The 1,153,433-nt window shown below is 42.2% G+C and overlaps 2 protein-coding genes, 1 long non-coding RNA gene and 1 pseudogene across 8 annotated transcripts; 2 read left to right on the top strand and 2 right to left on the bottom strand.

Moving 5' to 3' along the window:
• Positions 1–159,299: 159,299 nt before the first annotated feature.
• LOC117367155 (phospholipid scramblase family member 5-like) lies at positions 159,300–219,797 on the top strand. Its single transcript, XM_033959479.1, has 10 exons — positions 159,300–159,403; positions 174,076–174,287; positions 178,615–178,668; positions 179,912–180,069; positions 183,467–183,509; positions 194,816–195,036; positions 199,536–199,697; positions 216,264–216,425; positions 219,442–219,529; positions 219,611–219,797. The coding sequence occupies exons 2-9, from the start codon at positions 174,275–174,277 to the stop codon at positions 219,478–219,480; spliced, it is 852 nt and encodes a 283-aa protein (XP_033815370.1). The 5' UTR covers positions 159,300–159,403; positions 174,076–174,274; the 3' UTR covers positions 219,481–219,529; positions 219,611–219,797.
• LOC117367329 lies at positions 185,484–185,591 on the bottom strand (annotated as a pseudogene).
• Positions 219,798–264,638: 44,841 nt separating the features above from the next.
• Positions 264,639–433,988, top strand: PLOD2 (procollagen-lysine,2-oxoglutarate 5-dioxygenase 2). Of its 4 annotated transcripts, none has more exons than XM_033959379.1 (20): positions 264,642–265,209; positions 312,495–312,586; positions 325,450–325,586; positions 361,444–361,607; positions 366,547–366,659; positions 372,111–372,174; positions 372,356–372,456; positions 374,351–374,452; positions 392,683–392,808; positions 394,040–394,161; positions 395,588–395,692; positions 400,083–400,208; positions 403,796–403,937; positions 411,460–411,522; positions 418,248–418,361; positions 419,043–419,108; positions 425,239–425,343; positions 427,476–427,622; positions 430,188–430,313; positions 432,438–433,988. In XM_033959379.1, the coding sequence occupies exons 1-20, from the start codon at positions 265,104–265,106 to the stop codon at positions 432,591–432,593; spliced, it is 2,277 nt and encodes a 758-aa protein (XP_033815270.1). In that variant the 5' UTR covers positions 264,642–265,103; the 3' UTR covers positions 432,594–433,988. The 4 variants fall into 4 exon arrangements, with proteins under 4 accessions (XP_033815272.1, XP_033815270.1, XP_033815273.1 ...); XM_033959380.1 differs by having other exon boundaries at positions 264,644–265,209; positions 372,359–372,456; XM_033959381.1 differs by lacking the exon at positions 411,460–411,522 and having other exon boundaries at positions 264,639–265,209.
• A 171,377-nt stretch (positions 433,989–605,365) lies between these two features.
• Positions 605,366–1,125,899, bottom strand: LOC117366362. Of its 3 annotated transcripts, XR_004540568.1 has the most exons (5): positions 1,125,665–1,125,899; positions 925,939–926,104; positions 925,725–925,837; positions 608,539–608,952; positions 605,366–606,149 (listed from the first exon to the last, which is right to left on the bottom strand). It is a non-coding gene; the product is annotated as an uncharacterized LOC117366362 (long non-coding RNA). The 3 variants fall into 3 exon arrangements; XR_004540567.1 differs by lacking the exon at positions 925,939–926,104; XR_004540569.1 differs by lacking the exon at positions 925,939–926,104 and having other exon boundaries at positions 608,775–608,952.
• Positions 1,125,900–1,153,433: the final 27,534 nt, after the last annotated feature.

Raw genomic sequence — 1,153,433 nt, 5'->3', positions numbered from 1 at the left:
TACTGGGCTTGATGGACCTGTGGTCTGTCCCAGTACAGAAGCTCTTATATAAGGAAGAAAATAGTGAAGGTAAAGGGATATTTATTGATTTTCATTTTGTTCTTGTACTTGTTTCATGCTCTTATCTGGAGCATTTTACAACAGAGAAAACTCTAAGTTTTAGCAGGCAATAATACCATAGCACACTATGGCATTATGGCAAAAGTGCTTAGCAGAAGGTGAGGTTGAAATAGTGGGTTATGAGTATAATTTTGAAGTTAGTTGGGGCAAATGATACCTGGATGACAATTGGCAATTGGTTCCAAAACTAAAGGGCAAAGAAAGAGTGAATGTGAAATGGCAATGATGTCTGTTTTGCATAGAGAGCAAAAAGAAGGATTAGTGCAAGGAATAGAGATGATATGAAGAGGAGTAGAGAGACCTTAAAGCACCTCGATAGGTGGACTAATCAAAAAATAATCATGGCAATGCACTGCAAATCTTTGATGATAGCTCTCGATCCACAAAGCTCCCAATCACAGACCTTCTAATTTCCTGTTCCTTCTAAATTTGACCTGCGTTGAATGCTCTATTTATGTGATAGAACTACCAGCCATTGAGACTCTTGGCAAAGGCATAGATGCCAAAACACTGTCAGTGTCGAGTCTTCGAGTCCTCGCAGTGCTATTATCTGTAAAGTGAACTTTGAACTTTACACCCGTGGCTGAATTATTGACATCTCATCCTCATGACTCCTTTATTGTGCCCGGATTGTCTCGTTGTTGAGGCCTACTTGGGCTCCCTTTTTGGTGTCAGGGCTTGCACATTTATCTTCTTTGTGTACCCATTACCTCAAACATGAATTAAATGTTGAGTCATGAGTATGATTTGTGGGGGGATTTTATTTTGTATTTAAAGCTGCCTGCTTTTAAAATGCACTTGGTGAGGGGCGGAATGATCCCCCTCTGATCCTACCCTGTTACAACCTGTGTTCAGAATGACATCTATGACACCCTAGTGGTAGGGTCAACTTGCCCAAAAAAGGAACAATTGTCTTTATTTGGCATTTTTGACCCCTAGCAGTAGAATCATAGCAATATGGCTAGAGCTCATATCCACTATAATAAACCCAGGCAGCAAGGGAATGCAATCAGAAGGGGATCGTTCCTACTCTGCACTCTGTACTACCAGGGATACCCTAATAAATGCTGAAGGAAGGGGAGTCAGAAGTGGGCAGAGAGTTAGGTGATGCTCTTGGAAGAGTTGAGATTGAGGAGGTCTTTGGTAGGATAGCTGCAATTGAAGGGGGGTCTGTGCTGAAAAGAAGTATGGGATAGGAAATTGGGCTTGTCATGGGGGGAAGGGGTTAGGTTGATTTAAAAAGAATCATGGCTTTTGTTTTGATTGGTGCCACCCAGCAACCTGCATTAAATACATCGGCAGAAGTGTGGATACATCTGCGTTATCTGCTGATTCATATAATGAATGCCTGTGTTTGTAGATGGTGCCCTGTGCCCTAACGGCTGGGCATTTGCTAATCATGTCCCTAACAGCACACAAGTTTTGCATCTAATGCTTGGTCATCTGCACCATTTTGGAGTCAGGCGCTGATCCAGGTGTCAATGGCGGAGGAAGATTACTTCCATCTGGCCCCAGTGCTCTACCACTTCTGGCCCCTGGGGATCAGAGGGCAGAGGATGCAGTTTTGCTGTTTCTTGAAGGCAAAGCTTTGATTTGGGGGACATCAGCAACTATGAGCAGTATTGGGATCTATGGGGGGAACATTGGAACCTGTGGGAGGCATTAGGAAAATTGGGGTCATTGGGGACTTGAGAGGTATCAGAAGCTATGGAAGAGAGGGACATCTGAAGCTTCAGGGGGCATCAGCAGCGATGAGGACGGCATCAAAATCTGTGTGTGTGGGGATATTGGATGTTTGAAGAGGACACTGGGCGCAACAGGGGCATTGGAAATTTTGAAGGGTATCAGGAGGGGCTGGAGACGCAATGATTTGTTTTGCTTTGATTTAGTAAATTTAGATATCGCTTAATACAGCCACGTTTTTAAAGTGGTATAAAATATAGCGAATGACAAAAACACTAATACAGAGTTATTTCCTGAAAGTCCCTATCAAACAATAAAATAAAATTTGCTTCTAGGGACACAACCCACAGCATTTGTTGGAGCGCTAAAACTATTAACCGGCATTCAGCCCATAGTTTTTCTCAACAAGCTAGGTTTTTATCAGTTTGTAAAATGCTGAATAGCTAGGAATGTTATTTGACTCTGTCAGCAATGAATTCCAAAATATAGATCCTGTATAACAAAAAAAAATTAAAAAACCACCTGTTTCTAATAGTTAACAGAATTTAAATGAAACAAGTTTTGTTTTCCGAGAAAAGCACAGTAATAGACTTAAAGATGTTTTTACAGCTTGTCAGATAGGTATTTTGGAATCCCCTTATAAAAATCTTTATAAACAAGAGATTTATTGCAACTGGAGTCAATGGAGTTTAACTAAAGATAGGTGTAATATGGTCAAATTTTTGGGCTCCCATAATCAGTCTGACTGCACTGCTTTGAATCATTTGGAACCTTTTCAAGCCTTTCGTCGTGAGTCCTTGATAAGTGAGTTGCAAAAATCAAGTTGACTAGTAATTAATGCATGTACAACTGTTACTAAATTGGGTCTACTAAGAAAAGGCTTCAATTGAGGAATATTTCTAATTTGGAAAAAATAAGCAAACCCAAGATTGCACTACTATCCCAATCTGTGAAATAATTGGTAAGGAACTATTGCAAAGAAAGCTCAAGATTTTAATCTCACCCAATACAGGGAACAACTTCCCTGACATTTCTGGTTTTATTGCCAGTGATGGATGTCTATGAGATAACCATATAGAGCACGGGTGCCCACACTTTTTTGGCTTGTGAGCTACTTGTAAAATGACCAAGTCAAAATGATCTACCAACAATAAAATTTTAAAAAACACAGAGCTCACTGTACGCAGAGAAAATGTTAATTATCATTTGTATTCGTTTTTTTTTTTCAAAAGTCAAGGCAGATGACTTTAAAATATGCAATGTCACCTCAGTAACAACTATACAAAAATTGACAAATATACCCCCTCCCCTTTTACTACACCGCGATAGCGGTTTTTAGCGCAGGGAGCTGTGCTAAATGCCCCTTGCAGCTCCTGACGCTCATAGGCTCCCTGCGCTAAAAACCACTATCGTGGTTTAGTAAAAGGGGGCCATAGTGCAAAATATAGACAGCAGATATAAATTCTCAAAACAGACACATTTTGATCACTAAATTGAAAATAAAATTATTTTTCCTACCTTTTTGTTTGGTAATTCCATGGGTTGCACTTCCTTCTTCTGTAAATCCAATATTTCTTTATTTCTGTCTTTTTCTCTCTCTCTCCCTGCCCCCCCCCAAGCCATCGTGCCAATTTATCCACTTCCCCGTTTCTTTCTCTCTTCCCGCCTCCCCCCCCTCCGCCACCATGCTGATTTCTCCCTGATTCTTCGAGCCAGGCCTGGCTAAAGCCAGAGAGGAAGTTCCAGGCCAGCCAGGCAGTGATTGGCTGGCCCAGAACTTCCTCTCCAATGTCAGAATTGATGTCGGAGGTAAAGGCTTGTGGGTCCGGTGCTTGTACGCGCCTGGCCTGGTTCGGGGAAGCAGGAAAAAAAAGATCGCAAAGGCAATGCAATCAGTTCACATTGCCTTTGCGATCTACTGGTTGATTGCGATCAACCATTTGGGCGCCCCTGATATAGAAGAACACTTATCAATTGGATTAGAATAGCGCATAAATTCCAGGAATGCCCACGATCCTCCCCTGCCTCTCCCATAACTGCATCCCCTTTTTGGATCGGTGTGCAAAACTTATGCACAGATCCCAGCACCTAAAAATGTGGGCATAAATGTTAGTTAATGCCAATTATCACCAATAATAGATCATCAGCACCCAATTATCACTGCTAATTGGCTGTTGGTCCAATTAAATTGCATGCAGAAATTGGGCATGCAAAGTTTTGTTCCAAATATGGAATTTGGGCACAATATATAGAATCTAGGAGACTGTGCACTTTTTTGAAGAATGTGCAAAATTCAGGACTTAAGAAAAAAAAAACAATTTTGGGTTTCTTCCTGTTATTTTGGGCAGAAAACTGGCATGAAACACTTCCCCCGTCATTTCAAATACACATCCCTAAATTGCATTAGGGTAGGATTTCTCAAATTTATCCTGGAGACACCTCAGTCACAATCAATCAATTTCTTGCATGAGCTTTTCACTGTATGTACAGTAAATCTATTTCATGCCTAGTCATTGTGGATATCCTACAAATCCATCTGGCTGTGGGATACCCAGGATGGGTTTAAGAATTCATAAATGAAGGCCTGCTGGAATATTTGGAGCACTTAGCTATGCCTTGCAGTGGTTACACTAAGCTCTGGCAAGAGGATACAAATCTCCTTTGAAAATCCATGTTTCAGGGTGAATGGAGCGTAGCCTCCAGGGAATCAGGATAAGATCCAGGTCCAGATGTCGTGACTGAAACTAGCAGAGCTAAGAGGCTGTGGCTGTTACCTATGCATTAACTCAATTAAGGTACTTTCTTACTAAAGGCTGTTATGTGTCTTGTTTGCTAACTGTTATGTACGTTACCATGTAATCCGTTCTGGGCTCATCTGGGAGGACGGGAAATAAATCAAACTAACTAAAATAGGTCCTTTTACTAAAGGTACGCTGGCCGATTTAGCATGCGCTAAATCGGCTAGCGTGCCTTAGCAGGGCAGGATTAACCAATAGTCCAAGTAGGCATGTGCCTAGGGCCCGAAATGGTCAGGGGGGGCCCGATGAAGGAGGTTATCAACATTGTTTTTTCCAAAGGCGACGGGCCCCTCCAGCATCGATCGGCAATGTGGGCCCCCCCCGAACAGCAATGCGGGCCCCACCCCGATCGGCAACGTGCCCCCCCCCCCCTCATCGATGGAAAGTAAGATAAGCAAGCAACGCGGATAAGAAAGGCAACGGGAACTGTAATTTTGCAAGCGGTGCTGCTTGCCCAAAGCTTCCCTCTGACTCAGCTTCCTGTTTCCGCTGGGCACATGGTGGGGCGGGGAGGGGCAGAGGGTCCAGTGTACTTGTTTCAAGTTTCAAGTTTCAAGTTTATTAGATGACTTGATAAATCGCTTAATCAAATATTCTAAGCGATGTACACTTTAAATTTAACAATTAGTAAATATAAAAAAAACAAAAACAAACAATACAGTACATACAATTATTAAATAATGGGTAAGAACTCATGATTATTAACATTGATAAACGTGTGCCTAGGGGCCCTCGACGAATTAATCCTGCCCTGCACCTTAGTAAAAGAGGGGGTAAATAAATAGTGTTAGCCGTATAGAATAATACTGATGTGAACATGAAACTTTACAAAGATGGAATCATGCCATGAAAGCAAGCTGCCAACCGACTAAATAATATGCTAAAAAGATGGCCTTTTATCAAGCCGCGCTAGCGGTTTAACGCGCGTCATAGTGCGTGCTAAACTGCCGGCCGCGCTAGCCGCTACCGCCTCCTCTTGAGCAGGCGGTAGTTTTTGGCCAGCGCGGGGGTTAGCGCGTGATGAAACGTCGCGCACGTTAAAACCCCGCTAGCGCGGCTTGATAAAAGGAGCCCATAAAGTAGAAATATCAATTGTAAAGAACGTTTACATTAATATATTTTAAAAAAAAAAATCTTTGCTAGTGTTTCTTACAGTTCTTGTTTTCGAACATTTCAGGGCTGGTACAGTTTCTTCATCTAAAACACATAATTGTGTGTGTGTATGTGTGTGTTCGGATGTAATATGAGTTCACAGCACCCTCTACTTTCTTTTCTTTAAATAACACTTTGGACAGAAGAGCCGGCTGATTTTCTGCAGCAAACAGAACACATTTCTCTATAGGGTTCGTTAACTATTGGCCTTTGCTAGCAGTAACCCATGTTGCCGAGGCCACTGTTATGACATCCTCAAAAGAACTCCCTGAAGGGGGCAAATTCTAGAAGGAGAATATCTTCTCTGAAGTTTCCCACCTTCCCTGAACTATATCTACAGAACCACCCCAGGAGGGGAGAATGTGGCTTTGAAAAATAACACCTTTGTTATTCCAAGTGTTAGAGATGAAGCGCAGTTTGCAGATGGCCCCAAGGATCTTGCACCCTTCACCAAACACAGATGGAAACTGGACTCTTTGAACTACTTTGAAAATCTGTAACCGTGCAATGCTGTGGGGCTCATGAAACAAGCATTGGGAACTCCAGCCTGCCTACAATTTTATGGCACTCGATGACAAGCTATCTCACTGAACAGCTTCATTTTAAAAGCAGGCAGCTTTAAATACAAAATAAAATCCCCCCACAAATCATACTCATGACTCAACATTTAATTCATGTTTGAGGTAATGGGTACACAAAGAAGATAAATGTCTCAGACAGCAATATACTAAAACACACTGAACATCAGTATATGCGCTAACATGTGTTTATCATATGCACCAATGGGCAATTTTAATGACACGCAAACAAACCCAGGTGCAAAGTATGCATGTGATTCACCCATAGATACGATAACTGGAAAAACCTTAACCCTATCCTCTGAGATGCAATTCATTTCCACACGACAAAGTGCTGTGTTTGAGAAGCAGTTTGTGTGCACACTTGTTCTATATGCTAATAAGTAATAAGATGCTTTGCAAAATTTTGTTTCTGATTAACCTCATCAGCATGGGTTAGGTCAGTGGTCTCCAACCTTTTTCAGATAAAGAGTCGCAATGCGAATACAAGGAAGCTCTGAGAGCTACCAAAAGATTTAGTCCCTCTTTTACAAAGGCGCGTTAAGCGTTTTAACGCTGATTTAGCGCGTGCTAAATCAATGCGTGCGCTAACCGCTAACACGGTCATAGGATAACATGCACGTATCAGCGTTTAGTGCGTGTTTAGTGTGCACTAATATTTTATGCGTGCTAAAAAGCTTAGCACACCTTTGTAAAAGAGGGAGTTAAAGTTTACACATACTACTAATTTTCTAAACAGGTTTGACCTTCTTGTTCCGACTGAGTATTAAGCATTAAAAATAAAAACTAATATTGATTCTACAACACTTCAAGGAAATATTTAAAAACTCACTTTATTTCGGGTTGTCAACAGTAGCAAATTCCATAAATGAGACATCTGAGTAGTGCACTTAAGAGATTGTTTGCAGTTACTATATAAAGTTGGCAAGATTAAAATTAAAAAACAAAAGGAATTGACCCCAAAATATCCACAAAGAAGAAAATCCAGAGAAAACCAAAAAAACTCTGTGGAGTGACGATGTTCCTAAATGGACTTTATTTGAAAGTGTCAAAGTTCCAAAGGTACACTGAAATCATCCACATAAAATAATTTCATCCACATAAAAATAAATCATCCACATAAAATCCTTAAAGGACCTAGTCCGCTAGGGATACAGGACCCAACATGGTCTGCGTTTTGATAAAAAGTCTTCATCAGGGGTCCCAGGGGGTCCTATAAAGGTGAGTACATGGGAAACAATTATGTGGTGAGACACCGCTTGCATTTGCAATAGAAAGGGACACTGCTTGCATTTGCAATTAGTGTCTCACTTCCGGCTCACCACATAATTGTTTCCCATGTATTCACCTTTATAGGACCCTCAGGGACCACTGAAGAAGACTTTTTGTCGAAACGCGGACCATGTTGAGTCCTGTATCCCTAGCGGACTAAATAAAGTCCAATTAAGATTAAAATTAACGCATTTACAGGATTTGAAGAGCATTTCAGACAACTGTTTGAGGGCTGCAATGGAGGACTTTGGGGACCTCATATGGCCCAGGGACAATGCATTGGGGACCAATGGGTAAGGGCATAAACATGCAATAGAGTGCATGCATTGGAAACACTGTCACCAGTTACATAGAAACATAGAAACATAGAAAAAGACGGCAGATAAGGGCCGCGGCCCATCTAGTCTGCCCACCCCAATGACCCTCCCCTATTTATCTCTGTGCAGAGATCCCACGTGACGATCCCATTTCTTCTTAAAATCAGGCACGCTGCTTGCCTCGATCACCTGAAGTGGAAGTCTATTCCAGCAATCAACCACTCTGTCGGTGAAAAAGTATTTCCTGGTGTCGCCGTGCAATTTCCCGCCCCTGATTTTCCATGGATGTCCTCTTGTCGCCGTCGGACCTTTGAAAAAGAAGATATCTTCTTCTACCTCGATACGGCCCTTGAGGTATTTGAACGTCTCGATCATGTCTCCCCTCTCTCTGCGTTCCTTGAGTGAGTATAGCCGTAATTTATCCAGCCGTTCCTCGTACGGGAGATCCTTGAGTCCCGAGACCATCCGGGTGGCCATTCGCTGGACTGACTCAAGCCTCAGTACATCCTTGCGGTAATGAGGCCTCCAGAATTGTACACAGTATTCCAGATGAGGCCTCACCATGGATCTATACAATGGCATAATGACTTCAGGCTTGCGGCTGACGAAACTCCTACGTATACATCCTATGATCTGCCTAGCCTTAGATGAAGCCCGCTCCACTTGATTGGCAGTCTTCATGTCTTCACTGATGATTACCCCCAAGTCCTGTTCTGCAACAGTCCTTGCTAAGATCTCGCCATTTAGGGTGTAAGTCTCGCATGGATTTTGACTGCCAAGGTGCATGACTTTGCATTTCTTGGCATTGAAGCTCAGTTGCCAGGTCCTAGACCATTACTCCAATAGGAGTAGGTCGTGTTTCATATTGTCCGTTGTGTTCTTGCTTGTTATGTTACACAGTTTGGCATCATCGGCGAATAACGTTATTTTACCGCGAAGCCCCTCAGTCAAGTCTCTTATAAAGATATTGAAAAGGATCGGGCCCAAGACCGAGCCCTGCGGCACTCCGCTGATCACTGCCGTCGTTACAGAGGGGGTGCCGTTTACCACCATCCTCTGAAGCCTACCACCAAGCCAGTCCCCAACCCATTTAGTCAAAGTGTCACCTAATCCTATAGAACTCATTTTGCACAATAACCTGCGGTGGGGGACACTATCAAATGCTTTGCTGAAGTCCAAGTATACAATGTCCAAGGACTCTCCAACATCGAGCTTCCCCGTCACCCAGTCAAAGAAGCTGATCAAGTTGGATTGGCAGGATTTCCCCTTGGTAAATCCATGCTGACGGGAATCCCGCAGATTCTCCTCATCCAGGATCATATCTAATTTGTTTTTGATTAGAGTTTCCATTAGTTTGCTCACTATTGATGTAAGACTCACTGGTCTGTAGTTCTCAGCCTCTGTCCTGCAACCTTTTTTGTGGAGTGGAATGACGTTAGCCGTTTTCCAGTCCAACGGGACTCTACCTGTACTAAGGGAGAGATTGAAGAGCACGGATAGTGGTTCCGCCAGGACGTCCCTTAACTCCCTGAGCACCCTGGGGTGTAGGTTGTCTGGCCCCATTGCTTTGTTAACCTTGAGTTTTGACAACTCACAGTAGACACTGCTTGTTGTGAACTTGAAGTTACTAAACGGGTCTACTGAGCCATCCTTTTTTTGTAGTTGAGGGCCGGAACTTGGCGCCTCGCGGGTGAAGACCGAGCAGAAGTATTCGTTTAACAGTTCAGCTTTTTCCGAGTCTGCTTCTACATAGGTCCCGTCTGGTTTCTTAAGACGTACTATCCCGCTTGTGCTGCGGTTTCTGTCGCTAATGTACCTGAAGAAGGATTTATCGCCCTTCTTGATGTTCTTTGCTAAAGTTTCCTCCATTCGGATTTTGGCCTCTCTAACTGCTGTTTTGACGGCTCTTGCCCTAGTCAAATAGACTTCTCTAGAGTCCTGAGATCCTTTATGTTTGTAGGAGATGAACGCTTTTTTCTTCTCTTTTATGAGGCCCGAGATCTCCGCAGAGAACCATTGTGGCTTATTGTTCCTACGCCGTTTACTCACTGATTTTATATAGCGATTTGTCGCCTCCTGAATGGTAGCTTTCAGAGTTGACCACAGTTCCTCTACGTTATCTGTTCCTGCTTGGTTTTGTAGTGCTTGATGGATGAAATCCCCCATACCCTCAAAGTTGGCATTCTTGAAGCTAAGGACCCTGGTCAATGTGTTAGTTTTGGTGAAACCCTTCCTGAGCTTGAACCATATCATATTGTGGTCGCTGGAGGCCAACTTGTCGCCCACTGAGACCTCAGTGACACTTCCACCATTGGTAAGCAATAGGTCCAGTATTGCCTGTTGCCTCGTTGGCTCCAATACCAGTTGCCTCAGTTTAGCTCCCTTCATAGAGTTTAATAGTCTCCTGCTGCTGCTGGATGCACATGTTCCAATCCACATCAGGCATGTTGAAGTCTCCTAACAACACTGTATCCCCACGCAAGGTGATATTCTCTATGTCACTGATTAGTTCTATATCTATGTCATCCTGTTGCCTTGGGGGTCTGTAAACTATGCCAAGATACAGGCATTTGTCATTCCCCCTGGCCAAATTTACCCAAAGGGATTCCCCTGTGTACCTGATATCTGTGATTCTGGTGACTTTAATATCATCCTTAGTGTATAATGCTACACAACCTCCCATTCTGCCCTCCCTGTCTTGGCGAAGGAGGTTGTATCCTGGTATCACCATGTCCCACACAGATACCTAAAATGAGTGCACTAATACCACTTTTTAAATGCATACTTATGTTTCTGGGTTTAAGCACCCCTGAACAGTGGCATAGTAAGGGGGGCAGTCTGCCCCAGGCGCTGTCTTGGTGGGGGCGCTAGTACCTCTCCTCCTTTCTGACCCTTTGCCACATTCATGCCAAGTGCCCCCCCCCCACCGCCTTCCAATATCCATGACCTCTCCCATAAAATCCTGGTGGTGTACTGCATTGGGGGGGGGGGGGGGAGTTCGTATCAGACCCCCCAGCTCGAGAACCCTCCTCCCCCAAAACTGCCCCCCGTACCGTTTGTTGAAAATCAGGCAGGAAGGATACCCTCCCCCTCCTGCCATGAAGGGCCACCTCTTCATAATAGCGGCCCTTCCCCCTCCTGGTGCATCCTGGATGCTCTGGATGGGGCCTATGGTCCTGATTGGTGTGTGTGTGTGTGGGGGGGGTAGCTGGAGGGGGCAAAGAAGTGAACTCTTTCCCGGGCACCCCATACCCTCACTACGCCACTGCTCCTAGGGGACCATTTACTATCCTGAACAGTCCTATGGTAAGTTTCAAATGTGCGCTTGCTATCCATGTGCTAAAAAATTTATTTTATTGTTTCTGCCCTAATCAGTAGTGCATTGGCATTACTGCATGCTAACTGATTAGTTCAGGATTAGCATGTGAACTCTTAGGCCCTGATTCTATAAACGGTGCCTAACTCGTAAGTACTATTAATCTAATATAATAAAATGATAGGCCGCGCATGCGCACTAAAAAAATTGTGTTCCCTGAGCTGTCCCGTTTTTTTTAGTGCGCATGCGCGGGTTATACGTCACCAAACTCGGCAACGCAAACCATGTCCGCCGTCGACCTCGAGCTCCTGGGGGCCGGCGGCTCGAGTCGCCCAGCCGGTGCTGAGTCCCCCACACTCCCACTTCAGCTGGCACGGACGGTTTGAGAATGAGGGAGAGAACAACGCAGCCAGACGGACCGCGGGAAGGGAAAGGGGGGGAGGGTTTCGAGGGAGCCGGTTGGCCGCATAAATTATTTTAATTTGAAATCTGCCGCCGTCGCCGCGGCTCCTCTCTCATCTTCTGACATAATATAAGTGCAGCTCATGAGAGGAGCCGCGGCGGCGGCTTTGAAAACGGCTCCCTTAGTTCGCTGCATTTTTTTTTTAAGTTTAAAACTGCTGCCGTGGCTCCTCTCACGATCCCGGCCTGTGTCAGAGAAGGCTTCCGACGCAGGCCGGATCGTGAGAGGAGCCGCGTAGGCATTTTTAAACTTAAAAAAAAACCAGCAAAGAACTAAGGGAGCCGTTTTATCTCCATGCTGCTACGAAGGAACAGGTGAGGGGGAGGGAAATGCTGATGCTGATGCACAGGGAGCAGGCAGGCATGGCAGGCAAGCAGGGGAAGAGGGAAAGGGGCTGCTTTGGAGGTAGGGGTGTGCTGGGGGCACATAGCAGTCATGGGCAGGGGATCACAGAACAGGCAGGCATGGCTCAACAAGGGGAGAGAGAAAGGGGGCTACTTTGGGGTGAGGGGTTTCCTGGGCCAGACAGCAATCATAGGGGGGAAACAGAAAGGGGCCACGGAGCAGGCAGGCATGGCACAAAAGGGGGCAGGGGCATTGGGAAACGGGGCTGCTTTGGGGGGAAGGGTGTTCTGGGGGCACATACCAATCATGCCGGGGAAGAGAAGGGGACCACAGAGAGATAGGCAGGCATGGCGCAAGACAGAGACACAGACAGAAAGAATGACAGACAGACAGACAGCATCCAAGCACAGAGAGAAAGGGAAAAAAAAAACAGTCGTCTACTCTAGCACCTGTTGCACAGGGGGAGAACGAAAGAGATGCTGATGGACAGGGGGTTGAAGAAAAGGAACGGAGGACTAATGTTGGACAGGGGGAGAAGGAAAGAGGTGCTGCTGGACAGGGGGGAGGTAAAACAAAGGGAGAAGGGCTGCTGCTGCATAAGGAGAGCAGTGAAGGGGTGGTGGTGGACACAGGGGAGGTAAAAGGAAGGGAAAATGGACAGGGGGAGCAGGCAAGGGGTGGTGATGGACAGCCAAGGAAAAAGAAAGGCAGAAAGAAAAAAAGCGGCTAAGGAGAGAGAGAGAAAGAAATAAAGATAGACACACACACATATGTTCTAGCACCCGTTAATGTAACGGGCTTAAAGACTAGTAATAATAATAATAATTTATTTTTTTGTATACCGCTATACCAAAAGTTCAAAGCGGTTCACAACAGAAAAGATATATACAGTCAATGTATATAAAGTACATAATAACACAGTCGATAAAAAATTAATAAGCAAGAAGAAGTTAAAACAGTATCACACCTAAAATGTAAACATGTCAAACAGGCGTATCTTTAGTGATTTTCTAAAATCAAAATAAGAAGTAGCCTCAAGTATAGGTTTTCCAAGCCATATGTTCATATGATAAAATTCTGTCAAAAAACTTCTTATATTGACATGACTTTAGAGAAGGGTAATCTGGTAGCATCCTGAAAACTGCTTTGTAACAAACGCACGAAAACTTAAACAGAACTCTGGACTCCACTGACAGCCAGTAGAGTTTTTAATAGAAAGGGGTAATGTGCTCCCATTTTTTTAGTCCAAAAATGAGGTGAACCGCAGTGTTCTGAATCAGTCTCAATTTGAGTATTTTTTTGTAGGCATCCGCTTGTCAATCATCCGCTAGGTACCGTTTATAGAATTGTGCCTAGTGGCATCTGAGCAGTCTTAGACGTAGGCGTTGAATCTTTAGGCGCACTGACCCCATTCTGTCCCTAACCATGCCTACTTGCTAATAGGTGCCTTAGTGTAGACACCAACCTAAATGTGGTAGGTGTCTACTGGCTAATTATTTTTGTTTTAATGGATTTTATACTTTTTTTAATGGTGCCATTTTCCGGCTGGGGTAGAAATGGCCTTAGCTTGCGGGAAAGGCCCACATAGTGCTAAGGTCACTTTCTACCACAACTTTGTAAAAAGACCCCTTAATATGTGTTCAGAAAATTTCCTATGATATAGTAATAAATATTTTGTTAAAATGGACATGCAGAATATTTAGATAAAATAATACATGTGTTTCAATATTTCTAATTTTTGCAATTTTATTACTCATGGAATTTTATATAAGTAACATATTTGCTTTCTATTTATGCCACTGATTTAATTTACAGTAATTATATAGGCGCCTATCCAATAACTGGAATCATATATATGCAATACAACTTCAAAAATTCCAGTATGTAAAACTCTTAATGGTCATTAAAGACCTAACCAAATTATCATTTGAAATAGTTATGATCCTCAGAGGGGTTAGACCACCCCAATGGTTCATATGAAACAAATCATAGAACCCAATCTTAATTGGATCAGCAATAACTTATTTTTGTTTATTTTTTCATTAATTTTTTTCTTATAGTTTCTATTTATTGTATTAAACTGAATAATACTTAGCTTAATCTAGAGGTGCTCCCGTAATACTAGCTTCTAAATTAAAGCTAAGTATTATTCAGTTTAATACAATAAATAGAAACTATAAGAAAAAAATTAATGAAAAAATAAACAAAAATAAGTTATTGCTGATCCAATGAAGATCGGGTTCTATGATTTGTTTCATATGAACCATTGGGGTGATCTAACCCACTGACTTAGTTTACTGCATTCTGTATATATCTAAATTGACTATGTTGTCAGATTAATATGTACTCACTCAATCAAAATAATAACCTCAGTTAAACTCATATAATAAGACCAACACACAACTCAAAGGTGGCCACAGCTCAATATATAGAGATGAAGACTAAATTTCTCCAGTGCCCAAGGTTAACACCCAGAACTAATCTTGGTAGTTAAACCCTCGATTGAGCTATCATCAAATATAGTCTTATTTTCTCTAAGAGCTTTTTGTGTTCTCGTTATATATGTAACATATTGTAAGCTGGTACTCATATTAATGCTGCATTATTTAAATGCTATATTGTACTGCTGTAAAAGCGTGGTACTTAGCTCGGGTGAACCAATGCCCGGCAGAAATCCCACGCCTAGACTATATATACATATATGTTACATATATAACGAGAACACAAAAAGCTCTTAGAGAAAATAAGACTATATTCGATGATAGCTCAATCGAGGGTTTAACTACCAAGATTAGTTCTGGGTGTTAACCTTGGGCACTGGAGAAATTTGGTCTTCATCTCTATATATTGAGCTGTGGCCACCTTTGAGTTGTGTGTTGGTCTTATTATATGAGATTAATATGTACTTCAGATTGACTGGCAAAAGACACAGATATCTACTAAAACAAAGTTTGAATAGTGGGGTAGGATCACATTAGCTGAATAATGGAGGTAAGAAAGAAGATTATTTTCTACCTAATAGATGAATATGTGAATTAAAGAGGGGCATCCGAACAAAATTCAAAGACAAATGAGATTTCTTATCCTTGGGGGGGAGGGGGCGGGGGGGGGGCAATCCTGTTCCCCTTCCCAGACTCTTTCCTGAGGCATTGCAGTCTTTTCCTGTATGCTAACATTTCAAGTCTGCATAGTTTTTGACTCATTAAAATCAGGATGGTCTGAGCAAAACCATATTTGCACAACTAAACCCTCCACCCCCTTTAACATCCTTTATCCTCCTGGTTTGAATGTCTTTCCAAACAATGCTTTCTTTTTTAAAGGATAAAAAAAAGAGTTGCATATTTCCTGTGCAAGAAGGAATGCAGGGTGTAATTAAGAACTGTGAAAGGTTAAGCAGATTTCTTTGTAGTACTAGGAAAGACTTCCTGAATTTTTTCAGAGACATTTACGAAATGGATAAGAAGCCTTTGCTACATTCTCCTTCTTTAAAAACATCATCTGGGGCAGAAGTTCACAGTAAAAGCTGTCTAGCACCTCTGCACATCCCAATATTGTTTGTTCTACATAGTTAACATCTCACCAAAAGCATGATTTCTTGAGAAGAATTGTAAGCTCAACCACCCTAAAAGATTCTCTACTTTTCCATCTACTTTTCGGCTATTCCACTAACAAATACATTTTTATAATCAACAGAATGAAGCAAAGAGAAAATATAAGTACTAAGGGTAAGAAGCAATGTATTTTATTTCTATTCATGAATGAAACATCACTGGAGAGCGGCCATTTTGCCATTCATAGATTACAGACTGCATTCATTCATGAGAAAGAAAAGTACGAGGGACAGCTGAAAAGTTCTCAGCCCAATCAAGAAGAGAATGATGTGAAGCCATGAAGCTTACAAGTTATTCCATACTTTCTTGACACTTTTCGTTTCAATGAGACAAATGCGTCTAGTAGAGGGAAGCCATTGTGACATCACCAATGAGGTTGGCTCTTAGGCATTGGTGGAATGAAGCATTATGATATCACAATACGAGGGACCACAGAAAATTTCTCAGCTCAACCAACATGAGAATGATGTGGAATCATGAAACTTACAAGTCACTTAATCAACCCGTTGCCCCAGGTGCATTAGATAGATTGTGAGCCTGCCAGGACAGATAGGGAAAAATGCTTGAGTACCTGAATAAATTTATATAAACTGTTCTGAGCTCCCTTGGAAAACGGTATAGAAAATTGATTAAATAAATAAAATTTTCTTGACACTTTTCATTTCATTTCATATCATTGAAACTAAAAGTGTCAAGAAAAGTGTGGAATAATTTGTTGTTTCATGGCTCCACATTATTCGCTTTTTAGTTGGCTGAGAACTTTTCAGCGGCCCCTCATAACTTCTGCATTCTTCCTTGAAGTAATGGAGAAAGAGGGAGAGAATGAGATTTTATTTTCATCAGCATACAATTTTAGTTCTCAATAAGTTGCAAGAGGCATTTCATAGGTATACAAACACTGAGCCTCAACTATTGCAAAACACTGCAGTCAAACTCAATTACAAAGCGAAAAAATTTGACCATATCATCCCCCTCTTGTTCAAAGTGCACTGACGACCCGTTCCTCACCACATCACCTACAAAATACTTCTGTTAACATTTAAAACCAAGCAGTCCAATTCACCTGCATTTATCACCAAACTTCTTATTCTCTATGCCCCTATCCGGAATTTGCATTTCATTACTCAAAATCTGTTTTCAATCCCGTCTATTCATGAATCATTCCTTGACACAACCCGCAAAACCATCTTCTCGGTCACTGCTCCCACTCTATGGAACCTTAGACTAGAATCATCTCTTGGAAAAGTTCAAATCTAAACTAAAAACATTTCTCTTTAAAGATGCCTATACATTCTGACTTTTTTTCATTTCAATCAGGGCTCAAACAATCTCCATGCAGTCGGCATTACCGTTTGAAACGCTTCTTTTGAAGCGACCCCTACCCTAATGTTTTAAGCCCTTCCCTCCTTCTTATGATTTTTTATTTTTTCATTGCATTCAATCTCTCACCCTTCCCTCTTCCTTTTTGTACCTGTAAGTCTACATGTTTTGTCAACCCCTCTATTTTTATTTTATTTTAATAATATTTGATAATTGTAAACCATTTAGGTATGTTTTGATAGACGGTATATCAAAGATTAAATCAGCATGTAAACTTGGTTCAGGGGGGTCAGACATTTGAAAAGAGACCTGGAAAGTGGGGAAATCCAAATTTTCAAAGGGCAGGAGGGGTATGCCTTTTAAGTGCTCACCAGGAATAGAGAATGACATGGTGACAAAATTCATCACCGTTCCTGTCCCCGCGGATAACCGCAGGAAACCATCTTCATGTCATTCTTTAAGGAGGAAAGGAAGAATCAGAGTATAATTGGGCACAACCATTGACCCGCAAGCTTTTCTTTGAAGAATGCTGATGTAGAAGGACTGAGGTTGAAATAGACTATAAAATGACATGGGGTGGCCTGCACCTGAGCACGGCGGGAACAAGAATACTAGCAGCCAACGTAAAGAAGGAGATCGAGAGGGCTTTAAACTACAGAGAGGGGGAAAGCCGACAGCTGACCTAATGACGCTTCGGACAGCAGTATCAAGAAAAGATGCTGAATGGGCTGACTGCAGGGAGGAGGACGGGGGTCCGATGGAACTCGCGATCAGACAGCGAGGGAAACACCAGGTAACAGCAACTTGCTGGGAGAAGTCTAAGGGGAAGGGGAAAACAGGGGATTCAGGAGGACAAGATGGCACCAGGGTGCAAACAGAAGGCAATAAGGTGGAGCCACAGGGCAAGGGGGAACAAACCAAGGCCCAGGGGATGATAGCACAGGAGGGGGCTGGTACTCCCCGGGGAAAAGCGGGGAGGTGGGGTGGAGGGGACATGGGGAGGAAGAGAGTTGCGAGGGTAAAGGCGGAGGGCACAGCAGAGGCACCGGGAGCGGGAAAACGGCCCGAGACCCAAGGGAAGGCGGCCCAGGTAAAGGCAGAGGTGGAGGACAAACACCGGGACCTACAGTGCTTATACGCAAATGCAAGAAGCCTCATGGCTAAGATGGGTGAACTGGAAGTCATGGCCAAGGGGGAGGACCTGGATATAATAGGAATTACAGAAACCTGGTGGACAGAAGAAAATCAATGGGATGTGGCGCTGCCAGGATACAAGCTCTACAGGAGGGACAGGACCCACAAGAAGGGGGGAGGCATAGCGCTGTATATAAAGGACTATATCTACTCGATTGGGATCGATACGGCAACAAAGGCAGAGGAGCTAGAATCGCTATGGGTCAAATTGCCGGGAAAGAAGAGTGCAGACATAAAGCTGGGGCTGTATTATCGCCCGCCTGGTGCGTCAGAAACAATAGGACAAGACTTGGAAGCAGAACTGAGACAGGAATGCAGGACTGGAAGTGTAACAGTGATGGGGGACTTCAACTACCCGGGGATAGACTGGAGTACGGGACACTCCAACTCCACGAGGGAAGCAGGATTCGTAGAAGCTGTGAGGGACTGCTTCATGGAGCAACTAGTCAAGGAACCGACGCGAGGGGATGCTACTCTTGACCTCATCCTTAACGGATTAGGGGGGCCTGCAAGAGGGGTAGAAGTGGGAGGAACACTAGGCAACAGTGATCACAACGTGATCAGATTCACATTAGAAAGGGGGTCACCCATAGTGGGGAGGACCGCAACGACTGCGCTCAACTTCAGGAAAGGGAACTATGTTGCTATGAGGAAAATGGTGGGGAGGAAGCTCAGGAACGGATTTAGGATGGAGACTGTAGGGAGCGCCTGGACCCTTCTCAGGGACACACTGCAGGAAGCGCAAAAACTGTACATCCCCAGTTTCAGGAAAGGCCGCAAGAACAAGCGGTCAAAAGACCCGGTTTGGATGACACCTGAAGTAAGAGGGTAATCAGTGACAAGAAAGTGTCCTTCCGGAAATGGAAAAGGGATCCAACGGAGGAAAATCACCAGGAGCACAGGAAATGCCAAAAGGAATGCCACCGAGAGATTAGAAAAGCAAAAGGGAAATACGAGGAGGGGCTGGCCAGGGAGGCGAAAAACTTCAAGGCATTCTTCAGTTACGTAAAGGGGAAGCAACCAGTGAGAGAGGAGGTGGGGCCATTGGACGATGGGGATAGGAAGGGAGTAATTAAGGAGAATAAAGAGGTAGCTGAGAGGTTGAACACGTTCTTCTCGTCGGTCTTCACGAGCGAGGACACGTCCAATATACCGGACTCAGAGGAGCTCATGAGTGGGGAGCAGGCCAAAAGATTGGGGCATATAGAGGTAAGTCGGGAGGATGTCCTCAAGCAGATTGACAGACTGAAAAGCGGCAAATCACCGGGACCGGACGGGATCCACCCAAGGGTTCTAAAGGAACTAAGTCAGGAAATAGCGGGCGCAATCCAGCATGTTTGCAACCTATCCTTGAAAACTGGAGAGGTACCAGAGGACTGGAAACTGGCGAATGTCACACCTATCTTTAAGAAGGGATCGAGAGGTGACCCCGGGAACTACAGGCCGGTGAGCCTGACTTCAGTTATAGGGAAGATGGTGGAAGCAATGATCAAGGACAGCATTTGCGAGCACATCGAGAAAAATGGCCTACTGCGGACAAGCCAGCACGGATTCTGTAAGGGAAGGTCGTGCCTGACAAACCTTCTGTACTTCTTTGAGGGAATAAGCAGTCAGGTGGACAAAGGGGAACCCATAGACATCATTTACCTCGATTTTCAAAAGGCCTTTGACAAGGTGCCACATGAAAGGCTGCTTAGGAAGCTGTGGAACCACGAGGTGGGCGGGGATGTACACAGATGGATCAAGCACTGGCTGTCAGGTAGACTACAGAGGGTCGGAGTAAAGGGCCAATATTCTGACTGGCGGTGAGTCAAGAGCAGTGTGCCGCAGGGATCGGTGCTGGGGCCGCTACTCTTCAACATATTTATCAATGACCTGGAAACGGAGGCAAAGTGTGAGGTTATAAAATTTGCAGACGATACCAAGCTCTGCGCCAGAGTTAGGACCAGGGAGGAGTGTGAGGAACTGCAAAGGGACCTCGATAAGCTGGAGGACTGGGCAAACAAATGGCAAATGCGCTTTAACGTAGATAAATGCAAGGTCATGCACATAGGGAAAAAGAACCCGTTGTTCGAGTATAAAATGGGGGGGAGATTGCTGGAAGACACCGGACTTGAGAGAGACTTGGGTGTGCTAGTGTATCCATCCATGAAACCATCCGCACAGTGTGCAGCAGCCTCGAAGAAAGCCAACAGGATGCTGGGCATCATCAAGAGGGGCATATCAACCAGGACGCGGGAAGTCATCATGCCGCTGTATCGAGCGATGGTGCGCCCACATCTGGAATACTGCGTTCAATATTGGTCGCCGCACCTCAAGAAGGACATGGCAGTTCTTGAGAGAGTCCAAAGGAGGGCAACGAAACTGGTAAGAGGGCTGGAAAACTTCCCATATGCTGAGAGGCTGGATAAACTGGGGCTCTTCTCTCTGGAAAAAAGGAGGCTCAGGGGGGATATGATAGAGACCTTCAAAATACTTAGGGGCATAGAGAGGGTGGACAGGGACAGGTTCTTCAGACTAAAAGGGACGACAGGTACGAGGGGGCACTCAGAGAAACTGAAGGGAGATAGGTTCAAATCAAATGCAAGGAAGTTTTTTCTTCACCCAAAGGGTCGTGGACAAATGGAATGCGCTCCCGGAGGAAGTGATCCGGCAGAGTACAGTACAGGGATTCAAACAGGGATTGGACAGATTCCTGAGGGAAAAGGGGATCGTGGGGTACTGAGGGAGGTGCTGGGGTGTTGCATAAGTATAGACAGCTCACCAGGTCGTGCAGGTGCAAGGCCGGAGGGTTAGGACATTGATGGGAAGATAGGACTTCGATGAGAAACCTAGGGGGCAAGGGGGCCCCTTCTGGTGATTAAGGCAGGTCATGACCTGTTGGGCCGCCGCGGGGGCGGACTGCTGGGCGGGATGGACCTCTGGTCTGACCCGGCAGAGGCACTACTTATGTTCTTATGTTCTTATGATTATTTCCCGCGGTTATCCGCGGGGACGGGAACGGTGATGAATTTTGTCACCATGTCATTTTCTAGGAACACTGGCTCACACGTTATTGGACAGTGCTTCAAAGGGGAAATTGTCAACACCTATTGAGCTATTGTTAACTTTCAAAGGATAATAGAACTTACCATGTTTAGCACAAACCGTATTGTTCATTTTTCATAATACTAGATAGCTTTGCGCTCATTATTATTTAACATGCCTTGTGGTAATAATTCTTATGTTAATGACAAATGTCTTTTTATGTGCTATCATGCCACAGTCATGTGGCTAACTCTGATAGAGGGGCACCCATAGCTGTTGTTATTGTATTGATCAATCACTTTGCCAGATTGCCTCTTTTGCGTTGATCTTCAACCTTGCTAACCATGATGTCTTTCTCTAAAGAACTTGGTATGATACAGTATGTCCAAAGAACAAAAGCCAAGACTTAAGTTTGATCCCTCCAATAGCGATTGATTTGTTGTTCGGGCAGTCCGCAGGATACACAATATTCTTCGCCAGCATCATAATTCAAAGGCATTGATTTTCTTGCTGTCTTCTTTGTTCACTGTCCATCTTTTGCATCCATATGAGTTTATTCAAAATTCCATAGCTTGGACAAGACAAATATTTATAAGCAGTGATACATCTCTGTACATGCTATTTTTAATTAATGCATATTGTCTGCCATAATGCAGCTTGGTAAACAAGGGATTAAGTATTTTACCAGAGACGACCGAGGGTTAAATGACTTACACAAGGTCACATAGATGGTAGGATATGAATCCTGGCTTCCCTCAGTCTCAGTTTGATCCTCTAACCATGTGAAGGGTAATTCTATTATTAAGCACCTGTGGGTAGGCACTCCTTTGCGTGTGTCTGTACTCAAAAAGTAGCACTTAAGAACATAAGTCAAACCAAAGTTCCATCTAGCCCAGTGTCCTGTTTCCAAGAATGGCTAATCTAGGTCACAAAAACCTGGCAAAATTCCAAGAATAAAGTAGAGGCTTTTTTCAGGTCTAGTTTAATAAGTTTATGGACATCACCTTCAGGAACTTGTTCAAACTTTTTATAAACCCAGCCATGCTAACTGCTTTTACCTCATCCCCTGGCAATGTGTTCTGGTGTTTAACTGTTTGTTGAGTGGAACTCCCTCCCCTCCCATATTTTTCCTACAGCATTTGTTGTAAAAGAATTACCATATAAGTTCATGGCATGTCCTAAGTGCTACTTTATAAGAGTCCAAGTAAGGGTTATAGGATTCAATTTTATATATAGCACAGAAAATGGTGCTGTCTAAAAACATACTAAGCGTGATTCTATAAATGGCGCTCAAAGTTAGGTGTCATTTCTGGAATAGCGCTCATATCCAGGATGCCTAACTTCTGGTACAAGGATTTATACCAACTAAACTCTGCTATGAATCCTCACACCTAAACTAGGTGTAGATCCTGTCCTGCTGTCCTGTAGTGCACAAAAGTTACAGGAACATAGAAACATAGAAACATGATGGCAGCTAAAGGCCAAATGGCCCAACCAGTCTGCCCATCCGCAATAACCATTATCTCTTCCTCTCTTTAAAAGATCCCACGTGACTATCCCAGTCTTTCTTGAATTCAGACACAGTCTCTGTCTCCACCACCTCTTCCACACATCTGCTACCCTTTCTGTAAAAAACGTATTTCCTTAGATTACTCCTGAGCCTATGACCTCTTAACTTCATCCTATGCCCTCTCATTCCAGAGTTTCCAGAGACTCGACTCGACACCCATGATCCACCCATTACTTTCCCATGGCTCCATCCACTTTTTAGAAGCACTCATAAAATGTATGAATTGATCCCAGTGCCTCAAAATATGCATGTACATTTTAACTAATGCCAATTAGCATTGATAATTGATTATTAGCACCCAATTATCAATGCTAATTGGCTTGATTTTTAATTAAAACTGCATGCGTAAATAGAGTTGGTGCCCATATTTCCATATTCAATTTTTGTGCCATTTATAGAATTAAGCCAATAGGATGTCTAAGTCTGACTTTAGATGTTTCCCACAAAACATTCAAAATTGAACTTCCAGAAGGGGCCTTTTTATTGTTAAATCATCTAGTTGGACATCTTGGCCATCGAGACGTCCAACTAGATGTCCAACCTCAGGACGCCTAATTTTATTCCCCATTTTTGACCAAAATACCGTCCAAGTTGAAAACATCCAAATGAAGCCCATTTGGACATGGGAAAGGCCAGCTTTCTAATGGACTGGCCACAAAGACATGCCAACAGAACATTGGGGCACACTGGAAGGTATTGCTGTGAACTTCACATAAACAGTGCCAGAAGTACATCTCACCATAACCCCCTTATAATGTATGGTGAGCCCTCCAAAACTCCCACAACGCAGCAATCCTCACTCAACAGGATCAGATATGGGATGGCAACAGGGCTCATAAAGTCATTTACATCAATACAGAAATCCAGTGTAGATGTTTTGTCTTGGCTCATGGCATTGCCTCCTTTGTCAAATGCAGCTAATAATTTACTTCTGTTAATCCAGTTTTCAGGATTTCCCCAATGAATATGCATGAGATCTATTTGCATACACTACTTCCATTGTATGCTAATAGATCACATGCATAGTCATTGGGGAAATCCTGAAAACCCGACTGGATTGCGGCCCTCCAGGAGGGACTTTGAGACCCCTGATCTAGGACATCCTGAGAAAGGTTTGATTATAGTTATAGAATATCCAAGTCTAAGCCCACCCTTAGCCCGCCCATTCCCTGTCCATAGAATGCCTACCAACACGTCCATTTCTACTCTGGATGCACAGCGGGTAAGAAATCCTCCTAGATGTCCAGAAAGTCAATTTTGAAAATGCCCCTTTGGATGTTTTGACTAGTAAGATGTCTAAGTGCCAGTTTATGCTTTCTTTGGGACGTCTATCTTTTTTTGAAAATGAGCCCCATAGTGTGCATATGCAAGGTAAACATAGATGTGGGTGGAGCTTGGGATTGTCATGGATGGGGCTTCTAGTTAAAGGTGTGAATTACAGAATACTGGAAATTATGCATGTCCCTGTTGCATTTAGATAGTCATAAGCGGTCTGTGACTCAGAGATTTGGACAGACTAAAGTGGGATGAGGTTGGGAAGGTGATATGGGAGGGTAAGATAAAGCATGACTTGCCATGTTTAAATCCTTGGAATGGCAACACCAATGTCATCACTTTTGAATATATTAGAGAAGGACCCCTTCACTATGTCCATCTGTCTCCCCCCAATACCTCTATTATTAATTGCAATATGCAAGCACTCACGAGAATTATCTGCCAAAAATATTGCTGCATCTCTCTCCTCACCCCCTCCCCACCAATATCCAGCATCACCTCTGTCTCTCCTCCCTCCATTACATGATCTCTTTCCTCCAATACTTTACTATTCAATATTGCCTCATTTCTCTTCACATTACCTCATCTCTTTCTCTATGTCCCTCCCACAAACATCAACCACTACCATTGCCCATCCTCTCTCTCTCCCTCCCCCACACCCCAAGCATCCCACCCATTCCCTCACTTGCTCACCCTGCCTGCCAGGATGCCAACTTCCCAATTTGGTAGCTGCAAACAGTGAGAAACAATGGGACTATAGCCCTCTGCATGCCACTAGCAACTCTGTTGATCCCACCCTTCCAAAACAGAAAGTGGGTAGGATGCACAAGTGGGTTGAAGCTACTTGGTTGGGTAGTCTTAGAGGCCTGGCAGGCAGACTGAGCAAGTGAAGGAATGGGTAGGATGCATGGAAGGGAAGGCAATGTTTTCTTGTTGCCTCTGCAGACCTGAGAAGACAGCTACCTGGCAGGAGAGCAAGTGGCCGCTGCTGAGCAAGTCTATGCTGCAGGAAATGCTTTGAAGCGGTGACATGGTGGTGCAGTCAAGGTGTTGGAGAATGAGTTGACTCTGGTAGTAGCACACAGGCAATTTCTTCTCCTGTCACCAGCAGTGGTTGCAGTCCTATAAGTGAGAATTTGAAGAAACAAAGAGGTATAACCTGGGGGAGAGAAGAGTGGGCTGTGATCCTGCATTCCAGTCGCATGAATGACCTCCTTCTGTCACATTGGAGTTCATGTGTTGGAGAAGGCTAAGTACTAGAGTTGCCTCAGTAGAAGGAGAGGTGACCACAGATAGTCCAGTACTGGGTAGACATCTATGGTCTGTTTCCTGAAAATAGCAAGGACAAATCAAGCATGCATATCTGCTATCACATCACACATTATGAGTTTTTCTTCTTGGGCAAGCTGGATGGACTGTATATGTCTTTATCCACCATTATCTAATATGTTTGATGCCACTATTGAATAAGTTTTTACCATATGGCATCAGGGCATCTACAATGAAGCACCAACAAATAGAATTGCCACCTAGGATTTCCAGCAATTACCCTTAAAGCATTTACTGTCAAAATTTTTCCTCAACTAATTTATTTAATGATACTAATTATATGATGTACTACAGCATATCATACTTTCAATCAGTATTTGAACACAAAGAGAGTGTGATGTGTCTAAGGTCATGCAGAGAGTTTAAGAGCAGATATATATAGAGAGATTCCTGGTTCACAGTTCTGTGTTCTAATTTCTGTCCTGTACTGCCATTAGAACAGACCTTAGCAGTTCAGATTTCTAACGTTATAAAATATATTCTATAGCTGAGCAAAACACCTGCCCTGTCAGTCTTTTAGTGGTGACAAATTGCTGCAACTCTAATCTTAGTATATTACGTATTTTTGCACCTGTCAAACAGACTAGAGTCCTAAACTGAAAACTCTTTAATACAAAAATAAGGAACAAAAAGCAGGAGCTGTTAACTCATTAATTGCAGTACATATTTTAAAAAATCTGAATACCTGTCCTCATAAAGCTTTAACCTGATGGCCATGCCCCACCCCCACCCAACACCTTACCCTTCCTTCAGCAAAGTGTGCAATGTACACACCAAACACACCTGTTTCTTTTGCACATGTTTTTTACATGGATGGCTAAGATGGGAGAAAATAAAGCAAGCATTTAGTTTTGAAAATCAACTGGGCCCGCTGTTTTCTTCCCTTGACACATAGTAATTTGGTAACAGACCGCCAGTGCATGAAGGCTAGGCGGGTGCTATTTCAGGCCTATTTTGTGAAGTCACGTAGGCACGTATGCATCATTATTTAACACTAGGGCCAAAGTGGCAAATGTTGCACCTAGATTGAAGTTGTGAACATTTCCAAAGAGAAAGTTATTTAATATACTGCTTGGACAAGGTGCATTAAGCGGTTTGCAATCAGGGACTGAAGCATAATCCATGTCTGTCTTGGTGAGCTCACAGGCTTGGATTCAGTATAGGGCGCCCGTTCTCAGAAGCCGCCTAAGTGGCTTTTGAGAATCACACACCGGTGCCCTATACAGAATTGCCCTAAGCCGCCTAACCACCACTCTAACCAGTGTCCATATTACAGGTGCCAATTAGAAAATCGCATTGCTGCTGAACTGATTGTGGCAAGGGATCTCCCGGCTATGATCAGTTTAGCGGCCATGGCCCATCTCCCCCATGTGAAGACTACCAGCAGGAGGGATGCCCAGTCCCTCCTGCCGGGACCCCTGTCAGCAGCAGGAGGAGTGCCCAATTCCTCCTGCCACCATCCCGCTGACACATCCCCTGGCAGGAGGAACACCCCCCACCCCCCAAAATGACCATGCCCAAGAGGGACCCCCACCCACCTGCAAAGGTAGACCTCTGACACCCCACCCCAGCTAGACCAACCCCCCTACCTTTAGTAGTTGGCCGGCCAACCGGATGCTTTCTCCATCCAGCCGACAGGCCCACCTTAATCTGAATGGTGGGCCTGCTCCTTCCTGTTGCATTGTGGGATGCACCAGGGAGGGACCTAAGGGCCTGATTGGCTCAGGCACCTAAGGTCCCTCCCATAGGGCCAATCAGAATCTTAGGCCCAGTGTATTGTGGGATGCGCTGGGAGTGGCCTAAGATTCCAATTGGCCAGATCCCTTAGACCCCTCCTAAGGGATGTGTCAGTGATGTGGCGGCAGGAGTAATTGGGCACTCCTCCTGCCGTGGACATTTGTGGGTAGGGGAGCTGGCTTCATGTGTCCCGGCAGGAGGGACTAGGCATCCCTTCTGCCGGTAGTCTTTGCCCTGCCGTGGCCGCTAAACTGATTGTGGCAGGGAGGTTCCCTTGCCGATCAGTTCAGCAGCCGTGTTTATTTGAAGGTGCCAGAAATGTAGACCAGCACTGGAAGGCACCTAGGGCTGCCTTTGCTCGCCTAAGGTCACTTCTGGGTGAAACCACGCCCATGCTTAGCCTGGGTGAAACCACGCCCATGCTAGGCCCTGCGCGCCTCATTAGGTTCCCCTGAAACCAAGCTGGGTAGAACATAAAATGCAGCATTATGATTTTTCAAAGGAGGTGAAAAGTCTGCCAGATGATGTTCCTCCATATGGAAGAGCTTTGACACATTACATTTTTCAAGCTAAATTCAACCTTCTCCATTAATGATTGTTGTTATTTGTAGCTAATATCTGGGGAAATTCTCTCTAAGAAAGTAATTTTGCGCTATCTGTGTTTAGAATTTTTCATTATTATTTCACTTATATTATGATGTTGATTGCACAATTGTGAAATCCTTTGATGGTGTGTGGCCTAATTAGTGAGAAAGGTTCTCACTTGGTAAAACCGTGGCTGGGTTAAACATTGGAGCTTGTTCCTGTTTCAGCTCCTTGCTCTTTAGAGCTTATTACCTCATATTGAGGATTCACAACATTAACCAAAAATGTATTAACCTTTTTGGTAACACAGCAATTTTATTCAATGAGAGATAACCCCCTAGATAAACATACAGGTTTTTTGAACTAATATAAAATCTTAACAGGCCATGAAGCAAAAGTTTTTCACAAAAAAAATACAAAAGCTTGTTTTTTTTACTCATTGCAGTCACAGTTTCATTCATTGTCTTGAAAAATACAAATTGATACCTATCCTCACACAAAATTACCTTACCTTATTTTTTTCTGCATTTTTCATGATTTGAGTTATAAATTGTTGACATCGATATATCAGCATTGTAACAATCCTCAGAGATAGAGGTCTCAGGTAAAGCCACATTGTTAGTTTCTCTCATCTTTTTGCAGGATAAAGAAATGTTGTTGAAATTATACTTTAAAAAGAAACAGGTCTCCTATTTAGGAGAAAAAGTTTATATATTTCCAGATGTTTCCAAATGGACGCAATTATGGCGGAAAGAATTTCTGACATACCGCCAAAGAGTGACCTCATTCGGGGCAGTTTTTCAATTAAGATTTCCTTGCAAGTGTTTTGTTTCTTATCAAGGAAACAAATATTTTTTTTTTTAACCTGCCCAATTGGGATTTTTTTCTGGCGAATAAAGGGGTAACTACCGTGGACCTGACTGAACAAGTATAAATGTGGACTTGGAATAAATAGGAAAGATGTTTATTGCTCGTATTTCTTTTGATATATTTTAATATCTATCTCCCTTAATTTCTAAGGGAGGTTTCTTTGAAACTTTTTCTCCCCCTCAGGGGACTGATTGATATCTGTATTTCAGTATTTCCTTCACGTTGGTTTATGTTACAAACTGAAAAGGTAAATAAAAAAAATAAATTGTTGACTTCATTAATAAAGATATCAAGTCAGTTTTTGAATGAAATGCACCTGCAGATGTGTTAGAAGAAACCACAGTAACTTGCAATCTAACAAGAAAAGGGGACATAACTATGAATACTTATGCCCAAATTTTATAAACGGCACCCTAACTTAAGTTGAAAATGCCATTTTAAAAAATTAAAAGCATTTTAAAAACAAAAAATGTAGGCGCCTTAAAAAATGGCACCTGCATTATGCCTACAGATGTCCTTTACAACAGTGTTCTTCAACCACCAGTCCACAGAAATTTCCTGCCGGTCCACAGGGCCAGCACATGCATCAGGCCCAAAACAGTGTTCTTCAACCGCCGGTCCATGGTGCAATCAATGCACCATTATCTTGGAGCCAGCTCCCTCTTCCTAACTGATTCAGTGCACAAAGCCACGTTGCAACGTCAGAGGGAAGGCTTCCAGATGAGGCATGGGACGTGCAAGGTGCAATTAGTACTATTATGGGGCAGGGTCTGGGGTAGTGATTGGATAGAGATGGGTGGGGTCTGGCCCACAACTTAGCCCAGTGTTCTTCAACCGCCGGTCCACGGACCGATGCCGGTCCACAGAATAATTCTTTTATTTCTGCCGGTCCATAGGTGTAAAAAGTTTGAAAACACTGCTTTACAACACCTAACGCCACTATAGGAGTGGATTATGCCAGAAGTGACAGGTGCCATAAAGCGCCTCTGGCCTACATTGCTGGCACTTGTCTTTTCCAAAGCCGCAATGTTATAAATGATGCCATTGGGTGATTGACACACAACCGGCGGTCATTTTTAAGGCACTCACCTTTGATGGAGCAATTTATAGAATCCAGGCCTTACTAACTAACAGCAGGAATATATTAGCCAACATTGTTTTCATCCTAGAAAATAGTATATTGAGCATATCCCAACTCCTGTGTGCATCTGTAATTTGGGCTGACCATGCGCCAATGGGTATTCTGTGCTGTTTGTAGGTCAATTTTGTTAACTGTGGTTAAAATAATGCAGAGCTACACTGAAAAAAAAAAATTCATGGGGATAGCAGTATAAAATGAATCAAGCTTGCATATGGTTACCCATAGTTTTGTGCGGTGAAGGTTGAACCCAGCTAGAAATTCTCTACATCCACAATATAATCTAAACTGTAAATTTGTGCAACTAGAAAACAAGAATCTGAATTCAAACATTGACCAGTTTTATAACAAGCATTGGCAGCTAGAATAAAAATAAGGTGTTTTTTTAAAAAAAATTATTATTTTTTGACAAGACGCTGTAGTGTTTCTTTTCTGTGTCGTGTATGTCAGAGACAACAATGTAAGTACCATGCCTTGTGATGAAGCAGTTGCTATGGCAACTGTGAGCATGCAAAGAGAGGAAATAGTGAATCATTATGAATATATGCAACACAAAACACAAATTGTCAGTTTTGAAGCCCTTGGGCTGCAGTGTCTAACATTCAGATGTTGTTCATAATTCTTTCTTAATTGGTGGACTTATCTTGCAAGTAACTGAACAAAGTTGGCAAAAGTTGTCAAAGCTCCAAATACAAAAACACCCGGATTTGGTATGAGACACACATTTTGCGCAGGCAATTTATTTGAGTAACAAACTGATAACTAGCAATAGTTGAGTGCTAAGAATCAATTATTGCAGTTTATTGACTCCAAGCTTGAAGAATGGTCTGAAATTTGGCAGCTAAAATTTAATGCTAAGAAATGCAAGATCATGCATTTCGGCTGCAAAAACCTGAGAGAACAGTGCAGTTTAGGGGGTGCACGACAGAAGAGCGGGACTTGGGTGTGATTGTATGTGATGATCTTAAGGTGGCCAAACAAGTTGAAGAGGTGACGACGAAAGCTAGAAGGATTTTAGGTTGCATAGGGAGAGAAATGGTCAGTAGGAAAAAGGAGGTATTGATGCCTCTGTATAAGACTATTCCGCCTATACCTTGAACTGCAAGGTATAGGCGGAATAGAAGTCATTAATGTAATGTAATGTAATTTAGAATATTGTGTACAATTCTGGAGGCCACACCTTCAAAAAAATATAAAAACGATGGAGTTGGTCCAGAGGAAGGCTACTAAAATGGTATGTGGTTTTCATCATAAAGCGTATGGAGACGGACTTAACGATCTCAATCTGTATACTTTGGAGGAAAGGTGGGAGAGGGGAGATATGATAGAGACATTTAAATACCCACGTAATGTAAATGTGCATGAGTCGAGTCTCTTTCATTTGAAAGGAAACTCTGCAATGAGAGGGAATAGAATGAAGTTAAGCAGTGATAGGCTCCGGCGTAATCTCAGGAAATACGTTTTTACAGAAAGGGTGGTAGATGCATGGAACAGTTTCCCCAGAAGAGGTGGTGGAGACAGAGACTGTGTCTGAATTCAAGAAAGCCTGGGATAGGCCTTAAAACAGGTTTGGACAAGTTCCTGGAGTAAAAGTCCATAGTCCACTGGGCTGCTACTATTTGGGTTTTTGCCAGGTACTTGTGACTTGGATTGGCCTCTGTAAAGATGGATACTGGGCTAGATGGACCATTGGTCTGACCCAGTAAGGCTATTCTTATGTTCTTACCCATGCTAATATTGATAATTTGTCCAGTTATCCAATGACTTCATCAGTCTCACTAGTAGAATTAGCTTTGATTATTGCCTCACATTTTCTAGGCATGCTGTTCACAATAGGTATTATTATGTGGAGCCAGGAGTTGGTTATTCCTGCTACCAGCTCATGTTCATTGGATGATCACTTTCCACTACTGCTCTCTTTAATCTGGCCCAAGGTTCTCAATGGGGTTGAGATCTGAGCTGTTTCCTGGCCCGTCCTGCAACTCAACCTTGTTCTCTTTGTACCAGGTAAAACATTTCTTGGCTGTGTGGCAAGGAGCACCATTCTGTTACCAAAGATATCTCTAGCTGAGGGCAGGACCTTGGGCTGAAAGACCTTCTTTATGTATTTGTCAGCATTTATCACTCTATCAAGCACCTGCAATCAACCCACAACATCTCTGGAGATGAAGCCCTACACCATCACACTCAGAGGATACTTAATGATGGCAGTGGTACACTCTGACAAGCAGTCCTCACCCAGTCGCCGCCGAACTTAGCAGACACCATCACTGCCAAATGTGGAGATTCGGGTCTCATCGATCCACAATACTTTCTTCCACTGCTCTGTGGTCCAGCTGGCATGCTCTTTAGCCCAGTTCAAATATTGCATTGAGGAAGGGCTTTTCCTAGGAATTCTTGCTCGCAGGCCTGCTTTCACCAGTCTCTGGCAAAATCTCTAGCCTGACACCAACACCCCTATTTTGGCCAAAGATTTATTAATATTAGCGGCAATAAATTTCCGATTCTGTAGAGCCATTCTCAAATATCCTTCTATCAGTCTGAGGTGCTGTAACCTTTCTCCGGCTCCTTCCAGCCTTGTTTTTGATGTTTCTAGTCTCTTCAAGGTGCTTACAGAGATTCAGTACCCCAGCCAGTGACACACCTTGACTAATTTGGGCTTCAATCTCTCGGTAACTGTAGCCTTCTTTTCTAAATGTTATGGCTGTTGCTCTCTTTTTAGGTGGCCAGTCAAGTCTCTTCTTCAAAATTTAGCATACAGTTGTAATTTTGGTATATTAAGATTAATATTCATTTAATTCAATTAAATCGCAATTAATGAAAAATAGCAATTCAAATTTTGTCATATTGCACAACGGGCCTTTAGACAATAATCACAAGGTGTGACAACATCAGAACATCAAAACAAAACACCTAAACAAACTACTGTACTCTATGCACTCAGTATCTAAGCAATACATATATATAAAAAAACATAACCGATTGCTTATCTTTTTTATATCAAATCACTAAGGGCTCCTTTTACTAAGTTGCATTAGGGCTTTAACGCGTGGAATAGCGCATGCTACATTGCCGCGTGTTCTAGACCTTAGTGCCAGCATTGAGCTGGTGTTAGTTCTAGCCGTGTAGCGCGCGATAATTTCCTGCGTGCGCTAAAAACGATAGCGCACCTTAGTAAAAGGAGCCCTAAAAGTCCTTCTTAACCACAACATATTGATTGATTGATTCAATTTTCTATACTGTTCTCCCAGGGGAGCTCAGAATGATTTACATGAATTTAGTCAGGTACTCAAGCATTTTCTCTGTCTGTCCTGGTAGGCTCATAATCTATTTAAATTTTTGACTTTGATACATGCATTATTTATATTATGCAAACAAAATGTTGGCAGTGCTTATGAGCAGAAACATCCACACGTTTGCAAACAATTCAAAGCACAGCAATTTGGTTGTTGAGTCTGGTGGGTCATAATGCATGTTACCCCTATATACGTATATTAGACATCATTGGCTGCCAGGGTATTATAGGATACATTTTAAGCTTTTGGTCATGACCCATAATTTAATTTACATGAGGCAGTCAATAACATTACTACATAAGACATTATTACATGAGGCAGTCATTAAATTATTACATAAACTATTATTACATGAGGCATGTTTTATTATTACATAAAACATTATTACATGAGGCATGTTTTATTATTACATAAAACATTATTACATAAGGCAGTCATTAAATTACTACATAATTATTCCCAGTAATGTTTATAAACAATCAAGGAATGTTTATATATTTCATACATTGCAGAATTAAATAAGTAACTGGAGCAACAGCGATTTTGAAAAACTCAGTGTTTCCACAATTTGGGACTGACGAGCTTGGTAGCAGGGAATTTGGGGCATATTTTGAGGAAGTCTACAGCTGGCCTGGCTTGAGGACCCTGCCACCTGCCACAAAGGTGTGCTTCTGCTAGGTTGGCCAGAGTCCACACTGGATGGGCCCCTAACTACCCATAGCTATGCCCCTGGGCTGCAACAATCTCTCCCATCTAGACTGTCACTTCCATGCATCACTGTCCTTTCTTTCATCGTAATACACTCCTTTTTCCTCCTCCTGTCCTGCTGCAGCAATAGATCAGCACTTCCACAAACCAACTTCCGGATTCTGTTCTCTACACTCCATTTGTGTGGGGAGAGTTGTGAGAACCTCTAACAGGACCCCACTAACCAGGATCATGATGACCTGTTTTTCATAAATTACTGGTCTGACAAGTTCCATTATCTATAGTATGGGACAGATTTAGAAAGCATAATCATTGTCCCCCATTTAATGCTTGGTCCCAAACCTAATCTGGTCCACTTTTGGCCTTTTAAAGAAAAGCCTTGCATCTGCCCCAGCTCAAAGAAAGTGATATTCAGCCACTGCTGATCTTGGGGGAGCCTCCATTTGCCACTCTTTCTCTAGCTATTCTTTCTCTTTGAGTGGTATGTGGTACGTGACTCCTGACTCCTATCTTTCTACACTGTATCTCTGTATGTGCCCACCCAGATATAAGCAAATACACAACAAGATGAAAAAAACAGAGGGACCAAAAGATCATGGACAAGCATAATTACTTGGTACGTTAACATTATACAACATAAGACTTGGCATACTGGAACAGACCGAAGGTTCATTAAGCCCAGGATCCTTTTTCCAACAGTGGCCAACCCAGGTCCCAAGTACCTGGCAGAAATCCAAAGAGTAGCAGCATTCCAAAGCTGAGATTGTGATGTCATAATGCCTCATTCCACCAATGCCTAAGAGCCAAACTCATCAGTGACTGCATTACATTAGGGATTTCTATTCCGCCATTACCTTGCAGTTCAAGGCGGATTACAAAAGAGTTAAAGAGGGTGTTTTACAAAAAGATTTCTGGTCCTTTTTGGGGAAAAAAAAGAGTAGAGCAGGTTGATTTGGGAGTTCGGGGGGTTAGAGGGATGAAAGGAGGAAGCTTGAGAGGTTAGGAATTTTTCACAATGTCCTATACTTGGTTCACATAAGAACATAAGAGTTGCCATAGGTCTATCAAGCCGAATATCCTGCTTCCAACAGTGGCCAACCCAGGTCCCAAGTACCTAGCTAGATCCCAAGTAGTAAAATACATTTTATGCTGCTTATCCTAGGAATAAGCAGTGGATTTCCCCAAGCCATCTCAATAATGACCTATGGACTTCTCTTTTACGAAATTATCCAAACCTTTTTTAAACCCTGTTAAGCAAACTAATTTCACCACAATAAGAATTGCCATAATGGGACAAACCAAAGGTCCATCAACAAATCAGGTACTCTAACTTTTTCCCTTTCTGTCCTGGCAGGCTCACAGTCTATCTAATATACCTGGCAGTGAAGGATTAAGTGAATTATCCAGGGTCACAAGGAGCAGCGCAGGGTTTGAACCCACAACCTGATGGTGCTGAGGCTTTAGCTCTAAACAATACACCACACCCTCTTTTTTGGGAAAAAAAAAAAAGAGCCAAAAATGGGATACAGCACATTAAACATTTTCTAACCAGTATTTGTATAATTATAGCTTCCTGGTTCTCTTTTGTTTGCAGCAAAGGCAGCTAAAATACCCAGGAGTTTAAAATATAGTTGGACCTATAAAAAATACCAAAGCAAAATAATGTTGAGAACCATAGTAGAGTTTGAATGTTATTTCTGCTCATTGTTGTTATGAATAGAACCATCCAGACACCAATTAAGACCTTATTGCTATGATTACTTACTATAATATATGCTTCAGTAATCAAACTTGAGATTTTTCCAATTCATATCTGATTTCCAGAAGTTATTGTTTAGCTCTTCCTGGTTAACAACTATTGTTAGAAATGCAAATGCTGCCGTTGTAGATCAGTATTTACTTGTTATTATTTTAATGCTAAATTGGTGCAGAACAAAACAGTTTTAATGCATGATTTGACTGGAGATTCTCAAGTGGGATTTGCTTTCATAGCAGAAACAAAGTTAGCAGAGAATGGGGAACTTTTATTAAATGACTTTTGTCTGCCAGATTATTAGCTTCAGTATCTCCCTCTGTTGAGAATGGGGGAGAATTGGCTATAATTTGTAGGAATTTATGTAGGGTCATTTGGTACATACTGTTACGACTCAAGCTGGAAGTCACGTCAAGCAGTTTGACTGATGATTTCTTGTTATATATGTTGAGGCTTTTATTTTTATACTAGTCTTTTAGCACGTTACATTAACGGGTGCTAGAATATATATCTGTCTTTCTTTCTGTCTGTCTCTCTCTCTGGCCCCCTTTCTTTGTCTGTCTTTCTGTGTCTTTCCCTGCTCCTGTGCAGCAGCAGCAGCAGCAGCAGCATTTCCCCCACTCCCCCTTCTCTTCCTGCGGTTTGGCCTTCGGCTCTCCCCCCTTCCCTTCCCGCGGTCTGGCCTGCTCCGTTATTGCCTTGTTCCTCCCCTTCCTCCTGCCTCCTCCTGACCCCCACCCATCTTTTGTAGTCTACTCATCTATCTCTCCTCCACTCCACTGGATCAGCATTTCTCCCTTCTGCAACTCCACTCCACTCCCCCCAATCTAGCATGTGCCCCCTCTCTTCACTCTCCCCTTAAGCTCCAGGTTTCTCTCTCTTTCCCCTTTCCTCAGCTCCCCCAACCTTAGGCCTAGCATTTCTCCCCCACTCCTGGGTCCAGTGTGTCTTTCCACCCTCCCCCTCTCTGTGCCTGGGTCCAGTATTTGTTGTGCCCCCTTCCCCAGGTCTCCAAACGCTGTGGTGGATCTCAGTAGAGACAGAGCTAAAAGCTGCTCTATCCATCAGAGTCTTTCCTCTGCTTTGAGCAGATAGACAGATGGTAGCTATGGGTCTACCGTCCACCTACCGGCCTCCCACGCTCGGCTCTGCCCAAACCGAGAAAACCCCCGAACTGTGCCGCAATCGCCGTCTCTGCGTTCCGATTGGCGGGTCCGCGAACGGCCCTTGACCTCCGTCTTTATTTTAGATTGGCTCTCTCAGCATTTTACGGCTCTTCTATTGACCGGTCGGTCCGCGGGACTCAAAACCGAAACGAATTATGGGCAGAGGCAGGAGGGCTCAAAATCTGACCCGGCTAGCGGCGAACTTCAGCCGTGTCCGGGAAAAAGGGCCCGGGGAGACCGGAGGAGTGGAGCGGGCTTGTGGAGGTGATCGGCACCGCAGCTCTGTCCCGCCAGCCTCCGAGCGGCGGCGCTGGGTGCGTGAGAAGAGCCTGCTGCCCAAAGAGGAGGAGCAGCAGGGTCTGAAGAGGCTGAGCTGTGGCTCCCCGAGCTGAGATTTCTGCCATTGGCTCCTTTGGTCCCGGCTGTCTCTTTCGCCATGTTCCGCCTGTTGTGTGGTGACGTATTAAGCGCGCATGCGCACTCTCGCCGCGGGCACAGCGCAACAGATCAGATCTCAGGGAACACGCGGCGAGAGTGCGCATGCTCGGCTAACATTTTATTATTATAGATAGTTCCCATGGATTTGGGTAGCAGTGCAGGATGTGGCTATGGCTAATATAGCTGTTTCTGCCAGTTTTGAGTGTTGAAATGAATTGCAGTTTTCTAAAGATAAAATCCCTTACTATGAAAGAGCAATGAATTAAAGAGGATTTTTAAATTTTTCTAGGTATTAATTTAAGATTAGGTATTAACTTAAGAAATAAATATCAATTTAATAAATAACTAGCAATTAATTTTTAGTCTTGGTAGGGAGGGGAGGTTCAAGCAAATGAGGCAATTAGAAGTAAGAGAAAAGAAGTTTTCTTTCTCTTGGAAGAAATCCCAGAATGGGAAAATTTACTCCATAGTCTGAGGCTTGTTCCTGTTTGTCTAAATAACAATTAAGTTAAAAAATTGTCTGCAGTTCTTTTTGACTTCAGTCTATGGTTTTTTACATTTTTATTTAATTAATAGATAACCATTTAGCTTTTTTGAGTTTATGGCTATTATGATGCAACATATTTTGTTGGTTTGGGATCTGAACCTACATTTTGGAAAAATCATATTGATCTATAAGAACATAAGAACATAAGCGTTGCCTCTGCCGGGTCAGACCAGGGGTCCATCGTGCCCGGCAGTCCGCTCCCGCGGCGGCCCCCCAGGTCCATGACCTGAAAGTGTTCCCTACCTAACCTAAAATATCCATACCCTATTCGCTCAATGTCCTGTAAGGTAAACCTCTATCTGTACCCTGTTATTCCCTTTGCTTCCAGGAAATCATCCAGTCCCTTTTTGAACCCCAGAATTGTACTCTGTCCTATCACCTCTCCGGGAAGCGCGTTCCAGGTGTCCACCACCCTCTGAGTGAAGAAGAACCTCCTTGCATTCGTTGTGAATCTGTCTCCTTTCAGTTTTTCTGAATGACCTCTTGTTTTAGTTGTCCCTGCTAGTCATAGCTTTTTTATTTTCTGATGTATAACTTGAATATTTATTTTATTGATTTGAAATGTACACATTAGAGGTCATCAATTTTGTTATGTCATTGGTAGATTTTGTATTCAGAGTTATTTATTTATTCATTCGATTTTCTATACCTTTCTCCCAGGGGAGCTCAGAATGGTTTACATGAATTTATTCAAGCATTTTTCGTTGTCTATCCTGGTGGGTTCACAATCTATCTAATGTACCTGGGGCAATGGGGGGATTAAGTGACTTGCCTAGGGTCAAAAGGAAAAGCATGGGTTTGAACCCACCACCTCAGGATGGTAAGGCTGTAGCTTTAGCCACTGTGCCACTCTAGAAATCAAAATGTAGTAAAAGGGAGTCAAGTATAGGACAATCAAGCCACTGTGACATCACTGATGAGGTTGGCTCTTAGGCACTGGTGGAATGAGGCATTATGATGTCACAATACCAACTCTGGTTATCAGAAGCTGATGCTTCTCACACTATTTATTTATTCAGTTTTGTATAATGGTTCTCCCAGGGGAGCTCAGAATGGTTTGCATGAATTTATTCAAGCATTTTTCGTTGTCTATCCTGGTGGGTTCACAATCTATCTAATGTACCTGGGGCAATGGGGGGATTAAGTGACTTGCCTAGGGTCAAAAGGAAAAGCATGGGTTTGAACCCACCACCTCAGGATGGTAAGGCTGTAGCTTTAGCCACTGTGCCACTCTAGAAATCAAAATGTAGTAAAAGTGAGTCAAGTATAGGACAATCAAGCCACTGTGACATCACTGATGAGGTTGGCTCTTAGGCACTGGTGGAATGAGGCATTATGATGTCACAATACCAACTCTGGTTATCAGAAGCTGATGCTTCTCACACTATTTATTTATTCAGTTTTGTATAATGGTTCTCCCAGGGGAGCTCAGAATGGTTTGCATGAATTTATTCAGGTACTCAAGCATTTTCCCTGTATATCCCGACGGGCTCACAATCTATCTAATACCTGGGGCAATCGGGGGGAATAAGTGACTTGCCCAGGGTCAAAAGGAGAAGCATGGGTTTGAACCCACCACCGCAGGGTGCTGAGGAGGCTATAGCTTTAACCACTGTGCCATACTCTCTCCACTTAATCTGGTCAGATCATTATAGTTTAGAGCTTACTCCTTCAAAACATATTTAACAATCTCAATATGTATACAATGGAAGAAATGTGGGAGAGAGGAGACACTTTTAAATACCAACATGATATAAATGCACAAGTGGAAAGTCTCTTTCAATTGAAAGGAAGCTTTGAAATGAGGGGGTGTAGCATGAAGGTGAAAGGGTACAGACTCATGATTATTATAAATATTTACTTCTTTACGGAAAGGGTGGTGGACGCAGGGAATGGTGTCCTGGTGGAGGTGGTAGAAATGAACACTATCTGAATTCAAGGAAACATGGGACATGCACACAGTATTTCTAAGGGAGAGGAAGGATTGTGGATGGTATGGATAAGTAGGCTTGATCAGCCATATATGGTCTTTATCAGCCATCAATTTCTGTTTCTGTGTTTCTAAAACGAAGGGCTCCTTTTACAAAGGTGCGGTAGGGCCTTAATGTGCGGAATAGTGCGCGCTAAAATGCCGTGTGCACTAGCCGCTACCGCCTCCTCTTGAGCAGGCAGTAATTTGTCAGGTAGCGCGCGCTAATCCGGTGCATCCGCTAAAAATGCTAGCGTACCTTTGTAAAATGATCCCTAAGGTTTGTCAGTTGTGACAGTGAAGGAAACAGTTGTCAAGTAGTTAAATAGATTGTTCTGCTCCTTGGTTGCCCATGTGTTAAAAAAAAAACACCCCTCAAAGATATTTGGATATTGTTGAGGCTCTGAACAATTGGTATAATGTCATTAGGAAAAAACTTAGAAGGGAAAATTCAACATGAAGACCAGAGATTAGACAAAATTGAAAAACAGGTCTCTTATCTACATAATTCTTCTAATCTTCATGTTAAGGACAAAGCAATGTTGGCCAGGAAGATTGAGAATCTGGAGAATGCAAATAGGAACTTAAACTTAAGACTGATTAATTTTCCAATTTCCAGGCTACAATCACCCAAGGAACTTTTTCAACAGTTTCTAACTTCAGTCTTAAAGTATTCAGAGGCCCATGTGCTTAAGGCCCCGCCCACAGGAGGAGTCTATTCTGATTGGCCCAGGCGCCTCATGCCCCACCTGTGGGCGGGGTTTCAGCCGCCTGGGCCAATCTGGCCCCATTCTGGAGCCGGCTGGCCTGCCGGATGGGCGGGCTTGGCACCCGTCCGTCTGGCCAACGTTGAAAGGTACGGGGAAGGGGGAGTGGGGGTGGGAGGTCGTGGGGTCGGCTGGGGGGTTGCAGGTCGGCGGGGGGCCGATCGGGGGTTCAGGAGGGGTGGTCGTTGGGGGAGGGAGGGTTATGTTGTGTTGAGGGCAGGAGGGCCTGGGATCCCTCCTGCCCGTATTGTAGTGGGGGGTAGGGGTAGGGGGTCGCCAGGGCCAGGAGGGTTTGGGCTCCCTCCTGGCCAGATCCAGTCAGGGGGGGGGTCCCCGGGGCCAGGAGGGCTTGGGCTCCCTCCTGGCCCGATCGTACTCGGCGGGGGGGGGGGGGGGGGGGGGGCAAGATCGCCAGGGCAAGAGGGCTTGGGCTCCCTCTTGCCCCGATATCATCAGGGGTGCTGCAGCTGCCGCAGGGCAAGAGGGCTTGGTCTCCCTCTTTCCCCGATATCGTCGGGAGTGCCATGGCTGCTGCGGGGCAAGAGGGTTTGGGCTCCCTCTTGCCCCAATGTTGTGTGTGTGTGTGTGGGGGGGGGGGGGGGTGATGTATCGTGGCAGAAGAGATGCCTCATATCCCCTACCGCGATGTCATCACTCCTCTGCCTGCGGGTCGCAGCAGTTTTATGCTGAGTGGGTGGTGCTGCCAGTGGGGGGGGGGGGGGTGCTGTTTCACCATCATATTTTCAATAATGAGGGACAGGTAGGCTCTGCAGGATCTCAGAAAACCTTTCTGTCCCTAGCAAGTAGAAACATAGAAACATGATGGCAGATAAAGGCCAAATGGCCCATCTAGTCTGCCCATCCGCAGTAACCATTATCTCTTTCTCTCTCCGAGAGATCCCACGTGCCTATCCCAGGCCCTCTTGAATGCACAAAATTGAAGTGCCACTCCCTACTTTCAGCAATGCAGTTGAAGGACTCCCACCCAGCTTACAGGATACAAGGAATTATGCGCAGACAATTTTTTTTTTCAGCCAATAAATTCCATATTAAAATAACACTGGATAAGTTGTTTAGGGACCTTTTAATTAAGCTGTGCTTGTAAATGGACTTAGTGTCCTTAGGTGAGCCTTTCCTGCATACTTAGGTGGGCCATTTCTAGCATGGTCATCAAACTTCTTTGGGCACATAGGGATACTTGTTCTTTTTCTCGCCTCAATACATTCACATAAGTTCTGAACCAGGATGTGGACAACATGAAGGGAAAAGAAAATAAAAGAGAAAGAGGAAACATTGTTTCTTTTTTTTCTCTCTCTTTCTTCCTTTGAACACTTCTTTTCTATCAAATAATTGCAGTTCCTTTCTATTTGTTGTATTTCAGGCAGTACATTAATGTTAGTTTTAGTGCATGGCCATTAAAAAAATTATTGAGTAATACTAGTTGATATTTTTGTCTATCTCATTCTTTTAGTGATAATATTTTTAGGGAGGTTGTATCAGTGTTGTATTTATGCTATTTATATCATTTTGCATTGTATTCTTGTACACTTTAATAATGTTTCATTGTAACTTGCATTTTTTTTTTCTTTTGTGTTTTGGATATTATATTGTTATTATCTGCTCTGAGCGTGGCTGGTAAAATAGGAATTTAAATTAAAGAGAGAGAGAGAAACTCAGTGTGATCCAAAATATAATGAAAATATGAATTGGAAGATAATTAAGACTGTGGGGTCTGTGGGGGACTCTGAATGGAAGATTAATAAAGCTTAAAAGCTTGTGTTCAGAAAATATTTAAGAAAATACCCAAGTAATCATAACACCCATTATGTGCCCCTATTCTCTCATCCTTCCTATTTTTGTTGTTGTTGACCTGATTTTATATTGTCTTGTTTCCTATTCTCTCGCCTTCTCCCTCTTTCTTATTCTCTGTCTTTTTTTGCTTCCATTTTTATTCTTTGCATCCTTTGAACTCAATGAAAGTTGGAAAGAATGATACAAAAAGGGTCAAGTCTATACATCTGTCTGTCTACCTGAGGCAAAATAACTTTCCAAATACTTATGGCATGGGATAAATCTTGGCATGTGGAGAAAATGGATAAAACAAAACATCAAGTTTGAAATTGGGTTAGATTGTACTGGGGTCTATAGAATAAGCTCCCCCTCCGCCCCCCCCCCCCAAAAAAAAAAAAAATAAACTCCCCAAAAAAACCAAGCCTGAAAGCATTTCTATGGAGAATGAACTCCAGCTTCTGTAGCAAAGAAGCTTCATAATAGGGAATTCCTCCCTTCAAGCGTCTTGTCCTCTACTCTCCCCATCTCACAGCTGCCCAGCCATCCCCAAACTGTTCTCACAACCACAACACTAATGCCTCCCATTCTGGCCATTTTACTCCACTACTGTATTCTCATCATGGCCACCAATTATTTTCAAAATTAAATTTAAAATTCTCTTGCTTGCGCTCAGAGCTTTATATACCGACTATCTACTATAATAAAATGCTAAGCACGCATGCACACTTTTACCTGCGTGATCTGCGTGGCCAGCAAGAGTGTGCATGCGCACATAGCTGTGCCAGCGGCCGACAGAGACAATGAAAAGCGCTGAACTCTCTGCTATCCATCTCCTCAAGCCAGGAAATACAGCTGTACCTGCTCTCCACCTCCTCAAGCCAGGAAATACAGCCCTACCGGCTGAAGTTTATTTTTAAATTAAAAGCCGCGGCGGCAGCTCCTCTCATGAGAAGCACCTGTGTCGGAGAAGGCTTCCGACGCAGGCGGGGATCGTGAGAGGAGCCTCCGCAGCACCTTTAAACTTAAAAATAAACTCCGACAAGGGAATAACGGAGCACGCCAGACCGCGGGAAGAGAAGGGGGTGGGAGGAAATGTTGCTGCTGCTGCACAGGGACCTGGAGGGGAAGTAAAATACCACTACTGCTGCTGCTGCACAGAGAAGTGAAGGGGGAGGGAAATACTGCTGCTGCACAGGGAAGTGGGGTGGGGGAGGGAAATGCTGCTGCACAGGGAAATGGAGGGGGAGGGAATGCTGCTGCAACTGCTGCACAGGGAAGTGGGGGGGAAGGAAATGCTGTTGCTGCTGGACAGGGAAGTGGGGTGGGGGAAGGAAATGGTGCTGCACAGGGAAATGGAGGGAGAGGGAATGCTGCTGTGGCTGCTGCACAGGGAAGTGGGGGGAGGGAAATGCTGTTGCTGCTACACAGGGAAGTGGGGTGGGGGAGGGAAATGCTGCTGCACAGGAAAATGGAGGGGGAGGGAATGCTTCTGCTGCACAAGGAAGTGGGGTGGGAGAAAATGCTGCTGCACAGGGAAATGGAGGGGGAGGGAATGCTGTATAGGGGGCAGGGAGAGAGACAGATAGAAAGACAGCGAGAGGGAAAGAGACAGAAAAAAAGAAAGAAAGACAGACATATATTCGAGCACCCTTTAATGTAACGGGCTAAAAGACTAGTCCTTTATATCTTTCATCGGTGGTCCCTTATGTTAATTGCACATCTAGGGCCCAATTCTATATATGGTACCTAATGGCACCTAACTTGTAGGCACGGCTCCGTGTGGCTATAAATCAATAGCAAGAGGTCCTTTATTGAATCACGCCTAGCGGTGCCTAATTGGACCGTGGCGTCACTAGACATTGTAGAGGTAGGCACCATATATTAAGCCAGATTTTACCTCACCTTAATGTACCGGTGCCTAATGCGGATGCCTAGCAACATTTAAGTTTACCGAGCCTATTCTCTGCCCCTAACCACCCCTACTTTTGAGGTAGGCATCATTAGGCATTACAGGACACCTCGACTTAGGCACTGAGCAATATACACACACAACCTTAATTGTCAATAAAAACAACTTTAAAAAAAAAAAAATTGGTTTTTAACGGCATGGTCAATTACCATGGCAAAAAAGGAGGAATGAAGGGAAATATAATCAAAACAAATGCACAAAAATTCACTCCATTGCAAACACACCACAAATGTCATGGATAAGTGATACTTAAGCGAAAGAAAAGCCTCAGTCTAATGGAGAAGTGCACCCATACTCTTCCACTCAAGCATCATGGGCAAAAAACTTTCGCATAAAGTAAATGATGGCAGGTAGGAGCATAAAAATAGCCACAAATATATTGTATTGTGAAAAACCACTAACAACAAAAAATCCAAGCCGACGATCGTTTCATGGCAAATAGCCACTGCTTCAGGGCCTTGACACCGACACTCCAGGCTATCCCGCAATAGCAAATGAATCACAAATGAAATCAAGCTCACTCCCCTGCTCAAAATGAAAAAGGAACAAAAAAAAAAAAACCCTTTCCTTTACTCACTGTTCGCAGATCCAGACTGCTGCATACACCCACAAATTCAATAGCACTAGTGCGGTGCTTTAACAACGTCCAAGCCTGTCATGTGATACGTCACGTGACAGGTCGACTGAACGTGAGACTGGCCAATCAGGGCAGTCGGTAAAACCACATTCACAAAACCCCATTATGCGAAAGATTGTTGCCTATGATGCTTGGGTAGAAGAGTGTTGGTGCACCTCTCCGTTAGACAGAAGCTTTTCTTTCGCTTAAGTATCACTTATCCTTGGCACTTGTGGTGTGTTTGCAATGGAGTGCATTTTTGTGTATTTGTTTTGATGGTCAATTACTATGCCATTTAAGCCTTTAAAAACCAATTAAGTTCCATGCAAATTTTCATTAGGCATCCACGATTAGAGCACCTAGAGGCGCTTAACGTAGGCACCATTTATAGAATCAGACCCCTAATGCTTATCTTTATGTTTTATCTTTTACTAAAGTCCATCTTAACTTATCATCACATCATATTCAGAAGTTTTCTGCTATGTTATATCCATTCAATGGAATTCTTTGCCTTTAGAAATATGTAAACTATCAAAGAAGAAGTTTAAGGCAGCAATTACTAAACTAAACTAACTAAACTAAACCTTAAGTTTATATTCCACATCATCTCCACGGAAGTAGAGCTCGGCACGGTTTATAAGAACTTAAAAATGAGAAAGGGTAGGAAAAGGTTTACATAAGTTTATAAATCGAGTGGAAAAGTAAGGGAAAAGAAATTACATGTTAGAGAAGAGCCAGGTTTTTAGTTGCTTGCGGAATAAATGGAGGGAGCTCAGGTTCCGCAGCGGGATAGTAAGGTCATTCCAGAGACCTGTGATTTTGAAAAGAAGTGATTTTCCCAGTTTACCTGCGTGGAAAATACCATGTAGGGAGGGGAAGTTTAGTTTTAATTAAATTAAAAACATAGATTTTTTTTTGACAGGCATTTTCTTCTAATGATTGATTTTAGTCTCTTAACACTTATTTTATATTTTTTACCCCTCTTTCTGTGTTCTGTTTTTTTGTCTACTGCAGTGTCTCTCAAACTGTGTGCCATGGCACAGTGGTGTGTCCTGAAAAGATTCTGGGTGTGCCATGAGAGATTCCAAAATTTTACTTTATTTTTAAAAATTCCCTTCATAAGTATACACTAGAATATATGACATATACATCGTATATGTAAGTGTCTTCTTAATGTTGTGAGCGTCTGTGTGCATAAGGATACAACCACCCAGACAAGCATCATTCTTTGACTTTATTGGTCCTTGAAAACTAGCAGCAAGTAATTTTAGTTTTAGGGTTTTTTTTATGCACTAATTATCCTAATTTGAGCACAAAGCAATCAAGGCTTTGCTACTGTTTGGATCTTCTTGTCTTTGCGAACTTGGATTTTCAGCTCTGACAGAAATTAAATCGAAAAAAAAAAAGAGTACAATTGCAGACGGTGGATGATGAAATGTGTATTTGCTTGTCGACCATCAAGCCGCGTTTTGCGTTAATTTGCACTCAAAAACAAGCACATCCTTTGCATTGATTAGCAGTTCTATTCACCGTTGTTACAATTGCTTATGCATAGTTTAAAGAACTTTAAATAATTATCAAATTTAATTTTTTGTTGGTTTTGCAATTTTATAATTTTAATTATAATTTACCGTGAAAAACATTTGCTCCATTTAGTGTGCCAGAGCTAAAAAAGTTTGAGGCTCAATTCTGCTAAGTCCTTCGGGTTGGTGTAATATTTTATGATTCTTTGCTTTGTACAACTTGTCTGTATCTTGCCTTGTATTCTTGCATTTTATTAAAATCAATAAAAATCTTTGAACTGGTTATTTTATGTTATGCTACTCGTTACACCCTTAATGATTGACTCCCATTGGCTCCCAATTAGCCACCGCATCACCTTTAAGGTACTATTTTTAGTATATAAAATGCTAATTTTTAACGAACCCCAATTTATATCTAGAATGCTCATCCCTCATAATACTTCTCAAAATCTCTTAACTATCCCATCTCTGAAAATTGTAGGCACTAGAAGACACAATATGTTTTTGGTAATGGCTCCTCAATTGTGGAACTCATTACCTCAATATATTAGAGAAGAAAAGGATCTTACTTCTTTTAAAAAATCATTAAAAACCTATCTTTTTAAAGACGCTTTCAACAGTTAAATTTTAATCATACGATCAAATACTTTACGTCTTTTACTCTTTACCCTCCCTTTCGTCTTTCCCCTTTTTGTTTATTCTCTCTAAGAAAGAATTGTAACTTTTCCCTCCTTTCCTCCCTGACTCATGTTTGTTATATTTGTAAGTCTGACGCTATTTTATTGGTTTTTACAACTATATTTTTTAGAAAGTTCTACATCGCTTAGCAAATTGAATAAGCGATTTATCAAATATCAATAAAAACTTGAAACTTGAAACTTATGCTACTCAAATTATCCCCTTCCTTACTATTTTTTCCTTTTTTCAAAATATATTCTGTGGAACTGCATTTGTAAACTGCTATGATGCTTTTGTAAATGACGGTGAAAGGTCACTTTGGGCAGCCACAAAACTTAGAGGCTTGAAGAAAGCACAGATGTTTTATTCAGCATATGCGGACCCCTGAGCTCCAAGCTGGCTTCAGAAGTCCCGAAACCAGGAAGTTTCAGAGATAGTTATACATTCTTCTGGCTATACAACTGAAGTCTAGAAAAAAACTTTTCACGTGTTACTTTTCTTAACAATCATTGGTCCTAAGCTCACACTAGCAGGTCACTAGCAGGTCACTTATCTAAGCCCTGCAGTCTTTCTGATACATGTCTTTTATGCTGAGATAGCCATAGGAAGCTAGAATGCCCAAGCTAACACCCAGTGCAGGCAGGCTGAGATAAGTTAGGTCTGCAGCTAAACATAATTCAGCATTTTATTAAAGAGAAAACTTAGTTCAACACTTAGGAAAACCAGTCCCAGACTCCTTCAGCGGTATACTAAAGCACCTTAACTACTCATAAATAAATAACTCCTGTAACTGCCTTTCTATCCCACAAACTGAGTTCACTCTGAAAACTACCCCTAAACCAACCTACCATTGTACAAACTGCCCCACTGCCCAAAACTACAATCTGCAGCTACTCCACTCAAAACCTAACCCCCTGCAACTTCCTCATCACCCAAACTCTAGCCCCTACAACTGCCCTACCATCTCACTTTGGATACCTTTTGGGCACTTATATCTGTTTTTTACATTGTCTAAGTCACAACGTATAAGTTCCGTCCAGGAATTCTCATAAAACCTTTGATTATCCCTGCAGGACGACTAAGGGCTCTTTTTACGAAGCCGCGTTGGCGGTTTAACGCACGTAATAGTGCACGCTAATTTGCCAGCCACGCTAGCCGCTACCGCCTCCTCTTGAGCAGGCGGTAGTTTTTCGGCTAGTGCAGGGGTTACCGCGCTAAAATGGTGCGTGCGATAAAGCCGCTAATGCGGCTTCTTAAAAGGAGCCCTAGGTCTAGATCGGCCCACATCCCGCCCTAACCACTCCTCCAGATACATCCCTTTTAGCTCTGAGCGCACAGCGGCATTCAGAAGCCTAAAAAGTCCCTGGCTTTGATTATCGGCACCTTGACGACCTGGGTTTTTAGATGTCTTTAAGTTTCAATTATGAGCCCCATATTATATATTTTGTACTATTTATTTCTCAGGCACTTTAGTTTAGATTGTGAGCCTATTTGGGACAGAGAGCGAAGTTCTATGTGCCTTTAATACCATATATACATATGGTTTTAAGTGGATTATAAATATTAATAATTTTATTGTATGTAACCCACGCAGCACTGTGGATGCAGCGGGCTATAAATCTTTTAAATAAATAGATATGGCTTGTGTGTTAAACAGGCAGGCATTTTCATTTATGAGATTTCTCTGTCAGTTTGATGAGACATGTCTGTGTGCTGAAGAAAGGCTTTCAGTGAAATGCATCTTTTTCTGTTCTCGGTAGCAAACGGTGCCTGAGGAGGGAGCTTTTCTGAGGGCAGAGTAAATAGAGATGGAATTCTCTGCTCTGGGGGAGTTCTGAAAAACCTGTCAGGAATGCAGGTTGCAAAATAATGGAAGAGTAGAAAATCCTTAGAAACCCCTTCCATTACTAGCGCATAGCGTGGGTTTTAGCGCCGGCATTAACTGCTCTGAGGTTCATATAATTCCTTTGAGCGTTGGAGAAGTTACAAAATAAGTGATTGGCTTTTTGCAAGAAAACTCTCCCTTAATATTAATAAATCATGTGGTATACTCTTCTCAACCAACCCTAATGAATCAGTAACAGGCAAAATCTGCCTTAAATCTCATCCTGTCAAAATGGAAACTAAAATAAAATTATTGGGGGGTCATCATAGATAAAGATTTAACCTTTCACGATCATATCAGTTTAGTAGTAAAAACCTGTTTCTAAAAACTCCAACTTATTCGATCCCTAACTTCTATTCTCAAAACTGAAGCAATCACGACCCTAGTTCACTCTCTAGTCATTTCTCATCGTGATTATTGTAATTCTTTTTACAATGGAATTCCTAAAAAAGAAACACGACGTTTACAGCGTATCCAAAACACTGCAATAAAACTTATATACAAGCTAGGGAAATATGACCACGTCACCCCTCTCTTGAAAGAAGCGCATTGGCTACCTATTACACATCGTATCACCTACAAAACCCTCATGTTGGTCTTTAAAATCAAATCCTCCCGTCAACCCTCTTTTCTTGACAAACTTCTTATTCCGTTTTGCTCTTCACGGTGTCTAAGATCTGCTGACCAGAATTTACTATCTGTCCCTTCTATAAAGGAATTCTTCTATACTAGGAAAACCAACTTTTAAGTCAGGGGTGTCCAATGTCGGTCCTCGAGGGCCGCAATCCAGTCGGGTTTTCAGGATTTCCCCAATGAATATGCATTGAAAGCAGTGCATGCACATAGATCTCATGCATATTCATTGGGGAAATCCTGAAAACCCGACTGGATTGCGGCCCTCGAGGACCGACATTGGACACCCCTGTTTTAAGTAGTCGCCCCTACACTATGGAACGCTTTGCCATCCCAACTTCGTCAGGAACAACTTATTGATAAATTTAAGACTAATCTGAAAACCTTCTTATTTCAAGACGCATTTTACTGCTCGTGAACCTTCCATCACCAATTCACCCAACCGCTTTTATGAAGCGACCTCACTCCCTTCTGTTCCTCCCCTATCCCTTCCTTTCACATTCAAGCCCTTTTTTTTTTTCTTTTCTCTTTTACTCTCTTTTCACCACTAATAATGTAACTTCCCCCCTCCTTCTCTTGTCAACCTCACCTTCATGTTTGTCATCGTCAAATGTCCTTAATGTCCACTTCCCCTTTGCTCTTTTATTAATTTTACGATCTATAAGCATAATTTTACTTCTATTTTATCTTTTATTGTAAACCGGCTAGATACCCGTTGATGGTCGGTATATTAAAAATCAATAAACTTGAAACTTGAACCGCCGCTGCCGGCACTAAACCTGCACCACATATTAGTAAAGGAAGGGAAAAGTTAATTTCACAGAAGTATTTGTTGGGATTTTCCTGGGTGAAAGGGAGGAAATTTTAGAAGCTAAAATCATTTTACTTCTGGTGGAGGCATCAGATGCCATACAAATAAGTGACCAACAGAGATGGTTCAGGCACTCCATCACAGGCTAGCACAGTACTTACACCAGCCAATATAATCACTGGTCCAATAGTTTCTTTTATCCCCAAAAAACATTCTCAATTTATGTATTTATTTATTCACTTTTCTATACCGTTCTCCCAGGAGAGCTCAGAATGGTTTACATGAGTTTATTCAGGTACTCAAGCATTTTTCCCTGCCTATCCCGGTGAGTTTACAATCTATCTAATGTACCTGGGGGTAATGGGGGGATTAAAGGGCTAATTCTATAAGAAGTGGCCAAAAGTTAGGCGCCTAATTAGGCACCGTTCAGCGCAATTCAAATAAAATTGGGTGCTGTTTAATGAATCACGCAGAGCGGAACCTATTTTGGAGGCGCCCAAGAAATAGGCCAGCTCCAGGCACAACTAAAAGTGAGGCGCCTAGCTGAGCGCTTAAGCACGTTTAAGAGCAGTGATTCTGCAACAAGGCGCCTAACAGGTAGCCACGCCCACGCCTAACATACATAGCACCTATTTTTTTATGAAGGCCGCCTAAATTTTTAGAGGCGCCTTGTTACAGAATTGCGCTTTCTTGATAGGCGCCTATGTTTCAATCAGTGCTGATTAAAAAGCTTAATTGAGCTGGTTATTTGATTTAGATAGGCGCCTATCTAGTTGGGCGCCTTTGAAATAAGTGCCTAACTTTAGGCGCTGGTTACAGAATTTGGGCCTAAGTGATTTGCCCAGGGTCACAAGGAGCAGTGTGGGTCCATGTTACTGTACATCCTGAGAGGAGACTGAGAGGAGACATGATCGAAACATTCAAAATAATAAAGGGATTAGACTTAGTGGATAAAGACAGATTGTTCACCCTCTCCAAGGTAGAGAGAACGAGAGGGCACTCTCTGAAGTTAAAAGGGGATAGATTCCGTACGAACGTAAGGAAGTTCTTCTTCACCCATAGAGTGGTGGAGAACTGGAATGCTCCCCCGGAGTCTGTTATAAGGGAAAACACGCTCCAGGGATTCAAGACAAGGTTGGACAAGTTCTTGCTGAACCAGAACGAATGCAGGTAGGGCTGGTCTACGTTACAGCACAGGTCTTCGACTTGGGGGTCGCCGCATGAGCGGACTGTTGGGCGCGATGGACCACTGGTCTAACCCAGCAGCGTCAATTCTTATGTTCTTAAAATAAAGAAGGCTTTGACTCGTCTCATACTGCTGGCTCTTGTGGATTGCTCATTGTCCATTCCCACTGCTTTCTCTGCTTTAACCACTGCGTCACACTCTCCAAAACCATAGCCCATTAAACAGAAAAGTTACTTGAAGATCTCTATGATAAACACCACCATAACATTGGTTTTAAGCTATTGAACCCCTGACAAGAATGAGAAGCATTTGAGAGTGTTTTGGTTCTGGCCAGTATATATGTGCTTTTTGGACAGTGACAGCCGCTGTGAACATAACTTGTTCTTCCATTAAGTTTTTTTTATTTACGACTGTTCTTGTTCAACTGTTATATTGGTCCAATAGTTATTCTTGGAACTCTCTCAATTGAAGTTTTGTTTTATTTTTAGAGCTCTGTTTATATATATTCAGTGTTGATTCATATGCTTCCCTTCATGTCTAGATCTCATTGAATCATTAGAACAGAAATTGAAATTCTCAAAATTGTTTTTAGCCAGGAGCTTGTGATATGTGGATATGGATGCTAATTAACTGCCTAGTGGAGTAGAAAGAGTAGATGTGAATCGCTTCATTCACTGTTTCCAAAAATACTAGGACTAGGAGACATGCGATGAATCTACTAAGTTGTAGATTTAAAACAAACCAGAGAAAATATTTATTCACACAGCATGTAATTAAGCTCTGGAATTTGTTACCAGAGAATATGGTGAAATCAGTTAGCTTAGCGGGATTTAAAAAAGGTTTGGATAATTTCCTAAAAGAGACATCCAGAGGCCATTATTGAGATGGCTTAGGGAAATCCATCGCTTAGGATAAGCAACATAGAATCTGTTTTGCTACTTGGGATCTAGCTAGGTGCTTGTTACCTGGGTTGGCCACTGTTGGAAACAGAATACTGGGCTTGATGGACCTTCAGTCTGACCCAGTATGTTTAAAAGCAGACTGAAAACCCATCTTTTTGATATAGCTTTCAATCCTTTTAACCTATTCCTCTGCCCTCCAACCCAGCCTGTTGATTAACCATTCCCCTTAACTATATCCATGACAATCTGACTCTCTGTCTTGCCTATTTAGATTGTAAGCTCTTTTGAGCAGGGACTGTTTCCTTATTCTTTGTGACTCTGTGCAGTGCTGTGTGTATCTGATAGCGCTATAGAAATAATTAATAGTAGTAGTAGAACCTCTTAAAAATTTAGGGTACATCAAACCAATTTTATGTGTGTTATTCTACAAATCAAGGCATGCAAAGTCAATTTTATTAATATGAATGTGTGAGATGAACTCAATAAGCATCAAAAAATCTGAAAAAGGGCTTAACAAATGAAAAAAAATATTTTTCCTGTGCCCATCTCTGAAACTTGGCTAACATAATAATGGTGCAATTAGAACATGGCAAACCCTTGGATATGCCATGTTTGAGGCATGTTGGCTTGCATCAGTGGACACAATTACTGGGAGGTGATTAGAAAAAAATGTATGCACATATGCATTTGGACACATGGTTCCCTCCCTGCCACAGCTGATCAAAGCTAGCATTCCAAGCAGATAATTACAGGATGAAAAAAAAAAAAACCCAGTTTCCCTTTAAATCTGTTTGAAAGTATTGCAGTGGGATCCAGGAGAGAACGCAGGAGAAACATACAAGACAAACAGAGACAAATATTTTGACAGAGCCTTTATTGAAGTCAAGAGATTATTTTTTTTTTCCTCTTCAAGAAAAAGCAAAACAAAACATTGTCTTATGTGTCCCAAGCTTGGCAATACAGGTATTTGCGTTAATTGCAGACATTTCAATTATTATGAGCTGTACATTTCAATTTCGTAATATGTCCCTGATGAGACATCATACCCTTTTACATCTTGAACAAGGAAGACGATATTGAACTTGGATCTCAAATCTTGAAATAATTTTTTAGTCAACAGCTGACAGGTTTTCTGCATTAGTCTTTATAGCACTTACTGACATCCCATGATACCTTTCTCAAGCAGTGCAGAGTTTACGTTGGCTCTGGAGTATTAGCACTTGATGAAGGTAATCTGTTTCCTTGGCTGAAGCTCACAAACAAAGCAGTTAAATCTCCATTACAAATGGCTAAACTGGGACCCATTAAACTACTCATAGGTCTGTCTCATTTCTATAGCCCTGAAACATTTATAAAGGGCAGTGTTAAAAATTTACCAAACATCGAGCCAGTTCCCTACAGCAGAAAATGGTATTTTAAGTTTTAGAAGGTTCCTGTTGTTCCCATTCTTTACAAAAAATGTAACCCCCCTCTCCTCAAAGCATCCATGAGTCAGAGGTTAGAATATATTGCAACTTTTTATTGCTTTGGTTCCACTTGCTGTGTTCTCGTGTTTCAACATATGGCATTCATATGATGTTTAAAGGCTATATTCAGAACTATTTAACCAGCCAGAAATGGTCCTGACCAGTTCCTCTAACTAATGTTCAGCAGGTTTCACATGGATGTTCAGCTTGAGATAACCAATTATCTCCACAGAATATTTCTGGTTAGTGGCTAAAGGTTAACCAGCTATATCACTTGATAACCACTAATTTTCAGCACTGACTGGACACGTTTAGCAGTCAAATTGGGCTGTGCAAATCTTTGGCCGCTATAAACTTAGCCAGCCAGTGCTGAATATTGACTTAGCCGGCTGAATTTACGCCAGCCAAAAATAAACTGGATGGTCAATGCCAGTCGCCGGAATAGCCCGGCATTGAATATCCGCGGTCACCGTTGACTGCTGGAGTTAGGCAGACTGCTTTCTGTGTTCTGCATATCAGCTGGTGGGTAAATAAGAGAGCAAGTTATTTTAGAAATAAGTATACATGTATTGTCATGAGGTCTTAGGAGCTTTCTTCCTTGGCTTGCATACTTGAGATTCATATTTTCCTTATGTCTATTTCTTGTGTAATACGTTGTACCCTCATTTTTTGCATTCCTTAATTCGATGATTGTCCAGCCCTTTTCGATGTGAATCGCCTAGGAGTCATCTGACTATGGCGGTATAGAAGAACAAAGTTATTATTATTATTATTAGAAATTGCTTCTACGAGAAGCTGAGGACATTTATGCCTGCTAGGGAGCAGATGTAAATGTTCACATATAAAGTACATGTGAAAGTGCATATTTCATAAAATATAAGTCCCTGGGCCTACTTTTATGTAGGGGGTAATTGTATATTTAAATACTGTCATATATACGTGAAAACACCTTTAGAAAATTATCCCTATAGTGGACAGTCCCTACTTCTTGATTTTTATTTATTTCATTCATTCATTTTCTATCCCATTCGCCCCAAAGAGATCAGAACGGGTTACAGCAGGGGTGTCAAAGTCCCTCCTCGAGGGCCGCATTCCAATTTTCAGGATTTCCCCAATGAATATGCATGAGATCTATTTGCATGCACTGCTTTCATTTTATGCTAATAGATCTCGTGCACATTCATCGGGGAAATCCTGAAAACCCAACCTGGATTGCGGCCCTCGAGGAGGGACTTTGACACCCCAGGATTACCAGTTAACATACAGTTAAAAGGTTACAATTTGCCATAGTTACAGTACAAGATTTTTTGATATGCGTTTTATTCTAACTTGACACATACTAGGGATCTAATACCAGTATACATAATATACAGTTTACTGCAGAGGTAGGGAACTGCGGTCCTCGAGAGCTGTATTCCAGTCGGGTTTTCAGGATTTCCCCAATGAATATGCATTGAAAGCAGTGCATGCAAATAGATCTCATGCATATTCATTGGGGAAATCCTGAAAACCTGACTGGAATATGGCTCTCGAGGACTGTAGTTCCCTACTCCTGGTTTACAGGATAAATTTGACATAGTTACAGCACAATATTTATCAATACAATCTAACCCCCTTTACAAAGCCACACTAACAGATGATGCTGTAGTAACTACCCCCAAAAAGCCCATAGTGTTTTAAAGGGCTTCAGTGCTTTTGCCGCATGGAAGACACTAGCGCGGCTTTGTAAAAAATAAAAAAGGGGGTAATGAAGGCAAAAATTGCAGACAAACATGTTGGAGCAGTTTTTCAGTTAAGAGATACAAGAAGTGAGGCTTCTTGAATGTCTCTGAACTAAAACAGCATGCAAAGTCCAAATAATAAATGTCATCCAGCTGTAGACAAGACCCACCCTTTCCAATTAGGTGAATCAGCATGAAAAATATTGTTTCTAAGATAATCTATAGAAGAAGAGCAAAACAAGGGGTGAGTGGGAGTGGGGTAGGGTGAGGACCTTTTCTAAATATCACCAGATGCTGTACTTCCACGGTCTTCTTTAAAATCCAAAAACTTAGAATTAAATTATATAGTTCAAGAATAAAGGTGAAGCCTACTTATCTTTGGAAATCATCCCAGCTGATAGGAGAGAACTAATTAGAAACCTCCAGTCTGGATTTGAATCACCTTATGCTTTGCAAATTGATATTCTATAGCAGATGGATGTAAGAATCTCTTTGAAATCCATAGAGAACAGATCTTCCAAACCATGTCACTAGTTATATGCCAAAGCATAAATGTTAAACTTGTAAGCCCCCGCCCCCCAAAAAAACAACAACCCAAATACACAACACAACACATAGAAGGCATAAAAGGGAGAGAAAAAAATGAGGGTGGATACAACGAGGAGAAAGAATTGGATTTATCTCATGTCATTGTAGTTCCAAGAGAGTCACTTTCAAATTTAGTTGGCATTTTTTCCTCCCGGAGGGTTTGCAAGCTAAGGCATATGTTTACTAAAGTGTAGAAATGTTTGCAACTTACACACCTTAACAGCAAAAGTTAAGATGGGGTAAGTCAGGGCAAAGCCTCTGAAGGAAATGAATTTGCCACACAGGCCAGTCACCTATCACGTAGGCACTATGTTACCTGCCTGCAGTACAAGATAGCATGTGGCATACTTAGTAATGCATGTTAATGTAATGTCAATAAGATGAAACCCATTGCTACAGTGGCATATAGCCCCACAAAGAAGTTCTCTCTATTTGGCCCTCTCCAAATATCATGACCCCCCCCCAGTCTCTGAATCAAGATTACCCACCCCTATCCCCTCCATAAATCATGACCCCACCCAGGGAGGCCCCCTCCTTGATGAGTGGAGGAGTAGCCTAGTGGTTACAGCTGCTGCCTCAGCACCCTGATGTTGCAGGTTCAATCCCAATGCTGCTCCTTGTGATCCTGGGCAAGTGACTTAACCCTCCATTGCCCCTGAGGAAGAATCAGGAATAAGACCTTCATGAAATAGTACGTGAAGACCCCTATGAGACCCCAAAAGTTATATTTTTGAAAGAGACATTGTGCTTATGAATTAAACAATCATATCTCTCCCTGTCAGCAAGAAACAAGAAGGCTATGTAAGAGGTTCAACTTTGGCCCAGTAGCTAGAAGATATTTGCTGATTGTAATAGCTTTGGACATTTTGAGATTTTTCAAGAAGACAAATCTAAACAAGGAGATAAACTCAAGCAACAGTACAGTACAAGATGTCCTACCAAAAGTTATCAGAACTGCTGACAGAACAACAATCAAGCTCAGAAAGGAGGGGGCCTACTCTCAGAAATTATTGAACTTAGTGTTAAGAATGCATTGCCAGGGAACTAGAAAGGTCAGATTTGACAATGGGTGATATCATGCTTCAATATGGCTCCGAGATAAATATGCAGACTATACAATTAATAGATATGATAAATGTATCAACCCAATAGAAAGTGAGTATGTTATCTGTAACTAGGTTATACTCTAGGCTACTAAAGTATATAAGTAGCATACCGGCTGCCTTAGACTTTAGGATGGATTCATGACAGGAGATGGCCACTCTGTGTATGTTAAAAACAACAAACTGCAGATAATGTACAAGATGCAAGCGTTGTTTATTAGTAAAAAAATGCAATAATATATACAACCTTAATACCGACCAAGGGACCCGACACGGTCCGTGTTTTGAATAACACACCTTCCACGTTGGATTCTTCTTTTTTGTGTGCACTCTGTGTATGTTATCCATTGGCTCAATGTGCTGTACTTTGTTGTTTCATGAAATCTGACTTTTGTCTATTGCTAATAAACCTATAATTATATAAAGCAATTGGGTTGTTGCGAGGTCAGTCTATGAAAAAGTTGCAGCCACCTTTCTCAGCCCCAGATACCCTAGATAGATTGTGAACCTTACCAAGAGAGATAGGGAAACACTTCACCATTCAATGTAAACTGCTTACGATACCCTTCACGTGATCCCTACCTAACATCCCCCCACCATTACCACCAGCACTTGCCTTCCCCCAAGAACCCCTGTGACTTATCTCAGGCCATCCATGGTAGTCTAGTGGATCTAAGCAGGAGCAGTCTCCCTCTGCTCCCACCAATCTGGCTCCAGCTTCAAAATAGTGATCACAGACCCCCAGCAAGTAGTTTTGTAGCACTACCACTAGGCATCTTCTTTCTATGTAAGAGAGATTTCTTATTTTAAAAGATAACTCCTAACAATAGTACCAACTACAAGAATACCACTAGGCTGCCATTTTGTTGCTAGAACCTTAATACATCTTTCCCTTTCAGATTTTATCACCCTCTCTATTGTGTTGTCCATTCAATGCATCACTTTCCTTTCAATTATTGTATTTCTTCCCCTCTTCCCTTTTATTTCATAGATTTGTTTTGGTTTCTGTCTATATTTATATTGTGTACCCCTATTTATATTAAGGCCCTCTTTTACAAAGGTGCGCTAAGCATTTTAGCGCAGATTTAGCGTGCGCTAAATAAACACATGCGCTAACTGCTAACGCGTCCTTAGGATAACATGCACGCATTAGAGTTTAGCGTGTGTTTAGCATGTGCTAATAGAGCACGCTAAAGAGCTTAGTGCACCTTTGTAAAAGAGAGGGTAAGTTTTTAAGTATGTATACTGCTTAGATATTTGATAAGCGGTATATAAAAATTTTAAATAAACTTGGAAACTTGGAGCAGAGAGGTAGGTGCTCCTACTCTGATCCTGTAGCTCTGGAGGAGGGAGGAGGGTTAGAAGGAGTGGGGGAGGGTTGAGTAGGGATAGGATGGAGAGTTTCTCATCATGGTGGGAGGGTACTACCTGGATAGGGGCATCATGACTGCTGTAAAGGGGGGTCTTCTTTGTTGGGGGAAAGGGGATTGGGTATATTAGTGGAGGGGAACAATATTGCTTTGGGATGAGGGAGAGTTGGTTTTAGGGGGGTAAAGAGGTATAAATAGGAAGTACACACATGGTGTTTGGGGTGTTTGGGTGGTTGGGGTGCCTGGGTGGTTGCTGAACCGAGGAGCTGTCAGACTGCCAATAATACTGCTGTACCACCTGCTCCTCTTGTGGTGTGTGATAAGGTATCTTTGGCCGATGCATCCCGAATCTCTCTTTGGGACCCAGCAGTGGTGTAGTGAGGGTGAATGGCACCAGTGGGGGTAGTGCCCTTTCCATGACCTCACCACTTTTTCTGCCCTCCCCCCTCCCTGCTGCTGCATGCACATACCCCTCCCTTCCCCCATACCTCTTTCATTTTCCTGGCACGAGCAGCGTCGTGTCTGCTCTCCCTCTGACGTCACATCCTAGGCGCAGGAACCGATAGTGACATCAGAGAGAGACAACACCAGTGCAGACAGCAAGTTACATAGTAACATAGTAGATGACGGCAGATAAAGACCCAAATGGTCCATCCAGTCTGCCCAACCCTAAGAGGTGCTAGAGAAGGGAAGGGGTGCTCACATGCGACGGGGGCTGTCTGTAAGGAGCGGGGGGTGGGGGGTAGATAGGAAGATGGCTGCCGGCACCTCCACCAAGATGGCACCCGGGATGGACTGCCCACTCCCACCCCTTTCTATGCCACTGGGACCCAGAAATAAGCTATACCATTGAAGAGGGTAGGAGAAAGGAACCTTATCCCATGAAACCCAGTGACTGTCCCAGATTCCTAAGAAATCTATCTCCCCGCCAGGGGGAGAGAGAGGGAGGAAGCCCAATTCCCCTGATTAAAACATCAATATGTCATGCCCAGCAAGCCCACTATGGGCAAGGGGAATCACATGATTGCCCCAGGTGCCTCATTAGGGGTATAGATTGCAATGTAAGTCAGAGAGAATGAGAGGACTGAGAAAGTAAAAGGTAGTGTGGGTGGATGCAGTTGTAGAAGATCAGCTGTAAGAGGGTGGTGAGCTACCCCCAAACCTCCTATATTACTTGGAGGGAAGGCTTTGGTTACAAAAAAAATACATTCAGGAAGGAATGAAGGAGCTGTGAATATTTCCTGAATTTATTAACCGAGCTAGGAAGTTATAGAAATGTAAATAGAACCATAAACTTGTTAGCTATCTCCCTCCCCCCCCCCCCCTTTTACTAAACCGCAATAGCGGTTATTAGCACAGGGAGCCATGCTGAATGCTTGGCAATGCTCCCGAAGCTCATAGGAACTCTAAGAGCATCGGGAGCAGCACAAAGCATTCAGCGCGCCTCCCTGTGCTAATAACTGCTATCGTGGTTTAGTAAAAGGGAGGGTTTATCCTTGGAGTGGTTGGAATAAAAGTGGAAAACAAGGAATGGATCAGTTTGCCACCCTGGAATGAACTAACTCCTCTTTGGGGTGACTTTTTTTTTTTCCCCTTTTCTGGAGAATGAGTGTGGGAATTGCAAGTTGATTTTCCCCCACTTTTTTGTTGTTGTTGTTTAGCCGACAGATTACACAAAGTGAGATTACTTACCTTCTGGATTGCAAAATGGTTGCACTAAAGTTCTCACTTTGTGGATTATATCATCACTTCATTGACAATTGTTTGGTCAAGTTACAAGATTGTTGCTTCTTATCCTGAGCCTTGATGACTTCCCCCCAAAAGCAGTGCCAGAAGCTGGGCCCTGCGTTCACGCCAGAATACGGCGTACCTCCTTTCCAGGTGGCAGCATTTACAGCAGAACTATGGGTAGTTCAGAAAGCTAGCACGTGGTGATGACCCACAGGCCAGCTGCCCTCAGTTGCCACTCCTCTGATCCATCCATATCATGCCTACTTTCTTCCCCTTTCCAGCATGGAGCAGCTAGTGTGGGATTTTTACTACACAGGATGTTTTTAACATGGGTTTGCACTAATGCAGAAGTGTCAAAGTCCCTCCTCGAGGGCCGCAATCCAGTCAGGTTTTCAGGATTTCCCCAATGAATATGCATAAGATCTATTAGCATATAATGAAAGCAGTGCATGCAAACAGATCTCATGCATATTAATTGGGGAAATCCTGAAAACCTGACTGGATTGTGGCCCTCAAGGAGGGATTTTGACACCCCTGCTCTAGGGCAATCGGTCCCAGGGAGAGCAATCTCTGATGATTCGGAAGTCTGATGTCTCTGTCCTTTCATTGTATGCTAATAGATCTCATGCATATTCATTGTAGAAATCCTGAAAACCTGACTGGATTGCGGCCCTCGAGGAGGGACTTTGACACCCCTGCACTAATGTATAACACTGGGTAAAACCTGTGTTAGTTGCTTAATGCAGCTTTGTAAACATACCCCTAAGATGGAACCTAAGCCTATGGAGGATTGATATCACAAGGAGTGGCAGTGAGATCTGAACTGTGACTTCCCTGGTTTGTAGCCCCCAGCTTAGGGATACCATATGGCTCCAGAAAAAGGAGAACGGATTGAGACATCCGGGTTTTACTTCCATTGCTTTCAGTGGAAGTAAAACCCAGATGTCTCAAGTCTGTCCTCCTTACTTCCATTGCCTTCAGTGGAAGCAAAACCCGGATGTCTTAATCCATCCTCTTTTTTCTGGAGCCATATGGTTCTAACCATTAGGCCGCTCCTCCGAAGTTAAAGGAATTGAGAAGGTAGAATGCAGATAGAATCCAATAATACAAGAGTGGAATTCTCAAAAAAAAAAAAAAAAAACCCTCCCCCCCCACTTTATACAAAACTGTAGCGTGTTTTTTAAAACGCCGGCCACAGCACCAATGCTCATAGGAATTCTATTAGTGTCTGAGCTGTTACGGCTGTGGCCGGTGCTAAAAACCACCCTACGGTTTTGTAAAAGGGTTGGGGGAGGGTAAATGTCAGCAACCAATTTAGATTTACTACCTTCCCTGAAACCAAAAGTAACTTTAAACAATATAACAGGGGTAGGGAACACCGGTCCTCGAGAGCCGTAGTCCAGTCGGGTTTTCAGGATTTCCCCAATGAGCATGCATTGAAAGTAGGGCCTGCAAATAGATCTCATGTACATTCATTGGGGAAATCCTGAAAACCCGACTGGACTACGGCTCTCGAGGACCGGAGTTCCCTAGCCCTGCAGTATAACATGCCCACCTTTTAAAAGCTTTTATAATTTAATAACTTTTTTTTTTTAACTGTGAAGACTTCATAACAGTTTACAATGCCTTTTAGGTTCTCAAAAGTCTCTGGCGTCTAATTGCATGAAAAATATGTGTGTCTTTGTCAGATTCAGCTGAATGTTACTGCTTTAATCTATTGCTAAGAAGCACAATTTTCTGTAACTTAATTTCCTAAGCCTAATGACCCCAGCAAATTTGCTCTGATGTCTTCCCAAGTTAATATGTTAAATCTAATTTATTTGGCAAAAAATTGGACAAATTTCTTCTTAATTGAATTCATCTAGAAGAAAATATGTACATATTTGTTATGGAAATCAGTGATTTATCATTAGAGAAGTTTTATTTTGGTTACATTAATTTGCCCGTTATGAATTATTGTCATTCTGGAATCTATTTGCTCTCAAAAGCTCATGAGCCAAGATGACTTTTGAGACTTGTTATGTTGGCCCAATAATAGGTATCAATATCTGCAAAAAAGGTGTTTCCTATACGAAGGGTTAGGACAGGATACAAGGGGACTCATTGAAGCCTAGCCACCACAGTCATTCAAAATTGCACTATCCTCATGATACTAATGCCACACTGTGTTCTCCTATCTCATGTCAGTTACTATCATTGCCAGCATGTATTCCCTCATCCCAGTCACCACAGGCCAGGGTAGATATGGTGACCTCTGTCACCTTCCCCACAAGAAATCCTTACCACACAGACCCCGATACTTAGGCCTATCCACACCACCACCCTCTCACCCTCACCCAATAACCTCAAAATGGCACTGGCAAATGCAAGGTCTGTAAGCAGCAAAGAAACTATACTAAATGGCCTCCTCAAGAAACTATACTAAATGGCCTCCTCACAGACAATAACTGGGACATCTTCCTAATTACCGAAACCTGGCTTAAAGACCACGATGGAGCTACCTTGGGTGTGCTTTGCTCACCAGGGTACCGAGCGATAGCTTGCTCACACACCAACACTAGAGGTGGAGGTGTAGCCACCATCATTAAGTCCAACCTCAACCCAAGACTGATAGACACCATCACACTAGACGCGCTAGAGTGCCTCACCTTCCCAGTAGGTCACAACAGAGACCTAATCTTCATCTTGATATACAGAGCAACACAATTTCCAATGACTGTCTTAGATGACCTGCTATCCATGCTTAGCAAACTGATCCTCACATATAACCAAATCATCATACTTGGAGACTTCACAAGCTACCCACACAAGACCGGAGCCCCAGCAGACTTTATCTCTTCAGTATTAGACCTAGGCTTCCAACAAATGGTCCCCTCATTAACCCACTCTGCTGCAGGCCACATCCTAGACCTAATATTTATTCAAAAAGACACCACACAAACCCCCGCCTAAACTACCAGACCAGTACCCTGGTCTAATCATCATCTGATCACATTCAAACACACCTACACAACGAATTAACCATCAACCAGGAAACACCCCAACATAAGATAATATACAACAATGATGCTATTAACTTAGAGGATCTTTTCACAGACCTTTCAAACCTAGTGGAAACATCAAGATCAAATTCTCAATCTGTTGATGAAGCAGCCGTGGACCGGCACACTGAGGTAAAAACCCTATATGAAGGGCTATCCCCAGTCAAAGAGATCACAACTCAGACAAAATAAAACTACAACTGGGAACCTAACCTCACTTCGAAACTGTCTCCCACAATGATATTGCCAAGATACTAGATGCTATTCACCCCTCTGGCTCAAACCTGAACCTCTGTCCGCCTCACCTCCTGGTGGCAGTGAAAGATGCCTTTATAGAAGCCATCCTTCCTCTCATCAACACTGTCACACAGCAGGTACTGGGCCCAGAGGCGGGTTCCCTCGCTTAGCGCGATGTATGATCTTGGTGCGCCTCCAAAAGGTGAAGGCCCTGATGGGAAAAATAATGATCAGAATGGCAAAGCTCCCAAAATTATCAATAAGGCCACAGTCAAGCCACTGTTCAAATAAAGAAGGCTTTATTTGGTACTTAAGCCGATGTTCAAACATGTATAAAAAGAAAACTAGCATTAATTCAATGGCCTGGCCTCTTCAATTCCCTGTAAATCAGGTTCTCACAGTGTCTGTTTACAGATAACTACAAAAGTATCCAAAATAAAGACAAAAATCAAACAGTTCACCTGTTCTAGCAAGTAGCCCTGCAGCCCCTCTGAATGCTGGGTCAGCACATGGCTGGCAACACCCTTGCTTCAGGGTAAGTCCAAGAATTTAACTTGCTGTCTTTTTCCAAGTTAAAAAAAACACATCAGAATACAAAACAGATAAGTATTTCACATTGACTCATCAAACTTTTCCCTGCAAAACTCACTGTGCCTGCCTAAATGTAGTCAGGCTTCCCCTACCAACTCTGGTAAGTTGGTGGGGAATTGCTGAATCCACTATTAAAAACCGCCTTGTAGACCCCGCAAGCCCAACCCTTGGATCTCATGTGGATTCAGCCTCACAATCCCCACTGTAGCAATCGGTGGCTTGTAACTTTCAAAACAGAAAAAAAACAAAGTCCTGCAAATAGCACAGACAAGTGCTTTCAAAGTCCAGCAAAGTCTAACAGTGTTTCAAGTCAGCAGTGGTAACAGTCTTTGTATTTTCTTCACCAACAAACTTGGAAAAAACAAAAAAAGTCATTTTCAGGCAGGGCTGCTTCCCTGACAATTGCCCTTGAAAACTTTCAAAATAGTTTCAAGCTGCTGGGAACAAAACCAGCCAGCAAAAAATAGTCTTTTCCACAACACAAACACAAAGCAGTGTCAGCTTCTTTACTCCTGCCAAAAGTGGTCAAAAAGAAAGCTTCAACTCATGTCCATTTGTTCACCAACTGGTGGCAGAGCAATCTCCATTGCCTTCTCTGGTCCTAGGCATAGCAGCTGATTAACAGGTAAGGATTCCTCCCAATCCAACATTTCTATTTCATCTCCTTGCCTGAGCTCTGAAACACCTAACCAAGGTTCTGACTCCTCTCATAGTTCAGCTCTGTCTCTCCCTGGCTTGCAATGCTCAAACTGCCTTTCTTTGGGAGAGCCATGCTCAAGTCTATGTGGGGGATGGGCAGGCTTCAGCTCACCCTGGGCTTTCTTCTGCTCTGCAATTAATCTAAGCAGGTCCTAACAGTGCCTGGCTTAGGTTTAAAGGTGTTTTTACCCTCATAGTGTCCTAAATCCTCCCAGGGCTCCTGCTCTTGGGAAACCACTTCAGAATTTAAGTCCTGATCCATGTTATTAGTAGAGTTGCTGCACCGATCAGCTCTCTTCAGCTTAAGGGCTATGTTTCTAGGCTTTCTACCTGGAACAAGACTAGCTGTAAGGCTGGGCTTGTGACAACACCTCTCGACAAACAGGCGTAGTGCCTGCAAACTGGAAGTCAGCGGTCATCAGACTGATCCTGAAAAAACCCACGCTCAACCCTAATGTGCCAGAAACTTTAGACCTGTCTCTAGCCTACCCTTCATCTCCAAGATCCAGGAAAAAAACCAGTATTAAACCAATTGCATTCCTTTATCAGCAAACAAAGCGCCCTATCCACCTTCCAATCTGGATTCAGGAAATTCCACAGTACAGAAACTGTCCTTCTTGACATCATCAACGACTGCTAGAAACTCATGGATAAGAGTAATGATGTCCTTCTAGTGCTGCTGGATCTCAGTGAGGCATTCAACACTATTGACCATCCTCGCCTCATTAAACGACTCTTTGAAATTGGTATCCGAGACATCATGCTACAAAGGTTCATCTCGTTCCTGAACAGATACCAAAGCATTCTGCTGAACAATGTGCTATCAAAACTGAAACCGATCAAATACAGTGTTCCGCAGGGGGCTCTACTATCCCCCCTATTATTCAATCTCTATGTTAGACATGTCAGACATATAGCCTGCAAATATCAAATACAGAATCACTCCTTTGCGGATGACATCCAACTGTACCTACCACTAGGAAAAACTCGTAATGCCCAGATTGTTAAACTCCTAAACTGCCTCTCAGAAATCAAAAACTGGATGTCCGTCAACAAATTACAACTAAACGCCTCCAAGATGGAACTCCTTCGAATCCGCAAAGAACGCTGCGACTTACCCATCCCTCACTGTGCTGGGACTCGACTACTATAACTGCAAAAGACCAAGTGCACAGCCTAGGAATACACCTTGATGGCAACTTGTCACTTTCCGTCCATATCTCTCAGGTGTTATCCTCCTCATTTTAGTTACTTTGTTGCAGCGATGATATATTGCTACAAAAGATAAGAGAAATACTGAGTTTTCAAAAAGAGAGAATTTTAAAAGTTTCATACAATAAAAATAAAAACAAAAACAAGAGACCTATAAAGGGGGTGCCATTGAAGCAAGCAGGAGCAAGTGAGTTTCTCATGAGTAAAACCCAGTACTGGGTAATAGGCTCCATATTCTGAGGCTTTTTTACCCTCTTAGTAATTAGTAATTTATAATTCAGAATTAAATTATAAGCAATATAGAGACAAATTTTTTAATAGCAATATACTGTACATATATAAGTACTCAAAACAATCTACTGGCAGGTACATACAGTGTAGATAAAAACTTGTAAAAGTGTTTTAAAATTAGCACTCGGAAGTTAGGAAGTTGGTTGGGCTGAGAAGTAATAAAAGTGAGCCAAGTAGAGGACAGTCAAGCCATTGTGACATCACTGATGAGTTGGTTCTTATTGGTGGAATGAGGCATTATGACATCACAAATCTCAGCTCTGGTTACCAGGCACTGAAACTCTTCACACTACGAGGGGATGCTGAAAAGTTCTCAGCCCAATCAAGAAGAGAATGAGGTGGATATGGTTCAATCAGTGATCTGAAACAATGTCAAAACATAGAATTTTGTTTCTGCAAATTGGCCCTTAACGAAATAAGATAACACTCTTTTCAGCTACAGTGGCAAAATAACGCTCAGAAGTTAGGGAATCGGTTGGTTGGGCTGAGAACATTTCAGCAGCCCCTTCATATGATTCTCCCACTTGTTGTTTTGGGTTGGTTTTTGTTTTTTTTTTGTCATATGCTATTCCGCCACCCATACCAGCTTGAACATATCTGAAGGATCGGGTTTGTATGGAGAAATAAAGGTCAATAAACACAAAATACAAAGCGATGCCTTTTAATTAGACCAGCATAATACATGTCTTGACAAGCATCGAGGAGCAGATTCTCCATTCATCAGGTCAAAACAAAAAAAAAACTGATGGACATGTTAGCTCCTATAAGCTGGTCAAGAAATGTGTTGTTAGCCCCAACATAATAGGACCTTATTTTTTTTTTTTTTTGGTTTATTTTTTACTGACCTTTATTTCTGTGCTTTAGGAAGAAAATACCTCACGAAAAGAATGAGAAATCCTTTTGAAAATAGGGCTATTTATGTGGCCAAATGTCAACCTTGGGAGAATTCTTATGGCTATTGTAAGTCAGTAAGCCTTGAAAATAGGAAATGAATAGACCAGTTGTGCAACCTTTAAATGTAGCAAGTAACCACTGTACTACTAGTTTCATCGTACTGTAAATCGTAGACAGTGACAATAAAATTGGCCTCTGTTGTCGTACTTTTGACCCTTCATCTCCGAAAAATTCCTCACCAAATTGCAACTCTCCAGAGTTCAGTGCATTCAAAATGCAATTGCCCAACTACTTACTTGTAGCAAAAGTGTAATTGTCTCACTTCTGTCCTTACAGAATATACCAGTTTTCCACTCTTTTGGAGATTCTGCATAAAATGCTCTAGTTAGCCACTGATTTTTTTTTACAGCTCCATATAGAACTGTACTGCATATCTCATTGACCCTATCACTCATTTCCTCAAACTATTCTACCATTATTGAAATGCTCGCTTCTTCAACATTCCATCCTCTGCACTGGTGCCTTTGAGAAAGATTTATTATTTGTATTTATATACCATTTATGGCCTAAGTGGTTTTACATTCAGATACTCAAGTATTTTTCTCCTATTTGTCCCAGTGGGCTCACAATCTACCTAATGTACCTGGGGCAATTGGGTATTAAGTGACTTGCCCAGGGTCATAATTAGCAGTAAGGGAGTTGAACCCACAACCTCAGGGTGCTGAGGCTCCTCTAGCCAATGAACCACACACTCATTTATTCCCTTTCCAACTAAAATTATGGAAAGGTTTCCTTATTCCCGTCCCTTTTCAAGCTTGAGCAGAAAGCATACTTTATTTATCTGTTCAAGTTCCTGACATGGCCACTCGAAATGATTAAAAATTATGGCCTCTGTTCAGTAAGCTGCATTAGCTGTTCAACCAGGAATTACTGCACTTTTAACACTTAGTACATGCTAATCGCCACATTACAAAAGCTAAGAAGGAAAACACCATGTGATGGATAGGGTCTGGGTAAGGGAAGGACCTTGCAAATAACATGGAAGTCATTTACTTATACGAATTATGTGAAGCCTCATTTTAAATGGAATATAGAGATTGGAGCTGAGAACATCCAGGTATGGACAAACTCAGTTCTGGTGGTATGTTAGAAAAGGATCTGCTGACATAGAGCCTTTTCTAGAAAAAGAACAGGAGTACACATTAGAGGTCTGCACGGGAACGGGGATCGTGGGGAATCCCGCAGGGGTCCCGCGGGAATTCCCTCTAACCCACGGGACTCCCACGGGGACCCCCCTCTGGCCCACGGGACTCCCATGGGGACCCCCCTCTAGCCAACGGGTTTCCCACGGGGATGGAAGGCTTTGGAAGCAGGGTTCATCCATATAATATAATGGACACGTCAGCCTTAATAAAAGAGGGAGGTTTATAAGTTAATTACTTGAACAGAAAACAAAAAAGGGTTCCACCAAAGAGATTCCACAAGGAAAACAGCAGCGCAAACACAAAAGAAACTGTGGAATTAATGATCCTGTCAGAAGTAATTGCTGCTTTTTATGGGGACGGGCGGGGATGGAGGTAATTCCTTGCGGGAATGGGTGGGGACAGAGAGGATCCTGACCGGGACGGGTGGGGACGGAGAGGATCCTGGCGGGGACGGATGGGGATGGGTGGGATTTTGTCCTCACGCAACTCTCTAGTACACATGTGCTGCAGCAGCATCCACTTTTTAAAACCTATATTTAATTTATCCATGCTTGACCTTTGTTGCTCTTTCTGTTGTTTTCTTGTGATTTCACATCAAATGTGAGTTGATTCATTAATGAGGTATGGTTTTATCATTTTTAATGTGTGGTATCTTTTATTGATCCTGACTTGTACATGCAACTTAATTGGTTAATTGAGCCAATTCATGGAAAAAACTGGGCCCTAACAATTAATTATTGATGCTAATTGGCACCAATTAGATTTGCACGCACAGCTGCCTATGCATGATTCTATAAATCAAACAGTCAAAAAGAATAAGGCAACATTAATGATCTTCCTAAAAAAAAAAGGCCTTTGGAGGTCTATACACCAGTTTTATTAAATGACAAATGTAAAGAGCTCTCAGGGGGAAATTCCAGAAGAAGTGCCTAAAGATAGGCGCTTAACTTATCCCCACTTTTACAAAACCACGAAAGAGGTTTTTAGCGCTGGCCGGCCTGTGCTCTGACGGTGAGAGTTCCTATGAGTGTCAGAGCAGGGCAGAGCATTCAGCGCGTTGGCGCTAAAAAACCTTTTGTGCAGCTTTGTAAAAGGGGGAGTTAATTAGTAAGTCTTCAATTATGAGCTTTAATAAGCTCACAATTGAAAAAAAATTAAAAATTAAATTGGGTGATAGGTACCTATTTTCTTAGGTACGATTCTACCTAGTTGCCTAGTTGTGCATAACTCCTAAATAGGCTTGTTTAGAGGTGGAGAAGGACTTTGGCACCACTAGGCATGATTCTCTAAAGGACTTAGGCGCCTACAATGTAGACCTTTAAAAACCTGGCCTACATTACAGGCCCCTAAGTTTTACGTTAGATTTGATTTTATAATAGGTGCCCAAGTGTGATTGACAAGAGATAGGTGCCGATCTTTTAAGATGCCATTTATAGAATTGTCCCATAAATGTTCACCTAAAGATCCAACTCAACACGGGGACGTATTTCGGCACTTTACAGCCTACGTCAGGAGTCGTTATCTTACGATGATTGTGAAATCATATAATGGAAAATGAGCGCGTACCACATACAAGGTGCAGACAGTCAATCACTGCTGTTACAGCCTGAAGGTGTTCTGTGCAGAGATTCTATAAATCATCACTACTACTACTATTAATCATTTCCATAGTGCTACTTAGGGATCCTTTTATCAAGCCGCGCTAGCGGTTTAACGTGCGTAATATCACGTGCTAAACTGCCGGCCACGCTAGCCACTAACATCTCCCTTGAGTAGGCGGTAATTTTTAGGCCAGCGCAGGGGTTAACGCGCGATGAAACATCACGTGCGTTAACCCCGCTAGCGCGGCTTGATAAAAGGACCCCTTAATTCTTTATCATGGTGCCTAACTCCAATAATGAGTATCCCAAAAGCTGGCACATGGGCATTCCCAAAAATTGTACACAGTGTTACAGGAATTGGGGGGGGGGGGGGGGAGGGCACAACTTGTATGCCGTAATTTAAACCTGATTTCAGAAAGTATAAGTCCTGTTGCACATTTATGGTCATGAGAATCAGTGTCCTGCACTATTCTATAGAGTGCCCTTTATAGAATATCATCAAGTGCCAATTTTTCCTGGTGCCCAAAAATCCAGCCCGTTATAAAAAGGAAATTGAGCATCTATTTTCCTTTACCAATTGCTAATATAACCTGGTATTTATGTGCATTAGAGAGCCATTTTCAAAAAGGATGTCTAAGTTCAATCTGGATGTTTCAGGCTAAACATCCAAATTCAGAAGCACCGAAATGTCTATTTTTGAAAACCAAACCACTAGGACATCCCAAAAAATATATATATTTTAAATTGTCTACACGGATATCTAGGCCAATAGGACGTCCAGCCCTTTGGACACCTAACTTTGTACCCCATTTTTGACCAAAGAAAAGTCCAAGTTGAAAACGTCTAAATCCAGACCATTTGGATGTGGGAGTGGTCATCATGGTGATGGACTGGTCACACAGACATGCCAACCTTAGAGGGCACTGCTGTGAACTTCACATAAAGAGTGCCAAAAGTACAGCTCACCATCTAATTTATGCGGGGCCCTCCAAAACTCCCCCAAACCCTATTAGACCCATTTGCCTACCACCCTATAGCCCTCATGGCTACAGGTGGCACCTACATGGCAGGACAGTAGAATTTTGGTGCATTTTTGGTAGGTTCATACTTTCCAGAGTTGCTTATGCCCTGGGTCCTCCTCGTTGTGGTTCCTAGCCCATCCACCAGGTTATTTAAGACACCTGTGTGATGCTCTACTAGGCTTTCCCATGCCAAGCGCTGCTGTCCTCAAACACTTTAAAATCATGAGTTTGAGACTTGTGTGGTTAAAGAAGAGCTTAAAGGAACGGGGCAGGGACAGGGATAGCACCAAAACATGCGGGGATGGGGCGTGGAAATTGAGTTCCTGCGGGGACGGAGACAAATTTGTCCCTGTATCATTTTCTAATGCCCCTGTTCCTCCCATGATCATGCCCCCTTTTAGGATATGTGTTATGGGAGTTAGGCATCCTGCTTTATAGAATAACATGTAGCCAGATGTGCACACAAATTTTAATGAGTTCCAATTAACATCAGTAATTGGTTGATGACACCCAGTTCTTAATCCATAATAGGACATTACCTCCTATCCCATGACTTTCTCATTTCCTTAGAAATCTTTCATGAGGTACTTTGTCAAATGCCTTTTGAAAATCCAGACACAAATATCAGTTGGCTCACCTTTATTCATATTTATGCACCTCGTTAAAGAAATGTAGATTAATAAGGCAAGATTTCCCTTAACTAAATCCATGTTGGCTTTGTCTCATTAATCCATTTTTTTTGTATACTGTATACTCTGTAATGTTTCTTTATAATAGTCTCTACCATTTTGTCCAGTACCGACGTCAGACTCACTGTTCTATAATTCACAAATCACCTCAGGATCTCATTTTAAAGTTTGGCATTATGTTGGCCACCCTCCAGTCTTCTGGTATCATGTCGTTTTTTAAAGATAAATTAAAAAATTCTTAGCAATAACTATACAAGTTCATTTTTCAATTCTATCAGTACTCTGAGATATATACCATCAGATCCAGGTGATTTTCTACTGTTCTTTTTGTCAAATTGTCCCATTATTTCATCCAGTGTTACAGGATATGTGTTTGTTTCTTTGACTTATCAGCAATGAATACCATATCTGGCACTGTATCTCCTCATCAAAAAGATAAAGGAGAGGACACTTTACAAAGCATACACCTAAAATGAAAATTGTGTCCACTTCAAATTCGTGAGCAGTGGCTGTATGCAAAAAAATAAATAATAATAATAATAATCACAACTATTAATGAAATGGGCCTCAAATCCACAGATAGCTTTTGATCCAACAGTAAGACATCAGTCTCTCTTAGTAAGTCCTCTTTATTCTCATTGGCCCCACTATGGGAAAAAAAATCAGAGAGAACTCCTACATAGGTGAAAAAAACCTCTCTGGCCAAAACACCCATATACTATTCTCAATGACATACAGTCACTGTACCCAGATATAAGAAAAATCAAAAGCTTGCAAAAATAGAAGAGTAATTATTCTAATCAACACTTAGCTCAATTGTACTGTTTTCTCGTGGTGTTCCAATTTCTTCTATATGCATCAAGCGATGATTGTACGTCTACAAAACTTGCTTTTGTACGTTTTTTGCAAGGACGTTTTTATTTGTGAAAAGAGGGAAAAAAGGTGGACATCCTAAGGACCAAAAACTTATACCTAGCTCATTTTCAAAATAAAAGATAGATGTTTGGCAGCTGTGAAAATAGACATTTTTCCTGCTAGGTTTGTGAACGTCTTGCACAAAATGTCCAATCTCAGACTTGGGCACATTTTTTATTATGCCCCTCCACGTATTTACAGGTGGGTGTACTCAGAAGGCAGGTCTCAAACTTATAGTATTCTAATAATTAGATGCATAAGTACTCCCACATTAATTTTTTTTGCATTGTTAATGGATATAGCACGTGCCAATGATTAGTGCACACTAAGGCCCAGATTCTATAAACAGTGTCTGAATTAGGCACCTAGTTCAACATACGTGGCTTATTAGGCACCTAGTTCAATACACATAGCTTAATTATTTAATGGGCTTAATTGGCACTGATAATGAGCAATGATGAGCACATAATTGGTAAAAATTAAAATTAATTGGGTGGTAGGTGGCTTAACTTGAACATGGTTAGGGGCACATTGTGGACAGATCTCAGGTGTGTTTTGCATATAGGCACCTAAATCAGACTTAGGCGCTGGTACTTAGGCCAAAATATACCCTGACATAAATAGGGGGTGCCTAAGGTTTTGATACCTACTGGCACCAAGAGTCCAGTTTAAGATGCCACTAGGCATGATTCCATAAATTGTGCCTAATTTATGATTGACATGCTCTATGTAGAGGAAAAATGTTTTTGTTTTGTTTTTATATGATATAAGAATTTGTGATTGCTAATGCAAGCGGGTGTCCACCGAAACACAGCTCCGTCGAGTCTTGATCTTTATATTGAGTTTAAAAAAGTTGATTTTATTAAACTTTGCATTGTTTGGGAGACATTGAATCTGTCCCCTACTCCTTTGCTTCTTTGACATACTCTATATGGCCATGGTCCTTAGCGCCTATATTCTAGGCGCCATTTATAGAATCAGGGCCTAAAATGCCATGCAGCACATTATCCCCCTAATTCTATTAAAAGTGCTGAAAACTGTTCTCTCAAATTTGGGTGGATACCCAATTTGCAAGTGCAATTTAACTGATACAACAACTAATTAGTGTCAATAAACTGGCGATTCCAACAAACAATTAATTGGCACTCAGAAATAATTACAAGTTACATATGTAAGTTTAGGCAGTGGGAGTCATAAAAACGGGACAGGGAAAATGCACAGGTTGCATGGATGCAAGCAACCCTTTAAGTTGCATGGCTTAGTTACAGAATAAGGCTAAATCCAACGCTTAAATTCAAGTTCCTGAGTGTAAACACTACTCTATAAACTGCATATCTTTAAGCATGACTGTGTCAAAATGGATGAGAGACCACAAATTAAAGCTGAATCAAGGCAAAACTAAATTTCTTACTTATAGAAAAAAAACAAACCCCCAACCATAACAAACCTAGAAATAGACTCCATCACATATCTCATGCAACCCAACCTAAAAACTGCTGGGAATAATGATAGACAAAGGGCCTGCACCATGCAACTTCAAATCAGCAAAACGATTCAGAAGGCTTTTGCAAACATGACACAACGTAAGGCAAATCCGAAAATACTTCAACAATGAACAATTCAAACTCTTGGTACAAGCGCTAATCCTAGGACTGCTCGACTACTGTAACATCCTATACCTGTCATGCCCAACCAACATGTTAAAACAATTACAAACATCCAAAATACAGCTCTTAGACTGATTTACGCACTGAAAAAAATATGACCACATTACCACCGCTGTCCAAGATTCACACTGGCTCCTAGTACAAGCACACATACAATACAAATTCTACTGCACCCTATTCAAAGCCCTAAATGGAAACGGTACCAAGCTATTGGAGCAACCGCCTAATCAGGAAAAACACATCCAGATCAAGGAGAACTCATGGCACACTTTACCCACCGCCCAATCAAAGGTATACAAAGCAAAACAATATACAATGGACTATTAGCCACCAGAGCAGCGAAATAGACCGCCACCTCTCCAATCTGCTGACTATGACACCCAACTACAAAACATTCAGGAAAGAACTTAAAACTTTTCTATTCAAGAAATTTGGCAAATGATCTAACTAAACCTGATCGACCCTCCACAGATCCCGATGCATTCTATTAACCATGGAAATGCCCCGGTCAACTCTTGTTGTAAACCACCTAGAACTGAAAGGTATTGGCGGGTAGAAGACACCAATGTAATGTAATTATAGAATAGCACTTCTTTTAGCAGCTTTCATTAGGCACCACATATAGAATTTACCCCTATATACTTATAGACTGCATGGCACTTGACACACAAAATTAGAGCAGCCTTAGTAAAAGGATCCCTTAGTTGTTGGGGGGGGGGGGATTTTTCTTCCCATTTTTCTCGATGTCTAGTAAGGCACAAAGTAATAAGACTAGATATCCCTCCTCAGCATGCAATATTTCTGGTTTTCTAAGTTACTTTAAATATAATATTGTGCTTTCTCACTTTAACATTTGCTGTTATTTCTACGTCCTTTCAATGAAAATGCAATCAGCAAATGAAAAGCTGTCAATAAAAAAATGCAATGGTAAGGTCAACAGTTTTAGTACTGAAAATCAATTTATGTTTGCTTGAAGTGAACACAGATTCAAAGAAGGAGCGAGGACCGGCAAAATAGTTGGTTTCTTGGATGGTGTCCAATATAATTATAGCTATTCACCCTGGTGACTGTTTGTGCATGAAGCTTGAAGCTATTTGCCTGCCCTGAGATAGCAGTAGTTCTACACAAACCTGCTTCTGATTGAAATGCAAGTGTATGTAAATCTGAGGAGGAGACAAACCAGAGCCATGAGAGTAAAATGAAATGCCAGGATAATAGGGACTTTTTTTTTTAACATTTGTTATTGATAATACTGGGCTTCCAGTACCAGAGATGTCTTGTATCCTTAGCTTTTGAAACAAATACTTCCCTAAAGATTTTGTGAGAAACAGCATATTTCTAATAGGCAATTATAAAATAAAAGATCATCAATCACATTTATTGCAAACATCTCATAGAACAGCAAAACATTTATGTAGCTGTGAAATGCAACTCTGTGCCCACGGAATATGCAAAGATTTGCATATAAAAAACAGCAGGCAGCAAACAAGTTTGTTTTATCCCATTTTTTAGAAATGTACAAAATGCACTTGATGTAATATGTCTTTTCAATCTGTATTAAGACACCGCAGCTGTACCATGAGGGTGATATTATCATTAAAGCCACATTTTGTGCTTCAGACTTGAGAACAGCAAAGCAAAAAGGGTCATCAGCGCTTGAATGTCCTGCAGGAGAGGAAGAATATTGTGCTGCATTTGAGGGACAGAAATAGGATTACCAGACGTCCGGATTTCCCCATGTCTGGGGGTCCGGACGGCTTTTCAAAACCCAAGAGCCTATGACCTGGCTGCCCTGAGCAGGCCTGCTCTTACCATTGGAAGCTAAGTAGGGCCTGGCTAGTACCTGGATGGGAGATCACCTGGGAATACCAGGTGCTGTAGGCTTAGTGGCCCTATGTAGGACAGTAGCAACATAGTGGAGCCACACACTGCATGGAAGAAGGCAACAGCAATCCACTCCTGCACTCTGCTGTGAAATATCACAGGGTGGATTCTTCACTGTGTGTGTTATTATTATTATTATTTCTTCCATTTGTGCGTCATACATACCTATACAAGCTCTTGGCGACATTACAGAGGAAGGGGTTATAAGAGGGTAGGGAGGACAATGATACAGGAGGACAAAGATACAGGAGGAGAAGAGGTTACAAATCTTTAGGTGTCAAATAGATGAGTTTTCAGTTTCTTCTGGAATTTGGTGTGGTTAGGTTCCGTCCTGGTCATTTCAGTAAGGTCATTCCAAGTTTTTACGCCTAGAAAGGTGAGCATGGAATGGAAAACACGTTTGTATTGCAGATTTTTTGTGGCAGGGAGATTTAGAAATATCCTGTTGAGGGTTCTGCGGGAAGTAAAAGAGCTGGATGAGAGGAGCCGCAGAGTTTCTGTAAAGTATACAGTGAATGATGCATGAAGTTTTGAAGGCTATTCGTGACGGGATGAGTAGCCAGTGCAGTTTCCTGATGAAGGCTGTAATCGAGTCATATTTTCTCAGGTTGAAGATTAGTCTGACAGCGGTGTTTTGGATGAGTTGCATTTTGTGAATCAGAGTGGTGTTGATTCCCATGTAGATGGAGTTGCAGTAGTCAAGTTGTAGAAGTATCATCAGCTGTACAACTAAGGCAAAGTGGTGTTTGTGAAAGTATGGTTTGATTAGCCTTAATTGTTTCAACGTATAGAGGGATTTCTTTGGGAGACTGGAGATTTGTGGTTCCATAGTAAGTGTGGAGTCCAGGATGCAACCTAGGATTTTGGAGGATTCTTCTATAGGGAGGGTCTTGCCCGATTGAAGATTAATGCTTGTTGGTGCCATATGTTGGAGTGTGTGGAAGCATAGAACTTTGGTTTTAGTGTGTTGCCATGAGTTGGTGGCTGACTTGGTAGCATAATCCATCCATACAATTCAGCAGGCTGTTTCAGCCAGAACTTCCAGTGTCAGGGTGGGGTGATTAAACAGCCCAAGACAGAAAGAGAGGGGAGAAGCTTTACAACCTACTTGAAGGAAAGACAAGTAACAAGCAAACCTATTCCAGTCCTAAGGACTAGCCAATTGGAGGAGCTAGACACCAGACACCACTTTGATCAGGGAGGAAGCTATCCAGAGGCAGAAGCCTTGGAGGATCAATTGTCCAGGGGGAAATTCTAATACACATAAAGAAATAGAACCCATGGGCTGTGGTGAGGGTCACCCTGAAAATCTAGAAGCTGAAGAAATGTGCTAGGACTCAAATATGTGAATGAGTAGAGAATAGCGGTGGTTGTGAGTAACAGGCTTCCAAAGCAAAGACTGTGTTTTAAGTCAGAAAGCTACAGAGCATCTATTAAGAAGTGGGAATGTTTACAGCCCAGAAGTCACAGACAACATGATATACTATAAACTATATGGGAATGATTTAAAGAGACTGTGAAGCCAAATTCCTGAACTATATTATGTTGAGCTGATTTGTGTACTAGTGACACAAGAGGAAAGGAGTTTTATAGCATACCTAATGAACTGAAACCAGATGAGAGAGTGTGTTAACTGCTAACCCTTATGAGGGAATATGGGGGGAGGGAGGGTATTGTTTGCTACCAATCTAAAGGATGGTAAGTTCTCTGTCTGCGGAACATAAGAATTGCCAGAGCCCAGTGTATTAATTCAGGGTTGCAGAGAAATTACCTGGTGATAAATTGAGAAGCATAAAGGAAAAGAGAAGATTTTTTTTTTTTTTTTTTGTAAGTGAGAGGCTTAGGCCTGCCCAAGACCCTGTGCTGGGACAGTATTTAGTTTGGACGTAGCACCACAGCTGAGCTGTGATTGTAACTGGAAGGCATATGCCTAGGTTGGGAAAGTTTATTGAGATTTCCTGACTGAAAACAAGAAAGTTTTATTTTATTTTTCCAGCAGTAAAGAACAGTTATGATACCGAGAGATAAAGCTTTAAGCACCTGGTGAACTTTAATGAGTGAAATAAATCAGTTTGAAAGAAAAGTGGTGCTGATGTGAGAACATTCATTTTTTTTTTTTTTTAACTTCTTTACCACTCTAACAATCGCTCGGTCTTGCGCATGTTGTACTGTGCTGGGTGACCCGACTCGCTAACAGGTCTCTCTTGCCGGCCACACTTGTAGCCACGATTCATTGTGGAAAGGTAGTCACCAGAAATGTAGCCTTTAAAACATTTCATGAATCTGCATACCTTTCATGAATCTGCAATTCCAGAAACTGCAACTATTACGTGACCGACAAGGTGATCGTCAGCCAATTTTAGATGGTCAGTGATGATGGCGTCATTTAAGAATCCGGCCCACAAAGGTCAGATAAGAACTCCAACATAAGGAAGGTCTTAACACAGCACTCCATCACTCAACAACAAACATACCAAAAGTAAAACGGATAAGTACAAAAGGTTACATGTGTCCCCAGAAAAAAAGCACTCCATTCTCCTTGAACTATGGTTCCAAAGGCAGATAAGAAATTATGGTTTGTAGATTTATATATACCTAGGACAGTGCTTCTCACCCAGTCCTTGGGTCATGAGGTGCCTCCTTGGTATGCAAATGAATCTCATCACATGCAATGTGGATATCTATGAAAACCTGACTACTTGGGTGTGCCCCAAAGACTGGTGAGGAGCATTTCCCATAAAGAGAGAAGAGTAGGGGAGATATGAGCAGACATTTCAATTCTTGAAAGGATAGACTGAACAAACAAACCTTTTCCAAAGACAGGAAGGCTCATAATATCAGGAAACACTTTTCATGGAAAGGGTAAATTGATGGCCTGAAAAGCCCTCCCAGCAGAAATGAAAGGGGAGGAGGGGGGGGGGTATACACTTATGGAACTGAATAAGGTAAGGGATAAACAGAGTACCCATAAAGAAGTAGAATGGAATCAAAATACCACTAATAGAGCTTTTCCAAGTTTATTCAAGTTTCAAGATTTACTCAAATTTACTATGCCGCTCATTGGACAAGCCTTCTGGGAGTGGGATTAAAATGGCTTTCACACTTCTGCAAAACCATAAAAAGAGGTAACTTGCATGGAGCAGCAGGTCCAACCCTAAAACCAAAGGAGGCAACCTACAAGGAGCAGTAAGTATAACCCTAAAAACAAAGACAAGGGTGACCTACTTGGAAGGGAAGGCACAACCCTAGAAAAACAAAGGGTGCTAATATTCCACTGGCAGCAGTCAACATTTTTCAAAACGCTAGCTAGTGCTATGAGGGTTAAATGAAAAGTAATGCCTTTATCTCCATAACTTTTGGTTAAATGAACGGGTATCATATTTCCCCATATATAGGCCGCGGCCTATATATGGGTTTTGCAAGCTGGCCCAGTGGGTACGGCTTGCATATCTGGGGCAGCCTATACAGCATTTTAAAATCATCCCCCCGCCCTCCCTTACCTCCCTTGCTGGCGGCGGCCTCCTCGAATCGTGCTGCCAGCATTGCAGAGCAGGAGTGATCTTTGCGTCTGCAGGCCGGCCCTACGATACTTCCTGTATGGCTTTTCTGTCAGTTCTCGTGGGACTCGTTGCGATTCTAGGAGGCCGCCGGCAGCGAGGGAGGTAAGGGAAGGGAGGAAGGGTGAGGGGGGCTGGATGATATTAAAATGCTATATAGGCCGCCCAGTTACTGGTAGATAAGCTGCAGCTACTAAAATGGGGCGGCTTATCTACCAGTTTTTAAATTCGTATAGGCATTTTTTGTGGCCTATACATGGGGGCGACCTATATGTGGGGAAATACGGTAATGAGTAATGAATGAGAAATGGAAACAATGCTTGAAACTTGCTCTTTCATCACATGTATTTACTCTCCTCCATAGTTACTACCAATCACCCCACATTTCTGCCAACTATGGAAATGTTTTTGAAAGCCTTCATAAAACAAGTGCACGTCTTGGGTCCGATTCTGTAAACGGTGCCTAAATCGATAAGCACCTAGGAAAATGGCATCTACCACGTGTCATTCATAGTTAGGTGTCGTTTGTAGAATCGCACCTAGCAGTGCCTAAATCAAATTAGGTGCTAGTAGGCATTTGCAACTTAGGCTCCAGTATATTCAACCAGGGATTTCATGGTCTAAAATACCGGCACCTAAGATAGGGTCCTTGCTGGCACCTAACTCAATCCATGCCCAAACTCCACTCCTGTTCCCACGTAATTCTCTATGGGACCTGGGTTGGTCACTGATGGAAATAGGATACTGGGTTGATGGACCTTCGGTCTATCCTAGTTTGGCGAGTCTTATGTGAGCCAAGTACGACAGTCAAGCCATTGTAATATCACTGGTGAGTTTGACTCTTAGGTATTGGTGGAATGAGGCATTATACCATGACAATCTTGGCTCTAGAATCTTGCTAGTATTTGGGTTTCTGCCAGGTACTTCTAGAGAATGATACGGGGGATAAAATTTGTCCCCAACCCCATGGGAAACCATCCCCATGTCATTTTTTTAAGAAGAGAGGGAAGAATCAAGAGTATGAATGGGCCCAGCCACTGACCCTCAAGCCTTGCACTGAAGAATGCTGGTGTAGAAGGAATGAGAGTGAGATAGACACTAAAGAATGACAGTCTCTGGTATCCAGAGCAGATATTGTGATGTCATAATGCCTCATTTCACCAGTGCCTAAGAGCCAACCTCATCACTGATGTCGCAATTGGTTCATTATCTTATACTTGGCTCACATAAGAATCAGAGTATGAATGGGCCCAACCACTGACCCTCAAGCCTTGCAATGAAGAATGCTGATGTAGAAGGACTGAGGGTGAGATAGACACTAAAGAATGATACGGGATGGTTTCCCGCGGTTATCTGCAGGGACGGGAACGCTGATTTTGCTGTCACTGCCCCTTCTCTCTAGAACTCACTGCCCAAACAAGTTTCGTCTCTTTTTATCCCTTTATTGTTGCACTATCTATTTCACGATTGTAGTTCTTCCCTTTTTTCCTTTTGTTTGAAGTTAGTCCATATGTCTTATTACGTGTTTCACTAAATTAGTTTGGTATTGTTTAGTATCCCTAATTTTAACCTGTTTTTAGGTTAATTTTATATTGTACACCGCTTAGAAACCTGATTAAGCGGTTTAAAATTTTTTTAATAAACTTGAAACTTGTCTCCTTGTCATTCTCTAGCTGAGCATCTCTAATATTGAGCAACCTCTTTTACCATGTCCTCCAGGGAGGAATAACTTGTGCTAGGTTTAGCACCCCCAATCCTTTTTAAAAGTTGGTGCTAGTTATGTCCTCTTATTTTCCCTTCAGTTAACTCATAGTCTTCTCCATTAGATGAATGTTCATTTGAATAATTAGAAAAAAACCCATGTCATTGCTGCTGCCAGCTGCCTGAAGACTAAATTGCAGCAGCTGGGGAGAAGGTAGGTGGGAGGGTTGGGAGAGCTGGCTGGCTAAACCCATACAGACTTTTCAATTTAAAAAAAAATTTAAAAAACTGGCTGGACACCCGGAAAGTCCTCTATAAAGAGGACATATCCAGGTTTTCCCAGATATATGGTAACTCTACTTTGGGGGGGGGGGGGGGTCAGCTTTCACTGCTGATGTCAGCGAGCCGACCTGCTGACATGAAGAAAGTCCCAGGAAATATGCAGCCACTGCCAGGCAATGCTCCTCAGCTCCTCCATGTGCCACAGGTGGATGCCGGATTTTATCTCTGAGGGGATGGCTCAAACTGATGATGTCAGCAAGCTGACCTGCTGACTTGAAGAAAGTCTCAGGAAATATGCAGCGATTGGATGGCCAACTTCTGCTGGGTAAATGCTGAATGTTGCAGATGGCTTCCAGATTTTATCTTTAGGGGGGGAGGGGGGTTAAGCTCGCACTGATGATGTCAGTGAGTCGACCTGCTGACATGAAGAAAGTCCCAGGAAATAAGCAGCCGTCAGATGCCTGAACTTCTACCAGGTAACACTGCTCAGCTCTTCTGAGTGACACGGAGGTCTGCCAGACTTGCTGACATGAAGAAAGCCCCAGGAAATATGCAGCTGTTGGACGCCTCAACTTTTGCCAGGTAACAATCCTCAGCTCCTCTCCTCACCTACATATCTCATATATAAAAGCATATGCACTGTTGATGCCTGTGTGTTTGTACCCATGTACAATATGAGCTGTTTTCAACATCTACAGTATATAGTAACTTTGTAAATAGCTATTACACAAATAGTAGATGATATGAATAGGGAGACTAGATAGGCCAAATAGTCTTTGTCTGCCTTCATTTTCTGTGTTTCTTTATTATAGCTTTTGAAATCACCTTATTCATTCTTATCAACAAGCTGTACTTTGTTATAAAAGTGTCAAAAACCAGGGAGAGATGACTTTTTCTCATAGAGAACCAAAGGTGTTGGGATTCTTTATTGTTCAAATGAAAAAGAAAAAGGAAGCCGATATGGTTCTCCAACCTAGTGGCTGAGAAAAATAAAGGCGAAAGAGGTGGCGTTCATGAAATATAAAAAAAACCCAAGAAGAGGAGAGCAGAAAAGACTACAGGGTGAAACTGAAAGAAGCCAAGAGAGAGATACGCTTGGCGAAGCACAGGCGGAAGAACAAATGGCTAAAAATGTAAAAAAAGGGAGATAAAATTTATTCAGATATATTAGTGAAAGGAGGAAGATAAAAAAATGGAATTGCTAGGCTAAAAGATGCTGGGAACAAAATATGTGGAGAGTGATGAGGAGAAAGCAAATGTGCTAAACAAATACTTCTGTTCTGTGTTCACAGAAGAAAATCCTGGAGAAGGACCGAGATTGTCCGGCAAAGTACACGAGAAAATGGAGTAGATTCTGCGCCGTTCACGGAGGAGGTGTTTATGAGCAACTTGAAAAACCTGAAGGTGGACAAAGCGATGGGACCAGACGGGATCCATCCCAGGATACTAAGGGAACTCAGAGAGGGTTCTGGCGAGTCCTATTAAAGACTTGTTCAACAAATCTCTGGAGACGGGAGTGATTCCTGGGGATTGGAGGAGAGCGGATGTGGTCCCTATTCATAAAAGTGGTCACAGGGATGAAGCAGGAAACTACAGGCCGGTGAGCCTCACTTCAGTTGTTGGAAAAATAATGGAAGTGTTGCTGAAAGAAAGGATAGTGTATTTCCTTGAATCTAATGGGTTACAGGATCCGAGGCAACATGGCTTTACAAAAGGTAAATCGTGCCAAACGAACCTGATTGAATTTTTTGATTGGGTGACCAGAGAGCTGGATCGAGGACATATGCTAGATGTAATTTATTTGGATTTCAGCAAAGCCTTTGATACAGTTCCTCATAGGAGGCTGTTGAACAAACTTGAAGGGCTGAAGTTAGGACCCAAAGTGGTGAACTGGGTCAGAAACTGGCTGTCGGACAGACGCCAGAGGGTGGTGGTTAATGGAAGTCGCTCGAAGGAAGGAAAGGTGACTAGTGGAGTCCCTCAGGGTTCGGTGCTGGGGCCAATCCTGTTCAATATGTATGTAAGTGACATTGCTGAAGGGTTAGAAGGAAAAGTGTGCCTTTTTGCAGATGATACCAAGATTTGTAACAGAGTAGACACCGAAGAGGGAGTGGAAAATATGAAAAAGGATCTGCAAAAGTTAGAGGAATGGTCTAATGCCTGGCAACTAAAATTCAATGCAAAGAAATACAGAGTAATGCATTTGGGGATTAATAATAGGAAGGAACCGTATATGCTGGGAGGAGAGAAGCTGATATGCACGGACGGGAGAGGGACCTTGGGGTGATAGTGTCCGAAGATCTAAAGGCGAAAAAACAATGTGACAAGGCAGTGGCTGCTGCCAGAAGGATTCTGGGCTGTATAAAGAGAGGCGTAGTCAGTAGAAGAAAGAAGGTGTTGATGCCCCTGTACAGGTCATTGGTGAGGCCCCACTTGGAGTATTGTGTTCAGTTTTGGAGACCGTATCTGGCGAAAGACGTAAGAAGACTTGAGGCGGTCCAGAGGAGGGCGACGAAAATGATAGGAGGCTTGCACCAGAAGACATATGAGGAGAGACTGGAAGCCCTGAATATGTATACCCTAGAGGAAAGGAGAGACAGGGGAGATATGATTCAGACGTTCAAATACTTAAAGGGTATTAACGTAGAACAAAATCTTTTCCAGAGAAAGGAAAATGGTAAAACCAGAGGACATAATTTGAGGTTGAGGGGTGGTAGATTCAGGGGCAATGTTAGGAAATTCTACTTTACGGAGAGGGTGGTGGATGCCTGGAATGTGCTCCCGAGAGAGGTGGTGGAGAGTAAAACTGTGACTGAGTTCAAAGAAGCGTGGGATGAACACAGAAGATTTAGAATCAGAAAATAATATTAAAGATTGAACTAGGCCAGTTACTGGGCAGACTTGTACGGTCTGTGTCTGTGTATGGCCGTTTGGAGGAGGATGGGCAGGGGAGGGCTTCAATGGCTGGGAGGGTGTAGATGGGCTGGAGTAAGTCTTAACAGAGATTTCGGCAGTTGGAACCCAAGCACAGTACCGGGTAAAGCTTTGGATTCTCGCCCAGAAATAGCTAAGAAGAAAAAAAAAAAAAAAAAAAAAAAAAAATTTTAAATTGAATCAGGTTGGGCAGACTGGATGGACCATTCGGGTCTTTATCTGCCGTCATCTACTATGTTACTATGTTTTGGCCCAATGACCTGCATCAGGAGTTTGAATACAAATTTTGACCCTAATGGTACAAATTGGATACAAATTTTGAACCTAAAGATACCCCCAATTGTGATGCACGTCTGGCAATTGCACTCTCACACATCCAAACACAAAAGCGTGGGTGTGTAAATTCCAGATGTTCATTGCAATTGGGGTATCTTTTCAGGCTTATAATAACAAGGGAACCACAATAGTTATTGGGCCATTAAGTTCAAAATTTTTAGCCAGAATCCTGATGCAGGCCATTAGGCCGAAACACATACGCGTCAAGTCTTTTCATCTGAGGAATAAAGAATTACAGCATTTTGTGGTCACCTTCTCTGTTTCCTTTGCTTTGTTATAAAATGGCATGGTTCTTAATATTTCTAAAATATTGGTTGTATATTTTTATTGTAAGCACAGGTGTGCTCTAATTCTCTTCTGTATCAAACGTTCATTTCTCATCTTGTTAAAGTGTTACTCCATGGCCGCCCCTAAAATTGGCAGTCAGCTATGGTTCTACTCCCCTCCCCCCCACACCTCCTCCCAGTCACTACAGTTTTAAATCTTCCGCCAGCCATTGCGCAGAGTCGCTGCAGAATAAAGACTTCCGGGGCAGCCCTGCTTGTTGATGCTGTGCAGCGGCTGCAAGAAGATTCTAAATTACAGCAACCGGGGAAGGCAGGTGGGGGAGTAGGGAGCAGGAAAGAGAAGTCATGCCACAGGATCCTGCTAGGGCTAGGGGAGAGCCTTTGCCCCCCCCTCCCCCCACCAACGGAAAAGCATTCTGCTGCTTATGCAGTTAGTGGTCTGAATGCTGCCACTAACTGGTTAGGTATGGACTCTGCCTACGAACGCTCCAGTATTAACCGGTGTCAGGTCAAAAGCGCGCCGGGACAAAGGCGCGTGCAGACAACTGAGCGCAATGCAGAGGCACGCGCTGAAGAAAATGACTGTTTTAAAGGGCTCCGACGGGGTGTGTGGGGGGGGAACCCCCCCCACTTTACTTTATACAGATTGCGCCGTGTTGTGGGGGCATTGTGGGGGGTTTGGGGGGTTGTAACCCACCACATTTTACTGAAAACTTCACTTTTTTCCTAAAAAACAGGGAAACAGTTAAGTTTCCATTATAATGAGGGCGGTTACAACCCCCCCAACCCCCCCAATGCCGCCACGATCTGTATTAAGTAAAGTGGGGAGGGTCCCCTAAAAACACTCTTTTTCTTCGGCGCGCACTTCCATCTTGCGCTCAGTTGTTGGCGCGCGCCTTTGTCTTCGGCGGCTTTGTCTATGAACCGTATTAACCGGACAGTGCAGGAACAGATAATGCTTATATTCAGGGGATAAAGCAGGCACAAGAGATTCAACTGTGCAGGAGACTCTTTTGTCCATTAAATCACTTTCAATATTGATCCACTTGTTGTTATACTTGCAATAGAAGAAAATATAAGAACAGTGATATCCCTGTTTTGGTAGGAAGCAGAAATGCTTGGAGGAGGTTGCTAATGCTAGCTATCAGATTCTACATTGATTCACAATGCAATTATACATCTGAGTCCTCCGCTACTATTTCAGCATCTTTTCCAGTATCATATTTCCAAAGGCAAACTGCAGAATCAATGTGAACCATATGCTAGAAAAGAGCAACCAATACATTCAGTTGTTTACATCTCAACACAAGCTAAAAACACAGCAGTCAATGGTCGTGAACAGGGAATAAAAGGTTATGGAATGGTACGTGAACGGATTCGTTTGACAGCCAATGTTTTTCAACAGCTTCGCCTTCGATGTATTTATCTGAGGCCGGAATTTAATTTGAATGCGCAGGATTTTTTTTATTTTTCATGTTATGATATTACATTAATACAGGGCTGAACATTTAGCGATTGCTTTTGATCAAATTGGGCTTCCCGACTCAAAGTCTTCCCGGAGTACGGCACCTGCTAAGATGGCACTTTGAGTGTAACACAAAAGAAAATGTCCCCCCTCCCCCAATTTGGCTCGATCGAGCAATGCGTGGATACATTCCAAAAACTGTGGTTTCAATTTAAATTACCTTTTGTTTGGCAGAAGAGCCATGGTTGGAACATCGCAACTCTCCCCTGACAAGTAGTATTAGCATACTGATTGGCTGCTACCGTTGCCAGTCTCCTTTCTGTAAAAATTATGACAGGCCACCCAGCAGGGAGCAAATGATCATTAATGTTCTGTCCTGTGGGACACAATAAACTGTTATTCAGTTGCACAAAATAAACATAAGACTTGTCAGACAAGGTGTCACAGAGAGAGGGAGAGAGAGAAAGAGAGAGATGTATTATTGAAATGGTTTATTTCAGTTGGATAGCATGCTATAGAAAATTTGCTCTCATGCAAGGTAATCTAGAGAGTAATATTAAAAATATAGGGGGTAATTATACAACAGTACACCTATATATGGGTACAAAAAGGTCACATGATTAGTGCATATTCTAATAAGGAAAGTAGGCACCTACTTTATAATACATCAGTACTAGTATAATTGGGTATAAACGTGCATATGTGCTCAGGGGAAAGTGCACCAGCCATAGAGGACCAGTGTGCATGCTAAAAAGGTGATGTGAAAAAGGCTATTAGAGCATCCTTCAAGAAAAAGGGTCCAAATGAAGACAATAGAAGCAGCATAAGCACTGGCAAGTTAGATGCAAAGCATTGATAAAGAAGGTTAGAAGAGATGTCAGTGTCCATCTTGGGAATCGGCACCCAAGAAAAAGATCTAGATGTCATTGTAGACAATATGCTGAAATCTTCTGCCCGGTGTGTGGCAGTGGCCAAATAGCAAACATGGTCTAAGTCACAATATCCAAGTTCCGTCTAGACTCTGTTGTAAAACTTTTGGTTATAAATGCTGTACGACTAAGTCTAAGCCGGCCCACGTCCCGCCCAACTTCTGTCCTCGACACGCCTCCTGAAACGCCCCGTTTCGTTTTGGTCATTCAGCAGCACTATGAAGGCCTAGGTCGTTTAGAAATACGTCCAAAACCTGTTTTTATTATCAGCACTTGGACATTTTTGAGAAATGTTCATCCAAGTGCCGACTTAGGCCGGTTTTTGGACGTTTTTCTCTTTCGATTATGAGCCCCATAGTGTATCTGGGTTAAAAAAAAAAAAAAGTCTGGGCAAATTCCTGGAGGAAAAATCCATAGTCTACTTTTGAGATAGACACAGAGGAAGCCACTGCTTTCCCTGGGGTTGGTAATATGGAATGTTGCTACTATTTGTGTTTCTGCCAGGTACTTGTAACCTGGATTGGCCACCATTGGAAATAGGATATTATGCTAAGTAGACTATTGGTCTGACCTAGTTTATTTATTTAAAAAATAAAAATACAATTATATCCCACCATATCCACAGTTCTGAGAGGGATACATAAAAACATACATTCTTATATTTTTAGGACTTAATTTGGTAAATGGTGCCCAAACATAATGCAAGTTGGATGCCAGTAATAGAATGACACATAGCGCCAGGATCTGTACTCAACTTTTAGGCAAAAGATTTACACCAACTAAAACCTGGTATACATCCCCATGTGTAAGGCCCTCTTTTACTAAGCCGCAGTTGAGGTTTCTACCATGCCCCAGAGTGCTAAATGCTCTGAGGCTTATAGAATTCCTATGAACATCGGAGCAGCATCGAAGCATGTAGCGTCCCGGGCCATGGTAGAAACCTCTACCACGGCTTAGTACAATGGGGGAAAGGTTAGGTGCACATTCCCCAAATTCTGTAATATTGCGCGTATTTTTCATGAACACTCCTTCCATCGCCATGCTCCCTTTTACGGGACGCTCTAAAAAAAAAATAATAATTACACACTCATCTTTACAGAATAGTGTCTAGCAAGATGCACATGTAAATATGAATTGTTCCCAATTACTGCTAATTGATTGTTAGCACCTAATTATTGGCACCAATAGGTGCATTACTCAATTAAATTGCGTGTGAAAATTGAGCACACAATTTTAGCCATCGTTTATAGCATACTGGGGAGGGTGTGTGTCTCATAACATGCAAGCAGACTATAAATTGCACAAGTAAATGTGCTCTTCACCTATGCTGTGCCCAGGCTCTGGCCATGTGCACGCTTAACTGTAAAGGTACTGGTTATTGCTCTTTTCTCTAAGCTGAGTAGGAGTCCTCCATCTACAGTCCTGCCAGTAGGGGGCAGTGGGTACTGTTTCACCATCACATTTTCAATAGGGAGAGACGGACAAACTGTGCAGAGCTCCAGAGAATCTACCTTGCCCTAGCGATTGGAAACACAATATTGAAGGCAATATCTCCCCCCCCCCCCCCCACACACACACACTGGTAACATGCAGTTGGAGTTCCTAAAAATTATGTACACTGTTACAGAATATGCCCAAACCACATTGAATCTAGGTGTGAGCATTTATACCAGGTTTTAATTAGCATAAATGGTCACGCCTAAATTTTAGCTGTGGGGCTGGCTGCTATGTGTTTTCTTTAAACTACACCTAACGTTAGGCATAGTTTATAGACTAGCCCTAAGTGTGTTTAAATCAGTGCCATATATTGAATCTGGCCCTACTTGTGTCCTCTGCTTATAGTTCACTCAAGCGCATGTCCGCTAGCTCAGAATGCACCATCAAATCATGGCACACACTTTTCTGGTAATTGACATAATAATAGTCACTAATTGACTAGAAAACTGTTATTATACACCTTCCTGCTACCCAAAACTAGGCAGTTTCTTATACAGTTCTCTGATAATGCACTTTCCACATAGACACTTTTCTTCTTAACTGGTATATTGACATCACTTAGTAAATTAAACAGATTTTTGCGCTATTTATAATAAGAAGGAGGGAAATTAATGGGAGCTAAATTAGTGTCGGGAGAAAACAATGCCAAATTTGAGTGCTGATTTGTCACTTCTGTGATGCATGTGGTACACTTATATGCATTCAGCCACCATTTCTGGAAGACTAGCTGACCCGGTTTTCACAGTTTATCTCAAATTTTAAGAATGTCGTAATTTACACAAATGTCTCCCCACAAAACAAAAAGCGAGCCTGGTATCAGCTGGTAAGAGCAGGCAATATGTGTATGATTAATGAGCAGATGGTATCCCATCTTGTTTTTTAAATAACTGGAGATGAGCCAATCATATTGAGAGATCGTGGCCCTCACTTTACAATTGCACTGCCTACGTTCATGTATTTTTATGTTTTTGGCAGTCACTTCCTTTGAATCTTAAATTAGCACCCGTTAATCCATTGACTTTGGATCTTCCCCCCCCCCTCTCCTATAATAACTCTTCCCTCCTCCTTTTGCTTTCTCTCGCTTCCTGTCACTAGGATTTTCTTCTTCTCTCAAGTAAGACCAAATGAATTAAAAAAAACAAACAAAAAAAAAACACCTTAGTTCATTGATATTAAGAACATAACATAAGAATAGCCTAACTAGGTCAGACCAATGGTCCATCAAGCCCAGTAGCCCGTTTTCACAGTGGCCAATCCAGGTCACTAGTACCTGGCCAAAATCCAAGGAATAGCAATATTCCATGCTACCAATCCAGGGCAAGCAGCGGCTTCCCTCATGTCTTTCTCAATAACAGACTATGAACTTTTCCTCCATGAACTTGTCCAAACCTTTCTTAAAACCAGCTATGCTATCCACTCTTATCATATCCTCTGGCAACGCGTTCCAGAGCTTAACTATTCTCTGAGTGAAAATTTTTTTTCCTCCAATTGGTTTTAAAAGTATTTTCCTGTTTCTTGGATTCTTATGTACTGAGCATCATGGACCCCCTAGGAAGAAGTGCTCCCCAAAACACGAACCCTTCACACCAAGGACCAATCCCGGAAACACACCCTTTATTGAACTGAATAAAACTCCTGAACCCTGCACATTTTCTGCCGTGTATTTTCACACTTGCATACCCTTGCCTAATTTTATATGAGTCTCCCCCCCCCCCACCAAGTAATAGTGCTTTACACATGGAAAATGTATTATTAATTAATTAATCTATGTAGATTTAAGGAAAAGGAATGACCAACACTTATTAATCATTCCCTCCCTTAAAATTATTAACACACGACGGCAATCCATCTTTTCCGTTACAGCTCCTCAAACATGGAATTTCCTTCCAATTTACTTAAGAGAGGAAAAAAATTTGGAAAAATTTAAGAGCAAACTCAAAAGCTTTGTTTTTAAAGATGCATTTAATGACTAAATGAATTGCTTAGGAGTTTCATTTTATCTTTATATCTTTTGAGAGTTTTTGTCCTTCCCCTTCCTATTGTTTTTGACCTTTAATTGTCTTTCTTTTTATTAATCAGATTGTATTTCTTTCCTATTCTTTCCTTGGGTTTTATTGTGTTTGCAAAGTTGGTTTTTATTATGTTTCATAGATTTAGTCTTTTTTGTTAGTTATGTTTGACTCCCCTAATTTTGTAATTTTATCGATTTGTTCATCGCTTAGAATTTGGATTAAGCGATTAATCAAATTTTATAATAAACTTGATAAACTTGAAAGTAGTAGTAGAACTGAGCCAGCTAGGTTATATTGTGCAAGTCTTTTTTTTTTTTTTAATTCTTTATTCATTTTCATAACTTACATCAAGTGCATCATAAAGTATCAACCAATTTAACTTAAATACATCACTTGAAATTCTACAATTATTCATATTGTGCAAAGTCTTAGGGCTCCTTTTACTATGCGTTTTCAGTGTGCGCTGCAGATTAACGCGCGCTAACCCCTACGCTATGCAAAAAACTAATGCCAGCTCAATGGAGGCGTTGAAACTGCTAGCGCAGTTTAGTAAGAGGAGCCCTTTGAACAGGAGCAAAGAGTAAAAGTAATAGGCCCGATATTCAAAAGCCCTTGTATTTTTTTTTTTTAATGCATCTAAGTACATAAATATATTTATGGCCTTTACTGTTGGCTGTTTTAAGTTTCTAATGAATAACACTGATTATTTCAAATAAGGGACACATTTGGGGAAATCTGCATGAATTGCTTTTCAATATTGATTAATGCATTTATATTTACATATAATAAAGAGTTTAAAACTGTTGTCAAAGTATTCACAAACTACTGGGTATTTGATCATCAGTGAGGCCTCCTGGGTCAGTGTGACATCCCACCAGCTCAGTGTCATGTCTGTCTGTGTCTCTTCTGGGGGAAAAATAAACCCCCGCTGCCCCAGCCCACGTACTGGTTGAATCTATGAAAGGTTATCATTATGCTGTACTTCGCTACTGTTGTAACGAGATATTTGCAGCTATGAGGACTCTGTCAGTGAAGGTTTCCAGTTAAATTTGTTCCCCTTCATTAATACAAACCTTCAGTTTAAGATGTGGTGGCAAAGAGAAAGGGACTTGTATGCTGCCTTTGGGTAGTTGCACAACCACACTCAAGGTGACCCTGAGGGCAATGGAGGATTGGGTGTCTTGCCCAGGGTCACAAGGAACAGCCATGAGAGACAAATAATGGCATGGGGAGTCAGCTTGCACCCCTTTTCTATAAGAGCAGCAGGGGTCAGAGATTGGTGGGGGATCTTTCCTGCTTGCTACTGGGCCTTCTGGGGGTTTTTTTTGGTGTGAGTTTAGAGGGATTAGGGATAGCTGGGAATCACTGAGCTGTTTTTCATGTACCGTTATTTCAAGAATACGGCTACCTACATAACATAACATAACTTTATTCTTTTATACCGCCACAATCAGATGATTTCTAGGCGGTTTACACTGAAGAGAGCAAAATACAAATAGAAAAAGTACAACATATTTCTTAAGAATAGTCAGAGTAAGATTATTGTAACATAGTAACATAGTAAATGACGGCAAATAAAGACCCGCATGGTCCATCCAGTCTGCCCAACCTGATTCAATTTTAATTTTTAAATTTTTTCTTCTTAGCTATTTCTGGGCAAGAATCCAAAACTTTACCCGGTACTGTGCTTAGGTTCCAACTGCCGAAATCTCTGTTAAGACTTACTCCAGCCCATCTACACCCTCCCAGCCATTGAAGCCCTCCCCAGCCCATCCTCCACCAAACGGCCATATACAGACACAGACCATGCAAGTCTGCCCAGAACTGGCCTTAGTTCAATATTTAATATTATTTTCTGATACTAAATCCTTTGTGTTCATCCCACGCTTCTTTGAACTCAGTCACAGTTTTACTCTCCACCACCTCTCTCGGGAGCGCATTCCAGGCATCCACCACCCTCTCCGTAAAGTAGAATTTCCTAACATTGCCCCTGAATCTACCACCCCTCAACCTCAAATTATGTCCTCTGGTTTTACCATTTTCCTTTCTCTGGAAAAGATTTTGTTCTACGTTAATACCCTTCAAGTATTTGAACGTATGAATCATATCTCCCCTGTCTCTCCTTTCCAGTCTAGGGTATACATATTCAGGGCTTCCAGTCTCTCCTCATACGTCTTCTGGCGCAAGCCTCCTATCATTTTCGTCGCCCTCCTCTGGAGCGCCTCAAGTCTTCTTACGTCCTTCCAATTAGTATAACTTCTCTTTAGGAAATGAATCTATAAAACAATGCAGTCTTGATTTCTTTTCGAAATGCGCATAGGTCAACCTGGCTTCATTGATGTAATTACCTAACCAGGACTGCTGTTTACCTGCTTGAAACTTAAAAGTCCTATCCAAAAAGGATTGAGGTCACTTTTGGTGCCCTGTTAGGTGTTGGGAAGATCTAGACTAGGGTTACCAGATGTCGAGATTTCCCCGGCATTGTCCTATTGAGAACATGTCCGGGGTCTGGATGGCTTATCAAAACCTGGCCTTTAGCAATATCTCTTACAAAAAAATGTTAAAAAGAACAAGCCCAAGAACTGAATCTTGAGGCACACCACTGATAACATTCCTTTCCTCAGAGCGATCTCCATTGATTATTACCTTCAGTCGCTTTTCACTGAATCAATTCTTGTCCTGCCTGTCACTTTGGAGCCCATACTAAGGGCACTCAGTTTATTTATTAGATACCTGTGTAGAACACTGTCAAAGGCTTTACTAAAATCTAAATACACCTCACCTAGTGCACTCCCTCTATCCAATTGAGTACCCTCGTATGTAAACCGTCCTGCCCCATCGCTTTGTCCACCTACAGTTTAGCTAGCTCCTCACAAATCCAATCCTCTGAAAACACTGCACAACAAAGTTTTTGCTTCCTGAACACTGCTGGGTGTTTCTTATAGAATTTTGGGTGCTGATCATGAATATTACATCAAAAATTACCCATCACGTACCATTTCAGAGAAATCTTCAATTTTGTCGTGATTTTTTCTTATATTTGGATGCAAACAATTTTTTCTCCCATAAGTGTCTTATCAACAACGGTTTGTGCCGCCTTGGTATGTCCATGCATAAAATCTAGCCAGGTTGGAAGCTGTTTTATGGAAGATGACATCCTGGGCATGTCTGGGCAGGTCTGAACGAGCTTGCGCTGTCTCACCATGCTATAATGGTGGCTTCCATACACCGATCCTGCTCATTTGGTTAATATAGATAGTCCGTGTGTGTATATAGTATCAGTATAGTAAAGTATAGTAGTATAGTAGCTGTAGCAATATAACAGTAAGTAAGCTTGATGCTATAGACGTTTTGGTGTCGGGCAATATGTCTCGTCGGTGTCGTAACAGCCGCGACACATTCTGCTATATCTGTGGGGAATATACACTTACGCCTCAGAGACGTTCGATGACTGCCCTTGTAAAGAAAGCCTATCATCTGTATTTTGGCTGCAAAATAGGTGATCAAGACAAGCAATGGGCGCCTCACATTTGCTGTGCGACATGTGCTGTTAGTCTGAGAGCCTGGCTCAGAGGTACTCGAAAGACGATGCCATTTGCTGTTCCGATGATATGGCGAGAACAGAAAGACCATGTGACGGACTGTTATTTCTGTTTGACTAATGTGTCTGGTTTCTCTGCCAAAAACAAGAAGTCAATTGAATATCCTAATCTGCCTTCAGCAATGAGACCCATGCCACATGATGACAGTCTTCCAGTTCCGAAACCACCAGAGGATTGGACCTTAGACGAACCAGATGAAGAAACTGCAGTGCAGGGTTCTAACAGTGACATTGACCCGGATTTTGAACCATCCTCATCAGGCGATCCACATCTGATAACACAGTCCGAATTGAACGATTTGGTCAGAGATTTGGGTCTGTCAAAAGCAAAAGCTGAGCTGCTAGGTTCGAGACTGCAGGAATGGTGTTTGCTATCACCAGGTACGAAAATTTCTGTGTTTCGAGACCGGCATCATGATATAACCAAATTTTTTGCACAAGTCGACAGTCTCTGTTTCTGTTGTGACATTGAAGGATTGTTCTCGGTCTTTGGTTGTGATCACAACCCGGAAGAGTGGCGTCTTTTCATTGATTCGTCAATGTTAAGCCTGAAAGCTGTTCTGTTGCACAATGGCAACGTTTATCCTTCAGTACCTGTTGGCTATGCAGCACATATGAAAGAAACATATGAGAATATGGAAATGTTACTAAAGTATGTCCAGTATACCAGGTATAACTGGAATATCTGTGGAGACCTCAAAGTCGTTGCTCTGTTACTAGGACTGCAGCTTGGCTATACAAAGTACTGCTGTTTCATCTGCGAATGGGACAGCCGAGACAGAGAGTCGCACTATTCTAGAAAGAACTGGCCACTTCCGTAAAAAGTTAGTTCCAGGACAGAAAAATGTAGCACATGAATCGCTTGTTGACCCGACAAAGATATTTTTGCCTCCTCTTCACATTAAACTGGGACTCATGAAGAATTTTGTGAAAGCAATGAACAAGGAAGGGGAAGGTTTTCGTTATTTAAGACAGATGTTCCCAAGAATAACTGATGCCAAGATCAAAGAGGGTATTTTGTTGGCCCCCAGATCAGACATGTTATGAGTGACAAGCGATTTGAAGATCTGTTAGTTGGGCCGGAAAAAATTGGCTGGAAAGCCTTGAAAGACGTTGTTGACAATTTTCTGGGCAATTACAGAGCCCCAAACTACATTCAGCTGGTAGACAAACTTCTCAAAGCATACAAGAGAATGAAGTGCAATATGTCACTCAAGATTCATTTCCTCCATTCACACTTGGACTTCTTCCCCGCAAATCTCGGTGCTGTGAGTGACGAGCACGGTGAAAGGTTTCATCAAGACATAGCTACGATGGAGAAACGATACCAGGGCAATTGGAATCCGTCAATGCTTGCCGACTATTGTTGGATGCTACAACGTGATGCACCAGACACTGAATATAAAAGAAACTCGGGAGCAAAACACTTTAATTCTGTTTCATTTAGTCGCTTGTGCGAAACGTAAACTTGACTATATATTTTATTGTCAGTAAACATAAAAATGTCTATTTCTCATAGTTCTTACGTGATGCAGTAAAACCAAAACCATATTTGAGCATACCAAGTTGGTACCTGTCATAATCACCAAAAACTTTTCAGGAATCAAGACTTAACCAAAAAAATTGTTGTGCAGTGAAATTGATCATGGTCTACCACACCTCTGTCCCTATTTGTCTTCTGTGGTCTCGCTCTCAGCACTTCAGCTGTGAACACAGAACAGAAATATGTGTTAAGCAATTCAGCCTCATCTTTAGCAGCTTCTACATATTTCTCCCCTTCACCTTTGAGTCTCACAATGCCACTTTTGCACTTCTTCCTATCACTAATACATCTAAAAAAAATGTCTTGTCTCCCCATTTTACCGTGTCAGCTATTTTTTCTTCCATTTGCATCTTTGCTTTCCTGACTACTCAATCAGCCTCTCTTAACTTTTCCAGATACTTTTGCCTGTCTTCCTCGTTCTGCACACAACTAAGGACCCCATTCTGTAACATTGTGCCTCATTTCTGAGAATGCCCCAACCCACTCATGCTCTTCCCATGGCTCTTCCCACGGCTTTTGAGTTGCACATTTTAAACAATTGAGTGTACATGTGTAGCATTTGTTCACTCGATGTTCTATACGTATGTTGATTGTGTAGCAATCAATCTGATTTTGGAGAGGTGACATTGGACTTTTTATCAGCTCTAGGAATCACTCTGCTAGAGCAGTTTCTGATTCACATGAGACTTTTGTTACCTGATTCTTATTAGAGTGGAACCACATTTGATATTGACCCCTGATGCAGGCCTACAGCTGAAACATGGACAGTGTTGTGCCATTTTAACAAATGTTTTCCACATCCCTTTTTTTTTATGAGGCTATGCTCTTTTTCTTTTATTATCTGACCCTATTGTATAACATTGTGCCAAAGTTCTGGGAACGCCCCTGACTCACTCATGCCCTTTGCAAGGCCACGCCCTCTTTTGAATTTCACACTATAAAAGTTAGATACACATTTTATAGAATAGGGCACAGGGCAGATCTACACATAAACTCAAATGACTGCTAATTTACCTAGATTATTATCAATTAACTGCTCACTAAATAATTTATTAGGATCTGTACATAAATTTTAGCAATCTATGTTGAATCTAGGAGTAAGTGGTAAGGGATAAATATTGAGCCGGTCTTTGTAATCTTTGAAAGAGTGAAAAATCAATTCAATTTTACCTGTTCTACACCACTCAGGATGTTGTAGACTAGAGCAGTGTTTTTCAACCTTTTTTGGGCAAAGGCACACTTGTTTCATGAAAAAAATCACGAGGCACACCACCATTAGAAAAAGTTAAAAAAATTTAACTGTGCCTATATTGACTATATATAAATATATAGGAATCAAATAAACACAAAGAAAGTATTTTATAATGCTGCCACCGCCACTGGGGAATAGGCTGCCACTGCCGCCATCGGGAACAGGCCGGCACCGAGTTCTCCCTGCTTCTCTTCCCCGCAGGGCCGACCAACTCTCGCCACCCGTCGTCAATTCTAACGTCAGAGAGGACGTTCTAGGCCAGCCAGGCAGCGATTGGCTGGCCAGAACGTCCTCTCCGACGTCAGAATTGACGCGAGTGGCGAGAGTTGGCCGGCCCCACAGGGAAAAGCAGGGAGAACTTGGCGCCGGCCTGTTCCCGATGGCGGCGGTGGCACTCAAGTGGCTAAAGAGCCGCAGTTTGCTGGCCTAGGGACAACACTGGAGGGTGACCAGCTGTGCACCCCCTTGGGACGTAAACCCGGGGTGGGGCAGACCGCCCCCCCCCCACCCTGGTATGCCACTATCTGTACCTCACTCCCTCCCTATGACCAAAAATTCTCCTTTCTTCTATTCCCCGTGTACACAACCATCTCTTTCCCTCCCTTCCTCTCTCCAAAGTCCATGCCTTCTGTGTCCAAACACTCATTCCCTCCCCCACCTCAGCATCTTTCCCTCCCTTCCTCTCTCCCAAGTCCATGCCTTCTGTGTCCAAAAACCCATTTCCTCCCCACCTCAGCATCTCTTTCCCTCCCTTCCTCTCTCCCAAGTCCATTTCTTCTGTGTCCAAAAACGCATTCCCTCCCCCACTTCAGCATCTCTTTCCCTCCCTTCCTCTCTCCCAAGTTCATGCCTTGTGTCCAAAACACACTCCCTCCCCCCTTTTGTGTTCCGTGTTTGCCTCCCAGCCCATCTTTGCAACTTTCTCAGCAAAACGAAGCTCAAGCCGCGAGGCTTGTCTTCTGCTTCCTGCCTGCCTTGCCGCGCACAAATAGCCGAACGGAAGTATTCTCCGACGTCAGCGCTGACGTCGGAGGGCAGGCTTTGCTTAAGCCCTCCCTCCGACGTCAGCGCTGACATCGGGGAACGCTTGCGATCGGCTATATGTTAGCTGCAGGGCAGGCAGGAACAGAAGACGAGCCTCGCGGCTCGAGATGTATTGAACTCCGCGGGTCCCCCGTCCAGCTCTCTCCTGTCCACGTGGGGCGGACCGCCCCTCTCCCTAGACTGGTGGTACTGCCCTGATGGCCTGACCGTACGGCACACCAGGCAACATCTCGCGGCACACTAGTGTGCCGCAGAACAGCGGTTGAAAAACACTGGACTAGAGAATGACACGGTGACAAAATTTATCACTGTTCCCGTCCCCACGGATAACTGTGGGAAATAATCCCATGTCATTTTCTAGTGTCTATTTCAACCTCAGTTCTTCTACACCAGCATTCTTCAAAGCAAAGCTTGCGGGTCAGTGGCTGTGCCCATTCATACTCTGATTCTTGTGTGAGCCAAGGATAATTAAGCCATTGTGACATCACTGATGTGATTGGCTCTTAGGCACTGGTGGAATGAGGCATTATGACATCATAATATCTGCTCTGGATACCAAAGACTGTCATTCTGTACTGTCTGTTTCAACCTCAATCCTTCTACACCAGCATTCTTCAAAGCAAAGCTTGTGGGTCAGTGGTTGTAGCCATTCATACTCTGATTCTTCCCTCTCTCCTGAAAGAATGACATGAAGATGGTTTCCCGCGGTTATCCGTGGGGACGGGAACGGTGATGAATTTTGTCACTGTGTCATTCTCTATTGTAGACCTCAATCAAATCTCCCCTTAGCTGTCTCTTTTCCAAGCTGAAAAGCCCTATCCTATTTACCCTTTCCTCATATGAGATTCTATTCCCTTTATCATTTTGGTTACTTTTCATTGAACCTTTTCTAATTCTGCTATATCTTTTTTGCTATATGGTGACCAGAACTGAATATAATACTCAAGGTAAGGTCATACCATAGACTAGAGCAATACAGAGGCATTATAATATTTTGGTCTTAGTTACCATCCCTTTCCTAATAATTCCTAACATTCTGCTTGCGTTTTGGGGTTTTTTCCCCCTCAGACGCACACTGGTCAGAAAATTTCAGCGTAAAGTCTATAATGGCATCTACATCTTTTTCTTGGCTGTTTGTTCCTAAAGTGGGCTCTAGTATCAGGTAACTATTGTGGCGGTGCTGGTGCCCGTGTATATGCTTGGCTCCGGTCAGTGCTCAGAACAGCCCGCGTCTTACGTGCTTCCAGAGAAGGCTGGATGTCCTGCTGGTTCCTCAGTGCAATACAGAAGCACAAAACAGGTCAAAACAGTCAGTTTTATGTGAAAATAAAGCCCCACTTTATTGTGGTTATCAATCCTGAACAGGGTTCAGTCCATTCTTTTCATAAACCAAGAAAACATGGAAAAATAAAACTGAGTTGAAAAAAAACAGACAACTCACACCTTTCTTGCAGGTCTCACAGGTAAGTATAAGAGTTCAATCCTAATAGTTCTGCCTTTGGCAAACAGGCAGTAACAAGCTATATCACTTCTTTTAAATAAAGACAGTGCTGTGCCCAAGCCTAGATAGAAGCAGGCTTGGTCCCAACCAACTTAACAGTAGTTGGTGGGGGAGGGGAGTAGCCGAATCCACTAATTAAACTCTGTGTAAAACAGAATGCCACAAATGGCCCCACAATCCCAACCAAGGATATTATGTGGATTCTTCCCCAAAACTACCATCCCAGGCACACATTCAAAATTGAAGCTTTTCTTGCTTTCAAAAAAAAACATAAACCAAACAGTCCAGCAAAAAAATAAACCTGGCAAAAGGTTTTCAGTTCCAGGCACCTTGCAGTGAGTTCTGCACTGCTCACTTGCTTCACACAGGTGCAAACGAGTTCCAATAAACAAACTCAAACAGTTCACAAACTTAAGCACAACCAAGCAAAACCAATGTACTTAGCTTTCCTCCATAGCCCAAGGTTCTGTATCCATGCTAGTCTCCATGCAGTCCATGGGCTCTGGTTCAGCTAGCTGGTTGGCTTCAGAGACAGGGGCTGTATCCACCATCTCAACATCCTGCAAGTGGTGAGGTTCAGGAGAGCAGTCCTGTACACCTCCTTCCTGGGCTGACCCAGGGCAGACTGACTGGTTTCTCCTCAGTGCTGCCTCTAAAGCACTGAGGCGACCACGCCCTGTTCTGTGCGGGGGCAGGGCAGCCTGTAGCTTGGGCTGAGATTTCCCTGAGCTTCTAATTAAGCTCTACAGCTGTGGGTTAGCTGAACTGGTGGATTTGCTCTGAGGCTGTTCTAGGCTGTTCCCTCACCTCCCCAGGGTTTTGTGAGCTGGGTTTTGAATGGGAAATCAGAACTTTCTTTTTGTTTTATATCTAACCTATCACATTGGTTAGCTCTATTCAAGGTAAGGCTAGGGTTAGGAGGGGCCCTATCAGGAGACAATCTAGCTTCCCGGCTAGGGTTGTGACACTATGATTTGGTTTATTCTTCCAGATGTGCATCACTTTGCATTTGTCCACATTAATCCGTCATGCGGATGCCCAGTCTTTCAATCTCCTAAGGTAATTTACATATACAGCAACTTTTCACATAATATAGCTGCTAATCTGCAGTAAATACTACAGATTATATTGACTTCTACAGGATTGTGATAGACAAAAATTACACATTATATACTAGGATGACTTTCTATTCACAGACTTGAAAATGTCTCCTCATTCTTTCTAGTGAATAGATGTATTCTTACCACAGCATTACATTCAAGTTAATTGTTTTGTAACAGTAATATACTGTTCTTTTTTCTTATCTTTAAAACTAACCAGCTATTACTGAAAGTAACAATTAGTTGTGCTACAGAGTCAATTTCTCTCAAAAAGCATGAACTGGCACAATAAAGAAGCTTGTAGAGTTGCCAAATAGAGAATTTCTTTATACAGTAAATATCACCTCTAGAGTTGGATTACCTTTATATGGTCATAAAGAAGACTTTCACTACAGGACTTTGTATGGTTTTAAATTGCTGTTTATTTTTATTTAAAAAAAAAAAAAAAAGTAAAATTTGAATATTCTTTTTCTCTGTAGACTGAACATTTTTTGGAAGATTATGTTCATGAGGAGATAGTTAAACTGAAAAGAGACAAAGCCATGAGGTTAGATGCTGATTGAATTTCGGTGTTTGGGGGGTTTCAGCACTGAAACTGGCCTGAAATCCATATCTGTCCTCTCTTCAGTTTTGGCCAAAAATGTCCGTGAAGGATTTAAGATAGGTCTGGGGGAGGGAGGCTAAAAATGGCTCCTGAATGAGGGAGGGAGGATGGCTCCTCCTGTTTGGGGGGTAGAGGAAGTGGGATAGATGAATTGATCGTTCATCCTATTTGGGGTGGGAGACAAAGACGAGGAGGTTATGGGCTTCTGATTAGGGAGGGAATAGGGTTCAAGCTAGGACCTAGTGCCGATTTGGGCCAGTAGCAGTCAACTTCAGCTTCATTTTTGGCCAAAATCAAGCGGTGAATTATACGAAGACTGCTGAAAGAACTTAGGAAAGTTCTGGTAGCTTCTCTATCTGACCTTTATCAATGCTTCTCTAGAGACAGGACTACTGCTATCCTTTATCAGTGCAAAGACAGAAGTAGTCTTGGAAGTCTGGAGAAAGGCAGATATGGCACCAGTGTACAAAAGCAGAAGGAAGGAAGACCATGGGAACCACAGGCCACTTAGTCTGACTTCTGTGGTGTGCATCAGTTCTAGTGTACAAATCTCAAAAGGGTGTGTGGCCAGTGGAGAAGCATTGGCAAACTGAAGGTCTTTCTTGGCCTACATGGATGTACCTATGTCATGGCGCATATGGCTAAGCATGATTCTATGCTTGTGCCTTTCACAGAATTGCAATAAGTGCCATTATGAATGGCACAAATTTTTTAGGCACGGTATATAGAATTAGGCCCTAAGTGAATCCATCCTAAGAACAAATAATCATAGCAGGAAGTAAAGAACTTTTCTATGTTACTGCACTTATCATACATTCATTTGTACTGTTGAAACAAGTTAAGTGCAAAAACTTACCACACTTTAGCAAATTAGGTGAACTTCAGAAAAGCAGTAGATAAATTCTAAAAAGATAAATAAACAGGCCCTTAAGTCAATGGGTGTGTGGTCTGCCTCAGGTGTGGCGCACTTCCTCATCTTTACTCCCCCTTCCCCCCTCCGCTTGCTCGCCCACCCACTCACTCGCTCCCTGCTCCTCTCCTTGCCACGCATGCCCCTTGCCTTCCCCTGTACCTTTTTGACGCGCTCTCCGACATCACTTCCGGAACCCTCGCCTAGGAAGTGATGTCAAAGTGGAGCCGACACTGACGTGGGCAGCACGCTCCTCAGGCTGGAGAAGTTTAAAAGGTACGGGGACAGGGAAGGGGACGCAAGTGTAGCAGGGGGGAGCAGAGAAGAGGGCACCACCGACCCAGGCTCCGCTTACCCTTACTACACCACTTCCTTAAGTAAAGAAGTATTTTTCCACTCTTCCAAGTCTGTTTTTTTCTCCTGCTTCATTATGTGACCTCTTTTCATTGACAAAACACTTGTGTTCTAGGGTAATAGAGAGTTAAGTGACTTGTCCAGGGTTTCGTCCAAATCACTCAGCAACTATTTCTCTGGCATTTGAAGTTTTGCACATCTCCTTTGGGTTCCTTGAAACAGACCCTCGAAACATGGCCCACGTCGGGACCTGCTAACACACCTTAAAGCTAAGTGGAGTGGTTTTTCCCTCTTATTGCCATTGAGAACAAATCTAGCATTCAAAGAGCTCGTTGCTTTACTTATTATTATTTTGCACTAAAGTCATACACAGTGATGGGACGGTGGGTTCGGCTATAGGAGCCACGGCTCTTGGTCGGATTACACAAATCTGAGTGTATGTGAAAATTGTATTACCTTATTTCAACACCTATATTTAAGACTCATATTTGACTTTCATACATTAAAAAATGTTAACATGTGATTACTTATTGCCACCCATTTTGCAGGCCGTAAAGGCTTGCATGGTATTTCTACGCTAACGGTAATGTAACTGTGCTAACTTATTAGTGTAGGAATGCCTACCCTCAGCCCCTGTCATGCCCCTCATACAAAATAAAAAAATTAAAAATGTGTTTTAGTGTGTGGTTAACATGCACTAATTTGGCAGTTACTGCAGGATGCCTGAGAACATCCCATATTGAGATGGCTTGGGGAAATCCTCTGCTTATTCCTAGAATAAGCAGCATAAAATCTGTTTTACTACTTGGGATCTAGCTAGGTACTTGGGATCATGCCAGGTGCTGATGTTCTGGAGGCAGATATGTAAAGTTGTTGTTATGATTTTTATAGGGGTGGGGGGGGGTCAGTGATCACTGGATCAGTGTGTGCGGGTCTGTACTTTGTGTCTGCAGTGCTTGTGTCTGTGGACTTAGACCTGGTTTTAGATGGCCTAAGTCACAACGTCCAAGTTCCGTCTAGGCAGTGTTGTAAAACTTTCAGTTATACATGCAGTACGACTAAGTCTAGGACGGCTCACGTCCCACCCAAATCCCACCCTCAACACTCCTCTTGAAATGCCCCTTTGAGCTCTGGGCGTACTGCAGCACTGTGAAGGCCTAAGTCATTTTTAGATACATCTAAAACCTGGTTCCATTATTGGCACTTGGACAACTTGCGTTACTGATCATCCAAGTGCCAATTTAGATCGGTTGTTAGACATATTTCCGTTTTGATTATGAGAATATTAGGTTATAAGTGGTATATAAATATATAACATAAAAAGGGAAGGTCTCGATGCTCAAGCTGATGAGCCAAAGTCTATCTGTAATGAGAGATCTCTGGACAAAGGCACTTAGATACAAGCATCGGAGAATAAAAATGATTTTTTTGAAAAGATTGAGAGAAGTTTGACGTCTAAAGGTGGTTTGCAAGAAGATTCCATAGTTAAGATTTAGCTTAACAATCCACATAAAAGTATCGAGGACCCCTGAGGAAGACAGTATTGTCGAAACACGGACTGTGTTGGGTCCAAAGTTCCTAGTGGATTGGGTCATCGATACTTTAATGTGGATTGTTAAACTGAAATTTTAATAAAGTCTACATCAGGAACATTACTTCTCCACACAGTCTTTTGTTTTGGGCGGATTTCCTTTCTGTGGAGCATCAGGGTCAATTTTTTTGCTTGTACTGTAAGTCACTATGGGGGGCAATTCTATAACAGAGTGCCTCCAGTTAATGATACCTGGCGTGGGACAGAATTGAATATCTGGATCTAATTTAGCCAGTGGTAAAAAAAAAAATAATGCTGATGGCTATTGGCTGAATTTTTTTTTTTTTAATCCTTATTAAATTTTCCAATTATAATTATGCATACAAATAATTCATGTACATATAATATTACAAGAAAAGCACAATAAACTTACATATAGTAATAAGCAATTATTTCCCCCATCCTCCCACCTATTAATCAAGAAAGTAAATACCCACAAGAAACTATCTAAAAATTCCCCCAAACAATAAAAGTAGTGGCTGAATATTGACTGGAAGATTTCTTATGAAAGTTTGCTATGGACTGGAGCTCATTTGTTTCCAGGGCAGATTCTCAAAAAAAAAAAAAAAAAAAAAAGAGTTACTCTCCTAACTGACATAAAATCCTGTGGCCTAGTGCCTCAACTTGCAGATTTGATTGTTCTAGAGCAGGGGCAGGCAATTCCGGTCCTCGAGAGCCAGAGCCAGGTCAGGTTTTCAGGATATCCACAATAAATATGCATGAGATAGATTTGCATCTCAAGGAGGCAGTGCATGCAGATCCATCTCATACATATTCAAGGTGGATATCCTGAAAACCTGACCTGGCTCCGGCTCTCGAGGACCGGAATTGCCTACCCCTGTTCTAGAGAAAGCTTATACTGTTTGTCTGCGTCATTCTAAAATATTTACTGATATCATGTGTTATAATCCTAAACTTAGTCTCTTGCCTTTCATTCAACCATCCTTTGAAAAAAAAATTCTTGCAGAATTAATTATTATATTTTCAGATTAAATTGCTGGGTTCAGAAATGACTGACAAGCTCCCCGTGCAGGTACCATAATTTTAAGTGCAGTAAAATGCATAAACATTAGCCAAATAAATGGGTTGCCTGTAGTGAGAAATTTAGAAATAGAGTATTTTAATGAATGGATGATTTATATTTTGTGTATGTTTTTCACAGTTATTCATTGTCATATTTTTTTTTTCATCTATGAGTCTTGTTTCTAAAATCAAGTGCTTATTATGACCTGTGGCTTCATTTGTGCCATGGCTGCTTAGTTTGCTAGCTCGCAGGAAATGCAGAGTTTTAATTAACAAGCAGAGTACTGTTTTCAAAAGAATTTGGCACCAAGACCCAGGAGCTGATTTATTAAAAGTTTGTTCAAGTTTTGGTCCAGTGCAAAATCTGCTTCAGATTTGTCCCAGCATTTTTTTAGTGGAAAGAGTTAGAAAATCAAGCACAAGTTTAGTGCTGCAATATGTACTAGCATATCTTATCACAGTTTAAAGGGGTTTACTGCCACTGTTCCCTCTAAGCCAGGGGTGTCAAAGTCCCTCCTCAAGGGCCGCAATCCAGTTGGGTTTTCAGGTTCCCCCAATGAATATACATGACATCTATTAGCATACAATGAAAGCAGTGCATGCAAATAGATCTCATGCATATTAATTGGGGAAATCCTGAAAACCTGACTGGATTGTGGCCCTTGAGGAGGGACGTTGACACCCCTGCTCTAAGCTAAGTGGGTGTCCTCCACCTACAGGCCTGCCAGTGGGGGGTGCTGTTTCACTATCACATTTTCAATAGTGATGGATAGGAAAGCTCTGGCAGACTCTAGGGAACCTGCCTGTCCCTAGCGATTGAAAACACAATATTGAAGCATCACTCCCTACTGGTAGCAATGCATTTGGAGGACACCCACTCAGTTTAGAGGGAACAGTATTTTCCTGAGGTGTACTGCATACTGTAACTTTGGATTTCAGGGTCTCCCTGCAGATTGAGTTCTCTTCCAAGATATTGGGAGTTCTCATAGACTCTTCTCTTACGTTTAAGAGTCAAATGAACTCTCTTGTCAAGAAGTGCTTTTTTTAGCCTTCAAATGCTGAGGGCAGTCAGAGCTCTTTTTCATCAACAACACTTTTCTGTCCTGGTCCGATCTATCATATTATCCCGATTAGATTATTGTAATGCTATCTATCTTGGCATAACAAAGACCTGCCTTCAAAGACTCCAACTGATACAAAATACCGCTGCAAAATTAATCTTTGGAAAAAGTAAATTTGACCATGTGTCTCCTTTGCTTCTAAACCTTCACTGGCTTCCAGTCCATCTCAGGATTCACTTTAAAGGCTTAGGAAGGATACATTTTTGTTAATTTGCTTCAGTTATGATATGGAATCTAAAAGGAGATGCTGTAAAAACTCTCTGAGCCCTTTAGTGCGTGATCATAATGAAGAGTTAAAGGATATTGACTGAATTATTGAATGTAAACAAGCCTTATTATGGTCAGCCGCTTCCCTACATAAATTTAGAGCCCCTTTTAGATGTCCAGTACATATTTTTGTGAACACTGGATATAAAAACAACAAAGGACATGGGAGATATATTGATATAAACCTGATTCTTGGTATGTGATACAGAAAGATGAGACTGATAACAAAAAACAGTTTCACAAAGCCCAAGAAAAACACTATCATGTTTTAGTTCAGTATATCTTAGGTACTCCCCACACAGCACATTAAAATTATTTTTTGCAGTGTCTCATTGAAACACAAAAACAAACAAACTAGTTGAATAATAAACTTTGTATCAGATGTTGCATGTATACCACCACTTCTTATCTCTACTTTGAACAAGAACAAGCAATGATGATTTGCAAAAGTTGGGACTACCGACGAAGCAATGGAAACTAATTGATAGCGATTTGTTAAAAGTGGCAAAAATAAAAAAATCAACAAAACTAAACAATTTGCCCAAAGAGAGAGAGCAAATATCCCGCTGCACTGCATTTTCCACTATCATCTATTTAGCAATATGTTTTGAGAAAGAAGAAAACTTCTCATGGGAATGTTTGAAATGTCACTTAAGTTCAGTTCAGATCTGAGTGCAGGTGGCTCTACAAAGCGTTTGCTGTAGGGTTATATGTTTATACAGTTGCTCTCAGAAGATGGTATTGATCGGGCAGCCAACTATTTAAACAAACAATCCTGCTTTTATCTCTGTGATTATTGTTCAAAACCCTCCCCCCCCAAAAAAAAAAAAAAAGAGAAAGTGGTTTTAATTATCGCCCATTCACCACATGTATATTATTTTTGCATTCCCCTTTTCAATGGTCCTGCTCTCTCAGGCCCAGCTTCATTGCTGTGACATACTAACCTCTGCATTGTTTCACATCAAACTCAATAGAGAAGGTCAAAGATGCTCCAAAATCAAGTGTTCTTTACAAGAAGTTAAACTCCATGCACCATGGTGATTTCAGCTTAGCCTATAGCAGTCTGACAGCATGCCTTCTTGAATCTATATTTGAATTCTACACTACTACTATTAATTATTTCTAGAACACTAACAGATGTACGCAGTGCTTTACAGAGTCGCAAAGGAGACAGTCCCTGCTCAAAAGAGCTTACAATTCTGGAAGGTTAAACTTTGGTAATATGTTTTCATAGTTTTAGGCAGAAATAAAATAAGTGTTGTAGTCAAATCACTAAACACCATTCACAAAACTCAAACAAGAGACACCGATTCCAAAGTAATTTGTTAAAATTTACTGTAAACCTTAAATCTAATTATTTAAAATATTTCAATTATTAATTAATTATTACGGGGAAATGCCTCAGACTTAGGAGTAAATCTTTCCAACTGGAACTATTCAAGAGAAGAATGAATTAATCTCTTGCCTCCTTATAACATCACAGGTTAATTCCCCACCTCCCTACCAAAATATTGATTTTATTACTTTAATTAATTAAATAATAGTAAATTTTAACAAATTATTTTGGAATCGGTGTCTCTTTTTTGAGTTTTGTGAATGGTTTTTCTTATTTGTTTATTTTATCAATATAGTACCATTCAAATTTTTGTTGTTTTGTAGTCAAATCACTGCATTAAAACAAAATCCAGTCAGTCTCAAGTGGTGAAATAGCAGAAGCCTAAGCTCAGTATTAGAACAATATTCAAAGTAGTCTCATTTCTCAGGCTATATATAATTCCATTTCAAAGATTTTTTATTGATTTTAATAAAATACAAATGTAATACAAATATAATGCTAACAAGGCAAGATACAGACAAGTTGTACAAAGCAAAGAATCATAGAATATTATCTATGCAATACAACAGGCTATATATAATTGAAAAAAATTAAATTGAACTTGTACTGCGTCAAAATCAAATAGGGGCAATTTCAAACTTCCCTGCATTGGTGCAGAATCCACAGGAACTACATCTCAAAAATAAAAATAAAACCATATATACTAGAATATAAACTGAGATTTTAGGGCCAAAAAAATGGCCCAAAATGGGAGTCTTATTTTATATTTGGGTGATCGCCGACCCATCCTCCTCCTGGATTTGTTACAGGTCTCCACTGGGCCTTCCATATGGCCTGGTGGAGTAGGCCGAGACAGGAGGGATCCCTCCTGTCTCCTGTCCCGGACAACTCTGCCAATTTTGTTTTACCTCCCTCCCACCTCTCCCTGTGTACCTTTATGAATCCCTGGTGTTCCAGCGGTGTACCGAGCAGGAAAGAACTTTCTACACTCCTGCCCATCGCTGAGCCCTTCCCTGAAAGGCTGCCTTGAGTTCTTGAGGCCCAGAAGCGTACCAGGCATGAGGCTTTTATAAAGCTGCGGTAGAGGGTTTTACCACGAGCTGGCAAGGTACAGTAAATGCTCGGATGCTGATAGAATTCCTATGAGTGTGAGAGCATTTACCTCACCAGCTTGTGGTAGAAACCTCTACCATGGTTTTATAAAAGGAGCCCTTAATGAGTTATTTATTGAATAATTGTTATCATTTTTAAAGTTTTTAATATTGGATATTGGGATATTGAAGGGAATTGACTTAGTAGAGAAAGAGAGATTGTTCACCCTCTCCAAGGTAAAGAGAACGAGAGGGCACTCGCTAAAGTTAGAAGGGAAAAGATTCTGTACAAACGAAAGGAAGTTCTTCTTCACTCAGAGAGTGGTAGAAATCTGGAACGCTCTTCAGGGATTCAAGACAAGGTTGGATAAGTTCCTACTGGAACAGAACGTATGCAAGTAAGGCTAGACTCAAATAAGGCACTGGTCTTTGACCTAAGGGCCGCTGCGTGAGCGGACTGCTGGGCACAATGGACCACTGTCTGATCCAGCAGCGGCAAATCTTATGTTCTTATGTTCTTTTACAGTAGATGTTTGGAGGTGTGAAAGACATCATTTTATCATCTCATACAAAGGCATATCTGCAGATCCAGAACTATTTATGACTTTATCAGATAGTTTTGTAATCAGCTTTATAAATCCCTGATGCAGGCTGTCAGCAAGTCATGTTGGGGCCAATCCTGTTCAATATGTTTTTTGAGTTGCATTGATGAAGGGTTAGAAGGAAAAGTGTGCCTTTTTGCAGATGATACCAAGATTTGTAATAGAGTAGACACCGAAGAGGGAGTAGAAAATATGAAAAAGGATCTGCAAAAGTTAGAGGAATGGTCTAATGCCTGGCAACTAAAATTCAATGCAAAGAAATGCAGAGTAATGCATTTGGGGATTAATAATAGGAAGGAACCGTATATGCTGGGAGGAGAGAAGCTGATATGCACGGACGGGGAGAGGGACCTTGGGGTGATAGTGTCCGAAGATCTAAAGGCGAAAAAACAGTGTGACAAGTCAGTGGCTGCTGCCAGAAGGATGCTGGGCTGTGTAAAGAGAGGCGTAGTCAGTAGAAGGAAGAAGGTGTTGATGCCCCTGTACAGGTCATTGGTAAGGCCACACTTGGAGTATTGTGTTCAGTTTTGGAGACCGTATCTGGCGAAGGACGTAAGAAGACTTGAGGCGGTCCAGAGGAGGGTGACGAAAATGATAGGAGGCTTGCGCCAGAAGACGTATGAGGAGAGACTGGAAGCCCTGAATATGTATACCCTAGAGGAAAGGAGAGACAGGGGAGATATGATTCAGACGTTCAAATACTTGAAGGGTATTAACGTAGAACAAAATCTTTTCCAGAGAAAGGAAAATGGTAAAAACCAGAGGACATAATTTGAGGTTGAGGGGTGGTAGATTAAGGTGCAATGTTAGGAAATTCTACTTTACGGAGAGAGTGGTGGATGCCTGGAATGCGCTCCCGAGAGAGGTGGTGGAGAGTAAAATTGTGACTGAGTTCAAAGAAGCGTGGGATGAACACAGAGGATTTAGAATCAGAAAATAAGGCCAGTACTGGGCAGATTTGCACGGTCTGTGTCTGTATATGGCCGTTTAGTGGAGGATGGGCTGGGGAGGGCTTCAATGGCTGAGAGAGTGTAGATGGGCTGGAGTAAGTCTTAACAGAGATTTCGGCAGTTGGAACCCAAGCACAGTACTGGGTAAAGCTTTGGATTCTCGCCCAGAAATAGCTAAGAAGAAAAAAAAAAAAATTTAAATTGAATCAGGTTGGGCAGACTGGATGGACCATTCGGGTCTTTATCTGCCGTCATCTACTATGTTACTATGTTAGATGTTTGTGTGACTACATTACGGTTTTAAACAATTCTTTTATACAAACACAGAGCTCTGTTTTTATTTTTCTTTGGTTTTTCTTTTGTATTTTGCTTCTTTTATGCTCTCTTTTTTGGAGGCACTCATTTTGTGATGCCTTTTTTTCCTCACACTTGTTCCATATACATTCTCATATTCTCATGGATTCTCTATAGGGTACAAAATTCTATATAGGGTACAAAAATTATGCATGCAAATTGGGTCTTGCACACACAATTGAATTGAGTTACAATCCAATTAGCACTGATAATAATCAACTATTGGCAATAATTAGAATAAATTAAAAACTTCATGCATCTTATACCAAATAATTCACGGAAACTCAGCAGCTCCACTCATCCAACTCTTCTCAAAGGTATGGTCTACCTCCCACAGAACCCTTAACAGGATACTACTAAACCTTCCCTTCAACAAAGATCTCCAATACAAGCAAATCTTTCACTCCATGTTTAACCTTCCCAGGAGTGAAAAAACCTGGAATGACCTCACTGAAACGACCAGAACAGAACCCAACTACACCACATTCCGGAAAAAAATGAAAACCAACCTCTTTGTCACTTGAACTTCTCAGATCTCTCCCCTGCCCAAATATTCCCCCTTTTTCTCCTACCCTTTCTCTCCCCTTCCCTCTCCATTCCTCTCTCTTCTCTTTGTACGTTGCCTTGAGCCTGCCTAGGTATGTGCGACGCAGAAATAGAAGATTAGATTAGATTAGATAAATGAGCACCTCTTGCTAGGCGCTGTTCTCTAAAGATGTATGAGTAAATTCTTGTGTGTTGATCCGAACAGGGAGCGTAACTATGAGCGAAACATGGGTTTTCCATGAATTTACGCACAGTGTTCCAGAATATGGCAGATCTGCACCTAATTTACGTGTGAGGATTTACACCAGGTTTCAAGTTTCTTTAAAAATTTCATATACCGCCTAATCAAACCTTCTAGGCGGTGTACAAAATCGTTAAAAACATTTGTTAGCTAAAATACAGTTTAAAGAGACAAAACATCACCAGAAATAACAACGACTTTCAGAGATGTATAAAAAACATTAACAAATGGGAACAAAACGGAAAGAAGGGTTGGAATCACAATAAGCAAGGAGAAAGAAAACGTGTAATGAAAAAAACGATAGGGAGGGGTGCTAATGGTAAAATCTTTCTAGGTTCTAGGTCATCATTAAAAGGACAATTAGGGTTCAAAAGCATCAAGAAAGAGAAATGTCTTTAACTTCGTCTTAAAGTCTATAAGAGTTGATTTTCCACATAGGTAATTCAGGATACTGGGGCGCTAACAGAAAAAAATTCAAGACCTCATTGTGTTTATATGTTTCAGTGATGGGATAGAGAGAAGGTTTTGAGCTGTAGATCTTAAAGTCCTTGTTGGATTATAAGGGATAAGAAGGTTATTAATGAATTCTGGCTCGTTATTTTCTTTTACATAAATCCTCGTGCCTATAGTTAGGCGCTGTTCTATAAACGGCACCCAATTTATAGAATAGCGCTTAGCACTCCTTGGGGGGGGGCACTGAATTTCCAGCACCATATATAGAATTTGATCCGTTGGGGTTAATTTTGCAATGTGGATGTGAATATTTATGCATCGATTAAGCAAATAAGGGGGGAATTTGTCAACAGGCACTAATCAATTTATTGCGCGATAACTGTGTTAGCATGTGCTAATGATGAGCATCAGGTAAACGACAAGATGCCCATTATATTCCTATGGGTGTCTTAACATTTAGCGTGTGCTAAATTGCTTAGTGCCTCTTGATGAATTACCCCCAAATGACTAGAATAATAGCATATATGTATCTATGTTAGCTCATATGCACTTAAATGCCAAAATTCCACCTAAGCACTATGGGGCTCATAATAATAATTAAAAAAAAAAAATTCAAAAAGTGACCTAAGTCGATATTTGGATGATCAAACAAACAGATCGTCCAAGTACCGACAATCAAAGCTGGTTTTTAGATGCATCTAAAACCAGCTTAGGCCTTTACCCTGCCTCTGAACACCTAGAGTGAAAAGAGGCATTTTTGGAGGAGGGAAAAGGGCAGGAGGTGGAACGACCTAGATTTAGTCGTCTGTCAACCATAACCAAAAAGAGTTGACAAGTTGCCAGACGTAACTTATACGTTTTGACTTAGACCAAGTCAAAATGGGTATAAGTTCCAGCCCAGGCAAACTGTCCACCCCGCACCACAATGACCGCGGCAGGAGAGATGCCTAATATCTCCTGCTGTGATCACAATCCCCTCCCCCAAACAGCTGCCAAACAGCAGGAAAGATGCCCAATCTCTCCTGCTGGCGCACCCTTCCCCCCCCCCCCCGACAAACCCAAATACTGGCAGAAGGGAGCCCAAGGCCTCCTGCTGAAGGCACTCCCCCCACCAAACCTGAATACTTGCAGTATGGAGCCCAGGCCCCAGGTCCTCCTGCTGAAGGCACACCGCCTACGCCCCCCCCCCCCCCGAATACAAAGGAGGGATACCAAGCCTTCCTGCCAAAGGCACTCCACGCGAGCTCCACGAATGCCCCCCAAACCCCAATTGCCCCCACTACCCCAACCCCCCCACTACCCCAGATACCCCCTCCCTAACTTTAGGCACTTGGGCCAACTGGAATTGGGCCAGTTGCCTAAGGCTCCTCCTATGGGCAGGGTCTTAGGCACATGGGGCAACCAAATCCAGGGGGTGAGGGTGCGCCTTCTGCATGTGGGCTTGGGATCCCTCCTGTCAGTATTCGGTGGGGGGTGCACCTTTGGCAGGAGGGCCTGGGCTCCCTCCTGATGGTAATCGGGTTTGTTGGGGGGGGGGAGGTGTCAGCAGGAGAGATTGGGCATATCTCCTGCCAGTTCATGACAGTTCGGGGGGGAGGGTGCCAGCAGGGGAGATTGGGCATCTCTCCTACCAGTTTGTGGCAGTTCAGGTGGGGGAGCATGATCGCGGCAGGAGAGATTAGACATCTCTCCTGCTGTGATCGTTGTGGAGGGGGGGTGTCCTTAACCGATGTTGTTTTTGACAGACGCCTGTTACAGAATCCTGCTTTTAGGTGAAGGACTGGCCTCTCCTTCACCTAAAAGGTCTTGTTTTGGGTGTTTGGGACTTGGGCAATTTTTTTGGTTGGGAATGTGTTTTAAGTTTAGTCGTAGTGGTGGTCTGGGTAATTAAACTGCTGGACTTTTTTTTTGAGAAAGAACATTTCCTTGATGCCTACTTTCAGCGTTTAGGAACTTAGGCTAAAAGGGGATTTAGATGTTTTTTTTAAAATTATTATTATTATGCCCCTCCACTTGTGCATATGCACATATCTTTCATAGCACATATTTTACAGGTAGGTATTAGAGAATGACACGGTGACAAAATTCATCACCGTTCCCGTCCCTGCGGATAACCGCGGGAAACCATCTTCATGTCATTCTTTAAGGAGAGAGGGAAGAATCAGAGTATGAATGGCCACAACCACTGACCCACAAGCTTTGCTTTGAAGAATGCTGGTGTAGAAGGACTGAGGTTGAGATAGACACTACAGAATGACAGTCTTTGGTATCCAGAGCAGATATTGTGATGTCATAATGCCTCATTCCACCAGTGCCTAAGAGCCAATCACATCAGTGATGTCACAATGGCTTCATTATCCTTGGCTCACATAAGAATCAGAGTATGAATGGGCACAGCCACTGACCCGCAAGCTTTGCTTTGAAGAATGCTGGTGTCGAAGGACCGAGGTTGAAATAGACACTAGAAAATGACATGGGATTATTTCCCGCGGTTATCCACGGGGACGGGAACGGTGATGAATTTTGTCACCGTGTCATTCTCTAGTAGGCATATACAGATGGGGGTGGGGGGGAGACTGGGCAGGACATTCATACAAGTAACTTATCCATTACTATATATGAATATCTCTGACATTTGGGCATGAGCACTTACACCCACTTTATGACACAGCAATTTTGTGATCCTACCTTATCAAGGCAGAAACAAAGACAGCAGAGAAGGCAACCTGTGGCGATCAATTACTTTATTATAGTTGAAACTTTTTGTTGCAACTTTTCTCTCTTATAAATTAGGACGCTTAAGACAAATAAACAAATCGCCTCGCAAGTCGGGAAATACATCCAGTTAAAAGTGTATCTGTCTTGTTGAGCGGTGCATACACATCTTCCGAATGCGTTGAAGTAGAAGTACGTGAAGCATGTTCGATATACAGTACCCATTGTAACTGAAATACACAGCTGAACTCTAAGGGCTCCTTTTACGAAGGTGCGCTCGCGGTTTTAGCGCACGTACCGGATTAGCGCGCACTAGCCAAAAATCTACCGCCTGCTCAAAAGGAGGCGTTAGGGGCTAGCGCGCGCGGCAATTTAGCGCGTGCTATTCAGCGCGTTAAGGCCCTAGCGCACCTTCGTAAAAGGAGCCCTAAGTTAAGTTTATTGCTTTTGTCTTTAATACAAGAGGACATATATTGAAAATGTTTAAATGAAGAAAATTATGTAAAATAAGACCGATGACGAATGGACACATAAACCTTTGAGATTATGAAAATGTGTTGTTGGGTTTTTTTTTAAACTTTATTTAGTTTTTAATGCCAACAAAAAGTGCAATACAATTTGTATACAAATAATAATAACCAAGCACTTATAATCAATCAGTATCTATACAAAAGATAAAAATTCCCTCCCCCATCCATCATTACCATCAGGAATACTACCAAAACAAAAGATATACCCCCCCTACCGCTCCCTTCCCCAGATGTGTGGGTGAAAAACAACGGAAAATAAAGATAAAGTTAAATGTTTTGAATCGCAAATGGTGTGCTGAGGTCTTCGGGGATATAAGTGAAAAGATTTTCAATAGCAACTGTCCAGTGGATATACTAAATTATAGGCATATATTTCACCTGTTACACTAGTAGTCTATAAAGAAAAGTACGCTTTTAAGGCCTGATTCCATAAATGGCACCCAACTGCACCTAACTTGTAGGCATGGGTCTACACAGTTGTCGATCAACCACTAGATACTCTTTATAGAATCACACCTTGCGGGGCGACGGGACAATCGAGCGCCGACAATTTGGCACAAGCCACAAGCGTGCCGCGGGAAAACTTAGTTTTAAAGAGCTCCGACGGGGGACGGGGGGGGAAACCCCCCCCCACTATACTGCATACTGTTCGCACTGCCGTTCGGGGGGTGCAACCCCCACATTATAGAGATAACGGAACTTTACCCCCAAAAAATCAGAAAAAGTTAAATTTTCTCTATAATGGAGGGTTCCAAACCCCCAAACCCTCCCCCAACAGTAGCGCGAACACTATGTAGTAAAGTGGGGGGGGGGGGGGGTCCCCACTCACACCCCGCATCGGAGCTCTTTAAAACTAAGTTTTCCCATGGCGCGCTGGTGTCTTGCACTGAATTGTCTGCCCTCCATTGTCGGCGTGCTGCTGTCTTGCGCGCGACTCACTATGAATCCCTAGCAGTGCCTAAATGAACTTAGATGTAGCTAGGCATCATAGAGGTAGGCGCAGGGCAGAATTAACCAATAGGCCAAGTAGGCACTTGCCTAGGGCCCGAAATGGTTAGGGGGGCCTGATGAAGGAGGGCATCAACATTGTTTTTTCCAAATCGTGGTGGGCCCCTCCAGCATCGATCGGCAATGCGGGCCCCTCCCTGATCGGCAACTCGGCCACACACCCCCCTCCCAATCGACAGAAAGTAAAACAAGCAAGCAATGCGGGTAAGAAAGGCAACGGAAACTGTAATTGTGCAAGTGGTGCTGCTTGCCCAAAGCTTCCCTCTGACGCAGCTTCCTGTTTCCGCCTGGGCGCATGGTGGGGTGGGGCGGGGCAGAAGGCCCAGTGTACTTTGGTGCTTAGGGGCCCTCGATGAATTAATCCTGCCCTGGGTAGGTGCCAGTACATTAGGCCAGGTTTCACCTGGCACCGAACTCAGATGCCTAGTGAGGCCTAAGTCTACCATGCCTAGTCTCCGCACCTAACTTTGCCTACTTTTCAGGTTGGTGTCATTAGGCGTCAGTAGGTGCTATGGGGCTGTTTCTATAAACAGTTCCTAAATCGGCTGGCGCCTAGAAAAATGGCACCTGCCGCATGTCAATCACAATTAGGCACCATTTACAGAATTGCGGCTCTTGGTGCTTAAGTAAAGACGTAGGCACCTGAAATGTAGGCCAGGGTATTAAAAGCCTACATTTCAGGCACCTACGTTTTTGGAGAATCGTATTTAGCAGTGCCTAAGTCATGCTCTGCCCATAGAAATGCCCACTTAGGCATTAGGCACTGCTAAGCATTATGCAATAGGCACCTATCTTTTATAGAATCGAATAGGTACCTATCACCCAATTAATTTATTTTTTTTTTACCTTTTTTTTGAGGCTATTAAGAGTATTTTTGCCAATAAAGTAAGGCACCCTATCTAGAATCAGCCCCTTTGTGGATATCTGTGCATAAGTTCAATTAACAAATTGTTTTTAATCATTTTTTAATGGTGTGGTCAATAACTACACCATTTAACCAATTTTTAAAAATTAACTTAAGCGCCCGATTAGGGCAACTAACAGTGCCTAGCCCAGGCACACCTTCCACAAAACGATTCCACACTGCCTGACAACTAAACTACAAATCTACTTCCCAAAGCGACCACTGAGGTCCCAAGGAGAAAGACGACTGGCCATACCTCCCGGCCGCTCCTTCAAAACCAAAACAGCCCGCAAATGCTCCTACTCACATTTCATAACCAGACTATTGGCACACCATCCCCCCATCTGTTAGAACAGTGGTTCCAAAAACCCTGTCCTGAAGGACCACCAGGCCAGTCGGGTTTTCAGGATAGCCCTAATGAATATGCATGAGAGAGATCAGCGTATAATAGAGGTGCCAGGCATGCAAATCTGCTCCATGCATATTCATTAGGGTTATACTGAAAACCCGACTGGCCTGGTGGTCCTCCAGGACAGGGTTGGGAACCACTGTGTTAGAACACTAGATGGACTTTGGATCTTCAGGAAGGCCGTGAAAAGGCGCTGGGTTTCTGACGAGGAAGTTTAAGGACATGCGCCCAGAAATGCCATTCAGAGTCAACGCACCTTCGCCACCTACTCTCACCAAACGCTGCTTAGTGTATATGTTTTATTGTCATGTCTATATTGTAAATTATGTCATCTCTGTCCTGTTTTGATTATAATGTCGATGTACTTTGTAACCCGTTCTGGGCTCCTCTGGGAGGAAGGGCAAAATAATTGAGCAAATAAATAAATGACGTTTATAGAATCTGGCCTTTACTTTCCTTTATAGGACAGGCACAACATAGGTGCCCTCTATGGCCTAAATGTAGGTGCATAATTACAGAATTATACATCTCCTTTTTCCTTCATCATATATAACCCCCCCCCCTATATAACTCCTTTATTTTTATAATATAAAAGTGGTCATTTGCATTCAAGGGATGTAAGTTTCACTAATTGCAAAAAAAAAAAAAAAAAATGATTCTGCACATCTCCCATATAGTGTACGAGAAAACCCATGCAAATGAGGCATACAGTTTTTAATGAATTGGGCTCAAAAATGATGATCTTTTCAAGCACTGCTCCCAAAGTTCATTAACTTAATGTAATGTACAGTGGAAAGAACTATACCTATGATTATAGCAATTAAAGTGCAGTTTCTTAGTTCTCTGTCATTCATGGAGCACTAGCGGTGTTTGAAGCACGTATGCCCTCAATCAGAGGCCAAAAACAAATGTCGAAAGGATGATGTTATTTTGGAAAGGCCTGGAATGTTAATGCCACATCAATGCAATACAAGCAAACTCTCCTTCATTCGAGCTATAAAAATCTCTAGAGATTTAATTACCACACTCTAGATGTGAACAAACTGCTTCGCTGTCACCCCCTTTGACTAAACTACGCAAGAGGTTTTTAGAGCCGTCCAGCACGCTGAATGCTCTGCGCCGATCTGACACTTATAGGAATTCAGCATGCTGGCCAGCGCTAAAAAAGTCTTGTACGGTTTTGTAAAAGGGGGGGAAAGGATGAGTGAAAGCTGTCGGCGGTTGTCAAGATTGAAATGAGCCACCAATTTAAGATTTTCTTCTTTCAATCACAGTGCGTTTCTTGTTTTATGAGATATAGCTCACTGCCAGTAATTAGGTAAGGTCAGTGGCGTACCAAGGGGGGTGGGGCGGGGGGGAGGTCCGCCCCAGGCACAAGCTCATGGGGGGTGCTTCCGGCCTTGGAGTCATGGCCCGGGAACTTCCCTACTCATGGCCCGACTCCAAGGCTTTCGCGAGTTCCCAAAGTGATCCAGCCTGAGCCCTCTCTCTTACCTTCCGTTCCCCCACGGCCACACCCCTCGTCGCCGTCGGAGCTTGGTGCACTCTAATGTCGGCGTGCTTTCGTCACCAGCTTCCTGTTTCCAGCGGGGTGGAAGCAGGAAAGGGAGCCCAAGCCGCATGCGACACTGCAAGTAGCATCTGAACTGAAGGTGAGTATTGCTGCGCTGCTGAGCTGCTTGGTAGTGTTTCGTGGAATTTCTTTGCCCTAGTGCCCGAATATTGCCCGAATCAATTAAAAAAACCCCAAAACTCCCGAATCCCGATTCATCATCTGACCCTCCCCCCTCGACCCCTAAAGCAGGATTGGCAGCTTCCTCTTGCTAGCCGGCTCCTGCTTTAGAGGGCGAGGGGGGAGGGTCAGTTGGGAAGTGCTGCAGTGTCCGGCTTCCCCTCTGGCCTCCCGCACCTTTATCTGATTGCATTAGATAGTCCTTTCGGGGTGGGGGGCGGGGTGCAAGCCTTCGGGGGGGGGGTGTAAGCCTTCAGGGGGGGACAGACCTTTGGGTGGGAGGTACAGTCCTTCGGGGGGTGCAGGCCTTCAGAGGTGGGGTATAGGCCTTCGGGGAGGACAGACCTTCGGGTGGGAGGTACAGTTCTTCAGGGGGGTGCAGGCCTTCAGGGGGGGTGTAGGCCTTCGGGGGGGACAGACCTTCAGGTGGGAGGTACAGTCCTTCGGGTGGGTGCAGGCCTTCCGGGGTGGGGTGTAGGCCTTCAGGGGGGGACAGACCTTCGGGTGGGAGGTACAGTTCTTCGGGGGGGAGGTACAGTCCTTTGAGGGGGTGCAGGCCTTCAGGGGGGACAGACCTTCAGGTGGGAGGTACAGTCCTTTGGAGGGATGCAGGTCTTGGGGGGGGTGCAGGCCTGCATGGGGGACAGACCTTCAGGGGAGGGGGTCCTGGTGTAGAAGTACATGGAGGGAGGGAGGGAGGGAAAGGGGGGTTCAAAGATACGTGCATATGCCAGACTTTTGGGGGTTAGAAATAATGGGTCTAAAAACAGAGGAGTGGGAGAGAGATGGTGCATAATGGGATTTAGGGAGGGAAGGACAGAAAGGGAGAGAACTTTGAAACAAGGGATGGTGTGGAGGGATGTTATTCAAACATAATTTATGTTATGTTATGTTTGGAATAATGGTTACATATATGAGGTTCAATAAAAGAAAATTTTCACTGCCTGTTTCTATTCTGACCATTTATTCTGTTTCATGGTTATTACAAAAAAAAAAATTTACATGGGGGGTGGGGGGTGTCAAAAAATGATGGGCCCCGGGTGCCACATACCCTAGGTACGCCACTGGGTAAGGCGTATCAGTTCTGCTGTCTTAATAACTATACACTTTCTATCCCACAGTTCTTTTCATGGACCTTTTTTTGTCCAAAGAAGTGAATGAAAGGGCAACACTTTATCCTGTATCTTTCCCCCAGTGTTAGGAAATGTACAAAGCTGGGAAAGTGGAGAAATTAGCAGCCCACAAGAAAATAGCAAAATCTTAGCAGCATTATTCCCGCATTGTATTTTATCCTGGGGGAATGCATTCTGCTGTATGATTTCTCACACAATAATGGATTCAGATCCAGAAGTATATAATTACTGCTCATTCAAAACAATGACCGGTGATTGGCACATTAGCTTGCAGTAATACTCGATATTGGCATTGTGTTATCTCTGAGCGGTGTAACCAATCAGGAGTCCCTATTCTGTATTAATATGACCACTATCTACCAGTTCATCAGTCAGAGTAGAGCTAAAGAGGCATCATGTAATTATCAACTTGTCAAAAATTATTTTAGCAGAGAATAAGTAGTTATTTGGTCACCTTATGCATCGTTTAAAACCTTGGATCCTAATTCAAAAGGTTTTTGGACTGTATTACCTTGAGAGAATACACTTTCATGAGAAAATATATCTGTCCTTCTTCTCTTAAATAGCGTGCCTTGAACCCTTTTATAAAGAACATGTTAAACTGTGGTAAGCACTAGCACATATTTACCACAGTTTAAAAGGGCTTGGGATGTGCTCAGGCATCCCACGACACCAGACTACAAAACTTTCAGAAAAGAAATAAAAACCCTGCTATTCAAGAAATCCATCAAAACGAACTGACACCGCAGGAAGCACTTCAGTCCCTCGAAGTAACCCGTCCAACTATGTAACTCTTCTGGAAATGTCCAGATAACCTCTTATGTAATCCGCCTTGAACTGCAAGGTAATGGCGGTATAAAAGTCACTAATGTGATGTAATGTTCCAAATGTGTGAGTGCTACCCACATGCTAAATATTATTATTTTTTTGGCCAAGGGGATATGTCTGGGGATGGAGAGTGGACATTTCTAAACTAATCTGTTATCACGTCTACATTTTCGCATAGGCATGTGGGATCTCTCAGAGAGAGAAAGAGATAATGGTTGCTGTGGATGGGCAGACTAGATTGACCATTTGGCCTTTATCTGCCGTCATGTTTCTACGCTTTCTATGTTAACTGATTAGCACAGGGTTAGCAAATGAGCACTTAGGCCTTGATTCTATAAAAGGCATCTACCAATCTAGGTGCCTAACCTAAGCCTTCTTTTCTACAACGTTTCTACCACGGCTCGAGGTGCTAAATACTCCGATGCTCATAGCATCGGAGCAGCATCATTGCATTTAGTGCTCCAGGCTGCGGTAGAAACTAGTGCTGCCCAATTCGGCAATTTGAATTGATTCACCAAATCACATCGGTGAATCAATTTGAATCAATTCACTTTCTAAAAAATAAAAAAATCAGACTTGTTTTAAAAAATCTTTTTAAATGGCACTTTGCACTTAGGCACTTAGGAATTCTATGAGCAGGTAGGCATTCTAGGAATTCTTTGAGCATCGGAGCAGAATCAGAGCATTTAGCACAATTTGGCATCAGTAGGGCATCTACCGGCGCACTTAGGTGTCAGTAGAGCATCTACCAGCGCTTAAGTTAACGTACCGTTTAAGAATATGGGCCTTATTGTATTAGGTTCTAAAACATCAACTCCTCCTATGGTGAAAATAGAGCAGGTACGACTGCAACAGATCACACAGAAAGTACACATTAATAGAATTCTACCACACTAATCATGGAAGCCCACATCTCTAATATTCGGAAAAAGTCCCTCTTCACCATGAGGCAACTAAGACTCATCGGGCCATATTTTCATCAACATCACTTTGTTCTGATTGTACAGTCGATGATCCTAACACAGCTGGACTACTGTAACTCTGCCTACATGGGTATCAACAGTACTGACCCACAAAATGCAACTCATACAAAACACAGCTGTAAGACTAATTTTCAACCTGAAAAAATACGACTCGATATCAGCTTTCATCAGGCAACTACACTGGCTACCCATCCCATCACAAATAAAATTTAAAACGTCATACTTATATATATATATATATATATTTATGTTTTTCTTGATTAGTCATATGGGTGAATGATGAATGTGATTTTTCTAACAAAATTATTCTATGTACAATTGTTTATTGCACTTTGATAGTTTGGAAAATCAATAAAAGTAAAAAAAGCAAAAGAACAACTTCAAAAATCATATATCAAATAATTCACGGAAACTCAGTGCCTCCACTCATCCAACTTTTCTCAAAAGCATGGTCTACGTCCCACAAAACTCTTAACAGGATACTACTGAACCTCCAAAGAATCTCCAATACAAGTGAATCTTTCACTCCATGCTCACCTTCCTTGGAGTGAAAATCTGAAATGACCTCGCTGAAATGACCAGAACAGAACCCATTCTGGAAAAAACTGAAAACCAGCCTCTTTTACACTTAAACTTATCAGATCTTCCCTTGCCCCATGTTTCCCCTTTCCTTTTCTCCTTCCCTACTCTCTTCACTCCTCTTTCTTCTCTTTGTAAGTCGCCTTGAGCCTGCTTAGGTATGTGCGGCACAGAAGATTAGATTAGAATATGTTTAAGATAAATCTGCATACAATGGCGATAGAGTGGCTAATTTTTCAAATCACTTAGACACACAAAGTACCGTAGTAACCTATGGTACTTTGTTTGTCTAAGTGCTTTGAAAATGAGCCTAACATGTGTACACATCTTTCTTATGGTGGATATTCTGAAAACCTGACTGGATAGGTATATCCTAAGGAGTGGACTAAGAACCTCTTCTCCATACTATCACTGTATGTTTTTTGGGTTTTTTTCCCCCAAATAATATTGGTGAACACTGACCATATAGAATGGAAGAATAAAATGAAGATATTTCAAGCTATATACTTTTATTATTGTATAGTTCTATTATTGCTGTAGGGAGTGACAGCTTAAAATGCAATAACCTGGTACATAAAGTTCAAAACAAGCACGTCAATCAGAACATCAGGAAATTATTAAAGGCTTTATTTTTCCAACAAGCCTTTTTACAGCTGCAGCTTTGGCTCTGTTTGTCATGTTTATCTGAATATAGTAAGTCCGTATTTTTATTTATGTGCAGTATGTGTGTTCTTGCTCAGAGCTGCAGATGGTTTGGGTTCAAAATACTTTTTAAAAATAAATAAATAAAGCCAAGCGAACAACTTAATTTTCTGTTTGGAAAATGGGTGTTCGGTTTTGATCTCGCAAAGCAAATGTCACTTAAGTAATGTCACTCAAGAAAGGTATTACAACCAGAACGAAAGAGGTTATCCTGCCGTTGTATCGGGCGATGGTGCGCCTGCATCTGGAGTATTGTGTCCAATATTGGTTGCTGTACCTTAAGAAGGATATGGCGTTACTCGAGAGGGTTCAGAAAAGAGCGATGCGATTGATAAAAGATATGGAAAACTTGTCATATGCTGTAAGATTAGAAAAACTGAGGCTCTTTTCCTTGGAAAAGAGGAGACTTAGAGGGGACATGATAAAGACTTACAAGATCATGAAGGGCATAGAGAAAGTGGAGAGGGACAGATTCTTCAAACTTTTGAAAACTAGAAGAATGAGAGAGCATTCGGAAAAATTAAGAGGGGACAGATTCAGAACTAATGCTAGAAAGTTCTTCTTCACCCAAAGGCTGGTGGACACCTGGAATGCGCTTCCAGAGGGTGTGATAAGACAGAGTACGGTATTTGGTTCCAAGAAGGGATTGGATGATTTCTTGAAGGAAAAGGGGATAGAAGGGTATAGATAAAGGATTACTATACAGATCCTGGACCTGATGGGCCACCGCATGAGCGGACTGCTGGGCAAGATGGACCCCTGGTTTAACCCAGCAGAGGCACTGCTTATGTTCTTATGGAATTTCCAATCTTTTTCGCAGGTCAAGGTCACTGTAATATCTATGAGAAAAGTGCTTTGCCCATGTTGGCTTCAAGGCAAACAGGAGGCAGAGATTCCAGATGAAGGAAAGTGTTAACGTCCATGTGTTGTCGAGTAACCTGAGCAGCCTCTGCCAAGCCTTCAGGCTGTTGGGTTTCTGGAACTACGACTTTTTCGCTCTGTGACTTCTACCCCTTTCAGCTCTCAGTAAATATATTTGTTAACTCTTTGGTCCTAAATACTTTACGGAGAGGAGGATGGAAGCTTGCGCCCCCGCCAAGACGTGAACACGGTCATTTTCAAAACAGAAAAACATCTTTTTGTTGTTGTTGTTTCAAAAATGGTTATTTTCTCAGAAGTACTTGACGTCTATACATCTATCTTTTTTAATTATTTTTTTTTTAAATCCTCTATACAGCCAATTATATAATCAGAATATTTGTTTTATGGTTTATTCAGTGTTTTATACACTGCCTAGCAAACAAGTATATTTAAGTGGTTCACACATCAGTTATAAAAATAATTGAACAATAAAATATGTAAAAGAAAGGGAACAATAAAATACATAGGGAACAGCATAATAAAATAAGACAGAGCACAGAAAAAAAAACAATTATCAAAATAATTAAAAAACTAATACCCACTCAAATATCCCATCCACCTCCTCTCCCCACAGGCAGACCCCCCTACACAGTATTTGGAAAAGCTTGTTTTAACAAATAAGTTTAAGGCCCTCTTTTACAAGGCGCACCAAACATTTTAGCACGGATTTAGCGCATGCTAAATCAACGCGTGCGCTAACTGCTAACGCGTCCATAGGATAACATGCATGCTAATATTTAGAGCGTGCTAAAAAGCTTAGCGCACCTTTGTAAAAGAGGGAATAAGTCCTGCTTTACATTTGAGTATATATTGGTTGATCTCTCAAATCTTTGGGCAATGAATTCCGTAACTGGGGGCTAGGAAATTTTTTTTTTTTAAAAACCAAAATGACATGAGCTCTTGAGCTGAGCTTGTTCTGATGATGGGACAACTGGAAGGAATTCAGAAGACGGGCTGATTTAAAAGGTTGAATCTGTATAGCTAGATGAGGACATATCAGGGTATAGGACTCCCGTGCATCAGATTAAGGGGCTCATTTTCGAAACAGAAAAACATCCAACATGTGGCATAAAGGGGCAGATGGATATTTTTCTTGACAAACCCTTTTCTTTTAATTTTTTTTTTTTTTTTTTAAATCTGTAGTGGTTGTCTGCAGTGCGTCTAAATCTCAAGGGGGCACGTTAGCGGTATGGATTAGGCAGGAATAGGATGGGCTTATGATCTGGATGTTTTTCTGCAATAATCGAACATTTTAGGAAACATCTAGGGCACAGTTCAACAATGGTATTTCAATAAAAATCTATTTGAACTTTTGTATCCCTGGTTGGGTTTTACCTTTTCTCCACTTTTTGGTTTTTGTGATTCAGCCTTCAGTCGTGCACAGGTTGCTTGACCCACGGAGTAATCAGGAATAGCAAATGATTTGAGAGTCAGAAAAAAAGAGGAACTCGTTGAACATGAAGCATGTTACTGCTTGCTATAGAAAGATTATTTGATAGATTTTACGAAAGTTCTCTAATTTTACAGTAGTTGCCTCACCTAATAGTTCAAAACGCAGCAGCCAGATTGATAACGGGAACGTCAAAATATCTTCATATTTCACCCTATCTCCAACAATTACATTGTCTGCCAGTTATTTTCAGAGTTCTGTACGAAGCAATGATGATTTGTCATCAATTCTTGTACGGTATTATACCTGAATTATTTAAGAGCAAGATGACTAACTATCTACCAAATAGATCATTGCGCTCTGAAAATTCAACCCTGCTAAAGGCAAAAGTTAACCCAAAATATGTTGAGACAAGCGCAATGGCCTATTGTTGTGCAGGGGTTAAATTGTGGAACTCACTTGTGAGTCAATTATGGAAATGTGGTGAAAAGGGCAAATTTAGGAAACTACTTAAAATGCAATTGTTTGAAAATGCCTTTTTCTAGATATTGATTCTTCATGACTGCTGACTTTTGAGAACTTTTTCGTAATTGTTCGTATAGGCCTTTTTTTTTTTTTGCTTTTATTTCCCGATCTTCTGAGGATTGTTTGTTTATGTGTTTTTATTTTGTTTTATAAATTTGTGTATGTAACACCATGTAAACCGTTTAGGCCTTAAACGGCATAGAAATTTCTTAAATAAATAAATATGCCATTACCTTAGACATGCATACCAAGCTACAGGCTAGAGAGATTGGCTCCCAAGTCTTGGTTCAAAGAGTCAAGGTCCAGGAAGAACAAACTAACCAGACTGTCTTCTACCCCATCACTTCCGATGTAGGATAAAAGAGTATTCCATGTAAGGCTAAGAACTTGGAAAATGCAGCAAGGTCTTTAAATTTGCGTGTTAAAGTTTCTTTGTAGTTACAGACTGCCCGAGGTGCCTGACCCAATCAGGGCCTTAGGCCCCTCCCTGTGCATCACATGATGCACTAGGGTGGGGCCTAAGGCCCACATTGCATTGCAGGAGGCCAGAGGAGCAGGAGGGACTGAGCACCCCTCTTGCTCCCAACATAAAGGTATGGGGAGGGGGCATCGGCATCCGCTGTCCGGTGGCAGAAGGGAGTGAACATCCGTCCTGACATTTATTTCAGGGGGGAGGAGAGGGGCTGATGGCAGGAGGGAATGGGCATTGCTCCTGCCATATTTTTCAGCGCGGGGGGGGTGTTCGTCCAGCAGATGGATGGGAGGTGTTCGGCGGCCATGGTCGGGCGGGAGAGGAGGGACCTGATGGCACCGATGGCAAGAGGGACCAGGCGTCCCTCCTGCCATTTGTGGGTCTTGGGGGAGGCGTGTTTGTTGGGGGGGAGGGGAGATTTACAGGTCTGCCTGTTTTTTATTTTTTAGGGGGCAGATAGTTTGCATGTGTAATACACGCAAAATATCTGTGCCATGGAAAAAAAATGAATTAAAAAAATTAGCATAGTAAAACCCGATGTAAAATAGCCAAGCAAATGTTAGTGAATCATTTGCATGGGTTGAGTTGGATCGGATCGCAAGATACATGGTGGGCCGTTTAGTGAACTGGGTGGGTAGCAGCGATCGTCGCTAAACCTATGAAAACAGGTTTAGTCACAATCGCTGACTTTGGTGAATCGGGGCCTAGGCCCAGATGTCAATGCACTTTAGAAAAGAGCCCCATAGTGAATAACTACAATATAAGCCCCCCAGCTAGAATACTTACAGTGTCAGAGCCACCTTAATCTATGTAGTTCCTCTCTAGAGGGAAGTGACATGGGAAGGTTGGAGTCAGGAAGCAGCTGCCAGGTAGTATCAGAGACAGGGCCTGAGCTAGGTTAAGGAGGCCCAGGGGAGAAGAAGGTAGAAGTTTCCCCCAGTATATGCCTTGACTAACTTCTAGAGATTCTGCTTGGCTAAGGTAAGCCACTCTTCTTTGTGTCGAATACGTATGATCCTGTTCTGGGGTCTGGCTGGGACCAGACCTTGCTACCTAACTTCAGAAAGACTTTTGCAGACTGTATTTGGGGCATGGCAGTCACAAGCCATGGATGGTGCTTTGCTTTGGCCCCTCTTAGCTACGGGCCTAGAATTACCAGATATACATGAAAACCTGGACATGTCCTCTTTTTAGAGGACTGTTCAGGTTCCCGGACAGGCTTTCCAGAACCCAGCAGTTTGTCCAGGTTTTGGGAAGCCCCGAGCTCCGGTCACGTCTGGAGGACAAGCATGTGGGGATGATGTCACACACACACAGATGTGGCCTGGAGATCGGGATAAAGAGAAGTGGTTTTGGGGGCAAGGCATGGGCAGAATGGGGCAGGGCCATGCATCCGGTTTGTCTGTCTTTAAATGTGGTAATTCTACCTGGTCCCATCTCAAGACCTTTTCCCTTTGAATTAAAAGACTGTTTCTTTTTGTGCCTGGTCCTGTGAAGTAATAGGATTCTGGGTTTTTGAGTTAATAAAGAGTTATTTTTGTGTACCTTCCATGATTGTGTCTGGCTATGTTTGCACAGGCTCACCCCATTCCTCATTTGTGCAAACCCCAATAAAAAGACTTTTACTAAACTGTGCTAAAAAGTGGCCAGTACACGGGTTTCCCATATGCTGAGGCCACGTTTAGCATGACTATACAATGGCTGCATTTTCCATTTTCTGAATTAACGGCCATGCACTAATTTCCAAATCAGTGGGAGCTCTTACCATCACCTATTTACTAGGTGGTATAGGCTCTCACATTGGTTAACGTGCAGTGATACAGATGTGCAAACCAATTAGCACAAGGCACACCTACTCTCTACCCCCAAACAGGTCCCTCTGCGCTAAAAAATAAAATTATTATTTTTAGTGCACACCGATACCAAAAACTACCGCAGGACATGCTGAGGCTTCCCACATACAAATGATTCTTATGGAATCTATGAGGCATATTGCATTAAAAAACCTGATTGCTGATTTTAAGAAATTTCAGGTTATTTAGGAGCCATTAACAAGTTACTGTAAAGATTGAAACTACTGCATAGAATAAATATTAATTTTTTGTTTCCTTTTTGTTCATACACGTCCAGGATGGAGTGGGAGGGTGGGAATATTTTATGACTTCTTATGCTTATGAAACATTGTTGGGTATGAGGGAGGGGGATATTTGATGCGAGTTAGAATTTGATGATGTTAAAGTGTAAAATGATTATATTTTATGTTACACTTATTGTGAGTTTTAAAAATGAATAAAGATTTTTTTTAAAAAAAAAAAACCTTATTGCTCAGACCCTGCTTATATACTGTATGAGGGGGTGCTGAAAAGTTCTCAGCCAACCAACCAACTTCCTAAATTCTGAGCTTTATTTTGCCACTGTCGCTGAAAAGAGTGTTATCTTATTTCATTAAGTGTCAATTTGCAGAAACTAAATTCTATGGGTTTTTTTTTTTTTTTTTACATTGTTTCAGATCATTAATTGAACCATATCCACATCATTTTCTTCTTGGTTGGGCTAAGAACTTTTCAGCACCCCCTCGTATGATACTCCCTATAAAGCAGTGGTCTCAAACTTGCGGCCCTCCAGGTACTATTTTGAGGCCCTCGGTATGTTTCTTATAATCACAAAAGTAAAATAAAACAGTTTCTTCATCATATGTCTCCTTAGCTATAAATGACAATATTATTATTAAGACTTAGCTAAAAGGAAAAATTAATAAACTATAAAGAGTTTTACCTCTTGCAAAATTGTCATTTCTTTAATAAGACATTAACTATTTTTTTTCTGAGGCCCTCCAAATACCTACAAATCAAAAATGTGGCCCTGCAAAGGGTTTGAGTTTGAGACCACTGGCTTAACTGTAACCATGACATCCTGTTTGTCTTTGGGAAGCAGAGCTGAGCTTGTCATAATGCCTCATTCCACCAATAAGAGCCAACCTCATCAGTGATGTCACAATGGCTTCATTGTCCTGTTCTCCCTTCTGCCCTCCAACCCAGCCAGCAGATTAACTATTCCCCTTAAATCAGTGGTCTCAAACTCTTTAATAAGACATTAACTTTTTTTTTTTCTGAGGCCCTCCAAGTACCTACAAATCCAAAATGTGGCCCTGCAAAGGGTTTGAGTTTGAGACCACTGCTATAAAGCATCTTTACTTAAAAAAAAAAAAAAAAAAATTGAGCTCATTAATAATTTAACTTCCCCCTTTCCCTTTTTACAAACGGCACAAGAGGTTTTTAGTGCTGGCCATCATGTTGAATGCTTTGCACTGCTCCGGCGGTCATAGGGTTTCTATGCGCATCAGAGCAGCGCAAAGTATTCAGCGTACCAGCCGGCACTAAAAAACTCTTGTGCGGTTCTGTAAAAGGGGGACGGGGGGGGGGGTATTAAAATAGTCCTTAAATGTGTTCAAAAAAATATTCCCACATTATAATCGTGTCTTAATGTTACGCTTTGCAAAGAACACAGTTGCTCTGATGATGCAATATAAGATATATTAATATATTCGGTTGCTTAAAAACATCTGTATCAACAGGTGTTTCTGTGTCCTGCAAACATATTACATGAACTCTTGTTTTAATTATCTCAGGAGATCTTTAATTACATATGCACACATAAACAGCTTTACTTGCCTTTTAATTTTATTACAGAAAGTTGTTCCTTTGCACTCGTATACAATTTTAGGTGAATCTAAATACAGTGGTACCAGCCAACTATAAACTGTAACATAGTAACATAGTAAATGACGGCAGATAAAGACCTAAATGGTCCATCCAGTCTTCCTTTAAGTTATACCCATTAAAAAATACATGATTAGATTAACTGGGGCATAGACTGTAAAGTCTAGTATTGTCCTAGGTTCCAAATGCTGAAGTTGCAAATTTGCAAATATCAGCATATATAGACTGATATGGAAGAGTCCCTATGCCACACCTTAGTATTCTACATATAGGGGCTGATAATGAGAGAATGGACTTACTAGAGGTAATAGTTTCTTGATTTCTTAGAAGATACAGTGGGTATTTATTATGCTTATGTAAAATAGCTTTTCTAGAATTAAAATGAAATGACTTACACCAATGTTTAAGTATGATATTCGCAGCAAATCTTCTTTCTGATGACAATTTTGCACTCTGCTGTTCTTCCCCTTGCAGCCTATATGAAGGTATAAGATAAGCCTCGTCCAATTTCTGTTAGTGCATGCATATAATGTATTAAAATAATGTTCATCCGCTCCACAGGGAGAAAACTAGAAGGAAACTGGCAACCCCATATTTCTGAAATATGATTGAAGAGCAGCAAAGGGATACTATAGAAAATCAGCTCGTGCTTTTTGATTGTTATCTTTAAAATCTAACTTTCGAAAACTTTTTTTCTGATCCTAGAGGCTGTTGCCTTTAGGTTTCATTTCTGAAAAAATACTGCCACCCTGTGGACAAAAGTACTGTTTTCTTTATAAGTGTTGTGGGGTGAAGTTTTCTTGGCTTATGACCAGAGGCAAGAATGTCTTTTAAGAAAGGTGGGGGCGGGGGAGGGGGGCGGAGGGGGAGGAAGTAGATCAAATGTCTAAGCAGTTCTGATACAAAGAAATACACAGACAGTAACTCAAGACTTGTCTAGCTGGTGCCAATGAAATTCCCAGAAGATTTATTTCCTCTGGTATGTCAGGAATCTGACTATTGAAGCATCATTTCTTTCTCCTAGAACTGTGGTGATCATATAGCTCCGTGCAAAGAAGCAGGGGATAAATCAGTTCTGCTTTTTGCCCCCGCTACATATATAGATCCGCCATCCTCACTGAGCTTAAGAGTCTGTCAGAAAGTCCATAAATTTTTCCTTTCAATGCTTAAATTTCACTTTCTTGCTCCAACAGTGGGGAATCAGCACATTGCAAACAGCTGCAAGAGATCCGAGTCTACACAGATACTGGCTGTTTCCTGGAGTTTTCATGAAGCAGGTATAGTTTACAAAGTATGACAACTGACATTCTCCCATGAGGTCCTGCAAACAGGGTGCACAGTTTCAGGCAGGAGATGGTAATATAGGTTCCATATCATAGCAGTCCTAAAGAACATGCCCACTTCTGGTAGTATTCTGTTTTATGTTTAATTTGTGATCTAGTATGTTACTAATTATTTTATCCTGTTATAGATGCCTTAATGTCACCTGGCTATTGGCCCTGAAGCAGTGGACCTAGAACATAGTCCACGAAACACTGGCCGCGTCGGCCTAGACATTATATAGGCAGTACAGACAGACCACTAAATAATGGGACGTTCAAGTCATACAGTTGCCTGAGATAAGTAACTTTAGTTCTCTAATCTTGAGAGTAATGCACCCTGAGGAAAATTGAAGTTTTATCACATTATCTATGTTTCACTAAAGAAAAAGTTCTAAAAAGTTTTAAAAAAATAATTTTTAAAAAACCATCAAGTCCAGGTTTTTCGGCCCATGACTGGAGTATGAAGCTGTAAAATTACGCTGACCGTTCAGTCCATGATAGGACTACGCATATGCTCCGAATCTGAGGCCTTTTCCTGGTGATAAAAAAGATAAGAAAGAGCAAAAGTAAAAAAAGTAAAAAGCTATAGATCTGATGCATCTCTCATATTAAGTGGTATATGTGTTATATATGAGAATAGTGTATTTTGACCACTTGGGCTTATAATACTTAGGCTCATACATAAAGTCATTGGCAAAAAAAATCCCTTTTTAAAATTTGTTTTATATTATAAACCGCATTGATTTACTGTTTTACTGTTACATATGTGGTATATCAAATAAATGAAACCTGTAACCTGTAGCCTGTAAACCTGTAAAAACCAACAATTTTTTATCCCCTTATTAGCAATAAATGTCTGTATATAGCACAAAAAGAATCACACATATGGTAATTGGTTTAGTTTTAATTCACTTTTTATAGTTTAATTTGAAAGTCCAGTCGGGTCAGTAATTTTGTGAGCGACCATGTAAAATTATGAACAATTGCCCACATACTCCGCTTAGAAGGAAAATAGGGTAAAGCATAGATAAGAACGCAGAAATCACTGTCCTACTTTTAGGCACTAATTGAGGCCTGGTTAGCGCTGAATATTGGCTAGTCAGTTATCAGTTAGCCAATATTCAATGACGGTCACCAGAAAAGTATGGGGCCAGCACCGGGAGCGGGCTTTAAGTGCAGAGTCCACCACTAGCTAAATAGTGGCCCTCAGGTGGTTTTTTTTGTTGTTGTTGCTTTTTTACAATTAGGGATTTATTTCTTCCATTTTCTATACCGTTCTCCCAGGAGAGCTCAGAATAGTTCACATTCATTTATTCAGGTACTCATTCAGGCATTTTTCCCTGTCTGTCCCGGTGGGCTCACAATCTATCTAACGTACCTGGGGCAATAGGGGGTTTAAGTGACTTGCCCAGGGTCACAAGGAGCAGCGTGGGTTTGAACCCACAACCTCAGGGTGCTGAGGCTGTAACTTTAACCACTCTAGAAATTAAAATGTAGTAAAAGTGAGCCAAATATAAGACATTCAAGCCATTGTGACATCACTGATGAGGTTGGCTCTTATTGGTGGAATGAGCCATTATGATGTCACAATACCAGCTCTGGTGATCAGAGGCTGAAACTGTTCACGCTATTAGTTTATTCAATTTTCTATACCGTTCTCCCAAGGGAGCTCAGAACTGTTTACATTAATTTATTCAGGTACTCATGCATTTTTTTCCCTGTCTGTCCCTGTAGGCTCACAATCTATCTAATGTACCTGGGGCAGTGGGGGGATTAAGTGACTTGCCCAGGGTCACAAGGAGCAGCGTGGGTTTGAACCCACAACCCCAGGGTGTTGAGGCTGTAGCTTTAACCACTGCGCCTATCAAGGTTATCTAAGCGGTTTACTATCAGGTACTCAAGCATTTTCCCTTTCTGTCGCAGTGGGCTTACAATCTATCTAACGCACCTGGAGCAATGGAGGATGGAGTGACATGCCCAAGGTCCCAAGGAGTAGTGTGGGGTTTGAACCCACAGCCTCAGGATTGTAGCCACCTAGGGTCAATATTCAAACCAATTTAACTGGGCAGGAGAGGATCCTCCCTGATTAAGGCCCTCTTTTACTAAACCGCAGTAGTGGCCCAGGGCGCTAAATGCTCCCATGCTGCTCCGATGCTTAGGCTTACCAGATGTCTGGATTTTAGAGGACATGTCCGGGCGCCCAGACAGCTTTTCAAAACCTGGCGCTTTGTCCGGGTTTTGAAAAGCTTCCTCTTCGCGCTTGAGTGGATGCCCTCCCCACCGACGAGAACAGACTGAGGGGGGGCGGGGATCGGTGCAAGGCTTGGGAGTGGTGTGGACAGAACAGGGTAAAATCTGGTAACTCTACCGATGCTCATAGGAATTCTATGAGTGTCGGAGCAGCATTAGAGCATTTAGCACTCTTGGCCAAGGTAGAAACCTCTACCACAGCTTAGTAAGGGGGGGGTATGTCTCATTTTTGGGGATGTCTGCTGATATTTCATCTGCACTTACCCAGATACTCAGTGGCACTGTCAGAGCAAAGTGGCTACGCTGAAACTAGGCAATGGGTGGCCCAGGGGTGGAGTTGGGGTGGTCGTCACTTAACTGGTTTGTAATTTAGAGTAAAGGGTCATGGATTTGATTATACCATTTTTCTGAGTACAACCAAAGCAGTTTACATTTTGTATTACAGTATATGCAGGTAGTTTATCTGTCCCTAGCAGAAGTTTAAAGCCAATAGGAGGTTAGGGGGAGAGTGTGGTGCAGTGGTTAAAGCTACAGCTTAAAACACCCTGAGGTTGTGGGTTCAAACCCATGCTGCTTCTTGTGACCCTGGGCAAGTCACCATTGCCCCAGGTACATTAGAAAGATTGTGAGCCCACCGGAAGAGACAGGGAAAAAATGCTTGAGTACCTGAATAAATGAATGTGAACTATTCTGAGCTCTACTGGGAGAACGGTATAGAAAACTGAATGAATAAATATTCAGGCCTTAAGTTAGCAAGCCAAATATGACCACATAAACAGCAGTCCTATCTTTAACTGTTTTAACACAACTGGTTAAGGCTGAATTTTGGCATTTAATCGGTTAAGTGTTGGCAGTACATACTCGTACCTTTATTCTCAGTGCTGGAATCTAGACATGGCCTGGCAGTGAATATTATGGCATAAAGCCGATGGCAGTAAAAAAAAATACCGCTGACCACTACCAGACAAATATTTACCCCCTATATGCACCTATACGTATCTATTTAACAAATTTACAAATATATATCGCCTGGAATCTAGGCGGTTTCCAATATCAATTACATTCATAAGAATTTCATAAGACCATCGACAGGACAATATTCATTTACTGTATATCTATAAAAACATAAACATAGGCAATATTCATGATTTACATGAATAAGACAGCCACATGTCCAATAGGGTACAAGAACTGTTTCTATTACCTACATACGAGGCATCGACAAATACTTGGGTCTTTATTTTTTATGGTGTGAGCACTTATACCAGCCGTGATGCTAGAGATAAGTGTGTGGAACAACAAAAAACCCATAAAGAGGAGTACTGAAAATATATCAAGAGAACGAATCTCCCCCGACCCAAAAAGAGGGGTGAAAATGGTGCTCCTCTCTGTTCAGTACCATTTTCAACTTCGCCTGACTATTCTCTGGCTGGTTACTTGAGAGCATACAGCGATAGCATAGCTGGTTCCTGAGGAAGGGGTTTTTTCCTCGAAACAGAGCCCCGTTGGACGGGTTCATTTTATGCTGGCTATGCTCCTACTCCAGATTTCTACGGAGAAGCTAAGTACCTCAGTTTTTTGTTTAGCCCATGGCTGTGCCAGCTTGGCTGATTTTGGATGCTACTGTACCCTCGGATGAGGGGCAGAGACAGCCTAACTTATTTATGGATGTGATTATTTATATTTTTAACTTTTAGCACACTTGTTTGTGCACTAGTTCAACTATATTAAATTTGCACACGGATTAGCCTGGGGATATTTCACAGATAATATACCCTTCTGGGTGTATGACTGTGACAGCTGGTGCATTAGGGGCATGTTCCCGTTGCAGGCTGTGAGACTGAGGGCTTCCCTTTCACCTTTAAAAATTTGTGGTAGGTTGTTCCCATTGGGCTGTCTCTTCCCTTCACCCCTCTTTTTGGGTCAGGGGAGACTCGTTCTAGAGATAAGTGTGTAACATACAGTATAAGTTCCAGGCAGAATTGTGAGTCCTGCCTAGACTTAAACTGTCTGTATACCTACCTGTAAAACATATGCTATTTATTTATTTCAAAATGTATAGCCCGCATGTCCTGCAATTCTAGATAGGTAACAATAAAGCATGCATTAAAAAAATAGCACACGGTTACATAACAATAAAAGTTATACATTAAAAACTACTGCAATCAAAACTACTAAAAGCTTTAAAATAAGTAACCACAGTCAGAAAGTGTATCAAACATAAAATTAAAATTAAAACCACATTTTAGGAGAGGAACACATGTTCAAAAAGCCTGTATAAGACATGAGTGTATTATCAAAATAGCTCTTAGACAGAATTTTGGAATTTGTATTAATCGGGCAACGTAGGCAAAACAACTTATTTTACCTCCCTTATTTTGCATGCAAATAACCCTTTCTGGATGTTGTTTGCAATTGTGTCAGGACTGAGCGATTGTCAGACCTCTCTAGGCCTCCAGTTAAGGAATTTGTAGAATTTATTTGTGCTCTAAAGTATCTATATTGCATTCGTTGGTGTTGCCTACTTCAGGGCAGACTGATTCATCTGCATCAGTCCAGGTGATGGTAGCCCATGGATTGGATTTACTTGCTGCCTCTAGGCATTCATGTTGCACCTTCTCCCTAGCTATGCTCAGGTCCTTCAAGAAGCTATTTTCAATGGTAAACCTTTCTGGGACCCTGTTTTTGGGACCCTGTTCCCTCTACCTGGCTTGAGTTCTCATGCCATGGCTTGTTGCATCGGGCTTTAAGTAGGGTGAATGGAACAGTGTTGATTTTAAAGAAGTCCTCCAGGGACCTGTTGGTCACTGCCAATCTATAATAATAAAACGCTAAGCGTGCATGCGCACTCCTACCTGCGTGATCTATGATTGGCAGGAATGCGCATGCGCACTTCGACTCCCCCCTCACTCAATGTAAGGCAGTTCGTCGTCGTTGCCCCCCCCCCCGGCGCACCCCTCCTCGGTGCACTTGAACCCCCGTTGACCTCCCATCCAACCCTCCCACTGCGAGACGACCACAAACCTCCCAACTCCAGCAGCATCCGCAGTACTCTAAACATTCTAAACACGCTGCTTCGCAGCCTTCTACTGCCCTGATTTTCTCTGCCGCGTACCTGATGACATCAAGACAGAGGCAGAGGAAAATCACGGGCAGTAGAAGGCCGCGTATCAGCGTGTTTAGAGTGCTGCGGACGCTGCTGGAGCCGGGAGGTTTGTAGGTCATCTCGCGGTGGGAGGGTCGGATGGGAGGGCCAGTGGGGTCTGTTGCATGGTGGCGGTAGTGTCAGGGGAGAGGGGAGATGGAAACATGCTGCTCAATGATTCTACTGCACAGGGGGATGGGAGGGAGGGAGGCAGGCAGGCGGGCTTTGGGGGGTGGGGGTGGGACAAAGTCTGGAAGGCAGTAAAGGGGACATAGGAAGGAGGCACTGGGGGCACTAAGGACACAGGACAGAGGCACTGGGAGCACTAAGGACATGGGAAGGAGGCACTGGGGGCGCTAAGGACACAAGACGGAGGCACTGGGGGCACTAAGGACATGGGACGGAGGCCCTGGGGGCACTAAGGACATAGGAAAAGACACTAAGGACAAAAGAGGCACTGAGGGCACTAAGGACATAGGAAGGGGCACTAAGGACATAGGAGGCACTGAGGGCACTAAGGACATAGGAAGGGGCACTAAGGACATAGGAAAGTGGCACTGGGGGCACTAAGGACATAAGAAGGAGGCACTGAGGGTACTAAAGAAATAGGATGGGACACTATGGACATAGGAAGGGGGGGCCATGGATAGACAGGCAGGCATGGCACAACAGAGAAATACAGGCAGGCAGGGGACCAGGGAGACAGAGACAGAAAGAAAGACAGACAGAAAGAATGATAGACAGAGTCCAAGGAGAGAGAGACAAAGAAAAAAAACCCAAAAAACAGATAGACAGGCATCTACTCTAGCACCCGTTAATGTAACGGGCTTAAACACTAGTTGCAGGCCTATTTCAAACTTTTGTCACTTGGCTAAATTAACTAAGATTGTTTTGAAGCAGCTATTGAACCATGTTGCTGCAGTTTCAGGTTTAGATTCTTCTCAATCAGTTTCACTCTACAGCTCCTCGGTATCTCTCTTCTCTCCCTAAACTCCATCCCCAGAAACTCCGCTTATCTGGTAAGTTCCTCTTATCTGTACCCTTCTCTACAACCAAGTCCAGACTCCATCCCTTCTACTTTGCTGCACCATATGCCTGGAGCAAACTGTCTGACTCGGGATGTCAAGATCCGTCTTTGGCAGTATTCAAATACAGACTCAACGCTCACTTCTTTGAAGCTGCTTTCAATTCCAAACTCCAACCTACCTGCTAAGCACCAAGATCTGTTTTATCATTCCCTCTGTAATTCCCCCACCTGAGTACTGTGGATAGATGCACCTTATTGTCCAGTTTGTCTATCTTAACTAGATTGTATGCTCTTTTGAGCAGAGGCTGTCTCTTCCATCTTTTGGTGTACAACGCTGGATATGTCTTGTACTGTTATAGAAATAATAAGCAGTACCCTATTCCCCCGAAAATAAGACCTATCCCGAAAATAAGCCCTAGCATGATTTTTAAAGATGCTCCTAATATAAGCCCTACCCCAAAAATAAGCCCTAGTTAAGATTGACCCCCGAAGCCCCCCCCTTGAATGTCCCCAACACTCCCTGACTCCATTCCTGACACTAGTGCTGCCTGATATGCTGAAAAAAATCGGACTCATTGATTTCATCACTCTCCCACCCCTGCTGCTTTAGGAGGCCTCGGAGCGAAGGTATGTCAGTCTCACAGTGAGAGGGTCGCTGGGGTTCTGCTGCACAGGGGGATGGGAGGGAGGGATAGAAAGATGCTGCACATGGGGGAGGGGGGAGAGAAAGTAAAGGGGTAGGATTGGGGTAGAGGAGAGGGAGAGATGATTGTTGTACATGAAAAAAATAAGACATCCCCAAAAATAAGCCCTAGTGCATTTTTTGCACCCAAAATTAATATAAGACACTGTCTTATTTTCAGGGAAACACGGTTGTAGTTTCCATATGGGTTTCAATACAAAGACGGTGCTGGCAGTTTACTTAGTGAAATGAGAGTCAATTTAGATGGTGGGCAAGTGACCCTAGCTTTCTCCCTAAATTTGGCAGTGGCATTTCACCTGTTGGATCATCGGCTCTTGTTATCCAGATCCTTAAATTATTTTTTTAAGGTTAGGATCTCCTGTTCTCTGAACTTACCTAAAGCAAACAGAGCATCTGAATATCTGACTGAAAGAAAAGTGGAGAATTCATACTTTTATTTTCATGATTTGTATAATATTAACTGCCTGATTTATTATGATGCGGTGCTAAGTTCAACTGGTGATTGGTTCTTCTTTTAAAAAAAAAAAAAATCCCCTTTTACTGAAATCATGAGTTCAGACAAGGATAATTCCCCATGCGACATCACACATATGATTTCATGGTTATGCCATTTTCATAGCTTTATCAAAACCACACTGTGGATTCAGAGTCCCTGGCACTGCCAAGTCATGAGTGAATTTAGAGAGGTCCATGATTGGGTAAAAGAAAAAAAAAAAAGAAAAAAACGTGAATCAGACAAAAATAGGAAAGATAATTAATTAGGGTGAGACGTTTATTATTTTTAGACATGTGACATTCTTATTAGAGTTAAGCTCATCTGAATCTTATTATTCCTGCAATTTGCTAGCTAACAGAGCAGGATCATGAATTTGTTAATTAAAAAAGGGCACCTCAGGGAAGATGAAATAAATTTTGATGTCCTAATATAGTTACTATAGTGCCAATAAATCTCTTGCATATGTTTCCTATATTTCTAGACTATAAAGTCCTCTTTGTTTGGTCTCCACTTGGGGAAACAATGGAAGTCATTATGGCTCCCATAATTTTTAATTCATAATGAGGGTCTATAGTTAATTTTATTTTTTTTTCCAGCAAAGACAACTTCCTGCTGACCTCTTGTCCCATATTCTATAACAGTGGTTCCCAAACCCTATTGCATACCTGTCACTTCCATTATATGCAAATCTCTCTCATGCATATTCATTAGGGATATCTTGAAAACCCGACTGGCTGGGGGTCCCCCAGGGCAGGGTTTGGGAACCACTGTTCTATAAGATCTGTGGCCTATGTCCCTCAATAAGAAAACTGCTGTTGTAAATATGGTGACACAGGGACTTGGTGGAGGAAGGGGAAAATAAAAAATATGAGCAGAAGAAGCAAAAGAAATCAAGTGTCATGTTCAACTTCAAAAATTCCTTCACTCCCTCTGATTAAGTAGGTCCAAAGCAGGTTTCAAACATGGCTAGAAACTCAAAAGTTTAAAAAGTCTATTTCACGAAGAAGTGAATTGATCGATGTCAGGTCAAAAGCGCGCCGGGACAAAGGCGCGTGCAGACAATTGAGCGCAGCGCAGAGGCGTGTGCCGCAGAAAATTACTGTTTTTACGGCTCTGGTGGGGGGAACCCCCCCCACTTTACTTAATAGAGATCGCACCACGTTGTGGGGGCATTGTAGGGGGCGTGGGGGGTTGTAACCCCCCACATTTTACTGAAAACTTTACTTTTTCCCTGTTTTTAGGAAAAAAGTTAAGTTTACAGTAAAATGTGGAGGGTTACAACCCCCCAAACCCCCCACAATGCCGGTGCAATCTCTATTAAGTAAACTGGGGGGGCTCCCCAACAAAAACCCCCGTCGGAGCCCCTAAAAACTGTAATTTTCTTCGGCGCGCGCCTCCGTCTTGCGCTCAGTTGTCGGCGCGCGCCTTTGTCTTCTGTTAAATCTAGTAACCAAGTCCGCTCTTTACCAGGACTTCTATGTACAAAGAGCAGGTGGAGAGAAAAGGAGTTACTTGGGTTCAGTGGGCAACATTTTGCAAAGATAGTGCCATTAGAACAGAAGCAAATCATAATCGCTCCTGTCCCTGAGCACTCCCCCATGATTTAGAGTAGTGATCTCCAACGTGCAACCCCTGAAGTCCTCCATTGTGGCCATCATACAGTTGACCGAAATGTTCTTCAAACCCTGTACGTGCGTTAATTTCAATCTTGCCCACTGATTTAGAATGTAATTTTGGATAGGTGCAAAGGGGGTGGTACTATTTATGAAAAGGGAAATTTTAATACCTAAGGTGTGTAGTAGTATGATGGTGTGATCGTAGGCAATGGAAATTTTTTTTCTTTGGGGGCTCAAAAGATCTCACTACCCAACAAACAGGATGGATTAGAAAGCCAAAGTAATAGCTCAAACTGAAAAGAAAATATGGCTTCTAATCTTCTATATATATATAAAATCGGAGGTATGTATGTGTGTATATATGTGTGTATGTGCCGCGATCACGCAAAAACGGCTTGACCGATTTGAACGAAACTTGGTATGCAGATCCCTCACTACCTGGGGTGATATGTTCTGGGGGTCTCGCGGCCCACCTGCACACGTGGGCGGAGCTACAAACAGAAAATCAGATTTCACCCATTCATGTCAATGGAAAAAACGTAAAAAGCTGCCATTCTCACTGTAATTCAAAAACGGCTTGACCGATTTGAACGAAACTTTGTATGCAGGTCCCTCACTACCTGGGATGATATGTTCTGGGGGTCTCGCGGCCCACCTGCACACGTGGGCGGAGCTACAAACAGAAAATCAGATATCACCCATTCATGTCAATGGAAAAAATGTAAAAAGCTGCCATTCTCACAGTAATTCAAAAACGGCTTGACCGATTTGAACGAAACTTGGTATGCAGATCCCTCACTACCTGGGGTAATATGTTCTGGGGGTCTCGCGGCCCACCTGCACACGTGGGCGGAGCTACAAACATAAAATCAGATTTCACCCATTCATGTCAATGGAAAAAATGTAAAAAGCTGCCATTCTCACAGTAATTCCAACTACCTGGGATGATATGTTCTGGGGGTCTCGCGGCCCACCTGCACACGTGGGCGGAGCTACAAACAGAAAATCAGATATCACCCATTCATGTCAATGGAAAAAATGTAAAAAGCTGCCATTCTCACAGTAATTCAAAAACGGCTTGACCGATTTGAACGAAACTTGGTATGCAGATCCCTCACTACCTGGGGTAATATGTTCTGGGGGTCTCGCGGCCCACCTGCACACGTGGGCGGAGCTACAAACATAAAATCAGATTTCACCCATTCATGTCAATGGAAAAAAATGTAAAAAGCTGCCATTCTCACAGTAATTCCAACTACCTGGGGTGATATGTTCTGGGGGTCTCGTGGCCCACCTGTACACGTGGGCGGAGCTACAAACAGAACATCAGATTTCACCCATTCATGTCAATGGAAAAAATGTAAAAAGCTGCCATTCTCACAGTAATTCAAAAACGGCTTGACCGCTTTGAACGAAACTTGGTATGCAGATCCCTCACTACCTGGGTTGATATGTTCTGGGGGTCTCGCGGCCCACCTGCACACATGGGCGGAGCTACAAACAGAAAATCTTATTTCACCCATTCATGTCAATGGAAAGGATGTAAAAATCTGCCATTCTCACAGTAATTCCAACTATAAAACACTTTATATTACACTATAACCACTAGGGACATCTTTTCTATTCTACCACGGACACCATACATATAGAGTTTGTATGTTCTAACTGTGTTTGTAACTGTTTCCTTCATGCACCCCAGTTCATAATGTTATTACATTACATGAGTACTCACATATGCTGAACTAGGCACACAGGTTCCATTCTGAACCGGGAAAAAACTGCATGGAGTTTCTTTTCAACCTGAGTTTCCACATATTGAGTTGTTTAAATCAATACTGAAACTTTTGGATGCCACTTATTCCAACAGATCTTCCTTTTCAGTTTAAAAGATTGCTAATTCCAGTGAAACTTGCATTCATTCACCACTATAATGTATCTTTATTTGAATCCATTTACAGTGTTATTGCTATAATTAAATACCCGTGCAACGCCGGGGCATCAGCTAGTAACAAATACAAGGTGTTACTTATATATGAGAGGAAAAAGGATCTCAGAATCCTGCTCAGGACCTGATGAAATACTGAAAGATTTAAGTCTGAGACTTATCAGTTCCATATTTTGATCACTGATCCTGTAAAAAAATCTCTTAAATTCTCAAACACCCTATTTTGTGTATATTAACTTATATTTATAATTTTCAGTGATTTTTAAATCGTTATATATAATGGCTGTTGTTCATTATGGAAGTCCTGTGAGGAGATGTCTAGAATAAAGGCCTGTATTTTCTGTTTGTTGTAACGAGAATAAAAGATTGGCTTTGGGGAAAATACTGAGTTTTATGGTTATTGTAGGGGAATTAAGATTTGGGGCTAATTCTCAGGGGAAGTGGGAATAACAGGAAGACTGTAGTTCCCTCTCAGTACCAGACAACCCTGTCTGAGACTTCTTCAGGCCTTCTCATTTTGCATAATCCATCATCAAGACCGGGACTCGTACCCTAGGGCATCCCTAGTGGTAGCAATGGTGATCATTTTCAAAGCAGACGGATGTCTCAAAATGCCCCCACCAAAAGTCCATCTACCCAAAACATCCAAATTGCGATTTTGGAATGGCAGAATTTGGACATTCTACACTTCAGTGCATCCAAATAACAAGGGGGAGTATTGTGGGCAATGCTCCCTCGAAGGATTGGCCAGGTGCATTCAAATTTTTTTCATGTAAGCAAAAGTTCTAAAAACCAGGTTTTCAAGAATTTTTGTGAGCGACCATGTAAAATCTGTGAGTGACGCTTCCAGAATGTATGAGTGATTGATCACACGCTCTGCTTAGAGGGCACATAGATTGTGGGCGGGACAAGAGAGGACCAAAAATTAGGACAACCAGCAGTGATACTGAATGAGAAGAAATGTCCAAGTTTAAAAGGACATTTCTATTTAGACCTGTTTCAATCATATCTAGGGTAGAAAAAGGTACTCTGAGAAGCTGACCACAAGTGAGATTAAGGCATGACCCCCTCATGAAATCCCCTGTGGCTACTGAATGCTTCCCTCACTTCTGAAAGGGTGTCAGGTCAAAAGCGCGCCGGGACAAAGGCGCGCCCAGACAATTGAGCGCAGCGCGGAGGCGCGCGCCACTCAAAATTACTGTTTTTAGGGGCTCCGACGGGGGGGTTTGTTGGGGAACCCCCCCACTTTACTAAATAGACATTGTGCCGCGTTGTGGGGGCATTGTGGGGGGGTTTGGGGGATTGTAACCCCCCACATTTTACTGAAAACTTCACTTTTTCCCTGTTTTTAGGGAAAAAGTTAAGTTTACAGTAAAATGTGGAGGGTTACAACCCCCCCCAAAACCCCCCATAATGCCCCCACAACGTGGCGCGATGTCTATTAAGTAAAGTGGGGGGGGGTTCCCCAACAAAACTCCCCGTCGGAGCCCCTAAAAACAGTAATTTTGAGCTGCGCGCGCCTCCGCGTTGCGCTCAATTGTCCGGGCGCGCCTTTGTCTTTCGTGCTGTTGTCTATGAACCCCTGAAGTGATACTGTGAAACTAAGTTGCCTGACAATATCAGGTACAGTATTATAGGCATCCTGAACACAGCATTAAGCTGGACTGAAGGGTAGCCTAGTGGTCAGTACAGTGGATTGTAAAAGCAGAAGACTCAGCTTTGCTTACTGCAAGTTTCTGCAGTGAGACCCAGAAACCTACAATAAGCACCAGCTGCAGAAACCCTGAGAGGACTCAGGTTCAAATCCCTTTTTTTAACCTTTAAATTGTGAGCTCTGCAGAACCAGAGATATACCTACTGGTGATGCACATTCAGACACAGTAAGTACAGTATTTCCTTGTCTCTGAAGGGCTCACCATTTAAAATAATAGAGTTGCAGTTGAATATGAGCCCGGTTGCCCTGGATTAAAATCCACTGCACTGCTTTGCAGGGGCATCTTTGTGGCCATTTTTGTGCAAATGCTGCTAGACAGATATCCTTGTTCCAAGCTTTTTGGCATTGATAATGTTGGTGCTTTTTTTGGAAAATGACTGCTTATTTTGGATGTTCTCACTGATTTTTAAACAGAAATCCCTGATGTTTTCCTGTTCAAAAATGGCCCTGAGATGGATAGGTTGGGTTTTTTTTTGGACATTATAAGCCAGACATCTCAATTTGGATTTGGACGTTCTTTCAAAAATTCCCCTCCATGTATCTATACAGCTGTCCTTTCGCGAATACTGTAAATTTGCGAATAACTTTCCCTTTCCATATTCGCGGGTATTTTCAAATACCGTAAATTCATGAATAAACATTCCTTACATATTCATGGGCACAGTGCCAAGAGAAAAACATTACTCCCCACCCTTGAGTAGTGGAGACTGGTATTGGACCATGCTCGCGGACTGCGGCAAAACTATGAATCACACTTCTCCAGCACTGGTCAGGGCCTTTTCTCATGATAACCCTCAGTCAGGGGGCAAAGTCAGCTCTGCTCCAGGGCCAACCACGCTGCAGCAAAACTCAGTCACACACTTCTCCAGCAAATTTCCCTGGTGCTGGTGAGGGCTTTGTCTCTCAGCAACCGTCAGGGGGTGGAGTCAGCTCTGTTCTGGGCCTGACAACACTGCAGCAAAGCAGTCAGCTCTGTCCCGGGTGAGATGAAACAATGTGAGTGAGGCTGCTTTAGCAAACTTTAACTTTTTACAAAATTTAACTTACAGTACAGCACTATAGTATTTATTGATGGGAAAAAATGTGAATATCTGAACCCACAAATATGAAGGGAGACCTGTATATCTATATTTGAAGATCAGTGTATTGCAAACTGTGTGCTGCGACGGAAAAAGTTTGTGAGACACTGCTGCAGATAGATATGCATATATAGAAAAAGAGAGAGGGAGAATTTTTTTTTTATCTCACAGCAGATTCTAGTACTATCACCTCATGCTACAACAATGCATCATTCGATTATGAGCAAAATGTTCCAGAAGATCTTTCTAAAAGTCATGGTGCATTGACAAGAAAAGTTATGAGGGCTGATGAAAATTTCTCAGTCCAATCAAGAAGAGAATGCTGTGGAGCCATGAAACTTACAAGTTATTCCATACTTTTCTTGACACTTTTTGTTTCATTTCATATTATTGAAACGAAATGTCAAGAAAAGTGTGGAATAACTTGCAAGTGTCATGGCTCCACATCATTCTCTTCTTGGTTGGACTGAGAAATTTTCAGCGGCCCCTCATATTGTGATGTCATAATGTCTCATTCCACCAATGCTTAAGAGTCATTTTCATTAGTGATGTCACAATGGCTTGGTTATACTAGTAACCATTTACTAGATTCATTTGTCTCATTGAAATGAAAAGTGTCAAGAAAAGTGTGGAATAACTTGTAAGTGTCATGGCTCCACATCATTCTCTTCTTGGTTGGACTGAGAAATTTTCAACAGCCCCTCGTATTGTGATGTCATAATGTTTCATTCCACCAATGCTTAAGAGCCATTTTCATTAGTGATGTCACAATGGCTTGGTTTTCCTATACTTGTGCCCATTTACTAGATTCATTTGTCTCATTGAAATGAAAAGTGTCAAGAAAAGTATGGAATAACTTGTAAGTGTCATGGCTCCACATCATTCTCTTCTTGGTTGGACTGAGAAATTTTCAGCAGCCAATCATAATTGCCCATCTTCATATGTTCTATTTTGCCACTCCTGTGGGATGGTCTAACTTTGCTCAGAAGAGATTAAAAAAGGAGACCCTATAGATCTACAGATCTCATGTGTCCACTCAGTTGTTGAGGTAGCACCATTCCCTTCCGTGGTTCACTCAGTCTGATGCTATAGTGCTATTTTTCAAAGCACTTAGATTTACGAAATTCCATAGGAACTTTTTAAGTCTAAGTGCTTTGAAAATATGCCTTCAAGTCTACTCAGTGAATTTCTCCTCATGGTTTTCATAGCTCCGGTCCTTATTTCTTTTGTCTTTTGAATATCTTACATAAACCTAATCTAATCAAATCAAATCTAATCCTTAGGTTTGTATACCGCATCATCTCCACGTTCGTAGAGCTCGGTGCGGTTTACAGTAGAAGAAATAGGAAAGAACTACAACAGAGGGTTAGAGGTAGAAGTGTGAAGAAAATTTAGAGGACTTGGGATGCCAAGATATAAGAGTTATAGCATGGCTCCCTTAACCACGTTGTAAGATTTCATTCAGTGACGTCCATTAGTCTGTCAGAGCCTTCCTCTTGGTCTAATGACATCGCCAAAAATACTTGAAGGAATTGCAGCTCTCTTAAGAACAGCAATCCATCTGTTAGCTTCTATGCTTCCTGACAGACTGAGTCTGCTGTGGCTGAAATAATTCTCATTTTAAGAATTTGCATATGATATTGTATCAGTAGCATGCATTATATTATCAGCATCTGTGCTGTTTTCCCATGGTCAAATTAGCAAATTCCTCTTTGATAAACATTAGTGTGTAAAAGACAGAAATATGATGAGCAGCAGGATATTGTACATATTATGTTGTACGTCGTAGAAAGCATTTTTGAATATAATTATCTTTCTGTGTGATTAGATGGTTGGTTACATCTATCCAGTAGAATACAGGACTGCTAAATGCACATGCAAGAGAGCAAAAATGCATTAATCTGCTCATTCTGATTTACCCATCCCTAAATGGGCATAGGGGATTTTGAAATCTCATTGTAAGTGTTTCTCCTTATTGTCAATTGCACTACATTACAGCTACAAATGGTAAGATGCATTTGTGTAATATTTCAATTACATTTTATGTAATAAACCAGACAATGAAATAAAGAGTAATGACATTCTGAACACGTGCAAATCATGCCTATAGTGTCAAAGTTTAACTGGATCATCAAAATGAATGCTAAGTTACACATACCCCCATCAGTTGACAGCGAGTACAAATGTAAGTCTAGCAGTTACTTAACCATCCAATTACATACAAAAAAGCCAATTACATGCAATTACATACAAATTACATATAAAACCATCCAATTACATGCAAAAAAATACAAAAAATACAAACAAAACATGCAAAAAAATCCAAACTTACAAAAACCATCCAATTGCATACAAACCATCCAACCATCCAGAAGACAAACGTGACTAGGGTTGTAGAAGTAATAGACCCTGATTGATTTTCATGAGGAGTTAGCTAAAATAAAGGCAGACAAAGTGATGGGGCCAGATGGTATACATTCCAGGGTGCTGAAGTAACTTAGGGAAGTTCTAGTAGCCCTGCTGACTGACCTTTTCAATGAGTCTCTAGAGTCGGGAGTGGTACTGGAGGACTGGAGAAGGGCGGATTAAGAGAGTTTTATGTTATGTTTTTAGAATTGTTTTTTAGTTTTGTGTTGATATAGTGATTTTGTATGTATGTTGACTATATTGTGTATGTGGTTTTTGGGTTTTTTGTTTTTATTTTCACCGCTTTGAATTAAAGCGGATTATAAATAAACAAACAAACTGTGTTTTGCAAATCCAAAATTTTCAGTAAACTTTCTTCTCTGACTGACTATATGAGAAGGTGCTACTGGCTAAATATCTCACATATTTTAGCCATTTCTATAACTTGTGAATTTTGTTAACTTGAGGTTTTCTTGTTTTATTACCATTAAACCATATAATGGGAAAGCAAGCCGAAGTTCCTAGTGGAGTCAGCAACATGGATCCTATAACCTGTACAGAATCCCATACTCTGGGTCATGGTGACCAAAGAAGAATGCAAACCTGAGACTGTGACCCATCGCCCTAGTCTCTGGGAAGAAACACATTTCTCTCCTATATAAATAAAAACATCTCCCCGATATACCTATAAATAGTACAGGAGAAAAGAGCGCTGTGCAAATTTGAAGATGCACGTACAAAGAACTGAGGAAAAGAAACCACCCTTTTCGTGTCAGTCAAAAGGCCCGACTGGAAGACGTCCGAATCAAGCAGTCAGTCAAGAAGAAATTAGGTGAATCACCTGGTAGCGCCAAAACGGTACCTCCGTCCACAACCCCCAAAAAAACAACCCCCAAAACCACCCAACAACTCTAAGTATTCCCTCACTTAACATCTCATGTCATTCTGACATAATCAGAAGTTTAACATATATTCAAATATGTTTCAAAGGGCTTATCTACCCTGACTCACTTATTTATGCGCCCCTATTTTTACTATATAAGTAAATGTCCAGACACTTCTTTAGCATTAGTCCATATTTAACATCATACACCAAAAGACCAATGTGAACTAATTCATCAACTTTACAATTTCTTTAGGGCTTCAGACATGCCATTTTTTGTTCGCCCATATTTTTGGCGATACAAAAAGTGTTTTTATGTGGCTATGGCTGTGGCTTCATCATTTGCCCACTCACTCTGAGTTTTTTTATATATATATTTTTTTTTGTAGTTTTTCTTATTTTATATATAAAGTGCTTCCCATAAATAGTTGTAATAAAAAGTTAACTTATCTTAACAAATTGTCATTTCCTTAATAGGATCGGGTCGGGGCTTGTCACATCGACATGTTTCGCCGTGAGGCTTTTTCAAGATAAAGTCCCCTGTAGGAATGAAAGAAGACGTTATAATTCCCATCCCCGTGCATTCTATAACAAAATTATTATCCTTTAAGGGGACCATACAGTAGATAACTCCACAACCATATGCTCACCCTTTTTCAGTTCAAACAGACCATCCCGATATCCAAACTTTCTGATCTATCAAAGATGGCCGCGGCGTCTTTTTTCTCAATATAAGTACCACCCCCACTTCATGACGTCACTACTCAAAATGATCAGTCCACTACAAATGCTGAAGCTCCGAAACCTTTTTTATGGGGACCCAGAGGAAGATCAAGAGGGGGCAAAAGGGGGCGGAACACGGATCCGAAGGGATCAACGGGCCCGGTGACACGGAACAGTCAACAGTAATAAATTTAAGAGTGCAGGTTGACGGAATATCAAGAGGAGGTTCTCCAATTAGGTTTGAACTTTATTCCTACCAGTTTATATGACCCTTTTGCCATAAGAGTGGCTTTCTTTAAATTTGTACGAAAGTTACAACTACGTATATATTTCTGTGACAATCCTCCCAGTATTGATATTTCAGTAAAAAAAAAACCCTAGTAAATGGATACCTCCGGGAAATGTCCATCATGTTGTTCTTACCTTTCAACAACTGGTTCTACTGGACTTGGAAAAACAAGAAAAAGAGAACGCTGGGCGGTTTGTCCCGGGGAATATGGACAAAAACCAACACTCTGCGTTAAAAGAACTGACGGAGAACAAACAAATAATAATATTGAAAGCGGACAAAGGAGGGGCCACTGTGTTGCAGAGTAGAGACCAATATAATTTGGAAGCCCAGAGGCAATTGAGCAATACTGCGGCTTATCGAGAATTGGACATAGATCCAGTAAAATCTTTACAGGAAAAAATTAGTGCCATAGTAGAACCCGCTTTAAAAAGTGGTATGTTAACAAAAAAAGAAGCTAATTTCCTTATGGAGCAATGGCCCACTACTCCAAAATTATATTTGGTCCCTAAAGTACATAAAAACTTGCAGTCCCCCCTGGGCAGACCTATAATGTCCACAAAAGGTTCGGTCCTAGAACCGTTATCGCAATTTGTTGATTTTTTTCTACAACCTTTTTTCATAAGAGTTACTTCATTTATCAAGGATTCCTCCCATTTCATCACTCTGTTACAAGACATTGAGCAGCCCACTGACGTACCCATACTTGCCTCTTTAGACATAACATCTCTCTACACCATGATCCCACAACAAGCAGCGTTGGACACTATAAAAGATGTCTTAGAGAAACGCACAGGGGAGCCTAGAATACATTCGGGTTTCTTGCTGGAACTAGCAAATCTAGTCATATCAGCTAACTATTTTTGGTTCAACGGAAGGTATTATCATCAAATTCAGGGTGTGGCGATGGGGGCGACGTTGGCCCCCTCAGTGGCAACTTTGTATTTGGCAAGTATGGAGGAAAGTATGATTTATTCCATGCAGAACTTTGAAAAAGTGGGGATGTGGAGGCGTTTCTTGGATGACGTATTCATCATCTGGAGAGATTCTGAAGAAACCCTATTAACATTTGTACGAGAATTGAATGGTTTGAATCAACATATAAAATTTACAGTAGATTATGATTTTGGCAAAGTTGACTTCCTGGATCTTACAGTAAGTTTTGAACAGGGAAGATTCATTACAACATTGTTTCGTAAACCTGTTGCCAGGAACACGCTATTAAAATTCCACAGTCACCACCCATACAAATTGAAATACAATTTGCCGGTAGGACAATTTCTTAGGTTGCGTCGTTTGTGCTCAGAAGATCGGGATTTTATACACCAATCTAGACAACTGGAGTACCAAATTAGAGCAAGAGGATACCCTAATAGAGCCATTCGGAAAGCTTTTCTCAGAGCTAAATATGCTAACCGGGAGTTATTATTACAGTCGTCATCCACTACCCAGGAAGAAGGGGAAGATCATAGGGATTATCCTGAGGATAAAAACACTAGAATGGTGTGTGTGTTGCCCTTTTATGTGGGGTCGAAATATATAGTTAACAGTATGAGAAAATACTGGCATATTTTGCAAACCGTTCCCAATGTCTTTGAGGAGTTCCCCATCATCACTTACCATCGTGGGAAAAATATAGGGGAATATTTGGCACGCCATTGATATTATATAGAAGGGAGTGAAGTACAAACCACCCCGGGGCATCAGAAGTGTCAGAAGTGCCAATGGTGCAATTGCACGATAGAAGGGCTGGAGTGGCAGCCCCCTCATAGGGAAATCAGTATTGTAGCTAATACGACAACCACATGCAAGACCCACAACGTTGTTTATGTAATATTATGCCCCTGTGATTTAGTATATGTGGGCAGAACAAGCCGCCAGATGAACATCAGATTAAATGAACATAAATCTAGGATAGTTAATAAAATAATGGAGGCTCCCTTAGTTGAGCATTGGGAAACCCATGGGCATGCCAGCACGGATATAAGATGGCGCATTATATCACATAAAAATGAAGGATGGGAGGGTGGAAACTACAAACGCAGATTAAACTGGTTGGAACAGAAATGGATCTTCAGGTTAAATACAGTGGCGCCAGGGGGTTTAAACCAGGAAGTGGAGTGGAGCACTTTACTATAATGTGTCTTCCCTGATTCGCTAGTTGAGTAGTGACGTCACGAAGTGGGGGTGGTACTTATATTGAGAAAAAAAACATCGCGGCCATCTTTGATAGATCAGAAAGTTTGGATATCGGGATGGTCTGTTTGAACTGAAAAAGGGTGAGCATATGGTTGTGGAGTTATCTACTGTATGGTCCCCTTAAAGGATAATAATTTTGTTATAGAATGCACGGGGATGGGAATTATAACGTCTTCTTTCATTCCTACAGGGGACTTTATCTTGAAAAAGCGTCACGGCGAAACATGTCGATGTGACAAGCCCCGACCCGATCCTATTAAGGAAATGACAATTTGTTAAGATAAGTTAACTTTTTATTACAACTATTTATGGGAAGCACTTTATATATAAAATAAGAAAAACTACAAAAAAAAATATATATATAAAAAAACTCAGAGTGAGTGGGCAAATGAAGAAGCCACAGCCATAGCCACATAAAAACACTTTTTGTATCGCCAAAAATATGGGCGAACAAAAAATGGCAAGTCTGAAGCCCTAAAGAAATTGTAAAGTTGATGAATTAGTACCCCTATTTTTACTTGCATATAAAACCTAGGCAAGTAACCCTTAATTGATTCTAATTAACACCAATAATTTCTTTTTAAAAATGCAAATTATCAGTGCTAATTAGCTTGTTGTCCAATTAAATTGTGCATCCAATTTAGGAACATAACCAAAATTGTGTGTGCGATTTTTGGCGCTTTTTATAGAGTTAGAGGGCTAATGTCAACCCCCCAAAAGTTTTCAAGACACAGAACTTCCTCTAAGTCCACAAAATCTGGAGCGTGATATGAGCCTCCAAGTATATGGGTTGATATTAAGTACTAACAAAGATAAAAGGTTAAAAAAAGTAAAAGACTTCCTAAATGAATGACCATCCTAACACTTAACCCCTCTTTTACTAAGGTGCACTAACCTTGTAAATTTAAGGGAAACAAGATTTTTCTAATCATTACAATAGTTTGTTAATGGCTCCCAAATATCTTGAAATTTCCTGAAACAACTCTGTTGTATTGCAATAAGTCTCTCCATTTTATAAATATGACATAAGGAGTTCCACAAAAATTATAATTTATAATTATGGGGTGGGAGGGAGGGTATTTTTATTGTTACATATTGTATAAGTATTGATTATATGATAGATAAGGGTGGGGAGGGGGGAGATAAGAGAATATTATATGTATCATTGTTGATTATTAAGTGATATATTTATGGTTATTTGTATGGATATGTTATCACACTTATTATAAGTTTAAAAATGAATAAAGATTAAATAAAATTTAAAAAAGGTGCGCTAACCGATTAATGCGCGCTAATCAAATTAGCACACTCTAAACGTTAATGCATCCGTAGACTAACATGCACGCGATAGCGTTTAGCATACGCTAATTTGATTAGCGTGCGCTAATCGGTTCGCGCACCGTAGTAAAAGAGGGCCTTAGACTTCACCATATCTAAGCTACCTAAATATCTCCTAATTTCCTGGTAGCTGACACACGACATCTATTATCACAAAAAGCACAGAGTTGCTTTGGGTCGTAGAAAAAGTACTTAATAAAGACCAGCCGAATTAAGCACTTACAAGGAAAATGTAAAAAGAAGGCCTAAGATCTTTATATTTTGGCCCGAAGATTGTCATCGCAAACGTCTTGTGCTACAAGTAAAAATGTAAGAAACCGAAAACCTGCTTGCAAAGGCAACTGAAAGCCTACAGCACCCGATCATCTATTCATTAATATGACTGCATGGAACTAGAGCAATTTCCAACTGAGAGGAAAAAATAAAGACTAAATCTAGTCATGGTGGAAATATAACTCAGCACAGTATAAGATAATTGGCCTCTAGTTTTGCGGCTAAAATAGTTTCCTTGTTTCACAATAGCAAAGGACTGCTTTGCTGATAGTAGCTTTCCGTGTTCTGGTTGTTTTGCGGCTGTTACTGTTCAAAAGGCTTCTCTCTTTGAGGTCATGTCACTGATTCTCCTTCCTTTTTTCTTTTCAACTTTTTATTAGACAGAACAGAAGTTACACCTTTCATGCCACTCCTCCAATCGTACCGTGTGGGTTCAGTGAAGTTCTTAAGAGTGTTTAAGCTTTGCACTTCCCGTCTAATGACATCACCCAAATTCTTGAAGCAATTAGAACTCTGCTAAGAATGCCAATCTATCCATTCCCTTCTGCGTTTCTTGAAAGGCTAAATCTGTTTGTTGATGCTGAAGGCATTTTTAATTAGGAGAAACAAGTGTCTAAAAAAAGATGTGAGTTTTCCAATGAATATCCTGCCTGTTTTCTGCCAGATAACAAATGTAAGTTTGGGGGCAATTTTCAAACTGTCTGCCCGGGTGCAAAGTTTGTACAGATCTTGTTCCTTATTTTCAAAGGAAATATATATTCTTACCTTCCTTTGAAAATTTCCATGGTTACAAAATACATGTTTCTTAAGTGGATACAATTTCTATAGAATTTAAGCCCCCCTTGCCCCCCTCCCCCCCCCCCACACACTTTTGCAAAACTGTAGTGCAGTTTTTAGTGCCTGCCTTGACGGTAATAGCTCCAATACTCAGAATTCATATGAGTGAGCTATTACCGCCACAGCTGGCGCTAATAACACTGGAATTCGCACCTCACTCAGATTGTTCACATAAAATACACAACTCATATAAAGTGGCAAAAAATGGGCCGCAGCTTTATTGTCATAAAAACAAACCTTAACAAAACAACTTAGAACATTTTCCAATACAGTGTAGCTTATTCTCAAAATTCTGGAGCTACTCGGTGTCCAACTAGCTCCTCTTCCAAAATTCTCCCCCATTCCCCACTTCCCTTTCGGCAAGACTCGCGGTGGTGCAGAGTCCAGCCCCCACCCATGGCGGTATCGCACATGAGCAGCTAACAAAATTTAATCACCCAATCTGTTGCATAGCCACACTGATCCAAAATTGTTTCTCCAACATAGAATTTTTCCGCCAACAAAACTGTGACCATCATACCCCCTACCCCATCCGCCAAAACCACAACCCGCCAAAGAGAGGATCCATAAAGAGGGAAGGGAAGGGTGGGACAATTTTCCCTCACCAACTCTAACCTTCCTACACTCCCTCCAAACCCTTAATGCTCCCCTGCCCACCAATTCTCTTCACAAAATCCTCCAATCCCAGAGCCCCTTCCCCAGCCAATCTTCCCTCTCTCTCACCTACCCTATCCATGCATCTCTTACTTCCACACCCCTCCCCTTACCTATCTTGCCTCACAACCCACTACCTATTCTCCTACCTTCCTGCTAATATTAATTAACCCTTCCCCCCCCCCCAACCCAATCTTCGCTGGCTCATCCAGCGTTATAAGCCCGCAGATTAATCTGCAAGCCACTAAACCGTGCTACAGTTTTGTAAAAGGGAGAGGGTGTCGATATTTTCCATTTCTACCCAAAACATACACTCCCAAGAATGTCTCTCTTTGGGTTTTGGAATCGCATGCACATTTTTAAGTTGCATAAGAGCAATATGTACACTGCAGATTTATTCATATTGATAACATACCCATGTAAATGAGTTTGAAAAGCATCCTTAAATTTGCACATAGCACTCAAAATATCATCAGTTTTTCTTTTGCTGGGCCATTTGCTTTTCTTGTTTGATCTCTTTTATTTCCTGGTTTATTTTTCTTAATGTTTAGCTCAATATTCAAATCTGCCTAGCTGTGCGGTAGGTGCAATCCCTGGATTTTCAGTGGCATTATTCCGATACTCCCTCTGAAAATCATTGCAGACCTAAAAATTGCTGTCCAAATTTGTCTGGATAATTATTTGGGTACAGGTGCAAAATGTCACCATTATCTGGGTAAAGACAGTGGTTTCTAGCATACTCAGATATTTAGCATCAACATCTGGATATCAGCTGGTGCATAATACCAGGGACATATTTAAATGCCACAGCCACTATGTAATAGAAACAGAGACCATCAAGTTTGAGTTTTGAACCAGTTCTTTTTTCTTTTCTTTATGGGGAATAAAATATGGGGCCTTTTTACTAAGATGCGCTAAGAAGTAGCCTGTACTATTTTTTTTATCGCATGGGTGGCCCACATGCAAAAGCCACTTTTTGCACAGCTGTAAAAACAGCCACATTTCTTACATATCCTATTAACGGCCACATGCTGATTTCTCCATTACTACTAATTATTTCTAGAGTGCAACCAGACGTATGCAGTGCTCTACAGGGTCACAAGGATACAGTCTCTACTTGAATGAGCTCACAGTCTAATCAGTGAAGACAGACAGGATGCCAGGGTAGGGGTTACAGTTAGCTAGGGTGGGTTAAACTGCTGGGTAGAGCGATGAACAGAGGGTTATGAATTAAAAGCAAAAAGGCGGGTTTTCAGCCTACTTGTGAACAAGGGAAGGGGTGTGACACATGGACTCAGGTAGTTTATTCCGGGCATATGTGGCAGTGAGATGTAAGGAATGGAGTCTGGACTTGGCAGTGGTGGAGAAGAATACAGATAAAAGTAGCTTATGTGTTGAACGGAGTTCTCAGGGAGGCTTATAAGGAGAGAGAAGAGGGACTGAGGGACTGTCAAATAAATATATTTATATGTTAGGAATAGGAGTTTGAACTGTATGCAAAGGCAGTTAGGGAGCCAATGAAGTGATCTGAAAAAGAGGAAGGCGTGGCCTAGTGGTTAAAGCTACACCTTGAGGTTGTGAGTTCAAACTCACATCGCTCCTTGTGACCCTGGGCAAGTCACTCGGTCCTCCATTGTCCCAGTTAGGTTAGATAGATTATGAGCTCTCTGGGATAGATAGGGACAAATCCCTGAGTACCTGAATGTAAACCACTTAGACAATTAATAGGTGGTATATAAATAACTTAAATAAATACATTTTGCTTTTGAAAACAGGAATCACTTTGATTGGTGGAACATTTTTCCTAAAATATCCATGTAAATGTATAGGTAACAACCGCTCTGTAGTTTTCTTTGAGCCTGCACAATTGACCGCCTTCTTATCTTCAAAACGTCTTGAGGGAGGTAACATTTAGAGCTCAGATGTTAAATATGTCTCTCTTGTAGTCAGTGGCGTACCTAGCATATGTGACACCCGGGGCCCATCATTTTTTGACCCCCCCCATCTATATGAAAAATATGATTTTTAGTAACAATCTACATATCGCACAACAAGAGTGTACCTAGGAAAAGGCAGCATCTTTTTTTTTTTTAATTTAAATTTAATGCATTTACAATATCAAAAGATATCAAGGAAAAAAAGGTTTTGATACAATATTTCAATACAACAAACAATACAGAAAACACAATCCTTTACAAGCCCACAAAATGGGGAAACATATTTGCATATTTACTAACTTAATTTAAGGAAAACAAAGAAATGGGTTGAATTCCAATGAACCCAAATCATTCCCTACTGTATTAGGACACGGACATTTCTAACCTAATTTCTCATCAAAGTGGCATTATGAGACTCAAAAGTGAAAGAGAGGAATATGTAGAAGCTGATAAAAGATAAGGCTGAATTGCTTAACAAATATTTTTCTTCTGTGCTCACAGCTGAAGCACTGAGAGTGGGACTGCAGAAGACAAAGGCAAATAGGGCTAGATCTGTGGTAAACCCTGATTCATTTTAAGAGGATTGTGTTCGTGTGGAGTTTACTAAACTAAAGATGGACAATACAGTGGCGCCAGATGGTGTGGCACAGTGGTTAGAGCTATAGCCTCAGCACCCTGAGGTTGTGGGTTCAAATCCTGTGCTGCTCCTTGTGACCCTGGGCAAGTCACTTAATCCCCCATTGCCCCAGGTACATTAGATAGAGTGTGAGCCCACCAGGACAGATAGGGAAAAATGCTAGAGTACCTGAATGTAAACCACTTAGACTATAAGTGGTATATAACTTGATCGCTCTGCTGCATTTGACTTGGTAGACCACACCATACTACTACAGATACTAGAAGCCATAGAGATCTCTGGCAGGGTATACACCTGGTTCCAAGGATTCCTTAAATCAAGAACATACAGAGTAAAGACAAACTATCTTAAATCAGACCCCCTGGTCTAACTCCTGTGGAGTACCACAAGGGTCACCTTGAACTGCAAGGTACTGGTGGAATAGAAGTCACTAATGTAATGTAATGTAAATGCTTAAATAAATAAATAACTTAAGGAAGTTCTGGTGGCTCCACTGACTGATCTTTTCAATGCTTCTCTAGAGTCGGGAGAGGTACCGGAGGATCAGAAAAGGATGGATGTGGTCCCTCTCCACAAAACTGGAAGTATGAAAGAAGTATGAAACTGCAGGTCCATAAGTCTGACTTTTGTGGTAAGTAAATTAATGGAAATGCTTTTAAAACAGAGAATAATGAAGTTTCTGGAATCCAGTGGATTACAGGACCCAAGGCAACATGAATTCACTAGAGGGAGGTCTTGTCAGATAAATCTGATCAATATTTTGACTGGGTTGCCAGAAAATTGGATAAAGGGAGTGCGCTAGATGTGGTATATTTAGATTTATGCAAAGCCTTTGACAGTGTGTGCCCCAAAATGACAGACTGGTGACAGAGAATAGAGGTCAATGGAGGTGAAGGTGACAGAGAATAGAGGTCAATGGAGATGGCTCTGAGGAAAGAAATGTTACCAGTGGTGTGCCTCAGGGTTCGGGTCTTGGGCCTGTTTTTGTTTTTTAATGTACTTTATGTTCTTTTTAACATTTTTGTAAACGATGTTGCTGAAGGGCCATCTGGTAAGATTTGCCTTTTTTCAAATGGTATCAAAACTTAAAGACCTAGCAAAGCTTGAAGAATGATCTGAAATTTGGCAAGGGAACAGTATAATTTAGGGACTGAAGAACTGTTGTGCACGATAGAGGAGCGGGACTTGGGTATGATAATATGTGATGATCTTAAGGTTGTCAAACAGGTTGAAAATGCAAAGCTGAAAGCTAGAAGAATGCTTAGCTACACAGGGAAAGGAATGGCCAGTAGGAAAAAGAAGATGAGACCTCATTTAGAATATTGTGTATGATTCTGGAGACCGCACCTTCAAAAAGATATAAACAGGATGGAATCAGTCAAGAGGAAGGCTACTAAAATGGTTGATGGTATTCAAGATAAGGTGTAAGGAGACAGACTTAAATATCTCAATATTGTGGCGCCGCCGGGCCCGTGGATATGCTCGGCTCCGGTCAACGCTCAGAACAGCCTGCGTCCTACGTGCTTCCAGAAAAGCTGGAAGTCCTGCTGGGCACACAATCCAATGAGGAAGCAAAAAGGATTCCAAACAGTCACTTTCAAAATAAAATAAAGTCCCACTTTATTGTGGCAATGCAGCTTGAACAAGGTTCAGTTCATTCTTTCCCAAAACATAAGAAAAATGGAACAAAAATCAAATCGAGTTGAAAAGCAAACAACCAACAACTCACACCTTCCTTGCAGGTGATACAGGTAAGTAGCAAGGTGTAGTCCCAATCGTTCTGCCTTTGGCAAACAGGCAGTAACAAATTGTCACACTTCCTTTATAAATAAAGCCAGTGCTGTGCCCAAGCCTAGATTGAAGCCGGCTTGGCCCCAACCAACTTAACAGTAGTTGGTGGGGGAGGGGAGTAGCAGAATCCACTAACTTTACTCTGTAAGTAACAGAATGCCACAAATGGCCCCACAATCCCAACCTAGGATATTATGTGGATTCTTCCCCAAAACTACTTCCTCAGGCACACAATCAAAAATTGAAACTTTGCTGGCCTTCAAAACAAAAACATAACCTCAAACAGTCCAGCACACTGAAACCTAACAAAAAGGTTTTCAGTTTCAGGCACCTAGTAAGGAGCTCAGCACTGCTCCCTTACTTCTTACAGGTGCACAGCATTCCCCAGCAAGAAGCCTAAACGATTGCTAGCATGAGCATACAAACAGAACACAACCATCAATTAAACTTAACTTTCCTCCATAGGGCAAGCTTCTGTAATGTTGGCAGTTTCAAGGCAGTCCATGAGCTCTGATTCTGCTAGCTGGTTAGCTTCAGGGTCAGGGGCTGGATCCACCATCTCAATGTCCTGGCAAAGTTGAGGTTCAGGAGAGCTATCCTGCCAACCTCCTTCCTGGGCTGACCCAGGGCAGACTGACTGCTTCCTCCTCAGAGCAGCCTCTAGTGCATTGAGGCGACCACGCCCTGTTCTCTGAGGGGGAGGGACAGCTTGCAGCTTCTGCCTAGCTTTCCTAGGACTTCTAATTAGCTCCTGCAGCTGGGAGTTAGCTGAGAGAGTAGGAGGATTCAGTGGCTGTTCCAGGTTGTTACCCTCATAGTCCTCTTCTCCCCAGGGATCTGTAATCTGGGATTTAAAGGGGAATGCAAAGTTTTCCCTATTCCTGGACTCTAGCCTGTCACACTGATTAGCTCTTTTAATGGCTGGGCTAGGTTTATCCAAAGCCTTACCTGGCACAAGCCGAGCCTTAGGGCTAGGGTTGTGACAATATGTATACTTTGGAGGAAAGGTGGGAGAGGGAAGATATGATAGAGATGTTTAAATATCTACATGGCATAAATACGCATGAGGTGAGTCTCTTTCAATTGAAAGGAAATCAGACTGAGAGGCCATAGAATGAAGTTAAGAGGTGGTAGATGTATGGAATAGTCTCCCAATACAGGTTGTGGAGACAAAGACTGTTTCTGTGTTCAAGAAGGCATAGGATAGGCAGGTGGGATCTCTTAGACAGAGGAGGAGATAGTGGATGCTGTGGATGGGCAGACTGAATGGGCGTGGTGTGTCATGTGATAAAAAAACTTAACTTGGCTTGACAAAAGGTGTGTGAAGGGGGGGTATTAATATCATGCATTAACAAAAGATGTATGGTACATATATATCATGCCTCTACAAATGACAGCCCATCCCTATTGTTTGCATCCTGTGAGCTATCATGACATTTCTATTTATTCACAATGCTTGATATACCACAAACCGTCTAATAATGGATTCTATGCATTTTACAAGTGTACCATAAAAGAGGGTAGAATATAGGAGGAGGGAGGGATTGGGCTGAAGAAAGTTGGTTAATCAAGGGAACAGCTGAAGGATTTGGTAAAGAAATGAGTTTGAGCATTGATTTGAATGACAGAAGAGAAGATTGCATTCTGAGATAGGCTGACACACAGTTTTGGACCCACTTGAGCTAACTGAACTCACTGAAGGTGAATCTAATTTCTTAGCAAATGTCTTCCGATTTCCCTTCCCCCCCCCCCCCCCCCCGGGGTCCTGCTGCAGTTCCATTTCCTTTACAAACTAGGGCCACAGATTTAAGTCCCATCAAACTTGACATCCTGATCTAAGAAGCAAAGAAGCCAGGGCTGAGGGGGGACTTCAAAAAAATGCTGTGAGCTGTTCACAGTGTGAAGCCATGCAATTAAATGAAAAATAAAGTAAAATGATGCCGAAGCAATTCCAGACCACTTTCATGCACAATTATTTTGGACCACGATACTGTAGAATGTAATGAATGAATGTGTCACTGCCTTTTATCAGGTCTCCACTAAGCCAAATACCACTTCTAGCTTTAGCGCGTGCATAACAGTGAACAGTCCAAGGCCTGGATCTGCTAATATCTAATTAAACACCAAGCTGTTGAAGATGATTATGTTTGGCAATGCTTCTAAGAATTATGCCCATTAAATATAAAAAAATGACTAAAGAAAGCGAGCCGAGATGAACTTATTCAGTCTAAATTTAAATCTCATTGCTGTCAAATGCTTGATTATATTGGGTGACAATTTAAAAAGTCTGGGATTCACATGTCATTCAGTGCACGTTACATGTTTTTAATAACAGTTCTTACTGTCTATATACCCTTTTGGGCTGATTTCAACAGTACATAGACCAAAGCATCTGAAGAATGCTTCTCTGATGGGATCACTGGAATGCCACTTACTGTGAGAAACTATTCAGGATCTTTCAGTAGAAATCTATTTATTTATGTTGACATTCTATGTTGTGATTTTAAATCATGGTAGTCCTTTTATTAAGTTTCAATTTACCGATTCTAACTGTACCTCATTCATTGTGTAAGGAACTACGCATATTATTTTATTAACATGAATGAAGATAGCAGGATGACAGATTTAGGGAGACAGTGACTAACTTAAAATGGAGTCGAGAAGGGGTTTTTTCTCTCTCTCTCAAAATGGCTGACAGGGCCTGATTGCTTAATTGGGTTTTCAGATCAGCAGAGGGCTTTTGCTGGGCTGATTGATACATTGGCAGTACCATGTGTTTGAGCTGGACTCGAATATGATGACATGCAGAATTTCCAGAGGGCTGAAGGAAGCAGGATTATCTGTGACTTGTCTTGCCCGATGTGAGGGGCAAGATGACCTGGAACAGTAAGGCGTTTTAGGGCCAGAGGAGTTGACATGATCACGTATGCACCAATCAAAAGCTAAGGTATAGGGGTGTAACACAGGCTGGCTAGTGAAGATTGGCTGGTATTATGTGTTCTGTCCCCCTCCTTTCCTTGTAGATGTTGTGCTCTAGAAGCCACGTATGCATGAGTTTGGGCCTTTCCATCTCATCACATGGTCTAAAATTTATGAATAAAAAAAGACTATTTAGAGAGGTAGGGAGGAGGTTGCTCAAAACAGGCCTGTTCCTGTTTTGGTTCCCTTCCTCTACAGCAGTGGTAAGCATGCCAGCGGGGGCATTCAGAGCCCTGTCTGTGGGCATGCACACTGTCGCCACAGCACATAGTTCGCCAGAGTTTGTTACTAGAAAGCCATAGGGATGCAGGGCCAAGCTGTTCCTCTCCCTCTCTCCATGCACGTCTGAGGACATATTTGATATCACCCGCCCCTCTACCCAGCAGCCCAATAGGAGCGCTTCCTCCCTCCCCTATCTGGGGTAAGGCGGGCGGCTTACATGTGGCATGAGGGTGCAGTGCAGACAGCAGCCTGTTGAGTCTGTGGTGAAGGTGATTCCTGTGGTGGGGACTGAGAGGAGCTAGGCTGGAGGGGAGCATAGCTCACTGCATGGCATAGCAGAGGGGATCAAAGTATGAGCCAAGGTTAGACAAATAATCAGCATGCATGCAACAGCAAAAATCACATTAATTGTTCAAAAGCATGCCAAATGCAAACTTTTACCTTTCAATAAAAAGTTGTTTGTATCATTGAAAGCTCTGTTATTGTGTTTTTCTTTTAAGACAAAAGATGTTAATGTATGAGTTGTTTTTTCTAAACTAAAACCTCAGTATTCAGGTTAAATTGCCGTGTTGGCACTTTGCGATAAATAAGTGGGTTTTGGGTTGCAGTGTGGGCACTCGTTCTCTAAAAGGTTCGCCATCACTTAGAATCCTAACGGAGTTTAGCGGTATATAAGAAATAAATTACATTACATTACATTACATCACTGCTCTACAGGGACCATGAGCTGTTTCATAGAGAGAGAATCAAGAATTGGGTAATGTATAGTTTCCTTGGATATAATTTAGAGATTCTAGTTGTTTTAGAGAAACTAGTTTAGTTGTAGTTTAGATATACACAAAATAAGAGGTAGTTGTCTTAGAAGAGTTTCACTGTAATTACTTGTAATTATCAAATTAATTTCCTCAATAAACCAAGTTGATTATTTAAGTTCCCTTCTGGTTTCCGCTGTCATGTTTGGGTTTTAGCTTCCTGACATTAACTTTGCAGTAAATTCGATCTCTGGTGTAAAACATAATGAAAAAGGTAAAGATCACATGCATTGGGGTAAAATTACAAGAACAGCAGTGATTTTTATCTTAACAATGCATTTATGTTTATATTTGGCCTTTTTACGATTATTATACCTGCTGTACACCACCTTGGGTGAATCTCTTCATAAAGGCAGTTAAATTCCAAGAAATAAATAATGTATGTTATGTTACCTGACTTCAATAAAGTCAGACTTTAAATAATAAACGTAAACATATTTGATATACCACACACACTATATATATATATACTGTATATATAGACCAGTAGTTCTCAACTCAATTCTCGGGACACACCTAGCCAGTCAGGTTTCCAGGATACCTGCAATTAATATGAATGAGAAGATTTTAATTCATTGCTTCTATCATATTCAAATTTATCTCATGCATATTCATTGTGGATATCCTGTAACACTGCTTGGTAGGTGTGTCCCAAAGATTGGGTTGAGAACCCCTGTTACAGAACATTAGGCACTTTACCATAGAAGGTGTCAATCAACCCAACATACAACAAAGATCATAGGCCAATGTTGTCCTGGAGAACCAAGCAAAATTCCAGAGTCATCTGTGGATGGTTAGGTAATTGCCATTAGAGAATGACACGGTGACAAAATTCATCACCGTTCCCGTCCCCGCGGATAACCGCGGGAAATAATCCCATCTAGTGTCTATCTCAACCTCAGTCCTTCTACACCAGCATTCTTCAAAGCAAAGCTTGAGGGTCAGTGGTTGTGGCCATTCATACTCTGATTCTTCCCTCTGTCCTTAAAGAATGACATGAAGATGGTTTCCCACGGTGATGAATTTTGTCACCGTGTCATTCTCTAATTGCCATCTTCCAAGCAAAATTCCAGAGTCATCTGTGGATGGTTAGGTAATTGCCATTAGAGAATGACACGGTGACAAAATTCATCACCGTTCCCGTCCCCGCGGATAACCGCGGGAAATAATCCCATCTAGTGTCTATCTCAACCTCAGTCCTTCTACACCAGCATTCTTCAAAGCAAAGCTTGAGGGTCAGTGGTTGTGGCCATTCATACTCTGATTCTTCCCTCTGTCCTTAAAGAATGACATGAAGATGGTTTCCCACGGTGATGAATTTTGTCACCGTGTCATTCTCTAATTGCCATCTTCCTCATTAAATGGAGTGGATCAGAGTTCCTCAGTACTGGGAAGATAATTTTTTCATCTGTTTGAAGTTTTAAAAGTTGTCCAGGACTGAGGCAGATATTGTCATTTGTCATGCTTTCTCTTTTGAATTGTAGCAACATGGCCAAAACTGAGCTACTTATCCTTCAACCTAAACCTATCTCTTCTCTCCCCCCACTCTGTATCTCAGTCTCTGTATCTCATCCTCTCTGTCTCGTCAGCTTTCAATCTTGGGGTCATCTTTGATTCTTCTCTCTTTGCACAAAATTCAACAGACCACCAAAGCATATCATTTCTTTTTCTATAATATCACCAAAATCCAACCCTTCTGCTCTAAGCAAACTATCAAAACCCTTACCCAACCCTTTATCACCTATCGCCTAGACTACTGCAACCTGTTTCTCACAAGTCTTCCACGTAATCATCTCTCTCCCCTTTAATCTATTCAAAATTATGCTGTTTAACTTATATTCTACCAGAGTTTCTATGCTCACATTAGACCTTATCTCAAACCACTTCATTGGCTACATATCCATTTCCACATATAGTTCAGACTCCTCTTATTGACTTACAAGTGCATTCACTTTGCAGCTCTTCATTATCTCTCCTCTCTTCTCTCTCCCTATACTCCTCCACAGGAACTTCATTCTTCAGGCAAATCTCTATTATCTGGACCCTTCTCCTCTATTGCCAACTCCAGACTGTGTTCCTTCTCTCTTGCTACACCATGTGCCTGGAACAGACTGCCTGAGTCAGTACATCAAACTCTGTCCCTAGAATTATTCAAATCCAGGCAAAATCCACTTTGTTGAGGTTGCTTTTAACTCCTAAACCCCACACGCTTGTAAAGCACCCATGCTTGAGAAACTCCCTAAGCCTCTACTTATCCTGTTTGTCTGTTGATTAGATCGTAAGCTCTACTGAGAAGGGACTACCTTTTAATGTTTTAATGTACAGTGCTGCATATGTCTAGCTGCGCTGTAGAAATTATAAGTAGTAGAAGCGAAGAGAGAGATCCCAGGGCATGGTGAAAGAGAAGCAGATGTCAGACCATGGGATGAGTTGGGGTGGGAAGAATGAAAGGAGAAGGGAGAGATGCCAGAGTATGGGGGAGGGAGTAAAGAGAGAAAGAGAAAAATGGAACGGACAGAGAAAGAGTGTGGACACTGGATGGAATGGAGAGTGAAGAGAAGATGAAGAAAGCAGAAACTAAAGATGGTAAAAGGCATAAAATATATTTTTTGTTGATTTAGAATAAAATAGTATTTTTAGCTGTAATGATAAACATTTAGAAATAGAAAATGGAAATAACGTTATCTTTTTAGTAGACTAATTTTAATACATGAGACCAAAATTCCCTTCCTCAGGCAGTAGCATACCAAGGGGAGGTGGGGCTTTTCACCCCAGATGCAGCTCCTAGGGGGTGCTCCCCTGATTCTTTTTATTTGGGAGGAGGTTGTTAGAAAATAACCAGCCCCGGGTATCACATAACCTAGGTATGCCACTGTGTACACAATATTCTAAATGAGGTTTCACCAGAATCTTAGACAGGGGCATCATCACCTCTTTTTCCTACTGGCCATTCCTCTTCCTATACACCCAAGCATCCTTCTAGATTTCATTGTTAACTTTTCTACCTATTTGCCCACCTTAAGGTCATCATATATGATCACATTCAATTCTCACTCCACTTATATGCATGAAAGTTCATTGCCTCCTAACCTGTACTGTTCCTTCAGGTTTTTGCAGCCCAAATTTATGACCCAGTTATAGAACTGACCATTGAAAGCATCTTTCAGCATAAACACGTCTTCAACGATTTTCTAAAATCCTTATAGGAAGACAAATACCCCCCGATTCTACATAGGACACCAAACTTTGGGCGTAGATCCCAGATCTGCGCACAAACTAGTGAATGAGCCATTAACGGTAAATAATTGGTGTTGGCACTAAATTAGGTTTACGTACCGATCTGCCCCTGTGCCCTATTCTACGAGTGCCAAAATTTTCTAGCATGCAAGTCAAAAGGGCATGACGGTGGGAGGGGCATGGGTAGGTTGTGGCGTTCCTAGAAACCAGGCGCAATGTTATACAATAGGGTCATTTACACACCCAACTGTCATTAGGTACATGCCACCATGTATACCAGATTTCAAAAGGAGTAATTACCATACCCAAAGTTAGGTGCCAGATCCATGCTAAGCTAGAACTTCAATGCTAAGTTAGTACTTCACGCAGAGTGGCCTTTGCAGTGTGCTAGTTTAGCATGGGTCTTTCCGGCGCCTAACTTTGGTCACCATTTATAGAATTCTCCTCATAACGTATGTCAAAAATAAATATTTTATTATTGATTTAAAATTAGAAAAATGTGTTCCCTCCTTAAAGTCAAAGAAAACAGTGAAGTGATCACAGAGTGCTACAATTCTTTATTCATCCAAGTAAAGACTCAACACATACATGTTTCGGCCCAAATGGCCTGCATCAGGAGTCTGAATACAAATTTGGAACCTAATAGCCAACTCTTTATGATCGTATCCTTGTGGCTGCGTGTTTCAATCAAAAATTATCTCCAAATTTTTAATCACGTCAAGAGATTACTCCAGCCTCTGCTTTGGGAACTTGCCTCTTTGATGCGCAAATCTACTACGACTAGTAACCATTTCTAGAGCACTACTAGTCATACGCAGCACTGTACATCAAAACATAGAAGAGACAGTCCCTGCTCAAAAGAGCTTACAAGACAGACAAACTGGACAAGAAGGTACATCAATACATAGTGCTCAGGTAGGGGATTTTTACATTTCTAAAGCATTGATAAGTGTATACAGTGCTGTACATCAATACATTTAAGAGATGGTCCCTGCTCGGTAGAGCTTGCAATCAATAATCAAATGACCCACAATGCCAAACAAACATGCAAAAAAGAGCCTACATAGTCTTCTGCTGATTTCGCCTTCTCTTATTCCCTTTTCCCTTCTATTGCCTGCCTCCTCCTGGTATGAGGATGATCTCAATCAGTAACTGTACTAAGGTGACATCTGCTGCCTTCGTATGATGGTAAACCAAGCAGTATGTATCACAGTGTACTCATTTCAAACATTCTGAGTTCTGTTTTCTCGAAATAAGCAAAATGAATATTAAAACAGATCAAAACCCGAGAACCGACTCCTAATTGCCACTTTTGTTATTCTCAGTTTGTCATGGACTGTCAAATTACAATTCGGGGAACTTTCTTTTCAGCTCTGAAGGCGTTCAATAACACAGCCAAAATGTTGCCAAAACACAGCCTTCTCACTTAGGGCTTCTTTCTTTTTGCTTTCTCTTCAGACAACATGCACAGAGATGCAAGACTGGCAGGATCATCATAGTAGCAAAAGCTGTCTGTCCAGTGATATAGAATCTGAACCCAGATCTCTCTAAATCCTGAAACTAATCCATGATGTTACAATTTTTTTATTTTTTTTTTTGCTTTCGCATGTGGGAAACATGTGGGTATCAGTGTGAACCTATTCTAGCTCAGTCTATTTAAAGCAAAAAAGTTAAAATGGCAAACAAAAGTGATCTAGATAACTTAAAATTAAAATATTTAATTGTATGTTCCTATTTATTTATTCTACTTAATATATTGTTCTTCTGTAATGAATAAACAGATGCTGGATTTTACTAAACGGCGCTAAAGGTAAGGTAAATGCTCTGACACTCATAGGAATTTTATTACATTACATTAGTGATTTCTATTCTGCCGTTACCTTGCGGTTCAAGGCGGATTACAAAAAGGATCTATCTGGCTATTTCCAGAGGAATTATAGAATAGTTAGAGAGTAGTCAACTTGGTTCATAGAGATGAGGTGGTTCTTGTGGCGTTAGGCTGTTTTAGAGAGTGGGGAGGCGTTAGGTTGGTTTCGATTGTTGGGTATCAGGGATTTTTTTAAATAGTATGGTTTTTATTTATTTTCTAAATGTTCTGTAGTCGAACATTTACGTTGCCGTCCCATGATAAAATCCTCTCGCACATAGAATGGTTTACAATGGCTTCAGCTCAATATAATCAATAAAATAATAACATTAACTCTATTTGACCTATAACAAAGCCCCTAGATTAACCCCCCCCCCCCTTCCTTTACAAAGCCATGCTAGCGTTTTTAATGCCAACCGCAGCAGTAATAGCTCAGATGCTCATAGGTGTTAAAAACCCTAGTGTGGCTTTGTAAAGAAGGGGTAAATCAACATCATCCATTCTATTCTAGTATTCAGCTTAAAGATCCAATTTTGCTCTTTATAATTCAGGAAGCATTATAGGTCAAATAGAGTCGGCTGAGGTTGGAGTATTGCTTTCAATTCTGGTCTTCTTATCTCAAGAAAGATATAGCGGCACTAGAAAAGGTTCAAAGAAGAGCGACCATGATGATCAAGGGGATGGAACTCCTCTCGTATGAGGAAAGACTAAAAAAGTTAGGGCTCATCAGCTTGGCATAGAGAACGCTGAGGGGAGATATGATTGAAGTCTACAAAATTCTGAGTGGAGTAGAACGGGTACAAGTGAATCCATTTTTCACTCTGTCAAAAATTACAAAGACTAGGGAACACTCGATGAAATTACAGGGAAATACTTTAAAACCAATAGGAAGAAATATTCCACATTTGGCATATTTCTTTCTTGTGTTACACTTGTTTCTCTCATTGACTCTTTAATAAAAATGATATTGAAAAAAAACTTTAAAAAAGGAGGAAATATTTTTTCACTGAGGGAATAGTTAAGCTCTGGAACACATTGCCAGAGGTTGTAGTAAAAGCGGATAGCGTACCTGATTTTAAGAAAGGTTTGGACAAATTCCTGGAGGAAAAGTCCATAGTCTGTTATTAAGACATGGGGAAAGCCTTTGCTTGCCTTGGATTGGTAGCATGCAATGTTGCTACTCTTTGGGTTTTGGCCAGGTACTATTGACCTGGATTGGCCACCCTGAGAGTAGGCTATTGGGTTTGATGGACCATTGGTCTGACCCAGTAAGGCTATTCTTATGTTCTTATGTTCCAAACCCCCTGATATCATAAATCTCACTCTTTACCATACCCTTTACCATTTACAAACTTTGAGCCCCAGAGATCATCCTTCCCACAACCCCTCAACCCTCTAGGATCTATCCAGAAATCACATTGATGGTTAAGTGGGCCCAGGTAGAAACAATCCCCCACAACTCCCATCTAGGTCTGTACTGGGATTCAAAATGGCACTGATGATGTTTATCAAAGTCTCGCAGCACTATTTTGCTAGGAGGCATCTTTCCATATGAAAATATTTGCCTTATAGTGGTAGTAATGTGACACTACCGCCAGGGGTCATCAGTATCATTTTGGATCTCAGTGCAGACCCAAGCATTAACGGAGGGGTATAGCGCCCACTGGACCCTCTGGACTGCCAATGGTGACCCTCAGGTAGGAAAGGTGAGGGGATTTGCAGCATTTTGATTATTATCTCCTTAGTAAAGAGAATTAAATATTAGAAGATTCTAAAAATAACCTTAGATACAAAGTTGACTCCATAAAACCTTGTACTGGTTAGAGCTATCTGTTAAATACCATATTAACTTGTAAGAGAGGCATTGCTTCTTTCATAACACTTAACAAATCTATGTGCCTTAAGGCATAATCATTTTCATGCAGTTATGAAATTAAACTGAATTCGTAGAAAAAACATAATCTTACACTGATTTGCAATTCTGATGCCATCGAATTCCTGTCTATGCAATTAGAGGCAATCATCTCAAAGAAGATCCTTCTCAGGACAACTCTGAAAAATAGCTTCTTTCCTTTCGTTAGCTTCTGTGACAAAATGAAAGAACAGTAGTTATACGTCCAAGCCTATAAAGATCACTTGTGGGACTGTAGTTTGTGAATTTCTGTGAGACCTTATATTTACAACAATTTGCATCCAAAATGGATTGCATACAGAAAAATAAAAAAGAGCTTATAAATGCAAGGGGCTACAAATCAATTGGTTAATTTACTGATAAAACTTATGTACCACTTTTCTGATCAAAGATTGTTTAAGGTATTTGTTAGTAAAATTCATTTTGAAAACTTAAACGGAAAATATTTACAGGATGCTTCAAATTACAAGAAACAGGCTAAATGAGTAGTTCTCCATCTAAGCCTCAGGACATACCCAGTGAGGTTTTCAGGCTATCCATAATGAATATGTAGAGATAAATTTGCATATAATAGGGTCAGTGAATATAAGTCTCATGCATATTTATTGTGAATAGCTTATGAACTATACAGGATGAATGTGTCCCAAGGAACAGGTGGGAGAACCACTAGTGTAAAGAATCTTGATGCTAGATAGTTCATGAAACTCAAGGGGACTATCAGGTTTAATTAGAGTAGGTTTAACAAAAGTCTATTAGGGGCATTTTCAAAACAGTAAGATGTCTAAAAAACAGCATAAATTGGCACGTTTTTCTCACCAGAATGTCTAAGTGCTGATTTTTGAAACCATCTTCTACTTCCTGGACGTTTTGGGAGGTGTCCTTGCCACTGTACATCCAAAACTAAAGGGGGGGGAAGGGTATTGGAGGTGTGTTCTGGGCTGGCTTTGGGCATGCTTAGACTTGGACAACTAACAGTAATAATCAAACCTGCTCTACTGGCATTTCTATGTATAATGCTGGCCCCTCCCATATCCAATGGTCTGGATTTGGACGTTTTGAACTTGGATGGTCTTGTGGTCAAAAATAGCAAACAAAATTGGACGCCCTAAGGTTAGACGTCCTGGTAGCCAAGTCATCTAAGTAGGCAATGGGATGTTTTGCGGTGTTGCCAATTTCGAAAATGGTCGTTTCTCCGCCTCCAACTATGGACATTGTGCCGGAAACGTCTAAAGTTGGACATAGATGTCCTATCAGAAATGCCCCAACACCTGTATAACAAAAGTGTAGATCCATTTGCTGAGCAGATGTTTTGAAGAAATCGCTGGACCAAATGGATGCTTAAATCCATGACCCGGGGAGAGACCTCTTTCTTCATCCCTTTCAAACATACTTAGAGCAATAATAAAGGGGTCCTTTTACTAAGACGTGCTAGCTGTTTTAGCGTGCGCTAAATATTAGTGCTTGCTAAACGCTAACGCGTCCATTATAGTCCATTATAGCGTGCACTAATATTTAGATTCAAACAGTTTTATTGATGCAAACATCATCAAATACAACAAATACATCAAAGCACATCAATAATGCATCAACTATAATAATATAATATAGCGTGCACTAATATTTAGCGTGCACTAAAACGACTAGCGCGCCTTAGTAAAAGGACCCCAAAGTGTTCTAGGAACCAAATTATTGCTAGTATTTCATTTTCTTAATACTCTTATAAGAACAAAGGTTATTATACTATGGCAGACAAACATAACATCACACTCATAGACTTTATGGCATTTATGCACCCTATCAGCTATGAATATTAACAGCATAGTGTTTCCGTCTCATTTCTTGACATTGCTCAATGATTCTGCTCACTCAGCAGTTGTGGCTCTTGCTTGGAGATCACATGAGTGGGATCTCCATGGTGACATAGACAAGAAATATGAGCTGGAAAGTCAAGGTTACTTTCCCTTCTCTTTCCTTCTCTCTGTCCCTGTCACTCTATAAAGCAGGTAATTATTAGAATTGCATTGTGATTTGTGGGCATAATCTGGAAGTAAAGCCTGTTTTAAACTCCTCTCCATTGCATGCAGTCTGAATAGTTACCACCCACAGAAGCAAATAATACGTCCCTGCATTTCACTCTTGTAAGAAACCAGCTTGCAAGAAGAAGGCATCAAAAGTATTTACATTTTCCATGTGGTGGGTTTTTTTTTTTTTTTTTGTCATTTAGAGAATCTTGCATTGTGTTCAGCAGTGGAAAAGTCTGCAGTATTATCAGGCCCTTGTTTACCTGAAGGTCAGTGGAAACATCCAAACCAGCGTGTTTATTCTGTCTTAATTCATGTGGGATCTGAGTTGTACAATTTAAAGTGAGGATGTCAAAAGAAGATTTCTTGTTATTATCTAAGTGCTCTATTCCTAATGTTTCAGACTGATCTTGCAGGAGAAATGTTTTCATTTTTAACTCCATCTCCCTCTGTTGTCCGCAGTCACATTTTCCACCATTTGAGGAACTTAAAGGAGAAGCATTTCCTACCTGTCGTTCTTGTAAGCTAACACCAAGTGGACTGCTTCTGAAGATATTCCCCCCCCCCCTTTTTGTGTGCTGTGCTTTTCTTCTTTGCTGTAACAAGAAAACACCTTTCCTTTTAATCTGTATTCCTTTGAAGACGTGACGAAAGCTGTCCCATGGCCTCTCAAGGTGAGTGTTTTTCTTGCTTGCTAGTGCTGATCTGGTATTTATTTATTTGATTTGATTTCTATTCTGTCCCCCCGGAGGCTCAGAACGGATTATAATTGACATTCACAAAAAATTACAGGATATGGGCATTCCTAGAAGAGACATGAGAGAAAAGGAGAGAGAGGAGGGGATGGGGAGCACGAGAAGGCAGGAAGTCGGAGGCAGGAAGGGGAGGGAGAGAGGAGGAGAGCAGAGGGTTGGATGATCGTTAGCACTGTTCAGGTGACGAGATGGGTCTTCAGCATTTTCCAGAAGGTCATCAGCGAGACTTGCGATCTGGGCGGGCAACTGATTCTAGAGATGGGGGTTACAGAAAATTGGAAGTAGGCTATACAGATATAAGTGGCAACCGCCAAAAATTAAACATTAGACAATTGAACTAACACATGCTGCCATAGTGACATGGAGGATGTTTTATGTCTTTAACTTTCAATCTTTTGGTTTAAATGCTAAGGCAGAGGTTCCCAGCCCAGCATCAGGGCATATCCAGCCAGTTGGGTTTTCAGGATATCCACAATGAACATGTTTTTATTTATTTTATTAGGTATGTATATACCACTTATGAAGGTTATCTAAGTGGCTTACAATCAGGTACTCAAGCGTTTTCCCTATCTGGCCCAGTGGTCTCACAATCTATTTAACGTACTGGGGGCAATGGAGGATTGAGTGACTTGCCTAGGGTCACAAGGAGCAGTGCAGGGTTTGAACCCACAACCTCAGGGTGCTGAGACTGTAGCTCTAACCACTAAGCCACATTGCTTCTTTAAGTATTTATATACCACTTATTGCCTAAGTGGTTTACATTCAGGTACTCAAACATTTTTCCCTGACTGTCCTGGTGGGCTCACAATCTATCTAATCTACCTGGATTAATGGGGGCGGGGGGAATTAAGTGACTTGCCCAGGGTCACAAGGAGCATTGTAGGGTTTGAACCTACAACCTCGGGGTGCTGAAGCTGTAGCTCTAACCACTGCACCACACACTCCCCAAAGTATGCAAATCTATCTTATGTAAATTCATTCTGAACATCCCGAAAACCTGATTGGCTGGGTGTGTGCTGAGGACTGAGCTGAGAACCACTGTGCTAAGCTATAAGCCTAACTGAGCACGATTTCCTTATAATTCATGCAGAAATGAGTTCTACTGCTTAAAACAGTACAGCTGGATAATATAGACTGATTCATTTCTTGGAAATCATCCAGATGTCTCGTTCCTTCACATTCGTGTCAATAACTTAATTAATTGGATTTTTATGTTGGGCATCAAAGCGCTAGCATGAGAGCAATCAGTTGTCCAGTATTGCCAAAATGAAGTTGGAGCATACACGTTAAAGATTTAAACATGATGGAAAGCAGGGAAGAGCTTAAGAGTTTTCTGTAAGGACTTGAAAAAGTTGGGGGCTCTTTTTATCAAGCCGCGCTAGCGGGGTTAACACGCGCGACGTTTCATCACGCGCTAACCCCCGCGCTGGCCAAAAACTAATGCCTGCTCAAGAGGAGGCGGTAGCGGCTAACGTGGCCGGCGGTTTAACGTGCGCTATTATGCGCGTTAAACCGCTAGCGCGGCTTGATAAATAAAAGGAGCCCTTGATGCAGGTCAGGGTCCCAGAAGTTGCCAGTTACTTTGTATGAGCAAAATTAACTTAAAAGCCAGGAGATGTAGAGACCCTGGGAAGGATCTACACGTATTCACTTAGCAAGCAATTACAAAACCTGTAGAGGGAAGGAGGGGTGGGGGAGGAGCAACTCTGAACTTGGGAGTTGAAGGGAATTGAGGAGTCCTGGCACGGAGACCCTTTCAAGTTTCAAATTTATTGTATTTGATATACCGGTACCGCCTAAATACCTCAGCGGTTTACATAAAATGAAAAAAATTTGTACAAATGCTTCAAAGGTAATAAAATAAATAATAAAAATAGCAGGAGACAATCTGAAAGGACACACTATAGGGCATGAGTAGGCAATTCCGGTCCTCGAGAGCCGGAGCCAGGTCAGGTTTTCAGGATATCCACAATCAATATGCATGAGATAAATTTGCATCTCAAGGAGGCAGTGCATGCAAATCCATCTCATACATATTCATGGTGGAGATCCTGAAAACCTGACCTGGCTCCGGCTCTTGAGGACCGGAATTGCCTTCCCCTGCTATAGGGTAATGATGGATACAAAAGGAAAAAACGGTAAGAGGATAGATACATCATTTAAATTTAGGGTGGGGAGGAACAAACCAAGAGGGTGGGAAAGGAACTTGAAGGAGTAGAGGGTGCAGCAAAGGTCCTAGTGCAGGGGTAGAGGGAACTCCGGTTCTCGAGAGCCGTATTCCAGTCGGGTTTTCAGGATTTTCCCAATGAATATGCATTGAAAGCAGTGCATGCAAATAGATCTCATGCATATTCATTGGGGAAATCCTGAAAACTCGACTGGAATACGGCTCTCGAGGACCGGCGTTCCCTACCCCTGGCCTAGTGGGAAAGGAGCAATGGGTGTTCTTGTCTCAAATTGATAGGAAGGGAGTTCCACAGTGAAGGTGTAACAACGGAGAAAATGGTATTACGAGTAATGTCGAACACAATTTGGCCCATGCAGGGAATTGCAAGAAGAGACTGCTTGGTTGAGCGGAGTGTCCATGAGGTGGTATAGGGAGTCAAAAATCTGTCAATAAATGCATGCGAGTGAACGGATTGACTTTATAAAGTTGGTCTATTTGTTTACATTTCTATGTATTTGGTGATCAGCACTCCATGCCGTCTCTTGATTCAGAAACCTAATTTCAAACACAACCTCATCCTACATTCTGGCCCCCTCATATCCTACCCAACATCACCGATGTCTTGTGCAGTTCTAAACATGTAAGGACTTGTCTATTCATCAACCCCCAATTGTGTCCAAATGAAATTGAAAACAAATGCAGATAGGAGGAAATACTATTAACATTTATGAGCACTTCATTCAATTAAAGTGTAATCTTTAAAAAAAAAAAATGCTGAAAAGATCAGGGATCCTTCTTCCTTGTTATTCAAAAATTGGTCAATTGTGCTTCATCACAGCTCATCTCATAAAATGAATTAACAGGGAGGACGAGATGCTGTCTAATGTGAGGTGAAATGTTACGTGGTAAATAAAATATTTACAGCTGGCTTATGCATATTTAAAGCGAGGAAGGAAATTCTAAAGGCTCTGCGCTTGTAGATTTAAAGCTTGAAAGAAAACTGTAGCACTGACCACGGACTAAAAGGAATACTGTAAATTACTTTTTCTAATTGCACAAAAATGTTTCTAACTTTAAAGGTATTGTTGAATAGACGATATATCAGAAAGTTATTTACATTGGTATACTATCCTCCTTAGACTTCTGGAGAGTAAATTTATAACAGGACCCCTAACCTGCGTGGCATAAAAAAACATAAGTGAAGTTATAAAATTACCCCCTCCCTCTCTCCGCTGAAACTCCTGCACAAAGTTACAAAGGCCCTGTGGCACGTATTGATTCCCCCATTTTATTTTATGCACTCATGTACACACTTTATAAAACATGCACTCATGTACACACTTTATAAAACACTTTATAATTCAAAGTAATTTAGGCCCCCTTGGCAAATGCTCCAATGCCCATTCAATCCCTATGTACGTCAAAGCATTTACCACGTCAGCCTGCGCTATCAGGCTTGGTAAAAGAGGGGGTTAACCAGCCAGAAATGGCTCCTGGTCATTTAAATTGCTTTTTCTGGGATAACAGGTCATATTCAGAGGCACTTAACCAGATGGTACCAGTGAGAATGCCCGATTGGTGGCATTCTGTGGGTGTCATTAGCACTTGCTAGTTAAGTGCTGTCAGTCCTGTCTTTATATGGTTCACCATACCCGGTTAAGTGCTGAATACCACACTTAACCGGCTATGTTTCCACCAGCTCTGTAAATTCAGTGTCAGTGCCAGATATAGCTCAGCATTAAATTTCCAGGGATAATGCTTGTGGCAGTCATTAAAATGCTGATCACTGCCAGCAGAATATCGGCAGAATATTAGAATGTATAAGTGTAAACTTTGCCCAAATCCTATCCCTGAGAATCCTTCCACTCAAAGCAGAGATGCTTTTAATTTAATATATGGTTTTTTTAGCCCCTTAAATCCCACAAAGTTCAAAATGAATAATAACAAAATGCAATGATAGAATAAAATTAAAATCAATATACAAAAGTGCAATATTATGGTAAGAATTAAAAATAATGCAGAAAGTACTTCATAAACCAATGTGTGTCTCACAAAATGCCATAATGCTTTCTGATGCAGGCTCAGAGGCATGGCACCGGCAGACCATGGTGGCAGCAGAAGAGAAGGAAGAAGGTAGGTTTCAGGGAAAATGCTGGACTAGTAGGAGGTGTTAATGGATCTGGGGGTGGGAAGAGACAGAGATAAAGATAGGAGTTGATACTAGATGGGTAGGTGAGAGGGAAAGGAAGAGAAAAGTGGCAGTGCTGGACTTAGGGGAGAGATGCTGGGTGGCTGGGAGGGAAGAAAGGAGGGAACAGAGTAGGGTCAATGCTGGAAAAGGTGGGGAAAGGGAGCTGCTGCATCAGAGGGGAGGGGGTGATGCTGGATGGATGGGAGAGAGGTCAGAGGCAATGCCAAGCTGGAGAGGCATGAGGTGGGGCATAGGGATCACTACTGGTTACTGGCATGACACCCCAATTTCAGCCATCAGATCATGTTTATGGTACACCAGTGGCCAATCTGATGGTTTTCTGCTCTGGATAGTTTTGCCCATCCCTGCCTTCCTATCATCTGATCTGATCCCTCTACCTACCTTTAATCAACAAGAGAAGAAGCCCTTAATGAGATTTCATCTTCTGCTGCCACAGAACCAGAAATAGATGACATCTCACTAAGCATTTCTGCTGCAGATGGGAGGGGAAGAACGTTGTGCAGTGGGTAGAGAATTTGGACTGGGTGATAGGGAGGTTAAGCAATGGGGAGAAGGACCCTATTAGATAATAGAAAGACTGAGGGCTGGAGAGAGGGAACAGGCTGGGGTAATAGGGAGGATCAGCTATGTGATCGCCTGACTCATGATCCAGAAGGAGCTCCTGAGCAAGGTGATAAGAGAGAAGAGTTTCTAGGGGGAGGGTGTGAGAACGGAAAAAGTCTCTAGAAGGAATAAAATGTGAATACCATCAGACTATGTCCTAAACTGGACTTCTCTATTCCAATATCTACTTTCTATGAAAATGGGGCTCAAAGTATGTTTCCTGTAATATTAGGAAGCATTGGTAGGCCCACATAAGGCTGCTACCTATTTGATGTACAAGAATCATATTTATACATGAGTTATCTTACAGTATGTTCAAGCCATTAACAATAAGGAAAAGCAAACAACCTGGGCCATAGCAGAAAGGATGCTTGTTGATGGAGCAAAGCTGATGTACTAAACCGAACTAAACCATTGAATGCAATTAAACCCCCTCACTGTATTATGCTAATACTGTCCACAACAGGTTACCTAGGCAACACAAAACTGTCTATACCTAAAAGCCTGTTTTGTAATTTAAACTCAAGGGTTTTCTTTTACCCTCCCTTGTTGATGTTCAAGGTCAAACATATAGAAACCAACAGGATTATCTTCCTGGTGCCCTACAACCTCCATGTCAAAATAAGTCTACTGAATCTTCAGCACCATGGGAACCACAGTTACCTCCACTCCCTCCAGCAATGTACAGGTCTCTTCCTGGTCTGGAAATCTTGAACAAGGTCTGTTCACCTCTACAATTTATATTATCAGTTTTTAGTTTTACAAGGTTCCTCAGTAAAAAGCCCTTTTACTAAAGCTTAGCATGCGCGCTAACAGATTTAGTGCATGCTAAATGCTAAGAAGCTCATTTTATACTTACGAGCTTCTTAGTATTTAGTGTGTGATAAGCTTTAGCATAAAGATCTCTAAAGTCCAGATGTACTAAGCATAATGCCCATGGGCAAATAGAAGCCTGCATGGTAAGCCTATTAAGAATGCATTTGGAAAACCAAGTTCTCCACTAATGGCTTAAGGCTCATTTTAATAAGCTACTGTAAACTCTGGCATGTGTTCACCATGGCTTAAAAGGGATTACTACAGGATGCTTCGAGGCATCCTACGGTAGAAACCCAATGGACATGCACAAACCATATAATAACAGTTCTTCATTGGTTTTCTCTGATGAGGCATGTCTGGGGCAGAGTGGGCATGAATATGAATAAGCGCAGACACATAAGCAATTAGCACAGGATTAGCACCTGAGCCCTTATCGCCTACAAAATAGGTGGTGGTAAGGGCTCGCATGCTAATTTTTGGTAATGGCTACACTCTAATGGCAACATTAGCACATGGCTGTTAATTCATAAAATAGAAAATCTGCCCTTTTCCAACTGCAATAAGAACAGCCTTAGCATGTGGGAAAAAATCCATGCAAGGGTGCGCAAAAGCCACTTTGCACCGTAAAGAAGGAAAAGGCCATTGAGCGCTTGTGGAGAAGAGTGAACGGGGTTGTGTCCAGATTTATGGGTGCTATGGGTGGATTGATGCTAGCTCATGAGTTGTTGACAGTCGATTGTCTTAGGCTGTATTGACAAGATGGTATTCAGATATTGGGCTTGATATATTTTTAGTACAGTCCAGGATTTGCTACAGTCTGTTGTAGGCGATTGAGTGGTTGTAGCAGGTGTGTAGGGGAGCGGTGATAAGCAGAGCTATCACTGCTTTGGTGGGAATAGGAGGGTCTAAAGTCAGATGGCCAATTAGTTTGAAGATAGGGAATTGAAATCTAATGATGTATGTATTAAAAGCATAAAGGCTCGGGTGCAATACAAGCCGAGGCAAGGTCTTGGTGTTTCCACAAGACGTGCTTTAATTTAAGTATTATGATGTGCTGTAGGGTGATTTGGTTGGGAAGTATGGAGGCTAGAATGCCACCAACTAGTCTTCGAATTAAAGGCTTAAGGGTAGGATTAAGGCCGTCTGGCAAGAGAAGTTATGATATATAGGTATAAAAGAATCTGCAGCCAATTCACTCCCAGAAAAGACTGTGTTGTCATTATTTTGGTTGTTGTTTTTATAAGGATTGCATGGGTGCTTTGCAGATGCCAAGGTTAATCAAACCCTATCCCTGTACAAAATACTAGCTTAGCACAGAACATTCCAGTGACCAACTTTGGAAACCATTTACTAAGACACACCCATAAATTAGTGCACCTAAGGTAGGCACCTACCAGCACCTAAGTAAAACCACACCCATAATCCACCATGAATCTGCCCCTAACCATGCCTACTTGTTGATAGGTGCCTCAGTGTAGACGCATACATAAGAACATAAGCAATGCCTCCGCTGGGTCAGACCTGTGGTCCATCGCGCCAAGCAGCCCGCTCACGCGGCGACCCAACAGGTCCAGGACCTGTGCAGTAATCCTCTATCTATACCCTTCTCCAGCAGGAAAATGTCCAATCCTTTCTTAAACCCCAGTACTGTACTCTGCCCAATTAAGTCCTCTGGAAGCGCATTCCAGGTGTCCACCACACGTTGGATAAAGAAGAACTTCCTGGCATTTGTTTTGAATCTGTCCCCTTTCAACTTTTCCAAATGCCCTCTTGTTCTTATATTTTTTGAAAGTATGAAGAATCTGTCCCTCTCTACTCTCTCTATGCCCTTCATGATCTTGTAAGTCTCTATCATATCCCCTCTAAGTCTCCTCTTTTCCAGGGAAAAGAGACCCAGTTTCTTCAATCTCTCAGCATATGAAAGGTTTTCCATCCCTTTTATCAGACGTGTCGCTCTCCTCTGAACCCTCTTGAGTAACGCCATATCCTTCTTAAGGTACGACGACCAATATTGGACGCATTACTCCAAATGCGGACGCACCATTGCCCGATACAATAGAAGTAGTAGATGCTTACCCCCCCCCCCCATACACACACTTTTATGAAGCTGCATTGGGGTTTTTTTCACTGGTTGCTGCAGTATTAGCTCTGATGCTCATAGGAATGCCTATGAGTGTCGAACCTAATACTACCACGAATGGCAATAAAAAAGCCTAAAGGAGCTTTGTAAAAATGGGGGAGGGGGGTTACTGCGTTAAGTGTCTACCGGCTAATTAATTTTTAATTTTTTTTAATTGGTTTTTAATTGCGCTTTCAATTATCAGAGCTGATTAAGCCAATTAAAAATATTTAGGCACTGTTTATAGAAGTATAGATTCTGGGCTTTTATGCATGTAGAGCATGTTTTCAAGGCAAAAAGGTACATGAAATTGCGAGGTCAGATATGCTTTTACATGGATGTGTATCAAGAATATTACAAGTACTTATTTATACACCAAGCACGGGAGTTCCTGGGTGGAGTTGAGACTGAGTTATAGTGTTCATGCATATTTTCAGAAGTGCCTGCGTACCTTTTTGGAGCAGGCATAAATTTGTGTAAGAGTCATTGTAGCAGTCAATTTTGTTATGACACATACAATAGGAGATTACGAGGGGGTGTTGAAAAGTTCTCAGCCCAACCAATCAACTTCCTAAATTCTGAGCGTTATTTTGCCACTGTAGCTGAAAAGCGTGTTAACTTATTTGATTAAGTGCCAATCTGCATAAACAAAATTCTCTGTTTTGACATTGTTTCAGATCATTGATTGAACCATATCCACGTCATTCTCTTCTTAGTCAGGCTGAGAACTTTTCAGCACCCCCTCATAGTGTGAAGACTTTCAGTCTCCGGTAACCGGAGCTCATATTGTGATGTCATAATGTCTCATTCCACCAATAAGAGCTAACCACATCAGTGATGTCACAATGGCTTGATTGTCCTGTACTTGGCTCACTTTTATTACATAGCTGAAAAGTTCTCAGATCAACCAATCAACATCCTAAATTCTGAGCATTATTTTGCCTCTGTAGCTGAAAAGAGTGTTGTCTTATTTTATTAAGTGCCTGCCAATACTATGTTTTGACATTGTGTCAGATCATTGAATGAACCATATCCATGTCATTCTCTTCTTGATTGGGCTAAGAACTTTTCAGCACCCCCTCATATGTTGCCTTTCTAAAATAGGCACCTTTGTGGACTTTTTCCACATAGATTACATGTTATAAAATTAGCCTGTTGATACCGACCCTTTGTTTTCTCAGTTGGACCAGATCATTATTCACCAGCAGGTGGAGCTTCTAGGAGGTATGTATGGAGTAGACTTTAATACCAGCTGTTGTGTTTTCACTAGCATGAGTCAGGCTGAGGTGACTTTTTGAAATGAAAGGCGCCAGGATGGGAGGTGATAGTGCAGAGGTGTGATGCCTGCACAGTGCTGACCAAGTCCTCCCTCCAAGATCTTGTTTCTTCAATCTTCACCCACCTTCCAAGGCACTAGTCTCATATTATCAGTGCTTTTTTTTTCTCTTCCAGTCTTCCTCACATCTTCACTTCTTGCCTCTTCCCTTCAAGCTCATCTACATCACAATTTCTCCACATTCTGGATCACATTGTTGGCACAGCTGTTGTACCTTTCCCTGTTCTCGTCGTCCTTCAGGTGGGGGAGAGGGGAATTCTTGAGATTGCAAGAGCTAACTGGTTCCTGGATCTACAGTATTTTCTCTTCTTTCTATCATTATTCAGCTATGATGTCAGATGCTTTCTTTCTCCCACATGTAACGGCAGAATTCTGGTTTCGGGTGTTTCCATTAGTCTAGTTTTCTCTTTGGGTTATGAAGTTCTTAAAATGATTGGAAGACCTTTTTCAGGGCTTTTAAAAATGGTCCCAGGGTGATCTGGGAAAGCACAGACGGATGAACAAACAGACAAACATGGTTTAATAGGAAAGAGTCAACATGGATTCAGCCAAGAAGTCTTACCTCATCAGTTTGTTGCATTTCTTTTTTAAGTCATGAGTAAACGTGTGATTAAAGGTGAGTTGGTTGCGGTAGTGTGTCTTGATTTTCAGAAAGTTTTTGCCAAAGTCCCTTATGAAAGACTCCTGAGGAAATGCAAAAAAAAAAAAAGCATGGGATAGGAGGCAAAGGAAACTGATTAAAATAAAGAGAACAGATAGTAGAATTAAATGGACAATTCTCTCAGTGGAGGAGAGTGAATAGTGAAGCACCACAGGTTTCTGTACCCAGTGCTTTTCAACCAAATTATAAAGGAGCTGGAAATGGGAGCGATAAGTGAAGGGATCAGATTTACAAGTGACATAAAATGACTCAAAGTTATTAGCTTTCATGAGAATTTGCAGGAGGACTTTATAAGACCAGAAGTCTGGGCATCCAAATGGCAGTTGAAAATTAATCTAGATGATTGCAAAGTGATACACATTGGGATGAGTAGTGAGGAGTCACAACAAAGGAAAAACATTTAGATGTCATCATGGAGAATACAGTACATCAAAACCTTCTGCTCAGTGTGCAGTGACAGACCCCCCCTCCCCCCCCGGAAAAAATAAAAAGCAAGCAGAATGTTGGAAAGGGGATATTGAATACAAAAAAGACTATCGCAATACCTCTGTATTTTCCATGATGAGATCATACCTTGAGTATTATATACAACTAGTGTTTTAGCCCATTACATTAACGGGTGCTAGTAAAGCCTCCTTCCCTCACATGTTCCCTTCCATAGTTTGTCCCCCCCCCCACCCTCCGAAGCCAGCTTGCCTGCCTTCCATCCCCCTGTGCAGTAGAACTCTCCCCCCCCCCGCCAGCAGCACCTCTTCCCTGCTCCCCCTATCCAGCAATACCTCTTCCTTGCTTCCCTGGTCCCTCTTCCCTGCTCCCCCGGTCCAGCAACACCTCTTACCTGCTACCCCTCATTGTCTTCCATAGTTTGACCCACCCCCACCCTCCGAAGCCAGCTTGCCTGCCTGCCATCCCCCTGTGCAGTAGAACTCTCTCTCTCCCCCCCCCCGCCAGTATCACCTCTTCCCTGCTCCCCCTATCCAGCAGTACCTGTTACCTATTCCCCTGGTCCCTCTTCCCTGCTCCCCCAGTCCAGCAGCACCTCTTCTCTGCCGCCCCTCACTGCCTTCCATAGTTTGTCCCTCCCACACCCTCCAAAGCCAACCTGCCTGCTAGCCATCTCCCTGTGCAGTAGAACCCTCTCCCCCCTCCCCCGCCACTATCTCCGCCATGCAGCCGACCCCATTGACCCTCCCACCGCGAGACAGAGTGCCAGATCGGCTACTGCTGGGACGGATCCAGTCTTATCAGTACATTAAACTGATAAGAACAGATACTACACTTGATCTTAGCCAAAAGGCCGAAAAGCGATCTCTTATCATTACATAATTTGCATTAATATAGTCAATGCTGGGGTCACTTCCTATATATTGAAACCTCACCCTGTAATGATTGTCTGAAAGGAGAAGGGAGAGGTAATTGAGAAAGGTGCGAATGGAGGGGCTGTGAAGAGGAGGAAGAGACACGGTGTGTACTCACAGGGCAGGACATTGGTGTATCTGTTCTTGGTCCTGTTCATTGGCTGCTCCGCTGCTGTCCTTGATTGGGTTGTGCTCACCCCCTCCCACCGTGAGACAACCGTTAAACCTCCGGCTCCAGCAGCGGCCACATCACATTAAAGACGCTGCTTCACGGCCTTCCCATGCTCTGATTTCTTCTGCCACGCCGGCAGAGGAAATCAGAGCATGGGAAAGCCGCGAAGCAGCATCTTTAGTGTGATGCGGCCGCTGCTGGAGCCGGAGGTTTGTGCGTCTCACGGTGGGAGGGTCAATGGGGTTCCGTGTGCGCCGGGAAAGGGTGCACTGGGGGGTGAGGTGGCGAACGACGGCAGCCAAGTTACAGTGAGGGAGGGAGGGAGGGAGTAGAAGCGCGCATGTGCATTCTTGCCTGCGGGGCCCTACAGCTCACGGAAAACGGAAGCACGCAAGTAAGAGTGCGCATGCGCGCTTAGGCTTTTATTATATTAGATTCTCATCCCAAAAAAGATTTAGCAAAATTAGAAAAGGTACAGAGAAGAGTGATTAAGGAAAATGATTAAGGAAATGGAGCAAATCTGATGAGGAAAGGCTAAAGAGATTATGGGGCTCATAATCGAAAGAGTAAAAGGTCCAATAACCGGCCTAAGTCAGCACTTGGATGAACATTTCTCAAAAACGTCCAAATGCCGATAATAAAACCGGTTTTTGGACGTATTTCTAAACGACCTAGGCCTTCATAGTGCCGCTGAACGACCAAAGCTAAACGGGGCATTTTGGGAGGCATGTCAAGGGTGGGAGTTGGGCGGGACGTGGGCAGGCTTAGACTTAGTTGTACAGCATGCAAACACATAAAACAGACCCCCACACACTACCCCAGTGATCACCGCTCTCCCCCACTCCCATAAAAATTTTAATCACAACTTTAAAATTTAGCCTCCAGACCATCATCACCTGGCCACCTGGCATAGGAAAGCCTAGTTGTGCTGCACAGAGGCATCTTAAACCATCTTGGGGTTGGGTTAGGGACCCATGGAGAGGACGACCCATGCCCATAAGCCCCTGTAATCACTGCATTGATATTGAAATATGTGCACTCCCCTATACACCCCCAAAATCCTTTTGTACTGGCATATAAGTGGCTCCTGCAACCATAAGGGCTATTGGGGTGGTAGATAAGTGGGTCTAGGGGATTCTGAGCTAACTGCCTGCGGGGCCCTACAGCTCACGGAAAACAGAAGCACGCTCACGGAAAACGGCTCACTGTAACCTATAAGGGAGCTGTAAGGAGGAGAAGTCATGGCACCCTTTTAGTGAAGTTCACAGCAGTGCCCCGTAAGGTACCCCACTGTTTAGGTGGCATATCTGGGTGTGCAGTCCATCACTTTGCAGACCCCTCCCATGTCCAGCAGGGCTTGTTCTAGGTGTTTTGGACTTGGACGGAAAGTTGGACAAAAATGTGGTATAAAGATGGACGATTTAGTGGCTTGGACGATCAGATCGGCAGGACGTATAAATAGACGATTTTCGAAACAAAAAAAAAGTTGGACGTATCTTTCGAAAATGTGTCTTAAGCTCTTTTTAACTTTGGACGACTTGCAAGATGGACGTAAACGGACTTAGACGTCCCTTTCGATTATGCCCCTCTATGACTCCAGCTTGGAGAAGAGGTAAACACAAATCAATATTTGACTTTTAAATAAGTACAAAGATGGAATGAAGTTACATTGAAGTGCGAGAGATCTTCAAAAGTATCCGCATTTTAATTTTTTTAAACACTATTTATTAAATATCTCAAAAGCAAATGGCATCACCTTTCCACATAGTCACCCTGCTTTACGATACATTTTTCCCAGCATCCTACTAACAAGCCCTCTTACCATTTCTCCCGCCTCAACCATTTCCCGCCAAAATATGACAGTGCAGAAACTTTTTGAAGAACTCTTGTACTTTCAAAACAAAGAGAATAAAAATCTTTTTTTTTTTTTTCCACTCAACTCTATAGTTAACTTGAGAACTCGTTGCCAGATGATGCAGTAAAAGCAGCTAACGCAGTTGGGTTTTTAAAACAGGTTAGACAAATCCCTTGAGATAAAGTCCATGAACCATTATTAAGACCAACCTGGGGAGAGCCACTGTTTTATCCCTGAGTTTAGGTAACAAGGAAGCTTGCTACATTTTTGGATTCTGCAAGAGACTTGTTCTCTAGGCTACTGGTATAGATGGACTGATGATCTGATCCGGTGTGGCAATTCTTATGCCTTATGTCAGCTACCATGAGTAGTAGCTTGCTCTGTCTGGTGAGCAACTTAAAAGATTCTGCTTCAGTGACCTGATTTGGCACCGTACACAGTCAGCATTTCAGTGAGGTGAGACAGAACCACTGAAGCTGAAGGCTGGTACATGCCTCTTACACTGACAGAATTAGCTGACATATAGAACTAGGAGGGCGAATCAGAAATTAAAGGCAATTGCTAAATTACGCAATAACTGGAATAGAGTTAGGGAAATGCAACATATGTACTCGGACATTGCCTCGGATATGTACTCGGATAGTGCACTCAAGCACAGGGCACGCTTGGCCTTTAGTCATGTGGCAGCCACGAAGTCAAAAACATGGCCACTCCATTGCAAGATTGCACCATCAAAGAACTTGCAGTAGTGTGCTTTCTTTGAGCGGAGGGAATGAAACCTGTGGAAATTCACCATTGGATATTGACTCAGAATGGTCATGGCACCATGAATCAACGAAAGGTTTATGAGTGGGTAAAAAGAGGTACAGTGGGAAGAACAGATATAACTGACGAAGTTTGTTTGCTCATCAACATTGCGCACACAAGAGCACGTTGACAAGGTGGGTGCCTTGATTAGAGAAGACCAACGGATAACGGTGTTTCAATTGGATCCAAATTTAGATATCTACTGTGGATCTGCATTTGCCATAATGCATGATGACTTGGGATACAGGAAAGTCTGTGCACGATGGGGTTCCCAAACATCTTACTGATCTGCACAAGCAACAGCGTGTGGAGGTCGCAGCCCAGTTCCTGAGACAATATGAAGAAGTTCTGAGTATTCTGGAGAGAATTGTCACTGGCAGCAAGACATGGCCGTATCACTGCGACCCAGAGAGCAAAGGACAAGGCATGGTGAAGTAAAGAGAGCAGTGCTCACCTGGCTTCAAGAGCAGCCAAATACCTTCTCTGCAAGAATTCAGAATATAGTTGAACATATGTGTTATCTTGCTTGGGGACTATGTGGAAAAGTGATATGTTCAATTGCTTATAGTTACTTCTATTAAAGCCTTTTTTTTAAAAAAAATTATTTATCCTTGTACTTTCTGTGGCAAATGGAACAACGGCTAATGCTCTGCTTCTTGTTAGGATGCACTTGGTTATCACTTAGGCCCCTTTTGTCAAGAGGATTTTAATGCAAGCCATTGCGGTAAATGCTCCGATACTCATAGAATTCCTATGAGCGTCAATACACTTACATCACTGGCCTGCACTGAACCTCTAGCGCAGCTTAATAAAAGGGGTGTTGGGGGGTTAATATCTATCTCTAAACTAAAATAAATAGATACCACCAGCATTAAAGTGTCCTTTTTAAGAATAAAAAAAATCTTATAAAAGTTAGTATATATTTTTTTCTTGTCAGTTACATTTTTCAGCACATGAATATGCATCGCTTATACCCTCTCGTGTGTGATGATTTATGCTTTCTTTTGATGATATTTCAGTTAATCAGTTGTTCAGGCAATATTGTGAAAATAAACCCACATAATTCGTAGTAAAATCAGAAACGTTTTTTTCTCCTATTTCCTTATTGAAATAGAGTAGTCTAGAGGTACCAGCTGTATCAGTCAGATAAAAGGATGTCCTCTGACTGAACCAGCAGCAAAAGTGTTATGAGTAGTTTATTTTAATTTATTGTAACTAATTTTATTATGTTATTCTATGTTTACATTTTATTTTAAAATAGTCATTTTTTATACTTCGATTTTAAATTGTGTTGTAATTTTTTTAATTAGTGTTTGCAACATTGTACATGTAGCATTATGAATGTCCTATTGTATTGTGCCTTGGGAAAGGTACAACAAATAAGCTAATAAATATTTGTCTGGTATCACCTGAGAATTTGAGATTTGCTGTAATTGGCGATTTTTGGTGAACTAGACTGGTTTTGTTGTTATTCTACATTTTTTGTGGCATATTTCCTAACACTTTATTACCATGGGCCCCTGACGAAGGTTTGTCCGAAACACGGACCGTGTTGGGTCCCTTGTTTGGTAAAAGGTGTTTTATTTCAATAGATTTTTATTGTCTATAAATTTTGCCTGCATCTTGTACGCATATCTGCAGTTTGTTTTGTTTGTTCCTGGTTGGTGTTTTTTCTGCAGATAAGGTTGGACCCCTCTTTTTGTTTTTGTTGCTTTATACTGCCTAAAAGGGCCATTTTTGAAAAGGTCCTCTAAGTCTGACTTTGGCGTTTCCCACTAAACGTCCAAAGTCAGAAGCACAGAAATGTCCATTTTTGAAAGCCAAATTGCTAGTTGGACATCTAAGACAATAGGATATCCATCCCTTAGGACACCTAACTTTATACCCCATTTTCAACCACAAAAAGTTGAACACGTCCAAATCCAGACCATATGGATATGGGAGTGGCCATCATTGTGATAGACTAGCCACACAGACATGCCAACAAAGCAATAGGACACCTTAGAGGGCACTGCTGAGAACTTCACATAAAGGGTACCAGAAGTACAACTCACCTTATAATTTAGGGTGAGCCTTCCAGACACCCCCCTCTTAACACTCCAATAGGCCTTATGGCTGCAAGTGGCACCTATATAGCAGTAGAGAATAGTTTTGGTGGCCTTACACTTTCCATCATAAAAGAAATATTGTGGATAAATTGTTCTTTTTGAGGAATTTGAAATGTATATTGACTGGATAAATTCTGTTTTTTGTATGTTTTTTACTTATTTTAAGAATGTTAATATTTGTAAGCTGCCTAGTAATGGGCGGTTGAGAAATTTGTTAAATAAACACACTTCTCCCTCATCATTCGCGGGGGATACGGGCAGAGCCGGACAGCGAATGGCGAAAAACCGCGATTATCCGGCTCTGACCCACCCCCACCTCCCTGCCGCCTTCCCGGCCTTACCTGGTAGTCTAGAGGGCTTTTGGGGCAGGAGCAATCTTCCTACGCTCCTGCCTCGTGCAGATCGCCATGAGGAAATGGCTGTAGGGAGTTCCCGACGTAGTCTCGAGAGACTAAGGGAACTCACAGCAGCCATTTCCTCATGGCGATCTGCATGGGGGCAGGAGCGTAGGAAGATCGCTCCTGCCCCGAAAGCCCTCTAGACCACCAGGTAAGGCCGGGAAGGCGGCAGGGAGGAAAAAAATATGAGTTATTTTAAAATTAAGACTACTTTTTTAATTTTCCCCCTCCCCAGAAAAAATTGCGATTATATGAAACCGCAATTGGAGAAACCGCGAATGGGGAGGGGGAAGTGTAAATAAATAGTGGTTAGTGTGGCTTATGGGCCTGGGTCCTCCTCTCTATGATTTACTAGCCTACTCACCAGGTTACTTAGTGCACCTGTGTGATGCTGTAGTAGGCTCTCCCTGTTCTAGAGACAGGTATGTAGCCTTTCATTCAGATTTTTGGAGGGTAGGAGCGGTCAGTGACCCTTGGGGGAGTGTGTGGGGGGGTCATACCTTTAGGTATTCAATGGTCATCTGGTCTGTTTGGGTACCTTTGTGGCACTAGGTGCTTCTAACACAGGTCTACCTCAGAGCATCTAAGTTCTGTCCAGGGTGTCTAGGGTGAGAAAGGTTTGATTATTGCTGCAAGATGTCCATGGGCTTCTTTTATGAAGGCCTTAACGTATGGAATAGCGCGCGCACTAAATTGCCATGCGCGCTAGCCGCTACCGCCTCCTTTTGAGCGGGTGGTAGATTTTCTGCTAGCGCACGCTAATCCAGTGCGTGCGCTAAAAACGTTAGCGCACCTCCGTAAAAGGGGCCCCCAAGTGTAGCCCACCCAAAACAAGCCTCCCAACACAGCCCCTGGAACTCTGGATGAACAGTGGACAAAACACCTTGCCAGCCGTCCAGAAAAATGGCTTTGAAAATTGGCATTTGGACGTCCCGGCGATTAGGACATCCAAATGCCAACTTATAAAGGTATTTGGATTTTTAAATTATTTGATTATGGGTCCCTAAGGCTCCTCCAACAATAGGGATAAACCAACATGGCTTATTCCATGGTCTTAATAAAATACAGAGCAATGTATACAGGCAAGCATCATTTAACTTGAGTCTCAATTTTATTAAAAGCAATGATAGATAAAAGTGGAAAACTGCTGCCCAACTGTTTCACTCTTGGTTTCGTTTTCTGGTGGAAAACCCAATTCCTGAACCAAAGGACAAGCACAACAGTCTGGTGTTTAAATAAAAGGAGGCATAGCCCCTGACGAAACCAAGGGCTTCTTTTATCAAGCCGCGCTAGCAGGGTTAATGCACGTGACTTTTCATCACACGCTAACCCCTGCGCTGGCCAAAAACTACCATGCAGCTTGATAAAAGGAGCCCCAAGAGTGAAACGGTTGGGCAGCCGTCGGGCATAAAGATAAGTGTCTTCCTTCTTATAGTACTTCAAGCACTTCAAGCCTGTTAAAAATAAATGAAAAAATTAATTTGCACACATCACTTTACCAAGACCGATGATGAATACACCACCCTAGCAAGGGCATGAAAAAATCAAAAAGTAGTGCCTTGGATGTTTGAGGTCTTGTAATTAAATTCACTTGATATGAGTTTGTTCTCCATGACTTTTGAGTATACTTATTGAACATCTCTGACTTTTTTCCTCTTTTAGTTGAGATGAAAGTAGAAACCATAAATGTACTTAAAATGTCCCACACCTAACATGTTTCAGCACCTCGGTTCCTGCGTCAGGGGCAATTTTTCCAATTGCAGAATGTAATTCCACCTAAGATGACCACCTGTAGTACTTCAGTGGTTGAATGTCAGAAGTTCTCAAGCCCCAGACGCAACTCAAAGAGGCCCCTAGATGATAGAAAAGTTCCACTTACTGTTAAAACTGTACAACTCCAGAGACTTGCCATTTCTATTGTCAGGCCTCTATACTTTGTTTATTTTTTTCAATTCTTTGCCTTTAATGCTTGTGTCTCCTGCTACTGATAATTTTTATTAAAATCAATTATTCCTTGCCTACCATAGCACTTCTAAACAAGTGTAATGTTGAGATCCCTACCCAGGTTAAGGCTTCCCTTTCAAAATTATTCATTTTCTTGAAGTCATCACTTTTAAAATCTAGGACCCTTGCGTCAGTCTTTACAGAGGAATAGAGATCTACCTATACCAGAAATGGCTATCAAGGATGACTGTGTGAAGGAACTGAAATAAATCTTGGTGAACCTGAAGAAATACTGAGCCATATCGAAAAATTAAAGACCAGTAAATTATCTGGACTTGATGGCATACATCAAACTTATTCTATGTACCTGCCTCTGTGCTCAACCTCAGCCACATCAATTGGAGGAAGCATCTACATATATCTTTGGGTGATGACCTGTAGATTACAACAACAAAAATAATAATTATCTTAAATCTTTTTAAGAATAATAACACATTTATTCATTTGTACTGCCATCACCAGCAGTTCTAGGCGGTTTACATAAAAGTGAAAAGTACAACTGTATAAAAAATACATAGTTACTTCCTCAGGAAAGGGTTTACATTAAAATAGCTGTGAACAATCATTGAATACACAATTGTATAAAAAATACATAGTATAATTTCAAAAGACCTTCTAGTTTAGGTAATAAATTTATCAAAAATGTTAGTCTTCACTAATTTTTGAAAAGAACAATAAGATGAGGCTTGATGGATACATTCACCTAACCAGGTTTGCAATTTGCCTGCTTGAAATGCAAGTGTCCTGTCCAGGAATGTTTTGTAACGACAGGATTTTATCTTGGAAATTTTGGGTATCCCTCATAGACCTGTCTCATGTCTGAGAAATACAAGCTTCCATCTGTGAATTCTTTCCCCAAGCACACATTCAGTGTCACTTCTGTGTTGTCATAATGGCAGCTCAAATCCAGGTCTTCCTGCATGGAGTACTTCACTGCAAAACAATTTAGCAACACCCTGCTCATTTGGCATCCCAAGCTACTCATCCACTTTTTAAAAAAAAAAATATATACCTTTTCTAGGGTTACCATATGGCTGCTTTCAATGGAAATAAAACCCAGATGTCTCTATCTATCCTCCTTACTTCCATTTCTTTCAATGGACGTAAGATGGCTGCCTCAAGCCGTCCTCCTTTTTCTGAACCATATGGCAACCCTAACCTTTTCTGTTCATTCTGAAAAGATTATATACTGTTGTATTAATTTTCCAAGGCTGATTATCTCTGAATTATATATCAGTTACTACAACCCACTTTGACGTCATCTTCCACCACTACAGCTTCAAGGTTAGTGAGTTTCTTGGATAGAGTGAGTATTTCTACATACAACTTTCTGTCATCTAATTCTCTCTTTTGTTTGATATCTGTTCCTTCATAAGAGCTGTACCAAGCACTCCACTATTTTAATCACCATTCCCCAATGAAGTTAGTTTAATGACCTCCTCACTAGGTTTGCAAGTCTGTGAACAATGCTACTTATACCATTTCTTGAAGGGTGTATGCCATCTTTTCTCCACAGCCCTTCTTTGCTGATAATCATACCATGATGCAATAAAATCGACTTTTATGCTAAAACTTGTATTTAAAAAATATGCAAAAAGTACTAACACATAAAAATCTGATTGCTTGTACTAGCAGTACTTTTAACCTTGTTAATGTTCATACAAATGCTTACACAGTCTAGGATGTTGGCCTCAATTTTCTAATCATTGCTACAGAATCTACCTAGCAGCCGCTAAGGGAAACTGGAGTACCATGTATGTGCAGGTGACAAAAAAAAAAAAAATCTGTTAAACAAAGTGAGAAACACTTACTTATCGTTTTCTTTTGCCAGTCATACTTGGAACTGAAACCAGCAACAAATATGAGATAAAGAACAAGTTAGGACAAAGAGTTTATTTTGCCATAGAAGAAAATATTTTTCTAGACCGTAACTTCTGTGGGCCAATCCGATCCTTCACCATGAGGATCACAGATAACAAAGGACAGGAGGTGATCAATGTCATTCGACCACTGAGGTGTAACAGCTGCTTGTTCCCCTGTTACCTCCAAGAGGTGAGTGGCAGACGCTGCTATCTCTATTTCTTCCATTATACTAACAAATCAATTTTCAATAAGCCACTAAAAGACGTCTTAACTTAGGCGCCTAATTTAAGTAAAAAACGCCATTTAAAAGACTTTTTTAAAATGATTTTCAAGGTGCCTACGGGCGCCTAAAACAATGGCACCAGAACTGTGCCTACGTAAGCGCTTTACGGCACCGAATGCCACCCTAGGTGTGGCTAATGTTGGAAGCGGCGTTAGACGCCATAAAGTGCCTATGTAGGCGCGATTCACGTCAAAGGCAGGTGCCAGAAATGTAGGCCTTGGAAACCCTGGCCTACATTTATGTTGCAGAATGAAACAGGGGAAACAAAACCACAAACACAAAAGCACAAAACCAAAGTGGAATTGTCCCAATCAGAATGGTGCGCACTAAACAAAAGTGTCCTTCAACTCATCTGATAAATCCAAATGCCTTTATTCACCCAAAGTCTCATAAAATTCATCCAATGACTCAATGACCCGACAGGCACATGTTTCGGCCTAACCAGCCTGCCTCAGGAGTCTACAAGTGCATACATGGATATAAACAAATTAAAAACATACACTATTTAATTAATATATAAGTATATAAATGTACATATAATAACAATTAATGTATAATAACAGCAAAAAATACATATAGATACACGTCCATGTTTGCCTCTCACAGTTGACCTAGTGACGTCAACACGCCCACGTTCGGCCCTTTTTAAACCCCATGTTGATCGTCGTCTGCTTTTCTAAGTTCACAGCAAGGTCGCAGCGTTTTTCACTGCCTTACGACTGTTCACGTAAGTCGTTCGAATCTGCCTTCTCCTTTTCTGTGGAGCCTGCACTATTGTCTTCTTGTTTTTTGGGGTTTTGTATATTCCCTGCCTTTTTGTTTGTCTTTTATGCTTTGTGATTGGTTTTTGCTTTTCGGCGTTTCTGTTTTTTGGATAGCCACACCCCTTTCTTTTGAGCGTGTATGTTTTAGCTTTTCAATATATTTTTATTGGCCTTTTATAGCTTTTAAATGACCCCCGACGCAGTATTCTTTTATGGTTTCTTCAAGAGGCTATTAATATTTGTACTCATTTTTTTCATTTTTTTATTTTTTAGTGACCGGTTTCTTTGGGATACTAATTCCATATTATATCATTTCCTTATTGGTGTTTTCTGTTTTTGTTTTCAGCTTAGCAGCCGCATTTAGAGGGTACGTGTATTTCTGTACTTTGTATGGTTTTTCAAATAGACACGGTGAAGACTCACAAGGTATGCTCAATAACCATTATGATTTATGGAACTAGTTGGGCATTATTTTTAACTTTTATTTTTAATATTTTTAAGTCTCCATATAGTGTCCTCTTCATAGATTGAGACGGATTAGTTTTTTCCCTTTCGTTTAATATATGGCTTACTACCTGATGATAAGGATATCCTTCTTTATACCCATTACTGCACAGTTTACATATTTTCATATAGATTTTGGGCTCTTTTGTAGCTTCATACCTTACTCTGTTAAAGTTTTTGTTATTTGTATGGTTTGTAATGTTTTTAGCAGCTTGATGATGGTTTATCAAATATTATATGTAAACTGCTATGTTATATTAATTTAATGTTTTTAGAATTCTTATCAAATTTGAATTATCTTAACTACTATATATTGAATGAGTTGGTTAGTGATACATAATACAATTATGAACTTGCTTATCTTGATTTTATTAATTCACACGTGGGTCATTGGTATTCATAATGAACCCCGACATGTGTTTTTCTTATTTGGATGTATCTATATGTATTTTTTGCTGTTATTATACATTAATTGTTATTATGTGTACATTTATATATTAATTAAATAGTGTATGTTTTTAATTTGTTTATATCCATGTATTCACTTGTAGACTTCTGAGGCAGGCCGGTTAGGCCGAAACATGTGCATGTCGGGTCATTGAGTCATTGGATGAATTTTATGAGACAAAAGATAAATAAAGGCATTTGGATTTATCAGATGAGTTGAAGGACACTTTTGCTTAGTGCGCACCATTCTGATTGGGACAATTCCACTTTGGTTTTTCTAGGTGTCCGCCTTTTCTGAAGGCGTGATCCTCTAAACGGCGCCGTCAGTCGATTGACACATGATCGACAGCCGCTTTTAAGGTGGCTGCCGACAACGGAACCTGACAGTTGTGCCCTGTCAATCGCGCCCCGTCAAATGCATGCACTGACATGTGCGCGCAGGACAATGGCGCCCTGTCAATTGCGCTCCATACAGCGGATACTATTTTGTCTTTTTGAGGGTTATGAAGTAACCCTCTTTTTTGAGGGGGACCCCCCCCGCACTACACTTAAAAGATTCACTTGGTATCTAGTGTTAGGGTAAGGTTTAGATGAGGATTATGGGAACCCTAAAGGGTTCCCATAGTTCTCATTTAAACCTTACCTAACACTAGCGCAATTGATGGGGTCATGCTCTTGTCGGTGCATGCATTTGACGGTGCTCTTGTCGGTGCATGCATTGTCCTGCACACATTTGTTGATGTACCATGTCAGGGTTATATGAAGCATAGCAAGTATAGCAATTTTGAAATCACAAGGTAGTGCAGCCTTCTACTTGATTTAAGTTCATGAACTGGTTGCTGAACTGGGGCACTGTTTTGTCATTGTGGTGCCCCATCTTACAGTTCACCAGACATAGTTGCACCAAAAGCTTAAATCCAGCACCACTAAGCAATAAAGATTACTGATTAATTTTACCCAATTGTCTATAAATCAACTAAAAGTTGACAAATCTATGGGGTTGGATGGGATACATCAAGGCTATTAAAGGAATTTAGGGACATTCAGGTCAGTTCTGTCTGACCCTTTCAAGGCTGTATGAGTGATTGGAGCAACCCTGGAGAAGTGGAGAAAGGCAGATGTGGTTCCATACCATAAAAAGTGTAAAGAAGAAGTCAGGAACTATAGACTGGTTAGTCTGACCTCTGTGGCATGTAAATAAATGGTACTGCTACTAATACAGAGGACAGTGCAATTTCTAGAATCCAATGAATTGCAGAACCCAAGAAGGCATGGTTTTACTAGAGATAGTACCCACATGCTACATAAATGGACTGAAAATGCTCCCCTTTATGAGGTAGGAGAGGCGGGAGAGGGGAGATATGATAAAGACGTTTAAATACCTACATGGCTTAAATGCACATGAGTCAAGTCTCTTTCATTTGAAAGGAAGCTCTGGAATGAGAGGGCATAGGATGAAGTTAAGAGGTGATAGGATCCAGAGTAATCTAAGGAAATACTTTTTCACAGAAAGGGTAGTAGATGCGTAGAACAGTTTCCCAGAAGAGGTAGTGGAAACAGAGACTATATCTGATTTCATGAAGTCGTGGGTTAGGCATGTGGGATCTCTTAGAGATGTCTCTCCTCTTCTACGAGAAGCACACTGGTTACCCATCTCACATCACAGTACCTACAAAATTAATTTGCTCACTTTTAAAATTAAACATACATGCTCACCAGCTTTTCCCGATAAACTCATTATTTCCTATTCCTCACCATAGAATTTATTGACTGTTGCCCCTATCAAGGAACTTTATTACACTAGAAACAAACTTTTCCATTATGGCCCCAACTTTTTGTAATGCCATACCATTTCACATTCGCCAAGAAAATTCTCTTGATAAGTTCAAAACTAAACTCAAAACTTTCTTATTCAAGACGCATTCCATAGCGCTTAACAATATATCCCTTTTCAATAATACACTTCTCCCTCCATATCCACAGTTTCCGTATCTGCGGATTCGCTTAGTCGCGATTTTTTGGCTGCTGACTCCGCCCCCTAATTTTCATCACTGAACCCAGCATTTCACATTGGAAATTGCTGCTCCTGATGGTTCATGGAGGAAATCGCTGCTCCCGGCATTGTATGGAGCAAATCGCAGGTCGGGTTATTCATGGTTTATTATCTTTTTCAGGTCTATTTTACCAAAAAACTGCAAGTAACATGCAAAAAGTTATTCGCGGTTTTTCGGTATTCATGGCTATGTTCTGCCCGCATCCCCCACGAATATGGAGGGAGAAGTGTAATTCACTCCATAAAAAGAACCGCTTCTATGAAGCGACACCCTTCCCTGATGTTTTTTCCCCTCCCCCTCATGCGTTTATTTACTTTTATTTTTATGATGTAATTATAAACTTTCATTTCCCACTTTCTCCTAAGTCCATATACATCATTGTCTTCATCTACTTCGTGCTTAATCTATTTCTTTTTTACCCGGTTTTTTTATTTTTTTTATTACTATCATGTTTTTAGCTTTGTAAACCGGCCAGATACACGTTGATGGTCGGTATATTAAAATGTAAATAAACTTGAAAACTTAGAAGAGATAATGGTTACTGAGGATGGGTGACCATTTGGTCTTTATCTGCCATCATGTTTCTATGTTTCTAATGTGTTAACCCATTACCATTGCTCCCCTTCTCCTGTACAGTTAGAAGTGCAAGCTCCTCCAGGCGCAGCTATTGGATTCATTGTCCAAAACTGGGACCCTCTTCTGCCAAAGTTCACAATTCAGAATGAAAGAAAGGAGGACATATTAAAAATCATTGGACCATATACAACATGCGGCTGCTTTGGAGATGTTGACTTTGAGGTAACAATTGTTTCATATAATACAAGGCATTTCTTCTTAACTTGTAATTTTGGGTGTGCACAGGAGCTGTGTAAATACTATTAGAGCAGGGGTGTCCAATGTCGTTCCTCGAGGGCCGCAGTCCAGTCGGATTTTCAGGATTTCCCCAATGAATATACATGAGGTCTATTTGCATGCACTGCTTTCATTGTATGCTAATAGATCTCATGCATATTCATTGGGGAAATCCTGAAAACCCGACTGGATTGCGGCCCTCGAGGACCGACATTGGACACCCCTGTATTAGAGAATTCATTATGAAGTTAATTTAGCTCTGTTAGCATGGCACTATTAAAAGCCTTCTAATGGCACATGAAATAAAGTATTATAACCATTAATTATCCATAATTTAAACTATCCCATTTGGGGGATATTCATCATGAATAAGCTAGCCCTGTATTTTGTGGTGGTAAATGTTCCATTAGCTCAGGGGTAGGGAACTCCGGTCCTCGAGAGCCGTATTCCAGTCGGGTTTTCAGGATTTCCCCAATGAATATGCATGAGATCTATGTGCATGCACTGCTTTCAATGCATATTCATTGGGGAAATCCTGAAAACCCGACTGGAATACGGCTCTCGAGGACCAGAGTTCCTTTCCCCTGCATATGCCTAAACTTTGTTTAGTTACACAACATAATATGGGAGATTATATAAAAATGTAAAACATTGTCTATAAACTCCCATTTCTCAGATCTTTTTTTTAACCATTATACAGTCTTCATCTGCATATATTTAAGTATTATAAAGTTAGATGAAAAAAATGGTCAGTGTTCAAAATCACGTATTTATTACAAGGATTTCTATGCTACCTGTACAAATTAGCCCCCTCTTTAACGAAAGCATTGCATGGGTTTTAGTGCCAGCAGTGGTGGTAACTGCTCCGATGCATTCGTAAAAAAGAGGGGGTAAGTTTTGCTGCTAACTGTTGTGCCTTCGGGCAACTTAGTTCTTTTCCTGAGAGAAATGGACGGCGCTCGTCGGCTACGCTATCTGCTTCTTTTGGAACATGAGTATGCCGAGGAAGATGAGGCTACAGCTAGAGAAACGAGAAGGCAAGCACATTTTTTTACGACAACAATGCTTTGTGGTAGGCGCATTCGGAGCCCGTCAATGACGTCCATGATTAAACCCCGCCCCATTTCTACGCAGTGAAGTTCTAAAGAGCTAGCGCCTGCGTTATGTGCTTCAAAACCAACAGGGATACAGTGCGCACGTGCATCGATCGATGTTACAGCGAGACGTGTGCACGAATTGGGGCGTTACATAATAACATAGTAGATGACGGCAGATAAAGACCCGAATGGTCCATCCAGTCTGCCCAACCTGATTCAATTTAAATTTTTAAATTTTTTCTTCTTAGCTATTTCTGGGCAAGAATCCAAAGCTCTACCCGCTACTGTGCTTGGGTTCCTACTGCCGAAATCTCTATTAAAACCTACTGATCATTTGCATGGACAAGCTTTACTGAATTGATCGGCCAGAATGACTCGTAAACGGATAGGACACGAATCGGATCGATTTGTGGACTTTAGTGAATCTAGCCCTTAGTCCTCAATTGAAGGAGAAAGGCAAGACCCAAACAGAAAAAATCCCCTGGGGAGAGGGGATATAAGTACAATACAAATAATTAAAGAAAAGAGCAGTAATTAAGTGTTAACCTACTGTTTAACTAAAGTCCACCCTGATCAACTTGATTCATTCTGGCTGCATTGGAGTCCCTTTACTCTCCAAGAAAAAAACCTAATTGGCAGGATCAAAAATATATATATATTTATTCCCTTGATAGGAAATAAAACATTTACAGGGAAACCTTCACTGAAAAGTTGCCCCCAGGGAAATCACTTTAGGATGAAATTGCAAAAATTCTTTCCTCCTGGATTGTGTCCATTTCGAGACGTCTGGAAATATATATACCCTTTCACCTAAAAATTGTACTTTAAATTAAATTAAAACAAGTCTCCTTTCTGACTGATCTTAAGGGGGGGGGGTAACAAGAATAAGGGCTACTGTTGGGTAAGCCCTCAGATATGCGCTATAAGAGTTAATCATTGTGCCTGATAGAATAGTGCACAGCCAGTTGTGCATGCAAATCCTAATTACTGCCAATTAACTGCAATAATCAGTTGTAAGTACCCAATTATTGCTAGCTAAAGGTTCATCAATCAATTAGGTGGCACACACAATTGGGTATATGCCCAAATTTCAGCATGTAACTTTGGGCACCATACAAGGGCTAGTCCAAAATTAAAGGCGATTGTTAAATTACGTGATAACCAGAACAGAGCTAGTGAAATGCAACATATGCACTCGTATATCGCCTGTTGGATAGTTCATCCATGCACAGTGCAGTGCTTGGCCTTTAGTCATATGACAACCACAAAGTCAGAAAAATGGATGAACCTTTGCAAGATTGCACCATCGAGGAACAGCAATAGTGCAATAGTGCAATAATGCACTTTCTTTGGGCAGAGGGAGTGAAACCTGTGCAAATTCACCATCGGATATTAACTCAGTATGGTCATAGCATCATGAATCAATGAAAGATTTATGAGTGGGTAAAAAAGTTTTAGAGTGGGAAGAACAGGTGTAACCGACAAAGCTCATTCTGTTCGCCCATCAACATCGCGCACACAAGAGCACATTGACAGGGTGGATGCCTTGATTAGAGAAGACCGACGGATAACGGTTTTTCAATTGGCTCCAAATTTAGATATCTACTATGGATCTGCATTTGCCATAATGCATGATGACTTGGGATACAGGAAAGTCTGTGCACGATGGGTTCCCAAACATCTTATTGATCTGCACAAGCAACAGCAGCCCAGTTCCTGAGACAAATATGAAGAAGATCTGAGTATTCTGGAGACAATTGTCACTGGCAGCAAGACATGGGCACATCACTGCGACCCAGAGAGCAAAGGACAAGGCATGATGAACTAAAGAAAGCGGTGCTCACCTGGCTTCAAAAGCAGCCAAATACCTTCTCTGCAGGAATTCTGAATATAGTTGAACATATGTGTTATCTTGCTTGGGGACTATGTGGAGAAGTGATATGTTCAATTGCTTATAGTAAAGAAAGTGGTGCTCACCTAGCTTTGAGATCAGCCGAAAAACTTATTCTCTGCAGGAATACAGAAGCTAGTTGAACGATACAAGAAATGCATCATCTTGCAAGGGGACTATGTGAAAAAAAATGATATGTTCAGTTGCTCGCCGTTACTTCTATTAAAGTCGTTAAACATATTTTGCCTTTACTATTTGATTTACCCTAATATATAGAATTTGGAGGTATGTGTATAAATGTTGATCTCACCCACGCTCTGCCCATGCACCTCCCCTGTGTATTTATACACTAAGCAAGTTGTGTGATGACATAATAGCTTAATGCCCAACTAGCACTTACACACTTACGTGCTAGCATTCAATAACTAAAGAGTGTGAACTAAATCTAAAATCTCTTCCCTGTCTATAACCTCAAGCCGATTATCTCCCTAGAAACCTTTTTTTTTTTTTTTTAACTGTAAGGGCCTGATTCTACAAACGGCGCATAAAAAAACTGGTGCCGGTTGCATGTCAATCACACTTAGGTGCCATTTACAGAATCGAGGCTAGCAGTGCCTGTATAAAAAAATTTAGGTGCCCAAAATGTAGGTCATGGTTTTAAAGGCCAACATTTCAGGTGCTTAAGTTTTTGGAGAATTGCGCTTAGCGGTGCCCATAGAAATGCCCATAAGAAAATAAGAATAGCCTTACTGGATCAGACCAATGGTCCATCAAGCCCAGTAGCCCGTTCTCACAGTGGCCAATCCAGGTGACTAGACCTGGCCAAAACCCAAGGAGTAGCAACATTACATGCTACCGATCCAGGACAAGCAGTGGCTTCCCCCATGTCTTTCTCAATAACAGACTATGGCACCATTCAGCCCCATGTAATAGGTGCCTATCTTTTATTCAGGGTGGGCCATGGAAAAGTAGCCCGCCTCGGCGATAGTATGACAAGATGAATGAGCAACTGGAATTGTTTTTATTCACTTACCCACAAGTTACAACAGATGGTGAAAGTGGTCCCCGTTCACGTCTACACGCCTTTGGGCACGTCAGATCATGTTGGCTGATACTGCCTGCACCTCTTCGACAGTGATGCTGCGGATAGTGTTTGAGGTTCAGAGATTTCAGCACCCGCTGACACATTGTTCGTAATACACCAGCATGTTGAGAGAATCTTCTAGTTGACGTTCTTGGGCTAATTGCAATCCACCGCTGAATGTCACGGGCGTCCAGACTGATGGAGGCCTCAATTTCTTCATGATGTGACAGAGCCGGTTTGACTTGTCAAAGAAAACACGAGAGGAAATATAATTCTGGACTTAATTCTAAATGGGCTGTGAGGACCACCACAGGATGTAGAAGTAGAAAGGATGCTGGGAAACATAAGGAAGTTCTTCTTCACCTAGAGAGTGGTGGAAAACTGGAACGCTCTCCCGGAGTCTGTCATAGGGGAAAACACCCTCCAGGGATTCAAGACAAAGTTAGACAAGTTCCTGCTGAACAAGGACGTACACTGGTAGGGCTAGTCTCAGTTAGGGTGCTGGCCTTTGACCAAAGGGCCGCCGTATGAGCGGACTGCTGGGCATGATGGACCACTGGTCTTATGTTCTTATGAATACAACGTTTAGATGGTGGTTTTGCTCCTGGTTACTTGTCAGCAAAGGCTTTTTGTGTTTCCTTAATCAATCTTCTTCGCACAAAGCCTTCCACAATCACTATTTGCTGCTCCAGGGAGAACACCATCTTTCTGGCACCTGTATTAGAGGTGGGCAACTTTTCCATGGCTCACCCTGTATAATCAGATAGGTGCCTATCGTCCAATAAATTTTTTTTATTTTTTTAAAATTTTTTAGCAATTATTGAGCCTAATAAGGGTATTTTGCCAATTAAGCTAGACACCTAAAAGGAGCTTAATTTTAGGCGCCCTTTAGAGAATCTGGCCATAGGTGCTTCCTTCCTAGCACTTCATTGTGTTTAAACGGGTAATACCGGTGATAGCTGCAGAGCAGGCAGAAATACCCCAAAAGAAACAGAGACAAGGAGAAGGGAGGCCATTTCTGCCATTTAACTTCCTACAGGTAAAGTTTAAATCATCAAATACACTATTCACCTTTAACAGAAGTTGGGTTGACGAGTATAATGTATAATTGAATATCAGAACAGCAATTTAGGCAACAGGCTAGAGGGCTATTAAGCCTCAGTCTAAAAGCATTGGTATAACCTTTTCTGAATTTTCTGTCTATTTTTTAATAATGGTTTTCGTTAAACTGACACAAATGTCAGTAGCATAATCATACTTAAGGACTCTATCAATCCAGGTTAACCTTTCTGTCCTGTCTCTGTAATTACCTACTTTCAAATCCAGTTAAATGTTTCATTATGAAAGAGTAAAATCTAAGGGTTACACTTAGAGCTTCTGTTTCAAGCTGTACATTCTGCAGAAAAATAATTCATGATTCACTGTATCTAATTTCCTCCATTTTAAATCATGTTGGTAGATGAAACATCCATTGTCTTCATTTGTATATTGGAAGGGTCCTGTAATTTTTCCAAACTTTATATATATGTAAACAACTATTTACCTCTGTAAAGGTCTCATTGAAGTTCTCCCTCTCACCCCTCCTTGGGGCAGGTGAAAGTGTACACATTCCTTCAATTTCCATAAATAGCGCCCTAATGTGGGCACGCTCCCGAGAGGTGTGTGCAACTTAATTGGCTAATGAGCTGTTAACCATCAATAATTGAATGCTAATAACCAATTACTGATGTTAATTAACAACAATTAGGATTTACGCGCACATCGGGCTGTGTGCTACTCTATACTGCTGGGCATCTAAATCCCATAGTGTGCGACCTAAAAGTGGGTGTGGCCACAAAGGAGGCATAGGCGGTTCAGGATGTTATGAAAAGTTGGCTGCAGTATTACAGAATTATGGGTCTCTGCATCCCACTTTGTTACTGGGATTTATACCATATTTCAGCAAGCATAAGTCTGGCCCTCAAAGTCTGGCTTGGGAATCAGCGTGGTGCTATTCTGCAAAGAGTATGTGCCTTTTATAGAATTTCACTTAGCACTGAATTTTTCTGGTGCAAGTAATTTGTTGCCAGGGCCTCAAAAAGGCGGGTTAAGAAGGGCTGGCCCTCTGTTGCCTTTGCTTGGACATGTCAGTTTGAGAGACTTTATAGAAATGAAAAATCCTGCTATAAGAAGCATACAGCACCAAACCCCTGAGGAAGTTCAAATACAGAAGTGAAGCGGTGGCCCCCATCAGGCACAAGATAAATGCTGGATTTTTTCTTGGCGTGATTCCAGAAAATATTTATTGATTTCATCAGAGGATTAAATGTAAGCAAAGATTGTGGGAAAAATATTAACACAATTATGGCTAATGAAAATGGGAATTTATGGCAAATGATAGATTGGCCTACGTTTGAGAGTAAGCTTTGAGTATGTCTTCCTAACAAAGTCTCTGAGGTCTTTTCTCCTGAAAATAGAAAAAACAAAAAGTGGTAAATAAACACACACAAGGTTTGGTAAAACATTGTATCCTTTATGCTAACTTAGAACACTGAACAAATTTATGATGTTGTACCAATGTTTGATCACTGAGGCCCTGATTCTATATAGGGTGTCTAAGTCATGCCTAAAGTTAGGCATGCTTTAGGTGTCCAATCTAAGTAGTTAATGAGCCAATAAGGGTCTTAACAAGCGATAATTGGGGTTCATAGACAAAACCGCCGAAGACAAAGGCGCGTGCTGACAACTGAGCGCAAGACGGAAGCGCGCGCCAAAGAAAAAGAGTGTTTTAGGGGCTCCAATGGGGGTTTTGTTGGGGAACCCCCCCACTTTACTTAATACAGATTGTGGTGGCGTTGTGAGGGGTTTGGGGGGTTGTAATCCCCCTCATTATACTGGAAACTTAACTGTTTCCCTGTTTTTTTAGGGAAAAAGTGATGTTTTCAGTAAAATGTGGGTGATTACAACCCCCAACCCCCCACAACGCCCCCACAATGCGGCGCAATCTATATAAAGTAAAGTGGGGAGGTTCCCCCCCACACCCCCCATCGGAGTCCTTTAAAACAGTCATTTTCTATGGCGCGTGGCTCCGCGTTGTGCTCAGTTGTCTGCGTGCGCCTTTGTCCCAGCGCGCTTTTGACCTGACACCATAATTGGTGCTTAGGTGTCCAAAGGACATAGACGCCACTTTGTAGATGCAGCCACAATTTCATGGACGCCCATGTTTAAAACTCGCGCCTAACTCAATAGACGTGGGGGTGGAATGGGTGTGGTTTGGACCATGACTCAATTTGGGCATCCTTTGATTCATTTACATAACACTGAGCGACCTAGGGTGTCCATATGATGCCTATATTGTAGGCGAATGAAAATCAGGTCACATTCCGAATTATATCACTTATATGGCTGAAATTTCTTAAATAAATTTATCATACAGATAAGATTTCACAGATTTCCTGTGCATTTGGTAAGATAGTGAGTTCACAAATAGACTGCTTAAGGTATTGCTCCACCTTCTGGTTTGATTAGATAAGGTTTTGTCCAGAAACCTTTTAATGACACACCTTTTAACGTAGGGAAAGAGAACAAATAAATTTTCCACATGGGTCGAGAGTTTGTAGAGAATATAAAGTGAGTAATAAGATAGGTGGGAGCAAGTCCTACCAGTGTTTTGTAACATAAACATGCTAGTTTGAATATAATTCTGGCCTCCATTGGCAACCAATATAGTTTCTTGTAGTATGGGGTTAACATGATCCATTTTTTTTTTCAACCCATATATCAAACATACTGTATTTTGAATGATTCTTAATCTCCTGATTGTTTTTTTTTTGCATGATCCTGAGTAAATGATGTTGCAGTAGTCCAATGTGCTCAATACTAAAGATTGAACCAACAGTCTGAAGGATGAGAAGTCAAAGTATGGTTTTAATGTACGTAATTTCCAAAGGGTTTAGTAACATTTTTTAATCAGGATGTCGGTATGAGCTTCAAAGTTTAAAGATTGATCTAATGTAACACCTAGAATTTTGGCTCAGCTGCATGTGTATGTGTTCACATATATGAGTAAATGACTAGAATACTGACCCATACATGCTTTATTTCCAGCTATACCTAGGCAACTCCTTACAGAATTACCCGCACTGTTCATAGATAGGGGTTGGAGCCAAGGAAGGTCAGAAAGAAAAATAATCCATGGGGCTTTTACCATGTTACTCCCATATTTTTGAAGTATCATTGGTTGCTGATCTGGTTTTGGATGCATTTTAAACTTTTCTATTCTAATCTAATCTTCCATTTGTGAGTCGCACGAACCTATACAAGCTCAAGGCGACAGATCAAAGAGGAAGCATATTATAACCATCAGCATGTTTCTTAGATTTTTTTAGTAATCCTATATTTACCTTCAAGATTATTAAGATTATTGGAAGATCATAGGTTACAAAGTAAATGGACATCAACCTTTTCTATAACTTTTTATTGGTTGGCATCTACATCAAAGGAATAACCTTACAAAGCAAATACAAGCGGAAGCAAATTTTACACAGTTTAAGATATTGTTGAAACTCTACTTTTCTAGACAAGCTTTTGGTGATTATTTGGATGTTGAGAGAAGGATATACTAGTGGATCTGCAGAATGCAATTTCAGAGTAGATATAGTTCATGTTTTGTATGACTGTATCTTGAATGGGTGCCAGGTCTTAAGGTTTAATAAAACATAAAGCATAGTAAGGAGCAAATATGAGTCAAAGGTAGCCCCATTCTGCAGACGGCCTAGTTTTCAAAGGAGAACCATCTACAGGATTTCCCTTTGCAAACAGGCTTGCAGGCCTAGTTCTGCTCCACAAACAGCAAATAAAAAATGTTTCTTTAATTTCCAAATGAGTATTTTTCAGAGCACTAGATAACACAGTAACGCTGAAACAAAATGAAAGAAAGGAGTCAGCCTGTTCAAGTAGAAAGGGGTAGCTGTACGTGAAAGGCTTGTTGAGATTTTGAGCTGGTTTTTACTGGCATGGCATTGCATATCATCCCCCCAGGATCCCTGAGCCAGCTATTTGTTTCTGAAATTCTTTCTGAACTCACCAAGACAAACATGCAAATTCCAAGTACAGAGCAGTAAATCTAAGGTTGCACCCAGCAGCCTGTGAGGCCATGGTACATGCTTTGAAGATTTAGCTTAAGAACACATCAAATATTCTCTTTTCTGCGAATGCTGTGATGAGCTCACTTGGGCAGCAATATTTCATTGAGTTCCTAGCTCAGAGCTAACAGGCAGTGTGGCTAACCACAAGCAGAAGAGTTCTCCCATTCCTTGCTTTTTGTTTTTCTTTGGCAAAACTTTACAGAGGTTCCATTTTCCTTGGAACAGCGAACTCCTGCACAAGCAGAGTGCTCTGGATGTTACTGCTGATTACATGAATTATTTGGCAATACATCACATTACATCTAATAAAGAGAACTGAGGGAAGCCATACACTTGACAGGCTAACAAACTTGAGACAACATGGGGCCAATTCTGAAACCCTGCAGGTCGTTTGCAGGTCCACGGGTGCTGTACCCGCAGATCTGCAAACCAGTGTTCAGACAGAAGCTTCATTAATGGTATCCATAGTAACAACAATCATGTGACCGCCAGTCGGTATGTTCACTTTCTCTATTATTACCTCTGTAGGGCAGAGCATGTTGGTAGCTTGCAATAGCATTAAACACCACATCCCAAGTTTCTTTTGGAAAATTTAGGGCCAGAAGGTGCAAAGCATACATGTTAAAGGCAAGTACTCATACGCCCTAATTTTATAATCTTAGTCCCGAAGAACCAGATCCTAAAATGGTGCCTTGAATGTAGGTACCTAGAAAAAATAGCCTCTATTGCATCAATCAAATTTAGACACCATTTATAGAATCATGTTTAGCAGCACCTAAATTTGAGTTAGGTGCCATAAGCACCTATGATGTAGCTGGTTTTAAAAAAGGTTTGGACAGGTTCCAGGAGGAAAAGTCCATAGTCTGTTATTGAGAAAGACATGGGGGAAGCCACTGCTTGCCCTGTATTGGTAGCATGGAATATTGCTATTCCATGGGTTTTGGCCAGGTACGAGTGACCTGGATAAGCCACCCTGAGAACGGGCTACTAGGCTTGATGGACCATTGGTCTGACCCAGTAAGGCTATTCTTATATTCTTACCTGTAATGTAAGCCAGGGTTTTTCTCGCCTATAATAAAGGCACCTGCTTACTACTACTACTATATATTACTTCTATAGAGCTGAAAGGGGTACGCAGCGCTATACATTTTAACATTTAATAGATGGCCCCTGATTAGAAGAGCTTACAGTCTAACTTGGACAGACAGATGTGACATATAGGGTTAAACATGTGGAACCCAAGGTGTGAGGAGTTAGGAGTTGAAGGCAGTCTCAAATAGGTGGGTTTTTAACTTAGACTTGAGCACTGCCAGAGACAGAGACCACCCTAGGAATTCGGGAAGTTTGTTCCAGGCATACGGCACAATAAGACAAAAGAGACGGAGTCTGGAGTTGGCAATGAAGGAGGACACTGATAAGAGGGACCTACCGGCTAGTGGTGCCTAACTCAAACCATGCCTATTCTCCACCCCTAAGCATGCCTATTTTTCAGCTAGGTGCCATTAGGTGCTCAGTGATGCTTAACTGAAATTTGCAAGGAACTTTATTTAATGTTTTTAAATCATTTTAAAAATTGTTTTAATGACATTTTCAGTTAAAATGCCAATTAGGCTCAATTAAAAAAAGGAATAAATAAATAAATAAATATAAATATATATATATATTATAAATGCTTTATTCATTTTTAAATCAAATACATAGTGCAAACAAGTGAGCAAACAAGTAATATAACAAAATGCACTCCTTTCCAAACACATATTATAAAGTTCTTAAATCCCCCCTCTCCCCTTCCCCTCCTGGATGTGCAATCTTTCATAAATCAAAGGGAACTAATATTAATATATCACAATTTGCAATATTTTGTTAATGGGCCCCAAATTTCCTTAAATTTATTATGATGACCCCTCTGCATGGAAAAAATGCTTTCAAACTTATAAACTTGACATACCGACTCCCACCAAAAACTATAATTCAAGCTATCCCAATTTTTCCAATTTTTCATTATCATCTGCATAAGACTTCCAATATCGTAATAAGTTGACCCCCAAATGGGACAATCAAGGGACAATCAAGGGACAATAGCATAGTAAATGATCCAATGTCCCCATATCAAGATGACAGCGTTTATTAGATTTAGAGCTATCCAACCGTTGCAATCTATGCAATAAGAAAAACCAAGTCTGTCTCATAGATGCTGAAATATATTAACTTCTGCATGAATTTCAGTTAGGCATCGCTAGGCACCGCTGATCTAGGTACCTAGTAGTATCTAACTTTGGCACCATTTAGAGAATCTAGTCTTAAAGATAAATGCCAATTGTGCACTAGCACTTGCATGCATGAATGCAACATTCATGTGCTAATATGTTATGGGGATAATTCTTCAAACGTCACCTAAAATAGGATGCTGTGGCCTGAGTGCAGATTCTATAAAAGCAATTGTTGCAAAGTCACAGTTATATATTACTTGCTGAAGTCTGAATTTATGCACCTAACCCTAGGCGTTAGCATTTATGCTAGTCAAATAGCGGGTGTAAATACTCACATCTAACTGAAGACAGGTATTCTATAACTCATGCATGTAACCCTCAGACACACCTCTGACCCACTGATGCCCCTCCTGGGTCCACATCCCCTTGCAGTTACATGCATACACCGATTCTATATTCTGAGCCCAAAGTTGCACACGCAAATCTGTGCACATTACAGATTTGTGCATGCAACTTAATTGGTTGACAAACCAATTAATGCCAATGTGGTGCATAGATTTTAGTGCAGGAGGAGAACGGGTAGATTGTAGGCTTTCCTAAATTAGCTACATTATTATAGAATATGCCCAATCTGCACGCAACTTAGGCACAGGCATTTAAGAATCTAATTACATAAGAACATAAGAATTGCCATACTGTGGCAGACCGAAGGTCCATCAAGTTTAGTATCCTGTTTCCAACAGTGGCCAACCCAGGTCCCAAGTACCTGGCTAGATCCCAAGTAGTAATAATAGATTTTATGCTGTTTATCATAGGAATAAACTGTGGATTTCCACAAGCCATCTCAATGATGGCCTAAGGACTTCTCTTTTAGGAAATTGTCCAAACCTTTTTTTTTAAACCCTGCTAAGCTGATTTCACCACATTCTCCAGCAATAAATTCCAGAGTTTAATTGAGGCTCTATAAACCACGCCTAACACCAGAGGCAGTTTATAGAATAGTGCTAAGCACCAATTTTTTAGGCGACCTAAAGAATTTACTCCTCTGGAATTTGTGTATGTGAGTTATCGAATAGGGGCAGTTATGCATGAAACTGATAATTATTGCCAGAAAGCACCAATTAATACAATTTATAGCCAGTAGTTGGTTGTTAATGCTCGTTAGCAGCTTGTTAGCTTATGTATAACCGACCTTATTCTATAAATTGTACATGCAACTTTGTGAGCTAGTTGCAAAGTTGGACACACCACTTTATAGAATTAGGGGATGTATTTGTGCTAAGAGCTCTTCTGCAATACACATGATGCATATCTTCAAAGGGTTTCCCAATGAAAGAAGAAGACCAATACATTCCCACAGGAGGCCACAAAGAACTAAGGATGGTGGGACCAAGATGATACCAAGAAAACTTTTATTGATATGAGCAAGCACACAACAGAACAAGGGCCTTGTTTCAGCTACTCAGGAGTTCTATAATAACAGCAATAGTGCTTGTGAAAGCAAGTGATCCAATTGAATCAATTGTAGTGCGCTAACAAAGACTTAATCAATGAAGCTGCTGGGTTTTGATTGCCATATTCATTGCAGCAGCTCTATTGGTTGTCTCCATCAGCGTACCACAGCTGATTCAGTTGGATCACTTGCTTTCACAAGCTCTATTGCCTATATTACAGGACTTCTGAGGAAGGCTGAATAGCCAAAACACAGCCCTTGTTGGGTCCTGTGTGTGTTTGTCTCAATAAAAGTTGTTTTGTTTTTTGTTTTGTTTTTGCTGTCTTCCTGGTCCATCTCTGTGGTCATTTCTACCATCTGAAAAGGGGGAATACATATGGATAGAACCCACACTTAATCACATAACTTACAGACTACTATATGTTACGGGCTTAAGGTAAACATTTATGTGCCATCATTTATGCCTGCCATTGACCATATGTAAATGCTTGCACTTAAATGTTGGTGTATAAATGCCGACTTATGCTCATTTATATTATGCTGTTATAGAAAAGAGCTTAGTTCCCAGCATTTTACCTGCATTCTAGTGTCTAAATTTTGGCACTCTATACAGAATTGACTCCATAGAGATTTTCAGAATAAAATATCTGTACAGTTTCCTGACCCTATTTCCACCCCCTACTCTGCCCCTTTCAGTCATCGGTAAAAGCACATAAACTTTGAGAAGAGCAATTTTCAGCCCAAGGAATTTCCTGACCTAACTCCTTTGTTACCTGGGTAAATTTCTTTACATTATATTGCATTAGAGATTTCTTTTCCGCCATTACCTTGCGGTTCAAGGCAGATTACAAAAGAGATATAGAAGGTGGGTTGGCCATTATGGAATGCACAATATTCCTGCTCTGCACACACAAAAAAGGAAACAAGCAATGCACTAAATATCAAAGAAAAACAAAAAGAACAGAGATGACCAGGTAATCAAGCTGGCACATAAAACAGTAATGGAACAAAGACCTGCCATGGGTCATGTTTTGACTAAACCGCCTGTATCAGGAGTCCAGAGAAATCTATAAAACTAAAAAAAAGCACATAATAATAAATAAATAATTTAAGTATATATCCCCCTCCCTCTTTTACAAAACCGTTAAAGAGGTTTTAGCACCAGCCGGCGTCCTGAATGTTCTGTGCTGCCCTGATGCTCATAAGAACTCTATGACCGTGGTAGCAGTGCAGAGCATTCAGCATTAAAAACCTCTTGTGCGGTTTTGTAAAAGGGGGATAAATGAATAAATACAATGAATATAAGGTGTCAGGTCAAAAGTGTGCCGGGACAAAGGCGCGCGCAGACAATTGAGCGCAGTGCGGAGACACGCCGCAGAAAATTACTGTTTTTAGGGCTCCGACGGGGGGGGGGCGTGGGGGGAACCCCCCCACTTTACTTAATAGAGATTGTGCCGCGTTGTGGGGGCGTTGTGGGGGTTTGGGGGGTTGTAAGCCCCCACATTTTACTGAAAACTTCACTTTTTCCCTGTTTTTAGGGAAAAAGTTAAATGTGGAGGGTTACAACCCCCCAAAACCCCCAAAACACCAACGCGATCTCTATTAAGTAAACTGGAGGGGCTCCCCAACAAAACCCCCCGTCGGAGCCCCTAAAAACTGTAATTTTCTTCGGCGCAAGCCTCCGTCTTGCGCTCAGTTGTCAGCGCGCACCTTTGTCTTTTGCGGGGTTGTCTATGAACCGAATATAATAGCTGGACTGAAGAGAAATGAGAGGACGGTACATAATATTCCTTCTCCACCATAAGGCTGGAATTGCACCACAGTTTGTGAAAAGAGAAAAAAATCTTGTTTTATATATTGAAATAGGCATTAGCACACAAGCATGCATTTTATGCAGGCTGCTTTCATTAAGTGAATCCCTAGTCACTTAGTGCAATAAACAAGGTGTTACCTACAACCTGCTTGTCGGCTTTTATTTCTACATATCCCAGTGGATTAACAGGATAGCCAAATTATTTTATAAATCATTTCTAACATGGCTAATTGCTATCAAATAGATTAGGAGCACAGTAGATCCAGCAGTTCATAAGGGGTTTGGTCACAGTAATTTACAATGTCAATCCCAAACCCATCCTTGGTTTAGTAAATCTAGGTGTGGAGTGTAATGCTGGTGCACCACCAACACATCTGCCCTACAGAGGTATAAATAATAAAAAGCAAGTACTGTATACCAATTGGCTGCCACATGGCTGCTGTTACCATGGACACCACTAACTTGATATCTGTATTTTTTTTTTTTCTGTGCATCTGTGTTTCTTTGTGCCTGACTCTCAGAGGACAGATCATTGCATAATTTTAAGATAAGGGAAAAGCACATGTCAACAGACAGGTTGCATTTTATTGAAGCTTTCTACAGGGAGCATTTCCCGATTTGTTATTATGTTTAGAAGAAAGAGCATCAAGGTAGTTCTAAATTCTCTAGAGATGCTGTTCAATTCCAGTTAAAGGATGACTATTTTTTTTCATTCTCCACACATTTGCTCTGCAGAGTGTTTCTGCAAAACTAGATTGGGAGGGGGGGGTGTTATGTCCTCAAAACATATCTGGCCCACTGCTTCTCCCTCTGTAGCTGTGAGAATTTTAGGTAGGATAGAGTCAGAATATTCAATTGTTAGAAAAATCACTAGCATAGAAGTATGACATGTTTTAGGAATAGGATTAATTGTCTCTGGGCTGCCATGTTCATTACTTTATATTAGCATATTTTGGGTGGGTTAGGAATTTAAATAGGGTAATGGAAATTTGAAAATCATATGGCAATTTTTTTTTCAGTAATCCTAGTAGAAAAGCTAATTTATATGCCAAGATAACCTACACATTCAACTGAATGTTTCAGCAGCACAAGTACAACCTTGGCAAACTTGTGTAATCCATTTCTTGTAGGTGACAATCACATCACTCACTGGTTTACATAAAGGGGTAGAGCTTTAGGGGAGGGAAGGCATTGAACAGAGACTTTGCTTAATCCTCAAATTTAAGCCAGTGATTACACTAGCTCTTGGAGCCAAGGGTAGCATGAAAGAGCCTTGAGCATAGGGTTACCATATTTTTCTCCAGGAAATCCCGGACACATGATCCCGCCTCCAGCTCTACCCCATTCTGCCCAGTTCCACTTCCAACCCGGCCCAGTTCCACCTCTAGCCCTGCCCCATTCCACCTCAAGCCCCGCCCCCAGTCTCCTCTTTTCTTCCAGACGAGCTCCAATCACATCTGGAGAGCCTGGAGCATGCACAGATGTGTGTGATGACATCCACACATGATCAGAGGCCCTCCAGAAGCGGCCGGAGCTCGCCGGGGCTTTCCAAAACCCGGACAAATGCCGGGGCTTTCCAAAACCCGGAGAAATCCTAGCTTAATATACCAATGCCTAAGGTATACATGTCTATCGGCGCTTAAGTTGATTTAAGTGCCACTAGGCACAATTCTACAAATGGCATTTAACTTTAATTGGCATGCAGTATGTGCATCTTTTCTAGGCACCTACTAAGTTAGCGCCATTTATAGTGCCCTAACTGGTTAACACAGAGTTAATACGGGAACACTTTGCATCTCCTAAATATTTCAACCTTCTCTCTATTTTTCCTTTTCGAGGTTAAAACTCTTCATGAAAATTCAACAATTGGCAAGATTTCCAAGTATTGGTCTGGATTTGTAAACGATGTCTTTACGAATGCTGACAACTTTGGCATCCAGTTTCCCATAGATCTTGATGTTAAAATGAAAGCAGCGATGATGGGTGCCTGCTTCCTTATTGTAAGTTTAATATACATACCAGAAATCCTTCTGGGGCCTATTTTTGGAAATGCACTAATGTCAATTTTTGTGAATTATATTCTGAATGTCTGTTGCTATGTGTGAACATTTTGTTTTTGTTGTTTGTTTTTTTGAAAGCAAGTCTTCTTTGTGTTGGAACCCCATTGCTGTCCACTTGACTTGCTGAAAAAAAAGAATCTTGAAATATGAAGTAATTTTGAGTTAGAGCAAGTGTTGCAAAGGCTAAGATTAAATAATTTGGTATTCTTATACAATCTCACTTTATTCCAGGACCAGTGGGTTATTTCTGTCTACCCGCCAGGACTTTGTAGGAAGCCTCAAACGTCAGAGACTTAAACCCCTCCCCCTCTTACCTCACCACTGTTAGCATCAGCTTTCTTTCCTACAAACCAGACTATAGGAGCTTGTCTTTTCTGCTTCAGTTCTGTCTGCAGTGTTTTCCAGTCTGCACATGGTTCTGTGAGAACAGGCTGACAGCTTGGATCAGCAATTGGGGGTGGGGGGTGTCTTAAAAAGGGTAGTTTACCTGCATGCCCTACTCCCCACTCCTAAAATCATCATTTTTTAGGGTTTTTATGGTTTTCCCAAGCTATTTTTAGTCAAAATCAGCACCCTCAGTGGCCATCTTGGATTTTTCCTGATTTGATTTTAAAGTTACTTTTCATACTTGCCACCTTCGTTTTTGAAAGAAAACCACATAGATGACCTCCCCAGGGCAGGATATCATGGATTCATGCCTCATTTACAGTGGATGACTGTCGGATGCAGCCATGTTCCACATGCACAGCGGCCCATGAAGGGTGTGAGCCTTGCTCAGATTTACTGCCTTCAAACTCCAAAGAGGGTCTTCTAGTGCCTTCTGCCCTGACTCCCTTTAAAATAGCATTGGAGAGCCCTGGGGAGTGTGCAGGTGACACTACGGTGAAACACAAGTGTGTCTCGGGAGATAAACCTTGTAAATCCTCCAAACAGTCCAAAACTGGTATGCTGGGGTTGGTTCTTGCCATGGAGGATGGGATTTCCCTGGATTTTGTTAATAAGTTTTATTAGACATACTTGATTAAAATGTCTCTTCCTGTTTCCCTTCCGTTGGCCTCTACGCCGGTCACAGGGACCCCTGCTCCTGTGGACCAAGGTCTTTTCTCTTGCCTCCCCTTGGGGGTGCTGGCAGGTAAGCTGGTAGTGTCTGCAGTTGCGCCAGGTACGCTTTCCAAACCTCTGCTTTCGCAGGAGGGCACCATGGCAGCCAGTGGAATGTGGCAGATCTGGTAGATCTCCAGGATCCAGATCAGTGCAGAGCCCCTGATTTGGGGGAGGATCCCAATTTGCATAGATTTTTCAAGCAAGTGCATTTTGTGGATTTGATCTCTTAATCTCTCCAGGAATTAAAGCAGTCTGAGAAGTCTGTCACTGCAGAATGTTCCCTCATGAGTAACCAGAGGCCACAATCTGCCTATTTTCCTGATCATCCTGACCTCATTTGGATTCTTACAGACATCTGGGAGACTCCTGAGGGTCCCTTGAAATGTGCTCATGCCATGGTGTGGCTTTATCCTATGGCAGATGTCTTTAACAAGCACTTTGCTTCCCCGAAGGTGGATGCCTTGATGGTGCAGGTCACCAAGCACACTTCTCTCCCCAGTGATGGGGGAATGGTCTGGAAGGACATTCAGGAACGACGTGTGGATTTTGTCCTTAAGTGTCTGGTTTGGTGGCCACTAGTGTTAGGGTGGCATCGGTCTCTTCTTTTATGGCCCGGGCATGCCATTCCAAGCTGTGCCATGATCCTGACACTGTGGTGCTTTGTGACTTGGATTTCATAATCTCGGGAGTGGATTATATGGTTGATGCCTTGTATGACATCTTAAAAGTCTTTACTAAGCTTTTCTCCTATTCTGTTTCAGCTCATAGGATGCTCTAGATCTGGCAGTGATCTGGTGATTTGTCTTCTAAAGCGACCTTGAGCCGGATGCCTTTTAAGGGACAGCTGCTGTTCAGCCAGGGTCTGGAGGACCTTATGGCCAGTGTGCAGAATCGCAGGCCTAAGTCACAGCCTGTGAATAGATCCCACCTTTTAGGGATTTGGGGTGTCCTAATTTTCATCCCTTCCATACTCGGGCCCTTCATCGGGCCAGCGGTTCTCTTCATCTGCTAGACCATGCTTCTATGGTTCTTGATGTCATCCATCCATGGGGAGTCATCTGGCAGCTCCTGTAAAGAAGCAATTCTGATGCTAGGTTGGTGTCTCCCCCTTCCCCTCCCCCCACATGCATCATGGGGTGGTTGTCGGCTTTTCTAGCGGAATGGCAGTCTATTACCTCCGACCGTTGGGTCTTGGAGGTTCTCAGAGATGGCTATAAACTGGAGTTTCTCTGTCCTCTGACTGAGTATTTTCTGGATTCCCTAGCAGGCTGCCCCAAGAAAGTGGTTTGGGTGCAGGCCATAGGCCATAGTCCACAGATTACTTGATATTACAGCCATAGAACTAGACTCAGGCTCTGGGAGATAATCGATATGCTTCATCATTCCAAAGAAAGGCTCCAATGATTGGAAACCAATTCTAGACCTCAAGGTGGTCAATGTGCCTCATTTCTGCATGGAGACTGTGCACTCAGTGATAGCATTTGTGGTGCTGGGAAAGTTTCTAGCCTCCCTGCAACTGACGGAGGCATATCTTCACACTCCCATTTCTCCAGACCACTGGACATATCTGAGGTAAGGTGTGGAGAAGTCTAGGAGGCAAGAGGGAGGCGAGGGAGAGTCAGGGTTTAGAAACTCATGAATAACCAAAGTAGTGAGTCCTAAACCTGTGAATTTGGAGGGAGAAGTGTATAGATTGTGGCCCTCTATGTTTATAAAATAAGTTAGAAATACTGTAGTCACCTTCGTGCCCTCTGAAACCTAAGCAAGCCATTATAAAATTGCTCTCTCTATATATGAAATGTCTTTCATTATTAACATAAATCGGATAAATCCACAGTTTCTCTATTTCTAGGATCTAATGTTCTTTGACCATTCATTGGAAAGAATTTAACTTTACGGACGAAACTCTATGAGCAGTAGAGTATGCCGAGTTTATTTCAGTAAGTGCAATAGCTTGGGATTTCTCTGCTTTGAAAAACTATTTATTTGAATGTTTCTAATTGTTCCTCACTTTCTTTCAGGAATGGAGGAACTCTCTAAGCTGTTGGAAAAGATGGGGGAAGGGGAGAAAGAGTTTGCACAAATTTTTGACAGCACTGTTCCAAAACCAGCTATTTTTATTGTATAAAATTTCAGCCTACATGTAGTTTGGCAAAGGATTGCAATGTTATTTGAATAATTGTTAACCTTTGTAGGACCGAAAGACAAGCAGGAGTGTTATGAGATTGTGTGTTTAATTAATAAAAGTCCACAAAACACTTGGAAGGATTTTCATGTTTAGTACTAGTTATAAACATGTGCAATGCATAGATGCTTGTGTGTAAATGGTAAATTGGTTAAAAAAAAAACTAATCAATGTTCAAAAAAAGCCTTCAAATTAATTTGCACTTTCACTTTATGTGATAAAATTTTAAGCTCCGTTTAAGCTCTGCAGACTACATACGGCTCAATTGAATAAACGCTGAACCATAGCAGTTTAATGAATGCATCACAGCTCATGCAAAACACCAGAGAGGATCTCATCAACATCATGCAGCGCTTGCCCTTACTTCTAAATTCGGGGAGCAAAGGAAACAAGGCAGAGCAAACCATGCACATGCACAATTTGGGGTCAATTTTCAACGGGGTGCTCTTGGAAACGGTCTCAACCTGATTACATACTTCATTTTTGGTTAGGAGAAATAGTCTAGTGACTTCTTATTTATTAGAATTTATTTACCACCTTTCTGACGGAATTCACTCACAGAAAGAATAAGTCAAATACAGGCGACAGACAATTGCAACAGTAAAAATATTCAAATAACCATACAAGGCATAGAAAGCTACATTACACTGTCAATATAATATGCAGTTAAACACTACCTGGGGGCTGCACTAAAGTCAGCGATCGTTGCTAACCTGTTTTCACAGCTTTAACAACGATCGCTGTTACCGATGCACAAAAAGACCACATATTTTTCCCCTTGATCGCCCATTTTCTGATCCAGCCATGCAAATTAGCTAAAACCCCATGCCAAATAGCCAAGCGATTGATGCACTAAAGATAGCGACTCGATCGCTGTTGGCCGATTCTCTGGCAGCGATCGATGCACTATCAAGTTTGCATGCAAATGATTTGCACGGAGGTGCAAATCATTTGCATGCAAACATGACTGATCGATCGCTCAGTGAGCCATAACAGCACTGACAGGGGAAGCAGCCTCCTGTCACTGCTGTTAAGGTACCACAACCCACCAACCACGGCAGCAAAAATGGCAGGAGGGATGCCCACTCCCTCCTGCCCCATCCCCCTCACCTGAACTTCTGACATACCTCTTTAAAACGGAAGCAGGAAGCCTGCAGAGAGAATCCTGCTTTGGCCGCCAGTCCCAAATCATGAACCTTCCCCTCCCCGGTGCATCATGTGATGCTTAGGGAGGGGCCAAAGGCCCTGATTGACTCAGACCCCTTTGACCCCTCCCTGTGCATCACATGATGCACCAAGGAGGGGAAGGTACGTCATTTCGGTCTGGCAGCTGAAGCCTCTCTGCGGGCTTCCTGCTTCCAGTATTTTAAAGAGGTACATCTGAGGTTCAGGGGGAGGTGTGGATTGGTGGGGGGATCCAGTGGCAGGAGGAAATGGGCATCCCTCCTGCCTTTTTTTTTTGGATGGTGGGGACAGTGGGGAACCTCCAGTGGCAGGATGGAGTGGTCATCTCTCCTGCCATTTTGGGGGGATTCAGGGGTGGGTGTCCAGTTGCAGGAAGGAGTGGCCATCCTTCCTGCCACATCGCTGCCATAGAGGGGGGAGTTGTATTGGCAGGAGGGAGTAGGCATCCCTTCTGCTATTTTCTCTGCCTTGGGGGGGGGGAGGTCGCAGTGCCCTAACAGTTGGAGAATCGGACAGAGAATCGTCCAACTGCGATCAAGTAGCTATCTTTAGTGCATCTAGTCCTACATAGGCAGCACATGGTTTAAGCAAAGATGGAGCATATAGATGACACCTCCATGACCTCTCCACACCTTACCTTGTGGTCTAGCAGTTAAGCAGGGCAGGAGTGATCTTCCTTCATTCCTGCCCCATGCAGAGCTGTGAACAAAAATGGCTGCCATATGTTTCTGCTGTAATCTCGTGAGACCATGGGAACTCACAGCAGCCATTTATGTTCATATCTCTGCATGGGACAGGAGTGTAGAAAGATCGCTCCTGCCCCGCTTCACTGCTAGTCTAGGAGGCAAGAGGGAGGTGGGTGAGGGTTTAGAAACTCATGAGTCCTAAACCTTTTTTTTTTTTAATTCTTTATTCATTTTTAAACTTTCAACAAGCAAGTTATAATACAATCATATCCACTTTAATATCACTTTTTAATCATACATTTATTTAATCATAATATAATTTTTCCCTCCCTCCCTCCCATATATCAGTATAGTTTCAGATAATTTGAAATTGAACCCTTCCACCCCCCAACCTATACTTCAATTAATAAAAGGGGAAGCTATAAATATATTAACTATAATCAATCTTTACAATAATTTGTTAATGGCTCACAAACTTCAATAAATTTTTTATAACGTCCCTGTTGAATAGCTAATATTTTTTTCCATTTTAAAAATATGGCACAATGAATTCCACCAGAAATTATAACTTAATCTATCATAATTTTTCCAGTTTTTAGTAATTTGTTGAATGGCAACTCCTGTCATAAGTAATAATTTATTGTTTTTAGAGGATATTTGACTCTTTCCTCATTGATGTACCAAATAATATCATGTCATATGAAAGCGCTACTGGATTTTCAAGTCAATTATTAATTTGACTCCAAATAGATTTCCCAAAATTATGTATTAGAGGACAAAAAAACAATAAATTATCCAATGTACCAGCTTCAAGATGACAGTGCCAACATCTATTAGACTTAGAGCAATTTATTTTTGTAAACCTTGAATTTGGAGGGAGACGTGTATAAGAACATAAGAATTGCCACTGCTGGGTCAAAGACCAGTGCCCTAACTAAGTCTAGCCTCGCCTGCGTACCTTCCAGTTTAGCAGGAACTTGTCCAACTTTGTCTTGAATCCCTGGAGGGTGTTTTCCCCTATAACAGACTCCAGAAGAGCGTTCCAGTTTTCTACCACTCTCTGAGTGAAGAAGAACTTCCTTACGTTTGTACAGAATCTATCCCCTTTCAACTTTAGAGAGTGCCCTCTCGTTCTCTCTACCTTTGAGAGGGTGAACCCTCTATGTTTATAAAATAGGTTAGAAATAGTCACCTTTGTGCCCTCTAAAACCTAAGCAAGCCATTATAAAATTGCTCTCTCTATATATGAAATGTCTTTCATTATTAACTCTAATATAAATCGGATAAATCCACAGTTTCTCTATTTCTAGGATCTAATGTTCTTTGACCATTCATTGGAAAGAATTTAACTTTACGGATGAAACTCTATGAGCAGTAGAGTATGCCAAGTTTATTTCAGTAAGTGCAATAGCTTGGGATTTCTCTGCTTTGGGAAAAACTATATATTTGAATGTTTCTAATTGTTCCTCACTTTCTTTCAGGAGACTTCAGCAATGTCACTACCCTCTTGGCTTCATGGACCCACTCGGGTGCTCCTGTGCTGCAGGGATCATCACATCCTTAGCCACTTCTCACTTATTTTATTTTTATTTTATTCTCAATGTTCTTCCTAGTCAAGTTTGATACTCAAAGTACAATATATACTCAAATATAAACCAACTCGAATATAAACCAAGGTAACCTTTCCCCCACACACAAAAAAGGAGGAGAAAGGTTGACTCGAATATAAACCGGGGTGAGGGTGTGAAGTTAATATTCAGGTGCAGTGCCTTGCCTTGCCCTGCTCTGCCCTGCCAGGCTCTGAACTCTGTTCCCTGTCCTTTTCTGTTCTGCCAGGTTCTGCATTCAGCCCCCTCACTCTCTCACTCCCCTGCCCTGCCAGTCTCTGTACCCTTCCCCCCTCCCTCCTGATGCCTTGCAAGCCTCCACTGGACCTGATCTGATGGTCCAATGATGACTGGGACAGGAGGATCCCTCCCTCTCCCTGTCCCAGCCCGATTCTAATTATTTCCCTCCCGCCTCCTCTGCATACCTTAAATATCTCTGGTGGTCCAGCAGTGACCAGGCGAGCAGGGATCCCTCCCACCTCCTGTTCCAGCCTGATTCTAATTATTTTTATCTCCCTCCTGCCTCCACCTTGTACCTTAAGTATCCCTTGTGGTCCAGTGGTGAATCGCAGCACGAGTGACCTTCCTTCGCTCCTGCCGTTGCATAACTGCAAGCTAATGAGTTCAGTCAGTTAGCTAGTGGTTCTGCACAGGGCATCCCTTCTGCCTATTGCGGTTGGGGGGGTGTTAGGGGTTCAAGTATTAGGCTGTTTGAGGGAGTGGGCACCCCTCCTGCTTATCACGGTTGGAGGAGTTTTTCGGGTGTCACTCAGGAGGGAGTGGGCATTCCTCCTGCCAACTGGAGGGAATTCCCCCCTGATCAGCTGAGCTGACAGCACTCCCCAAAGCCGCGGCTTCAGGAGACCCTACCAGCTCAGCTGATCAAGGATAAATTCTCCTACCGCAATCAGCTTATGGCTGCTGGGATCTAGCGGCAAAAATAGGCAGCTGAAATGTAGGCTAGGGTTTTCCAGGCCTACATTTTAGCTGCTTATCTTGGCATGAATCGTGGCTAGGTAGCCACTTTAGCCCGCCTAATGTCACTTCTGGCATTGGCCATGCCTACTTTGGCATTCCACAGCCTAAAACAGCTACCTAGCCAGCTTCCTTTTATTTAGGTATTGGTAGGTGCTTCAATATTGCTGTTTTTTGGCCATTTCTGACAGCGTTTTTCAATTAACTTATGCGCAGGTTATAGAATTTCCCCCTAACAGGCCAAAATGAAATTAGGCAGGAGAGGGACATTCAGGGCCAGATTTTCCTATAGGCTAACTAGGCTTCAGCCTAGGGCCTCAAGATCAAGAGGGGCCTACATTCAAATTGATAGCAAAATTAAAATTACACTATTCTAAAAACAGTGAACACTAAAACACTGAACCTAAAATAAGGAGAAATTCTACGCATATGACTAATAAACAAACATTCACAAAAATACTGTAAAATACCACTTATATAGAACAATACACATCAGTTTTGAAAAGCTGTGACCGAATGCACTGTTTGTGCGTGTGATTGTTAATGTCCCGGTGGCCCTGACGCAGCGGATGTATGTATTTCCCGTGAAACGCTGGCCACGTCGGCAGACGGACATGAACTAACTGAAGTTTTTAAAAAAAGACTCCCACAGCGAAGACTATTCAACAAAAAAGATAAGTTGTGTGGTCTAGTTTTTCAAATTTGGACAATATGCACAGTATTCGCTGAAGATTTTTTGAAAACGCACTATATCTTCAGTAGTGATTGGTGAAGGGTTTATATTAGCTTTAAAAAATAGCACAAAAAAAGTTAAAACAAGTATTTATTGGCCAATGATTGGAGCAGGAGCATTACATCTATGCGGATCATCTCAGCTTGTGATTGTATGGCTGTGCGTAGGCTCCATCTCTGAGGCCGCTTAGTAAGCCCTACAGTGTTAGGGATTAACAATACTGATGTGTATTGTTCTATATAAGTGGTATTTTACAGTATTTTTGTGATTGTGACATATACCGCTGGGTTGTATGATTTTAGGTTTAATAAACAAACATTAAAATATATTGGTTAATACAGTCCACAACCTGTATTAACGGATCTTGAGGCCCTAGGCTGAAGCCTAGTTAGCCTATAGGAAAATCCGGCCCTGGCTACAAGGCAACCAGAACACCACAGTGGAGGTGACCAATTGAAATGAATGGACTAGGTGCGACGGCCAATAAAACCTCTAATTATTTGAACAACTTACATAAGAAATCAGAACTTATGCAAGCTGTGGTGTTGCAGTTACAAAAACCCTCCGCATGTGTTTTAAATGTGCAAATACCAACAAAAAACTACCAGCATACTTTCACCAACATCAAAAAATGTGAAACAAAATGAATCAATAACCCAGGGCTAGACAGCTTGTGAAATATATGGTCTAAAACCAAAAACAAAATCTGATATTCTCACTGCGAGATTATCATGAATAAAGGAGTTGATTTCCTTAACAATGATCTTGATAAAAGCTGAGTCATTGAAGTTCTTCTAGGAGTACAAATCATTCTTAAATTTTTTTTAAAAAAGAGTAAAGTGATGGTCCTGATATGGGCCGCGTGTCACTATGGGCTCCTTTTATCAAGCCGCGCTAGCGGGGTTAGCGCACGCGACATTTCATCACGCGCAAACCCCCGCGCTGGCCTAAAAACTACCTCCTGCTCAAGGGAGGCAGTAGTGGCTAGCGCGGCCGGCGGTTTAACGCGCGCTATTATGAGCGTTAAACCGCTAGCGTGGCTTAATAAAAGGAGCCCTATATATAGCTGCATCAGAGTAATGTTAATGCCAATCTCACTGAATTTTCTACTCATGGCAGCAAGTATTTACTGAAATTTATGGTATACTAAAATTTTTTGCATGCTACAATAGGCAGCATTAACATTGAAAAAAAAATGCATTTATTTCTTTCCATTACAAAGCTAATTTTCAAAAATAACTCAAATATAAAAAAACATATATATAGTTCAAATTGAAGCTTTAGAATCAGCTCGTTCAGGAAAAAAAAGGCATATACTATATATTCTTTTCAGAATATACCTCCATCAGCTGACAAGTGACTGTTACTACTTTTGTGCAGCAGATGGCAGCAACACTTCATTATTAGAGAATAAAGACATTTGTATGAGAATAAAGACATTTATGTTTGCTTTCTTCTGGCTAGAGATACTTTACAATTTCACCATACATCAGTTTCTCACAAATTTTCCAGCCGGTGGTACACTAAATTCAGTGTGGAAGACACCCGGAAATGCGTGGAGGTCCATCTGGCTGCGACCTGCTTCGGTGGAGGGCTCCGGGAGGTGCGGGGAGAGGAGGAAAAATGCTGGCCAGGAGGAGAGTCATCTGCGCCAGCTGACTTCCTATAGGACGTGCCTCTCGCTGCGAGAGGCACATCCCATAGGAAATCATCCGGCATGGACGACTCTCCTCCACGCCAGTGTGTCGCAGCACAGTTTGCGATACACTGCCATAGATATACAAGCTAGAGAAGGACACAGGGACAAATTTTTTCCCGACCCCGCAGGAACTTAATTTCCCCATCTCGTACCCGTAAGTTTTGTCCCTGTCCCTGTCCCTGCCCCATCCCTGTAAGCTCTGCATTAACTGCACAAGCCTCGAATACTTATGGTTTTAAAGTGTTTGAGGCTTGTGCAGATGAGGACAGAGCTTAGGCATTGGTGGAATGAGGCATTATGACATCACAATCTGAGCTCTAGAATGTTGCTACTTATGACTTTAAAGTGTTTGAGGCTTGTGCAGATGAGGACGGAGCTCAGTCATTGGTGGAATGACACATTATGACATCACAGTCTGAGCTCTAGAATGTTGCTATTTATAATTTAAAGTGTTTGAGGCTTGTGCAGATGAGGACAGGGCTTAGGCATTGGTGGAATGAGGCATTATGACATCACAATCTGAGCTCTAGAATGTTGCTACTTAAGATTTTAAAGTGTTTGAGGCTTGTGCAGATGAGGACGGAGCTTAGGCATTGGTGGAATGAGGCATTATGACATCACAATCTGAGCTCTAGAATGTTGCTACTTATGACTTTAACGTGTTTGAGGCTTGTACAGATGAGGACAGAACTTGCAGAAATGGAGCAGGGACAGGAAAATAACTCTCCGGGACTTTACAATGAGGAGGTTTCATATCGTTATTTCTGTGATATTAGTCAGGCATTTAAATTGTGCCACTCCACCACAATAGATGAGGCTTCTGTTTTTTTGGTGATGGAAGAAGAACTGGTATTGGTATCACTCCCCATGTTTAATCACTTTTAAGGCTCCCCTGAAGAAGCCTAGAGTGAAACGGGACCTGTTGAGATCAGGATTCCTCCAAACAAGCAAAGTTTATTTTTTTTTTGCCTTGAATTTATATTGAATTTTGATATTTAACTAAAAATAAGAGGACTTTTTTTTTTTTTTTTTTTTTTTTTAGATCGATGATTAAATTGATGCTCCATTCAATTGACCAGCCTTGGTTGCTTGAAATGATTTGAAAGGAGTCTGAGGCCATTATATAGAGTCTAAATACATTTTAAATATCACATATGTGATTATTCAAGATTATGATTTTTTTGCTGCTCTACTTTTGGTGTTCATCTTTGGATTAAGTGACTTGCCCAGGATCAGAAGGAGCTGCATAGGATTTGAACCCACAACCCCAGGGTGCTGAGGCTGCAGCTTTCACCAATGTGTTACATCACCCAAATGTTACCAAAAACAAATCAGCAAAGTTCAACAAAGTGGCACAAAAATGAATAACATAATTAGTAGCAAGTTGCTTTCTAAATCTGCTGGTAACTCCCCCCCCCCCCCCTCCCTTTCTTCCAGGGTAAGTTCATTCTGTGGATAATTTTCCTAATTTTCTCTTTTCTCCTTAGTGCAGATACAGGGTAGGGTGCTAGTCTTCTCTGTTCTTCTCAGTGCAGACCCAAAGTAGGGCACTCCTTTGGCTACTTCTTTGACTTGTCTCTTTATTTATTACAAAAATTACAAAGACTAGGGGACACTTGATGAAGTTACAGGGAAATACACTTCTCCCTCTGTATTTGCAGGGGATGCGAGCAGAACATAGCCGTGGATACCAAAAAACCGCAAATAACTTTTTGCATGTTATTCGTGGTTTTTCGGTAAAATAGACCTGAAAAAGATAATAAACCGTGAATAACCCGACCTGCGATTTGCTCCATACAATGCTGGGAGCAGCGCTTTCCTTCAGGAACCACCGGCGGCAGCGATTTCCAATGTGAAACGCCGATTTGCAGTGATGAAAATTAGGGGGCGGAGTCAGCAGCTGAAAAATCGCAAATAAGCAAATCCGCAGATACGGAAACTGCGGATACGGAGGGAGAAGTGCACTTTTATAACCGATAGGAGAATAGTTAAGCTCTGGAACACAATGCCAGAGGTTGATGTAAGAGCAGATAGCGTAGCTGGTTTTCAGAAAAGTTTGGACAAGTTCATGGAGGAAAAGTCCATAGTCTGTTATTGAGAAAGACATGGGGGAAGCCACTGCTTGCCCTGGTTCAGTAACATGGAATGTTGCTACTCTTTGAGATTCCAGAATCTTGCTACTCTTTCGGGGGTTCTGCATGGAATGTTGCTACTATTTGGGGTTCCGGAATCTTGCTTACTCCGAGATGCTGGAATGTTGCCACTCTTTGGGTTTTGGCTAGGTGCTAGTGACCTGGATTGACTACCGTGAGAATGGGCTATTTGGCTTGATGGACCATTGGTCTGACCCAGTAAGGCTATTCTTAGGTTCTTTCTTTTTTTTTTTTTTTTTAACATTTTAAATCCGCCTTTATCCAAGGCGGCTCACAGTATTACATACATATTTCATGATTTGCACAACATAAAGATCATGTTTCAAATTTATTTAACATTTGATAAAAATGCTTATAAAACTTTCTAAGCGCTATGCATGATAATAAAAATAGGGGGTAGAAAACAATCAGAAATACAGACAAGACGAACAAAGGGAAAAGAGGGGAAGAACTACAATGGTATAAAGAAAAGTTCACAATAAAGGAAAAAAGTGATGGGATGACTAGAAAATTTTTTACGAAAATAGAAAAAATTGAATGATTAACTGTCCGGTTATTTAGATATGCTGAGGCTAGTGGATTTGATCCCCTGTTTTACTAAGGTGTGCTATGCATTTTAGCGCATGCTAAACGCGTCCATAGACTAACATACACACGTTTATCACACCTTAGTAAAAGGAGCCCTAAGTTTCAAATGCGTCCTTAAAGATCCCATACATTGGCAAAAATAATGATTATACCATCTCAACCTATAAAATTACATCTCAACCGCTCATTTACTACATTACTTCAATCAAGAAGCACAAAATCTAATAACCCGCTGAAAAGATGATATTCGGAAAGTAAAGTATTAACTCAAGAAGCAGAATATTAGCTTAAAAAAGCTTGAAGAAACAAATGGGCCTTGAGCAACTTTCTAAATTGCAATAGATTTCTACAAAACCGTAAAGTACCAGACAATGCATTCCATATCAATGGTCCAGCTATAGAGAAACATGGATTTTTGTTCTGTACATATCGTTAAAAATTCCCCTTTGATGTGTTTGACAACTAGCACTTCAGTCTAGATCTGGAGTAGATTCTTCCTCACCTTGAGAAAATATCTTCTTCCTGAAAATATCACAGACTCTCCTTGAAGTTTGTGTTAAGTACCTTGTGCTGGACCCTATCGCACATATATCCAAAATAATCCTCAAAAATAGTACCACTGGGAGAGGTATTGAAACATGGGGAAATTTCCACACATCTCCAGAGATAAAACATTCATTCAAACTGTTCTCCAAAAATTCCTCATTGGTAAAAACACTGCCAAAATACTGAAACCTCTTCCTACTGTGTTCTTGAGGTGCACTGGGTTCAATCCTCCACACCACAATCTAGGTATGGCAAAAGATTAAGGCCTAGATTCACTAAACTCACCGATCTGGATCGTCGTTGGGCGATTCTTGGCCGAGTTTTGCCGAGCGACCGATTCACTACAGATTCTTCATGCAAATGATCTGATTGGACGCATGCCCTACCAAGATGTATGCACAGACTTCCACTCGAAGTCTCAGCAGCCAACTTGAAAATCTTCAGTGGCAGCTATATTGACAGCAGGGGCAGGAAAGAGTTGGGCTATTTTCTGCCTCTGAAGAGGCCACTAGTCCACCAGGGATGTTAAATGTCCCTATTGATGCGGTATTACCACAGCAGTGGTTCCTGAGGTACTAGCACGGAACAGTTGACAGCTACCATGCTAATACTGGGCAAGATGAATTAGGTCCTCCCCATTACCACAATAATTACCGCAGTAACCACGGTAACAATTACCGTGTCAAACTCTCTAGTGCCCATACAGATGCACACACAAATCCTAATTGGTGCAAATTAACATCAATAATTGGTTGTTAGCACCAAATTATTGATGGTTAAGAGCTTGTTAACCACTTATGTTGCATGCACATCTTCAGAGCACACCCAAATCTGACTCCCAGTGATTTCCAGAATCCATTTCAAATGCTCCTGCCTGGCTTTTAAGATCATTCATGGCATCCTTCCTCCCTTAATCCCACTATCTTATAACTCCTCGAGTCCTGACCCTACCAGACCTGCCCAAAGGTATAAACTATCCTTCCCCTCTCTACAAGGTATTCGCTATGCAGGCAAACTGGGAAAATCCCTTCTGTTCAGAATCACAGGTCTTTGGAACGACCTTACTACCACACTGCAGAACCTGGGCTCCCTCCAATTATTCAGCAAGCAATTGAAAACCTGGCTGTTCACTAAAATGTAATTATATCCCCCCTTACTCTTCTCTCCTATATATAAGATCATGTAAACCTTTTTTTCCTTCTCTTCCTATATTTTAAGTTCTTGTAAACCGTGCCGAGCTCCACATCTGTAGAGATGATGCGGTATATAAACTTAAGGTTTAGTTTAGTTAGTTTAGTTTAGAATCTGGGGTTATGTGACTTGCATTCTCACCTTACAGAATGCTTCTGATCATGAATATAAAAAAATGCACCAAGGGCCTTCAAATATGGGCCAATCAATTTTCTAAGTATTGATGGAACAAAAGTGACCAAAATGAACATTTTCTCCTTCAGATCCCTAGAAAATGACCCCAGTACGTCTGTGCTGTGCTGCATCGGGTAACGGAAACAGGCATAATGATTGAATGTCCCTTTCACACGTGCCCTCTTTAATTCTGTTGTCCTCAGAATGTGTGTCTGAATTAGAGAATGACACGGTGACAAAATTCATCACCGTCCCCGTCCCCGCGGATAACCGCGGGAAACCATCTTCATGTCATTCTATAAGGAAAGAGGGAAGAATCAGAGTATGAATGGCCACAACCACTGACCCTCAAGCTTTGCTCTGAAGAATGCTGGTGTAGAAGGACTGAGGTTGAGATAGACACTACAGAATGACAGTCTCTGGTATCCAGAGCAGATATTGTGATGTCATAATGCCTCATTCCACCAGTGCCTAAGAGCCAATCACATCAGTGATGTCACAATGGCTTCATTATCCTTGGCTCACATAAGAATCAGAGTATGAATGGCCACAACCACTTATCCGCAAGCTTTGCTTTGAAGAATGCTGGTGTAGAAGGACTGAGGTTGAAATAGACACTAGAAAATGACATAGGTTTATTTCCCGCAGTTATACGCGGGGACGGAAACGGTGATGAATTTTGTCACCGTGTTATTCTCTAGTCTGAATCCATTAAGTACTCTGGGTCTAGAACAGGGTCACAGATAGGGTACCTTTAACATACTGAAAAATTATTTAACATGTTGAGCAAGACAGCATGCAAATGAGGTCAGACCAACTGCTCGGCATCATACCACATTATCCCTTTGGAATGCAGCACGTGTTGATTAAAATGTTCAAAATCCTTTCGTTTTGTGGTGATCTATTGCATATTTCATTTTTCGCAAATTTACAAAGTAGCTTTTGAATGCAATAAAGTGGAATTGAGGCTGACACGTTTTGACTTTGTAGCTTGCTCGGTGGCCAGCCAAACATAGGGACATGTCTACTAAAATGAGCTAGGAAATAGACTTAGCGCGTGCTAACATGGGTCTTTACTATGCGCTAAGATTATTTCTAGCGAGCCTAGAAAATAGAGCAATTTCCAGTATTTCTTTCAGGTCATGCACTAATATTCGCATTACTGTGTATAACCTGAAAAAATTGGGGCTGGGACAGTTTATCGCGGCTGTTTCTTCAAGGCCAGTTCAGCGTAGCCATTATAGCATGGCCATTATAGCATAGCCATTATAGAATGGCCATTATAGCATAGCCATTATAGAATGGCCAGTTCAGCACAGCCATTATAGCAGTTCAGCGCAATGAACTGGCTGTGATGAATCCAATTCTCCTCCCTGCTCTCTCCATCACAGCATCACCAGTACACCCCTCATGGTTCCTCCCCATGATCTCCTTCCTATCCCCATCAGCAGCTTTGCCAGTGTCGCTACAGTGGGATGGTCTCTTCCCTGCTGAACTCTGCCCTCTCCTGGAAGAGAAAATGGCTTTCCTCACTGCCCTCCCTGCTCTGATGAGCAGCAGCAGTGGGATGGCCTCCTCCCTGTCCTCCCCGCTGAACTCTGCCCTTCCCCAGAAGAGAAAATGGCCGCCCTCCCTACTCTGACGAGCAGCAGCCCACATCCCACGATGAACTCTGCAGGACGGGGCCAAAGATGGATGATGACTGCAGCAGGATGGGACGATTCATCGTGGTCGTTTCATCACGATGAATCGTCCCATTCTGAAAAAATTGATGGGGGAACACTAATGGGGAAATTCTATAAATAGTGCCTAAATTTAGGCATCTATATTGTTGCACCTAGCCGATGGAGGCACCTAACTTAATTGTTGGATAGACTTAAATGTTGATAATTGGCAATTAGCACCTCATAATTGATTTAAATTGCACTTAATTGTATGTTAGACACCTAACTTGGTAGGTGCCTACTGCGTTGAGGTAGGCACCTAGTCCAAAGTGCCTATCACAAACAAAGCATAGCTAGGAGTCAAATTGTTGGTGCATTTTGCATGTAGGCATCTGTTTTGAACTCAGGTGCTGGTAGGTGCCTAATTTAGGTACATGTGTTTAGGCCAAGAAAACCCTGCACCTAAAGTTACTACTATCCATGCTCTCATCACCTCATGCTTAGACTACTGCAACTCGCTACTCTCAGGCCTTCCCCTCCAATCTGTCCAGAATTCGGCTGCACGACTCATATTCCAGGAGAGTTGCTATACTCACGTTAGCCCTCTCCCAAAGTCACTTAATTGGCTTCCCATCTGTTTCCAAATACAAGTCAAACTCAACTTACTGACCTACAAATGCACTCACTCAGCTGCCCCTGACTTTCTTTCTTCACTTATCTCCCCCTATGATTCCCCCCCCCATGATCAGCTGGTAAGTCCCTCCAATCTGTGCTCTTCTCTTCCTCTGTCAACTCCAGACTCCATCCCTTCTACCTTGCTGCGCTATATGTTTGGAACAAGCTGCCCGAATCCCTATGGCAGGTTCCGTCTCTGGCAGTGTTCAAGGCCCAGTTAGAAGCCCACCTCTTCGAGAGTGCTTTCAGCTGCTAACTCCTCTCACTTTGGATTCTGCATCTCTAACCCTATATGTCAAATCTGTGTGTCCAAGTTAGATTGTAAGCTCTTCTGAGCAGGGACCATCTATTAAATGTCAAAATGTACAGCACTGTGTAAGCCTTTCCATGCTATATAAATGATAAGCAGTAGTAGTAGTAGAAGAAGTAGTAGTAGTAGTAATAGTAGTAGAAGTAGTAGAAGTAGTAGTAGTAATAGTAGTAGCAGTAGAAGAAGAAGTAGTACTAGTACAAAAAGAAGTAGTAGTAGTAATAGTAGTAGTAGAAGTAGTAATAGTAGTAGTAGAAGAAAAGTAGTATTAATAGTAGTAGTAATAATAGTAGAAGAAGTAGTAATAGTAGTAGTAGTAAAAGCTCCTGCATTGCGGAAATGTTAACCAGCAGCTGGATATTGTGTTCACAACCATTCTTTTCCTCTAACATGCCTCCTACAGAAAATAAATACAAAACTATATATGTCATGCACTTAGCGGACACAAACAGGTTATTTACCCCTAAATGCTTTAATGCACTTTGCAGTAAGTGTTTTCATGCTCTTTAGTAGACAGCCCATAGTTATGTTTCCTATATAGCCAGTCACCTTCCATGGGCAGCCTGCTTTATTTTATTTATACTAAAGAATGACACAGGGACAAATTTTTCCCTGTCGGAACTCAATTTCCCCGTCTCATCCCCGCAAGTTTCAGCACTGTCCTTGCCCCTGCCCCATTCCTGTAAACTCTGCCGTAACCACACAAGCCTCAAACACTTATGCGTTTCCATGGTTTTTAAAATCATACAGTGGCGGCAAAAAGGGCAAACAGAATGTTAGGAATGATTAAAAAGGGCATCACGAACAGATCGGAGAAGGTTATCATACCGCTGTACCGGGCCATGGTACGCCCTCACCTGGAGTACTGCGTCCAGCACTGGTCGCCGTACATGAAGAAGGACACAGTACTACTCGAAAGGGTCCAGAGAAAAGCAACTAAAATGGTTAAGGGGCTGGAGGAGTTGCCGTACAGTGAGAAATTAGAGAAACTGGGCCCCTTCTCCCTTGAAAAGAGGAGACTGAGAGAGGACATTATTGAAGCGTTCAAGATAATGAAGGGGATAGACTTAGTAGTTAAGGACAGGTTGTTCACCCTCTCCAAGGAAGGGAGAACGAGAGGGCACTCTCTAAAGTTGAAAGGGGCTAGATTCCGTACAAACGTAAGGAGACTTCTTCACCCAGAGAGTGGTGGAAAACTGGAACACTCTTCCAGAGACTGTTATAGGGGAAAACACATTCCAGGGATTCAAGACAAAGTTAGACAAGTTCCTGCTGAACCGGAACACATGCAGGTAGGGCTGATCTCAGGGCACTGGTCTTTGACCTGGGGGCCACCATGGGAGCAGACTGCTGGGCGCGATGGACCACTGGTCTAACCCAGCAGCGGCAATTCATATGTTCTTATTCCTCTGTCTTTGAATAATCAGAGATCTTCTAATTCAAGAAACTCTCAGAAATTTAAACTGTCCTTTCCATCTTTAAAAGGAATAAAATCTATTATCGACCTTTCTCAAATACTTTGATTTTCCATAAATCTATGAAAACACCGTTATTTCAACAGTTTTTAGAAAATTGTTTTAAGGAAAATTAGGTATCTTCTCTCTAGGACACAGGTGTCAAAGTCGGTCCTCAAGGGCCGGAATCCAGTCGGGTTTTCAGGATTTCCCCAATGAATATGCATGAGATCTATGTGCATGCACTGCTTTCAATGCATATTCATTGGGGAAATCCTGAAAACCCGACTGGATTACGGCCCTCGAGGAGGGACTTTGACACCCCTGCTCTAGGATGTCGGATGAGGGTCTTCATTAATACGTTCTCTCTAATCTAAGTACTTCCACTCTAATTATCGATTTTTATGTGAACCGAGTCGCGTTCCTTTGGGGGAGATGACAGGGTATATAAATCCAAGATTTAGATTAGGCTAGAAAGTGTTTGAGACTTGTGCAGATGAGGACAGAGCTTGCAGGAATAGGGCAGGGATAGGAAAAGAACTCACTGAGACAGGATGGGAAAATGAGTTCCCGCGGGGACAGGGAAAAATTGGTCCCCGTGTCATTCTCTAATTTATATATTTAAATCTTTTGTATTACAGTTACACTAAATTGTGCCTGGCTTTTTCTCGATTGTATTTGCAATGACAATTTGGTAATTTCAACTAACTGCCATAATTGCTGTGACAAAAGGCTTTTGTTCACTCATAATACATTAATAGACAGAATATTCTAAAAATAATTTGTGCTCTGCTTCTGTCTACTCTTAAAACATTGTCACAATCTTCTTGTTCTCCAAGATAAACACTGATAATCTGATATAATGAAATCAAACAATTGAATTGTTTCCTATGCTTTGTGTACAGTGGGTATACTCCTGCTTACATATAATATGTGCCTGTATCTTCTGTTTCTCATCGGTCTGGATTCTATGTTGGCGTACAAGAAACCTGACAGGCATAAGAAGAACATCTCGCCTTTGGATATAGACAGTCTAGAGATGTGTTTTCAACCAATAATAAAGGGGTCCTTTTACGAAGGCACGTTAACCGATATAGCATGTGCTAATCAATTTAGCGCACATAAAACAATTAGCGTGCGCTAAATGCTAATGTGGCCATTATATTACATTACATTACATTGGTGTCTTCTATCCCGCCAATACCTTTCAGTTCTAGGCGGTTTACAACAAGAGTTGGCCTAGGCATTTCCAGGGAGAATATCATGGTTAATAGATGTAGTTATATTCTATTGGCGCATTAGCATTTAGCGTGTGCTAATCGTTTGCACACGCTAAATCAATTAGCGCACACTAAGGGCTCCTTTTACAAAGGTGCGCTAGCGTTTTTAGCGTGCGCACCGTGTTAGCACGCGCTAGCCAAAAAACTACCGCCTGCTCAAGAGGAGGCAGTAGCGGCTAGCGTGCGCGGCATTTTAGCACGCTATTCCATGCATTAAGGCCCTACCGCACCTTTGTAAAAGGAGCCCTAAATTGGTTAGCGTGCCTTAGTAAAAAGACCCCTAAGTTTTTATTAAAAACTTTGGTCCCAACAAGGATCCTAGTTTTTGGTTTTTTTAAAAAAAATTATTTATTTTCAAACTTACAATAAGTGTGATAAAATGTCCAAACAAATTAACAATATCTATACCACTTACTAATCATCAATGGTAACAATGATAAATACTAGTTTTGACGTATTGTAGACGTCTTCCTCAGGGGACACTTGTCTAAAAATTTGCTGACGTAAAGGCACTCTGAGCATCTCTTTTTGCCTCCTGAAGAGTGCCTTTACATTACATTACATTACATTACAGATTTTTATTCCGCCATTACCTTTCGGTTCAAAGCGGATTACAAAAAGAGTTATGGAAGAAGGGTTCCAACGTTAGATCAGAGAAGGTTTCCAAGAGAGAGAAAAGTAGGATCTGGGGTTAGGGAGGGGATGATAAGAGGGGGGTTAAGCTTTATCATGGTATTAAACTTTATTATTACGTCAGCAAATTTTGAATGCTTTAGACAAGTGACCCCTGAGGAAGGCATCTTCAATACACCGATACTAGGATCCTTGTTGGGACCACAGTTTTTAATAAAGAGTTTATTATTGGTTGACAAGAAGTCTCCCTTGCCTTTTGTTAGACTATACAAGAAACCTCACATTTTCAATCTGTAGGAGACCAGCATTCATTTTGTGAGCATATTCTTAATAATCTGCTGTCATTTTAAACATCTTGTATGCACTATATAAGACAGGAAATTTTTATAAACGGTGGACAAAATTCGGCACCAGATAAAAGTAACACTAAGGCCCTGATTTTATAAATGGCCCCTAACGCGTAGGCACTGGTAGACAAGATCATCCTGTAGACACCATTTATAGAATCCTACCGAGCAGTGCCTAAGTATCCTTAGGCGCTGCTAGGCATTGAGACCCAAATTCTGTAACCGGTGCCTAATGTTAGGCACCTATTATGGAGACGCCCAACTAGATAAGCGCCTATCTAAATTGAATAACAAGCTCAATTAAGCTTTTTAATCAGCACTAATTGAAACATAGGTGCCTATCAAGAAAGAGCAATTCTGTAACAAGGCGCCTCTAAAAATTTAGTCAGCCTTCAAAAAAAATAGGCGCTATGCATGTTAGGCGTGGGCGTGGCTTTGTGTTAGGTGCCTTGTTACAGAATTGCTGCTCTTAAGTGTGCTTAAGCGCTCGCATGGGCGCCTATGTTTTAATTGTGCCTAGAGCTGGCCTATTTATTGGGTGCCTTCATAATAGGTGCCACTCAGCATGATTCACTAAATAGCACCCAATTTTACTTGAATTGCGCTGAACGGTGCCTAATTCGGTGCCTAACTTTTGGGCGCTTCTTATAGAATTTGCCCTTGGATCCTTAAGTGCATTGCCATTTAGGCCAGCATTTTTTTGGCCTAAATTAGTGCACCTAGGTCAATCCACAGCCAAAATCTGCTACGCATCCATCCCAAATCTGCCTAATCATGCCTACCTGCTGGTAGGCACCACGGTGTAGATACTTACCTCAAAGTGCTAGGCATCTATCACTTTGAGGTTGGCATCTACACCAAGCCTACTAAGTTAGGCACCTATCAGTTTATTCATTATTTTTAATTGGTTTTTAATGGCGCTTTCAATCGTACTTAGTGCAAATTTCTATGAAAAACTTTAGGCACCAGAGAGTCCTGCTGAAACCTGGTGGAAATGCTGGCGCCCAAGTTAGGTACACTGGGTCATATTTTATAATCATGCAAATTTTCAGAACCCCCCCCACTAGCATGCCCCTTTTGAGTTACGTGCTACTACAGTTAGGCACCATGCCTTATATCAGTGTCCCGCAAATCTTTTTTTTTGCTCCGGCACACTAACAGAATAAATGTTTTTGTGTGGCACACCCATAACCCCGTCCCGCTCTGCCTCGAGCCCCACCCCACACAAACCTCACCTCATTTTCCCTGAGCTCGGAGCCATGTCAGGAGGGCCTCTGAGCATGTGTAGACGTCGATATGATGAAGTCGGCCGCTTGCATGCATGCACATGATGTCATCACATTGACGTCTGCCCATGCTCGGAGGCCCTACAAACACGGTCCCAAGCTAGGGAAAATGAGATGAGGTTCATGTGGGGGTGGAGAGGAGAAGAGACGCTGATACTGGAAGTGACTCAATCCTTGGCGGCACACCCAAAATCTCACCACAGCACACTAGTGTGCCGCGGCACACATTTTGCGATTCACTGCCTTACAGAATAGTACACAATCAGATGCGTGCACACATTTTAATGAGTGCCAGTTAACTGCAATTATTGGTTGTTAGCAAACAATTATTGATAATTAAGGGCTTGTTACTGAAATTGCTAGGACACACGCACAAATCTGGATGGGCAAATCTGGGTGCCATATATAGAATCCAGGGGAATGCGTTTTGCTGAAATGATTTTCTGCATTTTATAAATTTGATTATGTTAAAGAAGAAAGACTGTGAGCTTTTTGTTGTATCAGAGCATCCAGGCTCATGATTCCCCAACCAGTCAGGTTTTCAGGATATCCACAATGAATATTCATGAGATCAATTTACATACACTGCTTCCTTGGTACACATATACTGTACATTTCATGCACATTCATCGTGGGTATCCTGATAGGCTGAGGTTCCCCAGGACAAGTTTGTGAACCCCTGATTAGTCTCCTAGGGGGTAATTCTGTAAAGAATTTCCAATATTCACATGGCAAATATGCACACAGAGGCAATTTTGTACAAATATGCACATAGGTGGATAGGCAGGTCTGGGGCATTCTCAAAAGATACATGCAGAATTCCGGGATCTGCACCCAACTAGCGAAGCAGGATTTCTACCATAAATCCTCTCTAGGTGCTATTCTATAAAGGAAGCTCATCCCAGAGCACCCTTAATAGAATAGTGTTCAACGCAGAATTTTCCTGGTGCCTATTTTTCAGTGTCATTTACTGAATCCAGTCCAAAGTGCACACTTTTCTCTTTCCCAGTAGCGCATATATATGTGAGCCATTGTCCATTCACACACTATTGGGAAAGCATGCACACTCCTAATTCCATAAACTTGTGTGCACAATTTAATGCTTAGTGTGTACAGCTGTGTATGCAATTTACAGAATAATGACAGTTATGCACATAACTTAATAGTACAATTAGATGCTAATTGGTATTAATGACCAATAATTGGCTCTGATTGGACTTATTTGGTGCTAATTGGAACTAATTAGCAATTACACATAACTGCAGTACTCAATATGTTGGACGTACAAAATGCAGAGCATGCAACTTCAAAGAGGGCATAGGTAGGGCAGGGGCATGCCTAGCACTTACGTGCATAGGTTATAAAATGATAGAATTTATGCACCTAACTGCCTACAGCTACCATGACCCGATTACTCCAGCGCTCTATGCAGCTCACTGATTACCAGTCAAAAAGCGATGAATCTTCAAAGCCCTGGTCATGACACACAAGAGATTCTACCAAAAAACCTCAGCCTACATAGCATCCAAGCTATGCCTAACCCCTAATCACCCCCTTTGCTCCAAAGCAGAACAAAGACTCAGCATTCCCGCAGGGAGATCCCTCCGAATGAGTACGGTGTACAAAAGATCCTACAGCCATTTCCTACCTCAGCTATGGAACCGACTACCCACACAGATCAGGTCGCTAGACTCACTAATGACCTTCCGCAGAGCAGTAAAGACCTTCCTCTTCCGCCAATCGGGCCATTAAAAACTGCCTCCTCAATATACTTTCTCCTTGTACTCTTCGCTATAACCAATCTGGTCTCTAAAATAAGCTCTGTTATTGTCTACTGTAACCTATTTGTTGTCATGACTAATCTGTTTTCAAACGATTGTGAATGTCTACTTGTAACCCGTTCTGAGCTTCTGGGAGAATGAGATAGAAATCGAAATAAATAAATAAATACACCAGCCAATGAGCTAGTGTGAGTGCTCGTGCCTAAAGTTAGGTCCTTAAATGGAGACTCATGCTACTATCCTCTGCAAAAAATTATATGCTCAATTTCCCTTATACAATCTGCACTTAGAATGTGTCATCTTGGTGCCTAACTTTAGGTGACCTATAGAGAATAATAATAATAACAGTTTATATACTGCAGGACCATGAAGTTCTATGCGGTTTACAATGATTAAAAAGATGCTACAAATTGAGTGGAACATACATAGTTATGGATTAGTGGCTAACAGTTTAGGGATCAGATTTAAGGGAGAGATTGTGATGGGAGCGATTCTCCAGATTCGTTACCTAGGTACTTCAAGAACAGGTATGTTTTTAGGTGTTTCCTAAATTCACCATAGTTATTCGCTTGTATAATTAGTTTTTCCAGGTCTTTGCCCCATAAGGCTGCTTGATACGATAGAACAGTGGTTCCCAACCCTGTCCTGGAGGAACACCAGGCCAATTGGGTTTTCAGGCTAGCCCTAATGAATATGCATGAAGCAAATTTGCATGCCTATCACTTCCATCATATGCAAATCTCTCTCATGCATATTCATTAGGGCTAGCCTGAAAACCCAATTGGCCTGGTGTTCCTCCAGGACAGGGTTGGGAATCACTGCGATAGAAGATGTTGATGGTGTTTCTTAAATTTACATCCTCTAGCCCAGTGGTTCCCAACCCTGTCCTGGAGGAACACCAGGCCAATTGGGTTTTCAGGCTAGCCCTAATGAATATGCATGAAGCAAATTTGCATGCCTATCTCTTCCATCATATGCAAATCTGCTCCATGCATATTCATTAGGGCTAGCCTGAAAACCCGATTGGCCTGGTGGTCCTCCAGGACAGGGTTGGGAATCACTGCTCTAGCCGATGGGGAGACAAACTGCAGGTGTGTACTCCTCTTATGTTTGTTGGTTGAGAAGGAAAAGAAGTCAGTTATATATTTAGGGGCTAGACTGGATAGTACCTTGAAGCAGAGACATCCCAGCTTGAACTTCACACGTGCCTCCATTGGCAGCCAGTGTAGGAGTTGGTAGGCAGGGGTAATGTGATCGGACTTCTTCAACCCAAAGATCAACCTGACTACCGCATTTTGTACCAGTTGTAGTCTCTGCATGTTCTTCTGGGAGATTGCCAGATGGGCAATGTTACAATAATCGAGATGGCCTAGTATTAGGGCTTGTACCAGAATTCTGAATGATGTAGCGTCAAAGTATGCTTTAATGGACCTAAGTTTCCAGAGAGTAAAAAAACCCTTTCTGACTAGGGAGCCACTATGTGCAAATATTTATTATCATCAAATGACATTTGTTTCAAACAACAGCCCATCACTGATAATCAACTCAGGAAACAGAAGGCTCAAACTAGGAATTGCTCTAGAGACTTTCTACATGGCTGCACATAGCACTTGCAAGAGGAACCACTTAGCTAACTTGCCATTTCATTGGTTCTCAAAAAAGGGTCTATTGCTGTAAAACCCTAATTAGTCTTCTCATCAATTGCTTGTTTTTGTCGTATATGTTTTTCCTCTACTGAAGTGCTTTTCTTAATATCACTTTCCTTTGTTGTCTGCATTAGTTCATCAGCCTACCATTGGGCACGGTTAAGCCAAGGCAAAATTAATGTTCTAACCCTGGTATGACAGCAGGTGGCGCTGTGTCCTTTGTTTTCTGTCAAATACCAGAGGAGACCTGACTGGCTCACATGCCTGGTCTCCATCAGTATGAAAAAAAGGTATTTACATTAACCACCTTTTGCACTACAAATTGTCGATCTGATCTAGCAGTTCTAGCAGAAAAAGAAAACTAAACAGTTTTCAGGCCTTACTTTTAACTAGGGGAAATAAAGTAATAGATAATTTTACAGATAATTTCTCTGGGTGATATTAGAAGTAGGTGGTATGTGAGAGCCTTTTGTTTCAGGAGGCTGCACCAGCTGGAATCACATAAGTATTTTTAATACGTGTGAACTAACTGTGTTGATCTCATAATGCACAAGAGGAACACAGATTGCTTTTTTTCTGGTTATAGGGTTCATTACAGGGAGTAACACATGTATGCTGTTGCCTTACATATTCTGCTATCTGATCAGCAGTCACATAGTTTTTCCTTGCACTGGAGATCAGAGATGCCCAAATTATCCAGGTTATCCAGTTCTAAGATGGAGATTTTAGGACAGTCCTGGTTTTGAACTTACTTTCCAAAGAAGTGTGGGATTTGCAGGGCCTGATCTAGCCCGTTGAAATCTGTGCTGCAGGTCCCATAATGCACCAGGATAGGGTGTTTAGAAATCCAGGGCTGTGCCAAAATCTCCAGCCTGGAACTAGGTAACGTAGCATCTCTGGAGCAAGATATAAGCGTCAGAGGTGGGCGAACAACAGCTACAGAGCTACTTTTTCTATTTACAGCACAGCAAGGCGCTAATCAGGGCTTGCTCAACCAGTGGACCAGGTGAGGATCTGGCCCACGGTGCTGGAGAAACAGGGTGCCAAAATCCCTGGCCCCTGAGCTTACCGCCAGTGCTTCACCTGGTCCAAAGCTTTATCCCCCTTCTCTCTTGAGCCAACACATCTCCTCTTCTCTTTCCAGCCCCTAGTTGAGCATTGCGCCCTCCCTCCATGATCTTCTAAATATTACCTTACTTGCCAATATCAACAAGATGCACTGCAGGCTGCCAGCCCTGAAAGCAGCTTTGCTGTGTATGCTATTGCTACTGACAAGCAAGGTAGATGGCAGAACATATAACCGTAGAGGCACATTAGGGTAACATTGCCAGAGAATACAGTTAGTGAGAAGAGATGTTATACAGCGATTAATAATTTGCTTACATAGGAGATATTACATTGAGTATAGATTAGTGATATGAGATGTACCATATATAATGTTCAGTGAGTGTATTTGTACACTATATAGCAGGGGTAGGGAACTCCGGTCCTCGAGAGCCATATTCCAGTCGGGTTTTCAGGATTTCCCCAATGAATATGCATTGAAAGCAGTGCAAGCAAATAGATCTCATGCATAGTCATTAGTGAAATCCTGAAAACCCGACTGGAATATGGCTCTCGAGGACCGGAGTTTCCTACCCCTGCTATATAGGATATTTAGTTCTACGTAAACCTAATAAACAAATACGTTTTTAACTTTTTTTGTGAAAACTCAAAATATTGTGTTCAAGTCACAGATTATTCCAGTTCATTCCAGCTCTGTATATCAACCACAGAATAAACATCTAATCTCCTTTAAAACTATAATATGAACACCAAGGAGCCTGCTTTTATTCATAAGTTTCTTATTCCTCATGATCCTCTGAGAACTTTAAGCTCTGCATCTCAGCACCTTCTTCATGTCCCATCCTTAAAAATTATTAGTGCTCATAGGGCTTCTTCATTCGCAACTACAGCCCCTACAATCACATTTAAAGTCTGAGCAAAATTTAGGGCTCTTTTTACGAAGGTGCGCTAGCGTTTTTAGCGCAGGCACCGGATTAGCGCGTGCTATAGTGCGCGCTAGCCGAAAAACTACCGCCTGCTCAAGAGAAGGCAGTAGCGTCTAGCGCATGTGGCATATTAGCACACGCTATTCCGTGTGTTAAGGCCCTAACGCACCTTCGTAAAAGGAGCCCTTAGATAAGTTTAAGGGCAACCGTAAAAGCTTCTTTTTTAAAGGTGCTTATGATTGCTAAATGATCTCTGGGTCCATCCTTGCCAAATTCTGTATTACTTATAGTCAACATGGATGTAATTCCTCCCATTTCCCTCTTGTTTTTATCCTTAATTGCACTCTTTTCTTTTAAAATTGTACTTCTCCCTACTATCCTATTGTTTTCATGTAAGTAACGTCGTGTCAGTAAGAAGAAATTTTAATTTTTTAATTATTAAACACGTGGTCTCTACAATAATTTTCCATAGAGACCTACTCGATCTAGCATTAGCCTATGTATATTTAATCTTACATTAAGTACTATTCTAAATACTCAGGTACATGAGTTATCTCTTTGCCCAATCTGGTTCACGATTCAATTGTATCTGACTTAATACAAAGTGAAGTGATTTGCTCAGGATCACAAGAAAGGATTTGAACAACAGCTTTTTGCTCTTATCACAAATAGAAGCCCAACATAATCTTGTATGTTTTGTTTGCCACCATGGTTGTATGGCACCAAGATCCCACCACACACTGAAAAAAAAAAAAACACCTTTTATAGGTCAAATAAATATTTTTGAAATATTTTCCAGGCTCCCTTGTCCGGTGCCAACTGTGGGCTCCTTTTATCAAGCTGCACTGCAGAGGTTTCAGGTGCGAGTCGGTGAGGTAAGTGCTCCGACGCTCATAGGAATTCTTTGAGTGTTGGAGCATTGACCACACTGGCTTGCGCTAAAAACCTCTAGCGCAGTTTGATAAAAGGGGCCCTGTATTTCTAAACAATAAATACTCTTTTTTTAAATTTATTTTTATTCATTTTAAAACTTTCAATAAGTGTGATACGGTATAAAATCAATTTATATTTAACATCATTTAGAGCTCTTACAATACTCCTTCAAAACAAATACCCCCCTCCCCTCCCATCAGTCTCCCACTCAACAGACCTTAAGTATCCCACCCTCCCCCTTTCCCCCTCCCTAGATGTGACAATCAGCAAAGGAAAAGAAAAAATATTATCAATCTTTACAGTATGTTTCTAATGGTTCCCAAACCTTCCTAAATTTCTTTAAATGCCTCTGCTGTATGGCCAGAACACGTTCCATTTTGTAAATGTGACACAAAGAATTCCACCAAAAGGTATAGTCAGGGGTGTCCAACCTGCGGCCCAAAGGCAGCATGTGGCCCCGTGAAGTATTTTGTGCGGCCCCAGTCGATGGCGATGCAGTGTTTTCCTCTGCTGCCCCTGGATGTTTACCATCTTGACGGATCCCTCCTCTGTCTTGCTGCAGCATTTGCGCAGCCCCAGAAACATTTTTTTCAGCCAATGCGGCCCAGGGAAGCCAAAAGTTTGGACACCCCTGGTTTAGACGATCCCAATTTTTTGTAATATGTCGTATGGCAACCCCTGTCATGATGAGTAAGACTTTATTATTATTAGATTATATTTGACTCTTAACTCTCAATGATTATATTAGATTATATTTGACTCTTAACTCTCAACAGAACGAGACTTGGGAGTGATTATCAGCGCAGACATGAAAACTGCTGATCATGTAGAGAAGGCTTCATCTAAGGCAAGACAGTTGTTAGGTTGCATCCGCAGGAGTTTTGTCAGCCGGAAGCCTGAAGTCATAATGCCATTATACAGAACCATGGTGAGACCTCAATTGGAATATCGTGTGCAAGTCTGGAGGCCACACTACCGAAAAGATATGCTGAGAGTAGAGTCAGTGCAACGGATGGCCACCAGGATGGTCTCGGGGCTCAAGGATCTATCGTACAAGGAAAGGCTGTAAAATTTGTGGCGGTACTCACTCGAGGAACGTAGGGAGAGAGGAGACATGATCGAGACTAAGTATATTACCGGCCGTATCGAGATGGAAGAAGAGATTCTCTTTCTCAAAGGACCTTCAGCCACAAGAGGGCATCCGCTCAAACTCAGGGGCGGGAAATTTCATGGCGACACCAGGAAATATTTCTTCATCGAGAGAGTGGTTGATCCTTGGAACGAGCTCCCAGTGCAGGTGATCGAGGCAAACAGCGTGCAAGAATTTAAGAGCAAATGGGATGCCCATGTGGGATCCCTTAGAGGGTTAAGCCAAGGGAACCTGTCACCAGGAGTGGGATCCCTAAGATAGTAGACTTGGGGGTGGGTCAGCAGAGTGGGCAGACCTACGGGCTATGGCCCTTATCTGCCGTCATCTTCTATGTTTCTATGTTTAATAAAACAGTATCATATGACAATGCCACCAAATTTTCCAATAGATTATTAACTTGATTCCATATAGATTTCCAAAAATTGAGCAGTTTGATAAAAGGGGCCCTGTATTTCTAAACAATAAACACTGTTAATATAGGTGACAGAATAGCAAAGGCATCAAAATTACTTTGTCTTTTTCATTTTTTTTGTCTCCCCCCCCCCCACCCCCCAACACTGGTAATACAATGAGAACTTTAGAAGCAGCACTGAAGCCAGGATGTAAAAGCAGCACTTTAGAATTCCGGTAATTGCACCACTGACACTGCAACTCAGAAAACCAGATGAGCTATGAGCCTGGGAATCCCTTGCAAATTTCTGAGATGTGGAGTCCTAGCTCCTGATTCTAACCACAAGAGGATCCTGCTTTCTGTCTGTATGACACAACAGTAAAATATCTAGACATGCTGACCATACTGAAGTGCAAACTGAAAAGAGCACAACATTTTCCGCTGTACGTAGACAAGGCTGTGGAGCTGATGAAATTATAAAAAATTAGACACTTTATTTTCCTCTCCATTTCCAAAGCCAGCTCTCTCTTGCCTTCCTCCATTTATTAATCTTGGCCCTGCTGTGTGTCCACATGTGTGGGAGATGGAAATGGGAGATGAGTGAAGGGTCAGAGCACAATCCAGCACTGACTAGTAATGGAACTGGGTTCATCCATGCATTAGCACTGCAACAGCTATCTCCATTCACCAGGGGTTTTTTTTTTTTGGCTGATAATCTTCTCCTCATCACACATGTTCTTGCAGGGGCCTAGGATGCAACATGCTAGCAACTGTACTATTTTCAGCTCCGGCCTCATTCTTGCTGTTGCCACATTAATAAAACTACCACCCCCACATGTGGCAAGGCAAGCCTTACACATACTGAAACCCAGGGGAAAGATTTGGGAGGGATCCTCAAATTCCATCATCAGGTTGCATATTTCAGTTTCAAGCAGACTTAGAAGACCAGAGCAATTAGTCTGCTTGCACTTCCTTAACACGAACCCTGACCCCGAGAGTAAGGTTACCAGATTTTGTTAAGCTAAAGCCCGGACACGTGGCCCTAACCCCAGTCCATAGAAACATAGAAACATAGAAAGATGACGGTAGATAAGGGCTACAGCCCATCAAGTCTACCCACACCATTGACCCACCCTTTTAAGTCTACTGGCCCCCTTAACTCTACTGACCTGCTCTATTAAGTCTATATCCTAGCGACCCTATTCATTGGTATGACCCTTGCAGTGATCCCACATAGGTATCCCATTTATTCTTGAAGTCTGGGATACTGCGGGCCTCGATCACCTGTACTGGAAGCTTGTTCCAATGCTCTATCACTCGTTCCGTGAAGAAGTACTTCCTGACGTCTCCACGAAACTTCCCTCCCCTGAGTTTGAGTGGATGTCCTCTTGTGTTCGAGGGTCCTTTGAGAAGAAAGATATCATCTTCCACCTCGACTCGTCCCGTGATGTACTTAAATGTCTCAATCATGTCTCCCCTCTCCCTACGCTCCTCGAGAGTATAGAGCTGCAATTTGTTCAGTCTTTCTTCGTACGAGAGACCCTTTAGCCCCGAGACCATCCTGGTGGCCAGCCGCTGAACCGACTCAATTCTGAGCACATCTTTACGGTAATGTGGCCTCCAGAATTGCACACAGTATTCTAGATGAGGTCTCACCATGGCTCTGTATAATGGCATCATGACCTCAGGCTTCCTGTTGACGAAACTTCTCTTGCTACAACCCATCATCTGCCGTGCCTTAGATGAAGCCTTCTCCACTTGAGTGGCAGTCTTCATGTCTGCCCTGATGATCACTCCCAAGTCTCGTTACCATATTTTACTCGCGTAAAATTCAGACCCACAGCCCCGCTCTCCAGTTCTCCCCAGCCCTGCCTCTTCAATTTGTTTTAGTCCTTGGGACCACGTCGGGAGGGCATCTGCACATGCGTGGATGGAATGTAATGACATCACACGCATGCACACATGTGCGTGACATCACTGCATTGCATCCGCGCATGCGCAGATGACCCTCCTGACGTGGTCCTGAGATGGAAGCTTTTCGAAACCCGGACAAACTACCAGGTTTTGAAAAGCCGTCTGGATGCCCGGACATGTTCTCTAAAAAGAGGACGTGCCTGGGTAAATCCGGGCGTCTGGGAACCCTACACCCCATTCTACCCCAGCCCAATGCCCCCCCCAAAAAAAACCCCTCTTCTCCCCTCTTCTCGAGCTCGGAGCCACATCTGGAGGACCTCCAAGCATGCGCAGACGTGATGCAATGACATCACATTCACATGCGTGATGTCATCACTTCACACCCGCACATGCTCAGAGGCCCTTCAGATGCAGCCCCGAACTTGAAAACCTGGATGAACTGCTGCTTTTCAAAAAAAATCTGTCCAGACTAGAGAATGACACGGGAAAAATTCTGTCCCCGTCACCGCCCCGTCCCCGGACCACCATCTTCTGCACCGCCCTGTCCCCGCCATCCCCTTCACTGCCCCGTCCCGTCTCTGCCGTCCCCTTCACCGCCCCGTCACCGTCCCCGCTGTCTCTTTCACCGCCCCGCCCCCGTCCCCATCTTCAGCGTCTTCTCCTCTCCATCTCCCCACCCCCAGCACCCTTCACGCGGTCCAGCAGCTCCCTCCCGCCGGCCAGCCGTGCATTTCCCTCCCTTCCTCCCTCCTTTTCCCTTACCTTTTCTTGGTGAAACTGGTGATTTCTATAAGGCTATGAGCTGTATTACAGCCGGAGCCTTGAAGTTGCGTCGGGTTGCCTGCTAGAAAAGTATCCTCCGATGTAACTAGAAACAGGAAGTTGCGTCAGAGGAGACTTTTCCAGCAGGCAACGCAACGCGATTTCAAGGCTCCGGCTGTAATACAGCTCATAGCCTTATAGAAATCACCAGTTTCAACAAAAAAAGGTAAGGGAAAAGGAGGGAGGGAGGGAGATGCATGGTCGGCCGGCCGGCGGGAGAGAGTGGGCTGCCGGATCGAATGCACGTTCACCGCGCGTTCATACTTGTTCACCACCCCGTCTAACCATTCACCGCTCCACGGGGCGGCGAATGGCCTTGTCCCCGGTCTTGCGTTGACCTTTTTTTTTGGTCACCGTTTTGGCGGGTTACCCGCGGCTAGCCGCGGGTAACAACCACCATATCATTCTCTAGTCCAGACACTCAGACAGTCCTCTAAAAAGAGGACATGTGCAGACAAATCCGGACAGCTGGTAACCCTACCCAAGAGTACCAGTGGTCACTCAGAGGACTGGAAGGAAAAGGACATGGCTTTTGTGGTCAGTAGGAGATGGCAGTCAGTACCTCCGATGTGTCTTCAAAGATAAGTGCTAAAAAAAAAAAAAAAATTATAAATATGTTTTAAAATTTTTAAAAAGTTTATCCATAATGTGTTACTCAAAAGGATCACAAATTAAATTAAGTGTTGAAAAACGTTTGTAAAAGAGGGGGGTATGTCTACTTTGTTTTTTCTCTATATTATACGTCATGTGTAATATTGTTGTTAGTCTCCCCTCTTTTATGTTTATTTTTATTATTGTTCAACGCATTAGAATAGATAAGCATTTTTTTAATTGAAATTTTACAAATACAAAAGTATAAGAATAAAACAAAACAATAAGATGCAGATACCAAAATATACATAATAATATTCAAAATATAGTATAGTTAATATACAAAGTAAAGTTAATTAGGATTTACATGAGTCCTTACATATTCATCAAGAGGGGTCCAAATTTTTGTCAATCTGGCTATGTTATTTTGTTTGAATGTTATTATTTCCTCATACTTTCTGATGACACAAAGGTGAGCTATGAGCATGGGAATCCCTTCTGAGATGTGGAGTCCTAGCTCCTGATTCTAACCACAAGAGGATCCTGCTTTCTGTCAGTATTCGTAAAAATTAAGCCTAGAATTGTCTTTCCAATTGAAAATAATATGGTGGATAGCTAAGGCAATCATGAAATCAAATATATATATATATATATATATTTTTTTTTTTATCTTTATTGATTTTTAATCTAAAACAGTGTCATACAAATGAACAAACAGTAGGTATTACATACATTACACTAATATCTGTACAGGTAACATATATATCATTCAAGATTTTCAGTTATCCTACATATAATAATAACATAATATATAGTATAAATAAAGAATAAAGTTACCCAAATGTCCCCATCAATATTTATTCCCCATGGATGTGTAAAGGTAAATGAACAGAAGGAAAGATAAGATAAATATACATTATTATAATTTTACAAATTTAGTCAATGGGCTCCAAACTTTATTAAATACACCACTATATCCCCTAAACTCTGCATTAATTCTTTCATATCTGTATGTGGTGCATAACGGTGGTATTCATATATCTGGATTAGAGGAACGCAATATAATTGATTTAGATGACATGGGCAACTCATTAATATTCATGTTTAATAATTGAGCAGATTTTGCACCAAATGTCTGACCAGTAAACTTATAAGTTAGGGCATTCATATAAGAGGTGTATTAGAGCCCCAGGTTGCTGTTGGCATGACCAACAGAGCTCTGAAGTCGCATGTAACACTTTCGCCGTTTTATATATGATAAGCATTTTATTAAATTTTAATAAAACTATGAAATTATGAAGAACCACAGGGTTCAATCAACTGATGTGAAATACGAGGAATTCTCCCCTCCTCCCCCCCCCCCCCATAAACAATATTTCCTTACCTTTACTATGCCATTCAAACCAAACTACAGCAGCTAGTTCAACTATTCAAGATTTAAAGGACTAGAAATATCTCCTTAAAATGTCACGCTGAGAAAGGCACATTGCAGGCACTGATTTTATAACTATGAATGATGTCTGAGGCTTCTGGCAGACAGCCTGGGCGCTTTTAAAACTTCAGTTTCCCCTCACTTTTGCAAGGCTGAAGAGTGAAGTCATCTTTAGCTGAGTCAACACCACAACCCAAGTAGGGCTTAATGGTGAAAGCAGAGGCAAAACAGCTTCCAGGAGAGTCTCAGACAACAGCCACTAATGTACTTAAAACGGGTGAATGAGAAGACGTCGCAATGCAATGCAGCGGGGAAAATATGAATAAGGAATGAGCACTCCTTCATGCGCTTCCTGAGAGCATCCTCTTACTGCAGCTTCTTGAGTTGTCATGCGGTCTCTATTTATTTATTTATTTATATGCTTCTTCTTGTTACTTTTCTGCTTTGGATAACCACGATGTGACAGTGTCTGAGGATCGGAAGGCGATAAGGCAGTGGCTTGTAGCCAGAAGGATGCTAGGCTTTTTAGAAAGAGGAGTAACCAGCAGAAGCAAGGTGTTGATGCCCCTGTGCAGGTTTTTGGTGAGGCCACACTTATACCATGTTCAGTTTTGGAAGCCATCTATGGCGAAAGATATAAGAAGACGGAGTGGTGCAGAGGAAAGCAATGAAAATGGTAGGGGATTTGTGCCCAAAGATGTACAAGAGACTGGAAGACAGGAGGGACAGGGGAGATATAACAAAAGTACTTAAATACATGGGGGGGGGGATGGGCTTAAGATGGCGGCTTGACTGCTGGGAGCATTCCTCGGCGACTGAGTATTTCTCTATTTTGCCTTTTTTTTTTCTTGCAACTTTGCCTCACTCTAAAAGAAAGGGCATCATCAATGCTGTGTCCTCTCCAGCTCAGTCATCATCGCCCACTCAGCTTACCCTTGACCGCTTCGCGGTCAGGACTGCTCCGGAACTGCTGGAGGTTGGTTTCCCAGCTGAGGAGATCAGCGATGTAGCGCTTCTCTCCTCTTCAGGACTGGATGCTATGCTCTCTCCCCCCCATTCCCAGCATCTAATCTATCGCTGTGCCTAGCAGATTCATGGGGTCAACCTGATGATCCCGCAGGGACGGATGGTGTCAATGTGGTTATTGACCGAGAGGAAGTGAAGACCCAGCAATTGACTGCCGAAGGTTCATCCAAAGGAGCACTGGTAAGCTCCAGTGCCCCTCCAGCAGTTTCCATGGTGGAAATTTGGACGATCTTAAAGAAGCTGGATACCAAGATTGAAAAGTCTTCTTCGGAGATAACCCAGATGACTGGCAAGATCAAGACTTTGCCTAAAAACACGGATTTAGTGAAAACAGAATCTTTCGGCCAAGTAGAGCAAGTTCAGAATGATAGTCTTAAAGAAACAGTTTCTGAAATTGTGAAAGATAAGATGATGGTCCATCGAAAGATAGAGCAGATTAAACACTATAGGGTCCTTTCATAAAGGCGCGCTAACCAATTTAGCATGCATTAAAGATTAGCATGCGATAAATGCTAAGGCACTCATAGAATATAATGGATGCCTTAGTATTTAGAGCGTGCTAATCTTTAGCATGTGCTAAATCGGTTAGCACGCCTTAATAAAAGGACCCCTATAACAGAAGGCTAACCCCCTTTTACTAAGGTGCGCTATGTGTTTTAGCACGTGTTTAGCGTGCGCTAAATATATGCATGTGCTAACTGTTAATGCATCCATAGACTAACATGCACACATTATCATTTAGCTTGTGGTCAACGCGCACTAAAATGCTTAGTGCATCTTAGTAAAAGGAGCTCTAATTTAATCTTCATGTATTACATCTTCCTAAATCTGCTCTACTTACTTCTAAGGATTTTTTTTAAAGAAGTAATTGATGGAAAACTTAGCACTGCCTGAACAAGTTATCCCTCCGTTTAATAAAATTTTCTATTTACCTCATTTACCATTGAAGCAAAAAAACAAAGTTAAATAAAAATCAGCCTCAATCTCAGGAACAGTATTCAGAAGAACTGAAATCTGCCACCATCATTGTTTGGAACGGAGGTGTCAGCCTCACGGTGGGAGGGTCGGCGGGGTTCTGCTTCATGGGGTGGGAAGGAGGGATGGAAAGATGCTGCGCAAGGGGATGGGTGAGAGGGGAGGAAAGATGCTGCATATGGGGGTGGGGGGGGGAGAAAGAGCTGCTGCCGGCAAATCAGGGAGTGTCAGAGACATTCAGGAGGGGTTTGGGGGTCGATCCAACTAGGGCTTATTTTGGGGGTAGGGCTTATATTAGGACCTACCCCAAAAATGTATCTCTTTAATTTGTCCACCACTGGTTTAGCGAAGATTTTATCTCTATAATGTATAGACAAGAAAAAAAAAACCAAACCCTCTAAATTACCTTAAACAAGCAGTAACTAGACAATTCATAGAGTGCAGTTGAAAGAAATGAAAGACAGATGACTGAAGCAAAACTATTTTTAGATTACTGGAAGACAATTATAAGTTATCTTGTCTAGGAGGCAACTTACTATTACCGTAAATCTGAAAGATATACATTGTGGGGATGGTTGTTTGTGTTAACAAAATCTCAGAATAGACACCATTCTATTTCAGAAAAATAAGGCCCCTTGAAATGTGCAAAACACAGATGTGTCGGACTTTTTTTTTTTTCTTTTCTTATATTGCACCCATTGTGGAAAAATTTGAAAACTGGACTAATTTTCTCCACCTCCCTCTTCACCTCAACCTAGATAAATAACACCCACTAGCTGATCATCCCCTTATCCAAGGGAGGTTGAAATACAACCAAATATTCAACACCCTTTTCATATATATCACTACAAGAACATGTAAGGCCCTTCCAACATCCTTAAGAACAGAAATGAACCTTCAGGAAAAGATTGAAAACCTACATATTTGATAATTTATTTTCCACTCAATGACTGCATTCTCCCTTGACAATGAAACCATCTTCCACAATGTAATGTAACTACCTCCCCTCTTGTAACAATTCCTCTACAATGTGTTGTAACTTTTTCTCCTGGTACAACAGTATATAACCTTCTGCTTCAATGGGATGTAACTATTTCCCCTTGATACTGCATGGGCCTCTTATCTTGTAAATCACCTTGAACCTGTACTGGATAAGTGTGATTAAGAAATCCTGATTAGATTAGATTTTCACAGTACAGTAAGGGCCCCTTGTACAAAGCCTGGGTAGTGAGTATCAGTGTGGCAAACGCGATGCAGCCCATAGGAATGGAATGGGCTGCACCACATTTGCTGCATGGAACTCGCTACCACACTTTATAAAAGGGGCCCTAAATGTTTGTGCATAGTCTGGCAATCTCAAGAATAATGGACTGCTGTAGTCCAAAGTTTATAAAGCAGCTCATTGTTTATGAATATTTTGAAAAGCAATATGTAGAACGTCACAGCTAGTTAAGTCATAATTAAGGCTCCTACTGAGAGGTCAACTATTTTCATTGTGGACTTAAGAACAAGTTTGTGGCTAATAGTAAATGGTACTCATATTTCAGTGGGTAAGAATCATGGAAGGCCAGATTAGAGGCAATTATTTTCATCACTTCCTTTTTTAAAAGTGTTTTAATATTTAAAATCTCTTAAAATAACACCATATTTAGCGTTAAATAAAATGACAAATTATAGAGATAAATTTTTGGAGGAATCAATTAAATATGTATCTGAATCTGAATGAAAAGGATATAGCAATAGTGTTTTTCATGGTTTCTATTTTATATACTAAGGGGTCCTTTTACCAAGCTGTAGTAAGTACTCGCTCATACTTACTGCAGCTTAAAAGGGTTTACCATAGGGTGTTGCTCAAACATCCTATAGTAAGTTCTGGGTTAGCATACACACACCATGCACTAAAAATGAATTTTCTTTTTGCATGATAGTGCATATATGTTGTAATTAGCTTTGTCACTTCTCTGTCTCCTACTTACCCATCCACCCCTCCCTGTGAAATTATCACTGAAAAGATTTCATATTTTCCTTATATACTGTATACTGATATTTGTCAACATTTGCTTATTTCTGATCTGAAGATTACCTTCGAAAGCTCATCATTAAATGCATTTAGTTCAATAAAAAATTTTTTACCTGTGTTTGTTTTTTTTGTTTTATCTCTATATATTACCATGCATTATTATAATTGAAAATATTTAAAAAATACATTTAGAAAATTGTGCACATAAATTCTAATTAGTGTCACTAATTGCTTGTTATTTATTTATTTAAAAATTTATATGCGGTTTCCATATTACATACATAAAATCTTGTTTCCCTCTGATTATCACATATAACATAGACATGTCAAGACAACATCGTTAATTGTCCCTGTTGTAATAGGGATAGAGCACAAATTCAATCAGTTCAGAACTACAAACAAGCTTTAAATCATACTTTGATGTCAGAAAAATTCTAGAAGGCGATTATCAACTGAAATCCATCTTAGCAGAAGAAGGCATTGGCAATTATCAGCACTGATTGATTTATTTATTGACCAATTAAGTTGCACATGCAAATCTGCAATGCACACAGATTTGTGCATGCAACTTTGGGCACACTATAGTGTGTGTGTGTTTGGGGGGGGGGGGAATTTTTTAAATCAGTGGTTCCCAAACCTGTCCTGGAGGACCCCCAGGCCAGTCGGGTTTTCAAGATAGCCCTAATGAATATGCATGACAGAGATTTGCATATAATGGAGATGCCAGGAATGAAGATCTGCTCCATGCATATTCATTAGAGCTATCTTGAAAACCCGACTGGCCTGGGGGTCCTTCAGGACAGGTTTGGGACCCACTGCTATAAATGGTTCTCAAAAAGTGACACTTAGGGCTCCTTTTATCAAGCCGCGCCAGTGGGGTTAGCGTGCGTGACTTTTAATCATGCGATAACCCCCCGCTGGCCAAAAAACTACTGCCTGCTCAAGGCAGGCATTAAAGGCTAGCGCGGCTGGTGGTTTAATGCGTGCTATTACGTGCGTTAAACCGCTAGCGTGGCTTGATAAAAGGAGCCCTTAGCTTTGATACTTAGCTTTTGGAGGTCAATATGGGGTAGAATTAATAACATTTTGGAATCATCAATTCCTTTAATATATGAGGCAGTCATTCATGGTATAATATTACATGTAAACCTCCTAAAGAGCAATATAGAGGTCGTCTTTTCCTTTTAATGACTGGGATAGCCATCCAGATGATCACTAGAAAATGGAAGAACTGTGATCGTTTAAAATTTTCATTCTGGTGGGCAAGTATTTGCTCTAGTTATAGATTTGAAAGGATAAATGCTGAGAATTTGGGGAATGGTAGTATATTTAAATTGATATGGGGCCCATTGACATCTTATATTACCTCATTATAATTGTCAAATGTGAGTCAATTTTTGTTTATTTTAGTCCATATCCAGGGAGGGGTGGGGAGGGCGGGGTTATTTATGTCATAAATTGATTTTTAAATTTCTACACTTGGGATGGTTGGGAAGATATCATTATTTAGAATAGGGTAAGGTTTTTTGTGGTAATATATGTTTTTGTGTTCTATTGGATAAGTATTGGGTGGGGGGGAATGGTTGATTATGAACATGTGTAAGTTGGATGTGCTTTTATTGTATCATTATTCGTTCCATTTGTTGTATTGCACTTTGAAATTTTTTTTTAAAAAGTGACATACAAAAAAAATCAGCACTAAGCAGTATCCTATATAGGGTGCTCTAGTGCCAATTCCCACACTGAATGTTGAATGCTAGTTTTATTCCAGCTGAATTCTGGTGTAAATGCTGGCACCCAGCACATGCCATTTTGGCTCATAAATAGTGCTGTTTTATAACACAATTTGCACAACCTTTTAGCATGCTGCCAACCCACCCATCCCCTCCCATGACCACACTCCATTTTGAGCTGCATGCTGTGGGATTTAGGGCTAGCAATTTTAGCGCACGCAGAGGATTAGTGTTCGCTAGCCGAAAAAATTCCGCCTGCTTAAAAGATGCACACTGAAAACCAAATTTGTGACGATTAACTACAATTATAGAATTCTGGCAGTTATGTCTTGCTTATACAATTGTTTTTTGTTTTTTTTAATTCATTTATGCTTGGATGAACATGATACGTTTAAATGCTGCCTCACTTTTTGTAAAGAGCCTGTACAATCTGAAATAATAGTTCAAACCTTTTGCAAAAACAGAATACTTCCCTTTTCCCCCTATGTACTTACCTTGTTTCTTTTCTTACAGAGCTTGTATTTTTTCCCCTTTTTTTCCTTATGACATGTACTCCTGTTAGTTTTAAATGTTTAATTCATGTTTTAATTTGTATAATTATTGGACTGTTATTCGCTTAATAATTCCAGATAAAATTTTTTATCTAATTTTATTAAACTTGAAACTACACATTCGGGGGTGGGGGTGGTGGTGGTGGGGGGGGGGGGAATGAAACAATAACCACACACTACCTGTATTTTTTAAGGGGACTACAAGGACATTTTTGAAAACCCACAAATACGTAGTTCTTTTCTAGCTGAGATGCCTTTTTCTCACTGTAAAATTTAAGATCCCCCTTTTATCAAGCTGTGTTAGGGTTTTTATCACTGTGGTAAAAGCTCTGATGCTCATAAGAATTCTATGAGCATTGGAGCTTTTACCTCGGTGGTCTGTGATAAAAAACCCTAACGGAGATTAAGAAAAGGGGGCGGGACCGCCGGAAGAGGAAGCAGCACAGACGCAGGGCTAACAGAAGGGCCGGGACCGCCGACAGAGGAAGCAGCAGGACAACGGTAGGAGCTTCTACATGATGGGGGGGGGGGGTCGGGAGGCTGTGGGGGTGCGAGCGGTCCTTCGGGGTGGGGGTGCGAGCGGTCCTTCAGGGTGGGGGTGCGGGTGCAAGTGCGTGCGAGCGGTCCTTCGGGGTGGGGGTGCAAGCGGTCCTGCGGGGGGGTGAATCGGACGTCGGGGGGGGGGCATAAGGCTTTCAGGGTGGGGACAGGACTTCAAGGGGGAGAGGAGAGTCGGGGCGGGCGAAAGGAGAGTCGGGGTGGCCAGAGAGTCGGGGCAGGCGAAAGGAGAGTCGGGGCGGCATGCGTGGTATATGGGTGTGTGCGGTATATAAAAATTTATTTACATAAATTACAGTTTCCCGCGCGCTATACCCATGTGCGCGTTTTACACGGGTGCGCGGTATATGAGTAAAAATACGGTAGTTGTTTTTTAAGGCAACGGCTGTTGGTAGGGAGTTATTAGATCTCTTCCCTCAAAAACATGACCATTTGTTGTGAGCTTTTCCAAGAGTCATTACTGGCTCAGGGATGAAAACTTTTTGTTTTCAGTTGAATTTCCAGTGCTTTTTCCCTTCCCATTGCCAGGGTCGTATGAGATCACCAACTGGCCTGGCTTGTTGAGTCTGAAATTCTGATTCCCAAGGAAACATAAACGTATGTTTGCTTATGAAGCTTACCCCCCTCTTCAAAGAAACCGTGCTAGCATTTTTTAGCGCAGAATGGCCTGCGCTGCTCCCGACGCTCATTGAGTTTCTATGAGCGTCGGGAGCAGTGCGGGCCCATTCTGCGTGGCTCTCCACGCTAGAAACTACTAGCACAGTTTCGTAGAAGAGGGCAGTTAATATACTACCTCTAAGCCATCCCAACACAGTAGGTTACAATCAGTTGCTTCAGTATTGTGATTTATTTAGGACTTATGGTAGCTCTCATTCAGGTGTATGTTTATGTTTATTAATATATGATATACCGCTTAAGCATATTACAGATCTAAGTGGTTATAATAAAATACAGGTACTTAAAAATTTCCTATCTGTCCCAAAGGCTCACAATCTAGCTAAAGTACCTGAACAAAAAAATTATTAAGATAAAGGAAAAAAAAAAAAAAGATGCAACAAAATTCCAAGAATGATGAGGGGAAAAAGAAACAGCATTAAACCACAATAAAAGGTAAATAGAATGGGAAGCAGAATGTAAGGAAAAATTAAAAAAAAAAAAAAAAAAAAAATTTTTTTTAAAGATGCAAAATAAAATTTCAGTTCAGCTCAGTTCAGTATCAGGCAGTAGCAGGATGGGAGAGGAAGTAGGCTGCAGGTGATCCCTCGATGCCCTCTCCCCTAGTTCAGTATCCCCATTTCCTTTGTTGCTTTGCTTCCGACCTGATGTTGTGATCTGAAATCCCCAGTCCCCCCCCTTCTTTTTCAACTTCACTGCTGGGCGCTTGTTCTTCAGCGGCGCCTCTTGATTTGAGGGAAAAAGAGACATCCTCTGCCGCTGGTAAAGAGGAGCTCCATGTGAAAAATGCCACCGTCTGAGGTGAATCGTGCTCCAGCAGCGGGAGCCTGTTTTACTGTTGGCCTGACGATGTTGCTATTTCTGTGTGTGTGTGGGGGGGGGAGGGTTTCGGCAGCTGAAGCCAGATTCCTGCCATCCCCAGAGAGCAAGCAGGAGGATCTCCGACCCTCGATCGCTGGACCAGAGACAGTACTAGTTACGTCCACGTCCCAAAGAGGGATTACAATCTAAGTTTATACTTGAGGCAATAAAGAGTTCAGTGACTTTCCCAAGGTCACAAGAAAGAGCAGCAGGATTTGAACTGGGCTTCTCTGGTTATCAGCACTGTGCTATATGCACTATGCTACACCTCCACATCATCCCCCCCCCCACCCCCGATTTTGTATAGGTCAAAGGTGGGTGCCCAAATTTAAGCATGCAGGATGGCTACAAGTGTAAAAATTAATGATTTAATAAGATGTCAACAATCCTGCACACTTAAAAGAATACATCTATAGGTATAATGTGGGGGGGGGGGAGGGGCGGCAAGAGGGACATTGTTTCCCAAATGCGTTGTAGTGGAGTGCTCCATTAAGCCTGCCAGGCCAGTGGAATGTGCTGTGACTGTGAGCCTTCACACCAAGGAGCTCTGCAAGTCTTGGCCAGGTCCCATCTCCATGGCAACAGGAAAGGTGTATCACAGAGGGAGGGACCTGGCAGAGGCTTGCAGATTGACTTGGCATAATGGTTTTTGGCACATTGTTTTGCTTTGTACAGTCAAACCTGCTGCGGCAGGGAAAATGAAGGTTTGGGGGAAGGCGGGTAGACCATGAGGGAGGCAAGAGGGGAAGATGCTGGATACAGGCAAAGAGGAATGCTTTACCATAGGTGGATTTTGGAAGGAGAGATGAAAAATGCTGGACCCTGTTGTGCAAGCAGAGGGGAGGGTTTCTGGACCAAATGGTGAGGGGCAAAAAATGACAGGAGAGATGATGGACAGGGTGGAAAATGCTGGAATATTTTGAGATGGTTAGGAAGGGAAGCAGAGGGCAGGGAAGATGCTGAACCATGTTGGAGGGACATGAGCGGGAGATGTTGGATGGGGGAAGGAATGGGTAAAGATATTGAACAAGGTGAGGAGGGACAGAATGGCATGAATGGGGAACATTCTGGATTATGCCTGGGAAGGGAGGAAACGGAAGATGCTGGACCATGTTGGGGGACAAAAGGGGGAAATGCTGGATGAGGGAGAAAGGGGAGATGTTGGACCATATGATAATAGACAGGGGATGAGAGGGAAGATGGGGAGAGGAGGGAAGATGCTGGACACAAAGGATGAATAAATTGGGAATCAGAGGGGAGATGTTGGATTGGGGGAGGGAGAGAGACAAGGATGATGATTTTGGTAGATAATAGAAGTTCAAAATCAAGCAATACCATATCCCAACCTTTCCAGACAAATATTTAATCCCCTACACTGCAACCCGTACTCTGCACTCAAGTTATCAAGATCTGCTAGTTGTCCCTTCTATTCAATAACATTTTTACAACACCTCTAGAAAATCCATCTTCTCAGTTATGGCGCCCTCGCTCTGGAACGCTCTTCCTCTGCATAAAAAACAAGAGTCTTCTCTTTTATTATTCAGGACAAAACTCTAAACTTTTCTATTCATGGACACTTGCAATACCTAATCTTGGAGCCCTCTGTTTCCCTTGGAATAATATCTATTTCAGGTTTTTCAACACCAAACACTTCTTTAGAGGCAAATTATCTCCTAATGTTCTATCTATTCCCCTCCATTTTGTTTTAACTTGATGTATTTTTTTTACTACCTCTTGTATCTCCCTCCCCTGTCATGTTAGTCTTGTACGGTATCTGTAACTTTCCCCCCTCCTCCACATTTAATTGTTATGTGGTTGCTATTTTTATTTCCGTTTTTAAGTATTTTTGTTGACTGTAAACCATATAGATAAATTTTGATGGATGGTATATCAAAGAAATAATATACTTGAAACTTGTATTATCTTGGAAGTCTGATGCTGAGGATGAGAAAGAGGGGCTAGAGGCTGAGAATGGGAGAAGGAGGTTCACTGGTAGATTCTAGAATTGGGAGTTCAGTTGGGAGAAGGAAGCAAAAGCGGGAAGGGGTAAAACGTGGACCTCATGGATCTAAAACCGCACATCCTTAAAAATCTTCCGTCGTTCATTATTCCACCGCTTTCCCCGCATGCTCAGCTCTGGCCTCCGGCTCTGCCTTCCCTAGTGGCTAAGGAGGGAGGAGGTGCACTGTGGCTTTTGCTAATTAACCCGATCGTCCCTTCCTCCAGATCTCTCCCTCCGCGCCGGTTCCGAGAGCCCCTGTGATATGACACTGGATGGCAAATAGTTGGGTTCTTTTTCTTAATGTGTGCAAAGGTCTGCAGTGCATCTGACCTCGCAAACTTCACGGATCTGAATTGCACATCCTTAAAAATCTGAGGTCCATGCCACTTTTAGTCTCAGCACAGGTTATGGCTCTGACAGACCACTATGACACTTTAGCGCTGGTGGGTCCTAATGCTTTTCCCTCCCTCAGCTGAGACTAAAAGTGCCACTTTTAGGGCACCATTTACAAAGGCGCGCCAGGGCCTTAACGCGCGGAATAGCGTGTGCTAAATTGCCGCATGTGCTAGCCACTACCGCCTCCTTTTGAGCAGCGGATAGTGCGCGCTAATCCGGTATGTGCATTAAAAACGTAATCGCACCTTTATAAAAGGAGCCCTTAGTCTCGGCATAGGAAGGGAAAAGCATTAGGATCCCGTCAAAGCTAAATTGTCACAGAGGTCTGTCAGAGCCATAACCTATGCTGAGATTAAAAGTGGCACGGACCTCAGATTTTTAAGGACGTGCAGTTTTAGATCTGCGAGGTCCGCGTTTTACCCCTTCCCAGCAAACGCTGACATATGGGCTAGAGCCAGAAGAGGTCAGATGAAGGAGCAGAGGGATTAATGGCCAGTGTAGAAGTAGAAGGAGGAGGTAGGTGGGTAGATGCCAGGAAAGGTGGTATGAGAGAGAAAATGATGAACTGATGCTAGAGATAGGGGAAAGGGAGAAAGAGGCAACATGATATGAAGAAGGTGAGAGACAAAGGAAAGGGACAAGTCTTTAAAAAAGGAGAGGGAGGGTGGCTTAGGTACATTAGGAAGAGTGTGAGCCCACCAAGACAGAGAGAGAAAAATGCTTTGAGCACCTGAATGTAAACCACGTAGGCTATATAAATGGTATATAAATACTAATTAATTAATTAAAATATAAATAAATACAATTAAAGGGAAAACTGGAGTCTAAATAATGGGGGTAAAACATAAGAAAGTGGCTGGAGGTAAAAAGGGAGTGAAGGAGAGAGAAGATTTGGAGAAGTGCTGAGAACAAGAAAGGGGGAAGGGGTAAAGCGCGGACCTCACAGACCTGGCGGACCTCGCGGATCTAAAACCACACGTCCTTAAAAATCTGAGGTCCGTGCCACTTATAGTTAGTTTCTGGCTACGACATACCTCCATGACAGTTTAGCGCTGATGAATCCGTCTCAGCATAGGGAGGGAAAAGTATTAGGATCCGTCAGCGCTAAAATGTCATCGAGGTCTGTCAGAGCCGCGGACCTCAGATTTTTAGATTTACTGGGGCTGCTGGAAACCGGTTTAGAGGATTCGTTTTAGAGCCGCTCCAGCACTAGTCTCTGGCTCTGACAGACCCCGATGACATTTTAGCGCTGACGGATCCTAATACTTTTCCCTCCCTATGCTGAGACAGGATCCGTCAGCGCTAAATTTTAATCGAAGTCTGTCAGAGCCAGAAACTAACTACAAGTAGCACGAACCTCAGATTATTAAGGACGTGCGGTTTTAGATCCGCGAGGTCCGTCAGGTCCGCGTTTTACCCCTTCCCCAAGAAAGGGCCTCATTCAGAAGATGGGACTGGTGGACTAGAATGTGGCTAAAAGGTGGATCAAGCAAGCTAGAAAAAGAGATACAAAATAAAATGTGAGAACTAGAAAATTAAAGGTAGGGGCTGGAATAACAAAATCTAGCTGTGGACAGATAAGGCATTTGAAAGAAATCCCCCCCCCCTCCTCCCCAAACCAAGCAGGCAAACGACGTCCGTAACAGCCCCTCAAACCTGGAATGCTCTTCCAATTTTTATACGGAACGATCAAGATTTGGTAAAATTTAAATCATTATTAAAAACATTTCTTTTTAATGACGCTTTTAACTCTTGATTTTTATTTATTGTTTCTCCTAATGTGTTTTCCTATGTTTAATCTTTTATTTGACGAATGTATTTCTTAACCCTATTTTTACCCAATGTAGTATAATAAGTTTTAACCTTTGTAAGCATTGTGATTCCCAACAGTTTGTTTTGTATGTTTGTTTGTTGTCTTTTAACTAAATTTGATTTGTACATCGCTTTGAATTAGAGAAAGCGATTAATCAAGAACAAATAATAAACTTGAAACTTGAAAAATCCTAATTAAAGCACCTAAGATATTTTTGGCACTCGATTTTGAAGGTTTAAGAAGACTCTTTGCAGCCGAATAGAGCATCTCCTCTTTCCTTTATTGTGTAGGCTCTGGGGGAGTAAATGCAGCCCCTCACCGTCCTAAACGGGCGCACAAAGCTTCTCCACAGGGGCCCTGAAGTCTCCGTGCAGTCATTCTGGCAACTGTGGGCTGCTACATCCAGCCGCCGCAAAACACACAGGGCAACATTGTGCGCCGAGCAAACAACGAGCCCGGAAAAGGCACACTTTCTCCACCCCCCCTCCTCCGACTGGCCTGGGAGGGGAAACCTGCCCCAAAGTCTCATCTCTGTCCGCGGCCAATGGCTGGAATTCGCCACTGCCCCACGTTCGCCTCCGGATCCAGCGTTTTCCCCTCCCCACCCGAAGCTCCTTCTGTAACCAGGGGGTGCCGCGCGCCGCTCCCACCAGCGCCTCATTTCTCCTAGAGCGCTAGCAGAGGGCGACGCAGCGTTCCCGCCTCGCGCCGCCGGGCTCTTCCGCGCGCAGCCCGCACGCGCCCTCGGGTCCTGCCAAAGCAGCCGCCCAGAGCGCCAGGGCGAGGACCTTAGCGGCGGGACAGACGGAGGTCTCGCGAGAAGCGCGGCGGCGGCGCTCGAACCTGTGTCTGCCAGACCCGCAGCGCCGGCCGAAGACCGCGATGGGCTCCTCCACGACCTTCTTCCTCTTGGCGTTGGTTTTTCCCTTGGCGTGCCTTCTCCCCGCTGCTCAGACGACTGTGACCGAAGCGCCGGTTATCCCCACAGGTGAGGAGCACCGTTCTTCTCCCGTCCCGCCCCCTCCCCAGACATGGGTTAGGGAAGCGGGTCCAAAAGCCGTTTGGCGAAGTTGGGTAACTTTTTTTTTGCCATGGCAATGCCTAAGAAGGGATCGAGCTTAAAGCGGTTCGCGGAGAGGTCAGTGGGTCGGCACTTTTGGGAAAGTAGAGGATGGGTGTGAAATGCTTCGCTCTCTTCCTCCAGTGGCATCGTTCTGCCACTCTGCCTGTTGGTTCAGTGAAAAGGTCCCTAGTTTGCAGATGAGAAGATAGCTTTTGATTCTCCTTTGCCTTATTTCTTAAAAGAAATTTATGAGTTAAGCATAGGAGCCAGCTCTGTGGGTGCTGGAGAACCAATCCAAACTATAAGAACAAAACTGTGGATGATGATGATGTTCTAAAAGATGATTTATGGATCACGTCCCCCCCCCCAAAAAAAAAAAAAAAAAAGAATGAATACAAATATAATAGTCCACTTATATGTAGTCCTACCAGACCCTACACGGTCCGTGTAGGGTCTGTAAGTCCTACCAGACTACACATGTGGACTATTATATTTGTATTTATTCTTTTTTTTTTGGGGGGGGGGGAAATGATCCATAAATCATCTTTTAGAGCATCAAAATCCACAGTTTTTTTTTGTTCTTATCGTCTGGATTGTTTTCACTCTGGAATATTGGGTCTTCCGTTTTTGTTGCTTTTTTGGTTGCTGGAGAACCCCCCCCCCCCCAATAGTGAGCAAACTCTTTGACTGTGTCCAGGAAGGGGTGATTTCTGTTGGGTTTAACGCATGTGGATTATTATATTTGTATTCATTCTGTTGGAAAAAGTGATAAATCATCTTTTAGAGTATCATCATCCACAGTTTTTTTTGTTCTTATCGTCTGGATTGTTTTCACTCTGGAATATTGGGGTCTTCCGTTTTTGTTGCTTTTTTGGTTGCTGGAGAACCCCCCCCCCCCCAATAGTGAGCAAACTCTTTGACTGTGTCCAGGAAGGGGTGATTTCTGTTGGGTTTAACGCATGTGGATTATTATATTTGTATTCATTCTGTTGGAAAAAGTGATAAATCATCTTTTAGAGCATCATCATCCACAGTTTTTTTGTTCTTATCGTCTGGATTGTTTTCACTCTGGAATATTGGGGTCTTCCGTTTTTGTTGCTTTTTTGGTTGCTGGAGAACCCCCCAATAGTGAGCAAACTCTTTGACTGTGTCCAGGGAGGGGTGATTTCTGTTGGGCTTAAGGCTGCCAGTTGTTTTGAAAAATTGGTTCCTATGATCCGTAGATCCATGAAATGGTGCCTCAAATGCAGTTTGAGGTAATACCAATCAGTAAGTATCTGTATGCATAAAATAAGCCTGAACTATGATTTCGGGACCCTCAGAGGGATGAGCATAGTGATGGTCTTCATTTGCCTTAAAAACTGTGTGATAAAGAGCAGCCTGACCTGTTAAAAACTAGTGTTTCTGACAAAGAGAAGCAACCTCTGCAATCATTAGTAATTAATGTTCTGAGCACCCAGACATGAGTGGTTTATGTTTATTTTATGTGTTCCCACACCCTAAATAAACTTCACGGGGAAGCTAGTTGAAGAAAATCAGCTTGTTCTATAAAGTGGTTTGTAATGAAGAAATTACGACCAATTGAACATTAAACAAAGGGCTCCTTTTATCAAGGTGCGGTAGGCGGTTAACCCCCGCGTATTCAACCGCCTGCCGCGCTAGTCGCTAACGCCTCCATTGACGAGGCATTAGGTTTTTGGCTGGCCGCGGGGGTTAGCGCGTGATGAAATGTCCAGCGCGCTGACCCCTGTAGCGCACCTTGATAAAAGGAGCCCAAAGTATTTTCCCTGTAATTAATGTCCTGAAACATGTCCTTTGTTGGCCCTGAGGGATGGAGGTGGGGAGGCTAGAACATTTTTGGAAACTGGTGTCCTGCTAACAACGAGAGTTACCGGTAGTTCTCTGTTGATCATGGCTCACTAGGTTATGGCTATCAGTAAAATCTATAATTATGTTATAAACTGTAGATGTGAAATTATTTTGGAAAAAAAAAAAAAAAAGCCAAAACAAACATTTTGACACAATATTATTAGCTGCGCTAGAGGTTTTTGTGCGGGCCGATGCGGTTAGTGCTCCGACGCGCATAGAATTTCTTGCCGGCCCACGCTTAAAAAAAAAACCAAAAACCTTTAACGCAGCTTGATAAAGGGTGAGAGGTGGGGTTATATTTCTGTAGCCTGAAAATTAGTATGAGAACTACAATTTTAACCGATATTTCTTTGTACATCCAAATTTCTTTGACTGTCTGATTTTTTTTCCTTCAGAGAAGATCAGTAGTAATGCTTCATGGCTTATCTCACATATTAGAATTCTATGAAATAGAAGCAAAATGGGCTTGGATTTATTATTTTTTTTTTAACTGCTATTGGCAATAGTATTAAGCAGTGTACAGTACAGCATTATAACAAAAGCACAAAACTTTACAATTTGAAGTATACAATGTAGGTGTATCATTATAAATACCTACGATCACCCTCTGGTGAACCATGCATAAAACTATCATTTACATCGGGCTATAATAAACCAGTTGTTCATCATTTATTTTATGATTAATTAATCAGTCCATAGTATTGTTGAAATAAAGTTGTTTTAAGTAACTTCCTAAAGCAGAATAAGATAAACCATTATGAAATGAATCGGACAATGAGTTCCAGAACGCTGGTCCAGCGTAGGAAAATGCCCGTTTTCTTGAGAGAGTACTTGAGAGAGTCCAAAGGAGAGCAACGAAACTGGTAAAAGGGCTGGAACACTGCCCATACGCCGAGAGGTTGGATAGGCTGGGGCTCTTCTCTCTGGAAAAAAGGAGGCTCAGGGGAGATATAATAGAGACCTTCAAGATCATGAGGGGCATAGAGAGGGTGGATAGGGACAGATTCTTCAGACTGAAGGGGACAACAAGTACGAGGGGGCATTCGGAGAAACTGAAGGGAGATAGGTTCAAAACAAATGCAAGGAAGTTTTTTTTCACCCAAAGGGTCGTGGACACTTGGAATGCGCTACCGGAGGAAGTGATCAGGCAGAGTACGGTACAGGGATTCAAACAGGGTTTGGACGGATTCCTGAGGGATAAAGGGATCGTGGGATACTGAGAGAGGTGCTGGGATGTAACACAGGTATAGAAAGCTAACCAGGTAATAAGTATAGAAACCCAACAGGTCGTGCATGTGCAAGACCGGAGGGTTAGGACTACGATGGGAAGATAGGACTTCAATTAGAAACCAAGGTGGCAAGGGAGCCCCTTCTGGTGATTCAGACAGGTCGTGACCTGTTTGGGCCGCCGCGGGAGCGGACTGCCGGGCAGGATGGACCTATGGTCTGACCCGGCGGAGGCACTGCTTATGTTCTTATGTTCTTATGTTCTTGTTAGTGTTTGAACTGTCCAAGACCTGGTAACTGAAACTGAGACTTTTGAGAAGAGCTTAAAGCTCCTAAGGAGAATTAGGCTAAAGATTAGGGCATACTATTTGCTTATGGGCCCTGCTGCTAATACAGGGGATGTTTTTCTAAAGACTAGCACATGTTACCTGCAGGACGGCCAATAGGAGCAAAATGGGTCCTGTAGCAGATAATGAGCTAATCTTTAGTAAAAACAAAACAAAACCCTTTAAGTTAAACTTTGAGCAGCAGGATTTTGATAAATAACATATCCCTAGACATTGGCCATTTGCAATGTGCCTCCCTTGTTTTTGGTGACTATTAAAAATAAAGCTTCTCTTTCTGCACCATTAAAATCGCTGCACACACACACACACACAAAAAGTCCAGGCAGTTCTATGTATCTCAAAACAAAGTACCTTTTCCCTCAGATGTAGAATCTAGATGCTCAGCACTGAGGTAATGTGCCATCCCACAGTCCACAAAACATTGGTGCTCAGACTGGCCGCCTTCAATATCACCACAAAGAAATGCATCTGAAACCCAGCACGACTCAGGAACTGGATAGGATGGAGCCACCTGAGCCTAAAGCAAAATCTCAGCATGTCCAGTCTTCCCAAAGTGATATCAATAATGGTGCTAATGGATACATAGAGTATTCCATTAAAAAAAAAAGGGGGGGTCTGCCAGGTGTAGTGACCATGGAAAAGAACATATTTACAACAGAACTGTAGGGCATTTGCTGGAACTTGGCGAGTCCTCTTCTGAGAAGCTGAAGTCTCATTTGTTGGGACTTCAGCAGCTCTGTTTAGACCAGTGTCTCTCAAACGTTTTTAGCTCCAGCAAACTAAACAGAACAAATGTTTTTCATGGCATTATAATTGCAATTATAACATTGCAAAAACCAACAAAAAATTTAATTTGAGAGCTATTTATGCAAAGTTCTTTAAGCTACGTATGGGTAATTGCAACAACGGTGAAACTAAAGTAGATAGAATAGAATTGCTAATCAATGCGGTGGATGAGCTTGTTTTTGAGTGCAAATTAACTCAAAATGTGGCTCGATAGTCAATAAGCAAACGCACATTTCATCATCCACCATCTGCAGTCATTCTCATTTATTAAATTTAATTTATGTCGGAGCTTACAATCCAAGTTCGCAAAGATAAGAAGATCCAAATGGTAACAAAGCTTTGATTGCTTTGTTGCTCAAGTTAGGAAAACTACTGCATAAAAAATAAAAATAAAATTACTTGCCATTAGTTCTCTTTTTTTTTTTTTTTTTAAATCTTTATTCCTTTTTATTTCTCTCAACAAGTGTATAATATTATTACAATTAATTCACATAACTCACTTGACATTCTTAAACAATATTATTATACTTGTTTTAATTCCCCCCACCCACCTCCCATCCCTTCCCATATCAATAAAATAATCTATCCAAACATATACATACTTAGACATCCCTCTTCCATAATACAATTAATCATACATTAACCTATCCCTCCCCCCACCCTTTATTCCTCAAACTCTTTTTTCATTTTATTATATACATTAATGCACAACAAATATATCTCATCATATTACATATATCCCCTAATATTTCATAACAACATATTTCCAATAATTTTACCCCCTTTCCTTTTCTATTCATACATATATACCATGTTTCTTATATCCGGGTGGTTGTAACCTTATGCACATAGATGCTTATAACATTGACAGACTCTTGTGTTCAGGCGTCCTGCAATAGTTTTGGCATCTGTGGGCGCTTCCCACATGCTAAAAATTTAAATTTTTTAGTGCTAGGCATTTGTTTGGAGGTGGAGAATAGGTATGCCCAGTGCTAATCAATTAGCACAGCTATATCGCCATGCACTAACCGATTAGCACATGGTTAGTGCGTGAGCCCTTAATGCCTATAAAATAGGTGTAGTTAAGGGCTCACGGACTAATGGTCATGCACTAATGGGAAGATTAGCATGTGGCCATTATTGCACAAATGGAAAATATGGCCATTTTACAGCTGTGCTAAAAGTGGCCTCAGTTTACAGAAAACCCACACACTAATCATGGCAAATGGCTACTTTTTAGCGCTGCTTTGTAAGAGGGTCTGATTTTGTGTCTCTTCAGATAGAGATGAATATTAGTAGCTTACCTATACCATGCTTGGGCATCAGTAGCTAGGGACAGCAGTGTCCCTTTGTTAAGCCAGGGAAATAGCTCCTATGCCCTAAATAATAATAATAACTTTATTTTTATATACCGACAACACCAATAGTTCTAGGCAGTTTACATAAAAGAGAACTGAACAATCAGTGATAATACAATTGAGTTAAAAGTTCATAGATACAGCATAATAACCATCAACCAGGTAATAAATTTATCAAACAAATAAGTCTTAACCATTTTTCTAAATAAGCAATAAGATGGTGATTGAGAGACAATTTCACCTAGCCGTGATTGTAATTTGCCCACTTGAAAGGCTACTGCTCTATCCAGAAATGTCTTATAACAGCAATGATTTAAGTTAGGATAGGCAAATAAAACGCAGACTTCGAGTTTGCCTGATGGATCTATGCAATTCGAACTGAGAGGAAAGGTAAATTGGATACATTCCAAATATCACTTTGAAGCAAATACACGGAAATTTGAATAAAATTCTTGCTTCAATAGGAAGCCAATGTAATTGCTGAAAGTAGGGATTGATATAGTCTTGTTTTTTTTCAAATCGAAGATTAGTTGGACTGCTATATTTTGAATCAACCTCAATCTTTTTAGAATTTTTTTTATAAGAGCCCAAATAGATTATATTACAACTAGTCTTTAAGCCCATTACATTAACGGGTGCTAGAATAGATGTGTCTGTCTGTCTTTCTCGCTCTCTCTCTCCTTGGCCGCTTTCTGTCTGTCTTTCTTTCTCTCCCCTTGGCTGTCCACCACCACCCCTCCACCATCCCTTGCCTGCTCCTCCTGTTCAGCAGTAGCCCTTCTCCCTTCCTTTTACCTCCCCCATGTCCAGCAGCACCCCTTCCCTGCTCCCCCTGTCCAGCAGCAGCCCTTCTCCCTTCCTTTTACCTCCCCCCTGTCTAGCAGCACCCATTCCCTGCTCCCCCTGTCCAGCAGTAATCCTTCTGTGTGTGTCTTTCACTTCCATCTACCTGTCTTACAGTATGTGTGTCTCTATTTATGTCTGTCTGTCAATGTCCCTGCCCACTGCCTGTCTGTTTATCGTGCCCTTTCTCCCACCTACCTTTTTTTATCACGGGCAAACGGCACACAGTAAACTGCCATAGGTGAATGCGCCTAACCCGCACTAACATTTCTCTGTCGGCCACGGAACTACTGATCACTGAGGCAGGGATCATGCAGGTAGGAGTGTGCATGCGCGCTTAGGGTTTTATTATTAGTGATAATCCAAAATGGACAGAATTAACGCTTGGACTAGCAATCTAAAAGAGGTGGGATCAAAGTATTTTTTTTAATAATCCGCAGCTTCCACAATGCAAAAAAAACATTTCGTAACAAGTAAGTCTGTATGTTCTACTAAAGGTAGATGACGATCCTGCGTAACTCCCAGAATTCTAAGGGAAGTGATTAAAGGATAATCCTAGCCATTAAGATGGAGTGTCATATCAGTGATCAGTTGGGACTAGCTAAGAAATATGTAGTTTTTTCTGTGTTTAACTTCAACTTGAAATCAATAGTCCACTGCTCGATTTGATTCAGGATGAACGATATCTGATTTTTAATTTCGGTATTAAAGGAAATGACAGGTATCAGGATGGTAATGTCATCTGCGTAAATGTAAAATTTTACGTGAAGACTCTGCAGTAGAATATCCAATGAGGTCAAGTAGATATTAAACAAAGTTGGCGACAATGGTGAACCTTGGGGTACACCACAAGGGTTGCTCCAAGAATGAGAATATTTACAATTACTAAAAACCTGATATGATCTTTTTTTCAAAAATCCCTGAAACCATGCCCAAACTTTTCCAGATATTCCCATGACATCTAGGCAGCTTAACAAAATTTCATGATCTACTAGACCGAAGGCACTGCTTAAGTCTAACTGGAGTATTAATGCACTGGTGCCAACACTAAATAAATTGTGGAGATGGTCAATCAAAGAAGCAATAATAGCTTCAGTGCTAAAGCCTTGTCTGAAACCAGATTAATAGTCATGAAGGATACTAAATTTCTCCAGATAGTTTACTATTTCAAAATTAACCAGGCCTTCCATCATCTTACAGAACAAAGGTATACTTGCAATAGGCCTGTAATTTGATTTAAGAGTTGTAGAATCTTTCAGATTCTTTATAATAGGAGTAACCAAAATCTGACCCAAATCATCCGATTTACACCTTTCAGCGCTATATAAGTGATAAGTAGTAGTAGTAGTATTTAGACTGGCCATTGGGAAAATTGGGCAGTGCCTGTGGGTCCACAACGAAGGCCCGCTCTCTCCTAGCTTCCATTTATTTTAATCACGGACCCATGAGGCTTATTGACCAGGGGCCCAGATCACTGTCATCTACCCTTCAAATAGACAACACATGGAGTCTTTTAGAATTGACTAGCATTTGTTATCTGCAGCAGGAATAAAATAGGTTCTGTGGCAAATAACACCCCCCTCGCCCCTTTTACAAAACCGTGGTGTGGTTTTTAGTACCGGCCGTGGAGGTAAGAGCTCCGACACTCATAGGACTTCCATAAGCGTCAGAGCTGTTACCGCCAAGGCTGGTGCTAAAAACCACACCACAGTTTTGTAAAAAGGGGGGGGAGGGGGGGAGGAAATTGCACTAACCTTTAGTGAAAGACTCCTATAGATAGCTGCTTTGGGCATTCAATTTTGAATGCACCAAGGCTAAAAAGAGAAGCCTGGTGTTGCTTGCTCTAGCACAGGGGTAGGGAACTCCGGTCCTCGAGAGCCATATTCCAGTCGGGTTTTCAGGATTTCCCCAATGAATATGCATTAGATCTATTTGCATGCACTGCTTTCAATGCATATTCATTGAGGAAATCCTGAAAACCCGACTGGAATACGGCTCTCGAGGACCGGAGTTCCCTACCCCTGCTCTAGCACAATGATGTTGTACCCTCTTTCGTCTTGTTCTCCAGTAGAGAATGACACGGGGACAAATTTCTTCCCGTCCCCAAGGGAACTCATTTTCCCATCCCGTCCCCGTGAGTTCTTTTCCAGCCCCTGCCCCATTTCTGCAATCTCCATCCTCATCTACACAAGCCTCAAACACTTTAAAATCATTTATTTATTTATTTTAAAAAATGTATATACCGCATACAACTATACATACCATCTTGTTTCCCTACGATTGTCACATATAACATAGACATCTCTAAACAACATCATTAATTATCCCTGTTATAAACAGGGAGCACAAATTCAATCAAGTCAGAAATACAAGCAAGTTTTAAATCATACATGGACAAGGCTTGTGCAGTTAGGCAGAGCTTACAGGAATGGGGCAGAGACATAGGGCTCCTTTTACTAAACTGCGCTAGCGATTTTAGCGCGTGCGCTAGACGCTAATGCCAGCATTGAGCTGGCATTAGTTGTAGCCGAGTAGCGCAGGGTTAGTGTGCGTGACAATTCAGCGCACGCTAAAAACGCTAGCACACCTTAGTAAAAGGAGCCCATAGACAAAACTCTCGGGGACGGGACGGGGACAAATTTGTCCCCGTGTCATTCTCTACTCTCCAATACTGCCTCGTGTTGCCAACATCTTAAATCAGGCCCTAATTATTGCAAGAACTAGTTCTTCTTTAACTGCAATTTTCTCTATAATTGCATTTTTCTTCTAATTTTCTGCTCAAAGAACATTGAGGATTCTTACATCTGCTTAGCAATAGTTTGTACTGCTAGACACATCAAACAGCCCATGTTTGTTTATTCATGCAGTAATTTGAACATCTAAATTTGTGTACTCTTATTTCATTTTGGCTCAATAGATAACTAAAAAATTAGATGCTTTTGCCAGCTGCAAGTTTCAGTGAAGCCCGACAGTGCAAGCCCAGGAATATTAAAATAGGAGTAGAAATAAAGGTAAACACATGTGAATGTTAAAATAAATAAATAAAAGAAGTAATAAGAATTATGTTTTCTTAAAAGTAGAATTCTTTGTCAAAATGCCCTTCACATGTCCTCAGGAAATGTAGCTTGGGGTGGGAAGGCAGACTTCTTGCAATAAGCAGCAAATGAAAGTGGACTTTCATGAATCAGATTTTCTCAATAATATACAGTAAGCTGTTTAATTTAGAACAAAAGCTTATTCAAACGTACTTGAAGACTGATATACTAACCCACAGGATTTTCCACAGATTAGTGGCTTGTTTCTGTAAAAGTTTGCTTCAGACGATGAAGGGCTCCAATACAAACTTTCATGACAAATCGAGTTCAGGAGTTTCATCTAGACTAGATTAATGCCTTCAATGGGTTAATTTTGTGTATACAGTGACAGGAATGAATTGCATCCCAATGCCAGACTATGTTAGAGAGGATCTCAATTTCTCAGCTTTCATCCGTAATCTAGAGAATAACATGGGGACAAAGTTTGTCCCCATCCCCATGAATGCTGCCCCTATGAGATTTTTCTGGTCAGAGAGAACCCTAAGCTGGGGAGTGGGCTTTGGAGTCCCCTCAATAATTTCTGCCCTGGGCTCCAACCATGCCTATCAACAGCTCTGATGTTTCAAATCTGACATATTCTAATCACAAAACAGAAAATAAATTTATTTTTTTTACATTTTGTTGTCTGGTCATTTTATTTTTCAAATTAGGTGGTGTGGGGATTTTTGTTCTTTTCCCCAATGTCTTCTCTAAACTCATAAGTATCTCCTGCCCATTTCACATTTCTGCTTTCTCCATTCTTGCCATCCATTTTCCATCTCTGTGTACTTATCTTTCCCCACGTTCAGCATCTCCCTTCTCTGTCCTCTATACTTTCCTGACTAGCATCACCCCTTTGTCCATCTTCCAACATTCTTCATCACCATTGTGTCCCTATCCCTTCACTCGGTGCCCAACATCACTCCTCTGTGTCTCTGTTCTCCTCAAGTCCAGAATCTCCCTTCTCTGCTCCTATTCTCCTCCATGTCTAGTATTTTCTCTCTGTGTCCTTATTTATTTATTTACTACCCCTTCCATGCCTAGCATTACCCCTCTGTGTCCATAACCATTTCCATGCAGCATCTCCCCTTGCGTGTTCTTGTCCCTGTGTTCTCCTCCATACCCATCATCTCCCCTATGCTTTTGTATACCTCCCTGTTTCCAGCTTCTTCCTTCTCCTCCTCTCCTACACCAATGTGTCTGTCTTCCTCTTTCTTTCCTCCACTGTATGTTCAATATTTTACTCCCTTTTTCTTCATCCCCTTGGTTCGGCATCTCTCTTTCTTTTCTCTTCTTTCCTCCCTCCTGCAGGTCCAGCACCTCTCTTTCTCTTCCCTCCAGCAGTTCTTCATGGGTCCATAACTTCTCAGCCTTCCTTAAAACAACCCCTCCTACAACTCCATCTAAACCCATTGGTTCAGCACCCATCTACTATTACTACTATTAATTATTTCTATAGTGCTACCAGATGCACACAGCGCTGTACAGAGTCCAGCACCTCTTCTCCTTCCCCCCAGCTCCAGCCCTCCCTCTTGTGGTTCTAGCACACTCTCTTCCTTCCCTCTGGCTCTAAACACCCCTCCCCCCAAAGTGAGTACAATACTTTGCAGCAACAACAACAACAAAAAAGTTAAGTAAAAAATATATTTTTGTATGGGGGTGTGTGTCCCAGGATGATGAGGAGGCTTCAGAGTTTTCTATGGGTGAGAAGACCTCTTACCAAGCTGCTGTGATAGGAAAAGCCCTTGCTCTGCAGCTGTGTTAGGAAAAGCCCTGGCTCTGCCTGAGCCTTGGGCCAAGTTCAGAGCCTAGGCAGCCTCAAAAGAATCCCCACAGGTCTGGATGTGGAGAGACCTGGATATGAGTGACTCCTTTGCTGACTTGAACCCATGAAAATTAACACCCCGCTTTTCACTTTCCAGGAAAACGGTTTAGAACCACAGATTGTGTCAAGTACAGTATAATCTCGTTATAACAGACTTCAAGGGACCTGGAAAAACAGTCCGTTATATCCAGAGTTGCATTTTTTAAAAACTTTATTTAGGTCAACTTGAAACAACGTACAATCAATGAACAACAGTCACTGCACAAGCATCAATAACAAAACTCAGCAAAACATTGGTATGGCATGAAATGATTGAAAAACCAGAACACTAAAAGATGTTCTAAAGCATTATGTCGTACTATACTGGAAAGAAAAATACTCTGTCATTTTCTTCTGGGCTGCATTTTGATACTATATCACCGGTACGCCATGTGCCTTGTAGGCGGAGCTTGCATGTCCATTATAGCCGAACAAAACTACAGCTAAAAGTGGCTCTGGGGACCAAATTGTCTGTTGTATGCGAAAGTCTGTTATATGCGAATCCGCTGTATGCGGTGATTTTCTGCATGTTCATAAAGGCGCACGGCTGGGACCAGCGGACCTTGTCCGCTATAAATGATATTCCATTATAAGCGAGTCCATTATAACGAGATTATACTGTATTCTTTAGCATTTGAGTAATAAGAACATCTTAGGCACTGTTAGTGTATCAGATTGCATCCTTGATAGCTATACAGCTTCAGAACACATTTCACTATGTGGATCCTTCAGAGCTCGCAAACCTTTTCATGAAACTCTATGGTCCTGTATTTTCTAATCTAATCTAGTCTTCCTTGATACATCTGTAGAATATGGGAGGTACAGTAGGGTGGCAAAAACATTTTGGCCTCCTTTTACGAAACTGCGAGAGCAGTTTCAAGCAGAGGGAGCCGCACTGAATGGCTCGCGCTGCTCCCGACACTCATTGAGTTCCTTTGAGCGTCAGGAGCAGCGCAGGCCATTCAGTGCAGCTCCCTGCGCTAGAAACTGCTATCGCGGTTTCGTAAAACAGGGAGGGGGTGGGGGTGGGGGTGGGGGGTTGTGTTACCAACGTTTCAGCAGCAAAACAAAGAAAGTCACCAAATCATTCCACGGATGGAAAACCAGAAAACAAAACAAAACTGTGGAACCGATGATCTTGATGTAAAAGTTTATTAATAAAAAGTCTTCACAAATACAAGCAAAAGCAGGCCAACAGATAAATCCATATAACGCACAGTAAAAAGGTGTGGTATGGACCCGATACAGTCCATGTTTTGGTTATGAATAACCTTCTTCTGGGGTCCTATGTTGATTATACAACTAATTTTGAATATGCTAGAGAGCAATGTTTTTTCACTCTCAACTAACTGCCTAATTTATAAATTTGAATTTCCCTTATGTTTATCAGTTTATGAGGTAGGGAGGGGGGTATTTTATTATTACATATATCATACAATAATGGAGTATATGGTTGGGAGGGATGGGCGAGGGGTAGGGATAAGAATCTATGTAATATACCAATGATTGTTTATAAGTGATGTATTTATTGTTACTGTGAATGAAAATATTAACACTTAATGCAATTTTTGAAAATGAATAAAGAATTATAAAAAAAAAAGAATTTCTTTTTTCTATTTAAATAGTTTTCTCACTCAGGAAGCACCTTGGATCCTCAAATTTTGGGACTTTAATTTGATTGAGTAAATAGTAATAGTAAATAGAGTTATATTATTTCTTTTGTTAGCTACTATGTTGACTTAATCATATTCTGTACAAGAAGTTTATTCTTGATAATTTGTTTAAAATATAAATAAAGAAAAAAAAAAAAAGAAAAAAAAGAAAATCAGAATGCTGACGGCGCAGGTGCAATGTTTTTTTCAGACAGCGACTTGTTGCACGTTGCGCCTACGCCATCAGCGCTCTGATTTTCAACTCGCAGTTCTCGGGATGCTCTCTAGCATATTCAAACTCGGTGGTATAATGGACATAAGACCCCCAGAAAAAGGTTGAGAACATAACAACATAAGAATAGCCTTACTGGGTCAGACCAATGGCCCATCAAGCCCAGTAGCCCTTTCTCACGGTGGCCAATCCAGGTCACTAATACCTGGCCCAAACCTAAGGAGTAGCAATATTCCATGCTACCGATTCAGGTCCATACCACAACTTTTTACTGTACATTATATGGATTTTATCTATTTACCTGCTTTTGCTTGTATTTGTGAAGACTTTTTATTAATAAACTTTTACATCAAGATCGTCAGTTCCACGCCAATGTTTCAGCAACTGGACAAGCAGTTCAGTTGTTCGGCAGCAATCTAATCTTCCAGTTTTCAGGAAGTCTGATTTATCTGCTATGCGATCTGGCCTCAGGCAGAAAATGGTTATTGAACTTGTAATTGCTTGCGTGATCGATGCCTGCTTGTTAGTGTAGTGAGGAACAAGGAATATATTCACATTCTTAAAAGGCTGCAAACATGCACTTTTACCAGGGATGAGCAGTTTGTATGTCACTTTCATTTCAACAGATTAAGCCATCCTACCTGCTTGTGCTTTCCTTTCCCTCATATGCATAGCTCATCTCTATACAGAAGCATGTTTGTTGCAAATCCTCCATAAAGTTCATCTATAGTATAGTATTTTTTTTTTTTTTTAATGAAGTGGTTATTCTCAAGTACAGTAGTGTAGCGAGGGTAGGGGTGCCCGGGGCGGAGGCACAATTCTGCGCCCCCCCCACCATCAAACTGGGACCCTCCTGATATCCCCCCACCACCGAGCACCCCTGACTTCTGATCACCCCTCCCACTCCTACAAAATCCTGGTGGTCTAGTGGGCTGGGGGGGTGGGGTTGGCTCAGAACTCCCAGCTTGAGAACCCTCCACCCCCAATATTGCCTCCCCCCATATGTTTCATCGAAATCAAGCAGGGTGGATCTGATCCAAACCCCACAGCCCACTAGACCACCAGGATATTGTGGGAAGGGGTGTGGAGATTGGAAGGGTGCTTGATGTCTGAGGTGTCAGAGGGAAGGGAAAGCATGCACTCGGCAAGGGGTCAGAGAAGAGGAGAGATGCTGGCGCCCCCACCAAGTTGGCTTCCGGGGTGCAACCCCCCCCCACCGCCTCCCCTTACTATGCCACTGCTCATGTATCAGCCAAGTAAAATCCTTCTACAAACTTGACTGCAACAAAATTATCTGGCATGATGTTCACTAACAGTTCTGAGTCAATGAACGCCATAGTGACTCATGAAGTTGCATTCTTTGTCAAAACCTTGGCCTTCTTCATTAACGAAGGCTTATAAATGGGCACAACCTTAACCATAATACTAGCTAAACCATTCATACAAACACAGCAGTTGTCAAAACTGAATTCTGTCACCTTCTGAATGCTTTTCGTTTAGCTATTTGCCTGTGTAAAACTTTAGAGCCTAGTCTTCCTGTGCTATCTTGCATTGTACCATGAGTGGGGAACAAAATCGCCTGTTGGGGTAGGGAGAGGTCATGGAGAACACAGAGGTAGGTATAGTCATGCTAAGGGTGGTAAAGAGGCTGCAGGTAGGTGGGGTGAACTATGCATCAACCAGGGGTCCTTGAAAATTGCCTAATGACAGTTCATCTAATGAACAATTGGTCTAAAATACATGTCTAATGGGTTAGTTGGTCTAAAAAAACCTGGTGTAATGGTACAATTGGTCTGTTGGGGTTAATGATTTAAATAAAAGAGGAGACAGGCTACTGATGCAAAAACAACAAGATAAAAAAATTAAAGAAACTTTATGAAAGAAGTTAATTTTATAAAAATATGAGTGAAGAAAGTTAATATGAGAGAATTACAAAGCACCAAAGTTTTCCAATTTGTTCTAAAAGTGTAGATTGTAGGCAATGCCACACAGAAAATCCTGAATATTGTAGGAGGCTCACTGTGCAAAATTATGTTCGTGGACTGTACATGGGTTCGCAGGACTCTTCGCGACCGGCAAATGAGATCACTTCCATTTTGCTTGAATCATTTCTGTGGCTGGGCAACGCTCATGTTGGAGTTTATAAACTGAGTGCTAAATTTCAGAAAGAGAAGAAAGATTTTGGAAGGTCAGATGGTCATAATATGAGGTGAGCATTATGAGGTCATAATATGAGGTGAGCAATGAAAGAAAATGAAAAGTGATTAAAGAAGTTGTGAACAGTGTATTCTGTCGGTTTTTGCACGGCAAGCCTTCTACGGTCATTTTGGATGTTCTATGTAGCATTTCACACAATCTGCACTTTTAGAACAAAATCGACAAGCTTTCATGCTTTTTAATTTTCTCATATTAACTTTCTTCACTCATACAAGTTTATAAAGTTAATTTGTTCCATAAAGTTTGTGTGCTAATCTTTAATTTTTTTATCTTGCTGTAGATTAGATTAAGCCAAAAAAGTAACTCCAAACACACCTGCCAACGAAACTTAACAAGATACCAACAGAAAGGCAGAAAAGATCATTCGGTTCTCAGAGAGACTGTCAGTTGACCAAATCCAAACAAACACAAAATGAGGAAACATCAAACAACGGTTAATCAATATAATTTATATAATTTAGTGATGGCGTGCCCTCAGTGTGATTAAGCAGCAAAGGGAGCAATACTCCTATGCTTTACATCTGAGACAAGGACCGACCAGTCCCTGCCCCCACACCATCATCGGGCACTGCCGTAGTGTGTGAAAAATCAAACTGTGAAAGTGCAAAATCAAGCACAAAACTATAACAAGAATAAGGTCGATTAACAGTCTGTCAGAGAACCACCCCCAGAGAACTCCCGATCAAATCAAAGCCGACTTAGCTGGAGCAAAACAGATGATGAAGCGGTCTCCCAGAAGCAGGGAACTCCGCAGAATGCCAGGTCCAACCAGGCTGGTTTCGGGAAAAATCCCTTCTTCAGGAACCCAGATTACAACACAAGAACCATCGAGCCGGCTGGGGGAGGGCGGAGACTGGTCGGTCCTTGTCTCAGATGTAAAGCATAGGAGTATTGCTCCCTTTGCTGCTTAATCACACTGAGGGCACGCCATCACTAAATTATATAAATTATATTGATTAACCGTTGTTTGATGTTTCCTCATTTTGTGTTTGTTTGTATTTGGTCAAATGACAGTCTCTCTGAGAACCGAATGATCTTTTCTGCCTTTCTGTTGGTAGATTAGATTAAAGCATGTGGTGTGCGTAGTCTCATTATTTATTTCAAAAAAGTGATCTGCCATATAACAAATCTATGTCTTCACATCTTTATCTTGATTATTTAATTTTTAGATCAATTGTCCATTAGATGAATTAATTTCTAGCATAAATTGCATACTGGATGGATTGTACGTTGGATGAACTGTATCTTTAGACCAACTGTACCAAATCCATTAACCAGTTTGTTTTCACTCATAGATTTATTTGGCTCTGCGCTGATCTTAATGGCCTACTGTGCCCCAAGATAGGGGTGAGTATAGAACAGGGGTAGACAACGAGGGCTACAATCCAGTCGGATTTTTAGGATTTCCCCAATGAATATGCATGAGATCCAGTGCATGCAAATAGATCTCATGCATATTCATTGGGGAAATCCTAAGAACCCGACTGGATTGCGGCCCTCGTTGCCCACCCCTGGTATAGAAACTATACAGCTAACTGAATAAGACACTGACGATAATCCTTGCTTAGGGCATCATGTTCCCATGTAGCAATCCTTTCTGAAATTGCAATCTGTGGAGAGGATATTGGGATAAAACATAATTTTTCCTTTTTACTCCACAGCTTCTCTCTGAAAAAAGCTCACATATATATACTAGGTCTGTGGTTTCTTTTTGCCTATGTGCATCACTTCCAGAAACAAATCTAATCTGCTACGACTGCCAGTAACTTGCGAGCAAGGCTAGACTGATGATTGTACATGTTGTGCAAATTCCAGATAATCTTTGTTTCTGGACAATGTATTTTGGTCTGTAGAACCCATGTTGTTATAGATCATGAGAGTGTCCGGTTAATAGATCTTAGGATAAATGGTATATTGATGTGCATATGTAAAATACTGTAGATACTTTGGTGTAAGTATAAAAACAGACTGATAGAGAGTACCATATATCCTTAAAACAATGGACTATATAGGGGGAGGCAGTGTTGTTGCCCTGAATATCTATTGTCCCCAAAGATGCTACCCACTCTCTCTCTCCTAGTTGAAAGACGCGGCGGTGGCTCCTCTCACGATCCCCGCCTGCGTCGGACTTCCGACGCAGGTGGGGATCATGAGAGGAGCCGCCGCCATGTCTTTCAACTAAAAAATACAATACGGCAAGACGAGCAGGGAGCAGGCCAGACCAAAGCTCCGACTTGAACTGCCAGTTGGCTGGCTCCCTTGCCGGAGTTATTTTTCAGTTTAAAGGTGCCGCCGCAGCTCCTGTCACGAGCCACACCTGCTTCAGAGAAGACTTCTAATGCAGGCGGGGATCGTTAGAGGAGCCGCGGCGGCACCTTTAAACTGAAAAATAACTCCGGCAAGGGAGTCGGCCAGATCACCACAGCAGCCACTCCCCCCCTCCCGCCCTCTCTCTGTCTGCAAAAAAAACCCCAACAATCGCTGGCATGTAGGGGGAAAGGGGAGCTTGCAACAACAAAAACTCCTGATGCCCGCGACTGTGCCCCCCCTCCAAAGTAAACTCCTCTGGAGCAAGGGGGGAGAGGAAGGAAGAAGAAGGAACCGGCAGGTTAGACGGTAAGCTGGGGGCAGGAGCAAGGGAATCAATCGTGAGATGAGGGTGGAGGACAAGGAGGAGAATGATAGTTGGGTGGGGACGGAAAGAGATGCCTGATTGGGAGTTGGGGCCTGGGTTGGTGAGGAGAAGAGAGACATGGCATAGCCACTAGAGAGAGAGGCTTTGGGCGGTTGAGAGAAGCAGGCATTTGGAGTGCAGGTAGGAGAGAGAGAGTGCATGGATGGGGTGGGCCACCACCACCTCAGTGAACGAGAGCTAAAGGAACCCCTCCCCTCCCCCGCCAGGATGTGCAGGCAACTGACCACAGCTGGATTGAGGAAAGGGCAAGGGATCCCTTAGCTGGCACCGCTGGAAAGTGGCTTCAGTGAGGGTCTGGGCAGGGAGAGCGACAGAAAGAAAAAAAGATAGAAAGAAAGAAAGAAGAAATAAAGATAGACAGTGTGAAGGAGAAAGATAGAAAGAAATAAAGAAAGAAAGATAGACAAGGCAGGGAGAGAAACAGAAAGAAAAAAGATAGACGGGGCAGGGAGAGAGACAGAAAAAAAGGAAAAAAGAGACAGGGGGGCAGGAGAAAGACAGACAGACATCTATTCTAGCACCCGTTAATGTAACGGGCTTAAACACAAGTATTCTATAAGTGTACATAAATTTTAGGAATGCCCATGATCTGCCTATGCTTCTCCCTTGGCCACGCCCCCTTTCAGATTCATGGACTAGAACAGGGATCTCAAAGTCTCTCCTTGAGGGCCGCAATCCAGTCGGGTTTTCAGGATTTCCCCAATGAATATGCATTAAAAGCAGTGCAGGCACATAGATCTCATGCATATTCATTGGGGAAATCCTGAAAACCCGACTGGATTGCGGTCCTCAAGGAGGGACTTTGAGACCCCTGGACTAGAACTAGTGCGCAGCACTTCTACCAAGTTGTATGTATAACTTTTAATTAGTGGCAATTAGCATCAATTATGAGTTAATTGTTAATTAGCGTGATTGATCTTGTTTAACAAGTTGTGTGTACAGATTGTTTGTGCATACTGATTTGTGCACACAATTTAAGGCGCCATATATAGAATTTGGGGGATTTGTGTATTATATGGGCTAGAGTAGAAGTCCAGTGGTTAGTGCAGCAGCCTGAGAACCTGGGGAACTGGGTTCATTTCCAGAAAATAGGTGTGATTTATATATTGTAACTGCTATGAAACATCAGGTGAGAGAGAGAGAAATTTTAAAATTGATAAAGAATAGATTAGATTAGATTATTGCAACAAAACAAAGAGTAGGGCATTGTAAGTTTTGATGAATTCTGCAGCAAGATTGATCATGGGTGATTCACGGATGGACCATATTAAGCCGATTTTGAAGCATTTGCATTGGCTTCCCATACAGCACAGAGTGGTATAAAGTGTTATCGATAGTAAATCAGGTTTTGTATCACAAAGCGCCTGGATATTTTAAAGATTTCTTGAAGTTGTATCACCCAGGAAGGGAACTGAAATCTGAAAATGATATGAGACTATCATTGGAGAGAGAGAGAGAGGAATGTGATGCATGCAAGGGTTAGGAATTCAATGTTTTCAGCAGTGGGGGTGAAATTGTGGAATGCACCGATGGAACAATTGCATTTATGCAAGACCAGAGACAATTAAAAAAAAAACTTTTGAAGACACAGTTATTTGTTGGGGGTTTTTTTTGGTTTTTTTTCTGCTATAAACATTTATTTAAATCAATACAAGCAGCATGCGTAACAACCCCCCCCTGCTAAAAGTAAACATGCAGAGTGAACTTGTGGTGGAGAAACAGCCAGTGTATGTTAGTTCTCTCAAGAGAATCAAAACTCTTTTACAAAATTAAGATAATCTTTGAAACACTCTAAAACAGCGCTGCAGCTAATTTCCAGAGCGACAATCTGGGTAGATTTTCTGATTCAAAATTTTAGCTGCAAGGTAAATGGTTCTATAGTACCTATGGATCTTGCATTTTCCAGCCCAGATAGCAGGTGCATCTATTTTCAAAAGAAATTACTTTCCTTTCAACTCAGCTGTCACATGGAATTACCTGTATCCATTTTTTGTTTTATTTTTACTCAATATCGTGATAAGGCACATAAATCCTTCTGTAAATAATCCTCAGCTTCGTACATTCTTTTTCATTATGCTCACCCCTTGTACCGGGACACAGTTATTTGTTGATGCATGTATGTGAATTAATTAGGCATTATTAGTAGGGTAGGCAGCAGGACAGTTTTTTTATTGGAGATGTGATGTACTATTTTTTTTTTTATTATTACTTTGCATGTTGTTTGTAAACTATCTAGATTTGTAGGCAGTATGTAAATTTTTAAAATAAAATAAACAAAAAAATATATATGAAGAACTGAGAGAAGTGCAGTTAGATTTTACTGCACTATGTAGGTCTTGTACTGTACTTGGCAGATTTGTTATGGAAACACATTTCCTGCTGAAATACCTGAGAAGTTATTTTGGTCTGTGAGCTGTTTTGTTTTTACTGCACTCGGATTCTTCTGTTTGGCTCTGCCTTGGCCACCTTATAGTGGCAAAAAAAAAAAAGATTGCATGAAAGAATCCTTTATAGCACCACTGGTTTTACTCTAACAAGATGACCGTTGAATGGCTGCTACTGTTCTGATGTTTTAAGTTACAGGAAATCTAAATTAGTAAATATGTAGAAATCATGCATGGAAGGAATCCATTTTTTCCTCTTCATTTGCATTAAGGTTAGACCAGATTATCACATCCCTCTTTCTGAGCTGTTAAGTGCCAGCTCAGTACTTAACCCTCTTTAGTCCCCTCACTCTCTTTTTTTTTTTTTTTTTTCCTTATCCTTGATTCTTCATTGGTTATTCGGTAATTTAAGAGGCAAAATTTGTAGCTCCATCTTTCTATGTTACCAGTTCTAAGTTTGAGCAAGGGTACCATCTTCACCTGCTTCACAATGGATCATGAACCACAGTCGAAATGCTTTCCAGTGCTCTATATAGTGAGCCTATCGCTCTTTTTTAAAAAAATTAATTCCAATTCATCATTGATTGACCGCAAGAAACATAGGGATAATATTCTGCCCATGGTGGTAAGTGCCATATAAGTCGCTTCCAGCCATGGGATGACCTAATCTGCAAGTGCAGCTACCCGGCAGTTCATTGACCCGGCAGTTAACTGGGCATCAACCACTCTTCTGACTGCTGTCTGGATAACTCGATGCTTAAATTAAGACAGCTGTTTGCTATCCTAACTTTGTAGGCTTACTTAGCCAGCTATTGGACTGAATATCACTGCTCACTGTCCAAATTGCTTCTCCGCCCCCAGTCTGCCTCTAACCTAGCTGGTTAAGTGATTACTGGTTAGCCACCAAGTATTGGTGGCCAGCTAGCTCAGTGAGGTTTAACTGGCAGGAGCCTCTCTTATATATATCTCTATCTATCTATATATATGTGGAGAGGTATAATCAAAAGATATGTCTAAGCCCATTTTGGGCCTAAATCGCTAATCACCCAAAGTCGGACATGGGAAAAGGTCCATTTTCGAAAAATACATCCAACATATTTTTTTTTTTCGAAAATCGTCTAACTGTACATCCAGCCGTATGATCGTCCAGACTGTTAAGTCATCCATCTTTATACCCCATTTTCGTCCAAAAATTTGTCCAGGCTGCCAGGTGCTTTTGTTCTGGAGGCAGATATGTAAAGATGTTATTATGATTTTTATGGCTTGGGGGGAGGGGGGGTCAGGGATCACTGGGGGAGTGTGTAGGGGGGTCTGTACTTTGTCCCTACAGTGGTAATCTGGTCTCTTTGGATAACTTCTTGTGACTTAGACCTGGTTTTAGATGGCCTAAGTCACAACGTCCAAGTTCCGTCTAAGCAGTGTTGTAAAACTTTTGGTTATACTTGCAGTACGACTAAGTCTAGGATGGCCCACGTCCCGCTCAAATCCCGCCCTCACCACTCCTCCTAAAACACCCCTTTGAGCTCTGGGCGTACTGCAGCACTGTGAAGGCCTAAGTCATTTTTAGATACATCTAAAACCCGGTTCGATTATCGGCACTTGGACGACTTGTCTCACTGATCGTCTAAGTGCCGATTTAGGCCGGTTTTTAGACACATTTCCGTTTCGATTATGAGCCCCTTATATTCTAAACACCGGTTTATCAGATTACAAAAAAAAAAAAATAATAATTTATTTTTAAATTTATAAAATGTGAATATGAGTGCTCAGTTCCCAATCTCCTGCATTGGAGTCACAAAGACATTATGTTGGGACTATCATTGTGCTCATGAGTCCCTGAATTTATTTAATTCTGATGATAACCTCAAAAGAGCCACTATGCCTTCTTCCTGCTTACATCTTGTTTTAATATACTAGGCAACGTCACTCATCTTTAGTTGGCATTGGCTCAAAACGAGTGTTTCCATGTGACTCCGCAGGATTCCACCACCTTGATTGTGCTATGATATTTGATCACTATTGTGTCTCCTCTCTTAACCAGTTAAACCATTTTGAATTTTGACTCTGTAATTATCAGCTCAAATCACAAAGATAAAAAGAACAATGATAATTTCCCCAAAGCTGCCATTTGAATCTAGAGGGAGATGTTAAAGATAGAAAAGCTGATGTGATATACCCCCTCTTATACTAAGGTGCGCTCACTGATTAGTGTGCGCTAATTGAATTAGGGCGTGCTAAACATTAACACATCCATGAACTAACATGCATGCGTTAGCATTTAGCGCGTGCTAAATCGATTAGCGCACCTTAGTAAAAGAGGGCCATAATCTATAAGCAAAAGAAAAAGAAAAAAAAGAAAGTTGGGACCAAAGAAGTCAAACACAACTGCCATAATAGATCAAGCATGATAAATAACTTTTTCAACCATTATTAGAGAGCAACCTTCTCACTATTTGATTTATAAAAATAAAACTGTCATTACAAAGCCATGGTATACGTTCCTGTCGTGGGCCACCAACGCTCATAGGAATTCTGAGTGTCAGAGCATTTACCTCACTGGCCCACAGTAGAGAAACCTCTAATGCATCTTTGTAAAAGGAGCCCTTAATTAGACATTTACAGGAAAAACAAGGTACTAATATAGTCCTAAAACAGGCTGACAGAGGGGGAGCAGTAGTGGTTATGAATAAAGAAGATTATATAAAGGAGAACCATAGACAATTTGATCTATCCGTTTCTTTAAAACACACAATTGGTGATTGAGAAAGATGCTGGCTATCTAACTATGAAAGAATACAATTTTCTTAAGGTCCCAGAATATCAGTTATACAGAGCCGTGCAAAGGTTTTGCATCACCTCCAAGTAATACATTGTTCCGTCTTTCTTGCTGGATCACAGCAATATTTCTGATGCCTAATGCTGCATATTATATACTCAGATATATAGCATGAAAAATATCAAACGGCTACCTCGTATATACCGTATTTTCGCGGATATAACGCGCGCGTTATACGCGATTTTACCTACCGCGCATACCCCTCGCGCGTTATATGCCTGAGCGCGGTATAGAAAAGTTTTTAAACATAGTTCCCACCCCGCCCGACGCCCGATTCACCCCCCCAGCAGGACCGCTCGCACCCCCACCCCGAACGACCGCTCGCACGCGCTCCCACCCGCACCCGCATCCACGATCGGAGCAAGAGGGAGCCCAAGCCCTCTTGCCCGGCCGACTCCCCGACGTCCGATACATTCCCCCCCCCGGCAGGACCACTCGCCCCCTCACCCCGAAGGACCGCCGACTCCCCAACAATATCGGGCCAGGAGGGAGCCCAAACCCTCCTGGCCACGGCGACCCCCTAACCCCACCCCGCACTACATTACGGGCAGGAGGGATCCCAGGCCCTCCTGCCCTCGACGCAAACCCCCCCCCCCCCCCGACCGCCCCCCCCCAAGAACCTCCGCCCGTCCCCCAGCCGACCCGCGACCCCCCTGGCCGACCCCCACGACACCCCCACCCGCCTTCCCCGTACTTTGTGTAGTTGGGCCAGAAGGGAGCCCAAACCCTCCTGGCCACGGCGACCCCCTAACCCCACCCCGCACTACATTACGGGCAGGAGGGATCCCAGGCCCTCCTGCCCTCGACGCAAACCCCCCTCCCCCCCCAACGACCGCCCCCCCCCAAGAACCTCCGCCCGTCCCCCAGCCGACCCGCGACCCCCCTGGCCGACCCCCACGACCCCCCCACCCCCCTTCCCCGTACCTTTGGAAGTTGGCCGGACAGACGGGAGCCAAACCCGCCTGTCCGGCAGGCAGCCAACGAAGGAATGAGGCCGGATTGGCCCATCCGTCCTAAAGCTCCGCCTACTGGTGGGGCCTAAGGCGCGTGGGCCAATCAGAATAGGCCCTGGAGCCTTAGGTCCCACCTGGGGGCGCGGCCTGAGGCACATGGGCCAAACCCGACCATGTGTCTCAGGCCGCGCCCCCAGGTGGGACCTAAGGCTCCAGGGCCTATTCTGATTGGCCCACGCGCCTTAGGCCCCACCAGTAGGCGGAACTTTAGGACGGATGGGCCAATCCGGCCTCATTCCTTCGTTGGCTGCCTGCCGGACAGGCGGGTTTGGCTCCCGTCTGTCCGGCCAACTTCCAAAGCTACGGGGAAGGGGGGTGGGGGGGTCGTGGGGGTCGGCCAGGGGGGTCGCGGGTCGGCTGGGGGACGGGCGGAGGTTCTTGGGGGGGGCGGTCGTTGGGGGGGGAGGGGGGTTTGCGTCGAGGGCAGGAGGGCCTGGGATCCCTCCTGCCCGTAATGTAGTGCGGGGTGGGGTTAGGGGGTCGCCGTGGCCAGGAGGGTTTGGGCTCCCTTCTGGCCCAACTACACAAAGTACGGGGAAGGCGGGTGGGGGTGTCGTGGGGGTCGGCCAGGGGGGTCGCGGGTCGGCTGGGGGACGGGCGGAGGTTCTTGGGGGGGGGCGGTCGTTGGGGGGAGGGGGTTTGCGTCGAGGGCAGGAGGGCCTGGGATCCCTCCTGCCCGTAATGTAGTGCGGGGTGGGGTTAGGGGGTCGCCGTGGCCAGGAGGGTTTGGGCTCCCTCCTGGCCCGATATTGTTGGGGAGTCGGCGGTCCTTCGGGGTGAGGGTGCGAGTGGTCCTGCCGGGGGGGGGGATGTATCGGACGTCGGGGGGGGCATCAGGCTTTCAGGATGGGGACAGACCTTCAAGGGGGGACAGGACTTCAAGGGGGGACAGTGCACGGAAAGTCAGGGGGGGTGAACGGAGAGTCAGGACAGCGCACGGAAAGTCAGGGCAGTGCACGGAAGTCAGGGGGGGTGAACGGAGAGTCGGGACAGCGCACGGAAAGTCAGGGCGGGCGAAAGGAGCGTCGGGCATCATGCGCGTTATATGCCTGAGCGCGGTATAGAAAAGTTTTGGTACATATCATCGTGATTTCTGCGCGCTATACCCCTGTGCGCGTTTTACACAGGTGCGCGTTATATCCGCGAAAATACGGTACTAGTTTCATAGAAACAGGAACTTCTTCCTTGTTTCAAATAGCAGCCTTTATTCACAATCTTCTTAGACCCTCAGCGTCACCACTCAGAACTCAAACGTATCACTGAACTTTACGTTCTGAGCTTTACGTGGCAAATCGTCACTTGGTCTGTATGTGTTGTTTTATATATATATTTTTTTCATTATTAAGAGCTTAATTTATAATTTTAAACAGTTTTTAAACCATTTTAAATTATTTTAAATAGTTTTTAAATAGTTTACTTAGCTTTGTATGCTGTTTTTCATTTAGTAAATGTCTATAGCAAGCAGGGTGTCCTAGCCTAGGATATTTACTAAATGAAAAACAGCATACAAAGCTAAGTAAACTATTTAAAAACTATTTAAAATCATTTAAAATGGTTTAAAAACTGTTTAAAATTATAAATTAAACATATTATATACTGACATGTTTACAATTTTATGCTCATCCTGCACATTTTAGATTGATTTAGGACTTCAGATTTAAGACTTGCAATGCATAAACTGCGGAATGTTGAAAATGTTGATATTTTGTGTCAAAACCGGATCGAAACCATCCAATCAGATCACTCCATTTTCAACCAATGGCATTTGTTTTGAGGAACCAATCACAGCGCAAAAGGCAGAAGGATACTTGGGTATATAGGGAGAGGTATGGGAGGGGTGTTAATGTCTCTGTGTAAAATCTCTGATGAGATTTCATTATGGGATTCAGCAGGGCAGTCAAACGTAGCCTGCAGGGACATTCTATGTGACCTATGTTGTATCTACTGTAATTAGCATTCTGAATATAACATCTGATTATTTACATAATGTAAGTCTGCCTCCTAAGTAATTGTAATGAGGTGAATGGAAAGAACGTGTTCCTTCTTATCTGTCCTGTGTTTCCTTAAGCGACTGAAAGCTTACTTGTTTAAAAAATTCCTTTATTAGATTTTTGTTTTAGTGATCTTTTCTTCGATTCAATATTAATCTGCACTGAATCTGTACCTGGGAGTTGGCAGACCATAAATCTGTTCTAGAATGTTGCCTGAGTAAGACCTGGGCTTCAGTGTCTCTCTTCTTTGTTTAAGTTTTTAGTTCTATTTAGTTGGTTTCTACTTTATGTTGTTCCTTTCATAAGAACATAAGAATTGTCACTGCTGGGTGAGACCAGTGGTCCATTGTGCCCAGCAGTCCGCTCACGCGGCGCCCTCTGGTCAAAGTCCAGCACCCTAACTGAGACTAGCCCTACCTGAGTACGTTCCGGTTCAGTGGGAACTTGTCTAACTTTGTCTTGAATCCCTGGAGGGTATTTTCCCCTATGACAGACTCCGGAAGAGTGTTCCAGTTTTCTACCACTCTCTGGGTGAAGAAGAACTTCCTTACGTTCGTACGGAATCTATCCCCTTTCAATTTTAGAGAGTGCCCTCTCATTCTCCCTACTTTGGAGAAGGTGAACAACCTGTCCTTATCTACTAAGTCTATTCCCTTCAGTACCTTGAATGTTTCGATCATGTTCCCTCTCAATCTCCTCTGTTTGAGGGAGAAAAGGCCCAGTTTCTTTAATCTTTCACTGTACGGCAACCCCTTCAGCCCCTTAACCATCTTAGTCGCTCTTCTCTGGACCCTTTTGAATAGTACCGTGTCCTTCTTCATGTACGGCAACCAGCGCTGGACACAGTGAGGGTGCACCATGGTCCGGTACAGCGGCATGATAACCTTCTCCGATCTGTTTGTGATCCCCTTCTTTATCATTCCTAGCATTCTGTTCCTGCTTTTCACCGCCGCCGCACATTGCGCGGACGGCTTCATCGACTTGTCGATCATAACTCCCAAGTCTCTTTTCTGGGAGGTCTCTCCAAGTACCGCCCCGGGCATCCTATATTCATGCATGAGATTTTTGTTACCTACATGCATCACTTTACACTTATCCACATTGTGACCAGTCAGACACGTTGCCTGCCTTGGTCCCAGCTAAAGCTCCTACGAGGACCCCTAGTAAAACCCGGATGGGATTGTAGAAAGGGTGTCCTAAGGTAAAATGGGATGTTTTTCAGGTTGACCTCCAGGGGGAGCCTGAATTCTCCAAGGACTTCCTGGATGAACAGTATCTAGGCCACCACAGGAGGAGCCCTAGAGCTAAGTTGTTCCCTGCTGAGTCAGCCAGGTTATGGTGTGTTCCTAGAATATATAAACCAGCAGTGGAGAACAAGGAAAGAGGCAGGCTAGGGAGAAGGTTGAGACCTTTCCTCCCTGAGAGTCTCCTCGGGCCAAACAGGAGCGAACCAGCCTCACCTATGGAGGTGCGGAGGCTGGAGACATGCTGGAGAGATCAGTATCTGAGCTTGAACTCCCGAAGGAAACTGACAACATTCCAGAGGAAATGAGCCTTGGTGAGGAAGCCATGGAAGTTGGTTTTTCCACCAGCTGCAACTGCTAACTTGAAGAAACAGTGAGTGTATTTTCAGCTTGCTTTGTTTGAAAAAGACTTGTTTTGTTGAAGCTGAACCTTTGAGGATCTTTTGGTTTTTCTTTACTGTTTTGCATTTTTGCTAGGAAGCTGATAGTGTCTGTTATTTTGGGAGAGGTTTGCTATTACCTGGGAGGGAATTTTGTAGGCTATTTAATAGCTAAATTAAAGCAAACCTGAGGCACTCTCCTTTGACTGGCAGTTTAGTGCATGACTGCCAGAGGCTTCATTTTAGTAGCACTGAATATAGGGTAGCCAGTGCCTTGAACCCTATTGTTACTAAACTGAATAATCTGCTTGGGAGCAGGCTGTATTAAGCTCTGTGGTGAGCCCAAACCTCAGAGGTGAAGAAATAAGAAGAAAAGCAGTTTGGACTTTATATTGCACTGTTTTTGTTGCTCTTTCTTTTGAGTTTGGACTGTTTAAAGTTTGTGGTCTACTTACCTGTTTTGCTTGGACCTATAATTACCTAACTTTTGGTGCTTTACCAAGGAATAAAAGGGAAGCATTTTCATTTATCACCTTTTGAGAGAATTGTGATTTTTTTTTTGTTTTGTTTTTTTATTGGTGTCAGTCCAGGCCTGCAGGGTGACTCCAGTCCGGGTCACACGTTAGTGCTGTTTGTTATTGTAACCACTAGAGGTGCTGTGGAGTCCCGGTTGGACCTCATGTTGATGCCCATTCCTCGAGCCTGATTATGTCATGTTGCAGATCTTCACAATCCCTCTGTGTCTTCACTACTCTGAATAACTTCGTATCGTCCGCAAATTTAATCACCTCACTCGTCGTCATATACCTTATTCATAGTTTTACAGGGTTCTGTACTTTTTTCTTTTAATTTTCATTCGGGCGAGTCAGAAAACATGTTGGATAGGAGGAGTTTGACAGTTATAGAATCACAGCATAACTGTCTACTAGCCTAAAGGCCTGGAATGGTTTATTTTCAGCAGAGGCCCTTCCACCTGCGTGTGACTGGAGATAGCTGCGGGGAGATTGTTGCTGGAGGTGGGACCAGGCATGGTTGATCGCTGCTGGTTGTTGCCTAGGATGGTACGGCGTCTGCTCTCTGGGGAGGAGCTGGTGGTGTCTCTGGATCCTTGGAGTGGGACCGTTCCGTGGACTCCTCCTCCTGGTTGTCCGATGGAGGCAGAGTGCTGTATTCTTCGGGAGCTGCCCATAAGCATCTGCCGCCCACCAAGAGCAGTGCGACCCGGTGCTGGATTGTTCTATCTCTGTGCATCTTCTTCCTGGAAGCGATAAGTCAGGGCTGCAGCAGCTGGAAAGCCTGAGCTGATATCTGTCCACTTTTGCCGTTGGGATTATTTAAAATATGGACTTTTGCCGTTGGGATTATTTAAAATATGCTGAGGCAACAGAGCTGCTTCAGGAAATTGGATTTTCTCAGACTTATTTGATTTTATTTTTCAATTTTTTTCTTCCAGTTTATGAATTATTTAAAATTTTATTCCATTGTTTTTACCCCTATTCTTATTTTATTAACTGAATTCTATTGTTTAACGGTTCCTCACTTCTATTCCTTTTTACATATTACTTTAATTCATTTACCGTATTTTCACGTAGATAACGCGCACCCTTGTAAAACGCGCACACGGGTATAGCGCGCAGAAACCACGATTTTATGTACAAAAACTTTTGTATACCGCGCTCACGGATATACCGCGCATGCAGCCCGACTGTCCTTTCGCCCGCCCCGACTCTCCTCTGGCCACCCCGACTCTCCTTTCGCCCTCCCCGACTCTCCGTGCGCTGTCCCGACTATCCGTTCACCCTCCCTGACTTTCCGTGCACTGCCCCGCCTCTCCGTGCGCTGTCCCGATTCTCCGTTCACCCTCCCTGACTTTCCGTGCACTGCCCCGACTCTCCGTGCGCTGTCCCGACTCTCCGTTCACCCTCCCTGACTTTCCGTGCACTGGTCGGGTTGGGCCCATGTGCCTCAGGCCGCGCCCCCAGGTGGGACCTAAGGCTCCAGGGCCTATTCTGATTGGCCCACGTGCCTTAGGCCCCACCAGTAGGCGGAGCTTTGGGACGGATGGGCCAATCCGGCCTCATTCCGTCGTTGGCTGCCTGCCGGACAGGCGGGTTTGGCTCCCGTCTGTCCGGCCAACTACCAAAGGTACGGGGAAGGGGGGTGGGGGTGTCGTGGGGGTCGGCTGGGGGGGCGGTCGGAGGGTCTTGGGGGGGGCGGTCGTTGGAGGGAGGGGGGTTTGCGTCGAAGGCAGGAGGGCCTGGGATCCCTCCTGCCCGTAATGTAGTGCGGGGTGGGGGTAGGGGGTCGCCGTGGCCAGGAGGGTTTGGGCTCCCTCCTGGCCCGATATTGTCGGGGAGTTGGGGAGTCGGCCGGGCAAGAGGGCTTGGGCTCCCTCTTGCTCCGATCGTGGATGCGGGTGCGGGTGGGAGCGCGTGCGAGCGGTCGTTCGGGGTGGGGGTGCGAGCGGTCCTGCTGGGGGGGGTGAATCGGGCGTCGGGCGGGGTGGGAACTATGTAAAAAAAATTTTGTATACCGCGCTCACGCGTATAACGCGCGAGGGGTATGCGCGGTAGGTAAAAACGCATATAACACGCGCGTTATATGCGTGAAAATACGGTAGATATCATTTACATAGATGGTGCTCCTGTCTGTAAAGTTAGGAATTGCTTGAAATATTCTACATGCTTCTCGCCTCTCCTCTTCTTCCTGCCCTCCATAGTCCTCCCTACCCTCTTCTAACCCCTTCCTCTCTAATGTTGCCTTGAGCTTGTATAGGTATGTGCGACGCACAAATGGAAGAAATAAAATAAATAAAAATAAATACTATTACCATTACCATTTTAGTGCTTAAGAGTGCTCTAAAGCCACTTTGTCTGTAAGACAGAAGATTAACCCCCAAAATATGCATGTCTTAAATAGATGGCCATCACAAAAATATTTTTCTTACAGTTGTGAACATATGCTGTGATATTTGAGATGGCTGTAGATCGTGGACCTTTGATGTTTTATTTGCAGCGTGATCAAATCTGTAGGACTTACTGGTAGTCTTACACTGGGAGGTAGGAAGGGATGCTTGGTCAAATTCGTATGGTGCCTTTGTGCTGGACTCTGTTGGTGTTTAAACAGCTGGCCTTTGCATGGTCTGAACAGGGTCTGTAAGGGAAGTTGCATTGGTTTTAGAAATGATCAAGGTTCCTGCAAGACCCCAATAAACCTTTTTGCTTCACCAGCACAGCAGCCTTTGAAATGCAATCAAGTTGTCCTTTTTTCATGCAAAGAGATGCTATAATTGTTTAAGCAGGATAAGCCTTATATCATGTATAATTATGGTAACATACCACACAATTTTACACAAAAAGGTTATATTTAGAATGTGGCATCTAGCTCAGATGTTTGGCTCAACAAAAGAGGCTTGTTGAACGTTTTTGTTTGAATGCTGAGTTTTTCTTTTTGTAAATAACCTTATATGTATAATTAGGAAGTCACGTCAACCTTTTAACTTAAAATGGAGAGTGCTTAACTTCGAATGCTGATTTCCACTTGCTGGCATGTGAAAACACAGCAGTGACAGCTTGGAAATGTGTTTCACTAAGCAATCTAATCTTTATATTTACCATCGAAAACTAAATGCTTGGCTGGAGTGCAGGCATTTTCCCCATTCGATCAATGAGTTGTGAATTTGGGTGGAACGTGAATAGCCTGGCATCTTCCCAAATGGCACAATTAATTGTTTTGTTAGGTGAAAAATAATTCAGATTGGACGTCCAGTCACGGCACATTAGTTCTCTCATGAATGACATTCTAGAGATTAATTGCTGCTGCAAATGAGTGGGGCAACTATTTGTTTTAACTGTTGACGAAATGAGTTAAGTTTCCGTTTACTAAATTGCAGTTTTGACCTTCCAGTTTGCTATTCCTATGACTATTTTAATTTGCACATAACACACAATACAGATGCAGTTTAAGCTAAGTGAAAAACACAGTAGACATGTGTAACAGAAAACCTAAATCTTCCTCTGTTATTTATGAAGAAGAAGCTTCTGGAGGTCCTGCTCCTAATCTGATTTTGCACTAAAATGAGAAGAAAGGGAGATTGGGTCTGCCAGTAGTTAAGAGGTGTATCCTCTTGAGTTTTTTGGAGGAAAGTGCAAGAGGCATTGTCTTTAGAGACTATGGGCTCATAATCGAAAGAGAAAAATGTTCAAAAACTGGCATAAGTCGGCACTTTGTACGAACATTTCTCAAAAACGTCCAAATGCCGATAATAAAAATGGGTTTTGGACGTATTTTTAAACGACCTAGGCCTTCATAGTGCCGCTGAATGACCAAAGCTAAATGGGGTGTTTCGGGAGGCGTGTCAAGGGCGGGAGTTGGGCGGGACGTGGGACGGCTTAGATTTAGTCGTACAGCATGTATAACCGAAAGTTTTACAACAGAGCCTAGACGGAACATGGACGTTGTGACTTAGACCATGTAAAACATGGTCTAAGTTACAAAAACCCACCTAAAGTCACCAGATAAGCAGTGAAAACACATAAAACAGACCTCCACACTCTACCCCAGTGATCACCAACCCCCCCTACCCCCATAAAAATTTTAATCATAACTTTAAAATTCAGCCTTCATAACATTATCACCTGGTCGCCTGGCATAGGAAAGCCTAGTCATCCAGCTCAGAGGCAGTTTAAGTCGTTTTGGGGGTGGGTTAGGGACTCATGGAGAGGAGGACCCATGTCCATAAGCCCCTGTAATCACTGCATTGATACTTAAACATGTGCATTCCCCTATACACCCCCAAAACCCTTTTTTACTGGCATATAAGTGGCTCCTGCAGCCATAAGAGCTATTGGGGTGGTAGATAAGTGGGTCTAGGGGATTCTGGAGGTGGTTTGGGGGGCTCACCGTAACCTATAAGGGAGCTGTAGGGAGGAGAAGACATGGCACCCTTTTTGTGAAGTTCACAGCAGTGCCCTTTAAGGTACCCCACTGTTTAGGTGGCATGTCTGGGTGTGCAGTCCATCACTTTGCAGACCCCTCCCACATTCAACAGGGCTTGTTCTAAGCGTTTTGGACTTGGACGGAAAGTTGGACGAAAATGTGGTATAAAGATGGACGATTTAGTGGCTTGGACGATCAGATCGGCAGGACGTATAATTAGACGATTTTCGAAATGAAAAAAAAGTTGGACGTATCTTTCGAAAATGTGTCTTAAGCTGTTTTTTACTTTGGACGACTTGCGAGATGGACATAAACGGACTTAGACGTCCCTTTCGATTATGCCCCTCCACATGGTTGTTTCCCCTTACCTTGCACCAAAGGATATACATGTAAGAAGGTATTGCAGAACCAGATGAGCAGCTTTTCTTATGTCTGCTAGATCATAATGAGGGGAGCGCAGCTGTGCCTTAACTTGGTTAGGCATAATCAAAAGGAGGATGTAATTGGCTGGACCATAGGAGGTCTGGTCTTGAAGATCCAGTTGAACAGTTGGAGGTCAGGTAAGACACCAAAGATTTGAACAAATAGACCAATTGCAAATCCCAAGTTTTGCTTCCCTCAGAAGGTGAAAGGGACCAATAAGGTGCATCCCAGTTCTACTACCGAGAAGACCAGTGCAGAAGTGTGAAGGATCAATCTTCACTGAGTATCCCGAACAGACAGATGGGCTTTATATTTTTGGTAAAAGGGATTCCTGTTTTTTATTTTTTTATTTTTACTCTCTCTGGGAGGAGCACATTTTCTTTATCTAATGTCTTTCCTTTAGGAAACAGGAACTGAGAAGGATGCTTTAAACTACATTTTTGGGGGGAGTTCAGGGCACATTATACACTGACAGTATTTAATTCAGATACTGAGCCATAAACTGTGGAGTGTTTGAGTACCCGATTGTAAAACCGCTTAGATAACCTTGATAGACGGTATATAAAATCCTAATAAATGTAAAAAAAAATGTAATGTAAATGAGTGAGGAAGAGAGAGCCTGTTAGATAGTCTGTGGAGAGGAGACTTGGGTTGCCCAGGTTGGGATCCAGAGGCTATTAAATGAAAGGGCTCCTGAAAAGGAAAAAAGAAAGGAGAGACGTTATCTAAAAGAATACTACTCCATGTCCAAGGACTTGAAATAAGGATTCTCATTTTGGATTTTGGTATGAATTTTGCCCTTTTGATTTCTCCTTGCTGTCTTGCTCAGATATGTCTTGCATATATTTATTTTGGGGGATTATCAATAAAGATGTTTACTCTAAAGATAAAGGCTCACACCTGTGGCAGTACTGTATTTTCCTGCTAAGGGTCAGCAAAACCATTTTGAATCTGATTCTTAACCAAAGTCAAAGCCTGGTGGTCCAATGGGAAGACACAAAGATGGGGTTTTGGGAGTGGAGAGAGGGTTGGAATGAGGACAAGTAGGAGGGTTGGTACTTTGTAAGATAGGCTTGCTTGGGGGGAGGGGGGGAGGTAGGGACCTGTGATTAGGGATGGAGGGATCAGGAGAGAGAGTGAGTGGTGAAGTGTTGATCGGGGGATAGTGGGATCTGGTAGTGCCACTGTGAGTATCTGGATTGATGAAAGTTACTATGTTACATGCCCGAGTCAATAATAGGGAAGGTCCAAGCATGTAACATGGCGTCCGTGCATTAACTATCTGCCCTGTGTAGTAGCTACATGGCATTTTACCCCTGCATTTATGTACTTTACTGCTTATTAATTTTTGCTATTTAATGTGCAGTAGTATAAATCCTACTGCACTTTAGTGAAAGAGCTCTATAGTCTTCTGAACATTGCTCAAGGTCTACTTACTTTCAGTTCCTATTTGTGTCCATATTCTGGTCTTGCTCAGTGAGCACCAAACAAAAATATTTGTTAATCAGTACTACTTTTCTCTCATCAGTCTACATATTCCTCTTCTTCTCTCGAGTCCACTTTCTCCTGTCACCGACACTAACATATCTTAAAAAACAGTCTTATTTACCAATTTGCTCCATGATTTATTTCAGTGTCCCCCAAACTTTTTAGCCCGCTGGCACACTAAACCCAGTTCCACGGCCGGAAGACCTCTGGAAGTGCGCATACGTTGACACAATGATGTCACGTGCATGTGCGATGACATCATGCCGACATCTGAGCATGCACAGAGGGCCCACGAGCTGTGACCTTGAACCTGTCACTTCATTGGTGGGGGATCCTGGAGGAGGGGAGGTGCAGGTAGAGGAGGAGAGATGCCGGCGAGGAGGAGAGTCATTGGCACCGGCTGACTACCTACGGGATGTACCACTCGCTGGGAAAGGCACATCCTGGAAGCTGTTAGCCAGTGCCGGTGCCAGTGCTGGCGTATCAGGGTATACCTGGAATCTGTTTGCAATACACTGATCTATTTTCTTTTCCATTTGTACCTTTAGTTTTGCCACTATTTTCTCAGCTTCTTCCAGGTATTATTGTCTGGTTTCTTTTTTTCAATGATCTTGGGTAATTTATAAATGATAACCTTTTATTCCATTATTTTCAGCAACTAGTTTCAAAAGTGTGGCCTCTTTTACTTTTTTTTTTTTTAACTTCCCCAACAAATACATTTAATTATCCTTATATTAGCTTCTTTCAGTTTTGCTCATTGCTTTTCAGTTCCCCTAAAAAAGCTTCCATTCAGCTGAATCCTTGACAAATTTTGCTTCGATGACGTCTAGGACCCTTGCTGTTGAACCATCGCTGCCTGTGCCCTAATATTGGATCCTAGATCTTGACCTGCTATGAAACACTCTCTTGATTCATAAGCATCAGGACTAATATTGCCTTCCCCCAGATGGGTTCCGTTACCAATTGCCAGAAGAAGTTTGATCACGTAACTCCTTATTACCGGCAGTTGCACTGGTTACCGACAGAAGCACGCGTAAAGTTTAAGTTTGTCTGCATCTGCTTCAAAGTACTATATGGTCTAGCCCCTAAACAGACTTAACAGACCTTTTCACCTTCTCCACCAACAAACACAAGAGAATCTCTCACCTGAACTTCGTTTCCCCCCAAGTTAAAGATTGCAAATTAAAAAAACACTACGAACACCTTCTCTCACATCAAGCAGCATTATGGGGCAAAGACCTAAAACAATTGCTCTCGCCCTCCACTTACGAGGAATTCAGGAAGCGCCTAAAAACATACCTATTCCTGAAGTACCTAGACAACTGACCCGCACTCTACTCTCAACAACGGTTTTCTTGACCTATTTCTCACTCTCTTCTCCCTTCAGGTCACTCATTTTGTACCTCTTGTAATCTTTTGTAAACCGCATAGAACTTCATGGTATTGCGGTATATAAACTGTTATTATTATTATTATTTCTCCCTGTAGAATATCCAGGATTGCCTTACTTCAAGATGATACAACAGACAGGATATCCCAAACAACATGTGGCAGACTGAAGTCACCAAGCAATAGCACTCCCCCTTTCCTATCAATTTTATGACCGTCTTCAATAATTTGTTTATTTATTTGAAATATTTATAACTGTTCTGGGTGGGGAAGAAACACATATGCATTTTAAAACACCAAATTGCCCCAGTTAGGGCTCCTTTTACTAAGGTGCGCTAGCGGTTTTAGTGCATGCTTAGCGCGTGCTAAAATGCCGCACACCCTAGCCACTACCGCCTCCTTTTAAGCAGGCAGTATTTTTTCAGCTAGCGTGCGCTAATCCTGTGCGTGCGCTAAAAACGCTAGCATATCTTTGTAAAAGGAGCCCTTAGATTGCAAGCCTTTCGGACAGATAGGAAAAATACTTAAGAGTACCTGATTAATATTCAGTATCATTGTAAACCACTTTGGGTGAATCTCTTCATTAAAAAAAAAAAAAGGTAGTTGATAAATCCAAATAAATAAATAGCATCAATGATCTTTGAAAATTCTTTGAACATCATTTACCATAGAAAAAATTTCAGATATGTAATATTATACTAGCCAAAAGTGACTCTTACCTTAGAACATGCTGAAACACATTTTACATTTTCCAGGATGAACTCCAACAATGTCTCACATGGTATAACAATTATATCAACTTGCTGCAGTACATGCAAAGTTTACATTGCAGAGAGAACTCCAAACAACTTCTCTTTCGTAATGGCAAACATTTTGTTATGTGGTATTAGATAGATTGTGAGCCCATTGGGACAGACAGGGAAAAATGCATGATCGAAACATTCAAGATATTGAAGGGAATAGACTTAGTAGAGAAAGAGAGATTGTTCACCCTCTCCAAGGTGGAGAGAATGAGAGGGCACAACTTCAGGGTGCCGAGGCTGTAGCTCTAACCACTAGGCCACTCCTAGCATTGTATGATAGTAAAATAGTACATCAGGGTAGGGCACAAAAAGGAGGGGATTAGGGATCACGAGAATAGGCATAGTGTGACTCTGCTGCTGAAACAATATCACTGGCTGTCAGTGGCCCAATTAATAAAATTCTTACTTTCACTCACCAAACCTTTTATCCACGTGTCCCACTATCCTTATCATCCCATATTGTTACTTACACAGTAACATAGAATCATGATGGCAGATAAAGGCCAAATGGCCCATCCAGTCTGCCCATCCGCAACAACCTCCTCTCTCTAAGAGAACCCACGTGACCATCCCAGGCTTTCTTGAAATCAGACACAGTCTCTGTTTCTACCACCTCTTCCGGAAGACTGTTCCATGCATCTACCACCCTTTCTGTAAAAAAAAGTATTTCTTTAGATTATTCCTGAGCCTATCACCCTTTAACTTCATCCTATGTCCTCGCATTCTGGATCTTCCTTTCAAATGAAGGTCGACTCATGCACATTTACATCACATAGGTATTTAAATGTCTCCTCTCTGTGGTACCACCCTCTTACCTCCTCCACTGTTTTCAGGAGTGCTGAAAGCTCCAGCTATAGACATAATTAATAGATAGATGTTTCTCAATCAAGTGCAGATTGTAATAGCTATTGTAAAAGTTACACTGAACTTCAATGTGACTTTCCATATTTTGAATGTGTATTGAACGGATTGCCCTACTGGAGATCCAGTATCTCCTGATGGGTCACTGGTATAAACAAACACATCCCCATGGAGTCTGTCTTCCTGAAGGCCAGCAATGTAGGAATAGCTGCCAACTCTTGAACCTCTGTGCCTTTAGGAGGGTGGATCTGGAGGGTAGATATGGCCCCTGGAATATGTTTGTCAGCTTAGGGCTCCTTTAACGAAGGTGCACTAGCGTTTTTCGCGCATGCACAAGATTAGGGCGTGCTATAGTGCTGTAGGGGTGTTTCCTTATTTGCACCTGAAGGTTAGGCCTCTATGACATCATCAAGCCTGAACCATCATTTAAGCCTGATCCATTGTCTGCAAAAAATCTTTCCAGCATGAACCTTGTAAGAAGAGACATATTTGCTGTTTCTGCCTGATGCATTCTGGGTATGTTCCAGAATTGTATTCTAGTCAAGGACATCCAGTTATGCCTACACGATCTTCCCATGTGAATCTTTGGGGAGGCACGCTCCTATCCTATGCTTCTTATCTATCGAAGGCGCCTGTGTCTCCCAGCCTGTACGAGACTTTATACAGAAAGGCTATTCATCTAAGTTCTGCCTCTGGATTGGTCCGAAGAAGTCATCTGACGAGATCCAAGTGAAATGTGCTAATTATAATTTAGTCTGTGCCAGGATGTGAGGGAACTCGCATCTTATCATAGGTTACTCTGCATTCTCTATAATAATTAAGACCTGAAAGTTACCTGTGGTGACTCTCTGCTCAAGAGAGAGAGACCTGGACCTTTAAACAGATCTGGATTACATCATAAAGGTAACCTTTGTGGACAACATAAGTTACAGCTTCTCCCATGGCTGACGAACTCTTGTTCTGGTACCAAAAGAATTCTTATCTTCAGTGCTGAGTAGAGGACGACTTCCTTTTCACCTGATTTTGTGCCAAGGCCTAATTGAATGGTGAGAATACGGAATTCTATTATCTTATCAGCTGGGGTTAGATAAGTGAATCCTATTGTGGTTCGGGATAAGGAGAAGTGAAACTACTCTTGGTGATTAGCAATATATTTAGTTGCTGCTAATCAGGAATTATTATTATAAGGAATTATAGAGTGTAAGAATTAGTTTTACTTATTTATCTAGCAAGTGTGTTGTGATAATTATGTACTGAGTTTTATATATGTAATCGGATATTTTGTGAACAATAATTAGATATTGCTGCTGGCTTGTGAATTATATTTTTCTATTTTCATAATAAAAGTATTTCTCATTAGTCTGGGTCTTGTGTCGTGTAAGTAGGCAAATAAAGCTGAACCTGGATGAGATATTATAGGCTTCCCTAGAAACTAATAGGCACGTATTTGTTTATGTAACTGATTAGTGGACCATAAATCTTTCTACAGTGCGCATTATCCGAAAAACTACCACCTGCTTAAAAGGAGGTGGTAGTGGCTAGCGCGCACCACATTTTAAAAACCGCTAGCGCACCTTTGTAAAAGGAGTCCAAAGGCATGGGTTTGCAGGCAGAAACCATAGCTTGGAGGCACAGGCTACAGCATTAAAGTTAGGTTGAGAAGGGAAGACTGAGAGATTAGATTGAAGGGGGGTGGATGCCAGTTCCAGGGAGAAGATTCTTATGCCCTTGCTGATTTTTGCTCAGAAGGCACTCAGCTTATTAAGATATTAGAGAAAGAGGCAATAATATATCACTGACTCCAAAATATAGGGTCTATAAACCATATACCTTCATACCTCAATCACTCCAATGTTTTTTGAAACCATTCGATCCTCAGCGAGGCCACTTCCCCACTCAGTATACACTCATAGTGGGCGACTTTATACCTCAGATCGTCATTGGATCCTTTATACTTTTATACATTCATGAATTTTCCGTTTTCTTATTATCTCCCCCTTTCTGTGAACTGAGACCAGAAGTTAAAACAAGCTAAAGTAAATCACGTTTAATTAATATATATGAACTATCTAAGAAAACAGAAAATAAGATAATAAGAAAACGGAAAGTTCATGAATGTATAAAAATATAAAGGATCCAATGACGATCTGAGGTATAAAGCCGCCCACTATGAGTGTATACTTGCTGATTTTTGGTCACAATTGCTGCAAGTATATGCCTCAAACTTGACGAGAAATACAATTTAGCTTCTCCTAAAAGCAAGTAACCAAATTCTGTGAAGCTCTGACTTTAGCAGTCTCCGTGAAAAGGGCTCTTATTGCAGGGTGATAATTAGCATTTAAAATAAGAGACAGATTAATTACCACTGATACAAATGTGTCTAACTTCTTTCTGTCCGATTTTAGCTATTTTCTTTTAAATAAGTTCTGTTTTTACATATTCATTTAACTGTTACCAGCTGAACATTCTCTCTATAATTAGGTAAGCAATGGGATAGATGGTTGTGAGCTAGAATAGACGGTAAACATTCATTTTAACTTCTGATAACTGCTTTAACAACTAAGCTAAATTTAAACACAGCATTTAAATAGATTTTTAAACAGTAGATCATCTTGTTACTAAAAGGTGAAGACAAATATGTCTTATTTTGCTTTCAGTGGTACCAGACACCTTCTCTTGATGATGTGATTCAGCATTTTAACACGGGGTTTACTTTAGTGGCTTTATTTAATTGCAGCGATCTTTGAGCCTTGGCCAAATTGCAAACATATAATTAACTCTTTTATGTCAAATTATAGTACTTGGTAATTAAAGAACCCTTTCAGACTAATCATATTTTTAAAAAATACCACAAAATTATAGTTTGAAATTAAAAAAAAGTATTAATTTTGCTCATTCTGATATACTTATTGAAGTGCATTCAGCCCTACAAAATTATAGAAAACGGTGGCAAATAAGAATTGAAAAGCTTATCTAGGGTTCTTTTTGCAAAGGCGCGGAAGCGGTTAAACGCGCGGAATACTGCGTGTTAAACCGCCTGCTGCGCTAGTACCTAACGCCTCCATTGGCGAGACGTTAGGATTTTAGGCTGCCACGGAGGTTAGCGTGTCCGACGCGCTAACCCGGGTAGCGCGGCTTGATAAAAGGAGCCCCTAGTGTTCCATCTTTGAAGCAGTACTGCAGCTACACAATTTTGGACTTTCCATCTATGCAAGGATCTCCTGGTGTCTCTTTCTTTCTTGGGCGTTATTAACTACTTTTGGGCCCCTTTTTTCAAAGCCAAGATAGTGGGTCTCACACTGCAAATGCATTGAAGCCCATTCAATTATTATGGGCTTCGGTGCATTTGCCATGGAAAAATCACTGCTGCGGCTTTGTAAAAAGGATCCTTTGTGAAGAGATTCAGCCAAGGCGGTGTACAACACGTACATCCTGACATAAGACTTGTATGCTTAGGCGCCAGCTCTGGGTGCCCGAACACCTCCAATATTTTTTGAGACCTCACATGACTGCAGACATACTACTAGAACTACTACTATAGTGGTGTGCCAAGGTGGGAGGGGGGTTGGTCAGCCCTTGGTGCAACTCATCGGGGGTGCTCTGGTCCAGAGTCCGGTCTGGTCTCTCCATGCTGTAGCCACTGGCAGCATTAATGAGCTGAACAATCTGCCTTCAGCGGCCCTGGAAGCTTTCACTCTGCTGCAATGTCCTGCCTCTTTGGGGACAGGAAGTTAAACAGAGAGAAAGCTTCTGGGTCCGCCAGAGGCAGTATGTTCAGCTCATTAACGCTGCTGCTTGCCCGAAGCTTACGAGTGGCAGAGAGAGAGAGAGGTATGAGAAATGTCACACCTAGTTGAAAGGAGGGAGAGAGGGGAGGGATATGGGAGAAAGCTACCAAAATGGAAGGAAGGAAGAAGAACCACCAGGACAGGGAGATGAGAGAGAGAGAGATGCCAGACCATGGGGAAGGAAGGGAAGTGAAACAGAGAAGAGAAGAGAGATAGAAAGGAAGGAGACAGAGATGCCAGATCATGGGGTGCGGGCAGGGGGCTGGGACAGTAAAGAAAAGGGAAGAGTGAAGAGAAAGAGATGCCAGACAATGGGGGAGGGAGGGAAGAGAATCAGAGGAGAGAGATGCCAGAGCATGAAGAGGGGAGGAAGAAGGGTAGGGAAGATGGAAAGAGACATGGATGCCAGAACTATGGGGTAGGGGCAGGGCTGAAAAGGGAAGAGAAGAGTGAGAAGAGAGAGAGCCCAGATTATGGGGAAAGGGGAGGGATTGAGAGGAGAGCGATGCCAGTGCATAGGGAGGTGGAAGGAGCTATAGAAGGGGTCAGAGGAGCAACAGTGGGGGAAGGGGAGGGAGACAGAGCAGTGTTGATAAACATTTAGAAAACAGAAATAAGATGATCTTTATATTTGATTAATTTTAATATATTTTTGATTAACTTTCATAGACCAAAACCACCTTCTTAGGTCAGGAGACTGCACTGATCTGAAGAAGGAGGTTTTAGCATTTGAAAGCTAATTAAAAAATATACTTGTCTAATAAAATGGTATTAGCTTATCTTTTGTTTTATTTCTGTTTGTTAATTTGTAAAGTGATGATTGTTGTCATTTTATTTCAAATTTACATCTGTTATCTTTATATTTTGTACAGTATTGGGCATGCATCACTGTTTCTGTTTCTGTGGTGTTGCACTGTATGCAGAGTCTGACTTCTTGGCAGTTCAGTTTAACTTTTGTCTACATATTTCTAATTTTAGTTTGCGATTACTTGTTCCATTCTAGACGAGGGTGTATCTGTGCTCTGCGTGTATGAAACAAGCATGGATTTCTGTTAGCATTGATTATGCAGGATCAGTCTGTGCTAATATGGATTGCCTAGTTTTACAATGGGTATACTGATGTTCTAGTTCCCACTACAGTGTTTAAGATGCTGTGTTTTCCTTCAAAATAGAAGGAAACACTGAGCAAATTAAAGTATATCATAGAAAAATCCAACACAATAAAATATCAATTAACACAGTTTAATGGGGATAATGGACAGCCTTGCCTGGTTCCTCGATTTATACTAAAAGCATGTGAAGCCAGACCATTAACTCTCAATTGCGCCTGTGGCCTATTGTATAGTGTTCTAATAACCACCTTAATTCTCTTTGTTATCCTATACTTGGCCAAAACAGCATATAGAAATGACCAGTGAACCCTGTCGAAGGCTTTTTCTGCATCAAAATTAATTAATAATGAAGGCGTATTGGTGGTACGAACCTTATTTATATTCAGAAAGACTGATTCAAGATAGATTTGTGAATGGAAGTTCTGGATGAGGTGGATGGTGCTGGAAAAACTCATAGCTGCTTATTATGTGATTTTAGGACAGTCTGTGCTCTGTATGAATGTTTTTAGGTCTATCCTTTCATTTTTATATAGTTCTTTCTGAATTTTGTAAACTACTTGAAACTGTTGGAAGCTGAAGCGGTATATCAAATTTTAATAAAACATAAACATTGGCCCAGATTCTATAAATGCCGTCTAAAGTTAGGCACCTAGGTAGGTGTGCCTAACTCAACTCAATTTTCTTAATTGGCTTACTTGGCACTAATAATTGAAAGCGCCATTAAAAATCAATTTAAAAAACTTAAAAAATGAATTATCTGGTAGGCGCCTAACTCAGTAGGCACCTACCACTTCGAGGTAGGCTTCTATACTGAGACGCCTATCAGCAAGCAAGCATCAGTAGTGTAGAATGGGAGGCGGTCTGCCCCGGGTGTGATCTTGGTAAGGGCGCTGGCACCCGTTGTCCTCTCTGCCCCCCTTCTCCTTTGTGACCCAACCTACCGCACATGTGCGCCCCTTCCCTTCCTCATACCTTTACAAACTTGCTGCCCACATTGCCTCGCTCCGACATCATTTCTGGGCCCCGCCCTTAGGAAGTGACATCAGAGGGATACCTGATATGATGCGTGCAGCAAATTTGTGATGTTTGCTCACGCCTGAAAAATTATGTTGAAAGGGAAGGGGGTGGGGCGTGCGTGGCTGGTGGAGGGGTCAGGAAGGAGCAGAGGCGGAGTTTATGGCGGGGGAGGGGTGCCACCACCCCGGGCACTACTCACCCTCGCTCCGCCACTGGTAAGTGTGGTGGATTATGGGCATGGTTTGACTTGGGCGCCAGTAGGCCAAGAAAACCCTGGCCTAAATGACAGTATGCCTAAGGATTTAATGCCTACCAGTGCCTAAGACTGCTTAGGCGCTATTCTATAAATGGTGCCTAGTGGATAATTAACAATTGCACTAAACCGCACCAAGGAGTTAGGTGACATTTATAGAATCAGGGCCATTAGGTTCCGATATCCTTATCTTTTACTGGGCAATATTAAAGAACAAGCGAATCTTTCTATAAAATTATGGCAGTGTCTAGTGCTTTAGAAGAATTGATGCGCCCTGTGGTTGAATAAAGTGAAGTGAAGGTCGTTTTAGTTCTATCTTGCATTTCAGAGTCTTGGAGGAGGTGGATGTTTCTTGATCTGTGAGGCCATTGTGACTACAAAGAGAAAAAAAAGAAAATCTGGTGAAATCAATGTTAATCCTTAGAGTTTCTTGTATTTGTTTTGTTTCTTTCTTTCTTTTAATTTAATTTTTCACTGAACAAAAATAAAAAGATGTGACAGAGCCCAAGTTTTCCAGGCTTAGTAAGTACATTCTATAATTGAGACTGTAGGCTGGAAGGAAGGAAATAATTACATCTTTCAGAATATTGTGAGGTGAGAATTCATGCGGAATAAGATTTCAGAGAAAATGTTGCTGTCTTGGAAGTTCATGTACTGAAATATTTTTCATTGGGCAGCATAAAAAAATGACATAATAAGCTCACTAAGATTCCAGCTTTCTCCTGGCCACTATGGCCAGCAGAACCCTGGATTATATTTAATATAATATCAAAATATGTATTACATTGATGACGACTATGTTGTAACTCTAAAACTATCAGAAAAAGGAGAACAAATAAAATATGATGAGATAAATGAAATGTTAGGTAATATACAAAAGATTGGTCATTGTCAATTTTTTTTTTTTTAAAGACTGGCATAGTAAAAAAAATAAGTTAGCATCTACAGAGAAACGTTTTCAAATATTTTGACCCATGTTTACAAAAATAATAAAGTAAAAAATATTACCTGACTAATTTTTGAAGTAGCTTTCCGTTTGAGACACTTTGCAGACAGGGCTTTGTCAAATTCTATTTCAGGCATCTGCAAAGCTGAAGGAAACCAAAAGTACAGTTCAGTTTCCAAAGCTGAGTTCAACACTGTAAACAGAATTAGCAAGATTGATGTTCTGCTCTTTATGGAAAAATACAGACCTTGCATTTATCATGCTATTCTTTTCACCGTTACATATGAGATCATATACAGAGTTAGGAAAGCAGAAAAAAAAAAACCCAAACACGTTAATCTGCCACACCCTTTTATAATGTAGCTTTACATACATGTAGGCAGTCTCATCTATACAAAATGTGCTTCACTTGAAAAACCGCATGCATGTGCATGCACTTACATGCTTATGTGATGTGCCAACCTGGAACCTTTCTGAATTTGCAGCTGGTGCAGTAATTGAAGGCTAAGGCTGGCATTGGCCCTAACCTGAAACTTCTATTCATTTTTAAAATTATAATTGTTTATATAAAAAAAAAAATGACAGGCCTGACATTCCACCATATTAATCACGCTGCCTGTTGTGTTGCTAATTCCTTGCTTAAATCTTCTTACCTCTGTTTTTACAGCTGCCTTTAAGTACTTTGCTGCTGCCTATGTAGTTTTCCCCTGGATGGATTCATAGTGGATATGAACTGTGTCAGTGCTGCTGAGATGAAGGACCAGATTCAGTAAATGGTGCTCAAATTGGGGAAACTGTTAAAAAAAAACCCCAATTTGGCGCCCACTACTATTCTGAGCATCCTTTATAGAATAGCATATACCACCAATTCCTGCATCCAAATCTGGGCAACAGGAGTTATGCCTGCTGAAACCAGATATAATTCCTGGCATCCAATTTGGCTGGGCATCCATGGTATTCTATAACTCGGTGCATAAATTTCTGGAATGTCCTGATCCGCCCATGCCCTTCCTTTAACAATGCCCTCTTTAGGGTTGTGCACTATAGGATTATGAGACGCACACAAAGCCAAATTGTTGGCAGTTAAGATTGATAACACTATGGGGATCTTTTACGAAGGGCTCCTTTTACGAAGGTGCGCTAGCGGGCTTAGCGCGTACTACATTGCCGCATGCGCTATACGCTAATGCCTCCATAGAGCTTGTGTTGGTATTTTTCATGTTGCGCGGGGGTTAGCGCGCGCTAATCTTCAGTGCTAAAAACGCTAGCGCACCTTCGTAAAAGGAGCCCTAAGGTGCGCTAAATATTAATGCACGCTAAATGCTAACGCGTCCTTAGAATATAATGGGTGCATTAGCATTTAGCGCGCTCTAAATCAGCGCCTTAGTAAAAGATTATGTTACTGTTTTCCTCAGATGACCTTCAGGCCTTCCGTCCCATAAGTGTCTCTCAAACTTTGGAAGTGGGCGGACATCAATGCAATGATGTCACGCGCATGCATGATGTCATCACGTTGATGTCTGCGCATGCATGCCTGCGTGAAAGCCCTTCAGACGGGACCTGAGCCGCTACTGGGGTGTGCTGGAAGGGAAGATGCATGGTGAGACGGTGAAGCGCCGGCTGACTGCCTACAGGATGTGCCTCTCGCCGTGACAGCCATGTCCTGTAGCCGGTGCCAGTGCCTCTCCTCCTCCCCGGTGTCTTTCGGCACACCTGGAATCTTGGGCGGTAAATTAATGTGCCATGGCACACAGAGTGCAATACACTGCCATAAGGTGACACTGTGTCTAGTCTTGAAGCAATTTTGATTGCACTTGGGGATCCCTATAGAATTAAAGAGTCACCATAACTCCAAATTAATACTGCTCTTTTTAATTTCAGGAACAATCCTCCCTTTTCCTGAATTTCCTTTATATTTTTGTGACCCTCCTATGTTTATTGTGCTGCAAAGCATCCTATTTTGTGGTTAAAAAGCCAGTAAAGGAAACAACAGTTTCACATGTTACACGGAAAGTCTGTTTTCCACACTCAAATGCGCAAAAATCAAGTTTTCATGTGACAAATATGCCCATTATGCACTGACAATTTAATTGGTGAATATTAATTCTAACCTGTGTTTAGCTGCGTAGCGTGACATTTAAATATTAATTGTCGTCACTTATTTTTTTTTAACTTTTCAGATAAATTATTAATTCTTACAGTAGCAACTAAAAAAACTGATGGCTTCCACCGGTTTATGCAGTCTGCAAAGTACTTCAACTATACTGTGAAGGTATGTCTTATGATCAGTGTAACACATAATTGCATTGCATAGAAGCAGTGGCATAGCAAGGGTGAGAGATGCCCAGGCCGGTGGCACCCCTTCCCCGCCCTCATCTCCGCCGCCCTGCTCCTTCCCCGATCCCCCCCCCCCCCCCCCCCCGCTGCGCCTGCACCCCACTTCCTTTCCTTAAACCACCTACTACTACTTATCATTTATATAGCGCTGAAAGGCATATGCAGTGCGGTACATTTTAACATTTATAGACGGTCCCTGCTCGGAAGAGCTTACAATCTAACTTGGACAGACAAACATGACACATAAGGTTGGGAATGCAGAACCCAAGGTGAGAGGAGTTAGGAGTCAAAAGCACTCTTGAAGAGGTGGGCTTTTAACTGGGCCTTGAACACTGCCAGAGACGGAGCCCGCTGTAGGGATTCGGGCAGCTTGTTCCAAGCTGACGGTGCAGCAAGGCAGAAGGGACAGTGGGCAAAAGCCTGACTGAAGCGGATACAGAATATTATGGGATGAGAGGAAGTCTAGGTAATGGCGGTGAACAGCATGTTCAAGTAGCTTGGATAAGAAGGGGAGGAGGGAGTTGTTCACCTCCACAAGCAAAAAGAATGTCAACATGCTCCTCGCAACTCCGTTGGCTCTCCCTCTGATGTCACGTCCTACTTGTGGGACTCGGAAGTAACGTCAGCGGGAGAGACAGTCGTGGTCGCGAGGAGCACGTTGAAGCTGATATAGCGGTGAACAACTAGAGATACGGTGGAAGGGAAGGGGGAGAGGAGAAGTGGGAAGAGGTGGGGGGGCAGATGGAGAGAAGGAGGGGTGCCAGCACCCCCACCAACATGGCACCCAGGGTGGACCACTCCCCCTCCTTACAACACAGCAGTTAGAGCATTGGTGTTTGACCTAAGGGCCGCCGTGGGAGCGGATTGCTGGGCATGATGGACCAGCAGCGGCGATTCTTACGTTCTTATGTTCATAGAAGCAAGAAATTAAGGTGGCATAAAACTGCCACTATTGTTTAAATCATTAGTAGCTTTAATCCAGGGCTACATACTTTGCCTGATATTCAGCACTATTTAACCATCCAGGAACGACTCCTGGATGGTTAAATAACGCTAAGTTAATAGTCAATGTTTAAGTTTAAGTTTATTAGGATTTTATATACCGCCTATCAAGGCTTTCTAAGCGGTTTTACAATGTGAGATGGCCGCAGAATATTAGTGCTTATTGGCTAGCGGATAGCTGGCTAAGCCGCAAAAATGAAAGCACTAGTCGACTTTGTTTAGCGGTCCGATTGTGCCGCTTAAATAGCCAGTGTATCTTTAGTTGCTATCATGTTTCAAGTTTTATTAAAATTTGATAAAACGCTAGTCATACATTCTAAGTGTTTAACAGTTAAAAAATTAAAATGGGGAACAATTAACAGACTTATTAATGACAAGGTAATAATATCAAGGAAACAACAGGATGGTAGGGAGAAATACAATTTTTAAAGAAAAGAGAACAATTAAGGTTAAAAACAAGAGGGAAAAGAGAGGGATCATATCAGTGTGGAATATAAACTGAGCCAGCCAGTGCTGAATCTTAGAACATAAGAATTGCTGCTGCTGGGTCAGACCAGTGGTCCATCGTTCCCAGCAGTCCCCTCCCGCGGCAGCCCTTAGATAAAAGGACCAGAGCCCTAACTGAGTCTAGCCTTACCTGCGTAAGTTCTGATCTAGCAGGAACTTGTCTAACTTTTTCTTGAAACCCTGGAGAGTGTTTTCCCCTATAACAGCCTCTGAAAGAGCGTTCCAGTTTTCCACCACTCTCTGGGTGAAAAAGAACTTCCTTACGTTTGTACAGAATCGGTCCCCTTTTAACTTTCGAGAGTGCCCTCTCGTTCTCCCTACCTTGGAGAGGATGAACAACCTGTCTTTATCTACTAAGTCTATTCCCTTCATTATCTTGAACATTTCAATCATATCCCTTCTCAGTTTCTCTAATATTACGCTGTACGACAACTCCTCCAGCCCCTTAACCATTTTAGTCGCTCTTCTCTGGACCCTTTTGAGTAGTACCTGTCCTTCTTCAAGTACGGCGATCAGTGCTGGATGCAGTATTCCAGGGGGGGGTCGCACCATTGCCTGGTCCAGCGGCATAATAACCTTTGCCGATCTGTTCGTGATCCCCTTCTTAATCATTCCAAGCATTCTGTTTGCCCTTTTCGCCGCCGCCATGCATTGCGTGGACGGCTTCATCGACTTGTCGACCAGTACTCCCAAGTCTCTTTCCTGGGGGGTCTCTCCTAGTACTGCACCAGACATCCTGTATTTGTGTACAAGATTTTTGTTACCGACATGCTTCACCTTACACTTATCCACATTAAACTTAATTTGCCATGTCGCGACCCATTTCTCGAGCGTGTTTATGTCCTGTTGCAGGTCATTGCAATCCTCCTGCGTCTTTACTACTCTGAATAACTTCGTATCATCTGCAAATTTAATCACCTCGCTCGTCGTTCCAATTTCCAGGTCATTTATAAATATGTTGAAGACCACGGGCCCAAGCACCGAACCCTGCGGCACTCCACTGGTGAAGCTTTTCCAGTCCGAGTATTGTCCATTTACCCCCACTCTCTGTTTTCTATCCGCCAACCAGTTTTTGATCCATGTGAGTATTTCACCCTCAATCCCATGGCTCGCAATTTTTTGAAGTAGTTGTTCATGCGGGACCTTGTCAAACGCCTTCTGAAAATCCAGATATACAATGTCAACCGGGTCACCTTTGTCTATCTGCCTGTTAACTTCCTCGAAGAAGTTCAGCAAATTCGTCAATCTTGACTTAGTTGGCTAAGTTTAAAGCAGTCAGAAATAAATTGGTTATTCAACACCGGTCACTGGAAATGGTTGGCACCGAGCACAATCTGAATATCGACCCCACTGTGTTTGGTGTCATGAACCAGTCCAGTAGAACAGTGTTTCTCAACTCAGTCCTGGAGTACCCCCTTGCCAGTCAGGTTTTCAGGATATCCACAATGAATATGCATGAACTTGATTTGCATACACTGCCTCCATTATATTCAAATTTCTTTCATGCATATTCATTGTGGATATCCTGAAAACCTGACTGGCAAGGGGGTACTCCAGAACTGAGTTGAGAAACACTGCAGTAGAACATATGCACATCATGACACATCTTGATGGGATCACGGACATTGCTACAGCTGCAACCATAGGGTTGCGGCCTGAAAAATATTAATAATTGCTGATTTAATCATTATCCCAGGACAAGCAGGCAGCATATTCTTGACTGATGGGTGACGGCACCGACGGAGCCCCGGTACGGACAATTTTAGAGTGATTGCACTCTAAGAACTTTTAGAAAGTTCTAGCTCGGCCGCACCGCGCACGCGCGAGTGCCTTCCCGCCCGACAGAGGCGCGCGGTCCCTCAGTTTCTTAGTTTCCGCGGAGCTAAGAAGACGCGTTTTCAACGGCTGTTGAAATTTTCTCCTAACTTGCCTTCCCGCTCGCGTAAACTTTTTGGCTTAAATTGCCTTTTTTCTTTCTTTCCATTTTGTTTAAAAAAAAAAAAAAACTTTCATTTTTTTCTTCAGTTTTCGGTTTTTCCCCGGCGGGGCCTTCTGCCACCATCGAAGCCTCGGCCTTCGATTTGGCGGAAGCCGTTTTTACTTTCATGCCCCCTCAACCGGGTTTTAAAAAGTGCCAGCGGTGTGCTAGGCCTATATCTCTCACGGACCCACACAACTGGTGTTTACAGTGTTTGGGTCCTGAGCATCAGGCCTCTTCTTGCACCCGCTGTGCTACTTTAAAAAAACGGACATTAAAAAATCGCCAAATTCAGCAGCGATTGTTGTTCGGTGCCGAGATGTCCGACCCCGTTCCTTTGACTCCGGCTTCGGCACCGATTCAGTCGGCACCCTCGTCTTCGACGCCGCGTGATTCCACACCGGCATCTCAACAGTCAGGTAAGCCGGCTAAGAAGCCTTCCCCGCTGGAACGTCTTCCGGCCTCGAGTGCAGTGAGTCCAATCCTGCCGCCTGTAAGACGCCAGCGGAAGCGCTCCGCCCCTATAGAGGTGAGTCCCTCGACATCGGGCTCCTCATCTCCGGGGCGTCGAGCGGCACCGCAGGTACTGCAGAAGAAAAAAGCGGTACCGGTGCCATCCCTCGATGACCGCATTACGGCCATCCTTCAGGTGCAGCTTAAGGAGCAATTAGAACGACTCCTTCCTGCTATCATGACACCGAACCTTCCGGTGCCAGTCCGCACCGAGCCACCGGTACCGATTGTGGATCAACCCGTATCGATACCGATTGTGGAACCCGTGTTACCTGCTTCCACTGTCTCGGTACCGCTTCACCTAACCTCATCGGTATCGATGCCAGTCCTTGCACCGGAGCCGAGAGCTCACCATCAATCGGTGCAGACTTCGGCACCGGTGCGACCGATAACTTCTCCTGACTCGGTATCGATGAGGTCGGGTAAGTCGGTGCGCAAAACCCGACACATGCAAACGTCGACACCTGAGTCTCGGGACCATTCTTCCCATGTCAGAGACCCTGATCTGTGGGGAGACTCAGAGGAACCCTTTCTTTCTGAAGGCGAATGTTCCTCAGAGGAGGAGGATTCGGCTGTCCCTGACCCATCCTCCAAACAGGCCACTTCCTCTTTCTCTAGTTTTTTGAAAGAGATGTGTGAGTCCTTGTCCATTCCTTTGGAGGCTGAATCCAAAAAGTCTAAAGCTTTTTTGGATGCCCTTGATTTTGATCAGCCTCCAAAGGAATTTTTGAAACTTCCCCTTCATGACATCTTGAGGGAAACTTTCTATAAGAATTTAGAGACTCCTTTAACTGTCCCAGGGGCCCCACGTAAGCTGGATTCTCTATATAAGGTAATTCCCATTCCTGGGTTCGACAAACCTCAACTTCCACATGAATCCTTATTTGTCGAATCCACCCTTAAAAAGACTTCAGGAGCCAGTGTATATGCATCTGTCCCTCCTGGCAGAGAAGGAAGGGCCATGGATAAATTTGGTAAGAGGCTCTACCAAAATGCTATGTTGGCAAATAGGGCTGGTAATTATGCTTTTCATTTTTCTTTTTATTTAAAGCATCTCCTTACCACCATGGCTTCTTTCGAAAAATATCTTCCTTCACGAAAGCATCCCGCTTTTCACACATGCTTGTCGTCTCTTCTACAATTACGTAAGTTTATGGTTAGATCCATATATGACACCTTTGAACTAACATCCAGAGCGACAGCAATGTCAGTAGCTATGCGTCGTTTGGCCTGGCTTCGGGTATCCGAGCTTGATGTTAACCATCAAGATCGGTTAGCCAATGCCCCATGCCTAGGGGATGAGCTCTTTGGGGATTCCATGGACTCAACCACACAAAAGCTCTCTGCTCATGAGACGCGCTGGGATACCCTGCTCAAGAATAAAAAGAAGCCTCCTCCGCCAAGACCATATAGGCAGCAATCGGCCTATCAACGCCGCTTCACAGCTCGTCCATTGACTACCACTGCTCAGCAACCTAGGCGTCAGAGGCAACAACAACGTCAGCCTCCCAGACAACAGCAGCAGCAACAAGCTGTAAAACAACCTCCTCAGCAGAAGTCACAGCCCTTTTGACTTCATTCTCCACAGTATAGCCAGTATCCCTATTCCTGCTCTCCTGCCTCAGCCTATAGGAGGTCGACTTTCTCTGTTCCTCAGCCGGTGGGAAGTAATCACATCGGACCAATGGGTCCTCAACATCATCCGCCACGGCTACTCTCTCAACTTTCAGACTCTTCCACCTCAAAGCCTGCCAAAAGAGTCTGCTTTGAACAGTCCTCAATCGGCCCTCCTTATTCAGGAGGTCCAATCCCTCCTCCTTCTGAACGCTATAGAGGAAGTTCCTCTAGATCAAAAGGGGCAGGGATTCTACTCCCGTTACTTTCTAGTTCCCAAAAAGACAGGAGATCTCAGACCCATCCTGGATCTTCGCGATCTCAACATTCATCTAGTAAAAGAAAAATTCAAGATGCTTTCTTTAGCCATCCTTTATCCCCTTCTAAATCAAAACGACTGGCTATGCTCCCTCGATCTCAAAGAGGCTTACACTCACATACCGATCAATGTAACCTCAAGACCATATCTCCGATTCATGATCAATCATTGTCATTACCAGTACAAGGTGCTGCCCTTCGGTCTTGCCTCATCTCCAAGGGTATTCACCAAATGTCTCATTGTGGTAGCGGCATTTCTACGCTCTCACCACCTGCATGTATTTCCTTACCTGGACGACTGGTTGATCAAAGACACATCCGCTCAAGCAGTCCTTCTGGCCACCAACCAAACCATCCAGTTTCTACAACTTCTGGGATTCGAGATCAATCTACCCAAATCTCATATCATTCCCACTCAGAGACTTCAATTCATTGGAGCGATCCTGGATACACTCCTAATGAGAGCTTTCCTACCATCCAATCGTCTCCAGACTCTTCAGTCTCTATGTCACCAGGTGCTTCCACTGCCGTCCATCTCAGCAAGACAAATGATGGTACTCTTGGGGCACATGGCATCCACAGTTCATGTCACACCTCATGCCCGTCTTCACCTGCGCACTCCTCAATGGACCCTTGCTACCCAGTGGTCCCAAGCGTCGGATCCTTGCTCACGACACATATCTGTGACATCATCTCTTCGTCAGTCTCTTCAATGGTGGTTGGTATCCTCAAATCTATCCAGAGGTCTTCTGTTCCATCAGCCTCCTCATCAACTAGTCATCACCACCGACGCCTCTCTGTACGCATGGGGAGCTCACTTGAACGAGTTCCAGACTCAAGGTCTTTGGTCAGCCCAGGAAAGGAAGCATCAAATCAATTTCCTGGAACTCAGAGCGATGTTTTACGCCCTCAAGGCCTTCCAACACCTTCTCTTTCCTCAGGTCCTTCTGTTGTGCACAGACAATCAGGTTGCGATGTACTACATCAACAAACAGGGTGGGACAGGCTCTCGCCTTTTATGCCAGGAAGCCCAGAAGATCTGGACTTGGGCCATAGATCATCATCTCTTCCTCAAAGCTATTTACATTCAGGGGGCTCAGAATTCTTTAGCGGACAAACTCAGCAGAATTCTCCAACCTCACGAGTGGACACTCGATCCCGTAACTCTGCAGTCTATCTTCGATCAATGGGGCACTCCTCAGATAGACCTCTTTGCAGCTCCTCACAATCATCAGCTGCCCCTATTCTGCTCCAGACTTTACTCTCCGCACCGTCTAACAGCAGATGCTTTTCTCCTCGACTGGTCGAATCTGTTCCTGTATGCCTTCCCTCCTCTGCCTCTCATGTTGAGAACCTTGTTCAAGCTCAAGAGGGAACGAGCCACCATGATTCTGATTGCTCCGAGGTGGCCCAGGCAACATTGGTTCTCCCTTCTACTTCAACTCAGTTCCAGGGAACCTTTTCTTCTTCCTCTGTTTCCTTCTCTGCTTACGCAACAGCAGGGAACCCTTCTGCATCCCAACCTCCAGTCTCTACACCTGACGGCTTGGTATCTCTCGGGCTGAACGCGACTGATACTCTTTTGTCTCAGCCCGTTCGTTCCATTCTGGATGCCTCCAGGAAACCAGCCACTCTACAATGTTACCATCAAAAGTGGACGAGATTTTCTTCCTGGTGTCTTCTTCATCATCTTGATCCCACCTCCCTGGCAGTGGAGACGTTGTTAGATTATCTTCTTTCTTTGTCTGACTCTGGCCTGAAGTCCTCTTCCATCAGGGTCCACCTCAGTGCCATTGCAGCTTTTCATGAGCCAGTCCATGGAAAACTTCTTTCAGCTCATCCCCTGGTGTCCAGGTTCATGCGTGGGCTTTTCAATGTTAAACCACCTCTTAAAGCCCCTCCGGTTATCTGGGATCTCAATGTGGTTCTTTCAGCTTTAATGAAACCTCCATTTGAACCTTTAGCTACTTCTCCTTTCAAGTTTCTCACTTGGAAGGTACTTTTCCTTATTGCTCTTACCTCTGCCAGGAGAGTCAGTGAGCTTCATGCACTGGTTGCAGATCCACCTTTTACGGTTTTTCACCATGACAAGGTGGTTCTGCGTACACATCCAAAGTTTCTCCCCAAGGTTGTTTCTGAATTTCATCTCAACCAATCCATTGTTCTACCGGTTTTCTTTCCAAAACCTCATTCTCATTCTGGGGAACAAGCTCTGCATACTTTGGATTGTAAAAGGGCTCTTGCTTACTATCTGGAGCGTACGAAACCCCACAGATCAGTTCCCCAGCTTTTTCTGTCCTTTGATCCGAATAAATTGGGACGTCCTGTTTCTAAACGTACGTTGTCTAATTGGCTGGCAGCGTGCATTTCATTCTGTTATGCTCAGACCGGACTGACACTGGAAGGTTCTGTCACGGCCCATAGAGTCAGAGCAATGGCAGCATCTGTAGCTTTCCTCCGTTCCACTCCTATTGAGGAAATCTGCAAAGCTGCTACTTGGTCCTCAGTTCACACTTTTACATCTCATTATTGTCTGGATGCATTCTCCAGAAGGGATGGTCACTTCGGCCAATCTGTTTTACAAAATTTGTTTTCTTAATGGCCAACCTTCCCTCCATCCCTCTTTTTGTTAGCTTAGAGGTCACCCATCAGTCAAGAATATGCTGCCTGCTTGTCCTGGGATAAAGCACAGTTACTTACCGTAACAGGTGTTATCCAGGGACAGCAGGCAGATATTCTTGCGTCCCACCCACCTCCCCGGGTTGGCTTCTTAGCTGGCTTATACTAACTGAGGGACCGCGCGCCTCTGTCGGGCGGGAAGGCACTCGCGCGTGCGCGGTGCGGCCGAGCTAGAACTTTCTAAAAGTTCTTAGAGTGCAATCACTCTAAAATTGTCCGTACCGGGGCTCCGTCGGTGCCGTCACCCATCAGTCAAGAATATCTGCCTGCTGTCCCTGGATAACACCTGTTACGGTAAGTAACTGTGCTTTTTTGCTTATGTGATATAACTTCAATAGGTTTGGATAGGGTTTGGGGAGATATTGGGGCTGTAGAAGGGAGTCTCTTTGGACTCACTGCTCTGGAGGGAGGGGGTGTTGGGCCTCAAGAGGGACTACCACATAGCAAGTGCTTGCCCACCATATGAGGGATTGTGGATGTCCCATGGGCTGCTCTCCTGTTGGGGGGGGGGGTATTGTTGCTGGAGGAGGGACTACATATGGGGACCCTCTTCCTACTTGGAAGGGTATCATGCCATGGGGAACAGTTTCCTAAGATAGCAACAATTTTACAAAGCTGTTCACATCTGTGTATGTTGAAGAGGAAGATAAGAAATCTTTTTGTTTTCCCCATATGCAGCTTCATCAAATCTCTGCTTCCTCTGGATAAGGAGGGTCTTGAATGTGCAGCTTTAGTCTTATTGTACAAGAGGCTCTGCGCTTGTCTTGGCCACATGAATTCTCCTCTTTACATAAATCTAAAATCTTCCCCTATATGTAAAAGTGATGCCACTTACATGAATAATTGGTAGATTTAGTAAAACTGCAAATCTGAGGAGACTTGATTAAGCAGCCTAGGTCCAGTACACAAACTTTTGATATTTTGAGGTGGTTTAAAACTCTTGAGAGATATATTACTCTCTTCTCAAATATTCCATCCAACCCTAACATGCCTTCCAACACCAGGCTCATGCAAACAGTTAACCAGATGTTATGTGTGACTTGAAGCCAACATAGAAATTTTCCATGGTATAAAAGAATTCGCCATTGTAAAAATACAGACTCTGCATGTAGTTTGAAGAACCATCATGTCGACAGCACACTTCCTTTAAATTTTTGCATGCTGCCACTTCTGTGAATAAGTTGTGCCTTTTCTGAAACCACTGTTTTATGAGTTTCTGCTGATTTATGTAGTAGACCAGTTTTGCAGATGTGTAAAACGCACCCAGGCCTTCTTAAAAGCACCTCCTAAACTCGCTGTCATAGCTGTAATGTAACTCAGAGCCCGATATTGAAGGAAAGATCCTCACTGGAATTTAGGATGGATGAGCCGTTTGGCTTTTATCTGCTATCATGTTGCTCCCAGATAGTCAGAAATTTAAGAAAGTATTGAAAACAACACTGTTTGTGGAGGCTTTTAGTTGATTGGATTATAGTACTAGTTGAGAAGAATTTTAGATATATTTTGTTGTGTTTTTTTTAATTTTTTTGCATGTCAAATTATGATTGTTTGTATTTTGTAAACTGCTTGGGATTAAGCGGGAATAGAAATTTTTTTAAAATAAATACTGTGTAAACTATTTAAATTCAGATGATTTATAGTTGGTTAAGGTTTTGAATATTGGTGCCCAATTTTAGGTGATTCATTGACTTACCTAGTGTTGCTGGACTTCAGCACTGAACACTTGCTTTAGCCTTTCCCATGGGTATGTCCTCTTTTTAAGGTATTGACATTTTGATGATGAACTTGGGACAGTTTTCTATTAGCCAGAGCAGTTGCCTGTTATAGTTAAAGGTTATTAAAACAGTTATAGGTTTTTAAAAACTTGTAACTGTTTCTATCGTGTCCGTATATAAAATCTGGATAAAAGTACTACTATACTGTATATTGCCCCAGATAGATAGATTGTGAGCCTGCCGGGACAGACAGGGAAAAATGCTTGAGTACTTGAATAAATTCATGTAAATCGTTCTGAGCTCTTTTGGGAGAACGGTATAGAAATATGAATAAATAAATATTAATCAATATAAATGAAAAATGTTTGCATTGTGTAATGAGTTAAACTATTAACTATCAGGACTGACGCTAGAGTATCAAACAGCTAGGCAAACCTTCAGCTGGGCATCATAAAGAAGGGTATCACAACCAGGACGCGGGAAGTCATCATGCCACTATATCGGGCGATGGTGCACCCGCATCTGGAATACTGCGTTCAGTATTGGTCGCCGCACCTCAAGAAGGACATGGCGGTGCTTGAGAGAGTCCAAAGAAGAGCAACGAAGCTGGTAAGAGGGCTAGAAAACTGCCCATACGCTGAGAGGCTGGATAAGCTGGGTCTCTTCTCTCTGGAAAAGAGGAGGCTCAGGGGAGATATGATAGAGACTTTCAAAATCCTGAGAGGCATAGAGAGGGTGGATAGGGACAGGTTCTTCAGACTGAGAGGGACAACGGGTACGAGGGGGCACTCGGAGAAACTGAAGGGGGATAGGTTCAAGACAAATGCAAGGAAGTTTTTCTTCACCCAAAGGGTCGTGGACACATGGAATGCACTCCCGGAGGAAGTGATCAGGCAGAATACAGTACAGGGATTCAAACAGGGATTGGACAGATTCCTGAGGGACAAAGGGATCGTAGGGTACTGAAAGGGGTGCAGGGACAAAGGGTCAAGAATTTGATGGGAAGATAGGACTTCGATGAGAAACCAAGGGGTGATTCAGACAGGTCATGACCTGTTGGGCCGCCGCGGGAGCAGACTGCTGGGCGTGATGGACCTGTGGTCTGACCCAGCAGAGGCACTACTTATGTTCTTATGTCAATAATGTAGTTCTACTCTAATTCCTTTTGTTCCTGTTTTGTTTAGTAATTTTGTTTTGTCCTGTTATGAGTCTGTTGAATTTATTTTATGTTTTTAGCCTTGCTACTTACATTATGTAATCCTTTTTAATGCTCTGTAAACCACTAAGAAGTTTTGATTTGGCAGTATAACAATTTTTTAATAAACTTGAAACTTCTCGAAAAATACGTCTATAATATTTTTTTTCCAAAAATTGTCTATCTGGGACATCTAGGCTGTTGTTCATCTATCTTTATATTACATTTTTGACCAAAATTTTGTCCAAGTCCCAACAAGACCATTTAGAAGTGGGAGGGGCCCATAACAAGACAATTTAGAAGTGGGAGGGACCAATTTTGTAATGGACTAGGTACCCAGACATGGCAACAGAGTAACGGGGCACCTTACAGGGCTTTTATACATGTTTAAGTTCTGATTTTGGGCTCCCTAGTGTGCTTAGAGGCAGGGCTAGCCCTAACTAATTTTTTTTAAAATGAGGTCTGAATTACATCACCTGAAAGCAAGTGTTGTATGTGTACGATGTGAAACACAGAAAATGAGAAGTGAAGTTTAAAGTGCTTATTTATAAATCACCAATAATATATCAAATAAAATACAATTGTTTGTAAATGTCTTTTTCTAGATATTGATTCCTCATGACGGTTGATCTTGGAGAATCTTTTCATAATTGTTTGTATAGGTCTTTTTTGGCATTGATCTTCCTATTGCTGATTTTCTGAGGATTTGCCGGTTCCAAATTTATGTATGTAATACCATGTAAACCGTTTAGGCCTTAGACAGTATAGAAATTCTTAAAATAAATTTTAGGGCCCCTTTCACAAAGCCGCACTAGCGAGTCCAATCTTGGCAACTGTGACACAGCCCATAAGAAATGAGTGGGTTGTGTCATGTTTGTCGTACAGGAATTGCTAGATCCAGCACTTTCATGTGGCCAACAGTTATGAAATGGAAACACGAGTCAAACAAATTAAACTTGCACATGGTATTTCTACGTGGTAAAAAAAAAACCAAAACAGGGAGGGTGAGCAGCAGAAAAAAAGCAACAGAAGTAGAAAGATTGAGTTTCTTTCTTTTTTTTTTTTTTTAATCTTTATTGATTTTCAAACTTCGACAGTGCAATACAATTAATTGAACATAAAATACTGCATAAAACGCACTGTTAACTACACAAGTAATACATAAAACAATCATTTTCTCCCATCCTTCTCCCAATTATTAATATAAAGATTGAGTTCCATGTGCCGATTAAAACCCCATGATAGTTTTTATCAATCTCTGGCTTTTCTGCTATTAGGTTCTTGGTAGAGGAGAAGAATGGAAAGGAGGCAATGCAGCTAATTCTATTGGTGGAGGGCAGAAAGTGAGACTGCTGAAGGAAGCATTAGCAAACTATGCTGGCCAAGAAGATCTGGTGATATTATTCACAGACAGGTAAGATGACTCAGCTTACATAGCTGTCTGCAAGAGGTTACTAGACAAGTTACCAAGCAGTGCAGTGTGTGACGATTGCTTCTGTTTTAATTCTGGCTGTTATGATTTGGCTGCATTTTCCTGTCTCTGTTTTTACTTACAGTAAGTTAGCTGCAGTAGCTGGTCTGTCAAAATGTCAGCCTGTTTGCCCTGGACTCTGAGGATATGTCCATGTTTCTGCCTTTGCAGATAACAGCTGTGAACTTAGGAATGTTACCAGATGCTGACAGGTTGTGCAAACCCTTTGACTTAAGTCACCAGTTTTATCTTGGCGTGTAATATTCTTCAGCTTTCTTATCATGGCAATTAAATGTCATTAAAGTTAAAGTTGTCATTTTTTCTATCATTGGACTTTTACTGAAGATTTAATTTAAGTGCTTATGATCTGCTTGTTCATTCTCAGAAGAAGAGGCATTTGCTTCAAGGCAACTGTAATAGTCTACAAAGAAAGGCCTTGGTTAGGTAGTAATCTTGCTGATCTGTATCGTAATCTTTGTGTAAGGAAATACACATCCATCCTTAAAAACATAAGAATAGCCTTACGGAGACCAATCCAAATCACAAGTGCCTGGCAGAAACCCAAATAGTAGCAGCATTCCATGTCACCAATCCAGGGCAAGCAGTGGCTTCTCCCATGTCTTTCTCATCAGCAGATTATGGACTTTTCCTCTAGAAACTTGTTCAAACCTTTTTTAAACCAGCTACATTAACCACTCTTACCCCATCCTCTGGCAACGCATTCCAGAGCTTTATTCTCTGAGTAAAAAAAAAAAATAAATTCATCATATTAGTTTTAAAAGTATTACTCTGTAATTTCTACTGAGCCTCTCCTATGGTAGGTGATACAAGTCTTGATGTATACCGCCATGGGTGAATTTCTTTCAAAAGGTGGATAAAATCCTAATTAAAAAAAAAAAGTAAGATTGACATTGAGGGTTACAGTGATATTTCTGCTTTTCAGAGCGAATGAAATAAGGTAAATGCTGTTACCTGTCTGAGAAGCACAGCTTAAACCATGTTTATCAATCAAGGAGTCAGGCACTAAATATGGTACTTCGGAGTGCTTTAATTAGAGCAGTCCTATAACTGGTCACCTGTATTTATGCGCTACTTGTGTGCATAAATAGCACTTTCACGGGGAAGTGGTGAAGGCTTTCTCTCATGCTGGAGCAACACTGCCACCTCCCTATTTCTGCCCCCTATGGGGATTCCTAGTTTGCCATGTGGCAGGGCTGGCTCTGCATACTTTGTAAAGAAAAGTGGGTGGCTTACTTTTATTTATAGAGGACGAGTGTAATAGGTCAAATATGTGCCTGCAATTTAGCCATGAGCACTTATACCCGTCTTAGAGCTGATGTAAATGCTAACGCCTAGATTGTTTAAAGAGCACATGTTTATTCTATTAATCATATGCGTAATTTTGCACTCTTCTTGAACTCCACTCTTGTAAATGCCTACATGCAAAGTTCATGCGTTCAAAGAATGGCATGTTTCTCAAGTCAGTCCTGGAGAACCTCCTTTCAAGTCTGGTTTTCAGGATATCCACAATGACTAGGCATGAGATCGGTTTGCATACATTGCCTCCATTGTATGCAAATCATTTCCATGCCTATTTATTGTGGATATCCTGAAAACCTGACTGCTAAGGGGGTACTCCAGCACCGACTTGAGAAAAACTGATATAGAGAACAGCATGAACCTGGAAGATAGTCAATTACATGTGTATGTGTCAACCTATGCAAGTACATGTCCTGGCAAATTCTATATAATACACGTAAAGTTAAGCATCTACATTGGCACACCTAGTCAATGCAGGCACCTGACTTTATTAATAGGTTTAATCGGTGCCAGTAACACCTCAGAATTGGCTTTAATTGGTCTTAATTGAAAGTTAGGCCCCTACTGTAACTCAAAAACCACAAGCCTATAAAAAGTAGGCATCTAGTCCAAAGTGCCTACCTCAAAGTGGATGTGGTTAGAGGCAGATCATGGGCGAGTTTGAGTTACAACAAAGAGGCAGTGAAGGTGACCTGAGGTGCTCAGTTCCTTTATTATATCAATTGAGGCTCGGCACGTACATGTTTTGGCCAAAGGCCTGCTTCAGGAGTCTGTGCAATAATTGTGTAAAGAAAAATGAAAAATATCATCTATGGTTTTTGCCCTTATCATCAATGTCCTAAATAAATAAAACACGGGTAAACATCATCGAAAAAAGTGCGACAGCTACTGCTCACAAAAAAAAAAAAAAAAAAAAGCAAAGGTTATTCAAGTTAGGCACTTCTTTGTGAATTAAGAGACATTAAGCACCAAACTTAGGCGCAGGTATTTAGACAAAAAAAAATCCTGGCATAAATAAGGCATGCTAAAGTTAGGATGCCTAGCCAAGCCTAAACACAATTCTATAATTTTTATAGAAACATCATTCTTAGTACCGCATTAGTAGGAGTTTCGTCAGCCGTAAGCCTGAAGTCATTATACCATTATATAGATCCATGGTGAGGCCCCACCTGGAGTACTGTGTACAGTTCTGGAGGCCGCATTACCGCAAAGATGTGCGGAGACTTGAGTCGGTCCAGAGAATGGCCACCAGGATGGTCTCAGGACTCAAGTATCTCCCGTACGAGGAACGGCTGGATAAATTACAGCTGTACTCACTCGAGGAACGCAGAGAGAGGGGTGACATGATCGAGACATTCAAGTATCTCAAGGGCCGCATCGAGGTGGAAGAAGATATCTTCTTTTTCAAGGGTCCAGCGGCAACAAGGGGGCATCTGTGGAAAATCAGGGGCGGGAAACTGCACGGGGACACCAGGAAATTCTTTTTTACTGAAAGGGTGGTTGATCGCTGGAATAGTCTTCCACTTCAGGTTATTGAGGCCAGCAGCGTGCCTGATTTTAAGGCCAAATGGGACAGACACGTGGGATCTATTCACAGAGAAAGATAGGGGAGGGTCTTTGGGGTGGGCAGACTAGATGGGCCGTGGCCTTATCTGCCGTCTATTTCTATGTGTCGATATTTTATGCACACTTTATAGAATTGGATTCATCTTGAATACTTGCATTTACATACATTCTTGCTACTTGCAATCTATATGGCTCCTTATAGAATTACCCCCATATATGCCAATGGGGAGAGGCAACTAGTTGATGGGCGGGGGTGGGGGGGGTGAAGCCTCAATTCTTCAGGGCTGCATTCCAGTCAGGTTTTCAGGATTTCCTCAATGAAAGTGCATGAGATCTATTTGCATACATTGGAGGCAGTGCATTGAACTAGGATCTTATGCATAGTCATTGGGGAAATCTGAAAACCCAACTGGGCTGCAGCCTTTGAAGACCGAGGATACCTACTTCTGAACTTGGAAGTAGAGAATGACACGGGGACAAGGCAGAACTTAAAAGATACCCCGTCCATCTTATCTGGTACTGAATATTGGTGATACCTGGATAATTACCCGGTAGCCCCAATATCCGGGTAATGGCTGGCACTGAATATCTGGGTATAGATTTAAACATTTGAATCCAAAGCTGAACTGAATGTTTAAATATTTGGGATAATGTTTTGTTAGGAATTAAATGTGATATAAAATAACCAGATGCCTTGGACCAGGTGTTAAATTTTGAGTGTGCATGCTGTCTTTCAAAATCCCTTTATGCTAACTGGCCTGAAGTGAAAGAGACAGCTAGCATGGGAGATTTTATCCCCCACCAGATCAAGATAAGGCCCTCCATCTGCAAGAGCAATCAATCACTAGCTGCATTAACCCCACCTCTTCTCTCTATGGCATCATTAAGCAGCTAGAATTTTCCACATGCCAAGGGCTGACAATGTCTGAGACACCTACAACTCTGGAATGAGAATTAGCATTCAGGATGAAAAGGTTTAGGTCCCAATTCCTGCCCCATACTTTCTCTCTCTCTGTCATTTGGAAGCCAGATGCATCTGGGGACATATCTTAAAGACAAGAAATCATCTTCCAAACATGTCCGCTTTATTGTCAGCTTTACACCTCTTTTATATCATTTTACATGAATCAGTGTTGTCAGCATGTGTCAGCATGTGACGTAAATACAAACCATATATGGACACAGGTCACATGAAACTTTAAAGAAATAACAAGCATGTTTACTATCTAAAGGCTGAAGTCCACAGGGGGCCTTGGTCAGCAGAGCTGCCTTTTTCTTATCTAAAGCTGTTTGCAAATACAGCTTATGAAAACAATTGAATTCACTTCACAACAAGATAAGAACACATCTTTTCAAACATAAATGTCCTTGCAGTATTTCAGAGAAGGAAAAACAAACAGGGTCTGGTTTTCTTACAGCTTTAAACAGCATATGGAAAACTACAAGACGTGTCCCTTCAATCCCCTCTTATGTCATGAAAATGACGTCATAAATGCACAGCATGAGCTTGGAGGGAGAGATACTCTAGATATGTCTCTCGAGGAGGGGTTTTAGGAGCTGTAATACGAATAACACAGTGCATGAGCAGGCAAAGACAAGAGTGCAGATAATAATAGAGATTATAACAATAAAAAGGTCTTTTACCCAACCCTGCATTCAACTAAAGTGCTGATCCCAAGAATTAGATAAATCAGAGTTACATTTGAGCTCAGCAAAGAGGTCTGCTAATTTCTGAATGGCCATAGTGGACCTATATTGTCAGGAATAAAAGTGCAACACCATAAAGTACTGGGAAGAATTTTATAGACATCCCTCTTCTCAGCTAGAATCATATCCAGGGCCATACGATTTTGAAAACCATCTGAGAAGTGGAGCCTAATTGATCAGCAATACCTTGCAAGGCGTCCCTAGAGTAGTTCACAAAGCGTTGCTGATTATAATACATTTAACTAATCCGATCAACATTCTTATTAATAGTAACAAAGGGAATAAGGGACTCAAACCCAGCCTTAACCTAAGCTTGGGTCTTAAATTCATCTGGGACCCCTCTTGGGACCCCTATAGCATCTATGTATACATGCAGATCAAAACAACCAAGGAGATCAGATTTATGTCGAGACAGAAAAGAGGAAAAACCATGTGAATAGGAAGGGTGCCTTTCAGAAAGAATATGCAGGAGCATGGAAACCTTAGCTAAAGCACACTGGCCTATCCACTGGCTGGGTAGCTTAACAGGGAGCCAAAAGTCTCCATAGAGCCAGTAAATATCACCTAGGGTGAAAATCTGATGCTGCAACAATGGGGCATACCTATGAGCCAAGACAGAACAATAACCTGGAGGTAAATTACCTACAAAACTACCCTGTGTCAGATTAGAAACATGACATGTGTAATTACCCTTATAGATGGTAACGGCAATATCAAGCTTTTTCTGTCCAGGCAGCAAAAGGTATTTAGAACACCACAGTGCACAAAGAGGATAGGTAAAATTAGAGGAGGTAGATAGATCCCGTAAGAAAACTGATAGGTCGGATAGCTAGACCCACCCTTAGGGGGAGAGTGTGGCGCAGTGGTTAAAGCTACAGCCTCAGCACCCTGAGGTTGTGGGTTCAAACCCACGCTGCTCCTTGTGACCCTGGGCAAGTCACTTAATCCCCCCTTTGCCCCAGGTACGTTAGATAGATTGTGAGCCCGCTGGGACAGAGAGGGAAAACTGCTTGAGTACCTGAATAAATGCATGTAAACCGTTCTGAGCTCCCCTGGGAGAATGGTATAGAAAATTGAATAAATAAAAAATAAAAAAAAATAATAAACCACATGCCCATAATGTACATACCTTCATCAGTAGGTCTAGGGTTGTCAATAGTAAGAGAAAGCTTAATAATTTGTGCAGGAACACTTTTCCTATAACAGTTTCCAACCTTATGAAGGGTCATACAAGTAAGCAGTGATTTACCATTTTGGTCCACTTTTTTCAGAGTACTTTCTGATTTATAAGCCCAGTCAGTATCAATATTCCACCCTACCGCTCCCCAGAATGCACACTTATCCCCCCAACGTGAGTCAGTAACACATATATATACATATGTCTTTAGTTTTAGGAATCTCTGAGGACCAATGGCACAGCCTTGGGATATCAATTGATGAACAGTCCACAATGTCACAATACTCAAAAGAGAAGGTGGCAACTTGCACACTACTGGAATTATACCAAAAGGTAGTATACTGTCTATCTTTCTGGATTCCAATTGAAGGACAGCCTTTTCGAGGGAGTAGTCCAGCTTGATGTCGTGTTCGCAAAGAGGTGCCGGGGGTGCTGTTTACAGCAGGAGTGTCATTTACAGATGGGTATGGGCAGAAAGTGTTGTGGACCCAGAACACATCATCCCTGTAGACCCAGTTAGAAATGATCCATACAGGAAGAAAAACTAGCAGCAGCATTTCCAGTAAGAGAATGATAAAGTTGATAGAATGCTGCAATGAGATCATCATGTTGTTCCACTGGAGGAGGTGAAATCTGCGCAGGGAAGACTTGCTTCTGGGGTTTTAGGTTAACCCTCTTCAAGCGACTTGCGTGGATCCAAACAGGAAACTCCTCAGTGAGTGCAGCGGGCCTGGTCACAGCGATCACAGTAGTGGGAAGGCCAAAGGGAAATCCGTCTGCTTCCGATCCTTGGAAAGCTTCTGAACAATCACCAGGCTGGAAAAAATGGGTAGGAATCTGTGGAGAGAAAGGAGAAGTGCAAGACACGTTTCTTTGAACAAGCCCTAATATTTCAATGAGCTTTCAGACGTATTCCTCCTGTATCAAGGGAAGATCACTACTCTCAACTATTGAGGGTTTGTCTACCCATGGGGCGGGGAAAGGTCATCCCGTGAGAATCTCAAAGGGAGAGCAGCCAGATGTCTGTGCATACAGAAAGAGATACACCTGGCTTGTAAAGAGTCCAAACATCATTCAGCAGCGGTACTCCAATGTGATCCAAATAAGAGATAGAAAACAAGAGAGAAACCATGTTGCCTGTACTGAATGTGCCAACATGTGAGAATCCAATACATTTATTTGGTATAGCTATGACAAAAGAGAGACAATATTCAGTTACTTAAGGTTCTTAATTGAACAATCCAAAAAGATATGTTTTTGCGTGCTGCATATAACTATTATGGCACTTCAGAGAGACCATACTGATGTACTGAATGTATTCAGAAATATATACTGAATGGATCATATGTAGGGAGCACCACGAAATAAACGCTGTATAAAGTAAAGCTTTTTCTTAAACATATAACCCCTAACTAAACTTCATTTAGAATATGAAAGCTATAAGTAAAAGAACATTGCGCAGTTAGGCTAGTAAGAAGTGGAAAAAGAGCTCTAGAAATGGTCAATGTTATGTATCCTGGGGTACCCACTAAACTAAAACAAGTAGACATGACACAAACAAAACATAAAGTTTTAGACGTGAAGCCATTACTCCATCTGTCAAGTGTGCAGGGCTGAATTTAACTCTGCAAATAAACATATTGATATAAAAAACCAAAACAAAGAAACAATAATGTATATCATAACCATCTCATATTTGGAAAAAGGCATAAAACTAATGTCTCTTTGGAGCGTCTCTATCTCTGCAGTGATAAAGAGGACCCTTGGAAAACATTAGAAATATCTGTGCCAAAACTGATCTGGGATGGCTATGTATATATCCGAACTATTGCTAAGAAAAAGAAAAAAACATTTTAAATTAGCAACATCCTAATTTCAGCTAAAACAATAGAAAGGAATTGTGTTTTCCAATTTGTTTTCAATTCACAAACGTGCTAGCTGTAGCTATCGAGCTATATATATCTGTAGCAAGGAGCAAAAGGTCAAGAATGAAAATATCACTAGCAAGAAGTTAAAATGTCGAGCGAGCACTGCGATAACCAATACCATGATATTGGGCAATGAATAAGGGAGAGCTAGCAGCTGGTATCCAGGGTTTCCCCTCTTTGTACCAAAGTCCATCCAAAAGGGCGGGTTTGGGCACCTGCCAAACGCCAGGCATCAAGTTCAGAGGGGGGGGGGGTAACAAAGGACTGAAGCTGTGAAAAAAGAGAGGAAGAGAATCCTGTTCACCCTTGAGACCCAGGAGCCCATTTAAAAGAAGGGCTTGGACATCGTGAAAAGTGTAAAGGGTAGTGAGGTGACCAAGGGTCAGAGGAGTAACTATCTCAACCACCATAGCACATGCAGCCAGGGCTTTCAAGCAGGCAAGCATGCCATGAACTTGAACAGGAGTGACTATAGAAAAAAAAGGCAACAGAGCGTAACTTACCGCCATGTTCTCCCTTCATGGTGTTACAATGGTCCCAAACAAAGAGATAAAACATATGGGCATAAGCAGGAAGACCCAGACCTAGGCTATAAACCAAAGCACATCTCAAATGTCCAACATTTCATGAGTCCATCTGATAAGAGCAGTCATTTCAGAAACCAGGGTCTGTCATAGAAGGAACAATCAGAGATCCATTGGCGGCAGTGACCAATCATATCAGGAAAAGTAAGCATGTCTTTCTTGGTAGCTGGGTGGGGCAGACCCAGAACAGCAGCAATGCGGAAAGTGCAGATTTTCCTCTGACCATGAGACAGGACAAAACCCAGGTATTTCACTTCAGATTTACACCAGTGCAGTTTATTTCGTGACACCTTGTGACCACACACAGACAACCATTGTAAAAGGTGCAAACTATCAGCCTGACAGGTCTCCTGAATTATGGACACAAAATGAGGTACAGGATGAGGACAGAACCATGAGGGGCAGAGCATGGCTGTAGAATAGCCCAGAGGACAATGAAGAACACCACAGGGGGGTCAACATAGCCCTGGGGCATTCCACACCAGGTATACTGTTGCTTAAAGGTGAAGGCAAAAAGGGGCTGAGAAGCCTCATTAACAGGGACTGAAAAAAAACCTTTCTTTAGGACAATGACAGAAAAAAAACATTGGCTGCCGGTGGAATGGAGGAGAGGAAGAAACATCAGGGACAATGGGTGCAATGAAAATTACCAAAACATTAACAGCCCTAAAGTCTAGGACGAAGCGGGGGATGCCATCAGCTTTGACAACAGGATTGATAGTGGTTTTGATAATACCGGAGGAAAGAAAAGTGACAAGCAGTGGAATCATGATTCTCACCGTACTGCTTGATAAAAACAAGAATGAGTAACTTCAAAGAAGCACTATAGGGGGGTACATGAAATACAACATTGTCAGTGGAAGCCCAAAACCGGGAAGTCTGGGGGGAGGGCAAAAGCATTCATGCACGGACCCTGATAATGAAAGCAAAGAACAACGTCTGGCAGTCAAAAGTGCATTTGTACATTATATAATTCAAACTGCCAAATTGAAAAAATGAGGCTTACAGTCAGAAAGAGAAAACCAGAATCGCATTCCTTAAGGTCAGTAACTAGGTATCCAAATAAGCACAGAGAAAATTCACAACTTGTTAATCTTCTAAAAATAAAACAAAACAAAATTTTGCCAGCACAGAAACAAAGGAAGCAGCCGTAGAAGAAACGCACAGAATAAGTCAGGATCAAACTATTGTATGTTCAAAAAGAAGACAAGAAACAGTTCTTGTGTACAAACTACGAGGGAAAGATCTTAGACTGATTCAAACAGCGCTTGCAATTCATTCCACATAACAGCATGTCCTACCTCAGTGTTAAACATATAAACAGTGCAAACGTATACGGGAAAGGATTGGTGACACAGAGAGATGTGAGCGGAAGGAAGAATGTCACACACACACAGGCAACATAAGCCTTACAAGTCTCATCTGTCTAGGAGGGGGAGAATCCTAAGTGCCTTTATGACTCATTACAAAAACAATATAACAATGCAAAAATATTCGCTTATCTTACCTTATAAGCGAGATACAGTAATAAGAAACAATAAAATCTTATACTCTATAAAATTTTTAACCTCACAAATGACAGAGTGGGCAGGGGGGTTCTATAAATAATTTCATTCTTCCCGAAAGAATGGCAGCTGCTTATATTCACGAGGGGCGCTTACCGAAAGTACCCCGAGATTTTTCCCCAAAAACACCGTAATAGAACCCAAAGCTTGAACTTAAAATAAAGGGTGGGAACAGGTCACCAATACCAGTGAGTATTAAAGAACAGAAAAAATTCAGAAATACTCACAAAACATTGGTGATGTCATCTGCCCATCCCGGGTGGGCCCCCAACTGAAAAGGTTTAGGTCCCAATTCCTGCCCCATACTTTCTCTCTCTCTGTCATTTGGAAGCCAGATGCATCTGGGGACATATCTTAAAGACAAGAAATCATCTTCCAAACATGTCCGCTTTATTGTCAGCTTTACACCTCTTTTATATCATTTTACATGAATCAGTGTTGTCAGCATGTGACGTAAATACAAACCATATATGGACACAGGTCACATGAAACTTTAAAGAAATAACAAGCATGTTTACTATCTAAAGGCTGAAGTCCACAGGGGGCCTTGGTCAGCAGAGCTGCCTTTTTTTATCTAAAGCTGTATGCAAATACAGCTTATGAAAACAATTGAATTCACTTCACAACAAGATAAGAACATAAACATAAATGTCCTTGCAGTATTTCAGAGAAGGAAAAACAAACAGGGTCTGGTTTTCTTACAGCTTTAAATAGCATATGGAAAACTACAAGACGTGTCCCTTCACAGGAGAATTCCCTTTCTTCAGTGACAGAAGGGTAGTTAGTAGTGCTGCCCGATTCAAATCAATTCACCAATTTGAATCAGGTGAATCAATTTGAATCGATTCAATTAAAAAAAAAATAAAAAATCAGCCTCCCGATTCAATGACCGTCCCTTCCTCCCGTGCCTTCCTAAAGCAGGAGCTGCAGTGCTGCCTCTTGCTGGCCATCCGCTGCCACTCCTACTTGAGGGGGGAGGGTCAGTCAGAAAGGCCTGGATGTTCCCCCAGCTTCCCCGCTCTTACCTTAAGCTAATACGGTAGCCTGCAGGATTGCTGGTGCTATAGTGATCCCTGCAGCTGCCGTCGTCCTCAACGCACGTTCTCTCTGCTACAGACCTGCCCCTCCTCTGACATCAGGGTCAGGATCGTGGTAGAGGAAACGTGCTGCTGAGGACGATGGCAGCTTCAGGGATCGCTATAGCACCAGTGATCCTGCAGGCTGCCATATTAGCTTAAGGTAAAAGCGGGGAAGCTGGGGGAACTTGTCTTTGCGGCGGGAGAGCAGGCCTGTGCAGAGGGAGGAGGAGGAGGAAGAGTACCTTCGTGGCAGGGAGGCAAGCCTGTGCAGAGGGAGGAGGAGGAAGGAGTAAGAGAGAGGAGATGCCAGACCTGGGGTGAAGTGAAGAGAGAGACCAAACCAAAAAGAGGGAGAGGAAAGCAGAGGAGAGGTGCTGAACTAATGGAGAGAGGGAGAGAGAAATGCAAGACCACAAGGGGAAGGGTACAAGAGGAACAGATACTGCTCCAAAGTAGGTGGACAGGGTGCAGGATGGCAGGGGAGATAGTAGGGGAAAGCCTGTACCTGGGGAAGGGGATACAGTAGGTAAGGAAGAGAGAAAGAAGAAGCTGGATATGGGGAGAGACATGAAGCAGAGATAAGATGCTGGGCATGGCGGGAGCATAGGAACAGGGACACAAGAGGGACACTACTGGAGGGGAAAATAGGGACAGGGACACAGAAGAGAGATGCTGGATGAAAGGGTAGTTGAGAAAAGGAGAGATGGTGGATCTGTGGATGGTGGGGTCCATCGTTGCAGCTCCGGGGGGGGGGGGAATGGAGATGAAAAAAAGGAAAGAGGCGAGACCTCTGGGGGAGGACAAAGATGGAAGATGGATGATTAGCACGGAGAAAGAAGTAGAGCCTGATCAGAAGATAACCAGAGTCTGGGACCAACATGATTTGAAAAATGACCAGACAACAAAAGGTAGGAAAAATCATTTTATTTTCGGTTTTGTGATTACAATATGTCATATTTGAAATGTGTATCCTTCCAGAGCTGGTGTTAGACCGTGAACATGAGCTAGGATTTAACAGAGAGGAAAAGTATTTTTTGTTTGTTTACACCACAGGACCAGTGTGGGTAGGAGAGGGCAAAGGGGGTGAAGAGGCTATAAATAAATCCACCAGGATGTTAGAAAAAAAAAAAAAAACCACTCAATTGGGCAGGAAAACTGAACTGAATCAAAAAATCGATTCAATAGGCTGAATCAAATTACATTTTGTTTTCCCTGAATCAGGCAGCACTAGTAGTTAGAGCCTGTCTGCTGGCCTTGTTGCAGTTACTAAATGACACCTTTGGGGATGTGTTACTCCTATAGGGGCATTATTCAGTGGCTGCAGAAATGCTGGCAGGAGGACCCTAATGTCCTTCTTGCTGGTAAAGATGAGAAACCTTCTGTAATGATAAGCACTCATTCTGGAGAGGAAACTAAAGAGTTTATTGACTGTGGAGTGCATTGAGCAGTGGGGCCTATGGTTGTGAGTTACTGGTGTCATGAGATGATTGTGTTTAGTGGTGATGTAGAGACGGGGGCTCAGTCTAGATGGGGGAGAGAGCTGGTCAGTCATTTCATTTTGGGATCTGGTATTAATGTCCATGTTAGCTGCTAAAGCTATTATATTAAGGGTAAGTTTTTAATGTGCCCTTGGAAACATTTATTGCAATACATGTTCTAGACCCAGTTTAAAGTGTTTTCTTTTTATTTATTTAAAGTTACATAGAAACATAGAAGATGACGGCAGATAAGGGCCATAGCCCATCAGGTCTGCCCACTCTACTGACCCACACCCGAGTCTACTATCCTAGGGATCCCACTCCTGGTGACAGGTTCCCTTGGCTTAAGTTTCAAGTTTCAAGTTTCAAGTTTGACCTTTATTTGATGAATCGCTTATAACAATATCTAAGCGATGTACAGTGTTAAAAACCATCAGAATGTGGTAATACATTTAATTTACAAAAGTCACTCAAAAGACAAACAGAGTTGAACGAACAGGAGGGGGTGGGAGGGAGGGGGAAAAGTTACAATGTTAACCCTCTAAGGGATCCCACATGGGCATCCAATTTGCTCTTAAATTCTTGCACGCTGTTTGCCTCGATCATCTGCACCAGGAGCTCGTTCCAAGGATCAACCACTCTCTCGGTGAAGAAATATTTCCTGGTGTCGCCATGAAATTTCCCACCCCTGAGTTTGAGCGGATGCCCTCTTGTGGCTGAGGGTCCTTTGAGAAAGAGAATCTCTTCTTCCATCTCGATACGGCCGGTAATGTACTTAAACGTCTCGATCATGTCTCCTCTCTCCCTACGATCTTTGAGTGAGTACAGCCGCAAATTTTTCAGCTTTTCCTCGTACGATAGATCCTTGAGCCCCGAGACCATCCTGGTGGCCATCCGTTGCACTGACTCTACAAGCGCCATCTGTTGCACCGACTCTACAAGCGCATAAACAAACAGTTCAATGAACAATACAATCAATACCTCATACAACCAATACCTCACCCCCCAAAAACGAATAGTTATACTAGTACTCTTCAGTATAAGGTCAGACATTCCAAACCATCAGATACCCCCTTCCTCCCCAATCCCCCCCATACCAGCCATAGATGCAAAAAGGAAAAAGAAAAACATATGTGTGTGGAAAACAAAATACTCAGCTCAACAGCAGCAGGGTGAGACTAATAGGGACTCGATAATCCCAGTTTAAAATATTTTCCACAAGTTTTATGGCATAGGACTCTATAGGGCTCATTTTCAAAAAAGCTAACATCCCAAAAATGGCATAAAGGGGTAGATAGACATTTTTCTCACCAAACTCTTCCAACTTGCTATATTAAAAACCTGTATTCCAGACAGATATCTATGATATTTAGCTGCAGTTTGTCTAAATTTCAAGGGGGAGGGAGGGTGTAAGATGTGTGATTTGGGTGGGACTAGGATGGGCTTATGACTTGGATATTTACCGGCCATAATCAAACATTTAAAAATATGTCCTGAGCACAAGTTAGAAGTGCAAAAAAGGAGCCCCAACTGGCCAGATGATCACTGGAGGGATGTAAGCATGACACTACCCACTCCCCTAGTGGTCACTGACCTCCTCTCACCCCGCAAAGATGTGAATGAAACTGAGTATATAGCTGCCTGTATGACAACTTCAGATATTATGGTTAGTCCTAGTAGAGCAACAAGCAGGATCCTGGAGTAGCTTGGTGGGCAGTATAGTCTACCATATCCTACTCTAACCACTACACTTATGGTGGGACATGTGAGCCTTCCAAACTCCACCCAAATTCCACATATAGAGTGTCACCTCCAGGCATTAGAGTATTGGGGTGGTGTACAGTTAGGTCTAGTTGGTTTTGGAAGACTCACCATGCACCATAAGGGGGTTATGGTGAGATGTGTACCTGGGACTTTTTATATCAAGTTCACCATAGTGCCTCCTAGGGTTCTCCATTGCTCAGCTGGGATGGCTATGTCTGTGTGACCAGCCTAGTACAAATGCTAGACTCTCCTACAGCTCAATGGCTTGTCCTATGTGATTTTGTTTTGGCCATGTTTGTTTTCAAAAAGATAGACACACAGAAGATAGACGCATAAAGCACATTTTTGAAAAAAAAAACTGAAGATACACTCGGATTTAGATGTGACTGTGCAGACAGTTACTACTTACTGTAAGTCTGGTGATGGGATTATTTCTTATATGCACTTTAAAGTCTTGTCAGTAGGAAAAGCGCACTGCATGCAAGGCTTCTGGATGAGAGGCAAAATTGAATCCACTGGAATAGATCAAATGTCATTGTTTATATGTCATTTGGTTAACTTAATGCTATATCTCTGTAACATTAGTTAAGGATCTGTATTTGTTACTCAGCATGGTGCAACTCGGAAATGCTGTTTGAGTAAGCCACTGGACAGAGATACATGGGTCGTTCTGTTGACTTTGGCAGTGGACTAAGCCAGCCTAAAACTGTGGGAAGATAGAGAGAAAAAAAGACAGAGGGAACATACGTACTCAAAATATCTCTGTATTTTATAGAATGTGCATTTTTATGTTGTGAACAAAATGAACTTGCATTCAAAAGAACATAATTATGTGTACTAAAACAGAATGAGATGGAAAGAAATGAAAGCAAACCAGAACATTATAGTTAAAGCTTTCTGCCTGCACATCCCTATTATTTTCTCTCTTCTAAGTTTCTTAAGGGTATGTATTAAAGTTAACGAGGGTGGGCTGTGAAGCCAGTTAAGACCAGCCGCTCACACTGAGCAAATTACAGTGGAAGCAAATATTATTTATTAAAAGGTATCTTGTAAAGGCTCCTCTTCTTCACATGAAGGAAGGAAACAATTCTGTAAACAAAACAGTGTCCTTGGGTGGCCTACATGAATGTCTCTTAGCTCAGCAACAATTCTTACTTGTCTCTGGTCTGATCCCTGGGTCCAGGGTTATCAGCACAGTCTCTAGCAAGTATACAAAGCTGGCCTGAAGCAGGCCAAGTTAAAATCCAAATTTTCAAGGTTTCAAAGTTAAACTTGGTCTACCTGAAAGTAGTGGTTGCAGTTTCTCGGCTTTCAGTGTAGAGACATCTGCAGTGGGCATCATTGCTTCCCTCTGGGCTTCCTTAACCTAGTTCTGACCCAGCCTTTTATACTTCCTGCACTATGCCCTTCTGGCTCCACCCATCCTGTATTACTTCCTCCTTGGGCGGGATTAGAGTTTTTTTTAAGGTAATCCTGACACCATGAGGGTGTGTTCTTAAGAGGAAGTGGCAACATCTATAGACTCCTTCACAGTGTAAAGAAGACAAATGTACAATCCACAGGCCATGTTAAACACAAAAACATAAAAACTGATGGCAAATTAAAGATCATATCACCTAGAAGTTGATGTAGATGGGCAGAGTTCATAAGCTCCACTTTCCTTTTTTTTTTTTTTTTTGCTTAAAGATCTTTTGTGCTTTTTTTCACTTTCTTGAATTCAGATACATTCCACATCACGATTACCTCTGCTAGGAGGCTATTGCATCCATTACCCTTTACATAAAGAAATAGTCCTTAGATTACTCCAGCCTATCCCCTTTCTTCTGTACCCCCTCATTGCAGAGCTTTCTATCAATTGAAAGAGGCCTCCCTTCTATTCATATGTAGTAGTACAGTGGTCTCAAACTCAAATCCTTTACAGGGCCACATTTTGGACTTGTAGGTACTTGGAGGGCCTAAGAAAAGATAGTTAATGTCTTATTAAAGAAATAACAATTTTGCATGAGGTTAAACTCTTTATAGTTTATAAATCTTGCCTTTTGGCTAAGTCTTAATAATAATAGCTTAAGAGCCATATGATCAAGAAACTTTTATTTTACTTTTGTGATTATGATAAACATACCAAGAGGCCTCAAAATAGTACCTGGCGGGCCGCATGTGGCCCCTAGGCCACGAGTTTGAGACCACTGTAGTGGTAGTAGTACCGTGTTTCCCCGAAAATAAGACACTGGCTTATATTAATTTGGGGCCCTAAAAAGGCACTAGATCTTATTTTCAGGGTAGGTCTTATTTTTCATGTACAGTGATCATCTCTCCCTTCATCTCCTTCACCCCAACTCTTCCTCTTTCCTTTCTCTCCCCCACATGTGCACCATCTTTCCTTCCCTCTCACCCATCTCCTTGTGCAGTATTTTTCATCCCTCCCGCCCATCCCCCTGTGCAGCAGAATCCTTGCAGCTTCTATCCCTCCTTCCCCCTTGTACAATAGAACCCTTGCAGCTTCTATCTCTCCTTCCTCCCTTGTACATTAGAACCCCTGCAGCTTATATCCCTCCCATCCCTTGTGCAGCAGAACCCTTGCAGTTTCTATCCCTCCCTCCCATCCCCCTGTGCAGTAGAACCCTTGCAGCTTCTATCCCTCCCTCCCCCCTTGTACAGTGGAACTCTTGCAGCTTCTATCCCTCCCATCCCTTGTGCAGCAGAACCCTTGAAGCTTCTATCCCTCCCTTCCTCCCATCTCCCTGTGCAGCATCTTTCTATCCCTCCCATCCCACCCCCGCCACCACAAACTCTCCCTCCCTCCCCCGATGACCCTTTCATCTCTCCCTCCCATCCAAACCCCGACTGCAGATCAAAATACCTGGTAACAAATGGCAGTGTCGGCAGCACAGGCTTTATCGCAGCCTTCTCACGCCTGGGTGTTCCTCTGCCACAGCACTGATGATGTCATCGGCAACACAGCACACAGTACGCCCGGGCATGAGAAGGCCACAATGCAGTCTGTGCTGCTGTTTGTTACCAGGTATTTTGATCTCGCGGTCGGGGTTCAGATTGGAGGGAGAGAAGGAAGAGTCAGTGATGGAGGGGGAACGCGGGAGGGGGGCAGGGGAGCGGGAGGAAGCGCTGCTGCTTGCGACTAGGGCTTATTTTCAGGGGTAGGGCTTATATTAAGACCTACCCCGAAAATCATGCTAGGGCTTATTTTCGGGGAAACACAGTAGTAGTTGTATTATATAGGACTAGAAGTGCAGTGCAACACAGTAGGGTCAGTATACCAGATTCTCTCAAGGAGACTGAAGTAGCTAGCCTGACAGTGGCAGTAAGGCCAGGTAGGGGTAACATTTTGGCTAGGCAGAACTGTAATAAAGCCCAATAAATGCACAAGGAGGTCATATACAGTACATACTGCCGGGGCCTCTGTAAGAGCTGGTAGAGTCCATCTTTCTGCTACTGAAGGGGGAGACCTCAGATTCTGTTGCACCGTCCCCTCATACTATTACTCTGTTAGACAGCGCCAGAACTCAGCAAGAGTTCATACTTTGGTTCTTGCGCCTGAACATTTGTTGTTTAGATAGGTGTCATTTAAGGATGGAAGTGAAGTAAAAGCAGCCACAGACACCAGACTTGCTTGTTCATTCTGAGTTCATGCTGAGCTGCTCCTGCCCCAAGGCATGGTAAAGGACAGAGATAAAATTAGTGGAAGGGGGCTATGGAGGAGAAATAGGAGAGAAGAAGAAGAGGACAGATGGTAGAGAGCTTGGAAGAAAAATGGAGAGGGAATGGGAAGGGAGAGCAAAGAGGAAGGGAAAGAGGGTAAGATGATAGTAGAAAAGAGGGGAATAATAATAATAATTTTATTTCTTATATACCGCTATACCATAAGTTCAAAGCGGTTTACAACAAGATACATGCAATGAGAATATGAGAAGTTTACAACATGATACATATAATGAGAGTACGAGATGTAATGGGAAGAGAAAATTGGGCGGATAGGATAAGAATTGGGATTAGTACGTGTTAAAGAGACGGGTCTTCAGTGATTTTCTGAAGTCAGTGTATGAGGCGGCCTCGAGTATGGGCTTTACGAGCCATGTGTTCAGTTTGGCTGCCTGGAATGATAGCATTCTGTCCAGGTACTTCTTGTAGTGACATGATTTCAGGGGTGGGTAATTAAAGAGATTTATTCTGCGAGAGCTCTTATTAGAGCAGTTGAGGATGAATTGAGAGGCGAGGTAAGTTGGTAGCATCCCAAAGACCGCCAACTTACCTCACCTCTCAATTCATCCTCAACTGCTCTAATAAGAGGAGGGAGGAACTGAACAGCAAGATGGACCCCCAAGAACAACTCCTCTAAGAGCCCCTTTTACAAAGCAGTGGAAGTGATGCTGCTGTGGTAAATTCACCAAAGCCCATTCAATTCCTGCGGGCTTTGGTGCATTTACTGCGACAGCATCACTACTGCTTTTTTGTAAATGGGGCCTTAAATGTGGCTAATAGCATATGCATTGTTGAACGCCCCATGTACTTTCAGCTGCATTGACAGAGGGAAAACTGACAGTCAGTTTACACATGAAAATCATTATTTACCAATCTAAATGACTTTGAAAATTGTCCTCTCCATAATGAAAGGGGATTTAATTTTCCCTTTCACATCTGTAATATGTCTTCCTGCCATCAAATTAGCAAATATTTTGGAATCATACTTCAAATGTGACTTTCGCACTCACATATCCAAACTTTTGCCCTGTCTCCTTTATATATATCATAATTGGTACTTACCAAGAGGGAAAATAAAATATAGTAAAAAATCTTGATTTTCATATTGCTTCATTACTTTCAAATGACATTTATTTTCCTTCAGTAGAGTTGTAACTAGGAAAAATATATATTTTATTTGATAATGTGAGCAAAATAGAATGATATTTATGAAAGGAAGACAGATTAGTTATGGTGCCTTGATTTACTCTGAAAATGCTTAATAATGCAATGAAGTTAATGGCAATAGTAGCCCCGAGAATGTTTGTGTAACGCCAGCAGATCCCTTGTATCAATAAAGAGTTATTGATCTGTATCTACAGCATTTTTAAAAGAGTGATAGGCATTACTTTGTTTACCAAAGCAACTTTTTATTATGTGTGGGTGGCTGGGGGGGGGTGTTGGGGGTAGGGGGGTGAAGGGTTGAGAGGAAGACATATTTCTGTGCCACTGATTTTTCCCCAGCAGTGACATGTTTAAAATAGAGAGCAATCATCTTAGCTCATTTTTTTCCCACTTTGCTTACAGAAAGCAGAAGTGAAATGTGAAAACATCTGTCAAAAGTAAGATTTATGTGGTATGTTATTTGTTTGAAGTGGAAGTCTGTAACTGGACAGTCAATGTTTATCTTATTAGAGCTTACTATGCATGTTCTCCAAAATTAATTTTTTAAGAAACCCCTTGTATTTCAAGCATATTCTTTCTTTACCTGTTGATCCTGTAACCTTTTGGTGGCAGATGCAAAAACTTCTAATGGCCAATAGAATATTTTGTTCTGCTCTTCCATGTGTCTTGACTTGGTAAGTGCATTTGATGAACTGATTGATGACTGGCCTTTGTAATTAAAGACTGGAACCCCCATGAATATCCCAGGAACCCCCAGGAACCCCCATGAATATCGAAAAAATGCAAATACGTTTTTTCGCCTTGGGAGGCAGGAGAGAGCAGCTGGAGAGGCAGGATAGGGCAGCTGGAGCGCCAGCAAGTGAAGCAAATCGCTCGCAGTATGTTCCAACCGCCTCTTCCTGCACTAAAATCAGGCTTCACTAATCAGGAGCTGCTTTGACACGCAGCTCTTGATTGGTGAAGCCTGACTTAAGCACAGGAAGTCCCAGTCTGAGAATACCGTGAATGACCGGGGGAACACTGTAGTGCAAAAATTCCACTCAAAATTTGATTTACTACGTAGGGGGGAATTCATCAAGGTGCAGTAAAGATTCACCCTTTACTGCATCTTGATACCCTGTGGGATTCAGCAACCTGTGGTATACCAGTACCGCAGGTTGCAGAATCCCATCACTGCAGGTTGCAGAATCCCATTTCACAGGAATAATGCTGCTTGCAAGCATTCTTACAAGCAGCATTACTCCCATGGCCCAGCAGCATCAGGCCACAAAGCCACAGCCCTATGCTGCTGGGCCACTAGATCAGGGCCTGCCCCCTGAATCAAGGACCCCCTCCTGACTCAGCCCCCCTTATTCAAGTTCCAAGCTCCCCAGAGTCTGAAGCCCCTCCCCCATCCCAACATGGTGGTTGAAATTGGGGGTTTTCTAGGGGTCCAGGGTGTCCTCTAAGGTCTAGGAGGCACTTCAGGCAGGAGTGATGCTCAGTTGCTCCTGCTAGTTCTTTACAGGCTCCAAAATCGCATCCCTAATGGTAGTCTCACAAACTAACACTAGGGGTCAGATCTTCCGAATAAGGGAATATTTCCTTATATGGAAGATCTGACCCTCTAGTGGTAGTTGTGCCATTTTGGAGCTGGCAAAGGATTGGGCCGGAGCAACTGAACATTGCTCCTGCTTGAAGAGCCCTCTGAACCCCAAAGGACTCTGTGAACCCGCTGAAGACACCCTACTATGAACCACCAATGAACACATTATGGTGGTGAGAAGCTTTGAACTGTATGTGTGTATGGGGGGGAGGGCTTTGGTCTTGACTCAAGGGATCCTCATCTAGTGGCCCAGGAGCAATTGGTTGCAGCTTTGTGGACCCATGCCCAATGGCCCAATATAACCCCAGCAAAACATTGGGGTTATTTTACCATGATTTGGGGGCCCTAATGTGATTTGTGGTGTTTCGCTGCAATTTGCGCTAGGAGATTTGCATAGTAATGACACGCAAAACATGTTTTACATATTATTACTTAACACACAAAGTCTTACATATTGCTGCACTATATTTGGAAAAGCAGGGCCAATTACCACTACTTAAAGCGTTAACGCAAGGGTGTCCAACCTTTTGGCTTCCCTGGGCCACATTGGCCAAAAATAATGTTTCTGGGGCCACACATACATGCAAACGCTGCAGCAAGACAGAATAGGGAGCCAGCAAGACGGTAAACACCCGGGAGCAGCAGAGGAAAACACTGCATCGCCCTCGACCGGGGCCGCACAAAATACTTCAAGGGGCCGCAGGTTGGACACCCCTGCCTTAACACTTCTTGATGAATTCCCCCCTTAAGCCCTCTTTTACAAAGGCGCGCCAAGCGTTTTAGCGCGGCTTTAGCGTGTGCTAAATCAACACGTGCACTAACCGCTAGGATAACATGCACGCATTAGTGTTTAACGCGTGTTTAGCGTGCGCTAAAAAGCTTAGCTGTTGTGAGACATCTTTTTTTAATGAAAATTCAAGCACAAACTGTTGGCAGAGAAATGATCATGCAAGAGGGGGAATATCCTATATGCTGCTATCAATGAAAATTGTAATCATTTATCACAAGTTACAGCTTTAGAAACCAAATTACTTTTATAATTTAGCTCATATTTAATGCTTTTTAATATGCTTCTGATACTGCTGCAGGAATTCATTTCCATGTACGGTAGTGAGTTCAGATTATAGTGTAGCAACATCAGAAACCATCTTTGTTTTGCAACACAATGTTAAAAAATTATAAAGCCATGGCCTTCTATGGTAACTTGTACCATATTCATTTACACTAATATTATAAACATGTCTGATGGTGCGGCACAGATGTTTATATTCTGGTGTACAAATCCAGTTTGATACACCGCCTGGAGCACAAAGTTTTCTGAATCCTTTTCCCAAGATATTTCCCATAGTCTAGTGTGAAACTTGATAACTAGAAAAAAAAAAAAAATTTCCTCAATGATTTCAGCCCCAAACTCCTGTGATCTGGAAAATATGTGAGCAGCAAAACAGTATGTTTTTGGTGTTAGTTTTTACAAGTTATTTTAAAAAACTGTTGGAAGCAGTAACTCCTTTTCAACACCTTAAATGTAGCTGGGTCGATTTACAGAGGCAGTGGTCATTGTATTATTTTTTAAATGCCAGATGTGGCATTACAAATACCTTGTTGTTTGACATAAAGAGGGTAATTTTACAAGGGGTCGAGTACTTTTAAGCAGTAAGTACACACCCACTATGGGCTATTTAGTCATTTATATATGAATTGGGGGTGGGGATACAAAAAAATGGTATGAAAGTTCTGGCCTCTTCCTGCACTAAAGTCGGGCCTCATCAATCAGGAGCTGCTTTGACACGCAGCTCCTGATTGGTAAGGCCCGACTTTAGTACAGGAAGAGGCGGTCGGAGCATACTTCAAGTGATTTCCTTCACTCGCCGGCACTCCGACTGCCCTGTCCTGCCTCTCCAGTTGCCCTCTCCTGCCTCCCCTTCGCAGTCAGAAAATACCATGAATGACCGGGACTGCCGACCGCAAATTCATAGGGGAGCACTGTATAGCTATTTTAGAATTTATGAAGGTTTTTTGAGATTTCCCTCTCAGCAGCTGATTCTACACTCTCCTAGAATGTTTGTAACTTTTTTTTTGGCCAAAAAAGCAATGTTAAGGCAGAGTGGCAGGTTTGTCACAGACCATGGAAGCTGGATGTATTGAGAAAGGAATGGGCAGATGCAGTGTTTTTCCACTGTTTACCCAATACACTATTTTTTTTTTTTTTTAACAGTAAGAATGCATTATTGGTGTTTCTTAGTTAAAACCTAAAAACCTTCATAAAGTCATAAACCCAAAATAAATAAATAAAACCCAACATCTTAATTATGCTTTATGGGTTGCTAGGTTCACTAATCGCGGATGCCTAGTAACGCCTACCTAAAATTTCTATGCAACTAAATTGTTAATAGGTTAAATGATATGGTAATCGACCACACCTTTAAAAACCTATTAAAAAACAATTCTTTAAAATGACTAATGTAAGTTGCGCGTGAATAGCAGGGTGGTGCCTAGCAACACCTCTGTTGAGGTGCCCTTCAGTGCCTAATGAGATCTACCAGAAAAGTAGATATAGTTAAAGGCGAAGAAAGTTACTTTTAGATCCACATACTTAGGAATCACTAGGCATCTGAGTTAAGTGCTAGTAAATTAGGCCAGGTTAATATATTGGTAATACCAACACAATATAGTAGAAAAAGACAACTATGATCAAAAGACCACTATATCAATAGATATCATTCGGAAAATTAGATATAATTTAAAAATAGTAGAGAAAAAAGAGACCTCAGATAATCAATTTGCTCCCTGTTTCAGTACGTCATTGCATAGTCATTTGCCTCTCAAAAAAACCTCCACTTTTCATTTGTATTTCCAAAAATTCCAAAAACGCATTTAAAATTGTTCAAAATGCAGCCAGGTACTATCCTCATAGTTGTCAAGGACGGTCAGTCACTAGTGTGCAAGAACTTCCATCGCAAGTCTCTCTTTTCAAAGGCCCAACCAAAAGAGAGGAAAAAGAAAACAACAAAGTTTCAGCCAGGCCCGACAGCGGCCCTGTTTCGCTCTATGCTATCTCAACAGCTCTGGCCTCATATATTGAGCAAACAGCGACTGCAAAACTCATCGGTACCTACCTCTTGGACGCCTAGCAATGCCTAAGCATGCATAGGTGCTGCTAAGTGTACGTCTATAAGTGGCGCCTAGTGGTTGACGTATTTAGGCACCATTTATGGCATCAAGCCCTATGTGTAAATCCATACCATATTGTTGAATGGATAATTTTCCATGACAATGGACTTTGATTCATAAGCAAAAATATGAGTGTATATCACTTCTGCTGTAACCTTTAGCCTATAACAAAGGGTACTGGCTGCACTTTGGAGTGTGGTCAGCAATGGATTAGGTTTGTTGATCTATGGGTATCGTACCATGAGAGGGAAATGTTTTCAATCCATCAAATTTCTTTTAGCATATAATTATGATTGCAGTATCACAATGGTCAAGACAAATTTTTAGAGCAAGATATTTCTCTTTTTATAGTGTGACTCAGGCCACATCCTTCCTTGAGAATGACCCTGTTATTATCTTTGGCATATAAATTGTTGACAGTGAAAAGTGAACTGTTTGGAAACTCCTGGACATTTTTGGAGTTTATGGATAAAGTATAACATTGAATTTCATTTGGAATGCAGTTGACCAGCTTTTCTTAAAGTACTCATTAAAATGACTTCTCTTATGTATTTTTAGCTTGTTTTTCTAGTTCAGGATAAATTTAAAATCTTCAGTAATATTCTTAATATGCTTTGGAGATATTAAGAGGGCAATTCTGTAAGGGGGTACCTAGATTTAGGCACTAAGAAAAGTAGATGCCTAAAGAAAAGTAGGTGCCTTTTTATTTTTTTTGCTTTTTTTTTTTTTTATAGAATACTAGCATATGTCACCTTTTGCATGCCTGTTTTGAAGGTGTGGACATTTAAGTCAGCCATAAATGCTCGTGCCTAGATTGCAAAGAAAACCACAGATAGGTGATAAGATTTTATAATCTACAGTGAGAAGTGAAGAAGATGGTGGTATAACTAGAGATGGTGGTATAAACAGTGGTATAAACAGAAGAGGAGGAGGTCTAGCAATCATAACAAAAAACAATCTCAACATAGACGTCCTAACCAAGCACTCCACCCCTTATCTAGATCTGCTAGCCTGCCAAATATCTGACAAATCACTCAATGGAAACCTGAACTGTCTTCTTTGCTACATTACACCAGGAAAATGGAACACTTCAAAACAAGAACTTGAAGAATTCATCTTCCAGAACTCTCTCTCCTCCACACATAACTTGATCCTTGGAGACTTAAATCTCCACTTAGAAGATCAATCATCCAAACAAGCAGCGGACATACTCTCATACCTCAACTCCCTATCCTACCAAATTCTCAACCCAGAATCCACACACGAAAAAGGTCATCAACTTGATATAGCAGCCTATTCATTTCCAAATCAAAACACACAAAACATTCACATCTCAAACGAGTCCTGGCACCCTACCCTCTGGTCAGACCATTTCAAATATTCATTCACTATCAATTGGGCTCAAAATAACAACAAACCCATCCCAAAGAAATCACACATCAAGATCAGACCGAAAATCGAACCTATCACATTCTGGAACACAGTCGACCCCGAAATCGACCCAACAACCCCAAAGAATTCATAAACAGTTGGCGGACCCTCAGTGAATCTACACTAAACGAACTAGCTCCAATAAAAAACAAAAACAAAATAGACAGACCATCTAACAAATGGATTGACGACGAACTTTTACACCTAAAAAGGAAATGCAGACAATTAGAAAGGACATGGAAAAAACAGAAACATAATCACACCAAAGATGAATGGAAAATCCAAATCAAACAATACAACACCAAACTGAAGGAAAAACGAAAAAACTACTACTCCAAACTCATCGGCACCGAAAAACCAGACACAAGAAAACATTTTGATATCGTAAGAAACCTCACTGATACCAAACCATTTCTCGCCACCCAAGGAAACCAAACTCCCACAGCCACTCAATTAGCGGATTATTTCAAACACAAAATCATCACAACCAGATCCACATTCAACAATTCAAGAACCAACATAGAAGAAATATGAATCAATCCCACAAAAGATGAAGCAATCCCAGCAGACAGGATCTGGACAAACTTCCCAAAGATACAATGGTCAGACTTGGACAGGCTTTACAAAAAATACAGCAAATCCTCATGTGACTTGAACAATTGTCCCTCATACTTACTAGCTACAGCTTCCACCAAATTTAAAGCTAGCCTCACACTATGGCTTCAAACTACACTAAGTGAAGGTCATTTCCCACCGGAATTAGGAGAAATCATAATTACACCTATCCTGAAAGATCCCAAAGGTCCTATAGACAATCCTGCAAACTATAGACCAATCGCTTCAATCCCACTATACATCAAACTAACAGAAGGTCTTGTCGCACAACACCTTTCCAACTACCTTGAAGACCATCACATACTACATCCATCACAATCTGGATTCAGATCTAACCATAGCACAGAAACTCTACTGGTATCACTATTAGACACTGTCAGACAACAACTCAGCAAAGGAAACAAGCTGCTTCTCATTCAACTCGATCTTTCTGCGGCATTTGACCTAGTTGACCATCACACACTACTCCAGATATTAGACGCAATAGGAATCTCAGGTAATGTTCACAACTGGTTCCAAAGCTTCCTAAAAACTCGAACATACAGAGTCAAGTCAAAAGAGCACATATCCGATCCATGGTCAAACCCATGTGGAGTACCACAAGGATCACCATTATCACCCATATTATTCAACCTCTTCATAGCATCCCTCGGCATAACCCTAGACGCCCTAAACACAGTATCATTCAGCTACGCGGATGATATAACTATCCTCCTCCCCTTTAACATTCAAGACTCCTTATCCACAAACCACTTGAAAATAATAATGGAAACGGTAGAAAAATGGATGTCAAGTCATAAACTAAAACTGAACTCGGAAAAAACTAAATTCCTACTACTAGAGAAGGAAAAAAAAAACATCTTTCACAGAACTAGAATTAAATACAATCAAGTACCCAATGCAAAGCACACTCAAGATCCTGGGAATACAACTAGACAGAAACTGCACAATGCAGACTCAAATCCACAAAATCATCCAAAGAGCATTCTTCACAATGCGTAACCTAAGAAAAATAAGAAAATTATTCAACAAAGATCAATACAAGTTATTAGTACAATCCTTAGTACTAAGTATTGTAGATTACTGCAACAGCCTCTACCTATCATGCCCAAACTACATGATAAAACAACTACAGTCTATTCAGAACACGGCCCTCAGACTCATCTACTCCCTTGGCAAATATGACCACATCACCAATGCATACCTAGACTCACACTGGTTACCAATAAAAGCAAGATCCCAGTTCAAATTATACTGTCTACTATACAAAATAACACACGGAACAGCACCCAGCTACCTAAACAACAGACTACACCATATCCTCTCACACAGATTAAAGAGAACTCAGAGCCTATTCATTTACCCCCCTCTCAATGGAACAAGACGAAAGAAAATATACGACAGCCTTTTAGCGACAAAGGCAGCAAAGATTGATGCCACCATCTCCAATCTACTGATCAATTCAACAGACATTAAAGTATTCCGAAAAGAAATCAAAACTCATCTCTTCAAAAAACACTTCCCATCATCATAACCTCACAACAGCACTAGAAAATACTCTCATGACCACCACCATAGCAATACTTCAGAATCCTGACTTTACTATTTCCATTCATCACAACAACCTATCACTATCTACAATTTGCTTTCAATTTCTTCTGGAAATGGCCAGACTAACAATTGTAACTTGTCACTTTCCTGATTCTATGTACTGCAACGCTACTGGAAATGTCCAGTCTTCTAATTTGTAATCCGCTTAGAACCGCAAGGCACAAGCGGAATAGAAATCACTAATGTAATGTAATGTAATGTAACTACCCAGCTCCTCCACATTGGTTTCAAAATATTGGTCTCCAAACTGTTCAGTAGTAAATTTGCTGTTGCTACTTTGCCAATTTGTTTCTCTGACATGACCAGCAAGCAAGGGAACAAAAAAATGAAACCCTGTTTTTCACTGTATCAGGGCTAAAATGGGTCATACAGGACTCGCGGACCCAGGAGGAAATGGTTGCCAAAGTACCTGCAACTAGTCAGAGTTACTCATGGTGGAAATAACGACATTGTGAGTAGTGATGGTGGAAAATTTATATCACAAGCATGATAATCAAAATGGAGATGTCCAGATTATCCAGAGGAGTTAAAGCTTTTCAAGGGAAATTGGAATAGTATGAAATCAGTCTATAGTAAAAAAACAAACAAAACAAAACTGTGCAAGGTCTTGCGTGAGGGGTTGACAAAATTGCTGCTCTTCAGCAGGACCTTGAAAACCTTGCAAGCAAAAACAGATGAAATAATATGTGGATTGTTGGATTGCTGGAAGGGGTTGAAGGTCAGGTTATAGTATCTTTTCTGGAACACTTTATCCCCTCATTACCCAGCGTACAATTAGATAAGCCACTCAATACAGAGCATGCTTATTGGGTGCTGACCTGTCTACTAAAAGATTATAAATATCTGTGGCCTGTTGTCCATAAAATAGGGAGGTACTTGCAAGTACTTTACTGTATAACTGTTCCTTGTTTATTTTTACAGTAGAAGGATGGAAATTACATATGAAAGAGGGAGTGACTGCATGGTGAAGGTAGTGCATATGGTGTGGTTTTTGTTGTTTTTTTTTAGTTGTAAGGGAGTATATGAAAGTTTCATGTGCAGCATGACTGGAGTAAGTGCATTAATTACCTTTCTGTCTATATTTGGGACCACGAGATGACGTTTTGGTTTAGGAACTTCTTCCTGCTGTTGTGTGGGCATTTGAACTCTTAATGTGGCTGCATGGGATTCTGTTCAATTTAATTTGCATTTACATCAGTTTAGTTATAAGAAAAATATATGTGCTTCATATAGAAGGAAGGAAAGGGTCCTTTTAATAAGTGCATCAAGATGTTTTGGGGTGAAATTGATCATGGTAAATTGATCACCATTAATGTGCAAAAGGATGAATCACCCTAGAAATCATAGCAGCTGCTAAGGGATCCTTCCCTATCTCCCCACTGAAACACTAGGGAGTTCAGGTGGGGCCAAAGGGTGACCTGTTTTGATTGGGTGGGAGGAGGGAGTAGGGCGTAGGGGGAGGAGGACTTTTTTGTATTAATAACTGTTTATTGATATAGCAACATATTTTACAAAAATATTCCATAAACATTACATCATATCCTTTCTAGTAGGGTCATTGGTCAGCATAAACATCTTGACACATGAATTCAGTACCAAAATAAACAATATTTTATGCATGTTAATCCTTCCTTGAAAAAAACAAAACAAATTATAACAACACATATTATGACCCTTACCTCCCTATCCATCCCTTCCCTCCTTCCCATGTTTGCCAAACCATATGTGGGAAATTCTGTTGATTCTTCAGACCCTCCACCCATTCAAATAGGTTTTTCCCTACCCCACTCCCCACCCCTGCTGTCCCCGTCCCCCCCCCACCAAGTTTAGGGAAGTACTTTAAGGAACAATAAAGTCCAGTCTCTCTGATAGTGTGCATAATATCTTCTCCTTTTGTTGATGAAAAATTCCATCTGGATCACCATGTGAAGTTGCTCTCACCATGCATATTCTGTGGGTGACCCAGCTTTCTTCTAGTTCAGCACTATTAAGCATTTAGCAGCTGCCAGCCCTAGGCGTAATAGTTTACTTTTCCAATAAGAGCCTTGTTCATTAAACATTCCCAGCAGACAGCTCTGAGAAGAGGCAATTACTCCCTCTCCCAACCATTGACAACTACTATACCACTCTCCTCCAAAATTACTTGCAGGGGAAACAGTCTCACCAAATATGTAAGGGGCTCAAGGATCTCACGTATGAAAAAAGACTAAAAAAGTTGCGGCTGTACTCACTTGAGGAAAGAAGAGAACGGGGAGACATGATTGAAACGTATAAGTACATCACGGGACGTATCGAGTCGGAAGATGATCTCTTCTGTCTCATGGGACCCTCAACCACCAGAGGGCATCCGCTGAAAATCAGGGGAGGGAAATTTCGTAGCGACTCCAGAAAGTACTTCTTCACCGAGAGAGTAGTGGATCATTGGAAAGGACTCCCACTGCAGGTGATTGAGGCCAGCAGCGTGACGGATTTTAAGAGGAAATGGGATATTCACGTGGGATCTCTAGGGGAGTGAACTCTGGGGGGCGGATAATTGGAATGGTCAGACTTGGTGGGCTATAGCCCTTTTCTGCCGTCATTTTCTATGTTTCTATGAAGGTTCCCTTATGAGCATTACATCTCCAGCATTTATTAGATTCAGTGGTATACATAGCATTCAATCTAGCAGTGGTGAGATACCATCTGATTAGTATTTTGTATGCATTCTCTTGAACTAAAATATAGGTAAGTGCCCTTTGCATCTCTGCACACACAACTTCCCATTCTCTGTCCTCAAATTTCTGCCCCAAATCCACCTCCCCTCATTTTTAAATAAGGACATTTCAATACCTCCTGTCCTCTCAAATATTTATATAACACAGAGATTGGTCTAGGAACAACCACAACTTTTCCAATCCACCCCTGCATGTGGAAAAAGTGTCTCAATTGCATATGAGCCAGAAAATCCCCTGTTGGCAGATTATAACATTCTTGTAATGCAGAGAATGGAATCATGTCAGTGCCCTGCAGAACATCTCAAATTAAGGCTAACCCCTCCTGTTTTCACCTTTCAAAGGCTCCCTGTTCTTTTCCTACAGCAAACCTAGGCTCTTCTCTTATCAGAGGTAACAGGGATAACTGATCCTCCCTACCCCATTCCTCTGCAAAAGCTCCCACATCCGTACCAGAAGCTGTACAAAGGGATTAATGATCCCGCTTAATCTACTTGGTAGAGAATGAGAAGCCTACTACCACTGTTTTAAGGGGCATGGTCTGACATAATGTTGTTCTAACTGAACCCCTGTTTTGGATTCTGCAATTGTCCAGTTCAATATCAGTCGCAGTTTGATAATACCAGAACAGGTTAGTGACTGCCCTCCCCTCCACGCTCCCTTGCTCCCCGTAAGACCTTTCTAGTTACTCTCAGGGACTTCCCACCACAATTAACTGAAAGAATTCCATATGTAAGCCCTGAAGCACTCCCCTTGGGACATGGATAGGAAGGGTTTCAAACAAAAATAATAATCTGGACAGTACATTAATTTTTGCTAATGCTATTCTACCCCACCATGACAATGATAGCCCCTTCCACTTCTGTAAGTCTAAATGTATCCACTGGATAGGTCTAATATAATTTACAGCATACAAATGATGTAGATTTCTTGGAAACTTAATTCCCCAATACAGGACCTCAGCCCCAACCAAACAAAACCTAAAACTATGTTGTAAGTGTTGCTCCTTCCCTTCTGTTAATGTGATACCCATCAGCTCAGACATATCCATATTAATTTTAAACCCTGCCAACCTACAATAGTTTCTAAATACATCTTCTGCTAAAGGCAGAGATAGTAGGGGGTCTCTGAGATACAATAGAAAATCATCAGCAAAAAAGGCAATCCTATGTTTCATCCCTTCCACTCATATCCTCCTAAGATCTGTATGGATTCTAATGTAAGCTGCCAAGGGTTCAATATAAATTGCAAAGAGTAGAGACGAAAGTGGGCACCCTAGCCTCGTTCTCCTCTCAAAAGGAAAAAAATCCATATGTGAGCCATTAATTCTAAGGTATACTCTAGGAGCCCAAGAACCAAACACAACATCTAATCCCATGATCTGCATAACAACCAAAGGAACCCTCAGTTCACCTAATTACATGCCTTTTCTGCATCTGTGGTCAATAGGGCTATCTTGTGTCTGGTGTGTTTAGCCCCCCTCCCAGTAAATGCAGCATCCACCATACATTATTTCCCAACTTGTGTTTCAATTCATAAATCCCGTCTGGTCCACATGTATAAGCCCAGGCAACACCTTGGCCAGCCGCAAAGCCAAAATCTTAACTATAATTTCTGTGCTTTTATCTGTGTTCAAAAGTGAAATAGGTCTTTAGGCTCCACAACTGGAGGGGTCTTTGTCAGGTTTCAGTAGTGCCATGATTCCTTCTTCCCCATCAATGAGGGAAGAGACCCTCCCTCCTGCACCCCCATTAGTAATTCTCATTAGCAGATCACAAAGAACTTCCCAAAAAATCCTTATAAAATTTCCTAGTATATCCATCTAATCCTGGGGATTTACCAGGGTTCAAATTTTTGATAACTCCCTCTACCTCAAAAGCTGAGATGGGTTCATTTAATTTATCAGCCTCCATCTGAGAAAGTCTTGGAAGGTGTTCTTTATTTAGAAAATTGGCAACCTCAGAAGAAGGGACACCTCAACCCTGCTGATATAATTTCATGTAGAATGCCAAAAAGCTTTCTTGAATGTCCTTATCTGTATATCACATTCCATTTTGGGGGGTCCCAAAATAGTGTGATAGTTTCATGTGCTCTTTTAGTTTTCAAATAATGTACTAACACCCTGATCTATTACCAAATTTGAACATGTGCTGCTTCAACTTTGCATGTAAGAAATCTACTTCTTCTAATTGGTATTTGTACATTTCCAACCTAATCTGTGTCAGTTCATGGGCCACTTGTGGGTTCCCTGTTTGAGGGAGGGCTAGAGAATCATTATGGAAAGGAGAGAGTGCTGAAGAAAAAGCATGGAGTAGGGGAGTAGGGTAGTGCTGGATGGGAGGGAAGAAACAGAAACAGCAGGATAGGAGGCTGGAAGGAGAGAGAGGGGAACTTGCAGAGAGGGTGGGGGATGGAAGGAGAGAGAAAGAAAGAAAAGCACCCACGGGAAGGGGAGTTGGAAGAAAAGAGATAGCAAAAAGCACCCTTGGAGGAGGAGGATTGGAGGAAGGGGAAGGGACTAGGAGAGAGAGAGAAAGAGAAACATTAAAACAGTACAGAGGATGGCAAGGTGGACCAAGATGATGAGTGGAGTGTGGGTAGGGTCATGTGTCATATTTTTTTGTCATCACAAATATGGTAACCTAGTAAGGAATAGCCTAGAGTTCATTGTAGTAAACAAATGACTGGACTCAGGTGTAATTCTAACTTTAACTCTTTGATTTCACCACAAATACGTTAGTCATCTTGCAACATAAAACTACCTACTGTACCTGACATCTGTGCAAGCATTCCTGAAGGGCTCACAATAGCACATAAAGCAATTAAGGTGGGATTTGTACCTGCATCCCATTGTTTTTAAAATCCACTGCATTGACCCCCCCTAGGCTGCCCTTTTGCTCTGCAGGAAAGTCTTGTGAGACTTTTTTTTTTTTTTTTTAGATGTCAAGATGATTTTGTGACATTGTGCCTATTGTGGCATTCATATTTTTGACATCACATTCTAGAAAATGGCAGGTAATTTTGGATGTCTTTCTCACATATTTTTGAACAGAAAGTCTCAACATTTTTCCTGTTTGAAAATGGCTTTGAGTTGGACTTTTTTTTTTGGATGCTATGAGCAGAATGTCTCAGTTTTGACTTAGGTGTTCTTTTGAAAATGCTGTTCACATTTACTTTAATGACTGGTCTTCCATGAGAAGTGAAAGGGATGGTTTACCGGTATATAATTTTGTATAAGTACAAAAATATAGGAAAATGCTATAATTTTTAATTTGAGGATACAATAAACTTGGCCAGTGTCTGAGTACTGTCTTTCCATCATTTGCCTAACTGTTGTACTCTACTAGTAAGCATTCAGGAAAGAGATTTTTTTCCCCCCTTTTAAGTCTATTCTGTCATACCTATTTTGCTACTTTTATACATTCTCTGTATGCTGTCCAACCTGTCTCTCCTTCACCTTCGTCCCTTAGAATTGGTTGCCTGAATGTCTACTCTTTTTCATGTCTAAACTCCATGTCTTTGATCACATTCAAGATTCTAACTTCAGTATACTCCGTCTCATAGAAACTTGGCTTTCTGAGCCTGACCTAGCCTATTTTTGTCAGGTCTGCCCTCCTCCCTGCTGAGTAATATTTAAAGAGAAAGTCTACAACCAGTTGTTGAATATCTAAACCACTTGTATCATTTGAAGTTTTATCTTTTTAACTCATTGAGCATACCCTATGATTTTCTTCATAATTTATCAGTTGTTAATACTGCATTATAGGCTCCTTATACTAAGGTGCGTTAGGGCCTTAACACGTGGAATAGCGCGTGCTAAATTGATGCGCGCGCTAGACCTTAATGCCAGCATTGAGCTGGCGTTATTCTAGAAGTGTACAGCATGGTGTAGCATGTGGTAATTTTGTGCGTGCGCTAAAAACGCTAGCGCACCTTAGTAAAAGGAGCCCTATGTCTATTCTGTATTCAAACCCCTATAACATGTATTCTGTCTCATCTAACCCCTTTCTCCTTAATGGTGATTTTAATATTCATATGGATGATTTTCACAGTGAAGTAGCACAGGACGACTTCTCCTTTATTAGACATTTGGGTCTTGTCAAGCTATTTAATTCCTTTACTCACATTATTGAACACACTTTGAACTTGATTCCTACCTCCCTTCAGTTTTCCATATTAGAACCAAAACATAGTAAAATAACCCCACCCATCAAAGTCCAAGTCTCCTCCCCCTCCTAAAGGTAGCTTCGCCCCCTCTAAGGGCTACCTTTAGAACAGTAGTGCCCAGGGGAATCTTTGGATAGGAGTGATGTCTTATTGTTCCTGCTCAGTCTGGCACCAGCGGCAAAATGGCTCTTCTAGTGATAATCTTGTTCAACTAGTGCTGGGGCTGCTAGAATAACACCGCTTGGGCATGATATATAGCAGCGGTCTCAAATTTGCGGCCCTCCAGGTGCTATTTTGCGGACCACGGTCTAGATGCAATGATCAACAGCTCCCTTGTTGTAGTTGATTGTTCCAGTCAAAGCTGCGGCCGGCGGCAGCTCCTCGCGCCATCCACACCAGCATTTCTCTTTCCCCTTCCCTTCCTTGTGGAGCAGCAACGTATCTGACTGGCTCCCTTGCTCAGTCGATCGTTCCATTTAAAGCCGTGGGTGGCGGATCCTCGCACTATCCACTCCTGCATCGGAAGCCTCTCTGACAACATCACAGAGGCTTCTGACACAGGCCCGGATCTTGCGAGGAGCCGCCACCCGCGGCTTTGAACGGAACGATCAACTGAGCAAGGGAGCCGGTCAGATACGCTGCTGCTCCACAAGGAAGGGAAGGGGAAAGAGAAATGCTGGTGTGGATGGCGCGAGGAGCCGCCGCCGGCCGCAGCTTTGACTGGAACAATCAACTGCAGCAAGGGAGCAGTTGATCATTGCATCTAGATCGCGGTCCGCAAAATGGCACCTGGAGGGCCGCAAGTTTGAGACCGCTGCTATATATCATGCCCAAGTGGTGTTATTCTAGCAGCCCCAGCACTAGTTGAACAAGACTATCACTAGAAGAGCCATTTTGCCGCTGGTGCCAGACTGAGCAGGAACAATAAGACATCACTCCTATCCAAAGATTCCCCTGGGCACTACTGTTCTAAAGGTAGCCCTTAGAGGGGGCGAAGCTACCTTTAGGAGGGGGAGGGGACTTGGACTTTGGTGGGTGGGGTTATTTTACTATTATGTTTTGGTTCTAATATGACTTGCAGTATTTTATCTCTTATTACTACTTAGCCCACAGTGACTTAAATATTACTGCAGTAATTTAAGTCAGACAGTGTTAGGAGGCCCTTTAAGTTACATTAAGGGGACAATAATGTAACTTAAATCCCTAACACTGATTGATAGCTTTTCCACAGTGTTCAAAATACACTGGCTTCTAGCCATATTTAGGGGAAGTACTCTTGGACCCTTCGATTGTAACACACATTTAGAAATAAAATATTATGGAACTCATTTCATTTGAAAAACCAGATTACAATAGTATCTTGGACTCAGAGTATGCATTTGAAGTTATTTTTGTTTAGATGAATGTGTCAGTTCAAGATCAGATCTAGGTGTGATAATATGCGGTGCTTATTACTACAGCTATGATGTTATTTTTGCTGGGGGCCCTGAAGAGTTGCTTAAGAAATTTCAAGAAGCTCACCATAAAGTAACATTTGCAGCAGAAGGACTAGTGTGGCCTGATAAAAGACTGGCTGACAAGTATCCTATTGTCCGGAGTGGAAAACGATTCCTGAATTCAGGAGGTACATTTAATTTAAAAGTATTTACTTGAATTGGTCTTATAACTCACCCTTGCCAGAGGCCCAGATTCTAAAAACGGTGCTGTTAGGAAGGCGCCAGTAGGTACTGATGCCTGAGTTAATTGTTTTAATTGGCTGTTAATGGTGTGGTAATTGACTGTGCCATTAAAAACAAATTAAAGAAGAAAAGTAGGCACCACCAGGCCGGAATCATATCTACACAGACACCTAGCGGCTCCAAGCATCAAAAGAGACATGGTTATGGGTGGGGCTGATATTTGGCTCCGGTAAGTGTGATTCTCTGTTGAAGGAAGGCGCCAGAAATGTAGGCCATTAAAAATCTGGCCTACATTTTTGTTGACTACCTTCCATACAGGCCGTGATTTTGAAAAAACACCAGTGCCGTAATCTGAGTGACACGTGACTGGCACCATTTTTTTCAGAGGACCGATGATTATGGTGCCACTTTTAGAATCTGGGCCAGAATGTTTTACAATCTAATAATATTTAACTTAAGATCTTTACTATTGATCTAGCAGTGAATGTAATTATGAATTTAAAACAGCTGTTCAGCATTTGCAGATATTTTGCTATGTTAAGAAGTGCTTCTACTTATGTCTGCATAATATAAACTCTTTGGCAGGTCAGCTCATTGGTTAATGCTTCCATGTTCATTTTCCACCCATGTCACTTTCCCAACAAATAGTATTTAATGCACAGTTCCCTGTGTGGTGACTGCTATAAGTATGCAAAATCGCTTAACACAGTTGTGTGCATGCATTAAGAGCCTGATTATATAGCGCCCAAAAAAATCAGCGCCATGTACAGAAATATGTGGGTAAGTGCTTAATTTACTTTAGTAGAAGGGCATGTAAATCACAGGCACATGTATCCTTACTTTGTCATGCTACCAACTTGTTTTAACAGCATATGGCCCTTTTGAGCAACTGTAATGAATAAGCTAGCTTTTTTAATGGTAGATTTGCAGTGTAAATTCAGTTTACACTAAAGCTAAGCAGTACAGGTAGTCCCCGGGTTAAGAACAAGTTCCATTTTTTTAAAACGTTCTTAAGTTGAATTTGTATGTAATTTGGATCTTGCACAATACATAGTCTATAAAAACATTAAACATTAAAGAACATTTGAAAAATTAAAGAAACAGTCCTCACAATAAAGTATTGTAGTTTAAATAGAAAGAAAAGATAGGTTTACACTTACTTTTGTTCTTCATCCGTCCCATTGTTCTCTCTCCACCACATTCAACATTTCTCTCTCTCATCTCTCTCTTCCCCATGCATCTGCACCTCACGCCTCTCCTACCACCATGTCCAATATTTCTCTCTCCCTCCTTATGCCCTACAATTCACCTTTCTTCATTTCCCTATGTACACTGTCTCTTTCCCCATTCCCTCATGTGCACTATCTCTCTTTCCCTCTCACTCAGACACCCATGCCCAACAATTCTTCCTTTCTATTTCCTCCCTACCTCAGCATCTCTTTCTCTCACTCCCTCCAGTCTTCCATCCTATGTTCCAAATTCTCCCCTCTCTCCATTCTGTGTCTCAAGTTCATGCTCCCTCCCTCGTTTCTTCCTTTCTTTCATCCTTTGAAGTTTGTGCTCCCTTCCTTCTGTGTCCCAACGAGACCTGCGTCTCCCTTCCTGTGTCAAAGTACCTCCTCTTCCTCCCTTCCTGTTCCAACATGACCCTCCTCCTCCTCCCTTCCGTGTTCCAACGCGACCCTCATAGTCCTTCTCTCCCTCTGTTCTGCGTCCCAAATTCATGCCTCCCTCCCATGGGTGTTTATCACCTATAGCCGGCCCCCTCCTCCCAGCCACACTTCTCTTCACAAAGTCATGGCCATGATTCCATGTGGCCTTTGGCTGACCCAGAAGCCTTCCCTCTGATGTCAGAGGGAAGGCTTCTGGGTCAGCTGCGGTCTGCATGCAGGAGCCAGTGCGGCTTTGCAAAGAGAAGTGTGGCTGGGAAGAGGGAGCCAACCAGAGGAGGTAAACACCCACTGGGGTGTGTTGATACAGGAAGGGAGAGGCAGGACCTCGGTTCGTAAGTACGAGTCCAACGTAAGTTGGGCGTTCTTAACCTGGGGACTGCCTATACTACACACGGCATCAGAAGTTCTGATTCTAGTTGTCTCCTTCCCCTCCTCCTCTGCCTTCCATCTCTGATTACCATTTCAAACAGATCCAGGAGAAGGATCATTTACCACCAGTTTTGGTGAAGTTTGTGGTTTTACACCACCTGCTGTTCTTGCCCCTGATGCAGCCAGATTTGATTAACTTGACCACACTGAGCACTAGTTTATAAATCCTGGGAGCATCATTTATTAATAAAGATGACTGTTTGGGGTGGAGGGGGTTTCCGTAAAGGTCTACTTCTGTTTTATTTTTCATCCTAACAAGACAACATTACTTAGTGACTAAATTTGCAAATGTGGTAGTCGCATTATACTAACCTCCCCCCCCCCCCTTTTTTTTTTTTTTTCTAAGCCACGGTAGAGGTTTCTAACATGGCCCGGAGCACTAAATGCTGAGAAACACATAGAATTCCTATGAGTGTCGGAGCATTTAGTGCTCCAATGCTCTGTATCATAACGCATCCAGGGCTTCATCCCTCTCTGTCAAGGCTGGTCAAGTGAGCAAACTGCAAAGGGTGGTATGATAAGGCATAGGAGGGAGGAAAGATGGCTAGCATTGCAGTGGTGCTCTTCTATCCTTCAAGCCAGTGTATACATTGTGCAGACTATTGAGAGGGATTGAACTCAGAATGAAAGTGGGTAAAATAGAAAGAATCCTGTAATAAACAAAGCATTTTAAGAGTGGTTCAACCCAAAATAGTCATTCAAGCAATGGTATTGCGCTTCCAAAAAAGCACTGGAGTAACCTGTGTGGAGTGGCACTTCCAGTGCTAAAGAAAAGGTCACGCTTAACATACATAGAGCAGCAGTGGCAACCATAATTAGAAGGCGGGGGAGGGGGTAACCTTCATGGAACAACAGTGACAACCCTAATTAGAAAGTGGAGGGGGGCTTAAATTGTATGAAGAGACAGTTGTAACTATAAATTAAGGGGAGGAGGGCAGTCTGTACAGAGTGGTATTTAAAACCCTAAATAGAAGGCAGGCCAGTAACCTCCACATAAAATGCAGTCACAACCCAGAAGTTACATCCCTAAACCCATTATGAGGTAAACTGAATAGATATTTCAGTCTCTCTCCACCATTATTTCGTATATTACTGTATAACAATACACACTTGACAGGAAATAATAAAGTTAAATGGAGAAGCAATTAATCATAGCTGCCTTTCATTATTAGCATTAAATGCTCAGAGTTGTGGCAAGACAACTGTAAACAATTAAACCTAAGCTCATGCCAAGACCAGCTTTAAAGATGAAACAGTGGCGCTGATTATTTTGAAATCACTTGAACAACAAAAACTATATCTCCCATCTGCCGAAGTTGAGTAGCAGGAGTAGAGATGTGCTTGTTTGTTTTGATGTGCTAGTTTGTTTTCACCCCCTGAAGATGTGCAAGCGAAATGGGGTACTCCTATAGGGATTTATAGTCTCACTGCATGCTGCACAGGCGTAGTGAGCTTTTTACCTGAATTGGACAGCTGTTTTTGAAGTTTGCTTGTTTCAGTTCTTTTGGACGACTTCTCAGCTATGAACTTGATCGACTACATGAGTTAAGTACAGTGGTACCTCGGTTTACGAGTGCACCAGTTTGCGAGTGTTTTGCAAGACGAGCAAAACATTCGCAAAATCGGCGCCTCGGAAACCGAGCGTGCCTCGATTTACGAGCGCCCCTCCCCCAACCGGCAGCTTCCCCCCCGCGATCCGGCACATCCCCACCGCCATCGGGCACCCCCCCCCACCGTTTTTTCGAGAGAACGTGAACTCTCAGGCCTTGAGCATGCGTACATGCTCAAGGCCCAGCACAGGAAGCAGATCTTCGGGCACCGGCAGGACATGCTGCGGAAGCTACACTGAAGTAAGAAGAGGGTTCGGGTGGGTTGGGGGACCTCAGGTCGCGGCGGGGGGGGGTGCCGGATCGCGGGGGGAGGGTGCCGGTTCGTGGAGGGGGGCCTTCGGGGGGAGCAATGCTGGTTCTCGTGGAGGGGGGGAGCAGCGCTTCTGGCCTCGGGGGGGGAGGGAGGGAACCTATCAAAGCGAGTTTCCATTATTTCCTATGGGAAAACTCGCTTTGATAAACGAGCATTTTGGATTACGAGCATGCTCCTGGAACGGATTATGCTCGTAATCCAAGGTACCACTGTACTTCGGAATGCATTTTTGTATTTTGAGGGATTCACAACTAGGGGATTGGATTGATTCATATAGCAAGCACTTTACTTCTACCCTATGTTTAAATGTTGAGAATGTGCTTTGTTGCTGTGCTGTAGATTGACTGTATGGACTGGAGTTAGCCCCTGCTGCTGCCTCTTCGGGCTACTGCTTTTTCATTTCATCTACTCTAACTGAAGAATTATACTACTTTTCTAATTTTGTCATTTCTGCTGTTGGCTGGAGAGTTTGATTGATCCAGGCTGGTGGTGGAGTGTTTTTTAAGACCTATGATGAACTAAGAGCTCACTCGTTTGCAGCTTATGCTGTCTTTGATGAGCTTCTTGATTTAGTGTGAGGTCTTTTTCTCCACCACGTCTGGTGTGCTGTATATTTCTCAACCTCGGCAGATGGAGATATAGGTTTTGTTGTTCTAGTGGTTTCTTTATCTCTTCCAGTGTTTTTTGTTGTTACTATATTGAGATCCCCACTTTAACCTTAAACGATGTCAACCCTCCAGCTTCCACAGCTCATGAGAGAAGCCAAGTATGGTAAATAGGTCTGATCTATTATTTCTACAAATGAAGGAAGATAAACAATACTATTGAGAAGGTGACATATATCTTCATTGCATTTCAGGATTTATTGGTTATGCACCATACGTTAATCAGATTGTACAACAATGGAACCTACAGGATAATGATGACGACCAACTTTTCTTCACCAAAATTTATATTGATCAACTGCAGAGGGTAAGAAATAGTCATCTGTAGTATTTCATGAATAGTTTTTTGTTTATACTCTCCCATATTTAATTTTCCAGTGCCAATAATTGGCACCTATTAATTGATGCTAATTGGCACTAATTAGAAATTAACGCACACGACTTTCTAAGCGCAGTCTATGAAGTGGTGTATGCAAATTCTAAGCACAGACCTCAGAAGGAGGCACGGCCATAGGAGGAGCATGGGTGGACATTGGGCATTCCTAAAAGTTAGGTGCATTATTATAGAACACGCCTGATCTGCACACAACTTAGGCGCAGGTATTTAGGCCTGGTTTTCATTGACCTAAATGGGTGCACTTAAATATTAGCGATACATACTGTATAGTGAGTTCCTTTCATAGAATCACTCTTCGTGACTATTTTTCAAGGGTCATATTTAGAATTTGAGGTGATGTACGAGTTACATCTTGCTAGGATCAATATTAACCAGATGCATCTTGGAGAAGACCTCTTAGTATTAATTTCTAGGGTACTGGTTAACTGAATGAAGAGCTGGAGGATGAAAGGTATATAAAAAGGGTGATTCTTTGAAAGGCAATGAGTTATGGTTCTTCAGGGACTTAGAGAGTCCCTAAATTTAGGTGGAATATTTAAAGACTTGCCATTAAGAAATAATCAGCAATTTTTTGAATGTGGTTTGATGATCTCATAGAATCACAGTTCTATTTGATGATCTTTCTTAGTAATTTGTACATTTAACCCTTGCTTCATTCCTGAAGATTCTGAAGCAGACCTGCCAAATTATGCTTCCAGCTGTTGTGGCTATGTGCCGTGTGTCTTAAAGGCGGCATGACATTGTGAGCTTATTTTCCATTATAATATTTATTTTTTTCAACTTTTGTTTAAATATTCCCAGCTGTGCAGCATAATGTGGGTTTGATCTAATACAGTTGCTCTAGTTTACATGGCTAAATCACAGTTCTTTGGAAAGTCATAACCTCCAATGTACAAGTTTGATTTGTGTAGCCTGATTTACACCCAGGACTTTTGTTTTGCTGTCGTCAAATTTCTTGAAAGTTGAATCAAGCAAACTGGCAAATAATATGCTTGCAATGTGCTGCAAAGTTTGGACATTACTTTGAAATGACTTCTCCCTATTCTTTGCCTATGGAAACAATCTCTACAGAATAAAGAATAAGGAGTTATATGGAAGTAATCATAAAATCAGTACCAGAAAGAACAAAATGAGGAATAGTCCAAAACAGATCATACTACTTCTACTATTTATGATTTATAGAGCACTGAAAGGCATACGTGGCACAGTGGTTAGAGCTACAGTCTTAGCACCCTGAGGTTGTGGGTTCAAATCCCATACTGCTCTTTGTGCTTTGGGCAAGTCATTTAATCCACCATTGCCCAAGATACATTAGATAGTGTGAGCCCACCAGGACAGGTAGGGAAAAATGCTGAATATAAACCACTTAGGCTATAAATACTAAAATAAATATATATATATATATATATATATATATAATCATAGCATTTTTTTGTTTTCAACTTATGTATTTTTAAGTACCGTATTTTCACTCATATACCGCGCACCCGTGTAAAACGCGCACACAGGTATAGTGCGCGGAAAACACAAATTTATGTACAGAAATTTTTGTATACCGCGCATGCCGCCCCGACTCTCCTTTCGCCCGCCCCGACTCTCCTCTGGCCGCCCCGACTCTCCTTTCGCCCGCCCTGACTCTCCTCTGGCCGCCCCGAGTCTCCTTTCACCCGCCCCGACTCTCCTCTCCCCCTTGAAGTCCTGTCCCCCCTTGAAGTCCTGTCCCCATCCTGAAAGCCTGATGCCTCCCCCCCGATGTCCGATTCACCCCCCCCCCGCAGGACCGCTCACACCCCCACCCCGAAAGACCGCTCGCACTTGCACCCGCACCCCCACCCCGATGGACCGCTCGCACCTCCACAGCCTCCCCACCCACCCCCATCATGAAGAAGCTGCCTACGGTTGTCCTGCTGCTTCCTCTGCCGGCGGTCCCACCCCTTCTCTGACCCCTGCGTCTGCGCTGCTTCCTCTTCCGGCGGTACCGCCCTTTCTCTGACGGCAGAGAAAGGGCGGGACCGCCAGAAGAGGAAGCAGCGCAGATGCAGGGCTCAGAGAAGGGGCGGGACCGCCGGCAGAGGAAGCAGCAGGACAACCGTAGGCAGCTTCTTCATGATGGGGGGGTGGGGAGGCTGTGGGGGTGCGAGCGGTCTATCGGGGTGGGGGTGCGGGTGCAAGTGTGAGTGCGAGCGGTCCTTCGGGGTGGGGGTGCGGGAGCAAGTGCAAGTGCGAGCGGTCCTTCGGGGTGGGGGTGCGAGCGGTCCTGCGGGGGGGTGAATCGGACGTCGGGGGGGGAACTATGTAAAAAAAAAGTTGTAAAACGCGCTCACGCGTATAACGCGCATGGTTATGCACGGTTTGTAAAATCGTGTATAACACGCGCGTTATATGCGTGAAAATACGGTATACTGTCAACACAGATGTGCAATCTATTAAGCAGGACATTAGTTATAGGTTATCCCATTTCCCAGGCTGCTTAAAGGTGTGTTTATCAAACTGGTTCTATGGTATCCCCATGACAGTCTGTTTTTTAGGTTTTCCACAATTTTCCCCAGATTCTATATATAGCACCCAAATTTGGGTATTGATCCTAACATGTGTGTTCAATTAAATTGACTTAAGGAGCCAATTAGAGTTAATAATTGGGCACTGATTGGCACCAGTTTGGAATTAGGTGCATATTTCTACAATAATGTTTAATGATCAACGGCTATGTATTTCTAAGTAGCCTCAGTACTCAGACACAAAGACATAATGGATCAATTCAAAGAACTGTCCGATGTTTATCAATAGTTTATTAATTTTCATAAAGATCTTTAGACCGCAGAAGATCAGCCCAGGAATCACTTTATTGCTGGGTATAAAAGCACTCACTTCTTCATTGGCCTTCAAATATTCAATTTCAACACAGTCTTCCTAATAGTATACATTTAGTCATCTTTTATTTCACAACTTTAAATTTTTAAACTTATAAAGCGAGATCAACTTTCATAAGAACATAAGCAGTGCCTCTGCCGGGTCAGACCAGAGGTCCATCCCGCCCAGCAGTCCGCCCCCGCGGCGGCCCAACAGGTCATGACCTGCCTTAATCACCAGAAGGGGCCCCCTTGCCCCCTAGGTTTCTCATCGAAGTCCTATCTTCCCATCAATGTCCTAACCCTCCGGCCTTGCACCTGCACGACCTGGTGAGCTGTCTATACTTATGCAACACCCCAGCACCTCCCTCAGTACCCCACGATCCCCTTTTCCCTCAGGAATCTGTCCAATCCCTGTTTGAATCCCTGTACTGTACTCTGCTGGATCACTTCCTCCGGGAGCGCATTCCATTTGTCCACGACCCTTTGGGTGAAGAAAAACTTCCTTGCATTTGATTTGAACCTATCTCCCTTCAGTTTCTCTGAGTGCCCCCTCGTACCTGTCGTCCCTTTTAGTCTGAAGAACCTGTCCCTGTCCACCCTCTCTATGCCTCTAAGTATTTTGAAGGTCTCTATCATATCCCCCCTGAGCCTCCTCTTTTCCAGAGAGAAGAGCCCCAGTTTATCCAGCCTCTCGGCATATGGGCAGTTTTCCAGCCCTCTTACCAGTTCACTTAACTTTTGTCGGCGGGGACACCATCTGACCTGTTTCGCTGTCAGGCTTTCTCAAGGAAACGTCCCCTATAACAAAAATTAAAAATATATAATTGTTAGAAAAGTTTCCTGAGCAGCTTTAGTTATTCATAATATGACTTCTCACCTCATTTCACCCACCAGCGATAAAGTGGTTCCTGGGCTGCACTACTGAGGTCTAAAGATCTTTATGAAAATGGATAAACCATTGGTTGTGCACTAATATTAGCATTAACATGAGGCAATTTTTAAAAAATTAACGTGGAAGCACTTAGGTCCTGATTCTGTGGTTCATAGACAAAACCGCTGAAGACAAAGACATGCGCCGCAACTGAGCGCAAGACGGAAGCGCGCGCCGAAGAGAAAAAGTGTTTTTAGGGGCTCCGACGGGGGGTTTTGTTGGGGAACCCCCCTCACTTTACTTAAAACGGATCGCGGCGGCATTGGGGGGGGTTTGGGGGGTTGTAACTACCCTCATTATACTGGAAACTTAACTGTTTCCCTGTTTTTTAGGGAAAAAGTGAAGTTTTCAGTAAAATGTGGGGGGTTACAACCCCCCCCCACAATGCCCCCACAACACGGCGCGATCTGTATAAAGTAAAGGGGGGGTTCCCCTCCCACACACCCCGTCGGAGCCCTTTAACAGTCATTTTCTTCGGCGCGCTCAGTTGTTTGCGCGCGCCTTTGTCCCGGCGCGCTTTTGACCTGACACCGATTCTGTAAGCCACATCTAACTCCTAGGTGTCATTTGGCATGGTTTTCAATCCACCGCTGGGTGCCAGTTATAAAATTGTGCCTAGTGGTGTCTAAGCATTCTTAGGAACCAGTAGTTGTTAAATCCTTGGGCACATTGTCATTTATGCCAGGGTTATCTTGGCCAAAATGAATGTGCCTAAGGTAGGCGTCTACCAGTACCTAACTCAATACACGCCTAAACTCTACCCCAATTCCACACCTAATTATGCCTATTTGCCGGTAGGTGCCTCAGTGTAGATGCCTAAATCAAGTGGTAGGTGCCTACTAGCAAATTAAGTTTTCATCGTTTTTTTTTGTTGTTTTTTTTAATGGTGCTTTCAATTATCAGTGCCGATTAAGTGAATTCAAAAAAATAAATTAGGCACCTAGATTTGCTTGATATGCTGATCTAGGCACCTAACTGTAGGCATTTTTTTTATAGAATCAGGGTCTCACTGCCTTCTATTTAAGAGGCGCTAAAGGCTCCTGTGTTATGGGTGCACTAACCAGTTAGTGCACAGGTGATGTCAGTACACTAGCTGAATAATAATAATAATAATAACTTTATTTTTCTATACCGCCATAATCAGACGACTTCTAGGCGGTTCACATCGAAGAAGGCTGGACATTCAGCAAATTACAAATGCATGAGGGGAAAGTTACAGAAGAAAAAGGGTTGTAAGGGGAGGGAATGTAAGAGGGGTGGGAATTGCATGAGAGATTGCTTCGGGATTGTAGGGGGAAAAAGCATAGTAAGCGTAGATCGGTCTGTTTAGGTAACGCTTCCACATCCATTTTCTGCCCCCAACATCCCCCCTCAAATATAATAATAAATACTATGTACTTAGCTTGCACAGATGGCAAAACTAATGCAGAACGATTTTGCACATCCTGCATTAAGCATGCATTTGCACTTAAGGCATCTTACTAAAATTGTTCCTTATATAATACTGTAGAAAATGTTATTAAATATGCTGAATAGTCAGATATATTCTGAATATTATTCTATCCTTTTTATTTTTAGAAAAATATCAACATTACCTTGGATCACAAATGCACAATTTTCCAGAATTTAAATGGAGCTGTTGGTATGAATTTTCTAATATACATTACACATACTTCTGTTTCTACTAATTGAAGATCAGTTGCTCTTTTTAAAGCTCTTTTCTGTCAATTATTAATTTAAAATGTGCTAAATTTAATTATCAGTTTGAAAGCTAGCTAGAATTTGAAATAAATAATTAGTGAATTTGTTTGCATATTTTCATGCAGATGAAGTTTCATTAATATTTGAAGAAGGAAAAGCAAGAGCTAAGAATTTGGCATATGAAACTATGCCAGTCCTTATTCATGGGAATGGACCAACTAAGGTGTGTAAGAGCTTTTGGATTGGAGTTGCTATTTTTGAACAGTAGAGGCAGAATCATTTCAGTTTTATCAGTGTTACTCGGACATTTCTGCACCATGTACTAAGACTATGGTGAAGACAAATAATACAAACAAGTTCATATAAAATTAAATCCCCCCCTCCTCCAGTATTTAAATACCACAGTCAGTATTGCCTGCAAATGCTGCCCACAACTTTTAAATTTATACCCAGATAGTCAATGCTGGGCCTTTTCTAGATACTGATGCTGAATATCTGGAGGGCTTCTGCTGGGGGGATGGTGGCAGGAGGGAGTGGGCATTCCTCCTGCCCCACTGCTGCGGAAAGGGTTCAAGAGTTCGGGGGCAATAGGGATTGGGATTGGGCGCCTGCCTTGGTGTTTTTTTATATATATAGAAAACGTGTGTCCCAATTGGCTGGTTAGACAGCAGTAGGATGCCTACTGCCGCCTACAATCGGGACTCCGTTTGTAGAATCTGCCCCTGAAAGCCTGACAATTCCAGTATCAAAAACATTTTGGTTCGGCATAAACATCCAGCATATAAGGGGGAACTAGTGACAGTAGCGAAATGAGGGTGACCAGCGCCCTTCTTGCCTGCCCCCCTACCAAACACCCGCACCCCTTCACCGTACCTTTTTAACTTAGGCGCGAGCAGCGACAAATTTGCTGCCCGTGTCAGCTTCAGAGCTCTCTCTGGAAGTGATGTCAGAGAAAGTGCCAAAGCCGATGCGGGCAGCAAGTTCATCGCTGCTCAAGTGCCAAAATTAAAAAGGTACGGGGAAGGGACAAGGACATGTTCGGAAGGAGGAGGAATGGGAAGGGGGGTGCCGAGAGGAGGAGGGGTGCTAGCGTCCCGAGGAAGTCTGTGCCCGGGGTGGACTACCCCCCTCGCCCCCCCCCCTTACTACAGATTTTGCCTTGCATTCTTATACTGAATAACTTTGACAATGGCATAATGAAATGACACAACCTTAAAACTTTCCTTTTCAAAGATGCCTACCAATAATGCACTTAGGAACCTATTAAAGGGGGGAAAATGCTTTTAAGAAGTGACATTCCCATCTCCCTTCTGTTACTTCCTATCCCTCTATCCTCCTTTTTATTTTTATTTACCTATTGTAATTAAAACTTCCCTATTCAGCACATTTCTGTACCATGTACTAAGACTTATGGTAAAGAAAAATAATACAAACAAGTTCATATAAAATTAAATCACGAGAAACTGAAAATGTCATAACAGACATAATTACACAGTGTGTGTAACACATACAAATATGAAAGCATGAACGTGGAATGCTTGGGTTTTAGTAATGCATTTAATAAAATATGGAGCCCGTTGACTGCATTTGTTAATATGCAATAATAGTAATGTATTTTTCTTTCTTAGATTTCCTTACACATCAAGGGTGGGTGGGGGGGGGAGGGGAGGGAAGGATATTTTGAGGAGTTAATTATTTGAGTATAATGCTATATAAACAATATGATTTAATGTATTCATAATTGAGAGGGGGTGGGGGAAATGGTTGTTTTTGCTATTCTATTTGTGTATTGTGGTGCATTTTATGTAATCTTCTAATGTTAAATTACTTGTAATGCACTGTTAAAGTTTAAAAAACAATAAAGAATTTATTTTAAAAAAAAAAACTTCCCTATTCCCCAGTTCCTTTCGTTTCTAATAAGTCTAATTTTGTCATAGTCCTAGTTTTACCCCCCTCTTTATTTTATTTTAACCAAAGTTTTATAATTAGATTTGTCCAATTTTTAATATTGTAAACCGTCCAGATACATGTGATGGTCGGTATATCAAGCCATAAATAAACTTGAAACTTGAAACTTTTCGTTTTCAGGTGATAAAAGGTGTGCATCTATTTTCTAGATTCAGCTAAACTATTTTGGCAACTATATCCCTAACGTTTGGACACATGAAACTGGATGTGGAATTTGTGACTTGAATCTCGTAGATTTGTCAACATTAGATGTAAGTACTACTGGTGCTATTTATGTAGCGGTAATACTCTATGCAGCACTGTACTGATGCACATAAGAGAGAATTTCTTCTTCAGAAACTTATAGCCTAGTCAACACGTAGACAAGAGGTTTCAGAACATGTATTTATTAAAAAAAAAAAAGGGTTCCTTTTACTAAGCTGCGTTAGGGCATTAACACACGGAATAGCGCGCGCTAGACGCTAATGCCAACATTGAGCTGGTGTTAGTTCTAGACGCGTAGCGCGGGCTTAGCATGTGCTAAAATGCTGTGTGCGCGTAAAAACGCTAACGCAGCTTAGTAAAAGGAGCCCATAGTTAAAGCCAACAAGTCTGTAATCAAGGAGAATTAGGATATAAGATCTAAGGTACACTCAGGTAGGTCTTTAGATGGCACGAATATTGCTAGAGGAGTCACACAACAAGGAAGCAACCAGGATCCACAGAAGCCAAAGAAGTGTTGTAACAAATCAGTCCACTTCTGTGCTGGATTGAAAGGAGCTGTTTTTACCCAATTGGTCATTCTAGTCCAAATACACCTTTTTGACTTTTGTGTTCATGATGCAGTACATTTAGAGATGAAACATAGGTGTGTCAAGCCTTGGTTTGTAGTATGTTCATAAGTATTGTCTATACCAGGGGTGCCCAACGCGTCGATCGCGATCGACCGGTAGCTCAGGAAGGCAACGTGAGTCGATCGCAGAGCCCATCCCGGGCTCTGTGATAGACTCGTGTTGCCGTCCCGATCTACCGGGCCTATCAGCCTTCCTCTCCCCAACGTCAAAGACTCCGACGCCGGGCATTAGGCTGTTTTTGTCATTTCGGGGGGGGGGGGGGGGTGGCGTGGCGGCGGCGGCAGCAGCAACAGCCTGAAAAAGAAATCATCCTGGCCCGGGTCGGTGTCATACTCCCGAACTTCTACCTCTTCCAGCAACCCTCTCCCTTCTACCTGCTTCCGGCCACACCCCCTGCTCTGCGGCTCTCTTCGGCAACTCAGCAGCAGCGATCGACACAAGCTTCTGACGTCGGGGCCTACCCTCTGCGAGTCCCGCTTGTTTCAACTTCCTTTTTCTACAAAGGCGGGACTCGTAGAGGGAAGGCTTGTCTTGATCACCGCTGCTGACGAGTTGCTTAAGAGAGCCGCGGAGCAGGGGGGGTTTTGCCAGGTGCAGGTAGAAGGGAGAGGGCCAGATGCAGGACTCGTGGGTGAGAGAGCAGAAGAGAGAGAGAAAGAGAGAGGGAAGGGAAACAAAAGGAAATATTTCATACTGGGCTGGGCCGGAGTGGAGGGAGGGTGAAAAGATTCTGGCTACAGGGTGCATTAACAAAGGAAAAGGGGGGAAAGCTGAAAATGGAGATAGTGACACAAAGAAGAGAAAGAGTAAGCAGGACCTACTGAATAATAGAGATACAGAGGGGACATGAAGAGGAGGTGAAATAGACACATAGAAGTAATGCTGAAAAAGTGTGTGTGGGGGGGGAGGTAAAGACATTGAAAGGGCAAATGGTGAACATGGGGTAAAGACAAGGACAGAGACAAATGAAGATTCTGAAAAAGTGGTGAGATAGGGATATAGGTGAGATGGACACAAAGAAGGGTGATGCTGGAAAATAGATGGAATGGTAATTCTGACAGACACAGAAGGGAAATGCTGGATCAAGGAGAGATGGGGCTCAGGCTGGATGGAATGAGGAGAAATGCCTTGTTGGCCCGGAACTTCCTCTCCTACGTCAGAATTGATGTCAGGGAGCGGAATGCTGGTCAGCGCGATGCTTCTGCAGGGAAAGCTTGGGACGGCGGTGGCTTGGGGGCTGTTCCCCGATGGCGTTGGCAGCAAACCGAGTGGCTTGGGGGAGGGCACGGAGAAAGAAAGAAAGGGGGCAGACAGGGAGACAGAAAGAAGGGGGAACAGGGAGACAGAAAGAAAAAGTTGGGGGAGAGAATGAGGTCTGGAGGAGAGGAAACATACAGGAGGCTGAAAGAAAGGAAGAAAGATTGGATGCACAGTCAGAAGAATAAAGTGCAACCAGAGACTCATGAAATCACCAAACAGCAAAGGTAGGAAAAATGATTTTATTTTCAATTTAGTGATCAAAATGTGTCGGTTTTGAGAATTTATATCTGCTGTCTATATTTTGCACTATGGCTCCCTTTTACTAAACCGCAATAGCGGGAGCCTATGAGCATTGAGAGCAGCATGAAGCATTCAGCGTAACTCCCTGTGCTAAAACCTACTATTGTGGTTTAGTAAAAAGGGAGGGAGTGTATTTGTCTATTTTTGTATTTTGTTACTGAGGTGACATTGCATAGAGTCATCTGCCGTGACCTCTTTGAAAAAACCCGGAATATGAATAATTAACATTTTCTCTGCCTTTCAGTGTGCTTTGTGTTTTTTTTTTAATTTTATTGTTGGTAGATCATTTTGACTTAGTCATTATAAAAGTAGCTCATAAGCCCATAAAGTGTGGGCACCCCTGGTCTATACAGTAATTTTTTTTATTTTTTTTCAGCATTCACTTTGGTTTGCTTTTGGTTTGTGATCTACTGTGTTCCTTTGGATATTGCTAGACAAGGTCATGATGCAATTATTCAGGAAGGCTCCTCCAGGCATAAGATGCAGCCAGGTGGAACAGCAAAGTTTGGGTTAGGCATTGGGGGTAGGAGGAGAAGAACGAAAATAAAAGTAGTTTCCTGATGAACAAAAGTTGGAAGGAGACAGAATAATAGAAGAGGTAAGGAGGAGCTGCAAAGTGAATTCACTTGTAGGCAAACAAAAATCTTGAGCTTATATGGAAGTGGATTAGGAACCTGATCAAAGTGAGGCTAAAACAAATGAAGGCACTGAACACAGCAGATTCTGGAACCAAGCAGTTTATTCAGCTCAACATAGAGAAGCATCACAGGAAAAGATCCAACATGGCTGTGTTTCGCAAACAAAATCTTGTAGCATAAGGAAGGGGAATTGAGAGAGACTGGTGGGGATATCATTGCCACACATTAGTTGGCAGTGTTGGTATTTTTGCTGGATCTCCTTCAGCCTGTTTAGGTCTTTACTGACAATCGTACCTCTTGATATTAGACTGGAGCTATCCTCCCCCAAAAAAAAATTGAAATTGCTTTGAAGCTCATTTTTCCATAAAGCTTTTCCTCTTTAGGCCTCTCTCCCTTTCTGCAGGGTGAATTCCTAAAAGGGGAAGATCTGGGTAGACTTTCTAGGGTGGGGGACCAAATGTGCTATTAAGTGGCTTGCAGATTAATCTGTGGGTTTATAATGCTGGATGAGCCAGCAAAGATTGGTTTGGGGGGGATAGGGTTAATTAGATATTAGCAGGTAGGTAGGAGAATGGGTAGTGGGTTGTTAGGCAAGTTAGGTAACGGGAGGGATGGAAATAAAAGGGTAAGGATAGGCAGGAGAGTGAGTGAGGATTGGCTAGGGAATGAGGCTCTGGGATTGGAGGATTATTCAGAGGAGAATTGGCGGGCAGGGGAGAATTAGGGGTTTGGAGGGAGTGAGGGAAGGTTAGGGATGGTGAGAAAATTGTCCCGCCCTTCCCTATTTTGTGGGTTCTCTCTTTGGAAGGTTTTTGTTTTGGGGGTGGGGTGGGGGGTGGGGTTGGTCGCAGTTTTGTCGCGGAAAAAATTATATGTTGGGGAAACAATTTTGGATCAGTGTGGCTATGCAACAAATTTGGTGACTAAATTTTGTAACTGCTCATGTGCGATGCCGCCATGGGTGACGGCTGGACTCTGTGGCATCGCGAGTCTTGCTGTAAGGGAATTGTGGAATGGGGGAGAATTTTGGAAGAGGAGCTAGTTTGACACCGAGTAGCTCCAGAATTTTGTGAATAAGCTACACTGTTTTTTGAAAATGTGGATTAGTTGATTTTATGAAGGTTTGTTCTTAATGACAATAAAGCTGCGGCTCATTTTTGCCACTATATCTGAGTTGGTGTATTTTATTGTGAACAATCTGAGCGTGGTGCGAATTCCAGTGTTATATTTTCCACCTTTTCATAAAATTGTATGCATCTTGTACCTTTTTTTTTTTTTTCTTTTTATTAACTAGCTTTTAAACAGCATAGATATTATATAATTTGTGGTTTATTAATCTTAATAAGCCAGTAAGATAGTGAGAGTTGTACCTGCCACACTATACAGGTTACTTCTCTATATGGCTTTGTTTAGGTTTGTACCTGATGTTCCATGCATGATACCTTCATCTGTGCTTTTTATTTTTAACATGTGAGTGTCATTTACGTTTTGCTTTAATTCCATCCTTATGCTATGTAAGGATCCCCTGTGTTTATTCTATGTCTTTTTTTAAAAAAAATTCAGTCACTGCTTTTGTCCCCACCATCTAATAGGAAGGCATTTTGGGCATCTACCAGTCTTTCCATGGAAAAGTATTTCCTGATGTTGTGCTTTAAGCTTACCTCCTTGCAGCTTCATTTAAAGTCCTCTAGTTCTATAGCTTCCCTGCTAACATAAAATTATAATATTGAATCTCTATAACCACATCTGGTATGAGGCATGGTTAACCTATGTTGAACAGATTTGTGCATCCCTAGTGGTAACCCAAAATTCCGAAGGAGTGGCTAGAATTGCAGATGTATGGTATGACGTAATACACTCTATATTAAATTGATGCTAGAAAATCATGAATGGAAATTTGTGCTCATAGTTCAGCTTTACTTGATTTTAGATGTCTTATTTCAAAGCTAGCATTTCAGGAGGAAGTTTGTAGACTTCACTTTGGAATAACTTATTTTTACCCATTGACTTTGCATCAAGTTGCTTCATGTCCAGAGTACACAAGAGACTTTTGCATCTGTTCTTTGTGTGGATACATTTTGTAAGGAAAATAATGTGTAAACTTACAATCATACATAACACTTACTGATCCTGACCAAAACATGCTCCTGAAAACATGTACCTTTTAGCTATATTAAGGAAGGGCAATTTTTTTTTTTAATAAAACACTGTTAGCTCTTGTAAATGGCTCTGAAAATTGTTCTCCTCCCCGCATAGAAGCTAAAAAGATTTGTGAACTTTTCAACTTCAGTCTCTGGAAAGGGAGGATTAAAAACAGATGTGTTTTTTCTAAATGTTAACTCTATAGCATATATGTTTGTGGGGGTAGGGGTATAGATGTGTATATATTCCTAGGTATAAATACAAATGTATATATCACCAGGGATATCTCACTTTTTTTTTTCAACAGTGGAATGCTTGATCAGAAATCTGTGTGCAGACCATGTAAACTTTTATTTATAATGAGACACAGGAATGAAAATGCATATATTTGTGGGCCATATAAATATTTTAGTATGTTATAGCATGGTTTATACTTAACAAATGCCACAAGAGATTCCAGAATTTTAATAGAATAGATAACATATATGTCGCGTACGCAAGAGACTGCCAGTGTCAAAACAGGGAAAAAGTTAAGTTTCCAGTATAATGAGGGGGGTTACAACCCCACAAACCCCCCCCCCCACAACGCCGGTGCGATCTGTATTCAGTAAAGTGGGGGGGTTCCCCACCAACACCCCCCGTCGGAGCCCCTTAAAACACTGTTTTTCTTTGGCGCGGGCTTCCGCCTTGCGCTCAGTTGTCTCGGCGCACCTTTGTCGGCGCACGCTTTTGACTATGAACAGTTTTATGCAGTTAGATTTAACCATTTTCAGTCACAGTTTTAGTCAGTTGTGTGCTGATTATCTGGATAAACCTTACGGGTTAAATTAACCAGTAGGTTTACCACTTAGCAGCACTTTGACTACCTGCTTCATAAATGTCTTTGCAAATTGTCCTTTATGAAGATAAATTGCAATTTTCTTGTTTAAATTGGCTGTTTGAACATTGCCTTTTGGTATTGTTTTACTATTTTTAAACCTGGCCAAGAATATGAAAGGTCACTGCAAATAAGCTGGTTTGCACATGTATTTTTCCAGTAAAATTCTAGCCACATAAAAAGCAAGTTGCAAGTGACATCTGTGCAAAGTTCTTTGGCTGTGACATATGTTCTTTGCCTGTGACATATGTCAGAGGGAGAAAATTGAAAATTGATGCAAAGTCTACAGGTTTAAAGTACCTGCAAACATTTGGCCTTCAGGTTTGTGAAACAAAATAATCGTACACATTTTGAGAAACAAGCTGTTTTCTCATGAAATAGAGACAGGTATTCAACATGGAATAAAATGTACAGAATCCCTCCCTTGGATAAGTATCTTTAAATATGATTGCTCATTCCACAGCAAGAATTAATCCCACTTTTAAGCCAAGATATGTTGGGTTCGATCCTAATCTCTAATTTATTGTGTTCTTCTTTTGCTTTCTGGCGCTGTTAAGATGAAATAACATTCAGACCGTGCACTAAGGAGCACTTAGAACAGGGGTCTCCAATCTATTTCACCTTGAGTGCTGCAAAATGGTAATGAGAAAGCTCTGAGGGTCGTAAATACTCCTCTCCCCCTGTTTGGCATCCTCCCACGCACACCATCACCCCGCCAGTTGGCATCCACCCACCTGTCTCAATTCTTCAGACCTTCCACAAATTTAGAAATGTTGCTTCTCCAGCCCTTCCATTTCCCCCCCACACATATGGTTTGTCCTTCACCTACTTTCTTTCAAACCCTCCTCCTTTCAGCCTTCACCCACTCTTTTTCTTAACCCCCCTTCAGCCTTTACCAACTCTCTCTCAACCTCCCCCTTTGGACCCCTCTTCAACCTTCACTCGCTCTCATTCAAGCCCACCTTCAGCCTTCACCCACTCTCTCACAGTCCCTCTTCTTGGCATTACCCCCCAAAAACCTCACTGCGAGACAAACAGCTCAAGCAGTGCAGTGACTTTGAAGTCAGTGTTGGTGTCCGGCGTCTCGTTAGACGCTTTCACTTCCGGCAGCGTGAACTTGAAGTGAAAGGCAAAGTCAGCCTGGGCCACCTTGAGGAGCATTGGGGTCACATGTTGGCTTAAAAATTATTTTTGATCAGATCAGTTTCACCCAAAATAATTGAGGCTATGTATGCATGTATTGTTTGTGAATGCATTCTGTCTTACATGATAGATCAAAGGATGAACTAGAATACGACTAATAATAATATTTTATTTTTATATACCGCCAAAGTAGTTTGAGGCAGTTTACAATAAGAAGAGCTGGACATTCAGTGAAAAAATAAACAATGAAGTCTTTGAATACATGAATATTTGTAGGGAGGAAGGAGGACAGAGTAAGTCACATTGTAGGGGCATCTATTACATGTAAGTAGAATACAGGGATAAGGCATTATGAGTTCTTGGTTACAAATCGGTTAAACAGGTTGGTTTTAATTAGTTTTCTGAAGTTGAGGTAGGAGGAGGAATGCTTGATGATGTTACCTAGCCAGCCGTTCTGTTGACTTGCTTGGAAAGCAAGAGTTCTGTCTAGGAATCTTTTGTATCGGCAGGTTTTTATAATAGGGTGGCTAAACATATATATTCTGCGTGTAGGGCTGGTGGAACAATCCAGTTTAAAATAGGAGATCAGGTATACTAAGAATTTATCATTTAAGGGCAATTCTATAACTGGACATCCGCATTTATGAGTTCTTTGCACTTGGAAATTTTGCAGAATTCTAGCACTTACTTGCTTAAGTATAGACTTACCCACAAAAGTACCAGCAGGGTAGCTCAGCACTATTCTATCTTGGTGCACATAAGTAGCATAGTACATAAATGTAATGGTTAGACACATAGGTAGGGCATATTTAAGTACAATCCTCCATTCTCAGCATCCTGGATTACTGCAACATCATCTATTTGGGCTGCATGAAGAAAACCACCAGGAGACTAAAACTGATTCAGAACACCGCCGTCTGCCTTATATTTGGCTTAAACAAATGGGAACACATCACCCCCTTCTACCATAATCTGCACTGGTTACCATTTGAGTCCAGAGTCCTATTCAAGTTCGCATGCCTCTGCTACAAAACAGTATTTGGTATATCCCCGAGCTACCTCTACCCACATTTCAATCTAAATTACAACAATAAGAGCTCCTGCAGAATTCATCTGTTTGCCTTCCCATCCCTAAAACTATGTTATTTCAAAAGGTTCCTTGTCAAAACCTTCTCCTTCCAGGCAGCTAAACTGAACCCATGGCTAGCCCAAATTGTGCTCGACCCCCCCCCCCCCCACCTACTTTGACTTCAGAAAAAAAACTCAAAACACACTTATTCCACGGATAGAACCCTTAACACACCCTCTTCTTCTTCTTCAACTCCCCTCAATGTAAGTGAACCTCCACCTACTCCTTCTTATTGTACTCTCCTAACCTGTTAACTTTAATGACCTGTATTTTTCCTGTAAATAAATATTACCTTCCTATTGTACACTCTTGTATATTTCTGTCAACTTCAATGACCTGTACATTTCTAAACTGTTAACTCCAATGATTTCATTGTTTGTAACCTAATTAATTGATGTGAACCGCCTAGAACTCCCTGGGTATGGCGGCATACAAAATAAAGTTATTATTATTATTATATTTATTTACTCACATGTATATACCATTTTCCTGGCTACAAATATCATTCAAAATGGTTTGCAAATCACAAAGAAAACCAATAAAAGATGTAACATGTAGAATACTGTAAATTACCTATTTCTGTTTTTACCTGCACCCAGTTATGCCTAAATATAAGGTATGCTGATGGTGTATGCTAATTTTCTGTAATGGAATCTGGGCCCTCAACTTGTGGTATTCCTAAAAGAAAGTACCCTGATGTTGAATTGATCCCTTAAAGAGTAATTCCATAAACTAAGTGCTAACATCTCCACATGTAAATGTTTAGATTACTTGCATGCACTCATGCTTGTGTGCTTATATTCCACTATGTTGCCTGTGATATTTTGCAAACTCTGCTTAACTTGCATAGTGTATATACAGGGGCAGAGCATGTGCAGGCCATAGGAGGGACTTCTACTTATGCATGCATCTTACCATCTCTGGTGCAGTTAAGTGCTTTAGCTTATGCCAGCTCTATGGCAGATGTAAGTGTGGGCACTTAAATGTTAAAGAGTGAGGCGGCTAACGATAGGAAGTCTGAAGACTGTATATAAGTTTGATAGCAGTCGTGATTCACTACGGTTGGATACAACCCTTCAGATAATTGACTTTTGAACACGTGTTTTGACTTCAATAAATTTGTTCTCGTATATCTAAGTGCCATAGATTCCAGCAAATGATTTAAGACTATTTAAAGAGACTCTGTTATAAGTTGCGAATGAGTTTTCATCTGGTTGCTATACCCCCCCTCCCTGATACTAATATTTACTGTTGTATTGATAAAAAGAAAAAATGTAAAAAGAAATAATAACAAGCAATTAGATGAAAAAAATGATAACAGGGAGGGCAGTGGTTTTTGGCCGGTGATTAAAATCAGGAGCAATCACGAAGTGTGATATTAACACCGGATGGTGTATAAGCTCCAGAGTTGAGGTCTTTTCTCCACCTTAAGATAGAAGACCTACTTAAAATAGAAGATACAGTATATTCTGATATAATAAGAAATTATTGTCTGGATTTATGGTACTAGTCTAATGGATTAGAAAAATATTTATCAGTTTATACTGCTGGTTCCATTATTTGTGAATTAAATCACCTAAATGTTAGACACATTGATATTAGGTTATGCTAGTAGTCTATAAAAGGATCTAGGGGTAACAAGAGGAAAAATTGGAAATTCTTAGAGCACAAAATCAGCTCCTAATGAAAGAAAATGGTAACATTAATTTCAAGATGGAAGTCTTGCAAAATATCACATGGAGACAAAATTTAAGATTGATTAATTTTCCTAAATCAATAACTATTTCAATAACGATATCTCTCAGAGATTCTGAAAATCCCACAGAACTCTTTTCCACCCATTTCTAAAATGTATTACATTTCCTTGGGAAAGAAGAGAACTCTGGAAGAGCATCAGGAACCTGTACTAGATCTATTGGACTTGACGAATTTAATAGAAAAATCAGATTCAGAACAATTTACATTTGCTACATTATTTGTGCAATTAGCTTTAGATTCAGATAGAGATTGGTTATTGAAGCTGTTTTTCAAATATAAAGATGTTTTGTTTCTGAATCAAAAAATAAGAATGTTTCCAGATGTGTCTAGATTAACGCAAAAAACGAGGAAACAATTTTTGCTATTGAGACCCAAGGTTTTAAAACTGGGAGCTAGTTTTGTATTAAGGTTTCCCTGTAAATGTTTAATTAATTTCAAGGGGGCCAGGTATATCTTTTTTGACTCAACACAGTTGACGAGATTTATTTTGGAAAATGAGGTGAGGTCTGCTAGTACCCCTGTCAATATCCAGGAATGAAAGTCTAGATTAGGTCTATTTCAGGCGATCATCATTTTCCTTAATAAGTGAGGGAGTAAATTAGTCTTCGGTCTTTATGGAATTCCTCCTTTATTTTATTGTGGATTAACAAACAGTTTAAACATGATTATTTTACCTTATTATTTTATTTCTTTTGTGATTTGATATAAGTTGGATACTGTTGATTGCATATGATTATTATTGTCATAAAAAAATTGAAACTCAATAAAGAAGTAATGATAGAAAAAAAAAAAAAGGATCTAGGGGTCTGATTTTGTAAGCGGCACCTAACTTGTAGGTGTGGTTGTCAATCAACCGCTAGGTGCCATTTATAGAATCACATCTAGCAGGTCCCATAAGCATCCTAGTGTTAGGCGCCAATAATGTAGGCCAAGGATTTCCTGTCCTACTTTACAAGTGTCTAACACAGGCACCTACCAGCACCTAAGTCATACCTCACCTGTTCTCCACCCTTAACCACACCTACTTTTTGGATAGGCACAGGTAGGTGGTGTCTGCTAGTGCCTAGATGTAGGCGCCAAACTGAGTTCCGCATGGATTTCTTAGTTCTCAATTCAAATCATTTTTTTTTAATTGATTTAAAACAACATGACTAATTATCAAACCAATTAAGATAATTTAACAAAATGTAGAATCTGCGTGGAATTTGGCTAGGTGCGTGTGGATCTAGGCACCACTTACAGAATCTTGCCCTAAGTGCCTACGTTCTGTTACAGAATAGGCTTCTACCATGCACCCTTGGTGGTGCCTAGTTATAGAATTGTCCTCTTAGTGGGTAATTCTATTAAGAGTGGCAACATTTAGGCACCAAGAATGCAAATAAATGACCGGACTAGCGCTGGCTGCACATGATGCTCAGAGGGCATCGGTGCAGAGAACTACGTGGGCGCTGAAGATCAGCTCAAATTGTATGTAGATGTGTTCAAACGAGCTGCTTAGATATTCTCTCCCAAAGCTCAGGAACAGCACACTCATCAAACTGTGCCCTTACTACAGGAACCCTAACACCAGTTCCGAGCTGGCATTATTTTAGAATTGGAACAGGGAGCTTTTTCTTGGGGATTGGGCTTGTTCTAAAATCAGTGCAATTGAGTTGAAATGCTTCGGAACCCGTGCGGGATGGGCTGGAACAGTGCCAGGCAGATGGAAATTAGTATCAGATCAGCGGCAGCACTGGCTCAGTTGCAGGATGGCTCTGGCTTAATCAAAGAAGTGGTGCAGATCTGCAGGCGGAGCCTCTTCCCTGCCTCTCTGACCATTAGGAGTTAACCAGTTCTTCTGTCTCTTGGCAGGGCAGAGCCTGTACTCTGCTTTTCCCAGGAGTGAGTGCTAAGGAGGGTGGGATCCTTGTGAAGTTGAACCAACTTGCATTACGGGGCTGTCTTCTTCCTGGCTCCTGGGCATGTGCACAAGACCTGTGCTTACCGCTCAGATCGTGTGTGCATGAGCCGGGCATGTTTCCTTCTCCTTAACGAAAAATAACTTCCCAATGCTCATCACTAATAGCAATATATAAGAACAGTCCAAACTCCACTCGTATGAAGGGGTCTCAATTCAGTCCAAGCATCTCTCTTCTATTGAACTAGTTATTTCATTAATGTGAAAACAAACTTTCTTATCGTGCAGGAAAAGACCTCACTGATAAGGACTACTACCCTTCATAGTCTAATTGACAGTCACTGCCATTCCACTCCTTATCTCTGAGGTCTTTTCCTGCACGATAAGAAAGTTTGTTTTCGCATTAATGAAATAACTAGTTCAATAGAAGAGAGATGCTTGGACTGAATTGAGACCCCTTCATACGAGTAGAGTTTGGACTGTTGTTATATATTTGATTATTTATACAACTCATTTATAACTTTTGAAGCATCACTAATAGCACACATATGATTTGCATGCTATTAATGTTGAACATTGGGACGTTATTTTTTCATTGCTGTTTGCCGCGGTATTCTCCTGTGCTGTAGAGAACAGAACAGGAGTTCTGAGCATCTGGCTGTTAGTATCTAGTTATCTGACAGCACAGCGTGGTCAACCTTCTTTCCAAACCAGCAAAATCTGCAGTGGCATTCTGTATTTTCAGATCTGTGAAATAAAAGTGAGTGTGTGTGTATAAGTAAGCATGCTTTCCAAATATTACTTTAAAGTGGTTTTACATTGCACTTCTAGATTGTATACAGTGTGTTTGAAATCAGCTGCAAGAATTTTTTCTTTTGCAAATATTTATAAGCGCGTCCTGTTATTTTAAACAGAAAATGAACTGCATCAGTGAGAATGTTTCAAATGTTTATTTCATTCTTAAGCAAAATCTTATTTAGGTAAACACATACAAGTTTATTTTTAGTATAATATATCTACTGGTGCTTCAAGATTGGAAACTTGGAGCTACATTGTTATTATAATGAATTATATTAATCTCCTAAAGTGTGACTCTCTACTGTTTACTAGCCTTCATTTTTTTTTTCTTCATGTACAGCAGTGGTTCTCAGTCTAATATTCAGGACATAGGCATTCAGTCTGGTTCTCAGCATGTGTGCAATATAAGGAATATGTCTAAGATAGATTTGCATGCACTGGCTCCATTGTATGCAAAACAATATTCATTGTAGAGTTCTTGAAAACCAGATTGACTGGGTATGACCTTTCAACCTTAGAGACTGGGTGAAACCACTAATATAAATAGAACATTTCCATATTTGAGAACCTGCAAGGTGTCTACTGTGCTGTGTATAAACAGTAGAGGAGTGCATGTCCAAAGAAAGATGTTTTGTTTAGTTTTTTTGGTGTGTGCTCATTTTAAGGCAGGGATCTCAAAGTCATAAGAACATAAGCAATGCCTCCGCTGGGTCAGATCCGAGGTCCATCGTGCCCAGCAGCCCGCTCACGCGGCGGCCCAACAGGTCCAGGACCTGTGCAGTAATCCTCTATCTATACCCCTCTATCCCCTTTTCCCGCAGGAAATTGTCCAATCCTTTCTTGAACCCCAGTACCGTACTCTGCGCATTCCAGGTGTCCACCACATGTTGGGTAAAGAAGAACTTCCTAGCATTTGTTTTGAATCTGTCCCCTTTCAACTTTTCCGAATGCCCTCTTGTTCTTTTATTATTTGAAAGTTTGAATAATCTGTCCCTCTCTATGCCCTTCATGATCTTGTAAGACTCTATCATATCCCCTATAAGTCTCCTCTTCTCCAGGGAATAGAGACCCAGTTTCTCCAATCTTTCTCTCTCTCTCTCTTTCTCTCTCTCTCTCTCTCTCTCTATTTCTCTCTGTCACCCTTTCTCTCTCTCTTTCTGTCCCTCTCTACTCTCTCTATGCCCTTCATGATCTTCTAAGTCTTTATCATATCCCCTCTAAGTCTCCTCTTCTCCAGGGAAAAGAGACCCAGTTTCTCCAATCTCTCAGCGTATGAAAGGTTTTCAATCCCTTTGATCAGACGTGTCGCTCTCCTCTGAATCCTCTCGAGTAACGCCATATCCTTCTTAAGGTACGGCGACCAATATTGTACGCAGTACTCCAGATGTGGACGCACCATCGCCCAATACAACGGCAGGATAACACCTTTTGTTCTGGTTGTAGTATGCATTGAAAGCAGTGCATGCACATAGATCCCATGCATATTCAATGGGGAAATCCTGAAAACCTGACTGGATTGCGGCCCTCAAAGAGGGACTTTGAAACCCCTGTTTTAAGGCATCTTTTCATATTAATTTCATTTAGTCACTCTTTGCATACACATTAACTAGGGAATTTTATATATGGCATGTAGCATTATGCACTGTTTTTGCACTAATGTTTTGGCACAGAAAAGCATTATAATGAAAGAAAGGCACACAGGAAAATATGAACAACACTTACATGTTCCGCTATAGAATAGCACCTTACCTCCTCTTTTACTAATGTGTGCTATGCTTTGTAGCTCGCGATAAATATTGGCGCGTGCTAATAACACGCTAAATGCTAACACGTGCATGTTATCCTATGGACGCATTAGCGGTTAGCGCACGCGTTGATTTAGCTTGTGCTAAACGCACGCTAAAACGCTTAGTGCATCTTAGTAAAAGAGGGCCTAAAGGCTCCTTTTATCAAGGCGTGCTACGGGGGTTAGCGCGTCGGACATTTCATCATGTGCTAACCCCCGCGGCAGCCTAAAATCCTAATGCCTCGTCAATGGAGGCGTTAGGTACTAGCGCTGCAGGTGGTTTAACGCGCGGTATTCCACACGTTAAACCGCTACCGCGCCTTTGTAAAAGGACCCCTAAGTGTTTCTGCACAGATCTGTAAAGGGAGTATAATGATGGAAGAGACATAGATGGATCAGAGTATTCCCTTAAAATGCATGCAGTGTTATAGAATTCAGGGATCTACACACAAATTGACAGCGGGATTTACGTCTGGTTTCAGTTGGTGTAAATGCTTGCGCCCAAAGCTGCGTGTGGATTCTAGCGCTAAGTATAATTCTATAAAGCTCCCTTTATAGAATACTGTTCAGTGCTGATTTTTTTTTTTCCAGCGCCATGTACAGAGCATTTTTAAGCTCACAAATTGTATGTGTATTAATTCATAGATATATGCCCATATAATTGATTTGTATGCACATTAAGGGCTCCTTTTATCAAGTTGGGCTAGAGCAGAGGTGTCCAACCTACGGCCCGAGGGCTGTATGCAGCCCCATGAAGTATTTTGTGCGGCCCTGGTCAAGAGCGATGCAGTGTTTTCCTCTGCTGCCTCTGGGTGTTTACCGTCTTGCCGGCTCCCTCCTCTGTCTTGCTGCAGAGTTTGCGTATTTGTGCGGCCCCAGAAACATCTTTTTCAGCCAGTGCAGCCCAGGGAAGCCAAAAGGTTGGACACCCCTGGGCTAGAGGTTTTTAGTGCGGCCCGGCAAGATAAGTGCTCTGATGCTCATAGGAATTCTTTGAGTGTCAGAGCATTTACCATGCAGGCTCGCGCTATAAACCTCTTAATGCAGCTTGATAAAAAGGGCCCTGGATATGAAATTAATCGAGGATATAGAGAATATCACCTTGCGTGGGGACACTGTATTGATAGGTGACTTCAATATGCCTGATGTGGACTGGACCACACTTTCCTCTGCGTCCAACAGCAGCAGAAGGCTATTAAACTCTATTCAGGGAGCACGACTCAGGCAACTGGTATTGGAGCCAACAAGGGATCGGGCAATACTGGACCTGATACTTACCAATGGAGAAAGTGTCACAGAGGTCTCGGTGGGCGACAGGTTGGCCTCCAGTGACCACAACATGGTATGGTTCAATCTCAGGAAAGGTTTCACAAAATCTAACACATTAAACAAGGTCCTCAGCTTCAAGGACGCCAACTTCGAGGGCATGGGGGATTTCATCCATCAGGCGCTGCATAATCGAGCAGAAACAGATAATGTGGAAGTATTGTGGTCAACTCTAAAAGCTACCATACTAGAAGCAACCAACCGCTTTATTAAATTGGTAAGTAAACGGCGAAGAAACAATAAGCCACAGTGGTTCTCTGCAGAGATCTCAGACCTCATAAAAGAAAAGAAAAGAGCGTTCATATCTTATAAACAATCAGGAAAGCAGGACTCTAGGGAAGACTATCTGGTCAAGTCAAGAGCAGTCAAAACAAAGGGCAAAGAGGCCAAATTTAGAATGGAGGAGAATCTAGTGAAGAACATCAAGAAGGGCAATAAACCCCTCTTCAGGTATATTAGTGATAGAAACAGAAACACGGGATAGTACGCCTTAAGAAACCAGACGGGAACTATGTAGAATCGGACTCTGAAAAGGCTGAACTATTAAATGAATACTTCTGCTCAGTCTTCACCCGTGAGGTGCCGGGATCCGGCCCTCAGTTGCAGACAAGGGATAGCTCTGCAGACCCATTTCGAAATTTCGAGTTTACACCCAGCACTGTCCACTTTGAACTATCTAATCTCAAGGTTAACAAAGCAATGGGACCAGACAACCTACACCCCAGGGTACTCAGGGAATTAAGTGACGTCTTGGCGGAACCGCTATCCGCGCTCTTCAATCTCTCCCTTAGTACAGGTAAAGTCCCATTGGACTGGAAAACGGCTAACGTCATTCCACTCCACAAAAAAGGATGCAGGACGGAGGCTGCTAACTACAGACCAGTGAGTCTCACATCAATAGTGAGCAAGCTAATGGAAACTCTAATCAAACGCCAATTGGATACGATCTTAGACGAGGAGAATCTACGAGATACGCGTCAACATGGATTTACTAAGGGGAGGTCCTGCCAATCTAACCTAATCAGCTTCTTTGACTGTGTGACAGGGAAGCTGGATGTTGGGGAGTCCCTAGACATCGTATACTTGGATTTCAGCAAAGCATTCGATAGCGTGCCACACCGCAGGTTGTTGAACAAGATGAGCTCCTTAGGATTAGGAGACACATTGACAGCATGGGTTAGGGACTGGCTTGGAGGTAGGCTGCAGAGGGTGATGGTGAAATGCACCCCCTCCGAAAAGACGGAGGTGATCAGTGGTGTGCCACAGGGCTCGGTCTTGGGCCCGATCCTATTCAACATCTTCATAAGGGACTTGGCTGAGGGACTTCAAAGTAAAATAGCGCTATTCGCCGATGACACCAAACTATGCAATGTAGTAGGCAGGAACACGTCAGACCAAAGCACAGGGCCAGACGGAAATTCAATGCCTGACAGTATGGTGCATGACCTACTCCTACTGGAGCACTGGTCCAGGACCTGGCAACTCAGTTTCAATACCGAAAAATGTAAAGTCATGCACCTGGGCAGCCAAAATCCATGCAAGACGTACACCTTTAATGGGAAAATCCTACAAAGGACTGTAGCAGAACGTGACTTAGGGGTGATCATCAGTGAGGACATGAAGACTGCCAAGCAAGTGGAGAAAGCTTCATCTAAGGATAGACAAATCATAGGTTGTATACGTAGGGGTTTCGTCAGCCGGAAGCCCGAAGTCATTATGCCATTGTACAGATCCATGGTGAGACCCCATCTGGAGTACTGTGTACAATTTTGGAGGCCGCATTACCGCAAAGATGTGCTGAGACTTGAGTCGGTCCAGCGTATGGCCACCCGGATGGTCTCGGGGCTCAAGGATCTCCCGTATGAGGAAAGGCTGAAAAAATTGCAGCTATACTCTCTCGAGGAACGCAGAGAGAGGGGGGACATGATCGAGACGTTCAAATATCTCACGGGCCGTATAGAGGTGGAGGAGGATATCTTCTTTTTCAAAGGCCCCACGGCAACAAGAGGGCATCCGTGGAAAATCAGGGGCGGAAAACTACACGGTGACACCAGGAAATACTTCTTCACTGAGAGGGTGGTTGATCACTGGAATAATCTTCCACTGCAGGTGGTCGAGGCCAGGAGCATGCCTGATTTTAAGTCAAAATGGGATCGCCACGTGGGATCTCTTCACAGAGAAAGTAGGGGAGGGTTATTGGGGTGGGCAGACTTGGTGGGCCGTGGCCCTTATCTGCCGTCTATTTCTATGTTTCTATGTTTCTAAATTTTTAGTTACCCAAACAAATCGAGTGCTCATTTACAAAAGCACACCTCTAATAAACAGTACTGAATACTAAATAATCCTGCTTCCTATCACAGAATGAGAACTGTAAAAAATCACATTTCACTAATGAGAAATGTTGTTACTAATCAGACCTGCAAGTACAATTCAGCTAAGTTGTGCTTTTCAGCCTTCACTAGAGTTAGCTTTTTGAAAAAATTATAATAAGGTAAAGTTCAGTGGAAGCTTATACACATCAACCATAAAATTCATTTTTGAGATATACTTTCTTTAATATATATATAGATATATATATTTTTTTTTTATTTCAGGAATATCCAAGAGTAACAATTGGTGTGTTTATTGAACAGCCAACCCCTTTCCTTCCAGAATTTCTAAATAAACTGTTGATTCTGGATTACCCCAAGGAGAAAATTGATATGTTTATTCATAACAATGTAAGTATTGATCTGAGTTTCATCTTACATCAGCATAATAATACAATTACATAGAACAGTATGGGAGGGCAATCCACCACTGTAGCATCTCCTGGGCCGGCATCAAAATTGGGGGGAGGGGGTCTTTTACTAAAGGCTCCTTTTATTAAGCCACGCTAGCGGTTTAACGCGAGTAATAGCGTGCACTAAACCGTGAGACGCGCTAGCTGCTACCGCCTCCTCTTGAGCAGGCGGTAGTTTATGGCCAGCGCCGGGTTTAGCGCGTGATGAAAAGTCGTGTGCATTAACCCCGCTAGAGCGGCTTAGTAAAAGGAGCCCTAAGGCGCGCTAGTCGATTTAGCACACGCTAAATGCTAGCGCTTCCATAGAATATAATGGGTGCGTTAGTATTTAGCGTGTCTGAAATCAGCTAGCACGCCTTAGTAAAAGGCCCCCTGTGTTAGCACCATTGGTCTGTGAATTTATAAAAAGATTGGTGGGGACAAGTACAGTGGCTTAGTGCTAATACTGTATTGCTATGCTTAGAGACGAGCTTGATTCCTCATTAGAGAATGACACGGTGACAAAATTCATCACCGTTCTCGTCCCCGCGGATAACCGCGGGAAATAATCCCATGTCATTTTTTAGTGTCTATTTCAACCTCAGTCCTTCGATACCAGCATTCTTCAAAGCAAAGCTTGCGGGTCAGTGGCTGTGCCCATTCTTATTCTGATTCTTATGTGAGCCAAGGATAATGAAGCCATTGTGGCATCACTGATGTGATTGGCTCTTAGGCACTGGTGGAATGAGGCATTATGACATCACAATATCTGCTCTGGATACCAGAGACTGCCATTCTGTAGTGTCTATCTCAACCTCAATCCTCCTACACCAGCATTCTTCAAAGCAAAGCTTGTGGGTCAGTGGTTGTGGCAATTCATACTCTGATGCTTCCCTCTCTCCTTAAAGAATGACATGAAGATTGTTTCTGCGGTTATCCGCGGGGGCGGGGACGGTGATGAATTTTGTCACCGTGTCATTCTCTATTCCTCACCACATCTGTTCATTATAGATCTATAAACTGGAAAGATCAACACAAATTCTGAAGATTTAGATCTTGTGTTTTGTTTTTTTTGTTATATAAAGATCACTCAACTAAAGAGCATGTTGGGTTTTACAAGTTATTTTGGAAACTTTAGCACAGATCTTTGTTTTGTTTTTTAATCATTTTGATTTATATTTCTAATACAGGAAGTTTGCCATGAAAGGCACATTCAGAAATTTTGGAAGCAAGCAAAGAATATGATCAAAAAACTGAAAATTGTTGGCCCTGAAGAGCATTTGAGTCCAGCTGCAGCACGAAACATGGGAATGTAATACATTTTACCAAAGAGCACTATTTTATAGTATTTATCATCTTCACATAAATCAAAACGTACTCTTAGCATCCCCTCCATACACATACTTTTCAGATTACTGCTAAGCATTTTGTTTCCTTGAGCAAAAGTATATGCATCTCTTCCTCTTCCCTGAGCTCTGAATAGTAGCAGAATTTGAAGCACAAGCAAAAAAAAAAAAAAAAAAAAAATGACCCTAAAAACTCCACAAAAAATGCAAATTCAGCCAAAACAAAAAACGCTGTGGAGATATTGATATTCAAGATACAGGCTTTAATAAAAGTATTTAATAATCTACATAAAATATATCTAAGACCCAAAACATTGGGAGCAATGATTTGTATTAGTAGAGAACCGTCATATGATTTGGTTTTCAAATTGAGGTAATTTGCACTTTTTTGCCAGTCTACAAATGACTTGTTGAGGGGGCCTGTGGAATAGCAGTGAGAAGCATTGATATACATAGATGAAAATGTTATTTGGATGCTTTTATTTCCATTGACAGAGAAGACTATATTTTGACATGAAACTGTTCCTGGCTGATGTGCATAATAATGCAAATTAGGTGTCTCTGTTTAGAATCAAAGGATGGTACAAGTGTTAAATGTTGACATTCCTTCATTGGCTGGGATCCAGCAGTGAGAATTCAGTTGATGCATTCTAGGATAAGGAGAGCAATTGCAGCCTTGGGACATAGAACAGATGTTGCTCGTTATTAAAAAAAGAAAAAAAGCTGGCAGCAATAGGTTTTGGTTTTTTTTACTGTGCTTTTTATTAGAAATTTTACATTTAATAAAGTACAAATGGTGGTATAATACAACCAGTCACACTTTTGCTTGAAAAATATAAGCTTATAGTATTCATGTTAAAATGCAAAATGATGTTGAAGACTCTCAATGCTAATACAAACTGTATCTGTACATGTCTTCCTACTTATTTAATATTAATAATGATTGGCTTGGAGCCTGATTATGGTTGTAACATGGCGACCAGGAGTCCTGGTAATAAAAAAGTGTTATTGCTTTAAGCCATAATATCAGATTCATAACTAATAAAAATTCAGAACCTCTGCATGCCACCCAGAGTACCATATAAAGGGACAGTTCCCTTATTTGGTAGACTGACTCCATGTGATGCATCCCAGGATGCATCGTGTGAGGTCAGGCACTGCCGTTTTCAAAGATGGTACTTCTGAGAACGGAGTGCCATGTTAACTTTGCATGGCTGCCTATGATAGCTGTCTGCATCAGACCCAAGCTTGATTTATGTACCGATTTTCAGCTAGGCTTAGAGACTTATCATTAAGTTCCTAAAGCAAATATTCCTAAATTTAGACCTCAACTAATCCAGCAATTTTTTGTTTGCTGTTTTTCACTTGTATGTATTCCTCCCTTCCCCACAGGGATATTTGCCGTCAGGACAAAACATGTGACTATTACTTTAGCATAGATACGGACGTCGTGCTGACAAACCCCAGAATTTTGAAGATACTTATCATACAAAACAGGTATGGCTCTTAATTTTAATAGTTTGATAGGATGTCTTGCATTAGGCATGCAATAAATTGTATAGGATGCATTCAGTAATTAAAGAAAAGAAAAAGGTAGTGGGTGAAAAAAAATCTAGCATTACACTAAATAGAGTAAGATATAAAAGAGAGAGGAGTAATCAATAGAGCAGATTCTTTTTTAAAAACTAGGTGCAACGTAAACTTGTATTACATGCCAAGTTGAATGGGCAAAGTAAAATGTAGAACTTAAAAAAAGCCAAGGGACAAATATTGAAAAAGGATTTAACTGTGCAGGAGATCCAAAAGGTAGCATATACCCAGTTCATGTCTTTAAAAAGCAGTTTAGCTGCTGTATTCTGGATTACCATAATTGCTTGCCTTTGATAATAGTGGATCTAGCAAAGCGGTAATTCAGGTATAATGTCCTATATAGGTTTTTCCTTTAGTTATCCTCCATTTTTCTCGCCTTGGATCCATTTCTTGTTTAGTTCTTAATGGAAGTACTTTGATATTGATGTGGATTTGTTGTTGTTGTTTTTTTTAATAGAATGGTGACATTTTTCAATTGGATGTAAATGTTTCCTGGATATAATCCTGTTGTTATTCAAATGTTAATTTGATGTAATATGAAATAATAATAAAAATTTTAAATAATAAAAGTGGATCAAGTACTTTGTAATAGAGTAGAGTAAGTGGACACTGAAGGGCAAATTCTATAAACGGTGTCCCGATTTTAGGTGGCGGTAGGCGTACTACTGCTGTCTAACCAGCCAATCGGGACGCACATAAAAAAAAAAAAAAACACCCCAAAGTAGGAAGCCTACATTGTAGGCATTTTCACAAGCCTAGGGAGGCTTAAGCTCTCTCAAGGCTAGGTGTGGTTTCGCCCAGAAGTGGCCTTAGGCGAGCTATGGCGGCCCTAGGCATCTCCCTAGGGTTGCAACAGGCACCTGAAATGTAGGTCAGCAAAATGCTGGTCTACATTTCAAATAGATGCGGTCGCTGGGCCGATCGTGGTAAGGGAATCTCCCTGCCGCGATCAGTTTAGCGGCTGCAGCAGGGAACCCATCCCCCTTGCAAAGACGACCGGCAGGAAGAATGCCCACTCCCTCCTGCTGGAACCTCTTGGTGGGGCGCCTGGTGTGGGGATGGGCCTTCAGTGGCAGGAGGGAGTGGGCATCCCTTCTGCCATTTTTTCTCATGCGAGGAGGGGCAGCATGGCAGGAGGGAATGGACATCCCTCCTGCCAATTTTTGCTAGCGTTGGAGGAGGGGGGATTCCCAGTGCCAGTTTCATTGGAGGTTGTCGGGAAGGGCCGTCATTGGGTGGGGGGCTTTTTTATTTTTTTGTTATGTAACACGCAAAATCCATCAAAAGCCATTAAAAAAAAATGGAGAAAAAAAACCAGGCAGACTTGTTGGTTTTTTCGAATCACTAAAATCATTGGGGTTTTTTTTGTGATTAGCCAAGCGATGTTAGTGCATCAATCGCTTGGCTAGTTTGCATGGGGTTTTAATTCATTCGCATGGCCGGATCAGAAAATGGGCGATTGAGGGGAAAAATACGGTGAGCCATTTTGTGCATTAGGTCGGCAAATGTGATGGTCACAAAGGCTGTCAAAACAAGTTTAGAGACGATCGCTGGCTTTAGTGCCTCTGGGCCCCAGTCCTTGCATCACACCCAGCCAGTCAGGTTTTCAGGATATCCGCAATGAACAAGAAACAAACGACAGACCAATCCACAGAAGTTGATCCAACACCCATAATAAACAACAGGTGCAGGAGGGGTAAGAAACACAAATCCTGACTTAGTTAATTTTCACTCTGATAGGCTACTTCAGGGCTATAAAACTTTTAAAACAAACATAATTAGAATAATACTAAACCACTAAAAAAATACATAAATCAAAAAATTAAAAAGAACTTAAAAGACCATTGATAAAAGGACCCCATAAACTTATAATAATAAATATCAATAGACATAAAAATATGGGGTGTGTCAACAAGCAGCATACAGTAGAGGTGACAAATATGCAAATCTGCCTCATGCATATTCATTAGGGATATCTTGAAAACCCAACTGGTTGGGGGTCTCCAGGACAAGTTTTAAAAAAATCTTTATTTATTTTAAAGCTAACAATAAGTGCAACATATTATACAAACATTTTACACTTTAAACAGCACTTAAATTCAATCAAATTATATTTCATAACAAATACATATCTCTTGCCCCTCTCTTATACACACAAAAATTACAATCAACAATAAATTAAATTAAAGGTATTTCCCCACCCTTAAGAACCACTGATATAGACCATTTTAGTTGCCTTTTTCTAGACCGACTCCATCCTGTTTATATTGTTTTAAAAGTGCAGTGTGGAAGTCATTTTGGGCATTTCCAGTAAGACCCACTATGTTGGCATCTATTTGTCAATCTACTTATTTTACCTTACATAGAGCTTATTGGACCCCTACTAAAATTGCAAGGGTGTTACATTCATCTTCAGAGCTGTGTTGGTCTTGCCGTCAGCAATCTGGACTCTTGTACCTCCTTTATACATGTCCTAACCTACAAATTTATTGGTCGGGCATTTGGTCCAGAATTCTCTCTATAGTGCATATGAATAATAAGTTGCCTCTGTCTTATAAATCCACATACTGCATTCCTCAAACCCAGATATCTCGTTACCACCATCATTCAAAAAAAAAATTGATTTTTTGATTACGTTAGCTATTCACCATATTATCTGTAATTGGAAGGATAATTCTAAGCTTAACTTTCATGAATATGGAACCACCTTTGTGTCATCAGGAAATATGAAGAAATAGCATTCAAACAAAATAATATTGCCAGTTTTACTGGGATTTGGGCTCCTCTCGAGTTTTGTAAGGAATGTTAACCTCATATGACTTCATTATATATGACTTGAGAGTATGCAGCTTATTGTATTGTATTACTGTATTGTTTTATTTGTACATTATTGTATTTGAAAAATTTAAATAAAATGTTTACAAAAAAAAAATGTGCAGTCTCCAGAATTGTACACAATATTCTAAATGAGACCTCACCAAAGACTTATACAGAGCATCAATACCTCCTTTTTCCTACTGGCCTTTCCTCTTCCTATGTACCCACACATCCTTTTTGCTTTTACCATCAACTTTTCAGTCTGTTTGGCCACCTTAAGATGATCACATACTATCACACCTAAGTCCCTGGCACTATCATTGACCAGCCTCTTCTACCTGGTAAACTCCTTTGAAGAATGATCTAATGTTTGGCAACTTAAATTCAATGCAAAGAAGTAGATAGATGCACTTGGAGGGTAGAAATTGGAGGGAGACGTATATACTGGGAGGTGAGAGGCTGGTATTCGTGGATGGGAAGAGGGACCTTGGGTTTGAAGGTGACAAAACAGTGTCAAAACAGTGTGACAAGGCGGTGGCTGTAGCTAGAAGGATGCTAGGCTGTATATAGAGAGGCGTAACCAGCAGAAGAAAGAAGGTGTTGATGTCCCTGTTCAAGTTGTTGGTGAGGCCTCACTTGGAGTATTGTGTTCAGTTTTGGAGGTCATATCTGGCTAAGGATGTAAAAAACTTGAAGCGATCCAGAGGAAAGTGATGAAAACAGTATGGGGTTTGTACCAAAAAGTGTATGAGAAGAGACTGGAAGACCTGAATTTAAACTCTAGAGAAGAGGAGGGACGGGGAGATATGATACAGACATTTAAATACTTAAAAAATATTAACATTGGAACAAATCTTTCCCAGAGACGGGAAACTAGAGGGCATGAATTGAAGTCACAGGGTGGCAGACTTAGGAGTGACATTAGACAATTATTTTTCACAGAAAGGGTAGGTGATGCCTGGAATGCCCTCCCAAGGGAGGTGGTAGAAATGAAAATGGTGACAGAATTTTAAAAAGCATGGGATCTCTGCTTAAAAAAATGAATAGTATAAATTTAATTAGAGGAACTCTAATTTAAAAAATGAATGATATAAATTGAAGAACTAAGGCCAGTAATGGGCAGACTTCCACGGTCTTTGTCCCATATATGGCAATTTGGTTTAGGCAATTACAGTAGTTGGAACCTAAGTACCGGGCGATCTTCTATGGTCTACGGCCCAGAAATATCAAAGAAAAAGACAATTTAATTTATCATGCATTTATAATGGACTTTATTTATTTATAATGGACCATTCAGGTCTTTATCTGCTGTCATTTACTATGCTGCTATGTATGTTACTATGAATATTGACCCCAGTATTAATGAAACTATCCTGTTTACACAATAGTAATACTCTTGTATAGTATTTTCAATATTTAGATAATCTGACCAGCTGATTAGTTAAACAAGATGTGTTACTCTCATGTTCATTCATTACAGAAAAATAATCGCTCCTCTTGTAACACGTCATGGAAAGCTGTGGTCTAACTTCTGGGGTGCCCTGAGCTCTGATGGATATTATGCTCGGTCTGAAGATTACGTGGATATTGTGCAAGGCAAAAGAGTGTAAGTTATGGTTCTCATTTAGGTGATTCTGTACAGGGTCAGCCGCCATGGTTCATTTGCTTAGCCCTTTTCCCTACATTGCTCTTTATGTAATGTAATTGTAATGTAATTTATTTCTTATATACCGCTACATCCGTTAGGTTCTAAGCGGTTTACAGAAAATATACATTAAGATTAGAAATAAGAAAGGTACTTGGAAAATTCCCTTACTGTCCCGAAGGCTCACAATCTAACTAAAGTACCTGGAGGGTAATAGAGAAGTGAAAAGTAGAGTTAGAGGAAAAATAAAAATAAAATAAACATTTTAACAAGACAGCATTGATCTAAATACTTTGGAAGGTAGAAGAGAGGAGAGAAAGGAATAGAAGCAGAAGGGGGAGCCGTTGAACAGTAGAATTCTGTTATCTTTATAAGATACAAATATGAAAAATGATCCCTATGAATAGCCAGATTGTGGGGTTTTTTTAATAAAATGTAATAAATTGAAATAATTTTTGCAAAATGTTCTTTTATAGAGTAAAGTTATTTATATATTTTTTAAAATATATAAACAGATAGCATACCTGGCAAGTATGTATACCTTCCGAGTAGGATGAAAGGTGATATGAAAAACTGAAGTAAATTTTTTCTGAAAGTCAGCAATTTTTCCATTTCTTTCTAATAGCGCATTATGGAGTTCATTTTAGAAGGGTTAAGTATCGTCTGCACAAGTAGAATGCTGGATTACACAAATGAATGGTCATACACATGCGATTCCAGAAAGGCCACTGTTTGTCTAACCTGCAGCATGCACAGATTTGAAGGAGGCTTGTTCTGGGCATGTCTTAGATGCACCTGAGGAAATGTGTGAGAATTTCTTGTTTTGCAATAGAAATAAACATGTGGAGGGGCATAATCAAAAACACCGTCTAAGTCCCCTTTTGGCCTAAGTCCTTAAACGTTCAAAGCAGAAGCAGGGAAAGTGTCCATAACCAAAACAAACGTCCTTGTTTTGATTATGGCCTGCCTTCTACTAAACACCCAGATCACCACTATGTCTACAAGTACACCCCCACGACGTCTACACTTTTTGCCCATAATGAACCAAAAAAACGCCTAAGCCCCAAACGTCTAATACAAGGGCTTTTAGGCGAAGGAGATGGGGGGGGTGATGTATGGCGACAGGAGAGATTGCTGTTGTACTAATCACCTTTGTTTTACTTCAAACACAAATTACAACACAAGTTGATGTGGTTAAGTGAACACTCAGACCCGCCGCTGAGGTCCGGTGAAACAAGTTCACGGAGCAGCTGTTAAGGAGACCATCATTGTTGTTCACAGTCTCCTCCACCAAACAAAGACTAAATAACAACACATAAACTTGAAGAAAATAAAATAATAAATTTAACAACAACTTAACTTTGAATGGTGTGGATGATACACATAACTGCTCCGGGCTCCTCCATTTATTCACAATACCGACCCCCCAACCTGGGTTTCACCCGCTGGCTTCTTCAGGAGGGGTACTACAATTACAAGATGACTCAAATCAGCACTACACCACACAGCTTGCTAACTTAATAAGCAATACATTTTGAAATACTCAATATAAACACTCTCTCTGCAACTTACCGGCACAAACACTCCATACTGCACACACACGCACTGCTGACAAGAGGAACTTCCCAGCATGCCACGCTTTGAATACACTCCCCTTTACTACCTATTACATCATCACTCCTTACATCATGAGTGAAAGATTATAGTTGAAACCATTCAATATCCCCTGCCGCGATGCGATCACTCCTGTACCTGAACTGCCACAACCCACGGCAGGAGAGATAGGGCATCTCTCCTGCCGCGGGTCACAGCAGTTCGGGTAGAGGGGTGATCGCATAGCGGTAGGGGAGATGAGGCATCTCTCCTGCCGCGATGGTTGCGGTGGGAAGGTTGCCAGGCCGCTGAACTGATCGCGCCAGCGGCCATCAGCTCAGCGGCCCCTTTTTTGGCACTTAGACCTGATTTGACTTCGTGTAAGTCAAAAAGGTATAAGTGCCGACTAGGCAATCTGTCAAATGTTTTGGTTATATGTGTTGTATTCCTCCTCTAAACACGCCTCTCTCTGTGCGTCTAGAGGCAGGGGAAAGGCCTTAGCTGGTTTTAGATACGTCTAAAAAACAGCTTTGGTTATAGGTACTTGGACGATCAGGCTTTTTGATCGTCCAAGTAGCCATTTAGGACACTTTTTAGATGTTTTTCTTTTTTTGATTATGAACCCCATAAGTTTTTAAAAACATGTTGGCATTTACACCTGTTCCCAGGCATGCATAAGTTTGACTTGACTTTTCTCATTTTAGACCAGAGTTTTGAAGGAGGGATTAAGGGGGCCTTAAAATTACCTAAAATCTTTAAGGGGTCTTTTTACTAAAGCATACTAGTTGTCTTAGCGTGTGCTGAATAATAGCGTGCGCTAAACGTTAATAGAATATAATGGACACGTTAGCGTGTAGTGCACGCTAAAACGGCTAACGCGCCTTAGTAAAAGGACCCCTATATGATGAAATAGCACTGAATTTTAGAAAAGATTCTAGAAGTACCCCGGGAAATTATAGACCAGTGAGCCCACAATCCCCGATCCACATTGCAAGCCCTCACTCATATTCCATATTCAGATCTCCCCACAAACCACAATCCATATTTAAAACTCCTCCCTGCATCCAGATTCATACTTAAACTCCTCTTTGCTATTGGCAGCCGTGACAGCTAGCCCATGTCATTGACCCATGAGTTAGCTTCTCACAGCCGGCTACACCTCCACTCGCCCATGTCACACTCTGATCCCGCCCACTCCTGCGTGTGGTAGCCTAGGTGGAATTTTTACGGCAGCACTCCCTTTTTAACTGAGGAGACAGAAGCACGGGTCTGAGCTACTGTTTGTTAGCTGCTTAATGCAGCATGGAGCTTTGAAGGGCTCTTTTTATCAAACCGCGATAGAGCTTTTTACCGCAGGCCGGCGAGGCAAATACTCCAACGCTCATTCAATTCCTATGAGCGTTGGAGCATTTACCTTGCCGGTCCATGGTAAGAAGCTCTACTTTGGTTTGATAAAAGGAGCTCTAAGTTTATAAGTCTAACATATTTTCATTTTTTCACATATTTTCACACAATTATTGTATCATTTTATCATTTATATTTTTCAGCGTTGTTCCACTTTTGATCCTTTTTCTTTATCTTTAGGGTGCTTTTACTAAGCTGAGGTAAAAATCTGGGCTTAATGTGAGACTTTGCATGCGCTAAGCCCAGATTGAATGTGACAGGCAGGTAAAATACCACAAAACGCTCTAACATATGTTTGCAGTTAGCCTGTTAGCGTGTTCTAACTACATATTAAAGGCTTAATACCCAGGAGTCCTTTTACTAAGGCGCGCTAGCATTTAGCGCTTACTAATTTTTAGCACGCGCTAAGACACACTAGCGCACCTTAGTAAAAGGACCCCCCTGTTAGTAAAGGGATCATTTTTCTTTTATGACTGGTTGCCTCTCTTTCCCCTTTGTTCATTTAAACTTTACTGAACACCTTGTGTTGTTGTTTATTTTTTAATTTTCAGAGGGGTGTGGAATGTCCCATACATAGCTAATATATACTTAATTAAAGGACATATTCTTAGAATGGAAATGAAAGAAACAAATCAGTTTATTCTTTATAACCTGGATCCTGATATGGCCCTCTGCAGGAATGTGAGGGAAATGGTAAGGTGTAAAAACCCAGGTTTGTTTTAAATGTTTTTTCTTTCCTGCTTCACTTTCCTGTGCATGGCTATATTTTCACTTCTTTGTTAATTAAAAGTACTAACCTGTTTTTTTTGTGGGGTTTTTTTTTGTTTTTTTTTTGGGGGGGGGGTTTAAAGAGCTGTACCAATTTGTACTTTCATTACATTTTATAGAACACGAGTAGCCTCACTCAGTACTAATTCTGCACTTAGATGCTCAAATACTTACTATTAAATGCTTGAACATTATGAGGTTTTTTGAAAAAAATTACTGTCTTGGATTTCAATCTTTAAAAAGAAATTGTATTACTTGTATTATGAAGAAGGAACACCCATTTTTATACAACTGACATTTTAAAAACCAATATGGTATATGATGATCTTTAGTATATGCCTCTTGATTTCATGTTATTTATGAGAAAATGCAACCTAATATCTTAATTTACTGGTAATCAAATACTAGATGCTGGTGCTTTGCTTTTATGATGCCATTTATATTGGTATATTTATTTTCCTCGATAAATTCATATATCTTCCTTTGAAGGTTTATTTCTCGCTCGTAGTTTGAGAATTTGCTGTCATTAGTTTTCCTAGTGTCTTAATAAGTGGAATGCTTCTTCCAGATGTTGATTGGATCCCAGCGCTGTTGCACCCATTGAAACGTGTACAGTAGCTGAAGTTTTGTGGCTAGAAAGAAATTTTAAAGTATACAAAAGCCATAAATTTGAGATTGCTTTTTTATGTTTATTCCATTTTGCAGAAGTGACAGGCTTTCTTGGCAGGGCTTATACTATTGAATTTGCTTTTGACTTTTTCAGATGCTTTGCCATTAATTCAAAACATCTGATTTTAGTTGCCACCAGATATCTTGTGACTGAGACTTGTGTTTAATTTTGGTCAACTATTTTTTTTTAATACCATATATACTCATCTATAAGTCAATCACATGTATAGGTCAAGGTTTTAGGACTGAAAATGACCAAAAATGTTGTGACCTGTGTTTAAATGAAGGCTGAGTTCTACATGGTTCATAGACAAAACCGCCGAAGACAAAGGTGCGCACTGACAACTGAGCGCAAGACGGAAGCGCACGCCGAAGAAAAAGAGTGTTTTTAGGGGCTCCGACGGGGGTTTTTGTTGGGGAACCCCCACCCACTTTACTTAATACAGATCGCGGCGGCGTTGTGGGGGGTTTCCCTGATTTTTAGGGAAAAAGTGAAGTTTTCAGCAAAATGTGGGGGGTTACAACCCCCCACAACGCGGCACGATCTGTATAAAGTAAAGTGTGGGGGGTTTCCCCCCACACACCCCGTTGGAGCCCTTTAAAACAGTCATTTTCTTCGGCGCGCGCCTTTGCGTTGCACTCAGTTGTCTGCTCGTGCCTTTGTCCCAGCGCGCTTTTGACCTGACACCATTCTACATTGCTCTTTCTCTCTTCTTCCCCTTTGTCTCCAAGTCCAATATTGCTTCCTCTCTCTCTCCTCTCCAGCATCTCTCCTGCCTTTCCCAAACCCACCTGCCTTCCCATAGTCCACAGCTTCACAGATTTCAACAGGGTCAAAACAGACAAAGCCAGAAGAAAACAGCTAAATCATCAGAATTCAGTATGAGTGGGTTATACTGGAAATGTATCAGTCATTGATAGCTCTCACTCTAAACTTTGGCAAGTTCACTAAAGCACAACCTATTTTCACAAATCACAAACCATTCCTATTCAAGGAAAATGTTTTATTAAGGAATCAATATTCACTCACCAACTGGTTCAGGAACCAACAAGAGGGTGTGTTGTTTTAGATTTGGTCCTTAGTGGAATGCAAGACATAGTACAGGAGTTAACTGTGTTGGGTCCACTGAGAAACTGTGATCATAACGTGATCAAATTTGAGTTGATACCGGGAGTAACATCGCAAAAGAAATCTACTGTAGTGACATTTAATTTTCGAAAGGGCAACTATGAGAAAATGAGGAAAATGGTTAAAAAGAAGCTAAAAGGATCAGTTGCAAAGGTTAGGACTGTAAACCAGGTATGGATGTTATTTAAAAATACCATTGTGGAAGCCCAGACCAGATATATTCCACGTATCAGCAAAAGTGGAAAGAAGAGGAAATGAGGGCCGGCGTTGTTAAAAGGTGAAGTGAAAGAGGCTATTAGAGCCAAAAAAACATCCTTTAAAGAATGGAAAAAGGATCTGAATGAAGAAAATAAGAAGACACACAAGCACTGGCAACTTACCCCCTCTTCTACAAAACCGTGCTAGCGTTTTTTAGCACGGGGAGCCGCACTGAATGGCCCGCACTGCTCTCAACGCTCATAGGAAATCTATGAATGTCAGGAGCAGTGCAGCTCCTGCGCTAAGAAACGCAAGTGCGGTTTCGTAGAAGAGGGGGTTAGATGCAAAGCATTGATAATGACAGTTAAGAAAGAATATGAAGAGAAACTTGCAAAAGAGGCAAAAACTCATAACAATTTTTTTAAATACATCAGAAGCAGAAAACCTGTGAGGGAATCTGTGGGACCATTGGATGATTAAGGAGCAAAAGGGCGTTCAGGGAGGAAAGGCAATAGCAGAAAGATTGAATTAATTCTTTGCTTCGATCTTTACGGAAGAAGATGTAAGAGATCTACCTGAACCGGAAATGGTTTTCAAGGGTGATGATGCAGAGGAACTGAAAGAAATATCGGTGAATCTGGAAGATGTACTAAGCCAAATCGACAAGTTAAAAAGTGATAAATTGCCAGGCCCAGATGGTATAAATCCCAGGGTACTAAAAGAACTCAAACACGAGGGAAGCCACTGCTTGCCCTGTATTGGTAGCATGAAATGTTGCTACTCCTTGGGTTTTAGCCAGATACTAGTGACCTGGATTGGACACCGTGAGAATGGGCTACTGACCCAGTAAGGCTATTCTTATGTTCTTATGAAATTGCTGACCTGCTGTTAGTGATCTGTAACCTGTTGCTAAAATCGTCTGCAGTACCTGAAGATTGGAGGGTGGCCAATGTTATGCCAAATTTTAAAAAGGGCTACAGTGGAGATCCAGGAAATCTCACTTCAGTGCCGAGCAAAATGGTGAAAAAAATTATAAAAAATAAAATTGTGGAACAGGTAGACAAACATGATTTAATGAAATGGAGTCAGTATGGGTTCAGCCGAGGGAGATCTTGCCTCACAAATTTGTTTGACTTCTTTGAAGGTGTTAATAAACGTGGATAAAGGCAAGCCAGTTGACATGCGGATTGTGAAAAATTGTGAAATTGGAAGACTGGGCGTCCAAATGGCAGATGAAATTTAATGTGGACAAATGCAAAGAATTGAGAAGAATAACCTGAATCACAGTTACTGGATGCTTTGGTCCACATTGGGGATTAGCGCCCAAGAAAAGGATCTGGGTATCATCATAGATAATATGATGAAACCTTCCACCCAATGTGCGGTGGTGGCGAAATAAGCAAACAGGATGCTAGGAATTATTTAAAAAGGGATGGTTAACAAGACTAAGGGCTCCTTTTACAAAGCCGCACTAGGGCCTTAACGCGTGGAATAGCGCGCGCTAAATTTCCACACGTGCTAGCCGCTACCGCCTTCTTTGGAGAAGGCGTAAGATTTCCGGTGCGTGCGTTAAAACCGCTATAGCGGCTTTGTAAAAGGAGCCGTAAGAATGTTATAATGCCCCTGTATCGCTCCATTGTGCGACCTCATCTAGAGTATTGTGTTCAGTTTTGGACTCCTTATCTCAAGAAAGATATAGTGGCGCTAGAAAAGGCTGAAAGAAGAGTGACCAAGATGATAAAGGGGATGGAACGCCTCTCGTATGAGGAAAGACTAAAACGGTTAGGGCTCTTCAGCTTGGAAAAGAGACGGCTGAGGGGTGATATGACTGAAGTTTACAAAATCCTGAGTGGAGTAGAAAGGGTACAAGTGGATCGATTTTTCACTCCATCAAAAATTACATAGACTAGGGGACACTCGATGAAATTTCAGGGAAATACCTTTAAACCCAATAGGAGGAATTTTTTTTTTTTTTCACCAGAGAATAGTTAAGCTGTGGAATGCATTACCAGAGGCTATGGTAAGAGCGGATTTCGTAGCTGGTTTTAAGAAAGGTTTGGACAAGTTCCTGGAGGAAAGGTTTATAGGCTGTTATTGAGAAAGACTTGGGGGAAGCCACTGCTTGCCCTGGATTGATAGCATCGAATATTGCTACTCCTTGGGTTTTGACCAGTACTAGGGACCTGGATTGGCCACTGTGAGAACGGGCTACTGGGCTTGATGTACCATTGGTCTGACCCAGTAATGCTATTCTTATGTTCTTATAACACTTTCAGTAATCACAGCTCTTGTAGCAAGTAACTAATATCTAAATAATACTCTTATTAAAGTGTGAAGTGCTCAGACCTTATAACCTGTGTTTTTAGTGTAATCACCAAAACGAGGTTAACAAGGGGACCATCATTGCCTTCACTGTCCCCCAACCACCTGCATTGTATAAACAAACTTTCAACATAATTTGTTCATAATAATGAAAAATGTACTTATCTTTGCCAGGTGGTAGTTGTTAGTGTTGAACCTCGTTCAAACAAACATAAACCAAGTGATGTGACATTAAACGATGAGACGAAACCTGGGTTGGGGGGACAAGGACCATAAATTGAATCGCATATATAGAGAAAAAATTTTTTAATGTCACATCACTTGGTTTATGTTTGTTTGAACGAGGTTCAACACTAACAACTACCACCTGGCAAAGATAAGTACATTTTTCATTATTATGAACAAATTACGTTGAAAGTTTGTTTATACAATGCAGGTGGTTGGGGGACAGTGAAGGCAATGATGGTCCCCTTGTTAACCTCGTTTTGGTGATTACACTAAAAACACAGGTTATAAGGTCTGAGCACTTCACACTTTAATAAGAGTATTATTTAGATATTAGTTACTTGCTACAAGAGCTGTGATTATTGAAATCTATATAGATCATCATCACAGAATATAATCATCTATTCCTCCAGAGATTAGCTTATAACACTTTCAACACCACCACAGCTAAACTTCCTCTTTAAACCTACCATTTGAGCCATCAGCTAATCAAATGGCTTTTAGCTGTAGCTGTCTTCAGGTCACCGATAATTAAGCACACTTTCTCCTCCTCTCAATGCAGTTTTGATCAAAAGTTTACATACTCCTGGCACAATGAGGGGAATTCTATAAAAGACGCCTAATGATAGGTGCCAAATAGGTGTCTAAATTAGGCACCAAATTAATTAGTATGTTGGATTCAATTATGAGCGTTAATAAGCTCATAATTGAAAAAAAAATTTCATTCAGTGATAGGTGTCTATCTAATGGTGCATACCTCCAAAGTAGGCATGTTTATTTATTTATTCAATTTTCTATACCATTCTCCCAGGAGAGCTCAGAACAGTTTACATGAGTTTATTCAGGTACTCGAGCATTTTTCCCTGTCTGTCCCGGTGGGCTCACAATCTATCTAATGTACCTGGGGCAATGGTGGGATTAAGTGACTTGCCCAGGGTCACAATGAGCAGGGTGGGTTTGAACCCACAACCTCAGGGTGCTGAGGCTGTAGCTTTTAACCACTGCACCCTACTCTCCCCCTGGGCACCGTTAGGAGCAATTCTCTAAAGCAGTGTTCTTCAACCTTTTTACACCTATGAACCAGCGGAAATAAAAGAATTATTTTGTGGACCGGACCACTTCCTCGCAGCTCTGTCCCTGTCTCCGCAAGCTCGGCCCCTGTCTCTGCCCCATCCCTACGAGCTCAGTCCCCGCCCTGTCCCAGCAAACTATCTGATCCCATCTTCACAAATCTCAAATAGTTATGATTTTATATTGAACTTATTTTATTAAAGTATAAAAAGAAACAATATTCTGTGCAATTGTCATTTTATAAATACAAATAATATAGAGCAAGGATCAACAAATCCCGTCTCCCCTCCCCTTCACATATATCCCCTCCACTCTCAAGAAAATTGAATAAGCCAAATTATTACAGAATTTTACACAGAAAAGTCATCCTAACAGAATACCGCAGTAACACATGACAGGAATAGTGTTAGGGGAGTGCAACTAGGGCAACTGCCCCCTAGACAGAGAGAGCCTTAAGCCAGCTGGAAGCTAAAGAAGCACAGTCTGGGCTTTGCAGTCCCCAGTTATGTCTAACACGAGTTCTAGCAGGATACATATTTCATATCTGATATATTCTAATCACAAAATAGAAGATAAAATTATTTTTTCTACCTTTTGTTGTCTCATCATTTTATTCTTCAAATCAGGCGCTGGTCTCTTTTCTTTTGCCTTCTCTTAACTCACTTGCCAGGGTCTCCTGACCATTTGACATTTCTTCTTTCTCCATGCTCACCATCCATCTTCTGTGTATGTATTGTTCCCCATGTTCATCATCTCCCTTCTCTATGCCTCCTATAATCCCTTTCTAGTATTTCCCTTGTGCCCATCCCCTGCCATCATCATCTAATTACAAATTCTGTCAGGGGTATGGAAACTTATGATCATACCTGTACATGCTCAGAACAAACACCTAACCGGCCTGAACATTTACAGATTTTAAAGTCACTACAATTTTTTTTTTTTTTAATTACTCCCTACTCTCACTTACACGCCCTCCAAATCTCTTCTCTTTAATTTGAACACTGTTCAAGCTCACCCTGAATTAAGAATTCTTCCCAAACCAAGAATATATATGGCATTTACCTGTTCTGAGCTCGGAGAGAACGAGATAGAAAATGAATTAAATAAATTATATCTTCTCAAACTACTTCAGTACAGCCAGTCTGTTCACCACATTTCCATGAAGCTAGCAATAGCAAGATTTATTGTGGCACTGGCGAGAATGACCCATAAATTAGACAATTCTGGTTTATTGTTAGGATTTTGAAGTCGAAATTTCTTGACTTATAGATGAGTTGTACTGATATTTAAAATACTCACATAAGAGAAGTAAATGACAAATTAACTGTAATGTTCTAGCCAAACAGTATAGCACTGAGAAACATAATTTGCTGGAAAAAAAAAAATTGGCAAGTATGAAATTACTCCTTTTCATGCCCTTAACAAGGCATGGTTTATTTTATTTAACTCGGTTTTCTTCTACCAACCATCTTCTTTATTTTTCATCTTTTCTCACATCAGTGCTGGGCTTACCATGTTTTCCTGTTAAGCTGTGTACACCTCTGTGCGACTTATGGCTCGATGGAGACTATTAATGTCTGTCTATTCTCTCCCTCTTTCAGGTTCCTTTGCTGTTAGTTGAGCACTGTGCATACAAGCTTGATTTTCTCTTGCAACCAGTGATGAGAAGGGGGCTGGACTGATTTTTCAGCTTTGCCGGAGCTTGTTGCATGTTGCCCGTTAGGAATGTTTCATAAACTTGGCTTATACTGCTGTGCCTGTCTTATTTCTCCATGGCTTCAAAAAGAGGGGGATATACAATTAAACTTAATTGATGCTTCTCCTTCATTTTAGACTGTACAAAGAGAAAAAGACTCCCCTACTCCGGAATCAATCCATATGCTCAGACCCCCAAAGGTTTAATTTTTGTTTTTAAATTTTTAAACTATTTAATATTGTTTTGTTTTTTTTATTTCCTCTCTGCCAAATGATCAGTTTACCATTTATTTGCTTAATTGAAGACTGTCACAAAAATATCTTAACCCCAATATAAGCACAAAAGTACTTCAAAAGGTGCAAAACAGTTGCTCAAAGGGGAAACAAGTGGAAGGCAAAAGAAACCCACTAAATCCAGATCTTTATTTTACATTTATAATTTATATATAAATATTTTTTTGTAATTTATAATTTTTTTTTTGACCACCCTATTTTTTTAATTTATGATTTTTAATGAGGACCCCGTTCCTTTTGCCTCCAACTTGTGTCCCTTTGAGCAGCTGTTTTGCATTAATTGAATACTATGGCAATTTCCATACATATGATACTGTCCAATAAGAAAGGTGCAACAAAAAAATTGTCTTTCAACTCATCTGGACAATCAGGTTATTCTTTATTCTTCCAAAAATACTCGACCCGACATGTACATGTTTCGGCCCTACGGCCTGCGTCAGGAGTCTTGAAGATCTTTGGGTATAAATAACCACAAGTATGGATCACTCTAGAAAGCAGTATATATCAGAACGCCGTCGTAGGGCCGAAACATGTACATGTCGGGTCGAGTATTTTTGGAAGAATAAAGAATAACCTGATTGTCCAGATGAGTTGAAAGACAATTTTTTTGTTGCACCTTTCTTATTGGACAATTCCACTAGTTTGTATTATTCTGTCTTCTGTGGATTTGTTTCCCCTGTATTTGACACACATACATATGATACACCATTTTTAAGGTTAACCAATTAAAGTTGGTTAAATCGGAGTGTTAGCATTTCGTGTAAAAGAGAATAAAATTCAGTTCTGATGTCTGCTTGGACAGGCATGCATATTTACTTAGAGTATCCTCATAAGAGAGGTTACTGAGTGAAAAATAAACTCCAGGATTTTCAGGTTACTTGTACAGTATATAGTATCTTCCAACTCATTTTTCTTCAGATTACTGAGATGACAAAAACCATTGTTTGTACATTTAGGGCTCCTTTTATGAAGCCGCATTAGTGGTTTTTAGCAGCTTTTTAGCACATGCTAAACCCATGCTACGCGGCTAGAACTAACACCAACTCAATGCTGGCATTAGCGTCTAGCGCGGCCGGAAGTTTAGCGCGTGCTATTACACGCGTTAAACCGCTAACGCAGCTTCGTAAAAGGAGCCTTTAGTTACTGCATGATGAACCTGGAGTATGAAGAGAGATATTTTCTTCATGCTTACCTCTTGTTATCAATTACAGAAAGAACTGTATTCTGCTGTAACTACTGTAAGCCCTTTTACTAGACATTGTGTATAGAGAATGACACGGGGACAAATTTTTCCCTGTTCCTGCAGGAACTCAATTTCCCTGTCCCGTCCCGGTGAGTTTTGTCGCTGTCCCTTTCCCATTCCTATAAGCTCTGCCTTAACCGCACACGCCTCGAACACTTACGATTTAAAAGTTTTTGAGGCTTGTGCAGATGAGGTCGGAGCTTGCACGAATGGGGCAGGAAAAGGACTCGCAGGGACGGGATGGGAAAATGAGTTCCTTTGGGGACAGGGAAAAATTTGTCCCCGTGTCAAGTGGTTAATGTGGGAATTAGCATGCACAAAGGGTTACACAGCTGCTTGACAACCCTTTCTAAGTCCCATGTTAACTGACAAATGCAGAAGTAGACTGGGCAGGGACTGAACCTTACAATTAAGCCCCAGTTTCTATATGTAGATAGGACCCTATATGTAGATAGGACCCTGAAGCCATCAGCACAATGCGCGGCAGCGGCAAAGAAAGCAAACAGAATGTTAGGCATGATAAAGAAAGGAATCACGAGTAGATCGAAGAAAGTCATAATGCCGCTTTATAGAGCAATGGTCAGACCACACTTGGAATACTGTGTCCAACATTGGTCTCCCAACCTAAAGAAGAATATAAAACTGCTGGAGAGGGTGCAGAGACGAGCAACGAAGCTAATAAGAGGTATGGAGAACTTGGAATATGAGGAACGACTCAAGAAACTGGGACTGTTCTCCCTTGAGAAGAGGAGGCTGCGAGGGGACATGATCGAGACGTTCATAATACTGAAAGACATCGATAAAATAGAGCAGGAAAATAAATTATTTACATTGTCCAACGTGACACGGACAAGAGGACATGGTTTGAAGCTAAAGGGGGACAAGTCCAGGACAAATGTCAGGAAGTTCTGCTTCAAGCAGGGAGTGGTGGACGCCTGGAATGCTCTTCCAAAGGAGGTTATTAAGGAATCCACTGTGCTAGGATTCAAAGGCAAATTAGATGCACATCTCTTTACGAGAGGCATAGAGGGATATGGGTGACTAAAACTACATCAGGTGTATACCTGACTGGGCCTCCGCATGTGCGGATCGCCGGACTCGATGGACCATGGGTCTGATCCGGAGATGGCAGTTCTTATGTTCTTATGTAGTGCCCAGATTTTCATGCCAAAATTTGGGCACGATTCCGAGATGTACATGCAAATTAATTGAATAACAGTCGCCAAACCATCAATATTTAGGTATTAAAAAAAAAAACAATTATTAGGGGGAAGGGCTGTGGCTCACAGGTTGAGCAGCTGCCTCTGCACCCAAAGGTTGCGAGATCAAATACTGGTGCTGCTCCTTGTGACCCTGGGCAAGTCACTTTATTCTCCAGTGCCCAATGCTTTGAAATGCCAAAGCCACAAAAAGGTGGTATACAAGCCCCATTCCCTTTCCCTAATTGGAACTCTGTAGCGTGGATCTGAAAAGGGGGTATGGCACACTTTAAAAAAAAAAAAAATAGAATTGCGCTCAGACCCAATCTCAGTGCCTGTTGTTATTGTCCTAGCGACTTGATGAATTGCGGATCTAAAAAGAAATTCGTTTTGTGGTAGTCCGGAAAGGTCTTCCAGCAAAGTCCCCTATTTGAGCACAATTTGTAGCATTCCGCCCCCCCCCCCCCCCTTATATGTGAAGTATAGTACCACTGATTAACCGATAATGTAATAGATAATTCAGAACATCTACGTGCATCTAAATTATGTATAGTATGGTTAGCATACGTAAGTACTTTGTCTTCATTAACTGTATGGGTAGATTTGAGGAATAACCCCAACAGTTAATGCAGAGGCTTTGCAATTACAATAATGTTGATATTTACCTTTCAGTAACTGCAGAACTTTACAGCACTTAAGTAAAAGACCCTATAAGCATGTAAAAAGTGTTTTTTAGGTGGCAAGCCAAACTCATGTGAACTTGAAGTACTAAATAAATCATGGAGAAGGCTTATTTTCACACAGTAGCCAAAAAACCACTTTTAGTTATCTTGCTAAAGCTTCTTTTCCTGTTAGAGCCATTAGGTGTTGCATTAGTCAATGTAAGGAAACTGTTTATCATTTCGTATCTGGTTTTAATGGCAAGATGAAAACTCAGGGGATGGCATCTGATTGGGATTGCTAGGTATTAAGTATAAGAAATGTAATTTTGCAAACATTTCTTGAAAAATATGAGGTCAGGGCAGACCCTCCTTACTTTCCCTAATGTTTCTAAAAGCACCCAAAACGAAGCCCACACTCTAACATATTAATTATATAGCTGACAATTTAAAGCTTTTTCAGCTCTGTAAATTCAACATTGGCAAGAGTCTTTCAAATCTAAAATTTAGACTTCCTATATTGTTAAGGAAGTCAGGATTTCTACCCTCTAGCATTGTGGGTATCATGGCTGAAAAATAGCTTACTAATAATGCAAGTATTTTTTACCACTAAATTCAGAAGCTGTATTCTCAGTTTAGGTCCTCTTTTACTGAGGTGCGCTAACCCATTAGTGCACGCTAATCGAATTAGCGCACGCTAAATGCTAACGCATGCATGTTAGCCTATGGGCGTGTTAGTGTTTAGCACACGCTAATTCAATTAGTGTGTGCTAATCGGTTAGCGCACCTTAGTGAAAGAGGGGGGGGGTTAATGGTATTATTTTGTTTCTCTTATTTTGAATCTCAATAATTCTTTTGTAGCATTGTGTATTAATGAAACAAGTTGCATTTACAGTGGAACCTTGGTTTACGAGCATAATTCGTTCCAGAAGCATGCTCGTAAATCAAGTTACTCGTATATCAAAGCGAGTGTCCCCATAGGAATGAATGGAAACTCGCTTTAATTCGTTCTACCTCCTCCTCCCCCCCCCCCCAGAGGCTACCGGTGCTGCTCCATCACCCCTTCCCCCCCCCCCCGCTCTAACTAGCATCGCACCCCCCCCGTGAACGCCCCCCCTCCCGCGAGAACCGCATCACACCCCCGTGCTGAAAGCCCGCCCTTCCTCCCAAACATGCTCCTTACCCCATCTGCTGCTTGTGGGAGTGAAAGAAAGCTCCTGCCTCTTGCCTGGGCTGGGCCTTGAGCATCTGCGCATGCTCAAGGCCCAGCCCAGGCAAGAGGCGGGAGATTTCTTTCAGTGGCACAACCGGCAGATGGGATAAGGAGCATGTTTGGGAGGAAGAGCGGGCGGATGCCGCTTTCAGCACGGGGGTGCGATGTGGTTCTCGCGGGGGGGGGGGGCGTTGGCAGGGGAGGGTGCGATGCCGGTTAGAGCAGGGGGGAGGTGCTCGTGTAGCGGAACATGCTCGGTTTGCAAGACAAAAGTTTGCTAGGTGTTTTGCTCGTCTTGCAAAACACTCGCAAACCGGGTTACTCGCAAAACGAGGTTCCACTGTATTTCCATTCAGTTTTGGATCCCATTTTGAAAGATACAAAGATAGTCTGACATCTGCAGTTTGAGGGTAATTCTATTATGGTGTGTATGGATTTAGGTGTTAGGAAAGTATCAATTGAAGCCTATTATATAAATACAAATAGACACTTTTTTTTATAAAGAAAGTAGCCAAAAAAGGCATGAAGACTTATACCAGCCATAGAGTTGATGTAAATGTTTGTGCCTAGATTGCAAAAGACTGCACAGAGACTATAAAATGTTAGGATCTATGAGTGTAATATACCCCATACATGCTGTGCCCAAACTCCACCCGTTTGAACAGGACAACTTCTCTATGAGGAAAAGCTAAAATGGCTAGAGCTCTTCAGCTTGGAGAAGAGACGGCTCAGGGGTGATATGATAAGACGTCTGTAAAATTTATTTATTTAAAAATTTATATACCATATTTTAATCACGTGGTTTACAAAATTACATACAAATCAACTTAAGCTCCATATATGAACGATTGCAGATCAGGTTTCAACAAAACTAACACTGGAAGGCATTAAAAGACAAATTAATTTTCAACATTTTCTTAAAATTCATCCTCCCAGCACAATATCACAAAATACCAGACAGTGCATTCAAGAGCTTAGCACCTGCCACAGACAGCATTGTTGCCACGATCCTAACATGAGAGATTGACATGACCCTCTAAACTCATAAAACACATCTACCCTTTCCACTGACTGGAGTGGAAAGGGTAGATGTGCATCGCTTGTTTACTATTTCCAAAAATACTAGGATTAGAAGGCATGCGATGAAGCTGCTAAGTAGTAGATTTAAAACAAACAGGAGAAAATATTTCTTCAATGTGTAATTGAACTCTGGAATTCATTGCCGGAGAATATGGTGAAATCATTTAGCTTAGCAGGGTTTAAAAAAGGTTTGCATAATTTCCTAAACAATTGATTGCAATCTTCCTGTAGGGGTCATTTATTATATATCATGTTTAGATATTCTGTGTATGTAGCAGAGTACATGCAAAATTTGCTATGTATAAGGTTAATTTTTATGAATGTTTTACAGGAGGTGTTTTCTGCATGTAAAAATGTACCCCCCCCCCCCATGTGTCTGCACATTTCTGGCCATTTGGGCCCTGATTCTATAAAAGATGCCTACAGTTAGGCATCTAGATCGTCATTCCTAGCTGATCTCAGTGCCTAATTTACTCCCACCCCTTTTACTAAGCCACGGTAAAGGTTTCTACCGCAGCCTGGAGCGATAAATGCTCTGACACTTCTCCTATGCTCGTAGAATCCCTGTGAGTGTCAGAGTATTTAGTGATAAAAACCTGTACCGTGGCTTAGTAAAAGGGGGCGCTAATTTTTTGAATTGGTTTAATCAGCACTGATAATTGAAAGCACTATTAAAATATAGTTAAAATTATTTTTTTTTAATTACCCCCCTCCTTTTACGAATCCATATTAGGCTTTTATCATCACCAGGCACCTTGTATTAGCTCTGACGCTCATAGGAATTCTATGAGGATTGGAGCTAATACTGCTGTTGCCCACGATAAAGCCTAACACAGCTTCATAAAAGGGGGGGGAGAGTGTTAATTTGCCAATAGATGCCTACCTCTTCCATGCGCAAGTAGGCCTAGCTATGGATGGATTAGGGACAGAGTTTGGGCATAGATTTAATACCGTCATCTAAGAACGCTTAGGCACCATTAGGTGCAATTCTATAAGTTCTATAAATGGCACTTAGTGGTTGATTGACATCTGCCCTGAACAACACCTAGGAATTAGATGCCATTTATAGAATCAGGGACTTTGTGCATTTTTATATGCATAGAGCACTCACTTTGAATGCATTTGTGACTGAGTGCACCTGTCTATAAAAGTGATATTTTCGTAGGTAATATGCTTCTAGTGTGTTCTTATTCATGAATTTTTTTTTAAAAAAAATGTCTTTCTCCCCCTTGATATAGGGTGTTTTTATGTACATTTCAAACAGAGATGAATTTGGAAGACTTCTTTCAACTGCTAACTATAATACCTCACATTTCAACAATGATCTCTGGCAGATTTTTGAAAATCCAATGGTACGTACCTCAAACAAATCCTAGAATTTACAGTGGATGATCTGTTCCTAGGGTATGCAAGTTATTAGCTCAAAGACTGGAATTATCTCCTTAAAATGAGGGCATTACTCAGCATCCAGTAGGAATAAACTGGTTCGCTGTTAAGTGCAGGAGGAGGAGCCTAACAGAAATAGCCATTTCGTTTTGTTAATAAATTATAAACCTAATTAATGAAACATTATTGCATTTTGACACTCATTTCCTTTGTAGAGGAGACTGTGCTTTAACAACTTGTAATGTACTGATGGTAAGAGATCATCTATAGATCACTGAAATAATAAGATAAAAAGGAGACAAAATAATTTACCAGCTATTAGCACAGCAAATATTGGGGTTATTTTATTAAGGTGCGCTAACCGATTTAGCATACGCTAAAGATTAGTGTGCACTAAAGGCTAAAGCATCCATTATATCCTATGGGCATCTTAGCATTTAGCATGCGCTAATCTTCAGCGCATGCTAAATCAGTTAGTGCACCTTAATAAAAGGACCCCATTATTAGGGTACATTTATGGTCCAAACACAGGTCAACTCATTAATTCCTAAGTCAACTAACTAGCTGTTTCTAAACATGAAAATAATATATGAAATCATGCTAAAATCAGAATTGTTTAATGCAAACTGTTCATTTGTGATGCTCAGGATTGGAAGGAAAAATATATAAACCAAGATTATTCCAGGATCTTCACAGAAAACTTTGTGGAACAGGTAAGGAGCTAATACCTTGGTTATTAAAACTGTTGGTTTGATAGTATCTGAAAAAGTGTGTTTTATTGTATTTTCCTACACATTCAGTTGGAAGGAGCAAATTACATTAGGGATTTCTATTCCGCCTATACCTTGCAGTTCAAGGCGGATTACAAAAGAGTTGACTGGACATTTCCAGTGAAGATACAACGTTTTTTGGTTTTGTTTTTTTTTACAACAGAGGAGAGATAGCTGGATAGATTCCGAAGGAACTTACAAATTGGATAGTAAATTGACAGTACGTAACTGTGTGATATAACAAATAGATTACACTTAGAGTACAGATAAGATTACAATACATTTCAAGGATCTGTGTTCAGCGATTTTCTTTTGCACATAAAGTGCTTTAAATTCTCAATAATTTAAATTTTTGAGCTCATTTATTTTAAACATATAAACTATCACCTAAAGAATAGAACTAATCCCCGTGATTAATAATGAGGTTGAAGTGTCATAAATATGCATAACTTAGATGTTATTTCAAGTCTTCATTCTGAATGCATGTGATGTAATCATTTACTTCACAAACCTCCTTCCTACCTTAAGCAACTTAACAAATTTTGAAGACAAGGTACTGTGTGTTTGCATGTAAGGCTCGAAGTTTACACAACGGCGCTAATAACTTGAGTGGTTGAACCACTCTCTGGGAAACGTGGCACAACATCAATAGTGTCCCCCGAAGAAGGCTTTATTAGCTGAAACGCTCTGAATGTAGTGGGAGCGTCGGGCAGTTCATGGTCCCCCAACGTTGGCTTTGGCTGGAAAGCCATTAAGATAAGTGTTGTTGCTCTTGTATAAAGTATATTTTAAAACAATACATGATTAATGAAGTTAAACAAAATAAAATTAAATAAACAGTTGTACTCCCCAATCAGTTAGTTAGATTTTTAAATAAATTTGTCAATAAATATTTAAATAAATTAATAATTAAATTTTAAGGTAGGAAGGAGGTTTGTGAAGTAAATGATTATATCACATGCATTCAGAATGAAGACTTGAAATAACATCTAAGTTATAAGAGGTCTCTTTACTGAGAATTATGCATATTTATGATACTTCAACCTCATTATTAATCACGGGGATTAGTTCTATTCTTTAGGTCGGTGGTTCCCAAACCTGTCCTGGGGGACCCCCCAGCCAGTCAGGTTTTCAAGATATCCGTAATGAATATGCATGAGAGAGATTTGCATACCTGTCACTTCCATTATATGCCAATCTCTCTCATGCATATTCATTAGGTATATCTTGAAAACCTGACTGGCTGGGGGGGTCCCCCAGGACAAGTTTGGGAACCACTGCTTTAGGTGATAGTTTATATGTTTAAAATAAATGAGCTCAAAAATTTAAATTATTGAGAATTTAAAGCACTTTATGTGCAAAAGAAAAATCGCTGAACACAGGTATTTAGAAGTTATCCTTTAGACCCCCTATTTGGAGAATTTGTATACATTTGAGTGTGGGTTGGATAATCTATAATTTGATCCATGGATGTAGTTTGAGTTTCAATATATGTTATAGGATCAATTATTATTATTTAAGTTAGAGTAAGTTAAAATGTATCATTTTCATAGAGCAGACATGTCAAACTCTGGCCCGCGGGGTCCTGCCGTCGCCAAGATTTGGCCCGCCATTCCTTCCCTCTCTCCATCAGCTGCAGTGCTGCTCCGCCAATGTTAAAAGGAGCCCCGTCAAAATAGGAGCCCTGCCGCTGCTATAGCACATTCCCTCTGCCGCGGTCCCGTACGTCAGAGGAGGGGCGGGACTGAGGCAGAGAGAACATGCTGACGTGGGGTTGGAGAGGTTGTAACCCTATACTTCTACTAAGACTAAGGGGTCCTTATATTAAGGTGCACTTTTTGCACACGCTAAGGGCTCCTTTTACGAAGGTGCACTAGCGTTTTTAGCGCACGCACCAGATTAGCACGCACTAGCCGAAAAACCACCGCCTACTCAAAAGGAGGCGGTAGTGGCTAGCGGGCGCGGCATTTTAGCGCACGCTATTCCGCATGTTAAGACCCTAACGCGCCTTCGTAATCAGTTAGTGTACCTTAATAAAAGGACCCCCTAAGTATCTTAATAAAATTTGGCCCGTGACTTAGCCTATGTTTTAGATTTCAGCCCCTTATGTGATTAAGTTTGACACCCCTGCCATAGAGCAACAGGATGCTGCCAGTGTTAGTAGAATAGTCAAGGATGGCATGTTACTCTTGGCAGAATTCTATGCAACTATGCAATGCAGAATTTGCACAGTATTCCCCATCTGCGCAGAACTCTGCACAGACACCCAGATCTGCTGTCTCCATCATCTCCCACACTCCCATTGGGCAGGGGGGTCTTCTGATCTCCTTCCTGCTCCTGACCCAACAGCCTCCCTCCCTTACAGGTCTGGCCTCTCTCCAATTGTTTGACCAATCATGGATCTGCTTTCCCCCTACCTATGGGCCCTCCGAAAGCAGAAGTGGCAGCTGGCCAGCAGAGGCAGCACTGTGAACAGGGCCTTTCCTTTGCTATGTCATTTGTGATATCACTTTTTGTAGCCGGCCACAAGCAGCCTGTTCACAGCATTGCCTCTGCCACCGCTACTGCTTTGGGAGGGCCCACAGGTAGGGGAGATGCTAGATCTGCATGGGTAGGTAGGGGGGTGTCAGTCGTGGAGAGTGAGAGGCCAGACCCATGAGGGGAGGGAGAGGGGACATGAATGCTGGACTCAAAAGTGAGGGGAGGAAGGGGGAGGAGAGTGACACCCACCATTGTCACTCTACTATCTTGTCTGGAAGAGATGCTTGCCAGTGGAGATAGGGAAAAAGAGAAGTCAGATCATAGGGAACAAAGAAGGGATTCAGGATGTGAGCGAGCCATATGCTGGTGGATGGGGTGGGGTGAGGAGACATGGATATTGGATCCGCAAATGGGGGGATGGTAGAGAGAGAAAAAGAGAGTGACCAAGACTGGGAAGGGAGAAGCCACTGGAGAAGAGAGATATATATACCAGACCAAGGGGTCCAGGGAAGGAGATTCAGGATGAGAAAGAGGGGTGGGATTTAGAGGGAGAGGGAACTGAGAAGGCTGGGGCCTGAGAAAGAAAAAGGCAGGAATTAATTTTAGGGGTCCTTTTACTAAGGCATGCTAACCGATTTAGCGCATGCTAAATGTTTAGGCGCCCATAGAATATAATGGGCGCCTTAGCATTTAGCGTATGCTTAATAAGTTAACGCGCCTTAGTAAAAGGACCCCTTAGTTCTTAGAATTGGGGAATTCTACGCAAAACACTACAGATAAACTTTGCAGAATATTGAAATATTGTGTACAAAATCTTCAAAAATTTTGTGCAGAATTATACCAGGAGTCTACTGAAAGCACAAAGTGGTTTTGCCGTGCCTAAAGTTACGCACACCAACTCATGTCAAGTCCAATGGCTGGTGTAAATTAACACACCTAAGTTCATTATTAGAGGCATTTTCAAAACACTAAAACGTCCCAAAAAAATGGCATAAATCAGTACTTGGACATTTTTCTCTCCAAATGTCCATTATTGATTTTCTAAGCCGACTTTCTGGATGTATTGCTAGGCTTCTTAGTCAATGTGTGTCCAGAGTTCGAGGGGGCAAGGTGCAGGCGTGTTATGGGTGGCCTTAACACATGGATGTCTTGCCATGATAAACATTTCCCAAGACTTCCAAGAGAGAACTTAGATGTACAGAGCTACACCTGTTTTAAAACCATCTAAGTGCCAAAAAGGAGCCCAAACTGACCAATTGTCCACTGGAAAGATTAAGTAATGACCACCTAACACACTACCCCAGTGGTCACTGACCCCCTCCCACCCCACAAAGATCTGAATGAAACAGTACATACATATTTCTAGAACAGCAGCACCTGGTATGGGAAAGCCTAGTAGAGCAGCATACAGGTGTCTTAAGGAGCCTGGTGGGTGGGCTAGTGAAACATAGAGAGGGGTACACAGGCCTATAAGCCACTCTAACCACTACATTTATGGTGAAAAATGTGAGGCCACCAAAACCCTACTATACTGCTATATATGTGCTTCCTGCAGCCATAAGGGCTATTGGAGTGTTAGATAGGTGGGTATAGTAGGTTGGGGGGGAGTTTTGGAGGGCATAGGGGGCTATGGTGAGATGTACATCTGGCACCCTTTATAAGGTGCCCCATTTCTCTGTTGGCATGTCTGTGTGGCCAGTTCATTACAATGCTGGTCCCTCCCATGTCCAAATGGTCTGGATTTGGACATTTTGAACTTAGACGTTTTTGTGGTCAAAAAAGCCTAACGTCCTAAGTTTAGACATCTTGACGGCCAAGACTTCTAAATACTATAGACTCTCTGTTAACTGGAACTCTCAAGCAACCAGCAAAATAATCAAAGAAATTAGGGACCTGCATACAAAGTGTCATTGCATAAGGTCTTGCTGTAGAAAAGTGTTAGAGGTAGGAACTGAACTGGTAGTTCTAAATTCCACAGTGCAACACTTTTACTTTTAGGACTACCCAACCTGCAAATATCTCAAGACATACTGTATACTCAAACATAAACCAAGATTTTTGGGGCAAAAAAATGGACCAAAAATGGGGATCTCGGTTTATATTCTAGCCACCACCTGACCACCGGGTATGGTTGTCCTCTTCCTGTTTCCTGTTGAACTTAGCATCATTATTCTGTATACAGGGGCATCCCCCCCTAAATTGTTATCTACAACACAAGCTCCTTCCCCGGAACTGCTATCCACAATACATGCCCCCACCCACCTGAGACACTGACCTCCCTATACTGCTGGACCTCCATACACCCATAGATTGTACCGCCAACGAGCCGCTGTATGTTGAAATAGGCGGGGCCTTGAGTATCTTTGCATGCTCAAAGCCTGCCAACTCCCACCTTCTCTGAGAGTCTCGGAGGGGGAAGGAGTTGGCAGACCTTGAGCATGCACAGATGCTCAAGGCCCCGCCCAGTTCAACATACAGTGGATCGGTGGCAGTACAATCCACAGGTGCATGGACGTCTGCGGATCTGCAGCAGCAGCATGTATATGGAGGTCAGTGACTTTGGGGGGTGCATGGAAGTCAGCAGATCTACAGTGTCTGCACCAATGGGTATATGGAGGTCAGTGACTCAGGGGGTGGGGCATTTATTGTCTCTGGGGAGGGTGCTTGTGTTGTGGATAGCGGCTGGGGGAGTGTGTGTGTGCGCGCCCATGTATGCAGGATGGTGACACCAGATCAGTATACAGCATCAGCAGCAGATGTCTTCAGCACTGAACGGTAAAGCTCTCATTACTTGGACAACATTTTGAGGCACTAACCAATAGAGCTTGCTTTAATAAACCTTGATGACACCATGATATATACTTAAAAACAGGGGTTTATTTTTGCCATCATTTTTTATTGAAAAATATTTAATGTGAGCAGTAACTTTTTGGTCCTTCCCCCTTCTGTTGCTGATACTGCAAAGCACTATGATAGGGATGTCTGCCATAGTAGGGGGTCATTTCCAAAGTTGCTAACAGAAAAGTCAGTTACCCCTTTACGAGCTCTGGGTGGACTTTTTGGTCTGGGTTAAAGTGGAAGTCAGAGATAGACCATACAGGCTGAATCAAACCAAGGTTCATTGAGCCTGACAGCATCCTGTCTCCACCAGTGGCCTGCTTGGGACACAAGTACTGGTAAAACTTGGGGAAAACTTGGGGAAGGGGGAATAGGGGGTAAGGAACAGGAGGTTTATGGTGGGAGGGATTGTTTATTTAAACAGATATTGTTGAAACTGATTTTATTATAAATGTTGTGTTGTAGACTGGCTCGCCAGAATCACCCCAGTTTCTAATCTTGGTTCATATTCGAGTCAACCTTTTTTCCTCCTTTTTTTTGGGGGGTAGGGAAAGGGTCACCTCAGTTTATATTTGAGTATATACGGTAGACACTGTAATCTTCCAGTAACTGAGCATACAACTATACCAGCTGTATAAATTTAGGATTTATCTTGACAAATCTAAATTGTGACATTTATAGCAGCTGCTGAATTCTTTGTCAAACTAAAGTGTGTGCATAATGCGAGAATTAACATTAGGAATTTTCTTTACAGCCATGTCCAGATGTTTTTTGGTTTCCAGTGTTTTCTGATAAAGCATGTGATGAGTTAATAGAAGAAATGGAGCATTTTGGCCAGTGGTCAGGAGGTAAACACCAAGTGAGTAGAAATACATTGTGAAGCAGAATAAAGAAATAGAGAAACATGACGGCAGATATAGGCCAAATGTCCCATTCAGTCTGCATGTCCCATGCTATCTTGAATTCAGATACAGTCTTTATTTCTACCACTTCCATTGGGAGACTATTCCACACATCTAGCACCCTTTCTATAAAGGAGTATTTTCTGACATTACTCCTGAGCCTAACTCCAGATGGAGGGGGCATAGGATGAAGTTTTCCTTCATTTGAAAATGACTCAACTCCTGTACATTAACGCCACGGAGATATTTAAATGTCTCTGTCATATCTCCTCTCTCCTGTCTTTCCTCCAGAGTATACATATTAAGGTCTCTAAGAATGTGTTCTGACGTGTAGAATAACTTATCCATATGTAGATGGTTTACCTAAAAATGGGGAAGATAGATTTCAAAATCCATTATTTTATATGGAAAAAGTATTCATAGAGAAAGCAAATGCTCATACTTTCTTTACAAAACAGTTCCAAAGCCAGCAGGTATGATTACCAACATGGGAGAATTAAAAAATGTTCCTCCCAAAATAATGTATTTGAGACTATTAAGTGATGTAGCGAGGGAAGGTTGCACTTTGAGTGGAGGTGCCTGGAATTGCCACACTATGTACCCCCCAATGTGCTCTTTCCTGTCACCCTCCCCCCACCCCCAAAGAATCTTTGCTGACAGTGAGCAGACTGTTCTACCTGCTGCTCGTGCTAGCTGAGCCTTCCTTCTGATGTCACTTGGTCCCGCGAACAGGAAATGAGATCAGATGTGAGCAGCGGTTAGGAGAGCTTTGAAGAGGTGTGGGTAGAAGAGAAGCACCAGTATGCCTGCCAAGTTGGTGCCTGAGGGTGATCTGTTCCCTGTCCCCCTCCCCTCTTACTACACCACTGGGCCTATCTTGCTAAAGGGCAGTAAGATTTCACCTTAACACACATTCATGTGAATTATAAATGTGCAGAACCTCTGTGGAAATGTTCAGGGGTAGTGGTTGCATTTGAGAGAGGTTATCCGTGATATGGAACAAAAGCAAAAAGAGACAATAATCCAAAATGCAAATCAAATGCAAAAGAAAAAGAGATCAGCAAAAAGAATAAGACTCAAAGGGTTTGATTCTCGAAAGCTTGTGTCCTGATGGCAGGCAGCTGTAGGCATCCTGCTGCCGTCTGGCAGCCAATCGGGACTCATGTTTAAGAAAAAAAACTCTTTGAGGCAGGATGCCCACATTGTAGTCCTCCGGAGCGCATCTACAGAGATGCACAGCGTAGATTACGTGTCTATGTAGATGTGAGACAGATGTCTTAAATGTATGTAAAATGCTGGCCTATATTTTGGGCACGTGACTAGGTCTGCTGCTCTGTGATTGGCTGCAATCAGTTCTTGCATCACATCGTGAGAACTGACTGCAGCCAATCAGAGAGCGGCACAGGACCAGGCAGGAAGCGCAAAGGTCACGCTCCTGCATTGTGCATCACTCTGCAAGAAGAAAGGCAGCCATCCAGCAGGAGTCCGCACTGGACCACTGCCACTTAAAAAAAGGTACCGGGAGGCTGTTTCGGGCTTTGTGCAGCAGGCAGCTTTGGGCAACAGGCTGTTTCAGGCTTTGGGCTGCTTCGGGCTTCCTTCCCAGCACCAGATGCACCAGACCACCTGATGTACCTATGTGTAGAGGAGGGAAAACCAAGGGGAAAAAAAAAATTCTGAACCAAAATTTTTTTTTCTTGGTTTTTCCTACTCTACAGGTGGACGCGTCTTATGGACCGAAAAATACAATAAATTTTAGTTTAGTTTAATAATTCACAGGTTATTGATTTTGAATGCATTAGTGGTCCATATATGTGCTAATAAATGCAAATCCCTAACATTAAACACATTACTTAGCATAGTAAGTAGACCTATTGCTTTTTTGTGGAAATTGGTGCACAGGTTGCATTTATACAGTGTATTTATGAAAGAAAAAGCAAATTACAGAACATAATCACACTTGTGCCCTTTTTGTTTCTATTCTTTTGATTCTGTAATAAAAACAGTGCTCTGAGTTCTTTAGTGAAAATCTCCGTTTATCTGTTAGCACACTGAAAACATTAATCTTTCTTTCTTTCTAACTTATTAGGATGTCCGTATTTCTGGTGGTTATGAAAGTGTGCCAACTGATGATATTCATATGAAACAGATCGGGCTGGAGTCTGAATGGCTCCATTTCATTCGAGAGTTCATTGCACCTGTAACACTAAAAGTCTTTGCAGGCTATTATACAAAGGTAGACCTTCAGCTAACTTGCATTTTCTTTTCCCATAGTTATTTTTCAAACGAGTCTTCCTCGTAGACACAAAGGTTTGAAATGGAGAGAACATTTTAGTGCTACTGGCCTGAAGGGAGGAAAAAGTGAATCTTTCAAGACATGATTTTGACTCTTTTCTCTCCAAACTTTGTTAAATTTAATGGGAAGCACATGAGTGTACTGGTCCATCATTTTATGCTGTGTCTTCAGGAATGCCATCTCATTATGGCCTGGAATGAAACCATTTGGAAAATTGTAGGAACTAAAATTGTGCCCTCTTCTTCCTGCCCTTCACTTTTTGTTTTTTTTAAAATAACAAAAAAGAAATTGTGGTATAAACAGTGTTGTAATTAGAGAATGACATGGCAATAAGGACACGTGGTAATCTGCACTAAACTGTGGTAAATCCACAGTAATGGTAATATTTTAACAGAGTTAGCATGGGGATGGAGTCAAAGCTGTGGGGACGGAGTAGGGATGGCATATAAGAACATAAGAATTTGCCTCCGCTGGGTCAGACCAAAGGTACATTGCGCCCAGCAGTCCGCTCCCGCGGCGGCCCATCAGGTCCATGACCTGTCAGGTTATCATGATTTAGCCCTATAGCCCCCTTGTTTTTATCTATACTCTTTCCATGCTGATATCTACCCCTATCTGTATCCCTCAATCCTCCTATCCTTCAGGAATCCATCCAATCTTTCTTTGAATCCCCGTAGCGTACTCTGCCCGACCACTTCCTCCGGGAGCGTGTTCCGTGTGTCCACAACCCTCTGTGTGAAGAACCTCCTGGCATTGGTTCTAAACTTGTCCCCTTCCAGTTTCTCTGAGTGCCCTCTTGTGTTTGTGGTTCCCCGTAGTTTGAAGAATCTATCCTTATCTATCTTGTCTATCTTCTCCATGCCCTTCAGGAGTGTGCGAGTATAGGGTGGGGACGGGGACATATTTTGTTCCCATGTCATTCTACTTGTAAGTAATAAAGATAAATTTCAAATCCATGTTTAATTCTGTTTTTATATATCTGCCATGATCTTTATCTGCAATTGAAAGAAAACAAAGCAGATGAACATGGGGGATTCCAGATTGAGCCGCTAATAACTCATATTTTTCTAATCTGATTCATACCTTGTCCCAGTTATAATTGTAATAATTCTTAAAACCATTTTTCATGCATAAAATAAAACCTTTTTTCATGTGCATAAAAGATCTTTTATTAAATTATCTGAGGGGTTAAGTATGTAAAAGTATACATGGTACCAAGAAGGTACACATTTTTACGTGATCTATATGTAGGGCATGTTTTTGGGCAGAACAAATGCATTTATTCTAGCAAAAAAAATACCAGCCCATCCTTCATAGATTGGGTGATCAGTAACCAGTCAATCTATGAAAAGGCAACGTGTATGCAGAGCTTGGGCTCGTTCAATAATACTGGGGGAAATGTATTTATTTATTTATTTTTAACATTTCTATTCTGCTTAGAACCTAAGCGGATTACAGTAACACAGGCACAAAAAGGTCAGTTTTTTGTTTTAGTATGGAATGAAAAAGGTGCAGGTATTTAGTACCCCTAAGTAACCCCTGAAAAAAAAAGCCCTGGGCAGAGCACTGGCAGAATTACAATTAATGCACATTCTTTATGCACTAGCATGTATACCTGCTTCCTATTGTATTAAGTGAACCGTAACTTAAAACAATTTAATGCCCGCCATTTTGGAAGAGGCGGGCCTGCCGGCAAGAGAGAGTAAGCATCCCTCTTGCCGGCCATCTCCTAAAGATACAGGGAGTTAAGGAGGAGTTAAGGGAGATGTTGGGGTGTGAAGGAGTGTCTGGGGTGTTGGGGAGTGTTAGTGGATGTTGGGGAGTGACAGGAGTTCGGGGGATCGACGGGGCTGGTGCCAACAGGGAGTGGGCATCCCTCCTGCCACAGACAGTGTCACGGGGGGGGGGGGGGAGTTCCCTGCCACTTAACTGATCACAACAGGGAAATTCCCTTGACACGATCGGCTGATGGCAAGGGATCAGGCACAATTCTCTAACCGGCACCTGTGCCATGGGCGCCGGTTAGAGAATTGGGATGGTTAGGTGGGGGTTAGGCCTCTGTCCATTAGAACGCCGGTGTGTGCTTAGGCGGCTGCTGAGACCAGCGTCCTATACAGAATTTGCACCTATGTGTGTATAGTGGTGCTGAATATAAGTGAAAAATTTAAATGCTACAGCTAGTGTTTAAAAAAAAAAAAATGTTAAAATATAGACCCATTAAGTATTACAGACGATGTGATGATAGAGATGGTGATATAAGGTATTAAAATTGAAAGAGAGTGGATGACAGGCTGCTGGGAATGTGTAGTGCACACATGAAGATTGCAGGTGTAAAAGAATAATAAAAGAAACAAAAGATTAGGTGAAGGGTTTGGGAAAAAGTAGTAATTGTAAAGGAATAATGAATTCTTTTTAAGAAGCTGAAACTTCTTTCTCAGTACTGATATTTTGAAATGACTGTGTATTAACTCAACTGATTTATGTGTTCCTGAACTTTTTTTTTAGGGTCATGCTATGCTGAATTTTGTTGTGAAGTACCATCCTGATAGGCAGTTTTATCTTAGACCTCATCATGATGCCTCAACATTTACTATCAATATTGCACTCAACAATAAAGATGTGGATTTTCAGGTGAGTTTGGCTATCAAACTCTCTTTTGCTATGAAAGGAAAGCTATAAAAAAAATTAAAATTTTCAGTTTAAGAGGCCCCTCTTACTAACCCCCCTGTTTTACTAAGGTGCGCTAATCGAATTAGCATACACTAAACGCTAATGTGTCCATAGACTAACATGCTTGCATTAGCATTTAGCATGCTAAATCGATTAGCACGCACTAATCGGTTAGTGCACCTTAGTAAAACAGGGCCTAAGTTTCCGTGAGTACTAATGCATGCTTACCACAGGTTAAAAAGCACTACTGTGGGGTGTGCACAGGTGCTAAAAAATACTTCATTTAGATGCAGTAATTTCATGCTTAATCTCTATGCTCCAAATATCTCTTAAACCACTTTTTAATTTCTTTTTATTAAATCCGCCTAACACTTTATACCATTGGTGACCCAAGAAGTCTGTCTGAAAACACAGAAATTCCAAACTGTGATGTTTATTAAGGTTTTTCCAATCAGGCCACGAATTTGGTCTTGGAGTATGAAATGTACGGTGTCAGCATCTATGAGACAAACTTGGTTCTTTCTGTTACATAGAGCGTTATGGACCCCTGTTAGGTTACAAAAATTAGATAGTTCTTTGTCTAATAGATGTTGGCATTGTAATTTGGAAGCAGGAACTTTAGATCATTTATTGTTTCATTGCCCATATATTATTAATTTTTGGAAATCAATTTGGGACCAAATTAATAATTTATTAGATAACCCAGTGGCATTATCCTATGATACTGTGATATTTGGTATGGAAATGAGAGCAAAAAGTCAAATTTCTGCAAATAATAATAAATTACTGCTAATAATGACTGGTGTTGCCATTCAGCAAATTACATACAATTGGAAGGATTGGAGGAGATTAAATTACACCTTTTGGTGGAATTCTTTATGTCACATTTATAAAATGGAAAGATTCATTGCATTGCAAAGAGGATATTTTAAGAAGTTTCAGGATGTGTGGAAACCATTGACAAGATATTGTACAGAGTAAATGGATACGTTTCCCTTAAATATATCAGTTTAAAAGGGTAGGGTGGGGATTGTGGTATTGATGTGTATTTATATGATTATTAGTTATGTGGTAGGGAGGGATGGGAGGGGGTGGGGTAAGAAGTTATGTAATTAACCAAAGATAGAATGTAAGTGAAATTTGCATTGATTATCTGATTGAATATGTACTTACACTTTATGTAATTTTGAAAATGAATAAAAATTTGGAAAAAAAAAATACTTCATTTTTTTTTAGCACTGGAGATGTGTTTGGTGGGGGGCAGAGAGTAGATAAGTCCAGTGCTAATTTGTTAGCGCACCTACATCGCCGTGTTCAGGTAGGGCAAGAGCCCTTACCACCTAGAAAATAGGTGTTGGTAAGGGTCCCCCGCGCTAAGGGCCATATGATAATTGGGAAATTAACACCTAGTCATTAATGGAACAAATTGGAAGTGCGGCCATTTTGTAGCCATGGTAAAAATGGCTTCAGCACAGCAACGTTTTAGCACAGCTTAATAAAAGGGCCCCTTAACTTCCTCCTTACTGTAGTGAAGACGTCATGTGCAGCTGCCTCTTTGTCAGCTGGGTACCAATGACATTAAATAAAGTGTAAGAGTGAGTTTCCGGAATCCACATATAAGATTTGGGGTAGAAAGTTGAAATCCAAAATATCCAGGGTAGCATTATCAGAAATACTCCCCATTACACACCCAAACGAGCAAAAAGGCTGATGAGCTCTGGAGTCTCATTGCATAAATGAGACTGTGGTTCAGGGGAAAAGGATTCATATTTGGATAGGAATTTTGCAACCGCTGGAAGCAATCCAGGTCTGTCCAGTATTGAGTGCTGACACTCAAATAAGTATACAGGCAAATCAGGGCTGCTATTTGTGCAGTTCTGTTTGCCTGGAGAGTCATCCAGTCACTGACACTGAATATTGACGATCCTCAGAAAACTTCCAGGTTGATGCGCCCCCCCCCCCCTTTCCTTTCATATGCAGTTTTCTAGCTAAGCAAGAAAATAACTGTCTGTTTCGCTGATGTTTTGTTTTAAGATGCAGATATTCAGTGTGCTAAAACTTTTTTTTATTTTGGTTTTAATACAGGGTGGAGGTTGCAGATTCCACAGGTACAACTGTTCCATTGAATCGCCCAGGAAAGGCTGGAGCTTCATGCACCCTGGAAGACTCACCCACCTGCATGAAGGACTACCTGTCACGAACGGAACAAGATACATTGCAGTGTCTTTCATTGATCCATAAATTCTCATCGCATTTTCAAATAACAAAGAATATAATTTTTATTTTTTTTTAATAAGAAGAAACATTTATTTATAGATGTCCTTCCAGAAAATGGCACTACGTGTTATTGTTTCTTCTTAAAACGGTGCTCAGGCATGAACAAGATACTTTGAGTAGGCAAGAACTTTACATTGAGCTAAATACAAGTTGATGTACATCTTCTCTAAACTGCATCTGACCAAGCCACAAAATGAAAATACATCAAGCTCCCTTAGTACCAGCGACAGAGGAATGGAAAGGATTTGTTTAGTGTACTTCTCTGATATGACTGGTTACCAGTTCAGCAAAATCTTTTTCAACTTGTTAAAAAAAAACCTCTATTCAAAGAGGGTTGTGTTTTGGGTTGTTTTTTTTTTTTTTACCTTTTAGGGGTTTATTACAAAATCCTTATAATAGAAAAGAATGATGCTTATGCATCAGTTTACATAAGAAAAAAAAATCCTTCAAAATACAGACATTTTCACATATAGATGTCATACACCAAATGTATGCGTTGTCATGTTCTTATAATACTTGGAAGATTCAACAAGAGTAAATGTACAAACAGAGTGCTAATGTTATAGAAAAATATCAGTGCCTTTATTTTTACAATTGTCTATGCTCAGTCTCTCCATTTGGGGTGGGAAGAGGGGGGAGGGGTTTTATATCATGAATGATCTTTTATGAAGAATAGGGGCAGGTGTCCTAGCAAAAAAACAAGGCTTACCATAAATCACATGACTCTCATGATTTGTGGTAAACTATTTTAATATTAATGAGCTGTTTTGATAAGGATCATTGAAATATTTTTTGTAGTTAGGGTATTTTTTTAAATGCATAAGGAGTAATAATGCAGGTACATGCATTTCAATGCACATTAGATACCGAAGTAGGTGTTTAATGTTCATTAATGTAGTTTAACAAATAGGCAGACAAGTGTCCTTAAATTGGATGAAATATTTTTCTGTATGTACTGGACAGATCCACAAAATAAATACTGGAAATTAGATTCACCTTTGAAGAACACTGGCAAATTTAAAGGGCAAGATATTTTTTAAAGACAGTTTTACACTCATTTTAAAATTACTTGAATTTTCTGTCAGTAATCTACTGTAAAGTTGTTGAGTTGCCTCTTATAGCAGGGTGTCCTGACTTAGGACCTGGCTTACCAGGGCTTTATCCTATTCTTTGTCCATGGGGAACGGACTTTAGGAAATCAGGCCCCATAATCATCTGTTTTGAGGAATCTGATTTTAAAAGGTTTCTGATGTTAGCAATCTATGTATTGAACTTGAAGTGAAAGCAGAACATTGAAACCTAAAGTGCTGATATGCAGTGTGTCAAGAAATTGTGAAAAAATAAATTAAGAAAATAAAAGGTAGATTAAAAACAATGTCACGTATTTTATGTCATTGTTAATGTTGTTGCTATGCAATAAGGGGCTGATTCTATAAAGGGCGCCTAACTTGTAGGAACCACTATGCATGGTTGTCAATCAACCGCTAGGCGTCCTTTATAGAATCATGTCTAGCGGCATCTAAACAGACTTAGATGTTGCTAGGCATCATAGAGGTAGGTGTCGGTATATTAGGCTTAGCAACGCCTAAGTCTACCAAGCCTATTCTCTTCTCCTAACCATGCCTACTTTGGAGGCAGGTGTCGTTAGGTGGTGGAGTGCGCCTCAACTTAGACGTTACTAAGTGTCTTGTGGATATCCTTGCTCAACCTTAATTAGCAATAAAAATAATTGGAATTTTAATGGCATGGTCAATTACCACACCACTTCAATTAAGTAGTCCTTTTACTAAGGTGTGGTAGCCGATTTAAGGCTCCTTTTACTAAGCCGCATTAGGGGTTTAACGCACGGAATAGTGCACCCTGAACCTTAACGCCAGCATTGAGCTGGCGTTAGTTCTAGAAGCGTAGCGCGCGGTAATTTCCTGCGTGCGCTAAAAACGCTAGCGCACCTTAGTAAAAGGAGTCCTTAGTGCACGCTAAATGCTAACGCACACCAATGCGTTCATAGGATATAATGGATGCGTTTGCACACGTTAGCATTTAGCACGCCTTAGTAAAAGGACCCTTAAGTTGCTTGCAAATTCTCATTAGGCATCACTAGGCATCCATAGGTGCCATTTATAGAATCGGGCCCTATATTTTTCAGGTGGTACACCAAACACACTCAATAGTAGGTCTTCAGTACTAATGTGGACTTTAGCACAAAAAAGTATAACATCCACGCAAGATTTTGGAAAAGTTATTAAGCATACCATCCCAACATGAAAGGGCTGATTAACGGGAATTTCATCTTCTATCTAGCCCGTCAAGTGTAATTGCCCTTTATCTCTTGCACCATCATGACCCCCATCCACTTTTAAACTACATCCAAGGCACTATCATCAGCCCTCAGGAACCAAAGTCTCCCTGACACATCATAAATTTTTCTTCATAATATCAGCCCCACCCCCGCCCCCAACCCATAAAGTATCCATTCTCTTCAGCCAAAATACACAACTCTCTCTCCCTCAGGTCTGAGTTTCTTCTTCCCACCCTTCCGGAATGAATTATTGCCTATTTAGAAGATTCCTTTCATCAGTGAAAGAATAAGCATAGTCCATTTCTCTTTACAGTCCTGTGTGTGAAGTTGCAAGTTCTGTCATTAATCCTGAATGGTATTATACTGTTCCATATATATAACCACTCAAAAAATATTCATGTATAAATCAACATCAGAAAATATATGTGGCACGTTTCCAACTTAAAACGGAGAAAAGACCTCAGTGTTTCCCAGGAGCACACCCAGGAAACTTTCTATGGCAAGGAAATTTGAATTAGTCCTCCGAGTGTGATAAACATATAGCACTTGGCTTTAACAGCGAACTGCGGTGATTTTTTTCAATATCGGAAGATAAAGAGTTCACCTAAGATAAGTGCCTGTTTCCATTTACTATTTTTGAAAATTTATTTTTTAAAAAAGTTTTGCTAAAAGTTTTGACAATTATACTAATTATATTACGGCATTTTTCTTAGACCGAAGATGTATTTCTCTGTGGCAAGTAAGTACTTGCCATAGAAAGTTTCCCAGGTGGGCTCCTGGGAAACACTGAGGTCTTTTCTCCATTTTAAGTTGGAAATGTGCCACATATAATTTCCGATGTTGATTTATACATGAATATTTTTTGAGTAGTTATATATATTTAAGATATTCAGCTTGTATATATTTATTATACTGTTCCAGCCACATTCTCTGCAGTCTCAACAAACTTGTTAAAGATGTAGAGTAAAAACCTGTAGAAATCATAAGCCACCCTGCCGTGTGTAAAATTCTGCCTGGACGAGTGTTTTAGGATTCCAAAAACCATGGCTGCAAAACACAGAGAATGTAATATAAAACTGTCTTTATAGAGTGATCCAGGAAACAGGGCTTTTAATACATAATGTTAAATCAAGGCAAACAATGATTTGCTGTCATTATGCAAACAAAAATCCACAACAGCCATTCAATGGGTTTTAAGTTATACAGTATTAATATTAGAGGATAGCTATATTCGTGCTACCTGTCCTGGCTCACCTAAGCCCTCTTTTACTAAAGTGCGCTAACCGATTAGCGCATGCTAAACACTAACACGTCCATAGACTCACATGCACATGTTAGCGTTTAATGCGTGCTAATCGATTAGCGCACCTTAGTAAAAGAGGGCCTAAGTCTATTCAAATCCACAAGCATTTTTTTTTTTTCAGGAGACTACTTTGTCTATTACCGTGGTCAAATGAAAGACCCATTGTAGATGTGCAGGTGCTCTACTCTTGTAAGATCCGTTTGGGTTTTTCTCAAGGTAAAATTCATCAGTGTTTTCTAAGCTGATCTTAGAGTACCCCCCCCCCCCAAGTCAAGTTTTCAGAATATCCACAATGAATATGTATGAGATTCATTTGCATACACTGCTTCCACTGTATGCAAATCTCTTTCATGCATATTCATTGCGACTATCCTAAAAACCTGATTGGTAAGGGAGGTGCTCCAGATCTGACTTGGGAAATACTGAGTTGCTTTCTACTTTATATACCTGAGAGGGAAAGAAGGGATGTCTGCTATGGGAGGGGAGATAGAGGAAGGGTAGATGCAAGCAAACTGTGTTTTGTAGTGAGGAGAAGGAGAGATGCTGAACTATAGGGGAGATAGAGGAAAGGAGATGCTGGACACCATGGGATGGGGTAGAGAGGTGAAGGGGAGATTCTGGCCACAGGAAGGGGAGGTAGAGGGGAAGGAGTGAGACTGGGGGGAGGTGTCAGTAAGGTCTTGAGCTGAGCTGATCCTGTTAGGGGTGGGCATACAGTTAAATGGGGTAGAGGGCTCGCAATTTAATTTTTATACCTGAGAGGGAAATAAGGGATGTCTGCTATGGGAGGGGAGATAGAGGAAGGGTACAATGAACCTGCGTGTTGTAGGAAGGGGAAGGAGAGATGCTGAACTATAGGGAGAGATAGAGGGAAGAAGACACTGGACACCATGGGATGGGGTAGAGAGGTGAAGGGGAGATTCTGGCCACAGGAGGGGGAAGTAGAGGGGAATAGGACTGAACTGGGGGGGGGAGGTGTTGGTAGCTGATCCTATTGGAGATGGGCATATGGTTAAATGCTCACCTTGGGCTAGCCCTGCTAGACCTTGGTCTGATCCATGAGGTATTTTATTTTATTCTTATGATCCTGTTATATATGGCAGTGGTTCCCAACCCTGTCCTGGAGGACCACCCATCAGTCAGGTTTTCAGGATAGCCCTAATGAATATGCATAAATGAGATTTGCATGTAATGAAGATGATAGGAATGCAGATCTGCCCCATGCATATTCATTAGGGCTAACCCGAAAACCCGACTGGCTAGTGGTCCTCCAGGACAGGGTTGGGGACCACTGATATATGGAATAATAGATTGAACTAGGTAGAAGTGGGACTAGCAGTGGTCATCACATTAGGAAGAGAGTAGAGCTGGAACATTGGCCTGGGTCATGTCCTCCTCTTTGGCTGCCCAGATCTTGAATGTTTAGGTTTTGACTATGGAGGGTACCATAGTGCTGAGGAGTTTAAAATATAACACTTGGTTAACAGAGAAGAACATGACCTGAGGTGTTACTCTGCCACTGACCTCCTTGCAAGGATAGAAGGGAGCATCATTGTGGAGGGTGGCAGAAGGGGTTAAAGTATCTCCAGTGTGTGTGAGTAAGAGGATCATAGATGTGGGTTTGGGAGGATGTAATATGTGAAGAAAAAAATGGGGATTGGGTGGATGGAGAGGCAAGGGATCAAAGAGGTGTCATAAATGAGTGGATCCAATGGGGTGTGGGGGGCTGAATGAGTGAAGAATTGGAAGAAATGTGGTGAGTGAGAGAAGGGATGTGATTGTGGACCCTCCTTTTCCTGACCCCAGATTTCTACTATCTTGTTAAGAACATAAGAATAGCCTTATTAGGTCAGACCAATGGTCCATCAAGCCCAGTAGCCTGTTTTCATAGTGGTCAATCCAGGTCACTAGTACGTGGCCAAAACCCAAAGAGTAGCAACATTCCATGCTACCGATCCAGGGCAAGCAGTGGCTTCCCCCATGTCTGTCTCAATAACAGAGTATGGACTTTTCCTCCAGGAAATTGTCCAAACCTTTCTTAAAACCAGCTACACTATCCGCTTTTACCATAACCTCTGGCAATGCGTTCCAGAGCTTAACTAATCTCTTGAGTGAAAAAAAAATTCCTCATTGGTTTTAAAAGTATTTCCCTGTAACTTCATTGAGTGTTCCCTACTCTTTGTAATTTGTAAAATCAATCCACTTGTGCCCGTTCTACTCCACTCAGGATTTTGTAAACTTCAATCATATCTTTCCTAAACCGTCTTTTCCAATCTGAAGAGCCCTAAACATTTTAGTCTTTCCTCATACGAGAGGAGTTCCATCCCTTTATCATCTTGGTCGCTCTTCTTTGAACCTTTTGTAGTGCCACTATATCTTTCTTGAGATAAGGAGACCAGAATTGAACACAATACTCCAGATGAGGATTCCCTCTTTCTTCTAGCCCCTCCCCTATTCCTTTCTCTTTTTTTATCTCCCCTAATTCTTCTCCATCCCTTTCTTCTCCCTCTCCTTTACAGCACAGTTCTTCAGATTCCTCCTCCACTCTGTCTGTCTGAGATCCATTTTCCATCTCCCTCCTTTCAGCCTCTGTTCTCATTCCCATTACTCTTATTTCTTATTTCCTTCTTCCTTTCCAGCACTAATCACTAAGGTTCCTTCCCCCTATCAAAAGGAGAACCAAATAAATTAACCAAGATATACATGAAATGTTAGAAAATTACTTTATTTGTAAAAAGTAAAATATACATGTCCAAGTTTATGCAAATATGGTACATAATTGCCACAAAATGCCAGAAACACTGAAAGCAGGATTTTCAAGCTATTGCCGAAAAATCTATTCTGGAGCTGCTACAGGAATCGGGGGTTTGTGGATTTAACCTTTTCCTGCTTATGCAATGTTTGAGGTCAGCTACATCCCTCAGCAAATATATAAGCAAGTCCTCTGTGTAATTTTTTTATGCTCAGTGATGGTCTGCCATTCAGCCACAGTCAAAAATAATCTCCTCTTTAGCAAATTTGTCAGCTTTTATCTACATTAATCTACAGTTATTTTGCTTTCTAATGTATGATACCAAAGTTTTAACAAGGTTGGAGGAGGTCACATAGAGCCCCTTAACAATCTTCCAATAGGTCGTGTCCATAGCATGCCAACTGGTGAATGATGTGCCCAAGTATAGGTTATCTGAGACGAGGTATACCATGACATCTTTATTTCATTCCCGCTAGACAGCTAAAATTACTGTGGCAAGCAGGCTTACAAAGCTATGTTAAATGTAAAATAAACAATGATAATTCTAACTCTCCTACTCTGAAAACTCCATTCTCCTTTGCAAATAATAGTATCATATTCTAGGTCATGCCAACAACTGCCAACCTTCTGTAGAACATCTGGAATCTATTACATTGTGGATGTCTGAACTATATGATTTCTTTGTCTAAACTCTGGAGATTTTATTTGGCACAAAATGTCTTTACTCTAAATTCTTCATACTTAATTTGTTATGCCTATTTCAATTATTGCATCTGGAGTTCAGAAATAGAAAAAAAAAAAAAATAAGCAAACACACCGCAAACACCAGGATGTGCTGCTGTATATTTGTCAGGTATGGTGTCTGCCTCCTTACGCAAACGCCAGGATGTGCTGCTGTGTACTTGTGTACTTGAGTATGGTGTCTAAATCTGCCATCGTGGCGAAAGAAGAAAACTTCTGCACCGTATTAACTATGCCAGCATTAACAAGGTTTACAAGAGAACTGCATTGCTTTCTTTTATCACTCACTCTAGATAGCATACATTCTCATATTAAAGCATGTTAAATAAATAAAGTAACAAAAAGGCATGGAACAAATACCGAGGATCCTTATAGCAAGAGTAGGGTTACTAGATTTTGCATCTGGTAAAGGAGGACATGTGGCCCCGCCCTGTTCCACCCTTGGGCCGGCCCCATTCCGACTCCCGGCCCCGCGCAAACTTCATCTCTTTGGGTCGGGTCTGGAATGCATCTGCGCATGCACAGATGCGATGAGGTCACATTGCACGCATACACACATGCATTTGACATCACCACATCGCATGCGCACATGCACGCCAGACTCGGCCCCAATCTTGCCAACGTTTCAAAGTTGGTACGCCCGGATGGTCTTCTGAAAAGATGACATGTCTGAGTAATTCTGGACGTCTGGTAACCCTAAGCAAGAGGATGGGATTAAAGGGAAACAAATGCCATAGAGCTGTGTAATGCTGGGAGTGGCAGTTACAAAACTAAACAAGGGCATTGAAAACAGAGGATGATCCAGCAACCTTTTTTTTTTTTTTGCAGATTCAGCCGAAACCAAACCTGCCACTGAATTTCATGCCATGATTTTGGCTGAAGCTGTAACTGAAGCCCACCTTCCCTAAGCAGAAACAACTCCCCTCCCATGTTCTCCTTACAAACAAAAGTAGCCCCCACCACCACCACCACCACTACCCATAGGCACCTCTCTTCCCTGGAACATACCTTACAAGCATTAGTGGTTTAGCAGTGCACCAGTTAGCTCCCTTGTTAAAATAGTATCAATTTCATTATATCCTCAAGTCCTTTATTGAGAAAGCTTCACTGGCTCCCAGTCCGTCATAGAATACAGTGTTTAAGTGTGTGTGTATTGTTTTCAAACTCCTCTATGGAATATTTGATCCTTGAATCCCTCTATATTGGAATGGTATTAGATCTGGTCACTCAAGAATTACAACAATCTATAAAGTATCATTCCCATCCTTCAGAGGACTTAAATGTGCTGGGAAGCTTAGTAAATCTATAGCATTTAAATTGGTGGAGATTTGGAACAAACTTCCAGACTCTTTAAGATTGATAGGTCAGTTACAGCAATTTCGGAAAGATTTAAAAACGTGGTTGTTTACACAATAGTTATCAATATTATTAGCTGGCAAACTGTAATAAGTACATTTTATTCTTTAGTTTTAAATTTCCTGTTCAATTTTAATTAATAGTACTGTCTTAGGAATTTTTACTCTATCAGTATCCTTTTATTTATGGTCTACTATTTTGTCATTTCTATTTTAAAGAATTGTAAACCGAGTCGAGCTCCTTCGGGAAATGATCCAGTATATAAAATGAATCTTAGATTAGATTAATAAATTCCTATAACAAACTTAAGAACCTCAGAGACACCACTCGGGGCTCATAACATCCATTGTCCTAAGCTTCACATGCCATCTCCTCTCTGGTTCACATATAATAAATCTCATCTGATATTCAGTAACTTATTTAACCAGGGTAAAACTTTAAAGAATGAATACTTTTTATGGTCATGAAAATCGGGGAGAAAGCCTTGTTAACATGTTTCACTTCCTGCTTTATCAAGGCTCATTTCCTATAAAGAATGACATATATTACATATCAAATCAAACCCAGGTAAATCATTTTTAGAAAATACCCCTTAGATTCCAGAGAAAAGAGAAAACAATCTACCATTTTGCATATATATTTTGTCCTCAAGAGAGGAATTTTTTGGAGCCTGGTTGAGTTAGCCATGATTCCAGTGGCAGTCTTGAGAATGGATAAGGGTGTTAGTTTCAGTGTGATTAGCTAGACTTTCAAAAGTTACAGCTAACAGCAGAACACACAGGTTCCTTTTACTAAGCTGCGTTAGGGCATTAACACGTGGAATAGCACGCGCTAAAATATTGCACACTAGAGAATGACACGGTGGCGGTTTACCTGCGGCCACCGCATTTTAGCCGCGGGTCACCCGCCGAAAACGGGGAAGAAAACTAGCAGTCGCTGCGGCGATGGGGACAAGGCCATTCACCGCACGCGGGGCGGTGAATGGTCTTGTCCCCCGCAGTGAGGCATGAAGGATCGCGCAGTCCCCGCAGCTCACACCCGCCCGCCCAATCAATTCCAGTGTCCAGCCAGCTCTCTCCCCTCTCCTCACTCCAGTCCGCAGATCCTCCTCCTCGGCGACCCGCACGCTACCAGAGAGCCGCGCACACCCGCCGCTGCTCAGCCTCGATCTTCTGCTCTGACGCAACCGGAAACAGGAAGTTGCAGCAGAGCAGAAGATCGAACACTGAGCAGCCGCGCGTGTGCGGCTCCCTGGGAAAGCGCGCAGGTTGCCGAAAAAGAAAACCCACAAACCAAGGTGAGGAGAAGGGAGAGAGCCGGCCAAACACCAGGATCGACCGGGCAGGCAGGTAGTGGCCGCGGGGACCGTGCGATCGATAGTGTTCCCGGCTCAAATTGGAAGGAGGGAGTGAAAGGAAAAAGGCTTATATGGATGCAGCGGGGACGGTGACGGGGCGGTGAATGGGATGGCAGTGGCGGTGACGGGGCGGTGAAAGGGATGGCGGTGACGGTGACGGGGCGGTGAAGGGATCGGCGGTGACGGGGCAGTGCAGAGGATGGTGGGCCGGTGACGGGGCGGTGACGGGGACATATTTTTTCCCCGTGTCATTCTCTATTGCACACGCTAGTGCAGCTTAGTAAAAGGAGCCCTATAGATGGCACACAGAAATTGTAGAAGCAGAACTATTGGCAAGACAAATGAATGCTCTGAATAATATCAGAAGACTAACGGTTGACTGTAGCTATTAATAATTTATTTGAATAAATATGAAATTACTTCTCACAAGCTATAAAAATGATAAATAACAGATATGAATAGTCATCTCTAAAATGTTGCATGCCAAAGCACATTTTCTCAATTGTTCCAGTGTTCTCCTATGATCCATTAGAACTTGAGCTTTAAGTAGACATGCACTTGTTGTTTTTTTTTTTGCATTTTTTACATAGCAACATAGTAGATAACAATGTTCATGGTCCATCTAGTCCAGCGGTCTCAAACTCAAACCCTTTGCAGGGCCCACATTTTGGATTCGGAGGTACTTGGAGAGCCACAGAAAAAAAATAGTTAATGTCTTATTAAAGAAATGACAACTTTGCATGAGGTAAAACTCATTATAGTGTATAAATCTTTCCTTAATTGCTTCTGATAATTTCAGCTATACACAGCTGCCCCCCTTTCTTTCTGTCTTTCTTTCTCCCTGCCTTCCCTTTCGTTCTTTCTTTCAAACCACAAATCTCTCCCCTGTTGCATCTTTGAAGAATGTTAAGCCCAGAGCAGGGCTGTCGCTGGCATTCAGGGCCAGCTATTCTATTTGCAGTGGGTTTGGGCACCTCCCGCAGCTGGTTGGTGTCGAGCAGCAGCTCCTCCAGGCTGCAGCTGTAGCGGTAGATCTCGTCGGGCACAGCCTGCAGAGAGCAGTGACATTTGTCCACCAACTACACATGCCAATTGCAGCGCCCTAGGGGGATGCACTTGACCATGGTGAGGGCCGCCATCGCCTAAGCCCAGGCTGCTCACATCCAACATGCAGAGGGAGTGGGGGCTGGGCCGCTCAGATCCAAAACACAGACAGGGAGTCCCTCTTCACACCACGGCCTAGGCCCCTGGAACGAACACTAGGCCGGAGCCATAGGGAGGGAGGGAGAGGATGGGGTGGTCCCATCAAAGGGGGGGGGGCGACTGAGGAGAGCACATGAACAAAGGTCCAGAGGGCACTCAGCACTCCTCGTGCATTTTCTTTCGGCCCTCACAGCCAGCCGCCCATTGTCCCCAAGCACAGCTTTGAGACGCCGAAATGTCCCGTTTTCAGAAAGAGAGCAACTAGACTCTGCTCTCTTTCTGAAAACGGGACATTTCAGCGTCCCAAAGCTGTGCTTGGGGACAAAAAGACAGGGTACCTAAAAACGGGATGGTCCCATTCAAAACAGGATGCATGGTCACATTAGTTATGGCTAAAAATACCTTTTCATACACTTTCTGACTTAGGGCTCCTTTTATTAAGCTGCAGTAAAAGCCAGAACGTGCTTACCAGAACTTAAAAGGACTTACCATGGGACATATCGAGGCACCCTGTGGTAAAAGCCCAATGTGTAGATTTTGCTTCTGGGAAAAGAGGATGCATGGCCCCAGTGGCGTACCTAGGGGGGGGGCGGGGGGGGGGGGGCGGGCCGCCCCGGGTACCAGCCCTAAGGGGGTGTTCCCGGCCTTGCCGTTCAGTCCCCCGCCACCCCCGAAGGACCGCTCGCCCCACTGACCTTCCTGCACCATGTGTGAAGCAGCCCGCAGCAGGATCGCGAAGTCAGCGTCAGCATCCCTGCGCTGCTTCCTGCGCCGCGATCCCGCCCCACCCTGAAGGCCTGATGCCCCGACCCACCCCGAAGGACCGCTCGCCCCCCTGGCCTCCCCGCACCACCTATGAACAGCCGCAGCAGGATCGCGAAGTCAGCGTCAGCATCCCTGCGCTGCTTCCTGCGCCGCGATCCCGCCCCTCCTCTGACGTCAGAGGAGGGGCGGGACCGTGGCGCAGGAAGCAGCGCAGGGATCGCTGACGCTGACTTCGCGATCCTGCTGCGGCTGTTCATAGGTGGTGCGGGGAGGCCAGGGGGGCGAGCGGTCCTTCGGGGTGGGTCGGGGCATCAGGCCTTCAGGGTGGGGCGGGCGGGCAGGCAAGCAGGCTTTCAAGGGGGAGGGGGGTGACAGGCAGGCAGGCAGGCCTTCAAGGGGGGACAGGAATTCGGGGGGGGGTGCAGGCCTTCAAGGGGGGCAGGCAGGCCTTCAGGGGGGTGCAGGCCTTCGGGGGGGGGTGTAGGCCTTTGGGGGGGTGCAGACCTTCAAGGGGGTGCAGGCCTTCAAGGGGGGAAAGGCAGGCAGGCCTTCAAGGGGGGGACAGGCCTACAAGGGGGGGGACAGGCCTACAAGGGGGGGGGACAGGCCTTCAAGGGGGGGTGCAGGCCTTCAAGGGGGGTGCAGGCCTTCAAGGGGGGGAAAGGCAGGCAGGCCTTCAAGGGGGGGACAGGCCTACAAGGGGGGGGGACAGGCCTACAAGGGGGGGGGACAGGCCTACAAGGGGAGGGACAGGCCTACAAGGGGGGGGGACAGGCCTTCAAGGGGGGGTGCAGGCCTTCAAGGGGGGTGCAGGCCTTCAAGGGGGAGACAGGCCTTCAAGGGGGGGGAAAGGCAGGCAGGCAGGCCTTAAAGGGGGGACAGGCCTACAAGGGGGGGACAGGCCTACAAGGGGGTGGGACAGGCCTTCAAGGGGGGGACAGGCCTTCGGGGGGGTGCAGACCTTCAAGGGAGTGCAGGCCTTCGGGAGGGGTGCAGTCCTTCAAGGGGGTGCAGGCCTTCAAGGGGGGGAAAGGCAGGCAGGCAGGCCTTCAAGGGGGGGACAGGCCTACAAGGGGGGGAGAAGCTACAAGGGGGTGGTACAAGCCTTCAAGTGGGGGACAGGCCTTCGGGGGGGGGTGCAGACCTTCAAGGGAGTGCAGGCCTTCGAGGGTGGTGGTGCAGGCCTTCAAGGGGGTGCAGGCCTTCAAGGGGGGACAGGCCTTCAAGGGGGGAAAGGCAGGCAGGCAGGCCTTCAAGGGGGGACAGGCCTACAAGGGGGGGGAGAAGCTACAAGGGGGTGGGACAGGCCTTCAAGTGGGGGACAGGCCTTCGGGGGGTGCAGGCCTTCGGGGGGTGCAGACCTTCAAGGGGGGGACAGGCAGGCAGGCCTTCAAGGGGGGGACAGGCCTACAAGGGGAAGGGACAGGCCTTCAAGGGGGGTGCAGGCCTTCAAGGTGGGACAGGCAGACCTTTAAGGGGGGACAGGCCTTTGGGGGGGGACCATGATTTAGAAGTACACAGAGGGAAGGGGGTGTTCAAAGAGACATGCATATGCCAAACTTTGGGGGGGGGAAGAAATAATGGGTCTGAAAATAGAGGAGAGGGAGAGAGATGATGGACCATGGGATTTAGGGAGGGAAGGAACAGAAAGGGAGAGAAATTGGACACAAGGGATGGTGTGGAGGAGGGATAGAGATACTGGATAGGAGGGTAATTAGGAAAAGAAACGGAGAGATGGTGGACTCTGGGATGGTGGGGAAGGAGGGAGAGATGCCGGATGAAAGGGTATTTAAGAAAAGGTGGATCTGTGGAGGGAGATGAAAAAAAGGAAAGATACCAGACTTCCTGGGAAGGGAAGGGAAATGGAAAGGGAGGACAGAGTTGGCAGATGGATGGTTAGCATGCAGAAAGAAGGAGACCCTGGCAAGCAAGTTATCAGAAGAAAACCAGAGCCTTGGACCAACAAAATTTGAAATATAACCAGACAACAAAAGGTAGAAAAATTAATTTTATTTTCTGTTTTGTGATTATAACATGTCAGATTTGAAATGTGTATCCTGCCAGAGCTGGTTTTGGACTGCAAACGTGAGCTAGGATTTAACAGAAAGAGGAAAAGTCCTTTTTGTTTCTTTATTTTATTTACACCACAGCGCCAGTGTGGTTAGGAGAAGCCAAAGAGGGTGAAAAAGCTATAAAACCCACCAGGAGTTTTGAAAAAAATCACCCAACTGGGCAGGAAAATCGAATTGAAAAACCAATTCAATAGGGCTGAATCGAATCAAAATTTTTATTTCCTGTATCTGGCAGCATTAGTTTGCGCTACTGTCTTAGACTTTAGGACCTGGGATTGGGGAGAGATGGCATCCTCAGTACTTTATAATGCAAGTGAAACGAGGATTTGGTCAGACTTTTGAAGGGTCTGCAGAAAAAAAATATTGTATAGGCCGGGGACATGAGACAGCAGGAAATGGGAACTTTTCTTCCTTCTATTTTTGTGAATGGAAAGGCTGAGGATGTCAGAGAGGTCAGTTAAAATATGTGCTTTATAAGAAAATATAAGAATGTGTTTTATAAAGTTTATAGCATAGCTGGCCTACCCAGTGAGGTGTTCCTAGTGGTGATGGTGGCAGCGTGTCAATGTGTTGAGAGGAAGAGGTGGTCTGGGAAATTCTGCTGAGCAAACTACGGGCCCATTTCCACCCCCCAGTTAGTCCACTCCACTCAACTGATTCACACACTGAGTGAGTCTTTGGGTGTTGTTTTGGGATCTCTTCCAGTGGTTTATCTCCTTCTGGTCCAAGGAAGGAAACTTTGTTATCCTTAGCATTGACCTACAGAATATGTTTGTAACAGCGCTGCTTGTGTGGCATTAGGCTATGTAGTGATCGAAAGAAAAAAACAGACCTTTGCACATTTTTGCACTATATGGTGGGTGTATGAGGAGATTCACATTTCCTGCACAGCTAAGTCCATGTGAAGTTACCTTGTGCTGTATTTGACATCTAGCAAGGTCTCTGTTTGAAAGGAAAGATCTAAACTTAAAAATGAAGTGGCCAGAAGTTATGGTAAAAGCAGATAGTGTAGCTGGTTTTAAGAAAGATTTGGACAAATTCCTGGAGGAAAAGTCCATAATCTGTTATTAAGACATGGGGGAAGTGTCTGCTTGCCCTGGATCGGTAGCATGGAATGTTGCTACTCTTTGGGTTTTGACCAGGTATTAGTGTCCTGGATTGGCTACCATGAGAATGGGCTACTGGGCATGATGGACCATTGGTCTGACCCAGTTAGGCTATTCTTATGTTATGTTCTCATCTGTAGGGGCCTTTGTTTTCACTTCTTATTTTAATGTATTTTTTTTCTGGGAACTTATCAGTGTTTTTTATAATGGGAACAAAAATGGAAGAGAATTAATGTGTGTGGAATGGGGGGTAACTAATTTCTTCAGCTAAATAATTCAATCCACTTCAAACAGACATAGGAGAACTTGTGCACCATTCACACACCCTCCAACCAAAAACGTCAAAAGAAAAAAACTGTTCGACAACCTCCTAGCCATTCGAGCTGCAACACTCGACCCCCAACTCTACAACCAATTGATATCAACCACAGACTGCAAAACCTTCAAAAAGAAATAAAAACACTTCTATTCAAAAAACACATAAAACCGAACTAACACAATCAGAACTGTCCCAAGCATCACCTGCAACTACTCCATATGTACTTCTAATGTCATGACAATTTAGACATAATTTATGTTATGTTATGTTTGGAATAATGGTTACATATATGAGGTTCAATAAAAGAAAATTTTCACTGCCTGTTTCTATTCTGACCATTTATTCCATTTCATGGTTATTGCAAAAAAAAAAAAAAAAAAATTTTTTTTACATGGGGGGGGGGTGTCAAAAAATGATGGGCCCCGGGTGCCATATACCCTAGGTACGCCACTGCATGGCCCCACTCTGTTCCGCCCCAGGCATGCCCCGGTCTACCCCCAGCTCCCGGTTAAGCCCCCAACCCCCCCAACCACAGCCCCATGCAAATGTCATCTCTTCAGGCCGAGTATGGAGTGCATCTAAGTGTGAGCAGATGCAACATGATGACGTTCCATGCCTGTGCAAATGCATGCGATGCCACTATATTGCATCCATACAGGCGCAGATGCATTCCAGACTCGGCCCCAATCTCAACAGCTTTTCAAAACCTGGACAAAGTGCTGGGTTTTGAAAAGCCATCCGGATGCCCGGACAGGCCTTTAAAAAAAAAAAAAAATGACTTGTCCGGGTAAATCCAGACATCTGGTAACCCTACCAATGTGCACAAACAAACCAAGCGCTAAAAAAAATTGTCTTTATTATCCTTGGAGGAGGCGTGCCTTGGGGCTGAAAATAGATGTATCAGTATGAATCAGGGTGTCAGGTCAAAAGCGCGCCGGGACAAAGGCGCGCACAGACAAATGAGCGCAGCGCGGAGGCGTGTGCCGCACAAAATTACTGTTTTTACAGCACCGACGAGGGAGGTGTGGGGGGGAGCCCCCCCACTTTATTTAATAGAGATTGTGCCGCGTTGTGGGGGCATTGTGGGGGACGTGGGGGGTTGTATCCCCCCACATTTTACTGAAAACTTCACTTTTTCCCTGTTTTTAGGGAAAAAGTTAAGTTTACAGTAAAATGTGGAGGGTTACAACCCCCCAAACCCCCCACAACGCCGGCGCGATCTCTAGTAAGTAAACTGGGGGGGCTCCCCAACAAAAACCCCCGTCGGAGCCCCTAAAAACTGTAATTTTCTTTGGCGCGCACCTCCGTCTTGCGCTCAGTTGTCGGCGCGCGCCTTTGTCTTTCGCCGACTTGTCTAGGAACCATGAATCAGCGCACCACAGAACTGTGCGCTAGCAGGATTAGCATGTGAGCCTTTACTGCCTACAAAATAAATGGCAGTAAGGGCTCATGCAGTAATGTTTGGTAATGACCACACACTAATGGTAACAGCATATGAAAAAGTGGGGAAGGAACAGTACCGTATTTTCCCATGTATAGGCCACATCCTATACATCGATTTTCCAAACCGGCCTAGTGGGTGCAGTTTGCTTAAATGGGGTGGCCTATACATCATTCCCCCCCCCCCTTTTATATACCTCCCTCGCCGGTAAATACCTCCTAGATGGCTGCCGGTGGTCTCCTCCAAACACGCTGTGCAGGGCAGCAGCAACATTTGCAATCTCAAGCCTTGCCCCATGTCACTTCCTGATTGGCTGCCGGCACGAGAACTGATGGCAGCCAACCAGGAAGCGACGAAGGGCGAAGCTTGAGATTGCAAACATCGTTCCTGCCCTGCACAGCGTGTTTGGAAGAGGCAGCTAGCGTGTTTGGAGAAGGCCGCTGTCAGCCATCCAGGAGGTATTTACTGGTGAGAGAGGTATATAAGTGTGTGTGGGGAGGGGGGGGGGATGATGTATAGGCCGCCCTATTGTATAGGCTGATGTAGGTTTTAAAACTCTTAGATAAGCCATGGCTAGTAACATGGGGTGGCTTATCTAAGAGTTTTAAAAACTACATTGGCATTTCCTGCGGCCTAACATCCCCGGCAAGAGAGATGCCCAGTCCTTCCTGCTGGCACCCTTCCCCCCCCCCCCCCCCGCTAAAATCCCCAGCAGGAGAGATGCCCAGTCCTTCTTGCTGCCATCCCCAAAACACACCCTACAGGAGGGATGCCCAATCCTCTTCTGTGAGCTTGCATCTTGATATGAAGATTATTTTTGTATGTGTGTACACTAAAAATAGACTATATTTTAACAAAATTCATGTTTATGTATGATTGGGGATAGGAAACACAGCATGGAGAAATAATTGCTTAATCAAAGCCTAAAATGCATTTAGTCCCTCATGCTGTGTATGAGAGTGATTAGCAGTTGAGTGAGTTAGAGGTTTTCCTGGTAAAGCTGAATATTTTAAATCAGTTAATGCCCATTTCTTTTGCTGAACAAGAATAAAATCTGACTTTAGTTAATGAGAGAAATGAGACTTTAATGCAGTCCACTGCAAATGATGATTCTCATGGCGCACCCAAACATCAGTATTCAAACAACAGTTATAAGTTTTGCCTATGTTTTTTAAATGGTGTTCAAAAACTAATGCCATAAACAGTGTTTTATAAAGAGCGCTCTGAGACGAGGAGCACTCAGAAAGTTGAGTGTGAGTACTGGAGTGCCTCAGGGATCAGTGCTCGGACCGACTCTGTTCAATATGTTTGTGAGCGACATTGCTGAAGGCTTGGAAGGTAAGATTAGCCTATTTGCGGATGACACTAGGATTTTTTTAAAAAAAATTTCTTTATTCATTTTAAAACTTTCAACAAGTAATTCATTATACAATCATATACACTATAATAATACTTATTAATTATACATTCACTGAAGTCAAACTATAACTTTGCCCTCCCATCCTTCTTCCAATATAATCATATAATTTTATACATATAAAATCTTCCCCCCTCCCCCTCCTTATACTTCAATATTCAAAAGGAGAGAAATAAATTATTAATTACTCAATTTTCTTGGAATTCCTTAAACCCTAATACCACCAGATCCTCCCACAAATTAAAACTATCCTTCCCCTCGCTAAAAGGCATTTCCCACACAGGAAAGCTAGGGACCTCCCTCCACTTCAAAATCACTGAGCTCTGGAACAACCTTACCTCCCCTCTTCGGAACTTGAGCTCTCTCCAAGTTTTCCGCAAATATCTGAAAACCTGGCTTTTCTCAAAAAATGTAAGTCTCCCTCCAACTTAGGAATCAAGGAAACTCTTATATCTTGGCATCCCAAGTCCTCTAAATTTTCTTCACACTTCTACCTCTAACCCTCTGTTGTAGTTCCTTCCTATTTCTCCTACTGTAAACCGTGTCGAGCTCTACGAATGTGGAGATGATGCGGTATACAAACGTAAGGATTAGATTAGATTAGATTAGATAATTAATCCTTATAATAATTTGTTAATGCCTCCCAGACCTCCATAAACTTTTTATAACTTCCTCCTTGGACAGCTATTATTTTCTCCATTTTAAAAATATGGCACAATGAATTCCACCAAAAACTATAACTTAATCTATCATATAATTTTTCCAATTCCTCGTAATTTGCTGAATAGCAACTCCTGTCATGAGTAAAAACTTATTGTTTTTATTAGACATTTGACTTTTTTTCCTCATTGAAGTTCCAAATAATATTGTATCATATGAAAGTGCCACCGGATTTTCAAGTAAATTATTAATTTGACTCTAAATATATTTCCAAAAATTATATATTAAAGGGCAAAAAAACAATAAATGATCCAATGTTCCAGCTTCAAGATGACAGTGCCAACATCTATTAGACTTAGAGCTATCTAATTTTTGCAAACGCACCGGGGTCCAGAATGCTCTATGTAATACAAAAAACCAAGTCTGTCTCATAGATGCAGACATTGTACACCTCATGCTCCAAGACCAAATTTGTGGCCATTGAGATGCAGTAATTTGATGCTTGATATCAATGTGCCGAATGTCCAGGATTTGCAAGAGAGTGGACACCCCGGAGGGGTAAAAAAGGATCTGCAAAAGGTAGAAGAATGGTCTAATGTCTGGCAGCTAAAATTCAATGCAACGAAGTGCAGAGTGATGCATTTGGGGGGTAGAAATCTGATGGAACCGTATGTGCTGGGAGGTGTGAGGCTGATAAGCACTGACTGAGAAAGGGATCTTCGGAAGATTATGTCTGAGGATCTAAAGGCATCTAAATAGTGTGATAAGGCAGTGGCTGTAGCCAGAAGGATGCTAGGCTGTATAGAAAGGAATAACCAGCAGAAGAAGGGAGGAGATGATGCCCCTATATAGGTCATTGGTGCGGCCACACTTGGAGTATTGTGTTTAGTTTTGGAGGCCGTATCTGGTGAAGGATATAAAAAGACTTTAAGAGGGCTAGTATACAGGTCCTTTGGGCCGCCGCGTGAGCGGACTGCTGGGCATGATGGACCTCAGGTCTGACCCAGTAGAGGCATGGCTTATGTTCTTATGTTCTTAAGTATGAGAAGAGACTGGAAGACCTAATTATATATACTCTGGAAGAGAGGAGGGACAGGGGAGATATGATACAGACGTTTAAATATTTGAAAGGTATAGAACCAAATCTTTTCCAGAGAAGAGAAAATGGTAAAATTAGAGGGCATAATTTGAGGTTGCAGGGAGGAAGACTCAGGAGCAATGTTAGGAAATTATTTTTCACGGAGAGGGTGGTAGATGCCTGGAATGCCCTCCCGAGGGAAGTGGCAGAGAAGAAAACAATAATGGAATTTGAAAAAGCATGGGATAAACATAGAGGATCTCTAATTAGAAAATGAAGGATGTAAATTAAAGAGCTAAGGCCGGTACTGGACAGACTTGCATGGTCTGTGTTCCATATGTGGTGATTTGGTGTAGGATTGGCTAGGGAGGGCATCAATGGAAACTCCACTAACTTGGAACATGATGATGTTACTGGTCAGACTTTATGATAGATATCCCGCAAACAGGATGGTTGGATAAGCTGGAGTGAGCTTGGACGACAACTTCAGCATTTGGAACCTAGGACAATACCAGGTGGACTTTACAGTCTATGACCCAGAAATACCAAAGAAGAGACAAGTTAATTTAATCATGTAGTTTTAATGGATATAACTAATGGGCAGACTGGATGAACCGTTCAGGTCTTTATCTGCTATCATATACTATGTTACTATGTTACCTGGCAGAAATCCAAAGAGTAGTAACATTCCAGAGCTGAGATTGTGATGCCATAATGCCTCATTCCACCAATGCCTAAGAGCCAACCTCAGCAGTGATGTCACAATGGCTTGATTAGATGGCAACTTCAGCATTTGGAACCTAGGACAATACCAGGTGGTCTTTACAGTCTATGGCCCAAACATATCAAAGAAGAGATAAATTAATTTAATCATGTATTTTTAATGGGCATAACTAATGGGCTGACTGGATGGATAGTTCAGGTCTTTATCTGCCGTCTTTTACTATGTTACTGTGCCAAATTTCAGTTCGATTAAGACAATATGCCTAACTTGTGTGTAGACTGAGTGAATTCTATAACAGTGCATCTAACTTTTAGAAATGCTCACATTCTGCTCATGCTCCTCCCCTGGCTACATCCCATTTTCATATTTGCATACTAGAACTGGAGCGCAGCATTTTACAAAATACACAGATCAATCTGTGCATGTAACTTTTAATTAGTGCCGATTTATTTCAATTATGAGATGTCAATTGCCAATTATCAGCACCATTTAAGCTTTTTAAACATTATGCATGCAAATCGACTGTGACACCAATTTGTAGGCAAAACATACGGCACCGTATACAAATTTTGGTGGCTTGTGGGTGAAGCTTTTGCACTTTGCCTCTGTTCTAGGTGAAATCTCCATCTAGTGTTAATTATCTCAATTCAGCTATGTGTGCTTATGCTCTTCCAGAATTCTTAGGATCAATCCTAGATTATAAATTGTGCAAAGTTCCCTTTGTTTTTATCAGCCCACAGGAGGGCAACATTGAGCTTTAATTCAAATCTAACGGCCTTTTATTCTCGAAGCAATACACAGTTTCTTATTTTGAAGATTAATGATTTGAAACAAATGAACTAATTGAAATATATTACAGAGCATAGTTATTTAATAGCATGTCAATCAACATAAAATGTAACTTTGTGTTTGTTCTGGGAGTTAATCTTTGAGTTGTTTTCAATTGTCCTTGCCATCTGCCCTGGAGATTCTAGGAAAAAAAGTGTTATCAAGGACAAAGTCACTGGGACTCTTAGGAATCCTCTTTCCCAAATGAGAAAAATTTGACGTTATTTTTTTGGATTTTATTATTACATTTCCTATGCGGTGACCCGTCAAATGCGCGCACGACAATTGTGTCCCGACAAAGTAAAATGGTAAAATGGTACGGGGGAAAGTAAGGGGTGTGCAAGGAGAGGAGCAGGGGCGGAGAGGGGTGAAGCACCCTTAGGAAGACCGCGCCTGGGGCGGACCGCCTCCCCCCCCCCCACCTCCTTGATATGCCACTGCATATGGATTTGAGAACCAGGCCGAAACTTGCATGTCCAACAGAATCCAGTGGCTAGTGTGTTTGGGTTTTTTTGGGGTTTTTTTATATAATTCTTTATTCATTTTCACAAATTACATTAAGTGTTAATATTTTCATTCACAGTAAGAATAAATACATCACTTATAAACAATCATTGGTATATTACATATATTCTTATCCCTATCCCTCCCTATCCCTCGCCCATCCCCCCCAACCATATTCTCCATTATTATTTGATATATGTAATAATAAAATACTCCCCTCCCTACCTCATAAACTAATAAACATAAGGGAAATAATTTTACTTAATCCTGACAATATTTTGTTAATGGTTTCCATACATCCTGAAATTTCTTAAAATATCCCTTTTGTAATGCAGTAAATCTTTCCATTTTATAGATATGGCATAAAGAATTCCACCAAAAGTTATAATTTAATCTCCTCCAGTCTTTCCAATGATATGTGATTTGTTGAATGGCAACCCCTGTCATTATTAGTAATAATTTATTGTTATTCGCAGAAATCTGACTTTTTGCTCTCATATCCATACCAAATATCACAGTATCATAGGATAATGCCACTGGGTTCTCTAATAAATTATTAATTTGGTCCCAAATTGATTTCCAAAAATTCATAATATATGGGCAATAAAACAATAAATGATCTAAAGTTCCTGCTTCTAAATGACAATGCCAGCATCTATTAGACAAAGAACTATCTATTTTTTGCAACCTAACAGGGGTCCATAACGCTCTATGCAACAGAAAAAACCAAGTTTGTTTCACAGATGCTGACACCGTACATTTCATCCTCCAAGACCAAATTCGTGGCCATTGAGATGCAGTAATTTCATGCTTAATCTCAATGCTCCAAATATCTCTTAAACCAGTTTTTAATTTCTTCTTAGTAAATCCATTTAATAATTTATACCATTAGTGGCTAGTGTGTTTTATCAATCCTTGTATACCCCATTTTCTCATATGATGGGCATGCTTGAATATAAATGGCTATTGCATGGACTGAGATCCTGGGAAACTGGGTTTAATTATCATTGCAGGTTTTTGTGATCCTGGGCAAAGTCATTTAATCCTCCATTGCTCTAATTTTCCTAAGGAAGTAAAGAATCATGATAGTTGCTTTGCATTTGTGTTAGTCACCTTTGACAAACCAGAGCTAGCCTTTAGCATATTCTAAACGGATTTTCTTTTAATGTGGTTGATGCCCAAGGTCAAATTACATAGGAAAAATCATGAAATGGACACTAAACCAGGAAGAATTTTGAGCAAAGGTTTCTTTCTTATATGGCAGACAAAAAATACAAGTTCATCTTAACCACAAGCCTTTCCAACCTATTCATTTAAAAGCCATCCCTTCCAGAGAGAACATTCTTTCCTTTGACCATAAAATTAATGCCCTGTTATTTTTTTTTCTTGCTTTTAGAATTAAATATAGCTGTATGAATTCTAACATTTTCCAATTTCCACCTCACATTGTTTTAAACATAAACATGATAAACAACACATGTCCCCTATAGAGGGTAATTGTATGACAGATATTGCCATACGTTGTGTCTTTTTATATAAAGTGAATGTATGCACATTAGTGCCAGTTGCCCCTTGGAGAGTTGCTGCTTCTGTGTAAATGTTATTGTTTATGCATCTAAGTCCAAACTGGCCCATGTCCATCCTTAAGAATGCTGTTGTCACCATATCTCAAAAATTAAGATAGCAAAATTAGAAAAGGTTCAATTTGGACTTGGAGGATGAGATGTACAGTGTCGGCATCTATGAGACAAACCTGGTTTTTTCTGTTACATAGAGCGTTATGAACCCCTGTTCGGTTACAAAAATTGGATAGTTCTAAGTCTAATAAATGTTGGCACTGTCATCTTGAAGCAGGGACTTTAGATCATTTGTTATTCTATTCTTCATTTATTATGACTTTTTGGAAATCAATTTGGGACCAAATTAATTGTTTATTAGATAATCCAGTGGCATTGTTATATGATACTGTGCTGTTTGGTATGACAATGAGACCAAAAAGTCAGATTTCATCAAATAATAACAAATTATTACTTATAATGACTGGGGTTGCCATTCAACAAATTACTTATAATTGGAAGAAATGGAGTAGACTAAATTATAATTTTTGGTGGAATTCTCTATGTCATATAAATAAAATGGAAAGATTTATTGCAATACAGAAAAGGTATTTTAAGAAATTTCAAGATGTGTGGGAGCCATTAACAAAATATACCGATTAGAGGACATTTTTTCCCTTGAGTTTACAAGTTCAATTGTGAGGGGAGGGGGGGGGAGGGAAGGTAATTTATTATTACAAATCGTACAAGGTATTTGATTATATGATAAGAAAGGGTGGGAAGGGTGGGAGATAAGAGCATATCATTTGTACCATTGATGATTATTAAGTGATATATTTATTGTTAATTTGTTTGAATATATTGTCACACTTATTGTAAATTTGAAAATGAATAAAGATTAAAAAAAAAAAAAAAAAAAGAAAAGGTTCAAAGAAGAGCAACCAAGAAGATAAAGGGGATAGGTCTTTCGTATGAGGAAAGACTAAAGAGGTTAGGGCTCTTTAGCTTGGAAAAGAGATGGCTGAGGGGGAAATATGATTGAAGTCTGCAAAATCCTGGGTGACATAGAACAGGTACAAGTGAATACATTTTTTACTCCATCAAAAATGACAAAGACTAGGGGATTCAATGACATTACAGGGAAATACTTTTAAAACCAATAGGAGGAAATATATATACCGTATATATATATTTCCACTCAGAGAATAGTTGCTAAGCTCTGTAACACGTTGCCCTGGGTTTCTACCAGGCACTTGTGACCTAGATTAGCCACTGTTGGAAACAGGATGCTGGACTAGATGGACCATTGGTCTGACCCAGTAGCTATTCTTATGTTCTTATGTACTGCAGTGACTGAGAAACAGGAGAACTGGGTTCAGTTTCCACTGTGGTTCCTTGTAATCCTGAGCAAGTATGTCCCCAGGTTACCTTCAAGTTTCAAGTTTATTAAGTATTTTGATTCATCGCCTATTCAAAATTCAAGGCGATGTACAAGTAAATAAAATTTTTGGTAACATACTTACAATTATTAAATTAAAAAATTAAAAAATGATAATCTTATATATACAAATTACAGTACATTTATAGGGTATTTCTACAAACTATAATGAGACAAAAGGAAAATTGTTTCCCATTTCTCTTTAAATCACTCCAATAAGCCCAAACGTAGAGTCCAGTTATTCACATATCCTACTGTCCTATTGTGTCGTTTGAAGAGATCTCTCGAGAAAGCTCTCTCTTTCCAGGAAGCCAAAAGGAACGCCTGGTTTGGCAAGATCATGCCAGGAGTCTCATCCTATCATTTTTTTTAGAAAACAATTAAAGACACAACTATTTGACAAATTTGTAACCCAAGCTTCCTATTGTGTACATTCTAGAAATTGATGTATCTTTTTAAACTGTGTATTCACTTATCTGCTGTGAACCGCCCAGAGCCATTCGTGGTCTGGCGGTATAAGAATAAATTATTATTATTATTCATTGCCCCAGGTACAAAAAATGTAGAGGGATGACCAAAAAGAGAGAATTTTGTAGGTACAAACCATTTAGGTACAAATTTGATAAACGGTACATCAAGGAAGAAAGAAACGGAAACTTACCTGCATATCTCCTCCTTTCATTTATAGAATAGGCCCCAAATCAAGGCGGTTGACACTAGGCATTTTGCAAAGGGCTCTTAGGGGGAAATTCTATAAGAGGTGCCTATATAAATTAGTAAATTGGCTTTGATAATGCGTTTTAACAAGTTCTTAATTGAAATATATAAAATTTAATTGGTAGATAGGTGTCTATTTTCTTAGGCGTGATTCTAAATGGTATTAGGTATTGGGGCCAAAGTAGGTATATTTAGAGGTGGAGAAAAACTTAAGTGCCACTAGGCATGATTCTCTAAAGGACTTAGGCAGCTACAATGTAGGCCTTTTAAACCCTGGCCTACATTACAGGTACCTAAGTTTTAAGTTAATATCAATAGTTAAAGGCTATTTCTAGACCAGATTTAAACTATACTCTCATTTGATACAATTCTAGTCTATCACTTATACTTATTTAGATAATTTCTCATAAACTCTTCACGATCCTCAGAGGGTTAAAAAGTCCCATTGGTTCATATGATAAATAATCAATGAACCCGATCGTCATAGGGTCATTAATTTATGTATTTTTATATATTTCTATATGCACAACTTTTTATATATAAATTTTCATTCCTTTTTCATAATAATATAGTAATTACTTAGCTTAAATATTAATAGCCACTCAATGGGACTTTTTAACCCTCTGAGGATCGTGAGTTTATGAGAAATGATCTAAATAAGTATAAGTGATAGACTGGAATTGTATCAAATGAGAGTACCGTATTTTCACGCAAATAACGCGCACCCGTATAAAACGCGCACACGGGTATAGCGCGCAGAAATCACGATGATATGTACAAAAACTTTGGTATACCGCGCTCACGGGTATACCGCGCATGCTGCCCGACGCTCCTTTCGCCCGCCCTGACTTTCCGTGCGCTGTCCCGACTCTCCGTTCACCCCCCCTGACTTCCGTGCACTGTCCCCCCTTGAAGGTCTGTCCCCATCCTGAAAGCCTGATGCCCCCCCCCGACGTCCGATACATCCCTCCCCCCGAAGGACCGCTGATTCCCCAACAATATCGGGCCAGGAGGGAGCCCAAATCCTCCTGGCCACGGCGACCCCCTAACCCCACCCCGCACTACATTACGGGCAGGAGGGATCCCAGGCCCTCCTGCCCTCGACGCAAACCCCCCTCCCCCCAACGACCGCCCCCCCCAAGAACCTCCGACCGCCCCCCCAGCCGACCCGCGACCCCCCTGGCGACCCCCACGACCCCCCCACCCCCCTTCCCCGTACCTTTGGTAGTTGGCCGGACAGACGGGAGCCAAACCCGCCTGTCCGGCAGGCAGCCAACGAAGGAATGAGGCCGGATTGGCCCATCCATCCTAAAGCTCCACCTACTGGTGGGGCCTAAGGCGCGTGGGCCAATCAGAATAGGCCCTGGAGCCTTAGGTCCCACCTGGGGGCGCGGCCTGAGGCACATGGGCCCAACCCGACCATGTGCCTCAGGCCGCGCCCCCAGGTGGGACCTAAGGCTCCAGGGCCTATTCTGATTGGCCCACGCGCCTTAGGCCCCACCAGTAGGCGGAGCTTTAGGATGGATGGGCCAATCCGGCCTCATTCCTTCGTTGGCTGCCTGCCGGACAGGCGGGTTTGGCTCCCGTCTGTCCGGCCAACTACCAAAGGTACGGGGAAGGGGGGTGGGGGGGTCGTGGGGGTCGCCAGGGGGATCGCGGGTCGGCTGGGGGGCGGTCGGAGGTTCTTGGGGGGGGGGGCGGTCGTTGGGGGGAGGGGGGTTTGCGTCGAGGGCAGGAGGGCCTGGGATCCCTCCTGCCCGTAATGTAGTGCGGGGTGGGGTTAGGGGGTCGCCCTGGCCAGGAGGGTTTGGGCTCCCTTCTGGCCCGATATTGTCGGGAAGTCGGCGGTCCTGCCGGGGGGGGGGGGATGTATCGGACGTCAGGGAGTCGACCGGGCAAGAGGGCTTGGGCTCCCTCTTGCTCCGATCGTGGATGCGGGTGCGGGTGGGAGCGCGTGCGAGCGGTCGTTCGGGGTGGGGGGGGCGAGCGGTCCTGCTGGGGGGGGGAACGGGGCGTCGGGCGGGGTGGGAACTATGTTTTAAAACTTTTGTATACCGCGCTCACGCATATAACGCGCGAGGGGTATGCGCGGTAGGTAAAAACGCGTATAACGCGCGCGTTATATGCGTGAAAATACGGTAAGTTTTAAGTTAAGAATGATTCTGTAATGGGCGCCTAAGTGTGAATGGCACCTAACTTTAGGTGCCTACTGTTTTTTAGGCACCAATTACAAAATTTGGTCCTTAGTGCAGAGTAATATAAATGAAAACCCAGCAATGATTCAGTATATACTACATTGATAATCTTCAAAAAGTGTTTAGAGGTGAAATTGGAGACCATAACGGGAGTTAGACCCCACTTTGTTTGTCTCTGCTTCTGTAAATCATAGCACTTTTATGGAAGCCCAAGTCAAGAAACTCTTCTTTCATTCAGACTTTTTTAAATGCAATGCACTCATCTGCTTAAGTTCTTCTGGGTCCCAGGAGAGCTGCCAGGAGAGCTCAAGCAGATAAGTGCATTACATTTAAAAAAAGTTTGAATGACAGAAGAGTTTCTTGTCTTGGGCTTCCATAAAATGCTATGATTGTCAGAAGCAGAGCCAAACAAAGTGGGGTTTAACTCCCATTATGGTCTCCAATTTGCACCTCTGAGAACTCTTTGAAGATTATCAATGTAGTTTACACAGAATCATTGCTGGGTTTTCATTTATATTTGTCGTAGTGCTTCCAGCAATTTTGTTATATATTTTTGACCTGGTAATATTTTGGCCTTTGTGACAGTGTTGCATCCAAAGTGAGGCATGAGATCTGTGCTAAACTACTGGTCTGTAAATATCACTCTCCACTAGCTGAAATCTGGTGTAAATGCTGATATTCAACTAATAACTTAAACTGGTCTAAAAGTAATAGTTATTTAAGGTCTGAAACTTTTGACTTTCCTAAAAAAAAAAACTTTCGACCAAGCGGTAAGCCCCAAAACAGCAACAGAAAAATGAAATTTTTATAGAATTTATTTTGAAAAACCACTTTCAAACTATAGCTAAACATTAGTTAATATGTTTAAAAGCCAACGTTTCACGGTAATGTAACCACTTCCTCAGGGCATATCAGACTCTCACTTTTGCTGAATGAATTGTGGTGTGAGCACAGAAGACAAGTGAAACCACACCACAAATTTTTTTATGCCGATGATGTGGTTGGTAGAGCTTTTATGCTTACCTGTAACTTGAGGCTTTTTCTTTCACCTAGGGAGGTAGCTCGGCTTGTATGTCTTTTTGACAGTTTTCAGTGGAGAGTTGCAATCTTTGTGGATCAAGTTCACAGAAATGCATAAATGACTAGAATGCCAGCATTTATAAGCTTATTTTCCAACTAAAAATTTGTGAGTGACTGTTACTAAGCATACATGTACCTTTGATTAGTGGGCCATATATTTTAAATGTATTGAATGAATGTTATAAAACTTGTGAAAGCAATTAATATTTAAATGATATATTTCTGTGTAAAGGTATGCCCGTTAATCTCCTAGAACCTTGAACTCACCATTCTGTTTTTAAGATCTATTTTAAAATGTAATATACTGTGGACTACATTTATACATTGAATTATCTGGGGGGGGGGAAGGGTTATTGACAGAAGATATGATATATGAGGGGCGTTCAATAATTTATCAAAAATTCTTCAGTTATGTCCCCTGATAGCTTCATACACTTCATCCACTTTTCCTGCAATGAATTTAACCCCTTTGAAAATAATTCTTCTGTTTGACCTTCAAACCAGGACGTCACAGCTTCCTTGACATCTTCATCACTTGATAACTGCTGTTTATGGAGAGATTGCTTCAAAACCCGGAACAGGAAATAATAATGTAAGGTCATGAAATGGTTAACTGTTGTTTAAAATATTGCTCTGGTCTACATAGCTGAAGAAAGTGTATAATCTATTGACTTCATCTGCCTAAAATGTATGTCCCTACCTTACCACATTGTAAGCTGAATAGATAAGAGTTTGAGCCATGATGTACCCTGCCCTTCTGTACATTTAACTGCAAGAGTTAGATAAGTGTCCTGCTAGTGACCTGCTAGTGTGAGCTTAGAACCAATGAGTGTTAAGAAAAGTAACACGTGAAAAGCTTTTTCTAGAATTCAGTTGTATAGCCAGAAAAATGAATAAATATCTCTGTAACTTCCTGGTTTCGGCACTTCTGAGCCATCTTGGAGCTCAGGGGTCCAGCATGCATGCTGTGAATAAAACTTGTACTTTCTTCACGCCTCTGACATTGTGTGTCCAAGCGACCTTTCAATCCAAAGGTCAAATAAGCCAGGTCAGGACTGTAGGTGGATGGTTCAGCTGCTGAAACCCACATTCTCGGATGGCAGCCTGTGATTGTCGTATATGCACCGGTGCATTGTCATAAAGAAGCAAAATGACTGCAGTGAATTTTCCTCATCTTTTCTTCTTGATTGACTCCCTTAAAGCGATCATTGTGTTGATGTAACTCTCCCTGGTTATGGTTGTCTTGTGTTGCATGAACTCCAGAAGCAAAAGACAGTCATCCCAGAAGACAGTTGCCTTAAGATTGCCTGTAGATTTTTCTGTCTTGAACCTTTTTCATGGTAAGGGATGACTTGTGCTTCCACTGTTTTGACAAAAGCAAAGAATTGACCCTGATAACTCCACAGAAAGAGGAATCCAACAGACACAAAAGACTCTGTGGAGAGCTGATGTTCCAGATGTAGGCTTTATTAAAAGTGCAACTTGATAATCCATATAGTTCCTAATGGATTAGAGCCTAGATACTTTTAGGTGGATTACCAAGTTGAACTTTTAATAAAGCCTACATCTGGAACATCAACTCTCCACAGAGCCTTTTGTTTCTACTGCATTGACTTCATTTTGGACTCAGGATCTCTGTGATAGACCCATGTTTCATCTCCAGTCACCACATGATGAAAAAAATTCACTTGGTCTTCATGGAGCATCTCCAAGTTCTGTTAACAGTGCTGGAGCCTCACGTCCTTCTGGCATAGCGTCAGCATTCTTGGAACCCATCTTGCACTAACCTTGCAAATGCTTACCTTTTCATGAATTATTTTCCAAACTGTACCTGCCAAGATCCCATCCTATCCAGGAAAGCTTAATTCGCCTGCCTGACAAAATTAAATCCTCAACTTTCTTGCACATTTCTTCCACAGGCTGTCCAGTATGAGGGTCATCTTCAATGGACTCTCTACCCCACTTAAACTGCTTGCTCCAAATCTAGCAATTTCTTGATTCGCATGAGGACTCTCTTGACATTAGACTCGTATTGAGCTGAAGCTGTACTAGAGTAACTTTGAACTCACAATTAAGCCAGAATTTTATTACTCCAGCCAGTGGCGTACCTAGGGTATGTGGCACCCGGGGCCCATCATTTTTTGACACCCCCCCCCCCTCATGTAAAATTTTTTTTTTTTTTTTTTTTTTTGCAATAACCATGAAATGGAATAAATGGTCAGAATAGAAACAGGCAGTGAAAATTTTCTTTTTTTTTTTTTTTTTTTCCAAAGTATTTTTATTGAGAATGGCAAAAGGTCCAGACAAGCAACCATGGTCTGTACAGAAACTTATACATTATCAAAAAGAACACAGAATGAGAGTAACAGCAACAACAAGCATGAACAAGCCTCTCCCAAGAGAAAATTGCCAATGAGAGGCATAGCAATACACAACAAAAGGCCAAAACTTGGGGCAAGCAAACAAATCCCACCCCAGAACCCACAAGAATAATAAGCCGGACTAGACCCTCAGCCATATTTTATAATGAAAAAAAACCCCACAAGCAACAACACCCAGACCGCTCACCAGACACACCAATCCGCACAACAAGCACCCAAGAAACACCCAGCCACCACTCAGACAAAACTACCAGACACACCTACCCACCAAGCCCAGACCCAACCCCCCCCCCCCAGAGAGTGCAAGCGCAAAAGGGACCGTGAAAAGGGCAGCTGCAGAAGGGGAAAACCCCAGATAAGGAGGTTAGCTAAAGAAAGCCCACAGATAGAAGAAAACAAGATAACAGAAGTTCCAACAAATGCTCCCACAGAAAATTTTCTTTTATTGAACCTCATTTATGTAACCATTATTCCAAACATAACATAACATAAATTATGTCTGAATTGTCATGACATCAGAAGTACATATGGAGTAGTTGCAGGTGATGCTTGGGACAGTTCTGATTATGTTAGTTTGGTTTTATGTGTTTTTTTAATAGAAGGGTTTTTATTTCTTTTTTTAAGGTTTTGTAGTTTGTGGTCGAGGTCAATAGGTTGTAGAGTTGGGGGTCAAGTGTTGCAGCTCGAATGGCTAGGAGGTTGTCGAACAGTTTTTTTCTTTTGACGTTTTTGGTTGGAGGGTGTGTGAATGGTGCGTGAGTTCTCCTATGTCTGTTTGAAGTGGATTGAATTATTTAGCTGAAGAAATTAGTTACCCCCCCCCCCCATTCCACACACATTAATTCTCTTCCATTTTTGTTCCCATTATAAAAAAACACTGATAAGTTCCCAGGAAAAAAATACATTAAAATAAGAAGTGAAAACAAAGGCCCCTACAGATGAGAACATAACATAAGAATAGCCTAACTGGGTCACACCAATGGTCCATCATGCCCAGTAGCCCATTCTCATGGTAGCCAATAGTGCTGCCCGATTCAGAGAAAAATATTTCATTCGATCCGATTCACCCTGTTGAATCGATTTTTCGATTAGATTCACTGTTAATGACACCGCTTTTAAGTTTAAACAAAGTATAACAATAAATTTCACAACAACAATAAATTTCACAAAGTACTTAAAAAAAAAAAAATCACATTTTTCCATTAAAGCAGTTCTGGAGACATTTGCTTGAACAGTCTTTTTTCCCAGTCCATAAGCAAGCAATATGAAAAAGATTTCCTTAATTATCTACTCAAACATTTTTGCTATTTACTTTCATTGTACCTAGACTATTATTCAGTAGAAAAAAATGGACTTAACTGTGCAGGAAATGAATCTCCTCATACACCCACCATATAGTGCAAAAATGTGCAAAGGTCTGTTTTTTTCTTTCGATCACTACATAGCCTAATGCCACACAAGCAGCGCTGTTACAAACATATTCTGAAGGTCAATGCTAAGGTTGACAAAGTTTCCTTCCTTGGACCAGAAGGAGATACTGACAAACCACTGGAAGAGATTCTAAAACAACTACCCAGAAATAACACCCAAAGACCCACTCAGTGTGTGAACCAGTTGAGTGGAGTGGACTAACTGGGGGTGGAAATGGGCCCAGAGTTTGCTCAGCAGAATTTCCCAGACTACCTCTTCCTCTCAACACACTGACATGCTACCACCACCACCAACACTAGGAACACCTCACCGAGTATGCCAGCAATGCTTATAAACTTTATAAAACACATTATTATATTTTCTTATAAAGCATATATTTTAACTGAACTCAGCCTTGCCATTCACAAAAATAGAAAAGTTCCCATTTCAAGCTGTCTCATGTACACTTTTCAAATCTAACATATTGTAATCACAAAACAGAAAATAAAATTATTTTTTCTACCTTTTGTTCTCTGATCAATATTCAAATCTTGTTGGTCCCAGGCTCTTGTTGTCTTGCTTGCCAGGGTCTCCTTTCTCCGTGCTAACCATCCGTCTGCCATCTCTGTTCTCCCCTTCCGTTTCCCTTCCTCTCCCGGAGATCTGGCATCTTTCCTTTTTTTTGTCTCCATCCACAGATTCACCTTTTCTCAACTCCCCACCACCCCAGGATCCACCATCTCTCCCTTTCTGTTCCCAACTATCCTCCTATCCAGTATCTCTATCCCCCCTCCACACCATCCCCTGTTTCCAAGTTCTCTCCCTTTCTGTTCCTTCCCTCCCTAAATCCCATTATGCACCATCTCTCTCCCACTCCTCTGTTTTTAGACCCATTATTTCTAACCCCCAAAGTCTGGCATATGCATGTATCTTTGAACCCCCCCTTCCCTCTCTCCCTCTGTGTACTTTTACACCAGGACCCCCCTCCCCCGAAGGTCTGTCCCCCCTCCGAAGGGCTACACCCCACCCCTGAAGACCTGCACCCCCCGAAGGACTTTACCTCCCACCCGAAGGTCTGCCCCCCTCTGAAGGCCTAACCCCCACCCCTGAAGGACTGCACCCCCCCCCCCGAAGGCCTGCACTCCCTTGAAGGTCTGCACCCCCCCGAAGGCCTGTCCCCCCCCTTGAAGGCCTGTCCCACCCCCTTGTAGGCCTGTCCCCCCTTTAAGGCCTGCCTGCCTGCCTTTCCCCCCCTTGAAGGCCTGTCTCCCCCTTGAAGGCCTGCACCCCCCTTGAAGGCCTGCACCCCCCCTTGAAGGCCTGCACCCCCCCTTGAAGGCCTGTCCCCCCCCTTGTAGGCCTGTCCCCCACCCTTGTAGGCCTGTCCCCCCCCCCTTGTAGGCCTGTCCCCCCCTTGAAGGCCTGCCTGCCTTTCCCCCCTTGAAGGCCTGCACCCCCTTGAAGGTCTGCACCCCCCCAAAGGCCTACACCCCCCCCCCGAAGGTCTGCACCCCCCTGAAGGCCTGCCTGCCCCCCTTGAAGGCCTGCACCCCTTGAATGTCTGCACCCCCCCCCCGAAGGCCTGTCCCCCCTTGAAGGCCTGCCTGCCTGCCTGTCACCCCCCTCCCCCTTGAAAGCCTGCTTGCCTGCCCGCCCGCCCCACCCTGAAGGCCTGATGCCCCGACCCACCCCGAAGGACCGCTCGCCCCCCTGGCCTCCCCGCACCACCTATGAACAGCCGCAGCAGGATCGCGAAGTCAGCGTCGGGTACCAGCCCTAAGGGGGTGTTCCCGGCCTTGCCGTTCAGTCCCCCGCCACCCCCCGAAGGACCGCTCGCCCCCCTGGCCTCCCCGCACCACCTATGAACAGCCGCAGCAGGATCGCGAAGTCAGCGTCAGCGATCCCTGCTGCTTCCTGCGCCACGGTCCCCGCCCCTCCTCTGACGTCAGAGGAGGGGCGGGATCGCGTCGTAGGAAGCAGCGCAGGGATGCTGACGCTGACTTCGCGATCCTGCTGCGGCTGTTCATAGGTGGTGCGGGGGGGCCGGGGGGGCGAGGGGTCCCTTCGGGGGGGGGGGGGGGACTGAACGGCAAGGCCGGGAACACCCCCTTAGGGCTGGTACCCGGGGCGGCCCGCCCCCCCCGCCCCCCCCTAGGTACGCCACTGACTCCAGCTAGACTAGCAACCTTTATCCAGTCTTATCAAACCATCAGCGCCACCACTCAGAACTCAAACTTCTCATAGTTCTAAGCTTTACGTGCCAGCTCGTCACTGGGTTAGTTATTTCTTATCTCTATTCAAGAGCTTAATGGTTTAATTTTTCTTTTACTCTATTTATTCATTTCCAATAAGTTAATACTTAGCTTGGGCTAGAGATATCAATGCCGTTGGAAATGTCAAAGCCAACATGTTTCGCGAGAACCGCTTTATCAAGGCTCCACCCCTTATCTCTGCCGACAACCATTGAATCTCTACGAGCCCCTTATCTCTGTTTTGAGTAACCTTGAGACATGTCACAACATGCACAGACTTGTTTCAACATGCTTGCTACTTTCTTTCATATTCAGGTAGATAAATTACTGGAGGCCCCTCATATCTTCTGGATAATTAATGCCTCCTATTACCTTGCAGTCCTTAAGAAGCAGAATGAGTAATATTCAACAAAGATCTTATGCTGGCTTTTACAAAGCTGCGATAAAGGTTTCTACCATGAGCCGGCGAGATAAATGCTCCGACTCTCAAAGAATTCCTATGAGCATCGGAGCATTTACCTCACCTGGCCGCAGTAGAAACCTTTACCTTGGCTTTGTAAAAGGAGCCCTTAGTAATTTTGTTAAAATCTCCTATTTTACCTTGATTCTGACAGCGAAATAGCATAATTCATTATAAGGATAAGTACTTTGCATCAGACTTAACAATCTTTTCAAAGTAGTGCAGTAGACTTAACCTGCCTAGAAAAAAAATCCCTTTGGGAATTCTGTAAGTGAAAGGAAGTACTGTTCTATAAACTTCTTTTGACATTATGTATTTATGAAGATTGATTAAATGCTACATGAACAACAGAATGAAATGAAATGCATCAAAATAAATCAATTCAAGCTATGATTTATTCTAATTAGGGCTAGATAAAAAGCAATTTCCTAAGACAAAATTTGACATGCATCATATATTTCAATAAGATTTTTCAAAAGACAGTCTTATAACAGTCCCATCAAAATCTGGGACAAATAAATCAGTTTGACCTTCACTTAACAGTGATTCAATTGATCAAACTTCTTCAAAGAATCTCTGCTTTTAGGGCTGCAGTTTTGCTCTGGTATTTTGAATTTTTATTGCACTCAAAATGGATCCCCATTGGTCTCTAGCACCATAGGGATAATTCTGTAAATAAGTTGCTGACATGTACATGGCAAATACATAGGTGAGTAGAATTCTGGTACATACATGTGTATTTGAATCGGTTTAAGGACTCCTTTTACTAAACTGCGATAGCGGTTTAGCATTGAGCTGGTGTTAGTTCTAGCCACTTAGCGCGGATTTAGCGTGCACGACAATTCTACGCGTGCTAAAAACGCTATCATAGCTTAGTAAAAGGAGCCCTAAGTGCCACTGTGTAAATACAACTTATCTTACACAGAAACAGGAAAAAAAGGAAGTCAAATAAAGACTGTATGGCCTATCCATGCCATCTGCTTTCCCTTCCTCTCTCTTAGAGATACCATGTACTTGTTGCTAGCTTGCTTTGTATTTAGGAAAATATTGTCTCCACCACCACCACCACCAGGAGGCTGTTCCACAAATTTGCTTCCCTTTTCATAAAGAAGTATTTTCTAAGGTTCCTCATGTCTGTCCCCTTTCGCCTTCATCTTATGCTCCCTTGTTAAGAACAAATTTTTAGAAATTATATTATCTCTATGAATTGGAGATAACAAGATTAGTGAGACAGATGCTAATTTTAACATGGAGGACAAGGGAAGTTGTCTCTGACAGGCTTATGCTTTGCATAATTTGGCTGCTTTTCAGAATTAGCAGATGCTTTTTTGGCCTGCTATCTGATAACTGGTATGACCGCATGTCTAAGTTGGACCCAAAGAAGCTGACTCATGCGAGAAGCAAATAGGGTTGAAGAACAGACTTCTTAGAATGACATGACATGCCCACATGGGAGGAGCATGATGACCAAGCTCATCTTCGCTAAAAGTAAATTTGACCATGTCTCCCCGCTCCTGGCCAAGCTCCACTGGCTTCTGATAATCGCCAGGGCCCACTATAAATTCGCCTGTTTAACTTTCAAAATCCTATATGGTATCCTCCCTCCTTTTATCCCTCTTTCTTGGAATTCCTCAAACCCTAATACCACCAGATCCTCCCACAAATTAGAACTATCCTTCCCCTCGCTAAAAGGCATTTCCCACACAGGAAAGCTAGGGACCTCCCTTCACTTCAAAATCACTGAGCTCTGGAACAACCTTACCTCCCCTCTTCGGAACTTGAGCTCTCTCCAAGTTTTCCGCAAACATCTGAAAACCTGGCTTTTCTCAAAAAAATGTAAGTCTCCCTCTAACTTAGGAATCAAAGAAACTCTTATATCTTGGCATCCCAAGTCCTCTAAATTTTCTTCACACTTTTACCTCTAACCCTCTGTTCCTTCCTATTTCTCCTACTGTAAACCGCGTCGAGCTCTACGAATGTGGAGATGATGCGGTATACAAACCTAAGGATTAGATTAGATTAGACCTAGGTCTGGAAGAGGTTCTGGGGAAAGGAAGGAGAGTGGTATGTACATGAATCCACTTTCGGATGTTAGGAACGGGAGGTAAAGCACAAACCAGCCTACGAAGAGTGGCTGGGATTGTGTATTTGCCCCCTCCTTAGAAGGACTGTGCAAAGATGACTTGTGCCCTAAGCCACGTATGCATGAAACTTTGGGACTTTCCATGTAGTCATATGGTATAATTTTTTACAGATAAAAGACTATTCAGAGGTGGATTAGGGGCTGCTGTTGGTTCCCTTCCACTAAGAGCATATAGCTACTTGGGCTTTTCCAGAGAGACGCGTGGGTAATTTATTTCTTTGACTTAATTTATAGTCTGTAGTTACAATTTATAATATTAAGGAGCTAGTGTTTTGGTTTTAGTTAGGGGAACATAGAGTAAGAGCTAGCTGACTTAGAAAAGTTTTGAAAGGTGATCAGACTTTGAAAGACATCTGTTTCCCTCCAGTAATATATTAACCAGCTGTACTATGTTCTCTTCTCTGTAATTTTGCTGAATTAATTCTTTCAATAAACTTTTCTGATTAGTCTAACTTACATTTCTGGTTTACTTTGTCATATGCTGGGGTGGTATTATAAGGGTGATTTTCTGAACCTGGAAACAGTTTCCTAACATTAGCGTAATAAAATAATACAGACCTCTGGGTGGAACATAGCCAAAAGAGAAAGGTCCACACATTTAGTAAATTGCCTAGCACAGTTACCCATAATACCCTCATTCCACAACTTTCTTTCAATTGAAAGAGACTTGTCTCCTGTACAGAGAGGCATTTAAAAGTCATTATCAGATCTCCCTTCCCCTGCCTTTTCCCCCCAAAGTATTCATACTGAGATCTTTAAGTCCGTCCCATATACTTTATAACAAAGACCACTGTCCATTTTAGTAGCTACCATCTGAACCAACTCCATCCTATTTATATCTTTTTTGAAGGTAATAATAATAAGAACTTTATTTTGTATACCGCAAATACCACAAGCAGTTCAGAGCGGTTTACAGAGGAAGAGACTGTACATATACAGTGATGTTACAGAAAAATATTGGCAAGTACATTGGTAACAAATTTCAATTACATTAGAGTGCCGAGAGAGGGTTGGTAAAACCGGAAAAAGGAATTACATTAGAATGCCGAGAGAGGGTTGGTAAAACCGGAAAAAGAAAGAGATGCAGTATGTATTTCAGTAATATAGCAAGGTAGGAAGGAGTCAGAGAAATTTATCAAAGAGATAGGTTTTGATTGACTTCCTGAAGGATTGGTAGGAGGGAGCATTTGAAATGAGGGTGGTCAGGCAATTATTCCATTTGCCAGCTTGGAATGACAGAGTTCTGTCAAGGAATCTCTTGTAGACACAGCCCTTTGGAGAAGGGAAGGCAAACAGGCAGGCACTACGTGTGCCTGGAAACACAAAGTGGCGCGACAGGTAAATCGGGGATGAACCCGTTAAGGTTTTGAAGCAAAGGCAGGCGAACTTGAAGATGACCTTTGCTTCCATTGGCAACCAGTGAAGTTTTCTGTAGAACGGGCTTACATGATCTGACTTTTTAAGGCCATGGATGAGGCGGACGGCGGTATTCTGAATGATTCTCAGACGTTTAATGGTACTGCCTCCAGAATTGTACATACTGTACTCCAAATGATGTCATATCAGAGAGTTTGATGGCATTGCCCTGAGGGAAGTGTGACTTAAGTGAACAGTATTCATTTTAATGTTATATGATTCCTGATGCAGCCCACTTGGGCAAAATGTGGTCATGTCAGATACAGTTTCTTACAGTAGTTGAATAAAGTTTGTTCAAGTTTCCTCTGGCTCTCCTGATTCCTGATACACTTCTCCCTCCGTATCCATGGTTTCCGTGTCTGCGGATTCGCTTATTCGTGATTTTTCGGAACCTGATTCTGCCCCCCCCCCCCCAAATTACATCATCATTAAAGTTCTTTTTCCTTTTACTGTACCGATAAAAAAGTGTATCGCTTACCATTCACTCTGAAAATTGCTGCTACCATGCTTTCTCCTACAAATTCGCTGCTTCCATGCTTCCCAGTGTGTACTGAGAAAAATGCTGCTTCCCAGCATGCCTGCCCAGAAATTGCTGCTTGCCTGCCCAGAAATCGCTGGTTGCCTGCCCAGAAATCGCTGGTTGCCTGCCCAGAAATCATTGTTTGCTTGCCTGCCCAGAAATTGCTGCTTGCCTGCTCAGAAATCGTTGGCTGCCTGTCCAGAAATCGCTGCTTGCTTGCCTGCTGGGAAATCGCTGTTTGCCTGCCCAGAAATTGCTGCTTGCCTGCTCAGAAATCGCTGGTTGCCTGCCCAGAAATCGCTGGTTGCCAGCCCAGAAATCGCTGCTTGCTTGCCTGCCCAGAAATTGCTGTGAAAAAGTTATTCGCAGTTCCAATAATAAAAACGGAAAACTTTTTCTAAAAACCGCGAATAACATTTAAAAAGTTATTTGTGGTTTTTCCGTATTTGCGCCTATTGTCCGCCCGCATCCCCCGTGAATATGGAGGGAGAAGTGTACTGTTCTCTTATGGTTTTTGCTGCTGTTGTAACACCTGCTTTCTCTTTTGTGTGTGTTCCTCCAAGAAAAGTATCCAACGTAAAAAAGTTCAAAAGGATTACCGTATTTTCGCGGATATAACGCGCACCATTGTAAAACGCGCACAGGGGTATAGCGCGCAGAAATCACGATGATATGTACAAAAACTTTTCTATACCGCGCTCAGGCATATAACGCGCATGCTGCCCGACTCTCCTCTGGCCACCCCGACTCTCCTTTCGCTCTCCCCGACTCTCCTCTGGCCACCCCGACTCTCCTTTCGCCCTCCCCGACTCTCATCTGGTTGCCCCGACTCACCCTGACTTTCGGTGCACTGCCCCGACTCTCCTCTGATTGCCCCAACTCACCATTCACCCGCCCTGACTTTCGGTGCACTGCCCCGCCTCTCCGTGCCTGTCCCCCTTGAAGTCCTGTCCCCCCTTGAAGGTCTGCCTGTCCCCCCTTGAAGGTCTGCCTGTCCCCCCTTGAAGGCCTGTCCCCCTTGAAGATCTGCCTGTCCCCCCTTGAAGTCCTGTCCCCATCCTGAAAGCCTGATGCCCCCCCTCGACGTCCGATTCTTCTCCCCCCTCGGCAGGACCACTCGCACCCCCACCCCGAAGGACCGCCGACTCCCCGACAATATGGGCCAGGAGGGAGCCCAAATCCTCCTGGCCACGGCGACCCCCTAACCCCACCCCGCACTACATTACGGGCAGGAGGGATCCCAGGCCCTCCTGCCCTCGACGCAAACCCCCCTCCCCCCCAGCCGACCCGCCTGAGACACATGGTCGGGTTTGGCCCATGTGCCTCAGGCCGCGCCCCCAGGTGGGACCTAAGGCTCCAGGGCCTATTCTGATTGGCCTACGCGCCTTAGGCCCCACCAGTAGGCGGAGCTTTAGGACGGATGGGCCAATCCGGCCTCATTCCTTCGTTGGCTGCCTGCCGGACAGGCGGGTTTGGCTCCCGTCTGTCCGGCCAACTTCCAAAGGTAAGGGGAAGGGGGGTGGGGGGGTCGTGGGGGTCGGGTCAGGGGGGGTCGCGGGGCGGCTGGGGGGGCGGTCGGAGGTTCTTGGGGGGGGGGCGGTCGTTGGAGGGAGGGGGGTTTGCGTCGAGGGCAGGAGGGCCTGGGATCCCTCCTGCCCGTAATGTAGTGCGGGGTGGGGTTAGGGGGTCGCCGTGGCCAGGAGGGTTTGGGCTCCCTTCTGGCCCAACTACACAAAGTACGGGGAAGGCGGGTGGGGGTGTCGTGGGGGGTCGGCCAGGGGGGTCGCGGGTCGGCTGGGGGACGGGCGGAGGGTCTTGGGGGGGGGGCGGTCGTTGGGGGGGGGGGGTTTGCGTCGAGGGCAGGAGGGCCTGGGATCCCTCCTGCCCGTAATGTAGTGCGGGGTGGGGTTAGGGGGTCGCCGTGGCCAGGAGGGTTTGGGCTCCCTCCTGGCCCGATATTGTTGGGGAGTCGGCGGTCCTTCGGGGTGAGGGTGCGAGTGGTCCTGCCGGGGGGGGGATGTATCGGACGTCGGGGAGTCGGCCCGGGCAAGAGGGCTTGGGCTCCCTCTTGCTCCGATCGTGGATGCGGGTGCGGGTGGGAGCGCGTGCGAGCGGTCGTTCGGGGTGGGGTGCGAGCGGGTCCTGCTGGGGGGGTGAATCGGGCGTCGGGCGGGGTGGGAACTATGTTTAAAAACTTTTGTATACCGCGCTCAGGCATATAACGTGCGAGGGGTATGCGCGGTACGTAAAATCACGTATAACGCGCGCGTTATATCCGCGAAAATACGGTACTGAAAACAAAGAGCCACTCAGTTAACAGGGACTAAAATTACCAGAATATGAGCCAAAACTAGAAATGGACTGACTATAGCAGACTCTCAAAAGGAAGAATATCTGTTCCTGGAAGGTAACTACTTTCCAACCCAAAGGTCAAAGGGTATGATTGGGGCTTGATAGCTTTTAATACAGGGGGGAAAAAAATGAATGATGCGGGAAAGCAACATGTCATTTTGGTGTTTATTCCTGCCATCTGGAGTTAGAAGTTATGGGATAGATATCAAACCCTACTAACCTTGCTGGGTGGTGATATTCAGTGGCACTTAACCAGTTCATTGCAAACTGACCATCCCCTAACTGTTAGGCTAAAGAAGTGGTGGGGAACGAGGGCCACAGTCCACTCAGATTTTCAAGATTTCCCCAATGAATATGCATGAGATCTATTTGCATACAATGGAGGCAGTGTATACCAACACTACAAAGCAGGGTACAATTAACCAAATTACCTATCTCAAAAAGTATTTAATACAAATAATATAACTAGACAGGTTTTTCATTTAAATATACTGTATTTTTATTAAATAACCCAAATCTTAACACTATATTATACATTAAACATAAATGAATACATATTGCACTTTCAGTTACTAAAATCTGTATTATCCCTCAATACAGTGGAAGAAAACCTGGAGCTTGTACTCAGTCCATTCACAAGCCTTTTCTGATGAAAATAAAGCTGTTCCACATCATAGTCTGTGTGTATTATTTCATTTCTCCAGTATTCTCCAATGTTCAAACAAGCATATATTGATTCTTAGACAAAGCTGTTATAATGGCTTCTCACTCCAATTCAGACTGTGTCCAGCCAGTCCGACGTAGCACCACGTTTCGCTCTTACAGCGTCTTCAGGACCTGAAACTGTGGCAGGTTTTCAACTTCTTTACTACTTCATTTCATTATAGATTAGCAACTGCACAGGTTCAAAAACCCACCCTCCCCTCAGACAGGATACAAACAGTCATCATTGAGGATACGTTGAAGTCATCGGCTCAGTGTGCGGTGGCGGCTAGGAAAGCAATCTTATATCCCACTAAATTCTAGCAAATCAGAGTTCTAGGTGGGTTACAAGTAGTGTGTGGTACAATGGTTAAAAGCTACAGCCTCAGCACCCTGAGGTTGTGGGTTCAAACCTACGCTGCTCCTTGTGACCCTGGGCAAGTCACTTAGTCCCTCCATTGCCCCAGGTACATTAGATAGATTGTGAGCCCACTAAGATAGACAGAGAAAAATGCTTGAGTACCTGAATAAATTCATGTAAACCGTTCTGAGCACCCCTGAATAAATAAATATAGAATCATACATGTTCATAGAGTTATACATGTTACATAAAATTATACCTATAATGTATATTAAGACATCTAAAACAGTAAGTAACCACAAAAATTGCAATTAAGAAATAGACCTTGATCTCCTTGCAGAAAGGGATATCAGGCATGATGTGTGATTGTGCTTTCAGCACCTGGTAATAATTTGTCTCCCTGATCAAGAGATGCAAACAGGGCTATTTCTGAGTAAGGAGTAGCAGAAGGAGTAGGAAAGAAAGAAAAATAAGACATCTAATATTTATGGATAGCCAGCAGGTGGCAGCAGATAAATATATATAACGGCTAAGGAATGCTTTCAGCTGGGATTCAACAGAGTGGCAAACTGAAGAGGAAGAGGAAGGAGGTAGGAGAATAGATGAGGGTAGGGTTACCAGATTTCTGGGTTTCCTTGGACATGTCCTCTTTTTAAGGGCTGCATCGGGCATCTGTGTGGCTTTTTTTATTGTTTTGCTTTTGTCCGGATTTTGGCAGGAGGAAACAGAAGCCAAAGGTAGCACAGGAAGTGGAAAGAGGGGGTGGAAACAATTGGATTGAAGAGTAAATATCTTTCTGGACTGCTAAATATCTTTCTGGACCTTGGCCTTCACCAGGCCAGGGGCCCAGAACCTATTTGCCACCTTTTGTGGCTTGTCTGGAGGTCTCCTTTTCTCTGCCCGACCCTGACCTTAAGCGTGTGCGTGCCCGCCAAAGCCACGCGGCAGTAGCAGCTCCCCCTCCTCTGGGACTTGGTCTTAACCTGGCCAGGCCCCGCACATTCAAGAACCACTGTTATCTGCTCTTCTCGTCCCAATTACTGGTGCGTGTTACCAACCAGGCCTTCTATTTTATTACCACGCAAGGTGGGCTTAAAAGCATATTACTGAGGGAGGAAAGCCCACATCTGACAGACTACTACTAGTACTTTAATACTATTTATCATATACGTAGCGCTGTACATTAAAACATTCAAGAGACAGTCCCTGATCAGTAGAGCTTATAATCTAATCAGACAAACAGGACACGTAGGGGGTTAGGGAGTTTCTCAGGCATGGGCACTTTACAACGACTGGGTGATAGGAGTTAAAAGCAACCTCAAAAAATTGGACTTTTAGCCTGGGACGGATCTTGACTTTCTGACTCAGGCTGTTTGTTCCAGGTGTATGGTGCAGCATAAGAGAAGGAACATGGTCTGGAGTTGGTGGTAGAGGAGATGGATACAGATAAGAGAGACTTGCCCAATGAATGGCCATTTAGAGACCATTGGGGTAGTGTTGATTCTCTGAGTAAGTAAGATTGCTGAGTGAGGAGTTTGGTAGTCATTCCCCTGAAGTAGCAAGATATTGAAACAGGATCACTGTCAAGCTATATGTGAAAAGATGTTTGACACAACTTGAACTGACATGTTACTGTCTTGACAAGATAAAATGGATTTTAACTATCACTGCACAAGAAGAAAATAATCTGTAAGAAATTAACTTCTATTAAGTTTCAGTATCTTTATGTACCCCTAATTATGGCTTAGATTCTGCAATTGTGACATTGATTTTTCATTTTTATGATTATTTATAATCGTAGCTCATGTATTGAGGCTCATTTTCAAGATACGTATACACACAAAGTACCATGAAAACCTAAGGTACTTTGTGTGTCTAAGTGTGTTGAAAATGAGCCCCATAGTAACACCATTATTGAAACTCATGTATCATAACACCATTATAAAAGCTCTTAAATCATAGCTCATGTATTGTAACATCATTGCCAAAGCTCATATATTGTAACATCATTATAGAAGCTCATAAATTATTGCTCAAGTATGGTAACGCCATTACTGAAGCTCATGTATTGTAACACCGTTATAGAAGCTAACGTAAACTGCTCTGAATAGGCTACCCAGTCATTAGTAGCAGTTTAGAAGCTTTCAATAAACAACTTTTTTGGCAGTCAGATGCTGCGGAAGTGTCACAACACATTCCCATCCAACTGATTCTCTGTCCCCAATTCTCTGGTTTTGGTTCAACTTTTTCTTGTTTGTTGATTTCAATTACCTCAATACTGATTGGATAAATGTAACATCAGGGCATACTAGGGAGGTAAAGTTCCTAGATGAAAATCAAGGACTGCTTTATGGAGCAGCTGGCTCAGAATTGAACAAGAAGAAGAGCAATTACAGATCTAGTCTTTAGTGGAGAGGTGCTCAATGCCAGCTGGGCCTCAGGATTCTCCTAATGAATATGCATGAAATCTATTTGCATGCACTGCCTCCATTGTGCATATTAAAATAGATCTCATGCATATTCACTGGGGAAATCCCAAAAACCCAACCGGATTGCAGCCCTCAAGGGCCGACTCCAAGCACCTCTGCCTTAGTGGACCGCATGATCAGGTGTCAGGGGTAACAGTGCTGGGGCCATTTGGCAAAAGTAATGATAATATGACCAGATTTGATAACTGGAGTACACACAGGAAATCCAATATGTTAGCATTTAACTTTCAAAAAGGAGACTGATAAAATGGCCAGACAAACAGAGAAACAGCTATAAAAGTCAAAAGTTTACATCAGGTGTGGATATTGTTCAAAAATGACACCTAACATTAACATTCGCACATCGTCGTCGTCACTTATCGCTCCTACCTCATCCACCCAAAATGATCAAATACAGTTTTATGTAGTGGAATAAATGTTTGATCAACAATCCAATTCTTACTTCATTAACATCCCCCAATTCTCAATGCGGCTGAACAACATGCCTCCCCTCCCCCCCCCCATGAGCCATTCAATGATGAAACTAGCTCATCTCCTTTTGGCAAACCCTTGCCACTTCAAATCATAGCATTACCCCACGGTATCATCAGGTCACACACCCCCAACTCATGGCGGTGACGCACATGAGCAAACCAATTTTTTCTTCCATAACAAGTACATTAACTCAGATTCCAGCCGCATCCAACAATATCCCCCATATTTTTGTCACAACCCCCAACATCCTGCTGCGACCGCCCCACCATCCCCCCCCTTTCTCCTCCACGTACAAGAAAACAAAAGACCCAAAGGGAGAGCGGGAGGGAAACACCATTCACAAAACCAACTCCCTCACATCCACCCTCTCCCACACAACACCAGCAACTAGCTATGCCACCAAAATTGCTCCCCGCACAAAGCCAAACAACTTCCTTCTACTCCGTATGAATCATCATATCCCACTCAACTTTTTCCTCTTCTTTCCCCAACAATTACTCACAGCCAAACAATACCCTTCTTTTATACCTATTCTCTGAATACCCTTCCCAATTCTCCTTCCCCTTCCCCTCCCCCCTCCCCATAAAGCTCCCAATACACTTCTCTTCCTCCAGTGCCGGGCTCAGTTAATGTTAAGACCCTACCAGTCTAAACTTGCAGGGCTTTTATACAAGGCCAGACCAGATATACTCCAAATATGAAAAAAGGAGGAAAGAAGACTAAACTTTGATGTGGAGTCTCCTTTTCTGTGCTCTGGACACATTTTCAAGAACTTTAAACTTCAATATCTGTTCATGAATAAAATACAATTTTTAGTGAAAATAAGGAAATGTAAATATTGTGGCAGCAGGGAAGAAGCGAAGACTAGTACCGTATTTCCCCATATATAGGCCGCAACCTGTACATGGGTTTTACAAACCAGCCTATGGGGCTTGGCTTACTTAAATGGAGCGGCCTATCTAACACTTAAAAATCATTTCCACCAGATACCTTTTTAAATCATACCCCCCCCTCCCCCGCGGTACCTTTTTAAAATTTCCCTGAAATAGGTCCCTCGCTGCTCGCTGCCTCCTCGAATCTCGCAGCGAGCGGTGCAGGGCAGTTGCGATCTTTTCAGCATCCAGCCTGGCCCTGCACCACTTGCTGAATGGATGCCGTGAGTTCTCATGGTACTTGCAGACTCGCAAGTCCCGAGAGAACTCACGGCAGCCATTCAGCAGGCGGTGCGGGGCCAGGCTGGATGCCGAAAAGATCACAACTGCCCTGCACTGCTTGCTGCGAGATTCGAAGAGGCAGCCGGAGCAGGTAATGTATCAGTAAGATAAGCCGCGGCTAATACAATGGGGCGGCTTATCTACCGTTTTTAAAACATAGAAAGCCGTTTGCTGCGGCCTATACATGGGAGCGGTCTATACAAGGGGGCGGCCTATATGTAGGGAAATACAGTATATTGCTAGTATATTGGTATTAGATCCCTAATGTGTGTCTAGTTAGGATAGAAAACTTGGATTGAACAACTTACACTGTTGAGGATAACAACGGAAAACTTTAACCTCTGAACTCTATTTTATGTTTATTAGTATTAGACCCCTAGTATGTATAGATTTAGGACACACAACCTTGTATTGTAAAATTGTAGCTGTCATATTGTAACCTGTTAACTATATTTTATGTATGTTTAACCTGTAACCCGTTCTGAGCTCCCTGGGGAAAATGGGATAGAATTCAAATTAAATAAATAAATAAATAAATAGTTCCAAAGAGGGTGGTGGATGCCTGGAATGCGCTCCCGAGAGAGGGGGTGGAGATGAAAACGGTGACGGAGTTCAATAAAGCGCAGAATGAACACAAGATCTAGAGTCAGAAAATAATAGTAAATATTGAAGAGCTAAGGCCAGTACTGGGCAGACTTGCACGGTCTGTGTCTGTATATGGCCCTTTGGGGGAGGATGGGTTGGGGAGGACTTCGATGGCTGCGAGGGTGTAGATGGACTGGAGTGAGCTTTGACGGAGACTTCAGTAGTTGGAACCTAAGAACAGTACCAGGCAGAGCTTTGGATTCATGCCCAGAAATAGCTAAGAAGAAGAAAAAAAAACAACAACAACAACAAATTTTTAGATTGAATCAGGTTGGGCAGACTAGATGGACCATTCGGGTCTTTATCTGCCGTCATCTATTGTGTTACTATGACCTTAGCATTTATGGGAGAACGGCAAACAGAGAGTTTGGAGAAGGAAGGTTAAAAGAAAGATACCAGTAAAAATACACTACATACAATTTTCTGAGGTTTTATGCCTATGATTGTAATGCAACAAAACAGGCTATACAGTATGCCTGGGTGTTCTGAGTCTTTTCCTCCTGTAGTTAAGTTGTTTTTCAATTTGAAGTACTAGAAGCCTTTGTAGGTGTAAGTCAGATGCCTATATTGTAGGCCTCCTTCACCACATAGAATTTTTAAAAAATGTGCCTCCCAATTGGCTGGTAAGATGGCGATAGGACGTCTACCACTGTGTACTTTGTAACCCTCAAAAAGACATAAAACCTCCCATTCAGTGTGCACATTTGTCCTTGCACGCAAATGGGGCACAATTGTCAGTGCAAAATTGTCCTACGCACATTTGACAGGTTACCGAATCCTGGCACTGCATATAAAGGGTGCTGATCCCAGATCACCCATTATAGAATACTGGTCAGAGCCGATATTTTTCACCACTGAATTTTGAGTGCCATTTATAGAATTACAGAAGTAAATTTAAGCACACCAGTAAGGACTGCCCGTCACCTGTGTTCTATCAGCTCCACGGAGGGTGGACAATTTTACAAGAAAGCCCATTTCTACGCATAGTAATTGGAGGAAATAACTTTGAAAATTACTCTTCCTACGCATATCATAAAATAAAATCTTGGTCTAGTCAAACAGTTTGAGCAAATGACTGCAGGAGAAGTTGTAATGGACTGTAATTACAGCTCAAAAACTTATAATTATGGAAAGCGTGAAATCTTAGAATAAAATTTTATGATCAAGCAATGAAGTAGAATGAAGTGCTTGGTAACTGGCATGGACACAAATTATGGTTTCCTGTAACAATGCATGGATGTTATAGACAGATTGCAAGTTAGAGAAAAATCAGGCCGCATCATAACATAAAGTGATTGAAGTGAGTCTGAAAGTAGATTAACAGATTGGAGCACAGATGCCTTTGTTAAAGAAGGGAAGAAGTACCGTATTTTCGGTCTATAAGACGCACCCCTCCATAAGAGGCACCCCCCCTGTAGAGGAGGAAAAATCAAGGAAAAAAAATTTCCTCCTCTACAGGGGGGTGCATCTGGTGGTCTGGTGCTAAGCAGTATGAAGCAGCCGCCCACAACCTAAAGTCACCCGCACCCAAAACTGCCTGAAGCAAAGAAACCTGCCCGCACCAGAAGCTGCCCACACCTGAAGCTGCCTGCAGCAAAAAAACCTGCTCAAAGCTGCTTGCAGCTGAAGGAACCTGACCGAAGCTGCCCGCACCCAAAGCTGCCTGCAGCGAAGGAACCTGCCCGAAGCTGCCCGCACCTGAAGCCGCCAGCCCGAAGCCGCCCCGGTACCTTTTTAAAGCTGCGGTGCTCTCCTGGGCTGTCTTTGTAAGCAGATCAGAGCAGCGTGATGCAGGAGCGTGACCTTTTTCTTCCTGCCTGGTCCCGCGCCGCTCAGTGATTGGCTGATGTCAGTTCTCAATGAACCAGTCTTAGACTGGTTCTCAAAATTCTTACGATCTCACTCTTACACTGTTAACATGAATGGCACCATGTCTTCTCCTTGGAAACCGTTATGTGGAGTCCCGCAGGGATCACCTCTGTCCCCTATTCTTTTCAACATGTATATGTCTACTTTGAAACTCTTCCAGCTATCTCCCTTTGAAACACTATATACATATTCAGATGATATCCTTGTCATTCTTGAGATAGATTCAAACCTTACTAACCTCACTGAGAATATAATAGCATGAATAACGAAACTCCAGTCCTGGGCCTTCACTGTACAAATGAAGCTGAATGAGTCCAAAACAAAACTACTTTGGCTTGGCCCAAAATTAGATAAGCTACCCACGCTCATTTCATTACCTTCAGGTCCCACACTGTAGATTGAATTCTCAAACAAAGTTTTGGGCATCATTATTGACTCTACACTTTCATTTCATGACCATCTCAACTCTCCGATAAAAAAATGTTTTTTTAGTCTTCACCTGTTGAGAAAAGTGAGATCCTGCTTCCACCACCAACATTTTGCTGTCCTTGTACAATCAATCATTCTTTCCAGACTGGACTATTGTAACTCCATCTATCTAAGTCTAACTAAGAAAAGGCTTCAAAGACTTCAGCGGATCCAGAACACTGCGGCTAGGTTGATCTTCGCAAAAAGTAAATTTGATCATGTTTCCCCACTTCTGTCAAAACTTCACTGGCTTCCAGTAATTTCTAGGATTCACTTTAAATGTGCCTGCCTAACATTTCAAGATCCTGTATGGCATTCTTCCTCCCCTAATTCCACTATCTTGGAATTCTTTGAGACCTGACACTACCAGATCCACCCAAAAACTTAAACTATCTTTCCCCTCGTTAAAACGCATCATCTATGTGGGAAAACTAGGGAAATCTCTTTTCTTCAAAATCACTGAGCTTTGGAATAACCTTGCTGCTCTGCTGCGGAATCTAGGCTCCTTCCAATTATTCCGAAAGCATCTGAAAACTTGGCTATTCTCAAAATGTAAATCTCGCTACCCTCTTTATAATCACTAATTCTTGTTATGTTTTTCCTTCCTTATATTAAAGTTCCTGTAAACCATGCCAAGCTCTATCTTTATGGAGAGGATTTGGTATATAAACGTAAGGTTTAGTTTAGTTTAACTTGTCCAAATCTTTTTTAAAATCCTGTTATGCTAACTGCTGTTACCACATCCTCTGGCAATGAGTTTCCGAACTTAACTATTTTTTGAATGAAAAAGTATTTCCTCCTATTTGTTTTAAAAGTATTTCCATGTAATTTGTTTTTTGTACTTTTTTGAAAGGGAGGAAAATCGATTCACCCTTAACCATTCCATACCACTCAGGATTTTGTAGACATCAATTATAACCACCCTATCTTTTCTGAGTTGAAGAGCCCCCAACCTCTTTAGCCCTTCCTCCATGAGAGGAGTACCATTCCTTTTGGTCACTCTTCTTTGAAACCTTTTCTAATTCTGCTATATCTTTTTTGAGAAATGGTGACCAGAACTATTTGTAATACTAAAGGTGAGGACACATCATGGAGCAATACATGTAATATTCTTGGTCTTATTTATCATCTCTTTCCTAATAATTCCTAGAATCCTGTTTGCTTTTTTTGCTGCACTCGTGCACTGCACAGATTTCAGTGTACAATGAGCCCTCCGAATCCGCGGTTTCAGTATCCGTGGATTCGATTATTCGCAATTTTTATTTTTATAAAGCTGCATTCCAGACCTTCCCCGCCTCCCTCCCACCTTCCTCCCGGCATCCCAGACCTTACCTGGTGGTCTAGCAGGCTTTCGGGGCAGGAGTGATCTTCCTACACTCCTGACCCGTGCAGATCACTCATAGCAAATGGCTGCGGGGAGTTCCCGTCATAGTCTCGAGAGACTATGGGAACTCATGGCAGCCATTTGCTATGAGTGATCTGCATGGGGAAGGAGCATAGGAAGATCGCTCCTGCCCCAAAAGCCCGCTAGACCACCAGTATTGGTCTGGGATGTCGGGATGGAGGCGGGGTGGGTCAGAGCCGGCCCAAAAGTTATATGAAAATATTCAGCATTCACGGGTCGGCTCTGCCCCTAACCCCCGTGAATACGGAGGGGGTAGTGTAGTGTCTAGAATGACACCCATATTTTTTTATTCGGTGTTTACTGTTAAGATGGACTCTAGTATAAGGTAACTATGATTTGGATTATTCTTCCATTACTTGCTGGTTAAATAGCACTGAATATCGGGCCTCTAGTGAAAACAGGCTCTTAGTAAAAGTGCTCAGCAGAGGACATTTTTCATTTTGGAAGTTCTAGGCATCTAACTCCTGAAATTGGCACCTACGAGGGGCCATTGAAAAGTTCTCAGCCCAACCAAAAAGAGAATGATGTGGAGCCTTGAAACTTAGTCTACACTTTTTTTTATTTTTTGACACTTTTCGTTTCACTTCATATCATTGAAATGAAAAGTGTCAAGAAAAGTGTGGAATATCTTGTAAGTTTCATGGCTCCACATCATGCTCTTCTTGGTCAGACTGAGAACTTTCAGCGGTCCCACCTATTGTGATGTCATAATGCTTCATTCCACCAATTGCCTAAGAGCCACTCTTATCGGTGAATAGTCACAATAACTCGGTTTCCCTTTACTTATGTCCCTCCTTTGCTAGGTGCATTTGCCTCATTGAAATGAAAAGTGTCAAGAAAAGTGTGAAAAAACTTGTAAGTTTCATGGTTCCAAATCATTCTTTTCTTGGTTTGGGTTGAGAACTTCTCAGCGACACCTCGTAGATCTTTTGAATAACAGTTCATGTCTGAACCCTCTGCAAGGATTCTTCTGATGGTCTAATAAAAGGAATCACAACCTGTATAATCTCCAGTTTCTATGTGATCAATTATTGATCTCGTAGGACTTTTGCACCATGCTACAACTTGTGAGAATTTTAAATGCAAAAAGGAAGTTTTACTGCAAGGAACTTTTTCCTCCTAGTCAATGAGATTTCTCAGAAGATTTTATTTATCTAGAAGAGACCCGGGAGGTACCAAATTCCATTTTCCCTTCCAAGCTACAATAAAGAAAGCAGGCTCAGAAATGCCATTTGTATGCCATGCACTGCCTGACATTATTTTTCTGAAAATTGAGATGAAGCCCTGCAAAGGAAAGGCTATTTTATTTTAATACAACAGTGACAGTTTCTCCTGTTCTGTGACCTTTTGCTGTCATTTCTCATATGATCTTGCCCAGCAGCATGAAAAAGTGACATTTGAAAACAAAATGCAATGTGGTTAGTCTGATGGCAATATTTATGTTCCTTTTATACAGTATATCTGTTATAAATGAAGAAAAATTTGAAGGCTCAAAAATTTGCAGAAATATTTTCAATAGTCAAAACTTTGATGTTATGAGTTATATTAGTCAAAGATTTTGAGATGGCACTCTTCACTCTATGTCAAAGAAACCACAGACCATGGCAAATGAATCAAAAGTGCAGAAGTTACTGAAGTTTTATCGAGAAAATACAGCTTTACGATACAAGTAATGGAGGGAATTTACACCTTCTTGAAACTTTGAATAATTTCCATCAAAAATCTATTTGCTACAAAGTTTGAAAAACAATTGTTGTCTGGAGATCCTACACCTCTGAGGAACCTCAGAGAAAACTCTTTTCATGTGTGGCTTTTGGCCTGTTTCATCTCTGCATCATGTAATGTAATCTCAACTTCATCACAGTATATTCAAGACTACAAAACCATTGTTCTTCAAGCTAAGAGAATGGAAGCTTCCAGCATGGTTGAGATCCTTTTTTTCCTTGTACTCTATGAGGTCAGTTGTATAAACAGTATGATATTTAAGCAGTCAGAGGACACCTATTTGTGTTTATTCTATAAAGCAAAATACTACTACTACTATCCATTCAGTCATATCCAACCCTTGGATACTCTGTAGGCCAGCTCTCGCCATGCTTCCCTGTTCTCCACGGCTTCTTTCAATTGCTTGATGTTCATTCCTGTGTCATTCTTGATGGTATCCAGCCAATGGGCCTTTAATCTCCCCTGCTTCCATTTACCGCTGCCCATTCCAAATAGCACCTCTTTTTCTAGTGAATTGTCCCTCATCACATGACCAAAATAGGTCAGTTTCTATCTGGTAATCTTGCCTTCCAGGAACTTCCCTGAGTTTATATGATCAAGAAAATCTTTGTTGGTGATGCTAGCTGTCCATGGGATTTGTAGAAGTCTGTGCCAGCACCACAGCTTGAAGGTGTCAATTCTTCTTCTATCTGATTTCATGAGTGTCCATGTCTCGCAGCCATATGTCGCGATTGGGAACAGAATGGCAGTGATCTGTCTTTGATGGTGACTGAGATGTCCTTGCACTTCCATAAGTGGTCTGTGCTCGCAATGGCTGCACGCCCCAGTGCTAATCAACGCTTGATCTCAGCTGTGGAACCACCACTGTGATCAATGAGGGACCCAAGAAAAATGAAGCTGTCAACTACTTCTATTTCTTCATTGTTGATCTTTATGTGAACTTTCTTGGTGGTGGTAGTCATGATTTTGGTCTTCTTGATGTTCAGGTAAAGTCCCATCCTTTCACTTCTTTTAGCTTCAGGATCAACTTCTTGAGGTCCTTCACACTCTCTGCCAGCAGGGTAGTATCATCTGCGTAGCTCAGTAGTTATCCTTTATAGAACACTAATGCACATAACAGGGAAAATGTATGCCTGAAATTTAGGCAGGAGCAAGGGTCTAAATTTCAGGTATGTATTTTCTTTGTTACATTAATACTATTATATTAGTGAGTACTTACGCCAGCCATAGAGTGTGGATATTTGTTTGTGCCTAATTTGCTAAGACATGAGTATGAGGGGCCGCTGAAAAGTTCTCAGTCCTATCAATAAAGTTGGGGCAGTCTCCATATAGGGCTATACACTTAGGGCTCCTTTCACGAAGCCACGTTAGCAGTTTAACACGCGTAATAGTGCACGCTAATTTGCCATCCGCACGCTAAAAATGTGCGTGTGATAAAGCCGCTTATGCGGCTTCATAATAGGAGCCCTTAGTTAGAATGATTTTCCACTCCAACGGAAAAATACCAAACAAAAAAAGTGGAAAATTGTTGGACTAAGTGTAGAGCCCTCAATGGAGACTGGAAGAGAGAAGTGCTAACCTGTAGAGGAGGAGGCTGGAAGGAAAGGAGAGAGTGTGTGTGTGTGTTGGGGGGGGGTGGAGGGCTGGAGGGAAGGGAGAGAAGTGTCATATTTTCTTTTAAAATATTCCATATTAATCACAATTAATTATAATTAGTCACTATTGCATAACAAGATTAATCACAATTAAAATTTATAATCTTCCTGCAACCCTAACTATATTATATTATATATTATTTTTTTTAATATGGTTTTACTTTATTGTCAGCTTGACGTGTTGAAACATCATTTCCATGAAACATTCTTTCTGCCACTAGCACCACGGATGATTTGTACTTTAAATTCCATGCAAACCCATTTCATTAATTCCAATAATTAAAGTAACATTTTTTTCTAAAACTTTGCATTTATTGAGTTATCAGTCACAAAAAGCATTATGATAGCATCTTATGTATTTTGGATCTGGATAACAACTACATTGCTTAAACTACAATGATTTGCTCTGCATTTTAGCTGGATTCAGGTTCAGACCATTTTAATGACTAGTTCTCGTCACAAGGAGAACATTCTTCTTGAGTGAAATGTGATTGTTTAACTCAGCACTGTATGCCATTTTGCAAGGAGAATCATGCACTCTGTCGTTTCACTGTTTAAAGAGCCACGCAACCATTTATTTTCATCTTCAGCCATGCGATACAGGAGGAATGTATAGCAGAACTCTTGCATTCTGAAAAAAAAAACGTTAATGTCTAAATTAACATCTGCAATATACATTGTCGGTGCCATGAAAAACAGAATATCCAAGGCAGACATAATTAAACCACAAAGGAGTGGAAGCGTAGCCTGCTGGTTAGAGCAGCAGCCAGGGACCCAGGGAAGCAGTTTGGGCCACTGTTGGCACTTATTCGTTGTTAAAAACAGGTCTAGCTCCAGATGTCCAAATTGTACCCTAGAAGTGTTCTAAAATGTTTGATTATGGCAGAAAAGCATCCAAGTCCCGCCCACACCATGCCTCTAGCACGCCCCCTTGAGATGTAGATGAACTGTAGATGAACACATAGATATCCGTCAAGAGAGTAGGTTTTGGAAAATTGAATTGGAAAGATTTGGCAAGAAAAACATCCATCTGTCCCTTTATGCCACTTTTTGGAAGTTTTTTTTATATTTTGAAAATAAGTCCGATAGTGTGTCACAAGTTAGGTGCCAATTTGACACCAAATGGAAGCTAAGTGCTAAATGGGAGCAAACAAGTTATGCACATAATATTCTAAAAGGTGGTTTTAGAATTTAACTGGAAGGGGGGGGGGCATGCACATATGGGCAGGGCATGGGCGAGCCATGGATGGGTCGCACACTTACGCATAAAACTTATAGACAGTAACGTAGTAAGGGGAGGATGAGGGTGTGGAGGATGAGGGTGTCGTTCTGGTGGGGACACTGGCAGCTCTCCTCCTCTCCACCCCCTGCTCCATCCCCCTCCCTCCCCTATCGCACGCATGCGCATTCTCTTCTCCCCATTCCTCTAACTCTTCGCCACATGGGACCAGGAAGTGATATCAGAAAAAGATCTGAGGCCGGTGCGGGCAGCAGGTTGACGATGCTACTCGCGCCGGTGAAGTTAAAGAGGTATGGGGAAGGGAAGGGGCATGCGCATGTGGTGGGGGTGGGATGGGGAAGGAGCGAGGGGAGTAGAAGAGGGCATGGGGCATTACCACCCTGGATGTTTCCTACCCTTGCTATGCCACTGCTTGTAGAATATTTATAAATGGCTTAAATGATAGTACCTATAAGTTGGTGCTGGTGTTGACCATCTGTTCTTTAAGGGTAGGGAGGAGGGAAATATTTTAGAAGTTTTTAGTTAGTGAGGCTTGGGTGCTACTGGGTGGGCCTAAGGCCAAAGCAGGTGGACCTTGGCCAACCTTGGTCCACCCACGGCTACTCTACAGGATTGAAACAGGTCTATATAAAAATGTCCTTCTTTTTCGCCATGGATGTTTCTTCCCATACTATTAATCAGTGTTGGACATCCTAATTGTGGACCTGTCCTTGTCCTGCCCCAAACATGCCTCTAACATGTCACCTCACTATTTGGACAAACTGCCATGTAAAACATCCTAATTCTGCCTTTCCAAAATTGCAATTTAGACATTTTTGGGGATGGATTTTTGGCCCTTTCAAGACATCTATCTGCTTTGAAAATATGTGTCTAAGTCTCCCCAGCCCTAACCACAATCTCCCCTCCTGAGTCAGTCAGGCACCAATACCATTAATTCTGTACTCCACACCCTGGTCTTGTTGCCTTTTGGTGATGCTGCTTCTGAAGGCTGTACAGATTGGATTGTTACCCGCCATGAAATATAATTGATCTGTTTAATAGAGACTAATTTGATTGTGTGCTGACATTGCATTTATTCCTAGGATGTAAATTAACATAAAAAAGAGACAGCTGTAAGTTACAACTATGATATAAAGTGAGAGGAGCCTAGCAGGCTAATGTGAATGAGTGAGGTTGTTTTCATGGCATCACTTGTCTTGCATTATAGCACAGAATTACAGAATTCCAATGCAACAATGTGTGTTGCAGAGTGGAGAAATTTGTGGTCCATTGAAGACTGTATCAAATAAAGTAAAACAATTGTTTATTTTTATTAACTTTCCCCCTCTTTTACGTGTGGCAAAACCCCCGAAAGCCCTTTAAATCCTTATGGGCTTCGGGGCAGTTACCGCAGTGGCAGCTGCTCGTGTGGCTTTGTAAAAGTGTGTGTGTGTGGTGGGGGGTGGGGGGTTGTTATGCCACTTAAATAAATTATACAGGCACATATGTATTCTTTTATAGCAAAACAATGAATTTTTAATGCCTAAGAACATAAGAATTGTCGCAGCTGGGTCAGACCAGTGGTCCATCGTGCCCAGCAGTCCATTCCCGCGGCGGCCCCCAGGTCAAAGACCAGTGCCCTACCTGCATATGTCCCGGTTCATAGAGCAGGAAAGAGTCTTCCAAATGACCTCAATAAACCTGCCCGACGAGAGCAATTGATTACTGATTTTGCGATGTGAGGAGAGTTAAATTCATTTAGGCTCCCTTCTTGTGTTTTGTCGGGCAGGTTTATTGAGGTCCTTTGGAGCAGTGCTCTTCAACCACCGGTTCATGGACCAGTGCTGGTCCACAGAAATTTCTTGCCGGTCCACAGGGCCAGCACGAGCATCAGGCCCAAAACAGTGTTCTTCAACCGCCGGTCCATGGTGCGATCGATGCGGCGTTATCTTCGAGCCAGCTCCCTCTTCCTAACTGATTCAGTGCACAAAGCCACAGGCAGTGGCTCCTACAGGCATCCTGCGCCTGAACTGGAAACCTTCTCTCTGACATTGCAACGTCAGAGGGAAGGCTTCCAGATGAGGCAAGGGATGTGCAAGGTGCAATTAGTACTATTATGGGGGTGGGGTCTTGGGTGGACATTGGGTAGAGATGGGCGGGGTCTGGCCCACGACTTAGCCCAGTGTTCTTCAACCGCCGGTCCACGGACTGATGCCGGTCCACAGAATAATTTTTATATTTCTGCCGGTCCATAGGTGTAAAAAGGTTGAAAAACACTGCTTTGGAGGACTCTTTCCTGCTCTATGCGCTAAAGGCTAAATAATTTACATAGTAACATAGTAACATAGTAACATAGTAGATGACGGCAGATAAAGATCCGAATGGTCCATCCAGTCTGCCCAACCTGATTCAATTTAAAATTTTTTTTTTTTTTTTTTTTTTTCATAGCTATTTCTGGGCGAGAATCCAAAGCTTTACCCGGTACTGTGCTTGGGTTCCAACTGCCGAAATCTCTGTTAAGACTTACTCCAGCCCATCTACACCCTCCCAGCCATTGAAGCCCTCCCCTGCCCATCCTCCTCCAAACGGCCATGCACAGACACAGACCGTACAAGTCTGCCCAGTAACTGGCCTAGTTCAATCTTTAATGTTATTTTCTGATTCTAAATCTTCTGTGTTCATCCCACGCTTCTTTGAACTCAGTCACAGTTTTACTCTCCACCACCTCTCTCGGGAGCGCATTCCAGGCATCCACCACCCTCTCCGTAAAGTAGAATTTCCTAACATTGCCCTGAATCTACCACCCCTCAACCTCAAATTATGTCCTCTGGTTTTACCATTTTCCTTTCTCTGGAAAAGATTTTGTTCTACGTTAATACCCTTTAAGTATTTGAACGTCTGAATCATATCTCCCATGTCTCTCCTTTCCTCTAGGGTATACATATTCAGGGCTTCCAGTCTCTCCTCATACGTCTTCTGGTGCAAGCCTCCTATCATTTTCGTCGCCCTCCTCTGGACCGCCTCAAGTCTTCTTACGTCTTTCGCCAGATACGGTCTCCAAAACTGAACACAATACTCCAAGTGGGGCCTCACCAATGACCTGCACCAATTTCCTGCTCCTGAGGAAGTTATGAAACGGAGATCTGTTGGGCAGCGAATATTGCCTTTGGACTCAGGTAAGTTGATTCTGAATTATTTTTACGATTTATTTTGTGAGCAGTGAAAAAGAGAATTGGATGAAAATAGGACTAGGAGGGGAGAATTTGAAGATAAGTGTTTATTTTTTCACATTATTATTTAGTATTACACTATACACAGAGGAGACATTGTGATTTACGGGGCAAACTCATTTAGGCTTCGTTCTATATAACTAATATTGGAGTTGTCTGCCTGCGGGGTTTGCTCTGGTGCAGTTTTCCCCAATACTGAGGTCTTCCTCTTTTCTTTCAACATCATACACTTTTTAGAGAATGTGTGTAATGTTTCCCCCTCTTTTTAAATATAGTATTTAGGTTTATTAGCCTTTGCACTTTCCTATATACACACTCATATATTTTAATCAAATTTTCTGTTTGAATTGACAATTTGTGTTTGGGTTTTATTTTTGGCCAAGTTATAAATGTATCATAATCCAAGAAAAGGGACCGAGGGCTCCTTTTACTAAGGTGCGTTAGGGCTTTAACGCGCGGAATAGCGCGTGCTAAATTGCCGCGTGAGCTAGACCTTAACGCCAGCATTGAGCTGGTGTTTAACTAGAAGTGTACCGCGTGGTGTAGCGCAGTAATTTCGTGCGTGCGCTAAAACCGCTAGCGCACCTTAGTAAAAGGAGCCCCCAAGACTTAGAAATTGAGCTAATCAGCTGACTAAGTAATCAAGAAGATGCTGATTCAAATGCAACAAATCACATCTTTCCGTCATTTCATTTGCCTGAGATATACCGTTTCAATTAGCTAAAAAAAAATTTGTTATAAATAGAACCTAACTGACACTGTTGCCTCATTTCTCAAGTAAGCATGCACTAAGGGCTCCTTATATCAAGGTGCGCTATGGGGGTTAGCGCGTCGGACATTTCATCACGCGCTAACCCCCGCGGCAAGTCAAAATACTAATGCCTCGTCAATGGAGGTGTTAGCGGCTAGCGCGGCCGGCGATTTAACGTGCGGTATTCCACCCCTACCGTGCCTTGATAAAAGAACCCCTAAGTCTTGGTACCTTTTCTTAGATTGCGACACAAATATCAGCATTTAAACGATGAGTTCTGACTCCATCCCCGGACCGCCCATACAATAGCCAGTTTTGTATTTGGCAGTTAGGGCCCGATTCTATAAATGCGTAGGGAAACGGCACCTACCTCATGCCATTCAAATTTAGGCGCAGTTTGCAGAATCATGCCTGGCGGTATTTAACTCAAATATCGGCAGGACACAGAGGGAAAAATGCTTGAGTAACTGAATGTAAACTGCTTAGACAACCTTTATTGATAAACAGTATATAAATAAGTAAAATAAAATAACTCAATCCATGCCCAAACTCTGCCACTAACCACGCCTGCATTTTGGGTAGGTGTCTACATCATGCCTACTGAGTTAGGCGCCTACCACATAATTATTATTTTTAAATTGTTTTTTAATGGCTCTGTTCAATTAACAGCGCTGATTGAACCAAATTTTTTTTTTTTAATTACCCCCTCCCCCTTTTACTAAGCTGCGGTAGAGATTTCTACCATGGCCCGCAGCACTAAATTCTCCAATGCTGCTCCGACACTCATAGAATTCCTATGAGCGTTGGAACAACGTCGGAGCATTTAGCATCCCAAGTCACGATAAAAACCTCTACCATGGCTTAGTAAAAGGGGAGGTAAGTTAAGTTAAGGTCAACTAGGAGGCACTGATCTAGGTGCCTAATGGTAGATGCTTTTTATAGACTAAGGGCCTTAATGCTAATATTCAGTAACACCAATCAGTTAAGTGCCATAGAATATGAGCAGATAGCCTCACAGAAGCAATGTAACCAGCTAGGAGCTGTTCCTGGCCGGGTTAAGTCAGTTTGAATATTAACCCCATGGTTTATAGTGTTTTTGTAGATCACATTAGGTGCTCTTCACAAACCTGGAGCCTAACATGTATTTTTAAATTATCCATTGTGTTATATAACCTTAGAAATAGAAGCATAGTTATTCATCATGAATTTCAGTTGGATCAGTGCACAGTTTGTTCTCTGTGACTTACTATGCTGTGAATGTACAGCAGCAAAGAATTAATATTAAAGGGCTTTTGTATAAAACTATAAGCCATTGAAAATATCGCATTTGAGCAAAGGCACAGGGTGCAAAGAGCTCTCAGCTCCAAATGCGGCATTAACCTTTACCTTATGACACTTCCTTCTTTGATGCCACTGACCCGATCAGACTGAGAAGGTTATGAGATAAAATCCGGATGCTAATTTCTTGATATTTGAAGTCTCTCGGATCTCTCTAATGAGATGCTTGTACTCAGCTAGCTAGCACTCTCCTGCTATTATTGTTTCCTTCTCTATGAATGCAATTGAAATGATGAACGAATGTTTGTGAGAAATTTACCTTTCTCACAAGCAAGCCTTCGTAGAATACAATAGCATCCATTGTACAGGGTGCCCACAAAAACAGTCCTTGATTTTAAATAGTTACAAAACCAAAATTTATTGGAGGCTACAGTTTCATCAACTCATAAAGTTTCATATGGTATCTGTTGATTACATACGCTCAATGTGCGCCCCGCCTGATACTCAGGAAACATCGATGCGATAATGGAGCTCGGACCAGATTCTCCAAAGCATATCCGGCGTGATCACGTTTATAGCTTCAGTGATGCGCTTCTGCAGATCATCCATAGTTGCGGGTAGTGGAGGTACGTACACTCTGTCTATCACGTACCCCAAAGGAAAAAAAATCATGAACAGTAATGTCCGGTGATCTCGGGGGCAACTTGAGGAATACCTTGTCATTTTGTCGTGTTGCATTGTCTGAAGGTTGTAACTTCTGCACCAATTGCAGCTTATAAGGGCGAAAGTGCAAGCGATTGTGCAAAGATCTTGCTAATCATGCTTTTTGGCACTTGCATTTGCTGTCATTTTATTTATAAACATATTCCAATAAGTTTTGATTTTTTAACCGTTTAAAATCAAGGAGTATTTTTGTGGGCACTCTGTATATTTACATCTTCCCATACGGATATTGATGTTCAGCTCTCAACATGAAGCTAGGCCTGCTAGCAAGACAATTTCCTACAGTTTTAGAAAATGCTCCTCATACTTAAAATGCAGCATAATTCTGCCCAGCATTGAATATCCGGGTCTAACTTAGGCCCTCTTTTACTAAGGTGCGCTAAGCGTTTTAGTGCGTGTTTAGCGCACGCTAAATCAATGTGTGCGCTAACCACTAACCCGTCCATAGGATAACATGCACGCATTAGCGTTTAGCACGTGATTAGCACACGCTAATATTTATCATGCGCTAAAAAGCATAACGCACCTTAGTAAAAGAGGGGGTTAGTCAGTGATGGTCAGGGTTTAAAAAACTAGCAGGAAGTCCCCTGTGAATACTGATTGGAATTTCTTCTATCTGGATAATTTATGCTTTTTACTAAGTTTTCTGGATAAGTTATCCGGATAGAGTGCATATTGCCAATCTCCAGATAAATTCTGGGACCACTCTGGTTCCGCCCACAACAGAAGGCTTATAAGGAAGGTTAGTCAAGATTGTGCACTCTAATATAATAATAATAATAATAATTTTATTCTTATATACCACCAAAGCCATGAAAGTTCGAGGCGGTTTACAACAAGAAGTACTGGACAATCAGCGAAGTGGTCACAGTATAAAGTCATCGAATACAAGCCATGATAGTTCGAGGCAGCTAACAACAAGAGGTGCTGGAAATCAGCACCGTACAAAGACATCGAATACAAGCATACAGAATGGAAGAAGTGAAAAACTAACAAATTTCTTAGGTTGCAAATCGGTTAAACAAATTCGTTTTTACTGATTTTCTAAAATTAAAGTAGGATGAGGAATGCGGGATGATGTTACCCAGCCAATCGTTCCATTTACCTGCCTGGAAGGCGAGAGTTCTGTCCAGAAATCTTTTGTAGTGACAGGCCTTTATTGTCGGATAGGTGAACAGATGAATTTTACGTGTGGGCCTAATAGAACTACAAGAAAAACAGGAGTGGAAATGTCCAGATCAGAATGATATGCACTAAAAAAGTGTCCTCCAATACATCTGATGGTATGAAGATTTTTATTTCTCCAATGATGCAATGGTACATTCAATAACTCAATAGCTCAATGACTCGACTCAAAAAACAAAAGGAATTGACCCCAAAATATCCACAAAGAAGAAAATCCAGAGAAAACCAAAAAAACTCTGTGGAGTGACGATGTTCCCAAATGGACTTTATTTGAAAGTATCAAAGTTCCAAAGGTACACTAAAATCATCCACATAAAATAATTCCATCCACATAAAAGTAAATCATCCACATAAGAGCCTTAAAGGACCTAGTCCGCTAGGGATACAGGACCCAACATGGTCCGCGTTTCGACAAGAAGTCTTCTTCAGGGGTCCTATAAATAATGAGGGGTACATTAAGAATGCATGTAAGTTATGAATAGTAGTGGTGATAAAATGTGAAACTGTGAATGATATCTGACATGCAAAGAGTATGAAAGATATGTGATAAAGGACACAGTGATGTAAATGGCACTAATAAAAATGAGTTGGTAAAAAAGGTGATAAATGTCATAAAAATGTGAAAACAGAAAATATTTGGATCTATGCAAAATGCAGAGTGAAGTGAAAAACTTAATTGTATTATAAAAATGGTGAACGTGCGAAGACCATGCTAAACAAATGATCAGTGAATACTTGTGTTACATACCCTGGGGTCCTATAAAGGTGAGTACGTGGGAAACTAAAATAATATTGAATTTAAAATTTCAGAAGTTAAAACCATATATAAAACTCTATACAACTGCCAAGTTTAAGATTAAACATATTAGCAAAGCCATATAGAATGTTTTTAAAAAAGCTATGTAGAATATTTTAAAACCCTAAAACAGATACAGATGATAGATGGTAGAAAAAAGGGGACCATGCAGTAAAAAAGAGGGGGTGAGATCTTCCAATAAAGAGGCTAAATTGAAAGCCTAATTGAAAAACTAACAGGTCAAAAGCCATACAAGTTAGCATACCCAGTAAGCTGTGATTAAAAGAAAAACGGTGAGAAGGAGCCACAGAAAAGTGATGGTGGGGGATGGGCTCAGAAAAGGAACCATGCTGCACATTACTAAATAACACTAAAAAAAAAAAGATAAGGGATATAAAAATACATAGCTGAATACTGCTAATTAAAGAAAAAGAAAAAGCCAGAGGAAAAAAACAAAAGAGAGTCATCCAGTAAACAAAATGACTCGACTCGACATGTGCATGTTTCAGCCCTCAGGCCTGCCTCAGGAGTTTGTGTGGTCTAACATCATTGGGAGAGTGAGTGGAAGTCTGGTGCATGCTTGCTGTGGAATCCAACCGTGGAAGTTGGCTTCTGCTCTGGACCTCAACAAATAAAATAACTTTCTATGCCCTCCAGGAGTGGATTGTAGAGGAATTTTCATGTGGGCTTGTTTTGAAAATTTGCCCATATGCACCTACAATAACCTTGAAAATCTATATCTGTATTGGAGGACACTTTTTTAGTGCACATCATTCAGATCTGGACATTTCCACTCCTGTTTTTCTTGCATTTGTATTTGTGGTTTTATGTTCCCCCCTTTTTTCTTCGGCCTAATAGAACTATCCAGATTAAATTGAGACACCAACTACGTGGGGGCCAGGCCAAATATTGATTTAAAACAGAGGCAAAAAAATTAAAAAAAAAACTCGTGCTTCCAGGGGCAGCCAGTGAAGTTTTTGATAATAGGGGCTTATGTGTTCCCATTTCTTCAGCCCAAAAATCAGTCGAACTGCCGAGTTTTGGATAACTCGGAGTCTTTGAAGTTTTTTTTTTGAAGGATCCCAAGTAAATGATGTTGCAGTAATAATTATGTGCATCTATGCATGTACGCTCAATTCAGCAAATATCTGCATATCTTACATAGGACATATTTTATATTGTTTATGTTTATGCTTAATAGTATTTATATACTGCCCTTCACTTTAACATCGGGGCGGTTTACTATGGTATTATCACATTGGAACCTTCAAAATGAGATAAGTGTCTCACCCTTGTTTGAATGTATATGACTAATAATCACTACACACTTTTATAAAACAAATAAGTTGCAACAGAGTAATATGCTCTGATTGGATGGAGAGGCTCTATATGGGGATTATTTTCCGGGTACCGTCTTCCGGGTCTCTGAGCAAATTGTTTTTTGTTAGAAAAATCTGAAACAAGTGTATATGCACCTTTGAAATGTATGCACATTTAGGGGAGTATCATATTTTTCATAAGTTTTGACAATTAAAAATTTGGCATAACAAAAGAAAGAGATAGACATTGAAAAAGGATGGTTATTCTTTTGACAGTGATCTGAGTTCTACTTTTCTCTTCAAATAATATATTATTTTAGGTTGTGATGTCTTTAATTGGACCAGCAGAAAGAGTTTGGGATCTTTAGCAGTAACGATATGAATGAGATGTTTATACAAGACTTTCTAATGTTCTTTGACAGAATAATGGAGAATGCAGATTAAGGCTGTCTTTTGTTATGCCAAATTTTAAATTGTGTCTCGTATATGTCTCGCATTTTCTAGTAGGTCAGGAGAGAAGTTCATCTCTGGAGGAAGCAGATTAGAGCGCATTATAACAGTATGTTAACTTGATATTCAAATAACAGTCATACGCTGCCTAATGAATATTGATATCAGGTCATATTGAACTAAATGTTATGAAAAGCATCAACAATTCTTTAGCTTGGTCTTTTTCGCAAGATTGCAAAGTGGGAAAATATTTGCAGAGCATAAAATCAAGAGTTTAACAGCTATTTATCTCTTTGTAAATTATGAAATTATCATACTCCAGTAATTACAGTATCTGAGCAAAATCTTTGAGGATTTGATGTTACGCTTGATGTGCATCTGAAAACTATCTTGTCTTATTACTATATCATTTTAACAGATAGCTGTCATGAAGATAATGTGGGGCACATGAAGTCTACTGATTTCATTGGCTCTTGAAAAAATTAGGTTTCTACATTCTGCTTTCTAGATTTACTGGATTAGTACAAGATTAATCCAAAGATGTTGTTAGTGAGCTTTTTAAGACTATATCGGTGTCTTCTTTGGTTGTCATCACCATGGACGTCAGGTGTTCTTTTAAGTTTTCCTGATTGTGTGACATTTTACTATACCTTTGCTAGAAGCAACAAGGCAGTATAGTTTGAGTTATATTTTCAGTCTGTTGGATTACCAGAAGCTTCTTGCATTTTCAGAACCAACACTGAAAAGGATTCAACATCACTTGCACTAGAATTGGAATCTTAACATGGAAATTCATAGTTTTTTGGGCTAAAGCTGTGAAATCTTTGAATTTCTTTCTTTTTTTTTTTTTTTTTTACTCATGTTTATTAGAACACTGGAATGCTTTAGACAAATTCAACATATGTAATGCAAGCCTGGTGTTATTTTAAGTGGGGATATTTTAAAAAAATTCAGGATGTGTGGAAACCATTAACAAAATATTGTAAAGATTAATTGAAATTGTTTCCCTTATATTTATCAATTTAAGGTATAGGGAAGGGGGAATTTTATTATTTCATGTTTTATATGATAATGGAATATATGGGTGGGAGGGATGGGAAAGGGGAAGGGATAAGAATTTATGTAATGTACCAATGATTGTTTATAAGTTTATTTATTGTTAATGTGATTGAATATATTTAACACTTAATGTAATTTTGAAAATGAATAAAGAATTAAAAAAAAAAAAAAGAAGAACACTGGAATGCTCAGGCTTCTTTATCAGTTTCAAACTGTTTAAACCCTCAGCCTGCAGCTTTTTTTTTTTTACAACCAAAGAGGGAAGTGATATGATCATTACAAGATCCTAAAGAGTAGATAGGGCTAGAATGTGAGGAAGAGAGAGAAGCTACCCCCCCCCTAAAATTTTGGACTCTAGGGAAGAAATGAATGGTTTACAATAAGAATCCGAGTTTACAAATACCCCTCCCCCCTCCCCCCCCTTGCACACTTTTATGAAGCTGTGTTAGGTTTGTTTGTTTTTTTATCACAGGCCATGGCGGTAGGGTTTATACCATCTTGGCCTGCAATAAAAAACCCTAATGTGGCTTTATAAAAGGGGGAGATGATTGATAATTATCTCAATGCAACAGATGTTAGACTTTCATTTTCAGATATCTCTCAAATAGCCAAGATTTTAATAATTTCCAGAATTTCAAGTCATTTGCCTCACAATCTAATTACAATGGGCAGAGAATTCCACAAAGAGGGGATAGCTAAATTAAAAAATTGGCTTTTAAATAAGAGTGTTCCAATTAATACAGAAGAAGATATTTCTAATTTATTCAAATTAATAGTTCGAGAAGAGATGTAGCATGGTCGTAACACAATAAACCCTGAAATATAGGACATTCTCCAAGCAAAATTTTAAATGCTGAATAGAAGATCTTAAATTCAATTCCCTTAAAAGAGGAGTTACCCTATCAAATTTAGATTTACCCCAAATTATCTTCAAAGCTGTATTTTGCAATAAGTGAAGATGGGACAAAGATTAATTTGCAGTACCATAATAATAAAAATTAATCTAGTCTAGAATGAACAAACACTGCTACAAGTTTCTGTAAAGTATCAAGTGCGCAACAATTAAATTAGATAAAAAATGGAGTTGCACTATAAGATCTTTCACAGAAATGTATCACAGAATATAATATCTGAAAGCCTCATTTTTGATTCATGTTAGCTCCTAAACTAGCGGAGCAATATAGAAAGATCAAAATAGAGCAGGGAGCTATGATGTTAAATTAAAAGGGAAAATAGAAACCATCAGGATAAATTTGGAACATCATTCTGGATTACCACTTTAAAAGGGGTCTGCATAAAAATATCCACCACAACATAGGGCGTTCTCTAAAGTTAAAAGGGGATAGATTCCATACATACATAAGGAAGTTCTTCTTCACCCAGAGAGTGGTAGAAATCTGGAACGCTTTTCCGGAGGCTGATATAGGGGAAAACACCATCCAAGGATTCAAGACAAAGGGCTCCTTTTACTAAGCTGCGATAGCGTTTTTAGCGCACACAGAATTATAGCGCGTGCTAAACCTGCGCTAAGCAGCTAGAACTAATGCCACCTCAATGGTGGCATTAGTGTCTAGCGCGTGCGGCAATTCTGCGTGTGCTAAGCCCGCACTAAAACCGCTATCGCAGCTTAGTAAAAGGAGCCCAAAGTTAAACCAGTTCCTGCTGAACCAGAATGTATGCAGGTAAGGCTAGGCTTAATTAGAGCACTGGTCTTTGACCTAAGGGCCGCCGCAGGAGCGGACCCAGCAGCAGCAATTCTTATGTTCTTATAGCAAATTAGAAGAATTACATCTGATGGAAACAGAACTATAGGGGACTTTAATGGTATACTTTATGGGTGCTTGTTTCTGCTTTGTATTGCTTTTGTTGCCTTTGTCTGTTTTTCCCTTTATTTGGGGGAGGGGGTGGGGGAGGGGGGTTGCCCATCACGTCAGTGTTCCATACTGTTCGGGGACTACAAGAAACAGGGTCCCTGGCTTCTTTGTTTGTGAGCGGCCTACTGGGGCTAATATCATTTCTCTGTTGTCTTTAGTGGTGAGTGGTGTAGGGTAGGGAGTGGGGTGGGGTGGGAGAAGTTTGAGATTATTAATGTTAAAACTGTTTGATGACTGGTTGTTTTTTCTGCTTTGTCCCAAACCTGTAGTTTTCTTCTTTTTCTCTGCTCTGTTAAATTTTCTGTTCTGTTGTTATCCGATGTCATCATTAAAAACTGTTTGAAACCTTAATGCAAAGAAGTATGAATGTTTCCTATTAAAATGCATTACATCTGTGGTCTCAAACTCAAACCCTTTGCAGGGCCACATTTTGGATTTGTAGGTAGTTGAAGGACCTCAGAAAAAATAGTTAATGTCTTATTTAAGAAATGACAATTTTACATAAGGTAAAACTCTTTAGTTTATAAATATTTCCTTTTGGCTAACCCCTTCTTCTACAAAACCGCGCTAGCAGTTTTTAGCGCAGAGAGCCGCGCTGAATGGCCCGCGCTGCTCCCGATGCTCATTGAGTTCCTACGAGTGTCGGGAGCAGCGCGGGCCATTCAGCGCGGTTCTCTGCACTAAAAACTGCTAGCGCCGTTTCATAGAAGAGGGGGTAAGTCTTAATAATAATAATATTGTCATTTATAGCTAAAGAGACATATGATCAAGAAACTGTTTTATTTTACTTTTGTGATTATGATAAATATACTGAGGGCCTCAAAATAGTACCTGGTGGGCAGCGAGTTTGTGACCACTGCATTACATGAAGGGCTGCGACTCTAAAATTTACATGCTGTGAGATTGTGTATATTTCTTTGGATGGGTAATAGGTCTTTAAATTGTGCATGCTACAAAATCAAATAGCTTGAGGTTAAGAACATGTGGAAATAATGCTTGAATCCTATCAAGCAACAGTAATAGATTTATTTATCCTGATTATCACAGTGTCTCTATGTTGCCAAATCAAATATAAGCTTAAGGTGCTGAAACTTTGCATTGGCAAACCATCATTGTGCTTCCTCCAGTGTAAGTTCAAGAGCAACATTCTCTTCTGCCACTTGAAAATATCACTGCAATTTAATTTAAGCATCTATAAATGTAACCCAGTCTTTTTTTATTATTATTATTATTATTATTGGTATGCTCCGGAGAACTCTATGTTGGGACTGCTATGGATCTAGCCTGGAATGATCTGGGCACATGCATTTGCTATATTAGATTACAAAACACAAAAACAAAAATTCAAAAAGCAAAAACAGGTGCTTTCATAGACAGATTACGTCTTTTCAGGTGCCGCATTTTGGGTCTATTTTGTTTTAGGGATTGTGTTCTGATTCTCTGATGAAGTTTTGGCGAAACGGGCCCGTCAGAATCAGTCCCCGCCACTCAGATAACTGTTTTTTATGCATATGAGAATTTTTCAATGTTTACATTATCAGCTTATACATAAATTGCTGTTCTTGTACAATTTTTGCCGTTTTTGCACAATATTTAATATAGCGTTGATTGTTGCATATGCAGTGAAGGACCAGTGATTATAACCACAAATTGTACTGGCTGAACAGCCATTGGCTGGCATGAGATACAATGATACGGTCTGAGGTCCTGCCTCCCTTCTACAGATGGCCCTATTGTTTATTGTTTTTTTGATTAAAATATTTATATTTTCTCAAATAAGTTACGTTCAATTTGAGCTTTAATTCCATCATTTGTTTTGAATTTTGCTATATTAGAACAATTCACCATTGGCCTCCAGCTGACACTGTCATATGACTTCAAATGATGCCATCTAATGGTGTTTCACACTATTCCAGGTTACCCAGGATCTCATTTATGCGTCCAAATCAGTTAACATAGCAGTGTTTAAAAAAGGTTTGGTAATTTCATAAAAGAGAAGTCCATAGGCCATTATTGAGATGGCTTGGAGAAATCCACTGCTTATTCCTAGGATAAGCAGCAAAAAATATTTTTTACTGCTTGAGATCTAGGTAGGTACTTGGGACCTGGGTTGGCCATTGTTGGAACAGGGCTTGATGGACTTTCGGTCTGTCCCATTATGGCAACTCTTATGTTCTTATGTTATTATATATGAAATCTAGGGGATTTGTATTAAACCTTCACCAGAATTTTCTTCTTAGAATAATTGTAAAATTGTAACATTTTATAATTTATTTTTGGACCTTCAAAAGTGTTACAACTATATTTTACTCTGCTGAGATTTATGCACCATGGGTCCAATATTCAGTCAGTAGTGGTGAGTGTTTTCCTCATCACTGATGAAGCTATTCCCAGATATTAAAAGCTGGGATCTTTGAGGGTTTTGGCTTTGAAAATCTGGTAATTGTTAACCAGCTAACACATAGCTGCTTAAGTTTCTATTCAGCACTTAAGTGGCTATGGGCAAGCACATGAAAAATACTTAAGAGTTGCCAGACATTCACGCCTTGTTTCAAATGATCAAAGGAGGAGACACATTAGTTTTGATCAGTTCTGGTGAATTTTGACTTTACACCAGCTGGCATTTTTCCTTGATAGAGAGGGATTTTGGCAAAATGTGGCCATGTTGGAGAACTGCTTTAACTCCTGGGAGCTTTTATGTACCATAAAAGACTTCTTAACAATCTAATCTAATCTTCAAGGCGACATAATGAGGGGAAAGAGGGGAGAGGAGAGGCAGGGGGAGGAAGGGGGAAGAGGGGGAGAGGAAAGGTAAGGGGGCAGGTGGAAGAAAGAAGAGAAGGAGGAGAGAGAGAAAGAAGAGGAGATTAGGTGTCAAAGAGATGGGTTTTCAGTTTCTTCTGGAATATGGTGTTGTTACATAGAAACATAGAATATGACAGCAGAAAAGGGCTGGCGGCCCAAAAAGTCTGCCCACTCAAGAACCCTCCCTCCCTCGAGAATCCATCTTTTAAGCATTCCTCTGGAGCGACCCCACCTGTCTGTCCCATCGTCCCTTGAAGTCGAGCGTGGTACTGGCATCGATTACCTGACGTGGAAGACCATTCCATCAATCAATTACCCTTTCGGTGAAGAAGTATATCCTGGTGTCCCCATGAAATCTTCCCCCCCTGAGTTTTAGCGGATGCCCTCTTGTCACCGTGGGACCCGTAAGAAAAAAGACTTCTTCCTCCATCTCAATGTATTTGAATGTTTCTATCATGTCCCCCCTTTCTCTGCGCTCTTCGAGAGAATATAAGCGCAGCCTGCTCAAACATTTTTCATATGGGAGATCTTTAAGTCCTGAGACCATCCTGGTGGCCATTCGCTGAATCGACTCCATTCTCTTCACATCCTTTTGATAATGTGGCCTCCAAAACTGAACACAGTACTCCAGGTGAGGTCTCACCATGGATCTGTATAGCGGCAGTATAACTTCAGGCTTTCGGCTAATAAAGCTCCTTCTGATGCAACCCAGCATTTGTCTAGCCTTTGCTGAAGCTTTCTCCACATGATTGGCAGCTTTCATATCTTCCCGGATGATTACTCCCAAGTCCCGTTCTGCTACAGTTCTTGTTAGGTTTTCACCATTCAGTGTGTATATTGTGCATGGATTTCCGCTACCAAGGTGCATTACCTTACATTTTTTGGCATTAAAATTCAGTTGCCAAGTACTGGACCATTGTTCCAGTAAAAGTAGGTCCTGCTCCATAGTGTCGGGCATGGTTGCGCTGTCGAGTATCGTTTTGCATAGTCATCGGCGAATAATGTAATTTTGCCTCGAAGTCCCTGAGGCAGATCCCTTACAAAGATATTAAATAAGTTTGTTCTGGCTATTTCTGTGAGGTCATTCCAAGTTGTTACTCCTAGAAAGGTGAGCATGAAATGGAAAACACATTTGCATTGAAGATTTTTGGTGGAAGGGAGATTCACACCCCCTTTTATTAAACTGCGACAGCAGCTTTCAGCGCGGGGAGCCTCGCTGCTCCCGACGCTCATAGGACTCCTTTTACAAAGGTGTGCTAGCGGTTTTAGCGCATGCTTAGCGCACACTAAAATGCCACACGCACCAGCTGCTACTGCCTCCTTTTAAGCAGGCGGTAATTTTTGGGGCTAGCACACGCTATAGCGTGCGCTAATCTTGTGTGCGCTAAAAACGCTAGCGCACCTTTGTAAAAGGAGCCCACAGAGTTCCTATGAGTGTCGGGAGCTGCGTGAGGCATTTAGCGCGGCTCCCGGCGCTAAAAACTGGTAGCGCTGTTTAACAAAAGAAGGCCTTAGTAGTAACCTGCTTCTTTGCCTTTTTCTACTGTTGAAAGCTTACTCTGCAGGAGAGTGCAATAAGTTCACTTTAGGAAAGCTAAAATAGCCCCAAAGTAGCTCAATTTCCCCTTCTCAAAGGCTGCACAGAAAATGATTGGTTTAGAAAGCACCCAAATGAATGGTTATAATGCAGCATTTGGAAACATGAAGTAATGATGAATTCATGCTTAAGAACATTCTGACCTTTAGTAGGTAATTTCTGAAACAATTTGAGGTTTGTTCAAAGCCGGGATATGGAAAAGTTCATTACAATAAATTACATTATGGGACTCATTTCCAGAAGGGAAAAGCATCCAAAAAGTGACTTAAAGTAACATTTCAATGTTTTGTTTGCTAAAACATCCAAATTACCATTTTCTGAAAAACAAAACCTTTTTGAAGGCTTTCTGTGTTGTTTGTCGACTGTGAAACGAGGGGCTCCTTTTATGAAGGCATGTCAGGGCCTTAATGCGCGGAATAGCGTACGCTAAAATGCCGCACACGCTAGCTGCTACCGCCTCCTCTTGAGCAGCCGGTAGTTTTTCGGCTAGCACGCGCTATAGCGCACGCTAATCCAGTGCGTGCGCTAAAAACACTAGCGCACCTTCGTAAAAGGAGCCCTAAATCTCAAGGGGGCGTGTTTTGGTCAGGATTAGGGTAGGCTTATGAGTTGGTCCTTTTTTTCCTTCAGTAATGGAACATTGCAGAAAATGTCCAGGGCAAAATGTCCAGGGCAAAATGTTTGAGGCTAGAACTGTTTCAGTAATGAATAAGTACAAAAAAAGGGTGTCTCAACTGACCAGATGGCCACTGGAGGCATGAAGGCATGGCCCTCTTGCTGCCCCAGTGGTCACTGCCTCCCTCCCACCACCCAAAGATGTTTATCACAGTTCTTATTAACTGTCTTCAAAACATGGCATTAGATAACCCAGTGGCACTATCATATGATACTGTGCTATTTGGCATGGCAATGAGAGCAAAAAGTCAGATTTCTACAAACAATAATAAATTATTACTCATAATGACTGGTGTTGCCATTCAAAAAATTACGTATAATTGGAAAGATTGGAGTAGATGAAATTATAATTTCTGGTGGAATTCTTTATGTTATGTTTATAAAATGGAGAGATTTATTGCAATACAGCGGGGATGTTTCAGGAAATTTCAAGATGTGTGGGAGCCATTAACAAAATATTGTACTGTTTAGATGAAATTGTTTCCCTTAAATTTACAAGTTCAATAGTGAGGGGGGGAGAGGGTTATTTTACTATTACATATTCTATAAGATATTTGATTATATGGTAGGAAAGAGTGGGAAGGGGGGGTGAATAGAGTTTATGTTTTGTACCAATGATGATTATTAAGTGATGTATTTATTGTTAATTTGTTTGAATATATGTCACACTTATTGTAAGTTTGAAAATGAATAAAGAATAAAAAAAAAAACATCGCAGTGTCCTCCCTCTATCAGCAGAGATCAGCCTCTCTATGATGCCTCTGTGACTTTCAGCTACCTTCAACTATTCACTCTTTGGGTGACAACTTTGTCTGACAACTTCAGATGTTATGGCTAGTCATAGAGCAGCAAGGAGGTCTCTGTAGTAACCTAGTGGTCAGTACAGTGGACTACAGAGAAGAGGACATAGGCCTGTATCCCACTCTAACTACTTGTGGTGGAAACTGTGAACCCACAAAACCCACCAAAAACCTTCTGTACCCGATATACAGGTGACACCTGCAGGCATGAAGGTTATTGGAGAGATATACAGTTTGGTATGCTATGTTGTATGTGTTGAATAAGGGGGTTATGGTGAGATGTGTATATGGGACCTGTACGATAAGACGTTTACATGGGACAAGTTTACTGCAGTCTCTCCTAGGGTGTCCTACTGCTCTGCTGGGATATCTGCGTGTCCAGTTTGCTAAAAATGCTGGCCCCTCCTAAGTGCCAATGGCTGGTATTTGTACATCTTTAATTTGGACTTTTTTTTATGGTTCAAAAAGATAAATGAATTGAGGACATTTTCGAAACACAAAAGCAGATTTTTTTTTTTCTGTTTTTGGATAGACCTGGATATTATCTTCAACCCAAGTCTTTTCTTGTTTCATGAAGAAGGCTAGCATGATGATATGATATCATACCTTTTGACTGCCTTGTGGTTAGGATAGGTTACCATATTTGTGAAGCCAAAAAAGAGGATGCATGGCTCCACCCCTTGCCCTGCCCTTCATCTAAACAGTTGCCTGATGTGTGCAGTCAGGGTTGTAGCAAGCTATAATTGCATTCCATGTGACTTGCCCTCCATGACACCCCCATCCTTTCTTGTGCTGCACCCATGATATATTAGACTTTCTCTTGTGAGTCTATAAAATAGTGATTCGAGTGGACCAACCCATGAGTTGATAACCATGTGGAAACAACATTAAAAAGTTCTGCAGCTGTAACAGATCTGAAGCATTAGGGGCAATTAAAAACATCAACCAAACACAAAAATAGCAGGCTCTGTCGGCTTTTTTTCAAAGCCTAGCCAGGGAAACTAGCTCTCTTTTCTGACCATTTCAGGCCCTCCCAACTTTTTAAAAACATTCAGCAAATAATCACATATAGCAAACAGCCCCAGAGGTCTCAGTAACACATGCAGAACACAAGTTACAGATTGTCAGACCCGCTCCCTCCCCCCCCCCCAAAAAAAAAAGAAAACAAATCCTCTATTTGTCTGAAATCCGTCGCATCCATTCCATTGGAGTTCATTTCTTGAGGACCTGGCAGCCTATCCATAGCCTTTTCTTTTTCTCTTTCCCAGGGAACAGGTAATTGGGAAGGACTTCCTGATACATCCTCTTTTTGGTTGCCCTAGTCTTAGGGCAGAGAGCATTATTTTCTTTTGTCCCAACTTCAGGCTAACTTAGGCAGCAGAACACTGGTGCACTTGCACTGCCTGTGCAGTAAGTCCCTCCCGTATCCAGGCTGGCCTCTTGAATCTTTCCTTCTCCCCTTGGGCCTTGGCGGCTCCTGGCTATATACAATGCAAAAGATTGGAGGAGATAGGAGGCTCTTTTTGCATGCTGCACACCACGCATCAGAAGATAAGATGATCGGTGTGACCTGAGATGACCTCTACTGGTGCATGCTGTGCATCTGTGATAACCATCAGCACTAACTGCTGAAGCATAAGGTCTTGGACTTCGAATCCATCTATCAGTGGCATATATAAGAACATAAGAATTGCCGCTGCTGGGTCAGACCAGTGGGCCATCATGCCCAGCAGTCCGCACTGGAGGCGGCCCTCTGGTCAAAGGCCAGCACCCTAACTGAGACTAGCCCTACCTGTGTACATTCTGGTTCAGCAGGAACTTGTCTAACTTTGTCTTGAATCCCTGGAGGGTGTTTTCCCCTATGATGACAGACTCTGGAAGAGCGTTCCAGTTCTCTACCACTCTCTGGGTGAAGAAGAACTTCCTTACGTTCGTACGGAATCTATCCACTTTCAATTTTAGAGAGTGCCCTCTCATTCTTCATACCTTGGAGAGGGTGAACAACCTGTCCTTATCTACTAAGTCTATTTCCTTCAGTACCTTGAATGTTTTTATTCTGTCCCCTCTCAATCTCCTCTGTTCAAGTGAGAAGAGGCTTAGTTTCTCTAATCTTTCGCTGTACGGCAACTCCTCCAGCCCCTAAACCATCTTAGTCACTCTTCTCTGGACCCATTTGAGTAGTACCATGTCCTTCTTCATGTACGGCGACCAATGCTGGACGCAGTACTCCAGGTGAGGGTGCACCATGGCCCGGTACAGCAGCATGATAACCTTCTCCGATCTGTTCATGATCCCCTTCTTTATCATTCCTAGCATTCTGTTCGCCCTTTTTACCACCGCCGCACATTGAGCGGATGGCTTCATCGACTTGTCGATCAGAACTCCCAAGTCTCTTTCCTGGGAGATCTCTCCAAGTACCGCCCCAGACATCCTGTATTCAAGCATGAGATTTTTGTTACCAACATGCATCATTTTACACTTACCCACGTTGAACCTCATCTGCCATGCCCATTGCTCGAGCCTGATTATGGCACGTTGCAGATCTTCGCAATCCCCCTGTGTCTTCAATACTCTGAATAACTTCGCATCATCCGCAAATTTAATCACCTCACTCGTCGTACCAGGATCAATCATTTTTAAACACCCTCTCCTTTATATGAAAAAAAATATTTTTAGTAGTAATCCAAGAGTCACACCTAGGAAAAGGCAGCATCTTAACCTTTGCAGTGAGCACTAGAACATCAATACACCCATTGTAAAACTAAACAAGCTAGATTAGTACAGATCAATTTTGCACAGTCAATGCCAACAGAAAAGCATGTCTTTTTTTCACACGCACAGAACACAGATACACTCTCACCCAGTATAGAATAAGTAACCACTAACTAAAAATAGAATATATAGACAGCAATGAAACTGCACCCTAAGAAGCCAGATTCTGTATAGAATGCAACACCACATAAACAGTAATGCATGTCTTCTAGTACTGTGCAAAATATAAAGACAGCAGATGTAAATTTGAAAAGACTCATAAATACCAATCAGCACATAGAAACAAAACAAACATGGAAAATAAGACAAATTGGACCAGTGGCGTACCTAGGGTATGTGGCACCCGGGGCCCATCATTTTTTGACACCCCCCCATGTAAAAAAATATTTTTTGTAATGACCATGAAACGGAATAAATGGTCAGAATAGAAACAGGCAGTGAAAATTTTCTTATATTGCAAACATACCAAGGGGGATTGGAGTTGAATTATGCTTGAAAATCTGTTTTTTGTTGTGCTGTGTATTGCTAATTGTGGTGTTTAATAAAAATGATTTAAATATATTCCAAACATAACATAACATAAATTATATCTGAATTGTCATGACATCAGAAGTACATATGGAGTAGTTGCAGGTGATGCTTGGGACAGTTCTGATTGTGTTAGTTCGGTTTTATGTGGATTTTTGAATAGAAGGGTTTTTATTTCTTTTTTGAAGGTTTTGTAGTTCGAGGTCAATAGGTTGTAGAGTTGGGGGTCGAGGGTTGCAGCTCGAATGGCTAGGAGGTTGTCGAACAGTTTTATTCTTTTGACGTTTTTGGTTGGAGGGTGTGTGAATGGTGCGTGAGTTCTCCTATGTCTGGTTGAGGTGGATTGAATTATTTAGCTGAAGAAATTAGTTACTCCCTCATCCCACACACATTAATTCTCTTCCATTTTTATTCCCATTATAAAAAACACTGATAAGTTCCCAGAAAAAAAATACATTAAAATAAGAAGTGAAAACAAAGGCCCCTACAGATGAGAACATAACATAAGAATAGTCTAACTGGGTCAGACCAATGGTCCATCATGCCCAGTAGCCCATTCTCATGGTAGCCAATGCAGGACACTAATACCTGGTCAAAACACAAAGAGTAGCAACATTCCATGCTACCGATCCAGGGCAAGCAGACACTTCCCCCATGTCTTAATTACAGATTATGGACTTTTCCTCCAGGAATTTGTCCAAATCTTTCTTAAAACCAGCTACACTATCTGCTTTTACCATAACTTCTGGCCACTTCATTTTTAAGTTTAGAGCTTTCCTTTCAAACAGAGACCTTGCTAGATGTCAAATACAGCACAAGGTAACTTCACATGGACTTAGCTGTGCAGGAAATGTGAATCTCCTCATACACCCACCAATAGTGCAAAAATGTGCAAAGGTCTGTTTTTTCTTTCAATCACTACATAGCCTAATGCCACACAAGCAGCGCTGTTACAAACATATTCTGTAGGTCAATGCTAAGGATAACAAAGTTTCCTTCCTTGGACCAGAAGGAGATACAGATAAACCACTGGAAGAGATCCCAAAACAACACCCAAAGACCCACTCAGTGTGTGAACCAGTTGAGTGGAGTGGACTAACTGGGGGGTAGAAATGGGCCCGGAGTTTGCTCAGCAGAATTTCCCAGACCACCTCTTCCTCTCAACACATTGACACGCTGCCACTACCACCACTAGGAACACCTCACTGGGTAGGCCAGCTATGCTATAAACTTTATAAAACACATTATTATATTTTCTTATAAAGCACATATTTTAACTGAACTCTCTGACATCCTCAGCCTTTCCATTCACAAAAATAGAAGGAAGAAAAGTTCCCATTTCCTGCTGTCTCATGTCCCCGGCCTATACAATATTTTTTTTCTGCAGACCCTTCAAAAGTCTGACCAAATCCTCGTTTCACTTGCATTATAAAGTACTGAGGATGCCATCTCTCCCCAATCCCAGGTCCTAAAGTCTAAGACAGTAGCGCAAACTAATGCTGCCAGATTCAGGAAAAAAATTTTTGATTCGATTCAGCCTATTGAATTGGTTTTTCAATTCGATTTTCCTGCCCAGTTGAGTGATTTTTTTAAAAACTCCTGGTGGGTTTTATAGCTTTTTCACCCCCTTTGGCTTCTCCTAACCACACTGGCGCTGTGGTGTAAATAAAATAAAGAAACAAAAAGGACTTTTCCTCTCTCTGTTAAATCCTAGCTCACGTTTGCAGTCCAACACCAGCTCTGGAAGGATACACATTTCAAATCTGACATATTGTAATCACAAAACAGAAAATAAAATTAATTTTTCTACCTTTTGTTGTCTGGTTATATTTCAAATCTTGTTGGTCCAAGGCTCCGGTTTTCTTCTGATAACTTGCTTGCCAGGGTCTCCTTCTTTCTTCTTTCTGCATGCTAACCATCCATCTGCCAACTCTGTCCTCCCTTTCCATTTCCCTTCCCTCCCCAGGAAGTCTGGTATCTTTCCTTTTTTTCATCTTCCTCCACAGATCCACCTTTTCTTAACTACCCTTTCATCCGGCATCTCTCCCTCCTTCCCCACCACCCCAGGGTCCACCATCTCTCCCTTTCTTTTCCCAATTACCCTCTTATCCAGTATCTCTATCCCTCCTCCACACCATCCCTTGTGTCCAATTTCTCTCCCTTTCTGTTCCTTCCCTCCCTAAATCCCATGGTCCATCATCTCTCTCCCTCTCCTCTATTTTCAAACCCATTATTTCTTTCCCCCCCCCCAAAGTTTGGCATATACATGTGTCTTTGAACACCCCCTTCCCTCCGTGTACTTCTAAACCAGGGTCCCCCCAAAGGCCTGTCCCCCCTTAAAGGTCTGCCTGTCCCCCCTTGAAGGCCTGCACCCCCTTGAAGGCCTGTCCCACCCCCTTGTAGGCCTGTCCCCCCCTTGAAGGCCTGTCCCCCCTTGTAGGCCTGTCCCCCCCCTTGAAGACCTGCACCCCCTTGAAGGTCTGCACTCCCCCGAAGGCCTGCACCCCCCCGAAGGCCTGCACCCGCTCGAAGGCCTGTCCCCCCCTTGAAGGCCTGTCCCACCCCCTTGTAAGCTTGTCCCACCCCCTTGTAGGCCTGTTCCCTCCTTGTAGGCCTGTCCCCCCCTTGAAGGCCTGCCTGCCTGTCCCCCCCCTTGAAGGCCTGACCCCCCTTAAAGGTCTGCACCCCCTTGAAGGTCTGCACCCCCCGAAGGCCTGTCCCTCCTTGAAGACCTGTCCCACCCCCCTTGAAGGCTTGCCTGCCCCCCCACTTGAAGGCCTGTCCCTCCCCCTTGAAGGCCTGCACCCCTTGAAGGTTTGCACAAACCCCGAAGGCCTGCCTCCCCCCTTGAAGGCCTGCCTGTCCCCCCCCATTCAAGGTCTGTCCCCCCTTGAAGGCCTGTCTGCCTGCCTGTCACCCCCCTCCCCCTTGAAAGCCTGCCTGCCTGCCCGCCCGCCCCACCCTGAAGACCTGATACCCCGACCCACCCCGAAGGACCGCTCGCCCCCCTGGCCTCCCCGCACCACCTATGAAGCAGCCCGCAGCAGGATCGCGACGTCAGCGATCCCTGAGCTGCTTGGGCGCTGCTTCCTGCGCCGCGGTCCCGCCCCCTCCTCTGACATCAGAGGAGGGGGCGGGACCGCGGCGCAGGAAGCAGCGCCCAAGCAGCTCAGGGATCGCTGACGTCGCGATCCTGCTGCGGGCTGCTTCATAGGTGGTGCAGGAAGGTCAGTGGGGTGAGCGGTCCTTTGGGGGTGGGGGGACTGAACGGCAAGGCCGGGAGCATCCCTTCAGGGCTGGCACCCGGGGCGGACCGCCCCCCCCCCCCTTGGTACGCCACTGAATTGGACAAATCTATTTTTCTATTAGGTTTCAGAGACCAAAATCTCCTTCCTCAGGTCAGTACTCCTATGTTTTTGTTCTAGCAAACTGACAATTCACACATACATAAAGTGACCATATGTCCCATTTTGAACGGAACTGTCCCATTTTTAGCTCACCTATCAAGTTGTCCCTACGCACAGCTTTCTTGATGCTGAAATGTGCCATTTTCAGAAAGAGCGGGACAGCCTATTTATCCAAGCCACCGCCGCTGTAACATCATCTTGGTGCAGCGACTGCACAAGCCTTCCCCCCCTCCCAGGCGTGTTCCGGGCCAGACAGAATTGATATTGGGGGGGGGAGGCTTGTGCAGTCGCTGCACCAAGATAATGTTAGTGCGGCAGTGGCTTGGACAAATAGGCGGAGGCTTGGGGGGAGGAGCAGGGCCGGGAGAGTGAATGAAAGACAGAAAAAGGGAGCTGGGAGAGAGAAAGACAGAAAGAGAAAGAAAGGGGCAGGGAAAGAGAAAGACAGAAAGAAAGAGAAAGAAATGAAAGAAAGAAAGGATGCATAATCAGAAGGAAGTGCAACCAGAGACTCATGAAATCACCAGACAACAAAAGTAAGAAAAATTATTTTATTTTCAATTTATTGATCAAAATGTGTCAGTTTTAAGAATTTATATCTGCTCTCTATATTTTGCATTATATGTAACAGTTTCCGGAGGGGGGGGGGATCCAGAAGTATCCGGGGGAAGGTCTGGTCCCATTTTGTGGGAAAAAAATAAATGGTCACGTTGTTACACATACATCATGTCTAAGGAGTTTAAATGCTGTCATATAAGCCTTTGAATTGAGCTCAACAATGATCTGTAAACAATATGGAGTGTCATATCACTTCACATCATCTTCTTACTTGTACATTAATTTAGGAATGGAACAGACGCAGGAGTTTTCTAATGGAACATGGAAAAAGTAGATTTGTTGGAAGTGATAATCGTGGTGGGAAATTGGTAAAGACACACTAAAGAAAAGGAAAATATTTCCTATTCAAATGTAGGATTGCTTTTCCATACTCCACTGCTTGAAGCATCTTGTGCAGTGCTATTGCATAACTGTGCTGAATAGATATAGAAGTAATTACCAGCAATGTTACATTCTTTGTGTTTGATTTTCCTAATTTTTATATGATGAACAAATTGTGCATATGTTTAAAAAATGATAAATTTCTCAATGCATGATTTATGTATTGGACACTCCTCTTGGTAGAAGAAAGCATGCTTTTTTGATACTTTTGCAAACAATAGAGCATTGGTAACAGGGGAATATGTGAAAAAAAAAATACATACGCTTATTGGAAAATGTGGACAATATCTTACTGAATGACCAGTAGAAAAATATTTTCACTGAAACAGTACTTTTAATGTTGTAAAGGGGTTCTGAAAGCCATTGAAAGGAAAGTTAGCAGTAGAAATAAATACTTTTTATTTTTGGCTGTAATTAGATCTCTGTCATATGTTTGCTGTGTGCTCCTGGCAGGGACAAGGATTCTAGTCTGAAAGATCAGAATCCAAACAGTTTTTCTTAACTCTTCCAGGGGGGACTTTTCCACAACCAAATCCCATTCTCTTCCTGGCTTTCTGCTCTTATACATAACAGAACACAGGAGTCTTGAAATCACATTAGCGTGTTTCTTTTTCAAGGCCTAATCTGGCAGGGTACATTTCCTTCTCAATGGTGTATTTTATGTTCTGGCAGCATGGATCAGAAACTGGCTTTAAAAAGTATTCAATCACTGTAATGAAGTAAGAAAGGATATCCCAGTTACATATTGAATATCCTGGCTGTCAGACTGCCTAATGACAAGCTTTGGGGAAGTAATTTGGTGTTTGTAAAGAAGACCACCAAAGCATCTAGTCCAAGAATGCCAACATCAGTCCAATAAGACAAAATGAATGGACATCCTTAGAATGTTACCAAGATGTTACCTACGAGGGGATTTGATCGAGACCTTCAAAATACTGAAAGGAATCAACAAAATAGAGCAGAAAAAATTATTTACATTGTCCAATTTGACACGGACAAGAGGACACGGAATTAAGCTAAGGGCGGACAAGTCCAGGACAAATATCAGGAAGTTCTGCTTCACACAACGAGTGGTGGACACCTGGAATGCTCTCCCAGAGGAGGTTATTGTGGAATTGACCGTCCTAGGATTCAAAAGCAAACTAGATGCACATCTCCTTACGAGAGGCATAGAGGGATATGGGTGACTAAAATTACGCCAGGTGTATACCTGGCAGAGCCTCCGCGTTTGCGGATCACCAGATTTGATGGACTGAAGGTCAGATCTGGAGATGGCACTTCTTATGTTCTTATGTATCTTTTTGCTTTAATGGTCTGCAACTAATTCACTGTTCTGTGTTTAAAATGATTGAATTCATCATTAAAATGTTAGCAAAACACAAACACACTCACAGACACACACACACACACACACACACACACACACACACCTTTAACAAAATAACACAATAAAAGGTCTTTTTTCTAAGATGTTACTGTGGATAACTTAGTTACAGACTTTCTGTCTTGGAGAATTCATTGCATTTTAGCTTGATTTATGCACATGTAAATTTAGAAGTCAAGGGCTAATATTATCAGCCATATATTTTACTTTGAGGTATCTGTTTGATCAAATCAATTCCAAATTTAATATTTTAATCTGAGCCAATAAGCTCTTATCTTAACATGTTATGTTATGTAATGAAATACAAATTTTATATAACCTGCTAAATTAAGCACACTAATCTTTACATTTATATTACTGATTAGGTGTGGATCTTGTTAGATGTTAGATGCTTCACATGCGTCATTCTATATGCTCATAGAAGCATCCTTAAAATATTTTAATATGTACATGATAGTTTGGTTTATCTATCTTCTGACCACATATTATGAGGTCATTACTATCTTCTTCTTTCTTATTTTAATGTCTTTTCTACTTTTCTTATTAGACAGGAGTGTCTACCTTATCTCACAATATATCAGATATCTTCTCTCGACAAAAGTGATATACTGCATATCTCTCCAACGCAAATCATATATTATGGCTGACCTACATGTCTTTTCCTTTAATGTGAATGGCCTGAATCATCCCATTAAAAGAAAAAAGATATCCAATTATGTGTCCAATAAACATCCAGACATAATTTTATTACAAGAAACCCACCTCCCATCTGCTGCCGCCACGAAATTTCAACTAAAGGGATACTCTGCTCATATATACTCCCCTGCGACTTATCAAAAGAAAAATGGTGTTTCAATCTTTCTTAAAGATAAACTCTCTCCCATTATTCATTCAATTAAAACAGACACAGAGGGAAGATGGTGTCTGGTACATGCTGCGTTGCACTCAATAGACTTTGTTCTTCTCAATATTTATGGCCCGGTTAAAGATCACCCGGATTTTTTTAGAGACATTCAACTAGCACTAATTGAATTCAGTTCTTGTTCTCTGATATTGGGTGGAGATTTTAACCAAATCCAAGACTTATATATTGACAGATCTTCTTCCTGTAAACCATCCAAGACCAAGTCTTTCACAGCTCTACAGGCCCTAAAAGATGCTTTCTCCCTTGTAGATCCTTGGCGACTACTTCACCCGAAAGGTAGAGAATATTCACATTTTTCACCACCGCATAATACATACTCGAGAATTGATTTCTTTCTTATATCCTCCTCTCTCATTCATGACCTTACTAATACTAGTATACATCCAATCTCCTTACGGACCATGCTGCCATTTCTTTATATATTTCTATTTCGGCTCACGTAATGAATCTCCTTCTTGGCGACTAAACAACGCCTTACTCTTGGATGAAGAAACTGTTGAAAAAATCAACTCATTTACATTAGAATTCTTCGAAAATAACTCTAAAGATCCTGAAGTTTGTCCTTCCATAATCTGGGAAGCTTATAAAGCAACCCTTAGAGGTGAATTGATAAAAATTGCCTCTTGGAAAAAAAAACAGTCCATGAAAAAGAAAAAGAATTAGAAAACGCTATTAAAACATTAGAAATACAACATATGTCTAATCACTTACATGACCCAACTATTCTCCATCATATCCAAAAACTTAAATATGAATATAATACTTTAGTTTCATGCACAGCCAGACGAGATATCTTCATTTCCAATTCTGGTCATTATATGGGAGATAATCTTATGGGTCGTCCACTGGCCAGATACCTTAAAATTAAATCCAAAAGATTACATATCACATCTATCCAAAATTCATTAGGACAATTAGTCAAAACCAGATCTTCAATTTCTTCTCAATTTGAAAATTTTTATACTTCATTATATAAGTCTGAAGTTGTGGCTCCTGAATCAGATATAGACTCTTTTCTTTCCTCCTTATCTCACCCGACCATATCGGAGCCTGTTAAATTGGAACTAGATTCTCCGATAACCATAACAGAAATAGAAACTGCTATATCTTCCCTACCGACTGGAAAAGCCCCAGGTCCGGATGGTTTTACTAACGAATTTTATAAACTATTTCGAAACATCTTAGCTCCTCATCTCCTTACATACTATGATTTCCTCCACTCCTCTCCAGATAAACAATTTAATTTCACAGAAGCCACCATCGTTGTAATCCCTAAACCTGACAGAGACGCTACCTTGATCAAAAACTTCCGTCCCATCTCTCTCCTTAACTTAGATTATAAAATAATGGCAAAGTTACTTGCATTAAGACTCACCAAAGTGATTCCACATCTTATACACAAAGACCAAACGGGATTTATTAAACAAAGATATATAGGAGATAACCTACGACTTTTTCACCACGTGAATGCACATGCTAAAACATTGACAGACCCAATAATAGGCCTAGCTATAGACGCTGAAAAAGCCTTTGATCGAGTGGAGTGGTCTTTTCTTTTCAGTGTCCTAAAATGGTATAACTTTGGATCATTTTTCACGAAATGGATAAAAACATTATATTATAGTCCTAATGCTCGTATTCTAATTAATAACTCTTTATCCAATAAATTTCCCCTTCACAGAGGCACTAGACAGGGCTGTCCTCTCTCACCACTATTGTTCAATTTAGTGTTGGAGCCTCTTCTCTCTGCTATTCGACAATGCCCGCTAATTAATGGTATTCCCTCCCTGATCGAGACTTCAAACTAGCAGCATATGCTGATGATGTATTAATTTTTCTAAGGAACCCTCAATCTTCTCTCCCTCATCTTATACATATCATCAAACAATATTCTAGCTTCTCAGGATATTCTGTAAACTGGGAGAAATCAGAAATCTTTCCTCTGAACAATAACATTCTTCAATCAGACTTGGCTAATTTTCCATTCACATGGTCAAATGAAGCTGTGAAATATTTAGGGATTTTAATACACAAAGATCCAGTCTTTGCTCAAGATCTTAATATATCCAAAATCAAAAATTTAGTTCTTAACACTACATCTAGGTGGTCTCCACTTTATTTGTCTTGGTGGGGTAGAATATCATCCATCAAAATGACCCTAGCACCTCAAATTAATTACATCCTCTCAATGCTTCCTCTTTTATGCCAGAAATCATTTTTCCATTGGCTAAATAAGAAGCTATCTGAATTTATATGGAACAAGAAAAAACCCCGAATTGCTCTAGCCAAGCTGAAGGCCTCTAAAATTAACGGTGGTCTTAACTTTCCAGATTTCTACCACTACTATATTGCTTCATTAACTAAATATGGAGCTTACTGGGTCAATGACTCCTTCTCTCAAGACCCTCCTAATTGGTATGAAATGGAATGTTTTCTATGCAAACCTTTACACATCTCTTGCCTATTAACGATACCAATACCCAGACATTTGAGAAAATACTCTCTTTTGAATTCAACGCAGCATGCTCTCCATCATTTAGATAAAATAGCTGATATCTCAATTAGTGTTAGCCCATTCATGTCCCTTTGGAACAATCCCAATATCCAAAACCAAGGCAAATCCCTTTCATGGAAACGGTGGCAACGGACAGGTATATGGTTTGTTCATCAATTATATACTCTTAATAAACTAATCCCTTTTGATATACTTTGCTCCACATACCTACTAACATCCTCTGCTTATTCACAATGGATCATACTCAGTGAAATACTGTCTTCTGTACAGATACAATATGACTTCATATCTTCTAAAAATACTATTTACCATTGGTCTTTACGGTCTCTATCAAAAGGGAAAGCTATATCTTTTTTTTATAATATTCTAAGAGACCAATCCTTCACTTTCTCATATCATGCTATGAAACACTGGGATAATATAATAACCATTCCACTTTCTGACATTGACTGGGAACTTTTGGTCTTCAACAAATCGCCCACTTTTATCTTCTAGAGTTTCACAGTCAATGCTCTTTGTAATGTGGAATGCAATATGGACCCCATTTCGTATGTGGAAAGCCAAATTAAAACAAGATTCTATCTGCTGGAACTGTTTGAAAGAGGAAGGAACTCTTGATCATATGTTCTTCCATTGTACTCTGGTCCGTTCTTTTTGGTCCAAAATCTGGAATACCATACAATCTATCACCAACTGCTCAGAAGAGATTTCTATGGACATTATAATCCTTCGATCTCAACACCCCTGTTTCGCGCAATCAAATTGTCCTCCTAAACTTATTGATACCATGTTTGTGACTGCTCTCATGATATTGATTGGAAATCATCTTCGTTATTAGATTATACTTTTTGGTGGAACTCTCTATGTATGTACCACAGATTTGAATCATATGCATATGAAAATAAAATTTCACTCCATAAATCCATGAATTGGAAAAACAAAAAATCACCCTGGTCATTTTTAGATTCATATGTACATTCTACTATGTAGACACTCCTGTTCTCCTCTCTTTAAAAATTATATATATATATATTTTTTTTTCTTTCTCTCTTCTTTTTTCCTCTCTCTTTCAATTTTTACTTTGTCCTATTTCACTTTCTATTGTCATACATCACCACAAACAAATCCAAAAACAACTCTGAGCTTTTCTTAATAATATGGGCCTTTATAATTAACTGTATATTAATGCAAAATGTTATACTACTTTTATGTATTTGAATTGCTCCTTGTATTTTTTAAATTTAGCTAACAGTTTCTATGTATACAGCCAGAAGTAAAAATGTTGCCCTTCGTTGTTGAATATGGGGCTCATTTTCAAAAAAGAAAAATATCTAAAATGTGACATAAAAGGGCAGATAGACATTTTTCTCACCAAACCATTCCGATTTGCTATTTTCAAAACTTATATTCTAGATGGTTATCTATGCAGTTAATTAGTAGTATGTCTAAATCTCAAGAAGGCACGTTAAATGCATGGTGTGGGCAGGACTAGAGCAGACTTATGACTTGGATGTTTTTCTGCTTCGAGAGTAGTCCAATTCAGACCACCTCTTAAACACCCTCACTTATGACCATTGATAACTTAGACCCTCAGAAATGCCACCACGATACTCAAAGAGTTTTTTTTATAGTATCTGGCTTTATGCATTCAGTCCTCACCGGGTCTCTCTTATAAATTTCTTATAGTTAGATATATATGTGGTTGTGCCATTAAGATTTTAAAATATTTTTAAAATTCTTAGCTTAAGTGGTCGAATTCTCAGGGATTAATAAGCCAACATGTTTCACCCGGAGGGTTTCCTCAAGGCTACTATCCCTTTATAAAACTTTTCGCTCACGTACCGACCACCACTGAACATATTTCTTGATTATATATATGCTGATTAAATAATTGGATGTTTTTCTGCCATAATCAAACATTTCTGCCATAATCAAACATTAAAAATTGTCCAGGGCACAATTTGGATGTCTGGGGATAGACATGTTTTAATAATGAATAAGTGCCAAAAAGGTACCCAAACTGACCAGATGACTACTGGAGGGATGTAAGCATTACTCCCACCCACTCCCAAAGATATGAATGAAACAGTACATACCTGCCTGTATGATAGCTTCAGATGCTATGGCCCGTCCCAGTAGAACAGCAAGCAGGTTCCTGCAGTAGCCTAGTCGGTGGTGTAGTCAACCATAGAGATGGGGACTCAGGCTATACTCCACTCTAATCACTATATTTGTGGTGGACTATGTGAGCCATCTAAAAATCAAGGTAGGAAAAGTGGAAGACCAAATTTTCTACAGGAAAAGGAACAATCCAAACACAAAAAGCTGTGGAACCTACAATGTTCTTGACTTTCCTTTTATTTCTTGCAAAAATCTTCAAAACACAAAACCTATCCACATTAATTTGCAATAATGTTTGACGGACCCGACAACTGTGTATTATCGCCATTCCTTAGGCTTTAGACTTTACATCGATTAGTTTCTTCAAGGTTCGAATCATTTGCTCCACATTTGCATATTTCATCAACCCATCACTCTGGGACCCTTGAAGAAGGCTTGTTTACCGAAACATGGCCCGTCAAACAGTCCCAGCTGACAAATCAAACAATATATAAAATGTTAACTGTTGAATATATTGCAAAAGAGTGGGGGCAATGAACACACTGCTGCAGTCTTTATAAATATGGAGAAGAAAAAGCCTCGGAAATGTTCAGTGGCTTAAAACAATTCAAGTGCAAATGTCACTATTCACATAATCATAAGGATAAAAAAAATCCACCAATCAGTAAAAACAAGCAGTTTTATAACAAGTCTCCCACAACCTTGCATATCAATCCTGCACATTGGAGTAGGCCCCTTTAATTTTCTCCCTGGAGGCATCAGGCTATGTATTAGTGGTTCAGCTGTCCTGAGGAAACGTTATCTTCAATGAATAACAAAGCTTGTGAGCTTTCACCCAAGCTGAGTTATACATTTTGAATAATAATGATATGCTTCGAATGCATTTGTGTGCTTTGCATCTCATTATTAAACATGCATTGCAGTACAACAAAATCTTGTTTTGAGGACAAATAACACTTCTTATTGCCAATTAACACACATAATTTGGAAAATAGCTTAGTTGTTGGTTTGTTCAGTGTTTTGCTATGCTGCCTGTAATTACTGGGGTATAAAATCAGGAGCAATAACAATACATTACCTAGACAGAAAATAGATAAGGTCAAGACACCGGCAATGCATTTATTACAAGGACAAAAGATGAACCAATACATTTAAAATGGGGCAGAAGACAGACCAGCACATTAACTCATAGGCAGAAGTCAAAATGAGTACCTATATAAAAGACAGATAAGCCTAGAGCAGTGTATCGCAAACTGTGTGCCTCCTGAGATTCTAGGTGTGCCGTGAGACATCAGGGGGGAGGAGATTTGCCGGTGCCAGCTGACTGCCTACAGGATATGCCTCTCGTGGCGAGTGGTACATGCTGTAGGCAGTCAGCCGATGCCAGTGCCTCTCCTTCTCTCCACGTTTCTTCCCTTCCAGCACCTCCCACTGGCGGCTCAGGGCCCTGTCTGGAGGGCCATCACGCATGCGCATGACATCATCACATCAACATCTATGCACTTCCGGATGTCTCAAGCCGTGGACACCACGTTTAGTGTGTCACGGCTTCACAAAGTTTGCGGGACACTAGCCTAGAGGGTGTTTCAGCAACATCAATGAAGGAAAGAGATTGAAAAGTATAGGATGATTAGGCCACCACATCCAATATCTCCATATAGGTGCTGGAGAAGTAGCATGCTTTGAGTGCTTTCCTAAACTTAGAATAAGAGGATTTAATTTTCACTTATCAAAGAAGGAAAGAAAGTTTATATACTGCATTACGAAAGGAAGAACTTTTAAGATGTTCTGTTGAAATAGTATTCAAGAGGTTTCGATAAGAGAGAAGAAAAAAATGGACCAATGAAGATGTATATTGGATTCATGCTGACTAGCGTTTCAGTTAGAAAGTTGGTCCCTGTAGAGAATAATATTGCTTTTGCAACTTGTATATGTGCGTTCATGGATTATTTTTAAAAATTGGCACTCGTGTTCGAAGTCATCTACCATGGGATTCCCTGTTTTTTATCGCAGGTTATGACAATCTATCTACAACTTAGAACTTTGTAGTCTGAAAGTGCAACACGACTGTCGGTGATGGATTTCTCAAAAGTGCACTGTGAGAATACGAGATCTTCTGCTTTTCCCATCATAGGAGTAACTCTGTGGAACAAATTAACTGGACCACAAAGAGCCCCAGCCGAATCTTACTATTCTTTTAGGAAGGTATTAAAAACTAAATGATTTGAAAAATTGTAAAACTTGATGGATTTTTCAACTGTTTGTATGCATCACTGAATGTACAGTGCTCTTCTTATGTAAGTGCCAAAAAGTGTCGCTCAGAACTTATGGCAGAGCGGTATATAAGAATAAAGTTTATTATTATTATTATTCAGAAATTCAAGAAATTGCTTAAGACTACACTTTTTGTAGAAGCATTGTGCTGAATGATGATTCTTGTTCACTCTGGCTCTGGATTGCTATATAATAGAGTGCTGTGGATAAATTGTTCTTATTGAATGATCTAAAACGTTTATTGATTGTATAAATTTTGTTTTTGTATGTTTTTAGTTATTTTATGAATGTTGCTACTTGTAAGCTGCCCAGTAATAGGTGATTGAGAAATTTGTTAAATAAATAAATATATGTAAACTCTAGTGTGAAGCTATAGATATTGCAATCTTATAGAATATCATCTAATGCTCTTACATCCTTAACTGCCAATTTTGGCACCTCTGCAACACCTAAATTGTGCGTAAGTGTTGGAGCCAAATTATAGAATTGCCTTTTTGTGTGTAAGAAGTAGGACTGGAATCCAGTGTTCAGAGATGAGTAAAGGAGTGACATGATCACATTTAGAAGAAGTATGAAGCAGTGTAATGTCAGAGTTCTATATAGCCAGTGTTAATCCATAATAAAAATATCTCCATAATGTAATTGATTAATAACTGGGGAGTGTAGTAGGGTCCTCAGAGTGTCTTTCCCTAGACTCAAACATGCATTGTTCCATTGACATACCTTAGGAACACAATAAAAATAATGAGCCCACTTTGGTGGCCAGTCCTTTCTTCTATCAGTGGGTGCCATTTTGTTGCTGGACTAGAAGAGGACCACTCCTATCCTGTCTTACTAGCCCACCTACATGATTCCCAAGTAAGCCCCAGAGGTCCTCATGGGTAATATTCAACTTGATTTTTAAGGGAAGAACTTTTAGAAGGGGTTGCTATATTTAACCTTGGAGTTTAGGGGAGGTATTTTGGAGGGATCACTTTTATGCTGTCTGCCACTACTTATAATGTGGTGCCCTATGGTAAGAATTTGCCTTTTGCAGTAAATGCAGGGTAAATGCTGATTACATAAGTTGTCAATCATCTGCTAAGAACTATTTGTAGAATCATTCCCAGTGGTGACTTAGGCACCAGTAGGTATCATAATATTAGAAGCTTGATTTTTTTAGGCCAGGGTTTTTTTGGCCTAATTTACCAGTGCCTAACATTAACGCCTACTGGTGCCTAAAGCAATCCACACACAAACTCTTCCCCCAACCACAACTCATTTTTGGGTAGGTTCAGGTAGGCTCTGGTAGATGTCTTGGTGTATAAGCCTATATGGCACTGTCATCATGTGACTTGGCTGAGTGGTATAGCTGTCACATATCCACAACCCCAGGTTCCATAGTTCTCTCCTGGTCCTCCCTGGACTCCTCATCTCTCCAGGCTACTCCTGAGTCCCTCCTGACCCTCCATTAGCCCTCCAGGTCTTCAGTAGCATCTGGTGCCATTATCAGTCCCTCCGCCAGTTGCCATTGTCCCAGCCAGTCCCTCCACCAGACCGCTCCTCAGTCCTTTGACCAATGCTCCCAAGGTCCTTGGACCCTCCCAGTTTCTCCATCACTTGGTCATCTTATCTGGCACACATGCACTGAGGGCTCTCCCAGTCCATCACCAACTGTGATGATAAAATCTCAGACGCTCATAGAATTTCTATGAGCATTTGAAACTGTTACCGCCACAGTTGGCGATAACAAATGCTAATGTGGCTTCATAAAAGGTGTGTATTTGTGTGTTAAATTATGGAATTCTATTCCTTTAGAATTATGACAATCACAAAACAGTCAAAAACAAGTTTTTATTGGTATTTTTAAATAGGTATAGGTGAAGGTTTTCAGGTAGAGAATAATCTTAATATTATATGAGGTTATTTTTTCATTGTATCTGACCTCAAGCTCTATAGGGTAATGTGAGTAATCAAATGATTTTAAAGTAAATTGTTTTGGCTGATGTTGTCTAATCATTCCATCAAAAATTACAAAGATTAGGGTACATTTGATGACATTACAGGGAAATACTTTTAAAACCAATAGGAGGAAATATTTTTTCACTCAGAGAATAGTTAAGCTCTAGAACGCATTGCCAGAGGTTGTGGTAAGAGCAGATAGCATAGCTGGTTTTAAGAAAGGCTTGGACAATTTTCTTGAGGAAATCTCCATAGTCTGTTATTGAGAAAGACATGGGAGAAGCCACTGCTTGCATGGAATCTTGCTACTCTTTGGGATTCTAGAATCTTACTTTTTGGGGATTCTGCATGGAATGTTGCTACTATTTAGGGTTCTGGAATCTTGCTTACTCTGAGATAATGGAATGTTGCTACTTTTTGTGTTTTGGCCAGGTACTAGTGACCTGGATTGGCCACCGTGAGAACGGGCTATTGGGCATGATGGACCTTTTGGTCTGACCCAGTAAGGCAATTCTTATATTCTTATGATCTAGATCAGTGGTTCTCAGCCTAGTCCTAAGGGCAAACCTAGGCAATAAGGTTTACAGAATACTCATAATAAATATGTATGAGATAGATTTGCATACATTGGAGTTAGTGCATGCATATTCATTGTGGTTATCCTAAAAAACCTGACTGGCTGGATGTATCCTAAAGACTGGGATGATAATCTCTGAACTATATTATGACTGTTAGCTGCTGTGAATTCAGTTTGTTGGGAAAAAGTGGGTTTTAAATATTTGATTAAAGACTTTTATATTTATCTGAAGTTACCCTGGTGCAATAGAGACATGGATGTGTGTGTTGACAGCATATGAACAGATGGTAAACGAAAAAGGAACTGTTGCACATGTTTGGCCAAGCTGTTAGTTTTGAACAATCTGGTAGCTATTTGGACCTACTCCCTGGAAAATTTATATCGTTATAAAATTGCTTCAATGTGCTATATGAGATATGCGTATTTGGACATTCCATGCTGGACCACCAAATGATCCCCTTCCCTCCCTCTCCCCTATATGGAACCTAGAAGTTTGAACAGGAAAAAGTCTGGTATGAAGCAGAGATAAGAATTCTATACCCTGTAACGCTCATTCAATTTATTAACGTGTTTTAAAAATGGCAAAGACCCTGCTACTAAAGAACATAACGCCCTTAGCTCACAATTAGCGTTCAAAAACATTCTACCTCATAAATGGGTCCGTTTACAAAGGCACGCTAATGAATTTTATGTATTCTAACAATTAGCATGCACTAAGGGGGATGATTCATTAATAGGAATATAATGGTTGTCTTAGTATTTAGCACATGCTAATCGCTAGTGTATGCGAAATCAGATCAGATGATCCCAAATGCTGTGCATACCTATAAGCTGCTTGGCACTTAACATACACTAATCCATTAGTGTGCGCTAAATCCATTAGCACACCTTAGTGAAAGTACCCCAAAGTGTTTTCCGGTATTTTACCTGATTTCTTGCACTAAATCATTTGCTATTTAATTTTTAAGAATTTTTGTCTGAGGAGGGTGTGGCATGTGTGGACTGTAAACATGAAGACTTTAAATAAAAATGCTAACTGCTTAATGCAGAATTAATTCATGAGCAATTAGCACCTTCTAAACAGGAACTGCTAAGGCCCAGATTCTCTATATGACGCCAGTATTGGCAGCTGCCAATTGTGTGTCAATCACATGAAGGCGCCCTATGTAGAATCATGCCTCTGGGAAAGATGGATGCTAGAAATTTAGCTATCACTTCCAAACTTACTTGTGAAACACACTAACCCCCTCCAAAAAAGACTGATGTTAGACCCAAAAATTCATACACTTAATTAAAATTGAATATATTTAATGAAATAGGATCTCAAGCGCTCGCAGTAACAAGCAAACAGAACTAGTCTTGGCTTGTGACTATTTTGTGAGCTATCATCGGTCCTTATATCTTTTTCATTCAATTTAAAGTGCATGACCTATTTAGTACCATTGCTTAAATTGGATTTTTTCTTATTTCAATTTTATAATGTGAATATGATAATACTTAGCTCAGGTGTATATTTTCATACCCGACTCTCTGACCAACGGAAGATCTCCATTTCGCTCTCACTTAAGGGAGTTTCATCAGGACCAGAGTGGTAAGTAAATCAATACTGTTCCACTCGCCCTTTATGAAGCATTATAATATCAACTTTCTCAAAAACTCCTAGGAGAATTTTCCGATGCAGTTTTCAAAGCATCTTACATCACTTCCGGACTTATTCTGCTGGAAGGATCGGTCGCAAAACAGTCACCCAGGATCACACATCAACAGTCACCCAAAACACAAGTCCCCAATCTCCATCGTCCAATATACAAGCCGCCCAATTGCCACCAAAATCAAGTTACTCCATCAGACCTCCATGAATACAGGACCCTCCAACAGACACTCCCAACACAAGACACCTTAAACACATGACCCTCCATCAGACCCTTACCCCCACCTATAGAACTCTTTCCCTACACTTGGAACCTCCTGGCATTCCTTAGTGGTCTAAGGGTTCTTTGGATAGAACTGATCCCTAGTCGCTCCTGCTCTTAACAGTGCTCCTAGTGGTTTTCTTGTGATATTTCTCCCCAAATCAAATTGTAACTCAAGTAAAGTCAATTAATGCACAATAAAAGACTGAAACAAAGGAAGTTTAAAAAAGGATTTTTCCCCCCATACATATTGCTACTATATATACTCTTTGTGCCATAGAGCTTACAATTTAGTGCAGCCCAGATAAAACAAATGAGAAACTTGAAGACCAAGGACATATTTAGCAAAAATCTCTGAAAGAGTGAAAACATGATTGCCAAATACTGCCATTGTAAGGAAAGAAATTAAGAAGGAACAAGGCGGCAAAAATGACATGTCATGCCAATATTAAATTGCAAAAGGTTTTTTTCTATATGCAATATGCAATAATAAATTGCTTGCAGTCGATAATTAGTGCTTGCCAAACATATGGGAGAATCTGATTTTCTATTAAAGCATCTGATTTTGCATACTTGGACTGCGTATAATTTGGTTTGACAAACAGTCCTCCTAGCATTCTTTCTTTCTCTTAATTTCTGTCTCCCGCTCCTTCTTTGTTTTATCATGACTGAATTAACTGTAGTTATTCATGTGGAAGAAATTACATTTCATGGTGTATAACAACACATCATATTTAATTGAGGAACATAAACTGGTTTGTGTATTCTACTACAGCCCATTAGGGGAAGAAAAGTATATTATGTGGGCAGAAGCTCTGATACTCTGCTTATTATAAATGGAATAAATGGATTCATATCATATCTAATAAACAACATGAATATGAAACGATACTAGATGGAAATACACGGTTTTTAAGGAAATATAGAAGGAATCATTGAGGTAAAGGCCTTCTTTACTAAGCCACGGCAGAGGTTCCTACTGTGGCCCAGAGCGCCAAATGCGCCGATGCTCACAGGAATTCTGAGCGTCAGAGCAGCATCGGCGCATTTAGCGCTCTATGCCGCGGTAGAAACCTCTACTGTGGCTTAGTAAAAGGGGAGGAATGGAAATGAATAAAAATTAAAGTTTATAAATGATCTATTTCCAAATACAAGAAAGCAAAATATGTTGGTGCAGTGGAATAGGAACAAGTTTAGGGGGTTCTAGCTACAGTTTTGAGGACTGGGACGGACTGCTTTGTTATTAGCCTGCATTTTAATTCTTGGTGTTTGCTGTCCTATTTTTTTTAAGGTGTTATCTTCATGTTTCTGTATTTTGGAATGTTTAAACTGCCTTGAGCTGATATCAGAATTGGCTTTATAGCAAGTATATATACAGTAGGTTAGAAAAACAAAAAAGTGCTTGCTTCGACCAAGGCATTACATGAGTGATTAAGGGAAACATCCAACTTCTTTTCTTAGGCTTCCACAGCTGCCGTCATGCTTGTGGCAGTTTTCTGGGCCTTGCTGTGTCTGGTCAGGTAGAACCAACATTTCAGCCATCATGCGGTGCCTTTCTTCAGGGTATGCTATGAAGTTTGCAGTTTTCATGTTTGCTAAAACTGTGGCGCTACCTGACTAGACCAGGATTTTCTTGGCCTAGATGAGAATTCCTAAGGTAGGTGCCTAGCATTTTCTAAGGCAGTGTTCTTCAACCACCGGTCCATGGACCAGTGCCGGTCCACAGAAATTTCCTGCCGGTCCACAGGGCCAGCACGTGCATCAAGCCCAAAACAGTGTTCTTCAACCGTCGGTCCATGGTGCGATCGATGCGGCGTTATCTTCGAGCCAGCTCCCTATTCCTAACTGATTCAGTGCACAAACCCATGGGCAGTGGCTCCTACGGGCATCCTGCGCCTGAACCGGAAGCCTTCTCTCTGACGTTGCAACGACAGAGGGAAGGCTTCCAGATGAGGCACGGGATGTGCAAGGTGCAATTAGTACTATTATGAGGGTGGGGTCTGGGGTGGAGAATGGGTAGAGATGGGCGGGGTCTGGCCCACGACTTAGCCCAGTGTTCTTCAACCGCCGGTCCACGGACCAATGCAGGTCCACAGAAAATTTTTTTATTTCTGCCGGTCCATAGGTATAAAAAGGTTGAAAAACACTGATCTAAGGGAAACCGTGCCCAAAATCCATCTTGCCTCTACTCCAAACCACCCCTACTTGCCAGTATTCACCTCAAAATGGTAGGTGCTTATCAAGCTAGGTTGAGTAATTTTTTTATGTTTTAAAATTGGTTTTTAATGGAGTTTCCAATATCAACCAAGATTAATCCAAGTAAAAAAATTAAGTTAGGCACTTAGATCAGCTAAGCCAGAGGTCTCAAAATCCCTCCTTGAGGGCCACAATCCAGTCGGGTTTTCAGGATTTCCCCAATGAATATGCATGAGATCTATGTGCATGCACTGCTTTCAATGCATATTCATTGGGGAAATCCTGAAAACCCGACTGGATTGCGGCCCTCAAGGAGGGACTTTGAAATCCCTGAGCTAAGCACACCGATCTAGGTGTCTAACTTTAGGTATCCTTTATAGAATCAGGCTTTAGTGCCCAGGTAGCATTTAGGTATGTGTATAACTGCTAGTATTCTATAACTTATGTAAAACTTGGCATGTAAACATAGGTGCCAACTTAAAGAGTGAAGAATATTCTGCTAAGCAGTCATTGGGGATAATTTGGAACCATTTTTTTTCAAGTGTACCTGGGCTACTTCAGTGTATACCACAACATCTCGGTTGGGATATTCCAAATTAGAAGTTTTACCTGTGTCTTTTGAAGATAATTTTCTCTGAACCAAGCACTAATTTGTTTCTAGCTTGGTTAAGGTGGGGCCCATCCTTTCAGAATAGGCTGCTTCATCACAAAAATGTTATCCAGTTCCTAACAAAACAAAAGTTGTTTCCCTGCACCATAATCTCATCTACACATTGAAGTGCTGTCTACCTCTAAAGTGCTACAGCCCAACTCCCGTCCAAATCCCGCCCTCACCACTCCTCCTAAAACACCCCTTTTAGCTATGGTCGTACAGCAGCACTGAAAAGGCCTATGTCGTTTTTAGATACGTCTAAAACTCGGTTTGATTATCGGCACTTGGACAACTTGTCTTTCTGATCGTCCAAGTGCCGATTTAGGCCAGTTTATAAACACATTTCTGTTTTGATTATGAGCCCCATAGATAGATGAAAATTGTAAAAGCTGAGGATTAAGAATCAGTGGAGCTTGTTAATAAAGGTAGAGGTGGAACACAAAAATCAAATCCCTGCTATGTTTTGCCCATGGGGAGGAAAAAGACATACTTTTGGTGAAAAGCTGAAAGTCAGATAAAATATAAAGAATGAGACTACGGTATAAGATTCACTAAGAAAACAATAAAGCTTATTAAATGGGGAAAAAAAACATAGAACAATCCTTCTGCAATGTACTGTATACCTCTGTGTGATCTCAGACCCAGGACAATAAATGTATTTGATTTTGAGGAAATGCAGAGTACAGTACTTTTGTTTTCAAAGTATGAGGTAGTTCATTTTATGTTGCCAGGCACTTTCAGTTCCTAGCTGATACTATTTCTATGCTGAGTAATAAAATTACAGGAAAAAAACATCAAACAACACAATAGACCTTACACTATTTACTTTATGGTATTTTGCAGTAAATCAGGAATGGTTTGTTGTTCCCATGGGTCTCAAATCAACCAAAATCTTTTGGTGTCTTGAACAGTCTAACAAATATCAACTGAGTACCTCTGCTCAAGCTCCGCCCTTGACCCACCCCCCATAATATGAAATGCAATTTCTTCCATTCATTTTTCATATACACAAGCAAACAGAGCAGTCCATATTACATTCAGTGTGATCACTCTTGCAGCAATCCAATTCCCTCCTTATGTTGCTAATCTAGCAGGGAATTCCAAATGTTTTCAGGGTCTAGAGCGCAGGTGTCAAACTCAAGGCCTGCGGGCCGAATCCGGCCTGCCTGCTCATTTTTGCGGCCCATGGTCCGATGCCCCCAGTATTATCTTGTGGAAGGCTCCCTTCTCCTCACAGCTGCAGTGTGCACGAAGCCGCGCGCAGCAGCTCCTCGTGCTTCCCGTGCCTCATCCAGAAGCATTCCCTCTGATGTTGCGACATCAGAGAGAGGGCTTCTGATTCAGGCGCAGGATGCACGAGGAGCCGCTACACGGGGCGGGGTCTGGGGCAAAGATTGGGCAGGCCACGACTTAGCCTGTGTTTTGGATTTCGGCCCCTTAATGTGATTGAGTTTGACACCCCTGGTCTAGAGACTCCTCCATTGCACCAGAAATCACTGGGGTTGAACAAGGGACTTCATCCAAGCTTCTCCCAGCATCACTGTAGAGGGCCCACTATTAGCTGGAGACCTGAAGCACTGGTTGAAGAGGGGGTTCCTGGCACTGAGGGCCGAGTATTGCCTCAAGCTGGATACCCCTCCCTCTGCAAACTTTGCAGTGAGAGCTGTAATACTCATCACCCCAATCAGCAGTGTAATGGTCTTCTGGGTCAAGAGGGGACCCGTGACATATCCTCTTAGTCTTCCCCCATCGTATTACCATAACAGAAATTGGGTACGTTAAAACAGGAAAGTTTCCAGTGGTACAAAACTCCCTGTAGCAGCTTCTAATCCTTAGACACCATTTCGGATCTCTCCTCAAAACATTGGTATTTTGAGACACTTTTTTTAACCCCGGAGAGATAAACAGAAAAAGCAGGTTCAGATGATCATACATACTGTGTATTTACTGCAATTTGCAAAGTGAAAATATGCATATACTATTGCTTTGTAAATTGGTGCTGAACCTGTGAATATAAAGTAGGCAGTCTTTGTTCTAATATAGGCAGACTAAACTCTTTAAGTAAAGTCCAGTAAGTGCAAAACCTTTGCAGTGAATACATGGGTTATGCAAAGGGCACATTGTTACCAAATACAAACCACATTGTTACCAAATACAAATCACAAACCACATATTAAAGTCACCACCGGGCACCCTATGATCACCACTCCCTCCTGATCCCTCACCCTTCAAAAGTCAGATTCTACTCCCCCCCTATCCAACCTTCAACCTAGGTAATATCCCTGCCCCAACTCTAAAATCCACCCTGGCTCAAAACCCCACCTTGACACATAACTCCCTCCCTTCTCCCCGACCTCACAGGAACCTACCTGGGGATCAGTATTTGTAGTCCTGTGGGTCCTGGGTGGCAGCGAGCCCCCTTTGCTGCTACCCAAGTCAGTGCCAGGATACAAAATGACATCAATGATCCCTAATGGTAGACTCAAGGTGCTTCCACTAGGGGTTATCCTTCCATTTTACTGTAATTTCCAGTTCTGATAAAGAAGTAGCAGAAGTAGATCACTACCACCCTGAACCCACAGGACCTCCAGTGCAGACTCCCGAGTAGATCGTGGGGGAAGGAAGGCAGATTGTAGATGAAGGACTCTCAGGGTGGGGTTCATATGCTGAGGGCAGGATTTATGTGTCTGGTAGTAAAGGTTTCATTGCTTGGGGGGGGGGAGGGAGTTATGAGGGTTGTATTGTGGGTTGGGTGGGAGTTCTGACTTGGGGGATAGATCAGGAAATAAGTGCAACCTGGAATAGGGAGTTATAGTTCTCTTTTATCTTTATTTCTGGTGGTGTAATACATATACATCCAAGGGGGGGAGGATGGGGAGGGGTATATCTTTAGTGTGATTCCTTGATGAAAATGTTGGTTGAGTGGGGTGTTTTTTATTGTTGTATTGATACTGACTGATTATAAGTGCTTATTTGTTTATTATTATTGATGTGTTATTGTATTGCACTTTTTGACAGCTGTGATAAATCAATAAAGATTTTTTTTTTAAAAAAGGCCAAGTGCACCACTCCACTGCTTTATTTTTTTTTTACAGAGATACTACTGGACTGAATAACACCGATGTTATTTTTATGGTGTCTAAAAATGCTTTTGCTTTTTTGCAATTTTGTATTTTCCCGGATATGTGATATCATTGTGTTTTTTTACCTTTTTGACATGATGATGTCATGATGTTTTTTGGACGCTAAGGATCAGGTGTGGACAGATTGCTGGATTAAAATGCGGCAGAATCTGTATGTTGGTGAGTCGTTTTTACTGGGCTTTCTGCTTGAGTTTGTCATTTTTGACCGGATGAAGAACTGTGCCTTTCCCTTGAAATAGCTTCTGCCACTTTCGGACTTGGGACTTTTCTCACCTGTTGCATTTGAAATTATTTTGCACGTAACCCTTATGGATATGTCTTATTCACCGGATCCTCAGCGGCACCACTTAGAATTCAATAAAATCTCATTGCTCTAAGTTTTACGTGTCAGCTCGTCATTGGGTCCTTTTCACTTTTATATTTTTATATATAGTTACTTGTTTTCTATTCGCTTTTGTGTATATTAAACTATTTTATTTATTTAAGCATATATTTAGCTTAATCATGTGGTCTCTGGCTAAGGATTTTCACACCAACATGTTTTGCTTTCTGAGCTTTGTCAAGGCGTAACCCCTAACTATTATACCGCCAGAAGCTGTGACCACTGTGTCCTCAGGTTAAGCCTTGACAAAGCTCAGAAAGAGAAACATGTTGGTGTGAAAATTCCTAGCCAGAGACCACATGATTAAGCTAAGTAAATGCTTAAATAAATAAAATAGTTTAACTTTCAAAATCCTATATGGTATCCTCCCTCCCTTTATCCCTCTTTCTTGGAATTCCTCAAACCCTAATACCACCAGATCCTCCCACAAATTAAAACTATCCTTCCCCTCGCTAAAAGGCATTTCCCACACAGGAAAGCTAGGGACCTCCCTCCACTTCAAAATCACTGAGCTCTGGAACAACCTTACCTCCCCTCTTCGGAACTTGAGCTCTCTCCATGTTTTCCGCAAACATCTGAAAACCTGGCTTTTCTCAAAAAATGTAAGTCTCCCTCCAACTTAGGAATCAAGGAAACTCTTATATCTTGGCATCCCAAGTCCTCTAAATTTTCTTCACACTTCTACCTCTAACCCTCTGTTGTAGTTCCTTCCTATTTCTCCTACTGTAAACCGCGTCGAGCTCTACGAACGTGGAAATGATGCGGTATACAAACCTAAGGATTAGATTAGATACACAAAAGCGAATAGAAAACAAGTAACTATATATAAAAATATAAAAGTGAAAAGGGCCCGATGACGAGCTGACATATAAAACTTAGAACAATGAGATTTTATTGAGCTCTAAGTGGTGCCACTGAGGATCCGGTGAATAAAACATATCCATAAGGGTTGCGTGCAAAATAGTGGAAAAGCTTACTATGTTGATGACCAGCTGTAAGAATTAAGCACCCTTAAATTCATTGCATTGTGCAGATTATATGATGCATTTGAAATTATGTCAGGCAATGCCATTTAGAAACCGGTCTGGATTAGAGTATTTCAAGAGCTCCCAAAGTACAGCTATGAAGATAAGTTTATTGCTACTCTTATAAGTATATGTTTTTTTAAGTGGAGGTTTTTCTGAGACCTGCGAATATGCTGTATCCCCTACACAGGACTGTTGGACTGAGTTGTTGGGATTAAGGGCTCCTTTTACTAAGGTGCGCTAGCGGTTTTAGCGCACGCTTAATGCACGCTACAATGCCACGCGCGCTAAATGCTAACGCCCCCATAGAGCTTGCGTTAGTATTTTTCATTTAGCACGCGCTAATCTTTAGCGTGGGCTAAAAACACTAGCGCACCTTAGTGTTCCGAGGTCTTTTTTTCTCCACCTTTTTGCAAACTTTTGATATCTGGAGTGGCTGTTCTTTCTCTATAGCTGTATGGTGTTGTTTTCTATAGGTTCCTTTTACAAAGGCACGCTCGCACTAGCTGCTACCACCTCCTTATAAGCAGGTGGTCATTTTTTGGCTAGTGCAAGCTAATCTTGTGCGTGCGCTAAAAACACTAGTGCACCTTAGTAAAAGGAGCCCTATGTCTGTTTTTCCATTGCTGATTTTAGGATTCAAGTTCTGTGGTTTGGGCTTTGTTATCAGTAGATGTAAAATCTATGTGAGCTGCATAACACAGTTTAGCAAAAGACTCCCTTAGTTACCAGAGCGCATTGTATTGCGTAAGAATAAAAACCTGTTTAACCCAAATGATAATTATCAGTGTTCTTTAGTGAATTTACTCATTTGAAAGCAGTTTTTAGAACTAATTGCATAGGTAAATATCAATTTAACCAGGTAACTTGTTTTCAAACATGGCATTGTACAAAACGGTTTTAATATATATTATCAAAGTAATTACAAAAAATAGAGAATTACAGTATCTTACTAAAATTGTAATTGGAATGATCACACCTTGAGTATTGTGTGCAGTTTTGGTCAGCAAATCTCAAAGCAAGATATAGCAGAACTAGAAAAACTAGAGGTGAGGGGGGTCCAAAAATGAAACAGGATTAGAACTGCTTAGAAAAGAGACGACTGAGAGGGGATAAGACAAGCTTATAAGATCATGAGTGATATAGAATAAGTAGGGTTGCCTTTTGGCTCCAGGAAAAGGAGGACGGATTGAGACATCCAGGTTTTACTTCCAGTGAAAGCAATGGAAGCAAAACCCAGATATCTCAATCTATCTTTCTTTTTCTGGAGTCATATGGTAACCCTAAGAATAGGTGAATAGTTAATATGGTTATCTATCATTTCAAATAAAGTAGGTCTCAGACACAAGTAACTGGCAGCAAATTTAAACAAATTTTAAAAAAAGTATTTTATACAGTCAGCACACATTTAAACTGGAATTTATTGCCAAAGGATGTGGTCAAGATTAATAATGTAGTTGGGCTTAAGAAAGATTTGGACAGGATTCTGGAGGTCAGAGCCATTAATAATTCTCTGCTGGGATTCTAGTGCTGAGCTGGCGCAAAAAACAGAAGAGTTTACCAGAAAGAAGTGTATTAGCGCTGATCCTTTCTAATGATTAAGCAACTGATTCATCAGAACCCATGCCATTTTTTAAAAAAAAAAGTTGTGCTAGTGACTGACTGATTACTATGTTATCAATCAACTTCAACCAAACCTAAACAGGACACTGGGCAACATCGAGATGCAAATAATTACACATCAAGTGAGATGGCATGCAAGTGAGTCATTGCAAAAGTCCAGTATACCTTGGAGTGACTCTGGACCACACACTCTCCTTCAAGATCCAAATAATGCATTTAAGAATTAAAACCAGCATCCTAATTGATATCATCTGTAGGCCTGCAAACTCAAAATGAAGAGTGTAGCCAGCTAGGATCAGAGCTGCTGTGCTTCCTTTAAATTACTCCAAGGTGGAGTGCTAGGGATGTGCATTCATTATCACACATGTTACTCATTAGTACGCTTTAAAATATTTTGGGGTGTATTAGGATTAGGATGCATTAAACATTTCTAACTTGGGTTAAAAGTGTTGTATGTATTAAAATGCATGTGTGAAGCACTTTAAAAACAAATCCCAAAACTGGGAAAACAAAGCCCAATAAACTGAAGACTTTTACCCTGGGTATATCCTAACTAAGTATGCTTGTTCCGTAGAGGAACACTTTGCTAACACAATAAGTATTGACCCAATTGAATGACAGCTGGTGAGTTATTATATACTGTCTTAAAATGATTCATCTCAACATCTTGTATATAGCATGGCCAGATATTCGAAGAGATGTGAGCAGCATCTCAAGTTGGTACTTTATCCACTCAACTCTCCAGTTTCTCAGATACCAACTTAAGGGAGAAGTTATCAACACGGGCTACCATTAAGATGGGTTATTTTACCACTAACTCCTACTATTTTAGTACAGGCCCTATTATATGCAGAGAGACTTATGTACGTGAATAATCTAGGTTAATCTAATCTAATCTAATGCTTGGCTTTATATACCGAGACATCAGTCCAAGAAAGCTCGACTCGGTTTACAATAATTAACAAATAAAAACCATAAAGAATAAGACCAAGGGCTCCTTTTACAAAGGTGCGTTAGGGCCTGAACGCGCGGAATAGCGCACGCTAAATTGCCGTGCGCGCTAGCCGCTACCAACTCCTCTTGAGCAGGCGATAGTTTTTCAGGTAGCGTGAGCTATAACACGCGCTAATCCGGTGCGTGCGCTAAAAACGTAAAAGGAGCCCTAAATTTCGGAAGATTAATTTTCAAAGTGTTTAGCAAATAAAATGGTTCTTAAAGATTTACGAAAAAGTTGGAGTGAACTGGAACTCCTTAAAAGGAGTAGAAGATCATTCCAAAGTTGAGAGAGCCTAAAAATCAGAGATTGAGTAAAAATCTTGAATCCTTTTATCCCTTTCTTGTAAGGAAGAGATCATTTAAATTGTTGATTACCTCTTGCAAAGGAAAATCTGTAAACGTTCCAAGATAAAGGAAGAAGAGGAGGACAAGCACATTTGAATTGAACTCTAAAATAAACCGGGAGCCAATGGAGACTCTGGAGCAACGGAGTCACGTGGTCAAATTTACATTTCCCAGAAATCAATTTTGCGGCAGTGTTTTGAATCAGTTGCAATCTATTACTGAGGTAGATAACATTACAGTAATCGAGACGAGATAATATAATTGACTAAACTACTATGGAAAAATGTCGATGATGAAACAGTAAAATAATCCATTTTAATGGTAGCCCATGTTGATAATTTCCCCCTTTAGACTGTAAGCCCTTTAGGAAGAGCGAAATACATTCCTTGCATGAATACAACTCATCTTGAGCTATTATTTCTTAAGGTGAGTGCTAAATTAAAATCTGTGGCTTCCCATAAGAAGATGTGACATATTTGACAGAGATTTTGTTGCTGGGATTAGCATAGGTTGAGGCGCTATCAGTCAAGGCAGTAGAAGTGCAATCCACCTTGAATCACCTTTTTATCAAGATCCAACACAGGAAAATGGGGATACTCTACCAGACCAGAGACCTATGATTGTGAAGAAAAGCCTAAACACCTCTGGTCTGCCCATTGCTAAATGCTGGCCCTGCAGGAATTTGTTGAGGACAAACTGTTTTGAAATCCTGCCTTTAAGACCTGGCTGTGTATAGAGTTGGAAGTTTTGGTCAGTTGGAAGAGACTTTGGGGTTCTGTTTTTTTTTAATGATATGTTTGCACTATATTATGAAGTTATGAAATTTTGTACATCTCATTGGGAAGCTTATGCCAACAAACATTGCTAAATTAGAGAGATTAATAAATGATAAAATATATAAACATATGATTGTCCAAATATGCTCATCAGTGAAACTGCATCAGTGGTGCAGGAGTGACTGGGCCCTTCTGCACCATAGAAAGCTCATGAGACACACAATGAGGGTAAGAAGATTTGTATGGGCTGGACGGGATGAGGAAAGGGCCCATAAAGAATTTTTAAAATTGTATTCATAAAAGGAGTCTACATTTTTCACAAGAAAGGAAACAAAAAAACATTGAAATGGATGGAATCTTTTACTAAAATGAAGTTAACACAGCTTAAAACAGCATTTTCCTGCATGTTTCCTTTCCTTTGTAGGGCATTTTCAATGTTTTTTTACTCATTTAGGCCCAGATTCTCTAACTAGTGCCCAAACACAGTAAAAAAAAAACAAAAAAACATCATTGAAACAATGTTTTTAACTGTGTTTCAAGGCACCTAAAATATTGGCGCCGGAATTGGGTTTCCATAGGCACTATAGGCCACCTAATGCCACTGTGGGTGTGGCTAATGCCAAAAGTGGTGTTAGGCAGCCTAAAGCGCCTATGGAGGCTCGATTCACATCATAGGTGGGTGCCGGAAATATAGGCCAAGAAAACCCTGGCCTACATTTCCAGTGCCTACCTTTGCCAGAGGCGCAATTCTGTATCCAGTGCTTTTAAGGTAGCCACCAAAGAGAATCCGGACCTTATTGTCATTAGCATGTGGTACCAGCTTGGAATTAATGAGTGAACATTTTCCACCTCCTATTTAGGAGGTGCTAGCTAGCAATTCTCTACTATATAGTTCGCCTAAAGTTAGGCACCTACATCGGTGCGCCTAGCCGATCTAGGCGCCTATCTTCATTGATTAATAGGCTTAATTGATACCAACAATGAAGTACATCCACAACTTTGGTCTATGAAGAGGACCCAACACGGTCTGTGTTTTGACCTGAGTGGTCTTCTAAGTCTCTTCAAAAACTGTAATCTAGTGACCTACGCCCTGTGCGGGTGAATAGATTCCTCAAGAGTGTGACTATGAGAGGCTAATCGGGACCCCTGAAGAAGACTACTCAGGTCGAAATACGGACCACGTTGGGTCCTCTTCTTAGACCAAACTTGTGGATGAACGTCATTGTTTTATAATTGTGAACCATTTTCTTGCTCTAATAAAGCCGACATCACGGCATCAGACTCCATAGTCATTTTGTTTTGGACTTCTATGCACCTGTGGATTACAAGGGTCAATCCTTTGGTTGCATTTACTTTCTTTTACATTAAGTCTTTTTGACTGAGTAAACAATATTTTACCCTATATATACACCAGTGAATACTATGGGCTCCTTTTACTAAGCTGCGATAGCGTTTTTAGCACGCGCTGAATTGCCGTCCGCGCTAAACCCGTGCTACATGGCTAGAACTAATGCCAGCTCAATGCTGGCATTAGTGTCTAGCACGCTAAGCGTGCGCTAAAACCGCTATCGCAGCTTAGTAAAAGAAGCCCTATGTTTACTCTCTATATACACCCATCCTACATATTTATACCATATATCGTATATTGTGCTCACAATTGTTATGGAAATGGGGAAGCACCCTATTTACATCCACAATTTGAGCCAATTAGCACTAATAATTGCACGATAATAATCAATTATTGGTGCTAATTAGAATTAATTAAAATTTTGTGTGTGGAATTGTGGATCTAAAATGGGCACGATTGATTGACTGAATGGGTGAATTGATTGAATTTGTGCTCTATCCCTATTATAACAGGGACGATTAATGATGTCTTGACATGTCTATGTTATATGTGATAATCGGAGGGAAACAAGATTTTATGTATGTGATATGGAAACCGCATAGTTGTATGCGGTATATACATTTTTAAATAAATAAAGTTTCAATTAGTGTAAATCCTCATGCACAAAATTGGACGTGGATCCACGCACCAAAACCTATTTTATAGAGGGTGCCCAATTTTGAATGCCATTTATAGAATAGTGCTTAGCATTCATTTTTAACAGTGTCCAGAATTTGACCCGCTTTCCCCTCTCTCTCCCCAAGAACGGTCTCACCTACCCCTACCTTTACCCCCCTTACTTCTTCCCACCACCCCCTACCTTTATCCCCCCCTCCTTAGTCCACCTGAATCTCACGGAACTGTGATACATATAAACTATTATCTTTATAATATCGTAATTTTTCATTGTTATTTTCTAAAACATGCGGCTTATTCCACACAGGTCCTCTCGGACATTACCTACCAAAATGTACATCCTATACTCTTGCTAAGCAAATTGTATTTCTATATTCTTGCTTTCTTAAAGTTCTATGCTATCTGTATTTCCTATGTATATCTGCATATTGTGTTTCGCTGAATGTCCAGCTCTCTTGATTGTAAACCACCTAGAAGTCGCAAGATTGTGGCGGTATAGAAGAATAAAGTTATTATTATTATTATGATGTTATTTAGAGAGTTGAGACCTGTAGTATGAGGCCTCCTTAATTAATCCATTTATTGCGGGTCATGGTGGTCATGCGGGTCATAGGAATTCTATAAGCATTGGAGCTTATAGGCCTGCAGTAAAAAAACAAACAAATGTGGCTTCATAAAAAGGGGGAGGGGAGGGATAAAATTTTGGTTGACAAAGCAAAACAGAATGTGAAATATTGTTTTGTGTGCTATTTTATTTCAAATGAAAACACTTTCCTAATGGAGACAATAGGAATATGTACAGAAGAAAAAAAGAAAAAAAAAATCTGGGTTTTTTTTCTTTTTCCAGAAAATTTGGCCAATTTACCCCAAATTTGGTTCATTTCACATTAGAACTTCTTAATGTGTGGAAATTGAGTCTAAGTATGTTATTAATTCATAGGTGCATTAAACCAATTTTGTGCACTTATTTTAAATGCACCTTAATGAAGCAAATACAAGCTAATGAATGCATATCCCTGAGTCACTGAGGTGCTAGAAGCATTAACCTGGTTGTTCATATCCATCACCTTATTATGTGCTCGTTAGTTTAGATGCATTAACTGGGTTTATGAAATGATTTGCCTACAGCACTGCACAACAGGTGTAGCATGACATAGACAATTTACATAACAATAGAACAAAATGAATAAATGTCAGTCTAAGGCACAGCTAGAATAGTAAGGTAAACGTCAAAGCAGGCAAATTCAAAAGACTTCCACACTTTTATTTTTTTTAAACACTGTTTATTAAATATCTCAAAAGCAAATTGCAATGCTTTTCCACCTATTTCTATTTATTCAATTTTCTTTACTGTTCTCCCAGGGGAGCTCAGAATGGTTTACCTGAATTCATTCAGGTACTGAAGCATTTTTCCCTGTCTGTCCTGGTGGGCTCACAATCTATCTACTATATCTGGGGCAATGGGGGATTAAGGGCTAGATTCACTAGCCTGACTCTCCGTGCCCAATCCATGGCCGATCCGTGCAGGCCCGACCAATTCACGAAACAAAAAAATTAAAATGAGGGCGATCGGAGGAATGCCCCCCCCCCCTCCGCCCACACGGATTGCTAGTGTGGGATCCTGACGCATGCTCAGACCATCTGCTTTCCCTGTAGATCAGGGGTCTCAAAGTCCCTCCTTGAGGGCCGCAATCCGGTCGGGTTTTCACTGATTCCAATGCATATTCATTGGGGAAATCCTGAAAACCTGACTGGATTGCGGCCCTCAAGGAGGGACTTTGAGATCCCTGCTGTAGATGGTCTGCGCATGCGTTTGGTGCCCGTTTATGCTGGGCTGTTGTTGTTTTTTTTAGTGGCCTCGACTCTCCTGCTCTCCCAGGGAAGGGCGATCTCCGGCGGCAGCAGCCTCTTCCCCTTCGCCGATACAAGTTCACTGCCCCGGCGAGTCCCTGCTGTGAAGAGCCACAGCTCACAAGTTTTCATTATAGCAAGGGACTTTTAAAAGCAGGCAATTATTGACTCTCCTACTCTCTTCCGCCCTTCTCCGCAGTGCAGCCCAGCTTTAAAACCATAGGCTCGCACTGCGGGGAAGGGTGGGAGAGTCGGGGCCTGATAAACGGTATATCAAAAATAAAGAAAACTTGAAGAGCAAGGCTCGGCTGGAAGGGGTAGAGAACAGAGCAGCAGAGATGGGCTGCAGGGCTGGGATTTCAGGCTGAGGACAGTCAGAAAGGACATAAGCGACTGGTCCCCAGCAGTCGCTTCTTGTGTTGATCGGCCAGCCCAATCGGTTTCCAAGATTTCTTTAGTGAATCGTGTCCCTGCCTACTTTGCATGCCGTTCCCCTCATTTGCATGCACGGAGGTAAGTGAATCAGGACGGAGTAAAATTGGGCACAAAGGGGGTCGCAAACCGATCGGTACACGATCGGTTTGCTTAGTGAATCTAGCCCTAAGTGACTAGTTGCCCAGGGTCACAAGGAGCAGTGCAGGTTTGAACCCATAACCCCAGGGTGCTGAGGCTGTAGCCTTAACCACTGCGCCACACTCTCCCCACTCTCCCTGTTTTGCGACGGACTAGTCACTTGATATTGTACGACATTACCACTTCTCCCGCACCCAGTGTGGAAACTTTTTTTGAAGAACCCTCATATATTAAAACAGCAGAGTAAAATATTTATACAACATATATATGATACAATATTAGCACAATACAATGAAATTAAATATCTTAAATATCAGAAGAGACAGGCAGTTGGGAATATAGGGGCTGTTCTATTATAATTTACCTACTAAAATGTACATATTACATTTTCGCTCAGCAAATTGTATTTCTATACTATTGCCTCCTGAGGTCTCTGATCTCTGTATTTCCTCTGAATATCTACTTATTGTATTTTGCTGAATGTCCAGCACTCTTGATTGTAAACCACCTAGAAGTCGCAAGAAGAATAAAGTTATTATTATTATTATTATTAAAATGTGCAGGTAGTTAATACAGGAATGGGCAACTCAGTGCTCGAGGGCTGCAACCCATTCGGAGAATTTTCCCAATGAATATGCATGCACTGCCTCCATTGTCTGCAAATAGATTTCGTGCATATTCATTGGGAAAATCCCGAAAACCATATTGGGTTGCGGCCCTCGAGGACCAATTAGCCTAAGTATAAGGGGATGTATTTAGAGTCATACTAAAAATTGGCACTGAAAAGGACAGGGTTTAGCGCAATTCTATAAAATACCTTTGAAGTTATATACAGTTTATAGCAGTGCTTTCCAACCTTTTTACACCTATGGACTGGCAGAAATAAAAAAATTATTCTGTGGACCGGCATCGGTCCGTGGACCGGCGGTTGAAGAACACTGGGCTAAGTCATGGGCCAGACCCCGCCCATCACTACCCAATCTCCACCCCAGACCCCGCCCCCATAATAGTACTAATTGCACCTTGCACGTCCCGTGCCTCAGCTGGAAGCCTTTCCTCTGACGTTGCAACGTCAGAGAAAAGGCTTCCAGTTCAGGCGCAGGATGCCCGTAGGAGCCACTGCCCGTGGCTTTGTGCACCGAATCAGTGAGGAAGAGGGAGCTGGCTCGAAGATAACGCCGCATCGATCGCACCGTGGACCGGCGGTTGAAGAACACTGTTTTGGGCCTGATGCATGTGCTGGCCCTGTGGACCGGCAGGAAATTTCTGTGGACCGGTGGTTGAAGAACACTGGCTTATAGAATCGCGCTTAGCACCCATATGCCTGACTAACATTTAGGTGCACCAGTTCAGGCCAAGGAAAACCAGGTGTAAATCCCTGAGCCTAAGTTGTTCGCAGATCGGTGTATTCTAAAACAGTGCATCTAACTTTTAGAAATGCTCTTGATCCCCCCCATGTTCCTCCTCTGATCATGCCCCCTTTTGAGATCTGCGCACTAGAATTTACAGGCACCGCTTTAGAATATGCTTAAAAAGTTGTGTGTGCAAATTCTAATTACTGCCAATTATTACTTGTTAATTGCCAATTATTGGTGCTGCTTAGCTTGTTAAACAATTGAGTTGCATTCACAAACTGGCAATGCGCACAGATGTGCATATGCAACTTTGGTCATACTATACAAAATCAAGCACTGATTCTATAAAAAGTGCATTCGGTTAGGTGCCTAAATCAGTGAGCTTAGCCTAGTGATGTCTAGCTAAAATCCATGCCTCACCTAAATTAAATCAATTAGCTTAAATGGTGTGGTAATTGACCACAGAAAACAACAACATCCAACAAGAATGAAAAATGCCTTTAGAACTAGGACAAAAATACTTTATTTCAAAACAAGAGACCCAACACAGCCAGTGTTTCAGCTCTTGCCTGCCTCAGGGGTCTTTTCTCCTCACTACATGTCTGGCATATCTGAGAGTACACGTCGCTACTAGTTCAAGAAAAAGTTTCACTGCATTTGGAATAAATCATTTTGAAAAGAGAAAAGACCCCTGAGGCAGGCACGAGCCGAAACACTGGCCGTGTCGGGTCTCATATTTTGAAATAAAGTATTTTTGTCCCAGTTCTAAAGGTATTTTTCACTCTTGTTGGGTGTCGTTTTCTGCTGTATATTTAGACTCCCTTTCTCTGTATGCTGTAGTGGTAATTGACCACACCATTGAAGTCAATTGAATAATTAATAAATAAATTTTAAAAAACAGATATTCAATGTCAGTGCCCAGACATGGCCTGGCACTGAATATCTGGAAATAATGCGAACTGTTCTTATGCAGCTTTAAAAAAAAAAAAAAACAACAACAACATACACTGCTGCCAGCTGAATTTCATAACAACATAAGAATTGCCATACTGGGACAGACCAAAAGGTCCATTAAACTCAGTATCGTGTTTCCAACAGTGGTCAACACAGGTCACAAGTACCAGGCAAGATCCTAAACAGTGCAACAGGTTTTATTTTGCTTATCCTAGGAAAAAAGCAATGGATCTCCCCAAGCCATCTTAATTATGGACTTCTCTTTTAGGAAATTATCCAAACCGTTTTTAAACCCTGCTAAGCTAAGTGCTTTCACTACATTCTCTGGCAACAAATTCCAGAGTTTAATTACACATTGAGTGAAGAAATATTTTCTCTGCTTGGTTTTAATCTACTACTTAGTAGTTTCATCACATGCTCCCTAGTCCTAGTATTTTTGGAAAGAGTAAACAAGCGATTCACATTTACACTTTCCACTCCACTCAGTATTTTATAGACCTCTGCCTTATCTTCCCTATGACTGTGATTTCTTCAAATATTGCAATCAGAAAAAAAAAGTCTGAACCATGGGTCACTGAATTGTCAATTCTGAATTCCAAGCCTGTCTTCCCATTCTTCAGTTGCTGTGATTGAAAATACTGCATGTTTTTAGTACATTTTTTTAAACCTTTACAGCTGTAGCTATTGTTATTGGCTGAGGAACAAAATAAAAGGAAGTTAAATAAAACATTAAAATGTAAGAGAATGTAGACAGCTTTATCACCATGGTAAACCTTTTTTTAAAAAAAAAAAAAAAAAAACCAACAACCTACAGCTTCTTAAAAATATAAACATACTTTGTAATGCTGCTGTCAGCAGTAGATAGATGAAATCAGAGCAAATTCAACAGAGCTCAAAGTATGCAGTAAAGTAGCAATTAGATTACATCTAGAAGGGCTGTATTTTTAAATGACTGAAGGCATATTGACCTTCAGGGTACATATTGATCCAGCTGCAAACTAGAAGTCTTTAGCTTGATCAAAATGTAATATAATACTTACATTGTGCTGTATCACAGACCTCATTCAGGATAATTTGATATTGATCTGCAGGGTAATGGTACACAAATAGTTTTTTCAGCTGTGTGATTCTTATGAGAAATCATTGCATTGTCTTGAAACAAATTAGACTGTCTGCTAAAAGAAGAGGTGTAGCAGTTTTGGATTATTGTTTCTTACTCATGTTGACTTACAAATCTATTAATGTTACACAGAATGTTAGAATGCATAAGAATAGTCTTACTGGGTCAGACCAAAGGTCCATCTAGCCCAGTAGCCTGTCCTCATGGTGGCCAATCCAGGTCACTAGTACCTGGCAAAACCCCAAAAAGTAACAACATTCCATGCTACTGACCTCTCATCTCCCTTCCCTTCTCTCTCCCTCCCCTCCAATTGGACATCTTTCTTCCTTATCCTTCCCTCCCCCCAATTGGGTACAGCTTTTCTCTAATACCCCCCCCCCACGAATACCCTGCAAATCAAGAATTTCTCCTCCTTCCCTCTCCTTACGGTTCCATCAACTCTTCCACCGGCTCTCCGCGGTCCAATGGTACCTTGACAGGAATACTAGCAATGGATCAGCAAAAGCAAGTATGATTAAGTCATTATCCTCACATTTGCATGGAATCCATAACATGGTTATAATTTATGTTACGAAACAGTTTGCAAGACCAGATTGGTCAGTTATTGGCATCACACACTATTATTAATACAGAATGTAATGAAGCATTATTACTATTCAGATTTCCTATACAAATATCAACAGGAGATAGTCAACTGACTTTCAGGGAAATGTTTTAGCTACGAACAAAATTCATGTCTAATAGATTTACATTTTGTTAAACAGAGTGCAAATCCCATTTCAGATAAGAACATGAGAATCACACTGGGTCAGACCAATGGTCAATCTAGCCCAGTATCCCATTTCCACAGTGGCCAATCCAGGTCACATGTACCTGGCAGAAATCCAAGTAGTACAAACATTCTACGTTACGTTACTGAGCTCAGGGCAAGCGGCGGCTTCCCCCATATCTGTCTCAATAGCAGACTATGGACTTTTTCTCCAGGAACTTGTCAAAACCTTTTTTAAACCCATCTGCATTAACCACTGTTACCACATTCCATAGCAACGAGTGTCACATACTATCACATCCAAGTCCCACTCCTCTTTCATGCACAAAAGTTCTTCATTCCCTAAACTATACAGTTCCCTTGAGTTTTTGAAGCCCAAGAGCATGACCTTGCATTTTTTAACCTTAAATCTTAGCTGCCACATTTCAGACCATTCTTCAAGCTTCTCTGGATCCTTCCCCATGTTATTCACACCATCGCCGGTGTCTACTCTAATGCTGCAAAGAGTCAAATCATACCCGACAGCCCTTCAATATCATTTACAAAAATGTTTAAAAGAACAGGCCCAAGAACCGAACCTTGAGGCACACCACTGGTAATCAGGGCTACGGAGTTGGTAGATAAATCCTTAGTTTCTGGTACTCACCACTCCGACTCCAGGTACCCAAAATTGTCTACGACTCCTCAACTCCAACTCCGACTCCATAACCCTGGCTGTGGAGTCGGTAGATAAATCCTTCAACTCCGACTCCAATTCCTCAGTTTCTGGTACCCACGATTCTTACTCCGACTCCAGGTACCCAAAATTGACTCCGACTCTGACTCCTAGCCCTGCTGATAACATCCCTTTCCTCAGAGCGATCTCCATTGGCCACTACCCTCTGTTGCTTTCCACTCAACCAGTTCCTAGCTACATGGGACAAGAGCAGAGGGGGATTACTGCTGCCCCCTTCCTACTAAACCATCAGGGATGGCCCACTGGGTAAGTTCCAAGTTTCTTGGTAATCAGGGGTGCATTAGAAAAATGATCAGGGAGTGCTGAGTTTGGAGGGTTCAGATGGGGTGATAATGAGCTGGGTCAGACATGCCCATATATTCATTGTCAGTGTCTGGAGGATATGACCCAGCATTTAATATCATGGTTTAGCTTAGCTGGTGGCAGTTACCACTTAGCTGGCCACCACCACCTGAATGTTGACCCCAGTTAGTTTTTGGATTTGTCAAATATTTTTCTAAATTCAAAACATTGGAGGCTTATCGACCAGGTAGAACATTAAGGTCAGAGAATGGTAAGTTGGTATCACAAAGAAGAGGAATGAAGGCACATTGGGGCAAATTCTATAAGAAGCGCCCAATAGTTAGTCACCATTCAGTAAAATTGAGTGCTGTTTAATGAATCACGCTGAGCGGCACCTATTTTGAAGGTGCCCAATAAATAGACCATCTCTATGCACAACTAAAAGTTAGGTGCCTATGTGAGGGCTTAGGCATGCTTAAGAGCAGCGATTCTGCAACAAGGCGCCTAACACGTAGCCATGCCCATGCCCATGCCCAATGTGCATAGCGCCTATTTTTTATGAAGGCTGCCTAAATTTTTAGAGGCGCCTTATTGATGAGTCATGCTTTCTTGATAGGCACCTAAGTTTCAATTATTGCTGATTAAAAAGCTTAAAATTGGGCTTGTAGATCAATTTAGGTAGGCGCCTATCTAGGTGGGTGCCTCCAAAATAGGTGTCTAACATGAGGTGCCGGTTACAGAATTTGGGTCATTATGCTGATACTATTGCAGGGGTGAAATTACAGAATGCTTTTCCTGGTCAGTTGCACTTATATGCTGATAGGGTTGGTTTTAGGGAACTTCTGAAGACACAACTCTGTGACTGCATTCATGTGAGTGGTATAGTGGGGATATTCAGACATTGATTGTATTTGCAGAGACAACTTTTTGTATGCTGTGCTTTAACGTTTTGTTTGTAGTATGTATGATTATTTGGAAACCACCTAGGTTTTAGGCGGTATATTCCTAGAGCAGTCGTTGAAAAAATATATACACTTCTCCCTCCAATCCACGGTTTCAGTATCCGCAGATTCGGTTATTCGCGATTTTTAATTTTTTTTTTTTTTAAAAAGCTAATTCCGGACCTTCCCTGCCTCCTTCGCAGCATCCCAGACCTTACCTGGTGGTCTAGCGGGCTTTCAGGGCAGGAGCGTGCAGATCATTCATAGAAAATGGCTGTGGGAAGTTCCCGTCATAGTCTCGATAGACTACGAGAACTCACGGCAGCCATTTGCTATGAGTGATCTGCACGGGGCAGGAGCGTAGGAAGATCGCTCCTGCCCCGAAAGCCCGCTAGACCACTAGGTAAGGTCTGGGATGCCGGGAGGGAAGCGGGAAGGTCCGGAATGAGGCGGGGGTGGGTCAGAGCCAGCTGAAAACTTATTCGCAATTTTTTACACTTCACGGTCTGGCTCTGCACCCAACCTCCGCAAATACTGAGGCAAAAGTGTGCCTCTAAGATCACTTTGCAACACTGGATGCATGCTTCAAGGGTGGAATATATAACCTGGTGGAATATTGTTTGTCTGACTGGCAAATATAAACGTGTTGCTGCAGAAAGATTAAATAAATTTAATAAAATATAGAAGCCATTAAAATCTTACAGTCACGTGCCTGTTAAACCATGATGATTCAGCTGAACAAGGTGTATATCCATACTGTCCTTTTCGTTGTATCTATGATAGCATTATTGATTAATTGTTAATTGCCATTATATCACTACATAACATAACATAACTTTATTATTCTATACTGCCACAATCTAACGATTTCTAGGTGTTTTACACAGAAGAGAACTGGACAATCAGCGAAATACAAAATATCAGTTACATGTTACCTAAAATATAAACAATGTAAAATGAATATATCAAGTTAAGAAATGAATATATCAATAGTACAGTCTTAATTTCTTTTCGAAATGTGCCATAAGACAGCAAGGCTCCACTAATATAGTTACCCAACCAGGTCTGTTGTTTACTTGCTTGAAATATATTGTTTTGCTTTTTTTTTTTTTTCTCTACCTTTTCTTTTCTCATACATTTCACTCATGCTATCTTATACAGTTGTATTCATTTATGTATGATCTATTTAAATGTCAATAAACATTATTGAACTAAAAAAAAAAAGATTATTGAGGTCTCAGTCTGTAATGAAATTATCAATTGAAGCACCTGGTGAAACACACCATAAAGGAAACACAAGCAACAGTTATTTCAGTAGCTGGTCCACATTTGTGGAATGCATTGCCAAGATATGTGAGATTGTGTAAAAATAAGATGTCTTTTAAAAAAAAAACTATTGAAAAACTATTTGTGAAAGCTTAAGGTTGGGGAAGCCTCACCGGGGGGCTCCTGTCTACCCTCCCCTTCCCCCCCATCCCCTCTCCAAAACAAAGACAGACACCAGGTTAACTTTCCGCTAAGGAGTTATTTATTTTATGGCCGCAGCATGATTATAACACAATAACATTGACCATAATCATATTTATGTTCACAAATAACATGATTAATATGATAACATTGAAATAATAATCATAACTTGTCAACATACCGAACTTGAATTCTTCTATTAGCCTCGTCCTCGGGGGAGGGGTCTACCACCCTACCAAGCGGGGCCCAAACTGGTGGTCCATCAGCACTGCATATAAGTAGGCACCGCCGTTCAAGCGAATGCTCTACTCCCACTTGGCCCGAGGCGCCGTCCAAGCGTCCCAGGCCCCGTTGACTGTCACCCCTAATCATCGTCCAAGCGATTGGGGGTAATGAAGGTCCATCCTCTGCTTGCCCCTCCGTCCAAGAGGGGTCTCTCATTCATGAGGGAGTAGGAGCCCTCACTTTAGAGCGGCCAATCCTCTTCCCCTCCCAACTGTTCCCTCTCCCTGCTTGTGTTGGGTTCCCCCCTCCCCATTTTCTTAAGCCCTATCCTTGCCATCTGCGACTACCTTCCTTCCTCAAGTTTGGGTATGGGTGGGCGGGAGTTTGTTCTCCCCGGCGCGCCGCAAAAGAAATGGCTGCGCCGGGAGAGTCCTTTTCTATAAAGTTTGCTCCACCCGCTGCCCCTCCCTCTTCCTATCCTGCCTCCGTCCCCCCCCCCTGGAGCCCCCCCACCTTATGCCCGCCCTCTGGCTGATCGCTCCTGGGCTTCTTTCCATTAGCTTTGTACTGGTTGATGGTTGTTTGTTTTTTTTAGCAGATGCGTTGTGGGGTTGGTAGGGAGGGGCCTGAAGAGAGAATGTGGGGGTTTTTTTTTGTTGTTGTTGTTGTTGTTGTGATATGTCTGTATGTATTTGATTATGTGTGTTTTATTGTAATACGCTTAGGCATTAAGGCCCAAATTCTGTAACCAATGCCTAAAGTTAGGCACCTATTTTGGAGGCACCCATCTAGCTAGGCGCCTATCTAACTTGAATAACAAGCCCAATTAAGCTTTTTTAATCAGCATTGATTGAAACATAGGCGCCTATCAAGAAAGCGCGATTCTGTAAGAAGATGCCTCTAAAAGTGTAGGCGGCCTTGAAAAAATAGGCACTATGCATGTTAGGCGTGGGCATGGATACGTGCTAGGTGCCTTCTTGCAGAATCGCTGCTCTTAAGCGTGCTTAAGCGCTCGCATGGGCGTCTACCTTTTACTTGTACCTAGAGCTGGCTTATTTAATGGGCGCCTCCAAAATAGGTGCCGCTCAGCGTGATTCACTAAACAGCAGCCAATTGTACCTGAATCGCGCCTAATTAGGTGCCTCACTTTTGGGCGCTTCTTATAGAATTTGCCCTTCAGCGGAGAAGAAATTTTTAACAATAAATAAATCTGTGACTCGAGCCAGGCTTTGCCAGAAACGACATGCTGGGCTGGATTCCCTATGAACAGAGAGATTTAGAAGAGGTTAATCAAAGCCGTTTGCAGGCAAAATGCGAACCGTCCATTAAATCTGAAGCTTTCCAAGTCTGTATTATGACTGGAGCAAGAAGGGACAGGGCAGCAATAGACTCAGTGTTAGCACCTCCCGAATGAATTACGGCTGCAAACTGACAAAAGCGTGCAGTCAATATTCTCATTGTAATAGGAAAATAGCGATCACAAAACATTATTCTTTTTTTTTTTTATTTAAAGAAATCACCTTAAGCTAAAGTCATTTTCTTTTGTGTCTAATCCCTTATTTCTGTTTCTGTCATCGCTACACTTTAATTAACCAGACTCTAAGCTAAAATATTCATAGCAGGTTAGAAATTCACAATGCAGCAAGCTTCTCCCTCTCCAATCTGTTGGATTTATATTATATTCAAGAACTGAATGTGCTTACCTCAATTCTTAATTGCTATGCACCTAATCAGTAATTTAGAAGTGGTATAGAAATGGCAGAGTGGGTGGAAATAAGCAATTTTCTTTTATGTTTGCTCGGCAGATGCAAAAATTCAGCAAACATTCTTTTTGCTAAGGTGCCACTAATCAAAACTGAATTCTCTGGGAAACATATTTTTTTGACTTCCCTTTAACCTAACACTACATATTCCTCCACTTACTGGCCATACTGTGTCACAAAGGATCTGCCATAACGAACCTATGCTGATTCATGCTAGTTTAAGTTATACTGTATAATACAATGCGTATTTTTGATGGAATGTAGTGATCAAAAATGAGAACAATTCTGATTGTAGTTCAATAAATTTTATTATATAATATAGATACAACCAAGTCATAACAGATTTACATCATACATAGGGCTCCTTTTACTAAGCTGCGTTAGTGTTTTTAGCGCACGCAGCATTTCAGCGCGCGCTAAACCCACGCTACGCGGCTAGGACTAATGGCAGCTCAATGCTGGCGTTAAGGTCTAGCGCGTGTGGCAATTTAGTGCGCACTATTCCGTGCTTTAAAACCCTAACGCGGCTTAGTTAAAGGAGCCCTTAGGAACCAGTAATCGTCCTATACAATAACAGTTATATAATACATCAAAAAAATAATAGTATTAATTAACACAATTAAAACAAAGCACAAATAAAGGTAGCTCACTAGCAATTACCAATAGATAATAACAATAGTCAACATATAATTAACAGTACAGATGTGCATTAATAAATTTCAACAAAATAAATCTGCTACGTCACTATATTTTATGAGAGGTTTCCATATCTTACGATATGTGTGCAAACTACCTCTTTTTTCAGCAAAAGCCCTTTCAAATTTAGCTATGAAACATACAGAATTCCACCAAGTAATATACTCTATCCTCATAAAATCTTTCAAATGGCTAAGAACAATTCAGATTGGATTTCAGAAAAGGAATTGTTGACATAGAGCCTTTCCTAAAATATTTGCAGGAGTCCACTTGTACGAGGGGGTGCTGAAAAGTTCTCAGCCCAACCATGAAGAGAATGATGTGGATATCATTCAATAAATGATCTACATAGAATTTTGTTTCTGCAAATTGGCACTTAAAATAAGAAAACACCCTTTTCAGCCACTTCCTCCCCGAACCCAAAAAATGGCAGGAGGAATGCCCACTCCATCCTGCCATCGGACTGTCCCACCCTGATTGACTCAGACACATATGGCCCCACACCTTTCGAGGGGCATTAGGCATATGAACCAATCAGGGCCTTTGGCCCCTCCCCATGCATCCTATGATGCACCTGGAAGGCATTTAGACAAGCGGGCCTGAAGTAGGAACCTGAGAGTGGGCTTCCTGCTTCCAACATTTTAAAAAGGTACGGGGAAGGTTCAAGGGGTGGGAGGGTGTCCGGTAGCAGGAGGATGTGGGCATCCCTCCTGCCATTTTTGGGGTGTTCAGGGGGGTGGGTGGGGTGTCTAGTGACAGGAGGGAGTGGGCATTCCTTCTGCCATTTTTAAGGGATTCGGGGGGGGGCAGTGGCTCTGTGGTGCCTGGCGCAGGAGGGGGACCATGGCGCAGGGGTGATCTGTGTGGCAGAAGGGATTGGGCATCCCTCCTGCCATTTGTTTTAGGTTTGGGGGGGACAGTGGCTCAGGGATGCCTGGCTCAGGGGGGCCAAATTCATCAGGGGTCTTTGGGGAGAGCCATTATTGTTGGTGGGGGACTTTTTTCATTTTTATTTTTAATGGGATCGATATGTTGTGTTTGTAACACACGCAAAATATCTGTTCCATTGGGGAAAAAAAACCAGGCAGACCTGACAGTAACACAGTTACCAAAATGTCTAGACAAATCGGTTTTTATGATTGCTAAAACCACATTTGGAATAGCCAAGTGATATTAGTGCATTAATCGCTTGGCTATTTTGTATGGTGTTATAGCTGATTTGCATGTCTGGATAAGAGAATGGGCGATCGAGGGGAAAACACACTGTGGGCCGTTTTGTGCATCGGGTTGGTAACAGTGATCGTCACTAAAGATGTGAAAAACTAAAGCAGTGACTTTTAGTGCATCTAGCCCCTAGCCCAATGTAATAAATGTGACTACTTAATCAGTTATTTCAGTAAATTATCTGGAGTTGCTGTATCCTGCATTCAGTAAATTATCTGGAGATGCTGGAGTTGCCGTTTCCTGCATTATGATGCTGAATATTGTATTATACTCAGTTCTTATATCTCTTTCAAATCATAGTGCCTGATCCTAACAGAAATACTCTTTGTTTCACTTATTATATAAGCTGCTTCAGGGAAAATTCATCAAAATAATTCATCCCGCATGAACCTCAGCTGCATAGTCAGGCTGACACTGACTTTAACAGCCAAACTTAAATACATTTCCTGATGACATCATCAATAATGCGACTGTTCTAAATTAATCTAGATATTCATTGTTGCTCTTTTTGCCATGTCTTCCAATATTTCTTTGGCACGTGTGATGGGCTAATTGCTCCAAAGCTGTACATCTCAGCATGTCATAAGTGTATCCCCGATTTACACAATGTGTGACTATTGGAGCAGACATTTTCTATGTATTTAAGCAACTCATACGCAATTAATCTTATGCTTAATTTTCTAGAGGTTTGACTCACACTCAGGCAAGTGTTACACTCTTTGTCTGTAGCATTGAATCTTACATCGATCAGATTTGCTCATCACTCTAACAGTAGGTTTGTTTCTGTCAGAATTACAGATATGTTCTGCAGTAGTTGAAACTGGTTAGAGAATATGAGATGTCTTTGATGTGGAGGGTTTTTTATGGTAGGAAACAGTTTAGAAGCAAAACTGTACAAACATCAATAATTATCACAAAAATACGTGCACAGAGATATCTAGCAGTATTAGGGGCTCCTTTTACAAAGGTGTACTAGCGTTTTAAGCGCACACACGCGCTACCCGAAAAACTACCGCCTGCTCAAGAGGAGGCGGTAGCGGCTAGCACGTGTGGCATTTTAGCGACCTTGAAGCTGAGTATTCTCTTATCTTGGAGGCACGCTTAGAAGGAGGGCGCAAGGAGGACTCTGGTGACTTCTTAGGTACGGCACCCGAAAGAGACACAGGAGACTTACCCATCGAGGATGTCTTCACAGGGGGCACTGTCGAGACATTCAAGGGTGTCAAAGCCGGTGCAGGAGTGGAAGTCGAGGTCGAGGCCTTTGAGACCGAAGCTCCAGCCGAAGCCAAGGTCGAGGCCTTTGAGACCGGAACTCCCATCGACGTCGGAGTCGAGGCCTTCAAGATCAGGGCCGCCGCTGGGGCCGAGGTCGAGGCCTTGTCCGAAGGTTGCTCCATTTCACCAAAAAGTTGTTGAAATTGGGCACATCTACGACGAAAAGCTCTAAGTGTAAGGGTGAAACAACGGTGACAATCTTCCAGTGAATGAACCGAACCCAAACACTTCAAAACGACAGTGAGGATCGGTGACAGAAATCACCCGATTACACTGACGACAGCGTTTGAACCCGGTAAGAGGCCGGGACATAGAAAAAATAAAGTCCGTGTCGAATGATGTGAGCTGTTGGGCCTAGGCCCAAGGCTCATCGACCGGACGAAAGGAGACGGAAAGAAAGATAAATTAAATTTTTTTTTTAGTTTTATTTTAACCAAATAAATAAAAGAAAACACAGCGACCAAACTTTAAAAAGAAAATAAACAGCCGCAGTGACTAGAAGGCAAGTCCTACAGAGCTGAAGAAAAAATGACTTCTTGGCTCAGCGGAAAATAACGAACTGAGGATCCTCACAGGAGACGCGCCCCCTAGTTCGGGCGGGAAGGCACGCGCGCATGCGTGGTTCAGTACTCGAAAGCTCAAAGATCTTCAAGCAAGTTTGCTTTCGAGACTGTCCGCTGCGGGGCTCCATCGGTGACGTCATCCATGTGTGAGAATATGCTGCCTGCTTGTCCTGGGATAAAATATAATTGAGCTTTTCTCTTTTGCAACCAACAGACATAAGAGAAACTCACATCTGAATTTTGTTTTTCTGCCTGTTAGAGGATGTAAACTTAAAAAAATATCATCAAAATCTTTTTTTCATATCAAGCAGTGTTATGGGGTTAGGATTTAGAACAATTGCTTTTGCTTATTGACACTTATGGGGAATTTAGGAGACATCTAAAAACATCTGTTTTCGAAGTATTTAGGCAGCTAATTCATAAAAATTTTATTATGCACTATTTTGATCATTTATTGGCTTTTAACTTTTTTAGTTCTATTCAGCTTCTTTTATTGGTTTTTTTAACTACTGTAAACCACATAGAACTTTACGGTCTTGCGATATATAAACTGATTATTATTATTATCTCTTAATCCATCCTATACAAGGTTGGCCAAATCAAGCACCAACTTGTAAATATTTCATGATTTTCTGACATTCCCCCCCTTTTTACAAAACCATAGCGTGGTAACAGCTCTAATGCTCATGAGCATCGGTGCTAATATCGCCGCGGCCAGCGCTAAAAACATGCTATGGTTTTGTAAAAGTGGGGATTGTTACTTAAACATGCATGTCATATACATATGTAAGTGTGTTATTGACATGTGGAAATCACAAATAAGACTTCTAAAATAAGGGCCAGTATATCATTATGAATATGAGGGCTGTTCAAAAAGTATAAGACCTTAATTTTTCTTGCATAAACAAATAAAGCTAGGGAGGTGTGGTTTGGTGCACATAGGCAACCCTAATGTGCATGCTTGAATTTTTTCCCCACCTACAGAAGCTGTCAGTCGCCGGCAGACCGCCAATGAGTGAGGAAGTGTAAGTGAGCGCCGCTGGATTTTATTTTTTGACAAAATGATAGAAAAAGTTGAACAACGTTGCTGCATTAAATTTTGTGTAAAGCATGGCAAATCCTGAGTGGAAACAATCTGCAAGATTCATAAGGCCTTTGGGGATGAAGCAATGGGCACCACACAGATAAAGGAGTGGTACAACTGCTTCAGAGATGGCTGCACCTCAATGGAGAGTGAAGTGCGTTCTGATAGGCCCTCAACCTCCAGAAATGAGATCGTCATTGACCAAGTGAGGACCCTGGTGATGCAGGATCATCGAATCACGATCAGAGAACTTGCAGACAAAGCGAGCATCAATGCTGGATCCATTCATTCCATTTTGACTGAGGATTTGGGTTTCAGGAGAATTTCAGTGAAGTTCGTGCCAAAGCTGCTAACGAACCTGCCCATTCTTCACATTTGATACGGAGTTTCTTGGCCAAACACAACACACCTGTGATTCCTCAGGCTCCCTACTCTCCCGACATGGCTCCATGTGACTTCTGGCTTTTCCCCAAGCTGAAAATGCCCCTGAAAGGGACCAGATTTCAGTCAAGAGAAGACATTATGCAGATTTTAGTCAAAAGAAGACATCATGCAGAATGCAACGGACCAGTTGCTAGCAATCTCAAAAGAGGCGTTCCAGCGCTGCATCTGACAGTGGCAGAACCACTGGAAGAAGTGTGTGGCAAGCCAAGGGGACTACTTTGAAGGACATTAGTATAAGATTGTTGTATCTGAATACGAGTATTTTTTTATGAATAAAGGTCTGATACTTTTTGAACAGCCCTCGTATGCTATTGCTAGAACTGTTACTCAAGAAGCATTTTATTTTCAAGCAATAAGTTATGTAAATTAACCTGAGAAATTTGAATATGTCAAAGAGCAAGAATACATGTCATTACATAAATTCTCTGGGGTAATTTTCCAAAAAGAATTATGTGCATGCTTTCATTTTCAGAATTCACCTAACTACACACAGGGGAAATTATGGTTGTGCTCTTTATGAATGTATAAGGTAATAAAATTACCCTCATAATGGAAGATCCTTAGTGAATCAGACCTTACTTTAGAAAATGTTTGACTCAAGCCCAATCATTAGGAAAGATAAGGGAGTCACTTATAGTGGCAGCTTCATGGGAGGCAGTCAAAGAAAAACAGTAGATACTAAAGGCCACACAAATTGAAAGAACCATCAGCACATACTGCAACCTGCATGTTTATAGGATTTTTTATGTGAAGATCATTATTACAGACTAAATGAGGATGAAGTGCTACAGGCTAGGGGAATAATGCTGAAGGTTTACCTAAGGTACCCGCTTATACCAGCTCTGATCTGAAGTCATTCCAGTTTGAACCTAAGCAGAGCAGCATTATCAATGGATCTAAAAAATATCATTAATGATCCTAGTACAAACATGCTATACTACTAACAGCCTGCTGTTAATATTTTTCACTGATTGCTTACCATTTGGTCATTAAACAGGACTGATAACAGCAAATTGTTAACAAAAATAACTTTGATCCATAGAAAACCTTAGATGCTGCAGGTTATTTCCACAGGTAAAGATTAAACTAATCAATCTCATTGGTCAATTTAATGCAGATGGTTGGACTAGGATCATAGTAAGAACAGTTGCACACCAATAGGAACAGCTTAAATTGTATTCCTCACTGAGTAATTATGTCAATGAATATCCAACAGCCATGTTGCAACGTATCGTTATGTCATATTGTTATTGTCGTAATAGTGACTTGACTGGTCTTATTAACACACACTATTTTTTAAAATAAGTTTTCATTATAACATACCAAGAGAAAAACACTTGTACAGAAAGTGAATTAGTTTGAATACAATTCCATAAAGTGTAAATCATATCTCAATACAGTTTACAAAAAAAGAAAAAGATTTAAGAAAACTTTGGCTAATTCTCTCAATTCCTCAATCTAGGATTCCAAGATTACATATAGACGAAAAATAAAGAAAATTGTTCAACAATTTAGCAAGATCTGATGTAGATAGCACTGGGGAAGGAGCTTCTTCTAAAATTATTGAGCACTTGATTTTCTTTTATCCAAGCGGGACATTGCCAAAAAAGCACTTAATTGTTGAGGTTCAAAGAAAACATATTTGACTGACCGGTGACAAATTATACACTTGCAAGGAGGTCTCAAATAAAATGTTGCCCTCAGTGAAGTGACTCCTGGTCTCAGGAGAAGAAATTCTCTACGTCGCTTTTGAGTTTCCCTTGAAAGATCAGGAAACATTTGAATTTTACATCCAAGAAATTATTTCAGTTTAATTTTAAAGAAAAGCCTCAACAACCACATTTTATCAATTGAGAGAGCTACTGTTATTATCATTGTAGATGGTATTGCTATATCTCTATCTGATGTTTCCAAAACTTCTGATACATTTAATGAAGCTTGATCGGTCGTTTTAATCTGTTGCTGATTCCCTCCTTTATTAGGCAAATAGTAAACTTGGGAAAAAGGTGGTAATGTTTCCTCTGGAATTTGTAAGATTTCTACTAGGTATCTCCTAAGCATCTCCCTTGGAGTCACCATCGTTAATCTTGGAAAATTAATTAATCTTAAATTATTATTTCTTGCATTGTTCTCAAGTATCTCTTAACTTTTTCCTAAGATTCACTTGATCCTTAACAAGAGATTGTTGAACTTGTTTAGTTAATAATAAGTCTTGGTCAAGCTTTTGAACTGAAGATTTTGAAACTGACAGATCCTCTTTTAGCACCTGAAGCTCTTTAGTATGTTGAATCAATTTTGCTTCAACATATTGGAAGTTGAGGCTTATAGTCTTTGTAAAATGTATAACTAAATCCCATAGGGACTCAAGAGTCACTTGTGCTGGTTTATCAGGAATTAAGAAATTTTACTGAGTATAGAAATGTTCACCATCTGTAGATACTGTTTCTTGGCTTTATTCCGGTAGGGTATCTTCACCTCCGGTAGCTGTCGCTCCCCCGGTTTCTCCCTGAACCAGGGGCTCTGTCTCCAAACTCTCCAGTAAACTTGCCTCTAAGGAGAGTTCCTCCCCCATCTCCGGGATTTCCTCCTCCCCTGGAGAGCTGGTAACACGGGGCTGCGGGGGTAGAGCTCGCACGTCGGGACTGAACATGGTGTTTGGCCCAGGAGACGCGACTCTGGTTTCGTCATGACCAGGCACCCTCAGCGGGCTAGTTCCCGGCATTACAACTGAAGCACCCTGCATCCTCCGCAGGCACTGCTCAATGGTGCCAAAGGTTGGGACATCGGGGCATCGTGAGGCACTAACGGCGCTCCTGCCTCTCCTCTTTGGCATCGCTGAAGGTAGGCTACACGAGCCGCAATAGTTGTCAGAAAAAGACTTTGAGTGGAGCGGTTCAGGTGCAATCCTCTCAGCACTTCTGTACCGCGGCCATCTTGGAATCCTGATTAATACACACTTATTGTGCATTACTACTCCTATTATTAATTATTTCTATAGCACTATGAGACGTACGTAGCACTGTACAAAGTAACAAAGAAGAAGACAATCCCTGCTTGACAGAGCTTACAATCTAAACAAACAAGACAGACAAACAGGATGTCATGGATACAGTTAAGATAAATGGTTAATCAGCTGGCTGGGTTGGTGGGCTGTGGGGAGTAGGGTTACGGATTGAAGGCTATATCAAAAAGGTGGGTTTTCAGTCTACTTTTAAACAAGGTAAGGGAAGGGGCTTGGTGGACAAACTTGGGTAATTTATTCCAGGCAGCTAGATGAAAGGAACGAAGTCTGGTATTGGCAGTGGAGGAGAAGGATACAGCTAAGAGTGGCTTATCTGAGGAACAGAGTTCTCTGGGAGGTGTTTAAGGAGAGAGAAGAGAGGAGAGATATTGAGTGGCAGAAAAATGAACACACTTGTAGGTCAGCAATAGGAGCTTGAACGGTAAGCGAAGGTGGATAGGGAGCCAGTGAAGTGATTTAACGAGAGGGTGACATGAATATAGTGAGGTTGGTAGAAGATGAGTCAAGCAGCAGAGTTTTGCATAGATTGTAGGGAGGAGAGGCAGCACTGTGGGAGATCAGTTAGAAGTAGATTGCAGTAATCTAAACGTGAGGTTACGAGAGTGTGGACAAGGGTCCAGGTAGTGTGTTCAGAGAGGAAGGGGCAAATTTTGGTCATGTTGTAGAGACAGAAGTGACAGGCCTTAGCAATTTGTTGGATGTGTGTAGAAAATAAGAGGTCGGAATCGAAGACGATGCCAAGGTTGTGAACAAAGGAGACTGGAACAATGACAGTATTATTTACCAAGATGGAGAAAGGAGGAGGAGGAGCAGAAGGTTTAGGAGGAAAGAGGAGCAGGTCAGTTTTGGACATGTTTAGTTTTAGATGATGGCAGGACATCCAGGCAACAAAGTCAGCCAAACAGGCAGAGACTTTTTCTTGGATTTTAGGTGTAGAGAGGTAGATCTGGGAGTCATCAGCATATAGGTGATACTAGAAGACATGGGAGGAGATCAGGGCACCGAGAAATTAGGTACAGAGAGAGAAGGGAAGAGGTCTTAAGACAGAACTCTGGGCTATGCCAACTGCTAGCTGAGTAGCAGCAGAAGAGGACCCACCGACACATTTACTAAAGGTGTGTTGCAAGAGGTAGGAGGCGAACCAGGAGAGAACAAAATTGCGGAATTCAAGTGAGGACAGCGTATCAAGGAGTAAGCTGTGAAAGGCAGCAGACAGGTCAAGAAGGATGAGGATCGAGTAAAGGCCCTTAGATCTGGCCATAAACAAGTCTTGCAGACTTTGGTGAGGGCAGTCTCTGTGGAGTGTTGGGGGCGAAAGCCAGATTGTAGAGAATTGAGAATCTGTTGAATTGAAAGGAATTCCAGGCAATGACGGAGAACAGCATGCTTGAGTAGCTTAGATAGAAACAGAAGAAGGGAGACAGGGTGATAGTTGGACGGGCAGGTGGGGGTCCAGCGAGGTTTTTTTGAGAAGCGGTTTAACCACCGCATGTTTGAAGGACAGTTGCAGTTTAAACAGATAGACTGAGAATATGGCCTATAGGAGGGATAACAATATGTGAGATGGGGTCGAATAGAGGGGTGGGAATAGGGTCTGAGGGGCATATGGTAGGCTTGGCTGAAGACAGAAGTTGTGCAGTTTCTTCCTCTGTGATTTATGAGAAGGAAGAAAAGTCAGCGGTAATTGGAGGGACAAGAGGGTGGGACCAGACAGGAGAAGCTTTCTGAGTTGTTTGGGTGAAGGATGAAGGGGTGGTGTGAGTCTGAAGTTCTATTAACATGATTTATTATCATCTTTTTGTGCTATTCCTTGTGAGTAGCCTAAGGCTGTATTAACTGCAATTTATAAATTTGTGTTGTAAACCAAGGAATGAGCTTTTGTTCAATTTCATTTTGTGAGTTTATACAGGTAGGGTTGGCTCTGGAATGGATAGCCTCCTGGGCACTGCTATCAAAGGGTGCCACCCCAGAGAGAAGATACATGTTGATGGCATCTCTCTGGAGATAGGGACAATGTTATTATACCTTAAGAACATAAGAATTGCTGCTGGGTCAGACCAGTGGTACATTGTGCCCAGCAGTCCGCTCCCGTGGCGGCCCCTAGGTCAAGGACCTGAGCCCTAACTGAGTCTTGTTTTACCTGTGTAAGTTCTTGCCTAGCTTTGCTGAAGAGAGGGGATTTTAATGATCCCACAGAGAGATGGGATGGGTTTTGTTGGAGTGGGGCATGCTGCCATGTTGTGTTTCTGCTTTGCATGTGCTTGGGCAGGTTGCCTCGGTAGGAGATTGTTCAGCACTCCTGCTTTGTATTCACTCAGAATGGGTTGGATTGGAGGGAAAAAATTGTATTTTGCTCCTGTTTAATACATGATCGGGGCTTTTCTTATCACACAGTGCTCCAGGTAATCACTCTGTCACCCTACTCTAGAGCTGACCCTGCATGAAAGTATAAAGTACTTTGACTGAAGAATGCTCAGAATTGTTAACATGAAATTTAAGTGGTCACTTTGACTAGAATCTCAGTTCTACCCCGTTTTTGGAATGCATAGGAAAAAATTTTCGTTTCACTTGTTTTTATTCTCTTTTCTTTTTTCATGTAGTTTAGTTTAATTTTGATGTGCGCTAACGTAAAGGGTTCATGCTAGCCTGAAATTGGCATGCGTCATTTATTTTGTTCATATTCAAATGGAGCAAATGACCAAAATGAAAACACAGATCCACGCACCATCATCTGCCATCGTTATCTATGCTTCTGTACTTTGCACTTAATGTTACTTTTAATAAGTGATTCCCTTAAAACTGCATTAGTCAACTTTTTGTTCTGCCGTGATAGATTGTAAATGGCTCATAATAGTGTCTTACCTTGGACCACGTTGAACAAATATTTACCTCCCTGTGTAGACCATGCGGCCCCGTGAAGTATTTTGTGCAGCCTTGGTTGAGGGCGATGCAGTGTTTTCCTCTGCTGCCCCCGGGTGTTTACCGTCTTGCTGGCTCCCTCCTCTGTCTTGCTGCAGCGTTTGCACATTTGTGCGCCCCCAGAAAAAAAATTTTCGGCCAATGTGGCCCAGGGAAGCCAAAAGGTTGGACACCCCTGAAGACCGAATGCAGAAGCAAAAAGTCATAGAGTTGTTGATTCTTGCAGAAGTACTACTGAGCAGTAATGGCTTCAGTGATCTTTTACCCTTGGGGGCTCAACATTAACTACACAACTGAAAAGCAAATACCTATCATGCCTATAATTGCACTAATCATCTGAGAGAGACCATGTCCCTTCAGGGAGCACGCAGAAATGACAAGTTCCATGCATATTTAGCAGGGGAAACTACAGTACATTTGGAAAATAGCACAGTTGTTAGTCAAAATTACTGTCTTCAATTTTTTCTTTTCAAAGAATTTAAAAATCCATTTTGCAGCTGTGTTTAAAATATGTTCCTTTGATTTAATTACTCAGTTATACAAACCCAAATTCAGGGCAAATTACATTCAGATTTTTGTTTACAGCGAAAGGGGGTCTACTGCTATTATTTATCATTTCTATAGCACTGAAAGACGTATGCAGCACTGTAAATTTAACATTCAATAGACACTGTTCAAAAGTTGTCAAAACGCATACGGCTTGTAAAAAGTTGCAGGCAGACCTTAGGAAATTGGAAGTGGCAGATGAAATTTAATGTGGACAAATGCAAAGTGATGCACATTGGGAAGAATAACCCGAATCACAATTACCAGGCCCACCTTGAGGGGTTAGCGCCCAAGAAAAGGATCTGGGTGTCATCGTAGATAATACGATGACACCTTCTGTTTAATGTGTGGCGGCAGCAAAAAAAAAAAAAAAAAAGCAAACAGGACGCTAGGAATGATTAAAAATGGGATGGTTAACAAGACTAGGAATTTTATAATGCCTGTATATCGCTCCATGGTGTGACCTCATCTGGAGTATTGCGTTCAATTTTGGACTCCTTATCTCAAGAAAGATATAGCGGTGCTAGAAAAGGTTCAAAGAAGAGCAACCAAGATGATAAAGGGGATGGAACTCCTCTCGTATGAGGAAAGACTAAAACGGTTAGGGCTCTTCACCTTGGAAAAGAGACGGCTGAGGGGAGATATGATGGAAGTCTACAAAATCCTGAGTGGAGTAGAACGGGTACAAATGGGTCGATTTTTCACTCCATCAAAAATGACAAACTAGGGGGGCACTCGATGAAGTTACAGGGAAACACTTTTAAAACCAATAGGAGGAAATTTTTTTTCACTCAGAGAATAGTTAAGCTTTGGAACGTATTGCCAGAGTTGTGGTAAGTGCAGATAGCGTAGCTGGTTTTAAGACAGGTTTGGACAATTTCCTGGAGGAAAAGTCCATAGTTTGTTATTGAGAAAGACATGGGATAAGCCACTGCTTGCCCTGGATTGGTAGCCTGTTAAACTGTGTTAACGGCATAGTTATCAAAATGGGCTACTGTTAAGATGTGTTATTTTATCATTAACTCATGCTATTTTAACACAGGTACCATTTTAGACAAGGAGACCTAGTTACTAATAACTAAGGGTAACAGAAATATAACACATATTAATGGTAACCCATATTGTTAACTTTTCCCCTAAAGTGATAACATTAAAGGCCCCTTTTTCAAAGCCATGGTAGCAGTTTCCACATGGTAAGTGCAACATAGACCATTCAATTCCTATGGGCTGTGTTGCATTCACCGTGCCGATACTCGTTTCCACGGCCTTGTGCAAGGGGCCTTAAAATTGCCAAACCATGTTAAAATCTTACACAGGTAGGGGTGTCTCTGAAATGGGGAGGGTTGTCAAGGGTGCCAACCCAGAGAGAAAATACATGTTGATGGTACCCCTGTGGTGATAAGGAACCATGTTATTACATCCCTGCTGAAGATAAAGGGATATAGATGACCTTACAAAGAGAAGGGGTGGGTAATATGGAAAATCACATGGAAAACACAGAGGTGGTAGGGGAGATGATGGAAGAACAATCGAGTTGTTATTCCAGAATTGGGGAAATAAATCCAATGCTGGACTGATTTTTATGGTCTGCATCCTGAAAATGGCAAAAGACAAATGAAGATTTGGCGTCTCTAGTATTGGCAAACTAAGGCCAATGCTAGACAAACTTCTACGATCTAAATCTTTGCAAATGACAAAAGATAGGTGAAGATTCAACAACTCTAATATTGTATATCACTTTCCTTCCCTTTTATGAAGCTGCCTTAGGCTTTTTTATTGCCAGTTGCGGTGGTAAAATTCTGATGCTCATAGAATTCCTATGAGTGTCAGAACTAATACAGCTATGGCCGATGATTTAAAACTTTTCAATGGACCCTCGTAGGCCAGCTATTTACACGGCCTGATTTAGCCACTAAACTTAGCTGGCTAGTGCTTTTAAATCTCATGGATAGCTGGTTAAGTCGCACAACATATCTGGCTATCTACTATCTGCTAAGTACTAATATTTCGTAACCGTCTTGTGCTGAATATTCAAGCTCCTATTACTAACCTACAAATGTGTTCATACCGCTGCCCCTCAGCCTCTCTTGTATCTCCTTATACACTTCCCAGAGAATTCTGTTCCTCAAGTAAGTTGCTTTTATCTGTATCCTTCTCCTCCACTGCCAATTCCAGACTCTGTTCCTTTCATCTAGCTGCCTGGAATAAACTACTTGAGTTCATCTGTCAGGCCCTTTCCCTTACCTTGTTTAAAAGTTGATATAGCCTTTAATTCATAACCCTACTCACCACCCTAGCCAGCAGATTAACCATCCTCCTTAACTGAAGCCCCTACCCTGGCATCCTGTTTGTCTGTTTAAATTGTAAGCTCTTTCAAGCAGGGACTGTCTCCTTCATGACTGTACAGCACTGTGTACGTCTGGTAGCTCTCTAGAAATAATTAATAGTAGTAGTAGTAGTAGTAATATTAGCGCTAGCTAGCTAAGTGCTATACGCTGGCTTGTTTCTCTGTGCTTCCTTTATACACATGAAAGTTTTTTGATAGCCATTTTCCACATGTAAATATATGCTTTACAGGTGGAATATCATTTCTAAAAGCACATCATAAAAGAATAAACAAATACTACATGTTTTAGATAATGATACAGGCATATATTCAGGCTAACTTTAAGTAAGCATTTGGGGGGGAATCATTGATAGTACAAGTTGTTCTTCGTCAACTGTTAATGCTGTGCTTGTCTTTTTTAATGATGCGTGGTCTTGCCACTGTGGTGGTTAATTTCATGATGGAAAGATTCCCTAAAGGTTGCAAGCACTGTTTCTCCATGTTTATTGCCTGGAGGTTGAATCTCAAGATGACAGATGCCAAGCTTCTTTTTTAGGCACAGAACTATAAACATTTCTGTTTACAATGTGAAGTTATAACTTCTCAATTATAAAGGTTTTCTGCTGAAAAATGATATTTTCTCCAAATTCTAGTTGTCAGATCTTATTGGCCAAACACTTTTCACTGAAGAAGTGATCAAGAACTAATTGTACCAAATCAAATTTGTTGTGTTATTGTGACTTAAAAAAATAACTGTTGGTTTCTTAATTTTTCTTATTCTGTCGCATTCTCCTAGTGCAGGGGTGTCCAATGTCGGTCCTTGAGGGCCGCAATCCAGTCAGGTTTTCAGGATTTCCCCAATGAATATGCATGATATCTATGTGCATGCACTGCTTTCAAGGCATATTCATTGGGGAAATCCTGAAAACCCGACTGGATTGCGGCCCTTGAGGACCGACATTGGACACCCCTGCACTAGTGTAAAATGAGACATATTTTCATCAAAGGTTTAGCTGGGGGTCTATGGCTCTCAGTCTTGTAACCTAACATGTGGTGGTCAGTGATGGAATTTTGTCCCTGGAATTTATCAAAAGAAGTAGGGATGAATAGTCATGTACTAGCACTTATCATTTCTAGTCATGGTGCATGAGATTGTTGTGCCACTGGGGCTTACACACTGAAAGCTATGCCGTCGGTAGTTTCACTATCAGCAGGGCCCACCAAGGTGGACAGGTTTCAGCGGAGATGTCAGACTAACGAGGTACCACCCATCTGGGTAGCAGCAGATGGACAACATTGTGAGGTGGATGATCACATTTGATGCGACAATGGCAACATCATCGAATTTATACTGCGTGGAAGAAAGGCCCGGCAATCTACTGTATTCTGCCACGAAAACTTGATGATGTTCATCAAGTCACTAGGATTCAAACATAAGTTGATGGCAACTAACGTAACATCATTCCTATAGCGCTGCTAGAAGTATGAATATCATTTGCCACTTTTCTTGAGAGTGTGCACTATTTATACAAGCCCCCCCAAATTCTATATAGTGTACCTAAGGTCAACTGCTTACATTGGGGCACCTAGCCGATATAGGTGCCTAAGTTAATTGAGTAATAGGATAAATCAATGCCGATAACTGGCACGCAACGCCTCTAAATTGGCAATCGGTTAATTTAAATTTAGGCGCCTAACTTGGTAGGTGTGATTCTACAACAGTTAGATGCCTAGTGCAAGGCGCATAGTTAACAGTGGTCAAAGTTAGAGGCCAATTATAGGCTTGGTTTTAAGTTAGTTGACAGTTTTTGAGTTAGGAGCCACTGGGCACCTAACAGACGCAGGCATTTACTGAGCGGGGACTGTCTCTTCCATGTTTTAATGTACAGCGCTGTGTATGTCTAGCAGTGCTATAGAAATAATAAGCAGATTTAAGTCAAGAAAACCCTGGCGTGCCTACATGAAAGGGTGGTGGATCACTGGAACAAACTACCGGTGCAGGTGATCAAGGCCACTAGCGTGCTCGACTTTAAGAATAAATGGGACATCCACGTGGGATCTCTACGTGGGTCGAGCAGCACTCTGACTTAATGGGGTGGGACAGTAGAGTGGGCAGACTTGATGGGCTATAGCCCTTTTCTGCCGTCATCTTTCTATGTTTCTATGTTTCTATGATAGAATGCTTATCACCATATTTATACAGAAAACTTTTATATTGTAATGTAGAATGAACATTATAACATGGATAGTATGGAGAGGCAGGATGCTAGGAGCAACAGCTATTTAATGAGGTCTTTTATATAGTTAATGAGTAGATTTGATAATGAGAGTTGCAATGAGATGATTATTATATCTGGAGTGGGTCCTATGGATGTGATGGTAGAATTAGTATAATATCAATTGTTGTTGCACAATGAGATGTTTTTAAGTTTGTGACTTGTCATAATGAGCTGTTTTAAGAATTGTAAACCACTAGAGCCCTTCAATTTTTAGCGGTATATTAAATATTAAAACCAAACCAAACAACCTAAGCACCTATAATGGACACCTCACTTTTATAGAATCGTGCTTAGCACCACACTAGTCAGTGCCAATTTTTTAGGCAACATATGAAGCATCGGACCCACAGTGGTTTGTGCAGGTGTACAGGTTTGCACATGCATGTAACATTAGGAAAGTGTGCAAACTATGCACAAATAGGACTGGATTTTACTGTCTAAATGGCGTTCAAAATTCGATGCCAGGAAAAATCGGCATTGAATGCTATTCTGTAAAGGGCATGCACCCTTTATAGAATAGCACTTAAGCACCGATCTCACACCTAAGTGGGTGATGGACTTGTTCCTGCTGAAACCTGGTGTAAATGCCAGCACCCGAGTTAGTTACACTGATCCAGTATTCTATAACTATACATGCAAATTCTCAGAATGATCCTCACACGTCCTTGCTCTTCCAATGGCTATGCAACCTTTCGAGATGCGTGCCATGGGAATTAAGTGCACTGCCTTATAGAATAGCTTGAAGCCAGATGTGTACACAAATATTAGAGTGCCAATTAGCACCACTAATTGGGTGTTAGCACCTACATATGGATGCTATTGAGCTTGTAAAGCGATTGATTTGTGCATGCATCTTGGGTGCATAAATCTGAACACCAATATAGAATCTGGGGATAGTGCATATTATTCAAGAGAAGTACACACTCTTACCAACATTGATTTCCAATTTAAAAAAAAAAGGGTGTATCAAGATGGCGGAATGAGGCTGTGAGCGTTTCGAGGTCAAATACTGCTGGAGTTTTTCATTGAAAAGTTTTTCCTTTCTTTTTCAAAATGCCTCACTCGAAGCGAAAAAGTAGCATGAAGGCGAAACCGTCCCTTCCACCCACCCAGACATTGTTGCTGGTCCAGCAGTCCCTTGACCGCTACACAGTCAAACTTTTGAGTAACGAGTTGGAAGGTGTTCCTGCTGGCAGTTTGGAAGAGGGAGCTCCCATAGCCTTGGGACCAAATGATTCACTCTCTCTCCCCCAACGATTCACCCTCCTCCGTGTCCAGCTGTGGAACGGGTTGAAGCAGAGATCTCTGGCTTAGCGGAGTATGCTTTGTTTGAGTTCTCTGGCATTACCCAACTCTCCGAGCATAAGACTTTGTCATCTGCAAACTTAATTACTTCTCTTGTTCCAATTTCCAGATCATATATAAATATGTTAAATAACATTGGTCCCAGTACAGATCCCTGGAGCATTTAACCCTACCCTTTATTTTCTGTCCAATAACCAACTTCTAATACACAACAGAACATTGCCTCCTATCCCATGACTCTGATTTTTTCAGAAGTTTATCATGAGGAATTTTGTCAAAAGCTTTCTGGCAAACTAGATACAGTATATCAACCAGCTCACCTTTATCCTCATGTTTATTCACACCTTCAAACAAATGAAGCAAAATGGTGAAGCAAGACATCCCTTAGCTGACCCCATGCTGACCCCCAGTAAATCATGTGGCCCTGATTCTCATAGGGATGCCAAAACTTAGGTGACCATAGGCGTTCTACTACTACCTAACTTAATTGGTGATAAATGATAATGTTGGACCCCTGATGCAAGCTGACATGCCAAGAAACGGTTCATATCAGGTCTGTTTTTAAAAGATCTCTAAGAGTTGTGGATTAAGAATTTTGGTGTTGGCCTATTCAAGAACTTCTCTTGAAACATCATAATGCGAAACATGACTCATGTCAGCTAATAAGTTCTGGAGCCAACTAAGAATGTTACATCTGAAAGATAAGTAGTGTTTAAAAGCTTTTGGGACATTGAACTGATTAAAATTTTAAGAATAATATATAATGAGCACCTAAGATAAAAAGGCAAAATAAATTTTTTTTTTTTTAAATCTTTATTCATTTTAAAGCTAAAAATAAGTGCAACATGTTATACAGACAGTTTTCACTTTAACAACACTTAGGGCTCCTTTTACGAAACCGCATTAGCGGCTTTAGCACCCCCCCTTTTGGTGCACACTAACCCCCGTGCTAGCCAAAAAACTACCACCTGCTCAAGAGGAGGCGGTAGCAGCTAATGCGGCCGGCAAATTAGCGTGCGCTATTACACGCGTTAAACCGCTAACGCGGCTTCGTAAAAGGAGCCCTTAAATTCAAACAAATTATATTTCATAACAAATACATGTCCTTCCCCCCCCCCATCCTTATACCCTACAATTATACTCTACTATAATTAAATTAAAAGAATTTCCCCACCCAACCTGGACATGTAAAATCATTCCTTACAGAATTTTGTCAATGGTTCCCAAACATTCTTAAATTTCCCATAATGTCTTTGTCAATGGTTCCCAAACATCCTTAAATTTCCCATAATGTCCCTGTTGTATGGCAATCATACGTTCCATTTTAATAATGTGGCATACAGATTCCCACCAAAAGTTATAATTTAACTGGTCCCAGCTTTGCCAGTTCTTCAAAATAAGCTGTATAGCAACTCCTGCCATAATGAAAAGTAATTTGTTGTTGTGGGAAGATATTGGGCTCTTGGCCCTCATTAGCGTGCCAAACAGCACTGTATCACAAGTCAAAACCACTGGATTTTCCAATATTCTATTAATTTGACTCCAAATGGACTGCCAAAATGTAAGTATCAAGGGACAAAAGAAGAGCAGATGATCCATTGTCCCTATATCTAGATGACAGTGCAAAAGAAATTTAATATACAAAAAAAAAAACACATGAGGGACCAATGTCAAAGCAGGTGTAAGTCTCAATGGTAACATTTGACTATTGAGGGGCACCTCTGAGGTCCACAGATATAATATTATTATTGAGACTTGGGCAATTCATTTTTGGGACATTTTCAGTTTAATTAACCATCAGGTCATGCAATAACTAGATATTCATTAACTTCTGCTAGAAGCAATACATACAAATAGGGCAAAATTATGTCATAATATATTTAAACTAAACATCACATGTTTACTGTTGATGTCATATTTGGCATACATGTGTAGCTGCAAATTCTTGTAAAAATTTGGAAAAGCGTATGTTCTAGAAAAATTTTGATGTCATTTCCATGATCAACATCCCAAAATTTATATAAGTTTGTAAAGTTAAATTTTTAATTTCGAATGTCATTATGTATTGTTCTGTAATGTATTGTTTCCCATAAATTGTAATTTTAGTTTGTTCATCGCTTAGAAATATGATTAAGCGATTAATCAAAACAATTATTAAACTTGAAACTTGATTATGGAAAGAAAAATCATATTGTCCGTTATAGACAGTGGTGGTCAGCCCAATGACAAGTTCTCTGTAACACTCGAGTTCTGTTTCTGGGTCACATTTCTGCTACCTTGGGTGATTGGCGCTTGGGATGCTGCAGAGGCAGTGAGCATAGAAGCTGTGGTATGTCATCCCTGGCTGAGGACTGGTTGCGAGAAAGATAAAAGGTGAGGTTCAAACCCTGAGTAATTTTGAATAAAGGATCTTGGAACCATATCCAAATAGAGATGGATTCCAATTGAAGCTCTAATACACAGGAGGAATTTGTAAGGTAAAAGAAAAATCAATGAAATTGTTGATATCTACTTATATTTAATGTTGTATAATTGCATGGTTATTGAATAAAATGCTAAACAGAATAATGCTAAACAGAGTTGAAAGAAATAATTTACAGTTTTCCTGCAGATGCATCAGTGACATACCTAATTTTCCAAGTTAGCAAAATATTTTAACAGTGTTCAGTATTCTGATGTACTAAATGGTATTGAGTGCCATAATAAAGTCATGAAAAACATAATGAAGTGAAAACATCAGTTCAATTCTAAGAGGTACTGGGAAGGGGGGGGGGAAGGAATGAAAAGATATCGAACAGGTTCTCTAGTGACACTGTATGCAATAGAAACTGAGGAGTCTTGCTCCAGTGGTCATTATCTTGTGTTATCTTGAGAGAGGAGTGTTTTTCAATAATCTCAGTCTCAATAAAATACAGTGTAATAACTCCTATATTTCAGGGAAGAGGAATGAATAAGTATTTTACTATGCAAATGATTTTCATATTGAAACTACATCAGTAAGTAAAGCAGACAGGAAAGTGGAGACCAGGCAATGAATAGGGTCTGTGGTCATACAGAGTAGAGAATGACACGAGGACAAGTTTTTCCCAATCTCCGCAGGAACTTCATTTCCCCGTCCCATCCCTGCAAGTTTTGTTGCTGTCCCTGTCCCTGCCCCATTCCTGTAAGCTCTGCCTTAACAGCACAAGCTTCGAACACTTATGATTTTAAAGTGTTTGAGGCTTGTGCAGATGAGGGCAGAGCTTAGGCATTGGTGGAATGATGCATTATGACATCACAATCTGAGCTCTAGAATGTTGCTACTTATGACTTTAAAGTGTTTGAGGCTTGTGCAGATGAGGGCAGAGCTTAGGCATTGGTGGAATGAGGCATTATGACATCACAATCTGAGCTCTAGAATGTTGCTACTTATGACTTTAAAGTGTTTGAGGCTTGTGCAGATGAGGACAGAGCTTTCAGGAATGGGGCAGGGGCAGGAGCAGGAAATGAATTCCCGCAGGGATGGGGAAATATTTGTCCCCTTGTCATTCTCTAATACAGGACCAGATTCAATAAATGGTGCCTGAAGTAAGGCATTATTAAGATCTGTGTTAAGCTAATGTCCTGTAAGGAGCACTCTGTACATAGCTCCCTTTACAGAATACTAGCATAGCATGCGTTCTGCGCCTAACCTTGGATGTGAGAACTTATGCCTGACAAAAGCTGGTGCAAATCCTCTCGTCTAACTGATGGCAATTGGGCATGTAAATCCAAGTATTCTAGAACAGGGATCTCAAAGTCCCTCCTTGAGGGCTGCAATCCAGTCGGGTTTTCAGGATTTCCCCAATGAATATGCATTGAAAGCAGTGCATGCACATAGATCTCATGCATAGTCATTACGGAAATCCTGAAAACCCGACTGGATTGCGGCCCTCAAGGAGGGACTTTGAGACCCCTGTTCTAGAACATTGTTCCTAATTTACGGGAACACCCCTGACCCGCCTATGCCCTTCCCATGGCCACCGCCCATTTTGAATTGCACAGTATGAAATTTAGGTGTGCATGTTATAGAAGGGGGCATAGGGCAAATGAGAATGCCACTACTTATATCCGTCCAAATCCTTGCACAGCAGAGGTCAAGGTGGGTTGCAAAACAATACTATCACTACATACGTATACAGTGTAAATCAAAATCAGACCGAGTTCCTAGCAGAGTCTTCTGAAACTGTGGGTTACTCGTACAACCAGCATTTTTGTTACATCAAAGTAGACATAGGGGCTGCACCACTGCCTAATTTAAGTGACCAAACCTACCTGAAAAGCCCCGAATAGAAAAACATTTCACTGCCTGCCGGTGCCTTCCAATTCTGCACCCTCATTGCGACGTTGGAGGCGCCGACGGTTGAAGAATGCATGGCTAACTCTGGAAATGACCTTAGGCATCCTTAGGCACCTCTGTAACTGTGATTCACAGCATATACCGGCGCCGGAAATGTAGGCTTTCAAAACCCTGGCCCACAATTCGGCAACCGGCGCCAGCGCCTGATTGACACGCAATCGGAGCCGGTTTTGGAGGCATCAGCTGATACCGGCGCCAGTTGCAGAATTTGGCCCACGCAGTGTAAGATCCGGTCAGTATTTTTGTTACAGCGTAAGATCTGGTCAAGCTAAGCCTTTAACACAGACTTCTGAAAAAGTCATGTTTTCACCTTTTTTTTCAAAACAGAGCATATATTGTGGTAGTGTAAATCTCTGTTGGGAGTGAGTTCCACACTTTTATTTTGTGGTCGTTGAATGATTTGCAGGAGTCGATTTGTATTTTACACCTTATGGATAGAATCAGATGATTAGAGTTGCAGTGTTCAGCAGTTCTGCCTAATAATTCAGTGAATCTGGAGAAAAGGTCAGGAGCATCTCTATTCGAGGTCTTGAATACCAAACAGCATAGTTTAAATTCAACCCATTTGCTACCAGGAGCTAATGTAACGAGATCAAATCTTGATGTTTAAAACATGAGTCTCGCTGGGATGTTCTATATCAGATGAAGTTTTTTAAATTAGTTTTGTCAAAATGCCTGAAAGCAGTGCATTGCAGTAGTCCAGTAGCGGTAGAATCATTGACTGGACCAGTATCCTTATAATGTTGCTGGAAAAAGTAGGGTCTAACTCTTCTTAACTGTTGTAGTATAAAAAAAAACCCCAACTTCTTGATTAAATTGTTAATGTAAATTTCAAAGCTCAATGAGCTATCCAAATTGACTCCTAAAACTTTAGAAGATTTTTCACTCCATTTTTTTTTTAATTTGTCAGTGTAAGAGTAGATGGGATTAGATGTAGCTGTAATCCAAACCATAGTAATTTAGAGCTCCTTTTACAAAGGTGCGCTAGGGCCTTAACGTGCGCAATAGCGCGTGTTAAATTCCCGTGCGCAATAGCGCGCGTTAAATTCCCGAGTGCAATAGCCACTACCACCTCCTTTTTAGAAGTCTTTTAGAAGAGAAATCTGAGACAAGTCCGAAAATTCTTTGAAAGAACACAATTCCAACTTATAGTACAATCCCTAATACTAGGGATATTGGACTACTGCAACATCCTCTTCCTTCCTTGCCCTGCAACTACGATTAGACAACTCCAAACAATCCAAAATACAGCTTTGAGACTCATCTACTCATTGAAAAAACATGACCACATCACTGAAGCCTTCATCAACTCACATTGGCTTCCAATCCAAGAAAGAATCCAATTCAAATTCTACTGCATACTATTCAAAACACTACACGGAGACAGTCCATCATACTTGAACAATCGCCTCATACAAGCACCCACTACAAGACAAAGAAAAACGCACGCCCCATTCATACCCCCCCCAATCAAGGAAGTAAAAAGAACAAAACTACACGACGGCCTCCTAGCCACCCAAGCCGCAAGACTGGACAACCAGATCTCCAACCTCTTGATGACCACCCCAGACTATAGGACGTTCAGAAAAGAAATAAAAACCACACTTTTCAAGAAATTCCTGAAGCAGCAATAACATCACGACCGCTTAGTAACTCTAAAACTGACACTTGATCTACCCACTACTGCACTAATAATAACAAAAGAACTCCCACTATGACCACCTATTAACTCTTTTACAAACCACCTCACCCTCAACAACCTGCTAAATGTTTATAAGATCTACAACTTACCTCTCTAGCTAATCATTGTAACTCTGTTTTTTTTAAACTAACCTTTTGTAATCCGCCTTGAACCGCAAGGTAATGGCGGAATAGAAATCCCTAATGTAATGTAATGTAATGTAATGTAATTTATAGCGTGCGGTAATTTTGTGCGTGCGCTAAAAACCCTAGCGCACCTTCATAAAAAGAGCCCCGAGTTTCTTCAGTATTCCCCTCCCCCCCTTTTTTTTTACAAAGCCATGCTAGCAGCTGCTACTGTGGTAACTGCCCCAAAATCCGTGGAGATTTAAAGGGCTTTGGACCTTTTGCCATGCAGCAGTCACTAGTGCAGCTTTGCAGAAGGAGGAGTAAGTTTAAGACGATACTTTGATGACCATTCTTGCTCTCTAATTAAAGCTCCTGCCAATTTGTTTGACAAATTTACTACATTCAGATCTACTGGGATTAGTAGAAAAATATCATCTGCCTATGAGGATAGCCATTCTCTAGGGCTCAGCATAATTGTATTTAGAGTGGTCATAAAGAGATGGGAGATCCTTGCGGTATCCTGCATGGTAGGGGCCAATAGTCAGTGAAAGCTTCACCCTTTGACACTCTGTATCATCTGTTTTCCGGAAAGCCTTGGAACCATTGTGGGACAGGTTATTTACAGTATTCCTAAATAGATTATGGCCCTCTTTTACAAAGGCGTGCTAAGCATTTTAGCGCAGATTTAGCACACGCTAAATCAACACGTGCACTAACCGCTAACACGTCCATAGGATAACATGCACGCTTTAGCGTTTAGCTCACGCTAAAAAGCTTAGCGCACCTTTGTAAAAGAGGGGGTAAATGTGGCCTCTATCTTATTTGAAAAGTATAATGCTAGTTTATTAGTAACTAGTCTTTAAGCCCGTTACAATAACGGGTGCTAGAATAGATGTGTCTGTCTGTCTGTGTTTCTTTATCTCTCTTTCCTTGGCCACTGTCTGTGTCCTTCTGTCTTCCCCCCCCCACCCCCGAGCAAAGCTGTCTGCCCCCAGAACACACCTTCCCCCCAAAGCAGCCCCCTTTCCCTCTCCCTAACTGTCTCTCCATGGCCCTCTTCTGTCTTCCCCCCAGAGCAAAGCTGTCTGTCCCCAGCACACCTCCTCCCCAAAGCAGCCCCCTTTTCCTCTCCCTATCTCTCCATGGCCCCTTCTGTCTACCCCCAGCACACCCCTCCCCCCAAAGCAGCCCCCTTTCCCTCTCCCTGCCTCTCCATGGCCCCTTCTGTCTTTCCCCCAGAGCAAAGCTGTTTGCCCCAAGCACACCCCTTCCCCCAAAGCAGCCCCCTTTCCCTCTCCCTGTCTCTCCATGGCCCCTTCTGTCTTCCCCCCAGAGCAAAGCTGTCTGTCCCCAGCACACCGCCCCCCCAAAAGCAGCCCCCTTTCCTTCTCCCTATCTCTTCATGGTCCCTTCTGTCTCCTCCCAGAGCAAAGCTGTCTGTCCCCAGCACACCTCCCCCCCAAAGCAGCCCCCTTTCCCTCTCCCTGTCTCTCCATGGCCCCTTCTGTCTTCCCCCCAGAGAAAAGCTGTCTGTCCCCAGCACACCTCCCCGCCAAAGCAGCCCCCTTTCCCTCTCCCTATCTCTCCATGGCCCCTTCTGTCTCCCCCAGCACACCCTTCCCCCTAAAGCAGCTCCCTTTCCCTTTCCCTCTCCCTCTGGCCCCCGGTATTGATTCCCTTCTTACCCTCCCTTCATCCCAGCGTCTTCTGGCCTGCTTCTCTTCAAAGCAGCCTGCGAACGTGGTGGCCGGCTTTAGCGAACCTCGCAGGCCAATCTCCAACTCGGTAGCATGTTCCCTCTGACGCGATCCCGTGCGTCAGAGGGAACATGCTACTGAGGTTGGAGAGCGGCCTGCGAGGTTCTTAAAAGCCGGCCACAATCAAAGGCTGCTCTGAAGAGGAGGATCAGCGGTGGCGGCAGCGACAGCGGCGAGTGAGGGCGGGAGGTGTGTTCCCTGCCAAGGATGAGGGCAGGGAGAGAGCTTGCCTGCGCTTCCAAATGGTGAGTGAGGGTGGGAGGAGGGGAGTGGCCAGAATGTTCCCTGCCGCCGGGTTCTAAAATGGAACACATCACACACCACAGTGGCAGGGAACACGAAACCCTAAGTGCGCATGCACTAATCCCCCCACTCTACTTAATATGGATCACGCTGCCTCACGCTGCCATGTTGGGGGGATGGGGGGTGTAACCCCCCACATTATACTGAAAACTTAACTTTTTCCCTAAAAAAACAGGGAAAAAGTTAAGTTTCCAGTATAACGAGGGGGGTTACAACCCCCCCAAACCACCACAATGCCAGCGCGATCTCTATTAAGTAAAGTGGGGGGGTTCCCCACCAACACCCCCAGTCGGAGCCCTTTAAAATACATTTTTTTCTTCGGCGCAATAAAGTCCTGCGCTCAGTTGTCCGCGCTCGGTTGTCGGCGCGCCTTTGTCCTCCCGCGCTTTAGACTATGAACCATTATCAGTGCTAATTGGCACGTTTATCAATTCAATTGTGGGTGCAGGTCCTCATTAGCGGCGTTTAAATCAGACCTCAAAACATTTCTCTGTTCAGACGCTTGTACCTGAACTTCCACGATCTCTCTGGACCCTCGTGATCCAACCCTCCCCCTTGCTTTTCTGCCCTTCATTGTAGTTCTGCCCCATCTCTCACAGTCCTGTTTAGACTAAGCGCCCCCTCTCCCTATAAATCAGTGTCCCGCAAACCTTTGGACGCCCTGGCACATTAAACTGCCGCGGCCGGAGGGCATCCTGCGGTGCCCGGATGTCAATGCGATTATGTCACATGCATGTGTGACATCATCACGTCGACATCCACACATGCATGGAGGCCCTCCAGCTGCGGCGCCGAGCCTATTTATATACCGGGAGGGGTTACTGATGGAGGAGAGGTGCGGGAAGAGGGGGAGAGATGCCAGTGCTGGCTGACAGCCTACAGAATGTGCCTCTCACCAGGAGAGGTACGTCCTGTAAGCAGTCAGCCGGTGCCAGCGCCTTTCCTCCTCGCCGGCGTCTTATGGCACACCTGGAATCTGCCGCAGCTTACTAGCACTATACACTGCTATAAATAGTAATATAAGCCACTTAGATGTTTTTATTCGATAAGTGGGATAATAAGACCCAAATAAAATATGGAAACTTGGGTGCTACTAATAAATTATTGGTGCTTCTTAGCATTAATTAAAATTTATGTGCATATCTTTAGGCATTGGGATCTGTGCCTAACAGAAAAGAGTTATGGCCATTGGAGGGGCATGAGAATCAGGGGCATTCCTGGAATTTGCACAGTGTTATAAAGGCCACACAGTTAAGCTGAGTGTCCACTAACAGTGAGCGACATCAAAGTCTGCAATTTGATTAGCAAAAGGGTTGGAATAGGAGAGGGAGGGGGAAAAGGGGAAAAGGAGTGAGGGGATAGTAACAAGGGAATGATTTGATTGGAGGGTGGTAGGAGTTTGGGATTGGGTAAGAAAGGAAAAGGGGTGGAACTTTCGAGAGGGAAAGAATGTAAGAAATTGACGGGTTAAAAAAGTAAAGAATCACAGGTTAGCAGAGCAGGAGAGGAGAGTATAAGGATTTGAGTTTCCCTCCCTCCCACCACCCCGGGATGTAATGAGGCGAGGGGTGAAAGATGGGCGGGATTTGGGAATTTAGTTTATAGTTTATTCAATTTTTGATTAAACGCCTTTTCGATACTACAAAGCGTTGTACAAAGTAAAAAGTATTAACATTTAACAAAAATGACAATTAAACATACTTTCCTATAGTAAACTACAAGACTACAGACCGTACAAACTGGGTAAATGTTGACCCGTAGGCCATAGAAACATAAGGAAAAGGGGGAAGAAATACACTTGTAATAGAAAAGTGAGGAACATATAAGGGAAAAACAATTAGGAACTGGGGAGCAGTATAAAGTTAATAGTTAAGGGAAAGTAGTTCAGTTAAAAGCATCGTTAAAAAGAAAGCACTTTAAATTGCTTTTACAATTTTTTAGGTTTTTTTCCATTTTTATATACAAAGGGAGAGCGTTCCAGATTGTAGGGGCTGTAACAGAAAACGTGGAGGTGTGACGCGTGCCAATGATTTTTAAAGAGGGAATATTAAGGTTATATTGAGAGATGGATCTTAAAGTTCTTGGGGGGTCGTATGGAATCAGAAGTCTATCTATGAAAGCTGGTGTGTTGGTCTGCGTTGTTTTAAATGCCAGAAGAGCGATTTTATAAGTTACCCTGTGTGAGACTGGCAACCAGTGGGCCTTTTGAAGCAAAGGGGTAACATGATCGTATTTTTTTGTTCCCGAGATTATTTTAATGGCCGTATTTTGAATAAGCTGCAAGCGTTTTAAATCTTTGTGAAAGATACCATTTAGTAGAGAGTTACAATAATCCATTTTTGAAATTACTAGTGAATGAATCAGAATGTTAAGGGAATTAATATCTAAAAGAGGGGCCAGTGATCTAATCATTCTTAATTTATAATAACAACTTTTTACTATTGCACTTATTTGAGGACGGAATGTTAGCTTATTGTCAATTAAAACACCTAAAACTATTCATTTATTCCATCTTTGAATAGGGATGGGATGTCGTTTGCAATGACATGGGAAATACCCATGTCATCGCAAGTCACTAATGAATGAAAATGAGTAGACCCCCTCCCCCCATTTTGGCCCAGATTCTTGAACCGGTGCTGATTTTCAAGGCACCGGTAGGCGCCCATACCTCCATTAAAAACACCATCCAAACTCCTGTTTTAACTGAGGTTTGAGGATCCTACCGGTGCCTAGAAAATTGGCACTGTAATCACGCCTACATAGGCTCTTTAGGCTGCTGAACACCAAACTAGGCTTGGCCATCTTCAGAAGTAGTGTTAGGTGGCATAAAGCACCTACATAGGCATGATTAATGCAAAGAGAGGCGCTGGAAATGTAGGCGTGGAAAACCCTACATTTCTGACATGTTTCTTTCTGATTGGCACGATTCCAAAACCGGTGCCAGTGCATGATTGACACGCAATCGATGACTGCTTTTAAGGCGGCCACTAATATTGGCGCCGGTTCAAGAATATGGGCTTTTGTATGTGTGTGTGTTGGGGGGGGTTCATTTGCCAATAATAGTGTGCACTCTTTTCTTGATAGTTTGCCCATTTGAGCCATTGTGTATACATGAACCATCATGCATGCACAAACCACTGTGCATGTCGAACATTGCATGCATGCATAAACTATCAGGAAAAGAGTGCATACTCAAAGACTTTGTTCTCATGGAGGCAAAGTGGCCAAACCAAAAGAATAAAATGAACATTTCTGGAAATTATATGAGAAGCAACACAAAATGAAAATTTTCTGACTGCCTTTTCCTATTTTCCATTACGCCTACTGGTTAAGGTGCAAAGGGACCCTTTTATCAAGTTATGGTGATGCAATAGGACCATCTCAGGCCTTTATTTGCAGAACTGGTGCATCCAGAGCCCAGGTCTTGAGCACTGGGACTTTTGGGGGAAAATTCTGTAAATAGTATCTGAAAAGAACCTATAATATGGGCACGTATCATATGCCAATCACGCTTAAGCACCTATTATAGACTCACACCTGTAATATAGGCTAGGCACCATGTGATAGGTGCCTATCTTTTGTAGAATCACACCTAAGAAGATAGGTGCCCATCGCCCAATTCATTTTTATTTATGAGCTTGTTAAAGCTCATAATTGAAGACAATTTACTAATTGAGTTAGGTGTCAGTCTTTTAAGCACTCTTAGAATTTGCATCTTCCTGTGTCCTCTGTTGCCATATGGAAAAGAGGTCATTTCAAGCCCACAAACTTAAATTTGAGAAACTTTTTGGTACCGCATTGACATCAATGTCGAGCCCGTTGGGGGACGGACGCTGACCCTGACGCTCCAATACCTGTTACACGATATCGACATCAGTGCCATTCGCATCAACACTGCATCAGGATTGCAGCTTAAAATGACATACCATGGGGTATGCTGAGGTGCCTCACAGTGAGATGCTCATATACATATGGTTTGTTGTTAGGTACCGCCCAAGTCCTAGTGACTTGATGACTTGAGGATTTAAAAAGAAATTGGTTCTGCGCTAGTTCGGAAAGGTCCTCCAGCGTCATCCCCAATAGTTCCTTTCAACGTGTCCAGCCATCTGATTGCAGGTCGCCCTCTTTGGTTCCTCTGATCTTCTCAAACATGATGGAGAGTGGATGTGTTGTGCGCTGATTAGCACAGGATTACCGCATGTGCCCTATCTGCCAGATTCTATAAAGAACACCTATGTGAGGAGCCACTAAGGGGCCTAGATTAATTATCTAACCCCCCTTTTACAAAACCATAGCACAGTTCTTAGCGCTGGCCACAGCGGTAACTGCTCCGATGCTCATAGAATTTCTATGAGCGTCAGAGCGGTTACCGCCGTGGCCAACACTAAAAATCACGCTATGGTTTTTTTTAAAAGGGAGGGGTTATTGAAATAGGATAATGCTCATTTTAGCTACAGTGGCAAAAGAATACTCTGAATTCAGGAAGTTGGTTGGTTGGGCTGAGAACTTTTCAGCATCCCCTCGTATTGTATACAGTTTGGATTTAGTGCCCTGTATTATAAGATTATCATTTTTTTTTTCCAATTCTTTATTCATTTTCAAATTACAATAAGTGCAACAATATATTCAAACAAATTAACAATAATTATGTCACTTAACAATCTTCAATGGTACAAATGATATGCTCTTATCTCCCACCCCTCCCACCCTTTCTTATCCTAGAAACAATACCTTATACCATATATAAAATAAATTTACCCTTCCCTCCCTCCCTCCCAATCCAACTTGTAAATTTAAGGGGAAAAAATATTAAAATAATATGCCATCTAATCAGTACAATACTTTGTAAATGGTTCCCACACATCCTGAAATTTCCTGAAAGAACCACGGTGTACTGCAATAAATCTCTCCATTTTATATACCTGACATAATGAATTCCACCAGAAACTGTAATTTAATCTACTCCAATTTTTCCAATTATATGTAATTTGTTGAATGGCAACCCCGGTCATTATAAGTAATAATTTGTTATTATTTGTAGTAATCTGACTTTTTGCTCTCATTGCCATACCAAACAGCACAGTATCATAAGATAATGCCACTGGATTATCTAATAGACAATTAAGTTGGTCCCAAATTGATTTCCAGAAATTCATAATAAATGGACAATAGAATAATAAATGATCTAAAGTCCCTGCTTCGAGATGACAGGAGACTCACTTATCAGACTTAGAATCTCAAAAGTTTATAGGATTATCATTAAAGAGCTCTTTAGATTCTGGTGCTTCTAACAGAAGTGTGTTTTATTTTATTACTTTGCATTCACACATGTTAGTTTCCCTAAGTTGGTGTGTTATGAACCAGACAGTAAAGAATATATTGAAGAGAGAAAAAAATTAGATAAATAAATTCTCAAAATCAAAAATATCAATCCTAACGGTGTCAGGTCAAAAGCGCGCCGGGACAAAGGCGCGCCCAGACAATTGAGCGCAGCGGGCGCCGCCGTGCCGCTCTAAATTACTGTTTTTAGCGCTCCGACGGGAGGTATGGGGGGAACCCCCCCACTTTACTTAATAGACATCGCGCCGCGTTGTGGGGGTGTTGTGGGGGGTGTGGGGGGTTGTAACCCCCCACATTTTACTGAAAACTTCACTTTTTCCCTGTTTTTAGGAAAAAAGTTCAGTTTACAGTAAAATGTGGAGGGTTACAACCCCCCCAAACCCCCCATAACGCCGGCGCGATCTCTATTAAGCAAACTGGGGGGTTCCCCAACAAAACCCCCCGTCGGAGCCTCTAAAAACTGTAATTTAGAGCGGCGCGGTAACGCGCGCTGCGCTCAATTGTCGGCGCGCGCTTTTGTCTTTCGCGCCGTTGTCTCTGAACCAATCCTAACACTAGAGAATTTAAATAAACATAATCAAACATAAATTAAATAATATGTGCTCAGTGACGTGAACATTCAAAAATGCCACTGGAAGGCTATAAGGTGTTCAACTCGTTACATCATTGCACATGCCCTCCCTGCCTCCATAATAAATGTGCTCATCACACCTAAAATCATGACTAGAAGAATTATAAATAACAGAGTACTTAGCTCAATGGATCTTTGTAAACTCTTGTAGGTTGCAAGCAGGGGGGTTTTACCCATAAAGTGATTTGGTTCGGCAGTTGAAGCATCGCTGTGTTTGGGAGTGTCTTTGCTCTCCACCCTCGTTTTCTTCCTCTTGAAAAAGAGCCTTTTGAAACACAATCTGTGTCGAGGAAGCAGAGTGAGGCTTTATGGTAAATGTGTGGACTATGTGGATGAAGGATTATGAGTGACTTGATTTTTTACCTTTTGTTGTTTTTTTTTTTAATTTTGGACTATATATTTTATGCACCTTATTGAGGATTTGGGGGATTTGATAACACACAGTTTTGATGCCAACTGATTAAGGAAACCTTTGCACTTTATGGGTAAAAAAAACCCTGCTTGCAACCTACAAGAGTTTACAAAGATCCATTGAGCTAAGTACTCTGTTATTTATCATTCTTTCAGTCATGATTTTAGGTGTGATGAGCACATTTATTATGGAGGCAAGGAGGGCATGTGCAATATTTGTACTTCATATTACAAGACTTAAAGAAGAAGGGCAGGCCTCTTAGCAAAGATGTTTAAATTGATTTTCATCAAAACAGGCAGAGGGCAAGTTTTCTACCTCAATGCTGAAACCGTGTGTACACTTTTCAGTTAATTATTTTTCCATAGAATGTTAATGTTTCAATGAAAGAGTGGAAAAGGGTAATCCGAATAAAATCAAGTGTTTACAATATATACCAGGCCATCTAGAGATGGCTATAAGTAAGCTTAAGTTGCAGAAAAGGAGGAGATGGAGAATCCCAGTCCCTTAGATCCATGCGATGAAAAAAAGAGATATAGCAGATGTAAAAGAGATGTATTTATTTATTTCTAAGAGTCCGGTGCCTTTTAATCTTGTGGCCTTTCAATCTTGTGGTCATGGCTCCATTTAGCATGTAACAGCAACCCAATGTATATAAGAGCATAGAGTTGCTATACTGGGACAGACTGCTAGCGTTTAAAACGTTGCATGACATGGCACCGGGATATATATGACAACTAAGCTTCCTTCGAACAGGTCCCGCTGCTCCCAGGATGAAATTTGCCTTAAAACTCCCCATGGTCATGCCCTTCAACTGCAAACTGTCAAACGACATTCCTACTCCCCACTCTATACTCAGCCACTGGAATCTGTTGCGCCCACAAATCAAATCCCTTAAAGGACTCCTCAGCTTTAGAAAAATAACCCATACCATTACCCCATACCCAGCATAAATTTATCTTTTGTCACCAATATGAGTACTGCAGATTCCTGCTGATTCCCTTGGATTCCCAAGGATTTCTTGTGATCCCTATCCTAGTGCACACCTCTATCATCTATTTTACAACTTACAACTACTACAAAATACTGCTGTTAAATTAATTTATCAAGCAAAAAAAATATGACTCTTCTCTTTGTAAAGTACATTGGTTACCCATCACTCATCGCCTCACCTTTAAAATACTTCACCTCACCTTCCAAACAAAAAACTCCAACCAACCAACTTTCAATGATAAACAATGATCAGCGGAGTGCCGCAGGGCTCGGTCTTGGGCCCGATCCTTTTCAATCTATATATATATAAAATCGGAGGTATGTATGTGTGTGTGTGTGTGTATGTGCCGCGATCACGCAAAAACGGCTTGACCGATTTGAACGAAACTTGGTATGCAGATCCCTTACAACCTGGGGTGATATGTTCTGGGGGTCTCGCGGCCCACCTGCACACGTGGGCGGAGCTACAAACAGAACATCAGATTTCACCCATTCATGTCAATGGAAAAAATGTAAACAGCTGCCATTCTCACAGTAAATCAAAACCGGCTTGACCGATTTGAACGAAACTTGGTATGCAGATCCCTCACTACCTGGGGTGATATGTTCTGGGGGTCTCGCGGCCCACCTGCACACTTGGGTGGAGCTACAAACATAAAATCAGATTTCACCCATTCATGTCAATGGAAAAAATGTAAAAAGCTGCCATTCTTACAGTAATTCCAACTACCTGGGGTGATATGTTCTGGGGGTCTCGCGGCTCACCTGTACACATGGGCGGAGCTACAAACAGAACATCAGATTTCACCCATTCATGTCAATGGAAAAAATGTAAAAAGCTGCCATTCTCACAGTAATTCAAAAACGGCTTGACCGATTTGACCGAAACTTGGTATGCAGATCCCTCACTACCTGGGGTGATATGTTCTGGGGGTCTCGCAGCCCACCTGCACACGTGGGCGGAGCTACAAACAGAACATCAGATTTCACCCATTCATGTCAATGGAAAAAATGTAAACAGCTGCCATTCTCACAGTAAATCAAAACCGGCTTGACCGATTTGAACGAAACTTGGTATGCAGATCCCTCACAACCTGGGGTGATATGTTCTGGGGGTCTCGCGGCCCACCTGCACACGTGGGCGGAGCTACAAACAGAACATCAGATTTCACCCATTCATGTCAATAGAAAAAATGTAAAAAGCTGCCATTCTCACAGTATTTAAAAAACTGCTTGACCGATTTAAACGAAACTTGGTATGCAGATCCCTCACTACCTGGGCTGATATGTTCTGGGGGTCTCGTGGCCCACCTGCACAAGTGGGCGGAGCTACAAACAGAACATCAGATATCACCCATTCATGTCAATGGAAAAAATGTAAAAAGCTGCCATTCTCACAGTAATTCAAAAACGGCTTGACCGATTTGAACGAAACTTGGTATGCAGATCCCTCACTACCTGGGGTGATATGTTCTGGTGGTCTCTCGGCCCATAACTCTATGTTGCTTGCTCAAGGGTGGGTTCACCCAACAATTTATATGTTCTTGCTCCTGGAGGTGAAACTAAAAATGTTGTTTATAATCACGTTTTGCATTAGTTGTATTGTATTCATTTTATCAAATATTTCACATTATAATTTGAATATTGTACTTTTTATTAAGCTGTAAAAAAATAATTTCATTCACCACTACCGGTATAAAGTATCTTTATTTGAATCCATTTACAGTGTTATTGCTATAATTAAATACCCGTGCAACGCCGGGGCATCAGCTAGTATCTTTATAAGAGACTTGGCTGATGGGCTTCGAGGTAAAATAACGTTATTCGCCGATGACACCAAACTGTGTAACATAACAAGCAAGAGCACAACGGACAATATGAAACACGACCTACTCCTATTGGAGCAATGGTCTAGGACCTGGCAACTGAGTTTCAATGCCAAGAAATGCAAAGTCATGCACCTTGGCAGTCAAAATCCATGCGAGACTTACACCCTAAATGGCGAGATCCTAGCAAGGACTGTTGCAGAACGGGACTTGGGGGTAATCATCAGTGAAGACATGAAGACTGCCAATCAAGTGGAGCGGGCTTCATCTAAGGCTAGATAGATCATAGGATGTATACGTAGGAGTTTCATCAGCCACAAGTCTGAAGTCATTATGCCATTGTATAGATCCATGGTGAGGCCTCATCTGGAATACTGCGTACAATTCTGGAGGCCTCATTACCGCAAGGATGTACTGAGGCTTGAGTCAGTCCAGCGAATGGCCACCCAGATGGTCTCGGGACTCAAGGATCTCCCGTACGAGGAACGGCTGGATAAATTACGGCTATACTCACTCGAGGAACGCAGAGAGAGGGGAGACATGATCGAGACATTCAAATACCTCACGGGCCGTATCGAGGTAGAAGAAGATATCTTCTTTTTCAAAGGTCCGACGGCGACAAGAGGACATCTATGGAAAATCAGGGGCGGGAAATTGCACGGCGACACCAGGAAATACTTTATCACCGAAAGAGTGGTTGATCGCTGGAATAGACTTCCACTTCAGGTGATCGAGGCAGGCAGCGTGCCTGATTTTAAGAAGAAATGGGATCGTCAGTGGGATCTCTGCACAGAGATAAATAGGGGAGGGTCATTGGGGTGGGCAGACTAGATGGGCCGCGGCCCTTATCTGCCGTCTTTTTCTATGTTTCTATGTTACTGGTCCCATATTCATCATCCAGGGCTCTCCGATCTAACAACCAAAACCTTCTTTCCATGCCATCAATATGAGAACTGTTCTACGACACCACTTGCAAATCTATCTTTAAGGTTACTGCTCCTGCGTGGTGGAATGCCCTTCCATTAGATCTTTGATTAGAGAACTCTTGAAAAATTTAAAGCTAAACTTAAGACTTTTCTCTTTAAAGATGCCTAGACTCTTTAGTCCCAGCTCTCGCATCTAATTCCCTTATATCTCTTGAAGCGCCTTGGGAAATAATACGCTGAATTGCTTTGCAACACCAAAATGCTTCCTTTGAAGCGATCCCAGTCCTAATGTGTCTCCATTCTCCATTTACCTCCCTTTTTTATTTATTTAACTTTGACGTATTTAGAAACTTTCTCTCCCCCACTTCCCTTTTGTTCCATGGACGTCAATATGAACTTATCCAGTAATTTTTAACATTTGATAAAATATTTCTTTCAATTTTACTCTTTTCATTTCTTTTTAATCTCATTTTATTGTACACAATTTAGACACTTGTTTGATAGAAGGTATATCAAAAATAAAGAAACTTGAAACTATCTACTGACCTCTAAGGATGCTATCTACTTCATGACCTTGTCCAAGCTTCTTCATGTCCCAATAAATAGGCAACAGTCAGAGCACCAATCTGACATAACCAAAGAATCACACAATAAAACACACTTAGGCCACACACAGAGCAAAACTGCAAAGACAAGGAAGAATGATGACTGTAAATTGAAATGAGTCCATAGAAGCTGAAGAGAAACTGAGTGGATCAACTGATCCTTATAAGTTGTCAACTACTACACGACTTAGACCAGTGGTTCCCAACTCTGTCCTGGAGGACCACTAGGTCAGTCGGGTTTTGGGGATAGCCCTAATGAATATGCATGGGGTAGATTTGCATGCCTATCACCTCCATTATATGCAAATCTCTCTCATGCATATTCATTAGGGCTATCCCCAAAACTCGACTGGCCTGGTGGTCCTCCAGGACAGGGTTGGGAATCACTGACTTAGACAACCAGTAGTATTGCTTATTTTCTTTTCTTAAAGTTATTCTTCCCAGCGTATACCGTATCTTCAACCTGACTGCAAATAAAGTATAAGTATGATACAGTATTTATGAAACTTCTTTTACGCTTTCACTTGTTCAGCAAGACTGCTGGTAAAATGACATTGGATAACCTTTACCCATGCCTGGAGGTAAGAAAAGACAAGCAGAGAGGTATTTTGCAATGACTAGTATTCTATTATAAGAACACAGTGTCGGTAAAGTCCAATGTCAGCCTAATGTACCTGGTCAAAAATACCTGCAAACATTAACTGGCCAATACTATCACTCTTATATTTTTATTAATATCTGATAGCACTTACTCTCTCAGTACATAGTATTCCTTCTTAAAATATACCTTCAGAACTCATGTCCTTTAAGGTCCAGTGGACCGTAAAATAGCCTCTCTAAAAAGTACCTGCCATGCCAATGCTGAAACAAACATTCATTTTGACTCCCAGCTATGAGCACTGTGGAAGAAATTAAGAACATTTGTTATGGGCTGAAGTTTTATGACTGGGTATCTGTTGCAGTTGGAGGAACTATAAAGAAAAGCATAGACTGCTATAGGTAAAATGGATTAAAAGCAAAACAAAATACAATTCCGTTACAAAACAAGATGGACCGCGATAGCTACTCTTCAATTTCAAGGATGAATAATTTACTTTTTTTTTTTCTTGAAGAGGGATCCTAGTAATGCAATGTATCATTAAATACTCATGCTTCAAATAAACGAAGCCAGCACTGGATATCTCTTTATTCCGATGATATATTTAATTATTGTTTTTATTCAGGTGTTTTAGACTGATCACCCACCCCCAATTTATTCTGTAAAGATCAAATTTATTACAATTAAACTCTTCAGTTATGTAGATATTGGCAACTCCATTTTAGATTCAACCTAGAAATTGGAATTGATACATCCTGGTCAGGATTTGTACAATTCCAAAAGTATTTTTAAAAAGGATCTACCGATGCAGAGAATTTTTGACATACTGGAGGCCACTTGTATTTGACTGCTCATGCAGAGGAAGAAGCCATTTCACAAAGGTATAATGTGAAATATTGGGAGGAAACATTGCAAATTGTAGACATTATCATTGAATATTGGCACTAATATTAGCTTTTCCATTTTTGGAACCACAGTTATGGAATGCGGAAGAGGAAGTGCTGCAGAAAGAACACTTCCAGGGCAGGCCAACGGCGGGAGGCTGGCTCTGTTGCACCGTCGGCTGCCTGAAGATTTTAAATTTCAGCGGCGGGGAGGTGGTAGGTGGGAGTGTCAGGAACTTGGGACAGGTTGTACCATAGGATCCAGCTGAGAGGGAAGGGCTGGGGTTGGGAAAGCAAGAAGGACAGATGCTGAACAGACTGGGAGTTAGGAAGGGAGGGGAAGAAAGATGCTGCCAGTGGGTGAGAGAAGAGAAAAAAAAAAATTCTTGGACTTGGGTGTGTGGAGTGGGAGGGAAAGAGAGATGGTATACATGGGAGAAAAACAGAAAGAGGGAGAATTGTTGGACATGATAGTGGTGGAGAGGAGGGAGGGAGAATGGGGCTTGGCCACATGTCCTCTTTTTTTAAATGAAGAAATCTGGTAACCCTAGGTCAGGGGCATGTCTAGCAATTAAGCACAATTTTATAGAATACATGTACTTGCATTTATGTGCCTAAATGCTTATGACTGAAGTTAGGAGTGAAGATTCTGTCTTAAGCTACTGTGTTTCCCCGCAAATAAGATAGTGTCTTATATTAATTTTGGGTGCAAAAAACACACTAGGTCTTATTTTCGGGTAGGGCTTCTTTTTTTCATGTACATGATCATCTCTCCATTCCTCTCCTTCACCCCGTCTTCCTCTTTCCTTTCTCTCCCCCACATGTGCAGCATCTTTCCTCCCCTCTTACCCATCCCCTTGTGCCTTCCCTCTGCAGCATCTTTCTATTCCGCCCTCCATCCCATCCCCCTGTGCAGCAGAACCCTTGCCCAGCTTCTATTCTTTCCTCCCTCTCTTCCTCCCATCCCTGGTGCAGCAGAACCCTTGCCCAGCTTCTATCCTTCCCTTCCTCCGATCTCTTGTGCAGCAGAAACTTTGAGCATCCCCTTGCCCCCTGCCACACAGCGGAACCCACGCTGACCCTTCATCCTTCCCTCCACGAGCCCTACATAACTTCCCCCAGAGCAGCGTCGGGCCAGCAGGACTTTGAACAGTCTTCGTACCCTTCTCCGCCCGGGAATTCTCTCTGCCGCGTTACTGAAAAGAAGAGAACGACTGCAGATGGATGATGAAATGCATGTTTGCTTGTCGACTATCAAGTCGTGTTTTGAGTGCATTGATTATCTATTCTATTCTGTCTAGTTTTACTGTTGTTACATTACCCATACATAGCTTAAAGAACTTTAAATAACTCTCAAATTTAATTTGTTGTTGGTTTTGCAATTTTATAATTTCAATTATAATGTACTGTAAAAAACATTTGCTCTGTGTAGTGTTCCAGAACTAAAAAAAAAGTTTCAGAGACACTGCCATAGACCATAGTGGTAAAGAACATTTCAGTGTGGTAGATGCAGAAGACATTCTGACATGCCCTCAGCAATTATCATGCAGCCTTTGCACTTACCACACATTAATCTTACTGTTAAAGTGTGGTAAATGCAAACTTACAGCAGCACTTTAGTGAAAGGTCCTCTTCTTTATTTCTTTAATTTGTTATCTACTCAAAAAGCCTAAGCGGCTTACAATAAAACATGCCCTCCTTGTACAAAACTACAGAAGCAGTTTTTAACGCCAGCTGGCACACTGAATGCTGTGTGCTGATCTTGAGTGTCAGGAGCAGCGCAGAACATTCAGCATGCCAGCCTGCGTTAAAAGCCGCTTCTGTGGTTTTGTAAAAATGGGGGGGGGGGGGGGGGAAGGGAGATAGATTGTAAGTCCTCTGGGATCAGGGATGCACAATTATTGAATCCAGAATTATTTTCCAAAAACTATCCTTTCTTTTAGGTAAATTAAAATGCCCTGCACACAGTCCTTAAGTTGAAATATGATATTAAGACGGGTATCACAAATCAGGACCATTCTTGGTCTATTGTATTCCAAATATGGAGCTCCTGTTCAGTTCTAGATCTTGTACCAGATCCTGACCTGATTAGCTAGCTTTAAGGCCAAATGTTCTTGTTCTTTTACACACTGTTGAGTTGCTACCAACATATGGCAACCCAATGGATAGCTGTCCTGAGTTCTATTTCTCAGTCTTCAGTCCAGTGGTGTAGCTATGGGTAAGTCTGGGTGGGCACAAGCCCACCCATTCTTGACTCAGGCCACCCTGTCTGACCGTTCAACATACTTCCGCTGTGGCCACTTTTGTCCCCTTGCTTCCTCTCTTTTTTCCCTGGATCAATCCACGGCCCAGCAAATCTCTCCCTATCTATTTCACTATGTTCACGAGAAGCAACTGCCTGTGCTAGTCCCTGCAGGCTTCCCTCTGCTATGCCCTGCCAGAGAAAACAGGAAGTGACATCAGTGAGGGTGGAATGTGGCAGAGGGAAGCCTGCAGAGACCAGTACAGGCAGCAGATGTGCATTGCTGTTGCCACTTGTGAATGTGGTGAGGTACACAGGAAAAGGGGAGTTGCTGGGACACAAGCAGGGGCAAATTCCAGATCTTGAGCTTGAGGAGAGGGAAACAGATGCAGGACAAAGAGGGTTGGTTTTGAAGGCCCACCCAAAATAACCATTCTGGTTACTCCACTGCTTCAGTCAGGTAGCTAATTGTTGATAGAGGGACATCTACGGTTGCTGTTATTATACCATTGCATTGCTAGTTTTCCTTTTTTGCATGGACCATCAACCTTACCATGCATGATGTCTTTCTCTAATGATCTTTCTCTGTGTATGATGTGTCCAAAATGTGAAAGTTGAAGTCTTGTTATTTGAGCTACACTGGCTTCCAGAGGAGGCACGTATCATTTTTAAGCTGGGTTGTTTATGTTATAAAGTCACCTTTGGTCAAACTCCACTGTACTTAATCGATAGATTTGTTATTGCATCTCACAAGAATACCAGAAAATCACAAGCCCTTTTTGTTTTCCCTTCAGTTAAAGGTTGTAAAAGCAAGAAATATCATGACCCCCCTGATTTCATTTCAAGCAGCTTCCCAACGTAAGGCCTTTCGTTCTCTGTTATTGTCATCTCACTCGTATGAACACTTCAGAAAGCAACTTAAGTCCTTTCTTTTCTCTAAATATCTGTTTGACTAGTTGTTCTCGACCTTTCTTTTGTTAATTATGCAACTTTTGTAAACCGCATTGAACTCATGGTTATGTGGTATAGAAGTATGATGTTATGTTATGAAAGCTTATGTTTGATCTCCTCCAATACTAGCTGCCTTGTTCTTTAGGTAGTTACACCAAATATTTTATTCCATGGATACATGAGGAAAACTCAGGCACTTCAGCCACATATAACTCTTTTACTAAAAACAAGCTCATGTTGGTCTGCTACAGGATAACATGCAGGAATCTTTAGTAAACATAAGAACATAAGAATTGCCGCTGCTGGGTCAGACCAGTGGTCCATCGCATCCAGCAGTCTGCTCATGCGGCGGCCCCCAGGTCAAAGACCTGTGCCCTAACCAAGACCCGCCCTACCTGAGTTCGTTCTGGTTCAGCAGGAACTTGTCCAACCTTGTCTTGAATCCCTGGAGGGTGTTTTCCCCTATAATAGACTCCGGAAGAGCATTCCAGTTCTCTATCACTCTCTGGGTGAAGAAGAACTTCCTTATGTTTGTACGGAATCTATCCCTTTTCAACTTTAGAGAGTGCCCTCTCGTTCTCTCTACCTTGGAGAACAAACTGTCTTTATCCACTAAGTCTATTCCCTTCATTATCTTGAATGTTTCGATCATGTCCCCTCTCAGTCTCCTCTTTTCAAGGGAGAAGAGGCCCAGTTTCTCTAATCTCTCACTGTACGGCAACTCCTCCAGCCCCTAAACCATTTTAGTCGCTCTTCTCTGGACCCTCTCGAGTACCGTATTTTCACGTAGATAACGCGCACCCGTGTAAAACGCACATACGGGTATAGCGTGCGGGAAACCGACATATATGTTAAAAAAATTTATATACCGCGCACACCCGTATACCGCGCATGCTGCCCCGACTCTCCCGTCGCCGCCCGACTCTCCTTTCGCCCGCCCCGACTCTACTCTAGCCACCCCGACTCTCCTTTCCCCCTTGAAGTCCTTTCCCCACCCTGAAAGCCTGATGCCACCCCCAACATCCGATTCACCCCCCACAGGACCGCTCGCATCCCCACCCCGAAGGACCACTCGCACGCACCCACCCCCCCACCCCGAAGGACCACTCGCACGCACTCCCACCCGCACACGCACCCCCACCCTGAAGGACCGCTCGCACCCCCACAGCCTCCCGACCCTCCCCCCTCATCATGTAGAAGCTCCTACCAGTGTCCTGCTGCTTCCTCTTGGCGGTCCCGGCCCTTCTGTGAGCCCTGTGTCTGCGCTGCTTCGTCTTCCAGCAGTCCCGCCCTTTCTCTGATGTCAGAGAAAGGGCGGGACTGCCGGAAGACGAAGTAGCGCAGATGCAGGGCTCACAGAAGGGCCGGGACCGCCAAGAGGAAGCAGCAGGACACCGGTAGGAGATTCTACATGATGAAGGGGGGGTCAGGAGGCTGTGGGGGTGCGAGCGGTCCTTCAGGGGGGGTGCGGGTGCGGGTGGGAGTGCATGCGAGCGGTCCTTCGGGGTGGGGGTGCGGGTGCGTGCGAGCGGTCCTTCAGGGTGGGGGTGCGAGCGGTCCTGCGGGTGGGGTGAATCAGACGTCAGGGGGGGAACTATGTAAAAAAAATTTGTAAAACGCGCTCACGCGTATAACTCGCAAGGTTATGCACAGTTTGTAAAAAACGTGTATAAAGCGCGTTATATGCGTGAAAATACGGTAGTACCATGTCCTTCTTCATGTATGGCGACCAGTGCTGGACGCAGTATTCCAGGTGAGGGCGTACCATGGCCCGGTACAGCGGCATGATAACCTTCTCTGATCTGTTCGTGATTCCTTTCTTAATCGTTCCTAGCATTCTGTTAGCCCTTTTTGCCACCGCTGTACATTGTTGACAAATTTGATCATTAAACTACTCTCTTTTTTTAAGTTCAATGATTTTTATTGGTTATATTAAAGAAAACCATACGATCATAAGAAGTTACATACAGGTAATTACAATGGTCATTAACAAAGAATATGGTTCAAATTTAGAGAACAGCAACATATGACAGCATGGATGTATACTAATGAGAAAAGAATGATGAATATGGATATATTGGACCAAAATGCTTAATAGGGCGTAAAGCTATACTGGATTAGCGGCTCCTGGGATCTGGTAAATGTACATAAACAGTTCCCCCCTCCTTTAATAACGCGTAGCGTGGGTTTTAGCACCGGCAGCGGCAGTAACTGCTCCGACGCTCAAGGAATTCCTATGAGCACCGGAGCAGTTACCGCCGCTGCCGGCATTAAAACCCATGCTATGCGTTAGTAAAGGAGGGGTTTGGTTTATTCGCCGTAATTCTCTCAAATTTGACAGTTATACAAAATGTATTCCACCAAGTGATATACTCAACTGCAGAGGCATCTTTCCAGTGATTTAGAATGATTTTAATAGCTAAATTTACTAGGATTCTTAGAAGTTTAGCGTGTTCTTCTGCAACCGGTGTTTTAAGACCAAAATTTCAGAGGATGATGATATTTAGGGGTCCTTTTACAAAGGCACGGTAGCAGTTTAACGCGCAGAATACCACACGTTAAACCGCCTGCCGCGCTAGTACCTAACGCCTCCATTGATGAGGCGTTAGGATTTTAGGCTGCCGTGGGGGTTAGTGCGTGATGAAATGTCCGACGCGCTAACCCCCATAGCGCGCCTTGATAAAAGGAGCCCTTAAAGTTACCGGTTCTGATAGGTGTAGCAATGAACAAATGGTTGCCCAAACTTTTTCCCAGAAATCTTGAATACAATGGAATACTCCTTTAACTGGGTGGTTTTTTTTTTTGGTTTTTTTTTCTTTATTGAGTCAAATACTATAACTGCAATGCAGTTTTTAAATTGACAATCAGTAGAGGTTGTTCCCATTTCGCAATCCTACCCAGTGCATAACATTGCCTGGTAATTTCCTGTTTGGAGCTGACAGGTTTTCTTTGCCATCCTTCACATTTGACACAACACCAACACTAACTCCCACTCTGCAATATTGTTCTCGTTAACATTACCAAGAGAACCTGGCTATGAAAAGGTTTTAATGTGTGTACTTTCTCTTTTTGAAGTCTGAATGTACTTGATTGCAGTGAATTGCAGGTACTATACTATAGTGATTGCTGTAATTAAAATAATTAGAGTTTGGATGAGTATAATGAAGGTATTAATGTACTTGGTCTTTAACACGTTCAAGGATTGAAGAGTTTGCTTGAAGTGCATGCACAAAATTCCATAAAACCAGATTTAATTAAGAGATCTTTTGAATCCCAAGGGGGAAAAAAAATGATTGTGCAGAAAACTGAACATTTTATATAGGTGTGGAGGGACATTTTAGATATGACGTCCAAATCCGAGTTTGGCCATTCTGCGGAACAAACACAGACATGACCATTTTCAAAACAGATGAACATCTATCTTTTTGTTTTGAAAATGGCCATTTCTCAGATGTGCTTGTTCTCAGTTCATCTATCTTTTTGAACTATTTTCGAAAGAAAAAAAAAAAGTCCGAAAGAAAAACGCACAAGCCATTGGAACGTTGGAATGTAGGAGGGGGGTCAGCATTTGTAGCAGACCGGTCACACACATCTCAATAGAGCAGAGGGGTACCTCAGGGGGCACTGCAGTAAGCTTCACATAAAAGATCCCAGGTACACATCTCACCATAACCCCCTTATATTGTGTGGTGAGCCTTCCAAAACCAACCCAAAACCCAAATGTACACCTCAACAATAGCCCTTATGCCTGCAGCTGTCACCTATATGCAGGTACAGTGGGATTTGGATGAAATTCAATAAAGAAAAAAAAAGGTCCAGTAGCTCGTTCTCACAATGGCCAATCCAGGTCATTTATACCTGGTCAAAACCCAAAGAATAGCAACATTCCATGCTACCAATCCAGGGCAAGCAGTGACTTCCCCATGTCTGTCTTTCTCAATATCAGACTACGAGTTTAACACACTGAAATGCGTTATATTGGAGAAATGTTATCCATCGGTGAGGGAGGGAGGACAACTAATACCACTTTTTAAGACAACGGGAACAACACTGGATATATGCATTAAATTCAGTTTTGCACAGACTGAATGGTCTGTATTTTATTAGATATATGGGAAGATGTGCTGTGAGAACTGATTTGTTGACATCAGAGGAAGGTGGGACAAAGTTGGAAGAAGAGTGTTTTATTCTTGGCATCCTAGGGCTGTGTCGCCATGTTGTGAAAGAGTGGAAAAATGCTAGAAACATGATGGCAGATAAAGGCCAAATGGCCCATCCAGTCTGCCCATCCAGATTAATCATTATCTCTTCCTCTCTCTAAGAGATCCCACGTGCTTATGCCACACTTTCTTGAATTCAGATACAGTCTTTGTCTACACCATCTCTTCTGGGAGAAGAAATAAATTTGTAGTGAGAGTGAAGTGTGTAGGTGAAACCCCTGACACAGCCTTGGGCGAAATGGAGATTCTCTATTGTGTAAAAACCAGAGTGGAGATCGAGTCTGAATGAGCGTTATTTGTTTGACAGTTGGAGAAGCTGACAAACTAATAGAATTCAGCAAAAGACCACAGTCGAGATACAGCTAAATTGATACATTCATTACATTGGTTGTTTGTTTTTTTTTGCATAATTTCCTCTCTGACTATAGAGAGGAAATTGATTACATTTAAGAAATATGATGATTGCATAACAGTTGAATATTTGGACATTGGATGAAAAAGTGGAGTATTTTTAGACCCATGAAGTTGAACTGAGGTCTTTTTTTCCACTTTTTCTTTTTTTTTTTTCATTTCCTCTGTGTATTGTATGCATTGGATATAAATCCAGGAGCACTGGTCTTTTCATATTATGCCAAAAGCACATTCTTTTTATAATTTGGGGTTTTTATAAATGGAACTTCTCAATTATTGATGTGGTGAGACCATTTCTCTCCAAAATATGAAACCTTTTGCTCATTGCCCTAAAATCATGAACATGATTTGTTATATAGGTCATCATTTTAACTCCTCACCCTGTCCTTCAGTCATGACCCAGATACCACAGCTACTGTGGATCTGGATATTTCTGCCTGAGAATTCAGTTAAAAAAAGGACACCAAATTCAAACAAGGCCGAAACTGGGACAGTTGTGTGTGTGGCACCATGACAACTCTATCAGGAAAACACTATGGCCATCTGCCTTACGTTTTTGCTGTTTAATGTGACTCTTCTTACAAATGTCAAGCTATTGGAAGTTACCACTTTTTTCAGTGCACATTGAAAATAATGAAAGGTCAGAAAGATAAAGGAAAGATTAATTTTAATAAATGGAAAAACTATTGTCCTTGAGCCTGTTAATCCATTGGACTATAAAAATTTATGGCTTGTTCTGATTTACAGTGTTAAAGTCTTTATTGACATTTTTGGAGACACTGCAAATCTAGTGTGTGATCATTCTCCCTCTCTACTGAGAGCCAATCCACTACACAGTAAAGATTTTACAGGCTTAATTAAGCTTCTGGAACCACAACAAATCAGATGCAATGACCATTTTATCTCAGCTGATACTCAAATAGAAATGATTTTGAAGCCAAACTGCATGGACCACTGCACATTAGCTATTCTGTGATTAAAAAGCCAGAGATTAATTGAACAACTTAGCTCTACTAGCCTGTGGAAAAACATACCATAACACTCATACTATAACTCTCTTAAGCTAAAAGTAAACAGGGCCCCTGACATGGAGCACCATTCCTTCTAATCTGATTGGGAGTCCTCCATCTAAGGTCCTACCAGTGGTGGGTGCTGTTTCACTATTATATTTTCAACAGTGAAGGTCAGGCAAGCTCTGCCAGGTTCCAGATAATCTGTCTGTCCTTAGCAATTAAAAACATAATATTAAAGCACTGCCCCCCCACACTGGCAGCAATACAATTGAAGGACTCCCTGCTAAGTTTAGAGGGAACATTGGTTTGGAGGTTGAGAAAGCACCTATTTTTTGAAAGATGATGTCGAGTGCTCTAGAAAATAGGAAGATAACTGGAAATTACCATTCTAAAACACTTATATAAAATACATCACTTGTGTCTGCTTTGCTATCAGGAATTTATTAAGCTAAATTAAAAATTGATTACTAGAGATTATGAATTAGTACAAAAGATAAGGTGATAGAGACAGAAGACATCTCTCTCTATATATAGCCTCATTTTAGACAGGCCATAAAAGTAGGTACAGATGCATAGAATTTTCTTTATACGAATAGAATACTGGCACCTACTTTTCTTTACAGAATACTAGCATTATGTGTCTTTTAAACAATGATGTGGGGAGAAAATGGCCTTAGCACACTCCTACATAAGTCTTTCCCATGCGCTAAGGCCATTTTTTTGCTCAAGTGGAAAACATGGAGCACATCAATAGTACCAGGAAAGTTGTGCTTTATTAAAGAAAACCTGACTTGGCTACGTTTTGCCTTCTGGCTGCATCAGGATCAGGTGAAGTAGGGGATAAATACACATCCTACCTTACAAGTAACATCTTTTGTTTACACAATTCAGGCAGAATTCAAATACAGTGGAACCTTGGTTTATGAGCATAATTTCTTCCAGAAGCATGCTCGTAAACCAAATTGCTCGTATATCAAAGCAAGTTTCCCCATAGGAAGTAAGGGAAACTGCTTTGATTGGTTCCACCTCCTCCCCCCCCCCCCACGAGGCTACCGGCGCTGCTCCATTCTCCACCCCCCTTGAGGAATCCGACGCTGTTCCAAACCCCTCCCCGCGATCCAGCTTCCCCCCTGCGAACCAACATCCCCCCCGGCTTGCGTTGCCCCCCCTCCACCGTGATCCTACTTTTCCCCCCTTCCGAGCAGTCAATGACACCCTTTACCCGACTTGGCACCAGTGCCGGTGCCCTAAGATCCTCCCTCTTCTGGCGCGGCTGGGTGGTGCGTCGGAGATCCTCCTTCTTCTGGTCTGGGCTGGGCTGGACTGGCTTTGAGCATTTGCGCATGCTCAAAGCCTTCTGGTCTCGCTCTCTCCGAGATTGAGAGCGAGACCAGAAGGCTTTGAGCATGCACAAATGCTCAAAGCCAGTCCAGCCCGGCCCAGCCCAGCCCAGAAGAAGGAGGATCTCCGACGCACTGCCCTGCCCAGGCCGCGCCAGAAGAGGGAGGATCTTCGGGCACCGGCACTGGTGCCAAGTCGGGTAAAGGGTGTCATTGACTGCTCGGGGGGGGGGGGGGGAAGTAGGATTGCGGTGGAGGGGGGGGCAACGCGAGCGGGGGGAGGGATGCCGGATCACTGGGGGGATGCCGGATCGTGGGGGGGGGGGGGCGCTCGTACAGCGAGGCAAGCTTGGTTTACGAGGCACCAAGTTTGCGAATGTTTTGCTCGTCTTGCAAAACACTCGCAAACTGGTGCACTCGTAAACCGAGGTACCACTGTACTCAGGCAGCACTTGCCCTCTTTTAATGTAAAAGTTAGGTGTATAAAATATTCTTATATTTTATGTGTGTTCATTTATAGCAGCCATAGAGATGGTATAAATCTTCATAAATTGATCATTATGTAACAGTTTTTGTTTTGTCTTGTTCCTGGGTAATAAGTGTTTTTTCTTAATTGCCCATGCCACAAAAGTATAGACAATGGCTATCATTCCCCTCAAACTTTGCTTTTGTGACCAGGACATTAATATTTTGAAATTCATTTTTTTTGCAGAACATTCCAGATTGATTCCAAGCTGAGTAAACTTAGGGGCCCTTTTACTAAGGAGTAAATATCCAGCAGATGCATTTTACTATGTACGTGGCCAATTTATCAAGACAACAGGGAAAAAATACTCCATAGAAGCATCTTCTAAGATGTGCAACCTACAAGGCATATTTCAGCATGCCTGTTGGGGAGCAAGAAAAACTTTGGGCACCTCACTTCATATGCGAGCACTGCCCAAAAAACTTTGGAATGTAAGACAATTTTGTTTCTCACTAGGATGGCAGGATTTTCTGCTATAAAATTTCTTAGAATGTTTAATTTTTTTTAATATTTAAATTTTAACATTTTCTATGTTACCGTAGAATCTCAGTTATCCGGCACCTGTGGGAATTGGTGGACACCGGATAACTGTTTTTCTGGTTAATTGAGAGTTTGTTAGAAGCCTTGTCCATTCACAAGTGCTAATCTTCAAGTCACCTTCTCGACGACCCAACAGGAAAAAATTATTATATTGAAGTTGTATTTTCAGATGAAAGATGTTCAGTTTTGTGGCCATCCAGTCCAGATTTTCTGGATGTGGCTAGGACCACATAGCTGTGTTGGAAGGAGTTCTTGAAATTGAAAGACAGGCTAAGAGCGATAGGACTATTTTTCCTCTACTTCTCCTGTAGGGAAAAATGCTTGAGTACCTGATTGTAAAAACTGCTTAGATAACCTTGATAGGCGGTATATAAAATCCTAATAAACTTGAAACTTGAAACTTAAATGTATGATAACATTGGATTACTTAAGATATATTTACTTTGATCCCACCCAGCTTGAAAGATTACTAATTGAAAAAGAAGCATCTGTTGAGGGGTAATGTGAGTGGACATAAGATAAATTTAGGACATGTTGAAGATGGGGGTGGGGTTTAAATTTAGGGCTCCTTTTGCAAAGCCATGCTAGCGGTTTTATCGCACGTACCGGATTAGCGCGCGCTATAGTGCGCACTAGCTGGAAATCTACCGCCTGCTCAAAAGGACACGGTAGCGGCTAGCACGTGCGGCAATTTAGCATGCGTTATTCTGCGCCTTAAGGCCCTAGCGCGGCTTTGTAAAAGGAGCCCTTAATTTCATGTATAATACAATACAATACAATCTCTATTTGTATACCTCTATGAAGTTTACAGCGGTTTACATAAGTGATACCAATTAAAAACAAGTGTTACAATATTTAGAAATTATTAGTAACAAATTCTTGAAATAGGTCTGTAGATCTTTTTTTAAATGTTTAAAATTAGATTACTGGTTAATATTAGTTGGTAATGCTTTCCACAGTTTTGCTGCTTGATATTCCCATATGGAGTTAAAAGTTTTATTATATTTAATGTTCCTAATGACTGGATACCAAAAAGTATCATTTTTGAGGTTCAAAGATGGGTTACTAGAAAATTTAATTATAATCAGGAGTTTCTCCAAACCGTATTTTAAATAGAATACAATAGAATTTATAAAGTATTTTCTCTTCTATAGGAAGCCACTGTAATTCATATAAATAAGGTATAATTTTTATCGTTTTCTTCAATCTGAAGATTAATCTAATGGCTGTATTCTGTGGTGTTTGGAGTTTTTTTTTTTAATTATAAATTTAGGACAATCTAAAAAAGTGACATTGCACTAGTCCAGTTTAGATCAAATTAAAGATTGTATTAACAGGTGGAATTGATAATTATCTAAGTACTTTCTAATCCTTCTAAGTTTCCAGAAAAGACTATTGATGTGGATTGTGACTATTTAGTATTTCATTTTGCATGAAATATATATATTATAAATGCAAAAGAAAAAAAAAATAATATAAATCTAGGAGTAAATTCTAATTGTCACCTACAAAATCAACACAGAAAAACATTGGCACTTGGCACCATTCTATAATCTTTCGGCATGGCTTATAGAGTCACCCCTAGTGTCCATCCGTATGGCCAAAATGTAAGTGCAAACATTTATTCCAATGAAAACCAGGCCTAAATGCCTGCCCCTAAGTTGTGCTTGGATCAGGCATATTCTATAATAGTGTGCGGTTGGGTCAGTAGAGTGGGGGTGGGTCAGTAGAGTGGGCAGACCTGATGGGCTATGGCCCTTATCTGCCATCATCTTCTATGTTTCTATGTAACTTTATGAATGCCCACGACCCGCCCATGCATCTCCCCGGCCACAGCCACCTTCTGAGATCTACACACTAGAATTTATACACACTACTTTAAAGAATACACTTAGAAAGCTGTGCATGTATGAATCACAGGGGAAAGATCAAAGTGATGCCAGCAAACCCCTTGTAGAAGATATGAGACGGTTATTAAATTGGAACACTACAAAACGTGCTTCATTGAGTCAAAATTCTTCATTAAGAAAACCTTTAAACCTTGCGTGTATATCTTTAAAATGTTACCAGGACTGAATTTGCATCAAATTTTCCATAATGCCAACACAGGATTTAAAAACAAAGTCATACATATTTAAAGCAGCACTGTAGCAAAATCAGCTTTAAAACAGTTACGCACCTGTGGAAAATATGGGGAATCAATCATATAACTAAATATAGGCTCTACTATCTTTGTGTTCAACTAGAACCACTGACTCTTAGTATCAGATTGTTGAATAAGAATTTTAATATCTGGTGACTCCCTAATTAAAATGGCAACCCCTTTCTTGCATTCAAGAGCTACAATGAGCGTGCTCCATCTCAAATCCAACTCACTTTAAGTTTTTTTTATTCTGGAAAAGACAAATGCATATCTTGTTTTAAAACAGTTACCTGAATGCACTCAATTGGAAAGGCATAAGCAGTTACCTGAATTTATAACGCTGATTGGATGCGTCACATTGACACACTCAGAACACACCCAGAACTGATGTATTCAAAACAGCAACTGGGGAGAACTCTCCGATGCATCTCATTACAGCTTAAACAGCAACCAACTGTGGAAAATTCTCTGATGTGTCTCATTACAGCATTGCCTTATGTTCCGGCAGCATTTGATTCTCCACACACAGTTGCTCCAAGTATTCATCATCATAGGATCCTTAGGGACCCCTGAGGAAGACACCTTCTCGAAACACGGACCGTGTTTGGTCCTGCGCCACTAGCCTTTTAGATCCTTTTGATTTTTATGTGGACTTATACCATTTATGTGGATTGTTTATTTGGAACTTGGCTTTTTTATGTACATTTGGAACTTCAATTAAAGTCCATTTTAGGATCATTGTCTCTCCACAGTGCTTTTTTGGTTTCTCTTGGATTCCCCGGGGTCGATTTTCTTTGATTTGTCTCATTACAGCATAAACAGCAACCTGGTATGATTAAAAAAAAAAAGTAATGGGTGAGAAACTGTGTGGGTGGGAACCTGGCCTTAGTAGGACTATCCAGAAGGCAATTGGTGGGTGGGAATTCTCTGGTGGGAATCAACTGGGTGGCTAGTCGACAGATATGGTTTGGGCATGGACTTAATTACATCTATATATAGGAGGAAGGGTGGTCTCAGGGTAATTATTACTGTTAAGTTTATAATTATCAAAATCTCAGTGATAGAATATGGGTCTGAAAGATGATTTGGTGGGGTGATTTAAATTTTGCCAAGGAAGCATAATGGTTATGCATTAGTCCTGCTTCCAGATCACTTGAGGAGGGCCGTGTTTTGTCAGAGCACTCTGTGTTCTCCTATATTCTGTGTGAAGAAGAAAAAAAAATCTCCTATCGTATACCTTCTCATAGTGAAAGAGAATAAGCATGGGGACTTGAAGACTTTTCTATTCACAGTGAAAAATTGACATGTGGCTTGAGGCAGATGTTAAATTTTTACCCATTATTGAGGCCACAGAAAATAGTGAGTGTGGATTGCATACCCTGCTACACCCTGTGGGCTCAGTAAAGCCCAATTTGCATATGATGCTCCTTCATTAACATATTAATGAAAGTGAATTTTCTTGCTTGCTAATTAATGTACTGAGGGAGCATTTTATGTCATTTCAAGACCTTAATAAAAATGACCCTTAAGGTGCACATTAAAGTTTGATGCATAGGCTTTCGTATCTAGAAATAAAAAGGGAGATTTAATTTATTTGGTAGTAAAACAGTTTAATAAAGAAATAACTGGAGCCATAAGAATGCAAAGACACGTAAGGAGAGGTTTATCTAGTAAAAAGAAGCAGAGACAACGTACAAGAAAAAGACTTCTTTCAATGGAGAGGAAGTGCTATAGTTAGAGGTCATGGTATGAGGCTCAAAATGGAGTAACATTATTGGAAATATTTATGGTAAAGTTCTGAATGCATGGAATGGTCACCCAGGGTAGTGGAGATTAAAATCGAAATTCAAGAAAAGAATTCAAGAAGAACTGGCACAAGCACAGAAGATCTTTTATTTTATTTTGTCAAACTTGAAACCCCACTTCATACAGGATGCCTAGGTCAGAAAAAGGAACCAAGAAAATGGATGGACAAGTAATCCCAGTAAAATGGAAAATGATGAAGCAGACACATTGGAAGTCAATTAAGGTTGTTAATTGTAGGAGATCACATAAAAGAATGCCCAACACGGTCATGTTTCCCCCCCCCCCCCCCCAACAGGGTTGCTTCAGAGGTGGTATTTGTACCTCAAAGTGTATTCTTTCCACTTCCCTCAGTGAAAAAGCCCGAGGTACAATTAAACCCATGAAGAACAGAGCATGCAAAACATCGGTAAAGACTCTGTTCAGTCCCTGTGCCAAATGGTTAATTAAATTTTGATCTTGGATCAGAGAACATAAAAACATAAGAGTTGCCGCTGCTGGATCAGACCGGTGGTCCATCCTGCCCAGCAGTCCGCTCACGCGGCGGCCCCCGGTCAAAGACCAGTGCTCTAAATGAGCCCAGTCTCGCCTGCATACATCCCAGTTTAGCTGGAACTTGTCCAGCTTAGTCTTGAAACCCTGGAGGGTGGTTTCCCTTACAACAGCCTCTGTAAGAGTGTTGCAGCTCTTCACCACTCTCTGGGTGAAGAAGAACTTCCTTAAGGTTGTATGGAATCTATCCCCTTTCAACTTTAGAGAGTGCCCTCTCGTTCTCCCTACCTTGGAGAGTGTGAACAGTCTGTCTTTATCTACTAAGTCTATTCTCTTCAGTATTTTGAATGTTTCGATCATGTCTCCTCTCAGTCTTCTCTTTTCAAGGGAGAATAGGCCCAGCTTCTCTAATCTCTCACTGTACAGCAACTCATCCAGACCCTTAACCATTTTAGTAGCTCTTCTCTGGACCCTTTCGAGTAGTGTCCTTCTTCATGTATGGCGACCAGTGCTGGACGCAGTACTCCAGGTGAGGCGTTTCGATTGGCTCAGGTGATGCTTTGGGGATATGGGTTTTCATCGGGGCTTCAGGTTGTGATTAGGCAACTGGGGTGGATTTTGATAAGCAGGTTTTTGGGGGTGAGGGGAACATTTATGAAAACAAAATGATAAAACCTGAAAATGATACCTGAAGTCAAACAAGATGATTTTTTTTTTGCCTGCATACCCCTACCAGATAGTACCACTAAATATTACCAGATTGCCTAACCAACACCACTTATTCAGAAAGCAGTACTTGATGTCTATATAGGTTATTTTTAAATACTGACCTGTTCAATTTCCATCTAACAGATAAATGAGTCTATTACTAAGCTGCAATGAGCACTATTGCATGCATACTGCAGCAAAAAATGTCTTACCCTGGGGTGCGCTTAGGCATCCAACAGTAATTATGGCATGTGCCCTTGTTGCCCTTCTTCTTAGGTGCCATCGACTTGTGCTCGAGTCCTAGCGACTTGATGAATTACAGATCTAAAAAGAAATCGGTTTTGTGCTAGTCCAGTATGGTGCTCCAGTATCATCCCCATGGTTGATTTCAACATATCTAGCCATCTGATTGCAGGTCACCCTCTTCGCCTAGTTCCTTCAGTCTTACCAAACAAGATGTCCTTCTGCAATGGTCTTTCTCTTCTGACAGTATGACCAAAATAAGACAGTTGTAACTTCATTTGGACTTCTAGTGATATAACCAGTTTGATCTCTTCCAAAATCAATTTGTTAGCTCTTCTAGTGGTCCATGGCATACATAAAATCCTTCTCCAATACCATGATACCTACATATTAAAAAAAAAAAAAAAAAAAAAATGTGGTATAAAGATAGACATCCTGGCAATCTGGGTGTCCCAATGACCTAGAAATCCAGATAAAGGATTTTAAATATATATATTGCTAAACATATGTTGGTTTGTCTTTCAAAAATAGATATTTTCTTACTGCCAACTTTGGATGTCTAGCGCCATGCGTCCAAATCAGACTTAGACGTATGTTTTGAAAATGTTCCTGCATGCGTGAGAGTATGACCCGCATTAAGATGCACTAAGGCCACTTTTTACTGCAGTTTGGTAGAATGACCCAATAGATAACTAATAAAAGGCTCCTTTTACAAAGCTGTGGTACAGGTTTCTTCCGTGGGCCAGTGAGGTAAATGCGCCGACGCTTATAGGAATTCTATGAGTGTTGGAGAATTTACCTCGCTGGCCTGCAGTAGAAACTTGTACTTCAGCTTTGTAAAAGCCAGCGAAAGATTTAACACAGGCATGGTAAAATCAGAAAGCTTTTTAACTCCATAACAAATGAGTGACTGCATTCTGTATGCATTGGACAAGAGTGTACGCTCTTGACAACATGAAAAAAAAAAATAAATAAATAAAATCATTTCAGGGTTTTCCTTTTCTATCATTCTTTTTTCGCAATGTTATTAACATTTCATAAGAACACACATCCCCAGGTCTCACTACATAGCTTCCAATTAATCAGTAGCCTGTGGCCAAACCTGGATAGAAGCCATTGTTTGAACAGATTTTTAAAGAACAAATAATTTAGCTCACTGGAAACTTTCCAACTAAGGGAACCTGAAACTCACACAAGGACTAAGGTTTTCTACATGGAATTAAACTGAGCAGGCTAGATAGGACCTGCAGGACCCTTCTCTGGGTAAGAGGCAATTTTTCAATTACCCAACATCTCAAGTTTTCAAATCTATGACCACATTGGATGCAGTGAGCAACCATGGGAGCTGTTAATTTTCGAGTATTAAGACAACTTTTATGTTCAGTTATTCTTACAGTTAAAGTCCGTGATGTTTGACCTATATATAATAGGTCACATGGACATTGAATTGCATAAACGATATTCATAGATTGACATGAAGACGAGTGATGTAGAATATAATTCTTACCATTGTTAGGATTAATAAAATTACAAACAGTAACCATTATGTTGCAATTTGAGCAGTGGCCACACGGCCTGTGTCCAAATATGGTGTTTAAATCTTCATCTATAAATTTTTCTTTAGAAGTATGACATAACAGATCACTCAGATTCTTATTTATTGCCTCTTACCCAGAGAAGAAGAGACATCAGAAGAGTGTTGTGGCAGAAGGAGCAACAGTGGATCAATCGATTACAGACTTTGGAACCGTTGGGTCTAAATACAGCTTATGAATGGCAACCTTTTCTCTGAATTTGAGTATTATCATTTAACTCTTCATTGGTGATTGTTTTGTGTTTTTTTATATGCCGATGTTTAGCCTATCACGCATCACGTTTCGTGATGACGTTATGACGCCCGGTTCGTTTTGTTTTTTATTCGAGCCGGGCGCGTCTCACAGTCCCAGTACCATTTCGAGAGGAGCCGGCCTCACTACCATTGGATTGTAAGAAGCAAGGAGACATTTGAAGATGGCATATATCCCCTGAAGTAGCCCTTTCCAGGCGAAACAGAAAGTCTTTTCTTTCGGGATTAGGAGTTGCAAGCCTCTTTTGAAATTTCACACCTTCAGATGAGTGTATTTTTTCCTAGATTGTGATTTTGTGCTCCATGCCTCCAAAACTGCTTACATAAGTGAAACTGAGCTGTAGCCCTCGCTATTAATCTAGTTAAGTTTGGGATTCTGGTCACCAGTTTTTGACACGAATAATACATGGAATTTGGTGCTCACAGCTGTCATTATTATAAAAAAAGCTTTTGAAAAAAATGCGATTCTGTATGAATGGACATGAGTGATTTATCTACTTATTTATATGTATGCGGAGTTTTTTTATAAACCCGTGATGATGTGTTGAGGGTTGGGTACTTGTGTAGTCCCAGCCTCCCACAATTGAGGTTTATTTTTCTCCGTTATATTATGATTTTTCATACAGCTTGTGTTATTGTCAGCAACTTTTGTATACGTGGCTTGAATGTTTCCCTGCTATTAACTATATTCTACAATATGTACCTTACTTCTTTCCCTGCCATGCCGGCATTTTCTGCATTATATTGTAAATGTTTTCTGTCTTTATCTGTTTTTAAGTCCATTATTCTAATTTGTATTTATCTGTATCCCATGTATTAGCTCACCTTGTTGTGAACCGCCTAGAACTTTTTCAGTATGGCGGTATATAAGAATAAAATTATTATTATTATTTCCTCTTAAATCTATACACTATACATATACTTTTAACATCAGTAAAGCCATATTTTCAACCACATACCTAAAGTTCATCAAGTTGTCAGTATTATCTGTAATGCAAATGATGATAATTCTACATCAATAAAAGAAAAAAAAAATTCTCGAGGCAAAGGACCACATTTCTTATTTCCAGAATATGCTTGAATGGTTGGACATAGGAACTTCCCCTACCTTCTTACATGTACCATATATGTTTTTCACGTCACCTTATTAAACGAACAAGAAGCAACTGCTGATAAATGATCATTTAGTCAATTAAAGCCTCTTCCCGTTATTATCCAACTCAACATACAAAACAAAAACCATCAATGAACACCATCTGAAGCTCATGTATACAGGAGATAACATCACAGAAACACTCTAACCCTGTAATGTTACCTTTACTAAAGTCCATACCGTAGCTCATATATTGTACTATAACACCATTACTAAAGCCCATACATTGGAAGAGTTAAAGTAAGACTGACATCGTAGCTCATGTATTGTATTGTAACACCATTACTGAAACTTATCTATCGTAGCTCATATATTGTAACACCATTACTGAAGCTCATGTATCATAGCACCATTATATAAGCTCATGTTAACTGCTCTGAATTGACTCCCCAGTCATTAGTAGCAGTATAGAAGCTTTTGATAAAAAATGTCATCCGCAAACATTGATTCAGATTGGCTTTATTGTACAAAGGAAAATGCCGAAAAGGATATCATTGAGAACTCTTTGTGTGCCCCATACTTTAGCATACATTAAAAAGAGGGCTTTCTACTCAATGTCACATAGGGAGGAAAATTCTATAAATGATGCCAAAAAATGGGCACCAGAAAAGATTGGCACTAATTGCTATTCTATAAAGGCCGTGCATCTTTTATAGAATGGTGCTTAGTACTGATTCCCACATCCAGCTCTGGGCACCAGACTCATGCCTGCTGAAAGCTGGGTACAGAGATCCATCATTCTAGAACACTGTGCCAGCGGCATAATGAGGAAGGGAGGCACCTGGGATGGTGGCGCCTGGCATCACTGCACTGAGTGCCCCCTACTCTTTCCTGCCCTGCCGAGCACCCCCCCTCACACACACACACACACACACATACCTCTGAAATGTTCGCTGGCACAAGTAGCATCTTCCATCTCCTATTCGCACTGGCCTCGGCTCCCTTATGATGTCATGTCCTGGTCCTATGACCAGGGAATGATGTCAGAAGGAAGCCAAGGCCGACATGAGCAGAAGGTGGAAGATGCGCTGAACATTTCAAGAGGTACGAGGGAGTGGAGAGGAGGAGAGGAGAGGCACTGGATCCCCCATCACGATTGTGCCATCCCCCGCTCTCCCTTACTATGTCATTGCACTGCATGCAACATTTTGGAATGCCCCTGACCCACGGCCACATTCCCTTTGGGGTTGGGTGCAATGGGATTTAGATACCCAGTGTTATGGAACAGCACACAGCCATATGCACCTGCAAATCCTAACTGGTGCCAATTAACATCAGTAATTGGTTGTGAGCATCCTATTATTACTCATGCGTAGCTCTTTAGCCAATTAAATTGTGTGAACAGTGTGACAAATCCAGTGCTGCTGCTGGTGTGTCACCATTTAAAAGAATAAAGAAAAGCATTCCAAAAGTGGGAAAAGCTCACCAGGACCTTGACCCTGACTTGCGGACAGGTGAGGCTGCCTATCCAGACACAGTTTCCTCAGAACATGACCACTGGCAAGATAGCTCATTTACCTCTAAAGAGAAAGCTATGGTTAGACAGCACACAAAACCTTCCAAAGTTTCAGTAAGAAAGCAGGCTCAGTTCCCTGTAATCAGGAGAGGCAGCAGTTTGCAGGTTGGTCAAAGGGGGAGCCAAAGAGAGCTATGGCCCATTCCAGCCCCATGTAGGTTTGGGCGGGGCTCTCACAAACAAAAGGCAGAGTCTCAGACAGAAAAGGGGCCAGAGAGTAGAGAATGACATGGGGACACATTTCCCCCCATCCCCGCGGGAACTCATTTTCCCGTCCCGTGCCTGCAAATTCTTTTCCTGTCCCTGTCCCATTCCTGCCAGCTCCGTCCTCATCTGCACAAACACTTTAAAATCATATGTGTTTGAGGCTTATGTGGCTAAGACAAAGCTTACAGGAATGGAGCAGGGACAGGAACAAAGACAAAACCCACGGGGAGGGTACGGGGAAATTGAGTTCCTGTGGGGATGGGGAAAAATTTGTCTTTTTGTCATTCTCCAGCAGAGAGATAAGTAGGAACAAGGAGAACAGAAGGACCTGCCATGGGGCAAATCCCAGCCTGAGCTAAAGCCAGACATAGAGATGTTGGAACTGGATGAATCTGCTCCGTTGCCTCTAACAGAGCTCTCAAGCATAGAGAAGTGTATAGAAGTGCCAGGGGAGCTGACTCCTGAAGATGAGCTGTTTGAGCCTATGGACTTGCTTGTGTCTGAAATTTTCATTAACATAAGAGAGACTTTCTTGAACTGAAAAGACTGTGATAAGGACAGAGGTATGTTTCATTATTGCTCCAAACTGAAAGCAACAGAGTTTTTGGTGTTTTTTTGGGGGGTGGGGGTGGGGTTGGAGTTTGTTTTTGGACTTAAAACTGCTGGCTTAAAACTGTTTACACAAGTGGTGGAGGAGCCATAAGGCTGTGGTTAAAAGGACTGTTTAAATGTGTGTGTTTTTGGTCCCAGTTTTTGCCTTTTTGTTTATTTTCAGGGGGACTGAAAAATATAACCTGCTTGACAACAGAACAACTCGTAGGAACTTTATGATAATGTTTTTTTTTTTCCTTTTGAACCCTGCTTGATTTCAGTTTGTTTTTTCTTTTGAAAGAAGATGATGGCAAAACTGGAACTAAGCACAAGTGCCCCACCCTATAGGGGGCAGCGGCGACAAAATGGCCGAGGCCGTTGTCTAGGGGAGGGGGAGGAAAGGGAGGTAGAGAGGGGGAGAGGGGGGAATTGAGGTAGGGATAAATAGGGCCAGGAAGGGGAAGCCAATCAGGGTCAGGGATGTAAGAATGGGGGGGCGGGGTGAGCAGAGGGAGGTGACCCGAACTGTGGTGGAGGCCACAGTTCAGCCCTCGCCATGGGAGCATCGCGGCGTTGAGGAGGACACCCCAATGCCTAGGGAACCTGGCCTGCTCGTGCTCACCAGTTCTCCTTTGTAAAAGGAGCCCTAAGTGACTTGCCCAGTGTCACAAGGAACAACATTGGATTTGAACCCACAACCTCAGGGTGCTGAGGCTGTAGCTCTAACCACTGCGCTACACAATACTATGGCTAGACAATTAACTGATAGTCTAATGATTCCTTCTCAAACTCCACCTACCACACACTCCACCCATATCTAATCTAAAATGTTTCTAATTACTCAACATGTATCTCCTTAACTTCTCAACAATTCTTATGTAATTCTTATGACAATTCTTATGTAATGTTACAATTCTTGTAACCTGACAACTCTTGTGTTTAAGTTTATTATTAGGATTTTATATACCGCCTATCAAGGTTTTCTAAGCGGTTTTACAATCAGGTACTCAAGCATGTGTAATCCGCCTTGAACTGCAAGGTAATGGCGGATTACACTAATGTAATGTAATTTAAACCTAGCATGACACGAATATACAGAGAGATTACCAATCAGTAAGTAGAATGAACTTAACAATAATAATATTAAGTCAGGTTGTCATATTCAGGTAGCTTTGTTGATACAAATAATTTTTAAAGGTCAACTGGTTCATCAAACGATTGTGTTACATTATTTATTGTAATTCTCATTTTTGCAGGATAAAAGCGGCCATATTTGGCATTGATCTGTTTTAAACCAGGCCGTGGGGATGGCCAACTAGAGGCAATATTCAATGACACTATCCAGTTAAGTGCCACTGAATACTGGCAGCTGGCTACCTCAACGGGGTTTAACCAGTCAGAAGCCTCTCCCACATGGTTAAACCCCTTTGAATATTGACACCATAGTGGTGTTTGCTTTCTTAGTACTGTAGTCAACTTTTCAAAGTGATTTTTTTTCATGCTATACTTAACTCCTGGGAATAATAAGATAGAGAACCGATGAATACGATGAAGTAGGCTTCAAAGATCCATCTACTACCTTTCCTCACTCCAGTACAAAAGTAGGTTAAAAAGGAAAGTAGAGACCAATTTACATCTGACTCATTGATATCAGCTAAGTGTTACTTGAGCAAATGAAGAGTGTTAAGCAACTAATTGGTTCAGATGAAAGGAAATGAGATTCTTGACAGTATTCATTAAAAATGACGGTGAATAAATGTATAGCAATGAAAAACGTGATGGAAGTGAAGCTGCATGAAAACATTATACATATATTCTGTATTTTATACAAAACATCTACTTAAATCATTGGGGAAATTCTGTTTTATTTCCATTTAAGGGCAAAAACATCACATATTTTTAAGACTGACACCTTTCACATTTATGTATTTACATTATTGCAACTCAACTTACCTGGGGTTTCTAAGACCACTTTAAATTTCATGGGAGAGCGAGTTATCAGTACGCAAGTATATTAAACTGACAGAGGCAATAATTTAAGCCATTAACATTGTTCCCTCACAGTCTCACTGGTTATATGTTTTATTAACCTGCTATTGTTAAAGATGTAGGAATATTTCAGAGTACTGTATTACATATTAATCTCATAAATCTCTGCTACAGTTTATATGAAAGATAAATATTTTACATAACAGCTCAGGCACAGCAAAATAAGACAGCAGAGTGCTAAAGTCATAATGATATATTGGTTCTAATCATGACCTCAACATTACAATCAAATCATTATGCTTAATTTTCAACACAACATAGGTATTTGCAAAGTCGATGGGTATTGTAACTCTGAGGACTTCACACCAATTCACTACAAACTGGATCATCCATGAAGCCCAGCATTCTGCTTTCAATTATGGCCAATCCTCGTTATAAGCACCCAGTAAGATCTCCAAAGCATCTTGAGTCTATACTGCTTACACCTAAGAATACCCAGGGCTGATCATTGTTTTAACACCCTCCTCCTCTATATGAAAAAAATTTTTTGTAATAATTCATGAGTCATACAACAAAAGAGTACCTAGGAAAAGGCAGCATCTTAAGCACTGTAGTAAACACTAGAACATTGTAAAACTAAACAAGCCAGATTGTTGTTAGATGTCATTGACTCGTGACTGAGTCCTTGCGACTTGATGAATTGTGGATCTAAAAAGAAATCGGTTTTGTGCTAGTCCGGAAAGGTCCTCCAGCTTCATCCCCATGGTTGTTTTCAATGTGTCCAGTCATCTGATTGCAGGTCGCCCTCTTCGCCTGGTTCCTTTGATCTTCCCAAACATGATGTCCTTTTCCAGTGATCTCTCTCTCTTCTGATGGTGTGACCAAAATAAGACAGTCATAACTTCATCATTTGGACTTCTAGTGACATAACCGGTATGATCTCTTCTAGAATCGATTTGCTAGTTCTTCTGGCAGTCCACGGCACGCCTAAAATCCTTCTTCAGCACCAAAACTCAAATGAATCAGTCTTGTTTCTGTCTTGTTTCTGTAGTGTCCAGCTTTCATATAATTGACCACTGAGAAAATGAGTGCATGGCCAAGTCTGATCTTTGTTTGGAGTGTTACCTCCTTGCCTTTGAATACTTGAAGCCAGATTAGTACAGATCAATCCTTCACTGTGATGCGAACAAAAAACCATATCTTTTTCATACACACAGAACATAGATGTGCCTTAGTCTAGTATGGAATAAGTAATCATACACTAAAAACAGAAATATGTAGAGGTGGAGGTGTAGCTTCCATCATCAAATCCAACCTCAACCAAAAAATTAATAGATGCTATCACACTAAACACACTTGAATGCCTCATATTTTCAGTAGGACACAATATAAATTTTACAATAGCCCTGATATACAGAGCTCCCCATTCACTGATGGCCATCCTAGATGAACTTCTAGCCATCCTTGGCAAGATGACAATCTCTTACAACCGGATCACCATCCTAGGAGACTTTAACTTCACAAACTACCCAAATGAGACCAGATCCCCAGTGGATTTCCTCCTATCACTATCTGATCATGGCTTCCACCAAATAGGCTCTTCACCGACCCACTCAGTGGGTTATGTCCTAGACCTAATATTCATCCAAAATGACTCATCTATCAACACAACAACCACCAACTGCTCCATCAAACCACTACCCTGGTCTGACCACCATATTATCACATTCAACCATCATACATGACAAATCAATCAACACCTAAGAAGCAACTACATCAGAAGAATGTCTCAGAAGAATGTCTATAACAATGACTCAATTAACCTAAAGAATCTCTCCTCAAGCCTTTCTAACCTAGCAAGAACATTGAACTCAAACCAAAAATCCATCAATGAAGTGGCCACAACCTGGCACACCTAAGTAAAAAAAACCTCTACAAGGACCTAGCCTCAGTCAAAGAAATTAAATGCTACTCTTACAACCTTGGTCCACTGACAACCTAAGAACTAAGAATGTAAGGAAATAAGGAAAGCAGAGAGAAAATGTCACAAATCCAGGCTGAATGGTGACAAATTCAACTGGAGGAAACTACATGGGAGTGGCTTTAGGTATCTAGCCAATTAGAGTCTTAGGCTACTCCCAGTGCATCCAAGAATGTACTGGGAAGAAGGCTTAAGACTCCAGTTGGCCCAGTTCCTAAAGCCTCTCCTGTGGGAGGGGCCTTAGGCGTCTGGGCCTATCAGGGCTTTAGGCCCCACCCCGAAAAGAGAAAACCCATAATTTTGATGAGACAGGTCTGCTGGCCAGAGGGTCTTGGTATCCCTCTGGCTGGCCTTGCTTTTAAAGGTAGGGGGGGCCAGATGGGATTTGGGAGGTAGGTGTCAGAGTTTTGGGGGTGGGGGGTTCTGGTGCTCATGGGTTTGGGGAGGGTACTAGCTGGAGGGAGTGGGCATCTTTCCTGTCATGGACAATGTGGGGGGTTTCAGGGGTTCCCTGCTGCCGCTCAGCTGATCATGGCAGGGAGATTCCCATGCCGTGATCATCTCAGTGACAATGCAATACTTAAACAATGTCTGTGATATGGACGCTGGTTAGAGAATCGGGGGTTAGGCGGGGTTAGGCATCTGTCCATTAGGACAGATGCAATTTTATATAGGACGCCCATATTTAATTTTTAAAAGCCACTTAGGTGGCTGCTGAGACTGGGTGTCCTATATAGAATAAGGCCCCAAGTATCTGCTAATCCAGAACAATTGAACTGGATGCATCTCACGGTACCCTATTGCCTTAGTCTTCTGTTCTTTGTTGTTAATTGGTATATGTGCTATTGGTAACTGTTATGTATGATACCATGCAACCCGTTCTGGGCTCCTTGGAGAGGATAGGATATAAATCAAATTAAATAAATAAGTGCATACTAAGCATGGACCTACAAGCCTAAAAACCAACTTTTCACAATGATTGTGGGTGCTAAATCCAATGGAAATTACCCCTCCTTGGATAAATACTGTAGTCAAAAAGATTGTTCAATATTTGGGAAGTTTAAGCACCCACAGTATCCAAAGATCTGGCTCCTGTGCCTACAAGGACTGGGAGGAAAGGGTGACTGAAAATTGGCTTTCCCATAACTCTTGCTCACTTTTAATCAGAGAAACCCATCTCTTTCTTTATCAAGGTAAAATATTGTACTGTATCACCTCTGATTTTCTACATATATAGCAACAAGCAAAAAACAAAAGGAATTGACCCCAAAATATCCACAAAGAAGAAAATCCAGAGAAAACAAAAAAAAAACCTCTCTGGAGTGACGATGTTCCTAAATGGACTTTATTTGAAAGTGTCAAAGTTCCAAAGGTACACTGAAATCATCCACATAAAATAATTCCATCCACATAAAAATAAATCATCCACATAAGAGCCTTAAAGGACCTAGTCCGCTAGGGATACAGGACCCAACACGGTCCGCGTTTCGACAAAAAGTCTTCTTCAGGGGTCCCTGGATGATTTCAGTGTACCTTTGGAACTTTGACACTTTCAAATAAAGTCCATTTAGGAACATCGTCACTCCACAGAGTTCTTTTTGGCGTTTTTTGGGTTTTTCTACATATATAACTATAAATATGTATGATATATTTCCATATTATCAATCCAATATGAATATGCAATTTGTATGTTAATTGCTAGAAAGACAGACCTGTACCTGGTTATGAGAAATGTCAAATCTGCATTCCATAGAGAGATACAATGATATGCAATTTATGTTCATCTGTTTCAGAGGACAACACATATATTGCTCTATTATTTACAAAAATTATCAGGTGTGTCTCTGGATGCTAAAGAAATCAAATGAAAGGCAGATAAAATAGTGTCTAATACTCTCTATATTTTGTCATAATTATTTTATTGTAGTTTTAGAACAAGGTAAAGAAATAAGCATATCATAAGAACATATAAACATAAGAGTTACCATACTTGGATAGACCAAAGATCCATCAAGCCCATCACCCTGTTCCTAGCTGTGGACAATCTAGGTCAAAAATACCTGGCAAAATCCCATAGAGTAAAACAGATTTTAAGCTGCTTAACCTAGGAATAACCAGTGGATTTTTAAGAGTCTTACTCCCTGTTTTACTAAGGTATGCTAAGTGTTTTAGTGCGCGTTTAGCGCATGCTAAATCTATGCGTGCACTAACCGCTAATGCGTTCATAAACTAACATGCATGCATTAGCGTACACTAATATTTAGCCCTTAATAATAGCTTATGGACTTTTCTTTATGGAAATTATTCAAACCTTTTTTTAAAAAAAAAACAAAACCAGAGTTTAATTGCACATTAAGGGGGAAATTCTATAAGAGTTGCCTAAAGTTAGGTGCCAATCTTGTTTGGTACGATTTACAAGACATGGCTTAAAAAATTCAAAAATTCAATTTTGTTAATTTAATTTTTTTTACTATCTCCCCCCCCCCCCCCTCAATAGTGGTTGTCGTGTGGCAAATGCTCTGACACCTTTTGAATCCCTATGAGCATTGGCATGATTACCGCGGCCTGTTACGATAATCCCTTTTGTAAAAGGAGGCCTATGTTTCTTTTTTCTAACACTTAAGAAATATTGTCCAAATCATTTTAAATTTCATTTTAAATTTCTTCATAATGATTGATAGAATTCTTGAAAGCACTGTAATATTTCAGATCTGGATTTAAGATATTTCAGATCTGGATTTAAGATATTGCACCAACTGATGTCCACACCTGTTGATCATTTAGATCAGGGGTGTCCAACCTGTGGCCCAAGGGCCGCATGCGGCCCCATGAAGTATTTTGTGTGGCCCCAGTCGAGGGCGATGCAGTGTTTTCCTCTGCTGCCCCTGGGTGTTTACCATCTTGCCGGCTCCCTCCTGTGTCTTGCAGCAGCATTTGAAAGTTTGTGCGGACCCATAAACAATTTTTGGGCTAATGCGGCCCAGTGAAGCCAAAAGGTTGGACACCCCTGATTTAGATGAAGGAGTAAAGGATTGTTATGCTTATGTTTTCATTATATTATGACAACCCTGATGTTTATTTTATTTGCTTTTTATGTATTTATTTTATTATTTTATTATCATTATATATTTCAATTGTAATGACATATTTAAATTTAATAAAATATTTTGGGGAAAGAAAAAGAAAAGAAATATTGTCAATTACTGCAACTATGTTTGATCATTCAAAACCAATGAACGCAAAATCCAGTTGTGAATAAAGACTGATACTCAGCTGGGGTGATTGACTTATGAAATTAAACACACCAGTCAGAATTAAGATCTATAAAGTCACAAACCAAAGATAAATCAGGTGACCCTAAAAAATGGAATGCTTAAACATGATAGAATGAATCATGATGTTGCTAATATGAAGAAACAAGACCTAAGCATCTAGGGACCAAATGGTCATGTATCTACGACTCTCAAATACACCAGCAGTCTGACAAACCTCCTTTAAAAATATATACAGTGTTCCTCCGTGAATTTGAGATTCGCGGACTCAGTTACTCGCGGTATTTTCTGGCTGCCTCTTCCGGTCAGAAAATACAGGGAATGAGTCTGCGAATCAGCCTTCTGCACAGTTGATTCCTCCTCCTCTCCCCCCGGTCAGCCAATCAGTCTTCTGCACAGCCGATTCCTCCTCCTCTCCCTCCTGGAGCATACCAGGTATGATTTACTGCACCTGCTGACGCCCCAGCTACAATCTCCTGCCTTTTTACAGACTCAAAACTGCATTTGCGGTTTTTCAAAATTCACGGGTATTCCTGGAACGGAACCCCCACAAATTTTAGGGGAGTACTGTATATAATCAGCAGAATTATCCATTTACTTAATGCTGATGAATATGTCCAAACAGTAACTACCACCAGAAATGATTAATTTAATTTAGGCCTGCAACATGGCAGGCTTAAATTGAATAGATAACATCCATTTTAATGGTTGGATATTGCTTCTAAATGGATACTTTTTGAACCTGCCTCCACTCCCCCTACCTTGCCCCTTTTTATATGAATACTAATTGGCCAATTATAGCTAGTGATATTAAAGATACACTACCAAGTCAGCATTCACTAACGCTGTAAAGCGCATTATTTAAAGGAAGTCCAATTTTATGCAATGAGTCCTAGATACATATAGCATGCACTAATCGCATTACAGTATGCTAATTTGGTAGCACACTTTAATGACTTCATATTTTCAATATAACTTTAAAATATACCTGGATAAGTAAGTTGGGGTCCTTTGATTAAGGCGCGTTAACCGATTTAGCATGCGCTACAGATTCGCACACGCTAAATGCGAAGGCATCCATTATATTCTATGGGCACCTTAGCATTTATCATGCACTCAATCAGTTAGCACCCCTTAATGTGTTTGCTACCTGCCAGCATACATATAATACCTCTGAAAATTGACTCCAATATGTTGCACAGGATGTCTCAGTAAACAGGAACTATCTAGTGTAGTTTAAAAGTAGCTTTCCATCATACTAAATTTCATTTTCTACACATTCCCTAGAATTTCTCATTACTACAGTGACCTCTTCTGGGTACTTAAAAACATATAACTGCAAACATAAAGAGAATAACTTTGCATCTGCCATTATTTCCTAGTGCATTCTTTTCTAATTTAATAGAAACATAAAATGGAGTCTGGACTCAACTGGGCAGATTTCCTAACAGAAGATCAGGTTGATTAAGATATATTAGACCAGAGAACAAGCATAAATTAAAAGACAAGTATCCTGACTGGCAGCACCAAAGCAGACAACAAAAGAAAAAAAACATTAAGAGATTAGATTGCTAGTTGAGTCAATCCGTCTAAATCGGTGTTTCCCAGGTCATTCCTGGAGTATGGCCTTGCCAGTCAGGTTTTTAGGATATCCACAGTGACTTTGCATGCAACTGATTTGCAAATACTGACTCCATTACATACAAATCTCTTTTGTGCATATTCATTATGGATATCCTGAAAACCTGCCTAATATACTGGTGCCTACTTCTAGGATGCCTAAGTATGCCTAGAAGCCGCTAGGTGGGATTCTATAGATGGTGCTTAATGGTTGATTGACAACTGCGCCAAGTGGTGTTTACAATCTAGACGCTGCTAGGTGCCATTTATAGAATCTAGCCTTTAATCTATATATATAAAATCGGAGGTATGTATGTGTGTGTGTATGTGCCGCGATCACGCAAAAACGGCTTGACCGATTTGAACGAAACTTGGTATGCAGATCCCTCACTACCTGGGGTGATATGTTCTGGGGGTCTCGCGGCCCACCTGCACACATGGGCGGAGCTACAAACAGAAAATCAGATTTCACCCATTCATGTCAATGGAAAAAATGTAAAAAGCTGCCATTCTCACAGTAATTCAAAAACGGCTTGACCGATTTGAACGAAACTTGGTATGCAGATCCCTCACTACCTGGGGTGATGTGTTCTGGGGGTCTCGCGGCCCACCTGCACACGTGGGCGGAGCTACAAACAGAAAATCAGATTTCACCCATTCATGTCAATGGAAAAAATGTAAAAAGCTGCCTTTCTCACTGTAATTCAAAAACGGCTTGACCGATTTGAACGAAACTTGGTATGTAGATCCCTCACTACCTGGGGTGATATGTTCTGGGGGTATCGCGGCCCACCTGCACACGTGGGCGGAGCTACAAACAGAAAATCAGATTTCACCCATTCATGTCAATGGAAAAAATGTAAAAAGCTGCCATTCTCACAGTAATTCAAAAACGGCTTGACCGATTTGAACGAAACTTGGTATGCAGATCCCTCACTACCTGGGGTGATATGTTCTGGGGGTCTCTCGGCCCACAACTCTATGTTGCTTGCTCAAGGGTGGGTTCACCCAAGAATTTATATGTTCTTGCTCCAGGAGGTGAAACTAAAAATGTTGTTTATAATCACGTTTTGCGTTAGTTGTATTGTATTCATTTTGTCAAATATTTTACATTATAATTGAATATTGTACTTTTTATTAAGCTGTAAAAAAATAATTTCATTCACCACTATAAAGTATCTTTATTTGAATCCATTTACAGTGTTATTGCTATAATTAAATACCCGTGCAACGCCGGGGCATCAGCTAGTATTTTTATAAACAATAATTGCTGAAGGGCTGTCGGGTAAGATTTGCCTGTATTGCAGATTTTGGTATCATCCACAAAGAGTAAGATACCCAGGATGGTGTGAATAACATGAAGAAACACCTGGCGAAGCTTGGAGAATGGTCTGAAATTTGGCAGCTAAAATTTAATGCTAAGAAATGCAAGGTCATGCATTTGGGCTGCAGTTTAGGGGGTGAAGAACTTATGTGCACAACGGAAGAGCGGGACTTGAGTGTGATTGTATGTGATGATCTTAAGGTGGCCAAACAGGTTGAAAAGGTGACGGCAAAAGCTAGAAGGATGCTAGGTTGCATAGGGAGAGGTATGGCCAGTAGGAAAAAGGAGGTATTGATGCCCCTGTATAAGACTTTGGTGAGACCTCATTTAAAATATTGTGTACAATTCTGGAGGCCACATCTTCAAAAAGATATAAAAAGGATGGAGTTGGTCCAGAGGAAGGCTACTAAAATGGTACGTGGTCTTTGTGATTAGGAGTATGGGGACAGACTTAAAGAACTCAATCTGTATACTTTGGAGGAAAGGCGGGAGAGGGGAGATATGATAGAGATGTTTAAATATCTACGTAATATAAATGTGCATGAGTCAAATCTAAACTAAACCTTACAGCCTCTTTTACAAAGCCATGCTAGCAGCTGCCGTGCGGCAACAGCCCCGAAGCCCTTTAAATCTCTATGGGCTTGGGGCCATTAGCGCAATGCAGCCACTAGCGCGGCTTTGTAAAAGAGGCTGTTAGTTTTATAGACCGAGTCATCAACCTAGAGGAGCTTGGCTCGGTTAACAATAATGTAAAACATAATACATAAATTTGACAAGGAAAAGTAGACTGAAAGAGTTAATTTCCAAAATGTTTAGCAAACAAAAAAGTTTTCTGAACTTTCCGGAATAAAGCAAAAGAACCTAAACGTCTTAATGTAAGCGGTAAAGATTTCCAGAATTTGGTTAATTTAAAAGCAAAAGAATAACTAAATTTCTTAAAGGTTTTGTTTTTACCACTGAGAGAGGGAAATGTAAGTTTTAATTTTTGAGCACTATGAACATTCCAGTCTAAAGGAATCAAAGTGGCAAAAATGCCTAATAGGATCTTAAATGCAATACAAATGTACTTAAATTGAATTCTGAGATACACTGGAAGCCAATGTAATTCCTTGAGCAGAGGGGGCACCTGCGTTGATGTTGTTTGTGCTTATTCCAGTTTTCATCCGTTTTTGACCTTTTCCATTCCTTAAACGAAGTTTTCTTGTCTCTGCTTCCTTCACCTCTACAGTGAGCCACGCCGGTTCTTTGTTCTTTTTCCTCTTGATCCTTTGTTGATACGCGGTATATATAGATTTTGCGCCTCGGTGACTGTCCTTAAAAAGGGACCAAGCTTGCTCTAGCGTTTTTACAGTGGTTATCCTTTTCTTAATCTTCTTCCCCGCCATGAGTATCATCCCTTCGGAATTCTCTTTTTGGAAGTTCAGCACCGTGGCCTTCGTTTTGGACCGATGGTTCTCACCTGCATCCAGGTCGAAGCGGATCATATTGTGGTCGCTGCTTTCCAGCGTCCCTTCTACTTCTACACCTTGTGCTGGTCCTCGCAGTCCATTTAGAATTAAGTCCAGAATTGCATTTCCTCTTGTATTTTCCTTGACAAGTTGTTCCAGGAAGCAATCGCCTACAGTATCCAGGAACTTGGTCTCCTTAGCGCAGCCGGAGGTGCCTAGGTTCCAGTCTATCCCTGGATAGTTGAAGTCACCCATGATAACTGCATTGCTTCCCTTGCAGGAGGTAAGGACGGGCTGTGCTATGATGTAATCAACAAACATCTCTAATCTAGCCTTCCAGCGGCATTATTTAGTGTTTCGTTCACTTAGCACAATTATATTATTTTATAATTTCTTATTTTGTTTGAATTCTCTTGGTGTATAGCTTGATTTTCTTTACCAGATTCTAATAAAGTCCACCTTCTCTTCCTCTAGCTGAGGATTAATGATGGAATCATGTGCTGAAGCTTCACTGGCATGTTGATCCCCCAGGCGATATTGTCTTTCCACTGCTGGCTACACATCATTAGGCTCCTTGCTAGGATGGCGCTTATATTTGAAGCTTGTAAAAATGTTCTTATCCCCATAATTTTGTTTGTATATATGAAGAAACATTTCAGGCAAAATATCAGTTAAACTGGTGAACATATATACTGGTAGTTCGACAACAATGATGTTCTGAAGGCATCAAATAGTAATGAGTCTGCAATCTGCCTTAGGTTAAGGCATTCTTGAATATGGGCAGTTGTGAACTAAATTAGGCTATCAGTATTTTGTAAATTGCAGTGGAACAACAAATTGAACAATAAATTGGGCATGCAACTCCCCCTTTCAAGCACTTTCAAGAATACTGGCCATTTGTTAATCAAGAAAAGTATGAAACAGGAAAGGTGAATGAGACTGTATCTGGGTTAGGGCAAGGACAAAAGCAAAATCCAGCAAATGTTCAGTGCAAATACGATGAACAAAAGACAAAGAAAGGTACTGCAGACAAATGCTCAAGATGCAGGCTGACTCTCCTCCTGGCCAGCGTCTCTCCACTTCTTCCCGCACCTCCCAGTTCCCTGTAATGGCAGGGTCGCAGCCAGTTGGGCCTCTATGCATGCACAGACGTTGACACGAAGATGTCACACATGTGCGCGAAGTCATCGCGTCGACTTCTGGGTGCCTTTCGGCCGGGGCACTGGTTTTAGTATTAGAAAAAATAAGTTATTTATTCCTACAAGTGGCAACTACAGTGGTCCGACAGTGAAAGGACACATTTGAAAAGATAAGTTTTCTGTCTCTGTCTATGCTGGAGGTAATCAAAAAACTTGATGTTTGGGAAGAGGTCATTTAATCATGTTAACGAAGTTAGCTGTCTGAGACAATGAAGGCTCAACCCCCCACTGCCATGTACCGGTTGAGAGTGATAAGGGAAGCTTTTAACACCTTTAGATTCAGACAAAGAAGTACATATCCTGCTCAACCCCCCCCCCCCCCCCTCTTCCTTCTGTCCAACCCCTTTCTCCTGTGTTGGTTACCACTGAAAGATATAAAACTGGATGTACACTGATAATAAAATAGGCTATCCCTTTAGGACACTGTCTGCGTATTCTTTCTTTCTAAGGGGAATTGCCTCCAGACATCTGAATAGATGACAGAGTGTGTGCAGGACGATTTCGGGACCAAGAAACGGATCTTGTTCGTTTCAGACAGTACAATGTAAATGTGAGACTTAGGCACTAGACAAGTTAGGATGCTTAGGGAATACTCAATAACTCACTCTTGCATAAATCACTTGGGAGTAAACACACAATTACCTATAGGCTGTGAAAACCTGTTAGTGCAGGAGAGGATTCTCTCAAGCAACGATTGGCTTCTGGAGCAATGCTCAGCACATTCAGGTGAGGAGGAGCCCTACTTGGTCAGAGTAGGAGAAGTATCTCAGGCAATGCCCCGTGTAGGAGAGGTATCACAATCTGTATAGGAGAGATATCTCTCAGGATGCCAGAGCTCTGGCAGGGACACTGGCCCATTTATTCAGACCTCAGGCATCAGACTTGAGATGCAGACAGGACTCAGATTTCCTGGAATCAGCATCAGGAACAATCTTCATGGGACAGACATGTGTCAAAGGGCAGACTTCTCAGAGTAGCGCAGACCAGTCTTTTGGAACCTCCAGGGATGCTCCTTTATACCCTCTGGTCTCAGGGCTTATCGGAGAAGATGATGTTCTCCATACCTCCTGTTCTGACCTTTTGACCTGAGCATCTCCAGAAATATCTCCTCAATCTCGGCTCCTTGCTGGTAGCAACAGCAAGTTCAGGCATCACCATGGCTGGGGTCATCTTGCCCCCTCATTGCAGACTGTGGACAAGAGGATTATGATGCAATTTACAGTCCAAGTTGCATTAGCTCAGTGAACCCCAGATAAGACCTCTAAGGAGCAGATATAGGCCAAAGGCCCTCCACAGTTCAGGCATAGATTTTGAATTCTGTAGGAGATATACATAGGGGTTTAACCCTTACAGCAAGAGGAGTATGATTCATGGCACCTGGGGCCATGCACCATGCTCACTGGATGTCAAAGGCAATGTATTCTCTGAAGATCTGAATGTTTCGAGGTCAATTCACTCTGATGTCAAAAAAGGAAGGCTTGGCAATGGTTCCTGTTGCAGCAAACGTTACTTACACCGTCTGAGCTTATGAGTACTTACTATATAATTGTCCTTACGGTTTTGACCCTATTTGCCCTCCTACCACCACATCCTTACCATCCTGCTCCATGATTATCTTGTGTTACATCTTCTGTATGGCATTAAGTATGTGTCCTGCATTTGAAAGAGTGGCTCCCATTGTATTATCTCCAGATACCTCATGAGACACTCAGATCACAGACACCTCATTGAAATGATGCTTGAACTTACGCTGTGACCACAAGTAATGAATGAGCGCATATGTAGGACTGCCGAGATGAGGTGTGTCTTTGTAGGATGTGACACACTTACATGTACCCAACACACAGTTCATAACCTCTTCAACTCTCTCTTTTCTAATTTCTAGATAAATTTTCTGGATAAATTTTCTGGATAAAGTTGCTAGGGCTGCTATATATATGTGACTAATCTGTTATTGCATATAGTACTTGTGTGATATAAGGTTTAATGTACAGTATACAGTAGATCTCACATCTCTTTTTCCCTTCTGTCTCCCATCTGGAGCCTTCCTCTGTACTATACTCTTCTGAATTCACTTACCTCCCTGTGCACCTCTGTCTCATTATTATATTTACAGTGTACCTTTTCCCTTAATGTTGCACCTTTAAGTAGTCCCTCCTGTGGCCAGACTCTATCAATAGTTTCCTCGTTTTAGGACTAATAAGTCTGGCCAGCAAGAGGGTATCCCTCTCAGGAGAATTGGGCATTCTAGTGGCAGCCATGTTTTTTATGTTCTGTCCTTGCTCTTGTGATATGATCACATTGAGCATGCACATGTAAGCAGAAAATTGTGTACAGAAAATCCTATGTACCCCACTTAGGGTTACCAGATTTTCCGGAAATAAAATCTGGACCCATGGCCTATCAGGTCCATAGCACACAGAAGCATGCATGTTTTTTGTTGGCATACAAACTTAACCTTCCATATTGTGGTAGTGACGCTTGGGCTGAGCCGGAAGACTCACCTGGGGCCCCTGCCACAAGGAGTAAAGGTTTGTGACCTGTAATCTGCCAGTGGCTCCCACGCCCACTGGTGTGCTCTGGCTCTGTTCACTCAGTTGTGTGCAAAATAAAGCTCACCATACCAAACTTTCAGAAAAACAAAACAAAACTTCAATTTTATTCAGGTGCTTGGATTCAACAGAGTTCTTGTCAGATGGCAAAATATCCAGTAATCAAAATAACTTTTGTGCATTTAAGATTTCAATAGTTCCTGTTTCCCAATCATCCATGTGGTGTGGGGCAGCCTCCAATGGCTTCCTGCTGCTTCCTCTCTGCTCCCCTGCTCTTCCCCCTCTACCTGGCAAGCTATGGAGATAAAGGACCTTGGATTACCCTGCCCCCACCCCCTCTGCTATCTCAGGCAGATTCTTAAAGGGACCATCCACCTTTTACCATGGGTTCTATACTATGATCTCTTAAAGGGGCAGGAATAAACCTAGAAAATTTTGGCAGCTGTAGCTTTCTGATCTGGGGAACTTCTAGACATAATCTCTGCTTGAAGGCAGTCACAGGGAGCTCAAGGGCACTGAATAAAGGATCCCCACTGCGCTGTCACAATATATATAGCTATTTAATTATACAATAACTTTTTTTCTGTTTGTAAAACAGGCTTCACATGCAGAAAAAGCTTTTACAAAGCTGTGCTAGTATTTTTAGCGCTGGCTGTGGCATTGTATGAGCGTCGGAGCTGTTACCAAGGTGACCCGCACTTTAAACGCTAGAGTGGCTTTGTAAAGGAGGGAGAAAATTACCCCTGTAAAAATTTAAATTTGGAGAACTTGGGGCCTTTGTACTTACCATTTTTCCCATATGCACAAAACATTATAAACATCAGAATATCAGACCCCAAGTTCTGTGTTTGGCTGTTTATTATATCTGCGTTATTATTATTTATATTTTTGACAACAAATAACCTTCAAGATATATTTTAGTAGGGGAAATATTAACAATATATTGATCTGAGTCACATCAGATACATGATATAATAAAAAGTGCTTCTAGATCCCTCATCAGTCAGTATGAAAAACAACATGAATCATGTTGACACACCGCTCACTTGTGATAACGAGCTGTAGAACAAAGGCTGATGCGAATGCATAAGATCGTAATATTTTATATGTCACTTTGCATTACTCTTTCAGTATTCTAGATAGAGCTCTGAGCTTGGCTCACTCCAAATTGTTTTAGTCTCTAGTTGGAAAAAGAAAAAACATTGAGATCTTGCTACATAACAGACAACACCAACACAGATATTCAGAAGAGATTTGGCCAAAAGAAAAAAAAGAAGCAGCAAAATAGTTGGCAGAGTTAGAAAAAAAATTAAATAAATATGCAGTGGTACCTCGGAATCCAAATGCCCCAGAACTTGAACAACTTGGAATCCGAACTATTTTTTGTATTAAATTTTGCCCCAGAATCCAAACGCTGCTTTGGAATCCAGACATACGGGAACTGCAAGTGTTGCTCAGCTCAAAGCTTCCCCTTAGAGAATGACATGGTGACAAAATTCATCACCGTTCCCGTCCCTGTGGATAACCGCGGGAAATAATCCCATGTCATTTTCAAGTGTCTATTTCAACCTCAGTCCTTCTACACCAGCATTCTTCAAAGCAAAGCTTGTGGGTCAGTGGTTGTGGCCATTCATACTCTGATTCTTATGTGAGCCAAGGATAATGAAGCCATTGTGACATCACTGATGTGATTGGCTCTTAGGCACTGGTAGAATGAGGCATTATGACATCACAATATCTGCTCTGGATACCAGAGACTGCCATTCTGTAGTATCTATCTCAACCTCAATCCTTCTACACCAGCATTCTTCAAAGCAAAGCTTGCGGGTCAGTGGTTGTGGCCATTCATACTCTGATTCTTCCCTCTCTCCTTAAAGAATGACATGAAGATGGTTTCCCGCGGTTATCCGCGGGGATGGGAATGGTGATGAATTTTGTCACCGTGTCATTCTCTACTTCCCCTCTGACGCAGCTTCCTGTTTCCGCCTGGGCGGTTCGCATCAGAGGGAAGCTTTGGGCTGAGCACTGCTTGCAGTTGCCATTGCCGATCTTGCTATCTATGCCGGTGGGGAATTGATCTTGCTGTCTATGCCACAGCACATTGCTCCTGCACAGCCCTCAGGCCATCTATATGAGCCATGTGTCCAGCGGAAAATAAGAGCAAGAGGAAATCCAGTGTGTTTACTGTTAAATTTATTTGAAAATCTGAGTTTGTGGGACCAAAAAACGGATTAATCCAGTTTCTATTATTTTCAATGGGAAAAATTGTCTTGGAACTCAAATGTTTTGGAACTCGAATGGAGTTCTGGAATGGATTAAGTTTGGATTCCGAGGTATCACTTTGTATATATTTATATATGTGGAGTACCTAGGAACAGGAACGACCATAGATTCTCTATTTATGACTTCTCTACTTGTACGAATGGCCATGAACAATGACTTACTTCATGTATACCTTTCATTCACTTCCAGGTGTCTTCATTCAAATCTGTTTACTTCTGTTGAAGGCTTAATTTAATGTTGATCCAAACATTAAATAAAACCAGACAATCACCTAAGGCAGCATTTTCATTGGGTAAGAAAAAGCAGCTGTGGTAAAAACAAAACAATAGGTCCTGAAAGCTATACAAACTCACAGAAACATTTACACATAGTTTGACATTTTTATAGGATGCTTGTTTGATGATTACGTGCTTGTGAAACACTACAGACAGACCTTAAGAAATTGGAAGACTGGGCGTCCAAGTGGCAGATGAAATTTAATGTGACCAAATACAAGGGGCGCCTTGCTCAGGCAGAGGAGCCATCTTCTGCAGCCATTGCTACCTGAAAAAGAAACTTAGCCCTCGTGGCCCCGAACCAGCCCGCCGGGAGACCCTCGCCTCAGCGGCTGCCTGCCCTGCTCCCAGCCGCACCGACGCCGCTCCCACTGCTGGGCCGGGCATGCGAGCTTGCTCCGCCCCCAGCCCCTGCCGGGAAACACTTCCCAAGACCACCACAAAAAAAAACCAGACTCCTAAAAAGCCTACCAATAACCCAACTCACAACCTCCCCAGAACACTACATAATAACTGGTGCCTATCTAAACATCCGCTCAGCTAGAAACAAAACCAAACTGATTAAAGATTGGCTAGAAGAAACCCAACTCGACATTCTTCTCCTAACTGAAACATGGCTAATTTCCGATCAGGACATCATCATTGGAGATCTACTCCCTGCAAACTACAAAATCATTCCGCTATCACGACAAACCAAGAGAGGAGGTGGCCTAGCAATAATCCTCAAAGATCACTTCCAATTCCAAACCCTAGACTCCAAAATGACCAAAGACCTGGAAATCCTCTCCTGTAAAATATCCAAAGCAGACTGCAAAGATTACCTAACCATAACAGTATTCTACCCTCCCCTAACAAATGGAACCAAGCTAAAGAAGATCTCTATGAATTCCTCCTCGCAAATTCCACCGCCGGCACTCACACCCTCCTTGCCGGCGACGTAAATCTACACCTGGAACAGGCAGAGAATTCCAATGTTGCAGATCTTTTCTCCTTCCTAACATCCCTAGGATACTCTAAACCACCCCCAACCAAAACACATACCAAAGGACATCAATTAGACCTTATCTCATTCCTCCCCAATTCCTCCCCTACCCCTCCCCCCAGCATAAGCTTCAAAGACAAAACCTGGACCCCCACCTCCTGGTCTGATCATCTCCGATGCAACTTCAACTTACACTGGCTCAAAAAACAAAGCCAAAGGACTCCAAGAACTACTCACAAAGAAAAAACAATATGGACTAGAGGTTAACTAAACCCTGAAAAATTCTGGTCCCACTACAACCCAACATCCACCACAGACCCAAACCCCAACTTCATCCCAGGCTGGAACAACTTCAGCACCCAGGTTCTAAATGACCTGGCCCCACTAAAACCCTATAAGAAAAAACATTGCACATCTGCCAACTGGTTTGACGCCAACCTACTAGCTCTGAAACGAGAAGTACGCAAACTAGAAAGAATCTGGTGCAAATCCGGCACAGATACAGATAAGTATGCCTGGTGTACTAAAGTCACCGAATACAAAAAAATGATCAAGGAAAAACGCTCCAAATATTATGCCCAATCAATCAACACCCCAACCCTGAACAGCAACAAACTCTTTACATAGTAACATAGTAACATAGTAGATGACGGCAGATAAAGACCCGAATGGTCCATCCAGTCTGCCCAACCTGATTCAATTTAAAAATTTTTTTTTTTTTTTTTTCTTCTTAGCTATTTCTGGGCAAGAATCCAAAGCTTTACCCGGTACTATGCTTGGGTTCCACCTGCCGAAATCTCTGTTAAGACTTACTCCAGCCCATCTACACCCTCCCAGCCATTGAAGCCCTCCCCTGTCCATCCTCTACCAAACGGCCATACACAGACACAGACCGTGCAAGTCTGCCCAGTAACTGGCCTTAGTTCAATATTTAATATTATTTTCTGATTCTAAATCTTCTGTGTTCATCCCACGCTTCTTTGAACTCAGTCACAGTTTTACTCTCCACCACCTCTCTCGGGAGCGCATTCCAGGCATCCACTACCCTCTCCGTAAAGTAGAATTTCCTAACATTGCCCCTGAATCTACCACCCCTCAACCTCAAATTATATCCTCTGGTTTTACCATTTTCCTTTCTCTGGAAAATATTTTGTTCTACGTTAATACCCTTTAAGTATTTGAACGTCTGAATCATATCTCCCCTGTCTCTCCTTTCCTCTAGGGTATACATATTCAGGGCTTCCAGTCTCTCCTCATACGTCTTCTGGCGCAAGCCTCCTATCATTTTTGTCGCCCTCCTCTGGACCGCCTCAAGTCTTCTTACGTCTTTCGCCAGATACGGTCTCCAAAACTGAACACAATACTCCAAGTGGGGCCTCACCAATGACCTGTACAGGGGCATCAACACCTTCTTCCTTCTACTGACTACGCCTCTCTTTATACAGCCCAGAATCCTTCTGGCAGCAGCCACTGCCTTGTCACACTGTTTTTTCCCCTTTAGATCTTCGGACACTATCACCCCAAGGTCCCTCTCCCCATCCGTGCATATCAGCTTCTCTCCTCCCAGCATATACGGTTCCTTCCTATTATTAATCCCCAAATGCATTACTCTGCATTTCTTTGCATTGAATTTTAGTTGCCAGGCATTAGACCATTCCTCTAACTTTTGCAGATCCTTTTTCATATTCTCCACACCCTCTTCGGTGTCTACTCTGTTACAAATCTTGGTATCATCTGCAAAAAGGCACACTTTTCCTTCTAACCCTTCAGCAATGTCACTTACATACATATTGAACAGGATTGGCCCCAGCACCGAACCCTGAGGGACTCCACTAGCCACCTTTCCTTCCTTCGAGCGACTTCCGTTAACCACCATCCTCTGGCGTCTGTCCGACAGCCAGTTTCTGACCCAGTTCACCACTTTGGGTCCTAACTTCAGCCCTTCAAGTTTGTTCAACAGCCTCCTATGAGGAACTGTATCAAAGGCTTTGCTGAAATCCAAGTAAATTACATCTAGCTTATGTCCTCGATCCAGCTCTCTGGTTACCCAATCAAAAAATTCAATCAGGTTCGTTTGGCACGATTTACCTTTTGTAAAGCCATGTTGCCTCGGATCCTGTAACCCATTAGATTCAAGGAAATACACTATCCTTTCTTTCAGCAACACTTCCATTATTTTTCCAACAACTGAAGTGAGGCTCACCGGCCTGTAGTTTCCTGCTTCATCCCTGTGACCACTTTTATGAATAGGGACCACATCCGCTCTCCTCCAATCCCCAGGAATCACTCCCATCTCCAGAGATTTGTTGAACAAGTCTTTAATAGGACTCGCCAGAACCTCTCTGAGCTCCCTTAGTATCCTGGGATGGATCCCGTCTGGTCCCATCGCTTTGTCCACCTTCAGTTTTTCAAGTTGCTCATAAACACCCTCCTCCGTGAACGGCGCAGAATCTACTCCATTTTCTCGTGTAACTTTGCCAGACAATCTCGGTCCTTCTCCAGGATTTTCTTCTGTAAACACAGAACAGAAGTATTTGTTTAGCACATTTGCTTTCTCCTCATCACTCTCCACATATTTGTTCCCTGCATCTTTTAGCCTAGCAACTTATCAACTCATTATTCGACATCAACTCATATAAAAGCTCCCCCACAGACCTTCCACCCTCTCCAACTAACCTAGCTGACTACTTCGCCAACAAAATTCACAACTTAAAAACCTCTCTCGCAACAACAAGCACCAGCTCATTAACCCTTCTGCCCACCCCAAACAATGAAGGTATTACCGCCGACATGTCCTGGAACCGCTTTGAGAACCCAGACTGGAACCTATTCCTACAGCTATATACTAAATATGCCAAATCAAACTGCCTGTTAGACAATTGCCCTCCCTCCATCATGAAAATGGCCCCCCCTCCTTTCAAAGTGGAGCTGTTCAACTGGATTACTCTCTGCCTGTCCACTGGCTACTTCCCACTGGAACTTGGCCACATCCTCATATCTCCAACCATCAAAAACCCCAAAGAATCACTCTCCACAACCACCAACTACAGACCCATCGCTAACATACCCTTCTTCCTCAAGATTATGGAAGGCCTTGTAAACCAGGACCTCATGTCCTACCTCAATAAATACAACATCCTTCATGACTCCCAGTCTGGATTCCGCACAAACTACAGCACGGAAACCGTCCTAGCTTCTCTAACTGACTACCTCCTCCAATTATTGTCACAGGGAAACAGTGCCCTAATACTCCAGTTTGACCTCAGTAGTGCCTTTGACCTGGTAGACCATGACATTCTACTCAACTACCTCGATTCCATAGGCATTTCGGGACAGGTACTAACCTGGCTCACAGGCTTCTTAAAAAACCGCACCTACCAAGTACACAACGAGGGAACCTACTCCCACACCTGGTCCAACCCCTGTGGTGTGCCTCAAGGCTCCCCCCTATCACCTTCCCTATTCAATATCTACATAACTTCACTGGGACACATGCTATCTGACCGAAAGTTGAAATCCTACCTCTACGCAGATGACATCACAATTGTCATCCCCATCTACTCATTCTCGCAAGAAACAGAGCAACACATCTCATCAGTACTTACTATGGTCGAACACTGGACCACTCAGTCCAAACTGAAACTAAATCCAGAAAAGACCAAACTCTTCCTAGCAAGTCCCAACCACAAATTAACGAACACCACCTTACAACTCAACTGCCTAACTTATCCTATCAACCCCACCATCAAAATCCTTGGAGTCATCCTAGACCGCTGCCTGACCTTCGAAGACCACACCAACGCCCAGGTCAAAAAATGCTTTTATACCCTCTGGAAACTCGTACCATTAAACATTACTTCGACTTCCCCTCCTTCAGATTGCTGGTCCAATCCCTAATCCTAAACACACTGGATTACTGTAATATAATTTATATAGGCTCCTACAAGAAAACCATCCAGTGACTGAGACTTATCCAAAACACCGCGGTCCGCTTAATCTTTGGCCTCAAAAAGTCAGACCACATCACCCCTTATTATAGAAAACTGCACTGGTTGCCAATAGAAGCGAGAGTCATCTTCAAATTTGCCTGTCTCAGCTTCAAATCCTTAACTGGCCTATCCCCGTTTTATCTGGCTCACCACTTCGTGTTCCCTGGAACCACTCACACGCGTAATGCCAACCTGTTTACCTACCCTTCCCCAAAGTGATGCACCTACAAAAGATTCTTCAATAGAACTCTCTCATACCAAGCGGGCAGATGGACAAACTGCCTGACCACCCTCATCTCATCTGCCCCATCTTACTCATCCTTCAGGAAATCTCTCAAATCTTTCCTCTATGACAAATTTCTGGAACCTCCCCCATCACCAAATACTCAAATACTACCATCCTATAACAGAAACTAGTTGTCTTCCTGACATTCACCACCCTGCATTGGTTTTGTATACTGCTTTGTTCTTTATAATGCCTCTCGCACTGCCTCTCCACTATATACATATCTCTGCTGCATATGTACAGTCTCCTGCATGGTAAATCTACACTGTTTCTTTGCTGTATAAATACCTTTTCTGATTATGTATCATTGTATCTTCGCTGTAAATGTACAGTCTCTTACACTGTAAACCGCTCTGAACTATTTGTGGTACTGCGGTATATAAAAATAAAGTTATTATTATTATTATTATTATTAAACACGTGGAATAGCACATGCTAAACTGCCGCACGCGCTAGCCGTTACCGCCTCCTTTTGAGCAGGCGGTAGATTTCCGGCTAGCGTACGCTAATCCGGTGTGTGCGATAAAACCGCTAGCGCAGCTTTGTAAAAGGACCCCAAAGTGATGCATATTGGGAAGAATAACCCAAATCACAGTTACTGGATGCTAGGGTCCACCTTGAGGGCTAGCGCTCAAGAAAGGGATCTGCGTGTCATTGTAGACAACACGATGAAACCTTCCGCCCAATGTGCGGCGGCGGCCATAAAAGCATCAAGTCCGGTGATCTGCACACGTGGAGTCCCAGCCAGGTGTACACCTGGCGTAATTTTAGTCACCCATATCTCTCTATGCCTCTCGTAAGGAGATGTGCATCTAGTTTGCTTTTAAATCCTAGAACGGTGGATTCCGCAATAACCTCCTCTGGGAGAGCATTCCAGGTGTTCACCACTCGTTGCATGAAGCAGAACTTCCTGATATTTGTCCTGGACTTGTCCCCCCTTAGCTTCAGTCCATGTCCTCTTGTCCGTGTCACATTGGACATTGTAAATAAGTTTTTTTTCCCGCTCTATTTGTCGATTCTTTTCAGTATTTTGAAAGTCTCGATCATATCACCTCGCAGTCTCCTTTTCTCAAGGGAGAACAATCCCAGTCTCTTAAGTCGTTCCTCGTATTCCAAGTTCTCCATACCTTTTATTAGCTTCGTTGCTCATCTCTGCACCCACTCCATCAGTTTTATATCCTTCTTTAGGTTGGGAGACCAATGTTGGACACAGTATTCCAAGTGTGGTCTGACCATTGCCCTATAAAGCGGCCATTATAACTTTCTCCGATCTACTCGTGATTCCTTTCTTTATCATGCCTAACATTCTATTTGCTTTCTTTGCCACTGCCGCGCATTGTGCCGACGGTTTCAGGGTCCTATCTATCAGTACACCCAGGTCCTTTTCTTGTTCGCTCTTACCCAGAGTTGCACCTGACATTCTATACTCGTGTTCCTTGTTCTTTCTGCCTAAATGCATTACTTTGCACTTTTCCACATTAAACTTCATCTGCCATTTCTCCGCCCATTTCTCTAACTGACACAAGTCACTCTGGAGTTCCTCACTATCCTTCTGCGATCTGATTGCCCGGCATAGGGATGATTAACAAGACTAAAGATATTATAGTGCCTCTGTATTGCTCCATGGTGCGACCTCACTTGGATATTGTGTTCAATTCTGGTCTCCTTATCGCAGGAAAAATATAGCAGCATTAGAAAATGTTCAAAGAAGAGCAACCAAGATGACAAAGTGGATGGAATTCCTCTCGTATGAGGAAAGACTAAAAAGGTTAGGGCTCTTCAGCTTGGAAAAGAGAAGACTGAGGGGAGATATGATTGAAGTCTTCAAAATCCTGAGTGGAGTAAAACGGGTGTAAGTGGATCAATTTTTCATTCTGTCAAAAATTACAAAGACTAGGGGGACACTCGATGAAATTACAGGGAACTACTTTAAAAACCAATAGAAGGAAATATTTTTTCACTTAGAAAATAGTTAAGCTCTGGAATGCATTGCCAGAGATTGTGATGGTTTTAAGACAGGTTTGCATTATAAACCACATACTCTACGGCAGTGGTCTCACACTTGCGGCTCACGGGCTGCATACGGCCCACCAGGTAATATTCTGAGGCACTCGATATTATAAAGAATGAATATAAAGGGCACTTTAGCATTTAGTGTGTGCTAATCTTTAGCACGTGCTAAATTGATTAGCGCACACTAAATCGGTTAGCGTGGCCCTAGTAAAAGAACCCCTTAGTGAAAAACTATTTTCTCCAGTTAGTTTTATTTTTTATTTATTTACCTTTATTTAACATCAAATGAAAATTCTTTGATAAAGAAACATAACAATATCCAATAGGAAATAAAACATTAATTGCATATACAATACCATGATAGTAGCCCACAACTATGGAGAGAGAATCAAGCACAAATCAAGGGTAGTTGATTTTCAAGGAAATATATCAATATATCACAAATACAGAGCACATTAGGTATATCTTTACTATACAGTCTGGACGGTGACTTCAGTGGGCGTCTGAGGGGTTACGGAAGCCGCTTTGCCGTCCAGAAAAAATTGTAATTGATCGGGTTCATAAAAGACATATCTATTTGCTTGATAATTAATGCAACATTTACATTTCCCTCTTTACCTTCTAACTCTATGTTATGATTGTTAAACTGCCTAGACAGCCTGCTTGATAGGCGGGGTAAGTCCTAAATAGATTTGGAAATCTGGTAGAGGGAGTGTGGCTTTGGAATGCTCTTCCATATAAGCTGAGATGCATGAGTTTGCATTGCAATTTAGATAACTGGAAACCACATTTGTTCACTCAGGCTTATAGAGGGTAGGTGTGAAGTAGGGTTAACAGATGTCTGGATTTCCCCGGACATGCTCTCCAGATGGCTTTTCAAAACCCAGAACTTTGTCCAGGTTTTGAAAAGAAATCGCGTCGGGAGGGGGCATCTGCAAATGTGCGGATCTAACACTATGAGGTCATGCGCACGCGCGTGACCTCATCGGGTAGCATGTGTGGATGCCTTCCTGCCTGACAAGCAGTCACCGAGAGGTGGGGCTGGGGCAGAGCTGAGGGCGGAGCTGGGGTGTAATGGGGTGGGGATGGGTAGAACTGGACGGGCCTGAGGGCGGGTCTAGGGGGGGCCGGATTTTACTGAGGTAAAATCTGGTAACCCTAGTGTGAGGACATACTGTATTGATGGTGTCTTGGATATGTCAGTATACTTGATGTAGTTTTATAAATTTTTTGTTTGTTAGTGTGGCAGAGGCAAGAGGGCAAGAGGGTTGGAGTAAAGGGCCATTACTCAGACTGGCAATGGGTCACGAGCGGAGTTCCACAGGGGTCGGTGCTGGGACCGCTCCTGTTCAATATATTCATTAACGACCTGGAGGCGGGAACAAAATGTGAGGTCATTAAATTTGCGGATGACACCAAACTATACAGCAGGGTCAAAAACATGGAGGACTGCGAAGATCTCCAAAAAGATCTGACAACGCTGGAAGAGTGAGCCAAAAAGAGTGGGCAAATGAGCTTCAACATAGGGAAATACAAGGTCATGCATGTAGGGAAAAAGAACCCGATGTTCACTTACAAAATGGGGGGATCACCGCTAGGGGTGAGCAACCTTGAAAGAGACCTGCTAGTGATGGTAGACACAACATTGAAGGCTGTGGCGCAGTGCGCCATAGCCTCAAGGAAAGCAAACAAAATGTTGGGTATCATTAAGAAGAGTATCACGACTAGGACGAAGGAAGTCATCCTGCCACTGTATCATGCAATGGTGCGCCCGCACCTGGAGTACTGTGTCTAGTACTGGTCGCCGTACCTCAAGAAGGACATGGCGGTACTTGAGAGAGTCCAGAGAAGAGCAACTAGGTTAATAAAGGGTATGGAGGACCTCTCATATACTGACAGACTGAAAAAGCTGGGGCTTTACTCCCTGGAAAAGCGAAAACTTAGAGGAGACATGATAGAAATCTTCAAGATCATGAAGGGCATAGAAAAAGTAGATAGGGACAGATTTTTCAAATTATGGGGAACCACAAGTACAAAGGGGCACTCAGAGAAATTGAAAGGGGAAAGGTTCAGAATAAATGCCAGAAAGTTCTTTTTCACCCAGAGGGTGGTGGATATATGGAACGCGCTACCGGAGGATGTGATAAGCAGGAGCACGCTACAGGACTTTAAAGAAGGTTTGGATAGGTACCTGGAGGACAAAGGGATTGAGGGGTACAGATAGGAGTAGAGGTAGGTTATAGGGATAGGATTAGAGGTAAGTTATAAAATTAGTCAGGGACCACTGTTCAGGCAATAAGCCTGATGGGCCGCCGCGGGAGCGGACCGCTGGGCAAGATGGACCTCTGGTCTGCCTCAACTTCTTATGTTCTTATGTGTGCCATTTTATATATGCTTTAATACTGTACACCGCCTAAAATCACAAGATAGGGCATGTTATAAATTTTTAAAATAAATTCTGAAAATCACAGGCGTAATTGGCACCTGATTCATTGCAGGTGCTAAATACGAGGGTTCTTCAAAAGGCTTACCACCTTTCATATTATCCCGGGAAATGATTGGGCTGGGAGAAGTGGTAAGAGGGTGTGTTAGTAGGACACTGGGAAAAATGTATTGCAAAAAACAAAGTGATTACCGTATTTCCCCATATATTGGCCGTGGCCTATATAGGGGTTTTACAAACCCATGTATGGGGCGCGACCTAGTTATATGGGGTGGCCTTTATAAAACTTTTAAATCATCCCCCCCCCCAACTCCGGTATCTTTTTAGGAAATCCCCTCGCTGGCAGGGCAGCTGCGATCTCTTCGGCATTCGGCCTGCCCCCGCACCGCTTGCTGAGTGGCTGAGGTCAGTTCTCGTGAGTCCCGCAAGTCCCACAAGACGTCAGCAGCCACAACACTGAATATCCAGGGCTCACACTGACCGTCAACAGCCTGATTATTACTTTAAACTGATGACTTATCTATTTAGTCATATGGCTGGCCTGCTGTTGAATCTTGGGTCCTGTGAGTTCAGATACAAACACATACATATGTCTACACTAATCAAACACTATGACTACTGGCCAACATGTGTATAACTCAAAACTTGTGCCGAGGGCAATCTAGCATACCGTGAGCATCTATCAGAGCCTTCAGCGACTCTTTAACAGATCAAGTGTGAAGGTACGCATCACGATTTATAGACACAAGAGGAACTATAAACTAAGATGAAGACAAAGTCAATATTACTTTTCAGAGACAATAAATTTTGATAGACATTGTAAAGATCAATCTATACATATTGCACGTACCGCAATTACATTTTTTTTGTTTCAATTATTTTTTTAATAGAAAAGGAAGCAGCATCGCTAGTGTGTTTTTTTAATATCATCTTAGAAGCTGGTTTGCAGTATAAATATTCCACTGTGAATTCAATTTGAATATTGCAATTTAGTAGGAATAATATTATGGGAGCCATTATCAAATTCTTCTCATTTGGACAAAATTGTCAAGCACAGTTTTCCTGCAGGCTTTGCACCAATTTTTTTCTTTGAAAACTGAGTAGATGTGAAGTTCCTGAACACTTTTTTTTTTTTATATATAGTGGCAGATTTTCAAGGGAAAATAAAAGCCATAGAGGGGTCTTTTTACTAAGGCGCGCTAGCCGTTTTAGCGCACGCTAAATATGGGCAGAGAATAGGCGTGGCTGACTTAGGCATAATTAGGCACCCCACACAGACACCGTCAAATCAGGTGAGTGAAAAGCGGCGACTATTCCCCTCTTTTACTAAGGTGCGCCAACCGATTAGCGCGCACTAAATGCTAATGCGTCCATAGATTAACATGCACACATTAACATTTAGGGCACGCTAATCGGTTAGCGCACCTTAGTAAAAGAGGGCCTATGTCTAGGATGCCTAAGTCCGCTTAGGCACCGCTAGGTGTGATTTTATAAAAAGTGCCATTTTGGGGGAAGGGATTGACAACTATGCTGAGCGGTACTCCTCCGTGCCGTTTATAGAATCTGGCCCTTGATATACAACAATAACAATATGAGGTCTTATACATATTGGAGCAGCATGCCTGCAAACCATTGCAAGTGAAACAAACAGTGGAGACAAAAAGCAGTATGCGTCATGTTTCTGCCCAAAGTCCTGCATCAGGGGTTCAACAATGCCTGATTTGTTTCATTTGGATTCTCCTGTGGAGAGCTGTTCCTTCCTGTTGTTGTTATTGGTTTAGTTGGTTTGTTTCACACACAAAACTTCCAATCAGGATTACATGCAGCTTACAACACCTCCATCCCACTACCCTCTGGCTCCTCTCTGCAGCTTGAGTTCTCGAGCAAGGTCTTGGGCATCATCATTGATTCCACATTGTCCTTCAATGACCACCTCCAATCCTTGGTAAAAAAAAATGCTTTTTCAGCCTTCACATGCTGAGGAAAGTTAGATCCTGCTTCCATCAAAAACATTTTACCCTCCTTGTCCAATCCATCATCCTCTCCAGATTGGACTATTGCAACTCTATCTACTTAAGCCTAACTAAGAAAAACCTCCACAGACTCCAATGGATTCAGAATGCCGCAGCCAAGTTCATCTTCGCTAAAAGTAAATTTGACCATGTCTCCCCACTCCTGGCCAAGCTCCACTGGCTTCCGATAATCGCCAGGGTCCACTATAAATGCGCCTGTTTAACTTTCAAAATCCTATATGGTATCCTCCCTCCCTTTATCCCTCTTTCTTGGAATTCCTCAAACCCTAATACCACCAGATCCTCCCACAAATTAAAACTATCCTTCCCCTCGCTAAAAGGCATTTCCCACACAGGAAAGCTAGGTACCTCCCTCCACTTCAAAATCACTGAGCTCTGGAACAACCTTACCTCCCCTCTTCGGAACTTGAGCTCTCTTCAAGTTTTCCGCAAACATCTGAAAACCTGGCTTTTCTCAAAAAATGTAAGTCTCCCTCCAACTTAGGAATCAAGGAAACTCTTATATCTTGGCTTCCCAAGTCCTCTAAATTTTCTTCACACTTCTACCTCTAACCCTCTGTTGTAGTTCCTTCCTATTTCTCCTACTGTAAACCACGTCGAGCTCTACGAACGTGGAGATGATGCGGTATACAAACCTAAGGATTAGATTAGATTAGATTAGATCATGACTTCAAGGGTTACTGAACCTTTTGTAAAACAAAAACCTTTTTACAAAAGGTTACTGAACCTTTTGTAAAACAAAAGCATACATTTAATCCTGCCAATCGTGCACAAATGGGGAGTGGATGGTGCAGTGGTTGGAGCCCCAGCTCCAGCACCCTGGGGTTGTGGGTTCTAATCCCGCACTGCTCTTTGTGACCCAGGGCAAATCACTCAATCCTATCTCCACAGCAATATGCAGGAGTAAGAGAGAAATATCACTGTCCACCAATTTTTACCTCCCTTCTGAAATACTTTAAATCTTTTACAGCAGTTCAAAATATGAAAAACTGTGATCTTCACTGTCAGAAATGTCTGAACTCTTATTAAACACTATTAAAGGAGGAAAAAAGGGGAAAAAGCCTCAGATCCCCATATGCTACGAGTGCAAGACTGAAGAAGCATACTTGAGAGGGAAACCACCTCATCGGCTTAAAAAAACCTCCACTATTAGGCCATGAAAAATAAGATTAATTCAACTGTTTCTTCAGCAAGTTAAGACATGAATTTAGAAAGCTGTCTATAGCAACGGCTTATATATCTAAATTTAAATGGAACTTATCTCGCTCAAATAGAGTAAAATAAAGTTGTTCATTTATCCAGTCAGACGTTCTGTGCACTGCATGTTGCACTTAGGCCCTGATTCTGTATAGGACGCCCGGGAGAGGTGTCCTATTCAGAATCGCGCCTACACTAAACCCCGATTCTGTAACCGGTGTCCATGTTACAGACGCTAGTTAGAGAATCTGGTTAGATTAGACACGGCCCGCTACACTTATCGCGGCAAGGGATCTCTCTACCGCTATAAGTATAGCGGGCCGCGGCCCCCTGTCTGATTGCAGGCAGAAGGGTGCCCAAAACCTCATGCCGAAAGATGCTCCCCCTCGACACTACCGCCCCCCCCCCCCCCCCGACATTACCAATCTCCCTCTAGACGCCTGGGCCAATCAGGCCTTAGACTTAGTGGGGATGGGTGGACCCGTTATGCCTAAGGCCTGACTGGTCCAGGCTTCTAGAGCCTGGGCCAATCAGGCCTTAGGCTTCGGCGGGATGGGCAGGGAAGGGGCGGGCCCGCCTCATTTCGACGAGGCGGGCCTGCCGGTTGGACGGGCAAGACCCGTCTGGCCAAAAGAAAAGGTTAGTTTGGTGGGGTGGAAGTTTGGGGGCTGTTAGCGCCGGGGGGGAGGGTGCATCTTCGGACAGGAGGGATTGGGCACCCTCCTGCCAGCGATCGATATTATCGGGGGGGGGCATCTTCTGGCAGGAGGGTTTGGGCACCCTCCTGCCAGCGATCGGACAGGCGACCGCGGCCCGCTATACTTATAGCAGCAGAGAGATCCCTTGCCGCAATAAGTATAGCGGCCATGTCTACTTACAATCTAGACCAGCATTTTGTTGGCCTACATTGTAAGCGTCTCTTCCTCTACTAGGGAGATGCCTAGGGACGCCTAGGTTCGCCTAAGGCCCACCTAAGGCCCTTAGGCGAGCTTAGGCATCTTGCGGGCCTCCCTAGGCTCCCGGAGGCGCCTTCAATATAGGCGGCCTGCCTGGGGAGCATTTTTTTTTAAAAACGTGCATCCCAATTGGCTGATTAGACAGCTGTAGGACGCCTACAGCTGCCTAAAATCGGGACGCACTTTGTAGAATCAGGGCCTTAGGGCTCCTTTTACTAAGCTGCGGTAGCGTTTTTAGCGCGCGCTAACCCCCGCGCTATGTAGAAAAACTAACGCCAGCTCCATGGAGGCGTTAGCGTCTAGCGCACGCGGCATTGCAGTGTGCGCTAAGCGCGCGCTAAAACCGCTAGCGCAGCTTAGTAAAAGGAGCCCTTAATCTGTCAGTGCCCCCCCCAGGTACATTAGATAGAGTGGGAGCCCGCCGGGACAGTTAGGGAAAATGCTTGAGTACATGAATAATTTGTAATCTGCATAGAATTGTAGGATATGCAGAATATAAATAAATAAATGTCATATTTATTTCTACTGAAAAACACATCACAGCGCCCATAAGCTGACCTGAGCAAGATCCCACCCTGTGCACGGACCAACTTCTAGTAATGGGCAGAACAAGAGTTATTGCATAGTCTGCCTCTTGCAACAACTGCCTCTTCTGCATCTGATGACATCTGCCCAGTCTACCCTTTTAGGTCTCAATCTGCAGATTTGACAAAGGAGGCGATTTAGGATCTTCCAGATGGCCCATTTTTCCTCTATTCCTGCGGGAAGCTGCTCAGTCACTCCGACACCAATGTCTTTGCAATTATGCATGGCTTTCTAGCAGATACTGACTATGCTCACCTACCGAAGCACAAACCTATCATAGGGTAGAATGTGCTCACTTAAGGTTGAAAAGGTTGTGTGATGAGGTTTATTTTATAAAAGTGCTTATTTGCTCAAATATGGGGTGATATTTAAAACATTTCAGTTGAGAGCAATAGACAATAATTGCCATAGCAAAATCTCACTGTCCATAGCATAGGCCTAACATACCATCACTTTATAAATGAACTGGCATAACTGTTCTTTATTAGAAATTCACACTAATGAATAGGACCACAATTAATGCACTTTGTGCAATAAAGAAGGAAAGAATTTAGTTAAAAGCAATTTGCATATCTATTAGCAGATGAGGCAAATAGTTTTTTTTTCTTTATTCAGCCCTTTTGTTGTCTTATCAAAGTCCTTAAATGGCATACAAATGCAATGCGATTTTTTTTTTAAAAAAAAACAACACAATTTATGTTTCACAATTCTTAATTTTCCAGCTCATTACCAAATCCCATTTGAATGCCGTTTACTTTAGATCTTTATTTTATTGTCCTATGCTTTAGTTTTGTTTTGCATTTTAGAAAGGAAATTAGTTTTGTCCAAGATTGAAAGTAAATAATGTATCTTACTCTTTATTTCTGGAGATAACAATTATTAATACATTATTTTCTGAAAAGAGCACGTATTAATATATTTCTGCCTTTATCTGCAGACAAGCAGCTTTTAAACTAGAACTTAGGGGAAAATCAGCAGTCACTGAGGAGTGCATGAGTCAGAATACCATTGAAGGATATTATTGAAAGAAGAAGATAGGGCATTCTAAAAGAGAAGTTGTAATAAAGACAAAAGCAAGCCCGGTGCCTTTAAGGGAAGAACAGAAGGAGATTGAAAATTGCAAATTATCCCTGTCAACTGGTAAGCAGTTGGAGATATAAACAAACAAAACCCTCATAGAAATGTCTATATACAAATACTAGAAGCCTGAAAAATACGAAAGGGGAGTTAGAGTATATAGCACTAAATAAAGAGGTAGATATAATAGATATCTTGGAGAACTAATGGAAGGAGGGCAAGCAATGGGACATTGTGATATCAGGGTACAATTCATAACACAATAATAGGGTGGTTCCAAATGTAGGAGCGGTGGCACTACTGTACATGTGAATGAGGAAATTGATCCAGAATAAATATTTTGCAGGAAAAAGATTGCAAAGTGGAATCGTTATTGGTAGAATTTCCATATGTGAAGTAAACTACTGCCTATTTAGCCAAAATTAATTATCATTAAGAAGAGCGCGCGCTACAATGCCGCACGCGCTAGACGCTAAAGCCAGCATTAAGCTGGCTTTAGTTCTAGCCATGTAGCGTGGAGATAGCGTGCGCTAATCTGCTACCTGCGCTAAAAACACTAGCGCACCTTAGTAAAAGGAGCCCTATAATAATGGATGATTTCAGTTACTCCAATACTCCCTGGAGAAATGTCATGTCAGGAAATGCTAGGGAAGTAAGGACCTGATTCAATAAATGGTGGCTAGGTTAGGTGCTGCTTGGTGCCCTAATCGGGGATGCCTATTGATGCCTAACTGAAATCCTCACGCAACCTAAATTGGTTTAATTGACATGGTAATTAACCATGCCTTTGAAGTTACTTAAAACAAAAATCCCTAACAATTAATAGTTCTGCATGGAACTTACCCCCTCTTTTACAAAGGTGTGCTAAGCTTTTTAGTGCGTGCTAAATATTAGCATGCGCTAAACGCTAATGCGTGCATGTTATCCTATGGACGCATTAGCAGTTAGCGCATGGGTTTATTTAACACACGCTAAATCCGCACTAAAACGCTTAGCGCGCCCCTTAGCACGCCTTTGTAAAAGAAGGCCTTAGCGTGGTACCTAGCAATGTCTAAGTTGAGGTGCCTACCGGCACCTAACAATGTTATTTATTTATTTGATTTTTAAGCCCATCTTCCCAAATGAGCTCAGAACGAGTTACAAATCAGGTGTTCAAACATTTTCCCTATCTGTCCTGGCAGGCTCATAGTCTTTCTCATATATCTGGGACAGTGGAGGATTAAGTGACTTGCCCAGGGTCACAAGGAGCACCATGGGATTTGAACCCACAACCTCAGGTTGTTTCAGCTCCTCTGAATCGTGACCTTGAAATACCATTCCTGGCATGGGTAGCTCCCCTGCATTGTTCTCGGTAAAGACCAAAGCAAAAAAAATCATTTTAGAGCTCCTTTTACTAAGCAGCGTAACAGCATTTAACTGCGGGCCAGTGAGGTAAATTCTCTGATGGCCATCCAATTCCTATGAGCGTCGGAGCATTTACCTCATCTGCCCATGGTAAATTGCTCTTACAGTGCAATAGTCTTGTTCTCCGTGAGTGCTTCTTTGAAATTCCTCATATGTTTTCTGTTTCTTGTGCACCTGAAAAAGTTTTTAAAATGAACTTTTAAGCTGGCCTGGGCATACACAGATACAACCCTGATTTACTTAGCTATCATATGATAGAAAGCTGAAATGTCTTGGTAAAATATAGCACAGAAAGTCAGTCTCATATTTTATTCAAATACATTTTTGTGATAAATGCCACTTAAACTGTAGTTATGTGATTGCTGCTGAAATTAGAGAAAATTGCAGCTGTTCTTCTCTTAAAATATAATATCACTTTTCTCCAATATGTTCAATAAGACCATACTACCCATCAGTTTAGAAGAAATTTAATTATAGTTTTTTTTTATCGTAATATATGCAGATAGAATGTGCATCAGCTGAGAGTGTTATTTTTCTACATGACGGAGACAATTACTGTGGTATTTTCTTCTCACTTTTCTGTCAAAGAAATTCATAAAGCTAAGACCATCTGTGTTATTATCACGCTATATAAAATTCCTTGTTTGTTCTCTCTTTTTAGTAGAGAATCATCTGGAAAAAAAAAATAACAGAACAGAAAGGTAAATTTTTGATAACAAACCCCCTCCTTTACAAAGCCACAGTAGTATTTTTAGCGCCGGTCAGGGCAGTAAGAACTCCGATGCTTATCGAATTCCTATGAGCAGTGGAGTTCTTACCGCTGCAGCTGGTGCTAAAAACGCTAGTGCAGCTTTGTAAAGGAAGACCATAATGAATAATCCCAAAATTGTTTTGGATATTTCAAGCTAGCATGTTCTTCTGTGACAAGACAGAATTTGAATAATACAGCAAAGCAGTGAGAACAGTCTGGGCCTGATTCTGAAAGCAGTGCCTGCCGCACTGGTGCCTGCCATATGTCAATCACTAGATTGATCCAAAAACAAATGGGAGATTTTACTCTAAACCAGTGAAATGGTAGGGACAATAAGCAATATATTTCTAAATAAAAGGCCCCACACCAAATATTGAAAGCTGTGTCCTTATTTGATGACACAAACTATAAATATGTATTCAAATCTAACTTTTCAAGTGCTCATAGAGGAATTTTCAAAGAGCGCCATGCGATAATTAACTATTATCAGTGGTGCATGAACTTCTAATCATAGCACATTATTAAAAGGATTCAAGTAGCTCAAAAATTGATGGCAAAATAACTTTAAATAGCAGGTGACCCCCGGCTTTGACACAAGCCGTGTTTCGCAGATGCTACTTCAGGAAACCAACTCCAACCGTGGCCACTTATTATATTAATTTATATCCAGCCAAATAAATGTCAATAAATCCCCAATCTTTATAGGTGGTCTGGATGTTTTATCAAATATAGTATTTGAAAGGACGCCTCAGCCCCACCACTCCACCGCAAAAAGTACTTTTTTAAATCGCGGGAAGCATAGTGTGGTGCTTCATCATTGGCTGTCTTTTCCAACTGTATATGAATACGTTAGTTTTATAATTTTTGTGAACATTTAATAGATTATACTACAGTACTTTATCCTTCAATTGTGTGTATAAATACTAATCCAAAGATTTGGATGATACTTATCTCAGCCAAACCAGGGGAGTCAGACCCGACATGTTTCGCACATAAATAGTGCTTTCTCAAGGGTCTCCCTGTAAAATACAGAAACGGAGCTGTAACATACAATTGTGACCAGCCCCCTCTCTACATAAAATTTACACAGTTAAGAACCGGTGTAATATCACATAACTTACCGAGGTCGCTGCCGTCATCCGACTCCAAAAGTTTAATGAGCAAAAGATGGTGCACCGAGGACGCCGGGTGCGGGGAGGCCAGAGGGGAAGAAACGGACGTCGGGGGGGGGGGGGGGGGGGGGGGGGCGAGCGGTCCTTCGGGGTGGGGTGGGCAGGCAGGCCTTCAGGGGGAGATGCAGGCCTTAAAGGGAGGGGACAAGCCTTCATGGGGGGAGACAGGCTTTCGGGGGGGGGTACAGGCAGGCAGGCCTTCAAGGGGGGACAGGCAGGCAGGCCTTTAAGGGGTTGGGACAGGCCTTAAAGGGGGTGCAGGCCTTCGGGGGGTGCATGCCTTCGGGGGGGTGCAGGCCTTCAAGGGGGGGACAGGCCTTCAGGGGGAGATGCAGGCCTTAAAGGGGGGGGACAAGCCTTCATGGAGGGAGACAGGCTTTCGGGGGGGGAACAGGCAGGCAAGCCTTTAAGGCGGGGACACGCCTACAAGGGGGTGGGACAGGCCTTCAAGGGGGTGCAGGCTTTCGGGGAGTTGCAGGCCTTCGGTGGGGTGCAGGCCTTCAAGGGGGAGACAGGCCTTCAGGGGGAGATGCAGGCCTTAAAGGTGGGGGACAAGTCTTCATGGGGGGAGACAGGCTTTCGGGGGGGGGGACAGGCAGGCAGGCCTTCAAGGGGGGACAGGCAGGCAGGCCTTTAAGAGGGGGACAGGCCTACAAGGGGGTGGGACAGGCCTTCGGGGTGGGTGCAGGCCTTCGGGGGGGGGGGTGCAGGCCTTCAAGGGGGGGACAGGCCTTTAGGGGGAGATGCAGGCCTTAAAGGGGGGGACAAGCCTTCATGGGGGGGACAGGCAGGCAGGCCTTCAAGGGGGGACAGGTAGGCAGGCCTTTAAGGGGGGGACAGGCCTACAAGGTGGTGGGTCAGGCCTAAGGGGGGACAGGCCTTCAGGGGGAGATGCAGGCCTTAAAGGGGGGGGGACAAGCCTTCATGGGGGGAGACAGGCTTTCGGGGGGGACAGACAGGCAGGCTTTCAAGGGGGGATAGGCAGGCCTTTAAGGGGGGACAGGCCTACAAGGGGGTGGGACAGGCCTTCAAGGGGGGACAGGCCTTTAAGGGGGGGAACAGGCCTACAAGGGGGTGGGACAGGCCTTCAAGGGGGGGACAGGCCTTCAAGGGGGTGCAGGCCTTCAAGTGGGGGTGCAGGCCTTCAAAGGGGGGTGGACAGGCCTTCAGGGGTGAGATGCAGACCTTTAAGGGGGGGGGGACAGACCTTTGGGGGGACCCTGGTGTAGAAGTACACGGAGAGAAGGGGGTGTTCAAAGAGACGTGCATATGCCAGACTTTGGGGGGGGAAGAAATAATGGATCTGAAAATAGAGGAGAGGGAGAGAGATGTTGGACCATGGGATTTAGGGAGGGAAGGAACAGAAAGGGAGAGAAATTGGACACAAGGAATGGTGTGGAGGAGGGATAGAGATACCAGATAGGAGGGTAATTGGGAAAAGAAAGGGAGAGATGGTGGCCCCTGGGGTGGTGGAGAAGGAGGGAGAGATGCCGGGATGAAAGGGTAGTTAAGAAAAGGTGGATCTGTGGAGGGAGATGAAAAAAAGGAAAGATACCAGACTTCCTGGGGAGGGAAGGGAAATGGAAAGGGAGGCCAGAGGTGGCAGATGGATGGTTAGCATGAAGAAAGAAGGAGACCCTGGCAAGCAAGTTATCAGAAGACAACCAGAGCCTGGGACCAACAAGATTTGAAAAATAACCAGACAAATAAAAGGTAGAAAAATAAATTTTATTTTCTGTTTTGTGATTACAATATGTCAGATTTGAAATGTGTATCCTGCCAGAGCTGGTGTTAGACCGCAAACGTGAGCTAAGATTTAACAGAGAGAGGAAAAGTCCTTTTTGTTTCTTTATTTTATTTACACCACAGCGCCAGTGTGGTTAGGAGAAGCCAAAGGGGGTGAAAAAGCTATAAAACCCACCAGGATTTTTGAAAAAAATCACCCAACTGGGCAGGAAAATCGAATCGAAAAACCAATTAAATAGGCTGAATCAAAATTTTTCTTCCTGAATCGGGCAGTTTACACTACTGTCTCAGACTTTAGGACCTGGGATTCGGGAGAGATGGCATCTTCAGTACTTTATAATGCAAGTGAAATGAGGATTTGGTCAGACTTTTGAAGGGTCTGCAGAAGAAAAATATTGTATAGGCCGGGGACATGAGACAGCAGGAAATGGGAACTTTTCTTCCTTCTATTTTTGTGAATGGAAAGGCTGAGGATGTCAGAGAGTTCAGTTAAAATATGTGCTTAATAAAAAAATATAATAATGTGTTTTATAAAGTTTATAAGCATTGCTGGCCTACCCGGTGAGGTGTTCCTAGTGGTGGTGGTGGTGGTAGCAATGTGTCAATGTGTTCTGGGTGGTCTGGGAAATTCTCCTGAGCAAACTCCGGGCCCATTTCCACCCCCCAGTTAGTCCACTCCACTCAACTGGTTCACACACTGAGTGGGTCTTTGGGTATTGTACCTAGGTAATTGTTTTGGGATTTCTTCCAGTGGTTTGTCAGTATCTCCTTGTGGTCCTAGGAAGGAAACTTTGTTAACCCTAGCATTGACCTTTTGTAACAGTGCTGCTTGTGTGGCATTAGGCTATGTAGTGATTGAAAGAAAAAACCAGACCTTTGCACATTTTTGCACTATAGGTGTGTGTATGAGGAGATTCACATTTCCTGCACAGCTAAGTCCGTGTGAAGTTCCCTTGTGCTGTATTTGACATCTAGCAAGGTCTCTGTTTGGAAGGAAAGATCTAAGCTTAAAAATGAAGTGGCCAGAAGTTATGGTAAAAGCAGATAGCTTAGCTGGTTTTAAGAAAGATTTGAACAAATTCCTGGAGGAAAAGTCCATAGTCTGTTATTAAGACATGGGGGAAGTGTCTGCTTGCCCTGGATTGGTAGCATGGAATGTTGCTACTCTTTGGGTTTTGACCAGGTAATAGTTACCTGGATTGGCTACCATGAGAATGGGCTACTGGGCATGATGGACCATTGGTCTGACCCAGTTAGGCTATTCTTATGTTATGTTCTCATCTGTAGGGGCCTTTGTTTTCACTTCTTATTTTAATGTATTTTTTTTCTGAGAACTTATCAGTGTTTTTTTAATAATGGGAACAAAAATGGATGAGAATTAATGTGTGTGGAATGGGGGGGTAACTAATTTCTTCAGCTAAATAATTAAATCCACCTCAACCAGACATAGGAGAACTCGCACACCATTCACACACCCTCCAACCAAAAACGTCAAAAGAAAAAACTGTTCGACAACCTCCTAGCCATTCGAGCTGCAACACTCGACCCCCATCTCTACAACCTATTGACGTCGGCCACAGACTACAAAACCTTCAAAAGAGAAATAAAAACCCTTCTATTCAAAAAACACATAAAACCGAACTAACACAATCAGAACTGTCCCAAGCATCACCTGCAACTACTCCATATGTACTTCTCATGTCATGACAATTCAGACATAATTTATGTTATGTTATGTTTGGAATAATGGTTACATATATGAGGTTCAATAAAAGAAAATTTTCACTCCCTGTTTCTATTCTGACCATTTATACCGTTTCATGGTTATTACAAAAAATATTTTTTACATGGGGGATGTCAAAAAATGATGGGCCCCGGGTGCCACATACCCTAGGTACGCCACTGCCAGAAAGTCAGTTTGATTATCAGCTCTTAGACAACCTGTCTTTTAGGTCATCAAAGTGTTGACTTGGGCGGGTTTTTAGGCGGGTTTAAGTTTTGATTATGAGCCCCATAGTGCATATATTACCTGGACTAACCATGGAAAAACTGAAGGCAGGAATTTTTGATGGTCCATAGATCAGACAACTTATACATGACACACATTTCATAGCATCAATGAATGAAATTGAATCATGTGCCTGGTCTTCATTTGTTCTTGTTGTGAAAAACTTTCTTGGCAACAAGAAGGCAGACAACTATACACAATTAGTAGAGGATATGCTCTTTCATTTCAACAGTCTTGGCTGTAACATGAGCGTTAAAGTCCATTATCTGCAGTCACTTAGATCGCTTTCCAGACAACCTTGCTGACTTAAGTGAGGAGCAAGAAGAGATTTCACCAAGACATAAAAACAATGGAAGCCAGATGACAAGGAAGATGGGATGCACACATGATGGCAGACTATTGTTGGAATCTTGTGTGGGAATGACCTGGCGGATCCCACTCTCAAAAGTCTTACAAAAGAAGCTTCTTGTGTGTTGAATGATTGGAAAGTTTGTATCATAAACTTGGTGCTTTTGGTAAGAAAATAAGTAGATTTTCATGTTGTACACTTTGGTAGGAAATAAGTAGATTTTCATGTTGTACACTTTTTAAAAAATTTTTAATATGTATTCTTCACGCTTAAAAGATATTAAATTGAACACTACATTAAAATATTCTGATTTTTTAATGGATTAGCAGAGTGAAGAGTGGTATATGGTACATGCTCTCAAAAACTAGAGCTGATAGGAGAAAGCTGGTGCCATTTTTGGAATCAGCAGGTCAAATATGCCAAGAAACATTTGAGGCACCAAAATGAATGTTGGCCAGTGTAATCATTCCGCATGATATCACAAAATGTCACCTACTCAAGACAATCACAATGTATAACTATCATAATCTTCAACATCACAATATTTTTTTCACAGCCATTCTAAACCCCACAATTTCTGCCTCAGCTGTTTTCCTACCTCTGTCTGCCATGGGCATGGGCAGTACCCATCCCACACTTTCACCTCATGCATTGGAGCCAACTCATTCAGTGCATCCTATAAGCTTAAATGCCAACAATCATAGAAACATAGAAAAATGAAGGCAGATCCATCAGCTTCCTTCTTTAAATAGCGGATCTACACATTTTTCAATTTACTAACTCCAAAATGTGGTGTACCCGTACTACCTGAGGATATGGTATGTCTCAGCTATCCTTTTATATACCGCTTAGATACCCTTGATAGGCGGTATATAAAAAACCTAATAAACTTGAAACTTGAAACTAGAAATATTATAACATGATCAGACCATCCCACAAAATCAACCAATGGCAACTGGCACATTACATCCCATGAATGTTGTGACAAAAATACCACATCCAAAACACGTCCTACCAAATGTGCTGCAGCAATCTGCTTAAGGGAATACATAGCAAACATCAAGAACAGCATGTAATGTTTCTTTAAGAAAAGCTCAGAAACAGACTCAAATGGAATATTAAAATTCCCTAACACACATACCCTAGCCAGATCTACTCTCTCTTGCAACAACATAAAAAAAACCCATAATAATGAACAATCACTCCTCAAACTTCCTGGTGGACAATGCATCATACAGTATCCTCATTTGCAATCACTAAAGCTTCCATACACTCCATAAATGCAGTACTTATAATTTTAAATATTATTATTAAAAATATAGGGCTCCTTTTACTAAGCTGCGATAGCGTTTTTAGCGCGCACAGAATTTTAGTGCATGCTAAACCTGCACTATGCGGCTAGAACTAACCCCAGCTCAATGCTGGTATTAGTGTCTAACACGTGCAGCAATTCTGCACGTGATAAGCGCGTGCTAAAACCGCTATCGCAGCTTAGTAAAAGGAGCCCAAAGTGTTTCTGTATCACTCAATAGCACACCTACTTAAGCATGTAAAATGCTGTTCTAAGCACTCATCACTTATAAAATTACCTCCCCCCTGTGGCATGGCCAAACAGGGTGACAGTAGAAATTGCTATAATGAGAGTCACTCTTGCAGCAGAAAAACACAGCTTCGTATCCTCTATCTCCTTCAATTCAGGTAGCAGACCTCCCTTTCACCCAGTTCCCAACTAGATATACATCTGGTTAGCTGCTGTCAAGCCCCTAACACAAGGTGAACAGAACTGTCTTTACATTAAAATAAACCACAAAAAAACTAAATGTCGTTGTACAACAATAGAAAACTATTTTGTTAGCAGCTGCCTTGCCGCATACACCGGGTGAGCATAACTGTCTCTAGCAGAAAATTTAACAGAGCTTAGTCTATGTCAAAGAATACTGCTTTGTTAGCAAACTGGCTCCAACAGACAGGTCTAGCTCTTAGCCGGGCACAGGAATAAAGTTTACAGCTCCCATTCTGTCAAAAACAATTATAACTTCCAGACAAAGTCCTTTTTCTACCTTCCTCTGGGCTCTCTCTTCCTGACTCTGGCCTTTCTTTTAGGTTTTCTGAACGCTCCTTCCTGTTCTCCTCCCCTTCTCTCTTCCCCCTCCTTAGGGAAGAACTACAGTTCTTAAGGTGATCCTGCATTTGCAGGGATGTATCCAGTACAGAGTTCTATACATTCCCTCACACCCCCCAAAGAGAAAAGTCAAGTCAAATTTAGTTTTAAATCTAAAAAGCTACATAAAAAATTATTACTTTAGTTCTAGATATGAAAAAATGAACTCAGAAATATTGGGTCATAATAAAATATTTAAAATAACATGGGGTCCATTGACGAATTTTGTTAACTCTGATTAGTTGTATAATGCCTTTATTTTCTATTTGATTTGCACATCCAGGGAGGATGGGAGGGAGGGAGGAGAGGAAATTTATTTTGTATTATTCTTTGATCGAATGTAAGTGTTGTTTATGATATTAATTGTACATATAATTTAATGCACTTTGTTCTCAAATTGAAAATTAATAAAGATTTTTTTAAATTTTTTTAAAAAAGATTTGTGCTGCTGTATGGGAGATCAGGGTGTGATTCCCAAGCCCAAGTTCTGCTTGTTAGGCCAACTGGGACAGGGAACAATGTGGAGAATGTATTTATAGTTACCAAGAGTCCCAGTCAACACATCAAGTTCCAGAAGAAGCCCCTGACCAGAGAGGACTGTGATTGTGAAGATTAGGCAACAAAGAGTTAAATTAAGGGAAAATCCATTTATGTTTTAAATTAGAAACCACGGTCCTATAGATCCAAATAAAGGCTGGGTTCAGCTGAGTTGTAAATCCAAAGGGAAGGAAAAACTGCCGAGCCAAGAGAGAGTATAGGGATTAATAAGTTTACATTTTGGAACATCAGTCACCCATGCAGTACAATTAAGGATTTTCCAGAACATAAAAGAAAACAATACATTATTTTATTCATATTTATTGTGCTTAATTAAGCCTAGAATTGAATGTTGTTGTCCTTTAAACAAGATATCATTACTGAATTCATTCAAACACATGGGAAAAATGTAATATTGGGCTATTAATTGAAACTAACTGAGTCATATTATCAACAGGGGTCATCTTGACTGCAGAGAAAATAATAGAGAAATATATAAAGTGGCAGACTGATGGCAAACACCTCTACTTTCTGAAAGGCCCTTCAGACAACTCAGGAAGGTGATCATTTCTGAGATAAAGCAAATTATTTTAATAGGGTTAGGTGACATTTATTGATTTCCCATCACTACAATCTAAGCTGTTTATGTCGAGCTACACCTATTGTATAACACATTAGAATGCATCTTCTCATAAAAGCAGTCAATATATTGCAATAAGTAAATAAGAATATAAAAATTGGCAGATTTTTACATGCATAAATATATACAAAGGTATTCTTATTTTATTGTTTTAAAGCATTACTTATACACATGAGCCCACCGGGACAGATAGTGAAATTTGAAAAAGTACCTGAATGTAAACCGCTTAGGCCCTCTTTAACAAAGGCACGCTATGCATTTTAGCGCAGATTTCGCATGCGCTAAATAAACGTGCGTGCTAACCGCTAACGCATCCATAGGATAACATGCACGCATTAGCGTTTAGCATGTGTGTAGTGTGCACTAATTTTTAGCACGCTAAAAAGCTTAGTGCACCTATGTAATAGAGGGGGTTAGGATATAAGTGGTATATAAATAATTTAAATAAATAATAAATAAAATAGATATGAGAGGTGCTAAAAAGTTCTTAGCCCAATCAGCTTCCTACGTTCTGAGCATTATTTTGCCACTGTAGCTGAAAGGAGTGTTATTTTTGTGTGCAAAATGTTCAATTGCCAATTTTCAGAATTAGCTAAAGGCAAAAACCTCTGAGAAGGTACATTCAATATCACTGACCAGGTTAATCTCTTACAACCTAAAAGTTGTGCTATATGTTGAGAGGAAAGGTCTCAGAAAACCTGCTACGATCAATGAATAAACATTGAAAAAAACACAAAACATGATGGCAGATAAAAGCCAAATGGCCCATCCAGTCTGCCCATCCACAGCATCCACTATCTCTTCCTTTCCCTAAGAGATCCTACAGTCTTTGTCTCTACCACCTCTACTGGGAGACTATTCCGCACATCTACCATCCTTTCTGTAAAAAAGGTATTTACTTAGATTACTCCTTAGCCTATCACCTCTTAGCTTCACCCTATGCCCCCTCAGTCTGAAGTTTCCTTTCAATTGAAATAGTCTGGCCCCATATGCCATGTAGGTATTTAAACGTCTCTATCATATCTCCCCTCTCCCGCCTTTCCTCCAAAGTATACAGATTGAGATCTTTGAGTCTGTCCCCATATGCCTTATGACGTAGACCACCACCCATTTTAGTAGTCTCCTCTGGTCCGACTCCATCCTGTTTATATTTTTTGAAGGTGCAGTCTCCAGAATTGTACATAATATTCTATATGAGGTCTCACCAGAGTCTTATAGAAGGGCATCAATACCTCATTTTTCGTAGTGGCTATTCCTCTCCCTATGTACCGAAGCGTCCTTCTAGCTTTTGCCATTGCCTTTTCAACCTGTTTGACCACTTTAAGATCATCACATACTATCACGCCCAAGTCCCATTCCTCTTTCGTGCACAAAAGTTCTTCACCTCCTAAACGGTACCATTCCTTTGTTTGTTTGTTTTACAGCCCATATAATTTCACCCCTTAAATGGAGAGCAGGCACGATCCCCATTCTGTTCTGCCTCCAGTGGCTGCCTTCTTAAAATAGTGCTACTGCCCTTAGCATTAGTCTCACAGTACTGCCATTAGAGGTCAGCTTGTTAAATAAGCCTTTATTATCAATATGATCACTTGCAGCGATACTGCAACTCTACTGCTGGAGCTCAGTGGCACCATTTTGAAGAAGAAAGACGCTGGGATATGAGCAAGCTGACATTGTTCTTGTCCCCATCACTCCATGGATTCCTTGGGGTGAGTCTGGAGTTCAGGAGTGATATTGGGAGACTGGGGAGGGCCATGACTTTGGGACATGGCAGGGTTCAGGAAGGTTGAATGCATGAGCCATATCGTCACTGGATCTCTTTTTTCTTTATAGTTTTATATTTTTTTAATTATATTTTTTCATATAAATATGTAAATATATAGAAGCTGCATAACTTATCTTAGATATAGCAGTTATTTGCCTCTCCCGATGTAATCACGTTTCAGTCAGCCTTCATTAGGGTCGAGGCTTTGTATTAATCACAGCACCGTTTTATAGTTCGTGTCAGTCTTCACTTCACTTAGCGCGTGCTAATCAGTTAGCGCACCTTAGTAAAAGAGGGCCTAAGTGAAGTGAAGACTGACACGAACTATAAAACGGTGCTGTGATTAATACAAAGCCACGACCCTGATGAAGGCTTACTGAAACGTGATTATATCGGGAAAGGCAAGTAACTGCTATATCTAAGATAAGTTATACAGCTTCTATTTATTTACATACTTATATGAAAAAATATAATTAAAAAAATATAAAACTATAAAGAATAAAGAGATCCAGTGACGATATGGCTCCTGCATTCAACATTCATAATGCATAATAGAGGAGTCTGCTGAGGATCATGTGCATTATAGTACTGAAATATTAAGGGGTTTGTTTATAAATGTTGATTTCCCCCCTTATAGAATAACCAGTTAATATTGATCTTAAAGAGGGTTCAGGAAGGGACAGGGTTTGGGGAGAGGTGATTTGAAAATTTTAGCCCAGTATCAGGACTGGAGGTTTGGAGTCATCAGGTCCCTGTGCCACCAGTGATTGGAAGTCCCCTCATGGGTGGGGATCTATGGATTAGAGAATGACACGGTGACAAAATTCATCACCGTTCCCATCCCCGCGGATAACCGCGTGAAATAATCCCATGTCATTTTCTAGTGTCTGTTTCAATCTCAATCCTTCTACACCAACATTCTTCAAAGCAAAGCTTGCGGGTCAATGGTTGTGGCCATTCATACTCTGATTCTTCCCTCTCTCCTTAAAGAATGGCATGAAGATGGTTTCCTGCGGTTATCCGCGGGGACGGGAACGGTGATGAATTTTGTCACCGTGTCATTCTCTACTATGGATCTTCAAATTAACTAAGGATAGGGACACAAACAATCACCATTAACCTCAAAATGCGGCCTAAATCGAACATTCAAGGGTCTTATGAGACACTGCAAGGCCAGAACAAAAGGAATTGGGAACGGACAATGAGCACTCCACTGAAGATCACTGATGTAAAACCAACTTGTTTATTTCATAAAAGAACACAAGAAGCTGTGGACCCGACTCAGCACTATGTTTCGGCGTCTGAGGAACGCCTGCATCAGGGGTCACTAAACATGAAACCAAACCTGTAGCGTATAAGTTCACAGATGGCAGGTTTGGGATAAAACAAAGCTCGGTCCAACTAACTTGCCAGAGTAACCAAAATCACTGAATAGCTGTGGAAGCATTTTCAAAAAGGCCACCCACACATCACACATACACCCACAGTGTGAAAAAAAAGAAGACACAGAAAAAAAGGGGAGAGAAAGCCTCAGTTAAGCTTCATATGGCTAAAAAAAAACTCCACTTGTGTGTCTTCACTATATCTAAAACAGTGGTGAAAAAATAAGGCATAATAGCAGCCCCTCCAAAACACCTCTGGACACAAACTATCACCATTAACCTCAAAATGCGCCCATTCAAAGGTCTTAAGGGACACTGCAAGGCCACTCACACATCACACATACACCCACAGTTTGAAAAAAAAAAAAAAAAGAAGACACAGGTGTTTTTGGGGGGACTGCTATTGTGCCTCATTTTTTCACCACTGTTTTTGATATAGTGAAGACACATAAGTGGAGTTTTTTTTAGCCATATGAAGCTTAACTGAGGCTTTTTCTCCATTTTTTTTCTGTATCTTCTTTTTTTCAGACTGTGGGTGGCCTTGCAGTGTCCCATAAGACCCATGAACGTTCAATTTAGGGTGATTTTGAGGTTAACGGTGATCTATAGATCTCCCATTTGGGCTGGTGGGCTGTTTAATTTTTGCAGGCTGCTAATTAACCTTACTGACTAGTCAGATAAAGTTATTTGGATACTATGACTATTTGCAAGCTCATTTATTGTTGGACTCAAGCTTCATAGGGACAGACAAAAAGAAGACCCATGAGTTAAATGAACTGAAAGAAGAAAAGTCTCAAAACCAAAAAAAAAAACCCTGGTTTTTAAAGAATCTGCCATAGATGGTGTAGCTATTTGAGTTTTCACTTTGTTCACACATGCTGGTTTAGTTAGAAAGATTATATCGCATCATGTGGCCCCATTATATAGATAAGTGCTCTGAAAATTGACCTCTACAATGCATTGCCAATTTGTTTTTTAATCTGTTGAAATAGACTATCAGCCCACAGCTTACAGATAAATTCAAAGAGTACTGGCATATGCAGTCCAGCCTCAAAACTTTTATTTTTTGTTGTTGGGGAAATAGATGTTTAATAAAGACAAACTAATTGACAGCCTAATGATCCCCCCCCCAAAAAAAAATCTCCCAAAGCTACTGTATCAATAACAGAAGCCATTAAGACGGAAAAGAATGGGGCAAACTGAGACGTGCACTATGATGTCTTTGTCAAATCCATTAGTGAGTAGCCTTTAGCATTTTGCCCCATGCAATTGCTTCACACTAGAGTAAATTAAAGCTTTCATGTTTTATAACATAGATGACCTCAAAACAAGACTAATTTGTCTGTAACAATCTTAAGCCTTTTCCCAACAGGGAATAGTTAATTTGTAAACATCAGACTGCTTTGAGTATGACTGATAGCACAAGGACTAGATTGACTTGTTGCAAGTGACATCTGGCAACTACATACTTACAAGCCACCTGCAATTTAATAGTCTTTTTAATTTATTAATTTATATTTACCTTGTCCCTTTTTCCTTAGAAACTCAAGGCAAGCAACATTCAGGTATAGTATGTATTTGCTTGTTGACAGATAGCTCACATTGCAAGGTCTAGGTTATTTCATTTGTATTGATGTATTAATTCAATTTAATGTGCATTATTTAATGTAAACCCTATTATTGACACCGGAGACTATTTTATTATTAAACACATTAAGTGTAGGCTAATGTGCGAATACAGGCTAGTAAATCAGACCTGTTGACTGAACCTGAGGCAAAGGAAGGAGCAGTGTTCATGGTCACACACACCTGAAGCCTCATAGGATGCGAACCCTGGATTTTTTTTTTGTTCCCAAGTCTGCTGTTCTAGCTTTGTCTTGATTTTAGAAATTCAGGGGTCAATATGCACTCGCTGACCCAGAAGCAGATATTAAGTGGTCTATAACCAGATAGTGCTGTTGAGTATCTGGTCTGAGTACCATGGTACTTTCCAATTATTGCCAGGATCTCACAGAGTCAATAGGGCAGAACCAGGAATGATGTAGATAGTAGAAATATTCAGTGCCAGTCTTTGCATAGACAATCGAGCATACTGGACTATACAAATTGCTTTGTTAGCTATGCAGGTACTGTACTGAATATCAGCCATATCTGGAAAGCTTATGGATTCCCCTAAAGACTCAGATATTCCGTAGTGGTGCATGTATAGATAGATGTGGTTTCATCATCAGTGCTATGGAATAATTTTTCAGGAGCTGCTGAGTCAAAATGGTATCTACCTATTGAAGAAGGGGTGGAATGACTTCTGAAAAAGAATAGCTAAACTACTGAGGAAGGCATTAAACTAGGACAGACATGGGCAACTCCGTTCCTCGAGGGCCGGAATCCAGTCGGGTTTTCAGGATTTCCCCCAATGAATATGCATTGAAAGCAGTGCATGCAAACAGATCTCATGCATATTCATTGGGGAAATCCTGAAAACCCGATTGGATTCCGGCCCTTGAGGACCGGGGTTGCCCATGCCTGAACTAGGATCATTGGGACAAGTAGACCAAGCCCTCGAGTATATGTAATCATAAATAATTGCATTGAAATGGAAAAAGGGCAATAGCTAAAATGCTGAGTATTTTAATGCCTGTATTGTGGGAAATAAAGTCTCAGATAAAGAGGCCATCATGGAGGAGGCTAGCTTGGATTTAATGATAGTTAATACATTGTGCAATCATAGTCTTGATACCATAAATAATACAAATTTTTCATTAAAAAGTGGAGAAAAGGATCTCACGATGTTGTGCTCCATGGGGTAACGACTTCATTGAACTAAAAGAGGATATTACTGTTTCCATCCCTGGAGCAGCGTAAGTTTATGAAATGAAGGCCTGTACCTTGGGCAGGATACCAGATGGTGGCAAAGAGGTGATCAAGGGAAGGTACTAGTTTAGCTAGACCAGACATTTTGTTTGCTTACTTTAGAACAGAATGGTATCCTATATAATAAAACGCTAGCCGCGCATGCACACTCCAACTTTCGTGTTCTGTATTCCCTGTTCCATGTTCTGTATGTCCGTGGCCAAGCAGGAGTGCGCATGCGCGAGTCCCCAGCTCCTACCTACACTCGCAGCACTGGCCGCCATTGCTGGACTCCCTGCTCTTCGGTAACTCAGTTCTCCCAATGTCTTGCCACCCCTCCCCCTTCCCGTGGTCCTAACTCCAAACCTGCTACACTCGCAGCACTGGCCGCCATTGCTGGACTCCCTGCTCTTCGGTAACTCAGTTCTCCCGACGTCTTGCCGCCCCTCCCCCTTCCCGTGATCCCGACTCCAAACCTGCCTACTCCAGCAGCCTGCAGTACTCTGCACACGCTGCTTCGGGCCCTTCTACTGCCCTGATTTACTCTGGCATGTCTCTGATGACATCATCAGAGACGCGGCAGAGTAAATCAGGGCAGTAGAAGGCCCCGAAGCAGCGTGTGCAGAGTGCTGCAGGCTTGAGTCGGCAGGTTTGTCGGGACCGCGGGAAGGAAAGGGAAGGGGGGGGGTGGCAACAGTCTAAAGAAGCTGGCTAGACTGTGAGAAGGGAAAAGGGGGGGGGGAAGGGAAAACGCTGCTGCTGCACAGGGAAGAGGTATGGAGGGAGGGAAATGGAGAGGGAGGGAATGCTGCTGTGGCTGCACAGGGAAGTGTGGGGGGGGGAGAGAAATGCTGCTGCATAGGAGGCTGGGAGAGAGACAGACAGATAGAAAGAAAGACAGACAGCGGGAGGAAGGGAGACAGAAAGAAAAGAAGAAAGACACAGGGGCAGGGAGAGACAGAAAGACAGACAAACAAAGGGGGCCAGGTAGAGAGACAGACAGAAAGAAAGATAGCGGGAGGGAGAGAGGGACAGAAATAAAGACAGACAGACATATATTCTAGCACCCGTTAATGTAACGGGCTTAATGACTAGTGAATATATATTTAGACTGTAAGGTTTTTTTAAAAGATGTAGTATAGAAAGCACCCAACTTAATATATCTCTTCCAAAGTATGCAGCACCTTAGTATCACAAACAGAACTGTGCATACACCACACTCAATGAATGTCTGCGCAAGAGTCATACTCATTATCAATTCATGATTAAATTATCTTTCTTTGGCATTTCTGGGACATAGACCTTAGAAATCTGCCCGGCACTGTCCTCATGTTCTAGATGCCTGGAGTTCCTGTCAAAGCCCTCCCCAGCCCTTCCTAAACCAAATTTCTATATAAGGGACACAAACTATGTAAGTCTGCCCAGTACCGGCCTTAGATCTTCCCAGCCAGAGTTGCCATCTAAGCACCACTCGACACATCAAAAATACATGCAAACATTTAGGTTTTGTTTTTTATATCATTCATTCTCTAATTAGAGATCCTCTGTGTTCATCCCATGTGTTTTGAATTCTATCACTGTTTAAGTTTCCACCACCTCCCTTGGGAGTCAGCTGTGCTGACACCACCCACTGAATTCCCCAAAATAGCTGGTTTTGGCTTGAGCACTAACTGGGCATTTTCAACAGAACTATCTGGTTAAGTGCCACTAAAAATGCCTGGTTAACTCTGGAAAGATGATTTAAATGGCCAGGAGTCTGTACTGGTCATTTAAATTGTTCTGAATATCAAGCTCATAATTTATATGTTAGATGTTTATATTATGCCTCTGTTTTGGGGGAAGCTATGTTTGTGTTATTATGTGCCCTGTGAGAATTTGCCTAAAAATGTTTGTGAAAGAAATGTATGAGTCAGCAATAACTAAGGTAGTCCAGATTTTTTTTCTCCATAGTGGCTGGCATTTTATATCCAGATAGTACAGTCTTTTTGCTGTCCTTAATTGATCCCTATAAGTATCTGGTTAGCACATTGAACATTGCTTCCACACTGATAACTGCCTCAAGACTGCTTCTATGCTATCCTGATAGAATTAGGGTGGTCTATAATGTTTTTCAGTTGCATGATCAGGCTCAGGAGGTGGGGGATTGATCATCATTGATACAGAGAGGACATTTGACCTTCCTTTGCATCTTTCCCTTTTAAAAGGCTCCCTGAGGACCTCAGGCCACATGTTAGTAGCCTGATGCTTCCGGGGAGGAAAAACAGCACCAGTTCACAACTGGCATTACTTTAACATGAATAATGCAGTTTGTGGGATTTAATACAAGCTGTGTTATTCATTTTGCATAATAATGAGGTGATTTGCCTGCATTTGCATGCTTTGCATCTTATTAGTATGTAGCTCACATCGCAGTAAAAAAAAATATTGGCAAAATAGAGATGTTAGAATATCCCAAAAGAGAAGTTATACTAAAAGATAATGTAGCTCAAGAGTATTTAAATGAACAGATAGCAGTAGTAAATGATTCCAAATTACCCATCAACTGCATAGGTGATAAACATAAACAAAAATATACTTTAAATTGTCTGTATGTGAACGCCAGAAATCTGAAAAATAAGCAGGGTTAGAATATATATAGGTAAATAAAGAGTTTCTACTACTAATCACTTATATAGCGCTGAAAGGCGTACGTAACGCTTTAACGACAGGCCAGGAATTTCTTATATGTGGCTTGTGTCCACTTCGATACATCAGGAAAAATAGAAATTTTGAATCCATGAAATTCCACCTTTTCAGTCCTATAGAATAGACAAAGAATTGCTTCTTTATCTTGAAGACAAACAAAGTTTGACAAAAGTTACCAGTAAAGTAGCTCTAACCATAATTTCCTCTTGAGATGTTTCCAGCATGCCAGTGAGATCCAGTTCTCCTGGTAATGCATTCCCTTTTTCTTTATCCTCTTTTGGTAAGTTTAGGTAATATAACTTTTTTAACGGTGGCATATTATTTTCAGGAAATTTCAAAACTATATTTAAAAAGGAATGAAATAAATCCCTAAGCGATTGAAATTTGGAGACAGGAAAGTTTAAAAGTCTCAAGTTCAAATTCCTATTTGCATTTTCCAAGTTTTCAATTTTCCTAGTGAGTAGAACCTTTTCCTTCAATTGCAAGTTAGTAGAAACCTTCACTTCTGCCACTGATTTCTCCAGTTTGTCCATTCTAACAGACTGTTCTTGGAATTTCTCTTCAAAAGTTTTAAATTGAATATTAGTATTCTGTACTGAAGCAACAAACTGGGAGTATACCTTATGCAAAGTCTCCAAGGCATTCCAGATCGCCTCCATGTCTATCACCGCTGGTTTAATCAAGGGAGCAGGGATAGATATTCCAGGGGACTCCAAAGGTTTCACCTCTGCATTCCCTGCTACACTCTGAGGTTCAAGTCCTCCCAGCACCAATGCCGACTGTGAGATAGTCGGCAAGCTGTGATTCCCATCTAGGGTCAGGGGTGATTAAATGTGGGAAGGGGGGAGGAACTACAAGAAAGTCAAGAAAGAAAACATATAAGGAACAAACACAAGGAATGGGAAGACACATATTATGCTGCTGTATTTCTTTTAAAAAGGAGAGAGACTGTAAGGGGTGAGCAGCGCATTCAGAAAGGGTGTCCGGCGCTCCTAGACATCTTTGAACAGAAAAGGATATTTGGTGTTCATAGGCATCTTTGAACAAAAAAACATTTGAAAGCGCCTTTGAATTTCTCCAAGTTAGTTTCTGATCTAATATGTAAAGGTAAAGAATTCCAAATTGTGGGAGCAGTCACAGAAAATACTGTTGTACAGCAAAGGAAAAATACATACAGTAAAATGATACCAGAAATTAGGAAGGCCAACAGATTTAAGGCTCGTTATAAATGAAGGCTTTTCTTAACTATGACGGGAATAGCCATGCAGATGATAACACGCAATTGGAAGAACTACCGTATGATCGACTTAACTTTTCTTTCTCGTGGGTGAACTTATGCTCCAGCTACAAATATGAAAAAATGAATGCTGAGATATTGGGACAAAGTAATGTATTTAACTTGGTGTGTGGCCCATTGGCATCTTTTATTGCTTCTATATAGTTGTCATTTCTCTTTGATTTTTGTCTGATTTCCTTCACATCCAGGGTGGGAGGGGGGTGGGGGTGGGAATGTGTTACTACTTTAAATAAGAGTGGGTTATTGGAAGGATACTTGCATTTATATTATTGATTAAGTAAAGGGGTGGGGGGAAAAAGATTACTTTCAAAGTGCTTTTCTTGATTTGTTATATTTTCAGATTCCTATGTATTGTACTGTTACTACTTGAAAATCAATAAAGATTTATAAACAAACCGCGGTAGAGGGTTTTATCATGGGCTATCAAAGTAAATGCACCGACACCCATAGGAATTGAATGACCAAACTCTCAGGCCCTCTTCTACTAAGGTGCGCTAAGCATTTTAGCGCAGCTGATTAGCGCATGCTAAATAAACACATGCGCTAACCGCTAATGCGTCCATAGGATAACATGCACGCGTTAGCGTTTAGTGCACGCTAATATTTACCATGTGCTAAAAAGCATAGTGCACCTTTAGTAAAAGAGGGGGTCAATTTAGGTCTAAAAAGCAGATGATTCAAATTTTGTCAATGGTTTCATGGAGATGGTTTTATGGCGATTAAAAAAAAAGCTCACAAAAAAAAACTTTAGGCTTATACAAAAAATTGTATCTGCACCATTTAATGCCTTAAGTATTTTGACTGAAACCTTTTTCAAAAGATCTAGTTTAGCAATGGATTGATATTGAAGGAACTTTCACATCCTGCGTCTTTTGCTTCAGTGATTGGGACTTTGCTTTCAAGATGTAAATGACAAAAGTATAAGATTTTCTAATTTCCACATAGATAAGTCAATGGAGTCCACTGTTTGTTTTCAAATCCCTTCTCATTCACAGAATAGACATCCTGGTCTGCCCCTATGTTATGTGGGCATTTGCTCAGTTTCTTGTATAAGAACTAGTTAAGTGTTATAAGTAATGTGTGTTCAGAGGGCTTTGCTTTCCCTGGGAGCTAGGCTGCTTCCACAGAGCATAAGCCCGTCTCCTTCTCCAGTCTGAGAGAGAGCAGTGGCCATATTACAAAGCACATGGCTAGATGAGAAACTGAGTGTAGTATTATTCTCCCACCAGGTTTTTTCACCCTTTAGTTCTAATGATCTAACACAGCTTAGGTTTATTTCTAAGTCTGGAGAACGGTGTCAACTCCACAAGGTGGACACTCCCAGCGTAATTCTAATATGCTGGTAGAGTAAGAAGATATGTAACAGGCTTGAACTGCATTGAATTCATCTGACTGTAAGTTTGTTTTGCTTCATTTATTAAATAAACTGTTCAATCAATACGGAGTCTGGCTGGTGACACCAAGATTACAGAATTAGGGGTTGGCTGAATAGCAATCTCTTACTGTGGCCAAAATAACTCAGAGGAGTCCTTGCTTTTAGCATAAAAAGCTGAGATAAAGACTATACAGTGTAGCTGTATAGTATGATTTGCTCAGCACACATCCTGAAGGTATAATAATGGTAAACTGCACTGTGATTTTTTTAAATTATGAACAGATGGAAAAGAAAAAATTCACTTAGCTGAGATAAGATTGCTCACGCTGTCTACCAGCGATAGTTGACCTGGAAAACCGCGAGCTACACAGCTCGGATTGAATCATCCATTCATTATTCGCCTCCAACAAGAGCCTTGTTTCACTGTTGTCCGGCTGCCTCAGGGATTCAATACCAGCTAGTTTTTCTTCATCATGGCGTACAAACGGCAATACAGACAGCTGATTTAAACGGAAGTGAAGTGGGAGGCATCCGGAGTGACGCAGGCAAACTCATGTAGGAACCAATCAGCAAAAAGGCTCTAGAAAACATCATTGGCCTGGCAAATTTCAAAATACAAAAAATGAAAACAAACACAGTCAGAAAAAAGCGCACTATTCAATGCGCTGATTCAGCCCCAGAGGCAATATGGTGGATAGCTAATGCAATCATTGTGTCAAATATTTTGGTATGCGTTTGTGGGATCAAAAAATCAGGATTTGAGGAATGTAGAATGATGGATTTGTAAGAAATGGGAGGATTGTTTTCTAAATGTGTTATAGAAAGTATTCTGGACCAAATATCTTGAGAATCTTCTAAACAATGACAAATGATGTTGCAGATAATGTGTGCATTCACAAATCAATGTTGCGGTACTTTCCAAACAGAGCTGGGTTCACTTGATTCAAGCCACTTTGACCACAAGTCTCCAGGTAAATTTCATACAGCGAGGAATGCTGCATCCTTCACATACATGGAAATTTTCATACAACAAGGGGTTCCCGAATAATTTTGCATCTGAGCTCGGAGGATAATCTCTAACTTTATGCCATTTTTAGGATGTTTTTCACATTTGAAAATGAACCCCATTATAAACAGTTTTAAAAATACTGCTATACATCTCCAGTATATTATATCAGTTCAACAGGATAGATTATCATATTACTCTCTTCCAATATTGCCGAGAATCAATTCGCCAATGCATTCTATCAGTAACGGTGCTAATATAAAAAACAACCTTTTTATCTGTTACTGAATGTCTACACGTAGCTGGAATAATGCTTAAATTGTATTCCATATAAAATGAACTTCACTTTATCAGGGTTCATCATAGCAGAATCATACATTGCATCACACAATAGACTGCACTTTTTGAAGAAAGATAAAAAGCAGCCAAAAGAGAAAAAACAAATTTAGATTATATTAGTTCTACATTGATGTCTGCAGTATTTTCTGACTTTAGATATGTGGGCTCACAGGTATATATTATGAGCTTTCTCAGTGATAGAAAATGCTACATGCAGCTTCTGATGAAAGACCCAGCTTTATATCTTCTTTCATATTGACTCTCTGTCTCTTTCTGTAAGATACTGATCTCTCTTTGACTTGGAGATAAGGGAGTTGTACATATGTACAGTTGCAGAACTATCCATGTATTTAAACTTTCATTTCCCACTGATAAAGAATGGAACGACTCTCGTCTGAGGAGACACTAAAAAGGTTAGGGCTTTTCAGCTTGGAAGATAGATGGCTGAGTAGAGTAGAATGAGTACAAGTGGATTGATTTTTCACTCTGTCAAAAATTACAAAGCGTAGGGGACACTCGATGAAGTTACAGGGAAATACTTTTAAAACCAATAGGAGGAAATATTTTTTCACTCAGAGAATAGTTAAGCTCTGGAATGCGTTGCCAGAGGTTGTGGTAAAAGTGGATAGCGTAGCTGGTTTTAAGAAGGGGTTGGACAATTTCTTGGACGAAAAGTCCATAGTCTGTTATTGAGAAAGACATGGGGCAAGCCACTGCTTGCCGTGGATCGGTAGATTAGAATGTTGCTACTCTTTGGGTTTTGGTCAGGTTCTAGTGACCTGGATTGGCCACCATGAGAACGGGCTGCTGGGCTTGATGGACCTTTGGTCTGACCCAGTAAGGCTATTCTTATGTTCTCACTGTAAAAGGTGCCAGATCTATCAGTAAAATTGTTCATTCATTCCCCTATTTATTAACAGCAATTTGGAACAACCTCCCTTCTCAAATAAGATCCTGCCTATCTTTTCAAGTTCTTTGAAAAATTCTGAAAACTACTCTGTTTCAGCGTTTTCTAGCAGATGAGTTTCCATGAGGTCAACTACTATTAACCAAGTCGAGCCTTGTTTCTCAGGGATGACTCGGTATATAAGTCCAAGATTTAGTTTAATATCTGATTAGGAGTTCAAAGTTTAGTGCACCCTTTAGCTTGACTTGTCCATTTATAACCCATCTCTTATCACATAATAGTACCTCATAACAATATGCTTAGTGCTCAGAGTTCTAAAACAAGTGTTGAACAATCTTCTACACTTGAAGCAGTAAACCAAAGCCACAAAAATTATGACAGTATTAAAAAAGTGCACTGATAAATAAAACTGCATACTCCATTATGGTGTGCTGCCTTTCTGTCTCCCTTCCTGTCAATGTTTGAGCAGAGATTGTTTTACACATTGACTAGAAAGGAGAAGCTTTGCTGCTAGAATATGCTTTACCTATCCTTGAAATGACTTTTTATGATACTGTTATAAAGGCCACTTTAGAGAAGTTTTTCCATGTGTAAGGAGCTTGTTAAAAATTGCACAGCTATATAGACATAAACATGAATTTCTACGCTTGCTGCACGTAGACCCTCTGGGATGGAGTTGCAAGATATATGCATTTTTAATACGAGGGCGTATCAAAAATTAAATGCAATTGTTAAATTACAAGATAACTGGAATAGAGCTAGCAAAATGCAACACTTGGTGTGGGCCTGGCTGGTTGTCCTTGCCTGATGAAGCATTTTTCAAAATCTGGATGGGGGGGGAGGAGGAGAGGGATGTCACTTCACAGGGGAGTGTAGCTTGGTGTAACAGCATACAAGGAGTAGCAAGTAGTGGCTGAAATGGAATAAAACCGCCGTTAAGGCAAATATAAGTATCTTTTCTTTATTTGAAGGTTTTTGGGTGGTATGGGACTTTTTGAGTGCTGTGATGGTCCCATGAGCCACCGTTGCTTGAACCCATTGAGCATGTAGGTGGTTGATCTGAGCACTTCACATAAAAACTTTTATTTTTATTCGTATATTTAATGATTATGTTTTGTTATACATACTCTGATAATTTGTTAAAGAAGTATATTTTTTACACAGAGGTTTTGTATTATATTTCTCCCTATTTTGGCCTATTGAATATCCAGAAACACAACCAGCAGTGGACATAAAAATGCTGAACCATGGCCAACTGAATATCTGCTGGGGGTTTCATAAGAATCTGATATGATATACATTGAAACTTTGTATATAATAATCAGCTTGTTTGATGCAAGCCTGTACTTTTACAGTTAGGTGGTCTATTGAAAATTCATCCCAGAATATAGGCCAATATATTTTAATGGCAATTTCCTTTACATCAAAAAATTATATGGATGTACTCAGAGCAAAACTTGTCAATTTAATTTCAGTTCATTTAGACATTTTCCCCCTGATTTTTGAATAAAAATTATTTTGGTGCATTTCACACATTTGTTTTAGCAAAACATTTTTGACGCCTCCACATTCTTCAAAAAGATGCTAAACTCTACTCCTGTTATAGAATAACCCCCCAATATGCATTAATGAGGATAATCCTATAAAATTAACACTAATATTTATATACTGATTACACTCATAAATGTTTAGAATAATGGCATACATGTGCAATGGGCAGAATTACGTGAAGAACAGGATCTTCCTTTATATACCTCCAAGGTTACTCATAAGAACATAAAAACATAAGAAGTTGCCTCCACTGGGTCAGACCAGAGGTCCATCGCGCCCAGCGGTCCGCTTCCGTGGCGGCCCATCAGGTCCATGACCTGTAAAGTGGTTTCTGACTAATCCTATAACCTACCTCTACTTCTATCTGTACCCCTCAATCCCCTTTTCTTTTAGGAACCTATCTAAACCCTCCTTGAACCCCTGTAGCGTGCTCTGGCCTATCACAGCCTCCAGGAGCGCGTTCCATGTGTCCACCACCCTCTGAGTGAAAAAGAATTTCCTAGCATTTGTTCTAAACCTGTCCTTTTTCAATTTCTCCGAGTGCCCCCTTGTACTTGTGGCTCCCCACAGCCTGAAGAATTTGTCCCTGTCTACCTTCTCTATGCCCTTCATGATTTTGAAGGTTTCTATCATGTCTCCTCTAAGTCTCCGCTTTTCCAGGGAGAATAGACCCAGCATTTCCAATCTGTCAGCGTATAGGAAGTTTTCCATACCTTTTATCAGCTTTGTCGCTCTTCTCTGGACTCCCTCAAGTACCGCCATGTCCTTTTTAAGGTACGGCGACCAGTACTAGACACAGTACTCCAGATGTGGGCGCACCATCGCCCGATATAGCGGCAAAATGACTTCCTTCGTCCTGGTCGTGATACCCTTTTTGATGATACCCAACATTCTTTTCGCTTTCTTTGAGGCTGTCGCACACTGTGCTGATGCTTTCAATGTTGTGTCCACCATCACCCCCAGGTCTCTTTCAAGTTTGCTCACCCCCAGCAACGATCCCCCCATTTTATAGTTGAACATCGGGTTCTTTTTCCCTACATGCATGACTTTGCATTTCTCAATGTTAAAACTCATTTGCCATTTTCTTGCCCAGTCTTCCAATCTCGTTAAGTCCCTTTGCAGGTCTTCACAGTCTTCCTTGGTTCTAACCCTGCTGTAGAGTTTGGTATCGTCCGCAAATTTAATGACCTCACAGTTCGTCCCTGTCTCCAAGTCGTTAATAAATATATTGAACAGGAGCGGTCCCAGCACCGACCCCTGTGGGACTCCACTCGTGACCCATTGCCATTGCCTCCCTGAAACTCCTCCAACTCCTGATGCAGGATTACCAGACATCTGCGAAAACCTGGACATGTCCTTTTAGAGGACTGTCTGAGTGCCCAGAGGGATTTCCAAAACTTGGCAGTTTGTCCGGGTTTTGGAAGTCCCTGAGCTTGGGACGGCGTCTGGAGGGCATCCACACATGCATAGATGGCCTCATATGTGGCCCCAGTCTCGAGGAAAGAGGCACGAGGTTTGTGGGGTGGGGTTTGTGGCGGAATGGGGCAGGACTGAGGGTGTAACAGGGCGGGTGCAGGCGTCGTCTTTTTAAAGAGGAAATCTGGTAACCCTATCCCAAGGAGTATCCCTAACTATATCCTCACCAAAGAATATAACAGGACATGCCATCCACAAATGAACCTTCTCTGGAATAGCCTCCTCCCTGCTCTGGAATTCAATCCCTGAAAGGCCTCATTCATTGCAAGACTTCACTTCAGGAAGTAGGTGAATGCTTGGCTCTTCCCCCAAGTGGCTTGCCCAGAATCACAAAGAGCAGCAGTGGGAACTGAAATCAGTTCTCCTGGCGCTCACTCATAACTACAAGGGGGAGCTGAAATGTTCTCAGTCAACCAAGAAGAAAATGACCTGGATATGGTTCAAGCAATGATCTGAAACAATGTCAAAAACACAGAATTTTGTTTCTGCAAATTGGCACCTAATGAAATGAAAGATAACACTCGTTTCAGCTACAGTGGCAAAATAACGCTCAGAATTTAGGAAGTTGGGTGGGCTGAGAACTTTTCAGCATGCCCTGGTATTAGGTCAGGCCTCCATATTCTTGTTATAGAATAACCCCCAATATGCATTAATTGGTAGCTTAATAAGCAATACATTCAGTGGCTAGCAAGGATGATTGGCGCCCGGAGTGGTGGCACAGCTCCCCCGCTCTCTTCCCTGCCTCCCCTTCCACGTGGCGCCCTTCCCCATACCGTTTAACTTCAGCGTGAGCAGCCACCAACTTACTGCCCATCTCGGCTTCGGCGTTCCTAGGCACAGGTCCCGGAAGTGACGTCAGAGAGATCACCGAAGCCGACGCGGGCAGCAAGTTGGTGGCTGCTCAGCATCGACATTCAAAAGGTATGGGGGAAGGGAAGGGGTGCACGCATGACAGGGAGAGGAGTGTGAAGGGGGGTGGAGAGGAGATGGGCACCTGGGGCAAGCCGCCCCCCTTACTATGCCACTGAACACATTGATTCAGCATTGTCAACATATTTTACAATACTTTAATGAATTGAAAGTACATTAACAAAAGCCCATCCCTATAGAATTCCCCTTATTATGTCATTCTAATTTCATTTTGGGGGAAAAGCTCATCTGCTACGATTTTATTTATGCATGTAATTATATGCCGCCTTACCAAAATCAGCTAGGGGGTGGGGGGCATAACAAGCATGCACATGCCATAAAATAGCAAAACAAAAATAACATAAACTCTTTCCATTTAATACAAAATCATTCCTACTCCTCACTCCAACATGCCCTAGTCCTATATGGACCTTGGCATCGTAATTACAAACACCATACTTTAGAATACCCATCTCAGTCCTGTTTATGTTTATTATCACTTGTTATACCGCGTCACCATATTACAGACCTCAGCGGTTTACATTCTGAATTATATTAAATAATAATAATAATGAGAACTTTGTACAAATAAGAGAAAAAAGAGCAGACAATCATAGAAACAGAACATGACGGCAGAAAAGGGCCACTGCTCATCTAGTCTGCCCACCCCCTAACTACCTCCATGAAGAGATCCCACATGCCAATCCCATCTTTTCTTAAAATCTGGCACGCTGCTGGCCTCAATTACCTGTTGTGGAAGATTATTCCAGCGATCAACCACCCTTTCGGTGAAGAAATATTTTCTGGTGTCGCCACAAAATTTCCCACCCCTGATTTTCAATGGATGCCCTCTTGTTGCCATGGGTCCTTTAAGAAAAAAGAGATCCTCTTCCACCTCGATACGGCCTGTGACATATTTGAACGTCTCGATCATGTCTCCCCTCTCTCTGCGTTCCTCGAGTGAGTACAGCTGCAACTTACTCAGTCGTTCCTCATGCGTTCAAATTGAAAGAAAGAGAGGAGAATAAGAGCGGAAAGAGAATCAAAGCGTAGGGGAGAAAATTAAGAGATAAATAAAATATCAATAAGATTTTCTCATAAACTGGACAGATCAATCAATCAATCAATCAATCAATAATAACAAAAACAAGTATAATAAAAAGAGAGAAAAATAATGGAGTAATTTATTAAAAGTTTTGACTGCACTTCAGTTTAGCAACAGCACGGTTTACAAATAATTAAAAAAGAGAAAGGAACGCCATTAAGACATAGAAAACCAAAAAGAAAGCAATAAAATCCACAAATAAAATCAGAAATGAAAATGAAAATTGACTAGTGTCTAAAGAGTTGCCAAAGAGAAGGCTCCACTCCCAATATTGTCAATGAAATGCAAGACCAAAGAGATGAGTCTTAACCGTTGATCAGAATTTTGCATAAGGAAGCTCAGAGCAAATCTCAACTGGAAGAGGCTTCTCCGTAAGCAGAGTTTCGTGTTGAAGCCCAATCGCACCAAATGAATCGGAGGCAAAGTCAATTGATGAACAGATGCCGAACACAAATTACAAGTAGGTCTGTAAGGAACTAATATTTTTCCCAAATAGTGTTAAAGCCTTGTGAATAAGATGAAATTTAACAGGTAGCCAATGGTACTCCTTTAAAAGAAGGAGAGAAATGGTCATATGTCCGAGCATTTATAGGAACTCATCTTTCATGCAAAATCATAGTTTCTACTTGGTTTCTATAATTTATGGTATTTTCTCATAGATTTATAGTAAGGAGATATGCCATGCAAATATTATTGTTGGCTAAGAGACAGCAGTTGATGGACATGTGATATGGTAGCATTGGACTGCCCCGATTCATCGGAATCGCTTGCCCTGAAGCCACCCTGACACATTTGTGACCATACAGTATTTATAGTATACTATCTCAATCCCAGGGGGGGGCATTTCCAAGCAATTTACAGTTATATAAAAGCTGTCATCTGTTTCTCACAGGCTTGCTTTGGCAGTCTGCTAAACGATCTTCTAAAACACCATTTTCTACTGTAGGAACTAGCTTTCCCGCCCTCACAAGTCTGCTTCACACAAGCTGTGCAGACCTGACCTAGGCTAATTTTAAACTCTGACAGGCTGCTAAAATAGGATCTTAATTAGCTTCACCTGTGTTATTGAACATTGCTAAAGCCAGGCAGAAAATGTAACTCTTTTAACTCTAGTCTTCCTACACTATCATATTCGTAGGTGGGTTTCAAGTGACCTGGTACATCAAAGCTAAATGCAGTACTTTTTGGCTGCACCATTTTGACCCTTCTGATACGACCCCCACCTGTTTGTCCCCTGTCACTTTGATGCAGCCAAGTTTTCTAATTTCTTCACCCCTCCTTTTGGGTTTTCCTATTTTTTCCCTTTAGCCCTTTCTTCCCCTCCCTCTGTTTTTTTCTCCTTCCCTTCCCTCTGTTTTACCTTATGTGGTAATGCGCATGTGGTGTTGGAGTGGAGCCTTCATAAAACATAGTCAGGCAAGGATAAAAAGTGAAACAAATCTCTTTTATTAACCAAATGCTGAAGCCTCATAGGTGTTATAAATGAAAACTAAGGTATTTTTTAGGTTCAGAGATAACCTTTGCTCATACTGTCCTCAAGCCTACAGTACGTATGACCAAGGCTTCCTCTAAGGATTGGCTGGGCGTGTGAAATTTTTTTTCTCATATGAACAGCAAGTTCTAAAAACCAAATATTTACCAGATTTGCAAGTATTTTTTGTAAGCGACCATCTAAAATCTGAGTGCCACTCCTAGAATGTATGAGCAATTGCTCATGAACTCCACTTAGAGGGAACATAGCATATGTCTGCTTGCAGGATTACACAATCACAGGTCTGGCTCTGGCCAGGCCTTTAGAAAAGGGTTCTTGTTAAGCTGAAGCTTGGCCTACTTTAGCCGGCTTCTGGCGACTCATACTTAAACGGAGAGACCTATACTGCAAGACAGCTCCTCTCCTCCTAGGGCCTGCCGGGTTTTTTTTACTTGCTGTTCACTCAGGCAGGACATTGACTCGGAGGAAGAGATTCAGCCCAGCAGAAAACTTACAAAGGCGGTTAATAAAGCCCAAGAAATCAAGAAAACAAATAGAAACATCCAGTTTGGTGACTCAACAGAGATGGATGTGGGGCTCGACAGGACTGGGCTGAAGCGATGAATTTAGCTCCCTTGGATTTGATTTTTCTGCTAGCTGCAGTACGGTCGGTATGGCATCCGATGTGTGAGCATTGCTCCACGACTTCAGACTTAGCAGCCGCATTTAGAAGGTGTGTTTTGTGTACATTGTGGGTTTTGATACATCTGATGGAGACTCTAAAGACTCCTGAGGCAGGCTGATAGGCAGAAACATGTGCATGTCGAGTCATTGGATGAATTTATGAGACTTTGGATGAATAAAGGCATTTGAATTATCAGATGAGTTGAAGGACACTTGATTGGTGTGCACCATTCTGATTGGGACAATTCCACTTTGATTCTGTGCTTTTGAGTTTGTGGTTTTGTTTCCCCTGTTTTATGCTGTTTAAAGAATCACACCTAGCAATGCCTAAAGTGGATTTAGGTGCACTCTATTTATGCTAGGGTTTACTTGGCCTAAATACCGGTGCCTAAGTCCAGTTTAGGTGCCTACATGGAAAACATGTCCAAGATCTACCTACGATCTGCTCCTAACCACACCTACTTTCTGGTTGGCGTCTTAGACTAGGTGCCTACCTGAAAGTGGTACGTTCCTACCAAGTTAGGTGCCTACAACCCAATTTTAATTTTAGGCAATTAAGAAGTGCTAATTGCTTGTTATCGGCACCGATTAAGCTTTATAAATAATTAAGGGCTCCTTCTACAAAGGTTTCTTCCATGGGCCATGCTCTGATGCTCATCGGAATTCTGTGAATGTCTGAGTATTTACCTTGCCAGCCAGCAGTAGAAACCTCTACTGCAGCTTTGTAAAAACCAGCATTAGTTAGGTGCCTAGATTGGCTAGGCACACTAATCTAGTTGCCTAACTGCAAGTATCCTTTATAGCACTGTCTCAAACTTTCTCGAGCCAGGGCACACTAAAGAAAGTGGCCACTGCTTGAGGCACTCAGAAGTGCACGGATGTGTCCGTGATGACATCACACATATGCGTGACATCATTACGTCGACGTCCGTGCATGTGCCGAGGCCCTCCAGATGGGCCCTGAGATACCAATAGGGGGTGCCAGCTGGGAAGAGGGCCAGAGAGAAGGAGAGGCACTGGCACTAGCTGATTGCCTAAAGCAGTGTTTCTCAACTACTTCAAGCTAAGTCTAACAAATATCAACTGAGTACCCCAATCACAGACCTCCCTAGGCCCACCCAAGCTCTGCCCCAGATCCCTTCCCCTTTACTAATTATAATGCAATTTTTTCCATTCATTTTTCATATACACACAATATACACAGCAGATATAAATTCTCAACACTGACACATATCAATCGCTATATTGAAAATAAAATCATTTTACCTACTGGCGATCCTCTGCAGGCTGCCAGGGGGGAAAGCCAGAGGACACTAGAGAGAAGGGGGAAATATGCAGGTCTTTGGCGAATCGTGCAGCGCTGGCACTATACCACGTAGGGAAGTCAGCTGGCAGGCGCCTCTCTTCCTCCTCAGTGTGCCGTGGCAAACTTGGAATCTCAGTGTGCCTCGGCACACAGTTTGAGATACACTGCTTTATAAAATCAGGGCCTACGAGTGATTTTGTCAAGTATTTTATAGAATCACACCTAGCACTCCCATAAATACTAATCAGTGACAACATTTACATGCATAAATGCACCTGTTCTAGAAAGTGGTGTGCATAAATGGTGCCTAAATCTAGGAACCCTGTATAAAATGGATTTTTATTTTGATTGCTATTTGCAGGTCATGAAATAATTCCTGAATAGATCTGCGTAGTATTATGTAAAATTCAGTAGGCTCAATATCTTTAGATTATGGACTTCCTATGCAGCTCAGGAATTTTGCAGTACAAAGGCCACAAAAAATAAATAAATAAATAAAAGGCTTTTTTAAGAATGGGAATAATTTTATATCAGGATGCCTCTGTGAAACGTTTGCAAACTTGCCTATGTAATCAGTGGCATCCACCCCAGGTACCATCTTGATAAGGGTCCCAGAACCCAGGGCCGCCATCAGAAATTTCTGGGCCCATTACTGAGCAATCCTATTGGGCCCCCCACTCACCCCTTCCCCCCCTGACTCTCCCTTCTTCCATGGGCCGAATACACACATACTTTTCTCTGTCGCCACACTCTTTGACCAAAAGATTTGTAAGCCTGCAACCACGTCAAGGTAGACTCTTTCAGCAGGGCCCTAACCTAACCTAAACTAATCTATACCTATCTATTCTAAACTAACATATGTCTAATACTGAACTAATAACAAACTAACAAACATCTGCATAATAAATAACTAATAAATAATAGTGCTTGTAGCTATAATTCACTTTTGAATGTAAAATCTCAGTTAAGGATTTCTTTTGACCTTTGTAGGCCAGAAGAAGATCACAATTGCACAATATTTTTTGTAACAAGTATTAAATGTGTTTTTATAAATACTGTAAGCTTAATAAATATATCAGAAAAAACTACACATCTGAGCGCATATCTAAACATACACATCTGAGCGCATATCTGAACATACACATCTTACCGTATATGTGAGCGCATATCTAAACATACACATCTGAGCGCATATCTGAACATACACATCTGAGCGCATATCTGAACATACACATCTGACCGTATATGTGAGCGCATATCTAAACATACACATCTGAGCGCATATCTGAACATACACATCTGTATGATCCCATCCTCCTCAGCTTGCCTATAGCTGCATCATGCATGTTAAAAATGTACGATATGTTGATATGTGCACCTTCCTTCCTTCCCATCCATCCTCCTCAGCCTGTCCTTACACATCCACAGCTGATGATAAATAAGTGCATATGAGCACATCATTAACATGCAGCTATGGATGAATGTATAATGATGTTATGAGTGTGCACCTCTTCCTTCCCATCCTCCTCAGCATGTCACATACAGCATGTTACATTACACAGATTTTGTGTAATGTAACATGCTGTATGTGACATGCTAAGGAGGATGGGAAGGAAGAGCTGCACACTCATAACATCAGTATATATTCATGAATCAATCTGATAAACACCAGGCTGTGTGTGTTATGGGATGGTGGAAGAAAGGTGCATGGGATGGAGGAAGAAAGGTGCATGTTTAAATTGCACAGGGACAGAAATCCCACCCGTCCCCGCCAAAATCCTACCCGTCCCCACCCGTCCCCGTGAGGAATCCCTCCATTCCCGCCCGTCCCCGCGAGGAATCCCCTCCGTCCCCGCCCGTCCCTATAAACTACAGAAATAGTTATTTCATTTAATTATGCTACTGAATTAAAGGCTCTGGTAGAAACCCATTTAAAAATAAGCAAAAAGACTTTATTAATTTGGAAATATTAATTGGGAAGATTACATACTTTGTAAACGGGTTTCTACCAGAGCCTCTAATGTTTATAAATTTTTATCAACACAACTAATATACTACTTTATCCTGAAGCAAAAAAAAAAAAAGAATTTTTTTCCTATCTTTGTTGCCTGGTTTCTGCTTTTCTCATGTTCTCATTTAATTCCTTCCATCCACTGTCTCTCTTCTTTCTGCGTCTTCCATTTGCTCTGTTACTGTGCCTCTCCCTTTCTCCCACCTCCCAAATTGGTCTGGCACCCATCTTCTTCCCTCCGCTCCCCCATAGTCTGGCATCTCTGTCTTCTTCCCTGCCAGTGTCTTCTCCCCACTCTCTTTTCCCCATTTCCTTTCAGCGTCCTTCTCCCCCCCATCTTCCCCATTTCCTTTCAGGGTCCTTCTCCTCCCTCTGTCTTCCCCATGTGCTTTCAGCGTCCTTCTTCCCCCCTCCCGTCTTCCCCATGTCCTTTCAGCGTCCTTCTCCACCCCTTTGTCTTCCCCAGTGCTCTCAGCGGCCTTCTCCCCCCTCAGTTTTACCCATTTCCCTTAAGCGTCTTTTCTTCTCCACTCCACCTTTCCTTCCTTTCTCCCTCCCTGCCCCTTACCTTTGTGGCGCTTCCCCACCCGAACGACAACAGAACAGGCCCGGTCGGACAAACCTCCCTGCCCTGTAGCCGCGAATCTAAATTATCTTCTTACAGCAGCTGGAGTATTGAAGCTGCTGTAAGAAGGTAATTTAGATTCGCTGTTACAGGGCAAGGAGGTTTGTCGGCCGGGCCTGTTGTCATTCGGTTGGGGGAAGCGCCACAAGGCTAAGGGGACCTGACCAGCTGTGCACACCCCCCCCCCCATGGCTGCACCCGGGGCGGACCTCCCCCCCCCCTCGGAACACGACTGCCTTTTGCCTACCTGCCCTGCTGCAAGCAGCCGACCGGAAGTCTTTCCGATGTCAGCGCTAACATCGGGAAGACTTCCGTTCGGCTGTGTGCTGTGGCAGGGAAGGTAAGGAGAAGAGAGGAGTCTTTGCTTGCGACCCTGGGGGAGCCCGGGCCCCCTGTCAGCTCCGGACCCCTGAATGCAGAACTGATAGTACTGCCCTGATGGCGGCCCTGCCAGAACCCCTCTTCCTTTCCGCCTCCCTGCTCATTCCCACTTCTCACCCCGCCACGTGTGCGCAGTCTCACTTCCCCCCGCCGAACTTCTATCTCTTCGCTGGCATGAGCAGAACCCCCACCTGCTGCTCACATCAGCGTTGGCTCTCCCTCTGATGTCACTTCCGAGTCCCATGTCTAAGAAGTGACGTGAGTGGGAGAGTCCACGCCGGCGTGGGCAGTGAGTTGGTGATGCTGCTTGCACCAGGGAAGTTAAAAGAGGTGCGAGGTAGGGAAGGGGGGGTGTGCGTATGGCGTTGGGGGGGGTCAGGGAAGGAGCGGGGAGATGGAGAAGAGGGTGGGGGAGGGGCGCCACCATGCCATGCGCCTCTCACCCTTGCTACGCCACTGTATGTAATGTTAATTTTATAAAGGCAATCAAACAATCCACAATATGAGGTAAATATCAAAACTCCTTTGCATGTGCTCCCATATACATATTAAAGTATCACTTTAATTAAAACATTAATTTTAGATGGACTTTCATAAAAAACAGTTACCATATCGGTCAGCATACAGCTATTATTCTTAGCTTTAATCATTTGTCCATTTGCAAATTATTAAAGCATAAAACTTGTCTTCTGTCAATGAAAGTAGTTATCCAGCACAATCACATTTCAAGCCACAAGTCCCACTTCAGGGAAAACCTCATTGAATCCATAATAACCCAGAAATCTTAATTGTGTTGTAAAACGGTTCACAAATCTTCACTACGCTCTGTTTCATGAACATCTCACAACTGTAGGCATAAAAGAGATTGGTATCAGAATGTTCTATTTAACAAATCATTTGACTACCCCAACCTATCAAAACTCAGCTCAGTTTAAATCAATGTCCTCAAATCATTTACTTGTTTTTTTTTTTTTTGCAATATTTTATTTTCAAAATGTGAACATGATATAACAACAAAAACAGGGTGTCAGGTCAAAAGCGCGCCGGGACAAAGGCGCGAGCAGACAACTGAGCGCCGAAGAAAAAGACTGTTTTTAGGGGCTACGACAGGGTGTGTGTGGGGGAACCCCCCCCCCCCCACATTACAGATCGTGCCGCGTTGTGGGGGCGTTGTGGGGAAAAAACTGCTTGCAGACATTTGCACTTGCTTTTTCTTGTGTATTTTCCAAAACAACATACATTGTTGCTTCATTGTCCTAACCTCCACATTCTAACCCCAGGAATGGTTCCATGAATATGCAGATAGCCCTTATACTCTAGTAAATAGTCACTTATATATGGGTAATGCATGCTGGAACAAGATAAGAATTATGATATATTACAGAGAATTGAAACTCTAGCTTGAAATATCCAGTTCAAACTGACTCACTAAGCATCATTTTTAAGGTTTAATATATTCCTTTGGGTTTTCACAGGCAATCTAGCAAAATTTAGGTGGGCTGGAGAAAATCATCCTTTCATCTTTCATTTTTCTACCTGGTTTGCCAGAGACAAAATATAAAAATGGTTATGTTCTCCATTCAGTCATACATTTTTTAACATCAGTATTTCAAGGATAATTACCACAAATACAGATTCACAAGAGGCTTAGAAAAAGAATTTCATGACTTTTCATCTAAATAGTTTTTGGAGTTAAGTTCTTTATGGGCCTATGTACTAAAAAGGCAATTTACAAAAGCTAGAATGGGGAATATGTCATGGGATGCAAGTGGGAATTCTCAAGAATTAGGGGTGATTAGATTGTTTTACAAGTGTCTAAGGAAAGCTTCCATGACAAGAAAAAAGATGAATCTACACTTAAATCTTTTGAACATTTCTATGAGGATGCTTTAGAAACTTCAACCAAGGCACATTTGATTCTAGGTGGTAATCACCCTCTTTTATCAGAGTGACTCCAGCTCCACTTCAGCACTCTTTCCCCTTCCCCCAGTCCAACATCATTTATTTTCTAATCTTTCTAATATAAACCCAACACTATCTTCCCTCGACGTAGCCCAGCCCCTAACAGCTGCCTCAACAAAATGGCTGCCATGGCCTTTAGCGGTAACCTCATGGTTCTCGGTACTCTAACAGGAAAAAGTGCATATTAAGGGGCTCATAATCAATAAATAAAGACATCTAATAACTGTCCCAAAAGTGATCTGCATGTCCACAAAAACCAAAAATGTCTAAGTCATATAATCAAAAGGGTTTTTACAAAAAGGCCAGGAGTGCTGGATGCTGAGTGAAAGATGGCCAAGATATGAACAGTCTGTGGGAGTGCTATGGGTATGCTTACAGACTAGACGTCCATGTGCGATAACTGTAACAAAGACAATTTGTTTGGGCATGCCCAAAGATGCCTACAATTAGACCTGTCTTAAAAGCGCATAAGATGATTCTCAGACTGTCTTTCTGCACATTAGCAATCTGATTATTGGAGAGCAAGAGCTGAACATTTGTCTGAATAACTGCAGTTTCTGAGTGCTAAATTGGCTGCCTGTGTCCCTGTCTCTGCCTTAATCTAACCTGCCCTGCTTCTCTGACTGACCCATTTCTCACCCCACGCCCATACATCGTAGACCCCTGCCATCCCATTTTCCTACCCCTCCTACCTGATACCTGTCTAACTCTCCACCCCCTTCAATTTCAACTTGCTTGTCTTGCTCTCTGTTACTGTGCTTTCTCTTTCTGTCTGTCTGCTCTGCATTTGAGGGGTGGATTGATTGATTGAGGACTGCTGTTGCTGGCTGTGTCTGGGATAGTGAATGCCTGGGGGGGTCATCTGTCTAGGGAGTGGAGCACAACTTTTGTTAGGTGGCAGTAGTTAACGGAGATAGTGGGCTGCACCTATGGTGGTACGTCATGGATGGAATTAATGCATTGGTGGTAGCTGAAGTTCTGCTTCAGGAGGAAGAGAGAGATCAGGGATGGCCCCACAGGAGATATCCCCACGTGAGAGTCTTCAGGGCTCTCTCCTGCTTCTTAGACCTCATAGATCAACAATATATAGATAGAAACCACTTCGACTGGATCTCTGTCAGCAGTTGAAATCCCTCCTGCAAGCACTCACACACAAGAATAACTCGATAGCTGTCTACCTCAAGGTCACCTCTTCCTTTACATTCATAGGCACCAGGAACTTCCAGTTTGTCCTAGCAGCCAACATAGGACTCATCCAGCCTGCTATCTCTAACTGCCTCACCCATTTCCTAGAAGCCTTCCTCACCGACACCCACAAATACATCACCCTTCCCATCATCCCCCAGGCCCTACAGAGCACTAAGGGTCAGTTCTACAGCATAGCCTGCTTCCCCTCAGTCATAGGTGTCATAGATTGCACACACGTTGTACTCAGATCTCCCCCCCCTCCCAAACAGATGAGGCCACCTACAGAAACAGGAAAGCATTCCATTCAATAAACATGCAAATAGTATGCAATGCCCAGAGGGAGATAATGGAATGTGTCCATGATACCCTGGCTCTATGCATGATGTCTTTATCTTACACCATTGAATTCCGAGGGGAGATCAGTGGTGGTTGGCTGTTAGGTAAGTGCAACACCACAAAGCTACTCCAACCCTACACCCTATAGCAGAATTGTCGTCGGGGAGAGGAAGGCTGATCGGCCCAAGATCGACCTATTGGGAGAAATGCTGCCGGGTCCTGCCTTTGAGGAAACAGAAAGTAGGCAGGACCTGGCAGCAAGAAGAGCAAATCGCAAGCTTCACTGACCTGTCTCCCGCTGTAGCCCGCAAAAGGGGCTCTAACATGTGCGTGCCGGCTTCCCTTCTCTCCCTCCCCCCCCCCCCAGACATAACTTCCGGTTTCAGAGGGAAGAGAAGGGAAGCCGGTATAAGCACACGTTAGCCCCCGGAGCATAAGTTCTCCAAGCCGGTTTTTTTTTTTTTAATGTTGAGCAGCGGCGGGCAGCAGCAGAATTCAGGAGCGGGGCAGTCAGGAGGGGAAAAAAGAGAAGGGAAGAAGGGAACCCGCTCTGCGATCGACTGGGGTCGCCTGAGCGAGCGACCTGTCGATCGCTATCGACGTGTTGGGCACCCCTGCCCTATAGCCTCCCTACCATCTCCCCAAACACTCTTTCCCTGCCAGATCCCACCAATTTCCCCCTTCTGCAAATCAACTGGAACTCAGTACCTGCCCCTCCCCTTTGTCTCTCCCTCTCTCTTTGCTTCACTCCCACAGGTGACAGAGACTATCCACAGCAAACCTGATTAATGATCCCCATTGTGCACCCAGAAAATGCCTCAGAAGACTACAATCAGAGACACAAGATCATCAGAGTCATAATCGAGCACACCTTTGGTCAGCTCAAGAACCGCTTCAGATGTCTTGACAGTTAAGAACATAAGAATTGTCATACTGTAACAGACAAAAGGTCCATTAAGCCCAGTATCCTGTTTCCAATAGTGGTCAACCCACATCCCAAGTACCTAGCTAGATCCCAAGTAGTAAAACAGATTTTATGCTGCTTATCCTAGGAATAAGCAGTGAATTTCCCCAAGCCATCTCCACAATGAACATAAGAACATAAGCAGTGCCTCCGCCGGGTCAGACCATAGGTCCATCCTGCCCGGCAGTCCGCTCCCGCGGCGGCCCAAACAGGTCACGACCTGTCTGAATCACCAGAAGGGGCTCCCTTGCCACCTTGGTTTCTCATTGAAGTCCTATCTTCCCATCGTAGTCCTAACCCTCCGGTCTTGCACATGCACGACCTGTTGGGTTTCTATACTTATTACCTGGTTAGCTTTCTATACCTGTGTTACATCCCAGCACCTCTCTCAGTATCCCACGATCCCTTTATCCCTCAGGAATCCGTCCAATCCCGGTTTGAATCCCTGTACCGTACTCTGGACTTATCTTTTAGAAAATTATTTAAGCCTTTTTAAAATCCTGCTAAGCTAACTGATTTCACCACATTATCTGGCAATGAATTCCAGAGTTTAATTACACATTGTGTGAAGAAATATTTTCTCTAGTTTGTTATAAGTATACGACTTAGTAGCTTGATCACATGCCCCCTAGTCCTAGTATTTTTGGAAAGAGTGAACAAGCAATTCACATCTACCCTTTCAATTCCACTCAGTATTTTATAGACCTCTATCATATCACTGTCTTCTCCAAGCTGAAGAGCCATATCCACTTTATCCTTTCCTCATAGGGAAGGCATCACAAACCTGTTATCATTTTCGTCACCCTTCTCTGTACCTTTTCTAATTCCGCTCTCTTTTGAGATGCAACAACCAGGACTGCACACAGTATTCGAGGTGCAGCTGTACCATAGAGCGATACAAGGGTATCATAACATTTTCATCTTTGCTTTATATTCCTTTCCTGATCATTCCTAACATTCTATTTGCTTTCTTAACCGCCGCCACACATTGAGTTGAGGTTTTCAATGCATCCTCAACAATGACACCTAGATCCTTTTCTTGGGCAGTGACTCCTGACATAGAACCCTGCATCACATAGCAATAGTTTGGGTTCCTCTTTCACACATGCATCACTTTGCTCTTGCTCACATTAAATGTCATCTGCCATTTTGATACCCAGTCTCCCAGTCTCGCAAGGTCCTCTTGTGATTTATCAACTTTAAACAACTTTGTGTCATTAGTAAATTTAATTATCTCACTAATTATTCCCATCTCTAAGTCATTGATAAATGTGTTTAAAAAAAATAGCAGTCCCAACACAGACCCCTGGGGAGCCCCACTATTTACACTTCTCCATTGAGAATATTGACCATTTAAACCTACTCTCTCTTTTCTGTCTTTCATCCAGTTCTTAATCCATAATAGGACAATGCTTCCTATCCCATGACTCTCTAATTTCTTCAAAAGTCTTTCATGAGGTACTTTGTCAAATGCCTTTTGAAAATCCAAATACACAATATCAATCGGCTCACCTTTATCCACATGTTCATTCACTTCTTTGAAGAAAAGCAGTAGATTGGTGAGGCAAGATTTCTCTTGACTAAATCCATGTTTCAATTTTATAAAAAAATTGACATACCACCTTATTATTTATTTCAAGGTGGTTATACATTTTAAAATAGGGTATATGTTATGTCATTTTATTCTTTTTAACATTCTCTACCATTTTGCCCAGCACCATTGTCAGACACACTGATCTATAATTTCCTGCATCACCTCTGGAACCTTTTAAAAAAATGGTGTCACATTGGTCACCCTACAGTCTTCGGGTACTATGCTAGATTTTAGAAAAAATTACAAATTACTAACAATAGCTCTGCAAGTTTTTTTTTTTTCAATTCTATCAGCACTCTGGGATGTATACCATCTAGTCCAGGTGATTTGCTACTGTTAAATTTGTCAAATTGACCCATTACATCTTCCAATGTTACAGAGATTTGTTTGAGTTTCTCTGATTCATACCATTTCTAGCACCAGTAACTCTTCCACATCTTCCTTGGTGAAGACCAAAGCAAAAAAATTCATTTAATCTCTCTACTATGTCTTTGCCTTCCCTGAGAGCCCCTTTTATTCCTCAGTCATCTAAAGGTCCAAATGATTCTTTTACTGCCTTCTTGCTTTTAGTATACTCGTTCCTAAAAAAGGTTTATACTGTGTTTTTTTGCTTCCAGCGCAATCTCCTTTTCAAGGTCACTCTTTGCCTTCCTTATTAGTGCCTTGCATTTGACTTGCCCTTGTTTGTGCTGTTTACAATTATTTTCAGTCAGATCCTTCTTCCACTTTTTAAAGGATTCTCTTTTCGCTCTAATGGCTTTTTTTTTACCTCACTTGTTAACCATGCCGGGTGCCGTTTGGTCTTCCTTCCATGAGAAGTGCTGATATAGTAGTATTGATGTTTTGATTTTTTTTTTTTTTAAACCCTGTTGATTTTGGTTGGATTATTGCACTGTAATGTGTTTTCCCTCATTTAAAAAAACATATTTACTGATTAGAAAATATTTCTGCAATGATTCTGAGTGTCAAAATGAACAAGTAAATTTATGTGTTTTTTTTCTGATTGTAAACTCAGTTTTAATAGTAGGTTCACACCTGTTATCTGATGCAAGCTAGCACCTTTAAAATTATCATAATAACATGATAATTTATGGTAAAGTATGTGTGTTCAGTGTTTAGCAAATGTACTAGCCTAATTAAATTTACTTAGGGTGTTCCTCATATTTTGTGGATGCAAGTGTTGCAATATGAAACGATTAAAAAATTTGGATCTCTTTCAAGAATTAATTTATGCTGGCTTTTACAAAGTTGTGCTAGAGGTTTCTAAGAAGGGCCATGAGGTAAATGCTCTGACGCTCATAGAGCGGATAGAGTAGCTGGTTTTAAGAAAGGTTTGTACAAGTTCCTGGAGGAAAAGTCCATAGTCTGTTATTGAGAAAGACATGGGGAAGCCACTGTTTGCCCTGTATCAGTAGCATGGAATATTGCTACACTTTGGGTTTTGGTCAGGTACTAGTGACCTAGATTGGCCACCGTGAGAATAGGCTACTGACCTAGAAAGGCTATTCTTATGTTCTTATGTAGAATTCCTATGACTGTTGGATCGTTTACCTTGCTAGCCCATGACAGAAACCTCTATCGCAGGTTGGTAATCCATGTGAAATGAACTGACTAAAAATAAGGAAACAATTAGCTGAGCTACTGGACATGAGAAAGAAGGGAGAAGTGAAGCGATTACATTGTTACTGTGGTGTTAGCATCACAGTTTGTGTTTTGCTTGATATCAACATGGGGTAATGGCAGAATAAAAATCACTAATGTAATGTAATGTAAATGTAGGATACTATAATGATTCTATATGACTTGAATATCATATAAGCTCCAGCACAAAATATCAGATTTCCAAACTCACATGAATCTTATTTTTTTCTAGAACATTTTTATATATTATGATAGTTATGTTTTTTTGTGCCTCAGTTTTCCATCACAGGCATAAAAAAATCTTCCAAAAACCTGTGCAAGATAATTGTTTAAAATACACACACTTACCCCCTCTTTTACAAAGGTGCACTAAGCTTTTTAGCATGCACTAAATGCTAACACGTGCATGTTATCCTATGGACATGATTAGTGCACACACTAAATCTGCGTTAAAACGCTTAGCACACCTTTGAAAAAGAGGGCCTTAGCTTAAAGAGTTTCTCTGTCAGTAGTCTCAATCCAAAAACGATTCTCTGCTAGTAGCCACTACTATGCACCCATTATTCATGCTGCTGCAAAAAGAAATTAATATCCCTCCATACCTTTTACTAAACCGCAATAGCGGTTATTAGTACAGGAAGTCATGCTGAATGCTCCGCGCTGCTCCAATGCTCATACAGTTCCTATGAGCATCAGGAGAAGCACGGAGCACTCAGTGTGGGTCCATGCGCTAATAACCATTATTGTAGTTTAGTTAAAAGGGGAGGGGGGGGGATCACATGTGTTTTAAAAGCAATTATTTGGCACATTAAGGTATTTCAGAAGGTTTTTTTTTATGCCGGTGATATAGAAGTGAGGCAGAAATAATTTAATCCTATGGGGTAGTGGTTAGAGCTACAGCCTCAGCACCCTGAGGGTTGTGGGTTAAAACCCTGAGCTGCTCCTTGTGACCCTGGGCAAGTCACTTTATCCCCCCATTGTCCCATGTACATTGGATAATAATAATAATAATACTAATTTTATTTCTTGTATACCGCCCTGCCATTAGTTCTAGGCAGTTCACAACAGTAGATAAATACAATCGTATACATATTTCTATGGGAAGAATTATACATCATGGTTAAAATATAACTTAAACATACTAGTATTAATATCTCGATTAAAATACAACCTTATTGTAAAGAAAAATTTACAAACACAGCATGATAAAATCATTAAAAAGCTTGAAGATCAACATTCTTGATTATCAAACAGATGAGTTTTTAATAATTTCCTAAATATAGGATAAGAATACGACTGAGCAATCAGTAGGCTTATCCAGGAATCCGCTTTCCCCGCCTGATATTCTAAAGTCCTATCAAAGAATGTTTTATAGCGACAACCCCTAGGGGTGGGGAAAATAAACATGCCCGAATTCATGGTATGCTTTTTTGAATTAAACAATTTTAGATATGATTCCAAATAAGAGGGTAGTAGTCCAAAAAGGCCTTTATAACAAACACACCCGATTTTAAAAAATATTCTAGCCCCAAACGGCAGCTAGTGTAGTTTGGCATAAAAGGACTTACACGATCATATTTTTTTAAGACCAAAAATTAAACTAACGGCAGTATTTTGAACCAATCGAAGTCTTAATACAAGCTTTTTCGGTAGTCCTAGATAAACAATATTGCAATAATCTAAAGTGGACAATATTGTGCTCTGAGCTAGTAATCGAAAAGATTCCATGTCAAAATGCTTCTTAATAGTCCTTAATTTCCACAATAGTACATAACTGTATGTGTTTCCTAAAAGTCAGACTACGATCCAATGTTATATCCAAAATCTTCAAATTTGACACTTTCTCAAAATTTTGACCATTGATTTTGATTGTTGATTCCTGAATTTTATCGTTTGGGCTAGCTAAATTGATCTTTGTTTTTCCAGCATTAAGTTTTAACCTAAACTGCATCATCCATGATTCTACCTTTTCCAAAACATTGGATATCTGAGTAATTAGTTCAATTGAGATGGTCTTACAAGGTAACAGAATAGTAATATCATCTGCATATATATAAAATATTACATTCAAGCTTTGACGCAAATAGGTCAGACAGGTGCGCTATGGGTTTTACCGCATGCACCGGATTAGCATGCGCTATAGCACGCACTAGCCAAAAATCTACCGCCTGCTCAAAAGAATGATGTGCACTAAAAAAGTGTCCTTGTGGCATGACACTCTTCTTTGATTGATTTGTGGTCAGATTCATTCGAGTGTTAGTATACCTCGTATATCATCATTAGTAACTTTTAAGACTCCTGAGGCAGGCCTGTTGGCCGAAACATGCGCATGTCGAGTCAATTTGTCAATTTGATGTTTGAACAATAAAGATCGTCATTTCACCAGACGGATTGAAGGACACTTTTTTAGTGCACATCATTCTCTTTTGGACAATTCCACTCTGGTTGTTGCACACTTGTGTGTTCTATAATTATTCTCACACTTAAGTGATTCCTTGGGATTTTTCACAATAGCTGTAATTATAATTCTTCCTAAATTTTGCTCAAATTGTCCTTTTTGCAGTTGAAGAGTAATCCATTTAAAAAGATTAGTTTTAAAATTAACTGGTGCATTTTTCAATACGTTTCTTGGACAAGTATCTAAACAACACTATTTTTTGGCATATTTTGAATATAATTTACAGAATAAATCCCACTCTGGGATAGCAAAATGTTCCCCAAACATATCTGGCCTAACGCCCTTTAGCTGTCCTGTGGAATAAAAAGAATCAGACACTTCAATAACTTTATCATTAAAAACTATATGAGAATCTATAGCATCTATAGCTTGGTCCTTAAAAAATGTTTGTAACCCACCGATTTTACTTTTAAAGAATTCCGCCAACTTATTAGCAGGTGGAATAGCTTCCTTTTTTGATCGCTTTTTTGAATCGGTCTCGAACAACCCATGAACCAAATTAAAAAGCTCCTTACTATTTATCTTAACATCTCCAATCTTGTCCCTATAGTAAGTACTACGCTTCTCTGTAATCATAATCACACTCCTAGCATCCCTACTTGACATAACCCGACAACACTTTAGCAAAGGAAGAAGGATGCTGATAATTCAACTCGACCTCTCTGACGCATTTGACCTGGTAGACCACACCATACTTCTCCAGATACTAGAAGCCATAGGGATCTCAGGCGGGGTCTACAATTGGTTCCAAGGTTTCCTCAAAACAAGAACATACAGAGTAAAAACAAAAGATCTTATATCGGCCCCCTGGTCTAACCCCTGTGGAGTTCCTCAAGGGTCACCACTGTCGCCCATGCTCTTCAACCTCTTTTTATCCTCCCTTGGTACTATTCTAGACAATCTAGAAGTAACTTCATTCAGTTACGCAGATGACATAACCATACTCCTCCACTTTGACTCACCAGACTCCACTTCAACAGACAACCTGAAAAAAATACTAGAAGCAGTGGAAAAATGGATGTTAGACCATAAATTGAAGCTCAACCCAAACAAAACAAAATTTCTATTGCTTGAAAATGACAAAACCCCCTCCATAACCGAACTAGAAATAAACGCCACCAAATACCCCATACAGACCGCTCTTAAATTCCTAGGAGTAACGATAGACAGATGCTGCACCTTGCAGGTTCAAATCAACAAGATCACTCAAAAAGCATTCTTTACCATGCGCAATCTACGAAAAATAAGAAAATTATTCGAAAAAGAGCAATATAGACTCATAGTCCAATCCCTAATCCTACATTTAGTGAACTACTGCAATATCCTCTACCTACCATGTCCCACAAATCTAATAAAACAATTACAGACTGTACAAAACACAGCCCTCAGACTGATCTATTCACTTGGAAAATTTGACCATACTACCAATGCCTACCTAGATTCTCACTGGCTACCTATACAAGCTCGTATTCAATTCAAATTTTACTGCCTATTATTCAAAGCATTAAACGGAACTGCACCCACCCATCTAACCAACCGCCTAAATCGGAACCTCTCATCCAGACAAAGGAGAACCCAGTCCCCATTTTCCTACCCCCCCTTTCAAAGGAACTCAACGCAAAAGGATGTATGACTACCTACTAGCAACTCAAGCAGCAAAACTGGATCCCCTAATCTCCAACCTGCTGACAGCAACAAGTGACTTTAAATCTTTCCGAAATGAAATCAAAACCCTGTTATTCAAAAAATTTATCCAGATATCTTAACTCCCTCTTCCTCACCCCCCCCCCCGATATCTCTCCCCTCAACCTCTCCTCTCCTCCCGTAATATTCCCCTTTAACTCATCAAAGCTTCCAGCATCCACCACATAACCTCTCTAAAACATAATCCTTATTCTTCTATTTATCTTTTAATCCCCCCTCACGACTCTATTATGTAACCAGCTCTTTAAATTGTAATTTTTCCTGGAAATGTCCAGTCATCTTTTGATGTAATCCACCTTGAACTGCAAGGTAAAGATGGAATAGAAGTCAGCAATGTAATGTAATGTAATGTAATATTCCTTAAGTTTCAATCTCCACTGTATTTTATCTTCCACTTTGCCTGATTTAATCCAAACCTTCTCTACCCTTCTAAGTGCCTTTTTTAATTCTAGTAATTCTGCATCAAACCAAATATTGTTTGCTCTTTCCCTCTTACACATTCTCTTCTGTGGTGCAATATCATCTAAAATTTGAGTACTAAAATTCATCCAATCAGATAAAAAATTTTCCTCTTGTCCCTCTTTCGTTCCTAATTCATAATACAACCAAAATTCTACATGATCCACCTTGCCTCTTCCCATAAGATCAAGCTTCTCGTCCCTTCCTATATTTACTTTACCTAATTTATTCTGCCATTTTATATGAAAGTTACATAAACGATGATCAGACCAAACCGTATCCCTCCATGATACCTCAATTAGATCACTTATAGTATTGAGATGTACTTTAGTGGAAAAAGTCACTAAATCCAATTGTGAGCCCACTGGGACAGATAGGGAAAATGTTTGAGTACCTGATTTATAACCCGTTCTGAACTTCTTTGGGAGGATGGGCTAAAAAATTTGAATAAATAATAAATAAATAAATGGTTGAGTTCCATTTATGGTCTTCTGTTCTAGCCCATGCAAAGAAAGCCATTTGTAACTTCTGTTTCCTAACATCAGTATCACAAAAGAGATGAAAGAAGTTCATTTCTATCATTACATTCTAGTTGTTTGACTATTGTGTGAATCTAGATTCCTTTTGATTCTGATGATATGTGCTCGTCTCCTGTTCATATGGTTTAGATGTAAAAACAGAGGAGTACAGGGCCTAAGAGAACAAGTCAGACTAGTGTGTCAGTACAATGTTGTGATAAGCCAGAGCACAGTACAGGGGTTCAAGGAAGGTTTAGATAGATTCCTAAAGGATAAGGGGATTGAGGGGTACAGATAGAAGTAGAGGTAGGTTATAGGAATAGTCAGGGACCACTTCACAGGTCATAGGTTTGATGGGCTGCCACAGGAGTGGACCGCTGGGCGCGATGGACCTCTGGTCTGACCCAGTGGAGGCAACTTCTTATGTTCTTATGTGATTTTATATAGAATGCTGAGATGGGAATTAAGATGTCCAGGTAATGATGTTCACAATTCATCTAATCTAATATAATAAAACGCTAGGCCGCGCATGCGCACTTCCTATGTGTGCGCCGGTTTTCCGTGAGCTGTAGCGACACATAGGAAGTTTGCATGCACGGCTTACGCTCTGTCCTACTCCCTGTTGAAAGACGCAGCATCTCCCTTACACTAACTTTGCCGTCGCCGCCTCTCCGCTCTCTCTCTTCCTCCCCCCCCCCCCCCGAGGCGGATGTTGACTGCGGTGGCCCGAGTCGGATGTCTCAAATCAAATCAGAGGATGTGGGTAGCTGACGTGCTGTGTCCATCCATGGCCAGCGGCTTGCGCGCATGCGTTGGTTTGGCGCACCAGAGGGCAAGATGAAGGGGGTGCGGAGCAACGCTGGCGGCGGCAGTGTCCGGTAGGGAACACGTCCACGAGTCCCCCCTCCCGCATCAAATGCTGCTGCTCCTGTTTGAAGCGGCCTGCTGAGGTTTGCGGCCGGCTGTAGCGAACCTCGCAGGCCGCTCTCCACATGGAGCACGTTCCCTCTGACGCGATTGCGTCAGAGGGAACATGCTACCATATGGAGAGCGGCCTGCGAGGTTCACTACAGCCGTTCGTGAACCTAAGCAGGCCGCTTTGAACAGGAGCGGCAGCAGCGGAAGCAACCATGGGTGGATGGAGGGAGGGGAAGAACGGGAGGAGAAGCGAAAAAGAAGGACTATGGAGAAGGCAGGAAAGAGGGCTGCTTTGGGGGGAGGGGTGTGCTGGGGCCAGACAGCAATTGGGGGGAGGACCAGATGGGGGGCCATGAAGCAGGCAGGCATTGCACAACAGGGTGAAAGGGGGTGCTTTGGGGGGAGAGTTGTGCTGGGGCAGACAGCAATCGGGGGGAGGGAGGAACAGAAGGGGGGCCACGAAGCAGGCAGGCATTGCACAACAGGGGGAGAGGTGAAAGGGGGCTGCTTTGGCAAGCAGGGGGGGGGGCAGGGAGACAGACAGAAAGAAAGACGCACAGACAGGGGACCTGGGAGAGACACAGACACAAAGAATGACAGACAGACAGCATCCAGGGAGAGAGACAAATAAAAAAAACAACAACACACCATACATACAGACATCTACTCTAGCACCCGTTAATGTAATGGGCTTAAAGATTAGTATTTTATAAAAGGTTCTGTCAAATGTGAAGCCTCTTGTAAAATACTGTTAAGATGAGCAGGAATTCATCCTAACAGTATGGGCATTGGCTGGCATGTCTCGTGGGGAGCAACGATTTATAAAAGGCTGTACAAGAAAAGTGTCCTGATCTTCTCCAATTCTACATTGAAAAAGCTTTTTAAAATTGCTGTTCTTGACATCCACATCTCCAGATCCCTTCCTTGTCAGTCTAAATCTGCCCCCAAATGCCAACTCTCCCATATATGACACCTACCCCCTCACCCCCTGACGTACAATAATAGGATCACATATGCATCCTACATCCTCCAGACCCCTGACAGAGCCACATCTCCCCCTTCACCCCCCATTCTGATATCCACTTGCTTTTAGCAATGGCTCCCTGGTAGACTGTTGGGAGCAAGAGCAATTACCAGTCACACCTACTCTGTTCAGCACTAGATTCAAAATTATGTCCTTGATCTTTAGCGGTAGTCTTCTGCTACTTAATGCATAATGAGTGAAGAAGGGACACGGAGCGGTGGCACCTGGCATCACCACGCTGTATGCCACCACACTCTTCCTTGCCATTGCCAGTCCCGTATTCCTTTCCTGCCGCACACCCCTTCCAGCGTACCTCTTCAGATAATCATCAGCAGTGAGCAGCATCTCTAACCTGTTGCTTGTGCCGGCCTCAGCTCTCCTTCAGACATCACTTCCTGGTCCCATAACCAGGAAGTGATGTCAGAGGGAGAGCTGAGAACAGCGCGTGAGTAGCAGGTAAAAGAGACTGCTTGCTGCCAATGATCATTTGAAGAGGTACTTGGGTGGACAAAGTGGAGGAGAGATGCCAGCATCCCCTTCAAGGCAGCAGCCATGGCGGCCCTCACCCCCCCCCCCCCCGTCCCCCTCACTAAGCCACTGCTGCATTTCAGGGTCAAGCTGCCAAATAAGAGCCTTGAAAGATTCTTCAAAATATGATGTCCATCTATGTCCTAATTCTTATGGGAGTCTGATAACTTTTTTTTTGTCAATTTATAAAATAATGTTCTAAATTAACCCCCCTCACTCCCCTTTTATGAAGCCAGGTTAGCATTTTTTATTGCCGGCTGCAGTGGTAAAAATCCAATGCTCATAGGAATTCTTTGAGCATTGATGCTTTTTACCACTGTGGCCATCGATAAAAAACGCTAATGTGGCTTCATAAAAGGGGGAGGGGAGGTAAGTTAGCATTAAGTTGATTTTTCTTTTAGAAGCCAAAACTTTGTTTTCTTTTCTTACTTTTAATTTGTCTATAATTTGCAGATTTTCTATGTATATAGGTTGTGTAAGTTGTTGCTGCTTCGTTTTATAAAATATTTAATTAATCGTCCGTGCGTCTGGTTTGTTCCATGTAAGAACTTACCACTCCTGAAACTGAAATGTGATTAGAATGCATATTAGAAGGTCAAAATCTGGTTAAATTGAAACGGTTGTTTTTCCATTATTCATAAGTTTCACATACTTTATATACAGTTAATCAACAAGAACCACGGGTGGTAAAGCATAATCAAAATGAAATCATCATATATAAAAAGAAGCTAACGGTTGCTGCGCGGTAATGGCCCCGAAGCCCATAGAAATTGAAACACTAAATATTGAAGCATACATTTTGAAGGGGATAAAATGCAATTAAGCAAAAAATGTAAACAAGAGACATGCCGATATTCAAAGCTACTTAACCGGAAAGTAACAGTTCCTGTACAGTTAAATAGTGTTTTAGCAGCTAACCGCAGATGTTCAGCGGGGGACTTATTTATTTAAAAGATTTCCAACCCACTTAAATTTAAGCGGTTTACAAAAATACAAACATAATTATCATATAACATACAAATAAACAAAACAAACTCATCTAAAATGTGCATAATTAGCATCCCAGCCTACTCAGTCAAAAGCCTCCGTAAACAAAGTTGTTTTCAAAACCTTCTTAAATTTCTGGATATCAGAAAGTAACCTCCATGGTCCCATCAAATTATTCCATAATTCTACACCTGCAATCGAAATTACAGATGTGCTCGTGTTTGTATAACGTACATGTGATAATGAATCTGTTGACAATCGCAGGATATCCTTTGATCTAGGGCTGGTAGAGTTTCAACACTTGTGGTAAATACCAAGGAATCTTATGAAGAATGACTTTAAAAATTAACACAAGAACTTTAAAAACAATGTGAAATTTGACTGGTAACCAGTGAAGTTTTTTTAACCATGGTGTAACATGTTCAAATCTGCTCGACGAAACGATGAAGCGTTGCACGTCGAAGCCAAGGAACTTTATTCAATAAGATAAGTGCTTTTCCTTTTTGATGCTTTTCCACAATGTTACTATCCTGTGAAGTGGAAGTACAGCAATGATTGGGTGATGAGGTTTTTTGAGGACTTTGTTCCCCTTTTTCCTCCATGACTCCGAGCACAATCCTTTCATATGTGAGAGTATGAACTGGAATTCTTTATTAACGGCCTCTTTTGCAAAGCTGCACGGCAACAGCCCTGAAGCCCTTTAAATCTCTATGGGCTTCGGGGCCGTTAGCACAGTGCAGCCTCTAGCGTGCCTTTGTAAAAGAGGCAGTAAGTTTCTTTGAATTTTGTTATATTGTTCTTTGAAAGCACTTGTTTATTATTCATATGTGCAATTTTTTTTTTTTTTTAAATAAAAGAGGTATAGTAAATAATACCTGAATGGGAGATTGCCTGGGAATACCAGGTGCTGTAGGCTGAGGGGCCCTATATTGGGCATCAGCGACATAGTGGAGCCATACACTGCGGGAGAGAAGGCAATGGCAAACCACGTCGGTACTCTGCCGTGAAACATGACAGGGTGGATTCCTCACTATGAGTGTTGTCATGAGTTGGTGGCTGACTCGGTGGCATAATCCATCCACCCATAGTAAATCATATTTATAAAGGCAGATAAATTTGATTACTTGCTATATACTAAACATATCTGAAATCTTTATGTTGACAGATTTTTCACTTTTGAGCTGACCTGGATAAACCGAATCAGTGCACTTGGATTAAAGGCAAGCATTACATTCAGAGACCTTTCATGTTTCTATGATGTCTTTCCGATTGTCCCTATTAGTTATTCCTATTTATACTGAATTTTGGAACTGTCAAGTATATATTAGAAAACCTTCTCGGGTCCTCTGCCTTTATGACTTATAGTAATTTTTAAATGATTTAAGTTCTCAGGTCTCAACGCTGTTTTTAAGATATAGAGAATTGTATTCTGACAATTTCAAAGCAAACAGGCTTTATTTTTAAGGAGAGTTTCAGTGGGAACACTCTGATTCATAACACTTACAGCCTCTTTTACAAAGCTGCACTAGCTGCTGCACTGCGCTAACGGCCCCGAAACCCGTAGAGATTTAAAGGGCTTTGGGGCTGTTGCCGTGCGGCTTTATAAAAGAGGCCGTTAGATGTCATTTAAGAAAATTCTACTATTTCACAGAGATCACTATCCCTTCCAGGTTTTCTGAACTCTGTCTCAAGAAATGATGTTCTTTCATGAGAGAAAATAAGGCGTACTTCCCACTCATGGTCTTCTATTGTGTTTTTATGGATAGCACTGCTTTGGGAGCCATGCAATCAGCACAGAAGTGTGGTGACCTCTCCAGCGTCGGCAAGTGTATCTCTTGCATATTCACTGTGGAAATTCTGAAAGCTTGAATAGCTACAGGGTCACCAGGATGAAGCTGATAAACCTTGCTGTTATTGGTGACATTTCTAAAGCTGCAGACATGGAACACAAGTTTATGATTTCCTGAACAATAAATAGGCCATTTATCATCTTCATACTACTACTGAGTTAGCAACAATAGAGAGGGGGAGAAATGGGTGGAGTTAAATATTTAGCTGGCGGTAGCCAGCGTTTTTTGGCTGCCACTGGCATCATGCCCAGATATTCAATGCTTGGCCACTTCTGGGCACAAGCATTGGATATTCGGGTTTATGCAACCTGCTGTCCCTTATCTGGTTATACAAAACTGAAATAACACCCCTGTTTTTTGTGCTCTGATTTGTCTGCTTAATTTAGGGGCCCTTTAATAAACTTAGCATGCACTAATAGAATTAGTGCCTGCTAAATGCTAAGTTACCCATAGGTATAAAATGGGCTTCTTAGTATCTGACATATGCTAAGCTTTGAGTAAACAGGTCCCTTAAGTGATTAAGTGCAGAATATCGGCACTTAACTGTACGAGTGCCAACTTCAGATACAGACCACTCATAAAACAATTGGCTACAATTTTAGTAGTTAGTGTTCATATTCAATGGCACTAATTGGTTAAGTGCCGCTGAATATCAAGGACAGTGATCTAACCAGTCAGTCAGACACGTGTGTTTGGGTGGGCCATGGTCCTATCACTTTGGAGTCAGGCCCACCTAGGGTTACCAGATGTCTAGGACAACCCAGACATGGTCCTCTTTTTAAAGGGCAGTCCGGGTGCCCAGAGGGATTCCCAAAACCCAGCAGTTTGTCCGAGAAAGACCCTGAGCTTGGGGCGGCGTCTGGAGGGCCTCTGCAACATGCGCGGACGTCAATGTGATGACATCACACGCCTGTGTGCAGGCGCGGACATCGTCGTGCTGATGTCTGCGCATGCGCGGAGGTCCTCTTGTTGCGGACCTGAGCTCATGGAAGGAGACACAAGGCTTATGCGGGGGTGGCGTTGGGGGAGGGTTGGGGCAGAATGAGCGTGGCCAGGTGTGTTCTTTTTTTTAAAGAGGAAATCTGGAAACCCTAGGCCCATCCAAACAGCAGCAGCAGTACTAGCACTTGAGAAAAGAACTGGAGGTGTCTACCCATGTTAACCTCAGGCCCCAGCAAAAAAAATAAGTCCTTGCTACCAGTGGTGTAACCATGGGTGGGCCCCAGATGGCTGGGACTCACCTACTTTAAGCTCAGGCCCACCCAAACCTTTTCTCCCTTAATGTGCCTGGTGAGGATGTCCAAGCCCCACCAACCAAGAACCTTCCCCTGCCACACAACTTACATCTTAGGAGTCAGGCAGCAATGTCTCTGAGCAGCTACTGCCAGCTGTCACCCACTCCCCCCATGTTCGGTTCTCACACATATGAAACTAAGCATATGTGAAGTAGTACAGTTTATCCCCATAGCCACGGGTTCTGTCCATAACCCCACCCCCTACCTCAGGCTCTGTTGTCCCCACCCCACCCCATGGGCTCTGTCCCCATTACCACCCCGCAGTTAAAAGTGGGTACTCGTCCCTGTGCCATCCTCTAATGTGGAGGCCAGCAGTTGGCAGATTACAGTAGCAGCTCAGGTACACTGCCGTCGGCTGCTCAAGATGTAAATTTGTTCAGTTGTTGGGGCATTGGGGAACCCTGCCTGCACAGACATTTCTTTTATTTTGAAAGGGAAGGGGGTTGGAAGGTTGGGAGGGGAGGAAATTAAATTTGGCTATTGCTTTTAGTTGGAGTAGAGGTAGATGTTGAAAGTTTGGGCCCACCCACTTTGGTCTCAACACCCTAAATTGATTGCCTACACCACTGTTTCCATGGGAGTGTGTAGTGTAGTGGTTAGAGCTACAGCCTCAGCACTCTGAGGTTGTGGGTTCAAATCTCTTGCTGTTCCTTGTGACCCTGGGCAAGTCACTTAATCCCCCCATTGCCCCAGATACACTAGGTAGTTTGAGCCCACTGGGACAGATAGGGAAATATAATAAAGTACCTGAATGTAAAACCATTTAGGATATAAGTGGTATATAAATAAATAAATAAATAAGTTATTCATATTTAGCTATAATAGCTATTTGATTCATTTGCCTAGTACCTCCCATTGTGGTGTTGAAATTTAGTAAAATAACCTCTGTGGAAAGTATTTGGCACTAGAACCATACAGACCAAATAAGAACATGCCATACTGGGTCAGACAATGGTCCATCTAGCCCAGTTTCCACAGTGGCCAATCCAGGTCACAAGGACTTGGCAAAAACCCAAATAGTAGGAACATTCTAAGATACCAATCCCAGGGCAAGCAGTGGCTTTCCCCACGTCTGTCTCGATAGCAGTCTATGAATTTTTTCCTCCAGGAATTTGTCCAAAGCTTTTTTTAAACCCGGCTACGCTAACTGCTGTTCAGGGCAACCATCAGGGCAGTACTACCAGTCCTGCATTCAGGGGCCTGGAGCTGACAGAGGGCCCGGGCTCCCCCAGGGTCGCAAGCATAGTCTCCTCTCCTTCTCCTTACCTGCCCTGCCGCAGCACACAGCCTACCGGAAGTCTTCCCGATGTCAGCGCTGACGTCGGAGGGAGGGCTTAAGCAAAGCCCTCCCTTCCTCCGACGTCAGTGCTGACATCGGGAAGACTTCCGGTCGGCTGCTTGCGGCAGGGCAGGTAGGGAAAAGGCAGTCGTGTAGCGAAGGGGGGGGGGGCGGTCCACCCCGGTGCAGCCATGGGGGGAGTGTGCACAGCCGGTCAGGTCCCCTTAGCCTTGTGGCGCTTCCCCCGACCGAACGACAACAGGCCCGGCCGACAAACCTCCCTGCCCTGTAGCACCGAATCTAAATTACCTTCTTACAGCAGCTTCAATACTCCAGCTGCTGTAAGAAGGTAATTTAGATTCGCGGCTACAGGGCAGGGAGGTTTGTCCGACCGGGCCTGTTCTGTTGTCGGTCAGGTGGGGAAGCGCCATAAAGGTAAGGGGCAGGGAGGGAGAAAGGGAGGAAAGGTGGAGTGGAGAAGAAAAGACGCTTAAGGGAAATGGGTAAAACTGGGGGGGGAGAAGGCCGCTGAAAGCACTGGGGAAGACAAAGGGGTGGAGAAGGACGCTGAAAGGACATAGGGAAGACAAAGGAGTGGAGATGGACGCTGAAAGGACATGGGGAATATGGGAGGGGGGGAGAAGGACGCGGCTCGGCGTGTACAGCGGGGAGCTGAACACAGCTCCACTCCTCCCCCTTCCAGCGGGGGAGCCTCTTCAAAAGGAACCGCGCCGAGGCCGCATTGATTTTCCGGCAGCTCGGCACGTGCAGCAGGGAGCTGAACACAGCTCCACTCCTCCCCCTTCCAGCGGGGGAGCCTCTTCAAAAGGAACCGCGCCAACGGCGCTTGGCCGTTCGGCGTGCCGGCGAAGGCACACGGCTAAGGCATGTGCGCCTTAGTGCGCGCCTGCAGTGAAGACCGTAGGGTTCTGAAGCTCACAAAATGGTGGTGAAATTAAAAAAAAAAAAATATTTAAACTAAAAAACAAACAAAAAAAAAAAAAACAACTAAAGGAAATTATTTAGCTTGTCCCACTACCAATTAGTTGCAGTACCCAGTTAGACATAATTGTTAGACATAATTGTTGGTATACCTTGAAATACTTGTTAAAATTGTTGGTATACTCACTATATTAAATTGTAGGTATACACTGTTATACCTTGTTAAAATTTTTGGTACACCTATTATTTTAAATTGTTGATATACATTGTTATACCTATTAGTCAGTATACTTAATTGTCGGTTATACTTAATTGTTGGAATATCTTGTAACAGTTGGTTATTCTCGAGTGTTGGAATACCTGTAATATTTTTATTTGTTAATAGACATCTTGCATCATCCAGTTTAAACATCCATAAACACCAAGAACAAGTCCCAATACCCACTCACACAACTTACTCAAAATTCTTACACGAACCCTACTTATAGGCATAGGCATAGGCCCTTCAAAAAGACAGATAACACCAACAGAGCAAAGAACTTTAGTACTAACTCCCCAATCCATACACAAAAATGGCAACACGTACACCCAAACTCATCCTAGTCCTACTACTGCTCTCCCTTCTCATAGAAAAATGGAAAACAGCAGGATACCACACACATTCTATACCTATCCTCACAACAACACACAGACTGGTTCAACCCAATAGGAAACCCCAAACCCCCAGAACCCTGATACCTTGTCCTTCATCCAACCAAGAAAACATTCCCACAAACTGGGGAAATAGACCACCAACAAAAACTAAGGCAAACACACAAAAACTTCATACACCATCTAGTACACTTATCAATACACTCAGTACTCACTCTCCCACTAAATTCACAGCAATAAAATGCGCATATATGAATATACGATCTATCAGCCCAAAGACAGAACTAATCAAAGACTAGCTGATCAAAGACAACCTAAGCTGCCTCTTCCTAGCCGAAACCTGGCTCACTTCCGACTCAGACCCTCGCATTACCGAATTCTGCCCAAACGGTTACAAACTAGAGCTAGTATGCAGAGAAAACAGAAGAGGTGGAGGGCTAGCAATCATTGTAAAAAACAACCTCAACATTAAAGTCCTCACCATGTACTCCAACCCTCACCTAGACCTACTAGCCTGCCAACTCTCTGACAACACTCTCACAGGAACTCTGAACTGCCTTCTATGCTATGTCACACCAGGAAAATGGAATACCTCTAAACAAGAACTTGAAGAATTTATCTTCCAGAATTCCCTCTTGTCCTCACACAACCTGATCCTAGGAGACATTAATCTCCACTTAGAAGATAATACCTCCAAACAAGTAATGGATATTCTTACATTCCTCAACACCCTACCAAATACTCAACCCAGAACTCACGCATGAAAAGGGCCATCAACTCGATATTGCCGCTTACACATCTCCCAACCTCAACACACAAAACATCCATATCACCAACGGCACATGGCATCCTACCTTATGGTCCGACCACTACAAGTACACCTTCACCATCAACTGGGAGCATAATAGCATCAAACCTACTCCACTCAAATCAAGCTTCAAGTCCAGACAGAAAATCGAACCTAAAACATTCTGGGACACAGTAGATCCAGCAATAGACTTAAATAACCCCAAAGAATTCATAAACATCTGGCGTTCCACAAGTGAATCCACTTTGAACAAACTAGCACCACAAAAAACAAAAAACAAAGTATGCAGACCATCAGACAAATGGTTTGACGCCGAACTCCTACACCTAAAAAGGCAATGCAGACAATTAGAAAGGACATGGAAAAAACAGAAACAAGACCACAATAAAACAGAATGGAGATACCAAATCAAACAATACAAAATCAAACTGAAGGATAAACGCAAAGACTACTACTCCAAACTCATTGGCACCGAAAAACCGGACACCAAAAAACTTTTCAGCATTGTAAAAAACCTTACAGATACCAAACCCTTCCTCGCCACCCAAGGAACCCAGACTCCAACAGCTTCTCAACTAGCGGACCACTTCAAAAATAAAATCACCACAATCAGATCCACATTCAATAACTCTCAAAGCATCATAGAAGAGATACTAATAAATCCCACAATAGACGAAGCCATCTCAGCAGATAGGACCTGGAACAACTTCCCAACGACACAATGGTCAGACCTCGACCGACTGTACAAAAAATACAGCAAATCTTCTTGTGATCTGAACAACTGTCCTCCCTATCTACTAGCCACAGCGTCCACTAAATTCATAGCAGGTCTCACGCTATGGCTGCAAACCACCCTCAGGGAAGGTCAGTTCCCTCAGGATCTTGGCGAAATCATAATTACTCCCATACTAAAAGACCTCAAAGGACCAATAGACAACCCAACAAACTGCAGACCAATCGCTTCTATCCCACTATATGTCAAACTCATAGAGGGTATAGTAGCACAATATCTCACCAATTACCTAGAAGACCACCACATTCTGCATCCAACTCAATCTGGTTTCAGAGCTAACCACAGCACAGAAACACTACTGGTATCTTTACTAGATATAGCCAGACAGCACCTCAGCAAAGGAAATAAGTTACTAGTCATCCAACTCGATCTTTCAGCAGCATTCAACTTAGTTGACCATCCAATACTACTCCAGACACTAGATGCCATAGGAATATCAGGTAAAGTCCACAACTGGTTCCAAGGATTCCTTAAAAATAGATCATACAGAGTTAAGTCAAAGGATCTTCTATCCAACCCCTGGACAAACCCATGTGGAGTACCACAAGGATCCCCTCTTTCACCCATACTTTTCAACCTCTTCATAGCTTCCTTAGGCACTGCCCTAGACGCCCTAAATATAACATCTTTCAGCTATGCGGATGACATAACCATCCTACTCCCCTTCGACATCCAAGACCCCATCTCCAACGGATGCCTGAAAACAACACTGGAAACTGTAGAAAAATGGATGAAGAACCATAAGCTGAAACTGAATGCAGAGAAAACCAAATTCCTACTACTAGAGAAGGAACAAAAACCATCCCTAACAGAACTGGAAGTAAACGCAACCAAATATCCAATACAGTGCACTCTCAAAATTCTAGGAATACAATTAGACAGATGCTGCACAATGCAGACACAAATCCACAAAATCATACAAAAAGCATTCTTCACCATGCGAAACCTAAGAAAAATAAGAAAATTCCTTACCAAAGAACACTACAAGCTCATTGTTCAATCCCTCATACTTAATACCTTAGATTACTGCAACAGCCTCTATCTACCTTGCCCAAACAACATGATAAAACAACTACAGACTGTTCAAAACACAGCCATCAGACTCATCTACTCACTTAGCAAATTTGACCACATCACTCCCGCCTATGTAGACGCGCACTGGCTTCCGATAAAAGCAAGAACTCAATTCAAATTCTATTGTCTACTATTTAAAGTAACCCATGGCATTGCCCCCAGCTACCTAAACAACCTCCTACACCGCTACCACTCACCCAGATCAAGGAGAACTCGGAACCTATTCACCTTCCCCCCACATAATGGTACCCGACGCAAGAAACTTTACAACAGCCTTCTGGCGACACAGGCAGCAAAAATTGACCCCACCATCACCAAACTAATGATCAAAACAACAGACATCAAAGTGTTTCGAAAAGAAATCAAAACAGTTCTATTCAAAAAACACGTCCTTACTCATTAATCTCCTCCCACTCGTACATGCTTTTCCCCCGTGAATAACACACTAGTCAATTCCTCGAATCATACCTACCAAAAAAATATCCAGACCGCTAAACAAGCATTTACCACATGTATCCAATAAACTTATCCCTTCAATGTTAGGTAATCCTCTTGAGTTACCCGAATATATTGTTATTCTCCACTGTTTCCTGTAAGTACTTGAATCTTTACTTTGTAATTCCATCGGATAACTTCAGATATCCTCTAATTTGTAACTCTCAACTGTATCATGTAATGTACTTGAATCTTTGTTATATAATTCTCTCGGTAATGTCCAGATATCTTCTAATTTGTAATCCGCTTAGAACCGCAAGGCACAAGCGGAATAGAAATCACTAATGTAATGTAATGTAATGAAAGCACATGGGGAAGACAGAAGGGGGAGAAGGACCCTGAAAGGACATGGGGAAGACAAAGGGGTGGAGAAGGACGCTGAAAGGACATGGGAAGATGGGGGGAGAAGGACGCTGAAAGGACATGGGGAAGACGGGAGGGGGGGAGAAGGATGCTGAAAGCACATGGGGAAGACAGAGGGGGGAGAAGGACCCTGAAAGGACATGGGGAAGACAGGGGGGAGAAGGACACTGAAAGCAAATGTGGAAGACAGAGGGAGGAGAAGGATGCTGACAGGACATGGGGAAGATGGGGGGGGGAGAAGGACGCTGAAAGGAAATGGGGAAGAGAGAGTGGGGAGAAGATACTGGCAGGGAAGAAGACAGAGATGCCAGACTATGGGGGGAGTGGAGGGAAGAAGATGGGTGCCAGACCAATTTGGGAGGGGGGAGAAAGGGAGAGGCACAGTAACAGAGCAAATGGAAGATGCAGAAAGAAGAGAGACAGTAGATGGAAAGAATTAAATGAGAACATGAGGAAAGCAGAAACCAGGCAACAAAGGTAGGAAAAAAAATCTTTTTTTTTTTTTTTTTGCTTCAGGATAAAGTAGTATATTAGTTGTGTTGATAAAAATTTATAAACATTAGAGGCTCTGGTAGAAATCCGTTTACAAAGTATGTATTCTTCCCAATTAATATTTCCAAATTAATAAAGTCTTTTTGCTTATTTTTAAATGGGTTTCTACCAGAGCCTTTAATTCAGTAGCATAATTCAATGAAATAACTATTTCTGTAGTTTATAGGGACGGGCGGGGACGGAGGGGATTCCTCGCAGGGACGGGCAGGGACGGAGGGGATTCCTCGCGGGGACGGGTGGGGACGGAGGGATTCCTCGTGGGGACGGGTGGGAATCCTCACGGGGACGGGTGGGGACGGGTGGGACTTTGGCGGGGACGGGTGGGATTTCTGTCCCCGCGCAATTTAAACATGCACCTTTCTTCCACCATCCCATGCACCTTTTTTCCTCCATCCCATAACACACACAGCCTGGTGGTGATGATTATCAGATTGATTCATGAATATATAATGATGTTATGAGTGTGCACCTCTTCCTTCCCATCCTCCTTAGCATGTCACATACAGCATGTTACATTACACAAAGTCTGTGTAATGTAACATGCTGTATGTGAAATGCTGAGGAGGATGGGAAGGAAGAGGTGCACACTCATAACATCATTATATATTCATCCATAGCTGCATGTTAATGATGTGCTCATATGCACTTATTTATCATCAGCTGTGGATGTGTAAGGACAGGCTGAGGAGGATGGATGGGAAGGAAGGAAGGTGCACATATCAACATATCGTACATTTTTAACATGCGTGATGCAGCTATAGGCAAGCTGAATTGGATGAGATCATACAGATTTGTATGTTCAGATATGCGCTCAGATGTGTATGTTTAGATATACGCTCACATATACGGTCAGATGTGTATGTTCAGATATGCGCTCAGATGTGTATGTTTAGATATGCGCTCAGATGTGTATGTTTAGATATGCGCTCACATATACGGTCAGATGTGTATGTTTAGAAATGCACTCACATATACGGTCAGATGTGTATGTTCAGATATGCACTCAGATGTGTATGTTCAGATATGCGGTCAGATGTGTATGTTCAGATATGCGGTCAGATATGTATGTTCAGATATGTGCTGGGTCAGATATGTAAGGGCTAGCAGACACATTAATTATTTTGTCAGATCAATCAGTTCTGATCAATTAAATAATCGATTGTAAATAATTTTGTACATTTTTATTAATCCATTTGATCAATATCAATCGGAATTCTTTTTCTGTTTGATGGTATCCAATTAGAGCAGCTAATCCTGCAACAGAGACCTCCAGTGCAATTGTGATCTACTTCTGGCCTACAATGGTCAAAAGAAATCCTTAACTGAGATTTTACATTCAAAAGTGAATTATAGCTACTAGCACTATTATTTATTAGTTATTTATTATGCAGATGTTTGTTAGTTTGTTACTAGTTCAGTATTAGACATATGTTAGTTTAGAATAGATAGGTATAGATTAGTTTAGTTTAGGTTAGGTTAAGGCCCTGCTGAAAAGAGTCTACCTCGACGTGGTTGCAGGCTTACAAATCTTTTGGTCAAAGAGTGTGGCGACAGAGAAAAGTATGTGTGTATTCGGCCCATGGAAGAAGGGGAGGTCGAGGGGGGCGAAGGGGTGCATGGGGGGCCCAATAGGATTGCTCAGTAAGGGGCCCAGAAATTTCTGATGGCGGCCCTGCTGCTGTTACCACATCCTCTGGCAATGAGTTCCAGAGCTTAACTATTTGTTGAGTGAAATCAAGCTTACGATATAGTATTTTAATGAAACTAACAATAAAATACTTTGGGGTTGAAATTCGGTGCTGCTTAAGTGGTCAGGAGAGACGTCTGCTGGCTTAAACCATGCTGAGTGGGCCAGGAACAGATGTACATTAGCACTTAACAAGAAATGCTGCTGAGCTTTAGCTCTGACTGCTGGTTAGCGCTAGGGTGGTCTGGGGACAGAGCTGGGTAAAGCTAGGAGTTATGTGGGATAGTCTGTGTACAGAGCCCCTTCACTTCTTTTGTTCATAGTCTGTGCCAATGCCTGCATATCTGACTGACTTCCACAATATATCGCTTTAAGTGCAATCCTTTTATTACAACTCTTCAATTCTTCTTTTTTGTGTTATATATCATCTTATCATAACTTCAACAGAAGACCTCAGAAACACCACTCCTCCGTCCCATATATTAGGTATTTTTGCAGGAAGGCTTATGTTTTAAATCTTCATAGGCCAAGATTGAAAGTTCTATAAATGTATTCTAACTATTCTCAGCCTGAAGAAAATTTTTTGTATATACTTCTGTGTTTATATTTCTTCAATATTATGTATTTCTTATTACTTATCTTGTCGTAGTTAGTCTTTGCTTTATGTTGATAGACTAGGCGGCTGGACCCGACATGTTTCGCTATGGCTTTGTCAAGGATTCGTCCATAACTGCCTTCATCCGACTCTCATAAATACTCTACATAAATATGTAAAATAACTAAATAGAAATTGTATATCTTAGAAAATTATCCAACACTCAATCTAATAAAATTCACTTTTCACTCATTTTCAGTTTTGGAAATACTGTAGATGTACCCCAGGTATTGTGGAAGTTTATACTGAGAGCTCTAAGTTGGGATAGAGATTCATTTTCTAAAAAAAAAAAAAAAATCTCTGTTTGCATATCTGACTGAGCATGTAAGACGACACAAAAGGCAGCCCTAACACTGTGTGGGTACAACACTGATGAGTCCAATGTTCCCTCTAAGCTGAGCACATGAGCGATCGCTCACTATTTTCACTGGCGTCGCTCATACTTTTTCTCGTGTCGCTCAGGCCAAGCGCTGGCACGGCACCGCAAAAGGGGACGGAAGCGGTGCGAGCCCGGCGCTTGTCATCCTCCTCGGAGCAGATAGGAGTGCGCATGCGCAGCTTGTCGCTCCTGCGTATTGCGCATGTGCGGCTTGTTGCTCATGCATATTTTTTTTGCACACACCTCATCAACCCTTAGAGGGCACACTGCTGATGACTAGTCATATTTGCACAATTTCAGTTCACTGCTGACACAGATACGCTGTACTGCTGGCATTATATAGCTGGGTCTAAATTTGGCCAGCAGTGGTCAGTAATTAAAGAAAAGCTGACTGTCACTGGCTGAAAATTGAACCATTTTTCTACATTAGTGCATGCAATAAATGTGATTTGCAGTCAAAAATATTTATTGCCATATATTGAAGGCAAAACACTTTTTATTGCTTTTCTGGCATTTTCTCATTTTAAGTGAATGAATGGCAGTATACTGAATGCAAAAAGATATCAGTTGCAATCTTAGAATTGGCTATTATGGGAGAAATAGAATGATAAAGAACCGTGGGCATGGGGAACACTGGAGAGGTAATCAGTCTCTCCTTTGCCAACTGGATGCCACATACAGCACCTTCCATCACTGGGCTTTTTCTTTCCTGGGCCCCTCCAAATTCCATTTAGCCAGTCTGAACAAACCTCTGCAATAACATTCACATCTGCAATGACATCGGATATTGGCCCCAGTACATCTAGACATGCTGGATCATTTTATTTATTTATTCAATTTTCTATACCGCTCTCCTAAGGGCGCTCAGAATGGTTTACATGAATTTATTCAGGTACTCAAGCATTTTTCCCTGTTTGTCCTGGCGGGCTCACAATCTATAATATACCTGGGGCAATGGGGGGATAAGTGACTTGCTCAGAAGAGAGAAGCATGTAAAATGTGTTGCTAAAATCTAAATACACCACATTCTGGACTCTCCCTTGATCCAACTCTCTGGCCACCCCGTCAAAGAAATTAATCAGATTCAAACGACAAGACCTGCCTCTAATGAAACCATGTTGCTTTGGGTTTTGTAATCTACTGGATTCCAAAAACGTTACTATTCTCTGTTTTAAAAGTGTTTCCATTAATTTATTTTTATACTTTTAGAACACAATGAAGGGAAATCCTTACAAGTCTTGGGATACACTGGATACCAGTCCATGGTTAAACCCAGAAGTGTCATTTGTTCCTTCATATCAAATGGTGTGATAAGAGCAATATTGCAATTCATTTTTTTATATTCTAGGTCTGCAGTTATGGAACTTATTGCCTCTTAGCTTGAAAGACATACAGCATGTGAGCCTAGTTAAAAGGAAACTTATGACCTTATTGCTCCTACAGGCCTTTGATGAACACTGAAATTAAAATAAGATAAATTTGCTGGGAAGAATTGATGAAGGTCTAGGCTTTTTTTATTATTATATTTATTTTTGTACATTTAGAAATCTTTGTGTGTATTTTTATTAAGTATGTTGAGAATCATGTACCACCTAAAATGTTATTATTGAGCAAATAAAAATGATCAATTAAATAAATAAATAGCTAATCCCCCATTGCCAGAGGGTGTAGTAAGAACGATTAACATAACCAGTTTTTTAAAAAAAGGTTTTGTCAAGTTCTTGGAGGAAAAATCCATAGTTTGCTATTGACACATATATGGGGGCAACTACTGTTTGCCCTGGATTGGTAGCATGAAATGTTGCTACTATTTGGGTTTTTGCTGACCCAGTATGCTATTGTTACGTTCTTCAAGTGTCCCCTCATACCGGTTGAGACATGTATGTATAATAAGAAGATTGAGGCCCTCTTTTACTAAGGTGCACTAACCGATTAGCGTGTGCTAATTTGATTAGTGCACGCTAATTGGTTAGCATACCTTAGGGGTCCTTTTACAAAGGCGCGGTAGCGGTTTAACACGTGAAATACCGCACATTAAACTGCCTGCCGTGCTAGTACCTAACGCCTCCATTGACGAGGCGATAGGATTTTAGGCTGCCGCGGGGGTTAGTGTGTGATGAAATGTCCAACGCGCTAACCCCAGTAGAGCGCCTTGATAAAAGGAGCCCTTAGTATAAGAGGGGGAGAATGTTGAGCATTTTGGTGGTGTGTCCTGAAACTGCATAAACATGTAAAATAACTAAATAGAAATTGTATATTTTATAAAATTATCCAAAGCACAAGCACCGCAAATAAGTGAAGCTAATAAAATTCACTTTTCACTCATTTTCAGTTTTGGAAATACTATAAATGTACCCCAGGTTTTCTACAAATGCTCAATTATTCTTTGAAATACAGTCAAACCTTGATTTGCGAGCATAATTCGTTCCAGAAGCATGCTTGTAATCCAAAGCACTCATATATCAAAGCAAATTTCCCCATAGGAAATAATGGAAACTCGGACGATTCGTTCCACAACCCAAAAACTTTAATACAAAATACTATACGTACTTGCAATGCAGGACCTCGCTCGTTTAGAACAGTCACTACACTCCCGCAGCGAAAGAGAGAAAGAACCATCAGCTCAGTTGTGATGATGTGACGCGTGTATACCATATGTACTCATATTGCAAGACCTCGCTCATTTAGAATAGTCGCTACACTCCCACAGCGTCAGAGAGAGAAGAATCATCGGCTCAGCTGTGATGTGTGCATATTGTATGTACTTGTATTGCAAGACATTGCTTGTATATCAAGTTAAAATTTAATCAAATGTTTTGCTTGTCTTACAAAACACTTGCAAACCAAGTTATTTGCAATCCAAGGTTTTACTGTACTCCCTTTGGCAAGCAGCATTATGACTGACTATAGTGAATATTACCCCTGTGAGTTTAAGCATGATACAGTAGGTATGTAAAAGAAATTATAATTATCAATCCACTATTATAAGCAGCACAAATAATATTCACAAATGTGCCCTTTACAAACGTTTGTGTATGAAGCTGTGAATGTTTCTGTCATTATACATCTTAAATGATCTTCATCTCTCTGAACAATATAATTCCCCAGTCAAAGGTCTACATCAAATTCACTGAATTTATCACTGTAATTAGTTTAACATTTCCTTAAATTGAAATTTAAATGTCATGATTAAATGTGTATATAATTGTATTACATTAGCCTTAATTAGTGAAACAGTTATCAGTTCATGTACCATAATACATATAATTATACATGTTTCCATCTACAGTTTGACATTTAAGTGCAATTGACTAGTTAAAACACTTATGATTAAAAGGCTAAGGGCTCCTTTTACTAAGCTGCGTTAGCGTTTTTAGCGCACGCAGCATTTTAGCACACGATAAACCCATGCTACGCGGCTACAACTAATGCCACCTCAAGGCTTCCCTAGGTCACAAACAAAAACAAGAGTACTCAATTTCCGAGGCACTGACTTCGCACGCATGGGAGATTTCGTCCATCAGACGCTGCAGGTTCATGAAGTAACTGATAATGTGAAAACTATGTGGTCAACCTTGAAATCGACCCTTCATGAGGCAACTAAACGCTACATAAAATCGGTAACCAAACAGCAAAGAAAAAAGAAACCCCAATGGTTCACTGATGAGGTCTCGTACCTCGTCAAAGAGAAGAAAAGAGCATTTCTCGTATACAAATGCACGGGGGAAAAAGAAGCAAACATTGTATACAGGGCAAAGTCTGCAGCGGTCAAAACAGCAGTCAGGGAGGCCAAACTTCGAATGGAAGAAACTCTAGTGAAGAACATTAAGAAAGGGAACAAATCCTTCTTCAGGTACATTAGCGACAGGAAAAAGAACGCAAACGGGGTAGTACGCCTTAGAACGCCAGAAGGGAACTATGTGGAAACAGATTCCGATAAGGCCAAACTGCTGAATGATTACTTCTGTTCAGTCTTCACCTGTGAGGCACCAGGGCACGGGCCACGGCTGGAAGCAAAGCAAAGCATGGAAGACCCATTTCAGAATTTTGATTTCACACCAGCTGATGTTTACAGAGAACTGTCGAGACTCAAGGTGAACAAAGCCATGGGACCGGACAATTTGCATCCAAGAGTGCTCAGAGAGCTATGCGATGTTTTGGCGGAACCGTTAGCCATGCTCTTCAATCTCTCCCTAAGTACGGGGAGAATCCCCCTGGACTGGAAAACTGCCAATGTTGTTCCTCTGCACAAAAAGGGTTGCAGAGCGGAGGCTGTAAATTACAGACCAGTAAGTCTCACATCAATAGTATGTAAACTCATGGAAACTCTACTTAAAGGCAAATTAGACACGATATTGGATGAGGGAAATCTGAGGGATCCCTGTCAACATGGATTCACTAGGGGCAGGTCATGCCAATCCAATCTCATCAGCTTCTTTGATTGGGTGACAGGAAAACTAGACTCGGGAGAGTCTCTGGACATAGTGTACTTGGATTTCAGTAAAGCTGAAATAGTCCCGCACCGTAGACTATTAAACAAGATGAAATCAATGGGGTTGGGTGAGAAACTAACTGCATGGGTCAATGATTGGCTGAGTGGAAGACTTCAGAGGGTGGTGGTCAACGGCACCCTCTCTGAGACATCGGAGGTGACTAGCGTAGTGCCGCAGGGATCAGTACTGGGACCATCCCTTTTCAACATATTCATAAGGGACTTGACCCGGGGGCTTCAGGGAAAAGTAGCACTGTTCGCCGACGACGCCAAACTGTGTAACATAGTAAGTGAAAGCAATCTCAAGGATAATATGACGCAGGATCTGATCACGTTGGAAAACTGGTCCTCGACAGGGCAGCTGGGCTTCAACGCTAAGAAGTGTAAGGTCATGCATCTCGGCAGCAGAAATCCATGCAGAACATACACCTTGAATGGAGAAGCACTAGCTAGGACTTCAGAAGAACGGGACTTGGGAGTAATCATCAGTGCAGACATGAAGGCTGCCAAACAAGTAGAGAAGGCCTCGTCCAAGGCAAAGCAAATAATGGGATGTATCAAGAGAAGTTTCGTCAGCCACAAACCTGAAGTCATAATGCCACTGTACAGAGCCATGGTGAGACCTCATCTGGAATACTGTGTGCAATTCTGGAGGCCACATTACCGTAAAGATGTGCTTCGAGCTGAGTCGGTCCAGCGGATGACCACTAGAATGGTCTCCGGACTCAAGGGTCTCTCATACGAAGAAAGACTGGGCAAATTGCAGCTCTATACTCTAGAGGAACGCAGGGAAAGGGGTGACATGATTGAGACATTTAAATACGTCACAGGTCGTGTAGAGCTGGAAGACGACATATTCGTTCCTAAGGGACCCTCGGTCACAAGGGGGCACCCGCTTAAACTTAGAGGAGGGAAATTTAGTAGTGACACCAGGAAGTACTTCTTCACAGAAAGGTTGGTGGATCATTGGAACAAACTTCCGGTGCAGGTGATCAAGGCCACCAGCGTGCTCGACTTTAAGAATAAATGGGACATCCACGTGGGATCCCTACGAAGGTTGAGCTAAGGAACTAAGTCATATGCACTCAGACTTAATGGGGTGGGTCAGTAGAGTGGGCAGACTTGATGGGCTGTAGCCCTTTTCTGCCGTCATCTTTCTATGTTTCTATGTTTCAATGCTGGCATTAAGGTCTAGTGCGTGCGGCAATTTAGGGCACGCTATTCCGCGCATTAAAGCCCTAACGCGGCTTAGTAAAAGGAGCCCTAAATATCAATTGTAAAATTCTGTTTATCCAATATTTTTAAAAGTAATATGGACCAATATGTCCATTTGTTCTCCCCAGGAGCCCCACTCAACTGGTAAGTCCCTCCTATCTGTGCCCTTCTCTTCTTCTGCTAACTCCAGACTCCGTCCCTTCCACCTTGCTGTGCCGTTTGCTTGGAGAAATTTGCCCTAATCCATACGTCTGGGCAGTGTTAAAGGCCCAGTTAAAAGCCCACCTCTTCGAGAATGCTGTCAACTCTTAACTTCTCACCTTGAGTTCTGCATCCCGAACCCTATATGTCATGTCTGTCTGTCCAAGTTAGATTGTAAGCTCTTCCAAGCAGGGACTGTCTATTAAATGTCAAAATGTACAGCGCTGAGTACACCTTTCAGCACTATATAAGTGATAAATAGTAGTAGTACACTTCCCCCTCCGTATTCGCGGGGGTTAGGGGCAGAGCCAGCCCGCGAATATGGAAAATCCGCAAATAATATTCGGGCCGGTTCTGCCCTTATCCCCGGCTTCATTCAGCTATTTTTAGCCCTGTAAGCCCCCCCTTAAGCCTTACTTGGTGGTCTAGCAAGTTTTCAGGCAGGAGCAATCTTCCCACGCTCCTGCCCCGTGCAGATCGCTCACAGGAAATGGCTGCCTTAAGCTCCCATAGTCTCTCGAGCCATTTCCTGTGAGCGATCTGGATAGAGCAGGAGCATGGGAAGATCACTCCTGCCTGAAAACCCGCTAGACCACCAGGTAAGATTTAAGGAGGGGGGGCTTACAGGGCTAAAAAAAGCTCAAAAAATTAAAATTTATTTTTTGGTCAAAAATCACAAATAACCAAATCCGTAGATACGGAATTCGCGAATACGGAGGGGGAAATGTAGTAGTAGTAATAGGCATACGTACGAAACAGTGTTAGATGTTAAATGCATGTTAAGGGATCAAAAGAATCAAAAACCTGCTTTAGTTAAGTACAATTAAATATTGTTTTGACTTATTTAATTTCATTTTGGATGCTGAAAAAGTATTTATCAGTGGATTTAGATGGGAAGAAGGTTTTTTTTTCTGCAGGTGAGAATGTTGCAAGAGTAGAGAAGAGTATTAATCGTTTACTTTTTGCTGTGTTCAGGGACAATAGCTCCTGTAACATCTTGACGTTTTTTTTCTTATTTTACCTTTAAGTGGTGATATAGGTGATATGGGAGTTACTTGTTCAGTACGTAATGCACATTAAAGAGAGACAAAACAAGAGACATATTACTAAGCTGAATTAGCTATTAAAGAATGCTAGTCTGCAAACACGATGCCTTAATAGTAGTCTAGTAGAATTTGAAGGTCTACAATGTGGCTGTTAAGATTTGATAATACAAAAAAAAAAAAATCAAGGTGATGCATCTGGGCTTCAGAAACTCAAGAGTTGGTGCAGTATAGGGGTAAAGTTCTTCTGAGGAGGAAGGAAGAGCAGGATCTGGGGATGATCAAATCTACTGTAATGGCCTAAGGTAGCCAACCAGATAAGAAAAAAGCAAAAAAATAAACCAGTATGTCAAAATGAATCTAATTACCACAGTACTGTTACCTTTGTCAGCATCATTGGATTGCTACCACTAGGGGATGATACATCAAGTAACTTCCCTCCACCCCCAAATGACAGAAGAAATGGATATCACTTTGCATCCTAGACAAGCATATTGATGTATGACAAGAGTATTTCATGTCATTTTTAATACTTAACAATACATCTTTTCCTTTCCCTCATGCTTGAGGGCTGTGCTCACATACATAATCAGCTCAGAACAGCTGATTTTACAACACCTGGTATCCAGCAACCCTGTTTCAGAGACATAGAATAAAGCTGGCTTTAGGTCTACCAATAGATCGTATTATAACTGATAACTTTGGTTTAGTAGACATAGCATGTATCAAATAGAATGTTAAAGTTTTGCCAACATGATACTTCTTCATAATATGGCATGAGTATGTGAAATTACTTATTTGCCATTATCAATGCATATTGTAAGCCTTCAAATTAAGAGAATACTGTTCTTATCCAGGATTTATAGAAAGAGTCATCTCCACATTTTCATTTCAAGCATGGTATCAGTTATGTTCCAATTTGCCAACACAAAAACATAATACCCTGAAAATACTCTAAACATTCAACTTGACACACAAAGATGGGACATGAAGAGCAAACAAAGGAGCATGCCCTTTTGTTGACCTACCTGGAGCAAACATTCTGCTAATGCTATTGCAATGAATAATGTAAAACAAAAGATCCAAATTGCTAGAGAATTCAAAGAGAAGCAGGTCTAATTCTTCAACAAGGGTGCAGTGAGCATTATGACTGTTAAATGCATATACATATATATTCAGAAATAAATTATATATATATATATATATATATATAAAGAGAGATAGATAGATAAATTTTATATTATGTTGTCTATCTAAAGAGGTCAGGTAGCTACCTATTTTGTGCCTATTTTATGTTCGAATATGATTAATATTTTTAGGAGAAAAGCATACAACAATTCAGGCCTCTATGCCATACATTTTGCATCATAACAAAGCTTTCCAAAGCAAGTTGTGCCACTAATTCACAACAATATCTTTGGGCCTATTTTATAAAGACACCACTAGCACAGAGCCTGTAGAAATCATGGATAAAATGTGCACATAATACAATACATCAGGGGTGCCCAATATGTCGATCGCGATTGACCGGTAGATTGTGAAGGCAAAGTGAGTCAATCGTGGAGCCCATACCGGGCTTCGTGATAGACTCGCTTTGCCTTCACAATTTACCGAGCCGATCAGCCTTCTTCTCCCCAATATCAATTCTGCCGTTGGAGAGGAAGTTCCAGGCCAACCAATCGCTGCCTGGCTGGCCCGGAACTTCCTAGGAATGCTGGTTGACCCGACGCTTCTACAAGGAGAGCTTGAGGTGGCAATGGCTTGGGGGCCTGTTCCCCGATGGCGGCGGAAGTGGCTTGGGGGAGGGTAGGGAGAAAGAAATAAAGAGGGCAGGCAGGGAGACAGAAGGAAAGAAGGGAAACAGAAAGAAAGAAAGAAAGGGGGCATGAAGAGAGAGAAAAAGAAAGTGAGACAGGGAGAAAGAAAGGGTAGGGAGAGAGGAAGAAAAAGTTGGGGGAGGGAATGAGGTCTGGAGGAAAGGAAGCATACAGGCTGAAAGAAGGGAAGAAATATTAGATGCACAGTCAGAAGAAGAAAGTGCAACCAGAGACTCATGAAATCACTAGACAACAAAGGTAGGAAAAATGATTTTATTTTTAATTTAGTGATCAAAATGTGACTGAATTTATATCTGCTGTCTATATTTTGCACTATGGCTCCCCTTTTACTAAAAGTAAATATATTACAGATACGTTTTGTCAAATACAGTTATAAGCAGGGATTCATCCAGACCAAAAATACAAAGATATAGCTGACATACTGAAAATCAAAAAGATGAAAAAGATGAAAAGGAGAAAAATAAACCTCAATTGAGGGCAGTTGGGACTACACAAGTACCCAATCATCCACTCATCATCACGGGTCTATAAAAAACTCCAAAACATGTATAAATAATCAATTCTCACGTCTTTCATTCATACAAAATCTTCTTTTTGTTATTTTTCACAGTCTTTTTTTATCATTTTTTTATGATTTCAATATAGCTGTCAAGCAGTAAAAGGCCCGAATCCTTTTACTAAACCCCTTTTACTAAACCCCTTTTACTAAACCCCTTTTACTAAACCACAATAGCGGTTTTTAGTGCAGGGAGCCTTTGAGCATTGAGAGCAGCGTGGGGCATTCAGCTCAGCTCCCTGCGCTAAAAACCGCTAGCACGGTTTAGTAAAAAGGGAGGGGGGTATATTTGTCTATTTTTGTATGGTTGTTACTGAGGTGCCAGTGCATAGAGTCATCTGCCTTAACCTCTTTGAAAAAAACCCAGAATATAAATGATAATTAACATTTTTGCTGCGTACAGTGTGCCTTCTATTTTTTTAAAAAAATTTTTTATTGTCGGTAGACCATTTTGACTTAGTCATTTTAAAAGTAGCTCGCAAGACCAATACATGATGCTAAACATATTTTATAAATCACCCAAAATCTTACATGCATCCTTGCCATCTTTGTCTACGTTTACCATGCTATCAATTACCATACTACGGGCCTCTTATACAAAGGCGCGCCAAGCATTTTAGTGTGGATTTAGCGTGTGCTGAATCAATGCATGCGATAACTGCTAACACGTCCATGGGATAACATGCACATGTTAGTGTTTAGCGGGTGTTTAGCGTGTGCTAAAAAGCATAGCGCAGCTTTGTAAAAGAGGGGGTATGTCTTAGAATGTAGAACCATGGTTGGAGTTACAGCCTAGGCACCCTGAGGTTGTGTGTGCAGTCCCACATTGATCCTTGTGACCCTGGGTGGGTCACCTGCTCCCTCATTGCTCCAGGTATATTAGATTGTGAGCCCACCGGGACAGACAGGGAATTATGCTCGAGTACCTGAATAAATTCATTGAAAGTAGCGCATGCACATAGATCTCATGTACGGTATATTCATTGGGGAAATTCTGAAAACCCGACTGGATTCCGGCCCCCGAGGAGGGACTTTGAGACCCCTGATGTAAACCATCCTGAGCTCCCTTGGGAGAACAGTATAGAAAATTGAATGCATATAAATAAATGCATATGCCTTCTTGCCATAGAGCATTTGTATGTGTAGGATAATTTTATAAGAAGCATTTTACTGCCCTCTTTAAATTTTAATAATCCAGAAATGGTACCAAAATTCTGCTCATTCTTAATTTCAGTAAATCTTCCTTATCAAGGCTGGAAAAAGTGATTTTCACTATCTCTCTGCCCTCACACACAATTTTCAAAGATTCATTTAATTTTTTGCTCCATGCTTTGTAACACATATTGATTGTCACAGAAGTCTGATGCTGGTTGTTCTAATTGAAATCTTTTGACTCAGTGTAACCTTTATATTCACAACAGGAATCCATAACAACTGGGTTAATTACCACTGACATTACAGATCCATAACATTATTCCATATATCACTATACAGCTACTGGCAAATCACAAGTTTTACCAATGGCAAACTTCTTTATGAATAGGATCAATATTCATGATTAGATACATATTTATGTAATAATAATATAAAATAGCAGTAAACCCTGAATTTCTGTTTGTTCTTATGTCTCCTTTGACAGATAGACACTCATGCTCCTGTTTTTTGTTGTTCAAAAATTGGACATTTCACGTTGGAAAATGGCTACTCATTTTGGACATTTTCAGTGCAAAAATGTTCATCTCACAGCCATAATCAAACAATAAATCTAGATGGTTTTTTGTTCCTGAATTATGGCTCTGAGATGGCCTTTTTTTTTTTTTTGATGGGGGGGCAGACTTTGACAGTTTTTTGAAAATGCTCTTCCATGTTTCTTTTAGATTATTATTATTTATCAATTTTCACAATTATATTTCACAAAGAAATTAAGGAGAAGGTATACAAAGAATATTATTCATAATCAAACTCAACAAAAAAATCCTTTCTAGCCAACATTATGAGAAGAATTGTGCATAATTTACATAATATCTCAAGAAATAAATGGTCAAACATTATGCCTTATGTTGTTCCTGTAAGCTTAGAAATTGCTGTAACTGAACAGGGTCCCAAAAGATACCTCTTTATCATGTAACTTAATTATGCATTTGCAAGGAAACTTCAGAAAAAGAGTTGCTTCACGAGCCGTTACTTTAGATTTTAGTATTCTTCCTTCCTTCTTAATTGAGTGGCTCTGCTTTATAAAATAACCTCAGAAATCCTTCAGAAATCACAGCTAAATATAGCTGCATATGTTTACATCTAGTGAGGAGCAGATGTGAATGTATGCAGCTGTAATACAGGTGTAGGCAGAGATTTGATAACCTATCCACATAGTTTGTGACTGCCTGTTTTCTCCAACCAAACTTAACATCAACTGATCCTTTGTCATTTACACTCACCCCCAGACCACCAATCCCCTTCTTGCCTTTTTCCCACCAATTGAAACACTTCCTTCCACAGAACTCCTTCCCTCCTTCCTTGGCCTTTGTTAGCCACCTCTAAAAAGCTTCCCTATTAACCCTATCCATTCCTAATACCGCCTTCTTCTGCCTCTTCCCCCATTCTACATTCATTAAAGGCTAAGATCATCTGAGCCACTGTTATTTTGCCCTCATTTTTAAAACTGAGGGCACCCCTAATTGCATAAGTTGTTCACATTAAAGTCTACACACCTTCCTGCCACCAACATGCATAGTTTACAAGTATAACCAATGGAGAAATTTTATGAGGCCTTTAATTTGTATAAAAACATGCTATAGTACAAAAAATCCTTTCTAAAAAAAAGTCCAAAGAGCTCAATTTTTCTTACAGGCCAAGGAATCTAATATATGGCACCAGCACTGCAGAGTAAGATAAAGCAGAAATATAGCATTAATAAACTCTTTACTGTATCGTCCTACTTGCCTTTTAAAATACAATTTTTTTTCCAGAAGCAACACTTCTCCTAATTAAAATCATCTCTCAGTAATCTCTTGCTGATAAAATGTCATCCTTGTTAGGGGATCAGTGTTGTACTTATCAAGACTGAACATTATTTGCATGTATATATTTCTTAATTACATTTGCATATGCATAGCTTCAATTTTCCCAACTGCTTAAATATTTTGAGGTAAATTGATATTGTCTGTGTCTTTCTGATTCTTTTTTTTTTAATGCATGTGGCTATTCATTGTAATTATATACATTGTCCTTTGAATCGTTTAGGGACAGCTGTATGAGCAGAGGAGATATGTTGCATCTGCAAATGGAAATATTATTCCTTTGAATATGACAGGCAGGCAGTATTCTCAAATTTCTTTCTCTTAAATTCTTAGGGGTCCATTTTAGCGCATGCTAAATGCTAACGCGTGCTAATGTGTCCATTATATCCTATGGATGCGTTAGTACATGTTAGAATTTAGCACACACTAATTTTTAGTGCATGCAAAGATGCACTAGTGCGCCTTAGTAAAAGGACCCCTAAGCTGTGGTAAGCACTAGTGTGTGCTTACCGCAGGTTAAAAAGTCACTACTGTAGGACGCATTCAGCAATCCTTTGGGGATCAGCACGCTATAAAAAAATTCAAGTTTATTTTTCAGTGCAGTGATGTTTTGGGGAGCAGAGCGTAGGTGTGCCCTGTGCTAATTGGTTAGCATGTGGGCACTGGCACGCACTGAGCCCCGAATTCTGTAACTGACACCATGGTTGGTGGCCACCTTAAAAGTGGCCACCGATCGCATGTTAATCACACGACGGCACTGGGTACAGAATCGTGTCTCTGGCAAAGATAGGCATCAGAAATGTAGACCAGGGTTTTCTTGGCCTACTTTTCTGGCGTCTACCTATGATGTTAATTGCACCTATGGAGACGCTATAGGCTGCCTAGTGCCACTTCTGGCATTAGACATGCCGACAGTGGTGTTCAGTAGCCTAAAGCGTCTCCATAGGTGCAATTCCAGTGCCAATTTTTTAGGCACCTGTAGGCTTTTTAAAAAATATATACCGTATTTGCCGGCGTATAAGACGACTTTTCAGTACCTTAAAATCCTCCCCAAAGTCGGGGGTCGTCTTATACGCCGGGTACTGTTTACATTAGAGGTCTGCACGGGAACGGGGATCGCGGGGATCCCGCGGGTTCCCCCCCTGGCCCACGGGACTCCCACGGGGACGCCCCCTGGCCCACGGGACTCCCACGGGGATGCCCCCCTGACCCACGGGACTCCCACGGGGACGCCCCCTGGCCCACGGGACTCCCACGGGGATGAAAACAGCCTACCTAAATTCTGGCGATGCAGGCGTGCAGCTTACAAGTCCGGCGTCGCGGCAGGAAATAGCCATGCTGAGCAGTGAGCTCAGCACGTACACAGATGAAAGCCTTGCTTGCTGATTGGTCCGGCGGCCCCGCCCCGCCGTGCCGCCGGACCAATCAGCAAGCAAGGCTTTCATCTGTGTACGTGCTGAGCTCACTGCTCAGCATGGCTATTTCCCGCCGCGACGCCAGACTTGTAAGCTGCACGCCTGAAAAAGAAATCATCCTGGCCGGGGTCGGTGTCATGCTCCGGAGATCTACAGTCTTCCTATATCCCTCTCCCTTCTACCTGCTTCCGGCCACACCCCCTGCTCCGCGGCTCTCTTCGGCAACTCAGCAGCAGCGATCGACACAAGCTTCTGACGTCGGGGCTTACCCTCTGCGAGTCCCGCTTGTTTCAACTTCCTTTTTCCACAAAGACGGGACTCGTAGAGGGAAGGCCTCGATGTCGGCAGCTTGTCTTGATCACCGCTGCTGACGAGTTGCTGAAGAGAGCCGCGGAGCAGGGGGGTGTTGCCAGGTGCAGGTAGAAGGGAGAGGGCCAGATGCAGGACTGATGTTCTTTTAAGTTTTATTTGTTGTGCAGAAGGTGTGCGGAAGAAGGGGTAGTCTTATATGGCGAGTATATAACAAACTCTATATTTTAACTGTAAAAGTTGGGGGGTCGTCTTATACGCCCAGTCGTCTTATACGCCGGCAAATACGGTATATATATTTTATTGAATTTTTAAAATACAGAAATGTTTAGATAAACATAACAGAAATACAGTACTACATTGCAGAAATGCACATAAAGCATATCAATAATGCAATACTCCAATAGAATAAGCTGCGTACTCTCAAAGCATAATAGAGTCAATTAACGTTATCATTGAAGTCTTTACAGAACTCATCTAGAGGGGGCCCGCATTCTAGTAGAATTAGCAATATTATTTTGCTTGATCGCTATTATTACCTCATATTTCCTAATAACATGGAGATGGTTCCACCGTTCAAGGAAGTTAAGCTTAAGAGTTATCTTTTCAATTGCAGATAATATGATGAATGGCTAGCGTAATCATAGAATCAAAGATTTGATTGAATGATGCTAGTAACGAGATATCTGGATTTGCAGAATGCAGTATGATAGATTTAACCTGTAAGCATTTTTAAATGAGTTTGGGTGCCTACTGGCACTTAAAAAAATCAGCACTGGTTTGAGAATCCGGGCCTAACTGATTAGCCCAGGTTTAGAATGGAAGCCCTTACCACCTACAAAATAGGTAGCGGTAAGGGTTCACATATTAATGGCCACATGATAATTTTGAAATTAGCACATAGCCTTAATAGGAAAAAGAAAACTGTGACTAGTTTAGAGCCGCAATAAAAAGTGGCCTTAGTGCACTAAAAAACAGTGCAGACTAGTACTGCCCGATTTCCAATTCGAATCGATTCACCGATTCACTTTGGGTGAATCAATTTGAATCGATGTGAATTTAAAAAAAATCGGCCTCTCCGATTCAGTTCCCAACCCTCCTCCCCGCGCCCGGCTGTCATCGCGGTCACGAATCCTGCTGTGCCGATGCCGCCACTCAAAACATTTTTAAAAACCCCTCTCACCGGCTTGGAGATTCCCCGGCCTGACTCGGCACATCCTGAAGTTCTGTGTTTGACTCCAGCCAAAGAAAGTAAAAAAGAAAAAAACCTCCAAAAAAACAGGCGATTTTTCAAACCCGCCCCGTAACACTGGCCTGGATTAACAGCTGCACCGCTCTCTCCTTCCATAGCTTTAGCGAGTCAATTCCCTTCTGCAGCCTCAGGGCCTCTGCTAGGCTGTCCTGCTTCTGAGGAAGAAGGAAGTTGCATCATCGGAGGTGGGACGGCCTAGCAGAGGCCCTGAAGCTGCAGAAGAAAATTGACTCGCTAAAGCTACGGAAGGAGAGAGTGGTTCAGCTGCTAATCCAGGCTAGTGTTACGGAGCGGGTTTGAAAAACCGCCTGGTTTTTCGGGGGGGGGGGGGTTCTTTTGCCGGAGTTAAACACAGAAAACTTCAGGCTGTGCCAAGTCAGGCCGGGGAATCCCCAAGCTGGTGAGAGCCGATGAGAGACTGTTAATCGGGAGGGGGGAATGGTGCCGATGGACCTGGGAGATAAGAGGGAGGGGTGCTGATAGGAGGCGAGGATAGGAGGGAGTGGTGCTGCTAGACCTGGAAGTTGAGTGGATAAGGTACTGCTTCTAGTCGGAGGGGAGGGAAAGGGAAGGGAGAGAAGCCCTGCTTTCAGAGAGGAGAGGTGCTGCTAGCCCTGGGGGGGGGGGGGGGAGGAGAGCTGCTACAGCCAGTCGGTGGGGGAAACGAAAGTAGAGAGGAGGGGAGGGAGTTTCAAGTTTATTTTTTAACTTATTGAATCGCTTAATTTAATTTGCTAAGCGATTTACAAATAAAAGAACAAAAGTGTACAGATTAAATTATTTATAAAAGATTACATAAATTTGTCATACTATCATACAAACTAACAGATACATGAGGGAAGAAAGGGCAGAACTACAATTGTATGTATAAAAGAAAACATAAATGGTAAAAACAGCAGGTAAGGTAAACAAATAAAAAAGAAGATTAGAGCGGGAAAAAAAATGGTAATCATTAAATATGATTATAAATTAAAAGCGTCTTTAAAAAGGAAGCTCTTCAGAATGCCTTTAAAATGTTTCAGATCGCTTTCCTCTCTTAGATACTGAGGCAGAGTGTTCCATAGTTGTGGGGCCATTACAGAAAAAAGAGCTGCTGTTGTAGATGAGTTGTGGAGGAAGGTGAGAGGGAGAGGTGCTGCTGGATTGTGAACAGAGGAGAGTGCTGCTGGACTTAAAATGGAAGAGTGAAAGCTGCTGCAGGACGGAGGGGAGAGCAGTGGAGGAGGAGAGTGGATGAGGGAAGGGGGAAGAGCAGTGGAGGAGGAGAGTGAGAGGGGAAGGGGGAAGAGAAATGTTGCTGCTGCACCCAATTATGGAGAGAGAGAGGGAAGGAGGGAGAATAAAGTCCAGGAAGGGAGAGGAGAGGAAAGAGAGATGCCAAGACCATGGGAGGGAGGGAAAGGAAAGGCGATACTAGACCATGAAGGGAGAGATGTCAGGGCATGGGGGGTGAGGAAGGAGACAGATGCCAGACCAGGGGAAAGGAAGGGAAATGGAAGGGGAGGACACAGATGGAAGATGTTAGCATGGAGAAAAGAGAAAAAAGGAGTCCCTAGCAAGCGAGTTATCAGAAAACAACCAGAGCCTGGGAACAACATGATTTGAATAATGACCAGACAGCAAAAGGTAGAAAAAAATCATTTTATTTTCTGTTTTGGATTACAACATGTCAGATTTGAAATGTGTATCCTGCCAGAGTTGGTGTTAGACCACAAACATGAGCTAGGATTTAACAGAGAGAGGAAAAGTCTTTTTTGTTTGTTTATTTGTTTACACCACAGCACCAGTGTGGATAGGAGAGGGCAAAGGGGATGAAGAGTCTATAAAAGTGGTGAAGAGGCTATAAAATAAACCCACCAGGATGTTTGAAAAAACAACACCCAATTGGGCAGGAAAATCGAATCAGATCAAAAATTCAATTCAATAGGCTGAATCGAATCAAATTTTTTTTTTTCCTGAATCGGGCAACACTAGTGCAGACCACTTTTTATCCCCCTCTTTTACTAAGGTGCAATAGCCGATTTAGCGGGCACTAATCGATTTAGCACACGCTAACGATTAGCGTGCGCTAAATGCTAACACGCTCATTATATTCTATGGACGTGTTAGCGTTTAGCGCCCATGCGCTAAATCGGTTAGCGTGCCTTAGTAAAAGGGCCCCTATGTTAATTCATGTCTCTACTGTGTGCCAAAATTGTTTCTAAATTGCTCATATACACATTTTATGATCTTGTATCTGCCCTCAATGTTTGGCATATTTCACTATAAGCTTCTTTGGGAAGAGTTCATCCATAATATATCTGCAACAATAATTTTTTTAAAAAGTACTCGATTGCCGAGTTCTATAAACATATTACCTATAAATCTCATTACTGAATCAATCTCTCAAACAAAACATTAAAAAAAAACTAGATATTGTTTCTCAGTTCTTTAACAGAATGCATAACTGGCCAGGAGCTAAGGTCAGAAAGCAAAAAGCCCCACATACATTAGATAGATTGTGAGCCCCCCAGGACAGACAGGGGAAAATGCTTGATTACCATTCTGAGCTCCCTTGGGAGAACAGTATAGAAAAATAAATATTTGTTAAAACACCTTCATGGGGCTATGAACACCATCACTGGTCCAAAAAACCCTTGGTTTGCTTTAATTACTTGTGTATTTGTATCATTTATATTTAATACATTTTTTATAGAAAAATCAAATTGCATCTCAGTTTAATGCATATATAATTAATCCCTGCTCAAAACACTTCAGTGCAAAAAAAGCTACGACAGTGTGTGGTCAAAATACTCAGCTTAGTATATCAAAATGAAAAAATACACATCAAACATTGAATAAAAAAACCTTTAACTTGCTCCCTTTGATCTTATGATACTACCACTAGATCTCATGCTGTCATGAAAGGGCAAAAGACCGGTGTATGGCAGCTTAATCTCTAGCAATTTTACTAGGGGATCATTCTTTCCAATAAGGTGGTAATCTAACTAATATATTCCTATCACTTAATAAATAGTGTGTGAACTTGACTCCTAAGAGTCTTAGGGATCCTTTTACTAAGGCGTGCCATTTTAACATGGGTTAAATATTAGCACATGGTAAACTCTAACGCGGCCATTATATTCTATGTACACATGAGCGTTTAGCACGCTTTAATATTTAACGCATGTTAAATCGGCTAGCGCGCCTTAGTAAATGGACCCCTAAGACTCTTAGGAGTCAAGTTCACACACTATTTATTAAGTGATAGGAATATATTCAGTGGCGTACCAAGGGGGGGGCGGTCCGCCCGAGTGCATGGCCAGGTCCGGGTCCAGCCAGGTCCGGGTCTTCCTGCCCTGCCTTTCCCCCGGCCGCACCGCTACAATCCTACCTCCCCCGCCAACAAGATGTCTTTCCGACGTCAATTCTGACGTTGGAGAGGACATTCTGGGCCAGCCAGGCAGTGATTGGCTGGCTCATAACGTCCTCTCCAACATCAGAATTGACGTCAGAAAGACTTCTTGTTGGCGGGGGGAGGTAGGATCGTAGCGGCGCAGCCGGGGGAAAGGAAGGGGAGAGGTGCTTTTTTTTTCCCCCGCAGCAGGGAGGGCAGGATGTAAGCAGGCAAGCTGGCTTTCTTTAGCGCGGCAGGGAGGGAGGGAGGGAGATAGGTAGACAGGCAGGCTGGCTTTGGAAGTGGCCAATATCTGGAAGGTAGTGGGGGGGACATAAGGAGGCACTGAGGGCACTAAGGACACGGGACGGATGCACTGGGGGCACCATGGACACGGGACGGAGGCACTGGGGGCACCATGGACACGGGAAGAAGGCACTGGGGGCACTATGGACACAGGAAGGAGTCACTAGGGGCACCATGGACACAGGAAGAAGGCACTGGGGGCACTATGGACACAGGACGGAGGCACTGGGGGCACTAAGGACATAGGACAGGGCACTGGGGGCACTATGGACACAGGACGGAGGCACTAAGGACATAAGAAGGAGGCACTGGGGGCACTAAGGACACGGGAAGGGGGTACTGGGGGCCTTATGGACACGGGAAGGAGGCACTGGGGGCACTATGGACATGGGATGGAGGCACTGGGGACACTATGGACACAGGACGGAGGCACTGGGGGCACTAAGGACATGGGAAAGAAGGAGGGAGGGAATAGAAAGGGGCAATTGTTGGGCCTGAGTGCAGAAAGAAAGAAATGAAAGAAAAGATACACAGTCAATTAATAGATGTCACCTTTTGATGAAAAAAATAAATGGTCACGTTACCTCTGACTTACTTTCGCTGAAGCAGAGTCGGCAGCCGTGCTGAGGTGCAGGAAGGTCCTGCGCTGACTCGTCTGCCAGCTCTGCTCTGGAAGAAGTAAGTTATGTCAGAGGGGGTGGACCCGGCAGATGCAGTCATTGCGGGACTTTGCCACAACTCCCTGCATCTGCTGGGTCCACCCCCTCCGAAGTAACTTACTTCTTCTGGAGCAGAGTCAGCAGATGAGTTAGCGCGGGACCTTCCAGCATGCGACTGCTGAGTCCGCTCCAGAGCAAGTACGTCGGAGTGGGGTGGACTAGCAGCTGGCAGCTACAATCATTGTGGGACCTTGCTGCATGAAGGGAGAGAAAGGAGCAGGATTGCTGGAATGGAAGAGTGGTGGAGGGAAAGAAAGGGGGCAGGGTTGTATGGAAGGGTGGTGTTGATAGAATTGATGTACAGAGAAAGGGGAGAGACATAAGGGGGAAGGATATTGGAGGGAGAGAAAGGGGCAGATGCTGATTGAAGAGGAGTGGATGGCGAGAGAAAGGGCAGACATTGGATGGTAGTGGGGAGCCTATGCTGGATGGAAGTGCAGATGGGAGAGATAAGGGAGCAAATGCAGGAAGGAAATGGGAGGAGAGAAAGAGGGGAGCAGCCGCTGGATGGAAGTGGACAGAGAGAGGAGAAGGTACTACAAGGAAGGGTTGGAGAAAGAGGGTACATGATGGAAGGAGGGGATAAATAAAAGGAGGGCACATGATGGGGAGAAAAGGATTGAGTTAGGGAAACACTGGAGGGGCGAGGGAAAGAGGTGGCAAGCTTTAGGTAAACAGTAAAAAAGGACATTGATGAGAGGGTAGTAAGAACGTAATCTAGACAGATGCAGTAAAGGAAAATGAGGGATTGCAGAGGAGAGATGTGGGAGAGGAAAGGAGAGGAGAGAGATGCCAGACCAAAGGAGAGATGGAAGGGGGAGGCATACAGTTTCTGGAAGGGGCATAGAAGGAGAGAAGATGCCATATAGGGGAAGAGAGATGGCAGACAGTGGATGGAAGGAAGAGAGTTACAAGAAGATGAGGAAAGCAGAAACCACAGAAGACAAAGGTAGAAAAAAATTTTGTATTTATTTATTGCTTTAGGAGACATGTGTCACTGTTTCTGTGGTGCACTGTATGCAGAGTCCAGCTTCTTACTGGTTCAATTTAACCTTTGTCTATGTATTTCTATTTTATCCCCCCTTTTACAAAACTGTGGAGCGTTTTTTAGCGCCAGCCATGGTGGTAGCAGCTCTGATGCTCAGAATTCTATGAATGTCAGAGCTGTTACCACCATGGCTAAAATTCACACTACAGTTTTGTAAAAGGGGGAGGGGTTAGTTTGTGATGACATATTCCATATTAGGCAAAGGTGTTTTCTGTGTTCTGTGTGTTCAAAAGACATGGTTTTTTTGTTAGGATTGACTGCAGGATTGATCTGTACTACTCTTGCTTGTTTAGTTTTACAATGGGTGTATTGATGTTGTACTGCTCACTGCAGTATGTAAGATGCTGCCTTTTCCTAGGTACTCATGTGTGACATGTGGCTTGTTACTAAAAATCAAGTTTTTCGTACATATGGGGGGGGGGTGTCAAAAAATGATGGGCACCGGGTGTCACATATGCTAGGTACGCCACTGAATATGTTATCTAGATTATCACTTTATTTAGATTACCACCTTATTGGGTGTTTTCACAGCATTAAATTGGTCTCAAGAAAGTCTGGGAGGTTTTTTAGAATCCACAATAGAAAGCCGGAACCAATAAGTCTTGGACTAAAGTTTACCTTTGGTTTGGATTCTGAGCGGGTTTCTGAGATTATTTTCCTCCCAGTTTGATGAGACTTTTGCTCATTTGCCTCTTTAATTAAGAACCTTTTCTTGGCTAGTATGCAGACTTATCAGGGGTTTCATTTCCTTCTCTTTGAGTATTGAGTAGATCATTCCTTCCCCCTACCTCCTTTAGTCCAAGTATTTTTCAAGGTATGCTGGGGTCTAATGTGAGGGTTGAGATCTTTTTCTTTTTTAGAAAAGGGGACCGTGCGAAATTAAGATGAGTATTGGGAAGGGTGTTATGGTGATAGAGGCATGGAGTGGGGGGTATGATAAGAGTTACATCAGGAAGAAGGGGGACCTTTACATTAGACTGGCCATCCCCTTTAAGATGTGGCCCAGGAGTATTGAGCTGCAACTTTGTGCTGCGTTGCTTCCAGCCAGGAAAAATAATTCCAGCTAAACGGGTGTACAGTATATGTGGGAGAGAGGGGGAGATAATAATGTGTGTTTTGCACGCATTTGCAGACTTTGAATCTCATTCTTTACTATAATGTACGTTATTGTTTAAATTGAAAGGGGATAGATTCCGTACAAACGTAAGGAAGTTCTTCTTCACCCAGAGAGTGGTAGAAAACTGGAACGTTCTTCCGGAGTCTGTCATAGGGGAAAACACCCTCCAGGGATTCAAGACAAAGTTAGACAAGTTCCTGCAGGTAAGGCTAGTCTTAGTTAGGGTGTTGGTCTTTGACCAGAGGGCCACCGCGTGAGCGGACTGCTGGGCACGATAGACCACGGGTCTGACCCAGCAGCGGCAATTCTTAAGTTCTTATGTACAGTAGGGGGGAAAATAACACATGGCAGTAATGCACCTTAATAACTACCCCTTAAATTGTTAAATATTGTGCACTATAGAAGGGCAATCCAATTGATGTCATGCAATACTTCTCTTTGTTTTCATCCTTTTTCTCCTCCTCTGTAATGTATCTATTAGTCCTTTCTACATCCTTTGCAACCCATTAGAGGGTTGTCATAGGTAGTCATATATTCCGAAGCTAATGACTTTTCATGAATAATAGAGAAGGGAAATAACTTAGTGGTAGTCAGTAGGACTGCACATTCCTCTTTTGGAAGTTCTCTCACAACCATAACCATGCGTCCTTATTTGTTTTCTTCCTCTAGTGACACGACATTGATATTAAGGTAATTACATAATGATTCATATTGCAGTATTGACTTAAAGTCAAACTGATTACATTAATAATTTCACTGAACAATGTAAACAAGACTGAGTACATTAAAATCCTGGCTTGCTGCCTTTGTAGTTTGATAAATTATTACATAAATATTGTACATGAGGATTGATATTCTACTATAGTGACAATTAAGCTGAGTAGCCCCAGCACTATAATTTCATTTTGCCAGCCGGGATGTGAGGAAATGAACTAGCAAATGTGAGTCTATACTGTAGAACAAATGAACTCTAATACAATGAGAGTCATATTCAACTTTCCCTCAAATCAGTTTTGAAAATAACTTAAATTTTAAATGCAAATGCATTTACTCAAATGTGCCTGAAACTTGTAATACAATTTACAGTTAAATATGGACTGTTTTCTGTAGTTTCAATCTTGCTAAGTGAACTGAAACTGCATAATCCAAATGACAAAGGGACCAGATCTATTAAGCTGATATAAATTTTCATGCATAGATTATAATAGCCCCAGTTAACCCCTTTCTACAACAAACTGCACTGGCTAAAAATTGAAAATTGGGTATTTTATTAAATTTGGCTGTCTCTTCTATAAGACCCTACATGGTTTATTGCCTGATTATTTCACCAATCATTTCTTATTTTCCAGACCCGGGCGGACCTCTCGATCATAGTCACTCTTTTCCTTCCCATCTGTTAAAGGTTTCTCGCATAAGAGATTCATCAATAAATTCTTATCCTACCAAGTAGCTTAAGATCCAGAATGGAGTCATCTGGTCCGTTCATCTATATCATACATGCATTTTAGGAAGCTCCTGAAAAGTCACCTCTTCCCCAAACCTGAAGACCCAGTTTTAAATTAACCCTTGTTGACCCAAGACTTGACAACTTTCACTCATCATCTTACCCCATCAAATCAAATCATGGTTAGACTCAAATAAACTGGCTCTCAATATCAACAAATCAAAACTCATGATTTTTCCTTTTAAAGAAGGAACAATGCTTCAGGCTTCTCTGAAGCTCGAATCGCAACCCATCAAAATTGTCCCTACTTTAAATCTATTAGGAGTTACTTTTGACAGTAAATTTTCTTATAAGAACATAAGAACATAAGCAGTGCCTCCGCCGGGTCAGACCATAGGTCCATCCTGCCCGGCAGTCTGCTCCCGCGGAGGCCCAAACAGGTCACGACCTGTCTGAATCACCAGAAGGGGCTCTCTTGCCACCTTGGTTTCTCATTGAAGTCCTATCTTCCCATCGTAGTCCTAACCCTCCGGTCTTGCACATGCACGACCTGTTGGGTTTCTATACTTATTACCTGGTTAGCTTTCTATACCTGTGTTACATCCCAGCTCCTCCCTCAGTATCCCACGATCCCTTTATCCCTCAGGAATCCGTCCAATCCCTGTTTGAATCCCTGTACCGTACTCTGCCTGATCACTTCCTCCGGTAGCGCATTCCAAGTGTCCACGACCCTTTGGGTGAAAAAAAACTTCCTTGCATTTGTTTTGAACCTATCTCCCTTCAGTTTCTCCGAATGCCCCCTCGTACTTGTTGTCCCCTTCAGTCTGAAGAATCTGTCCCTATCCACCCTCTCTATGCCCCTCATGATCTTGAAGGTCTCTATCATATCTCCCCTGAGCCTCCTTTTTTCCAGAGAGAAGAGCCCCAGCCTATCCAACCTCTCGGCGTATGGGCAGTGTTCCAGCCATTTTACCAGTTTCGTTGCTCTCCTTTGGACTCTCTCAAGTACCGCCATGTCCTTCTTGAGGTGTGGTGACCAATACTGAACGCAGTATTCCAGATGTGGACGCACCATCGCTCGATACAATGGCATGATGACTTCCCGCGTCCTGGTTGTTATGCCCCTCTTTATGATGCCCAGCATCCTGTTGGCTTTTTTCGAGGCTGCTGCGCACTGTGCAGATGGCTTCAGTGATGCATCTACCAGCACACCCAAGTCTCTCTCAAGTCTGCTGTCTCCCAACAATGCCCCCCCCCCAATTTGTAGTTGAACAATGGGTTCTTTTTTCCTATATGCATGACCTTGCATTTTTCCACATTAAAGCGCATTTGCCATTTGTTTGCCCAGTCTTCCAGCTTGTCCAGGTCCCTTTGCAGGTCCTCACACTCCTCCCTGGACCTAACTCTACCGCACAGTTTGGTATCGTCTGCAAATTTTATAACCTCGCACTTTGCCTCCTTTTCCAGGTCATTGATAAATATGTTGAAGAGTAACGGCCCCAGCACCGATCCCTGTGGCACACCGCTCGTGACTCCCCGCCAGTCAGAATATTGACCCTTCACTCCGACCCTCTGCAGTCTACCTGACAACCAGTGTTTGATCCATCTGTGCACATCCCCTCCCACCCCGTGGTTCCACAGCTTCCTAAGCAGCCTTTCATGTGGCACCTTGTCGAAAGCCTTTTGAAAATCGAGGTAAATGATGTCTATGGGTTCCCCATTGTCCACCCGACTGCTTATTCCCTCAAAGAAGTACAGAAGGTTTGTTAGGCACGACCTTCCCTTACAGAATCAGTGCTGGCTTGTTCTCAGTAGGCCATTCCTCTCAATGTGCTCGCAAATGCCGTCCTTGATCATAGCTTCCACCATCTTCCCTATAATTGAAGTCAGGCTCACCGGCCTGTAGTTCCCGGGGTCACCCCTCGATCCCTTCTTGAAGATAGGTGTGACATTCGCCAATTTCCAGTCCTCTGGTACCTCACCAGTTTTGAAGGATAGGTTGCAAACATGCTGGATTGTGCCCGCTATTTCTTGTCTTAGTTCCTTCAGAACCCTTGGGTGGATCCCGTCCGGGCCCGGTGATTTACCGCATTTTAACCTGTCTATCTGTTTGAGGACATCCTCCTTACTTACCTCTATGTGCTCCAATTTTTCGGCCTGTTCCCCACTCATGAGCTCCTCTGAGTCCGGTATATTAGATGTGTCTTCGCTCGTGAAAACCGACAAGAAGAACGTGTTCAACCTCTCAGCTACCTCTTTATCCTCCTTAATCACTCCCTTCCTATCCCCATCGTCCAACGGCCCCACCTCCTCTCTCGCTGGTCGCTTCCCCTTTACGTAACTGAAGAATGCCTTGAAGTTTTTCGCCTCCCTGGCCAGCCCCTCTTCGTATTCCCCTTTCGCTTTTCTAACCTCTTGGTGGCATTCCTTTTGGCATTTCCTGTGCGCCTGGTGATTTTCCTCCGTTGGGTCCTTTTTCCATCTCCGGAAGGATACTTTTTTGTCATTTATTGCCCTCTTTACTTCAGTTGACATCCAAACCGGGTCCTTTGATCGCTTGTTCTTGCAGCCTTTCCTGAAACTGGGGACGTACATTCTTTGTGCTTCCTGCAGGGTGTCCCTGAATAGGGTCATTTTCATATTAGCACGGTCGTTCAGAAATGCTTCTATCGACTCAGGATGAAACGTTCCCTTGCTAAGTTACTTGAACCACCCTCCTTGAACACATTGATCCACTCCCTAGTAATTTCTTGTATAGACTACTGTAATGCCCTGTATAAGGGCATTACAAAAAAGGAAATTAGACAGCTCCAGATTGTACAAAACACAGTTATTAAAATCATTAGTGGCGCAAAGAAATACGATCATGTCTCACCCCTTCTGATTAGTACACATTGGTTACCTGTTAAACATAGAATCTATATATATAAAATCGGAGGTATGTATGTGTGTATGTATGTGTGTGTGTATGTGCTGCGATCACGCAAAAACGGCTTGACTGATTTGAACGAAACTTGGTATGCAGATCCCTCACTACCTGGGGTGATATGTTCTGGGGGTCTCACGGCCCTTCTGCACACATGGGCAGAGCTACAAACAGAAAATCAGATTTCACCCATTCATGTCAATGGAAAAAATGGAAAAAGCTGCCAACGCAAAAACGGCTTGCCCGATTTGAACGAAACTTGGTATGCAGATCCCTCACTACCTGGGGGTGATATGTTCTGGGGGTCTTGTGGCCCACCTCCACACGTGGGCGGAGCTACAAACAGAAAATCAGATTTCACCCATTCATGTCAATGTAAAAAATGTAAAAAGCTGCCAACGCAAAAACGGCTTGCCCGATTTGAACGAAACTTGGTATGCAGATCCCTCACTACCTGGGGTGATATGTTCTGGGGGTCTCGATGCCCACCTACACACATGGGCGGAGCTACAAACTGAAAATCAGATTTCACCCATTCATGTCAATGGAAAAAATGTTAAAAGCTGCCAACGCAAAAACGGCTTGCCCGATTTGAACGAAACTTGCAACACATCTTCCTTTTCAGTTTAAGAGATTGCAAATTCCAGTGAGACTTGCATTCTCTATCACAATCAACAAATCACAGGGACAGACTATTACATACTGTGGAGTGGATTTAAGATCCCCCTGTTTTTCCCATGGACAACTCTATGTTGCTTGCTCAAGGGTGGGTTCACCCAAGAATTTATATGTTCTTGCTCCTGGAGGTGAAACTAAAAATGTTGTTTATAATCAAGTTTTGTGTTAGTTGTATTGTATTCATTTTGTCAACTATTTCACATTATAATTTGAATATTGTACTTTTTATAAAGCTGTAAAAAATTAATTTCATTCACCACTATAAAGTATCTTTATTTGAATCCATTTACAGTGTTATTGCTATAATTAAATACCCATGCAACGCCGGGGCATCAGCTAGTCAGTTATAAAATCCTACTTTTAACATTTTCAACAAAATTAAACAACCAATCAGAGTTCATCAACAGACTTTTAATTCCCTATAATACTTTAAAATCTCTTCATTCAACGTCTCAGAATTTTCTTGTTATACCTACTTTAAAACTGATTAATACATTGCGCTCCAACAATTTTGCCGCCACTGCACCTACTCTTTGGAATTTGCTGCCCAACCATTTGCGCAATGAGTCCGATTTAAAACAATTTAAAGCAAAACTAAAAACATTCTTGTTCCAGGACGCTTTTGGATAACAACTGTCCTCTTAAGGACAAATTAGAACAAATTGTTACTTTTTACCCTAACCTATTGTACTTTCCCTTTATGTTGTACTCTTCTTTAATGATTGTAGTTCTTCCCCAGTTTCCTATTGTTTGAAGTAAGTCCATACGTCTTATCAGTGCTTTATTATGACACTTGGATTTTATCCAGTATGCCCTGTTTTAATATGTTTTTATGTAATTTTATATTGTACACCGCTTAGAAAACTGATTAAGCGGTTTAAAATTTTTTTTAATAAACTTGAAACTTGAAACCTCAATTTTTCATTTATTGTTTTTTATGCATTTGTGAAACTGTATTATTCTAATTTGTTAAAAATTGCTGGCCTACATTGTAAGTAGACGCGGACGCTAAATTTATTGCGGCAAGGGATCTCCCTGCTGCAATAAGTATAGCGGCTGCAGCCGCCTGTCCAATTGCATGCAGGAGGGTGCCCAACCCCTCCTGCTGGAACGGTGCCCCCCCCCCGAAACTCCGAATCTCTGGCAGGCGGGTGCCCAAACCCTCCTGCCGGAAAGCCTCCCCCCCGAAACTCCTGATCGCCAGCAGGAGGGTGCTCAACCCTCCTGCCGGAAAGCCACACCCCCCGAACTCTAAATCACTGGAAGGAGGGTGCCCAATCCTTCCTGCCAGAAAGCCACACCCCTTCTGAACCCCCAACACTAATGCCCCACCCCACGCTATCACCCCCCGATGACCTCCCCTAACCTCCCCCCAACTAACCTCTCTCCCAACTAACCTCTAAATTGTTGGACGGCCGGCCGGGTCTTGTTGCCATCCAGCCAGCAGGCTCGCCTCGTCGAAATGAGGCGGACCCATCCCTTTCAGGCCCATACCCACTAAGCCTAAGGCCTGACTGGCCCAGGCTCTAGAAGCCTGGATCAATCAGGCCTTAGGCATAGCAGGTCCACCCATCCCTGCCCATCCTCACTAAGCCTAAGGCTTGATTGGCCTAGGCATCAGGGGAGGTGGTAGCGCGGGGGGGCATTAGCGTGGGGGTCCGGAGGAGGTGCGGCTTTCTGGCAGGAGTGGTTAGGCACCCTCCTGCTGGTGATCAGGAGTTTCGGGGGGGTGTTCCGGCAGGAGGGGTTGGGCACCCTCCTGCTGGTGATCGGGAGTTTCGGGGACGGCGTTCCGGCAGTAGGGATTGGGCACCCTCCTGCTGGCGATCGGGAGTTTCGGGGGGGGGGGCGGCATTCCAGCAGGAGGGATTGGGAACCCTCCTGCCGGCAATCGGACAAGCGGCCCCTATACTTATCGTGGCAGGGAGATCCCTTGCCGCAATAACTGTAGCAGCCGTGTCTACTCTAACCAGCGTCTGTAACATGGACACCGGTTACAGAATCGGGGTTAGTGTAGGCCCTAATTCTGTATAGGATGCCCCTCCTGGGCCTAAGTGTATAGCCCTCAATGGAGACTGCCCCAACTTTGTTGGTTGCGCTGAGAACTTTCCAGCGGCCCCTCGTATCCTCCCAAATCTCCTGACAGCTCTGAAGTGACCCACCAAACCCTCAGGATCCCGTAATACAATAAGCCCTTCTTCCGGATTTATTCCACAACCATCCCAGCCCCAACTTCCCCTGGGACATATTTGGAGGTGCTCCCTGTGGCTGAGACAGGAGAAGTCCTCCTCCAACTCCATAGATTAAAATGACCACCATATAAGCAGTCAGTCTCCTGTTCTGTTAGAAAATGTTTTGGGTTTTTTATATCTTCATTCTATACTTTAGCTATTTGCATATACTTTTGTAAAGCATGGTAATTGAAATTGTTATCTCACCCAGGGCAACATTTTCTTGCTTTATAGTTGAATGGTTATTGCACATAACATTTTAATTATATGGCATGCCTGCAATCTCTAATCATCCTGCTTTCTTAAATTTAACTAGACATGTTTTTGTCTCCATCTAGATAACAAAAACTTGAAGAAGGTTATTAAAATAGTGTAGTAAAGACAGTATATTATCTTTAGTGCTTCAATAGATTTTCTAAAACAACTCTATTAGAAAAAAAAAATCATGACATCTATTAAAACTTTGTGGAAACTTGCATACATCAGTGCTGTACCAGATGAAGTGAATAGATTCAATATTTGTGGCTTATTCCTGGTCCTCAAACGGGGCAGACACCGTAAAATAAAACATCACTTACCCCCTCTTTTACTAAGGAAATTAAGAATAATTCAGAATACAGCTGTTCGATTGATTTTTGGTTTAAAAAAGAATGACCATATTAGTCCATATTATTGTTTACTTCATTGGCTGCCTTTGGAGGCAAGAGTATTATTCAAATTTTCCTGTATCTGCTTTAAGCTGATATCGGGATTGTCTCCAGCTTACCTTTTTCCTCATTTTGTGTTGCATAGACCATCAAGAGAAACTAGAAACTTCTACTTATTTGCTTATCCAAAATTTAATGGGTGTAGATATAAGACCTTCTTAGATAGGACCCTAGAATTTCAAGCTGGTGGGCAACAATCTTGGTTAGGTAAATGTATTCAGCAAGCTATGTTATCCTATTGCAGTTTTTGGAAATTAATTAAGACCACTTTCTTCGATACGTTTATCACTTAGTGAGTTTTATTATTGAAATTGTATTTTATAAATATTTGTATTTTTTACTGAATTATTGTATTTTGCTGATTGTCCAGCTCTTTTTAGTTTAAAACCGCCTAGAACTTTTGGTTATGGGGGTTTAAAAAAAGTTATTATTATTACTATTAATAATAATCAAATTAGCGTGCGCTAAATGCTAATGTGTGCATATTAGTCTATAAACGCGTTAGCGTGCGCTAATCGGTTAGTGCACCTTAGTAAAAGAGGGGGTTAATTTACTAAGCACATGTTTACTATAGTGGCATAAATTGTGCTCATTTATAAAACTAATTCGTTTTAAACCATGCATTTATGAATTTAAATTCAGCTATATATCATTTGAGAATATGAAAATACTGTAATCTATAAAAATCTCTAATTGCATAAGGGGAAATAAAAATCAGCCAATGAACAATAGATTATACCTTTTTATTGAACTCATCTAATAAATACATGTTTGTGAACTAATTTTTAATTCATACCTCATTGGTTTGGTTTTTAATAAATGCATGAATCAACTCAATTCTCAGCACATCCTTCCGGTAGTGTGTTCTCCAGAATTGAACACAATACTCCAAATGGATCTTGAAGGCCAAATCTAATCTAATCTAATCTAAACCTTAAGTTTATGTCAATGTTCTGCCAGAGATGCAGTCTCCAGTGCAAACCTGCTCTTGTTTTAATTCAAACAGCGCACCTTAGTAAAACAGGGTCTAAATGAGGAGGCTGGTAAGGCCATTTCTCCTCCTGTTTTATCTACAGGAAAGACATCCATTTGAATTTACATGAAAAACATCTAACATTAATAAATTGTTGGCTTATATAGCTTCCACCCTGTTAAATTCAATCTATTTGTACCTTCTTTTAATCTTTGTAAACCGCATAGAACTTCACGGTCCTGTGGTATATAAACTGTTGTTATTATTATTATTATTATCATATATTTTTAAACCTTGCAGATGCTCCTATGGTCTCATCTTTTTTTTTTTTTTTTTCATTTAACTGAACTACATTTAAGAGCAGAAAGGCATCTGAGATGTAATACTGTAAGAGAGTGTATTGCCTGTCTAATGTTTTTCATGTTTAAGACCCGGCATGGAAGATTTGACTTATGAAAGAAATATTTATAAAAGATTTCCACTAAATAAATGTCATGCATTATTCACTTTCATGTCACTTAAAATAGGCAACTGTACAGTAAAGAATACCTGCTAATCGCAATATAATGTAACTCAGGGTTTCAAGGTTTTAGATAATAGAAATAACTAATCGAAGTTTTGAAGGCACAGTGTCATTGAAAATTAGATATGCAAGCGTATCAGCATTATTTTTTATATGATATATGAAAGATAAAATATTATAACTCATTTGCCCTATGAGTGAATACATTTTTCAAAGGTTTCTGCTCTAAAAAAAATACACATTATTTTATATTAGGTTTTTTTTTAATACCACTAAAATTTCAATCTGACCAGCTGTCAAATAAAATAATCCTCTAAAGTATCTTTCATCCAGTCACTGCCTTGAATAGCCTTGCAAAGAGCAAATGCAACTAGATTTTGAAAGAGTTTGGATACTGTTTCTGAGCATTGCTAGACTATTTTTTTTCTTCACTTAAGCAGGATTTCATGGTTTGGCATGGCTTTTTGTGTTTCTGATCTTTTATTAAATTTGCAACCAATACAAGCCGTCTTAATTTAATACCATCTATAGAATGGGAGGCTGAACAACAGTGTGTGATTTGTTTCATGTCATTGTTCTTTGGTTTATATACAGTATATAGGACCACAAGATCCGTATGACTGTGTTTGAATTAACACAAGAGCAGGTTTGCACTGGAGACTGCATCTCTGGCAGAACACTGACATTTGGCCTTCCATTCTATATATGACAAGGGGAGTGACTGATACGATTAAGTTCTCACCTTGTGGGAGACACAGAAATAGATATTTGAATTACTGTGAACGGCTTTGGATTCATAAACCGATAGCTATCCAACCCAGTGGGTTGAATGAGAGAGTAGAATCTCGAAGTCCTATGTGATTGTTTACCCAGGGAAAGCTTGTGTGCTCATTGACTGGGTTCCAGTGAAAATTTGTATCTGGGAATGGAGCCCATTTTGTTTTCATTAACATGCTGAGCAGTCATGGGTATACAGCGGAATTACATTTTTGATTGAAAAGGCTTTGAAACGAGTGGAAAATGTTTCAAAGCAATGGTTAATGGCACCGTGAATGGATATTTGGATTAATGTAAGTTTTCTCTTTCATAAACACTCCACCCTATGCAGAGCTTTGTTCGAAACTCAATTCTGTTCATATATAATTTGGGGGATTACTACTACTTTAGCTTTAGCTGAGAGTTTTACACTGACCAGCATTTCCTATGAGAGCCACATTCGATGTATTTTTGAGAATTACTTGTTTTATGATTTCTATTTCCATTTGGTTCTACTTACACCCAGTATGATTCGCAGCTCAGACCCCTGAGGAAGGAGTGCTTCTTCAAAACATGGACCGTGTCGGGTCCCAGTATTGTACAAAGAACAATTATTCAGAAAACAACAATTCTTGACTTTTAATATAATTCCTGTTTTCAGTACATCTCTGCAGTTTCCTTTTCGTTTTGGATTACTACCACTAATCATTTCTATTGCGCTGTTAGACATATGCAGCACTGTACATTTTTGATATGACATCTAAGTCTGAATTGAGATGTTTTGCCGAAAATGTCTCTAAGAAACATAAGTCTTTACATGCGCCCTCTTTTACAAAGGTGCGCTATGCTTTTTAGCACGCAATAAATATTATTGCACACTAAACGCCTGCATGTTATCCTCTTTGACACAATCCAGCATCTTTCCTCCGCACTCAGGATCCAACACTGCAACATTGCAACGGAAAGTAAAACGAAACAAAAATCTATACGAAAAAGGAGATTACCGCTGAAAAATAGCTGGAAAGCGATGACCACAAATGCTCGCAGTCTAAGCAACAAAGTTCATGATCTGCAAGCCCTGATGTTAGAGGCAGATCTAGATATTGTCGCTATCACAGAGACATGGTTCAGTGAATCACATGGATGGGATGCAAATATACCAGGATATAATCTTTTTAGGAAGGACAGAGATGGTCAAAAAGGTGGAGGAGTAGCTCTCTATGTATCAATATCCAAGCAACCGAAATGCAAGGGACCTTGGGAAAGGAAGAAGCGATATGGATCGCTCTGAAAAGAGAAGATGGAACTTCTATCTATGTGGGTGTAGTCTACAGACCTCCGACTCAATCGCAGCAAATTGATAAGGATCTGATTGTGGATATCAAAAAGTTTGGAAGGAAAGAGGAGGTTCTGCTGTTGGGAGATTTCAACCTGACGGATGCGGACTGGAATGTTCCGTCTGCAGAATCGGAAAGAAGTAGGGAGATTGTGGATGCCTTTCAAGAGGCTCTGCTCAGACAAATGGTGATGGAACCTGCAAGGGAAAAAGTGATATTGGATCTGGTCCTCACAAATGGAGAGAGTATCTCTAATGTTCGAGTGGGTGCTCACCTGGGAAGCAGCGATCATCAAACAGTTTGGTATGATATAGCGGCTAAAGTGGAGAGTGGCTGCACGATACTTAAAGTCATAGATTTCAAACATATGGGCTTTAATGCAATGGGGTTCAAAAGGGGATTGGACGAGTTCATGAAAGAAAAGGGGATCCATGGGTACAATTAGAGGGTTACTATACAGTATAGAAGGCTGTAAATTAATAGAGTAGTAGAGAAATAGATCACTACAGGTCATTGACCTGGGGGGCCACCGCGGGAGCGGACTGCTGGGCGTGATGGACCTGTGGTCTGACTCAGCAGAGGCAATGCTTATGTGCTTATGGAAGAGTACCTGAAGAAAGAGCTGTTAGGATGGGAGGACATAAGAGAAGTGGAAAGACAGTGGTCTAAGCTGAAAGGAGCGAAAAAATGGCTACGGACCTTTATGTGAAGAAAATCAATAAATACAAGAGAAAAAGGAAGTCGATATGGTTCTCCAAACTAGTGGTGTAGAAAATAAAGGTGAAAGAGTTGGCGTTTGTGAAATATTAAAAAAAAAACCAAGAAGAGGAGTGCAGAAAGGACTACAGGGTGAAACTGAAAGAAGCCAAGAGAGAGATACGTCTGGCGAAAGCACAGGCGGAAGAACAAATGACTAAAAATGTAAAAAACGGAGACAAAAATTTTTTCTGATATATTAGTGAAAGGAGGAAGATGAAAAATGGAATTGCTAAACTAAAAGATGCTGGGAACCGATATGTGGAGAGTGATGAGGAAAAAGCAAATGTGCTAAACAAATATTTCTGTTCTGTGTTCACAGAAGAAAATCCTGGAGAAGGACCGAGATTGGCTGGCAAAGATACATGAGAAATGGAGTAGATTTTGCGCCGTTCACAGAGGAGAGTGTTTATGAGCAACTTGAAAAACTGATGGTGGACAAAGCGATGGGACCAGATACGAAGGGAGCTCAGAGAGGTTCTGATGAGTCCTATTAAAGTCTTGTTCAACAAATCTCTGGAGATGGGAGTGGTTTGGAGGAGAGCGGATGTAGTCCCTATTCACAAAAGTGGTCACAGGGATGAAGCAGGAAACTACAGGCCGGCTCACTTCGGTTGTTGGAAAAATAATGGAAGTGTTGCTGAAAGAAAGGATAGTGTACTTCCTTGAATCTAATGGGTTACAGGATCCGAGGCAACATGGCTTTACAAAAGGTAAATCGTGCCAAACGAACCTGATTGAATTTTTTGACTAGGTGACCAGAGAGCTGGATCGATGACATATGCTAGATGTAATTTACTTAGATTTCAGCAAAGCTTTTGATACGGTTCCTCATAGGAGGCTGTTGAACAGACTTGAAGGGCTGAAGTTAGGACCCAAAGTGGTGAACTGGGTTAGAAACTGGCTGTTGGACAGATGCTAGAGGGTGATGGTTAATGGAAGTCGCTTGGAGGAAGGAAAGGTGAGTAGTGGAGTCACTCAGGGTTCGGTGCTGGGGCCAATCCTGTTCAATATGTTTGTGAGTGACATTGCTGAAGGGTTAGAAGGAAAAGTGTGCCTTTTTGCATATGATACCAAGATTTGAATCAGAATAGATACCGAAGAGGGAGAGGAAAATATGAAAAAGGATCTGCAAAAGTTAGAGGAATGGTCTAATGCCTGGCAACTAAAATTCAATACAAAGAAATGCAGAGTAATGTATTTGGGGATTAATAATCGGAAGGAACCGTATATGCTGGGAGGTGAGAAGCTGATATGCACGGACGAGGAGAGGGACCTTGGGGTGATAGTGTCCGAAGATCTAAAGGCGAAAAAACAGTGTGACAAGGCAGTGGCTGCTGCCAGAAAGATGCTGGGCTGTATAAAGAGAGGTATAGCCAGTAGAAGGAAGAAGGTGTTGATGCCCCTGTACAGGTTATTAGTAAGGCCCCACTTGGAGTATTGTGTTCAGTTTTGGAGACCGTATGTGGCGAAGGACATAAGAAGACTTGAAGCGGTCCAGAGGAGGGTGACAAAAATGATAGGAGGCTTGTGCCAGAAGACGTGTGAGGAGAGACTGTAAGCCCTGAATATGTATACCCTAGAGGAAAGGAGGGATAGGGGAGATATGATTCAGACGTTCATATACTTGAAGGGTATTAACGTAGAACAAAATATTTTCCAGAGAAAGGAAAATGGTAAAACCAGAGGACATAATTTGAGGTTGAGGGGTGGTAGATTCAAGAGCAATGTTAGGAAATTCTACATTACGGAGCGGGTGGTGGATGATTATAATGCGCTCCCGAGAGAGGTGGTAGAGGAAAACGGCGACTGAGTTCAAAGAAGCGTGGGATGAACACAGAGGATTTGGAATCAGAAAATAATAGTAAATATTGAACTAAGGCCAATACTGGGCAGACTTGCACGGTCTGTGTCTGTATATGGCCGTTTGGAGGAGGATGGGCTAGAGAGGGCTTCAATGGCTGGGAGGGTTTAGATGGGATGGAGTAGGTTTTAACGGAGATTTCAGCAGTTGGAACCCAAGCACAGTACCGGATAGATCTTTGGATTCTTGCCCAGAAATAGCGAAGAAGAAAAAATAAAAAAAAATTTAAATTGAATCAGGTTGGGCAGACTGGATGGACCATTCGGATCTTTATCTGCCGTCATCTACTATGTTACTATGTTAACACATCCTCCATGCTGATCTACCTTTAAAGGTGGTCTTTTGTTGCTCACAAAATGCTGCCTGTGGCCTAGTCTGAAAGATTTTCCTCTGGCCCTTCCTGACCATGAAGTAATATAAGTTGTATCAGTGGAGGCGGGCCAAGCCAGAGGAAAACTTCAGACCAGGCCACAGGTAGTGTATGTGCAATACTGCCACTACTGGTTTACCATCAGAATACCACCTTTAAGACAGACCAATGGGAGAAAATGCAGATGTGGACAGAGGAGGGAGGAAGACAATGAGCTACAGACCCGCAAGCACCAATATAAGCTATAACTGAGGCAGCCACATGAACAGACTGTTGCTGTTCACCACCAGGTTTGTGTCATGGGGGGTGAAGGGGTGGGAGGAAGAGATGCTGGACAAAGAGGTAGAGACAGAGGCAGAAATATAATGGACCCAGTAAGAAAGAGAGGTCATGGGCATGTGGAAAGGAAGAGAAAAAGATAGATGCTGAATCTGGGTGTGGAAAGGTAGAAGATTATCAGACCACTAGGAAAGGGAAAGGGTTATAATCAAAATGGTTTACATATTACATGTTTAAAGTTTTATGTAAACTTAATATACCGCTTTACTATCGGTGTAAAATAGAAAATAAAACATAAAAGGGTGACAGGAACTCCACTCCAAAACCACCCACTAGATAATATTAAGAAGTCACAAAAGAAAAGAAATCCCATCTTGCACACATTCTCTGTTTTCCAAATAAAAGGTCTAATCTTCTATATAGATACTTATCCAATTTATTAAATCCAGACCAATATGTCCAGTAGGTTATACTGTATACAATACACAGATTTGAATTTTATATTTTTTTGTTTGATTTTTAAGAATCTATTGCTTTGATATTCCATTTAATAATTTCAAAATGATTCATTCACTTGACATTTTCAGCACAGAATTTTCCATTACCTTCTCTGTTATCTTTTAGGAGCACCTCATTATCCCTTATTTGGGAATTTGAGACACAACACTATTAGGAGTGCACATAGTTGACAGCTGTGTAAGGCAATTATGGTATATCACTTCTGACTGAATGAAAGTGACACTTGGTATTGTAGAGCACTTGGCAGCTTGCAACCACAGACAGCTTCTGTTCATCTGCGTTTAGAATTTTTTTTTTCTTGTATTCTTAGTAAACATCCTAGACCTGAACCACACATTTTTACTGGGCTACATGCTTCCTTATAGGGGGGGACCAAGAAGACACCTATTTCAAGTCTTTTAAAGAAACATAAGTTCTAGCGTACCATGGGTGGGGCAGCAGGGGCAGTCCACTCAGGACACATGGAATTGGGAGATGCCGAAGCAGTCAATGGGCCGCGATCCGCTTGCTATACAAAACTAGAAAACTTTGAACTAACCTGCTGCACACAGGTAACATAGAAACATAGAAGATGACGGCATAAAAGGGCTACAGCCCATCAAGTCTGCCCACTCTGCTTACCCACCCCCTGTCTATGCCCTAATGACCCAATTTCCTTATCTTGACCCTCTTAGGGATCCCACATGGGTATCTCATTTATTCTTAAAGTCTGGCACGCTGTCTGCCTCGATCACCTGCACTGGAAGCTTGTTCCAATGATCAACCACTCTCTCTGTGAAGAAATACTTTCTGGTGTCGCCATGAAATTTTCCGCCCCTGAGTTTGAGCGGGTGCCCTCTTGTGGCCGAGGGTCCCTTGAGAAAGAAAATATCATCTTCCACTTCGACACGTCCCGTGAGGTACTTAAATGTTTCGATCATGTCTCCCCTCTCCCTACGTTCCTCGAGAGTGTAGAGCTGCAATTTGTTCAGTCTCTCTTCGTACGAGAGACCCTTGAGCCCCGAGATCATCCTGGTGGCTGTCTGCTGAACCAATTCAATTCTGCGCACATCTTTACTGTAATGTGGCCTCCAGAATTGCACACAGTACTCCAGATGAGGTCTCACCATGGCCCTGTACAACGGCATTATGACTTCAGGCTTTCTTGTGGTAAAATGCATTATCTTATCACATCTTTGGAATTGTCCCTCTCTAAGCTGCTTAGTCTGACACTATTATCACAACATAACCTGAATTTCTTTCACTACTAGGAAGTCTCTTTAGAAGCACCTGAAATCCTATTAGGACCTCTTGTTATGATAGTATTTCCAGACAAACCTATCTGCTACTCACTTCGATCACTGCAGCCTTTCAGGCAGACATATCCACGATCACTGCAGCCTTTCAGGCAGACATACCCACATGTTTGCTTGCTTTTCCACCAGGAATTCTAACATATCACATTATCCACTTTGCAATTCATTCTGTCAACCCAGCACTCATTGTTGAATCAGTCTTGAATGAGACAATAAACACTTTAATGCCACTAGATCATGCTTTCTCCTATCGATTTACTTTTATCAAAGATCCTTTGTGTTTATGTTATGCTGGGGTTACCAGATGGCCCCAAGTCATCGGGATGAAATCAAACAAATGAGGTAGATTCCTGCAGCAATCGAGCTACAAAGGAGCAGGCTTAGGCAGTTCTTAAAGCTGACTGCCTTACTATTTTAAATGGTGCTTAGAAGCTGGAAAAGTACTCAGTTTAAAAGTAGATGAAAGCACTTGCTAGGCAGATCAATCAGTTATGAAATCTAGCAATGATTTGAAAGCCAATTTTGTTAGTTTTTATTTATATTTTGATTGTTAAAGATTTTTGGCGACTGTAGGACTCATTCAGAGTGCACCAATTCAAAGGGCCTGCAATGTATTTTGTATTATTTTTATTAATTGATATAATGTTAGATATTGTATACCGTATAAGGAGGGACATTTTTGATAGGGCATCTGAGTTTGGACGTCTTGAGAAAGATGCTCATTCTCAAAACATCATAAGAACATAAGAAACGCCTTCACCGGATCAGACCGAGGTCCATCTAGTCCGGTGCTCCGCACACGCGGCGGCCCATTTAGGTACTCCTTTCTGGAAACCCGACTTTACCGTATCCCTCAATATGATATGCAAGAAGGTGTGCATCCAACCTGCGCTTGAATCCCAGTAAAGTAGTCTCAGCCACAACCTCCTCCGGGAGTGCATTCCAAGCACCCACCACTCGCTGTGTGAAACAGAACTTCCTGACATTTGTCCTGAACCTGCTGACACTCAATTTCAGGCTATGACCTCTTGTCCGTGTCACATCAGAAAATGTTAGCAATGCTGCTTCTTGGTCTTTTATATCAAATCCTTTTAATATTTTAAAAGTCTCTATCAAATCCCCTCTCATTCTTCTCTTCTTGAGGGTAAACAATCCCAGTTTCCTGAGTCGTTCTTTGTAGCTCAAATGCTCCATTCCTTTGACAAGTTTCGTGGCTCGCCTCTGCACTTTCTCCAACAGAGTCTATCTTTTTTATTTTTATTTTGAAGAATGACCTATGTAGGCGTTTTGGTCCTTAGTTCATCTATCTTTTTTTTTTTTTTTGCCAAAAGCTATAGCCTGTGTAGCAGCTTTGGTGACATGATGTTTCCCAACCATACTGTGGTTGCAGAAGTACTTACACCTGGAAGAATGCCCTGTTCCTGGTTGGCTGAAGAGCCAAAAAAGCTCCACCTTGGGGTGGGCGGGAGGGAATTAATCTCAAGGGTCACTGTGGAGTCCAATCTCTAAGAAAGTCCTCAGAGTTCAGTCATAGTGACATCTAATGTCACTTAGACAGTGCTAAGCGTGATTCTATTTGATGCACCTAACTTTTATAGATTCATGCTTAGTGTTGCATTAGTTAGCATCGATTTTTTAGATGACCTATATAGATTTGGGCCCTTATACCAAATAGTATATAGCCAGGTTGATGTCATCACTACTACTATTATTATTACTACTATTTATCACTTATATAGTGCTGAAGGGCGTATGCAGTGCTGTATATTTTGACTTTAGATAGTTGGTCCCTGCTTGTAAAAACTTACAATCTAACTTGGAGAGACAGACACGACATATAGGGTTGGAGAAGCAGAACGAACCCAAGGTGAGAAGAGTTAGGAGTTGAAAGCCCATTGGCTGCCTATTAATCATCGGATTACTTTTAAAATAGCATTTTTAGTTTTCAAAGTACTGCTATTTAACGAACCACAGTTCATATCTAGAATGATTATTCCTTATCATTCTTCTCGAGCTCTCCGATCGTCATCCCAAGATCTATTATCAGTCCCGTCCTTAAAGATAGTGGGTACAAGGAGAAATGAAATGTTTTCTGTTTTAGCTCCTCAAACTTGGAACGCTCTGCCTCTTTATTAGAAAAGAAAAAGATCTTATCACTTTTAAAAAAACTTTTAAAAACATTTCTATATAATGATGCGTTTTCTAACTAATCTTCCAAGGCTATGATCATTTTTTCAAACCAACTTTTTATTTTTATTTTTTTTTCTCTCCCCCCCTTTTGTGTTTTTACCCCTTTTATGTTTTTTACTAGACTAAGATAATTGTAACTTTTTCCCCTTCCCCTTTGTGTATCCTATTTGTCCCTAAATTATATTTATGAAGAAACCTTATTTGTTTTGATTTCATTTGTCTTTTAATCTAATGTTTTTAATCTTTGTTAAAATTGTTTTAAGATTGTTTTAAGATTGATTGTTCCCCCATAAGTTGTCTTAAATTGTGCATCGCTTAGAATATTTTTTTATATAGGCGATTTATCAAATAAACGTGAACTTGAACTTGAAAGCAGTCACGAAGAGATGGGCTTTTAACTTGGACTTGAACACTGCTACAGAAAGAACCCGCCGTAGGGATTCGGGCAGTTTGCTGGAGGCATATGGGGCAGCAAGACAGAAGGGACAGAGTCTGGAGTTGGCAGAGGAAGAGAAGGGCACATCTAGGAGGGACTTACCAGCTGAGCGGAGCTCGTTGGGGGAAACATAGGAGGGAGATAAGTGAAGAGATATAATGAGGGGCAGCCGAGTGAATGCATTTGTAGGTCAGTAAGAGGAGTTTGAATTATATTCAGAAACGGATTGGATGCCAATGAAGTGACTTTAGGAGAGTGGTAATGTGAGTATAGCCCAAGGGTGTCCAACCTGCGGCCCGAGGGCCGCATGTGGCCCCGTGAAGTATTTTGTGCAGCCCCAGTCGAGGGTGATGCAGTGTTTTCCTCCACTGCCCCCGGGTATATGCTGTCTTGACGGCTCCCTCCTCTGTCTTGCTGCAGCGTTTGCACATTTGTGCGGCCCCAGAAACATTTTTTTCGGCCAATGCAGCCCAGGGAAGCCAAAAGGTTGGACACCCCTGGTATAGCCGCTCTCATGGAATATGAGTTGTGCAGCCGAATTCTGGATGGATTGAAGGGGAGAAAGATGACTGAGCAGAAGGACTGAGAGTAGCGAGTTGCAGTAATCTAAGCGCGAGGTGATGAGGGCCTGGAGCAGGCGAGCAAATAGCCGACTAATCTACCAGCATTCAAGCGAGTACTTGCTGTCTATATCTTGGTAGCTCTTTAGGGGGTAATTCTTTAAGAACCACCATGGGCAGAGTTTGGACAGAATGCTCAATTTTGCATGTAAATTATAGAATACTATGATTTACACATTATTTTACAATCTAGGATAAACATTTATACCAGTTCTATGGCTAGTGTGAATGGTTGCTCCTAAAATATAGGCCCTCTTTTACTAAGGGGCGCTAACCGATTAGCGTGTGCTAATCAATTTAATGCGCACTACACACTAACTAAACTAAACTAAACTAAACTAAACCTTAGGTTTGTATACCGCACCATCTCCGCGTGCGCAGAGCTCGGCACGGTTTACAGAGGTTGAGAGGAAAGGAACTACAAAGAAAGGGTATAGGAGAGGGACTGAGAAGATAGAGAGGGGCAGGGAACTAGAGAACGGGAGGTGATTAGATTTTTGAGAAGAGCCAAGTTTTCAAGCGTTTACGGAAGGATTGGAAGGAGCTAGAATTTCTGAGCGGGGATGAGAGGTTGTTCCAGAGTTCCGTAGTTCTAAAGGGGAGGGATGTTCCGAGTTTTCCTGCGCGGGATATACCTTTTATAGATGGGAAAGATAGTTTCAGTTTTTGGGAGGGTCTAGAAGAGAGCGGGTTTGAGGAATTCCAGAAGAGTGGGATAACGGGAGGAAGGACGCCATGTAGAATCTTGAAGGCTAAGCAGGCACATTTATAGAGGACTCTGGAGTATACTGGGAGCCAGTGGAGCTTGGAGAGGAGTGGGGAAATGTGATCGAACTTGCCTTTTGCGAAAATAAGCTTGGCTGCGGCGTTCTGAATTAGCTGAAGTCTAAGGAGGTTTTTCTTAGTTAGGCTTATATAGATGGAGTTGCAGTAGTCTAGTCTAGAGAGGATGGTGGATTGAACGAGGATGGCGAAATGAGAATGATGAAAGCAAGATCTTACTTTCCTCAACATATGGAGGCTGAAGAAGCATTTTTTTACCAGGGAGTTGAGGTGATCGTTGAAGGAGAGAGAGGAGTCTAAGATGATGCCTAGGACTTTGCTTGAAAACTCAAGCTGAAGAGTGGGGCCGGAAGGTAGAGGGATGGAGGTGGGTAAATGATCTGAAATTGGGCTGAGCCAAAGTAGTTTGGTTTTGGACTCATTCAGTTTCATTTGTACAGATTGGGCCCAGGATTGGAGGTTCGTAATACATGTGGAGATGTTCTCGGCGAGGTTCGAGAGGTTCGCGTCAGTTTCGAGGAGGATGAGGATGTCGTCCGCATAGGAGTAGAGAGTTTCTAGGGGGGATAGATGAAGGAGTTTCAGAGAGGACATGTAGATGTTGAAAAGGATAGGGGAGAGGGGTGAGCCTTGCGGGACTCCACATTTCGGCTTCCAGGCGGGGGATGAGGAACCGTTTGTGTTAACGGTGTAGGAGCGGAAGCGTAGGAATTTCGAGAACCAATCAAGGACTGTGGAGCTAATGCCTATTTCGGAGAGTTGGAAGATTAGGATGTCGTGGTGAACGACGTCGAAGGACTAACGCATGCATGTTAGTCTATAGACACACTAGCATTTAACCCGCGCTAATTCGATTAGCGCGTACTAATCGGTTTGCGCACCTTAGCAAAAGAGGGGGTAGGCATGTATTTTACTTGCTATGCTAATATTTTATAAAGAAAGGTAGTTGCTCAATTTTCTTGATAGTATAGACTCCAAATAGGTGTTCCTTTATAGAATTACCTTCCACATGTATATAAGGTGCAAAGCTTTACTACACTTTATTAAAAGGGTCCATAGTCTTCATAAAGCACCTATATGGTCTTCAACACTCATGCAGTACAACATTTGGGTTCACCCAGTAAAACCTGTAACAATCTTTAATAATTTTCACAGTATCAATACGGCTACCCAAACTCCGCTATCTGTAATATTTTACGAAAAAATGTCCATTTTCTTTTCACTGTTTAAATTACTTCCTCATCAGACAACTTCTAAAACTGGGCAAATCAATTCTTTTGTTCTCATTTTTTAAATGTTTTTTCCATTTAATGTTCTGATCTGTACCAAAAAAGACTATAATCTAGCAAGATGTATTGATTCCTGGGCCAAAAAAAGGTCACCTCATAACTCAATAATGGTTTAAGAAAAGCAAGAGGCCACAATACTTTCTCACACATTAATGAGAGAAACTCATTGATTACTTAGAACAAAGTCAATATTTCCAGGAACTGGGGTTTTAAGGTTTGGTTCTAACAGTTCTGAAAGAGATATTATAGTTAGAAGGATGGGATCATTAACAAGAAAGGAACTTTTCAAGGTGATTGAATCAAGTGTATTTCTTAAATATAAACAGAAAAAATTATTTAATAGGCCAAAAATATTTCAGTCAGAGAAGTCTGATTAAGGGTGGGAAAATCTAGTCTATTAGTTGGATTTAGTAAAGAGCAGTCCCACTAATCTGGTTTTCTCCCACAAATATTTTTCTCCCTTTATTCTTTCTTAAATATCTCTTTTCCTGGTTACCTCCAATTTATATATCAGCCTCTCTCCCTTTCTCCCAAACCCTTCCTCATTTTTCCCACACACCATGCTTTCATTATTTTCCTTCTTTACTCCTTCTGCAGGGGTGGATGTTAATGGTACAGTTAGTTGGCACAGGGTTACTATTATTATGATGATTTAAAAAGTGAATATCAGGTGTACCTAATACTACACAGAAATACATAGAGAATAACTCTGTATGGGGCATCTCGGTTGGAAAACAGAAATTTAGGTTTGTATGTTCAAAAACACCCTAGTATATTACAAAAGACTCACTGAATATGGTTCCTTTTATTTTTTGAAAAAGTGTACTACCTGCCAAAAAAATCATGTGTATTTGGCAGCATGCAGATCTGAAGAAAACATTTTAGAATTTGGAATTGGAGGATGAGATGCACAGCATCAGCATCTATGAGACAAACTTGGTTTTTCTTGTTGCCTAGAATTTATTGGACCCCTGTTCGTTTACAGAAATTGGACAGTTCTAAGTCTAATAGATGCTGGCACTGTCATCTCGATATAGGGATATTGGATCATATGCTGTACTATTGTCCTTTGATACTTAAATTCTGGAAGTTATTTTGGGTCAAATTATTACGATTTTGGAAGTTCCATCATCATTGTCATATGATGTAATATAGTTTGGAACGATATTACTCCCCAAGAGACCGATCATTGCAAACCAGAATAAATTGCTTCTCATCATGACAGGAGTGGCCATACAGCTTATAATGAAAAATTGGAAAAGTTGGGATAACTTAAATTATATTTTGTGGTGGGAATCCTTATGCCAGATTTATAAGTTTGAAAATATTAATTCTTCACAGCTGGGACACCATAGCAAATTCAAAGAAATTTGGAGCCCGTTTACAAAATATTGTAAGATTTGAATATGAATTATTAACATTATTTCCCTTTGACTCATGAAAGATTGTTATATACATCCAGGAGGGGCGGGGGGAGGGTTAGGTCGGGGGGTAAAATAACTATATTATTTGCTGGAATATAGTGCAGTATGTTATATTACTTGTTGGCTAATCCGATTGCACTATGTATTTGATTGCAAAAATGAATAAAGAATTTATTTAAAAAAAAAACATTTTAGAAAAGAAAACATTTAGGGCTCCTTTTACTAAGCTGCGATAGCATTTTTAGCATGCGCTAAACCCGCGCTACGCATCTAGAACTAATGCGCGTGACAATTCTGTGTGCGCTAAGTGTGCGCTAAAACCGCTATCGCAGCTTAGTAAAAGGAGCCCTTAGAAATGATCACAGGAGTCAACTTTTCAAAATACTTGAGGGTGCTAAATCCAATGGAAATGACCTCTCCCAGGACACAAGCAAGAGAGTTTGCTCAATATTTGGGTTGTTCAAGCAACCACAGCACCCACAGAGCTTGAAGCTATGAAAATGATTCCTGAAATTCTCTAGCTGGTGCTATGTTCGTATTTGCTTGGTTGGCATTTCGGCCATCTTGCTGTGCTGTGTGGTTGGTTTGTATGCAGTATTTATTTATTTATATAGATTTCTAATCCGTCCTCCCAGGTTAGCCCAGAATAGGTTACAAAAACACATCCAAAATTATCTGGACAAATCGTACAAACAAAATCATACAAATAAAAAAAATTGATTTTCCACAACTTTACAGAAAAGCTTATTGAAATCTAGTCTAAAATTTCAACCTAGACCAATTTAAAAGCTTTATAAAAGCAATAATACAAAAGCTCAGATTCTGTAACTGTCATTGTTGATGGCAGCCATTTGCCAATTGTGTCAATCACGCGCTGGCACTGGGTATTTATGTATTTATTTAAATAGTTATATACCACTTCTGGCCTAAGTGGTTTAAATTCAGGTACTCAAGCATTTTTCCCTATCTGTCCTTGTGGGCTCACACTATCTAATGTCCCTAGGGCAATGGAGAATTAAGTGACTTCTGTAGAACAGTGTGACATATTGCAATAATAGGATAAATCTGAATGGAAGGGGGGTTAAAACTTTTTTTCACATCACTGTATTCCTATTTGTTGCTTTTCGATATTGTTTTAATATGTATATAAGTATACATATATTTTATGTACAGCTTTATATTTTCTTTCCAGTTCAATTTTACTTCTCAATATTTTAATATACAGTAATTTGGCATAATTTTCAAAAATTGTATTTACACCACCACCATGTGCCAGCCCAGCCCAAATCAACTGATGCTCAGAACACATCATAATTTGCACAATTGCGTTCCTGGCTTAGAGAGAACATTGCTTTGGATCTGTTGTTTTTTCTGCCCTACAGGTGTGGATCTTTGCCTCTGTTTTTGCTTGTGGCCCAGAGACTATTGGACATTTGAGAATGAAAAATAGTTCATATCTCTCTCCTGGATTAAAAAAAAATATATATATATATATATATCCTCAGTCCAATTTCTTTCCATATTTTTCCAATGGTGTCCAAATGCATAAAGAACAGCCAAACTTCCAAAAATATACAACTCTTTAAAGATTGTTTATCTGGAATAGATCCTGAATACAGCAGTTCACCAGTCATGCAAGTAGGTAAATGTGACCCACATTTACGACTAAGTAGACCAGCTTTGTCTTACATCATAGTCTCATACTTACAATGAAAAAAGACCAGAATTCCATCAAAAACCACCTTCTTCTGAGTGCATAATATAAAGGGATCTACAGTAGTTTTTAAAAATGTGCTGATGAAGCTAACTTTATACATGCTCAGGTGATAAATGACGGAACTGCTCATTGCCTGTTTAATTACCATGTGCCAGCTGCACTGGGAATAGAGCTAATCATTCACCGTAGCTCATCCATTAGAACTATTACTTTTTCAGTAAAAGTGACTCAGTTCAGATCTTTGTGTAACCTGAATTAATTATTTCATTCCCAGCTATTACTGCGATGCTATAAATTTAATTTTAAGAGCCATTGCCTTCATTCTGCAAATTAAGAACGGTTGGCGTTCTGCCCTTAAAGAAGGCAATAAATAGCTACGAGGGGACCACTGAAAAGTTCTCAGCCCAACCAACAAAGCTGGGGCAGTCTCCATTGAGGACTATACACTTACCATAGATACTCAAATATAAACTGATCTGAATATAAGCTGAGGTAACCTTCCCCCCCCCAAAAAAAAAAGGGGGGGGGGGAAGATTCACTCAATTATAAACTGTGGAGTTTATATTCAGTTGCCCTACCTTATACCCAGTGCTCTGTCCTTCCTTTCTTCCTTCCCTTCCTACCCAGCTGAATACCCAGCTTTCAATGCCCACTGCAAGCCTCCCTTAAGCCCTGGTGGTCCAGCGGTGAGCTGGGACAGGAGCAATCCTTCCCGCATCCTGTTCCGGCCAACTGTTAACCACACTACTTCCCTCATGCCTTCTGGATCCCTCTCCAACATACCTTTTTAACTCTGGTGGTCTAGCAGTGAATCGGGGCAGGAACAATTTTTCTTTTCTCCTGTCGCGTGCAGACCCCCGATCAGAAATGGCTGCACGAATTCACAGCACAGTCTTAAAAGTTCTGACAGTCTCATGAGACCGCCCTGGGAACATGTACAGTCATTTCTGATTGTGGCTACACACAGGGCATGAGCAAAGAAAAATCGCTCCTGCCCCACATCACTGCTAGACTACCAATGTTCTGGAGATATCCTGCATGGTGTGACTCCACCTCAGATATTATGTGCAGTCAGTGGCATAAAAAGGAGGGCTGGGAGGGCAGACTGCCCTGGTGCCATCTTGGTGGGTATGCCAGCATCTCTCCATCCCCCCTCCACGCCATGCTCATACCCTCTATTACCCCCATCCCCGTACCTCTTTAAATTTTTGCCAACGCAAGCAACTTCTCAGACCTGCTGCTTCCACGACCTGGCTCCCTTCTGAAATCACTTCCAGGCCAGGAAGTGACATCAGAGGGAAAGCCAACGTTGGCACGAGCAGCAAGTCAGAGAAGCTGCTCACGCTGGTGAAAATTTAATGAGGTACGGGGGAAGGGAGGGTGCGAGTGTGGCAGAGGAGTGGGGAAGGAGTGGGGGAAGCCATTGGGGGGGGGTGCCACTGCCTCGGGCAACTCCTACCCTCGCTACACCACTGTGTGCAGTTCTGGACACTGCATCTCAAAAAAGATTTAGCAGAATCAGAAAAGGTACAAGAGAAGGGCAACAAAAATCATAATGGGATGACTTCCCTATGAGGAAAGGCTAAAAAGGCAAGGGCTCTTCAGGTTGGAGAAGAGATGGCTGAAGGGAAATATAATAGAGGTCTATAGAAGCCCTTTTTTCTGGAAACATCATCGCTCCTCTTAAACTTACTTGCTCCACTTCATCAATGACGCTGAAACCATGGATTGAAGACAAAGTTTTATTTTTATTTTTCTTTCCAGCTTATGATTTATCTTTAATCTTATCTATTGTTTTGCCTTTTGTCTTTGTTTTGTTCTATTTCTATCATTTAAATTTCTCCAGAATTCTACTGTTCAACGGCTCCCCCTTCTGCTTCTATTCCTTTCTCTCCTCTCTTCTACCTTCCAAAGTATTTAGATCAATGCTGTATTGTTAAAATGTTTATTTTATTTTTATTTTTCCTCTATTACCCTCCAGGTACTTTAGTTAGATTGTGAGCCTTCGGGACAGTAAGGGAATTTTTCAAGTACCTTTCTTATTTCTAATCTTAATGTATATTTTCTGTAAACCGCTTAGAACCTAACGGATGTAGCGGTATATAAGAAATAAATTACATTACATATAAGATACTGAGAGGAGTGGAACTGGCAGACGTGAATCGCTTGTTTACTCTTTTCAAAAATACAAGAACTAGGAGTACACAATGAAACTACCAAGCGAACTTCAAACAAATTGGAGAAAATATGTCTTCACTCATTGTGTAATTAATCTTTGAAATTCATTGCCAGAAAATGCGGTAAAAGCAGCTTAGCAGGGCTGAAAAAAAGGTTTGAACAATTTCCTAAAAAGAAAGGCCTATAAATCATTATTTAGAAGAACTTGGCAAAATCTACTGCTTATTCCTGAGATAAGAAGCATAAAATCTGTTTTACTTGCCAGTGGTATCCTGTTTGATATGATTTATATAGTCTTCTTTCAATTTTGAGTATGTTGAATGACATCATTTTTTTATTTTTTTTTTTGCCACAACTATGTGATTAAAGACTTCTGTCTTAATCATAGTGATAAGTGGATTTATTTTTGTACTTCAGTTTTTGATAATGAGTGTGATTTATGTATTGAATGATTTGAATTTAAAGATAGATTTGACTGAAAGAGGATTTTTTTTCTGATAATATAGATCTCAGAAGTGAGCTGCCACAAGTGGAGGTGGAATATAATCCTCTACAAACTTTTGTGCAACACTGACGTTTTTTTTTTCTCCTTTTTGGATAGGAGTCTTTGATCTTTTTGGTTTTTTATGCTGGATGGTTTGTTAGGTAGTTTTGTTATTATTAACTCATTCAACCAGTGTTTTGTGTTAGGTATTCCTATTCTATAACATAGCATAGACATGCATGAAATCCAAGCGGAGCTGGGACAGAGTGCACAATTACACGTGAAAGGGCATTTTTAAAAGGATGCCCAAGTTAGAATAGGGTTGCCAACTAGACAATGACAGGGGGACAAATTTTTCCCCATCCCTGCAGGAACTCAATTTCTCTGTCTCATCCCCGCAAGTTTTGTCGCTGTCCATGTCATTTTCTGTAAGCTCTGCCTTAACCACACAAGCCTCGAACACTTATGATTTTAAAGTGTTTGAGGCTTGTGCAGATGAGACCAGAGCTTAGGCATTGGTGGAATGAGGCATTATGACATCACAATCTGAGCTCTAGAATGTTGCTACTTATGATTTTAAAGTGTTTGAGGCTTGTGCAGATGAGGACGGAGCTTAGGCATTGGTGGAATGAGGCATTATGACATCACAATCTGAGCTCTAGAATGTTGCTACTTATGATTTTATAATGTTTGAAGCTTGTGCAGGTGAGGACGGAGCTTAGGCATTGGTGGAATGAGGCATTATGACATCACAATCTGAGCTCTAGAATGTTGCTACTTAAGATTTTAAAGTGTTTGAGGCTTGTGCAGATGAGACCAGAGCTTAGGCATTGGTGGAATGAGGCATTATGACATCACAATCTGAGCTCTAGAATGTTGCTACTTATGATTTTAAAGTGTTTGAGGCTTGTGCAGATGAGGACGGAGCTTAGGCATTGGTGGAATGAGGCATTATGACATCACAATCTGAGCTCTAGAATGTTGCTACTTATGATTTTATAGTGTTTGAGGCTTGTGCAGATAAGGACGGAGCTTGTAGGAACGGAGCAGGGACAGGAAAAAACTCACCAGGACAGGATGGGACGGGAAAATGAGTTCCCGCGGGGACGGGGAAAAATTTGACCCCCATGTTTTTCTCTATTGCCAGCGTCAGAATGTCCAAGCAGGTGCCCATCTCACATGCATTTTCCAACAGGAAATATATTGAGAACAGGGAAAAATTAGGACATGGATTTCTGCATGGCAGCATTTAATTATTTATTTCTACACTGCACAATCAAAAGTTCTTCGTGGTTCACAAGAGAACATGATGTGTAAAGTAAACTGAGCAACCTCATGATTCCAGCAAATCTTTATGATAACATTCAATGATGTGAAAGTGATCTTCAAGCACTCAGGCATAGATAAAAATCATGTGCCTTTGCTGGGGTAATGCTTCTTCTCATCGGTTCACTATAATTTCACATTGAGAAACTGCTCATATATCATACTTGTAAAACAGTTAAATCACAAAACACTTATCTTCATCCCGACAGAGGCGCTACCGTTTCACTGAACAAGCTTCATTGGGAGTTAGTGCTGATTTAACTACAGCATTTGCTTGCTTTTCAAAGTTTCATATAGCAGCTTCACTCATGGTTGAATTAACCATAAATGAATTTTTTTTTTAATAAACTTTATTGAATTTTCAGACATTGGCAGTGCATTACAGATAATATAACATTAAAAAAGTTTGCATAAAATGCACCTTTATAAATGAAACAACCATTTTCCCCCTATCATCCAATTATTAATACATTAAATCTTATTTTTCTTACAATAATTTACTCATATATTTTAGCCCCTCAAAATATCCCTCCTTCCCCTCCCCCCACCCCGGATGTGTAAGGAAATCAGAGAAAGGAAAACAACAGATACAATATCCTTATTGTTTGTTAACAAATGCAGTCAATGGGCTCTATACTTTATTACATGCATTACTCAAACCTAAGCATTCCGCGTTCATTCTTTCAAATTTATATGTATGGCACACGCTCGCCCACCAGAATGCGTAATTAAGTCTAGCATGACATTTCCAATTTCTTGTGATCATTTGAATGGCAACTGCTGTCAAAATCAATAAAAGAAGATGGGGGTTTTTTTTAAGTTCAAGATCTTAAATGAAATTTTTAAAAATCTTCTTGAATAACTTTGCCAGCAACACTCAAATTGTGCAAACTCATAAATCATGATGAAACACGTTTCAAATATTTACCAGACATCAAATCACCATCATTTAAGGCTTCATAAGGTGTCTAAATCTTTCAAGATGGTGTTGGTATTTAAAAAGAACACTGTCGACAAGCAACAAATTAAGTTAACAAACGTCACCTTGATTCCCACCAATCACAATGTCAGATATATGTTCAACTTGCACCTTCTAATGATATGTGCATACTGTATTCTGAATGATAAAAATGCCTTTCATTCAACGTGACTATTAAGACCCATAGGTTGCAATGATTTCAGTTTATAAATCCATCAATGTTCCTTTTGTAATATCTTTGTGTCATAGTCACTCCCAGGGCAGGATTAAAGGGTAGGCCAAGTAGGCGCGTGCCTTGGGCCTGAAGAGTTCAGGGGGGCCCCGAACACTAACTGCTCTGATGATGTCGATGTACCAGCCTCCGTGCCCGGCTCCAGAAGGCCAAGTAGCACCTTCTCCATCCCTTCTTCATTATTCAGTGCAGTCAAACTCAGTGTTCGAAAGGCAATGGGATTTTGCATCAGAGGGAAGGCTTTTGGGTCAGAGTTTGGCTGCACCAAATAAGGAAGGAAGGAACTTCTGAAGCTGGCCCGGAGGTACACTCTCACAGGAGGCATGACATGGGCTGGGGCAGGGGTATCAGTGTACTTGGGTGCCTAGGGTCCACCGAAGAATTAATCCTCCCCTGGTCACCCCTTCTATATTCATTTCAACTATATCAATAATGAAGACTTGCAGATGATTGAAATCATGCTTATACTCTTCACAGTGTTTGACAAAAGGAGTGCCTCTTCTTTTATTTTTTTAAATTTGATCGATGCTCAATCAATCTAATCTTTAAACTTCTGATTGACTTGCCCACAAAGGGCCAGATTCTGTAACCGGTGGCCAAGTTGGTGGCTGCCTTAAAAGCGGCCGCCGATCACCTATCAATCATTCGAGGGCACTGGTTACAGAATCACACCTTCTCAGTCAAGATAGGTGGCTGAAATGTAGACCTGTAAAACCCTGGCCTGCATTTCAGCCGCTTATCTTTGCCGCTAGACCACAGCAGCCAATCGCGGCAGGAGAATTCCCTCCCCTCCCCCATCAGCTGAGTGACAAGAACTCCCCAAATCTGCCCTAGAATGATCGACAGGCAACCTGACTTGGGTGCTGGTTATAGTATTGCAGCTTTGGGGGGAGTCTCTGCCGCTTAGCTGATGGGGGAGGAATTCCCCTGCTGCAATCAGCTGCTGCGGCCTAGCGGCAAAGATAGGTGACTGAAATGTAGGCCAAGGTTTTCCAGGTCTATATTTCAGCTGCATATCTTTGCGTGATTTGCAGCTGCCGCTTTAGCCCACCTAATGCCACTTCCGGTGTTAGCCATACCTACTTTGGCATTCCGCGGCCTAAAGCAACTACCTGGCCACAATTCCAGCTGCCATTTCAGCTGCCATTTCAGCCGCCTTTTATATAGGCATCAGGAGGTGCTTCAACCCTGCTGTTTCTGACTGCATTTTTCAATTACTTAGGCATCGGCAGGGTACCTACCGACACCTAAATTTAGGCGCTGGTTATGGAATTTCCCCCATAGTGTCTATCAAATATACTGTTGGGTCACAGACTATTGCTATAATATCATACCAGCAGAGCAGCCAACATTTCAGAATGATTGGGGGTGCTAAACCCATCTCAAATTATCCATCCTTGGAAAAGGGGAGGCATTTGTTCAATGCTGGGGTGCTCGAGTAACCACAGCACCCACAGAGCTGGCACCTATACTGTCTCACTCAGAGTACTGCAGGAGCACTTCCTCTAACAATACCATTCTTCAGCTGAACAGACTGTCCATGTAAGGTAAAGTACATCTTGTAAATCTTTCAGCAATTGTATTCTGTGCTTTCTGTGCTCCCTGTGGTTTCACATTATGTTCAGCTTCTGACCTATACCATAAATAGTGTTCTGACAGAAGGTTTCAAAAAATGGGAGAAATGCAAGCAGTTATTGTTAAATCATCATAAGCTGTGCTAGAGATTTGACACGGGCTAGAACCATGATTCTGAGATAAACACTTGGAAAAAGTATATCATTTGGATTTTTCATTATTATATAACTGAGGAAAAATAAAAAGACTTGACACACACACACACAAAAAAAAGTGTTCCAAGGCTATAAAAAATGCAAACTAAACTGTCTGGCTAGGTTTAGCAGAGAAACCTAGTGCATCATAATTATAAAAGAAGCCTCTGTCATACGTGTAGAGTTCAAGAAATCTTAAGTGAAGACTGAGGGCTCCTTATACGAAGCCGCAGGTTGCGGTTTAACGTGCGTAATAGCACACGCTAAACCGCCAGACGTGCTCGCCGCTACCGCCTCCTCTTGAGCAGGGGTTAGCGCGTGATTAAAAGTTGTGCGCGTTAAAGGCGCCCCCGTGGCTTGGTAAAAGGAGCCCTGAGTTGTAATAACGATTTAAAAAAAAAATCATTGTCAAATTGAAACGTCTGATGACTGCCTTTTAAATGATCCCTCTAGCGTTAGGCAGATGGTAGAAACCTTAAGAAAACCTGTCAGGTACATTCAATGCTCAGCAGTGTAAAGAGTTCCTTTATTACCTAAGTACAAAGCTTGCAATGCATATTTATTTATGTATTTAAAACTTTTCTATACCGTTTAAAGAAAACTAAACGCTTTATAAGATCAAACATAGTGGCTTGCAGATTAATCTGCAGGCTTATAACACTGGATGAGCCAGCGAAGATTGTTTTTGGGGGGGAAAGGGTTAATTAAATAGTAGTAGGTAGGTAAGAGGTTGGGTAGTGGGTTGTTAGGCAGGTTAGGTAAGGGGAGGAGTGAAAGTAAGAAGGTAAAGATAGGTGTAGGTGAAACCGTGCAAGGATTGGCTAGAAAAAGGGGCTTAAGGATTGGTGGAGTTTTCTGAGGAGATTTGGCGGGCAGTGGAGAATTAGGGGTTTGGAGGGAGTGGGGAAGGTTAGGGTTGGAGGAGTAAATTGTCCCACCCTCCCCTTCCCTATTTTGGGGGCTCTCTCTTTGGTGGGTTTTTGTTTTGGGGGTGGGGTGGGTGGGTAGGATTGGTCGCAGTTTGGTTGTGGAAAAAATTATATGTTGGGGAAACAATTTTGGATCAGTGTGGCTAGGCAACAGATTTGGTGACTAAATTTTGTAACTGCTCATGTGCGATACCGCCATGGGTGGCGGCTGGACTCTGCGGCACCGCGTGTCTTGCTGTAAGGGAATTGGGGAGAATTTTGGAAGAGGAGCTAGTTCGACACCGAGTAGCTCCAGAATTTTGAGTATAAGCTACACTGTTTTTTGAAAATGTTGATAAGTTGATTTGATGAAGGTTTGTTCTTAATGAAAATAAAGCTGCGGCCCATTTTTTACCACTCTCTCTGAGTTGGTGTATTTTATTGTGAACAATCTGAGCGTGGTGCGAATTCCAGTGTTAAAAATAAATGCTTTATAAGATCAAACAAAACATAAAAGACAAACGAAAATCTTCCTAATTAAATAATTCCATCTGTACAAATGATGACAAATAAATCACAAAAATGCAGTAACAAACAACTGGGTTTCTAACTGTTTCTTAAATTGTAGCCGATCTACCACATAATCGTAATTGGCCCACCAAAGCATTCCACGTCTTAACATCAGCAATACAGAATGTCATCGCTCTGGTATCGGCAAAATTTCTCCGCACTATAAGGTTTGGTTTTCAGATCGTAAAGACCTATTTGGCTTATAAAGCACTAAGACTTGCGGAATGTACCATGGTATTTGATGATAAACAGTTTGGTGGATCACAGAATGACTTTATGGTGTACCTGAAACAGAACTGGTAACCAGTATCATTTCATCAAAACTTGCGTAATACGTGCCATCCTGTCGACACCCAGTACTAGCCTAGCTGCAGCATCAAGCTGTATCAATTGCAACGCTCACCCTCTTGTCTTGGTAATTCCAAGATAGAGGGTGTTACAATAGTCTAGACTCAACAAAACCATTCCCTGCCCAACAGTTCTAAAGTCAGAGGGCGGAATCAAAGGTTTCAAGTGATATAACAAGGGAAGCTTTTGTGGAAGAAAGTGGCAAGGACTAAGGTGCTATGAAGGATTGGATTATTTATAAAAGTCCCTTTCTATTACAGTTTGCCTCGTCCCGTCTTTCCTCTTATTTTTAAATGTTAATTTATGACGACTTGAGGAAACCTGGCTGATATGTTTTGTAAAACCTTGGGGGGGGGGGGGAAAGAATAAAATGCACATTCAAAAAAAATATGACTGTTTTCTTGTGTTAATACTACATCCATTTAAAGCTCCATGTTCACAAAAAGATAGCTCCTGAGAGATTTACATGTAATTTATTTCTTCAATTTTCTATACCGTTCTCCCAGGGGAGCTCAGAACGGTTTACATGAATTTATTCAGGCACTCAAGCATTTTTCACTGTCCGTCCCAGTGGGCTCACAATCTATCTAATGTACCTGGGGGCGATGGGGGGATTAAGGGCTCCTTTTACGAAGCAGCTTGCACCTTTTTAGTGCTCGATAACCCCCCGCGCTAGCCGAAAAACTACCACCTTCTCAAGAGGAGGCGGTAGCGGCTTGTGCGGCCGGCAACTTAGCGTGCACTATTACGCGCATTAAACCACTAACGTGGCTTCATATAAGGAGCCCTAAGTGACGACTTGCCCAGGGTCACAAGGAGCAGAGTGGGTTTGAACCCACAACCCCAGGGCGCTGAGGCTGTAGCTTTAACCACTGCGCCACACACTGCAGTGATTGCAGATCTATCTTATGCATATTCATTCTGGATATCATGAAAACTAGACTGGGTTGAACTCCTGGTTTACAGTAATTAGAAAGGGGCAGTTTTCCATGCTATAACAGCAAGGGCAGTAAAATTGGACTCTTTCCATGGAATGGGCTACGCTAGACCTTAGAGACGCTGTAGGGAAACCAGGAGTCAAGATCAGTGTGGGAGCTACACCGATTGCTAGGCAGTGCATCCTATCTTCCTCTACCACCCCATCATTCCCTCACTGACCTTGCTACCATCTTCCTCCAACAGGTTTGGAGGAAGATCTTTTCAGTGACCGCATCAACCTTATGAGATTCACACTAGAGAATGACACGGGGAAAAAATCTGTCCCCGTCACTGCACCGTCCCCGGCCCACCATCCTCTGCAACGCCCCGTCACTGCCGTTCCCTTCACCGCCCCGTCACCGTCACCGCCACTGCCATCCCATTCACCGCCCCGTCACCATCCCCACAGCATCCATATAAGCCTTAGTACTGCAATATTTAGCTTATTCCTTTCTTATAAATCAAAGTTCCTGCTGCTGAACTAGAGAAAGAGATGTTCAGCTGGCAGGGCTTTGTTTATAAATTTTTATCAACACAACTAATATACTACTTTATCCTAAAGCAAAAAATAAATAAATAAATAGAATTTTTTTTTCTATCTTTGTTGTCTGGTTTCTGCTTTCCACATCTTCTCATTCAATTCCTTCCATCCACTGTGTGTCTTCTCTCTGCGTCTTCCATTTGCTGTTACTGTGCCTCTCCCTTCAACTTCTCCCACAATTGGTCTAGCACCCATCTTCTTCCCTCCGCTCCCCCATAGTCTGGCATCTGTCTTCTTCTTCCCTTCCAGCGTCTTCTCTCCACTCTGCCTTCCACATTTCCAAGGAAGAGAAACTTTTCCCTTTCACCCCCTCCTTCCTTGTGTGAGCCGGAACACGCGAACCCCGCAGCCCCCACCCGCACGCCGGCTCGATCGTTTAACCAGCTTCCTCTCTCCAGCTCTCCTTAGTTTGCCGGCTTTCTTTTTCGGCGACCGGCACGCTTTCAAAGAGCCGCGCACAAGCGGCTGCTCAAAGTTCAATCTTCTGCTCTGCTGCAACTTCCTGTTTCCGGTTGGGTCAGACCAGAAGATTGAATACTGAGCAGCTGCGCATGCGCGGCTCTTTTGAAAGCGTTCCGGTCACCGAAAAAGAAAGCCGGCAAACTAAGGTGAGGTGGAGAGAGGAAGCTGGTTAAACGATCGAGCCAGCGTGCGGGTGGGTGGGTGGGGGCTTCGGGGACCGCACGATCTTTTATGCCTCACTGCGGTGACAAAACCATTCACCGCTCCACGGAGCGGTGATGGCCTTGTCCCCGTCCCCGCAGAGGCTGCTAATTTTCATTCCCCGTTTTTGGCGGGTTGCCCGCGGCTAAACGCGGAGCCGCGGGTAAACCGCCACCGTGTCATTCTCTAATTCACACCATTGAACATCGGGGAAGAAATATCCATAGACAAATTTAAATCCAGCTTAAAGACGTTCCTATTTAAAGATGCGTATGACCTGTAACTCCTAGACCTTTAAGTTAATAACATCAAAGGAAGAGCACCCCCCCCCCTATTGTACTTATCAATTTTTTGTTCTTCTATCCTATCACAGATTGCATTTCACCCCCTCTCCACAGGCGTCCACATGTTCATAGAAACATAGAAATAGATGGCAGATAAGGGCCACGGCCCATCTAGTCTGCCCACCCTAATGACCCTCCCCTACCTTACTCTATGAATAGATCCCACGTGTCGATCCCATTTGGCCTTAAAATCAGGCACGCTGCTGGCCTCAATCACCTGAAGTGGTAGACCATTCCAGCGATCAACCACCCTTTCAATGAAAAAGAATTTCCTGGTGTCACCGTGCAGTTTCCCGCCCCTGATTTTCCACAGATGCCCCCTTGTTGCCGTGGGACCCTTGAAAAAGAAGATATTCTCTTCCACCTCAATGCGGCCCGTGAGATACTTGAACGTCTCGATCATGTCTCCTCTCTCTCTGCATTCCTCGAGTGAGTATAGCTATAATTTATCTAGCCATTCCTCGTACGGGAGATCCTTGAGTCCCGAGATCATCCGGGTGGCCATTCTCTGGACCGACTCCAGTCTCAGCACATCCTTGCGGTAATGTGGCCTCCAGAATTGCACACAGTATTCCAGATGGGGGTCTCACCATGGATCTATACAATGGCATAATGACTTCAGACTTACGGCTGACGAAACTCCTGTGTATGCAACCTATGATTTGTCTTGCCTTGGATGAAGCTTGCTCCACTTGATTGGCAGTCTTCATGTCCTCACTGACGATCACCCCTAAGTCTCGTTCTGCTACAGTTCTTGTTAGGATATCGTCATTAAGGGTGTAAGTCTTGCATGGATTTTGGCTGCCCAGGTGCATGACTTTGCATTTTTTGACATTGAAGCTGAGTTGCCAGCGCTGATGCCCCAGAAATTTTACATTTGTATATATTTTTTTTTTCTTTGTACACCATTTAGATAATTTTTAAGTGGTATATCAAATTTTAAATAAACTTGGAAACTTGGTAACAGCACAGAGACTCAACCCAGACTAGAGAATGATACAGGGAAGAAGTTTGTCCCCATCCCTGCAAACTCATCCATTTACACAAGTTTTGAATAGTTATGGATTTTAAATTGAAATCCTCAAGGCAGGTAACACTCAAAGCATGCATCCTTAAAATTCAAAAACAAAAAGCATGTCAAATGCATCTAGAGTCTTGTATAACTGGATGAAGCAGTTCAATTAGTTTGGCTCAATGAATAATGGCCTAACATAGAGTCACAAATGATGGCAAATCTTTCATTGAGTTCAGCACAAGAGGCAATATATTTCGTTCCAATGGACTGGCCACAGAAAAGTACCAGATTGTGTAAAAGTTAAGAACAGCTGTTTCAAATTGGGCACTGTCAGGTCACAAGTATATAATGAGCGAAGAGCTCACTGTGGCACATAAGGCTAGATTGCAGTTTGCACCATACTATCTCCTAATATATACAATCTCAAATGCATTAAAAAGAGTTTGGATTTTATTTTCTGCGCTACTGGAAGCCATTCCAGCTCTGTTACATGTGGGGTTATGTGCTCAGATTTTGATACTCCAAATAGCCACACTGCTGAATTTTGCACAGTTTGTAGTGCTTGGACACATCACAGGTAACCCTAAATAAATATTACAGCAATAAATATTACAGCAATCAAAAGTTCGTACTTTAAATTGTGGTTAAGTAAATTTAACCAAGATTTTTAAAATGTTTTTTCCTCCTTATATGGTGCTTAGGCCCCTCCCAATACAACCTTATATGGTGCTTAGGCCCCTCCCAGTACAACCTTATATGGTGCTTAGGCCCCTCCCAGTACAACCCAGGTTGCACTGGGCAGGAACAGTACACCACTATTTTGAAGAGTTGGGCCTGGAGGCAAGAGGGAGGGATGCCTATTCCCTCCTTCCACATCAGAAAAGGTACTGGAAGGGCACCACAGTCAAGGGGGGGGGGTGAGTAGGGAGCACAAAGGGCTGTCAAGCAGGGGTCCCAGCCCAAGGGGTTGGGAGGGAGTATGCTGGACCACCAGGGGCCTTTTAAGTGAGAGGGGGTTTGGGAGAGGGTCTACTGAACCCCTGGTGATTTTTGTGAGTTTGGCTCGGGATTCCCTGGCTTTCCTGTCAGTGCCTGAGCCAATCAGCGCTCATGCACTGACGGGAAAGTAAGGCTATGAGAGCTCAGACCTGCCAAAAAGCATCTGTATACTAAAAGGTTAGTGTTCCTTGCTATGCATTACAGAGTGTTCATTGTAATACTGATGAGCTCCTTGTAATTCATTTGCCATAGCACTAAAGGCCATAGAACTAGGGCCGTAGAACTGCTACCTCTATCGGTAAAAGCCACCGAGAAACGCTTTTGTGTATCGGAGAATGTGCAAGCTAGACTGGCTACAAGCTGTCTTACTTGCACAGTAAGCTTTGAGCATCTGCCCCTTTCTCAGACGGGCTTCTTTAGGGAAAACACTGAAGCTTGTATTAATGCCAGTGGCGACTTTGTAACATATTACCGGACAACTGTTAAATTAAAGAAGCCTCTGTCGGGTCTAAAAAGATAAGTGCTTGCAGTTAGTTATAATACAGAATGCCAGACTTTATGTCCTATGTTACATTGTGATTGTTGCCAGCTCTTTAAATTCCTACACATGGGAGAAATAGGAATTGTTGAAACATATTTAAAATTTCATAAATATTTATAAAAATAACGTATTTGAAAAATTAATTAAAATTAAATTATAGATAAATTTCTACAGAGATTTTGATCAATGATGATTCCCTAACCCCAAAATCGGTGTCCTTCTATTGATTGAACCCCAGGGGTGTGTTGCGATCTTTTTCCTCTGTGGGCATCATAGTGAATTTTTATCACTTGAGCGCTCTACATTGTATAGTAATCTGAAGATCTTGACGTTTGAACACTCGATTAAGGTTTCCACTTTTTGGCTCAGTTTGTACTAAAAAAATACATCAACATGTCAGACTTTGTGCATTGAGAGTATGTCAAGGTATCCAGCACTCAAATCAACACATCATGGCACTTTCTCTTGCAACGCCCCCTTTCTCTGGATCCCCTGAATTCTATAATACCGTGTGCATTTTAGTGAATGCTCCTGACCCTCCCGTGGCCATGCCTTCTTTTTCAGGTGCACACTAACCTTCCCTTTTACAAACCGTAGCGTGGTTTCTAATTCCGGCTGAATTTCTATGAGCTTCGGAGTTGTTACCGCCATGGCCAGTGCTATAAACCAAGCTACAGTTTTGTAAAAAAAGGGGTGGGGATAAAAGATTTACATGAGCATCTTTACAGAATAGTTCTTAGCAAGATAAGCACATAAATCCAAATTGGTACCAATTAATACCAATAATTATCGCCTAATAATTGGTGCTAATTGACTCATTACTCAATTAAATCATGAGCGCTAATTGGGCACATACTCAAATTAGTGCACGGAATTTTGAGCTCCATGTATATAATACAGGGATGAGTAAAGAGATATTTTCTCTGATTTGTCTTAAATTTATTATTTAGTAACTTGGTTACTTACCCCTAGTTCTTGTATTTTTGGAAACAGTAAACAAGCAATTCATATCTACTTGTTCCACTCCACGTTAGTATTTTATAGAGCTCTGTCATATCTGTCAGTTGTCTCGTCTCCAAGCTGGAGAACCCTAAACTCTTTAGTCTTTTTTCATAGGGAAGTCATCCCAGTCCCTTTATCATTTTCATCTCCCTTCTCTGAACCTTTTCTAATTCAACAATGTCTTTTCTGAGGTGCAATGACCAAAATTGTACACAGTATTCTAAGTGTGGTTGCACAATGGAGCAATACAAAGGAATTACCCCCCCCCCCCCCACACACACACACACTTTTGCAAAACCATAGTGCAGCTTTTAGCGCCGGCCATAGCGGTAACAGCTCCAATGCTCACATAATTCAAGAGCGTCGGAGCTCTTACCGCCATGGCTGGCGCTAAAAAACGTGCTATAGTTTTGTAAAAAAAGGGGGGGGGGGTTATATTATTCTCTGCTTTGTTCTCCATCCCTTTCCTATGGCAGGGACTTGATAAGAAATCCCTTCCCTCAGCAGAGAACCTTGGATAAGAGTGTATTTCTCTCGGGAAAAAATAGGGGAGAGGAATGGGAAGAGACCTGGGGTTTGAATGCACTGACGAACCACCTCACAGCTGGGTCATTCCACTTACATATTCTATACAGACAATGTTAGCAGTGCAATTGTTGGTTATATGGTTCATTAATATCTGATTTTTGTTCCATTCTAAGACAAAAAAAAAAATCAAGGTTGGAACATGTTCAATCAGGTCACAAACAAGCTAGATAAAAGGAGACTGAGGGGATAAAATAATAAATGCAAAGAAAAAAGAAATCCATGTGATGGCCTAGCGTTAATACACAATAAAACAGCTCAGACCCTACTTGACACACACATTATTTCATGCATTAATGTCCACAGTTTTTGCAAAAATGAAAACATACATCTGATTGCCACATTCAGTGCTCAAATCTACATTTTAGTGTAATTGAAAAAAATTTAAGTTCTTTTAGACAAATAATCAATGAGATATCATTAAAACAGCATTTTCTTATAAAATGTTTCCCTTTCTTTTAATGAAATAAGCCGGCACTAGGCGAGACCATTAACACAAACTAACAATTTCTCAGTTATTGAACTCTCTATGACCCTTTAGCAAAGAACAGTAGGAAAAAAAGTAGAAGAATAAATTGCTTACAATAAATTTTAGCCTTGGGACTTTAAAGCCAAGAGTACTTACAGCTCTGCTTTTTCATTAATAACAGGGGGGAAAAAACCTATATAAAGATTAGGGATGTACGCAGGCAAAAAGTGTAAGTTCATTCCAGGTTCATTTGGCTATTTTACCTGATTCATGGACATTTTATTTTGGTTCATTTCAATTTTATTTTTTTTAATTAATTAATTTATTTTTTATATAAGTTTATTCATTTCTTACAACATATAACAACTTCAGGCAATTACAAAAAAAGTACAAGATAAAAATTGCAACCTTAAATTAATTAAGTCCACATTATTAGGGCTGATTATCTCCTGAAGGAGTCACTCAATTGGGAAGAAAAAAAAAAAAAAAAAGTAAATCATAATCCTCTCCTGTCAGGCAAAACTTTTCTAAATGGCTCACTCATTCTCAACCTCTGCATTAGTTACAGGCAATATATCTAATTTAGGTTTGTCTTGAATAAATATTTCGAATTGAGCTGGATCAACCAAAATATACTTATTATTCTGATAAGTCACTAAACATTTACATGGAAACTTTAGAAAAAATAAAGCTCCCACAGCCAAGACACGTGTCTTTAGGGTTCCTTTTATCAAGCCGCGCTAGCGGTATTAATGTGCGTAATAGCGCGCGTTAATCCGCCGGCTGCACTAGCCGCTACCGCCTCCTCTTGAGCAGGCGGTAGTTTTTGGCCAGCGCGGGGGTTCGTGCGTAATGAAAAGTCACGCGTGTTAACCCTGGTAGCGCAGCTTGATAAAAGGAGCCCTAAGTTGCAGGAACTGTTTCCTCCCGTTCAATTATTTTAATAACATTTTTTTTAATGCACTTTAGAAATTTTCAACATATGCAAATTAATTGCTGTTTTTTATGACCTTGGTCAAGTCACTTAACCGTCCATTGCCTCTGATACAGACAGGTGCCTTTTTACTAAAGCTTTGCATGTGCTAACAGAATTAGCGCATTCTAAATGCTAACAACAACAACAACAAAAAATTATACCTATGGGCTTCTAAGCATTTAGGCCCCGATTCTATAAACAGCACCTACAATATAGGCTCCAAAGAACGCAACACATAGCATAAGTCAATCTTAAGTTAGACGCCATTTACAGAATTGTACCTAGCGGTGCATTAAGTAGACATAGGTGCCAGTAGGCGTCCAAACCTTAGGCACACTCTTTTTATGCCCGGATTTTCTTGGCCTACATACCTGTGCCTAAGTCCAAAACAGGTGCCTACATACAAAAAAACACACACACGCCCCTGGGCACGCCTTGGACTAGGCATCTACCTGAAAGTGCTAGGCGCCTTCTATCCATTTAATTTAAATTTAATCCAATTATGAGATGCTTTTTAAATAATTAACCCTCCCCCCTTTTACTCTAGTTATGGTACTTGGGCTTATCGTGCCACTGGGGCTTGCCCACATCTGAGAATATGAAAGCTATACTGTCAGTAGTTTCACTGCCAGCAGGGCCTCCCAAGGTGGACAGGTTTCAGCGGAGATGGCAGACTAACGATGTACCACCCATCTGGGCAACAGCAGATGGGCAGTGTTGGAGGCAGAGCATCGTGTATGATGCGACAATGACAACATCATCAAAAGATATAACGAATGAATCACAGGTCAAGTTTTATTAAAATTCAAATTTATTAAAATTTGATAAAACACTAATCATAAATACTAAGCATTTGACAATTAAAATGGGGAACAATTAATGGACTTATTAAGACACAACATTACTTACATGAAAACAACAGGAAAGTGGGGAGAAATACAATTTTAAATGGGAAGAATTCAATTAAGGTTAAAACAAACGGGAAATGGGAGAAATCATATTGATGTTGACCATGAGTAGGAACAAAATGTGGCAAGGGAGGAGCCAGAAATTGATTAGCAATCATAAGTGTCTTTAAATAAGAAGCTTTTGAGGTTGCCCTTAAATTTATCTAGGTTTTGCTCCGCCCGTCTCTCTTTTGAGCTTGGGTTTAGGCCGGGGCCAGATAAATCCGGTAGGCCGGAAGATATGCAAATACGGGGTCTCAGTCACAGCACTCAGCCTCTCCTACCCTTGATTTAAAGAAATAGGCAAAGGTCAGGGATAACTGAAACAAACTGGAACTCTTTAACTAAACTGTAGATTTTAAAATCAACTACAAGGGGTATTCAATAATTTATCTACTTGAGTATAAAAGAAAGTAGCAAGCATGTTAAAATAAGTCTGTGCATATTGTGACATGTCTCAAGGTTACTCATGCACAGTTGCGGCCCAGTGCAAGTCTAACATTCCAAGAAACAGGATGTCATGAGAGTCCTCATGTGAATCAAGTAAGAAACTACTAGATTTGGTGCACCATTCAGTGATAAAATTTCTCACAAAAGAAGGGAAAAAGCCAAAGGAGATCCATGAACATACAAATGCATAAAATGTTGTAGCAAGCAGTTTAAGTGGGGTAGAGAGTCCAGTGGCGTACCTAGCATATGTGACACCCAGGGCCCATCATTTTTGGGCACCCCCTCCCCCCCCATCTGTACGAAAAACATGATTTTTAGTAACAAGCCACATGTCACACATGAGTACCTAGGAAAAGGCAGCATCTTACATACTGCAGTGAGCAGTAAAACAGCAATACACCCATTGTAAAACTAAACAAGCCAGACTAGTACAGATCAATCCTACACTGTCAATCCTAACAGAAAACCATGTCTTTCGAACACACAGAACACAGAAAACACCTTTGCCTAGTATGGAATATGTCATCACAAACTAACCCCTCCCCCTTTTACAAAACTGTAATGTGGATTTTAGCCACTGTGGTAACAGCTCTGACGCTCATGGAATTCTGAGCATCAGAGCTTCTACCACCACGGCTAGCGCTGAAAAACGCTCCACAGTTTTGTAAAAGGGGGGATAAAATAGAAATACATAGACAAAGGTTAAAATGAACCAGCAAGAAGCTGGACTCCGCATACAATGCAACACTACAGAAACAGTGACACATGTCTCCTAAAGCAATAAATAAATAGAAAATTTTTGTTCTACCTTTGTCTTCTCTGGTGTCTGCTTTCCTCATCTTCTTGTTACTCTCTTCCTTCCATCCACTGTCTGCCATTTCTCTGCCCCTATATGACATCTTCTCTCCTTCTATGCCCTTCCAGAAATTGTATGCCTCCCCCTTCCAAATCTCCTTTCACCCCCATTGGTCTGGCATCTCTTTTCCTCTCCTTCCCTCTCCCACACCTCTCTTCTGCAATCCCTTTCTTCCCTCCTTTTCAATTTATTTTCTGCATCCATCTAGATTACGTTCTTACTACCCTCTCATCCATTTCTTTTTTACTGTCTACCTACAGCTCGCCACCTCTTTCCCTCACCCCCTCCAGTATTTCCCTAACCAATCCTTTTCCCCCATCATGTGCCCTCCTTTTATTTATCCCCTCCTTCCACCATGTGCCCTCTTTCTCTATCCCTTCCATCTAGTACTTCTCCTCTCTCTGTCTACTTCCATTGTCTGCTCCCCTCTTTCTCTGCTCCCATTTCCTTCCTGCATTTGCTCCCTTATCTCTCCCATCTGCACTTCCATACAGCATAGGCTCCCCCTCTACCCGCCACACTACCATCCAATGTCTGCCCTTTCTCTCTCCATCCACCCCTCTTCAATTAGCATCTGCCCCCTTTCTTTCCCTCCGATCCAATTCCATCCAGTATCCTTCCCCTTTATGTCTCTCTCCCCTTTCTCTGTATATCAATTCCATCGGCACCACCTTCCATACCACCCTGCCCCCTTTCTCTCCCTGCACCACTCTTTCATTCCAGCACTCCTGCTCCTTTCTCGCGATGACCGTAGCTGCCGACTGCTGGTCATCCCACTCCGACGTACTAGCTCTGGAGCAGAGTCGGCAGCCACGTGCTGGAAGGTCCCTCGATGACTCCAGGCTTTGTTCCAGAAGAAGTAAGTTACGTCGGAGGGGGATGACCCGGCAGACGCAGGGAGTTGCGGCAAGGACCCGCGATGACTGCGTTTGCTGGGTCCACCCCTTCTGACATAACTTACTTCTTCCGGAGCAAAGCCGGCAGATGAGTCATCAGGGGACCTTCCTGCACCTCAGCGCAACAGCTGACTTTGCTTTAGAGCAGTGTTTTTCAACCTTTTTACACCCATGGACCTGCAGAAATAAAAGAATTATTTTGTGGACCGGCAAACTACTAAGACTGAAATTTAAAAAACACATTTCCGCCCAGTCTCCGCAAGCTCAATCCCCATAAACCATCTGATCCCATCCGCACAAGTCTCAATTATGATTTTATATTGAACATATTTTATTAAAGTAGAAAAAGAAACAATATTCTGTACAATTGTCATTTTATAAATATAAATATACAGAGCAAGGACCAACAAAACCCATATCTCCCCTACCCTTCACATATATCCCCTCTACTTTCAAGAAAACTGAACAAGCCAAATTATTATAGAATGCCACACAGAAATATCATGCTAACTGAATAGTGCAGTCACACATGACAGGAATAGTGTTAGGGGAGTGCAACTAGGGCAACTGCCCCCTGGTCCGAGAGAGCCCTAAGCCAGCTAGAAGCTAAAGAAGTACTGCCTGGGCTTTGCAGTCCCCAGTTATGTCTCTAGCAGGATATATATTTCAAATCTGATATATTCTAATGATAAAATAGAAATAAAATGATTTTTTTTCTACCTTTTGTTGTCTCTGGTTTCTGCTTTTATCTTCTTTCCACTCTTTTCCTTCCAGCGTCTGCCCTGTCTCTTCAATCCAGCATCTGCCCGTTCCATCCACTGTCTGCCCCTTCCAGAAACTGTCTGTCTCCCCCTGCCATCTCTCCTCTAGACCCCCCCCCCTTTGGTCTGGCATCCATCATCTTCCCTCTGTTCCCTCATGGTCTGGCATCTTTCTCCTTTCATCTCTCTTTCCCTCCCCCCTGTGGTTTTTAGCATCTCTCTTCTCATTTCCTCCGCTCAGATCTGATATCTCTGTCTCTTTCCCCATTCTCTGGCATCTCTCTCCCCTTCTCTAGTCTTCCTTCTTTATTTTCTGCCTCTGACTAAATTTAATTCTTTCTTACTATGCAGTCCTCAGTTTCCCTCTTTTCACTATGTCTACCCACAGCATGCCACCCCTTTCCTTCACCCTCCACTATCTCACTAACTCTATCTTCTCCCCCCATCCAGCATATGTCCTTTTTCTTTATCCCTCCTTCCATCCAGTATGTGTTCTCTTTCTCCACTTCAATTCAGCATTTGCTCTCCCTTCTCCCCACTTCCATCATCTGCCCTCTTCTCTCTCCCCACTTCCATCATCTTCCCCTTCTCCCCACTTCCATCATCTGCCCTCTTCTCTCTCCCCCTTCTCTCCACTTCCATCATCTGCCCCTTCTCTCTCTTCCCCCCACTTCCATCATCTGCCCTCTTCTCTCTCCCCACTTCCATCATCTGCCCCTTCTCCCTTCCCCTTCTCCCCACTTCCATCATCTGCCCTCTTCTCTCTCCCCTTTCTCCCCACTTCCATCATTTGCCCCTTCTCTCAATCTCTCCATCCACCACAGGCCCATTTTTCTGCCTTCCTCACCTTTCCGATTTTGGCAACAAGATCGGCAACACCCCCTCCCCCCCCGCGATGATACTTAGAATCGACAATGGGCCTCCTTCTACCCCTGGCATCAACAGAACTTCAGATCGGCAACGCGGTGCTCAGTCAAATGCGGAAACAGGAAGCTGAGTCAGAGGGAAGCTTTTGATGTGAGCACTAGAGAATGACACAGGGAAAAAAATCTGTCCCCGTCACTGCACCGTCCCCTTTACCGCTCCATCACTGCCATTCCCTTCACCGTCCCATCACCGTCCCCGCAGCATCCATACAAGCCTCAGTACTGCAATATTTAGCTTATTCCTTCCTTATAAATCAAAGTTCTGGCTGCTGAACTGAAGAAAGAGATGTTCATCTGGCAGGGCTTTGTTTATAAATTTTTATCAACACAACTAATATACTACTTTATCCTGAAGCAAAAAAAAAAGAAAAAGAAATAGAATTTTTTTTCTACCTTTGTTGTCTGGTTTCTGCTTTCCTCATCTTCTCATTCAATTCCTTCCATCCACTGTCTCTCTTCTCTCTTCGTCTTCCATTTGTTCTGTTACTGTGCCTCTCCCTTTCTCCCCCCTTCCAAATTCATCTGGCACCCATCTTCTTTCCTCCTCTCCCCCCCCCCAATAGTCTGGCATTGCTGTCTTCTTCCCTTCCAGCATCTCCTCCCCACTCTCTGTTCCCCATTTCTCTTCAGCATCTTCTCCCCACTCTGTCATTCCCATTTCCCTTCAGCGTCTTTTCCCCACTCTCTCTTCCCCATTTCCCTTCAGCATCCTTCTCCCCCTCTGTTTTCCCCAGGTGCTTTCAGCATTCTTCTCCCCCTCTGTCTTCCCCATGTGCTTTCAGCATCCTTCTCCTCCCTCTGTCTTCCCCATGTGCTTTCAGCGTCCTTCTCTCCCCTCTGTCTTCCCCATGTGCTTTCAGCGTCCTTCTCCCCCCTCTGTTTTCCCCATGTCTTTCAGCATCCTTCTCCCCCTCTGTCTTCCCCATGTCGTTTCAGCGTCCTTCTCCTCCCTCTGTCTTCCCCATGTCCTTTCAGCATCCTTCTCCCCACTCTGTCTTCTCCATGTGCTTTCAGCGTCCTTCTCCCCCCTCTGTTTTACCCATTTCCCTTCAGCGTCTTTTACTCTCCACCCCACCTTTCCTCCCTTTTTCCCTCCCTGCCCCTTACCTTTGTGGCGCTTTCACCCCCCCCCCCTTACCTATCGATTTCCTGACTGTACCTATACTTTTATGTCTTCACAATTATTATTTTAACGATTCCAATTTCTGGTTCTTACATGGCTAAACGTAACCATAAGTTTGTTGCCCTGTACAACTTGAATGAATGGATATTATTGGCTCTATTCTATTCATTTCCTGATACTGTACTACACATATCATCATGACAGTATATAATTATATCAATCTGCTCCTGGGATACTGACATGCTCTGTTCTTCTTTGTATCATAACTTTCTTCTATTATTCTTGCTCTGGCTTTGTTTCTTTCTTACATGAACTGTCTTATAATGGCCATCATAATTAATAACTGCTTACTGTCACCTGGTTCTTATTTTATTTGGCTTTTGTCTTAATAGATAACTCCTACAATTCTGCATTGTTGTTAGCAGTACATAGAGAATACAGATAACCACCAATCATCTTCTATTTAGGGATGAGATTTTCATTTCTATCTATTAGGTTATATATGGAATGACATATTATGTCTATATATCCTCATAACAATATCATTATATCAATTTGATTATTGTGAAGTATAGCATAGAGCTACATCTGTGTATTTGTAGAATTTGTTGCTTAGATGCTCTATGTTGTTTTCTAAGTTTGATGTTCAGGCGATAAAATTATACCCTTCGATATGCATATCATATATGTTATGGGAACAGTTATGGCTTGTACAATCACTATGTAAGATGATTTTTGAATATCTAGTGCCGCATGACTGCCGTTAGATGTCATATCACGTATATTAGACTCTTTACTTCACAATATATCATGTCACCTATCGGCATTCTCCATAGTACTTGTTTATACGCAATTGCACAACTCAGTGCATATATAACTACTGTGGTGGTTGTTATAAGAGCGTTTTAAATTAGCATAAGGATGTTAAATGAGGTTAGCTCTACAATGTCTGTATTGAAGCATTTAACATACGCTGATCATATAGTAATGGCACTAACTCTACCGATATAAGTGATGACTCATATATAAGGCTCCAATTATAGATATCTAGATGTTGGGAAAGGAGTCATTGTCTCACCTATTGAGTTGCAGTATATAATTGTGTGCGCTGTGATCATATAACTAGCACAAGCTTATTAGTTATACACTAGGATTTCAACTTTTTCCTTTAATATTTACAACAGTTGAAATATTCCTGCAATGGTATTATTATTTTCCTATAGTGGTCAAATGTAGATCTATGTTACGCAGTTTGCAGCAGAGATGAGACTATGTTGCTTCTCATCTACTCGCTTCCCATAGGTATTTATACCATGTTTTTGTCTATGTTCTTTATTTTGTTGACAAAGATATGGTATAATGGTACAGACGTGGTTTATTTCAGAGATACACATCATATAGGTTCGGGACTTGTGTGGGATCACAGGAGCTACAGCAGCATAAATAACATCAATATTACATTAAATGGTTTTAAAGTTACTATCCTTGAATGTTAAAGGTTTTAACAACCCAATTAAGAGAAAGAAAATACTTACATATACTTCTCGTAAATCTCCTGATATACTTATGTTTCAAGAAACACATTTAACTGATATTGAAAGTCAAAAATTAAGAGTTCCTTGGGCTAGGGATGTATATTACTCACCAGCTGCAAAAAAGAAAAATGGCACGGCAATCCTAATCAGAAACTGCCAGAATCTTAAAGTCCTTTCTCATAAAAATGATGCAGAAGGTAGATGGAACATGATAACGTTACAGGTGATGACTTATAATATTACTATATTCAACATCTATGCACCGAACATAGATGATCCATCATTCTTTGATCATTTAACAGCACAAGCATTGGCGGAATCCACTCAAGCCTCCATTATGGCGGGGGATTTTAATTTGGTTCTTGAACCGTCCCTTGATAGGAAATCTAATGTCTCATACAGGATTACAAAGGCATGGCACAGCTTGCATAATTTGCTTTCCCAACTAGATCTAATAGACTCTTGGAGATTTTTCCACAATACAGATTCACAAGTTTCTTTCTATTCGTCCCCTCATAACTCATATTCACGCATAGATTATTTTTTTATAAGTAAAAGCTTAACACCTTACATACTAAATGCATTAATTAATGAAATATCGGTATCTGATCATGCAACTACAGAATTACATTTAGATAATTTGTTGCCTAAGATCACTGCTGGTAGTTGGAGATTCAATAATACATTACTGGAGGACCCACAATTTATCCTATACATACGATCCGCTTTAGCAGAATACTTTGCCTTGAATTCTAACGATCAGACTGATAGAGACACATTATGGGATGCATGTAAAGCCTACATCAGAGGTTGTATAATTGCTTATCAATCAAAACAAAAGAAAAACAACCAGAAAGCTCTCATGGATCTAGTCACAGAAATCAGAACTTTAGAAATATCGCATCAATCGAATACGGCAAATATGCAAATATTACAAAAGCTAAGAGAACGAAGACTAGCGTATAACATCAAGCTGAGCACGCAGGCTGGTAATACTTTATTCATGCAGTCTGCTTCTTATCATAGCTCAAACAATAGGAGTGGTCATCTCTTAGCTCAATATTTGAAAATACGTGAAGAGAAATCCTACATACATGCTATCACGGATGACTTGGGTAATAAACATACTGAGTCAAAAGAAATTATTAGTCATTTTAGGAAATTTTATGACTCTTTATATACCACAGAAGTAGTACACTCTGATTTGACGGAATTTTTAACTCCCCATTATCAAAGACCACAATTGTCTTTAAAAGACAATATCCCTCTTGAGGAAGAGATTACTGTCTCCGACATTATTGAGTCCCTTGCTGTAATGGCTAAGAAAAAATCACCGGGACCAGATGGGTACACAGTAGAATTTTATATCACTTTTCAAGAAATTTTGGCCCCTCAATTATGTCAACTATTCAGTTATTATAATACCACAGGGAATGTTAAAGGAACATTTACTGAGACGTCCATAATAGTATTACCTAAGCCTGGTAAGGATCCGATGAAAATTCAAAATTATAGACCCCTTTCCCTTATTAATGTGGATGCAAAAATTTTCGCTAAGATATTGGCTAATAGAATTCAGAAAGTGCTACCTACTTTGATAGGTAAGGAACAGAATGGTTTTATGCAGGGTAGATTAGCAAGTGACAATACCAGATTGTTCACATCTCTTATTCAAATTGCCCAACACTCATCGCATCCTTACCTGGCATTGGCGCTTGACGCGGAAAAAGCGTTCGATAGGGTTGAATGGGATTTTTTATTCAAGGCTATGACTTGGTTTGGGTTTTCAGACAGATTCATTTCCATAGTTAAGATTCTATATACTAATCCTTCTACCACTGTCAGAATAAATGGACTCATATCTGATATGTTTCATCCTTCCCGTGGTACTCGACAGGGTTGTCCTCTATCACCACTACTATTCAATTTGGCACTTGAACCTCTCCTTCTTCATATTCGGCACTCTCCTGATATAGCAGGTATTCGTTGTGGTACCTATGAGTCAAAACTTTCTGCGTATGCAGATGATGTGTTAATTTATACTGATCCTCCTTCTCTCCCATATTTATTGAAATTGATAAACACTTACTCTCAGTATTCTGGTTACAAGCTTAATGCCTCTAAAACAGAACTACTTCCCCTTAATAAACATATCTTACAACATGAGATAGCGGATTACACCTTTCAGTGGACGCAAACGAAACTTAAATATCTAGGTATACATTTTGGTCCCTCGGTTGAGGAAACAATAAAGTTTGCAGTAGAAGATATTCTCCTCATGATAACAACACTCGCTGCTAGATGGAGTCCTTTAAATTTAACATGGTGGGGACGAATGGAAACTATTAAGATGATGATAGCTCCCAAGATTCTATATCCTCTCAGTATGCTACCCGTTCTCCTTCCCTTATCTTTTTATAAAAGGGTGGATCAGTTACTGACTAAATTTCTCTGGAATAATAAGACTCCTAGAATAGCATTGAATAGATTAAAGTTGCCTAAATGGGAGGGTGGCAATAATTTCCCAAACTTTCTGGACTACCACTATGCTTTTTTACTCAGACAAGGTGCTAAATGGATTTTATATCAAGCTGATAATCCTTCAGTTAACAATTGGATTGAGTTAGATGTAGAAACATATAAATGGACTTCCCTACCACTATTAGCTTTTGTTTCATCCTCAGGATTTTTGACTCATAAAGATTATGTGTTGGAGTCAGCCGTGACTGCTATCCATTCTATTGATAACCTATCTCCTCATAAATGGAGTAACTCGTTACATATACCAATCTGGAATAATCCTCTCATACAAATTCAACATACTATGATAAATTGGAAGTGTTGGAAATTTGCAGGCATAACGACTTTAGGTCACATGTACGATGGAAGCAACTGGATTCCATATGATATACTCAGATCCCGCTATTGCCTACCTCCGTCTGCATTCTTCAGGTGGTTGCAACTCAAACATGCATTTCGCGACCTTATACATAAAAATGCAGGTACCTGGGAGGAACCTGATCTTTTAGGTTTATGCGAGACACTTACCTTTAAGAAAAAGGAAGCTTCAAATTGGTATAAACTCTTTCAATCATATAAACAACCAATATGCCATTCCACACAATCTAAATGGCAAGAAGAATTACGAATGCCTTTAGTAGAAACAGACTGGAACCATATGTGGTCTATGTTCTACAAACTAACCAGCTCAGCAGCATTATATCAGACCTTCTTCTTTTTGATTTACCGTGCCTATTGGACGCCTAACAAATTATCAAAACTACAGAAAGAGTCATCCAATGATCAATGCTGGTCATGTAAGCTCTTCCCAGGGTCGTTACAGCATATGATTTTTGACTGTCCCCTGTTGCAAGAATATTGGCATAAGGTATGGACACAAATATGCTTCTATCTAGAGCTTAAAGAACAACTTTCTTATCCAATCCTGCTGATTAGTTTGACTAGTCCTTATATGAAGTTACCTAAGGATAAGGTACCTTTACTTCAATTTCTACTATTAGTGGCAATACGTGTCATTCTTACTAACTGGAAAGATTTCTCAAACGTGAATCATATAGAATGGTGGAACACTGTCTGTTTATATGCCAAATATGAAAGAATAGCAGCTGAGCGGAGAGGTTCCCTGTCCAGATTTGAGAAGATGTGGGCACCATTGCTTCTATATACGACGAAACCTTAATTGGGAATACATGCCTGTGGCTCCTGTGGTCCTACTGACTCTGCTGTCGTTATTACTGATCCTGCTGTTGTGGTATAGTCCCATTGACGTATTACTTACTGCTATGATTCCATCATAACATTATTTACTGCTATGATCCCATTATAATAAGTTATACAAAACTCTCAACTTGATCTTATTGTATTAGATGTATCTGCTATGATTTGTTCCCACGTCTGGCCAGGTTTGCTGGTTATTGTTCTGTATTCTGTTTTTGAATACTATTCTGTTATTTGTATTAGGGCATGGAAGTCAATTTCATGTATATCCCTATTATTGTACACAATTATACTATCCTTGCCCTTAAGATGTATATTTTAAAATACTAATAAAGATGATTGAACTAAACTGCCTTCTTACAGCAGCCGGAGCGTTGTAGTTGCATATGGCTGCCGTAAAGGTCGTTTCTGATGCAACTTCCAGTTGCGTCGGAGATGAAGGTAAGGGTGTGTGTGAAAGCGCCACAAAGGTAAGGGGCAGGGAGAGAGAAAGGGAGCCGATTCAACTCGGCGGCAACAGTAAGGAGGGTGGCAGTAAAGAGGGAGGGAGCGCGATAGGGACCGGGCCGGCTGTGCACCCCCCTTAAGGCTGCACCCGGGGCACACCGCCCCTCCCCGCCCCCCGCCCCCCCTTGGTACACCACTGAAAGAGTCAATTGAAGATGTAAGAAAGTTGAGGATTTAATTTTGTCAGACAGACAAATTAAGGTTTCTCAAACAGCTGAAGAAATGGGCATCATGGCAGGTACAATTAGGAAAATAATTCATGAAAAGTTCAGTATGTCCAAGGTTAGAAACATAGAAGATGACGGCAGAAAAGGGCTACAGCCCATCAAGTCTGCCCACTCTGCTTACCCACCCCTGTCTATGCCCTAATGACCCAATTTTCTTATCTTGATCCTCGTAGGGATCCCACATGGGTATCCCATTTATTCTTAAAGTCTGGCACGCTGTCTGCCTCGATCACCTGCACTGGAAGCTTGTTTCAATGATCAACCACTCTCTCTGTGAAGAAATACTTTCTGGTGTTGCCATGAAATTTTCCGCCCCTGAGTTTGAGCAGGTGCCCTCTTGTGGCCGAGGGTCCCTTGAGAAAGAAAATATCATCTTCCACTTCGACACGTCCCGTGAGGTACTTAAATGTTTCGATCATGTCTCCCCTCTCCCTACGTTCCTCAAGAGTGTAGAGCTGCAATTTGTTAGTCTCTCTTCATACGAGAGACCCTTGAGCCCCGAGATCATCCTGGTGGCCGTCCGCTGAACCGATTCAATTCTGCGCACATCTTTACTGTAATGTGGCCTCCAGAATTGCACACAGTACTCCAGATGAGGTCTCACCATGGCCCTGTACAACGGCATTATGATTTCAGGCTTTCGGCTGATGAAAGCCTGAAGTCATAATGCCATTGTACAGGGCCATGGTTAGTGCAGGAGAGGTTCCTAGAATGCTGACACCATGCCACAAAGTCATGAAATTACAGTGCTGTCAGGAGAACTTGGAGATGCTCCGTGAAGACCAAGTGATTTTTTTTTTCATTGTTGGTGACTGGAGATGAGACTTGGGTCTATCACAGAGATCCTGGGTCCAAAATGGAGTCAATGCAATAGAAGCACAAGTCAGCCCCCACCTCAAAAAAAAGTTCATGACAGAAAAATCTGCTGACATAATCATGGCAACTGTCTTCTAGGATGATGAAAGACATTTGCTTCTGGAGTTCTTGCCACAGAAGACAACCATAACCAGGGAGAGTTACGTCAACACAATAATTATTTTGTGGGAGTCAATCAAGGAGAAAAGACAAGGAAAACTCAAAGCAGACATGCTGCTTCTTCACGACAATGCACTGGTGCATATGTTACAATAATCACAAGCTGCCATCTGAGAGTGTTGGTTTCAGCAGATGAACTATCTGTCCTACAGTCCTGACCTGACTCCCTTGAATTATTTCCTCTTCCGAGTTCTGAAGAAATCGCTCCATGGACAGTGTTTTTCAAGTGATGAAGACGTAAAGAAGCTATGGCATCCTAGTTTGAAGATCAAACAGAAAAATTATTTTCAAAGGGCTTAAAGTCAATTCAGGAAATGTGGATAAAACGTATGGAGCTATCAAGGGACTATATGGAAAATAAAAATTAACTTTTCTTTCCTACTCAGTTAGATCAATTATTGAATGTTCCTCGTATTTACAATTTCTTTCAGTGTTGGCAGTCATCAGGTTCAAAAGTTAAACTTGCTAAACAGTCCCTTCTCCATAACCCTACTGTTCAAATCCTTTAGTCCTCTGTCCTCCATAACCAGTAAGGGTCTCCCTTGATGCTGCAGCCTTAGCAGGAGAAACAAGAGAAACCAAAGCCTGTATTTTCTGTCAAACCCTCTTCAGAATATCAAGACTTTATTCTTGATCTCTTATTCTCTATTTCAGGAACCATTTAGGAATCTCCCTTGGTGTAAGGTTACCAGACATCTGGATTTCTCCGGACATGTCCTCCTTATCGAGAACATGTCTGGGGGTCTGGACGGCTTTTCAAAACCCAGAACTTTGTCCAGGTTTTGAAAAGCTTCCTTGAATTTGCATCGGGCAGGAGGACATCCGTGCATGCATGGATGCCATGCGATGACATCACAAGCACGGTGCGCGTGACATCATCGCATTCGCAGATGCCCTCCTGCCCGAAAAGAGCAGGCAGCGGGGGTTGGGGATAGGGCAAGTGGGGGTGGGACTGGTGCATAATGGGGTAGGGATGGGTGGAACTGGGAGGATATGGGGTGAGTCTAGGCGGTCTGAATTCTACTAAAGTATAATTTGGTAACCCTACCGTGGTGCCAGGGCCTTGATGGGAGAAACAGGACAACCAAAAGTCTAGAGTTTAGTTCGTACTCTCCTTTTATATCCTCTCCCCTCCCCTTGGCAAAAGGGTCCTCCTACTCCTCCCCTTATTTCTCTTTTAACCACACATATAACTCTGTGACCTCCTGAAAATTCCAACACCACTGCCTTTATAGCAGTGGCATTTTTCAGGGAGGGTCACATAAATATAAGTTGCACATTACTGAGTGGAATCACAGAACCTCAAAAGAGTCATGAGTGAACTGCCCGTTCTTATCAGTTGGGCAGATGATGATAGGCTGGAAGATGGAAATAATTGAGGCAGGAGAGCAGGAGCTGAAAAGGGCTGAAAAGCAAGAAAGGGATTGAATTTGGAAAATTCCAAATGATAAATTACACATTACAGAGTGGAATCACAGAACCCCAAATGAGTCACGCATGAAATCTCCAATTGATGGCCGATGTCAATTGGGCAGTTCACACATTATGTCCCACAGATAACAAATTTTGAATTGGCCCATTAGTGCCAGGAAATACCTGTCACCATTAAAATCACTTTTCAGTCTCATTTCATTTTGTAATGCAGAATATTTTTTCTTTTTTTTTCCATCTGGATAATTTCTTATTAAGGTAAGGTCACATGATTTCTGTCTGGATGCTGCACTCCATTTGGTAATAAAAGACAGGTGTTTTCTTTATCATGTTTGCATTAGCTCCTTGCTCATTAAGAATGTAATTACATTTGTTCTTACAAAAGAGTTAATGTTCCGTGACTGTAAAATTAACAAACATGTTGAATAAAGTAACACTATTATGCAGTGCTTCTGCAGGATATTTTCATAATCAAATTTATACTCACTTTGAGAGGTATATATTAGCCCTCTCACTACATAGGCAGCGGAATGCTTTTTGTTTGGTGGGGAACAAAGGCTCTGCCCTAGCCCCAGCAGAATCCTGTGGCATGACCTCTCTCTCCAGCTTTACTCTCCCACCTACCTTCCCCGGTTGCTGTAATTTTAAAACTTTGGACAGCCGCCGCTCAGTGTCAACAAGCAGACTTGCCCCAGAAGTCTTCATTCTGCAGCGACTTCCTGTTCCCGCATAGGCAGGACGCCATAGAATGAAGGGTTCCGGGGCAGGCCTGTTCTTTGACGCTATGCGGCAGCTGCCCAAAGATTTTAAATTACCGTGGCCAGGAAAAGATAGGTGGGAGAGTAGAGCCATAACTGACCGCCAATTTGGGGGGAAACCATGACCCCTGTGGCCTCCCCCGTTCTGACGCCTATGTCTCGTTTTGATAAATAAAACACCAATTTGCTGAAAATAAATGGCTGGATATACAGTATAGGAAAAAAATAAATAGCAAAATAAATACATACAATAAAAAATAACTATAATAATAATAATAATAAAAAAAAGTTAATCAAAATGGTTGAAAACTATTTAGAGGACACAGGAGGAGCTCCCACAGAAGAGTTCACAGTTGCAACCAGACCGCTTAGTCATGCAAACATGTGAGAAACAAAGGAGTGTATGCAATGCCCTATAGTATGCAATTCATCATAGCTCTCTTGCTGTCTTTCTTGGGATTCATTTTATTTTCTCTCTCACATACACATGCACTCAAAAATCAAATATTATAATACAAAGAAAAATGCTTATATAGATATAGCTAGGGGGTACTAGCCTGATCCCTACTAATTCAGGTGAGCTGCTCCTGGTGCTTCCAGATTTGAGATTACTTAGATAATAGAGAAAACGCGTGATAGTGTCATAAAATCCAATAAGATCATGACAAAAGGAGCACAGTTGAAATCAAAAGAGTCGTTGTCTACCCTTACCCCTTTTCAATAATTTACTACTCTGCATTGTGCACTTTAGAGGTATGAGTACATATTATCCTTTAGCAGAGTGCTACAGGTAATAGAGTTCAAAGCTATGAATAGCAATGAGGTGCTTGTGAAGAGAATTGTCACATATACAAGGCCTGGATTTCTATAGAGATAAATTTGGCCTGTGTGCTTGGTAACCAAAATCTAGGAGTGGAATGTTGGGCCCAAACGTTTGAGTCATGGAATGAAGAGTACAGTTATCTGCTATGTCCTCTCAGTATCACCTGCTGAGGCTGATCATAGTAACATAGCAGATGACGGCAGATAAAGACCCGAATGGTCCATCCAGTCTGCCCAACCTGATTCAATTAAATTTTTTTTTAATGGGTTTTTAAAATTTTTAAATTTTTTAAATCTTTATTAATTTTTAATCTAGAACAGTGCCATACAAATAAAAGAACAATAATTATTACATTACATTACATTACATTAGAGATTTCTATTCTGCCATTACATTGCGGTTCAAGGCAGATTACATACATTATTATATACATTGCACTATTAACAGTACGGATAACATATATATCATTCAAATTTTACAGAATTCTTATATTTAATAGTAACATAACATAGTATATGATATAAATGAAGAAAATTTTTTTAATTTTTTCTTCTTAGATATTTCTGGGCAAGAATCCAAAGCTCTACCCGGTACTGTGCTTGGGTTCCAACTGCCAAAATCTCCATCAAAACCTACTCCAGTCCATCTACACCCTCCCAGCCATTGAAGCCCTCCCCCAAACGGCCATATACAGACACAGACCGTGCAAGTTCCCCGTGCCATTTCCTTTCAATGTGGCCCATCGAGACTGAAAACCTTAGACTATAAACCTACCCACAGATACTTCTCTTATGGACCTAGCTAGCACTTTGAATCATGGAGGACACTATAATGTGTGGTTCAAAAACACAAGTTAGGCCATAAACAGCAGAGAAAGATGGAACTTGAGACGACACTACTTTCTTCTCACTTCTTCTGTTCTCGGCATGGATCAGCAGCAGTGAAAGGGTTATCACTGTGAGAGAGATCAGAAGTGTCAGAGAGGGGGGATTATTGACAGGAAATAAGAAGAATTTAAAGGAGGCATCTTGGGAGATGAAGGTAGGCAGAAAGATGGAACAAATTGAGAAGGGAGAGAAAGGGATTGAGAAGAGCTAAAAAGAGCTGGCAAGCAAGAAAGGGATTGACTTTGGAGAATCCGCTTGATGAACAGCCAAGTTTGTGCACGAGAGAGAAAGGAATTGATCTTCACAAAGAGCACCAGCAAACAAAACAGTGAAGATGACAAGAAAAGGCTAAAGAATCTTTAATCTTCAATTATGTAACTCGACATGGGCCTGTGTTTCAGCTAGCTCAGGGATCTCAAAGTCCTTCTTTGAGGGCCGCAATCCAGTCGGATTTTCAGGATTTCCTCAAGGAATATGCATGAGATCTATGTGCATGCATTGCTTTCAATGCATATTTATTGGGGAAATCTTGAAAACCTGACTGGATTGCAGCCCTCAAGGAGGGACTTTGAGATCCCTAAGCTAGATTGTCTTCATCAGGAGTCCAAAATATCACATTAATAAACATAAAAACATCAAAAATCCAGATTATGGCTGCATTTCATATATAATAGTAGATCAATAAAAATGATCTGGATTTTTAAAGTTGGTTTGCACAGTTTTGTAGCAATACATTGCAAGGTGTTGCCCTTGGACGATGGTTAGTGTGTACTTTTACATGAATTTGCATAAAGCTTCAATGATAGACCCCCCCCCCCACACACACACACACACACACACAGCTTTTTAGTGCCGGACAGTGCGCTGAATGCTCTGGGCTGCTCCAATGCTCATATGAACTCTATGACCGTCAAAGCAGCGCAGAGCATTCAGCGTGCCAGACGGTGCTAAAAACCTCTTGCACAGTTTTGTACAAAGGGTGTGTGTGTGTGAATGTGTAAGCTTAATTTATTATATACTTTAGAGGCTTGGCGTTAGCTGAATTGGTCATAGACCTTTCAGCATCAGCATTTCTATCAATAATTTTTCAGGTATTTATACAGTTTTCATGAAGCCATCCATTTTTTTCTATTCTTGCTTTAAAGATTTTTTTGATGTCTTAGACTGGGTTTTACTAAACGGTGCTAGAGGTTTGTAGTGCAGAACGGTGAGGTAAATGCTACAACGATCATAGGAATTCTCGCTGGTCCATGCTATAAACCTCTGACACCCTTAGATTGATGTTTGCCTGAAATCTAGGAATATAAAGAATGAGTTCTTAATTTGAGAGGTATATGTACACTTCTCAGCCACTTTTAGATTTATTATTATAAGTTTTCATTGTTTTTATTGATGTACAGTTATATATTGTGTTAAAATGCATCATCATCATTTTTGTTGATGTACTGTTATATAATATATATGGAATGCATTGTCATAATTTGTTGTCAAGTCGAGTAATTGAAGATTACAATAAAGATTGTTTGGACTTTCTTCTTGTCAACTTCACTGGAAAGGGTAGGGATGGAAAGGGGTAGGGATGGAAAAGGGAGCAGGGTCAGGAATACTTTCACTCTTAGTCTTCAATCTTAATCATTGGTGGTTCTAGACAGAAATATTTAGAGTGGCAACAGGGGGTAAGATATATAGTATTTGGAGGGTGCATACCCCTTTTTCCCCCCACTTTAAATTAGCATTATAATTGATAACATCATTCAACAAAATTCTTCTGTATGGGAATGAAATCTAGATTCTCTAGAGCAGGGGTGCCTAAAAGGTCAATCGCAATCGACCAGTAGATTGAGAAGGCAACGCGAGTCGATCGTGTTGCCTTTGCATTCCACCTGCTTCACGATGCAGAAGCGCTAAGCTGACCAACCTTCCCCACCCGCATTCAATTTTGACGTCGGATAGGAATTTCCGAGCCAACCAATCGCTGCCTGGCTGGCTCGTAACTTCCTCTCCAACGTCAGAGTTGATGTCGGGGGTGAAGGATGGTCGGTCCGGCGCTTCTGCGTCGGAAGCAAGGAGAGCTTGGTGTGGCGGTGGTTTGGAGGCCTGTTCCCCGATGGCGGTGGCAGTGGCTTGGGGGAGGGCAGGGAGAAAGAAAGAAAGAAGGGAAACAGAAAGAAACAATTATATTGTTGGTAGATCATTTTGACTTGGTCATTTTAAAAGTAGCTCGCAAGCCCAAAAAGTGTGGGCACCCCTGTTCTAGAGGATTGATGAGAATCTCAAGATAAACACTGAAGTTCCGGTTCTATATCACAAATTCCATATTCCCATTACAACATGCTATACAAAATTCAGGTTGTGATTATCACCTCAGGAATAGCACACACTCCTTTGACCACCATACAAGAGGCTGCTGAAAATTGCTCAGGCCATGCAAGAAAGTTGACACAGTCTCCTTTGAGGGTTATACACTTAGTCCAGTCATTTTCCACAATTTTTATTCTGCATCTTTCCAAAGGAATTAAAAAAGTAGAAAATCACTAGTCCTAAGAATTTTTATTTTGAGTGATAATGCTTTCTAACAGGAACGGTATGTGAAATGCTGCATAACCCTGCAGAAAAAAACCCCACAAAACCTATATTGGAAAAATTTACCAAATCATAAGAGTTCTAACCATCCTATGAAAAAACAGTGTTATAAATATTACACTGGAACCTAGAGCACCAATATACCTGCTGTTTGGAATCTAGAACAGTGTTTTTCAACCTTTTTATACCTATGGACCAGCAGAAATAAAAGAATTATTCTGTGGACCGACATCAGTCTGTGGACAGGCAGTTGAAGAACACTGGGCTAAGTCGTGGACAACACCCTGCCCATCTCTACCCAATCTCCACCCAAGACCCCGCCCCCATAATAGTACTAATTGTAACACTATTTTTTCCATTCATTTTTCACAGATACACAATATAATCTTATTAACAACATGTCAGAGAGAAGGCTTCCGGTTCAGGCCTAGACGTGCATAGGAGCCATTGCCCGTGGCTTTGTGCACTGAATCAGTGAGGAAGAGGGAGCTGACTCGAAGATAACGCCGCATCGATCGCACCGTGGACCGGCGGTTGAAGAACACTGTTTTGGGCCTGATGCACATGCTGGTCCTGTGGACCGGCAGGAAATTTCTGTGGACCGGTGGATGAAGAACACTGATCTAGTACACACTGTACTTTTACATAGCCACTTCATGCTAGCAAAATCCCTCACCTCAGTCGCATATGCAGAAATATAGACAGACCCTCACCTGAAACAAAATAGGGAACCTCAAAAGCATGCAGACAAAACCTGAAATGGATACTCCCAAGAAAACCAGACTCTAAGCAGTGCCAATATTGGTAAAAGAGAAAAAGAAATGTATTTTGTCCTGTACTCCACTAAATATGTAAATTGAAAAGATGTGCATTTTCCCCAAAGAGGACACAGTCTAATCCTTAAAAAGCACAAAAAATATTAAGATAACCAGAAAGCTCTAAAATACCAAATTGAAAAATGCTGGATAAGTTATATGGACAGCAGCTTGATATCGCCTCTCGCCCAACAACCCTTGACACTAACCCCGGCCTATCTTTAATCTTGCCTTATTCTATATGTACATTTGCCTATACTGCAACTTGTGCAGTCAGAATTTATTTATTCAGAGAGGCAGGAATTTGAAAGTGACCTTCAAAAATCTTAGGGATGGGTCCTCAGATTATTTTATTTTGCCAGAAGTTTTCTGTGTCCTATATTTGGGTGAATCAAGTCTCAAGTCCATTTACAGGAAGCCACTAAAGCATCACCTTTTTAGGGAAGGAGGGGTGGACTGCCTCATGTTGGTTGCTTCAATTTTCTTATGCTCATACAGTTGTACTATAAACTATTGGAGACCATGGGGCTCCTTTTGCTAAGCCACCCTAGAGCCTTAACGTGCAGAATAGTGCATGCAAAATTGGCGCGTGGGCTAGACCTTAATGCCAGCATTGAGCTGGCGTTATTCTAGAAACCACAAACAGCAGCAAAAAAGGTCTGATGGACTTTGAAAGTAACTAACTTCTGTCTCGAGCACTGGACTACAATCCTATGCCATATAAATAATATAATTGAAAAAAGGAGGGAGTCTCCGTGTGAAGAACCAGCGAAAGGAGAACGACATCTCCAGCACTCACATGCTTAGGTAAAAGTCTAATAACCTCCACCTGCACACCCATCATCGAATCCCTCCTGTGTGCACCCACCAACCAAATCAAAAAATAAAGTGAAATAAGGTGAAATTCAACAGTGATAATAATAAATCACATATTCACAATGCATAGCGCGCGGTAATTTTGTGCGTGCGCTAAAAACGCTAGCGCAGCTTAATAAAAGGAGCCCCATATCTAAAATGCTTTTTTGCCATCTAAACAGCACATTGTGGCAGAAATGCCTCAATTCAGCCATGATCTGAATCACCAGAGAACTGTTATTTGAGGCATCATAATTGACGCCCTTGAGCTAGACCACAGATAAAGAACAAAAACCTGTTCAAAACCTGATTTAGAGTTGGCAGAAGAGTCTGTTTTATCTCTCACGGAATATATAGGCATTCTGTTCTGTCAGTGCTGTGTTACCAGCTTGTATGACAAGATATGATTTGCAGTGACAACACAAAGTGCCCTCCAGCTCTTTTTTTTTTTTCTCAACTACTTTACTGCTGTTAGCCAATATGTGGTTGGGCACATTGGAGGACCTTAAGACAAAGATACACAATCTCTATCTCCTTCTATTGAAGCTAAGGCCCAAAATAGCAATTAGAATCATTTTATATCTAATCTAATCTAATCTAATCCTTAGGTTTGTATACCGCATCATCTCCACGTTCGTAGAGCTCGACGCGGTTTACAGTAGGAGAAATAGGAAGGAACTACAACAGAGGGTTAGAGGTAGAAGTGTGAAGAAAATTTAGAGGACTTGGGATGCCAAGATATAAGAGTTTCCTTGATTCCTAAGTTGGAGGGAGACTTACATTTTTTGAGAAAAGCCAGGTTTTCAGATGTTTGCGGAAAACTTGGAGAGAGCTCAAGTTCCGAAGAGGGGAGGTAAGGTTGTTCGAGAGCTCAGTGATTTTGAATTGGAGGGAGGTCCCTAGCTTTCCTGTGTGGGAAATGCCTTTTAGCGAGGGGAAGGATAGTTTTAATTTGTGGGAGGATCTGGTGGTATTAGGGTTTGAGGAATTCCAAGAAAGAGGGATAAAGGGATATCATGAAAGTACTTTAATGTTGCTCCATGTTTTAGGTTTTTAAGGTCCATCATGCATTAATCTATAGTATATGTTTTTATTCCTTTTGGTTTTTGCTTGATCATGATTTTTAATGTTTATTCGCTTTAATGGTTCTTTTTCATTTTGCTTCGTCTAGTGTTATCAGTCCCCACGGATACCGAAACTAGGATCCTAGTTGGGACATTTGATAATTTTGTGATTTTCTACCATAATAAAGTAACTGGTTGATTTTGACATCTCACTTGTGTCCTTTTTTTGTTTGTTTGTTACATATTGAGGGAAGTCTCTTCTTTCTTCCTCTGTTCGCTGATATATTAGGTCAGGTAAAACCTGGCCTAATGTACCAGAGCTTACTTCTAGGATGTCTAGCAATGCCTATATCCATGCTGCTCCTTGTGACCCTGAGCAAGTCACTTAATCCCCCCATTGAAGACCAGGCACATGATTCGATTTCATTCATTAATACTATGAAAATAAGTTGCCTGATCTGTGGACTATCGAAAATTCTTGCCTTCAGTTTTTCCATGGTAAGTTCAGGTAACATATGCGCTATGGGGCTCAAAATCAAAACTTTAAAACGTTCAAAAACCAGCCTAAGTCGGCACTTTGACGTCCAAGTGCCGATAATCAAAACCAGCTTTCTGGTGAAGGGATTCAATAATCCAGTGAAAAGGCTAAAATTACTACGTTACACTGAACAGTATAGTCCTGATATAATATTCTATCAAGAAACTCATCTGCACCAAAATGGGCGTATCCCCCTCTATTTTCGCCCTCTGCAGGAAGGAAGAATGGAGTTATTACTCTGATTAAAAAACGAGCAGATATCAGTATTATCTCTTCCTCACATGACATGGAGGGTAGATGGCTTCGTGTCACATTAAAAGTGGGTAATTATACTATCCACACTTATAATATCTACGCACCAAATCAGGACTGCCCAGTATATTTTGAAACTTTGGCTGATGACATTAACACGACAGCTACCCACCCTATGATAGTGGGAGGAGATTTCAATTTGATCTTGAATCCGGAGAAAGACAGGAAATCTAAGACCGTCTATAAGAAGTCCAGAGCTTGGCATTGTCTGCAGGATCTTTTATACCAACTAAAATTAATAGATCCTTGGAGAATACAACATCCAACAGATGAAGCTTATACCTTCTTTTCGCCACCACAAGCATCCTACTCAAGGATTGATTTCTTTTTACTTAGCTATACTTTAATACATAAAGTAGACTCCACAGATATCCAGCCGTTAACAGTATCAGATCACTCATCTATAACGCTCACTCTGAAGGTCCTCATTCCTCCTACAACACCTGGTATATGGAGGTTTAATTCCTCGCTTCTACAGGATACCACTTTTACAGATCACATTGCAACTCATATCACTGATTATTTCAACATCAACAAAGTGGAAGAGACTTCTTGGCAGACCACGTGGGATGCATTTAAATCGTATATTAGGGGAATAATTATCTCTTATGCTGCTAAAAAAAAATCCGAACATAAAAGAAGAATGCATGGAATGGAATCTCGTATATCGTCTTTGGAATCAGCCCACATCGCGGATCCTAATGACATTGCTCTCCAAACTGAGCTGAATAAACTACGGTATGAATATAATTTACAATTAAGCACCGCAGCTGCATCGGAGGTTCTTATCCAAGCCTCGCACTATTATGCTACTTCCAATAAGGCCGGTCATCAACTGGCACAATACTTGAAACTGAAAATGGAAAAAACGTCTATACCAGCCATAACAACGACTAATGCTGAGATTGTAACTTCCGATACGGAAATCTGTCATCAGTTTCATTGCTTCTATAATGACTTATATAAGTCTGAAAATCCTACCACTCCGTTAATAGAAGAATATCTATTACATCTTGATGGACCCAAACTGAATGAGTCGGATAATGAACTTCTGTCTGCTCCTTTAGAACTGGATCATCTTAAAGAGACTTTGAAATGCATGGCCAAACACAAAGCCCCAGGACCGGATGGATTACCAGTGGAGTTTTATTTGGCCTTCCAGGAAACGTTATTACCATTCTTGCTGGATTATTTGAACCATCTCATCGATCAGGGGTCGGCGGAGGGCTCTTTTACCGATGCTCTGATAATTGTCTTACCGAAACCGGACAAAGACCCATTGTATGTTTCGAACTACAGACCCTTGTCATTGATAAACATTGATGCCAAACTCTATGCGAAACTATTGGCAACCAGACTACAGCTTGTTCTATCTAAATTAATACACCCAGATCAAAATGGATTTATGAAAGGACGCCTCGCCAGTGACAATTCTCGCCTATTTTCTCATATTATCTCACTAACATCTGATCTGTCTTCATCCTACGTCACCATTGGCCTGGACGCGGAAAAAGCTTTCGATCGGGTGGAATGGACTTTTTTGTTTCAGGTTCCAACTTGGTTTGGCTTTAAGGATCCTTTTATTCGAATGATTAAAGTCTTATACTCTCATCCGACTACTAGACTTCGCATCAACAATGTTTTATCTGACTCATTTCGACCATCAAGAGGCACTAGACAAGGTTGCCCTTTGTCACCACTATTGTTCAATCTAGCTCTGGAACCGTTGTTAATTGATATTCGTACCAACACTAACATCAGTGGTTTTCAGCTAACTGATTTAAGTTTCAAATTGACAGCATATGCAGACGATGTACAGATTTACACGATCCTAGATTCCATACCAGCTGTCTTAAAAACAATAACTGCATATTCTTCAGTATCTGGTTATAAACTTAATTTGTCTAAATCTGAAGTCATGCCGCTCTCTGGTCTACCGTGCGGTGAAGACATAAAATTAATGGGCCTCAAATATGCCCCTACTAAATTGAAATACCTAGGGATTTATTTTGGTGTCTCATTGGATGAGACTCGTGATTACAATATCTCCTATATAACGGACATCATCAACAAAACCACCACCAGATGGTCACCATTGAAATTATCATGGTGGGGGCGTTTGGACTCTATTAAAATGATATTGGCACCAAAAATTACATACATACTGTCTATGATACCATTTTTATTTCCTCTGTCTGCTTATAAAAAATTTGAAGCTGCTTTGGTTAAATATTTATGGAATGCTAAAACGCCTCGCATCGCCCTTCGGAAGTTGAAATGTACCAAAGAAAACGGAGGTGTTAATTTCCCTAGCCTCTACGAATATCATGTGGCCTTTCTATGCAGACAAGGGTCTCAATGGATCCATAATACCACTGACTCGAATATACCTGCTTGGTTAAAATTGGAACGTTCTTTACTGCCTGAGGAAAATCTCAGATTGCTACCTTTTGCTCATGGAACGCGCAAGATTTGTAGCAATGTTATTCTCTCTTCCACTATAACAGCTCTCCGAGAGTTAGATAACATAGCTCCTATACAATGGAATAGTACCACCAGCTCGCCTATATGGCGGAACCCTGAAGTACAGATTCAAGGCCGTTATATTGAGTGGAAGTCATGGCGCAAGAAGGGCATATGGTTCATTGATCAGTTATTATCAGATCTCAAATGTATTGATTTTGGTACATTGTCTAGGTCTTTTAATTTAGAACCTGTTCACTATTATGAATGGCTTCAAATGAAACATTGTCTAACATCATATCTCAAGAAAATGGAATTATTGACTGTTACACCTACTATTATGGAGTGGGCTGCCCTTATTGACTCTACTGCTGGCCAAGCATCGGCCTGGTATAAACTGTTACACAAACATAGGTTCAAGCCCCCTGTAGTGTTGTATGACATTTGGGCCCATGATATCATGGTTTCTGTGGAACAACATGATTGGGAAGAAATTTGGTTAACATCATTCAGAGCTTTAAAATCATCTGCCATTTGGCACACTGTACTGTTCCTATATCACAGAGCTTATTGGACGCCACTCAAATTGTCCAAAATTGGGCCACCTGCTTCAAACAAATGTTGGAACTGTATGTCCACAGTGGGAACTTTAGACCACATGATTTACCATTGTACTCACCTTCAGTCGTTTTGGTCTGATGTCTGGTCTACTGTTAGTCAAATACTGCATATTGATGAGGCCATATCTATCGCTATTGTTATATATGGGGCCAAAGCTTTACAGAATACTCGCCTAGATAAATTTGAAGCTAGATTGCTTAAATGTCTAATTCTCATTGCAGTCCAAACCATATTATCTAATTGGAAAGACTTTTCATTGTTACATTATAACTCTTGGTGGAATACTGTTTGTCTCTTTTCTAAATACGAATCAATAGCCGCTGACAAGACTAATTCTTTTCGCACTTATAACAAAGTATGGTCTCCTGTCTTAACATACTGTGTATCGTCATAGCCCAATATGTTTCTGATTGTACTGACTTTGGACACAATCTTTTGGTTCTACTATACTTAGTAAGTCTCATGACCTTAACGAACCTTATTTCATAATACCTGCACGATATATTTATTTATTTATTTATTTATTTATTTGGTTTCTTTATCTATACATATCTCGCTGATTGTTTCACTGAAATGCAAGATCTGTGGTTCTATGTATTTTATGTATATGTTTACGTTTTTCCGTTTTATGTTTTGTACTGTTTACAAAATTTAATAAAACTGATTGAACTTAAAAAAAAAAAAAACCAGCTTTCTGGACGCGCAACAGCACTTCTAAGCTGCTGTGTGGCCAGAGAGCAAAGGGGCTTGTTGTAAGGTGTGTTATGGGTGGGAATCAGGCGAGCTTCAACCATAATCAAAGCTTTCCTAGACGGAACTTAGATGCTGGCAGTTAGACCTGTTTGAGTTGAATCTAAGTTCCACAAAAGTGGCAAAACTGACAAAAAGATCACTGGAGGATTTAAGGCATGAACCCCCCCCCCAACCCCTTACTCCTCAGTGGTCATGATTCCCTCCCACCACCCAGAGTGAAAAAAAAACCCAAAGTCTTCCCATCAGTTGATCGTAGCAGAAGAAACCCCCATCAGCTGAGCCAGTTTTGGGGATTCCTGGAGGCTGATTGGGATTCCCCCCTGCAAAGATCTGCTGAGTCGCGGAGCCCTATACCCCTCCCCCTGACATCTCCCACATTCCTCTCACATCCTGACTTTGCCCTGATATCCCGGATATCTCCTGACATCTATGCCCCCCCATCTCCCTAACATTCCTAGGACCCCCTCCCATATCCATGGAACCCACTCTGTACCTTCGGAAGAGCAAACAGTAGGAGGGAAGCTCACTCCCTCCTGACTGCATGCTACAAATGACAGGGCTTCCCCCTCCCAATGCATCTTGGGATGCATTGTGGTGATGCATTGTGCAATGCATTGTGGGATGCAAAATGGCAATTTTGAGAAAATCAGGGTCTTTGGCCCCTCCCATGCATTCCAAGATGCATTGAGAGGGGGAAGCCCTGTCATTTGCAGCACACGGCCATGTAGGCAGGAGCTTCCCTCCTGCCGTTTGCTCTCCTGAAGATATGGGGAGGTTCCGGGGATGTGGTAGGGGGGCCAAGGAATGTTGGGGGAATGTGGGGGGGGAGGAGATAGGGCAATGTCGGGTGTTAGGGGCAGATGTTGGGATGTCAGGGGGATGGGTGTAGGGCTTTGCGGCTCAGCTGATCCTGGCAGGTAGAATCCCCAACAGCTGAGCCACCAGGAATCCCCAAAACCAGCTTAGCTGATGGGGATTCCTTCTGCCGCAATCAGACAAGGTAGTTGCTTTTGAACATTTTTTATGTACAGTAAGTTTTTCCTGCAGAGCTCACTGTTTTAACATGCAAAAATGACCTTAGCAAGCACCTTGAACTTTACTGTATAGGCTCCATAATATACTCTCTTTAGAAGTCTTACAATCTCAACCAAATGGTGTGTGGTGAGAGAAGACTGAAAGGACTAATGAAGATTTACATACCTCAGGGAGAGAGAAATTGGGATATAGAATAATAATTAACTTCAGTGCCCTCTGCTTTAAGGAAAGAGCTTAGCTAGGCAAACTCACTGAATGATAAAACAGAAGGAGAAAAATCATTGGCAAAACTAAAGAGAACTTCATATGTCAAACAAAGCCTTGTATAGAGTTTCTTCAATATTACTTGCTTGTTTGAAATGTCTAGCACTCTTTGGATTGATGAATCATCAGTCCAAGCACCAGAATTCAAAGAGACAAGTGCAGTGAAGAAAATCAACATTTGTCATAATGTAATAGGGGTAATTAATAATAATTCTGATATGTCAAATAGTTGCACATATGACAAAGTTCTGCACAAGTATGGATTCCTATTGCTATGATCAAGTAAATGCTGTAGTGTTTTTCTGTTTCTAAGATAAGCTATTCAAACAGAACGAAATATGCATAGGTGCCATTGGCCAGTCCTGGTTTTGAACTTACATTCCAAGCAGTGGCGTAGCGGGGCTGTGCGATGCCCTCTCCCGTTACTACTACTGTTTATTATTTCTATAGCACTGAAAGGCGTACGCAGCGATGTACATTTTAACATACTGTAGACAGTCCCTGCTCAGAAGAGCTTACAATCTCCCTTCCCTGCCCCTCCTGCCGCGCACACGCCCTCCTTCCCCACACCTTTTTATCCTCGGTGTGAGCAGCCACAAAGTAGCTGATCGCGTCAGCTTTGGCAATCTCTGACGTCACCTTCTGGGCGCGGGTCCCGGAAGTGATGTCAGAGAGCGACGAAGCCAATGCGAGCAGTTACTTCGCGGCTACTCACACCGAAGATAAAAAGGTATGGGGGAAGGAAAGAAAAGGGGCACATGCGGCAGGGGGGCAGAGAACACGAGGGGTGCCAGAGCCCCAAGGAAGATCATGCCCGGTGCGGACCGCACCCCCTGCACTCCCCCTTGCTGCGCCACTGATTTCAAGGTAGTGTGGGATTTGTAGTGCCTGATCTGCCCATTGACATCAGTGCTGCAAATTCCAAAATGTTTCAGGATAGGGGTGGTTAGAAATCTAGGGCTGTCCCAAATCTCCAGCTTGGAACTGGGTAACTTGGTATCTGAAATATGACTCTGCTAGGTCACATGCATCACTCACCTGGAAGCTTTTATGCCTCCCAGAGCCGGGCCTACCATATGGGATGTGTCAATACCCAATACTGTCTCACCTGTCATGCAGAGGTGAACTCTTACTTTCATGGTCTTTGGGATTGTGAGAGTATTCAGAGCTTTTGGGGGGCCTTGGCTTCCTTTCTTCAGGGTCTCCTAAGGGTTTCTGTTCCTGTCTCTGCATATCATATGTTGTTCGCTCATTTTTCTTTGTTTTCTGTGTATACCTCTGCGGAGAAACTGTTTTTGAGCAAATGTTATATTTTGGGGAAAAAGTGTATATTGAATTTCTTGCTGGCGGATGTTCCTCCCTCCTTCTGGTACTGGAGTAATAAATTACATGACCTTCTAGGCTGGGAGGCCACGCTGGATTCTTCCTCTCGTCGACGGAGCAGAGACTTTGTTCATATTTGGACTCCCTATTTGGACAGTTTGTCTCCCCAGGTTCGTAGTCGTATCTTGAATAGACTGCAGTTGTATTCCATTCCGCCTGTCTGATCTGGGGGGCGGGGGGTTGGGGGTGTGGGGTTCTGGAGGGGGTCTGCTTTTGGGGGGGATAGGGGGGGGGTGCTTTGTAACCTGAGAGGACATAAGAGTCCAGTCCTCTTGGGGGAGGGGAGCCATGTCTTCTATATTTGACTTTTTGCCCGATGTTTGTACTTGTTGTAGTTTGTTGCTTAATAAAAAAACAGATTTCACCTAAAATGTGTTTCCTTTCCCTCATTGCATCTGGAGTGGACGATGGAATCCCCCTACCAGCCCACACTTTATTTATAGAAAGCTATCACTATGTCCGCCTTGGAATCCTTTTGTGCCAGCAAGCTATGCACTTATTTTGGGTTATGTTATTAGTAATGTAAACTTCTTTGGTTGCCCTCATTCTGAAAGGCAGTAGGAGTACAGAACAAACTTCCTCTGGAGTAAGCCTCTTTCCCTATAATGATTCTGTTAGTTCAAGAAACAGTCCACATTATTTTTAGTGACTTTACTGTATTCAGTTACATTTGTTTGCAAGTGGAATGTGTGCATTGTCTTTAAGTTACAATTTTTCTGCACCTCAGCATATATATTGAGTTAAGTTGTTTCTACATCCACTTTGCTTTCTGTACACAAAATTTACTGAAATGTGCTCTTTAACATTCAGATTGCACATGCCAACTTTCTTTTAGCAAGAATGAATGTTCTCTAACTGTACAGTGGTCATTTCAGTGGAATCTCTTCCTTGCTTCCCTTCCCCTTTCTGGTCTTGGTCACTCTCTCTCCCCCACCCCTCCCCATCCCCACTTGCGGGTCCAGCATCCTCCCCCCCCCCCCACCCCTCCACTTGCAGTTCAGCATTCATGTCCCCTCCCCTCTCCTTCTCCCTCTGCAGGTCTAGCATCAATGCCCCCTTCTCTCTCTCCCCACACCCCACTTTTAGTCCAAGATCTATGTCTCCTCTTCATCCCCCCTACTTGCAGTCAAGTATCCATGTTCCCTCCTCTCCCCAAAAATTGTTGTCTAACTAATAACTAATGCTAACTGCCTCTAATTACCCAACACTTACCACCTTAAGATCTTGACAACTCTCTGGTAATTCTTATTACCCAAACATTTATCACCTTAAGATCTTGACAACTCTTTGGTAATTCATATGTAACTCTTACGACATCTCTTATGCTATTCCTGTAAACTTTTATGTAATTTCTGAAAACTTTTATGTAATCCATCTTGAATCGCAAGGTATTGGCGGAATAGAAATCACTAATGTAATGTAATGTTGTCTAAGTTTAAGTTTAATAAAATTTTGATTAAAACAACGGGCCTAGCATCCATGTCCCTTTCCCCTCCCCTTCCCCCATGCGGGTCTGGCCCCTACCCCTCTCAACTGACACACCCCTCTCCCTGCCCCCCACCTCCAACCCCGCGACATCAGACATATCTGCAGGCCTCCCAGAGCAGCAGCAGAGGCAACACTGTGAATGGGCTGCTTGTGGCTGGTCCTTCTAGGGCCTTCCCTCTGCCACGTCATCTATCTACAGGAAGTGATGCGGCAGAGGGAAGGCCCTGGTGGGGCCAGCCACAAGAAGCCCGTTCACAGTGCTGCCTCTGTTTGCTGGCTGCCGCCACTACTGCTTCCTTGGGAGGTCTGCAGCTATGTCCGATCTCACAGGGGAGGAGAGGCCAGATCCATGTGGGGGAGAAGGAGGGGACAGGAGCAGAACGGAAGCTATGTGCACTATTCTGCACAGATGCCTGCATCTTGAGCCCCCTAGCAGCACCATTTTGAAGAAGCCTGCATATACTGGCAGTCTAAGATGACTTTTTTCAAGCAGGTGTATTTACCCTGGTATGCTTTATTTGGGGGTACATGGTTTTTAAAGTTGTCCTCACAAAGAACTTAGAACAGGGGTGGGCAACTCCAGTCCTTGAAGGCCGGAATCCAGTCGGGTTTTCAGGATTTTCCCAATGAATATGCCTGAGATCTATTTGCATGCACTGCTTTCAATGCATATTCATTGGGGAAATCCTAAAAACCCGACTGGATTCCGGCCCTCAAGGACTGGAGTTGCCCATCTTTGACCTAGAACAAGCTCAATTACTATCTCTCTCTTACTCCTTGTATAGCTACTACATAAATGCCAATTTATTCAGAAAGTTTAGGTCTTTTTCTTGTTGCATCTTTAATTTTCAGAAGCGCCAACCATGCCGAGAATAAATAATGTGCCTCTTTCTTAACTTAAGCATCAGATCTAAACAATTATTGAAGACATTAGGATTCTATGCTAATGTGCTTTATTCATCAAAGACTACAGCTGCCAAAAATGCATTGCCATCAATCAAATCCCTCATGGCATTTTTCATGTTTTAAACAACATATTGGCAATAATATGTTAAGGTGATTTTTGGTTGGTTTTTTTTAAATAAGATAGCTAGATATTTTACATAAATTTGACTTCAGCAAACTCTCATGGAATAAAACATTTTTTAAAAAAATATTACTTTTTTTTCTCTCTCTCTCTGTTAATTAGAAACTCTACTTTCTGAGAAGTAAAATATTCTTAATATGAGTTACACAGTTCCTACATGCTATAGGGAAATTTACAATTAGAAAACTGACTTTCTTTAATATGAGTTAGTTCTCGCTATTTGAATGTCTTGGTTCCCTATACAGGACTTGAGTATATTTAAGCCAATGCCTTTTCTTCTGTTTATTTACTGTTAAAGTTATGTACTTTAATGTAAAATGTTCTTAGGCTTAATTGCTTTCTGTACAAGTTGTAATACTTGGTATTTAAGTTAAAAATCAATAAATAATAATAATATGAGTTACACAGACAATACTTTAATACGAGTTGCACAGTTCCTACATGCTGTAGGAAAATTTACAATTAGAAACCTGAATGAAAGACCTGAAATAGGCAGGGAATATGGCTGCTACAGTCTAGCAAGTCTTTCTTGACATCTTATATTCAGTAAGCCAAATGATCACCATGATGTTAGTAATGGGAAAATGTCCTAGGGTTCACTGACAGCAGGCAACCTGAATCATCTCAATCAAGAGAAAAGATGTAGGGTCTTCCAGATCAAGTTTGCTGCATCTTGCAAAGGAATTTGTATTGTTCCAATCACTATATGTCAGGTTTTCATTTGAAAGACTTCAATTTCTGTTCTTTAAGGTCTCTTGACCTGTTCCTATAATGTTAGCTTGCTATGGGTCTGTTTGCAAGATAACATATTGTCTGGAGACAATTTATCAATGGTTATTCTGGCAGTAGTTATGGAGCACATTGTACGTAAGTAGAAAACAGTCAACAAAGGGCAATTTTGCAGGTTAGGAGTAGTACAATCAGGGGTGGCTCAAGGGATTTTGACACTCTGGGCCAACTTTGACTTTGGTACCTACTCCCATATCAGAATGCCCTCCCCTACCTCAGCTAGCCAGCCAGCCTGCCTGCATAACCTTGACTCACCCCAGGAGACTTGGGGTCAATGGGGGTAGGATTGATATTCACTTCCTCCTGTCCGTACTAGGGGTCTGTACTAGGACTGGTGCTATTTAACTTATTTATAAATGATCTGGAAATTGGAACCACGAGTGAGGTGATTAAATTTGCAGATGACACTAAACTATTCAAAGTTGTTAAAACATATGTGGATTGTGAAAAATTGCAGGTGGACCTTAGGAAACTGGAAGACTGGGCGTCCAAATGGCAGATGAAATTTAATATGGACAAATGGAAAGTGATGCACATTGGGAAGAATAACTTGAATTACAGTTACCGGATGTATGGGTCCACCTTGGGGATTAGCGCCCATGAATCTGGGTATCATCGTAGACAATATGATGAAATCTTCCTCCAAAATGTGTTCAATTCTGGTCTCCTTATCTCAAGAAAGATACAAAGGTGCACTAGGGCCTTAATACACACAAGGACTTTTCAGCTTGGAAAATAGATGACTGAGGGGAGATATGATTGAAGTGTACAAAATCCTGAGTGGAGTAGAATGGGTACAAGTGGATCGATTTTTCACTCCGTCAAAAATTACAAAGACAAGGGGATACTCTATGAAGTTACAGGGAAATATTTTTAAAACCAATAGGAGGAAATTTTTTTCACTCAGAGAATAGTACAATTCTTTATATGAAGGGCTGTGTCAAAGAAATCTTAGGCATCTCCAACTCATTCAAAATACGGCCATTAAAATCATCACAAACTCAAAAAGATTTGATCATGTCACTCCTTTGCTAAAGAATGCACACTGGTTACCCATTCCGCACCGGATTACATATAAAATTGCCTTACTAACTTTCAATACTCTAAAGATGAATGCCCCTGCCTTCATAGATAGACTTCTAATATCATACGATCCCCCCAGAACCTTAAGGTTCACCTCTCAACATACTCTCAATGTCCCCTCACTTAAAATAATTGGCATCTGTCATACATCCATCTTTTCGGTCACTGCTCCTTCATTCTGGAACTCCCTCCCATTATATATTAGAGCAGAACAAAACTTGGAGAAACTCAAGAGTAGTTTAAAATCTTTTAAGGATGCCTATGATTGATTCCTTTTTTTTTTTTTTACTCCTGTAACCAATCACTGCCTTTTCTTATCCCATTGTTTTTATCCTTCTACGTTTTCTTTCTTCATAAATTGTAGTTATCCCTCTTTTCCTCTTGTTTTTATTTCCCTTTCACAATCAAGTTTGTCTGTCGTATAAGGATTTTGTCTATTATCTGTTGTTTGTTCCCTATCTATATTTAAACCATTTTATTGTACAATGCTTCGAAAGTTATAAGTGTTCAATCAAATTTTAATAAACTATGAAACTATGAGTTAAGCTCTGAAACAAATTGCTAGAGGTTGTGGAAAGAGTGGATATCGTAGCTGGTTTTAAGAAAGGTTTGGACAAGTTCCTGGAGGAAAAGTCCATAGTCTATTATGGAGAAAGACATGGGGGGAAGCTACTGCTTGCCCTGTATCGGTAGCATGGAATATTGCTGCTCCTTGGGTTTTGGCCAGGAACTATTGACCTGGATTGGCCACCATGAGAATGGGCTACTAGGCTTGATGGACCATTGATCTAATCCAGTAAGGTTATTCTTATGTTCTTCACAATGGTACTGTTAGGGGGCTCAAGCTGCCATATGAAAGAAAAAAAAAACAATACCTTACATGATAACTTGAACCCCCTTGCAGCAATACTGGGAAAATCATCTACTGGGAAAATTAAGCAAGTTAGATTAATATACGTTGCTACATAGAATCTCTGTGAGAACTGAATACTTGATCTCAGTCACACTCTTAAAACATAGACTCTAAGAAAGTACAAAATAAATGACCACAAATTAATATTTAAAATACCTACACAAAAATTAAGCTGAACCCCATGAAACCACTTTCTGCATTCAATACAATTCCCTTTTTACTGTACAAAATATAAAGTTAGCAGAAATCAACATTTTCAAATAACTAAATTTAAAATATTTTTCTACCTTTTCTTTCTGGCCATTTTATTTTTATAATCATGTTGATCTCATTCACTGGTTTCTACTTTCCTCTGTTTTAATTCTCTTTTTACAGTGATCAGACTATCTGATATTTCTCTCCCATTGCATTCCCCATCACTTTCTCTCCTACATCCATCTTGGACATTGATCTTTACCTCTCAGTTTGTTTCCATTTCATTTTCTCTCTTTTTATCCACAAAGATTTTACCCCTCATCCTTATCATCTATTTCTCTACTTTTTTTGTTACTGCATCTAACTACAACTTTTAATTTATTTCCCTCACCCTAGCTACTATTACCCATCTCTATATTTTCAGTAATGCCCCACTTCCTCTTGTCCAGCATCTCTCCCCTCTCTTTTCTTCTGTACAAAGTATCCCCATTGCTCTCCTCCATCTAGCATCTTCTCTCTCTTGATTTCTCTGTCCAGTGATCCCCTTCCTCCATTCCCTCACTTTATCCATTCTCTGTTTCTAACATCTCCCTCTTCTCTATCTCCTCCCTGTGTCCAGCATCTTTCTCTCTCTTTCTGTGTTTCTCTGAGTCCTTGCTTCCCTATCCCCTTTGTGTATCTAGCATCTCCCTTTTTCTCTCCTTTACTTCCATGTTCAGCATGTCCCCCTCCTTTGTCCAGCATCTGATTTCCATCTCCCTATGTCCTCTAAGCCCTGTATCTCAAGTCCCACCTCTCCATGTGTAACCTCTTCCCTTTATCTTGTTATGTTCTCATGATGTCTAACCCAATGATGATACAACACACCCAATCCATAACTTGCCCTCCATATACCATTCCATGTCCAACATCTCTCTTTAGTCTCTCTATATTCCCTTATGTCCAGGTTATCTTTCCCTCCATCTCTTCTCTTTGCCTCCAGGACCAATATCTCCCTTTCTTTTCTCTCCCTCATCCCCTCTGCCCCAGGTTCAATATCTTTCCTTTTCTCTCCCCTTCCTCCTGTTATCTCTATCACTGTCTTCTCGTCCATCTGCCTCCAGGTTCAGCATCACTCTTGTTCTCTTTTCACTCTCTTCCTCCCCTTTACCCTAGGTCCATCTATCTATCTTTCTTTCTTTCCTCATTCATCTTTCCTGCTCTCTTCCCACTCTCTCCTCTTCAGCCCTCATGTCCAACATTTCTCCTTCTCTTTTTCTTCCCTCCTCTCCCCTTCCCTTTTCCTCTCAACCCTGCCCCCAACCATAGTCCTGAAGCTCCCCCTCTCTCAAACCTCTACCAACCCCCACCTCAACCCCATTTACCTTGAAATATATTGTTTACCTTTCTAGAGATGACAGCAATGTTAGCAATTCACATAACACATCTATGCCAGCCCAAGGAGAGGGGGTCAGAGAAGGGACCATGAGATGGGAATAGGAGGGAGAGAAGCTGGGTAAAATAGAAAAGAGTCTAGATTATATAGGGAACATAGCAGAGAGATTAGATACATCAGGCAAAGGCACAGAAGGAAGAAAGTAAAGGATGTGATATGAGAAGCAAGAGGTTTCAAGCTCTTGGAGGGAGGAGGGAGGAAGAAGGAATCAGAAGGGGACAATTAGAACTAGTGAATTAGTGGTGAGTAGCAGTAGTTTATGTGACTGTGTTGGAGGAGTTGGAACACAGAAATTGTGTGGAATTGGATGAGGATAGAGCAGGAACTTGAGGATGGATAAGAAGAATAACACTTCAAGCTTGCTGAAATATAAGGAGGAGTCTTGAAATGGTACATAAGATCAAGAGGACGAAGTTAGGGGTGATAGGCAATAGGAAGAGATAGGGGTACTCATGAAGAGTTAGAGAGAGAGAGGAGAGATTGAAAGAAAGAAAGAAGAGAAAGAGATTGAAAGAGAGAGAGGAGAGAGATAGTGAAAGAGAGAGCGAGATAGAGAGAGGGAGGAGAGACAGAAAGAGAGATTGAAAGAGAGAGAGAAGAGAGACATAGCGAGATTGAGAGAGAGATGATAATGAAACACTAGGCAATCCTGTGCAGAGCACATGGTTGATTGCAAATCAGCAGTGATGACTGCTTTGTGCTTTCATGGATGCATGAAGTAATAACTATAACCCTAAATGAAAGCAATATGATTGCACTGACAACCAAGAAAGCACCGAGTTAAACTTTGAGGAGCAGCAGTTACAATCCTATATCACAATAGCACAATAGCAGAACAACATGATTAGTCATATGTGGTATTTTTTATTATTTTGTTTTTACAAGTTTCAGAATATAATTCCAAGAATCCTCTTGTAACACAAAGATACAAGAGGACAGAATATTTAAAAAAAGAAAAATGTTACCATAATATATCAATATTTCCTCACCAATATCACAAGCCAACAAGAAAAAATAAATAAAAGAAAGCGAAAGGGTGAGCTTCAAGTCACAACCAAAGGAAAATGAACCAAAAGATAAATCATAAGGGTTAATATCGGAGCCTGTTTTTGCAATATGAAAGTAAGGGTCATTCTATATAGTCAAACATAAGGCTGTAAACACTCATTTATCACTCAAAAGACATGAAAGCTGAGCTGGATGAAAAGATATAATCAAGTTTATTGTATTTGATATGTCATTTGTGGATTTTCTCATACGTTAATAAAATGTATAGTGTAATCCTGCCACTCTGGACTCGTTTATTTTATTTTATTTTTTTATATTACTCTTGACGGCACAAACAGAATCTTTTAGTATTACCTGATAATATTTGACATTTGGTTTCTTTTCTAGCTATTTTAAGTTTCATGTTGCTTATTAGGACAGCTTATTTCCTGCACTGGTAATTTTCTGTACACTTTTTTAAACTGCGGAATTTGACTAGTGAAATTAAAAATGACAATCTAATATTATTCTCTATCCAAATAATAGTTTGTTTCTTATAATTCAGTGCCTTTCTTGTGTGCACTGACATTATCATGAGTCATACACTGTCTGATTAAGATTGAATTCCAATGAAATTCATTTTGAATCCACTTTCACTAAGTTTTAACGCTGCTTCCATGCATGAAAAGTTGAACTAAACATATTCTAAAACCTGGATTCTCTAAGCCCTCCCTCCCCCCCCCCCCCCCCGAGGACAGTCTCCCCTGCTGAATGAACCCCTGGTATCAAAAAATTGTCACGAGGCATGCCCTCTCCCTCCTGCCACCACAAACCCACACTTTTTGCACTGATCCCCCTTACCATGTACCCCCAACTGACCCTGCCCCTTCCCCATACTCCTTCTAAAAAAAAATCATCAGGAGGGATGCCCACTCCCTCCTTCCACCCTCTGAACCTCCCATGTACCTTAAAAATAGATGACAGCAGGAGGGATGCCCAGTCCCTCTTGCTCACCAGGCCTGCCACGCCAAAATGACAAGCCTTCCCCTTTCTGGTGCATCCTAGGATGCACGGGGAGGAGCCTAAGGCCCTGATTGACTCAGATGCCTAAGGCCCCTCACCTGGCCAATCAGGCCTTGGACTCATCCCTCTGCATCCCGGGAAGGGGCCTTAGGCATCTAAACCAATCAGGGCCTTAGGCCCCTCCCCATGCATCCCAGAATGCACTGAGAAGGGGAAGGCCTGCCATTTTGGAGTGGCGGGCCTGGACAGCAGGAGGGAATGGGCATGCCTTCTGCCAATTTTTTTTTTAGGAAGGGGAGCAAGGAAGGTGAGGGGTCAGTTGGGGAGTATGGTGATAGGGGGTCAGTGCAGAGAGTGTTGGTTCATGGTGACAGGAGGGAGTAGGCATCCCTTCTGCTGATTTTTTGGGGAGGGGAAGGGTCAGTTTGGGGGATCCTTAAGGGTGGCAGTGCAGGGGGGTTGGTGGCACAGCATGGCATTTTTTGGTATCAGGGTCATCAGGGGGATCATCGGGGGGAAAGGGGTTGAATGAGCATGGCACAGCATTTTTTTTTTTATGGGCACAGTATCTATGCCCATAGGAAAAAAAATGAAAACAAAAAAACTGGCAGTTACCGACAGGTAACCTGTTGGTTTTCTGGGTTGGTCCTACCAACCCAATTCTGGCAGCGGATGCCTGGTTTTAATATTAATGACTTCATTTATATGCCAGAATCAGAGAATGTAGGACGGCATGTAAAACCACGCCGTGAACCGCTTTAGGCATCAGATCAGCAAATATGATTGATCACTAAACCAGTCAAACCGGTTTAGCGACGATCATTAGATGATCAGAGACTTTAGTGCATCTAGCCCCTAGTGATTGCATTGAAGAAGCTAATCTACATGTCAATTTGCATATGAGGTGAACTTTAAGAAGACTGCAGTTTGAAAGTATTTTTCTTTTGTCATTTTGGGTTTTTGGGACTGGCAGGTGGAAAGAGGGGAAGCCCAGAGACCATTCCTTATACAGTATTTGTGAGATTTCTCTCAGCCTGACTGTAGAGAGGGGCGAGGAATAGGTCTTCGGGCTAGTTTTAGCCTATTTCTTTGAGACTAGTCTCTGAGTTCTCTTAGAATCTCTGCTCTCCTACAGGTGACTCTCAGAAGGGATGAATGCTGGCCTCACTCTAACCCCTGGTAATCCTAATCAGAGTGGACCAGAGTTTTACCAGAGAAACCAGACACGGTGTGTCACATGTCTCATCTGGACTATGATAATGTTTTCTCAGTTTTCTGAATTTCCTTTTCCCTGATATTTTATTTACTACGTAAACCGCTTTGTTCTGCCAGTGAGCTAAGGCAGTATATCAGGCTTAAATAAATAAATGAAAGTAAATGAAACAGATAAGTAGGCTGCAGACCCTATAGAACATAGCAGTCAAATTAATTTGGAAAGGAAAATAGGCTGATCATGTGGTTGCATTTGCTTTCTCAGCTGCATACATTAGCTCTTGGGCTTTTGCTATCTGAGGCCAGGATTCTAAAAAAAACCAAAACAAAACACGTTAAAAAGTGACAGCCTGCTAACGCAGCCGTTTTGATAGCAAATGTTAAAACGTGAGATGTTCTCAAAAATATCGTGCATGCAAATGAGGTCGGTGGACAGCAGCAAAGATTTGCTAAATTTGCATGTGCCCATCGCTGGTGATAGTGATGGACACATATGCTGAAAAAACACAAAAAGAATAAAAAACCACTCCTGCAAACCGTAATTCGCAAAATGAGCACTGTCCCGCTAAATGAGCACCTTCCCCCAACTCAAACCAGCATCGCACCCCCCCCGCCTGTGAACGCCCCCCCCCCCCGTGAGAATCACATCGCACCCCCATGCTGGAAGTGGCATCCACCCGCCCGCCCACCCAAACAAGTTCCTTACCCCATCTGCTGCGTATCGGTGCCAGTTAAGGAAAGATCCCGCCTCTTGCCTGGGCTAGGCCTTGAGCATTTGCACATGCTCAAAGCCTTCTGGCTCTTGTTCTCGTGGGGGGGGGGCGTTCGTTGGCGGGAGGTGGAATGCCGGTTTGAGCAGGGGGGGGTGATGGAGCAGCGCCGGTAGCCTCAGGGGGGAGATGGAACAAATCAAAGCGAGTTTCCCTTACTTCCTATGGGGAAACTCGCTTTGATATATGAGCAATTTGGTTTACGAGCATGCTTCTGGAAGAAATTATGTTCGTAAACCAAGGTTCCACTGTAAGTTTCAAGTTTCAAGTTTATTTAACTCTTGATATATCGCCTATTTAAATATTCTAAGCGATGTACATAATATCATAAAACGTAGAAACATTAATAAACATTTAAAAACAGCAAATTTCAATAATGACTAACAGGAAAGCGAGGGAAAGGGGGCAAAGTTACAATAAGGGCTTAGGAAAAAAGGGAAAAAACGAAAGGTTGGGTAAATAGTTACAGGGCACTCGTTGAGAAAATTAGTTTAAGCAAAGTATATCCAATAGGGCTTTAAAGATCATAGGCATCCCTAAACAAATAGGATTTTAAAAGTTTTTTAAAAGCTGAGATATCGTGTTCCATTCTGATATACTGAGGAAGGGAGTTCCACGCTTGTGGACCTGCTACAGTAAAGATGTCTGCTCTCCGTGTACCAATGATTTTTAGAGATGGGATAGTTAGTAAATTTGATTCAGATGAACGTAAAGATCGTTGTGGTTTGTAAGGAATCAAAGATTTTGATATGAATTGTGGCTCGCTAGATGTTAAAGTCTTAAAAATTAGAAATATAATTTTGTATAATATCCTATGATTTATTGGTAACCAATGCGCGTCAATCATCAGTGGGGATACATGGTCAAATTTTTTAGCGTTATAGATAAGTTTGATAGCCGTATTCTGGATGATTTGGAGTCGCCTTCTTTCCTTCTGAGTGATATTAAGGAATAGGGCGTTGCAATAGTCAATTTTTGCTATGATAAATGAGTGTATTAAGATTTTTATGGATGAAGGGTTTAGAAATTTGGAAATGGCTCTTATCTGACGAAGTTTGAAGAAACAGTTTTTGACAATAGATGAGATATGATCGTGGTAAGATAAACTGTCATCAAGTATAACCCCAAGAATTTTAATTGATGCTTCAGTACTAATAGGAAAATTATTAAGGATAAATGATTTTGCAAGGCGTATGTCTTTTTTCCAGTTGAATAATATGGATTTGGTCTTATTAATATTTAGTGACAATTTGTTTGAGTTCAGCCAATTGTGTATTTGTTCTAGTTTATGGTTTATGGAGGCAATGTCTGTGACATTTTTGGGATCTAGAGGATGGATTAATTGGATATCGTCAGCGTATGCGTATGGAATAAAACCTATGGCCTGACAAGTTTCTAATAAAGGCGATAAAAAGATATTAAATAAAAGTGGAGATAAAATGGATCCTTGAGGGATTCCAAATGTTGTAATTTCTTTCTCTGTCCCAATGGGCTCACAATCTAACTATAGTACCTATGAAAAGGAATAAATAAATAATTATTATCAAACATACCAGGGATATATAAAGGGAAAGATGAGGGGGGAAACAATACAGTAATCCAATAAAAACCACAACGGAAGAGAAAAACTCCAAAGCAGAGTTACTGGACAGATAGGTAGTATTTAACAAATAAGTGAGTTTTTTTGTCGTTTTCTGAAGACGAGATACTTCAGTTCTGTTTTTAAGGGTGCTGTAAAGTCATTCCAGGTTCTGGTAGTGGCAAATGTGTAGAGGGTGTTGAATATTTGTTTATATTTCACCCCCCTTAGATGAGGGGACGATCAGTTGAAGGGTGTTGTTAATCCGTCTTGAGGTGAAGAACATGTGGATTATCTGTTCAGGTGAGTTGGCATTTAGAGCAGTGATCTTCAACCTTTTTACACCCATGGACCAGCGGAAATAAAATAATTATTTCGTGGACTGGCAAACTACTAAGACTGAAATTTTTAAAAAACCATCTCCGCCCTTCCCCGTGAGCTTAGTCCCGCAAACCATCTGATCCCATCCGTACAAGCCTCAAATAGTTATGATTTTATATTGAACATATTTTATTAAAGTATAAAAAGAAACAATATTCTGTGTAATTGTCATTTTATAAATACAAATAATACAGAGCTAGGATTAACAAAACCCCTATCTCCCCTCCCCTTCATATATATCCCCTCTACTATCAAGAAAACTGAATAAGCCATATTATTACAGAATGGTACACAGAAATATCATGCTAACAGAATACCGCAGTCACACATGACAGGAATAGTGTTAGGGGAGTGCAACTAGGGTAACTGCCCCTGGTCGGAGAGAGCCCCCAGTTATGTCAAACACCAGCTATAGCAGGATACATATTTCAAATCTGATATATTTTAATCACAAGATAGAAATAAAATTAATTTTTCTACTTTTTGTTGTCTCTGCTTTCTGCTTTTTCATCATCTTTTCACTCTTTTCCATCCAGCATCTGCCCCTTCCATATGGTATCTGACTTCTTTCTATGCCCCTCTCCCCTTTCCTCTTACCATCCAGCCTGTGCCCCCTCTCTCCTTTTTACATTATTCATTCTACTTTCATTTTTATCTCTCCTACACCAGATCTAGCATCTTTGTCCCTCTCTCCTTATTTCTCATTTGAACCCCTTCCCAACATCAATCTCTCTCTACTTTCTCATTCCTCTGTTCTTCCCTTTCCCTCATCTGATCTCTCCTTTCCTTCCCCTCCTCTAGTCTCCCTGCCAGCTGTTTCCTTCCTCCCCTGTCCAGGAGTACCCTCTTCTCCCTTCTCTCCCTTCCTTCCATCTCTAGCAAATGTTTCCTCTCTTTAGCCTAGCGGCAGCTCTGTGTACTTTAACATCGCATCATCGAAGCGGGCCGACCTAGCAAAGGCCCCGAGGCTGCCTCATGAAACTGCGGCTAAACTACTGCTTAAGGGCAGCTGTGTGCCAAAGTTAAAAGCACACAGAGCTGCCGCTGCTGGTCTGGAGGTGCAGAGACATACATGGCAGGAGGCAGGACCTGGCAAAGGCAGGAGGCAGCAGTCCTGGCATATGCGACGGCAACAGAAAGTTGCAAGTCAGCTGACGCCGGTACCACAGTCTCTCTTTCTGCCTAGTGTGCAGTTTGTGAAGATCCAAATCTTTCTTGGACCGGCATGAAATTTTTGCCACCGTCACCAGTCCGCGGACCGACGGTTGAAAAATACAGATTAAGAGCACTATCATTTCCAGAAATATTCCCAATAGCTTGGTGTGAACATTTCTGTTTGACCAGAAATGTTATGCAAGTTTTTACTAGTTAATAACGATTTCCTGCTACTAGAAAGAGAACTGGAAAATTTGGAAAGCCTTTCCTTTTAGCAGCTGTGTAATATGGGTGATATACAGTACACTGTGATCTCATATGCATCCAAAATAGCTTTAAAAAATGCCGCAGATGTTGTAGAGTAACAGTAGAAATAGATAATTATTCTGCAAACTTGACAAAAATGTTAATTAAATTTCATGCAAAAGACTGCATGTCAAACACTATTCACAGTTTATACAATAGAGTTTAATTATGCATTATTTTATTTACTTAAATTTGATATTTTTCCCAAACATAAGCTTGTAAAATAGTTTTAATAATAGTTTAATGATAGCTTTGCATATTTGCTCATTCTTGGAAGGCAGTCAACCTCTCTGTAGTTAATTCTGAAGGGATTAAAGCACTTAAGCAATGTAGTTGTATCTATTCCTGCAGCTTTCTGCTTTTGGCTTTCTGATAGGTCCTGATTAGAATTGACATGTAATCAAGATAGAAATTTCCAGCAGCACCATGTGTATTGCAAATGGGGCCAATGACCTTAATTACTGCCCAACTCCACCCCAGCATGCTTCTATTTATAAAACAATCAAAGCATTCATCAACCCTTGCCAGACTGCTTACTTGCCTAAGGGGCCCTTTTACAAAGCAGTGGTAAGCACTAAGGGCCAGATTCTCAATGTGGTGCTTTAAGTTAAGTGGCAGTAGCCGCCCTACTACTGCATAAATTAACTCACACCCCACCTTTTATAAAGCTGTGTTAGAGTTTTTTATCGCCGGCCATGGCGGTAAAAGCTCCGACGCTCATAGAATTCCTATGAGCATCATAACTTTTACCGCCACGGCCATTATAAAAAAAACCCTAACGTGGCTACATAAAAGGGGATTAATTGGTTTAAGTGGCACAATAATTGGTTGTGCCATTAAAACCCAATTTAACTTATTTTTTAAAATCGTCTCCGCTATGCAGCCTATCTGACCGTTGGCTAGCGATGATGAAGGCTGGAAGTGGGTGTGGTTAGGGTCAATGCTGGCCGCATCACTAGACAATGCTGGCCACAATTCACGAAGTACCCTAGGTGCCAGAAATGTAGGCCTGTGAAACCCTGGCCTATATTTCCAGCGCTTAGGGTCCTTCGTGATTTGTTTATTATAATCACGTGGAGGGGCATAATAAAAAAAAACGTCTAAGTCCCCTTTTGGCCTAAGGACTTAAACGTTGAAAGTAGAAGCAGGGAAAATGTCCATTATCAAAAAAAACGTCCAAAAGGAGGATTTTTTTTAAATGGCCTGCCTCTACGTTCAGCTGTTTAAATGGCCAGACCACCACTACGTCTAAACTTATACCATATAATCAACCTAAAAAAAGCCTAAGCCCCAAACGTCCAAAACAAGGGCTTTTAGGCGAAGGAGGAGTCAGTCCTTCGCCTAAAAGCTGGATTCTGTAACCGGTGTCTGTCAAAACCAACACCGGTTACAGAATCCACCCCCCTCCCCTCCCCGACAACATCGGGGAAGAGGGAGCCCAAGCCCTCCTTCACTGGGCACCCCCGAACTGCCCGACAGGATCGGGGCAGGAGGGAGCCCAAGCCCTCCTGTCCCGGGCACCCCCAAACTGCCTGACAGGATCGGGCAGGAGGGAGCCCAAGCCCTCCTGCCCTCGACGCAAGGGCCCCCCCCAAACCCCGATCACCTCCCCTCCCCGCTGACCCCATGACCCCCCCAGCCCCACTCCCCTCCCTGTACCTTCAATAACATTGGTCGGACGGACAGGTGCCAAGCCCATCTCACCGACAGGCCAGCCATCCGTTGAATGGCTGGCCTTAGGACCTGATTGGCCCAGGCAGCTCAAATCACGCCCACAGGTGGGGCCTGAGACGCCTAGGCCAACCGGAATAGGCCCAGTAGGTTTAGGCCCCTCCTGTTTTTATGTGGATTATCAAGTTGATTTTACAATAAAGTCCATATCATGAACATCAACTCTCCACAGCATTTTCTTGTTGTATAGCTTCTGCTACCAACACCACCATTAACTCACTCCTCTTCGACCCCCAACTCCCATTGAAGAGCTGTTGAATCCCAGAGAGAGAGAGAGAGAAACTCAGAGGTAAAAGAATTTGAGGTAAGAGAAGGGACTAAGGATTGTCACTTTTGTTGTCTTACATTTTACTGTAAATTGGGAAATGTTATTTTAGAAGCCATCAAACCCTTATTGTTCTGTGAGGGATAGGACCTCTGAGATATACATCATCATTCTCTTTATGGGGGCAAGGAAAGTTATGTTGATGTTGCTGAGCTCCCTGCCATTTATTTATTCACCTTTCAAGATTTGATGGTTCACGTTATATTACATGTTAGTCTTCTTTGTTTCTATAGATGCCTGGCATTTCATGCTACTGATGTTTTTTAAACTATGGATATGATACAAAATGAGATATACTGTGTTATCTAAATGATGATTTACATCCACAAGTAAACCTCTTGTAGATAGTGAAACAAGACAAAGAGCTCTAGCCTCTTAACCCTTTCTTCATAGGGGGTTTGTATGATTCCCTATATTATTTTGGTTGCCTTTCTCTGATTTTGGAACAAGGCAGATCACAAGAGTATAAAATGAGTTTTAGATAAGGTTCAGGGTCCCAGATCTGCGGAGGCCTTCAACAGGGTCCTTTTAGTCTGTGCTGTTTTGTTTTAGTCTGGGCAGGGCTGTTTTGGGTAGATGGTAAATAGCTGGTATCAGGGGAAGAGGAGCATTATGGGTAAAGATCTCTAAGTAGGTGCCAAAATATAGGCACCCACTTTCCAAGGGTAGTGCACCTATTCTCTAAACACACCTTCATTTTGGTACTCATATACATCAGATCTGTGTAGACATAAACAAGCATGCCTAAATGTGGCAAATGCGTATGTAACTTACAGAAAGTTATGCGTGTAAATGTTGGTCCTGCCTATTCTCCACCCCTTTCCTAAGGCATGTGTGTGTATCTTATTGAATATGTTTGTTTGCACAGCTAGCACTTTCATGCATATGTATACATTTGCATGCATGGGTGCTTATAGTCTATAAATGTGCATGCGAAAATGGCACATACATAACATTTGGTGCTATGTTATAGAATTATGAGATATGTTTCTTACTAGCAACCTTCACTTTACATTTGTCGGCTTCCCATAGCATAACATTTTAAGATATGATGTTGATGAGAGGGAAAATTTATTTTTTTCAAATGGCGTTTCATACATGAAATATTTTCAAATAGCAGAAAAACAGTTAAGAACAGCACAATACAGCATGATTGCTAAAGCCAATAATTATGCAATTTGCCAAGGTTCATAGACAACCCCGCGAAAGACAAAGGCGCGCGCCGAAGAAAATTACAGTTTTTAGGGGATCCGACGGTGGTTTTGTTGGGGAGCCCCCCAGTTTACTTAATAGAGATCGCGCCGGCGTTATGGGGGGTTTGGGGGGTTGTAACCCCCCTCATTTTACTGTAAACTTAACTTTTTCCCTAAAAACAGGGAAAAAGTGAAGTTTTCAGTAAAATGTGGGGTTACAACCCCCAAACCCCCCACAACACCCCCACAATGCGGCGCGATCTCTATTAAGTTAAGTGGGGGGGTTCCCCCCCACGCCCCCCCGTCGGAGCCCTAAAAACTGTAATTTTGTGTGGCGCGCGCCCCCACACTGCACTCAATTGTCTGGGCGCGCCTTTGTCCCAGCGCGCTTTTGACCTGACACCATTTGCCAATCAAGTACCAACACCTAGTTACAAAGTCTATTTACAAAATGCCATGTTTGTAATCTGCCAAGGTGCCCCTCCCCTTTAGGGTTCACTAAAGAGCAACTTATGGATTCAACGGTTAGTGAATCCTGAAACTGCTCAAGCATTTTGCACCGAGGTGACCAGGAAATTATGGGCTTCTTTTACAAAAGCTGCTCTAACAATTCCTGTGTGTCAAATGTGATGAAGCCCACAGTAATTGATTGGTCTTCATTACATTTACCATGTGGGGATCGCTAGCACGGCTTTTTATAATGAACCCTATGTGTACTAAAAAAGTGTCCTCCAGTTCATCTGGTAATTTGAAGATCTTTATTGTTCAAACATCAAAATTACACATTCATCGACTCAATGACTCGACTGACCTTCATAGATCTCCCACTTGCCCAGGCATATCCTTGCACCTCAAGCACTCCAACAGAGTAATAATTAAACTTCATCCACCACATACCAGGAAAAAAAGGCTCCCAAGGCCCTTAGTTCTTTACAGACTGCCTCCTATGAGGGCAGAAGCAATTCCCAATCACCCTTGCTCCACTAGCACTGAAATTCCTAAACTCTGCTTGAGTTATGGCATCCGTTGTTCCTCACATATTTAAAGAATTTTTAGGTCCCAGTGGTTTTGTTTTGTTCAGTTTCTGTTGTTTAGCATAACTGGGTTTAAAAAAGGTTTGGAAGCGTTCTTGGAGTAAAGTCTATTAACTTGTAAAGGTAGAGCTGTTTATCCACGGGGATCATTAGCATGGAATCTGGCTACTCTTTGGGATTCTGTCAGGTACTTGTGAGCTTGACTGCTCATAGAAACAGGATACACTTCTCCATCCCTATTCACTGTGATAGGGGATTAACAGAACTGCAAATACTGAAAAACCGCAAATAACTTTTGTATATGTTATTTGCTGTTTTCTATTAAAAACCATCGTGAATATGGTGAAACCGTGAATAACATGGTGGGAGATCTGGCCTGTTTCTGAAGGAGAGGCAAAACACGGTGAACAAAGTGCTGGGAATCAGCAATTTTCTCTGTAAACGCTTGGAATCGGCGATTTCTCTATGCAAGCTGATGTAATTTGGGGGGGGGGGGGAGCCAGCAAGCTAAAAACCGTGAATAATCGAAACCGCAAATGCTGAAACCGTGAATACGGAGGGAGAAGTGTATTGGGCTAGATGGCCAAGTTATGGAAAATCTTATTTCTTACGTTATTAAAAAGGACACATTAAAATACCTAAGAACTATTATTAATTTGTAACTCAAATGAAGGGGAGAATAAATGTGTTTGTGAGGAAAAAATCGTAAGGACTCATAGGAAGAATGAATTATTACATCTATACAGCCTGTTTTTAGTCAGTGTGCATTACAATCATGGAAAATAAATTAATTAGTACTTATGAACTGATGCTTTTCTAATGTCCAACCTTTTCATGGTCCCTGACCAGGTCTGTAACGTTGCAAATGGTTGGAGGAAAATGTGTTGTATTAAATTCTACATTTGTGACATCTCATTTAAATAGTTATGCAATAAATTTTACATCTCTTAATAGCAGAAAATCAGAGTTTAAATTGTAGCATAAAGTCCCCTCCATTAATCATTAACTAATGTGCTTCTCCACCTGCAGAAACAGTAAATGTAATACAATTATAAAAGAACATGCAGCTTGAAAAACTACAAAAGACCTATATTAGCTTGGAATGCAAATGTAGCCATCATGCATATTTTACAATTCGAATTTCATTGTGCATGCAATGCTTCAGCAGTATTTGGCTTAATTAAAAAAGTAATGTATTTGCATTATTGCAGAATGCACATTACATAATTCTAGAATAATCCACCTCTTTTACGAAGGTGCGCTATGCTTTTTAGCGCACGCTAAACACGTGCTAAACACTAACGTGTGCATGTTATCCTATGGACGCGTTAGCTGTTAGTGCACGTGTTGATTTAGTGTGCGCTAAACGCACGTTAAAACGTTTAGTGCACCTTAGTAAAAGAGGGCCTAAGTGATTTCTAAGATAAAAAGAACTTTGATTAGTAACCAGCAGCAGAAGAACATTTGATACTCTTTTGATACTTAGAGGCCGGGCACCCTTTTACGAAACTGCGCTAAGCGCTAATGCACACAGCAGGTAAGATAAAGGCTTACTATAGAACATCTTTAAAGCATTTTGCAATGATTTGCCTATCAGTGCATGCAAATCCCAGATTAATTTTATTGTCATTTTTTTGAGGAGGAAATGGGTGCGGAGGTTCATAGACAACGGCGCGAAAGACAAAAGCGCGCGTCGCCGCGCCGCTCTAAATTACAGATTTTAGGGGCTCCGACGGGGGTTTTGTGGGGGAACCCCCCCAGTTTACTTAATAGACATCGCGCCGGCGTTATGGGGGGTTTGGGGGGTTGTAACCCTCCACATTTTACTGTAAACTGAACTTTTTCCCTAAAAACAGGGAAAAAGTTAAGTTTTCAGTAAAATGTGGGGGGTTACAACCCCCCACACCCCCCACAACGCCCCCACAACGCGGCGCGATGTCTATTAAGTAAAGTGGGGGGGTTCCCCCCCACACACACCCCCCCCGTTGGAGCGCTAAAAACAGTATTTTAGAGCGGCGCGGCGCTGCGCGCTGCGCTCAATTGTCTGGGCGCGCCTTTGTCCCGACGCGCTTTTGACCTGACACCGGGTGCGGAAGCATTATCCATCTAACACATTCATGTTAGCATGTACTTACTGGATAATGCAGAATTAATGTGGGATCATTTAGAGCCCGATTCTATATACGTCATCTAAAAAAATCAGCATAGACTAGCACAGCATTATGCACAATTCTAAAAAAGTTAGGTAGTGCTAAGCCCTTTTACATTTAAGCTCATCCTGTTTATGGCAGGGTTTTCATGGCCTAAATGCCTGTGCCTAAGTTAGGTGCCCTATGGCTCCTAACTCAAAAACAGGCACCTAACTCAAGAAGATGTCCATGATCTGCCTCCCCTAACCACTTCCACATATGCTTTACATTAGGCGCCAAAAATTCAATTAACTCCATTTAGTACCAAATAATGAAGTTATGACTGTCTTATTTTGGTCACACCATCCGAAGAGAGAGATCACTGGAAATGGACATCACGTTTGGGAAGATCGAAGGAACCAGACGAAAAGGGTGACCTGCAATCAGATGGCTGGACATGTTGAAAACAACCATGGGGATGATGCTGGAGGACCTTTCCCGGACTAGCACAAAACCAATTTCTTTTTTAGATCCGCAATTCATCAAGTCGCTAAGACTCGAGCACGAGTCAATGGCACCTAACAACAGTATCAATTAAGAGATGTTGAGTGCCAATTACACAGTGTAACCACACTGTAGCCCAGGACCAGGGCTCTACAGCACTCCAAGTGGTTACCCACAAAATAGCACCAACGTGTGACCCGAAATGGAGTCACCCTACAGGAACGGACTGCAATTAGGAAGGAACTCAAAATGAAAACAAAATCAAGTCCCAACAATTAAGGTTGTTAGAAAAATAGTTCAGTTTACGTATTCCTTTATGTAGGTAAGCAGTTCATCATACATTTCAACATTTGTCAGAATAGCCATCAATAATGCAGCAACAAACTTCAAAACAGGTAGGCAAACAAAAAATTAGCTCCCAAAATCAAGTTCAACCAGGTAGCTGAGTTTTCCAGCTCACCCTAGAGCTAGTGCAAGCCTGCTCCCAAGCAGCTTGCTCAATTCACAGTTATAGTTCAGGAAACTGGCTTCAGAAATGCCTCACAGTTGAAAAGGGAAAAAAAAATATACAAAATAAAGCCTCTGGCAGCATTGTACTTGTGCCAGGTAAGGAGAGTCACAGGTTTTGCCAAAAACAAAAGCCACTGCAAGGGCCTTCAAAATCCCACCCAAGGTGACAGCAAAACCTCTCCCCAATCACACTCTTAGCTTTCCAAAAATAAACCACCAAAATAGTCCAAACAGCAAACAGTCAAAAATTCACTCTTACTGTTTGCAGCTTGAGGCCCAGTCCACCTGCATGAGCTCAGGATAATCAGTTTCACACACTGCACAAGCCTCTTGAAAGTCCATGGGCTCTAAATCCAGGAATGGCAAGTCTTCAGCTTGTCCAGCCTCTGTTAGCTCCATAGGTGAGGGTCTATTGCTCCTGTTTGGCCCAGGTGGCTCCTCAGGGAGTCAAGGCTTAAACTTCCTCCCTAGCCAGCCTCTGGGTGAGTCAGCAGACCTGCCTGGGGCTCTTGGGCTCCCCCGGTGGCAACTCGTGCACAGATCTCCTAACTCCTCCTCAGACAATTCAGGCTCCCCCTGCTGGTCAAAGGCATTATTAACAGAATCATGGCCCTGGGAGATCTTGGAATTTCCCTTCCGGGTTTTCCCTTTTACTTTTCTCTCTGCCCTAACTGGGACCTTGGCGGGCCTTGTGTCGGACTGGTCATAACAGGCCAACAAAAAAAAAATTATTGGTGCCTTGGGTTTTTTGACCTGTTCCTGGAGTTATTTGGGGCGCTGATTCAGAAAGTTGCATTGGACTGCATCAGCTCTAGTTTCTTAGATATGGTTATGGGATAGTAGATATTAGAGAATGACACAGGAACAAATTTTTCCCCATTCCTGTGGGAACTCATTTTCCCGTCCCGTCCCCGCGAGTTCTTTTCCTGTCTCTGCCTCATTCCTGCAAGCTCCATCCTCATCTGCACAAGCCTCAAACACTTTAAAATCATAAGTGTTTGAGGCTTGTGCGGTTAAGGCAGGGCTTACAGGAATGGGGCAGAGACAGCGAAAGTGACAAAACTCATGGAGACGGGATAGGAAAATTGAGTTTCTATGAGGACAAATTTGTCTCCTTGTCATTCTCTAATAGATATGCCTTTAGGATAATAGAGCCAAACATGAACATCGGGCAAAAAAAGATTGGCCTCTGAGGGAATATATGGGGTTGGAAGACAAAATGTAATCAATGAACCTTTGGTAGCACGAGATAGAATCATACTGCCACTACTGAATATAAAGCTAGGCCTGATGAAACAATTTATAAAGGCTTTGAATAAAGACAGTTTACGCATATGTTACCTGGACTTACCGGGGAAAAACTGAAGGCAGGAATTTTTGATGGTCCACAGATCAGACAACTTATAAATTACCCACATTTCATAGCATCAATGTATGAAATCAAATCACGTGTCTGGTCTCCATTTGTTCTTGTGAAAAACTTTCTTGGCAACAAGCAGGCAGACAACTACACACAATTAGTAGAGGATATGCTCTTTCATTTCAACAGGCTTGGCTGTAACATGAACGTTAAAGTCCATTATCGGCACAGTCACTTAGATCGCTTTCCAGAGAATCTTGGTGACTTAAGCGAAGAGCAAGGTGAAAGATTTCCCCAAGACATAAAAACACTGTAAACCAGATACTAAGGAAGATGGGATGAACACATGATGGAAGACTATTTTTGGAATCTTATATGGGATAGACCTGACAGCTCCCACTCTTGGAAGTCTTACAAAAGGAGCTTATTGTGTACCAAATGACTGGAAAGTTTGTATCATAAACTTGTGCTTTTGGTATGAAATAAGTAGATTTTCATGTGGTACACTCTTCTTTTAATTTTTAATATGTTTCCTTCATGCTTAAAAGATTATAATTTAAGCACTATATTAAAATATCCTGATTTTTTAATGGGCGAACAGAGGGTAAGAGTAGTATATGGCACATGTTCTCTCTGTCAAAAACTAGAGCTGACAGGAGAAAACTGGTGCCATTTTTGGAATCAGCAGGTCAAATAGACCCAGAAACAGGTCTAACATTTGAGGCACCAAAATGAGCGTTGGCTCATGTTATCAGCGCCAATTTAGCCTATTAATTAATTTTAGGCACACTTTATGGAATTGGGGGGTTAGTACCTCCTAAATAGGAGCTAAGGGTCAGATTCTATAAAGTGTGTCCTTGCTAGGCACCTCTAAACACCCTAATTGTGGATGCCTAAAATCCATATGCAATCCATGTTGTTTCAATTAGCTTAAATGGCGTGGCCATTGACCTTGGCATTGAAGTTAATTGATTAATTTTAAAGAAATTAACAATTAAGAGCTCTGCGTAAAACTCAGAACGATACCTAGCTCCTTTTACTAAGCTGCGCTAGCGGTTTTAGCGCGCACTTAGCGCACGCTAAATTGCCATGCACACCAGACACTAACGCCTCCATTGAGCTGGCGTTAGTTTTTGGCACGTAGCATGGGGTTAGCATGTGCAGCAATATAGCGCGCGCTAAAAATGCTAGGGCAGCTTAGTAAAAGGAGCACCTAAAGTTGAGGCACCCTCGGATGCCTAACGACACCTACCTGAAAAGTGGTCGTGGTTAAGGAGCAAAAAAATCATCGTGGTTGACTTAGGCTTCGCTAGTTGTCTGAGTTAGTGCCGGTAAATTCGATCAGATAATTCTATGAGCAGTGCCATGTGGTTGATTGACGGCCATGCCTACCGACACCTACAGTGTAGGCGCGCTTAGGTGTCATTTATAGAATCTGGCCTTAAGTGTTTCTGTGTTAACATTTTCAATAAGGGTGCTCTAATATGAACATTAGCACACAACCTGAAAAAAAAATAGAAAAATGTCTTAAATACTGTCATTTAAAAAATGGGCTAACGCGCATGAAAGTCCCATGTTAAAATACACGAAGCCTATGGTTTAGTAAAAGGACCCTTTTGGGAGTTACTCAACCATATCATGGCAGATCTTTCATTAAAATCAAGTGTACAGAGGACAGTTTTATGACAGCGGACATCAATATTTATATAGGACTTGCATGATTACTGTGCTATCGCCACTTAAGTGTGAGCAGATTATATTATTTGTGTATATTGAGTACTGTTGTGCTGTGAACTACAAATTTCTATATTTTTTATAGTTCTTCTATAATTGGTCCTTTCAGATCACATGTTCCCTGCTCCCGGTGTCTTATGGGCTTTTCTTTCTGGCTTGCTTTGTCTCCAGGCATGCTGGGTAAGGAGCCCGCTCCCCTCCCATCTTGTGCTACGATCCTCCTCCTGGTCCCCTTAAAAAGCTCCTTCCTTCCTCACACCCCACTTCCCAAGCCAATTATAAGCCCCTCACTCCCCTGCACCCCCAACCCCCAGTTTGGGCCTATCTTTGCTTTCTGGTGGTTCAGTGAGGCATTAGGGACAGGAGCACAGCCTTCTTGCTGCTGCCTTTTGCTGCTGGCCTGAGGAAATGGCTGCCACGATCTCTCATGGCAGCCTGTGGTATTTGCAATATATACATAACATTGATTTGCATGTACTGCTTGCATCGTATATAAATAGATCTCATGCATATTGATTGTGGAAATCTTGAAAACATTGACTAGATTATGGCCTTCAAAAACTTTGGTTTGTCTACCCCTGTGCCTTAGCCCTGCCCTACTTTGTTTTGAAAAGTCAGAGATAATGTATGAATCATCTAATTTAGGGTTCCTTTTATGAAGGCACGCTAACTGATTTAGCGCACGCTAAAGATTTCTGCGCACTAAATGCTAAGGCACCCATAGAATATAATGGGCACCTTAGCATTTAGCGGTTAGTGCGTCTTAGTGAAAGACGCACTAAAAGACCCCTTATACCACTGCTTATAAACACCAGCAGTAGGTTGGAGTTGTCATATGTTTTAAAAGCTCCATTTTCTTTTTTTTTTTTGTAAATATTTTATTAATTTTCCCAAAAACAATGCAATATACATATTAACAATCAGAGAATAAAGCACATAATGCATTTTCACCTTATAAATATATACATACAGTATATTTATCCCACCCACCCTTCTATTAAGTAATCAATAAATCAATAATGAATATATATTTATACTTTCAAAATCTTTATCTTATATAATACTAAAGTATTCCCTCCCTCCTCCCACCCACCCTGGATGTGAATAGAAGTATACCAAATTAAAGAAACAAACCAATTATACTGCATTCATAAAAGATGCCAATGGTACCCAAACCAATTTAAATATATGACCATCTCCTAATAAATCCGCATTCATTTTCTCATTCTTATATGTGGAACATAAATTTGACCACCAAAAAGAGAAATTTAAGATGATCATGATTTTTCCAATTATGTGTTATCATCTGTATAGCAATCCCAGTCATGACTAAAAAAAGATGATTTTATAACGATCTATGGGAGGGTTAACATGTAGTAATATTCTGCATATGACCAGCTCATATGTTAATGGGAATGAAGATCCAAGAATTGCATTAGAAACATAGAAACATAGAAAAATGACGGCAGAAAAAGGCCACAGCCCATCAAGTCTGCCCACTCTAATGACCCACCCCCCTGACTTTACCCCCCTAGAGATCCTATATGTGTATCCCATTTACTTTTAAAATCTGGCACGCTACTGGCCTCAATCACCTACAGTGGAAGTTCATTCCAATGATCAACCACCCTTTCGGTGAAGAAATACTTCCTGGTGTCGCCATGAATTTTCCCACCCCTGATTTTCAGCGGATGCCCTCTTGTGGCCGAGGGTCCTTTAAGAAAGAAGATATCATCTTCCACCTCGATACGGCCCGTGATATATTTAAACATCTCAATCATGTCTCCTCTCTCTCTACGTTCTTCGAGTGAGTATAGCTGCAATTTATTCAGCCATTCCTCATACGGGAGATCCTTGAGCCCCGAGACCATCCTGGTGGCCATTCGTTGAACCGACTCAACTCTTTGCACATCTTTTTGGTAATGTGGCCTCCAGAACTGTACACAATATTCCAGATGAGGTCTCACCATGGATCTGTACAACGGCATTATGACTTCAGGCTTCCGCCTGACAAAACTTCTGCGGATGCAACCCATCATTTGTCTAGGCCTTGGATGAAGCCATCTCCACTTGATTGGCACTTTTCATGTCTTCATTAATGATCACTCCCAAATCACACTCTGTCCCCATATCGATTTCCAAAAACTGAGAATTAACAGGTAAAAGAACAACATATGCTTATAAACACCAGCAGTAGGTTAGAGTTTGCCATATGTTTCAAAAGCTCTGTTTTCAAGAAGTCATCGATGTACTGTAGAACCTGATTGAAAATCTGGCCACAGAAGGCATCTTTTGAGTTTCAACATATAAGGTTTTATTAAAGAAAGCGAACAATTAAATTCTATTAAAGAAGCTGTCATTCACTGCTTTATCACCTCAGGAATAAAATAGAGTGGATTGAGAGATAATATAATAGACACCCAGTGATAACGTATCAGCAAGAAGCAGGAATTTGAAAACCTATTTTCCAGCAGCCAAAAACATTATCTCTAAACTTTTACTTAATGCCTCAAACAACTGGTTCACTCAACAAATGATTTTATCCCTTACTGAGCATATATCATATAACTGAGCGGTTGGACTGAACCTCAATCTAGGCACAAAATCTTTTCCCTGGTGGAATAATAAATGTTATTAACAACAATGATTCACCCACTGACTGTAAAATTAACTCACTGAATCAACATGTTTAGGAGAACACAAAACGGCACTTCATTAAGGGGCCAAAGCAGCAACTAGCATTATCAATTACCACCCGGTATTCAGCAGTATTTAGCTGACCGGGAATGGCTCCTGGCCAGTTAAATAACACTACATTGGCTAACAGCCAATATTCAGCGGGAGATAGCCCACTATCACCTGCTGAATATCCTGGTCACCAGCTAACCAAGTCACCAGATATGTCGAACAGCATAAGTGGTCAGTGCCAATATTCATTGGCTGACTGGATATGTTTAGCGGTCAAACAGACCCACCTAAAAAGCAGGTCTTTCTTTGGCTGCTATGACTAAGTCAGCTAGCCAGTAAATATTGGCTTGGCCAGCTATGTCAAACACAGCTGATCTTAGCACAGAAATTCAATGTTGGTGGCCGAATATGACCCTGGCACTGAATTTCCACGTTCACTGGAGCCCAGAGAAGGTAGTTGGCCTGCCTACAATGGTCTGACTATTGGACTCTTCCATTATAGCATGAGTTACCTGCAAACTTTAATACCTACTAGTAAGTTTTCAAAGATCTCAGTGTAAGCACGTAGGGCCAGATTCTGCAACTGGCGCCCAGGTCGGTGGCCACCTTAAAAGCGGCCGCTGATCGCCTGTCAATCATTCCAGGGTGCCGGTTACAGAATCGTGCCAAGATAGGTGGCTGAAATGTAGGCCCGGAAAACCCAGGCCTACATTTCAGCTGCTTATCTTGGCTACTAGACCATAGCAGCCGAGATCAGCCAAGGGATTCCTCCCCCCCCCCTCATCAGTTTTGCAGAAGGGACTCCTAAAAGCTGCGATTCTGTAACCAGTACCTATGAGACTTGGGAGCAATGCAGAGCATTCAGTGCCGGCCAGCACTTAAACCAATTTTGCGGTTTTGTAAAAGGAGGGGGGGGGGGTTATGTATGTTACCTTGTAACCTGTTCAGAGAACTCTGGGGAGGATGGGATCTAAAACAAATTAAATAAATAATTTCATTTATTTATTTTAAAAAAATTGTTATTCTACTTCAGACCTTAGTTGAGCCCATATGAAATAGTCATATCAAAAATTCACAAACTTAACAAGTTTAACAGACACAATAGACTTTAAAACAATTTTAGATGGTCTGAATGCAGGAAATATGAATGCATATGTGGACACCATATAGAGCCATAAGTCAAATGTAGAAAGCATCTGTTAAGAAATTAAAATGGCATCTTGCTGGAAAAGATTATTATAGGTCATTATAAGTAAGGCTTTGAAGATGAAGCCTTAATTTATATGTCAGTGAAGTATAGCATGAAGATTTTGACACCATAATTATCCCGCTTTTCATCACTGTATTGTAACTCATAATTACTCTACAAAATGCTGTTCTCTCGGTGCTATTTAGCATCGTCACTCTCAGTCACCCCGTTTTTGTAAGCAGCATCAATCATAATAGCCCACCAACTAGGGAGACAAATTGATCAAATTTAAGGCATGCACAGTTCCTTCCATTAGCACAAAAGTCTAATTTCTGCATTTTTATCATGAATTCTATTTTGTAAAGCCTTACTCCATTTTTATTCTGATATGAGAACATATTTCTAAAATAACAAAACACCTGCCCCCCACCCCCCACAGCTTTTCTTGGTTCCTAGATAATTACAGGAAACTGGATGATATAAATGCATGGATCGTCAAGGTAGTATTTTCGAAAACGCTGCTTCTTCCATATGTTCCACCAAGAAGACAATGCAATAGTGGAAAAGGTAATATATATACAGTGGTGCCTCGCATAACGAACGCCTCGCACAACGAACGCTGCACACAACGAACTTCATGTCTTGATTCACACAACGAACTTCGTTTCACACAACGAACTTCGTTTCACACAACGAACTTCGTTTCACACAACGAAGTCGCCCGAGCTGCCGATGTATTGCATCCTTCCGCGCAGGCACTGCAGGCAGTCGTTAGTCACTGCGCTTAACTGCCCTCTCTCACTGTATACAGTCGTCCTTTTAAGATAAACTCAATATTTTTTATATATCATGGCTTCTAAAAAAAGCAGGAAGGTGATTTCTGTTGAAATGAAACGGGAAATAATTAGAAAGAGTGAATGTGGGGTAAAACAGTGTGACCTCGTCAAAGAGTTTGGCCTCAGCAAGACCACCATTTTCACCATTTTGACAAATTTATCTTTTTTTATGTCATCTTAGCATATTTTATGCTGCAGAACGAATTATTTTTTTTAACATGTATTGTTATGGGAAAACGCGTTTCACATAACGAACTTTTCGCATAACAAACTTGCTCCTGGAACGAATTAAGTTCGTTGTGTGAGGCACCACTGTATATATATATATATACATATATATATATATATATATATATATATGTATATATATATATATATATATATATATATATATATATAAAATCATGGTACGGGAAGGACCTATGGAAGTTTTGCCATATTGGGATATCTTCAGGGGGAAACTGAATTCCATAGAAGATTGGTGCTTGAATTTGAACAGGAATAGTGTTCATTTGATTAGAGATTCTATTCTTAGGTATTTATACAGTTTAAATTTAGGCCTTTATTATCAAGTTAATTAGCTGTTCTTGAAGGAACAAAAAAATCATTAATAAGTGTTGTTGTGCTACTGGCACTGTTTGGTGCTTTTCCAGAAGAATCAAATATGTATGTTTTTTAGGGAACTGCTGTCATATGGAGGTAGTTAGACAAAAACAAGCAGGAAAAAAAAGACATTTCCCCCGAGGTTCTATGTATGGCACTGAAATCTTGGCACCAAAATTTGCATGTGAATCAAAGATCCACATGCAAATTAATTAGCTTATGAGCCAATTAATTACAATTAATTTATAATAACCAATTATTGCAATTAATTGGCAATAATTGAAATTTGTATATGCACCTCCTCACGCCCTATTCTAAACCTCCTAGGGCACAACTCAAAAGGGGTGTGGCAGGGGCTTTCCTAAAAGTTGCACATGGGGTTATAGAATAGCTCCATTTCCACGCCAAAATGGTTGGAGTTGGGCACCGGCATTTACACCAGGTAGGGTAAACATCAACACCCAACTTTTGGTGTGGAAATAGGCTCTAAGGGCCTGATTCTCTATAGCACGCGCTAAAGTTAGGCTGCGATAGACGTGCTACCGCAACCTAACTAGCCAATGGCAGAGCACTATTTTAAAAAAATTTGGCGCACTCTACTAACGTGCCTACTTCACACCTATCTCAGGTGTATGAAGGCGCATAGTGATGCAAGCAGAGGCATTGGTTGCACTGGAAGTTGCCTTACGCATGCATACGCATCACTATGAGCCGCTGGATGACCGTTGTAGGCATGTGAAATGTAAGGCTGCAAAATGATGGCCTACAATTCACACATCTATACAAAACTGTAGGCATGATTCTACAAAGCGTGCCCTAGCGGTTGACAGTTGTGCGCCTGCACGCCTACAATGTAGACGCGCTATAGAAAATCAGGCCCTAAGTGCTATTATAAATGGTGATCAACCCAGAACACCATTTATAGCAAGAGTCTCAAAGTCCCTCCTTGAGGGCCGCAATCCAGTCGGGTTTTCAGGATTTCCCCAATCAATATGCATGAGATCTATGTGCATGCACTGTTTTCAATGCATATTCATTGGGGAAATCCTGAAAACCCGACTGGATTGCGGCCCTCAAGGAGGGACTTTGAGATCCCTGATTTATAGAATAGCACCCCCTGCTAATAAGAATGCATACTTTTCTGGATAGTATGCTCTCTTTTCTGGATAGAATGTGCAAGCACAAACCATTATGCATGCATGAACTAATTGAACAAATGCACACTGTTCAGACAAGAGAGCGCAGTCTTTGCAGATAGTGCCTCCTCTTTGCCTCGAGTGTGAACTCTTGATGACATAGTTCCATAGGCAGCGGAATGCTGTTTGGTTTGAAGGGGGAGGGGGGTTCCAGGAGCTCCGCCCTAGCCCTGGCAGAATCAGCTTCCGACTCTACCTCCTCCAAGCTTTGTACTTTTAATCTTCGGGGCAGCCGCCGCGCAGCGTCAACGAATAGGCCTGCCCCTAGAAGTAGAATGAAGGGTTCCGGGGCAGGCCTGCTCGTTGGCAGCTGCCCTGAAGATATAAAGTACAACACCAGGAAATGGGTGGGAGGGCAGACACCAACCGTTGACTGCCAATTTTGGGGGAGGCCATGGCCCCTGTGGCCTCCCCCATTCCGACGCCTGTGCGGAGCTCCCATAATGAACAAATGCCCAGAAAAAAAGGAAGACAATGAACTTTCCTGGAAAAGACTTGGGAAACAACAAAGCAAAAACATTCCATGGTCTGTCCCTTGGGTGTCATCAGCATAGAAAAGGTAAAAAGAAAGTTGAGGGGAGAATCTAGAACAAGACAGAGGAGGGGTAGAGCTGTTTTTTTTCTGATGTTCATTCAATAGACTTTTTTTCTCTTTAAGTTTGCTTCACAGTATTTTATTGGTGTTTATCAGTTAAAACTTAAAATTTGACTCCCTATAGACAGTATGACGGGTTAAATTTGAAGAAAGTGGGTGTGACTAGCAAGTGAGAGTTTTTGGTTTCTTTTGTTAATGGCCTGATGCTCCTGGGGAGGAAAGGTAACGTTAACTGAAAGCTAGCATTATCTTTCCATAAATAATGCAGCTTACACAGTTAACTGAAAACTGTGTTATTTGATTTGCATGATAATGAGGCATTTTGCATGCATTGCACGGCTTCCGTCTCATTATTTATTTTGTTCATGTTTAACTGCCAAAACAGGTGTTAAGGGAAAATAATACAGGTTTTTGCCTCTTAATATATGTTGAATGACAAAAACAATGCATTGTTCTCACCAGATCCCACTTCAACAGATAACCTGAAAAAAACACTAGAAGCAGTGGAAAAATGGATGTTAGACCACAAATTGAAGCTGAACTCGGACAAAACAAAATTTCTACTGCTTGAAAAGGACAAAGCCCCATCCATAACAGAATTAGAAATAAATGCCACCAAATACCCTATATAGTCCGCTCTCAAACTCTTAGGAATGACGAAGATCATGTTACACCATTATTTATTGACGCTCACTGGCTCCCTATTAGCCATCGCATATTATTTAAGGTTATGTTGCTTATATTTAAAACTTTGGCTTACAACGAACCCCAGTTTATATCAAAAATGCTAATTCCCCACAGCTCTGCGCGTGCACTCAGATCATCTTTTCAAAATCTATTAGTTGTTCCTTCTCTAAAAATAATAGGCACACGAAGATCAGATCGGTCCCCAATGGTGGAACTCTTTGCCTCAACACATCAAAAACGAAAAAGATATCTCTTCTTTTAAAAAATCCTTGAAAACACACCTTTTTAAAGATGCTTTTAACATTTAAACTTTTTTGATTTTATGATATATTTTTTTTAACTACCCTGTTTCCTTTTGTTTTTTCCCTTATTTGTCTTTCTTGATATAACAGATGTAACTTTTTACCCTCCTCCCCTTCCAACTAATGTCTGTCTTGTCTTTGTCTTTATCTCAGTGTTCATGTATTTTGTATTTATTTTTAATTCTATCTTATTTTATAATTATGTACATCGCTTTGTAAACAGATTCAGCGATTCATCAAATATTTAATAAACCTTGAAACCTTGAAAACGATAGATAGATGCTGCACACTGCAGGTCCAAATCAACAAGACTACTCAAAAAGCATTTCTAACCATGCGCAATCTACGAAAAATAAGAAAATTCTTCGACAAAGAGCAATATAGGCTCATAGTCCAATCCCTAGTGCTAGGTCTAGTGGACTACTGCAATATCCTCTACTTTCCATGCCCTACAAATTTAATAAAACAATTACAGACTGTACAAAATACAGCCCTCAGACTGATCTATTCTCTTGGAAAATTTGACCACATCACCAATGCCTACCTAGATTCACACTGGCTACCTATACAAGCTCAAATTCAATTCGAATTATACTGTATATTATTCAAAGTAATAAACGGTACTGCACCCAACTACCTAAACAATCGTCTAAATCGGAACCTTACAACCAGACAAAGGAAAACTCAGACCCCATTTGCCTATCCCTCATTCAAAGGAACGCAACGCAAGAAGATGTATGACAATCTACTAGCAACGCAGGCAGCGAAACTAGATTTCTGCTGTTCAAGTTGCCCTCGTAGCTGTTGAAAATCCCCCATATTTTCTTCTGGTGGTCAATCGTCCTCTGCTTTGTCCACTATTGAGACTCGAATCCGTGGATAGTTGATCTTCATCGAATGCTTGTTTAATCGTTTGTACAGGGTTTCCTTTAAATAACCATAAATAAACCTGGTTATTCATATAATCTCGCTCATCTCGTCTGTATTTCTTTATTTTATTTTGTTTAATAGTATCTCAGTACAGCTCCATCTTTTGGTTATGGTCACTCTCCAGCGACTCGAATTCTGTCCCTGTTGGACATGCGTGTTTAATATTCGTTTTTAGATCTAATATGTTCTTTTTCAATTCTTGTTCCAACAGTGTGATTTGCTCTATAATGAGTAACATCAAGTCCATACTACATTTATTTAGGATTGCACACCATTTATCCTTGAACTGTTGGTCCTGGGCAAACAATGATGGACCCTTTTGGATTCGTAGTCCACGCGGTATCATAGCTGTTGATACATATTGGGCAAAAGTATTAGCATGTAACTCCGCTCTAATCAGTTTCTTATCTAAACTTTCAAGCTCATACCATGATGTTGAATTCAAAGTAGATGTGCTCCCCTCATATAGAGTAGGTCTATTAAGTAACTCAGTACGTTTTTCCTCCGAAAAACTGAATAACTCTTTAGTGGTCTGTATTTGAGCCATCTCCCAAACGTTTTATGACTCTCTACTATTTTAAACAAATCCAATACTTAAATACTCAAGGAGTGACTATCAGGGAGTTCAGATTCCACCATTTCATACGAAATTGGTAGCAGTGATACTCTTCATTATTCCCTTCACAGCTCTGAACACTTATTTTCTAAGTTTTGAAAATTATTCTTATTATTGAAGTCAATACGTTTAAATCTTTAAATCAAATGACTTATCTTTAATCCTTCTTGGTTCCCCTTCCCGATGCGTTTCGTCTGTTTTTATCAAGGTTGGGGGAACTGCGAAGCAAACCCAGAAAAGCATACATTTATCAGCCATCAAAAGATCCCATACCTTTGTTCACTAAATTCATTTATACCTACCAAAGATAAAGGGTAAACTTTTCCCATCTCCATTTGCTGCTGGCGTTCAAAAGATGGTCGCGGGGTCCACCCAGAGCAATAAATGATGATTAATGATGTTGTCTTGATATGTCTGTTATATGTGACAATCAGAGGGAAACAAGATTCTATGTATGTCATTTGGAAACCGCATAGTTGTATGCGGTATATAAATTTTTTAATAAGTAAACTAAATAATAAAAATAGTGAGTAAAACGTGGGAGGAATCAGTTTTATGTGAAGCCTGAACCACTGAAAGCCCTCCGGACAACATTCTGCATAAGATCACACCACTAATTTTGTAGTATAATGCAACTTCCTAACCATGTAAAATTATAATTATAAATGTCCCAGTGAAGGTGAGAATTTAAACTGAAACTAAAAATAGTCACTACAAATAATATGTGACTCAAATGATTTTAATATAGCATATAATAAATCAAAAAATTCAGAGCAAGAAGAGACTTATCTTCAAGGTGTGAAGGCTGATTGCCTGACAGAGTACCACGTTTCGTTTTCCTCATCAGGGGCAACTGCAGATTCACGGCATCTTGCAGTAAAAATCTCTTATCCAAAATGGTTCTCTGTTACGGTTGTAGACCCACTCCGATTTCACCTTATAAGTTAGGACACCCTTTTTGATGGTCTAATTTTATGTGCTTACTTAGCTAGTTAGCAGCCTGAAAACTGCCGATAACTGGCTAAGTTCTCACTCTGCCCATAACCCATCCCTTGCCCACCCCTAAGTGAAAACATAGAAACATGATGGCAGATAAAGGCCAAATGTCCCATCCAATCTACCCATCTGCAGTAAGCATTATCTCTTCATCTCTCTAAGAGATCCCACGTGCCTATCCCACGCCTTCTTGAATTCAGACACAGTCTCTGTCTCCACCACCTCTACCGGGAGACTGTTCCATGCATCTGCCACCCTTTCTGTAAAAAAGTATTTCCTTAGATTACTCCGGAGCCTATCACCTCTTAACTTCATCCTAAGCCCTCTCATTCCAGAGTTTCCTTTCAAATGAAAGAGACTCAACTCATGCACATTTACACCACGTAGGTATTTCAATGTCTCTATCATATCTCGCCTCTTCTGCCTGTCCTCCAAAGTACACAGATTGAGATCTTTAAGTCTGTCCCCATACGCCTTATGACGAAGACCACACACCATTTTAGTAGCCTTCCTCTGGACCGACTCCATCCAGTCAGTGGCGACATTCAGTGGCACTATCCATTTAGATGCCACTGAACATTGTGTACTGGATCACTTAGGGCTAGATTCACTAAATGTACCGATCCAACGATGATTGCAAAACCAGTTTTACTGGTTTTGCAATCGTTTTGCCAACCCCGACCCGATTCACTAAATGGCCCACCGCCTAGTTGACGATCCCATCCAATCCACCCATGCAAATTAGTAAATAGCCAAGTGATCGATTCACTAACAATTGCTTGGCTATTTTGAATCGGGTTTGACTAATGGCAAACCCGACTGCTGCAGACCTGTCGGTAACTGTGTTACCGACAACTCTGCCTATTTTGTGTTGGGGTTTTTTTCCATTGTTTTTAATGGCACAGATATTTTGCTGGTGGCGCCCCTCCTCCCCCCTCTTTTCTGGCCCTACCCCATCCACTCTTTCCCCTCCCCATCATGCCACAAACGCCCTTCCCTTCCCCTGTTCCTCTTTAACATTCGTGGCGCAAGCAGCAACCCCAACCTGCTGCTCGCGCCAACGTCAGCCTTCACTTCCTAGGGACAGGTCCAGTAAGTGACGTCAGAGGAAGATCTCAGAAACCTGCTTAGAAACTGACAAAAAGAATGACTTTGTCTGAGACTTATCAGTTCCAGATTTTGATCATTGATCCTACAAAAAACCCCTCAAATTTTACAAAACACTTAAATTGCTGCATATTATAACCATCTAAGTCTCAGACAAAGTAATTCTTTTTGTCAGTTTCTGAGCAGGTTTCTGAGATCTTTTTTCCTCTCATTTATGATGTACAGTGTTCCCCTGGTCATTCGTGGTCCCAGTCATTCACGGTATTCACTGACTGGGACTTCCTGTGCTAAAGTCAGGCTTCACCAATCAGGAGCTGGGTGTCAAAGCAGCTTCTGATTGGTGAAGCCTGACTTTAGTGCAGGAAGAGGTGGTCAGATCATACCACGAGTGATTTCCTTCACTCGCCAGTGCTCCAGCTGCCCTATCCTGCCTCTCCAGCTGCCCTCTCCTGCCTCCCCATGCAAAAAACCGTATTCGCGGGGTTTTTTATATTTGCAGGGGTTCCTGGAACGGAAACCCCTGCAAATATATAGGGGGAGTACTGTACATTTATTAATTGCTGCATATAGGAGCCTTTTAAAGACCAAACATTGCCCAGAAGGAACTGAATTTATTTTCAATGCACATCTCTAATGAATATATATACAGTAAAACCTTGGATTGCAAGTAACTTGGTTTGCAAGTGTTTTGCAAGACAAGCAAAACATTTTATTAAATTTTAACTTGATAAACAAGCAATGTCTTGCAATACAAGTACAGTACATACATGCACACACATCACATCATCACAACTGAGCCCATGGGTCTTCTCTCTCTGATACTGCAGGAGTGTAGTGACTGTTCTAAACGAGCAAGGTTTTGCAATACGAGTACATACAGTATACATGTGTCACATCATCACAACTGAACTGAGGGTTCTTCTCTCTCTGACACTGCGGGAGTGTAGTGATTGTTCTAAACGAGCGAGGTCTTGCAATACAAGTACATACAGTATTTTGTATTAAAGTTTTTGGATTGTGGAACGAATTGTCTGAGTTTCCATTATTTCTTATGGGAAATTTGCTTTGATATACGAGTGTTTTGGATTACAAGCATGGTTTCGGAATGAATTATGCTCACAAGCCAAAGTTTTACTGTTTATTTATTCAGAGAAGCTAGAAGCAATCTGCATACTGTTATATCATTATTATTACATAGTTCTGCTCGAGTTACTCCAAACTTTTATCTATAGTTACCTGGAGAGTTTTACTCTTCTCATCAGCTTTCCCATCAAAGCAGGAATCCATCGGCTGAGGCATCTAGAGCACATTTCCCCCTGGAAACTGTTGTCCAGTATCTGCCAGATTCTCTATGTCACCCAAATGTGGGCATGGATCCCAGATTAATGCATAAAATAATTAGTCAATTAGGCCCAGATTATATAAACAGTACCTGGAGTTATGCACCTAGATTTAATTTAATGTCTTCTATTTGTGCGTCACACATACCTGTTTCTGAAGTATTTAGGCAACTATCCTGTACAATCCTACTCCACAATAACTGATCTCTAGCACTGTTAATAACTAGCTTCTAACCTTGTTAATTCTAATTAATTTGTAACATCTTTTAATCATTGTAAACCGCATAGAACTTCACGGTCCTGCGGCATATAAACTGTTGTTATTATTATTATTATTATACAAGTCCTAGGCAACATTACAGAGGAAGGGGTTAGAAGAGGGTAGGGATGACTACGGAGGGCAGGAAGGAATGGAGAGGAGAGAAGCATGTAGAATATTTCATAGAAATTCCTAACTTTACAGATAGGAGTACCATCTATGTAAATGATCTCGAAATGAATTAAAGGAATATGTAAAAAGGAATAGAAGGGAGGAACCGTTAAACAATAGAATTCAGTTAATAAAATAAAAACAATGGGGTACAAACAATGGAATAAAATTTAAAATAATTCATAAACTGGGGAAAAAACCCAAAATCAAATAAGTCTGACAGAAGTCCAATTTCCTGAAGCAGCTCCATTGCCTCAGCATATCTAATATAATAAAGAGCTAGCCGCGCAAGCGCACTTCTATTTGCGTGTTCCGTGCGCTGTAGGTCTGTGGCCGAAGAAGTGCGCATGCACGCTAATACATCACCAGCCGATCATTGGTCCGTGGCAGGCAGGAGAGCGGATGCGCGGTTAGGGCCCACATTGGAGCGCTGTGGCCGACCCAGGATCGTGGGAGGATGCGCCGCGCGAGGGGGAGGGACATACCGGTTGTGCACATACCGCCACAAACCTCCCTCCAGCATTGGCAGCCGCATCACGCTAAACAGGCTGCTTCGGGCTTTCTCCTGCAGTTGAGTCCCTCTACCGCGTCACTGATGACGTCATCAATGACGCGACAGAGAGACTCAACGGCACAAGAAAGCCGAAGCAGCCTGTTTAGCATGCTGCGGCTGCCAACGCTGGAGGGAGGTTTGATATTAAAGTCATCTTGCTGGGAGGGTCGCAGAGTCAGCGGGGGTTGGACTGGGAGGGGAGAGAAGCGTCTGCCTCGGGTGCTTCAGGCAGCAGCAGCGTTTACAATTCGCTGCTGTTGCTGGCTTCAGGCCTTCCTCTCTGGCCGGTCCTGCCTACTTCCTGTTTTCATGAAGACAGGACCGGCCAGAGAGAAAGACCTGAAGCCAGCAACAGCAATGAATTGTGAATGCTGCTGCTGCCCAATGAAGTAGTTAAATGAGGAAAGGGAGCAGAGGGGGAGAGAATGGCTTGGAGGGAAGGAGGAAGGTATGCCAGTCCAAGGGAAAAGGAAGGAGATGGAGAGAGGCCATATGGAACAGAGAGAGAGAGGGCGGACACTGGATGGAAAGAGAAGAGAGGGGCAAGACAGAGGGTGAACAGTAGATGGAAGGGGTAGAGAGAGGGAGACGCACCGCATGGAAGTGTGGAGGACAGGGGGAGCAGAAATACAGAAAGCGGCTAAGGAGAGAGAAAAAAAAAAATAAAGAGAGACACACACACATATATTCTAGCACCCGTTAATGTAACGGGCTATAAGACTAGTTTTAAATAATCCCAATGGCAAAAGTCCAGATGGAACAGATATCAGCTCGGGTTTTCCAGCTGCTGCAGCCCTGACTCATCGCTTCCAGGCAGAAGATGCACAGAGATAGAAAAATCCACCGCTGGGCCGCACTGCTCTCGGTGGGCTCATGGGCAGCTTCTGAAGAATACAGCACTGTGCCTCCATCGGCCAATCTAGATGCCTAACTTAACCCCTCCCCCTTTTACTAAACCGTGGTAGCAATTATTAGCACAGGGAGCCATGCTGAATGCTCCGCGCTGCTCCCGACATTCATAGAGTTCCTATGTGCATCAGAAGCAGAGCGGAGCATTCAGTGTGGCTCTCTGCGCTAATAACCTCTATCGCAATTTAGTAAAAAGGTGGGGGGTGTAAATTATCCAATTTTACTTAATCAGCGCCATTAATTGGAAAGTGCCATTAAAAAAACAATTTAAAAAAATGGAATTAGTTAGTATGCACCTAACTGGGTAGGTACCTACCAGTTCAAGGTAGGTGTCTACTTCGAGGAACCTACCAGAAAGTAGGCATGGTTAAGGGTGGATTCTGGGTAGGTTTGGGGTATGGTTTGACTTAGGCACCAGTGCCTAACTTAGGTACACTCATTTAGGTCAAGAAAACCATGGCGTAAATGGAGTGCGCTTAACATTTCAATGACTATTAGGAGCTAAGATTGCTTAGGAGCAGCTAGGCGCAATTCTGTAAGCAGTGTCAGTGGATGAGTGACATTCGGCTCCTCAGCACTTAGGGCTCCTTTTACAAAGGTGCGTTAAGGCCTCAACGCACAGAATAGCGTGTGCTAAAATGCCGCGCGCGCTAGCTGCTACCGCCTCCTCTTGAGCAGGTGGTAGCTTTTCAGGTAGCGCGCACTTTATTGTGCGCTAATCCGGTGCGTGCACTACAAAACACTAGCGTACCTTTGTAAAATGAGCCCTTAGGCATGGTTTATAGAATCAGGGTCTTTTAAGCACTAACAGTCAATTATTGGCATTAACTTAATTGGCAGTAATTAGGAGATACGCGCGAACCTGCCCTCCACCCTATTCTGTAATATGCGTGCCTAAATTTCATAGTGTGGAACTTTAAAGGGGGCCTGGGTGGGTCAGCTTTGGAAACATTCTAGTTTGATCCAGATTTATTAGGCATCATTCATAGTCTCAAACTTCATCAATGTGTCTGAAGGAAACGGGCTCCAGTTGACCAATAAACTAAACTAAACTAAGCCTTAAGTTTATATACCGCATCATCTCCACGGAAGTGGAGCTCGGCGCGGTTTACAAAAATATAAGAAGAGAGGAGAAAGATTTACAAGAATATATGAATAGAGGGAATATAAACAAGAGAGTAAATGGTTTTATGGTAGAAAAAGTGATTATATGTTAGAAAAGAGCCAGGTTTTCAATTGTTTGCGGAATAATTGGAGGGAGCCCAGGTTCCGCAGCGGGAAAATGAGATCATTCCAGAGGCCTGTGATTTTGGAGAGGAGAGATTTTCCCAGTTTGCCTGCGTGGAGAATACCGTGTAGAGAGGGGAAGGACAGTTTATGTCTGTGAATATATTTCTTTTATGAAATCTCCTAAAAAATTTGTAACATTAAAGGATTTTTCTAACACGGAAAATCTGCCAGATTCTTTTATACTTCAAAACATAGCAATTCCTGCATGTTCAGCATACGAGGGGGGCTGCTGAATACGATATGGAGAATGATATGGAGCTGTGAAACTTACGATTTATTCCACACTTTTCTTGACACTTTTTTGTTTCATTTCATATCGTTGAAACGAAAAGTGTGGAATGACACGTAAATTTCACGTTTCCGTGAAAATTCTCTTCTTGGTTAGGCTGAGAACTTTTCAGCAGCTCCTCGTATAAACGTGTGCAAAAATGGTCGGGCGGTTATAGATTCAAAAATCATTTTAGATGTAACAGATAAAGCTGTGTTCTTTTTCATTTAAATTTGAAATTACCGTATTTTCACGCATATAACGCGCGCGTTATACATGATTTTTACAAACTGTGCCTAACCTTGCGCATTATACGCGTGAGCGCGTTTTACAACTTTATTTTTACATAGCTCCCCCCCGACGTCCGATTCACCTCCCCGCAGGACCGCTCGCACGCACACGCACTCACACCCGCCCCCGCACCCCCCCCCGAAGGACCGCTCGCACGCACTCCCACCCGCACCCACACCCCGAAGGACCGCTCGCACCCCCACAGCCTCCCGAACCCCACCCCCATCATGTAGAAGCTCCTACCATTGTACTGCTGCTTCCTCTTGGCGGTCCCGGCCCTTCTGTGAGCCCTGCGTCTGTGCTGCTTCCTCTTCCGGTGGTCCCGCCCTTTCTCTGACATCAGAGAAAGGGCGGGACTGCCAAGAGGAAGCAGCAGGACAACGGTAGGAGCTTCTACATGATGGGGGGGGCGGGAGGCTGTGGGGGTGCGAGCGGTCCTTCGGGGTGGGGGTGCGGGTGCGAGTGCGTGCGAGCGGTCCTTCGGGGTGGGGGTGCGAGCGGTCCTGCGGGGGGGGGTGAATCGGACGTCGGGCGGGCATCAGGCTTTCAGGGTGGGGACAGGACTTCAAGGGGGAGAGGAGAGTCGGGGCGGGCGAAAGGAGAGTCGGGGTGGCCAGAGGAGAGTCGGGGCGGGCGAAAGGAAAGTTGGGCAGCGACGGGAGAGTCGGGGCGGCATGCATGGTGTACGGGTGTGCGCGGTATATAAAAATTTATTTACATAAATTACAGTTTTCCGCGCGCTATACCCGTGTGCACGTTTTACACGGGTGCGCAGTATATGAGTGAAAATACGGTAGTACTCCCTACCTGTGATTCCCACACAGCGCCTTCCAAGGTTGTGATTTTTGTTTTTTCTAGTATATGCTCAAAATGGAATGAAAAGAAACATACAACTGTCTTTAATATTTGTGCACAAATATTAAACTACTGATTAAATAAAATGTTTGAGAATGCATGTACTGGCAAATTAATGACATGGGCTTTTAATACTTTTCATATGTTCCTTAGAGGGCCTGAGCCACTAAGCTTTTTTGTCACAGAATGGGAAAAATCAGACTCAAAAAGGCAGAATTAAAGAAAAACAAAGTGAGTAAGGTAGGTTGATTGTTCCTTTTCTGGTATTTTCTAAAGTTCCATATTTCCTTCCCTTATTGAAAAAACGTTTTGGGTTGTTTTTTTTTTTAATATATTTAAATTTTTATTGAAGTTTTAAACAAATAACAATGCAAAACAACACAAAAATAACTCAATTTGTATATCTGCAAATGACCTCTAATAACAGGTGGTCTCCATAAAAGTACAACAGCCACAGTAAGTACTACAGATTAATACCCCCCTCCCTCAGATATAGATGGAACACATTAGGATCAAGGTTCCCCACCCCTCCCCTCCTCAATATCCAATTTCTGAGTAATAACAGTCCAGGTATGTATCGAATGCAAATAATAACCCTATGTTTGGCCACATATATTTCCATTTTCCCCAAAGAAGATAATTTCACTCTACATTCATTCAAGTCCGGGACCAGGGACTGCGTCCAGTAATTTGCAATGAGACATTCATTCCAAAGCACTCTACAGTAGAGAAATTTACATTTGTCAGGCATTCTGACAGTTTAACAGCCTGAAGTATTGGAAATGCAGAGATATTGGACCAGGGGAGAGAGTAAGGGAGTTGGCTGCTGCTGCTGCTGAGATGTTTTGGGGGTCTGATTGGCCATCAGAGTGGGTAGGTCTGAGCCAGGAATGGGCGTCTGTGCCACCCAGATGCCCCCATAGCTGCACCATTGTCTAAAAGTGTTCCTGGAGTATCTTCCAGCCAGTCTAGTTTTCAGAATATGCATAAGATAGATTTACATGCAGTGGTTTACAATCAGGCATTTTTTCTATCTATCCCAGTGTGCTCGCAGTCTGTCTAATGTACATGAGTCAATGGAGGATTAAGTGACTTGCCCAGGGTCACAAGGAACAGCGAGGGGGTTTTAACCCACAACCTCAGGGTGCTAAGCTGTAGCTCTAATCACTACACCACATTCTTCATATTACAACCAAGATGTGGTCTGTGGATTTGAAATGTATTCAGTCATCTCTCTAGTATCTCAAGGTGGTTTTCATACTGCAGTCAGAGAAGACATGGTAGGCTAGTATGATTAAAGAAGCTGATTTACTGAAAAACAAGTATCTTCAGAAAATAAATTGTAGAACAAATGAACATATTTCTGAGTTCTTTAGCCAACATCTTTGCTATTTTTTCAAACGGGGGCCAATTTGTCAAAATACTCGTAGGTTCAGTGTGAAAGCTAAGACCATCGCCAGACAAAATGGAAGACATTCTGTCAACCTCCACCATCCTATCTCTACTTTCATCCCTTTAAAGCTACAAAATAACGCTGTCAGATTACTTCATCTTACTCCTCTTTTACAGGTTGAATTCTGGTTACCAGTTACTTTTAGTATTTTACTTAAGATATTATTAAAATGCAAGATTTCTCATACTGGCCTTTCAGATTTTCTATCCCAAAATTTGATTCTATATACTCAGTCTCAATCCCTTCATTTTGTTAATGGTACCATCTTTCTGTCAAGTCTCTTTGACAACTTATAGGAACTCTATGTTTAACATGACGAGCCCTGAGTTTTGGAACCAGCTTCCAATAATCTTGCGTTCAAAGCCCTCCGTGTCAGTTTTTAAGAAATTATCTAAAACTTACTCCCTCTTTTACTAAGGTTAGCACGTGCTAATCAATTTAGTGCGCGCTAAACGCTAAAGCATGCATGTTAGTCTATGGACGCATTAGCGTTTAGTGCGCGCCAATTGGTTAGCGCACCTTAGTAAAAGAGGGGGTTAATGTTGACCCTTACGAATATAAGAATAGCCTTACTGAGTCAGACCAATGATCCATCAAGCTCAGTAGCCTGTTCTCACGGTGGCCAATCCAGGTCACCAATACTTGGCCAAAACCCAAGGAGTAGCAACATTCCACTATCTCAGAGTAAGCAAGATTCCGGAACCCCAAATAGTAGCAACATTCCATACAGAATTCCCAAAGAGGAGCAAGATTCTAGAATCTCAGAGAGTAGCAACATTCCATGCTACCGATCCATGGCAAGCAGTGACTCCCCCCCCCCCCCCCACCGAACTATTTATTGATTGTTCATGCATCTGGGTTGGTTGGATTGGGACTATGAGCCAGAGTCTGGAGCCACGATAAATAAGCAGTATCTTTTTTTATTTTCTCTTTTGAAATTGGAGTCTTTGTTATTATTTTTTATTTGTACTGCACCTTGAAAGTTTGTCTCTAGGCGGTTAATCAAATTCAATAAAATCTGAAACCTAAACCTGACTCCCCTTCACATACACACACACATACAGTTTTTAATCTCTCTCTCTGTACCCTCTCTGGAGGCTTGCTTGGGGTTCAGGAATATACAAAAATGAAAACAAAGGTAAACAAGAACCCTACAAAGATCCAAACCAGCAAAGAGAAAAAGTCTTTTTTTTTTTTTTGCTCTTGGCTTTCTTGCGGTGCCACCTTTTCAATAGTCATTCTGTTTTCTTCCAGAATACATGGCTTGCAGTAAGTTTGAACTGCATGATGTTGTCTCAGTCTTGTGAGAATAGAGCGGAATTCTGAGCAGCAATAGCTCAAACTCAGTGAGAACTGCATAATACAGATATTAAAGTGAATAACTGTTATGAAGATATTTCCAACAGCAAGGCTGATGAAAAGTGGATGGAGACTATACATTGAGAAAAGAGTCAGTGGGGCATATAGAGGTTGATAAGGGCCCTAAGTCTGGCAATGAAGAACCTTGCTTTATGTATTTATTAATATTTGTTTATAATCTGTTTGAATTTAGTGTCATAATTTATTATTTTCTGACAGAAAGTAAGGAGACTGTCTACAAGCGATTTTCAGAAATGTTACAAGCCTAACTTTAGGAAGTAGTAAATTAGGGATGTAGGAAGGGAGGGAGTTTTCTCAAAGAACACTCACATAAAAAGTATACACAAGCAAGGGTTCGTCCAAATACAGTGGTACCTTGGTTTACGAGCATAATTCGTTCCAGAAGCATGCTCATAAACCAAAATACTCGTATGTCAAAGCGAGTTTCCCCATAGGAACTAAGGGAAACTCGCTTGATACGTTCTCACCCACCCCCACCCCCCCCCGAGAATCCCGAAGAGAGCGTGAACTTGCAGGCCTTGAGCATGCGCAGATGCTCAAGGCCCAGCAAAGAAGAGGACACAGATCTTCGGGCATCGGCACCAACGCACAGGACATGCCGATGCCGGTGGCCAGATGGGGGTAAGAAGAGTGTTCGTGTGGGTCTGGGGGATTTCAGATTGCGGTGAGGGGGGGGGTACGATGTGAGCAGGGGGGGTACCGGATCGTGGGGGGGAGGGTGCAGGATCGCGGGGGGCGCCGCTCGCAAACCGAGGCAAGCTCGGTTTCCGAGGCATCGATTTTGCGAATGTTTTGCTCATCTTGCAAAACACTCGCAAACCGGTGCTCTCGTAAACCGAGGTACCACTGTATTTCCGCACTTTCATATTTTCATGGGAAATACATCTAAATGGCAACCAAAGGTTTAGTATGTATATTTATAGAGATATAAGATATAAATAAGTATAACAAATGAATATAGGGTTATAGTATTCTTTACTGTTGAGTCAATCATAGGACAGATTAAGGTAAATGATGTGTGCATTTGAAGACCCCGCAGACTCTAAGCGTTGCTAACACTTAAGGCAAGAACCCTGAAAAAATGATCGGTAGATCATGAAACGTTGGCCATCGTCAGTTTTTATTGATTCAATGAGGAAGTAGCAGCTACGTTAAGACAAAGGTAAGTGCTGCCTCTTTTTTGTACTATCATACATCACATAATTCAGGGATTGTTTCGCCAATGATAGAATGTTGGAGGGGAGTTAAAGCGAAATTTGAGCTCCCCTTCATAGCTCCAGAGCAACGTTTGTCCTGTAGCTTCTGAGGCATTTTTCCCCCCTATTCAGCTATATTTCTGTGAAACTAAACTCTAATGTAGATAAGAGGTAGAGGTATAGAGCATTTTTGCCACCAGAACAGATTTAAACTGTACATTACATATACGAGGTACATTGGACATCTCAGAAACAATCTAATTCTGAATATAACACCATTTCTAAGCTTTTTATCATAACTCCTGCAGTGTATTGTTACTCCTGGACTATAGTTCATATATTGTAGCTCGAGCACTGTACCATCAATGCTGGAGTTAATGTTCATAGTTCCACCATAGCTGCTCATGTAAACCACTCTGAATTGACTTCATAGTCATTAGTAGCGGTATAGAAGCTTTAAAAAAAACAATAAACATTTCTAATTTTAATAATTGCAAATAATGGTTTTAGACAAATTCTGTAAATGGCACCAAGCAGCGCCTACATTAAAGGTGCTGCTCAGCGCAGTTGTCAATAAAAAAAAAATGGTGAGGTTTATAGAATCATGCCTAGCAAGCAAGCCTAATTGTTGCTAGGCATCTTAGACATAGGCACCACTCCATTAAGCCAGCTTTTCCCTTGACTAATTTAGCAGCACATATTTCTGACACCTAATGATGCCTAACTCAAATAGGGATGCCTATTTTCCGCCCATAACCATGCCTACTTTTTAACACATTGTAATATTATATCTTCACTCTAAGGGCTCCTTTTACTAAGGTACGCTAGCGTTTTTAGCGCACACACAAAATTACCATGCGCTAAACTGCGCGGTACGCTTCTAGAATAATGCCAGCTCAATGCTGACGTTAAGGTCTAGCGCGTTCGGTAATTTAGCGCACGCTATTCCGCGCGTTAAGGCCCTAACGCACTTTTGTAAAAGGAGCCCTAAGTCAAAAATTTCTTCAATTCAATTCCTTTCTTGGTATTCTTTAATAGATAAATATTCTTTAATTAACCCCCTCTTTTACTAAAGTGTGCTAACCGATTAGCGCGCACTAATCGAGTTAGCGCGCGCTAAATGCTAACATGTCCATAGACTAACATGCATGCATTAGCGTTTAGTGTGTGCTAAATCGATTAGCGCACTTTAATCAGTTAACGCTTCTTAGTAAAAGAGGGCCTAAATCTTAGAACATAAGAAACGCCTTCACCGGATCAAACCACAGGTCCATCTATTCCGGCAACCCGCGCACGCAGAGGCCAAGCTAGGTGCTCCCAGATGGAGACCCTGATCATCCGTATCCCTCAATGTGACCTCAGAAACACCACTCCTCCGCCCTATAAGTAATCTCTGTCAGCGGGGAGAATTATGTGTTAAATTTTCACAGGTCTAGATTATATTGCCATTTTTTTACAACACATAAATATAAATTTACTTATCTCAATGGGTGTTAAAGTCTTTTAGGACTATTTAGCAGACTGAGCGGCTGGACCCGACATGTTTCGCTATGGCCTCGTCAGGGATCCGCCCGTCGCCGCTGTCATCCAATCCACATACAAAGTTTTTAACACAGGCATCATTAGATATCCCTAGGTATTGAAGGGCGCCTCCACTTAGGCATTCTAAGAGTTTGGCGCCTAAACTCTTAAATTGATTAATGGGGGTTTTTTAATTGGCTGAAAACAGGCATGGTCAATTACCATGCCAATTAAGCCAATTAAAAAAAATAAATGTTACACACTGATCCTGGCGCCTAATTTAGGTACCGCTTATAGAATTCTCCAGTAGTTGGTTATTTTTCAAGTCTGCAAGTAGAATTGAACTGCAGTTTAAGGCAATGGAGAGTGTGGATAACATGAGGTGGGATCTGGTGAAGTTTGAAAGAAGTTGTCAATTGCCTTACCAAAGATTTAATGCAGGGTCATGCACTTGGGCTGCAAAAATCCAGGAGAATGGTATAGTATAGGAGGCGAGGAACTTCTGTGCGTGGAAAAAGAGCAGGACTTGGGGGGGATTGTGTCTGATGATCTCAAGGTGGCAAAACAGGTAGAAAAGGTGACAATCAAAGCCAGGAAGATGCTTGGATGCATAAGGAGAGGAATGGCCAGTAGGAAAAGTGAAGTGATAATGCCGTTGTATAAGCCTCTGGCGAGGCCCTGTTTGGAATACTGTTTGCAGTTTTGGAGACCGCACCTTCAAAAAGATATAAAGAGGATGGAGTCAGTCCAAAGGGCTGATACAAAATTGGCTAGTAACCTTTGTCATAAATCTAATGGGGACAGACTTAGAGAACTTAATATGTATACTCTGGAAGAAAGACAGGAGAGAGGGGACATGATAGAGACATTTGAATATCTCTGTGGCATTAAGGTACAGGAGGAGAGTCTTTTTCAAATGAAGAAAAACTCTGGAAGGACAGGAAATAGGATGAAGTTGATAATAATAATAACAACTTTATTTTTCTATACTGCCACAATCTTACGATTTCTAGGCGGTTTACAAGAGGTGATAGGCTCAGGAGTAATGTAAGAAAATACTTCTTTACAGAAAGGGTAGTAGATGTGAGGGATAGGCTTCCAGTGGAGGTGGTGGAGATGAAGACTGTTTATGAATTTAAGATAGCATGGGACAGGCACATGGGATCTCTTGGGGACAAGAAGAGATAATGGATGGTGTGGAAGGGCAGACTGGATGGGCTATTTGGCCTTTATCTGCCATCATGTTTCTGTTTCTAAATCTAAACAGGGAAGCCATGACTAAGAATACAGTAACTAAACAATTTCAACCATAATGAAAGAAAGTCATATGCCATATATTCCACCAATTTCAAAGTACCTGACTGTACAAACTATGCGATTACCCATTTCATGTTGAAATATTCTGTCTAAGTTATATCTTCTTAGTAACTGTTGGACAGTTTGGGATATCTACAACTGCAGAATTTCTTCATTAAACTTGAAGTTTTGCTTCCATCTAAAGTTCAACTAAGAATGTAGAGCAAAGGCAGAGGAAGAATGTAATACTTTTGATTTATTTATTCATTTTTCAATACCGTTTCCCCAGGGGGACTCAGAACAGTTTACATGACTTAATTCAGATACTGAAGCATTTTTCCCTGTCTGTCCTGGTGGGCTCACAATCTATCTAATGTGCCTGGGGCAAGGTGGGGGGAATGAAGTGACTTGCCCAGGGTAACAAGGAGCAGCATGGGTTTGAACCCACAACCTGAATGAAGCACTGGGTGGTTGTTTTGATTCATTGCCCAATATGAAAAGAAAGGGAGATAGCCATAAAATATTGGCCTGGATTCTGTAAAATTAAGATCCAGCTGATAGACCCAACTATGAAACAGAACGGCAAAAGAAGAAAGCCTTGGATTAAAAATAGAGAGAAATCTGGGGCAGTTCAAGTTTTTTACCATAATTCTATTTAGGTCAATTGCTCTGATAGTCTGTTCTACCGTAGAGAATAACAATCTAATTAAGAAGATGGCAAAGCAAAGTGATATCCTAAACAAGCAAACTGAGGACTCATATGAAGGTGATATAAAATGTTCCCAACTCTTTCCAGGCCCAAACTTACATAGGCCCTGTTTTACTAAGGTGCGCTAATCTATTTAGCATGCACTAAATGCTAATGCATGCATGTTAGTCTATGGACGCGTTAGCGTGCACTAATTTGATTAGCGCGTGCTAATCAGTTAGCGTACCTTAGTAAAACAGAGGGATAGTCCCTGCTCAGGTGGCCTTTGCAGACGTGTTCCTTTTGCTTCAAAGCTAACTGGGTCTCCATCAGCATGAAAAGAATTATCAGTCAAACTGCTTCTATAAACTAGATATTTCCTATTGTCTGATAGTAATACTCCAGCACTTCTTTGACACCTTCATTCTATAATTCCTAATAATCATTAATGATCTAAAGTATATTCATCAGACATAAGCTCGTCTAGAAAACTGTTACCCTTTGTCTATGCCCATAAACCTGAAATTTGAGATGTTGGTTTCATAAGAACCTCCTGACATCTTCCCTCGGTTTCTTTTAGAACATAAGAACATAAGAAGTTGCCTCCACTGGGTCAGACCGAGGTCCATCTCGCCCAGCGGTCCGCTCCCGCGGCGGCCCATCAGGTCTGCGACCTGTGAAGTGGTTTCTGACCACTTCTATAACCTACCTCAAGTTCTATCTGTACCCCTCTATCCCTTTATCCTTCAGGAACCTATCCAAACCCTTCTTGAATCCCTGTACAGAGTTCTGGCCTATCACTTCCTCCGGAAGCGTGTTCCATGTGTCTACCACCCTCTGCGTAAAAAATAATTTTCTAGCATTTGTTCTAAACCTGTCCCCTTTCAACTTCTCCGAGTGACCCCTAGTGCTTGTGGCTCCTCTCAGTTTGAAGAATCTGTCCTTATTTACTCTCTCTATGCCCTTAAGGATTTTGAAGGTTTCTATCATGTCCCCTCTAAGTCTCCTCTTCTCCAGGGAGAACAGCCCCAGCATTTTTAACCTGTCAGCGTATGGAAAATTTTCCATACCTTTTATCAGCTTAGTCGCCCTCCTCTGCACTCCCTCGAGTACCGCCATGTCCTTCTTGAGGTACGGCGACCAGTATTGAACACAGTACTCCAGGTGCGGGCGCACCATTGCGCGATACAGCGGCATGATGACTTCCTTCGTCCGGGTTGTGATACCCTTTTTGATGATGCCCAGCATTCTGTTTGCTTTCTTTGAGGCTGTCGCACATTGCGCCGATGGTTTCAGTGATGAGTCGACCATCACCCCCAGGTCCCTTTCTAGGTTACTCACCCCTAGCAGTGTTCCCCCCATTTTGTAGTTGAACATCGGGTTCTTTTTCCCTACATGCATGACCTTGCATTTCTCTACGTTAAAACTCATTTGCCACTTTTTTGCCCAGTCTTCCAGTCTCGTTAGGTCCTTTTGTAGGTCTTCGCAGTCTTCCGTGTTTCTAACCCTGCTGCAGAGTTTGGTGTCATCAGCAAATTTGATAACCTCACATTTTGTCCCCGTCTCCAGATCGTTAATAAATATGTTGAATAGTAGAGGTCCCAGCACCGACCCCTGCGGAACTCCGCTCGTGACCCATTGCCAATCTGAGTATTGGCCTTTGACTCCAACCCTCTGTTTCCTGCCCGCTAGCCAGTGTTTGATCCATCGGTAGATATCCCCTTGCACCCCGTGGTTCCACAGTTTTTTAAGTAGCCGTTCATGAGGTACCTTGTCGAAGGCTTTTTGAAAGTCAAGGTAAATGATGTCTATGGATTCACCCTTATCCATCTGACTGTTTATTCCCTCAAAGAAGTACAGCAAGTTCGTGAGGCATGACCTTCCCTTGCAGAAGCCATGCTGGCTCGCCTTCAGTTGTCCATTGTTTTCTATGTGTTCGCAGATTGTGTCCTTTACCATTGCTTCCATCATCTTTCCAGGAACCGAGGTCAAGCTCACAGGCCTGTAGTTTCCCGGGTTACCCCTTGATCCCTTCTTAAAGATGGGCGTGACATTTGCTATTTTCCAGTCCTCTGGGATCTACCCAGTTTTTAGGGAGAGGTTACATATTTGGCGAAGTGTCTCTGCTATTTCGTTTCTCAGTTCTTTTAGTACCCTTGGGTGGATGCCGTCCGGGCCTGGTGATTTGTCGCTCTTTAGTCTGTCTATCTGTCTGAGGACATCCTCTTTGCTTACCTCTAGTTGTACCAGCCTTTCGTCGTGTTCTCCGTTTATAATCACCTCGGGTTCTGGGATATTGGATGTGTCCTCTCTGGTGAAGACCGACGAGAAGAATTTGTTTAACCTTTCAGCTATCTCTTTTTCCTCCTTTATCGCTCCTTTCCTGTCTCCGTCGTCCAGTGGTCCCACTTCCTCTCTGGCTGGTTGTTTCCCTTTCACATACCTGAAGAAGGGTTTGAAGTTTCTTGCTTCTCCTGCCAGTCTTTCCTCATATTCTCTCTTTGCCTTCCTGACCTCTCTATGACATTCTTTCTGGTGTCTTTTGTGCTCTTCCTGGTTTTCCTTTGTTGGATCCTTTTTCCATTTCTTGAAGGATGATTTCTTGTCGCTTGTCGCCTTTTTAACCGCAGATGTTATCCATGCTGGGTTTCTAGTTCGATTTTTTTTGCACCCTTTCCTAAACCTTGGGACGCACAGGTCTTGTGCCTCGAGCACTATGCCTTTAAGCAGTGTCCAGGCTTCCTTTACGGTCTTCACCTTCCCTGAGTTGCTGCTGAGCTTTTTTCCTACCATTTTCCTCATGTCCTTGTAGTTTCCCTTTCTGAAGTTGAGTGCTGTTGTTTTGGTTCTTTTCACCTTTGATGTTCCCATGTTTAATTTGTACTGGATCATGTTGTGATCACTGTTCCCTAATGGTGCTATTACCACCACTTCCTTTGCGGGTCCTTCTAGCCTGTTGAGGATTAGGTCTAGAGTGGCATCCCCTCGCGTTGGTTCTGTGACCAGCTGCTCCATGAAACAGTCCCTTATCGCCTCTAGGAATTTAGTTTCTCTCGTGCAGTTTGAGTGCCCAATGTCCCAGTCTATTCCCGGATAATTGAAATCCCCCATAATTACCACCCTTCCACTTTTGCACACCTGCCTCAGTTCGGCCTCCAGTTCCAGGTCGTTTGCTTCTGACTGTCCTGGTGGGCGATAGTACAATCCCAATTTGATGTCAGCTCCTTCCCCTCCTGTTAACTTAACCCATAGTGACTCCAGACTGTCTGCCCTTATTGTTGTTTCTGTTCTGGATGAAGGAATGGAGTGCTATTCCTCCCCCCTTTTTGTGTACTCTGTCCTTCCTGTAGAGTTTATACCCTGGAAGGGCCACATCCCATTTGTTGTCCTCTGTCCACCATGTCTCTGTGATTCCTATTATGTCTATGTCCTTATTTCCGGCTATAACTTCTAGCTCCCCCATTTTAGTCCTTAGGCTCCTAGCATTTGTATATAGGCAATTTAAGTCCCAGTTTGTTACCTTTTCTTTTGGATCTACTCTTGATTTGTTGCTCCTGCTGGTCTCCTCACGTGTTGCCTCCTGTGGTGTGTCTATCCCGTCCTCTGCCCGCTTTTTTGTTCTTTTATAGCCCTCTGGGTCCTGCTGTTTCCTCCCTGTCTTGCTCTTTATTTCTAGTTGCCTCTCAGGTCCCTGTGCTGCATCTTTGGGTTTATGTCCATAAAGTGTCCATTTAGTCTCTAGTCCACTATCGCCATTTCCTGTTTCATTATCCTTGCTTGATACTGTGGTCCGATGTGTCGAGGTCAGATCGACTATCGGCTTTCCCCTTGTTATCAGTTTAAAGTCATGTCTATGCAGGTCTGGATGTTACGTGCCAGCATCCTCGTCCCAGCCGTGCTCAAATGCAGTCCGTCTCTCCTGTAGAGCTTGTTTTTCCCCAGGAAAGTTGACCAGTTCCATACAAAGAGGAAACCTTCCTCATCACACCATCGCCTCAGCCATCCATTTGTTGCTTGCAGCTCGGTCTGCCTCTTCGCATCTGCTCTTGGTACTGGCAGGATCTCTGAAAAGGCTATCCTCCCTGTTCTCAGCTTCAGCTTCCTCCCCAGGATCTTAAACTGCTCGGTCAGTGTAGTCATGTTGAAATTCCTTCTGCTGACGTCATTTGTTCCGACGTGGATTATCACTGCTGTATCCTCTGTCTCAGCTCCCTCCATGATACTCTCGATTCTGTCGGAGATGTCCTTTGTCCTCGCCCCTGGGAGACATGTCACTAGGCGATCCGCTCTGCCTCCTGCTATGTGACTGTCCACCTCTCTCAGGATTGAATCTCCCACCACGATAGCAGATTTTCCTCTCCTCAGCTTCCTCCTGGGCCTCAGGTCTGTGTCGATGATTGGATCCTCCAATCCTTCCTTCTCCTGGTTGGTTCCTCCGCAAGGTTCCTCTCTCTCGGCTCCTAGTGGGTCCTGGTGGGTCCTGGTGGCTCCTGGCGGGTCCTGTCCTCCTTCCGTTTGTTCCCTTCTGAAGAGCGGGTGATCCTGTGTTTCTACCATCTTGCAGGCCTCCTCGATGAATCTTTCAAGCTCTCTGACCTGTTCGTGGATGTGGTTTTCTCTGGTGGTGTCCTCAGCTGGTTCAAAATCCCTTGGTTCCTCTATGGAGCGGAGTCCCTCTAGCTCCTGTACTTTGATCTGCAGTCTTCCGACCTCCTTTTTTAGGCTAGCCAGTTCCTGACATCGACTGCATATGTATGCCTGCCTCCCGGAAGGGAGGTAGTCATACATGTGACAATCAATACAGTATACTGGAAAGCTTCGCTGGCCTTCAGCTGCCTCCATTTTTCCTTCCCTGTGACTTGTAGTTGGTGCGCAGGAGTGTGCCCGATGTGCCTCTAGGTGGAGAAGTAAAGAGAGAAACAAAAATGGGTGTGTATATATAGAAACATGGGTGTGTATATATAGAAACATAGAAAGGGTGTGTATATATATATATATATATATATATATATATATAAATTTTTTTTTTTTTTTATTGAAGAAGATTGAAGATTGAATTGAATTTGCTGCTGAGCAGCCTGGACTCCTGGCTCCTTCTCTCGGCTTCTTCGCAAAGGCGCCCTCGCTAAGGCGAGCGCCTTTGCCGCTCGCCTTCGCTGCGCGCCGAACGGCCGCGCGCCGTTGGCTCGCCCCCTTTTAAGGGGGAGTCTGGGCTTGCCGACGCTGCTGTGACGCTGGGGGGTGGGCGGAGCTTCCTCTCGCCGCTACCCCACGCTGTCCGCCTGCCTTCCGACTTGCCTGCCCTCGCCCACGCTGCTCCTCTCTCCTCTCCGCTCGCCTCCCGGTGCCTACAACCACCCGCACCAGCTAGCTACAGAAAGAAAATTGAAGAAACAAAGCTTCCCAGGCTCAGCCTTTTCCTCCCTTTTAAGGGGGAGTCTGGGCTTGCCGACGCTGCTGTGACGCTGGGGGGTGGGCGGAACTTCCTCTCACCGCTACCCCACGCTGTCCGCCTGCCTTCCAACTTGCCTGCCCTCACCCACGCTGCTCCTCTCTCCTCTCCGCTCGCCTCCCGGTGCCTACAACCACCCGCACCAGCTAGCTACAGAAAGAAAATTGAAGAAACAAAGCTTCCCAGGCTCAGCCTTTTCCTCCCTTTTAAGGGGGAGTCTGGGCTTGCCGACGCTGCTGTGACGCTGGGGGGTGGGCGGAGCTTCCTCTCGCCGCTACCCCACGCTGTCCACCTGCCTTCCAACTTGCCTGCCCTCGCCCACGCTGCTCCTCTCTCCTCTCCGCTCGCCTCCCGGTGCCTACAACCACCCGCACCAGCTAGCTACAGAAAGCTAGCTAATTGAAATTCTATGATCGGTATGTGTGTGTGTGTGGGGGGGGGAATGGATGCTCTGTGTTCTACGAAACAAAAAAAAACAAGGGAGAAAAAACCCAACGTAGAGCAGATCAAAGCAAGAAACAAGTGAGGAATGGGACAGTATACGTCAGCCTTGGGAACAATAAACTATATTAATTGTAATCACAAATAAATACTCAATAAATGTATAAGTACATAAATATAATGTCCTTTAAAAGTACATGTTTATATTGTCCTTTTTCATTTTGACCCGACATGGGCCATGTTTCGGCCTCCAAAGGGAGACCTGCCTCAGGGGTAAAGGAGTCAATCCAGTAGATGGCGCTATGGCACTGAAATGAAAAGTGATGCATAAAGTTGTGTGGGCACAAAAGGCAAAAAGCTTTGTATACTGAAACATTTAGGGCTCCTTTTACTAAGCTGCGGTAGCGGTTTTAGTGTGTGCTTAGCGTGCGCTACAATGCCGCATGCACTAGATGCTAACGCCTCCATTGAGCTGGCATTAGTTTTTCCACATAGCGTGGGGGTCAGCGCGCTATAAACGCTACCGCAGCTTAATAAAAGCAGCCCTTAGAAACCTGTTTGTTCCAGCCCTGGCTAGCAGCGATATCACAGAACAACCTAGATCATATAACTTTTAAGGTTTTGGAGCTACATCATACTTGTTCAAATGCCTGTTTTCTCTTTATTCCCTTAATATTAAAATAAAATATTTCCCTAGTTTCCCTCTAAAGAAAGGAGAGATGATTTTTCAAATGTTACTACATATTTAAGGAGGTAATTCATTGGGGAGAAATTAAAATAAAAAAGGCAATATCAGTTAAGAAGTGAATGTAATTATGAGTGTTTCTCATTTTAATATTGCTATTCATGCATATTTTAATGATACAGTAATTAGACTATGGATTGAGCAAGAGCTTCTCACTTTTATCAGAAAATTAATTTTAAGCCTGCATCCCCCAATCTTTCTTTTTTCTCTTTTTTTCACAATATATATCTCACTTTGCCATGTGGCCTGAAACTATCAAAGATCTAATTAAATTGTCTAGATTCCAATTCAGTTCCATGGCTTAAACGCTATGAGATTTCAAACAAAACAGACAATTCTCTAAGTTAATCAAATAAATCAGGATATAGAAAAGGGGGTCAAACTCCATTGCATAAGGGGCCGAAATCTAAAATATGGGCCAAGTCGAGGGCCAAATATTTAATTAAGATACTTAGGGCTCCTTTTACTAAGCTGCGATAGTGTTTTTAGTGCGTGCAGAATTTTAGCGTGCGTTAAACCTGTGCTACGTGGCTAGAACTAATGCCAGCTCAATGCTGGCATTAGCGTATAGCGCATGGCAATTTAGCGTGCGCTAAGAGCACGCTAAATCTGCTATTACAGCTTAGTAAAAGGATCCCTAAGTATCTTAATTTGGCCCTCGACTTGGAGAACAGTATGGCAGTGGCGACCACGGCCATGGTTGCGAGATGCCCAAATCTTTATCTGATGACTTCTGGCGGGCCAGCTTTATCGTAAATTGGTAATTGTCTCGCAAGCCAGAGTTTGACACATCTGATGTAGAGAGATAGTTCCGCCCTTAGAGGTCTGTACAGTACATTTTAACAGGCATATTAAGACCCTCATAAACACATTAAAAACTCATGGACAAGTAAGTGACCTGGAAGAAAGTTAGCTAAACTTTGCAGGTCCATACACATAAATGAAGGAACACTATATGCAAATGGGAGTTAATCTATGTTTGGTAAATAACGATAAGCTCACCTGCAAGGCTATTTAGAGTATCCAAGAGCTTCCTGACTGAACGTTACTTAATACCTGCCTTGGACAAGTGTGATTGTATTGAAATGCATGCTTTTGAATGAGATCCGCCAACTGCGAACAGAGGAAAGATAACGTGCACTTGAGAATCACACGCTCAGTGAAGAATCCAAGGGCCCCTTTGACAAAGCCACGGTAGTGATGCTGCCACGGTAAGTGCATCGAAGCCCGTTCAATCCTTATGGGCTCCGGTGCATTTACCACGGCAGCATCACTACCACGGCTTTGGAAAAGACCCCCTAAATCTCTTCATTACTGTTTATGTCCAATTACTGTTTATGTCCAATTACTCTGAAAGTAATATTCACATTCAAAATATTATGCATAGTTTGATAATATGTAATAAAAAAACCCAGAAAAAAAATAATTTAAGATCTACTGTCATATCTGAATTACAGTGTTTTTAGTTAGACCTAATTTTTCATATTGCCATCACTTTGCTGTTTAAATAGCACCTGTTTTTCAGCCTAGATTTATCTGGTTCCCTGGGAATCATAAAGTCATAAACTTCTCAGAACTGATGTTAAAGTATCTAAATATAAACAGAGATGATTTTCAGAGTAAGCAACAATATGATTCAGGCTTACTTGCCTTTTATGACAGAACTAAAATAAGAAATCATAAATGTCAAATGATATTTTGATGACATGATGGTAAGAATAAATGATGTTGCTTGGAGCCTGAAGCGAAGCATTCCTGCTAATGACAGCTGAGGAGAAATTTGAGGCAAAATCATTTACAATAATTAAGGTTGGTTGGTTTGAGATAAGATCCATTTTCAAAGCGGTAGGAGACAATTTTCAAATACCTCATGGAGTTGCAAACTATACAGGCATTTTAAACATTTCTCTTTTATATAGACATGCAAAATGACCCATGATGTTAAGAACATAAGAACATAAGAATTGCCGCTGCTGGGTCAGACCAGAGGTCCATCGCGCCCAGCAGTCCGCTCACGCGGCGGCCCCCAGGTCAAAGACCTGTGCCCTAACCGAGACCAACCCTACCTGCATTCGTTCTGGTTCAGCAAGAACTTGTCCAACTTTGTCTTGAATCCCTGGAGGGTGTTTTCCCCTAGCTAAAAACTGTCAAGTGCAAACTATTCATGGTAAAAGCATCCAGATACGTTTGCACGTGTTATTTAAGTGGGTGACCAAGCAGAGGCAAAAGAGCTCAGGTATCTTTGAATATCGAAGAATTAATATTCAGGAGACCTGTGACCACATAACTTTTGTGTGAATTTTGTGTTACATCCATTTAAACTCAGTCCTTGCTTTGTCCCCTAGTTACATGGGAAAATATCAGTATATATTGACTTATATGACAAAATGTTTCCTTTCAGAGTCCTTGGAAATTCAAATAAAAACACCTATGTCTATTCATTTTTATAATTAGAAAATACATGGAATAATTAAAAAAAAACAAAAAACCTTAAATGGCTGCATGTGTGTTTCATATGACGAGTGGTGTTTAGGTGGTGACTCTGGCTGTGAAGAGCTAAGGCAGACTTACGGTACATGGTCTGTGTCTTATATATGGTAATTTGGTTTAGGATAGGCTGGAGAGGGCTGTAACAAAACTCCAGTTATTTTGAATGTGAGGACAGCGCCGGGAAGATTTTTATGGCATATGTCCCAGAAATGCCAATATAGTTTGGATAGCCTGCAGTGGGCTTTGATGGCAACTCCAGTAGCTGGAACCGAAAGACAGGGCCGCGCAAACTTCTATGGTTTGTGTCCCGGAAAATGTCAAAGACAATTTTGCTTGTTGCAGGTGTCCGGGGTTCGCTGTGTCAAGATACAGCGAGACCTGGAAACCTGCAACAAGCACGATGCCAGTTGCAGAAACCCTGAGAGAACAAAGACCATTTTAATTATGAAGTAATAACGAGTATGACTTTTGGGCATACTGGATGGACCATTCAGGTTTATATCTGCCAACCAACTTTCATATGAACAAGGCCACTAACTTAAGGGAAGTTCCTGGTTTAGTACATGTGACTTGAGTAGCATGTGCTCATAATTAAATCAGTGTAAGTTTGCTTTTGTGCTAATATCCAGTCATGCATTGTGTTGTTTTCAGCTTTTATCCGTTTCTAAGCATTAGTTGTGAACTACCATTGAAAAAAACTTTGCTATGAATGAGCTAATAAAAATCCCTTTTTTGGTTCATTAACCAATCAGTGGGAGGCTAGGCCGTCTCTAGTTAAATCCTGGAGGGATCATTATTTCCTACTAAGACTAAAGAAGCAATCAAATTTTAATTAGCTTCCTTTCTACCATGCAAATGGCCTGTGAGATGTGTTATCTTGCTTTCACTTGATGAAAACAAAGCTTTCTATTTAGATATTTTCCTCCCAGAATTTTAAAAGCATAGTGGTTGATAAAGATGAAACAGCATCATAAATTCTCAGTGAAGACTTCAGGACATTTTGTTTAACATTTCCTTTGCCTACGGCTTGTGAGATGGTAGGTAAGATCTACAATGCTGGCGTACGTTGTGCAGTTGTAGACAGTCACCCTGGAATGTCCCATTTCCCTCTTCTTTTTATTATCTCTCTCTATATATAATCTAACGCTCCTAAATTTATGCTTTTAAATTATGCTCCAAGATTTACGTCCTATTTTCAGTCAAACTTAGAAGCCTCAAGTTTCCATCTGAAAATTCATCTAAAAGCTAATCTATTTAACCGATTTATAACCTAAGACCTCTATGCCCAACCTATGGCCCCATTTTATTGCACCTGTATCCTGCTTACCCATTTAAATTGTATCTTCATTTGCTGATTGTACTTATTTTCGCTGACTTTCCTACCCCCTCTCTGCTATACCTATATTCACTGATTGTACCCATTTGTTATACCTACATTCATGGACTGAACCATTACGCAGACTGTACTGCCCTTCTTTGTTGTACCTATTTTCTCTGACTGTACCTATATTCGCTGATTGTCCAGTCCTTCTTTGTTGTAAACCGCCTCGAACTACTACGGCTTTGGCGATATATAAGAAATAAATTATTATTAATTTCTGAGCTTAAAAGTTATGCTTATTAATTATGCACCGTCATCCATTTGCTTACCGTGTTTCCCCGAAAATAAGACAGTGTCTTATATTAATTTTGGATCCAAAAAACACACTAGGGCTTATTTTCAGGTATGTCTTATTTTTTTCATGTACAACAATCATCTCTCCCTTCCTCTCCTCCACCCCAATTCTTCCTCTTTTCTTTCTCTTCTCCCCCCCCATGTGCAGCATCATTCCTCCTCTCTTACCCATCCCCTTGTGCAGCAGAATCCCACTGACCCTCCCACCGTGAGACTGACATACCTCCGCTCCGAGGCCTCCTAAAGCAGCAGGGGCGGGGGTTGCTGAATTGATGAGTCTGATTTTTCCAGCAAATCAGGCAGCACTAGTGTCAGGGATGGAGTCAGGGAGTATCGGGGACATTCGGGGGGAGCGCTTCGGGGGTCGATCTTAACTAAGGCTTATTTTTGGGATAGGGCTTATATTAGGAGCATCTTTAGAAATCATGGTAGGTCTTATTTTTGGGGAAACAGGGTAGATTTAGGAGCCTAATTCATGATCCTTGCGCTGAAAATCAGTAACAAGCTCCTAACTTCTTTTCCTCATCCTAAATCCACTCTTATTGTCGCCCACTTTTTATTCTCCTAAATTTAGGAGTTTAGGCCCATATTCTATAAACGGCGCCATAACTTTGATGCTAGCAAGCATCTTACTGGTGTCTAAGTTAAGTGAAAAATGCAGTTTAAATGATGTTTTATAATGATTTAAAAACCGGCTCTGGAATCGCACCTCCTTGGCCACTGTAGGCATGACTAACACCCGAAGATTACACAACAAAAAGAGTCTTACAAACTACGTCTTACAGATCTCAGCGGTACCACCTGTATGAATTCAAACTTCAATCATACAAGTATCAGGCACCAAAATCGTCACTGATCTCAATAAATACTTTAAATATGTTTAATTTATTTTATATTTTAAATAGTTTTATAGTAGAAAATTACTCATCTTTATCTACGCGGGTGGGGGTAGGCACTCTGACATAGAACTATGTTTTGCCCACAAGGGCTGTATCAAGGAATTCCCCCTGCAAGTACATATAATTAATACAATAGTTAATATCATCATGTTAGCAATCTAATATAATAAAATTGTAGGCCACGCATGCGCACTAAAAAAAAGTGTTCCCTGAGCTGTCGCGAAAATACGACTGCGCATGCGCGGCCCCGGCGGCGGCTTTCAAATTAAAAAAAAAAAAAAATTACACAGCTGCGAGACAGGAGCTGCGGCGGCGGCGACTTTCAACGACGAAGAAGCTGCAGCTCGGGAAGTCAGGGCCTCCCCCGCCATGTACAACCCGCTCCCTCTCCTGCATCTCAGGCACCACAGAAGCTGTGAAAACGTGCAACCCGGTCCCCACGTCTGCCTACCCTTCCCCCCAACACAGCGCATTTGTCCCCCCCTCTCAGAGAGTCCTTTGCCGCTCACTACCCTTCCCTTGCCGCTGACACGACTACCTACCCGGCGATTTAAGCAGCAGTCTTCACATGCTGCTTCAGGCACTTCTACTGCCCTGATTTGCTCTGCCGCGTCTCTGATGATGTCATCAGGGACGTGCCAGAGTAAATCAGGGCAGTAGAAGAACCCGAAGCAGCGTGTGAAGACTGCTGCACAGGCTGCTTGAATGGGAGCAGGAAGAGGTGATGATGGACAGGGGGGGGGGGAAAGGAAGGGAGGCCTATTGTTGGACAGGGGGAGCAGGAAGAGGTGCTGATGGACAGGGGGGGGAAATGAAAGGAGGCCTACTGCTGGACAGAAGGAGCAGGAAGAGGTGCTGATGGACAGGGGGGAGGCAAAACAAAGGGAGAAGGACTGCTGCTGGATAAGGGGAGCTTGAATGGGTGGTGGTGGACAGGGGGGGAAAATAAAGGGAGGCCTAATGCTGGACAGGGGGAGCAGGAAGAGGTGCTGATGGATAGGGGGAAAAAATGAAGAGAGGCCTACTGCTGGATAGGGGGAGCAGGAAGAGATGCTGATGGACAGGGTGAAAAATGAAGGGAGGCCTACTGCTGGACAGGGGGAGCAGGAAGAAATGCTGATGGACGGGGGTGGTGGTAGTGGAAATGAAGGGAGACCTACTGCTGGACAGAGGGAGCAGGAAGAGGTGATGATGGACAGGGGGGAGGTAAAACAAAGGGAGAAGGGCTGCTGCTGGATAAGGGGAGCAGTGAAGGGGTGGTGGTGGACACAGGGGAGGTAAAAAGAAGGGAGAATGACAGGAAAAAGTGGCTAAGGAGACAGAGAGAGAAAGAAATAAAGACAGACACACACATATATTCTAGCACCCAAGGGAGGAAAATGCTGCACAGGGAAGTAGGGAGGGGGGAAATGCTGATGCACAAGGAAATGGAGGAGGAGGGAATGCTGATATGGCTACTGTACAGGAAAGTAGACAAGGGGAGATAAATGCTGCATAGGGGGCAGAAAGAGAGACAAATAGAAAGAAAGACAAATAATAGGAGGGAGGGAGACAGAAAGAAAAGAAGAAAGACACAAGGGCAGGGAGTGAGACAAAAAGAAAGAAAGACAGACATACATATATTCTAGCACCCGTTAATGTAACGGGCTTAAAGACTAGTAAATTTAATATTAGATTTAATATTCTAAGCTTCTTAGCTAAACAGTTTTGATGTAAAATACCTTAAGTCAGCAGACTCATGCTTCCCGCGTTAGGCCGTTTTATCCAGGAAACATGGCCGTGGCGTTCATGCAGTATTTATCCAAACCCTTACAACGTGATGACATCATTCTTAATATACCCAACATACCCCCGACTAATTTATCAGCTGACACACTCCTTGTTGTTAAATTAGTGTCATCCATCTGGTGTAGTAACACCAGAAGTGGCATTAGGCGCCGTATACTGGGTACAGAGGCACGATTCATATCAAAGGTAGGCGCTGGAAATGTAGGCCACGAAAACCCTGGCCTACACGATTCTCTAAACGGTAATTGTCATGTTATTGACATGTGATTGGCAGCCGCTTTTAAAGCGGCCACCGACAATGGCGCTGTTTCGAGAATCTGGGCCTTAGTGGAACTTTGAGTATAAAGTGATGCACTAAGTCCTTGTAAATTTTCAAAGAGGTTACTGTGTTTGCTGGCTTATAGGACACACTTTTTCCCCCTCAAAATACACTTAAAATATGGGGTGCACCTTATGCGCCGATAATCAAAATGATGAGCTCTGCACCCTGTCCGTCCGACCTCCTCTGCCGCTGGAATCCCTGGTCGTCCAGAGGTGCAGTGGGCAGGAAAAGAGCTTTCCACACTCCTGCCTCGCTGATAACCCAGTCAGTCAGTCGCTGCCGTGGCTGCCCCGAGTTCTGGCGAGAATTCATGGGAGCCATTCAGGAAGCCGCACAGCGCCAAAGCACTCCCCTGCTCGGTACCGTTCAGTGGCTGAAGAAGCCAGAACTCGGGGCAGCCGTGGCAGTGACTGGCCGACTAACCGGGTTAGCGGAAGGTCAGGAGCGCAGAAAGCTTACTCCTGTCCGCTGCACCTCTGGACCACCAGGGATTCCAGCAGCAGAGGAGGTAGGACGTATGGACAGGACAGGACAGGACAGGGAGGAGGGACAGGGTGGAAAGCCTGGGAGGGACAGGGTGGAAAGCCTGGGAAGGAACGGGGCTTTGAGCAGTACCTGGCAGGGAGGAGCCACTGTACATGCGTATCAGTATTTTTTTTTCTTTAAAATGTTTATTAAAAAAGGGGTGCGTTATACGCCGATGCGTCCTATATGCCAGCAAATACGGTAATTTATGAGCATAACTCTCAAATTCAGGAGCAAAATCATTTGAGTATCCGCTCCCTGGTGTCTGCTACTCTGCTGTGCCTAATTTTGCTGGGCTACGGTTGAGGGAAATTGTGGTGTTATGGTTGGAGGCTAGGAGAGGAGAAAGTGGGAGAATAAAAGCAGCAGCTAGAGGAATGGAAGAAGCTGGAGTGGTAGCCTGAAAGAAGTGAGGAGCAGCTAAAGGGAGAAAAATTATTTCAATTAATGTGGAATGCTAGAATCTTGGCCAGAGCAACTGGCCTCATTCCTGTTTTTGTTGTGTTATATGTGGTTAAAAAAAAAAAGAACCCCATACACACACACAACAAAACCTCTGTTTTTCATTAAAGATACAGTGGTTTCTGGATTTGTTATTAACCTGCATGGTTTTAAAAGAAATCAGGTCCAGAATAAGCTAATGTTCTTACTGGATCATTTACTTGTCATAAATTTGATAAGCAGGTATGGCAAACCCAAATCCAGAGCGCATTGTTTTGTTGCCAGTCATCGCTTCAAGAATAAACCTCTCTTGTACTTTCTTCACGCCCAGTGGCGTACCAAGGGGGAGGGGCGGGGGGTGCGGTCCGCCCCGGGTGCCAGCCCTAAGGGGGTGCTCCCGGCCTTGCCGTTCAGTCCCCCCCACCCCCGAAGGACCGCTCGCCCCACTGACCTTCCTGCACCACCTAAGGAGCAGCCCGCAGCAGGATCGCGACGTCAGCGATCCCTGAGCTGCTTGGGCGCTGCTTCCTGCGCCGCGGTCCCGCCCCTCCTCTGACATCAGGGGGGACAGGCCTTTGGGGGGGACCCTGGTTTAGAAGTACATGGAGGAAGGGGTGTTCAAAGAGATGTGCATATGCCAAACTTTGGGGGGGGGGAAGAAATAATGGGTCTGAAAATAGAGGAGAGGGAGAGAGATGATGGACCATGGTATTTAGGGAGGGAGGGAAGAAACAGAAAGGGAGAGAAATTGGACACAAGGGATGGTGTGCAGAGATACTGGATAGGAGGGTAATTGGGAAAAGAAAAGGAGAGATGGTGGACTCTGGGGTGGTGGGGAAGGAGGGAGAGATGCCGGATGAAAGGGTAGTTAAGAAAAGGTGGATCTGTGGAGGGAGATGAAAAAAGGAAAGATACCAGACTTCCTGGGGAGGGAAGGGAAATGGAAAGAGAGGACAGAGTTGGCAGATGGATGGTTAGCATGCAGAAAGAAGAAAGAAGGAGACCCTGGCAAACAAGTTATCAGAAGAAAACCAGAGCCTTGGACCAACAAGATTTGAAATATAACCAGACAACAAAAGGTAGAAAAATTAATTTTATTTTCTGTTTTGTGATTACAATATGTCAGATTTGAAATGTGTATCCTGCCAGAGCTGGTGTTGGACTACAAACGTGAGCTAGGATTTAACAGAGAGAGGAAAAGTCCTTTTTGTTTTTTTATTTTATTTACACCACAGCGCCAGTGTGGTTAGGAGAAGCCAAAGGGGGTGAAAAAGCTATAAAACCCACCAGGAGTTTTGAAAAAAATCACCCAACTGGGCAGGAAAATCGAATTGAAAAACCAATTCAATAGGCTGAATCGAATCGAAATTTTTTTTCCTGAATCTGGCAGCATTAGTTTGCGCTACTGTCTTAGACTTTAGGACCTGGGATTGGGGAGAGATGGCATCCTCAGTACTTTATAATGCAAGTGAAACGAGGATTTGGTCAGACTTTTGAAGGGTCTGCAGAAAAAAAATATTGTATAGGCCGGGGGCATGAGACAGCAGGAAATGGGAACTTTTCTTCCTTCTATTTTTGTGAATGAAAGGCTGAGGATGTCAGAGAGTTCAGTTAAAATATGTGCTTTATAAGAAAATATAATAATGTGTTTTATAAAGTTTATAGCATAGCTGGCCTACCCAGTGAGGTGTTCCTAGTGGTGGTGGTGGCAGCGTGTCAATATGTTGAGAGGAAGAGGTGGTCTGGGAAATTCTGCTGAGTAAACTCCGGGCCCATTTCCACCCCCCAGTTAGTCCACTCCACTCCACTCAACTGGTTCACACACTGAGTGGGTCTTTGGGTGTTGTTTTGGGATCTCTTCCAGTGGTTTATCAGTATCTCCTTCTGGTCCAAGGAAGGAAACTTTGTTATCCTTAGCATTGACCTACAGAATATGTTTGTAACAGCGCTGCTTGTGTGGCATTAGGCTATGTAGTGATCGAAAGAAAAAAAACAGACCTTTGCACATTTTTGCACTATATGGTGGGTGTATGAGGAGATTCACATTTCCTGCACAACTAAGTCCATGTGAAGTTACCTTGTGCTGTATTTGACATCTAGCAAGGTCTCTGTTTGAAAGGAAAGATCTAAACTTAAAAATGAAGTGGCCAGAAGTTATGGTAAAAGCAGATAGTGTAGCTGGTTTTAAGAAAGATTTGGACAAATTCCTGGAGGAAAAGTCCATAATCTGTTATTAAGACATGGGGGAAGTGTCTGCTTGCCCTGGATCGGTAGCATGGAATGTTGCTACTCTTTGGGTTTTGACCAGGTATTAGTGTCCTGGATTGGCTACCATGAGAATGGGCTACTGGGCATGATGGACCATTGGTCTGACCCAGTTAGGCTATTCTTATGTTATGTTCTCATCTGTAGGGGCCTTTGTTTTCACTTCTTATTTTAATGTATTTTTTTTCTGAGAACTTATCAGTGTTTTTTATAATGGGAACAAAAATGGAAGAGAATTAATGTGTGTGGGATGAGGGGGTAACTAATTTCTTCAGCTAAATAATTCAATCCACCTCAACCAGACATAGGAGAACTCACGCACCATTCACACACCCTCCAACCAAAAACGTCAAAAGAAAAAAACTGTTTGACAACCTCCTAGCCATTCGAGCTGCAACACTCGACCCCCAACTCTACAACCTATTGATCTCGACCACAAACTACAAAACTTTCAAAAAAGAAATAAAAACCCTTCTATTCAAAAACCGAACTAACACAATCAGAACTGTCCCAAGCATCACCTGCAACTACTCCATATGTACTTCTGATGTCATGACAATTCAGACATAATTTATGTTATGTTATGTTTGGAATAAAAAAAAATTTTCACTGCCTGTTTCTATTCTGACCATTTATTCTGTTTCATGGTCATTACAAAAAATATTTTTTTACATGAGAGGGGGGGGAGTGTCAAAAAATGATGGGCCCCGGGTGCCGCATACCCTAGGTACGCCACTGTTCACGCCTCTGACTTTGTGTGTCCAAGTGACCTTTCATCCCTGTCCCTGCAGCATCCATACAAGCCTCAGTACTGCAATATTTAGCTTCTTCACTTGGCCCCCGCACTGTTGCCAGCGGGGAGCCGAGGCAGCGAGAGCCTGCAGGAGAGGAGCGTGCGAGCCCAGCTCCGCCCCTCTCCCGAACCTGAAGAATAAAGCCGCCGCACCCCCCGGAGAGCGGCCTTCTTCACTTGGCCCCCGCACTGTTGCCAGCGGGGAGCCGAGGCAGCGAGAGCCTGCAGGAGAGGAGCGTGCGAGCCCAGCTCCGCCCCTCTCCCGAACCCGAATAAAGCCGCCGCACCCCCCGGAGAGCGGCCTTCTTCACTTGGCCCCCGCACTGTTGCCAGCGGGGAGCCGAGGCAGCGAGAGCCTGCAGGAGAGGAGCGTGCGAGCCCAGCTCCGCCCCTCTCCCGAACCCGAATAAAGCCGCCGCACCCCCCGGAGAGCGGCCTTCTTCACTTGGCCCCTGCACTGTTGCCTGCGTGGAGCCGAGGCAGCGAGAGCCTGCAGGAGAGGAGCGTGCGAGCCCAGCTCCGCCCCTCTCCCGAACCTGAAGAATAAAGCCGCCGCACCCCCCGGAGAGTGGCCTTCTTCACTTGGCCCCCGCACTGTTGCCAGCGGGGAGCCGAGGCAGCGAGAGCCTGCAGGAGAGGAGCGTGCGAGCCCAGCTCCACCCCTCTCCCGAACCCGAATAAAGCCGCCGCACCCCCCGGAGCGCGGCCTTCTTCACTTGGCCCCCGCACTGTTGCCAGCGGGGAGCCGAGGCAGCGAGAGCCTGCAGGAGAGGAGCGTGCGAGCCCAGCTCCGCCCCTCTCCCGAACCTGAAGAATAAAGCCGCCGCACCCCCCGGAGAGTGGCCTTCTTCACTTGGCCCCCGCACTGTTGCCAGCAGGGAGCCGAGGCAGCGAGAGCCTGCAGGAGAGGAGCGTGCGAGCCCAGCTCCACCCCTCTCCCGAACCCGAATAAAGCCGCCGCACCCCCCGGAGAGCGGCCTTCTTCACTTGGCCCCCGCACTGTTGCCAGCGGGGAGCCGAGGCAGCGAGAGCCTGCAGGAGAGGAGCGTGCGAGCCCAGCTCCGCCCCTCTCCCGAACCTGAAGAATAAAGCCGCCGCACCAACGGCGTGCAGCCGTTCGGCGTGCCGTCGAAGGCGCACGTCTAAGGCGCGTGCGCCTTAGCACGCGCCTTTGCAAGCGACTGCGAGCGACGCCAGTCAATCCGACCCCCCCAACTGGATCACAGCAATACATAGTGTTATTTACATAGCACCGCCTCATCCGTTAGAACTCAGAAAAGTTAACACTGTACTGCACTGCCTTATTGTTTACTGTATTACCTACTGTTTACATTGTTTACATTGTACTGTACTGCCTACTGCACCGCGCGCACACGCTTAAATTGTTCAGCCTGTTTAACTTTACATCGATCTATTGCATTGATGCAACCTACTTAACTTTGTACTGCCTAACGCACCGCTGTAACCTGCACAACTCTGTACTGCCTTTTGCACCGCTGTAACCGGCTCAGCTTTATATCATCCACTGCGCCACTGAAACCTGCCAAACTTTGCATCACACCCCTCCCCTCTGCCCCCCTCCGACTACTACCATACCCCACGCTCTTCCCCCCCCCACGAGCGTGTCAACATGGCAAGGCCAAACACCCCTCAATGCGTAGCACTACTCCTACTATATCTCATCACCCTCAGGATCTGCTCTGCTGACCCATCACACACAACCACCATCCCTGTCCACTTCTCCCTATATCGCCCTTCAAAACCCAAAGTACCCTCGCTCACACCCCACACCCCACATTCTCACCTAATACGGCTCCCAAATCCTCCACCCCCCCGCAAACCCACCAAACCCGGCTCAAAAAAACCTAGAACACTAAAAAAACTGGCCTACTCCCACTATGCCCCAGCCAACCACCCAAACCACCAGAACCTACTAGGCTTTTACCTAAACATTCAATCCATGAGGAACAAAGCCATTCTAATCAGAGACTGGCTGACGGATACCAACCCCGACTTCATCCTACTCACCGAAACCTGGCTACTATCAGACAAGGATATTATAATCAAAGATTGCCTACCCGCAGGATACAAGATCCTCTCCCTGGCCAGAACTCGGGGAAGAGGAGGAGGCCTAGCAATAATCTTCAGAGATCAGCTTAATTGTACGGCACTCAACACCAAATCCTCTCCCAACGCAGAAATATTAGCCATCTCACTCACCTCTAAATCCCTTGCCTCCTCGCTAACTATCACTCTATTCTACATCCCACCCCAAAAATGGTCCCTAGCCAAAGAGGACCTCGCTGACTCCTTATTAACTAATTATCTAACAAGTCCTTACAACCTTCTATGCGGAGACATCAACATCCACCTTGAGCAAGCGGACCAACCAGAAGTTGCCGACTTCTGGTCACTCACCTCCCAACTAGGCTTCTTCAAACCCCCCCCAACCAAAACTCACCAAAAGGGCCATCAGCTAGACCTGGTCACATTCTCCTCCAACGAGCCGACCGACCCAAAAATATACTGGAAACAAGCCAACTGGACAGACTCCCTATGGTCTGACCACAGACTATGCGACTTTTCCTTGGGCTGCCAACAAAAACATTCAAGAAACAACAAAACAAGAAACATCACAACCCACACCACTAGAGGAAAGATAGACCCAGAGGAATTCTGGTCTCGCTATGACACCCACATAAAACAAGATGAAGAAATAGATCAACTCATGTCCGCCTGGATCATTGACAGCACTAACATTTTAAATGAAATAGCCCCTTCAAAAACCCGCCACATCAGAACCACAAATCAGGAGGGATGGTTCGACACAGAGCTGTTACTGTTAAAGAGGGACCTCAGAAAGTCAGAAAGACTATGGATAAAGTCAGGAACCCAGGAACTCAGAACTGCCTGGAGACTCAAACTAAAAACCTACAAAAACCTTACCAAGGAAAAACGGAAAAAATTCTACTCACACTTAATTGGAAACATCACATCCAACAGCAGCAACCTCTTCAAACTCGTCAATAACCTTTACAACATTGAAACACTCACTAACAACCAGGAAGACTCAACACTAACCGCCAACACCCTAGCGGATTTCTTCAACTCCAAAATCCTAAAACTAAGATCAGCACTACCCACCAAGACCAATCCACTGGAGCTCTTTCCCATCCTCCCTGACATCGACATAGCTAAACCAGACCAAGGGTCTAGATCCGACCTAAACTGGAACCAATTTACCACAATCGACTGGAAAACCTTCAACAAATATTATAACAAATACACCAAATCCTTCTGCAAACTAGATACTTGCCCCCCAAATGTGATGAAAACGGCTCCGATCTACTTCAAAGCAAACATGCTACTATGGGTCAACTCCCTACTATCCGCAGGAAACTTCCCTCCAGAACAAGGACATATCTTAATAACCCCAATCATAAAAAGCATAAAGGACTCTTCCAATGCACCTTCCAATTACAGACCAATAGCTAACATACCACTATTCACCAAAATCGCGGAAGGGGCAGTAAAAGCAGAACTCTCCGCATACCTGGAAAAATTCAATATCCTAAGCGACAATCAATCGGGCTTCCGCACGGACCACAGCACAGAGACCATCATCGCCTCCTTACTAGACCACCTGCACATACTCTTCAGTCGGGGCTCCAGCGCCCTGATCTTACAATTTGATCTAAGCAGTGCGTTTGACCTTGTTGACCACACTATTCTCCTGGAATGCCTGGCCCACATTGGAATCTCAGACCGGGTACTCAGCTGGTTCCAAGGGTTCCTACGAAACAGATCCTACAGGGTACACAAAAATGACAACTTCTCCTACAGCTGGGTGAACTCCTGTGGTGTACCACAAGGCTCCCCCTTATCCCCCACCCTGTTCAATATCTACCTCGCCTCCCTCAGTAACCTCCTTCACAAACTTAAGCTCAAATTCTTCATCTATGCAGATGACATCACAATTGTCATCCCTCTAACCAGTCTATCCCAGGATCTTCTCAACTACATAACTAGCATACTCAGCCAGATAGAACTCTGGATGCTCTCCTTCAAACTAAAGCTCAACCCAGACAAAACAAAATTCTTTCTAGCCACCCCCAAAGACAAAATCAAAGACACCACAATCCAGGTGAAAGGATTGGTTTTCCCACTCGAACAAACATTAAAAATACTAGGAGTCACGCTTGACAAACATCTATCCCTAGAAAATCACACCGACCTCATTGTCAAGAAAGGCCTTTCAGCACTCTGGAAACTCCGTACCATAAAGAAATACTTCGATGACACTGCATTTCGACTATTAGTTCAATCCTCTATCCTCAGCATACTGGATTATTGCAATATCATTTACCTAAGCTCCACAAAGAAAATCACCAGAAGACTAAAACTGATTCAAAACACAGCTGTCCGCCTCATTTTCGGCCTGAACAAATGGGAACACATCACCCCCTTCTACCACCAACTGCACTGGCTACCCTTCGAATCCCGAGTCCTCTTCAAGTTCGCCTGCATCTGTTACAAGACAGTATTTGGTCTCTCACCAAAATACCTCTCCCCACATTTCAATATGTATTGCACCAACAAGAAATCCCGCAGAATCCAGTTGTTTACCTTCCCCTCCATAAAATCATGCCAGCTCAAAAGATTCATCGACAAAACCTTCGCCTTCCAGGCGGCCAAGCTGAACCCTTGGCTAGCCCAAATGATGCTAGAGGCCCCGACCTACCTAGACTTCAGAAAACTTCTCAAAACACACCTCTTCCGCGAACAAGACCCTTAGTCCTTACTCCCCGCATACACTCCAACTCCCCCCACCCCCACCTCCCTCTCCCCCCCCCCCTCTTCTGGTTTCCCACTCCCTCCATTTTATCTTCTAACCCAACTATGATAAACCTGTGCCTCCTTCCGCGCTACCTGCAATTCTGATAAAATTTTTGTAAATCCGGGTTCAGACCGGATCCTAATGTAACGAATGTAAACCGCCTAGAACTCTTTGGGTATGGCGGGATATAAGAACCTAATAATAATAATAATAATAACAACAATTTTATTTCTTGTATACCGCCCTGCCATTAGTTCTAGGCGGTTCACAGCAACAGATAAATACAATCGTATACACATTTCTATGAGCAGAATTATACATCATGGTTAAAATACAACTTAAACATACAAGTATTAATATCTCGATTAAAATACAACCTAATTGTAAAGAAAAATTAACAAACACGGCATGATAAAATCATTAAAAAGCTTGAAGATCAACTTTCTTGATTATCAAACATTTGAGTTTTTAATAATTTCCTAAATATAGGATAAGAACACGCCTGAGCAATCAGCGGGCTGATCCAGGAATCCGCTTTCTCCGCCTGATATTCTAAAGTTCTATCAAAGAATGTTTTATAGCGACAACCCCTAGGGGTGGGGAAAATAAACATGCCCGAGTTCCTGGTATGCAAACATTTACACCAGCCATGCACATGGTATAATTGGTCCTGCCTAAAGTTGGCATGTAACTGGGTACTTTGGGCATGCAGATGCACCAATATAGAATACTAGATGAATTTCCCAAATTTGGGGAGCCTAAGTTTTGGCACTTTTTGGGCTCTTTTTACAAAGGTGCGTTAGGGCCTTAACGCGTGGAATAGCGCGCGCTAAATTGCCATGCGCACTAGCCGCTACCCTCTCCTTTTAAGCAGGCGTTAGTTTTTTGGCTAGTGCACGCTATAGCATGCACTAAAAACGCTAGTGCACCTTAGTAAAAGGAGCCCTTTATTAAATCAACCACTATATGCTGGAAATATAAACACTGATTGTCAAATAAGTCGGTGGCCAACATTCAAAACGATTTAAGTGGGCAGGTCTATTTTAACAGTAAATTATTAGCAAGGATAGTATGACTGTGAGTGTCATGATTCACTCAGCAGGCTGGTCACCGATATTCAGTCAAACACAAATAACACCAAGAACCTTCATAGCAGGGACAATCAAAAGGAGTTTATTGTTTCTTGGCACCTTATGGAGAATATAGCTATTTGCTAAATGCCATCATCTACTTTATAATTTATTTCTACCTTAGAATCAGTTTCAATGATTGGAAGAGCTTTTATTTATTCATTTACCCAAGGAACTCTTATTCATTTACTCACATATTGGGATCACTGAATGACCCCTGACACAGGTGTATCTTGCTGAAACACGGCCCGTGTCAGGTCCTACAATAAAACTTCTCTTGATTGCCCCTACTCTGAAGGTCCTTGGTGTTAATTTTGTTTCGCCAATATTCAGTGGCACTAACCAGACAGGGCCACTGAATATCAGCTCTAAACAGCCAGGTTGACTGAATGTGGTGTGACTGACTAGATAAAGTTATACTGTAACCCAGATGGGTATAATTACTTTTCTTTCTGTACTTGAAGCTCCTGGGGTTTAGGGTCAGTCCTGGGGGGCTTTCAGGGTGAGGCTTATGGTATCCTAGGATTGGGGATTACGATCCGGTACAGTCACAGCTGTTCTATGCAGTGACGGGACAAAAGTATGCCGGACAAAGCCGCGCCGACATTTCGGCACAGACAATTGTGCGCAAGACTCAAGCGCGCCGCTGTAAAAGTTAATTTTAAAGAGCTCTGATGGGGGTGTGTGGGGGGGAACCCCCACTTTACTTAATACTGTTCGTGCTGCCATGGGAGGGGGTGAGGGGTGCAACCCCCCCATTATACAGAAAACTTAACTTTTTCTTTAAAAAATCAGGAAAAAGTTCAGTTTCCTCTATAATGGGGATTCCAACCCCCCCAATCCCCCCCACAGCAGCGCAAACACTATTTAGAAAACTGGGAGGGGGGTCCCCCCTCACACTTCCCATTGGAGCTCTTTAAAATTAACTTTTCCGGCAGCGCGCTGAAGTCTTGCGCCCAATTGTCTGGGCTCAAATATCGGCACGGCTTTGTCCCGCGCGCGAATGACTGTGAACCGTTCTGTGCAGCTGGAGAGCAGTGAGTTTTGGCTGCAGCTTGTAATATCAGCACGTGCTCACTTGCATCAGCTGCTGCAGGCATCTCAACATTCTAGAACCGTTGGGAAGGCGGGACCTGTTATGAGGGAAGATGTGTGTGAGGTGTACAGTGTTTACATGGGGAAAGGAAGACTGAAATTAGTTGTTTGAGAAAATATGAAGAAAATGTAATTGAACTTTGGGAATTTGGATGCTTGTCAGCTGTGGAAAGGATTTATGTAAGTTGCGCTGTTAAGTGAATATGCAGGAACAGGTGAAGACGTATCTAGGACCCAGGAGGCTGGGGAGAATAGGGACTAAGAGTGGCCCCACTAGTAGAGCCAGAAGACTGAAGATCCAAAGCTAAGGGGGTCTAGTGAGTGACCAGCAGCCGGACTGGTGGTGACCACCAGAGAGACTGGTAATAGCATTCGGAAGCTGCCAGGGAAGCCCAGGGAAGCCCAGGGAAGCAGCTTGATAGACCTGGGAGAAAATGGGCTAAAGTTGACTGGTGAGCAACCAGCAGAGAGATCAGTGGAGAGACCAGTAATGGCACTGGAAGCTGTCGAAGACCTGGAGGGTCACTGAAGGGTTGGGAGAGGACCCAGAGAAGACCTAGAGAGCAAGTGAGGGTCAGGGAGGACCCAGAGATGACCAGGAGGGTCTGGAGAAACCTGGTCAGGAGTTTTAAGAGTGTGTGAATAAAGTGATGATATGTTGTGAAACCGTATTGTGTTTTTGTTCCAACAGCACCTGGGGACAAAGATGTGATGGGTGTTGACTGCTCAGTCCATCACATGGACACCATGACATAAACAACTATTTAGTCCCCTTACAAAACCTGAAACTCTAATTAGAAAACTGCGTAAAGAAGGTAATTTTTTGCTACGAGGTGCCAAGGTATGAAGGCCACATAGATACCTACCTTGAACTTATTTTTTAAAGACACATGCAGTATATACTCAAATATAAACTAAGATTGTTGGTCCAAATAAAAGGACCAAAAATGTGGGGGGTCTTGGTTTATATTCAAGTCTCTCATCTCTCCATGCCACCTGATAGCCAGCATTTCATCTTCAACCCCACCCTGCCCTCCTGCAGTAACCCTCATATCTCACCTTCACCTTCCCCCGCCCCGATGACTTGCATTTCTTTCTTAACACCACACCCCACAGCAACCAACATTCCATGCCTCTTCCATCCCCTCTCCCCCTATTGGTGACCAGCATTTGTTTCTTAACTCCCCAACCCCACCCCACCTCCCAATGACAAACATTTGTTCTAACATTTGTTTTTTTAATTCCCCCCAATAACCAGCATTTGTTTCTGAAAGCCCTCTGTTGCCATCACAGCCATTACTGTTTCCCACTCACCCACCCAATAACCAGTTTGTCACTTACTTGCTTCTCCGGCACAGTCATTCATTGATTGGATCCGAGCAGGGCCTTAAGCATCTGTTCATGCTCTTAGTCCTCCTGGAGAAGCAAGTAAGTGACAAACTGATAATCTGGGTGAGAATGGAAAATGTTGGTTGCGGTGGCAGGGGGAGAAGCAAATGCAGGTCATTTGGGGATGATGGGGGTATGTGGATGCAGGAAATGTCGGCTGCTGGGATGGCGATAGCAGCACGCATATGCTTCATCATTTCTTTTCTCCACTTACAGGTTCATCTGTAAGACTGTGACACTTGAGTATAAACCAGTGGGTTTATATTCAAGTTAACAGTTTACTCCCTACCTTACGCCTATCCCCACCATCACGTCTCACCCACTCACAAAAACCTCAAAATTGTACTTGCAAATGCAAGGTCTGTAAACAACAAAGATAATAAATTATTTCCTCACAGACAATAACTGAGACACCTTCCTAATTACCGAAACCTGTCTTAAAGACAATGACATAGCTACCTTGGGTGTGCTTTGCCCACTATGGAACCAAGTGCTAGCTTGCTCACGCACAGACACTAAAGATAGAGGTGTAGCTGCCATCATTAAGTCCAGCCTCAACACAAGACTGATGATAGATGCCATCATGCTAGATGCACAAGAGTGCCTCATCATCTTGGCGGGTCACAACAGAGATCTATCCTTCACCTTGATATACAGAGCACCACACTTTCTAATGGCCATCTTAGATGACCTGCTATCCATCCTTAGCAAACTGGTCATCACATACAACCAGGTCATCATACTTGGAGTCTTTAACTTCACAAGCAACTCAAACAAGACTTGATCCCCTCACCAACCCACTCTGCAGGCCACATCCTAGACCTAATCTTTATTATAGAATATACACTGTTCACCACAGGAACTCATGGCTGTACCACCAAACCAATACCGTTGACTGTCCACTATTTGATCACATTCAACTACTCCTACACAACGAATCAACCAGGATGCAAACACAAAATAAGAAGATATGCAACAATGGTGCTATCAACTTAGAGGATCTCTCCATAGGTCTTTCCAACCTAGTGGGAACATTAAAACTTTGTTGACAAGGCTGCCACAGACTGGCATACTGAGATAAAAACCCTATATGAAGGCTTGCCACAATCAAAGAAATCAAATACTATCCCTGCAAATACTCCTCCCCCTGGTTTACCGACAACTTAAGAACCAAGAAAAGAGAACTAAGGAAAGTGGAAAGGAAATGGTACAAATCCAGGCTTAACAGTGACAGGTCCAAATGGAAGGAACTGCATGAAAAATATAAAAAAAGCCACCTTAAAGGCTAAAAATATATAGTATTCCCAACAGCTATTAAAGATCCCCAATAGATCAAAAAACATTTTTAAACTAATGTTCATAGAATTCCTATGAGTGCCGGAACTAATACTGTTGCGGCCGGCAACAAAAAAAGCCTAATGCAACTTTGTAAAAGGGAGGCGGGGAGTTAAGCATAGTCCATTTGCCCTTTAGTCCCTTAATTTTACTTTAATAAATTGTTTTTCTTTAAAAATGTCTATCTAGTAAAGGCATTTTTATGCATAATTGATCTTATGTAAGGATTTGTTTTTTTTATAATTTCTTTATTCATTTTTAAACTTACATCAAGTGTACAGTAAATATCAACCAAATATAATACATCACTTGAAAAATTTTCAATATCATACACCAAGAAGATTTAACCCCCACCCCCTCCCAAATTCATATACAACTAATATATACCACATGAAAATAATATCTTACGACAATCATCTATATATTCTTAATGGAAAAACAAGAAATCCCCCCCTCAAATCCACATGTGTATTAAGATTGGGAAAAGTGTAACTTATTCATTACTATAATTTAATAAAGGTCCCCACACATCCTTAAATTTATTATAATAACCTTTTTGAACAGCCAACGCTTTTTCCATTTTATACACATGACAAACTGAAGACCACCAAAAACAATAATTCAGTCTTCTACAGTCCTTCCAATTATGTGTTATTTATTGGATGGCAACTCCTGTTAATATCAATAAAAGCTTGTTATTATTAGCAGATATTTGACATTTAGCTCTCATAGACATGCCAAATAAAATTGTGTCATATGACAATGCTACATGGTTCTCTAACAAACAATTTATTTGATCCCAAATAGACTCCCAAAAAGCCTTAATGAATGGACAATAAAACAATAAATGATCTAAAGTTCTTATGTAAAGATCTTATGTAAGGATTGAATCTGCTTTTGTTCCTATTTTGTTCTGATTTGTTTTAATATTTTTGGTTTGTAACTTTTTGTAAACCATCTTGGATAAAATGATATGGAAATTTTAAAAATAGAAATAAATAAATAATAATTACATTAGAGAAATGTCCAACGTTATTATTGTACATTATATGCATACGTAAACTGTAAATGAAACATTATTGTGCAACCACGATTGCCCTTTAAGGTCTGCCAGAGCATGAAATCAAAGGTAGCAGTCGACCAAGGCAAAATAGAGCAGAATATTCTTTTGAGCTCATGGTTTCTGTCACTGACTGACAACCGCCCGCATTTGTAATTTTAAGCTACCAGCTGAATAATAATTGAAAAATATCATGTCAGGTTCTTTGCAATATCAAGGGAAAATGAAGTTCTGCCTCTCTTGCTTTCTCTCCTTCGCTGCATAAAGGCCACCCCAAAATTATCTTTAATGCTAAAATCTCTCCTGCACATAATCAGTGCCATCTCAGAAAGGTTGTAGATGTGAGAAAACTACAGTACAAGTCCAAAAACCACACTGCTTGGGGATTTGAATTTATTTATTTATACCCCATCTTTTATATATATATATATATATATATATATATATACATACACACACACACAGAGTATGGAGCTCATAATAAAAAAAAAAAAAGTCTAAAAAGTGGCCTAAATGGGTACTTGGACGATCAAAAAGCCTGATTGTCCAAGTACCCTTAATCAAAGCTGATTTTAGACGTATCTAAAACCAGCTTAAGCTTTTCCCCTGCCTCTAAACGCATAGAGCGAAAAGAGGCAGGGGGAACCAAAAGTTTAGGCAGGTTGTCTAGTCAGCACTTATACATTATGACTTAGACCAAGTCAAAACAGGTATAAGTGCTAAAAAAGGGGCCGCTGAGCTGATCTCTGCAGCTCACTGGCCCCAGCAACCTGCCTACCGCTTACTGCAACTACCACTACAGGAGAGATGGCTCATCTCTCCTGCTGCGATGGTGATCTCTAACCCCCTTCCGAACTGCGGCACTTCGGGGTAAGCATCATGGCAGGGCATCTCCCCTGCCGGCGATCCTCACCCCGAAGTGCCGCGGTTCGGAGGGGGGTAGGCGAACACCATCGCAGCAGGAGAGATGAGCCATCTCTCTTGCAGCAATCAGCCTTCCCCCACGACTCAATCCGGGCAGGAGAGAGCCCAAGCCCTCCTTCCTGGAAACACCACCACTCCAACATTGGGGCAAGAGGGAGCCCAAGCCCTCTTGCCCCGCGAGCCCGACCTTCCCCGATGAAGATCAGGGCAAGAGGGAGCCCAAGCCCTCTTGCCCCGCCAGCCCGACCTTCCCTGACGAAGATCTGGGCAGGAGGGAGCCTATCCCCTCCTGCCCATGCGAAACTTCTACCCACCACCCCCACTAAAATACGTGCAGGAGGGATCCCAGGCCCTCCTGCCCTCGACACACACTCCTCCCACGATCGCCCCCCCAATCTCCGATCGACCCCCCCCCCCCCCACCGACCCACGAGACCCCCGCTGACCCCTCGACACCCCCACCCCCAATCCCCTTCCCCATACCTATAAACTATGTCCGGACGGAAGGATATCAAGCCTATCCTTCCGGCAGGCCAGCCATCTCTCAAATGGCTGGCCTTAGGGCCTGCTTGGCCCAGGTGGCTCAAACCCCGCCCACAGGTGGGGCCTGAGGTGCCTGGGCCAACCAGAATAGGCCCAGTAGCCTTAGGCCCTTCTTGTGGGCGGGGCCTTAGGCACATGGGCCAAACTCTAAGAATCATTCTTTACAGTTGTTTGGCACAGTGTTTGGGGTTTTCTTGAAGTCAGAGACCAGTAACTTGTGATTGGATTGAACAGTTGTTATCTAGCATAGACATAAGGATAAAAACACTCCAACGTGTAAACTGGGACTAGAAGATCTTTCTCAATTTGGGTAAAGTTTTGCTCTACCTTTGTCAGTGCTTGGGATGTAAATGCAAGAGTTTTTTCCAATTTGAAAAAGGCAGGACCCTATAAGATGCTGCTATAAGGTCAGTGCTAGCAATATAGAGTCTCCCTGAATAAGAACATCAGCTCATCTAGCACTATGCCATGTCTCTCTGGTCACCAAATGAACTCATTGTCCTGCTTGAGTAAATTCACTAATGGGTGAATATATTTCAGAAAAGCCAGGTACAAAGTTTACTAGATACATCGCCATTTCAAGTAATCTCAAAACGCTATGTAGGTGCAGGTATATTGTCTATCACTTTGACCTTCAAGGGATCTGGCTGCAGTCCTTCTACCAACAGCACATGTCCCATAAATTCTATAGAATTGCAGTTGGGGTGAAAATTCTCTTGATTTATACAAATACATTTCTGAAATGGCCACGAATTTGGTCTTGGAGGATGAGATGTACAGTGTCAGGATCTATGAGACAAACTTGGTATTTTTTGTTACATAGAGCATTCTGGACCCCGGTGCATTTACAAAAATTAGATTGCTCTAAGTCTAATAGATGTTAGCACTGTCATCTTGAAGCTGGTACATTGGATCATTTATTGTTTTTTTGTCCTCTAATACTTAACTATTGGAAATCTATTTGGAGTCAAATTAATAATTTACTTGAGAATCCAGTAGCGCTTTCATATGATACGATATTATTTGGTACATCAATGATGAAAAAGAGTCAAATATCCTCTAAAAACAATAAATTACTACTTATAATGACTGGAGTTGCCATTCAACAAATTATAAAAAATTGGAAAAATTATGATAGATTAAGTTATAGTTTCTGGAATTCATTGTGCCATATTTTTAGAATGGAGAAAATATTAGCTATTTAGCAGGGACGTTATAAAAAATTTATTGATGTTTGGGAGCCATTAACAAATTACTGTAAGGACTGATGATATTTAATAATTATTTCTTCCCCTTTTATTATTGAAGTATAGGGTGGGGGGAGGGGGGTTAATTTTAAATTATATGAAATAATAATATTATATTGGAGGGAGGGAGGAATTATATTATGGTTCAATATATGTGTGATTAAAAAGTGATATTAGAGTGTATATGATTGTATTTTAAACCACTTGTTGAAAGTTTAAAAATGAATAAAGAATTTAAAAAAAAACCAAATACATTTCTGTCTGCTTCTAAGACATCTTTAAGGTTACATTCATGGTTTGTTCAAAGTACTGCAAAGATGCCACTAGAAGTCATGGAAGCCATTTTGGTTAAACAGGATCAGACAGGCAGTTCTGAAGGAGCCCTGGGGAAGGGTATTGTTGATATTTGGGTGGAGGGCGGGAGGGAGGTCTAGGCAATCAGGAGGGGATGGGAAGGAGGATTGAGAGATTGGAAGGGATGTTGTTGATGTTCCAGGGAGTGGAAGGGCTGGGGAGTCATAATTTTGAAATGAGTGAACCTTTTCAGGACTTAACCAGATACCCTTATGGCCCATATTCATCTGGGACCCACTTAAGTGTCTTATGTAGGCCACAGTTGAATATTGATCAGAACCTGCTTAATACTCAATAGCTAGTTCAGGTTGATTTAGCCCCAGATATTCAATTCTGGAAACTGGAATTGAATATTCAAGGCTACATTTCCTCATGGCTATTAGCATTTTAAAAACACTAACTGCCACAGGCTGAAATAGACCAGTTAGATTTCTGCTGAGTCTATCATCTTCTTCCTCTGTTTCCTCATTTGAAGGAGATTTGCCTCCTATGCTTTCATGCCACAAAGGTATGTAAATGTTTCTATCTTATCTCCTCTTTCCCACCTGTCTTCTAAAGTTTACATATTGAGATCTTTAAGTCTGTCATCTTATGCTTTATGACAAAGACTATATGATCACTGGCCCTGGCTTCATGAAGGAGCCTAATAGTGGTGCTTTGAACTAGCTACAACCAAGAGTAGGTATTTTTAGCATCAGTATATAGTGAGTTGCAATAATCTAGCCTGTATGAATTAAAGAAAAATGGTAGGCTTCTTAAATTTAGCCAGGAAATTTTGGCCATATGCAGGACAGCTCTTAATATGATCATGCTTATTTCATGCAGTTATATAAATGAGTAGATAACTGCCCTTTCAGAGGAGGAGTGGCCCAACGGTTAGAGAAGAAGGAAAGCCAGGTTTAAATCTCACTGCTGTTCCTTGTAGTCTTGGGTAAGTTGTTTAACCTAAGACCACAGCTACTATGTTCAGCCAGCGCATCCACAAAGGACACAAGGGAAAATGGGACGCCAACGTTTCAACCCGTCCATTCACTTCCCTTGTTGGTGCGATGCAAATGGGTGATATGGAAGTATGCCAAGAAGATTTGGGGTTATGCCATCCATAGCGCCTTGCTGGCTTGTGGCGCTCCCGGCTTAATATTCTGTTGCCTCAAGTACAAACAACCCCTCTGCCCTTTTACAAAACCGCAGAAGCAGTTTTTAGCACATGCGAGGGGTAAGTTTGTAAGTCCTCCTTTTTGTGCCTGAATGTAGCTAACTTTGAGCTACTCCTGAAAATGGGTGAACTAATTCCTTTACCCCTTGTTGGCTAGTTAAGTATGACTGCATGTCCTTGTTCATCTGATTATGTTCAATAAAAAAATCAATAAAGATACTTGAAAAACTATATACCTGGTTTCCTTTGGTAGCACTTATCTGAATAAAAATCAACCTCTCATGGGTTTCAAATGCTCATTTGAACTATAGTACTTTATAGGAGAATAGATTTCTCGTGTTGTGACCAGTTTGTCAAATGCACATGGCTTTAATCTTGTTCTTCTCTGTCAATACTTGAAACCTCTGTTTTATAATTTAATTAACTACTTGGTTAGACTATTGATTTTAGGAACATGACTGAAATATGAGTTCTTTGGTCTTCTTATCCTCACCCTTTCTAACTCGCATGTACTTAATGAGCCTTCATCCATAACCATTCAAAAGTGGTACTTGAGATGCTGAATATATTACAATGAAATCAATAAATGTCATAAATAAAATATATGCTTAACACCCCATTTCCAATCACCTAAATTGGGCGTCTCTGGGTCCAAGAGCAAACTGGCAGAAGCCTGACCTTGAGCAAGCTCTGTCAGTCTGTGATACTTGGCACCTGGTGCCTCCATCAGGGGATGAAATGTGTAAGCCGTTAGGATTTCTCTCCCTTCCCCCTACCAAAAAGAAAGAAGTGTGGTTATGAAAATATATGGCTGACAGTTTTTTAGAAGTTTTATGACATTATATACGGTAACTATACAGTGGCGTAGCGAGTGTGAGAGGTGCCCAGGTTGGTGGTGCCCCTCCCCCCATCTGCTCCTTCCCCGCCCCCTCCTGCCACATGCACGCCCCTTCCCCCGTGCCTTTTTAACATTCCCAGCGCACGCAGAAACCACAACCTGCTGCTCGCGCCAGCGTCTTCCTCTGACGTCACTTCCTAGGTGCGGGTCCAGGAAGTGATGTCAGAGGAAGAGCCAACACTGGTGTGAGTAGCAGGTTTGCCACAAATGTTAAAGAGGTACGGGGAAGGGATTAGAGATCCTCTGTGTTCGTCTCATGCTTTTTTAAAAAAATTCTGTCAACGTTTTGCTCTCTACCACATCTCTAGAGAGGGCATTCAAGGCAGAAGGCATAGTTAGGGCTACTTGTTGGACGATCCTATCTACCTTCATATTAATACGGGCACTGGCACTGAATATTGCTGGAACCTGGATAATTTTTAGCGCTGAAATTTGGGCACTGGAATGATGCACATTAAGCATGAATTCTGTAACTGCCATGGTAGCATACTAGTGTAAGTCTGCATTTACAAGTCTAACATTAGGGGTAAGCACTTATGCCAGCTGAATGACTGGCATAAATGCTTGCACCTAATTGTTTGCATAAATTCTAGTTTTTTTTATAACTTGTGTGCAATACTGCCTGACTTGCCCTGACCCACCCATGCCTCTTCCAGGTCTATGCCTCCCTTGAAGTTGCCAACTCTGAAATATGAGCAAGCAAATTATAAAATAGTAACTAAGGGCAGTTACGCACATTAAAGGGTTAAAGGTCATGGATTTGATTTCTTGCAGTTGCCATACATAGTGCCAGTTAATACCAATTATGGCCTATTATTGCTTATAAACATTATCAGCTCATTAAGTTATGCACCCTACTGACTTTATTCTATAACTTGCATACACAAATATGTACACTTGTCAAAAATTTGGATGTACAACTTTTTAGAATTAAGGAAATAATGCCTTCCATAACTTACAGCTGGTGCAAGATTTATTAGCCATAGAGACCACATTTACCTGCGATAAGCTACAATGTGACACGCCAACCATATGCATGAATCATCCTCAACATCAAGCCATGACTTAAGTTTCAAAACTCTATTTGGTCTATTCAATTTCTTTACATATAATAGACTATAGACTGTTTAATAGTTTGAGAAAAGTGCCCTAATGAATAGTACAGTTTGAGAATTCTTAGAAGTCAATAAACTAAGAGTAAAATAACTACATATCTCTTCAGAGAAGCAGGGCTGGGACAGATGTATGAAACATCTTCCCAGTAGACATAAATAGGGCAGAAACATGAGACAAACACACAAACATCCTTTGTTATTAGGAAGTGAGCACAAAGTCAGAGATTAAGTAAGGGTCTTTTGCTAAAGATATGTACCATTTAAAGAGCAGTTCATTGAAAGGTGGATTTCAGGATCACTTGTTAATTTGCTGACTTTGTAGGAAGACGACAAACCTCACATGCTACCTTGATAAGATTAATTGGCTATCAAGGTGCATGTAAGTACCATTGAGAAAGGAAGATGCCGAAGGAAGGTTCTGGAAAGCCAAGGATAGGATTTTACATAGAAAGTTAAAATCTAATACCCCAGTTTTGCATTCCTAGAAATGCTCAGTTGCATGTACAGAATCCTATTAGCAGGTAGAGCTCCACAATTGCAACATGTGGATAAAACAATGATACACGGAAGAGGGTTTTAGTTTTGTTAGGAACTGGGCAACATTGCTGGGAATGGGGGCTCGATCTTAACCAGGATGGAATGATGCCGCTGGTGCTAACCTTGAAAACTGACAGCAACTCAGGAACACATGGTCCTAAGTGAGGAAGAATACTATGAAATATGAATCAAAGAATTTTGAGCATTCTTATAGGTAGATTGCAATAATAGCAAAAGTAGCCCAGGTTCCTTTAAGATAAGATATTTGTAACTATAAATCTCCAATAAAACTCATCTGAACTAAAAAAAAAAAAAAAAGATAAGACAGTTTTGAAAGTTTCAAATTATCCCCGTCAATAGCTAAGCAGTTGGTAAATACAAAAAACAAACAAACATACTTTGAAATGTCTGCATGAAAATGTGTGAAGTGGAAAAGGTAACGTCGAAAAGTTAGAATGTATTGCACTGACTAAAGAGGTAGATGTAATACAATATACATCTCAGAAACCAGGTGGAAGGAAGATAAGAATATAGATGGTTTGTCCTGTGCAATGACATAGGAAATTACATACAGTATCTCATGTTGTTGTATGTTAATACATGAAAATGAGCCCAAAAGCCATAACATGAACAGGCCCCCCCCCCTCCCCTTAGCTATTACTCTTTCTGACAGTATTCTCTGGCAGAACGATCTGCTATACAGGTGCTGTGCAGCAAGTAACTCAAACATGAATGGAGTAGACAGTAGAGAGAGACTAAAACTGTGCCACATAGTTTTAGCCAAATGGTACCTTCAACCAAAAGTGGGCCGTATGCTCCTTTACCCCCCCCCCCTGACAGAAAGCTGCCCCCCTTGACTTTCTACCACTCACAAACCCTCCCTGGACCTACCTTAGAAGCCCTAGTGGTCTAGTGGCAGGAACAGTCTCTAGACAATCTTGCTCATGCTGGCTCCAGTCTTAGAATGGCTACCAGTCCAAACCTATTTCAGATCTCCCCATACCTCCTGGCTCTGATCCCCTAATCCCTCATCCATTTCCCAACCCACTCTTCTGGTTCAAATTTCCCTTACCTCCTCCTCCCCTCCACAACACCATTTCCTTTGACCCCCCCTGGACTCTGAGGGATTTATATGACAGGGTTACCCCAAGCAGTAGTACTGTGAGACTACCATTAGGGATCACTGTGGCCATTATGAACCCAAAGCTGGCTGTAGTGAGGGTAGAGTTGGATCACTCCTGTTCCATTCTACTAGACTACTAGGAATCACTTCTTGATGAGTTCCAGGGGTATTTGGCAGTTGGGGGGCATCTGGGGCAGGGGGATCCCAGGTGATATGAACTAGAAAGTATGGGGCAGGGATCAGAATCAGAAGGTCTGGGGAGATCTGAAATGGGATTGGAGTGAAGATTGGATCTAGGGGCTATGGGTGGATTGGAACTAAAGTATGGGTCAGAAAGGGCATTAGGGAGGAATCAAATCTGAAGGAGGTGACAATGGGAGCAGAGTTGATGTGCAAGACCCCCTTATCTAGGTCCCTGCCAATATTTAGGCAGGTCCTGAATGAATATCATCCATGACTCACATAAGTGCCAGTGACTTGTTCCTGACTGAAGAACCTGGATATTCAGGGCTGGAATCCTGACATGACCCAGCATTGAATATATGGACTTAATTCAGCCTGTGGCTATAAGTAGATTAAAAACTTTCGACACCACCAGCAGAATACCAGTGACTTATTTCTAAACGCAAGTCCAAGCTCAAATTAAAGAATCTTAATATAATAAATATGTGAAAATGGCATATTACTCGCATTGATAAATATATTCATATTCGGGGGTGGGGGGGTTACAGTTAGGTATATATAGGAATAGAGAAAGAAGACATCATGGAGATGCATTGAGGATGAGTGCTGTTATATATGTATGCATTGGTGATGAGAAAAGGACTGGGGCAGCCCTCTATACAATGTCCACATAACCACTTTCTGGTAAATGATTACTAATGGGTTTAGATGTTAATAAGAGAGAGGTAGGGAATCAGGAGAAGACTGAACAATAGCCTCAGGGGCTGAACTTGATATATGTAGTTGAGGTGTAGGCCGGCTACCAAATAAAAGCAAAAATGTTGCTCTAATAGTTTGCTAGGTAATTACAACATGCTGATTAATGTAAGGTTGTGTTATGTATCATGGATTGGCTATTATCTGTGCTGCCTAATTAAAAGATACAAGATAGTTCAGATCCCAGCTTTCTGCAAAAAGATCATTTAGATGGTATGGAATATAGAAAACTGAAAACTGGTTGGGTGGAAGAGGTGTATGCTGCAGAGGTCTAAAATGTATATAGCAAGGCAAATAATTCTATGGTTAAAAAAAAAAAATCAAAGATGCAGAGGGTAGGTACGAATATTTACTGCTTCTCATCATTCTCCAGGGAAGCAAAGTCTTTTTGAAAAACAGTAGATATGTGCCTATATACGGCAGCCAGAAAGCGCCTGAAAGGCACCTATTCTATTAAGGAAGGTAGACATCAGCTTTCATTTAGAGATTGCTAGCATCACAGTGCAGATACTTGTGCTTATCAGAGAAGTCACTCTTAGCATTACCGTTCTTTTCCACTGCCAATTCCAGACTTCATCCTTTTCATCTAGCTGCCCCCTATACCTGGAATAAATTACCCGAGTTTGTCCGTCAAGCTCCTTCCCTTGTTTAAAAGCAGATTAAAAACCCACCTTTTTGATATAGCCTTCAATCATTAACCCTACTCCTCTGCCCTCCAACCCAGCCAGCTGATCAACCGTTCCCCTTAACTGTATCCATGACATCCTATTTGTCTGTCTTGGCTGTGTAGATTGTAAGCTGTTTTGAGCAAGGACTGTCTTTGTGACTCTGTACAGTGATGCATACATCTGATAGCGCTATAGAAACAATTAATAGTAGTAGTGTGAAGAGTTTCAGTCTTTGGGAAGCAGAGCTGAGCTTGTGATGTCATAATGCCTCATTCCACCAATAAGAACCAACCTTATCAATGATGTCATAATGGCTTGATTGTTCTATACTCCTGTCTGCCCTCCAACCCAGCCAGCTGATTAACCATTCCCCTTAACTGAAACCTCTACCGTGGCTTAGTAAAAGGGGAGGGGGGGTATATGCTCCATCTTTGCCTATACTGTCTATTAAATTTTTTGTAACTATTGCAATGTAGCATACTTGGCCATATTTTGTATTGTTATTTGAATATTTTTTTTGCTATTGTAATTGTCTATTGTTTTTATTTGGCTTACTCTCGCTGTACACCACCTTGAGTGAATTCCTTCAAAAAGGTGGTAAATAAATCCTAATAGATACTACTACCGTATTTGCCGGCGTATAAGACGACTTTTCAGTACCTTAAAATCCTCCCCAAAGTCGGGGGTCGTCTTATAAGCCGGGTACTGTTTAGAGAGCTGCACGGGGACGCCCCTAGGGTCGCGGGGATCCCGTGGGGACGCCCCCTAGGGTCGCGGGGATCCCATGGGGACGCCTCTGAGGGTCGCGGGGCTCCTGCGGGGCTGCATGTACTCAGTCGCGTGGCTCTTCTTCTCCCTACCTTCTCTGCTTGCAGCACAGAGCCGAACGGAAGTCTTCCCGACGTCAGCGCTGACGTCGGAGGGAGGGAGGGCTTAAACAAAGCTTAAACAAAGCCCTCCCTCCCTCCGACGTCAGCGCTGACGTCGGGAAGACTTCCGTTCGGCTCTGTGCTGCAGGCAGGGCAGATAAGGAGAAGGAGAGTAGCCTCGCGGTTCGAGTGGCTACCAAGGGAGAGGGGCAGCCCGCCCCTCCCCGCTCCGGTTGCAGCACAGCCAGCCAGGTTCCCTTACTTTTGTGGCACTTCCCCGACCGACCGATAACAGCCCGGGTCCGACAATCCTCCCTGCCCAGCAGCTGTAAGAAGGTAATTTAGATTCGCGGTTAAGGGCAGGGAGGTTTGTCGGACCGGGGCTGTTGTAGGTCGGTCGGGGAAGTGCCACAAAAGTAAGGGAACCTGGCCGGCTGTGCTGCACCCGGGGCGGTAGAGAAGGAGGGGGGGAGAAGGACGCTGAAAGGCCATGGTGAAGACAGGAGGGGGGGGGAAGGACTCTGAAAGCACTTGAAGACAGAGGAGGGAGAAGGACGCTGAAAGCACATGGGGGAATACAAAGGGGTGGAGAAGGACGCTGAAAGGCCATGGGAAGGGTGGGGGGGGGGGGAGAAGGACACAAAGGAAATGAGGAAGAGAGAGTAGGGAGAAGACGCTGGCAGGGAAGAAGACAGATGCCAGACTATGGGGGGAGCAGAGAGAAGAAGATGGGTGCCAGACCAATTTGGAAGGGGGAAGAAAGGGAGAGGCACAGTAACAGAGCAAATGGAAGATGCAGAAGGAAGAGAGATAGTGGATGGAAGGAATTGAATGAGAACATGAGGAAAGCAGAAACCAGGCAACAAAGGTAGGAAAAGAATTCTATTGCTTTAGTGAATTAATTAAAATTGTTGAAATAAATTCTGATGTTCTTTTAATTTTTATTTGTTGTGCAGAAGGTGTGTGGAAGAAGGGGTAGTCTTATACGGCGAGTATATAACAAACTCTATATTTTAACTGTAAAAGTTGGGGGATCGTCTTATACGCCCAGTCGTCTTATACGCCAGCAAATACGGTACTATTAATTCTTTCTATAGCACTACCAGATGCATGCAGCTCTGCACAGAGTCACAAAGAATAAGAAAACAGTTCCTGCTAGAAAGAGCTTTTAATCTAAACAGCCAAGACAGACAAACAGGATGTCATAGATAATGACACAGCACGGAGCGCTAAATGCTCCAATGATGCTCCAACGCTCATAGAATTCCTAGAGCAGGAGCAACTGGGGATAGCTCCTGCTTTCCCTATCCTAGACCACCAGGGATGCTTTAAGGTACACCTGGGGAACTTAAAGTAGGGATAAGGGGTACAAGTCTTTGTCAGCAGAGGGTGGGACTTGGCATAATTTATTCATGTGTCTTTGGGGGTTTAGAATGCAGAGATATCTTCAAGGGGATTTGTATGTATCTTTAAGGGGAAGAGGGAGCAGCTTCTTTTCATGCATTGCCACCTTTAAAGTGGATCAAAGAAGCAACAGGGTAGAGAATCCACAAGATCCAGTATATCAGACAGGAAATCTTTACCCCAAGGTTTATAGAAGAGTGATTTGTGCTGGAATGCTGTGCTGTTGCTTTCTTCAAGAGAACTGAGCCACACTGGTGAAAACCAGTATTTTACACCATTCAGTTACTTTTGAGACCCTAATGCGGCCCTTGCACGGACAAAGCATAGCTTGTGTTGGGCTTTTCTGTTTCTATTTTATTTACTATAGCAAGGGTGGGCATCCTCATCCTTTGAAGACCACAATCCAGTTGAGTTTCAGGCATTCTCTCATAAATTCCATGACTGGGTGAGGCCCGGTTACATTCTGAAGCATGGTCCAGCACATTTAGGAACCCCAGCGGGAGCTAAGGATCCCTGATTAAAGTATAATGGAATGTCAGGGTTATGTGTCTTTAAATAGTGAGATAGGCTGAGTTCTGTTAGCCTCTGAAAGGGGATAACATTGCCTGTTGTAGCCACAGGGTGAAGCTCCAGGACCCTGTGGGTAGGTTAAAAAGGGTATGGCAAGTGTTCCCTATTGGAGACCACTAGAGGGAGTTCTAGTCAATTGGGTATGCTTTGGTCTTGAGTATAGAGGTTCTGCCCTTTTAAGGGTCCTATATTACCAGAAGAAAGGGCCCTATGTTACCAGAAGAAAGGAGCCAGCTAGGGAAGGTTCTGGATCTCATTAGAAGAGAGTGGAAGGGAATATCCCAGAAGGGTGGGAGGAAGACTGTTCCTGATAGATGGTAAGGTTTGAAGCAGGGGAGAGTTTTCAGACTCAATCCCCATAAAATAACTTTTTGAGGAAGGGTTAGGGGGAAATAAAGATGGCTGTCTTCAACTAAAGAAAGAAAGGAAAGAACACACCTAAATGTTGAAATCCCTTGAGTAATGGATAGGACCCACAAATAAAGTGTTTCATGGGCTACAATTTCAGAGGAAAGAAATGCAGAGGGAGAAGTTCAGCTTAGTGTTTTATTTTGGTTGGTATTTTCTTTTTATTTCAGCTGAGAGTGAACTGACCAAAAAAGATAAAGGAGTAAATATACCATCCAGGGAGTGGAGGCTGATAAAAGAAAATACCACATAGTCTTGTTAGAGCTACAGTAGTGAAACCCTCTTACACTCTCTGTTAATCCTTTTAAAACCAATTGGAGGAAAAAAAATTTCACTCAGAGAATAGTTAAGCTCTGGAATGTGTTGCCAGAGGATGTGGTAAGAGCGGATAGCATAGCTGGTTTTAAGAAAGGTTAGGACAAATTCCTGGAGGAAAAGTCCATAGTCTGTTATTGAGAAAGACATGAGGGAAGTCACTGCTTGCCCTGTATTGGTAGCATGGAATATTGCTACACCTTGGGTTTTGGCCTGGTACTAGTGACCTGGATTGGCCACTGTGAGAACGGGCTTGAAAGACCATTGGTCTGACCCAGTAAGGCTATCTTATGTTCTCTTTGTATCAGAGGAAAAAATTAAACAGCATACATGATTCTAAGTCTCCAAGCATCAGTACTCAGCATTTATGGGGAGAAGAGGTGCTGTTCGATTCTCACCCTGGCTGTAATGGAGTCCAGAAAGACCTACTGATGCTAACCTAGTTCCTGAAGAAGGCCTGTGTCTAAAGATGAAGGACAATGCCTGGTTACTCCTGAGGGGTTGGCCAGGGGACCTTACCACAATATATAATGCACATGCTTATTCATTGAGGGATACCTGAAAACTCAACTGGGTTGTGACCCTTGAGGACCCAGATTGTCCACTCCGTACTATAGTGAATAATCCTTGAAATTAAAATTTCCTGTCTGATCTGATGTTTTCTAACATCCTTTAAGATGGCGTCCAGGACCATAGGGTCATATGTTAACAGGCTAATATTCCTCGGAAGGAAAAAAATAACTCCAGCTTTAAGCTGGCATTTTTTCCTAAGATTAACTCAGTTTGTGATATTCACCACAAGCTGTGTTATTCGATCTACATAACAATAAGGTGATGTGCATGGGTTTGCACCTCATTATAATGTTTCCTATGGTAACTTAAATATATGTAAGAGTAATATAACACATTATTGTCATTTAACATGATTTAAGCGGCAAACAATATGCATTGTTGCCTTAACACATCTTAGCAACTAGCCCTCTTAGATAAAATAAGATGTAAAAATTCGGTATGCCTCCAGACCTGTGGAATATTTTAGCATTTATTAGACATGCAATACTTCCATGGCAGCAAAATCATCAGTTTTCATAAAATAGGATATAAAAATACTGTATGTCTCCAGACCTGTGGAATATTTTAGCATTTATTACACATGCAATACTTCCATGACAGCAAAATCATCAGTTGTCTTAAAATAGGACTAGAATAGTATTAATGTGTCAAAGTATTTAAATTATAAATTTAAATTATCCAAGCAAGATGGCCGCAGTGGAGTGAGGACGCTTACAACTCATCCTCTTGCCGAGAATTTTTTATTTTCTTTGCATCGGGTTTAATTTACCCTAATGCCTAAAAGAAGGGGAAGGGTGGCTGCCACAGCCCGGCAACCTGAACTTACCCCTCGAAGGCAAGGGACAGTCAACAGCTTCCTAACATCTTCGCCCTGGGGAAAACCAGCTTTGCTGAATCAATGAGAAGTCTCAGCATTCGGGAGCGAGATTTTGCTCAGCCCTGCAGGACCTGTGCCTCCCCAGCAGCCGCGAGAGAGGGAAACTATGGCAGTTCAGAAGGGACAGGATGCAGCTGCCTGGCTGGCCCGGAACGTCCTCTCTGACTTTAGAATTGACATCGGGCAGCAAAGAGTTGGTTGGCCCCCCGGGGAAGAGAAGCAGGGCGAACTCGGAGCTGGCCTGTTCCTGATGGGCAGTGGCAGCCTATTCCCTAGTGGCGGTGGCAGCATTTTCCTAATGGTGGTGGCATAGGGGAGGGGAGGGAGAAAGAAAGAAACAGGGGGAGGGGAACAGGGATCCAGAAAGAAAGGGGGCAGGGTGAAACAAAGAAAAATAAAAAAATGGGGCAGAGAGAGAGAGAGAAAGACAGAGAAAAAAAGTAGGGGGCAGGGTGAAACAAAGAAAGAAATGGGGCGCGAAGAGAGAGAGAGAAAGACAGACATACAGAAAGAAAGGGGGCATGGAGAGAGAAAGAAAGAAGGGGGCAGGGTGAAATAAAGAAAAAGTTTGGGGAGGGAATGAGGTCTGGAGGAGAGGAAGCATACAGGAGGCTGATAGAAGAGAAGAAATATTGGATGCACAGTCAGAAGAATAAAGTGCAACCAGAGACTGATGAAATTACCAAACAAAGGTAGGAAAAATTATTTTATTTTCAATTTAGTGATCAAAATGTGTCCATTTTGAGAATTTATATATGCTGTCTATATTTTGCACTATGGCCCCCTTTTACTAAATCGCAATAGCGGTTTTTAGCTCAGGGAGCCTATGAGCGTTGAGAGCAGTGTGGTGCATTCAGCGCAGCTCCCTGTGCTAAAAAATGCTATCACGGTTTAGTAAAAAGGGAGGGGGTATATTTGTCTATTTTTGTATAGTTGTTACTGAAGTGACATTGCATAAAGTCATCTGCCTTGACCTCTTTCAAAACCCGCGGAATATAAATGATAATTAACCTTTTCTCTGCGTACAGTGTGCTTCGTGTTTTTTAAATTTTATTGTTGGTAGATCATTTTGACTTGGCCACGAAGGTAAGGGGGAGGGAGGGAGGGGAGCTGCTGAAACATATCTAGTAATCCTTGCAGGGAATTATTTTTGTAAAATCATGTTTTATATGACTGGCATTATTTAGACTTTAATTTTGTATGAATGAATAGAATGAAAATGATATAAAATTACTTGCTTGTTTTTATGTGCGTGCGCTGAAGGAAAGTGGATAGCGAGTGGGCTGAGGATGCTGAAAGGAAATGGGGAAGAGAGAGTGGGGAGAAGATGCTGATTTATAAATTGACAATTGTACAGAATATTGTTTCTTTTTATACTTTAATATAATAAGTTCAATATAAAACAATTCAAGGCTTGTGTGGATGGAATCAGGTAGGTTGGGGGTGGGGACCGAGCTTACGGGGATTAGTCTAATAAAATTGTATTTTCTTATTTCTCATTATTTGTTTTATTTTTATCTGTTAATTTGTAAAGTGGTGATTGTTATGTATCAGTTTTTCCAATTTACATCTACTGTCTTTATATTTTGCACAGTATTAGAGGACATGTGTTAATTTTTGTAGTGTTGTGGTGTTGCATTGTATGAAGAGTCTGGTTTCTTGGCGGTTCAATTTAACTTTTGTCTACATATTTCTATTTTTAGTTTGTGATTATTCCATATTGGGCGAAGGAGTATCTCTGTTCTGTATGTATGAAAAGAAAATAGTTTTCAGTTGGCATTGACTGCAGGATCAATTGACTGCGGGATCTGGCTTGTTTAGTTTTGCAATGTGTTGGTGTTCTAGCGCTCACTGCAGTGTTTAAGATGCTGCCTTTTCCTAGGTACACTCTTGTTGTGCGATATGTGGATTGTTACTAAAAATCATATTTTTCATATAGTATGGGGAGGGGGGGTCAAAAAATGATGGGCCGGGTTGTCACGTATGCTAGGTACGCCATTGCTTTGGAGTCTATCTGGACGGCTTTAGACTCACTTTACAAATTGTGTGCAGGAACTCTACCCTCTGATTAATACTCAGGTAAAAAGGATTGATTCCCTTCAAGATGGAATGAAGTCTCAGGGAGAAAAGGTGGACTGCTTGGACCTACAAGTTCAAGGTTTACTAAAGACTCAAACTATTTTAATGCAAGATAGACTATTACTAGTCAGGAAAGTAGAAAATATGGAAAATTATATGAAAATATTGAATTTGAGAATACTTAACTTTCCTAAAGTTCTAGCAATGTCTCCTAGAGATTTATTTTATAAATTTCTTAAGGGAAATATTAAAATACCCAAACACTGGCCTTTCACATATGCATAAAATATATTATCTTCCAGTATCCAAGAAGGTTTTCTCAACTTTGGAATGATCTTCCATTTCTTTTAAGGAGTTCCGGCTCACTTCAATTTTTTCACAAATATTTAAAAACTACTTTATTTGCTAAACACTTTGGAAATTAATTTCATGAAATTTCGTCTTATTTTTTATGGTTTTTATTTGTTAAGTTAATTATTGTAAACCGTGTCGAGCTTTCTTAGACTGATGTCTCGGTATATAAAGCCAAGCTTTAGATTAGATTAGATAAGATTAGGCTCAACCTGAGGTCTCACCTGATCTATCGAATCCAATGCACTTAACAAGAATATTAGAAACCTCAGAGGAAAAAATCATATCGCATTCTACACTTCTGGTGACGTTTGTCTTTCAACAAGACAAAGAGGCACTCCTTAGGCTATTTTTTAGGCTTAAGGAAGTGACCTGTATGGATTGTAAGATCTCCATGTTCCCAGATGTATCGAAGTCGACTCAGGCCAGAAGGAAAGGATTCCTGCATTGAGACAGTTCGTACTCTCTTTGGGGGCTAAATTCCAGCTTAGATATCCCTATAAATGTTTGATCCTTTTGGATCAGCATTCATATATTTTTTTTTTACCCCTCTCAGTTACGTTTTTTTCTAGAGGGGAAAGGAGTCATTCCTTCCAGTGCCCCCATAGTAACGTAGGTCCTTAAGTAAAGTAGAAGATGTTACACTCCACTAATTAATTGTTTTTGTTTCCTTGATAAATATCAGTTCTCATGATAGAATGAGAATTGCTTCTCCCATAATGTGGACTTTTTGAGAGACTGTGAAATTACCGTATATTGAGATGTAATTGTTTTTGATTAATACGTTTAATTTGTATGTGAAGTCTCTTTTCCTTATATATATATATACTGTTCAAGTATGTTTAGAACAGAATAAATAAATAATTTAAAAAAAAAATTATCTACAAAATTTGAAAGCACAGGTTCTGCATGTTTATGGGGTTATTTTGTAGTTTATCCTCCCCCAAAGGCTCATTTCTTCACAGAGAATATTTTTAGGCATCTCAAAAATGTCAATTACAGTGCAGGGCTTAATCAGGCACTTAGAACTCTGGGTTGTTTTTTGGGCAGACCTAAAGTCATGCATTTAATAAGAAAATCTACTGTAGCTTACAGATTAAATTCACTATCATTCTAAAGCTGGATATATTTCATTTAATTCAGTTTTTCATGTTTGAGGAATATCAGAAAGATGTGCATAATTCAGAGGTGCCATGGAATCAGAAGTGCCATGAAATATAAACATCCTTACACATTACTACCTAATTCTATAAAAAGCACTGAAAATTGTGTGCAAATTTGGGCGTGTACCTGATTTATGTGTGCAATTTTATTGAACTAGCTAATTAGTGGCAAACATTGACATTTTTAACAAGCAATTATTGGTGCTACTTAGAATTAATTACAAGTTATGCATATAAATTTAGGCAAATAGGATTGCTGTTTTGTTACTTAGCTGAGCAATTTACAGATACTTCTGAGTTTTGTAGACAACTTGAGCACATGAGCCATGCTAATTGCACATGGAAACAATAAGGAATTGAACATGTCTTTGCTGCTACATTAAGCAAAATGGGCTATAGATCTTCAGACTAAGACATTAGGAGAGTATTGCGCAGTGGTTAGAGCGCCAAAAAGGGAGCCCAAGGAGGCGTCAACGATGAGACAATCAAGGCACAACAAAGGAGTCATGAGGATGAAATGTCAATAATTCAGCCACGGATATAAAGTTCAAAGTTCGCTTTATTGATACCGTGTTTCCCCGAAAATAAGACACTGTCATATTAATTTTGGGCCCAAAAATGGCATTAGGTCTTATTTTCGGGGTAGATCTTATTTTTTTTCATGTACAATGATCATCTCTCCCTTCCTCTCCTCCACCCCAATTCTTCCTATTTCACTGCACAACAAAGTTTTTGCTTCCTGAACACTGCTGGGTGTTTCTTATAGAATTTTGGGTGCTGATCATGAATATTACATCAAAAATTACCCATCACGTACCATTTCAGAGAAATCTTCAATTTTGTCGTGATTTTTTCTTATATTTGGATGCAAACAATTTTTTCTCCCATAAGTGTCTTATCAACAACGGTTTGTGCCGCCTGGGTATGTCCATGCATAAAATCTAGCCAGGTTGGAAGCTGTTTTATGGAAGATGACATCCTGGGCATGTCTGGGCAGGTCTGAACGAGCTTGCGCTGTCTCACCATGCTATAATGGTAGCTTCCATACACCGATCCTGCTCATTTGGTTAATATAGATAGTCCGTGTGTGTATATAGTATCAGTATAGTAAAGTATAGTAGTATAGTAGCTGTAGCAATATAACAGTAAGTAAGCTTGATGCTATAGACGTTTTGGTGTCGGGCAATATGTCTCGTCGGTGTCGTAACAGCCGCGACACATTCTGCTATATCTGTGGGGAATATACACTTACGCCTCAGAGACGTTCGATGACTGCCCTTGTAAAGAAAGCCTATCATCTGTATTTTGGCTGCAAAATAGGTGATCAAGACAAGCAATGGGCGCCTCATATTTGCTGTGCGACATGTGCTGTTAGTCTGAGAGCCTGGCTCAGAGGTACTCGAAAGACGATGCCATTTGCTGTTCCGATGATATGGCGAGAACAGAAAGACCATGTGACGGACTGTTATTTCTGTTTGACTAATGTGTCTGGTTTCTCTGCCAAAAACAAGAAGTCAATTGAATATCCTAATCTGCCTTCAGCAATGAGACCCATGCCACATGATGACAGTCTTCCAGTTCCGAAACCACCAGAGGATTGGACCTTAGACGAACCAGATGAAGAAACTGCAGTGCAGGGTTCTAACAGTGACATTGACCCGGATTTTGAACCATCCTCATCAGGCGATCCACATCTGATAACACAGTCCGAATTGAACGATTTGGTCAGAGATTTGGGTCTGTCAAAAGCAAAAGCTGAGCTGCTAGGTTCGAGACTGCAGGAATGGTGTTTGCTATCACCAGGTACGAAAATTTCTGTGTTTCGAGACCGGCATCATGATATAACCAAATTTTTTGCACAAGTCGACAGTCTCTGTTTCTGTTGTGACATTGAAGGATTGTTCTCGGTCTTTGGTTGTGATCACAACCCGGAAGAGTGGCGTCTTTTCATTGATTCGTCAATGTTAAGCCTGAAAGCTGTTCTGTTGCACAATGGCAACGTTTATCCTTCAGTACCTGTTGGCTATGCAGCACATATGAAAGAAACATATGAGAATATGGAAATGTTACTAAAGTATGTCCAGTATACCAGGTATAACTGGAATATCTGTGGAGACCTCAAAGTCGTTGCTCTGTTACTAGGACTGCAGCTTGGCTATACAAAGTACTGCTGTTTCATCTGCGAATGGGACAGCCGAGACAGAGAGTCGCACTATTCTAGAAAGAACTGGCCACTCCGTAAAAAGTTAGTTCCAGGACAGAAAAATGTAGCACATGAATCGCTTGTTGACCCGACAAAGATATTTTTGCCTCCTCTTCACATTAAACTGGGACTCATGAAGAATTTTGTGAAAGCAATGAACAAGGAAGGGGAAGGTTTTCGTTATTTAAGACAGATGTTCCCAAGAATAACTGATGCCAAGATCAAAGAGGGTATTTTTGTTGGCCCCCAGATCAGACATGTTATGAGTGACAAGCGATTTGAAGATCTGTTAGTTGGGCCGGAAAAAATTGGCTGGAAAGCCTTGAAAGACGTTGTTGACAATTTTCTGGGCAATTACAGAGCCCCAAACTACATTCAGCTGGTAGACAAACTTCTCAAAGCATACAAGAGAATGAAGTGCAATATGTCACTCAAGATTCATTTCCTCCATTCACACTTGGACTTCTTCCCCGCAAATCTCGGTGCTGTGAGTGACGAGCACGGTGAAAGGTTTCATCAAGACATAGCTACGATGGAGAAACGATACCAGGGCAATTGGAATCCGTCAATGCTTGCCGACTATTGTTGGATGCTACAACGTGATGCACCAGACACTGAATATAAAAGAAACTCGGGAGCAAAACACTTTTAATTCTGTTTCATTTAGTCGCTTGTGCGAAACGTAAACTTGACTATATATTTTATTGTCAGTAAACATAAAAATGTCTATTTCTCATAGTTCTTACGTGATGCAGTAAAACCAAAACCATATTTGAGCATACCAAGTTGGTACCTGTCATAATCACCAAAAACTTTTCAGGAATCAAGACTTAACCAAAAAATTGTTGTGCAGTGTTTCCTGTCTCTCCTCCATATGTGCAGCATCTTTCCTCCCCTCTCATCCATCCCCTTGTGCAGTATCTTTCTAGCCCTCCCTCCTATCCCCCTGTGCAGCAGAACTTTTGCATCTTCTATCCCTCCCCTTATGCAGCAGAACCCTTGCAGCTTCTATCCCTCCCTCCCATCCCTTGTGTAGCAGAACCCTTGAAGCTTCTATTCCTCCCTTCCTCCCATCCCCCATGAAGCATCTTTCTGTCCCTCCCACCTAGCCCCACCGCCACAACGCACCCCCCCCCCACACACACACACACACACTGACCCTTTCATCTCTCCCTCCCATCTGAACCCCAACCACGAGACCAAAATACCTGGTAACAGAAAAACACCTATGATACCTAAATTTAAAAGAAATTATAGCCTGCTTAAAACCTGTTTGATGTGCAATTTGGATACTTCTGTCTCTTTTACATATTATTATTACAGTATTTTACTTGGACCTACCTAGTCATGAATGTAAAAAGATGGTTCAGGAAATATGTAAATTAATTAAGGGCTCCTATTACAAAGCTGCAGCAGAGATTCCTACCGCAGGCCAGTGAGGTAAATGCTCTGATGCTCTTAAGAGTTCTATGAGCATCAGACCATTTACCTTGCCAGCCTGTGCTAAAAACCTTTTAACACCGTTTAGTAAAAGGGGCATGCATTGAAGCTAATAAGTAGTTGATTTTAAACTAAACAAATCAAATCAAATATTTCTCCACTCAATATGTAATTAAACTTGAATTCATTGATGGAGAATATGGTGAAAGCAGTTAGCTTAGCAGGGCTTTTAAAAAGTTTGGATAATTTCCTAAAACATTAGTCCTTAAGATGGACTTGGAGAAATCCGCTGCTTATTCCTAGAATAAACAGCATAAAATCTGTCTTATTCTTTGGGATCTTGCAAAGTACTTGTGACCTGGGCTTGATGGACCTTCACTATGGCAACTCTTAAATGGGATGGGACTTAATATACTGCCTTTTCTGTGATTACAATCAAAGTGGTTTACATATTTTTGACATATTTTGGTCCTGAGGAGAACCTGAGAATTGAACCTACAACCTTGGGGTGCCAGGATAGCAGCTCTAACCACTGGGCCACACCTCAACTCCATTATGGTCTTAGGCCCAGATTCACTAAGGGTATGGATCGGATCCGATCCATGAGGGATCCGATCCGATCTGTGTCCGGGGGGGCTGATTCACGAATCGCCCTCATGCAAATGAGAGTGATTGGAATCACGCCCCCAAATGACCACCCGGATCACTCAGTAGCGATCCTGACGCATTCTGTGTATGCTTAAAGAGCAACAACCTTTTTTTACAATTATTTTTAACTTTTAACTTTAGCCCAGCGAAACTGTGGTTTTAACCCACTTTAAACCCGTGGGTTAAAATCATGGGCTCGCACTGCGGGGGAAGGCTGGGGCAGAAGCAGGGCAGCGCTTGGGGCAGAGGGCAGGAGAGTCGGGGGCAGAGAGTGCAGGAGATTCGGGGAAGAGCAGGGTGGCAGGAGAATTGCGGCAGAGAGTCAGGGCAGAAGAGAGCAGGGCGACAAGAGAGCTGGAGAATCACAGTAGAGGGCAGGAGATGCAGTCGGAAACCACGTGAACGACTGGTCCCCAGCAGTCGCTTGTTTGTTGATCAGCCAGCCCAGTCGGTGTTGCAGGTTTTATTTAGTGAATCTCTGCCTGCCTACAGTTGAACGCCGTTCCCCCTCATTTGCATGTGTGGATCGGAGGATAATTGGGACAGAGGTTAGTGAATCGGGTCGGAGGGAAATCAGGTCGCAAAGGGGTCGGAACTTGATCGGTGGGCTTAGTGAATCTAGCCCTTAATGTTGCAAAAGTATGCCTAGTAAACAAAGCAGCATAAACCAGCAGCTTCCAGGTTAAAATGGCACTATGTATATGAGGAAATAATGGTTTTGCAGCACTAATAATAATAATAATAATAATAACTTTATTTTTGTATACCGCCATACCCCGAAGAGTTCTAGGCGGTTCACATTAGTTAGACAGAGATTACAAGTGGCTACATATCAAATTGATCATAGAGTTGCAAACAGCAAGGAGAGAGTAGGTACAAGTGGTTACATATCAATTATAAGAACATAAGAACATGGAATTGCGAACAGCAAGGAGAAAAGTAGGGGGGAGAGGAGGGCGACGGGGGGAGTAGGTCAGAAGGGGGGGAGGAGGAGGATTGAAAAGGGGCGTTAAGGGTCTTGGTCTCGGAATAGGTGAGTTTTGAGTAGTTTTCTAAAGTCAAGGTAGTTGTAGGCCTTGAGGACCATTTGGGCTAGCCACATAGGGGTGGTCATTTTATAATTGGCCACTTAGGTTTGGAGGTAGAAAATGCAGGTCTTTGAGTCTTGATAGCTTGCTAGATCTAAACTGGCAGAAAATGCAGCTAGATCTAAACTTCATTTGTGTTATCTTGGGGTTTGTATGTCTGGACTGCTTCATCTTATTCTGAATTACCAGTTCCTCAGCTTTTTATTCTCCAGGTCTAGAGTTTACTCAGGCATGAATTTAGACACAGGCAACATTGGCAACATGTCTAGGTTGCCAAATTTGAAGGTACCAAATAAATGGCCTACACAGGAATGTGATTTTATTTGCTTTAGGATCATAAGCCTTGCCATACTGGGACAGGCTGAAGGTCGATCAAGCCCACTATCCTGCTTCAAACAGTGTCCAATCCAGGTCGCAAGTAGTACCTAGCAGAATCCCAAAAGAGTAAAACAGATTTTATGCTGCAAATAAGCAGTAGATTTTTCTAAATCCATTTAAATAATGGTTTATAGACATTTAGGAACGTCTCCAAACTTTTTTTTAAACCCTGCTAAGGAAACTGTTTTTACCACATTCTCAGTGAATTCCAGAATTTAATTACACATTGAGATCATGTGCTCTAATCTCTGGGAGAGAAATCTCTCCTTCTCACTGTTTTCTAGTCTTGCTTATTGGCACCAGCATCTTAAATCAAAACTTAGGTTAACTTTCTAATAATAGGAAATGGTATAACCTCTCAATTGGTTCTCTCTTTCTCACTATTTTCTGCAATTTTTATTTAATCATTTCTTTGCTCTTTTGGGTCTACAGATCATGCCTGAATATTTTACCATTACCATCTGTGTACTACAAACAGCAGGAATAAGATAAAGAAAGTCCCTGTCTCCCTTAACAATAGGAACACAACAGATAGGATTCGACACAAGAAAACAGTGAGAGAGAACCAGTGAGAAATATATTGTTGTGTGCTATGCCAGTCAATAAGAAAAGTTGCAGAAAAAAGAAGAGAAATATATGTTAACTCTGGCTAGTCTGGCATCTGGAAGCAGGCCAGAGGCCCAGGTAAAGAAGAAAAAATGTCTACATCAATTCAGGATACTGCACAGGCAAATTCAAACAGAAAAAAAGATCACAGCCCGTTTCCCTAATCACCAGCCAATAAGACAGAGCAGGTTTATTCCTCATTGTAAATTCAGAACTTGTTATATTAGAAACACGACTGTGTAAAATTCTCCTGATAGATTTGGGATGTCAGTGGGATTTTTTTCTATTTTTTTTTTTTTTATGGGGATGGAGTAGTTTTTAAAAGTTTGGATAATTTCCTAAAAGAAATTTCTAAAAGTCATTATTAAGATGAACTTTAAAAAAAACACTGCTTATTTCTAGGATAAGCAGCATAAAATCTGTTGTGCTCTTTTGGGAACTTGCCAGATACTTACGACCTGTTTGACTGCTGTTGGAAATAGGATACTGGATTTGATGGACCTTTGGTCTGTCCCAGTATGGCAATGCTATGTTCTTATTATTATGAAATGGTTTTATGGTATGGTTGTTATATTAATGCATCATGCCCCCCTTTTACTGCGATAGTGACTATTAGTGTCGGGAGCAGAACAGAGCATTAGAGAATGACACGGTGACAAAATTCATCACCGTTCCCGTCCCCGTGGATAACCGTGGGAAACCATCTTCATGTTATTCTTTAAGGAGAGAGGGAAGAATCAGAGTATGAATGGCCACAACCACTGACCCGCAAGCTTTGCTTTGAAGAATGCTAGTGTAGAAGGACCGAGGTTGAAATAGACACTACAGAATGACAGTCTCTGGTATCCAGAGCAGATATTGTGATGTCATAATGCCTCATTCCACCAGTGCCTAAGAGCCAATCACATCAATGATGTCACAATGGCTTCATTATCCTTGGCTCACATAAGAATCAGAGTATGGAATGGGCAAAGCCACTGACCCGCAAGCTTTGCTCTGAAGAATGCTGGAGTAAAACAACCTGAGGTTGAAATAGACACTAAAAAATGACATGGGATTATTTCCCGCAGTTATCCGCGGGGACGGGGACGGTGATGAATTTTGTCACCGTGTCATTCTCTACAGAGCATTCAGCGCAACTTCCTGTGCTAATAACCGCTATCACAGTTTAATAAAAGGGGTGGTATGTTTTTTATATTTAAGCCTTTTTGTTTAGTACTAGCTATAGACCCCCTTTTACTAAGCCATGATAGAGGTTTCTACCGCGGCCCGGGATGCTAAATGCTCCAACACTGCTCTGACACTCATAGGAATAATATGAGCATCGGAGCAGCATTGGAGCCACAGTAGAAACCTCGACCACGGCTTAGTAAAAGGGAGGGAGGAATAAGAACATAAGAATTGCTGCTGCTGGGTCAGACCAGTGGTCCATCGTGCCCAGCAGTCCGCTCTCACGGCGGCCCTAGGTCAAAGATCAGTGCCCTAACTGAGACCAGCCCTACCTGCGTACGTTCCGGTTCAGAAGGAACTTGTCTAACTTTGTCTTGAATCCCTGGCATTTATGGGACACAGACCATAGAAATCCGCCTGGCACTGTCTTTAGGTTAGGGTTACTAGATGTCCTGATTTTCCAGGACATGTCCTCCTTTTGAGGATATGTCCGGGGATCCGAGCGGATTTTCATATACATATCACTTACTATCTGGGAAAAAATACTGTGGAGGTGAGAAAGGGGGTAATATGTACAAATGATCAAAAACTTTTTATAAATATAAATAAATATATATATATATATATATATATATAATTGTTGTGGAAATCTCAGACCCAAAAACCCGTGAATGGTGATATCACCATAATGAGGTTCAATTAGGGGACCATCATAGATTTTCACCGTCCCACTGCCATCCAAATAAAGATAATGTGAAAAACTAACTAAACAAATTAAAAAAATAAAACAAAACTTATCTGTGGACTGGATGGTATGATATCAATGTTGAGCCTCATCGGTGATTGAACAATTCTAGTGCATGTGAAATGTAGAAAACATTCGTTGAAATTCCTTCAAACTATATATATAGGAGGGACAAGCATATAGTTTGAAGGAATTTCAACGAATGTTTTCTACATTTCACATGCACTAGAATTGTTCAATCACCGATGAGGCTCAACATTGATATCATACCATCCAGTCCACAGGTAAGTTTTGTTTTATTTTTTTAATTTGTTTAGTTAGTTTTTCACATTATCTTTATTTGGATGGCAGTGGGACGGTGAAAATCTATGATGGTCCCCTAATTGAACCTCATTATGGTGATATCACCATTCACGGGTTTTTGGGTCTGAGATTTCCACAACAATTATATTTATATATATATATATATATATATATATATATATATATATATATATATATATATATATATATTTATATTTATAAAAAGTAACTGTGATTATAGAAGGCACTGTTTAATACATCATCACAGGATTATTTACAGACTTCTCTCCATATTAAAAGTGTCAAATGATCAAAAACAACAGATTTTACTTCTAATTCATAGACTCAGTATAACTGAAACGCATGGAGAAATTTCAACCAAACTTGGTATACATATGACTTACTATTTGGGAAAAAAAATACCGTGGGGGCTGGAAGGGGGTGACATGTAAAAATTATCGAAAACAACAAATAGTGTCTAAGCCATAGTTTTCAGGCCCGCTGAGATGAATACCGACACTCCCAATGCCGTTTAAGTCCAAGTTCAGCCCCATACAGAGGGCCATTCTTGCTGCTAAAAATGAAGATGTCCACGAAATAAACAATCAAGTACTTTACCAGGCGTAATCACTGAATACAAGTCTAGCGATACTGGAAGACTGGGATAAATAAATATCCGGGCAACGCCGGGTGATCAGTTAGTAAGTAAATACATTTCAAATCCCACTGCTGCTCCTTGTGATTTGGGGCAAGTCAGTTAACCCTCCATTGCCTTAAGTACAAAAATAAGGGGCTCTTTTACCAAGTCTGCACTATCCCCATGGAAGATGGAAAACAAAGGATCAAAAAAATAATAATAATAATAATAACTTGTCAAGCTCAACAGGCTCCAAAAGAATGAAAAGTTGCCTACAAATAGGATCTTTATTTTCGGATTGCTTAATTTGTTTTTAAGAATAGCAAGTTGCAAATAGTCACGTTGTCCCTTCTGTACTTGACACCATAAAAAAAGGTCCTTTGTATGAAAGACATTTAAAAATAACAATAACAGCGAAAGGCTAGCTTCAGTGTTTTAATAAATATTTCTGTTTATCAAAACATCTTCTCCAGAGGAAAAAAAAAAAAGGTAAAACCAGAAGACATAATTCGAGGTTGAGGGGTGGTAGACTCAAGATCAATGTAAGGAAATTCTTCTTTACAGAGAGGGTGGTGGATGCCTGGAATACGCTCCCGAGGGAGGTGGTGAAGAGGAAAACGCTAACACAGTTCAAAAAATGTGGAGTAAAAACAGAGGATCTCGAATCGGAAAATAATAGTAAATATTGAAGAACTAAGGCCAGTACTGGGCAGACTTGCACAGTCTGTGTCCATATATCGCCGTTTGGCTGAGGAAGGGATGGAGAGGGCTTCGATGGCTGGGATGGGTTAGATGGACTGGAGGAGCTTTGACGGAGACTCGAGTAGGTGGAACCCTAAGCACAGTACTGGGCAAAGCTTTGGGTTCTGGCCCAGAAATAGCTAAGAAGAAGGAACATTTAAATTAAATCAGTAATTTAAAGAGTGGGTAAGATTGGGCAGACTGGATTCAGGACTTTATCTGCCGTCAATTACTATGTTTAGTAAAAATGTAGCTTTATAACAGAAGAGGATCAGTATGTATATACTTTACCTGGGGTTGTCTCTTTCCTTTCATCCAAGCCTCTCATTTCCCCCCTCCCCTGATCAAGTACTCAACCTCGATCCAAATCCCTTGTCCCCTAAAAGGATGGACCAATGGTGTCCAGTGTATTCTAGTGGAAATCAGGCAGTAGCACTAGCGGGCATGCTTCCATATAAGGAAATAGCGCACCTTCCAAAATGTGCAAGCACTCCTAATCGTGAAAGATACTTATTTTAAATGACCATCCATCCCTATTGGCAATGCCCCTTTCCTCGGTGAGAACTCCATATACTACTACTCTTAGTTGCCTCCGATTCACTCAGACCCAAATTCTATAACCAGCACCTAGTTAGGCACCTATTTTGGAGGCACCCAACTAGATAGGCGCCTATCTAAATTGAATAACAAGCTCAATTAAGCTTTTTAATCAGCACTAATTGAAACACAGGCACCTATCAAGAAAGCGCGATTCTGTAACAAGGCGCCTCTAAAAATTTAGGCGGCCTTCAAAAAAATAGGCGCTATGCATGTTAGGTGTGGGCGTGGCCACGTGTTAGGCACCTTCTTACAGAATCACTGCTCTTAAGCGTGCTTAAGCGATCGCATGGTCGCCTAACTTTTAGTTGTGCCTAGAGCTGGCCTATTTCTTGGGCGCCTCCACAATAGATTCCGCTCAGCGTGATTCATTAAACAGCACCCAGTTTTACTTGAATCACACTGAACAGTGTCTAATTAGGCGCCTAACTTTTGGGCACTTCTTATAGAATTTGCCCTTCAGTTTCTAAGCTAGTCAATCACTTTGGGGCCCGTAGTCCCAGTGCTCAGTTTATTTATACGCACCAATATGCCTCCACATTCAAGGCTTATGTCACAAAGACATCAGTACCAGGAGTCATAACTACCTAGGGTTACCATATTGCTCCAGAAAAAGGAGGACTGACAGAGACAATGGTGTTTTAGGACCTCTTTTACTAATGTGTACTAACCGATGTAGCGCATACTAAATGCTAACGCATGCATGTTAGTCTATGGACACGTTAGCGTTTAGCGCACGCTAATTCAATTAGTGCACGCTAATCGGTTAGCGCACATTAGGGGGTTAGTTCCATTGAAAGTAATGGAAATAAAACCCAGATGTCTCAATCTAACCTTCTTTTTCTGGAGCTCTATGGTAACCCTAACAACTACCCCAACAAGGGTCATCAATTAGAGTTGCCAGATTTTCCAATCGGAAAATCCAGACCCCCTACACCCGCCCCCCCCCAGGCCCGCCCAGTTCCGCCCATCTCTACCCTTTAAATGCCCTAATCTCGCCCTAGCCCCGTCACCCCCCGCTGCCTGCTTTTGTAGGGCAGGGAGGAAGTCCGCGCATGTGCAGGCTTTTTCCCTGCCCGACGCGATTTCAGGAGGCTTTTCGAAACCCGGACAAAGTGCTGGGTTTTGAAAAGCCATCCGGACCTCCGGACATGTCCTCAAAAGGTGGACGTGTCCAGGGAAATCCAGATGTCTGGTAACCCTATCCTCGATAACAGTGCTTCTCAGACTGGTCCTGGAGTACCACCTAACCCAGACATGGGCAACTCCGGTCCTCGAGGGCTGGAATCCAATCGGGTTTTCAGGATTTCACCAATGAATATGCATGAGATCTATTTGCATGCACTGCTTTCAATGTATATTCATTGGGGAAATCCTGAAAACCCGATTGGATTCCGGCCCTTGAGGACTGGAGTTGCCTATGTCTGACCTAGCCAGTCTGGTTTTTGCAATATTAGCACCAGTCATGAAATAGATTTGCATACACTGGCCATGTATATTCATTGTGGATACCCTGAAAATAAGGCAAGCTAGGGAGCTGCTCCAGGCTGGCCTAGAAAGAACTGTTCTAGAAGATTATGAGACACCTTATTCTATTGTACTAGGCATTGCTCTTCACTCCCAGTCCTTAAAGCAGGGGTGTTAAAGTCCCTCCTCGAGGGTTGCAATCCAGTCAGGTTTTCAGGATTTCCTTGAATATGCATGAGATCTATTAGCATACCATGAAAGCAGTGCATGCAAATAGATCTCATGCACATTCATGGGGGAAATCCTGAAAACCTGACTGGATTGTGGCCCTCGAGGAGGGACTTTGACACCCCTGCCTTAAAGGATGCCAATGGGTCAGGTGTTCAGGTTATTTCAAATGAATATGCATGTGGGACATATGCATGCCAACCGCTCCCACTTTATGCAAATATCTCATGCATTTTCATTACTCAAATTCTTAAAACCAGCTATTAAATCTTTAATACAAAGTATTATCTTAATCAATTCAATTTTAATATCATCTCCCACAATTCAATTCATTACAGTACAACTTATCAATACTTACTTTATTAATAAATATCAGAATAATTTAGTCAGTGAACCTAATCCCCATCAACTCACACTCACTTCCCAACTTTCACACACATACTACCAGTTCATTAGTCCATGATCAACAAAGAAGTGGACTGGAAGTTGTTATAACTGGAATAGGAGTTGTTTGAACAGGGACATAAGGTTCATGGAGAGGAAGTGAGGTCATGCAGTTTGATTTCCTGGTATTCGGTTTGATTCCTGCTTGTCAGCTGATCCAGGCTTGTGCCGAACCCTGGGTCCCTGCTCGAGTCATGCTCAGTTTACTGGTGAAGTTGTGATGTTGATGAGCCTTGCAAATACAGCTCCTGAAGACGCCAGGTGGTGAAACACAGTCTTGTGTTGAGCTGAATGCTTTATGAATTGAAGAACAGGATCATCATGAGGACAGAGAGGCCTGCCAGTTGTTTTTAAGAAACTGTGATTCTCATGGGCTAGACCAGGGGTCTCAAAGTCCCTCCTTGAGGGCCGCAATCCAGTCGGGTTTTCAGGTTTTCCCCAATGAATATGCATGAGATCTATGTACATGCACTGCTTTCAATGCATATTCATTGGGGAAATCCTGAAAACCAGACTGGATTGCGGCCCTCAAGGAGGGACTTTGAGATCCCTGTGCTAGACTGATGTGCAACTCTCAGTTTGAAGCCTCTCTGACTAGATGATCATGGACTAATGAACTAACTAAGATCCACTTTTGGATAAAAGTAATCACAATGATTGTAGTATGTGTGTGAAAGTTGGGAAGTGAATGTGAGTTGATGGGGATTAGGTTCACTGACTAAATTATTCTGATATTAATTAATAAATTAAGTATTGATAAGTTGTACTGTAATGAAATGAATTCTGGGAGATAATATTAAAATTGAATTGATTAAGATAATACTTGTTTGTATTAAAGATTTAATAGCTGTTTTTAAGAATTTAAGTTATCCAATAGGCAGCTATTTAATTAACTGGAAAAAAAGAACCCCCAAGCTTAGGCTTTAGGTTAATTATGCATTTTCATTAGGGATATTCTGAAAACCTGATCTTTTGGCAGTCCTTGAGGATTGGGAGAAAATAGCAAGGGCCTAGGGACTACATTTGTCTACAAAAATTATTTTAAAACATTTGGGGGTCCTTTTATCAAGCCACGCTAGTGGGGTTAGCGCGGACATTTCATCACGCGCTAACCCCCGCGGCCGGCTAAAAAACTAACACCTGCTCAATGCAGGCATTAGAGGCTAGCGCAGCAGGCGGTTTAACATGCGGTATTACGCGCATTAAACCCCTACCGCAGCTTGATAAAAGGACCCCTCAATGTTTCAATATATGAAAAGGGCACCTTACAAACTTGCATGGTTTCATATATCCTTTTGTTATTTCAAAAGTATTATAATGAAAGACCCACAGAGAATAAGGCTCTAAAACAAAAGGAATGTACATTATAAGTGAGCTTTGCTCATAATCTCAGATGGATCTTCCTATAATGTCATTTCACATGGCTCACCCCTTGCCTGACAAAATACCATTGCTACAGAGTAGTAGTATGAATATTGCAAGCATGGACACATTAAAATGATGAAAAGCTTTTCTGTGTTGCCACAGCTATCTACGAGGAGGCAATTGGCAGTGACTGCAATATTTCCATAAAAATGCAAATACAGTCTGCTCTGAAATACTTAATTATACAAACACTGGACTATGTCAGAAGCTTCTGTGAGGATAAACATGATATTTTTCAAAATCTTAAATGTATTACTGAAGCCAACCCATGTAAATGTTCTTTCACACATTTCTCCGCATCACCAGTAACTTACGAGTAAGCAAGCGTCACTAGTAACTTAGGGTCAATGTTCACAGAGGTTTAAGCGGGCAGGAGAGGCCTCTGCCTAGTTAGTCTTGCTGAGCCAGCTAGCTGACAATATTTAGTGGCGATTAACCAGGTAGTGCCACTGGCTAGGTTAGGTGCAGTAGAAGGGCAGAGCCACGAATTAACTGGTTGGCGGTGATATTCTATCCACTAACTGGGCTAAATACAGTCTGCTCTGAAATAATTACACAAACACTGGACTATGTCAGAAGCTTCTGTGAGGATAAACATGATATTTTAAAAATCTTAAATGTATTACTGGAGCCAATCCATGTAGATCTTCTTTCCTGTCATGCTTTCCTTCCTTACCATGTACCACTAACACTGATTGCAGCAACAGAGGCGAGAAGCAGCCAGGCAAAGGGAAGGGAAGAGATGTAGAACCAGAGTGGATGTAGGGAAGGGGAGATGCTGGACAACAAAAATCCTGCCTTCACTATATGTATTCATCAGCATTGAAGATCAGACTTGGCCACACACTCATTTTCTCAGTGCTCAATTACGGATGTGAAAGCTGGAAACTATGGAAACAAGACAGAAAGAAGATTGACTCATATGAGCTTTGGTGCTCTAGAAGGATTTTACGAGTGCCGTGGACCGCCAGAAGAACTAACAAATCAATTCTGGAAGAGATCAAGCCAGCTATGTCACTCAAAGCTCAAATGATGAAGTTATGACTGTCTTATTTTGGTCACACTGTCAGAAGAAAAAGATCATTGGAGAAGGACATTACGTTTGGGAAGATTGAAGGAACCAGGCAATGAGGGCGACCTGCAATCAGATGGCTGGACATGTTGAAAATAACCGTGGGGATAACGCCAGAGGACCTTACCAGACTAGCACAAAATTGATCTCTTTTTAGATCTATAATTCATCAAGTCTCTAGGACTTAAGCATGAGTTGTTGGCACCTAACTAAATATCCCCCTCTATTTAGCATTCACTAAATGCTAGTGCACGCATTATATTCTATGGACGTGTTAGCATTTAGCATGTGCTAATCATTAGCACGCGCTAGATCGATTAACACGCCTTAGTAAAAAGACCCCTATATGCACTGAGTTAACCAGGCACCAATCTGAGTATTAAGCAGTGGTTAGTTAACTTCCAGGGTGCTGGAGACGACATGGCCTGGCATTGAATATCCAGGGTTATTTGTGCCTGCACCTGTGAACATGCTATTTATTGGGATTTATTAACTGCCTTTTTCATGAAGAGATTCACCCAAAGTAGTTTACAATACATTAAATAGTAATCAGCTACTCTTAGGTATTTTTCCTATCTGTCCTAGCAGGCTCACAATCTAACTGTGGTACCTGGGGCAATGGAATGTTGAGTGACTTGCCCAGGTTGACAAGGAGAAGGCCGAGAAATAGTATTATGGTATGGTGCTTATATTATGAAATGGTATTATGGTATGGTGCTTATATTATGAAATGGTTTTATGGTATGGTTCTTATTTTATGAAATGGTTTTATGGTATGGTTCTTATATTATGAAATGGTTTTATGGTATGGTTCGTATTTTATGAAATGGTTTTATGGTATGGTTCTTATTTTATGAAATGGTATTATGGTGCTTATATTATGAAATGGTTTTATGGTATGGTTCTTATTTTATGAAATGGTATTATGGTATGGTGCTTATATTATGAAATAGTTTTATGGTATGGTTCTTATATTAATGCATGCTAAATCAGTTAGTGCACCTTAGTAAAAGGACCCCTATGTTTTTATATCTAAGCCTTTTTGATATAGGCCCCCTTTTACTAAGCCACGATAGAGGTTTCTACTGCGGCTCAGGGTGCTAAATGCTCTGATTCTGCTCTAACACTCATAGGAATTATATGAGCATCGGAGAAGCGTCAGAGCATTTAGCACTCTGGGCCACAGTAGAAACTTCTACCATGGCTTAGTAAAAGGTAGGGGGAGGTTAAAAGAGAGATGGTAATTCTAGGCGTCTGTTTAGATTATGCGCTTTCAATGGGAAAACAAATCCTCAGAGTTGTCCAGGGCGGGTGTTTGCAGCTGTGAATACTTTATCGATTAAAATCAATACTTCTGCCATATGAGTTTCGGTAGGTAGCTCAGGCATTGATATTAACACATTTGGATTATTGTAATATGCACTATCTAGGACTACCCAAAGCCAATTGTAAAGCACTACAACTAATGAATTTGATGCCAAGGCTGATTGCAGGAACACCAAGGAGGGCGCATATTACTCCAGTAATAAAGACTTTGCATTGGCTCACCATACCGCACAGAATTTATTATAAAGTGCTATCCATGTGCATCAGACCTTGAATGGGTTAGTTACTTAAAATTTTCAGACTCTTTGGAAGGTATGTCAGCCTAGCAGAAAATTAAGATCTGTAGGAGGGATGAAATTGATTTCCATGAAGGAAAACAGTGTTCGATATGCAAGATTTTAGAGCATCAATGCTCTCCATTGCTGAGGTGAAGCTCTGGAATGCCCTTCCTTGAATCCTGAGGATTTGTACTGATCGTTGGCAGTTTAAAAAGATGTTAAAAATAGCATAAACATTAGAAATTGGATGATTCAGGGGAATGGCCCCACCACAGTAGATCCTTTCATCTGTTAGGCAAGCAGTTCAAAACCCACCTTAGATGTTAATTTATATGAAAAACAATGATGGTCACAGTACTGTTCCAGGAACTATAGCAGAAACATTCACATTATAGCTCCTGTCAGATTCATATATATATATATATATATATATATATCTGAATTCAGCTGCACTTTGCTGCTGACTTAGGACACAAGGGAGAGAACGGACCTTCTCCTAAAGTAGCAAATTCAGCTAAGAAGTTGCAGACACAGATATCTGTAAGCATAAAAATATATTATTGAATCATGGCCATCCAAAGGGTATCGGATGTCCTAGGCAAACCCATTCACTCTCACCAAGGATAGCTCAAAGCCTTACCACCCCACTCTACTGCTCCCTTTTCTTTTCTTCCTCACCCCCACCCCTAACACACACACACATATATATATATATATATATATATATATACACATACCTGAAGGCCAGTACCTTCTTTCTTCTCCATAATCTCCATGGCTAGCATCAGTCCTTCCCCACCCCTTCTGAGCCTTTGTCAGCCTCAAGCTTATAGAAAGATTGATGGTCTCATGGGATCTGTAAACTCAGGCCCATGTTGAATTTCTGCTATGTCCTGCCCACCTCTGACAGGAAGTCTGCTAGAAGTGAGGGGGACACAGCAGTATTTCAGTGTGAGCTTTGTTTACAGGGCCCATGTGAACTCAATCTTCTTTTAAGCTTGGGCCAGTGCAGTTGGTTATGGGGAGGTGGCAGCAGTGACCCAGAACTGGAGATGCACCACTCTCCCTAAATTCTGCTACCCTAGGTGGATGCCCACTACCTAGTTTACCTAGTGGCAGGGCAAGCCCTTTAATGATAACAAGACCATACGTCCCATTTTAAACGGGACCATCTTATTTTTAGGGAGCCTGTCCCGTTGTCCCAAAGCACAGCTTCGGGATACTGAAATGTCCCGTTTTCAGGGGCCCGCACGCCCCCGCGCCCCCCGGACCTTTTTTAAATCCCGGCAGCTGCCCCCTGATGTCTTCCGGCAGCGGCAGAGCGGCACGCCTGCCTGGTTCCGCGCCGCTCACTGAATGGCTGCTGTCAGTTCTCGTGCGTACCATGAGAACTGACGGCAGCTATTCAGTGAATGGCGCGGGACCAGGCAGGTGTGACGCTCTGCCACTGCCGGAAGACATCAGAAGGCAGCTGCTGGGATTAAAAAAAAGCTACCGAGACAGGGGGAAGGGGGTCCTGGGGGAGGGGAGTCCGGGGGGGGAGGGGGTGTCTGGGGTCCTGTCCCATACCGGGGGAAAAATAAATGGTCACGTTATGTAATGAGCAATATTTCAGCTCCTGGTAAGACAAAAAGGGAATAAATGCAAAGAAGAGGATAAGGAAATGGCAGAAAACAAAACGGTTTCATTTTTATAAATATACCATTTTCTCCTTCCCCCATCTATGTCACTTACAGCTGCACTAGCCCTTCTAGTGAGCAAAATGTTAGCAGATTTGCAGCATAAAACTTTGGATTGGAAAAAATACGCCATGGAAGCAAATATTTGTGAAACAATTTCAACTGATCGATATTAAATTGCATTAGGTTCCCCTATTCTGTGCATTGCATTTAGAGTCTAAACAAGCCAATTTCTTCCAGTTTGCTGGTGCATCAATATACTATATTGACAGGCTGCTAACAGTAGCTCCACAATAATTAAATAACTTCTTTTTATCACAGACTTAACCTGATAAAGCAGGCCTGTTTATGGCTCTCCGCAGAACTTAGAGTAATTCTTACTGCAGCAGTGTCGCATATTTTCTTCAATCTGGCCAAATTCAAGCCATGGTTACTGTGATCTTTGGTTTCCCTAGCTAACCAATTCTACAACTTCTAATTCCTGTGTATTTTACAATTATGGGGCTTTCCCTAACTTGCCTTATAGATCCCACAGACAATTGGGTTTTTAAGACATGCACAATCAATATGTATGAGATATATCTGCATGCACAGAGGAAGTGTCTTAGCAAGGGAAACTGGCAGCTGAGGCAGAGGCACCTGACACTGTTGCCCCATGTGCCCCCGATGTGCTCTTCACCTCCACCCTGACATCACCTTATCCCCCTGTACCTCTTCATATCTTCGTTGGCAGTGAGCAGGCTATTATACCTGTTGCTCAAGTCAGCTGAGCCTTCCTTTGGGTGTCACTTCCTGTTCCTCCAAACCGGAAGTGATGTCAGAGTGAGGGGTGAACAGCGCATAGGACAGCCTGCTCACTTCTGGTAAAGATTTGAAGAGGTAGGGGGCAGTACATTTTAGAGACCCATCCCATTGCTGGGGGGGGGGCAAGAGGAGAGCTGCCAGTGCCCCGGCCAAGTTGGTGCCCAAGGCAGGCCGCTACTCACCCCCTCACTATGCCATTGCACAGAGGCACCATTTTGTGCAAATCTATATCATGCATAATGTTCACAAATAGACTGAAATCTGACTGGATGTGAAGTCACCAAGACAGCTTTAAGAAATCCTGAAGCTGGAGTCTTTTAAGAGCCACGTCACATATGAACCCTAGAATACACCTCAGATATTTCCAATATGTAACCAATACTCTGCATAAAATTGAGTTCCAGATAACAAACAGAAGAAACAGGAATAGAGGAAGAATCTAGAAATGTTATATATGCAGCCAGCTGATCAAGAACAAAACATGATGTTCCTACACCGTAATGGGACTAACTGGGAAGAATTATTATCAAACTTGAAATTAACATCCAGAACGTAAATGCATAACATTTCTGAAATAGAAGGAAGGCACCGACAGATAATCTTTATAAGTTATAATGCTTGATGGCCTGATATAAAAATCTCTATCTATGCACAATGGACTCAATACTATAAATGATGTGCAAATTTGGGTGCCCAAAGAAATGCACATTATGCTATATTCTATATACAGTACGCTAAGTTGGGCACCATTTATAGAATAGCACTTAGGCCCAAATTCTGTAACCGGCGCCTTATGTTAGGCACCTATTTTGGAGGCGCCGACTAGATAGGCGCCTATCTAAATTGATTAACAAGCTCAATTAAGCTTTTTTTAATCAGCAATAATTGAAACTTAGGCACCTATCAAGAAAGAGTGATTCTGTAACAAGGCGCCTCTAAAAATTTAGGCGGCCTTCAAAAAAAAATAGGCATTAGGCGCCTTGTTACAGAATCACTGCTCAGCGTGCTTAAGCGCTCGTATGGCCGCCTAACTTTTAGTTGCGCCTAGAGCTGGCCTATTTCTTGGGCGCCTCCACAATAGGTGCCGCTCAGCGTGATTCACTAAACAGCACCCAATTTGACTTGAATCGCGCTGAACGGTGCCTGTTTCGGCGCCTAACTTTTGGGCGCTTCTTATAGAATTTGCCCCTTAGTGCCAGGATACATGCTTCAAGTTTCAAGTTTTATTAAATTTGATAAATCGCTTATTACATACTAAGCGAGTAACAATTAAAAGTATGTTATATACAACTTTAAAAAGGGGGGTAAGAATCACTAACTGACAATACAGACGAACTTAGGTACATAAGGGAGGAACAAAGGTGGGTAAAAGTTGCAAAATTGCTATTTTTCAGGAGAAAAGAAAACGAAAACCAAGTAAAGGGAAAAACATTAGGATTGGGATTTAAAAAGAATTATTTTAAAAAGTAAAAGAAAACTTTAAAAAGAGATATTTTTAGGATCAGATTAAACTAGTTTAAAAGAAAAAAAAAGAATATGTTTTAAAAATTAAAAGAAACTTTGAAAAGAAATGTTTTTAGGTTGGTTTTAAATAAATTAAGATCTTTAACTTCTCTTATATATAAGGGGAGAGTATTCCAGGTAAGAGGGGCCATAACTGAAAATATGTCATGACGTCTGGTGCCGATGATCTTCAAAGAAGGAACTATAAGCAGCCCTTGTGTTGTGGATTGTAGGGAACGAGTCGAGTTATATGGAATTAGAAATCGGTCTATGAATTGTGGTTCATTAGTGGATAATGTTTTAAATGTTAGAAGTAATATTTTATAGGTTATTCATTGATTAATGGGAAGCCAATGTGAGTCTATTAAAAAAGGTGTTACGTGATCGTATTTTTTACCATTATGGATGATTTTAATTGCAGTATTTGTGAATGAGATAATTGTGAATGAGATAATTTACACCAACTGAACCTCAGTGTAAATCCACATGCCCAAATTAAGCAAAGGTCCTCTGAATTCTATAACGCGGTGTGCAAATCCTAGAACTGCCCCTGACCTTCTCGTGCCTCCCACATGGCCGTGCCCCCTTTTGGGATCTGTGCAGAAAAATTTACAAGCACCACTAATTGATTTCTAGCACCCCGATTATCAACACTAATTGGCTCATTAAGCAATTTAAATTGAACGCACAATTTTCTCATGTGCCCAAATTTGAGCATGCAATTTTGAGCGCTATGTATAGAATTAGGGGGGGTATATCTGCCATCTGTGCAAAATGTGCATACTGTATTCTCTCTAATAAACACCCATCCCCTGCTTCAGGATCAAAAAACACCATACCCTCAAAATAAGGTAAGAAGAGAGATCCAGTGGTTGGGATTGGGGGGGGGGTGGGTGTTGGAGGGGAGGGGAGCAAAGCCAGTTACTTCAGGAGGCAGAATAGAGAAAAGAAATGGTTATTGCGGACGCAGGGTAGAGGAGAGAAATAAGCAACACAGGGACAAGAGATAAAGAACAGAAATAATACTCACAGGGAGGAGACCTGGAGAAGAGAAATTATACTTCCATTAGTCATCCACCCCAGACTTCAGACACTTTGGTGTTTCTTATAATCACCTGGGTGATTAATAATAATAATAATAATAATAATAACAACTTTATTCTTGTATACTGCATTACCATGGAAGTTCTATGCAGTTTACAGATGAAGAGACTGTACATTTACAGCGAAGTTACATTTTCGGCGATGCTACGTTTACATTTTTGGCGATGTTACATTTACGGTGAAGTTATTGTACAGCTAGGTTACATTTGCAGAGAAAGTTACATTTGCTGTGAGTTACATAGAGCGGTGTTACATACAGCAGAGTTACCTACGACGTAGATACATACTGCGGTGTTCGATAAGGCAGAGCAGAGGCATTTAGTATGGGGAGTAACGAAGACAGGGTAATTAGTTGGATAGAGTGATCCATTTTGTTAAGCCATTTAGTGGCTGACAAGATTGGAGGAGTCGGAGAGTCTGGAGGTAAGTCGAGGACAGAGGAGGAGGACAAGGAAGAGGGGGGGAGAAGTTAGAGGAATTTGTCAAACAGGTAGGTTTTGATTGACTTCCTGAACATTTGGTAGGGGGGGGGGGAATTGGAGATGAGGGCTGTGAGGCATTTGTTCCATTTGCCCGCTTGGAATGCTAGGGATTTGTCAAGGAATTTCTTGTAGAGGCAGCCCTTCAGGGAAGGAAAGGAAAACAGGTAGGTGTTTCGTGTACGAGAGGGGCCTGCGATTTCAAGGTGCTCGGACAGGTAGATTATTAGAGAGAAAACAGTGTTTAAAGTTCTCTACACACCAAAAGGTATCTGAAGGATAAGGGGATTGAAGCGTATAGGTACAGGTATTAAATGAATAGGGGATGAAAGACTTAGATAAGGTCCAATGACAGGTCACGGACCTGGGGGGCCGCCGCAGGTGCGGACTGCTGGACACGATGGACCCCTGGTCTGACCCAGCAGAGGCAATGCTTATGTGCTTAAATCAAATATGGTAACATTTGCATAAATCCTTGAAACAATTTAAAGCATTTGTCACAAAACATGTATTGAAGTTTTGCTTCTTACCAGTCCTTCACGCCTTACATCGCATTTTGTTCAGAAATGTGCTTCACATTAATAATTGTCTGTGGGAGACAATTTGGTAAAATGACAGGGTATGCAGTATCTCAGAAGAACATCTGGAGTGCAAAATAGAAAAACAAAACAATGTTAGCATTGTTTTTATCATAAACATGAAAGCAGTAAATAGTTATGATCATTTATCGAATGAAGTGCTCACAGAAAGCAAATGGGGAATGACAGTCAGTCAATGCGATATTCCCAACCACAGGTCCATGGTGCACTGCTATACCCATCAGATGTATCAGATAGTGATATATCACAGACAATACTACTGTTTGATCTTCAGGTCCAGACCTGAAGCATCTGGGCTCCGTTCTTCACACCTGTCAGCAAAAGAAGATACTACTTGTGACTCGTAAATATGCAGGACCTCTTTTCCGAGCATCTGTTTAATCATGTATTCCTCTTCTTCCTAGCCACAGCATGAGCTCAAGGAGTATGTGAATTAGCAGGCAGGACATGGAAGCCAAACTCTCTTTTGTGCAGTATGTACTGCATAGAACAACTTCCTCTCTTCCCCCTTCTAAGTCTCCTCCCTTGAGTTCTTCCAGCCTCTGCCTTACCCTAAGACAGGGGTAGGGAACTCCGGTCCTCGAGAGCCGTTTTCCAGTCGGGTTTTCAGGATTTCCCCAATGAATATGCAGGAGATCTATTTGCATGCACTGCTTTCAATGCATATTCATTGGGGAAATCCTGAAAACCCGACTGGAATACGGATCTCGAGGATCGGAGTTCCCTACCCCTGCCCTAAGATGTCAGAAAGGGAAAGTGCATACTAGTGCTGCCCGATTCAGATAAAAAATTCCAAGTTGATTCGATTCAGCCTATTGAATTGATTTGATTTGATTTTCCTGCCCAATTGGGTGTTTTATTTCAAACATCCTGGTGGGTTTATTTTATAGCCTCTTCACCCACTCCACCCCCTTTGCCCTCTCCTACCCACACTGGCGCTGTGGTGTAAACAAAATAAACAAACAAAAAAGACTTTTCCTTTCTCTGTTAAATCCTAGCTCACGTTCGCAGTCTAATACCAACTCTGGCAGGATACACATTTCAAATCTGACACACTGTAATCAAAAAACAGAAAATAAAATTATTTTTTCTACCTTTTGTTGTCTGGTCATTATTCAAATCAATTTGGTCCCAGGCTCTGCGATAAACATCTTTTGATAACTCGCTTGATAGGGTCTCTTGCCCATCATTTTCTTCTTTCTCCGTGCTAACCATCCATCTTCCATCTCTGTCCTCCCCTTCTGTTTCTCTTCCCTCCTCTGGAGGTCTGGCATCTTTCCTTATTTTCATCTCTATTCCCGTAGCAGCAGCGATGGACCCCACCATCCCCAGATCCACCATATCTCCTTTTCTCAACTACTCTTTCATCCAGCATCTCTCCCTCCTTCCCCACCAGCTCTCCCTTTCTCTTTCTAACTACCCTCCTATCCAGTATCTCTATCCTCCCCCTCTATACCATCCCTTGTGTCCAACTTCTCTCCCTTTCTGTTCCTTCCCTCCCTAAATCTCATTGTCCACCATCTCTCTCCCTGTCCTGTTTTTAGATCCATTATTTCTTCTATCCCTCCCCCATCTCCCCTCTCCATGATCTCCCCCAAGTCCATCTCCCCCTTCCACCATCCATCTTCCCCCCTCCACCAAGTTCGTCTCTCCCATCCATCTTCTCCCCATCTCTTCTTCTCTAGTCCACCAACTCCCCCAAGTCCATCTCCCCTCTCTCCCTCCCCCATCTACCTTTATTCTGACATTACAACATGTTGCCGGTGATTTAGCAATCCACTCCTGCCACACTCCTTGCGTCTTCTCTCCACTGCGGCCTGCCCTCAGTGAAAACTTTATGTTTCCGCTTGGGCGGCTGAATGGAGAGAAGACACCCGGAGTAGCTACCACCGTTTTTGCCTGGCCGGGGAGGAGAGGAGAAATACTTCCGGCCGGGGAGGAGAGAGCCATGCTGCCGCCGATCTGCATGCAGAGACCCGCTCAGGCTTTCCCTCTGCCACCAGAGTCCTTGCTTCTGATGTAACTTCAGGTTTTGCAAAACCGGAAGTTACATTAGATGGAAGGACTCTGATGGCAGTGGGAAAGCCCGAACTGGTCTCTAGCAAGGAGGGGATGACCAATTGGAAAGTTCAATTTTTTTCCAAAACAAATTGATTCGAATTGATTCACCCGAAGTGAATTGTGAATCGATTTGAATCACGAGTCGGGCAGCACTAGTGCATACTGAGCATCAGTTGTGGATCTCTCTGTTGGGAGCAGTAGAAACTGGTGAGCTCTGGCAGACACAGAAAACTTCTACGATAACTAGCTGTCCACACTACATGGATATTTCCTTTTTCCAGCATATACAGGAGGCTGTAGTCTAGAAATGGAGAAGTGCATTCATGATGTCTTACTTTGCTCAAAAAAGTGGCCAAGGAGACAATGATTCTTGTGAGTTATTTTGAGCTGTTAAATCACTTTTTAAAATCAAAGTTTGGATATGTCCCTCAGTCCATCCATTGATGACTTTGCTGATTTACGAGGGGCCACTGAAAAGTTCTCAGCCCAACCAAGAAGCGAATGATGTGGAGCCATGAAACTTGCAAGTTATTACACACTTTTCTTGACACTTTTTACTTCAATGATATGAAATGAAATGAAAATTGTCAAGAAATATTTTCTAAAGATTCTTGAACAACTGCATATCCCACATACTTATGTTCCTGCAGCATTCAATACTATCTGTCACAGAGAAATCTGCATCTTCTCAGATACTTCTGAAAAAAACATAGTAGCAGTGGCCTACTTGAAAGCTACAAATGCAGATGGAGTATCCCAAGGTGGGATTCATCTTTAGCAAAACCAAGTTACCGCCTCAACCTAATCATACTATTCCATGCTTGGAATTGTGTGGAGCAGTACTGGCTGTAGAAATAGCAGAAATGATACTATATATTTCAAGTGAATGCAGTCAACTTCTACACTGACAGAAAAGTCATTCTGGGATTAATCTACAACCAAACCAGGAGATTTTATGTGTATGTTAGCAACAGAGTTGAACATGTAAGAAAGTCAACACACAGCAGTGGCATTACATGCCGACTAATCAGAAACCAGCAGATTGTGCAACCAGAGCCATGACAGCATCCCGCATAATGGAAACTACCTGGTTAACAGGACCAGAATTTCTCCTAGAACCTGATCATACACCTTCAGCTATAGAGAACTCTTTTGAACTCATAGACCCTGATTCTGACACAGAGAACAGTCTAGAGATGAACTGTCTTGCCATCAGCATTGTGTCTTCAACTTATCAACCAGATGATGGACCAGACATTCATCATCCAAATGCCACCAGAGAGACAGAGCTTCAGGTCATCAAGAGCAACTTGGCATCATCTGAGAACCTGAACATCAGATTTCCACAGAAGACAACACACTTCTTCAGTAGAACCATCATTGACCCAGTGATCTACACACATCAAGGTGAAATAAGATGAGGACATCATGGACCATTGTCCTCTATCTTTTATGTTGTTTGTCTGTGTTGTCAGTGTGTTGTTTCAGCTCCTGCGGGTATATCAGAGACGTCAAATCAAGCCAGAAGTCATCAAGTTCCAGTTTCTTATGGACTTTGAATGGACTATGTGGTATTATTGAGTACGAGTATAATACTGGTATCTACAGCTGACATGGCATATTCATTTGAACAGAGTACTTGTTTTCAGATATGTAAAGAGTGTATTGTTTTAAGATAAGCTCCCAGACTGCACTGTTGTTCACCCAATGTGCTAAGTTCCCCTTTCTCCCGACTGCTTCTCTTGTGTGCGTGGAAATAGCAGACTCCATCTTAGAGATACACATGGCCAAAGAGAAAGTACTGTTTTACCTTAGTATCTGCTTGCCTTTATGTAGCTTGGTGTTGCTAAGCTTAAAACTACAGTCTAACAACTTCACTAAGAGAATGTGAAAATAGACTTTCGGCTTGCCCTGATCATAGGAGGTGCTGGTTGAGTGTGAATTCTATGAAAGAAGAAATTCCTTAAGATGTACTGAACTGTAAGTTCATTTATTCCTTTGAATTAAGTTTTCTATTAAAGTTGTTTAAGGAATCACAGAGTCCTGCCTGGTAATATTATAGGCTACAGCAGAAAGCGTAACTGATTTTAAGAAAGGTTTGGACAATTTCCTGGAGGAAAGGTCCATGGTCTCGTATTGAGAAAGACATGGGGGAAGCCACTGCTTGCCCTGGATCGGTAGCATGGAATGTTGCTACTCTTTGGGATTCTAGAATCTTGCTACTCTTTGGGGATTCTGCATGGAATATCGCTACTATTTAGGGTTCTGGAATCTTGCTTACTCTGAGATAATGGAATGTTGCTAATCCTTGGGTTTTGGCCAGGTACTAGGGACCTGGATTGGCCACCGTGAGATCAGACTACTGGGCTTCATGGACCATCGGTCTGTCCCAATAAGGCTATTCTTATGTTCTTAATGAGTTTATGCAGTCTGAGATCCTCTGGGATAAACCTCAGAATAGTAAAAATCAGAACTTTAAGCTGCTTGACAATCCTCAGAGTTGAGAGTGAAAGATCAAGATACTCCCTCAGATAAAAACAGTCAGCATAAAATAACATAGGACACGTTGTGACATTTCCCATGCCATTTTAATCAAATGTACATCTCTGGCACATTCTCCAGTTTATAGTCCTCAAAGCAGGTGGGTCTTTTCAAACTCCAATGCTAACTCACTAATTTAAGGGCTTTTTTTCTGCAGGTCAACTGTCTCTATTTTCAATTAGATCTCCTAGCACTAGAAATGTCTTCTGTTTAGATCTTTACTGTCAGATTCTCTGTTTAATTATGTCATTTAAGCAGAAAATGTAACTACCATTCCTGTAGCTATAGAGAAACTTAATTGAACTACAGCTATTCAGTTTGAAATACACAGACACAGAGAATATGAGTAATATCCTCTCTCTCCTCACCATAATTATTAGCAGCCGTGCTTTTTGTCACTGAAGTTGTATTTGACCACTTTTTGGCAGTATTGTTCTATTTTTGCAGATGAGTATGTCTCAACAAAGAGTGCATTTTACAGCACTTAATTAACATGGGGATGAATTGAAGGAGAGCTGGGAAAAGATATGGAAAATGGATTTTTCTGCTTCCTTACTGGTCCAATGAAAGTTTTGTTGAATTAAGTCTTTTATTCTGCATGCTCATTTGTTTCTATTGTCATTTTACACATCTAGGACAGAAAAATGGGCCCTTTGCTTGGTTTCATTTGCAAGGTTTTCCATCCCACCTACCACTGCTAAAGCTTATTCTATAACATCATACTCTCTCCACACCTTATTATCACCACCTCTCCTCCCCTTCCCTCAGGCCGTTTCTGCATCTTTCTGCCTCATGTTCTTGATCTTGGATTTAATTTCTTGGTACCTGAAGATCGGCTCTTTTTCCACAGGATTCATAGAATAATCTCTTGGGATTGAGGGCCAGATGCACAAAACTCACCATGTGTTTAATGGTCATCGCTAAACCTGTTTTAACCGGTTTCCTGCCATCAGCACCTCACAGCCAGCTACAAGATGAATAACCATTTCTCTATAGTCCCAGGGCAATTTTGTCCAAGTGGATTCGTTTTGCACATACCATGACAGGAATGAATCTCACTCCTAAACCAGAAACTATCTAATCTACAAAATTGGTTCTCATCACTTATTACCCCTTCCCCATCCCCCCCCCCCCACTTCATCTCAGGACACCTGCAAATAACACACAGGCCTACTGATATTCGATAAATGTGGATTTATTAAGGGCCGCAGCCATAAATGCCAAACTACAAACATCTTCAAACAGCAAATATCAACATACCAAGACCATTAAGAAGGAGCATTTTAGATATCACTGCAGAACATCATAGTGCTGCATATCAATTCTTATAACAAGCAACTCATCCATAGATTGTCCAGAATATCTGGCCAGGCTTCCGTTGTTCTCATGGGAGAGCCATTCAAGCTGCCTCCACCTTCTCCCCATTCCATTCAAGGAAGGGGCCATATACCTGTCAGTTGTCGAAGTCAATGCCACATGGCCTCGCTGGCTTCTGCCATGTTTTACGTTGCCACTTTTTTTGCTGCCAACAAATGTAACGCTGTGTTCATTCTTGGCTGTATGCTGTGTCTATGACCCCACTACGATCTCCCGACATTGCATCTATAGCTGTTATGAGTATTCATTGGGGGCGGGAGGGAGGTGATGCTGTGACGCTCCCATTGCAAAGGCCGAACTGCAGCATCCATCCCGGTCCTGGTTGCTTTGCCCTCACTCTCCCCACCCCTTGGGCCTACGTCCCTGGCCCTAATTGGCCCCCTTTCTGTTTCAGTCTGCCCCTTCCCCCCTCCCATTTCCCTCCCCATGCAATGGCCTCATCCCTTTTGTCTCTGCTGCCCCTCGTAGACGGTGGGGTGCTTGTCCTATCTGGAACTTATGAGTCACGCTATGCCTAAAAAGTTCAAGGCGACTTACAGTATACGATCTATGTCTCTCAAATTTACTTGCATTGTGCCAAAGAGAGCTTCCTTCTAGAGTTCATAAGATGTAACAGATGTATAGGCAACTTATCCAGATGTGCTTGGAATTTCTTTTTGATCAAGCCTGTGGCATCCAAAATGATGGGAAATAATTCTGTATCTTTCTGCCACATTTCCTAATCTCGGACTTAGTCCTTTATGCTTCTCCTTGTGATTTTGTCCAAAATGTAGTAAAGATGGCATATTGGAATCCGGAATTTTAACTGTGTCTTTATTCTTCTGCTTGTCTGCATTTGCTATTCAGAACACGAACGCTTTGATTTGCATAAAAAATCTATTCCTTCTCAATATTCCAGACAATTTCTGAATTTGTGCAGATTAAAAGCAAATGTAATGAATTCTTTAAAGAGGCAAGCCAGAGCTGGTTGCCAGACAAAATAAACTGCAAACAATTCACATTTCCCATCAACCACAGCAGAATGAAATGCAATCACTGCAAAAGCAATTTAGATAAAATAGTCCATTATTATTTGTGTATGAGATACTCCCACTTTGAACTGACAGGAGCTTTAGTATGGTCCATGTTGCAAAAAATTATCAGAAGATGCATCATGTTTTTAAAGCATCAAATGAGTAAAGTAAGGCTTACCATACTCAAGTCTAGATTATCTGCAGGTGAATAATAATCTTATTTCCCCATGTTCAAACTCCCACTTGCCAAATGCAACACCAAGTACAGTATTGTGAATTTAAAAAAATAGAATGCCAAATTTTCTACTCCCTTAAGTGTCTTAACATTTTCTAATGAAGCAAAAATGTCCTACTGTGTCTTCCATCAGAAAATCTCATAAAAGCTTTATTACAATCTACGGTAACTGAACAGAAAGCTTTAACAAAAAGTTCTCTGTACACACAACTAAAGCTCTATGGGATAGATTCACTAAGCAAACCGATCATATACCTATCGGTTTGCAACCCAATTGTTCCCCGACCCAATTCACTAACCTTCCTCCCGATCCGGTCAGCACCCAATCCGATCAGTGCATGCAAATTTTGGAAGGCAGCGATTCACTAAACAATTTCTACAACACCGATTGGGCTTGCCGATCAGAAAAGAAGCAACTGCTGAAGACCAGTCGCTTCTATCCTTGCCTACTCTCCTGCCCTTTAAAACCACGGGCTCGCAATGCTTTTAGCAAATATCTAAAAAAGGAATTTTTCCTCTTATATATATTCTGCAAAACGCATTGCGAGCCCATGGTTGTAACCCAACAGTGCCACCCCTCCCTGAACAAAAAAAAAGCCCCCCCCTTGCACTGAAATGACTCCCCCTGCACTGATGCCCGCCATCGCCCGCCCACCCACCCCTCCCCGCGCGCGAATATGGCAGGAGGGAGACCAACTCCTTCCTGCCATCGCAAACTCAGCCTGGCCGGGCCCACCCCCTCCCCATACCTTTAGCTAGGCCGGCCCACCCCCCTCCCCGTACCTTTAAAAATGTTAGGAGTAGGAGGGGTGCTCAGGCCCTCCTGTTCCAAGCTTCCTCTGACGCACTGCATAGAGAGGGGCCTAAGGTGCCTCAGGCTCCTCCCTTGGGAGGGGCCTGGGGAACCTCAGCCAATCAGGGACTTCCTTAGGGAAAAGTCTAAGGAAGCACTTTGTTGGGGGGGGGCTTTTTTATTTTTAATATCGAGCAGTTATTATGCGTGTGTAATACACAAAAAATATCTGCCCAATTTTAAAAAAAAATAAATTTAAAAGCAAGCAGAAGCCCTGACAGCAGTGACAGGATGCTACTTCTCCTGTCACTACTGTCAGGGTCTGCCCTGACTCAATCATTTTGAACTGACAGGAGTCGGGGCTTTTATACCTAAGGGATAGTGAATCAATTGCTGTTAAAATATGATTTAAGAAACATATGCATGTTATTTTTCCTTCAGCTCCCATCTTTCTGTGTCACCAATGTTTACTACTGAGGTAGGACATGCTGTTATGTGGAATGAATTGAAAGCGCTGTTTGAATCAGTCTAAGATCTTTCCCTTGTAGTTTGTACACAAGCATTATTTCTTGTCTTCCTTTTGATCCTGCCTAATTTTGTGCGTTTTTTCTACCGGCTGCTTTCTTTGTGTTCTGTGCTGGATCATAAAAAAAAAAAAAGAAACAAGAAAAAGAAAAAATTCCGTTTTAAAGGTTTTCTTTCTTGTGCAGAGCAAAGCTAATCTGTTCTTTGCTTTCATTATCAGGGTCTGTGCATGAATGTTTTTGTCCCTTCCCCCAGACTTCTCTGTTTGGGCTTCCACTGACCCCCTATAGTGCTTCTTTGAAGTTACTCATTCTTGGTTTTATAAAGCAGTAAGGTGAGATTCCACTGCTTGTCTCTTGACTTTTCTCCGGCATTATCAAAACCACCATCTCTTCTTATAATACGCCCATCGCTCTTGTTGCCAAAGCTGATGGCATTCCCTGTTTCGTCCTAGATTTAGGGCTGTTAATGTTTTGGTAATTCTCATTGCCCTTATGTTTCTTCCACCATTCCACCGGCAGCCAATGATTTTTTTTCTGTCATTTTCCTAAAGAATGTTTTATTTTAGTCCCTTTGGTGAAGCTTTTCAGCTCCCTTTTTGCCTTCACCTTTAAGCAACAGTATACCTAGTGTGGAATGTCCTTCGGGCTATTCTACAAGTCATGCACTGCCCCTCATGGTCCTATTCTTATTTTGTACAACTTTTTGTGTTCCATAATTCTAGAGACCTGTCAGGCTGATAGTTTGCATCTTTTATAATGATTGTCTGTGTGTGGTCACAAGGTGTCACGAAATAAACTGCACTGGTGTACATCTGAAGTGAAATACCTGGGTTTTGTCCTGTCTCATGGTCAGAGGAAAATCTGCACTTTCTGCACTGCTGCTATTCTGGGTCGGCCCCGCCCAGCTACCAAGAAAGACATGCTTACTTTTCTTGCTATGATTGGTCACTGCCGCCAATGGATCTCTGCTTGTTCCTTCTATGACCAGATTTTGAGACAGACCCTGGTTTCTGAAATGACTGCTCTTATCAGATGGACTTATGAAATGTTGGACATTTAAGATGTGCTTTGGTTTTTAGCTCAAGTTTGGGTTTTCCTGCTTATGCCCACATGTTTTATCTCTTTGTTTGGGACTATTGTAACACCATGAAGGGAGAACATGGCGGTAAATTACGCTCTGTTGCCTTTTTTTATAGTCACTCCTGTTCAAGTTCCCTGGCTGCTTGTGCTATGGTGGTAGAGATGGTTACTTCTCTGACCCTAGGTCACCTCATTACCCTTCACACTCTTCACGATGTTCAAGCCCTTCTTTTAAATGGGCTTTTGGGTCTCACGGGTGAACAGGATTCTCTTCCTCTCTTTTTTCACAGCTTCCTCTGAATTTGATGCCTGGCATTTGGCAGGTGCCCAAAGCCGCCCTTCTGGACGGACTTTGGTGCAAAGAGGGGAAACCCTGGATACCAGCTGCTAGCTCTCCCTTATTCATTGCCCAATATCATGGTATTGGTTATCGTAGTGCTCGCTCGACATTTTAACTTCTTGCTAGTGATATTTTCATTCTTGACCTTTTGCTCCTTGATACAGAGATATATAGCTTGATAATTACAGCTGGCACGGTTGTGAATTGAAAATAAATTGGAAAATACAATTCCTTTCTATTGTTTTAGCTGAAATTAGGATGTTGCTAATTTAAAATGTTTTTTCCGGATTTATACATAGCCATCCCAGATCCATTTTGGCACAGATATTTCTAATGTTTTCCACGGGTCCTCTTTATCACTGCAGAGATAGAGACGCTCCAAAGAGACATTAGCTTTATGCCTTTTTCCAAATATGAGATGGTTATGATATACATTATTTGTTGTTTTGGTTTTTTTATATCAATGTGTTTATTTGCAGAGTTATATTCAGCCCTGCACACTTGACAGATGGAGTAATAGCTCCACGCTTAAAACTTTATGTTTTGTCTGTGTCATGTCTACTTGTCTTAGTTTAGTGGGTACCCCAGGATACATAATATTGGCCATTTCTAGAGCTCTTTTTCCACTTCTTACTAGCCTAACTGCGCAATGTTCTTTTACTTTTAGCTTTTATATTCTGAATATAGTTTAGTTAGGGGTTATAAGAAAAAGTTTTACTTTATACAGCGTTTATTTCGTGGTGTTCCCTACATATGATCCATTCAATATACATTTCTGAATACATTCAGTACATCAGTATGGTCTCTCTGAAGTGCATAATAGTTATATGCAGCACGATAAAAACATATCCTTTTGGATTGTTCAATTAAGAACCTTAAGTAACTGAGTATTGTCTCTCTTTTGCCATGGCTATGCCAAGTGAATGAATTGGTATTGTTGCATGTTGCCACATTCAGTACAGGCAACATGGTTTCTCTTGTTTTCTATCTCTTATTTGGATCACATTGGAGTACAGCTGCTGAATGATATTTGGAATGCTTTTCAAGCATTTCTTTTCAAGTATCTCTTTCTGTATGCACAGATATCTGGCTGCTCTCCCTTTGAGATTCTCACGGGATGACCTTTCCCCGCCCCATGGGTGGATTTTCCCTTGATACAGGAGGAATACGTCCAAAAGCTAATTTAAATATTAGGGCTTGTTCAAAGAAACGTGTCTTGCACTTCTCCTTTCTCTCCACAGATTCCTACCCATTTTTTCCAGCCTGGTGATTATCCAGCAGCTTTCCAAGGATCGGAAGCAGACAGATTTCCCCTTTGGCCTTCCCACTACTGTGATCGCTGTGCCCAGGCCCGCTGCACTCACTGAGGAGTTTCCTGTTTGGATCCACGCAAGTCGCTTGAAGAGGGTTAACCTAAAACCCCAGAAGCAAGTCTTCCCTGCGCAGATTTCACCTCCTCCAGTGAACAACATGATGATCTCATTGCAGCATTCTACCAACTTTATCATTCTCTTACTGGCACTGCTGCTGCTAGTTTTTCTCCCTGTATGGATCATTTCTAACTGGGTCTACAGGGATGATGTGTTCTGGGTTCACGACACTTTCTGCCCATACCCATCTGTAAATGACACTCCTGCTGTAAACAGCACCCCCGACACCTCTTTGCGAACACGACGTCAAGCTGGACTATATATGTTACTAACTCACGTTGGGGGGTTAAGTGTGCATTCTGGGGAGTGGTAGGGTGGAATATTAATACTGACTGGGCTTATAAACTAGAAAATACCCTGAAAAACAGTGGACCAAAATGGTAAATCACTGCTTACTTGTATGGCCCTTCATAAGGTTGGACACTGTTATAGGAAAAGTGTTCCTGCACAAATTATTAAGCTTTCTCTTACTATTGACAACCCTAGACCTACTGATGAAGGTATGTACATTATGGACATGTGGTTTAAGGGTGGGTCTAGCTATCATCAGTTTTCTTACGGGATCTATCTACCTCCACTCATCCTCTCCCGCCATTTTGTGGGGGCCCCAAAAAATACTAACCCACTGGCCCCTACATTCAATAAACTTACTGACATGATGGCTATTGCCAATCCCACTTTTGAAGATATTGTGGCTGTTGAGGTAGGGTTTTCAGAACGTAACCTTTGGTTAGAATGGATGAAATTCACTGCTGATCAACATAATAAGAGTAATTGTTACATATGTGCTCAAGCTAGACCCCATCTAGGAACCGTACCTCTGGACCTCCCTCCTGGTATCCAACCATGCCTTTTTGGGTTATTTACCAGTATCTCCTCTAATTTTACCTATCCCCTTTGTGTACTGCAGTGTTCTAAATACCCTTTGTTGCCAGGACAGCAAAAGCTTGATATTGCCGTTATCATCTATAAGGGCAATTACATATGTCATGTTTCTAATCTGACACAGAGTAGTTTTGTAGGTAATTTACCCCCAGGTTATTGTTCTGTCTTGGCTCATAGGTATGCCCCATTGTTGCTGCATCAGATTTGATATTTACTGGCTTTATGGAGACTTTTGGCTCCCTGTTAAGCTACCCAGCCAGTGGATAGGCCAGTGCACTTTAGTTAAGGTTACTATGCTTCTGCATATTGTTTCTGAAAGGCATCCTTCCTATTCACATGGTTTTTCCTTTTATTTGTCTTGATATAAATCTGATCACATGTATACATAGATGCTATAGGGGTCCCAAGAGGGGTCCCAGATGAATTTAAGGCCCGAGCTCAGGTTAAGGCTGGGTTTGAGTTCCTTATTCCCTTTATTACTATTAATAAGAATGTTGATCGGATTAGTTAAAATTATTATAATCAGCAACGCTTTGTGAACTATTCTAGGAACGCCTTGCAAGGTATTACTGATCAATTAGGCTCCACTTCTCAGATGGTTCTCAAAATCATATGGCCCTAGATATGATTCTAGCTGAGAATTCTGAAAAATTCTCCTCAGTATTTTATGCTGTTGTACTTTTCTTTCTGACAATATAGGTCCTACTATGGACATTCAGAAATTAGCAGACCTCTTTGCTGAGTTCAAATGTAACTCTGATTTATCTAATTTTTGGGATCAGCACTTTAGTTGAATGCATAATCTCTTATTATTTGCACTCTTATCTTGACTGCTCATGTACTGTGTTATTCGTATTACAGCTCCTAAAAGACCCCTCCTTGAGAGACATACCTAGGGTATCACTCCCTTCCAGCTCATGCTGTGTATTTGTGACGTCATTTACATGACGTAAGAGGGGAATTGAACGGACACGTATCAGAACTTTAGTAAGTGTCCTTAGGCATATGTTGTTTAAAGATGCAAAGGTAGGCCCTGTTTATCTTTCCCTTCTTTGAAGATGGTATAAGGACATCTATGTTTGTCTTTCTTTCTTTGACATGAATGTTTAAACAGAGTTGTAGTGAAGTGAATTCAATTGTTTTGTTAAGCCGTATTTACAGACAGCTTTAGTTAAGAAGCTCTGCTGGTCAAGGCTTTTTCTTACCTTTTGGACTTCAATCTCTAGATAGGAAAAATGCTGATGTGTTTAAAGTTTCATGTGACCTTACGTCACATGCCATCACATGCTGGCAAACCTGATTCGTATAAATATGTGAAACTCATAATAAAAGACGGACATATTTGAAAGATGGTTTCTGGTCTTTAAGATGTGTCCCCAGGTACCTGACTTACAAATGACAGAGACAGAGAAAGTATGGGGCAGGAATTGGGACCTGAATCCTTTTCACATGTAAAACTTTAAAAGGATCATTTAAATGTAAACAATAATTTATGCAAATGTAATGTGGATGAGAGAACCTTGTGAAGCATTTTTGAGGAGTGAATTAAACATTTGTTCTGAGTATAGAAATGAACGATCTCTTCTACAGGAATATAAAAATTAACCTATCTGAAAGATCACAGATTGGATTCAGTAGCATGCAGACTTTCTTTTTATCTATGTCAAACCTTGACCTTGAGGAACCAATTAAATGCATGCTTAGTCAATGCCTTAACTATTGCCAGGTTAAAAGTATCAGAAGCATGCAATGATTTAGCAGTAAAGCTTGCTGGTCTGTGAGCTGTTAGCCACCAGGTTTTCAAAGAGCATATTCATCTCTTCACCTGCTCACTAAGGACCTCAGGTTTCAAAGGGTGCATAACAAAAATAAGATCTGGGTGTCAATGTGGACAATATGCTGAAACCTTCCGCCCAATGTGCGGCAGCAGCCAAGAAAGCAAACAAGATGCTAGGAATTGTTAGAGAACGGATGGTAAACAAGACTAAGGGCTCCTTTTACTAAGGTGCACTAGGACTTTATCGCGCAGAATAGCGCGTGCTACATTGCCGCGCGCGCTAGACCTTAACGCCAGCATTGAGCTGGCGTTAGTTCTAGAAGCATAGCGCGCGGTAATTTCCCGCATGCGCTAAAAACGCTAGCGCACCTTAGCAAAAGAAGCCCTAAGAATGCTATAATGCCTCTGTATCACTCAATGGTGTGACCTCACCTTGAATATTATGTTCATTTCTGGCCTCTTGATCTCAAAAAAGATATAGCGGCACTAGAAAAGGTTCAAAGAAGAGTGATTAAGATGATAAAGGGGATGGAACTCCTCTCGTATGAGGAAAGATTGAAGAGGCTAGGCTTTTCAGCTTGGAAAAGAGACTGTTGAGGGGAGATATGATTGAAGTCTACAAAATCCTGAACGGTGTAGAACGGGTACAAGTGGATCGATTTTTTTACAGCATCAAGATTTACAATGACTAGGGAACACTCAATGAAGTTACAGAGTAATAATATTTTTAAAACCAATAAATTAAAACTATCCTTCCCCTCGCTAAAAGGCATTTCCCACACAGGAAAGCTAGGGACCTCCCTTCACTTCAAAATCACTGAGCTCTGGAACAACCTTATCTCCCCTCTTCGGACTTGAGCTCTCTCCATGTTTTCCGTAAACATCTGAAAACCTGGCTTTTCTCAAAAAATTTAAGTCTCCCTCCAACTTAGGAATCAAGGAAACTCTTATATCTTGGCATCCCAAGTCCTCTAAATTTTCTTCACACTTCTACCTCTAACCCTCTGTTGTAGTTCCTTCCTATTTCTCCTACTGTAAACCGCGTCGAGCTCTACGAACGTGGAGATAATGCGGTATACAAACCTAAGGATTAGATTAGGAGGAAATATTTTTTTACTCAGAGAAAAATTAAGCTCTGGAATGCGTTGCCAGAGGATATGGTGAGAGCGGTTAATGTAGCTGGTTTTAAAAAAGGTTTGGACAAGTTCCAGGAGGAAAAGTCCAGGGTCTGCTGTTGAGACCAATACTTGCTCTGGATTGGTGGCATGGAATGCTGATACTATTTGAGGTTTTGCCAGGTACTTGTGACATAGATTGGCCTCCCTGAAGATGGGATACCGGGTTAGATAGACCATTGGTCAGATAAGGTAAGGCTATTCTTATGTTATGTTCATAAATGCATGCTTCATGTGAAAAACAGCACAAACACCAAGAATCACACAAAGACAATATTTCAGATATTGTATGCAACTTTTCATGCTGAATGCCTAATTCTATTAAAGGCACTAAAAATTTCATACACAAATGTGGGCACACATCCAATTTGAGGGCATAATGTAATTGAACAACGAGCCAATAAGGGTTGATAATTTTGGAATTTAACAAGAAATTGTTAGCGCTAATTGGAATTAATTCAAATTTCCATGCTTATTTTTAGGCCTGGGATCAGTGCATAAATTTTACCAGTGATTCAAAAAAAGGGGGTGTGGCCATGGAAAGTTATGGGTAGATTTACTGCACAGGTCCTGGACCTGTTGGGCCGCCGCGTGAGCGGACTGCTGGGCGCGATGGACCTCAGGTCTGACCCAGCAGAGGCATTTCTTATGTTCTTATGTTCTTATTAATGGCATTTCTGCAATTTTTGTGCACGGCTATAAAATAAGGGGAGGCCCATGCCTAATTTAGGCATAAGAATTTACATCACATCTCAGTTGGTGTAAATGGAAATCCTAAAGTTAGGCTCAGCTCCTGGCACCAGGCACTATTCTATAAACGATGACAAACTATCTCCCCTTTTTTATCAAGCTGCGCTAGAGATTTTTAAAGCATGGGCTGGCAAGGGAAGTGTTCTATGAGCATCAGAGCATTTACCGCGCTGTCCCACACTAAAAACCTCTAGCGCAGCTTGATAAGGGGGAGGGGGTATGAGTGCTGTTTATAGAACAGCCCTAAGTGCTATTTTTTGGCACCAATATTTTAGGCGCCATTTATAGAATCTAACCCTAAATGCACTTTTGTGAAGTCATTTCGCAAATGTATGCGTCACGGTAGTAAACTTTTGTGCAAAGTCTGCTTCAGGTACATTAGATAGATTGTGAGCCCACCGGGACAGATAGGGAAAATGCTTGAGTACCTGATTGTAAAAACCGCTTAGATAACCTTGATAAGCGGTATATAAAATCCTAATAAAACTTGAAACTTGAAACTTCATATGAAAGTTTATGTAGGTTTTTCACTAATAAGGGGCATAAATCTGATATACTACCTTCCGTGGTACAACCAAAGTGGTTTACACAATAGAAACATAGAAAAAAGCAGCAGAAAAGGGCTATAGCCCACCAAGTCTGCCCATTCCAAGTATCCCCTCCCCTGAATTTACTCCCTTAAAGATCCCACGTGAGTATCCCAATACATACTGCTACTTTCTCTGTTGCTAATGGGTTCACAATCTAAAGGGCCTTTTTACCCCAATGCAGTTAAAAGTTGCCTTAGTGTGTACTCTTGAACCCTTCTCCCACGGGGGATTTTAAAGTTTGTGTAGTCTAGTGCCTCTCCAGCTCCTGACTGGGTAAAATGCATAAAGAACAGCCTCTCTGCTTGACCCCTATGGAGTTGGCCTTTACAGTCATTTTACTGAAAAGTGGGACATATGTTGGAGAATTGTGAGTGAAAAAGTAAAATATAATTACAAGACATTATAGGCATCTGGCATCCATGTGTGTATGATTTGGATTGATATATATATATATATATATATATATATATATATATATGGAAGAGGAATCCTAAGGAAACAATGGGCTAGATTCACAAAGGGCACGGATCCGATCCGTGAGGGATCTGATCCGTTTCCGGGGGGCTGATTCATGACGGACCACTGGTCTGACCCAACAGTGGCAATTCTTATGCTTTTATGTTCTTAATCACACCCCCATCCAACTGTCGGGATCGCTCTCTAGCGATTCCGACACATACGCAGACCATAAGAACATAAGAAACGCCTTCACCGGATCAGACCGAGGTCCATCTAGTCCGGCAATCCGCACACACGGCGGCCCATTTAGGTACTCCTTTATGGAGACCCGGATTTACCGTATCCCTCAATATGATATGCAAGAACATAAGAACATAAGAACATAAGAAGTTGCCTCCGCTGAGGCAGACCATAGGTCCATCCTGCTCAGCGGTCCGCTCCCGCGGCGGCCCATCAGGCCCATTGCCTGAGCAATGGTCTATACCTATCTATACCCCCCAATCCCTTTTTCTTCTAGGAATCTATCCAAACCTTCTTTGAAATCATTTCATGTTTTCTTGTCCACAACAGCCTCTGGAAGCGCGTTCCATGTGTCCACCACCCTCTGAGTGAAAAAGAACTTCCTAGCGTTTGTTCTAAACCTGTCCCCTTTCAATTTCTCCCAATGCCCCCTTGTGCTTGTGGTGCCCCTTAATTTGAAAAATCTGTCCCTGTCTACTTTTTCTATGCCCTTCAGGATCTTGAAGGTTTCTATCATGTCTCCTCTAAGTCTTCGCTTTTCCAGGGAGAAAAGTCCCAACTGCTTCAATCTGTCGGTATATGGGAGATTTTCCATTCCCTTTATCAGTTTGGTTGCTCTTCTTTGTACTCCCTCAAGTACCGCCATGTCTTTCTTGAGGTACAGCGACCAGTACTGGACACAGTACTCCAGATGCGGCCGTACCATTGCACGATACAGCGGCATGATGACTTCCTTCGTCCTGGTCGTAATACCCTTCTTAATGATACCCAGCATTCTGTTTGCTTTCCTAGAGGCTGTGGTGCATCCAACTTGCGCTTGAATCCCAGTACAGTAGTCTCTTCCACAACCTCCTCCGGGAGTGCATTCCGAGCATCCACCACGCGCTGTGTGAAAGAAAATTTCCTGACATTTGTCCTGAACCTGCTGCCACTCAGTTTCAGGCTATGACCTCTTGTCCGTGTCACATGTGAAAATGTCAGTAATGCTGCTTCTTGGTCTATTTTATCAAATCCTTTTAATATTTTGAAAGTCTCAATCAAATCCCCTCTCAGTCTTCTCTTCTCAAGGGTAAACAGTCCCAGTTTCCTGAGTCGATCTTTGTAGTTCAAATGTTCCATTCCTTTAATAAGTTTCGTAGCTCGCCTCTGCACTTTCTCCAGCAGAGTTATATCTTTTTTAAGGTATGGAGACCAGTGTTGGACACAGTATTCTAAGTGCGGTCTGACCATTGTTCTATAAAGTGGCAGTATAACATCTTTCGATCTACTCGTAATCCCCTTCTTAATTATGCCCAACATCCTATCTGCTTTCTTCGCCGCCGCCGCACATTGTGCCAATGGCTTTAGGGTACTGTCAATCAGTACCCCCAAATCCCTTTCCCGTTCACATTTTGTTAACTTGACCCCCAACATCTTATACTCATGTTCCTTGTTTTTATTTCCCAGATGCATCACCTTGCATTTGTTTATGTTAAAGTTCATCTGCCACTTTATCGCCCACGTTTCTAGCTGGTTCAGATCTTTCTGGAGGTCCTCGCAGTCCTTTTGAGAGCCAACCGCCCGACATAGTTTTGTATCATCAGCAAACTTTATTATATTGCTTGTCGTTTCCTCTTCCAGATCGTTTATAAAAATATTGAACAAGATAGGCCCAAGAACCGAGCCCTGAGGCACGCCGCTGGTCACTTTCTCCCAGTCCGAGAATTTCCCATTTATGCTAACCCTTTGCCTTCTATTTTCAAGCCATTTGCCGATCCATCTGTGTACTTCTCCTCCTATTCCATGGCTTAGTAGTTTCTTCATAAGCCTTGCATGAGGGACTTTGTCAAACGCTTTCTGAAAGTCCAAGTAAATTATATCCACTGGTTCTCCACCATCCATTTGTTTATTCACATTCTCAAAGAATTGTAGTAAATTTGTCAAACATGATTTCCCCTTCCTGAAGCCGTGCTGACTAGCCCTTATTAGATTGTGGTCCTCCAAGTGTTGTACAATGTTCTCCTTAATTAGTGTTTCAATTATCTTCCCTGGAACCGATGTGAGGCTCACAGGTCGGTAGTTTCCTGGATCCCCTCTTGATCCTTTTTTGAAAATTGGGATGACATTTGCTATCCTCCAGTCTTCTGGAATTTGCCCAGTTTTAATTGACATGTGAGCTACGGTTTGTAGTAGTTCGCCAATTTCCTCCTTAAGTTCCTTTAATACTCTCGGGTGAATTCCATCCGGTCCAGGGGATTTGTCACTTTTTAGTTTGTCAATCTGAAAATAAATCATATCTAATGTCACATTCACTGTTATTAGGCTTTCCTCTGTGCCCCCGGTGAATATCTTCCCTGTGTCTGGCATTATTGAAGTGTCCTCATTTGTGAAGACTGAGGCAAAAAATGAATTTAACCTATCCACAACCTGTTTGTCCTCTTTAATTGCCCCTTTCCTTCCTTGATCGTCGAGAGGGCCCACCGCCTCCCTTGCTGGTTTCCTTCCTTTTATATATCTAAAAAAGGGCTTGAAGTTTTTGTCTTCCTGTGCAATCTTCACCTCATAGGTTTTTTTTTGCGTCCCTTACCACTTTATGACACTTTTTTTGGTCGATTTTGTGACCGTTCCAGGCTTCCATCGTTTTTTCTCGTTTCCATTTTTTATACGAGTTCCTCTTCTCCTTCACTGCGTCTTTTACCTCTTTGGATAACCATGCTGGTTCACCTTTGTTCTTTTTACGCCGTCCTTTGGTTAACCTCGTAATGTGTAGATTCTGTGCTTCTGTGATGGTATTTTTCAGTAGAGACCATGCTTGTTCAACTGTTTGGATGACTACTATGCCCTTCCTGAGCCGTTTCCTAACCATAGTTCTCATGCTGTCGTAATTTCCTTTTTTATAGTTAAAGGTTGTGGTTTCAGTCTTGATTGGTTTCCCTTTTCTGATGCCAATGGTAAAATTGATCATATTGTGATCGCTTGTCCCTAGAGGGACCGTAACTTCTACATCGACTGCCCTTCCAGTAATACCATTTATGACCAAGTCAAGGATTGCATTTCCTCTTGTAGACTCTCCTACCATTTGTTCAAGGAAGCAATCATCTAACATTTCGAGGAATTTTAACTCCCTGCCGCAGTTTGACGTTGCCAATTTCCAGTTGATCCCCAGAAAGTTGAAGTCCCCCATGATCGTTGTGTTTCCCGAATTACTTTTACGAGTAATTTCCTCCATCATTTCTTTATCTGTCTCCTCAGTCTGTCCCGGGGGTCGATAATAAAGTCCAATTTGTAAGTCTGCTTCTTTTCGTCCAGGAATCTTTATCCAGAGTGACTCCAGTTCACCATTTGCTTCTGTATCTCCTTCTCTAACAGACTCTATTTACTCTTGGACATACAGGGCAATACCTCCCCCTTTTTGCCCACTCCTATCTCTTCTATATAGTTTATATCCTTTCAATGCCGTGTCCCATTCGTTCTCATCATTCCACCATTTTTCTGTTATTCCTATGATATCGAGTTGTTCTCTTCTAACTAATTCCTCCAACTCGCCCATTTTGTTTCCTAAGCTTCTGGCATTTGTGTACATACATCTAAATCGTGTTAATTTACTGGATTTACTGGTCCTCACATCCTTTTGTGTAACCATTTGATCATTTTCATGTGTAGATGGTCTGCACATGCTTAAGAGCAGTGACTTTTTTTTTACTTTTTTAAACTTTTGTTTCTTTATTTCTTCGTGAGCCCATTATTTTAACCCGCTTTAAACCTGTGGGTTAAAACCACGGGCTCGTAAAGCGGGGAAGGGCAGGAGAGATTTGGGGCAGGCAGGAGAGAGAAGGAGATCGGGGCTGAGAGCAGAGAAGCAGGGCACAGAGCAGGATGGCAGAAGGCAGGGCAGTCGCTTATTTTTGGATCGGCCAGCCCAGTCAGTGTTGCTTTTTTATTTTAGTGAATCGCTTCCTGCCTGCATTTGAATGCCGTTCCCCCTCATTTGCATGCACGGATCAGGGGATGATCGAGACAGAGGTTAGTGAATCGGGTCGGAGGGAAATTGGACCGTAAAGGGGTCGCTAAGTGGTCGGAAGTTGATCGGGTGGGCTTGGCGAATCCAGCCCAATATTTCTCTCAATTATGTATGTAAGCAACAAGGAATCATAATTTGAATGGTCTTCATTAATTGGGCAATGTTAACTTGATAGATATTCTACCTGTAAAATGAGCACAGAGGTGAAAACATTAAGGAATCAAATTGACAATATAAAATATACTTTGAAATATTATGTCATTGGCTCTTCAAGTTTGTTGATTTAAATTGAGTATGTCAAATCATATATTTAGACAGTGCATAGCAGAGCACAAGAGTAGTTTAAAAGGCAGTGAATGGAATCCCATTTGGTTGCCCATTGCATTGGTTTATTGCATTCTTTATCTTCCTCGCAGTGTTGGGTCATTGACCATATTCCCTTGTCACATCATGTTAGTAATCATAATTTACTTTTATGTTGAATCAAACAGAAATGGATTTTTAACTCTAATAGCAGGCAGCTGTTTGCCTAGAATGATCCAAACTGAATTATTTCATTTCTTATATGACAGAGGCAGCAGGCATTTTGATAACATTTTAGAAAGCACCGGTAAATCAAAGAGCAACAAGTTTTGACTTATTGAGAGGTTTGGGGGTTTTTTTAATGAGTGAAATGGGAGCATTTTTTCAACCTGTTCTCAATTTGTGAGCCTTGATCACAGGACAGGTATTGGTGACTGATATATTGGCACAATTTTGGATTGCCTTGAGTATGCTGAAGAAACTAAATGATATATGAAAGCTATGAAAGTAATTATTTGCTCTTGAAAAGGCCACACAGATCCTCTGTTGACTGGAAGCAGAATGTGTTTGCATCATTGTTCAATTTCTTCTGATGACAGGTAAAGACATATAAAGGGCCATTTTCGAAAAGGCCACCCAAGTCCGATACGTATGTTTCCCGCTAAACATCCAAAGTCAGAAGCACGTAAATGTTCATTTTTGAATGCTCAAATATATATATATATATATATATATATATATATATATATATATATATATATATATATATATATTGAAAATCACCTACTTGGACGTCTTGGTTGTCAAAATGTCTAGACTGCCAGGATGTCTAACTTTATTCATCATTTTCAACCATAAAACAATCCAAGTTAGAAATGTCTAAATCAGCATCATTTAGATGTGGGAGGGACCATCATGCCAACAGACCTGCGTATTGTTTAACAACCCGTATGCTTATCAGATTTTTAACTTTTCACGTTTCTGGTATTAGGACTCCTTTGCTTATTATACTGACGTTGAATTAGTCTTTCCCTCTAGGGAACCTCCACATTTAGACTCCACACAGCACTCTACGTATACGTGATTTCACTATTATTAAAATAATACAGATATATACATTCCATAGCGCATGTTTCACTTTATACTCACAGGTTTTTAAATATATCACCAATCCACCAATGCATGCGGTCATGCACATTTAGGGCTCCTTTTATCGAGGCGCACTACGGGGGTTAGCACGTCAGACATTTCATCACGCGCTAACTCCCGCGGCAGCCTAAAATCCTAATGCCTCGGCAATGGAGGCATTAGGTACTAGTACGGCAGGCGGTTTAACGCGCGGTATTCTGCATGTTAAACCGCTACCGTGCCTTTGTAAAAGGACCCCTTAATCACATTCACAGCCATGTTCCTAACACACTTTTGTATACATTTTCTCCGTTCATGTTAAATTCTGGCTTTTGTTTTCTCCGTTCATGTTTTGTCTTATTTCATACGCTAGGACCCTTGAAAAAGGCTTTTTTTAGCCAAAACACGGCCCGTGTCGTGCCCGTTAGTTTTTAATATGGTTGATGTGGATATTTTTCTTAACGTTGAAGAAATAAAGGAAGGTCAAGAACATTGTGTTCCGTCTACAGTTTGTTTTACCTTTAGATCATCACATACAATCACACCTAAGTCCCACTCCTCTTTCTTGCACAAAAGTTCTTCACCCACTAGATTGTACTGTTCCCTCTGGTTTTTGCAGCTGACGGTATAGAAAATCGAATAAATAAATGCATGATCTTGCTTTTCTTAGCATTAAATCTTAGCTGCCAAATTTCAGACTTCAAGCTTCACTAGGTCCTTCCTCATGTTAGTCACACTATCGGGGGTATCTACTCTATTGCATATTTTGGTATTATATACAAAGAGACAAATCTTACCTGACAGTCCTTCAGCAATATCGCTGACAAAAAATGTCAAAAAGAACAGACCCAAGAACTGAATCTTGAGGCACACTACTTGTAACATCCCTTTCCTCATAGAGATCTCCATTGACCACCACCCTCTGTCGCCTTCCACTCAACCAGTTCCTGATCCAGTCCATCACTTTGGGACCTATCGCAAGGGCACCCAGTTTATTTATTAGATGCCTGTGTGGAACACTGTCAAAGGCTTTGCTAAAATCTGAACATACCATATCTAGCGTACTCTCTCTATACATAAGAACATAAGAGTTGCCGCTGCTGGGTCAGACTGGTGGTCCATCCTGTCAGCAGTCCGCTCACGCAGCGGCCCCCAGGTCAAAGACCAGTGCTTTTAATGAGTCCAGCCTCACCCGAGTACGTTCCAGTTTAGCAGGAACTTGTCCAACTTTGTCTTGAATCCCTGGAGGGTGTTTTCTTATACAACAGACTCCGGAAGAATATTCCAGCTCTCCACCACTCTCTGGGTGAAGAACTTCCTTATGTTTGTACGGAATCCATCCCCTTTTAATTCAGAGTGCACCCTCTCGTTCTCCCTTCCTTGGAGAGTGTGAACAGTCTGTCTTTATCTACTAAGTCTATTCCCTTCAGTATTTTGAATGTTTTGATCATGTCTCCTCTCAGTCTTCTCTTTTCAAGGGAGAAGAGGCCCAGTTTCTCTAATCTCTCGCTGTACGGCAAGTCCTCCAGCCCCTTAACCATTTTAGTTGCTCTTCTCTGGACCCTTTCAAGTAGTACCGTGTCCTTCTTCATGTACAGCGACCAGTGCTGGATGCAGTACTCCAGGTGAGGGCGCACCATGGCCCTGTACAGCACCATGATAACCTTCTCCGATCTGTTCATGATCCCCTTCTTTATCATTCCTAGCATTCTGTTTTCCATTTTTGACACCGCTGTGCATTGCGCAGACGGCTTCATCGACTTGTCGATCAGAACTCCTAAGTCTCTTTCCTGGGAGGTCTCTCCAAGTGCCGCCCCGGACATCCTTTATTCATGCATGAGATTTTTGTTACCGACATGCATCGCTTTGCACTTATCCACATTGAACCCAGTGAATCCATATTTCCTTGGGTCCTGTAATCCACTGGATTCCAGAAACATCACTATTTGATTTGATTTTCTATCCCATACTCCCAGAAGAGCCCAGAATGGGTTACAAGAGTACATCCACACAGACTGACAGACAATTTGTCATTTAAGTACAACATAATAAAACCATAGTTAAATCACACATTTTGGACATTATAAAATAGACTAAACATCCCAACAGGGTTCCGATATAGGAGAGACATTACTATAAATCAATTGGCTGGAGCATATACTGCATTGGCCTGAACTATTGGGCTTCATTAAAGAGGACCTAATAAAGAAGGTATCAAACACATTATCCGGCATTATTTTTATCTTCTAGATACATCCTGGAATATAAAGTGCATGTTTACTGTAATCATTGTTGTTATGAGTGAATTTCCTTATTTTATTCTGTCTGTTGTAAGTCTTGATAGAACATATCAATTTTTTTTTTTCCTGTAGATCATTTTACCATTCAGCACAGGATTTATATGAGAAAAATCATATTTTAAAGCCACAGAGGGGCATAATCAAAAGAAGCGTCTAAGTCTGTTTTTGGCCTAAGTCGTTAATCATAAGAACATAAGAACATAAGCAGTGCCTTTGCCGGGTCAGACCATAGGTCCATCCTGCCCAGCAGTCCGCTCCCGCAGCGGCCCAAACAGGTCACGACCTGTCTGAATCACCAGAAGGGGCCCCTTGCCACCTTGGTTTCTCATTAAAGTCCTATCTTCCCATCAAAGTCCTCACCCTCCGGTCTTGCCCATGCACGACCTGGTTGGCTTTCTATACTTATTACCTGGTTGGCTTTCTATACTTATTACCTGGTTAGCTTTCTATACTTGTGTTACATCCCAGCACCTCTCTCAGTATCCCAGCTAAGGAAAATGTCCATTCCCGAAAAATACATCCAAAATATATTTTTTTCAAAAATCATCTAGTTGGACGACCAGCCGCTTGATCGTCCAGACCGCTAAGTCATATATCGTTATACCTTATTCTCATCCAAAACTTTGTCCAAGTCAAAAACGCCCAGAACAAGACCTATTGGACGTGGGCGGGGTCAGCAAAGTGATGGACTGGCCACCCAAACATTGCACCAGACTAGTGGGATACCTTACAGGGCACTGCTGTGACCATCACAAAAAGGGTGCCACATAAACATCTCACCATAACTCCCTTAAAAGTCATGGTGAGCCCCCCAAAACACCCCAGAACCTACTAAACCCACCTGTGTAGCACTTATGGCTACAGGTACCACTTATATGGCAGTAGAAAAGGGTTTAGCTAGGTCCTCATGTTTCACCATGAATGCAGTGGCTTATGGGCCTGGGTCTTCCTCTCCTTGGTTCACTAACCCATCCCCAAGACCAATTAAGCCACCTCTGTGCAGCTCTACTAGGCTTTCCTATGCCAGGCTGCCAGGTGCTGATGTTCTGGAGGCAGATATGTAAAGCTGTAATTACGATTTTTATGGGTTGGAGGGGGGGGGGTCAGTGATCACTGGGGCAGTGTGTAGGGGTCTTTACTTTGTGTCTGCAGTGGTTATTTTGAATACCTTCTGTGGACTTAGACCTGGTTTTAGATGGCCTAAGTCACAATGTCCAAGTTCCGTCTAGGTAGTATTGTAAAACTTTTGGTTATACATGCAGTATAACTAAGTCTAGGATGGCCCACGTCCCGCCCAAATCCCACCCTTGACACTCTTCCTGAAACACCCCTTTTAGCTCTGGGCGTACAGCAGCACTGTGAAGGCCTAAGTCATTTTTAGATACGTCTAAAACCCAGTTTGATTATCGGCAACTTGGACGATTTGTGTTACTGATCGTCCAAGTGTCGATTTAGGCCAGTTTTTAGACATATTTCTGTTTCAATTATGAGCCCTCTAATCTTTGGCTCTAAGCCTATTTTTTCTTATTTTGAGCTGTTTCCACAATAAGTAACATTAAGTCAAGCAACCACATATTTAATATAGAATTCAACTCATGTAAAAAGTTTTGGCTTTCAAGAAATAATCATGGGGTTTCAGAATGCATAATAGTAGCTTCATGGAGCTCAAACTGAAAGGATTTTTTTAAAATATATTCAAAACGTCCGACCATGTGGAAGAAACAGACAGAGAGGCTTCAACTGGAAACAAAGAGCCTTTTATATATATATTAAAAAAAAAAAATCTGAAACTAATTCTGAGGAATAGCTGAATCCACTGTGCCATGGTCAGATCAAATAAAATATACACTCCATTAATAGAGAAAGGGGAAGGAAATATGAACACACCAACCGCAAATAATAATAATTCCCATGATAAAGTCAAAATATAATGGAGATAAAGACCTCAGCAGCTGCTAAGGGTTTAGAAACTGGTTTAAAATAAATTTATTTTTGTTTAATGGGCCTCTACATCATAAAAAGTAAGCCATGTTGTACCATTTTTAGCCAATCCTTATATGTCTGAAACACAATGGATTGCCTATTCGCCTTTTTATTTTTATAGAAAAGAATTTGAGCATATAAGTGGTCACTTCCTTCTAAGCACCTTGATACTGTGTAGTGAGAGCTTATTCCATAACACCGTTCAGGTACACATATTTAATTATAGAAGACTAATATAACCTAACATTGGCATGCCTTACACTAAGGGCTTCTTTTACAAAGCCACGCTAGGGCCTAAATGCGCCGAATAGCGCGCACTAAATTGCCGCATGCGCTAGCCCCTACCGCCTCCTTTTGAGCAGGCGGTAGATTTCCGGCTAGCGCGCGCTAATCCGATGCGTGCGTTAAAACCGCTAGCGCAGCTTTGTAAAAGGAGCCCTAAGTACTTGCAGTTACACCAGCCATAGAACTGGAGGTAACTGCTAGAGCCCAAATGCAGCAAGGTTTTACATAACTTACAGTATTCTGTATGTTACATGTGTAACTATGAACCTTCCCACGCCCCACCCACATAGACACACCCCTTTATAGTTATGTGCTATAGCAGTGTTCTTCAACCACCAGTGCCGGTCCACAGAAATTTCCTGCCGGTCCACAGGGACAGCACATGTAACAGGCCCCCAAACAGTGTTCTTCAACCGCCGGTCCACGGTGTGATCGATGTGGCGTTATCTTCGAGCCAGCTCCCTCTTCCTAACTAATTCAATGCATTGGCTCCTACGGGCATTCTGTGCCTGAACCGGAAGCCTTCTCTCTGATGTTGCAATGTCAGAGGGAAGGCTTCCAGATGAGACACGGGATGTGCAAGGTGCAATTAGTACTATTATGGGGGCGGGGTCTGGGGTGGAGACTGGGTAGAGATGGCATTTACATCAGGGGTTTCCAACTAGAGAGTTGCACGGGGACAGAAATCCTACCCGTCACCATCCATCCCCACCAGAATTCCGCTCGTTCCCGCCAGAATTCCCCTATACTCGTCTGTTCCTGCCAGAATCCCCTCCGTCCCCACGAGGAAACCCCTTCGTTCCCTCCATAAAAATTACCTGTCCCCATAAAAAGCAGCAACTACCGTATTTTCACGCATATAACGCGCGCGTTATACGCGTTTTTACCTACCGCGCATACCCCTCGCGCGTTATACGCGTGAGCGCGGTATACAAAAGTTTTTCTACATAGTTCCCACCCCGCCCGACGCCCGATTCACCCCCCCCAGCAGGACCGCTCGCACCCCCATCCCCAACGACCGCTCGCACGCGTACCTTTGGTAGTTGGCCGGACAGACGGGAGCCAAACCCGCCTGTCCGGCAGGCAGCCAACGACGGAATGAGGCCGGATTGGCCCATCCGTCCCAAAGCTCCGCCAACTGGTGGGGCCTAAGGCGCGTGGGCCAATCAGAATAGGCCCTGGAGCCTTAGGTCCCACCTGGGGGCGCGGCCTGAGGCACATGTTGTTTTTTTTACTTTGTCTCTGCAGTGGTTATCTGGTCACATGGGATACCTTCTGGGCACATGTACCTGTTTTTAGATCGCCTAAGTCACAACGTATAAGTTCCGTCTAGGCAGTCTCGTTAAATTTTTGATTATCCCTGCAGGACAACTAAGTCTAGGACGGCCCACATCCCGCCCATCTCCCTCCCTAACCACTCCTCCAAAAACACCCCTTAGATCTCTGGGTGCACAGTGCGCTGCTTCCTCTTCTGGCGGTCCCGCCCTTTCTCTGTTGTCAGAGAAAGGGCAGGACCGCCGGAAGAGGAAGCAGCGCAGACGCAGGGCTCAGAGAAGGGGCGGGACCGCCAGAAGAGGAAGTAGCGCAGACGCAGGGCTCAGAGAAGGGGAGGGACCGCCGGCAGAGGAAGCAGCAGGACAACGGTAGGCACTAGGCAGCTTCTCCATGATGGGGGGGGAGGCTGTGGGGGTGCGAGCGGTCCTTCGGGGTGGGGGTGGGGGTGCGAGTGCGAGCGGTCCTTCGGGGTGGGGGTGCGAGCGGTCCTGCGGGGGGGGGGGTGAATCGGACGTCGGGGGGGGCATCAGGCTTTCAGGGTGGGGACAGGACTTCAAGGGGGAGAGGAGAGTTGGGGCGGGCGAAAAGAGAGTCGGGGCGGCATGTGCAGTATATAAAAATTTCTTTACATAAATTACAGTTTCCCGCACGCTATACCCGTGTGCGCGTTTTACACGGGTGCGCGGTATATGAGTGAAAATACGGTAGTTGGACATCTCTGCCAGCGGCTGGATGTTAATTTAACTGAGCACAATATATTCACTTTTATGATAATGTTTAGGATTTATTCGTCTGTTGTAAAGGATCTTTTTTGTGCTTTGGTTTAGTATACTGAAGATCCTGTTTAATAAAAGTCTCCCAGTATAAGTTTACTTGATTGACAGAATCTGTGAAACAACTTAGGAACATAAGAATTGCCATATTGGAACAGACCAAAGGACCATCAAGCCCAGTATCCTGTTTCTAACAGTGCCCAACCCAGGTCCGAAGTACCAAGCCAGATCCCAAGTAGTAAAACAGATTTCATGCTGCTTATCTTAGGAATAAGCAGCGGATTTCCCCAAGCCATCTATAATGGCCTATGGACAGGGCTGGATTTTCCTATAGGCTAACTAGGCTTCAGCCTAGGGCCTCAAGATCAAGAGGGGCCTACATTCAAATTGTTAGCGAAATTAAAATTACACTATTCTAAAAACAGTGAACACTAAAACACTGAACCGAAAATAAGGAGAAATTCTACGCTTCGGGATCGGAACCGGCTCCGGCCGCAACGGGGCGCCGACTCGGCTTCTCTCTTTCTTTTTCTCGCCCTGGGAGGAGGATTGGGGAGGGAAAGACGTCAGTCCGTAAACAGCTAGGCAAAACCCAGCCCCGCGGGGAGAGAGGCAAAACGTGGATCCGTCAGGACAGGGCAGTCCAGACTAGCATCGGGGGTGGGGGTGGGGTGGGGGGGTTTCAGTGGAAGGGGGATGGGAGGCAGGCAGGCTGGCATCGGAGGGGAGGTGGGGGGTTTAATGGAAGGCAGGCAGGCAGGATGGCATGGGGGTGTTCAATGGAAGGGGGATGGGAGGCAAGCGGGCATCGGAAGGGGGGGGAGGTGAGGAAGGTGGGGGCACTATGGACATAGGAAGGGGCAATGTTGTGTGTTATGTTTGATTAGTTATTGTTACAAGTACTATATATGGTGCTGAGAATAAATGTCCAAATAAGTGTTCTCGACTTTTTTTTATTTATTATCCGTGTCACATTTTTTTATAAAGGTTAGTACTAATAACAACATGTTTCATTTAACATATTGATATATATCACAGTAATGATGTATTTTATTATCTCTCATGTAATTTACAAACTTAAAAACGGGAGGTGAAAGGGCCTCATAAGTGGAATAGCCTAGGGCCTCTGTTCATCTAAATCCGGCCCTGCCTATGGACTTCTCTTTTAGGAAATTATCCAAGCCTTTTTAAAACCCCACCAAGCTAACTGATTCCACCACATTCTCTGATAGTGTATTCCGGAGTTGAATTGCACAGTGTGTGAAGAACTATTTTCTCCTGTTTGTGTTAAATCTGCTACTTAGTAACTTCATTGCATGCCCACTAGTCCTAGTATTTTTGGGAAAGAGTAAACAAGCTTTTCAAATCTACCCTTTCCATTCCACTAAGTATTTTATAGACCTCTATCATATTACCTCTGAGCCGTCTCTTCTCCAAGTTGAAGAGCCCTAGCCATTTTAGCCTCTCCTCAAAGGGAAGATGTCCCAAACCTTTTATCCTTTTCGTCGGCCTGTACTTTTTCTAATTCTTCTATATCTCTTTTGGGACACTGCGACCAGAACTGCATACAGTATTCAAGTTGAGGCCATGCCATAGAGTGATTCAAGGGCATTATAACATTTTCATCTTTGTTTTCCATTCCTTTCCTGAACATTCTATTTGCTTTCTTAGCTGCCGCCGCCACCGCACATTGAGTTGAGGGTTTCAATGTATCCTCAGCAATAACACCTAGATCTTTTTTCCTGCACAGTGACTCCTAACATAGAACCCAGCATCACGTAGCCATAGTTCGGGTTCCTTTTTCCTGTATGCATCACTTTGCACTTGCTCACATTAAATGTCATCTGCCATTTTGATGCCTAGTCTTCCTGTCTCACATGGTCCTCTTGCAATTTTTCACAATCCTCTTGTGATTTAACAACGTTGAACAAAAATGTTGCATGGTTGAAAGAAATGGAAGTAGAAATGGTTGGAATACCTATAGACAGGGTTGTAATAACATCTAGATTAGTTGAACAAGATCAAGAAGTTTAAGAACAGGATAGCACCTGGTTTCTGGATCAAACAGCTGACCAGTTTACAGCCAAGAATAACTGAACAGTTCAACAAAACTACAAGGAGGGCGGATTGAAGACTGGTTGACGACTGGTAAAGACATACTTCCTGTAAAAAGACTCAACACACTACAAGCCAATAACCTGTCTGCCCAAAATGTTCAGACTGGTGACAGGGATAAGAACACAGTCCAGGAACCCTTGGAAATAAACAATTTGCTTCCAGTGCAACAAAAAGGAAACTGTCAAAACCCAAGAGGCACAAAAGATCAGCTTCTGATTGATAAAATGACCTGGAAAACTGCAAATGTCAAAAAAAACCTTTAAAAAAAACTCTCGAATGTAGCAGGGATTTATTAGAAGTAGGCCTTTGCCTCATTTCCATGCAGACAGATTTTGAAATACCTAGAAATAACTGCAGTGAGTGAAAACATCAGAAAATTTGTGCAGAAAGCAATGAGTCAGTGGAAAATGGGACTGATATTTGGCAGTGATGAAGCTGTATCAAAACTTGATTATTGTAATGTGGCTTACGCTGGATGTTCCAATGCTGATCTTAAAAGATTGCAAAACATTCAGAATGCAGCTTTTAAACTATTAGGTAACTATAAAAAGTTTGATCAGATTACCTCCTCTCAATTTGAAATTTCATTGGTACCAATGAAATATAGAATTCATTTTAAAGTGTTGCCATTAATACATCAAGCTGTTTGCACAGAAAGGCCAAATTATCTGTATGAAATGGTTATTCTCTATTCTCCTGCTAGAGTTTTCTGATCTTTGGAAGATTTAGACCCTGTTTTACAAAGGCGCGTTAGTCCTTTTAGTGCGCCTTTGTAAAAGGAGCCCCTAGACCCTCCTTGAGGGCCCAAAGTCCCTCCTTGAGGGCCACAATCCAGTCGGGTTTTCAGGATTTCCCCAGTGAATATGCATGAGATCTATGTGCATGCACTACTTTCAATGCATATTCATTGGGGAAATCCTGAAAACCCGACTGGATTGTGGCCCTCAAGGAGGGACTTTGAGATCCCTGCCCTAGACTATCCACATTTAAAAAGATCTAAATTGGCTTTGACCAGAAATAAAGATTTTCTTTCTTTGCTTGACTCCTTCCTTGTGGAACAGCCTCCCCTCTTATTTGAGAGGAGGAAATTTAAAAAAATTGAAAATGTTATTGAAAATTAATCCCCCCCCCAACCTCCTTTTACCACTGCAATAACTGCCTCAAAGCCTATACAGATTTAAAGAGCTTCTGCCATGCAATAGCTTCTAGTGCAGCTTTATAAGGGGGGGGGGGGGCGGTATTTTTTCACACATATCTAATATGGAGTTAGGGGATGGTATAAAAATACATTAGTGATTCTGAGAAATGCAATCATTATTGTTTGAATAATGCATGTTTTATAACATGAATTTAGTACATATGATGATTAGGCTTTTATGTCTATAAATGGAGCTCTTAATTTTTATGAAGATGATTTGTTTTTAAGATGTAAACCACTTTGTTCTGAATTATGTACAGCGGTATACTTTTTTTTTAAATAAACATAAATATAAACATATCAGTAGAGGAATATTTCAGGAAGACTGTCAATCACCTTTATTGTAATTGCACTGTTATACTGAGAAAGGCTGAGCCCTAGACTGGAAAGACATCTCCAAAAATTCACATCTACTATACAGGGACAAAACATTAGAATTCGCAATCAGTCATCTTAAACATTGCCTATGACATTCCAATAAAACACTTACAACCTCTTCTTGTGGCATAAATAACTGGCCGCAGCTTTATTTAATAACTTAAACAATGCTTACAACACAATACTTAAATTTATTAACATTCACGATTCCCAATGCGGCAATCCCCCAAGCCCCATTTCCCCATGAGCTATTCGGTAACGAACGTACCTCCTTCCTCTTATCAACCCCTTCCAACTTCAGCCATAAGATGACCTACGGTATCGTCAGGTCATCCCCCCCTCCCCCCATCTCATGGCGGTGCCGCCTATGAGTGCTCCCCATTGATTCTCCACCTCATGGCGGTGTCGCCCATGAGTTATCCATTTCAATTCCCCCTTCAACATATAGTAATTCAATCCCCCAGCCGCATTTCATAATATTCTTTGCCCCATTCGGCCCAACTTCCCCACAGTCAAGCTGCGACTGCCCTCCCCTCCCTAACCCATATACCCGGAACCATAAAGTATCTCCCCCCAATACCTTCTCCAACAGTCCCCCTATTATCCTCCAATATGGGTGGGCAGGCGGGAAACTTCCTTCCCACCACCACCAAACCAACCGTCCATCTCCCTCCAATTCCCAAAATGAGTCTCCCGCCCAAACTCCTCACAAACTCTCCTCCAATCAACCTTCCCCCTTTTTGTCCAATCCTGCTTCTTCCTTTCACAAGTACCCTCAGCACCCTGACAAACACCCAATCCCCCTTTTCCCTTTTCTTCTAACCTCAACGTCCTATTCCATCCTATCCCCTCCCCCCATCCTCACCTACCCCTAACCTCTTCCGATGACTAGCTCATCTAATGTTATTGTCCCATCAGTTAAACTAGTGGGACCCTTTTACAGTTTGAAGCTCTATGGAAAATCACAACTAGAAATTGAATCACTTTTAAATACCATCCAAATATTTAGGGCTCCTTTTACAAAAGGGCCTTAAAGTGAGGAATAGCACGCGCTAAATTGCCACGTGCGCTAGCCGCTACTTCCTCCTCTTGAGCAGGCGGTAGTTTTTTTGGGTAGTGCGTGCTAATCTGGTGTGTGTGCTAAAAACGCTAGCGCACCTTTGTAAAAGGAGCCCTTAGTCAAGAAACTGCCTTGGAATTTGGATTCGTCAATTATGCCACTTTAAAAATATGCCACTATAAAAATGAAATAATGGTTGCCAATAAAGGCATAGAGAAGGCATCATCTCTCCTACAGCCATGGCTGATAACACGTGATGCTCTTAGCTGTATCTCTTGACTTGCATGATCTGCAATATTTGCACGCCCGACTGTCATCAGTTAAGTACCACAATTTACACAGCTTTTGGCAGGCATAAATTTTTATGCCCAAAGTTAGGTGCAGGGAGCGCGCTTTGCTAGTATTCTGTAAAGGGTACTCTGGGCAATTAGGCCCCGATTCTATACATGGTGCCTAGCTACTAAGCACCATTTGGAGCAGTTGTCAATCAACCACTAGGCACCATTTATAGAATAGCACCTAATGGTGTCTAAGAAGTCGTAAGCACCAGTAGGTATTAAATTCTTAGGCGCAGTGCCATTTAGGCCAAAGTTTTATTGGACTAAGCCCCCTCCCTCTTTTACAAAACCGTAGCATGGTTTTTAGCGTCGGCCGCTGTGGTAACAGCTCCGATGCTCATAGGAATTCTATGAGCATTGGCGCTGTTACCATCATGGCCAACGCTAAAAACCGCACCATGCATTCTGCTCCGAATCCACCCCTAATCATGCCTACTTGCCATGTGATAGGCGCCTACTGGATTTTAATTGGTTTTTAATGACGCTTTCAATTTATCAGCACTGATTAAGTGAATTTAAAAAAACATTTAAGTTAGGTACCTAGATCGGCTAGGCACGCTGCTCCAGGCGCCTAACTGTAGGTATCTTTTATAGAATCAAGGTCTTAGGGCTCCTTTTAGAAAGGTGCGCTAAGCATTTTAGCGTGCGCTAACCACGCGCTAAATGCTAATGCGTGCATGTTAGTCTATGGATATGTTAGCGGTTAACGCTCACTAAACACATGCTAAAACGCATAGCGCACCTTAGTAAAACAGGGGGTTAGTGTGGATCTTTGCACTTTATAAGGCTCGTGGATTTTTATTTTAAAAGTTTGCATACATTGCAACATATAACTTCTGTTTGAATCTTGACTTCAAGAGTTAGAAGTAATAATAATAATAATAATAACAACATTATTCTTTATACCGCCATAACCAAAAGTTCTAGGCGGTTTACACTCAAAAGAGCTGGACAATTAGTGAAATACAATAATATAGTAAAAAATGCAAATATTTGTAAAATAGAATTTCAATAATAAAACTCACTAAATAATAAACTTATCGAACAAAGTGGTCTTAATTAATTTCCGAAAACTGCAATAGGATAACATAGCTTGCTGAATATATTTACCTAACCAAGATTGTTGCCTATCGGCTTGAAATTCTAGGGTCCTATCTAAGAAGGTCTTATATCTACACCCATTCATTTTTGGATAAGCAAATAAGTAGAAGTTTCTAGTTTCTCTTGATGGTCTATGCAACACAAAATGAGGAAAAAGGTAAGCTAGAGACAATCCCGATATCAGCTTAAAGCAGATACAGGAAAATTTGAATAATACTCTTGCCTCCAAAGGCAGCCAATGAAGTAAACGATAATATGGACTAATATGGTCGTTCTTTTTTAAACCAAAAATCAATCGAACAGCTGTATTATGAATTAACCTTAATTTCCTTAGAATTTTTTTGGGTGCTCCTAAATAGATGACGTTACAATAGTCTAAAATAGATAAAACTAATGCCTGCACCAATAATCTGAATGATAAAGGATCAAAATATTTTTTTATGGTTCTTAATTTCCACAATGTAAAAAAGCATTTTTGTACCACTAAGTTTGTGTGTTCTGCTAGTGTTAAATGTCGGTCTCTGGGTGGAGACTGTGTGACGTCCTAGGAAACAGGCAATTGCCAAGGGTTACAAACCATACAAGGTAGCCATAATGCTTCCCCAGGGACTCCATCACAGCTATTTCTCATTTATCTTCATCTCTACAGGATGCTATGATCTCTCATCCCCCACAGCCTCTCCCCACTCTGCCCAAACTCCATTGGTTTGCCCCAGCAATCCTGAGAGTATCAGGCCCAGCTTCCAAAACAATATGGCAGCCTTGGCCATGGCTACTAGCAGTGGCAGTGATGGTGATAATTGTATTTAAGCAGGATATAAAGAAGTGTGTGTATGTGTGTGGGAAACTTGAAAAGACACTTATATATATCAGTGCCTTTTCAAGTTTCCCAGGCAAGGGATGACACTGAATATTCTATTCCAGGTAATGTCATAGCTGATCTTACAAAGAATTTAAATGTTTATGCTGAAAGCTTCCTGGTCTGTGCACATCTCTTACACAGAGGGGACTTACTTACTGAAAAGGGATAATTAGCCAATCCAGTGCATAAGTCTCTAGAAGGGATCATGGGGGGGGGGGTCACCATGGTTTGAATTAGTACCTTTGTTTAGGACACAAGAGACAGAAACGTTATTATTCATCACCTGGGGAGATAATGAGAGCAAAAGACTGTACGGTGTAATGCTGAATTAGGCAATTTTGTACTAATGGAAACTGCTGTCATACAGAAATGTATCATCTCGTTGTATGCTCTCCCTTTTGCAAATTTATTATTCACACCATATATTCTTGCCTTTTCCAAATCCATGCTCAGGGCAAGTAACATTCAGCTGTACAAATTATTTCCCTACCCGAAATGGGCCTATGGTCTAAGTTGCATCTGAGGAAATAGAAGGTGACTTGCTCAAGGTTATATAAAAAAAAGCACTCGGGGAGAAGTAGGAATTGACCTTGTACCAATCCCACTTTTCTAAGCAGTGCAGTATTCCTTCACTCTACTGAGATGAAGACACTAGCCGACCCTCTCTATTTTGCATTGGCCTTGATACATAGGGGTCCTTTTACAAAGGCGGATAGTGGTTTAACGCGTGGAATACCGTTTGTTAAACCGCCTGCCGCGCTAGTACCTAACGCCTCCATTGACGAGGTGTTAGGATTTTAGGCACCGCAGGGGATAGCGTGTGATGAAATGTCCGATGCGCTAACTCTTGTAGCGCGCCTTGATAAAAGGAACCCATAATTTCACATTAAGAATCGTATTTACTAATGAGGGTTTTGGGTTTTTTTGTTTTTATTTTAAGTTCAATAAATTTTATTTAAAAATTTCAAATATGAACATATCATGACACAAATATTCACAGAAATGATTATCAAAACAAATTGATTACAAGAATCGGTATACAAATAATGATAACACTAAAATTAAGCGTACCTAAGCACAAGAGAACTAACAGCATGGATGTACATTACCATAGAAAAACGATATTCATTTTAAATGTGATGGCACTATCTTCCTGTTTTACTAAGGTGCGCTAAGCGTATTAGCGCACTAACTGCTAACGCGTCCATAGTCTAACATGAACGCGTTAGCGTTTAGCATGCGCTAAAAAGCTTAGCGCACCTTAGTAAAAGGAGCCCTATATTTTATGAGAGGATTCCAATTTTTTTACAAAAAATGTGCAAACATCCCATTTTTTCTGCAAACACTCTTTCAGACTTAACAGTTAGACTTACTAAATTCCACCATTCCTATATATTCAACTCTTGAAAAGTCCTTCCAGTGAGCAAGAATTATTTTAATAGCTAAGTTGAGCAAGATTCGTACAAGTTTAGCATGTTCATCTGTTATTGACGCATTCATACAGAGTCGACCCAACAAAATTATATTAATGGTTAATGGCTCTTTAACATTAAATCAGTGAGCATATGGAGTCCCAAACTTTTTTTTCCAATAGAGGTGAAGTAAATCATATTGAAAGAGTGAATGGACCAAAGTACCCGTCTCCTTATTGCAAGACCAACACTTATTTGACTCATTGGGTCTTATTTTGCTCAATTTGTATGGTGTCCATGTTGCCTTATGTAAAATGAGTGCATGAATTAATGGTATAGTAACACACATTAATTCAAATTACTCCCCCCCCCCACACATACTAATACAAGATACTAAAACCCTACTCTTCAAAAAATACATAAAACTTATCTAACCCGACCAGTTCCTACCCAAACTCCACCTATCCACCCTATACCCTTAATATACTCTACTATGCCTCTAACTACCCAACTAATGCTAAAATGCCCTATTTACCCAACAATTACCACCTTAAGATATTGACAACTCTCTGGTAATTCTTACTACCCAACATTTATCATCTTAAGATCACGACAGCTCATTGGTAACTCTTATGTAACTCTTATGACACCTCTTATGCTATTCCTGTAAACTTTTATGTAATCCGCCTGCTCCCAACGCTCATAGGAACTCTATGAGCGTTAAAGCAGCGCGGAGCATTTAGCGTGCCGGCCGGTGCTAACAAACACTTTCGTAGTTTTCTAAAAGGGGGGTAAGTGCATAGTTAGCAAATAGGCTCTGTTGAGAATTAGGGGACATGTTATTTAGGTCCCTTACTAACTCAAAACAAAACCCCACATGGACATGTTATTTAGGCCCATCTTTACAAAGTTTTTAGCACCGGTTGTAGCAGTAAGAACTCCGATGCTCATAGAATTTCTATGAGCGTCGGAGTTCTTACTGCCACGGCCGGTGCTAAAAATGCTAGCACGGCTTTGTAATGTGTTAAATCGCATCAGCACATATTAATATGTTAATGCACATCAGTAAAAGATGCCATACAATTGGACAAGTTCTAGAAAAAGATTTAATTGAAATCTGGGAAGAGGAAAGGATTGTTTCATTATAGTGCACAGACAAGGCACTGTGGTTTTTTTGTTTTGTTTACCTTTCACTAGAGAAGCTTCCAAACAGGCAAAGAAGATGGTCTACGCATGCATCGGGATCGCATGCATCGGGATCGCTGGAGAGCGATATGTGCGGTGGTTGGCGGGGTGATTCTGATCGCCCTCATTTGCATAAGGGCACTTTGTGAATCAGCCCCCGGCCACAAATCGGATCCCTCACGGATCGGATCCATGGCCTTAGTGAATCTAGCCCATAATCCCTTAAAGCCTTCAATTTATGCAACATCGTGTAACCCCTACACACCATAGTAGTATGAGAATCAAAATTACACAACACCTACCATAAATACTTAAAGGTGTTAACTACCGAAACTGACTCAACCAAAAAAGTTATAGGAATAGAAGTATGAGCCTCCTGTCCTGTAATCCAGCAAGTAGTAGTTGTACCAGTATTTATCACCAAATAGTGAGTATTTAACCAAAGGGAAACCAACCATTAACATTCATGCACACCACTCAACTTGAGAGTAGAACTATAATTTTTGCTACTAATGAAAAATTAACACTACAATGTCCAATTATGGAAAGGAAGAGAAAGAGAAAAAGATTGAACAACATTGCAGAACTCTATACATCAAGGACTGGGGGTAAAAGAGGGCAACCCCCCAAAAAAAACAACCAAACAAAAAAAAAACAACCAACCAACCACTGTAAATGTATACCCAGACAAAAAAAAAAAATCTGAGAACCACCTAAGCACAGTACTTGGAGCTCTATGACCTCCAGCTGATCCAGAAGGAGAGAATGGTCCACCAAGTCAAATATGAAGACAAGATCTAATGAAACACCAAAGTAAGGTCACCTCAATCATGGATTTCCTGAACTTCACTAACAAAGCTCACCAAGGTGGTCTCAGTACTATATCCATAATGAAATGCAATCTTTCTAGGATGTTTAATAGCTGAGGCCACAAGAAATTCTATCAATTGATACAAGACCACCTTCTCTACCAATCTGACCAAAAATCAAATATAAGATAAGAAATAGGCCTATAGTTCTCTGGTTGAAGGAGGTTCAGCAGGCCCCCTTTTAAAATAAGTCACACCAATGCCTGTTGCCATTAAGATAGCAATTCTCCATTACTCAAACTGAGCTTCACCGTCTCCAATACTAAAGGCAATAAGCTGTGAATTGAGATAGAAAACCAACCAGACAAAATAAGTTTCAAAATTGTAAATGATTTGTGCACTTGAGACAGTAAAACCTGCTGAAAAGAAGCCCAAGAACCCAATTTTGCCCTTGGCTCCTCATCCTCTTTAGTAATCTCAAAAGGTTGCACAGTATCCCCTACATCAACAGTGGGGGGGAGGGTGGGGGGATGGGGGAGGCTGTATAAGAGGCTCATTTTCAAAAAGGAAAGATGCCCAAAAGACAACATAAACCAGCACCTGGATGTCCTAATCATCAGGACGTCCAAATGCCGATGTTTGAAACCGACTTTCTAGATGTCTTACTAGGTGTTTTGTCCACTGTGCATCCAAAGTTCAATGAGGTGTATTGGAGGCATGTATGAATGGATTTTGGGCGTGCTTAAGACTTGGACATCTTGTAGTGATAATCAAACTTTTCCCAAGACATCCAGGACAGAACTTAGATGTCTGGAGCTAGATTGGTTTTAAAAGCATCTAAGTATCAAAAAGGAACTCAAATAGACCAGATGACCACTGGAGGGATTAAGTAATGCCCCCCCCTCAATGGTCACTGATAACCCTCCCACCCCACAAAGATCTTAATGAAACAGTACATATCTGTCTCTAGAACAGCAGAACCTGGTATGGGAAAGCCTAGTAGAGCAGCACACAGATGTCTTAAGTAGCCTGATGAGTGGGCTAGTGAACCATAGAGGGGGACCCATGCCCATATCCCACTCTACCCACTACTTGTATGGTAGAAACATACCAAAACATACCAAAATCCTACTATATTACCATAGAGGTGCCACTTGGAACCATATTGGAGTGCTAGGCAGTTGGCTGCAGTAGGTTTTGTGAGAGTTTTGGAGGGCTCACCACACATTATGATGGGGTTATGGTGAAATATGTACCCTACATCCTTTATGTGAAGTTCACAGCAGTGCCCTCTAAAGTCTCCCCACTGCTCTGTTGGCATGTCTGTGTGGCCAGTGTAGTATAAATGGTGGTCCCTCCTATATTCAAATGGCTGGGTTTGGATGTTTTGAATTTGGATGCTTTTGTTGTTGAAAAAACCTAAAAAAGTTAGACGTCCTAAGGCTGGATGTCCTGGCGGCCAAGACATCTAAGTAGGGCAGGCTATTCTAAAAAAAAAAAAAAAAAAAAAGGATGTCTAGCAATTTAGAAATTGGACATTTCTCCACCTCAACTTTTGGACATCTTGCAGGAAACATCCAAATTTGAACTTAATAATCTTATCAAAAATGGCCCCCCACACATCTTAATTTTCTCCACAAAAAACATAGTTAAGTTATCCACTGGAGGAATCAAGCCCCATATAACTGAGACCTTTTCAGTTAAAGTAGTGACCACATTAAACAATTTGCATACTTTGTATCAGAGTAGAATAATAATGTTGCTTGGCCTGTTTTACCTTAGCCCTATAATACTTCTGCGCACTCTTACATAACTCTAACAGCCATATTGTTCAATGTTTCCACCGCAACTGCTCACAAAGCCACTGTTGTTTTTAACAGACATAGTCCAGGGTGATTACCAGGTTGACCTTGCTACGAAAGATGTCTTCCTTCTACAAAAAAGGGCAACATCATCCAAAGCAGACAATATACTATTCCAAAGGACAATATACTTTTCCAAGGACAAATTAGAAAAATTCAATGGACAGCACTGAAGTAATGGAGATTCAGTCAAAGGACTATACCTGGTATATCTAACTCACACATTATAGGGAGTATAATGGGTGGCCTACAACATTGAGAGAAATAAAACAGGGGGGGGAAATCAAAATATATACGTAAAGATATTTTTTATATATATATATGAATACAAATTGTTAACAATATATAAAACAAAATAGTATGCAGCACACAAAAAAGGAAGCATACCTTTGTGCTATGAATGCATAAAAGAAAGCCTGCAGTTCTCTCTACTGGGCACTAGATGTCAGCAGTAATAACAATAGTGCTTCCCAGACTTAAAGTCCACTTTTGTTTAATTACTGTTCCCTGCTTTGAATACACTCTCCAAGCAATGTTCATTATCTCTGGTTCTTGATAGTGGATAGCTGATTCAATAAAGGTGAAAGCCAATCATCTTGTAATATAGGGGAAAGGAAGCAGCGGTTTTCAGTATAATTCTACAATTTAACTATTTCTCTAGTAGGGAGCCAGTTGATATGCCTTTTCTACATCGACTTGCTTTGTCTGCAATGACATGCTAATTATGTGACCTTATCCATGGTGGAGGAATGGCAGGAGATTGGGAGATAGGAGTATACCAGCAACAGTGAAGGAGCTTTGTACTGTTTCCCATCTGCAACTTAATTGTGGAGTACAATAAATCACCATAGAACATCTGCTCTCCATACTTGCTGTCTGTGAGATTTGCTTAATTATTCATGTCTAACCACGGATCCCTCATGCCTCAGTGTCTAAGTATTATCTGCTCTTCTTTTCATTCCTCCTCTTCCCCTTCCTGGAAACTCTATAGTTTATGACTGTCCAGCTCCCATGATCATGGTCAGAAGCATTCTATGTATTCCAATATATTAAGTTTTAAAAAACAGATGCAAACCCAGCTTAATCTTTGTTGCAGACATACCAGAAGAAAGCAAAATTGCAATCAGCAAAAGCTGAGATTTCTCATTTAGAGAAATAAAAACTCACAGCAGGATGTAGGAAGAGCATTTCTTGAAAGTCACAGCGACAAAAATCAGCAGACTCCTAAGAGGAAATCATAAATCTAACACTTTTATTGCACACACTATTTAAACGGTTTGCTAGGGGAGCCCAAATTGTGGCGAAAGAGAGCAATTTGATGGATCCCCCGTGTGTGTTTTGCACAGACTCCTTCAATAATTCATAGGCAAATCTCCCTTCTCAAATACTGTATTACTGAAGATAAAACAAGCACTTGACATGCATGCCATGAGAACAAACGACAGGGTTCTCAAAGACAACAAACAGACCTGTTTCTAGGATATTTCCAATGAATATTCACATGATTTATCTGCACACAATGATATTCAATTATAGACCATTTACATAATTTTTATTATAGAAGAAAACCAAATTTAGAGTGATGATCTTGGATTTCAGATTTGATTCCCTGTGTATTTTGGGGACAAAGCATGACCTTCTCTGTTGATTTGATTGGTTGGGGGGGGGGGAGCATTCCATTCAAAAGACCATGGGTTAAAACCATGGGCTCGCTGGGCTAGAAAAAGTTAAAGTTAAAAAAAGTTGCGTCTCAAAGGTGTCTTGAAGCATGCGCAGACTATCTACAGATGGTCTGCACATGCGCGGGATCACACACTTGCGATCCATGTCAGCCAGATGAGGGCGTTCCTCCAAATGCCCTCATTTGAATTTTCAAGATTGGTGAATTTGGCATGCCTGCTAGGATCAGCCACGGATCGCCCTGGAAAAACGGGTTAGTGAATCTAGCACCTAGCCCCTTGTCCACTGGCCTAGCTGTTGTGAAAGTGACAGTTTGATGTGTCTGACATATTTTTTACACCTCCACCAACTGTTGATAATTCTCATTAGCTGTAAATTTTTGAGATTGTGCTGAATATACCACTTTATATATATATATATATATATTTTTTTTTTTTTTAATTAATTTTTCAGTCTAAACACAGGAATACATACAAGTAATTTGAAAAACAGTACTTACATCCATCAATAAATACATGAGAAACCATTTTCTCTCACCTCCCACCCACCCTAATTCCAATTTATTCAATAAACCTGTACAAAAGTACATAAATGTAATTAATAAACAAATCCTAATATAATGACCCTCTCCCTCCCACCCCCTCCCCTTCCCTGGATGTGCAAATCAAATCGGTAATAGGGGAATAAACCATTTAATTAAAATTAATAAAATTGGTCAATGGACCCTATGTCAGTTTAAACAAAATTCATATACCACATGTTTTAAACAAATAAACAAGGCACACATTTTTGATGCAATTTTATAAAACTGATTTCAAATATGTATTACAGTATACACATGTAAAATCTATCTATGAATCTTCTTCCATGCTGCCTATTACGGTATTCATATTTTGCTGATATCATATCTTCATTATGGGATTGTTTTACAGGATTGGTAAATGTTCATATTTCTTTTTAATCTTTATTAAATTTCCAAACTACCATTGTGCAAAAAAATTTCAATATACATAATATTACACAAAATGCACATTAAACTTATAGTTCATATTTCTTGATATTGTATCGTGCATCCAATTGCTAGGATTCAATTTGCCATCTCCAAATTTATCTCATTGATTGTAATTGTTTATGTTTGGTCATTTTACTATTGTTATGCTGTTAACAGAATTGTAAAGCATATCTGCTGTATAATATGATAAGAGAGTCTCCTCATAAAGACTGTTTATAAATCTCAATCTATCAGTAAAATTAAAAGCCTCTTATAAAATTCCAAACATATAAAAGTACTCGGTGACAAGAATCGGTCCATAAATTTGAGAACTCTTCTTCAGTTCTCCTACTGAGATATTTTGCATGTCACTCCTCTTCATCCATGCAAAATCACCACTTCTCAAAACTCTTATCCACAGTGATTTAAGTGAACTCAAGGGAACTGCAAATTGAAAAATATCCCAAAATGTCTCCTCCAATGAGGAAAAAAAAACCCACTGACTGATGTTCCTCTTCTCTAGTGTACCCCACAGTTGACCAACTTCTCATCCTCTCCCTCCGTCAAAGTCTCTACTGGTCATATTTTGTCAGTAAGAACTTCCCTCAACTTTTTTCCAGACCCAAGAGCAGACAAAACCCAATTCCCCTTACTTTTGGTCTAGAATATAGTCATCACTCAGGATTCCAGCAGCTTCAGGCTTCTCTATCATGACCTCTTCCCAAGTCAATCTCAATGATTTGATTCAGGTTCAAAAATTGTTCCCTTCCCTATTACATTAGAGTCAGCAGTACTGGGAACATACTGAAGCTCAAACTGTAATTACTGAGGGCAAGATTCTCAAAATTTCCGGCAGTATAGCTTGCACGCATTTTAGCGGTGGATTATCAAAACTGATTACCTCTGTTTATAGCAAGGTTTCCAGCAGTCTCCGACAATGGAATGCAAATGTGCGCTCTTTAATATTGAAATGAGCCCTCTGGTGGATTCTTAAAAATCACTGAGGCATTTTCAATGAGTGGCGTCGACTTTTGGCAACAAAAAGCAACGACTGGTCCGGGGGTGCCATTACAGTGCCAGCACTTGTATTTTGAGGATAGTAAAATCACGCTTCTTTTGAGTTTTGGAGAGACACAGGCATGTTTCATGCGTGCTTGTTAAAAGCCAACATTTCTTCTTGAGCGCGTGTATGATACCCTTGTCTTGTATGTTTCTGGCTGTGGGTCTTAGATTAAATTTTACATTAAAAACAAATGACAAGATATACCTGAATTATAGTAGTTTTTGAAGAGAAAGGCATATTTTATGCACGATTGAAAAAGTCACCATTGCGTCTCCCTTCCATTTGTCCAATAGTGTAGCAGGATGCATTTTTTGTTTTTTTAACAGCGTTTTTCTGCGCAAGTGTCCATCAGCGATGGGCACATGCAAATGTAGGACCTCTTCACTGCTGTCCGCCGATCTTATTTGCATGCGCGATTGCTTAATAATGTCTCAGATTTTTAGATTCGGTATCCAAACAGATGCGGTAGCAGACCGTCACTTTTTAATGCAGGTTTTCTAAAATCCTGGCCTGAGACACTTCCTTATTGGAGACTCAAATAGCAGATGGAATTCAGTGATTTCATTCGTGACTTTTGTCCTTCCTTTCTCCTCTGGGTAGATGCGCACTTGTTTGTTTGGTTGGGAGGTATGATTGCTGGAGCGTCTGGTGAGTGATTGGTGCGACTTGAGGCCGGTTGTTTGAGGTTTGACTGTGTTTGGTTGGGGGTTCTATATTCTTTAAAATGTCAATTGTGTTGGGCATCCAACCGAGGGCTTCTTGTACTTTGTCTCATCGCTGCCATGTTTTTACGCTCGTTGCTTTACTTGCTTCCCTCTTGGTTATATGTTCCTTTTGCATTTGCTAATAAAGATATTCCAAAAAAAAAAAAAAAAAGGTGATGTTCTCAGTAAAGATTCTTGGGAACTGGATAATGACTTTGTTGTACCACCCTGTTGTCAAATGAGGAAGGACAAAGGCGAGAGCAAGGACAAGAAATATATCAAGGAAGCAATTGGGGAAAAAAATACAGTAGTTTTAAGAAGTTCAGGTCTCACTATTGTGCCTTTCAAATTGAAAGACATAGAAAGGGCAACATAAATTGTGAGGATTTAACACCTGCAAACATAAAACTGCTGGCTCACATTACAAGAGAGTTAAGTTTGCAACAGGGGATGATAAAACTTATTCAAATTACTGCTGCACCACTGACTGATAATAAATTGATAATGTTGTTTAGTGCCTTCTTGTTGGTTAGTTTTTCCTTTGGGAAAGTAGTTAAAATGCAATGAATAAATGGCGACCATAAAGAGAGTACTGTGGGTCTCAGAATTTATTTTATTTATTCTCTAATTAGGATTTATTTACTGCCTTTCTGGGGAAATTCACCCAAGGCAGTATACCGAAAATACAAACTGGACATAAGCAATGTACAATTAACAGCGGTAAAAAAAATATTTAAACAACAATACTCATGGCATAGAATGCAACTTACAATGTCAACTCAATGCCCATTAAAACATCATAACAGGAGGTGGAACATATAAGCACATTAGGTAAGTCATTCTTATCCAACTTCTGTTACTCTTAACTCAGTGTCCTGCACACTTTTTAAAGCCGCGGCACACTAAACTCGGGGCTGCCGCTGGAGGGCATCTGGAAATGCACGACAGGCCCTCCAGACAGGCCCTGAGCCTGCAACCGCCACACCAGTGAGGGGGTACTGGAGGAGGAGAGGTGGAGAGGCACTGGTGCCAGCTGACTGCCTACAGGACACGCCACTCACCGCGAGAGGCAGGGCCTGTAAGCTGTCAGGCTGGCGCTGGCACTTCTCTCCTCCTTGCTGGCGTCTCACAGCACGCCCAGAATCTCGCCGCAGCACACAGTTTGCGATACACCTCTCTAACTTAAGAAAACATTGCCCCTGGGGTCACAAAAGGTGAATGCAATTGATATCAACTAGAGTCTGTGTGGTGAGTCCTGCTTCAGTACATGTTAGCCCTTGTGTGACTAGCTAATTAGTTGTTTCTTCTATTAAAGGTTTGGAAGAAGAGCTGGACTTTCACCTGATTCCTGAAGTACAGATAGTCTTTCATTAGGCAAAACCATTTGGAGAGTACATTCCAGAGTATGGAGGTACTCTGATGAAGGCTTTTTGGTAGACATCACATTAGTTGATTTCCTTTGGGCAGAGTGTGGTTAGGGATACTCCTTGGAAAGACCTTAGGGCCAGATTCTCCAAACGGCGTCTACAATGGTGACTGCTTACAAAAGCAGCATTGATCATGTGTCAATCATGTAATGGTGCCATTTGGAGAATCGCTGCTACATGAAAGGTAGGCACCGGAAATGTAGGCCAGGGTTTTCAAGGCCTAAATTTCTGGCACCTACTTTTCATGAGAATCACATCTCCAGAGGTGCCTAATGGTGCCTAAGGCCACTTCTGGTATTAAGTACGCCTACAGTTGGTCACAGTGTAGAATGTATTACAGTAATCCAGCCTTGATGTTATCTGTGAGAAAGACAGTGGCACCTCTTGAAGGTTTATTAGTTAGGTGCCATTAACTCATGTTCGAGTCCTAGCGATTTGACGAATTACATGTCTAAAAAGAAATCGGGTTTTCTTCTAGTCCAGTAAGGTCCTCCAGTATCATCCTCATGGTTGTTTTCAGTGTCTCCAGCCTTCTGATTGCACGCCACCCTCTTAACCTGGTCCTTCAATCTTCCCAAACATGATGTCCTTCTCTAATGATCTTTCTCGTCTGACGATGTGACCAAAATAAGAGAGAGATGTAACGTCATCATTTGGGTGTCGAGTGACATAGCCGGTTTGATCTCTTCCAGAATCGATTTGTTACTTCTTCTGAAGGTCTATTAGATGTGGAAATTCAGCATCATCGTTAAATCCAGCCTTACCCCTAGGTTGCAAAATTACACTGACATTTAACATAGAAAGAAAGAAAAAAAACCCCAAAATCTGTGCCAATAGCTTAATGCAGATTTTCAACATGGTCTTATTACATTGGCCTTAGTGTGTGAAGACGTGATTAACTAATACTTTCACCACAATCTATAGTTTCTTGTTGATAGAAAATCTATTCCTCTCAGGGCAGCAAATATGTCATTCTGGATGCGGCGAACACTAAGAAAGACCACTGGTATTAGCCAACAGCTGTCAGGTAATATAGAACAGCTGTTGTAAGGGCATTAGAGCTCTTTGACAGTTTTCTACAAACTATGCAAAAATCCTGACAAGCAATTAAAACAACAGTACTTCTGAAAACAGGCTTTGAATAATTCCATTAATAAGTTAGAACAAACAAAATCATTCAGACACCTATTTTTCTCTTGAAGCTTAAATTCATTCCCGAGGCAAAATGAGATAGAAGCTTTGGAAAGCTTCTCCTGTTTCAGTCACTCCAATCTCTATAGATCTAAATGAAAGTGGATTATCTCAGATTCCTTGACATTGGGCTTTCAGACATGTTCGGATTGGGCATCAGAGGGTAACTGGTGCTCCATGGTGTTTTTGTGTTAATTATTTTCACATACTTTTTTCCATTAAATAAATCAGGGTGTTACTCTGTTAATCACCATTAGCAGCACCTCAAAGAGAAAATACCTAATATACGAGGCCTCATACTAGCATGAACACACCTAAGCATGGGTCATTCCATTATATGAAGAAACAACAAAGGCGGGATACTGACAAATTATCTGGATGAATAAAAGCGTCATAAAAATTTATTTAAAACAATCCCAAATATAGTAAGTGATATTTTAGAGGGGGCTGACATATTGCTAAATTTACTTACCTGCTCAATCGTGACCAATCCGTGCAGGGCTAACCAATTCACGACGGGAAAATATTCAAATAGGGGCGATCGGAGGAACGCCCTCACCGAACACACAGATCACTACTGAGCAATCCCGACGCATGCGCAGACCATCTTCTTTGCCTGTGGATGGCTTGTGTATGTGTTTACTATCCGTGCTTTTTTATTTATACATTTTTGTACTTTACTTTTTTTACTCGCGAGCCCGTGTTTTTTAACCCGCAGGTTTAAAGCGGGTTAAAACCATTGGTTCGCGCTGCAGGGAAGGGAGGCAGAGCAGGAGAGTAGGCTGCAAAGGCAGGAGAAAGGGGCTAAGCAGGGCGGCACGAAGGCAGGAGAATCGGGGCTAAGAGCAGGGTTTTTGCATGCCGTTTCCCCTCATTTGCATGCACGGATCGGAACCGAATCAGAGGAGAGGTTAGTGAATCGGGTCGGAGTAAAATTGGGTCGCAAAGGGTCACAAACCGATCGGTTTGCTTAGTGAATCTAGCCCATAGTCTGTGCTTTGGCAACCTCAGGAGGCTAAATGCATTCTTGCCTCCTGTGACTTTACCCCAGGAATGCCATCTGAGGTGACACATCAAAATCGCGCGCAGATAAAGCCGGGCTGACAATCGTGCGCAGGTCATCGGCGCCGGATTTAAACTGAATTTTAAAGCGCTCTGAGGGGGTTCGGGGTGGGGAACCCCCACCCACTTAAATTAGTAGTGTTGGCGCTGCTGTTGGGGATATGTGTGTGGGGGGGGAACCCCCACACACACATTACAGAGAAAACTGAACTTTTTCCCTAAAAAATAGGGAAAAAGCCTGTCTCCTCTATAATGGGGTTCACCCAAACACCCCCCATGGCAGCGCCAACACTACTAAGTTAAGTGTGGTGGTTCCCTACCCCCCCCCCTTGGAGTGCTTTAAATTCAGTTTAAATCCGGCGCGCTGATGTCCTGCAAGCTATTGTCAGCCTGGCTTTGTCTGCAAGTGATTGTCTCGCGCGATTTAGTCTATGAACCGCCATCTGAAGTCTATAGATAAATGGTTGAGCATTGTTGCTATGCATGCAAATTCTTGCTCGTCTTCATAGTGGGTGATAACAAAAAAGCTCACGTCTGTGGGCAAAACAGCATTTATCAGCAGAAAGGGCTTTGGAGTAGTGGCGTAGCAAAGGAGGAGGGTGCAGAGCGGCGGTCTTCCTAAGGGCCCGACAGCACCCCTCCTCCTCTTCTCTCCTCTCCTTGCTGCTCACACTTGTGCATCTTGGCTTGCCCCGTGCCTTTTTTACTTTCCCGCCATGAGGTCGCAGCTCTATGACATTGCTTCCGGGACCCGCACCTAGAAAGTGATGTCAAAGGGCAAGCCAACGCCGATGTGAGCAGTATGCTGCTCATGCCAGAAAGTTTAAGAACATAAGAAGTTGCCTCCGCTGGGTCAAACCAGGGGTCCATCGCGCCCAGCAGCCGGCTCCCGCGGCGGCCCATCAGGTCCATGACCTGTAAGTGATCCTTTGTCTAAAACCTTTCAATCCCCATTATTCTTCTATCTATACCCTTCCATAATCCTATCTCTACCTCTATCTATACCCCTCAATCCTCATATCCTTCAGGAACTTGTCCAATCCCTCTTTGAATCCCCTTAATGTACTCTGTCCTATCACATCCTCCGGAAGCGCATTCCAGGTGTCCACCACCCTCTGAGTGAAGAAAACTTTCCTAGCATTGGTTTTAAACCTGTCCCCTTTCAATTTCTCCATGCCCCCTTGTTCTTGTAGTTCCCAATAGGATGAAGAATCTGTCCCTTTCCACCTTCTCTATGCCCTTCATGATCTTGTAAGTCTCTATCATATCTCCTCTGAGTCTCCGCTTCTCCAGGGTGAAGAGCCCCAGCCTTTCTAGCCTGTCCGCGTATGAAAGGTTTTCCATACCTTTTATCATTCTTGTCGCTCTTCTCTGAACCCTCTCAAGTATCTTCATGTCCTTCTTTAGGTAGGCGACCAATATTGGAAACAGTATTCCAGATGCGGGCGCACCATCGCACGATACAGCGGCATGATGACATCCTTCATTATGGTTGTAATACCCTTCTTAATAATGCCCAACATTCTGTTTGCTTTCTTTGAGGCTGCTGCACATTGTGCCGTTGACTTCATTGCTGTGTCCACCAACACATCCAAGTCTTTTTCAAGGTTACTTCCCTCTTGTACTAATCCCCCCATTTGGTAGTTGAACATCGGGTTCTTTTTCTCTATTTGCATGACCTTGCATTTCCCTAAAGGTACAGGACAGGGGAGGGGGCATGTTTGCAGCAGGCCAGAGTGGAGAAGAGGGTGGGGGAGGGTCTCCACAACCCTAGGCAACATTCACCCTTACTACGCCACTGCTTTGGAGTACAGTGCTCTCCCCCTCCTCCCCCCCCCCCGAAATTCATAAGGGTTCTGTTCCATGAACGCCTGCGAATTTTGAAAAACTGCAAATGCGTTTTTTCACCTGTCAAAAGGCAAGGGAGGCAGGAGAGGGCAGCTGGAGCGCTGGCGGGTGAAGAAAATCACTCGCGGTCTGCTTCGACCATCTCTTTCTGTAGTAAAGTAGGGCTACACCAATCAGGGGCTGCTTTGACACGCAGCTCCTGATTGGTGTAGCCCGACTTTTACTACAGGAAAAAGCGGTCGGAGCAGACCGTGCATGGGCGAGTCCGCGATTCGCGAACCACGAATTTGCGGGGGGAACACTGTATGCCCCTTTATACTTTCTTCCTGTAGAGGATGGGAGAAAAGACTTATGGGGAAGTTCTATAAAGAGGTACCTTGAAGTATGTACCATATGCACGAGTCAAAGTGCTAATTTTCAGCAGCGTCGCACCAGGGGCCAGATTCTAAAAAAACGGCACCTAAATCAGTAGAAGCCGTTGAAAACAGCGCCTACTGCATGTCATTCAAAGGTAGGCGCTGTTTACAGAATCACACCTAGCAACGCCTCACTCGAGTTAGATACCACTAGGCATCTCTAACTTAGGTGCCAGTATATTGGGCCGCAGATTTCTTGGCCTAAAATACTGGCACCTAAGCTAAGTGCCTGGTGTTGCCTAACTCATTCCATACTGAAACTCCACCCCTAGCCATGCCTACTTGTCAGGTAGGCGCCTTGGTCTAGATACCAAAAATTCATTTTTTTAAAAAATTGTTTTTAATTGGTTCTTAATGGCGCTGTTCAATTTACAGCGCCGAGTGAACCAATTTAAAAAAATGAAGTTAGGCCCCTGGATCAACTTAGCGCACTCTTCTAGACACTTGTCACTTAACCTAGGCCCGGATTCTATAAAAAGTGTTATTCTATAACATAGCACCTAAATGTTATAATGAGTAGCTGCAAGGAGGGGATGCACATGGGTGGGGCCATGGGAGTGTTGCCAAACAAAGCGCACATAGTATTGGTTGCACTCTTTGATTGGTGCGCCTAGCTGTGCCCACTTCAACCAGCCAGTGATCATGCCTAAATTTTAGTGCCATAGAAGATTTGTGCTGGTTTTCCATATTATAGAATTGCCTCTGTGCTAACATTACTCATACAATTACTGAAGTGATTGAAGGTCGGACGTTAGAATTCAGATTAAAACTGAATTCGGGAAAAACAAAATTCTTGTTTGCTTCACCCCGTCAAAATTCTTATGAGGACACTATTACAATTAAGACTGTGCAATATCCAGTTTGTTCTTTGATTCAAATAGTGGGAGTCACATTGGATCAGAATTTAACTATGCAGAAAAAAGTTGATACGGTAATCCGCAAGGCTTGCCACACTTTATGGAAATTGTGGACAGTTAGGGCTTACTATGATATCACTGCATTTAAGCTGCTGGTCCAATCACTGGTACTGGGACATTTAGGGGTCCTTTTACAAAGGCACGGTAGCGGTTTAACATGCGGAATACCGCGTGTTAAACCGCCTGCCGTGCTAGTACCTAACGCCTCCATCGAAGAGGCGCTAGGATTTTAGGCTGTCGCGGGGGTTAGCGTGTGATGAAACATCCGACGCGCTAGCCCCTGTAGCTCACCTTGATAAAAGGAGCCCCTAGATTACTGTAATATAGTTTATCTTACAGGGGTCAAAAAAGAATATTTCCAGATTATGACTCATACAGAACACAGCGGTGAGACTGATTTTTGGTCTGAAAAAATATGATTATGTGTCCCCCCCTTTTAATCGCAAATTACATTGGCTACCTATGGAGGCCCGAATTATCTTCAAATTTGGTTGCATTTCTTTCAGGGTCTTAACCCTTTCAGGACCAAGGGACATATTTGTCCCATAACTTTAAAATCCTATAAATTTTGATTGGGATAGTCTACAGTTCTAAATTTGATATGTACGGATTCCATATGATACTGCCTTTATGTAAACAAACTGGTTCCGACATTCATTCATTAGCGTCGTTGCCAGATTGACGAGAAGATTCACTTGCCACACTGTCCATAAGCCAGAAGTGTGATTTTTTTTTAAAAAAATAATGATATTTCACAAAAAAAAATCAATTTTTTGGCATCTGCAAGCCCTTTTTACCATAAAAATGTCGTCAAAACCACAAAAATTGGCCTACGATCCTTATGGTCCTGAAAGGGTTAACCGGTCAAGCACCCTCATACCTGTTGAAGGTATTTTCATTCTTTACTCCCCAAAAGTCCCCCATTGCGCGGGCTCTTTCATTTACCCTTCAGTGAAGGGAGGTAAGATTAAAAGATTTCATGAGCGTACTCTGTCTTATCAGACCGCCCTCTGGGACAAAGACTTTAAACAATTATTCTTTCTATCCATGTCATATCTGGACTTCAGAAGACTTTTGGGTTTTCTAGATTTTGGGGTAATTAATTTCTTTAGATTCTGACTTAGACTAACTTATTGTAAACCGCATAGATCCTCACGGTTATGCGGTCTATAAGCTGATTTTATGTTATGTTATCACATCCTTAGCTCTGTCTCTCAAGAGCATGCTGCAGATAGCCAACACATTGCCAGGAAAAAAAAAAAAAATCAAACGAGCAGAATTCTCTATGTACACAAACTGTAGAGGAAAGCGTGAGCCACACATAGATTTGCCTATTACAGGATAAAAGGTACATTAAATTGTGTGAATGCTGTAACCCCCTTTGGTTATGAAAGCTTCCTGGTATGAAATCAAACAAGACTGAAAATGTGACCAGAAGGCCACAGACAACGAGATGTGAATTCAGGTTGTAAAATTGATGAGTTTTTCTATGCTCTGACCGATTTTCCCCAAAATGATTGCCTCCATGGAAACCAAGCCTCAGGTTCAGGTTGGATATAGGAAGTCATACAGAAGGCTTTGTTTTGAATATGAAGTATTATATTGAAGCATAAAAGTCACTCTTAAAAGTCGAGATTTCTGCTGTGTAGCTGTAGTTTATATCTCAAAATGGAATGAGGCTTGAAAAGCGTACTGCTACCGTATTGCACATTACAACATAAGTTCTGAAGATTAGATCTCCCTAACATTCAAAACTTACCCCTGAATATCCAATCACCCCCCAACATTAAAAACCAATCCCTCTCCCCCCCCAAAAAAAAAAAAAAAAACACATTCACATTTAATTCTACAATAGGTTAGCAAACTTGACTCCCTCTTTTACTAAGGTGTGTTAACTGATTAGCACACGATAAACGCTAACGTGTTCGTAGACTAGCATGCACATGTTAGCATTTAGTGCGCGCTAATCGGTTACTGCACCTTAGTAAAAGACTCAAAAAGAAAAAAAAAAGAAACAAATCCACCACAGGTAATCAAGGATGCAAACAATGGTTGGGTTCATGAAAAAACAAACTAACCAACAAGGATAAAATAAACACAACCGTTTGTTTTTCAGTTAGACATTTTTCTTTGGTTTTCTTTGTTACATTACCCTCTCTTTTACAAAACTATAGCGCGGTTTTTAACACCAGTGGCAGCGGTAACAGCTCCTATGCTCATAGAATGCCTATGAGTGTCAGAGCTCTTACCACCACCACTGGCGTTAAAAAACGCACTACGGTTTTGTAAAAAAGGGAGGGGGGATTAGTTTGTTTTACTCACAAATCAATTTTATTATGTATAGATGTACATAAGAATTTTTTTTAAAAAAAAAATTAATTTTCTATACTGTTCTCCCAAGGGAGCTCAGAATGGTTTGCATGAATTTATTCAGGTACTCAAGCATATTTCCCTGTCTGGCCCGGTGGGCTCACAATCTGGGGCAATGGGGGGATTAAGTGACTTGCTCAGGGTCACAAGGAGCAGTGTGGGTGTGAACCCACAACCTCAGGGTGCTGAGGCTGTAGCTTTAACCACTGTGCCACACTCTCCCCTTACTAAGTCAGACCAATGGTCCATCTAAGCCAGTATCCTGTCTTCACGGTGGCCAATTCAGGTCACAAGTACCAGTCAAAAACCCAAAAAGTAGCAACATTCCATGCTACCAATCCAGGTCAAGCAGTGGCTTCCCCCATGTCTTAACTGTTTATATTATTTGTGTTTTGTTTTATTTTTTAATGCATACATCTCTTTATAATTTGTTAATTTGTTTTTATATATTTTATCCTTGGGGTTTAAAAAAAAAATTATTTTGATCATTTAGACTCCTGAGACAGGCTTTTAAAGCCAAAGCATGATTCGTCTTCAGTCAAGTGTGTCAAGGTTTTGTAATAAAGAACTTTGTGGACACTGCTGTTTGATTTGCTTTTTTGTTGACCCTGCTGTTATTTGAATTCTAGCTAACTTCAGCACCAAGACCTCTGAAGTGGGCAGGATTACACTTGTGAGCACTTAGAAAACAATAGCCTGAAGCACTGGCTCCCTACAGGGTAGACAGATTTTGTTAGTGAATGCCTGTTAGGATCCCAATTTTTCTCTCCTGTACCTATTGTAGGATAAAGAAATAGGAGCAAACAAAGCTACTAAATCAGAGTCCTCTTAACTGGCTCTGGGCCACCAAGTGCCTCAAACATGGATCTCCATCTCCAGAAAAAATGATGCCCACTCAATAGACCCCAGAAGTTAATAAGGATGACACCAGAGTTATCTGGTGGAAATTAACATTAGCCGAGTCTGTCACCAATGTTTGAAAATTATTGAGGTAGGGGTATGTGAGTGTGCAGGGGGGAAGGGGGGTCAAAGGAAAAAGGTTGGGGGAAAGAAAGAATAGGGATTATAGTGTGTATGGTGGTGAGGTAGGGTATGTTAGGAAAGGTTTGTAAGGGGTTGTGATTTGGTGGAGGTCAGGAAGCATTGTTTTGAGTGACGCTGGGTAGAGATTGGGTGGGAGTTTTTTGGTGGTTTGGAAGATTTGTGGTGAAGGGTAGGGTAGAATGGAGAATTAGGAATTTTCCCTCCCTCTCTCTCTCCCTTGGTTTGTGTTGTGTTATTGTGTTTGTTTAAAAGGGGATTACAGTATGCTGAATTGATGATGGGGAAGAGGATTGGGGTAGGGGGGTCATAGCTTATTTATAACAAATAATAAGGGGTGAGCGTGAAGTGTGCTTGGCACAGTTGGGGCATAATATACAGGTGATACAGTAAGTGATGAAATGTGATACCTCGTAAGTGGCACCACTGTGAGGGGAGCATGGCCTGGCATTACCATGGGCCAAGTTTTGGGGGTTGTTGAAGGATACAATTTAATGGGGAGCTAGTTTCAGCACTGAATAGCTCCCAGTGGGGGCGAAATGTTATTGGGGTTTGCTGGGATTTGATATGAAATTGTGCAGCGTTTGAAAGATTGTGTGGATAAAAATAAAGCTGGGGCCAAAAAGATTGATCCACAAAATATTTGGTGGTGTCTTTAGGGTCACTAGGGTATGGACTTGAATGAGCGGGTCAGTAGAGTGGCAGTATAATTACAATTATACTTTAGGGGGTCAGTAGACTTAAGAGGGTGGGTAAATAGTGTGGGCAGACTTGATGGGCTGTAGCCCTTATCTGCCGTCATCTTTCTATTTTCTATGTTTCTATGTTTATTGGCATGATTGCGGATGTAAAAAGTGACAAAGCGTTCTAACAGAACTTAAAAATTTTCATGCTGCTGCAAACCAAATCTAGAGATTAAAATAGAACTTTGCACAGTGATACCACAACTCTGGGTATATCAAAACACATCTGCCTTCAGTAGAGCAGCAGATTGGTGTTACAGAGCATCGAGTCCTGGGCATGGAGTGAAAAGAAGCTAAGCATCTTACAGAGAGATCTTGTTGGCTTTGCCAATTGCAGCCAGTAAAGCAATGTAGGAATTATAGGTCTGCTGGAGAAATGCAAAAAGACTAGACATGCTAATGTACCTGGAGTTTAATATACTTCACTGGCTGGAGCTTCAATTTGGTAATGCATTTGAGCTGGAGCACATATCAATCTCCTTCACACACGCTGCCAAATTGGGAGCAACTGGGCCTTTAATGGCTAAGGTAGCTGAACTGCTGCCAAAATTAAATCAACACTGGTCATAGATGGACAAAGGATTATAATCATACTTGATTTTGTGAAAACCCGGATAGATAGGCACCCACAACTCAAAGCCAAAGTGAGATTAAGGGTCACGCTGAACAAAACACCAACCACCCTTCAAATCTTCAATATGTCCTTGAATAGAATAGTATAGATCAAATACTTCCCACTTTTGTGAAAAAGTGCATAATCTATTCACTCCAAACTATTATATCTGCCGGAGGAGGCCTCAGTAATGGAGCCTACGCGTAGTCGTATTCACTGACTGGAATTATCAGCGTAGTTGCTCAGCTCCTTTGCACTTGAATAGAATAGCACAGACAATGGAATGGCCTAGGACACTATTGCCTGAGTGTACAACGTTGGTGCAGAGCTATAATTCCAGACATGTTTGTCTTTTTCTCTATATACAAATCGATGAACACTTTTGCTTTGAATGTAGCCTTGCCTAATTATTGTTTTCAATCTCATCTGATCCCTTTTTTAAATTGTAGGTGCACCCATGGACAATGTTCCCTTGGGTCCTGTCATTCAGCCTCCTGTTCCCCATTTCATGAGGACCCATATGAATTGTCTTCCTCGTCTTGACTGAAAACTGGTTCATTTGAATTGTATGTTAGCTTTGATGGGAAATGCAGTGACCTGAGACACGTAACACATTATTGTACATTTGGGGATCTATTGCTGCAAACATTTGTAACATTTTGACAAGGTGCCACATGAAAGGCTGCTTAAGAAGCTGTGGAACCACAGGGTGGGCGGGGATGTACACAGATGGATCAAGCACTGGCTGTCAGGTAGACTGCAGAGGGTCGGAGTAAAAGGCCAATATTCTGACTGGCGGGGAGTCACGAGCGGTGTGCCGCAGGGATCGGTGCTGGGGCCGCTCTCTTCAACATATTTATCAATGACCTGGAAACGGAGGCAAAATGCGAGGTTATAAAATTTGCGGAAGATACCAAACTCTGCGGCAGAGTTAGGACCAGGGAGGAGTGTGAGGACCTGCAAAGGGACCTGGACAAGCAGGAAGACTGGGCAAACAAATGGCAAATGGCAAATGCGCTTTAACGTTGAGAAATGCAAGGTCATGCATATAGGAAATAAGAACCCGTTGTTCAACTACAAAATGGGGGGGCACTGCTGGGAGACAGCAGACTTGAGAGAGACTTGGGTGTGCTAGTGGATGCATCAATGAAGCCATCCGCACAGTGCGCAGCAGCGTCGAAAAAAGCCAACAGGATGCTGGGCATCATAAAGAAGGGTATCACAACCAGGACACGGGAAGTCATCATGCCACTATATCGGGCGATGGTGTGCCCGCATCTGGAATACTGCGTTCAGTATTGGTTGCCGCACCTCAAGAAGGACATGGCGGTACTTGAGAGAGTCCAAAGGAGAGCAACGAAGCTGGTAAGAGGGCTGGAAAACTGCCCATACGCCGAGAGGCTGGATAAGCTGGGTCTCTTCTCTCTGGAAAAGAGGAGGCTCAGGAGAGATATGATAGAGACCTTCAAAATCCTGAGAGGCATAGAGAGGGTGGATAGGGACAGGTTCTTCAGACTGAGAGGGACAACAGGTACGAGGGGGCACTCGGAGAAACTGAAGGGGGATAGGTTCAAGACAAATGCAAGGAAGTTTTTCTTCACCCAAAGGGTCGTGGACACATGGAATGCACTCCCGGAGGAAGTGATCAGGCAGAATACAGTACAGGGATTCAAACAGGGATTGGATGGATTCCTGAGGGACAAAGGGATCGTAGGGTACTGAAAGGGGTGCGGGGACAAAGGGTCAGAAATTTGATGGGAAGATAGGACTTTGATGAGAAACCAAGGGGTGATTCAGACAGGTCATGACCTGTTGGGCCGCCGCGGGAGCGGACTGCTGGGCGGAATGGACCTGTGGTCTGACCCAGCAGAGGCACTGCTTATGTTCTTATGTTCTTATATACTGTTAACATCAATGACAACACAAGCTTCCCTAAGTTCTACATTGTTTATCTGAATGGGAAAGAGCTGAACCATCTTGTCAAGCTCTGTGGAGTGGAGGAGTGGCCTAGTGGTTAGAGCTGCTAGCTCAGCACCCTGTGAGTTTGATCCCAGCTCTGCTCCTCGTGACCCTGGCAAGTCACTTAACCCTCCATTGCCCCAGAGTTAGATTATGAGCCTGCTGTGATGTTTAGAGTACCTGATTACTAGCTAATGTATTGCAAACACTTTGGTATCTGTGGAGCAAAGGCAGTTTATCAAATAAAAATAACAATAACCAAGATCTGCACCTTGGCATGGGTCCTGGCTCTGATATACCACCTGCTGAGTTGTATAGGATGTTTAATGACCAAGTAGTCCCTAAATTACAGAACTCCTCTTGTATCAGGAAAGACAAAAAATGGTTAAGGCTCTTCAGCTTGAAAAAGAGATGGCTGAGGGGAGATATGATTGAAGTCTACAAAATCCTGTGGTGTAGAACGGGTACAAGCAGATCGATTTTTCATTCTGTCAAAAATTACAAAGACTAGGGGACACTCCAATAAATTTACAGGGAAATACTTTTGAAACCAACAGGAGGAAATATTTTTTTCACTCAGAGAATAGTTAAGCTCTGGAACGCATTGCCATAGGTTGTGGTAAGAGCGGATAGTATAGCTGGTTTTAAGAAAGGTTTGGACAATTTCCTGGAGGAAAAGTCCATAGTCTGTTATTGAGAAAGACATGGGGGAAGCCCCTGCTTGCCCTGGATCGATAGCACGGAATGTTGCTACTCCTTGGGTTTTGGCCAAATACTAGGGATCTGGATTGGCCACCGTGGGAACGGGCTACTGGGCTTGATGGACTATTGGTCTGACCCAGTAAGGCTAGTCTTATGTTCTTAAACATTGAACCAAATCCCTGCAGCTCTTAATTCTTGCTATAATTTCCCAGAATACTGGAGATTAGGAAAGGGTCATACCCTGGTCCAAAATAATTGTCACATCAGAAGATTGTATGACCAGAATAAAAGGCTGGATGTACGAGAATAAAATGATCTTGAATCTGAAAAAAAAACCCCAGAGGCTCTATTTGTGGGGAACGATGAAGTATTATTGAATACAAGATAATTGGAGGTGCAGCATGTGACTAACAGTATCACCATATATTAAAATGTTAGGGGTATATTTAGACTCAAAGCTTGTCATGCACGAACAGATAACACAAATGGTTAAAAGTGCTTTTTTCCGGTTAAGATTACTGTGAAGAGTAAAATCGATGATGTCGGTAACTGATTTTCAGACCGTAATTCAGTGTATAGTGATTTCTAGGATTGATTTTTGTAACTCTTTGCTGGTGGGCATTGCGAAATGCAGAATAAAAGCGTTACAGGTAGTATAAAATGCGGCTGCCCGTATGATCACAGGAGTAGCCTGGAATGATCACATTACGCCAGTATTGAAGAGTTTACATTGGTTACCAATTGAATGGAGGATTGAATACAACATTTTGACAATAGATAATTAGATTATTCTATGGGGAGACTCCTTTGTATCTAAGACAGCTTTTGAAGCACTATATGCCTACTAGAAATCTGAGATCACAATCTGCAATTGATGTATTAGGTCAGGGGTAGGCAATTCCGGTCCTCGAGATCCAGAGCCAGGTCAGGTTTTCAGGATATCCACAATAAATATGCATGAGATAGATTTGCATCTCAAAGAGACGGTGCATGAAAATCCATCTCATACATATTCATTGTGGATATCCTGAAAACCTGACCTGGCTCCGGCTCTCGAGGACTGGAATCGCCTACCCCTGTATTAGGTGAAGCACATTATAGAAAGACGCAAGCAACAGCCATTTTGGTGGTTGGTCCACATTTGTGGGACACTTTGCCAGGGTGCTTAAGATTTTGCAGAGAGAAAATGTCATTTAAGAAGCAATTGAAAACGCTTTTATTTGTGAAAGCTTTTTCTTAGCTCTGTATAACATGGTATTTTACGGTTCATTGAGGGTGAATGGTTTTATTAGCATTTGCTAGTTTTAACGAGTATATGTGGAAGAATTATGCTAGTTTCAGCTATTATCTACGGAAGAATAGGATAGGATGCATATGTCATATGGAAATATAGTATAAGACATATATGTTGTAAGATGTTCAAGTATGCCATGAATATATATGCTCTCTACTGTAACCCGCTTAGGGGTTAAGCGGGGAAGAAATTTTTCAAATAAATAAAATTTCCCTCGTGACAACAGATTACTTTCCTACAATTCTTACATTCAGTATGGAGTGTACCATGACTCGATTTATTCAGCAGGATTAGTTGGGCTTTCTCAAGGGCTGCTATAACAGCACATTGTTCTCTCATGTCATTCATGTCAAGCACACCTGTCTGCACCTACTGTCCTCACTCTGGTTTTAGATGTTGAAAAAGCATCCAACAGGATCAAATGGGACTATTTGTTCTACACCCTGCAGTGCTTTGGTTTCCCACCACACTTTATTCAATACTTTCAAGCAGGGAAAGGTAACTGTTAATAACAGTCTCTGCCTATTGTTCTTAAATAGGGGAACTTAGCAGGGATGCCCCTTGTCACCCTTTCCACTCAGTCTAGCATTTATAATTCCTTTTATGTGCTCTCAGGCAAATATGAGCATACAGGGCATTAGTTTTGCAGTCAAAAGAGTTAAACCGTGCGCATATACTGTTTCCCAGCCTGAATCTTCTTTTTCAGTTCTATTCACCCTAATAGATAAATTCTCCAAGATATCCAGGTATAAAATTGAGACAAATTAGATGCATCCTTAGGGGCTCAGCCTCTTAAGTAGGTTCCAGTCTCTCTAAATATCTGGGAATCCAGATCAGGGTGGATTTGGGTACTACCTTTACAGTATAATGAAAATACAAGACAGAAGGTTGGTCACATAGGGTTAGATTCACTAAGCAAACCAATCGTGTATCGATCGGTTTGCAACCCCTTTGCAACCCGATTTTACTCCAGCCCGATTCACTTACCTCTGTGCCGATCCGATGCCGATCCGTGCATGCAAATGAGGGGAACGGCATGCAAAGTAGGAAGGGACGCGATTCACTAAAGACATTTTTGAAAGCGACTGGGCTGGCCGATCAGCACAAGAAGCGACTGCTGGGAACCAATCGCAAACGTCCTTTCCCACAGTTCTCGGCCTGAAATCCCAGCCCATCTCTGCAGCTCTGCTCTATGCCCCTTCCATGAAACTTGCAAAAAAAACAGCAGATAACGCTAAAAAAAAGCAAGAACAGTGGTCTTCAGCTTGGGCAGATGTCGGTGTCAGGTCAAAAGCACGCCGGGACAAAGGCGCGCCCAGACAATTGAGCGCAGCACGGAGGCGCACGCCGCTCTAAATTACTGTTTTTAGGGCTCTGACGGGGGGAGCGTGGGGAGAACCCCCCCACTTTACTTAATAGACATTGCGCCGCGTTGTGGGGGCATTGTGAGGGGTGTGGGGGGTTGTAACCCCCCACATTTTACTGAAAACTTAACTTTTTCCCTGTTTTTAGGGAAAAAGTTCAGTTTACAGTAAAATGTGGAGGGTTACAACCCCCCAAACCCCCCATAACGCCGGCGCGATGTCTATTAAGTAAACTGGGGGGGTTCCCAACAAAAACCCCCATCAGAGCCCCTAAAAACTGTAATTTTGTGTGGCGCGCAGCTCCACGCTGCACTCAATTGTCGGCGCACGCTTTTGTCTTTCGCGCCATTGTCTATGAACCGCAGATGTCCTTTAAACAGAAGCATATACTATGTGCATGTTTCAAGTTTCAAGGTTCAAGTTTTATTAGTGCTTGATAAATCGCTTATTAAATACCTAAGCGTATGTACAATTCAAAAAAAGTTGGGAGACAAATACAATGACTTTAAATTAAAACTTACTGGGTAAACATACATGAGTCGTGGGGATTGGAGGGAAAAGTTACAATATCTTTGTAGAAGAAGAAATACGTTGAAGGAAAGTTAACACGAGGAGGGGTAAAAAGAATTATAAGATGTTAAGCCAGGTAACAAAAGATTCTAAATCTGAGGGTCAAAGGTTAAACGCATCCTTAAAAAGATAGGTTTTTAAGGTTTTTTTAAAAAGAAATGAGGTCCTTTTCATCTCTTATGTACCGGGGTATAGAGTTCCACAGAAGAGGAGCAATAATTGAAAGCATGGCCAGTTCAAAGCAGTGCCAGTGGATGCAAGATAGGAGACCACTACGATAACAGATGCAGATACCGCCTCGACTCTCCTGCACTCTGCCAACCCTACCACGCAGTGAGAGCCTGTGGTTTTAAAGCGGGGCTGCACTGCAGGGAAGGGTGGCAGAGAGCAGGCGAGTCAGGGCGGCAAGAGTATTTCTTCCCTGCTAGTTGCGTCTTTGTTTATGAAAGAGCCCAGGAGATTGAAAATCATGAACATGGAAAATGATAAAGATTTTTGAGCTTTAAGCCGATAGAATAGAATTTGTAAAGGATTTCAATCTCCTGGGCAATACTCCGCAGAATAGCACTTGGTCGCTCTTCAATTAACCTAATGTAGACACGAGAATTTACATCAGCTTTCAGTTGGTATAAATCCACATGTCCAGATCCCAGTGCTAAGGCCCTTATTCTATAAAGTCCGCCCATTATAGAATCACGCTTAGCATCACCTAAGTGTGCTTAGGCAGTGCTCAACATCCTAACATTTAAGTGTCGTCATTTTATGCCAGGGTTTCTATGCCTAAATTTAGGCACTGATATCAAAGCCTAATGGCACCTGATTTATAAAGTGTCGCCTAACTCGAAAACATGACCATTATCTGCCCCTAACCATACCCACTTTTAGTGTAGGCATTTTGGGCTAGGTGCCTACTTTTTATAGAATTGAGTTTTTTGAGTTAGGCATCTAACTTTCAGTTAAGTCCAATTAAAGTTGATTGTGAAGTATTGAGTGCCAATATTAGCACTGATTAAGCCTTTTGATTGGCACCTAACTTTAGGCAACCATTATAGAATCAAGGGCTAAGTGTCTTATTTTTGAGGGTGTTCATATACATTTGGGCACTGAGCCATTGATTTTTGGATACACTTGCACATATGCCACATTTCTGAGCAATTACACATGCAAGGTGGAGGTACCCATATGTGCTTTGATGTAGAATTGCCCTTCACAGTTTTTAAAGACTATAAATGCTGTGCGACCTACTTCAAGCCAAGCAAAGCTGCCTCCTTTACTGAACTAATAGTGATTATTTATGGTGATGTCTGATCTGCTCATTATAAAGTAATAACTATAGTTTTTCATCTGTAGCCAAGTGGATTAAGTTCAGCTCAGGGTGACCTTTACGAAATGAGTTGGTGATTTTTATCCAGTTGCAGTGCACATAGAAGCATTCACATGGCAACTCCTATTGGCTTAATACATCTGTGAGTATTGCCATATCCCAAGTCAAGGTCATGAGCATGAAGATGGAGAGAGGAGAAAAATAGAATGTGAATGTATGAGAGCGTAAACATTCTCAACTCTAGGGGACTCACTGGTGATTGGCAAAGTAGCTGAGTCATTATCCCCTTCCAGTGGAACCAATTATAAGGAGCAGATCAGGAAATTCGCTGAATGGATCAGAGGACAGGCTGAAAGGTAAAAGCTCTTGGGAAGAACTGAAATATATATATTTTTTTTATTCTTGATTATGCTGCAGTTCTGGGGGGGCTGATAGGTTTAGCTTGGCCCTTGGAAGTGAATTAACTTCTCATGAATCAGTAGCTAGAGCTCAAAATGAATCAGGGATCAAGTTTTTGGTTCCTTTAGTCCAGGGGTCTCAAAGTCCCTCCTTGAGGGCCGCAATCCAGTCGGGTTTTCAAGATTTCCCCAATGAATATGCATGAGATCTATGTGCATGCACTGCTTCAATGCATATTCATTGGGGAAATCCTGAAAACCCGACTGGATTGCGGCCCTCAAGGAGGGACTTCGAGATCCCTGCTTTAGTCTATTCACAGAGGAGGAATTCTATAAATGGCGCTGAAACATGGCCTCTGAAAAATTCTATAAAGGGTGCATGCTTTATATAGAATAGCATTTAGAGTGGACCTAACATTTTGTTAACAACACCTACATTGTAGGCGCCTAGATGTGTCAATCATGTGTTAGGCATAGGCACTGCTATAAGTCCCTAACTTTAGGCGTCCTAGGGTTTTCTTGGCCTAAACAGAGGCACCTAGGGATACCTAGCTATCAAAAACACCCCTGATCTGCTCATAACCATGCCTATTTGGTGGTAGGCACCTAAGGATAGATGCCTACCGTTTAGAGCACAGTTCTTCAACCGCCGGTCCGCGGACCGGTGCCGGTCCGCAAACAAAATCTTGCCGATCCGCGAAGGATTCGGTCCCCGCCGCAACGAAAGGCCGGCGTCAGCTGACTTGCAACTTCCTGTTGCAGTCGCTGTGCCGGGACTCCTGCCTTCCACCGCGTTTGCCTCCTGCCTTGTCTCCGCACCTCCAGCAGCGGCAGCTCTGTATGCTTTTAACTTCGGCACAGAGCTGCCCCTAATCAATAGTTTAGCGCAGTTTCATAAGGCAGCCTCGGGGCCTTTGCTAGGCCGGCCCACATCGCATCATCGAAGCGGGCCGGCTATCAAAGGCCCCAAGGCTGCCTCATGAACCCGCGCTAAACTATTGATTAGGGGCAGCTCTGTTCCGAAGTTAGAAGTACACAGAGCTGCCGCTGTTGGTCTGGACTCTTGGGCCGCTGAAGGAGGGCAAAGAGCAGCTGTCCTGGAGGTTTCCCTTCCTCTCGCCTTTGCAGGTCCCTTTTTTCCACCTTTTTTTTCCCCCTTCAAACGGCAACAGGCCCCAGCATCGACATCAATCAAGTAAGTTCCACTGTTCCTTGCAAGCGGTTCTGCTCGGCCAAAGCTTCCCCTCTGACATGAGCCACCCTCAGGGGAAAGAAAGTGACCCACAAAGGTGAGGGGAAGGGGGGCAGATGATGGAAGTTGGGGGGGGGGAGAGAGAGAGAGAGAGAGAAGGGGCAGATGATGGAATGGAGGAGATGAGAGAGAGAGAAGGGGGACAGATGATGGAAGGGAGAGAGAGCAGAAGGCAGATGGATGTCAGTTGAGAGGGGAGAGCAGATGCTGAATGGAAGTGGGGAAAGAACACATACTGGATAGAAGGAGGATATAAATAAAGGGGGAAGAAAATAGTAAGATAATGGAGGGGTGAGGGAAAGGGGTGACAAGCTGTGCGTAGACACAGTGAAAAGAGGGAAACGGGACTAAATAGTAAGAAAGAGTTTAATTTAGATGGAGGCAGAAAATAGACCAGAGAAGAAAAGGGAAGAGAGAGTAGAGAATGATATCAGATCTGAGTGGAGGAAATGAGAAGAGAGATATGCTAAAAACCACAGGGGGGAGGGAAGGATAGAGATGCCAGACCATGAGGGGAACAGAAGGAAGATGATGGATGCCAGACCAAATGGGGGGGGGGCAGGAAGAGAGATGGCAGGGAAAGACAGACAGTGAATGGAAGGGGCAGATGCTGGACTGAAGAGACAGAGAAAGTTATCATGCCGCTTTACTGGGCCATGGTACGCCCTCACCTGAAGTACTGCGTCCAGCACTGGTGAGCGTACATGAAGAAGGACACGGTACTACTCGAAAGGGTCCAGAGAAGAGCGACTAAAATGGTTAAGGGGCTGGAGGAGTTGCCGTACAGCGAAAGATTAGAGAAACTGGGCCTCTTCTCCTTTCAGCAGAGGAGATTGAGAGGGGACATGATAGAAACATTCAAGGTACTGAAGGGAATAGACTTAGTAGCTAAGGACAGGTTGTTCACCCTCTGCAAGGCAGGGAGAACGAGAGGGCACTCTCTAAAGTTGAAAGGGGATAGATTCCGTACAAACGTAAGGAAGTTCTGTGGTAGAAAGCTGGAACGCTCTTCCAGAGGCTGTTATAGGGGAAAACACCCTCCAAGGATTCAAGACAAAGTAGACAAGTTCCTGCTGAACAAGAACGTGCGCTGGTAGGGCTAGTCTCCATTAGGGTGCTGGTCTTAGACCAGAGGGCTGCCGCATGAGCGGACTGCTGGTCATGATGGACCTCTGGTCTGACCCAGCAGTGGCAATTCTTATGTTCTTATGTTCTTAGGGCAGACACTGGCTGGAAGAGAGTGAAAAGGCAATGAAAGCAGAAACCAGAGACGACAAAAGGTAGAAAAAAATAATTTTATTTCTATCTTGTGATTCAAATATATCAGATTTGAAATATGTATCTTGCTAGACATAATTGGGGAGTGCAAAGCCCAGGCAGTGCTTCTTTAGCTTCCAGCTGGCTTAGGGCTCTCTCTGACCAGGGGGCAGTTGCCCTAGTTCCACTTCCCTAACACCATTCCTGTCACGTGTGACTGTGGTATTCTGTTACTTGATATTTGTGTAGCATTCTGTAATAATTTGGCTTATTCAGTTTTCTTGATAGTAGAGGGGATATATGTGAAGGGGAGGGGAGACAGGGGTTTTGTTGATCTTTGCCCTGTATTATTTGTATTTATAAAATGACAATTGTATAGAATATTGTTTCTTTTTATACTTTAATAAAATATGTTCAATATAAAATTATAACTATTTGAGGCTTGTGCGGATGGGATCAGATGGTTTGTGGGACCGAGCTCGCGGGGACGGGGCGGCGATGGTTTTTTAAAAAAAAATTTCATTCTTAGTAGTTTGCCGGTCCATGAAATAATTATTTTATTTCCGCCGGTCCATAGGTGTAAAAAGGTTGAAGAACACTGGTTTAGAGAATTGCATCTGTTGACTTTGGCGCCAACCACCCAATTCTTTTTTTTGTTTTTTTCCAATTATCAAGTTTCAAGTTTATTGAGATTTTGATTTAAACGCAATATCAAGTATTTGCAATGCGTATAACAATAATAATTTGGGGGAACAAATAAAACAGTTTCAAACCATAAACATACAGTTTTATCCATAGTTACATTAAAGATACGTAAAGAATGAAAGGTTAAATTACATTTGATTTAAAATAATCAATTAAAATAGAATAGCAGTTAGGGAAGAACAATTGTTTATGAAGACTTTGTCTCAGAGTAATTTTTTAGGTAAGACCTGATCTAAAAGTAAATAGGAGAATCAAAAGGATTGTCTGATCTAGGATTCATAAGCATCTTTATAAAGATAGCTTGTTAAAGCTCATAACTGAGGCCAATTTACTAAATAAAGTAGGCGCCTAAATGATTTAGGCACCTCTTCTTGAATTTGCCTTTTGATGGAAATCAGTGTCTCTCAAACTTTCTTAGCTCCGGCACACTAAATGGAGCAAATGTTTTTCGTGGCACATTATAAGTGAAATTCTAAAATTGCAAAAACAACAAAAAATTAACACGCACACACACACCCCTTTATGAAACCGCATTCGAGTTTTTAATCACCAGCCACAGCGGTAAAAATTCCGACGCTCACGGGATAAAAACCCCTAATGCAGCTTCATAAAAGGGGACCTTTCCGGACTAGTACAAAATCAATTTCTTTTTAGATCCGCAGTTCATCAAGTCGCTAGGACTCAAACACGAGTCGATGGCACCTAACAACAACAAGTACCCCAAAATAGACTGGATAGATAAGAGGAGCTGGATTAAGTACAACCAATATGGTATATTCCAGTTTTGTGTAGGATATGCAATAATACTCCACTATCACAGCACCAGGAGAAACCCTGTGGCACGTGTTTTATCCTTAAGTAATTCCAGTCCGTAATTTTTCTAATTGACATCTATTGCTTTTTCAAGTAAACCTTTCATGTGAACAGACTGGCATTTGCAAAAGAGTTCCTGAAGCATAGGCTTCCAGTCTGCTTTAGTGCTAATTATTGGAGCTTCTCTCATTATCTGCCTGGTCTTTAAGTGACACAGGAAGACAAGTCTTGGGCCTGTTTGGCTTGAGCTAATTACTAGCTATTCTCTTATTCAATTTCTGCTCAGAGAAGTGCAATAATCATGACACAGTGCATTAGTTGTTTCACCGGCGATGTCCGCCACACTGACTGCTAATTGACAGGGCAGAGTCCAGCAGGGAGTAGTAGCTTACTTAGCTTGTTCTACTGAGTCATGGTGTTGTTTAAGCTCAGCGACAAGTCTTCTGAGCAACTGCTTCCACCAGCATGTGGTGTTTACATGTAAAACACCAACGATGTGCTCAGCAATGGGGTTTAGGAAGCAGAAATTGCCCACTCAGCCAGAGACACAGGCAAAGTTCTGGGACATTTGCTGTTAATGGTCTTTGTAATTAACATTTCAGCTGCAGCTAATGACAAAAAAAAAAAAGGCTAGGACAATGAAAGTCTCGTGAGCATGACCAAAATAAATTAGGTATTTCAGAATAGCAGAACATTTTGGTAAAATCTAAATAGATAGTACAAGTTTGTACAAAAAAAAAAACTGTGGGCTGGATATTCAAGAGCACATAAGTATATAAGCATTGCTGTACTGGGAAATACTGAAGGTCCATCAAGCCCAGGGCCATGTTTCCAACAGTGGCCAATCCAGGTTACGAACCTAGCAGGATCCCAAAAGAGTAACTAGATTCCGTGCTGCTTATCCCTGGAATGAACAGTAGATTTACCTTAATAATGATTTATAGACTTTTCTTCCAGGAACGTGTCTAACCCTTTTTTTAAACCATGCTATGCTAATGGCTTTTAGCATATCCCTTTAGGTGAAGAAATTTTTTTCTCCAAATTGTTTTAAATATACCAATTAGTAATTTAGATTGTAGGCCTGCATATAATGTGCGCAGCGCTGCGTACGCCTAATAGCGTTATAGAAATGATTAACAGTAGCAGTAATTCATTGTATGACCTTGAACCTTTTGGAAACAGTAAACATGCTGATTCATGTTTATCCATTCCTTGGCAGTCATTATTTTATAGACCTCTATCATTTCTCCCCTTAGCCTTCGCGTTTCTGAGTGGAAGAGCCCTAACCTCATTAGTCTTAACTCACAGGCATTATTCCCTCTATGCTGAGGGGGAGACCTCCACCTATTAACCTGCCAGTGTGTGTGTGTTGGGTGGGGGGAGGAGTGATGTTTCACAATCACATTTCCAATAGTGAGGAACAGGCAAACTGTGCAAGACTCCAAGGAACTTCCTGTGCTTAGTGACTGAAAACACAATATTGAAGCATTACCTTCGCCCCCCCCCCCCCCCGCCGCACACACACACACACACTAGTAGCAATGCAATTGGAGAACTCCCACTCAGCTTAGAGGAAACAGTGCTCATAGAGCAGTCTTTCCATCCCTTTAATCATCCATATACTGGCAGCTGCTATATGGATACATAACTTTACAGATTCAGGTGCTATTCAGCCACTCTCCATGTAATTATGTGGTTTACTTTAGGCCAGCATAAAGGCTGTCTTAATTAACGCCACACAGCTGCATGAATAGTAGCTGAAAATCTCTGCTGTCCTGTAGAGTTAATGCCAGTCGCTTCTCGCCCCATATATGAGTGCTGCTTGCCATCTGGATAACTGCTGAATATATTGACTAGATTTAAATGTTATAGCTCATGCTAAAATCTGCTGACCATAAGAACATAAGATTTGCTGCTGCTGGGTCAGACCAGTGGTCCATCGTGCCCAGCAGTCTGCTCATGCGGCGGCTCTTAAATCAAAGGCTTTATTTGAGTCTAGCCTTACTTGCATATGTTCTGTTCCAGTAAGAACTTATCCAACCTTGTCTTGAATCCCTGAAGGGTGCTTTCCCCTATAACAGCCTCCAGGAGAGCGTTCCAGACCTCCACCACTCTCTGGGTGAAGAAGAACTTCCTTACGTTTGTACGGAATCTTTTCCCTTCTAACCAAAGCATTTGCATATTGACCCATGTATTATTATAGTAATTTAAGATGCACATGTATGCAAAAGTACTAATATAACATTTTAATGGTGTCAGACTGCAGCTATTTCAAAGAGCTCTACTTTAATTATCAATGAAAACACTTATGACTACATTTATTTTGACTGATAGTATTTACAGGAAAAGTTAAAAAAAAAAAAAAAAAAAACCACCTCTGTCCTTTGGTGAGTAGTAAGCCAGGCTTCACAAAATTCACTGACATATCTTTCTTTTCTACAATATAAAGCATTTATAAAAACACCCCAGCTCCTGAGACTTCCAACATCCTCTGCATAGCACCCATTCCCCAATATTCCATTCTATTCTTTATGGCTCCCTTTTATCAAACTGCGGTAGAGCATTTTAGCGCAGGCCCGTGAGGTAAATGCTGTGATGCTCCTAGGAATTGAATAAGTAGCAGAGTACTGTAGGCATCCCTCCTGTTTTGGACTTGGTCGAGCGGGTTCACCATTGCAGCAGGTGGAATCGGGCACTCCTCCTGCTTTGTGGTGAGGGCACTTTTGGGGGTCGATCTTATTTTTAGGGTAAGGCTTATATCACGAGCATCTTGAAAAATCATGCTAGGGCTTATTTTCGGGTAAATATGGTATACACAGTATATATAGCTATTATAATCTCCCAAGAGAAGGTAGTGCATGCAAATTTTTCTCATGCATATTCATTCTAGATATCCTGAAAACCTGATTGGCTGAGAGTGTTCCAAGAACTGGGATGAGAACTCTTGATTTAAGAGGACCTAATTTTTGTGAATGAGGAGAGAAGAAAGTGTGCACTGACAATGCTACCCAACCGCAAGATTTGAATTCAATAATGATATCATTAATAAGTTTCCAGTCTTTACTATCCTGCACCAAGGGTTAAAAACCTTCTAGGTGGTTTGCAATCTAAAATCTTGTTAACTAGAATTAGTTACATAAAAGGGTCCTTTTACGAAGGTGCGCTAGCCGTTTTAATGCACGCTAAACACTAACGTGTCCATAGACTATAATGGCTGTTTTAGCGTTTACCGTTCACTAATATTTGGTGCACGCTAAAACGGTTAGTGCGCCTTAGTAAAAGGACCCCAAAATTACATACAACTTAAAATAAGGTTAAAGAACTACAATTTTTTTAATATTTTAACATTAGGTCAAGTGTTCTTGAGTCTGGCAAGAGTCTCTCAAGTGCCAATTGTCATTATTTATTTTCATAGGCATAAGCACAATTTAGGTGACCCTAAGGAAGATGTACTACAGTTTTTCACAGTAAAGCCATGCAAACAATATATAATTTTTTCAAGTAATCATAGACACAGTGAGAGGAATTCTATAAATTTCACACTCCCTTGTAAGTGTATGGTTACATATCAGGGGAAGTGTGGAAGAGTAAGAGATTATCTTCCACTAATGCTACCAATTCCACCTCCATACAGCAGGAGCGGACTACATGTCCCAGACCGCACTGGGTTTTACAGCTCAGTGCTGTGCCACCTTAACAAAGTAACCCTGCTGAGTCAGGGGGCAGGACTCAGCAAGAAGGTGGAGAATCATTCAAGAAGGTCCCTGGTGGACAAGAAAGGGACTCCCTAGCTTTCCCCTAGACATGGCTGAGGTTGAAGCCCTGGGGAAGCTGATGCCACTTGAGATGAGAATTGAGAAAGAAGGACTGTATAAGGTGAAACAGTTACTGACAAGCTTGGTTGAGGGTATCTGGGCTGTATGTATGGACCAACTTTGCTGCATATGGAGGCTCCAGAGTGAGAGGAGGCTTCCAGAGATAGAGGCTGATACAAGCCTCAAGAAACACTCTCCAGGAGAGTTTGGTAGCCGTGGGTTAAGGGGAACCCTGGGAAGTTAAGTCTGGAAAGGACTTTTTGAAGGAACTGGCATTGTGAGACTGTTGATACTTGGCTGGCTGAGGTAGGCCCATTTTATTATTCTGAGAACTGTGGAATGTGTTCATGGATCTGGTTGGGACTGTTTATTTGAATAGAGAAACTACTTCCTCTTAGCCTGTGAGGGAACAGGCTCAAAAGTGTGTGTATAAATAAAAGCTTTTCCTTACACCTTTCATGAGTGTCTATGCTGTTTGCAGGGCTTCAGGAAGGTCTGCACTGGACTCTGCCACAGGAAGCAATATATTTTTTTGTGAATCTTTGCAGCTGGAGAGCTTATCTGATCATTAGTCATGAAATATGGTTGGGATATACTAGAACAGGAGGTATTGATTATTTGCTCTTCATTGGTTAGGATCATTGGATTTTCTAATGAAAAATGTTTCCTTTATTTGTATCTTCCTCCCCCGTTCCGTTGATGTGGGCTAAGTTGTAAATTAAGTTTATATTGATGTGACATTGTCTAGTATTATTGTCTAGCCAATATTGTTGCATTTGCTTTTATTTTTTTCTTAATGATAATGGGAATGCATGTTTCAAAAATGCAAATAAAATTGCACTTTATTAAACCAAACCAAAACACTGCAGTGATAAAGCATACATCTGTTGTTTTAAGAAAGAAAAATCCTCAGATGGTGCAGGGAAATCCCATGTACCAACAGAGCAGGTTAAACTTATGTAAGTACCCCTCTGAACCATCCATCATGGGCAAAAAAAACCTATTTTGAAATATCTTGTCAATTCTCTGTTTAAAATGTGTTACCAAAGATATGTTTTAAAGTGTTTTTCCATAATCTGCACACATAAAAATATAAGAATAGCCTTACTGGGTCAGACTAATGGTCCATCAAGTCCAGTAGCCCGTTCTCACGGTGGTCAATTCAGGTCACTAGTACCTGGCCAAAACCCAAAAAGTAGCATTATTCCATACTACTGATCCAGGGCAAGCAGTGGCTTTCCCCCATGTCTTTTTCAATAACAGACTATGGACTTTTCCTCCAGGAAATTGTCCAAACCTATCTTAAAACAAGCTACGCTATCTGCTCTTACCACAACCTCTGGCACATTCTCTGAATGAAAAAAAATTTCCTCCTATTGGTTTTAAAAGTATTTCCCTGTAACTTTGAGTGTCTCCTAATCTTTGTAATTTTTTTACATTAATCCATACTAGCATTTAATAATAAATGAACCACTTATCTGAGCAGTGAAGATGAAGTCATGATCCATACATGCACAAGCTGCGCTCCCGACTTGAAACTCATCTAATTAAAATAGCATTCAAATATGGACAAAAGTGATACAAATGGGGATGGAACTGTACACACCAACCAGAGATAAATGAATATATATGATTAAAAATAAATATATATATATATATATATATATATATATATATATATATATGTATATAAAATTTTATATAAAAATTTTATAGAACAGTCTCTACCTGGACAAATTTAACATCCTTAGTGAACACCAATCAGGATTCAGGAAAGGATACAACACAGAAACTGTCTTAGCCTCCCTACTAAACCACCTTTATGATCTCTTTAGCAAAGGCAAAAGCGCACTAATTCTACAATTAGACCTCAGCAGCGCGTTCGACCTGGTAGACCATGAAATCATGCTACTTTGCCTTGAAATAATGGGAATTTCTGGAAAGGCAAAGAAATGGTTCCAAGAATTTCTATCAAACAGATCCTACCGAGTAATCAGCAATGGAAATTATTCCAAACCATGGAAAAACCCATCAGGCGTGCCTCAAGGTTCCCCCCTATCGCCCACACTTTTCAACATCTATATCGCCTCCTTAGGCCACCTCCTACAAAAACTAAACTTAATACACTACATTTACGCAGACGACATATCCATCCTAATCCCCTTAAATGACATCACAAAAGAAATTGTAGACAATCTCTCAAACGTAATGACCGAAATCGATAAATGGACCACCAATTTCAAACTAAAATTAAACGCAGAAAAAACAAAAGTCTTTCTGGCTAGTCCTAATGACAAAATTACGAGAACATCGATAAAAATAAACAATCACGAATACCCAATTTCTAATAACATAAAAATACTTGGTATCACCCTAGACACACACCTAACTATGACCGACCACACAAACTCACTAGTGAAAAAATGTTTTTACACGCTATGGAAACTAAGGACCATAAAAAAAATACTTTGACCCAACATCATTCAGGTTGCTGGTACAGGCACTGATCTTATCCATTCTTGACTACTGCAACATCATCTACTTGGGCATCCCACAAAAAACAATAAAAAAACTGAGATTAATACAAAACACCGCCGTTCGACTAATCTTCGGACTAAGAAAAAACGACCACATCAGCCCCTACTATAAAAAGCTGCACTGGCTTCCAATAGAAGCGCGAATACTATTCAAATTTGCTTGCACCTGTTTCAAGCAAGTCTGGGGACTAGCACCTTCATACCTACAAACTCACTTCATCCTACACAACCCCACACGAGCGACCAGAAACAAAAACATATTTGCATACCCAAAGATTACGGGCTGCAGATACAAATCATTCCTGGATAGAACCTTTAAGTTCCAAGCGAACAGACAGCAAGTTTGGCTGAAAAACTACATAAACGAACCCAACCTGTCTTACAGTGCATTCCGCAAATCGATCAAAACCGCCCTATTCGAAAAATTCACGGACTAAAATCGTCCCCTCCCGCACTAGGACTCCCCTCCCTCTAAACGCCTTTCTTTCTTTCTCAAGATGCCCCTCATGTACTCAGATATTCGCTATCCATAATACTCCAATTCAAATGGAAGTTCTAAAGAAATACTCAGTTACTCATTACCCATTGAACCCCAATCTGTAACTTTCCCCTCTTCACTATTGTATTATATTTAGACTCATTGTACGATACTGTATTAGACTTATGTATGGTGTTGTCTTTAGACTTATTGTATTGTAGTATATTTAGACTCGTTGTATTATATTGTACTGTGTTGTATACACTCATTGTATTGTATTGTACTGTATTGTATTGTTTTGTCTTGTATTGTATGTTGACTTATTGTATTGTATTGTGACCTTGTTATTCGCTGAATGTCCAGCCTTCTTACAGTGTGAACCGCCTAGAAGTCACCTGACTATGGCGGTATAGAAAAATAAAGTTATTATTATTATTATTATTATCCATACATGTTGTAGACCCGACACAGAACGTGTTTCGGCATTAGAGCTTGCCTCAGGAGTACAAGAGACATCCAGTAGATGGCGACCTTATAACATCAATGATGGCTTATCACAGTGGGTCGGGTATAAACCTAGAAGAGATTAAACCCTCCAAGGGAATAAGCAGCAGTACAGACTCTGTTAGGAAGTGTTTCCTAACAGAGTTTGGATTAGAGGATGACACGGGGAAAAAAAATCTGTCCCCATCACTGCCCCGCCACTGGACCACCAACCCCTTCACTGCCCCGTCCACGCTGTCCCCTTCACCGCCCCGTCCCCATCCCCTTCACCGCCCCGTCCCCACAGCATCCACCCTTCCCTCCCTCCCCCTTACCTTCACGGTGTAAAGAAACTTAAGGGAGGGAAGGCGCGCGGTCACTGTTCATACGCGCAGCCCCTTCCCTCCCTTCCTCTGGCCAAATCTATCTCCTTCCCTCCCCCTTACCTTTGTGGCGCTTTAGAAAAGAAACTGATGCCGGCGAAGCCTGCCTGTGCCGCCCTGCAGTTGCGTGTGTGTGGGCAGAAGCTTCTCCTCTGACAATTGTCATTTTATAAACACAAATAAAACAGAGCAAGGTTCAACAAAACCCATCTCCCCTCCCTTTCACAAATATCACCTTCACTATTGTGAAAACTGAACAAACCAAATTATTACAGAATGCTACATTAAAAAAATCAAGCTAACAGAATACTTTAGTCACACATGGCAAGAATAATCTTAGGGGAGTGCAACTCGGGCAACTGCCCCCTGGTCAGAGAGAGAGCCCTAAGCCAGCTGGAAGCTAAAGATGCACAGCCTGGACTTTGCGGTCCCCAGTTATGTCTAATACCAGCTCTAGCAGGATACATACTTCAAATCTGAAATATTCTAATCACAAAATATAAAATATATATATATATATATATATTTTTTTCTTTTTCTTTTTGTTGTCTGGTAATTTTATTCTTCAAATCACATTGGTCTCAGGCTTTGGTTTTAGGTTCCTTCTGTTTTCATCGTGGCATGGCTGGCTCCTGAAGGTAAAATAGGCGCAAGAGGAGCTGGAGAGAAGATGCCGAGTCTGACACGGCCGCAATTTTTTTTTTACCACAGGAATAAAACTTTTCACCGCTCCCAAGGGACGGTAAAAGGTCTTGTCCCCATTCTCACGGGGCGGTGAAAGGTCTTGTCCCCATTCCTGCGGTAAACCAGTTGCAAATGTATCCATTCCTGCGGATTTACTGCGGTGACCCGTGTCATTCTCTAGTCTGGATGTCCTTGTTTTTGCTCTGCACTCAAATATGGACACACCCTTTATAGAATAATGCATAGTGCCAGTTTCTGTGCCCAACTCTGGGTGCCAGACTTATGTCTGTTGAAACCTGGTGAAATCCCAGCACCCAAGTTGAGAGCAGAAACCCAATAATCTACCAACACTGCGCACAACCTTTTGGAATGTCCATGACCCACCCATGCTCTTCCCATGGTCACTCCTCCTTCTCGATTGGGTGCTGTAGGATTTAGGCAACCACTGTTAAAAGAACAGTACGCAGCCAGATGCATATGCAAATTCTAATTAGTGTTATTTAATGGCAATATTTGGTTAGCCATTATTGATGATTAACAGCTCATTAACCAATTAAGATGTGCACATCTGGATATCATATATAGAATTCAGAGAAGTATAACTATTCATGATATTTAGTGATCCTGTCTAACCTAAATATCGGATTTAAGGATAAATGAAAAAAATGGTCTACATATCTTTATGCAGCAGCTAGGCACCTAAATAATGTCTCCATTGTATTCTGCAGACTGTTTGCTATGTTCACTTTCTTCTATGAATGAGAGCAGAAAACAAACATTGTGGTTAAGTTCGGCCATAGTCATGGCACTCTATACCTAAACAAATTAATCATTTCCATCCATGGTTAAGAGTACAGAAGACAGTATACTTTCAAGCTCAAGCCTAGATTACATTCTCAAGGGAAATGAAAGTGGTAATGAATTACGTCAATTCAATTTGAAGTTATAGTTGAGGTAAATGGATTGTTAATGGCATTTTACTCTTTGTGTTTTGGATGTCTTAAATCAATAAAGACAAGTATTTTAGACAATGAGTAGTGGGATTTCATCTGTTTGGTTGAAAATCTAATTACAGTGTTTTTCTCATATTCAATTATATTGAAAACACAAGGCCTCTGAATTATTAGTCTTCTATTTATGAGATTCAGCTATAGATGAATCACAGTAAACTACTAGAACTCAGATTGCAGAATTTATTCCCTCTTATCCTCTTATGCTTGTCTCAGAATTTTATTTTATTTTCAATCAAAAAATATTTATGTTGAATGCTAGAAAGCACATATTCAATAAAAAAATGGAGTCCTTTTTCATATATTGACATGTCTACATCATATGTTTTAGAAAAAAAAAATGACTAGCTATATTTATTGTGCACTATTTTCGTTAAGTTGATATAACATTGACTTAACGAAAATAGTGCACAATAAATATAGCTAGACTTGTCTAGGTTGATATCACTACCATGATACAACAATAATTTTCTGGGATACATAATGTTCATCAGGTTTCCTGACATTCTAACTTTTCTCTGTCTCATATTTTTAGCTGTAAAATCTTCTAACTCTATTTCACCAGTTGTTAAGAATAGTTTTAAGGCAAAAGTAAAGCATCTATTAAAATGTTTTGCAGTTTCCAAATACTTTAATTTGAATTGAAAAGTTCATAATTGACATTCAACACGTCCTTAATCTTATCCCACAACAGGGCTTCTATCACACTACGCTAGCAGTTTTTAGCGCAGAGAGCCGCGCTGAATGGCCCGCGCTGCTCCCAACACTGATAGGAACTCTATGAGCGTCGGGAGCAGCACGGGCCATTCATAATGGCTCACTGTGCTACAAACTGCTAGTGCAGTTTGATAGAAGAGGCCTTGTTTCTTAAAACTGTTACAGAAATATACAGTGTCCTATCTTTTTGGCCCAAAACATTTATTATTTTGCTCTTTCGGAGATTTTTTTTTTTTCAACAGTGCCTAAACTGAATTCTCTAAAGTTTGCAAACACTGCTCCAAAACATGATTTGCTCCAAAAGCAATCCATTGTGAAGATTTCATATAGTCCTTTAAAACCTTTGCCTTTGGGAACACCTTTCCAATAGTGCCTCCATTTAATAAGGTTTATTTTGTTCCTCAGAGAATAATGTGAAATGAGAGAGGACATGAGACTGGATATCTCCGCAATATTGGAAACGCCAGCTGATGAAATCCAGGCTAGAGCTTTATTTGAACTGGATTAGAATAACATTATCCCCTGGATTCTACAGGCCAACCAAATTTGGGCACAGATCCCAGATCCACATGTAAACTAATTAGTCAATTAAGCACTGCCAATCAATTATTTGCATTAACATGAACTTAATTGGCAGTGATTAGGAGTTACACACAGATCTGCCCTATACCCTATTCTACAACATGTGCCTTAAATTTCAAAGTGTGCAACTCTAAAAAGCCATGGCCAGTTAGTCAAGGGCATTTCCAGAAATTAGGCATGATTGTATGCTATAGAATACCTTGATTTGTAAGCCTAATTTCCATCAGTTGAATGTATCAGTTCACACGTATATTATGAAAGGCCTAAAATAGCAATTTCTATGGGTTCATAGACAACGGCTCGAAAGACAAAGGCGCGCCCGGACAATTGAGCGCAGCGTGGATGCGCGCGCCGCTCTAAATTACTTTTTTAGGGCTCCGACGGGGGGGCGTGGGGGGGGAATCCCCCACTTTACTTAATAGACATCGTGCCGGCATTATGGGGGGTTTGGGGGGTTGTAACCCTCCACATTTTACTGTAAACTTAACTTTTTCCCTAAAACAGGGTGCACGCTGGACCGTGCCATGTTGTTGTGCGTGGCTCCCTCTAAAGGGGGGCATTGTGGGGAGTGTTGCCCGCTGAGAGAGGAGTGGATCAGCAGGAGGATTAACTGTTGCTGCTGGTCCAACCCCTGGTGGTTCACAGGTTCATGTGCTGCTCCACTTGACTGGTTGGGTGGCTCCATGTACCCCACCGACATTCTCTGTTCTTCTTGAGAGGGGGGGAGAGCCTGCAGAGAGGGGGCTGTGCCAGTGCTCCTGGCTGCATTTCCCACTATGTCTGGAGGCAGAGAAAGAGGAGTGATAATGCCTCTTGAGTGGGCTTCTCCTGCTGTACTGCCTATTGTATATTAAACTGTACAGCGCTGCATATGCCTTTCAGTGCTATAGAAATGATAAATAGTAGCAGAGTCCCTCATGCTGGCTGGAAAAGCATCTGAAGTGCAGTGAACTGCTCTTTAGGCTGAAGAGTTTCAAACCCCCCACCTTTGGAGAGGCGTGGTCTGACATGCCGCATCACTGATGATATCAGCACCCTGCTGTGAAAGGCAGACTCCTCATTCCTGACATGAGAGGGGGAGGGGGGGAATGGGAGAGGTCTGACTCTGCAGGACCCCAAGAGGGAAAGAAGCATCGATTTTTTTATTTTTTTTTTCAGCATGTGGGGAGATTGCAGGGAGGAGGGGCAACCCCCTGCCCTTTACAACTCTGGGGCAGCATGTCTCCTGCTGGTGGGAGAGGTCTGCAGGTCCCCTCCAAGGGAAAGAAGGTTGGGAGATTCTTTTTCCTTAAATTCAGATTGGGGGAGGGTGGGGCAGAGCCCTCGGGGTTGCAAAAGATTATCAGAGGTTTTTCCAAAAACAAGCAGATAGGACTTACCTTTGAACCCCGATCGGCTCCCTGCAGAGGCTGGCTGTACGCGGCAGCATGCAGTCTGGAGGGCGAAAGCCCCAATCTGCTGCTTGCAGAGGCTTTGGCTTTACGCAGCAGCATGCGAGACTCCTCTCGGCTGCCCTGCAGAGGCTGGCTATAAGCGGCAACATGCAGTGACTCCTGGAGAGATCTCTCGGTCTGGTGAGACTCCTATCGGCTGGCCTGGAGAGGCTGGCTGTAAGCGGCAACATGCAGGGATTCCGGGAGATATTTCTCTACCGGGCCGAGTGCAGGCGGGGGGATTAGCTGAGCCAGGGCATCCTGGAGGCTCCTTGCCGCTGTAGCTTGTGGATCCCCCGCTGCTGCATTCCAATGAGGATGGCTGCTGGAGGAAGATTCTCAGGCCTCACTTCTCTTCATGAAGTCTCTCAGTGCCCTCTTTCTTAGCTTGCGTACACGTGGTGACATGTGCACACAATGCAAGCAACACGGAAACCTCGAGCGCCAGATCCAATCAGTGGGTGCACAATTCATGAGGATCCAGTGTTTTCATCCTCCTCCTGCATCCCAGTTGTTTCTTTAGATGATTCAGGCATCTTCAAGGTGATGAGTAGAAAAGTTGTAATGGAGAGCTGTAGAAAATCCAACCGATGGGAATGGGCGGAAACTAAAGACTGGGGATTAGGGGGAAGCAGGGGGAAATGGGTAGGGCTCGGGCATGCCCAGTGGGGCCCGGGCACTGCACGTGCTCAGAGAGAGAGAAAAAAAAAATCTCTCTAAGCTATTGGAGAGCTTATCCGCAAATTGGGAGCTGTTGGGACAACACCCATATGTGGCTGACTCATCCTGCTTGTCCTAGGAGAACTAAGGTTTAGTTTAGTTTAGTTTAAATAGTCCACACAAAAATAAGAAGAACAAATTTGTGTAGATGTGTTGGAGGTTCTTGAAATGTTACTATTTTTAGAGTGAACTGCGAGAGAACTGCAAACACTAAAGGGAAATTCATCTAAAGACGTAAAAGGGATTCGACGAGCGTGTCAAAAGTAGCGAGTTTAAACAGAGTCTGGCCTGTGTCAATGGCTGTTTAGCAGAAAAGCAGTGTTAGAACAGCAGTGAATCAGAGAACGAACATTGTGGGACAGAAACAGCATATTAGTTATCAGACAAAACCATAAACCAAAGATATCTGAGAGTGACAGGCAGCTCTGGGTGAACGAGCTGTGTGGTGAGGGAATTCAATGAAACAGAGCAACAGGAAAGAAAAAATAAACTTTTGCTCCCACCACAACTTTCCCCGGGGAGCATGAGTGTATAAAACACATTGACAGGAGCCAATGCAGATTTATTCACCATATTCAGTTTCACAGGAATCTAGCGACTGCTGTACAGAGAACGCACTGTGTGAGTGGGATAACAAGACTGGCTGCACTTTCTAAGACCATATTAAGAAATATCAATGCAGCCAATCAGCTAATATTGCAACCAGGTTGCCAAGGTTGAAAGGACAAAAAGGAGCCTACTTTTCAACTATTTTTAAAAGACATGGCCACCCTTGTGTCTTTACAAAACTGCCCCAGCCAAGCTGCAGAAATCACGGCTAAAACGAAATGACAGACTTTTACTACTGCTCTGGGGAAGGTGTAAATGTTCACAGATTACGCATGTGCAAGCCCATATATTTTATAAAGTACCAGTGCAAACTGTGACTCTATCCATTCCCAGGGCCTGCCTGAGGGTATGGGAAGTCCTAGGTGACCCTTCAGCCATGCAACCCTAGGGACAGCTCTATGCCCTACCACTCCATCTCCCTTCCATAGTTCAGCATCGTCACTTCCACTTCCTATGTCAACCAGGGCTACCCAGTATTTCCCTTTCCCCTCTCTATTGCCCTCCATGATCGCATTCATCTCCTCTGTCCTCTAACACTACCTCTAAAATTGCTAGCATTTTCATGTTTCCTCGAGCCCACTCCCAAGCCTGCCAGCATCTCCATTCTCCCTCCCAAGTTGGCTAGCATTTCATCTGCTTTCCCTACCCCTACTCCTCCATCCAGTATCCTCCCTTACCGGCCACTGATGTCCCCCACCTCCTCATACAATGTCCCTGAGCTTAAAAAAAAAAAAAAATTAAAAAAAAGAACACAGACTCACATGAAGTTAGACAAAACAGCAGCACTTCAGTGCAGGCCTGTGCTTTTAGGGCCTGCACAGTGTTCTATCTTCTCTGGGCTGGTGCAGGAGAAGATAAGGGGTGGCAGCAGCAGCAGGTCTGGCAAAGAGAAAGCTTTTCATGCAGTAGAATTGCGCTGCTGCCCCATCTTCCTGTTTCCCACCCAAAACCCACCTCAAACATGCTTACACCTAAGTTGTATAAAAGTACAGTGAAACCTTGGTTTACAAGCATAATTCGTTCCAGAAGCATGCTCGTAAACCAATTTACTTGTATATCAAAGCGAGTTTCCCCATAGGAAGTAAGGGAAACTCGCTTGATACGTTCTCACCCCTTGAGGCCAGCGGCGCTGCTCCACCCCCAACCCCCAAGAACCAGCATCTCTCCCCCCCACCCCCTCCATGAACCGGCACCGCCCACCTGAACAGCATTCAGTCTTACCCCATCTGGTCCGGCAAGCAGCCCACAGGACATGCCGGTGCAAGAAGTTCCTGCTCTTGCCTGGGCCTTGAGCATCTGCGCATGCTCAGGACCTTCTGGTTCTCGCTCTCTCCACTCAAGTAAACTGAAGCCACCCCTCCCCCTTTGTTTTGGCCTCGCTTGTGCGGAGAGCAAGCGCATGCACGGATCACATCTATAGCCAACCAGGATGGTCTGCGCATGCGGTGCGATCGCTCTGCAGTGATCCGCGGGATCGCGATGGGGCGTGCGTCTGATCAGCTAATTTGCATGAGGACTCTGTAGTGAATCGATCACCTGGCAGAACTCAGCCACAGATCGCCCAACAACAATCCAGACCGGTGAGTTTAGTGAATATAGATCTTTGTTCCTTCAGGGGACATCTCAGGAGGAGGGTGGGTGTGGCCCTAAGCCATCCAAGGTTATGAGTGTAATTCTCTGGAGAAGAAACTTAATAGGAATAGTAGCTATCACTCCATTTGGGCTGAAATTTGATTAGCTGAACTCAATTAGAAAGTTCAAGTTTTATTTAAAATTTGATAAACGCTTATCTAAAAATTTCAAAGCGATGTACACTTATAAATGGGCAAAAAAAAGACCAGGCTGCTCTCAGAAAGCCATAGCCAGGAAGCAAGCAGAGATGTGAGAGCCAGAGAGTCAAAACACAGCTAAGCTAAGCTTTCATTGGCAGGCAAGCATGGACTTAGAAGCAAGCTGTTTCCTTTGTACCGTCACAGCGATCCCTGCGTGATCAACGAAAGGAGAGCAGCCAGTAGGTTGATTGGTAGAAAGAGCGAGATGAGGAGTTTGCTCACCTCAACAAACAGACCTGTGATCGACAGGTTGTAAAACCCTGTTTTGATTTTCACTACTGTGCTTCCGTGTTCACAGCCTGGCTATTCAGAATGGACCCAGCAGGGAGCGGGAGATTGTAAATCAAAAGACTGCTTTCCCAAGAACAGTCTGTGTAGAGTCTGAGGCAACCAGTAACCCCTTTTACGGCTTGTAGTTTTCAAAATGGATACTTCAATAATAAATATTTATTATTGAAGTATATATTTACAGAGCCATCTCAATTGATTAGTTTTCTCTCAATGAAACGTCTTGAAAAAGGAATAACAACGTCCATGGGAAATTAGCTCCCTGCACTTTAGTCAGACAAGGATTTTTCTTACTTAATTAATTTGAATTATATATGTTCTGCTCTTAATAGTGGATCCAATAATATTGAGGACTAGTGTGAGATCAGCTAGATTAGTATTTCCTTGTAGTAAATATTAATTTTGGAATTTTAGTTTAATATGTTGTTTGATCTCACTTTACTGTACAAGATGTATATGCTTGGAAATATTGAAAAATTTTATAAATAAAATAATAATAAAAAAAAAAAAATGGAAATGTGTGCAGGTTTCAATTGCCACACTAACTTTGTCCCCAGAAATGCTGCCACTAAATATGAGTAAAAAAAAAAAAACTATATTTTTCCACATGTAACATATGTTTAACTACAAACATCACCATCTGTGAATTGAGCCTGTTAACTCTGCATCCATAAACCCTCTAATTGCAGTTGCTCATCTCACCAGCACTATATATTATTGCAGTGGTATAGTTCAAGTTTATTATGCTTGATAGACTGCATCTTGCTTAGCATCAATGTGGTTTACAATATAATGGCCTATAAATGCTCTTAGTGAGGGAAGAAGAGGAAATCGGAGAGGAGAAACTACAATTCATGACATAGTGGCTGCTGGTTGGATTTTGGCCAAGGAGACTACACCTCATATTATATCAGTACCTTCAAGGCCACATCAAAAGAAAAGAGTCATAGTACCATCAAAGAGTGGTCTTCCCCTTTGTGCTCCCCTTTGCACATTTGCCTATGCTTATTTTACTTGCACTATTATTTCAAATTTGATGTCTGAGGCTTGAGAATGTTGTTGATGTACTGATTTCTATGCGATTACATAAGAAAATAAGAATGGCCTTACTGGGTCAGACCAATGGTCTATCTAGCCCAGAATACTGTTTCCACAGTGGCCAATACGGGTCCCAAATACTTGGCTTCCCCCATGTCTGCCTCAATAGCAGACTGTGACTTTTCCTCCAGGAACCTGTCCAACTCTTTTTTTAAACCCATCTATGTTAAACCACTGATACCACATTTTCTGGCAATGAGTTCCAGAGCTTAACCATTCTTTGAGTGCAAAAATATGTCTTCCAATTGGTTTTTAAAGTATTTCCCTGTTAACTTCATTGAGTGCCCCCTGGTTTTTGTAATTTTTGATTGGCGTAAAAAAAAAAAAAAAATCGATTCTACACCATTCAGGATTTTGTAGACTTCAATTATCTCTCTCCTCGGCCATCTTTTTTCCAAGCTGAAGAGCTCTAACCTCTTTAGTCCTTCCTCATATGAAAGAGGTTCCATCCCCTTTATTATCTTGGTCGCTCTGTGAACTTTTTCTAATTCCACTAGAGCTTTTTTGAAATAAGGTGAACAGAATTGAGCACAGTACTCAAGCTGAGGTCACACCATGGAGCAATAAAGAGGCATTATAGCATTCTTAGGCACTCTTCTATCAAACTGCGATAGCAATTTTGGGTGCGGGGAGCCGCGCTGAATGACCCGCACTGCTCCCGACGTTCGTTGAGTTCCTATAAGTGTCAGGAGCAGCACGGGCCATTTAGCGTGGCTCCCTGCGCTAAAAACTGCTATCGCAGTTTGATAGAAGAGGGCCTTAGTCTTGTATGCCATCCCTTTCCTAATCATTCCTAGTATCCTGTTTGCTTTATTGGCCACCCACTTCTGCACAAGTGTTTAGAATAACTATTCCTACCAATTTCTCAACATTTGAGTAGAGATCATTGCGTCTTTGCAAATGTAATTGGTTAATAGGTCTAACTTTATTCCTATACTAGCAGACCATTTGGGGGGGGGGGGAGGAGTAAACCTTCTTTTTAGCTATGACTGGATTGAAAAAAAATGGCTGATCAAATAAGTCAAAGCTGGCTTTAGTATCAATACTGTATTATGACATAACATAAAATCAACTTATAGCCCGCATAACCGTGAGGATCTATGCGATTTACAAAAGATTATCTTATAATCACAACTGAAACTGCTAAAGAAACTAGTTACCCAATAATCTAGAAAACAAATAAGTCTTTAGATGCCTTCTAAAATCCAAGTATGAAACAGATATAGAGAATAGTTGCTTAAAATCCTTTTCCCAGACAGCGGCTTGATATGAAAGTGTATGTTCAAGATATCATTTAAACGTGAAACCCTTTACACAGAATAATAACCGAAAACTGGTTAAGTCAAACAATTTAGTAATTCTGATAGAGCTTTGTCTACCAGCCTATTCAGATTTTTCCAAACCTCTTTTGAATGGTAGGGGTATATGTGAAGGAGATATTTTTTTTGTGCTACTGAGATTGCGCTTACTCAACCTAAAGAAAAATAATGTTTGCTAATTAAGAGTCCCTTTTACTAAAGGTCATTAAGCCCATTGGGTCATATTAAGAACATAGGAATAGCCTTACTGGGTCAGCGAAATAATCCATCTAGCCCAGTATCCCGTTCTTTCCAAATAGTGTACCTAAAAAAAAAAAACCAGCAACTTGAGTCTATAAAATTATGTGCACCTTATAGAATCATGCTTATCACTGGTATGCCTCATAACTTTTAGGCTTGGCCTAAATGCCTGTACCTAAGTTGTGTACACATCGAAGCATAAGCGAAAAACTTGCACATATCTCAAAAGAAAGCTCATGAAACTCCCCACCAACCATTCCCCCTTTTAAATACATGCATTGGACACGACACATGCGTCTACCAAGTTGTTTAACGTTCAATTAACTCCAATTAATTTCAGTTAGTTGTTAATTACCAATTATCAGCTCTGATTACACCTATTAATCAATTAAGTCCTTCATGGACATTAGATTCGTGCACAACTTTAGGTGCCGTATACAGTACAGAATTTGGGGGCAATGCGCAATTAGCACAGAGAACAGGCTACTGTAGAAATGTATTAAAGGCCTAGATTCACTAACCTTCCTTTCCGTGTCCGATCCGTGGGTGATTGCAGGCAGGCCGACAAATTCACTAAAGGCCAGCATGCAAATGGGGGCAATTGGAGGAACGCCCCCCACCAACCATACGAATCGATAGCGAGCGATCCTATCATAGGGAGAGGTATGGCTAGTAGGAAAAAGGAGGTATTGATGCCTCTGTATAAGACTTTGGTGAGACCTTATTTAGAATATTGTGTACAATTCTGGAGGCCGCACCTTCAAAAAGATATAAAAAGGATGGAGTCGGTCCAGAGAAAGGCTACTAAAATGGTGTATGGTCTTTGTCATAAGGTTTATGGGGACAGACTTAAAAATCTCAATTTGTGTACTTTGGAGGAAAAGGGGTGATATGATACAGACGTTTAAATACCTACGTAATGTAAATGTGCATGAGTCTCTTTCATTTTGAACAATTTGGGGGAGTTTTTTGGATTATTAGTACAAATATCATGGACATTTACACCTGCTTGTGAGCAAGTGTATGCAAGTATAATTAGATGCGCAAATCATGACTTCGTATACAAGGCACCCAAAACCCGCTCCTGAATCTGCCTACATCAAGGTCACTCCTACCCTAGCTGAGATGATATTCATGCATCTTTCTGTCTTCACATGAAACTTTCTTCAAATTAATCCCCTTATTCTTTATCTAACTGCTCCTGCTGTTACTTTATCTTATCTGCCTACATGTTCCACCTTTGTTTACATCCTATGCTGCCTATTAAAATGTTTTATTGTGTATTGTGTTGACACTTCAAATAGCATACTATGCTTTACTATGTACTGTTATTCAAATATTGTTACTGCTGTACTATATTCAGCTCATTCTTGCTTTATATTGCCTCAGGTAAACTGCTTCAAAAAGTGATAAATAAATCCTAATAAATAAGAAAATGCATAAGAACATAAGAATTTGCCTCCACTGGGTCAGACCAAAGGTCCATCGAGCCCAGCGGTCCACTCCCGCGGTGGCCCAACAGGTCCATGACCTGTAAGTGATCTTTTGTCTAACCCTTGGATTCCTACTTCCTTATATCCTGAAAACCCTCTTCTTCCCTCTTATCTTTGCCCTTTTTGCTCCTGTGTCCTCCTTTATCTGTAGCCCTCAATCCCCTTATTTTTCAGGAATTTATCTAGTCCCTCTTTGAAACCCCTTAATGTAGTCTGTCCTATTACATCTTCCGGGAGCGCATTCCAGGTATCCACCACCCTCTGAGTGAAGAAGAATTTTCTGGCATTGGTTCTAAATCTGTGCCCTTTGAATTTCTCTGAGTGCCCTCTTGTTTTTGTAGTTCCTAGTACGATGAAGAACCTGTCCCTCTCGACACTCTCTATACCTTTCATAATCTTGTAAGTCGCTATCATGTCACCTCTGAGTCTCCGCTTCTCCAGGGTGAAGAACCCCTGCCTCTCTAACCTCTCAGCGTATGAAAGGTTCTCCATACCCTTAATCATTCATGTCGCTCTCCTCTGGACCCTCTCAAGTATCGCCATATCCTTCTTAAGGTATGGCGACCAATATTGGACACAGTACTCCAGGTGCGGGCACACCATCGCCCAATACAGCGGTAGGATGACTTCCTTGTTGGAATACCCTTCTTGATAATACCCAATATTCTGTTTGCTCTCTTCGAGGCTGCCGCACATTGCGCCGTTGGTTTCAATGTTGTATCCACCAACACTCCCAAGTCCTTTTCAAGGTTACTTTCCCCCAGTACCAGCCCCCCCCCCCCCATTTTGTAGCTGAACATTGGGTTCTTTTTCCCTATATGCATGATCTTGCATTTCTCTATATTGAAGCTCATCTGCCATATGTTCGCCCACTCATCCAATGTTGTCAGGTCTCTTTGCAGTTCATCACATTCCCCTATAGTTTTAACCCTGCTACAGAGTTTAGTGCATTCTGCAAATTTTATAACTTCACACTTTGTCCCCACTTCCAGGTCATTTATAAATACATTGAACAGCAGCGGCCCGAGCACAGACCCCTGTGGGACACTGCTCGTTACCCTTCTCCAGCCCGAGTAATGGCTCTTCACTGCAACCCTCTGCTTTCTGTCTGCCAACCAGTGTTTAACCCATCTATGTACGTCCCCTTCCACCCCATGGTTCCACAGTTTCCTAAGTAGCCGCTCATGAGGTACCTTGTCAAAGGCTTTATGAAAGTCGAGATATATGATGTCTATGGGGTCCCCTTTGTCCATCTGGCTGTTTATCCCTTCAAAGAAGTGTAGTAAGTTTGTTTGGCATGATATTCTTTTGCAGAAGCCATGCTATGCTGGCTCATTTTCATTAGTCTATTTCTTTCTATATGCTCACAGATACTGTCTTTTATCAGTGCTTCTACCATCTTGCCTGGCACTGAAGTCAAACTCACTGGTCCTGTAGTTTCCTGGATCACCTCTCGAGTCCTTTTTGAAGATAGGTGTGACATTTGCTATTTTCCAATCCTTTGGAATCACCCCTGTTTTCAAGGACAGGTTGCAAACTTTTTGGAGTGTCTCTGCTATTTCGGTTTTCAGTTCCTTTAGTACCCTTGGGTGGATCCCGTCTGGGCCTAGGGATTTGTCGATTTTCAACCTGTCTATCTGTCGGAGGACATCTTGGAGGCCTACCTCTAACGTCGATAGCTTTTCCTCTGGGTCTCCTTTATAGAATTCTTCGGTTTCCGGTATATTGGATGTGTCCTCACTTGTGAAGACTGATGAGAAGAACATGTTTAATCTGTCAGCCACCTCCTCTTCCCCTCTTATCGCTCCTTTGATGTCTCCATCGTCCAACGGTCCCACTTCCTCCCTCGCCGGTTGCTTCCCTTTAATATATCTGAAGAAGGATTTGAAATTTCCTGCTTCTTTGGCCAGTCTCTCTTCGTATTTTCTTTTCGCTTTCCTGACCACTCGGTGACATTCTTTCTGATGTTCCCTGTGCTCTTTCCAGTTTTCCTCGGTTTTGTTCCTTTTCCACTTCCGGAAGGATTGTTTCTTGCCCCGTATTGCATCATTCACTGCATTGTTTATCCACACCGGGTCTTTTGTTTGATTCTTTTTGCACCCTTTTCTGAATCTGGGGATGTACAGGGTTTGTGCTTCCTGTACCGTGTCCCTGAATAGGGACCAAGCTTGCTCCACGGTCTTTGTTTTTCCCAAGCCTTTCCTGAGTTTCCTTCTCACCATTGCTCTCATAGCATCAGAGTTCCCCTTCTTGAGGTTGAGCGTTGTCGCTGTGGTTCTCTTCCCTTTTGATGCTCCTACTTGTAGTTTGTACGGGATCATGTTGTGATCACTGTTTCCTAGTGGTCCTATTACTTCCACTTTCTTTGCAGGTCCCCCCAGCCCATTGAGTAGTAGGTCGAGAGTTGCATTCCCTCTCGTTGGTTCCTTGACGAGCTGGTCCATGAAGCAGTCTTGCACAGTCTCTAGGAATTCCATTTCCCTTGCATTCTTTGAGCTTCCAATACTCCAGTCTATCCCAGGGTAGTTAAAGTCCCCCATTACTGTGACAATTCCGTTCTTGCATTCTCGCCTTAGTTCTGCTTCCAGTTCTATGTCTTTTGCCTCTGTTTGTCCAGGTGGACAATAGTACAGTCCCAATTTTATGTCAAGTCCATTTCCTCCTGGTAACTTAACCCATAATGATTCTAATCCATCTGTCTCTGTTGCCATATCCACTTTGGTCGAGTGAATGGTGTCCTTTATATACAGTGCTATTCCTCCACCCTTCTTTTGTGTCCTGTCTCTTCGATAGAGTTTGTACCCTGGCAGTACTATGTCCCACTTGATTTCCTCGTTTCACCAAGTTTCCGTGATTCCGATGACATCCAGGGCCTCTTTTGTGGCCGTGATTTCTAGTTCTCTCATTTTGTTCTTTAGGCTCCTTACATTTGCGTACAAGCAATTTAGGTCCCAGTTACTTCCTTTCTCTGTTATTTTTCCCTGTGTTATGTTCTTCCTGTTGTCCCCTTTTTGAGCTGCCAGACCCTGAGTTCTGTTCATTTCTTCCTCCTTTTTTGTCACATCTTTTTCTTCCCCAACTCGTTTCCTCAATTCCGCCTGTTCCTCCAGCCCTTGCTAATTTCCCTTGCTTTTGTTCACCAGCTTCTCTTGTTCCCTGAACTCCTGTTGTTTGCATTTGGTTTCTATCCAGTATTTTTCCTGCCCAGTATCTTCTTTGGATATTCTCACCCAAACCGTCTATGTCCGGTCGACTGTCGGCTTTCCCCTTCCTTTCAGTTTAAAGCCTGTTCTATTCCTCTCTTAACGTTGCTTGTTAGAAGTCTTGTTCCTGCCGTGCTCAGATGAAGTCCGTCCCTCCTGAAGAGCTTGTTCTTCCCTCCAAAAGTTGTCCAATTTCTCACAAAGTAGAATCCCTCTTCTTCGCACCATCTTTGCAGCCATGTGTTTATTGCTTGTAGTTCCATCTGCCTCTTCATGTCTGCCCTCGGTACTGACAGGATCTCTGAGAACGCTATCTTCTGTGTCCTCAGCTTCAGTTTCCTTCCCAGGGTCTTGAATTGTTCAGTTAGTGCAGTCCTGCTGTAGTTGCCTCTGTTGACATCATTTGTCCCAACGTGGATTATCACTGCCGTCTCTTCCGACTCCGCTCTTTCCAGGGATCCTCTCAATTCTGTCGGTGATGTCTTTTGTTCTTGCTCCTGGGAGACAAGGTCATTAGTCGGTCTTTTCTCCCTCCTGCTACATGACTGTCCACTTCTCTCAGGATTGAGTCTCCTACTATGATTGCAGATCTCCCTTTCTTCAGCTTCCTCACTGGTCACAAGTCCGTGTCCACAGTGTGGTTCTTTACTTCCCCTTCAGGGTTCCGTTGAGACTTCACCTCCTCTTCTTGCACGATTATTCCGCAAGCTCCTCCATCCACGGTGTCTGTTGGTTCCTGTCTTCTATTTCGCGTGGGCGTAGCTTCCTCATTCCAGCGCTGCCTCTGATCGTGTTCCTCCACCTTCCTGTAGGCCTCCTCAATGAACCTCTCGAGCTCCCTTACTTGCTCCTCGATGTGGCTTTCTCCTGCGGGGTCTTCAGCTGTGCTGGAGGGGGCTTCCAAAAAGTGCAGTTCTTCCAACTCCTGAATCCTGCACTGCAGTCGACTGACTTCTTTCTTCAGGCTGTCCAGTTCTAGACACCGACCGCATATGTATGCCTATCTCCCCAAGAGGAGGTAATCGTACATATGACACTCCATGCAGTACACTGGGAAGCTCCTCTGGATTCCTGCTGCTTCCATCTCTGTTCCTCTTCGATTTGCTTCACTAGGTGCCTTTTGCTTGTATGTGTCTGTGCTGGCTCTCTCTTATGCTTGTTTCGATTTCACCTACTTGTTTGTTGCCTTCTCTATTGCTTGTGAGTAGTGCTGTCCTCTGATGGGCCCAACTCTTTTCTGTCCCTGGAATCTGCCTCACTGCTTCTCTTTGTCTTTTGTGTGTGTTCCTGTCTTGCTGCTTCTCCTGTTGTGAGTAAGTGCTGTCCTCCCTTGGGCCTACTCCTCTCTTGTCCCTGGATCCTAGTGTCTCTCCTTGCCTCTTTACCTTGTGTGAGTGCTCTCCTTGCTCGTGTGCCCTCTTTTTCCTTACCTTCCTGTGTTTTGCTGAGTCCTTGACTGTATTTGCTTGGCCCTTCTTAAGGCTCCTTCGCAAAGGCGCTCTCACTAAGGCGAGCGCCTTTGCCGCTTGCCTTCACCGCGCGCCGAATGGTTGCGTGCCGTTGGCTCCCTTCCTTTTAAGGGGGGAGTCCGGGCGCTGACGCAACACTGACATGCAGGGGGTGGGCGGAGCCTTCTCTCGCCGCTACCCGCTCCTACTGCCACTAGCTGGAACTTCTGGTTCCTCTTCTCTCCCTCCGCCTCTCTTCGCTGCTTCCACGCAGCCACAGTAGCCCTCGTGCCTCCGCCGCGGCTCCCTTCCTTTTAAGGGGGGAGTCCGGGCGCTGACGCGGCGCTGACGTGCAGGGGGTGGGCGGAGCCTTCTCTCGCTGCTACCCACTCCTGCAGCCGCTAGCTGGAACTTCTGGCTCCCCTTCTGGTTCCTCTTCTCTCCCTCCGCCTCTCTTCGCCGCTTCCACGTGGCCTTATCATCTTACATGCATATGTGAAGTAATTTAACAAGTGGGCATTTACATGCAATGCACTCAGTCATCTTTGAAGGCATGCACTAAACAAATATTGAAAAATTTCAGACAGTACATTAAGGACCAATGATGAATACACCACCCCAGTAAGGACATGAAAATACCAAATTAGTGTCCCGGGTGTATGAGGTCCACTGTACTTGTTCAAACGTAGAAACAGTGTGTGAGGCAGTATTATATGTGTTTATTCTCAGTAGCTGGACTTTTCCCCGCGTCTACAAAGCGGCGCTAATGGCTGCCGTAATGGCCCCGAAGCCGTTCATATTGTGGATTACCCCATTCGGTCCACTTACATCAGGTTTTATACTCTGTGGGTCAGCTGTAGTTAGCTGGGTCAGCTGTAGTCGGGGATATTGTGGCTATAGCATTAAAAACGTGTGGCGAATTTTACACAGGACAACAAAGATAAAACATAGAATTGATAAATGATACGTAGAACTAGGGTTACCATATGTCCGGAAAAACCTGTACACGTCCTCTTTCTAGAGGACTGTCCGGGCGCCCAGAGGGATTTCCAAAACCCTCCAGTTTGTCTGGGTTTTGGAAATCCTGAGCTCGGAAGCCATGTCTGGAAGCCTTTGCACGTGCACGGCTGGTACCATGCATAAGAACATAAGAAATGCCTGCACCGGATCAGACCTGGGGTCTATCCAGTCCGGTGATCCGCACACGCGGAGGCTCAGCCAGGCGTACCCTGACGCATACATTAGTCACTCATATCCCTCAATGTGTCCTGCAAGAAGATGTGCGTCCAATTTTCCCTTAAATCCTAGAATGGTAGTTTCCTCCACCATCTCTTTCGGGAGAGAGTTCCAGGCGTTCACCACTCGCTGTGTGAAGCAGAACTTTCTGACATTTGTCCTGGCCATGTCCCCTCTCAGCTTCAGGCCATGACCTCTGGTCTGAGTCTGGGTCACATTCGCCAATGTGAATAAGGCTATTTCTTGCTCTCCATCCTTTCCCCCTGCTGGTGAGTGAGCTTGCTCCATTTTGTCGATTCCTTTTAGCAATTTAAAAGTCTCTATCAGATCCCTCTCAGTCTTCTCTTCTCAAGGGTGAATAATCCCAGTTTTCTGAGGCGATCCTTGTAGCTCAAGTTCTCCATACCTTCTACTAGCTTCGTCGCTCGCCTCTGCACCTTCTCCAGCAATGTTATATCCTTCTTCAGGTATGGAGACCAGTGTTGGACACAGTATTCCAAGTGTGGTCTGACCATTGCTCTATAAAGCGGCATTATGACCTCCCTTGATCTACTCGTGATTCCCTTCTTTATCATGCCTAACATCCTGTTAGCTTTCTTTGCCGCCGCTGCGCATTGAGCCGACGGTTTTAGGGTCCTGTCTATCAGTACCCCTAAGTCTTTTTCTTGTTCGCTCTTCCCCAATGTTATACCTAACAGTTTATACTCATGCTCCTTGTTTTTTCTGCCCAGGTGCATCACTTTGCATTTTTCCACATTAAAACTCATCTGCCAATTTTCTGCCCATCTCTCAAGTTGCTTCAAATCTCTCTGAAGTTCCTCGCTGTCTTTTTGTGACCTGATTGTCCGGCATAGCTTTGTGTTATCTGCAAACTTGACAATAACACTGGTTGTTTCAGGTCATTTACGAAGATATTGAATAAGATAGGCCCAAGAACCGAGCCCTGAGGCATACTGCTAGTTACTTTTTCCAGTCTGAGTACTTCCCATTTATGCCCACTCTCTGTCTTCTGTTTTCCAGCCATTTTCCTATCCATCTTAGTATATCCCCTTCTATTCCATGACTTTGTAGTTTTTTGAGAAGTCTCACATGAGGTACTTTGTCGAACGTTTTCTGGAAGTCCAAGTATATTACATCTACCGGTTCTCCGCTATCGACTTGTTTGTTCATTTCCTCAAAAAATTGAAGTAAGTTGGTCAAGCACGACTTTCCTTTCCTGAAGCCATGCTGACTACCTTTCAGCAGGTCATGGTTATCTAGATGCTGTACTATGCTGTCTTTAATCAAAGCCTCAACCATTTTCCCAGGGACCGATGTGAGACTCACAGGTCTATAGTTTCCCGGTTCTCCCCTTGATCCTTTTTTGAAGATTGGGATGACGTTCGCTATCTTCCAGTCTTCTGGTATCCGTCCGGTTCTAATTGACATGTTAGCGAGGGATTGCAGTAGTTCTTCGATTTCCACCTTTAGTTCCTTTAATACTCTCGGGTGAATTCCATCTGGGCCAGGGGATTTGTCACTTTTTAGTTTGTCAATCTGATAGTATATCTGGTCCAGATCCACCTTCACTGCGGTGAGGCTCTCCTCTATTTCTCCCTTGAAAACTTTCACTGTTTCGGGTATTGAAGTGGCATCTTCCTTGGTAAAGACAGAAGCAAAGAAGGAATTTAATCTGTCTGCAATCTGTTTTTCTTCTTTGATGTATCCTTTTCTTCCTTGGTCGTCGAGAGGGCCCACTGTCTCCTTTGCAGGTTTTTTCCCCTTAACATATCTAAAAAAGGGTTTGAAGTTTTTGGCCTCTTGGGCTATCTTTTCCTCATAGGCCCTTTTGGCTTCTCTCACCGCTTTGTGGCACTTCTTCTGGTCGTCTTTGTGACTGTTCCAAGCCTCGGTTGTATTCTCGCGTTTCCATTTTTTAAAAGAGTCCTTCTTTTCCCTAACTGCATCCTTCACCTCTTTGGTTAGCCAAGCTGGTTCTCTTTTGGCTTTAGTTTTCCTTCCTTTGGTTATCTGCGGAATGTATAGATTCTGTGCTTCGGTGATAGTATTTTTTAGTAGGGACCATGCTTGCTCTACCGTTTCGATTTCAGCTATCCTTTTTTTGATCCGTTTTCTTACCATGGCTCTCATGTTGTCATATCTTCCTTTTCTAAAGTTAAAGGTTGTGGTTAGGGTCTTGGTTCGCTTCCCCTTTCCGATGTCGAGTTTAAAGTAGATCATACTGTGATCGCTCGTCCCCAGTGGGACCGTGACTTCTACTTCTTTTGTTTGCCCAGTTATGCCATTTAGGACCAAGTCCAAGGTGGTGTTTCCTCTTGTCAGTTCTCCTACCATTTGTTCCAGGAAGCAGTCACCCACCATTTCCAGGAACTTTATCTCCCTGCCGCAGCTTGAAGTTACTAGGTTCCAGTCTATTCCTGGGAAATTGAAGTCTCCCATGATAGTTACATTGCCCGTCCTACATTCATGTCTTATTTCTTCTATCATCTCAGAGTCTGTTTCCTCCGTCTGACCTGGAGGTCGATAGTAGAGACCTATTTTTGTGTCTGCTCCGTTCTGTCTGGGGATTTTTACCCAGAGGGACTCCAGTTTCTTTTTCTCCTCCACCTTCCCTACTCCAGTAGATTCTACTCCTTCCTGGACATATAGGGCAATGCCTCCCCCTTTCTGTCCTGTTCTGTCTCTTCTGTAAAGCTTGTATCCCTGCAGTACTGTATCCCATTTGTTTTCCTCATTCCACCATGTTTCTATTATGCCAATGATATCTATTTCTTCGCGTCTTGCTAGTGTCTCCAACTCCCCCATTTTATTTCTTAGGCTTCTGGCATTCGTGTACATACATTTAAGCTCCCTTTGTGCTGCCTTCTTGGACTTTCTGGGCTTCACAGTACCTATTGTGTCTTTCACGGCTTCTATTTGCGCTCCATTGTTGTCTCCCTCATTCGCTGCAAGTTCTTCCCCTTTATCTGGGCGGATGTCCTTAGTGCCTGCTGTCCGGGCCATCTACCGGTTGTCGACTGTCCGCTCTCCCCTGATTTTCAGTTTAAAGTCTTCTCAAAGACCTTCTTCATGTTTCCAGCCAATATTCTCGCCCCTTCTTTGGTGAGGTGTAGTCCGTCCTTCCTATAGTACCTGCTCCTTCCCCAGAACGCTGTCCAGTTGCGCACGAAGTCAAAGCCTTCTTCCTCGCACCATCGTCTCATCCAGGCGTTGATTTCTCGCAGTTCATCTTGCCTCTTCGCATCTGCTCTCGGTACCGGGAGGATCTCAGAAAATGCCACTGTCACCTCCCTGACCTTCAGTTTTCTTCCGAGTGAGCGGAGCTGGTTCTTCATTTCCTCCCTATCATACTTCCGTCCGCTCACATCGTTGGTTCCCACGTGGATAAGTACAGCAGTGTCATCCCCTCCTGCGCTGTCTATGATCCTGATGATCCTGCCGGCCACATCCTTCACTCTTGCTCCGGGCAGGCAGGTGACCAGCCTGTCTTCTCTTCCTCCTGCGATGTGGCTGTCTACATTTCGTATAATGGAATCTCCAACGATGATCCCTATCTTCTCTATTCAAGGGTTTCTTGGGGGTCGTAAGTCCACATCCATGGTGTAGGTCACGTCTTCTTTCTTCTGTGATGTTATTGCGTCAACATCCAAGCATGCGCGAAGGCTTCCAAATGCAGCCTTGGCGCTTGGGAAAGTTCATGTGGAGGCGGTGCTGGGGGAGGAACGTGGCGGAGCCGGAACAGGGCAGGACTGGGTGTGGAACAGGGCGGGGCCAGATGACCTCTGTTTTTGCGTAGGACACAAAAGGAAAGCATTTTCAATTACAATGCAATCATAAGCATATAAGTCCCAATTCTGTAAGTGGAGCCTGACATGGCAGGCATCTACAATATGGGCACCTGCCGCATGTCAATCACAGACAGGCTCCGCTTCCAAAATCACAGGTCCCAAGGACCCTAGGCAAGGGTTTTACAGGCCTACATTTCCGGCACCTAGGGTCCTTCCTGAATCGTGGCCCAGCAGCTATTCTTTTTAAATGAGGGTTAAATTGAGTTTTAATGGGAGACCAATCCTCATGCCACTTAAACCCAATTAAGTTAGGTGGCAGTAGGGCAGCTACCGCCCCTTAACTTTTGATGACTGTTGTAGAATCTGGCCCATAAAGGATAAATAGATGCTGAATTATCTAAAGAATATTGGCAGATTATAATTATGAGAAAGCCTGTTTGAAAAGGCAAGTTTTAAAGGCACTGTTTACATTTCTGATAACAGGATTGAGCACTAAGAGGAGTTGGGGTGAATTGGAGAATCCTTTATTGATTTTCAAACTTCGACAGTGCACCTGGGCAGCCAAAATCCATGCAAGACTTACACCCTTAATGGCGAGATCCTAACAAGAACTGAAGCAGAACGAGTCTTAGGGGTGATCGTCAGTGAGAACATGAAGACTGCCAATCAAGTGGAGCAAGCTTCATCCAAGGCAAGGCAAATCATAGGTTGCATACGCAGGAGTTTCGTCAGCCGTAAGCCTGAAGTCATTATGCCATTGTATAGATCCATGGTGAGGCCCCACCTGGAATACTGTGTGCAATTCTGGAGGCCGCATTACCGTAAGGATGTGCTGAGACTGGAGTCGGTCCAGAGAATGGCCACCCGGATGGTCTCGGGACTCAAGGATCTCCTGTACGAGTAACGGCTGGATAAGTTGCAGCTGTACTCACTCGAGGAATGCAGAGAGAGGGGTGACATGATCGAGACATTCAAGTATCTCACGGGCCGCATCGAGGTGGAAGAAGATATCTTCTTTTTCAAGGGTCCCGCGGCAACAAGGGGGCATCCGTGGAAAATCAGGGGCGGGAAACTGCATGGGGACACCAGGAAATTCTTTTTCACTGAAAGGGTGGTTGATCACTGGAATAGTCTTCCACTTCAGGTTATTGAGGCCAGCAGCGTGCCTGATTTTAAGGCCAAATGGGATAGACACATGGGATCTATTCACAGAGAAAGGTAGGGGAGGGTCATTGGGGTGGGCAGACTAGATGTGCCGTGGCCCTTATCTGCCGTCTATTTCTATGTTTCTATGTGCAATACGATTAATTGAACATAAAATACTGCATAAAACGCACTATTAACTACACAAATAATACATAAAACAATCATTTTCTCCCAACTTCTCCCAATTATTAATGCAATAAGACATATGATGTGATTACAATATTATAATTAAGTAATTTATTATAATTAAGTAAATCCTCAAAATACATTTCCCTCCCCCCACCCACCCACCCTGGATGTGTAAGGAAATCTAAGAAAAGGAAAGATACATGACCTTTATTGCGAGGTAACAAATGTATTCAATGGGCTCCACACTTTATTAAATGAACTATTGGAGGATCCTTTGAAGAATATTGGCGTAGCGCAGATCTCATAACTATCATTGGGCACTGGATTTACTCCTAAGTAACCATGGTGTAAAGCTGGTGCCCAACTTGAGCGCAGATATAACATTATTCTACAACATCACACCTGTCTTCTAAGAATGACCCCTATCCTCCTTATAGCTATACCCCTTATGAAATTTAGTCACAGATGTTATAAAATAGGGCATAGAGAAGATATATGTGTAGTTCCTAATTACTGCTAATTAAGTGCCAATTAACTCCAATATAACATAGTAACATAGTAGATGACGGCAGATAAAGACCCAAATGGTCCATCCAGTCTGCCCAACCTGATTCAATTTAATTTTTTTTTTATTTTTTCTTCTTAGCTATTTCTGGGCAAGAATCCAAAGCTCTACCCGGTACTGTCCTTGGGTTCCAACTGCTGAAATCTCTATCAAAACCTACTCCAGCCCAACTACACCCTCCCAGCCATTGAAGCCCTCTCAAGCCTATCTCCCCGAAACGGCCATCTACAGACCATGCAAGTCTGCCCAGTACTGGCCTTAGTTCAATATTTAATATTATTTTCTGATTCTAGATCCTCTGTGTTCATCCCACGCTTCTTTGGTAGGAGTGTGTGGTGCAGTGGTTGGAGCTACAGCCTCAGCACCCTGGGGTTGTGGGCTCAAACCCCGCGCTGCTCCTTGTGACCCTGGGAAAGTCACTTAATCCTTCATAGCCCCAGGTACATTAGATAGATTGTGAGCCCACCGAGACAGATAGGGAAAATGCTTGAGTACCTGATTGTAAACCGCTTAGATAACCTTGATAGGCGGTATATAAAATCCTAATGAAACTTTGAACTCCGTCACCGTTTTCCTCTCCACCACCTCTCTCAGGAGCGCATTCCAGGCATCCACCACCCTCTCCATAAAGTAGAATTTCCTAACATTGCTCTTGAATCTACCACCCCTCAACCTCAAATTATGTCCTCTGGTTTTACCATTTTCCTTTCTGTGGAAAAGATTTTGTTCTGCGTTAATACGTTGAAAGCTAGCACCTAATAGATTAATTAGTTCATGCACACATCTGGAATTCACATCCAAATTTGGGTGACTTATGTAGAATCTTGGGATCAGTGTTCCTAATCCCCAGGAGAGAGTGAGTTGTGGTCATTGCGTAATGCTGATGCCTAGTGGTGTAATTCTGAGTTCATGACTGCAGCACCCTGTAAGGAACCTTGGTGTATAGCCCCTTTCTGTTGACTGTCAGTGCAATGACTGAGCTAGGTGTGTTAGCGAGAGCGGCGGGAGGGGGGGGGGGCAGGGGAGGTGGAAATTCCCAGGTAATTGCAATAAAGACTCATTGTAGCAGATCACAGCCCTGTTTCTGACTGAGCTGGAAGTACAAAGGAACAGGAGGAAATTGCTGGGTAAACAAAAAAAAAAAAAAAAACCTAGAAAAAAATGCAAAAAAACACAGCCAACTTAATTGACATAAAAATGAAAAATGGCCTCTCAGAAATAATGACTCAAACGTTAATTAATAGCAACATCTAAATCAATGAATACTGAATCCCTGATGTAATAGCTACTGTAGCTGACTTTTGCAAGGATAAACTAATAAACACTGCCAGAGAAATACAGTACTACTCTCCACCCCAATAATTATTCGTCAATTATCCAGAGGTGGACACAGAAGATAGAGCCACTGAAATTTCACATAACCTCTCGATCATGATAATGCTGATGCTTTAATTTTGTTGTAATTGTTCTTTTATATACTTATTAATGGTTGTTGCGTTTCATAAACCACTTAAGGGCCTAGGTGAACATATGGGGGTCAATATGCAAAGTGATTTAAATGGCTAGGAGAGGCTCCTGGTTATTTAAATAGCTTGTCTACTACTACTACTTATCACTTATATTGTGCTGAAAAGCGTACGCAGCGTTGTACACGTTGACATTTATAGACGGTCCCTGTTCAGAAGAGCTTACAATCTAACTTGGACAGACAGACATGACATATAAGGTAGGGATGCAAAACCCAAGGTGAGAGGAGTTAGGAGTCGAAAGCACTCTCGAAGAGGTGGGCTTTTAACTGGGCCTTGAACACCGCCAGAGACGGAGCCCGCCGTAGGGATTCAGGTAGCTTGTTCCAAGCATACAGCACAGCATGGCAGAAGGGATGGAGTCTGGATCTGGCAGTCGAAAAGAAGGGCAAAGAAAGGAGGGACTTACCAGCTGAGCGGAGCTCACCGGGGGGGGGGATCATAGGGGGAGATAAGTGAAGAGAGATAGTGAGGGGCAGCTGAGTGAGTGCATTTGTAGGTAAGCAAGAGGAGTTTGAAAGTTTGAATTGTATTCGGAAATGGATAGTGCCAACAAATATATCCGGTTACCCCCAAATTCTGTATATGGTGCCTGATTGTGTGCACGTTTATTGGTGCGCATTGTCAGTTCACAACTTAATTGATCAATTGACTTAATCAGCATCAATATTGCTAATTAACACCTTGTAATTGATGTTAATTGGGACTAATTAAAAGTTATGCACAGAACTCAAAGTATGAGTCTTTAAAAAGTGTGCAAATTTGAAAAGAGGCTGTGGTTAGGGGCAGTTTAGGGGCACTCCTATAAGTTAAGTGCATTGTTATAGCATATACCTGATGTGCTCATAGCTTAGGTATAGGCATTTAATCCTGGTTTTAGCTGACCAAAATACCTGCATCTAAGTTATGTTTCATACATGTGCTAAGTACGATTCTATAAAAGCTATATGCACCTTATAGAATTGTGTTAAGCACCGTTCTAGTTAACACCAATTTTTTAGGCGCTATATATATACGAGAGATCTTCAAAAAATTTTTGCACGTTTATTTTTTTTAAATACTATTTATTAAATATCTCAAAAGCAAATTACACTACTTTTCTACATAATCACCTGCTTGTCTGACTGACTAGTCACATGACATTTTATGACACGTCCTCTTACCACTTTTCCCGCCCCAACCATTTCCTGCAAAAATACAGTAGTACCTCGTTTTGCGAGTGTTTTGCAAGACGAGCAAAACACTCAGCAAACTTTTGTCTCGTAAACCGAGCACTGCCCCGATAAACGAGCACTCAGCAATGGTGGCCCAGGGGTGAGTACTTGCCTGCGGGTGTTGCAGCGATTCCAAAGTGGTGCCTTCATTCCCAAGCAGCTGTCCTTCCGCTTCGGCCGATGCCTCTGCCATCGGTCAGCGCCTCCCGGCTCCCATCTAAGCCGGCCGCCATCCTGAATGAGCATGAATGCGGCTTCACCTCTCCTCTCCTAAGTCAGCTGCTGCCCCAACAACACGCTCACCACGTATAAGCACACAGAGGCATCGGCCGAAGCGGGAGGACAGCCACACGGGGACCCCGAAGGAAGGAAGGAAGGCACCACTTTGGAATCGCTGCAGCACCCACAGGCAGGTATTCACCCCTGGGCCACCATTGCAAACTTTGGTTGTAGAACGAATCTTCTGAGTTTGCATTAAGGCCTATGGGGAACTTTGCTTTGATAAACGAGCGTTTTGGATTACGAGCATAATCCTGGAACGGATTATGCTCGTAAACCAAGGTACCACTGTATCTAGAACCCTTGTAAAATATGACCCTTAGGCTCTGATTCTATAAATGATCCCTAAAGTTAGGTACCTAGCTCGATGTACCTAGCCAATCTAGGCACCTAACTTAATTTCCTAACTTAATTTTCTTAATTGGCTTAATCGGCTCTGATACTTGAAAGTGCCATTAAAAAGCAATTTTAAAAAACATTTTAAAAAAGTAATTAGCTTGTAGGTGCCTAACCCGGTAGGCACTTACCACTTGGAGGTAGGCAAGTTAGGGGCATATTCAGGTAGGATTCAAAGTAGAGTTTGGATGTGGTTTAACTTAGACACCCTTAGATGAACTCATTTAGGCCAAGAAAAGCCTGGCCTAAATGGCAATGCGCCTAAGAATTCAATGCCTATGTAGCATGATATGATTTATTTTGCTCGATCTAACAATTATAAAAATATGGTCTGAACTAAAATATATTTCCTTAACTGAAACTCTGAATGAACCTAGGTCATCTGCCATCAGAATACTGGAAGCCTAAAACAAAAGGCATAAAGTGCTCATTCAGTGGATTACAAAGGATGGCAGGGTGAGGCAGCAGATCTTTAGTTTCTAAGATATGCACAACAATCAAAGTAGAAGAGGTATTAAACAGAAACTCTACTCCCCAAGATGGGCACAACAAAAGGTCATCAGCCGCTGCCGAAAGAACCCGCCCCCAAAGATCACCGACAGGAGGGTACCCAACCCCTCCTGCCAGACCCCCCCCATGACCTCCCCAAACAAAATGCCTTAACCTCCCTCCTCAGACCCCCCCATAATGGCCTCCCCAAAGATCGCCGGCAGGAGGGTGCCCAACCCCTCCTGCCGGCCCCCACAATGAACCCCCCACCCCGGAAACCCCCTGAAGCTTACCGCCAAGTTGGCCGGACGGGTCTTCACACCGTCTGGCCAGCAGGCTCGCTTCTGTTCAAATGGCCCACCCCTCCCCTGCCCAACCCACAGAATCCTAGGGCCTGATTGGCCCAAGCACCTAAGGCCCCTCCTATTTTTTTTTTCCTAAGACCGCTTTGGCACTGCTAGATGCAATTCTATAAACAGCACCTAGCAGATGATTGACAATTGTGCTCATTGGTGCCTAGGAGTTAGTACTATTTATAGAATCAGGGCCTAAGTGACTAAGTTCAAACTGTGGGTAGCACAGGGGCGGAGTCAGCACTTAATTCAGCACATAACCAAATAGGATGACCAGATAAAAAGGAGAGAATATAACAGCCCTAGTTTTATTTGGTTTAACGTAGTCAGTTAAGTTCTGAATATTGCACTTAACAGGATAAGTGTAATCTGTCATGTTTAACTGAATAGTCAATGCTGGTGCTTGAATATGGTACACCCAAACAGGAGATTCTACCTCCTTGAGGTAGAACAAAGAAAAACAAGAGGCAACCTATGGTGTTCAATCTTTTAATTCACTCAAGACTCAACACGTACGTGTTTGGGCTGTAAGGCCTGCCTCTGGGGGTCTACAAAATAATATAATTCAAAAACATAAAAACCATATATAGAATTATAGAATTAAAAATAATAAAATATTAAAATAATGAGACATCTTTTATATAAAATAAATTTAAAACATAATATCATTAAACATAAACATGTCAAAACTTAAGAGATTACATATGTTAAGGAATTAGAATAATTATGAATAAAGCAACCATGTCATCTCGTAAAGTAAATTTTGAGAAGGTGAAATGGAAAGAATGAAAAAAGGGGTGAAAAAAAGGGGGAATGGTGTAAGGTAGCGGAAAAAAAGAGGGGGAAGGGGAAAAGGAGAGGGGAGAGAAAAATGCGGAATGGAAGAGGAGAAGGGGGGAAGGAGAACAAATACACATGGGAAATGGCATAAGCTTGGATATGGCCCAGCATCAAATATCTGGGCATACTGCTTTCAGTGGCCAAAAAAACACTGACCGCTGCCAGCTGAATTTTGGCCCCCTGGTTTATTAAGATAGAATAAATAAATGAAACTAATTACATAATATATGGAACACTAAAACATTTTCATCCATCTATCTTCAGTTTGAAATGTAAGTAAGACAAGACATAAGCACTAGATTCCACAGCCTTTACAAACGTTGGCTACCACTTATAACACCTGCAATCTTGCCAAAAAAAAAAAAAAAAAAGATGTGGAATTTATAATGTATACAGATTCATCAGGTGCAGATATAAAGTAACTGCCTTTTTGTAATTACACAACCACATTCAAAGTGGTTTACGTACAGGTACTCAATCATTTTCCCTATCTGTCTTGGTGGTCTCACAATCTATCTAATGCACCTGGGGCAGTGGAAGATTAACACATACACACACACCCTTTACAAAAGTGCGGTTTTTAGCTCCGGCAACGGTGGTAAAAGTTCCAACGCTTCCATGAGCATCAGAGCTGTTACCGCCATGGCCAGCGCTAAAAACCACACTATGGTTTTTTAAAAGGGGGAGTACGTGAATTGGCCAGGGTCACAAGGAGCAGCACAGGCTTTGAATCCACAACCTCAGCGTGTTGAGGATGTTGCTCTAACCCAGGGGTAGGGAACTCCGGTCCTCGAGAGCCATATTCCAGTCGGGTTTTCAGGATTTCCCCAATGAATATGCATTGAAAGCAGGGCATGCAAATAGATCTCATGCATATTCATTGGGGAAATCCTGAAAACCCGACTGGAATACGGCTCTCGAGGACCGGAGTTCCCTACCCCTGCTCTAACCACTGCACCATACTCTCTGCCCAATCTAGAAATTTCTTCCATATCCATGACACAAAGTGGCCGAAAAGTCTTAGTGAATCAGATCCAGTCTCCTGGTATGCATCTCAAACTGCACGCCATGTCCCACCACTCCCACCCTCATTCCTATGCTGGGCCTTCAGTCAAATAGTACCACAGATAAATAAAATTACATTACTGAAGTGAACCAACTACCAGCAACTGCAATAGTACTTAATACTCCTGAAAAAGTTTCCTTCCCCTTAATGACTGTGTTTCATTAGAGATAATAATAATAACAGTTTATATACCGCAGGACCGTGAAGTTCTATGCGGTTTACAATTATTAAAAAGATGCTACAGATTGAGTAGAGTTAACAAAGTTAAGGGTTAGTGATAGCGGTTCTAGAGATCAGTTGTTGTGGACTAAGATTGTATAGGTCGGTTGCCTAGATACTTCAAGAACAGATATGTTTTTAGGTGTTTCCTAAATTCCCCATAAATAGTATGCTTAAGCAGTTGTTCCAAAATCTTTACCCCATAATGCTGCTTGATGTGAGAAAAGATGTTGATGATGACTTTTGAATTTACATCCTCTAACCGGTGGGGAAACAAAATTCAGATGTGAACTTCTCTTATGTCTGTTGGTTATGAAAGAGAAAAGGTCAGTTATATATTTAGGAGCTAAACCATATAGTACCTTAAAGCAAAAACATGCAAACTTGAACTTCACAAGTGTGCCAAAAAGGTCCGATTCATTTCATATTCAGCTCATCTTCAGATCCTGGACTATTTATTGCTTTCATTACATTCATCCCCATTCAAGTATATGAGACAATAACTGTATAACAGTGAGGCATTTCCTTTATTTTCAATAAAACATACTGACAATATGCTGGAAGGTACCGTTGACTGAGATAATAGCACAACAACATTAGGAGGGGCACAAAGACCCCACAGCACCATAAAAGGAGCTAAGAGCGGCAGGAAGACAAAGTCACTATCAGAAGGGCAAAAAGGGCACATTAACTACCCCTCTTTTATAAAACTGTAGCGTGGTTTTTAGCATCGGCTGCGGCGGTAACAGCTCCAACCCTCATAGAATTCCTATGAGCGTTAAGAGTTGTTACCGCCACGGCTAGCGCTATAAACCATGCTACAGTTTTGTAAAAGGGGAGGGGAGTAAGTAAAAAAAATAACATATTTGAAAAGGACAAAATAGCACTAAAATTAGTGTGTGTTTTAATATACTTTGAGAAGAATAGAATGGTACCAACATTCCCAGGAAGATTCCAAGGCATTGGCAGACATATGAATACTCTTAAGCAGGCTAAGAGAATACACATATTGGCTGGAAGGTGCTAGAATGCCATAGGAAAGCCACCAATGCTGCATAATAAGCTGGAAGAGTCCAGGGCAGTAGGAGTAGGAAAAACTCAGCCAAGTTGTATGACTGAGATACACAGTAGACTTGGATTTTTTCCCAGCATAGGAAATTTGAAGAGCCCCTTGGTTTGGAGGAATAATTTATGGACTGTTTTGATGAGATCCTGTGAAATTTGGACAGAGAGAGAGAAACAGATTTTGGATTATGAAATCCCCCAAAAGCAGTGGAGTTAGGTTGAAGGGGTGGCAGCAATGGCTGCAAGAGCCCTGAACAGCCATATTAGATCAATGCAGCAGCTAGATAGGCTTAGGGTTACCAGATTTTGCATCTGGAAAAAGAGGATGTGTGGCCCCGCCCCGTTCCACCCAACCTCAATCCCACGCAAACCTTGTTTCTTCGGGCCAAGTCTGGAGTGCATCTGCGGTTGGGCGGTAGCAATGTGATGACATCGCATGCATGCGCGTGATGTCACCGCATCGCATCCACGGACAAAGTGCCGGGTTTTGAAATACCATCCAGATGCCCAGGCAGTCCTTTAAAAAATAGGACATGTCTGGGTAAATCCAGACGGCTGGTAACTCTAAATAGGCTGGAAGGCCCAAAAACACCCAAAGAAAATTGACATGACAAGGCCCTAAAATACCTGAACAGGACCAACAAAGATCCTTAGCAGGCTAAAAAGACCTATAATACCTGAAGAGGGCAGACATAACACCAAAATAGGTTGGAAAGTGCAAAAGAAGATATAAGTGGTAGAAAGTAAACAGAATGAGGAGTCTAAGAGAGTGAATGTGCTAAAAAGTACACTGGAATGAAGAGCCCAAGTCACCTAACAAGATGAAAAGGAGGAGGAGGACTGGCAACAACTCCACGAACAAAACTCACAGAGCAACACGGCAATAAGAGTGGCATGAACCACCCAAGGCAGCAGAGAAGGGCAAGGGGCACTAGAACAGTGACATGAAGATCGCAAGTCATGGGACAGAGGGGCAAAAAGCAGCATCAGCAGTAGCAAGAACACTCTAGGCACCCTGAAAAGGGCAAAGTAGAATCAATGATAAGCAAGAACTGTCCAAAAGCAATAGGAGAGGGGAAAGCAGTCCCCAAAAATTAAACACCCCAGGTTACAAGCAAAAAAAAATTCAGCCTGGTTTTTGCACATTTCAGTATTGGAAGGAGGTATTCTAAAGCTTTATACCAGGGCTAGGCAATTCTGGTCCTCAAGAGCCGGAGCCAGGTCAGATTTTCAGGATCTCCACCATGAATATGTATGAGATGGATTTGAATGCACTGCCTCCTTGAGATGCAAATCTATCTCAGGCATATTTATTGCGGATATCCTGAAAACCTGACCTGGCTCCGGCTCTCGAGGACCGGAATTGCCTACCCCTGCTCTATACCATTTCATTTTAGAATTTTTTGCTGAAGCCCTGGTGCAAGCATAAGATATCTTCTCTCTCTGAAAGTCTCAGAAAAAAAGGTGTCTTGTCCCAATTCTATGTTTTATTTCCAGCCCAGCTCCTGACATTATCATTGGATACAATGAATCAGGCAAGGATAGGCTTGATTGGCTGCTTGTCAAAGTTTCAATATGATTGGCTGACATGCATCGCGCTTCTGGCTTGGCCACCAGTCCCCTTCTATTCTCCTCTTATTAGAGTAGCTCGACTCCTATCTGTGCTTATACCATGCCTTTCACAAATACAAATGGAATGAATGGTAATGTACCCAAGATCATGGCCCTACCCATTCAGTTCAGCAACGACAAAACTAACCAAACATGCCCCCATTCATCACTTTTTATCATTCACACAAAATCAAATCGCATCTCTAGAGTTCATCAGTCCCTAGCTTCTAGCACCAAAGCCCACAGAGGCATGACTGCTATCATTAGTAAATAGAGATACATTTTACATAAAAGCTTATGAGGCTCCTACAGAATCCCTAATTGCAAAGAAGAGAAAGGAAAACCAGAGATTCACTGAAGTGGGACTATAGAACTGCACCACAAATGAAACGGGGGCCTTTCAGTCCTTATCCGACTTCATTTTTCTCCATTTTTATGACTTTTATATCCAACTTACAAAAACAAACAGGGAAGATGGTGCCATGCAAAACATAACAGAGTCTCCTGGCTTTATTTCCTGCCTGTAGACTTTAAAGGACATGTAATTCCCTGCTAATTCATTAATATGCCTCACTAACATTTTAAATTCAAGCATAGGTTTAGGTTTAAGCCCATGCTCTTCTGCACCTCTAGTTCATAATTCTCTGTACAATCATTCCATGGAAGAATGTCTAGAAGTTTCTATATCACTGCATTTGTATCCAAGAAAGCTGTTTATAGCAACGAGAAGATGTTTCCATTAGGGTTTATGTGGTTGTACACCATTCAACACATAAACTTTGTCCACACTAAGACTACAGTGCTCTAACTCTAGAGTGTTATTATTTAAACAGTTACTCATGTAAGAAGAGTCTAGGATGTAAATATTCATTTTACTAATGGAAATGGACAAAATTCACTATTTATTCAAGAAAACTGTTGCAAAGCTCTTAGAAGCAACTGTGTGATCATGCAGTAAAGCTCACAGCAGAAAAGGAGGCTTCCTCAAAGCCTTCCTGTTAGTGGTTAAGAGCTAAATGAAAAGCACATTAAATAATTCAAAGATTTCTTTTTGTTCGGTGTTATAATAGTGTATTTCCAGAGAACGAAAGCTCTATTTTGCAGTGGAATCTAAGCAGGAATTGATATGTCTTGTCCAGCTAGGACTGTCTTAATTCTCTGAGTATTTTACAGAAACATTACAGAACAAAGAGTCTTTTGTAGGTGCACAAAAGGATGCAGGCATATATACGTGTGTGTTTGCTGACACAAAGAGGGAGCATCCAGTTCACAAAAAAAAAACCCAACAAAAAACATTCAAACAAAAGAGTGTCATCACTTGGGACTTTGCACAAAGGAATCCTATATGGTACATAAAGAACCAAATAAACTTAGCAGTGATTAGATGGTGACCAATAATTGGTGAGCAAAAACAGTCTAGGCAGGCTCCTACAGACTGTGCCCGGACAGATTTGGATGGGCTAGAGCGGGGCTCTTGACGACAGTTTCAGTAGCTGGAGAACAAGGACAATGCCAGGTAGACTTCTATGGTGTGTGCTCTGTAAAAGGCAAGGACAAATCAAGATAGATGTGGAGGAAGCCATTGCTTGCCCCGGGATTGGTAGCATGCAATGTTGCTGCTATTTGGGGTTTTCAAAAATGATTAAGAGGTTTTTATAAAATGCACCCAAAAATTTTTTACGTATCCCAAATAATATAACCAAGGTACTGAAGGGAATAGACTTAGTAGATAAGGGCAGGTTGTTCACCCTCTCCAAGGTAGGGAGAATGAGAGAGCACTCTCTACAGTTGAAAGGGGATAGATTCTGTACGAACGTAAGGAAGTTCTTCTTCACCCAGAGAGTGGTAGAAAACTCGAACGCTCTTCCAGAGTCTGTCATAGGGGAAAACACCCTCCAGGGATTCAAGACAAAGTCAGACAAGTTCCTGCTGAACCAGAACATACGCAGGTAGGGCTAGTCTCAGTTAGGGCACTGGTCTTTGACCAGAGGGCCGCCACATGAGCAGACTGCTGGACACGATGGACCACTGGTCTGACTCAGTAGCGGCAATTCTTATGTTCTTATGTTATCACAAAAATATGAGGTAGCATTAAATACTGTATCTTCTTCAAAATGGGTACTAAAACCTCCCTGTTTCTATTTCATAAATCTTTTGTGTTCTAACACCTTTACAAAATATTTCTTCTAATAATTTTTTCTGTAGAACACCCCAAAATCAAGAATATGCAAAGGAGATGAAATGAAGATGAAGAGAGAAACATCAGAATCTAAATTGGATCGGGATCATGGGGCCTCCTATAGCACACAGCTATTTCAGTACCCACTTCACTGGTCTCAAATTTGTGTAATCATTTGTTTCTCCCCCACCATCCTACCCTTTCTTCACACAACTTTAATAAATATAATATCAACTTTCACTGCAATGGACTCTAAAATGGCAAAAAAAAACAACAACCAACGTGTGATACTTAACTTACTATTTGGGTTTCTGCCAAGTACTGGTGACCTGGTTTCTGCCAGGTACTGGTGACCTGGTGGCCAACTGTGGTCTGACCCAGTATGGCTATTCTTATGTTCTTATATTCTTAAGATAAAGTATGGATTTGTAGTATAATATCAAACCTTATGCTTTGAGTTTATCTTGTTGGACAGACTGGATGGACAGTAAAGGTCTCTATCTGCTCTCATCTACTATCTAGTGTTTATTACTATGTTACACATGTAAGCATTGATAACTAAACTTGTAGGTGCTGATCTTGCAACGTAAACTTGTGTTTGTCAAAATTTATAAACGTAAGTGCTGAACTTCACCAGACTTCAGTATAAGAAAAGCCCAGTGAAATAACTGTATTTTATGGAACTTAGGTTATTTTAGATCCAATGAGGTAAGCAATTTGGCCCTGATTCTATAAAAGGTTCATAGATTGGTGTACCTAGCTGATCTAACTTAATTGTTTTGTAATGTAATTGGTGCCGATAACAGCAATTAGCACTTCATAAATGCAGTCCGCAGCATTTAGGGGGAAATTATCAACACGGGCTACCGTTATATTAAGATAGATTATTTTACCATAAGCCATGCTATTTTAGTGCAGGGTCTCATTGCATATTGCATCTCATTATGGCGTAACCTGTGTTCACTTAAATCTCACTACAGTATTTGTAGGCAAGTGGCATTAGGACCATTTAAGTTGCATTCATGAAGATTAAACTCAGGGCAGGATTAACCATTTAATCAAGTAAGGCTCTGGCCCACTAAAAGTGCCAAAATACCCAGCCTCTGTCATAAGAACATAAGAATTTCCACTTGCTTCTGCCTGTTCCAATGCCAGGTTGAAAATGGACCCAGTGACCCTTAACAATAGTCTTGTGCTGCTACTACTACTAGTGGCCAAGTCTTATGCCTTATGTCTCTTTAGTTACTGCTTCCAACAGCTATAGTTTAAGTAGTGAAGAGATTTTCTGCTATTAAATATAGTTCTCTGCTATGGCTTTTCAGTATAGCCTCCAAACAGTTTCTTTAAAAGGCCATTATCTTTTCAGGAATTCTTATGACCCATTTCTACTTCTCCATGGAGCTCTGTCTTATTACTATACATTAGCTTTTTACATTGTAGATAGCCTCAGAGAAGATCAAAGACTTTTTGGTCATTTATTTGCTTCTGCTACAACCTTACGCTGGGAATGATCTAGCTTGAATGAGAATTTAGCACTTGTCAGATGCAGATGACCCTAGCTATGTAATATCCTTCTATAAGAAACACCTAACTATCCTTTTTAACATCATCATTTCTACTGATGCTACCATTTTTGAAACTATACAAGACATATACAGTGCTATATAGATATCTATAAAAAAAAAACATCAGCTGAGCCATTTGTACAGCTTTCCAATATAGCTGTGAACTGCCAGCACTACCATCACAGTAGTACCTCATAAGCTAAGTACCATAGGCTTTATAAAATAAGAAAGCCTTGATAAACACTAGTATGAGTCATGAATTGAAAATAGCAATACAGTTTTGAGTAGTAGCTGACAGATTTCCATCACTTTAGGCATTAGTTAATATCATATAACAAAAAGATCAAAAAATAATTAAAAAATCAAGACAAAAATACAAAAAAAGAACGATAAAAGAAAGGCAATTAAGACCAATGATAGCTTGAAACACCCAAGTTGTCTTGGTAGGATTATTTCCAAATCCAGATAGCTGTGAACACTTGGGGCTCCTTTTACTAAGCCGCGTTAGCGGTTTTAGCACACGCAGCATTTTAGCGTGCGCTAAACCCGCGCTATGCGGCTAGAACTGACGCCAGCTCAATGCTGGTGTTAAGGTCTAGCATGGGCGGCAATGTAGCACGCGTTAAAGTCCTAACACAGCTTAGTAAAAGAATCCCTTGGTCTTTTAGCCTGAAAAAAAAACATAAACCTTACTAGATCACAATAGGTCTTCCACGTCAGGTAGTCAAGGCCATAACAAGGCTCAACTTCAAGGGACGATCGGACAGACAGGTGGGGTCGCTCCAGAGGAATACTTAAAAGATGGATTCCCAAAGGAGGGAGGGAGGAGGGAGGATTCTTGAGTGGGCAGACTTGTTGGGCCGTCGGCCCTTTTCTGCCGTCATACTCTGTTTCTATGATCTTCCTACGCTCCTGCCCCATGCAGATCGCCGATAGGAAATGGCTGCCGTGAGCTCCCGCTGTAGTCTCGAGAGACTACGGGAACTCACGGCAGTCATTTCCTATTGACGATCTGCACGGGGCAGGAGCGTAGGAAGATCGCTCCTGCCCCGAAAGCCCAAAAAGACCACCAAGTAAGGCCGGGATGCCGGGGGAAGGCGGGAGGGAGGCAGGGGTGGGTCAGAGCCGGATATTCGCGGTATTTCCCTATTTGCGGTCTGGCTCGGCCCCTATCCCCCGCGAATAACAAGGGAGATGTGTAAAATCAATTTTTTTAAATGGGTTTTGTGATAAAGAACTCTCTTTTACACATCAATATTCAAGGGACATTTGTCACAGACTTAATACACGGAGGATTAGTTTATATATCTATAAGAAGGCAGCCTCTCTCCATGGCGCTTACAGTCCAGCCAAGACAAGCATACAGACACAAAGCACAAAAAGAGTTCTATTTTCAAACCCCCAGATTTTTCAAAAACCCAAGTTCAAAATAATCCAACTCTGTAGAATTTCTGATACTATTCGATAAACTATTAAAATATTCCAATCTAATTCTCTACCTGAATTCTAGTCAAATTTCTTTAATCAACAAAAAAAGTGGATTTATTTATTTAGATCCCAGTAGGGGTTTCAACTACAGAGCTCTGGTTTAAACTTGAAACATCCAAGTTCAGGTATGCAGTGGGGATCCGGAGTTATTACAAGTGATAATAGCTAACTGGTCAATGTTTCTATCATGAAAGTTTCTGACACCTCATTATCCGTCTCCCTCCCCCCCCCCCTTTTTATTAAGGCACGGTAGAGGTTTCTACCATGGCCAGAAGAGCTAAAGGCTCCAATGCTTCTCTGACGCTCATAGAATTCCTATGAGCATCGGAGCATTTAGTGGCCCGAGCCACAGTAGAAACCTCTACCATGGCTTCGCAAAAGGCAATGAATAGCCATAGATTTCACTCTACTTCTTGTCATCTTCAGAAAAGACTGCTTACCATGGTTGATGAGATGCTACAAACTCTTTATATAACACATCTAGCTTATTTTACTGTTGTGTACTGTATATAAGTAGAAATTCAATTTATATAAATTGTACGATGCTGTGGTCTCCTTCATTTTCTCCATTTCTTCTATGAATTATCTTCTATCAAAACCCTTCATAACACATTAAAGTGGTGGTCCCTAACCCTTTCATGGAAGACCACCAGGCCAATCGGGTTTCCAGTCTAGCCCTAATGAATATGCATGGAGCAGATTTGCATGCCTGTCACTTCCATTATATGGAAATCTCTCTCATGCATATTCATTAGGGCTAGCCTGAAAACCCCGATTGGCCTGGTGGTCCTCCAAGACAGGGTTGGGGACCTTGGCATTAGAGAACTTGTTACGAGCAGACACAGAGTAAAACATTTCATCTTCAGAGGCACATTCCTGTCCTTCACCTCAGACACTAACTTACCCCCTCTTTTACAAAGGTGCGCTAAGCTTTTTAGCGCGTGCTAAATATTAGCGCATGCTAAACACGCGCTAAACGCTAACACGTGCATGTCATCCTATGGACGCATTAGCAGTTAGCGCACACGTTGATTTAGCGTGCGCTAAATCCACGCTAAAACGCTTAGCGCGCCTTTGTAAAAGAGGGCCTAAGCTGTCTTTTTTGACTGTGGAAATATATTGCTATTGTTATATTGATAGGACAGTTTGCAAGTCACATTGAAGGCAAACTAAAGGTATTAATTGTCCTTCTGAGCAATGATAGTGGCTAGATGTGCAATGTCCTTAAGCAGGGTCTTTGTTATTGCATTAATGACGTTATAGTGCTAACATCCTTTCAATAACAGCACTTTCAAAGTGTTCCCTAGATCCAATTATTTTATCATATTAAAGAGGAAGATTTTGTTATGAACTTGAAATTGATATTCAAGAAGTAATTTTGCAGTACAGTATAGCACAACAGACAATAATGTGGAAAATCATCTCGGTGCAGGAGAAGATGCTATTATAGGGGACATGAATCATTATTGATTGAGGTAGGACTACTGGATGTGACTCAAATATATTCAAATGTATTCATGGCCGATTGCATATGATGTTATTGAAGACTCATTTGTCATTCTGAGGTGTCCTAAAATTACCAATTAACCGGCTGACTGTCCACAAACAAGAGGTCACCCACCCCTACCTCCTCACCTCAAAAGATTAGTCTATCCATAAAAAGTCATGGAATGGGAAAGTTGTTCAGATAACTTCATCTGGATATTCAATAGAACATACCACTAAAAAAAAAAAAATGGGGAGAACGAGATAGAAAACAAAATACAGTTAAACCTTGGTTTGCGAGCATAATTCGTTGCAGAAGCATGCTTGTAATCCAAAGCACTCGTGTATCAAAGCGAATTTCCCCATAGGGAATAATGGAAACTCAGACAATTTGTTCCACAGCCCCAAAACTTTAATACAAAATACTATATGTACTGGTATTGCAAGACCTCGCTCGTTTAGAACAGTCACTACACTCTTGCAGCGTCAGAGAGAGAAGAACCATCGGCTCAGTTGTGATGATGTGACGCGTGTATACTGTATGTACTCGTATTGCAAGACCTTGCTCATTTAGAACAGTCACTACACTCCTGCAGTGTCAGAGAGAGAAGACCCATGATGTGATGATGTGATGTGTGTGCATGTATGTACTGTACTTGTATTGCAAGACATTGCTTGTATATCAAGTTAAAAATTAATAAAGTATTTTGCTTGTCTTTCAAAACACTTGCAAACCAAGTTACTTGCAATCCAAGGTTTTACTGTAAATAAATAAACAAACATATCTCATTAAAGTTTATTCCAAACAGTTATTTTTGCAACTTTAGTTGGCAGTATGTCTAGCTAAAGTTTAACTACATTCTCCTAAAAAAAGGGGGAAGATCGACTTCTGCACAAACACCAGAGGTCCAAATGAAAGAGCAGAAAAGTTCAGGTCTTCAAGCCAAAAAATCTTTAATTGCAACCGTATAGAACAAATAGTCACATGACTTGACAACGGCCGTGTTTTGGCTGGAAAACCTGCCTTAGGAATCCTTAATGAATGAATCATCAAATCACATGTGATATTAAATAAACTACAAAAAAAAATGTTGTAAATATTGATTTAATGAGATATATGCCATCCGGGATTATTTGTAGGATACAACTCTATGTTGTTGACAATTGAATTCCAGGGTCCTCCAAGACATCCAAGTGCCGCTTCCATGAACTCTCTTCCCCCCATGCCACCTCCAGGGCCAGATAAATGTTGTGTTGACAATGGTTTGCTAGGGCAACATGCATTTGGTTAGTGGGATGGGGAGGGGAATTCTCCAACAAACCAAAAGTTGGGCCAAGTCTAGCGAGAGATTAGAGAAACTGGGTCTCTTCTCCCTTGAAAAGAGGAGACAGAGGGGACATGATCGAAACATTCAAGATACTGAAGGGAATAGACTTGGTAGATAAAGACAGGTAGGGAGAACAAGAGGGCACTCTCTGAAGTTACAAGGGGATAGATTACGTACAAACGTAAGGAAGCTCTTCACCCAGAGAGTAGTGGAAAACTGGAACACTCTTCCAGAGGCTGTTATAGGGGAAAACACCTTCTAGTGATTCAAGACAAAGTTAGACAAGTTCCTGCTGAACCGGAACGTACGCAGGTAGGGCTGGTCCCTGTTAGGGCACTGGTGTTTGACCTAGGGGCCGCCATGGGAGTGGACTGCTGGGCACAATGGACCACTGGTGTGACCCAGCAGCGGCAATTAAGTTAGGCGCCTAGATCAGCTAAGAGTGCCAATTTAGGTGCCTGACTTTAGATGTCTTTTATAGAAACTGGGCCAGTGTGCCTAACTACCATAATGCAAATCCACATATCTCAATAGTAGGTAAACTGAGAAGAGAAAGGGAGTTACAGACAGAAAATAACACACAGTTTTAAAGGACCTAATTTAAGATCATTAGCAAGCAACCAGTTGGCAATACTGCTCAGTTTAGAGAAAGATCCGAGATGAAGTAAGAGGAGAGATGAACAACTATAGTACGAATCTGAATATCATCTGTGCATATTAAAAAAAATGTAAGCTTGCATGAGAAGTGCCAGCAGTGCAACATACACTTTAAAAAGCACGGGGTCCAATATGGAGTCCACATGGGAGGGAGTGAATTGACGAAGAGCCACGCCTGTCAACATGGAAGAATCTGTTTGCAAGATAAGACTGTCCTTCGATGTTAAGAGTAGATAATCAGCGCAGAACGATTGAGTGATCTACAAGATAGAACACTGACGAAAGATCAAGTGAGAAAGAAGTACTTCCCCAATGGAATCTAAATTGATGCCAATATAGTCCAACACAGCTGCAAGTACGGTATCTTTTCTACGTTATAGTATTGTTGGAAACCTGTCTAGGATGAAGAACATTAGCCTTGTCAAGAAAGGAAGCAAGTTAAGTATAAACAAGTTTTTCAGTCAACTTAGAAAGAAAAGGCAGGTTAGACTGTGGGCAACAGATGGGACAGACTTAGGATCCTTTAATCGAGGAATGCCAACTGCTTGATTCAAAGGATAGAATAGTGCTTAGGCAGTATATTAGCTTATATGCACATATGTGAACACATATGTGCATATATGCTGGTATACTAAAGATTTATATACATATATGGTGTCTAAATGTAAGCACCTACATTATAGATATACCACATTAGTGCTTAGTTAGCATCAAGAAACATTACCTCTGTAAACTATAGTGTGATGCTTTCTACCCTATCAAAAAAAATGAACGAAGGCACAATATTGTTGGTTGGTACATAGAAATCTAAAATGCTAAGGGGTTGATAGACTCACACTAGCACAAAGTTACATTTTCCACAGAAACTGCACACAGCCAACAGCCCCCAGCCTAGTTTGATTTGGAAAAGAACCCTGATATTTTTGTTTCATTCAAATCTCAAATGTCATTACTGTCTTTAAACTAAATGTTTGGCCTCTGCAAATAGTTTTCCAATATAAGCTGACTGGGTAAAATATAATTCCTTCCCTTGTCTGTGTAGCTGTGCAAATTTTCAAGGCTTTAGTTACTGAGTTTTGGTTTTGGTATTTTTTCTGGTAGACACAGAAAGGGGAAAGTCTTGGTAGGGTAAGTGTTCCCGCTAAGCTGCGTTGGCCTGCGCTCACGCACAAAATATTACATCGCAGCGCACAAGTTTCTCTTCACAGCGCACACACGCGTCGCAAATTTCCCCACAATTGCCATGCTTCGGTTCCTCTTCTTCCTTCCTTCCTCCCCCCCCCCCCCCGCGGGACCCTGCGGCACCATCAACTCTTACTCCCTCTAATGTCGGCCCTGCAGCTCCAGACTTCCTCGCACCTTCTCCCCTCCCCCTTTGGATCGCTATTATTTTAAATGTTATAGCCGCGGAGCTGTATCCATCAGTGGAGATGTCTAACCTCGGCCTGCCCCGGAACTCTTACTGCAACAGTGACTTCCTGTTCCTGCCTAGACGGGCGGCTGCTGCAGTAAGAGTTCCGGGGCAGGCCGAGGTTAGACATCTCCACTGATGGATACAGCTCCGCGGCTATAACATTTAAAATAATAGCGATCCAAAGGGGGAGGGGAGAAGGTGCGAGGAAGTCTGGAGCTGCAGGGCCGACATTAGAGGGAGTAAGAGTTGATGGTGCCGCAGGGTCCCGCGGGGGGGGGGGGAGGAAGGAAGGAAGGAAGAAGAGGAACCGAAGCATGGCAATTGTGGGGAAGTGCAGAGCTGCAGGGAAGAGTGTTGCGGTACCCAGCTGGAGGGAGAAGGAAGATGAGGGAGGGAATTAAAGGAGATGCCAGGGCTTGGAGCGTAGGAGGAAGGTATGCCAGTCTAAGGGAAAAGGAAGGGGGAGATGTGAGAGCATGGAGGGGGAGCGAAAGATGGAAGAAAAGGAAAGGAGAGAGATGCCAGAGAATCAGGGAAGGGGAGATACCAGACTATGAGGAGAGGTGTGGGAGAGGGAAGGCGAGGAGAGAGATGCCAGACCAATGGGGTGAAAGGAGAGATGGAAGGGGGAGGCATACAGTTTCTGGAAGGGGCATAGAAGGAGAGAAGATGCCATATAGGGGAAGAGAGACGGCAGACAGTGGATGGAAGGAAGAGAGTTACAAGAAGATGAGGAAAGGAGAAACCACAGAAGACAAAGGTAGAAAAAAAATTTCTATTTATTTATTGCTTTAGGAGACATGTGTCACTGTTTCTGTGAAGCATTGTATGCAGAGTCCAGCTTCTTGCTGGTTCAATTTAACCTTTGTCTATGTATTTTTATTTTATCCCCCCTTTTACAAAACTGTGAAGCGTTTTTAGCACCAGCCTTGGTGGTAGCAGCTCTGATGCTCAGAATTTTATGAGCATCAGAGCTGTTACCTCCGTAGCTAAAATCCACACTACAGTTTTGTAAAAGAGGGAGGGGTTAGTTTGTGATTACATATTCCTTACTAGGCGAAGGTGTTTTCTGTGTTCTGTGTGTTTTCTGTTAGGATTGACGGTGTAGGATTGATCTGTGCTGGTCTGGCTTGTTTAGTTTTACAATGGGTGTATTGATGTACTGCTCACTGCAATATGTAAGATGCTGCCTTTTCCTAGGTACTCATGTGTGACGTGTGGTTTGTTACTAAAAATCATGTTTTTCTTACAGATGGGGGGGTGCCAAAAAATGATGGGCCCCGGATGTTACATATGCTAGGTACGCCACTGTATGTAAAGATACCAGAAAGCTGGCGTAGCAAAAACTTCTAAGTTTTGAGTATTTAACCCTCCCACAATCTCACGGGCACTCGTTTCAAGTTTATTGAGATTTTGATTTAAACGCAATATCAAATATTTTCAATGCGTATAACAAAAATAAATTTGGGGAAATAAATAAAACCATTTGAACCAGTGTTCCCGCTAAGCTGCGCTGGCGCACAAAATATTACATCGCAGCGCACACGTTTCTCGTCACAGCGCACAATCGGAAGAGGCGTACGGCAGATGGCAGGGCGGCGAGAGGAGAATCGGGCGAGTTGGCTCATAACTTGCTGGCGCCCGATATTTTTGGCTCACGGTGAAAAAAGTTTGCTCACAACACCCGCCCGCTTAGAGGGAACACTGGTTACCATATGGCTCCAGAAAAAGGAGGATGGATTGAGACATCCGGGTTTTACTTCCATTGCTTTCAATGGAAGTAAAACCCAGATATCTCAATCCATACTCTTTTTTTCTGGAGCCATGTGGTAAACCCAAGTCTTGGTAAACAAAGCCCAGAATTTGCCCAATTGATTACTTCAGTGCAAAAGAATATGCTTAGGTTTGTGTTTATTCTTACAGTAAAGGAAGGCTCTTCTTAAAATATCTCTTTTTCTAATCTGTTCCAGTTAAAGACATAGGGATCCTTTTACCAAGCTGCACTAGAAAATATCTTTATTTTTATCTTGGGGCAGAGAATGGGCGATTCTATGCTAATAAATAGCACATCTATATTACCGCACACTGTCTGATTAGCACAGGATTCTCTCTGAGCATTTCATAGACCCTGATTCTGTAAAAGATGCCCACAGTTACGCTGGGTTTTACTGAACAGCGGTAGAGTTTCTACCGCGGGCCAGCAAATTAAATGCTCCGACACTCATAGAATTCATGAGCATTGGAGTATTTATCTCACCAGCCCACGGTAAAAACCTCTACCACCATTTAGTAAAAGGAGTCCTTAGGCACCTTGATTTACATGCCTAGTTGATCCAGGCACCTAACTTAAGGTTTTTTTTAATTGGCACTAATTCAAAGCGCCAATTTTTTTTGTATACCCTACTCAGACAAAACAAGAAAGAAAAGAAAAAAGAAAAAGGGAAGAAACCTTCACCCCAACCCCCCTCCCTCCCAATCCCATCCCCTAAGAAACTGAGGGGTGTTGACATTTTCAGCTCTCCTCATTGGCCAAAATGGCACCTAACTTAAGATTGACATGCATTAAGTGCCACGTTGCGTGGCACTTATGTTTTAGGTATTGTTTATACTTACAGAATTGTTTATAGATTTTTACTCCAAAGACATAGTGAGTCGGATGACTATGGGCGGCTTCGGGGAGGATCCTTGAAAAAGCTTAAGACGAAACATGTTGGATCCAGCCCTCCCAGGTAGAATCATGGGAATAACTCTTTAAGATAGGTTAATGCTTAAATAGTTAAAAAGTTAAAAGGTTTAAAAATTAAATGATTGAAATTAATAACTTGAAGAAGACACTAAGGGGCAAATTCTATAAAGGACGTCTGAAAGTTAGGCATTGTGTAGATGTCTAGCGGGGAAATGCTGAGCATCATGCTAAGCAAGTCTAGATGCGTCTAAATAGTTAGACGCACTTAGACTCCACTCCATTCAACTCCAGTTGAATGGAGTGGAATCAATTCTTTACAGAATTGCCCTTTAGGCATCACATAGACATCTTCATAATGTCTATAACATTATCATGTTTTAGTGTTGTGACATCATTAGAATGGTGATTTTATGCTGTTTTTCATTAAAATTGCATGCAGTGAAATACCGGCACTATTATAATATTTTATTTATCTTTTAATATTTATTTTAAATTTCTTTTCTGTTACAGCAAGCAGGGGAAGTCTGAACCAACAACATCAGGGCGCTAAGGCTGTAGCTATAACCACTGCACCACACACTCAGCCATTAAACCACATGTCAATTCTATAACCAGGTCTTTGGGGCTCTAGTTGGGCGCAAGTTTGGTGGATGTGCCCTAGGCATCCCTTAGGCATTGTGGAGGTATCCATATATAGGTGAATGGGACTTTTATTTGGGGGCTAAAGAGGACTCCAGGTTGATATTAAGGTCAAAATATGTTTAATAATGCATTACTTAAGCAAAACACATGAAATACTAAACTTCACTTTTGGGTTAAAGAGGACTCCTTCTTGATAATAATAGAAAAAGATGTTTAATAATACATTACTCAAGCAAAACACATGGGGAAAAAAAAAAAAAAATATATATATATACACACACACACACATATACACATATACATAGCCCGTTACATTAATGGGTGCTAGAATATGTGTGTGTGTCTGTCTTTATTTCTTTCTCTCTTTCTCTTTCTCCTTAGCCGCTTTCTGTATTTGTCTTTCTTTCTTTCTTTTTCCTCGGCTGTCCACCACCACCCCTTGCCTGCTCCCTTTGTCCATTCTCCCTTCCTTTTACCTCCCCTGTGTCCACCACCACCCCTTCACTGCGCCCCTTATCCAGCAGCAGCCCTTCTCCCTTTGTTTTATCTCCCCCCTGTCCAGCAGCACCTCTTTCCTGCTCCCCCTGTCCAGCAGTAGGCCTTCCTTCCTTTTTCTTCCCCCCCCCTGTCCATTAGCACCTCTTCCCCTGTCCAGCAGCACCTCTTTCCTGCTCCCCCTGTCCAGCAGTAGGCCTCCCTTCCTTTTTCTTCCCCCACTGTCCATCAGCACCTCTTCCCCTGTCCATCAGCACTTCTTTCCTGCTCCCCTGTCCAGCAGTACACCTCCCTTCCTTTTTCTGCCCCCTTGTCCATCAGCACCTCTTTCCTGCAACCCCTGTCCAGCAGTAGGCCTCCCTTCCTTTTTATGCCCCCCCCCTGTCCATCAGCACCTCTTCCCCTGTCCAGCAGTACCCCTTACCTCCGTTCACGTCTGCCCTCCGCCACAGCCGCCTCAAGCCGCCGTGGCCTGCAGGCGCCGACAGCCACCTCGGTAACGTTTCTGCAATCCCTGCCACAGCCGCTGCTTGAGAGGCCCGTGGGACCGAAGGCGGTCAGCGTGACTGGGGCTCTGGAGGAGGAGTCCTGGTGCAACGCATGCGCACTCCTGCCAACCACTGACCTACAGATCAGGGATTAGGAAACATGCGGTAAGAGCTAAAGAGGACTCCAGGGTGATATTAAGGTCAAAATATGTTTAATAATGCATTACTCAAGCAAAGCACATTATATATATATATATAAAACATACTAAACCTCAATTCCAAAAGGTTAAGAAAAGAAAAAGAAATACAATATTCACAATGGCTGTGCTTCAGAGCAAGTGGATGTGTCTGATGCACAATCTTGACATCATTGGGACATCATTAGTGCACAAGAAACACATTGTGCAACATTTTACCTATTTGTGCATGTTAATTAGTGTGGCATCTCTTTTTGGGGGGAAAGGTCTTGTCATGGATGGATAGTGGACATTTCTGTGTTATCTAGCCAGCAAATTTTGATTAGCACACGCTAACTGGATAAAGCATAATTAATGTAGAAGTGCCTCATATAGACGAGACGGATGGTGCTCCTGCCTTAACCCTATTTAATTGGCATGCGCTAATGACAACACTAGCACACAACCTGCAATAATTTTTCTTTTTTAACCCGAGTCTCATTAATTTTGAGCTTAGTGCACAGAAAAGCCCTTTGTTAAACTAAACTAAACTAAACCTTAAGTTTATATACCGCATCATCTCCACGTATGTGGAGCTCGGCACGGTTTACAAGAACTTAAAATATAGGAAAAGAAAGGAAAAAAAAAGGTATACATGAACTTATATATAGAAGAGAAGAGTAAGGGGGGATAGAATTATATTTTAGTGAAAAGCCGGGTTTTCAGTTGCTTGCGGAATAATTGGAGGGAGTCCAGGTTCCAAAGACCTGTGATTCTGAAGAGAAGGGATTTTCCCAGTTTGCCTGCATACCGAATACCGTTAACAAGAATTAAGCTCAGATTTTACTGCATTTTTGGAAAAGGGCCCCATATTGAATTTTATGTTCAAAAGCACTTCCGATAATGATATAAAAAATGTGCATTAATGCACATACTTAACACAAAAACTTATTATTGCAAAGGTTTTGCAGTAAAAGCAGCATTAACATGCAGAAGTACTAGATACTACCAAAGATTATTCATTTTATTAACCTGGCATAAAAATTTGCATATTAATCAAAGCATTTATATTTTAACACACAAATCTTCTTTAATTGAAAGAAATCCACATTAGTGTTTGTATAAACATGTTAAACTGCATTCACATGGATTAATACTGCTTTATTATGTATCACCGTTTAATTCGCATATCCAACATGTTAAAGAGCCCCTAATATTGTATTGAAATTTGAGTTTATAACAAAAGCAAACTGAAAATATTATGAGTCTCTCAAAGCATTCTGATAGAAATATGTTTTACTACTGTTTGGGGCTGGTACATAACACTGAAGCTTACAATACTTCCTATTAGAACAATTTATATGCTTGCAGAAAAACAGAAAAGCTAGTTGAGAAAAACATCATTTTTATCTTAAAAGTAAATATTCAGTACATCTCCTCTTTTCAAACATTGGTTAAAATCTTCCATAGAAACGTTGTTTATCCTTTCAAATAGTACTTAGACTAGTAGATATTCCACAAAACTACGAAGAAGCAGATTTAATAAAAATCAAAGAATGTATTTTTCCATTCAATACATAATAAAGATATGGGAGTTGTTACCAGACGATAAAGTCAATGGATTTCATGTATGTTAGTTGAGTTAAAGGGGCTTTGAAAGAAAAAGTCATAAACCATAATTAGCCAGGTAGTTTTGGAAAAACCACCCTATATCACTGGGGCTAAGGAACAAGGAATTCATCTATTCTTTGGATCCTGCCAGATACACTTGACCACTTATTGGCCGTCAGAAGCAGGATATTGGGTCTGATGGTCCTTGATCTGGCGTAGCCAAGGCTGATAGAATACTATCAAGTACCTTGTTCAAACCTTCATCTTTGCAGCCCGATTTGAGCCTTCAGTCTTTTAGAATGAAGGATGCCCCCTTTATTCTGCGAGACATATTACTGGGAGACCACCACTAGAGGATCGTTTGTGCCGTTTTAGATCCCAGCACTGGCCTGGGTGGCAGCTGAGCAGGACTGCCTCAATTATAGCTCCCCTGGCCTCAAGATTTTGATAAATTACACTCAAATCATAATCATCCCATCATCCCTCCTAGAACAATCCAAGAAAACTTCATTATTCAACACTACACTACACTATCTGCAGAGAGGGTGAGCAATTTTCAAATAGCCCAGTTACATGGGTAAGAGGGGGGGTTTTTTTTTTTTTTTTTTTAATTGCCTACATTTTATATATGTATTTGAAAATTGTCCACCCTCTCTGAAGATAAAGATACACACTGATGGGTTTTTGTCTGCTGCCAATATGTGGTGGTATGCTTTGACTAGAACTGTTCTTTGCTGCCCTTCCCTCCCCCCCACCCAAAGCTTAGAGCTTTTCTTTGCTGCCCCTGCCCCCCACCCCAAAGCTTAGGGCTTCTTTTACAAAGGTACGCTAGCGTTTTTAGCGCACACACCGGATTAGCGCGCGCTATAGTGCGCGCTACCCAAAAACCTACTGCCTGCTCAAGAGGAGGCGGTAGCGGCTAGCGCACACAGCATTTTAGTGCGCGCTATTCCACGCGTTAAGGCCCTAACGCACCTTTGTAAAAGGAGCCCCATGTGACTGACCAGTTTGCCTCCGAAGTCCGAGGGTGAAATAGCTCACTGCTGACATCATTTAATTATCCATCTCTTCAGTGTTTTACCTCTCAATTACAAAAAAATCATTAAAAAGATGTTATATCAACCAGAGCTTCAACAGCTGCCCTGACCTCCTGCTGCTCTGAAGAAGGGCTTATTAGCTCCTCACTCAGTCACTTTATTGACCTTCTTTTCTACACATTCTAGTGGACTAACAAAGAAAAGGCATTGCTAACATCAATAATTCTAATAATGGGAGCTTATCAGTGTAAAATTCTTAATTCTCTGTTCCAAATGTTCTTCTTTGAAATTCATTTATCAGCTGCTCATATTGAATCATGGATGTATTTATAGCATTAAAAATCAAGCCATTCTGGTCTTCATTTTCCACCCTGCTGTCTCACCAAGGGCCCTAAAGAAGGTTACATAAAATCAATCATACAATAAATTTACCCCCTCTTCTACGAAACCACGCTAGCGGTTTTTAGCGCAGAGAGCCACGCTGAATGGCCCGCGCTGCTCCCATGCTCATTGGAAGCTCTCTGCGCTGAAAATTGCTAGCGCGGTTCCATAGAATAGGGGGTTAATACATCAGATATTAGAAAAGTACATATATAACTCACTCTACTCTACCTAACCCAGCCTAACCCCTCTTACAGAGAAATGAACAACCCCTAAGGGAGCAGCAAAGAATAATAAGCGTCACAAAAATAATTTTTTAAAAAATTGTTTCAAAATGTTTCAAATGTTCTGTGTTGCTCTATACAACTGCCAAATGCTCCATCAAATGAGTGAACCCTTGGTGGGTGGCCTTCTCAGGCAAGAATAATCCTTTGGTAGACCCTAGGCAAGCAAGTGTTTGTGCCCACATCTTTTATTTATTTAAACAACATATAACCCGCTACATCCGTTAGTTCTGCGTGAAGTAGAATAAAACATACACAATTAAATCACATGACATCAGAACTGGAAAAAATATCGGCACTAATAACTATATTCAAAAACCTCCCACAGAATGGTCCCTGTGTTTTTCTGACTACAGAGGAAAACCTAGGGTCACCATATGACTCCAGAAAAAGGAGGACGGATTGAGACCTCCAGGTTTTTACTTCCTAAACATTTGGGCCTATGCCTTAATCCTGCCCTGGGCCTACCTATGGCAGACCTCTTGGGGGTAAATTCTGTACATAGCGCTAAAATTTAGGCACTGGTATGATACACGCCTCACCTAACATACGCCATGTGTATCTAGATTTTCAGAAAGCTTTTGACAAAATTCCTCATGAGAGGCTCCTGAGAAAATTAAAGAGTCATGAGAAAGGTGGCAAAGTTCAGTTGTAGATTAGGAATTGGTTATCAGATAGAAAACAGAGGGTAGGGTTAAATGGTCATTTTGTCTCAATGGAGAAGAGTAAACAGTGGAGTACCACAGGGATCTGTACTGGGACCGGTGCTATTTAACTTATTTATTAATGATTGGAACGAGTGAGGTGATTAAATTTGTAGATGATGCTAAACTGTTCAAAGTTGATAAAACACATGCGGATTGTGAAAAATTGCAGGCAGACCTTAGGAAACTGGAAGACTTGGGTCCAAGTGGCAGATGAAATTTAATGTGGACAAATGAAAAGTGATGCACATTGGGAAGAATAACCCAAATCACAGTTACCAGATGCTAGGGTCTACCTTGGGGATTAGCACCCAAGAAAAAGATCTGGGTGTCATTGTAGACAATACAATGAAACCTTCTGCCCAATGTGCGGCGGCATCCAAACAAGCAAACAAGATGCTAGGAATTATTTAAAAAGGGATGGATGGTTAACAAGACTAAAAATGTTATACTGCCTCTGAATCTCTCCATAGTGCAACCTCTCCTGGAGTATTGCATACAATTCTGGTCTCCGTATCTAAAGAAAGATATAGCGGCACTAGAAAAGGTTCAAAGAAGAGCTACCAAGAAGATAAAGGGGATGGAACTCCTCTCATATGAGGAAATATTAAAAAGGTTAGGGCTCTTCAGCTTGGATTAGAGACGGCTGAGGGGAGATATGATTGATGCATACAAAATCCTGAGTGGAGCAGAACGGGTACAAGTGGATCGATTTTTTACTTAGTCAAAAATTACAAAGACTAGGAGATACTCTATGAAGTTACAGGGAAATACTTTTAAAACTAATAGGAGGAAATATTTTATCACTCAGAGAATAGTTAAGCTCTGGAATGCATTGCCAGAGGTTGTTGTAAGAGCAAATATCATAGCTGGTTTTAAGAAGGGTTTGGACAATCTCCTGGAGGAAAAGTCCATAGTCTGTTATTGAGAAAGGCATGGGGGCAGCCAATGCTTGCCCTGGATCGGTAGCATGGAATGTTGCTACTCTTTGGGTTTTGGCCAGGTACTAGTAACCTGGATTGGCCACTGTGAGAACGGGCTACTGGGCTTGATGGATCATTGGTCTCGCTCTTATGTGAGCCAAGTATAGGACAATTAAGCCATTGTAACATCACTGATGATGGCTCTGAGGCACTGTGGAATGAGGCATTATGACATCACAATCTGTGCTCTGGAATGTTGCTCTCATTGGGGTTCCAGAATTTTGCTAGTCTTTGAGATTATGGAATGTTGCTACTCTTTGGGTTTTAGCTAGGTACTAGTGATCTGGATTGGCCAACATGACAACGAGCTACTGGGCTTGATGGACCATTGATCTCACCCATTATGGCTATTCTTATGTTCTTATGTGAGTCAAATATAGGACAACAATAACAGAACATAAAACTCACTTGTATACCGCAAATACCATTAAGTTCTATGTGGTTCACAAAGACTAGTAATACAAATGAATAGACATCCGATTTCTAACTTCCAAAGTATTCCCTGAAAAGATACATTTTTAAGGTATGTCGAAATTGTTGATATGAAGTTGGGAGTGTAAATATATAAGTTAAATCCCTAGTCCATGAGGCTGTCTGAAAATATAATAGTTGTTCCTGAAATTTCTTGTATTTACATCCTTTCACAGAAGGGAAAGAAAATAATGAATGAGTTTTCCTAGGATGTTTAGAATTTGTGATAATAAAAGATTCCATAAGATACTCAGGAATTGAGCCTGTTAGTGCCATTGTAACATCACTGATGAGATTGGCTCTGAGGCACTGTGGAATGAGGCATTATGACATCACAATCTCAGCTCTAGAATGTTGTTGTCAATGGGGTTCCAGAATCTTGCTGTTCTTTGAGATGCTGAAATGTTGCTACTCTTTGGGTTTTGGCCAGGTACTAGTAACCTGGATTAGCCATCATGAGAATGAACTACTGGGCTTGGTGGACCTTTGCTCTGACCCAGTAAGGCTATTCTTATGTTCTTCTGTCAAGGGATGGTATAAATACTCATACCTAGTTCTTGACAGTTAAGACATGTAGCCCCTAGGAATCTATAAGATACACACATAACTCCTAGACACACACTCCTGACCCACTCATGTTCCTGCAATGGCTACATCTCCTAGAAGTTATTATTTTTGGTAAAGCTGCGGCATGTGGGGGTTTTGGTAAAAAGAAATGTCTTTTATTTCAGAAGGCGTGTATGATTGGACATAAATCTATTATGCAAGTTTGGTTATTGAAAGAAGCATCTATTTTCTGGCATTGGGGGAACCAGTTTCATCGTCTATTGTTATTTGAGACTTGGGAGGTTAAGCATTCGTCTAGGAAAACTCGTCCTTTTATGGAAATTTGGGATCCGTATATTCAAAATCTTTCACCTAAGGCAAGAAGTTTAATTCTTAATGATTTACATTGAAGCTATGATTATTTACTTAAAATTCCAATTCTTTATTTTTATTATTCTTTATTTTTTGTCAACTCTCATTTGGATTGGGGGGTTTAGTTTATGGGTTATTTCTTTAATAAAATGTTTGCAAATAATAAAGGAGGGTAGGGAAGGGAGGAGGAGAGAATTGAGGAATTGAAAAAGGGGGTTCGAGTTTGGGAATGTATTGAGGTTCATAGTGGATAATATGGAAATATATTTTGGAGGCATAATAGAACTATATTTGACAATTATTTTTATGAATTTAATCGTTATGAGTTTATTATGTTATTATATTTTTGTATATTTGTATGATTCCTTCAACAAAATGTTATAAACTAAAATGAGCATGTAACTTTTAGAATAACAACTAAGATCAGTTGCATGCACAAATACCAATTGGTACCAATTATCAATTTAAGACAATAAATAGCTGTTGATTCCAGTTTAACAGCCAATTATTAAATTTAGTTGTGCACAACTGACCTTGTTCTGTACACTGGGTGCCTAACTTTGCACACTAAGACTAGGTTAGGGCACCCAAAATATTGATGTTGAACAGTATTCTATAAAGGGAAAGAAAATGATGCCTCGAAATGGTGTTAATTGACTACACTAAAGGTTTTTGACTTACGTATTGATGTAAGTAAAAAACGATTTTAATTTGATACCTTCTAAACTGCAATGCAGTGCAGAGGCCAGCCGAAAAATGCAAACATGGAGATTTTGCTCAGTTTTTCCTAAGATATTTAGGACTTCTAAATTCCATTTTTATTTAATAAATCGTACTTTAGGATTGTTTTAATTCTTCCCAACTTGCTGACTATCTTTTGGCTGTACATTTTCTTAACTTGCAATTTCTGATGGAGCAAACCCCTTGAAGATTTCAAAGCAGAACAAATCAATAGAAATTATGGGGCATGTTCATATTGTTTAGTTATCTTTTTTACTTTGACTATACAATTCTATTACAGCAAAGTAGGCTAGGGCTTGATTCACGAAGCTTAATCTCCCTGTAGGCACAGAATGGAAGAAAAAAAGCTTTAGTGACGCCAGTCCTAAATGCATTTGAGAAAATGGTTTAAATACTTTAGAAGAAAGAATTTGATTGTAAGAGTGATTGATGTCATTTAAAGCTGGAATGCAGTCATTTCGCATAACAGAGATGGAAATTGCATTCTGATAATACCTTTTAAAAATGAATAACTAACAGAGAAACAGAAAAAAAAATGAAGGCAGATAAAGACCATATGGCCTATCTAGTCTGCCTAACCATGCCATCTACTAGCTCCTCCTTTCTCTTAGAGATCCAACGCACTCATCCCAAGCTTTCTAGAATTCAGATACATTTTACATCTTTACCACGTCCACCGGAAGGCTATTCCAAACATTCGCCCCCCTTTCCGTGAAAAAGTGTTTTACGAGGTTACTTTTTATGCCCCCTCATTCAAGAGTTTCTTTGAATACAGATATTTAAATATCTATCATATCTCACCTTTCCCACCCTTCTTCCAAAGTATACATATTAAGATCTTTAAGTCTGTCCCCCATATGCCTCATGATGTAGACCTCCAACCATTTTAGTAGCTTTCCTGTGGACCAACTCCACCCTGTTTATATCTTTTTGAAAGTGCGGTCTCCAGAATTGTGCACAATATTCTACAGGTCTACATGCCCACAGACCACCTGTAGCAATGTATCTCCTTTTAGGGCAGATTCAAGAAAGGTCACCAAAGTTAGGCACCAAACATTTAGGGCACCAACTCCCAGATTCTATAAAAGGTGCTCAAATTTGCTTGCAAGCCTGAGATGGGCATGCAAACTAACTGGGTAAAGAGCCAATCAACATCAATAATTAGGCACTAACAATCAATCACTGATGTCAGTTAACACCAATTTGGATTTGTGCACACATCTTGCTATACAATATTCTACCCAAATCCCATAGCACTCTCTGGGTAGCATAGGGGCTTCCAGGCTTCTTGGAGGCTCATGGGGCCCAAGACATCCTGAATTTTGCTCTTCTCACAGCCCGTGAGACTGAAGGCAAGGCACTTCCAACTCTGTTTTTTGGGGTTTTCAGTGGCCTAATCATAACAGACCTGAAGACAACAGTCTGCTGCAATCTTTCTGGTTTCCAGCAAGGTAAATCAGATTCCTCTTCTATGCTTTCTTTCCACCTTCCTATCAGCTCAGGGGTCCTAAGATATTTCCCTCTGGCACTGCTCCAAGATACTTGGCAGCTTGTGGGCCAAATAGCTGTCCGCTTTCAACCACCAAAAGTCTATCATCAGCTACCACCATGAGCCATGATTTGAGGTAGGAGAAGTATGAGACACCACTGGAGAAATATGATGTGTGTGTGGGGGGGGGGGGGATGTTTCTGGAAAAAGAGAATCATTGAGGGTGGTTGGTAAGCAGAAGCTAGAGGTTGAGTATGGCACTCACAGTCATGGAAAACACCCAAGATCTGAATGGAACATACAGTAATTGGAGGTGTTCAGAGGTAGATGCCAGCAATTTGGGCATGGGTCATGGAACAAACAGTATAGGTGGCTGATAGCTAAATCCATCACTACTATAATTATAGAGGCTCAAAGCGATCCTTTTACTAACGCTGCAATAAAAGTGGTCTTAGTGCGCCCCTTACACAAGTCTTTCCCATGCACTAAGGCCACTTGTGCTGAGCACAGACATTGGCTGATTTTCCTATTTCTGGAATTAATGGGCATGTGCTAATTGCACAATTAGCACATGGTTGATGAAAATATTACCACATGAGCCCTTACTGTCAAACATTTTGAAGGCAGTAAGGACTCAAATACCGATCCTGTGCTAATCAGCACACAGCTGAGCAGAGCTATCACGTTCATTCTCCATCCCCAAATATGCCCCTTCCACATAAACACAAAATATTTATTTATTATGTGATATGCACCTATAAATCAGAAAATTTACCATGGGATGCCTCAGTGCATCCTGTGGTAGGCGTCTCTAGTTCACAGTAAGCACATGTAAGTGCATACTGCAGTTTAGTAAAAGAATCCCAAAGTGAATGTTACTTAAGGGTAATGCTGTACAGAGAAAATGTAAAACTTTGATGGGCTGGTGATTTATTGCACCAAAAGTAATGTAATAAAAAAATAACAAAACTGCTGATGTCCAAACAGGAAATCATTAATTTAAAAAAACACATAAATATTGCCATCAAGAAAATGCAGAAACCATTACATGAACAATAAAATATGGGAAAATTGATTTGTATTTGCAATTTAGTAGGGGCTGTGCTACTGGCATCTGAAGCACATGGAAAAGATAAGTCTTTTCATTTTATATTTAAGTTTTACTGTTACGGAAAAATAAACAGCTCAGCAAGTCATCACAATTCAATCACCGCATTTCAGCTAGTAAACAAACTTCATTAAAACAAAAATAGAAACACATATGACTAGTAGGTCTTTTTACTAAGGTGCGGTAGCTGATTTAATAATAATAATAATAATAATTTTATTTCTTATATACCGCTATACCCTAAGTTCAAAGCGGTTTACAATGAGAGTCGTGCTGAGAGAGCAAGTAGTGTTTACAATAGGAGACATATGTTTACAACAAGATACATATGTTTGGAGCAGGATATAAGATACAAGCTTTTGGAATCAGAAATCTAGGATACATAAGCTTTGGGATAAGATATCTAAGATGCATTGGCTTGGAACCTGAAGTCTTGGATACATTATCTTTGGAGTAAGATATCTCAGAAACATAGGCTTGGAACAGGGTACATCTGGATGGGCAGTTTGCTAGAAGATACGGTAATGAGGGTACAACTGATTGGGCGGGTTGCAAGAGGAGACAGCGCTAAACGCTAACACGTCCATGGACTAAACGAGGATGGGTGGAACTGCGCAGGCCTGGGGGCGGGTCTAGGAGATCCGGATTTTCCAACCGGAAAATCTGGTAACCCTGGCCAGATAGACACCATTTATAGAATCAGGGCCTAACATGTAGGCATCGAGGAATGCAAGTGTGAGTCATAAGCTAGGCACCATTTATAGAATCGCACCTAACGGCACCTAATGTAGTCTTAGGTACTTGTTGGCACTGAAATCTTAGGTGCACTATATTTATGCCAGAGCTTTCTTAGCCGAAATGAGTGTGCCTAAGTTAGAGCCTACCAGCACCTAAGTTGAAACACACCCAAGATCCATCCACAATACTCCCTTAACCACACCTACTTTCTGGTAGGTGTCTTGGATTAGATACCTACCTCAAAGTGGTAGACACCTACCAGTGGCGTGTGATGAGGGCTTTCAGGGGATTCATTGAATCCCCAGCTCTACAGCCCCGCTTTTTTTTTTCTTTCTTTCTTTTTGCTTGATGCAGTTTGATTTGTTGAGTAGGCAGCCTGCTCAATCAGTCAAACTGCATCAAACAAAAAGTAAAAAAGGGTTCTTGGGCTGGGGATTCTCCGAACCCCCTGAATGCCCTGACAGTACTAATCTGAATTTGATTGGTTGAGGAGCATCTGTCTGTTGCATGCTTAACCAAATTCAGAGCAGTGCCCTCAGAGCCTTTAGGAAGTGGGGCAAATCACCTCAAGGCCGTGACCACACTCCACTGGCACCTACCAAGTTAGGCGCCTACCATCTAATTGCAATTTAATTGCAATTTTTAATTAATGGCTCCAATTAAGGCTTATCAAATAATTGTTAGGCAACCAGATCAGCTAAGCACACCAATTTAGGTGCCTACTTTAGGCATCTTTTATAGAATCAGGGCCATAGTACCAGCGTTGCTATTCAGATACATTATCCCTTGGATATATATGGCGCTCAAAATTGTACATGCAAATTTGGGCATGTACTCTGATTATCCAGCTGTCCAATTATCCGGATTCTTCCATTCTTTATTGTTTAAATTTTTGTATCATAATCACAAATAATTTGGTCATACCTAAACCATGAAGCCAACACTCAGACATGGCAGTGCCAGTAAGCAGGCACGTCGCACAAGAAAAATCTAAAAAATGGTGGAACAAAACTCCATCACGGGAAAACCATTACAAAGCCAAGCAGTCCAAAATAAACACCTTCCCAGACCGGAACAGCCTCACTGATCTCATACCCCTGGCACAGGTACCAAATTTTACAAACTTACTACCTCACCACTCCTTTCACACTATCTAAATGCCCCAAGCCCGCCAAAACTCCTCACAACAGCTTTCACCAATCAACCCCCTTTACCATTCTACTAACCAATCATCCTTCCCCTTGCAATTCTACTGCCCTTCCCATTCCTCTCATCCAAGCTGCATACTATCAACCTATCGTCTTCCAACTGTACTCATGCACTACCTAACCCTCATATCTACACACTCCAAAAAGAATGTCCAATCATTCCGGATTTTCCATTATCCGAACTGCCCTCTGCCAAGGTTAGCCTGGATAATTGGCGTCCTACTATATACTGTGTGTTCTTGTCAGTACAGTCTGGAAACGACTTTAAAGAAATAAAGTTCACAGTCTCCTGTAGATATTACACTATTGATTCCTTAGGGATGATTAATACAAAAATCCATCTCAAAAGTCATCTTGAAATTTTACAACCCTTTACCTAGGCTGCACCTGTTTTGAGAATAAAAAGAAGCAGTGCAGGCCCAACCATTATGCATGCATAGGCAGTTGCCTAAGGAGAGGAGGAGGAGCCTAATGGTTAGTACAGCAGAATGAGAACCTGGGGGACCTGGGTAAGTCACTTTACCATCTATTGCCCCAGGGACAGAGCAAGTACCTGCAGGGCTCCTTTTACTAAAGTGTGCTAAATATTAGTGCATGCATGTTAAATATTAGTGCATGCATGCTAAATATTAGTGCATGCATGTTAGTCCATGGACGCATTAGTGTTTAGTGCACGCGTAGATTTAGCACGTGCTAAACGTGCGTTAAAACACTTAGCGCACCTTAGTAAAACAAGGGGACAGTAATTGTAAACCACTTTGGTTAGTGTTAACGGACATCCGGATTTACCCAGACTGCTTTTCAAAACCCAGCACTTTTGTCCGGGTTTTGAAAAGCTCTCACCTCGGGACCACGTTGGGAGGGCATCTGCGCATGCACGGATGCAACGCAGTGACATCACGTACATGCAATGCATGCGTGTGACCTCATCGTGTTGCATCCGTGTACGCGCAGATACCCTCCCAACGTGGTCCCGAGGATGAGAACAAGTTGAGGGGGGCAGGGCTGGAGGGGGCAAGGCCGGGGTGGAATGGGGCGGGACTTGGTAGAACTGGGCGGGCCTGGGGCGGGGCTATGGGTCCTGATTTTATAGGAGTAAAATCTAGTAACCCTAATGTTGGTAGTACCACAGAAAGGCAGTAAATTAGATCCATGACCCCTGAGGCAGTAGCTTAATGGGAGCAGCTGAAGTCAAAGCAAAGCAATAAATCCCAACAGCTGCACAAACTCAAAGAACTATCAGCGCAGGTTTTACCTGCATTTTTGTAAGGTGATTTTGTGATGATCCTGATTGTTGAGTTGAATTAATAAAGTATTGGGAGAGGAGCTACTGTCAGAGGCCTAAGAGGGAATGACAGATCCAGGGGCAGGCGAGAGGAGAACGAAGTGGCTGTCACTGAACTGTTTTGCTGGTTCAGACAGGATGGGGCTGAATGAAGAAGGATGAGCCGGTACTTTGCCAGCGAGCATGCTCATGGATGGAGTTTGTGCAAAACACACAAATGCATGTGTAAATTATACGTAGAATGATATAATTTATTAGGTATAAGAAGGCAGAAAATGTTTGTGTCATTTCTTATTTTGGTTCTGTTTTGGCATTTTTCCATCATGGGAACAAAATCGTTAAGTGTGCACACTTTCTGAAAGAGTACACACTATATAGCACCCATGGGGGTTGAGGGAAAGAGGGAGGGAGAGAAGATCCTGGGGGGAGGGTTATTTTTATTTTTTTTAGAGAGAGCATTCATGGAGGGAGGGAGAGAGAAAGAGAGAGAGGGAGAGAGAGAGAGATTGAACCCATGAGAGAGAGAGAGAGAGAGAGAGATATTGAACCCATGAGAGAGAGAGGGAGAGGGAGAGGGAGGGGGTGGGGAGAGAGAGAGGGAGAGGGGAGAGATAGAGAGAGAGATATTGAACCCATGAGAGGGGGAGGAGAGAGAGAGAGGGGAGGGAGTAGCACCCACAGGGGGTGGGTGGGTGGGGGGGGTGGAGGGAGAGAGAGAGAGCGAAGCACCTACAGGGGGAGAGTTGGAGGGAGGGAAAGAGAGAAAGGGATTGTTTTCCTTTATTTCAGATATTCTCCTGAAAAGGGCAAAGTGCAAAATACGTAAAACATTATATCTTAACATTACCTAGTACTGTCATATCATTTGTTTGGTTTGGATTGAGTATTATATGTGAAGCAGTGAGGATTGACCTATGACCCTTCGCGTTTTTGCGATGATGTCATGATGCCCGACTCGATTCAGTTTTTAAACGAGTCGGGCGCGTATCTCGGTCTGAGGGCCATTTTGAGAGAGCCTGGCCGCCCGTTATACAGCTGATAGCGTGGAGACTACTTTGTTAAAGAATCCCCTGAAGTAGCCTGCTTGCAGGCGAAATAGAAGATCTTATCTATCGGGACGAAGATGTTTCTTCAGATGAGTGCTTGACTCTCTTATACACGCTAAGATATTTAAGTGTTTAGCCACGCTACTAGACGTTGTTTAGAATTTATCTACAGCTGAAGCTGATTGCCATACATTTAGTTAGTTTGGGGCTGTCTCACTTATTTATAAAAAATTACAGGACGTTTAATTTCAAATCCTTTGAGAATCTTCTGATAATTATTCTTCTAAAGTGATGCTGAAGTATGAAAGCAATTTATAACTGTACGGAGTTTTTTCATAAACCCGTGATGAGGTGGTTAGCTTAGGTACTTGTGTAGTCCTGGCGACCCACAATTGAGGTTTATTTTTCTCCGTTTATTTATGATTTTGTCAACTGTCCTGTTTTTGTGATGTTTTGAGTGAATGAACCCCTGCTTTAACTATTTACAACGTACATTGAGTTGAGAATATCCTAAAAAGGTACAGAAGATGGGAAGGAGGACTAAGGAAATGGGTGAAAAGTGGAAAGTGGCGCAGTGGAAAGACTAGTGAAAGGTGGGGGTGGGGCGAGGGCAAGACTGGTGGGAAGCGGGGCCGGGGTCATGTGTCCTCTTTTTTTTTTTTTTTACTTCACAAATATGGCAGCATCAGGCCTATGTTTGCGTGTGGAGAGGCAGATTAGTGCTCTTTCTTATAGCTCTCTGAGGAGCAGTTGTAAAGAAAAATCAAAACAAAAAAAGTACTGTGAGAACTTGCCTGTGGGAGTGAGAGCATGAGAAGTAATTTCCTGAAACATATACACAGGAGACCTGGAATTCAATTTATAAATCCACTTCCTGTGGAACCAGTTGGATCTGTTAGGAGACCGTGAAATAGCAAATCCTGTAGAAAACAGCAACAATGAAATATATTATTTGAGCATAGAGCCTGAAATTCCATAAGTTGGGCAAGAAAACGGCATAGGAATAGTGCATGCTATTAATCATGGCTCAATAAAGCACACTATGGGTCCCTTTTACAAAGTCATGGTAGCAATTCCCGTACAGCAAATTCAACACAGACCATTCAATTCCTATGGGCGATATCACATTTGCCACACTGGTACTAGCTTCTGCAGCTTTGTAAAAGGGGCCCTATTAATGATATTGCCCTCAAAATAAAAAAATTAAACACCTTTTATAGGCTTAGTGCGGCAGGACATGTTAAAGTGTACATTATTTATTTTTTTGAGAAGTCATGATATTTTGGAGAATGAGTGTTCTCCTGCTAACCAGCTAGTATATGGACATTCCTGGTTAGCGCACAGCTAATGCAGAAACACTTACCACCTCTTAAAATAGAAAGCAGTAAGTTCTCCGTGGTTAATATTTTGCTGGCCCCATGTGCTAATGAAGAAATTAGCTTGGACCCAGCAAAATTAAAAAAGGAAAAAGGGGTCTTTTACAGCACAGTAAAAATGGCTGCCATTTTGAAAGTAAGTTCGCTGCGATCTGGATGTTGTATGAAGTTAACATTTTTGCTATTCCCCTGATGTAGCCTAACTAAAAGTGAAACAGGTGATCTCCTGTCGGGAGTAATTTGAAAGCAGCACAAGTTTGTGAAAACAGCAATGAAGATAAGTAATTTGTTTCTTTGCCAATTTTTGCTTGTATGCTGCTTTTGTTGGTTTGATATAACGCTGCTGAATCTCATTAGAATCTCGGAGAGAGCGGGAGCCAGAAGGCCTTGAGCATACGCAGATGCTCAAGTCCCAGCAGAATCAGCGGCAGGCGGCAGGCTCTTTGGACACTGGCACATCCTGTGTGTTGGTGCTGTGTGCCGGTGCCCGATTGTTGTAAGGGTTTGGGCGAGGGGCGATGCCGGTTCTCAGGGGTGGGGTGGGTGAAGCCAGTTCCCAGGGGTGGGGGAGGAAGTGTGCCAGTGGCCTTGGGGGGAGGAGGATCTTTGGGGATATGGTGGGGTGGGGTGAAAGCGCACCAGTGGCCTCGGGGGGGGGAGCTTTTTGGGGATGTGAAATGAATCGCCCGCATTTCCATTGTTTTCTATGTGGAAATGTGGTTTGATATACAAGCACTTTGGTTTACGAGCATGCTTCTGGAACGAATTATGCTTGCAAACCAAGGTTCCACTCTACTTTGAAATGACCATATGATATCATTTCTCAGGCTCCACAACATTGGTCAAAGGCATTTCCATTCTATTACATAGGGCATTCACAGGTTAAAATTTTGTCAGTAGTGTTTAAATGTTTATATAATAGGGGGACTGAATAGCTAATGAATTATTGGCTGGTCACTGAATTGGTACTATCTGTTTAGTTTAGGCCTGCTATTCAGTAGGCCTGAACTAATATTCCAATCAATTTTTATACATGCCTGCATCTATGAATGTCATGTACTTTGCTTTTTATTTCTGCGGTTTGTGTTTTTCTAGAACCTAGGTTTATTTATTCTTTATATTAACCCATCGATTCTTTTGAGTTCTTTTTAATTTTCCAGTGTTACTGAGGTTCCAAACCATTTTTGCATGCTTATCACGAAAGGCAGTAAGGTAAATCTAAATAAACAGAAAACGTAGCAGGCCATTTAGCAATTTAAATGGCATGATGCTGTCTGTATCACTTTTCAAAATACACATCTAAAGTATAAGCTGAATTCAAATCCCCTTTCCTCCTTTAATAAAATCTATGCAATTTTAGTTTCGTTTTACATTAGTGGGCGATGCCTAGTTATTCCATATTTTAAAAAGATGAAACAAGCTATACTTTCTATGATGAAACATTCATATGTTTGCTAATCGGAAGGCTCTCTGGTGGTTTACAGCTCACTGAATATAGTTCATAAATATTCTTGTCCAATACATGCTGATAACTCTTACTGTGAGCAAATAACTCCATCATCTCACTTCTAAATGAAAAGTCAAGCTTATTCCGCAGCTAGTAATCTTCCAATTATTCTATCACAAATGAAGAAAAAAAGTCTCAGCTTATTTGTACTACCATAGACTATTCAATTTAACAGGTCATTTATATGAACTTGTACATGAAATTGAAAGGATAAATGTATTGCAGCTTTACAAAATATAATGTCAGCTGTTTCCTGCTATTATTTGAACTAGGAAGAAAAAATGTACAAGACTGAAAAATATTGTTCTGTATGAATTCTGGAGATAAATGCATTTGTTAATATTCTTCTAACTCCACCGTTGATCGCCGAGACTTTCCCCATCCTTTACTAATCCGAAGCGTGGGAGATCTCCTGCATCGGAGCTTTTCATCTGAGGGGATTGTGCCTCTCTCCCTGGCTTCCTGTAGCAGCGGTTCTGCTTTTCTCCACTGGTTCCTAGCAGGCATCTTCAGAGACGGACCCCTGACGTCACCGGGTCCGTCTCCAACAATTTAAAAACAGAACGCCGCCGCGGGAGACTCGGGAGATCTCCTGCATCAGAGCTTTTCATCTGAGGGGATTGTGCCTCTCTCCCTGGCTTCCTGTAGCAGCGGTTCTGCTTTTCTCCACTGGTTCCTAGCAGGCATCTTCAGAGACGGACCCCTGACGTCACCGGGTCCGTCTCCAACAATTTAAAAACAGAACGCCGCCGCGGGAGACTCGGGAGATCTCCTGCATCGGAGCTTTTCATCTGAGGGGATTGTGCCTCTCTCCCTGGCTTCCTGTAGCAGCGGTTCTGCTTTTCTCCACTGGTTCCTAGCAGGCATCTTCAGAGACGGACCCCTGACGTCACCGGGTCCGTCTCCAACAATTTAAAAACAGAACGCCGCCGCGGGAGACTCGGGAGATCTCCTGCATCGGAGCTTTTCATCTGAGGGGATTGTGCCTCTCTCCCTGGCTTCCTGTAGCAGCGGTTCTGCTTTTCTCCACTGGTTCCTAGCAGGCATCTTCAGAGACGGACCCCTGACGTCACCGGGTCCGTCTCCAACAATTTAAAAACAGAACGCCGCCGCGGTTGCGGCCGCAGGGCGTGGCCGAAGGGGCGTGCCCTAAGGGGCTCGCCAGGCCCCTTGGGAGCCCCTTGGAGCCACGAGGAGCCAGGGAGTTGGAGATTATTGATTTGCCTATTGGAATATAGGAACGAATACAGGAGATCTTCAGATCCAGGATATATGATTTGATTTGTATCAGTGACTGGTGAGACGCTGAGGGCACGATTGTTTATATTTCAACAGCGATCAGACTATTTGTCAGTCGCAATGCCGAAGAGACGGGGTAAGAGCGCCGCTGCAGCCTCACGACGTCTTGAACACCCCCCTCTCGCTTCAATTGAACATTTTCTTCAGCGTCTTCAGAGGGAGACAGTAGGTTCGGGGAATCGCCCGCTGGACTCTGCGACGTGGAGTGACGCCGGATCGGAAGTCCTTGGGCTGGATACCACACTGAGCCCCGACCAGAGGAGTCCACCTCCCCCACCGCTGAGTGCGAGTTCCCCATGTGAAAGGAGTGGGCCAGAAGTAGCAGCACTCTTTGATCATGAGGCTGTAACATCAGGGAGCCAGCAAGGTGAAGTCTCTATGGCTTTGTTAAGTCCAGAGATGGTTCCAGCGGATAGAGCAGAAGGAGGAAAAAGTCCAGACCAACAGACAGAAGGCAGTCAAGGTGAGTCTTCCCTAACTTTACATGAGACTTTCTTTAAATATGAGAAACCAGCTGAAGTGACTCTTGATTCAATTTGGGACTTAGTTTCCAAACTGGGAGACTCACTAACTAAACAAATTAAAGAAGGTGAAAAGAACATAAAAATTCAAAAACAGACAATAGAGGAAAATAAACAGGAAATTTCTAATGTCAAAGAAAAATTGGGAGGTATCGAAAATGAAGTGAAAATGATTAAAGAAGTTCAATCTACAATAATACAAGATAATCAAAGTATTAGGAAAAAATTGGAAATTATGGAAAACAACCACCGGACTAATAACCTACGACTGTTAAATTTTCCTAAAATCTTATCAGTAAACCCGAGAGAGATGGTAAAAAGGTACTTCATGGAGATATTTAATATTCCTGAGGAATCATTGCCTCCTCTCACTCGAGTATATTATTTACCTATGAATGTAAGGGGTCAACATTCGGAGGATAAGAGACAGGAAATACAAGACCTTCAACAAAATTTGACAGCAATTTTGGAAACATCAGATAAAGATTTGGTTAAACCAGCAACTCTTATACTATCTGTGGCATTGTTGCCGGATAAAGATTGGATTTTGAAAATGTTCTTCAGGAACAAGAGTAAGGAGTTTCTGGGTTTGAAAATTCAAATGTTTCCAGATGTTAGCAGAGAAACTCAGAATCGTAGACGTCAGTTTCTTTTGTTGAAAGCAGGAGTTACACAGCTGGGTGGCATTTTCTTTTTACGTTTCCCATGTAAATGTATAGTAAGATATCGTGATAATAAGTATGTGTTTTTTGAGCCATCTCAACTTACAGCTTTTCTGACACTGAAACGTCTGGAAAAAGAGGGCATAACAACAACTACCACAATAACAACTAAGTAATTGTTGGACTTGGTAATAGAATAATTCCTCAAGTCAGACACATGATACTGTTCTTTATTATATAGAATTTATAATTGATTTCCTTAAAAGTTCACTCTTATATATATCTTGGATCACATAATTATTGAGGACTTGAGATTGTCCGATTTGAATTTTGTTCCTTTTATGTTAAAAATTTACTTATTATTTTGAGATCAATCTGACAATCTTTCTGTACAAAATGTTTGATTTTGTTAAAATTTTTAAAATGATAAATAAAGAATAAAAAAAAAAATAAAAAAAAAAATATTCTTCTAACTCCACCGTTGATCGCCGAGACTTTCCCCATCCTTTACTAATCCGAAGCGTGGGTTTTAGCGCCGGCAACTGCTCCGACGCTCATAGGATTCCTATGAGCGACAGCGCAGTCACCGCCTCTGCCGGCGCCAAAACCCACGCTACGCTTTAGTAAAGGAGGGGGTTTATTTTCACGCAGCAAACTCATTTTTCCTTAGGATCCCTATCAACACTTCTTCTTTCTAATCCGACTACCTTCAACCTTTACGTTTTCTAGAGTTTCGATTTGTCACTTTCTTCTGATTTAATTCTCCCATTCTATTACAATCGCTAGCCTAAAAATGATCTTCTTTGGATCTCCGAGGTTCTGTCCCACTGCTATTTTCTATTCCTCTGACATTGGCTTTCTCATATCAAATTTCATGTGTGTTGATCCTTGATTTGCTGGGGAAAAAAAAAACTTAACTCTACTGCTCTCCATTCCCCACCACTTTTTGTCAGTAGCTATCCAGATACAATCAGAGATTCTTTACTTGGCTCCCTTCTGAAAGAGGTAATTCTTTCTGTTCTCTCCGTCTCTGACATATTCTGACTTGGGGCTAGATTCACTAAGCCCACTGATCAAGGTCTGACCACTTAGCAACCCCTTTGTGACCCGATTTCTCTCCGACCCCACTCACTAACCTCTGTCCTGATCATCCTCCGATCCGCGCATGCAAATGAGAGAGAGAACGGCATTCAAATTTAGGCAGGCAGCGATTTATTTAAAAAAAAAAAAAAAAAAAGCAATACCAACTGGGCTGGCTGATGAGCAAACAAGCGACTGCTGGGGACTAGTTGTTCATGTCGTTTCCAACTGCTCTGCCCCGAAGCCACGATTCTCCTGCCGCCGTGCTCTGCCCCAAATCTACTGCTCTCTGCCCCAACTCAAGCTGCGATTGTCCTGCACCCTGCTCTGCCCCAAATCTCCTGCTCTCTGCCCCAACTCAAGCTGCGATTCTCCTGCCGCCCTGCTCTGCCCCAAATCTCCTGTCCGATTCTCCTGCCCCAATTCTCCACGACTCTCCTGCTTAACCCACGAGTTTAAAGTGGGTTAAAACGATGGCCTCGCATCAAAGTAAAAAAAAATGTAAAATTTAACTCTGCTGGGCACGGAGGTCCAGCGCATGCGCAGACCATCTACAGATCTACGGCGTGTTTAACGAGAAGGGAGACTCGAAGGAGACGCAGCTTACACTCTGGATTCCAGCTAAAAAACATTATTTTACCACAGTGTGAGAGCGTAATTACTGACTCGTGCTGACAATAAGTAAATTCGGTACGGCCCAATAAGCAGCAGTACGGCCCAACCTGTACAAGAGTTCTTTGCAACGCGGCTTACGCTCATGGAGGAGGTTCTGCTGCTCAGGCTCAAGGACAGAAACCCTAACCCTAACCCCCCCCCCCCCCATTATTTGCAGTCTGGGGGACCGAGAGTGACCTGCCTTGTTGCCTCATGGGATGTGAATTGGGGACGGGGGAAGAGGCTAGTGTATCTAGGTAAGAGGATCATAGAGTTATAGAGACAGGACTGGCAAGTCCCCAGAGTGACTGAAGGGAGCTGGGTCAGACTGAGCTGAGCAGGGCAGCGGCGGCAGTTCCCGGGGTGGTGGTGGTGATGATGGTGGTGGCAGGTCCATGGCTTGGATCTGTGTCCCCAAAATCCCCTTTCCTTAGCTGCTGCCTGCCCCAGCCACCTGATGCTGGGGCAAAAAACTGCCTGCTCTCTTTTCTGCGCTTGCTTTGCTCTGTCGCTGCTCCCTTTCCACGCCCCAGGATGACTCCCTGCAGCTCTTCCCTCCACTGTTTCAGCAAAGTGATCTGTCCCCCCCCCCCTTACCTTAAAGCAGGGCTGTCCAAGTCCGGTCCTCAAGATCTACTGGCAAGCCAGGTTTTCTGGATATCCGCTATGAATATGCATGAGAGAAATTTGCATACCAAGAAGGCAGTGCAGGCAAATCTCTCTCATGCATATTCATAGCGGATATCCAGAAAACCTGAACTGCCAGTAGATCTCGAGGACCGGACTTGGACAGCCCTGCCTTAAAGCAACAAGGAGAATCTGCGCATGTGTCAGGATCGCTCTTCAGCGATCCGTGGGGTCGGTGTGGGGCGTGCCTCCGATCGTGTTAATTTGCATGAAGACTGGTCGCCCGGCCAGGGATCGGATCGGTGACTTTTGTGAATCTAGCCCATACTGTCTGAAAGACTCAGCAAGTAACTTCTTCCCACCATCAAAAGATGTAGGCTGTCCCTACAATAAAGCCTTTTGTTCTTCCATATATTTCCCCATCCTCCAATGCATCTAAAAGCCTCTTGTTGACACCAGACTTTAAGCCACATATTGAACTCCTCTATATTATGAAGACTTTCTTTACCCTTACCACAGGTTGGTAGTACTTCAGAAAAGACTACTATCTTAATTTCAATAAACTATGAACCTTATATTAAGACAGCCTGTAATATAGAATGATAGCCTGACAAGGTTCTGTTTTAGAGTGTGTGTCTTTTTGCCATGGCATGTACTTTTATTTATTTAAGCATTTATATACACAGTGGTGCCTCGCATAACGAACGCCTCGCACAACGAACGCTGCACACAACGAACTTCATGTCTTGATTCACACAACGAACTTCGTTTCACACAACGAACTTCACACAACGAACTTCGTTTCACACAACGAACTTCGTTTCACACAACGAACTTCGTTTCACACAACGAAGTCGCCCGAGCTGCCGATGTATTGCATCCTTCCGCGCAGGCACTGCAGGCAGTCGTTAGTCACTGCGCTTAACTGCCCTCTCTCACTGTATACAGTCGTCCTTTTAAGATAAACTCAATATTTTTTATATATCATGGCTTCTAAAAAAAGCAGGAAGGTGATTTCTGTTGAAATGAAACGGGAAATAATTAGAAGGAGTGAATGTGGGGTAAAACAGTGTGACCTCGTCAAAGAGTTTGGCCTCAGCAAGACCACCATTTTCACCATTTTGACAAATTTATCTTTTTTTATGTCATCTTAGCATATTTTATGCTGCAGAACGAATTATTTTTTTTAACATGTATTGTTATGGGAAAACGCGTTTCACATAACGAACTTCGTTTCACACAACGAAGTCGCCCGAGCTGCCGATGTATTGCATCCTTCCGCGCAGGCACTGCAGGCAGTCGTTAGTCACTGCGCTTAACTGCCCTCTCTCACTGTATACAGTCGTCCTTTTAAGATAAACTCAATATTTTTTATATATCATGGCTTCTAAAAAAAGCAGGAAGGTGATTTCTGTTGAAATGAAACGGGAAATAATTAGAAGGAGTGAATGTGGGGTAAAACAGTGTGACCTCGTCAAAGAGTTTGGCCTCAGCAAGACCACCATTTTCACCATTTTGACAAATTTATCTTTTTTTATGTCATCTTAGCATATTTTATGCTGCAGAACGAATTATTTTTTTTAACATGTATTGTTATGGGAAAACGCGTTTCACATAACGAACTTTTCGCATAACAAACTTGCTCCTGGAACGAATTAAGTTCGTTGTGTGAGGCACCACTGTACTTATAATACTTTACATACCACTTGTAAGGCTTCAGTTACAAAAATTAGCGCATGGATTGGTGTGTTAAAAGCAGGAACATCTGCCCTGTATTTAACACAAAGGGCAGATGCTTGCCCCCAAATTCTGTATATGGTGCCTTAAGTTATACGTGTAAATCAGTACTGACAGCTCATTTGCGCGCACAGCTTAATTAACAGGCCTAACCTTTCAGATAATTATCAATTAACACCTCATTACTGACATTAATTGGCAGTAATTAGAAGTTCAGCTGTGTGTGGGGGGGGGGGTTAATCTGTGGAACTCACTTGTCAGTCAGTTACGAAAATGCTGTGAAAAGGGCAGTTTTAGAAAATTACTTAAAACGCAGTTATTTGTACTCGTAAATGCATTTTTCTAGATACTGATCCCTCACGATTGTTTTTTGCTGAACAATTTGCGTACGATTCCTTGTGTAAGCCTGGTGTGGCTTTCATTCTTTTATAGCCGATCGTCTGAGGATTATTTATTTATGTTTGTTTGGTCTTATTTGTTTTATTGAATTACGCATGGAAAGATATGTAAACCGTTTAGGTTTAAACGGTATGGAAATGTTTTAAATAAAATTAATCAGTTATGTGCAAAACTTGGTAGGCACGTTCTATAAAATGTGTTGTGTGTCAATTCTCGTGCACAAATCTGAAAAGAGGACAGGGCCAGGGGAGGAGCATAGGCAGATTGTGGGCGTTCCTAAAAGTTAGGCACACTGTTATAGAATATGCCCAATCTGTGCACAACTTAAATGTAGATATTTAGACCTGTTTTTTCTCGCCCTAAATGGGTGCGCCTAAATGTTAGCTGCTAAGTGCAATTCTATATATGGTATAGGCCTTTTATAGAATCATGCTAAGCGCCAGTCTGATCGGTGCCAATTTTTAGATGCTATATATAGAATCAGACCCTAAGAAGGTAGGCGTTTGCCCTGTGTAGTAAATAAGAAGAACATAAGAACTGCTGCTGCTGGGTCAGAACAGTGGTCCATCTTGCCCAGCAGTCCGCTCAAGCGGCGGCCCTTAGGTCACAGACCAGTGCTCTAAATGAGTCCAGCCTCACCTGCGTACGTTCCAGTTTAGCAGGAACTTGTCCAACTTTGTCTTGAATCCCTGGAGGGTGTTTTCCCCTATAACAGACTCCGGAAGAGGGTTCCAGTTGCCATCACCCCAACTTTTTCCGCACAGATATAAGAAGTGTAAATACTTGCTACGCTTTAGTAAACGTGCCTCCTAGGTTTGGTTTCCAAAGCAAGAACCCATTGAACATAAGAATAGCCTTACTGGGTCAGACCAGTGGTCCATCTTGCCCAGTAGCCCGTTCTCATTGTGGCCAATACCTTGCAAAAACCCAAAAAGTAGCAACATTTCATGTTACCGACCCCAATGGCCTGTCCTCATGGTGGTCAATCCAGGTCACTAGTATCTGGCAAAATCCCAAATAGTAGCAGCATTCGATGCTACAGATCCAGGGCAAGCAGTGGCTTCCCCCATTGGTAGGAGTCTAAGCAGTTGTTATTCGTCAAAACAAAGTCTCCAGTTTTCTTAATATGGGCTAGTTGGAATTCAAAATATTTTTTCCCTTCTGTTTTGGTTCTCTGGAAAACTATTTCTGTACCTTATTAGTTCTGGATGTGTACATAATTTAATAATAATAAAAACAAATCCTAGCTCCCCCAACACTGTTGGCTCAATTAGTCTGGAAAAGGAATGGAATATCTACTACAGGTTTGCACTTATCCACCAAACTGAAGTCCAGAGAAAAGGCTTAATTAACGTATGTTTGAACACATCAGGGAGCACAGCTTCAGACCAAGAGACATTAATAATGGATGCTAACAGCGGACTAAAAGTCACTAGAAGCCTTTACCAAGCTCAAGGGATAGGGGGGGGGGGGCCAAGGCACAGGTAGAAAGCTGTGCAATATTCAGCAAAGTAAGGACAATTCCTACTTCCAAAAAATCAAAGTGCATCCAGCAATTAGAGAAACAAGAGATCGAAAATAAATCACTATTTGAATAGATTCCAATGATGAATCAGCTGAATTTTCTTCACAAAATGTTCTAAATATTTCTAAATAATATTTTTCTCTCAGGAACTGTCTGCTCAGCCTTTGTCAAATTCACCCTTTTTTGCTTCTTTTATATGTCATGCCCTTCAGCACAGTTTCTTCACCTCTTTAATAGACTATTGCAATGCAATTCTTGGTGGCATAGTGACATCTTCTCTTCACTCATTTCAGGCTCTCTAACCCTATCCTGAAGACGACACACCCATGTAGTTAGGTTTTTACAGGATTGCAGCAATTGATATGCATTAGATAGCTCTGCATACATTAAGGGCCTGATTCTCAAAACAGCGTCCCGATTGTAGGCGGCAGCAGTCGTCCTACCGCCGTCTAATGAATCAATCAAGACACATGTTGGGGTTCTTTTTAATCGATGTGGCGAATGACACCTAAAATGTAGGTATCTGACTTGCACCTACAGAAGTGCTTATGCATGACTATGGATACCTAAGGCATACAATGGAAGTGTCCTTAGGCGTGCTTTGGTGCCCATAGGCGTGCCTAGATGTTTCCATAGGTGCGAGTCAGATGCCTTAAGAGGGCCTGTAAACACTGTAGAAAAAATAGATGTGATTTTGGATGCAGCGCCTACATGTGATTAACATACAGTAAATGCCCAATTTGCAGGCGCTTACAGCAGCAGGTGCCGTTTCCAGAATCAGGACTCAAGTTTCCATTCTATGCAGATTTCTTATATATATTAACTGTGGCCTCCAATCTCGGCCTTCGTCAAGTCGGGGTTTCAGGATTTCCCAAATAAATATGTATGAGATCTATTTGCATACATAGGAAGTGGTGCATGCAAATTCATTGGGACAATCCTGAAAACCCTACTGGATTGCAGGACCCGAGGACCGACGCTGGACAACCCTGCTCTAGAATAAAGATAGGACACATTGTTAAAACCCCTCCCCCCTCCCCAGTGGAGTAGCGAGGGTGAAAGGTGCCCGGGGCAGCGGCACCCACCCTTTTCTCCACTCCACCCCATCTGCTTCTTCCCCACCCCCTCCTGTCACACGCGCACCCCTTCCCCTGCACCTCTTTAACATTCCTGGCGCGAGCAGCAACCTCAAACTGTTGCTCGCACCAGCATCAGCTCTTCCTCTGACATCACTTCCTAAGTATGAGTTGACCTCTCTCCTAAAGACACTTCATTGGCTTCCCATCTATTTCTGAATATAATTCAAACTCCTCTTACTGACCTACAAATGCACCCACTCAGCTGCTCCTCACTCTCTCTCTTCGCTTATCTCCCCCTGTGTCGTACCCCCCACCCCACCCCCCGTGAGTTCTGCTCAGCTGGTAACTCACTCCTTATCTGTGCCCTTCTCTTCAACTGCTAACTCCAGACTAGAGGTCTGCACGGGAACGGGGATCGCGGGAATCCCACGGGTCCCGCGGGTTTCCCCCCTGGCCCACGGGAATCCCATGGGGATGCCCCCCTGGCCCACGGGACTCCCACGGGGATGCACCCCTGACCCACGGGACTCCCACGGGGATGAAAACAGCCTACCTAAATTCTGGCGATGCAGGCATGCAGATTACAAGTCCGGCGTCGCGGCAGGAAATAGCCATGCTGAGCAGTGAGCTCAGCACGTACACAGATGAAAGCCTTGCTTGCTGATTGGTCCGGCGGCACGGCGGGGCGGGGCCGCCGGACCAATCAGCAAGCAAGGCTTTCATCTGTGTACGTGCTGAGCTCACTGCTCAGCATGGCTATTTCCCGCCGCGACGCCAGACTTGTAAGCTGCATCACCAGAATTTAGGTAGGCTGTTTTCATCCCCGTGGGAGTCTCGTGCTCTATGGCTCTAAGTCTTCTTTAAGTCTTCTTACTCTGGGGCACCAGACCTCTCTCATACAAAGGCCGGGAATGCAGAGTTGGTTCCATTTTCGGTAGGGGATGCCTCGGTAGGTTCACTGCTCAGCCACTGGGAACCCAGATTCGATCCTGTTCTGGGTGGAGGACACTTGTGGGGTGGGGTGGGGTGGGGAGGGGGGCTAGTTTACGCCATCATGCAGGCTCACCACTCTGCCTCTGCCGGCAAAAGCACAGTCTGTCCCATTCTAGGGGGAGAAAACCTAGCAGGGACCAGGCTGCACCACAATACTGGCTTCTAGAAAGCACAATGGACTGGGGGGGGGGGGTCTAGCAGTGTGTGGCACTATTTGGACCCATGTAGACTTGCACAGCCATTCAGATGCTGACCTGAGGTCTCTTTCCATCCAGCATCTGCCCATCTTTCCCCCCTTTCAGCCCAGCATCTGCTTCATTTCTCTTTCTCCCCCTTCTATTCAGTGTCTGCTCCATCTTTCTCTTTCCTCCCTTCCATCCGAATCCTCCCCCTCTCCTCCTTTCCATTCAATGTCTTCCTCCCCTCTCCTTTTCTTTACATCCATCATCTGTCTTTTTTTCTCTCCCCAGGCATTCCAGCTTGTCTTATCTTTCCCCTTTCATCCAGTGTGTCTGATCCCTCCCCATTTCTATCTACAGTCTGTCTCCTCTCACCTCCTACACCTGACACCTCAGCCACCGCCAGACTGATGCAAAGCCTTCCCTCCGATGTCAGCTCTGACTTCGGGGGAAGACTTCTGGGTCGGCTACATATGGCTTGCTGCAGGCTGCCTCCAACCCCTGCTGTTATCTGGACTCGAATGAAGTGGTGGAAGGGAGTGCATTTTTGGACACAGAAGTCATGAACTGGGGAGAGAGGAAGGGAGGGAAAGAGATGCTGAGGTGGGGGAGGGAATAGAAAGGGAGAATTGGGTGTGGGTGTGTCAATGAGCGGGAAAGAGAGATGGTTGTGTACACACGGCAAATGGAAGAAAGAGGAGAATTTTTGGTCATAGGGAGGAAGGTACAGAATATGATAGGGAAGAAAAAGATGAGAGTGAGAAATGTGGCAAGGGAACAATGGGACAGATTGAAAGGGATGCAAGAGGGAGGAATATTGGACAGTGGTGAAGGGAATGGAGGGAGAGATGTGGCATAATACTGGAGAAGGGTGATAGAAGGAGAAATGTTGGGCATGGGGCTGGTGGGCAGGCACGAAAGATGAGAAAGAGATAAATTCTGGACCATGGTAGGGGGAACCAATGGACAGCAACAGAAGAATTTACAGAAAATGGGAAAGCGGAAAAAAGAAACTGGGACCAACTTTATGGAAAAATAAATCTCCAAACAACAAAGGTAAAAAACGGAATTTATTGACTAAAATATGTTAGCTTTGGGAAATGTATATGGCAGATGTCTTTGTTTTATGTTCAAAAGAAAATGAAATGCATTTCTGGTTTTATTTCTACAGTGTTGAAGTACTTGTTGACCCTTGCTGTGACTGGTGGGGATCCCCAAGCACCGCCAGCAGAGGACTCCTCTAAAGATGGCCAGAACTCCCCTCCACCAAGCGCAGCAGTCGCTGGCAGCATCCATGAGCCACTGAGGTGCCAGCATCTGTGACTCAGGGACACTACTGCTGCCTGCCAAGCTTGGCAAAAGGGACCCCCGGCCAACTGCAAAGGAAGTCCTCAGCTGACAGTTTGTGGGTTCTCATCAGCTGAGTATTTATATTTTATATTTACATTAGAGGTTCTGGTAGAAACCCATTTACAAAGTATGTATTTTTCCCAAATATTTGCAAATTAATAAAGTCTCTTTGCTTATTTGTAAATGGGTCTCTACCAGAGCCTTTAATTCAGTAGCATAATTAAATAAAACAACTATTTCTGAAGTTTATAAGGAAGGGTTGTGACGGAGGGGATTCTTCGCGGGGACGGAGGGGATTCCTCGCAGGGACGGGTGGGGACGGAGGGGATTCCTCACGGGGACGGGTGGGGACGGAGGGATTCCTCACGGGGACGGGTGGGGACGGGTGGGATTTCTGTCCCCGCGCAACTCTCTACTCCAGACTCCGTCCCTTCTACCTTGCAGCGCCCTATACTTGGAACAAACTGTCTGAATCCCTACGGCAGGCTCCGTCTCTGGCAGTGTTCAAAGCTCAATTAAAAGCCCACCTGTTCAAGAGTACTTTCGACTCCTACCTCCTCTCACCTTGGGTTCTGCATCCCCAATCCTATATGTCATGTCTGTCTGTCCAAGTTAGATTGTAAGCTCTTTCGAGCAGGGACCGACTATAAATGTCAAAATGTGTACACCTTTCAGCGCTATATAAGTGATAAGTAGTAGTAGCAGTAAATTACACGTCTCTATTGAATTTATGTGCCTGCTCTCAATGGCATAGTAAGGGGGGGTGCGGTCCACCCCAGACGCTGTCTTGCTAGGAGCACCATCAACTCTACTCTCCGTCCCCCTCCCCCCCCGCTCTTCCTCCTTGCTTCCCCCATGCTTTTTTTTTACTTCTCCAGCATGAGCAACATTGCTGCCTTAGGCAACATCAGCGCTATCTCTGACATCACTTCCAGGTCCCACTCCTAGGACGTGACATCAAAGGGCAAGCCGACACCAACATGGACATGCTGCTTCCATCGGAGAAGTTAAAATAGGTATTGGGAACAAGAAGGGGCATGCACAGCAGGGGGGGCGGGGAGGGGTGCCACCATCCCAGGGTCCTCTGACTCTCGCTTTGTCAATACCTGCTCTTACACCAGCTCTGTGAATGACATAAATCCGGATCAAGCACATCAATGCCGGGTTACGCTTGTATTCTTTAACAGAGCCTAGGCTCTTAGGGCCAGATTCTATAAATGGCACTTAATTCAGTAGATGCCTAGGAAGCAACACCTACCGCATGTCAATCAAAGTTAGGTGCCATTTGTAGAGTTGCGCCTACATTGACTTAGGCACCAGTAAGCGTGAGTAACTTTATTTATTCAATTTTTATACTGTTTTCCCAGGGGAGCTCAGAAGAGTTTACATGAATTTATTCAAGTATTTTCCCTTGTCTGTCCTGGTGGGCTCACAATCTATCTAATATACCTGGGGCAATGGGGGGATTAAGTGACTTGACCAGGGTCAAAAGGAGCAGCATGGATTTGAACCCACAACCTCAGGGTGCCAAGGCTGTAGCTTTAACCACTGTGTCACTCTAGAAATCGAAATGTAATAAAAGTCAGTGAAGTATAGCACAATCAAGCCATTGTGACATCACTGAGGAGGTTGGCTCTTAAGCACTGGTGGATAGAGGCATTATGATGTCACAATACCAGCTCTGGTTATCAGAGGCTGAAGCTTTTCACACTATTTATTTATTCAATTTTCTATACTGTTCTCCCAGGGGAGCTCAAAAGAATTTATTCAAGTACTCAAGCATTTTTCCCTGTCTGTTCCGGTGGGCTCACAATCTATGTAATGTACCTGGGGCAATGGGGGGATTAAATGACTTGCCCAGGGTCACAAGGAGCAGCATGGGTTTGAACTCCCAATCTTAGGGTGCTGAGGCTATAGTTTTAGCCAATGCGCCCCACTCTCTGCCACATTTAGATGCCGGTTTATTAAGTCAGGGTTTTCTTGGCCTAATATACTGGTGCCTAACTGAATCCACACCCAAACTGCATCCCAGTTTTGCCCCAAATCATGCTTACTGGCCAGTAGGTGTTGATAGGCGCCTCGGTGTATATGCCTACTTCTACCGAGTAAGAAATCTACCAACTAATTAATTTTTAAAATCATTTTTTAATTGGTTTATAATGGCACTTTCAATTATATGTGCCAATTAAGCCAATTAAAAGATTTAAGTTAGGTGCCTAGATCGGCTAGATGCCCCTGCATGTGGATTGGGTCCTTTTGCGAAAGGCCATTTCTGCACATAAAATTCAGTTTTACCTGTGGAAACGATTTAGAAAATTATGAGGCTCCGAATATGAAACCTCATAATTTTGTATTATTTCTTGATTGGATATAATGGAAGGGAAGGGGGGGGATATATTTTTTTATAATGTTATTGATCGAATGTAAGTGCTGTTTATGATAATAATTGTATGTAAAATTTAATGCACTTTGTACTTGAATTGAAAAGCAATAAAGAATTTAAACCAGAAAATTATGAGGCTCATATTAAAAACTTTTCAAACATCAAAAAACCAGCCCAAGTCAGCACTTGGACATCCTAATAGCCGGACGTCCAAGTGCCGATAATTGAAACTGACTTTCTGGATATCCCGTGGCACTTCTAGGCCACTGTGCATCCAGAGTTCAAAAGGGCATATTGGGAGGTGTGGGCAGGTTATGGGCAGGCTTAGACCTGGACATACTGTAGTGATAATCAAAGCTTTCTCAAGTGATCCTACATGGAATTTAGACGCCAGCAGTTAGACCTGTTTTAGTTGTGTCTACGTGCCCCAAAGCTGTCCAAACTGACCAGATGACCACTGAAAGGATTAAGGCATGATCCCCCCTTACACAGTGGTCACCACCCAAAAATGGGATAGAGGAGGGAAAACGGTACATTGAGGGCTTGCCATCAACTGATCATGGCAGGCCCTCAATGTGCTCAATCAGCTGAGCCAGTTTTGGAGATTCCTGATAGCTCAGCTGATGGTGATTCCCCCTGCCAGGATCAGCTGAACTAACAGGAAGATTCCTCTCTCCCTCCCTCACAGTTATCCATCCCCTCCAGTATACCTCCAAATTAACCATATTAAAATAAAGAGCCACTGAGCCCTATACCCAGCCCCCCAACATCCCTGGATTCCCCCCCCCCCCCGAACCCCTCCCACATCTTCGAACATTTCTGGATCCCCAACATCTACCCCACATCCCCCAACATTTCTGGACCTTTGACATCCCCCAGCACCCCCATACCTTTGAATGACAAATTGCCAGGAAGAAAGCCCACTCCCTTCTGTCTATAGGGCCATGTGCTCAGATGACGGTCCTTCCCCTTCCTATGAATCTTGGGATGCAGTGGGAGGGACCTAAGACCCTGATACATCTATAAAACTTGCTTTTGTGCGTTTTTCATGTGGATGTGTTTATTTTTGAAAATGGCCACAAAAGATAGACGTACTAAGGACCACAACATCTACCTAGGTCATTTTCAAAAATAAAAGATAGATGTCTGGCTGTTTTGAAAATAGACATTTCGTCTACTGGATTTCAGGATGTTTTTTCTGAAACGTCAAAATTAGACTTAGATGTCCTCTCGAAAATTCCCCTCCACGTGCATAAATAAGGCTGAAAAAAAATGAATAAACATGTCCAGGCTAGCTACTTCCTATATTTACATCTTGACATGAAAATGTTATTGTAATCATAAATATGTATACAATAGCAGGGATAATTGATGAGTTAGCTCAGTTAATATCAGCTCCCTATTCTACTGTAGTTCTAATTAAACTTTATTTATTCACACACTGATGCTATATAAAACATAGTGACCTGTATTCTATGACAGTCTGAAATTTGCAAAGAACTACAAAGAGGTGTAAATTTCCACAGGGGATAAAAAATGTTTCACCCAAGCCAGCCTGGATGTCTTCATTGCATCCTGAGAAAAATAAATAGCAAGTTGAATAGCTACAGATATTTTGTCAATTAGAGGCATTTTATACATTTCACTTTTCAAGTACTGAATAAATAACACTTTCTTCACCAGCTGAGATCATTAATTGTTTGCTATCGTAAAATAGATGCATGCTTGCATCATTTTCCCTTCACTGGACAATCAATTTCAAGAAAGTCTTTGATATGCAAAGACAATAATTGTGGTTGTTTATACCTTATAAGGGGAAAGCTTAACATTTACTGTATGTCCCATGGATGGATATACTTACGGTACATCTACAGTCGCTAGTATGCAACTAGACTACAAAATATTTGTACTAATTCAGTTTGATATATTGTTTATGTGCCATTAATAAGAAACTAATTTGTACTTGGTGAAAATCACAAAAAAATGTTTGCCTATACTCTCTCCCAACTTAGCCCATCAGCTCTGTCACTGCCACCTGCCCGTCCCCCTTCCTTCCATTGAGGGGGGAGGGGTATCTGTGTTTGTTTGGGCCTCAAAGTTCTCTACCTTGTCTAATAATCATCAAAATAGAGAAAAAGGACAGCAATAACACTGTAGAAATTTCTTAACAAGGACTTTTCTCAATCACAATAAAGACAATTTTGAAAAACATTGGTTTTGCAACCATAATACTTCAAAATTTGCACGAAAAAACACATCCTTCTCATTGTCTCATATGGTAACAGGTAGACGTCATAGGATTAGGGGGTGGTGGTTTATAAGAGGTGTGAGTCAGGAACTCGGTTATTAGCTGCGGCGGCCATGTTTTGAGGATTTTCCCGTAGTGTGTGGTAAGTGAGCCTTGGTGTGCGAGATTGTTCAAGTCTGTTTAGGTGCGTTTAATAGGGGAGGTGAAATATCGTAGTTGGGTTTAATGTCAGTTGGCGATTACAGTTTTTAGTGTTCCAGGCATGTGTGGTATCAATTCCCCCGAGGCAGGTCCATGAACCGAAAAGCCAAAGGAACCGACTGGCTTCAGCGGTTCCCGTGGCGTCGGGAGCAACATGAGTACAGCACTGTAGTCTTAACGGACACTTAAGTATCACCCTATGCATTGGGAATTTGTTTTGTATCAATTGATTTATAAACAATTTGGGGCTTTAGAACATTGAAATTTGAATTTTTGATTTTTGCTATGCGACGAAAAGGTCCTTTTACTAAGGTGCACTGTGCGCTAAACGCTAATGCATCCATTATAGTCTGTGGATGTGTTAGCGTTTAGTGTGCACTAATATTTATCGCGTGCTAAATTGGTTAGCGCGCCTTAGAACAAGGACCCCTAAGAGATGGGAGAGTGTGGTGGGAGAAACAAATGATTATAAGATTTGGATTACTGGAGTGGGTACTGCAATGGCCACAAGCTATAAGAGGCCCTATAAACCTGTTTCCAATCATATATGATGTTCTTCCACCTATTATATGTCATACATGCTATATTTATCAGTGTTGAAGTTAACAACTATAAAATCATATGAGACAATAAGGAGGATGTGTTTTTAGTGCAAATTTTGAAGTATTATGGTTGCAAAGCAAATATTTTTCAATATTATCTTTCTTGTGATTGAGACAAGGGGTCCTTGTTAAGAAATGTCTAGTGTTATTGTTGTCCTTTTTCTCTAATTTGATTTTTGTGCTTTCTTGGATTAGCATTAGTTTTATAGTACACCCCCCTCTGTTGTCTAATAAGAAAACATTTCATGCATAAAGATCAGACATGACCATGCTTCAGCAAAATACCTGCATCAGAGGAATGTCAGGAGCCGCTGATTTTGACATTGGCATTGCATATTTACTGTGTTCCATTATGCAAAGATATGGTTGTATAACCACAAAAAGGTGGTATACAAGTCACATTTCCTTTCCTGAAATAGTGAGAGAGTCTTTACCGTCTAGAACGGCTAGACAAATTGCAGCTATACTCACTCGAGGAGCGCAGAGAGAGGGGGGACATCAAGTATCTCACGGGCCTCATAGAGGCGGAGGAAGATATCTTCCTTTTCAAGGGTCCCACGACAACAAGAGGGCATCCGTGGAAAATTAGGGGAGGGAAACTACGAGCTGACACCAGGAAATTCTTTTTCACAGAAAGGGTGGTTGATCGCTGGAATAGTCTTCCACTGCATGTGATCGAGGCCAGCAGCGTGCCTGATTTTAAGGCCAAATGGGATCGTCACATGGGATCTATTCACAGCGCGAAGGTAGGGGAGGGACATTAGGGTGGGCAGACTAGATGGGCCGTGGCCCTTATCTGCCATCAATTTCTATGTTTCTATGTTTAGAAAATAGTTTGTCAGTAAGGGCTAAGCACTAATTGGAAAATTAGCCTGAAGCCATTAATGGGGGAAATAAGAAATGCAACCATTTTACAGCTGCACTAAAAGTGGCCTCGGCCTCATGAAACCAACGCTAGTCATAGCATGGGTCACTGTTTAGCGCAGCTTGGTATGAGAGCCCTCAAAATAATTGTGTACCATTAAATGTCTCCTCTTCTCAATAACTCATCATGCCATCTCTTACCTAAAGGCAAAAGACACTATTTCCTCTATTGTGGGACCACTGGGTACAATTTTGCATGCTGTGTCACACCTGTATGTGAAAACCAGATGCTATTGTTTCCATAACAAATTATAGCAACCAGAAACCTTAAATACAATAGAAGTGATGTGGGGATGAGTTAAGGTTCTCGCTTTGCACTGCCAAATCAGAAAGCTTTTCTACAGATCACAAAGGACATTTTTATGCTTAAGTTTCAACCTCAAGCCACCCCTTAATTACCCTCAATTTTTTGTTTATGCAATAATCTTCAGACCCTCAGAAATGCCACCAGATGTTCAAAATCTTTCATAACAACTGGCTTTATGCATCCAGTCTTCACCAGGTCACTTTTAACACTATTTTCATTCACTAAATTCACTGTGTTAAACCTTCAACTTAGCAAATTTTTTAGCTGCTATGGTTCATACTTAACTTAGGTGGTACATAATAAGGGTAACGTCACTGTATGTAAACTTCAGCTAAGGGATTGTGGCCCTGAGGAAACCCCCTAAGGGTGAAACATGTCAGCGAACTCATCCCTTATTATGTACCACCTAAGTTAAGTATGAACATAGCAGCTAAAAAATTTGCTAAGTTGAAGGTTTAACACAGTGAATTTAGTGAATGAAAATAGTGTTAAAAGTTACCTTTTTCCAGAAGACTGTGATGCATAAAGCCAGTTGTTATGAAAGATTTTGAACATCTGGTGGCATTTCTGAGGGTCTGAAGATTATTGCATAAACAAGAAATTGAGGGTAATTAAGGGGTGGCTTAAGGTTCACCATCTCTAAATATCAGTTGGATACATACCCTCTATCATATTCGTATTATATTTTTAAGTTTCAACCTCTACACACAGAAAAGGTTTTATAAATTATCCCCCATTATGTTTTGCCACCATTGATCATTTTTGCTAAAGAGAATTACAGGGAATAGCTTGGAAATATGTCAGAAGATCGCATTTAATCATTTACACTCTTGAGCATATTTGTTAAGTTAGAGAGGTGTCTTTTTAATAAGCTATAGTAAGCGTTCGCTTGCATTTACCACAGTACCTACTACAGGATGCACTTAAGGCATCCGATAATAAATTCTTAATCTGTGTGCAAAGAAGCAGATCTGAAGAAAACCCTATAGTTGTTTTTTTTATGATTTGATACCAACAGCAATTTTATATGTTTACGACTATTAACAGTTTGATGCCCCAGATGCAGCCCACAAAAGGAAGAAACATGGTCATCTGGTTCTATTGTAGCATTGTGTTCATGGATGCCGCCTATTTTGTACAACACCAAGTTTAACGTGTATTTCTTCATGGGTTGAAGTCACGTGTGTGAATCCCAGTATTGCCAGCAATGGTGGTGTCTCCCGTGATCACTAACCTAGGGAAGCTCGAGATTGCCTCTGTAACAAGAGCCAGGATCTCTTACATAGATGATGTGTTTTTGAGAGGTCCTTGGTAGACCATGAGTGGCAAAATTGATTCTTCATCTCTTACATCAGGGGCGTTAAACTCAGTGGGCCAAAATTAAAAACGCGGGCAAAGTCGCGGGCCAACCAAAACAAGTGCCGTAGTCTTAACCATGTTTAAGGACAAGGTTCGGCAAAAGAAACTAAAAGAGTGTAAACATAAAAGTGGCCAAAAAAGCATCACAGGCACGTAATAAACTAAAACCCAACAGAAATAAATAGTGAAAAATAAATAACAAAACCTTGCGGCGGAAAGCTTTCCAGTTTCAATTGTTTTAGTTTTATAACATCATACAGAAAATGCATAAAATGTAATACAATAAAATCCCTAAAAGCACTTCAATTCTACATATGAAACATTAAATCCTTTTCCTCCCACCCAACCTCCCTTCCAATTCCACCCTCTCATTTTTAATCTGGATACGCTTTCAGAATTTGAAAGTTGACAGGATCATATAAACCTTATTTAAAGATCTTTTATGTAAAGTTCCAATGGTCCCCAAATTTCCTTAAATTTCCTAGAATCACCTAGTTCCTCTGCTAATATTTTCTCATATTGATAATACAAAGAGTCTCCCACCAGAAAGGTAAATTTAACCGATCCTATTGATTCAAATTCCTCAATCATTTGTAAAGCAACTCAAGTCATAATAAGGAGAAGCTGATCCTTTTGTTTTTTAAGTGTACTCTTATTCATGATTGAGGTTCCAAACAGTATATTTTTATAAGATAACGAAATGGGCACCTCAAGAATAGAAATTATCTTATTCCATATTGACTTCCAGAAAATTAGTATTAAGGGACATTGAAATATAAGGTGATCTAAGGTACTCACCTCCAAATGACAATGCCAGACAATGTTAGACTGTGTTTTACCAATTTTTTTGCAGTTTCACTGGGGTCCAGGGAATTCGGTATAATAAAAACTACAAATATTGTCTCATGGAAGCTGAGGTTGTGCACTGCACTCTGCGCTTCCAAAGTTAAGGCCATTGAGCTGCTAAGATATTATAATTTATTTCTAACCTCCAAATGTCATGTAAACCTATTTGGGGGTTTTGAGGTAAATATTGGCGTGTAACATCATGCCATGTAGAGGCATGATGCCCTTGAAACTCTACTTGATAGCATAAAAATGGCAAGGTATGCTGTTCTACTAGTATTCGCCATTGGGGAAATCCCTTTTGGATTACTTGTTTTAGCTGTAACCATTTGAATGACTTTGTTTTTGTTAACCCAAATAAACGTTGTAAATGGGAGAAAGATGCCAGATCACCTTGGTAACATGCATCTACTACTGTTCTTATACCAACCTTAATCCATTCTTTCCAGAAGATTTTTTATTTTGCTATCATAATTTTTGAGTTTAACCAAAGTGATTGACATTTTGTCTTATTTATCAGTATTGGTAATTTAACATCCAAGAACCTTAGTTGAGTGAAAATTTTTATTACCTTTATACATTTTGGGGAACTTAATGCTCAGTAAATATTTTAAGCTGAGTGGGGCCATAAGCTGATTTTCAATAATGAGCCAATCTGGAAGGATCTCCATGAGTTCTGGAAGAATCCAATATATTCCCTGTCTTAAAATGTAAGCTTGATGATATATATAAAAGTTTGGAAAATTAATTCCACACATGAACTGAGATTTTTGTAAAGATGATAGGGCAATTCTGGGTGTTTTACCTGACCATTAAAATTTCATAAGTATTCTATTTATTTTTTTATAAAAGGATGTCTGAAAATAGATTGGAATCATGCTCATATGATAGCAAATTACCGGGGCTATCATAACAACATAAGAACATAAGAAGTTGCCTCCACTGGGTCAGACCAGAGGTCCATCACGCCCAGCAGTCCACACCCGCGGCGGCCCCATCAAGTCCACGACCTGTCAGGTTTTCTTGATTTAGTCCTATATCCCTATTTACCTCTATTTGTACCCTTCAATCCCCCTTCAATCCCCCTATCCTTCAGGAATCTATCCAATCCCTCTTTGAATCCCCTTAGTGTACTCTGCCCGATCACGTCCTCCGGGAGCATGTTCCATGTGTCCACAACCCGCTGAGTGAAGAAGAACCGTTTGCACTCTCCCCCACTATAAAAGATGTAGTGTGTTCCATCGTTCACACATCTCCTTAACTATTCCCATTAAACGTTTTTCATTAACAAACATCGTTTCTTCCAAAGCTTGTTGAATTATAATTCCTAGGTATTTTGTTCCATCATCCTTCCAAAGGAAAGGAAATGGATCAATCATACCTTTAACACAATAAACATTCAATGGGAGAACTTCAGACTTACTCCAGTTGATTTTGTAACTGGATAGCTTCCCAAAATTTTCGATCAACTGCAGTAAAGCTGGGATTGATGGATCAGGATTGGTTAGATACAGTACGATGTCATCAGCATATGCCGAAATTTTTTAACTCGGATTCGCATATGGGATTCCCTGTATCTCCTCTGCTTGACGAATTGCCAACAATAAAGGTTCTAGAACTATATCAAAAAGTAGTGAAGATAGAGGGCAACCTTGTTGAACCCCTCTTTCAAGGGGAAACTTTTCCGTAAATGTATTATTAATATAAAGCCTAGCAGATGGGAAACTATAAAGGGTTTTAATCATCTGAATAAAACTAGAACTAATCCCAAACCAACTCATGGTTTGACACATGGACCACTCTTCCCTATCAAAAGCCTTCTCAGTATCCAAGGATACCGAGAAGGCTGGGACTTCTAAGGGTTTTGCCAGGGTAAGCATGTGAAGGGCTAACCTAATGTTATTAGAGGAGTATGTGTGAACGAGAAACCCGTTTAATGCATTCCAATGATATAAGGGAGGGCCTTTGTCAATCTCAATGCCAAGAGTTTAGCTAATATCTTATTATCCACATTGATTAAGGAAATTGGCCTATAATTGACAACCAACATATGATCTTTGTTTGGTTTTGGGAGCACAATCGTCATTGCCTCTGCCATAGTACCTGACATCTGTCCCTTAGCTAATTGGGTTTGATATACTTGGAAAAGATGTGGTAATAAAATTGTTTGAAACGATTTGAAAAACTCCACAGTATATCCATCATTACCCGGAGCAGACCCCTTAAAAATTTCAATGCTTTTTGTAATTCAGGAACAGATATAGGAGCATCAGTAGAATCTTTTATATGGATCTGGAATTTTAAGACCTAGAATAGTGTGCAAAAATTTTCCTGTGTTAAGTGTCCCTCCATAACCTGTATCAGAAGAGTACCATTTTTTATAATATATTAAGAATTGAGACAAGATATCTGGTTGTTTCATGTATACATTGTCCCACTCATCTTTGATAGCCGTAATCTTTTCTCTTCATTTTTTAGCCCTAAAATAATTTGCAAGAACTCTTCCCATTTCCCATAATAAATCACTTGCTGAAAAAACAGAAAAGGTTTAAAATGCATAAATAAAATTCTCTGCTGCAGAGCATGAACAAAGTGCAGTTGTCCTGCACTAACAAATGTTCGGTGGGGCAACAGACTATAGAAACATAAAAACCATCGGTGTCAGGTCAAAAGCGCGCCGGGATAAAGGCGCGCCCAGACAATTGAGCGTAGCGCGGGAGCGCGCGCCGCAGAAAATTACTGTTTTTAGGGCTCCGATGGGGGGGCGTGGGGGGACCCCCCCACTTTACTTAATAGAGATTGTGCCGCGTTGTGGGGGCGTTGTGGGGGGTTGTAACCCCCCCGCATTTTACTGAAAACTTCACTTTTTCCCTGTTTTTAGGGAAAAAGTTAAGTTTACAGTAAAATGTGGACGGTTACAACCCCCCAAACCCCCCATAATGCCAGCGCGATCTCTATTAAGTAAACTGGGGGGGCTCCCCAACAAAATCCCCCGTCGGATCCCCTAAAAACTGTAATTTTCTTCAGCGCGCGCCTCCGTCTTGCGCTCAGTTGTCGGCACGCGCCTTTGTCTTTCACGGGGTTGTCTATGAACCAAACCATCAGCTAATATTTTATGGGAACATAAGATAACTTAAAACAACTAACTGTGCACGTTAATAATAAAAAAGGAAAAATGAAATAAAGCCATGGTGGCTCTTGCCTAGTAGAGACAATATGTAGCGCTCTGAACTGAGTAAACTGAAAGTACAACTGGCTCAAAAAAAGCCAGCAATTTAAAAAGAGGGGTCACATGACAAGTGCGGTAGTCACAACCATAATCATAAGCAAAAAAGTGGCACAAAAAAAAACGCTAAAGAAAAATCGATGGTCACATGATAAATTAAAACCCGATTAAAAATAAATAAATAAAAGTGAAAGGTCTACAAACAACTGACACACATCGTGAAGATAGTGTAGCTGTCATACCCTGCGGGCCAGCTCTAATAGACCTTTGGTATTTTCTCACAGGCCAAATATAAATTACACTGCTGGCCAGAATTGGCCCGCGGGCCTGAGTTTGACACCCCTGTCCTACATGGATTAAGAAATATGATGAGTCAGTCAGGCAGGGGGTGGAGGCTGCAATTTAATTGTCTATTGCAGTGTATCGCAAATTGTGTGCCGTGACACACTAGTGTGTGTCTGAGATTTGAGGTGTGCCACGAGAAGCTGGGGAGGAGGAGAGGCGCTGGCACCAGCTGACTGCCTACAGGACATGCCTCTCGCGTGCTATAACTTCAATAGCTGTAGCCATTCAATTTTTCTTTTCAAGATATAAATTTATGTAAATTGCAGTTATGTTGTAGAAAATTAGCACTCATCACTCTTCTTTGATTCAAAATGATTCAGAATACAAAGGCACAATATTCCTTAGGTAATTATAATACAAAAAAAGAATTCAATATAAAAGAGTTAGCAACAGTTTTTTGAGGATAATTCAATGGCTGCTAAAACGAGCAAAGGACCAGACTTAGAACAATTCAGCAAAAAAAATAAAAATAAAAATAGTAAACAGGTCCAAATATTGACAATATTTGCTTGTGCTTGTAGGCAATCAACTGGCACCAGCACCTTCCCTGCCGGCAACCCCACTTGCGGCTCAGGGCCCGTCTGGAGGGCCTTCGCACATGCGTCAACATCGGTGTGATGACGTCACGCATGTACGTGACATCATTGCATCAATGGCACATTTCCAGATGCCTCAATTCGCGGCCACTACATTTACTCTCCTGTGGCTCAACATAGTTTGTAGGACATTGGTGTTTTGGATCGGTACTGCCACTCCTTTACCTACTTCCCTGGTCTTGATTAATGCTAGATGGTGAGGTCCCCCCACTTTTGTCTACCCTGGTCTCAGTTAGTCCCCAAATATCTAGGTGGTATTCACATCATGAATTGTAGTTAATTAGTTATTTATATATTGCCTATCAATGAAGGTTGTCTATGTGGTTTGTATATTCAGGTACTCAAGCATTTTTTTCCCTTTTAACTCCAGTGGGCTCACATTCTACCTAGGAAATTTCTTATTGGCTGACCTGACATTCACCAGGCCTAAGTTTAGAAATGGTGGTCTAGTAGTGATTGGGCTATGTAGGTGGTAGTAGGCAGATAGTCATGTGGCTCTAGTTAAATAGGTAAGTTGCCTCCTGAACTTCTGTCTTCTTGGTAGTTAGAGGAGGCTTTAGCTACCTCTTTATGATACTACTTGGATGTATGAAGACCTTTGGTTTACTGGGCCACAGGGCAAACAAACCATAAAAGAGCTTTGGTGTTTCTATATGTTTGTTCCTGGAGGGCTGAAACTTTCCAGGAAGTGGGTGGTCAATCAGACCTACCCACCATTCCCCTACCAGTAGAAGAATAGCTGTGCTTCTTTGGGCTTTTGTTAAATTTTAAAACGGTGTTGGCCTAGACTGCTATTTTGGTTTCCTAAATGATGCTTGTAAAATGGCTTGAACATTGACCCCATTTTTCAAATCAGCTAGAATTTTCTCACTCTGGATCTGGATTCATTTCTCTCTGTAAAAAAAATTTTGAGGACAAGAGCTATCATCCAAATAAAACACTCTTCTCATATTCATGACCTTAGGATCCCAGAATAAAGACCAAAGGCTCTTACAATTTCTTAGAATATAAGAACATAAGAACATAAGCAGTGCCTCCGCCGGATCAGACCACAGGTCCATCCTGCCCAGCAGTCCGCTCCCGCGGCAGCCCAACAGGTCACGACCTGTCTGAATCACCAGAAGGGGCCCCCTTGCCACCTTGGTTTCTCATTTAAAGTCCTATTGTCCCATCGAAGTCCTAACCCCCCGGTCTTGCACATGCACGACATGGTTGGCTTTCTATACTTAGTACCTGGTTAGCCTTCTATACTTGTATTACATCCCAGCACCTCTCTCAGTATCCCACGATCCCTTTATCCCTCAGGAATCCATCCAAACTCTGTTTGAATCCCTGTACCGTACTCTGCCTGATCACTTCCTCCGGTAGCGCATTCCAAGTGTCAACAACCCTTTGGGTGAAGAAAAACTTCCTTGCATTTGTTTTGAACCTATCTCCCTTCAGTTTCTCCGAATGCCCCCTTGTACTTGTTGTCCCCTTCAGTCTGAAGAATCTGTCCCTATCCACCCTCTCTATGCCCCTCATGATCTTGAAGGTCTCTATCATATCTCCCCTGAGCCTCCTTTTTTCCAGAGAGAAGAGCCCCAGCCTATCCAACCTCTCGGCGTATGGGCAGTGTTCCAGCCCTCTTACCAGTTTTGTTGCTTTCCTTTGAACTCTCTCAAGTACCGCCATGTCCTTCTTGAGGTGCGGCGACCAATACTGAACGTAGTATTCCAGATGTGGACGCACCATCGCTCGATATAATGGCATGATGACTTCCCGTGTCCTGGTTGTTATGCCCCTCTTTATGATGCCCAGCATCCTTTTGGCTTTTTTTGAGGCTGCTGCGCACTGTGCAGATGGCTTCAGTGATGCATCCACCAGTACACCCAAGTCTCTCTCAAGTCTGCTGTCTCCCAACAATGCCCCCCCCCCCAATTTGTAGTTGAACAACGGGTTCTTTTTCCCTATATGCATGACCTTGCATTTTTCCACGTTAAAGCACATTTGCCATTTGTTTGCCCAGTCTTCCAGCTTGTCCAGGTCCCTTTGCAGGTCCTCACACTCCTCCCTGGACCTAACTCTGCCGCACATTTTGGTATCGTCTGCAAATTTTATAACCTCGCACTTTGCCTCCTTTTCCAGGTCATTGATAAATATGTTGAAGAGCAACGGCCCCAGCACCGATCCCTGCGGCACACCGCTCGTGACTCCCCGCCAGTCAGAATATTGGCCCTTTACTCCGACCCTCTGCAGTCTACCCGACAACCAGTGCTTGATCCATCTGTGCACATCCCCACCCACCCCGTGGTTCGACAGCTTCCTAAGCAGCCTTTCATGTGGTACCTTGTCGAAAGCCTTTTGAAAAATCGAGGTAAATGATGTCTATGGGTTCACCATTGTCCACCCGACTGCTTATTCCCTCAAAGAAATACAGAAGGTTCGTTAGGCACGACCTTCCCTTACAGAATCCGTGCTGGCTTGTTCTCAGTAGGCCATTTCTCTCGATGTGCTCGCAAATGCCGTCCTTGATCATAGCTTCCACCATCTTCCCTATAATTGAAGTCAGGCTCACCGGCCTGTAGTTCCCGGGGTCACCCCTCGATCCCTTCTTGAAGATAGGCGTGACATTCGCCAATTTCCAGTCCTCTGGTACCTCTCCAGTTTTCAAGGATAAGTTGCAAACATGCTGGATTGCGCCCGCTATTTCTTGTCTTAGTTCCTTCAGAACCCTTGGGTGGATCCCGTCCGGGCCCGGGGATTTACCGCATTTTAACCTGTCTATCTGTTTCAGGACATCCTCCTTACTTACCTCTATGTGCTCCAATTTTTCTGCCTGTTCCCCACTCATGAGCTCCTCTGAGTCCGGTATATTAGATGTGTCTTCGCTCGTGAAAACCGACGAGAAGAACGTGTTCAACCTCTCAGCTACCTCTTTATCCTCTTTAATCACTCCTTTCCTGTCCCCATCGTCCAACGGCCCCCACCTCCTCTCTTGCCGGTCGCTTCCCCTTTACGTAACTGAAGAATGACTTGAAGTTTTTTGCCTCCCTGGCCAGCCCCTCTTCGTATACCCCTTTTGCTTTTCTAACCTCTCGGTGGCATTCCTTTTGGCTTTTCCTGTGCACCTGGTGATTTTCCTCCGTTGGGTCCTTTTTCCATCTCCGGAAGGATACTTTTTTGTCATTTATTGCCCTCTTTACTTCAGTTGACATCCAAACTGGGTCCTTTGACCGCTTGTTCTTGCAGCCTTTTCTGAAACTGGGGATGTACATTCTTTGTGCTTCCTGCAGGGTGTCCCTGAATAGGGTCCAGGCGCTTCCTACAGTCTCCTTCTTAAAGATGTTTCTGAGCTTCCTCCCCACCATTTCCCTCATAGCAACATAGTTCCCTTTCCTGAAGTTGAGCGCAGTTGTTGCGGTCCTCCTTGCTGTGGGTGTCCCCCGTTCTAATGTGAATCTGATTGTGTTGTGATCACTGTTGCCTAGTGGTCCTCCCACTTCTACCCCTCTTGCAGGCCTCCCTAATCCGTTTAGGATGAGGTCAAGAGTTGCACCCCCTCGCATCGGTTCCTTGACTAGTTGCTCCATGAAGCAGTCCCTCACAGCCTCTACAAATCCTGTTTCTCTAGTGCAGTTGGAGTGACCCGTACTCCAGTCTATCCCCGGGTAGTTGAAGTCCCCCATCATTGTTACACTTCCAGTCCTGCATTCCTGTCTCAGTTCAGCTTCCAAGTCGTGTCCGACTCCTTCTGGCGTACCAGGTGGGCGATAGTACAGCCCCAGTTTTATGCCTGCACCCTTGTTTCCCGGCAATTTGACCCATAGTGATTCCAGCCCCTCTGCCTTCGTTGCCATATCCATCCCGACCGAGCAGATAGAGTCCTTTATATATAGTGCTATGCCTCCCCCCTTCTTGTGGGTCCTGTCCCTCCTGTAGAGCTTGTATCCCGGCAGCACCACATCCCATTGATTTTCCTCTGTCCACCAGGTTTCTGTAATTCCAATTATATCCAGGTCCTCCTCTTTGGCCACGACTTCTAGTTCACCCATCTTGGCCATGAGGCTTCTTGCATTTGCGTATAAGCACCGCAGGTCCCGCCATTTTTCCTCCACCTCTGCATTTACCTGGGCCGCCTCCTCTTGATTTTTGGGCAGTTCTCCCGTTCCCTGTGTTTCCGTTTTGCCCTCAGCCTTTACCCTCGTAACTTTCATCTTCCCCACATTCCCGCCATCTCATAATCCCCAACTTTGAAGGAGATAATCAGTTGATAGGAATTGTTCACAGCCACCTTTGATTCCCAGCTGCAGTGTAGGTAATATACCAGGTCAATATTTAGTCAAAGGTAGTCAGCATATTTTTAAGCGATGACAGCCGCCATCTAAATTAGGACATGTCAGGTCATGTCCATGCATCAGTATTGAAATATCTGGGCATGACTAGCCACTGTTACTGACAGTATTTGGGTCCCAGCCAATATTCAACCAGGAATCTGATAAGTCTCTACAGAATATTAGCCAGGACACACATAAGGGGGTCTGTCACTTGACCCCCTGCTTCCCCCTATTACAACCCCCTCAGATCTGATACCTCCAAATCTCTCTTCCAAGCTCCTGCAATCTTTCTTCCAAGTTCCTTGCCCCCTCTCCCAGTTCTGATCCCTCCTGGTTCCAATCCCCTCAATCTTTCTTCCAATCTTCCCTGCATCCAAACTCTGCCCATGTCTCCCTTCCCTCAGGCCTCTACAGACTTCCTGCAACCCTAGGACTTACTTGGAGATAATCCCTAGTAGTCTAGTGGTACAGGACAGAAGTGGTCTCCATCTGCTCCAACCCATCTGGCTCCAAGTTCAAAAATGGCAGCAATAGCCCCTTTCAGCAGTTCCTCACTACTACCACTAGGGCTCAGCTGTCCGTACAAGGTTAATGTGTCTTAAATAGGTTTCATCCACACAGTGGTGTACCTAGCATATGTGACACCTGGGGCCCTTCATTTTTTGGCACTCCCCCCAGTCTGTATGAAAAACATGATTTTTAGTAACAATCCACACGTCACACAAGAGTACCAGGAAAAGGCAGCATCTTACATATTGCAGTGAGCAGTACATCAATACATCCATTATAAAACTAAACAAGCCAGACTAGTACAGATCAATCCTGCACAGTCAATCCTAACAGAAAACCATGTCTTTTCGAACACACAGAACACACCTTCGCCTAGTATGGAATATGTAATCACAAACTAACCCCTCCCCCTTTTACAAAACTGTAGTGTGGCTTTTACCACCACAGTTTTGTGGTGGTAACAGCTCAGATGCCAATGTTAAAAAACGCTCTACAGTTTTGTAAATGGGGAGATAGAATAAAAATACGTAGACAAAAGGTTAAACTGAAGCATCAAGAAGCTGGACTCCTCATACAATGCAACACCACAGAAATAGCGATGCATCTCCCCTAAAGCAAATAAATAAATATAATTTTTTTCTACCTTGTCTACTCTGGTTTCTGCTTTCCTCATCTTCTTGTCACTCTCTTCCTTTCATCTACTGTCTACCCTTTCTCTGCCTCTTCTATATGGCATCTTCTCTCCTTCTATTCCCCTTCCAGAAACTTTATGCCTCCCCCTTCCATCTCTCCCTTCACCCCCATTGGTCTGGCATCCATCTTCTTCCCTTCCCTTCTCCAATGGTCTGGCATCTCTCTCCTCTCATTCCCTCTCCCACACCCCCATGGTCTGGCATTTTACTCTCTCCTCTCCCTTCCCCCCACTTCCATCAGTATCTGCCCCCTTTCTCTCCCTCCAACCCAATTCCATGCAGTATCCTTCTCCCTTATGTCTCTTTCCCCTTTCACTGCAATTCCATCAGCATCTGCCCCATTTCTTTCCCTCCACCATGCTTCCATACCAACCTGACCTCCTTTCTCACCCTCCACACCCTTCCATACCACCCTGTCCCCCTTTTTCTCCTTCCACCACCCTGCTATGCTCCTTTCTCTCTCCATCCAAATCAGCAAGGTCCGGCGATGACTACTTCTGCTGTCTCTGCTCCGGAAGAGGTAAGTGACGTCGGAGTGGGGCTGGGCTGGCAGACACAGGGATTTGCGGCAAGGTCCCGTGATGACTGCAGCTGCCGGTTCACCCCCCTCCCCCCGACGTCACTTACCTCTTCCAGAGCAGAGGCAGCAGAAGTAGTCATCGCCGGACCTTCGTGCACTTCAGCGCAGCTGCCAACTCTGCTCTGGAATAAGTACGGCAGCTGCACTGAGGTGCCGTTTTGAGCAGCGTGGGACGTTTTGGATCTGGCCGGCTGTGCACCCAGGACAGACTGCCACCCCCCCCTTGGTACGCCACTGCATCCACAGTAAAATTTTAAAGACACTATCGATCATGCCTTACTCCTAGATAGACTAAAATCTGTAGGTGTCTGTGATCAAATACTAGAATGGTTTATCTCCTTTCTCTCTAATCGTTAATCCATAGTTAGTTTCAATAACACGACATCAAAGTCTTATACTCTTAATTATGGTATTCCCCAAGGATCCATTCTATCCCCATTATTGTTTAACATTTTTCTATCACCCCTATTAAATCTATGTCAATTGATAGGCTTTACTACCTTCACATATGCCGATGACATTCAACTTTCACATCCCCTAAATCCAGAAAATACAGAGGAAATACTTGAGATCAACAAAAAACTTGAGACAATGAAAGACTGGCTTAATTCCAACATGCTAGCTCTAAATATACAAAAAACAAAAGCTTTACTTTTCCCATGGAAAAAGGGAATAAGCTTGAGTATTCCTTTCACTCGTGATAACATTAATCTGGATTTAGTAACATCTTTAAAAATACTGGGCATCATTATTGACAATAAATTCTCCTATCATGAACACATAAGTAATACTGTCAAATTTTGCTTCTATAGGTTACGCATGATTCGCTCGATCTCTAGCCAAAATCACTAAACATTCTAATCCACTCCCTAATTATCGCTAAACTCGATTACTGCAATTCATTATTAATAAACATCACACAAAAAGAAAAGAAGCACCTTCAAATAATACATTACATTACATTAATGACTTCTATTCCGCCCGTACCTTGCAGTTCTAGGCGGTTTACAAAAGAATCTAGCTGGACATTTCCAGGAGAATACAATTTAGGATTTTTGAATTGCAAAAGAAGAAAAAAAAAAAAAAAATTACTGGACAAGTCCAGGAGAATTATAATTTAGGGATTTGTTTACATTTCCTGGAGAATTGCAATTTAGGGAGCTGTTTACATGGATGGGACTTTAAGGAGAATGAAGTAGCAAAAGAGGAAGAGATTTTGGGGGGGAATTTACAAGGGGGGGCAGGGGGAAGAGTTAAGACAGCTGAATAAATTTTTTAAAAAGCAGGGTTTTAATGTCTTTGCGAAATGATTTAAAGTCGCTCATTGTTGTCAGTAAGTTGGAGATGGTGTGGTCAAGTTTCGCTGCTTGCGTTGCTAGTAGGTTGTCATACATCTTCTTGCGCTGAGTAACTTTGAGTGGGGGGAAGATAAATGGGGACTGAGTTCTCTTTTGTCTGGTAGTAAGGTTTTGAATTAGGCGGTTGTTTAAGTAGGTAGGGGCAGTGCCATTTATTGCTTTGAATAATACAGAACATAGCCGTCAAACTCATTCATAACGGTAAAAAAAAATATGATCATGTTACTCCTTTTCTGATCAACTCACACTGGCTTCCAATCAACCACCATATCACCTTTAAAACATTACTCTTAGTATTTAAAACTCTTTCACCAATGAACCATAATTTATCAATAGAATGCTTATCTAATATAATAAAATGCTAGGCCGCGCATGCGCACTCAAAAGTCGTGTTCCCTGATCCATCGCGGAAACACGACTGCGCATGCGCGGCCCCGGCTGCGGCTTTCAAATTTAAAAAAAAGTTACACAGCTGACTTAGGGGAAGGAGAGCAGGCCCTAGATTAGGTCGGCCCTGCTGAGACAAGACCCCCCCTTCCTCACCGCACCCAGACCCCAGTGGTCCCCGCCGGCAGAGGCAGAAAGACAGCGGTCGCTTGCTGTGCTGACGTGTTTCCTTAAATCCCGATCCTTTCCATGTAAGGCACATCGTCGTCGTCGCACCCTTCCCCCCCGGCGCACCCGAACTCCCGTCCGACCCTCCCTTCACACGGTCTGGTCGCTACCCTTAGTCCCTTGCCGCCCTCCCTTCCCGCAGTCTCGACAAACCTCTCGCCTCTAGCAGCAGCCGCAGCACTCTAAAGACGCTGCTTCGCGGCCTTCTACTGCCCTGATTTTCCCTGCTGCGTCCCTGATAACATCATCAGACACGCGGCAGAGCAAATCAGGGCAGTAGAAGGCCACGAAGCAGCGTCTTTAGAATGCTGCAGCTGCTGCTAGAGGCAAGAGGTTTGTCAGGACCGCGGGAAGTGGGAGGCGGCAAGAGACTAAGGGACCCGGAGTGCAAGGAGGATAGTGATCGTCTGCTTCAGCAACATCTTCTGCAACAAAATCCGGCAAGCCAGCAATTTTTGCCTTCACAACCCACCACCTATCCATCCACACCATACCAAGCCCAACTTCCACAGGTGATAGCTACCCCACTGCAACCTCTCCAAACTCAACCAGGCACAAACTCAAGTAGCTCCCCCATAGGAATCTACAGTACAAGAAAACCAGCAGACACAAATGCAGAGCTGTGATAGTTACTTTGCTGCAGATTCTGCTTCAGCAAAAGACCTAAGTGATGGCTATGAAGAAAGTAATGTAGTTGAATTTGACGGGGAAAGACCCTCCCCGAGTTGAGTTTGCCGATGACACAATAAAAAGCTTGGATGAGAAGTTACGCACTTTACTGTACGGGATGCGGCAGAGGGAACTTTCCCAATGGGTGCAACTGGGTGGGCCTTGAGGCGGCTGTCGGCGGAGGGAACCTCTGATCAGGGGCAGAGCAAGGTAAGTGTATCATAGGGATAAGAAGGAGGGGGGGAAGAAAAAGGAAGGTAGGCCTACTGCTAGTCGGGGGAGCAGGAAAGAGGTGCTGATGGACAGGGGGGGTGAAGAAAAAGGAAGAAGGCCAGACCGCGGGAAGAGAAGGGGGGGCGGTGGGGGGAAATGCTGCTGCTGCTGCACAGGGGGCAGGGAAAGACACAGAAAGACAGACAAAGACAGGGGGCCAGGGAGAGAGAAATACAGAGAGAGAGAGACAGAAAGAAAGAAAGACAGACAGACATATATTCTAGCACCCGTTAATGTAACGGGCTAAAAGACTAGTTCCACGTTCTGTTCGGTCTACTAACCAAATGCTCATAGTAGTCCCCTCCATGAAAGTTATCGGAACTCGACGACATAATATGTTTTCGATAATAGCCCCGCAACTTTGGAACACTTTGCCTCAATATATAAGAGAGGAAAATGATCTTAGCCATTTTAAAAATAACTTAAAAAGTTTTCTTTTTAAAGATGCTTTTAATCTTTAAATTGTATTCAAATCTTAAAGTAGTTACTCTCCAGGTTTATACTACTCCCTCCCTAATGTTTTTTCCATCTATGGTTCTTTTTTTCGACTTTAAAGAATTGAATTGTAACTTTATTCCTCCATCCCTTGTGTATCGATTAGTTTGTAAGTCTGTCGGTCTAACCCATCATTTTTAAATTTTAAATAGTATGTCTAAATGTATGTTTATCTTTCTTTTATTGTAACTCGCTTAATAAATTTGAATAAACGATTCATCAAAATAAAACTTGAAACTTGATGCACCTACAAACTGAATGTTTGCTAAGGAATCCTTACCCCTATTTCATATCCTTATGACACGGAGGAGGAATGTCCAGGATTGCTATTCAGTGTCAGAATTATGAGGAAAGTCAAGGGGAGGAGGTGTCTATAAATAATAGACAAGAATTTAGTTAATATGCTTGAACCATACATATATATACACATAGATAGATATATACACATATATACATATATATACACATATATGCAATATATTAAGGTGCATTTGGAAGCTCATTTTAATCAAGACAGTAGAGCCCAGTACAATTGAGGTTATTTCTTTTTCCTACCTTTTCTTTGTACTTCTATAAGCGTCAGCGCCCGGGCTCCTCCTTTATAGGAGACGAGCCACAGCGCGACCTGCCCAGACCGCGTGTTTGAGACCGCAGGGCTGAGCAGCAGGGGCGTGCAGAAGCCGGAGAGGGGAGACAGGAGAGCCGCCGAGGAAGCAGGAGAAGGCGGGCAGGCAGGCAATCAACTGGGGTAGCGGCGAGAGGGAGCTCCGCCCACCCCCACCGCGTCAGAGGCAGCGTCAGCGCCCGGGCTCCTCCTTTATAGGAGACGAGCCAACGGCGCACAGCCGTTCGGCGCGCGGCGAAGGCGAGCGGCAAAGGCGCTCGCCTTAGCGAGAGCGCCTTTGCGAAGGAGCCTTGCGAGGGAGCCAGAAACGCCAAGTAATTCACTTTTCTCTTCTTTTTCTTTTTCCTTTTTCTCTTTCTCTCTCTCTTACCCACAGCAGGAGCACACCAGCACTTCACAAGAGCGATGGAGGACCCAGGATCCCAGAGGTACTTTCCGGTATACTGCACAGAGTGCAATATGTACGACTACCTCCCTTTGGGAAGGCGGGAGTACATATGCAGTCGGTGTCAGGAACTGGAAAGCCTGAGGATGGAGGTCGGCAGATTGAGGGTCAAGGTCCAGGAGCTAGAGGGACTGGAGGAACTGCGCACCACAGAGGAGACGAGCTGGTCTACCCATAACACAGACGGAGCAGGCCCCATTGTGGACCAGGTGAGGGACCTAGAGAGATTCATTGAGGAGGCCTATAGGACAGTGGAGGAACGGGATCAGCAGCAGCACAGACGGATGTTGGTAGACGAGACCCAGGAGCCACAAGGCGATACCAGGGAAGGACCTAGCGGAGGGACAACGCAAGAGGAGGAGACCGCGACTCACCAGGACCCCGAGGGAGAGACATCACACTACACCGAGGACACGGACCTGAGGCAGAGGAGGTCGCTGAGGAAAGGGAAGTCTGCTATTGTGGTGGGAGACTCGATCTTGAGAGAGGTAGACAGTCACGTAGCTGGAGGAAGGGAGGACCGGCTAGTGACTTGTCTCCCAGGGGCCAAGACACGAGACATCACTGATAGGATCGAGAGGATCCTGGACGGAGCAGAGACAGAGGAGACTGCGGTAATAATCCACGTCGGAACAAACGATGTGAGCCAGAGGAACTTCAGCATGGACGCACTGACTGACCAGTTCAGGGTCCTGGGACGAAAGCTGAAGCGGAGTACCCGGAGGATAGCATTCTCAGAGATCCTGCCTGTACCGAGAGCAGATGCAAAGAGGCAGGCTGACCTCCAAGCTGTGAATGCATGGTTGAGGAGATGGTGCCAGGAGGAGGGCTTCCGCTTTGTGAGGAACTGGACGTCCTTCTGGGGAAAGAGCAAGCTCTACCGGCGGGACGGCCTGCACCTGAGCACAGCGGGAACCAGACTATTGGCAACCAATTTGAGGAAGGAGATCGAGAGGGCTTTAAACTGAAGAGAGGGGGAAAGCCGACAGCTGATCTGAGGTTGACGCTTCGGACAACAGCATCCAGAACAGATGCTGAACGGGCTGACTGCAGGGAGGAAACAGAGGGACCGGAAGATCTACAAAACAGACAGCGAGGGAAACATCAGGTAAAGGGAGCTTGCTGGGTGAAGACTGGGGGGCATGGGGACACAGGGGGACTGGGTGGCATAAGGGCGAAAGCCGAGGGTAATATAGAGGCAACACAAGGCAAGGGAGATCAAACAGAGGCTCAAGGGATGACAGCCCAGGAGGGGGCCGGTAGGGCTAAAAATCCCAGAGGAAAAGCGGGAAAGTGGGGTGGCAGGAATGTGGGGAAGCTGAAAGCCAAGAGGGTAAAGGCTGAGGGTAAAGCAGAAACACAGAGAGCGGGAAAACCGCCAGAAATCCAAGGGCAAGTGGACCAGGTAAATGCAGAGGTGGAAGAAAAACGACGGGACCTGCGGTGCTTATACGCAAATGCAAGAAGCCTCACGGCCAAGATGGGTGAGCTAGAAGTCGTCGCCAAGGGGGAGGACCTGGATATAATTGGAATTGTAGAAACCTGGTGGACAGATGAAAATCATTGGGATATAGCGCTGCCGGGGTACAAGCTCTATAGGAAGGACAGGACCCACAAAAAGGGGGGAGGCATAGCACTATATATAAAGGAATCTATCCACTCGGTCGGGATGGATATGGTAACAAAGGCAGAGGGGCTGGAATCGCTGTGGGTCAAATTACCGGGAAACAAGGGTGCGGGCATAAAACTGGGGCTGTACTATCGACCACCTGGTACGCCAGAGGGAGTCGGACACGACTTGGAAACGGAATTGAGACAGGAGTGCAGGACTGGAAGTGTAACAGTGATGGGGGACTTCAACTACCCAGGGATAGACTGGAGTACGGGTCACTCCAACTGCACTAGGGAGACAGGATTTGTAGAAGCTGTGAAGGACTGCTTCATGGAGCAACTAGTCAAAGAACCGACGCGAGGGGGTACTACTCTTGACCTCATCCTAGAGGGGTAGAAGTGGGAGGACCACTAGGCAACAGTGATCACAACACGATCAGATTCACATTAGAAAGGGGGACACCCATAGTTAGGAGGACCGCAACAACTGCGCTGAACTTCAAGAAAGGGAACTACGTTGCTATGAGGGAAATGGTGGGGAGGAAGCTCAGAAACATCTTTAGGATGGAGACTGTGGGAAGCGCCTGGACCCTATTCAGGGACACCCTGTAGGAAGCACAGAGAATGTACGTCCCCAATTTCAGGAAAGGCTGCAAGAACAAGCGATCAAAGGACCCGGTTTGGATGTCAATAGAAGTAAAGAGGGCGATAAAGGACAAAAAAGTATCTTTCCGGAGATGGAAAAAGGACCCAACAGAGGAAAATCACCAGGCGCACAGGAAATGCCAAAAGGAATGCCACCGGGAGGTTAGAAAAGCAAAAGAGAAATACGAAGAGGGGCTGGCCAAGGAGGCGAAAAACTTCAAGGCATTCTTCAGTTACATTAAGGGGAAGCGACCAGCGAGAGAGGAGGTAGGGCCGTTGGACGATGGGGACAAGAAGGGAGTGATTAAGGAGGATAAAGAGGTAGCTGAGAGGTTGAACACGTTCTTCTCGTCGGTTTTCACGAGCGAAGACACATCTAATATACCGGACTCAGAGGAGCTCATGAGTGGGGAACAGGCTGAAAAATTAGAGCACATAGAGGTAAGTAGGGAGGATGTCCTCAAACAGATAGACAGGTTAAAATGCGGCAAATCACCAGGCCCAGACGGGATCCACCCAAGGGTTCTGAAAGAACTAAGACAGGAAATAGCGGGCACAATCCAACATGTTTGCAACCTATCCTTGAAAACTGGTGAGGTGCCAGAGGACTGGAAATTGGCAAATGTCACACCGATCTTCAAAAAGGGATCGAGGGGTGACCCCGGGAACTACAGGCCGGTGAGCCTGACTTCAATAATAGGGAAGATGGTGGAAACTATGATCAAGGAAGGCATTAGCGAGCACATCGAGAGGAATGGCCTACTGAGAACAAGCCAGCACGGATTCTGTAAGGGAAGGTCGTGCCTAACAAACCTTCTGTACTTCTTTGAGGGAATAAGCAGTCGGATGGACAATGGGGAGCCCATAGACATCATTTACCTCGACTTTCAAAAGGCTTTCGACAAGGTGCCACATGAAAGGCTACTTAAGAAACTGTGGAACCACGGGGTGGGAGGAGATGTGCACAGATGGATCAAGCACTGGCTGTCGGGTAGACTGCAGAGGGTTGGAGTAAAGGGTCAATATTCTGAATGGCGGGGAGTCACGAGCGGTGTGCCACAGGGATCGGTGCTGGGGCCTTTACTCTTTAACATATTCATCAATGACCTGGAAAAGGAGGCAAAGTGTGAGGTTATAAAATTCGCAGACGATACCAAACTGTGCGGCAGAGTTAGGACCAGGGAGGAGTGTGAGGACCTACAAAGGGACCTGGACAAGCTGGAAGACTGGGCAAACAAATGGCAAATGCGCTTCAACGTGGACAAATGCAAGGTCATGCATATAGGGAAAAAGAACCCGTTGTTCAGCTACAAATTAGGGGGGGTATTGTTGGGAGACAGCAGACTCGAGAGAGACTTGGGTGTGCTGGTGGATGCATCACTGAAGCCATCTGCACAGTGCGCAGCAGCCTCGAAAAAAGCCAACAGGATGCTGGGCATCATAAAGAAGGGCATAGCAACCAGAACACGGGAAGTCATCATGCCATTGTATCGAGCGATGGTACGTCCACATCTGGAATACTGCGTTCAGTATTGGTCGCCGCACCTCAAGAAGGACATGGCGGTACTTGAGAGAGTCCAAAGGAGAGCAACGAAAATGGTAAAAGGGTTGGAACACTGCTCATACGCTGAGAGGCAGGATAGGCTGGGGCTCTTCTCTCTGGAGAAAAGGAGACTCAGGGGAGATATGATAGAGACCTTCAAGATCATGAGGGGCATAGAGAGGGTGGATAGGGACAGATTCTTCAGGCTGAAGGGGACAGCAAATACGAGGGGGCATTCTGAGAAACTGAAGGGAGACAGGTTCAAAACAAATGCAAGGAAGTTTTTTTTCACCCAAAGAGTCGTGGACACTTGGAATGCGCTACCGGAGGAGGTGATCAGGCAGAGCACGGTACAGGGATTCAAGCAGGGATTGGATGGATTCCTGAGAGATAGAGGGATCGTGGGATACTGAGGGAGGACCTGGGATGTAACACGGGTGTAGGAAGTTAGCCAGGAAATGAGTAAACCAACCTGGTCGTGCATGTGTAGACCGGAGGGCTAGGACTTTGATAGGAAGGCAGGACTTAGATGGGAAACCAAGGTGGCAGGGGAGCCCCTTCTGATGATTCAGACAGGTCTTGACCTGTTTTTGGGCCGCCGCGGGAGCGGACTGCTGGGCAGGATGGACCTGTGGTCTGACCCGACAGAGGCACTGCTTATGTTCTTATGTTCTTATGTTCTTATAATAGTACAGAATAGTCTTTTGGCAGGCACTGATATTTCTACTAGTAATGCCATTCATATGGGTTTGGGGTTTTTTGTTGTTTTTTTTTGCATAAAGCTTTCTATCACTTGGAACTGGAATGACCCAGGTGAGCACAACTTCTTCATTTTCCACAATTTTCTTAAAGTTGTAATTCCAAAATTTTCTGGAACTATTGTTACAATGATGACACAGTTTCCATCTGATAAGCCATGCCACTTCTATTTTGCCTTTTCTAACTTTAGTTTAATTTAATAACTTGGGTCTCCTTTTATGAAACCACATTAGGCTTTTTTTTTTTTTTTTAAATCACCGGCTGCGGTGGTATTAGCTCTGACGCTCATAGAATTCCTATAAGCATTGGAGCTAATACCACCATGGCCGGTGAAGCCGGAACTGGGCAAAGCCGAGGTGGAACAGGGCGGGGCCAGAGGCAGAACAGGGCGGGGCCAGAGGCAGAAAAGGGGGGGTCCATTTGTCCAGATTTTTGTGGCCTGAAAAATGGTAACCTTAGATGTGGTCCAATGACTGTGTGGACAACCGAGGAGATCTGAATACAGTACCTATTACAAGGCTGCCCAAGTCCGGTACTCGAGATCTACTGGCAGGCCAGGTTTTCAGGATATCCACAATGAATATGCATGAGAGAGATTTGCCTGCATTGTCTTCTTGGTATGCAAATCTCTCTCATGCATGTTCATTGTGGATATCCTGAAAACCTGGCCTGCCAGTAGATCTCGAGGACCGGACTTGGGCAACCATGACCTACTACCTCCACTGCAAATTTCTCTCATCTGTATTTATTAAGGATATTCTGAAAGTTTGACCTGTTCTTGGCCCTCACAGACTGATAGTGAATAACACTGCCCTAAGCAGTGTTTAAGGACTCTAGATTTCCAGCCTTCCGTATTACAGTCTTTTCCAATTTGTTATTGAGGCATATGACTTAAAGTCTTCTCTTAATGCATAAGAACATTAGAATATAAGAATAGGCTTACTGGGTTAGACCAATAGTCCTTCAAACCCAGTTGCCCGTTCTCAAGGTGGCCAAAACCGGGTCACTAGTACCTGGCCAAAACCCAAAGAGTAGCAACATTCCACACTACCAATCCAGGTTGATGTTTTCGATCTCTCTCAATACCTTTGGAGATGTTGATCCTTTGAGATGTTCATCTATCAGTGGCATCTCTGAACTCAATGATTTGGTTTTTACGTTTATATTTTTTTCCAAGGAGGGATATCTATCCTTCTATGTGTCATTATTGGTAGGATTCTCCCAGTTCTCATTTTTGCTGCACACCAGTATAGCAATTTTGCTGCAGCTTCAATAACTGACAAAAATATAGCCATTCAATTTTTCTTTTCAAGATATAATTTATGTAAATTGCAGTTATATTGTAGAAAATTAGCATTCATCACTCTTCTTTGATTTAAAATGCTTCTGACAAATAATTGTTAATACAACGGCACAATATTCCTTAGGTAATTACAATACAAAGAAAGAATTCAATACAACACAGTTAGCAAAGTTTGTGTGGATAATTCAATGGCTGCTAAAACAAGCAAAGGACCAGACAGAACAATTCAGCAAAAAAATATATGTGTATATATAGTAAAGAGGTCCAAATATTGGCAATATTTGCTTGTGCAATATTTTTTTCAATTGCAACAAGTATAGCTACCCTTTTACTAAGCTGAACAAGGTACTATTATATCTCTAATGCAGCTTAAAATGGCATACTGTGAGACATGCTCAGGCATCCTGCAGTAACTGCCAAATGTATGTGTGCTATCCATGCATTAAAAATTATCTTCTTTTTTTTTTTTTGAGGGGGCATGAAAGGAGGTGGACAGTGCATATTCCTGCACTGACCAATGAGTGCATCTATACTATTGCATGCTAACTCCTGGATTCTGTATAGTGCACCCTAATTTCTGCACCCAACCTTGTGCATGGCATCAAATATGCGCTCACAAATAAATTTACTAATGAGTTTGAAAATATCAGTAATTGGGTGTCAGCGACCAATTATTGATATTAATTGGCATTCTTAACTATTTTTGCATGCATCTATGTGCTATTCTACAAAGCATGGCGCCTAACTTCAATTACATGTATCTGAAAAGGGGTATGGCCAGGGCGTATTGATTGTGTTCCAAAAATTTGCACATAAATTTACAGAATTTGCCCAGATTTTAGCAGGTGTAAGTATGGCACCCAAACATTAGGTACAGAATTCACACTGAATGTTATTCTATAAAGGTATGCTTAGAGCTCAAATTTTGCAGAACTGAATTTCAGTATCATTTTTTGAATTCTCTCCTAACTGGTTAGTGTATGGAGAGCACATGAGGCTTTACGAACTACAAAATGGGTAGCGATAAGTGCATATGCAGTAATTTTTTTAAAAGGCTGGGTGCCATTTTCTAGATCAAGCAATAGTTCAGGAGAGGAATGAGCCTCAAGTTAGAAATGAGGTCCACATTGGTTCCATCGGGTCCGCCTGATGTGTCCTTAAAGGCTATTGAGAGAATGGTGCTAAGGGAGTTGGCAGTTATTGAACAGTTGATACTGTCTGGTATATATAATCTCACCAAGAGTCAGAGAGATGCAATCATCTCTCTAGCACAAGATACATCTATAGTAATCAAAGGAGAAGACAAGGAAGGGGCCATAGTTATTTTAGATTATAGGGATTATGAACAGAAGGCTATGATACAATTGACAGACAGTGGAACCTATGTGGAATTAGCAGGTGACCCTACAGGTCAATTTCAAAAAGAGATTGAGGAGGTATTGTTTAGGTCAGCAGAAGAAGGAATAATATCAGCTAAGGAACCACGGTTCCTTAATGAAAAAGACCCAGCGAGACCGTGTATTTATTTTGTCCCCAAAATACATATCACTTGTGTGCCCCCTATGTAGTTTCCAGTTTCAAGTTTATTACAGCATGATATACCGGAGTGGTTCTCAACCCTGTCCTGGAGGACCACCAGCCAGTCAGGTTTTCAAGATAGCCCTAATGAATATGCATGGAGCAGATTTGCATGTACATCATTCCATTATATGCAAATCTGTCTCATGCATATTTATTAGGGCTATCCCAAAAACCCGACTGGCTGGTAGTCCTCCAGGACAGGGTTGAGAACCACCGCTGTAAACCAAGCCATAATAAACTGGAAACTACATAGAGCATATAGAGTATATAATGCTTATAGAGAATAGCTACTACAACCTAAGTCAGTGATCTGTAATAATGAGTTGGTGTGTGTATTACCATATTCCCAGAAAAATAAATTGGTACGAAATGCCATGGTATACCATTGGCCCATACTGGGATACCATGGAATTTTCCAAGCTCACCTGAAGTTTGCATATAAAAGGAGCAGGAATTTGGAAGATCAGTTGGTACATTCCTCATAAGTAAAACACTCCCATACTAATAGGAAAGGATGTCATCTGAAATGTAATCACTGCTCTTATTGTAAATATTGTTGGGAGACTGGGGAGGTGTGGATCCTGGGTTCTGATTGGTTTTTCTATGTAAGGGATAACACTGACTGACTGTATGTTATCACAAGTTGTATAACTGTGTTAAATGCCCCTGCGATGCAGTGTTCCCGCTAAGCTGCGCTGGGGTGCGCTGGCGCACAAAATATTACCTCGCAGCGCACAAGTTTCTCGTCACAGCGCACACAGTGTAGAGCACAGTTCTTCAACCGCCGGTCCGCAAACAAAATCTTGCCGGTCCGCGAAGGATTCGGTCCCCGCCGCAACGAAAGGCCGGCGTCAGCTGACTTGCAACTTCCTGTTGCAGTCGCTGTGCCGGGACTCCTGCCTTCGCCGGGACTCCTGCCTTCCACCGCGTTTGCCTCCTGCCTTGTCTCCGCACCTCCAGACCAGCAGCGGCAGCTGTGTATGCTTTTAACTTCGGCACAGAGCTGCCCCTAATCAATAGTTTAGCGCGGTTTCATAAGGCAGCCTCGGGGCCTTTGCTAGGCCGGCCCACATCGCATCATCGAAGCGGGCCGGCTATCAAAGGCCCCGAGGCTGCCTCATGAAACCGCGCTAAACTATTGATTAGGGGCAGCTCTGTGCCGAAGTTAAAAGCATACAGAGCTGCCGCTGCTGGTCTGAACTCTTGGGCCGCTGAAGGAGGGCAAAAAGCAGCTGTCCTGGAGGTTTCCCTTCCTCTCGCCTTTACAGGTTCCTTTTTTCCACCTTTTTTTTTTTCCTTCAAACGGCAACGGGCCCCAGCATCGACATCAATCAAGTAAGTTCCACTGTCAATCAAGCGGTTCTGCTCGGCCAAAGCTTCCCCTGTGACATGAGCCACCCTCAGGGGAAAGAAAGTGACCCACAAAGGTGAGGGGAAGGGGGCAGATGATGGAAGTTGGGGGGGGGGGGGAGAGAGAGAGAGAGAAGGGGCAGATGATGGAATGGAGGAGATGAGAGAGAGAGAGAAGGGGACAGATGATGGAAGTGAGAAGAAGGGAGAGAGAGCAGAAGGCAGATGGATGTCAGTTGAGAAGGGAGAGCAGATGCTGAATGGAAGTGGGGAAAGAACACATACTGGATGGAAGGAGGAGATAAATAAAGGGGGAAGAAAATAGTAAGATAATGGAGGGGTGAGGGAAAGGGGTGACAAGCTGTGTGTAGACACAGTGAAAAGAGGGAAACGGGACTAAATAGTAAGAAAGAATTTAATTTAGATGGAGGCAGAAAATAGAGAAGGAAGACCAGAGAAGAAAAGGGAAGAGAGAGCAGAGAATGATCAGATCTGAGTGGAGGAAATGAGAAGAGAGATATGCTAAAAACCACAGGGGGGAGGGAAGGATAGAGATGCCAGACCATGAGGGGAACAGAAGGAAGATGATGGATGCTAGACCAAATTGGGGGGTGGGGGGGGGCAGGAGGAGAGATGGCAGGGAAAGACAGACAGTGAATGGAAGGGGCAGATGCTGGACTGAAGAGACAGAGAAGGTTATCATGCTGCTGTACCGGGCCATGGTACGCCCTCACCTGGAGTACTGCGTCCAGCACTGGTACTTTAAGAAGGACACGGTACTACTCGAAAGGATCCAGAGAAGAGCAACTAAAATGGTTAAGGGGCTGGAGGAGTTGCCGTACAGCGAAAGATTAGAGAAACTGGGCCTCTTCTCCCTTGAGCAGAGGAGATTGAGAGGGGACATGATAGAAACATTCAAGGTACTGAAGGGAATAGACTTAGTAGCTAAGGCAGGGAGAACGAGAGGGCACTCTCTAAAGTTGAAAGGGGATAGATTCCATACAAACGTAAGGAAGTTCTGTGGTAGAAAGCAACATATTTATTTGGCTCATAACTTGCTGGCGCCCGATATTTTTAGCTCACAGTGAAAAAAGTTTGCTCACAACACCCGCCCGCTTAGAGGGAACACTGGCGATAAGTACTATATAGGTTGTACAAAACGTAGTATAAAGATCAGAATAGGAGAACATCTCAGCAATATTAGGTTGCAAAAATGGGAGGCACCCTTGGTGGAACATTTGCTCTCGGTGAACCATTCCCTTACAGATCTAGTCTTTGTCATATTGAAATGGATCCAACCCCGCTCCCCCCCCCCAAATGGTGGCAATGTTGGCCTGAAATTGTTGCGCTGTAAACAGAGATTTATATTCAAATGTAACACCATGATCCCTCAAGGCCTGAATAGAGAAGTGTAGTGGACCAGTTTGTGATAGGATCCATCGAAGCCTTGGCAATATCACTGTATTTTGTAATTTTACATGTCTCCCAAAGTGGCCGCTAGCAACATTTTATGAGATTTCTTTTTGAGTTAAAAGCGGAATCGCTAACGGAGAGATCTGCTACAGGTGAAATGAAGCTCATATAATCATCGAGTTCTGCGCAGAAGTAATGCATATGTGATTCATGCATGACGTATAGCAATGAGAATAAGATGGGAGCATAGGGTGTGCATGTAACGTATAGCAACACATAAAATAGGAACATGTGATAAGTGCAAATGCACCAAGGAGACTTTGGCGTCTTGTTTGACGGTTGCTGAAAACAAGGTGGTGGCGTCTACACTGCGTGCATCATGTGAATATGTAAGAAGTTTTATTCTGATTACAGTTTGTCTAACTCACATTATTGATTTTTAGTTTACCCCTGAAGAAGTCTTTTTAGGCGAAACCGGGATCTTAGTTGGGACTTTGGCACAGAAGTTAATGGACAATAAGAAAATCTTTGACAGCACCAATTATCGCATCGCGTATCTTCAGAGAAGAAGGAGCTATAGTCCGAGAAGATAAGTGCATTTTATTCCCTTCTCTTATAATATCATCATGTATAATAAGTGTGATGATAAAAAATGGAGCTGTCTTGTCTTTGAATAAGAAATTGCACAAAGAGCTATGTTGTAGCCATTTTCTGAGCACTTTGCACCCCTTATTGTGCTTATATGCATGAGAGAATATGAGTTTATATTAGTAGAATTGGCTTAATTGGAAGTAGATACTATTCTGGGGTTGTTTATTTAACATTAATATATGCCTAATAATACAAAAAGAAATAGTGGAACACCCCAGGAATTTATGCTGAGGCTGATATTTATTAATATACTGTATTTATAAATAATCTAGAACAGGGGTTCCCAACCATGTCCTGGAGGACCACCAGCCAGTCAGGTTTTCAGGATAGCCATAATGAATATGCATGCCGGATATTCAACAGGAGATAGCTAGCTATCTTACACTGAATATCGGCAGGGAGCTGGCTAAGTGGAACTTAGCCAGCCTGGAGCTATTTCCAGATGGCTAACTTCTGCTGAATATTGGGGAGTATGTCTTTAAGGAGTGCTGGTAGGATAGCTCCCAGTTTCAGAGCCACTGTTTGTACTGCCTAGGAACATGGGACGGGTAGATCTATTAAAATAAGAGGAAAAATCCCCACAAATGAATATTACCAGGACCAGGATTCTGATTAAAGCAGGAAGAAAAAAAAAAAAAAGAGATAGGGACAACCACTATAATAATAATAATAAAAAGAATTAATAGTAGTAAGAAGCAGTGGAAAAAAAATGACTAATCTAGATATTCTAGACAATATGTATTCACTTTACAGTACAAAATAATCTGTAGAAGGTCATCAAAACAATTTATTATCATTGGGTACATCTAGTAATGCATTTAAAATTGCCTTTTGAATAAATGCATGCTCAAATTTTAATCTAATGCACTCATTATTGATGTGCATTCAATGAGACCTGAGCAAATCACTGTGGAATGTAATAACCTATCATATATAAATCATCTTGTAAAGTGATATCATCCATCCCTATGCAAAAAAAAAAAAGCAAAAAAAAAAAAATACCAATTTTAAGGGTCATACACTGTATTTATAGCAACCTACTAAGGGAAATTATGCTGCATGGATGAAAATGAATATAAATATTGAAAACCCTTTTGTTTTACAGCACCGTGATTATGAAAAGCTTTAGACGAATAGTATGGAGGACAATAATAAGGACTCTGTATTGTAAAACAACTTTAATTTCAGATGTCCTGTACTTTGCAGACAAAGCAACATTTCCCCTGGTTTAACACTTTCAAAGCCATGCTAAAAATAAAATTTTTCCTAAAGTAGGTGAAATCAGTTAGACAGCATAGATCAGATGTCACGAGTATGGCCAATTTTAAAGGAATGACAGTTACCTACTAAGATAAATCATTACCATGGAAATGAACTGTATTTAATAACTCAGCAGTCAAGCAGGATGAAACTTGACTTATTGCACATGTAAGAGATAATTTGTAACACATTGAGCATGCAGAAGAGCACTTGATGTACTCAGACGGGTTCTTATTAAATTGCCTAGAGGTATGCACATACAAAATAGGCAGGTAGCCACATAGGCTTACATGCCAATTATTGCACAAATGTTTAGAATACCATCATAGGAATGTATATAAGTGCATACACATGGTAAAAGTTGAAAATTTGCCTAAGTGCTATTCTTTTTTTCTTTAACTTGAAATTTTATTGGGTTTTAGTGAAATACAAAAAGGAAAAAGGTGTACAAGGGTCATAAGAACAATCAAGGACAATCATATAAAGGCAATATCAAAGAAATCAGGGATTAATGATAATATAATACAGTACGATGGTCAAGCATGTCCAATTATGTTACACAAAAAGGGAAGGTAAAAGTGGTAGGAAGAGAAGACAAGGGGGTGAGGGAGAGAAAAGTAAAAGAAGGGAGAGAAAAGAGTAAAAAGGGAGGGGAGGAGAGGCTAAACGAAGGAAGGAAAGGGTAGAAAAGAAGAAAGAAAATCCCTCAGAGGTCAAGGAAAGAAAGGAGAAGAAGGAGAGAAAGAGAAGAAAAGAAATCTAGAAGAGAGAATCAAAGAAGGTTAAGATAGTCTATGAAGGCAGACCATTTTAGATGAGCCTTGGAAGACATGGGTGTATAAGTGGAAATCAACATTTCACATTTATGTTGAAGAAGCACTGAATGAAACCAAAAATGGATTGAAATAAATTCAAATGACTTCCAATATATAGTTCGCAAGTCTGCCCCACACACACACACACCCCCAGTGCTCATGGACCCCCTCACAACCACAAAGATCAGAATACAAATGTAAACCATCTCCAGAACATCAAGAAAGCCTAGCAGAGCTGCATACAGGTGTTTGAGTAACCTGGTAGGTGTGCTAGTGAACCATAGAGAGGAGTAGTAAGTCCCAAAAGCCAAATGTGCAAAATGTGAGCCTCCCTCCCTCCAAAAAAACCCACTACTCTACTACCATATAGGTGACACCTGCAGCCATAAGGGCTATTCGGGTTGTAGACAGGTGGGTATAGTGGGTTCTGGAGGGGCTCACCATAAACTATATGGGAGTTCTGGTGAGATGTTTATCTCCAAATCTCCAAATGTTTATCTGGCACCCTTTATGTGAAGTTCACAGCAGTATCCTCTAAGTTGCCCCACTGCTCTGTTGCCATATCTGGGTAGCCAGTCCATTATAGGAGTGGCCCCTCCCACATCCAAATGGTCATGCTCTGGGCGTTTGGGAGTTGGACGAAATTTTGGTAGAAAATGTGGTATAAAAATAGACGTCCTGGCGGTCTGGGCGTCCCAATAGCCTGGATGTCCAGAAAGAGGAGTTTGAAGGAAAAAAAAAAAGTTTTCTAAACGTATGTTGGCTTGCCTTTTGAAAATAGGCATTTTCTTACTGCTGACTTTGGACGTCTAGTGCCATACAACCAAATCGGACTTAGAGGTGTGTTTTAAAAATGCCCCTCTCTGTGTATTACTAAAACCTCTAGGAATTATTTGCAGGGACCTTCACCATGATACGGCGAAACACGAAATATGATCGTGTTAGAGGGAGATTAGCTATATTTTTTGAAGATACGTCAATTATATTGAATTTAGAACAAGATGATGAAAACTTAAATATGGATTATGAGGAACTGAAAGATCATTTTGTACCTGGAAGAACATTTTTGGTACTGGCTAGACTCTGGTGCTCCAATGTCTATGACTAGATATTATTTGGGGAACTGATTTTGAATTCAGTAAATATATGCATTATATTACATAGCACATATGAGTGGAATTTGGGTAGGACACACTTAACATGCATTTCCAGCAATTAGGTTCAAGCATTTACATAAGCTTTCTAACTGGCATAAGTACTCGTGCTTAACCATATACATGCATATGTAAGGATTATGCTAATATTCTATAAAGGAAAGTAGGAGCCTACTTTCCTTTACAGCATATGCTCCATCGAAGTGCCTATATATAGATGCACTGTTATAGAACTACTCCCATGGGGGTAATTTTATAAAAGATTTTTAATAAATAATGATCTTTTAATGCAGGGAATTTGAGATTGCTGGACCGTTTCAAGAAGAAAGTATTCCAAGAACCTATGATCTCTGACAGAAAATCATTTAATCAGCTTCATCTGGTACACATCATTTTTCACAAAGTGCAAGTTAACGCTATTTCACTGACTCTTTCTAAGCTTGCCCAAGAGCAGCTAGCTTCAATGCTAGCAGAAGCTCAGGAACATAGTGTAAATCCAATCAGAACTACTTATGATTCTTTTGCAATCTCATCTATTTTTCTGCTTCGTCCAATACAATCTGACATCTAGCATAGCTGCATCTTCAGGCTTGCATGAAGGCATGCATTCCAACTTATGCTCCTTATGCTGGAGACTTGCATTGTGGGGAGAAAGTTAAATGGTGGACATGATTAAAGAGACAAAGAGGATCAAAGTACACAACACAGAATCAGGACAAAATGTCACCAAGGACTATCAAGTGTTGCCCAGTCAACAAGAGATTTATTGATGGACTCGACATGGGCCGTATTTCGGTGTCAAATGCCTGCATCGGGGGTCTTTGATTTGACAGAGGGCACAAATGGACTGAATTTGTCACCATTCAGTTCCAAGGTACACTGCTGTGGAAAAGAGAAGACCTCTTTCATGGATATAACAATACACCGATCTGCTAACGGAATGATCCAACAGGATTCCGCCTCAACATAAGCTACCTCTCTATGGTGACTGAACTAGGGACAAAGAGTCGGTGGCAGTGTACCTCAGAATTAAACGGTGAACTATTCGGTGCACTTGTGCCCTCTCTCAGATCAAAGACCCCCCCACCCCCCCCACTCCCCCGATGGAGGTGTTTGACACCAAAACACAGTCTGTGTCGGGTCCATCAATAGGGGCTTCTTTTACTAAGAAAATGCCTTTTTCTGTCCATCACTTTTGACTAGTCTTTCCTTCATAGAATCATTATTTGTTAGCTATTTTAAGATTTTCTTCAGTTTTTTTGCCATTAACAGATGGAATTTGCTTGTAAAAAAAATGTTTACTCGTTCTATTTCTTCTGTGCATTAACCAACGTGTGCTATCCTGAGTGTGTGATCAAAACCGTTACTTATACCTTTATTAAAATTTGAAAATCTAATAAGTTTTTTTTTTTTAAGTGTATTATTCTTACTCTAGTTCTGGTGTTCCTACAGTTTGTAATTATATTTTCCATTAAAAATCCTAGCATGGGGCCCGCTGCCTGCTAATGAATTATTATATGCCATGTATATTCATGCTCTCTGCTCCTTAGCAAGAGGAAATGTTGCCCTACATCCCCAGTGTCTGTGCTGTGATTAACATCTTTCAAACAGGGTAAGAATTCACCAATTGTTTGGCAGTTAACAAGGAGGGGGGGGGGATGTCAGCTATTCGCCTAGATTCCTAAAAGAGCATCCACCTGAGAGAACAAATGAGCTTGTGTGTTCAATTTTCTGAAATGTATTCTTCAGTCACCTTGTCTAATTTGATTATTTTGTACCAGATGAATATCTGTATTTAGGATACATCTCTTTCAAATGATTCATCACAAGTTAATTAGCAGTAAACAAGCTTTGGGTTTTTCCTCTCTCCCTATGTTCTAGATCAGTGGGTTTCACCATTTTTCAAGTGTGGGGGGGGGGGGGGGAGGCTCACATTGATAGAAAATATTCTGCATAAGATCCAGGATCATAGTCAAACAAAGCTACCAGCAACACTGGGAGAAGGGAGGCCCCTTCCAGCAATACATTCTGCATGAGAGGGTCCTCTTCAATATTGCAAATAGACTAGTTGTTGAGGTGTTTTCCATATAGCACATGTAAAATTGAACAAAGTCTGCATCCCTTTTACTCTTTCTTCTTCTTACATAGCTCACCTCCTTCCACACACTCTCTTCTCAGCTTATCACAACTCATCGCAAACATTCTGCCCTGTAGTACTGTAGACAAGCATTGAAGCCCAGGAACTGTATATAAGCAACCAAATCAAATCTCAAACAAGACGTCTTTATCACAAAATAAAGCCTGTCTTTGTCAGGCTGTCAATTCAAATTTCACAAAGATTATTCAGTATAAACGTGACAGAGGCCTGGTTTCCTAACAGACCTACCAGATCAGCCTGAAAAATAAAAGTCTTCAAAGCAGTCTTTAACATCACATAAAGAAGCCTGTCCTACATTGCAGACTGTAAAGCTTCAAGGTTTTGGGGGGGGGGGGTTATTGTAACATTCCTTAGCAGCCCCAGGGTCTGTCATAGAGGCTCCTTCCTCTTTCTTCTGGGCCTCTCTGACTTTCTCCCACCAGGACCTCTAAAGGAGTGTGAGAAAGCCTAGACAGAAGGGAGGGGTTCCAACCAGGGATCCTCTGTGCATCCCACACCTTTTTTGAATTTTGTTACCATTTTTGTCTCCACCACTTCCCTCTGGAGGACAAGTCTGAGTCAGGCATCGACCACTCTTTCCGTGACAGTGGGGATAGGGCCTAGATAGCTATCCAGTTAACTTAGGATAGTAAAAAGACTGTCCTAAGTTTACCGAATAGCTATCCAAGTATCACCATTGAATATTGTCAGTACCCAGGCAAATCACAGCAACTGCTTTGAGCTCAGATATTACATACTGGTTCACAGATAGGACCCAGCACTGAATACCTTGGCACAGCGGCTTGTGCCAAGACTGTCTCTGGCTGAATATTTCTCCTGTGTGTATAATCTTCCAATTAGATAGCTTTTTATGGTTTGCAAGGAAGAAACAAATATTTAAAAAAGGTCCAGTCAGCATCACTAGTTAACCGAGGAAATGATAGAATCCCAAACACAGTGGAGATGATGGTATGCCGAAGAAATTTCTTTAGTCACACAAATTTGAAGAACATTTCTTTATTTAGAATCCACGTGGCTGTGTTTCGGACATCTGGCCTGCGTCAGGAGTCCAGAGTATTAATGCAGATGTATCAGTAATCCTTGAATATCAAACCTCTTTCAATTAAAACCCTAAAAGCAACATACTGTTGGAACACAACACCATATCTAGTGACAAGTATTGACACTACCGTGTAATTGCACTAATTTGCAAGGAAACAAAGATTCATGGTGGCGGTAAAGAGATAAATGGTAGAATCCACCATTTCAAGTTCCTCCCTGTCATTAATAGCTCAAAACAACAGCATGATATTTACACTAGATACAGTCCTTGGGGTGCTCAGAGCAATATCTTTGAATATTGCTATTTGGAATAGCAGACCATTGCTTCCAAAAGCCAAGTATGTAAATTACCACAATTTTTGCAATAAACTGGTTAAATCCAGGATCTCTTCCGGAGGTATGATGACTAACTTTGAATTATCTCTCAACCTTCAGATGACTTTGAGAAGCACTCATATCTCTGATAAGAGTCAGCTCTATCTGGGAGCCCATCCTGCCTCCTCAGTCTAAAAGGCGAGCCTATTTCTCCTCTAGAGGTCCCTCTACCCCCCGAACTGGCACATATCACCAATATATAGATATACAGTACATACACAAACAGGGTGCCCACAAAAACACTCCTTGATTTTAAATGGTTACAAAACCAACATTTATTGGAATATTCTTTCACCTTTGAGGCTACAGTTTCATCAACTCAAAGTTTCATATGCTATCTGTTGATTACATCCACTCGATGTGCGCTCCACCCGTTACTCGGCAAACATCGATGCGATAATTGAGTTCAGAGCATACTCTCTGAAGCATATCTGGCATGATCGCATTTATAGCTTTAGTGATGCGTTCCTGCAGTTCATCCACAGTTGCGGGTAGTGGAGGTACGTATACTCTGTCTTTCACGTACCCCCAAAGGAAAAAGTCACAAACAGTAATGTCCGGTGATCTCAGGGGCCACTTGAGGAACATCTGTTCATTTTGTCACATTGCATTGTCCGAAGGTTGCACCAATTGCAGCTTATAAGGGCGAAAGTGCAAGCGATTGTGTAAGATCTTGCTTGCTGTGCTTTTTGGGACTTGTATTTGCTGTCATCTTATTTATAAACATATTCCAATAAGTTTTGATTTTGCAACCATTTAAAATCAAGGAGTGTTTTTGTAGGTGCACAGAATTAAGCAGTACCATCTCTTTTTAAGAAACGGAGTTTACTTTTTCCAGGAAACCACAGGGATTCTGCAGTGTATTTGAAAAGCTCAAAAAGTATGCCTGTCAGCCAAACTCTAGCAATAGGTAAAAATTTTCCGATCATGTACATTTAGCTAGCTAGCTATTACAAAATTTAATTACTCCACTTGACATTTTCAAAATTACTTGTGTAGTTCGTAATCGCCCAAAACAGAAGACATTAAGCAGCAGTAAAATCTGACAGATTTCTGAATAGCAATTATAATTGCAACATAGGAAGCTAAAGATGAAAAAAGGGACTATGGTTCTATGAAAGTCTTCTCCCCTCTTACCACAGGGAACCATTTAGAAATTACTGCTATCTTTATAAATATCTTTAATGACAAGATTATCCAAACCAGCCCTGATCCTCGTGCTTCTATCATTTTTTCTGGCTACATTTTTTTCTCCTTCCAGTAGTTTAAGTAAATTATTCACTTCTTACAGTAATGCCCCTAGCTAATTTTCAACCATATGGTACTGGGCTTAAATCAAAACCATTCCGTAAGATTCTAGAGGCTTTGCTTAGCCCAGCCTTTGAAACAGACTTGAATTGAGCTTTCTAGCTCCTTCTTTGCAAATAAATGATAATTGGGGAGAGAGTGCATTGATGGCATAAACTGAGGGACTTTAATCCATGAGATCACTAAGAACAGGAGAATGGTAGTCATTATCCAAAATATATGAGGATCATTTTTAGGGTTGCTGACCCCTAGACCTGCCCCCAGGCCCACCAAGTTCCACCCATCCGTGCCCTGTAATGCCCTAGTCCCACCCCCAGGCCTGCCCTAGCCCCGCCCCACTGCCTGCTCTTGTCAGGCAAGGAGGAAATCCGCACATGCCCAGATGCCACAAGATGATGTCACACGCATGCGTACGACGTGGCGTGGCATCCGCGCATGCATGCATTTCCTCCCTGGCCAACACAATTTGAGGAGGCTTTTCAAAACCCGGACGGACCCCTGGACATGTCCTCAAAAGGAGGATATTTCCCGGGGAAATCCAGACGTCTGGTAACCCTACTTAGTTTGGACATAGATGTGAATCCTTCTTCTGAAATAGGGAAAGCATGTTTATTCTTTGGCCCCACTCTAGTCCCATCCAAGACATGATCGCGCCCCTTCAAGTTGCATATTTCCCATTTTAGTCATGTTTATCCATATCTCCTCCCTCTTCCCTTCTCTTCCATCCAAGTGCACCATTTTTCCCTTTCTTCTAAAGCTGGTGTAACTGCAGATGCCTAAATATTAAGTACTACCCCCCAAAAAAAAGCCCAAAACTTAATCAAGGAGATAAACTGCTAAGAAATAACAAAAATAATCTCCCGCTGAATCAAAACTAAACTAAACTAAGCCTTAAGTTTATATACCGCATCATCTCCACGAAAGTGGAGCTCAACACGGTTTACAAAGTTTAAAAATATAGGAAGAGAGAGGAGAAAGATTTACAAGAGCATGTGAATAGAGGAGGATGTGGACAGGGGAAAGAGATGTTAGAGAAAAGGCAGGTTTTCAGTTGTTTTCTGAAAAGTTGGAGGGAGCCCAAGTTCCGCAGCAGGATAGTGAGATCATTCCAAAGGCCTGTGATTTTGGAGAGAAGGGATTTTCCCAGTTTGCCAGCGTGGAGGATGCCGTGTAGATAGGGGAAGGATAGTTTATATCTATGAGCGGATATGGTGGTGGCAGGCGTCCGGATGAGGAAGGATATAGGGATTAGGGGCGGAAGGATGCCGTGAATGATCTTGAAGGCCAGGCAAAATTAGTTAATCAGTACCTATCTTGCCATCACTAAAAATTGCAAAATGTTTTTTTTTTAATTGTTGTATAAATTTTTTTTTTTAGAAAATAAGAGAGGGTGTCAGTATCAGGGACTTTTTCAAATCTGAGAATCACCACACAGATTCTCATACAATCAGGTGTCCTACAAGTCTGCTCAATTCATCATTTAACGTCCCAATTTTACCTTTTTTTTTTTTTTACCCAAAACTTTGTACTATGATCATCCTTTTCAATAAAATATATGGAATTGTACAAAGTGCACATGAGTGAATAAAAAGAAAGGGGCCATCCACAAATAATCCAGAGTCCCAAAAATCTCAAATGCAAAGAGCCAAGAATAAATCAAATCATAGCTTAAAAATCCAGGTGAGCCCCATTTTGATTCTTCATCAGGGACAAGGTTTCCGTTTACTCTGCATTAAACCGAGCTCCCCTTACAGTGCAGTTTTTCAAGCAGCAGTTCTATCCGCTTGCACTGTTCACATGCCTGGCTGACTTCAAGCAAGGCACCCTCTCTTTGCTTTCTGCAACCTGGGCGAGCTCTTTTGCCTTCTCTCCTTCCACAATTAGCTTCGGCATTTGAGGACTTCACAGAGGTTACCTGATCATGCAGCTGGGTAACCTCCTCTGCTTTCTGCTCCAGGCAGCTTCTAACAATCACAATCTCCTGTGTCTTGGCTTTCAGCCGAGCCTGTAGTTAAACATTCTGGCTCTGGCTCCATCCTCTCTCTTTGCCCAGCTGCTCCTCTCGGTAGATGACGGCAAGCTCTAAGGCACAGATGTCAAAGTCGGTCCTCGAGGGCCAGAATCCAGTCGGGTTTTCAGGATTTCCCCAATGAATCTGCATGAGATCTATTTGCATGCACTGCTTTCAATGCATATTCATTGGGGAAATCCAGAAAATCCGACTGGATTCCGGCCCTCGAGGAGGGACTTTGACACCCCTGCTCTAAGGCGTGGAGCTCCTCCAGCCTTGCTTGGGTTTCTGTTATCTCCCCATTCCCCTCCTGGAACTAGTTATTCTGTTTCTTTACTACCTTAGATTTTTGGTCTAGGACTGTCCAGAGTTTGACATTCTCTGCCTCTTAAGCTCTGCAAAGTGCTTTCATTTTCCTTCACTTTTTCCTTTTGGTTCTGCAACTGGTCTTCCAGCATCAGCAGCTGTCCTTTCTTTCCTTAACTGAACAGCACATTCTGCAGCTAATCTCTGATCCTCCAACAGATCTTCAATATAGTGGTTAGCTGACTCTAGCTCTATAGCTTGATCTTGAGGTGGGCACTGAACCTCTACCTGGTGATCTTTCAGGGTTTCTCTTTCTTCGCATGGCTTAGATAACATGGCAGAAAACTGATTCAATTCTTCAGTCTCCTCCAAATCATCAGGATTGTGGTTTCCCTTCCCCCCTCCCTTTGGACTGTGCTTAAGACTAGCACTTAACCTCTACCTGGGGACCATCCTGGCTCCCCTTTTTCTCCTTAGATTTTTTTCCCCCTTTTTGCTTTTGCAGAACTCCTGGGTTCACAAACTGTTTCCCTCTGTGGCCTAGCTTCTTGGCTCTTTCTTGCTTGATTGCTGACTCCAGGGCACTTAACCTCTTGTGCTTTTCTGGCTTTTGCCAGGATCCTGTTGCAAGAGCAGCCATATGTCCTGCCATTTTTCCCTCCCATATACCCATTTTGAGTCTTTAGATTCTGGCCCTTCACCTGTGTAGCCTGCAGTACCAATTTTTAAAACAGCACTTCACTCCAGGATACCCGCTGTTTTTTTCTCTTTTGCATAGCCTGGAGCACTGCCTTTACCTAACAAGTCCACTCCAGGATTTTCAGCAAATCCTGTTTTATTTTTCTTCTCTGTCAGTGCAATGGTAGCTCTCCAGATGAACTCTAAGAGGTAATTAAGGTAGCTCTTTCACCGCTGAAAATACACCTAAGAGTTGCTAGCTGAGGTATCCACATGGCTTAATTAAGACTGTCGGCACTACACTTTCCTCTTCTCTTCCTTGACTCAAAATGAAAAGAACAGAAAAGAACGCCTGCTTACCCAGCTATCTATTATGAATTCACTCACTAACTTCAGCCAGGGCTTGTCCCCTTGGGCTGTTCCACAAAAAAACCTAACCCCCTATACTAGGGGTGTCAAAGTCCCTCCTCAAGAGCCGCAATCCAGTTGGGTTTTCAGGATTTCCCCAATGATTATGCACGAGATCTATTTGCATGCACTGCTTTCATTGTATGCTAATAGATCTTATACATATTCATTGAGGAAATCCTGAAAACCTGACTGGATTGCGGCCCTCGAAGAGGGACTTTGACACCCCTGCTCTATACTGAGGTCTCCAGTTTCTGGAGGTTCAGAAACAACAGCAACAAAAGAAAGAACTTTCCATATTGAGGCCCCCGCCTCTAATTGTACTTGGGGCAGTCTCTCTGTGTCAGAAACTTTAGATCCCGGTTTTCAGCACCACATGTGACAGAGTCCAGTCCAGACCTTCCTAAAGCCCTGCACACATATATTCAAAACAGCATAGACGCTCAGGGAAGATATAAGGAAACGCTTTTATTTATACAAACTTTTGAGCCTGTTCCCTCATAGGGTTAAGGAAGATAGTTTCTCTGTTCAAATGAACAGTCCCAGCCAAACCCATGAACACAGTCTTCAGAATAATACATTGAGCTCACCTCAGCCAGCCAAGTATCAGCAGTCTCACAATGTAAGTTCCTTCAAACAGTCCTTTCCAGACTTCACTTCCCCGGGTTCCCCGTAATCCACGACTAGGGAACTCTCCTGGAAAGTGTTTCTTGAGGCTGATATCAGCCTCTAGATTTAGAAGCCTCCTTTCACCCTAGGACCTCTGTGAATAAACTCCAGACTGAGGAGCATATGAATCTCCTGCCTGGGTTACACCCCATGACTCAGCAGGGTGGCCTGTTCATGCAGCTCAGCACCACCTGCTGGATGAGCTCTGGGCTACAGAGCCCAGTGCATCCTGGTCCCTGTAGTTTCCACCCTCTGCTGCCCAGTGATATAATGACATCAGCACTGAGGGAGAATCCCTGACTCTTTTACAGTATGTAACATTGAGTGTCACCTAGTTCACGTAAACCTTCCATTCTGTACTGATCTCAATGTAATACCACTATAGCACCCCTTTATCTGCTGATTTTATAATTAAGCAGGAATCAGTACGTAATGAGTTCTTGAAACTCATTTTGGGACATGTTAACATAGTTTTTCAAGTGTTATCCTCCAATCTTTGCATAAGAAGAGCCTTACTGGGTCAGACCAATGGTCCATCAAGCCCAGTAGCCGATTCTCACTGTGGCCAATCTAGTACCTAGCCAAAACCCAAGGAGTAGCAATATTCCATGCTACCGATACAGGGCAAGCAGTGGCTTCCCCCGTGCTACCGATACAGGGCAAGCAGTGGCTTCCCCCGTGTCCTTCTCAGTAACAGATTATGGACTTTTTCTCCAGGAACTTGTCCAAACCTTTCTTAAAAGCCGCTATGCTATCCACTCTTACTACATCCTCTGGCAACGCATTCCAGAGCTTAACTATTCTCTGAATTAAAAAAAAATTTCCTCCAATTATTTTTAAAAGTATTTCCCTGTAACTTCATTGACTGTCCCCTAGTATTAACAAATCTCTGGAGATGGTGATTCTCGAGTCAGTGGGAATGGGAGGAATTAAAGTAGAGGAAGGATGAAAGATGGAAACATTATCACTTCAAGCAATGGAGGAAAAAAATATAACTTAACTTGTAATTTTCTAACAATCCTTGCAATGTCACATTTGGATTTAAATGAATCATGTTTTACTATGGGGATGAATGAAAATCCCCTACTCAAGACAGCCAGTTGGTCCTGGCTCAAGGAAATCCCTGAAAGATTGTTTGTGGTCAATTCTGCTGATCGTATTGGCCTCTTCCACTTCCTTTCGAGCACTTTGAACATTGCCTCTGGCATCCTCGCTGTCTCTGCCCCCAAAATACTCTATCGCATACCGTGAACTGGTGTCTCCCTGGTTGGCAGGAAAGTCTGCTGGTCACAAATTTGAAATTAGGGGGAAAGTTCATTGGTCACAAATTTGAATTGTAGCAGGAAAATCCGTGGGTCACAATTTTAAATTCTGGCAGAAAATTATGTAACAGATCTTAGGCACCAGAATTAAAAATTGTATCCAACTTTCCCACCAAAATTCAAATCTGTGACCAATGGACTTTTCCTTCACAATTCAAATTTGTGACCTATGAACTTTCCTGCCAAAATTCAAATGCATGACCAATGGACTTTTGTAGGGATGGAGATCTGATAAGTTCAGATCCAGGGCATCAGAACACAGGCAGAGTCAGCACACAGGCGGTTCTGGACGCAGGCCAGGTCGGCACACTGACCTAGGCCCTGTGTGTGGATCTAGGCCTGTGTGTAGATGTCATTAGCTTAGAAGCATAATAAATAGGGACTCGGAGCTAGCCTTTACTAGCGCCTCCTCCCGATTCTAAGATTGCGTGTGTGTATGTTTTCTTTGTGGGGCATTCCTATAGACTTTCCTGCCTCAATCACCCCAAACCCCAGCCAATAAGGCTAGAGGACCTACTGCAGACCTCACAGCACACCCTGAAGAAAATCACAGCTTGATGGCTGAATCGTCGGTTCTACCTGCACAGACGCGGTGAGACCTGGAAAACTACAACAATCATAGCACCAGCCACAGAAGCCTAAGAGGATACTTGTAGAATTATCTCCTTTGTTTCAAAGATTAGTCCTCATCCTTACCGTATTGTAAGGAAGAGAGGCACAACTAACAAGAGTCTGCCCTAGAAGCTTCAGTCCCTTTCTTTGAAACAATAGGCCTGCTCTTCCCTCATATTCATGGAGGCAAGTTACTTGTTGTTTTGAATAGAGTATGCATTGACTGTGCCTTTAAGATGAGACTGCTTATGGACTACAAATTAATTTAATAACGTAGTTCTTTTTAATAAGCTGCATCAGAGCATATGTACTGTACACTCTCTGTGATTTATGGGATGCTTTCTATTGATTGCTTGTTTTCTAACCCCCTCTATTACAAAAGTGTGCTAAGCTTTTTAGCGTGCGCTAAATATTATTGCATACTAAACACGTGCTAAACGCTAACACGTGCATGTTAACCTATGGATGCATTAGCAGTTAGCACACGCGTTGATTCAGCGTGCGCTAAATCCATGCTAAAACGCTTAGCGCGCCTTTGTAAAAAGGGGGGTAAGTATGCTAGGCTAACATCCCTCCTTCTACTTTCTGTTCCCTGAAAGCATGGCAGAAGGAGCTTGGGGGTTAGCGCTCTGGGTGTCATTGTATATGATACGATGAAACCTTCCGCCCAATGTGCAGGGGCAGACAAAAAGCAAACAAGATGCAAGGAATTGTTATAAAAGAGTAATTAACAATATAGTTCCTCTGTATCATTCCATGGTGCAACCTCACCTGGAGTATTCCATTCAATTATGGTCCTTATCTCAAGAAAGATATAGCAGAACTAGAAGAGGTTCAAAGAAGAGCGACCAAGATGATAAAAGGGGATGGAACGCCTCTCATACAAGGAAAGACTAAAAAGGTTATGGCTCTTCAGCTTGGAAAAGAGATGGGTGAAGGGAAATATGACTGAAGTCTACAAAATATTGAGTAGTATAGAGTGGATACAAGTGGATCGTTTTTTTACTCCATCAAAAATTACTAAGACAAGGAGACACTCAGTGAAGTTACAGGGAAATACTGTTAACACCAACAGGAGAAAATATTTTTTCACTAAGAGAATAGTTAAACTCTGGAATGCGTTGCCAGAGGTTGTGGTAAGACTGGTTAACATAGCTGGTTTTTAGAAAGGTTTGGACAGTTTCCTGGAGGAAATATCCATGGTCTGTTATTGAGTCAGACATGGGGGAAGCCACTGCTTGCCCTGAATCAGTATCATGAAATGTTGCTACTATTTGGGTTTTGCCAGGTACTACTGACCTGGATCGACCACCGTGAGAACAGGCTTCTGGACTAGATTGACCTCATCAAGGAGAAGAAAAAAGCATTCTTCTCTAACAAACAATCAGGGAAACAGGACTCTAGGGAAGTCTATCTGGCCAAGTCAAAAGCCATCAAAACAGCAGTTAGGGAGGCCAAATTCCGCATGGAGGAGTCTCTAGCGAAGAACATCCAGAAAGGAGATAAATCCTTCTTCAGGTATATCAGTGACAGAAATAAGAACTCAGGCGGGATAATACGTCTTAGGAAACCAGATGGAGACTATGTAGAAGCGGACTCGGAGAAAGCCCAACTGTTAAATGAATACTTCTGCTCAGTCTTCACCCGCGAGGCACCAGGACTCGGCCCTCAGCTACAGACAAGGGTTGACGCAGATGACCCGTTTAGTAATTTCGAGTTTACACCCAGCGGTGTCTACTGCGAGCTGTCAAAGCTTAAGGTTAACAAGGCAATGGGGCCTGACAACCTACACCCCAGGGTGCTCAGGGAGTTGTGTGATATCTTGGCGGAACCGCTATCCGCGCTCTTCAATCTCTCCCTTAGTACGGGTAACGTCCCGTTGGACTGGAAGACGGCTAACGTCATTCCACTCCACAAGAAAGGCTCCAAGATGGAGACAGCAAACTACAGACCGGTGAGTCTCACATCAATAGTGTGCAAACTAATGGAAACTCTAATCAAACACCAATTGGATACGATCCTGAACGAGGAGAATCTACGGTATCCCCATCAACATGGATTTACTAAGGGGAGATCCTGCCAATCCAACCTGATCAGCTTCTTTGAATGGGCGACGAGGAAACTGGATGTTGGGGAGTCCCTTGACATCGTATACCTGGACTTCAGTAAAGCATTCGCAGGTTGCTGAGCAAGATGAGTTCTATAGGATTGGGCGACACATTGACGAAATGGGTTGGGAACTGGCTTGGAGGTAGGCTTCAGAGGGTAGTGGTGAACGGCACCCCCTCCAAAATGACGGAGATAATCAGTGGAGTGCCGCAGGGCTCGGTCCTGGGCCCGATCCTATTCAACATCTTTATAAGAGACTTGGCAGAAGGGCTGCGAGGTAAAATAACATTATTCGCCGATGACGCCAAACTAAGCAATGTAGTGGGCAAAAGCACAACAGACATAAATTCAATGTCCGACAACATGATGCACGACCTACTCCTACTGGAGCTCTGGTCTAGGTCCTGGCAACTCAGCTTCAATGCCAAAAAATGCAAAGTCATGCACCTGGGCAGCCAAAATCCATGCAAGACTTACACCCTTAATGGCGAGATCCTAACAAGAACTGAAGCAGAACGAGACTTAGGAGTGATCGTCAGTGAGAACATGAAGACTGCCAATCAAGTGGAGCAAGCTTCATCCAAGGCAAGGCAAATCATATGTTGCATACGCAGGAGTTTCGTCAGCCGTAAGCCTGAAGTCATTATGCCATTGAATAGATCCATGATGAGGTCCCACCTGGAATACTGTGTGCAATTCTGGAGGCCGCATTACCGTAAGGATGTGCTGAGACTGGAGTCGGTCCAGAGAATGGCCACCCGGATGGTCTCTGGACTCAAGGATCTCCCGTACAAAGAACGGCTGGATAAGTTGAAGCTGTACTCACTCAAGGAACGCAGAGAGAGGGGTGACATGATCGAGACATTCAAGTATCTCACGGGCCGCATCGAGGTGGAAGAAGATATCTTCTTTTTCAAGGGTCCCGTGGCAACAAGGGGGCATCCATGGAAAATCAGGGGCGGGAAAGTGCACGGGGACACCAAGAAATTCTTTTTCACTGAAAGGGTGGTTGATCGCTGGAATAGTCTTCCACTTCAGGTTATTGAGGCCAGCAGCGTGCCTGATATTAAGGCCAAATGGGATAGACACGTGGTATCTATTCACAGAGAAAGGTAGGGGAGGGTCATTGGGGTGGGCAAACTAGATGGGCCATGGCCCTTATCTGCCGTCTATTTCTATGTTTCTATGACCGTTGGTTTGACCCAGTAAGACTTTTCTTATGTTCTTAAAAAGTACAAAAATGAACCATTTTGATTTATTTAAAGGAATCAATGATTCCATCACTTGGGTCTTTAAGATCTTATCAATCCATCATATTTTTAATTAGATATTAAAATTATTGTTATTTAAATCAAACCATAGACAAAAATAGTTTGCAGTACTTTCCTAACCAGCAGTAAGCATAATTCTTAGACATGCAAAATTTTTAGACAGTAGCATTTTCTAAGTTTCAAAATACCAGTGAGACACTCTTTCTAGAAGTATAATTATTTCTAAAAGCATTCACAGATGGCATTTGAGAACATTAGAGAAAATGAAGGTAATTATGTGAATAGGGAAAAAAGCACCAGTATCAAAACATACGATCAACTAGCATCAAATCCTACCAAGTGTAAGATGACAGTCATACCCTTGAGTATTACAAAACACACACATTACTGAATGTTAAATAAATGCATACCCATAAAGCAGAAGTAACAACAGTTGACCTTACATCTCTGGGAGGATTAGGAGAACTTACAAGATTCCCTTTCTGTATACTTATTAAGAACTTTTCAAAGGTTTTTCTGACTGTTCTGATTAAGGGAAGCCATTTAGTGTCAAACCAGCTTTGACATCAATGTGTGTCCAGGTCTCTAAATGCACATTTAGGGGGAAAGATATCAATGTAGGCTACCTTTAAAACGTTGTTTTACTGTAAATTCCCGTTATTAGTAACTAGCCCCTTCCTTTACTAACGCGTAGCGTGGGTTTTAACGCTGGCAGCGGCAGTCACTGCTCCAACGCTCCTAGAATTCCTAGGAGCGTCGGAGCAGTGACTGCCACTGCCGACGCTAAAACCCACACCTGACGTTAGTAAAGGAGGGGGTAGGTCTCATTGCACAAAATGGACCAATCCAAAAATAGCAGCTCGGCAGAAGGGACGGAGTTGGGAGTTGGGAGTTGAAAAGAAGGGCACAGATAGGAGGGACTTACCAGCTGAGCAGAGCTCACGGGGAGATGGGGGGGGGGGGGAAATCATAGGGGGAGATAAGTGAAGAGAGATAGAATGCATTTGTAGGCCAGTAAGAGGAGTTTGAATTGTATTCAGAAATGGATGGGAAGCCATTAAAGTGACCTAAGGTTTTAAGGGGTACTTAAGGTTTTGATGCCTACTGGTGCCTAAGTCCAATTTTGGCTCCACCAGGCAAGAATCTATATAAGGCGCCTAACTCAAAATTGACAGCCACTATGCAATGCATTGTTGCTTGGCGCCTATGTTTAAGGTGCCACTTAGAGAATCAGGGCCTTTATAGTCTTAACTTTGAGAGTTATGCTCCTAAATTGGCCTCTTTGAATATGTTCAGGATATGGATGCCTAAGGGCTCCTTTTACGAAGGCGCGGTGGCGGTTTAACACGCTTAATAGCGCGTGCTAAACCGCAGGCCGCGCTAGCCGCTACCGTCTCCTCTTGAGCAGGCGGTAGTTTTCCGGCTAACGCGGGGGTAGCGCGTGATTAAAGGCGCGCGCGTTAAAGCCGCTACCGCGGCTTCATAAAAGGAGCCCTAAGCGTTTGCTCAAAATTTCACTAAACTTCCACATTTAGGAGCAAAGAGAGTGGGTAGCCATAGAGACAGATTTAGGATGGGGAATTTCTGTAATAATTGTTATACATATGTATTATATACTTTTTTAAATATTATAGTACATAACCATAGAATGATATGTTAAATTTATAGTGTTACATGAAGGAAATTCAAGTGTGTATTTTAGGAGATCGCATTATTCTATATGATACACTTGTTGCATTATGAAAAATGAATAAAAACTTTAAAACAAAAAAAAAAAAAGGATGGGGAAAAAGATTTTCAGCATTGGGTTCTTAAATTAGGCCCTAAATCTAGAGGTGGAGGAGAGATGAAACACTGGCACCCCACCAAGTTGGTGCTCAGGGTGGTCCAGACCCCCCCTCCACCCCCCCCCCCACACACACCCCTTTGCTATGCCACGGCAGGAAGAAAACTCAAATGGGTTATTTTGCTTAAACCATGAAATAAATGACCCTCACACCATGAAAGGGTATGCGGGAGATTAGTCCAGTTTCTCAGATTCCCTACTAACACTTAGCATTGTGCCAAAGAGAGCCTCTTTCTGCAGTTTATAAAGTGGGCATTATTTTTCAGCAGGCCAGTGGCACCCAATGTAACTGTGGCAAAGTCGCCAGTTTAAGAAATGCAGTGTAATCGTAAGAAAAGGTACTGGCCTACAGAAAGGGGTTAGAGAGCTTATTCTCTTTCAGAACAACTTTCTAACCAGTCAGTGTGCTTTTCTTAAGCACTGACCATTGCCAGCTAAATTGGACCCATGTTTGGTCAGCAGCATTGACTGTGCTGGCCAACGGCATTTATGCAGGTTGGACGATATTCAGTCAGGGGCTGCTTAAAGCAATAATGAATATCAGCCAAAGCCCATATAGGGGGATCTGTCTGCCCCACCTCGATTCCAATCAACCATCTTGAAACAACCCAAGAGCATTGGGACTTTTCTGCCCCCCTCACACACACACACACACACACAGACAGACACATAAGACTATATCCCCATCCCATCTGTGTAGTGTGAATTTGAAATACGACCATAGATTTACAGCATTGTCCTTTTAAACCTTCCCAGTACCAGCATTGTCATGAATATTATCACTAAGATTCATGCCAAATTTTCCAAATAATTCTGAGCTGTTGTAAATGTCCATGGTCTCAGAAGGAACTGCCATTACTTATCGGAGCTGGTTTTGAATCTAATCACTCAAAAAGTCTAGCAGCTCAGAAAAGTGCCACCTCCAGCCATCAGGTACCAATGATCTTACTCGCTGGTGATTTTCTTTGTGTCCAGCAATTAGACTTCCTGGATGTCAGTCGCTGATGGCAATATGTCACCTGGTAAACTCACCGAACAGGATTTTGCTTCCCCTGCAGAAAACTGAAAGATATTGGCAGGATAGAAGACATCAATGTAATGGAATGTATCCTAAGCCAGAATTGCCCAATCATTGTGCCATGTACACCGCAAAGGAGTCAACCGATGGGCAGTCATTTTGACATCCAGTCCCAAAACCTTTCTCAAATTTGTTTCAAAGTCTTCAAATTGATACAAACTCACTGAACATTCTTCTGCTTCAATCTCTTCTAAGCACTTTAAGGGGAGAGCCTCAGATCCCCGTGCGCTGCTGATTTCTGCAACTGCACTAGAAAGGGAATGGATCCTCACCGGCTCTTAATCCCCCCTCCTGTCCTGCACGATGCTTCAACTTAGAACATCAAAGATCAAACTACTTAGCTGCAGGACAGGGTGTGTTGGTAGACTTAAGAATGTCACTGCATCCCCACCGGTCCTCGCCGACGTCAAGCTAGCTGCCGTTTCGCCCACAGGCTGCGTCAGGGCTCCGGACCAATGTCTGCAAGAATGAGAATAAAACAGTGGCAGGGAACATGTCTTTGTGCAGAAAAAAACATTCCAATAAAGCTGCTCCTGTTTAAATAGCTGGTGATGTCACTTCCCGTTGTGCACGTTTACAGCTGGCTAACGAGTCTAAAGCCTCGCTTTCATAGCTGGTGCTTAATTCAGAGGTGTTTTCATCTAAAAGCTTTCTTGAAACCAAAATGTGGAACCCTAAAACAGATGTAAGCATAAAGGTTCTACGTATGAAAAAGGAGATTCTACTTGTAAAAATGCTCCAGTCATCCCATAATGATTATTAAAAAAAATAAGTGCCACTCGATATTTTGATTCAATCCATCTGGTTCTTCTGTGTGCAAGCGAAAAATTCATTCTTGCTCTTTCCTCTGTAATACCAATCTCCTGTCCCCTCCTCTTGGTATCGGTGGCACATGGTCAAGGATGGCCTGCCTTGTCATTGTGTTCAACCAATGGTTCCTCTATCCTGTGACATGTTAGATTAATTCGGTGTTCAGTCATCCTCACCCAGAAGGGTCTCGATGTTTGTCCAATATACAACCCCGGACAAGGACATGTAATTCCATAAATTACAAAAGCAGTATCACAGGAAGTCCTATGACGGAGCCAATATGATTTTCGAGTTTGTGGATGTTGAAAAGTGCTACACACCCTATCCTGCAGCTAAGTAGTTTGATTTTTGATCTTTGATGTTCTAAGTTGAAGCATCGTGAGGGACAGGAGGGGGATTAAGAGCTAGTGAGGATTCATTCCTTTTCTAGTGCAGCTGCAGAAATCAGCAGCGCACGGGGATCTGAGGCTCTCTCCTTAATATAATTTAAAGTGCTTAGAAGAGCGAAACGCGTCGGGATGGGGAATCACTCAATACAAAGCTAAGTCGTGAACTTATTATCAACTTATTTATCAACGTATTTATAAACTATTTATTGTACACTTCTCCCTCCGTATTCATGGTTTCAGCATTCGCGGTTTCAATTATTCAGTTTTTAGCTTGCTGGCTCCTCCCACCAAATTATATCAGCTTGCATAGAGAAATTACTGATTCCAAGCGTTTACAGAGAAAATCACTGATTCCCAGCACTTTCTTCACCATGTTTTGCCTCTCCTTCAGGAACAGACCAGGTCTCCCACCATGTTATTTGCGGTTTCACCATATTCACAATGGTTTTTAATAGAAAACAGCGAATAACATATGAAAAAGTTATTCACGGTTTTTCTGTATTTGCGGTTTTGTTAATCCCCTATCACGGCGAATATGGAGGGAGAAGTGTACTGATTTTCTAAATAAAGAAATGAAGAGAACTTTAGGAAAAGTTACTGGTTTTCTAAAAATGAAATAGAGAAAACTTCAGGAAAAGTAAACCAAAAATATTTAAAATTCTGTACTGGGAATGATGAAGATCCATACCGCCCCGAGTTTGTTAAACAGGGTGGAAATCTAAACTCCCTTATACTACTACGCATTGTATTTGAAAAAATATTATAAAAAGTTAAAAAAAAGAAGAGAAGTTAGCGCATTAATAGTTGTGTGTGAAGTTACTATAGAAGAGATTGAAGCAGAAGAATGTTTAGTGAGTTTGTATCAATTTGAAGACTTTGAAACAAATTTGAGAAAGGTATTGGGACTGGATTTTGATTGTGTCTTTCTCATTCCTATATATGATTTTTTTTTTGCTGATACAGTCATTTTGACACCCCATCACCCTCAGGCCAGTCCTGCAAGCTTGGCTGCTCGCGCTACTGAAAAACATTTGCAGATTAAAAAAAATTGCGGCTGTACTCACTTGAGGAAAGAAGAGAACGGAGAGATATGATTGAAACATATAAGTACATCACGGGACGCATCGAGTCAGAAGATGATATCTTCTGGCTCATGGGACCCTCGACCACCAGAGGGCATCCGCTGAAAATCAGGGGAGGGAAGTTTCATGGCGACTCCAGGAAGTACTTCTTCACCGAAAGAGTAGTGGATCATTGGAACAGACTCCCACTCCAGGTGATAAAGGCCAGCAGCGTGACGGATTTTAAGAGAAAATGGGATACTCACGTGGGATCTTTAAGGGAGTAAATTCAGGGGAGGGGATACTTGGAATGGGCAGACTTGGTGGGCTATAGCCCTTTTCTGCTGCTTTTTTCTATGTTTCTATGTTTCTATGACCTGTAAACCTCCCCTTGAAATGAATGTTTAAGGCATTTTTACAGAGCCACTCAGTTGTCATTGTCCAAGATTTACCAATCTTTCCTATATAAAGGACGATGGTCCCTGTGAGGGAATAAATAGCAAACACTGCTGTGCAGTGGTTCAGTAAGTCATAATCTCTGTTGCAAAACATTCTCAACCCCGTGGAAATCACTCCGTTTAGGCTCAGTAGATATATGCTGATTCTCTGCCAAAGACGCTAATCACTAGCAGTAAAGCCACGCTCCCAGATGACCGAAGGATCAGCTGAACTTGGCAGCAGTATTAAACTTCACCTCAGATAATATCTCAAATGCTGCTGTTTTCAAAATCCTTCTTATGTTGTTCAGTAAAGAATTAGGATCAATGATGGCAGCAAACTTCAAGCTTAAGGAGGTTGCTTGGGGACAACCCACAAAAGAGTGCGATAAGGTCACTTTTTTTTTTTTTTACTGAAGCTTAGTAAAAGGGCCCGCACATAACAAACGGAAGAAAAATGTTTTTTGATTTTAGAGATTTATGAAATAGTAAGTTTGATATAAATGTGTTATTCCATACAGTGTAGTAGCATGGTTCCTTTTCTGAGCCCATCCCCCACCATCACTTTTCTGTGGCTCCTTCTCACCGTTTTTCTTTTAATCACAGCTTACTGGGTATGCTAACTTGTATGGCTTTTGACCTGTTAGTTTTTCAATTTTTATGACATTTATCACCTTTTTCACCAACTCATTTTTATTAGTGCCATTTACATCACTGTGTCCTTTTATCACATATCTTTCATACTCTTTGCATGTCAGATATCATTCACAGTTTCACATTTTATCACCACTACTATTCATAACTTACATGCATTCTTAATGTACCCCTCATTATTTATAGGACCCCTGAAGAAGACTTTTTGTCGAAACGCGGACCGTGTTGGGTCCTGTATCCCTAGCGGACTAGGTCCTTTAAGGCTCTTATGTGGATGATTTACTTTTATGTGGATGGAATTATTTTATGTGGATGATTTTAGTGTACCTTTGGAACTTTGATACTTTCAAATAAAGTCCATTTGGGAACATCGTCACTCCACAGAGTTTTTTTGGTTTATTCCATACAGTACACATCTGGATGCACTATAGAAATAAGTGGTTGTAATCCTGCACTAATCAGTACACAGTAATGTAGCTGTGCTAACCAATTGGTACAGATATGCCCACTCTCTGCCCCCAGACTCACCCCTTCAGTGTAAAAGTAAGTCTTCGCACTCCAATCCGTCCAGAATTCGGCTGCACGACTCATATTCCAAGAGAGCCGTTTTACTCACGTTACCCCTCTCCTAAAGACACTTTATTGGCTTCCCATCTGTTTCAGACTACAATTCAAACTCCTCTTACTGACTTACAAATGCACTCACTCAGCTGCCCCTCACTATCTTTCTTCACTTATCTCCCCATGTGCTTCCCCCCCCTCCCCTGTGAGCTCCACTCAGCTGGTAAGTCCCTCATATCTGTGCCCTTCTCTTCAACTGCCAACTCCAGACTACATCCCTTCTGCCGTGCTGCATCGTATGCTTGGAACAAGCTGCCCGAATCCCTACGGCGGGGGCTCAGTCTCTGGCAGTGTTCAAGGCCCAATTAAAAGCCCAACTCTTCGAGAGTGCTTTCGACTCCTAACTCCTCTCACCTTGGGTTCTGCATCCCCAGCCCTATATGTCATGTCTGTCTGTCCAGGTTAGATTGTAAGCTCTTCCGAGCAGGGACCATCTATAAATGTCAAAATGTACAGTGCTATGTATGCCTTCCAGCGCTATATAAGTGATAAGTAGTAGTGGTAGTAGCAATCCTGGGCACACATGTCAAAAGTACTGCAGGAGACTCCTTGGCACGTGGGGATTTTAGGGCAGCAGGAGCGAGTGGGCATCTCTCCTGATGTAGGGGGGGAGATGCAGCCGGGATTTTAGGGCAGCGGGAGAGTGTAGGCATCTCTCCCGCTGTTGTGCTTTTGTTTTGTTTTGTTTTTTCTTGACAGCATTTTTTCTGCACATGTGCCCATCGCTATCACCAGCGATGGGCACATGCATATTTAGCGAATCTTCGCTGCAGTCTGCTGACCTCATTTGCATGGGCGATTTGGGGAGAATGTCTCGGTTTATTTAGATTCGCTTTTTAATGCGGGTTTTTGAGAATCCTGCTCGGAGTCCTTTCTTGCAGGCTTACAAATATCTTACACAGAGGCCTTTTTAACCAAACTGTGGTAAAAAGAGGCCTTAGCATATGCTTCTATGGGTCATTCCCGCTCGCTAAGGCCATTTTTTTCTGCATCGGTAAAATGGCTGAATTTTGGCTTTTTCCTGTTAATGGTCAAACACTAGTTTTTTTCATTAGCGCATGGCCGTTAGTGCATGAGCCCCTATTGCTACCCTTTATGTAGGTAGTAAGGCCCTGATTCTCGTAGAGACGCTGAAAATTAAGCGGCAGTAGGCGTTCTACCACTGTCTAACTTTATTGGTTTAATTGGCAATAAACGACACAATAATTGACTGTGTCATTTAAAACCAATTAAAAACTAAAAAAATTGTAGGTGCCTATAGAACAGGCCGCTGATGTTCTATTCACAGAAGCACCTTCTGGCGCCTTTGGTCAAAGTGTACAAAGCTTGTGCTGGAACTGACTGTAGGCACCGGTAGGAGCCCCCGTAGACACGATTCTCGTGTAAAGTAGGCAGCGGAAATGAAGGTCTGTAAAACTCTACATTTCCTGGCCATTTCCGACACGTGGCCGCGATTCTGCAGCTGGTGCCAGCACATGATTGACATGCGACTGGCACTGGTTTTGGAAGTGCCAGCTGATACTGGCGCTGGTTGCAGAATTTGGCCATAAGGGTTCTCACGCTAACTAAATGCTAATCACTAAGCACATAACAGTGGTCTCCAACTCAAACCCTTTGCAGGGCCACATTTTGGATTTGTAGGTACTTGAAGGGCCTCAGAAAAAAATAGTAAATTTCTTATTAAAGAAATTACAATTTTACATGAGGTAAAACTCTTGATAGTTTATAATAATAATATAATAATAATAATAATAATTTTATTTTTATATACCGTCCTACCACATAGTTCTATGCAGTTCACATACAGTACTAAAAATATACAAACAATGGGCATCTTTCCTTTTGGCTAAGTCTTAATAATAATATTGTCATTTATAGCTAAAGAGACATATGATAAAGAAACTGTTTTATTTTACTTTTGTGATTATGATAAACATACTGAGGGCCTCAAAATAGTACCTGGCGGGGCCGCATGTGGCCCCCGGGCCACGGGTTTGAGACCACTGGTATAGAACATGCCTACTCTCTGCCTCTGCCCCTCCTTCCCCTCCGCCCCCAAACAGCGCTAAAAAACAGTATAATGTGTAGAACCTATTTTTTAGCATGTAGAAAGCACACGCCGATGCCAAAACTAGTGTAGGATGCCTGAGTGCGCCCCATAGTAAGGCATTTTAAGTTGCGGTAAGCATGCATTAGTGGTTACCACAGCTTAGTAAAAGGACTCTGCAATTGTTTAGTTGCAAGTAAAGTATGGTACAATAGTTAGAGCTACAGCTTCAGCACTCTGAGTTTGTGGGTTCAAACTCTGCTCTGCCCCCTGTGTTTCTGGGCAAGTCACTTCATCCTCCACTGCTCCAGTTACATTAGATCGATTGTGAGCCCGCTAGGACAGATAGGGAAAATGTTTGAAGTCCCTGTATGTAAACCGCTTTGAGTGTGGCTGTATAACTACAAAAAGGCAGTCTATAAACCCTAATCCCTTATCATTTTGAGATGGGTCTTTGAAATATGTAATGTGTATGTTTATGTTAATAGAAGATTTGGATATACCGCTCCTGCATTTTACTGACCTAAGCGGTTTACAATGTATCAAAATGAAATTAAGTACTTGAGAAAAACTACTTTGATTAAAATAAAAATATGTAATACATTTCCAAGATCAAAAATCAAAGAAATAGAAAGAATGGAAGAAGATTAAAAATTAAAAATTAAACAAAACAAATTTAAGAGATAGAAAAGTCTCCGAGTCTCTGCAGAACCAGGTCAACCAACCGTCACCGAAGAAGCAGGACCAGGAACCACGCCAATGAAGACCACATTGACACCAATCACCGGACAGGCATCACCGACAGCAGATCCCTGAAGTGAAGCCAGTGTACCCAGTGGCGTGGTAAGGGGGGAGGGGGTGATCCACCCCGGGCACTGTTTTGGTAGGGGCACTAGCACCCATCCTCCTCTCTGCCCCCCCCCCCGCACCTTCCCGACTGTCCCGCCGCTTTCGTGCACCCCTTCCCTTCCCTCTTACCTCTAAGTATCACGAACTTGCTGCCCGCATCGGTGTTGGCTCTCTCTGATATCACTTCCAGGTCTCGCATCTAGGAAGTGACATCGGAGGGAGAGCTGACGTGATGTGGGAAGCAAGTTCGTGATGCCACTCATGCTGGAAATATGAAAGAGGTACGGGGGAAGGGAAGAGGATGCGCACAAGGCAGGGAGGTCAGGAAGGAGCTGGGAGGAGGAGAAGAGGGTGAGGGAGGGCCCCTGGCGCCACTCACCCTCACTACGCCGCTGTGTGTACCAGTTTAGATTGACATCTGCTTATGATGGCCTTGAAGACATTTCTGCTGCTTTCAGGTATTTGTGAAATCATCGAAAACAATCATCTTGTCCTTCGCATCTAATACCGTGTTTCTCCAAAAATAAAACAGTGTCATATTAATTTTGGGTCCCAAAAATGCATTAGGGCTTACTTTTGGGGATGCCTTATTTTTTGTCATGTAAAACAATTCTCTCCCTTCCTCTCTTCCACCCCGGTTCTTTTTCTTTCCTTCCCCTCCCAATGTGCAGCATCTTTCCTCCCCTCCATCCCATCCCCCTGTGCAGCATCTTTCTATTTCTCCCTCCCTCCCATCCCCGTGTGCAGCATCTTTCTATTCCTCCCTCCCATTCCCCTGTGCAGCATCTTTCTATCCCTCCCTCTAACCCCCTGTGCAGCATCTTTCTATCCCTCCCTCCCATCCCCGTGTGCAGCATCTTTCTATCCTCCCTCCTATCCCCCTGTGCAGCAGAACTCCACCGACCTTCCCACCGTGAGACTGACATACTTCCATTCCAAGGCACCCTAAACAGCAGGGGTGGGGGTTGCTGAATCGAATCCAGTTTTTTCAGCAAATCAGGCAGCACTAGTGTAAAGGATGAAATCAAGGAGTGTCAAGTGCATTCGGGGGGAGGGGGTCTTCAGTGTTGATCATAACTATTTTGGGGGTAGGGCTTATATTAGGAGCATCTTTAAAAATCATTCTAGGGCTTATTTTCGGGATAGGTCTTATTTTCAGGAAAACAGGGTAAAATGTCCTCTGGTAGAAGCCAAAGGAATGAACACATTTTGAAGGTACAAACCGTGCATGATTATTTTTCCCTGCCAAGGCAAAGTGATAGCTTGCTTAGCCCAGAATAAACCTGAGCAGTGTGTGCGAGCCTGTTTGTGCCGCATCAGCTCTTTCCACTTACTTGATTTTGCTGTCAGTAAACAAACATTTTGCTTACTGTCAGCTCTGTCTGCACCAGGCTAAGGCAGGCTAGGAGTGATTGGCATCAGCGTTAGGTTTAAACCAGGGGTCTCAAAGTCCCTCCTTCAGGGTCGCAATCCAGTCGGGTTTTCAGGATTTCTCCAGTGAATATGCACGAGATCTATGTGCATGCATAGCTTTCAATGCATATTCACTGGGGAAATCCTGAAAACCCGACTGGATTGCGGCCCTCAAGGAGGGACTTTGAGACCACTGGTTTAAACAGTATGGAAGGCTTGTGTTTAGAGAAATCCTTTTTCGATTAAACACAACATGTTCTGCAGCCCAAATCAGAAGCAGGGTGCGCAAAGAGGAAATCGGGTGGCATCAGCCTTAGAATTATCCCTTCTTACCTAAATGAAAAGCATAGCACATGCGGAGGGGCTTTTTCGACAGAGCGTCTAAAGTCCAACTTCGGACATCCAAACTTAGGGCTCCTTTTACTAAGCCGCGTTGGGGCTTTAACACGCAGAATAGCGCGCGCTAAATTGCCCCGCGTGCTAGACCTTAACACCAGCATTGAGATGGCGTTAGTTCTAGTCACGTAGCGCGGGTTTAGCATGCGCTAAAATGCTGCATGCGCTAAAAACGCTAACGCAGCTTAGTAAAAGGAGCCCTTAGACATCCAAAATATATGGGTCATAATCAAAAATGCGTTCAGATAGAAAAATAAGACGGTATGAAATTGAACTAGCTGGATGTATGAAAATTCAGAATGCTTTTCTGGACATCCAAAAGTTTCTACAATACAAGCCATAAACCGTCCAAGTTGAACGGGGAGGGGAGGTGGGGGCTCCTCTCATGATATTCAAAGAGGTGCCTCCTGCAACGGAGGCACAGCTCCACTAGAGCCTCTGTTTCTCTCAGGAAGTGATTGGGCTCCCTTCTTTCCTCCATCACATCCTTTCACTCACACATTCTCTCAATCTCTCATGCACATATTCTGGGTGTCACTCTCTCGATCACACTCTTCCTCACCCTTTGTCTCTCCCTCTCATCTCTCTCACACTCTCTCTAGCTGTCACTCTCATACACTCTCTGTCTTTCTCACACTAGTACTCTCTCAGCCTCTCCCTCTCTTTTTTTAATAAATCTGCACTGTCTCCTCTATCACCACACTTCTATCTATACCCACAAAGAATCGTCATTCCATGTGTAGGGCTATATATAGACGTGTAGGATGTCGGGAATGTCCTGTTACTACCACAGTGACATTATGATGTCATTGGGGATTTTTTTTTTAATGGGACTTCTACTTTGGACATCTTTTGGGCCCTTAAGAAGGTGAACAACACACTGGAAGTACAGGAGATAGGGGAGAATGTAGAATTAACCCCAAGATCAGCCTGCAGCAATGCTGCCTAGCAGACAAAGGGTTAAAGAAAAGGGAGGAACTAGCAGAGACAGTGTGTTTCAGGCACACATATCGGTTGCTAAGGGTTACAAGGTTCCGCAGGAGGCTTGCAAGAATAAATGCCTCCCAATAGTGAGCCTAAGGGAGAAGGAGCAACGGCTTAGAATACAAGGGCAGAGAAACTTTCCAGCCACACTAAAGAACCCTGAGAGGACTGGGGCACCCTTACCATTACCCCGCTGAAAAATTCTACCAGGAAGAAGCAGGAAGGAAAGCTTGGCTGGGGGGGGATGAATATTTAACTGAAGAGTTTGCAGAAACTGATGCAGAGAAGTACTTCCACCCATAGGTAGGGAGTGGAGAACCAGAATAGGAAGAGGAAGGTCACATGGAGATAGAGGGATATGAGCCTGTTTTAAGTGACCCAGAATGAAGCATGGAATGGTATTCTGAGCCAGACCAAGGTATGATAGAGGAATGCATGTATGAATGAGCCCGTGTCAGGAAATGGCTAAACTGTTTGGGGTTTTAATGACTTGATCCTAAGAAGTAAAAAGTGTGATTGAACGTTTGGAAAAGGCATTTGTAAAGCTTTGGGGGGAAGCATGTGTGTGAATGTGTTTGGAAGCCTTGGATAAGTCAAATAAGGCATTCAAAAGCTGAGGCAGAATTAAAGCCACAAAGTTGCCTTTATTATACCTGAGAGATTAGACCTTGGGGAACCTGGGAGAGTTCAGGATCAACAGAACGATCAGGAAGTACGATTCCCTTTCATACTATTCCCAGTGTAGGAAGATAGGGCAGTATGCTATAGGTTGTTTAGAGATTGGAAAAAGTAGTTTTAAAGAGGTTTTGATTAGGGCTAGAGCCCCTGCAGAAGGACTGGAGAAGGAAGGTGCTGGCAGGGGGCTGCCTAGCCCTGCCAATTGGCCAAGTGTTTGAGACAAGGATTTCTATTGGAGGACTCTGAGAACTGTGTTATAAAGGAGGTTCAAACGATGCACAGCTTTAAATGTGCCTGTCTAGTTTTCAAGATCCTACACGGTATCCTCCCTCCCTTTATCCCTCTTACTTGGAATTCTTCAAACCCTAATACCACCAGACCCTTCCACAAATTAAAACTTTCCTTCCCCTCGCTAAAAGGCATTTCCCATTCAGGAAAGCTAGGAACCTCCCTCCCCTTCAAAATCACTGAGCTCCGGAACAACCTTACCTCCCCTCTTCGGAACTTGAGCTCTCTCCAAGTTTTACGCAAACATCTGAAAACCTGGCTTTTCTCAAAAATGTAAGCCTCTCTCCAACTTTGGTATCCCAAGTCCTCAAAATCTCTTCATATCTGGCATCCCTAGTCCTCTAAATATTCTTCATACTTCAATCTCTAACCCTTTATTGTAGTTCCTTCCTATTACATCTCCTGTAAACCGTGCTGAGCTCCACAAACATGGAGAAGATGCGGTATTCAAACCTAAGGATTAGATTAGATTAGATTAGATTAGATGAGGGTTTGATAGCTGAGGAAATGTAGTGATGAACTTTTGAGGAGAAACAGATCCTGTTAGACATGCAAGGGCCCAAATTAGAATCTATGGTGTGGGTCCCTTAGTCCACCTGCAAGCTATACCTCCTTTAATTTGAGGCAGTTATGGGGACCCTTGCACGGGGCCTGGAAGCTGCCCTGTCTTAGAAAAGTGCTCCTGAAGTAGCTTCAGACACTGGAAATATGATCTGTACAGTGTCTGAATGGAATTCCCATCTGAAGAATGATGAAAGTAGTGAAGCCTAGTTATATCCTGTCTGATGAATTCTGTTAATAAAGCAGCCAAGTTGGGAACACAACTGTGTAGTCTGCATTTATAAGAAAATAACAGAAAGCTGTACAGCTTTGCCCTGAGGATTCTACAAATTTATTTTTATTTGCCTCCTGTGGTGTACTGCACCATCTGTTCAACCAAATATATTGAGAATTTGCTTAGTCATTTCAGGAAACCCTGGCACATGAAAGATACATTTGCATTAACCTGCTTGTTATGCTTAGACCTATAGAAAATGTGTTGCTCCCTAAATTAATCAGAAATGTATTTAGTCAGTCCAATAAAAGCTATCACCTAACAATTTTTATAGACTCATGGATTTGAAGTTCTTTGGAGGGGCTGAGGGCAGTCAAGCACCAAAATCAGAATGCCAATTGAAAGTGGAAGGGTAATATAAACTAATCCTATGGCTTCTTTTCATAATACTGTACTTACATAGAAAATCAAGAACTTTTAGAGGTCCACCTTAAAAATATTCACAATAATGTACCTCTTACTGCCATAAGTGGAAACTGCTAACGATTTGTTCTATGGTACCAGATGCTGAAAAATACTTATTCCTGAATTAAAGGCTTTTGATGTGCAATTGCAGAGCTTAAGGGCTATGTATTAAGGAGAAAAATAATCATACTGGGATAAAGTCGGAGGTATTAACCCTAAGGCTTGGCACCAATTTTTAACATGGCGGTACTTGTGTATTTATATTTTATGCAACTTCTTTAATGGAAAATAGCATACAGATCTGAAAATGAAATTGCTCCCTGGCTTAAATTGCACTCTTAAAATTTTCTTTTTTAAATGCTGCTAAAATTATGCATACTATGAAAAACTTTGACCCTTATTGTAGAAGCCCTATTTGTGATTTAAATGTTTAAATGGGGAGGGTATGATGCAGTGGTTAGAACTACAGCCTCAGCACCCTGAGGTTGTAGGTTCTAATCCCATGCTGCTCCTTGTGACACTGGGCAAGTCACTTAATTCCCCATTGCCCCAGGTACATTAGATAGAATGTGAGCCCACTGAGATAGATAGGGAAAATGCTTGAGTACCCAAATGTAAACCACTTAGGTTATACGTGGTATTTAAATACTATAAATAAATTAATTCAGGCATAAAAATGTTTACGTATGATATATAATGAAAACCTGGTTTTAAGATGCTGGAGTTTCCAAATGTATAAATCACCAATACAGGTACGTGGCAAGAGAGTGTGTTATGGGCAGGATCAAAGCATCTCCAAAACATAAATGTGGGTACACATCTATGACTTTTGATATCAACATTGGCAATTATACCTGCTCCTGAAGACATCTAGGATGCATAGAACGCTATGGCCAGCTATGACAGTTAGAACATGGGGTAAGTACCACATAGTAACTGTCCCAACTACTGTTAGTTCAACTCCACTTAACCAGATATCAGTGAACACAGCTGTACTACTGGCAATCTAGTAGCATGGAAAAGCTCCTATCAAACAGGACCAGTAACACCCCTTCCCCAAGCATATTTTGGATCCCCATCCTGCAGATCTTAAGATTCTCCCTGATCCCATCATACCACTTGGATTCCCTCTCCAATCTGACCAGCCCTTGTCCCCCCCCCAAGCAGCCCCCCAATCAGAGTATGCCCTATAAGTCCACCCCCTTCTAACCACCACTTCAATCAAAGAATACCCTAGATCAGTGGTTCCCAACCCTGTCCTGGAGGACCACCAGGCCAATTGGGTTTTCAGGATAGCCCTAATGAATATGCATGAAGCAGATTTGCATGCCTCTCACTTCCATTATATGCAAATCTCTCTCATGCATATTCATTAGGGATAGCCTGAAAACCCGATTGGCCTGGTGGTCCTCCAGGACAGGGTTGGGAACCACTGCCCTAGATCACTGTCGCACAAACTTTGTTGAACCGCAGCACACTAAACGTAGTGGTCACAGCTCAAGGCATCCGGAAGTGCGCAGACGTAGATGTGATGACATCACACATATACGTGACATCATCATGTCAATGTCTGCGCATACATGAAGGCCCTACAGATGGACCCTGAGCCGCAAGTGGAGTGTGCCGGCAGGGAAGATGCACGAGAGAAGGAGAGGTTCTGGCACCGGCTGATTGCTTACAGGTTGTGCCTCTTCTCCTCCTCCCCAGTGCCTTTCAGCACACTTGAAATCTCAGCAGGCACACTAGGTTGTGATACATTGCCCTAGATACACAGTTTGTGATACACTACCCTAGATCATCACCCCCAAACTGAGCATTGACCTTCAAGTTCTCCCCCTCTCCAAGTGCAAAAACAATTCTACATATACAGAGATGCATCTCAGCACTTGAAGATAAAACAATTAGAGCAAAGCAAAGTGAACAAAGGGGGTGGGGGGGGGGAGACCCTTCATTTTCATTTTGGGATTCTATGTAGAATTAGTGGTAATAGTAAAATTCATAGCATTTGTCACACATCACAGCCACTGTTGACTGATTTTAATTCTATTATTTCAGGTCCTCCCAAATGACTTGGGAACCATAGAGAGGCTGATGCAAAATGCGTCGAGGGGCATAATCAAAAAAGCGTCTAAGTCCCCTTTTGGCCTAAGTCCTTAAATGTTCAACGCAGAAGCAGGAAAAGTGTCCATAACCAAACCAAACGTCCTTGTTTTGATTATGGCCTTCCTCTGCCTAAACGCCCAATCACCACTATGTCTAAAAGTACACCCACACCACGTCTACACTTTTCAGCCATAATGAAACAAAAAAATGCCTAAGTCACAAACGTCCAACAGAAGGGCTTTTAGGCGAAGGAGGAGCCAGTCCTTCACCTAAAAGCTGGATTCTGTAACCAGTGTCTGTCAAAAACAACACCAGTTACAGAATCTCACCCCCCCCCCAACACACACACACACACACAACCATCCAGGCAGGAGGGTGCCCAAGCCCTCCTGCCATGTCGAACCGCGACACCCCCCCCCCTCAACATATTGGAGCAAGAGGGAGCCCAAGCCCTCTTGCCCCGCCGATTAACATCGGGCCAGGAGAGAGCCCAAGCTCTCCTGGCCCCGGCGACCCCCCCCCCCCCCCGACGTTACTTGTTCGGGCCAGGAGGGAGCCCAAGCCCTCCTGGCCCTGGTGACCCCCCCCCCCCCGCCGCAACTCGTTCGGGCCAGGAGGGAGCCCAAACCCTCCTGGCCCTGGCCGGGTTGGGCCCATGTGCCTCAGGCCCCGCCCCCAGGAGAAGCCTAAGGCTCCCGAGCCTATTCTGATTGGCCCAGGCACCTTAGGCCCCACCTGTGGGCGGGGCTTTGGGACGGCTGGGCCAATCTGGCCCCATTCTGCCGTTGGCTGCCTGCCGAACAGGCGGGTTTGGCACCCATCTGTCCGGCCACCTGAAACAAGGTACGGGGAAGGGGGACGGGGGGTCGTGGAGTCGGCCGGGGGGTTGCGGGTCGGCTGGGGGGGCGATCGGGGGTTCTGGGGGGATCAGTCATTGGGGGGAGGGGGTTTGCGTCGAGGCCAGGAGGGCCTGGGATCCCTCCTGCCTGTAATGTAGTGCGGGGTGGGGGTCGGGGGTCGCCGTGGCCTGGAGGATTTGGGCTCTCTCCTGGCCCGAACGAGTAGCGGCGGGGGGTGTAGCCAGGGACAGGAGGGCTTGGGCTCCCTCCTGGCCCAAACGAATAGTGGTGGGGGGGTCGCGGGGGCCAGGACGGTTTGGGCTCCCTTCTGGCCCATTCAAATAGCGGCGGGGGGGTCGCTGTGGGCCAGGAAAGCTTAGGCTCTCTCCTGGCCCACTCAATTTGGGGGTGCTGCGGGCCAGGAGAGCTTGGGCTCTCTCCTGGCCTGATGTTAATTGCGAAGGGGGGTGATGGATCGTGGCAGGAGAGATGCCTCATCTCCCCTACTGCGATGCCATCACTCCTCTACCGGAACTGCCACGACCCGCGGCAGGAGAGATAGGGCATCTTTCCTGCCGCGGGTCGCGGCAGTTCCGGTAGAGGAGTGATAGCATTGCGGTAGGGGAGATGAGGCATCTCTCCTGCCGCGATGCTTACGGAGGGTAGGTTGCCAGGCCGCTGAACTGATGGCGCCAACGGACATCAGCTCAGCGGCCCCTTTTTCGGCACTTAGACTTGGTTTGACTACATCTAAGTCAAAAAGGTCTAAGTGCCGACTAGGCAACCTGTAAATGTTTTGGTTATACCTGTTGTACGCCTAGGTGTAAGTCGGCCCATCTCCCGCCCACTGCCCGCCCTTTCCCCTCCTCTAAACACACCTCTTTTCTCTCTGTGCGTTTAGTGGCAAGGGAAAGGCCTAAGCTGTTTTTAGATACATCTAAAAACCAGCTTTGGTTATGGGTACTTGGACGATCAGGCTTTTTGATCGTCCAAGTAGCCATTTAGGACACTTTTTAGGCTTTTTTTTAATTATTATTACCCCCATACTGTCCAATTAGGGTAATTTTTTTGCACAGGGTTATGTCTTTTCAATGTAAAAATGTCCCAGTATTTTGGAAGTCCAGTTGGTTTAGCTCCAATCACAATCGGTACTACTATCTTAGTATGATTCTTGGTATGGTTTACAAAAACACAGAAGGATCATTTCTTTATCCTTGGAGGTTACAAAAGAGAGACAAGGCAGGATAAAAAAACAGAAGACCAAATTAAATGACAAAGCCATGTTGGAAGAGATCTATAATAGGGGTTTTAGCTATGATGAATTGAGATGAACATACCATAAATAGCAGATGCAATTGTTTTAAACTCAATTAAAGCAATGTCTAACTTTCTAGCAGAATTTTTCTCAATCCTAAATCTGGGTAAATCAAGCATTACCATTCTAAGATTTGTTATTATGACAAGAAGCAATTTTAGTATCTATTAAAACTATGGGCTACATACGTGTGAATTACCATATTAGTAAATATGTTCTATTGCAAAAAAATGAACTCTTTTGTAAGTAAAACCTTTTAATGCATGCTAATGCACTTAAGTAAATCCAGCTTGATCTGTGCTATCATTTCAGAAAGCTCTTGTCAAATTTGTACAGCAGTTTGGCACCTAGATGAGGCTCTGGTCACCTTGTTGTACAGACTGGATAGAACCATAACAGTTTTTTTCTGTCATCATTTACTCTACTACTGTTGTGCAATATTGAAGGAATCAATATAAAAGATAGCTCTGAAGTCAGTTAAGTGGCTTAGTGGCAGTGCTGAATCTACCTTGTAGAGGACCTGCCTTCAATATGAGACCCTGGAAGTCATCAAGCAATGGCAACATCTAAGGCCTGAATTTAGGGCTTCAAAAGGAACCTAAGCTGAGGACTGTTATCATGAAGATAGGCTAGGTGCGTTGAGACGAAATATAAAATGGCAACTTACCATCTAGTTAAAAAGAAATATTTATGGAATCAGATCCCAGCCCCAGTTTTGACTGAGATGGAAGCCCAAAGGAGCAGGAAGAAGCTGAAACCACCCACCCCTCCCATGCAAAAATAAGTCAACAACAAATCAGTAATGTAACAATAAGGTAGGCTCTGCCTGACTTGTAACTACACTGGAATCAGAGCTGATAATGGGTCAATAGGTCATGGGTCAAATGGGTCAACAATATTGTCCATGACCCAATGCCCCACGATAAAATTATATTTATTTATTTACCTGCTTCTTTGAGCTTGCCTTGCTCTCTGGAGGTTAGTGGCCCTGATACTTGCTGTAGTGTGTGCTTGTGGCTTGACCCTCCTACAAAGCCCATTGGGCCATAGCAAGGGAGTGGAGTGCCAGTGCTGCTAGAGGCTAGAGCTCTGCTACCTGCTGCAGAATGTAGCTGCATGCGGCTGTGTGGAGACAATTTTCCATGCATCTGCGAAGCTGTCGCAGAAAATGCCTGCATAACTTAGCTGCGCCTGCTGGGAGAAAGAAAACCAAAATGAGATGACTGAGCAGGTGCAGCCCAACCCCGTTGTAGACTCCCCACTTCACAGCAAAGGCAAAACCCCTGTTCTGTGCACTGGTGAATAAGGCTGAGGGTGGCTGTTCAGGACTGGACTGACTGCAGTTAGGAATCCGATTGGCGGTCTGAAATGAGATTGGGTGGTCCTGTACAGTCAAGCCCTGTGTGTAAGAGTAATGAAATATTGGCCAAGATAAGAACATAAGAATTGCCATACTGGGTCCATCTCATTCGTGGACATTGAGCATTTCAAAATGGCAATTCAAAATGGAAAACAGTTTAGTGACAGCGTTAAACTTATGTGAATCTTGCCCTGAATGTCATGGTAATATATGGAGATTTGCTGATAATGGGTGGTAGATAATGAATACTATAATGAGAGGGTTTATTACTGGAGAATTGTTTAATTGTGATAGTTTTTATCTTAATGATAATTTTATTAAATTGTTTGATGTTTTTAGTATTGTAAACCAAAATCAAATATTGAAGAAATTACTTGTAGGTACAGGTGGGAATGGAGATTAATTGCATGGATGGGTGGGGATGGAATGGATCTTAATGGGTAAGGGTTAGATTCCAATGGGGACAGCAGGGATTGGTAAAAATTATTTCTGCATTCAACTCCCTACGTCCTAGGGACCCATATGAGCAAAGGGAAGTGTTGCAGTACATTTGGATTTAGTTTATAAAATCTTTTATCTAGTCAGGGTCTTCATATGCTGCAAAACTGCAGCCCTTCAGAAGTATTATTGAGGCCTCATCTTGAACATATAACCCAATATCTTATCCATGATATCTCAAATTACCTAACAGTTTTTAGGGGGAAGAAGGGAAAAATGTGGTCATTTAATGCTAAAAAATGCATTTGGGCTGCAAAATCCTGAGGGAACGGTATAGATTAGGGAGTGAAGAGCTTATGTGCATGACAGAAGAGCAGGACTTGGGTGTGATTGTATGGGATGATCTTAAGGTGGACAAACAGGTTGATAAGGTGACGGCAAAAGCTTGAAGGATGCATAGGGAGAGGTATGGCTAATAGGAAAAAGGAGGTATTGATGCCCCTGTATAAGACTTTGGTGAGACCTCATTTAGAATATTGTGTACAATTCTGGAGGCCGCACCTTCAAAAAGATATAAAAAGGATGGAGTCGGTCCAGAGGAAGGCTACTAAAATGGTGTGTGGTCACCGTGATAAGGCGTATGGGGACAGACTTAAAAGATCGCAATCTGTACACTTTGGTGGAAAGATAGGACAGGGGAGATATGATAGAGACGTTTAAATACCTACATAATATAAATGTGCATGAGTCGAGTCTCTTTCATTTGAAAGAAAACTGCAATGAGAGGGCATAGGATGAAGTTAAGAGGTGATAGGCTCCGGAGTAATCTAAGGAAATACTTTTTTACAGAAAAGGTGGTAGATGCATGGAATTGTCTCCCCGAAGAGGTGGTGGAGACAGAGACTGTATCTGAATTCAAAAGGGCCTGGAATAGGCACATGAGATCTCTCGGAGAGAGAAAGAGATAATGGTTACTGCAGATGGGTAGACTAGATGGACCATTTGGCCTTTATCTGCTGTCATGTTTCTATGTTTCTATTTCAATTGAATAAAGTGAGACCTGTGGCCTGAGATTTCTGTCCTGTGCCAACATTTAAAAAAAAATCTTGATTAAATAAGGGCCAAATTCATAAACTCAATGGTAGAATAGACAGGATGATGCTTGGGTATTATGTGCCCTAGCTTCAGCCTTGCCCTGCCCTTCCCATTAATTTCAAGGATTCTAGTACTCTTTTGAAAAGCTCAACAATCGTGATCAATGCCACACCCTTCCAGAACATTCCTATAAAAATGTACACTTGGATATCATAGATTTATCTATTAAACTTTATTTATTATGGGGCTCTTTTACTAAGCTGTGTTAGATGCTAACACGTGCTTAATGCAGCTGAACATGACATGCTGTGGGACATTCTCGTGCATCCTGGTGTCACTACCAAATTAGCGCATGCTGATCCACACAGAAAAAAATATTTGTATTTGGGGGGAGGGGGTATGATCGGGGGCAGAGAGTGTGTACTTCTTGCATTA

Source organism: Geotrypetes seraphini, chromosome 9 (assembly GCF_902459505.1).
Source record: "Geotrypetes seraphini chromosome 9, aGeoSer1.1, whole genome shotgun sequence".
Lineage (NCBI taxonomy): Eukaryota > Metazoa > Chordata > Amphibia > Gymnophiona > Dermophiidae > Geotrypetes > Geotrypetes seraphini.
This window is presented reverse-complemented; position numbering and strand designations above follow the sequence as displayed.

What these genes read in the sequence shown, in the direction of transcription:
- LOC117367155 (XM_033959479.1), top strand. An exon ending in AGCAGAAGAGAAGGAAGAAG is followed by an intron (nt 178,669 to 179,911) that starts GTAGGTTTCAGG and finishes TTGATGTTCAAG; the next exon opens with GTCAAACATATAGAAACCAA. An exon ending in TCCCCTGTTACCTCCAAGAG is followed by an intron (nt 195,037 to 199,535) that starts GTGAGTGGCAGA and finishes TCTCCTGTACAG; the next exon opens with TTAGAAGTGCAAGCTCCTCC.
- PLOD2 (XM_033959379.1), top strand. Translation starts at nt 265,104, where the DNA reads ATGGGCTCCTCCACGACCTTCTTCCTCTTGGCGTTGGTTTTTCCCTTG. An exon ending in GAATTTAAATGGAGCTGTTG is followed by an intron (nt 372,175 to 372,355) that starts GTATGAATTTTC and finishes CATATTTTCATG; the next exon opens with CAGATGAAGTTTCATTAATA. An exon ending in ATGGGAATGGACCAACTAAG is followed by an intron (nt 372,457 to 374,350) that starts GTGTGTAAGAGC and finishes TCTATTTTCTAG; the next exon opens with ATTCAGCTAAACTATTTTGG.